This window comes from Pongo abelii, chromosome 8 (assembly GCF_028885655.2).
Source record: "Pongo abelii isolate AG06213 chromosome 8, NHGRI_mPonAbe1-v2.0_pri, whole genome shotgun sequence".
Taxonomy (NCBI): domain Eukaryota; kingdom Metazoa; phylum Chordata; class Mammalia; order Primates; family Hominidae; genus Pongo; species Pongo abelii.
In genome coordinates this window covers 80350235-81503667 of record NC_071993.2, presented here as the reverse complement: position 1 = coordinate 81503667, position 1153433 = coordinate 80350235, and the positions used below count along the sequence as shown (strand labels likewise).

Genomic DNA, 1153433 nt, shown 5'->3' with positions numbered 1-1153433 from the left:
TAATCAGCCAGTCCTCTTAGCTCATGAGACCTCAGCCTAGATCCCCAAACCATCAACTGCCATCTTACCCAAATTATAGACACAAGCATAAAGAGAAATGGAAAGTTTCATGCATTTACCCTTTGCCAGTCGATCCAATGACGGTAAACTCCAAGGAAGGCAGTACTAGCAATTCCTAAAGCCTATCTGGGGCCAATGAACACTTAGAAATTAGATATGACTATGGAGTAAAGCAGAAAAAGACCCCTTGGTAGTCCTGGCAAATACGTGGTACATGCGTCACCTCTCCCCACCTCCAGACCCAAGCTCACAAACCCAGTGCCAATCAACAATGTCATTCTCATTCACTGAAATGGGATTAGTCAGCCTGACAGATTATTGACATTCTGGCTCCTGAGTTACCTATAATGGTCTAGTTTTTTGAGATCAGACACACTATTAAGTATCCTTTGGCAACTTTCTATCTGTGGCAGCTTTCAGCCACATTATAAATGAAGTAGCAAAGGAAATACATTTATTAAGCTTTAACCTGAACGCTTTACATAGACTATAGTGTTATGTTTCAGAAAACTCATCTTTGATGACAGTTTTAATCACACTCAGGCTCGCTCAGGCATACAGTGCCTTCGACAGTCACCTACTCACTTCACTGTGCTGTGTTTGACACGTCTGCCATTTCTGAGTGATTCTGGATGTCTCACACTTTTGCTTACCTGCTTCCCAATCAGTACTCCAATTTTGCCATTCTTCCTGCACATGACACCAGGCAGTCAAACCATATATGCACTTAATTCTGCCAAGGATTTCTGTAACACTCTTAAGGTCTCATGCTAATAATGGGAATTTCTGGAATTGTGACAGAACTTCTGGGAAGAAAGAGAGGTGGTCTGGGGGAGGAAGGGCTTTTAGCACTTTTGCAAGCATTATATCAGATAGGCAACCATCCAGGTAGGTTGCCATATATCATTGCTTGCCACAGAAAGCTAGTTCTTCTCTGCTTATGCCCAAAATAAAGGAAGTGAGTCTTGCCAAGAGCCGTTTTTAACAATATCGGGGGCAGAAGAACATTAATGCGCTATCTTGATGCTTCCAAAGCTCTTCTACTAATTCCACATGCATAATACCTCAGGGTCCAGGTATCACTTGGGTGGACTTCATCCACACCAAGCCACAGGATGAAGAGGCTCAGAAGGGAAATTTCTTAATCGTGTATAGTACTCTAACCACATCCTGCCCAGAAAGGATGGGCTGAGCTGTAGGTCACTGTCCAATGCATCTAAATGCATAGATTATTTTTTTTTGGTTGTTTATTTTATTTGGGGCTATGGACTTGGACTTTTGAGAAAATTCTCTGTCATCATTATCAACACAATCTTTCTTACACTTCAGGGAGTTTACTAACCCCACCCACACAAATAGAATGACTCATCCCGGAGGGGTCTGAGTTGGTGTCTGGAAAGACAGTGAGATTAAACAACCGCTTCAAAAAGCAATGTCCTAAATTGTCCTTGTAGCAATTGCCCATAGGAAGAAAGGCCCAAAGAGAGGACATCCAGATACTATTTCATAGATATATCGGACAGGTCCCAGCAGAAAACAATGGCATGCTCAAATTGTGTAATAGGAGGAGGGTTTATGATAAAGAGACTCTTTTCAGAGAAGTGGTCAGGGTACAATGGAAACCACCAGAAAAATCATGTAGCATTTAGGTCTGGCAGTTGCGGTACTCCCCATACTATCTCCAGGCCTGAAAAGATGAGGGGAAGGAGCTGTTTCCAAGGAGAGAGAGAATGGCGAGGAGAGGTCCCTGATAGGAGGAAGGAGCTATGACTCACAGTACTAGGACCCAGACAGTCGGCATTGCCCCCACAAGAAGGGAGTCAGGGGAATCGATACCCCAATTTCACTCTCATCTGCTCACCAGATCTCTTTCTGGTGCCTCTAACTGGCCAATTCCAACAGGAAGCCAAGGGCAAGGAAGCCCAGCAATGCAGCCAGTGGTCTGCGGGCAGAGCCCAGGGTGGTGAAGAGTGGACACTGGGTCTAGAGGGCTGATCTGAAGACACACAGTAGATACGATACATGTGTGTATATTCAAGTGATTCAAGTCCAAGAAAAAGAAGACTTCTCTATAAGCCTTCTTTAGCTAGAAAATTCTATAACTCTAAATATATTTACCTTTTTATTTCATTGCCTGTTTTTCTTTCTTTTATTTTCCTTTCTTTTATTTCCCTTCCTTTATTTTCTCTTTTTATTTCCCCTTGGACCACTCAAGTACTCCCTTAAAAGAATGTCTAAATCCAGGGTAGTAAATGGATTTTTCTCACACATGTCAATACCAAGCAATGGGTTGTACCTGACTGTAAGGTAATGTTGAGGATTCGGGGGCCCCACTGGCTTCAACAGGAATGACTGCCATGTTGGTGAGCAATGTCTGCCATGTACTCCGGAAGGGTGAGGGCCAGGGAAGTCTGCAAATTAACATCTACATGATCCAAAGCAAAAGGAGGAATTAAGGTAATTATCTATGTCATCTGGCTAAAAATGAATATACCAAAAATATTCTCTTTAAGTATGTATATGGATATATGTTTATGTAAACTTCAACCTATTTACTTTCTCCAATACAAAAAAAAATTAAGATAAATATCACGTACATTATATCATGTCCATTTCTGGGAGCATGAATAGATGGTCTTGATACTTCTGATTTTATCCTACTGATGGTTTTCATGTTCACATGTACAAATGACATTGATGATATTACAAAATGACTTATTTTTATGTTTATGTTCTAGATCTGTGCTGTCCAGTATTGTAGCCATGAGTGATATGCAGCTATTTAAATTCAATTAGAATTAAATAAAATTTTAAAACTCAGCTCCTCAGTCACACACACAAACACACACTTCAAGTGTTCAATAGCCACATGTAGAACAGTGCAAATATAGAGTAGTTCCATCATTGCAGAAAATTCTGTTGGAAGGTGTTGCTCTAGAACCCAAGGCTAATTCTTGGACACAGTGAAACTGATGTGTTTATAAGCATCACTTAAGCTTTCAATAATCCTATTATGTACGAGGCAGCAAGCTAAGTCCTTTATAAACATTATCTCATTTAATCTTCACAACCACCCTATGAGGGAGAATTATTCCTGTCATATTAGAGATAAGGCCTGGAAAGGTAAAGTAACTCATCCCATAACCACAAGGTAGTAATTAAAAGAGCTCAGATTCAAAACTAGATCTTTCTGACATTAAAGCTCATGCTCTTTACCATTATACCTGCACCTGTGAAAGAAATAACAACTCTATGGAATAATTCACTTAGTTTTGCGTTTAACACCTGAGACACCCTAGAGATATTAATAAAGTTGAAATGACAATTTATTTCCAAAACCAACATTTTTCCTTACATAATAGATTGTCATCTGTTGTTCATAATAAAGCTAAGTATGATATGTTCTTGAATTAACCTTGTTGCTATCTTTAGTATTGTGAATGTGAGTTAATAAGCAAATGAATAATTGTTGTAATACTCATCCCATCCATCTTAGTCAGGGTCCCATTAGAAAACAAATGGCACACTCAAACTGGGCAATTAAGGAGAGTTTAACTATGTGATTATTTATCAAGGTATGGACAATGTCCAGGAAAACCAGCAAGGAAAAGTGGATACTCATGGCGAATAGGAGTGGGAGCCATCAGTACCTAAAGCCTACAGTAGCGGAAGAGCAAGGAAAATAATACTTCCTAGAACCAGAAGGGGCAGCTGCATGGAGAAGGCATCTGATGGAAGCTATGGCTTTTTGTAGAGGGACATAGTCAACTTATTGACTCAGCAAGGAGAGAGCCACTTCACTCACTTCCTACCCTCCCAGGTGAGGGCAAGTTTGTCCACTAAGACAGTCCATACAGTGCAGCCTCATGGGGTACCCAGCAAGATGGAGATGGGTGGAGAAGGCATCCAGGGGGACAAATAGAAGATGCCATGCACATTATCTATTAGAGTTATTTGGGAAAAGACAAAGGATAGCCATGCATGAGGTTAATATTAATAGGGATAAGGTTAACCAACACCAGACTTCTCTAAATCACAGAGAGTCACTCATGGCTAGTTAGATCCTCAAGGTAGAGGAGATGCCCAACCTCAGGGCCAGGCAGGCCATGGGTCTGCTTAGTCTGGAAGAGATTGGTTTTCATTAAATTTTAGTATACCAGTTCAAATAAGTAACTAAATACAGAACTTCCCTGTGGGATTTCCTTCATGCCTTGGCCAAGGATGTGGCAACTATATCATGGGATTAACCTGAAGCCAACAAGCTTGATTGTAAAAGCTGCTAGGTTAGTGGCCCAAGAATTGACAGCTAGACTCGCAGTATTGAGAACAAGGATCATGGGTAGTCTAAATCCCAGGGACACTTTTATGGAACAGCAGAATTTAACTTTGGAGACTAATCTTTGAATCACTATCACGTGCCTACTACATCCCAGATACCTGCATTCCAATCATCCAGCTCATCCCACCATTTCCAGGCAGTTATGACTTTTCTTTCCTGCAGTTATGACTTGGAACATGATGCTCCCTATGGCTGATTTCCCCTCCCTGGTTTGGTCTGATAAATTCCTACTCTAACTTCAAAACCCACCTTGGGTATCACATCCTCTGAGAAGCCTTTCCAATTTCTGTCACACAGACTAAAGGGCTCCCTCCCTGAGACCTCTGTGGCTCTTGACTCATCCTGCCATGATAGTGGGTATCAGAATAGAGTGAAATTAATCTATTCAGCTAGTGGGGAGCTAGTGCTTAGCCTGGAAGAGGTTGGTTTTCATTAAATTTTAGTACATAAGTATCTTTGAAAGGCACTGTATTGGGCATTGTGGGGGTGGGTGTGGGAGTGGTGGTGATGTGGGAGGAAACAGGTAGATAATAAAGGGTAAATAAAATTACCCATCCCTGCCCTTAAAGATGGGGCTATAAGATAAAACACAGAATGCCCAGTTACATTTGGATTTTAAATAAGCATATGAAAGACGCTCACATCATATGTCATCAAGGAAATGCAAATTATTAATAAAACAACAATGAGATATCACTACACACCCACTAGAGTGGCCAAAGTCAAGAACACTGACAACATCAAATGCTGGTGAGGATGTGGAGCCACAAGAACATTCATTCATCAGTGTTGGGAATGAAAACTGATATGGCTCTTTGGAAGACAGTTTGTCAATTTCTTACAGAACTGAACATACTCTTACCATATGATCCAGCTACTTACCCAAATGAGATGAAAACATGTCTGCACAAAAACCTGCACACAGATGTTTATAGCAGCTTTATTCATAATTGCCAAGCTTGGAAACAAACAATGGAACATTATTCAACTCTAAAAAGAAATAGCTAGCAAGCCATGAAGAGATGTGAAAGAAACTTAAATGCATACTACTAAGTGAAAGATGTCCATTTGAAAAAGTGCCATACTATATGAGTCCAACTATGTGACATTTTGGAACGGGCAAAATGGTGGCGCCTATTAAAAGATCTATGGTTTCCAGAGGTTGGAGGTGAGAGGAGATGGAGCATAGAGAAATTTTAGGACAGTGAAACGACTCTGTATGATACTATAGTGGTGGATACATTCCACACATTTATCCAAACCCATACAATGTACAACACCAAGAGTAAATATACACTTAGGTTAACTATGGACTCTGGGTGATTGTGATATGTCAGTGTAGGTTCCTCAATTGTAAGAAAAGTCCCACTCTGGTGGGGATGTTGATAATAGGGGAAGCTATGCCCCCTTATTATCTGTGGGGTAAGGGGGCAACTGAGGTATCTCTGTGCCTTCCTCTCAATTGTTTGTGAATCTAAAATTGCTCTTTAAAAATTTTTTTAAATCTCTTGAATTTCAGGTGAGCAACAGATAATTTTTAATATAACTTTTAAAAAGTATATGCCATGTAGGCAGGGCATGGTGGCTTATACCTATAATCCCAGCACACTGGGAGGTCGAGGCGGGTGAATCACTTGAGGTCAGGAGTTTGAGACCAGCCTGGCCAACGTGGTGAAACCCTATATCCATAAAAAAATACAAAAATTAGCCAGGCATGCTGGCACATTCCTGTATTCCCAGCTACTCGGGAGGCTGAGGCGAGAGAATTGCTTGAACCCAGGAGGCAGAGGTTGCAGTGAGCTGATATGGTGCCACTGCACTCCAGCCTGGGTGACAGAGACCCTGTCTCAAATAAATAAATAATGTGTCATGCAAATAGACTCAAATATTCATGGGATATAGATAAAGAAACAAAAACTTTTTTAAGTAAATATAGCTATGTTATAACTATTTTATTTTGATTTTTTTAAAATGAGTCTCTTGATTTAATCAGGGCTTTAGGATCATAGGAGATTAGTCACTGTCATAATGATGCATTTATTCTGGGAAAAATTTAACTTTTTTTGTCTTCTTCAGAAACAGCTGCAAGAATGCCTAACATGAAAGTAATGGCCATCTAGCACACCTTTACTAAAACTTGATTCCCTGGGGCAGACGAAGGTCCTCACTGTAGTTGACAGTACAAATAGACCTCCACATGTGCTGTTTCCAAGCATCACTGCCAGACTTTCTGCCACCACCAGTGTGCTTTTCTCCTCTAAATGCACCTCCAACCTCAGCCCCACTCACTGGAATGTTGACATTTACAATGCCATAGTTTGAATTTCATCTAAAATTCAAATTTAACTGGCTGTATTTTAATTGGCTAAATCTAGTAAACTTGCTCAAAGGATTCATATTCTGGGTTGCTGAAATAATATGTGAATACATGGGCCATTTGTGCTACCAGCCAGGGCATACTATGAGCACAAGAAAGGCGCAGCCAGGGAGTGCTAAGGGAAGCCCAGAGACAGCCCTCCCTTGCCTCTCAGTACAGAGGATTCCTGCCAATAAACATGGCTTCTCTCAGGCTACCCTGGCTTGCAGAAGCATGGTGCACTTGAAAGCACCCTGGACTTAAAAGAGAAGACCTGGGCTTAAGTCCTAGGCCGGCCACTTATCAGCTGTTTGACATTCAGACAATCACTTAATTTCTTTAAGTCTCATTTTTTTTTCCCATACTGAAATGCTCATAAACAATTTTTTTAAAAGAGTGAGGAGTCCTTTTATGTACTTAAGGATTCACACAGGGCCTACCCTGAGAAAAATCAGAATCTTGCTCTGGCATCATCCATTGCCCTCCCTCTTTTGCCTCCATATTGCTAACAAACACTGGCCCCCAGACATGACCCAAACCATGACCCAAACCATCTAATGCTTACGCATTCTGTGTCTCAGCCCTCAGAATCTTCTATATCAGCGATCAGAAAGCTTTTACTGTAAAGGGCCCAGTAGTAAATATTTTAGGCTTTGCAGACCATATAATTTATAAATTGTAAACTATTTTAGGGTTTGTGAGTTTCTGTTGCAACCACTCAACTCGTCCATTGCAGTGTGATGAAAGCAGCCATCGAAAAAATGTAAACGAATGAGTGTGGCTGTGTTCCAATACAATTGCATTTATAAACCCTGAATTATGATTTTACATAATTTTCTTGTGTTATGAAATATTATTTTTCTTTTGACTTCTAAAAAGCCTACAGAAATGCAAAAACCATTCTTAGCTCATGGGCCATAGAAAAACAGGCAGCAGGTTGGGTTTGGGCCTGGGCTGTGGTCTGTTTACCCCGTTCTTTAGGAATGGGTTGCTAATGTCTGATAAACTCTCCAACTTGGAAGGGTGGTCCATCTCCTACAATTGGTGACCTAGAACAGAGTTACCAAAAGAGCAGGTCTGCGTTCTTATCCAGCCCTGGCCTCTGTCGTTAACTTACTATGCGAATCCAGGGAAATTATGTCACTACTTCCTGCCTCATCCTTCATCTGTTTAAAAAAAGACTGGGAGTGAGGAAGCATTATATTTAGCAAGCTGCTAAATAAAGTGATTGGGAAATACAAATGAGGAAAAGAGAGACATACTTAGCAGTGACGGTCCAAGTGTTGAGTAACATTAAAAATCATACAGCAAGAGAAATAGAGGAATCAAATTGATTTTCTGAGAAAAGTTCCACCACTGCTTTTTACTTCATGGAAAGCAAAGTAATGGGTGAGGTCATTTTTCCTTCACACACAATTCACTTTCATGAAGTTTGCCAAAAAGGGGAAGTTTCTCTCAATAGTGAAGTCCTGATGCCCAACTGAGCCCCAAGGGAGCATTTTTTCACAAAAGCTGTTTCTGTCCCTCGCTGGCCCCTCTCCTCTCTTCCCGCACCGCTTCCCACTCCATCTCAGACTACTGTCCGCAAATCCCACTTTTCCCAGTTATTGACTTCATCCCTTTCTCCTGTGGGATTATGGTGCTAACAAATACCAGGTATATTGCAGAGCCAGAAACCAACACAAAACTACAGGGCTTACCAATCGTTGTTTTGATGAGATGATATGAAGAAACTTTTAAAAATGAAACAAAACCCTTAAAACTTATGAAAATAAAACTTCCAGGTAAACAGTGACACAGAAAACTCAAGTATAGAAAAAAAAAAGTGCATGTTTTAATAACGTGGCTCTTTTGCTGGTGAGACATGGCAATCAACCTTAAATGACAATCCTAGGGGGATTAGAAAAAGAGCCCTCCAGGTGACACAAGGGGAAAAGATCAGGTTTTGTTAGAAGTAGAAAGCATCCACCAGAACAGAATAATGATTAGAGATAATTATAGTCAATTACAAAGGTGCCAGAGTACTGGTGTCTACCCAGCAAGTTACAGTACAGTTGAACCTCATTTTTAATCACTTCGAATGTGCCACTTTTATTTCTTGGCTGATGAATCTTTCACAGACAATCTCAAGTGTATTTACAGAGCATTTTGGTTCAACCAAGGTCAAAGAAAGTAAGAGACACATTCTCCTTAGAGCCTCATTCTCTCTCAGATGCTTGAGTAAGTGGCTTAAGAGAAGCAACTTGGGGCCAGGCACAGTGGCTCATGCCTGTAATCCCACGACTTTGGGAGGCCGAGGTGGGTGAATCACTTGAGGCCAGGAGTTCGAGACCAGCCTGACCAACATGGTGAAACCTCATCTCTACTAAAAATACAAAAATTAGCCAGGCATGGTGGTGTGCACCTGTAGTCCCAGCTACCAGGGAGGCTGAGGCATAAGAATCACTTGAACCCAGAAGGCGGAGGTTGCAGTGAGCTGACATCACCACTGCACTCCAGCTTGGGTGATAGAGCAACACTCTGTACCAAAAAAATAAAATAAAAAGGAAGCAACGTGGAGCACAAAGGGGAATACTAGAATTCAGGGCTTGGTCCTGCCTCTTTTGAGGCAGGTAAACATGAACACATTGACTTCTTTGAACCTCAGTTCTTTCATCTGTAGAATGAAGATAATGTCCTGTCCCACTTGCCACATATTCTGTCAATTTCAAACAACTTAAAATATAAAAGGACTTTGCAAATTATAAAATATAGGAGTGCTTTTTATGATTACTGTTGTGATTGAAGGAGGAACAGTCATTCAGGTCAACTGCTAAGCTATTGAACGGCTGCTTCAGTCACTTGAACAGATGACTTGTGAGGGTTAATAAGCACATGGCTTGGTCACCGCTTAGGCCTGGTGAGTCAGAGCCCCAAGCACGAGGGCCAGATCATGGGCTTCATGGGACCAGCTCATCTGACCTGGACAGCAGGAGCTTCAAAGCTAAAGAAATCTGGGATTGAATCCCATCTCTGCCCGTTTCTCACTAGGCAAGTCCCTTATCGGTTTCTCCATCCCTGAAACTGAGAAAATAATACTACCTGGCAGAGTTGTTGTGAGGCTCAGAGATAACACACATAATCTCTGGTGCATAGCAGGTTTTTTCACAAGTAGGAACAAGTGTGGCTAAGGGAAGAGCTGATATCTCTGACCCTTACCAGCTATTCTGCAAATGCACATGGAGATGGTTTATGTGGACAGTCTGCTCAGATTCATTCCTACTTCTTGGAAAAAAAAAAAACCCAAAGACATGGCTTATGGGTGATGAGATTTGCACCTACAAATGACAGCACATTATAAACTTACTACTTTCAGTTACTTTTCTTGTTACAATATAGTTCCTGAGACACCAGAAAGGAAATTCTGATCATTTGACCTGAACTGGTCATAAGACTGCTCCTTAATCTTATTATTCTCGTGCTCAAAACTGCCAACCCTCCCCATCCCCCAACCCTGCCTCTCTGTCTACTGTAGTAAATCCTTTCCAAACTTCTACCTCACTTTGCCCCTGCATCAACCCAACATTCAAGCCAAACTGGACATCTCATTATTTACCAAAGTCACCCTCTTCCTGGAAAGCCTGACACTGACTTAAACCAGGCATACTGGAAAAAGACACTGAAATGCTGAGATTTGTGTGCAGGAGGCTTACGGGAAAAGCTCCAAGGAACACCTGTGAGGGGCAAGGACAGAGAGATTGGGCAAAGGGAGATGTTCAACCATGATGTGTCCACAGCTGAGGACTTAGCTCACACCACAAAAAGCTCTGGAGCTGAGATGACCCCTCAGAGTTGCTGTAAATTGTGTCAAGGAGCTGTGACCTCTACCTATTGACCAGTCTCTGGAGATGGGCTGCCCCCTGGGAGGGGATATAATTTTTGGATAAGGGCAGTGCTCAGAGAGGAAGTCAGCTGAGATCCATCAACAGCCAGACCTCCTGGGGAATGTGCGTCTCCTCCTGAGGGGGCATCTGGGCCGCCCCCCAACACACTCACTATTCGACTGGCCAGCCCACAAGGCCCATCGTTGTCCCTGCCTCACTGTGAAGCCCACTCTGACCCTATTTCTCTCCCTGTTCATACATGAGATATGACCAACACACTTGCAAGACACTTCCAGGTGTCTCTTGGTGTCACCACTGAGTTCAGAGGTCACAAAGCTCAAAGCCTATATTTGGTGCCACTTCTCAAAATTCCAGTGAATGCAGAGAATGAGAAAGTTATACCCCTCAAAAATATGCCATGATGTGTAGTATTATCATAGTAAAAATTTCCAAGATCTCAGCATATTTAAGTATACTGAATACTTCCTAGGATGGTTCCTCATTTTGTTTATAGGAAAGAATATTTCATTGGTAATGATACAACTCTATTCTTACACAATATCCATTGGGGTTTTCATTTCCTTTATTTGCTGAATAATTTTTCTTTATAAAGTATTCTGTTGAAAATGTAACAAGAAGTTCTACAGACTGAAAGGAAAATTCAGACTAGGCGAGCAGAGTCAAATTAATAAGAAACCTTCCAAATTATACCAAAGTATCAACCATAAAGAAAATATTGTTGTAAAACAAACCCAGTATTCAACATAAATATACCTGTCCAGCTCCCTTACAAACTGAGGAAATGAAGATTAGTGTCATCATATCACATATTGAAATGATTTATTGGATCAAAAACACAAAAAATTGGTGCTTTGAAATAAATAGATTGCATAAATTTTAAAAGATTGAGTGAATGAATGAAGCCATACACTTTTACCAAAGGACAGAGATTACTGGTATATAAAAGTACTGGTATACATAATACTTATATATGCATACTTATAAAAATATATACATTAAATCATATTCATTTATATACATTATATATGCTTATTTTATACACATTTATATATAAAATGTGTGTGTACACATGTGTGCATTAGGTGAATACACACACATACACATATATCCCTAACAAATTATATATAGCTGCTGTCTTTTGGGAAATTGTACCACTTCACTGTGACAGACAATTGCAAAGTGAAAGGCTGAAGTATCTCTAGCTCTAGTTCAACAGTATAGCTGTCTACACATGGTCCTTCCAATGCTTCCAATCTACAATGCAAGACCCTACACAGTACCACCCTTAGATCCAGGCCTATGGCCCACCCTGCACACCTCAGGGTACCTGCACTTTGGATGTCTTGTGCAAATTTTTCCAAGTCTTCCTCAGGTGTCTGGGATCAGGCACCCCATCCCACACTGGGACTTGCATGAGCTCTGGCCCCCATTTCTCCTTTTCAGGATACTCTCCAACCCTCTGCCCCATTGTGGGGTTGACCACATACCCCAAGGAACCTCTCTGTGGTTATCCAGGCCTGTGATTAGGCCCTGTTCCAGGAGAGTGGCCTGGTAAACAGGTCACCCCTACTGACAAGCGTGGTGTTTATTTTGCAGGATCTCATAATATTGTGCCAGAGTGGCAATGACATGCTGATTTGGGGTGATTCACTCATGTTGGACATAGGATTATTCAGGGTTCTGCATTGACTGTCCATCCCGGCCTTGAGCCTGGCTTTTGTGGACCTATCAGTGTTTCCACAGCGGTGCTGCCTCCGGTCTACAGAACCCCAGGCTGGTAGGGCAGTAGCAGGTGTCCTTCATCCTATGCCACTCCCACCCTAACTTCTGGCTCCACCCTTACAGGCTCCTTGCCACATGCCAGATGGTCAGGGGTGGCCTCACCCATCTCTGAGTTTTCAGGATACTGTTGCTCCACAATGCAAGTGGCCATGGATCTTTACAATAGACATTCCCTCATCTTATCAATGTGGACCTTGCATTTTCCCACATTGATCTTTTTGTGGGAATGAAACTACTCTTCTCACTAGGCCCATGGAAGGAGAACCCTAGGAATGCAATGAGTATAGCCCAAAGGATTCAAGAAAAGATACACTTGAAAGGCATGTTATTCTACATTTATACTATAAAGATGCAAATAATAAATTTAACATGACCAAAAAGTGAGTTATTGTTCCCATTTTTTTACATACTCTCAAGTAAGGCTTGCATTTGTGATAATCATCTAAGAAGCACAGTAACAATCCTAGAGAGAGTCACTGGAGGCCAGTATTTACAGTGTGCACAAGGGAGGATGAGGTGCCATAAGTAATGATATGACCAGCACTACATAAATGGTTATTAGGGACATAAAGAGGCAAGAAACTCTACCCATATTGCTCCCATACAAACAGGCTCCAAAGAGTTGTATGGGTATTATAATACTCTCACAGGCTCTGTGAGTATTATAATAACATATTTCTCACCTTTTTCCCATGGTGGGAAATTTGAAGTTAGCCAGAAATGGTGTATTTGACAACAAAGAACACAGAGAAGTGGTTCCTGAACCTGAATAGAAAGCAATGGTGCCTGGACACCATGAAGAATCTTTACATGCACTGACTGGACAATAAACAAATACGTAAGTATCACTTCTTTATCCATTATCCTAAATCTTCATTAATAAATGACCATACCTCACATGGGTCCTTGAATTTTATGTGCTTTAATCCAGTAGTTTATATAGATAGGTGTCCTGCAAAAAAAAAAAAAAAAGAAAAGAAAAAGAAAAGAAATTTCCAGGGCCCTGTAAGCCTAGAGGTGGCCCTGATCCCATATCAGTTAGAAAAAGCATCCTGAGACCCAGAGATACCAAATGAACAATGACTTTCACAAGTCCTTTTTGAGTGCAGCAAATTCTCTGAACGTTTCCCAGGCTGTAATGAATATCATTATTGGATTTACTCGACGGTACTTTGTAGTAATCCAATGGAACATCTTCCAGTGGAATTTTTGGGAAATACATTGACTTATTAAAATCAAAGTAGATCTTAGGAGGCCAATAAAACCACCTCCCTTGCCCCATGTAACTGATATTTCCCCATGTTCTCCATTGTTACCTCCCGTTTGTGATCCACTAAAGTGAAAAATTCTACAATTGTTTTAAATGTCAAATGGAAGTAATTTATATTTACAGATAATCTAGTATACCACTAACCCAAGATGCTCACTAGAGCTGGCCCGGCTGCTTCACCCAGCTGTCTCTCTCTCACCTTGAAGTAGTCAAAAACCCACATAGACCAATGAAAATGTTTCCTGTTTTTCATAACCTCCTGAGAAGGAGACTGCATTGTCTCAATTACCCACTTTAATGTTTAGCAATGTTTACACTGCTTCTATAGGAGGCACTCATTCTCCATCTGATGAACCCATCTCTGGATTCATGGTCCATGTCTCTGGGTCCCTAACCACCCAATGACCCCATCCTGTTTATCCAGGCAAAGAAGACTTTTTTGAGGCATGACTAATTTTTCCATGAAGACCTGCCTTAAATCTTTCTGAATTTACCTGCCACTCTTATATATGGACTCAAATTACTTATTTCTTAAAACTAAAAAATTCATTCCCAGAGATATTGGTAATCTCTTCCCTAGAAGAATATTTAAGCTCCTTTGACTAACTCTGTGTGGTAAGCTATAAACATTAGTCCATTTTCTTTCTAGTTGTATTTGTTTTGGTTTTTACACTTCTTCCATTTTCTTTTTTTCCTATTCGAAATCAAGTATTCCTGATTTTAACTCATGAGAAAGAAACATATTATTCAGCCTCTTCTTTGTCAAGGGTTTGCTTGACAGCTTTTCTCAGTCCCTAAAAAGTAGAAAGGCCAATTTCTATCATGCCAGCTTGTAAGTGAGACCCTACTGTGGTAATACACACCCATTGAGCCCTTCTTTCCACCCTCTAAAATTTCAAAAGAACATGTTTCCCCTTAGATCTCCTCTAGCAAATGCCTGATTGCTTTAGAGGCTTTGGGGCACATTTGACATCAAGATATGAGAAGTGAAAGCTCAAATGCAGTGATTCACATTTGTAGCAGTTATGAATTTTACATGTTAAAACAAAATGGAGCTCTCTTTAATTCACTGTAAATGAGCTTAAATTAGTTCACAAACTCATAGTGGAAAACTTAAGCTTGACAATCAAGGTAAACTTAGTCACTTCTGGTTTATGCCAGTCTCCTTGGGAGGGCATCACCAGTCATTTCAGAAGGCTCCCTTCTTTTTCTTTTTTCCTTATCCCCATGGGGAGATACAAGCTGCAGGAGCAGGCGTTTGAAACTTGCTGGCATCAGGCAATAGGCATCAGGCCAAGGTCATCAGTAGGTGTGATACTCAAACGGTGTAACAAGCAGTTGGAACACACACTGACTGGTATAAGGTGGGGTCTTCCTGATGAGTGCCAGCTGATGGCAGCCCTGCCTCCATCCACAATGGCTTCCAAAGGAGCATGTTCTTTGATCCTTGGGCCCCTCACCAGGGCATCCAAGGCTGAACAATCTACTCCCTGCTCTGTTCTCAGGTTGCCGGTTTCGAAGATCACACAGTTGATTCCAGAAGCTTATAAGCTATTTGACATCTAAATAAGAGAAAGGAAAACTAGAATGCTACATGATTAACATTTATAGAAGTTATGGATTTTATGTGTTAAAAAATGATAAACCCAAAAGGCCACCCAAATACTCATCTCGGGAATGGGAAATGTTTGGCTCTCTGGCATCTCCTGGGACTGCAGGCCTGTTGGGTACCGCTTCAGGCTTTCTCTGCCTAGACCTTCCTGTTGCTGCTGCAGAGCCATGCTGGAATGGGAGACTCATCTACAATCATTGCTTCCTTTTCCTAGAGCTTCATCAGCAAGCAAGATACAAGGCAGCAAATGCATCCTATCGTATGCTATCATTAGGTTCCCCAAAGACTTGGCAGGAGGTGGATAGGCACAAAGCACTTTCTCTGGTTCCTCACCAGCCTCTGTCCTCAATTTCTTCTCCTGGCTGCCTGTTGCTTAAACCCGATCTCCCCATAGGCAGGAAAATACTCATGAGCCATTCCTTCCCAATCGGTGGTTTCCATGTGCCAAAAATTCTAGGGTCTTAAGCTTTTAGAGTTCAGGCTCTTGCATTAAAAGTCTCAGCTTTCAAGAGTATTGTCTCTTTTAAGGCATTAAAAAATAAATTCGGAAACTCAATTGACTTTCTTATGAGTGACTTTAGCTTTCTCCTAAAGAAATACATTCCACTGGCATAATGGGTGGAGGGTTGTAAAGAAGTAAGAAAATTGTGAAAAATAAAACAAACAGTTATACAAAAAAATTTCATTACCTCTGAACTGTGTTGGTTGCATACATTTGGGGATAGTTTCTTTCAATGTCTAAGACAGAGACCAGAGGCCCATAAAATAATTTATATTGATGAAAACCAATCAATCCTTTTTGGCTGTTGTAATTAAAATGTACATATCAACAGTTAATAAATAAGATGTGATGAAGATATTTAAAATATAAAATGTCTTCATTTTAAAAATTCTACTCCATTTAATATACACTTGTTATACAACCTCAACTCAAAAGAAATTCAAGATAGCACAATTATCCTTCCCTTTTTTTTCCAAAGAAAATATTTCAAAAGACCACACTTCCCACATATGTGGCATCCTATTGTAAAGGCCTCCCATCTGTAGAAGGAAGGAGGTGACTTTAAGGACAGTTAAGATTTTCACACTGAATTTTAACAGCAAATGGCATTAGTCACCCCCCTCCCAGGGATGCTGACAATTTGCTTCCTTGTTACACAGTTTAAAAGGAATACCTCCCATCTTGTTTTTTCCCCCAAAATCCAAAAATCCAAAGACTAAACACACACACACACACACACACAGGCTGAGTATCCCTTATCCAAAATGCTTGGGACCAGAACTGTTTTGGATTTCAGATTTTTTTTTTGTTGAGCATTCCTAATTCAAAAAAAAAAACACCAAAATCTGAAATGGTCCAATGAGCATTTCCTTTGAGCATTATGTCAACACTCAGTTTCAGATTTGGGAGCATTTCAAATTTTGAGTTTTGAGATAGATATATATATATATGATATATATATATATGATGTATATATAATATGTTATATTATATATGATTATATATTATATATTATAATATATTGTTATATATTATATATTATAATATATTATTATATAATACATATATTTTAATCATATACAAGATATAAAAATACATCATTTATAAATTTGTAGCTTTAATAAGATAAAAATTTATATATAATCTATTTTATATATGATATACTTTATATAAAAATTCATATATGTAAGATATAAAAATATATCTTATATATGAGTACATATATTATTTATTTTATATATATATATATATATTCAGTTTCTGAGGGAATATGAAAAATGATGTTTAGGCCAGGCGTGGTGGCTCACACCTCTAATCCCAGCACTTTGGGAGGCCAAGGCAGTTGGATGGCCTGAGGTCAGAGTTCGAGAGCAGCCTGGCCAACATGGTGAAACCTCATCTCTACTAAAAATACAAAAATTAGCTGGGTGTGGTGGTGCACGCCTGTAGTCCCAGCTACTCAGGAGGCTGAGGCAGGAGAATCGCTTGAACCTGTGAAGAGGAGGTTGTGCCACCACACTCCAGCCTGGGTGACAGAGTGAGACTCCATCTTAAAAAAAAAAAAAAAAATGATGTATAGTCTCCTGGTAACAAAGGCATCGGCATCTCTATCAGTCTTATAGCCAGGTATATGCAACAGGTCATCCCAGAAGCAAGAATGGAAACTGGACCCAAGGTGAGGAGGAGGAGGAGGAGGAGGAGGAGGAAGGGCAGGCACTTATATTTGCACAGCATCTCAAAGAGTACAATAAACTCTTCCTTTGATCTCATTTGACCCTGAAAACAACCTATGCAGTAAGTGAGGCAGACATTATTATCACCCTTATCTAATAGTTAATGAAACTGATGCTCAGAAAGATTGTGTCCCATGCAAGGTCCCATAGCTAATAAGTGAAAAGCTAGGACAACTACAAATCCAGATACTCTGATTCCAAATTCCACACTCTTTTCATCAAAGCACAATAGCATCTCCAATTAAATGAATATAGATTTGGGAGCTGTAACAATTCCCCTGTGAGAGTATTTCAATCTACCAAAAATTTGTCCGTTTTTACATATCTATTGAAGGCTATGGCAGAGACTGCTACTACTCACTTACATGCATATTTCTCCTCTTCTAAGAATTTCTAGAAATGTCTCTGCCTTCCTAGGTAAGACAATATGACTGAGTTATGCACAATGAATTGTGGGCAGAAATGAGGTATGCCACTTTCACGCCTTGTTTCTATGATCACCATCAGCCATGAGCTTTCTGTAATCCCATCTTTCTCTAATCCAGATCTAGAGAAGCCAGTGGAGAACACTAAATGGAAAGGATAAGGGTCCCTGAGTAACCGCATGGAGTAGCAGTAGCCTGTGACATGAGTGAAAAATAAAACTTGAAGGTGAAAGCCTCCAACATGTGGGGGCTCTTTGCTACAGCACTAGTAATTTATCCTAACCAATACAAAGAGCAAAGAAAAGATCATATTTTAGCATGCAGGATGCAGTGACACCAATATTTTAAATGATAAAGAGAGGATGGAGGAAATTATCTTCAGTTTTTAGTGTTCTCTTATATTTGACACGAAAAATCTTAATGATTGACTGGTTCAGGAGAGGTCCAAGATGGTGAGCCTCTGTCTCTCTCTCTCTCTCTGTCTCTCTCTCTCTTTCTCTCTCTCTCTCTCTCTGTCTCACACACACACACACACACTTTCACACACACAGAGACAGACATTTTGCTTTGCTTTGTATCACATCAAATTGTTCTTGGATAAGGTGGATTCAGGCTTTGAAAAGACAGAAACATAATTTCAGGGGTCTTCTTGAAGAACACAAAATTACAAATAGAATTAGGCACAAAAGTAAGTATTTATTGAAAACTACAAAATAAATCACAACAAATTACAAATTTTAAATACCATAAATGTAACCAAATCCAAAAAGAGAACTTAATATTGTTTACTAATAAACTGCCTAAGTATATAATATTTATTTTTACTTTTTTGGCTGTATACTCTTTTATCATCCCCCTTTCTATGACAATGATTTTATAATTTTATAATAGAGATCACAAAGATAAATACCTTTCTTCCAACATATTTCATCAATATTGTTCTTATTATTGATGGTAATGTCATGTGTACTTTTAGGATTATTGCCAACTTTGGGAAAATCTCAGTCAAGTTTCTGCCATATAAGAGCTGTAATATTTGGAAACATTGTACACAGACTAGCTTTCAACTCTGTATATTTCAATCCTAATTTCTCCTCTCCAATTTATGTACTTCCAGTGCTGGAGACCATCAGATACACCAATATTAAGACAGAACCTCTGCCCTAAATCCTTGTGATATGATGCCAAGTGAGTTGGAACAGTGGAAAATAGAAATATTCCTGGAAGACATACTGATATGGTTTGGCTCTGTGCCCCCACCCAAATCTCATCTCAAATTGTAATCCTTATAATCCACATATGTCAAGGGCAGGATCTGGTGCGAGGTGATTGGATCATGGGGATGGTTTCTCCCATGCTGTTTGCATGATAGTCAGTGAATTCTCATGAGATCTGATGGTTTTATCAGGAGCTCTTCCCTGTTCGCTCATTTGTTCTCTCTCGCCTGCTACCATGACTGTAAGTTTCCTGAGGTCTCCCCAATCATGAGGAACGGAGAGTCAATGAAACCTCTTTCCCTTATACATAGTTCTTTATGGGAGTGTGAGAATGGACTAATACACATACTTATGCCAGGATAACTTGCAATAACATAGAAGTGACTGAAAGCCATATAAATGTGTCCCTTTTAATCCATACTAAGTCTATCCCCCATTGCACTTTCTCTAAGTCAGATCAAAACAACAAACAAATCTATGGCTGCCCCTGTAACATCTGACAGGAAGGGAATTATAACAAAGGAAAGTTAAAGAGAAAATAGTGAACTTAATTGATTGCAGTTAAAATATCTAGAAATTTCCCTAGGATTGAATGTTTTAATAAAGTTTAGGTTGATGTCCAAAGCTAGCATGGTCCATGGCTTTTGGGGTTAAATGCTACACTCCTAAATTGCAAACTTCATTCAGGAAATTATAAATTGGCTTCATGACCATTTTTGATGAAAACTAAACTTTTTTAAATATTTTCATCAGATACAATATAATAAAATCTCTTTTGGAAATGGGTCCAATCATTTTCCCAGGTATCTCTCTCTCTCATTGTAACATAGACAGTCTAGAAAATAGCAGTTATATTGAATTTTGTGATCATCCCCAGGAGCTAAGACTGTGCACCAAGGTGCCTAAGGTACAATGTCTATTGGCACCTAAAAGTTTCAAAGCAGGCACATTAGCTAAAATATGAAACGCTGGATTTTTAAACTACTTAAGAGTATTGCAAAATGGAAGAAGAGTTGAGATTATCCAGGTAGGTTAGAAACTGGGTGGAATTAATCTGGGAGAGCTCCTTAGGGGAGATGTGTAATTTGGGGCTCTATAGGACAGTGATTAAGCTCCATGGAGGCAGGGACTTTGTTTTGTTCATTGCCATCTTCAGTGCCCACAATACTGCTCGGTACACACCAAGTGCTCAACTTTGGCTTGGATGGAAGGAAGGAAGGAAGGAAGAAAGGAAGGAAGGGAGACAGGAAGAAGGGAAGCAGGAGAGAAGGAAGGAGGGAGGAGGGGAAGAAAGGAAGAATGGAAATATGGAAGAAAGGAGAGAAGGAAGGAGGAAAATAGGGAAGGAAGGGAGGGAGGAAGCAAGAGAGGAGAGAAGGAGGGAAAAGGGAGAAACAGACGGAGGGTGAGAGAGAAAAGAAAAAGAAACAGGAAGAAAGGAAGGGAGGGAGGAAGGAAGGAAGGGAGGGAGGAAGGAAGGAAGGGAGGGAGGAAGGAAGGAAGGGAGGGAGGAAGGAAGGAAGGGAGGGAGGGAGGAAGGAAGGGAGGGAGGGAGAGAATTGGTTGGATGGAAGAAGGATGGTTGCCAGGAAGGGGGAAAGGAGGAAGAAAGGGAGGAGGGAAGGCAGGCCTTTGCACTAGGTAAGTGTGTTTCAGGTTCCTCACCTGTAAAACAAGGATAAAAATAGTCCCTCCCTCATAAAGTTGCAGTGAGGATTAAATGAACTAATACACAAATAATTTATAAGAAGGTCTGGTACTCAATGACTTAGTTATTACAGTGAATATTTGCCCTTCACTTAGTTCCATGGGGCTGTCATTCATAGCATCCAACAAGAGAGGATATTGTTACTGATTGGCACAGAGAGAAGGAAGCTGAATTAAGAATAATAGGAAATCTGCCAAGGGGCCTGAAATCTCTATTCTGAAAATTCGTGAGAATCGGAAGATCTGGGATTTGATCTGCAGGCTGGAATGAAAAGAAGAGGGTGCCCTGCAATGTGGCAGGAAGACCCATCTCAAGCCCCAACTGGGTAAACGCAATCAATAACATCCTGTCAGGAACTTTTTGTGGTCTCATGTAAATTTAGGCTACCTGAATAAAAGATAAAAACTGTCATTTCCTCTCTCATGTAGCGTGATGATTTATCTATGACTTTGAAAGAACCAAACCAAACCAACTATTGCTTAAACATTCCTGGTTATATGTGTCCATTGTGAAATATAAGAGAAGAATAGTGCAACATGGTGAGATATTTTAGGACATTTGCCTAGAGGAACACTAGAAAAAAAATGAGGAATAATTAACTCGAGACGATGGGCAAGTCATTATAATTATTCCTAAGGCAGGCTAGAGGGAAAAAGTGTCATGGGTTGTTTAATCAACCCTGAACTGCGGGGGTGACTAGTTATAACTTAGGTGTTTTCCAATTAGCTAATACCAAACATTAATAAATGGCCAGCTGCATTCGTAACACAATGCTTCCATATACTTACAAAGAGTTAGTGTAGCATCCTCTTAAAAACTTTAAACTTGACTTGGGATGCTCTTAGAAAATTCTACTTCTCAAAAGTTGTTATATCTTGTTTATTTATCAAACCCATGATCTTCAAAGGCGTTTAGGCTCACAAAGGCAATGTGAAAAACCACTATGGCAGGAACTGAGGGCGATTTTCACATATAGGCAAGTCATTGTGCTCAGTACATCCTTTAAAATGGGGACAAGGTTGAGGTCCAGACTTATGAACTGTGTTCCACATAAAAGACTAATTCACAACTTGTCTCTCACCATTTGCAATCTGATCTTGCTCTGAAGGGCAGGGAGTGTCATATTCAACACTGTCCACATTGAAAGCCCCTGGTTAAAAGGATGTACAGCAGAGAGTTTGGTGTTTCAGATGATCCTGTGGAGAATTGTAAAAACAAACATCCTGCAGAATTACGAGGAGCAATGGCTTCCTCATTTGGGCTCAGCCTGAAGGCTCATCTCATCTCAAGGTCAGAACAAAGGTTGACCTCATCTAGCACAGACCTTCAAGACCTAAGTCCTCCAGAACACATACACAGTCTTACTGTGACCAAGTGGAAGGGAAAGATCGATTTTGTTTGTCCTACACCTCAGCCAATCTCTGAAAAATCTACACTTTGGCTCATTTGTATCAACAACGCTAAGCCCTATCTTCTTTTTTTTCTTTTTTCTTTTTTTTTGAGACAGGGTCTCACTCTGTCACCCAGGCTGGTGTGCAGTGGTACGATCTCGGCTCACTGCAACCGCCACCTCCCAGGTTCAAGCGACTCTCCTTCTTCAACCTCCTGAGTAGCTGGGATTATAGGCATGCACCCCCATGCATGGCTAATTCCTATTTTCAAAGGCGTCTTTCTGGAGTAACTGGGTATTATTTTAGAAAAATCTTCACTTGTTTATCAGACAGGTCAATATTCATTAAAGATCAAAGTAAACTCATATCCACTCAAACCCCATTAACTAACAAGGATGGGGCATAGAGAAAAGAACTTGATCCATGAAGTTAGATAGACCTTTAGTAAGATCTCAACTTATTAGCAACAGGACCTGGAATAAATGCCTTGACTTCTGAGGGTCTGAGTTTCTTCAACTACAAATGGGACTGAGAAGCCTCACCTTAAAAGGTAATTGTGAGAAACAATACATATCAAGGGTTTGGCACAGTGTCAAAAAATAGTAGGGGCACCATAGATACTCTTATGCTATTATTATTGTTATGATCAACATGAAGATTTTGTGATAGTTCAACCAAGAAAACATTAGTAGATCTAAACTCCACTCTTGAAGACCCAAAACTTAGCTGTGTGACTGAGATCAATCAAGTTCGGTTTCCACACCTTTAAATGAAAATTGTAGTTGGAATCGCAATATAGCATATACTCTCAATGGTGAAACACAAAAACATAAAATTTTTTACAGTTAAAAGCACTCTGTGGAGTTCTTTTTTTAATTTAATTTAATTATTTATTTTAACTTCTGGGATATGTGTGCAGAATGTGCAGATTTGTTACATAGGTCAACGTGAACCATGGTGGTTTGCAGCACTTATCAACCCATCACTCAGGTATTAAGCCCCGTATGCATTAGCTCTTTATCCTGATGCTTTCCGTCCCCTGAACCCCCACCCCACAGGCCCTGGCGTGTGTAGTTCCCCTCCTTGTGTGCAGGTGTTCTGATTGTTCAGCTCCCACTTGTGAATGAGAACATGTGGTGTTTGGTTTTCTGTTCCTGCATTAGTTTGCCAAGGATAATGGCTTCCAGCTCCATCCATGTGCCTGCAAAGAACATGGTATCACTCCTTTTTTATGGCTACATAGTAGTCGATGGTGTATATGTATCACATTTTCTTTATCCAGTCTATCATTGATAGGCATTTGGGTTGATTCCATTTCTTTGCCATTGTGAATAGTGCTGCAATAAACATATGTGTGTGTGTATCTTTATAACAGAATGATTTATATTCCTTTGGGTATATACCCAGTAATGGGATTGCTGGGTCAAATAGTATTTCAGGTTCTAGATCCTTGAGGAATCTAATATTGTTATCATTGCTGGTACTGTTAGAATGGTCAAATACCCTCTGAGTTTGTGTTTTTGCTGCTTTTTCTGCATGTTTTCAGCTGAATGCACCAGAGTCTTAGATTCCATCAGGTAGAGACTACCAGTGTCATGGGAGCAAGACCAAACCACTTTTGCTCCTCATTTGGTTAAAATATGGAATTTTTCCAAGCTAAGATTTGACACTTCTCAAAAGAATGCGGTAGGTGCTCTCAAGTGAAATGTCTGAAGAAATTTCTCCCTCTGGAAATGTCCAAGAGAAGTCCTCACCTATTGAGCCGAGCCCAGTTGTCAGGGATGCCTTCCTCCATCACCCATGTGGTCCTTCCCTTCTCAGTACTCCCCGAGCTTGCCTGTTGCCCTTTCTCCTGTTTCTGAGCCTTCCGGGTGTGTCTTGTCTCCAGTACTCTTCTTGAGGCCAGGGTCTGTATTTTAATGTTCCTTGAATTTTCTGTGTCACTTCCCACTCCTCTTCATGTGCTACTGGTTGATTAATTCTAACCTCTGATATATGCTTCTTTTTATCTACTCATCACCTGTCTAAACTTAGCAAAATTGTCCAGCAAAATAATGGAGGAGCCTGAGTTCCACCACCTGTTGAAAAGAATAACAACACTTCCTAATGACGAAAATAATGGCAATTATAATAACACTTACTGAAAATTTACAATATCCCAGGCATTATACTAAGTGCTTTACTAACATGACTTCATTTCATCCTCCCAGCAACCTCATGAGGTAGCTATTGTTACCTCTCATTTTTAGAGAAAGAAACAGAAGCACAGAATAAAATAACTTACCCAAGCAATAGAGTAGTCTGTCTGCTTGTGGATATGGAGCCAGGATCCTGACCCAAGTCCATACCACCTCAGTATCCATAACCCTCTGGTTTTTACTGCACCAAACCAAAGCTTTAAAATTTACTTTGGAACATCCAAGTCCTTGCATATAAACCTATTGCTAATTGGGAGATTTTGATTTGTGAATTTGTATATACATCTAATTAACCTTTCTCATTTTATGAACCAAACCCATCTGTAACATGCATTGCCTTTTAAAGAATGAAACTGCCCTAACTCATAAATATCCCGTTTCTTCAAATTGTACCGAGGACAGGGATTGCTTCTTGTTGACAGGGTCAACTTATCCATTAGGTACGGCAGATGCAGTGCTCACATCCCACAATACTTTTACAGCGCCCATGAAAAGTGTTTTAATTTATTTTAAAATAAGAAGAAAAAAAATGAGCTTTCAGGTGGAAGGAAATATTGTGACATATAACACGAACACATTTGTCTGTACACCAATGTAGCCATAAAATAGAATTATGTATTTATTTATCTTTAGGAAGAAGAAGGCCTACCATGGCAAAAGTGCCTAGGGCCCCTGAAGTCCTAGTGTGGCTTGGCCTGTTGCCCGTGCAGGGTTTACCAGATCTCTCTCTGCTGGTGGAACTTCTCATAACACCTTCCTTTGCTGCCCCCACTATCACGTTTCTGCTGCTTTGTGACATCAGGCTCTTCCATGTGGATTTCAAGTCCAACATGGCTTGGAGGCCTGGCTGGTAAAAATCATGACAGCTGCTTTTTAGCATAAATAGCACAGAGTGGAACCCTGGTGTTAAAGGGTGGTTTCCTTCTCCCTTTCCACATGATGAGGCAATGTAGCTAGATGGGACATCTAGACCACTCAACACGTGAGGGTTTTCTGGCCACAGATAGTCTTGCCACAGGAAAATAGGCCACAGCAAAAGGATATTTCAGAGAGGAAATGTTTGAAATGGCAGGAAAAAAAGCATCTTAGCTGTTTAGCAAGAATGCTCTTAAGTTAGGGATCTAAGAAATGCACCTGTCACCACCAATTATAATGACAGGCTCCCAGAAAGCCTGGAGGCCAATGTCCTAGAAGGGAAGACTGTCCCCAAATGGAGACTGCTTTGTGTCACTTCTTTCCCCTCCTCATGCCCGTAATCTTGAGCGCTTTTTAGCAAGCTCAGAGATTCCAAATGTCTACCCAAAATACTCACAAAGCTTGAGGCAAGTCTCGGGTTAACATGAGGACTCAGTGAGAGGATCAGTGTCATCTTGACCCCAGCTGTACTGGGAACTCACTGAGAGCTGTGGACTTTAACTTTTGTTTCGTTTGAACTTTAGCGACCTTTATCCCCAAGTCTGGCCTGTGAGTAATGAATACGAAGCCTTCCTTTCAGCCTCTTGGTTTAAAGTAAGAGGAAGGAAACAGTCCATTGTTTTTCTAACTTCGCAGTTTCCTAGTGTAAAATGGAAAATTAAGGATGGCCAGTGAAAGCGGCAGGCATCGCTATAGAAGGACATCCGGTGAGGCCCAGGCCTGCAACAGACGGGCATCTGTTCACCATGGGGCAATGGGGGACGGGACCGAAAACAAGCTGGAGCAAGTTTCCTTAGCAAACGGACCTGAATACTCACTATGGCCAACTCTTTCCTCCAAAACCTAATGAACAGCCTGTCTGGAACCTGTGTCGGAACCCAGGAAAAGAAAACCTCCTTAGATTTACAAAAGTGGGAAAATATACCAGAGCGGCAGTTTCCTCCAGCTCCAAGAGAGATTTTGTTGTACCCAGAAGGCTAAAAGGGACAAGAGTAACAACAACAAAAAATTTTTAATATTCCGTTCTGTTCATCCACTAATGTGGTCAAAAATAGCTCTCAAGTTTGTCCAGCACAATTTGACCTTCATAATTATGTGGGTGATTATGGGGCCCCATTAGAGCTTTCAAAACACTTTGTACATAAGGGGCCTTTAAACATTTTACTATAATAAAAACAAGCTCATAAAAATCCCACACATTTCACATAGGCCTTTGATAACCCATCACACAATAATGACCTTGAGTGACTAACAGCCTGTACTACATTCAAACAGGTAGCTTAGAGGTAAAAGGTTTTGTCGCTTATTATCTCTGTCTGGAGTCACCCAGGGGCTTAGGAAAAAAAAAAAAAAAAGTACTAGCTTTGCCTTTAGATGAGCAAATTCCATGAGTCATCAGAAACAACCTCTTTCTTCTCTGGCTGCTTCTTCTTACAGGCACGTTTGTCAGAGTGGAAGGCATGGACCAGGGCACAGGTGACTTGGGCCCCAACCCCAGTCTGGTAACCACTTGTCTGTGGAGTTCGAGGTCCCTTCCTCTCTCTGTGCCTTGGTTTCTCTTCTGTAAGGAGAGGGTTGGACTAGAATCAGTGGAGTTCTGTGCAAGCACTCTAGGGCCTTCAGGTTGGGGAAAACCAAGCAGGGAGGTGCTGCCCACCTCCTCTCAACCAAAGCAGACCCCTCTATATTTTATAGACAGGTTTATGAATTATGTTTTATTTGGAAAAAAAGTTTGAAAGCCATCATATGAGATGATCTCTCAAGGGCACCTTTCAGATTGTGAATCTATGAGTGCCAGCAGCCTACCTTGGGTGAGCTGCCCTTCAGGTTAAACAATTGCTGGGGGGTTGGAGGGGTCTTTTCTAACCCATTAATATCCATTAATGAATGAATAGGGATGATTTTATCCTATTTAGTAGAAAGTCGAGTTCTGAAGAAACAGGATACAGAAGAGGTAAATCTTGATATGGAAATCAAAGGAAAGAAGTGTGGAAAGATCAGAGGAGCCTGGGTGTAACGTAGGGCCTTGCCTTAGGACAGCAGGCCTCACTGGGCAGCTCAGCAGATGGTAATGGGTATCCAGGGACCCCAGAGAGGGCAGTGGGCAACAGCCAGAACCACAAGCCTTCACTGACCACTGGCTCTCACACATGCCATCTTAGCCTTTACAAAGGACTAATCATGCCCCCATTTTCCAACTGCAGGAACTGAGGCTAAATCATGATCCAAGATCATCAGGTAATCAATTCCAGAGTCAGAATCCCAGCACAAGGGAAGGACAGAGGTGTCCAAATAGGAGGGGAAAGTTTTCAGGCCCTTGTTCTGGTTTGTTCCAGGCACGTGGTGAGTTCTACAGTCAGTGAGTGAGTGAGTCAGTCAGTCAGCTAACATTGCTCACATCTATACTGCAGGCTGGTGCTGGGAGAAAGGCAAAGAGGAACAATTCTTGGCCATTACCTTCCAGGAGTTGATGACTAGTATAAATGTGAATGAATCCCATTGTGGTAATTTAATGTTAATTAAAACTTCTTTCAAAGTTTCTGCATCGTAGGCTTACAAACATGGATAGAAAGTTTTGGTATATTTACTTTTATGGTAGTTACTTAAACAGCCATAAAAAAACTCTGAGGGAGAAAGGGGGTGTGGGAGAAGGGGAGGAACTCGTGAAGCAGGAATGGGAAATATAGAAGGCACTTTTATTTTTTCTTTTCAGAGTGATCGCCAATTTCTCTGAGTTTGTATGGCCACACAATATCTTCAACCAGTTCTCAATTTCAGCCTTCCCTTTCTATGATTATTCAAAACACTACTGCATTACTTGTTATAAATTACAACTCTCTGTTCTGATGTTTGTCTCTTCCATCAAGAAGTTCTCTATATCCTAATTCCCCTCTAAAGTCATAAAGCCACATTGAAAGTAAGCAATAAGCTACCATTTGCACTGTGGGCCAAGCTCTTTGCTTTGTGTGAGTTTCCACACTGACCTTCAAAACAACCCCGTGAGGTGGGCATGCTTGTTACAGACCTGACAAATAAGGAAAATGAGGAGTTTTTAGGGGCCAATACCTTACTCAAGCCCCACAGCCAGTAATTAGTGGGAACAGGCAATTTGCCTTCGGCACCCATTTGCTTATCTCACCAGGAGCGTGCTAAGGGACACACTCCTAAAAGTGGCTTGGGCATCTTAGACCTCAGCCCCCTATTCACCCACCATGTGGCTTAGGAGCAGAGAGGGGGCCAGATACACAGGGCATTCTGGGGCACAGACAGACAGACACAGAGCACGGAGGCCGCCCACCCCTGAGAACAGACTGTGCGGCTGGAGGCACCCAGCCAGAGCTCATTGTCCTGGGACGCTTATGAAAGAAGGTCTTAAAATAGCATTTGCCTATCTGGAGACACACAGATACCTTGTGTGACTAAGCTCTGGAACTCCACGAATACCACTGAAATCTACACTCTGGAAAATGCAGGGGAGTCAGGAGGTCTGTGTCCAGGCCTGGCTCTGTCTTCAACAAGCTCCATGACCTTAGTTAATAATAATGGTAGACAGAACCTAAGCAAGGAGTATGAATATGGGTGTCCAGTGCTGGGCTCAATGCTTCCCATTCATGCTCTCTCACATTTACTCTTCCCTAAAACCACACAAAAAATAGGCATTGTTATTATCCTGCATTTCAGAGATGGCAAGTGACAAGTAAGTGACTTGTCTATTTATTACACACACAGGAAGCAGCAAAGTCAGGATTTATTCCAGCCATTTCCTTTTGCTGGGCCTCAGTTTATCCATCTATGCAATAAGAAGTCTGGAGCATCTCAAAAATCTATTTTTAAAAAATCTATTTCAGCTCTAAAATCTCAGCTCCTTCATTCTGTTGCAAAGTTCTGTTCGCACAGGCACAAATAGCCAGAGAAAGTGAGATATTTAATCTTCATCGTCATGAATTTGCAGAAAACCATTGTACCACTCTCCCCTTTGCCTAACTTTGTTAGAATTGGCCAGAATGGACCAAACTCTAAGCAACACAGCTCTTTTTTTTCTGAAATTTCTAAACATTAGAGAGCGCTTGGCAAATTCACTATGAGATTATTCCCAATGGCAGAGGTGATAATGAGAAAAAGATTGATGTTTAAACATATCTCCTTTTCTTATAATAAAACAATGTGACTCTTGCCTCATCCTGGTGGGTTAGCGAATGATTTATATGAGGAAGTGGTTTGGAATTAAGACCAACTTCACCTTCTTTCCACAGTGCTGAGGTTAACACTGCATCTGGCTCAAGTTCTAAATGAATTCACAATTTTATTTACTTATTCATTTATTTATTCATTTATTTGTAATTATTATTATTATTATTATCATTATTATTATTTTGAGATGGCATCTCACTCTGTTGCCCAGGTTGGAGTGCAGTGGCACAATCTTGGCTCATTGCCAAGATTACCTGGGAACTTGCTAAAAATGCTGAGTTCTGGGCCTATCCCCTGAGAATGATTTTGCAGGCTGGGATGGAGGCCCAGCAACTGCTTTCTTAACCGCCCTCCTCCACCCTGATCAAGCAAGGCTGAAATCTATGGTTTCTGGACCATACGTTTGGGAAATGCAGTCTGATTTTCATATTAGACTCACTTACCCTCATTTTCCTCAAGAGAGATATGGACTGTCCTAGCCATTTTGGCCAGACACAAATCAGTCAGGTCAGGTTAGATGACCGATTCAATTGTGGTTTGTTTACTTTGTTGGGGAGGTTTTATTGTTTGTTTTTGTCAATTCAGATTTTAAAGCTGTTTAATTATGGCATACAATTGATATCCAATAAACATACCTTCACATTGAACAAAATTGCTGTTTGACTCTTTTGTTATACAGCGAATAGACAGGTTTTTCATTGGATCAACAGGCTCTCCTACTTGTTTGGGGCCATTAGTCACTGCCTTCATCCGATTTCGCATGATTCCTCAATAGCACTTTACCCTATTCCCTCAAAAAAGTTGAATTTGGAAGTACCACCCTAGGGCAACCATGTAATTTATCATCCAAAACAGGCCACCTTGAGACTAAATGGAAGTGCTATTAATAATTTCACTAGGGGCAGCTATGGACACATGGACACAGAGTGTGGAATGACAGACATTTCAAACTCGGAAGGGTGGGAGGGAGGCCAGAGGAGAGGGATGGGTACGATGGGTATCACAATTATTTAGGCAATACGTACACCTAAAAGCCAGACTTCACCACTATGCAATATATCTATGTAACAAAATTGCACTTGTAACCCTTAATTTTAATTAATTATTTATTTATTTATTGAGACAGAGTCTGGCTCCATTGCCCAGGCTGGAGTGAAGTGGCATGATCTTGGCTCACTGCAACCTCTGCCTCCCAGGTTCAAGCGATACTTCTGCCTCAGCCTCCAGAGTAGCTGAAACTACAGGCACCCACCATCATGCCCAGCTAATTTTTCCATTTCTAGTAGAGATGGGGTTTCGCTTTGTGGGACCAGGCTGGTTTCAAACTCCTGGCCTCGAGTGATTGGCCCGCCTTGACCTCCCAAAGTGCTGAGATTGCAGGCACGAGCCACTGTGCCCTGCCTTACCCCCTAAATTTATACAAATAAAAAAAGCAAAATAAATAATTTCACTGGGACGACAGGTATAAACCAATAAACCAAGAGTATCAGGGAGAATCGAGAGATATGGTCACCCGAACTTTCACCAGTGTAGAAAAGAGAGCACCAGGAAGCCACCTATTTGCCTAAGACTCCAAAGTGACCCCTCCCCTCACCCTCCGTCTGTGAAAGTCCACAGCCCAGGATCACACACTGCCTTGGGTTGTTTTCATCTTTCCATGAGACTTACAGCTGCCCAGCCCCTAAAATAGTTACCACTGCTGAAAAGGCAGGGGCCTTGCCTCTCTTTTCATCTCCCTCCCGCTTCCTGGCCTAGGTGCTCGGCAGGTACACCATCTGATGGGGAAGTGGGTTAGGTGGCAGAATCCACTGTTCATATGACATGACACTGCAGGGGTCTCTCACCCAACCTAGAGAGGAAAATCTTTTGAACTATGGAGCCACAGGGAAGCCTGGGTTTGTGCCCTAGCTATGAACTCGGGGAAATCACTAAACCTCTCTGAGCCTTAGTTCTCTGAACAGTAAGGTTGATAATATTTATCTATAGTGTTGCTAGAAAGATAAAATGAGATAATATATGTAAACCACTTAACAGGGCCTTATCAGCTATTGATAACTCCCTCTCTCTCCTCTCTGCTAAACTGATTCTCCTGAAGAGAAAGAAATGAGCCAGAAAAACGCATCACTATTTACTATTATAAACAGTGATATAAAACAAATTGCTGCTGCTACTACTGCAAAACAAATTGCACCAAACCTAGCTGCATACACAACTATTTTATTATGCCCACTGATTCTGTATGCCAAGGATTTAGAAAGGTCACAGTGAAGACAGCTTGCTCTGTTCAGTGACACCTGAGATCTCAGCAGGAAGGACTTGAAGGCTTGAGGTGACGCGACCTCTGGGGCCAAGGATCACTCAGAGACACTTTTAACTCACGTTTCTGGTAGGTGTGGCCTGGATTTCCTCACAGCATGGAGACTCTGGACTCCCTATACAGTGATTAAGGGCTCCAAAGGTGAGTGTCTTAAGAGAACTAGGAGAAAGCTTCATGGCCTCTTACAACATAGCCTTGGAAGTTACCTGGTGTCACTTCCACCGCAGTCACAAGCCAGTCTGAGGTGAAAGTAGAGCCCACCTCTCAACAGGAGAAGTGTCCGAAACAGGGTAAGAAGACTTACCTCTGATTCGCCAAATCAAGAGATGGGAGATCTTGATTTGGTCATTTATGGAAAACAAAATTTGCCACATTTACCCTGTAAAGTAATCACAGCAATAAGGATGGATAAATTTAAAGCAAAAACAAAAACAGCAATGACCACACAAAGCATTGCAAAATCCCAAAGTGCTCTGGATCTCTGGAACACATTAAACACATGAGCGGCCTCGGCTTTGGTGAAGCTGGCCATGCCCTGCCTTTGAAACACCGAGACTTGGCTTAGCAATGTAGTCCAGTTGTGCTCTACTTCTAGAAAAATTTTGCTGGTGAAAATTCAAACCTTAGGGAGCAAAGTTTCAGGAGATGGGCATTCGTACTTAGTGAGTTATTGAGTTTACTTGCATACCAAATAAGATGTTAGCATGACAGTCAGGGCCTCTCGTAACCCAGACTCTATCCACCTACCCATTTAATCTTCAGCTATACTGAATCCCCTGCCATTCCCAAAATAGGCTTGTATTTTCTGCCATGGCATCTTTGAGCTATTTTCTTCTTTCTGGAATGTTCCTCCATCTATACCTACCTATCAAAACCCTATCTATCCTTCAATGTCCCCTCCTCTACAAAGACTTTTCCAGTTACCCTGAAGGTATCCTCTCCTTCAGAACTTCTAGAGACCTTTACTTACACACGTCCTTTATTTATGCCACATTCCACCTCATGTAAACTTTGCCATTTCCCAAGACCAACCTCACTCTTCCACCTCAGTCTTTCCTATTTCCCCCCAAGCCCCACCCTTAACTGTTGCTAAGAAGAAAGAGAGATGAAAATTTTTCACCCATTTCAAAAGTAACTGGGTTTTCACCAGTTACAGAAAGCAGAAAGTGTTGGCATCAAGAGGTGGCAAGAAGCCAAAGTGCTAACAAGAAGTGGAGCTGCATCAGGCATGATTGCCCCTAGCCAAATGACTGCCCTCCCCTGTCTCTCATGATTTCTTCTTCTCTTACCACTCCCCTTTTTTTTTCTTGAGACACAGTCTTGATCTGTTGGCCAGGCTGGAGTACAATGGCACAAACACTGCTCACTGCAGCCTCAACCTCCTGGGCTCAAGCAATCTTCCCACCTCAGCCTCCCAAGTAGCTGGGACCACAGGTGCACATCATCACGCCTGGTTAATTAAAAAAAAAAAAATGTAATAGAGATGGGGTCTCACTATGTTGCCCAGGCTGGTCTCAAACTCCTGGCCTCAAGCACTTCTCTTGCCTCAGCCTCCCAAAGTGCTAGAATTACAGGCATGAGCTACCGTGCCCAGCCACCACAGCACTTTATGACACTGCTACTACTACACACACCACAGCCACACACACACATGCACGCACACACACACACACACTTAACTCAGCCATATGAAAGCATTATGAATCTCTATGAGGAGTGCTTTTTTTTTCAACCACTGCAAAATAATTGTGTATCTCATAAATGTAGAGATCCATTTTTAACATGGAAACTTGTGAACTTACAGATTCTTTCCTATCTGACAAAAACCTTCAATCCTTGGATTTCTATTTCTTCTCCAGACCACGCTCATCTAACTTCCCATGCAACACTCCAGTACACACAAAATTACATTTTAAATTACATTGATTTTGACTTCATTTTAAGTTACATTGTATTTCTTTCTATTGAACCAAAGGGCAAATTTGAGCAACTAATCTCCTGCTAAATATAGCCATCAAAGAGGAGAACCCCCCACCCAGCGCACGCATGCACACACACACACACACACTCTGCTCTTCATAATTTTAATCTAATCTGAGGAAGAAGAGCCCTCATCAAGTCGAGCACCAAAGCTCTCTGGCAAGATGCGATCTGACCTTAATGGCACAATTATGACTCTCCTGCACATTGTGTTACTTGTTTCCTTCAGTCTTCATTACATTCATGACTTATTTCACATCTTCAATTTCAGCTAGTGCTTAATTGAGCTCCTAAAGTAGTTTAATTAGTTGCTGGTAAACATTCATGACTTAGGCCACAGATCCACTGTATGCTACAGCACCCACCAGAGTGGGGGCGAGGGGAGAAACGGGAGTCTCTGCTGTCCCTGTTTGTCCCATCAGCTAACTGGTAAGAGATCTTTATGTGTGTTCTCTTTCAAATGACAGCAACTGACTAATAGCTGATAACAATCCCTACTTTAACAAAGACAACACCATTATTTTAATATACTAACGCTATCAAAGAAAGTGCCGCCACTCAAGTAGACAGGCTGCTACCTAGTTAGCAATGGGGCAGTCCAGAGGGGTCCCATCTCCTAATTAACCATCTGTCTAGGGACCTCAGCCTGTCTCCACATTAATCTTTCAAGAGCTATCAAAACGAGCAAAGCAAGTAGTAGATATTTCAGCCCTTAGCTTTCTGGGATACAATTCCTGTCTCATCGAATCATTCATTCAATAAATATTTCCTGAGTACCCACTCAACCCAACTGAGGACACCATAATCCAATAGTTTCCAGAATTTAGACTTAATAGATCAGTAAAATTTCAAAAATATTTGATGGGTTAACAAATGCTGCCAATTTTTACTTTTGTTCAGGGAGGCCAAGGCAAGATGAGCAACGGGTCTCCCCACTCAGAGAGTGGAACAGAATTGGCTAATGGTACAGGAATGGCAGGAAAAAGGTAACTGTAAACAAGCAGACACATGTGCAGGATGAGAAACATGCAAAAAGTAAAAAACATTCTCTGGTCTCAAAGTTGAATGTGTTAAGAAGACTTGAAAATGGTAACACAGGCATACCCACAGCCAAGTTAGTAAAGCTTGGAGGAGGGATAGCACCATAGCTGTAATATTAATAACTAGGCAGACTGTTTTTCCAGCTCCCTCCCTCCCCACCATATTCCCAGAGACAGGCCGACATCACCCTAGCAAAGGGCTCAGCCACCATCAGGGTCTAAAGCCAGCCATCTCATAGCCAGGGAAATCTTGCTGAGTCATCCTGGGCCCATCCAAGTCAGCTGTGACCCTGATTTTGGTTACTGGGCTTTCTTTGTGACCCAGCCTGTACCTTCTAGCCCAGTTTCTGTTAACTCTTTTCTTCTTTGACTCCTGGGGCCTTTTCTTGGCTTTTTCCAGTAGCCCACCAGTCTTCTCCAGGATGGGAATTTTAACTCTTTAAGTCTCAGTCCTCATGCTGAGTCTCTGACACCTATAGCCAAGCATTCCCAGTACGAGCTCCCACACAGATGAAACATTGACAACTGCTTATTCCCCCTCCTGCTGCTGGGAAGCCCCTGGTAGGCTTTCTCTGAACTTCCTGCCAGCCAGCCTCCCTGCCTGAACCTACAGGTATTGCTTGTTACCAGACTTTGCTGATGCTATTCCACCCACCAAAGAAAACTGGTTCCAAGGGAGCTGGCAACCCCAGAAATAGTGTTCAACATTCTGCTTGCATATATATGTGTGTTTGTAATTTCTAGAGAGAGCTCTTAGCACTTCTCAGCTTCTAAAAGAGTTCCATGACTCTGAAAAGGCAAACACAAAAACAAAACCCACTGCACTAGGGCCATTTCCTGACTGAGAAATCTGACTTTTGTATTCCAGGCTGGTATTTATTCGTATTTTATAACAAAGCCAGGCTTTAATGAGGGGAATGCATTTACAAAGGATCCCTAGTGTTTGCAGAAACCAGGATTTAAGTCCAGTTTTCCTATTTCCTTTCTAGTTCACCTCTGGCCTATGTGCGGTCTTCTATCAAACAACTTTTATATCTCTCTTTCTTGGTCATGCTACCCACTGGCATCTCTTTTTAACAATATAATACAGTGCTTGGCACATTGTAAGCACCTAACACATGTCAGCTGTTGATATTATTTCTCTCAATGAAGTGGGACCTCTTAGTTTAGAAAAGTGAAAATTCATGTTTTCATGGCTTTTCTCCCTAGAAAACAATCAGTTTAATTCCTACACAAGTTCCTTTTCCTAAGAAAAGGCAGACTCCTCCACATGTGCCCTTAGTTTCTCTAAGCCTCAGAGAGATGCAGAATGACAGGAAAGTGCAGACCTGCCCCCAGACGATGTTTATGTCTCAATGGCCACGAATATGAAGAAGTATGGGTTTGATAGTCAATGCCTGTCCAAGGGAAATTGGGAGGTAGTTTGTACAGTCCGTGAGGGTACCCTGGGAGTTTTTCCTTCATCGTTTCGTGTGGTGTGTCTCTGTCCCTCTCACTCCGGTGGCTACTTGCTAAAGCATGAGCTGGTAAATGAGGAGCTGAGAGGGATGAGGTCTGAGAATTCACTGGCACTTTCAAAGGGAACCCAGGTCTCAGCTGAGGTTTTCTGAGGTTATCAAGCTGCCTGCAGTGGCCAACTGCTGAAGAAGCCACCCACTGCCAAGGTGTCCCAAATGCTGGGCATCCCAGGTCTGGGATCTGATCCCTGGAGTGTCTCAACGTCACTCCTGAAAAGCAGCTGCACTCAGTGAGCTTTCCCCTGTGACCCTCCAGGCCATCCTCTGGCTTCTCACGGGGTGGGCCTTGGCATAGCGCTTCAGAAATATCTAAGACCCTAGATCTTATTCTTCTGCAGAGACCCTTGACTCAGCATCATTCAAAATGTGTATATCTTGATTTTACAGCTCAATCAGAAGAGCTTCCTGTCATAATTTGATTTCTTCTTACTTTTTACCCAATTTCTTTATTTATATATATTCCCCCAAGATATCCATCCCACTCCTATCTTGAATTAAGTCTGTCAATTAATTTTTGAAAGAGGCAGCAAAACTGACAGGATACAGAGGTGGTCCAGACAGCTCTTTTCATGTGCAAAACTTTCATCGCAACTTGGAAATCTCAAAAAGAAAAATTATTAAGCAAGTTACCTTCTGGAGAATTTTAAACTGAGACATTCTTACTGTTTTCTGGAAATTGTTTAACCCCATGATGCAGTAACATATCTAACTTAATAAGTCTTTTGTATTTGATAACAACCATGGTATTTAGTCTTTGGCATCATTCAAAATGGAAACTGCCTTTATTTCAGAGCAATCAAATAAATCTAATTTAAATAGCAGAGCCTTTTGGAAAACAGAGACTCACCTCTCAATGCAAAGAACAAATATTTGCATTACCTATTTATATTAAAATATGCAGAAATTTCCCAAGCATTCAGCCAACTTATAAATTTTTATAACTTCTTTGGATTGTTAACATTTTTTTTAACACACTGCATTATTTCAGCTTTGTGAAGGGCTCAATAACAATCTTTCTGGTCAGGAAAAAGGAAAGGACATTAGAATAAAGAATGCAGAATAAATAAAAACAAAACAGTACAGCCCGTACATCCACTCATACAAAGACAACTTTCATGGTGAGCTATAAGCAATTATAATAACACAATGCCTTCATGTTGATTTCAGCAGTGAAAAGAATTTCTCTAGTTATTGAAGACTTTCCTGGCTGAGTTTCAGAAAAAAAATATCTGATTCTATCCCAATCTGACTTCTGTGCAATGCAAGTCATGCACATTTTAAACGCTGATATATAATGCTGCCATTCTTCCACGAACTGTTAACAGCTGTAGAAACTATTATAGCCAGCTTCAAAACATGTCTGTGTAGTCAGTGCTCTCCAGACACTTAGCAATCCCAAAGCTATTCCTGGACTCACTCGGATTGCAGTGCGAACACAAAGTTTTGATTTATCTTGGTAATGAAACAACAAACTTCTGATCTTTCCTCTAAATGGCCATTCAGATTACATGAACAGCATGTGCTTTGGGGGAAAGTGGAGGGCAGAATTTACAGAAACAAAAAGGAAGCAAGAAAATAAATGAAGGGGCCACCCACAGTTACCTTAAGGAAAACCCACAGTTGTCAGTACAAAGCACTGTACTGGAGTTCCATCTTGGGACCACAAAAGGCACTTGTGCTTGGAGAGAAAGAAAGAGCAGTGCAGGCTTTGGATGGGGAGGTGATCCAGCAAGAGCTTGTGCTGTGATCAGGGAGATGGGCAAAGCTGGTGGTGGACATTCACACGCCCAAGCTGCCACTCTGGCCATGAGTGAAGATGCACAAAAGCCATGAGATTCACATTTAAACTGAAAGTTCCACTTCAGTGAATCATGACAAAATCCCCTGAAATTGACAAACTCATGCAAGGGAATTTTTTAGTTGTAGCAATCCAACCACCCCCAAAAGCAAAATGTCCATGGGAGACCTTAAGCTACAAAGTTCCCTTATTCCATATTTGCCAGCTATAACTCAGCTGGTTAGCAGTGCTTCACTAAAATGCTGTATTTCAAGCTAACAATTACAAGATTTCACCTAATCCTGCATCTAAGTTGTTCATAAAAATGGAAAGATTGATACAGATCCAAAATTCAAAGACTGTCCACTCCTAATGATTAGTGATATAACATGAAGAAACCTCTGTAGGATATTATAAGGCTTCTGTTTTCCAACTTAGAGACCAAGAAGGTGGTAAACTTGTACCTTCTTAAGATAAGCAATGCGCTTACTTCCCTCTCTTGCTGGCTTGGATAAAGAAGGAATGCCACAGTATTCATTCACTTCCCAGTCATTGAGACTGCTCTCCACACCCAGTGCAGGAAGGAACACCAGAAAGCTAAAAGGTCCAGCCTCTATTCTGAAGGAGTTTCAAACCTAGTAGGAAAGAAAACACACATGGGTATAGGAAAATGGTAGAAAATGAAGTATATTCTTCTGAATGGGCTAGAGTTGAAGGGCTGTCTAGTTGTGGTCAAGTTATTCAGTCTTTCTGAACTTAGAATCTAGGTATAACTGAAATGTTGGAGGAAGAGAGGTGCCAGGATAGCTGTAGTATCTACTTGAGATATTGTTCATTGCTTTTGTATCAATTTGTATGTATCAAGTTGCAGGTCATAGAATACCCTACTCCAGTCATTTAACAAAGAGGCCATTCAGTTATCTCACATAACCAGAGATTTGAAAGTACGTAGTTCCCAATTTGGTCTCATGACTCAGGATCATTTTATCTTTTGTGCCACCATTCTCTAACATGATTGTTTTTCCCCATGATTTTTGCCTCATGTTGTCAATGGGGCTGCTATAGCCCCTAAAATCACATTTACATTCATGGCAGGAAGAAGATGAAAAGGGAGGTCCCAGTAAGCTTTCTTCTAACACTTGTCCCTGTTATCAAGAAAACAGAAGCTTTCACAGAAGCCCCATCCCCAAAGGTTTTCTGCTTATTAGCCAAAATTCTATTATATGACCACCACTAACAGCAAGGAAAACTGGCAATGTTTGCATCTGTGCATCTAAGCTTATCCTAGCACACATGCAGTCAGCACAATGCTGCCAGCAGTCAGTCCCAGCAGTCAGCACGATGTTCCCAGAAGAAATCAGGTTTCTGAAAATGGCAGCTAAGTAGTCAGTTAATAATGTTTCCTGTATTCCCTTCTTTTTTGTTTTCTATCTTGATAAAAAAAATAAAAACTTAAGATTTTCTTTTTGCTGTTACAAAGAAGCAGAAATATGACTTCTGTTTTTCATGCAGAGTACTTTTATCTTGTTTCCAATGATGGTAGGGTATGAATCTCAGCATCATCTTCTCTTCCAGTGCCATAGAATCATTTCATTAAATGAAAAGGGAGCTGTGGTATTGAAACATAAAGTACTTGAAGCAGAGAGTATTGGTTGCCCACCTTACAGCCATTAGCCCGAGGTCTTCTTTAAAGTTAGCTGGACTGTGATCTTGATCATCTTCTGTATGACAATATGCTCGGTGAATATGCCCCTTTAAAACTTCAGGGATGAGTTTTAATTAAACTAAATTAATCATAGTCACTCTATTTTCTAAATCAGAAATTGGTTGAGGAATGAGTATGCAACATAATTCTGGCCAATGATTCATGAGGGGAAAGTCTGCTAAGGACCTTCTAGGAAAAACTTTCTTCTTTGATAAAGAGACAAATGGAGAAACTGTCCCTTTCTTCATCTCAAAGAAAACAAGTGAGGATGGGCCAGGTGGAGTGGCTCATGCCTGTAATCCCAGCAATTTGGGAGGCTGAGGCAGGCAGATCATGAGGTCAGGAGATCGAGACCATTCTGGCTAACACACGGTGAAACCCTGTCACTACTAAAAATACAAAAAATTAGCCAGTCATGGTAGCGTGCACCTGTAGTCCCAGCTACTCAGGAGGCTGAGGCAGGAGAATGGTGTGAACCTGGGAGGCGGAGCTTTCAGTGAGCCGAGATCGCGCCACTGCACTCCAGCCTGGGTGACAGAACGAAACTCTGTCTCGAAATAAAAAAAAAAAAAAAAAGAAAAGAAGTGAGGATGAGGATGAGATGCCTGGAGCATTAGCAGCCATCTTGCAACCATGAGGGGAGAAACCTAAGACCAACATGTTAAGAATAGCAAACAGAACCTGGGCCTTGATATAATTGTTGAACCACTGAATTAACCAATCCTGAAACTGCCCTACCTCTAGGCTTTTTATTAGGTGAGATAATAAATCCCTCCTTACTTCAGAAGCTTAGAGTTTGTTTTCTGTGCACCCAAATCATCCTCACTGACATGGTACTATCCTAATTAGCATATCTCCCAGGCTCCATATTTTCATTAATAACCTTATTTCTCTAGCAGCAGCATCAAGCTCTCATCAATGCTCAGCTATCTGCAGGATAATGTGCAGTGCTTTGATAAGCTCATGATGGCTTATCTTCATGCTCCATGCTGCCTCCTTAGCCTCAGCAGAACCAGATATTCTGAAGTCCACGTGGTCAGAAAACTCCACTTCAGTCATGTTTACAAAAGGCTCTGAGGCTCTTCCGGTTCACCGCTGAAGGTTCTCTATTTCCCTTCAGCCACCCACAACCTGCCTACCCTGAAGCGTCTCACTGACTGACTCTAAGAGAGGGCTGCATACACTGCTCCTGAACTCACAAGCAAAGGGGTGTTAGATGCTTGAAGGACAAAGCCTATGGAAATAACAAAATCATTTGGCAGAGAAAAAGAGATCTATATATGACAAATTTGCTATAATTTGGGGCTTTTATTCTTATAAGTGAAGATATGTCTTATGCACAAATTATATGGAAAGATGAAAAAGCCGTGAATACACAAAAATATATCCAGATAGAGATGTATTATAAATGAAAAATAGCATTTGGTCCTATTAAGTGGTTTATCATAAATTATCTTTTCATAGAGAAGATTTAAAATGTAGTTAAATGTCTAAAATGTCAACTGACACATAGGCATGTATCATTTTTTCCCCAGAAACAAAGTTGTCATGCACAGCTGCATGCTTGTTATGGAAGAAAATTTTGCAAAATAAAATCATGTATTGTCCTTACCCAGGACTCCCAGTGTTCAAACACCACTCTGAGGGGGCAGTGAGCTTGCAACTGATTCCCATGACTTCTCTGAATCCCATTTCGGGACCACTTTTTAAATGTTCACTCTCTCATTTTTACATGAGGACAGTATACTAAAGGGGCTCTAAATAAATACTATCTACCTTGGCATAAGAAAAGTATACTGCAAACTTTTGTCCCAAGGTTTCATACCTACAGGGCCTTTGCAAGACAGCATCAAAAGGATTGAGGATCTGACTCCCAGTTGAGTGGGGCCAACGACTTTATTTATATCTTCATGATATAATATTCCATGGGCTTTTTTTTTTTTTTTTTTTGAAGACAAAGTCTCTCTCTGTCATCCAGGCTGGAGTGCAGTGGCACCATCTCAGCTCACTGCAACCTCTGCCTCCCGGGTTCAACCAATTCTCCTGACTCAGCCTCCAGAGTAGCTGGGACTACAGGTGCATGCCACCACGCCCAGCTAGTTTTTATATTTTTAGTAGAGATGGGGTTTCGCCATGTTGGCCAGGCTGGTCTCGAACTCCTGACCTCAAGTGATCTTACTGTCTCAGCCTCCCAAAGTGCTGGGATTACAGGCATGAGCCACCATGCCCGGCTAGTATTCCACGGACTTCTGAAACTAGTGATTTCTTATATTCACATTTTAAAACTGTTTGTTTTAAACCAAAAACTTTGGACATTGAGTTTGTCAAAGATACTTACTTAGAATCAAATAAGTAGGTTTTGAATATACAAAAATATATCCAGATATAAAGGTATTATAAATGGAAAGATAGTATTTGGTTCTATCAAGTGGTTTATCATAAATTATCTTTTCATAGAAAAGACTTAAAGTGTGGACAGGCCAGGAAGGGACAGACAGGTTACCAAGAGAGCTGATTAGGTCCCATCTGTTCAGTACCACCTTCAGATCCACAGGGAGGCTGAAGTCAGAGCCAATATAAATAGAAAACAGAGAAAAAAAAAACAAAAAACTTGACTGGCTTCTAGTTAACAATGTTTTAACAACTGCTTTTTTCCTGAACGAATTAAAAAAAAAAAAAAGTTCAGATATTATAGGTTAAGATGCTCTGGGAGGTTGATCGCAAAACACCACAGCTGGTGTTCACACAAATAGAACAAGACTTTTCCACCTAGAAAGGGGTCTAGGTACATACTTGGGGAAAGTATACATTTCCCCTAAGGATGCTGCTATTGCTTAAAACACTTGGAGAATTTCTCCTTCATAATTTCCTTCCAGAGCCTTAAGCACATTGTTTACAATAGTCTCAGTGGTGATGTACCTTTATAATTTAAATTTTTATTTCATTTAGGGGATGGGTGGGAAGATTTTAAAGGAAATGATGGGGAGATTTAAGAAGCCGACAATCTTTTGAAGGAAAATCCAATGAATAAAGTTGGTCAGTAAACAAGGTTAGTGCTTTTTCACATCCATCTTATTCACCAAAAAGAACAGTTTTCAAATGGGAAAAGAAAGGCAGCTATCACTAAGAAGGCACTAAAATTTAAGATAGATTTTTAAAAATAATTTCTAACTTAAATGAGAAGAATTGCATCCCATGTGCCTCCCCGCAAAAGGAAATGAAAATAAAAATGTTTCAGATGTAATCAGAGAACCATAGTCAGTGACATTTTAAAAATCAGGGAGAAAGACTAAGGGTAGATCAAAGCCCCTAAGACTAAGATATAATCCTAAGACTAAGGATATTTCAGAGAGAAGGAAAAGATTGGGAGAGGAAAAAATGGAATCCAGAAATTTCATGTTGTTTCTAGAAAAATTCTATGATAGGGTGTTAAAATATGACTCCAAATTATAGAATGCTAGATATAATTGAGTTCATAGTTTTCCAGATTTTTTTTTTAAATGGTGGGTAAAACAGACAAATTGACTTGCCTGACGTGATAAAACTAAGCATCACAGGGAAATCCAAATAATCACCCAGATTTACATCCTGATGCCTTCTTACAACACTTAAAAAATAAAATAATGATCACTAGAAAGAACTGAGTTCAGAAAGAGACCAACGGAATCCACAAAGTCATAGCAAAGTCATCTTTAATAAGTGATTAAATAGGGAAACACCATAGAGTCAGTGTATCAGCATTCTAGCAAAGCATTTCATGCAGCATTGGGTGATATCCTTGCAAATAAGATGGGAAAATGCCACCAGGTGCTAGTAACAGCCAGGAGGATTTAGAATAGTTGGGTGGTTTAACGGTCATAGCAAACTTGTGGGTAGAGGCCACCTTCTGTGTGCAGCAAGGCTTTCATTGAAACATCTGTATTATGACTTTGGGGTAGAGATGGCAAGTATGTTTATCAAATCTATGTTATAATGCTAAAAGAAAATTTGAAAAATTGACGTAGAATTCAACCACCACCATTATAAATTGTATATATACGCATATATATACACATACATAAACACGTATATGTATATATACATATACACACTCATATATGTATATGTGTATATAGGATGGAGGAAGCTGGCTTATAATGGTTCACATTAAAACAAATTTAAAAATAAACAACAGCAAATAATTCTTACTTGACCACAAATTCAATATAAGCCACCAGGGCAGTATGGATACCAAAAAAAGCAAACATTCTTAATCCATAACAACAGATAGTGTCATTGTCCCCCCCACACTTTGGTGTAGGGGCTTCAGTGACTCCAACCAGAGGATTATGTTTCATTCCCAGCCCTGGGTTTCATGAAGAACCTCCACAAACTAAGTCAGCCCAGACAAGGGTGACCAGAACAATGAAAGCCAGAAACTTGAGAAGAAGGGGAGAATCTGATATGCTTAGCTTGAGAAGAGAAAGCCTAGATGTTATAGGATGGTTGGTTGTCTTCAAATATTTGGAATAAGTCATGAGAAAGGGAGGGAAGGCATGTTGTATGTAAAAGGAAAGAACTCTGGCTGCATAATAGAAGAAGCCAGATTCGTCTTCACATCAATAACTTTCTTACCAGCCTTCCTGGCCAGCAAAAGGATGGATGGCTGCCTCGTCATGTGTGGTCAACAATGGGTGCTCCAGCATCACAAGGGCTCGATGGAAGTCGGGTGACCATCGGTCAGGGAACCCCTGGGAGACATTCCTGCAGCTGGAATCAGAGGATAGATCAGATGCTTTCCAAGAGCCTTTTCCAAAGTTAGAGTTGGGTTTTGTTTCCAAGAGTTGTGACCATGAGGTTTTGAGAATGATTTTCTCTTACAGCTCATCTAGCATCTCTTTGGGTCATTTTCAAAATAGCCTAATCTTCTTCTTAAAATTTTTATTCATGAAATTCTCTTCCACAAATTAGAACTAACATCCTTTCCCATTTCCACAATGCCTCATCCACTAATCCCAGTGCCTCTTTCTAGGATATAGAGATAACTGTAAACTCGGCCAGAGAGCCAGCTTCAGGTGTTATTTTCCTATATTTGTCTCCTTCCTGTTATTGTCTGTTTGTGGCTCTTTTAGATTCTGAATCTCCTTAATAAGCTGCTGGGTCTAAAATTGGCCCTTTGCCCAGAGTGGGGTTTCCCCAGCCTAGAGGTATGAAAAGACACTTCACACTCTGTGGCACTGGGGAAGTCCCAAGGCCCCCACAGAGCTAAACTATTTTATTTTAAATATTAAATAGAAAAGGAGCTTGATTAGTGGGTGTAGAAAAGAGGGGAATTTTCAGCTGTGAAATAGTGACTAGATTTTCAGTTGTGAAACAGTGACTATTTTAACAATAAAAGATCATGTCTCATCCTTGACTCACACACACACATCTGTTTGATCAATTTGCTCTTTTATCAACTCTCCAGTATTCTACTAGCACCATCAGAAGAAGCTGTTCAGCCTGTGCAACACAGAGAGACCTCGTCTCCACAAAAACAAAAACAAAAACAAAAAAACAACAACAAAAAAATTAGCCAGGTATGGTGGTGTGTACCTGTAATCCCAAACACTTGGGAGGCTGAGGTGGGAGGATGGCTTGAGCCCAGGAGGTTGAGGGTGAAGTGAGCTATGATCGTGCCACTGCACTCCAGCCAGGGCTACATAGCAAGACTCCATCACTAAAAAAAATAAAATTAAACAAATAAATAAATAAATAAATAAATAAATAAAGAAGCTGATCCAGAGGTACCAGAGTTACAACTAGATAATACGTTATCATCTGAACCAAACAGAAAATTTGTGTTTACTTATTGAAAATATTGAGAAAATCTCATTTGTAGTCAATGTCTAAGTGTTTCCTATATACCAAAGGCCTTAGACAAAGTTTTGAATAACTTTCACCCATTAACATCTCACTGGAAAATGCCAGCGAATTTGGGAGTAAATTCATTCACCTTCTATGGGTTAAAAATGGGACTCCTCAAGTCATCTGGACCCTTTAAAAAAATCTTCATAGTCTCCTTTAACAGATCAGTGGAGGAGAAAAAGCTGGGAGAGAGTCTATGTCTACTCAAGGCTATCACTACTGAGTCCAAGTGCATGGTAAAGATGAAAGAGAAACAGCTTGCATGGGTCTACTCATCCTATTAACCCGCTGGGACAAAGATCTAGAGGCAGGTCACAGTGCTTAAAGACTAACAAAAGGAAGTTAAAGGAATTGGCAATGAGGAGATGGAGGAAGCAGGAGGTGGAAGACGTTCACTCTAAGCATCTGGATCCATAACTGGGCACTGAACTTTAAATTCCTAGCAAGGAGAAAGGAATGGGGTCCATACAGGTTAACCCTCAAAGGGCCCATAGCTTCCTCTTTGCTGTCTCATCCCCAGATTTGGAGCATGTGTGTAAATTGAGCCTACTGATACAACAAGCTTGTCTGTCAGGGACCTCTTTGGTTCTTCCTACGTTATACCAGCAAGAAGGAATGGAGGGCTCTTTGAGGATGATCCACTGAGATGCTAATCAGCAAAATAATAACCCCAGGAGATGGGTTAACAAAGAACAGAAGGTGTGAATCATCAATAAAAGTAAAAATTTATATTTAGTATACATTAAGAAGTATACCCCAAAACTAGTTTTTTTTAAGCTGCCAAGATTATTCCTGCCTGAGAACGTCTGCCAGGAAAGTTCTACTCAGATCTTACTGTGGCCGACTCCTTCTTGTCCTTCAGGTTCCACTCAAGTGCTACAATCACAAAGAGGATTTCTTTGGTGTTCCAGACTAAAGCAGCCACCCAGTGGCTACTCTACTATCCAGTTTATCATCGTGTCACTCTATTATTTTCCTCTCAGTACTTAAGGCTTTTTGCAAGATAATTATCTTGTTCCCTTGTTTCTTTTCTATTGTCTGCCCCTCCTTCTAGAATATGAACTCCATGCAGGCAGGAATCTTGCTTGTCTTTTCACTGCTATATTCCTTACCCATAGGTACAATGGAGTGCATAGAATGAGTGTTTAATACACATTTGTTGAATGAATGAATGACCAGATCAATGCTGGTAAGTTCTCAGTTCCTAATAACTCAGAACTAACCAGTTTTCTGGTTTTTAATTGAGTATCTAATAGATTTTCTTGTAGGGAGAACTTCATTCCCCAATAACACCAGGCAAATGGAGCATATATATGGGAAACCATATTGTCATTGAGATTTAAGCAATTTTACAAATAGAACTTCTCCCTAAGCACACGCTATTAGAGACGACAGACTATGAATCACAATTGTAAAATAAAACTGTCTATCACTTACTGTTTCTGACCCCTATACCACTACTCATCTTTCTCCTGACACCTAGGAAGCTGCTGTATGCAAAGACCACCTCTTTATTTCACTGAGCATCTTTTTCACTCAGCTTCATTGTGTGAAATTATTTCTCTTTTATCCCTGCCCCAGAAATCTAAACAGAGTCCCAATCTTACATCCAGGAACAGCAGAAGACTGGTGCGATATAAAAGTATTACTCTCATTGGTGGCTGGCAAGATGGCCGAATAGGAACAGCTCTGGTCTGCAGCTCCCAGCGAGATCAACGCAGAAGGCGGGTGATTTCTGCATTTCCAACTGAGGTACCCAGCTCATCTCATTGGGACTGGTTAGACAGTGAGTGCGGCCCACAGAGGGCAAGCCAAAGCAGGGTGGAATGTTGCCTCACCCAGGAAGCGCAAGGGGTTTGGGAACTCCCTCCCCTAGCCAAGGGAAGCCGTGAGGGACTGTATCATGAGGAATGGTGCAGTCTGGCCCACATACTATGCTTTTCCCGTGGTTTTCGCAATCTGTAGACCAGGAGATTCCCTCAGGTGCCTATACCACCAAGGCCCTGGGTTGCAAGCACAAAGCTGGGCAGCAGTTTGGGCAGACACCGAGCTCGCTGCAGGAGTTTTTTTTTCATACTCCAGTGGCGCCTGGAACACCAGTGAGACAGATCCGTTCATTCCCCTGGAAAGGGGGCTGAAGCCAGGGAGCCAAGTGGTCTAGTTCCGTGGATCCCACCTTCACAGAGCCCAGCAAGCTAAGATCCATTGGCTTGAAATTCTCACTGCCAGTCCAGCAGTCTGAAGTTAACCTGGGATGCTCCAGCTTGGTGGGGGTAGGGTTGTTTGCCATTACTGAGGGTTGAGTAGACGGTTTTCCCTTCATAATGTAAACAAAGCCCCTGGGAAGTTTGAACTGGGCGGAGCCCACCGCAGCTCAGCAAACCACTGTAGCCAGACTGCCTCTCTAGATTCCTCCTCTCTGGGCAGGGCATCTCTGAAAGAAAGGCAGTAGCCCCAGTCAGGAGCTTATATATAAAACTCCCATCTCCCTGGGACAGAGCACCTGGGGGAAGGGGCAGCTGTGTGTGCAGCTTCAGCAGACTTAAACGTTCCTGCCTGCTGGCTCTGAATAGAGCAGTCGATCTCTCAGCACAGTGCTCCAGCTCTACTAAGAGACAGACTGTCTCCTCAAGTGGATCCCTGACCCCCATGCCTCCTGACTGGAAGACACCTCCTAGCAGGGGTCAACAGACACCTCATACAGGAGAGCTCTGGCTGGCATCCAGCAGGTGCCCCTCTGGGATGAAGCTTCCAGTGGAAGGAACAGGCAGCAATCTTTGCTGTTCTGCAGCCTCCACTGGTAATACCCAGGCAAACAGGGTCTGGAGTGGACCTCCAGCAAACTCCACCAAACTTGCAGGGAAGGGGCCTGACTATTAGTAGGAAAACCAACAAACAGAAAGGAATAGCATCAACATCAACAAAAAGGATGCCACACAAAAGCCCCATCTGAAGGTCACCAACATCAAAGACCAAAGGTAGACAAACCCATGAAGATCAGGAAAAACCAGCGCAAAAAGGCTGAAAATTTCAAAAACCAGAACGCCTCTTCTCCTCCAAAGGATCACAACTCCTTGCCAGCAAGGGAACAAAACTGGACTGAGAATGAGTTTGATGAACCGACAGAAGTAAGCTTCAGAAGGTGGGTAGTAACAAACTCCTCCGAGCTAAAGGAATGTGTTCTAACCCAATTCAAGGAAGCTAAGAACCTTGAAAAAAGGTTAGAGGAATTGCTAACTAGAATAACCAGTTTAGAGAAGAACATAAATGACCTGACGGAGCTGAAAAACATAGCATGAGAACTTTGTGAAGCATACAGAAGTATCAATAGCCGAATCATTCAAGCAGAAGAAAGGATATCAGAGATTGAAGATGAACTTAATGAAATAAAGCATGAAGACAAGATTAGAGAAAAAAGAATGAAAAGAAATGAACAAAGCCTCCAAGAAATATGGGACTATGTGAAAAGACCAAACCTATGTTACTTTGGTGTATCTAAAAGTGATAGGCAGAACGGAACCAAGCTGGAAAACACTCTTCAGGATATTATCCAGGAGAACTTCCCCAACCTAGCAAGACAGGACAACATCCAAATTCAGGAAATACAGAGAACACCACAAAGATACTCCTTGAGAAGAGCAACCCCAAGACACGTAATCATCAGATTCACCAAGGTTAAAATGAAGGAAAAAATATTAAGGGCAACCAGAGAGAAAGGTCGGGTTACCCACAAAGGGAAGCCTATCAGACTAATAGCGGATTTCTCTGCAGAAACCCTACAAGCCAGAAGAGAGTGGGGGCCAATATTCAACAATGTTAAAGAAAAGAATTTTCAACCCAGAATTTCATATCCAGCCAAATTAAGCTTCATAAGAGAAGGAGAAATAAAATCCTTTACAGACAAACAAATGCTGAAAGATTTTGTCACCACCAGGCCTGCCTTACAAGAGCTCCTAAAGGAAGCACTGAAAGTGGAAAGGAAAAATCTGTACCAGCCACTGCAAAACATACCAAATTGTAAAGACCATTGACACTATGAAGAAACTGCATCAACTAGCAGGCAAAATAACCAGCTAGCATCATAATGACAGGATCAAATTCACACATGACAATATTAACCTTAAATGTAAATGGGCTAAATGCCTCAATTAAAAGACACAGACTGGCAAATTGGATAGAGTTAAGACCCATCGGTGTGCTGTATTCAGGGGACTCATCTCATGTGCAAAGACATACATAGGCTCAAAATAAAGGGATGGAGGAATATTTACCTAGCAAATGGAAAGCAAAAAAAAAAAGCAGGGGATGCAATCCTAGTCTCTGATAAAACAGACTTTAAACTGACAAAGATCAAAAAGAGACAAAGAAGGGTATTGCATGATGGTAAAGGGATCAATGCAACAAGAAGAGCTAACTATTCTAAACATATACACACCCAATACAAGAGCACGCAGATTTATAAAGCAAGTTCTTAGAGACCTACAAAGAGGACTCCCACACAATAATAGTGCAAGACTTTAACACCCCACTGTCAATATTAGACAGATCAACGAGACAGAAAGTTAACAAGGATATTCAGGACTTGAACTCAGCTCCGGACCGAGTGGACCTAATAGACATCTACAGAACTTTCTACCCCAAATCAACAGAACATACATTCTTCTCAGCACCACATCACACTTATTCTAAAATTGACCACATAGTTGGAAGTAAAACACTCCTCAGCAAACGCAAAAGGACAGAAATCATAACAAACAGTCTCTCAGACCACAGTGCAATCAAATTAGAGCTCAGGATTAAGAAACTCACTCAAATCCGCACAACTACATGGAAACTCAACAACCTACTCCTGAATGACTATTGGGTAAATAGTTAAATTAAGGCAGAAATAAATAAGTTAATTGAAACCAATGAGAACAAAGACACAACATACCAGAATCTCTGAGACACAGCTAAAGCACTGTTTAGAGGCAAATTTATAGCACTAAATGCCCACAGGAGAAAGCGCAAAAGATCTAAAATGGACACCCTAACATCAAAATGGGAAGAACTAGAGAAGCAAAAGCAAACAAATTCAAAAGCTAGCATAAGACAAGAAATAACTAAGATCAGAGCAGAACTGAAGGAGATAGAGACATGAAAAACCCTTCAAAAAATTAATGAATCCAGGAGCTGGTTTTTTGAAAAGATTAACAAAATAGATAGACTGCTAGCCAGACTAATAAGGAAGAAAAGAGAGAAGAATCAAATAGACACAATAAAAAATGATAAAGGGGTCCGGGCATAGTGGCTCACACCACCAGCACTTTGGGAGGCCAAAGCGGGTGGATCACCTGAGGTTGAGACCAGCCTGACCAACATGGAGAAACCCCGTCTCTACGAAAAACACAAAATTAGCCGGGCGTGGTGGTACGTGCCTGTAATCCCAGCTACTCAAGAGGCTGAGGCAGGAGAATCGCTTGAACCCGGGAGGCAGAGGTTGTGGTGAGCCGAGATCATGCCATGGTACTCCAGCCTAGGCAACAAGAGCGAAACTCTGTCTCAAAAAAAAAAAAAAGATAAAGGGGCTATCACCACTGATCCCATAGAAATACAAACTACTATCAGAGAATACTATAAACACCTCTACATAAATACATTAGAAAATCTAGAAGAAATGGATAAATTCCTGGACACATCCACCCTCCCAAGATTAAACAAGGAAGAAATCAAATCCCTGAATAGACCAATAACAAGGTCTGAAATTGAGGCAGTAATTAATAGCTTACCAATCAAAAAAGCCCAGGACCAGACAGATTCAAAGCTGAATTCTACCAGAGGTACAAAGAGAAGCCGGTACCATTCTTTCTGAAATTATTCCAAACAACAGAAAAAGAAGGATTCCTCCTTAACTAATTTTATGAAGCCAGCATCATCCTGATGCCAAAACCTGGCAGAGACACAACAAAAATAAGAAAATTTCAGGCCAATATCCCTGATGAACATCAATGTGAAAATGCTCAATAAAATACTGGCAAACTGAATCCAGCAGCATATCAAAAAGCTTATCCACCATGATCAAGTCAGCTTCATCCCTGGAATGCAAGGCTTGTTCAACATATGCAAATCAATAAAAGTAATCCATCACATAAACAGAACCAATAACAAAAACCATGATCATCTCAATAGATGCAGAAAAGGCCTTTGCTAAAATTCAACACCTCTTCATGCTAAAAACTCTCAATAAACTATGTATTGATGGAATGTATCTCAAAATAATAAGAGCTATTTATGAAAAACCCACAGCCAATATCACACTGAATAGGCAAAAGCTGGAAGCATTCCTTTTGAAAACTGGCACAAGACGGATTCCCTCTCTCACCACTCCTATTCAAAATAGTATTGGAAATTCTGGCCAGGGCAATCAGGCAAGAGAAAGAAATAAAGGGTATTCAAATAGGAAGAGAGGAAGTCATATTGTCTCTGCACATGACATGATTGTATATTTAGAAAACCCATCATCTCAGCCAAAAATTTCCTTAAGCTGATAAGCAATTTTAGCAAAGTCTCAGGTACAAAATCAATGTGAAAAATCACAAGCATTCTTATACACCAATAATAGACAAACAGAGAGCCAAATCATGAGTGCGCTCCCATTCACAATTGCTACAAAGAGAATAAAATACCTAAGAATACAACAACTTACAAGGGATGTGAAGGACTTCTTCAAGGAGAACTGCAAACCACTGCTCAAGGACATAAGAGAGGACACAAACAAATGGAAAAACATTCCGTGCTCATGGATTGGAAGAATCAATATCATGAAAATGGCCATACTGCCCAAAGTAATTTATAGATTCAGTGCTATCCCCATCAAGCTACCATTGACTTTCTTCACAGAATTAGAAAAAACTACTTTAAATTTTATATGGAACCAAAAAAGAGCCCACATTGCCAAGACAATACTAAGCAAAAAGAACAAAGGTGGAGGCATCATGCTACCTGACTTCAAACTATACTACAAGGTTATGGTAACCAAAACAGCATGGTACTGGTACCAAAACAGAGATATAGACCAATGGAACAGAACAGAGGCCTCAGAAATAACGCCACACATCTACAACCATCTAATCTTTGACAAACCTGACAAAAACAAGCAATGGGGAAAGGATTCCCTATTTAATAAATGGTGTTGGGAAAACTGGCTTGCCATATGCAGAAAACTGAAACTGGACCCCTTCCTTACACCTTGTACAAAAATTAATTCAAGATGGATTAAAGACTTAAACATAAGAACTAAAACCATAAAAACCCTAGAAGAAAACCTAGGCAATACCGTTCAGGACATAGGCGTGGGCAAAGCCTTCATGACTAAAACACCAAAAGCAATGACAACAAAAGCCAAAATTGATGAATGAGATCTAATTAAACTAAAGAGCTTTTGCAAGGCAAAAGAAATTATCATCAGAGTGAAGAGGCAACCTACAGAATGAGAGAAAATTTGTGCAATCTATCCATCTGACAAAGGGCTAATATCCAGAATCTACAAAGAACTTAAACAAATTTACAAGAAAAATACAAGCAACCCCATCAAAAAGTGGGTGAAGGATATGAACAGACACTTCTGAAACAAAGACATTTATGCAGCCAACAAACATATGAAAAGAAGCTCAGCATCACTGGTCATTAGAAAAATGCAAATAAAAACCACAATGAGATACCATCTCATGCCAGTTAGAAGGCGATCATTAAAAAGTCAGGAAATAACAGATGCTGCAGAGGATGTGGGGAAATAGGAACGCTTTTACACTGCTGGTGGGAGTGTAAATTACTTCAACCATTGTGGAAGACAGTGCGGCGATTCCTCAAGGATCTATAACGAGAAATACCATTTGACCCAGCAATCCCATTACTGGGTATATACCCAAAGGACTATAAATCATGCTGCTATAAAGACACATGCACACATATGTTTATTGCAGCACTGTTCACAACAGCAAAGACTTGGAACCAACCCAAATGCCCACCAATGATAGAATGGATAAAGAAAATGTGGTACATATGCACCATGGAATACTATGCAGCCATAAAAAAGAATGAGTTCATGTCCTTTGCAGGGACATGGATGAAGCTGGAAACCATCATTCTCAGCAAACTAACACAGGAACAGAAAACTAAACACCACACGTTCTCATTCATAAGTGGGAGTTGAACAATGAGGACACATGGACACGGGGAGGGGAACATCACAAACAGGGGCCTGTTGAGGGGTGGGGGGCTAGGGGAGGGATAGCATTAGGAGAAATACCTAATGTAGATGACAGGTTGATGGGTGCAGCAAACCACCATGGCAAGTATATAGCTATGTAACAAACCTGCAGGTTCTGCACATGTATCCCAGAACTTACACTATAATAACAACAACAACAAAGTATTACTCGAACCAACAGTATCCCTTGCTATATACCAAGGCAATTTTAACATGCTCAAATAGTCACCTGTTAAAACGTGAACATTCCACAACCAGTAAATTCCACAAAAATTTCAAAAAGATTTTTCTCTGCAGACAAAATAAACATTGCAGCATGAAATGTACTTTGTGAATTGAATAATTAGATGCCGGATACCAAAGGGCCAAGATAAAAATAGCAGCATCCACCAGGCTTCCTACATTCTTTATGATAGACTAAGCCGGCAGCCTGTACGGGACTGCACTAACATGAAAAATTTGTTGCCACTAATCCTGTTCCTGTAGGCAGAAAATTCTCTTTGTTTAGCTTCAGAGGGAGAAAACTTCACCATCACCTAAAGTCCATTTTGTACAGTTAAAAATAAAACTTGTCAAATAGAGATTTGCTGCATGACCCTGACCTGTGCACAGCTGCAGGCTTCTCCGGGCAGGAGAACAAATGTCTGCATGGGAAGAGAATGCACACTCCGGCTGGATCAGGGGAGAGTAGACGCTCATGTGGGAAAGTTCAGGCAGGAATGCCTGAAGGTTGGAAATAATTCTATAAAGTAAATCACACCATATGCCTCTGTGGGCTACACAAATGCACCCGTGGCCAAACAGAACACCGTGTGGCTCTTCTGTCCATGCACAAGTAGAGAGACAAAGTCTGGGCCTTCACTTCTCTCCTGTCTCTTTCCCATCAATGTGCTCCCAATTCTTGCGTAGGGACTTGGTTTAAGCTGCGCATCCTCAGAGAGGCTTTTTCTAAACATCTTGCCTAGAGTGGACTCTGGTGCATTTTGTAAGCCCAGGCTTGTACTTGTTAATAGGTAACAGGAGCTCCACAAATCCCCTTACCCTGCGTTTTGCTTCCTTCCAGCTCCTGTGTGTCCTGTCTGGAGGGAGATTCTAATCTCCCACCAACAGGGAGGCACATCTTCTCTTATTTTCACAGTTTAGTACGGTAGTCCTATCAAACGGCTACGTAGTAAAATCTGATGAAGGACTTAGCAAATTACCTTCTCATAGGATTCATTCCTGAAAAAACAAGGCCTCCTTGCATGAGAAGTGGATCTTGGGGAACACTGAAATGGGGTGGGAGCGAGAAAAGGATTAAACACAGGAGGTTAGAGAGGAAGAGGGAAGGAACGACTGGCCTTCCCCCAAAAGAGCTCAAGGAGGACCTCTGAACTGAATGCAGCATTTCAGGGTCGCGCAGAGGAGAGGAGGCACTGAGGCAATCCAGGAAGGAGTAAAGACTCGTGATCCAGAGAGAATGGTGGCACTGAATGCACAGTGCGGAGGGGGTTTCTGGAAGAAACGTGCCAAATGTTGAACAGAGAGTGAGGCAAAGTGAGCATCTCTGGGTGTGTGCGAGGGGGCATTGAGATAGAAGGAAAGTAAGATAGCGGAAGGGACCACAGTTGCAGCACAATCAAGGCTATTTGCTGACACTGAAGGAGAACTGTTAGGCAAGTTTCCCCCCACTGTATTTTTGTCCTAAATGCCACCCCAGAGTGGTATCTTCCCAAACCACACCCAGCTCTGACGCATGACGGCTGACACCTGAGTTTCCAAGGTCTCGTGGTGATTAATATGCTCATTTCCATGGTGATATTTTTTGGTTCTTCACCTAACTCTCCTTTAAGGGTAGAATAAGGACTAGTTAGATAATTCCCTCGAATTCCAAAGTTATTCCAAATTCTCAGGTAATCCAAGTTATCACAACTGCACTCAATTCTCCCATCCACTGCCGCTATTCTGGGAGCAGCCTTCCCTGATCACCTAGGAGGGACCCAGGATACAGCCTGGCTTCACTGGGGGACCCCAAGGCACCAGCAGAAGATGTGAGAGGGAAGCAGTCTCCTTCCAGGACCTTTTCCCTGCTTCTGGTAAGGCCTGACACCTAGGCAGTCACACGCATGGGGCAAGAGTGCTCTCTGCTTAGACAGTCAGTGACTACAGCCAGGAGCAGAGCATTCTGAGGGGCACCCCTCACCAGGGATGGGAGAGATGGGGAGGTGCCGGTGCCATCACCAATCACAAATTCTCAGATTGGTTTATTTCTTTGACAGTTCATTTTAATGCTTTGTACCTGATGCTGAGACATCTAAAATAAGACAGCTTTTCTCTCCTCATTTTTTATTAGAAGGAGAAAAGAGGAAAGCAATCAGAATCCATTCTTCTCAGCACTTGGGCAAAGCACACATTAAAGCACCTCCACGTCAGATTCTCTTTCCTCCTCTGCAGTGCTGTCCGTACTTCTCCAAAACATTCCCCAACTATCATCCCTTCTAGGAATGTACTCCAGAATATGCCCTTGAAGAGGACAAAAGGCATAAGCCCCATAGTCACTAGCATGTGCTAACATACTCATGGGTTCTGTCATCCTGGGTTCATCCTGTTATCATCCTAGGTTCTGTCAAAAATACATTAAGTAGATGTAGTCTTCATCCTCAGGAAATGTATAAGCCAACACAGGAATATAGTTTTCAAGGTTTGCTCATCCCCCTGCCTCTCTGGTCCCTGCCCCTAATGGTGAGGAAATGGCCCAGGTGGCTGTGCCTTGGCTTCCCACGCTCAGCCTGCGCTCCTAGGCTTTTGCTGCTTCACCTTTTTGGTTTGGTGACCATATTCTTCAACCCCAGTAAGACACATTTTCATAGATCCCTATATATATATATTTTTTTTTTTTGGGGGGACTGGCCCCCCAAAAATACTGGCCCAGGCTGCAGTAAAGTGGCACGATCATAGTTCACTGTAACCTCAAATTCCTGGCCTCAAGCAGTCCTCCCACCTCAGCTTCCCAAAGTGCTGAGATTATAGGCATGAGCCACCACACCCAGTGATCCCTCTACTTGAAGAGGAAAACAGGCTAAAGCAAGTTATTTAAAGGTGAACACTCATATGGCCATCTGTATTAGTGTACTATTGTGACTATTAGTAAGAATAAAATACTATCTTTATGTGAAAGCTTACAGGAAAATCTGAGTTGAGAAAAGAAAGGTAAAAACAAAATGCTAGATTGGGGAAGTTATGCCAAAAGGGACAACTGTAAAATCTGTCAGTCAAGTATAATATCATAACAACTGCTTACATAATACATGTAAGTCAAACTACAAAAGAGGAAGCCACTTAGTCCAGTTTGAGGTAAGGAACCTAAAAAAAAAAAAAAAAAATGTGAGGTTAATGCAGAATGTAAACTGCAGAATGTTAAACTATTCAGCCTGAAAGTAAGAACTGGTGAAATAAACAAGAAAGAATATTTCATTTTATTAACACTAGGCGGGCACGGTGGCTCACGCCTGTAATCCCAGCACTTTGGGAGGCCAAGGTGGACGGATTACTTGAGCTCAGGAGTTTGAGACCAGCCTGGGCAACATGGCAAAACCCCTGTCTCTACAAAACATACAAAAATTAGCCAGGTGTGGTGGCGTATGCCCAGAGTCCCAGCTACTCGAGAGGCTGAGGCAGGAGAATGGCCCAAGCCCAGGAGGCAGAGTTTGCAGTGAGCTGAGATCACACCACTGCACTCCAGCCTGGGTAACTGAGTGGGACTCTGTCTCAAAAAAAAAAAAAATCATTTTACTTTTATGTTCACTTGGACTTTTTGAAAATGGGCTATGTTAACTACTAGAAAGTATAAGATCAGTAACTAGTCGAGGAGTCCACAACTTTATATAGTAAGTGGCAAAATGTTTACATAAATAAATCAGGTTATGCATGGGCCCCTGCAATGCAGATGCTTGTTGTCTAGTCCAGCTGTGATCTGTGGTGTATTTTGGCTCCTTCGCTTTAGGAAGAAATTAAGAAATGAAGAAGCAAGTGACATTCGATGGGAAAAAAAAATAAACAGAAACTATTCTTAGAGTTTGGTCATGGCCTGAGGGCCATGATACAGTAATTACATAAGAAAAGTCAACGAGAAAAAAACCCAGCATGAAAAACTGAAATCCCATAGCCTAAATGGAAGCCTAGTGTGGGGAGCTACTAAGGGATTTATAAAAATACCCTGGAACCCACTTCAGCATGTCAGCCATCAGATCACCGTGTCTCTCCTATGTTTCAGAAAGTTCCTTTTTATGGAGCACTATTTCAGTGATTAGAAAGGTGTGTTTCCTAGTGAGGGGTGCTGAAAGGTCCAGGAAACAAACCGTCTTCTAGGTCCAAAATTGCCAGTCACTAATGTGTTAGGAAACAAGGGAGGAAAAGCAGGCGCCACACCTGTCAGGCCTCCCCGTTAGCACAGATGATAGACTTAGATACCTGTCCTTCTCTAGACTTTAATATTTTATTTACAGTAACTATTCAAAATTAACTTGGGACACCCAACATGAAGTGGCAAAGAAAGTGCAATCAATAGACAGTAACTACTACACCATCTATATAGTCTTCTTTACCTTTTTTAAAAATAGAGTTTATTTTAGAGCAGTTTTAGGCTTACAGAAAAACTGTACAGAGATTTACCATATATCTCCAGCCCCCACACGTGCATAGCATCATCAACATCCCCACCAGAGTGGCATTTTGCTACAAGTGATGAGCCTATATTGGCACATCACTATCACCCAGAGTCCATAGTTTATATCAGCATTCATTCTTGGTGTTGTACATTCTATGAATCTGGACAAATGTTTACTGACATGTATCCACCATTATAGTATCACACAGAGTAGTTTCACTGCCCTGGAAACCACTGATCTTTTTACTGTCTCCATAGTTTTGCCTTTTCTGGAATGTCATATACTTGGAATTACACAGTATGCAGCCTTTTTAGATTGGGTTCTTTCATTTAGTAACATGGATTAAGTTTCCTCCATGTCTTTTCATGGCTTAGTAGCTGATTCCTTTTTATAACTGATTAATATTCCATTATCTGGATGTACCACCATTTATTTATCCTTTCATCTGTTGAAGAACATCTTGGCTACCTCTTCATTACTTTTTTTAAAAATAGGATTTAAAGATACGGTGAGGAGTGAAAAAAAAAACCAAAAACATGGCAAGAGCAACTCAGGATACCCATCAAGAACTATAAAGAATCTCTTTAGTGCTTTCTACTTTCATCACTCCTTTTCCCAAGGCGATTGCTTTGTGTTCATCCGCCAACTCTTGATATGCAAGGTAATTTTCTCCGGGGTCTTCTTCCTGAAGGATCTTGTCATAAGTAGAACAGTATTATAGGTATATATTAATAACCTATATATACATATAGTTATATATTAATAACATGTTCGCTTTTAACTGAAAACTAAAGTTTCAGCTTTTGTGTAAAGAAATTCTCCTCTCAGGAATGTTTGCATTTTAACAGAAGGAACAAATTTCCGACTAGAAATTTCCAACACTATAGCAGCCTGTTTGGGAAAATCAAGTGGTATTTGGAAACACGAGTGTTTTTCTGGTGTCCCTCAAATTACTCCAAACTGGGATTCACCAAGGCTCTGATTTATTCATCTCTATTAAGACTTCACTTACTGCCTGGGCATAGTGGCTCATGCCTGTAATACCAGCACTTTGAGAGGCCAAGGCAGGTGGATCCCTTGAGCCCAGGAATGTGGGACCAGCTTGGGCAACATGGTGGAAGTCTGTCTCTACAAAAAAAAAAAAAAAATTAGCTGGGAGTGGTGGTGCATGCCTGTGGTCCCAGCTACTCTAGAGACTGAGGTGGGAGGATCCCTTGATCCCAGGAGGCAGTGGGTGGTGATCCCAGGAGGCAGATTGCAGGGAGTGGTGATCTTGCTACTGCATTCCAGCCTGGGCAACAGAGCAAAACCCTGACTCAAAAAACAAACAAAAAAAAGACTTAACTTACTAAAGTTAAGAATTTGGATCTAGACATCCAAATTCAACACTTTTTATTTGTTTAATATTTAAATGCTTTTAAAGGAAGAAGTTGTCAAGATCTTATTCTTTATAACTGATTCTCAACCGGGGTGATTTTGCCCCACATCCTGAGGACATTTGGGAACAAATGGACGTATTTACGGTTATCACAACAGGGTGGGGTATGGGAGTTAGTGCTACTGTCATCTAGTGGGTAAAGGCCAAGGATATTGACAAACATCCTACAATGCACAGGTCAGCCCCCCACTACAAATAATTAGCCAAACCAAAAGTCAATAGTACTGAAGTTGAGAAGCCCTGCTCTATGTGAGCTAACTGCACTAAAGTTGATACCTGGATAATATAAACATCAATGCCAGCGAAATAAGTGCCCAGCTTAAGAGTAAAAGCGACCATAATTTATAAGGATCTGCACTATTTTCTTAACATTTCTGGAATATCTTATCCCTTGCTTTGATTTATTGAAATTACCTTTTCAAAACACTCAGCTGAATAAAATGAAGAGGGTTTATCTACTGTATAGTTCATGCAAGTTTTTCTATTTTGGAAATGGAAGTAGTGATTAAAATGGGCATTTCTGAAACTCTAATTGCTAGTTGTTGCATTGCTAGGGGGAAAAAAAAAGAAAAATATTTCCAAGACCAGCCAGATGGGAAGTCTCAAGATAAGAAATTATAAGCCAGTGTTCATATTCCAACCAGAAGAAACATTCTGTTTATACATTTTAAAATTCTGCTTAAATAGTAAGCAATGCATTTCTTTAATGAATTCCTAAACAGCTATTAATTGGCTGACTAGTTTTCTAATATTGGGTTTAATCTCCCAAACCCTATTAGATTATTAATAAGTAGAACAGTCTGTGTTTTAAAAAAACCTCTGTATAATAACAGCTTTATAAATTTTAATGGGATTAGACTGGTTTCTGATATTGTAGGTGATATCTCTTTGTAGGTGTATAAACTGCCAGTAGAATCTCAAAATGTCCATTTTTCAAAACTCATTATGTTACCAGCAGTGAATCCATACAAGTCTGAAACAAACTTGATCCTTGACTCCTCAGAGAAAATAATTTGGCTGAGGAGCAGATGCAGGTTTAAGGCAGAGGGAAAGACCAAGGGAACTTTTAGAGCAGGAGTGAAAATTTACTAAAAAAAAAATTAGAGTAGAAACAAAAATAAGTAAAGGACCCTTGGAAGAGGGCCAAGCGAGTGACTTGAGAGATCCAAGTGCCCCATCTGGCTCTTAACCTGGAGTTTCATACATTGGCATGGTTCAGGGTTTTGGTTTCTTCTCACTTGAGAATAAAGGGCTTCCCATGGAGCAGGCTGTCTGCATGCATGGTGGCCTGCCAGCACTTGGGAAGGGCCGCATGCACAGCGTGTTTACTGAATTTGTGCAAATGCTCACTTGAGGTGTTGTTCCCTTACTAGCTGACTGTTCCTAGAGGAAGGTCATACACCCATTAAACCACCATTTTGCCTCTTAGTGCGCATCCTTGAGCCCACTTGCCCAACTCCTGAGATCTCATCAGGAAGCTGCTGATCACCAGATGTGGGTGTTTTCTTATCTATTGGGAGACTGCCTTTCCCTGGCACCAGCTGTGCCCAATTATTTTACAGAGACAGTTTAACAACCACCTGACCATCACCTGATGGTCGCCTGACATTCCTGGTGGGCAGGGCCCTTTCCTGCCCTGCTCATGTCTGCCTAACTACCTACTCCAACAATTTGTGATTGAAATATGATGAAGTCTTTCAGCTTACACACCCAGAACCAGAGCAACACAAATGTCTTCATGACATCAATACTCAGAGTCTTGGGAACACAATCTATATTTCTTTGGTAACTTCTGCTCTTCTGAAAGCTCTCTCTCCTCCCTTTGTCACTCCCTTTCTTCTTCTTTTTCTCTTCTGCCATTCCCCTAAGAAACAGTAAATGGATGGAAAAGACTTGCAGCGGAGGTATGTGAGGAAAAGCCATAAAGGTTCCATCTGTCATCCATGAAACTAAAACTGCTCAAACAAGAAAAGACGGCCCAGCAAGGGCTTTCACTTACTGAAATTTATCTCAAATTTTCCAAACATAAGAATCTTTAAGCCACGAAGAAAGGCTTTTTTTTTTTTTTTTTTTTTTTACACAGGGTCTTGCTTTTGGTAAATTTGTGTAACTGTTTTCTTTTATTCAAGTCTGCTGAAAGCTACTGAGTGAGAACTACAAATTGAGGTACATCTCTTGCTAGTTGCTTGGGTTTGACAAATAAAGCAATCATCAAAATCATGGAGTGTGCACTGTTTTTAAAAGCCCTATTTGCTTGACATAATATAGCAGCTGGATGGCTAGGCAAATAAATGGCATTACTTAACATAATCACTTAATGTTGTGCAACGAAATTCAGGTCTCATTGCTTTATCGCTTTCAAAGAGTTTAATGACAATGAAGTTGATTGTTAGTGTGAAGATATAAATTGTTCAGTAGTTAGAGTTGTTAATGACAGCAAAGGAACACAAAAGAGGAAAAACAGGCTTTAGTAGCACAAATTCATTGCTAATTGCCTGTGTATTCATTATAGGCTGACCAGGGCTAATTATCTAATTAAACTAAAGCTCTGCCGCCTTAAAGAAATTTCTATGCACTGTGATGTTGGTTGTCAATTCCTCAGCATGTCCTGTTGAAATGTGTAGTTAACTCAAGTCATGTTTTGCTTTTCCCACTAGCAATACACAGCAATCTTATTGCATGATAATTTGTGCTTAGAATGAAAAAAATTTTTTTTTCCTTAAAAAACACATTGTGGAAACTAAAAATAATGACAAACATTTTAAACAAGAGCTCCTGCTCATTTTACTCAATGATCTATATTCAGGAAAAGTCAATATAATCTACTTTAGAAAGGGAAAACACAGACATAAAAACAAGTCAAATATCATTATATACATGCTACTGAGTGTTCTCTTCATGTTAAAAATACATTTAAAAGTGTCTTGTGATATCTGTGCAGATCATGGTATGAAATTAATCATTACAATCTTCAAAATTCATAGTTTTTTTTTTTAATGCTGGAAGGAAAGTGGTAAATTATCTAAACCAAATTCTTCAGTTTATAAACAAAGGAACTGAAGTTCCAAGAAGTGAAATGACTTGCCCCAAGTCACACAGCTGGTTGCTAGAACCAGGAGGAGAACGGGTGTCCTCTCAGTCCATTATTCTTTCCATGTTCAGTCCTGCTGTTCCACTTTCAAGTCGTACTGTTATTTCTCACACTTTCCCAAAATGCCAGAACAGAGCATCTATGTTATGTGGACAAGGTTATTTTTGTTTGTTTTTCCAAAAGAAGGCTTTGATTAGCAGCATTTCATCTCTCCAAGAAAACACGTGTAATACTGCCCCTATTTATTTATTTCAAGTCAGTCAAATGCCCAGGAGTGTAATTTAAGGTGAATACTCAAGGGAGAAGCTTAAAAAAACAAACAAACAAAAAAAAAAACAAGGTATCATATGCCTTCTCCAACTAAAGAGAAAAAGATGATAAACTTACAATGGATTTTATTAATCAGAGTGCTCAAACAATTTAATTGCATCCTGCTATTTTGTTCCTAAGGAATTTGATTCTAAACCAATGATCCATGACCATAAAGCAATATTTATTGGGTTGGTGCAAATATAATTATGGTTTAATGGCAAAAACCGCAATAACTTTTGCACCCACCTAATACTAAGCATCCTGTGGGAAAAGCATCTTCCAAGAAAGTACAATTTCATTCTAAAGAGTTTCCCCACCTTCATTTCCCTTAATCCTAGTATACAGCATCTCTTCCCCTGCAAGGACACAGAACTCTGGAACCCTATCCTGCCCCTTTCCCAGTCATTTTTCAGGCAGGCACCAGCAATGAACACACAGTTCTTTGCTGGCAAGTTAAGGAAGACAATTTTCCCTTTCACTGCCTTTTGAAGCTGAACATCAACTGTTTCACCACTTGTGATTCAAATCCATTAATTAAAATAAATATAAAGTAAAACTCTCTCAGCCAGGAGGAAGAGGACAGATGGGGAAGCGGAGGAGGTAGAGATAGCTGATGTCTTCTCGGAGGAGAAAAAAGGAAAAGAAAAACAAGAAGCATGAAATGGGGCGGTGGGGGGGTAGTTAATTAAGAGAGGTAAAGTGTGTTTGAATTTAATTTACAGTTCACAACAATTTTAAGTCTCATAATAGTTGCATTGCTTAAATGAGAAGAGGAAAACCTCTCTAACACCAAATTGGTGGAGGGAGTGTTATAATCTTAAATCACCTCCAAAAATCATAATACATGACCTCTGACAGTGCTTCAGCCTGAGCTATAGCAAAATCGTCTCTTCATTAATAATTTGTGAAAGCCACATCTTCCCCCACCTCAACTATGCTCTGCATTCTACCAATTTTTAATTCTTTTTTCCCTTGCCTCTCATTGCCTGAAATAAGACATTGGCCATAAGAGGAAAAAAAGAATAAATTTAAGTCCTTCTCTATCCCAACCCAATATGCACCAGTCTATAGAATTACGATTAGAAAATTGTGTCTATGGCATGTATCACACAACACAACCTCTGCAATTTATTAGTGCAATGTGTACACCTAAAGTCTGACCCAAACATGAAAAAGCCCTGAACTTAGCATATTTAGCTAAATAGCCCATACTCCAAAGTGATATGATTTCAGACAACCACACAAATTTGAACTAGAGTAGGCAGAGTTACTTTATAAGATCTTAATGGAGATGGACACAGCTAAGAGGATTATAGTGTAATAATTTTAGATAAATGAAAGAAAATACATATGTTTGGTTTTGTCTGAATCAGTCTTGTGATTGTCTCTGTCCTCCACATTGAGCTAATGAGATGCTGGAAGGACTCTGACAGACAGATCATCTCTCACAGAAACTGGGATCCAGCGAAGGTGGACTTGCTTGGTAACACACAGCTAGTCAGTGGCAAAGCCATGACACCAGCTCCTCTGACTTTGAAATTATTATTTTTTCTTACAACATGACATCCATTCATAATAAGGAATGAGAAATATACACTCATGTTTTTTAAAAACTGAAAGGAAAGCCATAATATGAATCCAAAATACGTCAAATATAATTATGAATTAGTCTGAAAATGGGGACATTTTTATCTATTTATTTACCATGTTCTATACTAATATAAAAGGCAGATATCGGAATAAGGTGGAAATGACTACTCGGGAAAAAATAAACCTTAGTTCCCACTTTAAAAACAAAAACAAAACAAAACTGCAGACTAGGAACTCTGAGCATGTGAGAATATCATTATAATCTTTTGTACTCTTTCCACTGGATCTCAGTGTGACCAAAAGAAATGGGCAAATGAATTCTGAAGAAGATTTGAGTAAAAGCCAGAAGGTAATGTATCTTGTGAATTAAAGAAAATCAGTCCTCATAGAGTCAAGAGGTAGGGGAAGAAGAACAAAAGGCAAAAGCACAAGCCTAGTTCCCAAAGAATGAAGAGATCATAGAAATGAACAGGTGGAGTTAAATCCATATAGGCTGGGGGCTCTTCCAGCTCTCCTTGTTTCCTGGTTAATTAAGCAACTGTAAAGGAGGAGAAAAAAAAAATCTCAGCTTTACTCATGGTTCTGTGTGCTTCCCTCATTCCTAAATTTAATAGATGTGGGTAGGAGGTGGGATTTAAGCTGTATCAGTCTTACCTATCACCACAAAGCTGTCAACCTGTGAAAGAAAAAACATGGAGAAAATACACTTTGAAATAGATTGCTGAAGCAATAGCTCATCAGCAAGCCCTGTCAGCTGTACCTTCAAACAGATTCTTATCCTTACACTAGTTCTCTTGTCTTTCTTCCGGATTACTGCCCCTCATTCAGGTTTCCCTGCTGTTACACTCACCCCACCACCAACCTCTTAAAAATGTAAAACAGATCAAATCACTCCTCTGCCCAAAGCTCTCCAAAGACTTCTCACTGCATTTAGAATAAAATCCAACTCCCTACCACAGCCTACAACTCCCTATTACCCCCTCCCACGGCCTATAAGGCCTACATAACACAATCCCTACTGGCCTCTCCACCTGCATCTCCCTCCAGGAACCTGGAAGCTCACTACGCAGTCTTAACCCCGCAGGTCTTCATCTTCTCTCCTAATTATACCAAGTTCCTTTCTACGTGGTCAAAGTTGTGATAGTCAATACCCTGTTAATAATCTTAAGGATGTTTCCTGGTCTTGGAACGCTCTGACCCCAGATTTTTCCATGGCTAACTCCTTAACATTCAAAAGTGGCTTAAATGTTAACATCTGGTCACTCCTGATAATCCAATTTAAAGTAACATACCACACACAAATAAATATCACACCATCCTATGACTGTGTTTTACTGTCTTCCTAAGTTATCTCTGTCTGAAAAGTATGTTGCTCATTTACTCGCGCTGTATAACACTTCTATCCTCTCAAACATACACATTTACTCGCAGGTAAACTCCTTGGGAATTTGGACTTTGTCTTGCTTTGTTCCTTGCTGAATCCCCAAAGCCTAGAACAATGCCTGGTACCCAGTGGATACTGACTGTTTATCAAACGATCGATTTTGTCTATCCTAAACTTTCCCCAAACCTTGTCTCTGCCATGCATTTTCCTAGTATTTGTTCACTATCACTTCTCTTCCTGTCTGTTCCCTTTCGGAATTTCTTTTGGTCTCCATTTTGCTTATAACAACACTGAAGAATTACAGAATCAACAAGGATAAAAAAGAAGGATGTTAATGCTAATAGAAACCCACTCAGCCTATGCTACTGGCAGTGGGGCAGAAGGGCAAGTAAACTGCTTCTTAAGGGCAAAAGCCCATAGAGTCAATATCACCCATTCGTGCAGCTCTGAATGAAGGGCAACATCAAAAGGAATTATGGAGGTAGACTGTGACCTAAAAAGTACCACATGCCCTGTAGACACTCAGCAGTTCTTACAAACTTTTTTTTGAGAGACAGTCTCACTCTGTTGCCTAAGCCTGGGTGCAGGGGTGCAATCATAGCTAACTGCAGCCTTGAACTCATCGGCTCAATCAATCCTCCTGCCTCAGCCTCCAGAATACACTACAGGCGTGTATCACCATGCTCAACTAATTTTTTAATTTTTTTTTTTTTTGTAAAGACGGGGGTCTTGCTATGTTGCCTAGGCTGGCCTTGAACACCTGTCCTCAAGCGATCTTCCTGTCTTGGCCTCCCAAAGTGTTGGGATGACAGGCATGAGCCACCATACCATGCCTGCCTGGTTCTTAAAATTTTTAATGTGCAAAAGATTCAGATGCAGTAGGTTTTGACATGATCTGGGAATCTGCACTTTTGACAGACACTCCTAAGTGATTCTGATACAGGCAGTCTTCAGAAACTTTGAACTCAGGCCAAAGGATGACTAGCAAATTACCAGGTAAGTGGTTTAAGCAATAATCTTTTTTATCTCTACCCTGAAGCTGATTCTCAAAACAAGTCAAATTCCATTTCAATACTTGTTTAGTATTATTTAAATTCATTGGTCTTTAAGTACAACTTATAGCCATTTTAAACCTATAATAGCTACTGTCATGGGGCAGCTACTATGTTCTACATAGTGTCATCAGTGATTTACACAGGTATATTATCCCATTTTATAGATGAAAATTTTGAGCTTCAGTTAAGTAAGTGTGGACAACCATTAAGTGCAAGAGACCTGCATGTTAATATAGTCTGTGTTCCATGGAGTCTATACTTATCACTAATTATACCTTAATAGAAGTAAAACCAATAAATAAAAGTCCATATTTGTAAATAAAGGAAGGGGAGGAATTTTACTCTCAAATATTCCTCACTTTAGAAAAAGACTGTATGAAATTTATTTATGAGCTTTGAAAGTACATTTAAATAACGTAACAATGGCATGGCAACCTCTGAAAATGAATCAATCTTAACAATCCTTTCCTAAAGCAAATAACCACCCTCTTAACTAATGAAAGCTGGTTCACTATTTACAGATCTACCAGTGGTTCTCAAACTGGGCTAATAATCAAGAATCGCTTGGACGAGCGCCGTGGCTCACGCCTCTAATCCCAGCACTTTGGGAGGCCGAGGGGACGGATCACGAGCTCAGGAGATCGAGACCATTCTGGCTAACACGGTGAAATCCCGTCTCTACTAAATATACAGAAAAACAAATTAGCCGGGTGTGATGGCAGGCACCTGTAGTCCTAGCTACTCGGGAGGCTGAGGCAGGAGAATGGCGTGAACCCTGGAGGTGGAGCTTGCAGTGAGCCGAGATCGCACCAGTGCCCTCCAGCCTGGGCAACAGAGCCAGACTCCGTCTCAAAAAAAAAAAAGAATTGCTTGAGGAAGCATCTTAAATATAAATCATAGGGGCAACCCGCTGTGGTCCCCTTCCAAGCTGTGGAAGCTTTGTTATTTCGCTCTTCACGATATACCTTGTTACCCCTCAAAAAAAAAACAAAAACAAACAAAAATCATAGGCTTCACTCCAGTTCTTCTGAATCAAAATCTCTGAGGTGTGACCCCAAGATCTTTATTTTTTAAGCTCCCCAGGGAGTTCTGATGCGTAGGGTTCAGAACTTTTGTTCCCTTAACACCAGCATTCTACAAATGAATAAATTGAGGCCCTAAAAGGGTAGGATTTGCCTAACGACATACAGCTTGTAAGTACACACAGTAGGCCGGAACAACAATATCCTGACTCTCGTTTGGTGCTTTTACACCAATTCAAGCTGCTGTTTTTGTTAAGACTGTACTTATTTCTGCTCTGCGGCTCATGCTTTGCTGGATACTTAGTATTCACTATCCTACAACTTATTCCCTCATCTGCAGTTTGGGAATAATAATAGTGCCTGCCTCTTAAGAGTTGCTGCAAGGATTAAATAGTATAACATTCATTATATAATGCACTTAACACAGTGCCTGGCATATTGTGAGTACTCATTAGCCAGGTTATGTAATCTACTAAAAAAGTATGCCTATTTTAACTGGAGAGGATTCACTGAACGACTCCAATTACAAAATGTACAAGAAACCCATGTTCAGCTTTGGAATCCAAAAAGACTTTAAACTCAGGGTTAAGTTTAAAGTCATAGTATCTAATGTCTTGCTTTTCTAGTCATTTACTTATGCCAAAAGTTAGTTCACGCCACAGAGAAGGATGCCTCTGTGTAGTGAAACAATTTCACAATTACTGATTGAACTGACTGTTGCACGCCACTGTTTCTCCTAGGATGCCTCAGAACCATCTAGTAACTCCATCTCTGGGTGACGACAGGGAATCTGCATTTATAAAAGCCCCCTCCCCCTTCTCAGGCAAACCAAGATTTGATAACCACTAGTATGTTCAGAATCCACGACCACTGTAAAGGGCCTCTCAACTCTCTCCAGCAAAAAGCTATACTTCTCTGCAACCAGAAGAGCAGCGTCATCAGGTCCTGATGCAAACAACAGCTGGACCCAGCTGGGCCCAGCTGGGCCGAGTAACCTTGATGATCACAGAGGACGGCCTGGACCCCCTCCCCTCCTAGGAAACACAAAATTACAAAAGCGCCCTCCTGCAATTCCCGTGGGAGACAGTGCTGCCTAGGCCGCTATGAGGAGCTAAGGCTGACTCAACAGCCTCCTTCCCAGGGGCAAGGCCAAAGGAAGGCGACCCTGCATGGCTAACCAGGCCCCACCGCGGCGCCAGAAGGTTAACGACCCTCCTTGCCCCTTTCCTTATGAAGGCCAAGAGCCTCCACTACTCCGCGGGCCAGCTGACGGAAGTGCGTCACTCCACCCTGCGGGGGGGTGCCGGGAGTTGTAGTCAAGTGGCTACTACTCTTCCACCCCGATTCACCTTTTTTAAAACAAGAAAAACACCTCTGCATCCTGAAAAAGATCGCTTTATGCCCAACATGTGTAATAGTTCCTCCATTTTCCAATCAACAAACTGAACTCTCTCAGCGCTCAAGCGGAAGGCCGGACTACAAGTCCCGGCATGCTCCGCAGGGTCCCCGGGCGCCCGGCCACCGTCGTAGGTGCGGGCCGCATGAATGGAGCGCCGGGCGTAAGGCAAAGGCTGGCACCGTCCGCGCGGCCGGTATCTGCTCCCGGAGCGTGAGTGCGGGGTGTGGGGCGTGCGCGTGCGCGCTCAGAGGGGGCTCAAGGCGAGCGCGCCGGGCAGTTGCGGGCGCGTGGCTGCTGAGGTTGGCGGCGGTGCCGCGCGCCCGACGGGCCGGGGGTTGCGGGGCTTCCCGCCTCGACCCGGGCTGGGGGCAGCCGTGGCGGCCGCCGGGGACCGCAAGGGGCGGAGGAAAGGAGGCGGCCGGTCCCGGCACGCGGAGGAGCAGCCGACCATGCCCCGAGACAACATGGCCTCCTTGATCCAACGGATCGCCCGCCAGGCTTGCCTCACCTTCCGGGGCAGCGGGGGCGGCCGCGGCGCTTCCGATCGCGGCGCGGCTTCTGGCCCGGAGGCGCCGATGCCGCCGGGCTTCCCCGAGAACCTGAGCAAGCTGAAGAGCCTCCTGACCCAGCTCCGCGCCGAGGACTTGAACATCGCCCCGCGCAAGGCCACACTGCAGCCGCTGCCGCCCAACCTGCCGCCAGTCACCTACATGCACATCTACGAGACGGACGGCTTCAGCCTGGGGGTGTTCCTGCTCAAGAGCGGCACGTCCATCCCGCTGCACGACCACCCGGGCATGCACGGCATGCTCAAGGTGCTATACGGCACCGTGCGCATCAGCTGCATGGACAAGCTAGACGCGGGCGGCGGGCAACGGCCGCGGGCCTTGCCGCCCGAGCAGCAGTTCGAGCCGCCGCTGCAGCCCCGGGAGCGAGAAGCCGTGCGCCCGGGCGTGCTGCGTTCGCGGGCCGAGTACACCGAGGCGAGCGGCCCCTGCATCCTCACACCGCACCGGGACAACCTGCACCAGATCGACGCCGTGGAAGGGCCTGCCGCCTTCCTGGACATCCTGGCCCCGCCCTACGACCCGGACGATGGCCGGGACTGCCACTATTACCGGGTGCTGGAGCCGGTCAGGCCCAAGGAGGCCTCCAGCTCGGCCTGTGACCTGCCTCGAGAGGTGTGGCTCCTGGAGACCCCACAGGCCGATGACTTCTGGTGCGAGGGAGAACCCTATCCAGGTCCCAAGGTCTTCCCTTGAAGCCACCGGCGCCCAGGAGCGGTGGGCCGAAGACGTGCCCTACCCTACCACAAGGGCTGTCTCTACCCCCTAGCCTGGGCGTTGGATCTACTGGAATGCGCAGCAGCCGCTTCCTCGGCAGCTTTGGGAAGCACGGGCGACTGGACAGCGGCCGCCGGGCACGGTTATGGGGGCGGGGTGGGCGGGGAGGCTAGATTGTTTCCTGGTACTGTCACTGCCACTGGGGCTTTGATTTGGAGGAATGGGGCAGGGGACTATCTGAAGCGCTTCCATCCTAAAGCCATAATGAAAATATCTTCCTCTCTTCCCCATTCTATACAAAATACTAAGTGGTTTTCTTGCTCCCACTCCCTACCCCTTTGGTAAATAGGGTTTATTTTCCACTCATGCCCTTATGCCTTTTTTTTAATAGTTTTAACTTATTGACTGTGCATGACCCAGTGGTTTGAATTGTTTTTAGTTCAAGTCATTGGTAAAAACTAGGTTTAAAGAGATGAGCTACTGTTTAAAGTGAGCTGGCCTGCCTAATTAATTCCTTGTGAAAACTAAATGATTTTTTCAGTTTGGGGATCATTCTCACAACATAACTATGCATGTAGAGGACAAGATTTATTTTCTTTCCTCCCTTTGCCCAGTAGCCACATCTGGTTTACTCAGGCAGCATCTACTAAGAAATTCAGCACCTGCATATCTCTGTGACATGGTCACTTAGAGCTTATCTTCCCTATGAATCTCCAGATCTGTGAGTTGAGCAGATTTCATGTTACAGATTCACCTTTAATGCAAGGACTGTATTATCCTCACATGACATTTTTTCTTGTCTTACTGTACCTTAAAAGGTGATAGAGTAATTCTGTATTTTCTAACGGGAAGATTCAAAGGAGCTGAATGTGTTATGCTTCCAAACAACTGAATGTAAAACACGTCTAGCCAGCTGTTGCATTCCCTATATTTATTTACTTCCAATATTTTACTGTAAAAGTAGGGAGAAATATTATGTTGATAGCTGTTTCACATTCTCTCAGGAGGAACTTTAATGTTCCCGACTCGGGTGATTCCAGCTGTGTTGCTGGCAGTGTTGTCTCAACCCTCTCCCTAAAATGACTGAGCGCTGGGTTCATCTAATGTGGTTTTCTGTAGGAAGAGATAGAAGGCACAGAAGATCACAGCTAAAGAATTGAGAATTAACTATACTACTATCCATTTTAGGGCACCAAAACTTGGGATTAAACACTTCCTACTTCCCACTCGCAACTCCTGAAATGAAGTCTTGCTATCTGTGACTAGTTTTATTTTTGTGCTTTTAATAGTACAAGCAGTCTTACCTTGTTTACACATGTATTGACACCATTTGCTTCAGGCCATGGAGCACTGTTTCTCCCTTTTTACTATTTATAGGATTCCTTTTTTTCACAAGACTTTTAATAAAAACAAATTGTAGAAATAAACACATTAAAATTTGCCCAGCTGTCGTCTAAGCCCTCTTGATTGACTTGCCCAAGTGGCAATAGAGTTCTAATATCTATAATAAAGGGAGATTTGCTATTATTGGTGGAATGTTGACCCCGTATGTAGGGAAACAGTACGTGCCTTTGCCTCTTTATGCACACAGAGACCCAGGTTGAGGGAGTATTTGTTCCCAGTTTTTAAGATAGTATAAAAAAGCAAATACTTGGTGAGTGATTTAAAAATAAAACCAAAACAAAACACAAAAAGATATTCCACAGGACATGCCACTTTATTATAAAACCTGACACAGGCATAGTACCAAGTATTTCCTCCATTGTTGCTAAAATTGTTTTATTGTAGCTCCACATTCTGGTGTAGTTTAAAATGCCTTTGGGGGCAGTTTGAAGCAGTTCTTCATGCTACTTAGTTTGAAAATAAAATTCTAGATATGCAAATGATTTTCTTAGAAAACTTCACAAAATAAAAGGTCTTGTTTTTTTTTTCCATAGCACAGTAATGAATGTGGTTATCAATCACATACTTTTTTGGATTATATTGTAGCAAAAAGTTGATTACCTTACCAAGATTATTAATAGCAATGTATGTGTTATAATACAACTTAGTACATTAAAGCTACAAAAACTCATCCTGGCTGTAGGATAGTAATAAAGGAAGACTTTCATGACTTCATTATGAAAAAAAGAAGTTTTAAAGTTTTCAATTACAGGCAATTTGGAAGAAAAAACCTAAGGTGCTTTTCAAAAGAGTAACTGAAATTGTTGCAGGCCAAAACAGCAATATGATATCTCAGATTTAGTCCAATAAGAACAGTGAAACTTTTGGTTCACTAATAAATTCTGAGTAAATTAGTGGTGAAGACAAAATGTAACTTGTTTTAGTGAGCCACTGAGGAAAGAATATGCTTATTACAAAGAAAATGTGGTGCGGAAAGTATCTTGCACCTGTGTGCATAAACCGTTAGTCATGACTGACTTGGTGTGTTGCTATTGTGTTTCTGTATACTCCCTCCAATATAGATAATGTTTTAATAACAACTGTGGGATAAAAGTTATCTTCCCCTTGGAAAGACTAATGAGCACAATGATATTAATCACTTTTATGGTGAATAATAAATGCAATAATTGCCTCATGGGTGAGAAATTGTCTGTCTAAATGCTTCTGAAACTTTTAAAGTATCTGGTTCTGTCACTGGCCAGTTATATCAATGCAGAGTATTGTGTACCTACTTACTATTTTATGAGAATTGATTTTTACTAAGCCTGATTTGAATGGGTTGCATTTACACCAGCTGCTATTTATTAATGAAAGTGATAGCCTGCTTTTTAAGTAATAGGTGTTTTGTCAACAGGAGAGGGTTTTCTGAGCTTTTAACACTAGTAACCCTGAACTTCTTCCAAAATCCACACCTTTTATTCCCCCTTTTCATTGTCTCCTTGTAGGTGCCTCAGTCCTGGCATCTCGGGAGGACTCTGCCATTACTTAGCTGTTACTGATTCTGAATCTTGGGCTCTAGCTCTACAGCCCGGTGAAGAAGCAATATATCTTTAATTCAGGGCTTGCCTCTTGCTTTCCAACTCTAACCTGAGAGCAGTGCTACTTCTGTAATTGCAGGTCTAAATAACTTAAGCATATATACAGAAGCCAATCACTGATCACTTCCATGGCAATGAGGCATCTGTTGTCAAAGAAGGAAACCATTTGTCAAGTCCCTTATAGATAATGAATCTTCAAACCCAAATCCGGGGATGTTTACATTTCTGGGTTAAAATCAGTGTACCTGTAATCCCAGCACTTTGGGAGACTGAGGCAGGCAGATCACCTGAGGTCAGGAGTTCGAGACCGGCCTGGCCAACATGGCGAAACCCCATCTCTACTAAAAGTACAAAAATTAGTCGGGCATGGTAGTGGGCGCCTGTAATCCCAGCTACCTAGAAGGCTGAGGCAGGAGAATCGCTTGAATCCGGGAGGTGGAGGTTGCAATTAGCCAAGATTGTGCCACTGCACTCCAGCGTAGGTAACAAGAGCGAGACTGCATCTCAAAAAAGAAAGGAAAAAAAAAAATCAGTGTACTTATGGAAAATGAAGACATGTTTCAAATTGTTTAGAGATAATTCTTACTTGATTATTGCAAGACAGATAGGGAAAACCTTACCTGCTCTGATGTCTACAGTTTGATTACCATTAAAGTTTCACAATATATACTGTAAGATTATGTTGTACTAAAATCTAGTGGCCTTCTGCAGATTTCTAAAGCCCAAGTAATATACACTTAAAAATAGTTTATTTCCTTGAGAGTGAGCTTTGAAACAGCCTGAAGGAAAACACATCTGAAGCTAATGTCTAATTGGACTATTGCTGTAACAGAAAAAAGCTTACTTTGTATTTAACCTAAGGAAAATAAGATAATACTATACAAGAAAACAAAAATACTTTCATTCTGGAAGGAAAGAGTTTTAGGACTTATTTTCTTTCCTTATTTTTTGTTTTGTTTTCCTGTAGAATTTGTTTAGTTTTAGCTTCTGCTGGCAGCATTTTTGGGACTTGTGTTAATGCTGACCGCTCTTCCCCCCGCCCCCCCCCACACACACACAAAAATGGTATTAAGTGGTTAAAATGTCACTGCAGCCATTTTTAATATATATAAAAACAATTTGCCTTAATCTTATTAGCAGCTGGGATAATGAAATTAAATAGCCAGGTTTATGAAAACTTGTAAGCCTTATGTAGGTATAATCAACCCATTTTTAATATCAATTGAAATATCTCAAAAGCACTATGAATCTTTAAGGAATTCTTTTCCTAAAGTGTATGTACAAGATTAGAAGAAGACATTTTTCTATGCTTTATTTCTTGAGCAATGTAAAAAATGAGACGTGCAAGAAGCACCCTGAACATTTTAAGCAGAGAGCAAAATCGGATTAAAGATATTGACCTCACATGTTGAAATCTACTAGTAAAAGCCACAAAGTTGGCTCTGAGAAAATGCTGAGATGTGGCGTTCCTTATGGTATGTGTGTTAATGCTACCTCACCAAGCCCACGTCAGGGTGAAAGTGATTATGTAACCAATTTTGCTGTCATCAAAATATCTTCTATTTTATTTTTGAGATGACTTTTAGTCTACTGCTTCATAAGTAATTGTTAAGATTATCTTGATTGAAAATCCTCTAAGATTAGAATTTGGCAAGACAAATATATCTTACAAAATTTGGGTATACTATATTTTAATATAATGAAATCTTGGTGGGAGGGAAGTATTCTTTAAAATCACGTAATTATCAAAATGTGGCATTGTCTTATACTTACCAAAGTTGGACAAGCAAGGATGATACTATGCCAACAAGCTGGGAAATAGGAACTAATGGGAAAACACCAGTCACTAAAAAAATATGAAACAAGTTCTGAAAACTCTTGTTTCATAGTAATAGAATAGAGAGATTCTACATCCTTGAAATAGGGATGGAGAAGAGATATAGAAGAAAGGCATTCATTCCCTCCACAAATTGGATCTCAAATTCTAGTGCTGGTAAGGGCAAAAGGTGGTTTCCAGAGTAGCTGTAACCATCTGCTATTCTGAAATACAGGTTGAGTCTGAGGGAGTCTTAACAGTGCTGAAGGGCAAATAGTCAAAGGGATTTTCAGATGTCAGCTAAACAGTGGATGCTGCAGCAACATGTTACATTTGTGTAAGGATCCAGAAGTAGGTGAACTTAAGTGATATTTAGGCCCAGATTTTACAGTAAAGATGATAACTTCACAAAGGCATCATCTGTTTACTTTGTGGCTAAATTAACTATTTTTTGGTGAATTTATATTTTAAAACCACTATAAAAGACTTGCAGTAAAATGAACCCTACAGTATATTCTTTTGCAAACCATTATCCAGTACCATGGAGTACTATATTGGCCTATTTAGTTTAGATTATCTTTGAGATTTTCTTGAGGCACCTATCTTATCTAGTGAGCTGAGTATTTTGATAGTCACTTCTAGACCCACCAAACCTTTGGCAGATCAATGATTCTTTCAAATAGGGGTAATCAATTGGGAAGTGAAGGTTGGAGAGAAATGAGTCCTGGGGTAATTCCTTTGACAACCCATTCATGCTGTCATCAGCAGCGTCTGGGAGCATTTTCGATCTGAAGAGTTGATAGTGCTTTTCAAAAAGTTTTCTGTGGTCATGAGACTAATCCTGGAAGCTGAAAGTCATTTCCAGCTTGACCACGCCACCACACTTTCCACAAAGCCACATTTCGTCTGAGTTCTAGACCCTGGTCAGGGTTCTGAAAGCGGTTGTAAATGTGTAGTCTCCGAGTGGGCACTTGTTTGTAAGTATTTATTTTCCGGAGCCCACTCAGGAGAGGAGAGAAGCTATAGGCTGTTAGAAACAACGGAACAATGAGTCAAAACAACGCCTCCCCACTTTTACACTAATGCATGGGGGAAATCCCCAGAACGCTAGTGTTTGATTATGAATGGAGCCTGCTTTGGGGTTGGTGTCCACAGGCTAGCAAAGAAGACCTGGAGACCATGGTTTGGTCAAAGCATTTTCACTGATGCTTAGTGCTGTTTTTAAAAAATATTCCCACAGAGACTGAATGACTGTTTAATTCCCACCCAGTAAGTATTTCAGAAATGATTTCTGCAACAAAAATATTGTTGAAAAGTATTTATTTACACTATAGTCACAAACCATCCATTATCTGAACTTCAGTTAGTGGTTTTGCGTTAGAATAGATTTATTTTTTCACAACTATTAAGAGCTAATGACCAAACAAATCAGCTCCAGTAACATTATGTACATTCTTATCTGAAATTTGACTACAAAGGTAACACTTTTAAGTCACAAAACAAAGCATACAAAAATATACTTTCTAAAAAAAATTCCAAATATTAATAGGCAGAAATATACAGCCATACTAAACTCAGGGAGTGATTTTTTTTTCCATAATAAGGCAACCCATTTACATGCAGACCCTGTAACATTGTCTACATCACACAAGGCACCAAGGACACTTCCAACACAATTGCATGCATCCTAATTTCAGAGAATATATGTACATCCCCCTTAAATAAGTTAACCTCTGACTCATTTCAAGAGATCATAAATGCTTTACATTTTTTCCCAAAGATTCAGAATTTAGAGAACAGTGTACATCAAAAATACACAAAATCTGAGTGGATATACACTGAAAAAATAGCCTACATTTCTCAAACAACTCGAAAAGGAGCAGATATTGCTATGTCCCTCCCATCACATTGCACTTCTGTTCTCTGAGTTTATAATACATATTGCTTCAAGGGTTGAGACAACTAGATATGCTCTGATTCGCCATTCTAGGGCCACAAAGTGTGGCATAAAGGCCATACTTCACTCACTGTACAATGTCCCCCAAATCAGTCCCAAGCCATAAAGTGCACATCAGTTTTGCTTGTCTTTTTGCTGTCCCCACTTGAAGGGATCAGCATCTCCCAACCTATTGTAGAAAACGTCTTAGATCAACTCTGACATCCAGGGTCAAAAACCTGTGATGGGTCGAAATAAGGGGAAGTGGGGTAGCAAAACCTAGTCAAACAACCCTTTAAAGCAGGGTCAGACCTCAGCCCTCTTGGCCAGGGGTCCCCACACCACCCCCTTCTGAGCCTCCCCTTTGCCTTGGGTTGATAGTCAACTCACCTAAGAGAGACTAGAATGGGCTAAGTTTTAGGAAGAACCTGCTTCTAGGTGGAAAGGGGGTAGTGCTAGCTCCACCAAAGCCCTTTGCCCAACAAAGGGAGAGAGGGACAGGGAAGGGTGGTAGTGTTTGTTGTGCAGCTCCAGTGGACAAAGGGCCTCCGGGACCTTTGGGAGCTGGTGTGTCAGCCTGAGTCTCATCTCAAGGTGTCCGGGTCCGAGAGGAGCAAGGGGCAAGCGGCCCTCCGCCAAGAGTGCTGCTGTTACTGCTGCACAGGGTACCCCCAGGCTGCATGCCCCCAGAGCAGGAGGCTGTAGAAGGGGCTGGCACTGATGCAGAGGGGGCACTGCTTTTCCGCTCTTTCTGTCTCAGGTGGATCTTGGTGTGGCGCTTCCTCTCATCACTCCGGGCAAACTTTCGGCCACAGTAGTCACAGGCGAAGGGCTTCTCACCGGTGTGGGTGCGGATATGGGTGGTGAGGTGGTCACTGCGGCTGAAGTTGCGCATGCAGATCCGACACTGGAAGGGCTTATGCCCAGTGTGGATTCGGATGTGCCGTGTCAGCTCGTCAGAGCGGGAGAACCGCCGGTCGCAGCCTTCTGCTGGGCACGGGTAGGGCCTCTCGTGCACTGGCGTCTTGCTAGGTCTGTTGGGGTACTTGCGAGGCCTCAGAATGGGCCGCAGTGGCAGGTGGTGTGGGTTATAGGCGGCGGCGGCGGCTGCTGCTGCTGCTGCTGAGCTGCTACCAGGCAGCCGGGGTCCCTCGCTGCCTCCACTGGCCCCTGGTCCGGTCACCCCAGCACTGGGGCCCCCCAGGGTAAAGTTACGGATCGTAGAGAGTGGAGTGAGTGGAGGGGGCACCCGCAGGGTGTCCAGGGGGCAGGGAAAGGGCTTACGGTCTGGGCCAGCTGTACCATGTAGGTCTCTCTGGCACTGAGATGGAAAGAATCCAGGATAGTCTGGGATCATTGGAAAGAGACCTGGGTCCGTGGCTGGCTTGGGGGACGGATAGGAAGGAGGTGGTGGGTAGGCCAGAGAGGAAGAGGTGGAGGTGGTGGCTGCTGACAGGAACGCAGAAGGGTCCTGGTAGAGGTCTCCTGCACAGCCAGAATAAGGAGGAGGAGGCGGTGGCGGAGAGTACAGGTGGTCCAGGTCAGGCTGGGTCTGGGACATGGTGCACACACCCAGGGGTCCTGTGGCCAGTGGGTTGGGGGAGGCAGAGGTGACGCTGGACGAGGCTGTGGTCGAAGCTGGGGAAGTGACCCCTTGCAAGATGCCTGCACTCACAATATTGATGATGCCTTCTGGGTAGCAGCTGGCACCAGGGTACTGAGGGTCAATGGAGAACTTGCCCATGTAAGTGAAGGTCTGGTTTCTAGGTGCAGAGACGGGAGCAAAGCTGCTGGGATATGGGAGATCCAACGACCTCTTCTCTCCAGTCATGTCAATGTTGATCATGCCATCTGGGGAGGGGAAAGGCAGAATGGAGGTGGAACAATGAAAATACAGCCAGGACTCCCTTCTCATCCCCGCTCACATAGGTCCATTTCCAAGGCCCAGAGTCTCAGCACTGTAGAGCTGTGGCAAAGTCCAAAAGGTGGGGAAATTGAGGCCCACAGAGTGTAAGAAGAGGCCAGCCCAACTGTGGCAACCCATTGACAGTATGGAACTCAAGAATTACCTCCAAAAAAGCAGAATGAGCTTTTCCCAACTCCCCTCCACCCCCAGCCATCTGTGGCTCTAGTCCCCAATAAAAAACACCCAATAATAGCAACAACAATATTTTAAAAAGCCTCATCTGCCCGGAGCTTCTCTCCCTCTTTTTTGCCTGGGGGTTCCACGGCTGGGGCACCAGGACAAACACCACCCAAGAATCGACCTATCCCAGTCAGTGCCGTGATGGTGCCAAACCGAGAGGAGAGCCCGAGAAGGCGGTGGGTGATTTCCCGGCTGCTCCCCATCCCCGGCGCCTTGTGCCTTTTTCTCCCTCCCTCTCCCGCTGCGCTTCAGCCTAGGGCTGCTGGAGGGAATGGGGGCTGTAGAGGAAGGAGTCCGTAGGTTTCCGCGCCCTCTCAATCTTCTCCGCCTTTCCCGACAGCCGCGCGTCCCCGCCTCAGCCCAAGGCCAGTGGCCCGGCTTCGAGGAAGGCGCGGGGGCCGCGAGAGACGACTTTCCACAGCATCGCCAAGGAAACCGGCGTCGCCGGTGCCCCCGCGGGCCTCCCTCGGCAGTCCGGGGGCTGCTTCCCGCCGTTGCGCGCCCTCCTCCACCACCCACTCCCTGCCTCCGCCGGCCGGAGCCCCCGCCTTGCTAACCCCCTCAACTTCGCGGGCGGCGGGCAGGTGGGGGCGCGCCTCCAGGCCGCAAGAAGGGAGCGCTCCGAGATTTTCCCGGGGTCGGCTCTGCCCAGGAGGGAGCTACCGACGCTTTCCCCTGGCGCTTATCCGCCGCTCGGCTCTCCAGGCGCGCAGCTCTCCCCGGGAGCCCCGAACTTTACCGTCACTTTGCCCCTGCCCCGGGAGAGGGGAGGTCGAAGTGCTGCCGGCCAGAGGGCCTGCGCAAGCCTCGAAGCCCGGGGGGACGCCTCTTCCACCCCCATCCCTGAGCTCGCCCGGGGCTGGGCGCGCCGGGGCGCACGCACGCCGGTTTGCTGGCGACCTGGCGCATCTGCCCGCGCGCCCTGGTCTCAGCTATCGCAGGTTCCTCCTGCACCCACTTCCAATCTTCAAAGCCACTGCAGTCAGCACCGTCCACCTGGAGCCCCAATCCTCTCCTGCGATTCCCGCACACCCACAGCACCCCATCCACCACCTCCGGGCCGCGCCGGTCCGGGCCTGCGAAGACACGCGGCTTACCTCCGGCCACTCCGTTCATCTGGTCAAAGGGGCCTCCCAGTTCGGCATTGGGAAAGATGGTCACCGACGTGGCGGCGAGGTCCTCCACCGGGTAGATGTTGTCAGACAGCTGGTGCACAAAACCACTGAGAGTTACTGGGATTTTGTCTACGGCCTTGGCGGTCATCATTTGCTCCTCGCACAACCTGGAGACCCAACTCCCTCGCTACCTGGAGTGTCAGAAAAGCCGTTTTGGAGAGGGGTTGGACTGAGCCTGGGATGGTATCTCCTTTTGCCCTCCACACTTAAAAACAACCACCACACACACCAAAAGAAAAAAAAAATCAACAGAAATAAAAGTAGCAAACAAGTTGCTGGTTTTTAAGAAATAAGAAAAATGTCTATTTGCCACTGACTCTCTCCTGTCTGTGTTCCGGCTGCTGGGAAGCCAGGAGTTGCTGGTGTAGTGTTATTATAACAGTCAGTGTGTCCCCTCGCTGAGCTATTAATCAATTGCTCCTCGCTCAGTTAGACGGAAAGTGTTGCTCTAAGTATTTATGGGCAGGTCTTCAATACCCGTGACGTCGCTGCCCATATATGGACTGAGGAACAGGGCTGGGCCAGGCGGCTTTTGCCGTCACATGGCTGATTTGCATACACGGGCTCGGCCGCGCGGACTCCGCCGGGCTCGCGACTTCCAGCTCGCAGGCGGCGGGGATCGCTGGGGTCCCGGGCGCGCGGCCCCAGCTGCAGCCTGGGTCCGGGGCGCAGGGATCGCGGGGGAGAGGGCGCGCCATGGACCCAGTCACAGCCACAGCATGAGAGCGAGCTGCTCCGGGCTGCGGCTCAGCCTCCCGGGGCGGGGAGGAATTCCGGTTCTCTGGGACTTTCCAAAAAAGGCGAAGATCCGGTGCCGGCGGCTCCGCCTCCCTAGCCCTTGTTTGGGAGCCATTCCGGAAAATTAAACTTCGGAAAGAAACCGAGCGGAGCCGAGACACTACAGTCAAACCCCTACTCACTTTCTTGGCAGCTCAAAACCGCAAGCAAAAGGAGGCAGCGAAGAAAAAAAAAAGCTACATGCATTCACGGAAGCTGACTGCTTTTTTCTGAATTACTTGGTGGAAAGAAGTGGCTGGTGATAAGAGTGAATGCGTATTGCTTTTTTGGAAAGTCTGTTCTATTTATACAGGAGCGAAAACGGAACAGGTTTGGGTTGTTTGTTTGTTTAAGTATTTTGGGCACCTTGGGACTGGGAGGGTAAACCCTAGGAGGAGCAGTATTACTGTGGGGAGCTTCGAGAGAAATCCTCAGCCGGAGACACCCTCCTTCCTCTGCCCGCGCGCTCCCCGCCCCCCTTCAGCTGCTGCGCGGAGCGGGCGCCCTTCCCGGCGCGTCTGGGCGGTCGGCTGCGTGGGGGCGTCCAGATGGAAGCTTGGACACTCACCCTGCCCCTCCAGACACACATACACACACACTCACACTCGCTCCACTTCCGCTACACACTCCCGCCCCCGCTGCCCTCTTCACACACCCGCTCACACACCTTACACTACACACCTCCCTGTTGATTGCGCCCGCGCGCCCGCGTTGCCAGCAGTGTCCCGGCGGCAGAGCGGGCTCCGGGCTCGCCGGACAGGAGGCTCTATGAAGACACTGGCCTAACCTTCACTACCTGTCCCTGCAGCCACAGAATCCCCCTGACCCCCATAGCCCACGATCCAGGACCGCGCCCTGCCCGCACCCGAGCCACAATACACGTACTAGAATAAATATTTTCTCTCCCTTCCCAAAAAACACCTCAGTGAGCCCAGCGCGGTCCTCAGTGACGGCCGAAAGCATCTCTAATCACTTTCAAGACGCCATCCCCATCCCCCAACCCACTCGTTTTACTTTGCGAGACCCCGGTGGAAACCCTTCTGTTTAGTTCCCAAAGCAATTTTTAAAAACTTTTCCAAAGTCCAAATAGCAGCAGGTTCTGGCTTGCTGGGCGCAAAGCTTCTACCTCCCAGTGCGCCCCAGCCCGCAATGGATAGCCGGGCCTGGCCGGGGCCCCACAGGAGGCTGGTCCCGGGTGCCCAAGTCCAGCGCACCGCCGCCTGCATGGCTCATTCGTGGTCGTTTGTGCAGGTTGCGAACTGCCCCAGAGCCCTTTCCCGCTCCAAAGCCGCAGAGGCCAGGGATAACGCGCAGGGTCAGCATCTCGGGCCTGTCCTGTCCCTTTTTCACCCCCGGCCGGGAGCGGCCCTAGCCTAGTGTGGGCCGGGGCGGGCGGGAGCCACGGCGCCACGCCGTGGAGGGAGCGCGGCGCTGCAGGCAGCTCTTCAGCCGCTCACCTGCCTCGACCGCTGCAGCCGTGCGCCAGCTCTCGCCAGGCCCAGCGCACCGTGGTCAGGGTCCTGAGGCGGCCAGGAGCGGTCTCTCCCTCTGCTCTTCCACTCAAGCGCTGCTTCTCCCCCTCCCTCCAAAACAGCCGGTCTCCAGCGGCCGGCCATCTCTCTGACTTAAGTCACCCGGAGCACATTTGGGAAAGTTTCTCGCTCGCGCTGTGCGCTTTTTTCCAATTGGGGATGAAAAGGACATGGAAAGAAATCGCAGCAAGGTTAGCACCCTAGTAGATACCCCACCCCCAGCAAAAATGTGCAAAGTCCTATTTCTTGAAAGAAAGAAAGAAAGAAAGAAAGAAAGAAAGAAAGAAAGAAAGAAAGAAAAAAGAAAAGCAAGAAAAGATAGCTGCGTTCTTACCACGTGCGCCAGCCCACTCCGCCTGCGCTCCGGCGGGTCCCGCGGCCCCCGCGCTGACCATGGGCAAGACGACGCCTCGGAAGGGAGTCCGACTCGCATCTCCGGCCCTGAGTCCGAAACAACGGGGGAAAGCCAAATTATGCAAATGCGGATCCCTGCGATGGGGCTCGGGTTACGGCCCCCGCCGGCCCCTTAGGTGAGGCACCCACCGGCAGCAAGCGCGGGCGAGGCGACTGCTCGCGCTTCGCTCCTCTCTGCGCACGTGGGCGGACCGGCAGGCGGGCGAGTTGCCCGGGCCGCCCCGCGACTGGCGCTGCTGCCAAACCCGCCGGCGGTCGCCGCGCGCCACCCCGAGGGGGAGCTCCTGGACGCCCGAGTGCCCGGCCAGCAGGGCGCGGAGGGCAGGACCGGGGCTGGGGGCGGGGCGGGGTGCCTAAGCCAGGGAAAACCGCGAGGTCTTCGGCTGCCACCTTTCCCGGAGGAGGATGCCAGTAGAAGGCAGGTGGAGGAGGAGGCCCCATCAAGGAGTCTTGAAAGCACATTAGAGTAAATGAGAGTGACTGACCCTCTGAAATTCTTCTGAGCTTTCCAAGGACTCACACCTCCCCCTAAGAGCTACGCTGCATCAGCCTGTGGTGCGCAGGGAATGAAGTGGGGGCGGGGACGGGCGGCAGCTGCGGGGAGGCCAGGCAATGCCTGGGGCCAGTCCTGGGAGGCCTTTATTGAACCTCCGCTGAAACGAGTCAGTAGATAACTCTCGTAACCTTTGTTTTTTTGAGTGTCTCTTGAAGTATCAACCCTTAAATATGGGTAGTGCAGATAATGGAACAGAATCAAGGCGCACCCTTTCAAGCCAGCCACCCTGTGGATAATCTCAGAAAGCTAAAGTGGCTTGCCTAATGTCACGTAGCTGGTAAGTGGTCGTGTCCAAACTTGCAGCCGGGTCTTCTGAATCCAAGTACAGCGCACAGTGGTCGCTACATCGTGCCCTCAGGAAAACCCAAGTCTGAAAAGTGAACACTTCTTTGAGGATTGGGAGCCTGACTCAGCCCTCTAGGGAAGAATCAGGCCACCTCCGCCAATTTCATCTTTCTTTGCCATTTCTGAGGAGAGCAAAGCTGAGGTCAGGGCTTTCTACAGGCAAGGAGGAAGGGGCTGTCATGGACACGCCCCCTGCCCACTGTAAAGGGAGAATTTGAGTTCTTGGGCTCTCCAGACCTAGATTGTGGATGGAATAGCCAGGCTGGCAGAAAGCCAGCATACTAATCGGTGCTGTCATAAAAGAAGCCAGCCCCACAGTATCCTTCCTGGAGACAAGAAGAGGTGAGAAAAGAAAGAAGTGCGGACAAGTAAAAACTCCAAAGGGTTTACTGAGCAAGATACTCTGCTGGAGGTGGAGGGGTGTGGGGATGGAGAATGTGAGAGTTGAATACAAACATGTACCATGGTCTCTACTATTAAGCATTTGAACTTTTTCATTTTGATTAAAAATCCAACAAAGAAACAACTTTCTTTAAAATAGACCTGTAAAAATGCCCGACTAAATGGGGCACTCCAAGATGTATCAGGGCTATTAAAAGAGTAGCAAACTCATGCCAGATTCCAATTTGCTTTGTCCAGATTCCAGAGCCAGAAAGTAAAATAACAAGGATGCAGAGAAGCCCTTTAGTAGGCTTGCTCCTGGGGTTGCAGGAGAGTGTTTAGGGTGACAAGCAGGGGTGGCAACTTGAGGGTCCTAGCTGGACCCCAGAGTCTCCTGAGTGATTTTCAGTTTTGTTTTTTTTTTACCCAGATTTGAAATTCTCATTTACAATGTGGTGACAGGATCACAGTCAGCCAAGAGGGATGTCACAAATAATTTGTTAATATTTGTGTTTTGATTTATTAACATTCTTGCACGTGGTTATAGGCTCTACCTATTGTAATGTCATTTTTGTTCCCTTCCATACTACTACTGTTACTGGAGTGGAAGACAAAAGAAGGTCAGAATTTGTCTTAACTGTGGACACTCATGAGGGTGGGGACCTCAAACTTGAATGGCATAGAACATGTGCACTTCGATGAAAATCAGATCAATTGCCAACTCTGCCATCCACCTAAGCTTTCTTAAAGATGCCCCTGCATGCTGAAAAAAAACTGATAAATGGTTCTCTACATTTCAGCATCTCACTACTAATCTGGTAATCCCAGAGGCTATAAACCAAGCCCAGGCTACGCCAATCAAAACTGTTGTGAAGCTTGAGGAAAGCATTGCTTTGCACCAGTCCAGTGTACAACTTAAGTCACGTGTCATTGGCACAAATAATCTGGACAGGAGGAGATAAGAGCTCTATGATCTAATTTTGTAGAAGCAGCAGCACAAGCAGCAGCACTGGCCCAAGCAGTGGGTGCTCAGGTTCCCTTTAGATATTTCGTGTGCCTCTCTACCAGGTGTCCATCACTACACCAAACCCCAGGGATATAATGGTGCCTAAAACTAGGCCTGATTCCCACCCCATGGAATTAGCACCGTGCATCACACAAATACATGACTATGAACAATGACAGTGTTTGATCCCAATGAAAGAAAACGACGAAGGACCCAATTGAATCTAGGAGGTTGAGGAAGACTTCTCTAAGCAGAGATCTGAAGGATGTGCAAGGATTGGGGGAAGGTCAGTGGAGACAGCATTCCAGGGAGAAAGAACAGGTGTTGAAAGGTGCCAAGGTGGGGGGAAGCAAAGTTCTCCTGAGGAATGGAGAAAGTCCATGGTTGGTGGAAACTTCTAAGGCCATCTCCATGTCTAGTGCACTGGGGCTGAAGGTAGCCAATACAGGCATCCTCCTTGGAGTGTCTCCAGAGAGATTTCATTCTCCAAAAGTCTTTCTTTGCTCTGCCATTTCTTTTTCTGGCTAATGACAGTGACATTAGAATTTTTACATTTGAAATTTTTTACCACTCAGCTTCTGCAGGCAAATGAGAACATGCTGACAAGGTTTCAGCAAGGAGAACATACACAAAAATGCTTATTGATATCAGCATTGTGTCTTGGTGACAGTCGTAATGAAAAACATTTCTTAGTTGTCTATTTCTTAATAAGGAAATGACAGACTGTGAATTTTGTCCCATTTTAAATGAATAGAGTTTATAAGTGCAGCTTTTCTAGTAGAAACACATCCTGACAAATCTACAGATCACTTTACCATTGCTGGCAAAAGTAAAAGGTAAATCAATGCATGGTATATCATGACTGTTTAAGACAAGGTACATACAAACCTGATGTCCACTTTAATAAGTGACAGGCTGTCAATCTGATCATAAAGGCTCAAAGCATAATCTTCATCCAAAATCATGCCTTTTTATATTTTCTAATCTTTCAGCTTATACCTTTAATTTATTATCTCTAATTGTATAAAAAATAAAGTTTGCTATAACTGAGGAGCTTATGGATTTTTAGACACATATTACTAGCCTGCTTATATTATCAGGTTATGGGGAGCAATTTTTCTTCTTCCAAATGATGTCATACTTGTTATAGAAGCTTTGCTTTTATACTGACAAAAGGTCCAGGCCAATCAGTGCATCCAGTTGTCAGAGCAGTTGCTTCGCAGCATTAAACCAAAAAAGAAAGCAAATTGTATATTTCAATCAGATAATCTTAATAAGAATGGTCACTATTTCTCGTGATTACGGTTAACATTATAGGCTCTGGAGGCCTATATGGCCTGGATTTAAATCCTGAGGTCCTGGGTTCAAACCCAAATCCTGCCACTACCTGGCTATATGTACTTAAACACCTAGGTAGTCAAAAGTTCTGGCCAGACGCGGTGGCTCATGCCTGTAATCCTAGCCCTTTGAGAGGCCGAGGCAGGCGGATCATGAGGTCAGGAGATCGAGACCATCCTGGCCAACATGGTGAAACCCTGTCTCTACTAAAAACACAAAAATTAGCTGGGCATGGTGGCACACACCTGTAGTCCCAGCTACTCAGGAGGCTGAGGCAGGAGAATTGCTTGAACCCGGGAGGCAGAGGTTGCAGTGAGCCGAGATCATACCACTGCATTCCAGCCTGGCAACAGAGTGAGACCCCATCTCAAAAAAAAAAAAAAAAAAAAAGCAAAAAAACAAAACAAAAAAAACCTTCCATAACTTCTGTGTGCCTCTATTTCCTCATATATAAAGTGGACAGAAAGATTATAGAGTTGTTTTAAGGATTAAATATAATAATATATGTAAAACCCATAGCATATTGTCAGTATATAATAACTATTCAGTAATTGTTAGCTATTAAATCATTACTATTATTGACTGTTCACTCTGCACCAGATACTTTACTATGTTCTAGGTTCATTGCTTCATTCCTCACAACCACCTTGAGAAACAGGGCTGTTTATTCTTATTTTGCTGATGAGGGAACTAAAGCTCAGGGAAGATACACAGCTCACCCAAGTTCACACAGAACCAGAATATGAACTCTGTTCTCTCAATCACCAAAGCCCACATGTTTCAAGTATGTTATGCAATGTAGAACAACCCGCAGCAGATAAAAGCAAGACAGTGGCCATACTTCAAACATTGATATATGAAGTATTTGTCGCTTTTTTCCAAAATTCTGAGCTTCAGCTTCCAAGAACATTGATAATATCATTACTGAGCAGACGAAAAAGGAACCCAGAAGGCAGAGGTTATTGGCATGTAATTTAAAACAAGCTATACCTTTGTGGAAAATGTCATCTAAACTTGGAAAGCCAAGTTCCACATTAATAATAATCTAATTAATATATCGTCTTTTTTTCCAGTAAGGCCATAATGCATAACAATAGCACTGTTGCTCTTCCAAGGAGGTTTGGGAATATAGAACCGAAATATATATTTCGGTTCTAAATATATATTGCAAGGCAATCCAGGTAGCCTGGGGAATGGAAAGGACTCAAGGCACAGAGTTCCAGTTCTGCCTCTGCCAATGGCTGATGGTGCTATTTGGGGTAGGTGGTTGGTGCTAGAAGGCACCACCTGTGCTTGCTGCAGTCACATCACTCGAGCCTTTAGTGACAGCCTTGGGAGATAGGCTTTTCTTTCCCTGTATCCAGTGATACTTTTAACCTCATGCCACAAAGAGGTAGAGACATCACATCCCCCTGTGCCTGCCAGAATTTTAAGTAGCAGCCAAGGGGGCCATAATGTTTAGAAAGAGTTTTACATCTTCACTATTTTGAGTGAGAAAGGTGGTAGGAACAGGGGAGAGGACTGGGCAGAAAGAGAATGCAAGAAGCTGGTGCTGGGTACAACACTGTGTACTGGACATACCATGAGATTAGGAATTGGCCTTAATAGTTGCCTCTCCATCATAATAATGGTTGATATTTATTGAGCATTTCAGGATGCTAAGCACTTTCATGACTAGGATGCTTTATCTCTTTTAATCTACCAATCACACTATGAAGCAGATATCATTATACTCAGGAAACTGAGTCACCAAAGCTCAAGTTGCAGAGCTGATTAAGTGGAAGTGCCAAGACATGAACCCAAGTAGTCTGACTCCATTACTGGTGTTCCCAGTACCTACTCTAACCGGTGTAACTAGACAAGTGACTTAACGTCTCTGAGCCTCTGTTTCTTCATCTTTAAAATGAGACTGGGTATGCCTGCCCTAAGTGCCGTTGGCCAGAGCATTGTGAGACATCCAAGGAAGACCACATTCTGAAAAGCAGGACAATACTGCAAATATAATTGTTGTCTCCCAGGGCAATTGTTTGGGTTGCTGGGCCTTCAGAGGCAGGGCTGAATATAGATTGGGGTAGGGTGGGAGGCCAAGTTTATGATTCCAGGACAAGGCATCAACCATCGAACTCAACTTGTGACTTGTTTGCTTGCTGACCAATCCTAAGGCCCTTCAAGGTGGCCTCTTTTCCTCTTCTCACGATGCAGAGTGGTCCATATCTGTGTTTTCCTTCTCATGTGGAGATAGGGGAGTGGGGAAATGTCCCTTGGAGTCTTGGGGCCTTTGGAACTAGGCCTTGGTGGGTCTGCTTCTCCTGATACTAATAGCAGGCCCAGATACATGGTCATACTCCTTCTCGCATCCTCATAATTAACTAGATTGTGTGCTTCCCTCGAAGGGCTGTTGTGGTGCCAGTGTACTCACTACTGAGTAACAGAACAATTTCAATCAATGACCTTGTATGCTCAAAAGAGAGTCTCCCCAGAGACCTGGCAACCCCCAGCCTTTTGGAATTAGACAGATTGCTTTTTTTAAATACGATTATTCAGACAACAACCCATGAACACTTCAGAAAGAGGAAAACTGGAACAATTTATTATAGCCTTTCTTCCTTTTATTTGAATTTCATGAAACAAGCGGCACCAAAAACATGTCCAAAGTGACCATTTTCGTCCCCTCATCTGTTACTCAGAAATCCTAGAGATGGAAGGTGCTTTAACAAGGGGCTTATTCCTCACTTTTCCTGTATTTCAGGCTTTTTAAAATCACAGATTGCTCTCATAGAATAGCAACTAGAGTGGACTGTTACCAAACAAATAGAAACTAGTATCTGGAAGCCCAATATGTATAAATATTAGGTAAAAGATGGGTGGATGGCTGTAGTTGAACCTGAGTGGACTTGACTCCTTCCCCACTGTGCAAATCCCTGATGAAGAGGACTGAGACACTGTGATGGTTAATACTGAGTGTCAACTTGATTGGATGGAAGAATACAAAGTATTGATCCTGGGCGTGTCTGTGAGGGTGTTGCCAAAGGAGATTAACATTTGAGTCAGTGGGCTGGGAAAGGCAGACCCACCCTTAATCTGGGTGGGCACAGTCTAATCAGCTGCCAACGCAGCTAAAATATAAGCACGCAGAAAAATGCGAAAAGAGAGACTGGCCTAGTCTCCCAACCTACATCTTTCTCGCATGCTGGATGCTTTCTGCCCTAGAACATCAGACTCAGCTTTGGAACTCAGACTGGCTGTCCTTGCTCCTCAGCCTGCAGACAGCCTATTGTGGGACCTTGTGATCGTGTGAGATAATACTTAATAAACTCCCCTTTATATATTTATCTATTCTATTAGTTCTGTCCTCTAGAGAACCCTGACTAATAACAGACACCTTGTCCAAATTCCCTGGGATTTGAAGGCCACTGCTGTAACTTAGAGGCTCAGCCCACAGCATGCTGAGCCAGGGGCTGTGGATAAGCAGGTAGGTGAACCAGAGGGTAACTTCTCTCACTTCCAAATGCCCAGACTAGCTCATAGTGTTCCTTTATCCATTCAGCAAATATTTATTAAGCACCTACTATATGCTAGGTATTATGCTAGATGCTTGGAATGCATCAGTGAACAAAACTCCCTGTCTTCATGGAGCTCACATCCTGAAAATTCTTGTGAATTTAGTTCCAGGAACCAAAAAAGGGAACTAAGTTTGTAGTGTCTTCCTCTATCTGCAGCCAGAATCACATTTAAACCACCCACACTCAGGTATGAATCTCTCCTAAGGCCATCAGAGAAAGAATACCAAACTTGTTTTACTAACTCATTCCGGTGTTTAATACGCTCACAAGACATTCTTCAGAAATATAATACACCCTATTTTAGTAGGCATTTTATTGTGTTTTTTCCTCAGGAGACCTGATAGAAGTTAGTCACAATGTTCTGGGTAAGAACCAGTCACAGGCTGGAATAGAGCCCTCAAACTTCTCTGTTTAACGTGGATAGAATCTCAGTTTCTATAGCCTGTCCCCAGGATTTTCACGTTTTGAGCCTTTCATCATCCACATCAACTCTCTGATGAATTTCCTCCACACTTCCCAGTGGTTGTAAAGCCCAGTAAGCCACTTTAGGTGCCACTCTACCCTTTCCAAGTCCCTTTCACTCACATTACTTCATATATAACCCTGTGATGTTGGCAAGGCCATGTTCACCTCTCCCACTGCCCAGAGAAGCCAAGTGAGCCCTAGAGGGGCTGAGTGACTTACCTAAGGTCACATAGCTAGTAATGAGACAGAGGCAGCATTGCCAGCCTGGTCTCCAGGTGCTGAACTTCAGAGTTCTGTCTCATGGGAGCCTCAGCTACCAGCTGGGAAGGCCCAGGTATGTGAAAGCTTGTGCAATCCCTGAGACATTTTGATGGCTGGTTGCCAGTTAACATTTAGGTCATGTGTTTTCTTCCCCAGGTGTGTGCTGACCCTGTTCTGTACCCTGTGTCATATGACCCCTAAAGGTAAGGACTGGTAGCATAAAGTAAAATGATAACCACCATCAACCAGCCAGTTCCTGGCCTTCTAGGTCATCAGAGGCAGATTGGGGCCCCACCAGCCCTAGGTCCATCCCCATTAGTACTCATTTGTCCCATTTCTGTGAGGTTGGCACTGACTCACTGATTGCCACCCTCTGGGTTATCAGCCTGTGGTGCAACCAGAAGAGATTCTCATCTATGTGAAGTGGCTCGAGTGTGGTTGGGTCTTGACTGGGGTGACCAGCCTGACCAGGTGGAGGAGATAGATTCATCCACATCATCAACAGAAGGCTTTGACGGCCTTGTTTCTTTCCAAACTTAGGTAACCTGTGCCACAGTATGCTCAAAAATGATCACCATATTATTTTCAGATGAAACCGTTTGTGTTTGTGGTTAAAATTTGGCCTCATCATAATTCACGTAATGGGTAACACCACGCCACCCTTTCAGTCTTGCCCAGAGGGTTGCAAGAGGGTCCTTAATATAATGAAAGGAGTTCGTGTACAGTTACGGGAACTGGCCGGTAACTGTGCTGGGCCATCTTCTGACCTGACTCATTATCAGAATCCTAGTCCCAATAATCTATTGTAGAACAATAATAACAACAAAGAAAATGCCCTTTAAGAAGCTAATTTTGAAATAATCTAGGTTCCCATTATAATTTAAAAAAAAATCCACTCCTTACCACAACCTGCAAGTCTCTACATCAGGGGTCGCCAACCCCCAGGGCTACAGACTGGCACCAGGAACTGTTAGGAAGTGGGCTTCACAGCAGGAGGTGGAGAGTGAGCATTGCTACCTGAGCTCCACCTCCTGTCAGATCAGTGGCGGCATTAGATTCTCATAGGAGCATGAACCCTATTGTGAACTGTCCATGCAAGGGATCTAGGTTGTGTGATCCTTATGAGAATCTAATAATGCCTGATGATCTGAGGTGCAAGAGTTTCATCCTGAAACCATCCCCCGACCATGTCTGTGGAAAATCTGTCTTCCACAAAAACAGTCCCTGGTGCCAAAAAAGGTTGGGGACCACTGCTCTAGATGACCTGGCCTTGTCCTACTTTTCCAATTAACGTGTCTCTCCTCTCTCCCCACTGCTCACCATGCTCAAACATTCCATGCTCCTTCTCATCCTGTGCACCAGCTATTCCCCTTGTCTAGAATGACCCCTGCCCCCACCCTTTGATCATCCTACGCCTAGTCCTTATTCAAATCTCAATACAAGCCTTCCCTTCCCAACCCTCCCCTCTCTTCCTTGGTCACCCTGACCGTTACTGTGCTTTATCTTCTTATATTAGATATATTTTTAGTGAGTATAAGCTCCATGAAGGTAAGGGCAATGCCTATCTGGACCATCACTGTATCCCCCCACCAACAACAGTGCTGGCATAGAGGAATGTGCAGTAAGCATTTATTGAATGGATGGGATGAATGAGCCAAGATCAGCCAGGTTTGGGATCCACTGCCTTATTACAACTTTTTGCCCTTCCTGAGTCTTAGCTGCCTAATCTGTAAAACAAGAGTATTAGCCTCCGTGGCAGCTAAGGCCCCATACAGCTTTGGCAATCTATTATTTTCTGGCCCTGAGGACCCATGGGGAGCCCAAGGACCTCAGCCTCAACCATCACCCCAAACTGGACTACAATTTTGTAAATAAGGCAATATCACAAGTCCTGATAAAGGCAAGATATATCAGGCCCATTGAAGAGGTCTCCCTCCTGCCAAGAAAGAGTGGAGTTGTGCTTTTTCCCAGGAAGAGGCTGGATGATCCTTACAGGAATTGTCCCCCATGAAGTCTGTTTGATTGAATCCTGTTGATTTGCTCACGCCAAGGTATTTGCAAATGGATGGAACAAATGAATATTCTGATATATACATGAGCTGTGCTTAGAAGGAAGACTTAACTAAATCTGCAACTACTGGAACCTCTTTTTAGCTTTATAAATAAAGATAATTTATCCTTTTTCAATCTTCAGGCAAGTCCCTCAGACTTCATTAATTCTTTCAAATGGATATTCTGCTTAAAGTGACATAGAACATAATGGGAAGGAGACAATTAATAACAGGGAAAGAAATGGCTTTTCTACCTAATTAGAGAATAGAACCTTAAAGTAACTTGTATTCTTTGATCTAAGGCAGTTAGGACTGCATGTTGCTTTTGAATGAATGCTGCTAAATTTCAGTAAGTAAATACCATTATTATCAACATTTGGCTTTGAATACCCTAATGGCACTCCTGTAGGCTTACTTTAATTTCAATGATGTATTTTAATTTTGGCTATAGAATAGAAACTACAATTTATATAATTTTTAGAAAATCAAGAACAAGTTGGCCTAATTGGGGCCTGGTTATTTCAAACACACACACACAAATCAATAAATAGTGTGAAGAGAAAATAGTAATGCAAAGAAAGAAGTCAATTTTTTTATTGTCATAGTCCAAAAGTATCTGACCTATCAGGTGTAAATTGTAACTGACAGACACAAAAAGGCCATTTGTTAGAATTGTTGGGCCAATGCTGGCAAAATAAATGAGTAAGCATTTTTGAGACCTACTGAGTGCCAGGCCCTGGGTCAGAGGTTGTAGGAAATGAAAGATGAATTTGAGTCCATGTCTCTTGGAACCCATAGTCCAGAAAGAGGTAAGCTGGGTGCACCCATAAGTAGATTGCACAGAGGACGTGGTAGGTATGATCAGACATGTTCAAAATGTTGTTACAGGTCCCAAAGAGGGGGACAACAGCTGCGAGTGTAGTAGTTGGGATCAAATAAGGCAAAGCACGTGAAGGCCACTCATTTTTCAGACGTGAGTGTTTTCATGTCCTTCACAGCTCAGTAAACCTCTGTACACTATACCTAATACAATGGGATGGCTGTGGGAGATTATCAGTATACACTAATCAATCAATCAATTGACTTGATTGATACTTAGTAAAAGATAAAGGGAATATATTACAAACACAGTCCTTAGCAACCGATAGGTAGAGTTAATGGATTCTGGGGGTTTACCTGAAGAATTGATCAAAAGTTTGGCTACTATAGTTGTAGACCCATAAACATAAGTTCTGTAGGTATCTAGCATTTTTAGTTTTCTGAGCTAAGATTATTGAAGCCAATCAAGGCAGGAAAACCCATGCATTTGTACAGCCTAATCAGAAATGAAGGAGGCTGAATTTAGCAGCAACTAAACTTTCTTTTTCCATCAAAATATTCTGAGAATCATGTCCCAGACATCTCACCAACAAGTGCTTGTGTGGCTCTGTCAGGGGAAGAAGCAGGCCCTGAATTGTGCTGGTGTGGTTTTACCTAGTAGATTGATAGAAAATAAAAGTTCAGCTTTGAAAAGTTCACAGGGCTGTCTGCTATGATGTGCAGGCCCCTAAAGACAGCATTTCACCAGCCACCCTAAACCCTGATCACTGAACCCTCTACAGCTAATCTCACCATTGAACAGCCAGCTTTGGTTTGCACACACTGTGAGATCCCAGGCTCCACCAGAAACAAGCCATGGAGGAAGAGCCAGCCTGCTCATTTCAGTTTGTTGCCTCAGCCTACATCTCCACAGGACTCCTGGATGAAATAGGAACTGAGAACACACTTGAGCTGCAGTGGCTGAATTTGGGGCAACTGGAGGAAGCCCATTTCAGGGCAAGACAGCCTCTCGCATTAGGCCAAGAGACCAGAGAAATAGGAACTTGGGAGGCACGGGGACTTAGCATTCTACCCCACCCACTGCCTTTTATGCAGACTCTGACTCAATTAGAAACCCAGGGAGGTATAGCAACAAAAATCTGAGGATAGGCAGATGTTAGGAAAGAAAGAAAACCTGTCTCTGGTCCTGGCTTTCAAAGTTCCCATTTGGAGTAAATTTTCAGAATGGAAATAGATTATTTAACTTCAATGAATTTTTTTTTTTAAATAATGGACTTTTTTTGGTTCTGTCTCAGTGATTTTAATTAATTTTCGGAGGTCTACAGCAATAACTGTTACCTAGAATGCTATTATGGATAAAATGTGATGAGCATAGATAAAATTAAATGTTAATTGGCATAATTACCCAGTTAATATTTAAAGATTTGTTATCTGCATTCCTCTGCTTTTGCCTTATTGTGCTTTGCAGCTCAATATGAATTTTTTTTTAGAAAAAGAATTTTCTCTTCATCTCCCACTGAGTTATTTTTCACTTTGGGTTTGCTGGTTATTAGTCAGAGATGATAATAATAATTTTTTCTTAAGATGCAGGCTTGCAGCTGAGAATTTCCAAGCTGCAGTGAGTCACCTCTGGAGTAGTCAAGTCATTTATCTCCAAACCTCAGAGTCCAACGTTGTGCCAGGAAAGGGATTCAGGACTCCCCATCCTTGATACCAAGCATCAATACCATGATCCCCTCACCTCATGGCATAGCTGTCTGTAGCTAGTCAGTGTAAGCTGCAGTAGTCCCACAAGCAAGCCTCCAAGACGGTCTCTAATTTTCATGTCTCTCAAACCAGTAGCTTTCATGTTCACCCTGCCTCAGCATCACTGCACACACAAGGTCCCAAACCTATGTCACATTGTCAAACAGTGACAGAGACTCATTAATTGCACAGGACTGCCTGTCCAGATTACTCTGCAGGAAGGGCCCAGTGTAAGGACCTGTACTATAAGGAGATCCAGCTTGTAGTCCTGCCAATGTTCTACCAATAATTTCAAATCATGGAATGTCAGTGTGGCTCAGTGTTAGGTCTCTCAAACTTCAGTCATTTTTATTTTATTTTGCACTAATATTTACTTGTATTTTTCTTTAAATTATTTATTTTCATAAGTAAATATATTTTTAAAATAAAACTTTATATCATTACCACAAAAGAGAAACCTGTATCATTTGGCATAAATAAAAAGGAGTCATGAGAATGAATAATACATTAGGGTCTCCAGCCAATACAGTAAAATGGCTGTGAAAGTTCAGCTCCTGGAGGTAAAAAGGATTAAATGCAGAGAACAGAAACTGGCTCACTGATTAAGACCGTAGATTGAGGCAAGCTGTTCACTACCACTTTATATAAATGTGTGTGTGTGTATTATATATGTGTGTGTGTGTATATATTTGTGTATATATATGTGGTTTATATGTATGTGTATATATGTAGGTGTACATATGTGTATATATGTGTGTATATATACATACATATGTATATAGGTATATTTATATGTATATGTATATACACATACATATATGTATGTATATACACATGCATATATGTATATGTGCATGTATGTACATATGTATATTCATATGTATGTATGATGTATGTACATATATGTGTATTATAAACACCCATATGTATGTTTTTATATATATGTGTGTATATATAAATATATATATACACATGTGTATATGTGTGTATATATAAATATATATATACACATGTGTATATGTGTGTATATATGTGTGTGTGTGTGTATAAAAACAGCTGCTGACCCACTGTCTAAGGTTATGGCTTAAAGGAATGTGTAAGGATAGAATCAGCTTCAAGGCTAGGACCTTAGCCAACCACCAGTTAACTTGTTGCTCTGATTTGTGAATGACATAAAAATAGAAAAATAGAAAATAACTGATTAGAATCTTGGAAATAACAAATATGCTAGTGGAAATAAAACAATTGAAAATAATAAAAACCTGGATTAGAGAGAGAGAGTCAGAGAGAGTACTATTAAATGGGAATATGGCACTAAGGAATTTACCAGAATGTAGCACAGACAGAAAAGATGAAGAAGAGATGGAAATGAAGGAGGAGACAAAACAAAAGCAAAAAGGAAGTTCACTTAAGAGACATGTGGATAGATTGAGATTTTTCTCCAACTCTTTAAATAAGTGTTCCAGAAGCAAAAAAAAAAAAAAAAAAAAGGAGAGAATGATAGAGAAAAATTATATGAAGAGTAATACTTACAAATTTTATCAAGACAACCTGAGATCAAAGTTGATCAAAGGGTACACAGTTTCAGATAGACATAAAGAATAGGTTTTGAGATCTATTGCACAGCAGGGTGACCATGGTCAAAATAATGTATTGTGAAAAATTAGCTGGGCGTGGTGGCATGCGCCTGTTATCCCAGCTACTCAGGAGGCTGAGGCAGGAGAATTGCTTGAACCAGGGAGGCGGAGGTTGCTATGAGTCAAGATCATGCCACTGCACTCCAGCCTGGGAGACAGAGTGAGACTCTGTCTCAATAATAATAATAATAGTAATGATCTATTGTGTATTTTGAAGTAACAAAGATAACGCATTTCAAATATCTCACCATAAAAAAAGGATGGGTAAGTGAGGTGATAGATATGTTAGTTAGCATGAATTAATCATTCCACATTGTTTGGCTATATTGAAACATCAGATTGTACCCCATAATGTGTACAATCATAAGTTGTCAACCAAAAACAATATTAATAATAAAAAGTGTATTGCAGAGCATACCTAGCATGCAGGTCTTGGTTTCTAATACCATTCTCCAATAAAAGGAACCAGGGCTCCTTTAAGAAAAGGCTGATTCTTAGACTGGGGCAGGAAATATACAAGATGAGCCAAAAAGAAAATAATACAATGATGGGGGCAAGCCAAATGATACAGGAACCAACTGAAAGCTACAAGAATTTGAACAAGAAAATAAATATAATTATATTGGGTTATAAGCCAAAGTAGGAAAATGTCCCTTAGTACATATTGATATAAATAAATGATTGAATAAATAAACAAATGGGGAGAATAGATATAATTAATATGCAGAAGAATTTCAAATAATTTATGTAGATACATTGCCCATAAGAAAGTGGAGCATAATTCCTATTTAAGTGTGAGCTGCACATAGTGATTTTCTTCCAAAGAGTGCAGTATGGAAAGGGAGGTAAAAATGAGTAACTTTACAGTGGAAAAACCTGATAAGCATTACCTCAAGTCAGGTGATCATGGCTAATATCGATAGTGATGTCATTTTCATAGTATGTACCCTTGATACGATATGATGAGAACGGCACTTTACCCGTGTGATCTTCCTCCATAAAACACATTACCTTGATCTAACAATCAAGAAAACAACAGACAAATCCCTATTAAGGTTCATTCTACAAAATACCTGACCAGTAATCTTCACAACTGTCAAGGTCATCAAAAATGAGAAAGCCTCAGAAACTGTCACACCAATAAGAATCTAAAAAGATAGGATGACTAAATGTAATATGGTATCCCAGATAGGATCCCAGAACTGAGAAAAAAGACATTTGGGAGAAACTGAGAAAACATGAATAAAATATAGATTTTAGTTGATAATAACGTATCAACATTGGTTCACTAATGGGGACAAATGTACCATGCTAATGTAAGCTGTTAATAATAGAGAAAACTGAATGATATACAGGAATTCTGTACTATTTTCTCACTGATTGTGTAAATCTAAAACTGTTCCAAAATTAAAAGTCTAATTATTTTAAAAGTGCATAAGGAGTGACCAAGTAGGATTAAAAAAAGCTCACTGTAATTAAACTATAGAACATCAAAGATATCCTAAAAGCTATGAAAGTAAAAAGAGCACCTACACCTATGACTTACAGTTAAATTTATTTTGATCAGTAGTAATAAAAGCCGGGCAACTATGAAGGTGAACCTCAAATGTGCTGATGAAAAATAAAATAAATGTCAACTTAAAATTTTATACCTATGTAAACTATTACTAGGGAAAGAAGACAAAATCAAGCCATTTTCAACATACTATTTATATACTATTTACATATCTTATGTAAAAAAAAATTCAAGAAAGACTATTTTGAAGAATAATTTAGCTGCAGGACTAACACAGATATCAAGATTAATATAAATCTGCATATGTAAACAGTGGTATTCGTCTAAGAATAGGTAAACAGACCAATGGAACAGACTAGGATCTAAACACAGACCCACCTATCTATGGTCATCTGAATTAAGACAAATGTCCCACAGCGATATGATGGGAAAATAATGGACTTCAACCAGTAGTGGTTGATAATTAGCTAGCCATGTGTTACAATGGAACCTTGACCTTACCTCACACTATATACAAAATTCAATTCAAAATGAATCATAGGGCCAGGTGCAGTGGCTCATGCCTGTAATCCCAACACTTTGGGAGGCCAAGGCAGGTGGATCACCTGAGGTCAGGAGTTCAAGACCAGCCTGGCCAACATGGTGAAACCCTGTCTTTACTAAAAATACAAAAAATTAGCCGGGCGTGGTGGCACGTGCCTGTAATCCCAGCTACTTGGGAGGCTGAAGCAGGAGAATCACTTGAATCCAGGAGGCGGAGGTTGCAGTGAGCCAAGAGACCACCATTGCACTCCAACCTGGGCAACAGAGCAAGACTGCATCTCAAGAAAAAAAAAAAAAAGAATCATAGAACTAAATGTGAAAGGCAAAACAATAAAAATAAACAACTATTTTTATGATCTTGAGGTGGACACAAAATTCTTATAAAGCACATAAAAACACTAAACACAAAGGAAAATATTGTTCTTTAAATCATATTAAAATGAAAAACATATGTTTATTGAAAGATGCACTAAGAGAATGAAAAGTCATACCACATAGTGGGAGAAGATATTTGTCACACATATATCCAATAAAAGTCTTGTATCCAAAACACATTTTTTAAAAACTTCTGCAGAGCGCTGTGGCTCTTGCCTGTAATCCCAGCACTTTGGGAGGCCGAGGTGGGCAGATCACGAGGTTAGGAGATCAAGACCATCCTAGCTAACACGGAGAAACCCCGTCTCTACTAAAAATACAAAATATTAGTTGGGCATGGTGGCAGGTGCTTGTAGTCCCAGCTACTCGGGAGGCTGAGGCAGGAGAATGGTGTGAACACAGGAGGCAGAGCTTTCAGTGAGCTGAGATCGTGCCACTGCACTCCAGCCTGGATGACAGAGCGAGACTTCGTCTCAAAACAAAAAACAAAACAAAACAAACAAACAAACAAAAACAACTTCTACAAATCAGCTTTTAAAAGACATGCAACCTGATTTTCAAATGGGCAAATAGTTGGGCAGGTATTCCATAAAAGAATGATGTTTATGCCAATAAACATTAAAAGTATTTTTTAATATCAGCAGTCATCAGGGAAATGCTAGTTAAAACTGCAACAGGATACCACTACACATCCGCCAGAAGAGCTACCAATTTAAAAACGAAAGATATCACGTATTGGTGAAGATACACAGCAACTGGAACTCTTTTTTTTTTTAATTTAAAAATTTTAATTTTTATGTGAAGCAAAACAAATTTTTTTTTGAGAACTTCCCTCCGAATTTTATTTTATTTTATTTTAGTTTTATTTTATTTTATTATTATTATACTTTAAGTTTTAGGGTACATGTGCACAATGTGCAGGTTAGTTACATATGTATGCATGTGCCATGCTGGTGTGCTGCACCCATTAACTCGTCATTTAGCATTAGGTATATCTCCTAAAGCTATCCCTCACCCCTCCCCCCACCCCACAACAGTCCCCAGAGTGTGATGTTCCCCTTCCTGTGTCCATGTGTTCTCACTGTTCAATTCCCACCTATGAGTGAGAATATGCTGTGTTTGGTTTTTTGTTCTTGCAGTAGTTTACTGAGAATGATGATTTCCAATTTCATCCATGTCCCTACAAAGAACATGAACTCATCCTTTTTTATGGCTGCATAGTATTCCATGGTGTATATGTGCCACATTTTCTTAATCCAGTCTATCATTGTTGGACATTTGGGTTGGTTCCAAGTCTTTGCTATTGTGAATAGTGCCGCAATAAACATACGTGAGCATGTGTCTTTATAGCAGCATGATTTATAGTCCTTTGGGTATATACCCAGTAATGGGATGGCTGGGTCAAATGGTATTTCTAGTTCTAGATCCCTGAGGAATCGCCACACTGACTTCCACAATGGTTGAACTAGTTTACAGTCCCACCAACAGTGTAAAAGTGTTCCTATTTCTGCACATCCTCTCCAGCACCTGTTGTTTCCTGACTTTTTAATGATTGCCATTCTAACTGGTGTGAGATGGTATCTCATTGTGGTTTTGATTTGCATTTCTCTGATGGCCAGTGATGGTGAGCATTTTTTCATGTGTTTTTTGGCTGCATAAATGTCTTCTTTTAAGAAGTGTCTGTTCATGTCCTTCGCCCACTTTTTGATGGGGTTGTTTGTTTTTTTCTTGTAAATTTGTTTGAGTTCATTGTAGATTCTGGATATTAGCCCTTTGTCAGATGAGTAGGTTGCGAAAATTTGCTCCCATTTTGTAGGTTGCCTGTTCACTCTGATGGTAGTTTCTTTTGCTGTGCAGAAGCTCTTTAGTTTAATTAGATCCCATTTGTCAATTTTGGCTTTTGTTGTCATTGCTTTTGGTGTTTTAGACATGAAGTCCTTGCCCATGCCTAAAGAGAATTTTAGACTAATATCCTTGATGAACATTGATACAAAAATCCCCAATAAAATACTGGCAAACCGAATCCAGCAGCACATCAAAAAGCTTATCCATCATGATCAAGTGGGCTTCATCCCTGGGATGCAAGGCTGGTTCAATATACACAAATCAATAAATGTAATCCAGCATATAAACAGAACCAAAGACAAAAACCACATGATTATCTCAATAGATGCAGAAAAGGCCTTTGACAAAATTCAACAACCCTTCATGCTAAAAACTCTCAATAAATTAGGTATTGATGGGACGTATCTCAAAATAGTAAGAGCTATCTATGACAAACCCACAGCCAATATCATACTGAATGGGCAAAAACTGGAAGCATTCCCTTTGAAAACTGGCACAAGACAGGGTTGCCCTCTCTCACCACTCCTATTCAACATAGCTTTGGAAGTTCTGGCCAGGGCAATTAGGCAGGAGAAGGAAATAAAGGGTATTCAATTAGGAAAAGAGGAAGTCAAATTGTCCCTGTTTGCAGATGACATGATTGTATATCTAGCAACTGGAACTCTTATGTAGTCCTGGGAGGAGGTTATATTGGTAACTGGTTAAATTGGAAAACTGGCAGTATCTTCTGCCACTGAAGATTTATCTAACTCAAAACTGGGCAGTCAAACTCCTAGATACTAAACCAACAGAAATAAATACACACACACACACACACACACACACACACACACACAGATCTGTACTAAAATGAACATAGCAACATTCTTTATAAGAGCCAAAAAACAGGAAACAACCCAAATATCCATCAGAAAAAGAATAGATAAAAAAAATTACATTTTATGCAGACAATAGAATACTACCCAGCAATTTAAAAAAAAAACTACTTGCAATGATGTGGATAAATCTTACAGACATAATGCTGAACAAAAGAAGACAGACCTATATGCATGCATGACCCCATTTATACAAATTTCAAAAACAGCCCCAATTCATCTATGGTGAATCTCAGCTGTGTCATTTTTTAGTAAGCTGCTCTCTGTGCCTCTGTTTCCTCATCTGTAAAATAAAGGCGGTAATGGCGCCTATTTCTCAGGGTTGTGTGTAGAAAGATTATGCAACATGAGGTAACTAACAAACACAGTGCTTGGCCCATGGCATTATGTAGCTATTATTATTATTATTGCTGTTATTAGTATTGTCATGTTTAAACCTGAAAAAAAGAAAAGAACAAACGTATTGAATTCTCACTTGTCACTCTCTGTGCTACCTCTTGATTCTCACAGAAACTACATGAGATGGGAATTATCATTCTCATTTTGCAGCTGAGAACAGCAAGGCTCAGATACATCATGGGCTGAATCCTGACATGAACCCAGGTCTGTCTCTACCATACTCTATGGGAATAGAGTATAAGTATACACGGAGGGGGAGAGGGAGGGGCGATCACTTTGGACTGAAGAGGCTTCTAAGATAACTCAAAGGAAGATGCTGATCCCTGAGTCTCCTACCCACCTAGACCTCAGGTAATTCCAGGTGAACATTATATTGAATTGCTGCAGAAGACATAAGATGATAAATAGTAATGGGGGTTTTATTTAGGAATTAACATTTAGCTACTCTTCAAATTACAAACTGTGGAGATCTAAAAACATTTTTTAAGATATTAAATTCATTTGAATGCATTTAAATATTGAAGGATTATGATTAATGAAAGTTCTAATAATTATTAATGTCCAGGTTTTTCCAACATGAAACTATCATTTAGGTTAGCAATTTCTATCTAGACTGTAATAAACATTCATCCTAAAAACATCTGTTTTTATTCCACAAATTTAATATGTAGTTGCCTAAAAAATTAACAAATAAAGGGCTAGGCACGGTGGCTGACGCCTGTAATCCCAGCATTTTGGGAGCCGAGGTGGGCGGATCACGAGGTCAAGAGACAGAGACCATCCTGGTGAAACCCTGTCTCTACTGAAAATACAAAAAAATTAGCCAGGAGTGGTGGTGGGCACCTGTAGTCCCAGCTACTCGGGAGGCTGAGGCAGGAGAATGGCATGAACCCTGGAGGTGGAGTTTGCAGTGAGCCGAGATGGTGCCACTGCACTCCAGCCTGGGCAACAGAGTGAGACTGTCTCAAAAAAAAAATAATAATAATAACAAATGAAGTAAAAGATTAGCAATAATAATATAATAGTAAACATTTATTAAGCACTTAAATTGTGCCAGACATCATTATAAGAACCTACATACATCATTAGCTCATTTATTATCTCAACAATCTTATGAATTATTATTGTTTCTATCTTGCCAATAGGAAACTGAGGTACAGAGATATTAGGTGTCAAAACTTACATAGCTTGTAAGAGGAGATTCAGTGTGTGACCCCAGGCAGTCCAGTACCAGAACCTGCACTCCTGACTACCCTATTACAAGAATGCTTATCCAAAAGTGATTTAAAATAGAGGAAATCTAAAAACAACTTAAAGGTCCATAAATTAGGGTAAATTTCCAATATGGAATAGTTACATAACAACTAAAAACATGTTTTTCAGAAAAATTCAATGATATAGGAAATGTTTATGAAAATAAAAAACAGAAAGGTGAATATAATAATAAGTGACATGGACTGAGTGATTACTATGTTTCAGGCTCTATTCTACGTGATTTATAATGGACTATCTCAATTAATTATCACACTAACTTTGAGACAGGTACCATTTTCATCCCCATTTTACAAATGAGAAAAACTTCCAGGAGTTAAATAATTTTCTCAAAATACAGGCCCTGGGATTCAAATGCAAATTGTCTGAAACTGGAAACAATGTTCTTAAATAGTACTCTACACAACTTCTCCTTTATTCTCCTATAAAATTGCATGTAAATTACAAGCACTCATTAATTAATTCATTCAACAAATATTTATTGAACATTTCATATAGCTCAGGTATGCCTTAGCAATGGGACTACCGCAGTGAACAGGGAGATAAGGTTCCTCCATTATATTCTAGTGGGAAATTAAAACATCAAACCACTCATTATAATAAAGTTTAATGAGCACTATGACAAGGGCAACTAGTAGTCTAATTAATTCCTGGTATGAAAAGTCCCTTCTAAATCCTATTATTTTTATATATTAGTCTAGGCAGGACACAGTTCAGATGATGAGTGAGCACTCCACACATCCACTGCATGAGAGAATCAATCTCTATTTGTTTCTTACTCAGTGATTGTCGTAACCTGCCACCCAGGCCACAGACTGGACCAAGACTGGCCAAAAGTAGCTATCTTTATGCAATGATTGTCATGCCCTAGTATTCTGAGTGAGAATAAGAGGGAAAGAGAGGAGGGGGCTGAGGACTCAAGTAGGCACGTTCCAGATAAAAAGACTTGAAGGAAATCTACCATCATACTATCTCCAGAAAACTTGATGGCTTATCTCCAGAATGACAGAGTTGAGTGATGTTATTTTCTCTGTGTACTTTTGTATTTTCCGTATTTTCTACAGTGGATAATGCTTCATATGTATAGCTTTCAAAACTCCAGACCATTTGCACACTGATAGTAAATTGTAGAAAACATAAAATAATCAGTTAAAGAGATTTAGGACTTTTCTGACTATAGGAACCAAAATGCTATATCAATTTTGTTTATTTGTTTGTTTTTTAATTGTGTAAAATACACACAACAAAATTTACCACATTACCGATTTTTAAGTGTATAGTTCTGTGGCATTAAGTATATTCACATTGTTGTGCAACCATCATCACCATCCATCTCCAGAACTCTTTTAATCTTGCAAGACTGAAACTCTATGATGATTGAACAATACCTCCTCATTCCCCTCCCCACAGCCCCTGGCAACCACCATGCTACTTTCCATCTCTACGAATTTGAGTACTCTAGGTTCCTCATGTAAGTGGCATGATACTTTCCTTTTGTGACTGGCTTATTTCACTTCCCATAATGTCCTAAAGTTTCATTCATTGTCTCAGTCCATTCAGGCTGCTGAAACAGAATACCTTGAACTGGGTGGGTTATAAACAAGAGAAATTTATTTTCCACAGTTTTGGAGGCAAGAAGTTCAAGATCAGAGTGGCAACAGATTTGATGTCTGGTGAGGGACCATTGCCTGGTTCATAGAAGGCCATCTTTGAGCTATGTCCTCACATGTAGGAAAAGGTGCAAGAGAACTTTCTGGGGTCTCTTTTATAAGAACACTAATCCCATTCATAAGGGGTCAACCCTCATGACCTAATCACTTCCCAGAAGCCCCAACTCCTAATACCATCACATGGGAAGTTAGGATTTCAACTTATGAATTTCAGAGGACACAAACATTTAGTCCCTAACATCAATGTTGTTACATGTGTCAAAATTTCCTTTTTTTAAAGACTGAATAATATTCCACTGAATTTATATATAGCATTTTGTTTATCTGTTCATCTGTTGATGGACCCTTGGATTGCTCCCACCTTTTGGCCATTATGAACAATGTTGCTGTGAACATGGGTGTGCAAATATGTCTTAGAGTCTCTACTTTCAATTATTTTGGGTATATACCCAAAAGTGGAATTTTTGGATCATATGGTAGTTCCATGTTTAATTTTTTGAGGAACTGCCATACTGTTTTCCATAGAAACTGTATCATTTTACATTCCCACCAACAGTGCACAGTGTTCCAATTTCTCCATAGGCTTGTCAACACTTGTTATTTTCGAATTTTTGATAATAGTCATCCTAATGAGTATGAGGTAGTATCTCCTTGTGGTCTTGATTTGCATTTCCCTAATGATTAGTGATGTTGAACATCTTTTGGTGTGCTTATTGGCCATTTGTATATCTTCTTTGGAGGGATGTCTATTCAAGTCCTTTGCCCATTTGTTTGTTTTACTGCTGTTGAATTGTAGGGGTTCTTTACATATTCTGATATTAACCCTGTATCAGATACATTATTTGCAGATATTTTCTCCCATTCCATGGATTGTCTCTTTACTCCACTAATTGTGTTATACCCATTTTAAATCAGATATTTCCCTTAGGGTGAGGACATGAAGAAAACTATGAGTTTTTTTTCCAGGCCAGCAATTTCTGCTGGGCCCACTAAAGCAAGGATAGTCCCAAGTCTGTGGCCAGCCATTCAGAGGTATAGACCTGACGTTGTGACTTTTAAAATGAGGAAATATAGCAGAAGTAATAAAATCTCAGACCAGTCTTTGACATGTCTCTCCCCTGACTCCACATCCAGACAACTTGCCATGCCCTCCCAATTCTTTCTTCTCCAGTATGACCACATCCACTCCTCCTTCCCATCGCTCTTCTGCCACCCTTATTCAGACTTCTATGATTCTACTCTAACAGATTTTCTAAGTGCTTGCGGTTGTTCAGAATGCCATTGTGAAAAATAAAGGCTGCAAATGAAATGTCCTAGGTCCAGATAAAACTGAGAAATGATGGATTAATAAAAACTAAACAAATTTTTATTGTGGGACTTCTCAGAGCCTATATTATGCTAAAGAGGATTACATATCTCAAAGTAGAGATGTGTAAAGGTTTTCTAAGGTTATTTAGCTGCTGAACACATTTAGCAAGGTGGGTGGGAGAACCACTGTTAACTTTTAATAGGACATGGAAAATGCTAAAATATGGCAATAATCTCTCTGCCTCCCGTGTCATAGTCCCCCAAACTTCTGGTCTCCTGGCTGAATTAATCTGCCTAAGATGCCACCCTGAGATATCTCTTATTGGCTAACAAAGGGAGTATATCAAAGGCTAACTGAGAAGTAGGTCTAACTTATCCTTTGAGAATGCTTGCTGACTACTCCCCCATACAAACTCTACACTTCCAGCAAACTGGACTGAGTGTCCTATCCAGAAAAGGTACAGCCTTTTTCATCTTCCTACAAAAACTCCTTCATCCCCTGTGAAACTCTTGCCATCCACTAGGGCTCACCTCCTGACCTCTCATCTCTCCAGGCAGAAGGAATCACTCCCTCATCCAGATTCCCTAACACCTTCCATTGCAAAATACCATCATTATCTGTATGTTGCATTGATCCTCATATTGGGTTTTCTTTTTTTTTTTTTGAAGGAAGGAGACTGTGCCTTTCTCATCTTTGAATTCTTTGTATTTCCTCTGTCTACTAAAAAAAACCTTAAAAAATTACACAAGTAATAAATAAATACATGCTTGTAAAAATCCAAACACCACCAAAATACGTAGAGGAAAAGCAATCTATTCTGTACTCTTACCCTGTTCTAACAGGAAATTTCCATCAATAATTAACTGTGTATCTTTCAAACCCTTATTTACATTTAAGTGTGTGTGTGTAAAATATACTTTTGATTATAATTTTGTTAAAACACAAATGAAATTATGAATATATCTACTCTGCTATGACCTGCATTTTTCACTTTACCATATGTCTTGAAGATCCTTCTGTGTCATTACATATAGATCAAATGCAGTTCTAGTGGCTTCAAGACATTCCATTTATGGAGGTACTATTCTGTATTTGACTATTCTTCTTGACAATTTAGTTTGCTTCTTAATTTCACAATTAAAAATTAATGCTGCAATTAACATTCTTGTACATATATATTTATGTTCATTATATGAGTGATTGGATCTGTAAAATAAGGATATAATACTAGGCAAATGCTACAAACGTAAAATTTTGATGTTAACAAATTTTCACTAAAAAGCCAATAATAACAATGTGTGTGTTTAATGAATATGTTTCAAATTATAATGCTCTAAAGTGCTTATCTCTCTGGTCCAGTGCCCACCACAGAACCACATACAAATAGACAGTCAATACATATTCCTGTTTAGTAACAGTAGTAATCAGTTTTACAAATTCCTATCAGTTGAATACAAGATAGGTAATAGTTTCTGTGAAAGTAATCTATGGGTCTTAGCTGGCCACAAGCTTAACATAAGGCAAGATAAAGTGGCACCTTAAAAACAAACGAAAAACCCCAAATATTTGGTTGCATAAATAGAAGGATAAGTTTTAGATCACGGGACCTAATAGTCAGTTCAATTCAACAAATTCTATCCCACAGACTCATACAAGTCAGACTACATATTTTTCAATGAGGACACTGGTTACAATGAGGTCACTGACAACCTGGGGTTTACTCAGGATGATAAAAGCTCTAATGCCATGTTACATGAGGCAGAATAGGAAAACTGGGATATCTAACCTAGAGAGGAGAAAACCTAGGCAGCCCATGACAGCCATCTTGAAACAACACGAAAGGCTGACGTGGAGAAAGAGGAAGCAGATATACTCTCTAAACCAGCACTAAAGATGGACTTGTCAGGCAGAGAGATTTCAACCAGTGTGAGCCGACCACTTTCTAACCACTTAGGTCATTCAACAATGAAATGAGCTGTCTCATGAGGTAATGGGGTTCCCACCCCTGAAGAGGTTACAGAAGAGGGGTGTGGACTTTTAAGGATCTTGCAAAGCCTCTCATGAAGAGTAAGGCATCTCCAGGTGTCCCATAAGCAGGGACAGAAACCATCTTCCTAAGGACAAAGGAATGAGCTCCTGGTCTATTTTCCATTTATTCCAGCACCTCAATCTGTAGGACCTTAAACAATTGTTTCCTAACATCCTGATCCCTGGTGGGAAAAGAGAGCCAAGATGACCGAATCCAAGGATGAAGAAAGCTCTGAAAAACGGAAGGGAAAGTTACAAAGAAGAAAAAACAAATAATACTAAAAACAAGCATTGTCTTTGCTCAGTTCTCTCTTCTCTCTTTCCTCTGCTTCTTCCCAATCCTCAGGCTCCCCATAATCCTCCCTTCCACCATATCCCAGGACTTTCCTGCCCCAAAGGATAATGTCTGATAATTAACCCTAAACGCAGGCGTTAACAAACAGAATCAGTCTCAAGAGCTCATTTCCATCAATTGGTAGTGCCTGGCAAGAGCCCTGATTGGGAGGGATTCTGATGATGCATCTGGGCAATTGATTAGCACTGTCTGCTCTAAGCTGTGCAACAGGGAGTGGTGGCACACATGCCACAGAGTTGATAAGCTTGCACTAAGATACACTAAGATGTTAGTATTTGCAAATCCTAAGGAGGAATGAAATGTAAGTTTCACAAAACATCGTGGGAAGAGGGCAATGCTTAACCCCTAAAAGGGGCTTAGTAATAAAGGAGATTGAAATCCTTGTGGCATTTTAATGGAGGCCCCATCTGAAAGAATGAAGTACCTCGCGATAGCCCTCTAATCCTACCAGAGAGGTGACCTCCAGTTCCATTCCCTGTTGGACAGGCTCTGGGGGCCAAAGAGAGAAGGTGGATGCAAACATCTTCTGTATCAAGTGTTTCTGACTTCAGGTCTGGAGATCAGGACAAATGGATTTTTGTCTAGAGTTGACCACACTCATCCCTACCATTTTCCATGCCAAGACCTGAACCAAGGAACTGAGTGGAAAAATGACTTCCCAAACTTTACACACTTTCCTCCAGCATTTGAATTCATGGCTACCTGTGCCCTGATCCTGCAAGGGCCACGAGCCTCTTTCAAGTGTCTCATTGCTCCTGGGCCAGACTCAGGTCATCTGTCCCTTCCCCAGGTAACTCTGCCCACTCCCTGAGGCTCCCGCCTACCTCTCAGAGGCCTGTTCCAAGTATTATGGTGATGTCAGTGGCTTCTGGCTCCCTGCCTGAAGCCCACGCTTTCCTCTACAACAAAAATGCTTCAATTCTTCTGCCCTCATCGCCTTTTAAGTTGTCTCTCCTCAGCCTGCCACAAAGGGCTCTGTTCTTCCTTTGGTGTCTCCTCAGCACAGAGTCAAGACTGCTCCAGGGCAAGGGTTAAGGTTAGTGGGGGTGAGTGGGAGACACTCAGGGCCTCTCACACACACTTTTCACTGCATGTTGAGGAAACTGAGACCTAGAGAGGAAAAGTAACTCACTCAAGATGATGCAGAGATGATAGTGGAGATGAGGCAGGGACCTGGGTTTCCCCACATGCCATCTGGTCTTCCCACCCCATGAGCCTCTGTGTGGCAGCACAGGCTGGGACTGCTTAATTTGGTTATTACCTTATACTCTTTAAAAGCAAAGCTCCCTCTCTGTCTCCCTTCTCTCCTCCTTTTCTTCCTCCTTCTCTCCTTCTTGTCCTTGGGTCTGGCTCTTCTCACACCTTTCTCTGCCTCTCATCAACATCTCTCTTCCCCTTCTCTCCACCTCAGTTCTTTTCTTCTCTTTCTCTTCTCTTTCTCTTCCTTTCCGTCCCTTTTTCCTCTCTCTCTTTCTGTCTGACAACAAATGAAGAAGAGCTGTTTCCTCCACAAAATTGGTGTCCTCCCTAAGCTTCAAAGGGGGCCTTGCACAGGACCAGAGGAGAAGAACTGGGGTAATCCCCTCTTGGTTAACTAACTGGGTCACATTCCTTCAGGCTCCATTCTTGGACCCCACAATCTGGGTATTCTATTTTCTTTTGAAAAAGGTGCAATTTTATTTTCCTTTATTTTTTGCTTGACTAGATATAGACACAATCATATCATGTAAAGGTGGGGTGTTCTGCTATTAATAAAGTGTTCCCCCTGTTGGATTTTGGGGGTCAGTGAGGAGGGGGGAATGGGGAGGGAGGGTGGAAGCCACCTGGAAAGTGAGCACTCACCGAGATGCCAATGTTATCTGATGAAGCAGGTCAGTGTGTTCTGCTTCAAACATTGTTAACAATGAGAGAGGAGTAGGAGTGCAGGTTTTGCAACCAGATACCTGCATAATGTGTAATAAATAGGGAACACAGAAGAGATGGCCTTTTATTATTTTTCTAATCTGTGCTGTCAGGTTTCACTTATGAAATGGGGGAGAGACAAAGCAGACATTTCTCTCCGGGGTCCTCAGCATGTCCCCCTTGGTGGGCCTGGGGCTACTCCTCCCCTGAGGACTCACAGTGTAGACTAGGCTTGGCCACTCGGGTGCTGAAAGATAATCTCTCCCAAACCCACAAGTGTTGGTCTTATAGAAAGAGCGCTATATGAAGAGTTAAGAAATAAGGAGTCTTTATCTCAACACAGCTTCATACCTGCTATGTGATCCTGAGTTAACAATTTGCCTTTCCAATGCCTGGATTTTCTCTTGCCTGGAATGAAGAAATTGAACTGGATGGGTGATTTTCAAATAATACTCCATGCATTCCCAGGGATCACCATAACTATGTTTCAGGACATCTTCACCCAGAAAAATTGTGTCTGTCAAACAATGAATGTTGAAACTTCCAGAGAAGCCTGCCTGTTGCTTTTATTTGTTTAGTATGATGGAATTCTAGGTAAGATTTAGTTAGAAAAAAGAGGTTTCCTAAAGTATGAAAACCACTAAAGTAGATTATTCTTTTCCTTATACAGGGACTATAGAGATGTGCCCCAAATCTGGTCAACAAGATTCTCCTCTGGGAGCAAAGAAAGAAGTCAGCTCGAAATGGCTCAGAGGAGAATTATGCAGTCATCTTCAAGACACCAGCTTGCCTTTAACCCAGCAGCACTTAGCCTGACCTGACTAAACATATCCACAGAAAGACAGGCTTGTCAGAAGAAATATCCATTACGTATGGAAGCACTGAAAAATGATGTTAGCAGTCAGCAACAAAGCACTGCCCAGGGTGCCCAATCCTCTAGTCCTAATGAACGTGTGTGTGTGTGTGCACATTTATAAGGCTCTCTTGGTGTGATGGTTTTACATGAAGGATGGCTCAAACATAGCATATATATATATACACACATTCTTCCCACTCCTACACCCATGGCAGACATCACTAATCAACTGTCACTTTCCTACCAAGCCCAAATGTGGCTTCATACTTCTCAACACTGCAGACAGCCCTGAACAATTGATAAGAGCACCTGTTAAATGAAGCCTACCTTTCATCCTTGCATTTAAACTTTTGAATCATGTAAGTAACTCCTTTTGTTTAGATCTCTGACTCACCGAGCAACTTCCTTATTATAACATAGTTTCCCATGAGGGTACAGAAACCAAATGGACTTTTCAGAAGACAGGAGTGTCCAGTCCTCTTGAGAAACCAAATGGACTTTTCAGAAGACAAGAGTGTCCAGTCCTCTTGAATATTCTATTTTTCATTATATAGCAGCCTGATGAATTCAATTACTGCAAATCATTTCCTTTAAAACAAAAGTATCTTTCTTTCAGTATGAAAAATTAGGTATCTTGATAACTAAAGGTCCGATGATCAAACCCTGGGCTCTGACAGATCCCTGCTTAGAGTTCTGGACCACCAGGTTTCTCCAGATAACTTACTCATAATCTCTGTGTAGCATGATAAAATTTTGTTCCTTTCAAACATCTTTATGATGATTCCAAGCAAAAGATTCTACAATTTAAGAGGTGTTTGCCATTTGCAGAGTAAGTTAAGGTCAGAGATTAACAGAGTGTCTGTCTAGTACTCATGAGAATATGTCCAGCCAACTTAATGGAAAAAGAGCAAGAGTATGGCAGTCTGGAAACAAACCCATCCCCCTGCTGCAGCCCTTATCTGTCAGACCCTGTTCAAATCTAAATCAAAATTGCATGTCAACAAACACAAGGGTATCTAACCATGAAATGTCTTCTTTACTTGCTTGGTTTCTGTGATCATATTTGAGTGATAATTAGAAAATAATAATTAAATGCTTACCAAGTGAGGCCTTTTCAGAATGATACTGAAAACTGACCAGAAAATCATTTGTCCTTCAATCAGTTTTCACCCTTGGCTTTGTCTGTTGAGTCAGTTCATTGGAGAACCACACTAAGGCCAAGGTTGGCTCAATCCCCATGTAAATGAGTTTAATAACCACAGTCTGTTCTTAAGGGGCTTAAATAAAATGGTACACAGGATACACAATGCCTTGCCTTCTCCTAGAAAACTCAGACCTGGGTCCCACCTATAGCAAATCTCACATTTTTGCACAGAAAGTCAGATCTAAAGCACATAAGTTTTCCTTGTGAAAATGCTTAAACACTCCCAAGATAACAAGTCTTATACTTGAATAATGAGACTATCCCCTCTGCCATGGGCTGAGTTGTGTCCCCTCAAAGTTCATATATTGAAGTCCTCATCGTTAGTACCTCAGAATGTGATTATGTTTGGAGAGAGATGTGATTAAGTTAAAATGGGCCATTAGGGTGAGCCCTAATCCAGTATTGATCCAATACTGATACAATTCTGGTGTCCTTATAAAAGATGAAATTTGAACACACAGAGAGACACAAGGGATGCAAGCACACAGGGGAAAGATCATGTGAGGACACAGCAAGAAGGTGGCCATCTGCAAGCAAAGGAGAAAGGCCCAGGAGCTGACACCTGGATCATGGACTTCCAGCATCCAAAACTGTGAGAAACTAGACTTCTGTTATTTAAACCACCTAGTTTGTGGTATTTTGTTATGGTAGCCCAGCAATCTTGTTAAGATGGTTATACAAACCCCACAAAAAATTGTTAGCTCTCCAAGTCCCCAGCTATGCCAATTGAATGCTCTGACCACTACATAGCACTCTCTGATTTGACTTTGCTCTTTGGGTCTAGAGACAATGGATTAAGAACCTTAAATTTTGTATTCCCTGACACTACCATTTTGTAACTCCTCCCCTATAGCCACACATCCATTCTTCTTGGAGGATGTTCTATTGAAAATATAGCACTTTCCAGAAATGATAATTTAAAGTTCATCTGCTTGTCACATGGTGAGTAGGACAAACTGAACTCTACGTGAAGCAAGGATTATGCTACCTACAACGTAGGAGCTTCATTTGACTTCTTATAAAGTTTTCTCCCCCAATGAAATCATTGATTATCTCAAGAAAAAAAAAGCAAATACCAAGTACCTGGCATATATCAGAGAAATATATCATTTTGAGATCAAGAATCTAAATTTTCTCTTTGGAAACTGTAGGAGAGGACAGAGACCACATCTTGCCCATCCTTGCAGTCTCAACTCTCGTGCTCTATGACTAGCATAGAGCTTTGCATGTAGAAGGTAACTTTTTTATTTGAATATAGTGGATAAAGGAAAATGACAACTCTAAGAGAGTCTGGAAGGAGGATGGTGTCTGTTACAAATATGGATACAACAGCTATTTCAATCAAGCTGCGTGGCAGCACACCCACAGTGACATTCTGGAAGTAGAATCAAAATGCTTTTTTTGAACGTGGTATCTTGTGATTCTTCTTGGAGAAGTATCCTATTATCAGGTTACGCCTGATCAAATTTACTCATGCAGCCTAGGTTTGTATATAACATTGTCTCTTCTCAACACTGAAGTCAAAGTAATGCTTTTTAACATATGGAATATAGTGTCACATCTTCATGCAAAACTCTGCAATTGCTCCCCATATCACTCAGGGTAAAGGCTGCCAGAACTCCCATGTTCTTCTTCCTCCTGTCTTCTACTTCTCATCCACTGGTTCACTCTCTCCAGCCTCCCTGGCCTCCTTGTTGGTCCTCAAACAAGACTGACACATTCCCACCTTAGGGTCTTTGCACTCATGCTTCCCTCTTTCTGGGAACACTCTTCTCCAGATATCTGCTTGGCTAACTCCCTAACCTCCTTCAAGTCCTTTTCTAAATGTCACTGTCTCAGTGTGGCCCATCCTGAGCACATACTGGCATCTTCCTCCCTGATGCCAATTCGATCCCTAATTCCACCTTACCATGCTTTACTTTTCCTTTTTTTCACAGCACTTGTCATCTTCTAACATATTAAATCATCTACTGATTTATTGTGTGTATTGATTATTGCCTGTCTTCTCTCCACATAGAACAGAAGTCCACAGACTGGTACTAGTCCGTGGCCTGTTAGGAACCAGGCTGCACAGCAGGAGGTGAGTGGCAGACGAGCAAGCATTACTGCCTGAGCTCTGCCTCCTGTCAAATCAGCAGCAGCATTAGATTCTCATAGGAGTGTGAACCCTATTGTGAACTGTGCATGTGAGAGATCTAGGTTGCATGCTCCTTGGGAGAATCTAATGCCTGATGATCTGAAGGTGGAACAGTTTCATCCCAAAACCACCATTCCCAGCCCCCATCTGTGGAAAAATTGTCTTCCACAAAACCGGTCCCTCGTGCCAAAAATGTCGGGGACTGCTGACATAGAATGTACACTCCATGAAGGCAAAGATCTTTGTTTTCTTCATTGATGTACCTCCATGCACCTAGAATGGTGCCTAGCACATAGTAGGTGCTTCATAGATATTTTTGAATGAACTAATAATATCTTATATGAACTAGATGTTTATCTTCCCTAGGTTAAAATGACGAAGCTCAAGTTTACCCAACAGTGATTAAAGCACAGTAACATCTCTCATGGCCTTATTGTTATGCTGTGGAGAAATCTAGATGCAATGACAGATTTCTAGGACTAGTAACTCCAATATTTTATCAGAACACTTTATAATAAATAAATGCACCTCATGTTGTGGGCAGTGACCCCAAGATTATCAATGCCACCAAACAGTGTAGTCACACTGGTGAAAAGTTTAGCCAAATGGTCGGGCATTTTGGCTCATGCCTGTAATCCCATCTACTTGGGAGGCTGAGGCAGGAGAATCACTTGAACCTGGGGGAGCGGAGGTTGCAGTGAGCTGAGATTGCACCACTGCACTCCAGCCTCGGCAACAGAGCAAGACTCTGTCTCAAAAAACAAAACAAAACAAAACAAAACAAATTTAGCCAAATAGATTGCTTAGTATCATAAAGTAAAAACAAATATGGAGTTGATCTTTTCCAAGTTTTAATTGTTCAAGGGATAGTCTGGGGTGACCTTATCTATGACAAAAAAGAAAACCAGAACTTTTAGGGGCTTTTGAGATCCTGAAAGATCAAATGAGGAAATAGCTTTTTAACACACAAGACAGGAAACTTGTTGACTACCAGGCTATTTGGGGACAGACTTTCGGCAGAGATAACAACCAGATTTTCCTGGCTGCATCACTTCCTGGTTAATCTTATGGCATCTAATTCTCTGACCAGATTGTTCTCGCCAAGGCAAGGCTGAGACTTTAGACAACTCCCTCTGTTCTAGGGAAGAAGCAATTCCAACTGCAGCAATTCTTTTATGCCTTTATTCTCTGGGGAAGTGTAGAGACTGGTTCTCTCAGAAAAACCAACTAACCAACCAACTAAAAACAACAACAACAACAAAACCCATCCCTTAGGGGTATCTGATGATGTAAAGGTCATTGTTGCATTTTTCCCCCCAAACTCAAGCCATAGGGGAGTCAGGTACAGCAGAGCAAGAGAAACAAACCATTCAGTGGTACTATGCCACAGCTGGTAGTTTATTATTACTTCACTGTCAAAGACACTCTTAAATTGTCGATGAAGTATGTCATTCACCCTCAGAATATGCATAAGGAGAGAACGTAGCAAGCATTTGGCAAACAGAAAATTCCTCCCTCCTTCCTTCTCTCCCTCTGCCCCTTCCCTTCCTCCTTTCCTAAGAAGTCCTCACTAAGAGGTTGCTATTCCAGGCAGAGATACACAAACACCAGGTCTCTGACCTACAGAAGCTCCCCCTCTAGCAGATACAAATAACTCTATGACAGGGTGACAGATGCCAGGAAAGAGATAGGTGCACAGTGCCTAGGAAGCACAGAGGACAAGAACATGAATTCTACCCAAGGAAGGAGCATCGACAAATGCTTCCCAGAGGAGGTGCTGTTTGAACTGTGTTTTAAAGTTAGGAGGCAGAGTTTGCCAGGCAGAAAAGAAATCAAAGCCACTTGATTTAAGTGGCTTATGCAGAAAGAAACCATTGAAATTGAGTTTTCTGTAGAGTGAGTCCATGGAGGATTGAAACAACTGGTCAATAAGGAAAGATGTCAGCCAGAATGATTATTTGACCTTGGACAGATCAAAAAGGAAAATTGTTGGACTGACTTTTTTTTTTTTTTTTGCATATGTTGACAGATGGAGTCAAGTAAAATGGAAAAGTGATTTGGATAATGCAGTCAAACTCCAAATGATTCTTTTGGTCCTACCAACAGAACAATCAAGTCGTGAGATCTGACTCCCGCCTTGTGTTTCCTATATGACATGTCTCCAGGAAGACAGTGGCCAGAGGATGGGCACCAGGAACATGAGGTCTTCGGGTCTAGACACCAGTTGCTGAGTCCAGGAATGCTGGGGGTACCAGGACCTCATCACTTTCTCTATGAAACATATTCCAAGACCCAGGAGGAAGGGACCCTGCGTACATGAATTGTTTCTCCAAATAGGCAGAGAGCTCGAGAGAGAAGAGGTTGTCATTTAGTCTGATTATTTAGGGGATCATAGCAATTAAAAGGCAGAAATGACCTCAAATGCCATTCTAATCTGAGTTTTCATTTTACTCAGAGGAACCTGAGTCCCAGACACTTGCATGAGGTCCCACAAAGTCAGTGACAGAGATGAGACTAGAACAAAGTTATTTTCAGTTCTGAGGCACAGCTCTATTCAAGAAACTTCGCTTTACATTCTACCTCATGACTTTACTGCTATTCCCTCTCTTTTTTTTTTTTTTTTTTTTTTTGAGACGGAGTCTAGCTCTGTCACCCAGGCGCTACAGTGCAGTGACACTATCTCGGCTCACTGCAACCTCCATCTCCTGGGTTCAAGTGCTTCTCCTGCCTCAGCCTCCTGAGTAGCTGGGATTACAGGTGTCCACCACTGTGCCTGGCAGATTTTTGCATTTTTAGTAGAGATGGGGTTTCGCCATGTTGGCCAGGCTGATCTCAAACTCCTGACCTCAGGTGATCCACCTGCTTTGGCCTCCCAAAATGCTGGGATTACAGGCGTGAGACACTGCACCCAGCCTGATATTCCATTTTCATGAGGAAAAGGAAGCAAGTGGGAATGAATTAAGATGAACCACCAGTATGTAGAGATGAAATTCCAGTGAAGTCAGGATTTAAGGTGAAAACTCTGCCTGGTCAGGTTGACCCTTGGCAATATCTCAACTAGACACCATGCTGGAGACCTGCAGGGGCCCCCTCTCTGAGACAAATGCAACCAGCTTTCCTATCCAGTGTTGGGAAAATGCACTGCTTCTTTAGTTGAGCACAAAGTATTTGGCTTATATCTAGGGGCTGTGCTGGATGAAAAACACATATCTCATAAAATCACACTCAGGGTGGGTTGACTTCAGCTGTTGCAGGATTGAAAGCAGCAACCTCAGTTCCTCTGACCACACAGGAACCACAGTGCCCTCCTGCCCCTCTAGGCAGTTCCACATTTTGCCTCAGTCAAATTTCATCTTTGCAAGATTTCCTGCAGAACCTCCCTAGAGTCAGTCTTTCCCCTCTCTGTGGCCTCATTACCCATAGTTTTAGATTCTGTTTCTAGTACTTCATCAAAGTATTTAAAAATATTTCCACATAATCAGAGCACTTAGAGTCATATATATTTCCTTCTTTTTTGTCAAATATAGATCTTTATATTTTACAGCTTTATTGAGGTATAATTGACCAAAAAACTGTATAAATTTAAGCTGTGCATGTGACGTTTTGATGTACATTGTGAAAACAGTCACCACAATCAAGCTAATTAACACATCCGTCACTTCACATAGTCATCCTTGTGTGTGTTTGTGGCGAACACTTAAGATTGGTTCACTTAGCAAATTTCAAGTCTATAATACAGCGTTATTAACTATAGTCACCCTGCTGTACATTTGGTCTTCAGAACTTTTCAGAGTCCTTTGTATTTCTAAAGCAGCCTTTGAATTTGGGAACAGAATAGAAACAGCATTGGACAGTAGTCAGAAGACTTGGATTCGAATGTGTATGGTTAGGGCCCAGATAAGAAACAGATGACATATTCAATGGAAACTAGCAAGTAAAAAGGGACTATGTAGCAAGGCATGAGCCAGGTTCAGCAGGCTGGAGTTAGCAACAACGGAAGCCTGGTAACTCCTGGGGTGAAAGGAACCAGAGGATGGAGCTGTGGCTTTGGGTCAAAAAATGCAACCCCTACTGAATCATATCCCAGAAGGGAAGCTGTTGAGGGAGTAAATACCCTAGCCTTGCCCTCTATTCATCCTCCAATCTCTTGCCTTTGCCTCCCACCCAGAAGGCTAGAGAACCTGATCCATGTAGATTACAGAGCCGGCTGGTAAAGGGAGCCAGGCAAATAAAGATGATCCAGCACAGGCTGCAGCTGAATCACTTCAGACAAACCTCTCTACTCTCTGATCCTCGGGATTTGTATTAGTAAAAACAAGTGGGTTGATCATCGGGAAGTGTCTCTGCTGCCTTCCTGCCTAACGTCCAATGATGCTATGACTGTAGGTAAAATAATACACACATACTGATTTTTTAGATTTCCAGGGGAAGATATTCTCAATAGACCAGGACATAACTGCTGCTGTTAAAATGCTTCTTGAAACAGAATATGTGGAAATAGAAAGTCATGCCTTTATAACATAATTCAATGCTTAATACATTTCTAAGAAAAACAAGCTAGTCATTATTCTTTACTTTAAAACAAAGTTACTTTTTTCAGCCTTGTTTATGCAACATCCCAATGTATGTCTTGAAAAATTATTCAATTCTTTTTTTTTTTTTTTTTTTTTTATGGAATCTCGCTCTGTCGCCAGGCTGGAGTGCAGTAGCGTGATCTCAGCTCACTGCAAGCTCCACCTCCTGGGTTCAAGCGATTCTCCTGCCTCAGCCTCCTGAGTACCTGGGACTACAGGGGCACACCACCACGCCCAGTTAATTTTTGTAGTTTTAGTAGAGGTGGGGTTTCACCATGTTGCCCAGGATGGTCTCAATCTCTTGACCACATGATCTGCCCACCTCAGCCTCCCAAAGTGCTGGGATTACAGGCGTGAACCACCTTGCCCAGCCTATTCAATTCTTTTTTATGCCTAGGACTTTGTTTAGACCCTTGGTCTCTAAATGACCTAGCCATCTTATCTAACCTATGTGGGGCTTCTTTTAATCATTTGTAATTTGAAAAAAGACAAAAGTCACCTGTCAAAGCATTCTTTGGTGCTGTGTGGGTCAGGAGGCACCTGTTTCCAAATTTAGTAAGCAGGAACCCTCAAAGGTGGTGGAACTCTAAGAGGAATCTTAAGAAACCTTGGTGTCTCCTAACCAAGGGTCCCTCATTAGTAGCCTAGCTCTGGAAAGATGGGGACTGACCATCACAATTTTTCAGGTTTGTTTCTCTCTTACAACCAGTCTTCACGGAGCATGTTCTAGGCACCAGGAAATAGCAGTGAACAAGACAAGGTCTCTGTTTCTAAAAGCAAAAGAATTATGATCTGGAATCACATAAATATGAAACATAAATATGTAACTTACATTTATATAATGATAATTGTAAGCACAATGAAGAACATGAGACAAGTTAATGGGATACAATGATTGGGAGTCGGGGGGAGAATGGGACCATTTGAGCCAGGATATAACAGGCTTGGGAAGAGGTTGACTTCTGATAGGAAACTTTAATTTCAAACAACTTATTCCATATTTTTGCATAGATATAAAATGCTCTAAAACTTCCAATATCTTGGAAGATAGTGACTGAAAGGAGGAAATTAGTAATGTTCATTTTAAAGAATTAAGAAATCTAAGATGAAAAGCTACAAAAGAAGAAGGATCCCAGGCTGAAAAATTATTACAGTGACCTGCAATTGTCTGTATAAAATGCCAGAAGGGTTTATTGTTGGGTCTGTGGGCACTTGGGGATGTGGGATGGGGGCAGGAAAGAAAGGGGCTAGACACATCTAAGTGAAGGAAAGACAGCATTAAGATGTTGAGGAAGAAAGAGGAGCAGAAAGGGGTAAGCTGGGTTTTTCTGAGCATCAAGATGGATATTGGTCCAAGTGTTTAAGTCTGAAGCTAGGTGCATACTTCTAAGTGTGGAGTGATTTTCAGGCAAAGCTGATTCCTATGATATGCATTGATAATTATAGGGGCTATTTCTGCTTCTGCCAGTAGTTCAGAGATATTCAAAGGGTGCATAAAATTATTTAAACTATTTTATTTTGGGGTCAAAATGATTGCAAAGCAGAGAAAGGGTCGGGAAAAAATAAAACATTTACTGGGGTTTGCAAAAAGAATACTCATATAAATAAAGTGTCAATCCACATGTAGCACTTTGCTTCTTGTGTGGTAGGAAGTGAGAAAATGTCGAAGCCAAATCTGCTATCTTTTTGCATTTTCAATGTAAGGAAACAGTCATTATCTGTCAGATCTGGATCTTCCATGATTCAATGATGAAATAGCTCATAAAAGGTGCTCAGAAAAGCAGTGGTAATTCCATATAACACCACAGAACACAATCATAGCTTCAGATCTTTAGACTACATCTCTGAGCAAGGTTCCATGGCATTTGAACTTACATTTTCATCAGCATAAACCACAGGTATAGTGTAAAAAAAAAAAAAAACAAATTTTAACTCACTCCGAGACCTCAAAAGATTTAACAAGAATTGGATAAAACCTTTGTGTCTCAGCACTATGAGAGCTTCAGCTAACCACAAAAATAAAAAAGCTGTTCCTATATTAGTAAGTTATTTTAATGAGATTCCTGAAGATAATGTAAAAGTTCTTGAACTTGATGTCCTGCCAGGGGCAACAAGTGACTATTTTACTTTCTCTGCTCTGAGCGCAGCACCCTGGTTGATAAGATGATCAGCACGTCAGCTGATAATATTAACTTCAGAGATGGAAAATCCTACCAGTTTAAAGACTTTTTTTCTAGAAATTAATGACTAACTTCATCAAAACCTGATGAGAATTGATTCTAACATAGTACACTCATATCAATGCTATAAATGACACATCTGATGATTTTCCAGTTTTTGAGGAAAGTTGTTCTTGTAAAATATTTTTCTCTATATATGGTGTGAATAGGTCACTGCAATAATTTGGTGATTTGGTCAAAGGGCAATGCAAATAGTATTACCTTAAATTCAAGATATCTGAGACTGATGCCTCCTCTTGAAAGAAGACTAAACATGTTTCAAATAGTTTATTATTCTACAAACAGTTAAAACAAATTGATGGCCTCTTATCTAAATGAAAAAAAATAAAGATTTTAATTCAAAGCATTGGTTCTTGTTTTAAGCAAGCTACTTCCACTATTTTACCTGATGCTGTTTCTAAAGGAATGGGCAGAACATATCATCACTGAAGACCATGTGCTTTTCTAGCAGTACGCAAAAGTCATAAATAATTCTAAGTTTTCACTTTCATCTCAAACTATGAGAATTGTGAAAGAACATCATTAACAGTGGTTTTCACTCTGGTTTAGATCTATATCTAAACAGATGAGTTATATATAAAATTGTCTAAATCATGAAACTTTGGGAGAATTAAATGTGAATAAGGCCTATCATTTATACTGGCTTCACTTAGGGAGAAATTATAAATAAAATCATCCAGAAAAGCCATTAATTCCTTTCAAAGTGTTGTCCCTTCTTTATCATGCAATGACCTTTTTAATAAACACCATGTCCTTAAATTATAGTTTAATGAGAACTTACTAGCCTAATGGGCAAAAAGAAAGGATACAAATGAGAAACAACTGGATATGATGAAAAATTGTTTTCCTCCTGTGTATGTTAGTATTCCAGACTTATTTTAAAAGTGAAAATTCATCCTCTGCTAGGTACACCATGAAGGAGAGACAAATTTCAGCAAAGAACAATTTTAGAGACTGTGAACCCTCTTCAAGTTCAGTGAGCACTGAAACTGTAGACTCTCTCTTAGTATTCAAATTAAGTACTCAGAGACTTGGTAAGAGATGTTTGAGAAAATTAGGCAAAAATCAACAGTTATTGATGGAAGCTGAGTTCTTCAAAAAAATGCAAGGAAAATAAGTTGCTGTCAGCATCATTATTGGATAAACGATTAAACTGAAGAAGTGAATATTGCATTGAAGCATTATATACGTCATTTTCCTGACAGACTATGATTCATTGGAAAAAGGTTTTCTGTGGTTTTTTAATACAGTCAAGTTCATTATTAAAATTTTTTAATTAATTGACTTTTTTTAGAACCAGGTTAATAGAAAATTGAACAGATGAAGAATTCTTATATACTCTACTCCCTTTTATTGCATCTTACATTAGGGTGGTATATTTGTTAACATTAATGAGCCATTATTAGTGCATTATTACTAACTAAAAATCTATACTTTAGGACTCACTCCTTGTGTTATTAAGTTCCATGTGTTTTAATATAGATATTTTTACCAAATTTTGTATTTCTCTTCATTTTGTTCTTTTACGTAAAGAATAATGAGTCATAAACAATGTATAGTGACATACAATGTAATATCTATACTTGGAAGCACTTTTAATATAAATAAATTCTAGGAAATAAAAGCCCTCATTTCCTAATTCAGAATAGGAAGACACTAAAGATACCAGGCATAAGAAAGAACCTGAGTAGTTCTGGGAGAACAGACTCCAGAATGTTAAGGACAGAAACTACTTAGACCTCAGAATCTTGAACACCAAAGCGTCAAGCATCGTTAAATCTTAGCAGGGAGGTGCTTGCCTGGCCCTTTAAATGTAGCTGACGTCAGAGGGCCTGGCCACTAGAACCTCTGGCTGCCTGGCCTCTCCTGCCCACAATCCTGGTCCACAGCCTGGACCCTGGAGCCTCTCCCACCCTCCTCCAGGGACCACCCTCAGCTCAGTTCTGTACCTCTCTGTCTATTGCCTTTATGGTTTGTTTTCCAGCCAGATCCCAACCACTTGGCTTTAACCCAGCAGAGATGGAGACGGAAAAGACACATTTCCTTCGTTCAAGGAATTCTCAGTGGACCTAATAGAAGGGGCTGTAAAGTGATGTCCTATGAGCTGCCTCCAGCCTTCAGGTGTATTCAGTTTTGCAGCAGGATGTTGTCCCATGTGCTATTTTAAATTTGGATTTGGCTACCCACAGTTAAAAATTAGAAAATTTCACACAAACACAAATCTTGCTCTCCAGCTTCTCTTGAAAAATCGGAAGCAATCTTGCAGTCATATTGCTAAGAATCAGCTGGAGATGAGTGGCAGCTGCCCTCCTTTTGGGCAGAATATTTGCTCCCTAGTTTGACATAGTCCCCATCTCTCCCTGCTATATTACACTCAGGCCACTTACTGCATTTACATTATCTACCTGGCCCTTGTAGACAGTTGATTTTACAATCCTTGGAGTAGCTGGCTGTTTTTGTGTTTCCGGTGGCCAAAGAAACCATAAAAAGCCTAAAATATAAACCTACACCAAGCCCTATTCTTCACCATCCATTGATGGAAGAAATAGATGTTCAAATATGGCCACTCATGCCTTTGTGTGCCAAAAGAAACCCCAAAGCCACATGTTCCTTCCTTGTAGTATTTCTTATTTAAAATACATATATAGCACTTCTTATTTAAATATATATATCCTGCTGATTGAATCAGTTGCCCCTTTATGGAAAAGGAGCTCCTGACCACCAAGCCAAATTTATGGTCTGAAAGCATTACTCGGAGGATCTCCCAAACCTGGAGGTGATCAAGATGAACCACCATGCTTGAACTTGGAATACCTTATCACTTTATTTTATTTTATTTTATTTTATTTTTGAGACAGAGTCTCACTCTGCTGCCCAGACTGGAGTGCAGTGGCGTGATCTCAGCTCACTGCAAGCTCCGCCTCCTGGGTTTAAGCGATTGTCCTGCCTCAGCCTCCCGAGTAGCTGGGACTACAGGCACCTGCCACCACGCCCGGATAATTTTTGTATTTTTAGTAGAGACGGGGTTTCACCATATTGGCCAGGCTGCCTTATCACTTTAAGGAATCATTTGTCCCAGAAATTTCACAAGCTCTCAAATCAAGGGCCTTCTTACGAACTCTGGTTTGTACTTTAAGAGGGTTTTCCTCATTGAAAGTTCTTATAAGCTACTTGGATAAGGAGTCATGACATCTCCTTGCCTCTCAGTTTTGCTGAAATACAGCAGAAAGCAGAAAAGTTTCTTCCCTAGGCCTGCCCTCCTCACTTCTGCCGCTTTCTCCCATCATCTAGGAAGTACATGCTCCAATGCCCAGCTGGATCCCTGCAGAACTTAGACCTTACCAAAGGTGAAGGGGACCAGCTAGCTAAGGAGGCAGGGAGTACATTAAAAGCACCTAGAGAGAGATCCAGGTGAGCGTGCCCAGGAGCAGCCTTCAATGAACACGCCTTTGTTACCTTTGTATTCCCAACGCCCAGAATGGTGCCTAGCATTTTATAGACTTCAGTAAGGATTTGTTGAATGAATGAAAGAATGAATGTATTTCCTATGCACATCCTTGGCTTCTGTGGTTTTGCTGCTTTGCCTGCCCCAATCTTGATCTTCCATTTAGGTACCTGGGACTGACTCAAACCTGACCTCCTGACTTTTTGGATCTGATATTTACTCTTTTCTTTACCACAATGGCTCATGAATACCTCTGTTTTCAATTTTTCTTAATGCTCTGTATTTCTTCAGGCAAATGAAAAGAGCCTTGGGAGTCCAAGTTATTTGACTCTGGTTCTATTGGTTGGGTGGTCCAAACTTGGGAGATAGGTATGATTTTTGCCATTAAGAATGTTAAAAGTTCTGCAGAGTCTTGCAGTAAATAAAACTTGTTCAACATTATTTAAATGTAGCATTTCTCAACATTCTTTTGACTAAGGAGGCTCCCTTTTTCCCACCACACAGTATCTATTGATACCAGGTGAAATTAGGATTTCAGGGAACAAACACACTTTGGGAATTGTTAGAGTAGAGACACTGGGGTCAGTCCCAGAACTAACATACTCTACTAAAATTCAGTTACATTAATGTAAAGGGCCAGGACACCTTATCACCAACCAAATGGTGTAAAATTGAGAGAATTTCAAGTCTGAGAGCATTCTCTAAAAGGAAACTACTCATGTCACTCTTTGCCAACTTCCTTTTGTTGGTTCTATTTTATGGGTCTGTCATTTATCAGCAATTAATGAGAACAAGTGGAGTCAAAGCCTCTACCTTCCTTGCAGGGGCATCTAAGTTGGATTGGGGATGGGGGATGGGGGAGCCAGCTGCAGCTTTTTATCTTTTGGTGACAACAAGTAGTTGTATTCCTTCTTGTGCAGTCACCGGGTTCATGAATAGTGCCACAGTCTTTTAAAGCCAGGACTGCTCTTTTGATCTACAAGTTCATATGACTCTACCATGGGCAAAGCCTTCTGTCCCGTTCCACCCCCTCCCCCTTCCTGTGTTTGTCTCTGCCCTTGCAAGCATTTAGGCACTCAGCCAGAACGAGGCAGTGAGTTGCCCAATTCAGAGAAATAAAGGAAAACACCCCCCTCCTCAATTTGATGGTCAATAGCTGTGGGGAGATATAATAAACCTCTTCATTAAACGAATGCAGCTTTTAGATAAGTGAGGAATTATTTCTCTAAAGCTATTCTTCAAAACTTGTGACAGTTCCACATGGTCAGGAGGCTGTCATGCTGCCATGGAGATGGAATTTAAGTATAGAATTTAAGGGACTTTAGCCTGCGTGGTTTTCTTCTTCCCAGCCCCACCTTGCAGTTTGGTGTTAAAAAAAAAAAAAAAGAAAAAAGAAATGAAGCTGTAAACTAAATGCAACTTCTGATGTAAGAAGTTAAAGAACATGGATACTTTTTTAGAGTAATTTTTATTTTTTTTATTTTAGAATCTATACACTTTGAGTAATACTGATATGAATCAGCTTTGAGGAGGCTGCTAGGAAGACCCAGGCCTCCTGCCAGCCACAATAGCACAGGCGGGGAGGCGCCATCACGGTGTCAGCTCTACCAAATGGAACAAGAGCTTTGATGTTTTCTGTCCAAAAACCTTTCTTCCTTCCTGTGCTTGGACATTCACTTGACTCTTTGCAGAGCAAGCCCTACCCAAAAGTAAAGGATGGTCAAATACATCACTTTCCAAATTCCATCCGTTAGGGCCACCGTATAGGATTCAGGCACCATCTTCAGAAGATCCTAGATAGGATGTGGTTACCAAGACGGGATGTCCATTTGAACAAGGCCTTGCATTACTTTCCAGGTCTCCTGCTCTACTTTCTCTCCTTCCTTCTGCTCCATCCCTGCTGGCATCTTTGCAACTGTTCAAATGCTCCAGGCATGCACCCCAACTCAGGGTTTGCATTTGCTGTTCCCTCCAACTGGAACACTCTTCCCTGGTAAAGACATGGCTCACCCCCTCCTCTTTTTCAAGTCTTTCTTCAAATGTCATTTTCTTAGTGAAGCTGTCCTAACCACCCTATTTAAGCAGCTTCCTCACCCAACAATTCCTAGCCTCTTCCTTATTTTATTTTCCTCCACAACACTTACCACTGTCGAACGTATCTTTTGCTTATTTATTTTATTGGTGGTTTGCTTCCACTCCTAGAATGCTGGTCTATGAAGGCAGGGATTCTGTCTGTTTGGTTTGCTGCAAGAATCTCAGCAGCAAAGTGTGCCTAGAACAGGGCCTGGCCTTGGTTGGCATTCAATGAGTATTTATTGAAGAGGGAAGTCTTGACTGAACTGCTTAGCTAGCTGCCATCTAACAGAGATCAGGGCCCTGAGACAGGGGCCACAGGACTGGCAAATTCTTGACTGTGGCTTTAGTGAATGCCTCCAGGAAAAGAATCTGCAAAATCAGAGGGCCCTGGGCAGGGAGTTGGCAAGCACAGGAGTGAAAGTGGTGCAAGTGCTCATTTCTCAAGTCTTAATAGTGATGCCGAGTGGTTTGTTAAGCACTCTTCCAAGCCTTCCTTCCTAAGGTCTCTGAGTCTCTTATTATAAGAAAATTGCAGCTGTATGAGTCTCTGAAAATAGCAGAGAATGTTAGTCCTGAGACAGACCCCAGAGCCTCCACCCTAGCAGTTCCTAAAATGTGTTTGTTCCCTGAAATCCTAATTCCACCTGATGTCAATAGTTGCATCAGCACCCCTATTCCTCCAGGCATAGCCAGGGATGAATGGTTCCACAAAAACAGGTTTCATTTTGCTTAAACCCATGCATACATGAAGGAGACTCCCAAACATTCCCTCAAAACCAGCAACTCAGCCTTGGTTGGTGGCACCTCCACTCTCTATCACATTAAGGTCATCTTCCAGTTCTCTCTCTGGCCCTCTATATCCAACTAGCTGCCGGGCTATGGCCATTGTATTTCCAAAATACCTCTTTCATCCTTTGCCTCTCTCCCATTCTCATCACCACAACCCTCATCAGGCCTTCATTAGTCTTTGCCTGGCTATTGCAATAGCTGCCCAACTGGTTTCCTTTCTCTAATTTCTTCCTCCACCAACCCATGCTCTACCACAATAATATTCCCAAAGAACAAATTGGGTGTCACTCTTACTAATCTAACAAAATGCCAATGGCTCCCCATGACCCTTGAGATGGGTCATTTAATCTACCTTCCAGGCTTTCCATCCACTAGGTCCCTAAATGAGCCCTCTGCCATAGTCTTGTCTACATGTGTGCTCAAGCGCTTCCTCTCTCCAAATAAAACATGTGCTTTCTATTCTTCACATCTTGGGTTTTTCCCTCCCCACCCTATCTTTCTCCCTTCTAACCATATGCCCTAATTTATCCTCTGTACCTGTTGAAATCTTATCCAGAGATCCCTCAAGGGCCATTTAAAGATTGATTCATTCACACAGTGAGTCAAGAGAGACTGGGGGAAGCTCAAACCTCTTTTTCCCACATCTCCCTTGTCAGAAGTGAGCTTTCTTCTATATATCTCCTGTGTATTTATCATATGTTACCTTGATTAGGGCTATTGCTCTCATATACATCATTATTTCTCCAGCCAGTCTTTTTGTATGGTCCTCGAGGGCAGAGACTTTTGCACCTGTGTTTTATTCCCAGAGCACTTAACATGACAGTTTGTTCATAGCAGGTGCCACACCTATTCGGGGATGATCATAACATCTCATGCATCCTCTAAGGGTCACTTTAATCCTCTCAAGGTTGCTTTGCCAATTGTAACTGGTGAGCCATCACCAGAAATATTTCCCTTTCCCACTCCCCACGGTCAGCAGGGCTCACAGTCCTCAAGGTAGCCAGTTGTTATTCAAAGCTGAGTGAGCTAGGAGCCCAGGGTGGAAAATAAATGTCACACAACTTCCTCCAAGATGAATTTTAAAAAGGAAATCATCAGGGTAAAAAGAACAGACTTGATTTACCAGTTGAGGCTGTTGTCCCAGGCACATACGCATAATTTATCTCCCTGATGCCCTGCGGCACACACCTGGATGTCCTGAGTGCCACATGTTGTGGGCAGGCAGTTTGGTGACAAGTAAAACAAACCTGGAATTAGAGGGGTGGAGTGAGAAAATAAGGAGAAGGAGGAAAAATGGAAGGAGAGGAAGAAGGAAGAAAGGAAGTAAGGGAGGGAGGAAGGGAGGTAAGAAGGGAAAGGAAAGAAGAAAAGGGAAGAAAAGAAGCAAAGAAGAAAAGGGAAAGGAAGGAAGGAAGGAAGGAAGGAAGGGAGGGAGGGAAGGAATTTAGTTTCATCCTGTTAGGTCTGAACATTGTGAAAGGAAATAAGCAGAAAGATATCTGTAATATGCCATTGTGCGGCCTGTGCTGTTAGGTCTCATCCTGTCTCATTGTTATTGTCTGTGATTTTCTGGCTGTTCAGTGCACACCCCTCGTCCCCATCAGTACAGACTTCCACCATTTACCAGTTTACATGTCCTTCTCCCTGGCTTTGACTGCGAACTCTTAGAGGGAGAAGCTTGTCCCTTTATCTCTGAGTCCTTAGGACCGAGCATGGCATCCGGCATGCAGTGTGTTGATGGTGGAAAGCTGTGCTCCCCAAAATTCAGTGACTGGTTTGCCAACTTTTTGTTCTAATCAAGTTCTACCACTTGCATGGTTATTGGCCTCTTTCAACTGATTCATGCTCTTTTCTTTTAACTTTGGGCCATTCTTTGCAGTCATATCTGTGAAGTCACACAGACTGAGGCAGGATATATATTTCCTAATCTATATTAAAATAAATAGATAACCACTAAAATAAACAGTATTCATCCAGGTACCAGCTACATCAACAGCACCGTGGTAGGCAAATCACTTTGGGGAAACACTAATTATGCTTTGTTCCAAAAATTGAAACATAATCAAGTACATCAATTCTGTAATTTAAGTCTTTTAGTAGGATTTCTGCAAACACAGTCAGCAATACTGTCTTTTCCCAGAAGAAAGTGGACACTGTGGGTATAAATTTTTCTGTGTACCGGCCAGGCACAGTGGCTCACACCTGTAACCCCAGCACTTTGGGAGGCCGTGGCGGGTGGATCACGAGGTCAGGAGTTCAAGACCAACCTGGCCAAGATGGTGAAACCCCATCTCTACTAAAAATACAAAAAAATTAGCCAGGCGTGGTGGCGGGTGCCTGTAATCCCAGCCACTCGGGAGGCTGAGGTAAAGAATTGCTTGAACCCGGGAGGCGGAGGTTGCAGTGAGCCGAGATTGCACCACTGCACTCCAGCCTGGGCGAAAGAGCGAGACTCGTCTCAAAAATAAAGAAAGAAATTTCTCTGTGTACCAATTGTTTAATTGGTGAAGCACAATGTGAGCTGAGAAAAGGAGGGATGTTTTCTCATCTCCTCAGATATTTTAATTAAGTAGATTCTGAACTTGAGAAAGCGTTTGGCCATTTTAGCAGTCAGTGGTAAAGATTTCCTCAAATCTTGACTGTCCCATCTCCCTCATACCCTCACCCCTAATGTGTTCCCCAAATCTGCATAGTCTACCTGGAAAAGGACTCTTAAAAATCCTCCAGAAGACGAATAGGCAAACTGCACAAGCAGATGAATTCACAAAGAGGAAATGTAATTAGTCACAAAAATATGGGAAAATATACAATCAAATGAATGCAGATTACAATTAGATATAATTTATCATTTTAATCCTTCTAAATAAGGGTAATATTTAGTAATAAATAATGTGTAATACAAGTCAAGGCAGGCTGAATTGATACTCTCATACTTTGCATGTGGCTACCTGATGCATAGTGATTGTGAATTGTAAAAACATTTATAAAGTGTAATTTGGTAACATGAATCAAGGGTTCAAAAATTCCATGAGGCCTTACATCCAGTGGCAATTCTGTTTCTAGGAATCTAGTCTATGGAAATAATTAGATGTAGAAAGTATTATCAGCATGAAAATGTTTGTTACTGTATTACTTATGCCAGTGAAACCTAGGAACAACGAAATACCGACAATAAAGATACTAAGTGAGTAAATTTGCAATCTATATCCATTCAGTAGATAAGCATGCATATATTTAAAATTAGGCTTATGAAAACATTTTATGATGTGGCAAAATGCTTTGGGTATAAGGTTTGAAACATAATGGATAATGATGATAAATATGTAAAAATATTTGCATGTAAGAAGAGTCTCAAGGAAATGGCCTTGTTCCCTGGCAAGGCCATGTGCCATTATGGCTAAGTGCATGAACTCTGGCATCAGATTGTCTGCATTTGCAACTCAGCTCTGCCACTTATTAGCTTTGTGACCTTGGGCGACTTGCTTAATTTCTCCAAGACTTCATTTTTCTCATCTGTAAAGTGTAATAGCTCTCCGGCCATGTTGTGAGGATGAAGTAAGGTAGTCGATGCAAAATATTCAGCACACGGTTGGCACATAGTGACACTAAGTAGTTACTCATCACGCAAATATTTATTAATCGTTGACTATGTGCAAGTCACCTAATATGCTGGTAAACCATGGGAAAATTTCATGTCGTCTGTTTTCTGCAATATGCTTATAACTATCTTTGTAAGGAAAGGAACTCCACTGTGCCTGCCTTGGTCAGCCACTCTGTCATCTCTCCCTTGGGCTACCCCAAGAGCCTGTTAATGGCTGTGACTGGCTTATCCCCTCTCACCCACTCCAAAATAAGGATTTGATCATGTCACAACCTTGCTTCTATAACTTCCCTGGTTCCCTGTGGCTTACAAGGTAAAGCCCAATGTCTTTATTTGGAAATTTTCAAAATCTGGCCTCAACCTACTCTTAAAGTATAATTTCTTGCCATTTTCTATCTCTGCACTCTCTATTCTAAGCATTCTATCTCCCTATCCCAAACCTGGGCAGGAGAATCATTGTCAAAACCCTGGCTTTCATACAGCACAACACTGCTCTACTGAAATTTTAGCCTCATTTAAAATGATGATTCTTGGACCACACCCCCAACGATGCATATTTAAAAGTCTGAAATGGAGGCTAGAAATCTGCTTCTTTAATAAGCATCCCGTGTGATTCTGAGATGAGGTTCAAGGATGCCCTCTGAGAAATAAGCCATTCTCTTCTCTGCCTGGTAGGTCTGTCCTCCTGCCTGATGGATACTTGTGCATTCTGCTAGGCAGCTGAAAGGTTGGCTATATTTTCCTGACTTCCTCAGGAAATGATGATCTCCCATCTCTGTACTTCTGTGATATTCTCTCCAAACCTCTACGGAGGCGTCATTTCCTTGTGCTTTCTTTACTTACTTCTGCAGCTGTCTGAACTGCCCTGGGAGCTCCTAGATTTCAATAACTGGCACATAGTAGGCCCTTATAGATGTCTGTGGGGTGTATTCATGCATTCACTCATTGACACTAATCCTAGATGATTCCATCTGCCATGCTGAGCTCTAGTTCATCTGTAATTAGTGAGGCTGACCTTACTGACACTCATTATTGGCTCTGCTCATTTACCTCCTAGGCCATGCAAAGCCAGCTTACTTTCTCACAGGGACAATTTAGCAAGTAATCTGAACCCACATTGCTGGGATCTTGTGGCAGAGAGAAGGAATCCAAGCAAGACATCACCAGGTTGAACATGGATGGCATGCAGACTGCAGTGTGGAGGAGGTCAGCTGACCTTGGGGAGTCATGCTATAGACAGGTCAACAGGGCACAGACCCAGCTGGGTGGTTGTCCTGTGACCAGATCCCAACAGACTCACCATCAGCTTGCCAGTTTAAATGCTAGGATAACAGAATAGTTACTCAAATGAGCCCTGAAAGTCAGAGGGCCTTGGTTGGAATTATAACTCTGCCAGGCATGTGGTGCTGAACATGTTTCATAACCTCTCTGTGCCTTGGTTTTCTCATCTGTATGATGGGGATAATAAGCAAACCTAACTCTTAGAGTTGTTGTGAAAAGCAAATAAACTAAAATATGCAAAATCTTTAGAATAACATTTGGTGTATATTAACTGCTCAATAAGTAGTGGTTATCATAATTAGATTCCCCAAGCTATACTATGGAGTCAATGCACATATCAGTTTAGAGTTTTTCCTCTGGCCTTTGCTTCAAACACATGCTGAAATTTTCTGTACTAATCTTTGTCCCTGCTTAACTCCAACCTTGGAGATTTGATTTTCATCAGGACAGCTTCAACTCCGTAAAACTTGCAAAACCAAGGTAATATTAAGCTAAAAAGAGTCCCTAATTCATTTGTTGGATATAAGTTTGAAGTCAGAAAAATATGGCCAAAGAAAATATAAGAACTCTACATTTGTATGGAGGGGAAAATTAAGCATCCCAAAAATGATAGGATGAAAGAAGACTGAAAAAAATCTGATGAGAAACAAAACTCCCTCTAGTCAAGATTGCAAGCAATATCTTGCATGAAAAGATACCTCCTGAATTTTATGCCTTTGAGAAAACTGAGGCATAAGGATGTGCTCAGTGTTAAGAGCCTATTATGGGCCAAGGGCAGAGGTAAGCATAAATTGCCTTTTTAATACTTATTCCCAATCCCTATGATTCTGATCTTACAGAGGGGAAACTACAGTGTTACATAACTAGTAACGTCAAAACTGGATTCCCACCCAGCTCTGAGATGGCTCCCAACCAAGAGAGCTTTACATTTTAACCACACTGCTTTCTTGCTGCTCCTAATTATGCCTCTTATAAACTTTATTTATTTATTTATTTATTTTTAGATGGAGTCTTGCTTGTCGCCCAGGCTGGAGTGCAATGGTACAACCTCAGCTCACTGCAACCTCCGCCTCCCAGGTTCAAGCGATTCTCCTGCCTCAGCCTCCCAAGTAGCTGGGATTACAGCCACCATGCCCAGCTAATTTTCGTATTTTTAGTAGAGACAGGGTTTCACCATGCTGTCCAGGCTGGTCTCGAACTGCTGACCTCAGGTGATCCACCTGCCTTGGCCTCCCAAAGTGCTGGGATTACAGGCGTGAGCCACCACGTCCAGCTACCTCTTATAAATTTTTGAGTGAAATTTCATAGCCTGGAAGTTCAAAACAAGTATTTATTCAAGGCCAGTTTCCAGTCTTAACTCTGTAGCACCCAAAGCTGGGATGGAGGAAAAGCCTCCCATGATCCCCTAGTTGAAGTCTTAACTTCCGTCTCCTCAGAATGTGACCTTATTTGAAGATAGGTCATTGTGGATGTAATTAGTACAGTTAAGATGAGATGAGGTTCTACTGGACTAAGGGGTCCCTTAATGCAATATGATTGGTGTCCTTACAAGAAGAGGAGAAGGGATACCGAGCAGACACATAAGGAAAGATGCCACGCGAGGCATTGAGATGCTGCAGCTGCAAGCCAAAAAAGGCTAGGAAGAGGCAAGGAAGGTGTCTCCCCTACAAGGAAGGTGTCTTCTCTACAAGAAAGGCCCTGATGACATCTTGACTTTGGACTTCTAGCCTCCCAATATGTGACACTTTGTGGCAGCAGCTTTAAGAAACTAATGCACACCTACCCCACCCTGGAGTTGGGGGAAAACTGAAATAAACAGAGGATATTCTTTTGTGGGCTCTCTGTTGTCACTGTGCTCATGTGATGATAGTCATAACAATGATACTATGGCAGACACTGTTGGTTCCTCCCCAGTTGCCATTCTTCCCCACTTTTGCTAACAGATACCCTATTTGCTCAGATATTAACCTCTGCCTCCTTCATGAGTCCCTCTAGTTCTGTAAACATGTGGACTGTATGCATTTGGAAGGATGCTCTGATTGGACCCATTAAACAGAATTAGCTCCTTACAGCCGATCTTGCTGGCAGTATTTCAAAGCTCAAGAATTTGCTAGGTTTTGGCATCCACATGCTAAGCCTGAAGGGGACTTCAGCATTCTGCTTTGTCAGCCTGAAAGGAAGGAGTAAGTGATTCATCCACCAACTCAAAAAAATTAATAGATTTGGTGGCTTATGCTGTTGTAATTACTAACACTTACTAACATCCCAACAATAGCATCACTGGTGAGTCTGTAGAGATGTGGTAGTCATCTCTCTGCTTCTCTTCTCCTTCTCCTCCCTCAAAATGACTAGTGGATGGGCACATGTGAAAATGTTCTTATTATTCAAATTGAACTTAATAATTTAATTTTTAGTATTTTTACATACTTTATTTATATAAAGTTCAAAAATAGACAAACAAATATATGCTGTCAGAAACGGGGAGAGAGGTTAGCTTTGGTGAGGAGGGAGGAGGCATGAGAGGGCTGCAGGGTGTTGGTAACACTGTCTTCTTGAGCTGGGTGCTGGTCACACAGGTGTGTTTATTTTATAATGTGTGTGTTTTGTGCACTTTTCTTTACCTATGTTGCATTTCAGTCATGTTTTAAAAATATATTTTGGTTTGCACTAATTCTAATGTCCTTTCTTCCAGTGCACTGTTTCCACGTGAGTTCATCCTAAAACAATACCTCTTGGAAGGCTGGACTTGATAGAGAATTCAGTTAAGTAGTATTCAGTGGTTACCTAGGCTCCAACTATTAGCTATTCCCCAGGATCAGGTTGGCCTCCCTGCCTCTCCGAGTCACTGCTTTCTAGGAGTTAACAGCTGCTTCCTAATTCACTTTTTTAAAAGTACTTTTTCCTAATTTTGTTTCTGGAAAATGTTCTTACAAAAGAGGTCTATTTCGCATGAGAAGACCTGAGGCCTGCTTCCTCATGAGCTGAGCTCTGAATATGCAGCTTCTATCTTACATAACGCGCCCCCCCCCCCGACCCATCACACCTGACTGCCTGGAGTTGAATTTATTAAACTGATCCTTTGCGTGAGCAGAGGCATCGCTTTCAAAACCGAGCAGTAAGCAAATGACTAACTGCTTTCCCATCTGCACACATTCTGCATTGGCTTTCAGGGGGGTTTACCTACTACGTCTAAAGTAGTTATGAATAATCAAAATATAGTTTTCGGAAGAACTGCCCATTACACATTATATCACATGACACTTCCATCTCAGTTCAAGAAAAAACAAAAAAACAAAACCTGAAGAAATGCATCTGCAGACAAATTTTCCTGATTCAGTGTCATTTTGTTCACCCTTGGCAGCCAGGACAGATAAAACGTTGGCATAATAAATTGCAATTTTCATCTAAAGTTTTCAATTCTCTTTGAAATTCTTGGTTGAAGATCAAGATGGCCCAAAGTTTTCTCAGTGGGAACTGCTTTTGTGAAGAAAGCTTAATTCATTTGATAAACATTTTTTTCATTACTAGAAGCTAAATTTTGTGGCTGGTTTAAATACATATATATAATTCAGAGTGCTCCCAATTTATTAAGGGAGACAAAAATGTGAAAGTATCACTCTAAGACAAAGCTCATAGTGAAAAGTATTGAAACAGAGGTACCGAAGTCAGGACTGGATTCCTGAAGGAAGTAACATTCATTCTTGAAGAATGGGTGGCATTTTAAAGGTGGAGATGGAGAAGAGGAAGGGTCATTCCAGGTAACAGGAACAATTTTAGGAAATGCAGAAGAGCAAACGAGGACAGATGAGGGAAATATGAGAATGTATTAAACAATGTAGCCAGAGGTTTGGGTGGGAGATGATATTAGAAGTTAACACAGTCCTGGGAAGGAGACCAGAAGCCAGATGTTAGAGGGTTTGGGTTGAAGGTTTAAAAAGATTCCTGGGCCGGGTGTGGTGGCTCACACCTGTAATCTCAGCACTTTGGGAGGCTGAGGTGGGTGGATCACCTGAGGTCAGGAGTTTGAGACCAGCCTGGCCAACACGGTGTCCCCGTCTCTACTAAAAGTACAAAAAATAGCCAGGTGTGTTGGTGGGCGCCTGTAATCCTAGCTACTCGAAGCTTGAACCTGGGCATTGGAGGTTGCAGTGAGTCGAGATCTCACCACTGCACTTCAGCTGGGCGACAAGAATGAGACTCCGTCTCAAAAAATAAAAAATAAAAATATCAAGAGTGAAGTAGTATTGTTTTCAGGCATGTGTGTATGTGTGTGTGTGTGTGTGTGTGTGTGTGTTAAAACATATATAACATCAAGTTTACCATATTAATCATTTTTTTTCCTTTTTGTTGAGACGGAGTTTCCCTCTGTCACTCAGGCTGGAGTGCAAGGGCAAGATCTTGGCTCACTGCAACCTCTTCCCCCCAGTTCACAAGATTCTTCTGCCTCAGCCTCCTGAGTAGCTGGGATAACAGGTGTGCACCACCACAACCAGCTAATTTTTGTATTTTTAGTAGAGACAGGGTTTCACAAGTTGGCCAGGCTGGTCTCGAACTCCCGACCTCATGATTCACCTGCCTTGGCTTCCCAAAGTGCTGGGATTACAGGCGTGAGCCACCGTGCCCGGCCATCAACCATTTTTAAGTGTACAATTCACTGGCATTAAGTACATTCAAATGGTTGTGTCACCATCACTACCATCCACCTCCAGAACTTTGTCATCTTTCTCAACTGAAACTCCCCATTCTCTGCTTCCCAAGCCCCTGGCAACTACCATTCCACTTTTTGTGACTGAATTTGACTACTCTAGATACTTCATATAAGTGTATATAAAATACAAACTTTGTCCCTTTGTGGCTTATTTCACTCAGCATAATATCTTCAAAATTTATTCATGCTGTAGCATGCATCAGAATTGTTTCCTTCGTAAGACCGAATAATATCCAATTGTACATATATGCCACAATCTGTTTATCCGTTTATAACACTTGGGGTGTTTCTACTGCTTAGTGAATAACGCTGCCATAAGCATTGGTGTACAAATATCTGCTTGAGTCCATGCTTTTACTTATTTTGGGTCCATACCCAAAGGTGGAATTGCTAAATCATATGGTAATTTTACGTTTAATCTTTTGAGGACTCATCATACCATTTTCCACAGTGGCTGCACCATTTTACCTTCCCACCAGCAATGTACAAGGGTTCCAGTTTCTCTGCATCTTCACTAACACTTGTTATTTTCTGGGTTTGTGTGTGTGTGTTTCTGGTATTGTCATCCTAATGGGAGTGAAGTAGTGTCTTATTATGGTTTTGATTTGTATTTCCCTAATGAGTGATATTAAGCATCTTTTCATGTGCTTAGTAGCCATGTGTATGTCTTCTTTGGAGAAATGTCTATTCAAGTCCTTTGCCCAATTTTACTTAGGTTGTTTTATTGTTACTGAGTTGTAAGAGTTCTTTGCACATTATGGATATCAATCCCTATTAGGTATTGATTTGTAAATATTTTCTCCCATTCTATGGATTATCTTTTCATTCTATTGATAGTGTCCTTTGATGCACAAACATTTTTTGTTTGGTTGGGGATTTTTTGCTTAGATTTGCCTTTTATGTATTTTTTTTATTGACACATAATATTTATATATATATATTTGAGGTACATGTGATATTTTGTTACATGTATAGAGTGTGTAATGATGAAGCCAACATTTCAAGTCCTCTCTTCTAGCTATTTTGAAATATGCAATACATTATTGTTAACTATAGTCACCCTACTCTACTATCAAACATTAGAACTTATTCCTTCTAACTGTATGTTAAGTAACTTCTCTTCATCTCTTCCCCCACCCACACACCCTTCACAGCCTCTGGTATCTATTATTCTACTGTCTATCTCCATGAGATCAACTTTTTTAGCACCCACACATGACTGAGAACATGTGATATTTGTCTTTCTGTTTCTGGCTTATTTTACTTAACATAATGGCCTCTATTTCCATCCATCTTGCTGCAAATGACTTGATATCATTCATTTTCATGGCTGAATAGTATTTCATTATGTATATAGACCACATTTTCTTTATTCATTCATTCGTTGATGGACAGCTGGGTTAACTGATGCACAAGTGTTTTATTTTGATGAAGTCTAACTTACCTATTTTTTCTTTTTTACCTATGCTGTTGGTGTCATATCTAAGAAGTCATTGCCAAATCCAATGTCATGAAACTTTATGTTTCTTCTGAGAGCTATAGTTTTAGCTCTTACATTTAGGTCTTTGATCCACTTTGAGTTAATTCTTGTACACAGTGTAAGGCAAAGATCCAACTTCATTCTTTTTGCATGTGGGCTATCCAGTTTTCCCAACATCATTTGTTGAAAATACTATCCTCTCCCTATTTAATGGCTTTGGCATCCTTGTTGAAAATAATTTATCCATATATGCAAGGGTTTATTTATGGACTTTCTATCCTATTCTATTGGTCTATATGTCTTTCTTTATGCCAGTTCCACACTGTTTTGATTACAGTAGCTTTGTAGTAAGTTTTGATTACTGTAGCTTTGGTCTACAAAGTTTTGTTTGTCTGTTTCTTTCTTTGTTTGCTTGTTTGTTTTTGAGACAGAGTCTCACTCTGTCACCCAGGCTGGAGTGCAGTGGCATGATCTTGGCTCACTGCAGTCTCCACCTCCCAGGCTCAAGTGATTCTCTCACTTCAGCCTCGTGAATAGCTGAGACTACAGGTCCACACCACCACGCCCAGCTAATTTGGTATTTTTAGTAGAGACGGGGTTTCAGCATGTTGTCCAGGCTGGTCTTGAACTCCTGACCTCAAGCGATCCACCCACATTGGCCTCCCAAAGTGCTGGGATTACAGGCATGAGCCACCATGCCTGGCCCATGTTCTACTACAGTTCTGAATTCAAAAAATGTAAGACCTCCAATTTTATTCTTGGTCTGCAAAATTGTTTTGGCTATTTGAGGTCCTTGAGATTCCATATGAATTTAAGGAGGAATTTTTCTATTTCTGCAAAAAAAATCCTTGGGATTTTGACAGAGATTGCATTGAATCTGCAGATTGCTTTGGGTAGTACTGACATCTTAACAATATTAACTCTTCCCAATTCATGAACATGGACTGTCTTTCCATTTATTTGTATATTTTAAAGTGACATCTTATTTTTTATTAACATTTTCATTCTATGTGTGTAACTTGAGACAAAGGGGGCTGTTAAATGCCACACAGAAGGCACATGATAAACGCATGTCACTGAATCAAAAACAAACAAAAAGCAGAATGACAATTGCAATTGCACAAACTATGCTCACCAGAGCTAACAATTATAATATGCAGCTAGGCTTATCTAAGCAAGATTGTGAGGTTGGTCATTCATTTCTTCTCCCCCTCCCTTCAGAAACTCTCACACTTTTCATAATTCCCCCTTTGCTGTATCCATCTCAAGCCTCTCCTTAGGAATCCCTCCTCCTAGAAAAGAAAGCTATGTTTTAAAACTCTCAATGTTTTAAACTCAATGTTCATTGAGTTTTAATAGAGTGAAATTCACAATTTTAAAATGCATGGTGCAGTAAGTTTTGACAACTGTTTACAGTCATCTAATCTCGGAGCCAGGCTTTGGAAGTAGACTCAAGGGCAGCTTCGTCCATCACACATGGAAAAAGTGGGTTTGCCGTTTGATGGTTCCTCAAAAAATTCAACAAAATTACCTCATCACCCAGCAATTCCACTTCTGGGTATGGACCCAAAAGAATTAAAAGCAGCAGCTCAGATACTTGTACATCAACGTTCATACCGGCATGACTCACAATAACAAAATGGAGGAAACAGCCCAAGTGTCTGTAGATTGATGAATGGATACAACATGTTATATACATGTGATGGAGTATCATTCAAGCACAAAAGAAATGAAGTCCTGGCACACACAACAACATGGATGAACCTCAAAGACATTATGTGAAGTGAAATAAGCCAGTCACAAAAGGACCAGTACTATAGGAGTCCACTTACATAAGGCACCTAGAATAGGCAAGTTCTGGAGACAGAAAGTGGAATGGAAGTTATCAGGGGCTGGGGAAGGGGAAAATGCAGAGTTATTATTTAATGGCCACAGAGTTTCAGTTTCCAGTGATGAAAAAGTTTTGAAAACAGATAGTGGTGATGGTTATACAACATTAGAAATGTACTTAATACCATTTAACCATTCAGCATGGTTACAATGATAAACTTCATGTTATGTATATCCTATCGATTTTCATATTTTATTTTTTTCAAAAGTGGGTGGTCTTTACCATGAAGGAACACAGACAACTTCAAATCCTCTGACTTAACATGGGACACACACACAATCATGAGAATAAATATAATATTGTAAAAATATAGAATAAAAACAGATCAAAGAACACTGCAAGCTGGGAGAAGGCTGGAAAAAGAGAAAGAATCTGAAGGCAGGGCCACCAGATAAGAGGCTACTGCGATGGTTTCAGAATGGCCTGAGCTGAGTATCACAGAGGGAAAGGGAAGATGGTTCATGTACAGGAGGAAGAGTGAACTCATGGTATCAATTAATGTGGCACAAGGCAGAAGGAAGAAGGGAAAACGCAGGCCAGGACCACATCATGACTGTCATGAGCCCTGGGCACTTTTCTTAGAGAATGTTTCCTCCCTAAAGTATATATATATGTTTGTATTATAAAGGAACAACATTTTTTGTCCTGAAAGTACATTTTTTTCTTTTAATTTGAAAAGGAATCAAAACATTTCATGGGCCCCTAAATGGCACTGCCCCTCCTGAGACTGCACTGGGCCAGTCCTGTGTGAGGAATGGATGGTCTCCTGCCAAGAATATTCATCCTCCTTCCCCTTCACCTGCAGCCTCCCTGTCTCATTTATTGCTTGAGGTATTGAGGACTTTGTTACTGCAGATATGTGATTGGGTGGCACAATGCTGTTGGGGACAGTAACTCAGTGTGGGGGTTAAGATCCAGGACTCCAGAATCAGAACAATTTGGGCCTGAATCACAGCTCCCACTGCCTGGCTGTGTAAATTGAGGATGTTACTTAACATTTCTGAGCCACAGTGTCTATCTGTCAAATGAGTATGAGTTCCCAACATCATAGAGGTTTTGTAAGAATTAAAAGTGGTAAGAGAACAACCAGCTCAGCATGGCGCCTGGTACATGGCTGGCAAGTGCAGGCAACTCCATCACCTCTCCTGGCTTGGCACAAACAGACACAGTGGTTTGGGGTTTGTAATGAGGGGGAGGAGGAAAGGCATGAAGATACCTGGAGAGGGGAAACAGAAGGGGCAGGAAGTCCAGAGAGTAATGGAAGGGACATGAACCGTTTGCAATTTTGCCAGGAGCAGGCCCAATTAGCCTACGATCTCCCACCACACTGCCTGGAGTGTTGCCTCTTCTAAGCACACAGAGGCTCCTGTCACCGGCTACAAATACCCTTGATATGCTCCCTCTCCCAGAGCTGGGAAACAAACCAAAGGCATTCAAGGTTTCCAATTCGCTTTAGTTCTCGTTTCCCTGTGGCCTCCTTTTCTCCTTTCCCGCATCCATCCCCACTCCAGACTTGCCATTCCTCACACTCTCCTGCCTTTTGCCTCACATGGTTTCTTTTGCCTGGAATGCCCTTTGGGAGAACTTCTGCTCATTCTAGAAGACCCAGCTCCAGTGTCTCCTCTGCAACTGCCTCTGCAATATCAATCCCTCCCTCTCCTGGGTTTCCACTGTACCTGCGTCACTCTATTTATTACTCTTCCAGATACTCATTTGTTTACATCTCTCCCCGCTGGAAGGTGAGCTCCAGAAGGGGAGGGGCTGCTGGACTCTCCCTCCTGGGCCACCCCCACCCCCAACTCACCCTGCCCCCACCCCAACCACTGCCCCACCTCCTGCACATGCTGGCAGCCCATGAATGAGGAAAGGGAGGTTTCTTCATTGTTTACTTGATTTTGGAATCGCTCTTCTCACACCTGTTCCAACAAAGGACTCTGATTTATGTAGAGAATTAAAGATTCAACACTTAACAAAGTGGCAGTGCAACATGAAGGGGCAAGAAACTAGAATTGCTTCCAAGACAGGAAAATAACAGGGGGATTAATTTGGTGATCACACCTGGGTCCCCAGGCAGCTATTTCTAAGGGAATGGGGTGGAGGGAGTCAGTAGTACCCCCAAAGGCTTGGGATTCATCTATATAATCAGCACCCAATGGGTAAAAATTAGGGCAAGGGGCTGGATGGCTGCCTCCAGCATCTCCCCCACTCCCACATTTCTCCCTGACTCCCCCAGCCCCTCTCCAGACAGCACTGGGTCTCTTCTCTTCTTCCCTTTCAAGGTTATCCCCCTATTACTGATTTCTACTTAAGCTTGACCTCACCCGGGTGGAAACTCTGGGATTAGGAATAATTTGTCCTAGTCTCTCGGAATGGCTCTGTCAATTGCTTTCTGGAATTGCTTTTTTCCTGGGGGTTGTGGGGAGCAATCTGCCAGACCCCCAGTGTCCGCTTCAGTGGTGTGCTGTTAGTAATGCCAGCAGGGCAGGCAGACTTCAGTGGTCCTGATTCATTCTGGATTACTCCTTCACCCCGTCTGACTCCTCCATCACCTGGAGCCTGTAGAGGCACTGTGTGCCTGAAACCTCTGGCCATCCCTACAGCTGCAGAAGGGTTGGGGCACCTCCATTCTCAGAATTGCTGGGGTGACTGGCGAATGAAGATTGGCTTCTAGAGAACAGCCCTGAGGAACATGGTGAGAAGCTGTTGTGGCCCTGTAGCTGAGGGTCCTGCTTCCGCCTGTGCATCTGAGAGCTTATTCTGTATCAGGTGGTCTGGGAGACACCTGGTTGTCATGGCTGCACACTGACCTGGAGCAGGCTGGAGCCCTGGAAGGTGGTGCACAGACCACATAAACCCTGGTTTCATTAGTTTTGTCCCTAAGGACCTACATGTCCCTGCCATCCAGAGCATCTGTAGCCTTCTTCTCATTCTCATGGGCACCACCCCGGCTCAAAGTCCTTGAAATGAAAGACATGTCACCCAGGCTCTTGCAAGAATCTCCTCTTTTCCTCACTTACTTTTGCAATAATCTCCTCACTTGCTCTTGCAAGAATCTCCTCCTTTCCTCACTGTACTTTCTGTACAGTGCTGCTGAAGAAATGTCCTAAAGTACACGCCACAGCTATCCATTTACTGCAGTTTAATAACAAACTAGTCTAGGTGATAGGAATCAGAAGAGCAGTACTTGTGCTTATGGTGACTATTGCCTTGGATGGAGCATGAGGGAGCCTTCTGGGGTGTTTGAAATGCTCTGTGTTTTGATCTCACTGAGCTGCATATTATTACTTATGTTACATTTATAAAAATTCATTGAGTCTTCCACTTCAGATTTGTGTGCTTTGGGCTGGCCTCAGTGGCTCACGCCTATAATCCCAGCAACTCAGGCAGCTGTGGCAAGAGGATGGCTTGAAGCCAGGAGTTCAAGACCAGCCTGAACAACATAGTAAGACCCTGTCTCTACAAAAAAAAAAAAAAGTTAAAAATTAGCCAGGCATGATGGTGCACACCTGTAGTCTCAGCTACTTGGGAGGCTGAGGCGGGAGAAGCCCTTGAGCCCAGAAGTTAGAGGCTGCAGCGAGCTATGATCGCGCCGCTGCACTCCAGCCTGGGTGACAGAGGGAGACCCCATCTCTTAAAAAGAAAAGAAAAGAAAAGAAATATTTGTGCACTTTACTATGTGTATGTTAAGCCTCAGTAAGAAAAGCAAAAAAAAAAAAAATTAAGTCTGCATTTATAAAAAATGTTTTGAGGGCCAAAAATGTTTAGGGATTCAGGGATAGAACACACAGCCTCTACTACCCATTCCTCCTTCACATTTGCCTTCTAGACTTCTCACCTGTTCTCCTGGAGGATCACAATTAGACTGTTTCCTGATGTCCCAGATACATCCCTTTACTCGTCAGCTTCCTCCAAAGCCCTCTGCGGGCCTTGCTCCCCCCACCATCTCTTCCTACTATTCCTGGTCTCACTGCAAGGCTCAAAAACAAGATTAGCTCCTGAATGAAGCTTTCTCCTTCTGAAAGGCGCATGCTCCCTTCTGCAATCCTGCATTCCTTGGTGCTTCTCTGCCCACAAAACTCCGTTTTGGGAGTTCTGTCCCTTTCCTGACCTTTTCTAGTTCTAGTAGACACAAGTTCCTAGAGGCAAGAGACTCATCTCTGATTCACCTGTGATCCACAAATACCTGCTGAACTGACATAACAGAGAAAGGAAAAGGGGAAACACCATCAACGGTGTCCCAGACCCTCCCAGCTTGGTCTCTCCCTGTTTAATTGCTGATGAACACACAATTCAAAATGTGAGCCAAAGCCTTGTTACCATCCCTGCCCCTAGACTTCTGCCCTGGTTAGAATGAGGGATTTGGGCTGCAGTGGTTGGTTAAGGCATTCAGTGCTCCAAAAACTAGCTCCAATGGCCTCATCAAAAAAAACAAAAGGGGATTGGGGTATGGGGCAGGAAGAACAACAGAAAAATGAGCAAATATGCCCACTAGCAAGTGGTCCCTCTGGGGACGTGATCTGCTTTTGTCTCCCTAAGAGTCTCTGTGGGGTATCTCTTCTTCTTCCAGAGGAGAGATCCCTGCTGCTTCTGCACACAGAAGAGAGAGCAGATCCAGTTCCCAGGCATCAAATGGATTGGATCTGACTACCCAGAAAACTGTCAGCTCTGAATGTGTACTTCCAGAGCATCACTTCAGAACATAACTTTGTGTACTGGTGTACATATACCTATGTCGCACAATGGATATGTTAATAAATAGATTGATCATCTACCGTAAGCAAAGATTTGTACTAGGGATAACAGAGGATTCAAGAAACAGAATTCACTGCTCCTGCCTCCCACAGGATTTAAAAGGAATTTGACATATTTAAGGGATGTTCGCTGAAGCATTGTTTACAAGAAAGAATTGGAAGCTACCTTAAAGTCCAACATGAGAAGCGCCAAACAAAATGCTGTACACTGGTTCCACAGAACACAGTGGAGCAATTTTTTTTGAGGGAAGACATCATAGCCCCGGCCTCGACCCTTTTGAGATAGGGTCTTGATATGTTGCCCAGTCTGGAGTGCGATGATGTGATCACGGCTCACTACAGCCTCAACCTCCCAGGCTCAAGGGACCCTCCCACCTCAGCCTCTGAAGGAGCTGGAACTATGGGCATGCACAACCATGCCTAGCTAATTTTTTTTGTAATTTTTCATGAAGACAGGGTTTCGTCATGTTGCCCAGGCTGGTCTTGAACTCCTGAGTTCAAGGGATCTGCCTTCCTTTGCCTCCCAAAGTGCTGGGATTACAGGCGTGAGCCACTGCAACCAGCATAGAATATACAGTAGAGCAATTTAACAGAACTAACTAGGGCTTATATATGTCAATGTTAGTAGATCTCAAAAATATATTGAGTGAAAAATATCATAGAATGATGCATACCATACAATGTCATTTATGCAAACACACACATAAGGAAAATAACACTCTATATATCCTATGAATACATAATATATCTGCATGTAAAAGTGTGCTTTTTAAGTGGCACAGAAGGACACATACCAGCTCTCTCTCTGGGACAGAAATGAAAAATGGATGAACCTAGCTCAAAGGGGCTTTTGCTTTTCTCTATAATTACTTTAAAAAAAAGAATATATTTGTGTCTTACTTGTGAAATAAAGTTTTGAGTAAACCATTTAAGTAATTAGGAAGGCATGGCCTAAATACATGAGAAGCTCAGTAGTAAGAGTTCACTGATAACCACGACAACAATATAAGCAACATCACAAGGCAGAATAGATGTACTGCTTCACCATCAGCATCTGAGGTAATGGCCAGGAGTTCAGAAGAGGAAGAGCTTGCTGAGTGCTGGGGAGCTCGGAAAGGGGGCTAAGAAGTCAGGGCCTCTTTGAAAGCCTTTTGATAAAGGAATGCCGTGACAAGGTGGAGCTTTGTGAAGATCCATCTGGGCACAAGGGTGCAATGTGTTTAATTAAAAAAATGCATTATGAGTGTAGATGTTTTTCTTTTTTTCTTCTTATACTTGCCAGGTCCTGGAAATTGAAGATGGTATCACATGAGCTAAGATCTAGGAGGAAGTTAGAATAGAAAAATGAGGGATGCTTTGGTATAACCCTCAAGCCAAATGAACAAGTGATCAAGGACACCCAGGAGGGTTTCTGGGGATCACCAAAGTTTACTTAGTTTCATCCACTGGATTGTGAATTTCTTCAGAGTTGGGGCTATGATGTCTTCCCTCCTGGAGCCCCAGTGCATAGAACAGAACACTACAAGATGCCACACAACAGGTACACTTCAGTGAACACTTGAATGAACAAATGCTTGCATGCATGAATGAATGAATACTGCAGAAAGGTCAAAGAGATTCGGATTTGTAAAAGGTTTGTCACTTGAATGGCTACCTCTTCAGTTTTGAGGCACATCTGTTCCTTCTCCATTCTCCCCTGCCAGGGCCCCCCTCCAAGTGTGGGTTTCACTTGCCTCTTGTCCCGTCCCACCACCCCTCCACTACTCCACCCCTAAATCCTGGAGACCCTCTTTAAGACAGGATGGAGAACGGCTGTCAGCTCTCAGTGGGGCTGGGACACAGAGGTCAAGAGAAGAGAACAAAATTAAAAAGTATTTGGAGGTCAGAGCTGGGAAGAGCTTCACAGCAGTTGTGTCAGAGAGTGATGTGTGTTAGGTGAGTGGGGACCTCTGACCTAAGGTGGAGGTGACATGACCCCACAGGAAGAGATCAGGCAAATGAAAGGATTAGGGCCAGATTTCAGAAACTTGGATGTGAAAATGGTTCATGCAGAGGCTTTCAAACATACATCTCAGAATCCTGGGGTTCCACAGATAACCTCCAGGGGTTTCCCAAACAATGAGGCTGCTTCTGCCAAGGAGAGAAGATGAGAACTGCCAGAGGGACCTGCTCAGCTGTTATCTGTCTTACACACTGGGGTTCTGAGTAAGAGTTCATTTGAAGGAAGGACCCAGGACAGGAAAGAGAGACAGAGAGAGAGAGAGAAAGAGAGAGAGAGATCATTCCGCTACAGCATTTGAAAGAACATAGAGTTCATGGACTCTCTTTTTCTCTCTCTCTCACATGAAATGCGATATTATATAAAAAGTATTCTGGATGGAAAAGGTTCCCGATGAGTGTATTGAGATTGGACATAAAAAAAGAACTCAAGTGAAAGACAAATTCATTTGGAATTACCATAAATTGCCTGCCCCAGCCCTTTCTCAGGTTTGGCATTACCCGCTAGAGGTCAAAATTCAAAGACTCAAAGCTCAGGATAAGGGAAAAAGTGGGGTATAGATAATTAAGTGTTTAGTTGTTATTAATAATTATCAGCACTTTATTAAGTATTTTTCAGGAGTTCTGCTAAACCATTACATGTCTGATCTTATGAATTCTCATAACAGCTTCTCAGGTAAACCTTATTAACATCCCAACCAAGGCTCAGAGAAGTTGAACAACTTGCCCAACATCACACCAAATTGCAAGCAGTAGAGCTGGGCTTTGTATGCTGGCAGCCTAACTCCAAAGGCTCTAAGCATAAGCCCAGTTCAGTGGTGTATCCCCAGCAACCATGCAGTGAGCAGGTGTGATTGCAGTAAGGTACAGGTCCCTGCAGTAAAAGGTCCTGAGGAAGAGAGAACAACACTTCTCAACACCTGGCAAAAATACCATGTGACACTGTCCTCCAAGGAAAATTCCAGAAGCCCCTCCCTGGACCCTCAGGTGAACTAACCACACATGCAAGGTTCATTCACTTCTGGATACTACATCTGAGGAGGGCTGAAAGGTATCTCATTTTGCATCAGTGAATAGCAGGATGAAGGATCTGACTAACCATAAAGAGAAGACATTTAATCTAAAGAAGAGATTAGAAGGGAAGGAGGGAGCTACCTCAAACACTCAAAGTGCTTTCTCAAGGAATAGTGACCAGACTTGTTTTGTGCAGCTCTGGATGGCAGAACTAGGGACAATGGGTTAGTAAGAGGATAGACAATGGGTTAGTAAGAGGAAGACAAATTAAAAGTCAACATTGCCAAGGATTTTCCTTAGATCTGTCTGAAATGGCCACACTAGAGGTAGTGAGCTCTTTGTTAAAGGAAGCCATCAAGCAAAGATTGAGAATCAGGAATCATAATTGGTAAGAGAAAACTCATCTGTTGAGTGGAAGTTTACATGGCTACCAAAGCCTCTTCTGACACAAAGATTCCAAAAATTTATTATCATGTTTATTTTTCTTTTCAAAAAAATTCTGCCTCCACCAAAGACTTAAGAATGAACCCAACTGACAGGCCAGCCTCTAAAAGCATGGTGTCTTATAAATTCCTACATTCTGCATGTCTGTGAAAAAAAAGCTCTGACCTGTGATAGGGACCTATATGTCTGTCAGCAGAACCAACATTTTTCACACTAATAGTACAAGTCAGAATAAATACCATCTCCATTTGGAAGACAGTCCTTGACAGAAGAGAATTGGCCTGCTTGATTAGGAATATATGTCAGGCACTGATAACAGGGAAATCCTTTTCAGCCAAACCCCAGAACCCGAACAGTCATAATGAGGCAATTTAATGAGCCTCCTGTTCTACAACAATATTAATTACAACTCTGTGGCAGAAGGCAGCCAACTCAAGATAAAATAGGTAAAATGCACAGGAACTGGATCACATTCAGAATCTCTTTCCCAGATACAAATAGGCTTGCAGTCACATACATGTGTCTCTAGCAAGCAAATAGATTTAACACCTTTAAGCTGTTTGGAAGAAATACTTATGGAGTCAGTCTAAACAGCAGAAATGCTTCTGAACTTTGGTTTTATCTCTTAGAATACATCTACCCCAAATAAGTCTGGTGAGCCTGATCAGTCCCAACTTGTTGCTACCCTGGAAAAAGAAGAAAAAAGAAGAGCAGTAAAGGCACCACTTATCTGGACACCGTGGCTCACACCTGTAATCCCAGCACTTTGGGAGGTCGAGGCGGGTGGATCACTTGAGATCAGGAGTTTGAGACCAGCCTGGGCAACATGGTGAAACCCCGTCTCTACTAAAAATACAAAAATTAGCTGGGCGTAGTGGTGCATGCCTGTAATCCCAGCTGCTTGGGAGGCTGAGGAATGAGAATCACTTGAAACTGGGAGGCAGAGGTTGCAGTGAGCCAAGATCATGCCACTGCACTCCAGCCTGGGTGACCGAGCGAGACTCCGTCTCAATAAAATAAAATAAAATAAAGGCACCACTTGTTGAGCAGGTAGGCATGCCTCCATCCCTTTTTTGGGGTCAGGTCTCACAAATATTTCCACTTAAATAAATAGAATTTCTTCAGGTCAGATATCATCAGTCTCATTCAATAAATCATCACCAAAAGCCTGTTGACTGCTACTAGCTGTTGAGCACTTACTATTTGCTGGAGATTTCTTTACATGCTTTAAGTATTTTAGCTCATTTGGTCACCATGAAACACCCTGTAGTCAGTACTAGCAATGTGTCCCTTGATAGAAAGCGCAGAGATGTTAAGTGGTTTGTCCACACTACCAGTTAGGTGGAGCCAAGATTCAGACACAGGCTGATTATTCTAGAGCCAGGGTGCTTAAACACTAGGAAATGCTGTGCACTGTGTGTTTGTAGGCAACTTGTTCACGAAGTGAGTGTTGACTGAGCACCACTTATGTGCGCTAGACTGTGCTAGATGCTGGGACAGTGATCAATGTGACAATTCCTGTCCAGAGTAATCAGGCAATGCCAGCAGATCTAAGAAACTGTCCCATTCCCTGTGTGGTCAGCAAGGGCTTCTAGAAATGGTGACATTTAACCAGAGGCCTGAAAGATGAGTAAGAGTTAGGCAGTGAGTCAGGAGGGAAGCTGGAGGAGGAAGAGGATACGGATGGGAATCCCTAGGGGTCAGTTCACAATGGCAGAAGCACAGACACTGCAAATATCAAGGAGTTACACACAGGGAGTGGAGAGACAGTCCTGACAGGGACTCAGGAGGAGGTAAAACTTGATCTAGGTCCTTAAAAATAGAGTAAGAAGGTAGGAATGTATATGATACATGCTTTAAATCTGTTGACATTTTCTCATATTTACATAACCCTCTCACTCAACTCAGACCCAGGGAACTGCCACATGGACAAAGGACTGACTCCAAGGGGTTAATCACCTGCCAATCAAAAGAAACCACAATGGACCATTTTCTCTTTTCTCACTAAATCCACGTTGCAGAGATTTTGATGGTGCAAGGATGGGGCGGCTGCTGAAGGAAGCACCAAAGAGGACAAGCATGGAATCCTGAGCCTCAACCCAGGCAGGCGCCTACCCATTCTGACACAGAGCATCGGAAACAGTTGGAAGCAAAGCCCACATCCATACAGCATATGCCCAGGGTTCATAGACTTGAAAACTCACACGGACCCCAGGCTCTGTCCCACAGCACACTGACTTGCAAACCCATGAAATGGTCCATGCCCACTCCCAGCTCCCCACTACTAGAGTGAGGCATCTTGCCTGGACCACCTGGCTTTACCCATCTCAAACCTGCCTGCCTATGCAGTGGTTCTCCAATTTTAGCACACATTCAAATCACCCACAGGGCTTGCTGAACCATAGGTTGCCGGCCCCACCTCCAGAGTATCTGGTTCAGTAGGTCTGGGATGGTACCAAGAATGTGCATTTCTAACAAGTTCCCGGGTGATGCCAATGCTGGTGGTCCCACACTGAGAATTGCTGCTCTTTGGCACCAGGCAACGGCACCTCTCCAGAAAGACTTCCCCCAGCACTCCAGCCCTGCTGGCTTCTCTCCCCAGTCTTACTGCACATTTAAGTTAATATAGACCACAAAGATAAACCCAACTGCCTTGAGGAGCCAGACAGGCAGCAGAATATGAGGGTTTGGACGGGCTTAGGTGCATCTGAGTACAGTTGTATGAAAGATAGAAACTACCGTAAACTGGAGAATTCAGACACCAATAAAAGGGGGCAACTCACCCAGTTCTAGCCAATTTTTGCTGGGTGTGATTACAATACTACTATTGCAGAAATCTTGATTTTTATGTAAACTATCCCAATTTTTTAAAACTGGTTCAAGATTTTTGAAGACAGTAGGATGCATCAGGTGATCTCTTAGGCCTCTTGCAGCTTTAACACTTGATAGTTTGGGGCTTGTCAGGCATCCTGTAGAAAGTTCCCCAGTCTGAGTCTGTATGTTGTGTTTTCATGATTAGATTAGGGTTATGGACTTTTATAAAGAATACAGCAGAGCTGAATGTCCCTCATAGACATGACATGTTTCTGATGTTCCTCCCTGTGATCAGACACAACACACCATCAAAAGACTTTACAACAGCCCCACAGTGGGGAAAAGGGAGCCATGACTGGTCACATTTGCCATTTTCCATGGTGTAAATATTCCCACCTCAGCCAATGTGGAGCACCCAGTGTGATGGCACCAAACACGGAATTGGAAAAAGGTGTGCACAATTAGCCAGCTCTGTAGTAGGAGCGGGCTCCTGCACTGCTTGTCAACTTGCTTTACTTATCCTCTGTGTTCTAAATCTCAACCAGCCGACCCTCCCTTGGTTCTGACTGAACACCAGTCATGCACTCAGCACTCCACTAAAGGTTGTAGGAGAGCAAAGGGCTGTAAAAGATTAGTCAAGAAGGTAGAGTGAGTGAAATTTCAAGTTTTGAGAAGCCTGGTTTCAAAATCTGCCTCTTGTGAGTGTGTAACCTTGGTCAAATTGCTTAACCTCTTTAAGCAATTGATTTTGTATATACAAATAAATATGTATGTGTATATGTATGTTTATATATGTGTATATATTTTATATATATACATTTTATATATACAGTACTTGCTAAATACTAAAAAATTCTATATATATGCATTTATTCACACACACGTAACATATGTCATATATATATATATATACACACACAAACACAGCCTCTCAAGGAGCTTTCAGTCTGGCCCATATAAGGCTATATTAACATGTTCTAATTTAAAAGTTGGGTGGTAGTTACATGGGTGGTCATTTTATTATTCGTCTTTTAACTACACATGTATGGCATATAATCTTTTGAATGTATTATTTCACAATAAAAAACGATAATACAAATCTAAATTAAGTTAATCACTAAAATGTGTCATCTCATTATCGCCCCAGCTCATCCATGTTACCATCTTGAAAAATGAGGTCATGACCCATTGGGAACTTGGCAGAGAACTTGGCCCTGTTGGATGTCAGCTAGACGCTTCAGAAAGCTAAGGGCATCTTAGTCTGTTTGCAGCTTGTGGATGCCAGACTTGAAGAGATGTGAAGAGATTTCACTCAACTAAAGAGGATATGTGTTTATTCTTCCTGGGGACCCAAGTCAGAAATTATAGCACTGCTACCACCACCAGTGAGGGCTCTATTAAACTACTCCTGCAAATCATTAAGCAGGCTCAGAAATGGGGATAAGAGGAAATCTAGTGTGACTCAGAAAACACATAGGCCCATTTTTCACCTTCCATTTGAACACACTAGATGAAAGGCTTTCCAACAACTGAAATAAGTTATTCATATTTCTACCCAGGATCCACTAAATGTGGAGACTTCTCCCCCTTGTCCAAGTGATGCCTTGTTTTCAGGTGTTGTGTATGCTGAGAGCACCTGGAGCACTGGTGGACAGCAAGCATCCACCATTGACAATCAAGACCACGGGACCTTCCCTGGGCCTCAGGTTCCTTCCTAAACCAGCTGGATGCATCAGATGACCTCTCACGCCTCTTGGAGCCTTGATACTCACTGGTTTGGGCTGCAGTAGAATACTCAGGTGATGTGTTCTGGTCTCTCAAGGTGAAGAAGAAACCCACACAATCAAATCACAGTACCATTACCCCCTTGATTTCTTATGCTTTTCCTTTGTTCCCAGTAAGATATTCTGACGCAGAAAATAAACAGGGAAAACAGTTTATTGCGTTTAACCAAGTAAATAATTAAAATAACTAATGTGGCTGGACAAGGTGTTCCATGCCTGTAATCCCAGCGCTTTGGGAATCCAAGGCGAGTGGATCACTTGAGGTCAGGAGTTCGAGACCAGCCTGGGCAACATGGAAAAACCCTGTCTCTACCAAAAATACAAAAATTAGCTGGGTGTGGTGGTGCACGCCTGTCATGCCAGCTACTTGGGGGGCTGAGGCTGGAGAATCACTTGAACCTGAGAGGTGGAGGTTGCAGTGAGCCAAGATCGCACCACTGCACTCCAGCCTGGGTGACAGACTGAGACTCCATCTTAAAGAAAGAAAGAAAGAAAAGAAAAATAACAATAAAATAACTAATGCCTAAATAATTCCTGCTATGTGCCAGGCACCACTCTAAGTACTTCACAATATATTGATTCAACTGAGGAAGATACTATATTATTGTCACTCCCAAATTACAGATGAGTAAACTAAGGCATGGAGCAATTAACTGGTTTGTCCAAAGTCTCATAACTTCTAAGTGGCAAAGCCAGGATTACAAATCCAGGTAGTTTGGCTCCGGAATGCAGACTTTTTAGACTGTATGTTATCCAAATATGAGGCTGATAGAGTCGCCTTCCTTTGAGGAAGGAAAGCTAAAAGATCTCATTTTGTCAGGCTTAGAAACTACTCAGAATCCAGAAGTTTGAAGTCTCTATTTAGAATCATCTTTGTCACAGATTCTAAAAAATGACTCTGATTTTACCTGAAAAGGTATCCAAAGGTTTGCCTAAAAATGTTGTCAGTCACTTCTTAATAGATCAGCAGTGGGAAGACTTTAAAACACAGGACACATCAATGTGGTAGAAAGCACACTTCACAGAGGCAGGAAACCAGGGTTCCAGCCATTCAGCCTCCGACCCAACAAGCTGTGCACCTTGGGGCAGGTGCTTCACCTCTCGGAACCTCAGATTTCTCACTTGTTGATGAAGAAGTGAAGACAGATGACTTTGGAGATCCTTTGCCTCTCTAAAAGAGGCAGTGAGTCTCTATTCTTCCCCGAACTATATAGATTGTTGGTGATGAAGAGATAAGGCAAATGGCAAGCAAGTTTCGACTGTGCTCTGAAGGCAGACACCAGACATGTAAATTCAGATCCCAGGAATGTGAGAGGAAGCTCTGGCATGGCCTTCCTATTTCAACAAACAACTAATCAATGCGGCAGCAGCCTGGTAATTAATAGCCACCTTTTCATTTTCAGACTCCGTTCATCATAGACTCATCCTTCAAACTACATATTTTTACCAAAGTTCATCCCAGACCCAGAAGGCATACACAAGAAGGGACCTTCCCACCACAATCCTCCTTCACACACTCTATTTTTTACATTTGATGATAGAAACAAAACTCTTCAAATATTCAACACAAAATGTTTGAGACGTCCAAAGTTTATGAATCATAACACATCATCAATCTGTATAAAACATGACAAATAAGTAGTAAGTTCCTTCCCTATACCACAGAATCTACTGAAGAGCAGGCACTCAATGAATATCTGTTGATTTGTAATAAACGTGTTTATGGAAGTTCTAATTGCTACCAATATAGAATCAGACTCATGCATGTGCTGATGAAACCTCAGTTTCTTCTGGGTTAATCACATACTTCATTCATCATCAGACAAGGCGGTAAGACCTCCTCAACATTTACCGCGGAAACTAAGACTTTACCAGAACATCCAATGCCCAGACTTCTCTCTCACACGCTTCACTTAGGAACCAGTGAGACGGATCTAGCACACAGACACTAATACCTACAGTCACTCATGCTTGGGAAACCCTGAGCCTAGGACTTGATGAAGGTTTGGTGGATTATTCCCCAGCTCTCTTACCAATTTGGTTTTGTAACCTCAAGAGGTCAGAGCCAAAGGGCTTGTCAGTAAATGAAAGTGCCTGGGGGAGGGGAGAGCGGGCAGAATTGTTAGTGAATTTAGGAAGTCACAGTCCAGTGGCTAGAGCTGCTTTGTCTTAAGAACCCCGTGTTCTGACTTTGAGGGACGCTGGATATCCATGGCATTACTACCCAACCCAGGAGAAACCTGTCTCATGCAAGCCAGGAGACTTGAATCCATTATCTTAGTCTGTGTCTTTACAATCATGACACTAGGGTGGAGTAGCCTGAGGATCTTTTCTATATGGCCTTTTCTGAAAGGTCCATATCAGGCTTGAACCATGAAGTAATTTGAAAATGACATTCTCGTGGGATTTATTCCCAATTACAAAGACCATTGGTTAGTCCAAAGATGACCTTTAATTATCATTGTCATCATCTGAAGGCATTCAGTGACACTGGACTGCTGCTAGGATGTGTGGGGGAAGATGATATTCACCCTTTGGGAATTGAAGTACATCTCACTTCCTTAGAGTAACCTTTAGTCTTACAAAGAAGGCACAGCTCCTTACTTGACGAATTCTAACTAGCAATGAGATCTAGCCAAGGCTTGGAAGGTCTGGTCCTTAAATTCCAACTCTGCTGAGCAGAGAATGCATGTGGCCATTAGCTGAGTTTTCATCCTCAGTTGCCAATTCTTCCTCTCTTAGGAATAATCACAATAACTGTCATACTTCCAACTTTTATTGTATAGTTTTCTTTCAACTTCTCAAACACCTTCCCAAACAATACCTCATTTGGATCAACTAAATTCTAAATAGTTTACTTTACCTTGTCATTCTGTTAAAAGTTTTCTTTTTTTTCCAGCCAGTTCTGGAATTCCTCTTAACTTTCTATTGTGAAGCACTCCCCAGACCTCCTTTAAGCTACCTGGCTTAAAAGAATGAAGAGTTAAGAGCAGGGGTGTCCAGTAGAAGTTTCTTCAATGACAGAAATGCCTTATTCCTGCACTGTCCAATAGAACACTTGACATGTGGCTAGTGTGACTGAAGAACTCCATATTAAATTTTATATTAGTTTAATTAATTTAAGTGAAACCAGCCACATGGGACGAGTGGTGCTGTAATGGACAGTGTGGAAGTTAAACTGTCAGTCATCATGATTTAACCTCCTTTCATTTCCAAGTGCTACTGATTTCCACCCATAAAAGGTTTTAAAGTTTAAGTCAAGTTTCTATATAGTCCATATGGTTTAAAACTGGAGTTGTGTGCTCTCCCCTCAAATGCAAATATGGCCCAACCACAATGTGCGGCAGTAGCAACTTTATTCTTCTGTAGGGTCTAGGAACCTTCACATCCCTGCTGGGAAGGCTCCATTCTTTCAGGCTTGTGAATTCCCCACCCGGCACCCACACAGCTCAGGGCTTCTAAAGAGCGGCCCTTTGTCCCCTTGCCTTGTGTGTCAAGGAGGCAAAGGATTCTGCTGCACGGTAATTAATCAAGTGACCCACTCCTACCTTTGATGTGGAAGAAAATAGTCAGGACCACATTGAAGAGGAGAAAGTGAAAGACAGCGACAGAGAAATGGGGGGCAAAAGGAGAGACGGAAATTGCTTGAGAGATGAGGAAAAGATAAGGCAGAAAAGGGAAGACAGAGATGGTGGTAGTGTAGGGCACAGGCATTTCAAAGACTGATACCAGGCATCCTTCACCATTCCCTATTCTCAGAAAACCCAGGATGCCTCCCACCACTGTGGCAAGTTCCTTTTCTATCACTGGCCAAATTCAAGCCATGAGTCAGCCTAACTCAGAATAGGGGCCTCATAAAGGTTTATTGGGATGGTTTCGACAATACCTATTCACTTCCTGCTCCAGGGTCCCTATGCTAGTTTTTGCTTGTATCAACAAGAGGTGCACCCAAAGGGAGCATTCAGAAAGATCCTGACTAAGCCAGGGTGCTCCAAGCAACACATGGTAAGTCTGCAGGTCTCTATAGTCGGAAACTTCCTTTATCCAACTGAAAAAAACAGAAATCCACAACTAACCACAGAAAAGGCAGGGACTAGGAATAATTTGTGATTAAATACGATAACTTGGTAGCAAAACCCTTCTTAAGGCCTTGCAGGGTTACCTTTAAATGAAGCTCTTTAGACAGTGGCGGGGTGGAGGGTAGCCCTGAAAGAGAGGATTGAAAAAGATATGGTGTTATTTCATTCAACGAAAGAGAAATGAAGTAGTCAAAAACAACGGTTATGTTGGCATTTGTTTTGCCTTCCTTAAAAAAAAAGAGAGCAAGAGCTATAATATGTGTTCCTTTTGTACATCTTAAAAACATGTTAGGGACACACTGAGCTGATAGATATGCAAAATTATGAATATTCCACTCAATAATTAAGCATGTCTTCTTTTCTTGGCCCTTTTAATGACAGTATTTCCTGTATAATCCATTTTAATCCAATTCTTTGATATTTAAAAAAAATGGAGATTCCTCTAATTGATTCATAGAGAATTTTTATTTATCCAAAGGAACTGAGAAAAGTTCAGTTTGGAGATAATTACTGGAGCTTTTTTATGAGGTTAAGAGTTGGCATGTACGGGGGAAATTATCAAAGATGCAACAAATTGATCTGCAGTTTCTCTAGAGAACAAACTTGATTTCACTCAACTGCATAAACACACAGACCCAACACACTTACCCTCTTCACAGTTCTCAGCTCAGCTGGATTTGGGGCCAGGCTATAATGTTATAAATGTTTTAAATGAGGAGCCAACCCTCTTGGGTCCTGTAAACATGTCCAGTTTTCCCTGGCCAGACATCAGAGTCTGGTTAGGTCTGTCATAGGCGAATAGGTTTGTTCCCAGCCTATCCAACTCAAACCCTCTAGGAACTTATTTGAAAACCACAGAACATCATTCCATGCTTGATTTTGCACTAAGATCTTTCAGTGGGTTGAAACATACAGCACTTAAGAGCAGGTGTTCCTAGCTCCCGGCCCAGCTCCACGCCTGAGGAGGCTGCAGAGGGCATGCCATTCTCATTAACAATGCACCATTGCCAATGTCTCTTCCTGAAATAGGCTCACCTTGTTTCAGACAGGAGAAGGGGGTCAGACACAAGCAATACCTTGGCCACTCTATCTCCTGGGAAAATGCTTGCTTGTAAACCGAGGAAGGACACAAATAAGCATTAATACATGACTGTTCTCTAGATACATTAAGAAGGCCCCAGAGTGTCTTGAAGGGCAAACTTTGGCCTTAACCCTGATCTGTTCATACCTGCATTGATCCTAACATAGAGAGAAATTCAATGAGTATCTCCAGTTACAGAGGATGGCTGATCAGAGATTTTATTTTATTTTATATTTTTTGAGAGAGGGTCTCACTCTGTTGCCCAGGCTGAAGTGCAGTGGCACAGTCATAGCTCACTGTAGCCTTGACCTCCCAGGCTCAGGTGATCCTTCCATCTCAGCCTCCTGAGTAGCTGGGACTACAGGCGTTTACTACCATGCCCAGATAATTTTTTTTTAAATTTTTTTGTAGAGACAGGGTCTCACTTTGTTGCCCAGGCTGATCTCAAATTCCTGGGCTCAAACAATCCTCCCACCTCAGTCTCCCAAAGTACTGGGATTACTGGCATGAGGCATCATGCCTGGGCCAGAATTTTAGATATTATATTGTGTGACTAGCTGGAATGATAGGGAAGATTTCCAAATCCAGAAGGCTCAAAGACTCATTCTCCTTTCCTAATTTCCAATGAAATGCACATTTTGGGTCACTGGTGACTTACACAAGCTGATAAAATATCATCTTTTTCTGAACACCTGTCCTGTCAGCTCCAGATAGTTGCTAAAGTGCTAGTAACAATAAAACATTGCAACATCACAAAGACTCACTCCGTCCATTTGACCAGGATGTCACGTACAGCACTGAGAAAGAATACCTTCTGTCAGAGGCCCACCCACGGCCTTCCCTGCAGACTTGGTGGGGGGAGTGCCATTGTGCAGGCATGGAGCTCCGTACCCTCCACACCCAACTTGCTCACACTGTAAGCAGTTCTTCACATCAGCCTGGCTAGCTGGCTCCAGGCCTCCAAAAATGAAAGGGAGAATAAAAGGGTAACTTGTCAAAAGCAATTTCTCTTTCCAGGCACTTCATTCCTTTTGCATTTCAATAGTTGCTGTAATGAAAGAAGAAGGAGGGGAGTTTCTCCACTAAGTGTGGGAGAAAATGAAGGGAACCGCATGAGGACAAGAAATAGGAAGGCACAAAAATCTTTATGGTTTGACAAATATAAATTATTCTAGAAACATAATAAATAACACTTATCAGGCCAGGCGCGGTGGCTCACACCTGTAATCCTAGCACTTCGAGAGGCCGAGGCAGGCGGATCACTTGAGGTCAGGAGTTTGAGACCAGCCTGGCCAACATGGTGAAACCCCCATCTCTACTAAAAATACAAAAATTAGCCCAGTGTAGTGGCACGCGCCTGTAATCCCAGCTACTCAGGAGGCTGGGGCAGAAGAATCGCTTGAACCTGGGAGGCAGAGATTGCAGTGAGCCGAGATTGTACCACTGTACTCCAGCCTGGGCAACAAAAGTGAAACTCCATCTCAAATAAATAAATAAATAAATAACACTTATCTAGTACTTACTATACAGCAGGCACTGGGTGTGCATTATTTCATTTACTTCCAATACAAGTTGCCCTATGAGGTAGACATTTTATTTCCCTTTTACAGTTGAGGAAAGTCAAGCTTTCAGCCCCAGTTGCACAGGTGGTAACCAAAAAAGGCAAGGTTTGAGCCCATGCCATCTGACCCCTAGGCCTGCCTCTTACAGGCTGTAATACCTCTGCTATGACAGCCAGACAGAGGTGCATGAGGACAGCTTCTAGCCCAGCAAACATCTTAAGAGCAAGAGAAATATTTTCCATGTCACCTTTCATAATTACCTACCATTACATTTTAGGATGCCCATCTTCCTTTTCACTGGCTTCTTCTCTAGTGCAGAGAGAAAGGACTATCTCAAGGGCTGTCGGGTGGCACAGGAAATCAAACATCAGTCCTAAGTGGCCAGCACCTGGCCAAGTCAGGCCAGACAAAGGCCAACCACATTTTCTTTTTAATAAGGGTATTAGTCTGCTCAATCAGGAGACATGGTATATCTGATGTTCAACAAGATATTTGGCCAAGTCTTTCAGGATACTCTGGTGGGCAGGATGGAGAAATGCAGAGATTGGCATTGTGACAAGTTTTCTTCCCCACAAACTGCTGAGGAATGGGCTGGTGTCAGTCTCAGACATTGCTCTCCAGCCTTATCAACATTCCAGACAATCTAAACTCTCACAGATGCTCCCCATTCCCCTCTGAGGAGTTGAGCCCCTTATCCTGGCATCTCGCTCTGCCAGTCCCATCCATACATACCCACAGCCCCTCCCCCAGGCTGTGCTTTCTTTTGTCTCTGATCCTTGGATCATGGGATTGCCCCACCTGGAACACTCTTCTTTCACTAATGCCACATCTCTTGCATCTCAGCTTAGAGGTCACCTCCACAAAGAAGCTTTCTCTGACCACCACCCTCAAAACTGGACAAGATGTTCATCCCTGGGTCACCCTTCCACGTGTGTGCCCAAACATGCACGCCACTCATCATCACAGGTACTGCTCATGTTGTTGGTGACTGGTTTGTATTCCTCATTCAACTATAAATTCCATGACAGAAGGGATATGACTACCTTGCTCACCATTTTATCTCCGATATCTAGTACCATGATTGGCGTATTATAGCAGGTTTTCAGTAAATGTTTGTGGAATGAATAATTGAATAAAACCAAGTAACCTCAGACTAATGACAAAATCAGAATTTAAAAAAGGTGTCAATAGTCTAGGACAGTGGGGTGACTCCAGCAAGATTAACTGGGATCAATGTTAAATAAAACACATGGGTATAAAAAAAAAATCATCAACTCAAATACTAGGTGGGAGACATATGACTTTAGCAGCACTTGTGAAAAGACATGGGATTTTTAATTGTGAGTTGAATGTCATTGGTCCACTCAAAATGATAATGTAATTTTTGTATTTATGGTTAGGCACAAAGTATCTTAGAAGTAATGAATTTTGAACCAGTCAAACCACATTGAGTATTGGGTCTGTTCCAGTCACTATATTTTAATATAAAAGATGACAAAACAGACTGCATGCAGAGCAAAACAATCACAAAGAAGAGAGTATTAAAAACCAAGTTATACAAAAAATGGCCAAAGGATCTTGGATTGTTCAACCTCGACAAAAGAATGTTTAGCTAGAAGGCATGATCACGGTCACGTGGAAGGCCAACTAGACTTGTTCTGTATCTGTTTTGAAAGTAGGCCCAGCACTGGGTAAAAGGTGCGGGTGTGGAGGAGAGATTTCCAGCCCAGTATAGAGCTAATCGTATGGGATGAGAGTTGTTAGGAAGTGGACAGGGGAAAGGGGATTGGCGTGGTTGGGAGCATCCCAAGAAGTCTTCAAAGAGAGTAGTCTTCAACTAAATGGATGCCTACTTGGTAGGGATATTATATTGGGGATTTTAAGAAACAAATGCAGATTTGGACTTGACAGACTCCACAAAGACCCTTTCAGACAATTCAGGAAATAATCTGAAGGCCTCATGTTGTTGCATTTCAGTGACATCCTCAATTTTGCATGACGGAGCCAAGGCAGCCACATTACTCGATCCCACTAACCCTGAGCTGTTTCAGATCTGTGTTGTTGTATCTCACCTCGTGACTTGGAGCCTTATAAACTAGAACTCAGGAGACCTGGTTTTAGTCCTGAAGTCCAGAGGATAACTTGTCACTGATTAGCTGAGGGCTTATCATTGTGTTTAAGCTCAACTTCTACAGCTGTAAAATAAGGAAGTTTGGACACATTTGCTCACTTAGTTCTTGTCCTATACACGTTTTAAAGCATTAATATTTCACAGACTTGGTCCTAGGACCATAGCATCAGAATCACCAAGAGATACTATTGAGTCTATCGATTCCTAGGCTCCATGCTAGAATCTGTGAGTAGAACCCAAAAGTATACATTTTTAATAAAACACCATCAATCACTAATAGGCATACGGAAGATCTAGAAATGATTTAAAAGGGTCTGTGTTCCTTTAAGATCAGCACAGCAGATAGGCAGAATTCAGGCATAGAGAGGTTAACTTGGTGACCCACATCTCTTGGTAAAATTGTTCCTAGAAGAAAATAATCAGGACATCTCCTGTTCTCTTTGAGGACCTGAAAACTGAAATCAGGTGGGTGGAGAACTAGAATAGTCTCCAAGACATGTCTAGTATGGCTGGAGAAGACTCAAACCCTGTCTGGTGAGGAAAGAACCAGAGCTTTATAACAACAGGCAGCCACACACTCTCCAACTCTCCACAGCAGGTGAGGACAACAGCAGGCACAACTCCACAGCAGGTGAGGACAAAATAGCAGGCACAGCTGCCAGACTGTAGAGAAAGTGTAGGGCAAGGCCTGGTAAGAAGCTCTCACTCCACACATTTATCCCTTAGGAGAAAGATGAGTCAGGGGTTGAAAAACTGGGCAAATTAAAAAGCAAGAGATGCTCTTAATTAACTGAAAACCATGCTACACCAGGCTCAGGAAAGCAAGTGTTTCAGATCACGGAGCGATGACTCTATCACAGTTGTATTCATTACACAGAAGTAGCCCTGCAAAATATTTTTGTCTCCCAATTTTGAGGTCCCAAAGAAATGTTTTCTCAAACTTGCCATGAAATTTCCTTGGTTTGAAGACCTAGTAAAATTAATAGAGTTCTTTATTTTAATTGGTGAAGAGGAGTCTATATTTAAAAGCCCTTTTGGCTACAGATCCCAAGTAGATGTTAGACTATCACCACTCACAAGTCCATTTTCTCACATATAATTTCACTGAGGTTTTCCTGAAACTGAGACTCATTAGCAAAAGTTTTTTTCTTAATCTGTGTTTGAAATATACATGACATTGCTGGTTATAAAAATTCTGGTTTTGTCCTATAGCTTCTTATCCAGGCAAGCACCCTAAAATAACAGATAGTTTCACTAAGTCCGCTGCTTGCATAAGCCTCACTGTCTGATATTTAAGCTGAAATGTCCCAGATGCTGGCACATTCAATATTTATGCATTTAGCAACCACCTCAAACTCCTGCCCAATCCCTCCACAAAAACAAATCCATGGATGCTCATCATAAATAGAAGTATTGCTTAATAGAGAGGTTTCCAACTGTTTCGATGAGGCATATTGAAAAGGTTAAGACCACAGATTTGCCCATGAGCATGCCAAACATTTGGGTCTTGCACAAACCAGAACAACTTTTGATGTCCCTCTTCTCTTAAAAATTACAGAAAGGCTTTATTTCTAAGTCATGAGCACTAGTCAATCACAAAGTCATACCACACTGAAACCTCCAATAGCATCTTTAAATGACACCTTCTGTCTCTCGGCTCTAAAGTCACTTAGGTGCCTTTATCAAATCAGCTACAAAGCAAATAAACCCTGTGAAGAAAATATACCTAATGCTGAAAAGAATAAAAACTAAAGCTTGCCTATGAAGAAAGTTAATTTCATATTCCTATCAGAGAGTCATCCAGTAATACTTCTGGAAAAATAAAAAGTACCTTACCCAGAAACAGTTGAATTAGCAGATGGATTTTGACAGGACCTGCATAATTAAAGTTTCCACTGCAGCTTTAGAAACTCCTGTTCTGAAACCCATTTTGTCAGCCAATGCTAAAGAATGTTTTTTTGGCTCGGGAATATAAAATCCAAACAGTCCCAGAGGAGAAGCTGCCTCTCAGCCTGGACACCCTCAAGAACTGCCTTTCAAAGAACAACTCTTTCCCCTGGAAATGGATCTTGACATTGACGTTGTCATGTTAATTGGCCAAATTCAAACACAAGTCATCTCTTGAACTAGCAATTGGAAGACCTTTGGGTAGTCTGTTTTAAAACTTTTTCCTAAAGGAAAAGAGACATGCTAATAAAAAGTCAGCCTTGGCAAGCTAGTCCCTAATAATTAAGGACCCAAGACCAAAATGCTGTTTGTTAGCTGCTGCTGGCCAAGAAAGCCTTCTTCTTTCCACATATTCCCCACTGGGCAGTACGAACATGCACTCAGACCTCAAAACCCAACATAATAATAAATGGTTAGACATGGTATGAATAAATTGTCACCTACATATGTCTAAAACCTTGTATCAGCCAACAATTTTACTATTCTTCTGAAGCAAATTTTGTTCCATTTTAATACACACCTATTCACAAGGAAGAGAAATAAGCATTTAAAGGTGGGGCAATGAGGGTCCCACAGCTCCAGATCCATGGCCTCCATACAAAGCAACCAACTGAGGGGACTGGGGCAAATGCAGAATACAAAGCTCGTGATGGATAAAAGATGCAATATCCCCAACTAAAATCTTCTCACCTGCCAAAAAAAAAATAAAAACAAAAAACAAAAAACAAAAAACCAGTAAACAGCATTCTTGAGATGGGATTTTGATTTCTGGGCCTGAAGGTAAGATGTCAGTCGTGCTGCCAAAACCAGTGCTATTTCTGAGTCATTCTGTTCCTGGGTCTGGAAATGACCATGGCAGAGTTCAAAGAAGGATGACTTAGTTTCTAGGACTCCATAATTGGAAACCATAAGGCCCTGTCTCACCAATTACTAACCAAGAAATATTTTTGACACATCGTTTCTGCCTGGTTCAGATCTACTACTGAGGACATATTTAAATTTGATTAAAAGAAATGAATGGCACAATTGGAAAGCATAACTAGAAATAAATGCTCCATATGTAAGAAAAATGTAGATTTTACATACCTGAAGACATGTAAATGTTGGCTGCATTACAGTTTCTGTAAAACTCCTCCCACTGATTTGAAACACTCAAGCATCAATTCAGAGGAGTCACTGACAGAGTCTCTTGCCCAACTGGTTGCAGGAACCTAATACTGGCAAATGTGCAGTATGTATGTCTCTGCTTTAGAAATCAGGCTGTGCAGGGCCACTGGTGTTGTGAAATAAGTCTTCCATCTTAGGAGTGAAACTAAAGGCTCGATCTGTTTGTATCTGAGAGCTGGAAAAGCCCAGGAAATGGACTCCCTCTTTAGAAATGAGCAATGAGCAAAATTAAGATGTAAATTAAATGGCCTGGAAGTCAATGCTGGCTTACCTTGGGGAAGCTGATGGCGCTCTGTAACCAAGTCCTAAGTAGCAGATGCTTTGGGCATTCCCAAGAGGGTGGCCACTTAGGCCTCTGGGAGGGTTGGGCACACCATAGCACTGCCTCCTGGTAGAACTGAGGACCTAGAAAGAAAGAAACAAAGAAAAGTTGAAGGAAATCAGAACATGCCATCCCAAAAGATGCCACTTTGGCATATTAGGTATTTTGAGCTGAAGGCAACTAAAAAACAGCAGATGAAAGAATGACTCTCTGGCCTTTCCCTTTTTACCTAAAGAAAGAACTAAACTTCCCATGACAATGGTGCCTTCTCTTTTGCCAGAAAGAGGAAAACATTCTTATTATGGGGTGTGGGATGGAATGGGATTAATCTGTATAAACAAACCTACCAAAATAACCCTTATGTTCCATTAGTTCCTCCATTATTTCCTCATCACTTTCTCACAATTTGCCACCCTTAGCCCAAATTCCTTTTTCCTTTATCTTGTCAGATCTTCATAATTCACTTTTTTTTAATTAAAATTGTAAATAAGCTCTCAGACCTATCTCTTTTTTTGGATCTTTATTTCTTTTTTTCTTTTCTTTCCTTTCCTTTTTTTTTTTTTTTTTTTTTTGACAGGGTCTCACTCTGTTGCCCAAGCTGAGCGCATTGGTATGATCACAACTCACTGCCACCTCCGCCTCCTGGGCTCAAGCGATTCTCCTGTCTCAGCCTCCCAGGTAGCTGAGACCACAGGCATGCACCACCATGTCCAACTAATTTTTTATTTTTTGTAGAGACAAGGTCTCTCTATGTCTCCCAGGCTGGTCTCGAACTCCTGGACTCAAGAGATCCTCCTGCCACCCACCTCTGACCTCCCACCTCCCAAAGTGCTGGGATTACAGGTGTGGACCACTGCACTCGGACAGAACTTCATTTCCTATATATAAATGCATGTAAAAATATTAACATCAAATAAAGTTTGTATGCTTTTCTCCTGTTAATCTGTCTTTTGTAAGTTTAATTCTCAGGCCCAACCACAGAACCTCAGAGGGTAAAGGAGAAGTCTTTTCCCCCATACAAGCTCTTCAGGGTCTGGGAAGGCTATAGAAGTAGCTGGATACAAAAGTGTTTACAATGGAGAGAATACATTGTATTCTGGGCTAAGTATAATGTAACGGATGTGGATATTATATGGATGTAACGGATGTAATGGATAAATATAAATATATATATATTTATATATAAATATTTATATATAAATATATATTTATATATAAATATATTTATATATATAAATATATATATATTTATATATATAAATATATAACCCCACCTTGGCACTGGTTTTATGCATAGATGGAAGAAACCAGTAGTTCTCAAGAGCTGGTCCCATTTTAAAAATTATTCCCCCCTATCTTCTCACCCTATGCCACTACATTCACACATACACACACACACACGTGAAATCAGGTTGAAGAACCGTAGGTACATCCTTATTCTGAAGCCCTCAGAGAACACTTAATCCTATCCGCTAATGTGACCAAAGAGAATATTGAGGTTAGACACATAGTGTGACTTAGCCAAGATCTAGGCAGGACTACAGTCCAGGCACCCGGTCTCCTAATCCAGTACTCTCTCCTCTACACTAGCTAAAACGTGTGAAGGTGCTTAACCACAGCAATAGACATCGTAATAGCCGTCCTCTCAACCTTTCACTTATAGGACACATGTTCACTAGCCAAGCATTTTAGTGGCCTCATCTCTCCTTAGGCATGGCTCCAGTCTCCACTCCATTCTCCCCACACCCTCACTTCTAGTCTAAGAAGCCTAATTTCTCTCAGCCCATTTCAGCAAAGCCACAGAAACTTAAAACTGAGTGGCCCAGGAATGGCAGAGTCTAGCAGGGCTGGAGCACTCTGTTTATTGGAGGGAAGAGAGAACTACTGGAGGCCAATGGAAACGGAAGATATTTTGAAGATAGATTGAAATAGGTCTTGAATATCCTGCTGAGAGATAGAGAATAAAAAAGGCCAGGAACCTTTTTAATGGATGGCCCCAGCCTGCTCAAAGATGACTGATTCATTATGATAGTTGTATATGTTCCTTTCTCTATTTAATGTTTGTGATTCCACTAGAGTGGATGCTCTTTGAAGGCAGGAACAATGACTCTCATGCTCAACTCCACATCCCCAGTGGATAGCAAAATGCCTGACACACCCAAGTCCTCCAAAGATATCCGTTGACTGAAGGAATACACACAAAACTACAGACATACAACTCCCTTTACACTTGTTATTGTGAACTCTTTTGGTCAGTGGCCAACATTTATATTTTGGGAAGTAAAGATAGCCCAGTTGTCACTCCCTTGGTAGTTTGTCCCCACCAGTTACAAAGATGGAGGGAGAGAGTTAGCCAATATCAAGATAGAACAATGGCCTGAAAGTGAAGAAACTTCTCTGGCTGGCTCAGTCTCTGACTCACACATGACCAAGGATAAATCATTTAACCTCCTCTTACCTTGTTTTTACTGTATGCAAAATAGAGCCGATAACAATACAAGCCTCCTCCTTCCCTCTGAGGGATATTCTGAGAATTGGAGAGATGCTATCTTAGAAGTGATTAGAGCTCCTAAGAACTGGGCTTTCAATACAGAAGCAGTGTTGTTCTCAGGCTGTGCTACAGCTGTTGTTTTTCATCATGAAAGGTAATATTGTAAGGCCTTGTTGGCAAAGATAGGAAACTGTTGCTATGTGTTGACACAATGATACAACAAGCAGGAGGGCAGGCACCTTGAAAGTGTAATGGTTCTGATTTCATTCATTGAATTCCTTCTTCCTCACCTCAAACCTCAATCTCCATTATTCTTTATGGATAGGTGTTTTTTAATTTTTTTTCTTTCTGACTTTCCTCAGCTGCCAGGACATCTGGAGAATAAGCTGGTCCAAGACATAAGTATATTTTTCCTAATTGAATCATAGAACCATGGGGGGAACCTGCTTCGTAAGGAGTGACTTAGTTCATTCAATTCGACAAACTATTTCTGAGCATTTTCTGTAAAAGGACATATATAAAGAAGAATAAAAGCTGTGACCATGTTTTCGGAAGAGATGTATGGTCTGACAGGTGCGGGTGTACTTATATGAGCAGTAAGACAGGAAAAACAAAGTCACTTCCCTGGAAAATGGTGATCATATAGAGGTTGTACATATCAAACATGGTTTCAGCTTTTGCAAGAGCTCATAGGCAGTGCCAGAAACAGATACAAACTCTTCACTACAAAACAAGGCAAGCTGTAAATGACTTAGAAGTAAACTTGCCTGGGAGTACAGAGGAGAGAATTTATAATTCTGACTCTGAGGATTAGGAAGAGACATTCAGAAGAGGGAACATTTAAGCTCAGCAAGGACAAGTCTCTCAACAATGAGAACAGTGTGTGCAAAGCCACGGAAACATGAAACGGAGTCAGACAGGGATGGTCATCAGAGTCCAGGGGACTGGAGTACTGTGCATTTTGGGGAGGGTTGGACGGGGTTAGAGATGGAAGGGATTTGAGAGACAACTTGTAAAGAGACAAAAGTATCAACGCTTGCTGAGAGGCTGGGAATTCATACTAGCAATAAAAGGCATCATAAATGTTGAGTTGGACAAGAAAATACAACTTGCGCTTTAGAAATGATAGCTCCTAGAATCTGGGAGACGATGTGGATGACTACTGCAATAATTCAGAAAGCAGATGCTGAGGCTTGAACTAGCCTTCAAGATATGGAAGAGAGGAGACAGGGTTTAATCAACTATGAACAAACAGGATGAGGTTCTTGAAGCAGAGGAGGAGTGGAAAGTGATGCTTGGAAGAACCGTTGTCTAACTATTCCATTATGTTTATGCTATCAGCCCAAATGGCACCTTCCTATGCCAAGACTTGTGGCCTGAAGTTGAACCAACTTCTGGGTTTTAGCATGAAATCCTTACTTCCTCTAGAGCAAGAATTGGTTCCCTTTTAGATTGGAGCACCATAACCAAGCCATGTTCATGGGGCCACAGAGTACAATGGCAGGAAAGAAAGTAGATACATAAAAAAATGAAACAAATAAAGATAGAAGAAAATAAGAAAAGTTGGCCAGGTGCAGTGGCTCACGCCTGTAATCCCAAAACTTTGGGAGACCAAGGCAAGAGGACTGCTTGAGCCCAGGAGTTTGAAACCAGCCTAGACGACATGGTGAAACCCTGACTCTACAAAAAAATACAAAAATTTGCTGGGTGTGGTGGTGTATGCCCGTAGTCCCAGCTACTTAAGAGGCTGAGGTAAGAGGATCACCTCAAAGATCAGGAAGTTGAGGCTGCAGTGAGCCATGATCATGCCACTGCACTCCATCATGGGCATCAAAGTGAGACCCTTTCTCAAGAAAAGAAAGAGAGAGAGAGAAGGAAAGAAAGAAAGAAGGAAAGAGAAAGAAAGAAAAGAGAGAGAAAGAAAGAGAGAGAGAAAGAAAGAAAGAAAGAAAGAAAGAAAGAAAGAAAGAAAGAAAGAAAGAAAGGAAGAAAGGAAGGAAGAAAGAGAAAGGAAGGAAGAAAGAGAAAGAAAGGAAGGAAGGAAGGGAAGAGAGATGAATGACTGCAATAATGATGTCTCACTCCCGGTGCTTTCTCCAGCTCTAGAGCTTAGAAAGTCATCTGAAAGAATATTCCCAGTCTCCACAGATGAGAGACAAGCAGCTATTGTTCTTGGCCTCTTTCAATACATTAACTTTAGGGGACTAGTTTAGAGCAAAGAACTCTGTAAAGACCATCACAATCTCTCTAACTTGGGATTGCCAACGATGTCAATTTTTACTCCAACGTTTGAAATGTCTCGGTAATTAACTAACTCATTTTGCACATGGTTTGACTAGCCATTATGATTGTAAGATCTCCAAATGCATTAATTCACTCAACATTCAACCAAGTTTATTATGTATATACCATACACTCAGCTCTGTGCTAGGCTTCAAAGAAACTGACGTGAACAAAACTAACAATCCCTGACTTCATGGAAGTTATAGTCTAATAGGGGATACAGAGAAAATATTTTAACACCTAAACACTTTCGTTACAATTTGGTCATGAAGGAATAGTACAGGCACCATGGAGCAACCAGACCTGGTCCCATCCATTTTCACAGACTTGAAGGATGGGTGGGAGTTTGCCAAGCAATAACTGGAAGAAAGTGGATTCCAGGTAGAGACAATAGTGATGTGAAGGCCTGAGATGGGCCTTCTGGAAGGACAATGTGGCTGGAGCCTTGAGAGCAAGTGGGAGAATAGCTGGAGGTGAGTATGGAGACTCACAGACGCAAGACTTCTCCATATCCTGTCATTACTGCCTTAGCATCTAAAATCAGAACACATGAAGAAATGCATCACGGAGTACTAGAAGTATCCTAGCCTATTGGCAACAAGATGCCCCCCAGTGCTGAATTCATCTTTACCTAATGGCATGAGGCTGGATGAAATGGCTTTCATAACTTTGCTTATGCCAAGAACAGCCTTGTAGAAGCTCACAAGAATGAAGATAGCATCTCTCTTACCTGTGTTATTATTCATCTATTTCATGGCAGTAAAACCAATGGTTGTAAACTGACTCTAAAGTTAGTTCAATACCCCCTTTTCATGGAAGAGGAGAGATATGCAGGAGCTAGTTCTCAACAGCCATGTTGATATGACAGACACTGTTCTTTTAAGTCAAATGTCTTTATCCACTATTTCTAGGCACCCAACCCTTTTCTCTGCTTCAGGATCCAGTTCAAATGTCATCTCTCCTATGGAACATGACCAGCTCTCCACTGTCATGTTCTTAATATCTTTCCCATTCTCTTTAAGATCTACCTTATAATAATCTATCTTGTCAAGAAGCAAGAACAGCTCTTCTACCCCTTTCTGTTTCCTCCTAAGGTTTGATATAAATGAAAACAAATGCATGAAGATGAACTCGTTATATAAAATGTACCTAAATGGATGAATGATGAATCATTCTGTGAATACCGAAGTGCTACAGTTCAACTCACAGGGGAATTCTTATCCATCTGGACCCTCATGCTGATTTTTTTAGGATCGGAATCCATGTCAGGTTTATAGTCTTGTTTCCCTTTCCAGGGAGAGAATGGTAAGAGCGAACAAGCGGGGTGGGGAAGAGCTCTGTATTCTTAAAGTAGGCAGTCCAGTATCTGGATTCAAATGAAATCAAGAGAAAGATGAAAGACACAGATGAATCTAGACTATCATAGAAGTGTAAATGAATATCAGGCTACTGTTTCCATCTACTAGTGACTCAGCAATGAGCCCAGGACTGATCCCAGGGCAGAGAACCTCTTAGCCACAGATACACCTTCATACCTGGTAGCTAAAGAAGGAGATGTCAGGTGCTATAGTGTCATTTGAGGCCAAAAACCCATAGGGAGGTCAGTCATCTATAGAGGGGCCACAACAAAATATGATCCTAGCAAGCTGGTGTCAAAAAGGACTCTTAATCTCTTTTTTTCACATGCATAAGTAACTGTACGCTGCATGTCAATGAGTTTTCTCTAAGCAGCCAGGCATTGAAAACCATTTACGTGGCACTGGGTATGCATTTTAATAGCATCAGTCTAAAGGTCAAGCAACGCAAAGAAAAGCAGACAGGAAGCAGGCCAACAGCTCAGGCAGGTAATTGAGCGTGCAAAAGCACTCTCCTACCATAGCGACTACTCACATCTTTGTTTATCTCTCCACTACCTGGTGTGGAAATGGTGTTCTTTTATTTTCTCTTCTCTGTTTATGTTAGAAAGTAGCCATCAAGATAAGGATTATCCTTCTAGAAATAATATTGCTATTGGCAATAGTCTATCAGCAAAAGATGGGCTTTCACTATACAAGAGAGAGTCAGGGAGTGTCAGGTATCAGATCTCAGAACAAAACTCAAGTATCACCGCGAAGATCAGAACAAAACTGAGAGTGGAGGCGGAGCTTTAAAAATATGGAAATCCCCAATGTTAATTCCAGTTTGGAGTCCTGGCAGATCAGAATGTTGGGGGGAATACTTTTATAATTCATTGCAAGGTCTGCTTGCTGCAGCTATAGAGAATGACATCCATCCATCTATCTGTCCATTCATCCAACATACAAGCACATATTTAGCACATGAATAATAGTGACAATTAGAAGTAGCTACAATTTCATTCATTTCTCATTACATTCCAGGAACTGAGAATATATATATATACTTCTTTGATGCTTGTAACAACCCCCAACACTTCAGTTTGACAAAAGTGGAAACTGAGACTCAGAAAAGAGTAAGTAAGGCTGCTTGAGGAGTCAAAAAGTAGTGGGATTGGACCTAAGGGCATGTCTGACTCTAGAGTCCAGGCTTTTAATCCTGAACTGATGTCTACTTTACTTCACATGAGACTCTGCTAGGTGCCATGGAAGGCACTAAGCAGAGAAAGGCACTGCCCTCCAGGAACTTAAAGTGTAGTAGAGAAGAGGAACAATGTAAATCACTAAGAAATACTAGTAAGAAAAATAGCATCTTTCCCGAGGGCTGTACAGAGTTTCAAAGCTCATCAGGTTTTCCAGGGTGTAGTGAAAGATTTCATGGAAGAAGGAACAATTGAATAAATTCTCTGTTATCCATTTTAGAAAGCCAAGAAGTACTAAAAAGAACTTTCTAGGTATTAGAAATTTATCTAGAGTAGTGCATGTGTACACACACACACACACAAATGTACACACTTTGAAGATGACTAGAAATGACTTCTCTATGAAAGTGTTGCTTAAGCTAATTTCAAAATGACTTTGTATTCCTTCAGAATATATCACTTGCTATGAATGAGAGCCAGAAAGATGCTAAATGGACAGGGGAAGAATGTTAAGATTTTTTTAATTCCCATGGAAAATTTTAAAAGTGGTCTATGCATTTGACACCATAGGTACCACTGATTGAGCACTTGCAATGTGTCAGGCTTTGTGCTACACACATTATGTAATTTTACCCTCAGTTTTATGAAGCACGTTCTTATTCTCCATTTAATGATAAAACTCCTGAGGCTCTGAGAAGTTAATTAATTTTCCCAAGTTCATGAAGCTATAAGCATCATGCTAGAATTTGAGCACAGTTCTCTTCAACATACAGCTACTAACTAACCCATATTTGTAGTCATGAATCTATAGCATTAATCCTGGTAGTTCAGCCTTCAAATAATACTAAACAATTGGTAGGCCAGAACACTTCCTAAATATGTCCTCTTTCTTAAAGGAACAAAAGGGGTTTTTTAAAGGAAGAAGAAGAAAAGAGAAGAAAACAAAGAGAATAAAATTAATTTATGACTTAGAATATAACAGTTTTTCATCGAGCCCATTTATTTCACAAAAGTAAAATGCCAGAAGGCAATATTTCTCCAAATTACCCAGCCATAAGGGGCTAAGTTTAGTTAGACTTTCAGGAACTCTGCTGAGGATGGAAGGAGAGAAGACAAAGATGGCAAAAAGACAAGACTCAAGGAGAGAAAAGCCAGTGGCCCATTAAAAAAAACCTACCCAACTATTCCCCTAAAACTTCAGTTCCTGTGCACAAGGCTAAAGGAGTTTGGATTTCTCCTTTCCTCTCTGAGTCACCAGGGACACTGTTCCATTTCTTACTAGAAAAATAAGCTGAAGTCAAGACATTTCCTAAGGAGAAGGAGAAGACTAGATACAAAGATGTTGAAGAGGCAGTGGGTGACTGATGAAATTTAGTCCAGAGTAACTCAGAAGAAACTCAGCTCTGAAGCCTCAACACTGTGGAAAAACTTGGGAATAAAGTTGTATGATTGATAGCCAAGAGTTTCTGAATCTACAAACATGAGCTTGTGGAAAAAAAACAACTGTTCTCAAAACTGTATAAACTGCTGGGGAATTAAAAACAAAAAAAACAAAAACAAACAAAAAAAACAACTTCCAGGCTAGTATTTCTAAGACATTTGTAGTTTACACAACTAGCAGAAAACTTGCAGTGGTTCAGAAGGGATAAAATTGGGTTTGTCTCTTCAAGGAGGCAAGAGCTTCCCCACGAGGGGCAGATAGTTTCTCCCAAACGCAAATGCTACCTCCTAGGAATCCAGGCTGAATGGGAGGGGAAAGATGGCAACCCAAAGAAGTGTGTGTGTTTCACTCTGGGAATGGAGACTAAGTAGTTCAGAGTGCTCCCAGGAGATACAATTAATAAAGTTCTTCTCAGACCAGTGTCTCACATGGCCCACATTGAAGGGCTGTAAATGCTGTTAGGAAAGAGAGGAGCCATCTGATCATCCACCTAGACTAGAAAAACATAATCTTTTTTTACATATAATTTTAACTTTTATTTTAGATTCAGAGGGTACATGTGCAGGTTTGTTACCTGGGTCGATTGCATGATGCTGAGGCTTGGAGTATGATTGATCCTGTCACCCAGGTAGTGGGCACAGTACCCAGCAGGTAGGGTTTCAACCCTTGTCCCACTCCCTCCCCCCACCTATAGTAGTCCCCAGTGTCTGTTGTTGCCATCTTTATGTCCATAAAGAGCCTGGGGAGAGTACCAGAGAGGTCCTCGTTAGCCTGTGGACCCATATTTTGGAAGACGCTCTGCTGCAGAGACTCCTCTCCCTCTATCTTTTCCTCTACTGGTGGCCTTTGCAGCAGGATGAAGCTGCCGGTGGCCAAGGCCACTCTGGTTCACTGTAGTCTCTGAAGCTTCTTCCTGAGGCCTTCTCCATTGGCATGAGCAGTGACTGGATACGTGGCAACCAGAAATCAGTGAGGATATCCCTGGAGGTGCCCAGTTCCTCCACTGTTCTGCTCTGGGTGCTGCCAGAACCAGCTACAAACGATTAGAAAGCTACAAGAAGCAAGGAACCACCTAGGTAGCCAGGATATCTCCCCTTCTCACTGCTACCTCCCTCCACTTTCGCTTCCAGTGTGGGGCCCAGGGCCTTTGGAGGGCTGGCCATTGTGCTGGAACTCCTTTCCCTGCTTCCTTCACTCACTCTACACAACTAGAAAACAAACAAAGCAAAAATGCTTGCAACCCCAGAATAGATGAGAAGACTGTGTCCTAACTCCCTCAAGCTTTTCTGTGCAGTTCCTAAGAGGCCCAGAATGCGGCCAGAGTCCTAGCCTGAGGGCACTAACAAAGTTTGGTTCCTAAACTGTTGGCGCCTTTTTGAGATAAAAGTGGATGCTATTCAGAAATAGGGGAGGGGGGCGGTTCCCAATGACCGAGAAATCAGTGTGGGCTTTTATTGGTTATTGCTGAATATTTATGTCCCATTTATCATTGATCGTTGGCTATGAAAAAGCTAGATAAAGACATTGGGCCACCTGAGTGCCTGGGGCTTTTGATCACTAACAAGCCAACCTATCAGAAGGCCCCATTTCTGAGGATCTGCCAGAGACAAAGGTTCTTTGTTAACTGGAATGCCCCAGAGCGAGGAGTTGGAGCTGAAGAGGGAGCGGAAAGACGAAAAGAAAACCTTTTGCTTTCCCAGCAGAAACCTAGGATTGAAAGCAGGGACTTTTTAAAGGAAAGGGCTCTTGGGGAATGATGGAGACCAGGGTAGGTGAAATCATCTTTCATGGATTTCCTACTCAGACTGATGATACAGCTCTGACCTGGCTGCAGGCCCGAGAAGGCTCCCTGATAAAGATGCAGAGCTGAGGTGAATTTCCAAGTCTGCCACTTTAATGTACCTTTGCTGCTGCCTTTCCCCAGATCTGGAGAGGCTAAAGAACTTTATTTTTCTTTTTTGGAGGGGGGTTGAGTAGAGGAAGTTGAGAAGCTTGGAGGAAGATATGTTCAAAATAAACTGAGAACTCTGATGATTATTTTTAGTCTGGAGAGAGAAGAACAATTCTTTTATAGAACAAGCATTCACTTAAATAGGTTTCCCCTATCTGGGGGATCCCCAGAAATGCAAATCATCCACTTGTGACACTTAACGGTTCTTGCCCGGGATTTTGTTTTTTTCTTTTCTTGGCTGGATGAGCCATCTAGAATAAAAATGGGACAATCAAGTCCAGATCAGATCATTAGAAATGGACAATGGAATTAGGAACCACAGCCCGAGACCAGGAGACTAAGAACTCTGTAAGATAGATTCAACTTTATCCCTTTCTCACAGTTATCATTTTTATTAGTCCATTGCTAATGAACATGAGCAGGAGACATCCCGTTAATAATTTGCAGTAGGCCGAAATGAAAGTTTCCCTTTCCATGGGGCCATCAATGAAGTGAGGTGCTGTGGGCGCTACCGCCCAGGCTACCTTGGACCAGGTGGAGGGAAGAACCCAGATGGAAAGCTAAGGCAGTGTTTAAAAAGGAAAGGGGCCTGAGAGAGCTGAGTTTGGAGGACCCCCCAGGAAGGTGGAAAAATCAGGGAGCAAGCTTGGCTGAGACAGCCTTTGACCTTCCCAGGAAATCATCCTAGGCTCCCCATCAAAGGCAGCACAGTGGGCCCAGGTGTCCTGTCTTACTTATGCACTCCAATCATCACCTCAGGATGAAATCAGATCAGCATTTTAAAATTCCATTCTTTTTTTCAAAAACTATAACACTATACTTAGTTTTTAAATCCACATCATATAATTAAAATTCGCAGCCCTCTGCCCCACTTTAACCCAATCCTCCTGCCCCAGAGGCAACCACCCTCACCTCATGCAGCTCTTGCCTCCCCTAGGCATTTCTATGTTTGTAGGTGTGCTTACAATGCCATTTCTTGATGTATTAATTTTAAGCATTATTTATTGGTTCCCTGCCAAAGAAGATAGGAATGTTGCTCTTTCATACACACACACCCAACTTTCCTTCCCCCATCACCCCAAAAGAGTAATATTATATGGTTGCATTAATAGTCGACATTCACAATAGAAGCATGCAAATATTATGCACCACTGATATGAGTAGTGCATAATATTTGCATGCTCCTATTGTGAATCTTGCTCAATGTTTGCTTTCTCCTGCACCCTTCATACCCCTCAGATGACTGAGAACTTTTCTAAGTTCCTGTAGAAGAGATGTCCAGGTTAGTCTGTTCAGTCCCTCACAAACACCACTGTCCACTCCCAGCACTCTGCCTTTATTTGTGTTGTTCTCCTACTTCTCTCTTCCTTCCCTCCAAATCCCAACACCTTGTGTAACATTTCCTCCAAGAAGCCCCACCTGTTTCGTCGCTGTTCTTTGCTTCCAAATGTCTATATAATTCATAATCTTGAATACATAATTAATCCATTCATTATATTCTTTCTTATAGAGTGTGGCGTTATTCGTTTGTGCTATTCTTGCCTCTCCAACTGTAAGCTCACTGAAAGCAGGTATTTTCTGCCTTGCACATTCTCTGTATCTGTCACCCTCAAGAAAGTTCCATCACAGTGTAGCCCTCAATACGTTTTCTGAGGCTACTGCTTTGGAGATCATTATAGTTCCCAGGTATAAGCCCTGGACAAATTCATCCTAGCAATCAGTTTTCTCTTAAACTCTTCTCCCTAAACAGAAACAGTCGAGATCATTACCCAGCGGGGAATTACAACCAAGCTAAAAATCCTCAGTCATCTTTGACAGGTGTTCTACCTTACCTACCCCACATCTGATCAGCTGCCACGTTAGTGCCATGGTGTCTCCTCTCTGCCTTCTCATTGTGTTTCTACTGCCTCTTCCTCTTCCTCTCACTCTCCCACTCCTCTTCATTACTTTCATTGTCTATAGCCCAGACTGTTTAATTGCTTCTTGAATTACCTCCCCTTTCTTATCTCACCTTCTAAACCCATCTATCAGATAAATTTTCTACAGCATAGTTTCTTTTCATTCTGTGAAATCTTCAGTGATTCTTCATTGTTCTCCTATCTTACATTCCAGGTTCTTCTGGCATTTGAAAGTTTCCATTCAGTCTTAGTGCGTATTACCCTTAACTCATCCTCTACATTACCTCCAACTAGAGGCCTCATTATTTTCCAAACATACCTCCATGCTTTGTGGCCTTAATGCCTTTGCATGTGCAGTTCACCACCTGGAATTCTACTCTTCATCATTCCTACTGTCACTTCCACCATGAAGCCTTCCCTCCTCAGCTCAGCTAGGTCCTCCTCTAATCTGAATTTCTATAACCTTTCATTCCATCTTTCTTGAGGAGCTTGTTACATTTCACTGCTTATTATCATTATTTGTGGGTCTGTCTTATCTCCCTGCCTAGTGTGAAAGATCGTGGATGGCCAAGACTCAGTAATTTCATATTCCATTCTCCACAAACATGGCAAATCACACAGATTAGGAGAGGCAGAAGTTGAATAAATGTTTATTAAGCAAGTGAATGAATGAAAACAAAACCGTGTGTTTGTCTCTTGAACATACCAGATCCTTCAAAAGACCATTCTGATAACTCTTTGCTCTCTCTCTAGTGGGTGGCAGGGATAAGTTTCAATGCCCAGCTTCTGATAAAGTAGGAGAAGAGTGTAGCTAAGTTAAGCCTAAATGCTAGGTTTGCCAAAAAATGGTGCTCTAGAATTAAATGGAGTGCCTCCTACTCTTATGCATGAGGAGGTTGCACTATTTCCCAATCCAAAGACCCTTTAGGGTATGGGTTTCAATTCGAAGAGATGGTAATTCTGAGCTGCCAACACCAACCCAGCTTGCCTCAACCTCACAACTCAGCTCTAACTGCAAAGCAGCACCCTCCCCATCTGTAAGTGGAAAAGGAAGTCTCTGTCTATTTTTACAGAGATGAGGGGGAGGCTGAAGTAAGAATTTCATTTAATTTCTATTTCTTCTCTTGGCCTCTAACTTTCTGGCCAGGGGTTTCTATTTCAAAAACTCTGTATTATGTAAACATAGAAGGGCCCTTCTCAAAAACAGAAGCAACTTCTACTAATTTCCAGTCTCCTTTCTGGCACTCTCAGGAGTCCTGCTAAGCATCTTGATCCCAGGCAAATTTTTCCTTGGCTACAAAACACTTGTGATGGCCAACCCTGGGTCAACAGCTTCATTTGGTTCTGTGTCTCCAAGATTTTTGCAGTACTCTTCTGTTGAAAGCTTTCCTAAGAAAGAGGATGTTGTCCATGACTTCTCTGTTAGGCCAACTCACACAGAGCCAAACATGTTTCCATTGAACAAAGCCTACCACAGCCAAGAACAACTCTTTAAAATGCCCTTCCTAACCCGTTCCACAATCACACAAATAATTCAGGCAAAAGTGAATTGTGAACTACACATTCCATATCTTGGTGCTGTGTAGACTACGTAGCCTGAACTCATTCTAAACAGGTAGACTACCTGCCTCCCCTATTAAGGAGATACAGCAGAAGGTAGACAAACACACAGGTGCAAGCTCCAATGGGGACTGTGTCATTTTTTAAATGGTCCAACAAAAACATGCCATTGAGATTGCTACCAAATCTGGACAGCCTTCATAGCTCTGTATCAAACGAAGAGGGCTGGGCCCATGCCCTGGAGATCTGAGATCTAAGATTAGTGAGCTCACCTTGATGCAGTGATGAATCAGATGAAATTATAAGAAAACAAGAATTATTTTTATTTTCCCTACCTTTGTGCCACATACTAGTACCCTCAGGGAGAGAATTTCTAGAACCGGGATGCTAATAATGTAGATGAAGTGCATTAGACTGTTTGGAACTATTCTGGATTCCTAGTCTTCTAGTCTACCAAGGATGGTAGCAGATGGCACAGGACCCAATCTGTTTCCAAACGTTACATTTGTGAGTAGAAACAGGCACTTTGGCCAGATTCCAGTTGGTACATTCAACAAAGAATAACATAAGCCTCAGATTCCCCATTGGTAAAACAAAGGAGGTTGGGTGAGCTATTCTGTAACGTCCCTTCCAGCTCTAATATTTTACGATTCTCAGTGGTAAAAATTCAGGGATTTGGAATGACCAGTCTTATTCTCCTATTAAGCTCTGGGTGAATCAAAGGCCAGCATTACATTGCATCATCTCATGTACAGTAATATGTGAATGACATTACACAATGCCAGCTTTTATTAATGGGAACACTCTTCCAGCAATAATGCAATACCCTTGAGCTCATTCTGGCCTTCTTTGTTAGCACCCAACCCAGCTGCATTGTCAGGAGATACAAAATATTACATAGACATTGGAAGTAGGAGCAGTTGAAGAGGGCAGACACATCAGCAAATGACACAAACTAACAGCCTGTAGTCCTGTTCATGCTCACAGTGGATGCTTAGTGAATGCCTGGTGACTAACAGTGAGTAATGCAGAAACACTAGTGGACTTATTAACTGACTAGAGTCAACACCTTTGCACTTTGCTATTTTCCTAGGGGCCAAGTCTCGGCCAGAGTGGAAGGGAGGGAATTCAAATTTAGGAGCACTTTTAGAGTTCCCATAGGTTGAGAACTCTCATATATTGGTGTTCCATCTCCTAAGTATATGGATGGGTACTCCTTCATTAAGCAGATATATACTCCATTCCTAAGAGGTTTGGCACAGACAAATTTTGAGTCTATTTTACATGTTTTATTCCTGACATGGGCTTCTGTCCTAAGTCCTTGTTGGCTCTTTAATGCTTCAGGCACTAGAATGGGAACCAGAAATCCTCAAGTATCTCACCACATCTCTTACCTTGAGGATTCCAAGAAGCTCTCCTTGCTTCCCTCGCTTGGAATTCCCCTGGCCCTCTGTAGACACCAACCCTGGCAAACAGCACCAACTTATAGCTCTGGAAGGAGAGAAGGAATAGACAACAGGCTTAATGTAATCTTCTTTCAAGACACAAATGTCCCACCTCCTATGACTTCGAGAAAGAGTTGAGTTCAGCATTGTCCTTTGATGGTTCCATTACCGCATTTGTTTCTGGAAAACACTGATATCCAACAGCCACCCTATCCATGCTACCTTTCTCACATCAAGACAATTCCTCTCCAGCCCCATTCTCACAAGACCCTTCTCTGAACTGTTTTACTGGAATCTACACACTATTATTTACTGGGAGCATACATCATTCCTTCTTCTTTGGTCCCTGAGTGCCAGAGCGCAAGGTCAGGTTAAGAGCCTGGTTGGTGCCATGGGACAGAACAAAACCAGCTGGCCACACAGAGACCAAGTTTTGAGAGAAATAAACTTTAGTAAGAAGACACTTGCTAAATGGAAGAGAAGAATGTTAGGCTAGAATAAATTTTCTGTTCATTTTGCCCTACTGTCTCTGCAAATCATATCAGATTCGTAATGTCAGAAGAAGAGCTAGTTAACGTTTTATAAAGTGTGACACCCAGCACAGTTCCTTCCTCTGAGGCTCTGACTGATTTCTCTCTGTGCTCATTCCCCTTTCGTGGATGTTCCTCTCCTCTTGTCAACTCAGGTTTCACTGTTTTCCCTTTAACCACATTGAACAGGCTGATATCCCCTCATGCTGTAAAGGTGTGAGGTGTACTTGGCCTTGGACGAGCTTGGAGGACTTTTTCTTTTCAGGGAACTTAAAGGTGACATCTTCCATTGAGTCAGCCAGCCATTAGTTCGGGGAAACTTTCACATCATTTGCAGTTGGAAAGCAGTTAACACTGACGTGAAGTCTCTGCTTAGAAGTTTGCCTCATTAAGAGATATTTGTATTTCTACATGGCTAGATATTTAAATATTTAAATAACCCCAAAGAAGTGTAAACACAAAACCTAGAATAGTTACTTGCGTAATGAAACTGAGGGGAAGCACCTAGATGAGAAGTTTCATAATTTTACAAGTTGCACAAATTCTTGAAAATTCCATAGAAGTGTCTGAAGAAATGGATCTCAGTAGGCCCTGTAATAAACATGTTTGGCATAAAAGATTGCTGCCTTTTGGAGACCAGGCCTTGGGAAGAGGACTGGGTTGGTGTTACGAGTGTTCTCCAGGGAGGCTGGGGCCTTGTTACCACCTCTGGATATTTGGTCTGTTCTTCCCCCAAATAGTTTTTAGAACCATCTCTAAGAGGTATTCAGTGTGCATGATTACCCAGGCTGCAAGATGTGACTTTGTGGCCAAGTGACAAGGACAGAAGGTGATATAGGGAAACTGGTCCAGCCAGCTTGTGCTTAAAGATATGTGACATGTCTGACGAGTTGTTTTGGCTTTTGGACTCAAAGATTCTTCATTTTAACAAAACCAGGAAAACAAACCATAGAACTTTCTAGTGTTTCTTCTTAACAGGGAAGATGAACCACACACCTTCTCACTCCATTCCTCAAGCTCTCCCCCTCCCCGGGCTTCACTTCAATACTGCCCCTCATGGCCCTCCTGGATCTCTGGGGGTCAAGTTTGAGCCCCGTGAGAGTCAGAGGCAGAGTGAGACCCGGTGATACAGCCTAACATGGGATCGGGAGATGCTGTTGTCTTACTTAATAACAAAATATAAGAATGTCTGTTGCAAAAATAACTTGCTAATAGCAAAATTTTTACACTTTGGCTGCAGCCAAGTTTGACAACATTAAGATGCTCTGCCTCTTTTCAATAACCAAGGGGCACATAGAGTATTCAGAATCAGTGCTTTATGAGGTAACAAAAGTTAGTGTCTATGCAATATTCCCTTCATATACTACTCGCCTGCAGAGGTTTTAGCAAACACATCAAAACACTTTTTTCTTTTCCTCTGAAATGTTGAAAGGATAGAAATATAGACACTGAAGTCTGTCTGTTTTATTACAGATTAAAGCTAGCGTAGGGGCTGTGAAATTAAATATGCAGTCACAATAGTTTTCTAATTCATGTCAGAGTAAATTACACTTACCCAGCCAGGCACTGGTGGAACTGGATGACCGCAGGTCGATCTCCAGGCTGGTAGAGGTGGCTCACCTTATGGCAGAGTAGGAAGCAAGCTTGGCCTGAGAACAGACGGCTCTGAGAAAGTACGGGAAAAGATATACCATGTTCACACTAATCAAAAGGAAGCTGGAGTAGCTGTATTCATATTAGAAAAAGTAGATTTCAGATCAAAATGATAAAAAGGTCTTTCATAACTCTAAAGGAGTAAATCGATGAAAAGGGTATAATAATTCTTTATGTGTGTGTTTTTGTTTTTTTTTTTAGATGGAATCTTGCTCTGTTGCCCAGGCTGGAGCACAGTGGTGTGATCTTGGCTCACTGCAACCTCTGCCTCCCAGGTTCCAGCAGTTGTCCTGCCTCAGCCTCCTGAGTAGCTGGGATTAGAGGTGCCTTCTACCACGCCCGGCTAATTTTTTTTTTTTTTTTGTACTTTTAGTAGAGAGGGGGTTTCACTATGCTGGCCAGGCTGGTCTCAAACACCTGACCTCAGGTGATCCGCCCACCTTGGCTTCCCAAAGTGCTGGGATTACAGGCGTGAGCCACCGCGCCCAGCCACAATCCTAAACAGTTATGTACCTAGTAACAGAGTTTCAAAATACATAAACAAAAACAGAGCTTGATGCCTTAAAGCAAAAACTGATAGAACTAAAAGGAGAAATAGACATATTTACAATTATAGTTGCTGACTATGACACTCGTCTCTCAATAATGGATAGAACAAGTTGACTGGAAATCAGTAAAGCCTTAGAACTTGGTAAGCAAACTACATACCTTTGGTCCAAATCCAGCTCATTGTGAGTCAAATATGGCCACACCCATTTATGCATTGTTTGGCTACAGCTGCAGATTGGCGTAGTTGCGACAGAATGTATAGCACAAAACTGAAAATATTTAGTATTTGGCCCTTTATAGAAAACATTTGCAGACCCCTAGGCCCCTAGTTTGCAAGGGGCCTAGACTTGACATTGCAAGACTTGACATTGTCAACCAACTTAACATAAATGACATTCTTAGAACACTCCATTTACAGAGGACACACATTCTTTTCAAGTGCACATTGAACATTACCAAGACAGACCAGTACCTAATTTCAAGACTTCCTAAAAAGCTAGTTATCAAGACAGTGTGATATTAGCATAAAGAGAGACACCTTCATCTGTAGAAAATAATTGACAGTCTAGAAATAGACTCACACAAATATGGGAAACTAACTTTTGACAAAGATGAAAAGACAATTCAGTGGATTAATAGTTAATCTATTATTAACACATATTATCTTCTACATTTAATGCTCGTAACAACTCTAGGAGGCAGGAATTGTTATTAAACCCACTTTTAGATGAGAAAACTGAAGTCAAACTAGTTTGTCCAATATTTAAAACCAGTAAGTGGTAGAACTGGAATATAAACTCAGTTTGACTCCAGAATCCATGCTCTTAATCATTCCACCACATGTTACAATGTGCTTTTCAGGAAAACAATATACCAGGTGCCACACTCTAAAACCATTGTTCCAGGAAACCATTTTTAAGAAATGTAATAATTTACTAAGAAAACTAACATTTAAAACATTGTAGCAATGGAGATTTTAAAATAATTTTAACGTTCTTAAAGCAGCCACATACTTCAATCATTCATATGGTAAATACTTATTGAGCATGGTTAACTATAGGACATACTTCTTATTCAATTGATACATTACCATCATATCAATGAGCTTCTCTATTAGAAAAAAAAATTTAAGGTTAGTATAGGCTATCCCTAAAACAGCATTTCTTTGCTTTCAAAATCCATTTATTTTACAACCTCATATTAGCTTTCTCCCATTCTTTCACTTCTGAGATTTGAGTGCACAGGATTGCATAAGATGTATGTATATTTAACATAATAAAACATAATTGTAGTTAAGCCACAAGGAAGAAATCTTTCTATCCAGCTTGGCTGTTACCACTGCTTTGTGCTTAGTGGAAAAATAATACATATCCTGAAATTTAACATTCAAAATAGGCTTGATGCCTTAAAAGGGAGCACACTTTGTAAATATTTAAACACCAGTGTCCATTTAACTTTAACTTTCTAAAACTCTATTTCATATATCTAGAATAAAGTACAATGCAAGTTTTCTTAATCAAATGCTATTTAACCAATTTACCAGAAAAACCAATGCTCTCCATTTCCTCTACAAAACACACTGATTGATGGCCAAAACATGCTGGAAATTTGCAACTATAGACACCTCTGCAGCAGGCAATTACAATTAAGTTTTCTGCTTACCAAGAGTCAATTGCGCTTGTTTCCAAATGTATTTATGCTGGTTCTATGTGTTCTTTACTTATGTAATTTAATCAAGCATTATATAAACCAATATAAGTGTAAGATGAGTGCAAGAAGAGAATTGTTTCTATAAAAACTTAGTTGAGTTTGAATTGCCTTTGAATTTAATATGTGTAGGTTAAGTGTAAAATTTTAGAAGTTTTTCATAAAATTACAGAATGTAGAAAAGTTCTTTATTCATCAGCTTTGTAAATGTCTTTAAATTCCTTAAATAATCTACTTTAAAGACAATGAGGCCAGGCACAGTGGCTCACGCCTGTAATCCCACCACTTTGGAAGGCCAAGGCGGGTGATCACCTGAGGTCAGGAGTTCGAGGCCCGCCTGACCAACATGGTGAAACCCTGTCTCTACTAAAAAAAATACAAAAATTAGCCAGGTGTCATGTTGGGCACCTGTAATCCCAACTACTCAGGAGGCTGAGGGAGGAGAATTGCTTGAACCCAGGAGGCAGAGGTTGCAGTGAGCCAACATCACACCATTGCACTCTAGCCTGGACAACAGAGTGAGACTCTGTCTCAAAAAAAAAATAAATAAATAAGTAATGAAACTTGAAAAGTAGATGAAGTATTGTCAAGTGTGGTTTGACCAAGAAAGATGACAGGAAACTCTGTAGGCAAAGATGCATAGGCAAAAGTAAGGCTGAGAATTAAATCTTTTTTTTTTTTCTCTCTTGCCCAAATTCCTATCTAAGGAACCTGGGGAGCCATGCTCTACAAGCCAAAAAAATATCATCAGGTGGGTTTTATTTAACCCTACTTGGCTTACTTTCCAACCTGACTCTGGCATAATATCATATGATGTATAAAGAAGGAAATCAAAATATTTTACCCCAAAATATGTTCCTTTGCCATATTTTAAAATGGTTCTGCAAAGCTGGGTTTTGTGGGGGAAATTTGCATCTATAAAGAGTCCATATTAACATACAGATCTCTCCCCTTCCAGGACCTCCCGGTCCTGAAGAGGTCTGGCACCTTTTAAAGATATGAATAGGAAACATTTCCTATCTATTGTCTCTAAGGGCAGCCACCTATGAGACTTCATAAGAACATTGGTCTTGGCAACCCCTTATCTTGACCCAGACACTCTTTTCTACTGATTCCAAGTCTTCAGATAATAGTTTCAACCAATTGCCAATCAGAAAACCTTTGAATTCACCAATGATCTGATAGTCCCCTCACCCCCACTTCCAGTTCTCCCACCTTTCCAGACCGAACCAATGTATATCTCACACACATGGATTGATGTCTTATGTCTTGCTAAAATGTATAAAACCAAGCTGTAACCCAACCACCTCAGACACACATTCTCAGGACCTCTTGAGACTATGCCTCAGGCCATAGTCACTCATATTTGGCTCAGAATAAACCTCTTTAAATATTTCACAGTTTGTAAACTTTACAAACTCTGTAAAGTATTTCTTTTCATCAACGAGGCTATGGCTCTGCATAAAAGATTGGCTAATCACATCAAGCTGAAAAGCTCTTGCACAGCAAAGGAAACAATCAACAAAATGAAGAGACAACCAGAGTGGGAGAAAATACTTGCACAACTATCTGACAAGGGATTAATAACCAGAATATGTGAGGAACTCAAATGACTCTACAGGAAAAAAATCTAGTCTGATTTTCAAATGGACAAAAGATTTGAATAGACATTTCTCAAAAGAAGACAAACAAATGGTAACCAGGCATATGAAAAGGTGCTCAACATCACTGATCACCAGAGAAATGCAAATCAAAACTATAACGAGACATCATCTCACCCCTGTTAAAATGGCTTTTATCTGAAAGACAGGCAGTAACAAATGCTGGCAAGGATGTTGAGAAAAGGGTACCCTGTACACTATTAGTGGGAATGTAAATTAGTACAACTACTATGGGGAACAGTTTGGGTGCTCCTCAAAAAACTAAAAATAGAGCTACCATATGATCCAGCAATCCCACTGCTAGGTATATACCCAAAATAATGGAAATCAGAATATTGAAGAGATACCTGCACTCTCATGTTTATATCAGCACTATTAATAGCCAAGATTTGGAAGCAACCTAAGTGTCCATCAACAGACAAATAGATAAAGAAAATGTGGTACATATACACAATGGAATACTATTCAGCCATAAAAAAGAATGAGTTCCTGTCATTTGCAACAACGTGGATGGAACCAGAGGTCATGAAGTTAAGTGAAATAAGCCAGGCACAGAAAATAAACATTGGAAGTTCTTACTTACCTGTGAGAGCTAAAAAGTGAAACAATTTAACTTACAGAGAGAACAGAATGATGGTTACCAGAGGCTGGGAAAAGTAGTAGGCAATGCAGGGGGAGTGTGGATGGTTAATGGGTACGAAAAGATAGAATGAATAAGATCTAGTATTTGATAGCACAACAGGGTGACTACAGTCAACAATAATTTATTATTATTTTAAAATACTAGTATAATTGGATTGATTCTAACACAAAGAAAGGATAAATGCCTGAGGTGATGAATACCCCACTTACCCTGATGTGATTATTAGTGTATGACTGTATCAAAATATCTCATGTACCCCATAAATACATACACCTACTATGTACCCCCCAAAATTTAAGATTTAAAAATATTTAAAAATGGCTAAAGCAGTACATGCATGTATTGTTATTATTTCTCACTTTTTTTCAGCTTTACTGAGGTATAATTGATACATAAAAATTGTATATATTAAAGGTATAAATGTGATGCTTTGATTTATACTTACATTGTGAAATGATTACCACAATCAAGCTAAGTAACACACCATCACCTCACAGTTACCTTTTTTGTTGTTCTAGTTGACTTTTTCATTTAACCCACAACTAATTTTAAGAGTATAGAGTAAGAATGCTTCTGCTTAATTGATGCTTCCTGTCCCCAAGGATGCAGGTCGCAGAGATGCCCAGGTCCTGCACCTGGGAGGGCGGCCTCAGGTGCCCCGGGGAGCTCCCGCCCTGCCAACTCAGAAGGGGCGGGGTTCCTGCTTGTCGTGGCTCCTGCCTGCTCCGTGGAGCCGGAGGCCCAGGTCTGCAGCCGCGGTTCAGGAGGCTGCAGCTGCACCTGGGATGGCAGATCTCGCCTGCTCCTGGGCCCAACTCCAAGGGAACAGGGAGGCTCGGATCCACAGCAGCAGTTTGGGTGGCTGTGGCGCCGCCCAGGAGGACGGAGCTCCTGCCTGCTCCGTAGAGCCAGAGGCCTGGGTCTGCGAAAGGGCTTTGGGCGGCTGCTGCAGCGCCTGGAGAGCTCCCGCCCCAACTCAGAAGGGGCGGGGTTCCCACTGGCTCCATGGAGGGTGCAGCCCCAGCTGGGCCCACCTTAAAATGCCAGGGTAATGAGACCACATGATACAAAATACAGTGATGTATTAATAAGGAAACACTTTATATAGCTTTTCTCAAAAGAGGGTGAATGGCAGGCCCTCATGTCATCATGGCAATACATTGGGGTACAGAATCAATAAATCAATACAAATTTAAACCACAATATATAATGAATAATTATAACAAAATTGTGAGTCCAGACTTGTCTGAGCTTGTATTGATAAAACTACCAAATTTGAGTAAAAGGATAAAGATGGGAGAAAAAACATTAAAAAAGTAGTTGTGTATTTTTAAATGCATAGAGATTCCCGCATTTTAATAAGTCACCATTGCAATATGAATAGCTTTTTAAATATGTATTTATTTTTTTAAATGAATCCCTCTCCCTTTATTTCTATTCTTTTTTTACATTAGAAAAATCTGACTATTTTTTAAGTGATGAAAAAAATTTGCAAACACATATTATGAAATATGAAGAATCTTGGGACTCACTGACCACTTCAGTGATTATGAAAACTGTAAACTATTTTTAAAAGCAGATTTTTCACTGTTCTTCATTAAGTCTGATTACCTTTCCCATTAGCATTTGGCTCTTTTATTATGATGATTGTGAAATACTGTAGATGTTACCACTAATGGATAAAAAAACTTTACATGGTTATCTTGATTAACTCATCAATAATCATTTGGAATAATTTTTCTTCATTCAGTGAATGGATCATTCACATGCCCTAGAATAATTGTCTACATTGAGGTGCATGAAATTAGCATAAAAACTATCTACCCTAGAGAGCTAGTTTTCACTTCTAACACCACTAAAAGTTAATTCAGACTTATATTTGAAGGCTTTATCAAGTGAGTGAAAGAAAGAAATATGATTTTTTGTCCATTTTCTCTATAATGCTATTACACAAACAGCCTTCCATTTTTATGGTGCCACACTTACAAATAAAGAGCAAGATTAGAAATATAACAGCATACCTAAATCTTCCTTCTTGCTTTTCATTTTTGATAAGAGAAAAATATCAAGAAGCTTTTATAAAACAATATAATAGTGACTCCCAGTAAATAGAAAAATCATACAAGTGTATTATTCCACATTCTTCTTTCTTTGATGAAGAAAGAAAATGATAGCATTTCAAATATTGTTCTTAGAATGGAGTTCAGATTTTAAGTGAGTTTTACATAGTTTGGGATTTTTGTCTCAGCTACTACCAGAACAACTTAGAAACACAAGACCTCGGTTCTAGCAGGTTTCTTATAGATCAGCTGATCCAATCCAGACCAGAAAACTGAGAGAGACTGTGTAATTAACCAGGACCTCTCATCCAGATCTTCTGACTTGATCCAATCATTGCTTTTTTAAACCACAAGACATCACTAACACAAATATCCTGAATCTGGCAGGAATCCAGACAAAACAAGAGTATGGAAAAGGTAGCTAGGGGAGATAGAAACTTCCAGATTAATTTTTCCCCTGAATTATAGCCCGTGACAATCTCTCTTTAGCCAGGCTCGGGAATGTACTGATCCTAGTTGGTCTCTGTTCTCTTTCAGGAACTGAGACAGTGAATCCAGCTGTTGTCTTATCTCGTAAAGGCCTTGCTCGCCACCATGAGTCAATTTGTTTTCAGGCACAGGTGACCATATCAATAGTGACTAATATAATCTAAGATATGATTTCTGGTTCTCCTTCACTTAGAGTTTTCCTAAGTTGATTGAAATAAATGATAACTAGTCCAAGATCACTGATTACATTCCTCCATGGACAGGCTGTTTTCAGGGAATTCAGTTACATGGCCAGATTGAACCTTGAACTCTGACTGGGCATCTCACAAACAGATTCCCTAGGTGACAATGAAGAGATAATATGGTGGGTCAGTGATACACAAATAACTTGGCATTACAGGGCAGGTGACATTGATCTAGATGATTTTATATATAACTAGGTAGTGATACCTTTGGAATTTTGGAACTAACCCACAAAATCCATAAAGCTGGCATGTATGGGGCAAGTGCTGGCAACAGAAATACAATGTGAGCTGCATATAGAATTTTAAATTTGCTAGGTACCACATTTAAAAAGGTGAAAAACAAAGGTGAAATTAATTTTAGTAATATATTTTATTTGACACAATATGTCTAAAATATAATTTCAACTTGTAATAAACATAAAAAATATTAAATAGATATTTTACATTCTTTTGTTTGAACAAAATCTTCAAAATCCAGTGTGGATTTTATAGGTACAAAATATCTCAATTTATATGCCAAGAACTACTTGATCTGATTTAGATTTCATAAAATATACCATTTAAAAAGCAGATTTTTATGCCCAAGTTGTTCCAAAAACACTAAAAGTTTTCCAATCATTCCACCAAGTATTCAAAAATCATTTTCCTTTAACATTTGCATTTACATTGACAAACTGGTTCTTTAAAAAAAAAAAAAAAAAAAAAAAAAAAAAAAATTGCTGGCCGGGCGCTGTGGCTGTAATCCCAGCACTTTGGGAGGCCGAGGCAGGTGGATCACGACGTCAGGAAATCGAGGCCATCCTGGCTAACACGGTGAAATCCCGTCTCTACTAACTATACAAAAACAAAAAATTAGCCGGGCGTGGTGGGGGGCGCCTGTAGTCCCAGCTACTCGGGAGACTGAGGCTGGAGAATGGCGTGAACCCGGGAGGTGGAGCTTGCAGTGAGCCGAGATTGCGCCACTGCACTCCAACCTGGGCGACAGAGCGGGACTCCGTCTCAAAAACAAAACAAAACAACACAAAACAAAACAAACAAAAATTTTGCTTTGATTTTGAAGCATAAGCATTTTCAATTTCAAAACTACATTCATTTAACTACATTCAGTTAAATGAATTATTACTCCCCTGTGTCCGCTAAAGATTAATATCAAATTTTAAAAGTATTTAATAAATTGAAATACAACTCTAAATTTATCAATATCAACAAAGTGTTCAAATTTTCCTTGTACTTTTGACAATTTTCATGAAAATATTCTGCATATTAATTCATACTCTAGAAAGTATAAAATCACTATTGATTTGTATTACGAAAAGTTTCTATTTCAATATAAATTGTTCTATCTGTCTAGTTAGGTCACAAACAAGTTTTACCTTTCCTTGGAACTTCAAATTTAGCTCATTCATATGTGGTGTGATATCAGTGAGAAAATGTAAATCACACTGCCACTTTTATCTTTAATAATTGAATGTTTGGCAAGCATTCTTTTGTTTCAAGAAAATTAGAGCTAACAATACAGTAAATCTGTAAAACTCTTCCACAGCTCAACCAATGAGCATTGCCAAAGAATACAAGATCACTCAATTCATTGTCTTCTGTTTCTTTCAACAGTTCCATAAACTGCCAATGATTAATAGCATTTGCACATACCTATGAAAGGATGTTAACAACTATATCATAACACTTTCATACAGTCTGTACCAGCAAACAGCACAAATATTTTCAATATATATCATATAAGGGAAATATCAGTCACTTATTTTAAAAATCCAATAAATTCAATTTCAACCTAACACAGTTGGAGCATCATCTATCATTATAAAAAGTATTTTTCTTTCAATTCCACCTTGAACACTCTGACAACTGTAAAAGACTCAGAAATTATGTACATCATGAGTTTAATGTTAAGGCACAAATTTACAACATTTCTTTGAAATATGGAAGCCCCTTGAGACAAAATATACCTGAAGAAATTAATTGGATAGTGTCTCTTATGTTGCATAGCCTCTGAAGCTAAAGAAAAGTACTTGTAATTTTTCAAATTTTGAATCACCTGATCATTTATATTGTTGAAAGTCATGTTTAGGCAATTGTTTAATAACTTATTTTTTACATTTTTTAGTTTTTATTCACAAAATCTTTAACTTTCTGTAAAATATATGTTTTACTCTCTATCCTCATAATTTACTAACAATTTCCATAACTAAACTCATAATTTATTTTACCATTTTTCCAGCTAAATGGTGTGTGTGTGTGTGTTTGTATATGTAAAATATTTTATTGGACACTTAATTCTAATTTCAGGTGACTTTCTTATCAACTTTTTTACTGTTTAGAGGAAACTTCTTACCAAAATTCAGTATGTATTTGCTGAAAATGTCTCTTAATATTGTCCACTTTATTATCTTAGGAAAGAATTATACAATAAACAGCTCTGCCACAGCAAACTGCAATTGCCATTCACTGTGAAACTGGCAACATACCTTCTTCCAGTCTCTTGTTTTCTTTACTGTTCCACTACTTCTACATCTCCATTTGATTCTCCATTAGTAGCATGCCTTCATTTTAAATCTAAAATTCATTCATACTCATTTTCTAAGTAGAAAAAAAGTTTAATTATACTATAATTAAAATACTAAGTATTTCAATTTATATGAGTATCACTTTAACTCATGCTGCCTGCATACAGTATTCAAATAAACACGTTCTTGTGTCACATCAATGCATAGAAAAGAATAATTTGAACTGAATCCCGACTACTCGACTATGTGTTTATATGTAACATTAGAAACAACACAGACACTCGAAACATGCATGACAATATAATATCTGACACTGCAATGGTTAAAGTGAAACGTAGTCCTACCAGAGAAATGAGTTTATTACAGGAAAAACTATGCTGCTTCAGTTTTTAAATATAAATTAGTTAAAATTAAATAATATTAAAAATTCAGTTCTTCAGTTGTCCTGCTCACATTTCAAATGCTCAACAGCCACCTGTGGCTGATGGCAACTATTTCACACAACACAATTGTAGAGCTTCTTGGACTGTATCTAGTTCGAGAACAACTGATCCATGTTTATTGTTGCTAGTCTTTTTAAGTAAATTTAAATTTCAGTTTAAGCTTTAGAGGCTTTAAACTTTTTCTCACAGCCCTTGCTTGCTTCTCTGGAAGCTGCCACTTGCAGAGGATTAGGAAGTAATTGCAATAATAGAAACGCATTCAGGCTTCCACCGCAGAAGTAGAAAAGAATGAGAAAACATTTATACACTTGCCCATGCTTTCTACTTTTAGAATATTAAGAATTGGTTACATCTTCTTTAAAAACAGTGAAATAAACAGAAAAAAAGATAGTTTTTAAAAATGCAAGTGTCTTTACATTTGTTAAATTAGTAAAAACCGGTTACTTTTTCTTATATCTTTGTTTATTGTTCTTTTACCGATAGGATGCCCAAGCCCTTTTCACAGCATCAGTTCAGCTGCTTGCAGATTAAATCCAGCTGCTCCCTTATCTTTAGTTCTTTTGGCCCATGCCTCACCTACCAACAAGAGCTAAAAGTGTCTTGATGACTTTGAATAGCAACAACAAAAAAAAATAATGAGCATAATATTTAGCATACATAATAATAAAAACTCTAAATTTCAATAATGTAAAATGATGCATTGCTTTTAGCAATGAAAAACTAGAAACAATTCAACAGTATTGGTCAGGCATGGTGGCTTACACTTGTAATTCCAGCACTTCGGGAGGCTGAGGCAGAAGAATCACTTGAGGCTAGGAGTTCAAGACTAGCCTGGGCGGGCCAGGGGCAGTGGCTCAGGCCTGTAATCCCAGCACTTTGGGATGCCAAGGCAGGTGGATCACCTGAGGTCAGGAGTTCAAGACCAGCTTGGCCAACTTGGTGAAACTCCATCACTATAAAAATACAAAAGTAGCCAGGTGTGGTGGCACACACCTGTAGTCCCAGCTACTCAGGAGGCTGGGACAGGAGAATCGCTTGAACCTGGGAGGAGGCCACAGTGAGCCAAGCTCATGCCTCAGCGAGACAGAGCCAGACTCTGTCTCAAAAAAAAAAAAAAAACACAAAAAACACGACAGACTAGCCTGAGCAACATAAGGAGACTCCATCTCTACAAAAAAAATTTTAAAATTTGCCAGGTGTGGTAGCATGTGCCTGTAGTCCCAGCTACTCAGGAGGCTGAGGCAGGAGGATTGCTTGAGCCCAGGAGTTTGAGGCTACAGTGAGCTATGACTATACCACTTCACTCCAGCATGGATGACAGAAAATGACCCTGCCTTGAAAAAAAAAAAAAAAAAAAGAAAGAAAAAAAAAAAGTCTGGGCACTGTGGCTCATGCCTGTAATCCCAGCACTTTGGGAGGCCAAGGCAGGTAGACTGCTTGGAGCCAGGAGTTTGAGACCAGCCTAGCCAATATGGTGAGACCCTGTCTCTACTAAAAATACAAAAATAAGCTGGGTGTGGTGGCACACACCTGTAGTCCCACCTACTCGGGAGGCTGATGCAGGAAAATCGCCTGAACCTGGGAGGCAGAGGTTGCAGTGAGCCAAGATCATGCCATTGCATTCCAGCCTGGGTGACAGAGCGAAACTCTGTCTCAAAAGAAAAAGTAGAGATTTGGTTAATTTTGGTGCATCTATACAATGACATCCTCTTCAAGATTTAGAAATGAAAAAGTTAATGAATATTTATTGGCAGGGAAAGATGCTTATAATAATGTACTAAGTAAAAAAGCAAATTCTATAACAATGTGTACTGTATGATCTCATTTATGTTCTAAAATGTGTGTATATAGTATATATTATATATGTGTACACGTGTATCTTAAAATATAAAGATCGGAAAAGTGTAACATGTTTCTTAACCCTTTAAATTTCACTCTTTAACATGGGTGTTTTTATTTCCTTCTTTTTGTTTTTCTGTACTTTATATAATAAAAGTACATTTTATGTTTTTATATTTTAAAACGTAATAATATTTATTTTTTGTTTTTTTTTCTCTCTATTGTAGTTTCTATATCTGCCATTACTAGCTGTTTCTAATTCACTGAGCGCCCTTCCTTACAGGTAAATAACCTTTTTTTTTTATACTTTAAGTTCTAGGGTACATGTTCACAACGTGCAGGCTTGTTACATATGTATACGTGCACCATGTTGGTGTGCTGCACCCATTAACTCGTCATTTACATTAGGTATATTTCCTAATGCTATCCCTCCCCCTCTCCCCACCCCACGACAGGCCCCGGTGTGTGATGTTCCCCTTCCTGTGTCCAAGTGTTCTCATTGATAAATAACCATTTTTATACCTGAGCTCTCCCTTCACCCTCTCTGGTATTTTGAAATCACCAGACAACATGAGACACAGGTCAGAAACTATTTAGGTGGATTTGTCTACAGTGTCCTAAAAACCCTGCTCTGTGTATGTCGTGAGATTTTGAGAATTACAGATTTGGGTCATTTCCCAGTACCTTGCCCCTCTTATGAGCCCAGCTTGGGCAGTATAAGCCAAGAAGAATGTTTCGAGAAGACTGAGTCCCCAAAATTCCATGTGAGTACCTGACCACCCAGAAACCCAGTGTGCTGTCCACTCCAGAGAAACTCGCTCTTGCTGAGCGCTGAGCACCTCAGTCCTTGGCCTCTTTGCCCTGCCTCTGTCCTCTCTTTAGCTCTCTTTCTTACAGGCAGAGACTGATACCTTCTTTCCCATCAGTGCTTCATCTCATGACTAGAGCATGTTTCTTAGCCAAAGGGTTGTGAGTCAAGGCCCCAGAAACTCGTCAAGGAGGACATGTGTAGTTAATAAAGGAAGCTATCATTTCATTTGACAACAGGATGCCAGCCCTCAAGGAGGTCATGGACCAGTTTAGGAAGCAAAGCGTTATACATGCAACCTGTCTTAGGAAAACTTACCAATAAACAAGCACAAAATAGTGCAGAATAGATTGGATTCTTTCAATGTGGAGGGAGAGGAGATCAACATGGTGTTGGATCAATACCAAAAAGCTTTAACTGGGGACATTGAGGCTGGCTCAATTATGCTCAGAAGGTTCTTTCATGGAGCAATTTCAGGGGAACCAGGGATTGTCCAATCCAAAAGTTCCTAATCTCTGGACACCGACTGCCCAACTTTCCCAGATAAATAATTCCTCTGAGCTGAAGCTCCAAAGGCCACTATCAATCTGGAAATGTTAATAAAAAGGGTTAACATATTTGGCTATCAGCCTTTAGTTACCACTGATTTTATTACTGGATTATTAGTTTAGATGTCCAGTCACCTGGCAAGGTCTGAGGAGGTAGAACCTGGATAGAAACATCTTGATGGAGAGAGGGTGAGCTGAGAACCCAGGACACTGGCCCATAGCACGCTCAGGGCGGAATAGCAAAAAGGCGGAAAGATGGCTTGGGACCCAGAGCAGGGGAGAAGCCAAAAGACCAACAATGCCTGTTGAGAAGCCCTGGAGAGAGAGGCCATCAATGGGTGGGCAAAGAGGAAGGGAAAGAAAAAGCATGCCCCAGCCTGCTGGAGGCATTTGGAGTTCACAAGGCCGCTCATTCGCCACCCCAATTAAAGGCTTTCTGCTCCCTGCCTCGCCTTGCTGTGGTTTTCCCAGACAGAAGTGGCTTTGTTACTGGGTGAGCACCGGAGCCTGGAAGCAGCTGTGAGTGTGTGGACTTCCTGGTTGCAGCCTTTCTCCTCTGAATGCTTCGCTGGGACCTCTTGGTCAGGAGCCTTTTATCTCCCGTGTTTCATCTGATTCTCACTGAGTATATTCTGTAATTTGCTTTGTCAACTGCCGCTCCCAAGGAATCATTCTCTCTCGATCTTTCACTCTTCAATCCCTTTTTTGTTCTGTCCAAAACATAATTTTTAATTAATGTTTTAGCTGAAAATGTATCAAAGTTCAAAAGTCAAATAGTCTAAAATGTTTCACCAAAAAGGGCAGTTCCTCACCTTTCCCGTCCCACCCACATGCAACCACATCATTTCTGAGTGATTTTTTTTCTTCTAATTTATCCCAAATCTTTACATAATACAAATATACTGCTACCGCTTGATTTATCAATTTTAAACATTATCTACTGACTTCTTATAGCAGAGGAAGATATTAGCACTCTCAAATACCCTTCACCCCCTTCATTCTCCCAACTAGTTACCTCATAATTTGAGGGTTAATCCATTTTGAGTGTTTTAGTTATTATGATTAAGTAAGTACTGTTTCCTGCTAGTTTACTATGATCATAGTAGTATGCTATGATTAATTACATTCTTGAAATGTTTTTGTTTTTCCTGGAGTTCACAATTACTTCTTTTTTTCAAATGTTTAGTTAAAAAATATGAACTGTCTTATGATTTTGTGAGTCCTTCCTGGGCAAGGGCCATGCAGTGGTGCCTTTTCTTTTTTCAGCTGTAGTGCACATGTAACCAAATAAATATTCTCATGACTGTTTCTCTTTCATTCAAAATCCCATAAAGCTACAGGTCCTATTTGATGACAAAAATTATCTCCAATCACAGGACCAGCAACTGAGCCCTAGGCATAAGCAGTGCTCCATAAATATTTCTAACTTGATTTACTGTCCATGGTCCATGATCTTGTGCTGTGTATGGCTCCCACCAATACCTTCACATATTCTGTAATAAACCAAGTTTTACTCGTCAAAGTTCAGCACAATGAGATAAGGATGCACACACATCATACGAAGTGTTAATGAGTCTTTTACACTGCCTCTCAAGCATATTCCTGTATAAGGCAAGTGTAGCTCTATCACCTGGAGCTAAGACTTCCAGAAACCCTCTCCTTCTTCTCTTGGAAAAAGTATCTTGTACCCACTTTCTGTAATAGAAACCAACATTTACTATCAGTCACTGTTTCAAAAACCTCACTCATACTGATTCATTTAATCCTCAAAACTGCCCTCAAATGCTGAGAATGTTTTTCAAAGAAGGAGGAATGACAGGGATAAAATATTACTAAAATTGGGTCATCCCCAGATAGATCAATCAGGAATTAATCAATTACAGAATAGGTTTGGCTGTCCGTAACACAATACTTAAAAAATAGTGGCTTGTTTACTTAAAGGTTTCTCTTTCTCATGCAACAAAAATTCCACTGGAAGGCACTACAGGGCTGGCACAGAAACCCCACAGTGCCATCAGACTCCTACCTTTCCACTCAACCATCCTTTGTATGTCTTCATGCTTGTTGCTTCATGGTCCAAGATGGCAGCCCCATGTCTGCCACCACATCTGCAGTCCAGGCAGGAAGAAAGGGAAGGGCAAAGGTAAAAAATGTTTGCTGGCTGAGTATGTCTCCTTCAACAAGAAAACAGTAGCTTTTCTTTGATGTCTCAATCAGGTGGCTTTCCCTTATGTCTTTGGCCAGAATGAGATCATGCAGGTATTCCTTTCACTTACAAGGAAATCTGGGGAATGTAGGGTTTTTTTTGTGGGGGTGGGGGTGTCAAGCAAATTGTCATCCCAGATAGAACTGAAGTCCTATGTATAGGCTGTCAGCAGTGTCTCTACTGCTCACATATATGGGTTAACAATACCGACATATCATGGAAATTAGAAGAAAATCAGACTTTCTAGAAATGATAGAATTGAGCCTATTTTTATTCCAGTCTTACTTTAGTGTAAAAAGATTGTTAAGCCTTCGTTGCACTACAAGACTAGATCCAGTTTCCCACATATAATCATATTTGTTATAATAATTTTTTGTGAGATCTTGCAAATCCTCATTATCAAAAAAGGTTTGAAATTTGTGCATGTATCTAAACCCTCACATACACAAAGACAAAAGAAACAAAAAAGTAGTGCCCAAGCAGTCAGGAGTCAAGTAAGTAAAGAACATTCAGTGATAATCAGGATTAATTTTGAGGAAAATGATACTGCTGGGATTTTAGAAAGAATAAATAACTGACATAATGAAATATTTGCAGTATTTTCACCTTATGCGAAGGGAGTTGTTTTCTCCCTTCAAGATGTGAATATCTGTTACATACATATTAAATATAATTCTTATAATTACAATGGGGAGGAAACCTTCAAACACTTTATGCTTTAAATTAAGTTTATCTCCTCTATCCAAACCTCTCTTTAGCTAGTAGGGGAACTATAATTCCTGCAACTTCTAAAACATTAGAATCTAAGAATTGGTTGAAGAAGACATTTTTGCTGCCATCATGATGCAAAATAACTGCCCAGTAGTATTCTCTACAGAAATCAAGTTAATAAAAATGTACAAGTATTAACTAACACTTAAAATCCTCAGAACTGGACAACTAAAGATACGGCAGTGGATCTCATGGAAGATGGCTGCATTCCACTTCTCATTTTAACTTCTTCAGGTTTGGTGGGTTTTTACAGGAGTGTAGTTTGAGAGAGAACTCAACGTCTCCGTTTTCTGTGAGGTAAGAACCTTTTCTGTGCTTTTATCATCACCAGTCAGGAATGCCTTCTTTCCCCTCTCTGCCTTATTGGATCTCTTTGTTGTTCAACGCCACACCTACGAAGACTTCCTTAATACCCTCTGTCCAACCCTCCCTCTTTCCCCACAATCTGATTGAACTCATTGTAGTATAACTTGTATATATGATGACCTTATGATTTATCAGACAAACCAGGACTATTTTGGAAAATGAAAGGAGGCACTATTAGATATTTTACCAGGTCAACAGGAGTCAATCAGGAATATCCCAAGCAACCTAGGATGTGCAGTCATCCTACTTATTTGATCTATGCAGGATACATTCCCATAACTTCCAGAAGGTCAAAATCATGAAAATAGGTTCAGATTCCTGGTTTGTCTCTTAAATCTATTTGCATTTCAACACATACGTCTCTGGACGCCACCTATTTACTACCAGAAAACTACCCTTCTGAGTTTTCTCTCTCATTTGATGGGCATTTTTTTCACTATGAAACAACACTGTTAAAAACTTCATGTGATACCAGGGTAGGAGTGGATGCTGAGCCATCTGCTAGGTTCATGAACCACAGAAGGGACAGATACAGTCTCGGCAGCCTCAGCATGCACATGGGTAAAATTCCTACCTCAGCAAAATGCCGAATTAATACGCCATGGATCTCCCTTGTCATTTCTCACAAGTTAAAGCATTAACATTGAACATGCAGTAATTACACATTACCTGGACCTTCACTCACATTCAAGACTCCATGGTTTCAGTGAGTCTTTGCTGAAGCATTTGAACTGCTATGAAGCTGTTTTCTGAGAAAAGCTGTAAACTAGTCTATAGGAATTCCAGTGCCCATTCCCTGAGAGAAATGGAATGACCCTTTTCCATTCACACATCTAATATTTAAGACTATTTATGCCTGTGCACGATGGCTCAAGCCTGTAATCCCAGCACTTTGGGAGGCTGAAGTGGGAGACTTGCTTGAGTGCAAGAGTTCAAGACCAGCCTGGGCAATATGACGAAACCCACTGTAACACACGCCTGTAGTCCCAGCTACTTGGGAGGCTGAGGTGGGAGGATCACCTGATCCTGGAGAGGTCAAGGCCACAGTGAACCATGATGGCACCACTGCACTCCAGCCTGGGCGACAGTGAGACCCTATCTCAAAAAAAAATGTGTTTAAAAAAAGGCTATCTATGCCAAAATCCTATCCTCCTTCTCCTCAAGGCTGAATTTCTGGGAGATGTGTCTACATACACTCTTCACTTCTTTTTTTTTTTTTTTTTTTAGATGGATTCTCACTCTGCTGCCCAGGCTGGAGTGCAGTGGTGTGATCTCAGCTCACCGCAACCTCCACCTCCCAGGTTCAAGCAATTCTCCTGCCTCAGCCTCCCGAGTAGCTGGGATTACAGGCATCTGGCACCATGCCCTGCTAATTTTTTATATTTTTAGTAGAGATGGGATTTCACCAGTGTTGGTCAGGATGGTTTCAAACTCCTGACCTCAGGTGATCCACCCGCCTCGGCCTCCCAAAGTGCTGGGATTACAGGTGTGAGCCACTGCGCCCATCCACTCTTCACTTTGTTATGCACTTCTCATCCTACTGTCTTCTGGCTCCAGCACTCTCTGTACTGTAGAAGCTGTTCTGAAAAAAGCCAACAACAAACTCCAGCTGGGGAAAGTCGCTGGAAATGTTTTCAGGCTTTATTATATTTGAACTCTTCTCACCAACTATTTCTCTTTGCCAGATGTTTTATTCCTTGGCTTCAGGCACATCACTCTCTTCTAGTTCACAGTCTCATTTGCTGAGCTCTCTACCTTCACTCCTTCTTGAATATCAGTGTTCTCCAGGATTCTACGCTGAGGCCTTCTTTCCTCCCCATCCTCTCATTCTTCTCTGGCAAGCAAGTTGACTTCCATGTCTTTGCCCAATACTACACTGCATAAGCAACAGTCATGTGCTCTAAATTTTCTAATCTGTTCCAAATTATTCTACTCCATTTTTTCTGTAAAAGTTATTTTTGTCATGCAGTTAAATGTGACTTAATTTGAACATTTTGTGGGATTTTTCACATACATATGCAAATCCCTCCTTTGTGGCTTGTCACACCATCCTCTGTCTGGATTTTTGGTTAGGCAAATATGTTTCAGTTCAAATCCCTACTCCATCTCTCACTGGTGTGAACTTCGGTAGATTATATAAAATGGGGTTAATGACAGTAAGTCCTGTCTCACACAGTCATAGGAAAGAGGACATGAAGTGAACTACATGTGAAGCACTGGGAACAGTGTTGGGCATATAGACTTACATCCATGTTAGCTACTATAATTTTATATGGTCGACCTATTTATAGACTAAAGTCTCTGCAAGATCTGTCCTCTTTTCTGAGCATTGAACTGCCTGTTCACATGGAGTTCCCGTGGGTACCTCAGTTGCAACACGTCCTACTCTTGAACTTACTGTTTTGTCTAACAGACTTCCTCCTCTGTTCCCTGTTTACACTAATTGTGTCATTTATCACTCTCCACCTAGCCATGAAATAGCACTATTACTTTTAACTCCCCCCACTTTCCATCCGTCAATTGATAATAAGTACTATTGCTTCCAAATGTCTTAGATTGTACCCATTTCTCCATTATCACTGTCACTCGTTTTCTCTCAACTGTACCCTCACTTCCTGTTTTTAAAAATTTTTTAGAGATGGGGTCTCTGTCACCCAGGCTAGAAATAGAGTGGCGTAATCATAGCTCACTGCAGACTCAAACTCTTGGGCACAAGCGATCCTCCCACCTCAGCCTCCCAAGTAGCTGGGACTACAGGCCTGCACCACCGTGCCCAGCTAAGTTTTTTACTTTCTGTAGAAATAAGGTCTCACTATGTTGCCTAGGCTGGTCTCCAACTCCTGGCTTCAAGCAATTCTCCCTCCTCAGTTTCTCAAAGAGCTAGGGTTACAGGTGTGAGCCACCGTGCCCGGCCTCACCTCACTTCCTTTTCAATTCAATGTTACTAAGACCCCAGTCGGGTCATATCACTACACTTTTTAATAGTCTTCCTGAGCACTCCATTGTCTCCAGCGGTGCTATCCAACAAACTTCCTGCAATGATGGAAACTTTTATGTCTGTGCTCTCCAGCATGGTTGCCCCTAGCCACATGTGGCTATAGAGCATTTGAAATGTGGCTAGTATAACTGAGGAAATGAATTTTTAATTATGACTAATTCTAATTAGCCCCATGTGACTTGTGACAGCACAGGTCTAGAGGATAAAGCTCACCCAACCTGGCTTGGCAAATGCCACATTCCCCACCCCCAACACCTGTCTGCTTATCTTTTTCTGACACTTTTTGTAGTTTTATACATCTGTGCTTTTGTACACGTTGTGCCCTTTACCTAGAAGTCCTTCCTCATCTTTTCTATTCAGCTTTGCAAACCTATGTCAAATGTCACCTCCTCTCAAGCCTTTTGACATCACACACCAAAACACACACTTCCTTTTTCTTCTGTGCCTCCCTGCATATTAATACTTATACCTCATTATTTTTTAACTATGTGTTTGCCTTCTTCCAAACAAATTATAATCTCCTCTAGTGTAGACCCTTGCTTAGTTTTTTTAACTTACTAAAAATTTGTAGAATGCACAAACAAATAAATGAAACAGAAAACTAATTATGGTCAATAGCTGAACACCTATACTTTGGGTTGAGGGCATTAGTAATCTCATGTTTTTGTCATTTTTAATCATCTTAAATCATTGGTACAGTGCCTGTCAAAGTAACAATTGCAACAACTGACTGTGAAATAAGTTGGCAAAAGATTTATGCTTGTCAATCTGACCCTATATTCTTAAGGCTCTACCCTTGTACTAAATCAGATTCTCAAAAAGGCATATACCTAACTTCCCTAAGAAATACTAAGCACTACAGCAAGCTTGCCCGACCCGCAGCCTGCAGGCCACATGTGGCCCATGATGGCTTTGAATGCAGCCCAACACAAATTCATAAACTTTCTAAAAATGTTATAAGATTTTTTTTGTTACAATTTTTTTTAGCTCATCAGCTATTGTTAGTATTAGTGTACTTCATGCATGTCCCAAGATAATTCTTCTTCTTCCAATGTGACTCAGGCAAGCCAAAAGATTGGACAAACCTGCACTACAGTGTAACACTGTGGTCTCATTTTGTGTGTGTGCAAGTTACTATTTAAACAACAGTCATATGAAGACTGAATTTTTAAAATAATTCTGTCAAAAACAGTGTCCATTATGTGGTTCTGTGCTCCTTATAGAAAGACCCACATGAGAGCTCTTTCATGAGTACAGTTCTAGAGAGATTGCATCCTTTCTAACAAACTTGCACACATCCTTTTAGTAGCTAATGACAGCTGCATGACCCTACACATTTCCCATCAGCGCTAAGAAGCATGGAGTTAAGTTGCATGCATTGTTAATTAATAGCTTTTTATTTAAAGCTCAAGGTAAATTCCATTCTTAATCTCTGTCTTAATGGTTTTATTGGTTCTAGGCCATTTGTTGTTAGTAGTCTCAGATCATTTTATATTATCAAATGTCCTTTTAGATACTATAAATGTTAAATAAATAAAATATACAACGTTTCCCATTTTAAATGATCTATTTGCCTGTATCTGTCTTTTCTCTGCAGCAGATTAATGCCTTAAAGACAGGAACTCACCTTTTCTCACCTGTGGCATCCTCACTGTGGCTGTCACACCATCCTGCATATAGTCAGTACTCAATAAACAGTTATTGAGTAATGGTATCGAAGCTAATTAATTTGTCCAAAATAAAATCTTTGTGGTCTAATTCTAACATTGAAAAAAACTACTTGTAAAGCTGAGCTCTATATTAATAAACCTTAAGGCTAAAACAAAAAATTATGTTTAGTTTCATTAACAGTCAAAGAAATAAAAATCAAAATACTAAGTTACTATTCTTGGATTGTCTCATTAGCAAATTTTTTTAAAATGATAAGCTACATGCTAGCTAGCAAACATCTTGAGAAATAAATGGCATTCTAATCACTGAGGGTGAGAGTTATCCCTTTTTCTAGAAGAAAATTTGGCAATATGGATGAAAAGCTTCAAAAATGTTTATATCTTTGATACTGCAAATTTATTTCTGAAGATTTTTTACCTAAGAAAACAGTAAATGTGTAAAAAAAAAAAAGTCATATCCAAGGATGTTCATCACATTATAACTTACTGTAGTAACAAATTGAAAATCACTTCAATATTGAACAATAGGGGAATAAAAAGTGGCATAAAAGTTGCAATTTGTCAACAATTATATCACATGTTCTTTTGGGGTAAATCCCTAGGAAATTGCTAGCAATCCTTTTTCCTAGGAATTTACCCCCTTCTGTCTAGCAATCCTTTTCTTGGAATTTTTCCAAAGAGAACATGTGAAACAGTATATACAAAAATATATTTATCTCAGCATTATTTTAAATGTCCAGCTCTAGGAAATTGGAAAAGTGAAACTTAGAACTTTCATGTGATAGAATACTAGGCAGCTATTAACACGATGTTGTAGAAGAAAATTTACTGACATGGGAAAATGAGCACAATAAATTGTTTAGATACAAATATAGTCTACACAAAAGTATTCATAATATGTAATCATTTCTGTAAGTTAAAGCTATGTTAACATTTAGATATACCATTGTGCTTTTCTGTACTTTTCAAATTGCCTACAATGAACAAGTATTATTTTTTCAAATCAGGAAACCTTCCAAGATAGATAGGTGTTTATGATTTTAAAGCCTAAGTATGAAAACAGTTAACAATAAAATGTCAGAACCCTCTGAAGAAAGTGGTTCTGTAGGTGTGGATCAGGCACTTTATTCTCTGCCCTTAGGCACTTCAGAGAAACTCTATTAGGGTTTTAGGCAGTGCACTTCTTAAGCATCTGAACCATGTCAGGAAGCCAGGTTTACTAAGGCAGGAGCCTTTTATCTTCTCTGTGCCCACACACAGACCCGAGCCTGCTTTCTCCCTGTTTTCTGGCTCTAACCACCATGGGGTCTGGCACCCCGATCATGGTTTCTCCATCAGAGGGGCTCATAAGCCCGAAAAGAAGAGCCCAACCTCTAGGACTGAGGCAGAAGAATGCAAGAGAAAATGGCCTCACCATGTTTTCTGTTTGGTTGCTGCACCCCGATATATGGGCCTGTGCCTTACCACAAAAATGTAAAACAGTATTTTTGCTTTCTGGTATATTTTACCAACTATTATTTAGAGGCAATAAGTGGTACTAACAGGTCTGAAAAGAGATAATGTGTCTGGCAAAGTCCCAAAACTAATCTTTTATTTAATTCAACTAAAAAAATGTTACTGAGCACCTTAACACTTCAGGGAACTATGCTACTTGATGTGAAATGTAGAAAAGGCAGGGACCTGATATTCAGTAGGCAGCTGCCAGAAATCAGGTGCCAAGCTTGAGCTTCACATTCCTGATCGCTTGCACTCTGTCAGTCATCTTGGGAGGTAGTTACTCTAATCTCTATCTAACAAATGGCATAGTGGTGCGAGCAGAAACAGAGTTCCCAAGCCCAGATTCTAGATGGTGGAGCTAGAATTCGAACTCAGATCCACCTGATCCCAAAGCCCATGGTTTGCCCATTATTTATCAGTCTCTACCTTACTGGAGTTTATAAGTCATGTATCTAATATGAAGAAGAAAACAAGAAGTAGGAGGAGGCAGAGGAGGAGGAGGAGTAGGAGGAGGAGGAGATGTCTTCTAAGCACATTTCAAAACTCCAAAGGAAGACAAAAGGAGAGTGTCTGTTAAGGGATAGTGGAAGAAAATCGTCACAAAAGAAAAAAGCGGCACAGAGACCAGGCCATGGAGTTTTGATAGGATTCCACCAAGATGGCAGCGACGACATTCCAGCAAGAGATGGGCACACAGGTAAAATCAAGGGCATTAAGCTTGAGAACTGGTGAGTGTCCCTGGGTGCCTGAAGCAATAGATGGAAACACAGCAGGTGAGCCCAACTTAAGCCAAGCCAGAGAGAGGCCTGAATTGATTCTATGGGCAGTTTTTGAGCAGAGGAACAGCACAATCAGTATTGTGATTCAGAACATGTTTACTCACAAGCATTTGCTCCAGGGAGTGTTTTTCCCCATTTAATTTCATAAGGAATCTTGGTCTTCAAAGAGTAAATAATGGCCATCTTGAAAGGTAAGGTCAGAAGTTTGTTTTTTTGTTTTGTTTTTGTCCTTTTCTATTTTTAGTAAGTGGATTTCCTTATCTAGGTTCTTAACTACAATGTAAATCTGACCACTTAGGAACTCACTGTCTGAGCCTCGCATGTTAGTCCTTCATCATAGACCAGTGTTATTTTCCCATGCACCAAATTTCTTCAATACAGGCAAATGTGGATTGGTTGCTATTTGAATAAGCTCAGCTTGGTTAATGAAGAATACCGACGTTGACGAATGGGTGAGTCCATCAGTGGCCCCCTTAGGGGCTGTGTCATTACAACCTCCCTGCTCACTGAAATCAGCTCGAGTGCCTCAGTGTTTCAGGATGGAAAGAAAGCTGGGCTGACCAGACAAAACCAGTGGAGACTTAACTTGGAAGCAGAAAAGACAAATGTACATGAACGTAAAGAGCTGGAGAGATGAATACGGCCTGCTTCCTTTTTTGTTGTAACTCTTCAATTCTGCCTGACAATCAATTCAATTTAATATAACCCCTTGGGAAGCACACTTTCTTCTTGAGCAGGGAACCGCAAAATGTCAAAAATACATAAAAGGTGGCTTACATCTGGAAGAGGAAAGACAGTTATGCTTCTAGAAGGAACACCCGTGAGTTGGACCCCCAGAATTAAGCAGTTGCAGTGCTCATCTGTTAATATTTCTTTATTCCAATCAGAAGGACTCCAGTTTAGGGATGAGTTCAAAACTCCTCACTCAATATTCCAAATAGATTGTGAGCCCCAGTACTGAAAATGAAATTTAAGGTATAATGATCAGCTTAGATAAAGATACTGGGAATAGGACATAGGTCTCCGCTCCTCCCCTTCCCTCCTCCTCTCCCGCACCCCCACTCCCAGGCCCTAAGCACCTCACACCTGAATTCCTTCACAGTTACCTCTTTTATTAACCTCTTCTTACTCTTTTCCTACTCCAGTTCACCCTGCGATAAGCTCCCTTTGAGGCTATATGCCCGATCGTCTACCATTCACAACTCCCTACTGGTTCCCCCTGGTCTGGATTTTCAAGCAGCTTCCAGAGGTACACCTAGGTATGATGGACAGACCTCAAGGGTAGGGTGGGGATCGTGGAATTTGGCTCCTGGACTCGCTTTCCCCTTCACCCAGAATTTATCTGTTTCATCTGTTTTATTTACTGAGCTTCCACTTACAATTTTTTTTTTTTTTTTTTTTAGGAAAAAGCTTCAGCCAGGCGTGGTGGCTCATACCTGTAATCTCAGCACTTTGGGAGGCCGAGGCGGGTGGATCACTTGAGGCCAGGAGTTCGAGACCTGCCTGGCCAAAATGGTGAAACCCGGTCTCTACTAAAAATATAAAAATTAGCCAGGCGTGGTGGCACGCGCCTGTAATCCCAGCTACTCAGGAGGCTGAGGCAGGAGAATCACTTGAACCTGGGAGGCAGAAGTTGCAGTCAACTGAGATCGTGCCACTGCACTTTAGCCTGGGCAACAGAGCAAGACTCTGTCTCAAAAATAAGCTTCCATTCCCAAAAGAAGTTTGAAAAGTACCTTCATTCCCTACTGCAAGCCTAGGTTCACACCTCTCATCATCTGGTCCACCAGCTTTGCCAGCCTCGTTTCCAAACCACTCCAATGCTCACCATTTTTCAGTATGTCTATTCCGTTCCCTGTGCTCCAGCCAACCCACACCTCACCCAGGTTGTAAAGAACTCTTCCTTCTCAGGACATTTCTTTGGCTCTTGGCCATGTCATGCCTTGCAGTCCATTTCTGATGCATTTTCATCTCTGCATGTCTTGTCTGTCCAAGTGGACTATAGGTTCAGTGCAGAGACACTCAGCACTCATTCACACATGGAATGTCCACCCACAGACATATGGCTCATGCTACCTCCCTGTGCCCGCTGACACCCTCCTCCACCCTAACTCCACTCCACTCCACACTCAGGAGCTGAGCCCTTCTTTTTTGCAGCTACCTCTTGCCTCCTTCAATCATTTCTGGCAGCTCCAGTCTGTTCTGACTTGCCCTCCTCTGATTGAGTTCACATCTGGTCAGTACCACATGATGTAGCATGTCATTATCCCTGCCATGAACATTATTCCTGTTCTCCGGTTGTTGCAGGTGTTACTTTTCTCTCCCTGACTGAACTGCAGTTTCATTGAGAAATAGGCTGGGTCTTAGCACTTCTCGATGAAGGCAGATGGCCTGATTTTTTTTTTTTTTTTTAGACACAGTTTCACTCTGCCACCCAGGCTGGAGTGCAGTGGCACGATCTTGGCTCACTGCAATCTCCACCTCCCAGGCTCAAGCGATTCTCGTGCCTTAACCTCCTGAGTAGCTGGGATTATGGTCATGCACCACCATGACCAGCTAATTTTTGTATTTTTCGTAGAGATGGGGTTTCACCATGTTGGCCAGTCTGGTCACAAACTCTTGACCTCAAACAATCTGCCAGCCTTGGTCTCCCAAAGTGCTGGGATTAAAGGTGTGGGCCACCACACCCAGCCTCTTTCTGACAAACTGCATTCAAGGGTCATCAGATGAGTTTGAGACCCACTTAATTCCAGCAGAAGAGAGTGTTCTCTTTCTGTTTTGCCAACCGCATCTTCATATTCAACTGTTGCAAATAACTCTTATGAATGTCATGCATACATATAAAACAGTATGCTTTGGCTGGACACGGTGGCTGATGCCTGTAATCCCAGCACTTTGGGAGGCCAAGCCCGGTGGATCATGAGGTCAGGAGATCAAGGCTATCCTGGCCAACATGGTGAAACCCTGTCTCTACTAAAAATACAAAAATTAACTGGGCTTGGTGGTGCACGCCTGCAGTCCCAACTACTCAGGAGGCTGAGGCAGGAGAATCGCTTGAACTGGGGAGGTGGAGGTGGCAGTGAGCCAAGATTGTGCCACTGCACTCCAGCCTGGCAACAGAGCGAGACTCTGTCTCAAAAAAAAAAAAAAAACAGTTTGTGGGGGTGGTGCCAAGATGGCCAAATAAGAACAGCTCCAGCCTACATCTCCCAGCGTGAACAACACAGAAGACGGGTGATTTCTGCATTTCCAATGCAGTGAGATGAGGTACCGGGTTCATCTCACTGGGGAGTGCCAGACAGTGGGTGCAGGACAGTGGGTGCAGGACAGTGGGTGCAGCACACCTTGCATGAGCCGAAGCAGGGCAAGGCATTGCCTCACCCGGGAAGTGCAAGGGGTCAGGGAATTCCCTTTCCTAGTCAAAGAAAGGGGTGACAGATGGCACCTGGAAAATCAGGTCACTCCCACCCTAATACTGCACTTTTTCAACGGGCTTAACAAACCGCACACCAGGAGATTATATCCCGCACCTGGCTTGGAGGGTGCTACACCTACGGAGCCTCGCTCACTGCTAGCACAGCAGTCTGAGATCAAACTGCAAGGTGCAGCGAGGCTGGGGGAGGGGCACCCGCCATTGCTCAGGCTTGAGTAGGTAAACAAAGCAGCTGGGAAGCTCGAAGTGGGTGGAGCCCACCACAGCTCAAGGAGGCCTGCCTGCCTGTGTAGGCTCCACCTCTGTGGGCAGGGCACAGACAAACAAAAGATAGCAATAACCTCTGCAGACTTAAATGTCCCTGTCTGACAGCTTTGAAGAGAGTAGTGGTTCTCCAAGCACACAGCTTGAGATCTGAGAACAGGCAGACTGCCTCCTCAAGTGGGTCCCTGACTCCTGAGTAGCCTAACTGGGAAGCACCCCCCAGTAGGGGTGGACTGACACCTCACGCGGCCGGCCGGGTACTCCTCTGGACAAAACTTCCAGAGGAACGATCAGGCAGCAGCCTTTGCGGCTCACCAAATCCACTCTTCTACAGCCACCACTGCTGATACCCAGGCAAACAGGGTCTGGAGTGGACCTCCAGTAAACTCCAACAGACCTGCAGCTGAGGGTCCTAACTGTTAGAAAGAAAACTACTAAACAGAAAGGACATCCACACCAAAAACCCATCTGTACGTCACCATCATCAAAGACCAAAGGTAGATAAAACCACAAAGATGGGGAAAAAATGAGCAGAAAAACCGGAAACTCTAAAAATCAGAGTGCCTCTCCTCCTCCAAAGGAACGCAGCTCCTCACCAGCAACGGAACAAAGCTGGATGGAGAATGACTTTGACGAGTTGAAAGAGGAAGGCTTCAGAAGATCAAACTACTCCAAGCTAAAGAAGGAAGTTCGAACCAATGGCAAAGAAGTTAAAAACCTTGAAAAAAAAAATAGATGAATGGATAGCTAGAATAACCAATGCAGAGAAGTGCTTAAAGGACCTGATGGAGATGAAAACCACGGCAAGGGAACTACGTGACGAATGCACAAGCCTCAGTAACCGATGCGATCAACTGAAAGAAATGGTATCAGCGATGGAAGACGAAATGAATGAAATGAAGCGTGAAGATAAGTTTAGAGAAAAAAGAATAAAAAGAAACGAACAAAGCCTCCAAGAAATATGGGACTATGTGAAAAGACCAAATCTACGTCTAATTAGTGTACCTGAAAGTGATGGGGAGAATGGAACCAAGTTGGAAAACACTCTGCAGGATATTATCCAGGAGAACTTCCCCAATCTAGCAAGGCACGCCAACATTCAAATTCAGGAAATACAGAGAACGCCACAAAGAAACTCCTTGAGAAGAGCAACTCCAAGACACATAATTGTCAGATTCACCAAAGTTGAAATGAAGGAAAAAATGTTAAGGGCAGCCAGAGAGAAAGGTCGGGTTACCCACAAAGGGAAGCCCATCAGACTAACAGCTGATCTCTCTGCAGAAACTCTACAAGCCAGAAGAGAGTGGGGGCCAATATTCAACATTCTTAAAGAAAAGAATTTTCAACCCAGAATTTCATATCCAGCCAAACTAAGCTTCATAAGTGAAGGAGAAATAAAATACTCTCAAGCAAATGCTGAGAGATTTTGTCACCACCAGGCCTGCCCTAAAAGAGCTCCTGAAGGAAACACTAAACATGGAAAGGCACAACCGGTACCAGCCGCTGCAAAATCATGCCAAAATGTAAAGACCATCGAGACTAGGAAGAGACTGCATCAACTAACGAGCAAAATAACCAGCTAACATCATAATGACAGGATCAAATTCACACATAACAGTATTAACTTTAAATGTAAATGGACTAAATGCTCCAATTAAAAGGCACAGACTGGCAAATTGGATAAAGAGTCAAGACCCATCAGCATGCTGTATTCAGGAAACCCATCTCACGTGCAGAGACACACATAGGCTCAAAATAAAAGGATGGAGGAAGATCTACCAAGCAAATGGAAAACAAAAAAAGGCAGGGGTTGCAATCCTAGTCTCTGATAAAACAGACTTTAAACCAACAAAGATCAAAAGAGAGAAAGAAGGCCATTACATAATGGTAAAGGGATCGATTCAACAAGAAGAGCTAACTATCCTAAATATATATGCACCCAATACAGGAGCACCCAGATTCATAAAGCAAGTCCTGAGTGACCTACCAAGAGGCTTAGACTCCCACACATTAATAATGAGAGACTTTAACACCCCACTGTCAACATTAGACAGATAAACAAGACAGAAAGTCAACAAGGATACCCAGGAATTGAACTCAGCTCGGTATGAAGCAGACCTAATAGACATCTACAGAACTCTCCACCCCAAATCAACAGAATATACATTTTTTTCAGCACCACACCACACCTATTCCAAAATTGACCACATACTTGGAAGTAAAGCTCTCCTCAGCAAATGTAAAACAACAGAAATTATAACAAACTATCTCTCAGATCACAGTGCAATCAAGCTAGAACTCAGGATTAAGAATCTCACTCAAAACTGCTCAACTACATGGAAACTGAACAACCTGCTCCTGAATGACTACTGGATACATAACAAAATGAAGGCAGAAATAAAGATGTTCTTTGAAACCAATGAGAACCAAAACACAACATACCAGAATCTCTGGGATGCATTCAAAGCAGGGTGTAGAGGGAAATTTATGGCACTAAATGCCCACAAGAGAAAGCAGGAAAGATACAAAATTGACACCCTAACATCACAATTAAAAGAACTAGAAAAGCAAGAGCAAACACATTCAAAAGCTAGCAGAAGGCAAGAAATAACTAAAATCAGAGCAGAACTGAAGGAAATAGAGACATAAAAAACTCTTCAAAAAATAAATGAATCCAGGAGCTGGTTTTTTGAAAGGATCAACAAAATTGATAGGCCGCTAGCAAGACTAATAAAGAAAAAAAGAGAGAAGAATCAAATAGATGCAATAAAAAATGATAAAGGGGATATCACCACCGATCCCACAGAAATACAAACTACCATCAGAGAATACTATAAACACCTCTATGCAAATAAACTAGAAAATCTAGAAGAAATGGATAAATTCCTTGACACATACACCCTCCCAAGACTAAACCAGGAAGAAGTTGAATCTCTAAATAGACTAATAACAGGAGCTGAAATTGTGGCAATAATCAATAGCTTACCAACCAAAAAGAGTCCAGGACCAGATGGATTGACAGCCAAATTCTACCAGAGGTACAAGGAGGAACTGGTACCATTCCTTCTGAAACTATTCCAGTCAATAGAAAAAGAGGGAATCCTCCCTAACTCATTTTATGAGGCCAGCGTCATCCTGATACCAAAGCCGGGCAGAGACACAACAAAAAAAGAGAATTTTAGACCAATATCCTTGATGAACATTGATGCAAAAATCCTCAATAAAATACTGACAAACTGAATCCAGCAGCACATCAAAAACCTTAACCACCATGACCAAGTGGGCTTCATCCCTGGGATGCAAGGCTCGTTCAATATATGCAAATCAATAAATGTAATCCAGCATATAAACAGAACCAAAGACAAAAACCACATGATTATCTCAATAGATGCAGAAAAGGCCTTTGACAAAATTCAACAACCCTTCATGCTAAAAACTCTCAATAAATTAGGTATTGATGGGACGTATCTCAAAATAATAAGAGCTATCTATGACAAACCCACAGCCAATATCATACTGAATGAACAAAAACTGGAAGCATTCCCTTTGAAAACTGGCACAAGACAAGGATGCCCTCTCTCACCACTCCTATTCAACATAGTGTTGGAAGTTCTGGCCGGGGCAATTAGGCAGGAGAAGGAAATAATGGGTATTCAATTAGGAAAAGAGGAAGTCAAATTGTCCCTGTTTGCAGATGACATGATTGTATATCTAGAAAACCCCATTGTCTCAGCCCAAAATCTCCTTAAGCTGATAAGCAATTTCAGCAAAGTCTCAGGATACAAATCAATGTACAAAAATCACAAGCATTCTTATACAGCAACAACAGACAAACAGAGAGCCAAATCATGAGTGAACTCCCATTCTCAATTGCTTCAAAGAGAATAAAATACCTAGGAATCCAACTAACAAGGGACGTGAAGGACCTCTTCAAGGAGAACTACAAACCACTGCTCAAGGAAATAAAAGAGGATACAAAGAAATGGAAGAACATTCCATGTTCATGGGTAGGAAGAATCAATATCGTGAAAATGGCCATACTGCCCAAGGTAATTTACAGATTCAATGTCATCCTCATCAAGCTACCAATGACTTTCTTCACAGAATTGGAAAAAACTACTTTAAAGTTCATATGGAACCAAAAAAGAGCCCGCATCGCCAAGTCAATCCTAAGCCAAAAGAACAAAGCTGGAGGCATTACGCTACCTGACTTCAAACTATACTACAAGGCTACAGTAACCAAAACAGCATGGTACTGGTACCAAAACAGAGATATAGATCAATGGAACAGAACAGAGCCCTCAGAAATAATGGCACGTATCTACAACTATCTGATCTTTGACAAACCGGAGAAAAACAAGAAATGGGGAAAGGATTCCCTATTTAATAAATGGTGCTGGGAAAACTGGCTAGCCATATGTAGAAAGCTGAAACTGGATCCCTTCCTTACACCTTATACAAAAATTAATTCAAGATGGATTAAAGACTTAAACGTTAGACCTAAAACCATAAAAACCCTAGAAGAAAACCTAGGCATTACCATTCAGGACATAGGCATGGGCAAGGACTTCATGTCTAAAACACCAAAAGCAATGGCAACAAAAGCCAAAATTGACAAATGGGATCTAATTAAACTAAAGAGCTTCTGCACAGCAAAAGAAACTATCATCAGAGTGAACAGGCAACCTACAAAATGGGAGAAAATTTTCGCAACCTACTCATCTGACAAAGGGCTAATATCCAGAATCTACAATGAATTCAAACAAATTTACAAGAAAAAAGCAAACAACCCCATCAAAAAGTGGGTGAAGGACATGAACAGACACTTCTCAAAAGAAGACATTTATGCAGCCAAAAAACACATGAAAAAATGCTCACCATCACTGGCCATCAGAGAAATGCAAATCAAAACCACAATGAGATACCATCTCACACCAGTTAGAATGGCAATCATTGAAAAGTCAGGAAACAACAGGTGCTGGAGAGGATGTGGAGAAATAGGAACACTTTTACACTGTTGGTGGGACTGTAAACTAGTTCAACCCTTGTGGAAGTCAGTGTGGCGATTCCTCAGGGATCTAGAACTAGAAATTCCATTCGACCCAGCCATCCCATTACTGGGTATATACCCAAAGGACTATAAATCATGCTGCTATAAAGACACATGCACACGTATGTTTATTGCCGCATTATTCACAATAGCAAAGACTTGGAACCAACCCAAATGTCCAACAATGATAGACTGGATTAAGAAAATGTGGCACATATACACCATGGAATACTATGCAGCCATAAAAAATGATGAGTTCACGTCCTTTGTAGGGACATGGATGAAACTGGAAATCATCATTCTTAGTAAACTATCGCAAGAACAAAAAACCAAACACCGCATATTCTCACTCATAGGTGGGAATTGAACAATGAGAACACATGGACACAGGAAGGGGAACATCACACTTTGAGGACTGTTGTGGGGTGGGGGGAGGGGGGAGGGATAGCATTGGGAGATATACCTAATGCTAGATGACAACTTGGTGGGTGCAGCGCACCAGCATGGCACATGTGTACATATGTAACTTACCTGCACATTGCGCACATGTACCATAAAACCTAAAGTATAATAATGATAATAATCATAATAATAATAAAAGAAAAAAAAAAAAAAAAAAAAAAAAAAAAACCAAACACCACATGTTCTCACTCATAGGTGGGAATTGAACAAAGAGAACACATGGACACAGGAAGGGGAACATCACACACCGGGGACTGTTGTAGGGTGGGGGGAGGGGGGAGGGATAGCATTGGGAGATATAGCTAATGCTAGATGACGAGTTAATGGGTGCAGCACACCAACATGGCACATGTATACATATGTAACAAACCTGCACGTTGTGCACATGTACCTAAAACTTAAAGTATAATAATAATAATAATAATAATAATAATAATAATAAAGAAAGAAATTAATAAAAATCATTGTCAATTGATTTAAAAAAAAAAAAAAGCAGTTTGTTTTAAAAGGAGAAACTACAGCCCTGTTGACCCCATTTCCATCTTGGACAAGCTTCAGTAATTGTGAGTGACAAACGTAGTCATCCCAGCCAAACCCATAGCAGGCATGTTTGTAAGGATACAGAGGAGTGCACAAAATCCAGGGGCAGCACATGGAGAGACACATGGCTTCCTCAGAACCAGAGGTGCGAGCAGATGCCAAGACTATCCCAGCACCTCCTCAGAGATCACAAAGTCAGTGTTTCAACCCAGAGCAGTGCCTTTCTCTGTTTCCTTGTGGCTTCTCAGCTCATGCACGCCTTCGAACATTACATAGATAGGCACGTGCCTCTTCCTGCAGCCCCAATACTTGGAAAACTCTCTAGGGTCCCTCTGTTCAAATCTTCAGAGAGACAATTGGATTGGCTCATCCCAGGCTGTGGCTGGGTCCCCTTCTGTCAGGTGTCTGGTAGGTAAAAAAGAGGTCCCTTGTACAAACAGGACACGCCAGGGGATCTGGAGAGAGAATCTTATTACAGGGGTATGTCTGAGAAGGCAAGGACTGGCCCCTTTTTTTTTTTTTTTTTTTTTTTTTTTGTTGAGACCGAATCTGGCTCTGTTGCCCAGGCTGGAGTACAATGTTGCAACCTCGGCTCACTGCAGCCTCTGCTTCCCAGGCTCAAGCAATTCTCCAGCCTCAGCCTCCAAAGTATCTGGGATTACAGGCGCATACTACCACGCGCAGCTAATTTTCATATTTTTTAGTAGAGACGGGGTTTCACCGTGTTGGTCAAGCTGGTCTCAAACTCCTGACCTCAGGTGATCTGCCCACCTCAGCCTCCCAGAGTGCTGGAATTACAGGAATGCACCACAGCGCCCAGACAGGACTGATCTATTTAGTGACACTTATTACTTACAACACATTAAAAATGTGCTATAGGCTCCGTCTCATTTAACCTCTTCTGTTTTCCAAATATGCTATTCTCTCAAATAGTGCTCCTAATTTTCAAGGATATGGACAGAAAGAAATCGCAACCTGGACCCCACCTGGGTTAGACTGAGTGTGCCTACTCAGTAAAGGTTGACACCAACAGGGTCTGTCTCAAGAAGCTTCTATCCTCTTAAAAATCCCCTAAGTCAGCGGTCCTAGCCTTCTTCACACCAGGGACCAGTTTCATGAAAGATAAATTTTCCATGGACCAGGGAGGTGGTTGGGGGATAGTTTCAGGATGAAACTGTTCCACTTCAGATCATCAAACATTAGATCCTCATAAGGAGCACACAACCTAGATCCCTCATATGTGCAGTTCACAATAGGGTTTGTGCTGCTATGAGAATCTAATGCCGCTGCTGATATGATGGGAGGCGGAGCTCAGGCAGTAATGCTCACTTGTGCACCACTCACCTCCTGCTGTATGGCCAGGCTCCTAACAGACCACAGACCAGTACTGGACCTCAGCCGGGGGGCTGGGGACCTCTGCCCTAAGTTTCAATAGAATCAAACTTTGTGTCCAAATTGGGATACTACCTTTAACTAATAAGCTTGCATTCTGTTATTTGCATTTTGAGCTCATTTAAAATGCAATTTTCCTACGGTTCTCTCAAAATTCCATGACTATGTGTTCTGTGAGGCTTCCCCAGTGAATACCTTTATATCATGGGATTTTTTTTTTTTTATTACTGGACAAGATAGTATTTGTTGTTCAATAAAAAATACTTTGAGATATGAGATTTCTGTCTGAAAATCAGCACGATTTTTTTCAGATGAAAACTTCCAGGAAGAAGTTTGTTTTTAATTCTCTCAGGTTTTGGTGTTGCCAATCTTATTTTCACTAAAACAAATAAGTTAGAAAAACTGGTTGCCATATCTTTGCATTATTGTCCTGTGATTCTCTATTCCGCAACTTTTAACATAGAAATTGTTCCCATAAAGTGAAGACCAAAAATAAATGAGAATTCCCACCAGACTTCCAACAAAAACATAGTCGAGTTGTAAATTGCAGAAACGAGAAACTTAATTAATTCTCCAGCAAAGAATTATGGACACACAACTAGAATTTTATGAACTAAATGTGTATAACACCAAAGCCAATCTAAACATTTTTGAGACTATTTTTACCTTCAGTGATAATAAATTATTGAATTTTCTGCCAAAGGAAAGATTTATAGAAGCCGCAAGACCCAGATTTAACACAAAACAAATCAGTATTATTGGACATTAATGATTTTTGAGCCTTTGAGATGGATTTTACAGTCAAAAACAATGATTCTGTCTTACTCACATTGAATCATGTAGAAAGGGGGGATTTTGAAATTGGCATTTCCCACACAATTTATTGCCTACAACTAAAGGCAAACACTGGTTTCCCCCGGTATCTCCCAACTTCACCTTCACTACTTCTGCATGAGAGCAGAACTCTCTTAATTTGGCTTTGTGTGTGAAATCAGAACTCTGCTGTAGTGAAGAAGTTCTTCAGATCCTTTTTGCTACCACTCTCTTCCTGATCCTGTAGATATACTTTGATACATACAGTATTGCCTTTGCTTATATACTCTCTAATCATCTACCTGATGCAATATACATATGAATGCATTGCTATTTTTAGCAGACAGTCAGATCATTTTTTTTCTGATTCTGAATATAGAGATAATACATTGTTCAATAATTTATTGCTCCTTTTTCTATGCTTCCATAGCCAAGAGTACCTCTGTTTTAACATAAGTAATATAAATTGCCTTATGTACTGAGTAGCCAACCAAATCACAAATGTCTCCCCAGGCCATACTCCTTAAGGAAAGAGAGTGTCTCCAAAACCTTTGTGTCTCTCAAGGTCCCTGGCATAGAACCTGGTGGTGCCAAGGAATGTCTTTTGGGCGCTGCAGTGTCTCATCCTCAGCCATCCCGAATAAACACATAATCCAAGGGAAAACTGTACTTGGCAAACTCAACCTTAAGATCATTTCCCTAGTTCATTCCTCTTCATCTTCCAACCTGGTTACATAACCCAAACCTCCTTCTTAAAATAGAAATTACAGAGCTGCCTGTCACTTAGTAGAAGGGGTCAGGAAATGGGGAGGGGAGGGAAGTCCAGAGAGAAGGAGATAAGAGAGGGAAAGGAAGAAGAGAGACAGCTAACATATTTTGGGCCCCATAAGCCAGGAAGCATGTTAAATACTTTACATGCTTTATCACATTGAATCCTACCAACAGCCCTAAAAGGACAGTACCATTATTAGGTATTTTTTAGCTAAGAAACTGCAAAAGTTAAGTAACTGCCCAGACTTACCAGTAAGAAGCAAAGCCAAATACTCAGAAATTGTTATGAGATTGCATAAATGATGCTTATTACTAACCATCATCCTTCTCCTGGCACTTCAATAGGAGGGGTCAAGAACAAGAGTAAGATAAAAGCAGTCCATCATTTCACTCCCCAGCATTTTGGGCTTACACACATATGCCAGTCTATCACATTGGATTAAGTGCTCAGTGTACCTAGCCAAGATATGGAAACTTATTGGAAGCATGACAGCCACACAGACAGAAGCAGGTACAACATATTTCAGCATAGCTTCTCATCGTTCCTGGAACTCCTCAAAGGGAGACATGGCCAGCTGTTGGAGACAGCATCAACACAAAGTAAGCTCTAATGAAACCTGGAAAGCTCAGTTTTTGCTACACCACAGCCTTCCATACCCAAGATTCCAGACAAATTTTCCATTCCAGACAAACTTAAACTAACAATGTACATGCTTCATTAAGGAAACGTTTACAAATATTGGATTCTCCTGGTTCTTGAACCAAATCCAGCTTTAGCAAACCCATATCCTTCTCCAGAGAGAGAAACTAGTTAGTGCTCAGGTATCCTTGAACAATCACTTGGCCTTCAGTTTTCCCAGCTGGGGGAGCCAGTTACTCGCACACTTCAGAAACCTCAAAAAAAAAAAAAAAAAAAAAAAAAAATTAGTATTTCCAGAAGTGCAAACCACAAACCTCTGTGTTAGAATTTCCTGGTACATTTTTTGGAAGAGCTCATGCCTCACGCATCTTGGACCTACTAAATCAGAATATCCAGGATTGTAAACCCAAACTTGGCATTAACATTGTGTTTCCCAGTACTGGCCTCCTCAATGGCATCTCCGGATGGCTATGTAAGGGTGGGATGTTCCTAGCTTGCAAGGAGAATCTCATTTATGTAAGAATAGCCTTCCATTTAAAGCATTCAAAACTCATTACTGTTGCAAACTTTTCATTCCAGTGCCTGGCTTTGTAGAAGAAGCCAGGGACCTAAAGTTTTAAGCTTTCTTAGAACTGTACTCATTAAACAGCATGTTAATCATGGATCAGGGAATGCACATTATGCAATCCATTAAGCTTGTGTATGTTCCTGGAAGACTGTAGATTGTATAAAAATACAAATGATCCAGCAGTTAAAATAATTGGCTATAATGAACACCAAAATTAATTATGAATGACCACATTGCTTACCCAGTTGACCTAACTCATTAGCAGATGTAATGGGTCAGGTAAAAATAAGATGTATTTTGGCTTCTACAAATTGCTCCACAAGCATCTGCAATAGTCCTGGGATCTCATGGCCAGAACCGACGCTAGACATGAGACAATGTATGAGACTGGGGCCATTGATGTTCGCCGGAGAAGCATTCACTACAAATCCATCATAAGATCATAATCTACTATAAGATCACGGATTTATTACAAGCAAGAAGAAAATTATTTACCTTTTTGAGTTAAATGTACTCTTCTGTACCACCAAGATATTTTCTGATCAACTAAGCAGTGACTCACTAAATCAGCATTTCCCCCAATATGTTCAGTTGTTCAGCAGAAGACTAATGCTAAGATAAGTTGTGGGAGCTGGGCGCAGTGGCTCACGCCTATAATCCCAGCGATTTTGGAGGCCGAGGCAGATGGATCATTTGAGGTCAGGAGTTCAAGACCAACCTGGTCAACATGGTGAAACCCCGTCTCTACTAAAAATACAAAAATTAGCTGGGCAGTAGTGGTGTGCACCTGTAATCCCAGCTACTCGGGAGGCTGAGGCAGGAGAATCACGTGAGCCTGGGAGGCAGAGGTTGCAGTGAGCTGAGATCGTACCACTGCACTCCAGCCTGGGTGACAGAGTGAGACCCTGTCTCAAAAAAAAAAAAAAAAAAAAAAGGGAAGTTGGGGGGTCCGTCGGGAGGTGGAGGTAGGTGTGGAGGCAGGGCTTCTGGATCAAACGCTTTTAGAAAATGCCACATTCTTGAGCCCTGTTTTGGGGAATTATTAACTTTAATTTGCATTGAGTATATTAAAGGTTCTGAGAGTCGAGCAGTAAGGAACTTCACTTCAGTTCTGCATTAATCAATGTTCTTGGCCGTAGGCAGCCAGACAAATGCTACCTAACCTAAGAAAAAAGGGAATCACAGAGAGGATTGGAAGTAACTCCCAGAATAGGTGAGAAGCCTGGAAAACCAAGAGTGTCAGAGGCAGAAAAACACTGAAACCACCTGGCTCGGGCATGGCCAGGGCCACTGCAAGTCATCTCATCTCTCCCTCTCCCTTTGTGCCATTCCCCCAATGAACCATTTCAGGAGAAAGCCATTTCAAGAGACAAGCCCAGGTTAGAAGCCTGTTCTCCAACCAATGGAGGCAGAGAAAATAATTATCCGCCCTGCCAAATTCCTTCCAGGGAGCAATGAAAACCCTCGCTTCAGAACTCACATAGTAGGCAGCTCCCCTCTCCCGGTCTCACACACTCAGTAACAATTTTTCAGCTCAACTTTGTTTAACCCAGTGTTTCCCAAAATTATTCTATCTCTATTTCTTCACATAACACATATAAGCAGTAGAAGAGACTTATAGATATGGGGTAAATAATAGTAAATGGGGTTAGTATGTACATGAGGCACATGATTACTGTGTATTATACACAATTAGTATATCCTGTCATTAGCATGGTTAATTTTGAAGGTATACTGAGTTGTCACTTACGTTTGCAATAGCAATCTGAACAGGTCATCCTGGGGAAGGTAGAGATTTTGAGGCAAATCAGTCTAAATACCTCTGTCCCCCAATTTTAAAACAAGTCTACAAGAACTTTGTTTACAATGAATCCTAAGGCAGCCTTGATGGGAAGAAATTAACAAGAAGGCAACTTCTCAGTAATGATGGGGAAGAGAATTGCTTGTGTTGTTACTCTCTTCATTAATAAAATGACAATAATCTTCATGGTGTTTTCTGTTTCACAGTGTGCCTCCACTCACTTTACCTCTTTGATTCTAAGAGCTCTGGACCGATTGTTCTCATATGATCCTAAGTTTCTCTAAACTCCAGCTTGCAGACCTGCCTCCTCTTTGCTCAGCAGCAGGCTGCCTCCCTGAGTCACTGCACAGAAGTGTCTCTGATTATGGCCTGCCAGGTCTCACATGATGCTAACCGAGGAAAAGATGCTACTCTCTGCCCCTGTAGCATTAAGGCTTCTGTTGTTTGTGTCTCCAGTTTTCCCACACTTCAGAGTCCACAGTATTCACAGTCAAATTAATCCCCAGGGAGTGAATGAGCTCAGTGCAGGGGAAATGAGGACCAGTGGGGATGCAGCTGGCCCACACATGACAGAGAGAGGAACAGAGCTGATTCTCACAAGCCTGGATGTTAGAGTCAGCCAGCTGCTTACAGAGAGCCCCAAGAAGAGAAAGAGGCTCAGTAGAATAGTTCTGCCTTCACAGTCTCTGAAACAGGCATGGGCTGTGTCAGCTCTGCCTGCCTCTGCCTCTGCTCAACCCATGTTTGGCCCTTGAAGGCCATCTGTCCCCTGCACAACGAATACCTGGCTTGACAGCAAAATAGCTGCTTCTTCCCCATCAGTGATTACAACCCAGATGGTTCACACCCATGCATTGGACTGGAGTCCGAACATTGAACCTGACTAGTCTGCCAGATTCCTGGTTGCAACTTCCACACTAGTTTCCCAACTAGACTAGACACAAGCCACACGTCCCAGTTCTGTGGGGCTGATTCCTGTTTCCTGTGCCTTCTGGTTAACTCTGATGAACCTCTCTGTCAGATAGGTTAATAGAAACCCCAGAATAAAGTGGCTTAAATACCAAAAGATTTGCTTCTTTGTGTAAAAGAAGTTCAAAAGTAAGTGGTCCCATGCTGGTAAGTTGGTTTCACAAAGTCATCAAAGAACTCAGCCCCCTCCTATCTTTCTACTCCTCAAGGATTCTCATGGTCCAAAATCGCTGCTGGAGCACCACTTATCACATCCACATTTCAGACAGCAGAAAGGAAGCAGCAAAGAAGGTACAAGGGACTTTCTCCAACTGTCTATATCCCTTCTAAGAACTCTTTTCCGAATTCTGTGCAATTTCTACTTTATTTCAATGACCAGAACTCAGACACATTGCCATGCATGGCTTCAAGAGGGGCAGGGGAATACAATTCTATTGTTGGATACACTGCCACTCCCAATAATAGAAGGGTTTCATTTGTGTATTAATTAGGATTAAGTTCACATTAATGTAGGTGGTCTAGGGTTGGTTTGGAGGCTCCATGATTACCAAGGTTTCAGACTCCTTTTACCTTATGGTTCTACCATCCTATCATGGGACTTCACTTCATGATCATTAATGGCTGCTTCTGCCCAGTTGTCACATGTACAATCCAAATAGCTGGAAGAAAGAAAGTCAGGAGATATTAAATATACTTCCTAACGGTTTCATGTGTCACTATGCTTGAACATATTAACTATATTTTAATCACATGGCTGCTCCTAGCTGCAAGGGATGCTGAGAAATAAATTCAAGGTGACCATGTACCCAGCTAACATTTGGGAATTCTACTTTTGGAAGAAGGGGAAATGCACATTGTAGCTAAATATCAGTTTCTACCACCATTGTTTTTTGAGCCAGGGTCTCTCTCTGTTGCCCAGGCTGGAGTGCAATGGCATGATCATGACTCACTGCAGCTTTGACCTCCCAGGCTCAAGTGATCCACCCATCTCAGCCTCCCAAGTTACTGGGGCTACAGATGCATGCCACCACACTTGGCTACTTTTTTATTTTTTGTAGAGTTGGGGCTTTTCCATGCTGCCCAGGCTGGTCTTGAACTCTTGGGCTCAAGCAATCCTCCTGCCTCAGCCTCCCAAAGTGTTGGAGTTATAGGAGTGAGCCACCACACCTGGTCTCTACCATCATTTTTAAGGAAGAGAGAAAGAATGGATGTTGGGTAAGTAATTAGTAATACTATTATTATAACCTCACTAATCCCTAGGACACCCACTAAATGCTGAGACTTGCCTTGGCCAAGCTCTGTCAGCAGCCCTGATCCCTTGGATCTAATTGAATTGGATGAGACTTTGCCAGCATCCCTGGGTTTAAAATGTGGTATCACCCTAGAGCTGGCCAATTATTCTGTCCTAACTATCTCCCATCATTCCCTAGCCCTGTCTAAGAGCTCCCATCATATTTTACACTCCAGGCTCAGCCAGTTTCAACAAATAAACAAAGGACTGCTGGTTATTTAAAAAAAAAAAAAAATCACTCATGTCTGATCACAAAGTAGGTTTAGTCTTATGGAAATGCCTCTTTAAATTCGCCTTTTGATGAATTTGCATTTGTAAACAGAAGCGTGTAGATGAATAAAACAATCATTGAATGAAGTGAGGCTTTGGTTTCAATCTAACCACTGAGTATATTATATTTGTCCTCTGCATGAAAACTTAAGAAGCAAATCACCAATTTTAACCAATAAAAATCTCAAGTTCATCCCATCATATTGAAATAAAAGAGTAACCGATAAACATTTTCAGATAGATATACCATAAGTAATGATTGTTTTGTCAAATTCAGGGAAACTTTGGAGGTTATAGACATGTCTGTTGGTCCTGCCTGAGGTCAATAGTTCTTAGCACATGAGACTTGGGAAAGGTTATAATACTACTATGACGGCATCTAATTTCACGCATCCTGAATAAATGTGCTGGTGAGAATGCTGACCTCACAATAAGAAAATCTGGGTTTATATTCCAGCTTTGGAACTTTTTAAACTTTGTAACTGTAGGCCAGTTACTCCACTCAAAGACTTTGGATTCTTCTTCTCTCTACTGAAGATGACATCGTTGAATTGTTTGAAGATTAAATGACCATATGTGAAGAAGAAGCTAATATAATACAATATTTGGCCCATAGAAAACAGTCAATAAATGTTCTCTGAATCTGAATTTATTTAGAGAAAAATTTAGTGCTATACTAATTAAATACAACATCCATCATTCTTTTTATGAACTTTTAAAAAACCTCATCGTGAATTTCTCATTTTAGAAAAACAAACTAAATATTTTCAAAGCTTTGTAACTAGTATAGTATTTAGTACCATGAGCTAGTCAGTTATTTTTCATTAAAATATATAAAAGCTTATATTGGAGATTATATCCATAAAGTCCATTTAGTTTTACAACTTAATTATATGTAGTAAAACTTTACTACCACATTTAACAGGTATTAACCTAATTCTTTTTAAACAAAAGCAATATTTGACTGGAAGTGAACCCTAAGTTGAGAAAACAAAAAGGAACTCCCTTAAAATATTTCCTTAGTATTTATTTTTCAAGAAAGGTCAACTCAGCTAATGCATCAGTTTGCTTAATGTCTTATTTGTGTTATCTCAACATTTTTAGTAAAACAAATTTGTTACTATGGTGTTCAATTTTAGCATTACCAAGAAATAGGCCAATATCAGGAAGGCGAAACCAACTGTGAGTTTTGCAATAACAAATTTTAGTCAATCGAATTTATACATTGGTTAAAATATTTTTAAACTCAAGCAATAGCTGGGAAAAATGAATATTTTAGATAGATGAATCTCTTACTGTATTCTAGACGATGTGTCACTTTCTTTCAGAATAAAACCAAAAAAGAAAAGAATCTATCCAAGTGCTGAAAATACATTACTTTTAATCTTAATATACTTCGGGTGAAATCTTACCAGAATTTCTACCTTATTTAATGTGTTCCTGTATGAAATAAAATATTCTTTAAAGTTCCCAATAAAAATTCGTAAGATACCATTAGATCCTTAAAATATGTTTCATGTAGAATATTTACAACTCATAGCTTTGGAAGGTGCCAGCATACATATTCATGAGCAATAATACAGACTTCTTGGATGATTATCTGAAATTCAATTTGACTCTAAAACTACTTATTGACTACTGTATAATCATAGATAACAAGTTTATATAATGAATGAGATCCACACTTCACAAAACACCATCAGCATCACCAACTATCATTTGTGGAGCTTACTACAGATATGTAGCCATGTGGCAGGTTCTAGAGATACAAAGTCATATAAAATACAGTCTCTGCCTCAAGACATTTGTTATTATTATTCTCAATGCTGATAATGCCAGTATATTACACTTGCATAGTACTTTTGAATGTATGAAATATACTTCTATCCATTATTTTATTTAACACTCTCAGTATCTTTGGAAGGTAGCTGTACAACAGGTAAAACCATTTCCATTTTATAGATGAAGCCTCAGCAATTAGGCGTCCTGCCCGGGTCAGAAAGCTAAACTGATGGCATAAGTAGGATTAGAACTATATTCTTGTCTAAGAACTTTTCTCCCCCTCTAATAAACCTCCTCAAGACCTTTATTTAGGAAATCCAGACATATTGAAAGGCTTTATAAAACACCAATAACATATGATAGATGTAAAAAGCAAATGACCAATGTAAGATGCATTAAGAAAGCTGTGTGGGGAGAGAACTCTAGTTCTGGACCCTCTCTGCTGAATCAGTTGTAAAGGATAATTAAGAGGCAGAAAAGCAGGGAAGAACCAGGGAGGTATTGCAGGCAGGGTAAGCTTGATCCAAAATATGCTGCTCAAACTGCCCTCCTTTCCAGAGCACAATAAGCTGAGGCTAATTCATATTTTCTTCAGCCTTAACCTATAATGCCTAGCACAGGACCCCTGAAGATTGCAGGCTATGAAGCAGCACCCCTGACCTCTTCCCATAGCAGGCCCTCAATAAATGTTTGGTGAACAGAGAATCAGAATAAATTAATAGACCAAAAGAACCACTTCCATGTCATTCAAGGATTTGGAAAATTGTTGCATTTCTGAATGAGTCTGTTCATCATTTACTCATTCATTCATTCACTCATCAATTCATTCATTCATGCATGCATGCATTCCTTTATACCAGTGGTTCTCAACTAGGGATGATTTTCCCCCAAGAGAATATCTGGACACTCTTTTTAGTTGTCACAGCTGAGGAGTATTACTGGCTTCTAGTGAGAAGAGGCCAAGGATGCTGCTAAACATTCTGCAATGCTGATGAATGCCCAGGATAACCCCCTATAACAAAGAATTATCCAGTCCAAAATTTCAACAGTGATGAGGTTGAGAAACTTTGCTTTACAATAAGTTCTAGTAAATGTTTTTATTCTTCTTTTTTTACTTTTTATTTTAGTTTTTTTGTTTCTTTTCTTTCTTTTTTTTTTTTTCTTGTTTGTTTGTTTGTTTTTGAGAGACAGCGTCCCACTGTGTCATCCAGGCTATTGTGCAACAGAGCGGTCATAGCTCACTGTAACTTCAAACTCCTGGGCTTAAGCAATTCTCCTGCCTCAGCCTCCCAAGTAACTAGGACTACAGGCACTCACCACTATGACTAGCTAACTTTTTAATTTTCTGTAGAGATGAGGTCTCACTATGCTGGCTGGTCTCGAACTCCTGGGCTCAAAAGATCCTCCAACCTCAGCCTCCCAAAGTACTAGGATTACAGGAATGAGCCACTGTAGCCAGTCAAGTTCTAGTAAATATTTTGGTTTAGTGATGGGAACAGATGCTTCAAATGACTAAATAGATTATTTATTATAAGTAATAATTAATAATAATTATAAACCATGACAAGTACCATGAAGGACAAAATAGAGTGCTATTGGGAGATTTTAGATGGCTTATTGCTTCTGAGCAAGAAAGGATAACTGGTCGTGTCCAGAGGGACAGCATTTTGGAAAATCTCAGGCAAACTAACTAGAAATTCCAACACACAAAATACCCAAAATGAATGGGTTGTCTTTCTGGAAAAAATAAAAATAAAAATACAATGCCTAAAGCAATGGCTCTGCCATTTTTCCTTTGAAATGTGGCATCGCTCCCAACAGCACAATCAACATTTTATATATATATATATATATATATATATGTTTCATATAGAATATTTACAACTCATAGCTTTGAAAGGTGCTTCCTTCCAAATATATATATATATATATATATATATATATATATATAAAATAGTGTTTAAGGCTCAATGGACTCCCATTTTTATAAAAATGCAAAGCCAATTTTTTTTTAATAGAGAGCTATTAGGGTTTAAAATGAGGTCTGATATCCGTCTAGTCGTCCTCTCTTGGGAGGATCAGCCCTTCCCCATTCCTTGTGATTCCAAGAGGGTGCTAATCATGGGAACTCACACCTCCTCTACTGGAGTACCCACATGACACAAGCTGGACCAATCAATCTCTCTCTCTCAGCACTCAAAAGGAAGGTCAATGAAGAAGATTCATTCAGTGTAGCATCCTAGAGAACTTGGCTATGTATTCCTGCTGCCATGATCTCTAGGGCTGCTTTGACCACTTGCTTTCTATAGACCTTGTTATTTATCTGTCCTTGGCTTCTGTAAGGAACCCTGGCATTTTCCTGATAACACATGTTCTCTTTCTTGAGTTGGCCCAAGTAACCATCTTTGCTTGCAACCAAAGAACTTCACCTGATAGAGTTTGGTACTTTGTTTTAGGAATGGACAGTGGCTCAGTGAGGGAAGTAGAAAGAACCAGAGCTTTCTTTTTTCCAATTCCTTATCCACCCTTCCAACAGCACCCATCACACCTTCCGTAAAAGCCTTCACTGGCTATTTCGATGTAGTGTCACCTCTTGACAGATATTGTCACTTGAAATGAACATTATTTATTTAACATGCATTGTCTTTTACTGTTAGTGATTTTTTCCTAGACTGTAAGGACTATGCAAATGGGACCACACATGGTATTTTTTCTTATCTTTCACACTGACAAGTAAATACTCCATTAACTGCTGTTGAGTGAATAACTGTGGAAGCCAGCCTCCATAATGCTCCCAATGATTCTCACCCCTTAGTGTTCATGCCCTTATAGTTCTCTCCCACAGTGAATAGCTCTGACCTGTATACCTAATTAGATATTTTAGAAAGAAATGTTTGTGACTTCTAAGGCTATATCCGTAAAAATCATTTCAGCTCCTGCCTTCATCTCTTTTGGATCACTCTATTGAGCGAAGCCAGTCACCACATCATGAGGACACTCTAGTGGCCTTCTGAAGAGGTCCACTTGGTGAGGAATTAAATCTCTTGTCGACAGACAGACAGTACTGGCTTGCCAGTGTTTGCCATCTTAGAATTGAATCCTCTGACCACAGTCAAGCCTTCAGATAACTGGTCATCTGGCCAACATCTCAATTCTAACAACATGAGTGAGAAGCTCCGAGTCAGAACCATCCAGTTAAGCCACTTCCAATTACTGACCAACAGAAACTGTACAATAATAAATATTTGTTATTGTTTTAAGACACGAGGTTTTTGGGTAATTTGTTATATAACAGTAGATAGCTAATACAATAATTAATTCTATCCTGGGAGAAACACAAACCTTATGTTTATCTGAACCGTAAGAATGAAAGAAAAATGGGCCGGGTGTGGTGACTCATGCCTATAATCCCAGCACTTTTGGAGGTTGAAGTGGGTGGATCACTTGAGGTCAGGAGTTCAAGACCAGCATAGCCAACATGGTGAAACTCTGTCTCTACTAAAATACAAAAATTAGCTGGGCATGGGGGCACGCACCTGCAATCCCACCTACTTGGGAGTCTGAGGTGGGAGAATCATTTGAGCCCAGGAAGTGGAAGTTGCAATGAGCTGAGATTGCACCATTGCACTCCAGCCTGGGTGATAGAGCAAGACCCCGTCCCAAAGAAAAATAATGAAAGAAAGAGGGACCAATTTATTTGTTTCCTTGAAGAAACAATTTCTATAAACAAAGCTACTCTAATATATGAAGACTCAATTCCATTTAGAGGCTAAAGGCAAAAACGAAAACAACTCAGATTTTGTGCCAATTATAACTTTTTTCAGCTTTATTAAAGGGTAATTGATAATTAAAATTGTATATATATGATGTACAACTTGATAATTTAATATTTATATACATTGTGAAATAATCACCACAATCAAGCTAATCAACATATCCCTCACCTGACATAGTTTCCATCTTCTTTGTGTGTCTGTATGTGTGTCTGTGTGTCTGTGTGTGGTGAGAACACTTAAGGTCTATCTACCCTCTCAGCAAATTTCAGGTATACAATACAGTATTAACTATAGTCACAGTGTTGTCCTTTAGATTTCCAGAAGTTATTCATCTTACAAAACTGAAACTTTGTACCCTTTGGCCAGCATCTCTTCATTTTCCCCTTGCTCCGCCCTTGGCAATCACTCAGCATACTGTCCTCCATGTTCATCAAAGTTGTTGCAAATGACAGGATTTCCTTCTTTTTTAAGGCTAAATAATATTCCACCAGTTATAATTCTTAATATGTCAAATACTTAACAATAAATATAGTGCCTTTTTAGATACTTAGCCAAAAGAGAACCGGGTAGATTTCTTGTAGAGAAAAGTCTTCTACTGAAAGTAGATGGAAAAAAAGCTTGAGTATGGTCACCAGACTTTCTGGTGACCATATTAGAATTAGAAATTAGAAAATTAGAAATTATGGTTGTTGTTTATGGAGACAATGGACTACAATATTTGAAACCAAAATGGTTCTAAAAAATCCAAGATATGTGGTCTTAGAACCTAAGACCGAACTGGGTACTTAAATCATACTAAAGACTAAACTTATTAACAACTACTATTAGAAGATTTAGTCACAATGTTTTGATTTGTTCAGAAGAAGGAAAACAGCTTTAAAAAGACTCTGTGCCATCTTGAGAAGGTAATTGTAATTTTTAAATAATTCTGACTAGGAAATGGCTTACTAAGAAATGGATAAAAATTATGTGAATCATATGTATTTGAAAAATTAAAGTAAGTATCTCTTCTCAAAGTTATGGTCTTAATAAACCAAGAAGACCTAGATGTTAAGTCTAAATGACTTTATTTTTTGACAGATAATAGAAGTATAAATTTGATTCTATCTAGCAAATTCACCACATATTAATCCTTAAGTAGAGGCATTATACGTTTTTAGCCATATGTATCTGTTACCATAAAAAAATTACCTTATGAAGACCTTGGCTGCCTTCTAACAACATAACTGAGTTTATGCATCTAAACAAGATGACTCCTATGCTAGGCTTATCAACTTATTCCTAAGGCATTGTCATTATGCAAAATACTTTTAGAACTCCTCATTTGCTTTTCCCACCACTGAGGAGATAATAATTTCATGGTTAGGAAAAGACAAGTAATTTACTGATTAGAAACAGTGACTCTGGATTTAGATTTTCTGGGCTAAAACTCTGGCTTCACCGTTTACTTACAAAAGTTATCAGGTGCATACAGAGATAGGTCCAAGGGAGAAAGAAATATATAAACAATAAAATAGACACATAAGTGATACAGTGAGTAATCTTAGGCAAATCACTTAATGTCTCTGCCTTAATTTTATCAACTAAAAAACTGAAATAAATAAAAGAATCCATCTCTTAAAGTTGTTGTAAGATATAAATGAAAAAGTACATGTAAAATTCTTAGACACTCCAGCACACAACAAGTGCTCAATAAATGTTAGTTGGTGAAGTTAATTAATTAGTTAATTAGTGATTAGACTTTTACCCCGCAAAAAAGTGTCCTCCTAAAAGTGTGTGCAGCAGTGTCATAATTATAAAACATATTTATTCTCACAAGGACCCCAAGAAATTAATACTTTTGCAGGGTAATAGTAAGTGCTTGTTACATAATTAATGCTGTTGTTGAATGAATCTATTTGCATTCTTTGACTTTTAGGATGCTTCTTCATAAACAAAGATCAACTAAGCAGACAAACCCTGTTGCTAAGAAAAACTAGAAAAGCTGGATAACGTGCATGGGCATGTGCGCACGCACACACACACACAAACACACACAATGTTTGAAAGCTTTGGATAGCTATAAAGACAGCTAGGACTTGAGGTTCCAATATCCCCAATAAAGAGACATTCATTGAGATAAACCTAACTTCTACCTTTCTTTTTCCATCAAGGCATTTGCTGATTGATACACAGCTTGCTCAGATAAACTGAGGAACCCAGCAAAAAGCAAGAGGAAAGAGGCAGAGAAGCTGAGTGGAGATTCTGACAGTCTGCTAGGACTGGGGAAGAGAAATTGAGGTTCCTAGCCACCAAGTCATCCAGGATGTAAGGGACTAAGATCACAAATTCAAAAGAAGCATAGAAAAAGAAAGGCTGAGACTGATAGTTTGATCCACTTTTCCCCTTAAAGCATTTGCTGACTCATAAGCTGACTGGACTATGAGGCAGAAGGCCTGAGCAGAAAACAGCATAGAAGAGCCTAGACAGCTAAATAGAGCAATTAAATAGTTTTAGTATGCTAAGGAGATAAAAATGAGTTCAAGTATGCTGAGGAGAAGGGCATCTGATAAATTCCTCAGATTTTCAGATTGAACTCCTGAGGGACTATTTTCTAAGAATAAGGGTGAGTGAGAAATTGATTAGGTCTTGTGACGGTTGAAACCAAGCCTAGAACCGGCTTAATCCCTCAGTGGATTAATGCAAGCTACTCCTACTCTTAATGCCTGCCAGAAACAGAATCTTCCCTAGAGGAATTTTCATTAAAGATATTCAGTATTTGATCAAAAGTTATCAGGTGGATCAAGAGACAGGGAGAAAAGAAATATGAACAATAAAATAGACCTATGAGTGATACAGAATCAGTATTATTGCATACGGACTTTAAAATGACTGGGGTTAGTGTATTACTGAAGGAGAGGTCAAGATGGAGAATTTTAGCAGAGAACTGGAATCTATAAAAAATGACAAAATGAAAATTCTAGAACTGAAAATACAGTAACTGAAATTTAAACTCATCAGATGTTTTCAAAAGAAAATTGGACAAAGATGAAGAGGAGTTAAATGAGAAGATAGGTTAGTAGAAAATATATGGAACTAAGAACAGAAAGGAAAAAAGACGGAATATATAGAAAAGTTTATGAGACACTTGGAATAGAGCGAAAGTTGTAACATATGTATAACTAAATCCTAGAAGATGAGGAGAAAGAGAATGAGGTAGAAGAAACACGTGAGAATGAGGTAGAAGAAAAATGTGAAGAAGCAAGCTAAGGATTTTTCAGAATTGACATGACATAAAACCACAGATTCAGAAAACGCTGTGAACCTCAAGCAGGTTAAATACAAACAAACAAACAAAAAAACCCACGCAGGTTAAATACAAACAAAACAAACAAAAAAACCCAGGCAGGTTAAATACAAACAAAACAAACAAATAAAACCTTAAGCATATTATATTAAAACTGCTAAAAACCTAAGACAAAAAGAAAATCTCAAAAACAGCCAGGAAAACACACACACACACACACACACACATTATTTCAAAGGAGACAAAACATTGACAACTGACTCCTCAATGGAAACGAAACGAGATTGAGGTTAGTGAGGCAGGAAGAGGCTATTCTGTAGGGTCTTATATACCATGTGTATTAGTCTGTTCTCACGCTGCTAATAAAGACATACCTGAGACTGGGTAATTTATAAAAGGAAGAGGTTTAATGGACTCATAGTTCAGCCTGGCTGGAGAGGTCTCACAATCATGGCAGAACGCAAAGGAGAAGCAAAGACACATCTTACATGGCAGCAGGCAAGAGAGCTTATATAGGGGAACTCCTCCTTATAAAACCATCAGATCTCATGAGACTTCTTCACTATCATGAGACTAGCATGGGAAAGACCCAACCCCATGATTCAATTACCTCCCATGGGGTCCCTCCTATAACACATGGGAATTATGGGAGCTACAATTCAAGATAAGATTTGGATGGGGACACAGCCAAACCATATCATTCCACCCTCGGCCCCTCCCAAATCTCATGTCCTCACATTTCAAAACTGATCATGCCTTCCTAACAGTCTCCCAAAGTCTTAATTCACTTCAGCATTACCTCAAAACTTCATAGTTCAAAATCTCATCTGAGACAAGGCAAGTTCCTTCCATCTATGAACCTGTAAAATAAAAAACAAGTTAGTTACTTCCTAGATACAATGGGGGCATAGGCATTGGGTAAATACACCCATTCCAAATGGGAGAAATTGGCCAAAACAAAGGGGCTACAGGCCTCATGCAAGTCTAAAGTCCAGTGGGGCAGTCAAATCTTAAAGCTCTGAAATAATCTCCTTTGACTCCATGTCTCACATCCAGGGCCCACTGATATAAGAAGTGGGTTCCCATGGTCTTGGGCAGCTCCACCCCTGTGGCTTTGCAGGGTACAGCCCTCCTCCTGGCTGCTTTTACAGGCTGGTGTTGAGTGTCTGCGGCTTTTCCAAGTGCATGGTGCAAGCTGTTGGTGGATCTACCATTCTGAGGTCTGGAAGACAGTGGCCCTCTTCTGACAGCTCCACTAGGCAGTGCCCCAGTGGGGACTTCTGGGTGGTGGCTCCAACCCCACATTTCCCTTCTGCACTGCCCTAGCATAGGTTCTTCATGAGGGCTCCGCCCCTGCAGCACAACTCTGCTTGGACATCCAGGTATTTCCACACATCCTCTGAAATCTAGGCAGAGGTTCCCAAACCTCAATTCTTGACTTCTGTGCACATGCAGGCCCAACACCACATGGAAGCCACCAAGGCTTGAGGCTTGCACCCTCTGAAGCAACCACCTGAGTTCTATGTTGGCCCCTTTTAGCCACAGCTGGAATGCAGGGCACCAAGTCCCAAGACTGCACAAAGCAGCAAGGTCCTGGTCCTGGCTGACAAAACCATTTTTGCCTCCTAGGCCTCCAAGCTTATAATGGGAGGGGCTGCCATGTCCTATGACATGCTCTGGAGACATTTTCCCCATTATCTTGGCAATTATCATTTGGCTTCTCGTTACTTATGCAAATTTCTGCAGCAGGCTTGAATTTCTCCTTAGAAAATGGGTTTTTCTTTTCAAGACTAGGTAATTTATAAAAGAAAGAGATTTAATGGACTTAGCTGAGGCAGCCTCACAATCATGGTGCAAGCAAAGGAGAAGCAAAGTCATGCCTTACATGGCGGCAGGCAAGAGAGCTTGTGTAGGGGAAGTCCCCTTTATAATACCATCAGATCTCATGAGACTTATTCTCTATTATGAGAACAGCATGGGAAAGACCTACCCCCATGATTCAATTACCTCCTACAGGGTGGGAGCTACAATGCAAGATGAGATTTGGGTGGGGACAGAGCCAAATCATATCACCATGTTAAAGATGTTATCATTATTGGGGGAAAAAATGGAAAGATACTGGAGGATGTAGAGCAGATTTGTGGAATTTTTGCTTCTTTGTTTGCTTGCTCGCTTTTTAAGGTAGGTATGAAGCTGCTAGGGGCTATCACACAGGAAAGTCTGCCTGGAATGGAACTCAGCAAATAGAAAATCAAAGCTGATAGATGGAAATGAAACCAACTCCTGAATACTTACTTAAGGAAAACAGGAGGAGGAGCCAGTCTGAGAGTAAAAAGAGCTAGGAGTAGGATAAGAGAAGAGGATAAATTTAATTGGGGGATATGATGACATGAGAGACATATGCAACAAGATCAGTGCTAGGCCATTGGAATTAGATATACAAATCTGGAAGTTAGGTGAGGGATTTGAACTGGAGGATGAAAGTGTGTGTTCAACATTTGCTTGCTGGTGGTCAGAATCTCAGCAGTGGATGAACAAACCAGAATGAAAATTATTCAGAGGGTCAAAGAGGTCAGTGAAGGAAAGGTGCCCACAAAAGCGATTCAGGATGAATTATTAGAGAAATGGAAGGAGAACCAAGTGAGAAAGGAAAGAGGATAACACTTAAAGAAAAGAGTCCACAGGCTTCAGAAGTAGTCTGCCTCTCCTGAATATTTGGTTTGTGTTCCTTTCTTTACATTGGTTGCTTGGAAGCTCAGAAACTTGGCATGCATCTAGCAACTGCACAGAACTTTATAATCATTATGTTCAACAACCTTATCCTTAGTTTATTTTTCCAATCTTTATTTCCCCCCAACCCTATTCCCTATTTGTTTGCTTTTTATTGCATTTATTTGTATTACCTTAAATCCTGAGGGGGAAGGAAAATAAGTAAACAAACTAACACATTGCAGCTAGTATAAGATTCCAAACTTCTGATATGCCAGAGTGTCCATCATTCCCAATTGACTTGTGCACAGCCTGCCTTTCTCATTTATCTTACCTGCCTCAACTTTGTACTCATCTGAGTCTGAGACTCCTAGGCCAAGCAACACTAGGATCCTTTTATGCTCTAAATTGGATGAATCTATATTCCTTCAATGCTAAAATCTCATGAGTTAAACTACCAAATATAATATCAATTAGTTAGAATAGCAGTTGTTTCTATTAAGTCCCACTTTAAAAAAACAAATGGTAACAGTAAACATGTATGGTGTGCACAGCACTTGAGAAGAAGTAGGTTGGGCTTAAAAAGCGACATGATGGCATTTACTCTGGATCTTTGTAATGCATCACTATGAGGTCCAGAACTAGCACATGTGTTCAATAGGATTTAGAGCAAAATGACTGAGTGGCACATTATTAAACCATGATGTTCAAGGCTAATTCCTTGAGCCTCTGCATTAACAGGGCGATATTCTGTTTGGCTTTATTCTGTTTATATTTATAGAGTACCCATTACCATAGCAACTAAGTGCTTTCCACAAAGACCTGATCAAATTATTAGGGAGAGGTGAACAGGAGAGGAGAGGACACTGCAGGAACTGAAAGGAACCTTCTGATCTAACTCTAAATAACCCTTTCCTCCCTTTATCTGACAAAATGGGGACCTCATAGAACATTTATTTAATGCTTTCCCTCCCAGAATCCTATCAATACCCAATCTTGCTTCCCTAGAGCACTGCTACATGTCCTATCGGGTTCTTCCTTGACCAAAAATGGTGAAACAGAAGGAGGAGTTTGTCTGCAACCCTGATTTTGCCTTTTTGTGTCCCCTTTTCCTCTTACAAATCAGATTTGCCTGGGTTTGAATTCGAGCTCTCCTACTTATTAGCTAGGTCTTTTTGGCAGGTTACTTAACCCTTCTGTTGCTTGGCTTTCCCTTTTGTGAAATGCAGATACTAAGAGTGCCTACTTTATAGAGTTATTACATAAGAATCATGGCCGAGTGCGGTGGCTCACGCCTGGAATCCCAGCACTCTGGGAGGCCGAGGCGGGTGGATCACGAGGTCAGGAGATCAAAACCATCCTGGCTAACACGGTGAAACCCCGTCTCTACTAAAAATACAAAAAAAATTAGGCGGGCGCAGTGGCGGGCGCCTGTAGTCCCAGCTACTCCGAAGGCTGAGGCAGGAGAATGGCGTGAACCCGGGAGGCGGAGCTTACAGTGAGCCGAGATAGCGCCACTGCAGTCCCTCCTGGGCCAAAGAGTGAGACTCCGTCTTAAAAAAAAAAAAAAAAAAAAAATCAGACCCAGCGTGGTGGCTCATGCCTGTAATCCCAGCACATTGGGAGGCTGAGGTGGGAGAATCACTTGAGCTCACGAGTTCAAGACCAGCCTGGGCAACACGGCAAAATACCATCTCTACAAAAAAAAAAAAAAATTAAAATTAAAATTAACTAGGTGGAATGGCATGTGCCTGTAGTCCCAGCTACTCAGGATGCTAAAGTGAGAGGATCAACTGAGCCCAAGAGGTTGAGGCTGCAGTGAGCCATGATTGCACCACTGCACTCCAGTCTGGGCAACAGAGTGAGATACTGCTGAAGAAAGAAAGAAAGAAACAGAGAGAGAGAGAGGAAGGAAGGAAGGAAGGAAGGAAGGAAGGAAGGAATCAAATGAGCTGAGCTGATAAATATTAAGCATATTAAAGAGTTCCTGATCCATAGTAAATGCTCAGTAAATGTTAGCTATTATTTCAACATATCCTATTCTTGTATTCCCAGTCACTAGAACACTCATGCCACCCTGGTCTTCTTGGTTCAGTGAATGGAAAAAACTATTCCTGTAAGACAGGGTCCTTCCTACATACAACACAGAGAAATGAGGAAGGTTACCCCTGTCTGGCCAGATCTATTGGCCAGATCAACAAATGCCTAAATCTCTGCCGTTGGAAGCTCGTTTTTGGGGGTAAAACAATGTCTTTACAAGTGTTTTCTCCAACTAGATTCAACTTTCACGAGGGCAAGGAGCGTGCCTCAGTCATTTGTTCCCAAATGTAGAGACAAATTCACTCTCACATCCTATTCATACTAAGGTGTAAGTGAATAACTTGTTATCCCTCTCTGAGATTATGTATATAGGCATACACAGAAAGTTATGGCAAGCCTATTATTTCAGGCTCTATGACAGGTGGTAAGGGCTAACAAGTGATTGACACATGTTCCTTGCCTTCATGAAGGTTAAATCTAGTGGGAGAAAATACCGGTAAAGGAAATACATTACCCAAAGAAACTGAGTTTTAAGAGGAACGTGGTGAAGTCTTCATGAGTTCCTCAAACCGTGCTAAACAGAGGACCACCAATTCTAGGAGAGGTTAGCCCAGCCCTGGCATTGAGTCAGCTGAATTCTTCTCCTGGAGAGCTTCCTCCCTATTGTGGTGTGGCAGTACTGATCAATGCTACTGACTCGTCTTTGCACAATTACCAAGAGACTATCTCAGACAAGGTCGGAAGCATCAACACCCAAACCCAAGAGTTAAGATTTCAGATAAGCATGCTTGAAACTTGGAAGAGGTCATTTTAGGATAAGTAAAGGAAAACATTCTTTTACACTGTGGGTAGTTAATTCATTACCTCATCTGGAACTTGTTACTACAAGAGCCTATATAAACCAAAAATAAAATTAGGTTCAAGAAGGTTGAGATAAATGGATGAATAAAGAGTTACAAACAGGCTCTTGAGATAAGATTAAGAATGCCTTCAGTTCAATAGGAATCTACCAAGGATCCTACTACTACATTCTGACCACAACTTTGAATGTGTTCCTGACTTTCTGAAGATCTCTTTTTCTTCCATCATATATTCTTTGGTTCCACTACTGAAACAAGCTGGGTTAGAGAGAGTTTGCTAACCACTGAGAATTTTCCTATATCCTTTTGCTCTTTATAAGCATGATTTACTGACCAGATCTTAAAATAATAGAGTCCTTTCTCCCTCACTCAGACCTTGGAGAATTGTCTACCAAAGGGCAATGGTTCAACTCCAGAAGGATAATTGGAAAGCCTAAACTGTGCTCTAGAAAAAGGAAGGGTAAACCACATCTGCCCCAGTTTTCAAGTTGTCCTGAGCTGAAATTCTTAGATTAATTACATTCTTAAGGCTGATTTTGCTCTTGCATTTGCTCTTGGGTTCCATGGGTGGGTGGCTTTAGTTACAAGTGGAGTAGGTGGTCTCCTGGGAAGAATGATGAGAGGTTCAAGAAGCCCTGTTCTCCATACTGCCTTTCTGCCTCAATTGACTGATAAACGCCTCAATACTATTGGGTCATAGCTTGGTCAATTTAGGTCAGTGATTTTCAAACTTTAGTGTATGTCAGAATCACCTAGAGGGCTTGTTAAACTAGATTGCTGGGTCTCACCCTCCAGAGTTTCTGGCGGTCTATGGGAGGGCCCAAGAACATGCATTTCTCACAAGTTTCCAGGTGATGCTAATACTACTGGTCCAGAGACCACACTTTGAGAACCATTGCTCTAGGCCTAGACGCCCATTCAAAAGCAAGCCTCTGCATGGAATGGATGGCACTCAAGCTGGCATCAACCTCTTACACCCAAGAGTGGGGTTAGTACACTTATCAGATGAGAGAAACTCCCGATTAGGAGAAAATGAAAATAATGAATATATCCACAGAGCAGGTTTGGGGTACCCAGGATCTCTGATTTTGCCCATAGGAAAAGACTGAAATGAATTATCTCTGAGTCCCTTCACCCTTTGCACACTGATCAACTGAGAAGTAAAAAGAAAGAAAGAAAGAAAGATCAAAGAAAAGAAAGAGAGGGTTCATGTACACTCATATTCAGATTTTTCCTCACTTTCCACAGAAAGACTTACTTGCCTTGCCCTGGAAACTCTGCCTGCTTTCCTAGGTATCTTATACATGCTCATCAGTGGGGAGACTGGTTGGGCTAGAAGTCAGCTGGCAAGTATGCTTTGCTCCTCCCCACCCTCCCCAGTCCTCTTTCTTTCCTCCATCACCCAAAGATTCACTTACTTCCTCCTCTGGTAACATTTCATCACCATGAACAAAGCACCCTCACTTTCTACCCCAGCTTGGAAATCTGCTAGGCTGCCCATCCTTCCACATGTTTTTTTTTTTTCCCCCCATGGATGCAGTCATCTTTAAACCATATAACTGAAACCTTCATTGTCAGAGGATTTTTTTTCTAAGTAAATAATATAAAATAGGAATACTGCACCAAGTTAAATATCAACATTATCCATCTTTGTAGCTGTCAAAGGTAAAAATATTGAATATATTACTTTGGTGAGCAGCAAGCACTGATAAACCATCAGGTATCTCATCTTCCACGGAGTTATTTTTAGGCAGTTAAGTTGACATGAATGTGCATCTTAATTCCCTAAATTTTAAAAAGAAATTGAAGTATAGTGTAAGCAAGTTGTGACTCCAAATGTGCTTTAACTGAAAACAGTATCTCTAGGGAATACTTTTAAAAGACCCATTCAATGTTCTTCTCACAATTACATTTATTTCCCAGGTTTATAAAATGCAATTGCATTCCCACAAAAGAAAAAGAATTCACCATCTTCCCTTCCTTATGACAAAGCCCCAGCAGCAAGTCATTATCACTTTTGACTAATCAGAGGGAAACCACCTGCAGGAATACGCTCCTTTCTGTGGGCTCCCAGCGGAGGCTTCTAAATGATGATTAATCACTGAATAAATGGCAGAATTGACAACAGCATAATGACAAAGAGAAAGCAGAGAAGGGGCCTGAACCGTGGGTGCCTGTGGCCCAGCCCCAGTGGGTGGAAGGGCCAAAGAAGATGGATGGCCCTGTAAGCGCTGGACACTTGAGTATCTTGTCTTTCATAAGGGGGGGGTCACTTTTGCCAAATTCAACAAATAAGGCAGCACGCATCAAATGGACATGCTTCCTATGGCTGTCAGAAGCAAGGAGAAATGTCTTAAAAGTTAAACTAATGAGTTTAAATTGGCATCCTAAACTCAGACGATCACAGAAATAAGAGATACTACAAATGACAGCCTAATCCATTATCGTGGAAGGCATTCGGAAGGTTTTACTGATTACAGCTTCAGATTACCCTAACTGTGTCCCTACTAATTTGAAAAATGATGAATCACTAAGTTCAAACAGGGCTCAGAAGAGTCAATTATACTAAGCAGTGATATCAAAAGCTCATATTTTCTACACTAAGGAATAAAACATGTTGTGCCTAATAACAAACAGAAATGAGGCATAATACCCACTCTCAGTTGACCGAGTCATTAGCATTAAGAATGTTTCTCTAATTTTTCAATATTTCTTTTCAGGATATATACTCCCTGCCCTAAGGAATTCTACTAGCCAAAGTTTATTAACACCAAAAAAAGATTTGTAGCAAATGAAATATTGGTTTGCAGTCAGCTGAAGGTCCTTCAGATGCCATGCGTTTCCAGGCCTTCATGCTTCAGCAAAAAGAGCAGTTACTGGTCAGAACCATTATCTCCCAGTCATCATGAGTACCATCATCTTCTTCACCATGATCATATTCATCACCACCTTCTCACCTTTATCATTTTTTGCCCCCTGTAAAACAAAGAGAACTTACAGTTCACAGAGGTCAAAGAATTCCATGCATTTTTTTCCATTAATCCTAACAAACAGATTCGCCTGGCCAGTGCCCTTTCTCTAGACACTTTTTTTTTTTTTTTGGAGACAGGGTCTCACTCTGTCACACAGGCTGGAGTGCAGTGGCACTCTCATGGCTCACTACAGCCTCAACCTCCCGGGCTCAGGTGATCCTCCCACCTCAGCCTCCTGTGTAGCTGGGACTACAGGTGCACACCAACACACCCGGCTAATTTTTGGATCTTTTATAGAGACAGAGCTTTGCCATGTTGCGCAAGCTTGTCTTCAACTCCTGGGTTCAAGCAATCCACCAGCCTGGGACTCCCAAACTGCTGAAATTACAGCACTGTGCCTGGCCTCTAGACACTCTTTTGACATTTCTTCATTCTGCCTCACCACATGGGCCACTCTTCATGTTAATTTATATCAACAGAAAGTATTTAATCGTGTGACTATGACATCATATACTGACATGTCCCAACACCATTAGGTATATTTTCTCTATATGATGTCTTTTTCTCAACCCTGCCTAGAACCGTGTTGCACATTGTAGGTGTACAACAATTGCCTGTTAAATGGCTTTATTTTCTGTTTCTTTTTCTAGACTTAACAAAAGTGAGGTCCTATACTTGAGATCTTTGAACTCCTTCCCAAGAGGAGTTCTTGGGCATATGTAGTAGCATTAAGACCTGAAGGGAGCAATTGAAACAGTAGAGGAATCTGGGAACCCATGATTATAAACGGATCTTGAAGTAGTCTCTTTTCTCAGCACTTATGGTATAGTCATACCATACCACACTGGGAATTGATTTTTCCCACCAACATTCAATTTCTAGCATCCTCCAGTGATTTCAATGATCCAATGATTTCAGAAAGTTTAATCTCATATTCAAAACAAGTTTCACATTCAAATTCTCTGGCCAGGTTTTCAAGCCTCTACCCAAGATACTGCCATGCCTGCTTAGCCAACACCACCCCACACCAACACACAGTTTATGTTATGTTCCCTCCTTCTTCTGCCTTTCCCCTTCGACAGGCTGGCTCTCCCTCTTCACTTTCATTCATGCCTTCTCAACCTCCTTGTACCCCACCATCCTTCTTTGGAGCTCCCTCTCTTCTAAGATCTTACAGTCTTTCATCAGATACTTGGAGAGGCTGTAACCAACCACAGCCAGTGTCAGAGAGCATGAACTTTGGGACTATCAAGCCATCCCAAGATCTCCATTTAATCCCTACCTGACCTTGGATAAGTTGCTCAAACTCTCAAAGACCATTTCTACATCTGTGGAATTGGGGTGAGAATATGTACCTTAGGACATAATTGAAATAATGTGTAAGAAATGCCTGGCCCAGATACTCTACAATTAATTGTTATTAATATCACTGTCATGGTTATGAATATTTCAGGTGGCAAATGCATGGGTCTGGAGCAAGAAGTATCAGTTCTCTTTAACAGGCATTTCTTGTACAATCATTAGAACCATGTGGACAGAGTGGGCAATGTTTATAGAAACAAATCGAATACAGGCTTCTGCTGTCTTCCCTACCTCTGCCTGTCCCGAAATTTCATCTTCTTTTTTGGGGCTTCAATGTTCCAGTGGCCCTGCTTTGGACAGTTACCTGTAGCCCAGAAGCTGTTCCTCCCATGATCCACTAGTTCCAGCAGCTGTCTCACCAGTGATGCACACACAAGCTTGGATACCCCTGTGAGGACATGTGTGCTTACATTGTATTGGCTTCCAGGTCAGGGATGCAAATGAACAGCAAGAAAATGTGCCCCCTAAAGCAAGAGACTGGTGGGCTGCTCCCATCTACTGGTAAAAAATTTGGTTGCTTTTTAAAAATTCATTGCACAAACATTTTGACATTAATAGTGAAAATCAATATCTTAAGGACCTTACTGGGTATATACCCAAAGGACTATAAATCATGCTGCTATAAAGACACATGCACACGTATGTTTATTGCGGCACTATTCACAATAGCAAAGACTTGGAACCAACCCAAATGTCCAACAATGATAGACTGGATTAAGAAAATGTGGCACATATACACCATGGAATACTATGCAGCCATAAAAAATGATAAGTTCATGTCCTTTGTAGGGACATGGATGAAATTGGAAATCATCATTCTCAGTAAACTATCACAAGGACAAAAAACCAAACACCGCATGTTCTCACTCATAGATGGGAATTGAACAATGAGAACACATGGACACAGGAAGGGGAACATCACACTCTGGGGACTGTTGTGGGGTGGGGGGAGGGGGAAGGGATAGCATTAGGAGATACACCTAATGCTAAATGACGAGTTAATGGGTGCAGCACACCAGCATGGCACATGTATACATATGTAACTAACGTGCACATTGTGCACATGTACCCTAAAACTTAAAGTATAATTTAAAAAAATTAAAAAAGGGTTTTTCACAGAAAAAAAAAAAAACTTGATATTGTCCTTAATTCCTTCCAAAAATCACATGAGCTTCTGCCAATAACTAGAGATGAAAGACAATCATCAGATATATTTAGCATCAGAGGAACAAATAGGACAAAATTATCAATTCTGTACTGCAATCAATAAAAAGCTAATGTAAAAAAATATATATATCTTAAGGACTTATTTGTTTAAACTACCTATAATCCCACCACTGTAGCTCATTATGTTTTCATTTGTTTAGATGTTCCCAGTCCGTGTACAGATGTACTATTACACCATTGAATTACAATTACAGCAGTCATACCATTTTGTGTTCTGGCTTTTTTCTCTTTCCTTCTTCTTTTTTATGAGATGGAGTCTCGCTCTGTCACCCAGGCTGGAGTGCAGTGGTGTGATCTCTGCTCACTGCAACCTCTGCCTCCTGGGTTCAAGCGATTCTCCTGCCTCAGCCTCCCGAGTAGCTGGTATTAAAGTTGTGCACTGCCATGCCTGGCTAATAGCATATGCATCTCCATATTGCCACACTTTATTGTTTTAAAGGCTACCAAAAGCTTTCTGATAAGGAATAAAAGATGGGAATATCAAAATGTTGAGCTTATTTCTTGAGGCACCCTCCCATGACCCCTCCATCATCATGAAGTCTTCTCATGGGGCTCTCCCTTCTCTTACTGTATTAAGAAACTTGGAGAGGTGAAATGTATGAAATTCAAAACAATGCCCACGTGTAGTTCCAAAGCACTTGAGCTTTAGATCAAAATCACCTGGGAAGGGTGTTAAAAAGTATAGACTCTGGCTTCAGGCAGACTTGGATTTGAAATCCGATTCTGCCACTTACTAGCTTTGTGACTTTGGACAAGTTATTATCCTCTCTATGCTTCAGTTTCTATTCTGTTAAATGGGGTAATAGTATTCCTCTCCAAGAGCTGTTGTGGGGATTAAATGAAAGGACACATACAGAAGGTTAAATAAAATTTTGTTGAACTTTTTGTTATTTTTCTCGCTATTACTATTATTGCTTTGCGTAAGAGCAATCTTTTAGGCACTGTGGGGACTATGTTTTTGCTTCTTCTGCTAACTTTGAGCTGGATGAAAGAAAAGATTGTTTCATTCATTTCTGAATTCCCAGTACAAACCTTTGGGCCTAACACATAATAGGGGTTCAGTAAATGTTTACTCAAAATTGATTGAAAAGTAAGCAGACACAGAGAGGGAGAAAACACACATGCACATGATTCAAAGTTTAATTCAGTAAAATGAAAGCTTTGGTTTTCTTATGTTATCTTTTATTTTTAAAATTATTTTATCTTTCCTTTCTAAAAAAAATCCCTACTTCTCATGTCTACTGGCAGCCATGTCAAATATTAGACATTGCTCATTAATGAGCAGCAGAAACTAAATGAGTTTAGTTATCCTAATCTGGAGTTCCAGCTGCTCTTCTTTCCTCCTCCCACATATTTACACAACCCCAAAAGGAAATCTGAGGAAGCTCCTGTGCAAGACAGGTGTGAATTTGCCCAAGAAACTTAAGTATAAGGCATCCCCAATGAGTTCCTCTCTGATGGAGAGATTGGAGGTTTAAAAGCAACAAGAGGTGCAGACATCTCCCCAAAGGCAACTAAAGGCAATAGATTCTTCCAGCCACATAATGTGAATTTGTTAGGGGAAAACATCATAGAAATTATGGTGTCATTAGATAAATAATTATGAAATAGAGTAAAATTAAATATAAAATGTTAGAAACAAAGAATAACGAGGTGGTTTTAATTGCATGGACTTGGGGAGGGAGTCTAAATTCTATATAGATTTTATATCCAGAGCTTCCTAGTTTGGGGATATTTTTGTTTTTTGGGGGTTTTTTGCTAGCAATCATATTTTTTACAATGATCTTTGTTACAATTATTTGAAAACTATGAAAAAATTAAATATATTAATAAATCAAGTTATTGAATAAAATAGCAAAATAAAACAGAAAAAGATACTTATTCCTGAAGACTTTTCTGAGATAGGGGGGCCTTTGTCCCATATCCTTCTGGTTTTTTTCACTTTGGGATTTGACAATTTTATAAACAAACAAAATGCATCCTTTCTTTCTAAACCAAGTGAATTCAAATGTGTAAATGGTGCTTTTAACAAATATAACATCAATAACTATTTCATTTTTAATAATGTTTTCATTCTCTTTTCTACCTGTCTTCAAAAAACAGATTTCTTTTCCCGCTATAATTTAAAATTTTAACTGAATTTCATATCTTAGGAGAAGAAGGTTCAGCACATGAAGTTTTGCACCACTTGTTAGGTATTTGGATTTGGTTCTCCACTCAGTATTTGCTCAATAAAATTTGTTACATTACATTTGAGTGTTCCGTGAAAGAGGGAAAAACGTTCCTCTTGAGTCTCCACTATGGTGTTTGGAGGTTCAAAGCTCTCTTGGCAAAGCAAAGTCCTAACTCCAGGCTGCCTGTGTGCAATCTAAGAGCAGCCTGGGCCTTCTCCCACAGGGCCCACGCCTCCGGAATGTTCTTCCCTTCCTGATGGGACACAGGCTGAAATCTGTGATGCTGTCTGCTCAGTCAGGCATTTTCCTGAGGCCTGTGGGTGGACTGGGATCAGAGATTAAAGTGGTGGCAAGTCTTTATTTATTATGACTGCAGAGTGGTCTATCCAAGCCATCCATTTATAGGGAAGAGAGATGCTCTTGTGACAGCAAAGAAAATCATTAGCGTTTGATTTCTCCTCTTGACTACCTGTCTATGGTAGTTGTGCTCACGTTGACCCAATCAGGGCACAGAAATGGTTTCCTGGCCTAAGGGATGAAATGTGAGGTGGCTCACCTCCCAGGCCAGGCTGGACGCATGGAGACAGCATGGTCCAGTGACCTAAGCAATGAGCTGGAAATTCCAGACTAATTATGCCCTTTCCATCATCAGGCTTGCTGTGTGATGCCAGGTGAAGCACCTACCGTCTCTGAACCTCTGCCTTGGCTTGTTTGCTACATGCTGAAAGTGGTTGCTACAAGATAACAGGCAACTAACAACCTTCTTGAACCTCGGCTTCCTCATCTATAAAACAGGACTGACTTTAACAAGTGTCTTTGTTGCTTCACAGGGTCACTGTGAGGCTAAAATGCACATAAAAACTCCAGTAATTTGTAGAGTACTGAACAAATTGGTTCTTCCTCATGCCATTATTAGTACTGGAGTAAGCTGGGACTCAACTCTAGGTCTGCTGACCTCCATTTCCAGGACCCAAGAAAAGCCAAATGGGCTAAAATGCTAAATCCCCCTTGCTTTTCATGAACAGCCAACAAATCTTGGACCCAGTGGACTGTGGTTTCATGACACAAACATTCCTGCAAGGGTTCAAGCATGTCCTAGTGTTGGCTAAATCCAGAAAAATCGCTAAGCCAGCACCCTTTGGGGCATTTTGTCAGGTTCTTAGGAAACCAAGAAAATGTGGTGCAATATTTTTATTTACAGCAAATGTAGAAGTTAGCCACACTTCTCTTTTAAGTTCTTAAATGTATAGAAAGTTTCCGTTTGAGGATTAGACACAGAATGGCAAGCTGGCTTCCCTCTACCCTGAATCCCACTTGACCCTCCTCATTATATCCCTAGTTAATTCTTCAGTAATTGGGGAGCTGCGGTCTTTGCAAATGTCACAGTTTCACCACAGTGTATTTACTTCTGGGTGGATTAGCATGAATGTGTCGATTGTATTGGATTGCCAATTTTGTGGGAGTGATTTGAAAGCCTGCAGAATAAACTGTTATTTAACTTGGGGAAATGGGAAGAAAAAAATGGCAGTATTTTATGTGTTGCTCCCTTTGGTTCATATTTGCACGAAATCCTCATAACCCAAGGCAGCTGGAATCCCAAGTATAATGACAACATTGGTGGGAAGAAGTTTAGACCTGGATGGAAGGTGAGGCTTGTGTAGGAGGCAATTTTTCCACATAGATGTAAAGCATAAGAAATATTTATTAGTAGAAATTATATACGAAGATTAGGGTGAAAATAGGCTTGTTTTTGAAGAAACTGTTCACAGTGTAAGCCAAAAGTATTCAGCTAACTTGGTTTCCATGTAAAGACATTTCCTATCGTATTCCCTTGCGAATATTCATGATTGTGTAGAACATTTGCTTGTCATTCATTTTCCAAAAGAACCTCTTGTTTGTGGGAATAATGCAATTATACTGTTTATACAAATCAGCTAACTCCAAACTGACAAAATAAATTCCTTTTTTTTTCCCCCCAAAATCATCAGAATCAGGGGTGGGGCAATGAATGAGGCCAATATGAAGAGTGCTGAGTTTTCTCAGGCCCTGCTGATGATGAATGAACATCCTAGTCACTTACATCATTGGATTAACAAGCCTAGGGAGTTGCTACTTTCTCCTCCTTGGCTCTCGTATCTCTTTTCCACCTTGTTCTTCTGCCCTCTTTTGTCTTCTGAACATATCACTAATGATCTCCATTATGATCATGAGGGTATTTTACGTGAAAGACTCCTACAATGTGCACTGCAGAGAGAAAAAACACCAAAATGGCGGCCACTGTTACCATACTGTGCATCAGAGGAATTTTGGCCACAGTCTATTGGTGAAGGCTGGATTCCAGTCAATCACCCTAGAGAGCAAGATATCACTGCTGGCTAAGGCAAGGAGTTCACAGGTCTCAATTAAGCAGAATCTAAATAAAAAGAATGTCCAATTATTGTTGCTTGCCTCCTTTTTTTTAAAGCAAGAAAATGGAAAGCTACCATAAAAATGTGCCAGAGTAAAAGAAGTACTGGGTTAGGAAACTAGAAATGTGGTTTGTAGTCCTCAAGACTGCTTCTAGGAAGTTCAGAGAGAGGGCGAGCACATCACTTATCTCTCGGGTCCTCAGTTTTCCAACATGAAAATGAGCAAATTTGGCTAGAATCATAAACTTTTTCAGCTTCTAACATCTATGTTCTATTTTCACAATGTCTTCTTTTTATTAACTATTTTTCTTATTACATAAACAGTATATCTTCATTAGTTATAACAAATAAGCAATAAAGAACAAAATTAAAATCACTTGCTGATTTACTACTCGGAGATAACTGGGCTTACAAATAAATATATATTTATTCGTAAATATATCAAAATGAGGCTATGCCAAATATCCTGAAATAAATTAAACATTGATTTATTTTTTTTTCCAAAAGGTAACACTAAATGTTTTGCTTATTGCCAGAGCACGCGGGGCCCATTCTCCTCCATTCTCTTTCATTCTCTTCAGATATTGCTACAGGCCCGGATAAGAATTAATAATGGGATGCTGCTGTCCCTGGCCATCAAAAAGAAAGGATAGAACCTCAAAGGAGCACTCAAAGGAGCCATAAAGATCCCTTGGAACTGCCTTCTAAACATTTTACAGATGAGAAACTTAAGGCCAAGAGTCAAGTGACAAGTCAAACATCGTCACTGGATGTCAACGCTAGAACAAAGATCTCCCACCTCCGGTTTTAAAACTGTTTTGCACTCTTTCATTGTTCCTAGAGATTTTTTTACCTTAAACAAGCAGTGTTGATTTTTTTTTCTTTCTGATTGAGCTTTGGTTAACAGGAAAACTTGATTTAACCAACTTTCCTGGTTAATGGAGGTCTCACCTTACCGCACTCCAACCTCACACCCAGTCACTAGCAGGCTCCAGGAAGAGTCGCCTTGAATGGCAGGGATGAGTCATGGGCCATAAATGGTACTTAGCAGGAAAAGTACTGAAAAAGTACGGAAAAGTACTATTACCCCTCACTATGATATTATCCAAGCAATATAACCTTTTTTTTTCTTTTTTTTTTTTTTGAGACAGAGTCTCACTCTGTCTCCCAGGCTGGAGTGCAGTGGCATGATCTCTGCTCACTGCAAACTCCGCCTCCCAGGTTCAAGCTATTTTCCTGCATCAGCCTCCCTAGTAGCTGGGATTACAGGTGCCCACCACCATGGTCTTGGAACTCCTGGTCTCAAGTGATCCACCTGCCTCAGCCTCCCAAAGTGCTGGCATTACAGGCGTGAGTCACCACTCCTGGCCTCAAGTGATAGAATCTTAATTTTAATTCATTAAGTTTCTTTACGTATTGCGCCAAATGAAGGGACATAGCTTGCAATAGATACTCCCAATAGATACTCCCTAAAGGTATGTGTAGATAGATTTTCCTATGCATACCTTTAAAAAAGGGTTGCCAGGAAACAATGTCAGATACTTAATAAATATTCGTTGACTGATTGAGCTTGCTCCAATCAAAGGCACTGCTTTTCTTGGTGTTCTTGTTTACCATGATATGGGGAAACAGCACCAGCCCACGCCTATCTCACGGAGAGGCCAAGAGAGTAAAAGAAACAATGGAGATCAGATCCTTAGAAGAAAAGCACTAGGTGTATTCAGAGCTCACTAATATTAATCATCAAACCAGAGCACCTGGTCCCTAAGTAAGGCTACTTCTTGGCCATTGAGAACTATCAGACTTATTCTCAGTCTAAAAATGGCCTCATTCCCTAGATCACTCCATCTAACGTTTACAATTCCTCACCACAATTCCCCACCCAGTTTGCTTTCCTGAGGTCATATCTGGTCCTGGTCAAGGTTACTTCAAGGGCATCTAGCCTAGTTGTCTTTTGTTTTCTTTTTTTGTTTTCCTTACCTCAGCTCATCTGAAGGATACAGCACATTCTTAAAGACAAGGTGGAGCACGCTTTCTTGTCTTGAATACAACCTTCTGGATGGTTCTGATAAACCCACCTCACCCCTAGTGAGTCTCCCTGATTGCAGTTCAGCAGAAGAAACTGTGAGTCAGAGACTGGAGATGGTGTGTCCAGGGTTTCATCACTAGCTGGAGGAAGAGAAGCAAAAATTTCTTTCACATTTTAACTTTTCATAATCCGTTTTTTTCACTAGGCTCTGATGTGGTCAATCCTGACATTGTTTCATTTTATTTCAGGGTATATCTTAGCATCTCCCTATAGAATCAAGCAGATCACTTGGCAAATTGTTGATGCGTAGTAAATACATGAATGAATAAATGAATCCCAAGCTTGTTTTTCTCTTGCTGCTCTTTACTTAGTTTTTACCACTTATCTGGACCCAAGTCTATTTCAGTGGTTCTCAAACTAGAGCATGCATCAGATTTACTTGGAAGGTTTGTGAAACAGATTGCTGGGCCTAACTCTTAGAGTTTCTTATTTACTAGGTCTGGGGTGTGGCCAATAATCTGCATTTCTAACAAGTTCCCAGGAGACACACTGATGCTGCAGGTCCAGAAACTGCACTCTGAGAACCAATGGTCTATCTTATCCAAAGATTTCATGGGATCTCAGCTTTTTTAAAAGGTTCATTTTCAGCCAATTAAAGATTCTATGTTCACTCACCACTTTTCTCAGGCCTATTCTCAATCAGTGGTCTGATTTGCTTACCAATTTTCTTTTCTTTTTTTTTTTTTTTTTTTTGCTCACCAATTTTCTTAGGCAACACTATCCATGGTAATCTTCAACACTTGTATTTATCTTTATTTACATCTATCTATATACTAATCTTTCTATTAAGGATTGTCTTATCTAGAATATTTTTCCTTATTTATACTATTATTCTCTTGCTATACATACAAACAAGGCTTATTAGCATAGGCCCATGTCTTAGTTCCCCCTAAAAGAAATTAGCACCCGCACTGTGTTTTGTTAACCTTAGACTACTGTTCAATAATATTTGTTACAGAGAACTATAAAAATTTAGAATTGCAGTAGTCTACAAATATAAGTATAATCACCAACACATGTTATCAGTGGAGAAACTGACACACATAAAGCTGGACTTTTCCAAGATTTCTCAGGTCAATGGTAGCACAACCAAGATTAGAACCCAGCTCCCCTCCTTTCATATTTTTTAAGCCTACCATAATGCCTCTTGGGCATCATGAGGCTATAATTGTGTGTGGTGCTATTGAAATGGATAATTTATTATTTTTTTTCAAGCCTACCTCTATCCATGGGAGTTTTCCTATAGTAAACAACAATTCCTCTGATGATTAATTATACAAAGGTCTAGCTTTTAAAAAGAAAATGCATTTGCAATAGGCGTTCTCTATTATCATAAAGATCTCAATGTTCTCAGGCACAGGGCTAAGAACTTTATATGAATATTCTCACTTAATCCTTGAGTGAACCCTGGAGATGGATATGGTCCCCAATTTTCAGATGTAAAAATTGAGACACAGGAAGTTGTTTGCTCACACTACTAGGATTAGAACATCTGACTATCATTTCTTTTCTGAATCCCCATGAGAGAGTGAGCTTCATGAGGGCAAGGATTGCACACACCTTAATTACTATCTCCTGCCCAGTGCATAGCTCATGGAAGGAGTTCAATAAATATATGTTGAGTGAATTAATGAATGAAAATCCCTTTCAATATTCTTGGTCTTACCAACTGTTTCTACACTCCTTATTCTACCATGGAGTATCCTTTAATAATAAAAACTGACAATTGTCCTGGCATCATGAGGAAACATGTTTTGTTATGCAGCAAAATCTATAGTTTATTGTCTTTGCCTTGACATTTGTATGCCACCAAATGTTTCCAACTCTTTTAGCATGATTAGGCCCCTATAGAAGGCTTTGCTTGCAAAGTGCTTTTTAGTTATTCACAATGAATTGTTCCAGTGGTAAATGTGACTCATCATCTCATCATTCCCATTCAACAGAGGGGAAACACACAACTAAGTCACGTCCGAGGTCAAAGTCAAGTGAATGGAGGAGTCAGGCATGAAACTGGTGACCCTATCCCCAAATCTAGTTAGTTATGCCTCCGGCTCCTGGTCTCTTCCAAGATTTCTACACAGTTCTAAGCTACCCTGCATTTGCCAGATGTTTATCACATCTTTCAAGTGGAAGCAAGTTCTTTCAATTAAGCTCATCAGGGGAAACCCACTCTACTTCTCTGAAAGAGGAACGGCTGAACCAGTTCGCCTAAAATAAGAACTGACGTGAGTCTTTGTCTGAATTCTGAAGCTGTTCTGACAGCATTTTCTAGTTGGCTAAGGTCCCACCAGTAATGAACTGGAATCGAAAAACAAAGGCTGTTCTCATGTTGTTTCCCAACCAAAGAGGGCTGTCCAAGCACTGGGTGAGTACTGAAATATTGGGATGTTTATCTGAGTCTTGAGCCTGACTTTTCCCTACCTAAATACTCCATCAAGTTCCCACCAGTATGCACACAAAAAGACTGTGTTTCCGTGTTTCTACAAGAGTCCCAGAAAACAAGCCAATTTCTACAGTCATTTAACAATTCTCCCCTGATATCTCTGGATTTTTTTTCTCTCTTGGGGAAATAAATGAGCAGCTGAAAATAAAATAGAAATTTTAAGTTGCACTTAGGATATAATTGAAGTGTTATGACTTGTCTTTACTCCCAATTTTATAATCCAATTTTCAAGTCTATACTAGCAATTTAATGGTGCCACATTTGTATAGTTTCTTTGAAATTTTCATAATCTCATTAATTAAAGAATTGAAGAACATAAAAGGTAAGAGTGAAAAGGCCATGCAAGAACAAAAGCATAGTGCAAGACTTGAATACTAATTAGATTTACCATCAAGGTATTCTTTCTGGAGTGAAAAATCACTCCAAAACAGCTACTGTGGATCTAATCTGAGAAGCAACTAATAAAGGTCATTGCAACAGTCTTTCCAGGTTTTCCAGAATTTGAGACAGCAAACCTCAAACCCCAAAGTATTTCTCTGGAGAGGTTTTCAGGTTAAACTGGGAACCACAGATAATTAAAGCAAGCTAACTGGTAGACAGTAGCTGCTCTGGCAAATTTACTGCAAGGGCATTCCTTGGCATGCTTGATGTATTGGCTTCCACAACAGAGAGGCTGGAGGAAGAATCTCTGCTCCCACATCAGTGTCTTACCTGCACTTTCTCCCCCAGCCCCTACTTAAAAAACAAAGAACCTCACAGTCCTAGCCCTGATTGCTTCAAATTGGTTTAGGAGCTACAATCAAATTGAACATACAGTGGGGTAGGAAGAGGATTTGGGCTAATATTTTATATTTTCTGCTTCCCTAGTTTAGCTGGATGTTTTTTTCTTTATTGCTTAAATCAGGGACAGAGCTTAAGCTAGGACAGTGCTTGAAAACACAGATATTTACAGGAGAAAAGCATATAACATCAACACATATAGCAGGCTGGGTGTGAGAAGCACACATCCCACTCAGTCTAGCTTTATTTTCCCACTTTTAATGAAGACATGAATGTAAGAAATAGATTGTTTTTACCTTAACTCTACTACACAAAAATAACATTCCAAATTCAGTGGTAAATGGCAAATGACACTAGGCCTTAATGTGGGCAGTAGGGAGCGGCAGGGACTGTGGAAAATAGGAGAGCAACAAGCCCATCTAAAGGTGGTAGCCACTGCACACCTCCAGCAGATTGCTGGCATGCTCGAATTCAGGACCCAGGTTCCTGTCTGATGTTTCAAGAGAAGCCAGAAATTCGGGTATGTCCATGTTGGCAATTTATTTTGGTTTTGTTGTTGTTGTTGTTTACTGTTTTAAACAACATGGTTCCAATGAACACTGTGTGGACCAAAAAACAAACAAAAAAACCGAAACATAAAACCTGTGTGCAACCTCTGCTTTCAGGTCCCGAGAGGGTAATTAGTTTGGTTTCTTGGCTTTTATTTCCCATCTCTCTCCTACCCCCAACCCCCAGCCCTCAGCCTTCACCTGTCACCCTCTGCTCACAGCCCTTCATTTTGGCTAAATCTAAATTCAGCACACAACTTTAGGTTCAGTAAAGCTAGGATTTATTTTCTCTTTTATTTTTTATTTATTTATTTATTTTGAGACGGAGTCTTGCTCTCTTGCCTAGGCTGGAGTGCAATGGCATGATCTCGGCTTACTGCAACCTCCACCTCCCAGGTTCAAGTGATTCTCCTGCTTGATTCTCCTGCCTTAGCCTCCCAAGTAGCTGGGATTACAGGCACCCGCCACCAAGCTCGGCTAGTTTTTTTTTTTTTTTTTTTTTTTTTTGAGACGGAGTTTCGCTCTGTCACCCAGGTTAGAGTGCAGTGGCGCGATTCTCGGCTCACTGGAAGCTCCGCCTCCCGCCTCCTGGAAGCTTCACGTCGTTCTCCTGCCTCAGCCTCCGGAGTAGCTGGGACTACAGGCGCCCGCCACCACGCCCGGGGCTGATTTTTCTGTATTTTTAGTAGAGACGGGGTTTCACCATGTTAGCCAGGATGGTCTCGATCTCCTGACCTCATGATCCGCCTGCTTCGGCCTCCCAAAGTTCTGGGATTACAGGCGTGAGCCACCATGCCCAGCCTAGAATTTGTTTTCTTACAGTACACTTCTATTTTGAAAAAAAGTATGTCCTGGTGGGGAGTCTAGCCCACATTGAGTTGAATCCCAGACATACAAAGACAAGTCAACCAAACAATGAAAGAATATTTCATAGCAATAATATTGAAATTTAAACTCCAAGGATCATTCAACATTAAGCATAGAAATCTCCTTCAACATAAAGCCTGCTTCAGTCCACTCCTTTTACATCGAAGGAATTGAAGCCCAAAGAGATTCAGTGTTTGGGGGTGATTAGAAAAATAGCTAGCTAATCAGGAAAGCGGATCTAAGATCCAAGTCCCCAGTTTTCATCATTAATGTGGTTTTCATTATTAGCTATTCTGACGATACTATCATTTGATTGGAGAATATATTCAACAAGCTAAAAAGAGTAAAAAGAAGACTATCCTTTATCAGTCATGCTCATACATTTTGGAATCTATTCTTGGATGGCATATCACAATAGCTACTTAGCTCCAGAGACAACAAACTACCACGTTATTATCATTATTATTATCATTATTATTATTATTATTATTACTACTATTGTATTCATGTTCACTAAGCATTGAATCCGGGCTTCCTATGTAACCACATTGCTCCTTGCTCTGTGATTGGCAGGGTCTACTGTGCTACACAGAGGAGTGGTATACAAATCAGCATAAGCACATCATGACTCACCGCTGAATACATTTTTTCCTCTGAAATTACTCAATCAGAAGATGATAGTATCTCACCCAAAAATACACAATTAAATCATTGTGAATGGAAAGGCAGACTGTAAGTAGAAGGCTGGAGTGATCTCTTGTAGCCACCATTTCTAGCTCTCAAAATCTGGGGTAGATTTGGTCCCAGGTGTCTGAGCCTATGGCAAAGGGTCTACCCCGCAAATTCTATAGAGTGAGACCATGGTGTTGTAGAAAGAGCAGTGGGCCCTGAGCCAGGAAAAAGCGGTGGCAATGAATATGTCTACCCTGGCATTCAGTTTTCTCCTCTGTGAAGGGATTAAATGAGATGACTATGAGAGTCTCCTTCAAGTTTCAGCATCCTCTGCTTCTCCTGCCACAGCTAGTGGTAACTGACTTGAGGTTTTCTGATGAAAAGACACACACACAACCACACACATAATGACATCTTTAAGGAATGACACATCATATAGGGTTAATTGCTTAAGTGGCCAAGAATATATTCTGGGTTGGGCACAGTGGCTCACACCTGTAATCCCAATGCTTTGGGAAGCCAAGGTGAGCAGATCACTTGAGTCCAGGAGTTTGAGACCAGCCCGGGCAATGTGGCAAAACTCTGTCTCTACTAAAAATACAAAAAATTAGCCAGGCATGGTGATGCATGCCTGTAATCCCAGCTGCCTGAGAGGCTGAGGTGGTAGAATCACCTGATCTCAGGAGATCGAGGCTGCAGTGAGCCATGATCATACCACTGCACTCCAACCTGAGCAACAGAGTGAGGCCCTGTCTCAAAAAAAAAAAGAAAAAAAAAGAAAAAAAAGAAAGAAAAGATATAAAATTAATGTATTTTGCCCTGATGTAAAATAATTATCTTTGTGTTGGTGTAGCTGCTGCTGTTGTATGCTTAGATATACTTTGATATTGTCTTTATATTTCCAGATATTTGTTTACAAAGTTTTTGGAGTATCTGCCTTTATATTTTGACAACTTTTGAAAAACACACCCACAAATCTCAGATTTTCTCTTTAACCTTAATCTTTTAGGAGGCAGAGAAGCAAAAGAGAAGGAAACACGTGCAATTTCTTGGCTTTCGTCTCAACAGGAAAACCTTTTTCTTTTCTTCTTTTTAACATCTTAGACTTTTTTTCAAAACAAACCTCACAAGGAAGGGAGGAAATCATAGCCAGAGACACTAAAAGGTCTAAACACCGCATTTCCACATCTTGTGATGCTTCTTTAACAATGAGTTGAAGATTGATGCCTCTAGGGATAATGAAGCATGGAACTACCTTTCAGACATACAGTTCCTTTTCAGTTCCTTCTCCGCATGGGCCAGGATATTGGAAAAAATCAGCAGATTTCCACGTGTTAATGTTCAACCAGGTACAGTAATGGGTATAAAGCACAGAGGGCAAGACAGATCTGTTTGACACGTCCACCACTCCAGCCTATTGAAGAAGGCATGTACTTGCCTTGTACGTTGCCTTGTCTAATTAGCTGCTGAGCTGTTCCCTGGCTCCCCGCTCCTGACTGAGACTTAGCAGGAAAACTGTCACCGGGCATGATGAAGTGGTGCTTGATTGTGCTACAAGATGTCCTGTGGATGCAGTCCAGACTGTTTCGACTAATCATCAACTTTGCAGATTCCAACACCAGGGCTTGTCTGCCAGGGCAAGGGCTTTGCAAAAGTCAGAGTAAATGATCTGTAGCTGCAGAAAGAATATAAGGAATTGCTTTGTTTATATATTTTTTAAAGGACTGACTTCAATAGGCAGCTCCATGAGCGTGCCTGAGAAAGGGGACCATTTCAAGTCACGTCTCCTCACAGCACCATCCTAGGAACGAGAAGCACCGGCATTTACTATCATTTACACACACACAGATATGCCGCCATGTTAAGTACTAGGTAAATTTTTAGCCATAACTATATAACTATTCAGTTAACTCCTCCCTTCCATCCCAGCCTTATCACTTACTCCGTGCCTTTGGACATGTTACTGTCTTCTCTGAGTCTCAGCGCCCTCATTTGTAAATTATTTTATATGGTTTTTGTGAGTGACTTTTATTTATTTATTTATTTATTTTTAAATAGAGAAAGGGTTTCACCATGTTGCCCAGGCTGGTCATGAACTCCTGAGCTCAAACAATCCACCTGTCTCGGCCTCCCAAAGCACTGGGATTACAGGTGTGAGCCACCGCGTCCGGCTGTGAGTGACTTTTAAAGGGCTTAGAACATAGTAAGTGCTTATTCATGTTACCTGCAGGTATCATTACTATTATGGTGTTTGAGTCCATCATTCTAAAAGTGAATGTGATTTAAAAAAAAAAAAAAAGCCACCAGTTGATAAGCATCATCTGCACAGTGTAGATTCAAAAGCTAACTACAGGTTACAAATGATAGTTGAGAGTGTATCTAGAATGATCTTCAAAGGGTTGTAATAACAAGGAAGTCTTCTGATGCAGATGTGCAAGGTGAAACAAGAAGAGCAGGCTTTTCTCCCTGTCAGTTAGCACTACCATAACTTGTTGGTGACAAAGGCCATTCCAAGCAGTATTTTTAAAAACAAACACATATGCCCACCACTGGTAAAAATAAACCTGAGTCTATCCATTCTTTAAATTTTGGCTGCCTGTCACTAGCATACGATTATTACTAATCATAAAAGAATTACCCCGAGTCAAAACACAGCATTTAGTTCGGAAAACAGAAATAGAGAATGTAAGATCTGGACAGAAACAAAAGCAAATCTAGTCTGCTCTACCCTGGCTCCCATTTTCAAGTGGAGAACCTGAAGCCCAGAAGGGTGACCTGCCCCTTTGTGTCAGAACTGAATCCAGAGCGAAATCTCCCACCTGCACTGCCTCCCAATCAGGGGCTCACATCCTCTCTAACCACGGGATGAGTTTCATCTTTGCGCTGGATCAGAAGTAATCGACCCAAGTCAACCAGTTAACTAGCTGGGGCTCAAATTGAGATTTTCCTCCAATTTACCCAGAGAGGACTTCCTAAAATAAAGGATGAGGATGATATAAAAGAGCAAACCTTATTTCATAGAATGATTTAATGGCTAAAAATAGACATGATCAGTTTTCAAAAAGGAGAGCTATATATATGTACTTGAATGATTTAATGGTTAAAAACAGACATGACCAGTTTTCAAAAAGGACAGCCATATATATGTACTTGAAAAGATATCCAAAACATATTTTTAAGTGAAAAGAAGCACAGAAGAGTCTATAAAATATCCATAAAACAGGCCAGGCATGGTGGCTCACACCTGTAATCCCAGCACTTTGGGAGGCCGAGGCTGGTGGATCATTTGAGGTCAGGAGTTTGAGACCTGGCCAACATGATGAAACCCCATCCCTGCTAAAAATACAAAAATCAGCTGGCTGTGGTGGCACACACCTGTAGTCCCAGTTACTTGGGAGGCTGAGGTAGGAGAATCGCTTGAACCCAGGAGGCGGAGGTTGCAGTGAGCCCAGAGCACTCCAGCCTGGGCGACAGAGCAATGCTCTGTCTCAAAAAAAAAAATCCATAGACAGGTGTGTGTGTGTGTGTGTGTGTGAGAGAGAGAGAGAGAGAGGAGAGAGTCTGAGTGTTTGTACATGTACATAAGTACATGAAAAAAATTGAACATTTGCACCAAATTGTTAGCAACCCTCTTAGGAAAGAAATGGGATTAAGAAAACAAGAATAAGTAGAAGACAAAAGGACACTTTCTTTTTTTTCTACCTACTTCAGTTGGTTTGAATTTTTTACAGAAAGAACTTTTTTTTACAGTAAATGTTACTTGTGCAATTATATGCTTATTTCGTATATTTCAATATATTATCCACGATCTATTATCACCTAAAGCATCCCCAAAACTTTTGCAAAACCTATCATAACAAAGGCAAATATTTGGCATGTGAAGCTAATTTGCTTCTGTTCTCAAACGAAGACATAGTGAAGCTGCATCTCTACTGTGGCCTGATAATAATAATACGTAAATCTTGACTTGGTTATTAGTAGTGTCAGTAATACAAATACAATCTTAGAATATTAATTAAGCTTTGAAAGCATTTTAGGAATAGTAATAATAATACGTAAATCTTGACTTGGTTATTAGTAGTGTCAGTAATACAAATACGATCTTAGAATATTAATTAAGCTTCTAAAGCATTTTAGGAATAGTACATAACAATCTAAATACATCAGTATTCTAAGGCTTTTATTGAAGTTTGCATATAAATATACATAAAACTTTCGCATCTATGCAGATAAGTTATATTTTAAAAATTAATCATAGAGCCATGCTTTTATTTAGGAAATTCTATGTGAAATATATTTTAATTCATGGTGACTTTATTCTCCAAACTTCCTGGTGATTTTATGCTGGTAATCCAGCAGCAAAATAAAAATCAAGCTATATTAATCCCAACTAGCAAAATTACCTTCTAATTATACTTTTACTTTAGTAGCGGTAAATTATTTCACATTAGGAAATTTTTATTGGATAGCCCTTGTATCTGAATGTCAATTGAAATTTTAAACTTCTTGAATTTTAGTTCAGTTTTTCCTGTGAGGCAGAAATAAAAAGTCTCAGCTGTAGTGTTGCTTATGTAAGGAAATCATCAGAGAACACGACTGAATCTCAGCTTGCACTAATAATGACTAGGTAGCCGTCATTTTTAAAAACAATGTCACAAAAGCTATTTCGATGCTGTCAAGCTTAAGAATAATTAGTTTCCATCAAAGCAACAGATTATCTGTTCATGTTGTCCACTGGGTCATTACAATGAACAACCAATACAGATAAATGATATCTAATCTTTTCTGCTCTTCTATTGGGCTGATAGATGGTTATAACATCTCCAATATTATAAGGCAGAAAAATTATGCTGACATTTAGAAGCAAAAGTACAGCAAGATAAAACTAAGTACAAATCATGCCCAACACTATTGGTGGTGGGGAGGGGAGAAATATCTAAAGACAAATAGAACTGAAAACAGAATGGCAATTAGGCCAAAGGAGAGTTATGGGAGGCAATGACTATACCTTGTGGGTGGCAGGCAGCTCAATTAATTATATAACAAGAAGGGGGACCCGGGCATTTCCGTAAGACACATTATTAAAAGGAATATTGACTTAAGCAACTTTTAAATTTTATGCCCTAAAAGAAGACAAAAGGGTTTCCCTAGTATTGATCTGCTCCTGAATCAGGTTGACTTTAAAGGATCACATAATGAGAAATGGTTGAGCAGCAAATGAGACTAAGAAGAAACTGCAATTACTTACAACTCACATTTACCAGGTTCAATAGATTCTATCCTTTCCATGTTGCTTTGTGTTCATCCTGTATTTGTGAGCCAGAATTGGAAAGAACCATTAAGCTTGCCCTAAATATGAAACAGCAATTTGGGACTGTACCTTTGGTTCAGTCTATTAGCATTGATCACTTGTAGAAAAAATATGTAATGAGGATAGCTTAGACTGAGAGTCAAGACAAAAGCTGCCTTCAGTTTATTTATCAGACATTTGAAAAATATGTACTAGTATAGTTGTTTTTGCCTCCGAGAGTGTCGATTCCAGCTAAAGATTTTCATTTTAAGCAGAAATAAGGGAACTTTTTAGCTCAGTGTGTGCTAATGGGGAGACGCCCCTACTTAGAAAAGTCTGCTCACTGTCATTTATCCTACCAATGTCAATGTGGCTCAGATTTTTTTACAGCAAATGTTTTTTGGATTTTCTCTGAGAATCACCAGTTTTCCAGGAATACATTCTATATTCTTTCCATTAAAAAAACTATGCTCCTTCTAAATGCAATGAGGCATCCTAGGTTAAATCTTGGAACAGGAAAAGGACATTTTTTGAAAAACTGAGGAAATCCCAAAAAAGACTACAGTTTAGCTAATAGTATTGTATCGATCAATGCTAATATCTTAGTTTTGATAAATGGGCCAGTTATTATGCAAGGTGCTAACATTAGAGGAAACTGGAAGAAAGGTATGCGGGAACATTCTGTACCATCTTTGCAACTCTTCTGCAAATCTAAAATTATTCAAAATAATAAGTTTGTAAAAATATGCTCCCTGGGGTACCAATCCCTCTAACCCCATGACACTTAAGAATTAATGGTAAACTGGCAAATGAGCGGGTGCTTGTTAGACTTACACACAATGGCATCATTGTGGTCCACTGGCAAGACCTCAATACCAGAAGAGAAGAGTTGTAAAAAAAAAATTCTAAAGTTGTTAAAAATATATATATATAGGTTTTTCTTCCTTAACACAGAGAACAAGAATGAGAGCAAAAGAGAGAGGGGGAGAGAAAAAAAATGTCAGGTGTGCTTTTTTCTTTAAGCCAGTGGTTCTTAACTGGGTGCAATTTTACACATCCACCCCCCGCTCCAGGAAACATTTGGCAATGTCTGGAGACTTTCGGTTGTCACAACTGGAAGGTGCTACTAGCATCCAGTAGGCAGAGACAAGGGAGGAGGCTACGTATCCCACAATGCTAACAAAGCCCCCTATAACAAAGAACTATCCAACCCAAAATGTCAATAGTGCCTACATTTAATGATCAAAACAAAACAAAACAATAACAACAACAAAACTTGCTTAACGCAATTAAAATTCAAAAGCAAAATAGACTGGGTGCAGTGGCTCGTGCCTGTAATCCCAACACTTTGGGAGGCCGAGGTGGGTGGATCACTTGAGATCAGGAGTTGAGACCAGCCTGGCCAACATACATGGTAAACCCAGTCTCTACCAAAAAATACAAAAGTTAGCCAGACGTGGTGGTGTGCACCCGTAGCAGCCTGATTCTCCCAGCTTACCCACTTGGGAGACTGAGTTGGGAGAATTGCTTGAACCCAGGAGGTGAAGGTGAGCCGAGATCTCATTACTGCGCTCCAGAGTAAGACTCTGTCTCAAAAAAAAAAAAAAAAAAAAAAAAAAAAAAAAGCAAAATAGATGAGAGAAGATATCAGACTAAAGAAAAGCTGTCACAAGTCCTCCCTTTAAAAAAAATTCAGTAAGGTTGGGAGAGATTCTACTAAAAAATGAATAATCCAAGCACAACTCACTGACAGCAACTATTCCCAGAATCCCTACCCCTCTTCTTTCAGCTTATCCAAATCGGCTCTCCTTATTGAGCAGCTTAGCTCAAGTCAGACCTTGGGAATCCTTTATAACCTCACTGCCTTAAAATTCATTAATAATTTCTCCCATGGTTTTCCCATTTCCCAAATTCACAGAACTTACTCTGAGGATTATTTTCGATAATGCTTATAACTCATTTTATCCTTTACCTGGCCCTTGATAAATATTTTTTAAATGTAATGTATGTACTAACTACCACATTGCACTGAATCTGAGACATCATCAGTTTAAGATGTACCATTATTTTATATACCACTAAAAATGAAAAGATGCTGCTAATTAGGCTGCCAAATAGTAAATCATTATCACTTATTAGATGCATCCCAATAATATAGACATAAAATGTGAAAAATGCTACCTTAGAAGCAATAATATATAATTTTATTACTCCTTTAGCATTTACTATGTATTTTCACAATTATTGCATGGAAATATATCTTATCTCTTTAAGCAGTTGAAAATCCCATTAAAAGCCTATACATCTTATATTTCTCTGCTCATCCCCAGCACCAAGATCAGCACTAGAGCCTTAGAATCAGTGGTGGAAAAGTAGTAATGATAATAGCACTTTACATGCCATGTAGCATGGGTAGCATTATTATTACCCCTTCTAGTAAATGAGGAAAGCAAAGTGATAGAATATGCCCAAGGTCACCAAGCAGGTGGGTGTGCGGCAGAACCTCAGTTCACGTAGCCAGTTCTTTTCATTGCAGAGGCCAGGTTCCCAATGTCTATGCTGCTCTGCCCTCAGAAATGCGGGCAAAAAAGCTACAACGGGCAGGTTTAGGATAGGAGACACTGACCATATGGTGCTTTTTGGACATACTCCATGTGAGTTTCCATTTTACAGTAAGTTTTTATATTAGTCTGTTCTCACATTGCTATAAAGAAGTACCTAGGCTGGGCGCGGTGGCTCACACCTGTAATCCCAGAACTTTGAGAGGCCGAGGCTGGTGAATCACCTGAGGTCAGGAGTTTGAGACAAGCCTGACCAACATGGTGAAACCCCGTCTCTACTAAAAATACAAAAATCAGCTGTGTGTGTTGGCAGGCTCCTGTAACCCCAGCTACTCGGGAGGCTGAGGCAGGACAATCACTTGAACCCGGGAGGCGAAGGTTGCAGTGAGCCAAGATCATACCACTGCACTCCAGCCTGGGCTACAAAGCGAGACTCAGTCTCAAAATAAAAAAAGAAACACCTGAGACTGCGTAGTTGATAAAGAGACAAGGTTTAATTGGCTCACAGCTCTGCAGGCTGTACAGAAAGCATGATGTTGGCATCTGCTTACCTTCTGGGAAAGCCTCGGGAAAATTACAATCATGGTGGAAGGCCAGGAGGGAACAGATAGGGCCGGAGCAGCAAAAGAAAGGAGTGGGAGGTGCCACACACTTTTAAAGGACGAGATCTCCTGAGAACTCACTCACTACTGAAAACAGTACCAAAGGGTGGTGCTAAGTCATTCATGAGAAATCCACCTCCATGATCCAATCACCTCCCACTAGGCCCTACCTCCAACACTGGGGACTACAATTCGACATGCGATTTGGCGGGGACACAGATCCAAACCATATCAGTTTTATCCTCACAAACAGGGCCATTAGCAATAGCAACCAAAAACTAAGCCAAAATTGTTTGTTTACAACTTTAAGCCACTAGAGGGCAAGTATTAATAATCCTCCTCCACAAACCAATGATGTCTAATAAATATGCTCTGAATGTGATGATGCCTTTGGTCACCCCATAGCAAATAGTTTCTTTTAAAGGTTGCCACAAGTATGAAATTTTGTGGGCACTCTTTAGATTAAGGGCCTACAAGGCTTTAATTTTAAAATCATTGACAAGATAGTACATCAATATTAAGAAACATTTCAGTAAAAGAATAGTACAATAAATTCCGTCTTCCAATTCCCTTCTCCCATATTCTAATGTAATTTTTCCCATAGGCTTATCCATTCTATATGATTGTGTACACGGCTCAATTCATATTCTGCTCTTTCATACACTCTATCATAAGCTTCTTTCCAACTTTCTGTGCCAAATGTCAAATCATGCCAACATAGTATTTTCTCCTGCATTTGGTTATTAAAGGGTTTCCATCATGTTAAATGTTTGGAATTTCCACTTTGTTAGCTAACAAGTTGAGTTGAGTTTCCCCTTATTGTAAATAACACCATTATGACCAAGCAGTGAACGGCAAAGAGACTTATTTCTGTGGATTTATTTATTTAGTAACTATCCTTAGGTATGGGATTATTGAGTCAAATCATATGGACATCTCTATGAGATGATTTCTTAATAGTTCAATAGTATAAAACAGAGATCCTCATATTGAATTATTTCATTGTCCTGAAAAAAAAGGAGAGAAGGAGCAAAAAATTATAGAATAATAATAGTTGGCATTTACATCACACCTTATACTTTTCAAAGTGCCTTTGCAAATGGAAATAAAATACTGCTTCGCCAAGCTATGAACAACTGACTTTCTTAGGGACACAGTTACTGAAGGAGCTCATGAATAACTCAAGTGTGTTTAAGAGAGAATATCACAAGATCAAACAATGTTTGCTAAATTAAGAGATAAAGTCTGTCAAGGAAAAAAACATAAGGTGACTGTAGATTATTTAAGTGAAATGTTGATCAGATTGATCACAAGCATGCTAAAGGCATAATTACATCTGTCATGTAAACTCCACTTAGTTCATAAAGTATTGAACAGGAACAGTAATTGTTTTCCTGTTAATGAGGCTGTAGACTATGTTCTCAGAGTGACTCACTTATTATTTAGTTTATTTCGAAATGGAGGGTGGCTCACCAGCATTCAGCTAAATTGGATAGATTACTACCACCACCACCACCAACAACAACCTCCAAAGTTGGGCTTCTGTCCAAAATATGCAATGGAGCTCTCACCAAAAACCAAAACCAAACAATTCTTTGAGTCATAAGTAGGCCAAACTACTCAAACCCACCAGTTACTATTTCCCTTCACTTAATTTTTGTAACATAACCCATAACTTAAAATCATCCTAAAGGAAGCTTTTTGTTTTTAAGTAAGGTTAAAAATTAACCAAATAAACTTGTGAATTATATGAAATAAGATTTTCCTATATCTGTTTCTAAGCAAGCTCTACAAGATGACACATTATAATGGTAGAAAAGTGACAGAATCCACAGAATGGTTTGGGATTGGTCCCCTGGATGATGGATGAGCCTTCTCTGTTACTGTGCATAAAACTTCTCCCTACTCTGTATACCAAGTTTCCAAAAGGACCTTGTTCTTATCCTCTTTACAAGTCCTAGCGTATCTGCTTAAAATACCTAGCCCTGCCCAAAGTTGGAAGAATCTAAGATGGCCTTCGGCAGGTGAATGGTTAATAAACTGTGGTACATCCAGACAGTGGGATATTATTTAGTGCTGGAGAGAAATGAGCTATCAAGCCATGAAAAAACATGAAGTAACCTTAGATGCGTATCACTAAGCAAAAGAAGCCAATCTGAAAAGGCTATATACTGTATGGTCCCAACTATACGACACTCTGGAAAAGACAAACCTGTAGAGACAGTCAAAAGACGGTGGTTTCAAGGGCTGAGGGAGGAGGAAGGGATGAGTAGGCAGAGCACAGAGGATTTTTAGCACAGTGAAACTACTCTGTGTGATACTATAATGGGGGATACATGTCATTATACATTTGTCCAAACCCACAGAATGTACACCACCAGGAGTGAATCCTAATGTAAACTACAGACTCTGGGTGATAAAGATGTGTCATTGTAGGTTCCTCAATTTTAACAACTGTACTTAATGGGGGAGTCTACACCTTGGTGGGGTCAGAGGGTGTATGGGAATTCTCTCTACCTTATGCTCAATTTTTGCTGTAAACCTAAAATTGCTCTAAAAAATAAAATCTATTAAAAAAACAAAAAAACAAAAAAAAACCTTATCCCCACCTTCTTCACCTAGCTAAAGCTACCTGCCCTTCAAAATGTAGCTCGTGGGTCACCTCCTAGCTAATGTTTACTTTCTCATGTCTCCCTCGTCTTGACCTTCAGCCACTTGAGGGCAAGGACCTTGTTTCATCTGTCTTTGGATCCCCGGATCTAAGCACAAGCACATAGCAGAGGCTCAGTAAATGTCAGCTAAATGAATATGTGAGAGGAGAAGTTTTTTCCAGCCAGCTCTAGTTTGGCGAAGAAAATATCTAGTTGGCCTTTGTAATTAGCCACATAGGCATCAGAAAAGGACAGAAAACCTCCCTAAACTTACTAACTAAATAATAAATAAATAAAATCAGCATTCTACCATATTCCAGAAGTCTGTGGGATCCTTTTATCAATAATATAAGTGTTAAAATCCAAGCATGCTACAGCCCAAAACAGAGTTAAAAAAAAAAAAACAAAAAAACAAAAAAAAAACAACTCTGTGAATCCTGCTTTCACTTCAAGCCCCATAATGATTAAGAATAGGAAAAAAAATCAAAGCTCTTGTTTAAACCAGGTGAAAAGTGCATTCAAGAGCTCCCTCCGCCTTGCTTTCTGCCCACACAGTGCAGAAGTGTATAAAGTACTGGATTGTGGAGAAAGCCTCACCGTGGTTCCAACCATGGAGAAAAAAGAAACTCCCTTGGCTCCAATTTACATAGTCACAAAACAAAACCCAACTTGACAGACATAAAGGGCATATACATAGAGGAGAGTAAGAACCTGAGAACCCCGTTGGCAAAGCGGCATCCGCTTAATGCAGGGTTTGAAATGAGTAATTTGTAGCTAAGAGGTAGCGCTGTCATGCAAGGCATGGGCTGTAGCTTTCCTCCCACCCCTCCAGAAAATAGTTTTGAAAATATTTCCAAGTTAGGGCAGTCTAGCATACAGAAAAGCAAACAATCAGTTCGTGAGAAAGTGCTTTCTGGGAGTGTCTCCATGCAGCACAGGTGAGAAGACAAGGTTAACTATAGGTAGACAGGCAACAAGGGTTTCATTTCATGTCACTCTCTGCCTTTATTATGCATTATCCTTTCAGCCCAAAACTTCTGATCGCCCTCACACCTTAAAGGACATCATTGCTGAAAGGAGTTTGGGGAAGAATTAGCAGTCATCTTTTCACCCTCCAACAATGACATCTTTCTCACAGGTTGTTGCAAGTCTTCCAAGTAATGTAAAGTGTATACACAGACAGCCTGGCACATAAAAGGTACAAGTAGCAGATGTAAAAGATCAAAAGCAGGGCTTGTCACTACTGAGGTGAGGTGGGGTGGGTTGGGGACATGTGGGCCACTGGACCCAGCCCTCACTTTCAAATATGGCCTCAATTTAGACTTCTGAAGTCATCTCTGAATAAGGTTATACAAACAATTTACAGATATAAACCAAGAGATGGAAAGAAGTCCTTTTACCAATTTTCAAATTGTTTCATAACTGGATCATATCACCTGTATTGTCCTCTTTCTATAAATCCTAAAATTGTCTTAAGGCTGGCACAATATACTACATTGCAATGTATTTTCACATTAAAAGTGGTGATTTGTTAGGTATAAATGTTTGCAATATAAAAATATGGAGCAATTCGTGCAACTCTGCTTTTGGCATTTTCCATCTTTAAAAATTTACTATGAAGCTTTAAAAAAAAGAAAGTGGCCTGGTTCTCTCATAATCTCTGAGATCCAGATTGGAGAACTGTAGTTTCTGGGTCCTTCTTGGAAGAGATTAGCAAATGCATAACCAGCAATCTGTCTATATCAGTGCTGTCTCCTAGAAATTTATAATGCAAGCCACAAATATTAGCTACATATGTGATTTTAAATTTCCTTGTAATCACATTTTAAGAAATAAAATGACACGGGGAAATTAATTGTAATAATATATTTTGTTAAAATATATTTAAGATATTTTAAGTGCTATCAATAAAAACTTATTAATGTAATTTTTTTTTTTTGTACAAAGTCTACAATCTGGTGTGTACTTTATACCTACAGCACGCCTCAATTTGAACTCACCACATTTCAAATGCTCAGTAATCATGTGTGGCTAATGACTACTACATTGGACAGCACAGGTCAAAAAACCATAATCTGCAGAATTTTCCCTTCAGGCTTATTTGCATAAGTGATGTCTGGGCACTTGCCATTTTAATGGTTAACAGTGGCATTTAAAAGAAGGCAGTTAAAAAAAAGATGTAAGAGATGGCAACTGACACCTAGTGGACCTGAAATGAACATTTTTAGCAAGAAAATCAACTAAGAATCCATAATTTAACAAAAATGTAAGAACAAGAAATCTTTTCTCATTTCTGATAGTCTTCCCAGGCTGTGACTCCCTCCATGGAAAATGTTCTGTGAACATTTCTGCAACAAGAAGCCAACTTTGAAAAAGCTCAGAGATTCTGAACTGACTGTGATTCTGGAATACCCAAATAAAATTCCATGAGCAAACGACAATGTGCTTTATTAGAAAGGAACTCTGGACTTGAGCTCCTCACCTCGGTTTCATGAAAGCAATCCATTTCTACCTGTCTCAAATATTAGGTTTCTGCATAAAAGTTTATTTAAATATGGCCAAGCATGGTGGTTCATGCCTGTAATCCCAGCACTTTGGGAGGCTGAGGCAGGCAGATCATTTGAGCTCAGGAGTTCCAGACCAGCCTGGCCAATATGGTGAAACCCTATCTCTAGTAAAAATACAAAAATTAGCTGGGCATGGTAGGGCATGCTTGTAGTGCTCCAGCTACTCAGGAGGCTGAGGCAAAAGAATCACTTTAACCTAGGAGGAGGAGGTTACAGTGAGCTGAGATCACACCACTACACTCCAGCCTGGGCGACAGAGCGAGACTCCATCTCAAACAAAACAAAACAAATTTGTTTGAGTAAAAACAGTTCCTAGTGGAGTACAAAAGAAAGGGAAAAACCGTTGGACAAAATGATCTCCCGGCTATCTGAAATAAGTCGAACTTACATTTTCACTTAAATGACGTTCTGGAAAAGGAAAAACTGCAGGGATAGAAGTCAAATCAGTGGCTGCCAGGGACTGGGGGAGGGACTAGGGATGAAGAAAGAACTGATTACAAAGAGGAACAGGGAGCTTTTTGGAGTAATGAAAATCTTCCATATGTTTATTTTGGTGCTCTCCACCTAAAAAGTGTGTCTTTCTTGTATATAAACTATATCACAATATACATGACCCCATAAAATGACCTCCCTAAGCTCCCTTTGTCTCTAACTGCTAGAAATCTTGGGGATGTCAGCTCTCAGGCAGAATGTGTGAAATGCAATTTGAACACTTAGACTGTCATTGCTTATTTTTTAAATTTTGTTACTGGGCACTCGTGGGCTTTTATCCCTAAGTTTATATCCCTTTGTTTTATCAGTAACATCCCTTTTCCTTTTGAAGAATTAATTCTCCATCAAATGCTATCTTGGTGAGACTGTCAGTGCAATCCTCTCCTACCCAAGAAATAGGCATGTGACCCTAGCTTTGCCAACTACAACCTCTTTTCCAGGACTTCAAATCTTCATAATAAAGGGAAGAATGATGTCCTTTCGAGAAATGTGACTTGATTTCTGTCACCTAGACCTCCAAAGCAGCCCTTGCTCTTGTCTCTTTCTGATTCTGTTTCCTAGACAACTCCAATCCTTCCATTTCTGTATCAGAATAATACAGAATCATGCATAATGGCTCATCAGAATAATGCATAATGGCTCATCCAGTATCATCTCTAACCCCTCTGGCATCTCTTCTTGTACTAGAGAGATTAGAAATTAAAACTACATTTCCCAGAGTCCCTTGCAACTAGAGTTCATATGTAACTAGAGTTCATAGGAGATTGGGAAGACAGTTCTGAGTTGCATGAGATGGTAGCTTCACATAGGAGATAAGGTCATCTTGGGCAACTTGGGTAGAAGTTCTGTTATTTGTAACCCAAGAATCCTACTAATACAACTAGTCATCTAGTAATTCAGTAAATTATTGTTGGACATCTGCTATGTGCCAAGTACTATATTAGAACCTGGGGATATAAAGATGATAGAAACAGTATCCATGCCTTACACACAACCAGATGGATGAATCTTACACCATGTTGAGAGAAAGAAGCCGGACACAAAAGTGTACATCCAATGTGATTCCATTTATATGAGTTTCAAGAACAAGCCAAATAAATCTATGATAGAAGTCACAGATTATGACAGATGTCAGAAGAGTAGTCACCTCTGAGGATGGGATATTTGACTAAGAAGAGGCCCAGAGAAGTTTTCTGGGTTTTTGGAAATGCTCTGTGGCTTCATTGGGGTGGAAATGTAAAAAAAAATCCTCAGGCTGTACACTAAATATTAGTGCATTTTAGGAATATTATATGTAAATTAAAACAATTTTAAGAAGCCCATAACCTAGATGGAGAGCCAAGCATAATTTAGAAAACTCCAATATAGATGATAAGGCTGAGAGACAGGGATTAGATCCTATCAAGTTACAGAGAAGCAAGACATGATGAGCTCTCCTTAAAGCAGGCATGTCAGTGGCAATCAAGGAAGGTAACTTGTGGGTAGACTGAAAAGGTCCTTAAATGCCAAGAAAATAATAATATTTTTAACAAAATTATCATTCATCTTTCTTTTGGAACAGGAAGCTAAATTTTTCTTGAGATGGGGTATTGCTCTGTTGTCCAGGCTAGAGTGCAGTGGCACAAACATAGCTCACTGAACCCTCAAACTCCTGGGCTCAAGTGATACTCCTGCCTGAGCCTCCTGAGAAGCTAGGACTACAGGCGTGTGCCACCACACCCGGCTCATTTTTTAAAAAAATATTTTGTAGAGACAGGGTCTTGCTATGTTGCCGAAGCTGGTCTCAAACTCTTGTTGGCTTCAAGTGATCCTCTTGCCTTGGCCCCCCAAAGCATTGGGATTAAGGCATGAGCCACCAGGCCTGTCCAAAATGCTAATTTTTTTAAAGAGAGAAAAACTAATTTTATTCTCATCTTATATCTTTCCCAGGCTTTTACAGAATATAATATCCTTCTATGAATTATTTAAAGTGTCCTGTATTCAAACTGCTAGTCAAAAAATAAAATTTTTAATTAAAAAAATACAAAAACAACTATATAAAACCTTTGGCCTCACTGGAGCATATAATTCTTCTACTCTATAATTTTTAATAGCCAGACATAGTGGCTCACCCCTGTAATCCCAGCTACTCAGGAGGCTGAGGCAGGAGGATCACTTGAGCCCAGGAGTTCTAGTCCATCCTGGGCATCAAAGCAAGAGCATGTCTCTAAAAAAAATAAATAAAAACAACAACAACAACAGCAACAAACACTGAAACTAGTTTTGCTTTTGATTTTCCAATTTAAGGTTTTCTTAAGACAATTCTGAAGGTTTAGAACCCAAAGAAAATAAGAATTTTATTTACCATTATTGGAAGTCTCCCATCGTTTCTACTTAATTCTTAAATGATTACTGTGTCATCCCCAAACTCAGATGAATGTCAGGTGGACCTAGACATTGACCTTTAAAGAGGTTTCAGTATAATCATAAACAAAATTAAAGTGCTGCTTGATGAATAAAAAGTAACTTTTAGGCATCTTTTTTTGTCTGTCCTATATTTTTAACAAACTACTGCCAATTTAAGGGTGTTTGTCCTTTTACTTCATTAAGAGCATATACTGCATTTAAAGACTATGAACTGTTTAAGTCTGTTTTAAAACACGACAAGATATAAGCACATAAACAGATTTTAGTGGTGTTTTGTTCCCACTCACAGAAATATCTGCAGCATTTTGATTGCCCATGTATATCTAAAGCTGCCTCACATCCTGGGAGAAATGAAAGGATGCTCACCAACAAGATCTTGCAGAAATGAAAGGATTGTTGCAAAACCCTGTAAAGAAGGTATCTCAACAACATACACAAATAAACATGTATATGGTGTTTACAGAAGAAGTGGGGCTGGGAGGAAAAAGAAAATACAATATTGCAACAATTTTTTTTTAATGATTAAAATTGCAAGTAAACTGTGTTTAGGCTGCAACTGTAGGTTTCTGAATCGCAGTCTAATTTTGGCTTTTTTTTAAATAATGGAATTGTGAAATACAGATCAAATGCCATTTCAACAAATATAATTACAATACATGACAAATTCCAGTTAATGCTTCACAGAAACAACAATGAGACACCCAGCAAAAGAAAATAATTTAAACAGCCCCTTGGAGCTTATTCAATAATTCAACTCTTCATTCAATGACTATTCATTATGTAACTATTATGTACGAAGCATTGCATTAGGAACTAAGGAAACAATGAGTAGAATACAGTACTTTCTCTGGAAGATCTTACAGAGCAATGACAGAGAAAGACATAAATGAATGATTAAGGTAATGAGGAAATAATATCTTAGAGTCACACACAGGGTATGAATGTACAGTGGAGAGTGTGTGTCTTAGTCTGTTTTCTGCTGCTATAACAGAATACCACAGATGGTAATTTATACAGAAAAGAGATTTATTCGGCTCACTGTTTTGGAGGCTGGGAAGTCCAACAGGCTGTATCTGGTGACGGCCTTCTTGTTGTGTTATAACATGGCTGAAGAGCAAATGAGCATGAAAGCATGCAAGACAGAGACAAAATGGCCTGAATTCATCCTTCTTATCAGAAACCCACTCCCATGATAACTAACTCACTCCTGTGATAACTGAATTAATCCCTTCATGACAGCCAACCCCTTGGGGTCTAATCATCTCTTAAAGCCCCACTTCTTGATATTATTACAATGGCAATTAAGTTTCCAACACATAAACTTTCAGAGATACATTCAAACCATAACACCATAGCTACCTCTGCTGGGGCATCATCAAAGGAGACATGATTGACTTTACTCTTTAAAGATAGAGGGGAGTTTCAGGTAGGAGGGGAGGCAAGGGAGAAGAGCCACAAGAGATGAGGTTGGAGAGCTAGGCTGGAATCAGGTCCTAAAGGGTTTGATGTCTTGCTGAGGACTGTGGATTTGCTACAGTAGGCCAAAGGAAGCCAGTGAAGAATATTCAGGAACTTGGCCGGGTGCAGTGGCTCATGCCTGTAATCCCAGCACTTGGGAGGCCAAGGCAGGTGGATTACTTGAGATTAGGAATTGGAGATGAGCCTGGCCAACATGATGACACCCCGTCTCTACTGAAAATACAAAAATTAGCTGGGTGTGGTGGCCGTAATCCCAGCCACTTGGGAGGCTGAAGCATGAAAATCTACTTGAACCCAGGAGACAGAGGAAAACAGAGTGAGCTGAGATTGTGCCACTGCACTCCAGCTTGGGTGATAGAGTGAGACTCTGTCACAAAAAAAAAAAAAAAAAAAAAAAAATGTCAGGGACTGAGTCAGGTGTGTATTTCCGTAGGAATCACTACTGCCCCAGAATGGATGATGGATGGTATGGATGAAACTAGAGGCAGGGAAGCCAATTAGGAGGTTGCAGTGGTTATCCAAACAAGAATCATGAGGACCAGAAGGAATAGAGAAGTAGGCACAGTTCTGAGAAATATTTGGAAGTTTCAGATTGACTATTTTGGGGACACAGAGATCTCCAGAATATCTGAAGTTTTCAGCTTGACTGACTGAGTAGATGGTGATTTTATTAAAATTAAAATAAAAACAGAGGAGGAGGAGCCATTTTGGAGAAGAGAAGGCAAGTTTGGTTTTGTAACCAAATAATGAGCAGTAATTGACTATAAGACATCCAGACAGAGGTCAAGTAGGCAGTTGAATATACAGAACTGGAATCAGGTTAGCCTGATTATTTTGGTTCTCATTTTTTGCAAAGAAAAAAGAGCCCCTGAAAGTACAATCCTTGATGTCTCTTAGAATAAATTATTGATAAACTAATGTTCTCTTCTTCTTAGGACTCTGTTATCAAACTATATAATTTGTTTAAAAGGGTGGAGATATTCACTGCTTCTCAGAGCTGTCAGCTTAAGGCCAAGTCTTCATAATTCCATAAGAAATTATTCATATTTTTTTCAAAAGGAAAGGAGATGAGAAATGAGATAATATATTAAGGGAAATCAAATAAATTTACAATAAAAGATCATTAGGAAATGAAATCTTGTCAGCCTGGATAAATGGGCCAGATTATTATATTTAAGTCAAACTAAATTACCGTCCATGTATCTATTAAAGCATTTGTAAGTGTCGAAAATCAAAATGTTAGGATCCTGACTCTAAGTGTAAAATCAAAGTGATTTTGATAAGTTTAAACAATCTTTTACTGTGAAGAAAAGGCAATTAAAACCAGAAAACAATGTAAGTATCATAGGAGGGTATATAGATTCCTTTTCTTAAACATTGCCAATGATTTGGGAGGCTAAAAAAAAAAAAGAGAAATTATTTGCACAATTAAGCATGACAATCAGATGATCTTAGCTCCAAATAACCAACTATGAAATTTTTTAAGTTGGCAAAGTCTTATATCTTTTACTTAAAGAACTAAGAGGAAGCTGCTGAGATAAATTCAACTTGTATAGAGAAAAGCAATCTGCTACGTGTGTGTGTGTGTCCGTCTCTCTCTCTCTGTCCAACAGAAAACTTAGGTCATTATTGCTCTTTTTTAATGAGATTCTGTCTAACCAGACTTTTAGTTAAGCAATTAAGCAGATATTGTTTACTCTCATTTGTAAGAGAAAGGGACCAAAGATAAGAAAAGCATGTACATGTATATGTTGTTGCTGTTGTTGTTGTTCTTGAATTGCATTGAATCCATTATGGAGGTTTCCCAAGGATGACTCTCAGACATCAGGGAAAACTTTCGTTCTGGATGCTGAATGATACGTTCACCTGTACCTGCTTACCAAACCTGGAAGGGTGGGAAAAGCACCTATGTCACTTGACCATTCATGTTTTGGGTTCTCTCATGTGCAAAAAGGTAACTGGACTAGATGATCTCCATAGAAGTGATGAAGTGATTGCCAAACCTTGAGAAGTGTTTTTAGTTTTTGTTTTGTTTTGTTTTGTTTTTTGTTTGTTTGTTGTTGTTGTTGTTGTTTTTGAGTTGGAGTCTCGCTCTGTCGCCCAGGCTGAAGTGCAGTGGCACGATCTCGGCTCACTCCAAGCTCCGCCTCCCGGGTTCACGCCATTCTTGTGCCTCAGCCTCCCAAGGAGCTGGGACTACAGGCGCCCGCCACCACGCCCGGCTAATTTTTTGTATTTTTAGTAGAGACGGGGTTTCACCATGTTAACCAGGATGGTCTCCATCTCCTGACGTCAGGATCCGCCCGCCTCGGCCTCCCAAAGTGCTGGGATTACAGGTGGGAGCCACCGCGCCCGGCCAAGAAGTGTTTTTCAAACATGGATCACCAGACCCTACCACAAACTTTGGTGAGGAAAGGAAGTTTGTTCTGTTTTGTTTTTTTTTTAAGCTCTTCAGGTGAATCCACTGACCAAACAGTCACACTGGGGAACCATAGCACTAAACTACCAGTTTTAAAGCCTATGAAATTACGAGTCAGATATTTTAAGACTCTTAAAAAAAAGAATTCAACAAATCCACTAAATTCAATACAAAATGTGGCAGCCTTTGTAGTTGACACCTGGCACCACTATAATGATGATCATACTGTTCCTCACACCCATGCCCCAGTCCTGGCCACAGGGGCTTCCAAGAGAAGTTTCCTCACAAGAACTAGTCTGATGTTTCAATCTTCTTTCTTACTCTCCTGTCAATTTCATTGCCCACTGTAGAACCAATAGGATATTTTTACATATAGGAGGAGATTTACTATAAGGAATTGGCTCAAGTGATTATGGAGGCTAGCAAGTCCAAAACCTGCATTGTGGTCCAGCAGGCTGGAGATCCAGAAGAGCCAGTGGTGCAGATGAAGTCCAAAGACACTCTACTGAAAAATTCCCTCTTGCTAGGAGAGGCTGGTCTTTTTGTTCTATTTAGGCCTTCAACTGATTAGATGAGGCTCAGCTACAATATGGGGGGCAATCTGCTTTACCCAAAGTTCACTGATTTAAATGTTAATCTCATTCAAAAGCACCCTCCAAATTAATACATAAAATCAACCATCACACCCACCAAGCCCATGAGTTGATCAACAACTGTACTTAAATCAGGGGATCCTGCTGAGGAGGGCTCTCTCCATCCAATCTCTGCTAATCCAAAGTAGATTCACTATTGTAATGATGTTCATTTTCTCCAAATTATGTTATATGTTGAATGTAGTTCTGTTCAATATTCCCCAAGAGTTTTGTTAATCCTGTTTACCAGATGGGTAATGGTAATAAAAGAGATTAGATCCATGGATTGTTGGTTCATATGGGGTTCATTGGTGCTGTGATAGTGGAAGAACAGAACTCAAAAGCTAGGAGATGGTGCCCCAGGGTGGAATGATTAAAATTGAAATTATGCAGGCACTGGTAATGATAAGGTCTTGGGTATTACCATGTGTTTTTGTTGCAGATTCTTCAGATGCCGACCTTCAGAAAATAATTCAGGTGCAAATAGTTTATTTGGAAAGTTACTCCAAAGAATACTATTAGCATAGTGGGGAAGTAAGACAAAGAAGGAAAATAAACGAATAGAGGATGTGAAGTCAACTAGACCTTAATACCATTGGGAGCCCTAGGAAGGAGTATAGAACATGTTCCCTAGTTATTCCACTCACAGTCCTGCCATCTTTGGTTGAGGGCTGCTCTGCAGTTCAGCTTTTAGTTCTCCTGGCACTTGCTGCCTGCTGTATGAATGGGCAAGGTGAGTTCCCACAATTATGTGAGGTCAAATCCATATAATAAATCCTGTACCATTACCAGTGGAGGGGAAAAAAGGATTACTTACACATGGAATATTGTATGCCTATTTCAAATGATACAGAATTACATCTATTGGAAAAAATACTCAAATTTTCTGATTTCAGTAAAGAAGTTTGTAAGATAGAATCTTCCACTTTCTTTACATCCACACCCACAAATACGCACAGAAAAGGATTTAGAAAAACACACATGAAAGCATTAACAGTGGTTGTCTCTGAGCAGGTAGTTTATGGCTTCAATACATTCTGTATAAAATGTGAAATCGGTGAAGGAAGTGTCCAGTCTGATCCCCTGGGTCATAGCCCTTCAATTCTTGAAGATTTTAGGTCCTGAATTATGTTGTGTTTTGTTCATCCATTTTTTTTCCTATACTGAGGATACATTTATGGAAAGAAACTTAGATGCTTTCCATGGAGAGGGTCAAAGCAGAGATTTTAATAGATTTAACTCTTGTGTTAGTAAGACAGTCTTACTGTATTGTTAGTGACAATGCTATGACTTCTTCGCTAACTCTTCATCCAGCTGGCATTCAGCAATGCCAACTGTACAAGGCTTTGTTAGTCTCTCAGCTATTACAGGTGTCTTTCAAGGCAATGTGATGTGATAACTTATCCTGCAAGATATTTCAATGGATTTTTCATTTCTAATTTGAATAGCTATTAGAAATATTTTGGGGCTTTGAAAGAGCTCATGATTTTTCCTAATTTAAAATATTCAGTTTCTTTTTCTTTACCTCTGAATGATTGGTCTTAAAATTATGCCGCAACTTAAATGGCACCATAATCTTATTTGAAACTATTCTGTTGCATAAGACACAAAAAAGCAAATCATTTTCACCTCTAATGCCAAAGGCAAGATAGATTTTATCATATTTTTGCTTCTTATTTAGATTTTCACCCAGGATTTTTTTTTGGAGTAAATTCCTCCCTTATATGAATCAGAAAATTCTCTAACATATCAGTTTTATCTTGTGCAGCATCTTCAGATATACATGGAGCATCTGTGGGTTGAGAAAGTGAGTCTTCTAATTCTCTTTTTAAAGCCAACAATCTGTCCTTAAATATAAGAAAAATATATTACGAAGAAAATGTATTTTCATTTAGGATGTACACTATTGTTGAATTCTAAACAATAGTAGTTATAAATAAAATGTAATTATTTAGAAATTTTTTTGGAAAATATTTTACAGGCTATGCAAAACAAGACAAGAGCATGTATTTACTACTTATTGTGTTTCCACTAAGCTCAAGGAGAACTTTGGGATTTCAAAAATGATTTATTGGATGATAACAATGCTACAGAGATTTTTGCAGGCATAATTAAAACAAGTTAGTAAAAACACAGTAGAAGTACTGAGAACAGATTGAGTTATTATTTGAATATGCACATATTTAACCTTAGAAAATTCTAAGACTAAAATTTTATGATATATTCTTATAGCCAAAAACAATAACAAATAGAAGAAAACTTAAACCAGTGGGTTTTTTTGTTTGTTTGGTTTTGGTTTTGCTTTTTGAGACAGGGTCTCATTCTGTCACCCAGGCTGGAGTGCAGTAGCACAATCTCAGCTCACTGCAACTTCTACCTCCTGGGCTCAAGGGATCCTCCCACCTCAGCCTCCCAGGTAGCTGGAATTACAGTCATGCACCCCTACCTTTGCCTAATTTTTGTATTTTTTGTAGAGTTGGGTTTTGCCATGTCACCCAGGCTGGTCTTGAACACCTGAGCTCACGTGATCCACCCACCTAGGGCTCCCAAAGTGCTAGGACTCCAGGAGTGAGCCATCGCACCCGGACACCTGTGGTTTTCAAAGTACTGTCTGGGGGACACCTGGAGTCTCAAAAACTCTTTTAGAGTTCCAGAAGGTCAAATATATTTTTGAGCCCATTGGCCAAATTTGAGTCACATTTTCATGCCTTATCTGCAAGGAAGCTGGGATTCTCTGCCTGCCCTTTGGGCAAGGTAGTGCAGGAAACAGACCCACCAAGATTGCAAGCCATGAAAGAAAATGGAGGTTTTATTGGAATATAAGGAAATTATTTCAAGGCAAGGAAATATAAATCTTTATTTCAAAGATAATTGAAAATTAAGAACAACAAGACTTTTAAAGATTGAGTTACTTGTATGGGTGTCAGGCTGGAAGGGGACAGAGCAAGGACAAATCCTCAGTCCTCTGACTCCCAGATCTGGGTTCTTTGCCCCACACTTAGACCTTTTCTCGTGCAAATATGTCTGACAAAATAACCAAAACCACATCTCTCTCAAATAAACTCTTAGTACCAGGGGAAAATGAGCAGACATTGAAATTATTTCTTCATGGAAGAAGGTGTATAATTTTGTCTTTTAGAGATAATAGGTCTCCTTTTAGAAAAGTTATTGACATGTGAATGAACTGACTCCACCACCATTCCTAGAACCTTATAAGAAGCCTTCCAATAACCCGTTTTGCAACTGTAACTCTGGCTTCTCATTATCGGGGACTTGTTGCCCTTGCATAGTAGTTTTAAGGGCACTGTGTTGGCTTTGCTTTGCAGACCACATGTGTCCAGCACACTGCAGGATCACATTAGCATGCTACAGAAATAAGTACCTTTATTTAACCATAAGTACTTCTTATGACTCCAATGGTTGCCTACTAATAGTCATTCCCAATCTACATCTTCCATAGGCAAAGACTTCTTCCCAAGATAAATTTTTAAAAACCTGATACTTTCCTAACCTTCCTTGCAGATAAGTCATGAAAATGTGACTCAAATTTGGCCAAGGGACTCTGGTAAGAAATTTGCTGAGGATGGCTATAAATGGTTTTCTTCTCCAAGAAGACACAAGAGAAAAAATTCTCCCTCTCTGTTCCTATGGATGCTGCAATGTGAGAATATGGAACCTGAGTCTGTACCAGTCATCATGTGAACATGAGAGTCAAAGCTAAGGACAAGTCAAAACACTGACCTGACTATAGATGGCACAGTGGAAAGATAGAAAGAGCCTGGATCTTTGATATCATAGAACCAGTGAATTAACCCTGGAACCACTCTACCTCTGGACTTCTTGTATGCAGGATAACAAATGTATTTTTTAATTTAAACCAGTTTTAGGGTACTGAAAGTATCTTAACTGATACAATGGCTTTCCAGGGAATCAGGCACCTAGAGAAAATTGAGCAAGTTTCTAAGACTACTGCGTACTGTATGCAATAGGTCTTACCATGTACACATACACTTATAACTCAAATATATGTGACAAAGTAAACAAAAACACATCTCTCTCAAACTGTTAGTTCTGGGGAGAAATGGCGGGGGGTGGGGGACATTGAAATGACTTCTTCACAGGAGAAAGTGTATGATTTTTGTCTTCTAGGGATAATAGTTCTCCTATTGGAAAAGTTATTGATATGTGAATTAACTGACTCCACCACCATTCCTAGAACCTTGTAAGAAGCTTCCCAATATCTATTTTGCAATTGTAACCCGGATGAGCCCTCCCTGTGTTTTTGCCCCAAGTCCTCTGTCTTTCTGAACTCATTTTTTCCTTAAAAATTAAAAAAAAATACCTGTATGAAATCAAATGATGAGTAACCAAGATCTCATTGTAGTCTACTGGTTATTTTTGAATGTTTTTCAAAATTCCTATAATGACAAAAAATTGTAAGTGTCCAACTATTCAATCACAGACCATGGGAAGATTAGTGCCTCCCAAGACTCAGCTCTTGCATTCAACTCTCACTATAATTTCCTGCTCCCACTGGACTCTTAGGCTCACTAGTAAGTCTTACCTCCTACATTTAATGTCATCCCAAAGATTGCACAAGGCTCTTTTTTGCTTTAACTTCCCAAAACCACCACTAACACAAGGTTACTGTCTATAGCCCACTTTTAATGAAAGATTCAACCGTAAATGTTAGGCATCCTTGTTTTTAAATTTCCCTGACCATCCCTGTCATTAATCATCCTTTCTCCTGGGCTCTGACCTCCCAATAGGCTTCTGGGCCCTCTCTCTTCCCCAGATCGCTTTACAGCTCCCCCACTGTGTTCTCTTCCAGCCCTTATGCCCCTATTTCCTGGGAACTCAAGAATTCCTCTCACCTATGTAGCACAACAAATCAGCACTCTTTTTGTTTCACCCCCTCCTTGCAGAACTGCTGGAATCACCTTTTCAAATCAAAGATCTCCATCAGGTTATTTTCCTAAATAAATAAAAATTCATCTTCCCTGAAATGAACTATGACATTCCCCTTATAAGATAAAAGTAGCAGCAGATGCAGTTAGTTTTTGGTTTTCAATAGCAATGTTTTTCTTCTCACTGTGCCAGAATGCAATTACTTTGCAGTCAATGCAACAGGATGTTAAAAATGAAACAACTTCTGCCTCCATTTTAGATGAGGCCTAATGGCCAAAAAGTGCCAAGGCTCATGGCATTCTAATTTGCGTGCTAGGCCATCTAGGCAGGAGTTGCCAAAAGGGTAGCCAAAAAATACTTGTTGGCCCTTAACCCACCACCCCATCTAAGAATATAAAAGGGATAATAAAACAAGGATATAAAAGGTTTGAAGTTGTAAAGGAACATAGAGAAAATGTATTTGGAGTTGCTGATGTTTTGTGCATTCCTTCCTCCTCCAGTGAGGGAAAAGGATGGAGGAGCTTGTGAGAGAGGGTACTGGAAGAGGATCACTCAAAAAGCCCAACATGTCTCCTGAAGTAGAAGTGTCAGAGGCATTTGAACCAGAGCAACTCCATCTTGAATAGAGGCTGGGTAAAATAAGGCTAAGACCTACTGGCTGCATTCCCAGATGGTTAAGGCATTATAAGTCACAGGATGAGATAGGAGGTCGGCACAAAATACAGGTCATAAAGGCCTTCCTGATAAAACAGGTTGCAATAAGGAAGCCAACTAAAACCCACCAAAACCAAGATGGCCATGAGAATGACCGCTGGTCATCCTCACTGCTACACTCCCACCAGCACCATAACAGTTTACAAGTGCCATGGCAATGAAAGGAAGTTACCCTATATGGCCTAAGAAGGGGAGGCATGAATAATCCACCTCTTGTTTATCATCAAGAAACAACTATAAAAATGTGCAAAGAGCAGCCCTCGGGGCTGTTCTGTCTATGGAGTAGCCATTTTATTCCTTTACTTTCCTAATAAACTTGCTTTCACTTTACTTTATGGACTCACCCTGAATTCTTTCTTGTTCGAGATCCAAGAACCCTCTCTTGGGGTCTGGATCGGGACCTCTTTTCTGTAACAGAAGTAGTAGAAAGACTGTGCGGTTGCATTGGGAGAAAATTGCTTCTTCACCAATGGCAGGGTAAAAATGCACGAGATCAGACTGAGCTGAATCTTGCCCAAGAGACTTTCTCAAGGAGCAAAGTGACCCAAATGAGGGAGGGACCATGGGAAGTCCAGGGGTGAGAAGGAATTCTGAGTGACCAGCCAGAGAGTGGACTTTCTTATGCCACGGAAACTACAGTTAAGGGTTCTCAACATGGATATTTTTGCAAGCAACCTACTAAAACATCAAATGAGAGAGAAAAAAAAGAACCAAATTGAGAATAGTGCACACCCAGCAGGCACCATCATCAAATGTGATTTGTGCCAATCATGGGAAACCTATCCTGAGACTTAGCTCTCTTCCCTCTCCCCTTCAACCCTGAAGGAGCCAGAGACAATTAGGTAAAGAACAGAAGAACCAGGTGATGAGCAAGAGAAGAACAATGCAGACAAGTGAAAGAATCCAATCGCATTCCACATCCCCAGCTGCAGGCTTGCTGACCTGAAGCAGGCTCAAGCTGGAAGGAAGCAGAGCATGCAACTCTGAAGGAGACGCTGAGTGTCAGTTACCAAACTGGCTGGATAAATCAATCACTGAAATGAGCCTGTTCTTAGGACTTACTGTTACTAGAAACTTTTATTATTCAAGATTGATGATAAAACTGTTACTGTAAACAGGTCCCAATCAAAACCCCAAGAGAAGGTTCTTGGATCTCACGCAAGAAAGAATTCAGGGCCAGTCTATAAAGTGAAAGCAAGTTTATTAGGAAAGTAAAGGAATAAAGAATAGCTACTCCATAGACAGAGCATCCCCTAGGGCTGCTGGTTGCCCATTTTTATGGTTAGTTCTTGATGATATGTTTAAAAAGTGGTGGATTACTCAGGCCTCCCCTTTTTAGGCCACTCAGGGTAACTTCCTGTTGTTGCCGTGGCATTCGTAAACTGTCATGGCACTGGTGGGAGTGTAGCAGTGAGGACAACCAGAGGTCACTCTTGTCACCATCTTGGTTTTGGTGGGTTTCAACCAGCTTCTTTACTGCAACCTGTTTTATCAGGAAGGTCTTTATAACCTGTATCTTGTGCCGGCCTCCTATCTCATCCTGTGACTTAGAATACCTTAACCATCTGGGAATGCAGCCCAGTAGATTTCAGCCTCATTTTACCCAGCCCCTATTCAAGATGGAGTTGCTCTGATTCACATGTCTCTGACAAAACTTATGGAATCTATTCAAAAGTTTATTCAGGGTAAGAAAAAAAAATTAGTCCACACAGAGCGTTTGATAAAGCTGTGCAGAGTCATCTGCGTATCTAAGATGAGGTAGGAGCGTGTGGGATATGACAAGCACACAAAGAATAACAAAGTTCAGCAGTCAGGAAGAATGATAAAGAGCACTGAATGTGGCCTAAAGGAAAAGTTCTATTTTGCACATATTCTTGGGTTTGTCTTGGTTTTTGGTTGTTGATGCTGGTTTTTGTTGTGGTCGGTATTCTGTTTTATTCAGTGTTGTAGGTCCATTGTTTGGAATACTGCCTGGCACACAGTAGTGCTTATAAAACATTTATTAAATGTATTGTTGGATTTGAAACCAGAAAACAATGAAGAGATATCATCATCTTGAAAAGAAAATAAAATGCCAATATAAAAATCTAGAATTCTACAATAGTGAAAAATAGTTGCAAGAATAAAGACAAGCCAGGAGCGGTGGCTTACATCTGTAATCTCAGAACTCTGAGAGGCTGAGGCAGGAGGAGGGCTTGAGGACAAGAGTTCAAGGCTGCAGTGAGCTATAACTGAGCCACTACACTCCAGCCTGGGCAACACAGTGAGACCCTGTGTCTTAAAAAGTAAAAAGAACAAAAACAAAAACAAAAGCTAAGAGAATTCATTCCCTTTTTTTTTTTTTTTTTTTCGAGACAGTCTCGTTCTGTCACCCTGGCTGGACTGCAGTGGCACTATCTCGGCTCATTGCAACCTCTGCCTCCCAAGTTCATGTGATTCTCCTGCCTCAGAATCCCAAATAGCTGGGTCTACAGGCATGCATCACCATTTCCAGCTAATTTTTGTATTTTTAGTAGAGACGAGATTTCATGTGTTGGCCAGGATGGTCTTGAACTCCTGATGTCAAAGTGATCCACCCACCTTGGCCTCCCAAAGTGCTGGGATTACAGGCATGAACCACTGTGCCAGCCTTTTAAAAACTTTTTATAGAGACAAGGTTTCTCTATGTTGCCAAGCCTTGTCTAGAACTCCTGGACTCAAAGCAATCCACCCACCTTGGCCTTGCAAAGTGCTGGGATTATAGGAATGAGCCACCTTACCCAGCCGATAATTCATTCCTAAAGGAAATAATAAGGGTCGTTTATAATTCTACATGAAAGTTTGGAAATGCAGAAAGACATGAAGAGCAATTCAAAAAACAAATATTTAAAGACACATAAATGAATGCTAGCCACAGAAAATACAACTAATATTAATAATGCCCCTTAGGAGAATAAAATGTACAACACTTGCATATAAGTCAAAATGGGAATTAATGGAATTAAGTGTTTTAAGATCCTTGTACATTCTGGGAAGAAAATGAAAGTGCCAATTAACATTTTTCTTTATAAATCAAGGAGGCTTATAGTCATCTTTAAGGTAATCACTATAAGTCTAATTTTTTACAATGTAATAATAAAAATTACTGATTCCAAAACATAAAAGAAAATGTAATGCAGAATAGCAGAAATAAGTGTCAGGGTATAAAAGTAATTATATTAAATGTAAATGTTAAATGACAATGTACCCAAAAGCCTAAATTTAAATATAAGGACAGTCAACTCAAATTCTGAAAAGCTCTGCTCTTCATAAGAGACACATCTAAAACACAAGGATTCAGAAAGACTGAATGTAATCACAATGAAATAAGATACACCATGTAAAAATTAACATTACTATCAGAGCAACTGCCTTTGGAGAAGTAAGCACTACCAAAGATACATAGGAACACTTCAAGTTGAAGAAGATATTACGAATAAATAACAATTCTAAATTTGTGTGTACCTAATTACATGACTTCAATATATATCAAGCCAAAATTGGTAAAATTAGAGTAAGAGGAAAAATACACAATTATAATGAGAGAATGTAGCATATCTCCCTCAGTAACCAATAGAAAAAGCAGTTAAATACCAGTATGTGTTTGTGTTCTCTGCTGAAGAAAAAAACACCAGTATGTTTTAGTATGTATACAGAAAATGTGCACAATACAATTAAAGGACTAAATCTACTGGACTAAGAAGAGTGCCACCTCACAATTTCAGATCTCATATTAATTAATCATAAGTTAGGCTACAGAGCAAGTCTCAACAGCTTAAAAAGCTTGAAATCATACAGAGTGGTCCTATAATACAACTAAACTAAAAGTACAAAATAATGATAATAACCAAAACCCCCCACATATTTGAAAGTTAAGAAATATAACTTTTAAGACAAATTATTGAAGGAAAAAAAAGAAATACAAATTTAACACATAAATTCATGAAGAAATAAAAATAAAAATTAGGAAATAGTTTGGACTTGCTGCGCAATAATAAAAACACTACAAATCAAAACTCATGAGATACAAGTGAAACAATGCTTATAGGGAAATTTCTTCCCTTGAATCCATACATTAGAAAAGAAAAAAATGCTGAAATTAATGAACTAACAATCCACTTCAAGAAATTAGAAAAGAAAGACAAAATGGACTCCAAGAAAGTAGAAAATGGAAATAATAAAGAGCAGAAATTAATAAAATGTAAAACAAACATAATATAAAAATTAACAAATCTGAAAGTTGGCTAAATGAAAAACTAATGAAATTAATAAAGCCATGGTGAGACTTATGAAGATAAAAATAGAGAAGGAAAATTAAACAATATATAAATAGTTGAAAGGGAAATATACTCTTATACTTTGTCCTACATTAAAAAAATTAACTTTCTTCTGATACATTTGGAAAATTTTTTTTTATTATTATACTTTAGGTTTTAGGGTACACATGCACAATGTGCAGGTTAGTTACATATGTATACATGTGCCATGCTGGTGCACTGCATGATGGACAAATCTCTAGAGAATTAAACTTTCCAGAAGTTATATAGGAAATACAAATGTAACTAGTTCTATAGCAATCAAGAAATTGAATCTGTCATTAAAAATCTCCTCATAACGAAACCCCAGGTCTAGATGAATTTATCAGCTAATGTTGCCAAATATTTAAGAAAGAAAGACCAGTCTTACATAAAATTTTCTAAATAGTAGAAAAAAAGGAACATTCTTCAACTTATTTTATTAAAAAAAAGAGTAAACTGGATACTAAAACTTGACAAGGACTTTGTAAGAAAGAAAAAATTGCAGGTCAGCTTAATCATGAAAATCAATCCAAATTCCAAATAAACTATTAGCCAGCTGAATTTATCCAGCAATATGTAGAAAGGATACTACAACATGACCGAATAGCATCTGTTTCACAAGGCTGTTGGCAGAAGGTCTCACTTCCTTATCACGTAGACGTCCATGCAGGGCCACTTGAGAAAACTCGTGACATGGCAGCTAGTGTTCCCCAAAGAAAGCAAACCAAGAAAGAGCACAAAAAGGAAGCCACGAATGCCTTTTATAACCTAGTCTTGAAATCACACACCATCGCTTCCACTATATTCTGTTCCTTAGAAGCAAGCCGCTAAATCCTGTTTGTACTCAAGAGGAGGAAAATTAAGCTCCATCTTGTAAAGAAAGAGTATCAAGGAGTTTGTGGATATATTTTTTAAACATCACAATAGAAAACCAAACAGAAAAAGAGACACAAATGAGGAAAAAAATGTTCTTCATGCAAATTAAATAAAAATTACCATTTTGATCTATAAATGGGGAAATCTTAAATTATAATACTCAGTGCTGGAAATGGACATGGTGCAGTAGTCACCATCATAAAATGCTGGAGAAGGCACAAACTTTTACAGCCATTCTAAAGAATAATCTAGCACTATACATCATGTGATTTGACCCAAGGGGTAGACTTCTCATTGTCCTCCCAAATTTATCTTCACTGTATAGTAACAGTATGTTCACTAACCATATGGTGCCCAGTTATAAACTATATTACCCAGACTCCTTTATAGCTAGATGTGACCATCTGACTAAGCTGTAAACAATGGAAGATGAGCTGAAGTGATTTTTGCAACCTCCACGTCACTTATTTTAAAGGAAATTGTCTTCTGCTTCTGTTCTTGCCATTTTCCTATAGACTGGACTGTGATAAGCTAGTGGCCCAGAATTTATCAGATAAAGACAACCCCCAGAATATAGAACAACAAGATGGAAGGAATTGAATCCTTGACTTTCTAGCAAACCAGAGCCGCCCAACTTTCTGGACCACTCAACTCTGGATTGCATTTTGGGGTCTCTTCCCTATAGCAGTTTAGCCCACTCCCTAACTATAGTTTTGCAGACTATATGTTTAGAAAACCAACAAGTAAAAAAATGAAAATGACATTAATCAAACAGCTAATAAAGATGACTAGAGGTGAGATAAATATGTAATACTCAAGTACATTCAAGTAAAATACTCAAAATTATACTAAAAATATAGTCTGATAGTATAGTAAACATACCAAAAGCAGTAAGTTAAAATGCATAAAATACACAAACTAGTATTTTATCAGTTTTATTCAGATCATTTTTCCTAATTATAAAACCATATGCTTCTGTTAAAGAAAACATAAAGTGATAAAAATTATAAATACATTTTTCTAATTTGTTCTTAAATATAATATTACTCAAATTTAGGTTTTTTCAAGTTTTTGAAAAAATGAATGCATATGTATTTCATTTGGTTTTACATAGTATAAGTAATTTTAAATATTTTATTTTGCATCTTCCTTTTTCTTTTCACTAAACAGTATTATGAGCAGTTTTCCATGGCTACATAATCTCCTACCACTTGGTCATATCATAATTTAACAACTTAATAAACATTGGGTTTCTTCTAATTTTTTCTATAATATATACTGTTTCATTTTCCATAATTGTGGAGTGCTTCCTTAATTATTATAGCAGATTAAATTTTTAAAAGTTAAATGACTGAGTTGAAGGGCATGAAAACTGTAAATCTGTATGTTATAAAAATTTCTTGCAAAAGGATAACATTAATTTATAATGCTAGCAGCATTTTCTGAGAGTGCCTCCTTTATTGTAGTTTTGCCAACACTGTTAACTTTGTTTCATCATCCCCAATTAACTACAAAATAATAATGTTCATTAATTGATTAAACAAATATTTATCAAGTGTCTATCTAGGAATACAATGGCAAGCAAAAACAGACCTAATCTCTGATTACTTGGTGTGTGTGATTTGGTATAAGGGTAGATATTGAACAAATTATACACACTAAGATATTACAAACTGAGATCAGTGCGCTGAAGGAAATGAGTATTACAAGAGTGGCTTGAGATAATGGTCAAAAGACAGCTGGGGAGTTTTGAATACGGGTGACATGATTGGATCTGAATTTTGAAACTTGCCTTCTTAGCTGCAATATAGAGAATGAGGCCGGGTGCTGTGGCTCACACCTGTAATCCCAGCACTTTGAGAGGCCAAGGCAGGTGGATCGCCTGAGGTCAGGAGTTCAAGTCAGCCTGGCCAACATAGTGAAACTCCATCTCTAATAAAAATACAAAAAATTAGCCTGGCATGGTGGCGGGCACCAGCAATCCCAGCTACTCGCGAGGCTGACACAGGAGAATCGCTTGAACCTGGGAGGTGGAGGTTGCAGTGAGCTGAGATCACGCCATTGCATTCCAGCCTGAGCAAAAAGAGTGAAACTCAGTCTAGAAAAAGAGACAGAGAGAATGAATTAGTGAACTCAGAGTGGATCAGGAGAGACCTGTTCATCAGTTATTGCAAAAAAAAAAGAGAAAATCATAGTTTCTTTTTTTTATTTTTTGTAAATGGTAGTTTCAACTCCAGTTGCAATACTCTAGTTGAAACTACCATTGCAGTAAGTTGAGAAGTTCTGAAATATGTCAATGGTATTTGAATCTGAATATGTTTGATAATTCGTAAGATTGAACATTTTTCCGAGTGTTTGTTGGCATTTTATGTTTTGTGCCTACATATGTGTGAGAGTGAGACAGTGAGGGACTGAGAGGGAAAGAGATGGAGAGGGATATTAGGCTAGTCTTGTTTTTGGTTTTTGTTTTTGCTTACTTTCAATTGAAGTTTTCAGCATTTCCTTGATTAATTGTGAAAGTCCCTTATACGTGACTGTATTTCCATCACAATTCTCCAGACAACTTAAAAAATCCTAGTGGTTTACAATTGCAAGCATCATTTCTTCTTTATAGTCCTATAGAATGGTGGTGGACCTCTGCTTCGAGTTTACACGGAGACAGGTCTGCTCCACGTCTCTCAATCTGGGACCAGTGTCTTCTCAGGACACGCTCATCCCAAGACAGATGGCAGAAGCATAAGAGACCAAAGCAAACTATGCAAGCATATGTAATGCCTCTGTTTTTATCATATCTGCTAAATTTCCATTGGCTAAAGCAAGTCCTGAGGCCAATTATAACACCAAAAGAGCCGATATGTTTATTCCACATATTTTACTTGGAGGCTTTGCCAAGTCACATGATAAACTAGGCAATTTGTAATTCTCTTACAGAGAGAATGTAAGGAGTTAGGAACAATGATATAATCTACCAAAGGACATTTATCTTTTTTTTTTTTTTTTTTTGAGACAGGATCTTGCTCTGCTGCCCAGGTTGGAGTGCAGTGACATGATCATGGCTCACTGCAGCCTCGACCTCCCAGGCTCAAATGATCCTCCCACCTCAGCCTCCCAAGTAGCTGGGACGATAGGCACATGCCACCACACCTGGCTTTTTTTTTTTTTTTGGTCTATTTTTTGTACAGACAGGGTTTTGCCATGTTATCCAGGCTGGTAACAAACCCCTGGGCTCAAGCAGTCCTCTCACCTAGGCCTCCCAAAGTGCTAGGATTACAGGCATGAGCCATGAGACCCAGACTATCATTTGTTCTTTATATATCAATATATATCAATGGGAAAAAATGTATCAATATTTTTTCCCAGGATTTTGCCATCAATTTTTTATTCTATTCAAAAATTTCATGTAATAAAAGTCATAGGTGCTTCCTTTGCATTTTTTTGCATTACTTACAGGTTTAGGAAATCCTTGCCTATTTTAAGCTCTGAAAAATATTTGCTTAATTTTTTTAGTAGTTTTTATCATTTCTTTTCCTATACATAGCTATTTAATTCATCTGAAGTTTATTTGGAGTATGTGATATAAAGGTCTGATTCCCATTTTCCTTAATAGTTAATTAATCACCTAAAATTAAAAAAAAAATTTTTAAGAGATGAGGTCTTGTCCTGTCACCCAGCCTGGAGTACACTGGTGCAATCATAGCTCACTTCAGCCTCAAACTACAGGGCTCAAGTGATCCTCCCACCTCAGCCTCCTGAGTTGCTGGGATTACAGGTATGAGCCACTGTGCCTTGCTAATTGCCTAAAAATATGTTAATAAAACTTTCTGTGTACAATATGAAGAAGACTACTTTGTTGAAGGCTGTTAATGAAGCAAAATTTCAATAAATGAATAAATGTGGCATATATCTAGACAAGAAAGTTAAATGTTATAAAGTTTTCCAGTCCTAGATAATTGCTGTGCATTGTAGACAGAGGACCATTGAAAAAAAGAAAAAAACAAAAAAAATTGCTATGTAAATGCAATGAAACATCAACAGAATATTTTTAATCTGACAGAAAATAATAGAATATGTTTGGAAGAATAAACAATGAAGGATAAGTTATGAAAAGTGGTAAACTAAATATTACGAATGACAATTATTAAATATGTTTTTGGTGGCAAAAATAGAAAGACCAGAAGAATAAAATAATCCAAAATCTATAAAAACTAAATATATCACAAAGAAAACAAACCAAATCACTAGCAAAAAAGATTAATTTTTGAAATAAGAGGCAAGTTTCTTTAGGGAAAATATTTGCTTAATACATTTTGCTCATTATCCTTATGGGATCAATAATAATAGTAAAATTACAGCCACATATCCTTTGTATACCAACATAAATTCCAGACAAACTAAAGTTTTAAATGCATACTCAGAAATTAAACAATGAAAATAGAAAATGTTAGGAGAATGCTTGCATAAGTTCAGACCTGGGTGTTTTTTTTGTTTGTTTGTTTGTTTTTTTGAGAGGGAGTCTCGCTTTGTCACCCAGGCTGGAGTGCAGTGGTGCAATCTCGGCTCACTGCAAGCTCCGCCTCCCGGGTTCACTCCATTCTCCTGCCTCAGCCTCCCCAGTAGCTGGGACTACAGGCGCCCGCCACCAAGCTCGGCTAATTTTTTGCATTTTTAGTAGAGACGGGGTTTCACCTTGTTAGCCAGGATGGTCTCGACCTCTTGACCTTGTGATCTGCCACCTCGGCCTCCCAAAGTGCTGGGATTACAGGCCTGAGCCACCGCGCCCTGCCCGAGTCATTCTTAAGGAAAAGCGAAACCTACATAACAAACCACTAAGAAATGTAATTACATAAAAATTTAAAATGTCTGTGTGGCAAACACATAACCTCCAGGGACAAGTAATACGCTGGGTTTTTAAAAATGGCAATGTATATGACAAAAGGTAAAAACCTTTGTATACATAGAGCTTGTAAAAATAGGTTTAAAAGCAGTAACAACAACAACTTCAATAGGGATAAATAACAAAAGGCCTAAATTCAAGATATGACATCACAAAATTTTAGAACATCAGGAATAAAAAAAGATTTTATAAGTGAAAGGATCAGGATTCAGAAGAGTATCGACTACAACAATAAAAGCCAGAAGATAATGTAGTAATGTTTCAAAAACTCTGCAGAAAAAATAATCTCCAACCCAGAAGCTATATGGAGCCAAAACAATTAATAAAGTCTGCAGGCTCCTTAAAGACATCTTCAAAATTACATTCTTAAGTCAACCACTATGAAGTTTTTGATGAAAATAAGATAATATCTTCAAGATCTTCAATAGATAAATATTGTTTGTTTAGAACACAAAAAGCACTAACCCTTTAAAACGTGAAAAATTAGACTTCACCAAAATTTAAAAGGTATGCTCATAAGTAGTTATTATTAAAATTAACTGACAAGCCACAACTTGGGAGAAAATATTTGCACACATATATCTGGCAGAGGAATTGCTTCCAAAATGAGAGGTGACAGCGTGCTGGCAGTCCTCACAGCCCTCGCTCGCTCTCCGCGCCTCCTCTGCCTGGGCTCCCACTTTGGCGGCACTTGAGCAGCCCTTCAGCCCACCGCTGCACTGTGGGAGCCCCTTTCTAGGCTGGCCGAGGCGGGAGCCGGCTCCTTCAGCTTGCAGGGAGGTGTGGAGGGAGAGGCGCCAGCGGGAACTGGGGCTGCGCGCGGCGCTTGCGAGCCAGCTGGAGTTCCGGGTGGGCGTGGCCTTGGCGGGCCCCGCACTCGGAGCAGCCCGCCAGCCCCGCCGGCCCCAGGCAATGAGGGGCTTAGCACCCAGGCCAGCGGCTGCGGAGGGTGTACTGGGTCCCCCAGCAGTGCCAGCCCAGTGGCGCTGCGCTCGATTTCTCGCCAGGCCTTAGCTGCCTTCCCGCGGGGCAGGGCTCTGGACCTGCAGCCCGCCAGGCCTGAACCTCCCACCCCCACCATGGGCTCCTGTGCCGCCGGAGCCTCCCCGATGAGCGCCGCCCCCTGCTCCACGGCGCCTAGTCCCATCGACCACCCAACCGCTGAGGAGTGCAGGTGCACCGCACCGGACTGGCAGGCAGCTCCACCTGCAGCCCCCCTGCGGGATCCACTGGTTGAATCCAGCTGGGCTCCTGAATCTGGTGAGGACATGGAGAACCTTTATGTCTAGCTCAGGGATTGTAAATACACCAATCAGCACCCTGTGTCTAGCTCAGGGTTTGTGAATGCACCAATCCACACTCTGTATCTAGCTACTCAGGTAGGGCTTTGGAGAACCTTTATGTCTAGCTCAGGGATTGTAAATACACCAATCAGCACTCTGTATCTAGCTCAAGGTTTGTAAACACACCAATCAGCACCCTGTGTCTAGGTCAGGGTTTGTGAATGCACCAATCGACACTCTGTATCTGGCTAATCTAGTGGGGAGGTGGAGAACCTTTGTGTCTAGCCCAGGGATTGTAAACGCACCAATCAGTACCCTATCAAAACAGACCACTCAGCTCTACCAATCAGCAGGATGTGGGTGGGGCCAGATAAGAGAATAAAAGCAGGCTGCCCCAGCCAGTAGTGGCAACCCGCTCGGGTCCCCTTCTACACTGTACAACCTTTGTTCTTTCACTTTTTGCAGTAAATCTTGCTACTGCTCACTCTTTGGGTCCACACTGCGTTTATGAGCTGTAACACTCACCGGGAAGGTCTGCAGCTTCACTTCTGAAGCCAGCGAGACCATGAGCCCACCAGGAGGAAGAACAACTCCAGACGCACCACCTTAAGAGCTGTAACACTCACCGCCAAGGTCTGCAGCTTCACTCCTGAGCCAGCGAGACCATGAACCCACCAGAAGGAAGAAACTCCCAACACATCGGAACATCAGAAGGAAGAAACTCCAGACGCGCCACCGTAAGAGCTGTAACACTCACCACAAGGGTCCGCAGCTTCATTCTTGAAGTCAGTGAGACCAAGAACCCACCAATTCCACACACAAAAATATATGAATAATTCCTAAAACTGAATAATAAACAGTTTATTAAGAGTAGACAAAAAGCTTGAATAAATACATGAAATAGTGCTGAACATCAGTATTCATCAAGAAAACAAACCAAAACCACAACAAGACACTTTTCACTAAAACGGCTAAAATGAAAAAATAATAATAAATATTGGAGAGGATTTGGAGCCACTGGAACTCCTGCATATTGCTAATCGGAGTGTAAAATAGTACAGTCACAACCAGGGTGGTGGCTCATGCCTGTAATTCCAGCACTTGGGAGGCCGAGGAGAGTAGATCTCTTGAGGCCAGGAGTTCAAGACCAGGCTGGCCAACATGGTGAAATCCCATCTGTACTGAAAATACAAAAATTAGCCAGTTGTGGTGGCACACACCTGTAATTCCAGCTACTCGGGAGGCTGAGGTGAGAGAATTGCTTGAACCTGGGAGGTGGAGGTTGCCGTGAGCCAAGATCGCACCTCTGCACTCCAACCTGAGTGACAGAGCAAGACTCCATCCCCCCCCAAAAAAAGTACAGCCACTTTGGAAAATAGTTTGGTAATTTCTTTAAAAGGTTAATGTGCATCTGTTTTATGACCTACCAATTTCATTTCCAGGTATCCGATAGACATAAACAAAAATTAGAAGCAAAATAGCTGGGCTCAATAGCAGAAAGGAGGGTATGAAAGAAAGAATCAGGCCTGGCGCAGTGGCTCATGCCTGTAATCCTAGCACTTGGGAGGCCGAGAAGAGCAGATCACTTGAGGCCAGGAGATCAAGACCAGCCTGGACAACATGGTGAAACTCTGTCTCTACTCAAAATACAAAAATTAGCCAGGTGTAGTTGCATATGCCTGTAATCCCAGCTACTCAGGAGGCTGAGGCAGGAGAATCGCTTGAACCCAGGAATCGGAGGTTGCAGTGAGCCAAGATCATGCCACTGCATGCCAGCCTGGGCGACAGAGCAAAAGTCTGTCTCAAAAAAAATAAATAAATAAAGGCCGAGTGTGGTGGCTCATGCCTGTAATCCCAGCACTTTGGGAGGCCAAGGCGGGCGATCACCTGAGGTCAGGATTTCAAGACCAGCCTGGCCAACATGGTGAAATCCCGTCTCTATCAAAAATACAAAATTAGCTGGGTGTGGTGGCAGGCGCCTTTAATCCCACCTACTTGGGAGGCTGAGGCAGGAGAATCGCTTGAACCCAGGAGGCAGAGGTTGCAGTGAGCTGAGACCACGCCATTGCACTTAAGCCTGGGCAACAAGAGTGAAACTCCGTCTCAAAAAACAAAACAAAACAAAAAAGCAGAAGAAAGAATTGGTAAACTTGAGGAAAGAATGCAATAGAAAACACCAAATCTGAACAACAAGAAGGGAGGAAATAGAAAAAAATAAAAAGCACCTGAGGCAACCGCGGGCCTTAAGAAGTTCTAACGTTCATGTAATCTGTGTACTAAAAGGAGAGGAGAAAAAGTGTGATGCTTGAAAATTACCTTAAGAAACAATGGCTGAGGCAGGGTTCAGTGGTTCATGGCTGTAATCTCAGCACTTTGGGAGGCCCAGGCAGGTGGATCACTTGAGGTCAGGAGTTCAAGACCAGCCTGGCCAACATGGCGAAACCCCATGTCTACTAAAAATTCAAAAATTAGCCAGGCATGGTAGTATGCACCTGTAGTCCCAGCTACTCAGAAGACTGAGGCAAGAGAATAGCTTGAACCTGGGAGACAGGATTGCAGTGAGCCAAGATCGTGACACTGCACTCCAGCCTGGGCGAGACTCTGTCTCAAAAAAAAAAAAAAGTATGCACTATATGCAAAATACATAAACCTACATATTCAAGAAGCTGAGCTAACCTCAAACAGGCTAAGCCCAAATAAATTTACTCCAAGAGACATAATAATTAAACTTCCAAGAAATATCAAAGATAAAAACTTTTCAAAGCAGCCAGGGGAAAACAATACCTTACCTACAGAGGAAAACGATTTTAATGACAGTGGATTTCTCATCAGAAACCATGTGAACCCAAAAGAAGTGACACAATATTTTTCAGGTGCTGAAAGAGAAAATCCTGTCAACCCAGTGAAAATATCTTTTAGGAATGAAAAGGAAATTAACACATTCTCACATGAAAGAAAACTAAGAGGATTTGTTATCAGTCGACCTAACCTAAAAGAAATGACTAAAGGAAGTTCTCTAATTAGAAAGGAAACAATAAAAGAAAGAATCTTGGGACATCATATAGCAAGAAAAAACACAATAAGCAAAAATACGGCTAAATACTAGAGACTTTTCTTCTCTTGAGTTTTGGAAACTTGTTTGATGGCTGAAGCAATCTTTGTAACGTTATCAGATGTGATTTTAAATATATGTAGACAAAATTCCTAGAAATTATGTTATAAATGGAAGAGAGTAGAAGGACATAAAGAAAGGTAAGAGGCCGGGTGCAGTGGCTCACGCCTGTAATCCCAGCACTTTGGGAGGCCGAGACGGGCGGATCACGAGGTCAGGAGATCGAGACCATCCTGGCTAACACGGTGAAACCCCGTTTCTACTAAAAATACAAAAAAAAAAAAAATTAGCTGGGCGTGTTGGCGGGAGCCTGTAGTCCCAGCTACTTGGGAGGCTGAGGCAGGAGAATGGCGTGAACCCGGGAGGCGGAGCTTGCAGTGAGCTGAGATTGCGCCACTGCACTCCAACCTGGGGGACACAGCGAGACTCCATCTCACAAAAAAAAAAAAAAAAGGTAAGATTATTATTTTTTTGTGTGTGTGTGAGATGGCATCTTGCTCTGTCGCCCAGGCTGGAGTGCAGTGGCACAGTCTCGGCTCACTGCAACCTCTGCCTCCCGGGTTCAAGCAGTTCTCTGCCTCAGCCTCCCGAGTAGCTGGGATTACAGGTGCCTGCCACCACACTCAGCTATTTTTGTATTTTAGTAGGGATGGGGTTTCACCATTTTGGCCAGGCTGGTCTTGAACTCCTGACATCATGATCCACCTGCCTCAGCCTCCCAAAGTGCTGGGATTACAGGCATGAGCCACCACGCCCAGCCAGGTAAGATTATTCTTATTCATGTTATTCAAAATGGTGAAATGACAACAGTAAACTATGATAAATTATGTATGTAAAATGTAATTCTTATAGCAACCACTGTAAAAGCTATACAAAGAGAAGGCTGGGCGCGGTGGCTCACACCTGTAATCCCAGCACTTTGGGAGGCCGAGACAGGCGGATCACGAGGTCAGGAGATCAAGACCATCCTGGCTAACATGGTGAAACCCCGTCTCTACTACAAATACAAAAAATTAGCCGGGCTTGGTGACAGGCGCCTGTAGTCCCAGCTACTCAGGGGAATGAGTGAATGAGGCAGGAGAATGGCGTGAACCCAGGAGGCAGAGCTTGCAGTGAATGGAGATCGTGCCACTGCGCTCCAGTCTAGGTGACAGAGTGAGACTCTGTCTCAAAAAAAAAAAAAAAAAGCTATACAAAGAGATAAACTTAAGTTTTAAAAAAAAGACAGTAGCTCAATTAAAATGGAAATCTTAAGGATATTCACATAACCCATGTGAAGGCAGGAAAAAGGAAACAGCAAATGAAAAACAGAGAGAAGCCGGGCACAGTGACTCATGCCTGTAATCCCAGCACTTTGGGAGGCTGAGGCGGGTGGACCACTTGAGATCAGGAGGTCGAGACCAGCCTGGCCAACATGACAAAACTCTGTCTCTACTAAAAATACAAAAATTAGCCAGGCATAGTGGCACATACCTGTAATCCCAGCTGCTTGGGAGGCTGAGGCAGGAGAATCGCTTGAACCTGGGAAGTGGAGGTTTCAGTGAGCCAAGATCGCACCACTGCACTCCAGCCTGGGCAACAGAGCAAGACTCTGTCTCAAAAAAAAAGCAAAGAAAAACAGAAATAATAAATAAGAAAAGAAAAAATAGAATGACAAACTGAAGCCCTAACACATCAATAATTACATTAAATGTAAATGGTCTAAATATACCAATTAAAAGACAGACATTGGCAGAATGGTTTTTAAAACATGACCCAATCCTATGCTGTCTATAAGAAACTCACTTCAAACATAACAATATAGAAAGATTGAAACTAAAAAGGTGGAAAAATATATACCATGCAAACACTAATTTAAGGAAAATAGGAGTGACTATATTAATTTCAGATAAAGTAGACTTCAGAGCAAAAAAAAAAAAAAAACTAGTTACTAGAGACAGAAGGGGACATTATATAATGATAAAAAAGATTAATCCACAGAAAAGACATAGCAATCCTAAGTGTAAATGCATCAAACAACAAACTCCAAAGAAGCAAAAACTGATAGAACTGAAGTAACAGACAAATCCATGATTATAACTAGCAGCTACAACACACCTCTCCCAAAATTTGATAGGACAACTAGACAAAAATTGAGCAAGAATATATAAAAAAAATCAACAACATAGGCCAGGTGTGGTGGCTCACACCTATAATCCAAGCACTTTGGGAGGCAGAAGCAGGCAGATCTCTTGATGCCAGGAGCTCAAGACCAGCCTGGCCAACATGGTGAAACCCTGTCTCTACCGGAAGTATAAAAATTAGCTAGGTATGGTGCCGCACCCCTGTAATCCCAGCTACTCAGGCGGCTGAGGCATGAGAATTGCTTGAACCTGGGAGGTGGAGGTTGCAGTGAGCCAAGACTGTGCCACTGCACTCCAGCCTAGGTGACAGAGTGAGACTCTGTCTCTAAAAGAGAAAAGGAAAGTTGCAAAATCAACATCAACCAACAAAATCTAAACAACATTATAGAGCACTCTACCCAACTATAGCAGAATACAAATAGTTTTCAAGTGCCCACAGAACATATACCATAAGATAGCCCTTATCCTGGGCTATAAAACAAACCTCCAAACATTTAAAAGAATTGCAATCATACAGTGTGCTCTCTGATAATAATGGAATCAAACTAGAATTCAGTAACAGAATGATAAAAGGAAAACTTGCAAACACTTAAAAACCAAACAACACACTTTTAAAAAAGACATGAGGTCAAAGAGGATCAAAGAGGAAGTTCAGGGGACTTTTTTTTAAGTATATTGAAATGAATGAAAATGAGAATACAGCATATGAAAATTTGTGCTAAAGCAGTGTTAAGAGAGAAATTTATTTAATGTATGCACTAAATGCATACATTTAAGAAGACGGAAACATTACAAATCAATAATCTAAGCTCCCAACTCAAAAACTTAGAGTAAGTAGAGCAAAATAAACCCAAAGCAAACAGAAAAAAGAAAATAATATTTATCAAGCAGAGTCCCATGGATGGAAAAAAAAAGATTTAAATTTTTTTAAAAAAAAGAAAATAATAAAGATAAAAGAAGAAATTAATGAAATGGAAAGCAGAAAAACAAGAGAAAATTGATTTTAAAAATAACTAGTTATTTGAAAAAAACCTGTAAAATCTCTAGCAAGATTAACAAAGAATAAAAGACGACAGAAATTGCTACCTTGTGAAGTAAACAGAGTATATCACTAAACACTATGCAGAAATCAAAGGAGTAATAAGGGAACATTAAGAATAACACTATACACATATATTTGACAACTTAGACCAAAAAATGGTTTGTGTTTTTTTGAGGTCTCACTCTGCCACCCAGGCTGGAGTGCAGTCGTGCAAACACGATTCACTGCAGCCTTGAACTCCCAGGCTCAAGTGATCCTCCCTCCTCAGTCTCCCAAATAGCTGAGACTACAACCGTGGACCACCATACCTGGCTAATTTTTGTATTTTTTTGTAGAGACAGGGTCCCTCCGTATTGCCCAGGCTTGTCTCAAACTCCTTGGCTCAAGCAATCCACCAACCTCAGCCTCCCAAAGTGCCGGGATTACAGGTGTGAGCCACCACACTCCGCCAAAATGGACCTTTTTTTTTTTTTTTTTTAATTAAAGACACTACAAATCACTCAGTATGAAATAGATGATATGAATAGCCATATAACTAATAAGAAAGTTTAATTCACAATTTTAAAACTCCCAAAAAAGAAATATCCAGACACAGATGGTTTCACTGGAAATTCCAATCTTGTGCATCCCCAAGAGAAACGAAAATTTATTTTCACACAAAAACCTGTACATGAATGTTTATAGCAGGTTTATCCATAATAGCCAAAACTGGAAACAACTCAGCTGTCTTTAACGAATAAATGGTTAAACAAACTGCAGTATATTCATATCATGGAATACTTCTCAGCAATTTGAAGATATCAACTAAGGATGCACACAATATTTTGAATGAATATCCAGAGAATTATATTCAGTGAAAAAGAAGCCAAACCAAAATGTTACATACTATATTATTTCATTTATGTAACATTCTTCAAATGACAATACTATAGAAATAGAGAAAAAATAGTAATTGCCAGGGGTTAAGGATACGGAGGGAGTAGGAGGGAAGTGGGTGTGTCTATAAAATACCTACATGAAAGATTCCTGTGGTGATAGAAATGTTCAGTATCTTGACTGTATTAATATCAGTATCTTCGTTGTGATTATTGTACTATGGTTTTGCAAGACAGTACCATTGGGAAAAACTGGGTAAAGTTTACACAGAATCTCTGTATTATTTCTTATAATTTGCCGTGAATCTGTCTAAAATTGTCTCAAAATGAAAAGGTTAATTTGTTTAAATGTACATAACTTATAATTCCACTTACATGAAGCTTTAGAATAGGTAAAATTAGCCTATGGTGATATAAATCACATCAATTATTGTGGATGGGAGAGATTAATGGACTGGGAAGAGGCACAAGGGAACTTTCTGTTTTTCAAGAAAAACAAATGAATATTGGTAATAACAATTTATTTATGAGCTTTGGGGCATTTTATCTTTCCCTAGACCCATCCCTCACTCCCCAGTTAAGCAATATCCTTAAGAATAATATACCATATACTTGGTAATATAAAGAACAGACAGACCTCACTTGAAAAGAATTCTCTTTATTCGATCTGTCTGATGGCTTCCCGAAAGACCCACTCAAAAGGCTTATCTTTATTTTGCCTAATTTGGTAACTAAATGCTAAATCCACTACCCAAAGGCCATTTGTCAAAAATATTTCCAGGCAAATATTTTAGTTGCTGCTGCCTGAGACAATGGATAACATTTGTAGCAAACCACACACTAACCAAAATCATGAGAAGAAAGGCAGGGGAATGAGATTTACGTATGGGCTTTGATTACTCCTGGAAATCTAGAAGGCCACATGCATACTCAGGGCAATGTACATACTCAGCAAAGACCAGAGAAAGCCCTAAGACCTTACCTCTGACTGACATCATGGCTCTGCACGAGAAGGAAGTGAAGGCAAATGCAGAGTTATCAGTTGCCTGGCTGAGTGTTGGAAGGCACGCCCCAAAACATACACGTGGCTGTTCCACAAAGTCTGGAAGATTTTTAAATTCCATGCCTCTAAGGCAACTGTTCTCTCATTAGCTGACCACTAAGCTAATAGAATAGAGACAGCATTGGCCACACATAACAGAAAACACAGACTTTATAGACTTGGTTTAGTAAAGTCACTAAACAAAACAACTGCAACTACAACAAGCAGCACCAAAAATAAACCTTGAGAAGGAGGAAGAATCTGATTTCCAGAGTTGCCACATTATATTATTCAAAATATCCAGCTTTCAACAAAGAAAAACAATGATGAGGCATTCAAAGGAACAGGAAGGTATGGCTCACAAACAGGAAAAAAAAAAAAAAAGAAATCTGTAAAAACTGTGGAAAAGAAAGTCTGGCCCATATACAGAAAAAAAAAATCAGTAAAAATTATATCTGAGAAAACCCAGCCGGGCGCGGTGGCTCATGCCTGTAATCCCAGCACTTTGGGAGGCCGAGGCGGGCAGATCACGAGGTCAGGAGATCGAGACCATCCTGGCTAACATGGTGAAACCCCGTCTCTACTAAAAATACAAAAAATTAGCCGGACATCGTGGCGGGTGCCTGTAGTCTCAGCTACTCAGGAGGCTGAGGCAGGAGAATGGCGTGAACCCAGGAGGCGGAGCTTGCAGTGAGCTGAGATCGTGCGGCTGCACTCCAGCCTGGGCAACAGAGCAAGACTCCTTCTCAAAAAAAAAAAAAGAAAACCCAAATGCTGGGTTTCCTAGCCAAGGAACTTAAACCAGCTATTTTAAATATGTTCAAAGAGCTAAAGGAAACCATGTCTAAAAAACTAAAAGTATAATGATGCCTGATCAAATAGATAATATCACTAAAGAGATACAAATTATTTAAAAAATAAACAAATAGAAAGTTGAAAATATGATAACTGAAGTGAAAATTTCATTAGAAAGACTCATCAGCATATTCAGGCAGGAAGAAGGAAGATTCCATGAACTTTAAGGTAGATCAGTTAATATTATCCAGTTTGAGGAACGGAAAGAATAAAGAAGATTGAACAGAGCCTCAGAGATCTGTGGTACATCATCAGGCATCTCAATATATGTAAAATATAAGTTCCAGGAAAGAGAAAAGAAAGATAAAGACAGAGAGAATGTTTAAATAAATAATGGTTGAAAACTTCCCACATTTTATATAAGACATAAATCTACACATCCAAGAACTTCAACAAACTCCAAATAGGATAAACTCAAAGAAATTCCCACCAAGACACATCATAAACTGCCAAAAGACAAAGACAAAAAGAGGATCTTGAGAGCAGCAAGAAAGTGATTCAACATATAACAAAGGGTCTTCAATAAGGTTAATGGCTGATTTGTCATCAGAAATCATTTAAGTCAGAAGTCAAGGGATAATATTGAAAGGGCTGAAAGAAAAAAACTGTCGGCCGGGCACGGTGACTCACGCCTGTAATCCCAGCACTTTGGGAGGCTGAGGCGGGTGGATCACCAGAGGTCAGGAGTTTGAGAACAGCCTGGCCAACATGGTGAAACGCCATCTCTATTAAAAATACCAAAAAAAAAATTGGCCAGGTGTGGTGGCAAGTGCCTGTAATCCCAGCTACTGAGGAGGCTGAGGCAGGGGAATTGCTTGAACCCGGGAGGCAGAGGTTGTAGTGACCTGAGATTGCGCCACTGCCCTCCAGCCTGGGCGACAGTGTGAGACTCTGTCTCAGAAAAAAAGAAAAAGAAAAAACTGTCAAACCAGAATTCTATATGTTGCAAACTCTCTCAAAAATGAAGGAGAGACTTGGCGTGGTGGCTCACACCTTTAATCCCAGCACTTTGGGTCAGGAGTTTGAGACCAGCCTGGCCAACATGGTGAAACCCTGTCTCTCCTAAAAATACAAAAATTAGCTGGGCGTTGCAGCACACACCTGTAATCCCAGCTACTCGGGAGGCTGAGGCAGGAGAATTGCTTTGAACTCAGGAGGCAGAGGTTGCAGTAAGCCGAGATTGCACCACTGCACTCCAGCCTGGGCGACAGAGCAAGATTCCATTCAAAAAACAAAGTAGAAGGCCAGGCGTGGTGTCTCACGCCTGTAATCCCAGCACTTTGGGAGGCCAAGGCAAGAGGATTGCAAGAGGAGTTCAAGACCAGCCTGGGCAACATAGCAAGACTTTATCTCTACTAAAAATCAAAATGTGGCCAGGTGTGGTGGTACATGTCTGTAGTCTTAGCTACTTAGGAGTCTGAGGTGGGGGGATCACTTGAGCCTGAGCCTGGGAGATCAAGGCTGTAGTGAGCTTGATCACACCACTGCACTCCAGCCTGGGTAACAGAAACTCTGCCTCAGAAAAAAAAAAAAGGGAAAAGTTAAGACATTCCCAGATAGACACAAACTCAGGGAGTTCATTGCTGGTAGACCTGTCCTACAAAAAATGCTAAAGATAGTCCCTTCGTGCTGAAGTTAAAGGACACTAGACAGTAACTTTGAATTCACATTTTAAATGAAGAACACCAGTACAGGTAATGATGTAGGTAAACGTAAATGACAGTATGAATGTACTTTTTTGTTTGTAACTCCTGTTTTTCTATATGATTTTTAAAATAACTGTATAATGCAATAATTATAAATCTAGTTTAATGGCCACACGATGTACAAACATGTAATTTGTGGCAATAATACTATAAAGAGGAAAGTAAATGGAGACATATAGGAGCAACATTTTTGTAAATTATTGGAACTAAGTTGGTATTAATCTAAATCAGATTGTTATAAATTAAAATGTTAATTATAATCCCAGGGGTGATCATTAAGAAATAACTCAAAAAAGAGGAAAAAAAATTAGTGAAAGAACCAAAAAAAGAATTAAAATGGTCCACTAAAAAATACCTTTTTAACACAAAAGAAGCCAGTAATGGAGGAATTGAAAGGGAATAATAGATATGAGACATTAAAAAATGGCGAAATAGGAGCATTAAGTCCTCCCTTATCAGTAATTACATTAAATGAAAACAGATTAAACTCTCCAATTAAAAGATATAGATTGGCAGAACAGATTTTGTTAAATGGTCCCACTACATGCTGCTTATAAGAAACTCACTTTAGATTCAAAGACTCAAAGACATTAAAAGTAAAAGGATAAAAAAAAAAAAAGATATTCCATACTAACAGAAACCAAAAAAGAATTGGAGTGGCTACACTAATGAGACAATACACCTTAAAACAAAAAAGATTATGAGAAACAAGAAGGATATTATGTAATGATAAAATGGTTCATCTATCAAAAAATAATAGTTATAAACATATATGCAGTTTACAATGGAGCCCTAAAATACATGAAGCAAAAACTGACAGAATTGAAGGAAGAAATAGACAATGCAAGGACAGTAGTTGGAGACGTCAGTAGCCCACTTTCAATGACTGATAAAGCAACTGAAAAAAATATCAGCAAGGAAATAGAAGAATTGAGAAACACTATAAACCAACTAGACTAACAGCCTTCTATAGAACAGTCTGCCTAACAACAGCACAATACACATTTTTCTCAACTGCACCTGGAACATTTTCTAAGATAGTATGTTAGGACATGAAACAAATCTCATTAAATTTTAAAAGATTGATATCATAAAAAGTATGTTCTTCGAAACCAATGGAATGAACTCAGAAATCAATAACAGAGGAAATTTGGAAAATTCACAAATATATGGAAATTAAGAACATATTCCTAAATAACTAATGGGTCAAAAAAAATCACTAGGGAAATATATGGGATGCAGTGAAATCATTGCTCAAGAAGAAGTATATAACTGTAAATGCCTGCATTATAAAAGAAGAAAGACCTCAAATAAATAAATAAATTTTTTATTTTCTTTTTTTGAGACAGGGTCTCACTCTGTTTCCCAGACCAGAGTGCAGTGGTGGCAACATGGCTCACTGCAGCCTAGACATCCCAGGCTCAAGCCACCCTCCTTATGCGGCGTCCCAAGTAGCTGGGACTACAGGTGCATGCTACCACATCCAGCTAATTTTTGTATTTTTTGTAGAGATTAGGTTTTACCATGTTTCCCAGGCTGGTCTTGAACTCCTGAGCTCAAACAATCCACCTGCCTCAGCCTCCCAAAGTGCTGAGATTACAGGGGTGAGCCTCTACCACCAGCCCAATCTTTAAGCTTAAGAAACTAGACACCAGGCACATTGGCTCATGCCTTTAATCCCAGCACTTTGGGTGGCCGAGGTGGGCGGATCACGAGGTCAGGAGTTCGAGACCAGCCTGGCTAGCATGGTGAAACCCCATCTCCACTAAAACTACAAAAATTAGCCAGGTGTGGTGGCACACGGCTATAATCCCAGCTACTCAGGAGGCCGAGGCAGGAGAATCGCTTGAACCCGGGAGGCAGAGGTTGCAGTGAGCCGAGACTGTGCCACTGCACTCCAGCCTGGGCAACAAGAGCGAAACTCTATCTCAAAAAAAAAAAAAAAAAAGGAAACTAAAAAAAGAGAAGAAAACTAAATCCAGAGAAAGAAGGAAATAATAAAGAGTACAGCAGAGATAACCAAAATAGCAAATATATAAATAATAAAGAAAATCAGCAAAGCCTAAAATTAGTTCTTTGAAAAGATCAACAAAGTTGTCAAACCTTTAGTTAAACTGACAAGTGAAAAAGAGAGGAGACTGAAATTATTAAAATCAAGAATGAAAGAGGGGACTTCACTACTAATCTTATAAAAATAGAAAGATCATAAAGGAATATTATGAGCAATTGCATACCAACAAATTAGATGATCTAGGTGAAATGAACAAATTCTTAGAAACACATGAACTATCGAAACTGACTCTTGAAGAAATAGAAAATCTGAGCAGAACTATGCTAAATAAACAGAGAGTCATCAATTGAAAAACTTCCAACAAAGAAAAGCTCAATCCCAGAGTGTTTCACTGGTGAATTCTACCAAACCTTTAAAGCAGAATTAGTAGCAATTCTTCTCAAACACTTGCCAAAAATAGAGGAGGAAGAATCAGTTCCCGACTTACTCTATGAGGCCACTATTACCCTGATACTAAAGCCAGGCAAAGACATCACAAGAGAAAAAAGCTACAGACCAATATCCCTTATGACTACAGATGCAAAATCATCAACAAAATAATAGCAAACTGAATCCAGCAGCATATTGAAATGACTATACACCACAATCAAATGGAATTTATCCCCCAAATGCAAAGATGGTTCAATATGAAAATCAATCAATGTAATACACCATATTAATAGAATAAAGGAAAAACAAAATGTGATGATCTCAATAAACACAGAAAAGGCATTCATCAAAACCCAGCAGACTTTTATGTTAAAAAAAAAAAAAAAAAAAAAACATTCAACAAACTAGGAATAGAAAGAATCTTCCTTAACCTAATAAAGGGCTTCAATGAAAAACCCATGGCTAACTTCATAGTCAATGGTGAAAGACTGAAAGCTTCCCGCTGAGGTTGGAAATATGATAAGGATGTCCACTCTTGCCACTTCTATTCAACATAGTACTGGAAGTTCTGGATAGGCAATTAGGCATCAAAAAGAAATAGAAGGCATTCATATTAAAAAGGAAGAAGCAAAAGTATCTTTGTTTGCAAATGAAATAATTTTGTATGTAGAAAATCCTGGCCAGGTATTTTGGCTCATGCCTATAATCCCAACACTTTGGGAAGCCAAGGTGGGAGGATTGGTTGAGCCCAGGAGAGAGAAGCCAGCCTTGACAAAACCCTATTTCCACGAAAAAACTTTTTTAAAAATAGCCAGGCGTGGCGGCACACACCTGTAGTCCCAGCTACTTGGGAGGCTGAGGCAGGAGAATCACTTGAGCCCAGAAGTCGAGGCTGCAGTGAGCTGTAATCATGTCACTGCATTCCAGCCTGGGTGACAGAGTGAGATCCTGTCTGAAAAAAAAAAAAAAGAAGAAGAAGAATAAAATCTCAAAGAACCCCCCAAAATACAATTAAAGCTAATAAATGAGTTCCACAAATTTAAAGGATAAAACCTATAATACTTTGTTGTATTTTTATATACTAGCAGTGAAAAACCCAAATACAAAATTAGGAAAACTATTCCGTTTACAATAGAATCAAAAAGAAACAGGAATAAATTTAACTTGTACATTGAAAAAAAGTGCAATATTTGCACCTTGAAAACTACAAAATATTATTAAAATAAATTCAAAAGACCTAAATAGAAAGACCCCACATTCATGAACTGGATGATAGTATTGTTAAGTTGATAATACTCCCCAAACTGATCTGCAGATTGAATGCAATACCTAGCAGAATTCCAGCTACCTTTTCACAGAAATGGACAAGATTATCCTAAAATTCGTATGGAAATTCAAGGGACCCCAGATAGACAAAACTATTTTGGAATAAAGTAATAAAGTTGGAAGGCTCACACTTTCCAATTTCAAAGCTTGCTACAAATCTACAATCATAAAAATAGTGTGGTATTGGTAAAAAGATAGGCAAATAAATCAATGGAACATAACTGAAAGTCCAGAAATAATCTTACTCATTGATAGTCAATTGATTTTCAAGCATGCAAAGAACATTCAATGGGGAAAGGACAGTCTTAACAAATGGTGTTGGGACAACTGAATATCCACATGCTAAAGGATGAATTTGGACTTTATTGATTGATTGATTGATTGATTTTTAATCTTACTTTAATTTCTGGGATACATGTGCAAAACATGCAGGTTTGTTACATAGTTATATACGTGCCATGGTGATTTGCTGCACCTATTGACCTGTCCTCTAAGTTCTCTCCCCTCACCCCCCATTCCCCAACACGCCCTGGTGTGTGTTGTTCCCCTCCCTGTGTCCATGTGTTCTCATTGTTCAACTCCCACTTATGAGTGAGAACATGCAGTGTTGGTTTTCTGTTCCTGTGTTAGTTTGCTGAGGATGATGGCTTCCAGCTTCATCCATGTCCCTGCAAAGGACATGAACTCATCCTTTTTTATGGCTGCATAGTATTCCATGGTGTTTATGTGCCACATTTTCTTTATCTAGTCTATCATTGATAGGCATTTGGGTTGGTTCCAAGTCTTTGCTATTGTGAAGAGTGCTGCAATAAACATATGTGTGCATGTGTCTTTATAGTAGAATGATTTATAATCCTTTGGGTATATACCCTGTAATGGGATTGCTGGGTCAAATGGTATTTCTGGTTCTAGATCCTTGAGGAATCACCACACTGTCTTCTACAATTGTTGAACTAATTTACATTCCCACCAACAGTGTAAAAGTGTTTCTATTTCTCCACAGCCTCGCCAGCATCTATTGTTTCCTGACTTTTTAATAATCGCCATTCTGACTGGTGTGAGATGCTATCTCATTGTGATTTTGATTTGCATTTCTCTAATAATCAGTGATATTGAACTTTTTTTCATATGGTTGTTGGCCATGTAGATGTCTTCTTTTGAGTAGTGTCTGTTCATATTCTTTGCCCACTTTTTGATGGAGTTGTTTGGTTTTTTTCTTATAAATTTGTTGTAAGTTCGTTGTAAATTCTGGATAGTAGACCTTTGTCAGATGGGTAGATTACAAAAATTTTCTCCCATTCGGTAGGTTGCCTGTTCACTCTGATGATAGTTGTTTTTTTGTTTGTTTGTTTGTTTTGTTTTGTTTTGTTTTTTTGCTGTGCAGAAGCTCTTTAGTTTAATTAGGTCCCATTTGTCAATTTTGGCTTTTTTGCAATTGCTTTTGGCGTTTTCATCATGAAGTCTTTGCCCATGCCTATGTCCTGAATAGTATTGCCTAGCTTTTCTTCTAGGGTTTTTATGGTTTTGGGTTTTACCTTTAAGTCTTTAATCCATCTTGAGTTAATTTTTGTATAAGGTGTAAGGAAGGGGTCCAGTTTCAGTTTTCTGCATATGGCTAGTCAGTTTTCCCAGCACCATTTCTTGAATAGGAGATCCTTTCTCCATTGCTTGTTTTCGTCAGGTTTGTTGAAGATCAGATGGTTGTAGATGTGTGATGTTATTTCTGTGTTATTTCTGAGGTCTCTGTTCTGTTCCATTGGTCTATATGTTTTTGTACCAGTACCATGCTGTTTTGGTTACTGTAGCCTGTTGTACACTGTTGGTGGCCCACCACTGTGGCATGCCCAGGCAGGCTCATCCTCCTAGTCCAAGGTGGCATCCATGTTCTGAGCAACAGAATGGAGAGTGTTTCAAAAAAGGGAAAAGGAAACATACTAGTTATTTCTTAAATAATGTTTCCAGAATCTGTCCAGGTGCGGTGGCTCATGCCTGTAATCCCAGCAATTTGGGAGGCCAAGGCGGGTGGATCACTTGAGGACAGGATTTCGAGACCAGCCTGGCCAACGTGGTGAAACCCCATGTCTACCAAAAAAAAAAAAAAGATGCAAAATTTAGTGGCTCACACCTGTAGTCCCAGCTACTTGGGAGGCTGAGGCATGAGAATTGCTTGTACCTGGGAGGCAGAGGTTGCAGTGAGTCAAGATCCTGCCACTGCACTCCAGCCTGGGTGACAGAGCAAGACTCTTGCCTTTTTTTTTTTTTTTTTTTTGGAGACAGAGTCTGGCGTGTAGTGGCAGGATCTGAGCTCACTGCAACTTCCGCCACCCGGGTTCAAGCGGTTCTCCTGCCTCAGCCTCCCAAGTAGCTGGGACTACAGGTGCACACTGCCATGCCCAACTAACTGTTTGTATTTTAGTAGAGACAGGGTTTCACCGTGTTGGCCAGGCTGTTCTCAAACTCCTGAGCTCAGGCAATCCACGTGCCTCGGCCTCCCAAAGTGTTAGGATTACAGGTGTGAGCCACCTGGCCCAGCTAAGACTGTCTTAAACAAAACAAACAAAAAAAAGTTTCCAGAATCTGTTACATCTCTTATATAACATTTCCACTTACATTCCATTGGCCAGAATGTAGCCACATAGCCACACCTAGAATAAGAAAGGCTGGAAAATGTAGAATTATTTATAACATCAGCAGCTACATTACCAGCTAAAAAATTCTACTAGTTCTACTATTGTGAAAGAGAGGGTGAATGGATAATTAAGGGCAATTAACGGTCTCCACTGCACCAGGTAACCTGTGTACAGAGGGATGAAGAGGAGCCCTAAAATGACAGCTGTAGAGTAGACCTAGGTAGCTCATTCCTGATTAGAACAAATGACAGAAGGGGACCGGGGAGATATTTTTTTAAGGGGAAAAATAAAGCAGAACTGAGAGATTAGGTGATGTGTATGGCCCCACTGAAAGGCATTTCATGGTTCTAGTGGAGAGTTTGGAGAAGAATTAGTGATAGATACTAAAAAAATAAAATATATTTTAAAGGCAGTCATTAATTTCAGTAATAATAAAATAAAGTTGTACTTAAGGCCAGGTGCAGTGGCTCACGCCTATAATCCCAGCACTTCGGGAGGCTGAGGTGGGTGGATCACCTGAGGTTAGGAGTTCAAGACCAGCCTGGCCAACATGGTGAAACCCCGTCTCTACTAAAAATACAAAAAGCCAGGAGTGGTGGCAGGTGCCTGTAATCCCAGCTACTCGGAGGCTGAGGCAGGAGAATCGGCTTGAACCTGGGAGGCAGAGGTTGCAGTGAGCTGAGATCGCACTGCTGCACTCCACTCTGGGTGACAGAGCGATTCTCCATCTCATAAAAAATAAAAAAAGTTGTACTTAAAAAGAAAATGCAATCTTAGTACAACCCACGTATTATTTACTTAGTCATAAAAATCAAACTCTAAATATGAATTTAACAAAAAATGCTGATGTGCGTGTATTAGGAGGAGGCATGTGGGGGTGGCAGGAAGTGTCAAAGAGTGCTACTTTCTCATCTTGCATAATTCAAAGTAAATAGACAATGTCTAAAGCTGAAGATAACAAAATAGGCTGGCTGGGCACGGTGGCTCACGTCTGTAATCCTAGAACTTTGGGAGGCTGAGGCAGGTGGATCACCTGAGGTCAGGAGTTCGAGACTAGTCTGGTCAATATGGTGAAACCCTGTCTCTACTAAAAATACAAAAATTGGCTGGGCATGGTGGCACGTCCTGTAATCCCAGTTGCTCGGGATACTGAGGCAGGAGAATTGCTTGAAGCCAGGAGGCAGAGGTTGCAGTGAGCTGAGATCACACCATTGTACTCCAGCCTGAGCAATGAGAGCAAAACTCCGTCTCAAAAAAAATATGTATATATACATATATATAATTAATATTAAGAAATATGGAGCAAAATGGCGAACAAAACAGCTAACATTTTTATGTTATGTAAATATAAAATATTTTATGTAAATATAACATATTTTATGTTAACTGACTTCAACTTGTAAAGTAATGTATATAAACAGTATGTTTATATGTATATAAACATATACATGTATATAAAAATATAAATCAAATTTTTAAAAGGACTAATAGCAGCTTTCATTTATAAATCTGCTTCCCAGCTAAAACTTTGTCAGCTTCGATAGAGAATAATTATAATCATGCTATATGGATTAGATACCAAACCTGGATTTACTTTTAAAATTTTTCTTCCTCCAATTATTAAAATCTTTCAAGGTCCCAAAAAATAACCATAAGTGCAGAAGAAACTTTTTATTGACTGTTTGTATTTCTTTGAATGTCTTCAAGTTAGCAGTCTATTTTTTTTGGATGTCTTTCTTAATTATTATTTCAACATCAAACTTTCCATTGAATCAAACTCTATGAATAATTCATGGTGGCAAAATAAATGGGATTAGTGCTTCTAGCTTTCGGAGTCTACGAATCTCATGATCGGGAAGGATGTAGTTTTCCAATGTCAATTCCCCCCACGAATAACAGTCCAACTTGCAGCCAGCAGATATTTAGACTCCGTGATCCAATAGATCTAGTCCATGTAGGTCATGTCATCAAACAGAATATCACCTCTCCCATCGATGGCAGCTGGCTTATTTTTGCAGGTTCCAGAGCTTGCCCTATCATCTCCTAACCTATAGCTTTATTTTCAGCAGCCACAGTCCTCGTCTCAGATGCTTTGTAGAAACAGTCTCATTATCTGCAGTGTTGTAACAGCAGTTAGAAACCGAATGACATTCAATTAAAATGATATTAGCAGCTCAGGAGTGATTTTGTTTAATTTACTCCTACTCAGATGTAAAAACATTAGTGACTTTTAAAATTGGACCTCATAATGTCTAACTCCTACTCAAATGCAATGAAATTAAAGACTTTGGTGCCTAAATACCGCTTAATTTACTCCTACCCATCTATAATGACATTAAAGATGCTTTAGGGTAGATACTGTTTCCAATCAATTTTATTCAAAAGAAATCTGAGCTCACAGGTACTATTATTAAGCATATAATAAAATCACACAAGAAATATATCTTTACAATTGGGGATACAATGGTTTCCAGCAATATTAAAAAGTAATCATTTTTATTTAATGCAAGGATATTAAAAAGTAATATCTTAAATACAAGATTTTGTAAAGTTTGCAATTGCTTAAACAAATATGTGATTCCTAGCCTGTTAAAGAAATGTGCATTGTTCCATGTGAGTTTGGAGTGAATTTTATACAATTATGGCATGTGGTTGGTTTATGCTTGATAAGAAATTTTAGCTTAAACATGACTTAGAGAAAAGCAATTTTTGTAAATCTAGTGTTAATAATTTTTTAAAATCCTACATTAGTTTAAAGGATGAAAATTTTCAAACCTTTATTTTCCTGAAAAGGCTATTTTTAAACACAGCAGGGTTTTGAGTCCATATATGCTTGGAATAGAGTAGGTATTCAATAAATTCTTGCTGAAAATTGGAATTAAAACTATCATTCATAATAGTAGCCAATATTTACAAAGTCCCTACTATGTGCCTGATATGATTCTGAGTATTTTAAATGTATTAACTCATTTAATAATTTGAATTAATTAATATTCCTAGTATATAGATAAAAACAATAAAAAGAGGGTTGGATGTATGCTGCTGTTACAATTCTGTGGGTTGCCTTTAGTTTGGGAAGACTTTTAAGCACTTACAATTTTATACTCTATAATAGGAATTTTCCCTCATAAAATTAATTAAGAAAATTTGATTGTAAAATTAGAAGTATTTGATGAGGACACAAACACCCATACGTATATGGGATACTGCAGCCCAGAAATACAGGTTTATTTGGATATTTGAGAAATAATTTCTCAAAATATTTTCTTTGAAAAAGGTTGATTTTTTTTTTTTTTTTTTTGAGATGGAGTCTCAGAGTGCAGCGGCATGATCTCAGCTCACTGCAACTTCCACCTCCCAGGTTCAAGCTGTTCTCTTGCCTCAGTCTCCCAGGTAGCTGTGATTACAGGCACCTGCCACCATGCCTGGCTAATTTTTGTATTTTTAGTAGAGACAGGGTTTCACCATGTTTCACCATGTTGGCCAGGTTGGTCTCGAACTCCTGACCTCAGATGATCCACCCACCAATCCTAAAGTGCTGGGATTACAGGTGTGAGCCACTGCAACTGACCTAAAAAGTTGATGATGTTTTAAAAGACCTAACATTAATATTGATGTATCTAGATGCTCTCAGCAGTTAAAACATCCTGGTCACAACTCCTGGTTGTGCTCACAGATGCTTGCACAAATAGAGGAGTAGACATTTTAGTCACTCCAGTAGTACTGCTGTGGCTGAAATGTATGGCTCCTCCTAAATTTGATTTCTTGCTCTGCCACTTGGTGGTGGTTTGATCTTAGGCAAGATATTGAATCCTCTCAGCCACAGTTTTCTCATCTGTCTATATAGCAATAAACCCCATTGTCTTCTCAAATATACTGCTCATTTTATATTTCCTATTTTGGCAACTATCATTCAATTCATTTATAATTGCTTGATCCAGACTCTTAGAAGTCATCTTAAATCTTTCCCCTTCTTTCTCTCTCTTTTTGCCACATCCAATGAATCACTAAGTCTCTTAAATATGACTCAGAGTGTCTAAGCTGCAATGAGACAGTATGGAATATGTAAATGATAAAAGACTGTTATCCACCACATTTATTCTCCTAACATTTATAAAGCCCCAGCTTTTTGCCAGGAGGTGCTAGAATATCAGGAATGCAGAGATGGTAATTTCTGAACTCAAGGAACTTTGTGTTCAATAGGAGAGACATACAGTAAAATTTCAGGTTTCAGTATGATATGATAAGTTCCTTAACAGCAGTATGGGAATAAGGCCATGCCTTATTGCAGAAAATGTCAATTTGGAGTGCATCTGGCTACAAGTAACAGAACACCCAACTACAGTGATTGCACCAAATATGGTTTTATTTTTCTCAAATAAGAAAATGTTCAGAGGTAGGAAGTCCAAGGCTGCTGTATCAACTCAAAGAATTCAAGTCCCTAAGGCCAATCTAACTTCCTGGTTCACTAGCGTGATGGTTAATATTAGATGTCAGCTTGACTGGATTGAGGGCTGCTAGATGGCTGGTAAAGTATTGTTTCTGGGTGTGTCTATGAGGATATTTCCAGAAGAGATTAACATATGAGTCAAGGAACTGAGAGAGAAAGACTCTCCCCCATTGTGGGCGGGCACCATTCAAATGGCTGCCAGCATGGCTGAAACAATGCAAGCAGAAGAAGGCGAATATCCACCTTGCTGAGTTTCCTTAGTCCCCCTTCCCGAGAGGGAGGTTTCTTCTCCTTCTGCCCTGGAACATCAGACTCCAGGGTCTTCGGCCTTTGAACTCTGGGACTTGCAGCAGCCTCCCAGGGACTCTCAGGTCTTCACCCTCAGACTAAGAGCTGCATTATAGGCTTCCCTGGTTTTGAGGCTTTTGGACTTGCACTGAGTCAAGCTACCGGCTTTTCTCATTCCCCAGTTAGCATACAGCATATTGTGGGACTTTACCTTGTAACCATGTGAGCCAATTCTCTCTAATATACTCACACATACATGGGTACATTTCATAAATATATATATTTACAAAATATATAAAAACGTGTTATGTATATTATTATTATATATAAAAATATAAATGTACATATACTTCTATTGGTTCTGCCCCTCTGGAGAACCCTAACTAATACAACTAGGGTGTGACTTTTGTCTTCCCAGTCACAAAATGGTTACACCACCTCCAAGCATTGCATCTCTGACCCAGGTGGGAAAAAGTTGGAAAAAATCTCCAAACCTCTTTCTCCACATCTTGTAGAAATTCTACAAGTGACCAATATCCTTTCTAAAAACCCAATGTGCTGCCTATAGTAACGATAGTCAGTTTCAGATGCTTGTGGCTAAAACATCACTGATTTATGCCTTTACCACATTTGATCTAATACTAAATTATCTGATGTGCCTTTGGTACATCAATCACTTTTAAAAAGTGAATAGAAATAGGCAAGGCATGGTGGCTCAGGCCTGTAATCCCAGCACTTGTGGGAGGCCAAGGTGGGCAGATCACTTGAGGTCAGGAGTTCCAAGTGTTGGCCTGGCCAACACAGTGAAACCCCGTCTCTACTAAAAGTACAAAAAATAGCCGGGCATGGTGGCGGGTGCCTGTAGTCCCAGCTACTCAGGAGGCCGAGGCATGAGAATCACTTGAACCCAGGAGGCGGAGATTGCAGTGAGCCAAGATTGTGCCACTGGACTCTAGCCTGGGGGGACAGAACAAGACTGTCTCAAAAAAAAAAACAAAGTGAATAGAAATCACTCTAAAATAACTCTAAAGTTGTAATAGTTTTAGGTAATTATCACATTTACTACAAAGCTATAACCATTTCTTTTTATTTTGTACAAAACTTCTTGGCATACCAAGCTTGTTTTCGAACTATCTGGATCACTTTTGAATAAACAGTTGCTTAATTTTAACATACAACACTCCACAAAGAGTTGCTTAAGTAAGAAGGAACTGAATAGCAAATTAAAGTTTAAAAATTGAAGTGTCAGATACAACTGTGACTTATTGCCATGGCAAAGTAGGTGCTCATTAGGAACCACATTTTTGCATAGATGAAATGTATGCTGTGGTAAAGATCCAACAAAAAGATATCCGCAAAAAGGAAGAATAATTAGAAAAGAAATCAAGAACTAGTTTTGGCTCTTTTAAGAGTAATGATTCATTACTTTTAGAAAAACCGTAGTTAAGAACGTCAACCAGGCCAGGCGCAGTGGCTCAGCTGCGCAGCTAGGGCTAACTAGGATACCCCCTCTCTTGCTCCAGCTCCCTGTGACCATAGTGAGACCCGGGCTCCTGAAAGCCACAAAAGCCCATTTGAGAGATGCTGTCCCCGCTCCAGGTGTGGGGACTTGAGCCCGTGAGTCAGGGTCTTACTCTGTCACAGGAATCCTACAGCAGCGCCGCCAGGTGCTCCCTGCAGAGCATGGGGATATTTTTCAGACAATAGTAGTGACTTTTGAATCACGTCCCCTCTCCCTAGGAAGCAGGCTCAAGTCTGTCCGTAGGGCCAGGCCAGAGGAGAGTCTGCCTTTCCTCATCTTTGCTCAGCTACAATTTCATGCATCTTTTCACTGTTGTGTCCTAAAACTGTCCAAGCACCAAATATATAAAGGCCCTCTGTACAGGAAGTGGATGTTGAATGAATGGACACACAAGCGTTCATTTTGGGAGGGGTCTCCTTCCTCTCCTAGGGGATTCCCTGTTCCCTCGTGTAAGTGTATTCCTAGCAGGAAATTTCTTGGGAGGTAGGGGAATGTGTGTTACTATCCTTATCTCACAGACGGAGAAACTGAGATGCAGAAGGGTTTTAGTGACTTGCCTGGGAGCTCTACTGCCTCATTATGTTGACTGAGTCCCTCAGTTTTTTATGAGTAAAGCATCCCATGCCATTTGCCTTAAACAGCTTTTTTTTAACTCTGTATTTATTCAGGGAAATGGGGAAAAGTGACAGTCTAGGAGAAATTAACAAACAAGTTCACAGTGAAAAAAAAAAAAAAAAGCTCAATTTTTGGAAGTCAGTGACCAGGCTCCCCCCAAAGAATGCCTCAGGGCACTCCAGCCATTTACTTGTCCTTACAATAAGATGTGAGTATGAGCCTAGGAAAATTTCCCACACTGCCTGACTGGGGGAGCTTTTTCAAGGAGAAAGGAACTCTCTATTAGCCTCTAGTCTGATTTCTATGCTTGTGCTCTGAATGCTCAATTGTCAGGCAGGATTCTGGGGTGTATAACTATATAATTATACTGCATAGCGAAAACCATTTAAATAGCTCAGGTTTTGGGTAAGATCCTCAATTATGATCTTCAATTTCTAGTCATGTGGTTTGGACTTTGGATTCCTAATGTTTTGTGGAAATACAAATTTTACATCCCCAAATCTGTTTTCCTTTAAAGGGCTTAAAAATTTGATAGTTTAAATATTTTATTTTAAGATTTTATAAATTTGTTTTCTTTTTTTTTTTTTTGAGATGGAGTTTTGCTCTTGTTACCCAGGCTGGAGTGCAATGGCGTGATCTTGGCTCACCACAACCTCCGCCTCCCCGGTTCAAGCAATTCTCCTGCCTCAGCCTCTCAAGTAGCTGGGATTACAGGCATGCGCCACCATGCCCGGCTAATTTTGTATTTTTAGTAGAGACGGGGTTTCTCCATGTTGGTCAGGCTGGTCTCGAACTCCCCACCTCAGGTGATCTGCCTGCCTCAGCATCCAAAAGTGCTGGGATTACAGGCATGAGCCACCGGGCCCAGCCTGTACATTTATTTTCATGTGTCATACGAACAACTACATAGTAGGCCCCACCTCACCAAATAATGTAATGGTTCCATTTTTCTATGAATAATAAAAAACATAGCACTTGCACAGATACTTGTCATTCAAGAATTCCCTTCTAAAAGAGAAGCAGCCTTATGAGTGAGGGGCTCTGTTTCCCTTGTATTCACAGAATTTCATGTTTCATTTGTCAAACAGTGTCCTACATTGCACTGGATTTAAGGAGAATACTCTGGCCAGAGAACTCAGAAACCTTCTTGACATATTATCCTCGGGAATTATCGCCTGCATGTAAAAGTCATAAATAGCAGAGACGTGCAGGGAGGTTAATGCCAGTCTGGCAATGGCAGACATCAAGCTAAAGTTTTCTGACTCCTTGACCTATGCTATGGTGACCTATGTGGTTACTATTCTGCTAAGCAAAGACACTGTGTTGATCTATATGATAAATGTAATATATATCATAAGTCTGAAGCAACTGGGAACGGCTATAAAAAGTCTTATTTTCATAGCTGCCCCATTTGAAGTCACTGTAGGTCGGTGGCCTTTTGGCCTCCCGCTGTGGGTCTTCAGAGTCCTCCCACGCCCCAGCTTCCTTTCTTTTCATCTCCTTCCTTCTTGAAAGTCGAAACCCCCATCTTTGAAGACCAACCCTGGCACTATGCTACAGGGAACCCTTGGCTTCCAAATATATCAGAGACACCAGGAGGAGGCAGCCAGATGACAGAAGACTGTGTCTGCATGGTGGCCAAACTGCTCAAGCAATCACGCAGATCAGATGCTCAGAGACTTTGGAGTCACGAGATAAAGCAACTAGCAAGCAGTTGTTTTGTGCTTTCTTTTTTGTTTTTCTTTTTCCAGTGCTCTACTTGGATATGAGAATGGCATAAAGTAAGAAACAAAAAAGAAAAATGCATCTAGGCAGGGTTGGATTTTTAAAAATCATAACTAAGAGTTCTTGTAGTAAAGTTTCTACTGAGTGGAGGCTTCCCAAATGTGTCTGTCCCCAACCAGATGTTTTCTCTGCTTTCTCCAAAGTCCCCTGGTGCCATGTTTATGCTTTTATGGAAATTTTTACATTCTTTATATAAAACAGTCATTTCAGTACATGCTGTAGGTCGCTTGTTAGGCTCTAAGTTTCCTGAGGGAAGGAACTAGAGCTTGTATGCCTTTGTGCTACTCACCAAGCCCAGGACCACATCCATAAATCATAATGAATAGTTGCTGAATTGAGGTTTGCTAGTTTTATTCAAAATATTTTATTTTGTAAGCAAGTGTGGCCATATGTGCCACTTGAGCACCACTGTGATTTAGCAAAAGCGTCGGTATTAAGTACTGGGGGAAAACCATTGATTTGGGGCTTTAACTTGTTTGGGGAAAATATATTGATTTATGCTAAGAGTTTTTATTAATTGCTTTGTAACTCAGGGAAAGTGTCAATTTTCAGTAATAAGTGATTATTTTAAATATTCCTTATGACTACTTCTGGGCAAACTGTAATTAAAAACTAGGGCAAGGTCGGGCGTGGTGGCACACGCCTGTAATCCCAGCACTTTGGGAGGCCAAGGAGGGTGGATCACTTGAGCTCAGGAGTTCGAGAACAGCCTAGCCAACATGATGAAACCCCGTCTCTACTAAAAATACAAAAATTAGCCGGGTATGGTAGCACATGCCTGTAATCCCAGCTACTAAGGAGGCTGAGGCAGGAGAGTCACTTGAACCTGGTAGGCAAAGTTTGCAGTGAGCCGAAATTGCGCCACTGCACTCCAGCCTGGGTGACAGAGGGAGACTTCAACTAAAAAAAAAAAAAGGTAGGGCAAAAGGCCAGGTACAGTGGCTCATGCCTGTAATCCCAGCACCTTGGGAGACCAAGGCCAGAGGATCGCTTGAGCCCAGGAGTTTGAAACCAGCCTGGGCAACATAGCGAGACCCTGTCTCTATAAAAATAAAAAAGGAGGGCAGGGTGCGGTGGCTCATGCCTGTAATCCCAGCACTTTGGGAGGCTGAGGTGGGTGGATCATCTGAGTTCAGTAGTTCAAGACCAGCCTGGCCAACATGGTGAAACACCGTCTCTCCTAAAAAATACAAAAATTAGCCGGGCACTGTGGTGGGTGCCTGTAATCCCAGCTACGCAGGAGGCTGAGGCAGGGAGAATTGCTTAAACCTGGGAGAAGGTTGCGGTGAGCTGAGATCACGCCACTGCACTCCAGCCTGGGTAAAAGAGCGAGGCTCAGTCTCAAAATACATAAATAAATAAATGGAAAAAAAAATAGGAGAAAGGGAGGTACCAATATATGCCTCTTTAAATCATTTTTAAGAACAGGGAGGACTTTATATGTAAAATGAAAGTTTTAGAAGATTGGATATTAGAAAGTAAAAATTAATTCTTGATCCTCATCAAATTCCACAGGTCTGTGTGATGCCATGAGCAGTAGAATTCTACTACTCAAAAATGAGCAAAAGAGTGGTTTCTGTTGAAAATAGGACTCTCGGAAGAAAAGAAGCATTTCGCTGAAAGACTTATTTGCCTGATGATTCTGAGATAAAGGGAATGAGACAGAATTTTGCATCAAAATAAATTGCTATAGAAATTTATTTTACTTTAAGCTGCTGAGTTCAAATGTTTATTACCTTCTTAGTGGAAATTAACTTCCACTGGGAGCAGCCTAGCATCCTGCTAGGCGTAGTGAGGACACTGGTCCAGAGCAGGGCTTCCTGGACTTTAATGTTCATACACATCACCTGGGATTTTACTGAAATACAGATTCTAGTTCAGAAGGCTTGGGGTGAGGCCTGAGACTCTGCATGTCTCAGCAGCGCCCAGATGAAGCCAACCCTAGTTCAGGGACCACAGCTTACATCGTGACTGGTGGTCTTCAGGGACTAACTACAGGGCAGGCAGTTCCCAGTGAGGGTCACTTCCTAACTCAGCCCTTTGAGATTACAGGCTGACAATTCTTCCAAAGGCTATGTTGTTAGGAAGTTGTTAATTGAGGCAGATCAATGCCACAGGGAAGACAGAATCCAGAAATGAGCCAAAGTTTAGAAGGTGAAAAAAAAAAAAATTAGCTGGGCGTGGTGGCGCATGCCTGTAATCCCAACTACCTGGGGTGGTTGAGGCAGGATAATCTCTTGAACCCAGGAGGCGGAGGTTGTAGTAAGCTGAGATCGCACCACTGCACTCCAGCCTGGGCAACAGAGTGAGACTCCATCTCAAAAAAAAAAAGAAAAGAAAAAGAAAAAAGAAAAAAATTAGAACACACAGGCAATAGAGAAACCAGAAGTCCAAGACTGTCTAAGGAAAAGGCAAAAAGAAATACACAGATGCAAGAAGGAAAAATGGGGGCAATTCTGAAGCTAATCCTGTGTTCTTTTTTGTTGTTGTTGTTGTTGTTGTTGAGACAGAGCCTTGCTCAGTTGCCCAGGCTGGAGTGCAGTGGTGCGATCTTGACTCACTGTGACCTCCACTTCCCGGGTTCAAGAGATTCTCCTGCCTCAGCCTCCTGAGTAGCTGGGATTACAGGCGTGCACCACCACATCCAACTAATTTTTGTATTTTTGGTAGAGGTGGGGTTTTGCCATGTTCGCCAGGCTGGTCTTGAACTCCTGACCTTGGGTGATCCATCTGCCTCAGCCTCCCAAAGTGCTGGGATTACAGGCATGAGCCACCACACCTGGACATAATCCTGTGTTCTTTACATCTACAGAGTGTATTAATTTTATGTGCAGTCTGGCTTGTTTCTCTTGGTCATAGGCAAGCTTTTAAAAGGGCTTGTCTGGGTGAGACAAAAATAATATGGAAGTAATCTGGGCAGTGCAAAGCATCTGTATAGGTTCAACAAAATCACTGGGGCCAGGTGTTTTTCTGAATGTAAAGTTTTTCAGACTTTGTACTTTGCACTACATAACATCCCCAGCAGAGCCTGGGAAAAAATAAAAACATGCTAAAATCATAATCAAAGGCATTAATATTCTGCAGCAAAACCTGTGAATAGGCAGCCACACTGAGTGGGGAAAATAAGGAATCTAAATAGCCTCGCATCCATTTGGGGCAGGTATTGCGGCCAAATTAATTCCGGTAAAGTCAGGTTTTGTCACCAAATGAGTTACAAAAGTATCTTTTGACTTTCAGTGCTTTGGGAATTTCAGGATTACAGTTTAAGAGAATGTACACACATCTTTTCCAACTCCTCAGTCTCCTATTAGGGGTGTTCAATCTTCTTCAGCCAGGCAGTCCTCACACATTTCTTCCTCTCTTTTTAAGTTAAACTTCTTATCTTTTTTCAGGTTTGCTAAGGTGTAAATGACTAACAGCCAGCTCAAGTATACTTGCATTTTTAACAGAGGTAACAACTACATCCTGAGATGGAATTTGGGACATTAACCAATAATTAATTTGATCTAGGAATTTACCATCCAGCTAGATGCTAATTAAGAAAGAAAAGATTAAGTGGTTCAATTCAATTAAATAAATTGTAGCTAATTGAAAGTTGTTCCCTGCCTTTGGCTTAATTGACTTTGAAGTAGCCTACAGTTTTAAAAGTGCTTTTGCAATCATTATCTCATTCCATGTACATTAACCTCTAGTTTTTTGGGGAGGGGTTTGTTGTCTTTTCTTTGAGGAAAATCAGGTTCAAAGGAGTGACTCATCCAAGGTCGTGGAGTTGAAAAGAGGCAGAACCAGAAATCAGACCCAAAACTTGGCTAAAATTAAATCCTTTCTGTAAAACATTAGTTAGAAAATAAGGCAACAGTGTTTGTTTCTTCCCAGTTGGTGAAATGCAAATGTGAACTTAGATGATGATGATTCACTGTGGAAGCAGTAAAAGACATAAGAGAGAAAATGTATGTGTTCTTTTTCAGAGTGATCCCACTTTGTCTCATGATAGCTAGTAGACCAGCTTTGAAGCAAATGTTCCTTGAGGTGTTGTTACCATCTCCATAATTTATAGTAGTGACAATAAAATCCTGAACTCTGAATCCCCAGATGAAATTTGCTTGGGTCATATTTATTTTAACCATCTGACATAGGAAGCTTAAACTGTTATGGAGGTGGCCAGAGATCAGTTCCACAAACTTGCATGTATTGCACACACTGCCAAGCTAACAGTAGGTGCTCAATAAATGTTAACTGAATAAATGCATCCCCTGTGATGACAACATTCCCTTTTGTCATTTTGACCAAGACAGTTGCCCCCTTCCCTCTATTGCTTGAGTAGATACAACATTCCCTAAAACAAATGCCTGAATCGAAGCGTAGGAGTAAGGTTAATTTGCTTTAAGGAATGAATCTGGGAGTTGCTTTCAAAAATAATGCCACAGTCTCTATAGGAAAAGCTTCAAGATAAATATAGAGTGTACACAAGAAAAATGGAAGCTAAAGCATATCATCTGTTTCTCCTCTCTAGGAAGTTCCTTGTCAGTCATATTTCACTTTCTCCAAGAGGAAGTCTCCCTTGATTACACCAGTTGTATTCTTGTTTTATGCCTAGTGGTATATACTGTAGTAAAATTTTGCTGGGATGCATACCTCATTTTTGGCAACCATACTCCTTTTTATGTTTTACTTAACAAAAGGTGTTCATGAATCAGCTCAAAATCTCAGTTCATATTTAGATGACGCATTTTCTTCAACTGAACAACAGTCCACAGTTACAAATGCCAAACAGGAAGGGCACATCTGTGAAAAACAAGCCTCTTAAGCTGGAAGAATGAATAATGATGATGTGTGGGCTGTGCTTTCTATACAGCAAACTCTGGGAAGACCTTTCTGTGAACAGCTATCTGATAACAATTGAAGAGGCTTTGTGCTCCCACCCACCTCCCACTCTCTTTTGTATCAGTAACTCCACAGGAGAAAAGGAGATTGGTGGTAAAGATTCCTTGGTCATTAGAAACTCAGGTATCTATTCAGAATCACAGAATCTCCAGGTATTCTTTTCTTCATCACTTACAGTTTTGAGTGTAGAGTAAATCCTTGAGTGTTTTCTTTGGGTATATGAAAGTTGTTTCTACTTTGAGTCTTAAATCCCCAATAGAAGCTTCTAGATAATGAGCCAGCTACTTAAATAAAATACTGGTTCAATTAGGATTTAATTAAAGTTTACGGTTATAAAACAATTCCATTTTCATTATAGAAATTATATGTGGAGTTTCCCATTTTTATTTTGCATAAATTTCTGTCATTCTAGAAAATGTATAAATTTGCTTCTAATTTGAATAATCTGTGTGTGTGTCTTTGTGTGTGCTTGTGTGTGTGTGCGTTTAACAAAATGAGCTTACTGTTCAGTAAAATAATAAAATTTGAGTTTGGCTAAGCAGTCAGCAAATTAGCATGCTTTTTTGCCGTCTTTGATCCATGGTAACATTTATAACTAACTTTCTTTAGTTTATAGATCCTTCTCTGTTACTGTCATATAATTGCCATAATAATAAAACCCCTCCTTCCCATATGGAATTCCATTAACACTTTGGCTACTCTGATTATTGCTACTGTTTCATCCATCATGAGAAGAGTTTTGCTACTGAGAAAGATGCTAACAGTATTAACCCTGGAACCTCCCACCTCCTCCCCCCATCCCCAAACTCAATTAAACCAGCATCACACCAAGACACGCACAAAAAAGATGCTGCCTATTTACATAACACAATGATCAAGTAATAAATCAACATTAATCATGAATGTTGCAACAAGTCACTGAAAATGATGTTTGACCTCACCATGGACTGGACTCATCCATCCATAAACAGCATTTATTTCCAACTGGGAGCAACTTCCCACACCCAAGAACAGGGTCAAGCATTTCGGATACATATGACAGGCAGGTTTGATCTTTCCTTCCGGGTATCACTTTCCTTTTGTCCTAACTTCATTACCTTCAAATCCTGCAACAATCTTATCATAGAAATTATTCCATTTCCAACACCCTGAGTCCAATTGTCCATTTTCTTCAAACCCCTTCTTAATGTCTACCTTCTTATGATGCTTTCCCCACTAATATGAATATAGCTTCAAAGTACGGTATACCTAGGCTTCCTGATTCAGTCTACAATATTATGTTTGAAAATTTAAGGGAAAAATTGAAGCTAATTATTTTTGGTTAGTTCTGGGGAGTGTTTGACAAGAAGATATAATTCTCCAAGGCATGGTTCAGACATTTGTTACAGAAGGAGCCGCCTGTGCATCATCCCGACCCATTCTCCCCATCCTTGTCTTCTCCTATAAGCCTCCAGTTAGAAAACCACTCCTCTCCATGGCAGGTCAAACAGCAACAGCCTTACCCTTGGGCTTGGAATGAAGTCATAGTTCAGCATGCAGCACCCTGAGGCAATCTTGACATCTCTATCACACCACACTTTTTAGTACATATCCACTAGATAGAGATAGGAGTGAATTTCTCTTCTTCCAAAACTTGCTTTATAAGCCTCTGAGCCTTTGCATATGCTGTTGGTTCTTTCTAGAATACCACCCTCACCTGTCACCAATACTCCCACCTCCATAGTTGTCTGTCTGGGAAACTGTTATTCACACTTCGAGTCTCCATTCAAGTCAGCATCAGCCCCTGCAAAGTCTTTCCAGTCACCCTCAGGCTGACTTTGACACTCCTCTCTGTGCCCCACTGTGCTTTGCCCAGACTCCATGTCGGAGCCCATCTCTGCTTGCATTTGTGTAAGCGTCTGCTCATCACTAGATTGTAAGCTAAGAGAAACCAGGGGCCATGTCATTTCATTTCTCTATCCCAGAACCTAGCACAATGCCTGTCATGAGAAGTTTAATGAATGAATGGCTGTCATGAAAAATTTAATGAATGAATGAGTGAATGAAGCACAATTCAACTGAAGCTAAAAGAGGGAACAACTAGGAGGATAATTGTGGTGAAATAATCAACGTTCCTCTATCAAGTCAAAATTAAACTGCCTTGCAGTTGACTCAACTTTTTATTCTTTCCAATTATTTCTCCAAATGTGCCTCTTCTTAACTATTTTGATGAACAGGGCAGATAAGTGTTTAATACCAGTTGGTCCTTCATCAGTTAGCTGATTAAAATGACAGTATTAAAAGAAACAAGGTATGACTAATTCAGTGTTTTAATAGGAAAAAAAGAATATTTGCATACAAAAATCAGCCTGTCTCAGACATAAATTGTACACCATCACACTGATTATCTGCTATGGTCAATGACATGGAAGTTGAAAATAATAGAAATATGATGTGGTATTTAAATTAGTATCTTTCACAGCCATATGTTAAATATATGCTATTTCCCACATGACAAACTGATTAAATAACTTAGATAATGTTTTAATACACATCATTATACAAAAAAGATTAGAATAAACTATGAATCATTCTGTCAACTTGTGATTCAACAGAATAATGTGTATTTTTCATGGTTATTAATATTTAGTGTCTTTCAGTAAATTAAAAATCAAGCTTAACAAAGGTTAAAAATATCTGATGATACATAGATGATTGTAAAAGTAATATGTATTAATGAACCTTTGTATGGCTGACTTTTTTTTTTGGTTAATCACTCACAGAATTATGTCAAACATATATCAAGACTGGCTCCTTTTTCAGCCAACCTTCCGGCATTTCATTACTATAGTTACCTGATTAATGGATGCAATAATATATATGGCATGATATGATATGTTCACATTAAATTTTAATCAAATATTACTAAATTCAGAAAACATTAAGTAAATCATGACTGATGAGGCAATATTGCTGTACTGTCATATTGATGATTCTGAAACTTCACTACTGAGAGTAACAGATTAAGCCCAAGAAGTGAATTTTATGAGGAAATATAAGTATCTCAACTTCCACAGTTGTGTTTTTTAATTGCTTTACGGCCACCAGAGGAGATGTGAGATCCATCAAGTCTATTGGTGTCACAGATCTCATAATTCCCTCTCTTGGTTTCAAAAATTTTATTTGCAGTGATAGAGGGGCCCATTCATTATCTATGGGGGTTTGTTTTTCCTATCATGATTTTAAACTAAAAGCTATTGTTATTCCATTTATATGAGGCATCTAAAATAGTCAAATTTCTAGAAACAGAAGAAAATAGAATGTGGTTGCCAGGGGCTGGGGGAGGAGGAAATGGGAGGTGCTGTTCAATGGGTATAGAGTTTCAGTTTTGCATGATGAAAAAGTTCTGGAGGTCTGTTGTGCAACAATGTGAATATACCTCCCACTGCTGAACTGCACAGTTTAAAAACTGTTATGAGAGTAAATGTTACATTATGTGGTTTGTTGTTTGCTTTTGTTTTTGTTTTTATTCTTGAGGCAGAGTCTTGCTCTCTCACCCAGGCTGGAGCGCAGTGATGCGATCTCAGCTCAATGCTGAGATCACTCCGTCTCCTGGGTTCAAGAGATTCTCCTCCCTCAGTCTCCTGAGTAGCTGAGATTACAGGTGAATGCCACCACGCCTGGCTAATTTTCGTGTTTTTAGTAGAGATGGGGACACCATGTTGGCCAGGCAGGTCTCAAACTCCTGACCTCATGTAATCCACCCTCCTCGGCCTCCCAAAGTGCTGGGATTACAGGCATGAGCCATTACGCTCATCATCTTATGTGTTTTTTAATCACAATTTATTTTAAGTTGTTTATAAATACACACACACACATATATATATAGGTATAGATATCTATATGTATCTATATACACATATATAGATTTTTTTTTTTTTTTTGAGACACAGTCTCACTTTGTCACCCAGGCTAGAGTGCAGTGGCACTATCTCAGCTCACTGCAGCCTCTGCCTCCCAGGTTCAAGCAGTTCTCTTGCCCCAACCTCCTGAGTAGCTGGGACTACAGGTACACGCCACCATGCCCGGCTAATTTTTGTATTTTTTGTAGAGATGGGGTTTCACTGTGTTGGACAGGCTGGTCTTGAACTCCTGACCTCAGGTAATCTGCCTGCCTCTGCCTCCCAAAGAGTGGGATTACAGGCATGAGCCACCGTGCCTGGCCAAGTTGTTTTTATATTTTAAATAGAACTTAAAACCTAATACTGACTCTTCAGTCTTGCCAAGAGGGAAAGAAACAGGAACTATCATTTGCTGGTGACAGGTACTCACAGACACATACACTACTTCCGTAGAAGGCAGGTCAAATAGCAGCAGGCTCACCCTAGGGCTTGAAATGAAGTCCTAATTTAGCACACAGCGCCCTGAAGCAATCTTCAGATCTCCATCACATCACACTCTACTTGTCCAGGTTAATTAGATAGAGGCAGTAAAGCATGAGGCATTTATGTGCATTATCTTATCTAATCTCACAACAAAGTCACAAAGTGGGCATCTGTATGCCGGTGTCACATATGAAAAAACACATAACTGGTAAGTGGAAATACAAACTGTCAGCTTCCAGAAGTTGTGTTTTTCTTACTGAGACTTCCAGTGCTCATCCATACCCCTTTCTCCTCATTTTCCTAACTCCCTGAGGAAAACATAACCCAGCCACTCTTGCTGCCAGGCAGGGACACGTAACCCACGTAGGTCCTCTGGGTCTCGGGCAGCAAGAAGCCCCGTGCGACTCTCCAGGTGCTCTTCCTTGGCTCAGGCAACTCTGGCAGCCATGTGCCGAGGTGGTGAGATTGGATCTCTGAGTCACCTTGGGAAGGGAAGATACCTCAGAGAACCCACTCAACCCACAGCAGGCTTTGTGTGAGTGAGAAGAAAACTGTTGCATGTTTAGCCACAGGGGCTTCAAGCATTCATGTTACTTCAGGATTGCTTATCCTGGTCTGCCTAATACACTTTTGTAGACTCAGAAAATGGTTGGTTAGGATTGGTGCCATGAGCTGAAGTATTCGTCCATGTAATAATCAAAAATGCTTTTTACCGGCTGGGCACGATGGCTCACACCTGTAATCCCAGAACTTTAGGAGGCTGAGGCGGGTGGATCACTTGAGGTCAGGAGTTTGAGACAAGCCTGGCCAATACGGTGAAACCCCATTTCTACTAAAAATACAAAACATTAGCTGGGCGTGGTGGCAAGCGCCTGTAATCCCAGCTACTTGGGAGACTGAGGTGGGAGAATCGCTTGAACCCAGGAGGCAGAGGTTGCAGTGAGCCAAGATTGCGCCATTGCACTCCAGTCTGGGCATCAGAATGAGACTCCATTTCAAAAAAAAAAAATGCTTTTTACCTGAGCCTCATCACTCAAGTCCATGTTCATGTTTTACAACCATCTAGCATCGTAATTACCAAACTTCTCCCCACCTCCTCCTTCTCCTCCTCTTTCCTTCTTCTTTTTCATAAGATGAATGAGATATTGAGTCTCATGTCAGAACAACCTAAATCAACTGGTTTTACCCTTCTCACATTGACATGGGATAGTGTTCTTAACCAAGCATGTCATGTCCTCCAAAGGCCAACCTTAACTGTAGTTTTCCTAAAATGGGGTACTCAAATAAATTTTAGGTACTTCACAAATGATTTTGTAGTAGTTACATATTTTATTTGAAAGTGTATTAGAAAAATATGCATAAGTATATAGCATATGCATGTGATTCCATGCTTATTGCTGCTTACAACAATGCTAAAGGAGATATTTGTGTTTTTAAAGCAGATGTACATTTTTAGAAAGTAAAAAACAGCAGGGCAGCCTGTGCACTGGTACAGCAAAAATCCTGGACCCAAAAAAAAGCCCTGAGCCAGGGTGAGAACCCTCTAAGCAGAGTCAGTGCTGGTCATGCCAGGTGATCAGTTCTCCCTCCTCCCCTCTAGCCTTTGGAGAGTATGATAAAAGGAACACCCTCTCGTCTGTGTTTCCTCCCACCACTGGGGCAGGTAGGCAAATCCTCTCTGCCCAAGGTTTTCCTCCTAGCACCAAACAGCTGTCCATGAAAGCCCAAAGGTCACCAGACAGAGCTATGAAAGCATCTAAGAGCTAAATTCGATATCTGTCTTTTCTTAGTAGAGCTCAAGATCTCATTATCAAGAGTGGAGCTGATTGTTCAGCTGATCCCATAAAAGACCCTGCTGCTTTCTGCTGGCAGGGGCAGGAGGTGCAGGGGTGGAACCCTGGGCTAAGACTGAGTCTCTATTGCTCAAACATTGCTGTAATGTTTAGCCTGGGTCCCTGCCAGGTTCTCAGGATGGGGTCAAGTCGTCCAACTGGGCGCAGTCTGAGCACCTGGATTCTCTGGCAAAAGGTGGTATAAAAATGCAGAGATAGGCTGGGCGCAGTGGCTCACGCCTATAATCCCAGCACTTCGGGAGGCCGAGGCGGGTGAATCACAAGGTCAGGAGTTTGAAATCAGCCTGGCCAACATGGCAAAACCCTGTCTGTACTAAAACTACAAATAAAAATTAGCCAGGCGTGGTGGTGCATGCCTATAATCCCAGCTACTCGGGAGGCTGAAGCAGGAGAATCGCTTGAATCTGGGATGCAGAGGTTGCAGTGAGCGAAGATTATGCCATTGCACTCCAGCCTGGGTGACAGAGTGAGACTCTGTCGCAAAAAAAAAAAAAAAAAAAAAAAGAAAGAAAGAAAGAAAAGAGAAAAGAAAAAAATGCAGAGATAGGTAGATTGATCCCGCCTCCCACGTGTTTAGGTGTTTAGCACAAACTGAAACACATGAATGGCTTGCCCTAGTGAGAACTCCAAAGGCTGCTTTAACATTAGCATCACTGCCTCTGTGCTATACTATATTTAGATAAAGGTGCCATCTTGCTTTTTGCATGATTCTCCCCTTCCTTCTGCCTTTAGTTTGACCCAGGGGAATTCACAACACATTCTGGGTTCTTACCTTCCGTAGAACGAGTTGCAGTTTCCTCGCCACCATGGACATGTTGCCTCCTCCCTCAGCCCTCAGTAATTTGTCAAGTGACACTGGCTGAGTCTTGGCTCTGTCTCTCTTCCTCTGGTCTTCCAATAACAATCCATAACTATTCTCTTCCATGGACCTAAATCAAACAGAATTCAGACCCAAAATGGAAAAGGAGAAACAGGGTCACGGGAATAGGACATTGATTTCCTCCCATTGGACACCAGCCTGGTCCAGAGCCAATCACCTGGGCCCCCAGGGTGGGGTGAAGGGGAGGAAAGGAAGATGTTCTCCACAACCTAGCTGGTTTGGCTCACTGAATTTCTGCCATCATTCATAAAAGTCATCTGTAGGCCAGAGGAGTCCCTCTGGAATAAGAAGGGGGGAATAAAAAAAGCAAGGGAAGCAGCAAAAACTAGAGATGTTTTGTTTGTTTGTTTGTTTGCTTAGACAGGATCCCACTCTGTGGACCAGCCTAGAGTGCAGTGGCACTATCACAGCTCACCGCAGCCATGAACTTCGGGGCTCAAGCCATCCTCCCACCTCAGCCTCCTGAGTAGCTGGGACTGCAGGCACAAGTCACTACATCCAGCTAATTTTTTTGTATTTTTTTTTTTTGCAGAGTCGGAGTCTCACTATGTTGCCCAGCCTGGTCTCAAGCCATCCTCCTGCCTTGGCCTTGCAAAGTCCTGGAATTATAGGTGTGAGCCACCCCACCCAGCCTAGAGAAGCTTTTCCAAAGGAATTTTCCCAAAATGGAAAAGGGTAGACTGTTAATCTGTTACTCCACTTGGGAGCCTGGAGCGATTGTGAAAGGAGCTATGTAAGCAAAGGCATTCTGAATTTGTAGGTGAGTTGGGTATTGAGGTGGAGAATATGTGGCCCAAAGTGGGAAACAGGAGTAAGATAAAGAGCGGGAGAGAAAACTGATGGAAAACCCCCTGGAATTGGTGCGACTTCTGAGCTAGCTTTGAGCCTGCTGGGGCAGCATGAATTTCTGCCCAGGCCCTCGGGGACTCTCACAGAGCACCTCACCTGGTTGGTGACAGCTGCCATGGGGACATGGGCTGGTCATCCTGTTGTTGTCTCAGCCTGTGCAGCAGAGCTTCTGACAGAAGAGGCAGCCAGCCAAGCGTGGGCAGACGTGCCAGGAATGCCACAGAGCCGCGGCTTCCCTTTGCATCACACCTCCTGGGACAACCAACTTAGTTCCCACCTGAACTTGGGGTGACGGGCTGATTGGTGGATTGATGTGGGACCAAAGGTCTAGACTAGACATGGGCTCTTCCACTCCAAAAGGCCCTTGGAAAATGAGATTATTTTGACACTGATCTGGTACTTCAGGTCCCTTCTTAGTTGGAAGACATCCATTCCCTGTTGGTGTGGATCTGCTGAGAGTTATACAAGATAGTGTGTGTGAAGCAGGCATCTGGGCATCCTACTTGCTGTTTTCTGCTTTATGTATACAGTTCTATTATGTTTCAGAGACTAGACTTTGACCTGTGGCACATCTGAATGAACTAATAATAATAATCCATGAAATTACCAGAGCTAGCATATCAGGTGTGGGTCTATTTTATTTCTGAAACATATTTAGTCTGCTTATGAATCTGCAATTGCATCCTTGCACCTGAACTTTGAAATGAGTAGAAACCAGACCCTAGACTTCCAAGATTTATTTATTTATTTAGCAACATATGACCTGATAGGTACAAACGGACATTTGTCTGAAAGTTCTATATGAAGTGGTAGAAAAGAAAGAATTGTCAGGCACACCAGCATATAGGGGAATCTCTTTTGTTTAAAAAATGCATCTTCAAAAGAATCAGCATCCAAGACTCGCTTTGAGGCCGTGGTTGCGTGGGAAGCTCTGTGGGTCCCCCTACAATGACAAAACGGAGGATCTTGCTTGGATTGGTGCTTCCCTCAAAATGCACAGACGGGGCAAAAACTGCAGACACAAAGCACGCACAGAAGAGAAGTCAGTGTTGAGCAGAGTGTGGGCTGAAGAATCCTGCCTCCTAAGGAGGTGACAGTCAAACAACGCTGGCTCATCATGTGTGTCAAAGGCAGCGTTCGGCAGGTAAATAGCAATTAAGCATTTCCCACCCACTCACAAATTCCACACTGGAAATGCTGGTATTGCAGGCGCCTCTTCCACTGTTGGGTCCATTCATAGCCAAGCCCTTTTTAAGAATGAAACAAACTTCTAAGACAACAGACACTATTTCAGAGTGTTTTCAAAAATAACCATAGAAAAACTGTAACTTTCCCTCTGATGCCCTGGCATTTAATCACTTACACTGGCCCTATTTTGCTTTCAGTAAAATGAGATGAAAAGTCAAACTGCAACTGTTGGATCAATGTGTAGTGTAAGAAAACCTAATCAAACAGGACCTCATTTGAGCAGGACATGGGTTCCCCTAAGTTTTGCACTGTTATCTAACACAGAACCAAAATTTTCTCATTTGGACAAAATAGGAAACTTTGAAAAGCAGATACAATAAGATTTTCATATAGATATTGCTTTCCAAATTATCTTTAAAATACAGCGCAAATATTACTTCCACTGAAGTAATATTTGATTTGATAAGTGGTGTATCAACCCATGCCACTTAAAATGTTGCCTTTCAAATAGTTGATGTCACAGTCAGTCAGTGACATCTATATTAACCAAAAGTTATGATCTATGAGAAAATATAGCTTTGCCTGTGAGGGCTTCTACTTTAATGTTGCTTCTTATTGAAGTAAAGTAAAAATAGGAGACAATCTTCTCTTTTTCTCTCCCAACTTCCAAGGGAGGTGTAACTGCATAATATAACCCATTATGCACTAGAGATCTGGGGGTTTTTTTTGTTTTGTTCTGTTTTGTTTTGAGACGGAGTCTTGCTCTTTCCCCAGGCTGGAGTGCAATGGCATAATCTCAGCTCACTGCAACGTCCATCTCCCCAGTTCAAAAGATTCTCCTGCCTCAGACTCCCGAGTAGCTAGGATTACAGGCGCATGCCACCACAGCTGGCTAATTTTTTGTATTTTTAGTAGAGACAGGGTTTCACCATGTATTTTTAATAGAGACAGGATGGTCTCGATATCCTGACCTCGTGATCCACCCGCCTCAGCCTCCCAAAGTGCTGGGATTACAGGCGTGAGCCACCGCGCCCAGCCGAGATCTGGGTTATTTTTAATGAAGGGAGGAAAGGTGGAAAGGAGAAATAGTGAACACTAGTGATACAATTAAATAAAACAAACTGTGGTTTTGGGGTTTTGGTCTACAACCAGCCAGACAGTGAGTGAAAGAGAAATCATTGGCAGGTGCTGCATTTTGGATGAAGGTTTTTGTAGGCTGGGTAAGTCAGCCCAGTGCCAGCCTGTGTAGGAAGGAGGGCAACCACCTACGTGGCATAATTTGAGGTGTACAACAAAGCCCTGCTGGCCATAAAATAGCTCTTCCATGAATCTGCAAGACCCCAGTATTCTCCTCAACCAGTAAGTGTAAATCAAACAGTTACTCTACGCCCAATGGTGGCTGAACACAGAAGCAAATATGAGATATTATCCCTGCCTTCAAGACCTAACAATTTTATCAGAGAGACAAAAATAAAGTCAATAATGTCATATTAAATAAATTAAGGTAATGTATAGTTAAAATTGTATGACAAAACTTTCAGCTGCTATAGACTTCAGAAAAGGAAGGAAAAACTGGAGCAATCATGGAAGGCTTTTTCCATGAATGAGTGAGTGGAGGAATAAGATCTTGAAGGATTGTAAGGATTAGAAGAAAGGAAGAAAGATCAGAAAGCCCAACAACCCAGGGACACAGGTAAGGCAGGGGGGCTTTCTCATGAAAATGAGACACATCTGATTAAAAGAGTGCATTCCAGGCAGTGTCAAGAAATAACTAAATGGACAGAACCAGATCAGACAATGGGAAACCTTCATTTGTTGTCAAAAACCATGTTCATAGCTTCGTCTTTGCTAAAGACTAAGAAATGAATCCTCTTCCCCAGTTACACTTTATATCACCACCCTATTTATTCTTTCATAAGGATTTATCATTGTATTTTATTATCTTATTTTTATTTCATTTACTTCTGGTACTTCTGGACTTACTTATTTACTATTTATTGTACATCTCCTGCCTGGTACATGCGGACCAATGGAAACCATTCCAGAAGACACTTGGTGGAGTTGGGTGGGATGGTCTTTAGCTTTTTTGCGGGGGAGGGGGAAGGTAGAGGGGGCAGAGTCTTGTTCTGTCACCCGGGCTGGAGTGCAGTGGTGCAAACTTGGATCACTGCAACCTTCACCTCCTGGGTTCAAGCAATTCTCTCATCTCAGCCTCCCAAGTAGCTGGGATTACAGTCATGCACCACTACTCCCAGCTAATTTTTGTATTTTTTTAGTAGATAAAAAATACTACTTTCACCATGTTGGCCAGGCTGGTCTCAAATTCCTGACCTCAGGTGATCTGCCTGCCTCGGCCTCCCAAAGTGTTGGGATTACAGGCACGAGCCACTGTGCCCGGCCAGCTCTCTTTCATTATCTCAAACTCACTGAGTACTTTATGTTCCTCTTGAAGACAGAAGGAGCCCAGTCCTGAAGAATCCAGAAGAAAATATTCTTTCTGAGGAGTATGGGATGGGGATATTTAGGATCAAGGCAAGCCATGTGAAATTTAAGAATGAAAGAGTGCCACAAGGGAGAATGCCATCCATTGGTCACAGGGAGACTGAAACGGGGATCCCTTGAGCCCGGAATTGCAAGTCCGGGCTGGGAAACATAGTGAGATCCTATCTCTAAAAATTAGACTAATGTTAAAAGTTAAAAAAAGAAGAAAAAAAAAAGAACAACAGGCAAGCATAGAATTAAGAAACAAAAAGGAAGCCAGGCATAGTGGCTCATGCCTGTAGTCCCAGTGCTTTGGGAGGCTGAAGGGGGAGGATTGCTTGAGCACAGGATTTCGAGACCAGCCTGGGCAACATAGTGAGACCCCATATCTAAAAAAAAAAAAAAGAAGAAGGAGAGGATGGAATCTTAGAGAAGATCTATTAAAAATAAAAATTTTTTGGCCGAGGGCAGTGGCTCATGCCTGTAATCTGAGCACTTTGGAAGGCGGAGGCGGACAGATCACCTGACGCCAGGAGTTCCAAACCAACCTGACCAACATGGTGAAACCCAGTCTCTACTAAAAATACAAAAATTAACCAGGCCTGGTGCTATGTGCCTGTAATCCCAGTTACTTGAGAGACTGAGGCAGGAGAATCACTTGAACCCAGGAGGCAGAGGTTGTAGTGACCTAAGACTGTGCCATTGCACTTCTGCCTGGGCAAGAAGAGCGAAACTTCGTCTTAAAAAATAAATAAATAAATAAATAAACATTTTTAAAAATTAAAAAAAAAAATTTAAGAAGTACAAAAGAGAAAAAAATGGGTGAGTGCATAGAAAGGCAGTGAGCATGAAAAGACGGAAGTATTCCTAGGATCTACCTTGTACTGAGTCTAGAACTGGGTCGAATCACAATAGCAGCAACCTCTTCCTGTTGTCTTGCTGCAATGTGGAGAATAGCTAGGGAATCTGAAGGTTTATAAAAATACAGAGGTCAAAAGACTTGAACAGTTATGATGGAAGCCTGGGTCAAAGGAGGAGCTTTCCCTGTGAAGTGAATGTCACTCCAGAAGTGTCTGCACTTCAATTAGACAGTTGTAAAACTAATTCAGTAATTGGTATACTCATCTCTTCACTGATAGCATGACAGTCTTAGGGGCTGAAAGGCATTGGAGATACTTTCAATCAACTATCAACCTTCAGATAAGCTTTTCCCAAAATATTCTGAACTAAAAGCAACTTATTCTCATTTTTAAAGCACAGGGAAACAAAACTCTACTGCAATTCATGTTCAATAATTAAATAAATGTTTCAGGAAATTCTTGCATGAATCAATACCAAAAAATCTAGCTTCAACAGAGGCGCATGCCCATTCAGGTGCAGTTCTAAAACTGATTTGCAGAGACCAGGCCTCTCAGTTTCCCTTCTTGTAACAACCATCAAATGCCAGTTCTCGCCCACCACAGGTTTCTGGCTTCCTTCCTTTCTCAGTCTCATCTTGTCTTCTTCCTGTTCCATGTCATGGTGGAGAATATACTGAAGGACACTGAGTCACACAAGACAAGAAGCTAAAATCCCACCTTGTTGGAATAGTGTGGGGCAGCTGGCTACTTTGTCTTTATATCTAACTCAAAGTGCTTGACCCACTCACCTATTTCCAATATTTATAAGATCCTGTTAGAAAGAGAGCTACAGACATATAAAGTCCTTAATGTTGAAAAAAATTTTGTTCAGAATTTTTCATTTTTTACAGTTTTGCTCAATTGGTGGAAGATTGTTTCTGCATTTTTTTTTTTTTTTTTGAGACAGAGTTTTGTTCTTGTTGCCCAGGCTGGAGTGCAACGGTGTGATCTCAGCTCACTACAACCTCCGCCTCCTGGGTTCAAGCGATTCTTCTGCCTCAGCCTCCCAAGTAGCTAGGATTACAGGCATGAGCCACCATGCCCAGCCATTTATTTATTTATTTATTTTTGTATTTTTAGCAAAGACAGGTTTCACCATGTTGGCCAGGCTGGTCTCAAACCCCTGACCTCAGGTGATCCACCCACTTCGACCTCCCAAAGTGCTAGGATTACAGGTTTGAGCCACCATGCCCGGCTGATTTTTTAATTTTTTTAAACAAGTACATACCACCATGCCTGGCTAGTTTTCTTATTATTATTATTTTTAGTACAGCTGGAATCTCACTATTTTGCCTAGGGTTGTCTCAAACTCCTGAACTCAAATGATCCTCCTGCCTTGGTCTCCCAAAGTGCTGGGATTACAGGCATGAGCTACCATGCTCAGCCTGCACTATTCTTTACAGTACACATAACAAGCTTTTCAAATATAACCGTCTGGCAAGACATGGTGGCTCACGCCTGTAATCCCAGCATTTGGGGAGGTTGAGGCAGGAGGATTGCTTGAGCCCAGGAGTTTGAGACCAGCCTGGGCAACATAGTAAGACCCCCTCTCTGCAAAAAAATATAAAAAATTAGCCAGGCATGGTGGCATGTGCTTGTAGTCCTATCTACTCGGGAAGCTGAGTCAGGAGGATCGCTTGAGCCCAGGGAGTTGAGGATACAGTGAGCTATGATCACCCCACTGCACTCTAGTCTGAGTGACCGAGTGAGATCCTGTCTCAAAAAAATAAATAAATAAATAAATAAATAAATAAATAAATAAATAAAATAAAATGTAAACTGTCTACTCTCTGTGGAGCCAAATATGGAAGATTGGGGAAAAAAAAGTGCTTTGAAAATTAGTAACTATGTTGACGTTGAGAGTCATGGTTCCCATTGTGGAAGAAGAGACATGAAAATATGAAACTGGGGAAAGCAAGAAAGAATCCTACAGAGGTGTATTAGATTTGGAGGTACTGGTGTGAACTGTGATTTCTAAAATACGTCTATGTAGGTATTATATATGCATATCTGTGTGCACATGTATATCATAAATGTATGCATGTATATGTGTATGTATATATGCCTATATACACATATGTATTTCTTAGCTCTCTACACTTTTAGAGGGCCAAGAGGCAAATACCCACCAGTAGCACCCAGATGGATTCTAATACCATTCTCCACTAAAAGGATCCAGGGATTCTTAGACAAATGTCTGATTACAGGAACAGGACAGGATAGGTGCAAAAGAACCTGGAATATCTGGCTATTCCTGAAAGTAAGAAAATGCTCCAAACAATAATGAAGGCATATTACAAGGACACAAGAGCCAGCTTGGCTGATTCTGGCCAAATCGAGGACAATGTGAGTATGAAATGTCCTAGCACCAATCATGAATTATAAACCATTGAATGAATAGAAATTCATGTCCATTGCAAAAACACTAGGAAAAATGATGATGATGGTGAAGATAGAAGCTAGATGGACAGACAGACAGACAGAAAATAGATAGATTAGGGGTTTTCGCTTTGTTCGAATCCCCCCGTCTCTGTACGGGGGAGCTGTTTTCTTCTTCCTTCCTTCTTTCTTGCCTATTAAACTTTTTGTTCCTTAAAACCACACACACACACACACACACACACACACACACACACACAAAAGATGATAGATAGATGATAGATAGATAGAGATAGATAGATAGATAGATAGATAGATAGATGAAAAGAGAGATCTCTTTCTTGCAGTAGAATGCAGAGGGCTGAATAGTAGATATCAAAGTAATGCTAAAGTTAGAAAATTATCATTTTACAACTACCATGGTTAAAATCAAATCAGGAAAAATTATCAATGAAAGTTAAATACTGGAGGAAATTTTGATAAGATGCAAGATATTTGCATAGTCCTATTACTTGCAAGAGAGAGAGGGGAAAAAGTAATTAGATAGTGGGGAAATCAGGCTGCCTTGACCAGTGTATCAAAGTTAACATCATGAATGAGAGAGAGATGGACGTTGCAGGCCTCCTGATGGGATGTCCTAAAAAGACACATCACCGATGCAGTAATCTGCTAAGGAATGTAGTACCTCAATCTAGCACCAGGAAACACCACACAAATACAAAATTAGAAATGTTATATTTATAAAAGGGGGACAAACTATGTTCTTTTTAAAATGTCATAAAAGACAAGGGAAGGTTGTAGGATTTGTTCCAGATTGAAGGAGGCTAAAGAATTCTGACAACTAAATGCAATGCCTATTCCTAGACTGGATCCACTGGAGAGAAAAACATACTATGAAGGACATTAGTAGATTACTAATAAAATTGGAATATGGATGGTAGATAAGATAAAAGCGTTATATCAATGTAAATGTAAGAAGAAAACAGCCATATTGAAGTCATTCGTAGGAAATAAACACAGAAGAACTTAGAGGTAACAGGACATGATGTTTGTAATTTACCACTAAATAGTACAGAAAAAAATACAGAGGGCCAGGCATGGTGGCTCATGCCTGTAATCCCAGCACTTTGGGAGGCCAAGACCGACAGATGATTTGAGGCCAGGAGTTCGAGACCAGCCTGGCCAACATGATGAAACCCCGCCTCTACTAAAAATACAAAAATGAGCCAGGCGTGGTGGTGGTGCGTGCCTGTAATCCCAGCTACTCGGGAGGCTGAGGTAGGAGAATTGCTTGAACCTGGGAGGCGGAGGTTGCAGTGAGCTGAGATCATGCCACTGCACTCCAGCCTGGGCAACAGAGCAAGACTCTGTCTTAAAAAAAAGAAAAGAGAAAGAAAAAAAAAAGAAAGAAAGAAAGAAAGAGGGAGAAAGAGAAGGAGCAAGAGACCAAAGAGTTCAGATGACAAAGTAAGTGGGGTAAATGCTAACAATAGGTCAATTCTGATAAAAGGTATAGGAATGTTCCTTATAACTGTCTTTACTTCTACAACTTTTTTGTAAGTTTGAAACTATTTCCAAATAAAAAGCTTAAAAAAAAGAAATGCTTTGACATTCAGTAGCTCTAGGGACAAAGGAATAAAGGTAGATGATTTCATCCAATGCTTATTATTATCTTTTAATTATAATTGAAAATCAATTATTTCACTTATTTGAATGTAAATCTTAAGATAATGAAAGTGCCATTTTAGATGTTGCACACTTCTGTTGGGTCATCAGTATTCTGGGCCAGGGTCATGGAGCTGCGTAGATAGAGTCAATAGATCCTCTAGCCCACAACAAAAATTCCCTGGCCACATGTACATTGACCCCACCCACATTTATCAGTGTCAAATCCCACATTACAGCCCCCTCCTCACAACGGATCCTCCCACTGAATATATTTTTAGAATTCTCTCCAAGACCAAATGTGAATAATAAAGGAAAACAGATTACAATTTGGATCTCAGAGCCTGACAACCTAAGCCTATTGCAGAGTCTTCTTGGCCTCTGTCTTTTGGGCCCACTCTAATTTCCATAATGCAAATTCAATTCACATTTTTCAATAAAGCTGCTCCCCTTTAAAAAATGTGCATTCTTAATCTTTGCAATCTATACATCTAACAAAGGACTAATATCCAAATCTACAAGGAACTCAAACAAATCCGGAAGAAAAAAAAAACAATCCCATCAAAAAGTGGGCTAAGGACATGAATAGACAATTCTCAAAAGAATTTATACAAATGGTCAGCAAACATATGAAAAGATGGTCAACATCACTAATGATAAGAGAAATGCAAATCAAAACCTTAATGCAACACCACCTTACACCTGCAAGAATGGCCTTAATAGAAAAAAAAATAGTAGATGTTGGCATGGATGTGGTGAAAAGGAAACACTTTTACACTGCTGGTGGGAAGGTAAACTAGTAAAACCACTATGGAAAACAGGGTGGAGATTCCCTAAAGAACTAAAAGTAGAACTACCATTTGATCCAGCAAGCCCAATACTGGGTATCTACCAAGAGGAAAATAAGTAATTACACGAAAAAGATACTTGCACATGCATGTTTATAGCAGCACAATTCGCAATTGCAAAAATATGGAACCGGCCCAAATGTCCATCAGTCAACAAGTGGATAAAGAAAATATGGTGTGTATATATATATATATACTATGGAATACTACTCAGCTATAAAAAGGAACAAAATAATGCCATTCAAAGCAATCTGGATGGAATTGGAGACCATTATTCTAAGTGAAGTAACTCAGGAATGGAAAACCAAACATCGTATGTTCTCACTCATAAATAGGAGCTAAGTTCTGAGGACACAAAGAATGACACAATGGACTTTGGGGACTTGGGGGAAAGGGTGGGAGTGGGGTGAGGGATAAAAGACTACACATTGGACTGGGTGTGATGGCTCACCCCTATAATCCCAGTACTTTGAAAGACTGAGGCGGGTAGATTACCTGAGGTCGGGAGTTCGAGACCAGGCTGATCCACATGGAGAAACCCTGTCTCTACTAAAAATACAAAATTAGCCGGGCGTGGTGGTGCATGCCTGTAACCCCAGCTACTCAGGAGGCTGAGGTAGGAGAATCGCTTGAACCAGGGAGGCAGAGGTTGCAGTGAGCTGAGATCGGGCCATTGCACTCCAGCCTGGGCAACAAGAGCAAAACTCCATCTCAAAAAACAAACAAACAAAAAAGACTACACACTGGGTACAGTGTACACTGCTCAGGTGATGGGTGCACCAAAATCTCAGAAATCACCACTAAAGAACTTATTCATGTAACCAAACACCACCTGTTCCCAAAAAACCTATTTAAATATATATTTTTCTAAATAATAGGCTGGGCACGGTGGCTCACGCCTGTAATCCTAGCGCTTTGGGAGGCCGAGGCGGGTGGATCACGAGGTCAGGGGTTTGAGACCACCCTAGCAAACATGGTGAAACCTTGTCTCTACTACAAATACAAAAAATTAGCCGGGCGTGGTGGCGGGCGCCAGTAATCCCAGCTACTCGGGAGGCTGAGGCAGGAGAATTGCTTGAACCCAGTGGCGGAGGTTGCAGTGAGCGGAGATCGCGCCATTGCACTCCAGCCTGGGCAACAGGAGCGAAACTCTGTGTCAAAATAATAATAACTAATGATAATAATAATAATAATAATACAGAACAATGGGGGGAAAATGTGCTTTCTTTAGCCCCAGTGGCGTTTTTAAAAACAATTTAACCTAAACCATTTGTATTAGGAGAAAGTTTTCTGAGTAGCCAACATTGCAGAAATATAAAATCAGTATTTTACCTAAAATGAATGTGAAAAGTTTATTAAATACTTACAAGTACTTATGACCCAAAATACTTCATTCTAGTTTATCAAAATGCTCTATAGAAGTGATTGCAGAACTTGTTCTTACAAACTGAACCCACACCCAGCCAGCTGGCAGAAGTACTTGAAAATCTCCACGAATGCTGGTCACTGAAGACACCTAGAGGACGTATTTAGAAACTACACAAAAACAGGACAGCGAATGTTCAACAGCGCCTATTACTGTCTTTGTGTTTAAAGAGCATTTGCTCAGGACACCCTGTGGGAGGAGGGGAGCGGAGTGGGGAATCAGGCCTTTAGTGCCAAAAACTGGAAAATCAGATTCTTGGCACATGCCAGAGTAATTTTCATAATGTGCTACATTAGTTCCATAACAGCATGTTCTGTGATAGTCCTGTTACTATAGATAAGAATGTGTGTCTCCCTGGCTAAAAAAGAACATCATTGAAAACCTATATTGTGATTGACAGTGGTCAAAGATGCCAGGAAAATCTTTGCTTTGTCCTAGTTCCTTATTTGCTTTCCTGTTGCTCAGTCCTATTTGCACCCATGATTGTGGAAATTTTAAAAAGTTATTTCTAGGTCATTGAAAACTCTCCTTTGACTTTCCAAAAGCCCCAGTTATGGTCTACCCTTTGGTAGAAAGGAGAGATGACCCATCTTGTCCCCTTTGGCCCATCAACCTCCCAGTCTTCTTTCCAATTAATAGCAGGCTGGTGCGAAACAGTGTTTTGTTCCTGCTTTGGGAACCTAAATTTTACAATCTGGGTGAACAGCAATATGCAATGACAGCAAATGTAACAATCATTTAAAACACAGCTACAACTATCACAAGAATGACTATTTTTAACACAAAATTCCATGGCCCAGAAAGAAGTTTAAATATTTTAAGCAATATTTATTACAACAAGAATGCAAGCTGTGTCTAGCAGTCCTTGATAATGGAATTTAACCAGGGCCCTCCTGTGGAGTATCACACTACTTTATGAGAAAATTCCCTTTTCCTATGTTATAGAGGGATCAGACCATTTATGTATAAAGAGTATTAGTTCAGGAACATCTGCTTTATTGACCAATTATTGATTTAAAATATTTGAGCTTTCTTCATAAGAACTATTTGAAAACTTTAGCTTAAAAGTTTTCATCTCTTTTGTTGGGGTGGGGATCGGGGGACAGAAAGAAGTTGCTTCCCAGCGTCTGGAAGTACTTACCAATGACAAACTCGAATCTGAGGTTACATTTTTATGTCCAGACAGGGTGTGGCTGGACATAGACTTGGAACAGGGGAAAATGTGCATTTGGCAATTTTCAACTTCTTTTTCAAGGAGGAAAACAATGAATAAGACAGGTTAGTTTCTGGCTGGCTGCAGTGGCTCACGCCTGTAATTCCAGCACTTTGGGAGGCCAAGATGGGAGGATCACTTGAAGCTAGTAGTTCGGGACCAGCCTGGGCAACATAGTGTGACCCCCACCTCTACAAAAATAAATTTACTGGGTGTGGTGGTGTGCACCTGTAGTTCTAGCTACTCGAGAGGCTGAGGTGGGAGGATTGCTTGGGTTTGAGAGGTTGAGCCTGCAGTGAGCCATGATTGTGCCACTGCACTCCAGTCTAGGCAACAGAAACAGACCTTCTCTCCAAAAAAAAACAAATAGTTTCACCAAGGTTAAAAGGAACATTTGCTAACATACATGGGGATGGCATTATTGCTCAATATTTATTGAACACCTATATGAAATGGGCAGAATTAAATCATATGAATAATTATGATTTCCATACATAACATGTTTCAGTCTGGGGCTTGAGTAGCATAATTCATTTAAATCCATGTAAAAATAAGGACAATGGAATCTTTTTAGATGGTTAATTAAGTTCATATGATGTTAAAAGATTTTGAATTAAACTGAAAGCAAGTCACTATTACTGTGATATTTAGTAAGAAAGCAGAAATCCAGGAGACTCATAAAAAGTGGAAAAAACAAAGGCCTAATTCTAAAGATATAAGCTGGTGTAATTTTTTTTCTCTCTTAAGAAGTAGGGCCGGAAGCAGTGGCTCACGCCTGTAATCCCAGCACTTTGGGAGGCCAAGGTGGGTGGATCGCCTGAGGTCGGAGTTCAAGACCAGCCTCACCAACATGGTGAAACCCCATCTCTACTAAAAATGCAAAATTAGCCGGGCATGGTGGCGAATGCCTGTAATCCCAGCTACTCCAGAGCCTGAGGCAGAAGAATCGCTTGAACCCAGGACAGGGAGGTTGCAGTGAGCTGAGTTCACACCACTGCACTGCAGCCTGGGTGACAGAGCAAGACTCTGTCTCAAAAAAAAAACAAAACAAACAAACAAAAAGAAGTATCCCGCACATCTAGGACATCTAAGATAACAAATGCTATTTTTTTTTATTTTTAGTAGTCCAAGGGATTTTCTCTATTTTAATTGTTTTAATTTTTAAATATATAATAGACCCACATGAGTTCAATTTTTTGGAAGAAGAAGATATGGCTATAAAAAGTTTTCCTCCCACTTCTGTCCCTTAGCAACCAGTTTCCTGACTCAGAAACAACCAGTCTTATCAGTTTTTTTAAATGTATTCTTTATTTTATACATAAACAAACAACACACACACACATACCTTCTTTCTCTTGCTTTTTGTGCCCTTGTGAGCATTCTAAACATTGCATTCTGTGCCTTGCTTTTTCCACTTAATATATGTGCAAACATATAGTACATACACCTCTCTCACTCTTTCATTCTTTTCTTTATCTTCTTTTAGAAATGGTGTCTCACTCTGTTGCCCTGACTGGATTCAAACTCCTAGGCTTAAGTGATCCTCCCACTTCAGCCTCCCAAGTGAATGGGATTACAGATGCGTGTCCCAGCTCTCATTATTTTTGTATAGCCACACAGTATTCCATTATATGGATGTACCATACTTTATTCAATGAACCCCTTATTAGTGGACATTCAACAGTTGTTTTCAAATCTTGTTTCTAATCCTGATTATTACAAGATTGGCATAGTAAATAACTTTGTACATTATCTATATCTATAAATTCCTTGAAGTGGAATCCTGAGTCAAAGAACATGTGCATTTGTAATTTTGCTAGATACTGCCAAATTTTCTCCAAAGAGGTTGTGCCTTTTACACTGCACCAGCATTGTACAGAGGTGTCTGTTTCCTCATTCTCCTCAATACATAGACTTTAAAAAATATTTACTGGCCAGGCGTGGTGGCTCATGCCTGTAATCTCAGCACTTTGGGAGGCCAAGGTGGGCAGATCACAAAGTCAAGAGATAGAGACCATCCTGACCAACACGGTGAAACCTGTCTCTACTAAAAATACAAAAATTAGCCAGGTGTGGTGGTGGGCACCTGTAATCCCAGCTACTTGGGAGGCTGAGGCAGGAGAATCGCTTGAACCCAGGAGGTGGCAGTTGCAGTGAGCAGAGATCACACCACTGCACTCCAGCCTGGCGACAGAGCAAGACTCCTTCTCAAAAAAAATAAGTTAAAAATATATTTACCACCTTCTTCCCTGAGCCTGAATATTCTAGTTTTCTAGGCTTTCTCTATTCTGGGTCTCGTCTGCATAAATCCCACAACATTTTAACATCAACTCTCTGTTGCCGTTTGCCACTGTTTCCAGCCCTCCCCTTAACCACATAGATCTTGCATTCACCCCAGTTACCCTGCCTTGGTTTATGTTATTTCCTCCGCTGGAATATCTTTTCCTGTCAATACCATCCCTCCAACCTACCCATTCAAAATTCTCCCTTCACCTCCATGAAACTTTTGTCAATTATCTGGCTCTTATTGATCTCTTCTAAGAACTTCCCAACAACAATTTATCGTGCCATAAAAGGGTTACAGGCAAATGGAGCTACTGATCCCCCTCAGATCTCATGATAGGCAGGCACGGTCTGCATGAGAGCCCCTTGATTGGTGTTTCTGGCCAGATCTGCTTTATTAGTTTACCCCAGAGTTCATACAATATCATCATTTTCTTTCTTCTTTATTTTTTATTTTTTTTCTGAGACGGAGTTTCACTCTGTAGCCCAGGCTGGAATGCAGTGATGCGATCTCCACTCACTGCAACCTCCACCTCCCTGGTTCATGCGATTCTCCTGCCTCAGCCTCCCGAGTAGCTGGGACTACAGGTGCGTGCCACCACACCCAGCTAATTTTTGTATTTTTAGTAGAGACGGGGTTTCACCATGTTGGCCAGGATGGTCTGGATCTTCTGACCTCGTGATCCGCCCGCCTCGGCCTCCCAAAGTGCTGGGATTACAGGCATGAGCCACTGCGCCTGGCAATATCATCATTTTCTATGCAAGCCATGACATGAAAAATTAAGATGAGCTTACCAAGAGCACTATGCTGGCACAAAGTCGATGCACAGTAAATACCGTCCGATTGATTGACATGATTTCCTTTAGGTTCTTTGTTGTCTTCCATAATCATTTCTGTTTTTAGCCATAATAGCCACTAGTAAATACTATCATTGTTTTTTTCCTCTTTCCATTATTTAAAAATAAAACCTACACTCTACTTCACCTCGACCATTTCCTACTTCCTGAACATTCCTGAAACTTTGTAACCAGCATCTCCACCTTCAGCTGTCCTCTGGAATGATCAGGAAGATTCACCAGCACCTCCATGGAGCACTGAGGGAGAAGCGAGGCTCTCACAGAATCAATTCACGCGGCTTTGATAGAAATGAGACACTCTGCTGAGGGCTGCTTAAGCAACCAGAGGTAGAGCCCTTGTCACAGGCTTCACCTGTGTCTCCGCCTTTGGCAGGGCTGGTGTCAGCAGTGCTGGCAGTCACACCATGGTTGGCAGAGACACCGCACATCATAGCCCCTGATAACTGCATTCAGCTGTTGTGATGGTGACCATACGAGGCAGGCAGCACCACTTTTTGTAAATATCTCAAAAGTGAGGCTACATAAGAAAAGGATACCTCAACAGCTAACCTTTATATGGAGTTTCTTTTTTTTGAATGGCCTGCCACAGCTGCCCGGCTGCAGTGGCACCTATTGGGTTTCTATATGTGAGATATCATACTTTACATATGTTAATTCATTTTAAATCTCACAATCATAATAGAGAAGTATTATTGTTATCATCCTTTTTTTTTTTTTTTTTGAGACAGTCTCGCTTTGTCACAGGCACCATCGTCAGTACACTGCAACCTCTGCCTCCCATGCTCAAGCAATTCTCCTGCCTCAGCCTCCCAAGTAGCTGAGATTACAGGTGTGTGCCACCATGCCTGGCTAATTTTTGTATTTTTAGTAGAGACGGGGTTTTGCCATGTTGGCCAGGCTGGTCTTGAACTTCTGGCCTCTAGTGATCTGCCAGCCTCGGCCTCCCAAAGTATTGGCATTACAGAAGTGAGCCACTGCACCCAGCCTCATCCCTATTTTCAAGTAGGGAAACTAAGGGACAGAAAGATTAAACTCCTTGCCCAAGGTCACTTAGCTGGTAAATGGCAGAGCTGGAATCCATACCCAGGTACTCCAGGCTCTGAAGTCCATGCAGGGAGCACTGTGCTATGCTAGCTCTCTTTACCAGGTGCTGGTGGCATAGTTGCCACTTCAGCCTTAGCTATGCAAAGAGACATCATCATCATAGAGGCTCAAAGGCGTACAGGAGGCCGGGCACGATGGCTCATGCCTATAATCCCACCACTTTGGGAGGCCAAGGCAGGTGGATCACCAGAGGTCAGGGTTTGAGACCAGCCTGACCAACATGGCGAAACCCCATCTGTACTAAAAATACAAAATTAGCCGGGCGTGGTGGCGCATGACTGTAATCTCAACTACTCGGGAGGCTGAAGCAGGAGAATCACTTGAATCCAGGAGGTGGAGGTTGTAGTGAGCTGAGATCACACCATTACACGGCAGCCTAGGCAACAAGAGTGAAACTCTGTCTCAAAAAAAAAGAAAAAAGAAAGAAAGAAAGGTGCACTGGAGGAAACTGTCAGAAGAATTAAGGTGAGGATCCCATTCACTCATGCAAATATTTCGTGCCAATAAAAAATGTTTCCTCTAGGTAGCCACAGTCGCCAAGGCTTGGTGAGCAGATGGTATTTGCATGTCAATTAAGAAAAAGTATTGGCCAGGCGTGGTGGCTCACGCCTGTAATCCCAAGCACTTTGGGAGGCTGAGGTGGGAGGATCACAAGGTCAGGAGTTGGGGACCAGCCTGGCCAATACGGTGAAACTCTGTCTGTACTAAAAATACAAAAATTAGCCGGGCAGTGGCAGGTGCCTGTAGTCCCAGCTACTCGGGAGGCTGAGGCAGGAGAATTGCTTGAACCTGGAAGGCAGAGGTTGCAGTGAGCCGAGATCACACCACTGCACTCCAGCCTGGGCGACAGCAGAGCGAGACTCTGTCTCAAAAAAAAAAAAAAAAAAAGAAAAGAGAAAAAAAGAAAAATTATTTCTCCAGGCAGAAGAAGCCCATGAGGTTTAGTGAGTGAAGCAAGGGCTGGATTTCAGCTCCCACAGGATCCCCCAGCTGAAAGGTCTTGACATTCACAACTATGGTGTTTCCAAATTAAGGACAGGTGAGAGACAACACAAATATAAATAGCTCAATATTCTCTCTTATATAATGATATGTACAGATTATGTTAAAGATCTGGATGACTTAAAATGACGTTATGTATATGTAATCTGTACCTTGCTTGTCCCATCAACCTATGCAGTCAAAAAGAGGTCAGAGTTGATTTTGGTGCCCAAATGGCCATGACTCACGATGTACCCTTCAGTTCCTACCTGCTGCTCAAACCTAACTCGTCTGCCCCCACACAAGTTTCTGGAAGGCCCCTAAGGGGAGCGTCGCATGTGCCTACAGCCAAGATAGTAGTTCTAGGCTCCAACTTTCCCACATCATGGGCTTCTCCTAACCACAGAAGCTCTGCCAAGGTTTTTTGGAAGCCACCAAAGCTACCAGTCCTCAGAGTACCAAGGGAACCCTGGGAGCAGTACAGAGGGAAGGAAACTGACCTCCTCCAATTTTGTGCCACATCTTCTCACCTGAGCCTCCAAAACAGATCTGTCTACATCTAGAATCTCTCAAAATCTCGAAAAAAAAGTTTTTGCCTCATACGCAGAATTCTACCACACCGTCCTGTCAGTTTCTTGTCTTTACCTCTTCAACTAGAGGGAGTCAAATTCAATCCAAGGGACTCAACAGGAAGACAGACACGATCACCATGGTCTCCATTCATTCATTAATTTACGTATGCACTCATCCATTCGATCAGCATTGATTGAGGCCAACTTCTGTGCTTGACACTGTTCTTGGCACTGAGGATAAAACATTAAATAAGGGGAGATGAAGAGCTTTAGGAAAAATAGCTAATGCATGCTGGGCTTAATAGCTAGGTGATGAGTTGATAGGTGCAGGAAACCACCACAGGACACATTTACCTATGTAACAAACCTGCACATTCCGCACATTTACCGTGGAACTTAAAATAAAAATAGAATTTAAAAAAAAAAAACACTAAATAAGACAGATAGGCCTGGCGCGGTGGCTCATGCCTATAATCCCAACACTTTGGGAGGCCGAGGTGGGTGGATCACCTGAGGTCAGAAGTTCGAGACCAGCCTGACCAATACAGTGAAATGCCGTCTCTACTAAAATTACAAAAATTAGCCAGGTGTGGTGGCACGCACCTGTAGTCCCAGCTACTCAGGAAGCTGAGGCAGGAGAATCACTTGAACTGGGGAGGTGGAGTTTGCAGTGAGCCAAAATCCAGCCACTGCACTCCAGCCTGGTTGACAGAGCAAGCCTCCGTCTCAAAAAAAAAAAAAAAACAGATAAGGTCACTAATATCACAGAGCTTACATTATAGTGTGGGGAAGCAGAAAACAATCAAACCAACAAATTAATTAACAAGAAGCTATTAGCTAGTGATAATTGCTATGATAACAAAATAAGGTTTCAAACAAAGATGGAAAAAATCTAAAAAAAATTTTAATAAAATAAGGTGAGGTGATAGGGAGAGACAATATTTTTCAATACTGCAAGACCTAGCAGCCTCTATTCATAACACATATTTTATTTTGGTATTAATTAGTTATTGATAAAAATTGTATATATTTATCTCACAACAAGTTGTTTTGAAATATATATACATTGAGGAGTGGCTAAGTCAAACTAAATTAACATACACATTACCTCACATACTTATTATTGTTTTGTGGTGAGAACACTTAAAATCTACTCTCCTAGCTTTTTTTATTTCTTTTTTAAAGACGGAGTCTCGCTCTGTGGCCCAGGCTGGAGAGCAGCGGCACGATCTCAGCTCACTGCAACCTCCGCCTCCTGGGTTCACGCCATTCTCCTGCCTCAGCCTCCCGAGTAGCTGGGACTACAGGCACCCTCCACCGTGCCCGGCTAATTTTTTTTGTATTTTTAGTAGAGACGGGGTTTCACCGTGTTAGCCAGGATGGTCTCTATCTCCTGAACTCATGATCCACCTGCCTTGGCCTCCCAAAGTGCTAGGATTACAGGCGTGAGCCACCACGCCCGGCCTCTCCTAGCAATTTTTTAAAATACAACACATTGGGCTGGCATGGTGGCTCATGCCTATGATCCCAGCACTTTCAGAGACCAAGTCAGGAGGACACTTGAGCCCCAGGAGTTCAAGACCAGCCTGGGGAACATAGGAAGACCCCCACCCGCCAACAAAAAATTTTAAAATTAGCCAGGCATGGTGGTGAGTGCCTGCAGTTCTAACTACTCAGGAGGCTGAGGTGGGAGGATCACTTGAGCCCAGGCAGTTGAGGAGATGCAATTATCATGTAAATTGATGAAAGATAACCTTTTGTTTTGTTTTAAGCATTATGTAGAATTGTTCCTTATTTAGGTAAAGCATGTCATCAAGAGCAATGCCACTGGTAATATTTGAGTGAGCCATAATTGTGCCACTGCACTCCAGCCTAAGCTGGACAAAGGGAGGCTTTGTCTCAAAAATAAATAAATAAAATAAATAAATAAATAAATTCTAGTCACCATGTTGTATAATAGAGCTCTTGAACTTATTCCTCTACCTAACTGAAATTTTGTATCCACCATCTCCCCAGCTACTCCCACACAACCCCACCCCCATCCCTGGTAACCACCATTCTACTCTCTACTCAGTATTTTTCAACTCTATCAGACCCAATAGCCTTTATTAATAGCATATTTTATAACAGAGTTTGTGATTCTAAAATGAAATTCATAGATGATACAATCTACATACGCACATGGTTTAAATATATACGTATACATATATTAGGAATACTGTATATATATTCCTATTAATAAAGAGAAATAAGAGGACATATTTATAATAAAGGATGCATTTCAGTATGTAAATGATTGGGCATGACTATACTTGAAGGCATAATGAGACTGTCAGATGTTTGCTTCCAAACAGTGAGTCACTGTGAATGTAATAGCCTCAAACGTCCACTGATTATAGGAGTGTTACAAAGGACTCAAATATTATCAGCGGCATTGCCCTTGATGACATGATTTATCTAAAAAAGGAACAATTCTAGGTAATGTTTCAAACAAAACAAAGGATTATCTTTCATCAATTTACATGATAATTGCATTTCCAAAAATTTCAGTGGCTGTTATAACTAAGCAAAAAATACTTAGCCATTAGATTCCTATGACTCTATGGAGTGGGTTCTTGGTACAGGTTTTTCCCTACATGGCTGTCCAGAGGAAAAGTCAGTCATGTAGTACTGTCGGGTATGGTGGTATGTACCTGTAGGCACAGCTAGTTGGGAGGCTGAGGGGCGAGGATCACTTGAGCCCAGAAGTTTGAGGCTACAGTGCACTACGATCCTGCCTGTGAATATCCACTGCACTCCAGCCTGGGCAACATGGTGAGACCCTGTCTCTTTTAAAAAGAGAGACAGAGAGAAAGAGAGAGAGTAGGGTAGCTGCACTCTTACAAAAAAATGTGTGTAGGGCAGTCCTTCATTGGGAGGATTCTATTGTATATTGTGTGACATCTAGCATCCCTGACCTCCCTTTCCACTCTGTCACTAAATGCCAGTAGCACCCCCAATTATTGTGACCATCAAAAATGTCCGCAAACATGGCTGGACGCAGTGGCTCATGCCTGTAATCCCAGCACTTTGGGAAGTCGAGGCAGATGGATCACCTGAGGTCAGAAGTTCAAGACCAGACTGGCCAACGTGGTGAAACCCCGTCTCTACTAAAAATACAAAAAATAGCCAGGTGTGATGGCAGGCACCTGTAATCGCAGCTACTTGGGAGGCTGAGGCAGGAGAATCACTTCAGCCCAGGAGTCAGAGGTTGCAGTGAGCCGAGATCACACCATTGCACCCCAACCTAAGCAACAAATGTGAAACTCCATCTCAAAAAAAAAAAAAAGTCCCCAAACATTTCCTAAATGCCTGCTAGGGAGTGGTACCACCCTCATAGAGAACCACTCTAATAAGTGATTAGGGAAGGGCTTGCTAAGGAGCTATCCTTTGAGCCAAGAACTGAATGACCAAAAGGAATGAGCCATGGGGAAAGAGCATTCCAGGCAAAAGAAACACCTGGTTCAGAGTCACTATAGTGACACCTCAAGCCTGGAGGGTTCTAGGAGCAGGAAGACTGCTGGGACTGGAATGTGTTTAGTAAGGAGTGTGATGGAGGATTGCTTTGGAAAGGTGAGCCAAGGTCAAACCACAGAGGGCCTCACAGGCCAAAGTAAAGAGTTGAACTTTCTTATTAGTGTGATGAGAAAGGAGGGTTGTTGAGGGGGGTTGTTAAGCAAGGAAAGGTCATTATTTAACTTTGGTTCATTGCTGTGACTGTGGAGAATGACTGCACTGTGAGAGGAGAGGCAGGGAGACCAGCTGGGAGGCTGTTTGCAGGTGTTCAGGAAAAGTGATGGTAGATTGGCCTAGGGTTATTAGCAGCAAGGATGGAGAGAAATGGATGGCTAAAAGAATAGCTGTGGGAGAAGAGCCAATGGGACTTGGTAATGAATTGGAATTAAAGGGATTAAAAGAGCAATTAGTCAAGGATGACCACTGGTGGTTTTGACATGAGCAACTGAGTGGTTTTGGCACCATTTCCTACGTTGGTAAATCTGAGGAAGGAATAGTTGTTCATTAATTTTCTTTAGTGGGTGTCAAGAGTTCTATTTTGGACACATTCAATTTGAGATGTCTATTAGAGATCCAATACTCAAATAGGCAAATAGGCTGCCTGGAGTTCAAAGGTAAAGAAAGGCTGGGTTAAAAGCCTGATATTTAAAGCCAGCCTGCATATACAGTTGACCCCTGAACGACACAGGTTTGAACTGCATGAGTCCACTTACAATGGATTTTATTCCAACTCTGCCACCCTGAGACAGCAAGACCAACCCCTCCTCTTCCGAGACAATGAGGATGAAGATCTTTATGATGATCCCCTTAATAAATAGTAAATATATTTTCTCTGACTTGTGATTATCTTAATAACATTTTGTTTTCTCTAGCTTATTCTATTGTAAGAATACAGTTATATAACACACGTAGCATACAAAATATGTGTTTATCAACGTTATGTTATAGGTAAGGCTTCTGGTTAACAATGGGCTATTAGTAGTTAAGTTTTGGAACAGTCAAAAGTTATATGTGGTTGGGTGCAGTGGGTTGGGCCTGTAATCCCAGCTACTGTGAAGGCTGAGGTGGGAGGATTCCTTGAGCCCAGGCGTTAGAGGCTGCAGTGAGCTATGATTTCACCACTGCACTCCATCCTGAGAGACAGAGCAAGACCCCATCTGTAAAGAAAAAAAGTTATTTGCAGATCTGCAACTGAGTGAAGTTGGCACCCCAAGTCCCTACCCCCTACTCCCGAACTCCTGTTGTTCAAGAGTCAACTGTAGCTGGTATTTAAAGTCACAGGCTGAGGAAACAGCATTTGGCCGGGTGCAGTGGCTCACGCCTGTAATCCCAACACTGTGGGAGGCCAAGGCAGGAGGATTGCTTGAGTTCAGGAGTTCAAGACCAGCCTGGCCAACATAGCAAGACCCCCATCTCTCTTAAAAAATAATAATAAATAAATTAAAGTCACAGAGAGTGACAAGGGAGAAAGTGTGTCTGGAGCAGAGGAGGGTCCCCAGCAAAGAGCCCAGGGGCACAACACCTGGTAGAGATTGAATAGGGGAGGAGGTAAGGAGTCAGTTGGAAAACCAGGGTAGTGGCCATCATGGAAACCAATGGGGACAGATCCACATTGTGTGGGGCCTCATGGTTTTACTATTTGGGAGGAATCTGCTTTGTTTTCTTTTATTTTTATTTTTAATTTTTCTTTTTCTTTTTTTTCCTAAACCTCAGCATCCACCAGAGGAATTTATTTCTAATATTTTTTGAGTCAAGATCTCACTATTTTGCCCAGGCTAGTCTTGAACTCCTGGCCTCAAGCGATCCTCCTGCCTTGACCTCCCATAGTGCTGGGATTATAGGCATGAGCCACCAAGCTTGGCCAGAGTCTGCTTCAATTTAAAAGATGCAAAGTTATTAAAATAAAATTAGGTTCAGAGTAAACACTTACTTAGAATGAGAAAAAACATCACCGCATAATAAGTTTTTTTTACGTTTTGGCTTCATATGGGTATATCTTTGCAAGGTAATTGTTTATGGTGTGAACAGAATGATAATTTAATCTTTCCTCTAGCATTGTTGATTGTTTGGTTTCAAAATAATTATGAGGCCAGGCACGGTGGCTCATGCCTGTAATCCCAGCATTTTGGGAGGCCAAGGAGAGCGGATCACGAGATCAGGAGATCTAGACCATCCTGGCTAACACGGTGAAACCCCGTCTCTACTAAAAATACAAAAAATTAGCTGGGTGTGGTGGCATGCGCCTGTAGTCCCAGCTACTCGGGAGGCTGAGGCGGGAGAATCACTTGAACCCAGGAGGTGGAGGTTGCAGTGAGCCGAGATCACGCCACTGCATTCCACCCTGGGCGACAGAGCGAGACTCCGTCTCAAAAAAAAAAAAGAAAAAAAGAAAAGAATTATGAATAATTTACAAGTTTCTTTCAGCTTCACAAGTCATCATTTGTAGTGTCATGTATATTTTTAGGAATGATGTCAAGTTTGGAAAACATCTATCAAGTTTATTGTACAATCTGTAAGTTATTTGGGATTTTAAGTTATCTTTTGTAGTAACTGTCTTAAATGCTTTTTGAATTTACAACACTCACTAACCAATTATCATTGATGTCCTTGTATCGTGTCATATTAGATGTTATGTTAGCTTCATCAAAGTCAGTTTTTCATGTAAATTAGCAAGAAATTTAAATCTTTTTCCAATGTATTTATTTGCCTCTATTAGTGAGATTTTCAAAAAAATCTGTGAGTTTATTCATTACATCTATTGAAAATATTTTTCTTCTTCTTAACATGCTACTGCTTTTGGTTTAATCTGCAAATTTTTTATGATTTGCTTCTCAATATCAGAAAAAATTTTCTATCACTTTCGTTTCCAATTTATCTTTTATTCTGAATTTTTTATATATTATTAATATTTAACATGTTAATTTTAAATGATATAAGAAAATATCCTTTATATAAGTCCAAATCAGATGTCTGTAACTTCTCACTTATTTTATTAAAATATTGCAAAACATTTTCCAAATGGCAATTAAAAGTGCACATTCTAGTTTCATAAACATTTTATTTTATTTTATTTTATTTTATTTATTTATTTATTTGTTGAGACAGAGTCTCACCCTGTTGCTCAGGTTGGAGTACAGTGGCAAGTTCTCTGCTCACTGCCACCTCCGCCTCCTGGGCTCAAGTCCCATCTCAGCCTCCCGAGTAGCTGGGACTACAGGCTTGTGTTACCATGCATGGCTAATTTTTGTATTTTTTGTAGAGACAGGGTTTCACCATGTTGCTCAGGCTGGTCTCAAATGCTTGGCCTCAAGCAATCTGCCTGCCTTAGCCCTCCAAAGCACTAGGATTACAGGCATGAGCCACTGCGCCCAGCCCATTAACATTTTAAATAAACTCTGCATCAGGTTGTGTTAGCCTTTCTCTTGTGAGTCTTTGAAAAATGTTTTTTGGTTTCTTTGTTTTGTTTTGTTTTGTTTTTTGCTTTTTGGTTTTTTTTGAGATGGAGTCTCATTTTGTTGCCCAGGATGGAGTACGGTGGTGCGATCTCAGCTTACTGCAACCTCCACCTCCCGAGTTCAAGCTATTCTCCTGCCTCAGCCTCCCAAGTAGCTGGGACTATAGGCACCCACCACCACGCCCGGCTAATTTTGGTATTTTTAGTAGGGGCGGGGTTTCACTATATTGGCCAGGCTGGTCTGGAACTCCTGACCTTGTGATCTGCCCGCTGCCCAAAGTGCTGGGATTACAGGCGTGAGCCACTGTGCCTGGCCTGAAAAATGTTTTAGAATCTTTAAAACGTTGTGTTCATCTTGCAAAGCTTAGAACATCTATGGCAATCTCCTTACACTTAGACTTACTACAGAAAAATCCAAGTTGGCATGTTTATTTAAGATATTCCACATATGTTGAGTGTCAGGATGGTATTGCAAAATAAAATGAAATAAAATATTCCATATATAAAGAACTCAAGAGGGAAAATATAACTTGCAAAATGTGGAAGTCACCAACAACTTTAGTTATTCTCAGGGCAGCTTTTTCTCCATCAAAATGCTTTTAATTCCTCATAATTATTATTATTATTATTTTTTTTTTTTTTTGAGACAGAGTCTTGCTCTGTCACCCAGACTGAAGTGAAATGGTGCAATCTTGGCTCACTGCAACCTCTGCCTCCTGGGTTCTAGCAATTCTCCTGCCTCAGCCTCCCGAGTAGCTGGGATTACAGGTGCCCGCCACCACGCCTGGCTAATTTTTGTATTTTTAGTAGAGACAAGGTTTCACCATGTTGGCCAGTCTGATCTCCAACTCCTGACCTCAAATGATCCACCCGCCTCAGCCTCCCAAAGTGCTGGGATTACAGGTGTGAGCCACCGAGCCGACTCCAGCTCCTTATCTTCACCTTTCCTAAAAGTTGCATAATAGTACAACAGATCGTGAATACTGTTCAACGGAAGCTTGCAATTGTTGAATAAAGTCGCAAATAAATAGATTTCAATTAACCAAAGTTAAAAATGGCTCATGAGTGCTTCTATTAATAATGTAGAATATAGGCCGGGTGTGGTGGCTCACGCCTGTTATCCCAGCATTTTGGAAGGCCAAGGCAGGCAGATCACTTGAGGTCAGGAGTTCAACACCAGCCTGGCTAACATGGTGAAACCCTGTCTCTACTAAAAATACAAAAATTAGTTGGGCATGGTGGAGGGCACCTGTAATTCCAGCTACTCAGGAGGCTGAGGCAGGAGAATTGCTTGAACCCGAGAGGTGGAGGTTGCAGTGAGCTGAGACTGTACCACTGCACTCCAGCCTGAGTGACAGAGTGAGACCCTGTCTCAAAGAAAGTAACAGTAACTATTTCATTTTGTACATATTGTTAACCTTTCATAAGTTTTTAGATGTTACATTTTTTCTTTTATATTGACTTTTTTTCCAAGTCACAATGCAAAAATAGAATAGAATCCAGAAATTAGTTCAATGATCCCTATGAAAGTACCTTCGTCTGAAGAACACTATTTTTTTACTATGACCTCTGAAGCAACTTTTATTTAAACATTTAATAACTATGGCTACACTTTGTAGCATTATGTTTTATTTTTCAAGAAATTAGTCTAGTGCATTTTTATTTGATTTACATGTATTCTAAGTAAACATGGCCTCCTAATTGCTCAGTGGAATGTACTTGACTTTTGAAACTTCTTTATATATATATATATGTATATATATATATATATATTTTTTTTTTTTTTTTTTGAGACGGAGTCTCGCTCTATCCCCCAGGCTGGAGTGCAGTGGCGCGATCTCGGCTCACTGCAAGCTCCTGGGTTTACGCCATTCTCCTGCCTCAGCCTCCCGAGTAGCTGGGACTACAGGCACCCGCCACCACGCCTAGCTAATTTTTTGTTTTTTGGTAGAAAAGGAGTTTCACCGTGTTAGCCAGGATGGTCTCGATCTCCTGACCTCGTGATCCACCTGCCTCGGCCTCCCAAAGTGCTGGGATTACAGGCATGAGCCACTATGCCTGGCCAAAACTTCTTAATATATTTATCCAGCCCCAAAATCCATCTGTTGTAATGTCTGCCCTGTTGAAAACAGTTTACTAACAAAATGATAAATGCAACCTTCAGTCTTAGAATAGGCTAAGCAGGTTCTCATACCAGTTTGACCATTTTTAAACATTCTAAATAGATATGTCTTTGAGAAACATGTTTTTTCATGAGCTGTTCTGTCTGCTCCTCTGTAAATATTAATAGATCAAAAATTTGAAAAAGCAAACTTTTCTATTATTCAGTGCTGAATAAAATTATTGCTCATCATAATGGACCACAATGAAAGATCATGGCACTTATCAAAATCAATGAATTCTCAGATGAGAACCCATAAAAAAAATCAATGAATTCACCAAACTGAAGCGCCTGCTGACCTTCTTGTATGTTCTGTTGACTTTTTGTTTTTTCTTTATTATTACTTTCATCTTCCTTATTCCATTTTCTATTTCCTGTTTGAGTATCTTGATTATCATAGTCATTCTTATTTTCTCTGTTGGCTATCAAGAATATTTTTCTAATCCCAGTCAGGTATGGCGGCACCCCTCTGTAGTCCTAGCTACTCAAGAGGCTAGGCAGGAGGATCCCTTAAGCCCAGGAGTTTGAGGCTGCAGTGAGCTATGATTTCACCACTGCACCCGACCCTGGGTGATGGAGTGAGACCCTGTCAAAAAAAATTTTTTTTTTCTAATCTTGATTGCAACTAACAGAGCTTTTAGTTTCTGTTGTAATAGTATTATAACAACTTTAAAGTATTTTAAAGCTTCTGTCTTCTTTCTTGATTTCCACAAGGATGCCTTCTCCTCATCATAGTTGAATAGTGAAATGATCATCAGTACAAAAAAAAACTAAAACTAAGACATATACAAGAGTAATCCAAATGTGTTTCAAATTGCTACTACATTGCATAGAACAATATAATTGTGCAGTCAAATTCCTTATATATTGCATACATCGGCTTACTGATGAAGAAGTGCAGGAGTTCTGTGTCTGGATTCTTCAGACCACTTCACTTTCTGATGCCAGTTTTTGTGCTATTTCATCTAGAACCAGGAGATTTTGAAGACCAAGATGTGACAAATATACTAAAATGCAATCCAGCCAGGCATGGCAGCTCATAACTGCAATCCCAACACTGGGAGGCCAAGGCCGGAGGATTGCTTGAGTCCAGGAGTTCAAAACCAACCTAGGCAACATAGTGAGAATTCATCTTTATTCATGTTAGATACGAGTTCTAAGTTTCTTTTCAAAGAATCAATATGTCAGTAGGTCCAATTCTTTGCCTTCTACTTTTAAACTTAACTTCCTCATAAAGCAACTTTTTCGATTACCTGCTCCCCCCGACTCATTTCAATCACCTGCTCCACCCTGACTCATTCCGATTACCTTATCCACCCTGACTCATTCCGATTGCCTGCTACCTGCTCCGCCCTGACTCATTCTCCACCCTGCATAACCATTTTTCCTGCCAAACCACTCACCCCGTCACTTTCTTTAAATTAGCCAGTTGGAATTAGTTTAGCCTGTGTGATTTAACACTAGCCAATAGGGGAACGACACAGCAGCAGGGGCCACGTGTGTCAGAGATAAGGAACCCCTTCCCCTCCCTTGTCCAAGTGTGCGCTCACCATTTCTCCATCTGTAACGGCGCACCCTTCTATAGAAGTAACTTGCCTTGCTGAAAATTAAAAAGAAAATTTTTTTCGAGAGCTATTTCTTTTGTGCACCAAACCTTTATTTACAACATTAAGGAAAATAGTAATAATAAATAAAAAATAAATTTTAAAACATGCAACCCCATATGTTGGAATGTATAAAACCCGTGACTTCAGGCTGGGTGTGGTGGCTCATGCTTGTAATCCCAGCATTACGGGAGGCCAAGGCAGGCGGATCACTTGAGCCCAGGAGTTTGAGACCAGCCTGGCCAACATAACAAAACCCCATCTCTACAAAAAATTAACCAGGAGTGGTGGCCCTCACCTGTAATCCCAGCTACTCAGGAGGCTGAGACAGGAGAATCACTTGAACCCAAAAAGGCAGACATTTCAGTGAGTTGAGATTGTGCCTCTGCACTCCAGCCTTGGTGACAGAGTGAAACTCCATCTCAAACAAACAAACAAACAAATAAATAAATAAAACCCATGACTTCATACATGTGTATACTCATTGTAGTACTCTTCAGGTTTCTGCCCTAGAAACAGGAATTCTGACAAATTTTATTTTGCCTCATGTCCATTTTTTAAAAACAGTACTTTTTTAGATATATATGCTGCATGATCAAGTATATTCCTAGCTGGGCGTGGTGGCTCACGCCTGTAATTCCAGCACTTTGGGAGGCTGAGGCGGGTGGATCACCTGACGTCAGGAGTTCGAGACCAGCCTGGCCAACATGGTGAAACTTTGTCTCTACAAAAAATACAAAAATTAGCTGGGCGTGGTGGTGCATCCCTGTAGTCCCAGCTACTTGGGAGGCTGAGGCAGAAGAATCACTTGAACTTGGGAGGCAGAGTTTGCAGTGGGCCGAGATCGCACCACTGCACTCTAGCGTGGCGACAGAATGAGACTCCGTCTCAAAAAAAAAGAAAATAGTGATTCCATTAGATGATACAGAAGCCATATGAGAATAGATTAAGGAAACAATGGGAGATTAGGAAGATAAGACAATGACAACATGCGAAAACTTCTGTTTGGCTATGGTCTTTCTGTACTGATATAGAAAGATTTCCAAGATACGTTGTTTAGTGAAAGGTAGAGAATAGTGTGTACACTATACTTCTCTTGTGGTATGGATTGATATGTGTATCTCTCAAAGTCCACAGAAGATGCCTCCAGCGAGGGAAATTGGCCTTTGGAATTTTTGAAGCATGCAAATGTATTACCTATTCAAAACATAATTTTTAGCCAGGCATAGTGGCTTGTAACTGCCCAATGGGTTCACCTTGCCTGCTGCCCAGACAGCCAATTTACCAGGGGAACTGCAATAGAGAAAGAGTAATTGATGCAGAGCCGGCTGTGCGGGAGAGCGGAGTTTCATTATTATTCAAATCAGTCTTCCCCAGCATTGGGGATCAGAGTTTTTAAGTACAACTTGGTGAGCTGGGGGAAGCCAGTGAGCTGAGACTGCTGATTGGTTGGGTCAGAGATGAAGTCATAGGGAGTCGAAGCTGTCTTCTTGTGCTGAGTCAGTTCCTGGTGCGGGGGTCACAAGATCAGATGAGCTAGTTTATCAATCTGGGTGGTACCAGCTGATCCATCAAGTGCAGGGTCTGCAAAATATCTCAAGCACTGTTTTAGGCTTTACAATAGTGATGTTATCCCCAGGAGCAATTTGGGAGGGTCAGAATCTTGTAGCCTCCAGCTGCATGACTCCTAAATCATAATTTTTAATCTTTTGGCTAATTTGTTAGTCCTCCAAAGGCCGTCTAGTCCCCAAGCAAGAAAAGGGTTTGTTTTCGGAAAGGGCCTTTGTTTTAAACTATAAACCATTGGCCAAGCGTGGTGGCTCACACCTGTAATTCCAGCACTTTGGGAGGCCGAGGTGGGTGGATCACCTGAGGTCGGGATTTCAAGACCAGCCTGGCCAGCATGGTGAAACTCCTATCTCTACTAAAAATACAAAATTGCCAGGTGTGGTGATGCATGCCTGTAATCCCAGTTACGTGGGAGGCTGAGGCAGGAGAATCCCTTGAACCTGCGAGGCGGAGGTTGCAGTGTGCTGAGATTGCGCCATTGCATTTCAGCCTGGGCAACAAGAATGAAACTCCATCTCAAAAAATAATAATAATAATAAACTATAAACTAAGTTCCTCCCAAAGTTAGTTCACCCTACACCCAGGAATAAACAAAGACAGCTTGGAAGTTAGAAGCAAAATGGAGTTGGGGGCCGGGCGAGGTGACTCATCCCTGTAATCCTAGAACTTTGGGAGGACGAGGTGGGAGGATCACTTGAGGTCTGGAGTTCAAGACCAGCCTGGCCAATATGGTGAAACCCCATCTCTACTAAAAATATAACAATTAGCCAGGTGTGGTGTCGGGCCCCTATAATTCCAGCTACTCTGGAAGCCAAGGCAGGAGAATCACTTGAACCCGGGAGGCGGAGGTTGCAATGAGCTGAGATCGCACCACTGCACTCCAGCCTGGGCAACACAGCGAGATCAAGCTGCAACTACATTTACTGGGTGGGAGAGGGAGCTGGTGACAGGAAAAAGCAATCAGAAAAAAGAGAAAGACCTCATCCCTACATAAAACTTAAAAACCAGCTGGGCATGGTGGTCATGCCACTGCACTGCAGCCTGGGCAACAGAGTGAGACCCTGTCTCAAAAACAAAAAAAGTGATCTCACACTTAGTGTTTTGTTTTTTGTTTTTTGAGACAGAGTTTCACTCTTGTTGCCCAGGCTGGAGTAAATGGCACGATCTCAGCTCACTGCAACCTCCAGCTCCCGGGTGCAAGCGATTCTCCTGCCTCGGGCTCCAGAGTAGCTGGGATTACAGGCACCCACCACCACGGCTGGATAATTTTTGTATTTTTAGTAGAGACGGGGTTTCACCATGTTGACCAGGCCTGTCTTGAACTCCTGATCTCAGTGATCTGCCCACCTCAGCCTCCCAAAGTGCTGGGATTAGGATTACAGGTGTGAGCCACCGAGCCTGGCTATACTTACTGTTGATATGTACTGAGAACTATGGTAGGACATTCACATGTGCTACTTCACTAATTTATTTATTATTCAAAAATATTAATTGAGTGCCTATAATGTATGTGGCATAAGAAATACATTTGGTCTTTGTCTCAGGTTCCTATGACAGAGTTCCTAAAACCCTTGGAATTTCCTGAGTAATAGTGAAACTGCCTTTGCAAAACTATGACTGAGACAGTGAAAGAGATCTAATGTAATCGACTCAAACTTGCTTCTACCCTCCAAGCTGTCCTTGTTCATTCCTGGGCATAGGCTGAACTAACTTTGGGAGAAACTCAGTTTATTGTTTATAGTTTAAAACAAAGACAATAACAGCACTTTCCCAAAGCAGACCTCCTTCTTGCCTGGGAACTAGATTGCCTTTGCAGGACTAATATTAGCCACAAGATTAGAAATTATGGTTCAGGAGTCATGCAGCTGAAGGCTACAAGATTCTGACACTCCCTAAACTGCTCCTAAGATCAGTGCTTGAGATATTTTGCAGACCCCGCACTTGATGGATCAGCTGGCATCACCCAGATGGACAAACTGGCTCCTCTGATCTTGTGGCCCCCACCCAGGAACAGACTCAGTGCAAGAAGACAGCTTCGACTCCCTATGATTTCATCCCTGACCAATCAGCACTCCTGGCTCACTGGCTTCCCCGCACCCACCAACTTGTCCTTAAAAACTCTGATCCCCGAATGCTCAGAGAGACTGCTTTGAGTAATAATAAAACTCTGGTCTTCCGCACAGCCAGCTCTGCGTGAATTGCTCTTTGTCTATTGCAATTCCCCTGTCTTGATGAATCGGCTCTGTTTAGGCAGCTGGCAAGGTGAACAAACCCCTTGTTACACTAGGAGGGTGTCTCTGCATCCCTCCCCATATCATACCCTATGCATCTTTTCATCTTGCTGTTCATCTGTATCCTTTATCTATTTTTTCTTTTTTTTTGAGACAGAGTCTCACGCTGTTGCCCAGGCTGGAGTGCAGTGGTGTTATCTTGGCTCATTGCAACCTCTGCCTCCAGGGTTCAAGCGATTCTCCTGCCTCAGACTCCTGAGTAGCTGGGATTACAGGTTTGTGCCATCACCCCCAGCTAATTTTTGTATTTTTAGTAGAGACGGGGTTTTACCATGTTGGCTGGGCTGATCTCAAACTCCTGGCTTCAAGAGATCCGCCTGCCTCGACCTCCCAAAGTCTGGGATTACAAGCATGAGCCACTGCACTCAGACCTATATCCTTTATAATATAGACCATTAAACCAAATCCTGGGGAAGGAGGGTTGTGGGAACCCAATTTGTAATCAGTCAGCCCTGGTGCCTGAAGCAGGGCAGCCTTTTGGGACTGAATCCTTAACCTGTGGGATCTGACCCAATCTCCAGGTAGGCAGCATCAGAATGGAATTGAATAATAGGACACCCAGTTGGCATCTGCTGGAGAATTGCTTGGTGTGTGGTGTGGTGAAAAACCCACACATCTCTTCACAGAAGTGTTTTGTGTTGGGTGTGAGTGGAGAGAAAAACAGTTTGTTTTTTTCTTTACAATGTGCTAGCTACTATGCAGGTGCTGGGTTATGGTGGTGAAGAAGCTAGACAAATCTCTGCTCTTGGACGGCTTCCAGTCTAAAAGGAGGACATAAAGGACAAAACAGATAACTACAATATCATGTGGTAAAGGTTCTAAGGCACACTATGAAAAGACAGAGGAAAGATTATGTATTAGGGGCTGGGCTCAGTGGCTCACACCTGTAATCCCAGCACACTGGAAGGCTGAGGCAGGCCTTAGGTCAGAAGTTTGAGACCAGTTTGGCCAACATGGCGAAACCCCATCTCTACTAAAAATACAAAAATTAGCTGGGCGTGATGGCACTCACCTGTAATCCCAGCTACTCGGGAGGCTAATGCAGGAGAATCGCTTGAACCCGGGAGGCGGAGTTTGCAGTGAGCCGAGATCACACCACTACACTCCAGCCTGGGTGACGAGAGTGAAACTCTGCCTCAAGAGATTGTGTTAGTGTGCAAAGGCAACCATAACAAAATAACACAGACTGGGTGGCTTAAGGCACAAAATTTTATTTTCTCACAGTTCTAAAGGCTGAAAGTTGGAGACCAGGTGCTGGCAAGGCTGGTTTCTCCTGAGGTCTTTCTTTTTGCCTTGCAGACAGCTGCTTTCTTGCTGTCTCCTCACATGGCCTTCTCTGTGAAACCACCTTTGCAAAATTATGACAGTAAGAGAAATCTGACAACGTTGACTCCATCTTGCTTCTGACCTCCAAGCCATCCTTGGTCATTCCTGGGCACAGGCCAAGCTCTCTTTGGGAGCATTTTATAACTTTGAAGCAAGAATGACAATAGTCCCTAAAATTAATCCAATCCTGTTCAGGGGCTGAAACTGCCTTTGTAAGACTAACGAAAGGCCACAAGATTAGGATTAAGGGAATGACATGAATTTTGCTAAAATGTAGGCGTAGTTCCTATAATCCCTTACTGCTCAGGGGTACCACCATGTGGTACAAGGTCACAAGACTTATGACTTCCCCAATTGCTCCTATAGATAACATCACTATTGTAGAACCTAAGACTGGTTTTCTTTTTTTTTTTTACTTTTATTTTTTTGAGACTGAGTCTTGCTCTGTCGCCCAGGCTAGAGTGCAGTGGCATGATCTCGGCTCACTGCAAGCTCTGCCTCCTGGGTTCACGCCATTCTCCTGCCTCAGCCTCCCGAGTAGCTTGGACTACAGGCACCTGCCACAGTGCCCGGCTAATTTTTTGTGTCTTTAGTAGAGACAGGGTTTCACCGTGTTAGCCAGGATGGTCTCGATCTCCTGACCTCGTGATCCGCCTGCCTCGGCCTCCCAAAGTGCTGGGATTACAGGCATGAGCCACCGCACTCAGCCTATAGAACCTAAGATTGGTTTTCTGAGATGTTTTCCAGACTGACCCCACCTGGACTCATGACTGATGACTCATCTGGTCCTGTGGCCCCACTGACAGACTCAGCATATAAAGACCATTTTCCACACCCCTGTGATTTCATCCCCAACCAATCAGCAGCACCCTTTCCCTAGGTTCCCCTACCCCCCACCAAATTGTCCATAAAAATCCTAACCTCTGAGCCTTTGGGGAGACTGATTTGAGTAATACTGTTACGTCCTGCGTGGCCAGCCTCATGTTGATTAAACTCTTTCTCTACTGCAATAGCATGTTCTCTAGTTTTGTCTTTGCTGTGGGCAAGAAGAACTCATAAGGTGATTATATCTGTGCAGATATACCCCTGGTATCTCTACCTCTTTTTGTTGTTGTTGTTGTTGTTGAGACAGGGTCTTACTTTGTCTCCCAGGCTGGAGTGCAGTGGTGTGATCTCACACCACTCTACAACCTCTGCCTCCCAGGTTCAAGCAATTCTCCTGCCTCCACCTCCCAAGTAGCTAGGATTACAGGCACCCGCCACTGAATCTGGCTAATTTTTGTATTTTTAGTAGAGACGGGGTTTCACCATGTTGGTCAGGCTGGTCTTGAACTCCTGACCTCAGGTGATCCACTGAAGTGGGAGTGCTGGGATTACAGGATTGAGCCACCTTGCCTAGCCTCTCTACCTCTTCTTACAATTATACCACTTCTATCAGATTAGGGCCCACCCTTATGACCTTACTTAAACTTAATTATCTCCTTAGAAGCCCTGTCTCCAAATATAGTCATATTAGTTGTTAAGACTTCAACCTATGAATTTGGGGAGAACATAATTCAATCCATCAACAGGTTAGATTTCCAGACATAAATCTCATCCAAGGTAAGGTTTGAATTTGCATGGAATTAGCCAGGTAAAGAGTGGTGAATGGTGGGTGTGGTGGCTCATGCCTGTAATCCCAGCACTTTGGGAGGCTGAGATGATAGGATCGCTTGAGACCAGGAGTTCAAGACCAGCCTGATCAACATAGTGAGACCCCCCTTTCTAAATACAAATTAAAATTAAAGAACCAGGCGCAGTGGCTCACGCTTGTAATCCCAGCATTTTAGGAGGCTGAGGAGGGCAGATCACGAGGTCAGGAGTTTGAGACCAGCCTGGCCAACACAGTGAAACCCCGTCTCCACTAAAAATACAAAAATTAGCTGGGCGTGGTGGGGGGTGCTTGTAATCCCAGCTACTCAGGAAGCTGAGGCAGGAGAATCGCTTGAACCCAGGAGGTGGAGGTTGCAGTGAGCTGGGATCAGGCCACTGCACTGCAGCCTGGGTGACAGAGCTAGGCTTCATTTCCAAAAAAAAAAAAAAAAATTAAAATTAAAATTAAAATTAAAAAAGGGTGGGGAAAAGTTGCTCACTTCAGCAGCATATATACTAAAAAACGGAATGATACAGAGCAAATTAGCATGGCCCCTGAGCAAGGATGACATGCAAATTTGTGAAGCAATTAAATTTAAAGATAAAAATAAAGAGTGCAGAAAAGAGTGCTTCAGACTGCAGGTAAACGCTGGTCAAAGGCCAGAGAACAAAAAAGTATGGCACATCAGAAAACCAAAAGTATTTTTTTTTTTTTTTTTTTTCTGAGATGGAGTCTCGCTCTGTCACCCAGGCTGGAGTGCAATGGCACAATCTTGGCTCACTGCAACCTCCACCTCCCGAATTCAAGTGATTCTCCCACCTCAGCCTCCCCAGTAGCTGGGATTACAGGCGCCCACCACCACACCCGGCTAATTTTTGTATTTTTAGTGGAGACGGGGTTTCACCATGTTGGCCAGGCTGGTCTCGAACTCCTGACCTCAGGTGATCTGCCCGCCTTGGCATCCCAGACTGCTGGGATTACAGGCATGAGCCACTGCACCAGGCCGAAAACCAAAAGGATTTTCTAGATAATACCAGAGAGGTCAACAGAGAACCTTGGAAGGCCTTGGAAGTCATGATAGAATTGGGGCTTTGTCTCAGGGCAATGGGAAGCCAGTGGAACTCTGTAAGCAAGAGACTGATAGAACCATATCTACATTGATCACTTTGGCTTTAGTGTGGAGAGTGAAGTGAAAAATAGTAACATTGGAAATAGAATGACAAGTTAGGAGGTTTTTATAATAAAATAGGTAGGATGGGAATAGAGAGAAGTATACAGAATTGAGAAATCTTCAGAACCTATAATTGGCAGGACTTGCTAATGGACTGGAAAATAAGGAATAAACTGAGGATGATGCTTAGGTTTCTGAGTTGAGCCAGTGGTTGAACAGTTAGTGACATGCCCTGAGATAGGAAACAAAAAAGCAGATGATCAGGGGGAGGGCCGGATGGTAAACTCAGTATTCAATACAGTACATTGAGTTGTAGACATGTGAGTCATAAAAGTAAAGATGTTCACAGCCTTATCAGCTAGCTATTTTCATCCTTGTTTTAGAAATAAAAAGCAACAGGCCAGGCGCGGTGGCTCACACCTGTAATCTCAGCACTTTGGAAGGCCAAGGCAGGTGGATCACCTGAGGTCAGGAGTTTGAGAGAAGCCTGGCCAACGTGGCGAAAGCCCGTCTCTACTAAAAATACAAAAAAATTAGCCGGGCTTGGTGGCGGGCGCCTGTAATCCCAGCTACTCCGGAGGCTGAGGCAGGAGAATCACTTGAACCTGGGAGGTGGAGGTTGCAGTGAGCCGAAATTGTGCCATTGCACTCCAGCCTGGGTGACAAGAGTGAAACTCCGTCTCAAAAAATAAAATAAAATAAAATAAAATAAAAATAAAAAACAACAACAGCTGACGTTTCAAGACATTAAGTGAAATGGGATCCATGCCCAGGTTCATCGGACTCTCTGCTTTTTCAACTACAGTCCACAAATTCTTGCCCAAAACTCCAAGTCAGTCAGATATATTTCAGAATTCAGAATTTACTGATTTTAGAAAGATAATATAGTGCCTATACTCTATATTATAGAACAGGGACTGGGAAAGTATCTCACAATCAAACACATTGATAAATCTTTAATGAATCATGTGAATATTCATAAGTGGGTTAAAGAAGGACCAAAAATAGTCTTGTGGCAGTTCAGGATGAGTGTGCCATTAAATGAGTATATAAAAATTTCACCAGCCTGAGCATCATAGTGAGACTCCATCTCTATAAAAAGTTTAAAAATTAGCTGGGAGTGGTGGTGCATGCCTATAGTCCCAGCTACTTGGGAGACTGAGGTGGGGGGATCACTTGAGCCTGGGAGGTGGAGGCTGCAGTGAGCCATGATTGTGCCACTGTACACCAGCCTGGGCAACAGAGCAAGACCCTGTCTCAAAAAAAAAGAAAAAGAAAAAGAAAAAGAAAAAAAATCAGGCCAGGTGCGGTGGCTCATACCTGTAATCCCAACACTTTTGGAGGCCAAGGGAGTGATCACTTGAGATCAGGAGTTTGAGACCAGCCTGGCCAACATGGTGAAACCCTGTCTGTACTAAAAATACAAAAGTTAGTTGGGCATGGTGGCACAGGACCTCTAGTCCCAGCTACTTGGGTGGCTAAACACGAGAATTGCTTGAACCTGGGAGGCGAAGATTGCAGTGAACCCAGATCGCGCCACTACACTCCAGCTTTGTTCTGTCTCAAACAAAACAAAACAAAACAAAACAAAACAAAACAAAACAAAAACCTTGAGAGCAAGGTTCTGTCTCAAAAAAAAAAGAATTTAGTTTTCAGGGTATATTGGATTTTGAAATTGTGGATAAATGATAAATGCATACCTTCTAAGATAATACTGCATGATAGAAGTCAAAAAAATAGAGTTTCAAGAAAAAAGTGGTGTTAAATATTACTGTGAGATGAAGGACAAGAATTGAAGAAAAGTCATCAAACTTGGTGATCAAGAGCTTAGTAGAGATATCTTCAGAAGCACCTTGTTTGACTGCATAAAGTAATGGGAACAGAAGTCAACTTTTAAGGGGTTAAAGAGTAAGACAATCTTCATATCCAGTAAAATTGTTAAAATTAAAAAGACAAAGAATACAAACTATTGACAACCTTTTAAAGCAAGTGGCATTTTTATTCACTGCTAGTGGTAGTGTATTTTGAAAAACTGTTTGGCGATCTCTGCTAAAGCCAAATATATGCATAATCCTTGATGCAGCAATTCTAGCCTATGTAAGTGTTTAGCAAAATGCATGCACATTAACTCAGGAAAACATGTACAGGAATGTTCACATCAGCTTTGTTTTGGAGTAGTGGTGGATATTCATTACATTGTAAATCAAATTAACTACAAACAAAAGGTACCATGCATGAACCACTGATGACAATTGGTCATGAACCAAGGATTATAATTTATTCAAATCTGTGCGGTAAGGTTCATAAGAAAAGGGGAAGAATGTAAGTCATTAATGGGAATGCACCTATCCAAAAAGGGATTAGGCCAGGTGCAGTGGCTCACACCTGTAACCCCAGCACTTTGGGAGGCCAAGGCAGGCAGATCACTTGAGGCCAGGAGTTTGAGACCAGCCTGGCCAACATGGTGAAACCCCTTCTCTACTAAAAATCCAAAAATTAGCCAGGCATGGTGGCACGCACCTGTAATCCCAGCTACTCAGGAAGCTGAGGCAGGAGAATTGCTTGAACCCAGGAGGTGGAGGTTGCAGTGAGCTGAGATCTCGCCACTGCACTCCAGCCTGGGTGACAGAGTGAGATTCTGTCTCAAAAAAAAAAAAACAAAAACACACACAAAAAAAGGATTAATTATTTATACATTTACAAAGTAAACATCCTGTTAAAGCTAGCCAAGAATATTTGCTCCATGATGATGGAAGAAGTCTAGAGGTTTCTGCAAATTATTTCAATATTGTGACCAAAACTTTTCCAATTGGTCCATTTCTCTAATTACTTTGCTCCCTTCCCTGAAACCCTGAACTGGAAAAAACAACAACAACAACAACAAAAAAGCATGTGATATATATGGCAATCATGCTGGGAAAGTCAGAGCCCTGCAGATTTTAGAAATGGCAAGGGAGAACTCAGTGTAGAATAACCTGTGTCTAGCCAAAGCTGAAGCCTGGCCAGGCTCCATGTATGTTGTGAAAACTCTTTGGCCACAGTCCTGATGTCCTAACATCTGAGGTTGCATCATTCTTCCCGTAGTTGCTTCTGGACTGAATATCAACAGCATATGATGAAAACATGTTAGGGTAGAGGTAAAAGGTATTTGTCATATTTTCTTTTTCTTTCTTTTTCTTCCTTCCTTCCTTCCACAGAAGAGTGGAGAAAATATTTTAAAAGACCACCTCAGAAATAAAGAATACAGTGAAAATGAAGGGTAGAAAGTTCAATTCATGGTAAAATTCTTATTTTTCCTGTGCTGTTTGGCTTGACCCTTCCCTTTCCTGAAGCCCTCATATGGCTTCCCAGGATGTCAAACACATATCTTCTGTGCTAGTATCATTTAGGAGGGACAGCAGCAGGCAGCATGGAACACAGGAGAAACAAAATAGATTAACAGTGGATTGAAGAATCTTGGCAACTGTGGAAAATACTTTTAAAAGGAGGCTGGAGGCAAATTTCTCTTAGAAAATTTAATAGCAGAGGCCTGGCACAGTAGCTCACACCTGTAATCCCAGCACTTTGGAAGGTCAAGGAAGGCAGATCACTTGAGGTCAGGAGTTTGAGACCAGCCTGGCCAACATGGTGAAACTCCACCTCTTCTAAAAATCCAAAAATTAGATGGGCATGGTGGCAGGCACCTGTAATCCCAGCTACTCAGGAGGCTGAGGCAGGAGAATCGCTTGAACCTGGGAGGCAGAGGTTGCAGTGGGCCGAGATCACGCCATTGCACTCTGGCCTGGGGTACAGAGAGAGGCTCCGTCTCAAAAAAATAAAAAGAAAAGAAAAGAAAACTTAAGAGCAGTTGCTGAATTTATGCCTTATGATTTCAATCATTTCTAAGTGTCCTCTCACTGACATTTACTTAAGGCCATGATACTCTACCATCTTCTAATATCTCATGATTCTCTTGATCCCTTCCCAGTATGTGACCACTCTATTTGAAATAAAGTCCAGATTGACTAGCATTTTCCAACAAAGGGTCAGAGGAAGAGGTAGAACTGGAAGTTTGAGGTCTGTATAATTGGGGGTAGTGAATATAACGGGTGGAAAGGATTTGATTCGGATGTCTCAGTGTCCTGAAGTGCCTGGAAAGAAAATGTAGGTGAAAGGGATTTCCCTTGTGTCCAACCCAGCATAGATCAACAGGTAAGTTTTATATATATATATATATTTCTTTTTGAGACAGAGTCTCACTCTGTCACCAGGCTGGAGTGCGGTGGCATGATCTTGGCTCACTGCAATCTCTGCCTCCTGGGTTCAAGCAATTCTCCTGCCTCAGCCTCCTGAGAAGCTGGGACTACAGGCACCTGCCACCACGCCCAGCTAATTTCTGTGTTTTTAGTAGAGACGGGGTTTCACCATGTTGGCCAGGATGGTCTTGATCTCTTGACCTTGTGATCCACCTGCCTTGGCCTCCCAAAGTGCTGGGATTACAGGCATGAGCCACAGCGCCCAGCCAAAGTTATATTTTACAGATAGAAAAAAGGCAGCACTACTGGTGCACCAGAAGCTGAGTGGTCCAAGGACATTAGGATTCTGGAGCGTTAGCTTCAGCTTCCTTATTTGGGAAACACTAACTTAGTACAAAGTCCATTGAATCATTGCCTTTCTGCATTTATTTGACTGCCCTTTCCCAAGTGTCAGCTTACTGAATAAAAAACCTACCCTGAAATTCTGCTTTCCTTGGACTCTCCTCTATTGAACTTGGTTGAATAGAATGCCTGACTCCTGCCTAACTTGGCTTTGTTCACCCTGGCTCAGGCTGAAGCAACTGGACAAGTTGGCTCAGAGTCCGAGGAGTTAGAGCCTGCTGACCTCACAGCTACCCTCCCCCTTCTCATATGGCCAGTTCCTGCCCAGTCTAGTTTGTGAATAGTTCTTGGAAAATACCCTGGAGGAGAATAGAGTCACTAACAATAGCAACTCTCTTTTTAGCCTGAACCTCTTAGTACTCAGGACTGTGAACCTAGGAAAACCAAAAATAACATATGTAATTGCAGTGGGTTACCCTCTATTTCTATTATTACCAACATCCAGTGATTCCGGTAGATATTTAGCTGCTTGTCGTGGAAAAATAACTGGGTTTATAACCAGACAGAGCTAGATTCAAGACCTAGCTCAGCCATTTATTAATTTTATGACATTGGACAAGTCCCTAATTTGAGCCCGTTAGAACTGAAAGAGGGAATGTACATGTAAGTGCTTGGAAACGTGCAAAGTATTATACAGTACAAAGTTAAACCATTAGTACTGGGAAATAGGGATAATTTGAAAGTTTCAGGAAACAGAATAATTTAATTGTTCAAAAAACACTCGAATCAGCCTGAAGCAAAATGGGACTTACTAATCAACACCAGTCTTAAAAATGAACAACTAAACTATACTGTAGTTAGTTTCTGTTTAAAGTTAAAGGCAGTCTTCCCTTTTGTTCATGATGAAGTTGGAAATGGGGAAGGACTTATCAGATCCTTTAATATCAGGGAATGACGCAGAAGGATGATGGGCCCTCACACCTATTAAGTACGGGAAAGATGGCCATTGCTTACATGCTGGCTCTGCTGGCAAACTGTTTTTTTTTTTCTCTGAAGTTAAGCCCTAGTTTTTGCCACTTAGAATTTTTATTTTATATATAATGAAAGGGGTTGGTTCTTCAGACTTAGGCATATTTTTATCCCATATCAGTCTTGTGCATATATAAAAAGGGAAACAGGCCAGGCACGGTGACTCATACCTGTAATCCCAGCACATTGGGAGGCCGAGATGGGCAGATAGCTTGAGCTCAGGGGTTCAAGACCAGCCTAGGCAGCATGGCGAAAACCCATCTTTACCAAAAAGGATACACAAATTAGCCAGGAATGATAGCCCAAGCCTGTAGTCCCAGCTACTCGGAGGCTGAGATGGGAGGATCACTTGAGCCCAGGTGGTCGCGTTATCAGTGAGCCAACATTGTGCCACAGCATTCCAGCCTAGGTGACAGAGCGAGACCCTGTTTAAAAAAAAAAAGGCTGGGCGCGGTGGCTCACGCCTGTAATCCCAGCACTTTGGGAGGCCAAGGCAGGTGAATCATGAGGTCAAGAGATCGAGACCATCCTGGATAACATAGTGAAACCCCGTCTCTACTAAAAATACAAAAAAAAAAAAAAAAAAAAAAAATTAGCCCTGCACGGTGGAGGGTGCCTGTAGTCCCAGCTACTCGGGAGGCTGAGGCAGAAGAATAGCGTGACCCCAGGAGGCGGAGCTTGCAGTGAACCGAGATCGCGCCACTGCACTCCAGCCTGGGAGACAGAGCAAGACTCCGTCTTAAAAAAAAAAAAAAAAAAAAAAGATACTCCCCCAAGTCCAGATCCCTATGGTAGCTTCCTGCTCTAGTTCTTCTTTAACAGGCTCAGTTTCAAAGATTACCATCTACCTCATTGGTCTCATATCCCGATACAATGATCTCTAGCCCCTGGCTACCCTCTGCTGTCTCCAGAGAACCCCCAGGTTGCTGCCTTCTATTGTCTTAGACATCACGTCCCTCTCTCTACCAGGTAGTGGGGCCACTGTTCTTTCTTGTAGTAGCATTGGCTTTGCAGTAGCTTAAGAAAAGAGCCTATCCTGCTGGATATCTTACTTGCAGAATCTGAACTAGTTTGTAGAGCAGCTTCCCAATTCCAATGGTGAAATGTCCTAGAATCTTTTATGGTGGGATGGTGCCTGAAGCTCTTGTGAGTGGAGAAGCTGTTGCTGGTGCCTCCTGGGCTGCTCCTGCCCTTGTTCTTTTTGTAATTTATTTATTTACTTTTTAGAGACAGTATCTGGCTCTGTCACCCAGGCTGGAGTGCAGTGGCCCAATTATAGCTCACCGCAGCCTCAAACTCCTGGGTTCAAGCCATCCTCCCATCTTGGCCTACCCAAAATGCTGGAATTGCAGGTGTGAGCCACCATGCTTAGCCCTTTTTAAAATTTCTAATGGTCTCATGGCTAACGACTGGCAGGAATATAATTTTCAGATTTACTTATCTTCATTTGTCTTGCTGCTATCTTCACACATCCTCCTGTAATGGAGGATTCTCCAATTTAGAGTTCTATGTTCTGTGGCTTCCCCTTGCTTCCTATCTTTCCATCTGGACCTCAGCACTGACCTGGGAAACTCTCTATCATCCCATTCATTTATGCAGCCTTTATTTTGTTATTATTATTATTTTCCGATCCAGACCTACAGATGCAGCCTTTACTCTATAAGACTGAAAGGACAGATCTCCCTACTGGCCCTTTTGCTGTTTTCACAACACTCCTGCTAGTGATCTCTACTGCTGTAGTCACCACACTCATTCTGCCTTCTGAGGATCCCTTGGCAGCCCCTGGCCACATGCTAGACATGCTCTCCAAGGATATGCACGAAGCACCCGCACAGCTAATTTAACACCCACTGAGGACACGCTGGTGGTCCTGCTGTGACCATCCTGGCTCCTTTTCCTCCTGGGCCCTTGCTGGCTGCTCCTGACATTGCTGTGCTATCTGTTCTGGATATGCGGACTTGGTTGCAGCCAAGCACCCAGCACTGCTCTGGGGCCTGCTGCTGCCCCTGCTACTCCCAACCCTGCTGTTGTCCCTGTTACTGTCTCTGTGGCAGGCCTTGTAGGTTTTGTGACTACAGAAGAGTGTTCTTGGGCAGCTTCACTGGGCAGTCTGCAAACATCATATGTGTGGCAGGTGCACTGGACTCCCTCTCCTACTGCATAATGGAGGTTCATCTTTTTCCCCTGCTCAGCAGAGAAGCTCAGAAAGCAGAAAGTGGGACCAGGATGGTCTGCTCCACTCTCTTCCCATAAATGAGCAAACCAAGGACTTATAACCGGACAGACTTTTGAGGTCATCAATCCAAGCTTCCATCTGATGCAGGAATCCCTCTCTCTAGCAGGCCTGTCAAATGGTCTGGCTAGTTTTGTTTGAACTATTCCAAAACTAGGGAGGGCATTATTATGGCAGCCCAATGAACATCCTCACATACCTTTATTTTCTACCTCTGTGCTAGTATTTCTGTAGAGAAGGTTTCCACAATGGGGATTGCTGAGTCAAGGATAAGCACATTTTGCATTTTGATACAGGGAACAGATTGTGCCTGGTTGCACACACATATGTTATAGTGATTTATAAGAAAAAAAAAATTCAGAGCATAGCAGTCATGGGAAGACAGATTACAATTCACACAAATGAAAGACTTTCTAATGGTAAAAAAAATCCAACATCAAATATACAAATGTTAGAATTTTAAAATATATCCTACCACAGATTGGTCTGCCTTGATTTGAGTAGTTCAAGGAGAGACTGGATTATCATGATGGTAAAGGGATGATTATAATAATTACAATATTGAGTATGAGATTAGAGCAGCTAATATCCAAGGAATGTCTGAAATTTAGCCCTGTGGCACATTCTGGAGAAGCATCAAGAACCTGTCCAATGTGGCAAATACCTCAATACTGGCCCATTTAGGCTTGGGCTCTTTGACATGAAATGCATTTTCCTGGGGAGGCTGGGAGAGCACCAAAGGCTTTGCAGGACCAGCTTTTAGATGCTCTCTCAAAGCACCCAGGCCCCATTTTTTCTGAGTTGCAGAAGGCTTACTGCTTGGCTCTTCTTGTCTCTCATTTAATAATAGGCATTTCCATTGTGTCTCTAGTTGGGATTGCCTGGGTATTAGTGCAACCCTCCACTGGTGGTCTCAGAAAATAAATGGCTTTTTCTGATAACTAAAGAAGTCTTCCATGTATCTGAAGGGATACAAAAATGCAAAACAAAGAACACCCTGTGGCAAGTTCAGGCGTAGCTACTGTTTCCCAAATATCAAGGGTAGAAACCTGGATAGGTTTTATTTGTTTGTTTGTTTGTTTTTTCCAAGACAGAGTCTTGCTCTGTCGCCAGGCTGAAGTGCAGTGGCAGGATCTCGGCTCACTGCAACCTCCACCTTCCAAGTTCAAGCGATTCTCCTGCCTCAGCCTCCCAAGCGGCTGGGATTACAGGAGGGTGCCACCACACCCAGCTAATATTTGTATTCTTAGTAGAGATGGGATTTCACTGCGTTGGCCAGGATGCTCTCGAACTCCTGACCTCGTGATCCACCCGCTTCGGCCTCCCAAAGTGCTGGGATTACAGGCATGAGCCACCGTTCCTGGCCAAAACCCGGATAGTTTTAAAGTCTTTGTAGGTGCTATGGATTGAATGTGTCCCCCAAAAAGCAAATATTGGAAACTTAATCCCCAATGCAACAATGTTAATAGGTGGCACCTTTGAGAGGCAATTAGGCCATAATGGCTCCGCCCTTATGAATGGACTTAGGCCAGTTATAAAAGGGCTTGAGGCTGCAAGTTTGATCTCTTGCTTTCTTGCATGCATGTTCTCTTGCCCTTCTACCTTCCCCCATGGGATGCTGTAGCAATGTTTTAGGACAAACAGCTTGCATGCCGGATGTGCAGTAACAGACTGAGACAGCAGAGTTTGCAGCAGAGAAAGAGTTTAATGATCACAGTGCACAGGGCAAACAGGTGGGAGGAGGCCCTCAAATCAACCACCCCAAGGACTTCTGGGCTGGGGTTTTTAAGGGAATCATGGGGGATGAGGGGCTGGAAAGTGGAAGTCATTAGTTGTGGTAAAAGGAATGAAATAATCAGGACATGGCAACTGCATTATTTGGTGCGTCAGCTTCTTGTAGGGTCCTTCAGACCAGCTGGTGTCAGTAGTTTCACTGGTATGCAGGACTTGGCAGAATATCTCAAAGAGGAAAACTTAATGTTTTATAATGTTCAAGTTGTTATCTATAGAGCAGGGGTCCCCAACCCCCCATGCCACAAACTGGTAATGATCCATGGCCTGTAAGGAACCAGGCCGCACAGCAGGAGGTGAACAGTGGGCAAGCAAGAATTAGCACCTGAACTCCGCCTCTTGTCAGATCAGTGGCAGCATTAGATTCTCATAGGAGCACAAACCCTGTTGTGAACTGCACATGATCTAGGTTGCTGAGGGGTCTAGGTTGCTGGCTCCTTATCTTATGAGAATCTAATGCCTGATGATCTGAGATGGGGCAGTTTCATCCCAAAACCACCCCGCAACCCTTGTCTGTGGAAAACTTGTCTTCCACTAAACCAGTCTCTGATGTCAAAAAGGTTGGGAACTGCTGCTATAGAGCATTTAAGGGGACCTATAATCTTGTAACAGGGTCTGTGTGATTCTGAGGCAATAGGCAGCAAATAACTATGAGGCAGCAGGTTAGGGAGAGCAAGCTGACCTAATAATTCATGCTGAATGTGCTGCAAGCTTGGTTTATTTTTGTTTTTCCCCTTTCCTTCTTCCCTGATTAACTCATAAAGTTTATAAGCATAGTTTCAGTAAGAAGGCCCTCACCAGATATGAGCCCCTCAACCTTTGACTACCCAGCCTCTAAGACTGTAAGAAATAAATCCCTGTTCTTTATAAATTACCTAGTCTCAGGTATTCTGTTACAGCAGCACAAAATAGACTAAGACAGTAGGTTTATAACATCTTCCCTTAATAGCCTGGCCAAGTCCAGCATGCTCTTCACAGCCTGTGACTGATTGACCAACAGCATGACATCAAATGGCAGAGGATGGCATGGGTGGGTGCTATGCCCATCGTCACCATTTGGACATGGTTGTAAAATTCCATCCTTTCTCCTCTTTTGCTGATCCTGATGCAGTGGTTCTCACACGTCAGTGTGTTTGGCACCTGAATATATCGTACTTTCCTTCCTTGTTGAGTAGTTGCTGAAGTTGCCCTCAGAGGTATTAAGCCCACTGTGCAGCAGCCTCTGTGGATTGAGTAGTGCAATGACACGAATTCACTACTCATGGTTATTGTTTTTCTTTTCTTTTCTTTTTTTTTTGACATGGAGTTTTGCTCTTGTTGCCCAGGCTGGAGTGCAATGGCGCTATCTTGGCTCACTGCAACCTCCGACTCCCGGGTTCAAGCGATTCTCCTGCCTTAGCTGCCTGAGTAGCTGGGATTACAGGCATGCACCACCACGCCTGGCTAATTTTGTATTTTTAGTAGAGTTGGGGGTTTCATCATGTTGGTCAGGCTGGTCTCGAAATCCCCACCTCAGGTGATCTGCCCATCTCAGCCTCCCAAAGTGCTGAGATTACAGGGGTAAGCCACCGTGCCTGGCCATGATTATTGTTTTTCAAGAAAATTCTGCCTCTGAATTCCACTCTCTTGAGGAGTCTGCAATAGTTTTCTATGCCACATAACAAACTTAGTGGCTTAAGACAATACACGTGTATTACCTCATAATTGTTGTGGGTCAGGAGTCTGGGCATGTCTTTGACAGGTCTTCTGCTCAAGATCTCACAAGGCTGCAATCAAGGCATAGGCCAGGGCTAGGGCTCACCTGAAGCCTGGAGTGAAGATTGGGGACCCCTGCTCTATGGAAAACAACTTGAACATTATGAAACATTAAATTTTTCTCTTTCAGATATTCTGTCAAGTCCTGCATACCAGTGAAACTACTGACACCAGCTGGTCTGAAGGACCCCACAAGCTCACATGGCTTTTGAAACAATTCATTTCTTTGAAGCTGTAGAATTCACAGTGGCTTCCTTCCTCAAAGCTGGTAAGGGAGCATCCTCTCTTCAGGAAAGGTCTAGCCCCTCTTTTAACTGATTAAGTTAGGCCCACCCAAGAGAGTCTCTCCTTTGATTAACTTAAAATCAACCAACTGGAACCTTAATTACATCTGCACATTCCCTTCATCTTTGCCATATAATGTGGCCTAATCCTAGAAGTGATATGCCAACATATTCCCAGGTTCTGGACACACTCAAGAGAAGGGGGTTTACAGTGCATGCATTCCAGGGTAAGAAATCTTGGTGGCCATTTTAGAATTCAGCCTACCATAGGACTAGAAATGGTAGTCCTATGGAGAGGAGAGATGGTGACTGCTTACTTCCCTGTCTCCTCTGGAGCCTCTGCTGTGGCAGCCATTGTGGTCTGTCATATACTCTTTTATTCTCATCCCCCAGCAGCTGGCCCCTCAGGGCAAAACCTCCATCCTCCTCCCCAAAATACAACCTCCACCTCCCTACCCTCCACCCTCAGGCAGGCTCACTCTGCCAGGTGTGGTGAGGGCAGGAGTGTGTGCTAAAGCCATTATTTAGAGAGGTTCTGAGAGAGCGTGGGGTTTGCGCCCTTCCTCAGAGTAACTACCTAATCAAAGAAGCCGCTTGCTTACGTATTTGCAAATGAGCCATTGTGTCTTATACTGTTACCTTCTGTCAGCTGAAGAATAATGAGGTTCATAAGACTGGAAAGGAAAGATTTCTTTCATTCCTTTTTTTTGAGACGAAGCTTGCTCCATCACCCAGGTTGGAGTGCAATGGCGTGATCTTGGCTCACTGCTACCTCTGCTTCCTGGGTTCAAGAGATTCTCCTGCCTTGGCCTCCAGTGTAGCTGGGATTACAGGCATGCACCACCACGCCTGGTTAATTTTTGTATTTTTAGTAGAGATGGGGTTTCACCATGTTGGCCAGGCTGGTCTTGAACTCCTGACCTCAGGTGATTCAGCCATCTCAGCCTGCCAAAGTGCTGGGATTACAGGCATGAGCCACTGCACCTGACCAGAAAGATTTATTTCTTATAAATGGTTGCAGCCTGGAGAGTGGCCATTCCAACAGACTGGGAAACATAGTGTCTGAATAGAAGTCAGAAAGAGGCACTTCAAGGGAGGGGCAAAAGGAATAAGAATTTATGCTGAACTGAGTGTCAAATATACATATTTAATAGCTACAGGAGGAGTCATAAATATTTATGAAAGCGGAAACATGCACAAGGGCAACTGAGCTTGAGGCCTCTTCATGGAAGCCTGGAGGCATGGGTGGAGTTTTCTGCCCTCTGATGTCAAAAGGTGAAGCAGAGGACACTAAGGTACTCAGTGCGCATTCTTTGTAGACTGGCCAGAACCACTCCAAGGTCAGTGGTCTATTATCAGGAAGGAATGCTGGTCAGTTATTGTGTCTGGTTGCTATGTTGAAACCACAAAAAGGAGTGGAGTGAGTTTTTCTGTTTAACCCCTAGGGAAGAAAGCCTAATGGTGATTAGCAAGGGAGAGAGTATAATGAGGCATTTGTGTCCAACCTCTCATCCCATCACAGCCAGGAACTCAGTCTTTTTGTGTGTGGTTTTTTTGAGACAGAGTCTCTCTCTGTCACCCAGACTGGAGTGCAATGGCGTGGTCTCAGCTCACTGCAACCTCCACCTCCCGGGTTCAAGCGATTCTCCTGCCTCAGCCTCCTGAATAGCTGGGACTACAGGCACGTGCCACCACACCTGTCTAATTTTTGTATTTTGAGTAGAGATGGGGGTTTCACTATGTTGGCCAGGCTGGTCTCGAACTCCTGACCTCATGATCTGCCCAACTCGGCCTCCCAAAGTGCTGGGATTACATGCGTGAGCCACACGCCCACCTGGCTGGAACTCAGTTTTTAAGGTTTCTGTGGGGTCTCCTTGGCGAAGAGGGAGTCTGATCAGCTGGGTGGGGGGCCTCAGGATTTTATTTTTCTCACCTCTTTTTTCATCATACCTCAGGCCTGTTAACTGTCTCTGAGAGGTAGGTGGTGATGTCAATGCTTACAGTGGGATATGGCCAAACTTCAGGTCTAGGATAACATTTGGTTCATGCTACTGCTCAGAGTCTGGTTTTTAGGTCTCCACTGAAAGAATCAGAAGACGTAGTCAGTGAATTCCGGACATACAGGTCGCCCACAAACTGTCATTCACTTGGCCGGATGCGGTGGCTCACGCCTGTAATCCCAGCACTTTGGGAGGCTGAGGCAGGCGGATCACGAGGTTAAGAGATCGAGACCATCTTGGCTAACACGGTGAAACCCCATCTGTACTAAAAACACAAAAAATTAGCCGGGTGTGGTGGCGGGCGCCTGTGGTCCCAGCTACTCAGGAGGCTGAGGCAGGAGAATGGCGTGAACCCGGGAGGTGGAGCTTGCAGTGAGCCAAGATCGCGCCACTGCACTCCAGCCTGGGCGAGACAGAGCAAGACTCCGTCTCAGAAAAAAAAAAAAAAACTCTCCCTGAGTCTCCTCAGTACTAACCCTACCTCCACCAGACCTGAGACCCAGCTCAAATGGCACTGCCTCCATGGTCTTCTGTGGCTCAACATCTAAAAGAAACCTCTGCTCCCTTGGCACTACCTTTACTTCCTTTTGACATTACTTTTTGCCTTATTTATAATTTCATACCTCAAATGGGCACTCAGCATTACCCACAAAATAAACGGTTTCTCTCTTAGGTTGACTTTCCCACTCTGAGGCTTTCTTTTGTCAAGTTTAGCATAAAGCTGCCTCTTACATATTTTGTTTGGCCTAAGGCTTCTCCATACCTAGTGAACTGTAACCTCACTGGATGTGTAAACAAACTGTAACCCACACTTGTAACAGGAGCTGAGTCTCAGCCAATCACAGCAGCATACTTCAACCATTCACAGGTGGCCAACTGTTCAAATTGTGTTCAAGTAAGGTAAACACCTGAACTTTAACCAATTTACCTGTTTCTGTACCTCCCTCCTATTTTCTGTACATCACTTTCCTTTTTCTGTCCATAAATTTTCTCCCACCACACAGCAGTAGTAGAGTCTCTCTGAATTTATTCTGGATCAGGGGGTCTGCCTGATTCAATAATCATTCTTTGCTCAATTAAATTCTGTTATAATTTTTCTTAAGTTTTTCTTTTAATGTTTTTAAATAAACTCTATCCCCTCTGTTCTCAGTTAATAATTTTACTTCATCTTTCATTTTTTTCTTTTTTTCTTTCTTCTTCTTTTTTTTAAAATTATACTTTAAGTTCTAGGGTACATGTGCAGGTTTGATACATAGCTATACTTGTGCCATGTTGGTTTGCTGCACCCGCTTCATTTTTTTAAACCAGTAATTGGGCCAGGTGCGGTGGCTCATGCCTGTAATGCCAGCACTTTGGGAGGCTGAGGTGGGTGGATCACCTGAGGTCAAGAGTTCAAGACCAGCCTGGCCAACATGGTGAAACCCCATCTCTACTAAAAATACAAAAAAAAAAATTAGCCATGCATGGTTGCACACACCTGTAATCCCAGCTACTGGGGAGGCTGAGGCAGGAGAATCACTCCTGGGAGGCGGAGGTTGCAATGAGCCGAGATTGGGCCACTGCACTCCAGCCTGGGCAACAGAGCAAAAGTCCATCTAAAAGGGAAAAAAAAAAAAAAAAAGCAAGCAGTAATTGGCTTCAAATCCCCACATTTTCTCCGTAAGTAAACTACACAATTACTTTTATATGCCCGTCTTTTCTTTTTCCTACTTGTTAAAATGGAGCAAGCATCCTTCCTTCCCATGGCCAGTTTCTGTATTTGTGCTCTGAATTCCATTCCTCTTTCATCTTCTCAAGGAACTTCATCGATACAGTCATCCTATCTACATCACCTATTGTCTATTTCATATTTTTATGTATGTCACTTTGATTCTTTCCACCACTGTCCCATTTTTATTCTCTATGGAATGTCTTGGATTTCCTTACTTCATTGGCTCTGCCTTCCTCTTCTACCATATGTCTAATTCCTGGCTCCTCAGCAGCAGTTCTAGGTCTGCTGCTCTTTTCTGCAGCAGAAAATGAAATGTGGCCGGGCATTGTAGCTCACGTCTGTAATCCCAGCACTTTGGGAGGCCAAGGCGGGCGGATCACCTGAGGTCAGGAGTTTGAGACCAGCCTGCCCAACATAGTGAAACCCCGTCTCTACTAAAAATACAAAAAAAAAAAAAACTAGCCAGGTGTGGTGGCACGCACCTCTAGTCCCAGCTACTCAGGCAGGCTGAGGCAGGAGAAGTGCTTGAACCTGGGAGGGAGAGGTTGCACTGAGCCAAGATCCTAACATTGCACTCCAGCCTGGGCAACAGAGGGAGACTCTGTCTCAAAAAAAAAAAAGAAAGAAAAAAGAAAAAAGAAAAAAAAACAAGAAAAGAAAATTAAATGTTCTCCCTATTAAAATTAATGTATTTACCTAGACCAAGCTTGTCCAACCCACAGCCCACAGGCCACATGCGGCCCAGGACGGCTTTGAATGTGGCCCAATATAAATTTGTAAACTTTCTTAAAACATTATGAGGTACGTATAATTTTTTTGTTTTTTGCTCATCAGCTATCATTAGTGTATTTTATGTGTGGCCTAAGACCTTTCAATGTGGCCCAGGGAAGCCAAAAGATTGGACACCCCTGACCCAGACCTTTCCTGAGCTTCAGTCTTCTTGTTTGTTTGTTTGTTTTTTTTTTTTTTTTTGAGACAGAGTCTTGCTCTGTTGCCCAGGCTGGAGTGCAGTGGCGCGATCTCGGCTCACTGCAACCTCCGCCTCCCGGGTTCAAGCAATTCTCCTGCCTCAGCCTCCTGAGTAGCTGGGATTACAGGTGCCTGCCACCATGCCCAGCTAATTTTTTTTATTTTTAGTAGAGATGGGGTTTCACCATGTTGGTCAGGCTGGTCTCGAACCCCTAACCTCATGATCCACCTGCCTCAGCCTCCCAAAGTGCTGGGATTATAGGCGTTAGCCACCGCGCCCGGCCTCTTCAGTCTTGTATATCTACCTGCCTACCTCACATATCCACTTAGATGTGTGAAAATAATTAATAGGGAGGCTATCAGGCTTAGGTGGCTCCAGAGTCTTGGGTCTTGGACTCCTACTTAAGCAAACTAAAACCCAATTCAATGTAAACAGTAAGACAAAATTACCGGGTGCGGTGACTCATGCCTGTAATCCCAGCACTTTGAGAGGCTGAGGAAGGTGGATCACCTAAGGTCAGGAGTTCGAGATCAGATTGGCCAACACGGCAAAACCCCGTCTCTACTAAAAATACAAAAGTTAGCCGGGCGTGGTGGCAGGTGCCTGTAAACCCAGCTACTGGGGAGGCTGAGGCAGGAGATTGCTTGAAGCAGGAGGCGGAAGTTGCAGTGAGCCGAGGTCGTGCCATTGCACTCCAGCCTGGGCAACAAGAGCAAAACTCTGTCTCAAAAAAAAAAAAAAAAAAAAAAAAAATCCAGCAAGACAAAACTTAACCAGTTAGAAATCACCAACCAGCCAAGCACAATGGCTCACACCTGTAATCCCAGTATTTTTGGAGGCCGAGGTGGGTGGATTATGAGGTCAAGAGTTCGAGACCAGCCTGACCAACATGGTGAAACCCCATCTCTACTAAAAATACAAATATTAGCTGGGTGTGGTGGTGTGCACCTGTAATCCCAGCTACTCAGGAAGCTGAGGCAGGAGAATTGCTTAAACCCGGGAGGCAGAGGTTGCAGTGAGCCAACATGGCACTACTGCACTCCAGCCTGGGCGACAGAGGGAGACTCTGTCTCAGAAAATAAAAAAAAAACCACCAACCAACCTCTCACTAGGGACTCTCTACTAGACCATACCCAAATAGGGCAAATGCTTAGCTATAGCCAATCAAGTAATTACTTCCACATTCAGCGAATAAAAGTTCACTGCTTCTGCTGCTGTGGGCAGCTCTCTGAAATTTTGAGTGCTACCTGATTCACGAGTCATTCTTTGCTCCAATAAACTCTTCTACATTTAATTCATCTAAAGTTTCCCTATTAACAGATGTTGGCTGGGCACAGTGGCTCACACCTGTAATCCCAGCACTTTGGGAGGCTGAAGAGGGTAGATCACCTGAGGCCAGGAGTTTGAAACCAGTCTGGCCAACATGGTGAAACCCTGTCTCTACTAAAAATACAAAAATTAGCTGGGCAAGGTGGCTTGGGAAGCTGAGGCAGTAGAATCCCTTGAACCTGGGAAGTGGAGATTGCAGTGAGCTGAGATCGCACCACTGCACTGCAACCTTGGCGACAGAGCAAGACTCCATCTCAAAAACAAACAAACAAACAAAAACAGATTTAAATCTTTCATTTGTATGTGCCAGATATTTTGTATTACTCTTTCAGATCCATTCTCTACTTCTTACTACCCTGCTCCCTGCCCTTGGAGGCTGATTTTTATGAATTACATCAATGGGCTCCCTCACCTTCTGGCTTCTGGTTGGGTTTGGACAATGGAAGTCAGAGGAAGAGGAAATAAGGTGATTTCCCTGGATCCTCCCTGCGAGGTCACCTCAGGATAGAGTGTCCTTGATTGAAGGTCAGTGCTTCTTCAAACTATAATCTACATTTTTCTCCTCATTTCAGATTTCCCTCTTATTCATTTCTCTTTCTTTTTTTTTTTTTTTGAGACAGAGTCTTGCTCCATCTCCCAGGATGGAGTGCAGTGGTGCAGCCTCAGCTCACTGCAACCTCCGCCTCCCAGGTTCAAGTTATTGTCATGCCTCAACCTCCAGAGTAGCTGGGACTATAGGCATGTGCCACCATGCCTGGCTAATTTTTGTATTTTGGATAGAGATGAGGTTTCGCCATGTTGGCCAGGCTGATCTTGAACTCCTGGCCTCAAGTGATCCGCCCACCTCTGCCTCCGCCTCCCAAAGTGCTGGGATTACAGGTGTGAGACACTGCACCTGGCCCCTCCTATTTCTTTCTTTATAGCCTAGGAGTTATTGCTTTTCTCATGTAAATACCTAAACTCTGGCCACACCTTTATAAAATAGTCCCTTTATTAAACCCTTCTGGGATTATTTTGAGTATGTCATTGATTTGCTTTAGATACAATGCCTCTGGTAGACTGAATAATGGTCCCAAAGATATCCAGGTCCTAATCTGTGGAAGCTGAGAATGTTACCTTATATGGCAAAGGGACTTTGTAGATATGATTAAGTTAACCTTGAGATAGGAAAACTATCCTTAATTATTTGGTGGACCCAATGTATTCACAGAGTCCTTACTAGACGGAGGCAGAAGGATTTTAAGAGGAGATGACATGACAAAAACAGAAAGAGCTTTGAAGATGCAGTGCTGCTGGCTTTGAAGATGGAAGAAGGGGCTGTGAGTCAAAGGAATGCAAAGAATGTAGCTCCAGAGGCTGGAAAAGAAGGGGGCAAGGCCTTGCTGTATACCTTTGTTTTGGCGCTATGAAATTATTTTGGTCTTCTAGCCTCCAGAACTGCTAGCCTCCAAATTTCTGTTGTTCTAATCCACTAAATGTGTAGTAACTTCTTACAGCAGCCATAGGAAATTAATACAGTGCCCAAGATAGAACTTTTCATTTTCCATGCAAATTAGCTCCTTCCTATTGTTACCAGGGGGTCTTTGTTCTTAGAGCTCCCAAGATGGTGGCGGCCCACTTCCAAGATGGCAGCAAGCCTTTCGTTCTCTGACCTGGGGTTCTTGGCCTCACGGATTCCAAGGAATGGAACCTTGGGGCATGCGGTGAGTGTTATAGCCCTGTTAGAAGCCGTGGGTTACAGAAGAGAACCGTGGAACCCAGCAACTAGTGTTCAGCTTGATTATGACGAACCCTGGGCCCCTAGCCATGCAGGAACAATGGCGAGCCTCTAGCCCGATTGGGAGCGGCAATGGGCGCCTCCCTGGATCAGGAGCACAGTGGACACCCTGCTGGATCCGAAGGGATGGAAGTCAGCGGCGGGTCTGTGATGGCAGCAAACAGTGGTGGTGGACGGTGGGCGAAAGCTCAGCTCGAGCTGTAACAAACATGGACCAGAAGAGTGTGCAGTTGCAAGATTTAATAGAGTGAAAACAGAGATCCCATACAATGGGAGGGGACCCAAAGGGGGTTGCCACTCCCTGCTCGAATGCCTGGGTTTATATCCCAATCATTGTCCCTCCCCCTGTGCTCTCAGGTGATACATGATTTGACTATTTCTTTACCTCCTGCTTCTAGCCTAATTTGTATTTTAGTGAGCCCTCTTTACTACCTGATTAGTCAGGTGTGAGCTGAGTTACAAGCCCTGTGTTTAAAGGTGGGTGCAGTCACCTTCCCCAGCTAGGCTTAGGAATTCTTAGTTGGCCTAGGAAATCCAGCTAGTCCTGTCTCTCACTATCTTGTCCACTTGGTTGTTTACTTTTTTAATTTATTTTTTTATTTTTGGAGACAGAGTCTCTCTGTGTCACCCAGGCTGGAATGCAGTGGTGTGATTGGTCTCAGCTCACTGCAACCTCTGCCTCCTAGGTTCAAGCAATTCTCCTGCCTCAGTCTCCCCAGTAGCTGGATTACAGGTACGCGCCACCACACTTGGCTAAGTTTTAGTGCTTTTAGTAGAGATGAAGTTTCACCACGTTGGCCAGGCTGGTCTCGAACTCCTGGCCTCAAGTGATCTGCTCTCCTCGACCTCCCAAAGTGCTGGGATTACAGGGGTTGAGCCAGTGCGCCAGGCCACTTGGTTGTTTAAACATGAGATTTGATTCTTCCATTTTCTGTATGCTTTACTGCCATTCCATCACCAACTCCTCTCAACTTGATGCCCAAAAATATATCTTGAATATATCTACTTCTCTTCCAAACTTTCCGGCACATGGTAGAAACACAATAACTATGTAATGAGTGGATGCATGACCCAATCTTCCCTACTTCCATTCCATTCTGAGCTCCCATAATTAGTCAATCAACTAGCTTGTCTTGGTTCTTTTTCCTTAGGCCTTCCACAATCTATTCTTCACATTACAGGGAAATTAATCTTTTCAAAACTGTAAATTAAAGCAGATTATTCTCTAGCTTAATATCCTTTACTTATTTCCCAATGCACTTTGAGTAAAATTCAAATGTTTCATTGTGCACTACAAGGACACCTATGTTTTGGAAGTTTCCTATCTCTCTGGTATCTTCTTTTGCATCTCTCTGAAATGCTGCAGCTCCCCCCACCCTACCTCCCCGCCTTTAGAGTTGAGGCATGAGACATTTCCTTTGTCGAGAAGGGTCTTTGTTTAACTGGCATTTTAAGGTTTAATCTTAAAGATTACGCCCTTAGCCAGGTGAGGTAGCTCATGCCTGTAATCCCATCAGTTTGTGAGGTCCAGGAGGGCGGATCATTGAGCTCACTTGAGCTCAGGAGTTCAAGATCAGCATAGGCAACATGGCAAAACCCCATCTCTACAAAAAATACAAAAATTAACCTGGCCTGAGCACTTGTAGTTCCTAGCTACTTAAGAGACTGAGGTGTGAAGATCCCCTGGGGCAGGGGGCGGGCAGAGGGAGGTTGCAGTTGAGTGGAGATTCCAACAGCAAGGCACTTTCTCAAAAAAAAATCACACCCCCCATGAGAGGCTTTCCTTTACCCCCCAACTCCACCTTGGTTACTCTATCACAGCTCCCTATGTGTTCCCTTTCCAGCATAAATCACAACTATTTGTCAGTGAATTCCATGACAGAACGAACCTAGCTTTGGTTTGGCACATAATTGTTAAATGAATCCAGTATTATTTTGGCTAGACCAAAATTGTTTCCCTATCAGTTTGTGAGCAACTTGAGGGCAGAGCCCTAAATCATTCAAGTGTGCTGACCTCTAGGGGGGTTAGTCCAGTGCATGGTCTAGAATTGCTCAAATCGGCCTTTTGAAAAAATGAATCATATACAAGGATAAAGGTGTGGACGGGACCACAAGTAACGGTGTAACGATTAGCAGATTTAAGGAAAAGTCAGTCTAAAAGGAAACGTGAGAACCCAGTTGCAGAAAACAGCCATTTCAAGACTTCAACAACAAGGCTGTACCTCCTCACGTGACTTCAGAGTACGCTTTAAGAACCTAAACTAACGCTTCTCGCGAGAGAAAAGATTGACCGCTCGCAAGCGTACATCAGCTGGTGCCCCGCCTTCCCTGGGCCCCACCCACTGCCTGTCCTCACTCCCACCTTGAACCAGCCTTTTGCGCGTGTGACGTCATGGCGCCGTGCGTGGCCGCGGCGGTGGCGCAGGGGGCGGGCCCGCGGCGCGGCGCCGGAGGAGGAAGTGGCGAGGTTGTTGCTCCCTCAGCTCGTACCGCTGGCTCTTGGGGCGCAGAGAGGGACTGCAGTCTCCGCGGCTGCGTCGCGCTCCCTAGCAGTCCCCTCCATGTTCCCCGGCACTACTACTCCCCTTCCTAAGGCCGCCGCTTACCCCGGGGTCTATGGAAGTAATGGAAGGACCCCTCAACCTGGTGAGTGTCCCACAGAATATAGCGTTCGTCTTGGGTGCCGTTGCCTCAGGAGCCCGGCCCCGTCACCGGCGCGTCGGCTAACCCTTGAGGCTGGGAGGTTGGTTTGGCAGGAGTGGTCGCAGAGGCTGTGAGGAGGTGCTAGGCAGGCCCTGGCCCAACTGCGGCTCCAGGCTAGCCACTTCAGACTTTGCCCTCCTGGGGGATCCCCGGGAAGTCCTGGCGTCCCCTGTCGCGGGGCCCCGGGCGAGGGGATGCCCCCAGCTGGGGCTGCCACCTCCTCTCTGGCTGGGGGAAGGCCTCCTAGCGCCACGTAGCCACCTCCCTACAGCCTGGAGAGGCACTGAAGCCGGCCAAGGCAGAAATGGTGTGATACTGGTTTTAAGTTCTAGTAGCAGGGTCTAAGTCGCCCCGCTTTGGAGAGATGGAGGAATGAATAGCCTCCTCACCCCCCACTTCCCCCTCATTTCTCACATACATTCACATGCATAAACTGAGTCTACCGTCTTCCAAATATATTAGAGACAGCTGGGAAAAAGACAGCCGTTCCTGTATTTAGCTCAGATTCATCAATTTAGGCATCATGAAAGTGTAATAGGTGTTTGCTGTTCTCAGGAAAATGGCTGATAGCCTGTTTACTTGTGTTTTAAGGCGTTTCAGGTGTTGCAATTAAAAAAAACAACAGAACCCCACTAACAACGGGAAGCATGAGTTCTTTTCAGACTGGCCATTGCATCTTTTAGTTTCCCAGGGAGGTTACTCATTTTGGATGTAAAAGTCAGATTACTTAAGGTTGCACACAGGAAGAACTTTTGAGTCACAGGTTTGCAATTCATTTGCGATGGTGGGATTGAAAAAAAGCACTATAGGGGATTCGTTTCTCACATTAGAACTCTGAGCGCTGGAAGAGCAATAGAGTCTGGTGGTTTAAGACTCTAGGTTTTGAAGCTATGCTGCTTGGATTTGAATTCTAACCTCGTCACTTGATAGCTGTGTTACCTTGGGCAAACTACTTGGCTTCACTCGGCTTCAGGTTTTTTGGGAGGATTAAAGGAGTAAATAGGTGTAAAGCACTTAGAACTGTACTAAGTACATAGTACAGTGTAAGAGTTAGCGATTATAACCAGACCATAAGCCCTTAATTTAAAATCTATTTGTAGAATAAAGGTTTGGACTTGAGCTTTAAAAGCCTGAGATTCTCGGACCAAATCACTGGTGCCAGGTTAACTGTTGTGAGGCGCCCCTCCCAGTTTTAAGTTGAGTCTTGCCCCAGGTGGTAGGTAAGAGTTATTTACACTTAAGACGAATTGGACTACATTTGCGAGTTTTTTAAAACCAGGGAACTGGCCAGGCGCCGCGGCTCACGCCTGTAATCCCAGCACTTTGGGAGGCCGAGGCGGGCGAATCACTTACAAAAAATACAAAAATAGCCTGGCGTGGTGGCGCCCGCCTGTGGTCCCAGCTACTCGGGAGGCTGAGGTGACAGGATCGCTTGAGCCCAGGAGGTGGAGGTTGCAGTGGGCCGAGATTGTGCCACTGCACTCCAACCTGGGCGACAGAGCGAGACTCAGACTCAAATAACCAGGGAACTGTCTTGCACTTTTCTTGTTTTTAAGGCGACATATAGTTGGCAATGAAATATAGTGGATGGCTCAATACTGAAACTTCACAGGAGTATTACTAGAAATAATCAGCTGTTTACGAAGTGCTTCAGAGTTCAGGTGTCCTTGCCAAATGACCATTGGTTCAGTTCTAGTTAGCTTCACATTATTTGGCTGCAGCATAACCCCCGCCACCTGCTCCACAAATGTGTGTGTTTTAAAAGGAGACTGGAACTGGGTGACAGTTGCAGATGGAACTGCAGAATCACTACCAGTTCAGGAAAAATTAGTTAAATGGTGGCAATACTATTTAAATTCTCCTCCATAAAACAGAGTGAGTTTCGACAAAGAGTCTTTTTAAGCAGGCTAGCGTAACTCCGTATTTCAGCCGTAAAATTTATGTGGCTGCAAGTATCAGAAATTTGGCATCTTGAATTCTTTTTTTTTTTGAGATGGAGTCTTTCTCTGTCACCAGACTAGAGTGCAGTGGCGCGATCTCAGCTCACTGCAACCTCCGACTCCCTGATTTAAGCGATTCTTCTGCCTCAGCCTTCTGAATAGCTGGGATTTCAGGCACGCGCTACCACGCCCAGCTAATTTTTGTATTTTTAGTAGAGACGGGGTTTCACCACGTTGGCCAGGATGGTCTCGATCTCCTGACCTCGTGATCCGCCCGCCTTGGCCTCCCAAAGTGCTGGGATTACAGACGTGAGCCAGCGTGCCCGGCCGATACCTTGAATTCTTAAACCATTTGAGTCTTGAAAGATCTAATTTCCAGCATAGTTGTTTATTGGAAGGTAACAATAGAACAGACGTTGACAGTTACTTGAATGAGTACCAATTACAGGCCTCTGGCGCTCAGAATTGTCACTCACAGTTTTATAAGATGGGGTTTTTGAAAATTCTGGCGTTCTTTTTTTTTTTTTTGAGACAGAGTCTCGCTGTGTCACCCAGGCTAGAGTGCAGTGGTACGATCTGGGCTCACTGCAGCCTCCACCTCCCGGGTTCATGCAGTTCTCTGCCTCAGCCTCCTGAGTAGCTGGGATTACAGGCATGCACCACCCTGCCTGGCTATGAAAATTCTGACATTCTTTTATGTCAGTGAACACCTAACTTAGTATCTGGTTGACTCAAGATGAGAGATAGTTCTCAGTGCTATAATTTGAATGTCTTTGAAAATTCCACTAGTATTATACAAGCTTTTTCTTTTTCTATACTCAGAGAGTTACTAATGCAATAAGCTTTGTCTAATGACATCATAGTGTAGTCCAAATTCATTGTATAAGGACTCATCACAGTACATGGATTTGTAATCATGTGTCCTCAGAGCATCCTCGGAACTTAGTAAGATGTGTTTTCCAGTTTTACAGATAAATAAGCCTAAGCTGAGAGAATTAGGTAATTACTTAGGTCAGTGACTTAAATACATTATGAATCACGAGTTATTTTGATGTCAAGACCTCTTTCTAGCAGTGCTGCCATATTGTACTCATCATGTCCATTTCAATGTGGTTCTTATCTATATTGAACTGTAGATTCTGTGTTAGCATTTATTACCTCTGTTCCAGTATTGATTCTTTTATGTTAGGTTTGGCAGTAAGGGCCTTAGAAATTCCTCACAGTGAATTTTTAAGATCTGGAGGAGACTAGTTTGAAATATTCATTTTAATATGTACCACAGAGGTAATGGATTCTAATTCTCTGGTTATTGAAGTTTGTCAAAAGAAAAATTGTACTTCCACTGAAGAAAAAAATAGCTAGTCTTTGCACTCTGAATAAGTTTGTTTCGTTAGGGTTTTTTGGTCAATTTTTCTTTAAGAGACAGGGTCTTACTCTGTTGCCCACACTCAAGGGATCCTCCTGCCTGAGCCCTCCACAGTAGCTGGGATTACAGGTTTGCACCACCATGCCCAGCTAATTTTTTCAAAAACTTTTTGTGGAGATGAGGTCTTGTTGTGTTGCCCAAGCTGGTCTTGAACTCCTGGCCTCAAGCAATCTTCCTGTCTCAGCCTCCCAAAGTGTTGGGATTACAGGCATGTGCCACTGTGCCCAGCCTGTCAATTTTAAATATGGAAAAATTATAACATAAAATTAGTGTATATTTAGATAATTTTTTCCATACACATTTTGTCAGTGTGACTACTGGTAACAAATGTCAAAGCTCATGTGAGATAATTTCTAGTTCTTTGGTTTGTTTGCTGCTGATTTGGAAAGTGATGTCAGATCTTAATTTATATGTGACTATTGCTCATGTTTTGCTTACCTCTGCTGCAAAGGGCAGGGTCCATGTGACTGCCTGGCCACAATCGTTTTCTGTGTGTTTAGCCCTTAAGAGTGCTGAGAATGTTTGTTGAGTAACAGCTTCCCTCCAGAGTGGTCAGTTCTCACATCACATGAGGTAATTAATGAAGCCTCTTACTTTCCAGCTTCTGTAAGAAAAGTAGTCAGATTATCATGGTCCAAGGAATGGCCTTATACATACCTGGAGTCCTTATAACTATCCCATTTTAATTATATTGGCTTTAAAATCTTCAAGGTAAAAAGAGGCGATTTGAACCCCTTCTTTGTTGCCCTGAAAAATTCCAAGGAAAATTTCTTTGTCATAAGCTGAGCTAGGCATAATGAAAGCACTCTGGAAAAAGGAGGTAGAGAGTACTAAGAGATATCCAGCAATTATTGCTAAGTGGTAGGATTGGCATCGGGCACGTTATGTATATTTTTTATCTTTTCCTCTTAATAGCTAAATATGAAATATTCCCCCTATTTTAAAGATGAAGACTTTGAAATGCAGGGTAAGTGGTGATAGTAGGATATGAAGGCAAGATTGGGCTGCGCACAGTGGCTCACGCCTGTAATCCCAGCACTTTGGGAGGCTGAGGTGGGTAGGTCACCGAGATCAGCCTGGCCAACAAGGTGAAACCCTGTCTGTACTAAAAACAAAAATTAGCCAGGTGTGGTGGCGGGTGCCTGTAATCCCAGCTACTTGGGAGGCTGAGGCAGGAGAATCGCTTGAATCCAGGAGGTGGAGGTTGCAGTGAGCCAAGATCATGCCCTTGCACTCCAGCCTGGGTGACAGAGTAAAACTCCTTATCAAAAAACAAAACAAAACAGAAATTAGCCAGGGGTGGTGGCACATGCCTATAATCCCAGCTACTTGGGAAGCTGAGACAGGAGAATCGCTTGAACCCGGGAGGTGAAGATTGTGGTGAGCCAAGCTCACGCCACTGCACTGCAGCCTGAGCGACTGAGCGAGACCTTGTCTCAAAAAAAAGAAAGAAAAAAAAATTGGGGAGGCTGAGGCGGGCGGATCACGAGGTCAAGAGATCGAGACCATTCTAGCTAACATGGTGAAACTCAGTCTCTACTAAAAATACAAAAAATTAGCCGGGTGCGGTGGCGGGTGCCTGTAGTCCCAGGTACTCGGGAGGCTGAGGCAGGAGAATGGCCTGAACCCGGGAGGCGGAGCTTGCAGTGAGCCGAGATCACACCACTGCACTCCAGCCTGGGTGACAGAGCGAGACTCTGTCTCAAAAAAAAAAAAAAAAGTCTTTCCTGGAATTCTCCAACACTTGAGCACTTATCTTCAGTATAATTGCATTGTATTACTTAGACACTCAGTTCAGTGCTTATTGATTTGAGAAAACTGTTTGCTACTTGTTTGTAGGAGACGCACATTGATTGGGAAAGGGGGAGTGAGTGAGGTTTCTCTTTCAACTGAAGACCCTACCATAAGGTCAGGTGTATATTAGATTTTCCTCTGCTGCCCTTTCAGTACTGTGTTCATATGGTATTCCTTTTCTTTTTTTCTTTTTCTTTTGAGACAGAGTATCACTCTGTTGCCCAGGCTGGAGTGCAATGGCGCAATCTCAGCTCACCACAACCTCTGCCTCCCGGGTTCAAGCGATTCTCCTGCCTCAGCCTTCCACGTAGCTGGAACCACAGGCACGTGCCATCATGCCTGGCTAATTTTTGTATTTTTAGTGTAGATGGGGTTTCTCCATGTTGGCCAGGCTGGTCTCGAACTCTTGCCCTCATGATCCACCCACCTTTGCCTCCCAAACCAAAGTGCCTGGATTACAGGCGTGAGCCACCACGCCTGGCCTGGTGTTCCTTTTTTTTTCATCTTTACTTAACAGCTTTCCCCAAGAACACAGAAACAAATAAATAGAAAGTTACAGAAAGTAATACTGTTTTCTTTTGGGAAAGAGGGTAGTAATGAACATGTATTTTTGAAGCAGTTAGCATGTGGAAGTAAAAGGTACTTGTCAGTGATGGCAGTCACTTAGTAACCTAGTTATTGTAGTTAGGATTTTTGTTGGTTGTAGTTGATGAAAACCCACTTAAAATTAGCTTAAGCCAAAAGAGATAATTTATTGGACTCCAAAGAAAGGTGCAGGAAGGGCAGGGGTATAATGTAGCTTGGTTTATGAACGTATAGAGCCTGTCAGTCAGACTTAATCAGACTCTCCCTCTCTTTTTTGCCTTTTCAGGATTGTCTGCTTCACTCCTCCTTTCTGCAGACCTATATTTCCACCTGGCTAGCCTCTGAATGTCACATTAATTAGACTTTCTTCATATTCTCTGCTCCTAAGTTTGAAAATCTGGAGTAGGGATTCTTTAGGTATCCAGACGACAAGGTAATACAAGAATGTGGACCCGGTATGGTAGCTCACACCTGTAATACTAGCACTTTGAGAGGCCGAGGCAGGTGGATTGCTTGCTTGAGCCCAGGAGTTCAAGACCAGCCTGGGCAACATAGTGAAAACCGGTCTCTACCAAAAGAAAAAAAAAAATTAGCTGAGCATGGTGGCACATGTCTGTGGTTCCAGCTACTTGAGAGGCTGAGATAGGAGGATCACTTGAGCCCAGGAGGTTGAGGCTGCAGTGAGCCGTTATCATGCCACTACATTCCAGCCTCTGGGTGACAGAATGAGACCCCATCTCAAAAAAACAGCAAGGAAATCATAAGGAAGAGAAAATATATTTATAGTTCTATACTATAGTTACCAATACCATAAGTTTATGTCAGTTGTTTACAAAAGGAATCATCTGTCAGAAATGATGGGCAACCACAGCTATAGACCTCAATCTAACGTAACCCATCAAGCAATTAAAAAAAAAAAGAATGTGGGAAGTCCCACAGAATCATATGGATTGCCTAGGAAGTACACAGAGGTGGGACGTTTTATTGTGAATTTCTTAACTTACTTTGAATTACCAGAGAAACATATTTATGGACTTACTACCCTTTTCTTTTTGCGACAATATCTTCCTCTGTCCCACAGACTAGAGTGCAGTGCCGTAATCACGGCTCACTGTAGCTTCAACCTCCTAAGCTCCTGATCCTCCTACCAGTCCCTCCTGTAGCTGGGACTACAGGTGCGCACCACTACACCCAACTAATTTTTCTATTTTTTGTAGAGATGCGGTCTCACTATGTTGCCTATGCTGGTCTCAAGCAACCCTCCCACCTCGGCCTCACAGAGTGCTGGGATTATAGGCATGAACCACCGTGCCCAGCCTATTAACTTTTTTTTTTTTGAGATGGAGTCTCACTCTGTCGCCTAGGCTGGAGTGCAGTGGCACAATCTCGGCTCACCACAACCTCTGCCTCCCAGGTTCAAGCGATTCTCCTGCCTCAGCCTCCCAAGTAGCTGGGACTACAGGTGGGCGCCACCATGTCTGGCTAATTTTTGTATTTTTTGTAGAGATGAGGTTTCACTATGTTGGCCAGGCTGGTCTCAAACTCCTGACCTGGTGATCTGCCCGCCTCGGCCTCCCAAAGTGCTGGGATTACAGACCTGAGCCTCTGCTCCCAGCCTCAGCCTAGTGCTTTTAATGGCTGTGATTCTACCAAGAACAGTATTTAAAGAGAGACTAGTTTTAATATGTGTAAACTGTAAAAGTTGTTTTAAAAATGAGAAGCACCACCAAGATAGGTTTTCTGTAAAATCTTCAGTTTATAAAAAATGCAATTTAGCTGGGCGTGTTGGCTCATGCCTATAATTCCAGCACTTTGGGTGAGTGAGGGAGGAAGATTGCTTGAGCCCAGAAGTTTGAGACCAGCCTGGGCAAGATATCAAGACCCCACCTCTACAAAAAAGAAAAGTTAGAGGGATATGGTGCCGTGTGACTGTATTTCTAGCTACTCAGGAGGCTGAGGTGGCAGGATTGCTGGAGCCCAGGATGTTGAGGCTACAGTGAGCTATGATTGCACCACTCCACTCCAGCCTGGGCAACAGAGCAAAACCCTGTCTCAAAAATAATTAAGATGAAAATTTTTTTAAAATGCAATTTAGTCTAGACCCAACTATATTGTCAACTTCTTGATGGCAGGTACTTCCATCACTTCTGTTGTCTTTTGTAGTACTTAACGAGGAATATATCGAGTATGTACCAGTACCAGGCACCATTCTAAGCACTGTGATGTTTCAACTAGTTTAATTTTCACAAACTCTTTTGTTTTTGGTGCCATCAAATTTTCATAAGCAGACAATAACTCTCATTTTAGAGATGAGAAAACTGAGGCAGATAATTGGGAAAGCCGGGCCCATGTGTCTCATATGTGGTCAAACTGAGATTTGAACGTTGGCAGCCGAGCTCTATAGAGTCTGTGTTTGCTGTGTGTCTGATAAGAACGTAGTAGGAAATGTACTTAAAATACGAAATTTGATTGCTCTGGTGCCAAATAACCTAGAGGAGATAGTGTGTTTTTGTTGAGCTCAGCAATGATCTGAAACTATAATGAGATTTAACTCCTAAATTGGCAGACTGATTAGAGATTGGACTCTACATGGGGATGTTTTAAGGAGCTGGGAGAGCCATGAGGACCTGCTCTCACTGTTTGAGAACTTTTTATTTTTTTGGTGTTCAATTAAGAATTTATTCTGTCATCACAGAGTTTGAAGTTTAATTATGGAGCTACATAAATATCCATAGTATAAGAAAGTGATTGAAATCATCAGCGACACACACAGATAGAAAAAAGGTGTTAGAATGAAGTAACCTGAAATAGCATCTCACATCTCATCCCTGCTTCTTAGAGTGTATCCATAAGCCAGCAACTTTGGCTTTACCTGGGTGGAATCTCAAGCTGTACTCCAAACCTCCTGAATCAGAATCTTTTTTTTTTGAGATGGAGTTTCACTCTTGTTGCCCAGGCTGGAGTGCAATGGCACGATCTCGGCTCACTGCAACCTCTGCCTCCCTGATTCAAGCAATTCTCCTGCCTCGTCCTCTCAAAGTGCTGGGATTACAGGTGTGAGCCACCACGCCCGGCCTTTAAGAATCTGTATTTTAACCAGGTGATTTGTATTTTCATTAAAACCTAGAGCCTTATTGCTTATTGATTTAATACCACTTGCTTTAATAGTATCAAAACATGTTCATTAGAGAAATTAGGTTAATCATAACTGCTTGTGCATACTAGCTTTCTTTATCATGTACATTCTCTTCCCAAAATACCTGTATAATTTGTGGGTACTAGAAAATGCTCATGTGTTCAGAATGTATTTTTTGCTCAGTCCAAGTCTCCAGGTTAAATTCATCCATTATTTTAAGCCCCCAGTCATTTCTTTTCTTTCTTTCTTTTTTTTTTGAGGCTGTCTTTCTCTCTTGCCCAGGCTGGAGTGCAGTAGCATGATCTCAGCTCACAGCAACCTCCGCCTTCCAGGTTCAAGCAATTCTTGTGCCTCAGCCACCTGAGTAGCTGGGATTACAGGCGTGTGCCACCATGCCTGGCTAATTTTTGTACTTTTAGTTGAGATGGGGTTTCACCATATTGGCCAAGCTGGTCTTGAACTCCTGGCCTTGAGTGATCAGCCTGCCTCAGCCTCCCAGAGTGCTAGGATTACAGGCATGAGCCTTTGCGTCCAGTCTACCCAGTCATTTCTTGTGGCCTATTGTTGTTCCCAGGCATATGTTAAGACTTAGAGGAAAGTTTGATTACTATTTAAAGAATAAAGTATCTGAAATCCTCTAATTGAAAGGCACGAATCTTGTCTTTATGATTGTTGCTTCTTTCTTACAAAAATAGAAGTGGGGAAAAGGCAAACAGCAAGGCATTGCTGGAAGTGCTGTTTTCTACTTTTGTCTTCACCTGTGTTTTCTACTGAGTATGATTTGTAAACATGCCCAGAATATTTATAATCTCAGTTGCAAACGTGATTCTGTGAAGTATTTTTATGCAGCATCAAAGGGACATGTCTTTTAAAAGCATCCAAGACAAATCATTTTTCAGCTAACTGACAGAACAGATTTTTTTTTTTTTTGGGACCGAGTCTCACTGTGTTGCCCAGGCTGAAGTGTAATTGTGCGATCTCAGCTAACTGCAACCTTTGCCTCCCGGGTTGAAGCGATTCTCTTGCTTCAGCCTCCCGAGTAGCTGGGATTACAGGCACCCACCATCCCGCTGGGCTAATTTTTGTATTTTTATAGGGATGGGGTTTCACCATGTTAGCCAGACTGGTCTCAAACTCCTGACCTCAGGCGATCCACCCGCCTCGGCCTCCACAAGTGCTGGGATCACAGGCATGAGCCACCATGCCCGGCTTTTTTTTTTTTTTTTTTGAGACAAGATCTCACTCTGTTGCCCAGGCTGGAGTGCAGTGGCGCGATCACAGGTCACTGCAGCCTCCATTTCCCAGGCTCAAGTGATTGTCCTACCTCAGCCTCCTGAGTAGCTGGGACTACTACTACAGGTGCGAGTGCCACACCCGGCTAATTTTTGTATTTTTTGTAGAGATGGGTTTTCACCGTATTGCCCCGGCTTGTCTCGAACTCTTGAGCTCAAGTGATCTGCCTGCTTTGGCCTCCTAAAGTGCTGGGATTATAGGCATGAGCCACAGCACCCAGCCACTTTTTACCTTTTTTAAGTGATGTAAAAAACATGTAAAGTTTATCCTAAGTGTACAGTTTAGTAGTGTTAAGCATATTCGCATGGTTGTGTAACAAATCTCCAGAATTTTTTCATCTTGCAAAACTGAAACTATGCGGTTTGAATACCTACTCTCCGTTTCCCCCCCCCATTCAATGATGAGTTGTTCCACCATTCAACTTTCCTGTTTTTATGAATTTGACTACTTTAGATACCCAATAAGTCAATTTGTATAGTATTTGTCCTTTTATGACTGGCTTATTTTATTTAGTCTAATGTCCTCACAGTTCATCCATGTTGTAGTATGTGTCAGAATTATCTTCTTTTTTTTGAGACACAGTCTCGCTCTGTCACCCAGGCTGGAGTGCAGCGGTGCGATCTCGGCTCACTGCGAGCTCTGCCTCCCGGGTTCGTGCTAGTCTCCTGCCTCAGCCTCCTGAGTAGCTGGGACAACAGGTGCCCGCCACCACGCCCGGCTAATTTTTTTTGTATTTTTAGTAGAGACGGGGTTTCACTGTGTTAGCCAGGATGGTCTCGATCTCCTGACCTCGTGATCTGCCTGCCTCGGCCTCCCAAAGTGCTAGGATTACAGGTGTGAGCCACCGCGCCCGGCCAGAATTACTTTCCTTTTAAAGACAGTACCTTTCCTTTGTGTTTGTATACTGCATTTATCCATCTATCTGTTGATGGACATCTGGATTGCTTTCACCTTTTGGCTGTTGTGAATAATGCTGTTATGAACATGGGTGTACAATGCTTTTTGCTTTTTTGTGAAACTGTGAAGCTTTGCTAAATCGTGTGTGAGTTTGTTACTGAGGAAAACCGTTACATGAGGTAGAAAACTTTAGCTGATTATCTCTGCCTTTCTCCTTGCTAGTTAAATGTATAATCTTATGTAAGGTACACGACCCCCCATCAGTCTTTTGGGCCTCCTTATGTAAGAGAGGAAAACACATTCACAAAGTCATAGTTAAAGCAGCTGAAATAATGTATATTAAAGCTTTTTTTTTTTTTTTGAGATGGAGTTTCGCCGTTTTCACCCAGGCTGGAGAGCAATGGCATGATCTTGCCTTGTTGCAACCTCTGCCTCCCGGGTTCAAGCAGTTCTGCCTCAGCCTCCTGAGTAGCTGGGATTACAGGCGCCCGCCATCACGCCCGGCTAATTTTTTGTTGTTGTTGTTATTGTTGTTGTTTGTTTTTTTTGAGATGGGGTCTTGCTGTGTCGCCCAGACTGGAGTGCAATGGAGCGATCTCGGCTCACTGCAAGCTCCCCCTGCCAGGTTCATGCCATTGTCCTGCCTCAGCCTCCCGAGTAGCTGGGACTACAGGTGCCCGCCACCATGTCTGTCTGGCTAATTTTTTTTTTTTTTTTTCATATTTTTAGTTGAGACGGGGTTTCATCCTGTTAGCCAGGGTGGTCTCGCTCTCCTGACCTCATGATCTGCCCGCCTCGGCCTCCCAAAGTCCTGGGATTACAGGCGTGAGCCACTGCGCCCAGCTAATTTTTGTATTTCTAGTAGAGATGGGGTTTCACCATGTTGGCCAGGCTGGTCTTGAACTCCTGACCTCAGATGATCCGCCTTCCTCAGCCTCCCAAAGTGCTGGGATTACAGCCGTGAGCCACTGCGCCTGGCCTTAAAGCTCTTTTGAAATTATTAAAGTGTAAGGAGGCCAGTGACTGCTTATTTAATCAGTTTTCCTTCAATTACATTATTTGCTGTTAGAACTTCTGATTTTTTTGACTTTGTTCTTTTGATGAGATATCTTTAAAACAATCTTTGTAATATTAGATGTTGGTATGATGAATTCAACTGTGCAATGTCCAAATTTTTAAAAAACAAATAGTAACTTTAATGTTTAAAGAATGAGATGATAGAAGCTTGGATTTTACATGATGAGTGATTTCCTGATTATAGTTTTTAGACTGTACAGATTAGTGAAAGTATCTACAAAATAGCTCTCGTTTTGAAAGGAGCTTGTTAAAAATCAAGAAAATAGACATTTTGAATAACAATCTATGATTGTAACTCTTGGTTAATCTCCAAAGAGTGGAAGAATGTGAGTCTCTGAAGGAGTTAAGTGCCTGGTGTTAACCTTGAGAGGGCTTATGGTAGAAGTGAAAGAAGTTGCCAGTTCCTTTCAGATGCTGCAGTTCTAGGCTCTACCCATTACATTTCCCCAGCTACAGATAGAGCTGTAATAGTGATTTGATATGTGGCAACAAACAGTGTTATTTATCTTCTTAAAAGGTAGTTGCTTTTTAAAAGAAATCATGTTTTATTTTATGATCCAGAGGAACTTAGGGATGTTTGTCTTCTAGGCTCATCAACAGAGCAGACGAGCAGACCGTTTATTAGCTGCAGGCAAATACGAAGAGGCTATTTCTTGTCACAAAAAGGCTGCAGGTGAGTATTAAGTACTCAGTGTAAACCTGAAGAGCAGAAAGTCACAATAGTAATAATGTGTGTTGCTTTTCATATGCAAGACTGATACTGCTGACCCACCAGAATATCAGCTTTGATTATTTTTCAAGTAAGTGTGTTGGATTTCCCAGCTCCTGCTAATCCAGTCTTCTTTCTAAACCATGAAGATGGCATAAATGTGGTAAACAGTTCCTGGATACAGCTTTCTGAGCCCAAAGATCCCTAAAAACAGGAGCTGATTGTAACAAGTCTGCCATTTTATCTTAGTTATTATAAAAAAGGAGTTTGGGTTTCAAATAGTTGGCCATTTCAGGTTCTAAAAATAGTAATTCAGTTCAATTCCAACCAATTCATTTTCACTGAGTTTCTGTTTTCTAACATGCTGATAATGCAAAACTTACTATAAGACTTTTGTTACCTAAAATGTGGGAGATTTTTCCTGTGGTCTTTTTTTAGCTTCCCTTCTGAATATCTCATCTCTACATGCATGCCTATAGTAACATGCTGATGATAGCTTTCATTTCAGTATGAATTTTAGAATTGTTGGCTTCTTATCAAAGACCTAATTTTACCCTAGTCAGTCAAGCAACCTAGCATATGTTGAATTCAGAAATAGATCTTGGGGGCCTGTTTTGCTTAGACCAGTTTCTGTTGGCTGAGTAACCAAAAAACTTTGGGTCCTCGTTAGTGTAGTGGTAAGTATAAAAATAAAAATAAAAAAATTTAAAAATCTTTGGGGAAAGGATGTTTTACTCATGCCGCATCCAAAATGAGTGCAAGTCACCTTTCTTAGGGCAAACCCTGAAGTCTTCTGCTGGCAGGCATGTTCCTTTCCCTCTAGGCCAGTATGATGATCAGAGCCATATTCTTTCCTGACAGAGGCTGCCCCTCCCTTGTTATTTTACTTGTGAAATACAGACTACAAGGTAGGCAGTAGATTGGATAAGTCTTCTTACTACAGTGGTTTTTGCCTTGAAGTTGGTAATTTTCAGAGAAAATTAAAAATTTTTTTTTTTTTTTGGAGACAGAGTCTTGCTCTGTCGCCCAGGCTGGAGTGCAGTGGCACCGTCTCGGCTCACTGCAACTTCCCGCCTCCTGGTTTCAAGTGGTTCTCCTGCCTTAGCCTCCTGAGTAGCTGGGACTACAGGTGTGTGCCACCACACTCGGCTTGTATTTTTGTAGAGACGGGGTTTCTCCATGTTGGCCAGGCTGGTCTCAAACTCCTGACCCCGTGATTGACCCGCCTTGGCCTCCCAAAGTGCTGGGATTATAGGCGTTAGCCACTGCTCTCAGCCATTTTTTTTTTTTTTTTTTTAAGTTCTGGGGTACATGTGCAGAATGTGCATGTTTGTTACATAGGTATACACGTGCCATGGTGGTTTCCTGCACCCATCAACCTGTTGTCTACATTAGGTATTTCTCCTAATGCTATCCCTCCCCTAGCCTCCCACCCCCCCTTTTTTAAAAAAAGAAATAGTTTTGCCACTGAAGTGTACTGGAGGTATCTGCTAGAGGGCCGAGCATACAGTAGATATCCTATAAATCTTTGGGTGTTTTTATGGTGAGAGGGCTTTGTACAGTATTAAACATGTCAACTAGTGCTCTTTAAATCTTTCCTAAACCATATTTTGTTATGAATCAGACTGTTAAATCTATAGTCACTACAAAGACGATGTACCATGTTTAACTATTTAAGAAAACCGTGTTTTATATGGATGCCCCAGTGAAACAATACCTTATGTAACCCAAAATGGTCATGGTTACATATATATAACATATGTTAAGTGGAGTGAATCAGCATATGTTAGGCACTGAGCTATGGGATGTTATGAATATATAAAGAGAAGGAAGTTTTAGTTGTAACCTAATCCTTGTCTTTGAAGACTTAAAACTGATGTTGGGCTTCAGTTAACCACTCCCCACTCCAGAAAAATAAGGCAAACTGTTAGATCACATTAGCTTAAATTATAGAGATAGAACTTAATGTGATAGTAAATCCCACTGAGTTGATTGGGGTTCCAACTTGTGTTTTAGAATGGAGTTGAAAATTGATGTGGTTGAAATGAGCCCACTTTCTGAAATTGACTTGCATCTCTAGGGCTTATAACTGGTCTTGGAAGGTATGGATTAGGTGTATTCTGAAAGGAAGCAACTTATTATTTGGAAATCATTTTAGAGATGTGACAAGGAAAGATCAACATCTGAGAAAGACTAATAGGAAGGAAAGGCTGAAATGAGAGAATTTAAGGGCAAACAGAGGGGACCTGGGTGTCCAGCTGTCAAAGATCAGAGGAGATTCTGAGACTAAAAAACTTACCCTGAGATTACCTAGCTAAGGACTTTATAGCCTCTTTGTAGTGTTTGTATTGTAAATGTGCTGAATTAAGTTGCTTGATGTCTCTTTCCTTTTGAGGAAAGGTAGGATCTACTCTTGAGGTGGACAATGGCCAAATTAAATGAAACTGAGCATGTGAGCATTCATTTGCCAGATAAGCACATCCCTAAGTGAATTTCTCTTCTTTCATACACAACAAAAGAACAAAACCTGAAGTAAGTTAATAGCCATTGACAGTGCTTAGAACTCAATGAGCATTTCAGAAGATGAGCAGGCCCCAGAGTACACAGTATTTGGATGGATTTGATGAATATTTTGTTTGAAAACAAATCTTAACCTAAGCCTTTTGAAACTGGTAACATGAAAATGATTCTATCCTTATCATTCAGAGGCAGTATATTGCTGCACCTTGTATGCTTTGGGACCAGTTTAACAGATTCCTGATGGAAGAGCAATAGATGTTATTATTTTTTGTTTTTTGGTTTTTGTTTGAGACAGAGTCTTGCTCTGTCGCTCAGGGTGGAGTGCATGATCTCAGCTCACTGCAACCTCCGCCTCCCAGGCTCAAGTGATTCTTCTGCCTCAGCCTCCCAAGTAGCTGGGACTACAGGCATGCGCCATCACACTTGGCTAATTTTTGTATTTTTTGGTAGAGACAGGGTTTCACCATGTTGGCCAGGCTGGTCTCGAACTAACTCCTAATCCCAAGTGATCCGCCCACCTCGGCCTCCCAAAGTGCTGGGATTACAGGCGTGAGCCACTGTGCCCGGCCCGATGTTATTATTTTAAGATATTCTTCAGATTTCCTTAGTTCCTTTATTGTATCATTTGCTTAATATCTACTTTAAATTTTAGCCTTGTGTCATAATTAAAGGAAGTAGTTTAACCAGGATTGTTAGCAGTTTTTGAGATACTCTTTTTCTAAATTTCTGTGTTGCTATACTTTTGTTTCTATTGTGAGTCTGTGGAAGAAATCCATGAACATGGACTCAGATTTAAAATAATTTTTTTTTCTTTAAAAATAACTTTAAAATGCCCCACTTATAAGGTTTAAATGTGGGGAATACTTTAAATGACAGTATGATTCTTGTTGAATTCTTTGTGCTTTGGGATATCCTTCTGTAACCTCCTTTGTCATATACAATTTCAAGGTTCTACAAAGGGAGGCATTTCAGTTGGCTAAAGCTTGGTTTTGTGAAAACTATTCCGTTTGTTAAGAAAGTGGATTTAAAGCAAACTATAGTTCAAACAGGGAGACAAATATATGCAGGCAAGATGGAAGAGATGTCTAAGAAAATGTGTCTACAGTGTATCAGAGCAGTAGCAGAGCAGATAGAATGTCTCCACAGATTTTTTTTTTTTTGAAATGGATTCTCGCTCTATTACCCAGGCTGGAGTGCAGTGGCGTGATCTCGGCTCAGTGCAACCTCCACCTCATGAGTTCAAGCGATTCTCCTGCCTCAGCTTTCCTAGTAGCTGGGATTACAGGCGCCTGCCACCACGCCCAGCTAATTTTTGTATTTTTTTTTTTTTTGGTAGAGATGGGGTTTCACCATGCTGGCCAGTCTGGTCTCGAACTCCCGACCTCAGGTGATCCACCAGCCTCGGCCTCCCAAAGTGCTAGGATTACAGGTGTGAGCCACCACACCTGGCCGTCTCCACAGATTTAAGCATGAACAAAAGGAAAAGAAATAGTATGCAGCTGTACAGACTTACTACAGGAAAAAAAGACAAGGGTTGTGGGAAGGATGTAATTATGGTAAGCATAGCTGGAGCAAAGACTGTATAACCAACTGTTTTTTCTTTTCTTTTTTTTTTTAAATTCTTTTTAAATTGATACAGGGTCTCGCTATGTTGCCCAGTCTAGTCTTGAACTCCTGGGCTCAGGCAGTCCTCCTGTTTGGCCTCCCAAAGTGCTAGCTGCTGCGCCTGGCCCCAACTCTCCTTTTTCTTGGAGAGGGAGCATCTAATTCAGCAGTCCCCACCTTTTTGCTGCCAGGGACCGGTTTTGTGGAAGTCAATTTTCCATAGACCTGGGGTCGGGAAAATGGTTTTAGGATGATTCAAGCACATTACATTTATTGTGCACTTTATATTTTACAATGTAATAATAGAAATAAATAATTGTACAACTCAACATAATGTAGAATCAGTGGGAGCCCTGAGCTTGTTTTCCTGCAGCTAGACAGTCTCATCTAGGGGTGATGGGAGACAGCAACAGATCATCAGGCATTAGATTATCATAAGGAGAGCGCAACCTAGATCCCTTGCTTGTGCAGTTCGCAGTAGGGTTTGTGCTATGAGAAGCTAATGCTGCTGCTGATCTGATGGGAGGTGGAACTCAGGCGGTAATGCAAGCAATGGGGAGTGGCTGTAAATACAGATGAAACTTCACTGGCTTGCCTGCTGCTCACTTCCTGCTGTCTGTGTGGCCCAGTTCCTAACAAGACATAGACCAGTACCAGCCTGGGGGTTTGGGACCCCTGATATAATTGTATCTTAAGGACTGCGGTAGAACCTAGCAGGCAAGAACTCTTAAGTTATGACATCAAATCATTAAATTATTTGGATTAAGACTGGACAGAAAGCAATGCCTCGTAGTATCTGCAAAAAGGCAAAAGAGGAACTTAATGTAGGTATGAGAGATGCGAAAAATGTTTATAACAAGCAAGATAAAAATGGAGATTCATTATGGACAATTCATTGATAACACAGAACTTATTTATACCTAACCTTGTTCCTGAAAGGTTATAAAATGTCTTACAGATGAATGTACAATAAAATATCGAATGTAATTAAAGATACATAGATAAGGACATCCATAGAGAAAATGAGAAAGGACTAGTAGTATAGTTCACAAAATGTACCATTAGTTCTTGCATATTTTTTTAAGAACTTAAGTTTTCTGGCAGTCATTCTAAAGAGGAAAGATAATAATTTTTACATTGGCTATTAAAATTCAAACAAATAGTCACTGAGGATCTAAGATCAGAGAGAAGTTTATTGAAGGTCTTCATAAATGACATTTTACTGTCCTCAGTAACTTCCTCACAGTAAATATGTCAACAGGTTCTTAGGGCTTTTAACCGTAAGGCTGATGGCTTAGCTCAGAGACAATTCATTAAAAGTGATTCTATAGGAGTCCAAAATGATAGATTCCAGGTATTCAGATGGATAAAAAGTCATTGATAATCTCATGATATTTTTGTGAGTATGATGAGTAATAGGGTTTGGATAGGTTCTTGTTTGATTTTAATCTTTCCTAAACTTATTTTTCTGATTAGGCTATCTTCAGTTTCTGAATTATAAAATCTGCAGGAGTTTAAATAACAAAACCTTCAAGATAGGGTAGGGAATATTTTCATTTTATTGCCACTGACATCCTTTTGGGGGAAGTTAAGAATTCTTTTAAAAAATCCCCAATTGTATCAGAATTATCAGACCAGTTCTCTTTGTCATATGAGGATTATTAAAACTCTACCTGTTAATTACAAAATGAAGACACATATTAACATGCCTATTTTTTCTTTTAACAGCGTATCTTTCTGAAGCCATGAAGCTGACACAGTCAGAGCAGGTGAGACATGTTCCCAATATTTGCAACAAGGGTTAGAAGGGTTTTCATGTAGAGGCTTGAATTGTGTGTAAAGCAAAGCATTGTGTCCCTCTCAAAATGCTATAGTCAAAAATATATAAAATGGGCAAGGGAAGAGCACTTCACAACAGAAATTAAAACTAAATGAACTGCAGTTGATGCCCCAGACATGGAATGCAGAAACTTCTTTTTTTCTAGTGGTTACTCACAGATCTCAGATTGCCAGCCAGATGTACCTTTTAGAGAGCCCTCTTTGGACCATTCCTGATCATTAGCTCTTATTTGATCATTAGCTCACAGTCAGTAAACAGGCCTGGCCAAGAGGAAACCAGTTGGACCACCCTTTGCTTGTCAAAGATAATTTAAATCTGACCAGTCTCCCACTTGTCTTTGCTTGAATTCTTAAGCAGTTCAGGTACTTTTAAATTTGTTTCACCAATTGCTTGAAATTGTCTTCTGTGTTTGGGGAGGCCCTGCCAAGTGTTTCAAGATACATTTATTTATAAGACTGGGCATGGTGGCCCGTGCCTGTAATCCCAGCACTTTGGGAGGCCAAGGCAGGGGGATCACTTGAGCCCAGGAGTTCGAAACCAGCCTTGGGCAACATAGCGAGACCCCATCTCTACAAAAATTTAAAAAATTAGCTGGGCATGGTGGCACATGCCTGCAGTTCTAACTACTTGGGAGGCTGAGGTGGGAGGATCACTGAACACCTGAGTTCAAGGCTGCAGTGAGCTATGACTGCGCCATTGCACTTCAGCCTCAGCAACAGGGACCCTATCTCTAAAATAAATATATATAAAATATCTTTTTAAAAACTTTTTGTTATAAAAGTGTCAGTTAAAGAGATCATTTCTGTGAGGTATATCAGTGGCAGGCAAAGCCACTAGTTTCTCAAACTGAACCAAGGGAACTTTAAAGTTGTGTTCTATCCCTTTCACTGCCTTTGAAAGTATAGAATCTGCTCATGATACAGGCATGCATTGAGCTATCCAAACACACTGTTGATAGGAAGACTTTCATTTTAGCTGTCGGTAGAATTAATATGTCTACAGAGGAAAGATTTCTAATTTTAAGTTGAGTACAAATGACGTTACACATGGAGTCAGGCACATTGAGGAAAACATCCAATTTAGTGTATTGATTGGGAATAGGACTTCTAACTTTCTGAATGGTATTTTTGCAAACATAGTAAATTGTAAGTGTTGGGTTATTCAGAAAGGAGGATTTTGAATAGTGTATGTTGGACATTACTAAGACACTTAAAATATTAAAATTCTTCTAATTTTATCTTTCCTTCTATGTAATAGGCTCATCTTTCACTGGAATTGCAAAGGGATAGCCATATGAAACAGCTCCTCCTCATCCAAGAGAGATGGAAAAGGGCCCAGCGTGAAGAAAGATTGAAAGCCCAGCAGAACACAGACAAGGATGTAGCTGCCCATCTTCAGACATCTCACAAACCCTCTGCAGAGGATGCAGAGGGCCAGAGTCCCCTTTCTCAGAAGTACAGCCCTTCCACAGAGAAATGCCTGCCTGAGATTCAGGGGATCTTTGACAGGGATCCAGACACACTACTTTATTTACTTCAGCAAAAGAGTGAGCCAGCAGAGCCGTGTATTGGAAGCAAAGCCCCAAAAGATGATAAAACAATTATAGAGGAGCAGGCAACCAAAATTGCAGATTTGAAGAGGCATGTGGAATTCCTTGTGGCTGAGAATGAAAGATTAAGGAAAGAAAATAAACAACTAAAGGCTGAAAAGGCCAGACTTCTAAAAGGTCCAATAGAAAAGGAGCTGGATGTAGATGCTGATTTTGTAGAAACATCAGAGTTATGGAGCTTGCCACCACATTCAGAAACTGCTACAGCCTCCTCAACCTGGCAGAAGTTCGCAGCAAATACCGGGAAAGCCAAGGACATTCCAATCCCCAATCTTCCTCCCTTGGATTTTCCATCTCCAGAACTTCCTCTTATGGAGCTCTCTGAGGATATTCTGAAAGGATTTATGAATAATTAAAATGGAAGGCCACAGAAAAGGGGGAAAGAGGAAATAATACAGTAATCGTTAATCCAGCAAAAAAAAAAATGAAAAGGGAAAACCACATAGAAGGGTAATCCCGGAAATGCTTCATCTGGTGGACTGTGGGAGCAGAGGCATTGCCAGGACTTGGGAAACAGTCACTGTGAAATGCGCTGCGTATCTCATTCACTCACTTGAGCTAATGATTCCGACTCGGCAGACGCTAAACTCATGGAGGTTCGGTTTCTCCTGATACAAACCAAATGGCTACCTGGAATAATTTCTTTCAAGCAACAGTTATTTTTCTTATCTTCAGGGTTAAAATGTATAAAAGTTATGTGTAATTAATCTATAATGCCATAAAGATAATGCAAAACCTAAATAATATGGTGGCCGGAGGGGCTGCCTTATATTTGAAACATGCTTTCTATCATGCATTGACTGTATGCGTTTTGTTAATGCACATTTTGTTTGTTTAAGGTGTGTTAAGATACACACCCTTCTAGATGAAACTATATGTGCCACACTTTGCACTACTCATAATGATAACCTCAAGACTATCAGAAGAAATATTTAAATTTCCATTTTATGAAGAAAGGAACCAAATTATTATGCTTTTTTAAAAAAATTACCAGTTTACATAATTAATCAGGGTGCATTTTAAGTTCTAACTTTGTTTATTGTATAATGCATCATTTGAAAATACCAAGGAGGAAATACCCTTGTTTTTAATGATGCAAGAGTGGAAGTAATGCTAGTTGGCAGTATTTGATTGTAAGAAATCAATAAAGTAATTGTGTTTTATACCTTTGTTGAACGTGGTTGATAGTTAAAAAGCAAGGCACTGAGTGGCTTCTCTCTGCGTTGTAAACTTTGAACAGATGCGGTTAGATGATTACTTTTGTGTGTCAAGGATTTTTTTTTTTCTTTCAGTGTTATTGTCCATTTCCCTTACAACTAGGGTGACAGAGAGGACAGAAGTTCCTGAGGTTTAAATGTGTTGTTTCCAACCTTTTTCCTGACCACCACATGGAAAATGCTCAGGGCTGCCCTAGGCTGGAGGCAGCTGTCCCTTGGGCACCTGCCACTCTGTCAGAGCATAGTGTGGGGAAGTGCTGCTTTGGATTCTCTCTACCAAGCTGGATGATGTTCCATGAGAAGGAAGGGGAAGAGGAGAATATAATCAAAACATTTGGGTGCAAGCTACTGGGCGAGTTTAAAGCTTGGATTTGCTGTGTGGAATTACAGAAGTGAGAAAAATATATTGCCTTCTCTGAGGACAATTGGGTTGAGGAAGTTGGGTTAGGCTCACAAATCCAGTGATGAAACTAGTAGAAATAGGGCCAGGCATGGTGGCTTATACCCGTAATTCCAACATTTTGGGAGGCTGAGGTGGGAGGGTTGCTTGAGCCCAAGAGTTTGCGACCAGCCTGGGCAACATAGTGAGACCCTGTCTCTACCCAGAAAAACTTTAGCTGGGTGCGGTGATGGCGCACCTGTAGTTGCGGTTACTCCAGAGGCAGAGGTGGGAAGATGACTCGAGCCTGGGAGGTTGAGGCTGCAGTGAGCTCTCATCACACCACTGCATTCCAACCTGGACACCAGAGTGAGATTCTGTCTCAAAAAAAAAACAGAAGTGACCATGGAGAAATCGTATTTTTTCCTGTCTCATCTTGCTGCAGATGAAACCAAAAATAAACTAGCCTGCTAAATTGTCTTGAGTTCTATACTTTCTTAAAAGTTACATTAATTTGTTGGGCACAGTGGCTCACGCTTGTAATCCCAGCACTTTGGGAGACTGAAGCAGGCGGATCACCTGAAGTCTGAAGTTTGAGACCAGCCTGACCAATGTGGCAAAACCCTGTCTCTTACAATACAAAGATTAGCCGCGTGTGGTGGCATGCACCTGTAGTCCCAGCTACTTAGGAGGCTGAGGCAGGAGAATCACTTGAACCCGGGAGGCAGAGGTTGCAGTGAGCCAAGATTGCACCACTGCACTCCAGCCTGGGCAACAGAGCTGGACTCTGTCTCAAAAAAAAAAAAGTTAATTTGTTTATCTCAGTGTTTTTTTATTATTTTTTTTGTTTGGCTGACTAGAATTTCTGTTCTGCTAAATATCTCAGTGTTTTAATATCCTAGACTCAGGACATTTTACTTGCCTAACCTTGCTCATAAAACTTGACATTTAAAAGCTTGTGCCAAAAATAGTCATGTGTTGCTTAACAAGGATGTGTTCTGAGGAATGTGTTGTTAGGTGATTTTTTTTCATGTGAGCATCCTAAAGTGGACTTACACAAACCTAGAAGGCAGAGCCTACTCCACACCTAGGCTGTATAGTCTTGCTCCTGGGCTACAAACCTTTACAGCATGGGACTGTACTGGCTAGGCGGTTGTAACACAATGGTATTTGTGTATCTAAATATAAAGGTATGGTCTTATAATCTGTCATGTGGCCCATCATTGACTGAAATGGTATATGTCACATGACTCTATTAGCCTAGCCATTTCTGTCTAAAAGATGAGCTCTTAGAGGTACCACTGTACCTCTGCTACTTTCTGCTTCCCAAGGAGGCATTGGAGACTAGGATATTGTGATTTATAAGAAGAAATAAATATTTTGCTGTTTGTCTCTGGTTCCTGGCACAGAGCTCCCAAAGTCTGTAATTTCCTGGCTGGTAGGAACTTTTGTTCTAATGTGATGACTCTCAGTGGGCCCCTGGATAGGGATTGAACACCAGAGAGACCAGCATGATTAGAAGCTTAAAACTTTCAGCCCCACGCCCCATCCTTTGGAAGGGGAGAGAGGCTGCAGATTGAGTTACAATTGATGATGCCCATATGATTAAGCCTCCATAAAAATCCCTGAACTACAGGATCCTGAGAGCGTCCGTGTTACGGAACATGTGGAGCTGGTGTGCCCTGAGAGGACACAGAAGCCCCGTGCCCCTGCCCTATGTCTGTCTCCCATCTAGCTGTTCTGATAAGTACTTTCATAATAAATGGTTAAATGTAAATAAGATGTTTCCCTAAGCCATTCTGGCAAAGGATTGAATCCGAAAGTGTGAGGCAGCGGTGGGGAGTGTTGTGGGAACCTCTGATTCGCAACTGGTTGGTCAGAATACCAGGTCGAACCTGGGACTTGTGGTTGGGTCTGAATTAAGGGTAGTCTTGTGGGACTGAGCCCATAACCTCCAGGTAGGTAGAGTCAGAGTTAAATTTGTAGGATCACCTACCAGAGAATTGATGTGTGGGAAAAAAAGCTCATATCTGGTGCTGGAAGTGAAGTACTGAGAGTGAGTTGAGAGAAAACAAGTGTTGGTTTTTTTTGTTTTTTTTTAAGATCATTTTATTTTTTGAGATGGTCTCACTGTTGCCCAGGCTGAAGTACAGTGGATCAATCATGGTTCACTGCAGCCTTGATCCTCCTGGGCTCAAGGGATCTTCCTACCTCAGCCTCCCGAGTACCAAGGACTACAGGTGTGCCACCACACCTGATTTTAAAATTTTTTGTAGAGACAGAATTTCACTATGTTGCCCAGGCTGGTCTTGAACTCCTGGTCTGAAGTGATCCTCCTGCCTCAACCTCCAAAAGTGCTGGGATTACAGGCGTGAGCTACCATGACTGGCCTGGTTTTTCTTTATTCAGAGACCATCTGGTGAGACTTGAGTTTGTCTTTACACTCAATAGAAAAAAGCTTCATGTCCATTTTTAATGATAACCCTTCATTTGTGAGCAGTTGTGGTTAGAATCTTGTTTGAAAATGACTAAGATGGATACTTGTGTGAGGCAGTCTGCCACAGGGTGTTTATAACCTATTTGAAGAGTCAGGGTGTAAACTAATAGTAGCTATTATTGATTCATTCTAGATCATAGGTTATGTAAAGATCAAAAGTATTTAATTTTAATATCATTATATTGTGTCATAATCCCAGTGTAGCCTAATCAAAGATCTCTGGGAGTGGATGGCGTGGCTGTTTAAAAAAGTAAAGGGCATCCTCAGATTATTTGTTGTTTCCCAGGTGGAATCTTGTCCTTTTAAGAGCTACTGCTAACCAACACTGCCATCTGGTGGACAGTAAGAAACTTCTGGTTCTTGTTGGGTCCATTAGCCAGGAAGGGTATTATGGTGTCTAGACTCAAGGCTAGGCCCTGCCAATGACTGACATGGAAAAATGAATCTGTTGAGGTCTTACTTGACTTCCTGTCTAGAACAGATGTGGAAAACCAATTGAAAAAGAAAGTGTGTTTAAGAAGCCTGGGCCAGGTTAGTTGCAGGCAGGGACTGTAGTCTTGCATACTAGTTTCCTGTCTTATACGACCTTTCAGGTTTTGCTGCCTGGGTTTAATCTCAAGAAGGTTGACCCTCAGTGGGCCTGGAAGTGCCTGGAGGTTAGGTTGAAAGCTATCATTAGCAAGACTTGGTCTAGCTGGGGAGAAGGGTTTGCTGATCTGGAGAATTTGGCAGCCAAAGCAGGCCTGAACCAATACCAATTTCTTTAGAAAAGAATCAACTTGATGTTTGCTCAGGACCTGGGAAGGAGGTGTGGTGGGCCACAAAGAGTTAACCAAGGCTGGGCGCAGTGGCTCACACCTGTAATCCCAGCACTTTGGGAGGCTGAGGCGGGTGGATCATTTGAGGTCAGGAGTTCAAAACCAGCCTGGCCAACATGGTGAAACCCCATCTCTACTAGAAATACAAAAATTAGCCAGGCAGTAGCGGTGGGCGCCTGTAATCCCAGCTACTCAGGAGGCTGAGGCAGGAGAATCGCTTCAGTCTGGGAAGCAGAGGTTGCAGTGAGCCGACATCGCACCACTGCACTCCAGCCTGGGCGACAGAGTGAGACACTGTCTCAAAAAAAAAAAAAAAAAAAGTCCTTAGTTGGATGCTGGTAAATGTCTCATAGTAAGAGCAGTTTATAAACATCTTGCCTTGTGCTACTAAAAATACAAAGTAGCTGGTATACTTTTCACCATCAGGAAAGTATCTGGGATCAAAGAATGGGGAAATGACTTTCTAGGTATTTCTTTTTTTCTTTTTTTAGACGGAGTCTAGCTCTGTTGCCCAGGCTGGAGTGCAGTGGTACGATCTCGGCTCACCACAACCTCCGCCTGCTGGGTTCAAGCGATTCTCCTTTCTCAGCCTCCCAAGTAGCTGGGACTACAGGCATGTGCCACCACATCCAGCTAATTTTTGTATTTTTAGTAGAGACAGGATTTCACTATGTTGGCCAGGCTGGTCTCGAACTCCTGACCTCGTGATCCACCCGCTTCAGCCTCCCAAAATGCTGGGATTACAAGCGTGAGCCACTGCGCCTGGCTGTATTTCTAGAACAGCAGGAACAAAAGCATGGAATTAAGGGAGGTGAGTAATCTTGGTCAGAATCATATCATAGTAGGACAATATGAGATGAAATTTGAGGGAGGCTCAAGTGGATTAGCTTTTTATTATTTCCTAAAGGTGAAGGGGCCAGGATCAGTTTCCGGACTTGAGGAATGGAAAATATTTGGTATAGGCCCTCAAAGTTAGGGCTGAAAAAATCCAAGTGAAGGCGAGTTTAGTTTTTGTGTTCTTAGTCTGTTTCTCTAATGTGGGCGCACTACATTAGAAAAAAAGTGGGAGTAGTAGTCCAGATATGACAGAAGGATAAACGGTGAAGGAATCAAGAATACAAATGAGAATGTCCTTAAAGTTGCCAAACACAGATTCCAGGATGTAAAGGAAGACAAAGGAGACAGGTTAATTAGGGAGTGGGATAGGGCTGAGGGACCAAAGCCTCCTAAGGGATGCCCAAATGTAGTTTCCAGAAAGAGGAAAGGGAGTTTGTCATCTGAGAAAGGGACTCTTGATTTGGTTGATCAGAAGAACCAAACAATGATTAGCCCTAGGCCTCCTCCATGGAAATTCCCTAAAGAAAAGTCTTGCTATTCAGAGTGTTATTAAGTCCCAGGGTCTTCGTTGCCACTAATAGATCTTTTTGGAGGGACTGTTATCAGATATGTCCCTATTCTTAGGAGGAGATGGCTGTTCAGGGAAGGCCGGATGTTAACAGAAGAAACAGAAGGATATTAAACATGCCATTAAGCTGGTGACTGGAAAAGAAAAAAAAAGTTAAACATTGCCACAAAATCCTTTGGTTTCAGTGTTAAAACTAAATAAACTTCTATGGAGGCAGCAAGATGTTAAGTGGGGCAAGAGGGTCATAGACCAGTTTTCATCCTTAGGTAATTTTCATTTATTTGAAATACCCACACTTTGGGCATTGTGGTAAATTCCAGAAGGGCACTTGTCTTGGTCTTTAAAGTTGGCTGAATACAGTACTTGAGGTATTGGTTGGATTTTTGAAAGGTAGGCTCATTTATTGAAAGGCTGGCAACGATAAATAGGCTCACAATTCAAAATGGAGCGATACAGACTTACATTGCTTGTCCATGGTTCTGTGATGATAAATCTGTATGTCGGACTATGAAGCTATTAGAAATGTTCAGTTTAAGTGCTTGAGATATTGATATGCTGACAGAAAAAACGGTATGCCAATTTTTATATATTGATCTATGCTCTGTAGAGTGGAATACATAGAAAAGATTTGTCAGAAGTAAGCCAATAACCTTGATCGCCTCTGGGTGGGGAAATTACAGGTGTCCTCCCTCCAGGTACCCTCCCTTCCCCTGATTCCTTACACTTCTTAGTCTTCACATTATCTTGATAAGTTTGGGGAAAAAATAGATAAAACCCGTGAGGTTTTTAAGAATCAGAAACAATTTGAGCTCAAATCAATTAGTGGTCATCCCTGTATACCTTTTAAATAAACCCCTCTCTCTATAGTTGACAGTAGTGACTTCTGGCTCACTGGGTATCACAGAAAACTTTAGCTTAACTTAGTTTAAACATTAGGAACACAAAATTAGGTGACTATGAGAATTTTTCAGTTGACCAAAATTTTTTCAACTGATGTGAAAAATCCAGCCACCTGCTAAAGGTTGGAAAGACATGACTGGAATACTTAGGTGGACTCCTAACTCAGGTTGCATACAGGAAAGCAGACTACAGTGGCCCAGGGATGAGCAGCAATTTTCTAGGACTAAGTAATTTCTGGAGCTTGTACATTTAGAACAGATTTACAACAATTTCTCATGGGACTCAATCTAAAGGGGCTAAATTGCTACTTTTATTTATCCTCTGGGAGGGAATGTGAGAAATAATGGATCAAGTCACATACCAATTCAACAGATATGCCAAATCCTTAATGTTCTAGAATTGGTTCCTGAAATTCTATGATTTCATTGGTTTTAGAAAGCTTTGATTAGAAGAATCTTTTGGTGTACAAGTCAATTCAGCTGTAAGTTAGTTTTGAACATGCAAATTTGTTCCAACGTAATATATTGTTTGCTTAGTGGGCAATTCATTCTGCAAGAAAATGAACGCAGAAAACTGCACCTCTTGAACCAAGCTGCAGGGAAACACATAAACACATACACACACCTCCAATAGATACCAGCTAACTTCTTTCACAGTGACATTGAACTACACCCATCCATACTTCCTTTCCCTCTGATTCTAGACAGCCCACCTTCCAGATAACCCACCTTCTTTTCCCTTTATTCCAGATAGCCCTTCATTTCACAGGAAGTCAAATCACAAACCACAACCCTTCTGAGGCCCATTTCGAGTCGTCTTCAAGGTAAAGTGCCATATTTGTTTGTAGTGTTTATTTATTTCTTAAATGTTTAACATGTGTAAACCCACTGTTTTTAAATGTGTCACTGGTGAAGTTTTAAAGTGCTATGCCCTAATACCATTTTTCATTTAAGCCCTGTGGTTTGTATTTGTGGGACTTTTCATAGTGTAGTGATTTTTAGAAACTAAAATGGAATTCAGTTTCCTAAAAGGTTGTATAGGCTGGCCTTTTTCCTTTCTATATGAAACGTTTGCTTAATAAAATATTTTATTGTTCAACATAATTTGCTTCTGCAAAACAGGAGTAAATTCTAGTTATTCAAAAATTTTGGGGATGAGTCCCCACATACGGATTACCCACTCCCAAATAAATTAGGGGATAAAATAAATATATTAGGTTGGCTATAAAATCAGTTTATTTTTTTTGTTTTGGGAGGCGAGGTCTGGCTGTGTCACCTATGCTAGAGTGTAGTGGTGTGATCCTGGCTCACTGCAACCTCCATCTCTTGGGTTCGAGCTATTCTCCTGCCTCAGACTCCAGAGTAGCTGGGATTACAGGCATGCACCACTACACACAGCTAATTTTTGTATTTTTAGTAGAGACAAGGTTTCACCATGTTGCCCAGCCTGGTCTCGAACTCCTGACCTCAAGTAATCTGCCTGCCTCAGCCTCTCAAAGTGCTAGGATTATGGGCATGAACTACCATGCCCAGCCTCAATTCACTGATTAAGAAAAACGCCTCAGGCTACCACAGTATCTTCTAGATGTTTAATGTGAAAATAATGTGATTATATTTTATCTATAGAATGGGAGAGATGAGACTACATTGACTTGCCTATGACATCCTGGTAGTTGTTTACTGGACATCTATGATAGGAATTTGTCTATTTGACATTCACCTCTTATAAAGGCCATTTCAAGAAGCAGCTCTTTCCCTGCTGCCCTTCTAGAACAAGAACTGAAGAGTGAATGATTTTGTAAATCTCTCTTTAAAAGTGTATATGTCTCAGTGAATGTGTTTATGCAAAAGGGCTGAACGGAGATCTAAATATGCACACATTTGCTCTGTCCTTTTTGTTACTTGAAGGGTTGTGCAAATACTACCTTTCTGAAGCCTTCCCTAACCCCAGGCAAAATTTATTACACCTTTTCCAAATACTTTGTATATACCTGTTATATAATATTTAGCATAGATGGGCCAATCCTCAGCATCTTTTTAAAAATTTTTTAACCATCACATCACCAATGCCTGCCTAACACTTTTGAATAAGTTGTAAATACAAGTTTATTTTTTGTTTTGAGACAGAGTCTTACTCTGTCTCCCAGGCTGGAGTGCAGTGGCACGATCTCTACTCACTGCAACCTCCACTTCCCGGGTTCAAGCAATTCTCCTGCCTAAGCCCCCTAAGTAGCTGGAATTACATGCCTGCACCACCACACCCGGCTAATTTTTTGTATTTTTAGTAGAGATGGGGTTTCACCATGTTGGTAAGGCTGGTCTCGAACTTCTGACCTCAGGTGATCCACCCGCCTCAGCCTCCCAAAGTGCTGGGATTATAGGTGTGGGCCACTGCACCTGGCCCAAAATAGTTGTATCTTACACTTATGTAGGGCATGGCATGTGCGGCTGGGAACAGTGATCCCTGAGTCTTGATCATGAACTTCTTCCACTTACTAAAGCAAACCTGTATCACCTACCTTGAACCACTGTTTCCATATTCCACAGTAGCCCCACCTGTCAGTTACCATTCTTACTATGCTGCCAGAGGACCACACTCGCTCTCCTTGGGAAAGCAGTCAGTTCGCATCTCATCTTATACTTCCGTCTTTTTTTTTTTTTTTTTTCTATTTTTTTGAGAAAGTCTTGCTCTGTCACCCAGGCTGGAGTGCAGTGGCATGGTCTCGGCTCACTGCAACCTCTGCCTCCCAGATTCAAGCAATTCTGGTGCCTCAGTCTACAGAGTAGCTGGGACCACCAGGCCCAGCTGGTTTTTATATTTTTAGTAGAGAAGGGGTTTCACCATGTTGGCCAGGCTGGTCTCAAACTTCTGGCCTCGTGATCTGCCCACCTTGGCCTCCCAAAGTGTATTTGTTTCCTCATCCGGCTCTCCACATCTTTTATCATCTCCAAAATTTGGGTCAAAGACTAAGGGGTGGTGAGGTGGTGTTGGCCTCTGTACCCATAATGCCCTTCCTCTCAAACTGCAGTCCATTTAACCCACCCGTACAACACATGTCCTTGGTATACCCTCCACTGGCCCCAGGGCTGAGGTCTTTTTCACAGACAAGACACAGAAGGACAATCCTGTTTTAGCTACAGCCAGTTGTGAAAACCTCCCCAGCCAAGAAAGGGAACTAACTTACAAGGCATGCAGCCAGTGACCTGGAGCCTGCCAACATTTGTTACTTAAAAGTCAATTAATTTTCATTAAAAGAACCAGGCTGATTACTGTGGGAGCCAGAGTACTTCACATACTACTCACATTTGCTATATTTTTATATGGTTTCAAAGCATATCTATCTAGGTTTACATAGTAATTGCATAACCAGGCCATGTCATAACTTTTGCAGTTGGAAAGGTCTGAGTCTGCATCCTGGTGACAGGTCTGGCAGCATACATAACCTTGTGTCTTGGCCAACTTGTTATCCCAATTCATACTGAATACTGTATTGAATACAGAATGATAACTAGCTAGGCGCGACGTCTCACGCTTGTAATCCCAGCACTTTGGATGGCCAAGGTGGGCGGATCACCTGAGGTCAGGAGTTCAAGACCAGCCTTGGCCAACATGGTGAAACCCTATCCCTACTAAAAATACAAAAATTAGCTGGGCGTGGTGGTGTGGGCCTGTAACTGCACCTACTTGGGAGGCTGAGGCAGGAGAATCACTTGAACCTGGGAGGCAGAGGTTGCAGGGAGCCGAGATCACGCCACTGCACTCCAGCCTGGATGACAACAGCAAATTAGCAAATTCCGTATCAAAAAAAAAAAAAACCCATTATATAGAATAACTAAATCACTTTTTCCTCTCCTATGGCTGACTGCTGATCTCATTTGTAAGAGCATCTTTGATAGGCTGGCATCTAGAAACAGAACATGTTGTATCAATCTATCTATAGTATATATGCACAGAGCAAAGTAAAGGTATGACAGCACTTTTCTGAAGCTTATTAATTTTACCCAGATGTTATTAAATCCATAACCCATCTACCAAGAAGGGAAGTGACAGAAAACCAGACACTGATTTGTCTGGGTATTACAGTCCCCAGATGCATGGCAGAAATGAATTTGAATGCACGTATTGATTATTCATGAGAAATCCATATTCCAGTAAAATCATTAACAATTAGGGCCAGGTGTGGTAGCTTACACTTGTAATCCCAGCACTTTGGGAGGCTGAGGTGGGAAGATCACTTGAGCTCAGGAGATAGAGACCAGCCTTGGTAACATAGTGAGAGAGACCTCATCTCTTCTAAAAAAAATAATAATAATAATAAATAACATTTTAAAAATCATGCCTGTAATCCCAGCACTTTGGGAAGCTGAGGCTGGCAGATCATCAGGTAGGAGTTCGAGAGCAGCCTGGCCAACATAGTGAAACCCCATCTCTATGAAAAATACAAAAATTAGCCAGTTGTGATGGCACGCACCTGTAGTCCCAGCTACTCGGGAGTCTGAGACAGGAGAATCACTTGAACCTGGGAGGCAGAGGTTGCAGTGAGCCAAGATCACGCCATTGCACTCCAGCCTGGGTGACAGAGTGAAACTCAGTCTCTTAAAAAAAAAAAAAAAAAAAAATTAGCTGAGCACAGTGATGCGTGCCTATAGTCCCAGCTACTCGGGAGGCTGAGGCAGGAGGATCACCTGAGCCCAGGAGTTCAAGGCTACAGTGAGCTATGATTGCACCACTGCACTCCAGCCTGGGCAACAGAGCGAGACTGTCTCAAAAAACATTATACACTAGAATGGGAAAGAACTATTCACCACGACTTTCCCTTTATAAAGGCTCTTTGTTGTTTCTCAAATTATTGTACACATTTAAGGTAACACCATACCACCATCTGGAGGGAGCTGACATACTCAGACATACTCCTGAGGAGCATAAGACCCAACCAAAAGGATGGAGAGAAAAAGGCCAGAGGAATTGCTCCAGTGGTTCATTAGGGAGTAATCAGCAATCAACTCCCCAGCCTTCCAAAAAGCCTACAAATGTCATTAAGGATGTAAGCATTATGGTCCTCTCTCTTCACCCCAGATTTACAAGGAATTAGGTCAGCAGCATGGAATTCAGACTATGGATAGAATATTCTTCAGACTACGGATAGAATACTGTCATTAAGGTGGGTTTGCACTGAAAGAAGCCACATTACCTGGCTTTATCATCGTTAGCTTCAGCTATTCAGAATAAGTTGTAAATATGGTTAAAAGGTGGCTCATGCAAGAGCAAGAGAAGCAAAAGGTTTTGAGGAAAAACAATCACCACAGACTTTGGGATCCTGGCAGGCTTTAGGGGATCAGCAGGTGGTACTCTACTCCAGAATTAATTAACACTTGGCTTTCACTTAATTTTACATCAAAATTAAATCAGATGGAACATATGAAAGCATTAGACAAAAGAAGCCACTTTTTATCAGCTGAGGCACATTTGGAAAAATGGTATTTAAAAAAGTCAAAAGCTCACCAAAGAAGGTTCACAAAATCATTTGAAATATTCCTCAGGCCAGTTTTTCTTTCTAGCCAAGTAGTCATTATCCATCCCATGATAAGTATAGGTAATTAATGTGAAATGCCACATGTAGGTAATTCACATGAAATGTAATTGCTCACATTCCTGGCTGAACCTTGCCTGAAGTGGAGGGTGTCGTAACAGATTACATGGAGCTAAACAAACAATGGTGACATAAGGAAAAACAGTATAAACTAAGCAACTTGCAAGGTGTCTGTCACAACTTGGACTCCCACTTTTTTCTTTTAAGCTGAATGCTTTCAGTTGAGAAGAAAGGCTATCCTCTCAATATCCTGCAGGTGTCAGTGGAGACCTACATCTTTCCAGTAACTTAAAGGGTTGGGAATATGTAAGCCTCAACCAACCGACAATAGCAGCCAGCTATTAAAACCAAGACTTCAAATTAAAACAACTTGCTAAGGTCATACAGTAAGTAAGTGGCAGAATTCATATTTATACCCAGGATGACTGACTTCGGGCTCTTCTCTGCCCCCAATGTCATGCTTGTCAACAGAGGGAGAACTCTGGAAAAAGCCAATTTTTGATAAAGTCCTTTTAATGGAAAATGTAAAACCCCTTTCAACTTTAATGTACAAAGCCATATGTAACACTTGCACTTTAACAAAAGCAAGCCAATGTTTTAAAAAAATACATCATTAAATGTATATATGTATATATTTACATAGCATATTAAGTTTAATATTTAGCTTTAAAAGTTCACATAAATTTTACCAAAATGAGACAATTTTAAATAAATTACACCTTTTGAAAATGTTTAATTGTACAGTCAATAGCTTCAACAAAATATTGAAGTGTCTGTATTTAGTATCTACTTTATATACTTTATACTTTACAAATTTTACAATTATTTGGCAGTAATTTTCTGATTATGACATGACTGCTGTGCGATTCAGCAATTTCCCAGATGCAGGCAATAGCTGGTGTTTGTGTCCTATTCTCACAGTAACTGTCTCAATGTAGTGAAAAATATCAGTAATTTTAGTAAACTGTACAAGGTCACATTTACACTTGATCAACAATATAGCATAGAATTTTTTATTTTTTACCAAAAATAAATACATCATTTTAAATCTGGCATTTTCACAAACATCATATACACTATAATACAAAACAGCTATATAGTGCTGCTTTTAAAATTCTGCTTGCTTTATAACTAACATTGAATCACAGGAGCTGTGACATATGCTATACTGCTGTGGTGTCAGTAACAAGTAATTACTACAAAGAGAATTTCTTGGCACTGATGGTTTTATGAAGCTTAAAGTCAGTGTGCATACATATCATCATTCAAGGTTAAGTAATCCCAGTTCAACAACCTAAAAATATCAAACTGGATCACACTTAATTTTCTTCCATATCCTCTACTTCATCCTCGTGTATCTTCAAGGCTCTCACCATTTCTTTGACTGCATGATACAAAATATTTTTAACCTGAAAGAGATGTTGATATTTCTAATCACTTCAGTTGGACAGAAATTAAAAAATGACAACTTCCAGATTTAAAAAAACAATTTTAATAGGGAACTAGGAAAGCCAAATATAAGAAAAATGTTTAAAAGTGTTAAGCCAAAAGGGACACTATAAATCATACAATTAAATACATGTTGTTGTTAATCTTTGGTTGTCACCCTAATGTGACCAACTAGGCAATGACTGCCTAAGCTGTTATACATGTTATCATATTTCTGAATATAAAAAGCCTGCAGAACAGGACCTAGAACACCCAACTCTTACCTGTAGTTTATCATCATAATTAATTTCTTCCTTCAAAAGTCTCAGTTCCTGTGTTAAATGAAATGACTCTACAAGATGTTCTGGAGACACAAAATCTTCAGTTACCTGAATACAGCTGTGAAAATTCTGAACCTATCCCCAAAAGAAAAACCGTGAAATATAAGTTTTAGGAGGTGGAGCAAAGAAAAGCCAAGTTATTTAAAACCAATAAACACAAGAGACAATTCTGCCGGAGAATTTACTTTCTCCAAAACATCAAATGGATTTTAAAGCAGAAGACCACATTTTATGAGAAAGTTATGTCACTGAAAAGCTTCATGTAAAGTGACTTTGTAAATGGAATATTTTTAAATGATAAAAAGAAAATAACTTTTCCAGGAATCCTTTGGAGAGGATGATAACCAGATATTAAATTATCAATTTTGCCAAAGTAGACTTTTAAAAAATGTGTTACTTTTAAAAACTAACTTGAAAGAATTTATGAGGCAATCTATCTGAGTATGTTTATTGTTGCTCCATTGGCTTTCAGGATTTTGGTCATTTCGCTGTTAACTCTTACATCAGAGAATAAAGAAAAGAAAATGAAACTTTGTTAGGAACTGGGATGGAAAATGTAGTCCCAGACAGATCTACTGACCTCGACTGAGTTTCAGAAATATCCCAGGATTTTGGTTATTCATGCCTTTCTTTTGTGACTTTCTTTCAAATTAGCCAATTAAAGATACCCCTTCAATCACCGGTGACATCAGTACAACAGTTTTTCAACAGTTTTCTCTCTCCTGACCAAACAGTTTTCCCAAGAAGCCAGTCAATAGTCTTATCTGTTATTTGTTCAGCATTTACAAACTGACTTTGCACTTGACTATTAGAGCTGCTTTCTATTAATGCCAGTAAAACGAGAGGAAGGCCCAAGCTGATCCAATCTGGGATTTGTGGTGTTTCTAGATTGTCTTCTAGTGATATTAAAAAATATCATAAAAATTCCTGGGAAAGGAGAAATAATTGAAAAACTAAGCATTTATTCTAATTTTAAGTACGCAAAATAAATTTAATTGGGAGGAGTGAGATGAAGGAGATAGTAAGTGGGAAATGGAGACTGTGGGAAAAAAAATCTAATTGATGATAGGGTGATGGAATTCCAGAGGGGCTAGAATTCCTCCTCTGGGCATAATGACCACCTGAACAGCTGCTGAAGTCTGCAGAGTTCTTTAACTCAAGCACTGTGCCTCTATTGATAACTTGGTAGCATAGTAAAGTAAACATTCTCTTTCTTTAATCATTAGGCTGTTGGTTCCTCTGGAGGATGAACATAGTGGATGCCTCACATTTTCAGCATTTCTGTACAGTCTCACTGGCTCTTCATAATGTGTCTGTAGAACAGATGCTCTATTTCACAGAGCAGGAAACTATGGATGAGATGTTCAGCGCCTGTCCCAAGACAAATCAGCCAATAAATGGCAAGTCAACAGGAGCCCAACTCCTGCGGTGTCTTGTCTAACAGATGCTTTACAGTCCTGCTTATTAACTCATACCAGCATACACAGTCTCCAAATGCCCTCTCTCCTTATGTCTTTCATTTATCTGAACTTAAGGAGAGTAAGTCTTTCCAAAGTTTTAGCATGAAAGAACTTTTGGTATATCTAGCTCTGGCATGTCCTAAAATCATTTGTAGCTCCAAAATGTATACTTCGTTCTTTTTTTATATAATTTATCTTTATTGATATTCTCACTTTGTTCATCCATCATTTTCCTGGTTTCTGTTAGCTTTTTGAGCACATTTAAGACAGTTATCTAGTAGTCAGTCCAATGTCTGGGCTTCCCGGGGAAGGTTTTTGCCAATTTATTTTCTCCCTTTGAATGGGCCATACTTTCCTCTTTCTGTGTATGCCTTATACCTTTCTGTTGAAAACTGGGCATCTGAACATTACAATGTATAATCATATTCTCTCCCTGCCTCAGGGTTTGCTGTTGTTGATTCCTGAGGGCTCCAGTCATCCATTTGTTTAGTGACTTTTCCAAACTGTTTTTGCAAAGGCAGTATTCCTTGTTGGGTGTGGTCACTGAAGTCTCTGTTCCACTATCTCACTGGTCAGCCAGTGACCTAACAAGAGATTTCCTTAAATGCCAAAAATCAGCTGCCCTTTTCTTCATTAAGCAGTCGCTTGGTTGCTGTGTAAGTTTTCAATTAGATTCCAGAGTTCTGAAAAAGTTCATTCTGTCAGTCTTTGCCAGCTTCTGGTTGTTTTAAAATGACTTTTAGAACAGTAACCTTTATTAGTGCTTACAAGATGCTATTAGGTTTCCTAATGACCCCTACCTGATATATTTTGGATAAAGGCTTGAGGGTTACTTTGAAGAGCCAAGGTTCAGTTTTAAAGCAGAGCACAACTCAACTTCTCATTCTGATTATCCCTTTTCTTTGCCACATTTGAGTCATTTATATTTCACTTCCTTGACATTGTCTTATTCATACTTGCCTAAAAGCATCAGTTATAAATAGGTAATGTTAAGAAAATATAATTTGTATTCATAGTAGGAAGGTTATTATATTGACACTGTGATTGCTATTTACTCAGTTATTTGTGAGAACATAGTGTGGAAAGTCCTTTTGGTCATATGAATACAGAGAATTACAACTTTACAATTTTCTAAACTCATGATAAATGACCAAACACTATCAATTAAACTTAGTATTTTTGGACAAATTTTACTAACGATTGTGTATTAAAATAAAAAACTGTTGCTGTTTTTAAGTAAAGGCCACTCTAAACCTCAGAATACTACAGCTGAAACAAAAATCCTGGAGGTCAGGGTCATTGCTCTGTGGAGGGATGTACAGGAGTTTCACAGACTGAGTCCCAGTTACCAAGGTAAGATTTGTAAGTCTCCAATTCTAGAATAGTTCTTAGCATATAAAGAGGGCTGTGGCTATGCTGCTTTCCCTCAGCTTGCTAAGATTATATATCTCAGCTTCCTTGAACAGACAGCCCACTCTTCTCTCAGTTTGGCTCTTGCAATGGTCATTGTTGACAGGCCAAAGAACAGAATGTTGTTTCTTCCCTAGCACTGCTGGCCCTTGTCATGCAGAATCACTTGGTTGAAAATTTTTTGATAGGTGCCTTGGGTTTGCATGAGATTCCTATTTGTGTGGTTTCCAAAGTGTGGTCCCTGAACAGTAAAATCAGCATTTCCTGGAAACTTGTTAGAAATCTAGTTTCAGGTCCCTCCTCAGACCCATTGAAATCAGAAACTCTGGGGGTGGGGTACAGCAATCTGCTTTATCAAGCCCTCCATGAAATTCTAACATATGCTAAAGTGTCAGAATACTGATTTAGAGTCTGATTATTCTGAGGGCCACCTATAGCCTACTGGAAGTGTTGAAGTCATGAACAGTTTTCAGAACTTCTAAGACCTTAACAGGTTTTAAGTAATAATGCATCTCAAATCCAGGTTAATATTGTAAACACTTATTACTTCCCTTGAATTTTCTCTTAAAACTTCATTGCCACCAATTGTGAATTATGGACAACATCGTTTCAACAGAGTATAAAGAGCTGTGTTGTTGTCATTACACCACACAGGAGAGGAAAGGTAGCAATTCCCTTTTGTACAGCTGGCAATTTCTATGCCAAAATATGTAGCAAAGAAGTTAGATCTTGTTTTGGATCACTCAGCAATTTAGTGGCAGAGCTCAGAATATAATTTGTCAGTCTAGGTCATATATGCTGCCTTGGTGTATTTAGATATAACATTTTTTATCTAAATATCTTGTTTCTATAATCTATGTGAATTTTCTAACTATCTCAAAGAAAATGTGTATAGTCATAAAGTGGGTTCCAACCTAAGTAAACTTTTGGAAGTAGCCAGAGAAAGCACATATAGGAAGAAGTAAACATTTACATGTTTTACAAAAAGCCCAATATATATAAATTTTATATATATATATATAGCCCAATATATATAAATTATAGAAAGCCATAAATTTGTTTTCCTCTAACCCTTGTGCAAAAACATGTTGTTACTGAGAACGTATTTTCTGGCCTTCAGAATAGAGACTTATTAATAATACAAACATTAAGTGCATTATTCTAGGCATGGGAAGAGAGCAATGGAAAAGATAAATCTCTTACTTCATCATGCTTACGTTCCAGTGGGGGTTAAAAGATAAGCAAATGACTAAGTTATAAAGCATATTTTAAGGTGACAACTGAAATGGAGGAAAATAAAGCAGGAAAGACGACAGAAAGTTGGGGGACACAATTTACAGCTTCAAACTAGACCTCACCAAGAAGGTGAAATTTGAATGAAGCCTAAAAAATTGTAAAGAAGCAAGTCTTACAGATACCTGAGAGAAAAACGATTCCAAGCAAAAAGGATTAACAAGCACAAAAACCCTGGTGGGGCTAAACATACTTGGTGTGTGTGAAAGAAGCAAAGAGGGCAGGATGGCTAGAGAGGAACTAGGAGAGCCATACGAGATGAAGGCAGTGAGACAGAAGGGGAAGTGTGGATATGTAAACTAACCTAACATTTTAACAAGGTCACTTTGAGCCTACTTAAAAGACCACTCTTCCCAAAAAAGTAGCAGCAGGAAGACAAGTGTAAGCATGGAATCTCTTTGGGGTAACAATGATTGCATCTGGAAAAAAGGAACTGGGGGAAAAATGTGAGATACTGAATTTTCACCGTCAACTTTTTATACTTTTGAATTTTTCTGTTTATGTATTATATTTTCAAAAGAAAAACATTAAAAAGTAGTATTTTCAACAAATAGTACTGGAACAGCCAAATGCCCATATGCAAAAAATTGAACCTCGATCCATACTATGCACTACATACAAAGATGAACTAAATTGCATACCCAAATGTAAGACCTCAAACTACAATGGTTCTAGAAGAAAATGAGGAGAAAATCTTAGTGATCTTGGGCTAGGCAACAATTTTGTAGATACTATGAAAATATCATCCATAAAAGAGAAACTGATCAACTGGACCTCATCAAAATGGAAAAAACCAGCCAGGTGGGTTGGCTCATGCCTACAATCCCAACACTTTGGGAGGCCAAGGCAGGAGGATTGCCTGAGCTTAGGAGTTCAAGAGCAGCCTGAGCAACACAGCAAGACCCCATCTCCATAAAAAATTAAAAAATCAGCTGGGCATGGTGGTGTGCATCTACAGTACTAGCTACTCAGGAGGGTGTGGTGGGGGGATCACTTGAACCCAAGAGTTTGAGACTATAGTGAGCTATGACTATGCCACTGCACTCTAACCTGGGCAACAGAGCAAGATACTGTCTTTTAAAAAATGGAAAAAGGAAAAAAAAAATGCTCTTTGAAAAGAGAAGCTACAGGAAAGGAAAATGTATTTGTAAAACACATCATCAGATAAAAGACTTGTTACCAGAAATTGGCAAGAAACACTCAAAACTCAGTAAGAAAAAAAGCAGCTAAATAGACAGAATATTTGAACACATATTTAACCAAAGTAGATATACAGATGGCAAATTAAGATATAAAAAGAGCCCAATGTTTAGTCATTAAGAAAGTACAAAGTAAAACCACCATGAGACACCACTGTACACTTATTAGAATGGTCTAAAAACAAAACTGACAGTAACAAGCACCAGTGAGGAAGCAGAGGAAACGAAAATCACATAACCCTGCATTGGGAAATGAAAATGGAACAACCAATTTAGAGAAGAGTCTGGCAGTTTCTTAATCATACATTATAATATCACCAGGCAATCCCACCATTCAGTATTTACTTAACAGAAATAAAAATCTTTGTTCACATAAAACCATGTATATGAACGTTTATGATAGCTTTATCTATTATTGCCCCAAAGTGGAAAAAACCAAAATGTATTTCAGCTGGTGAATGTACGGATTTAAAAAATGAAAAAAAATTCATACAAGTACCCAGCAATAAAAAAAGAATCATCAACTGATAAACACAACAATAGGGATGAATCTCAAATACATTAAGAAAAGCCAGACTTAAAGGGTACATACTGTGTGATTCCAAATTTATGGCATATTCATAAAAGAGGAACTATAGGGACAAAAAAGCACATTAGTTGCAGGAACTTTGGGTGGGAAGAGGTTGACTATAAAAGTGCAAGAGGACGCCGAGCATGGTGGCTCACGCCTGTAATCCCAGCACTTTGGGAGGCCAAGGCAGACAGATCACCTGAGGTCAGGAGTTCGAGACCAGCCTGACCAACGTGGAAAACCCCCATCTCTACTAAAAATACAAAATTAGCCAGGTGTGGTGGTGCATGCCTGTAATCCACAGCTACTCAGGAGGCTGAGGCAGGAGAATCACTTGAACCTGGGAAGCAGAGGTTGCAGTGAGCCAAGATTGCGCCACTGCGCTCTAACCTGGGCAACAAGAGCAAGACTGTCTCAAAAAAAAAAAAAAAAAAAAAAAAAAGTGCAAGAGGGAATTTTTTCGGAGTGATGGAATTGTTCTACATTTTGATTATGTTGTTACCTAACTATGCATTTGTTGAAACTCACAGAATTATACATTAAATAAGGTAAATTTCACTATATGCAAATTATATCTCAATTTATAAAAATGACTACACTACCTAGGTTAACTTTATAAAAACTGACATTGGATAAATTCAATATGTGAATAAAGATCTTCAAGGGAATCTACTTTGTATTATCAAAGGATTATTCCTATGTACAAAAAGATTTATAATACTAGTCTCTTAAATAGGCTCTTCTTTTGAGGGCATTTACATTTGAATACAGATTAGCTATTTTCTGCTAAGAGTCTAGAAGTCAAAGAAACGGTGTATAGGGTGAATCCCAGATTAAACACGAATCATAAATAATATGACATCTCTGAAATAATCATAAGTCCATGGGAAAATATAACCACTTAATGTAAATACATTTTTTTCCAGGAAGTTATCATAGAGAAAAAGTTACATTTATTATTATGACATTTGTATTTTACTACTATATCATAAATGCCATTTGAGATCTAATAATGATAAATCTGACCCTGAATCTGCCACATCCTAAAAGCTAAGCAATTATTATCACCTAAGTAGTATTTGTATGGAATAGTGTCATAAATGCTAAACAGTCAATGACTATACTTATATAAAATGTGAGAAAGTTTCCTTGGTAAACTAATATACATCAGCTACATCTCAATTACTTAGCAGTGGAAAAGGTAAAGAACCAACTGTTGAGGCAAAGCAGCTTTCGAGTTTTTTCTGGTTTCCCTGGTACACCTTGTTAATTATAAGGGCTAACCTGGGCTGTAGTAGCCCCATTCCACCTATAGGAATCCAGTGTGTACTTTTAATCCCACCCTCCATAACCACCCCATCTATTCTATGCCATTTTTCCTGGTGCTGGAAAAATTAGGTATTTTAAACTAGGTATTTATTTTAGTTTTTATGTTTTGTGGATCAACAGTTATATAAATTACATACCGTCTTTCTTTAGACAGGCCCCTGCTATGCTAGCATGCTGAAGAAAGGTAGGAGGTATGCTTAAAGCCTGATAAAAAGTCTGTATACTGTGTCCCCCCATGCTTTTAAGCCTCACTATTCAGAGGTATACATGTCACTAGGAAGGCTTAAAAATCAGATTTCAATCTATTAAATCGGAGACAGTATACAAATAGAAATCTGGCTCATGTTAAAACAATTTAAAATCTTAAGGAAATTATGTCAGATTTCTGCAAGCACTGAGATGTCATTCTAATAAAGGCAGACTGGTGCAGGTAATTCTCTTATTTGCGTCTTCTTCCATTTATATCTATACTAAGAGCAATTTTTTTTTTCAAAACTAGTTCTTTCAGTCAGTAAAAGATATGTTAGAAATAAGTTTGTATATACCTGATGAAGTGCTCCTGCTGGCAAAACAATAGCATCACCAAGGAACTGAATAAGAGTACAGGTTCTGACTCCATATTCTTCAAGCAGCCTTTGACGGAGCTTTTTGTTCACATACCAACTTTGGTCACGTATTGGATCATGTTCTGGTAGAACTTCAAGGCCTTGTTCTTTTGAAATCTGAAATATGAATTAAAATAGACACCCCAATTTAAGTAAGGAAATGGTAAATCCTGTTCAGTTAAATTTCAATTTTATTTGTAATAACAAGTCTTTTGTTCTCAGAATCAATGGAACAACTGAATGAGCTTCTTCAGTTAAAAAATAACATTCTGCAATAATTTGGAGAGACAAAGAATATTAAAACAATACAGCAACACTGAAATGCTCTTAACAGTTTACTACTTCCTTCTCACCGCCTCCTTCCACTATGAAGTTTCCATCTATCTGGTTTTCTTCCTTACAATTGCTTCAAAAGTATAGCACGTGGATGAGGAACAGGGTCTTTTTTTTTTTTTTTTTAACCAAAAGCCAAACCATTCATATGTATGGATTTCATAAACATTTATTGATCCTTTTTTAAGGTAAGTATAAATACCTTTACATGGCTAACCTTCTAACACTTGAAAAGTCAATTTCAAGGGACTCTTTAATCAGTTAAATAATCTGCTTTGGAAGGCACAAATGATCATACTTCAGATTAAAATACAGGTAGGTATTCAGGGATAAGATGGTACAAACAAGGCTGTAACTCTTTCACTTCACATTGATCACAGACAGAACTTATATCCTTTCAGAAAGATGATGTATCAGCACTGAACATTTCTTAAAAGAAATTTCCATAATTACGAAGTTTAAAAAGTACCTGAGCAAAGGGTTTGAACCAATTATTTCAGGTTGATATATAAATTTCTTTCAGAGTGTATGACAACTACAGTCAAGGTATGATTACTCAAAATTTGAGTCTATTCAGTATCATAGTATCAGATGTGATAGTGTAGAATCATGCCCTAGGTCAGCAGCCAAAAATATCAATCAGATTCAAAGAAAATAAAGATCCTACCTTCTTTAGATGTTTCCATGAAATATTTGTTTTTACATCCTGCAACTCCAGATAGCTACTTTTCGCCACCCAACTAATATCTGGCTCAACAACAGATTAGTCTTTTATTAACAGGGAATGGAGGAACACTACCAACTGGGAACAAATCACCATTCAAAACCCTCAAAATGTAACAGACTTTCAAAGAGGAGCAAGAGAAAGAGGGTTTTGACTTTCAACAAAAACCCCCATCTACTTTGAAGTAAAAATTATGTAATGATCTTATATTGCTGAATGCCAAGTGAAGGTACGGTAACAATGAATAAGTCATTGCTCGAGGGGAAGAGATATTATATGCAAACTAACTTATACCTTTTGAAGAAATTCCCTTATCTTGTCAACATCTTTCCCAGCATAAATATGCCACAGAGCACCAGGTATTTCACTTGAGTCCTTCAATCTTTTCCTTAAAATGTCATCCAAATCTTCTTCCTCAAATTTCTTGAGAATTCCTGAAACAAAGGAACATAATTTCAAACTGTCGGCAAAGAATACCAGAAAGCCAAGTCTCCTAAAGTTGATTTATCAGAGCAGCAGAGTGCCTGACTAGGATCAGTACTTTTTCTTTTTTTTTTTTTTTTGGTCACCCAGGCTGGAGTGCAGTGGCATGATCTTGGCTCACTGCAGCTTCCGCCTTCCAGGTTCAAGCAATTCTCTTGCCTCAGCCTCTCAAGTAGCTGGGACTACAGGTGCAAGCTGCCACACCCATACAATACTAAATTAATTACTAAAACAATTACTAAAATAATTGTTTGTATTTTAGTAGCAGTGGGGTTTCACCGTGTTGCCCAGGCTGGTCTTGAACTCCTGAGCTCAGGCAATCCACCTGCTTGGGCCTCCCAAAATGCTAGGATTACAGGCATGAGACACTGTCCCTGGCCGGATCAGTACTCTTAAAAAGAGTCAAACACAGTTCTATGTTCATAACTTTTAGGACTACAAGAATAGATAAGTGGATACAAAGCAATAGTGATTTTCTCGGTTTGTTTTCTGCAAACCAAGAAGCAGGAGATAGAAAACCTAAGAGCAACTATGTAAAATTTAACCAACTTCCTTCCCTGTCCCAAGGAGGGGTCCTAACAATGACTTGTACTCATAGCATTTCCTAACTTACAAAGGTCTTTTATGGTCACTATTTATTAGTTGGCCCCTATACCTACTTAAGAATAAGGGATAACCTCTATTTTATACCTGAGTAAAAAGGTTCCATGAGGTGAAAGGTTTTACTCATTACCATGACTAATGAATGGCAGGGCAAAATGTATTCTGATTAATTTCGAGGGGCTCTCATATTTGATAATGGTTAATCTGTAATCAAATGCAAATGTTTCATGAACAAAGTTGTGGTTTTGAGGAAAATCAAGCCATCCTTCTAAAATGTTGACAAACTAAAATCCCTACACATGTATGTATGTACAGAAAAAAACTTTAGAAGTGTACAAACAAAAATAGTAACTAGTTGTCTCTAAGTGTAGGACCACAGGAAGGTCCTTTTTTAAAAGGACCAGTGAACATTTAAATAAATATTCTTTTTAAAATTTTTGTATAAATTTAAGGGGTACAACTGCAATTTTTGTTACAGGGATATATTGCCTAGTGGTGATGTCTTGGCTTTTAGTTATCATCACCTGAATAATGTACATTGTATCTACTAAGTAATTTCTCATCACCCAGCCCTGTTAACCACCCTCCTCTGAGTCTCCAATATCTATCAGGATAAGGAATCAACCTAAGTGTCCATCCACGAATGACTGATAAAGAAAATGTGTGGCCGGGCGTGGGATTACACCTGTAATCCCAGCACTTTGGGAGGCCGAGGCAGGCGGATCACCTGAGGTCAGGAGTTCGAGACTAGCCTGACCAACATGAAGAAACCCCGTCTCTACTGAAAATACAAAATTAGCCGGGTGTGGTGGCACATGCCTGTAATCCCAGCTACTAGGGAGGCTGAGGAAGGAGAATCACTTGAACCCGGGAGGTGGAGGTTACAGTGAGCCAAGATCACGCCATTGCACTCCAGCCTGGGCAACAAGAGCAAAACTCCATCTCAAAAAAAAAAAAAAAAGAAAGAAAAAAAGAAAATCTGATGTACATACACAGTGGAATACTATTTAGCCATTAAAATGAAATCACTGCTGGGTAGGTGGCTCACATCTGTAACTCCAGCACTTTGGGAGGTTGAGGTGAGGGGATCACTTGAGCCCAGGAGTTTGAGACCAGCCTGAGCAACATGGTAAAATCCGTCTTTACAAAAAATAAAAAAATTAGCCAGGCATGGTGGTGCCTGTCTGTAGTCCCAGCTACTCTGGTGGCTGAGGTAGGAGGATCTTTTTTGAGTCCAGGAGTTGAAGGTGCAGTGAGCTGAGACTGTGCCACTGCATTCCAGCCTGGGCAACAGAGCAAGGAGACCCTGTCTTTAAAAAAGAAAAAAAAAAAATCATGTCTTTTGCAGCAACATGGATGGAACTAGAAGCCATTATCTTGAGCAAAAAAACTCAGAAAGTCAAATACCACGTTATCACTTGTATAAAACTTTTTAAAGAAAGCTGTTACCTGCTACAAAGTATATATCAGATGTTTCTTAATTTGTGACAGTAATGTCTGTTTTATATTCAAACTTAGCTGCAAACGTATTTTTTTCTTTTTTTTTTTTTTTTTTGAGACACAGTCTCACTCTGTCGCCCAGGCTGAAGTGCTGGGGCACAGTGGCACCATCTCGGCTCACTGCAACCTCTGCCTCCCAGGTTCAAGCGATTCTCCTGTCTCAGCTTCCCAAGTAGCTGGGACTACAGGCACCCGCCACCATGCCCAGCTAATTTTTGTATTTTTTAACTACAGATGGGGTTTCACTATATGTTGGCCAGGCTGGTCTCGAACTCCTGACCTCAGGTGATCCACCACCTTGGCCTCCCCAAGTGCTGGGATTACAGGCGTGAGCCACTGCTAATTGAAACATTTGGTAAGTGTTTACTAAGTGCCAGGCACTGTCCTAGGAAGTTGGGAATTAGAATTAAGAAAGATCCATTCAAGAGCTCATGGAGTTAAAGAGGGTCCTAATAAATCCAGACAAATAAACATCACACTGTGGTAAGTGCAATCACATCAGTACAAAGGGTACAGAGACAGGTTAAGTCCTCCAATGTTATCTGTGACAAAGTTTTTTCCCAGTCATGTTAAAACAAAAAAATTAAGGGCAATGTAAAAAGTTGATCATAAAAAAATCATCCTTTACTCCGGTATCTTTTTTTTGTTTGTTTTTTTGAGATGGAGTTTTGCTGTGTCACCCAGGCTGGAGTAGAGTGGCACAATCTTGGCTTACTGCAACTTCTGCCTCCCAGGTTCAAGCAATTCTCCTGCCTCAGCCTCCCAAGTAGCTAGGATTACAGGCATACACCACCACGCCCAGCTAATTTTTGTATTTTTAATAGAGACTGGGTTTCACTATGTTGGCTAGCTGGTCTCAAACTCCCGACTTCAAGTGATCCACCCACCTCGGCCTCCCAAAGTGTTGGGATTACAGGCATGAGCCACCATGCCTGGCTTATCTTTCTTATAGAGAGAGTTTAAAATGTTCTCTTTAAAAAATGACAGTTGATGTTTTTAAAATCTGTTTTCTTAACAAAATTAAAAGCTGGAAACTTTGAATTGGTTTTCTGACATTTTTCCTTTAAATTTTACTGCTCTGCAAATTAAAATAAAAAGTACATGAGGTGGGGGAGGCATCGTAATAGAGAGAATGACTGGCTAGAGCAGAGTAAGTTTACTTTCTTTAATGAAGACTTCTAGGGTGAATGATAATCTGAGTTACAATTGAAAGAATGAATACAGGAGTTTGCCAAGAAGACATGGAGCTAAGAGACACACGGCAGATGGAGAAAAAAAGAATGTTCTTCTAAGTATTTTTCAATGTGTTTGAAACATTATTATAACCCTAAAATGTTGCTTTGTGACCACCTATAAAAAGCGACAAAAACTTTTTAGATAAAGAAAGAGAGCAAAAGGATTATTTAAAATGTTGAAATTCTCCTGAAATTTTCTCAAAAGAAATATGCTAGGAACAGAAGCTGGGGGATATGCATAAACAAAGATGAGGAAGAAAGTTCTAGCTTTTAAGGACATGAATGAATAGTAATGGAGGAAAGCAGGTTAACTTCTATACTGTAACTTCTAAGTGCTACAGGGAAAGATCTGAACAAACTACAATGAGATACAAAGGATGTTAACTCCATGGCATCACAGGATTAGAAAGGATAAATAATCTGAACCACAGGTCACATTTCTGTGGCAGCGCTCAGACTATAACTCAAGTGTGCCCACTGACTCTCAAATCTCTGGGGGATGGGGGTGGTTACCTTTTATAGTCAATAGTGTCAGTTAAAAAGCTGAGTAGCATAATGTAAAAATGAGTTTCTACAGTTTTGAGGGATTTTAGGTTGTGTATTATAAAATTGACAAATGTACACAAAAGTAGAGTGAATACTATAATGAATCCCATGTCCCCAGCACCTAGCCATTAAGCTATAGATCCATTCTGGGATCCAGATATACAACTGGTGATCTATTTCATGGCTAGATGTCATCCACAGAATTTCACAGAAAGTGCATGTGAAGTAGAAAAGGTAGAGAACATCTGAAACTCCGAAGAAGCCTCCAACTCCATAAAGTGTCAGAATCAGAAGTGGTATCACAGAAGCAGAGAACTATATTCAAAGAGGTTGTGATTAACGATGCCATTCATTATAGAGAGGGGTGAGTAATAAATGAACCAGAAAGATACACTGAATTATCCAAATATGTGTGCATGACAGCAGTAGCAATAGTAATTTCAGACTGGTGTGGAATAAGACTGCAATGAGCTGAAATATAAAAGGAAAGTGACAGAGGTGGTAAAATATTTCTTATGAGGGTAGAAGCAACAGGATGGAAAGGTTTAAAGGAGGCTTTCTTTCGAGAAAGAAAAAATAATCTTAGACTCTGCTTCTATTGTACAGAGAAAAAGCCAATGGAGAAGAAAACGTTAAAGGCCTATGACTGTATCTACGTATTTATAAAGAAGGGAATAAGTGACAGCATGGTTTCAGAAAGAAATTCAGGGCACAGAAACGAAAACCTATATACTGGATAGAAAGAAGTTACTTCCACTTAAAAGACCCCCTTCTTCCTCTTTTTACTGGAGGGGAAAAAAGAATGTTTGAGTCACAAACCATATTTTAATCATCTTTAGAACCCTAGGAATTAGTTTCTATTCTTCAATACATTTTTTTTGTTTGTTTTTTGGTTTTTTTTGAGACGGAGTTTTGCTCTTGTTGCCCAGGCTGGAGTGCAATGGCACGATCTCGGCTCACCGCAACCTTTGCCTCCTGGGTTCAAGCGATTCTCCTGCCTCAGCCTCCCGAGCAGCTGAGATTACAGGCATGCACCACCACACCCAGCTAATTTTGTATTTTTAGTAGAGACGGGGTTTCAGCATGTTGGTCAGGCTGGTCTTGAACTCCTGACCTCCAGTGATTCACCTGCCTTGGCCTCCCAAAGTACTGCGATTACAGGTGTGAGCCACTGCGCCCGGCCTCAATAAATGTTTACAAGTGCGCTTAACGGTGTATTTTCATCAACACAATACTTAATGATAGAAAAGAAGTTAAAATATTCACTTTTAAAATTAAAATTTCACTTACATAAAAAAAAAATAGGAAAACTATTCAATCTTCAAGTAATAAGGGCTAAAATGCCCCTACATCCATTGCAATTCTTTTTGAAATCTTCACTGTTAACTCAGAAGCTGATATTCTGGACAATACTAGTGAATGTGATTATTCAACTGTTATTTCAAAGACTACTTATTCTTTTAAGTTTACCTGCTTTTGAGAGAATGCCATTTCCTTTTGCTATGCCAACATAGACTAGAATATTTACAACATCAGAAACTTCAATATGGAGATTTGTTGTTCCTATATCATGATCTTTAGCAGCGACTACACCTGTGTATAAAACAAAATTTTACTTGACAAAATACTTACATATATATAATAGTATAATCAGATATTCCCCCAAATTAGCTCGATCTGCATAATTTAATTGTAATTTGAGTTTTAGTTTCCTTATTACAAAAACCTGTTCCAAAAGCCACAATCTATAAAAGACCCTATTATTTCAATAATTACATTTCTATTATAATAAAATGTACTATGATTAAAAATCAAATTAATAAAAAATCAATAAGCAGGTACTTAACTATATATTGGCTGTTAATTCCTAACATGTTGCTTCATATAAAAAAGGGTTTCGATGGATTAAAGGAATAGATTTAGTAGAAACTAAAAATCATTAGACAATTTGTAGGAACAGTAATTCTTTTTTTTGAGAAGGAGTCTCGCTCTGTTGCCAGGCTGGAGTGCACTGGCAGGATCTCGACTCACTGCAACCTCCGCCTCCCGGGTTCAAGCAATTCTCCTGCCTCAGCCTCCTGAGTAGCTGGGACTACAGGTACATGCCACCACACCCAGCCAATCTTTCTATTTTTAGTAGAGATGGGGTTTCACCATGTCAGCCAGGGTGGTCTCAATCTCTTGACCTCATGATCCACCCACCTTGACCTCCCAAAGTGCTGGGATTACAGGCATGAGCCACCACGCCCATCCTTGAACAGAATTTTTTTTTTTTTTTTTTCTTCCGAGACGGAGTCTTGCTCTGTTGCCCAGGCTGGAGTGCGGTAGTGCAATCTCAGCTCACTGCAACCTCCGCGCCTCCTGGGTTCAAGCAATTCTCCTGCCTCAGCCTCCTGAGTAGCTGGGACTATAGGCGCACGCCACTATGCCTGGCTAATTTTTGTATTTTTTAGTAGAGACAGGGTTTCACCATGTTGACCAGGATGGTCTCAATCTCCTGAACTCATGATTCACCTACCTTAGCCTCCCAAAGAGTGCTGGGATTGCAGGCGTGAGGCACTGTGCCTGGCCTGAGCAAAAATTTTAAAAAATCCAATATAATTCCTACATGGGAGAAATGTGAATATATACCTACCATAGGCACTGCACAACCTGGGTCCTAGATCAGGACGTACAAAAAATCCTGGCAAATGAGAGGCCAAATTGAATTTTCCTTCTGGATTACAATATTCTGGCAATGGCAGACTTTTTAAAAGATCTTCGTATCTGAAGAATAACAACATTGCCTTCTTATAAATAAAGATTTGCATTGATAAGTATTTTCACATATATAATTTTCAAGTTGTTCAAAACAGCAGACTACCTTTCCATAAGACAGGTAACAATTTTCCTTGACTCAAGTGATACTAACTAAAATAGCAATTCTGCTTCTCTAACCATTAAACCATTAAAAAGCTCGAATAGAAGGGAGGTCCTAAACAGGGTCCTGTGTTCTTTTTTTTTGAGACAAAGTTTCACTCTTGTTGCCCGCCTCGGCCTCCCAAAGTGCTGGTATTACAGGCGTGAGCCACCGTGCCCAGCCTCTTTAACACGAACATTCTTTCCTTCACTGTCCTAACATAAAGACTTCCCCGCTGCTGAGGCTACCAACTCAGTTTTGCTATCAATCAATCCATCAGACAGGGTCTCACTCTGTCACCCAGGCTGGAGTTCAGTGGCACGATCTCAGCTCACTGCAGCCTCCACCTCCTCGGCTCCAGTGATCCTCTCACCTCAGCCTCACGAGTAGCTGGGACTACAGATGCCTGCCACCATGCTTGGCTAATTTTCGTATTTTTTTGTAGAGACAAGGTTTTGTCATGTTTGCCAGACTGATCTCCAAGTCTTGGACTCCAGCGATCCCCTCACCTTGGCCTCCCAAAGTGCTGGGATTATAGGCGTGAGCCACTATGACGCTCAGCCTCAAGTTATTTATTTTTAATTGAGAAAGAAAAAGCCTACAGGTCACATTTACAGTTACTTATCCTATCTCTGGGGACAGTCTCAGCTCGATCTCAAAAAGTCAAGAGTCAAAACGAAAAGTTTCAAACCTTGCTGGCATCATAGTCTTGAAGTCTTCTCCTGAAGGCCAATCTTTCAACTTTAAAACAACTGTTTCTCCACTTTTGTTTTTCTGCCGTTCTATAAGGAATGCAGTTAATTACTAAAAGGGTAATTTCTGCCTTTTTATCTTTATTAACATTTGGAAAGAAAGAAATGTAAATGAATGATTTGATCGTTGCACATTACATGCTTAATGAATGCTTGCTTATTGACTTATTACTTATGTACTTATGTAGTATTAAAACCTTTGTTCCTTTTGTACATAAATAGAATTCATTAAATTACCCACTTGTAATATCTCAAAAATTATTTTTAAAAATCTTGGTAACATCACAATCTTACATTTACACTTTTAATTTTGAAAGAGTTTTACATAAATAATTCAATTTTCAAAAGCTTATGGAACTGCCAAACATTTCTCCATAAGCAAAACATATAAACGGCATCTTTAAGGTCAAAGGAAATTAGTGCTAGAGACAGGGATTAGGACCCAATGTTTTGTTTCCAATTACTTGTTTCTTTTTATTGGACAATGTAAAACAGATGTTTCAAAGACTAAAAATCTAAGTTACATTTGAAATTTATCATTTTGAAGGAGTATGATGGAGAAAATAGTAAAATAAAAACCAACATACTTGAAACTTCTTCAAAACCATCCCAGAATTCCTTAACATTGGCATTTGAAATGATGCTATCTTTGCAGTTCAGGAGATCAGCTTGGTGGTCTCCAAAATCAAGACTAATTGATTCCGCCTTCCATAGGCTAATGTTCATTTTCTTATGCACACCAGAAACCACTGCAGGCTTATAAACAGATAGATAAATAAATAACAGTTAAAAGATATATAGACTTTTGTTTGTTTGAGACAGTCTTGCTCTCTTACCCAGGCTGGAGAGCAGTGTCCTCATCATACCTGACTGTCACCCTTTGGCCCAATCAGTCCTTCCACCTCAGCCTCTTCAGTAGCTGAAACTATTAAATTTCGAGCCTAATGAGTTATTCTCTGAAAGTGAATGTCTCCTTTGAAATTACATAAATTCAAATTCCCTCACAGCTTTCTTACACTTGGTGACAGAGGGTAGCTGTCCTCTCCACCCAAATTCTCTAATAGCTTTCTAATAACACAGAAACCAGTAATGGAAGATTTACAGCTTCTAAAACTACAATAAATGATATGAAAACATATCTAAGAACATCTGATGTATTATTCTCAGGTTTTAAACAAATTCCTGTCTCTAATGAAGCAGAATTCTGGAATATAGAGAACACAGTAAGCTATGACTTAAAAGTTTCTGAAAAATGATATTTACTAGGCTGGGTGTAGCAATGCATTCTTGTAGTCCCAGCTCCCAAGGCTGAGGTGGGAGGATTGCTTGAGCCCGAGTTTGTATCCTGCCTAGGCGACACAGCAAAACCCTGTCTCCAGAAACAAACAAACAAAAAATTTAAGTGATTATTAGTATTCTTAAAACTTGTAAGATAATTAAAATTTAGGAACCACAAAAGAAGAATAATCTCTAGCTAGATTTTTTTTTTTTAATTACAAAAGACATCTTAAAAAAGAAAAAAACACCCTAAATTCTGGTTTACTACATGGTTGAACGTTCCATTAAACATTTTTTCAATGAGCCAATAATATATACGACTTTAAAAATAGGTCCAGGTATTAGTTAACTCTTGCTGGCAATTCACATATTAATTCCTAGTGCCTAGTATCTATCCAATAATATTGCTGCTATTAGGGTAATCAGCAGCTTGTTAAAAGTAAATTTTTTGAAAAAGATAAGGGTTAAGCTAATTAGTATATCAAAATAATTCAAAGCAGAAATCTTAGGCTATCACCATGATCTTCTTACTTTTTTTGGAGACACGGTTTCACTTTGTTGCCCAGTAGAGTGCAGTGGCATGATCATGGCTCACCGCAGCCTGGACTTACTGGGCTAAAGCAATCTTCCTGCCTCAGCCTCCCAAGTAGCTGGGACTTCAAGTGTGAACCACCACGTCTGGCTAATTAAAATTTTTTGGTAGAAACAGGGTCTCACTATGTTGCCCAGGCTGGTCTCCAACTCCTGGGCTGAAGCGATCAATCTTCCCACCTTGGCCTCCCAAAATGTTGGGATTATAGGCAAGAGCCACAGCACCAGGCCTGTAAAGCTTTCTGATTAGACTCCTTGCCAATGGTATTATTCTCTTCTAACTCAACTTCTAATCTGCCTTGCTGTCACTTATTATAAAATGTCAGTTTGATTATACAGATTGTACAATTAAAACTATTACCTAGAGTATAATGTTAAAACTCCTTAGTATGATATATAAGGGCATTTCATGATCATTCCTCTAGCCATCTCCTTACACCACTCTCCCCCATGAACCATCATCTATGTTGCAGATAATCACACCCACTCAGAGAGTTCCCTAAACACCTGATGTTCTTGTGTATGTCCAGCCTTTTGTCCACCTAGCAAAAAACTTCACTTAACCTCTAAGGAATCAATTTAGACTAGCCTTTTTGAACTAGTATCCTAGCTTTGACATTTCCTTTTCTGGGTTCTCATAGCACCTTGAACAAAGTTCTTAAAACACTTAACATAATTATGAAAACAATTATTTGTGTGACGCTTTTCTACCTCAAAAGCTCACAAAAACTAAATAAAATTTCAGCCCAGTAATGTCATCAGGGCTTGAAGGAGACCAAGGCAAAAAAGACATGCTAAATCTTGTGTATATGCAATGCACAAGTGTGCATTTCTTTTTTGTGGGCGAAAGATTCAGCTTTCATCAGATTTTGAAAGGGATTAGTTACCTAAAAAGATCAAGAAGCGTTGCACTAAAATGGTTCTTACTCATTTTTACATAGCTTACTCATTTTTATATATTCTTACTGCCTATGACAGAGACTGGATCTCTTATTAGATGCTCAATAATGGCTGAATGAACAAAGAAAACATTTTCCAGAAAACAAGAAATAAATTTAACAGAATGCTGTCATACAAACACTTAATTTGTTCATAATTTTTGCATTAATGTAGTTAATTACCATCTGAAATGTATATCAAACATTATCAAAACTTTTGTCCAACAGAAAATCATTTATATTAGAGGAGAATGAAACAATATAGTTTGTCATTCAAGATTTGATGAACTAATTTGTAAATAAATGTTCTATGTATAAATATTACAGATAAGAACATCTACATAGGTTCATGAAAAATGCTGCCAATATTAACATTTTAATAATAGACATGGATCTACTAACTGGACTAAAATACCAATCTAAAAAAGAGGAGAAAGGAACTGCATTTTGTAAATTCAAGGCGTTATTACATGTCTGTTCTGATAGATCAAAAAATAACATAAAATAATCAATGTTTCCCTATTAATTCATATTAAATCTGGCCAAAAAACAGGAATTGAGAAACAAGCATTCCGACAATCTTTTCGGTACTTTTATATCTTATTGTCCCCCAAATGTGTTAACTTTTTCCCCACTCCATTTCTATTTCTAAGGAGGGAACCATTCTATTTAATAAGCTTCAGTTCCACCAAGAGTGTTCTTAATCAGCCTAAAATACACACCTGTCCTTGTTTCCAACATTCTTTGAAAAGCTTCCAATTATTGCTATTCTTATAATCCTTAAGCCATAAAATATGCTTCTCACAGATCCAAGAATGTGGTATATCACTGTATAATTTATTATTTTCATCCACTGCAGATGTTATGCTTTCTTCAGGCTCTTCTTTAAGCTCTGGTTTTACATTTATCTTGGAGGTTTTACTTGGTGGAATTTTGTTTTCAACAACTGAAGCAATTATGTCATCAAGAATGTTAGGCATAGTCCGTCCACTTTTGCTACTCTATTAAGAAAAAAAACAAAACAAAACCTGTTTTTGAGAGAAGTCATATACATTTTCCTCCCACAGACTTATTTTTTTTAAACAATATCCCTACACTCCAGAATATGCACTTATCTTAGATTTGAGTTCCTATATTCCTGACAAAATGCAAACCAGAAGTCTGGTTGTGTGAGAACTGCCAGGTCTGAAAAACTTAGAAGTACAGCCTTCCTGTCTTTTACATTGTCATAGGCCTGGGACAGAGAATACAGGTAGGTGGCATCCCTCATATACATTTTTAAAAATTTTTTAGTATTTTATTTTATAAGAAATAGAGATGAGGGTCTTGCTATGTTGCTCAGGCTGGTTTCAAACTCCTGGGATCAAGCAATCCTCCCACCTCAGTCTCCCAAAGTGCTAGGATTACAGGCATAATTGACCCCCCGCTACTCCATATATATATATATATATATATATATATATATATATATTTTTTTTTTTTTTTTTTTGAGATGGAGTCCCACTCTGTCACCCAGGCTAGAGTGCAGTGGCGTGATCTCAGCTCACTACAAGCTCCGCCTCCCAGATTCAAGTGATTTTCCTGTCTCAGACTCCCAAGTAGTTGAGATTACAAGCATGCACCACCATGCACCATGCCTGGCTAATTTTTGTATTTTCAGTAGAGACAGGGTTTCACCATGTTGTTGGCCAGGCTGGTCCCGAACCCCTGACCTCAGGTGGTCTGCCCACGTCAGCCTCCCAAAGTGCTAGGATTACAGGCATGAGCCACCACACCCAGCCCCCATATGCTTTCATTTTTTTTTTTGAGATGGAGTCTCGCTCTGTTGCCCAGGCTGGAGTGTAGTGGCGTGATCTCGGCTCACTGTAACCTCCGCCTCCTGGGTTTAAGCAATTCTCTGTCTCAGCCCCCCAAGTAGCTGGGATTACAGACATGTGCCATCACACCTGGCTAACTTTTGTATTTTTAGTAGAGACAAGGTTTCACCATCTTAGCCAGGCTGGTCTTGAACTCCTGACCTCGTGATCCAGCCGCCTCAGTCTCCCCAAAGTGCTGGGATTACAGGTGTGAGCCACCGCACCTGGCCCCCTATATAGTTTTAAAAGAAATTATACTGCTCTTTTTTCCTGGTAAATAATGAAAGCAAAATTTGACTTCTAATTAAGTAACATACAACATTCACTTTCATGTGGGTTTTTCCCTTCACTAGACAAACAGTTTCCAAATTCTAAAGGGGTATCTTAGGGATCTTCTGGAATCGAAGAGCCCCCCCCTCCCTTCCACCTTTCACCTTGGAAAAAAAGACGGAAAATGCCAGCTTTCAAGGTAAAGAGAGTTATAATGCAAATAGAAACATGCCTAGCAATTTGGTACACTTGATTTCATCAGCATATTGGGTAGTTCAGAGCCAAAAACCAAGTCTCCAAATCATCTCTATTTAAGGCCCAAATTAAAACCAAAAATCTGGCATCACACTCACTGGGGCTCCCATTGAATATACTGGGGCAAAGGCAATGCCAGCATCTGTAGACCCCACACGTAGCTTTCCAGCTGTTGTAGTCAGCAAATCCCGTAAGGTTGAGCCTTGTTCATTATTCTGGGACACAAGAGGTGATGTTCTGCCATTTGGAGATTCAGAGTTGTCTTGTTCTCTTTCTTCTTTAATTTGGTTTTCAAGGGTAAGTTCTTTGTTTTCTGAAAGAGAAAATTTCACAGATTTTTTGTTTTGTTTTGTTTTGAGACGGAGTCTCATTCTGTCGCCCAGGCTGGAGTGCAGTGGCGTGACCTTGGCTCACTGCAACCTCTGCCTCCCAGGTTCAAGTGGTTCTCCTGTCTCAGCTTCCTGAGTAGCTGGGACTACAGGCATGCACCACCAGGCCCAGCTAATTTTTCTGTATTTTTAGTAGAGACAGGGTTTCATCATGTTGGTCAGGCTGGTCTTGAACTCCTGACCTCAAATGATCTGCCCACCTTGGCCTCCCAAAGTGCTGGGATTACAGGTGTGAGCCATCGTGCTCAGCCCTTACAAATTTTAATTCTATTAAGCATGGTGCTAAAGTACAGACAAAACTGGCCCCAGCATTTTCTACTGTGAGATAAAAACTGAAGGAAGCATTGTGATTTATTCACCTAAACACAAACCTGAGGATGAGGAGGTTTGAGACCAGCCTGGCCAAATGGATTCAAACAATCTAAATATAAAAAGGCCTTCCTCAATATTTAAGACATGTTTACACCTGTTACAAATGAAAAACACTACAGCAAAGACAGGTAGAAAATACAGGTAAGTTGGCCGGGCGTGGTGGCTCATACCTGTAATTCCAGCACTTTGAGAGGCTGAGGCAGGCGGATCACTTGAGGTCAGGAGTTCAAGACCAACCTGGCCAACATGCTGAAACCCCGTCTCTACTAAAAATATAAAAATTAGCTGGGCATTGTGGCATGTGCCTGTACTCCCCACTACTTGGGAGGATGAGGCACGAGAATCGCTGGAACCTGGAAGTCAGAGGTTGCAGTGAGCCGAGATCATGCCATTGCACTCCAGCCTGGACAACAGAGTGAGACTCTGTCTCAAAAAAAAAAAAAAGAAAAAAAGAAAAAAAAAAACACAAAAAAGAAGACATAGGTAAGTTACACTTCTAGTGCTCTGGTGGCTTTATCAATATGCTCATCCACAAACAATTCTGTAACTAACTTTGATATGTAGTCAAAGGAAGGCTAATGCTGGGTATGGTGGCTCACATCTGTAATCCCAGCACTCTGGGAAGACGAGGTAGACTGCTTAAGCCCAGGAGTTCAAGAACAATCTGGGCAACATGGTGAAACTTCATGTCTACAAAAACTAAAAAAAAAAAAAATTGGCCAGGCATGGTGGTTCACGCCTGTAATTCCAACACTATGGGAGGCTGAGGCAGATGGATTACCTGAGGTCAGGAGTTTGAGACCAGCCTGGCCAACATGGTGAAGCCCTGTTTTTACTAAAAATACACAATTAGCTGGGCATGGTGATGCATGCCTTTAGTCTCAGCTACTTGGGAGGCTGAGGCAGGACAATCACTTAAACCTGAGAGGCAGAGATTGTAGTGAGCCAAGATCGTGCCATTGCACTCCAGACTGGGCAACAAGAGCAAAACTCCGTGCTCCCCCACCCCTAAAAAGAAAATTAGGCATGGTGTACATGTCTGTAGTATCAGCTATTTGGGAGGCTGAACTGGGAGGATCGCTTGGGCCTGAGAGGTCAAGGCTGCAGTGAGCAACGATTGTGCCACTGCACTCCAGCCTGGGTGACAGTCTCAAAAAAACAAAAACAAAAAGCAAACAAAAACAACAAAAAAACAACAGGCTAGTTCCTAATAAGTGAAGACAAAATATTTTACATTGAACCTAACCCATAATTCAAGCAAAAGACCAAAGTAAATTGTTTACCTCAATATTAACAGTACTTTATTGTACAATAGTACATTGTTGGTTAGTGATACTATACTCCTCTCACACATACCTAGATAATCAATCATGTTTACCTTTTTTTTCCTCTCTGGCTTTTTGCTCTGCAAGATCTGCTAACCAGTGCAGTGGTGACTGGGATTCTGGAGGAGTTAACTTGTTATCTGTGCCTACATCACTCTCTGGGCTGCTGCCACCATTTTTCTCAGACTTCTGAGGAGTATTTTGCTGCTGAGACTCAGGCATGCACAGAGAAATTTTATTACTGTGATTAAGAACATTCTGTAAAACCTACAAAGGTAGAACAATTACATTTTTAAACACTTTCTTCAATTATTCAATTAGTAGTATAGATACAAAAAATTTACACAGAAACACAGCAAACCTAATTCATACATAAGTCCTATACCAAATTTCAAATAAATATCAAAGTTGACTAATTTAATCACAGATTTTATTTGAATAACCAGAGATTTTTACTCACTTGAGATACACCATTCATTGTAGGAAAATTTCCAACTTGTAAATTCTGTTTGTTAGTACAATGACAATGGGATTTAATACCATATTTTTCCCTAAGAGTGTGCATGGCATCTAGAAGATCTGTCAAAACTACAAAATAAAATGGTAGTTAATAAAAAGATTACCACTAGTTGTTAACACTGTAAATTTTTTTTCTTACAATATTTTATATTATAATTGGGAATAATGGAGGTTTTCTTGTGCCCTTTAAATTTCTTCCATTTTTCTCCATTCTCTTCCATCTATTACAGATTTGATTATTCAACCAAATTTATGCTCTTTTTTTTTTTGAGACGGAGTCTCGCTCTGTCGCCCAAGCTGGAGTGCAGTGGCGCCATCTGGGCTCACTGCAAGCTCCGCCCCCCCGGTTCATGCCATTCTCCTGCCTCAGCCTCCCCAGTAGCTGGGACTACAGGCGCCTGCCACCACGCCCGGCTAATTTTTTGTATTTTTAACGGGGTTTTACCGTGTTAGCCAGGATGGTCTCGATCTCCTGACCTCGTGATCCGCCTGCCTCAGCCTCCCAAAATGCTGACATTACAGGCGTGAGCCACCGCGCCCAGCCAAATTTATGTTCTCTATTCTTTTCTCTCTTATCTTTATTAAAAATTAGATATGCTCAAAAATTGTAAGAAGCTTTCATTAAAAATCCAATAGGCCTTTTCATTACACTCCAGCTTTCCACTTCTAATGGTGAACTTTCTTCATCACTGAGGCTTGGACTTATCTTCTGAGCTTTATTACATAGAGGATTTCCAATAACTGAGCAAGACAATTCAAAACTAGTTAAATCTCTCTCCACCCTGTTATACTTCTAGATACTCCTTTAAGTGTTTCCTTAATCTGGAGCAACCAAGACCAGTTATATTACATGAAGAAGATATACTTACCAGAACCAGGTATAATTTGGGTTGGCATTAAATGTTTGTGATCATGAGGCTGTCCCTTCACACACTTCATCCAAGCATATAGTTCTTTATCTGTAAGATAATATACTTTGTTGTATATCACACTCATGGTTTCATAATTATAAATTGATAGTGTAAAGAACTTAACGATTATATAAAACGTTTCATTGGCTAGAGTCACAGCCAATGAGAAAAAGAAAAAAATAAAAATAATGAAATAAAATGTCAATGATATGCTTTAGATGTCTGGTTCTGAAACAAGTCAGGAAAAACAGTTCCACCATTTCCTGAATTTTATAAAAACAGTGACACAAAATGAATATAATGATAGCCTTTCTAAAAATTACCAGTCATTATTATTAGTCACCTCTATCTTTGTAGCTAATCTTCTATCTCTTAGCTGTTTTCTGTGCCAAACACAATTTATGCCTGATCCTAGTACATCAGACTGACACAGTTTGAGATGACTGTTAATTCATTTTCCTCTTATGCTTCAAAGACATGTAGAGGAACATGAGACGTGAAAAAGCTGGTACCATACAGTTACTATTAACTGCTATTGCTGACTTCAAATAAGTTTTCATCCCTGAAGTTGTAAACAATTAAGGCATAGCATAGGGCATAACATAAAGAATAAAAGCATTTGATACCTTGATCTCAAGAACTTTCTCTACAAATTTAGTGACACAGACAGCTACTTATGATGTGGCTACAAGAGTTTCAGTGTCACAAAGCTCAATAAACTCAGCATAAAAAAATCTACAACTAGGCCAGACACAGTGGCTCACACCTGTAATCCCAGCATTTTGCGAGGCCAAGGCAGTGGATCACTTGAGGTCAGGACTTCAAGACCAGCCTGGCCAACATGGTGAAACCCCATTTCTACTAAAAATAAAAATTTAGCCAGGTGTAGTGACGCATGCCTGTAGTCCCAGCTACTTGGGAGGCTGAGGCAGGAGAATCACTTGAACCCCAGGAGGTGGAGGTTGCAGCAAGCCAAGATCGCGCCATTGCACTCCAGCCTGGGTGACAGAGCAAGACACCATCTCAAAAAAAAAAAAAAAAAAAAAAAAAAAAAAATCTAGAACTACTGTTTCATAAAAATATACATTAAATAAAATTCAAACCCGGTCTAAAACTAGTTACCTTTAAAAGCTTTGACTTTCCTCTGCAAAACCTACATGGTAACTTGCAAATATTTTATATATTGCTTATATTTTAGACACTTATGTTGATTACCACTACATGAAGCTATATATTAAACTTACTCAATCTGAGTTTTATTATAATATTTAACAGTAAAATAGATATATAGATAGTATGGACAATAACCCAAGGCATAAGTTACACTTAAAAGAATGATACGGTGGCCAGGCACGGTGGCTCACGCTTGTAATCCCAGCACTTTGGGAGGCTGAGGTGGGCCGATCACGAGGTCAGGAGATCGAGACCACGGTGAAACCCCGTCTCTACTAAAAATACAAAAAAATTAGCCAGGCTTGGTGGCAGGCGCCTGTAGTCCCAGCTACTCAGAAAGGCTAGGCAGGAGAATGGTGTGAACCCAGAAGGCGGAGGTTGCAGTGAGCCGAGATCGCGCCACTGCACTCCAGCCTGGGCAACAGAGCAAGACTCTGTCTCAAAAAAAGAAAAAAGAATGATACGGTAACAAGACTATACTTTCAAAATTAATACTACTATGAAAATCAGCAGGCTGGGCGTGGTGGCTCACGCCTGTAATCCCAGCACTTTGGGAGGCTGAGGTCAGGAGTTTGAGACCAGCCTTGCCAACTTGGTAAAACCGCGTCTCTACTAAAAATACAAAATTAGGCGTGGTGGCGCATGCCTGTAATCCTAGCTACTCGGGAGGCTGAGGCAGGAGAATTACTTGAATCCAGGAGGCCAAGACTGCGCCATTGCACTCCAGCCTGGGCAACAAGAGTGAAACTTCGTCTCAACAACATCCAAAAAAAAAAAAAAGAAAAAGAAAAAGAAAAAGAAAAAGAAAATCAGCAGCAATACAACAATTTAGTTTTAATATAAATATTCTTTATCTTATTCAAAAAAAGGATTTATGGTAGCTTACATATATATACATACATACGACACAGCAAAATAGAGTACATTAAAATTAACTTTTTTAATTTGGCAAAGGAAAACCAAAAGTAATATGAAACCAGGAAAAAAGGAATTTGAAATGCACGTCATGTCATCAAGTTTTATAACAATTGAAAATATCAAAATACATGTATTGTGGTTTCACATTTTACTCATATTAACACATTTATTGCATATCCCAGAAACACTTAGCTGTAGACATTCAGCTATGCTTCCACATTTGCTCAGGTTTCTTTGGTAAGAAAGGGTAAGAGACTTTGGTTAATCCTATCAGTAGAAGATACTGATGGTTAAATCATGGTTCATCTACCTGATACACTACTCTGAAAAAAGAGCGGCCTGAAATGAAAATGACATTCATTACTTTGAGACAGACAATCTATACCAAGTACTTTTAACGTTTCCACAATATTAATCCTCTTATTTCATCAGAACTTTACTCCTAACAAAAAATTCAATACCAGCTTTAGGTAGTCACTTCCAAAATTGCCTTGGATAATCTTTCTAAAACACTTTTGATTCATTTAATTACTTCCTTTTTGAGACAGGGTATCACTGTGTCACCCAGGCTGGAGTGCAATGGGGCAATCACAGTTCACTGCAGCCTCCATCTCCTGGGTTCAGGTGATCCTCCCGGTTCAGGTGATCCTCCCACCTCAGCCTCCCAGGTAACTGGGACTACAGGCACACACCACCATGCACAGCTGATTTTTTGTATTTTTTTTTTTGTAGAGATAGGGTTTTGCCATGTTGCCTAGGCTGGTCTTGAACACCTGGGTTCAAGCAATCTTTGGAAGCCAGACTTGGCCTCCCAAAGTGCTGAGATTACAGGCATGAGCCACAGTGCCTGGCCCACACACTGGAATCTTAAAGCAACAAGGCCTAACCTAAATTTGGGCTACATTAAGGAACTATCTGACTGAAATGAGAAGATAGATATACTCATGAGGCTGATGGGTGTAGATGCAGTTTAATTCTAGAAAATATAGCTGTTAATAAACTGTGGTTACTTCTCCTCTTAAAAACAAACTGAAAAAAATTCCTTAATACATTAATAAGGAACGTAGGAATAAAAAAATACATCTCATGTTCTAGAAGAGTGATCCTAAAGAAAATATTATAAAAAACTTCAATTTATATAAACTTATATACCAACCTCTAGAACTCTTCCTTTCCTTTGCCTTGTAACAATCTAAGCAGACCACAAATCCACATTTTTGGCAGACCCAGTGAATGTTAAACAATGTTGCTTCACATGCATCACACATCTCCCGGACTCCTCTCACTGCTCTTTTCCAGGCAATTTTGGCTGAAATACAGAAAAAACAAAAATTTTAAAGGCAAACATGCTCTTTTCCAAGGCAATTTTGGCTGAAATACAGAAGAAATAAAAATGTAAAGGCAAACCAAGAACTTTCAAGGCTATATTAACTGAAGACCAATAGATTTCTTGAAGTAATTTGTAATTCTCTTTAGAAGACTCACAAATGATCATAAGTGAAAAATAAAAATGCCTTACATCTAAGCAGGGTTTCTCAACTCTGGTACTTTTGACATTTTAGGTTGAATAATTCTTTGTTGGGAGGGATTACTCTGTGCATTGCAGACTGTTCAGAGGCATCTGTAGCCTCTACCCATTAGATGTTGGCAACATATCCTTAACTCCCTCAGTTATGCAACCAAAGATGTCTCCAGTCATTGCTAAGTGTCCCCTGAGGGGCAAACCAGTGATTTCAAGGAAGGGAAGGAAAAGAAGCTAATATTTAGAGCATCTACTATGTTAGGAACTATTAAGTACTTAAGTAAACATAATTAACATAACTACTTTCTAAACAAATTAATGAGATAGTTATCTTTCCTATTTTCCAGACCTGCCTGATACCCAGAGAGGTTATTTGCCAAAGGTAACAGTTTAACAGGGAGTAAAGCTGAGATTCCAATACAAATAATTGGGGTAGATTATGTCTTTATAAGCCAAATGTTGAAATTTCACAATTTCCAAAGTGGGTTTAACACATTAACTTAATGTTGTAATGGCAGAAACAGCAAAATGCTATTGTGATTTCATAAATGGTTAATTGACTCAGTTCACCCTCTATAGGAAAATATCTGTAACCTTAAATACATACTGTAAAAAGGTATCATTATCATAATTAAAAATCAAGGTTAGATAAGATTAGGGACTTCTTTCATAAACATAATTCAAAGAGAAATTCTTAAAATGAAATTTGTGCAGTTCATGTTATATTTAACTTCCTTACCATCCTTTTTCACCCAGGACAAAGCTGTTTTTTCAGATGTTACTAATTGACAGAACTTATCACCTATTATATCCAAGATATATTTAGAAGTCTCTATATCTAGTTCATCATCTTCATAATTTTCATGTGTCCACAAACTCATAGCTTCATCATCATATTGGTCAGGAGAAGAGAAACCATCTATTCTAACTACTCCGTTTTTACTAAATGACAACCTGAAATATTAAAACATAAAAGCATTAGGTACCCACATTAAAACATAAGTCCAGTCTTTAAAATTGTAAACTTATAATTATGTTTATATTGCATTATAAAATATGAATTACATTAAAAACAGGAAAACAGGTTAATTCTTCACACACTAATTATTGAATTAATTTAAATAACTCATAGGTGTTATGCAAATGGCAATAAGTAGTACTAATTTTAGGTTATTTCAAGAAATAAGATCACTTATACTTACTTAACTCCAACAAAATGAAAACTGTTTAAGTGTTTGATGAATGACAAGAGTAAAAATGTGGGCCCAATGTTGCCCAGAGCAATGCTGTTATTTTATACATAATCTAAATTGGAATCACTAAAGCTGAAATGGCCTTAACACTTTCACCAGGAGGACTTTAAAAATGCCAACTATACATACATTTTCATTAATTAGACTGACACATTACTGATTTAAGAGAACAAAGATGAAATTCTTAATAGTTTTATAGGAACCCCATTAATGTGCTTACTCGCTCTTAGCTTCTGATATCCAAATAACTACCCTATTCAGAGAAGTTTATGGTAAACGGAAGGCAAAATTGCCATTCTCTTACTGGCTGGTGGTTATTCCTCAATTATATTGTACTCCACTCTCTTTACTCTCAAATAGGTGATGTCTAAGATACAAGTCATACTGTATTTTTCATATGAACAGCAACATTTCTTTTATCCCTACTTTTCATACCTTTATTATTCTTTCCAAAGTTTCCTTTTTTTTAAACCAAATTTCTCCTTTTTGTCATAACCCAGCATCTTATTTTGGTTTTATGTTACCATCTTTGCCTGAACATTTCTTTCCTTCAGACTTTTCCTAGATTTTCTTATGTCTCAAACCTACTTTCCTTTTGATTCCTTTTTTCATCTCTTCTGCACTTCCATGGGTACTACCTCTTATAATTATTCCCTGAAATTGTCTGTCTTTTAGGGATTGTTGGCTACAAAGTGAGGAAGAAAGAGAACCTGGTCCATTCTTATCAACACGTATTTTTAGAGGTCTATACTGGGCTACCAGCATAGAGTATTCAGCAGAGTAAAGTGTCTCAATTTCTTAGGAAGATAATTACGGCTAACAATAGAGCATTTCATATGCGCATGGGACTACACTTAAGGACTTGGCATACTTATCTCATTTAACCTACATTAAACCTCTCTTAGGTAGGTACTAACATTTACATTTTGCAGATGAGACAGGCTTAGTTGTCCTATCACAGTTAATAAACTCACACAGGAACTAAGGGACAGAGATGGAATTCACAACTAGAAATGACTGATTCTGGAGTGTGACATGTTAATTAGTCTTTACTGTCTGGGTTATCCAGCTATTCTTTAGTTGAACTCTTACAAGTCTACCTTTAAGTTTTTAATTTTAAAATATTATTTGGTAATATTCATATTAAATTAGTATATAGGTTAACAACTGTTAAGGAAAAAAATAATTTTCTCATTAAGAATAAATCTCTCAGAACAGAAAGGTCATATGGAACATGAGTAATAATGTATGTATTTAGTCTAATAGTTAGAAATTGTTAAAATTTAGCACAAAAACATTTAATAACACTTTTATAATGTTTCCAAAACATGGAGACTCAAAGACTTATTCCCCCATCCAAAAGGGACACTCAGAATAACACTATATAATTTCCAATATCAAATCAATAAATTACTTTTTTCCTAATCTCATATTTTCACTTACCGTCTAAAGTAGTAAAATCTACAAAATACTGGTGAGTGAGCTGGTTCTTCTCCTTTTTTACTGCGAATAAGTCTACATTCTCGACACTTTTGTAAATTAGGCCCTATCTCACAGCAGGAGTCATCCTGTAAAAAGGATTCCCCAGTTTGCTTCAGCTTCTTGACTTTACGCCAATCTTTCAATACTGAACGAGGAATGCCAGCTGTAAAATCAGTAGGAAAGTTTTAGCAAGATTATGCTTTGTAGACAGTTAAACTCCTTGAGATGAAATTCAAGTCAGTCATATAATTGTGATGATACAGGAAGACTTTAGTAAAGAAGCAAAGACATTAAGAGCTCTAGGGACCGATTAATGACTAAAAGTGCAGCAGCGTTTCTATTTACTTATTAACCAATTCTACTAACCAAATGAACCACTCTTATGTCAGTGTACTGAAAATGCAGAACTAAATTTTCCAGCTGACTGAACTCTTTAAATATTAAATATTCGTGTATGTATAATAGCAGACATAAGAATCATTCATATTCTGTGTATATCAATAACTGAAAATACAGTCCTTCTATACCAAAAGTTGGTTTATGTAGGAGAAAGCTCTTTCAAGATCCACAGCAAGAACGTAAAGATCAAAGGTTTATATAGTTAGAAACTACAGGTTAGTTTCAACATATTTCTATTGAAATACATAATCTGATTTTCCAAGGTAAGTGTGGCTCATTAAGACAAGTGGTAATTTTATAAAACCTGTATTTGGGAGAAGAGGTGCTGAGCTATTTCTCCTAACATTTTTCCTTTATTATAATACCCTGCATTTGATATCAACATACTGATGGTGGCAGTATCTTTTAGAAAAATAAAAGGGTTTGAAGAAAGTAAAAGGAAAAAAAAATTAACTTGGCTATCTTTATTGATGAATTAAAATAGCCATCAAAAAAGTAAAAAGGACAAAACTCTAATGCATTATACAGTCTAATATGTGAAAAAAAAAATCAACTTATTTACATACTCTACATCATTGCTCCATCACATTTACTGACTTATGTTTAATACGTATAAGAACATTGGCTCAAGAAATCCATCATCTAGAGAGTAAGAAGAATTTCTGGACCGAGAGGAACTCCAAAAATTAAATGTTGTCTATTAAAATTTTTAAAAATGTATTTATTTAAAAGCAAGCTGGCCGGGCACGGTGGCTCATGCCTGTAATCCCAGTACTTTGGGAGGCTGAGGCGGGCGGATCACCTGAGGTTGGGAGTTCGAGACCAGCCTGACCAACATGGTGAAATCCCATCTCTACTAAAATACAAAAAATTAGCCTAGCATGGTGGCGTGTGCCTGTAGTCCCAGCTACTCGGGAGGCTGAGGCAAGAGAATCGCTTGAACCCGGGAGGCAGATGTTGCAGTGAGACAACATTGCACCACTGTACTCCAGCCTGGCGACAGAGCAAGACTCTGTCCAAAAAAAACAAAAAAGAGGAAAGAAAGAAAAAAGAAAAAAAAAAAGCAAGCTCTGTTGGGGTCCAGGTGCAGTGGCTCATGCCTGTAATCCCAGAACTTTAGGAGGCTGAGGTGGGTGGATCACTTGAGGCCAGGAGTTCAAGACCAGTCTGGCCAATAGGTGAAACCCTGTCTCTCCCAAAAATACAAAAATTAGCCAGGTGCGGTAGCACATGCCTGTAATTCCAGCTACTCAGGAGGCTGAGGCACAAGAACTGCTTGAGCCCGGGGGGCGGAAGTTGCAGTGGGGTGAGATCGTGCCACTGGATTCCAGCCTGGGTGACGGAGTAAGACTCTGTCTAAAAATATATATAAATAAAATAAAATAAAAGCAAGCTATGTTAGGATCAGCAATTAGTTGTGGGCTCTAACTTGTAAGTGTACTTATTGCGCCCATATTAATGTACCTATATGTCAGACATTAGATTTACATAGTTTGCTATTTCTGTCATGCTGAAAGAATAAAACTGTATTTCCTACCCTTGTGTTTTCTAATTATGCCCAATGTGTGGATCAGAGGTACAGCTATTCTCCTGAGACTACATACTTCTTGCAGAAACTTAGAAAGCACTGTGTTTAAATAAACCATATAGAGTGGCCCATTTGAAATCAGGTCCAATTATTAAGCACTTCTAGAATTGCTGCCTCATTCTTTACAATTACATGCTTTCCCCTCTCTGTCTCTAACTTAGGGTAAGGAGCCATTTGGCTTAATCCACTAGAGAAACACCCATGTGTATAACCACACACCACATCTCCCAGTTATGGTATAAACCCATTTCCAGAAGACTTATGTAAAATGTTTATTTCCTCCATTGTGCAAAAGACGGATTTTTCCTATGAACTGTGTAAAATATTCAGAGCTTTTACAAGTTGGAATGAATGATAGAATTGTTATACTGCTGATAAATTTTTATTTGGCACACTTGCTTCTAATCATCTATTTACTTTTCAATTTATTACACTAGAATAAACTAAATACAGTCTATTTCCATTTTTATTATATGCCTTTAATTCCAGATAATGGAACAGTTCAGAGTATGGATCACCATACCACTGTGAACAACTCAGATAGTACTATAGTGAAGAATCAGACATTTCAAAGCAAATCTCAATTATGTGACACAAAATAGGCATTTAGAACTTTTTTTCAATAAAAGAATAAATGAGTACAAAGACATTAAGGCCCAATTCATATGGAGAGCTTTTGATATTATAATTTTTGCTTCTAGTCAAGGGCACACATGACTGCAACTAACTCCTTTTATGAATTTAACTGTCATAGTATTTGTACAATAAATAAAACTTCATCCTTCAATTCCATATATATATAATTTACCGGCAATATATAAAACCTAAAAGTTTGAGATTAAGACACTTAGTCAACAAAAAAATACCTAACTCAATGGATACTTCTTCATTTATAGTAAGAACCTTAGTTCTCTAGTAGCAAATCCACAAATAGCTGCTTTAGCAGAAAACTGGGGAGGAAGAAAATGAGAGAAATACTCGCCAAACATTAATCTCTGATATGCCACCCCCTTAAAAAATATTTTTTTGGAGATAGAGAAATTAACTGTGATCATAAACCACTGGTTTTGCATTGTAGAATTTATATATTTAAATATAGTGGCAATTTCAGATCATAAAATTAAATGTAAAAATTAGATAAAATGTAAGATAGAAGTAAATAAAACATAAAAATTAGTGGAGAAAAAGCAGCTGACTTTTAATTAAGGGAAACAAAAAGGTAGCAGAGAGGAAGACATTCCAAAACAGTAGATAAAACAAAATCTATTATATCTAGCTTTAATGTACTAAGAAACATACTATTATGTGTATGTGTATATAAAATATATAATTATACATGTATAATGGTGTAAGTAATCATATTACATAGTTGAGGTGTAAGCCTAACTCATTCTTTTTGATTGACCATGACTGATGACAATTCTATTAAACATTAGAAAGAAAGTGGACATTATTTAATCCATGAAGTAGATAATCCATTCATATTTAGAAGTTCCCTGACTTACGAAAACTCCCAACTTAAAGAACTTTTCTGTGCTCAGGAGACTGAGGCAGGAGGATTGCCTGAGCCCAGGAGTTGGAGGCTGCCGTGCACTATGGTTACACCTGTGAATATCCACTGCACTCCAGCCTGGGCAATGTAGGGAGACTGTCTCTAAAAAATATTTAAGAAAAAAAAAAAACTTTTCTAGGTAGCCTAGAACAAAAGCAAGTCAACTCAGTCCACAATTAATAGATGACATCTATTATTGACTTAATATTACTTTGGACTTGGTGAACAAATGGGTCATAAAACAGCCCTCTAAAGCTACATGCTAGTTACCAAGCAGGGGAGATTTGACTAAATATTACAACCTGAGGAAAAAAAAAGGCACTCATTCTGGCCCCTTTCTTAGAACTCTTACATGTGAATATGTATATTCGTCTCAAGATGAAAAGAGAATACGTATTTCACTAAGACTTAATTTCATAAATTTAACTTCATAAGAGTTTTCTAAGCATTAAAACCTGGAAGGTACCTATCTTTTGTTTTTTTTAAGTTTTACTCAAGTATCTGAACACCCAACACCAAAGGAAATGTCATATAAGACAGAAGAGAAACAATTAAATTGCTCACACTAAGCCTATTATGAATTCATAGGGGGCAGTGAGGGAGAATAAGGGGAACACATAAGAAAAAGCAACACTGTATATAATCCAATATTCAAGTAAATGGCAGGTATCCTTCGATGTTAATCCCCCTCTCTGTCTTCTGACTATGCTTGCATTTCAGTCTGTCAGTCTCTGGCTCTAGTTGAGTTTGTCCTTTGTTCTTTCACTTTCTGACTGTCCTTTTCTATGATTCCATCCTCCTGTTTTCCTCTCCTTCACTTTGCCTCTGGTTTCCACACAGGCATGTGGGAAAACCTCATTCAGTTAAAAGGCACAAATGGGAGCCTTCAAGCATCCAAGTGCTTGTGAAAGTACTTCTTGAGTGTCCACATTGTCACAGATATTTCATATATTGTATGTGGATGAACACACGGATATAGTGAAACTAAGTGCTTTCTGCATTGTGCAACATACCTAAAAAGAAATAAGCAAACTGAGAAAAACTACTACTAGAGTAAAATGATATAGAAACACTTTATAGTGAATATTACTGTTAAGTATCTCTTATTTTGTCCAGCTGTTGCCACAAAGGATATATAATCAGTTGTGAAGCTATTAATATGGCAATTCTTTAACATCGAAATGAATACACAAAACCACAATCCTCCCCTTATGTTAATTTTTACCTATTGTTAAGGACTGTTTGAATGAGCAGTATTAAATAGATAGTAATTTCCATAAGCTTCCAATTTTGTCACCAGATGAGTGAAATACAGTCCACATTCATATTACTCTGAAGTAAAATTGGCCCTCCATAACCGTGGGTTCCAAACCCATGGGTTCAACCTAACATGGATCAAAAATACTCGGGGGAAAAAATATTCTACAAAGTTCCAAAAAAACAAAACTTTAATTTGCCACGTGCAGAGTACTATGTTCAATCCTACATAAATGAAGTAATGTGTAAGCATTGTGTTGGGCATTATAAGGAATCTAGAGATGATTTAAAGTATATGGGAGGATGTGTGTAGGTTACATGCAAATATAGTCATATACTATTAGGCAATTTCTTCATTGTAGGAACTTCATAGCATGTACTTACACAAACCTAGCTTACAAACCCGTACAGTATTTACTGTACTTTATACTGTAGATAACTGTAACACAAAGTATTTATGTATCTAAACAAAGAAAGAGGTATAGTAAAAACACAGTCTTATGATCTTATATGAGACCACTGTCATATATACATTCCATCATTTTTTGTTTATTTTTTGAGACATGGTCTTGCTCTGTTGCCCAGGCTGGAGTGCAGTGGTGCAATCATGGCTCACTGCAGCTTCAACCACCCCAGCTCAAGTGATCCTCCTGCCTCAGCTTCCCAAAGTGCTGGGATTACAGGAGTGAGCCACTGTGCCCAGCTGTGCATTCTGTCACAGACTGAAAGTTGTTATGCAGCACATGACTGTACTATGCTATTTTATATAAGGGATGTGCACATCTGTGAATTTTGGTATCCGTGGGGGCGTCCTGGAACCAATCCCCCACAGGTATACCCAGGGACAACTGTAACTGTCTTCTAGAAATTTGCCTCAAAATATGTATATGTGAGCAGAATTTCTTTTCTGACTACATCTAGTTAGAGGTAAGTATCTTAGCTGATATTACGAATCCACTTTTGGTGTGACAGCCATAACTGCATTTTGACAATTCTTAGAAATGGCCAAAATTACGAGTAACTACTAAATTCCACGTTAAATTATGCAAATTACCTACAATGACTGTCAGGTAAAATATATATTTCTACAAGTCTTTTAAAAATGGAGGAATAAGTGTTCTCTCATTTCCTCTTAAAGGGTACTTACTTGTGAAATGTAGAAATGAGATCAATGAGCATATACATAAAGCTAAGGCATGCAAATGAAGACAAAGGATGCCTTTAAGCTCACTGATCTTTAAAGCAGCACACTAATATAGCTAAAACATTCAGCCCATTTTACCTGAGATAAAGCAAAGTAACTGACTTACTATTACTGTTGCTTTGCAACTTCAGTTTACTTTTTTCTTTGGCACTCCTGCTGAGAACTCCATTGGGTTTCAAATCTTCTTCTATTTCACCTTTTCTCTTTTGCAAATCATTTTGCTTCTTTTTGTAAGTTGGCTTAGGTTGTCTTTTAGTCCTTTGCTCTGACTTGCTTTCACTTTCATCTGAGTCTCCACTTTCAGAGCCAGATTCATAAGTTCTTTTGGCTTTTCTCCTATTGACTTTATCATCTTTTACATATTTATCAACTATGATCTTACTATCTACACTATTTTGTATATCACTAGATGTAGAGGCTATTAAGTTGACAGAACATGGCTTAATAATTTCTGATACAGAATTCCCTGAATTTTCCATTTTATTAGTATTTTTATCTTCTTCTGAATGTCTGGTGAGCCAGGCCTTTTTCAGTTTAGTATGGTAGTTTGGTTGACTTGTCTGGGAAGCTTGCCCATTTCCTACAGAGTTTGCTTTGTTAATTGTACTACAGATTACAGTGCTATCCAGAGGAAGGGAGGCTGAAAGTGTCTGATTTTTTATAGCATTAGGTTCAGTCTCACTGACATTACTACTTTTATACTGAGCTGCGGCCAATGCTGCCTTGTGCTTTTTTAAATGGATAAAATCAGTTGTGCCTGAGAACCCAGAACTGGGTTGAACAACACTTCCTGTCTTATTACTGGCTAATGTAACTGGTGCTGTGGTGCTGACCTTGCATTCTTGTTTTTGAGCCACTGGCTGACTGACACTTTTTGAAGATACACATTCTGATGATGTAGAGGCCAAAATGGTATTTGATAAAGAGGAAATTACTTCTGAACCACCCCAGCTGGAAACACTGGTAGTATCGGCAGCAGATGTGATTATATCCGTTTTGGTATTACACATCGTATTTACAGCAGACATGACTGAACTGGGAACACTGCCCTGTGAGACAGCCTGAAAGTTTTTTTCAGATTTTGTGTGAACACTGTCTGAATTCACATTTGGCAAAATGATTCTTCCAGTTTCTCCGGCTTCTGCTAGTTTGAGGCAATCTGTTTTATGTGCCCCAGCTGAAGATCTTTCACTAACTTGATCTTTAGAAGCTAACTGCATTGCTGGCATACTATCAGTTTTTGTACTAGAAGATGGACGCACAATGACAGATGCCATAGCAGCCTGTAACTTTCCGCTGCTTTTCTCCACATGCCATTCAGTTTTCTCTTTGCTGAGGTTATTATTAGGTCTCCACATCTCTGTCAAACTCTGTTCTGAAGTACTCTTAAAATTTGCCTGAGAGTCTTTTGGCTCAGGTATTAGAGTTGGAGGCTTCTGTGATTCTTGAACTTTACCACCAGCATTTACTGGCATCACTGGAGTTAAAGTTGGAGGGGAAAGGCTACTATAGCTGCCTTCCTTTCTTTCCAGGCTGTGATGGATTGGTGGGTGAAATACTGGTGCTCTATGTAATGCAGGCATACTGCGGAGTGTATTTGTAGAAGAAACTGTCAAATGGGTAGGACTCCTGCAATCATTTCTGAAGGTTGTTACTGAGTGAGATGCAATTTGATGCGGAAGATGTTCTGGTATCTTGCCTACTAAACCTTCACTTTCTGGTTGGTGTTTAATCAAAGGTGGAGGCTTTGAAAGAGATGTTATAAATGAAGTCAGAGTTTGAGGATTAGCTGCTGCCGCTGCAAGGGCATTACTCTGTTTATCACCGTAAATATTTGAAACTTCTTTGGATGGGTATGATCTTGGTGGTTCATTGACCACACTATTAGACAATGTAGTGAAATAGTTACTTTGGGGTAAACTCTGAGGCACTGAGTGCTTCATTTTATAAAGATCTGATACTGAGCGTTCTACATCCATATCTTGTTTGATGATATGGCTTTTAGGACTGGAAGATGATGATGCCACTCTGGAATAATTCTCTCTCTCACCCTCAAGTCCCTTGATTTTAGTTGTAAAGGGAGCAACATCAATACTTTCTTGAAGAATTCGACGGTGTTCCTCTTTGTATTTGTTTAACCTCTCTCCAGTCTCCTGGGGTGGCCTCTGTAATTGATTTAATACTGGATCCACAAAATGCCTATGTAAGTGACAATCTTTTCCAGTCTGTGACCTATTTAGATCCAGGTCATTTTTGGCTGATGTGGATGCAACAGACCGTAATGGTTCCATAAAAGCTTTCCTTTCTAATTCTCTGTAAAGAAAATACACAAATATTTCTGTAACCACTTTTTCCTGCAAAATACAAAGATAGCTTCTATGCAATATCATTCTATTATGAACGTAAAAGACATCTTTGCATGTACTCTAATACTATAATAAATTTGAAGAAATATCAAAACAGAACAAAGCCTAATCTTAAGATATGTGTTAACTTAAAATTAACTGTTTAAAAGGCGAATTAAGAAAAATTATGAACAAGGTATTTATAATTTTTAAGCACTGGTGAACTTACTCCTTATGATGATCTACTAAAGTTTTTGTCAATGGTGGACTGGAATGGGCTGTAATTTTAAGAGGCCGATGAGGCTCTGCACTGGAAGGTCTGACAGGAATGTGACTAAGTAATCCAATACCATCTGCTGAGGTCACAGGGGTGGGCTGATGTAGCCAAGGACTGGGAGAATTCTATTAACAAAACAAAACGAAACAAAAAACCTAGATTTCAGTTACTAGAAAAAGCTAAACACCGTGTCACAGTAGAACTGGGTATGATCTTGGTGGTTTATTAGTTCATTCAAACAGCAGTTTCTTTGGGAAACTTGTAACTTTTTCTAAATACATCTTATGAGAAATATTCAGACAAATAATAACATAATTAAACAGATTTTTCCATATCATAAAGTTATCAGTATTAAATAATTTATTGTCATCTTACTAAAAACAGATCTTGAAATCAGTGCCTTTAATTTACTATAAATGCCATGTACAGAACCTAGCTTATATGATTTCCTGATTCTAACAGCAAAAGAATATATATTGCTAACAGTAAAAACAGAATATTATTCCTAAAACACATTTCATCAGAAATAGAAATTATAACCAAATTCATTTGTCAATTTTTGTCATCAAAAAAATTAACTTTTCCAATGTAACAATTTACTGACAATTGGCAGATAATTACATTTCAAAACCCAAATGCACTCCCCATTTCACTCTAAGCTATAAACAAGGTTGTACCATTAAGCTTGGAGGTGTAGAGGTCTAATAAAGTTAATTTTATACATCAATATGCTGCCTGTCTCATAACTGAATATAAGGTGACAGCAACCTCTTCATCGAGACATACAGCTATCTGACTACATGCTTAAGGATTTTTCTATATTCTGACTGACATCCTTCCAGAACATGTTTTATGAATTTGTTAATAGGATGATAGTCAAATAGCAGGAAAATACAACCTCCTTTGTATTTTCTCTAATTTATTCCGTAACAAAGGGAATACATTTTACTTCTCAAAATAATGCAAAAGCAGTATGTCACACCAAAAATATACTGCTATGAGATTAAAAACATACACTATAGCCATAAACCCCACATAAGAGAAAAATACATAAATATACACATAAGGATCAAATATGTGTCTCAAACGGCCTCAGTTCTATAAGATCCAGAAATCTTAAACAGCAATCCATTATGGCAATGACAACAAAGTTTTGCTCTATAAAATGCCATTCAAAATTATTTAATAACAGTGTCTTATGCTTGTATTGTTTCTTCACTTTTGGTCAATAGTAGGGGGTAAGACTTTTTTATTTTTTGCTCAAAATGTTATTCAAATTTACTCCTTTATGTTGTAATTTTATATAACAAATAAAAATCCGATACACTTGTTTTTAGTTTAACACATTTATGACCAGTTAATAAAATATTTTATGTACTTATAAACACGGAGGCTAGACAGTCATGGTCTAAGTCCATATACATGTGACACATACTGAGTACTGCTCCTTTCCAAGCCATTTTTAAGTTACTTAAATCTGTTTTCAAGACTTTGGATGTTAAGGAAAAAGACACAAATCTGTTAGCCAGCTCTTGGCTCTCCTGTGTTCCTCTAGCTAGCTTATCTTTGTGCAGCTGCAGCTACATTAATGACATGAGATTGAAGGGTCAGAATAAACATGTGAGTGCAACAATAAAAATAGAAACCTTGAATTAATAATCTGAGTGCAGTAGGGCACTTGGGTCACCAGGCCTGCTTTCTATTCTGGTAAAGAGGATAATATAGTGATTAGTGATTCTTCACTGAGTTTGACTATGTAACATACAGGTTCTAGTATGACTCCCATCTACCGCAAGAGCAACGGCACCCTCCAAAATGGTAATGGGAAGCTTGTGATCAATGGCAGCATAATTCTGGAACTGAGATCTTGTCAACCTCAAATGTGGTGATGCTGGTGCAGAATAAACTGTGGGGATCATTGGTGAGACTTCATTAAAGGCCAAAGGTCATATGAAAGTAGAGCCAAAAGGAGTCCACGTTTGCAACAGGAATAAACCACAGGAAACATCTTTCAAAACTGGTAGACCTTATGCAAATGCATCATCAACCACTTGGTGCCTCTTATCATCAAAGTTCACCCATCACATGGTTGGGCATGGTGGCTCATGCCTGTAATCCCAGCACTTTGAGAGGCCGAGGCAGGCGGATCACTTGAGGTCAGGAGTTCGAGACCAGCCTGGCCAGCATAGTGAAACCTCATCTCTACTAAAAATACAAAAAAATTAGCCAGGTGTGGTGTTGCACACCTGTAGTCCCAGCTACTTGGGAGGCTGAGGCAGGAGAATCACTTGAACCTGGGAGGCAGAGGTTGCACTGAGCCAAGATTGCATCACTGTACTGTAGCCTGGCAACAGAGGGAGACTCCAACTCAAAAAAAAAAAAAAAAAGTTTATCTATCACAACTTGGGTATGATAAAAAGACTCATGGCCACAGTCTACCCAAAACATAATGACTCCTCTCACAAACTTTTGGCATGATGAACAGCATGCTTTTATCTACTGGCATCACTAATGTTATATGTAAAAAATATCCCTGAGTGAAAGAGAAAGTCACTAAAATTGTCTTCTAAATCACCACCCCCAACTGTAATCTCACTTAACTTCAGAAAGCTGTCAAAAAAGATGACCTTAAGGTGTTAAAAACACCCATGTGAGGCAGAGGTTGCAGTGAGCCGAGATCGCACCACTGTACTATAGCTTGGGCGACAGAGCAAGACCCCGTCTCAAAAAAAAAAAAAAAACCCACAAAAAAACAAAAAACCACCCATGTTCACTGTAGCATTATTCACCACAGCCAAGAGGTGAAAGCAACCCAAATGTCCACTGACAGGTGAATGGAGAAAGAAAATAGGGCACATACACACAGTGGAATATTATACAGCCTTAAATAAGAAGAAAATCATGTCACATGTTGCAACATGGATGAACCTCAAGAATATTGTAGTAAGCTAAATAAGCCAGTAACAAAAGAATAAATATTCTATCATTCTACTCACAGAAAGTATCTAAAGTCATGAAAACCATAGAAACAGAAGAAAGGTGGTTGCCAAAGGCTGGCAGGGAAAGGGAGTTAGTGTTTAATGGCTATAGTTTCAGTTTTACAAGATGAAAAAGTTCTAGAGACCTGCTGCACAACAATGTGAACACACTTAACACTACTGAACTGTACACTTAAAAATGTTTAAGATGGCACATTTAATATTATGTATGTGTGTGTTTTTTAACCACAAAAACAAACAAGGTGTTAAAAAGAGATTCTAGGGGATACTTGATGAGCATCCTAGGATGTACAAAGGACAAGGTTGTCTCCTGGGAGTTTAAAAGTGATACCAATTTTTCCATTTTTTATACTGGGGCTCGTATTGCTCTCAACAACCATTTTTTAGTGTAAAAATGAATTTGCTATAGAAACCACATAGCTCATGAATGAACAGCAGCCTTACACCACTACCTTTAGCAATACTGTGTTAGGCAGACAGAATCTCAGCTGCAGCTTTACCCTCAAATACTGGGAATCTGCAACCTTGAGCACCCTTAAGGGAACAAGGGGGTTAAATAGTCAAACATTGTACTATACCATTAATATACAAACATACATCTGGAGAATACAACAATTTGTTTTTAAGAATAATTTGATAATATATATCAAAAGCCTTACAATTTTATAAAAATTTTAGAAATTTCACTTCTGGGAATTTGGCTGAGCAAAATAATTATGTATAATTTGTATTATATATAATTATTGCATAATTATAATTATGTATAATAATAACTTTTATACCAAAAATTAGCCGGGTGCGGTGGCTCACGCCTGTAATCCCAGCACTTTGGGAGGCCAACACAGATGGATCACAAGGTCAGGAGTTCAAGACCAGCCTGACCAACATGGCAAAACCCCGTCTTTACTAAAAATACAAAAATTTGCTGGGCATGGTGGCAGGCACCTGTAATCCCAGCTACTCAGGAGGCTGAGGCAGAAGAATCGCTTGAACCTGGGAGGCAGAGGTTGCAGTCACCCAAGATCATGTCACTGCATCTAGCCTAAGCAACAGAATGAGACTCCATCTCAAAAAATAAAAAGAAAAAGAAAATATACCAAAAATTTAAATCTATAATAAATAAATATTACAATCTAAAAAGTTTTACTTCTTTAAACTAACTCTTTTTATAAATAGGCTTTTCTGAGGTTTCACCTCCCACTCTTGAGGTTACTAAGTATATGGAAAAACAACCGAAAAATTCTCACATATTTTATAATAGGAAATAACCTAAAAAATAGATGGAATATTGAAAAAGCATCTGTACATGTTCATTAATATATATTGGTATGTGGCAAACCACAATGTAACTTACCCTCCTTAATGAAGCTTCAGCATTAACTGCATTTTCTGGGTGAACCCACTTAGAAGAAGGCAAACCAAGTCCTGAGTATGCATGTGTTCCATTTGGATACTGCCAAATAATTGGATAAAGTCCAAGCTGATTATATGAAGCGGAAGGATGGGCTTGTCCAAGAAGATGAGGTGACTGGTGCTGTAACAACTGTTGTTGTTGCTGGTGTGCTAGTGCTAAGTGGCTCAAGCTGCTGGCATGAGCACTCTCTAGTCGTGGGTGGCCACCAAGTAAGGAGGCAGTAGGCACTCCAGGTAACACAGTGGGAAGTAAATGAGGGTGATGAACAGCATGGTGTGGACCACTAGTCAGAGGATGAGTGTTAATGGTAGGTAATGGAGTTTGACTAGATGATCCGGCTAGTAAATGGGGTGCAGGAGTTAAGGCAGGATGATGGGTACCTGGATTTAAACAGGTTCTATGAGATGAGGAGTGAAGAGGAAAAGGATGCTGGCTTAGGAAAGGTGAAATATGATTAGCTCCTGTTTCTGACCCAATAAGTGCAGGATCTCTGTAAACTGTAAAATGCTCATTTTTATCAATGATAAGAGGACTCTTTGTAGTTTCTAATGTACTGCTTCGAGTAGGAATTGGATGAAAACTGCATCTTGATAGCTCATGTTCTATCTTATTTGCCAGTCTTCTTTCACCAGTAGCTTGGCTGTTCACATAAGTGGCCTTAGACTTTACAGAATCAGGAGAATGAGTTATTTTGGGTTTCACAACTTCAGGTGATGGGCTGGATTTTATCTTGTGAGTATCTACTGAAGTATTAAGTTTAGATTTTATAGTCTCTGGAGGTGGACTTCGCTTATGCAGCTTATCTTCCATGACAGAAACTGCACTTAAAGGAGAAATGTAAGAGACATACTTCTCTTTTTCCATGTTCAAGTGATCATTTCCTGAAGAAGCATTTGTAACACTTGATTGGGTTAGATCCACTTTAACTACATCACTGACCCAGCTCTGGTCAGAATCTTGTTTTGCTGTTTCCAAGAATTTTGCATTTGCAATAGAGTGTTTTGAATCACTAACATTAGGATCCATTTTCTGAAGTGTCTGAAGGCCAAAGGTACTTGAGTTTTCCTGAGCCACCTTTTCTAAATTAGTGTCATTTGTAATATCAATAACACATTTTGGTGTGGGTGGTCTGGACACAAACTTCTCCTTTGGTAGCAATTCCATGGTATGTGTTTTATCCATATTGCATTCCTGAGGAAGTAAATCATTAGAATTATGATCAGAAACTGTGGATTGTTCTGACGAATGGATAATCATATCTTCTTGAAGCTGAGTGTCAACAGACTTCCGCTTCTCTGCTTCTTCATGTTTTTTATCTTCCTGTATTTGATCCCAGGGAGGCTGGCTATCTTTTAGGGTCTCTTCTCTTGCCTTCTCATTATTATGGGGTTTTCCTTCTTCTCCATTTATTTTTGAAGTATTTTTATTTTTCAATTCATTCTCTGGCTTCTGTTCTGAGGAATTATCTATTATTCTCTTATTTGAATTTTCTGAGTCACTGCTCTCAGAAAAGTCTGAAACATTGTCAGTTCGAAGTCTTTTCATATTTAGTTTCTTTTCATCCTCCTCAGGTTTCCTTCTTTTATTCATCAAGTGTTTGTTTTTACCTTTAGGATTTTCTGTAGGATTAAAGAAAGAACAGTCTTATTTTTCATACTAAATAAGCATATTTTAAAATGTATTTTTATTTGTTTTCATTCCCTTAAAAAAAAAAGTGGGTCCTACCTCCTCGTGATATATAATCATATTTTTCCTCTTTCATCTTCTCTTCATCTGGTATACTGCTATCTGAGCCCTTCCTCTTATTTGGACGGATACTTCTTTGTTGCTGTTGCTGGTGCGTATTCTGTTTTGGTACAGCAGCTTGGGAGTTCATTGCTGGTCTGGGACTATTTGCTTGGGCACGTGTATAATGGCTCTAAAAATAACCAATTAACAGTAATTGTTTACTACCTGGTTTCTACTAGCCTAAGGAAAAATATTTTACAGAAATTCATCCCTAATAACATACATACGTGAACAGCGTTGACGTTTTGACTGGCACGAGACCTGCGTCGTGATGTAATGCCAATATTTTCACCTTTTAACAAAGAGTGAACAACATCATCTAGAAAGGTCATTTGAACCATAGAAGGATCGACATTCTGTGGTTCTAGTACCTAATCCATGATACAAAACAAAAACAAAAATTAAATAGAATGAGCTAATCAAATATTTGGTATAATTTCTTTACTCAGTAGAAATGTTTAGAAATCAGCTTGGGATCCCTAATTTATAAGATGCTGTTATAATAATTTATTTTATTCACTTAAGACAAAATTACCTTTTTAACCTTCTGAAACTCACCATTTCAACTGCTAACCAAGAATTAAAAACTAAATATATTTACTGCAAGTACATCTTGAAAAACAACGGTATCAAGAATATAGATGCCAACAATTTTTAAATTATTTATTTAAAAATAGAAAGTAATTTTCAAAAAGCAGTTGTAAAATAAAACTCAGAGGTAGACTTTAGGGAGAAGAAAAAGACAAAAATTGTGCAAATGAATAATTTTTAAAATGTGGTTAAAACTATTTTAACAATTCAAGGCAGTTTTGTGCTTTTTTGAGAGGTAAAAGTTTGTCACTGTTTTAGGGAAAAAATCAAATGCAATGAAACAGTAACACTTATTTAGCATTTTAACTACATTTTAACCAAAGTATTTGAATTGTGTATAACGGCGCTCTATCAGATAATCTCCACAATCTAATCAGGCAGGAAGGTATAAATATCGATTTTTTCTACATAAACAACAGCTTTAAAAATGAGTATTTTTTGTATTAAGTTAAAAAAAAATTTGAAATCTCAAGACTTTCAGACTGGTACTTAAAACTCCATAGGAGCTGGGCGTGGTGGCTCACGCCTGTAATCCCAGCACTTTGGGAGGCCGAGGTGGGCAGATCATGAGGTCAGGAGATTGAGACCATCCTGGCTAACATGGTGAAACCCCATATCTACTAAAAATACAAAAAAATTAGCCAGATGTGGTGGCAGGAGCCTGTAGTCACAGCTACTTGGGAAGTTGAGGCAGGAGAATGGTGTGAACCCAGGTGGTGGAGCTTACAGTGAGCCGAGATCATGCCACTGCACTCCAGCCTGGGCGACAGAGCGAGACTCCAACTCAAAAAAAAAACAAAAACAAAAACAAAAACAAAAAAAACTCCACAGGAAACTTGTAATCCTTAAGATTCACCATAAAACTTAATTGAGCATACCAACACTGACATTTGATGTGAGAAGAACTGTAGTGTGTGTTTAAGTTTTCACTGATGAAAAGAAATGATTTGGGAAATATTTTTATTACTGGAGAGACAGAAAAACTGAAACTCTGAGAAAGAAAATTTTAGCTGATCTAAGGATTTAAAAAAGACTAATCAATTAAAAGAGTTTAATGCCTCTATTTTAGGAACTGATTTTATCAGTGTTGAAATAAATTGAGCATTGCTGTCTCCCTATGACCTGAAATGACCTCTATGTAATATCAGATACATTTAAACTTACTAGAATTACACGACTAAAAACCCTAGAGATAAAAATTATTTAGTATCAAATTGTTGATGTATTTTGGGGGGCATGGATGATTTGAACTTTTAAAATCTCTACAAAAATATTAGTGGAACTATTTACCTGATCATTCATAACGATCATGGTGCGGGTGAAGAGATCATGATGAGTAATTATGCCAGTAAACCACTGGGTGGCAGAGTCTTGTCTATATACTCTCACTCTGTATCCATTTAAGGAATAAGGACCTTAAAAAAAACACAAGAAACAGAAACATCTTAAATGGAGACATCTTCATTTAATAACTGCCTTTTAGAAGAAACATGAGCTAGTGTATAATAGTAATATATCCAACTATCAGTTTTCAAAAAAATGTTTTAGAAGTAAATATCCTTTCAAATGAATCATTCTGAATTTACTATATACACTGCACTAGACCTACATACTTCCTGATTCAATAGAAATAAAGTACTTTAAGAGAGAAGGAAGGTTTCTAGGATCACGAGTTAATAAGAGAACAGTTCAAAATGCAAAGTTATGGTAGTGTAGAATGTAGTAAGGTTATGAAGCTACTTAGTAAGACTGCAGTAGATGACTACACGGTTGAAACAGAAAGATTAACTTGCAACTTGATGTTTGAGTCTTCTAGTTGCCAAAACTTTACCATAAACAACTATAAATTTTGATTTGCTATCACAGCCAGAAAAAGCTGCTAAAAGTCTTAAAAAAGAGATTGGCTAAGTGAATTTATACATATAGCACTAAAAATTTTTAATGAAATATGGTACACTTTTGTGTTAAACTCACTTTTTCAAAGGATATTCTTGTATAGATATCCATTAGAAAATAATAAAAAATATTAAACATATTTATCTGCAGATGTTCAGATATGCCTAACAAAACAAGTCACTCTACAGAAGAGGATACTGAAATGAAAACGATCTTTAATTCACAGGTATTAAAATGGTATCAAATACTGTAACAAAGAACTGTAAGGGAAAAAACTGCTGTACCTTAATAATTTACAAAGTGCTTTCAAAATTTTCAAGTGCTTATTTAATTCTCTCTCCTAAGTATTGTTAGCCCTTTTACAAAAATCAAGAAAGTGAGAGGTTGACAGATTAGGTAAAATTTTAAGTCAAAGATCTGGGACTGAATTTATTTTTCTGATATTCCTTCTTCTACAGTTGTAACAGATTCAACAATCCTTTGCCAGCTTTAAATGTATATATATAAATCAATGAACTGTAGAAAGTGTTCCATATGACCTGTAAATTAAATACGTTCATCTAGAGAAAAGTGAAGATGTTGACTGGCCATAATTTAAGGGAGGTGATGCGTAAACACTGTTTAGTAGCCATATCAATTACATAAACTTCAGTCTTTTCTAACTATTGAAGAATAAGACTTCATATTATTTTTTCTAAATAATATAGGACATGCTTATAGAGTAACTCCAAATATGATCGGTTTTCAATTCCCATTAACAAACAGTTTACACTGGTTTGTTCCCACTACTTAACATAGCTTAGAGTCAGCCTCACATAATTCTGCATAGAATGAATAGGGACTATACTGCCCCTTAATCTTTTCTCCTCTAAGGATACAATGCAGAAACAAAATATTATTTTTTAAAAATTTGCCTGGTTTCTTCAACAAATAAATTGCAAGGAAAGGGAAAAAAAGAGCAACAATGGGGATGTACCAAATAATCACAATGTGTGGACCTTTTCTGAATCTCTTAATTTTTAAAAAATAAATCAAACCTGTTAAAATCTTCGACATTTATGAGACAAATGAAAACTTGAAATACCTAGTATTTTTAATTTAAAAACTATTACTTTTTTCAGAATAATGTTCCAGCATTGTTTTGTTTAAAAAAATGGATAGAATAGGGTGATGTCTGAAATTTGATAGAAGGGGGTATGGATAGCGCAGGATCAGCCAAGATTTGATAGTTGTTGGGGCTGGGAGAGAGGTGAATGAAAGTTCACTGAAATATTCTGTTTTTGTATGTGTTTGAAATTCTCCACAGAAAAGTGTAAAGAATATTTAGCCTAGGAAGAATTAAATATGTAGACAATCCACTACTGTACATACCCATATAAAGCAAACAGCTTTGGGATTCTCTCTTGATGCTTAACGGCATGGAAGTTGACAGTTGAGATAAATATGGGAATTTAACAACAAAATTCCATTCACAAAGACATTCGACAACAGTTCATGCCATATTGTCTCACTTTCCATTCAATTTCCAAAAAGCTTGTATTTACAATACATGATTTTACTGACAGAAATGGGAATTGCTAAAAATTGTCAAACCCCACTGGTTTGAAGGTCACACATTGTAACATACTCAACAAAGGAAACAAGACCAGTAAATTTCTGAAAAAGGTGCACTGAAATAGGCCACTTTACCAGATACAAAGAACATTCTTCAAAGGAAATCAATTGTGGCTGCGGGCAACCCTCTACTGCAAACAATACTTCCTTCTCCAGGAAAGACACACCTAAAGAATTCCATAATATGCAGTTTTCTGTGAACAAAACACCTGTGTGGCTGTAATTTCATGACAAGCATTCAGTTCAAATAAAGTTAATACACTTGTGAAATTATCAACTTTCTATCAAAATTATTATCACTCTGCTATTATTTTCCTGGATGTATATAACTCAAAATATTGGACTGGGCCTTCTATTTATATTGCACACAATTGAATAACCAAAAACAAATATGATAAGTTGCCTAGATCCAAAAAAATTTAATGCATAACTTCAAAATAGTTACCTTGCATAAAAATCTCCTGAACCTTTTGTTCCTTTACCCAGACTTTCACTTCCTCGTGAAGCTGCGGGTTGTCCCTGAGAACTGGGTTTAGGCTGTCTATGTCGTCCTAGAATTATAGATTAAAAGAAAGGTCCATGTTACGCTCTCCTACCATTAATGTTACCGACTTTCCCTCCTATACGTTCTAAGGACTGAAGAAAATTCCTTTGATCTAAATGTACGCAAAAACACAAATTCATGAGTTATAGTTCATTGGCAATTGTGTAACAAAAGAGCATAAGAAATTAATCTGTGGTAAGATTTGACCCTTGACAACAATGTCCTAAAGTCAAAATCTGAAATTAATGTGTTTTCTAACTTTTAAAGTATAGCCTTATTCAAGTCATCTTTTTAAGGGATTTACTATTGGAAGCAATATACAAATCAAATAACATCAGGTAATTTAAAAGGTGTTGGCGAAAGAACTGAGGTGAACATCTGAATGACAATAGATACATACACAGAGGACTTACTGACCTTCCCATAATACTTAACCTCTAGAGTTTGAAACTATTCTGTCCTGATTTAAATGTCATCAAATTCAGTTCTACTCAGTCATCTGACCAGTAATTTTGCTACTAAAAATTTTAATTCTTGAAACTAGCGCCAAAGCATCCAGACAATTAAAATTACATTATTGATGGTATTACTCTCATAACAGGGTGGATCTAGACATAGAAACAACCGATTCTCTCTCACTGGAGATGTGAATCATACAGTCACGTGATTTCCCACAATTTGCTGGTCTCCCACTGGACTCTTGACATTCTGTTCTCTCTCTCTCTCTCTCAAAGTACCTCTGCTGCTCCTGCATTTGAGATCAGCTGCAGGAACACTAGAGTAGCTGGGAAGAATAACAAACCAGCACTGTCAAATGGCAACTATTTTAAAAGTGAACAGGCAGGGCCGGGCGCGGTGGCTCACACCTGTAATCCCAGCACTTTGGGAGGCTGAGGCGGGCGGATCACAAGGTCAGGAGATCAAGACCATCCTGGCTAACACGGTGAAACCCCATCTCTACTAAAAATACAAAAAAAAAAAAAAATTAGCTGGGCGTGGTGGTGGGCACCTGTAGTCTCAGCTACTCAGGAGGCTGAGGCAGGAGAATGGTGTGAACCCAGGAGGTGGCACTTGCAATGGACCGAGATCACCCCACTGCACTCCAGCCTGGGCGACAGAGTGAGACTCCGTCTTAAAAAAAAAAAAAAAAGTGGACAGGCAGATCATGGAAACCAGTGAATAGAAAAGAGCTAAACTAAGTGAACTATATCTGATGAATAAAAAACAATTTGGCAACTTTGAAAAGCCAAAAGGTGGGTGAAGTGTAAAAAATAAAAAAGGACCCCTAATCAAGTAGGTCATACTTCACTCTTCTTCAGTGTCTATCCAGGTAAAGTGTTTCCTTCTCATACTGCTTTTTAAGGCACTACTCTGTATTTTTAGAATAGTATTGTGGTAAATATTCTATCTGATATGTACTTAAACATAGTGAAAGCCAACAGACCAAAGTAAGGGCCTTTAAATTAATTATGTTCCTTGGAAAATATATAGAAGTACTGCTTTATAGCAGAAGAAAATACCAGAATGAAAAACTGTCATACAAATAAGTAGGCAAAATCTGTCATTTTGGGAGAAAAAAATGGGCATTAACATGTCTTTCTTTACTTTGCAAAGAAACTTTCTAGCAATCTCTTTTCTCTGCACCCCCTCAATAATACAGTACACACTTAGAAAGTCCTATCAGACTGTAACCCCCTTAATGCACACCAGCTGTTGACAGTCTAGTCTATAACAAACAGAACATAGGAAACTTTTTTTTTTTTTGAGACGAAGTTTTGCTCTTGTTGCCCAGACTGGAGTGCAATGGTACGATCTCGGCTTACTGCAACATCCGCCTCTCAGGTTCAAGCAATTCTCCTGTCTCAGCCTCCCAAGTAGCTGGGGTTACAGGAGCATGCCACCATGCCTGGCTAATTTTTGTATTTTTAGTAGAGATGGGGTTTCATCATATTGGTTAGGCTGGTCTCGAACTCCTCACTCAAGTGATCCACCTGCCTCGACCTCCCAAAGTGTTGGTACTACAGGCGTGAGCCACCACACCCGGCCCATAGAAAACTATTTTACAAGGAAAACCATTACTGAAAATTTTCAGACATCTCTGACAGCAAGTTCTTTTAAAATTTTTCTCACTTTAAAACTTCCCATACATAGCGCTTCCGCCGGGGAGGTCCCCCATCCACAGTCATGAGTCATTTCAAGTTTATCGATATTGTTATCAACTTGACTGACCCCACGTTCAGAGGAATTTATAGGGGGGTTCAAAAGCATCAAGATAATTTACAGCATGTAATAGGGAGAGCTGTCAAGATTGGTGTTAAAAAGTTTATGATTACAGGTGGAAATCTACAAGACAGTAAAGATGCACTGCATTTGGCACAAACAAATCATATGTTTTTCAGCACAGTTGGATGTCATCCTACAAGATGTGGTGAATTTGAAAAGAATAACCCTGATCTTTACTTAAAGAGTGCTAAATCTTGCTGAAAACAATAAAGGGAAAGTTGTGGCAATAGGAGAATGTGGACTTGATTTTGACTGACTGCAGTTTTGTCCCAAAGATACTCAACTCAAATATTGTTAAAAACAGTTTGAACTGTCAGAACAAACAAAATTACCAATGTTTCTTCATTGTCGAAACTCACATGCTGAATTTTTGGACATAATTAAAAGAAATAGAGATCGGTGTGTAGGGGGAGTGGTGCACTCATTTGATGGTACCAAGGAAGCAGCAGCTGCTTTGATTGACTTGGATCTTTATATAGGATTTAATGGTTGCTCACTGAAAACTGAAACTAATTTGGAAGTTCTGAAGTCAATTCCTAGTGAAAAATTAATGATTGAGACAAATGCACCTTGGTGTGGAGTCAAAAGTACACATGCTGGATCAAAATATATAAAAACTGCATTTCCTACCAAAAAGAAGTGGGAAAGTGGGCACTGCTTAAAAGACAGAAATGAACTCTGCCATGTAATTCAAATATTGGAGATAACGTCAGCAGTGAGAGACGAGGATCCACTGGAATCAGCCAATACACTATATAACAATACTATGAAAGTATTTTTTCCTGGAATATAATTGGTATATGTCTTCCACTTTCCATCATGTATGTAAAATTTCATAGTAAAACTTACCGATAGTTTCAATAAAGAAATTATCTGCAAAAAAAAAAAAAAAAAAAACCAACCAAACAAAAAAAACTTCCATACCTAACCATCCATATACCTTTTCCATAATATAGGGAATTATAAACTGTTTTTTCTGTGCTTTTTTTTTTTTTTTTTTTTCTGAGATAGTCTCACTCTCCCAAGCCTGTAGTGTACTGGGCACGATCTTGACTCACTGGAATCTTCGCCTCCCAAGTTCAAGCAATTCTCCTGCCTCAGCTTCCTGAGTAGCTGGGATTACAGGCGCATACCACTATGCACAACTAGTTTTTTTATTTTTAGTAGAGACGGGGTTTCACCATGTTGACCAGGCTGGTCTCAAACTCCTGGACTCAAGCGATCTGCCCACCTTGGCTTCCCAAAGTGCAGGGATTACAGGCGTTGAGCCATCGCGCCTGGCTATAAACTGTTTTTAAAGAAGCATTGCCAACACCTTGCAGACAAGTACACTTTATAAAACCAGTTGACTGTGTTGAAATTTTACAACTTAGAACTCATTTATTTATATCTTATTTATTCAACAGGTTAAAATAATGGGCTATAAAACCAGTTGCCTATGTTGAAATTTTATAAGTTATAACTACTAGGATATATAATCTATTTCTTCAACATTTATTTATAAATATTTTTTGTTTTGTTTTCTTTTGAGATGGAGTCTCACTCTGTCACCCAGGCTGCAATGCAGTGGTGCAATCTCGGTTCACTGCAACCTCCGCCTCCCGGGTTCAAGAGATTCTCCTGCCTCAGCCTCCTGAGTACCTGGGATTACAGGTGCCCACCACCACGCCCAGCTAATTTTTGTATTTTTAGTAGAGATGGGGTTTCGCCACGTTGGTCAGGCTGGTCTCGAACTCCTGACCTCTTGATCCGCCCGCGTCAGCCTCCCAATGGGATTACAGGCATGAGCCTCCGCGCCCAGCCTTATAAATATTTTTTCAACAGGTTAAAATCATGGGCTCTATTTCCAAGATCATTAAACAATATATAAATATTTTTCCAACAATAAACCATTAATTATCTAGTGGAAATAGCATACCATTAAAAACTGTTAAATTGAGTCCCTTTACTGATAATGACTTTATGTAGGTTCAAACTCTGGTCTCTCAATCTCCTCATCTATAAAGCAGTTACTAATATTTCCCTCTTTTTCTATCTTAATAAATGTTTTAATAAGATTTTTTCTTATGTACAAAAATTAGCTTTCTTAAAACATCTAATTCTGTATTATGACATTTGAGCACTGAATGATGTGAACCTGGTTAATTAAAACCCACAAAAAGTATCCCAACGCACTGCCTGATTTATGACAGGCATTGTTGTTGCTGAATTCCTCCCCCTCGTCTACATATAGTACTTTGTAAGTTACAGGGATTTCTGTTACATCATCATTCCCATTTTAAAGAGGATTGTTAAATGTTAAATGAGCAAATCTTGAAACAAAGCCAAATAGTTTTTTTATATATATATTTACTGACTTGAATAATTTTGTAAAGGTGCTAAATGTTAGATACAAGTCAACAAGGCTGACTTACAGATAAGAGAAATTAAGGGTCTGGAATTAAAAACTAGCTATGAATATCCACTATCTTTCACAGAATTTAAAAGGTCTTCAGCCGTGCCTTGAGCTCGTGTGAGATTAAAAATCCACTTAATGGGCCGGGCGCGGTGGCTCACACCTATAATCCCAGCACTTTGGGAGGCTGAGGCGGGTGGATCACGAGGTCAGGAGATCGAGACCATCCTGGCCAACATGGTAAAACCCCATCTCTACTAAAAATACAAAAACTAGCTGGGTGTGGTGGCGGGCGCCTGTAATCCCAGCTACCAGGGAGGCTGAGGCAGGAGAATCGCTTGACCCCAGGAGGCAGAGGTTGCAGTGAGCCAAGATTGCACCACTGCACTCCAGCCTAGGGACAGAGCGAGACTCTGTCTCAAAAAAAAAAAAAAAAAAAGAAAAGAAAAGAAAAAAATCCACTTAACGGCACAGTCTTCACATTTCACACTTTAAAGACAGTAACTATAAGTAGTTACCTATATATAGTTTTTATCTTGAATAACTAATACCTATTAATTTTTCAAAAACAAGTCACCTAGCTAATTGAAGAGACAGGACCCTCTGTGAACCTCTCCTCCTATGTAAACTGTATCCTATTTGAGCTACTAGTTATAACCTCCAGCAAATGACAAATGGAAAAAAATCAGTTCACTAAGATCTGCTTTATTAGAAACCTATACAGAACACAGAAAAAGTTCAAAAAACATCTTAAATGAGGTTTGGGAGTACATCGTTCACTTGTGTGTTGTTCCTCCTTTTGCAAAGATAGACATGAACTCTAATTGAACATTAGTGAGACACCTTAATGTACTGATACACAAAAATAGCTAACATAAGGCCAGGCACAGTAGCTCACACCTATAATCCCAGCACTTTGGGAGGCCGAGGCAGGTGGATCACCTGAGATTAGGGGTTCGACCTGGCCAACATGGTGAAACCCCGTCTCTACTAAAAATACAAAAATTAGCCAGGTGTAGTGACATGCGCCTGTGAATCCCAGCTACTGGGGAGGCCAAGGCTGGAGAATCACTTGAACCCGGGAGGCAGAGGATGCAGTGAGCTGAGATGGCGCCATTGCACTCCAGCCTGGGCAGCAAGAGCGAGACTCCATCTCCAAAAAAAAAAAAAAAGCTAACCTAAAGGTGCATTTACTATGGCAGACACTGTGCTGGGTGCCTTCCATATGGTATCAATTGTAACAACTTTGTGAGCTGAAATACATAGTATGTTCAGAGAGGCACATGGTTACAAGCAGGAAGTGACAGAGCTGATATCTGAACCTAGTTCTGTGACTTCCAGGGCTCAGGTTCTTCTCCCCCACCACCCCTTCCCTCCACATACACTCTCTTTCTCATTAGCACAATCAAAAGAAATGAAAGTTTACTATTATTGCCTTTTAAAATTTGACACATTTCTTTATATGTAAGGTGTAAAAGGCAACATTATCTTATAAAGTGAGGCTGACTCAAAAGCAAAGAACTGAAGGACAATGGGTGGAAGATACCTTTCTATAAACTTCTAACACTGGTTATGTGACATTCCATATATAGAAATAGTCAAATACTCATCAAAGAGAGGAGACTTAGGGTGGCAAACTCATGCAATCTTATAATCAGAAAGTGTAAAAGAGAAGAAACCTCACTTTGGTGATGTACCTTAGTCACGATCTACAAATACCCAAATGCTGTTTTTTTCTAGGTTAACACTGTGCTGAATGACTGTTTGGATGATCAAAATAAAGGTATTTTTTCACGTGTACAGGAGGGGGTAATGGGGCCCGGTGCGGTGGCTCACACCTATAATCCCAGCACTTCAGGAGGCCAAGGTGGGAGGATCCCTTGAGTCCAGGAATTGGAGACCAGCCTGAGCAACATGGCGAGATGCCATTGCTACAAAAAATTTAAATATTAGCCAGGCATGGTGGGGTGCGCACCTGTAGTCCCAACCACTCGGGAGGCTGAGATGGGAGGATCACTTGAGCCCAGAAATTCAAGGCAGCAGTAAGCTATAATCGTGCCACTGCACTTCAGCCTGGGCGACAAAGCACGACCCTGTTTCAAAAAAAAAAAAAAAAGAGAAGGACATGATGGAGTAAAAGGTTGAAATCAGGCAGGGTGTGGTGGCTCATGCCTGTAATCCCAGCACTTTGGGAAGCCGAGGCAGGTGGATCACCTGAGGTCATGAGTTCGAGACCAGCCTAACCAACATGGTGAAACCAAACCTCATCTCTACTAAAAAATACAAAAAAAATGTATTTGGGTGTAGTGGTGCGCATCTATAATCCCAGCTACTCGGGAAGCTGAGGCAGGAGAATCCCTTGAACCTGGGAGGCAGAAGTTGCAGTGAGCCTAAATTGTGCCACTGCACTCCAGTCTGGGTGGCAGAGTGAGACTCTCAAAGAAAAGGTTAAAATCAGGCTGGAATGTGTATTTTGACAGTAAGACTACTGTACTAACATAATTTTAAGTGATTATGTACTTTCTACTTAATTCAAAAGAAAAAAATAACCATCTAGGTAATGTAAGACATAAGCTCAGAACACTAAAATATTCAGATATGCCTGGTTAGGTTTAATGACACTAGTATTATGAAAATGTTAAAAATATACATAACTCATTTCCTAAGATAATAAGGTAGAGTGCTCCTTGCCAGTTCAAGAAATATATTCTTCATGTCATACATAGTCTCATTTGACTGCTGACAAAAAGCCAACAAAGGGTGGTTAGTTTCTAAGTGACAGAGAAGATTGGCTTAATAATGTAACAGATTTGCTCTAAAGTCTCAACTGATGTCTAGAGTAGCACTTTCATTTCAGGATAAAAGAAATATCACAAAACTGGAGCAGTTTCTCCTCCTTTGGACAATTTCTGATACATAATGACTGAATGCTCACTTTCAAATTGATACTGATATGTGTGGCTTATTAATGGAATGATTTTCCCCTCTGTTATAAAACCCTTGACCTTTGTGGTAACATCCAGTGTGCTTTCTTAAATTCCATTCCATTACATAAATTTCTCCATAAAAACCATCTTTGATAGTATAAGAGTTACCATAAAAGCAATTATTTTGTATCCTGAACATCAGATTAGGTGATTGAACATGTTTTGCCATACCAGTTTCGCCAGTCATAAATTCATGGTTTAGTAAAACTACAAATAGTTGCTTGTTCTTAGATCCCTGAGATTGCTGGCAACAGTTTTAAAACGTGAATGTTAAGTCCACAAGAGTGACATTAATTTTTACCACACCGCATCTTTTTAACTTTTTAACTAAGAATCCATTTTGCTAGTAAGGATTTGCTGGGACAAGAAATATATAAAGTTTGAAAGTTGCTACAGGGGTGCTCAAAAAGCACAGCTGTCTATACGACATGCAGTTTAACTAAATGAAGGTACCACTGAAGGCTTCCATGTATTTTCATGAATTATAATAAGGGCTAGCAAACATTTTTTGTAAATGGCCAGAAAGTAAATATATTAGGCTTTATGGGCCATACCAGTTGTCACAACTACTCAACCCTGCTGTTACAGTAAAAAAGTAGCTAAAAAATACCATAAAAGTACATACATGAATGAGCATGGCTATGTTCCAATAAATGTTTCTGTATAGAATGTTTAGGTGTTATGACATATTCTTGAGTTTTTTTCAACTGTTTAAAAATCTAAAAGTAACTGGACACAGTGGCTTGTACCTCTAATCCTAGCTACTCAGGAGGCTGAGGTGGGAGGATCCCTTGAGCCCAGAAGTTCAAAGCTACAGTGAGGTATGATCACTGTAGTCACTGTACTCCACCCTGGGTGACAGAGGGAGATCCTGTCTCTAAAAAAATTAAAAAGGAAAAGACAAAAACAAGAGGTAGGCTGGATTTAGCTTGTAGGTACAGTTTGCCTTTTCCTGATTAAAAACAACAAAACAGAACAACCAGTATGAAGCAAGATTAAAAACTTCTACATCAATGTATCAAATACAATTTTAAATATACTAATGCAATTTGATCTAATTGACTGCAAACTCTTATTTCCACAAATGCTTGAAATATATACAATCATGAGCACAGGAAATTAAATCAATACCAAATACTTTTCACCAGTAAAGACAAAAATATCTTAAGGTAAATATATCATTTAAACTTTCACAAGTAAATGAGTTTCCCTAATGTATTCTGGACAATGCTTAGCCTTCCAAATATAACAGTATACTTGATTTTAATGCACATAATTTAGGAAAAATTATCTACTTTGCAAGATAAGATTTCCTCCATTAGGTCAATGACTATTACATTCAGAGATTGGAATCATCATCTTCTCTGGGCTCCCAAGAAAAGTAAAAATGAGAATATGCATTGAAAAGTAAGAGATATTATAAAGATAGTCTTTACCTGATTTATTAAGGACACGAGAGATTAATCTCTTAAGCTCTCTATGTAGGTGTGTGTGTGTGTGTGTCTGAGTATATATAAATATAAATAAATACTTTTTTTTAAAAAAGGAAACATATTAAAAGATTTCACATAATTAAAAGCAAGGGGTAATTAAGTCTCTGTATACAAAATTTCATCATTTGATTAGCTGTGGTTAATTCAGATGTCTAGAATCCAGATTATCATTTAAACTAAAGCAATAAAATGTCTATCTTTCCAAAACATAATTATACATAAAGATTTGGATGGGGCTACTCTGGGCACACTGCCTACAGGGTAGCCCTGCTCCATGAGGAGCAGTTTAAAAAAAAAAAAAAAAAAAACAGATTGAGATGGTAGGAAGAAATAGGACAACAATTTATATTATCCATGTAATTATTTTCTCATTCATACAATCAAGAAGATAATATAAAATATGCTTAGTCTTTCTAAATTATTTACATTCTGAAACTAGATGAGATAAATTTAGTTTCTGAATAGAATTGATGAAAGGAGTAAATACAATAAAACTCTATTTTCATTTATTATAACTGGAAATAGTCTAGAAATGGAAGTGACATTCAGAAAATCAGAATGATGTTTAGATTTATTTTTTTATTGGCTAAAAAAGGATTGTTGTACCAGGGGAAAACAGCAAACACCAACATTTTAATCTGTTATAATTATTACATTTTTGCATTCCAATAATATTCTTTGCATTAGAGTTTTATTTTTATTTAGAAACAAAACAAAGTGATGAATGACTTTGATCCCACACCGAACTAAAGAAAGCAATTTCAGTAAAAGGGTATTTTAAAAAATCCGAAATAGGTTTAGGTTTTTTTCCTAAAAATTAACATACTGGTAAGCATATTCATCAGATATGGAGGCCTAAGTGGAATTGGTAACTTGAACCTTAAAGACAATGTCCAGCATGTCCACGGGCAAATCATTAAGTTTGGTATTAAGTCTGTCTACACATAAAATGAAAATAAGCCGGGTGCAGTGGCTCATGCCTATAATCCCAGCACTTTGGGAGGCTGAGGCAGGCACATCACCTGAGGTCAGGAGTTCGAGACCAGCCTGGCCAACATGGTGAACTCTGTCTCTATTACAAATAGAATAATTAGTCAAGCATGGTGGCGCTTGCCTGTAATCCCAGCTACTCGGGAGGCTGAGGCAGGAGAATCAGTTGAACCTGGGAGGCGGAGGCTGCAGTGAGCTGAAGTCAAGCCACTGCACTCCAGCCTGGGCAACAGAGCAAAGACTCTGTTTCAAAAAAATTCCACCACTTCTTTACCCTGCACTTTTTACAAGTCTTGAATACCATTCATTTTCAAAGCATCAATATTTAATCATAAGAATTTAAGAAACATATTAACTTGTATAATATGCAGAAGGCTCCACAAACATTACAGGATCTAAGAGCTAAATGTTTTGTCCATTTCATAAAATGGTAACTGTAAATACAATTGGAGCTTTAAGTTGCATTCACAATGGTAGTTACTTAAACCCCGGCTCTATTAAAATTACAAAAACTTAGCTGGGTGTGGTGGCACACCCTTGTAATCTCAGCTACTTGAGAGGCTGAGGCATGAGAATCACTTGAACCCAGCAAGCAGAAATTGCAGTGAGACAAGATCATGATACTGTACTCCAGCCTAGGTGACAGAGTGAGACTGTCCCAAAAAAAAAATAAAAAATAAAAAATAAAATTTGACCACCACGTATTGCCACAAAATTGTCTCCAAAATCTAGTGGGAGAAAGGAGGCTTTCTACCACATAAGGTTAATGCAATGTTATTTCTAAATATTTCTAACATAATTCTGAGTCTGTATTGTCAATTTTGGTGATGTGATTCTGTACAACACATAATATAATAAAATCTAAAAATTACCAGATTTATCATCATTGATAAGTTTCTAAGTTGTAGGCAGAATTTTAAATTATTGTAACTTTTAAGGAACCTCTTGATTCTCTGTATACATTCCAAACATGAATATTTTAGAGCCAAGCACTTGGGACACTATTTACACACCAACCCTCCCCCCTCAAAAAAAAACCTTAAACTATACAAGCAAGACCTTAATGCACACAAATCAGAATTAAGCTAGTAGTACAGGATTCACTCAACTGTGATCCTAAATTTCTGTGATTACTTTGATTTTCTAAATAAGATGGGAAAACTGTCGGTTTAGAGAACAGAACTGACTTCAATGGCAATTAAGCCCAGCTTTTTACAAAGCAAGCTTTAGAAGCAATGACTTACTGCAATTAGCCTGGTGGTCTTAAGAATTTCCTGCCAAACACAATCGAAAACACTGATTAGTTACAGAAATCAATGAGCAAGCCTGAGATCTGCATGGAATCAAAACGTGGCAGGGCCTATACAGGAACTGCAAGTATATAAAACAAGGAAATAGGCCGGGCGCGGTGGCTCATGCCTGTAATTCCAGCATTTTGGGAGGCCACGGCGGGCAGATCACTTGAAGTCAGGAGTTCAAGATCAGCCTGGGCAACATGGTGAAACTCCGTCTCTACTAAAAACACATAAATTAGTCGAACATGGTGGCACACACCTGTAATCCTAGCTACTCAGGAGGCTGAGACAGAAGAATCGCTTGAATCCAGAAGGCGGAGGTTGCGGTGCACCAATATTGTGCCATTGTATTCTAGCCTAGGCGACAGAGCGAGACTCCGTCTAAAAAAATATAAAATAAAATAAAACAAAACAAGAAAATAGACTATCTCCTTTACTCTTTTCTTCCTCTAGACAGAGTCTCGCTCTTGTCACTCAGGCTGGAGTGCAATGGTGTGATCGCAGCTCACTGCAGCCTCCGTCTCCTGGGTTCAAGCAATTCTTCTGCCTCAGCCTCCAGAGTAGCTGGGATTACAGGCACTGCCACCATGCCCAGCTAATTTTTTGTATTTTTAGTAGGGGTTTCACCATGTTGGCCAGGCTGGTCTTGAACTCCTGACCTCATGTGATCCACCTGCCTTGGCCTCCCAAAGTGTTGGAATTACAGGCGTGAGCCACAGCGCCCAGTCTCCTTTACCCTTAAGGGCTTATTTTCATACAGCTTCTTCTGAAGTTTTTTTTTTGTCATAGTCTTAAGAATCATCTTCTCAATATACTACTATAATGTGAAGTCATCCCCTTTCTGGAACACGTTCATCTTTTCAAAGTTGTCCTGATTAAAAAACCACTGATCTTTTAAAATTGTTTAAAAGTTTCAGGAAAGAAATTTTATTAAGCCCATGAATGTTAAAAGTTTTTAAAAACTGCACCTGGTCCTTTACAATGACAACATAATTTACTTTTATCTATGAAAAGAAATGAAAAATGTAAAACTGATAAATGAAAAATGTAAAAATGATAATTCATTTCAGAGAATGAGTATAGCTAAAACCTGCAGCTTAATCCAAGAACATTAACTGTTATGAAGGAAAAAAATTCCATAGTCCTAAGAAATATACCTAGAAGTTTGCTGTTGCTATAAGCAACCCACTGTTATATATCCAGATATTTCAGGGATCTCTCCTTGGAACATCCATTTGACATTGCTTGCAACTACTTAAATCATTAATTACTAAGGAGGAAATGATAAAGTTTAAGAGAAGTATATGTCATGAGAAATTATGAAATGGTAAAAGGGTTCTGAATTTTAAAGTCTCAAGATTTTAACATTTTATTTACAAAGTTCTATGATGTTTCTATGGACTCAAGATTCTTCAAATTGAAATATGATTACATGAAATAACATTCCTGTGTCATTTTCATTATTTCGTATATATAAATTCACCATTAATTTCAAAGTTCATTTTCTGTTTACTTTTAAATTTTTCCTCTGTTCAAATTTTTAGCAAACCACAATTCTTGGGAACTGAAATGTTACTGCAAACTTCATTTAAAGTGAAAAAGAAAACTACAATGCTGTCTACTTCCACTGAATATTTTAAGTTATTCTCTCTCAGTTAATTTTGACATTCTGATCTAGAAAAGTGACTCTGCCCTGAAGGCTTTCACAAAAATTATCAATACAAAAACAAACAAGCAAACACAGTACAATTTAATGGAATCTCAAGGCTGAAAAGGTTGCCACAATTTTAGTTAATCCTTTATAGTTAAAAATGTGTTCAATTAACCTGCATAGACTAAAATACGCTCAGCTGAGCACCACTGTTTTCAAACTCTTCACAGCATATTAATAACCTGATTTACTTATTAAGCATATTTCCCTAAGGATAAAAGAGTATAGTCATTTTAACTCTTAGAAAAGCACTGTCTGTAACATTAGCACTGATAAAATTAGACTTAAAAAAAATTTTTAAACTTCATGTCTAACAACACCCAAAAAACCAAATCTCAAATTATAATCACATTAAAACATACCAGGCAAACAAAACAGAATTAATGACAAATACAAGGGTATTTTAATATAATTGTTTTCATTATATTTGTCAGAATTTATGACCTGGAATTAAAATATCCCTCAAAGGAAATCTACTTATGCAATGGGATACAGCCTTAAAAATATTTTATCTTGGCTCAAATGATCACAAACAGAACCATAAAAACATTCCTTTTACTTTTCCAACTATAAAGATTTTATATATATATGTATCTACACACACACACACACACACACACACACACACACCAGAATATATAACAGATATTACCAGTAATTTCTTTAGCTGAGTTATGAATAATCTACTTTGCTATGCTTTTATGTATTTTTCTGGAAGTTTTTTATTTTGCAATGACCATGTTTTGCTTTTATAATGAGAAAAAGAAACATTTAAGATGAAAAAGACTGATGCCAACAATTTATTCACAGTAATACTAATTTCCTTTGTTACAAAGTTTCAACAAAAAATGCAATATAATCTGATAGTTAAATATGATAAGCATACGCCATAGAAACTTAGCTAATTTAGAAATTTTGTTGGTAATGATACAGAGTAAATGAAAATACTCTTTGCATTCTTTTAAACACTCACATTAAAATGTGGACTTAATCACTTGAGATCCAGAGTTATGAGAAGTCTAGCATGGGTAACATGACAGACTCTTGTTTAGAATCTCTTGAAAACAAACGAAATGTAATCCCAGCACTTTGGGAGCCTGAGGTAGGTGAATCGCTGAGCCCAGAGTTTGAGACCAGCCTGGGCAACATGGCGAGACCCCGTTTCTACAAAAAATACAAAAATTAGGCAGGTGTTATGGTGCATGCCTGTAGTCCCAGCTACTTGAGAGGCTGAGGTGGGAGGACTGCTTGAGCATGGGAGGTAGAGGCTGCAGTGAGCCACGATCACACCACTGCACTCCAGCCTCATCAACAGAGAGAAACCCCCTCTAAAAACAAAAAACAAAAAACAAAACAAAAAAAACCCTCCCTATCCTATTAAAAAAACCTTTTAACATGTTAATACTTAAATTTTTAGATTTGCTAAAAATATTGTTAAAGGCCTATAAAAAGAACGAGTTATTTAACGCAATTTTAAGCTGGGCGTGGTGGTTCACGCTTGTAATCCTAGCACTTTGGGAGGCCAAGGCGGGAGGATCACTTGAGGTCAGGAGTTCAAGACTAACCTAGGAAACATAGTGAGACCCTGTCTCTATTTAAAATAATAATAATAAAATAAAATAACAATGCTATTCTATTAGTACGACATTGATTGTACCAGGTATTACTCAAATGAAATTCTTATAAAACCTTTGCTAGTCATAAAAATAAAAATTTAATTCTGTAATACATTTTTTATGAACTAAGTCATAAAATTCAAATTTAACTTAGCTAGAGGGCATACATTTTCTTTACTTAACAGATGTGGTATACAGAAACATATCACATAGTATGTATCTGATGATGAATGTTCTAGGAAAAAAACAGTAATACAACATACACATTTAAGAAACAGACTTTTAACTTAGAAAGCACCAGGTAAAATAAATTTTATATTTATTTTAAAAACTTGATGCAGCGTTTCAGATACTGTTCTAGAAGACTAAATGCCTTATTCTATAAGTATTTTGCCAATACAAATAGCAATTTAAGAAAATCAGCCGGGCACGGTGGCTCACACCTGTAATCCCAGCACTCAGAAGGCTGAGGCAGGTGGATCGCCTGAGGTCAGGAGTTCGAGACTAGCCTGGCCAACACAGTGAAACCCCATCAATCCTAAAAATACAAAAAATTAGCTGGGTGTGGTGGCAAGCACCTGTAATCCCAGCTGTCAGGGAGGATGAGGCAGGAGAATTGCTTGAACCCGCGAGGCAGAGGTTGCAGTGAGCCGAGGTTGCACCATTGCACTCCAGCCTGGGCAACAAGAACAAAACTTGGTCTCAAAAAAAGAAAGAAAGAAAATCAGCATGAACACAAAACCGAAACTCAGTCAATTCCCTATTATTCAGAAAGATTATCTATTTAAGAGTTAAGCATATTTACTTGCCACTGTAAATTAAAAGATTTTTTAAATTGTCACAAGAGATGCACTTTCACAAAGATTAACCTCATTTAATCCTAACAATACTCTGCTATTTTGATATTATTAGGTAATTTCTCCAAAATCACACAGCTAGAAGGCAAATCAGCAAAGGTCTGTCTGATGTCAAAGCACTTCCCACACACCCTTTTACCCATCCATGCGCTTGCATAATCAAAATTTTGCATGCTCTCTGCTAGGTTTTCAATAACTTACCTACATTATTAGGAATATGGTCCCATAAAAAGGAAGATGACCCAATTTATCCAATCATTTTATTGTTATTTTTAAAAACAGAAAATTACATAGCTAAATTAAAACCAGGTTAGAAGAATATGGTATTCCGAGACTGCAAATGGGTATCATAAACAGATTATATAATTTATGAAAATCCTCAAGAGTAATTTTGGAATTGGATATACTATCTTAATACACACGTCCTATTACATCAAATCAAAACAAACAACTACGTATCTTGCTTTATCTATTCGGTTACAGCAATATTACATTACCAGCTATTAACTAGCTTTTTTATTAATTAAAAATAACTACTAATAGGGTTTCTTGGTTGATCACCCAACTGAAACCTATCTTTCATAACAATATTCCCTTGAATAAACTTAATCCAGACCTGTAATATTCCTGCATTGTAACTACAATTTGCTAAGTGTCATTGATATAAGGTCCTCTCCTCTCAGAATAACCAGAGTAAAAAAATCAGATAAATTAAGAAAATATTTTAAAACCACTTGAAGAAAAATGTGTTTCCTTCTAAAGCCACATGTTAATATTCTTTGTGATACTTTTAATAATAGTTTTGAACTTTTATGGCAGTTCAAAAGTCTGGAAGGCAGTTTTTCTTTCAAGCTATTTGTTGGCATGACTTTTACACAGTTGAGTCATCATGAGTTTAACCTACTGAGTCACCTGCTTACAGCATCTGCCAACCACAATTTACTAACTGCAGCTTCCTCAAACTTAAACTGAAACAAACTCAGGAAGGCCTGGGAACTGTTTAATATTTTCCAAAGTAGTAACTGAAAATATTCCTCCAGCACAACCCAAGCTTTAAGAAGTAAAAAATTCCTGGGAAGCTGGGGAGGGAGGTCAACAACAAAAAAGAAGTAAAATTATATACTTGTATAAGGTATTCTACTGAAAATTCCTATGCACAAACTAATACTGAGGCTGGACGTGGTGGCTCATGCCTGTAATACCAGCACTTTGAGAAGCTGAGGCAGGAAGATCATTTGAGGCCAGGTGTTCAAGACCAGCCTGGGCAACACAGAGAGACCCTGTCTCTAAATATATATTTAAAAACAACTAATATTGAAATAGTGTACATATACAATCGTGTCAATGATTGATTTATATAGAATAAACACTCTTTTTTTGTTTTTTTTTTTTTTTTTAAGACATCTTGCTCTTGTCCCCCAGGCTGAAATGCAATGGCGCAATCTCAGCCCACTGCAACCTCCGCTTCCCAGGTTCAAGTGATTCTCCTGCCTCAGTCTCCCAAGTAGCTGGGATTACAGGTGCCTGCCACCATGCCCAGCTAATTTCTGTATTTTTAGTAGAGACGGGGTTTCACCATGTTGCCCAGGCTGGCCTCAAACTCCTGACCTCCAGTGATCCGCCCGCCTTGGCCTCCCAAAGAGCTGGGATTACAGGCGTCAGCCACTGCGCCTCGCCAAACACTCATTTAAAAAAATTTTTTTTTTAAATATAAAGTGCAATGAATATAACTTCCAAATTAATACCGCATCAAAGTTTTTTTGGGCTGATTTTCACTTGTAGCATATAGTGCTATGGAAATGATAAATCTATAAATGAACTATAGTACCATACTTCTATTTTCTCAGAAAGAACTAATACAATCCAGTACAAATTGGAATGATCATCAAGACTTGCTAGACTTGCCCAGTGACTTAGTCTTTTATGATACCTATTTGAGTCCATCCGTTTCCTTCACTGAGGTCTTTGTAGAGCAATTACAAATACAGGTTGTATCCAAAATGCTTGGAGTCAGAAGTGTTTCAGATTTCAGATTTTTAAAAATTCTGTAACATTTGCATTATGCTTAGTAGTTGAGCATACATAATTAGAAAATCTGAAATCCAAAATGCTCCAATGAGCACTTCTTTCGAGTGTTTCAGATTCTGGGGTTTTTCAGATTTCAGATTTTTGGATTAGGGATACTCAACCTATACATAAGAAATGTGTTAAATTACACAAAAAGAAAAAAAGGCAGCCCGGCACAGTGGCTCATGCCTGTAATCCCAGCACTTTGGGAGACCAAGGTGAGCAGATCACAAGGTCAAGACTTAGAGACCAGCCTGGCCAACACAGTGAAACCCCGTCTCTACTAAAAATACAAAAAAAAAAAGCCGGGTATGGAGGCAGGTGCCTGTAATCCCAGCTACTTGGGAGGCTGAGGCATGAGAATCGCTTGAACCTGGGAGGTGGAGGTTGCAGTGAGCCCAGATTGCGCCACTGCACTCCAGCCTGGGTGACAGTGCGAGACTCCATCTCAAAAAAAAAAAAGAAAAGAAAAAAAGGAAGGAAGCTATAACTAAAATTCCAATGTATCATAATAGAAAAGCACATTAGCCACCTAGAATTGTTAAGAAAGGTATTATCCATAGTACTCTTTACAATGCTTTTCAGCATTTTTTTTTTACTGCTCCTAGAAAGTTTAATGTACTTAGAAAATTTAATTTAAAAAAGGGAAGAGAACATAAACTGAATGAAGCATATTAAATGCTTATTATAGTGTATCTTTAAAAAAGTTTATATAACATAATTTGCTGAAATTCTATTAATTCTGAATAAAAATATTTAGAGTTCCTTCATGAAATAACATACTAAACATAAGGTCTTTAAATTAATACTCATGGTTATCTTTATATTATGATGCAGTTATAATCGATGTAAACTGTAACCTCTATAACAAATTGTTCCAGAAAGACAAAATTTTAGTTGTAACTGTTTTTTAGTTCTTCCTTAACCTCATGCTGTCAAGCTGCCAATCTACCATCACCACTTTTTAAAGTTGTTGGCTTCTTATACGCTATAGTAAGGGAAACTAGATTTGACAGCTTGTTAGAATCATGTTTGAAATAGTCTAAGTGTGGGACTAAAAGGCTCTCATTACTAAAATTTATTAGGAATATATTTCATTCAACAAGATTTTGAACACCTGGTATCAATTACTGTGCCAAGGCACTGGCAATATATCTAAGACAAAGTTCCTGACCTCAAGAATCTTACAATCCAGTGGAATTGAGACAGACACGGTACAGATTAAAGTATCTTTGTATCCTCTAGGATACAAAGGTGAGACAAAATGGGTTGGGGGGTGATCTAGTTAGGTGTGTCAGGAAAGGATTTACAGAGAAGGAAATATTTGAGTTGAGACTTAAGAAAAGCATGAAACCAAGGTTTTTGAGTTGGAACTTCAAAACTGCAAGGACATCTGCCAGATAATAAGAGATCAGAAAAGAAGGTCTTTCCAGACAGAGGAAAATTCATATGCAAGAATAGATGGGTGAAACAGTATGGAATACAGGGACAAGTACACTGGTATGGATTGAATGAGGACAGCAGAGTAGGTGAGGAAGAAAACTGAAAGACTCTAGTTTGGAGTGTTCTGTAATAGTCTAGGCGGGTAAGGATGGGAGCCTTACGATACAGGAGAAGGGACAGATTAAGCAAAGTTAAAGAGGCAGAATCAGTAATTCTGGGAGACTATTATCTAAGGGCAAGAGAGGGACCTAAAACATTCCTACATGTTGATTCTTTTTTTTTTTTTTTGAGACTTGCATCTTGCTCTGTCACCCAGGCTGGAGTGCTGTGGCACAATCTTGGCTCACTGCAACCTCCGTTTCTGGGGTTCAAGCAATTCTCCTGCCTCAGCCTCCTGAGTAGCTGGGACTACAGGCATGTGCCACCACACATGGCTAATTTTTGTATTTTTAGTAGAGACAGGGGTTTTGCCATGTTGGCCAGGATGATCTCAAACTCTTGACCTCAGGTGATCCACCCACCTTGGCCTCCTAAAGTGCTGGGATTATAGGTGTGAGCCACCGCTCTTGGCCCTATATGTTGATTTGAGTGACAAACTGGGATAGATGTGATTGATCTCATTAGCTGGGATACAGAATGATCAGGAAGAAAAACAAAATCAAGGTCTGATGGTTGAATGTGAATACAGTAAATAGCAGAAGACATGGGTTTCACCTTTTCAATATCTACTCTGAATATCCTATTAAATATCTGCTTCTCCCCTCCCCAATCCTTATTGATCTTACACTGCTTTACATTTTCATTTTGTCATAGCATTTATTACATTGTATATCACACTATATAAGTTACTTATTACACTTATTATCTACCTGGCCTCTCTAGAATTTTAACTCCATGGGGGCAGGAATTTTTGTATGAATACTGCCTGGCACAGAGAAGATGCTTAGTAAACAGTTATTAAATAATGGTACAGCAGAGAGGTCTGGAGTTTTGGATTCAGAAGACAGGGTTTTAAAAGACAGTGGAAATGTGACACAGCTTAGGGTGAGTAGTGAAATGGAAAAAAACCAAAAAGGAACACTATAGAAAATAAGGAGCACTACAAAAAAATCACATAAACACTAAATGTTCTACAGAGAACAAACATACAGCAAAGACTAATAAAAAAAAATTGGAAAACCTGAAGAGAAGTATCAGAGTAGCAACAGGAACAAAGAATTTCCAAAAGGACAGTGATCCAGTGTTAAATGCAAAGGTTCAGTAGGACAGTGATGCACACTTGAATATTAAATGCAGTAACTAAGAGATTATTAGCCATCTTAGCAACATCAGTTTTGTGAAGTGGAGGAAGAAACCAGGCTGCAATAATTGAACATATTATTGGGAAGCAAGAAAATATACATATAACGGTTCACATTATAAGAAGTCCAGCTATGAAAGAAAGGAGTAAGATAAGGCCATAACCAGACTGGGTGTGTTTTAGTTTTTTATATTAGAGGGTTGAGTTTATATAATGAAAAAAAAAAAGCAATGAAAGAAAAATAGGCTTAAGATTTGGTAAACTTAGAAAAGTATCTGTGAAGACAGGTTCTAGAATACAAAAGATAATAGCTTTTTAAAACATAAGGCAGAGAGAGGAACAATTCCAAAAGACTACAAAACACAATAAATTGAGTATATGACTCAATTTATATCTCCTAAGGATATCTCCTAAGGATAAAAAGAACTGGAACAAAAAAATACACTGTTTTCAGCAATTATACCATTGGTAGTAACCTTAGTATTGTTACTCTAAGTCTAGTCGTTACATAATGTAAGACAAATCAAATGAGTAAGCCTATGATACTCTTATCATTCCTGGTGTTGCTGAGAAGTGGTGATATTATAAAACATAACTACTGTGAATGAGACTCGACTGTAGAGCTAGACTGTTTTAATTTATGCACATACACACACACTTAGAAATTTAGGGGCAAAATAATATAGTGTGTGGGATCTGCTTTGAAATACGGATGCTCGACTTATGAAGGGGTTACATCCAGATAAACCCATCCTAAACTGAAAATATTAAGTTGAAAGCTCAGAAACATATTGAATGCTCCTTTTTCACCCTTGTGAAGTCAAAAAGTCCCAAGCTGAACCATCATACGTAGGGAAACATCTATAATAGAAGACGAGCAGTAAAATGAAACAATACTGGCCACAAATATATAATTGTTAAAGCTGCATGCTACATGGAAGCACATTTTACTATTCTATGACTACATAGGTTTAAAATTATTTATATAAGGGAAAAAGTTTTATCATATTACTTTTCTGCTCAAAATGCTTCAAAGGCTTTCACTCCAAGCTTAATCAGAATAAAAAATAAAGTCTTTATAATAGCCTACAAAGCCCAATTTAATTTACCCTTATAGCCTTTCTACATCATTTTCTACTAATTTTCACATAGTATGTTATTTTTTTCAATCTTCTTGCTTTAGGGCCTATCCATTTTCTGTTCCAACTGACACTTTCTGTCCCTTTCCAGGCTTTAATTTTCTCCAAAGTACTACTGTCTTCTAATATACTAAATAGTTACTTTGTTTGCCATCTGTCTTTTCCCACTAGAAGGTAAGTTATAGGAGGCAACAAATTTTTGTTTTGTTTTGTTCATGGCTGTACCCTAAATACCAAAAGTAGTACCTGAGATGTAGCAGGTATCTAATACATATTTGTAAAACTGAAGTAGTAGAAGTAAAACAGACACATCTCTAAGACAAGAGGAAAGCAGGTAAGGAGAGGTACAAAAATAGATATGAGAACAGGAAGCTAACGGGGTTCCTGCTTATAACCTCAATTTCCTTTGTGCAACAGGAGAAAGATCATCTATTAAGAGAAAAGGAGGAAGCTGAGTAAAGTAGTGAGAATTTGGAATAATTACTTTAGGAAATAGAAGTTCACAGGGGCTTGCAAAAGAATGCCAAATGATATACTAAGGGCTAGGGTGATACTGGAGACAATACAATGGTACCAAAATACATGGATGTCATTTTCTGTGCAGTATTCAGCATTTAGAGGCAAAGTCATTGAAAAGAATTTTCTACAGCATAAACGGTATATATATGCACTGTCCCACATACGATTATTTGGGCACTTGAAATGTGACCTGCAGGACTGAAGAACTTTTTAAAATTTAGTTTTATTTAATTTACATTTAAATAGTCACATATGACTAGTAGCTACCAATAATGGACACGGCAGGTTTAGGATACATGAAAAACGCAGGCCAGGCGTAGCGGCTGATACCTGTAATCCCAGCACTTCGGGAGGCCGAGGTGGGTGGATCATCTGAGGTCAGGAGTCTGACACCAGCCTGGCCAACATGGTGAAACCCTGTCTCTTCTAAAAATACAAAAATTAGCTGGGCATGGTGGCACATGCCTGCAGTCCCAGCAACTTGAAAGGCTGAGGCAGGAGAATCACTTGAACCCAGGACGCGGAGGTTGCAGTGAAGCGAGACCACGCCACTGCACTCCAGCCTGGACAACAGAGCGAGAGAGACTCTGTCTCAAAAACAAAAACAGATTACTTTTCTAATGAGTCTCTTGAAAGCACACAGAACAGAAACTGAGATTTACCCAAACAGACCTATTTATTTTCTTAACTCTGACCATATATATTCTCCTTATTAAAAAAAATCTAGAATACAAAGTGTTTTCATACTACCTCATAGACAATGGCAATGATTTCATACCTATTTTACAGATAAAAATAAAAATTTAAGTGGTTAAGTGATTATACGCCTTTCATAGCATTTCAGATAGTAAGCAACAAAATTGGGAATGGAGTCCAAGATGGACTGTTGTTCTATTACCAATTTCTGAGACTTTAATGGCCGTAAACTTTGACTTCTCTCAAAGAGCCAAAATACACTAACATAAATTATATATATATATATACACACACACACACACATATATATGGCTAGATATGTATCTTTCAACAAAATCTCAATAGAATTTAGTAACTTATTCTACAATTGTTGTGAGCTGATTCTGGTTCTCTATCTTAAAATTTGATGAATTTGGCCGGGCGTGGTGGCTCACGCCTGTAATCCTAGCACTTTGGGAGGCTGAGACGGGAGTATCACCTGAGGTCGGGAGCTCGGGACCAGCCTGACCAACATGGAGAAGCCCCGTCTCTACCAAAAATACAAAATTAGCCATGCATGGTGGTGCATGCCTGTAATCCCAGCTACTTGGGAGGCTGAGGCAGAAGAATCGCTTGAACCTGGGAAGCAGAAGTTGCAGTGAGCCAAGATCACGCCGTTGCACTCCAGCATGGGCAAGAAGAGCAAAATTCTGTCTCAAAAAAATTTTTTTTTCACTAATTCGTAAGAAACTTCTGATTTTAAATAATATTAGCAATAAATCAGTTCTTGGAGTTCTTGGTACAAAGGCAGAAATACCCACCTTGTACCACCAGGAAATTGAATTGATAAAAAATACAAGTACAGACTTTCAGTTCCAAAATGACAATGTCTGGGTTCACTCCCCTCAGTAGAAAACAAAAAAGAAATACACAATGCTGAGATTATCACCAATAACATCCCAGACCTCAAATATGAGAGGGAGACAGTCCTGGGGCCACAGAGAAGTGAAAAAACCAGAAGCAGATAATAAGAGAATTGGACTTTCTTATGTATTTATTTTGAGAATCTCACTTTCTATCTGCAGTGCCCCTCCCAGCAATCTGCCCAGGACCACACTTTCCCACCAACTTATGGTTTCTACAACACTGGAAAAAGTAAGCTCAAGGTGGACAACCAGCTTCCCTACCACCTGGGGTTTTCTGGCAGGAGATCTATCACTGCCTCAACTGACAGGAAGCATCAGGAACACCCAAAGGGAGAAATATCCCTGAGGACAGCCAGAAACAAAGGAAGCAGAGAAGGACTACCATCCTCAGTCCTGGAAACTCTGCTCCATAAATTAGACAAAGGAGATGCCATATCAGAGTGGCAGTTCAGCAGCACCATGCTGTGGAGATTAGTTCCACAGCTACCCGAGGCACAAACCCCTAGACAGCCTTCGCACTACCAGGATATTCCCCACTTTGGGACCACTGCAATTTGGGACTCCTGGCACTCCTGACTGTTTACTAGAACCAAGGCAAATCTGGGCTTAAGATGTAATTTAGTGCCGAAAAGGAGGCAGCAAACTACTGGGGAAAACAAGAAAGGTAAATTATTTAAAAAGTCTAAGCAAAAATATCTAATTAAAGCCAAAAGACGCTAGTCAGAGAAGTCTAGAATAACCAGTCCTTCAATGCAAAGACATAGACATACATCCAAAAGGAACAACAGCAAACAGGGAATCATGACATACCCAAATAAAGCAAGAAAACAGTGATTGACCCTAACAAGGTGGCACTGTGTGAACTCTTAAATGAAAAATTCAAAACAGTAGTTTTAAGAAAACAGAGTGATCTCCAAGATAACACAGAAAAGCAATTCATAAATTTATCAAAATCAGCCGGGGTGGTGGTGGTGCACACCTATTGTCCTCAAGAGACTGAGGCTGCAGTGAGCTACAATCACGCCACTGCATGCATGACAAAGCAACACTCCTTCTCTTAAAAAAAAAGGGGGGCGGGGGGGGAGAACAATTAAAATAAGTTAAGGCTGGGCGCGGTGGCTCACGCCTGTAATCTCAGCACTTTGGGACGCTGAAGCAGCCAGATCACTTGTGGTCAGGAGTTCGAGACCAGCCTGACCAACATGGTGAAACCCCACCTCTACTAAAAATACAAAAAGTAGCTGGGCATGGTGGCAGGTGCCTGTAATCCTAGCTATTCGGGAGTCTGAGGCATGAGAACCTGAACCCAAGAGGTGGAGCTTGCAGTGAGCAGAGACCGTGCCACTGCACTCCAGCCTGGGCAATAGAGTGAGACTCTGTCTCAAAAAAAAAAAAAAAAAAAAAAAAGAGATTAAAAAAATTATGAGAGAAATTTAACAAAGAGATTGAAATAATAATTTTTTAAAACCAAACAAAAACCTTAGAATTGAGAAACATATTTTCTGAGCCAAACATTTCATTAGAGGCTGTATTATTAGTCTGTTTTCACACGGCTGATAAAGATATACCCCAGACTGGGCAATTTACAAAAGAAAAAGATTTAATGGACTTACAGTTCCACATGGCTAGGGAGGCCTCACAATTATGGCAGAAGGCAAAGAGGAGCAAGTCAAGTCATGTCTCACATGGATGGCAGCAGGCAAAGAGAGGGAGCTTCTGCAGGGGAACTCTTTTTTTTTTTTTTTGAGATGAAGTCTTGCTCTTGTGCCCCAGGCTGGAGTGCAGTGGCGGGATCTCAGCTCACTGCACTCTCTGCCTTCCAGGTTCAAGCAATTCTCCTGCCTCAGCCTCCCAAGTAGCTGGGATTACAGGCACCTGCCACCACGCCTGGCTAATTTTTGTATTTTTAGTAGAGAGGAGGTTTCACCATGTTGGCCAGGCTGGTCTCGAACTCTTGACCTCAGGTGATCCTCCTGGCTTGGCCTCCCAAAGTGCTGGGATTACAGGCATGAGCCACCAGCCCAGCCGGGATCTCCTCTCTTTAAAGCCATCAGATCTCGTGAGACTTAATCAATATCACAAGAACAGACACACTCCCGTGATTCAATCACCTCCCACTGGGTCCCTCCCAGGACATGTGGGAACTGTGGGAGTTACAATTCAAGATGAGATTTGGGTGGGGACACAGGCAAACCATATCAGAGACTTTCAACAACAGAATGAAGAGAGGAAAGAATCAGTGAACTCAAAGATAGGTTATTTAAGAATACTGTCAGAGAAGAAAAAAACAATGAAAAGAAATGAAGATAACCTAAAAGACATATACAAAATTATCTAAAAAGACCAAATCTAAGCATTATTGGTATTTAAGAGGAAGTGGAGAAACAGTAGAAAGTGGAAAGCAATAATAACAGAAAACTTTTCAAGACTTGAGAAAGAGATAATATCCAGGTAAAGGAAGGTCAGACATACCAAACAGATGTGACCCAAATAAGACTACCCCAAGGCATATATAATAATCAGACTCTGAAAGGTCAAAAACAAAGAGAGGATCCTAAAAGAAGTATGAGAAAAGTAAAAACACAGAGATTCAATTTGGCTCCCAACAGACTTCTCAATGGAAATCATACAGGTAAGAAGGGAGGGCGACAACATTTTCAAAGTGATGAAAATAAAAAACAAAACAAAACAAAACAAAAACACTGACATGCAAGAATACTGTCTCTAGCAAAGCTATACTTCAAATAAAATGGAGAGAGAATTTTTTTTCCTAAGAAACAAAACCTGAGAGAATTTATCACCACTAGACTCATCTTACAGGAATGTAAGATATAAGTTCTTCAATCAGAAAGAAAAACAAACAATAACGTACAAAAAAGAAAATATTTAAAAATATAAAAGCTACTGGTAAAATCAAATACACAGACAAGTTAAGGCCACAAAACAAGCCTCGACAAATTCAAAAAAGCAAAAATCATACGTCAAACTATCTTTTCTGACCACAATAGAATAAACCTAGAAATCAGTAACAAGAGAAACCTCTGAAAACACACAAATACATGGAAATTAAACAACATGCTCTTGAACAACCAATAGGTCAATAAAGAAACTTAAATAAATTTTTTTTAATTTCTTGAAAAAAATGAAAACCAAACACAAAATCTATGGGATATGGCAAAAGCAATACTAAGAGGAAAGTTTACAGCAATAAACATCTATATTAAAAAAGTAGACTTCATATATACAACCCAACAATGCACCCCAAGGAACTACAAAAGCAAGAACAAACTAAATCCAAAATTAGTAGTAAGAGGGACATAATAAACGTGAGAACGGAAATAAACTGAGACAAAACAAAAACAAAAACAAAAACAAAAAGCAAAAAAAACAAAAAACAAAAAACAGAAGAAAATTTAAAAAAAATGAAAAGCTGGATTTTGAAAAGATAGATAAAATCAACAAACATTTAGCTAGACTGAGGAAAAAAAGAAGACCCAAATGAATTAGAAATGTAAAGAAAAAGATATAGCTGAGACCTCAGAAATACAAAGACTCATTAGAGACTACTATCAACAACTATACAAGCTAACAAATTGAAAAACCCAGAAAAATGGATAAATTCGTGGACACACAACCTACCAAAATTGAACCAAGAAAGAATAGAAAACCTCAACAAACCAGTAACAAATAATGGAATCAAAGCCTTAATAAAAAATCTCCCAGCCAGGTGTGGTGGCTCAAACCTGTAATCCCAACACTTTGAAAGGCCAAAGGAGGTGGATCACTTGAGCCCAGGAGTTCGAGACCAGCCTGGCCAACATGGTGAAACCCTGCCTCTACAAAACATACAAAATGTAGCCTAGCATGGTTGTGCACACCTGTAGTCCCAGCTACTTGGAGGGTGAGGCAGGAGAATCGCTTGGGCCAGAGAGGTGAAGACTGCAGTGAGCCAAGACTGAGCCACCGCACACCAGCCTGGGTAACAGAGCGAGACCCTGACCAAAAAAAAAAAAAAAACATGAAACAAAAACCTTCCATCTTTTTCCATTTCTTTTCCAAAGAAAAGTCCAGGATCTAATGACTTTACTACTGAATTCTATATGAATCATACTCAAATGCATAAAACAAAACAAAAAAAACAACGAAGAGGAGGGAATACTTCCAAACTCATTCTTTGAGGCCAGCATTATCCAGACACAACAAAAAAAGGAAACTATAGGCCTCGTACAGTGGCTCACGACTGTAATCCTAGCACTGTGGGAAGCTGAGGCAGTGGATCACTTAAGGTCAGGAGTCTGAGACCAGCCTGGCCAACACGGTGAAACCCTGTCTCTACTAAAAATACAGAAATTAGCTGGGTGTGGTGGCGGGTGCCTGTAATCCCAGCCACTTGGGAGGCTGAAGCAGAAGTATATTTTACCACAATTAAACATTTTTATTAAAAAATTTAGCAGAAGGCCAGGCGCAGTGGTTCACACCTCTAATCCCAGCACTTTGGGAGGCCGAGGCAGGCGGACCACAGGGTCAGGAGATTGAGACTAGCCTGATCAACATGGTGGTCAAGTTGCTAACACAGGGAAGTTTTTCGAACCCCAAAGAAAAAGCAACCAACATGGTGAAACCCTGTCTCTACTAAAAATACAAAAATTATCTGGGCGTGGTGGCAGGTGCCTGTAAACCCAGCTACTCCAGAAGCCGAGGCAGGAGAATCACTTGAATCTGGGAGGTGGAGGTTGCAGTGAGCTCAGATTGTGCCACTGTACTCCAGCCTGGGCAACAGAGCAAGACCTCATGTCAATAAATAAATAAATAAATAAATAAATAAATAAATAAATAAATGACAGGGAATAATGATGGACACTGTTAAATATGTGGGGAAAGGGGAACCTGTACACTGTTGGTGGAAATGTAAATTAGTAGCGTTATTATGAAAAACAACATGGAAACTTCTCAAAAAACTAAAAATATAACTATGATCCAGCAGTTCCACTACTGGATATATATCCAAAAGAAATGAAATCAATGTATCAAAGAGATAGCTGCATTTCTATGTTTACTGCAGCACTATACACAATAGCCAAAATATGGACTCCACCTAAGTGCTCATCAATGGACGAATGATATAGGAAATGTGGTATACATACATAATGAATATTATTCTGGACAGAAAAAGAATGAAAACTTGTTATGTGCCACAACATGGATGGAAGTGGAGGTTATTATGTTAAATGAAATAAGCGAAGGACAGGAAGACAAATATCACATGTTGTCACTGATACGTGGGAGATTAACAAGTGGATGTTTGGCCAGGTGTGGTGGCTCACGCCTGTAATCCCAGCACTTTGGGAGGCCAAGGTGGGTGGATCACCTGAGGTCAGGAGTTCAAGACCAGACTGACCAACACGATAAAACCCTGTGTCTACTAAAAATACAGAAATTAGCTGGACGTGGTGGTAGGCGCCTGTAATCCCAGCTATTCAGAAGGCTGAGGCAGGAGAATCGCTTGAACCTGGGAGGTGGAGGTTGCAGTCAGGTGAGGTTGCACCATTGCACTCCAGCCTGGGTGACACAGTGAGACTTCATCTCAAGAAAAAACAAAACAACAACAACAAAAAGCGGATGCTTAAAGATAGATAGTAGATTGGTGGTTATCAGAGACCTGTTAGGGTTGGGGGAGGGAGGATGAAGAGAGTTTGATTAATAGATATAAATATACAATTCAATAGAATAAATAAGACCTATGGTTTATAGATCAGTAGGGTGACTATACAGCACAACAATCTATTGTGTATTTCCAAATAGGTGGAAGATAATAATTTGTTTATGGCATAAAGAAAAGATAAATATTGGGCTGGGCACGGTGGATCATGCCTGTAATCCCAGCACTTTGGGAGACAGAGGCAGGCAGATCACCAGGTCAGGAGTTCCAGACCAGCCTGTCCAATAAGGTGAAACCCCATCGCTACTAAAAAATACAAAAATTAGCCAGGCGTGGTGGTGTGCGCCTGTAGTCCCAACTACTTGGGAGGCTGACGCAGGAGAATCGCTTTAATCTGGGAGGCGGAGGTCACATTGAGCCAAGATTGCACCACTGCATTCTAGCCTGGGCTACAGAGTGAGACTTCATCTTAAAAAAAAAAAAAAAAAGAAAAAGAAAAGACAAATATTTAAGGTGTTGGACATCTCAATTACAATGATTTGATCTTTAGAAATTATATAAATGTATTAAATTATCACATGTACCCCCAATACACGTACATCTATTATGTATTGATAATTTTTCTTTTTTTTTTAAGAGACAGGTTTCCCTCTGTCACCCAGGCTGGTGTGCAATCACATAATCATAGCTCACTACGGCCCCTTCAACTCCTGGGGCGCAAGTGATCCTCCTGCCTCAGTTTTCCAAGTTGCTGAGACTACAGCCACACACCAAAATTAGCCATGCCTGGCTGATTTTATTTTTTGTAGAAACAGGGTCTTGCTATGTTGCCCAGGCTAGTCTTGAACTCTCGGCCTCAAGTGATCCTCCTGCTTTGGCTCTTAAAGTGGTAGGATTATAGGCTTGAGCCACTGCACCAAGCCAAAAGAATTTTTAAATATAAATACAGATAAGTAAGCATATTTATAGATAAGACAAAATGACGAAAAGATACCTTGGAAGTGATCAAGACTAATAAAAACAAATCAGCAGTTCAACACTCATTTATAGTGCTGGTAGTGGATATCACTAATTAACTGCACACTCTTACTTAGCCAGGGTAGAGCCTCACAATGCTTCCCAACACTAACATGCCAAGCAGGTACTACCAACTGATATAAAATTTCCTGACTGATATATATGCAATAAATATTAAGAAAAATTCTTAACACTAGGTTTTGTTAAACACTGGAAGGAACTGTTAATATGTGATGGAACTTAATGACCTTGAAAAACGATATGGATGTTCGATGAGAGAAACAGTTAGAAACTCATCCTTTGGAGGTGGGTTAGGTATGGTATTTTTGCTTTTATTTTTGTTCTTAAGGGAGAGTATCTCACTCCGTTACCCTGGCTTGAGTGCAGTGGCACAATCATAGCTCACTGCAGCCTCGATCTCCGGGGCTCAAGCAGTCCTCCCACCTCAGCCTCCTGAGTAGCTGGGACTACAGGTGCATGGCACCACATGTGGCTAAATTTTTATTTTTATTTTTAGAGACAGGGTCTCGCTAGGTTGCCCAGGCTAATATCAAACTCCTAGCCTCAAGTGATCCTCCTGTCTCAGCCTCCCAAAGCACTGGGATTACAAGCATAAGCCACCATAATCAGCCTAGGCATGAGCCACCATAACTAGCCTAGGTATTGTGTTTTTGAAGTCCACATACTGGATGTTTTGGGCATTTTAGCTTGAAGACTTTACATATACAAAGAGATCTCATATATCTAGTTGTTGATTCATCCTTGTCATACAGAATTCAACATTTACAAAAATGGCTATTCCATAAATGGCAAATGGGAAAAGGGCTGTCAATTGGGAATTAGTTCCATATATTGTACTGGACTCTCAGGCAAAGAGCATCTGAAAAAGCACTGGGTATTTTTGTTATCGTGATTTTTTACTGTGCATTGCATTTATTTTAAAAATACCTTATTACTTTACACAACTGACAGATACTTTGGAATATATCAGTATTCCTATTTAAGTGCAAATGTGACAGAAAGATTCCTCATTTATAATTAACAACTCTTATTAAATAACTAGGTCTAGACAGCTAAGAATACTTGAGTTAAGCAATCCGAAGAAGCAGTTAGAAGAATTTGATCTGGAATTAGCCTGGACTGAAAGGAGATTGTGGACAGCCAGGAGAAAACACCATAGTACCTAAAGACTCAGGAGGAAGCAGAACTATTACAACCATTCAGAAAGGAAAGACAGATACTATACTTTCTCATATTTAGGATGCTGAAAGCACCTGGTATGCCACATAAATACTTTGCTGTCTGTTGCCCACTTCTCGGTCAACTTGGCAAGATTGTTTTAAAGGCTTCCGCTTGGGTGGCCGAGGTGGGCGGATCACCCACCTCGGAGTTCAAGGTCAGGAGTTCAAGACCAGCCTGGCCAACATGGTAAAACCCCGCCTCTACTAAAAATACAAAAATTAGCTGGGTGTGGTGGGGTGCGCCCGTAATCCCAACTACTCGGGAGGCTGAAGCAGAAGAATTGTTTGAACCCAGGAGGTGGAGGTTGCGGTGAGACAAGATCGTGCCACTGCACTCCAGCCTGGGGTGACAGAGCAAGACTCCGTCTCAAAGAAAATAAATAAAGGCTCCCACTTTCCCAGTTGTCTTAATCTATATCTATCCCAATGGCTCTAAATAAAGGCTGAAAGGGGATGGGAAATGGCTCAGGGATATCCATTAATGACTGGGAGAACATGCCAAAGGCATTTTATTTACTAAGTCAGAGGTACAGATTCCCACCATGCTACAAATGCATGACAAAACTAAGAATCAAATATGAATAACAGTCATGACTGTTAATTTTAAGTGTCAACTTGACTAGGAAATGTTGCCTAGTGGTCTGGTCAAACATCATTCTAGATGTTGCTCTGGAAGTATTTTTAGATGTGATTACCATTTAAACCAGCGGACTCTGAGTAAAGCAGATTACCCCTAACACATGGATAGGTTTAATCCAATCAGTTGAGGGCCTTAAGAAAAAAGACTAAGGTCTCTCAAGGAAAAATGGATTCTGCCTTCATACTGCCTTTCGGACTCAAGACTGCAGCATCAAGTCTTGCCTGAACTACTAGCCTGCTGGTCTGCCATGTGGAATTTGGACTTGTTAGTCCCCACAATTCCAAGAGCCAATCAATAAAAATCTCCTCTTTCTCAATTTCTATACACAAACATATATACAACCCCACTTGCCACACCCCATACTGGTTGTGTATGAGGAGAATCCTAATACAGCACTCTAGTGAGAAACACTACTACAGAACCCTAGTCTTTTGAGAAGAAAAAGAAACAGGCAACCATAAGATATTCCCCCATCAGCTGATTCTATACTACAAAATACTATGCATACAGTTCTATTTCAGAACTTCTGGCATGTTGCTGTAATTATATTTATGACCTGAAAGAGAATCAAGTATTTTATCTGTCTTTGAGCTCACATTTAGAGCAAAGTGACTGGCACACAGCAATAACTGAATGCCTGTATGTTACAGCTCAGCAATCACAGGATCTTCTTTTTCCTCGAATCTTAAAAACATGTTTCCTACAAGGGAGGTCTTATGCCTAATAATTTACAAGGCAGGAGTTATACTCAAGACATTGATCTGGTATTTCAGTAAATTTCACCAAAACAGAATAGTACACTTTAATGATTTATCTTAGGGTGAGCAATCATTTGAACAAATTATTCAGCTGTAGAAAAGTGGGGGGAAAAAAATAAGGTACCGGAAGTAATCAGAACAGTGTGATACCTGCATAAGGACAGATATATAGACCAAGGGACCAGAATAGAGAGCACAGAAATAAACTGTTACACAAATGGTCAACTGATTTCAAGGGTGGGAAGAGCACTCAATATGGAAAGAACAAGTTTTCAAAAAGTGGTGCTGGGGAAACTGGATATTCACATGCAAAACAATGAAACTGGACCTTTATATTACACCTTTTTTTTTTTTTTTTTTTTTTGAGATGAAGTCTTGCTCTGTCGCCCAGGCTGTAGTGCACTGGCACGATCTCGGCTCACTGCAACCTCTGCCTCCTGGATTCACACGATTCTCCTGCCTCAGACTCCCGAGTAGCTGGGATTACAGGGGCCCGCCACCATGCCCAGCTAATTTTTTTGTATTTTTAGTAGAGATGGGGTTTCACCATGTTGGCCAGGTTGGTTTTGAACTTCTGAACTCAGGTGATCTGCCCACTTCGGCCTCCCCAAGTGCTGGGATTACAGGCGTGAGCCACCGCACCCGGCCTCATTTTTTAAAAATATGGTGTAATACTGCACCAGGCATGGTGGTATTTAACCAACCTTGATGTCCTAGTGGCTTAGCTAATTTCTATTCACCCTGATGTAACTCAGGCGTCACCTACTCTAATTCTAACAATACCTCTGCATCCCTCCTACAACCAGAATGAATTCCTTATTCCTCCCTGGTCTCTGCTACTTACTACATTTTGCTTGTATTTGTTTTTCTATGTGTGTTTCCCCCATTAGATTCTAGGTTCTTTGAAGGTATTTATAGTTCTGAATATAACACACCTGGCCCTTAAATATATGAATTAATGACCCTCATCCAGATTATTTAATGACTAAGGACCAGTACTGTTTTGTTTTTAGTCTGAAGCCTAGAAAGACTTGAATTTTAGAGACAACTGTTTTGGCAAGAGACTGACAAGGGCTTCATTTTAAAGTATTTTATTTTTGAATTTTAGCTTTGAGCAAATCTAGGTATTCAGAATACCCATATGCACAACCAAAAAAACAAACAAACAAAAAACAACAAAACAAAAACTAGGCAGCTGAAAAAAAAAAAGAGACTAGAAAACAGCTTAATATGGATTATCTGCCAAGGGAACAAATGAATCTGAAAATAATGCACAGATTTGGAGTGTAGCTTGATGCCAGTGTACGCAAAATCTAGGGTAAATTGTACAGGCAATAAAATTCAGGAAAAACTTAAGTTTTTTATTTAGGAAAGATATTAACTATAAGAAAAATAAAGTGCCACACAAAAGAGAATGATATGTAAATAGGAGACACTTCCCACTGGATGGCTCACAAAGGCAGGCAGTGTAACAGAAATAGTATCTTATAATCTAAAATTTTGAGTTCAGGTTCTTTTTTTTTTTTTTTGAGACAAGAGTCTCACTTTGTCACCCAGGCTAGATTGCAATGGCAGGATCTCAGCTCATTGCAGCCTTGACCCTCCCAGGCTCAAGCAATCCTCCCATCTCCGCCTCCCAAGTAGTTGGGACTACAGGTGCCCAGCAAAAGTTTTTTTTGTTTTCTGTTTTGTTTTTGGTACTGGTAAACACGGAGTTTTGCCATGCTGCTCAGGCTGGTCTCGAGCTCCTGAGCTCAAGTGATCTGCCTGCCTGAGCCTCCCAAAGTGCTGAGATTACAGGTGTGTGCCATTATGGTGCACAGCTCCCCCTTTTATTATGAGATAGGGTCTCCCTCTGTCACCCAGGCTCAAGTGCAGTGGCGAGAACATGGCTCACTGTAGCCTCAACCTCCTGGGCTCAAGCGATCCTCCTGCCTTAGCCTCCCCAGTAGCTGGGACTATACACGTGCACCACCATGCCCAGCTGATTTTATTTTTTTGTAGACAGGGGTTCTCCCATGTTACCCAGTCTCAAATTCCTCGGCTCAAGCAATCCTCCCACCTCGGCCTCCCAAAGTGCTGGGATTACAGCTGTGAGCCACCATACCCAACCCAGGTTCTTTTTTGACTATCACAAGCTGTGTGAACCTAGATGCCAAGTCACAGCTGAGCTAAACCTCACTTTCTCTGCCTACCATAGAAAATTACTACCATATATTCTCTTCCTTATATTTATTTCTTCTTTTCAACGTTTCATTCCCCTGTGCCATCTATCTGTAATTTTAGTAGAAAACATAAATATTAGATCTAAAAGGTCTTGTAAAGGAGCGGGGACAGGTAGGTGAATTGATACTGACACACATAAGTCAAATGAAAACTAGTGTTATGAGAAGCAATACCTATGAGTTAGCAGAATAAACCCGTCAAAAAAAGGAAATTCTGGAGAGGGGAGAAAAGGGAATATGTGACTTGAGTTCCTGACTTTCTAGTTCCCAATTCCAGTCTGAGTAAAGTTCAGCTGTACTTTCTTGAAATGGATGTACCATGACATTGCCTGCTGTATCATCACAATACTCACACCCTTTTAAAACTTAATCTACTTTACATCGTTTCCATTTTTGCTTCCTTCTCATCTGTAAGTTAGACTTCTCAAAGAGTTGTGTGGATTAATAAATTAATATATATCCTGAAAGCATTACACAAAATAAGAGAATACAATCTATTTTCCTTATAAAGCTAACATTGGAAATAAAATAATGCACATGAAAATATTTTGGGAATGATCAAATTCCCAAAATTAAATTCTAATTCTAGTAAAATATTACTATTATACTGAGGAATAAAACTCTAATTCTGAGATTTTAAATAATATGACCATGCTTCAGTAAGATTATGCAATTAAGAAAAAGAATAAATCAATCCTATGATCTTATTTTGATTGGAAAAAAGAAACCAGAAAATCTTTCTCAATGGTAACTAGTGATGGCTTAGAGTCTACAAGCATAATTTCACATACTTTAAATTCATAGCAGCAGCTATGAAAATTTAAAAGGAGACTGGCAGATTTTTCAGCATATGATCATAGCAGATTTGGGACCAGGAAAGAACTACTGCAGTGACTTATAAATGTTTTTAATCTGAATATTGCAGAATAGCTCATACTTGGGCCAAATTTCAGTCAAAATAACATGTTCCTGAACTCCAAGGATACATTTTCAACACATCAAGTTTCGCAACCAATTTTTACAAATGAAGAGCTCCTTTTCTAAATAGCAACAGATATGTACTGGGGTAATTTATGGGACCTTAATAAGCATGTTTCATTACTATTTTTGAAATTATAGCTATATAAAATCATATAGGTAGGTAATGGAATATTTAAATAGAATACAGAGCAAAATTACTGAATATTAAAACATGATACAGCAACTTTATATTAAAAATAATTTTTAAAAAACAAGGAAGTATATTGACTCTGCTTTAGCCGCTGGTTCCTCTTTTCTTGTTGTCCATCCTACTATTGAGGCTTCAGCTTAGCTCTACTATTGCAAGCTGTCACTTTTGACTTGAAATGGAATAAAGCCAAATATTACAAAGCCAAATATTACAAAATAGCTGTTTCCTGTTCTGGCCTGGTCTCCTAGACCACCCCACCCCCAGGCTATGCCTGCCCATGGATGCTCATCCTACCAAGCCAATAATCTACCAGTAGTCAGTTCATAGTTATGTATTTTTAATACTTTTGGCACAGTATATATGCTACAACTGTTCTCACTTTACTGACTTTATGTCAACAAGGCACCTCTAAATTTTAATCAAATGTTAAAATGAACGCAAAGTGAAATGGAAAAGGGAGATGCATATGAAAACTCAGAGAGTAACTAACTGGGAAGGTGTTCGACGCCTGTCAAAATATAATCCAGAAACAGATATAGAAAAAGAGAGTAGCCAGGCGCAATGGCTTACACCTGTAATCTGAACACGTTGGGAGGCCGAGGTGGGAGGATTACTTGAGGTTAGGAGTTCGAGACCATCCTGGCCAACACTGGTGAAACCCTGTCTCTACTAAAAATACAAAAAATTAGCCGGCCGTGGTGGCTCGCACCTGTAGTCCCAGCTACTGAGGAGGCTGATGTGGGAGAATCACTTGAACCAGGGAGGCGGAGGTTGCAGTGAGCTGAGATCACTCCAGCCTGGGTGACAGAGTGAGACTTCATCTCAAAAAAAAAAAAAAGGGAAAGGAAAAGGAAAAAGAAAGAGAGAATAGAAAGTGCTGAGTAAGTACTATTAATCCAAATGATCCTGGTTTTCCAATTCTGCAGAACATGTGATTTGCATCTGGCACTCTAACTGAAAAGTTCTTTTAAGATAAACCTAGCTTTAGTTGAATGCCTCTTATACTAAAGACTAAAATAATTAGGGATTGATTCGTTTAATGTTGACCAGAAAAGGCTGTTTTTTCACCTTTAACAAGTTCACAGAGCTAGTGTACTCACTGCTACAAAGGTCATTTAGTCTAACTCTTTTATTTAATGCTTAGGGGACTTCCAGACCTTAGTATTATAGCTACAAAGTGTCTTCCCAGAGCCAAACAAAGAAAAATAATTTTGTACCTTATTGAATATCACTTCTACTTTCTGAGAGAAAAATAACTATCAGCAACAAGTAGAGTACACGACTTTCCCCCGTGGAAAAAAGGTAAGGGTGTGCTGTAAAGGATACCACCACAATACAGTTTTGTAGTCATCTTTTCTAATATCATTTTCTTAAAATAATAGTTTAAGAAGTCACAATGAAATCTTACCTACTTATTCTTCATAAAAAGTGGGAGAAAAAAAAACACTACTACAAAAACGTGTTCTATTATACACTGTCTATGGGTTATATTGAGAGTTGAAAAAGTTTGTTTAGCACCAGCTGGAGAAAAAAATGCTAAGAGTTCTAGGGAAGACTAGTAAGAAAGATTGTTAAAAGTAAGCAGCAGATGGTGGCAGAGAAATAGTCAATGAGTGTGTGAATGGTAGGAAGAGAAAGGAGTTTCAAATATCCACCAAAAAGGTTTAAGATACCATTTATGAAAAGGGAAATTTACAATATGTCTCTTATTGAGCAGTTTCTATACTATAAACTCTATAATGTATCATTTCATTTAATCTTCCTAACAACCCTGAGGTAGACAGTATTTACAGTTGAGGAAATCATTTATTCAGAGCAGTTGAGACTTTCCCAATGTGAAATAGCTAACAAATGGTAAAGGTAAGATTTGAAACTAAGTTTGCTTGAACTGATGTCAAAATTCATGCTCTTTACCATTATGCTATAATGAATCTCTAAAACAAAAGGCTCTAGTGAAGACCCAATCAATTAGCTGCTTCTGATATTTACAATAACCAACATGCCATTGTTACACAGATAATTTTATTACTCTCCTGAGAACTGTGCTTAGTGATCTTTTCCTCTTTTATCTGACCCCACACCATGTGTATCCAGCATTAATTCTATTCATAAACTCTCTTCTTTAGCTAGGCTGACATTCTACTGTCCCCTAAAATACCTCATCACCGATTATGCTGTTCCTCCTGGCAAATGTCTGGATTACCATTACCACCGCCACCACCAACCACCCCACCAACCCCACCTCATCCTTTCACTTCCATCTCTCTTCAGGTGAAACCCATTAAGTTGTATCTCTTACTTCTTTAACCACTACAGTCTTTATTGACTTCTCCTATCTTTGTATTTCTGAAGTTTTTACTTCAGGCTCCTTAAATCCAGTCTACTTCAAGGAAGTCATTTTTTATGTCAGTTTTTATCATAGATTATAAACTTCTTGAAAATAAAATAAAGATCATTACTTAGAAGACTTTTATCAACTTTAAAAAATCATTAAACAACTAGCAGGGAGCCATGAAATTGGTAAAAAGTAATGCTAGAACAGTGACATGATACCAGGAAAATGACAAATCTGAAAGGAACTGTAGGACAAAAATAATTATGGAAGTATACTAATAAATACTGTACCAGGTCAAATTCCCATTCACACTATAGAAATGTTACATTTTTAAAATAATCTAAAGTGATCTGTCTGTACTATAAGCTGAAGTGAAGGTAAAGTTTGAAAAAGGAAGTCCCTTCTCCACCATACAAAGCACTGTAACAGGAAGTTCTGTTTACCTCTTTCTGTAAACTATTAGCAATATCATATTACCCTGAGAAATAAATCTGCTTATAAACAAACCTCTATCAACAAGATTTCAAACTTTGTCAGTGGACCACTTATGTCAAATATTTAATTCAACAAAGTACAACATTTGTCTAGTAACGACCAAACAACTGGTTAAATTGTTCACCTTGGCTGACTAATGGCTAAAATTTCACCTTATTTGCATTAGTCCATCCTGGTTGTGAATCAATTCCAAATGCCATAGGACAATAACACAAATTTAGGAGAAAAAAAAAATACATGTCTCTGGTACACTCTACTCCCTAAACTACTGCTAACTTACCCTAGGCAACTGTTTGGGCTATTTTTAGTAAAACAGATGTGTTGAGCAACAATTACCTTAGGGATATTCAGAAACCACAACCAATAAATTTATATGATCAACGATGAAAGAAATATGGGTTAAAATGGATTCAAACTGGAAAAACTATCATTGAAAGACTACAGAAATAGATAAACAATCTGGCACAGTACAGACACATTCATTTACTAGACAATGTGTGAGTCTTCTCTGGTTAAGTCTTTAAGCAATCTTTAGTCCAGGTACTAAGAAAACACTCAGGTTTGTTCTACCCATTCCCTTCAACCAGCAATTCACAGCACAACAGTACTGTATTTAGTATTTAGTAAAGTACTATAGTTCAATGTCTATACTCTACAATGATAGAACTGTAGTATTAATAGTCTTATCTCTAAACTTTATCAGCTCATTATGATACAGAACTGTTTTTTTGTTTTTTTTTTTGAGACAGAGTTTCACTTATTGCCCAGGCTGGAGTGCAATGGTGTGATCTCGGCTCACCGCAACCTCCGCCTCCTGAGTTCAAGTGATTCTCTTGCCTCAGCCTCCAGAGTAGCTGGGATCCAGAACTTCTAATGGAATTATTCCTTCAGGTCTAGGATTTATGATTCTACCTTATTTTAGGGAAAACACCTCATTACTACAATGAATTTTAATATACTGTAAGATAAACATGGGGTATAATTTCGGACAAGCACATTCCGTATCAAATCTCTAACGGTTTTAACTAGTGACCTTTATTTCTTTATTACATTTAAAAGCAAAGAGGAATGTGATGTCTAAAAATACTGGACTAACAAGCCAGACCAAGCCAGGTTAGTTGGTATGAATCATGTACAACTTTCAGGTAACAAATAATCTCTTCCACATCCTCTGTGAAGCAACCCCAACCTGAAAACTGTAGGTGTGTGCATGGCCAGTAGCCAAAATCCATGATAAAATGATTTCAAAATCATGCTAAAAGTTAAATATTTCATTTCATTATCAAAATTTTTATGTGAATGTGATCAAAACTGTTATCAAAATTTAATGGAAAGTTTTTTTGAACTTCTATAATCATACTCCAAAGTAAAGCAACAATACCACAGAGATAATAGTAACAAAAAAAACTATATATATATTTTTTTGAGATGTAGTCACACTCTGTTGCCCAGGCTAGAGTGCAGTGGCACGGTCTCGGCTTACTGCAACCTCTGCCTCCCAGGTTCAAGTGATTCTCCTGCCTCAGCCTCCCAAGTAGCTGGGATTACAGGCGCCCGCCACCACACCCGGTTAATTTTTTTTTGTATTTTTAGTAGAGACTGGGTTTCACCATGTTGGCCAGGGTGGTCTCGAACTCCTGACCTCGTGATCCGCCTGCCTCGGCTTCTCAAAGTGATGGGTTTACAGGCGTGAGCCACCGGGCCTGACGTAACAAAAAACTATTAAAAGTACCTTTAAGAAGCAATAATTTGTTTTCTCCTCCTTCTTCCCAGCTAGCTAAAAAACACAGTAGAATCTGCAGATTTCCCCACTACTTCCTCTCCCTTTTCCCTTCCCCCTACTTCAAAGAAAGTTAAGTGTAGCCAGGCATGATCAGGAAACCTAAAAGGAGGAAGTAGAAACTTATTTGTGTGCACAGGGAAGGAGAAAGACACTTAACAATATCAGGGCCTGTTGCTTCAGTGGCCTAATTAATATATATCCATTATACTCTCTGAAAACGTTGGTTCAATTTCTCTTTTTAGTCATGTTTCTTTCCAAAATACTAAAAACTGTTATCTATACTGATTGCATCCTGGAATACCCAACTAAATGTCACCCAAAAATCTGACCAGTGCCGGGCGCAGTGGCTCACAACTGTATTCTCAGTACTTTTGGAGGCCGAGGCAGGGTGGATCACCTGAGGTCAGGAGTTCAAGACCAGCCTGGTCAACAAGGTGAAAACCCATCTCTACTGAAAATACAAATATTAGCCGGGAGTGGTGGTGCACACCTGTAATCCCAGTTACTCAGGAGGATGAGGCAGGAAGAATCTCTTGAAACCGGGAGGTGGAGGTTGCGGTGAGCTGAGATTGTGCCACAGCACTCCAGCCTGAGCAACAGAAAAAAAAAGAAGAAGAAGAAGAAAAAAAGCTGACCAGGTTAACTAACTTAATTTGCTATCTGATATTCAATACATTCAAATCATTCAAAGAGTGGGCTTCAAACCATTACTTAAAAGTGAAAGGACTTGTATTAATCCTGACTCATCTGTTTCCTAACCACTACCTTAGTTTATCATTCTGATTTAATGAAGAATAAGGCTGTGCAACTTGTAAAGGAAACTAAAGAAAAACATACTGCTACTGAATAAAATGCTGAGAAATCAAGGATAAAGGTGGTAGACTGGGAATTCCCACTGAAAACATTTAATTAGATTCACAGCAAAGCATCATTTGTGGAAATTTTAAAAACTTACATGTACCTACCACTCTAGACTAAAAAATAATATACACAAAGGCCATTTCCAAAGAGAATTTTCCCCCACCTACTTAAAAAGTTTATAAAGGATAATTAGCATCCATATTAAGAAACTGCCTCATGAAATTTTAAAAAATGAGAAAGAAATGAGCTCAATTAAAAAGCTTATTCAAGTGTACCCAAACTCCCTTTGACTTACAGAGGGTTACCCTAAGGTTGAGATAGGTCAAGGCACTATTTACAAAATTTATGCCAGTAACAGCTGCCATTTTAAGAAGCTAAGGAATTTAATGTACTGCTTGGACAACTGGTTAGAAAATAATCAATCTGGTATAAAGCCATTCTAATTACACAAACTCTAAATTTTTTTTCTTCTTTCTAGAACATTTCTGTATTTCACAAGATGTATTTAAATAAATTAACCATCTTAGGTATCTGTAGTAAATTTTCATTCAAAATAAGATAAATGTCTATCATTTACACATGGGAGAAAATATTTTTATATTTATAACCTGATCTTATTAAAAAACCCTAACTATAAAAACGCACATAGATAAGCTCTGCTATAAACCAGCACTTAGTCTAAAATTCGTAAGAAATTCTAAAACTAAGGTATGCTAGATCCTAAATCAAGTGCTCTCATGTTAATTCCTTCTGATTTCTTTGAACTCAGAATTCACATTTTTCAGAAACACAATGGTTAAAATGTCAAGTCAATCACTTCACTTCTGGAAGATATGGCATCCTTCTAGGCCAGAGGGTGACTTAGTATATATACTAGCAGAGCAGATTAAATAGCTTACTAACAGAGACAAACATACAATTCACCAAACCTCTTAAGACTTTAGCTCTTACGCCTCTGAAACTGTTTTAAAAAAAGTTAGGGTACCCCCCCACTCTCCCCCTAGCATATTCTTTCAATCATTGTAATTTTCAAAAACATGTCAAGTTTTAGGCCACCTGGCAAGAGTTTATTTTTAAAAGTAATTTCTACATAACGATTTCACTTCTCTAAACCAAATCCAAGCTGAAACTTGGTTCCAAACGTGCTAATAATACAACCACAGAATTAAAACATTAAGATTTGGAAGGTTCCTTTGATTTCACCTAGATTCACCTACTCTAACTCTCTCTAACTGACTGGGGGAAATGAAATGATAAGGTCTGTAGTAAACTAAATGGTATTCACAATTAACAAAATAAAACCCCAGGGAAAAGCTCCAACACCTCCACTATTAAACTGGGATTTGCTATGAAATAAATATTATAAACAAAGAACAAAAGCTAACAATACAAAAAAACTAGGTCCTTTAAAGAAACAAGAAAAATCAAGTGGAAAGACAAGAGCACATCTATATAGACTTCAAAACATGAAATAATGTTTACACTAAGTGAACTATCATCTCATTTTGGTGAACCTAATAGAACTATTCTAATTCCCTAAGTATTACAAATCCATGCACAACAAATCACTGCTCAGTAACACAAGCTCTTGTTCTCTCCATGGAAATAACAGCTCTACATTTTATTTTTGAAAAACAGTAACAAGTCTGAAATAAAATAGTATTAACTTTTTACTCCATTAGAAAAAATTTAAACTGGTTCACTCATCCTTTCTTTCCATGCAATTACTGTATTATTTTAAAACATCTGAGTAAAAAGAAATCTATAATATATACATTTAATTCAACCTAAAATCTAAATATACAAATGAAGGCCGGATGTGGTGGCTCACGCCTGTAATCCCAGCACTTTGGGAGGCCGAGGCGGGCAGACCACTTGAGGTCAGGAGTTAGAGACCAGTCTGGTCAACACTGTGAAACCCCGTCTCTATTAAAAATACAAAAATTAGCTGGGCGTGGTGGTGTGTGCCTGTCATCCCATCTGCTCTGGAGGCTGAGGCAGGAGCATTGCTTGAACCCAGGAGGCGGAAGTTGCAGTGAACCAAGAACGCGCCACTGCATTCCAGCCTGGGTGAAAGAGTGAGACTCCATCTCGGGGAAAAAAAAAAAAAAAATACACACACACACACACACACACACACACACACACACACACACACACACAAACTTCTGTGAGCTTTACTTATACCTGAAAAAATTAACTGGTAATTTCAACAATCTTAAAAAATATTTAGCTTAATACTTTGGATGAGTTTCTTCACATAATTAAAATCTAATAGTCAACTGGAAAATGTTTTACTAATTAAATATATTTGTATTTAAATTGCAATAATGGAGAACTGAAATTTATAAATAAAATCATTCAATTATTGACAATCTAAAAAAAATTTCCCCTTAAAAAAAAGAACTATTATGCTAAACTGATAGGTATACCTAAACACTAATCTCATTTAATTATATTAATTTACCCAATTCTTAACCTTTAGCGCTGAAGACAATTTATACTAATATTTAACCAATTATTTTCTAATAATGATTATTTAGAATGTCAGATACTTTATTTTGTTTACTTCTGTATTCCTTGCAACAGAACACTGCCTGGCTCATAGTAGGTTCTCAGTATATATTGTTAATTGAATAAATAAATCGTTTATCCTATAAGCAAAATCGACTGACTGCATTCATTGGGTTTTTCGCACAACTAGAAGTTAGATGAAATGATGTTTAAAGAATGTCTGAATATCAATAAAGTTTAATTAACCGTTAATTTTAAAAAGTAATCTAAAATTTCTTACCTGGTAGGGCTGAAAGGCACTATCTTCAGTTAAAAAATCCAGTTGCTTATCTACAAGGAATTCTACTGCAGTGACTGAACTGGGTATACTTCTTTCAACCAGAGGTTTGAAAGTCTGCCAAGAAAAAAAAAATTTCTAATGATAATTTTCTGGGTAGTATCCTGAAATTATGAAGGAACACACATCAATACAATGTATCAATGTCATTATCACTACAGAGTCTTGGGATACCTAATATTAATTTTCATATTATAAACTAATGCTTTTATCTACACCATAAGGTATTTGTGTTTATTTAAAAGGAACAAACTAGATCTACATGTGATATGGACATATTTGAGTATACTAAGTCCCAACTGTTTACTTTTAAAAAGGGATGTAATAAAATATGCATGTGTGTAAAAATGTCTGCTTACAAAAAGAAATTGCTTTTGAAACAGTAAACTGGGTTGGAGAGCATATTTACCCCCACCTTTTTTTTTAAACTGTATTATTTCTTATTAAAGAGAGTAGTTATTATTTCAATGTACACTTTTTGTCTAGCTCATTCACATTAAGCAGGATTTTAAATGATCAGGAAGTAACTGGTCTTTTAACTCCACCCCTTGCACTCCCACCCCTGCCCCTGCACCAAGCACAGATAAAAATCCTGCAGCTTCGGTGAGAGAAGCATGGAGGAAGGGAGTAGAGAAAGAGTCCGGTAAGAAGTACTACACAAAACTCTACTTTGCAGTCAAGTCCAAATCTCCACTACTTCTTTTAAAAAAAGTCAATCCAAGGTCATTTGATTCCTTTAAGAAGATACCTTTAACATATGAGATTTCACTCGTATCTTGGGTGGGGATGACAGGGACAGAGCCAGGGGAGGAAGAGGAAGGAAATAGGGATACAATATATAAATTTCTTTATGACTATCACACTCACTTTCAAAGTAGATGACGATTAAATAAAACACAAGTGTCTTATATTCATGGTACTGTTCTAAAAACTTGAAAATGAAAACAAAATTCCACCATTTTAAAAACACAGCTGCTTTACTATGAAAATTTTTTTTAACTGGAAAAAAGTTTGGAAAACAGAATTAATAATCAACTCAGTTTCTAAGTTACCTATATCACATGGAGAAATCTTTCTAGCTACAGGGTAATGTGTGTTAATATTTCCACACAAAACAAAGCTTTTGGCATAGACAGTACAAATTACCAGGCATTTCAAAATCATTGTGTTTCCCCTTTCTTTATTCTGTCTTAAAAAATATATAACATCTTGTTAATAACAATAAACATACTCCAAGGAAAAACTTCAAGATGTTTGGTTTGGAGTGGCTTTTAAGGAGTTAATTTCTATATTTAAGAAATTCCTAAGAGGAATTTCAGGTTGACTCACTGCAATCTGTAACAATGTTTCAAAGTTAAAAATTTAATATTAAATTTAAGCAAGTCTTATTTCTACGCTATCTACATCATGAAGTTACAAATAATATTTTTTTCTTAATTAAAAAACAGGAAAAAATTCTCTTACATTCTCACTTATTTTCAATATTTAAGATTAGAAAATCTAGTCACAATAACATCCTCTCTCCCATATCCTAGGCTAACCTTTTAAGCACTCTATTATTTATCAAAATTATTTTTATTTGGGTGAGAAATCACATTTCAAAATAGAAAATCCTCACATTATTTAGCTATTTCCTTCTACTGTTATCATTTAACACTTTTCAATTACATAAAATCCTATTTATTATTTTACTTAACAAGTGACAAAAAGTTTGTAAGAAATTCAAGAGCACTCATTGTATTTAGGCTTTAAAAGTGTCCACCACTACGTGACCAATTGACATGAAATATGTAACATAAACAGGGATATTCGGCTGATCCCTACTGTAAAAAATGTTTTTTCATATTATATCTGTCAGTTTAGTTTTTAAGTAAACTAGAAAACACTGGCATCTTCTCAAGAGGACTTTTAATCCTTGAACATTATCAAATGATCTATTTCTTTTCAAACAGTACCATGTCAGGTCAACTCATGAAGGTTAACAAAAAGGTCCACAAAAGGTATTATCTAAGTGGCTAAAGATACAATTCAATTAAGTTAGGATTTGAAAAAGAAGTAAAGTTCTCCTTCTGGAGTGCCTCTTTCTTACGCAAATAATACAGGTGGCTTGCATTTCCTATGAGACCTAGTCATTTTATAATATGAAAAACATTCTTCTGAAGAGAGCTCTCTCCTTTTCAAGGTAGGTCAGAGTTCTAAGGGTAAATTTCAACAAGCCGACCTATGATTTAAATTATTCTAAGTTAATTTGAAAAACAGATTTCTAAGCTAAAAAAATTCTCACGTTTTAAGATGTCTCATTGAAAGCCAAGTAAAATTTGGCTACCAGAAATCTAAAAACTAGCTGACAATGATCAAATTTGAATACTCTTACAAGAACATGAGTACTTATAATCATTTACAAGTGGAAGTCCAAAGTATATCATGCTTCTTAAATAGCAAATAAAAAGTGCTGATAAATACTTTTATAGTATTTGTTAAAACAAATGTTTCAATATTTATTAAATGAGCAACAGTGAGTATGTGTGACTGCTCTACTTTAAGGAAAAATGAAAGGCAAACAACATATGAAGTGATATTAAAATACACCCCGGTTTTTTTAACTGGCAAAACAACCATGTATGTATTGCTAATTTTTGTATTAGTCTAGTATATTTCAAAGGAACATTATAAGTTTAAAAATAATAAAAAACATATTTAAATAAAAACAAATAGGTCCTACAGCTGGTATGATGAATTTGTAGTAAATAGTTCACGGGTCTAGGTGCGCTGGAACGTAAAGAAACTAGAACTCATGCATAACTAATTCAACACTCTAAAGATATATCATTCTATGAGTAACTTCCACAGCCTAAAGGGAAGCAATGAGCTAACATCTGATGAAAGTCACAGTAGAATATGGCCCTAATCACAAAAGACTATTATTCAAATACTCTAAAAAGCCTTTGAAAACCAAAATGAAAATTACTAACACTAAATGTTCAGTTGAAACAAAATGCTTTTTCAATTTTATTAATGGAGTGAAAGTGTTTTTTAAGGTCATTTATCAGTGTTAAACATACTTTAAAAATAGTCTACAGCCAAAATAAATATAGTTGAGAGCCTGCATTTCTAGTAGGGCCTACCAAACTATAGGAAGAATGCTTAGAACAACTGTATCCTGTTTGGGGCTCCATGCTGCACCACATTCCATTCACATGAGGAAGAGGCGAACAGATGAGCCCTCCCCGAAAAACATTTTTAAAATAAATCAGCTACAGCTCTTAAACACAACTCAGCTGCTCAAACAAACGATGTTAAAGCTCACCATTTCATATTTAACAGGAAATTCAAGAAGCTTATGTCTGCAGTCTTAGTTTCTAACAATCTCCGGTTAACAGTTAACAATTCCAAGTTAAAAAAAAAAAAAAAAAACAGGCTTATTAACTGCAAAAATACTAATATAAATCTCACCAAAGGTAAATACTAAAGCAGAAAACAACCTAAGCAACATTTTAGAAGTTAAGATTTAGTCTACCAAAAAAAAAAAGGACTGGAGTGACTTGAAAGAACAAAGTCCAAATTCCCACCCAAGCAGGTCTATTGAAAAACACGATACTGTTAGAAAACAAGTCGGGGGTGGGGAAGGGAATAACCAAAAAAAACCTTACAAAACAAATACCCCCACTTCCCTTGGAACACTAGTCTGAAAACTCTAATTTGAAGCACTTCTGCCATAATACTTTAAACAATTAAACTCGTTTTTTAATTAACATTTAGTTATTAAATTACTACAAACACAATAAACCTTTTTAAACAAATGAAAGTTAAAAATTCTTAAAACTAAAAACATTGAGGCCAGATCTTTTATAAAAGGCAGTGACCTTAATTTCTCAGGCTGAGAAGAAAAACCAAATGTAAATTAAGACAAAAGAAAAAGGAAGCAGAAAAATACAAACCGTACTTTGTTCTTGAGAATTTTAAAGTATCTTTAAATCTCAGAAATCCACAACAAGGCTTTAAAGGTCAGTAAGTATTTGCTGAAATTTCCATTTTGTTCTGGAAGAGTATCTAGTGTAAATACTTCTTTAGTCTTCAAAAATCACAGGCAAATGGCTCTCAAACCAAGCATTTCTGAGCTCACTTGCAGCGGCGTCATTGTATAGGAAGAAAAGCCAAGACCACAGAACGAAGCAGGAGCTGTAACTTAACAAGTCTCCGACGAGCAAATGACGATTTTCTGTCTGCTCTGGCTCAGCCCTGGCAGTGATGAGGATTACAACTCGCTCTTTGTCATCAGCACTGTGGTGTTAACGACTAAGAAATCCTGCAGCTGAAGCACTACTGCATCCTCCGATCTGGGTCAGGATAATTTCTCTCGAGGTCGCTTACATAACCAGTAAGATACTCCAAATAAAGAGAACAGCCATCCATCAGCTGGAGAAAGCCTTTCCCACTGTACTCTGTCTGCGTGGAAACACAGTGCAGTAGCTTCCAACAGTGCAGACACCCAAATGAGAACGAGTACTTGGCTTAGGGCACACTGAGAGAAGGGAAGAGGCGGTGCTCTGTAAACTGTAACTAATCCCCCGTCACAGGTGCTGATGGAGTCACTTCCAGCACGAGTCACATTACTGGTGATTACTCACTTGGCTGCGGCCATAGAGACTGGCTCATAATTTTAACAACAGACAAAGACAGACTAGTGGCGAGACTGAAAGCTCAAGTTTACTGTCTCCTTCATAAAGCAAATGCAAATACTAAGTTTTTGCTTTCCAGATTTACCAAGGTGAGAAAGTGCAGAAAAGAAATAACATGTGACTCTCTCAAGTTGGCAAAAATAAAGCATCAAATATACTTTGTATGTTTTTGGGCACGATTTATTTATTAATATAACCATTTTGCCTTAAAAATATTAAAAACTTCAAAATAAATCAATTAAAAATATTTTTAGACAATCTCAACAATCTCATAGGCATTTTACTAAAAAAAAACTGGTAATATTTATTTTGGTAGATTTGAAAATATTCCTCAACAATTTTCACTCATTACAAAAAACAACTTAACCTAGATAGTTCTAAGATACAATTTGAAAGCATAAAATGCATTTCTCAGATTGTTATATAGTCTCTTAACATCTATCTAAATTCTAGAGTTCTTCTGTCTGATGTTGTCCAATATGGTAGTTACTAATCATATGCGGCAACTGAGCACCTGAAATGTAGTTAATCTGAATTGAGATGTGTGATGTACAAAATACACATTGAATATAAAAAATAATTAAGATGTATCTCATGAATAATTTTATTTTGATATGCTAATATTTTGACATATTGGGTTAAATAAAATACTGTAAAATTAATATACCTATGTTAAGATTTTGATGTAAAGACAATTTAAAATCACACATGTAGCTCGCATTTTATTTCTACTGGACAAGAATGCTCTAATAGTAAGTTCTCTCTTTATTTTTTGGAGGACGTAGTCTTGCTCTGTTACCCAGGCTGGAGCGCAGTGGCATGATCGCAACTGACTGCAACCTCCGCCTCCTGGGTTCAAGCGATTCTCCTCCCTCAGCCTCCCAAGTAGCTGGCATTACAGGGATGCACCACCACGCCCAGCTAATTTTTGTATTTTTAGTAGAGACAGGGTCTCACCATGTTGGCCAGGCTGGTCTCAAAAACTCCTGACCTCAGGCTATCCACCCACCTCGGCCTCCCAAAGTACTGGGATTACAGGTGTGAGCCACTGTGTCCAGCCTTTTTTTTTTTTTTTTTTTGAGACAGGATTTTGCTCTGTTGCCCAGGCTAGAGTGCAGTGGCGCTATCTTGGCTCACTGCAATCTCTGGCTCCTGGGCTCAAGCGATCCTCCAACCTCAGCCTGCCATGTAGATGGGACTACAGGTGGGCATCACCATGTCTAGCTAACTCTTTGTATTTTTTGTAGAGACAGGGTTTCACCATGTTGCCCAGAATGGTCTGGAACTCCTGAACTTAAGCGATCCACCCACCTCAGTTTCCTAAAGTGCTGGGATTTCAGGCATGAGTCACCCTGCCAGGCCTTATAGTAATTTCTTGTTTCATAGTGGAGACTTACGTGATGATATGAGACTGACTTTGGCTACTCAATAAATCAAAGAGCAGAGATGGGATGGAATATAAATTTGTGGCTCTATGTAAAACATCAGGTTATGTCTATTAATTTGTCAGTATAATTAAATTTTAACCTTTAGAGCATCCAGTGAAAATTTGCAAGTTTCTGACTTAGAGAAGGAAAGCTGGCCATATACTTAAGTCAACCACGCTTCTGTATTACAATTTAATTGAAATGGTTTCAGTTTTATTGTAGAAATTACACGATGAAATAGAGGAATTATATATGGTAACATGCACTGAAACTTTAAAAATACACTTGTAGGTGCAAGAAAATATTTAATCTATTTTAAAAAGATGTATGTAAACAGTCTTTCTCTTTTTTTTCTTTTCTTTTTTTTTTTTGGAGACAGAATCTCACTGTTGCCCAGGCTGGAGTACAGTGGCACGATCTCGGCTTACTGCAACCTCTTCCCCTGTGGGGATTCAAGCAATTCTCCTGCCTCAGCCTCCAGAGTAGCTGGGACTATAGGCACGCGCCACTGTGCCCGGCTAAGTTTTGTATTTTCAGTAGAGACAGGGGTGTCATCATGTTGACCAGGCTGGTTTCAGATCCCTGGCCTCAAGTGATCCACCCATCTCAGCCTCTCAAAGTGCTGGGATTACAGGCGTGAGCCACCATGCCCAGATGTAAACAGTCTTTTATTATAAATGTATCCCTATGGAGAAATCTCAATTTCAGTAAATCTAAAAATTCATGCTAATTAAAAAATAATTTTTTTTTAGATAGAGTTTCACTCATGTTGCCCAGGCTGGAGTGCAATGGTGCAATCTTGGCTCACTGCAACCACTGCCTCCTGGGTTCAAGCGATTCTCCTGCTTCAGCCTCCTGTGTAGCTGGGATTACATGCATGCACCACAACACTTGGCTAATTTTGTATTCATACTGTTTTTTAAATACCACATACATAATCCCTTTAAATCTACTCCAGAAGTATCAATTTCATTTCACAGAAATTATCAGGTTAGCTACTGAAAAGAGGCCGGGATCAGTGGTGGGTGGATCACTTGAGGTCAAGAGTTTGAGACCAGCCTGGCCATCACAGCAAACCCCGTTTGTACTAAAAATACAAAAATTAGCCAGGGCATGGTGGCGCACCTGTAGTCTCAGCTACTCTGGAGGCTGAGGCAGGAGAATTGTTTGAACCTAGGAGACGGAGGCTGCAGTGGGCCGAGATCGTACCACTGCACTCTGGCCTGGGTGACAGAGCAAGACTCTGTCTCAAAAAAAAAAAAGAACCAAGAAAAACTACTGAAAAGATATTTTCAATTTAGTATATGATGAACTCACACTTATAAAAAGAATGAAAAAGAGATGGGCAATGATTAGCCTAAGACTGTGAGTAAAATATGGCTTTATTTTACAGAACATATTGTGTAGAACACGCATGATACAAAAAGGTAACTTTATTTTTTGAGATGGAGTTTTGCTCTTTTTTGCCCAGGCTGGAGTGCAATGGCACAATCTCGGCTCACTGCAACCTCTGCCTCCCGGGTTCAAGCAATTCTCCTGTCTCAGCCTCCCAAGTAGCTGGGATTACAGGTGCACACCACCACGCCCAGCTAATTTTGTATTTTTAGTAGAGACAGGGTTTCACCATGCTGACCAGGCTGGTCTCAAACTCCTGACCTCAGGTGATCCACCAGCCTCGGCCTCCCAAAGTTGCTGGGATTACAGGTGTGAGCCACCGCTCCCAGCCAAGGTAACTTTAGAACGAAGTGTTTTTAATAACGCTGTCAAGTGGACATTAAATCGCATATAATCATCCTAATAATTCATTCACAATTAATCAGACATAAAATAAAAAGAACCTATGTAAATAAAAGAACTCACAATGTCATGTTACCAAACCAAAAAAAGCAAATGCTTAATACAGCTTAATATAACAAGCTATCAAATTTTAAGTACTTTAGTACATTTCCCCAATTTATTGTACATTAGAAAATTTCACAGGATTTATCTCATAATCTTGCATAAACTCAAGTTTGTCTACATTATATGATATAGACTTAAAAACAGCTATTTTTGCTTCTCAAGTACTTCAGTCCCTTACAGAATCATATAGCACACAGAAGTACACTTAGCTAAACCATACAATTGCCTCAAAAGTCATACATTCTTAGTAACACAAATGTACTCATTTTTAGTTAAAATTAATGTAATTAACAATACTGAAAAACCAAACATTCATTTTTAAAAAGTATTTCACACTACATCATGGTTGAATTAAAATAAGACTAGCTTCTCCATTACTAAAAATACTATAGAATCAATTCTTGATGCAAAGGATGCAGAGTTACAACTAGTTGGTAATAATGAATGCCTTTTAAATATTTAAAATGGGCTTGACATACATATATTTAGAGATTGGGTCTCACTCTGTTGTCCAGGCCAGAGTGCAGTGGAGCTATCAGCTCACTGCAGCCTCAAACACCTGGGCTCAAGCCATCCTCCTGCCTCAGTCTCCTGAGCAGCTGGGACTATAAGTAAGTGCCACCACATCTGGCTAATATAAATATATTAATGTGACTGGTCTGGTATTAATTGGTCTGGTACTCTGGTAAATTTTTAACACAAACAAAAATAATGAAGTAATGACATAGAGAACCCACTTGGTATCAAGCATAAATTGCTAGGTTTTACTTCAAGTCTCCTTAATGCACTCCTGTTCTTAGAACTCATTAGAGAATGGTAGATCCCACCTTTCACACATTTTAGTCCTTTAAATTTTTTTTTTTTTTTTTAGTCCTTTAAATTGATTGTTCTTATGGCTTATACCTTCTTTACTAGACTGAGGTAAAAAGGTGAAAAGTTAGTTAATTTTTCTTTCTTTTTGCTGGGAGGTGGGGAGGGGAGTAAAAGGCCTTTTTTGGCTGCTAAACCAGGCTAGGGGAAGAGGAAACTACTCCAGTTACTGCCCAGAAATACACATCTCTAACTTCCTTCCTTTTTAGTTGGTTTCTAGGTTACAAGCTGAATAAATCAACAGAGGTCAGAAAGTAAACAGAGGCTAAAAGGAAGGCAACACTGCCTGCCTACCCAAAGAAAATCTACTCCTTTCAGTAATGTGAGAATCTTATATGTACAATTTTAAGAGTTGAAATAAACAAGGATTTTGGTTCCATTTATCTTGGGCCATGAAACGAATACACCTCTCATCTTTATACATGTGGAAGCCTAAACAAACCACTGGATTTTTAAAAATTATACAGACTCAAAAACAAAAAAGCAAAAAACTCTTACAAGTTCAATGATCTAGCAATATAAATATTTTTAAAGACATATGGGTGGAAAAAAAGATGAACAACAATAATAAGAGGAATTCAACTTGACTGGCCTTACAAGAAAGCTGATTATAATTCATTAAAGTATTTTTCAATAAGCCATAGTGTAAAATCTATGAAAATACATAAAAATGTAACTCCTACATCATTGTAATGTCCAAAGGATTAAGTTTTTAACAGTAGGTCATACGCAGTGGTTCACGCCTGTAATCCCAGCACTCTGGGAGGCGGAGGCCAGGTGGATCACTTGAGCCCACAAGTTTAGATCAGCCTGGGCAACATGGTGAAACCCTGTCTCTACAAAGAATAAATAAAAATAGCCAGGTGTGGTGGCATACACCTGTGGTCCCAGCTACTCAGGAGGCTGAGGTGGGAGGATCGCTTCAGCCCAGGAGCCAGAGGTTGCAGGGAGCTGAGATTGTGCCACTGCACTCCAGTCTGGGTGACAGAGCGAGACTCAGTCTCAAAAAAAAAAACAAAAAAGTTTTTAACATTAATAACTCCATGCAGATCTTCTATGCAATGCAAAACTTGTGTAACACAGTTTCAAACGTTCAATAGTCTATGATTTCTACAAGGATTTCTAGTAGATACGGACCTTAAGACTTTTTTAACTCTGCTATCTCCAGGAAACATTGTAGCACATTCATTCAATCAATAGGTATAAAATGGCTTCTATGTGCAAGGCACCATGCTTTGGGCCAGGATATGCAATAGTGAGGAAAAGACAACCAAATTCTTACCCTAGCAGAGTATTCAGTCTTTTATAAGAGAACAGAATACAGTAATCATACAAATCAAGTAGCAATCATACAAGCAGACACAGTGGCATGCCCCTGGAATCCCAGCTACTTAGAAGGTGAGCTGAGAGGATGGCTTGAGCCTGGGCAATATAGCAAGACCCTGTCTCTAAAAATATAGGTATTTTTCAAAAAGAAATACAAAATTTAGTCCTATTACTTTAATGTTAGAAATACTCTCATTTTTACAGATTAAAAAAATGGACACTCAAGAGTTTAAGTGACTTTGCTTGTCAAAAATCTTGTTTATAGAAGTGCTAGGACCAGAACTTGGATTTCCTAATTCACAGCTGAATGATTTTTACATCATAAGATGGTGTGAAAGCATTGTATTTATTTTCATGCTGGTTGGCATGAGTGGCAGAGAGCAAAGTGTTTTGCCATCTGCTGAATTAAACTTTAAACTTTGAACGTTGAATGGAGAAAAATGACGCCTGTCTAGAAGAAACTGCAAAGTCACAAAGTACAAAGTAAAAGAAGTATGACATAAGTTTATATATTTTTAATTTGCTTTACTGACATACGTCACCTTTCACAAAGGAGAAATAAGCAGGATTAGGAGGAAAAATCAATTCAACATAAAGGGTTTTTAAAGCTATGTTCAGAAAAAGAACATTGGGGAAGATGATAAAACACCAATATTTGGAAGAAAGAAAAGCTTATTTAATTACTTTTATTTCTGTCAAGAAAAAGTGATTTTACTATGGAAAATATAAACTAGAGATTAAAAATAAAACTAAAGATTAAATGATATGTAGACGATCCTTTTTGTTTCCAAAAATAGTTTTCTTAACAAGTAACATAATTATATTTGAGAAAATTTGTAAAATAAATGCATGAAAAAGATCCCATATTCTTATCCCTAGCGAACCCAGCCAGTTAACTATTTAAACGCACTTTCAGCCCTTTTTTTCCTCACAACCATATTAGTTATCAACATTCAGGATACACGCAAATTTTAAGTTGCTCATTTTATTTAATAATCTTCTCATGTTCTCACATTGCGATCATTTTAACTACTTAAAAAATAGGCATGAGTTTATTAAAGCATTAGTTTTATTATTCATTCTCTTAATGTTGAATGCTTAAGCTGCTTGCAATTTTGTATTATAAACAATACTATGAACATCTTCATGCTTTTAGTAATTAAATATCATAGATTAAATTATATGTTAGAATACTAAATTGGTAGGTACAAGCTCAGAGCCATTTACTGGCAGTCTTTGAAAAAAATCATGGCATTGCCAAGACATTAGAGATAGGCAGTTGAGGCCGGGCGGGGTGGCTCATACCTGTAATCCCAGCACTTTGGGAGGCCGAGGCGGGCGGATCACAAGGTCAGATCGAGACCATCCTGGCTAACACGGTGAAACTCCGTCTCTACTAAAAATACAAAAAATTAGCCGGGCGGGGTGGCGGGTGCCTGTAGTCCCAGCTACTCGGGAGGCTGAAGCAGGAGAATGGCGTGAACCTGGGAGGCAGAGCTTCCAGTGAGCCAAGATCCCGCCACTGCACTCCAGCCTGGGCGACAGAGCGAGATTCTGTCTCAAAAAAAAAAAAAAAGACCAGCCTGGCCAACATGGTGAAACCCCAACTCTACTAAAAATACAAAAATTAGCTGGACATGGTGGCAGGTGCCTATGATCCCAGCTACTCAGGACGCTGAGGTGGGCATGGGGATTACAGGTACCCACCACCACTACGCCCCAGCTAATCTTTGTATTTTTAGTAGGGACAGGGTTTTGCCATATTGGCCAGGGTGGTCTCCTGACCTCAGGTGATCCACCCTCCTCAACCTCCCAGTGCTGGGATTACGGGCTTGAGCCATGGCACCCTGCCAGGAAACCAATTTTAATTACATATGTAATTAACAGTAGTCCCACAAAATATGAGACTCACTGAAGAGTCAGATATTGAAGCTTATACAGTATCTGAAGCTATGGAAGGACTAGAGGCTTGGGGCCTTTTTTTTTGAGACAGAGTCTCGCTCTGCTGCCCAGGCTGGAGTGCAGTGGCACGATCTCGGCTCAATGCAAGCTCTGCCTCCCGGGTTCATGCCATTCTCCTGCCTCAGCCTCCCGAGTAGCTGGGACTACAAGCACCCGCCACCATGCCCAGCTAAGTTTTTGTATTTTTAGTAGAGACAGGGTTTCACCGTGTTAGCCAGGATAGTCTCGATCTCCTGACCTCGTGATCTGCCCGCCTCGGCCTCTTAAAGTGCTGGGATTACAGGCACGAGCCACCGGGCCTGGCCAAAATAGTAATTTTTTTTATTTTTTATTTATTTATTTTTATTTTTTTTATTTATTTATTTTTTTAAATCAGTGTTGACCAGGTTGGCCTCGAATGTGTAGCCTCACCTCCCTGAGTGCCAGGGCAACCAGCCTGAGCCATCGCGGCTCCCAGAAGCTCGGGGCTTTTAAGGGTTGGTGTCTACGCAAGTTATACAAAATGGAGTGAGAGGAGGCAATACATGATGAATAAAGATAGTCTTGTTATGCAGACTAAAGTCTCTCAGGTAATAACAGTTGTCTGCAGCAGCCCTTTCCCTGATACAGGTAACTTTTACTAAAGTAGATTTCCTTTATAGATGGGTAAATTTCTTTGACAAAAGGGCAGCTTTTCAGAATTACTCCTGTGTCTGCAGATTCTCAGAATAACTAGCTCAAAACATGGCAAAAAAAGATATTTTGGGGATGGTACATTCTGGTCTCTTACCAGAATATTTTGGGTGGGGTATCTTGAGCCAACAATGGATAATCAGTATAATGAAAATTTTTAAAATACAAATTGACCAAGTAAGAGCAAAATATATTCATTGAGAGTAATTTGCATTTCATTTTATTTTATGTATTTTTTAATTTTTTGAGACAGAGTCTTCCTCTGTCTCCCAGGCTGGAGTGCAATCATGTGATCTTGGCTCACTGCAACCTCCGCCTCTTGGGTTAAAGCTATTCTCATGCCTCGGCCTCCCGAGTAGCTGGGATTACAGGTGCGCGCCACCATGCCTGTCTAACTTTTGTATTTTTAGTAGAGATGGGGTTTCGCCATGTTGGCCAGGCTGGTCTCCAACTACCTCAGGTTATCTGCCCACCTCGACCTCCCAAAGTGCTGGGATTACAGGCATTAGCCACTGCACCCAGCCTGCATTTTAATAAAAACAAAAGTTATTGGGTTAATAAGATTTGAAACTAAGATTTAAGGAACTTGACTTAAACAAAACTTTTATCAAGACAACCTACAATAGGTAAGTCAATGAAATACAGGCTGGATGATAATTACATATCTGCAGTGGGTTAAAGAGTACTGATTAATAGGCCAGGCACAGTGGCTCACAGCTGTAATCCCAGCACTTTGGGAAGTTGAGGTAGGCAGATTACTTGAGGTTGGGAGCTTGAGACCAGTCTTACCAACATGGTAAAACCCTGTCTCTACTAAAAATACAACAATTAAAAGAGAATAATAATAATAACAATAAAATTAGCTAGGTGTGGTAGCGCATGCCTGTAGTCCCAGCTACTTGGGAGGCTGAGGCAGGAGAATCGCTTGAACCCAGGAGGCAAAGGCTGCAGTGAGCTGAGATTACACCACTGCACTCTGGCCTGGGCGACAGATGAGACTCCGCCTCCAAAAAAATAAAAAAGCAAGCAAACAAACAAACTAAAAAAGAGTACTGATTAATAGTACTGTTGCCGAGCATGTAATCCCAGCACCTTTGGGAGGCCGAGGTTGGGAGCTCAAGACCAGCCTGACCAACATGGAGAAATCCTGTCTCTACTAAAAACACAAAATTAGTCAGGCATGGTGACACACGCTTGTAATCCCAGCTACTTGGGAAGCTGAGGCAGGAGAATCGCTTGAACCCAGGAGGCAAAGGCTGCAGTGAGCTGAGATTACACCACTGCACTCTGGCCTGGGCAACAGACGAGACTCCGTCTCCAAAAAAATAAAAAAGCAAGCAAACAAACAAAAAAAGAGTACTGATTAACAGTACTGTTGCCAAGCATGTAATCCCAGCACCTTTGGGAGGCCGAGGTTGGGAGCTCAAGATCAGCCTGACCAACATGGAGAAATCCTGTCTCTACTAAAAATACAAAATTAGTCAGGCATGGTGACACACGCTTGTAATCCCAGCTACTTGGGAAGCTGAAGCAGGAGAATTGCTTGAACCCAGGAGGCAGAGGTTGCGGTGAGCTGATACTGCGCCACTGCACTCCAGCCTGGACAACAAGAGCAAAACTCCATCTCAAAAAAAAAAAAAAAAAAAAATAGTACTGTTATTAACCTGTGATATGTTATTCATTCATTTCTGGTCTTATATACCCATCATCGCTTGAAAGCTATCTCTATTTTCAAATTAACAAATGACAGAATGGCTGGCTGCGCACGGTAGCTCACGCCTGTAATCCCAACATTTTGGGAGGCCGAGGCAGGTGGATCACCTGAGGTCAAGAGATTTAGACTAGCCTGGCCAACATGGTGAAACCTCGTCTCTATTAAAAATACAAAAAATCCTCCAGGTGTGGTGGCGGGTGCCTGTAATCCCAGCTACTCAGGAGGCTGAGGCAGGAGAATCGCTTGAACCCGCGAGGCAGAGGTTGCAGTGAGCCAAGACGGTGCCATTGCACTCCAGCCTGGGCAAAAGAGCAAAAACGTTGTCTCAAAACAAACAAAACAAATTACATAGTGATTTAAAAATATGTCTTATGATAAAAACAATCATGACCTAGATTTTAAAATGATCAAGAAAATCTGGATTTGTATCCACTAAAATAGAAAAAAAATTTTAAAAAGCTGACATAAGGATTAACCTTAAATTTTAATAATGAAAAAGTTTACCTACATTTAGGTTTAAAAACTCAAACTACTCAAGTAGAATGTACAGAAGCACTAGCTTCCTTGAAATGCATGTGAAAGAGGCCAGGGGCCAGGGGCTCACACCATAATCCCAGCACTTTGGTAGGGAGGCAAAGGTGGGAGGATTGCTTTGAGACCAGCCTGGGCATCATAGTGAGACCATCTCTACAACAAAAAAAAAATTTTTTAATTAGCTGGGCATGGTGGCATGTGGCTGTAGTCCCAGCTACAAAGGAGGAGCACTTGAGTCCAGGAAGTTAAGACTGTAGTGAGCCATGTTTGTGCCACTGTACTACAGTCTAGATGACAAAGCAAGACCCTGTCTCTAAATTAATTAATTAATGTGAAAGAATCCTGAAAGGTTTGAAGACACTAAACCAATACATATTACATATACATTTTTAAATGGGAGTGGGGGGAATCAAAACTTGAATAGGCTGGACACGGTGGCTCACGCCTGTTTTCCCAGCACTTTGGGAGGCCGAGGTGGGCGATCACCTGAGGTCAGGAGCTCAAGACCAGCCTGGCCAACGTGGTGAAACCCTGTCTCTACTAAAAATACAAAAACTACCTGGAGTGTGGTGGCACACACCTGTAGTCCCAGCTACTCAGGAGGCTGACACAGGAGAATCACTTGAACCCGGGAGGCAGAGGTTGCAGTGAGCCAAGGTCATGCCACTGCACTCAAGTCTGGGTGACAGGGTGAGACTTCTATCAATTAAAAAAAAAATTGCAGAATAATAAGATCATTTGAAGGAATGGTAAATGTTTTGCCTGGGGAAGAGAAGAGGGGCAAATAATAAATATGTACGATTATTTAAAAAGTTAGTGTAGGCCACACGCGGTTGCTCACGCCTGTAATCCCAGCACTTTGGGAGACTGAGGTGGACGGATTACAGGTCAAGAGATTGAGACCATCCTGGCCAACATGGTGAAACTCGGTATCTACTAAAAATAAAAAAAATTAGCTGGGTGTGGTGGAACGCACCTGTAGTCCCAGCTACTCGGGAGGCTGAGGCAGGAGAATAACTTGAACCCAGGAAGTGGAGGTTGCAGTGGGCCGAGATGGCACTACTGCACTCCAGCCTGGGCGACAAGAGTGAAACTCCATTTCAAAAAAAGAAGATTCTGAATGAAAATTTGTCAAGTCGTCACCATAAGGAATACATTTCTGCCTCTGCCTGGGGATGGTTTATAAAATATTAAAGATTCTTTTCAATTCTAAGATTTTAATATTATCTTGTTCAATCTACTTAGTGTTTAAGAGCAAAGTACAGATAAATGTGATAAACCAAACTCTTCATAAACACTGCTACCACTTGTGTATATATAAAGAAGCATAAAATAAGTACTCCTGAATGTTTCATGTATTATTCACATGAACTGGCAGAATTAAAGGTAAAAAGTAACATCTCCCATTTTAAACTTGATTAAGTAAACCAAGTAGGCTGTCCCACTTGACAGAAATAAAACTACACAAGATGCTTGTGTGGCGTGGGATCCTTTACCTCTTTTTCTTCTTTTCTTTTTTTTTTTTTTTTTTTTTTTGAGACGGATTCTTGCTGTGTCACCCAGGATGGAGTGCAGTGGTGCGATGGGATTTCACCGTGTTAGCCAGCATGGTCTTGATCTCCTGACCTCGTGATTCACCGCCTCTGCCTCCCAAAGTGCTGGGATTACAGGCGTGAGCCACCACACCTGGCCTTTTTTTTTTGAGATGGAGTCTCGCTCTGTCGCCCAGGCTGAAGTGCAGTGGCACGATCTCGGCTCACTGCAACCTCCGCTTCCCAGGTTCAAGCAATTCTCCCGCCTCAGCCTCCCTAGTAGCTGAGATTACAGGCACACGCCACCATGCCCGGCTAATTTTTCTGGTTTTTTTTTTTTTTTTTTTTTTTTTTTTTTTAGTAGAGATGGGGTTTCACCATGTTGGCCAGACTGGTTTTGAACTCCTGACCTTGTGATCTGCCCACCTTGGCCTCCCAAAGTGCTAGGATTACAGGCGTGAGCCACTGCGCCTGGCCTTTTTTTTTTTTTTTTGAGATGGAGTCTCACTCTGTGGCCCAGGCTGGAGTGTAGTGGTGTGATCTCGGCTCACTGCGACCTCCGCCTCCCGGGTTCAAGTGGTTATCCTGCCTCAGCCTCCAGAGTAGCATGGACAATAGGTGCGTGCCACCACACTTGGCTAACTTTTTGTATTTTTAGTAGACATGGAGTTTCACCATGTTAGCCAGGATGGTCTCGATCTCCTGACCTCGTGATCCACCACCTCAGCCTTCCAAAGTGCTGGGATTACAGGCATGAACCACCACGCCCACCCGATCCTTTACCTCTTGAGGATAAAAATTAAATATAATTTTGTGGGAATAAGAAATATTACACTATTAAATCAACCCAACCATAAAAGCAATGTTTGTGTTAAAATGTTAATACTCATAAAAATCACAGGAGAAACTGAGGTTAACCTAAAATAAAATGTCTTCAGTCTTGAGTCCTGTCAAGCACACCATCCTCAGGGAGTAGGACATATGACGTTACGTTTGCATATGACTGATTTCCTGACCTTTTTTGGTCAAAAGCTAGTAATATGCATCTTCCAGTTTTTCCTAATCGTTTCATTGTTTGTCCTCTTAGAAACTTGAATAAGACACCTTTTTTGCACTGGTTTTGTTCATTTCCATCTGGCAAACATCTGTTTCTTGTGCAGTATAAGTCAACAAGCCTCTACAATTATTTCCCCATTACCTCCTGGTTTGTTAAAACTGATGATGTCAGCAACAATCTGGAAGCTGAATTTTTCAATGGACAAATGAGATTCACAATTTCCATTAAGTATATGATACGATGCAGTATCTATTTTTGCATATTTAGAAGATTAACATTTAGGTGACAATGATCACCTATGTTAAGTAGTATTTAGATTCAAAACATAGTAAAGTAATAACAAAGTAATCCAAGTTTCTACCATATTTCTTTAAGTATTGGTAACTTATGCCAATATTTTGACAGCAGTGAAATATCAAAGTACTGATATGCAACACAGAAAGACTATACTGAAAGAGAGACCTTCTTCACACAAAGATTGGCACTGAAGTGTTTTCTTTCAATTACAAATTATTATTCACTTAAAAGTTCTTCCCTTTCTAACATGTTAAGGGGTAACAACATTATATTTTAAAAATGTACAGGGAAAACAAATATACTAATCTCCTCTCAGGTCAATAACTATTAATAAAATTTCAATAACATTTCTTCTTTAAAAGACCTTCCCCACTAAAACTCTAGGTTTTCTTTTTTTGAGACAGTCTTGCTCTATCGCCCAGGTTGGAGTGCAGTGGCATGATCTCGGCTCACTGCAACCGCCACCTCCCGGGTTCAAGTGATTCTCCTGCCTCAGCCTCCCAAGTAGTTGGGACTACAGGCACGTGCCACCACGCCTAATTCTTTGTATTTTTAGTAGAGACAGGGTTTTACTGTGTTAGCCAAGATGGTCTCGATCTCCTGACCTCGTGATCTGCCTGCCTGGGCCTCCCAAAGTTGCTGGGATTACAGGTGTGAGCCACAGCACCCAGCCCTCTAGGTTTTCTTAATTCAGGTCAGTTTCACTGAAGACCTGTCCCTCTAAAGGAATGAGACAGGAGTCCCAGATCTAACTGGGAAAGAAAAAAGTTAAGGCCCACTAATGATGCCTTTGGGCATCATTACAAGTTCATCCCTGTAGAGACAGGAAAATTTCATAGACTCTTCATAAATAATAGAGATTTCTTCCAGAGTTGCAGTTTCCTACAAAGTTTCAGATAACCTATAAGCAGTCTGAGCAAATAAACTTCTTTGTAGGACTCCTATGGATTTAGCAGTGTTTTATAGCTTTGGTAACAATTGCCTTTTCTTTGGGGATCTGAAAGCCTCCCTGTATTAGCAACCTGACCACCTGCTTTCTGAGCCTTTTTTGTTGTTGTTGTTGAGACCAAGTCTTGCCCTGTCACCTAGGCTGGAGTGCAATGGCACGAACTTGGCTCACTGTGACCTCCGCCTCCCGGGTTTAAACGATTCTCCTGCCTCAGCCTCCCAAGTAGCTGGGATTACAGGTGCCCGCCACCACACCCAGCTAATTTTTTTTATTTTCAGTAGAGATGAGGTTTCACCATGTTGGTCAGGCTGGTCTTGACTCCTGACCTCAAGTGATGCGCCCACCTCGGCCTCCCGAAGTGCTGGGATTACAGGCATGAGCCACTGCACCTGGCCTTTCTGAGCTTTTTAATAGAACCATTCTTCTTCATTTCAGGAATTCTCAGAATCATTCTTCCTGCTTCCTGTCATATTGCTTCCTGTCATATTTAGGTTAAACAATATTTTGTTTTAACTTTGTGCTGTATTCTACTTGGCCTTGGAAAAATGTGGGTATACTTAAAAAGTTACATAATTCAGTGTAAAAAAACAAAACAAAACCATTTAAAGTAGTCATGGAAATATGCATTTTTCTACTCTGACAAGAAGAAAAGCAAAATGCTACATAGAGAAGCAATTGTTCATGAACTAGGTTTGTCAAGAGTCAACTTAAAATGTCTGTGTACCTTGCTAGGAAAAAGAGAATTTTCTTTTTTCTTTTCTTCGCCTTTTTTTTGGGGGGGGGACGGAGTCTCGCTCTGTCACTCAGGTTGGAGTGCAGTGGCGCAATTTTGGCTCACTGCAACCTCTGCCTCCTAGGTTCAAGCTATTCTCTTGCCTCAGCCTCCTGAGTAACTGGGATTACAGACGCACGCCAACACGCCTGGCTAATTTTTTGTATTTTTAGTAGAGATGGGGTTTCACTATGTTGAGCAGGCTGGTCTTGAACTCCTGACCTCAAGTGAACCATCCACCTCGGCTTACCAAAGTGCTGGGATTACAGGAGTGAGCCACCCACACCTGGCCTGGAGTTTCCTTTATCCTTCTCTTACCGTGGTGAATTAGATTGAGCTTTGTTATGCTTCATTATGTTTATTACTGTCATTCATTCTGAAGAATCCTGAAAGCTTGATGCTGAAGGCTCAGAGTGGTGTTAACCAAGGCCTAGAACCAGTGGTTCTCAAAGGATAACCCTCGATCAGCAGCATCTGCAGAAACACCAACCCTTCATTAACTTCATCCATAGGTTCTTGGGAATAACATATAATGAAACCAAAACCACAGGCTGATATAAACAAGAGTTAAGTTCCTATGGCATATTTCTGGTGACAAAAATATCATTAAACTTCGAAATAAGGACTCAAAGCACATTCAATATTTATTTAACATTGAAATAAATGTAAGCTATACATACATTTAAGAAAGATTAATAAAAACAAGGTAATTATTTACCCAATTATTACAGTTCAGAGTTGTGAGTGGCCAGAGCTTATCCTAGAAGCTCACCATTCAAGGCCAGAATCAATCCTGCACAAGATGCCATTCCCTGGCAGGGAAGATTCACACACACACAGACACACACAAACATTCTCTCTTTCTTGTTCTCTCTCTCACACACACACGTGCATACTCTCTCACACACACACGCCACACATACACACACAATTTACACAAGTAAATTAAATTAGCTTGCACATCTTTGGGATTTGGGAGGAAACCAGAGTATCCTGAGCAAACCCACACAGACGTGGAAATAAAGTGCAAACTCCTCACAGACAGTGGCCCTATAAGCACCACTGTCACAACCAGTTTGTGACCAAACTGGGCCTACACTGTTGATAACAAAATGTCGAGTTATCTCATAGGTATAATGGAGCCCCAAACTGTAAGTCATGTAGCATGCACGACAGAAAAAGCATTAATGACTTAACACCTGGAACCAATAATTCCTCTCCTCAGAACCAAGACTGGGACAGGAGCAGAACTTGAATATCAGAACCTCTTTTGGAAGTGAGGGGTCCAGTGGTCTGAAAAGATACAGGGCTAAAATTGGCCTCAACATAACTTACCGTAAATGGCAAAATTTGAAGCCCTCCAATCAGACCCTGCTAAGCCAACATTTCTAAATCCCTTCCCTTGCCCTCTGAGTCCATAAACTTGCCGCAGATCCCAAATCAGAAAGACAGATTTGAGTCTGACTCTTGTCTCCTTCCTAGCCAGTTTTGCCATAAGCCTTTCTTTACTGCCCAGGCAGAGTGGCTTAAGCCTCTAATCCCAGCATTTTGGGAAGCAGAGGCAGGTCAATCACTTGAGCCCAGAAGTTCAAGACCAGCCTGGGCAACCTAGGGAAATCCCATTTCTACAAAAAATATAAAAATTAGCTGGGTGTGGTAGTGTGTGCCTCTAGTCCCAGCTACTCAGGAGGCTGAGTTGGGAGAATCGCCTGAGCCTAGGAGTTTGAGGCTGCAGTGAGCTATGATCATACCACTGCACTTGAGACTGGGCAACACTGTGGGACCCTGTCTCAGAAACAAACAAACAAACAAAACAAAAAAAACCTTTCTTTTCTAAAAAGCCAGTGCCACAGTTGCACACTGGACAGCAAGCCCATTTGCTTGAGAGTAGCCCCAGCTAGGAATCAATACTTTTTATCATCAATGAAATAACAAAATGACATCATTCAAGGACCTGTTGTAATTAACAATGCATATTCCTGTGCTCCAAACCAGATTTACTGAATCAGAAATTCTAGAAGTGGGGTCCAGCAATCTGTGCTTTAACAAATTCTTAGGTCATTCTGATACACTATCAAGTTTGAGAATCAGTGGCTTCTAGCAACTGTTCTTAAACATTTTCGAATCAAAGACCCTTTAAAGAATCTGATGAAAGCTGTAGCTCCAAAAGAAACATGAGACACACACTATTTTGCTCCACAATTTCAGAATTTTCAAGATCACCTGGAGAACATTCTAAGAATGTACATTTCTAAGCCTTACTCTGTAACTTAAACTGAGGGTAGGTCCCAGGAATCGTTACGTTTAAAAAGCTCTCTGGGTTAGTTCTGAGGTTCAATCACCTTTAGGAACCGTTGCTTCAGCCATTGCGACCATGAATACGGTTAAGAACACGTGGCCTAGAGTGAATATATCTCAGAGCAGAGCACCTCAGTCCAGAACTTAGACATTCTCTTAACAGATCAGTTTCCTGGTCACTTGGCTCACTCAACATCCTACTTTCTCAGGAACCACAGGACCTTTAAATAATTTACCAAGAGCTTACATTGGAAAGCTGCCCATCCTCAGTATGTAGCTCTTTGAACCTCATAGAGGCCCTTTAAACTTTACCCAATTATACACACCAGGTTTTCAAATACGAAAAACCTAGGGCTAGTAAGAGAATAAGCTCTTTGGTATTTTGCAGAAAGATATTTATTTAAAGGTATTCTGACTCCCTAAAAATATCAAGCAGCTAAATCAGCACCCTGGGAAAGTGATTATGCTGCCTCCCCAGAATACACAGAAAAAGAATGTAAGTAAAAATAGTAAACAGAATAACCTCAAAAGTAGTTTCTTCTTGATGCTTAAAAAAGATGAAGATTCAATCATTGTTGATCTCAACTTTCTATGCATACTAAGAGGAACAAAGAAAAAGTGCCTCAAAAGAAGACATGAGAAACCAGAAGTTAAGTTAATCATTCAACAAAAAATTTATCAGCCTTGGCAACATAGGGAGATCTCGTCTCTACAAAAATTACAAAAATTAGCTGGGCATGGTGGCGCACACCTGTGGTTCCATCTACTTAAGAGGCTAAGTATGTTGCAATACATACAAACCCCACCCCCACAGGCACATATTAGTATAATATGTGGTAAAACCAGCTTGGCAGCTTTTGATGCAAAAAAGGATTAGGAAGTTCTATTCATTCAACAAATATTCACTGGAACATTTAAAGTGTGTTAAGCATTGTCTCAGAGATTTTGGGTGATGCAAAGATGAAGCTAAACAGAAACTCAGTAGGAGACAACACTGTTCTGTGGTATGAAGGTTAAAGCTGTCATTCCACGTATGTGAAGTACCAGTCTCAATATACTGAAATCATTTGAAATGAAAATTAAAGACATACCATTCAGAAAGACATTAGAAACATTAGAAAACAAACAAAACAAACAAAGACATTAGAAACATAAGAAAATAAAGCCAAGTGATACGGATAGTGAAGGTCTATCTAGAATCGTTATGTTATGAATGGCTAAAAGAAATAGAAATGTTTAGTCTAAAACCTTCATTATACTTTAATATACACGAAAAATTTCATATATCTTATTCTAGAGCAGAGGATCTCATCCTGAGTTTTCTTAGAAAGCACTCAAGGAGTCTTAGAATACCCTGTAATTATTTGCAAATATTTATAAATACGTGATAAATATGTGTTCTTTTCCCCTTAAAAGGTTAGATTTTCTTTCCTCTCTCTCTCTCTTTTTTTTTTTTTTTGAGACGAAGTCTCGCTCTGTTGCCCAAGCTGGAGTGCAATGGTATGGTCTTGGCTCATTGCAACCTCCACTTCCTGGGTTCAAGCGATTCCCCTGCCTCGGCCTCTCAAGTAGCTGGGATTACAGGCACCTGCACCACGCCCAGCTAATTTTTGTGTTTTCAGGAGAAACGGAGTTTCACCATGTTGTCCAGGCTGGTCTCGATCTCCTGACCTCGTGATCCACCAGCCTTAGCCTCCCAAAGTGCTGCGATTACAGGTGTGAGCCACTGCGTCTGGCTAAATTTTTAAATTTTTTGTAGAGACAGGTTCTCATTTTGTTGCCCAGGCTAACACTGAATTTTCTATCCATGTTTCACTGCAGAGGCAGAACCCACAGACACAGAGGGCCAACTGTATCTACTGAAAAAAAATCTCTGTATAAGTAGATCTATGCAGTTCAAACCTGTATTGTTCAAGAGTCAACTGTACTTGGAATCATATACTATGTAGCCTTTTCAGATTGGCTTCTCTCACCTAGTAAAATGCATTTTTCTCCATGTCTTTTCATAGCTTAATAGAACATTTCTTTTTAGCAGTGACTAATATTTCAATGTCTGAATGTACCTCAGCTTATTTATTCATTCACATACTGAAGGACATCTTGGATGCTTCCAAGTTTTAGCAATTATGAATAAAGCTGCTATAAAAAAAATCCACGTTTAGGTTTTGGGGTAGACATGTTTTCAACTCATTTGGGTAAACACCAAGGAATGACTGCTGTATCTTATAGTCTAATCTATTCATGTCTTTTGCCCATTTTTATGTCAGGTTGTTCATGCTCTTATTGTTGAGTTTTAAGAATTGGTATATTTCAAGGGCTGAATACAGTGGCTCACACCCGTAATCCCAGCACTTTGGGAGGCCAAGGTGTTTGAGAACAGCCTGGCCAACATGGCAAAACCCCATCTCTACTAAAAACAAAAAATTAACTGGACATGGTGGCACATGCCTGTAATCCCAGCTACTTGGGAGGCTGAGGCATAAGAATTGCTTGAACCTGGGAGGCAGAGGTTGAAGTGAGCCAAGATCGCACCACTGCAATCCAGCCTGGGCGACAAAGTGAGACTGTCTCATAATAATAATAATACAATAATAATAATAATGATAATAATCTGTATATTTTATTTAAGTCTTTTTTCTTAATCCGACATGTCTTTTGCAAAGATTTTCTTCACGCTTGCTTTCTCATTCTTTCAATATCCTTAGTTCTTGCAATAAATTGATTTAATAATTCTAGAATCCCAGTATTTTAATATGGGTTATGGGTCTTTTTGTTGCCTGGCCTCTGGGAGACTTTGCCAGTTAGTACACATGGATAATAACATTAAATTAGGGTAGTTTTCTACACAACACTAGTAAACATCACCTCAGCTATAAAAAATCCAGAACTAGTGAAATTTAAATCATTGTACTTCTACTCAGTTCATTCTTTTCATAGTCATGTAATAAGACTTTCATTTGGTTTATGCGTACACAAATTTAATAAGAGAAACATAAACATTTTTTCTCTTAGAGGACTGGTAAGTTACTTTCTAATGATTCATTTTGCTAGGCACATGATAAAAACTATTTGTGATCTGAAATGGATGAAATAAAAAAATGTAAATTAGTGGATGGAAATATCAACTAAAACAGCAAAAAATAACTTTAACACCTTTGAGAGTATTTGTTTTTTCTAGCAGTGGCAGCAGTGATTTAGTTTATAAATTAAAGTTTCAAGAGCAGTGACTTGCCTTTCATGAATAGTGACAAGCTCTACTTGATTGTTTGCATATAGTTTAAATTTATGTATTTACAAGTTAAATCCTGTTAAATAAAGCGCCAAGAAAATTTACAAATACCTTAATTCTAAAATAAACAGTATTGTAATCCATATTACTTAAAAGTTTCTGGATTACTGGTTGAATCTCATAATTTTTTTAAAACTCAGTTTTCAGTGCAATAGTATATACTATAACAGGATTTTACATAAATATTAGATCACAGATGCCACAAACACTTTTAAATTATGGCATTTTAGAAAGGTCATTCATTATTCAAAAATCTGATTACAGGCAAAAATTCCAAGATGACTGTACCCATGTTACTTATAAAATTTAAATACATAATAAAAGAATATGAAAATCACAGAAGTTAAAAAAATTTAAAGGAAAGATTAATGAAAGGTGAACAAAATCAAATACTACAATACAGCCTACGTCAAATAAGCAATAATAAACAGGACAATTCTTTGAAAATATATAAATTACATGACTGTTTTGGAAAGCACCAAAAGAAGTTTGGGTCAAAATAACCCAAACTTTTATAACTGAAAAAAACCTTAAAGGAAGGTCTAAACTTTTATAACTGAGAAAAGAATCTTAAAGAAAGGTCTAAAAGGCATATATTAGACTTCTAGGGAACTCTGTATATTTCCGAAACTTCTGAAAACACGAAAAACATTTAAAAGTAGATGGTGGCCAGGCGCGGTGGCTCACACCTATAATTCCAGCACTTTGGGAGGGTAAGGCGGGTGGATCACCTGAAATCAGGAGTTTGAATCCAGCCTGGCCAGCATGGTGAAACCCCATCCCTATTAAAAATTAGTCAGGTGTGGTGGTGGATGCCTGTAAACCCAGCTACTCAGGAGGCTGAGGTATGAGAATCGCTTGAACCCAGGAGGCGGAGGTTGCAGTGAGCCAAGATCGCACCACTGCACTCCAGCCTGGGCGACAGAGCAAGACTCCGTCTCAAAAATAAATAAATAAAAATAGATGGTAAAAAGCTTCTGAAGCAATAATATAGGTTAAAGCTATACTGGAAAGACACAAACAAAATAATCTAATAGGACTTTTCTATGTCTAATGTCTATGATTACTCTGAGGTACTTATTTATGGAAAGAGATTAAAATACACACTGTAGCAAAATGCTTGCAATTTTGCTATTACTATAATTCATGATATTCAGGATTGGAATTCATTTCACAATAACAAAGACAAAAATGAATGAGGACTGGCTATAGAAATTTAAGTTTCTTCATGAAGAAAGTAATGACAAGGTAAAAAAAATCAGTAGAAAATCTTTATTTTTTTAAGATAACAAATATTGAGAAAAAATATTAAGTATATTAGTTGTTTCAAAACATGTCCAAACACTTATAGATATTTAGTAAGAAAAATCTGATTGCAATTACAACTATTTTGTTTCTTTTTAAGAAACAGGGCTTGGGCTGGGCGCAGTGGCTCACATTTGTAATGCCAGCACTTTGAGAGGCTGAGGCGGGTGGATCATGAGGTTAGGAGTTCAAGACCAGCCTGGCTAACACGGTGAAACTCTGTCTCTACTAACAATACAAAAAAAATTAGCTGGGCATGATGGCACATGCCTATAATCCCAGCTACTTGGGAGGCTGAGGCAGGAGAATCGCTTGAACCCGGGAGGCAGAGGTTGCAGCGAGCTGAGATAGCGCCATTGCACTCCAGCCTGGGAAAAAAGAGTGAAAATCCGTCTCAGAAAAAAAAAAAAAGGCTGGGCGCAGTGGCTCACGCCTGTAATCCCAACACTTTGGGAGGCCGAGGTGGGCGGATCACAAGATCACGAGATCGAGACCATCCTGGCCAACATGTGAAACCCCGTCTCTACTAAAAATACAAAAAATTAGCCAGGCGTGATGGCAGGCGACTGTAATCCCAGCTACTTGGGAGGCTGACGCAGGAGAATTGCTTGAACCCGCGAGGCAGAGGTTGCAGTGAGCCGAGATCGCGCGACTGCACTACAGCCTAGGCAAAAAGAGTGAAACTCCGTCTTTAAAAAAAAAAAAAAAAAACAGGAAGGAAACAGGGCTTTGCTAAGTTGCCCAGGCTAGAGTGCAGTGACTATTCACAGGGCACTATGGCCTCAAACTCTTGCCTCAGCCTCCAGAGTAGCTGGGACTACAGGCATATGCCAATGTGGCCAGCTGGAATTACAATTTTGCAATGCTTTTGCTATCCTAGTCTCTATAATAAAGCTGGGTTTAAAACTAATCTTTTATTTTAATCTGTCTCTTCATTTCTTTGGGTGGGGGAGGTTGATTGGAAATGGAAAATAAACTATGTATAGACATGAGAAGTGTGTGTGTGCATGTCTGTGTGTGTTGTATGTGTGTGTGTATTTGAGACAGGGTCCCACTCTGTTGCCTAGGCTGGAGTGTCATGGCACGATCACAGCTCACTACATTATCAGCTTCTTGGACTCAAGCAATCCTCCCACCTTAGCCTCCTGAATAGCTGGGATCTATAGGCACACGCCACTATACCTGACTAATTTTTTTTAGTTTCTGTAGACAGATTTTTTTTTTTTTTTTTTTTTTTTTTGCCTAGGCTGGTCTTGAACTGCTGGTCTCAAGTGATTCTCCCACCTCAGCTTCCCATCGTGCTGGGATTACAGATGTGAGCCACTATGCTGGGCCCTAAATTTATATTTCTATTCTGCATTTTAATTTCACTCCCACAGGCTTGTTTTAAAGAATTTTACTAAACTGGCTGGGTGCAGTGGCTCATGCCTGAAATCCCAACACTTTGGGGGACCGAGGTGGGCAACTGCTTGAGGCCAGGAGTTCAAGACCAGTGGACCAGCGTGGCCAACATGGCGAAACCCCGTCTCCAGTAAAAATACAAAAATTAGCTACATGTGGTGTTGCATGCCTATAGTCCTAGCTATTCAGGAGGCTGGGGTGGGAGAATTGCTTGAACCCGGGAAGCAGAGGTTACAATGAGCCGAGATCACGCCACTGCACTCCACCCTGGATGACAAAACAAGACTCTGTCTCAAAAAAATAAAAATAAAACAGGATAATCATCACATCATATTAAAGTTTACAAACATCCTAAAACCAAATCCACTTCGTCCATAGTCCCTCTTTATTAACATGATGATATAAAGTCACCTACCATTCTTAATGTCTTCCTTAAAACCATTTCCGGCTGGGTGTGGTGGCTCACACCTGTAATCCCAGCACTTTGGGAGGCTGAAGTGGGCGGATCGCCTGAGGTCAGGAGTTAGAGACCAGCCTGGCCAACATGGTGAAACCCCATCTCTACAAAAAATACAAAACTTAGCTGGGCGTGGTGGTGCGTGCCTGTAATCCCAGCTACTTGGGAAGCTGAGGCAGGAAAATCACTTGAACTCAGGAGGCAGAGGCTGCAGTGAGCCAAGATCATGCCACTGCACTCCAGCCTAGGCAAGAGTGAGACTTTGTCTCAAAATAAACAAACAAAACAAACAAACAAACCATTACCTACAACCAACCTAGCCAAGTATTTTCCCCAGGATGATTACACATTCTAATCCCCATTATCAGAAATAATCACTTCTACTGTTGTTATTCTAGAATCAGTCTAAAAGAATAAATGACTTCCTCGACCTTTTCTTGGTTTGGTGGTCTCAATGCCACCAAACCTTAACTGAAATAAACCATGGTCACTCCATTTTATATTCATCCTTCTTGCCGGCAAATAAACCAACAAATACCTAGAGGTAAGTAGTGTGTAAAACCAAACAAATCTTTCTGCTCTCACAGAGCTTTTATTCCAAGAACATATCACTACCTTCCTAGCCATATTCTGATGATCAGACCTCGCCTACTTCTTTTACTTACCACGTAATATTCACTGCTACCATTCTCTCAGGTCCATCAAATAAGATAAAATAAGTAATATTTGTTTTTCCTTCTTTATCAAAAATACACAATCAACACACTCATTGTCATAAAATAGGGCCTGAAGATAAAATCTTCAGGTCATCCTACTTTTATAATCACATGTGATCTAGCTTTCTAATTCTGCATTCCTTTGAAACTCCTCTCGCAAAGTAGTGGCCCAATTATTGATAAATTCAGTCCTCCACCCTCCTCAACACAGGGCCATTCGTATTCATGATATCCTATAAGAGGCCTATTTCTCCTTCGACTTTGAAAATACCATATTCTGATGCTTTCCCTATTTCTCTAATTCTTTTTTTTCAGTCTTCCCAGATGGCTCCACTTCTTTACAACCCTTAAATGTGGATGTGGCTCAAGATTAAGCCAATCACTTTGAACTCCAACTGATCATCTTACGGCTCTAAATATTATCCATATGCAGTAAACTGTCACATTTAGGTCCTTTTTCTGACCTTTCCCATGTACTAATTCAGTTCTTTTTTATTTAATTGGCCTTCTTGCATTTAATCTAACTCTTCCAACTGATCCTAAAAGACAAATTTAACTAAATCATTCCCTATTCAAAGCACTTTATTACTACATTTTGAAAGGTATCCTAATCATCTTCACCTTGCAGATGAACTCTTCAGCAATTCAACCCTTTCCTCTTTCCAGATTCATTCACTAGGGTCATTTTCGTAATTATGCGTATCTCACATCCTTAAACGTCCTCTGTTCTTTTACATTTATTCTCCTCTAATTTAGCTCAAGATGTTTCCCTTTATCTGTTCAGTTCAATCTTATTTTAATTTTTTTTTTATTTTTTGAGACGGAGTCTCACTCTGTTGCCAAGCTGGAGTGCAGTGGTATGATCTCGGCTCACTGTAACCTCCGCCTCCAGGGTTCAAGCAAATTCTCCTGCCTCAGCCTCCTGAGTAGCTGGGACTACAGGTGTGTGCGGCCACACTCAGGTAATTTTTGTATTTTTAGTAGACACGGGGTTTCACCATGCTGGCCAGGATGGTCTCCATCTCCTGACCTCGTGATCCACCCGCCTTGGCCTCCCAAAGTGCTGGGATTACAGGCGTGAGCCACTGCGCCCTGGTCAATCAATCTTTCCAAGGCCTAGTTCAAACACAGCCTTGTCTATGAATTTCTGTATCTCACCACTCAAAATTAATCCTTTCCTGCTTTATATACCGACTGCTGTCTGTTTGGACTTCTACTACAACACAGTAAAAATAGTTTTAACTTATTATTTATGCATGTATCTGTCTCCACAAAACTTTTGAGTTCTAGGAAGACAAAGATTTCTTCAGTTTTGTTTTTGTATTTTCCATAGTATCTAAAAACAAAGGCTATCATTAAATATTTTTAAAGAAGTTCTAAAATCGAGGGTCATTAAGGAAAACACTTTCCACCAGCTCCTAGGAAATAAATTTTGAAAGGCATTATTGAAAATGTAGAACTAAATTGTTGCAGCCAGTCTACAATTTTTTATGAGGAAATTATGTAAGAAGAGCCACAACCATCTTAGGTCATCACATTTAAGAAACAGGAATTAGAAGATAAAGATTCTTTCTGAAGTAGTTAAAAAAAAAAAGGAATAGCATTTAGTTTTTTGTTTTGAGCGAGGATCTCTCTGTGTCGTTGGGGCTGGAGTACAGTGGCTTGATCATGGCTCAGTCTCACTGCAGGCATGAACTCCTCAGATCAAGTGATCCTCCTGCCTTAGCCTCCCTGAGTATCTCAGAACACAGACATGTGCCACTGTGCCCAACTAATTTTGTTTTTTTTTTTGTTTGTTTGTTTTTTGGTAGAGACAGGGTATCGCTCAGGTTGGTTCTGAACTCCTGGCCTGAAGTGATACTCCTGCCTCAGCCTCCTAAAGTGCTCGGCCACCCAAAGTCACAGGTGTGAGCCACCACGCCTGGCTTGCATTTAGAATTCTGAGGGCAACCATAAGTATTAACTGAAAATGTTAAGAAATTACAATTAGTGTTTCAAGCCTATGAGTTCTGTCTTTATTGGCTGCTTTCTTGCTATGATTCTATATAGGCTCACCAGAGAACCTGTTGATCAAGAAGGTCTCTCTCAAGAAACATTAACTAGATTTTGAATTGTTTTATGAGCAAGTTTCATTTCAAACAGAAAAAGGTACAATTTATTTCCAAATTGTTAGAGACAAAATTTTTTCAACAGTTTAGTCAAGAAAAATCTGGTAGGTACAATTGATTCTTGTTATTCATGGTAGTTACGCTCTGTAAAGCCACTTCAAACAATGAATTAGTAAATACTGAGCTACTGCTCTTAAGGAAAATACAAGGTAGGCTCCAATGAGCCCCTTGTCACGTTTTTGTTAACTGTATTTATCCATAAACATGTTTCATGCGTGTTTCTGTTTAACCACACTATGTATATATATACGTGAATACGTGTATGTATATACGTGTACACGTGTATACGTGTATATATATATATGTGTGTGTGTGTGTGTGTGTGTGTGTATATATATATATTTTTTTAGATGGAGTTTCACTCTTGTTGCCCAGGCTGGAGTGCAATGGCATGATCTCGGCTCACTGCAACCTCTGCCTCCCAGGTTCAAACGATTCTCCTGCATCAGCTTCCCAAGTAGCTGGGATTACAGGCATGCACCACCATGCCCAGCTAATTTTTTGTACTTTTAGTAGAGACAGGTCTTCACTATGTTGGCCAGGCTGGTCTCAAACTCCTGACCTCAGGTGATCCACCCGTCTCAGCCTCCCAAAGTGCTGGGATTACAGGCATGAGCCACCATGCCTGGCTATCTTGTTGATTCACTAATATTGAGATCACGAACAGCAGCACTATTAACTCATGCCTAAATGAAACTTGTCTAACACATGTGTTTTCCACAAAAGGCATATCATCACAGCCTTCTTGCACTTAAAAAACATTAGGCAGTACTCGGCACTACATTTGGGGAGCATTTTAAACAGCAAAATCACTAACCTAAACCAGAAAAACACAATAGTACAAAAAACATGACATTAAATAGACCATTAAAAGGATACTCGTGTACAGTATGAAATCTGAAACAAGAAAGCAGAACATCACCTGTTCAGTCTCAGTTGGAAATGTGCGTATAGGTGACAAAAATTTTTCTCCACTCTGCATAGTCTATGAACGGCCAAGGAAGTGCCATTTTGGGTTACAAATAATTTTTAGTGAGTAGGCATATTTGCAATTACAGAATCTGCATATAATGAGATCAGCTATATTTTCTACATGCTAGTAAGCCTAGTTATCTAGCTGTAAAAGATAGTCTCTCCTGGTTGACAGTATGAAGTTTTTAAAAGAAAAGGGGGTGGAGGATAGACAATTTTTTTTTAATTTAAAACAAAAATCTCTATTTTACTCGTAAGTTCCCATTTTAAGATTTTCATAAATCAAGTTACACATTTCTTCGAAGTACCTGTTACTAGATAATTATTCCCTTCTTGAACCATATGTGTTTATTTCACCACTTAGATTGAGAGTTTCTCAAAATTAGGAACCAGTCATCTCCTTTGGCATCTTTTCTCATCATCATACCCAGGATCCTGAAAAGTATATGCAGTTACTTGTGTCGACAGTGAAGTGTTTATTTAAAAACATTAGATAAACCGGGCGCGGTGGCTCACGCCTGTAATCCTACAAGCCAGGGATGGCCTGAAGCCTGGAGGCCGGGCTGCCAGTTCTGGGTAGTCTCCAACCCAGGGAACTTCCTTGATGCCTTTTGGCCAGACAGATAGTGCTTTTTCCAGGCCTACCCATGGACCAATCAGCATGCACTTCCTCCATTCTGAGCCTACAAAAACCCCGGGCTCAGCCAGGCTTGGACACTCATCAGGACTACCTGTCTGCAGATAGGAGCTACCTACTTCAGATCTCCTCTCCGCTGAGAGCTGTTCTGTTGCTCCTCTCTGCCTTGCTCACCCTCCAGTTGTCCACATAACCTCATTCCTCCTGGATGCAGGACAAGAACTCTGGACCCACCAAATGGCAGGACTGAAAGGAGCTGTAACACATTCCTGGCTGGCTTACTGAGGTGTGGGTGGTAACATGCTCCCAGATTGTGAAAGTGAAGAGTGGTGAACTTTCTGGGGGCCCAGACCTCGGGGTTCCCAAAGCCAGAGCTTCTGTAACACTATAGCCCTCCTGCCCTCCACCAGGTAGCCACCCCATGGGATGGGAAAAAGTGACAGGGCCGGGCTGGGCCAGCCCAGGAGCTGCCAGCTGGAGAGGGATGGCAAGACTGAAAGAGCTGTAACACAACTGGGCTGAAACCGCCCTCCAGAAACTCGCCCCCTCACTCGCCACACTGCAGGCGATGAAAAAGAAAGAAGAGCTGTGGCCCTACTGGGAGCCCACACCTCAGGGCTCCTCAAGCCAGGGCTGTGACACGCTGTAACACCCTTTTTGGGGGCTCTGCAGATACTGGCACCTCTAAGCTTTCAGATGATACCACGTTCCCTCCATCCACACGCGGGTGCTGCAGCGACAGCCACTTACGGTACATCTGATCCAGCTGTAGCCTCACAATGGGGCCAGCACCTGTGCTGGTGCCTGGAGCTGTCTGCCCCGTAGCAGCCAGTACGCCTGGCTGTGCACAGTGGTTGGACCCTGTGCTTGCCCGGTCACACACCCCTCACCACTCTGCTCCTGGCTCGCCCTTGATAGGCATGAGATCCAGGCCAGTAGTGTGAGCCGAGTTCAGCCTGCCAGGCCAAGTAGGCAGAATGAGCCCAGCGGGAATGAGCAAAACTCAAGCACTGGTGCCGCTGGCCACATAATTTCTAGCTGGTGAAGTGACACCTGTGACATAAACAAGACCATGTCTCCTCTGAAAACTGTACCAGAGCCCTTCCTTGCCTCTCCTAGCTTCTGGTGGTCTGCTGGCAACCTTTTGCAATCCTGAGCTTGCAGAAGCATCATGCCAATCTCTGCCAATGTTGTCACATGGTGTCTACACTGTGTATCTCTGTATCCATATTCTCTCTTATAAGAACCCTAGATTGAGGGCAACTCTAATGACCTCATCTTAATTTGATTATATCTTCAAAAACCCTATTTCTTAAGGTTATATTCATAAGTACTATATACTATAAGTATTAGGTTTTCAATATATCTTTTTGGGGAAAACATTTCAGCCCGTAACATATCTATTTAAGATGTTCTCCCTACATCAGTAAAAGACAGAATGCCACATTCATTCTAATCTTTTTTTTTAAACGGAGTTTTGCTCTTGTCGCCCAGGCTGGAGTGCAATGGCACAACCTCGGCTCACCGCAACCTCCACCTCCCGGGTTCAAGCAATTCTCCTGCCTCAGCCTCCCGAATAGCTGGGAATACAGGTGCCCGCCACCACGCCTGGCTTTTTTGTATTTTTAGTAGAGACGAGGTTTCTCCATGTTGGTCAGGCTGGTCTTGAACTCCTGACCTCAGGTGATCCGCCCGCCTCAGCCTCCCAAAGTGCTGGGATTACAGGCATGAGCCACCATGCCCGGCCTTCATTCTAATCTTTAAAAAAACACTTTAGTCATTAATTTACATATTTAATAAACATTATTACTAAGTCTATATCAAGCACCATGCTAGAAACTATATAATACAAAAAGTTTAGAAATAAAGATATATGAATTATCCTTAAACATTATAACTGAATTTCTTTTTCTTCTTTTTTTGAGACAGAGTCTTGCTCTACCCAAGCTGAAGTGCAGTGTGCGATCTTGGCTCACCGCAACCTTTACCTCCTGGGTTCAAGCACTTCTCGCCCCTCAGACGCCCAAGCATCTGGGATTACAGGCCTATGCTACCACACACAGCTAATTTTTGTATTTTTTTTTTTTTTTTGTAGAGATGAGGTTTCACCATGTTGGCAAGGCTGGTCTCAAATACCTGGCCTCGAGTGATCTGCCCACCTCAGCCTCCCAAAGTGTTGGGATTACAGGCATGAGCCACTGCACCTGGCCCAGATTTCTTATTAGTTTAACAGCAAGACCATTTAAAAATGGTTAATTAACAACAAAACAGAGCTCACCTACGGCACAAACAATAGCACAAATAATAGAGCAAAACAAACATTTCAAATGCCCTACAAATAATGTCAACTTTGATACTGCTGCCCATAGTTTTTGTATAAAAAAACTATTACTGTTAATTGATAATCTTCTCTTTGGCAAAAACATAAAAACGATTTGAAGATGAACAAACTGGGTTAATTCCTATGACTTTTCCAAGAAACTCTACAAGAATGCCCTCATCCTTGTGTTCAAATTCATCTCTGAAATTCAGAGATGATTTTGCCTTGGAAAATCATCTCTGCAAGAAATAGTTAAAGCCTTTCAAGGAACCCAGTCTTCTTGAATTTTCAGTTTTTTTTTTTACAGATGATCAGGTCTTTGAATTATGTCACTTATGATGATGATGATGATCCTATACTTATTTCCAACAAATAAGACTGTAGGATAAATTCCTTACAAGTGGAATGTCTGAGTTGATGAGTATGTACAATTAGAATTGCTGATGATCTGTGTTTTCTAGAAAAACAGCTAAGTATACAGCATAAAACAACCACACTACTTGAATGCTGACTCCACTAGGCAGTTATTACATTAAAGTGAATACAATGTTCAACCAAATATTCAAGTTAATACACTCAGGCAGTCTGGTAAGGAAGCTTGATTATAGTACTAGTGAGGCCAAGGTCAAGGACACTATCTCACATGAAGCTCTGTATGCACAATAAAGTTAGAGATGAAAATATTTGTACCAAAAGAAAGGGAAGCTATCCTTGTTTGTCTAGATACAAATAAAAGAGATTTACACATCATCTAAGTTTGCTACTTTGGGAAATGGTATTATTCTTTCAAGAGCTTGAAAAAAGAAAAATGTTCTATCACAGGAATAATTTTTTTAATCGAACCATCTCCACTATATGAACAAAATCTTTGCTGTTTCTTTGTCTGAATCTTCATAGCATGTAAACAGCAGAGAATTATTTTTAGGGTTAAAGTTGAAGCCTAAAAGAAATTCATTAAGAAGCCTGGCGTGGTGGCTCACTTCTGTAATCCCAGCATTTTGGGAGGCCGAGGCAGTAGATCTCATGAGGCCAAGAGTTCAAGACCAGCCTGGCCAGCATGGTGAAACACTGTTTCTACTAAAAGTACAAAAATTAGCTGGATGTGGTGGCATGCACCTATAGTCCCAGCTACTTGGGAGGCTGAGGGACAAGAATCACTCGAACCCGGGAGAGAAGGGTTGCAGTGAGCCAAGATCACACCACTGCACTCCAGCTTGGGCAACAGACTGAGACTCTGTCTCAAAAAAAAAAAAAAAAAAGGAATTCATTAAGAGAGAACCATCTATAAATGTTGAATATTCAATGTTAAGGCCCTGGCATATTTTCTCAGGCTACTGAAGCATATATCCCAGGAAGGGCAATAAAGGAAAATGCATGAGAACCTTTTTTTGAGACAGAGTCTGCTCTGTCACCCAGGTTACAGTGCAGTGGCATGACCTTAGCTCACTGAAACCTCTGCCTCCTGGGCTCAAGTGATCCTCCTGCTTCAGCTTCCCCAGTAGCTGGGACTATAGGCATGCACCACTACGCCGGGCTAATTTTTGTTTCTTTGCAGAGATGGGGTTTTGCCATATTGTCCAGACTGGTCTTGAACTCCTGGCCTCAAGCAATCCTCCCACCTTGGCCTGCCAAAGTGCTGGGATTACAGGCATGAACCACCACGTCCAGCCTCTGAGAATCTTTCTCTCTCACATGCACAGGGTACAAAAATTCAAAAATATGAAGAAAAATCCCAATTACCCTTTTACTCTAGGAAGTACACCTAGTTTATCACACAGGCAACAACTTTTAACGCATTCTTATGTTTTCTTCCAGAGATATGGTATGCATATTCAAGCACACATACATGCACACTTAAGATATAGATCACAAATAAAACAAATGGCTAATCATTCTCAGCAAACTAACACAGGAACAGAAAACCAAACACCGCGTGTTTTCACTCATAAGTGGGAGTTGAACAATGAGAACACACGGACACAGAGAGGGGAACATGACAGACCAGGGCCTGTCGGGGGCCTGACAAGGGGAGGGAGAGCATTAGGACAAATACCTAATGCATGCAGGGATTAAAACCTTGATGACGCAGCAAACCACCATGTCACGTGTATACATACCTATGTACCAAACTGGCACATTCTGCACATGTATCCCAGAACTTAAAAGTAAAATTAAAGATAAAATAAAACATTTTCACAACGAAGGAAAAAACAAACAAACAAATGGCTAAAGCAATTCTGTCTTGTCCTACACTTTAAAAAAACTTACTATGACGTGGAAACCAATCCATTTCCTATGAGTACATACAGAACTACTTCATTCTTTTAAATGGCTGGCTGCATTGTATTCCACTGGACAGATGTAAAATAATTTATTAAACTCTTTTTTTCCTTGAGACAAGGTCTCACTCTGTTGCCCAGGCTGGAGTGCAGTGGTGGGATCACGGCTCACTGCAGCCTTGACCTCCTGGGCTCAAACAATTCCTCCCACCTAAGCCTCCCGAGTAGCTGGGACTACTGGCATTAGCACCTGCACTCAGTTTATTTAACAGATACTTAGGCTGTTTCCAGTCCTCTAGTACATACAAAAAGAAGCCCTGTACTCAAGTCATTTCCCACAAATGCATAAATGCATGTAGACTGCACAATAAGTTACGAGAAGAAAAATGACTGAGTAAATGAATATATATAATTAGAAATGCGTTCCACAAGCTTTATATCTGTGTATACTCATAACCAGCAATGAACGACAGTGGCAGTCTTTCCACACTCTTTTAAAAAACATGTGTTCAAAACATTTGATCTTTGCTAATCTGATATTTGAAAAATAGAAAAAAAGTATCCCATTATAGCTTTATCTTGCATGAGAACCATTTATAAGAGGCAAGTTGTATGTTTATCTTCACAGACAGCTAAGATTGAAGAAAAAGTGAAAGACACCTTTACAACATCTTGGAACTAAGTTTTTACTTCAATTACGAATCATGTATGAATATAAAAATCTTAAGTCAGTATTTAAAATGTTTGCCAAGTTGTGACTGCTGCAGTCTGACTACTAGTCCTAGACCCAGACAGTAATTAGTGAAAGCTCTAGCACAAGCAGGACTTAGTAATGAGGCCATTTGTAAGGTCAGGTCTTATTTGGAATTAGCCAAAATTATGGCCTCTTAAAAAGTAGATTCAAGTCACAGTCAAATAATAATTACACTTTAGAAACAAACCAACAGTGATAAACATCCACTTCTTCCTAAAGTTTATATACACATATAGAAACTACTTTTTCTGAGACAGAGTCTTACTCTGTTGCCTATCATAGCTCACTGTAACCTCGAACTCTTGGGCTCAAGGGATCCTCCCACCACAGCCTCTCCAGTATCTGGGACTACAGGCACACACCACCATATCCAGCTAGAAACTTTCTTGAAACAGAGTCTTACTCTGTTGCCTATCATAGCTCATTGTAACCTCCAACTTTTGGGCTCAAGGGATCCTCCCACCACAGCCTCTCGAGTAGCTGGAACTACAGGCACGCACCACCATACCCAGCTAGAAACTTTCTTGAAACTCAAAGAAAGTAATAGGAAAAAAATTGTGTTGTAATATTCACTAATTCACTAAGCATGTTTTAATAAAGTTTATTCAATCACTCACTGACTAGTTCTTGAACTAATGATTTAAAACTCTCTGCATCTAAGATCTTTCAACTATTAACCTGACTTTAAAATGCTTGTATGTATTGTGACTCATTCAGGGAAGAGAGGCATTCTTCTAACTTACTGAAAAAGACTCTGCTTGTGCCTTTTTTTGTTGTTGTTGTTCAGACGGAGTCTCGCTCTGTCGCCCAGGCTGGAGTACAGTGGTGCAACCCTGACTCACTGCAGCCTTTGACTCCCAGGTTCCAGCAATTCTCCTGCTTCAGCCTCCCAAGTAGCTGGGATTACAGGCACGCACCACCACACCCAGCTAATTTTTGTATTTTTAGTAGAGACAGGGTTTCATCATGTTGGCCAGGCTGGTCTCGAACTCCTAACCTCAGGTGATCTGCCTGCCTTGGCTTCCCAAAGTGCTAAGATTACAGGTGTGATCCACCACGCCTGGCCTGCTTGTGCTTTTAATCAATCCCAGTGCTAAATGACAACCTCACGTATAATGTGCATATGTGATTCACATCATGTTATTTCTTGTACTGCTACGTCACTTTGTAAGCACATAGACATTTCACGCATCTAAGATCAATAGCATACAAACTATTTGGATACAGGTTTAAAAAAATATTTTTTATTTCTGTCACAGTAATAGCTCATTGCCCCAGAAAGCCATTAATAATAGCTTGTTATCTTTGCCAAGCAAAAAATAACCAAGATTCTTGTTTATCATTAATACTTCCAGATACTCTAAATTCATACTAAGAGTTTTTCTGATAACAATATAATAGTTTTAGAAGGAACAGTAAGGATATCCCTGAGAAGCCAGTGTCTGTCATGGAACTGATGTTAGAAACAAATACTCTTACGACACTAATCTTACTCTACCTTGAATTACAGTAATTAATGGACCTGTCTGAGCAAGGACTTTGCCTTACTCATCTTTGTATTCCTGGCAGTATCTTTCTATCAGAATATTCTTATAGTTAGTACTATATAAAATATCTTAATTGTTATGACCTCAAAATGGGACCAAAGACACAAACTTCAAAATTTTGAAAACCATTAAATATGAATAATAGTTGGTTACTGCCTTTGCCATTATCAGAAATGCAAGCAAAATAACTCATATTGGATATCAGAAGGAGTTGGTAACAGAAGTTTGGGCATAAGGCTGTCTCTACTTTTCAGACACAGGCATGCCCAGATTGCTGGCTACATCTGAGAGAATGAGGACTTAAGATTCACAGCCAGGAATTTAAAAAAACAAAGCAAAACAAAAAACACCAAAAAAACCCAGCTCCCTGTTAAAATTCAAAATGGAAAAGGACTCAAAAAGAAATAAAAGACACGGGATTTAATTAAACATTCATATTAATAAACTCTTGTTTTTTGGGTTGTCAGGAATAATTCAAAATGTAAGATTACTTTGTCTAAAATGCAAATCAACTTTTAATGTTGGCAGAATCTGCCACAAGAATAATAATTATGACCATAGTCTATATAGTAAAAACACTGGGAACTGGGTTGAGGTAGAAAAACTCAAATAAGGCCACAGAAAAGATCAGATGGCAATTGCTTTTACTCTCTTTTAATCTGTATGCAAAGTCTAGGAAACTTAAATATAAACGTGTATGTATGTGTGTATTTACATACACAGCAAATTGGTAAATAGCCAACTAAAGATTGACTAGGAGGCCAGGGGCAGGGGCTCACAACTGTAATCCCAGCACTTGGGGAGGCTGACGCAGGAGGATCACTTGAAGCCAGGAATTTGAGAACACCTACACAGCAGAGCAAGACCCCATCTCTACCAAAAAAGTATTTTAAAATATAAACCAGGCATGGTGCCATGTGCCTGTAGACCCAGTGACTCGGGAGGCTGAGGTGGGAGGACTCCTTGAGCCCAGGAGTTAAAAGTTGCAGTGAGTGGCCGGGCATGGTGGCTCACCCCTGTAATCCCAATACTTTGGGAGGCCGAGGCGGGCGGATCACAAGGTCAGGAGATGGAGACCATCCTCACCAACATGGTGAAACCCTGTCTCTACTAAAAAAAATAAACTAAAATAAATTAGCTGGGTGTGGTGGCACGTGCCTCCAGTCGCAGCTACTAGGGAGGCTGAGGCAGGAGAATCACTTGAACCCGGAAGGCGGAGGCTGCAGTAAGCCAAGATCATGCCACTGCACTCCAGCCTGGCAACAGAGCAAGACTCCATCTCAAAAAAAAAACAAGAAACAAAAAACAAAAAAGGTTGCAGTGAGCTCTAACTGTACCACTACTACACTCCAGCCTGGATGACATGGCAAGACGCTCTGACTCTCTCTCTCTCTCTCTCTCTCTCGGCAAGGTCTGGCAGCCTCAACTTCCCAGGCTCAAGAGATCCTCCTACATCAGCCCCCAAGTAGCTGGGACTATGGGCAAGCACCACCATGCTGGCGTGTGTGTGTGTGTGTGTGTGTGTGTGTGTATGTGTGTTAAAGATCTTTCTCAAAGGGGGGTGTGTGTGTGTGTTTTAAAGATCTTTCTCAAAGGGATATTGCTATGCTTGTATTCGAACTGTATTGTAAATAAGTAATTTGATTAAAAATCATTTTTCTGATATTTCTTCTGTGTGCAGTGGCACAATCCCGGCTCGCTGCAGCCTTGAACTCCTGGGCTCAAGTGATTCTCCCTCCTCAGCCTTCTGAGTAGCTGGGACTATAGGCATGTGCAAACTAATTTTTTTATTTTTTGCAGAGTTGGGGTTTCACATTGTTGCCCACGCTGGACTAAAACTTCTGGGCACAAGCAATCTGCCCACCTTGGCCTCCTAAATACTGGGATTAAAGGTGTGAGCTACTGTGTCCGGTAGAGACCCCATCTCTTAAAAAAAGAAAAGAAAAAGACTTAGTCATTAGTTTATCACGTTTTTTTTTATTTTTAATTTTTTTTAATTTTCAGAGTGAGTCTTGCTCTGTTGCCCAGCCTGGAGTGCACTGGTGTGACCTTGGCTCGCTGCAACCTCCGCCTCCCAGGCTCAAGCAGTTCTCCTGCCTCAGCCTCCAGTGTAGCTGGGACTACAGGTGCCTGCTACCACACCAGGCTAATTTTTGTATTTTTAGTAGAGATGGAGTTTTACCATGTTAGCCAGGCTGGTCTCAAACTACTGGCCTCGAATGATCTGCCCATCTTGGCCTCCCAAAGTACTGGAATTACAGGCGTGAGCCACTGTGCCCAGCCGACAAAGTCTTGACATGACTCTTAGATTAATTTTTGGATCCTATGGTCTCATCAATACAGAGCCTCAAACTCCAGTAACTCACAATTCTAAAGGCTGGAAGTCTAAGATCAAGGTGGTTGTGAGATGAAACCAGATTTATAAAAGAAAAAATATATGACTGTGACATCACTTAAACAATTTTTTTTTATTTAAAAAATGGTATATATACCTAGGCTTACCTATTTCACATTTTATCTTAAGAGTCTAAATATTTTGAAACTAAAAATATAGAAGTACAATGACCTTATTTTTAAGAGCTCCCACTACTGAGCCTGTAGGAAAAGTATAAAAATGTTACATATCAATAACCTATTAATAACACCAGATGTATTATTGGGATAATAGATGTTTTCAAAAATTTTCCAAATATTCAAGTAAATACAATGATAAATAAGGTTTATAGGTAGCTTTACTGCCATATGAAACAAAAATATTTATAACATGTTTATAAGGATCAGTATTAAGTCTGGTCAATCATATCCCTCTTCATTTACAAGGATCAGACATCCTAGAGTTAACTTCATTTACTTTATTGAAAGATCTTTCTGAAAGGGATATTGCTATGCTTGTACTCGAACTGTACTGTAACATAAGTAATTTAATTAAAAACCGTTTTTCTGATATTTCTCCTTAAACATTTATCTGAAAAGAGGTATTTAAATGCAAAATTTTTTCATTTAGGTATTTTTACAGTGGTTGGTGTTCACAACAAATAATTCTGAGGATTCATCTAAAATTTCCTAAACTGTCTCTTTAAAATAAAAATCTTGCTCCCATTCCAAAAAGAAAGCATGAATGCTGAGATTTACAAAAATAGTTAATAGAATTGCCGAAACATGTATTTTAAAAACATATATGGAACAACTAGATATTATGCATTTCAGGATATTTCAATGTTTCATCATAAATACCACACATATTAAAAATAAGGAGAACAATTTAAAAGTAGGTTTAGGTTTCCAGGTTAAGATGGCAAATCATAGACATCTATGTAATTTCAGTCCCTCGTGAAACCTACTACAAACTACATCAGGAGAAATCTTTAAGAAAAATACCTCATAAGGACAGGGGCAAAGTGGGTAGAAACAGAAAAAGCAATGGCAATTTGATAGAAAGCTGAATTCCAGTCTGACAGAGAAGCTGAGAACCAACCCACTGTATGCCATAGAATCTTAAACAGGCATAAGAAATGGTACCACCAGGTAAGACTGGCACTGGGGGCTAAGGAAGTAGAGGGCTAAAAAGCAAGGAGAATTTCAGTGACAGCCATTTAAGAAAAAAAAATAGATCCTTCAATCCCCTCCATAACTCTCTGTACTAGGGAGATTCACTGTTTTAGAAGTTAAGGCTCTGCAGAATTTAAAATAGAGGGTCTCAATACAGAGAAAACCCAAGGCCATTTCTGTGCTTCATCATCATATCCAGAACAAAATTGGGAAATTAGGCTGGGCACGGTGGGTCACACCTGTAATCCCAGCACTTCGGGAAGCTGAGGCAGGAGGATCACTTGAGGTCAGGAGTTCGAGACCAACCTTGCCTACATGGTGTAAACCTGTCGCTAATAAAAATACAAAAAAAATTATCTGGGCGTGGTGGCAGATGCCTGTAATACCACCTACTCAGGAGACTGATGCAGAATCATTTGAATCCAGTAGGTGAAGGCTGCAGTGAGCTGAGATTGCGCCACTGCACTCCAGCCTGGGCGACAGAGTGAGACTCCATCTCAAAAGAAAAAAAAAATTGGGAAATTAAATGACTGTATGCATACTAATATCTAACGAACTTCAGCCATTTTCCCCGACTCTGCACCCAGAATTCTTGCAGAAAGATCCTTACCAACTATGTAGGAGATAGATTTCTTCCCTGGGGAAAGTAACCAGTCTGAGAGATGATACCTCAAAATTCTAGTATACTGGAGTTTGACCCACAAAATAAGGTTCCCAGATCACCATCAACTAAAGTTCAAAATAGACAAACCCTATCCATCCTAGCCAGTGATTATTTAGTATTTGTAGAAAGCTTCTAAATTTAAAGGGTCCACGAACAAAGAGACAAAAGAATAAGAGCAACAAGTAGGAAAAAGAGATTTACACAGACTCTAAAACATTAACAAAACCAAGATTTGTATTATCAGAAAAAGAGTTATTTCATCTAAGAAACAAAAATAAGCTGCTATAGGAAAAAAAAAAAAAAAAGTTGGAAGCTTAAAAGGAAACTTAAGGAAAAATCCCAGAAAGAAGAACAAAGAGAGAGAAACAGAAATAGGAGAGAAAACTAGAAAGCCAAAAAATAAAATTGAAATGACAACATCCATTTGAGAACAAAAAAAAAAAAAAGGGAAAACTGCCTTAAAAAAGAAAAAAAACAACAACTAAAGAAAATTTCCCAGGGCAGAAGAATAAGTTGCCAGATTGAAAGGGCCTAACACAACAGATAAAAATAGACACACATAAAGAAATATCACAGTAACATTTCAGAATCTTAGGGAAAAAGAGAAGACTCTATACGCTTTTAGAAAGAAAAAGTGACAAAAGATCAGAAAACAGAATGGCAGAATGGCAGGCTTGGATGCTTTTACAATGGTCCATCTTCAGAATAGTAATTTCCAAACTAAAATTCCACACCCGGGGCAAACCATTCAAGAAAGACCAAACAACAACAACAAAAAACTTCAAGCACCATATCTCAAGAAACTACTCAGGATGTACCCCACCAAAATGACAGAGTAAACTAAGAACAGAAGCAAATATTAACACAGTATAAGGAATAAAGTGGCTGGGCGCTGGGGCTCAGGCCTGTAATCCCAGCACTTTGGGAGGCCAAGGCAGGTGGATCACCTGAGGTCTGGAGTTCGAGACCAGCCTGGCCAACATGGTGAAACCCCATCTCTATTGAAAACGCAAACAATTAGCCAGGCGTGGTGGCAGGCGCCTGTAATCCCAGGTACTCGGGAGGCTGAGGCAGGGGAATTGCTTGAACCGGGAGGGCAGAGGTTGCAGTGAGCCAAGATCGCACCACTGGACTCCAGCCTAAGCAACAAGAGCGAGACTCCATCTCAAAAAAAAAAAAAAAAAAAGGAATAAAGCAACCTCTAAGATGATAATAAAGGAAGATCCCAAGTTTATAACTGTATAACAGACCTACATGGTAACCAATCCACATTGAAACATTTTGATTCAAAAATCAGGTAAACAGGCCGGACACAGTGGCTCACGCCTGTAATCCCAGCACTTTGGGAGGCCGAGGCAAGCGGATCACGAGGTCTGGAGTTCGAGACCAGCCTGACCAACATGGTGAAACCCAGTCTCTACTAAAAATTCAAAAATTAGCTGGGTGTGGTGGCGCACGCCTGTAATCCCAGCTACTCAGGAGGCTGAGGCAGAAGAATCACTTGAACCCGAGAGGTGGAGGTTGCTGTGAGCCAAGATCGCGCCATTGCGCTCCAGCCTGGGTGACAGAGTGAGATTTCGTCTCAAAAGAAAAAGATAATTTATAGTCAAACCATAAGAACATTTAAAAGAGTTCAGCAAGCCTACTGGACAAAAGATCACATCACAATAATTAGCTGTATTTCTCTATATCAATATTTACCACCAAATGCAGATTTTACTCATAATAGCAATAACCACTATCAGATCACAGGAATCAACAAAAAATTTGCAAACTTTATAGAAAAAAGTGTAAACCCTATCTAACAGCATAATACAAGACTCCAAACAAATGAGACATAAATACTATATTCATGGACGAAATGATTACAGTAAACAGACATTTTCCCTAAAATAATACATAAATTCAATGCCATTCCAGTGAAAAATCTCGAAGGGGTTCCTTCTTTTATGTATTAAGCTAATCTTGAAAACTGCCAAGAATAGCTAAGATAGAACTTCAAGACAACAAAATGGGAACGCTTGCCTTGCCAGATAGCAAGACTTATAAAGTTACAATATTTAAGATATTGTTCTATTGGTGCAAGAAAACCAATTGGAACAGTGGTACAGATTAAATGAATCAGAAACAGTCCTACTCATTAAAACAAGATGCGGATGTAAGATTACTGTGAAGGATGGGCAGATTACTTAGTAAGTGTTGCTTAGAAACTTAATACACTACATAGGAAAAAATCTGATTCTTCAGAAGATACATGAAATTAACTTGATAAATTGACTATTCTAAAATTTAAAACTTTTATTCACTAAAACTTGCTAATGTGGAAAAATGAGCTGCTGGGAAATGACATATGTGATATAGAACCAATAAGTAACTATCTAAAATATAAAAACAAATCCTACAAATCATTTTTTTAAAATACAATTTTCTATTGACAATGGGGAAAAATAATGAACAGTCACTGAGAAAAGAAAAGGCCGAAATGGTCAACAAATGTAAAAAAAGATGTTTAACTTTATTGGTCATCAAAGAAGGACAAATAAACACGACATTAAGATACGATTTTATACTTACGGGATTTACAGCAATTACAAAGACTGAAAATACTAAATGTTGATAAAGATGTTACAAAATAGGAACTTTCAAAAAGAAGTGATGGGAAAATATATGAAGAAAACCACACTGGAGAGACGTATGAGAATGTCTAGTAAATGGGTATGATCTAAACTCATTAATTACAGCCGGGTGCAGTGGCTCATGCCTGTAATCCCAGCACCTTGGAAGGCCGAGGCAGGCAGATCACCTGAGGTCTGTAGTTCGAGACCAGCCAGGCCAAAATGATGAAACCCCGGCTCTACTAAAAAAAAAAAAAAACAAATTAGCTAAGTGTGGTGATGGGCAGCTGTAATCCCAGCTACTCGGGAGGGTGAGGCAGGAGAATCACTTGAATCCAAGAAGTGGAGGTTGCAGTGAGCTGAGATGGTGCCACTGCACTCCATCCTGGGCAACAGAGTGAGACTCTGTCTCAAAAAATAAATAAACTCAGTAATTCCACTTTCCAAAATATACTCTGTACTAATCCTCACGTGTCCATCATGGAGAAAAGTAAAAAACAATTACTCCAACATTGTGTCTAAAAAGAAAAACCAAGAAACCTAAAAGTTATTAAAAAGAATTATGGATAAATGTATTCTGACGGAATCATATAACTGAAAACCACACGTTAAGTTAAAATACATAATCGAAATCATGAAAGCAAGTAAATCATTCTGAAAAAATTGCAATTTATACAGTATGTCAGGTTCAGAAACATGTGAAATACATTTATGAATACCACGTTGTTTATGAACGCCTACACATATAGTATAAAAGCGCAGATGAGAGTAAGAAACAACAAATTTAGACAGTGATTACTGATGGAGAAAGAGGAGAGCTGGATTAAAAAGAAGTACAAGAACACTTTTATTTCAAGTAGAAATGGTCTGGAAGAAGTAGGCAAAATGTTAAGATAACAACGCTGCAGGGTACGTACTTAGGAATATATTGGGTTATTCTTAATTTATTATACGCTTTCACTTAATTATTTCTTCTGATTTTGAGAAAACCTCAATTATATAAAGTTATGTACCTGTCAAAAGCCAAAATAAATTACTTAACAAATAAAAAGTAAACAAAATTCTTCATAATAAGGAATACTTCTCCCCAGTCATGGATTTATGACTAGTAGCTAAAGATTTTTTTTTTTTTGAGATGAAGTTTCGCTCTTGTTGCCCAGGCTGGAGTGCAATGGCGTGATCTCGGCTCATCACAACCTCCGCCTCCCAGGTTGAAGCGATTCTCCTACCTCAGCCTCTCGAGTAGCTGGGATTACAGGCATGCACCACCACGCCTGGCTAATTTCTGTACTTTTAGTAGAGACGGGGTTTCTCCATGTTGGTCAGCCTGGTCTTGAACTCCCGACCTCAGGTGATCCGCCCACCTTGGCCTCCCAAAGTGCTGGGATTACAGGCATGAGCCACCATGCCCAGTTGACTAGCTAAATATTAAACATATCTGTGTGTTGGTAAGTAAATATTACATGTGTCTGTGCATCAAAATCCAAGAAATATGGAGTTAACCTAATAATCTAACCTAAAAAATTACTTTTCCCACTTAACTCCATGAGGAAATCTAAATAAAAATAATTTCTTTCTTACAAGGATTAAACTAAAGGTATCAAAAGTAGAAGTTTTTTATATTTAAAAAGTTGTGAAGTGGAAATCTGAACTAAACAATTTAGTAACAAGTTTTCTAAATGCCTTGTGCTATATACTTAACAATCCACTCCTGAATTTTCTCTCCTATCTCATTCTTTTTCTATTTATTTTCTGCGAATTAATCACTTTGTTTAAAAAATCTAAGACATTAATTTACTTTTCACCAACTTTTTCCACCTCATAGCATTTCAGAACGACTCGTAATATTGAAAACCTAGAAGCTCAGACTGTGGAAAAGGAAACAAATAATATTTTCTCCTAAAATGAATATAATAAAAAGTGTTTTTCTTTTTAAACGCTTTTAAATTTATCTCTCTTTTTCCTATAACATAAATATTCTCTTATGGCAGCCGGTAGGCCACATGGACTACAAATAAATTTCTAGTGCTAAAATGATATGGTGTTCAAACAGCAATTTGGCCACTCTCATACTGAATATAAGACAAAAAGAAAGGTTATTCTTTTGCTCAGAGGTGTTAGCCTCTGAGCAAAATCCACCGCATTTTAAAAAGAAACACACAATGGCTCACACCTGTAATCCTAGCACTTTGGGAGGCTGAGGCGGGCGGACTGCCTGAGCTCAGGAGTTCGAGACCAGCCTGGGCAACATGGTGAAACCCCGTCTCTACTAAAATACAAAAAAAAAAAAAAAATTAGCCGGGCGTGGTGGCATGCCCCCTGTAGTCCCAGCTACTCGGAAGGCTGAGGCAGAAGAACTGCTTGAACCTGGGAGGCGGAGCTTGCAATGAGCTGAGACTGTGCCACTGAACTCCAGCCTGAAAACAAAGCGAGACTCCATCTAAAAAAAAAAAAAGAAACACAAAAATGTCATACAAATAAAATATATAAGGATGGAAGTGTGGGGGTGGGCTGGTTTGTGGAAAGGTGCTTTTTTGACAATATCAAAAAACAAATCAAATTTCTGGTTAATGTTTCTTATTCATGGCTTTTAAAATAACTGTAAGGAAGTATTAAATGTTATTTTATTTTTAATATAATAAACATGATAACCAAATTCTAAAACAAAAGCTATGTGAATGGCCACTTTGAGAAGATACATATTTTATAAAAGTGTTAATACCACCTTAGACTCTCACCAGAAAGGTAAAAGAGATTTCATGGATTTGCACTGTCTCCAAACACATAGTATTACCACATTTCTTTCAAAAATGTTTTTGTGTAATATTTTTTCTTTTTTTATGACTAAAAATCTTACTTAGTATAATTATATATACATATAATTGTTATTTTATATATATATATATATATATATATATATATACACTAAAAAAAAAAAACAGATGGTGTCTTATTATGTTGCCCAGATTGGAGTGCAATGACTAATGTACAGATGTGATGCTACAGCCTCAAATTCCTGGCATCAGGCAATCCTCCTGCCTCAGACTCCCCAGGAGCTGGGATTACAGGCATGTGTCACTGCTCTCAACGTCATAGTATTTCTTAATGTGCATTTTCCTGATCACTAATGATACGGAATACCTTAATAGATTATTAGCCACAAAGTATTTCCCTTTTTGTGAAATGTCTTTTCATGCATCCCCTCCTTTTTTTTTCTTTATCCTGTTGTGCTGTTTTGTGCATTACTCACTATAGAAATCATTTAATATCCTCTTAAATTTTAAAGCATGTTTAGATAAAGAAAAAATAACCAGGAGGCTGAGGCGGAGACTTGCTTGAACCCGGGAGGCAGAGGTTGCCATGAGCTGAGAGCATGCCACTGCACTCCAGCCTGGGCAACAGAGTGAGACTGTCTCAAAACAAAACAAAACAAAAAAAAACAAAAAACAAAAAAAAGAGAAAAGAAAAAATAACCATAAACTCAGTTTTACCAATTTTTTTTTTTTGTTTTACCGATATTTATTAAGACATTTTGAGGCTGGGCAGTGGCTCACGCCTGTAGTCTTAACACTTTGGGAGGCTGAGGGGGGCAGATCACTTGAGCCTAGGAGATCGAGACCAGTCTAGATCGAGACCAGTCTGGATGACATGGGGAAACTCTGTCTCTACAAAGAATACAAAAATTACCCAGGCACGATGGCACATGTGTAGTCTCAGCTTCTCAGGAGTCTGAGGCAGGAGGATCGCTTGAGCATGGGAGGCAGAGGTTTGCAGTGAACCATGATCATGCCAGTGCACTCCAAGCTGGGCGACAGAGCCAAACAGTCTCAAAACAAAAAGACATTTTAAATCTTGTTTTCAAGAAACATTTCCTACTTCACAGCCTAAATGTTCACATTTATTTTCGCAAAGTCTTACATTTCTCTTTTTGAAATTGAGATGTGTACCCATCAGTTTCTTACAAATCCATCTACTTATTGTATATGTTTTGGAAGATCTAATTTCATCTTTCATAAGGATAGTGTTTTTTTCCCACCTAAAACAGTCCCTCCTTTACCAATTGATCTGTTGTTTCACCTCTGTCATAAATCAAAATTCTACAGCAGGCCGGGCGCGGTTGCTCACGCTTGTAATCCCAGTACTTTGGGAGGCTGAGGCAGGCGGATCACCTGAGGTCAGGGGTTCAGGACCAGCCTGGTCAACATGGTGAAACTCCGTCTCTACTAAAACACAAAAAAATTAGCCGAGCATGGTGGTGTGTGCCTGTAATTCCAGCTACTCAGGAGGCTGAGGCAAGAAAATCACTTGAACCTGGGAGGCAGAGGTTGTAGTGAGCCGAGATCACGCCACTGCACTGCAGCCTGGGCAAAAGAGCGGGACTCCGTCTCAAAAAACAAAACAAAAAAAATCTACAGCATATGCAGTTCTATTATGTAGAATATCTATTCTATGAACTGGACAACTTATCTATTCCTGTGACAATGCCACAGTGTTTTAATTATTCAAGCTTCACAGTAGTCCTGATATTTGGTAAAGTGAACATCAACACCAGGATTTTCTCCCCAAGAGTATCTTTGCTCTTCTGAATAAAATTGAGTAAAGTTAACCTTCAAAAAAACCTCCATCAGAATTTTTACTGAAATTATATTATATACACAAATGAATCTGAGAAGGAACTGATATTATAGTAAATATTCCTGTAACATAGTATGTTTTATAATTGCTTCTATACACGCCTTGAAAATTTTTTGCTAAATGTATTCCAAAGTATTTGTCTCTGATTACCAAATATAATTATAAATGGTATTTCCGATTTAATTATACTTAGAATTGATTAGTTCTGTGCCTTTGGATGAGCCACCGTGGCCACCCTAATTTTAGATGTTATTAAACTAGAAGCACACTTTTACATTAAACAATTAGTTTTTTAAAACTTTTTTTTCCATAGGTTTTTGGGGAACAGGTAGCTTTTGGATATATGAGTAAGTTCTTTAGCGGTGATTTGTGGGATTTTGGTGCACTCACTACATGAGCAGCATACACTGAACCCGATTTGTAGTCTTTTATCACTCAATCCCCTCCCACCATTTCCCCCGCAAGGCCCCAAAGTCCACTGTATGATTCTTATGCCTTTGCATCCTCACAGCTTAGCTCCCACTTATGAAAGAGAACATACGATGTTTGGTTTTTCATTCCTGAGTTACTTCACTTAGAGTAATAGTCTCCAATCCCATCCAGGTTGTTGTGAATGCCACTAACTCATTCCTTTTTATGGCTGAGTAGTATTCCATCGTGTGTGTAAGAGTTTCTTTATCCACTCCTTGATTGATGAGCATTTGTGCTGGTTCCATATTTTTGTAATTCTAAATTGTGCTGCTTTGAACATGAGTGTGCAGGTATCTTTTTCATATAATGACTACTTTTCCTCTGGGTAGACACCCAGTAGTAAGACTGCTGGATCCCACTACTGGGTATGGTAGTTCTACTTAAAGGAATCTTCACACTGTCCATATTAGTTGTACTAGTTTACATTCCCACTAGCGGTGTAAGAATGAATGTTCCCTTTCCATCACATCTGCACCAATATCCATTATTTTTTGACTTTTTAAAAATAGCTAATCTGACTGGTGTGAGATAATCTCATGATTTTGATTTGCATTTCCCTGATCATTAGTGATGTTGAGCATTTTTAAATATGTTTGTTGGCCATTTGCCACTTGTGTATATTCTTTTGAGAATTGTCTATTCATGTCCTTAGCCCACTTTTTGATGGGACTGTTGAACTTTTTGTTTGAGTTCATTGTAGATTCTGGATATTAGTCCTTTTTAGGATGTATAGACTGTGAAGATTTTCTCCCACTCAGTGGGTTGCCTGTTTACTCTGCTGTTACTTTTGGTATGCAGAAGCTCTTTAAGTCCCACCTATTTATCTTTGTTTTTGTTGCATTTGCTTTTGGGTTCTTGGTCATGAAATCTTTGCCTAAGCCAGCATCTAGAAGGGTTTTTCCAATGTTATCCTCTAGAATTGTTAGTTTCAGATCTTAGATTTAAGTCTTTGATCTACTTTGAGTTGATTTTTGTATAAGGTGAGAGATGAGGATCCAGTTTCATTCTTCTACATGTGACCTGCCAATTCTCCCAGCACTAGTTGTTGAATAGGGTGTTCTTTCCCCACTTCATGTTTTTGTTTGTTTTGTTGAGGATCAGTTGTATTTGTTAAAAAAATTTCTTTTAGAATCTTCTGTATTTCTCAGGCAGGGAATGTGGTGGCTCACATCTATAATCCCAGCAATTTGGGAGGCCAAGGCATGCAGACTGCCTGAGTCCAGGAGTTCAAGACCAGACTGGGCAAAATAAAGAAACTCCATCTCCACTAAAAATGCAAAAGTTAGCCAGCCATGGTGGCACACACCTGTAGTCCAGCTACTTGGGAGACTGAGGTGGGAGAATCACCTGAGCAAGCAAAGTCGAGGCTACAGCAAGCTGTGATCATGCCACTACAACCGGAGTGAGACCCTGTCACACACACACACACACACACACACAAACTATATTTTCCAATTAATTAATCATTTATGGTAGGCTTCACTCCTTTGTAAGGATTCAAAGTTTTGTTCTTTTTTTTTTTTTTCCAACTTTCATTTTATTTTATTTGAGATGCGAGTTTCACTCTATCGCCCAGGCTGGAGTGCAATGGTGCGAGCTCAGCTCACTGCAACCTCCACCACCTGGGTTCAAGCGATTCTCCTGCCTCAGCCTCTGGAATAGCTGGGATTATAGGCATGCACCACCACGCCTAGCCAATTTTTGTATTTTTAGTAGAGACGGGGTTTCACCATTTTGGCCAGGCTGATCTCAAATGCCTGACTTCAAGTGATCTGCCCGCCTCGGCCTCCCAAAGTGCTGGGATTACAGGCGTGAGTTCACTGTGCCTAGCCTCTTTTTTTTTTTTTTTTTGAGACAGGGTCTCACTCTGTCACCAGGCTGGAGTGCAGCAGCACGATCTCGGCTCACTGGAACCTCCGCCTCCTGGATTCAAGCGATTGCCCTGCCTCAGCCTCCCAAGTAGCTGGGATTACAGGTGCACGCCACCGCACCTGGCTAATTTCAACTTTTATTTTTGATTCATGGAAGTACACTTGCAAGTTTGTTACCTGGGTATAATTATGTTGCTGAAGTTTGGGGTACGAATGATCTCATCACCCAGGTACTCAGCATAGTACCCAACAGTTTCAACCCTTGTCCCTCTCCTACCTCCCCTATCTAGCTGTCCCCAGTGTGTACTGCTGCCATCTTTATGTCCATGAGTACCAGATATTTAGCTCTTACTGCATGTAAGAACATGCAGTATTTGGTTCTCTCTTTTTGTGTTAATTTGTTTAGGGTAACTTTTCATCTATTATAACATTCCTTCTGCCGTAAGAACCTTAACATTTCTTCCAGTTCATGTCTGCTAATGATGAACCCACTCAGTTTTTATTTGCCTGGAAAAGTTTATTTCTCTTCACTTTTGAAGGTTATACTTGCTGTAAGAAATTCTGGCCGGGTGCAGTGGCTCATGCCTACAATCCCAGCACTCTGGGAGGCCGACACGGCGGGCGGGTCACAAGGTCAGGAGATTGAGACCATCCTGGCCAACATGGTGAAACCCCATCTCTACTAAAAATACAAAACTTAGATTGGCATGGTGGCATGCACCTGTAGTCCCAGCTACTTGGGAGGCTGAGGCAGGGGAATCACTTGAACCCGCAAGGCAGAGGTTGCAGTGACCTGAGATCGCGCCACTGCACTCCAGCCTGGGGACAGAGTGAGACTCTGTCTCCAAAAAAAAAAAAAAAAAAAAGAAGAAAAAGAAAAAGAAGAAAAAATTCTAATGGCTGGGTATGGTGGTTCATGCCTGTAATACAAGCACTTTGGGAGGCTGAGATGGACAGAGTGCATGAGCCCAGGAGTTCAAGACAAGCCCTGGCAAAACAGTGAGACCCCGTCTCCTTAAAAAATAAAAAAATTAGCCAGGTATGATGGTGCACACCTGTAGAGTTCCATCTACTTGGGAGGGTAATGTGGGAGGATCACTTGAGGCTGAGAGTATGAAGCTGCAGTGAGCTATGGTTGTACCACTGCACTCCAGCCTGGGCTATAGAGCAAGATCCTGTCTCAAAAGCAAACATGCAAACAAAAATTTGTTTTCATTTAGCACTTCAAACATGTCATTCCACTGCATTTGGCTTGAAAATTTTTTGGTTAGTTAGAAGTACGCAGTAATTTTCATATTTGTTTTTCTGAAAGTAATGTGTCTTGATTCATTGGCTGCTTTTGGCATTTTATACTTGTCACTGCTTTTGAGGCATTTGGTTATGATGTGGCTTCATACGTGTTTTTTGGTTTGTTTTGTGTGTACTTCTCTTGCTTGTAACTCTTTTTCTTTTATTCTGTATACAATATTCATACTTTTTGAGACAGAGTTTCGCTCCTCTCCAGGCTGGAGTGCAATGGCATGATCCCTGCTCACTGCAACCTCTGCCTCCTGGGTTCAAGCGATTCTCCTGCCTCAGCCTCTCGAGTAGCTGAGATTCCAGGTGCCCACCACGATGCCCAGTTAATTTTTTTATTTTTAGTAGAGATGGGGTTTCACCATGTTGGCCAAGTTGATCTTGAACTCCTGACCTCAGGTGATCCGCCCACCTCGGCCTCCCAAAGTGCTGGGATCACAGGCGTGAGCCACCACAGCCGGCCAATATTCATACACTTTTATGTAGTAATGTGGTATTCTGCTACATGCATAGAATTGTATTGATCAAGTTAAGGTATTTAGAGTATCCACCACCTTGAGTATTTATCTTTTTTTTGTTTGTTTTTTGAGATGGAGTCTTGCTCTGCTGCCCAGGCTGGAGCCCACTGGCAGGATCTTGGCTCACTGCAACATCCACCCGCTGGGTTCAAGCAATTCTCATGTCTCAGCCCCCCGAGTAGGTGGGATTACAGGCACATGCCAGTATGGCTGGCTAATTTTTGTATTTTTAGTAGAGATAGGGTATTGCCATGTTGGCCAGGCTGGTTTCGAACTCCTGACCTCAAGTGATCCACCCACCTCAGCCGCCCAAAGTGCTGGGATTACAGGCATGAGACACCATGCCCAGCCAGCATTTATCATTTCTATGTGCTAGGAACATTTAAGTCTTCTCTTCTATTCTGAAATATAAAACGCCAGATGTGGTGGCTCATGCCTGTAATCCCAGCACTTTGGGAGGACGAGGCAGGCGGACCCACGGGGTCAGAAGATCGAGACCATTCTGGCCAACATGGTGAAACCCCATCTCTACTAAAAGTACAAAATTTAGCTTGGCACGGTGGCATGTGCCTGTAGTCCCAGCTACTTGGGAGGCTGAGGCAGGAGAATCGCTTGACTTATTAACTATAGTCATCCTGCTCTGCCATAGAACATTGGAACTTATTTCTTCTATTTGAATGTATGTCTCTACTAATTAATCAACTTCTCTCATCCTCTTAAACCTGCTACACACACACACACACACACACATACACACACAATCATTCCCATTGTTTGCAATTCTTTAAGATTCTTGACTCTGCATGTTTATAATGTTCTTGCAAATATGAAAACATTTTGTACATTATTTAATCAAATATTTTCACTGGCTGCCTCCTTGTCCTTCTACCCTCCCCCAACACCAGAATGCCAATGGTGCATACATAAATATTTGATATCATTCCACAGGCCACTGAAATTCTATTCAGTGTGTCCCCTGTTGCCCCCCATCCCATCTATTCTATCTGTGCTTCATTTTGCATTGTTTCTATTGCTACATTAAAGGTCACTGATCTTCTTTCTTTTCTTTTCGAGACAGGGCCTTGCTCTGTCAACCAGGCTGGAATGCAGTGGCACGATCACGGGTCACTGCCACCCCAACCTCCAAGGCTCAAGTGATCCTCCTGCCTCACCAGCCTCCCAAGTAGCTGAGAGTATAGGCATGCACCACCATGCTCGTTTGTTTTGCTTTGTTTTGTTTTTGGAGACAGGGTCTGGCTCTGTCACCTAGGCTGGAGTGCAGCGGTGCCATCTCGACTCACTACAACCTCTGCCTCCCAAGTTCAAGTAATTCTGGTGTCTCAGGCTCCCAAGTAGCTGGGAATTACAGGTGCATGTCAACACGTCCAGCTAATTTTTGTTAATTTTTAACTTTTTTGTAGAGATGGTGTCTCCTTATGTTGCCCAGGCTAGTCTTGAACTCCTAGACTCGAGGAATCCTCCTATCCTGGCCTCCCTAAGTGTTGGCATTATAGGTTGAGATTACAAGTGTCAGCCACCACACCCAGCTTGATCTTTTCTTTTCCCATGTCTAATATCTTGAAATCACCATCCAGTGATTTCATTTGTGTTGTTCACCTCTAAATGTTCGAGTCTTTTTTATATTTTACATTTCTCTTATGTTAATGTTTTCCTTTAAATCCTTGAGTATACTGAGTATATTATAATCATGCCCTTTTCTGCCATTTCCTTCATTCTGTCATTATTGCATCTGTTTCTGTTGTTTGCTCCTTTAAATATTCTGTTACCGGTCCAAAAGTATAGGAACTGATAATAACATGTCCAGAACCCTTACGTAAGTTCAATATTACTGGGACATCAATACTTGTGATTTGTCTAAACAAACTGGAATTAAAAAAAAAAATGTTTCTTCAGCATAGATAATTTGAGAAGTAATGACCTAGACTTTTAGGTTCAGGGTTAATATGGACATATTTTCTCTATACTTTGGTTAGCTTCACTAACCAATGTATTTCATCACCTTTACTTCATTTATCTCTTTCAACGTTTCCTTAAATGGGTCTGCTCATTTCAGTGCTTCATCTAAACTTATTTTTAATATTAAGGTTTGACAAAACTTCTGATATCAGTATTCTTGATAACAATCTTTGTTATGGCTTTAATATATGAATGACAACTTGGTGGGATTTAAAATCTAGGTTCTTTCTCTTCAAACCTTAAAAAATGCTCCCAGCACTTTGGGAGGCCAAGGCGGGCGGATCACAAGGCCAGGAGATCGAGACCATCCTGACTAACATGGTGAAACCCCGTCTCTACTAAAAATACAAACAATTAGCCGGGCGTGGTGGTGGGTGCCTGTAGTCCCAGCTACTCAGGAGGCTGAGGCAGGAGAATGGCGTGAATCCCGGAGGCGGAGCTTGCAGTGAGCCGAGATTGCGCCACTGCACTCCAGCTTGGGCGACAGAGCAAGACTCCATCTCAAAAAAAAAAAAAAGCTAATACATTTTCTGCTTACATTTAAGAGTTACTGCTGAAAAAGTGTGATGCCAATCTAATTCTTCTTCACTTGTTTGTGACTTTTTTTTCCCCTCATCTCTGCAAGTCTTTAGCATTTTCTTTATCTCTAGCAGTCTTATATTTTAACTCTAACGTATGTTATGTTTCTTTCTTCTCTCTTGACTCTGAACCCCTTTTAATCTGAAATTTCTCACCTCTTTCTTTTCTCTCTCACTTTAATTCTAGAAACCTATCCCTTTTATCCCTTTAAGTATTTATTCTCCACTTAAAAAAAAATTATCTCCCTTCTTAGATTCCTATCTTCTGGATGTCAATACCTTTATTTCTGTATTTGATAGCTGTCAATTTTTCTTTTATATTTTCTATTTCCTTGTCCTTTTATCCCCGTGAAATATTCTCTTTAATCTTCCAATTAACAATTTTGTTCTTCAAATAGATCAATTCTGTTATTCATCTTTTTGTTTGTTTGTTTTCTCCATGACAGAGTCTCGCTCTATTGCCCAGGCTGGAATGCAGCGGTGCTATCTTGGCTCACTGCAACCTCCACCTCCCAGGTTCAAGCAATTCTCCTGCCTCAGCCTCCTGGGTAGCTGGGATTACAGACACATGCCACCACACCCAGCTAATTTTTTTGTAGTTTTAGTAGAGACAGGGTTTCACCATGTTGGCCAGGCTGGTTTCAAACTCCTGACCTCAGGTGATCCACCCGCCTCAGCCTCCCAAAGCGCTTGGATGACAGGCATGAGCCACCATGCTTGACTCAACTAACTGTTATATTTTTAGTAGAGATGGTGTTTCACCATGTTGGCCAGGCTGGTCTTGAACTCCTGGCCTCAAGTGATTCGCCTACCTCAGCTTTCCAAAGTGCTGGGATTACAGGAGTGAACCACCATGCCCAGCCTATCCTACATTTTGTATTATGTTTTTGATATTGAGTAATTTTTTTCTTTTAGATTTTATTTCATATTATCTTCCTCTAATATTTTTAATACATTTATTAGGATAACTGTATATTCATCATTTGTCTAATCTAGTATTTCTACTACTAATGGCATCTGTAATCCAGTATATTATTTTTCTTTCCTTTGAATGTTTTATTTGGTCTGTGTGCTCATTTTCTTCTAGGAAAATACATTTAAGCAATGTATATAGACGATGTCAGCCCATAATCACTGTCAGCCCCATTGAGCTCAAGACATACAAGTGGAAAATACCTAAGATGGAATATTCCAGGCAGCAGAAAACTACAATCTCTCATCTTTTCTCAAAACAATTCCTTGGAAAGTAGCTTCACTATTTTTTCACATGTTAAAGCATCTAAATGGAGACTCTCCGTCGACTATTGTGATAATATAAAATATATATTTGTTTTTTGTCTCCATTTCCTGACATACAGCTTCTAAAATCCTTGTAGATACAGGCACTAGGAGAATCTTTTGTTCTAATATTTGTCCTTTGACTCCTGGTTCCTGACACCAAGCTCCTAAATCCCTTGGAATTTCCTAGGTGACAGAAGACTCTTTTGTTCTAATGAGGCAACCTTGGTGGGCTCCTAGATAGCCCCAGGATGGTGCTTGTTACCAAGGGAACCAACCATGTGTTTAGAGAGTTGGAAAGTTCATAGCCCCACCCCAGACCTCCAGGGAGAGGAGAGGGGCTGAATTGAGTTGATCAACAATGGCCAATTATGTAATCAATGATGCCTATGTAATGAAGTCTCCATAAAACCCCCTAAAAATAGAGTTTGAATGAGGTTCCAGACTGGTGTACAAGAACACATCCACGTGCCAGGTGGGTGGCACACACAAACTCCACAGGGATGAAAGTTCCTGTTCTCTGGACGCTTCCAGATCCCATCCCATTATCTTCTTCATCTGGCTATTCATTTGTATCCTTTAAAATATTCTTTGTAATAAATAGGTAAACATAATAAGTAAAGTGTTTCTCTGACCTTTGTGAATTGCTCTAGCAAACTAATTGAACATGAGAAGGAGCTGGTTTATAGCTGATCAGTGGATTTTATAGCTGCTCAGTCAGAAGTATAGGTGACGAACTACTACTTGCGATTGTCATCTGAAGTGGGAGGCAGTCTTGTGAGACTGAGTCCTCAATCAGTGGGATCTGACGCTAGCTGTAGGTAGACAGCGTGAAAAAATAATTCAATTGGAGGATATCCAGCTCATGCCTGCTGGAGATCTGCTAGGTGTGTAAGAAAATACCCCAACACATCTGGTGTCAGAAGTGTTGTGTTGAGCCAATAGTGGAAAAAACAATTTGGTTTGGTTTTTCCTGCATCTCTTACCAACTATAGCATATTAGCACTGAGAACCTTCTGGGTAAGAGGTAGGGAAGCAAAAGTTCATTTTTTAAATCAGAAGCAAAGGGCCTCTGCACTATCCTGAATTGACTCCTCAAAATATCAAAGGTCTGATACTTTACAAGTGTACGGGAGTTAGGCACCTTTGCTTCAAAGGGGTGAAGAACTTTTGTTCCTTTCCTATTTTTTCTTCTGATAGCCAGGAGAATGCCTTCTCTCTTGGCCTGGGACAAAGCTTCTCTATTCCACACACCAGTTCAAAACAGCCTTTCTTCCACCAACCTAGGGGATTTCTCACCATTTGCTCAGAACATTTAGTTTTCCCTTGTAACTGCTGAAACTGACCTTGGGTGAGGAAGCCAATAGTCACACTTCTTGAATGTCTTTCAAGGAATCTAAACCAGTTCATTCATTGTAATGATGAAATATCTTCTCATCTGAGTATATTAAGAGGATTTTCCCCCAAAGCTTTCAAAACAGTTCCTTGTATTTTCCTGGCTATTCTTTTTTTCCTGCATGTTTATTCTCTCTCATGTTAGGAAAGCTCTTTTCAAATGTTGCACATGCCTTGGTTATCAATTTACATAAAAGAGAAAAGAATATTATTAAAATGAGTGGATGTCAGTTTACTGAGGATCTCACCTAAGGACTCTAAATTTTCAGAATCTTCTTCCTCTGGAAAATTCAAATTTCTACAACGACAAAATCCCCCTCCCAAACTCTTAGTTAAAAGGTATATGCCAACTTGCAGTATATTATGAGCGCAAGAGATGGAAAGTGACTTAGGTGGAAGGGACTCAGTATGATGATTTTAAAGCTGCTAAATTGTAAAATACAAAATGCAAGAAATTAAGATAGAACAGGGTTTAACTTTTTACACTTATTTGAACTGTTAAAAAATTTTCTGGCCAGGCGCAGTGGCTCACACCTGTACTCCCAGCACTTTGGGAGGCCGAAGAGGGAGAATCACAAGGTCTGGAGTTCAAGACCAGACTGGCCAACATGGTGAAACCCTGTCTCTACTAAAAATACAAAAATTAGTGGCACGCTCCTGTAGTCCCAGCTACTAGGGAGGCTGAGGCAGGAGAACTGCTTGAACCTGGAAGGCAGAGGTTGCAGTGAGCCAAGATCGCACCACTGGACTCCAGCCTGGGCAACAGAGTGAGATTCCATCTAAAAAAAAAAAAATTTTTTTCTAAGTTTGTCAAGGCACAGTTGAGGAAAGAACAGAATCTACATCAAATGTTAATATTAGTGTAATTAATATATATTGATGTATATTAAAAATAATTGTTTACGTATCTAGTCATAAATACAGACGCAGAGCTGGGAAAAGTATTTAATATATATAAAAATTTAACATATACATACATAGATCTATATATGAAAATTAGATAATGTTGAACAAAAAGTAGAGGAGAGAGAAAAGGAAAGAACTGCCGCCTTGGGCAAGACCAAAGAAGCACTGGGTAAGAGTATGCGAGACAGCAAAGTCAACAAAGCTATAATGATAGCTATGATGGACAGGTGGTGCCGAAGCTGAAACACAAGGAAAAGCCTGTTGGCCACAACAAATTAATTAAGCCTAGAAACAACAATGGTGCCAGGTACAGTGGCTCACACTTGGAATCCTAACACTTCTCGGAGGCCAAGGCAGACAGATCACTTGAGGTCAGGAGTTTGAGTTCATCCTGGCCAACATGGTGAAATCCCGTGTCTACTAAAAATACAAAAACTAGGCTTGGTGGCACGCACCTGGAATCCCAGCAACTCGGGAGGCTGAGGCAGAAGAATCACTTGAACCCAGGAGGCTGAGGTTGCAGTGAGCCAAGATCGCGCCACTGTACTCCACCCTGGGTGACAGAGCAAGACTCTGTTTCAAAAAAAGAAAGGGGGGAAAGAAACAGCACTGGTATTTTCTGAAGCACAAGTTATAAAACAATGTTATCCATTCAAAAACCAGAAGTCATACTGATAAGAGCACACTAAGGCCAGGTACATAAAACTAAAAAAATTCAAGGCATACTTAGATGTGATATAAAATGAGATGGCTAGTACAATGGCCTGCGGGGGCCATCTTGTGCATTCTCTCAATCTTCAAATGTCTTTGTATTAGGGTTCTCCACAAAAACAGGACCAATAGAGTGTGAGCATATCTGTGTGTATGCATATGTGTGTGTGTGTATACATATATATATATAGGCTCATTATCTCATATGATTATGAAAGCCAAAATCCCATGATCTGCAGCCCAAAAGCTGGAGAAACAGGAAAGCCAGTGGTGTGTCTTGGTCCAAGTCTAAAAAACGAAGAACCAGGAGCACCCACATCTGAAGGCAGGAGACAAGGATGTTCCAGCTCAGAAAGAGCCAATTCATCCTTCGTCTGCCTTTTTTTTTTTTTTTTTTTTCCCTGTGTGGGCCCCCAAAGGATGGACAGTATCTGCCCACATGGATAAGGGTGGTCTTCCCTACTCAGTCTACTAGCTCAAATGCTAATCTCTTCGGAAACACCCTCACAGACACAGTCAGAAATAATATCTTACCAGGATCTGGGTATCCCGTGGCCCAGTCATGCTTACAACATAAAATGAACCATCACAGTCCTCAACCAACACTATCTCGTATATCCTTAAAACAGAGAAACCAAGGTTCAGAAAAGTTACCTACTGTCACAAAAGTAAGTAAACAGCTAAACCAAAAATCAAACTCATGTCTATCTAAATCAAGAGCTCAAACACAAACGCCAACTAAGATTCTGTGGAGGAGATAATAGTACAAAGTTGGGCCCTTGCTCCAAGAAAGTTCCTGCAGACGGAGATCAGATTTATAGACATCAAACAATACAAACCCTGTATTATTCTATATTGACTACAACTTATAAACAAAGAAGCCTAGAGGAAAGAAAGATTCAGAATTAAACAGATTCCTTCATTCAATGAATGCTTCCTAAGAACTTGATATGTGACAAGCACTGGTAACCACAAAGTCAAAGCAGCATGTTAACAGAACTCCTCCAGCCACTCGGGAGGCTGAGGCAGGAGAATGGCGTGTACCCGGGAGGTGGAGCTTGCAGTGAGCCGAGATTGCGCCACTGCAATCCAGCCTGGGCGACAGAGCGAGACTCCGTCTCAAAAAAAAAAAAAAAAACAAACAAAAAAAAAACAAAAAAAACAACAGAACTCCTACCTATAGAGCTCACAATCCTGTGTGAGTGTAGAAATGGCAATAAACAAGTAAACGTGTATGTCAGATGGTGATAACTGATTTAGAGAAAAATAAGCATTTTCAGGAAGAAAAGAGGTTCCAGGGTGGTGTTTTATACTGGGTAGTCACTGCATGTAAGTCTAATCAGAAAACATTTAATAGAAAAGACAGAACTTGAACTAGGCTTTGAGCTAGATTTTGAGTTAAACTGTAAATTGCTGGACTCATGAAATCCTTAGCTTGCTTCATACAAACCAAACATAGATGTTTACTGTCACCTGGCTATCTACCTAAAGCCATCATAGGTGGCCTTTATTCTCATAAAATGACAAAGATATATATAGCCTAACTCCTAATATTACAAACTCAGACACCTGATTTTGTAAGCATACTGAGACTAGATGTCCTCTTAGGGACAAACTTAGTAATCAAGCTCATAGCTACTGACATATAAACCAGAATGCAAATTTATTACTTTAAAATGATTATTATTAGCTGTCAATTAGTGTAGAAAGCATGGGGATTAACAAATAATACAAACTTTTCCTTAGGAAAGCTAAATCAAAATATTACTTGATAAACACAAATGATGTAAAATTGGAGAATAATAAGCCCAAGAATACTAGAATAGGGTTTCTTCTACCTCAGTGTTTTGGCTTTTTGTTTTGTTTTGTTTTGAGACAGAGTTTGGCTCTGTCACCCAGGATGGAGTGCCGTGAGGAGATCACAGCTCACTGCAGCCTTAACCTCCGTGCTCAAGCAATTTACCCACTTCACCCTCTGGAGTAGCTGAGACCACAGGCACACACCGCCCACCCAACTAATTCCTCCAACAGTGTTTAAATCAGCAATGTCAACTTCTGGCTCTTCGGACCTCTCTTTTCCATATCTAGAGCCTAAAAAGAACTTCTTTTTTCTTTCCTTCTAAACTCAAAAAAGGAGTAAATACAACTGATTAGATATCTAATTACTAAATTCAATTATATTTTGGTGCCATCCCTCAAATTCCTTAAGTATGTACTTGACATCCAGTTAACTTATAACTGATAAATTGTTAATTTATCCAAAAATATTTCATTTATTCTGGACACAGTTAAACATAATCCTTGTTAGAATAAACTATAAATCTCAGTGAACCACCTTATTTCCAACTTTTTAGGGATCATATACTTGTTTCCATATCCCTCCAATGTCTTAATGCATATATTCTATGTAGATCAACATACTTATATTTATTCCATCTACATATTAACTGCTAAATCCATCATAGCACAGTTGTTTTTGAATTATAAAAAATTATTTTAAACGACAACAGCAATATAATGAAGACAAAGATGCATATGTGAGCATAATATATTTTAGTACAACTAAGAACATCTTTCATGTAATGAAGTATCCATATAGAGGAACAATGAGCAACATGAATAGGTGACAAATAAGAAATGACATTTGTAATTGACGGGGAAGTGTAACAATTTCTGAGAAGTGTAATAACGCAGTGAAAGCCATGTTTAAAGATGATAAAATGGCCGGACATGGTGGCTCACACCTGTAATCCCAGCACTTTGGAAGGCCGAGACAGGCGGATCATTTGGGGTCAGGAGTTCAAGACCAGCCTGACCAACATGGTGAAACCCTGTCTCTACTCAAAATACACTGTACTCCAGCTGGGAGACAGAGCGCAATTCCATCTCAAAAATAAATAAATAAATAAATAAAATAAAATAAAATAAAATATGATAACAATTTATTACAATGGCTAGAAATCAGTAATGTTATGAGATACTGCCTATAAAGCCTAACATGAAATACTGAAGGTCCACATCAAACTGGTGGAGGCTGGACAGACATTGGACACTGACACATTCCTTAAAATACCAGGAGCTGGGCCAGGCGCAGTGGCTCACGCCTGTAATCCCAGCACTTTGGGAGGCCGAGGCAGGCAGATCACCTGAGGTCACGAGTTCGAGACCAGCCTGACCAACATGGCGAAACCCGGTCTCTACTAAAAATACAAAATCAGCCGAGCATGGTGGTGGGTGCCTACAAGTGCCTACAATCTCAGCTAATCAGGATGCTGAGGCAGGAGAATCACTTGAACGCAGGAAGCAGAGGTTGCAATGAGCCGAGATCGTGCCATTGCACTCCAGCCTGGGCAACAAGAGTGAAACTCCGTCTCAAAACAAAAAACAAAAAAAACCAGGGGCTGGGCATGGTGGCTCATGCCTGATATCCCAGCAGTTTGGGACACCGAGGCAGGAAGATTGCTTGAGTCCAGGAGTTTGAGATTAGCCTAGGCAACACAGTGAGACCCCATCTCTACAAAAAATACAAAAATTAGCCCAGTATGGTGGCACCCACCTGTAGTCCCAGCTACTCAGGAGGCTGAGGTAGGAGAATCGCTTGAGCCCAGGAGGCTGATGCTACAGTGACCTGTGAAAGCACCACTGCACTCCAGCGTGAGCCACAGACTGAGACCTTGCCTCAAAAAAAACAAAAACAAAAACAAAAAACAGGACAGCCTACAATCTGAAAAGTGACAAGTGTTATGAGAACACAATAATAATAATATCTGGGGCTAAAACATATGTTTCTATGTAAACATGCTTCACCTTCATTCCAATACTTTGCTTTATTAATGTAAATAAGCCTACACAACTGTGGTTTTATCTGCTGAAATTCAATTTCTAAAAGGATGAAACAAATAGAGAAAGCTACTTCATTGCCATTATATGTATATTTCCCCCACTCCCAAGTAAAAGCCTTTTAGTGCTGGCAGAAGAATAAATTTGGGCTAGATATATACCTTCCAGTTACAACTAAGGAAGAAGCTCACAAAAGGTAAATGGACTTCCTAAATCACAAAGTTACGAGAAGATGTAGTGGAAGAATCCAAGTTTCAGATTTTCATTCTGCTGTCAATGCACTTTCAACTAAATTGCTTTTTAAGGACACTATATCAAGGGTACACAGAAATTTTTTTTTTTTTTTTTGAGATGGAGTTGCGCTCTTGTTGCCCAGGCTGGAGGGCAATGGCGCAATCTTGGCTCACTGCAACCTCCACCTCCCATGTTCAAGCGATTCTTCTGCCTCGGCCTCCCAAGTAGCTGGGATTACAGACACGCGCCACCACGCCCAGCTAATTTTGTAATTTTTTAGTAGAGACAGGGTTTTCCCATGTTGGTCAGGCTTGTCTTGAACTCCTGACCTCAGGTGATCCACTTGCCTCAGCCTCCCAAAGTACTGGGATTACAGGTGTGAGCCACCATGCCTGGCCGAAATTTTTTAGAAAAGTAGTAAGGCTAGGTGCAGTGGCTCACGCCTGTAATCCCAACACTTTGGGAGGCCAAGCCGGGCGGATCACCTGAGGTCAGGAGTTTGAGGCCAGCCTGGCCAACATGGCAAAACCCCATCTCTACTAAAAATACAAAAATTAGCCAGGCATGGTGGCAAATGCCTGTAATCCCAGCTACTTTGGAGGCTGAGGCAGGAGAATCGCTTGAACCCCAAAGTTGGAGGTTGCAGTAAGCCGAGATTGTGCCATTGTACTCCAGCCTGAGCAACTAAAGCAAAACTCCATCTCAAAGAAAAAAAAAAAAGAAAGAAAAGAAATATATAAAAATGCTATCCAATTTACCTTGTCATACACATAAAAAATTTGAGAGGATTAGGGGAAAAAGCTGGCAATATGTTGATAACCTTTGATTTTGCATATACTTAAAAAAGAGCTCCCACTGCAAATTCATTACAAATTGAAATGCACACATTTCATAAACGAGGTGAATAACATTATATTTATAGACATGTGATGTTTTGTCTGTATTTCCAGTTTTATTGGTGAGCACTTTGTCACGGCTGTTTCATATCAGAAGTAATTTTCTGTTCAAACAACTGAAATTTGCAACATGTACACATACATAAACGCGTAAATATGGGAACAACTTTCATCTGAAACTAAATGTTTTCACTTTTAGACTGTATATTTTGAGGGTGTAGAGACATGTTTTTATATCTTTGTATTCCAACTTAAATACCTGGAACATACTATAATAAATAGCTAATAAGTAGAATTATGCAAAAATGTCTAACTCAGTTTAATATGTACTTTAACTTTGCTAAAAAGAGTGCTGTTTTAATTTATCTGGGACATTTATTCTAGTTACTTTTATTAGTAAGTAAATGTACATTATATTTTAATTGTATTTCACAAGATCTAGGATTACACTATCATTTCCACAGTGGCAGTGGAACTTGTGAAAACACTGTATTCATGCACTGGAAATTATCTTCACTATTAACAGTAAAAAGCTGGCCAGGTGCCCTGGTTCAGGCCTATAATCCCAGCCCTTTGAGAGGCTGAGGTGGGAGAACTGCTTGAGACCAGGAGTTAAGACCAGCCTGGGCAACATGGTAAAACCCCGTTTCTACAAAAAATACAAAAATTAGCCAGGCTTGGTGGCATGCGCCTATAATCCCAGCTACTCAGGAGACTGAGATGGGAGAATGGCTTGAGCCTGGGAGGTTGAAACTGTAGTAAGCCATGATCGAGCCACTGAACTCCAGCCTAGGCAACAGGGAGACCTTATTTCCAAAAAAAAAAAAAAAAAAAGAAAAAAGGAAATTAAAGACTAGCATTCATCTCCTCAAAAATTCCTAAAAGGTATTTTGCAGACTATGAATAAATTCTGTTACTCATTTTTGTGACAGGATAAGCTAGCAACAGGGCCTGAACAATTATTCAGAAACTTGGGTGAATAAACAAAACTATCTCCATCAATTGAAAAAAAAAAAGGATATGAACTGAAAAAGTCAACTGCGGGTCCACCATAAAAACACTTAAAAAAAAAAAGAAAAATCTTGTCAGCAACAATACACTAACTTGACAAACACATAAAAACAAATCCACATATGTATATACAAATGTTCTCTGACTTAGAATGGTTCAACTCAGAATTTTTTGACTTTATGACATTGTGAAAGCAATACACATTCAGTAGAAATCGTACTGTGAATTTTGATATTTTCCCAACCTAGTGATACACCGTTGATACTCTCTTTCAATGTGGGTTAGCGGCAGTAAGCCACAGCTCCCCGTCAGCCACACTATTACAAAGGGTAAACAACAGAAATTCTATAGTTTATTGTGTTGCCTGATGATTTTGCCCAACTACAGGGTAAGTGTTCTGAGCATGTTTTTTTGTTTTGTTTTGTTTTTTGAGTCGGAGTCTCGCTCTGTCGCCCAGGCTGGAGTGCAGTGGCACAATCTAGGCTCACTGCAACCTCCGCCTCCTGGGTTCAAGAGATTCTCGTGTCTCAGCCTCCCGAGTAGCTGGGACTACAGGCACGCGCCACCACACCCAGCTAATTTTTTATATTTTTAGTAGAGACGGGGTTTCACCATGTTGGTCAGGCTGGTCTCGAACTCCTGACCTCAGGTGATCCACCTGCCCTGACCTCCCAAAGTGCTGGGACTACAGGCGTGAGCCACCATGCCCGGCCCTAAGCATGTTTAAAGGTAGGCTACGCTAAGCTATGATGTTCGGTAGGTTAAGTGTACTAAATGCATTTTCAATTTAGAATATTTTCACAACTTACAATGGTTTTTAGAATTTAACATAAGTCAAAGAACATCTGTACATGCTTAGTAAGAGAACACATGAAAACAATTCTATTTATGTAAAAGAAGAAAATGGTATCTTTCTAGTTTACCATAATGCTTTACCATTCATGTTCTACTTTTTTAAAAAAATGAAAGTATTATATATCCATGATTTTAAATTTTATTAGAATCCAAAGGTTTATTACATATAAAGAGGCAATGGCAAAGAAGGGAGAGAATCAAAGACAGTAAGAGTATATCTACATTTTCTTCCTCTTAATGTTCGCATATTTAAAATATTGAAGTCCCTACTCTCCTTTCTATTATCATTTGTTCTTTCTCTTCTTAGGATTATTTCTATTGTTTAGCCTACCTATATCTCATTTGTTCTGAAGATACTTCTACCAGATGCTAATGATCCACCTCCTTTTCACAGATAATATTCTAAAATCAAAAATTAAAACCATTTCCTCTTTAACAGTCCTCCTCTTTGTATTTCTGAAATTTGGCTTTACCTTCAATGCTCTACTAAAATGCCCAGAATAACACAGCGCTTACTCCAAAAGACTTATTGTTCTTATTTTTCCTTTCTAAAATAATTTTAGAATCTAATCATCTCACATCTCTGATATAAACTGTTCAAGGTAGGCATTCCTCTAAGGCTCTGTACAGTCAATTACTCTATGACCTGTATACTCCCCACCTACTTACTTGACTTCATTATCTTCAAGTATCACTTTCATTTTGAATCCTAAATTCATAGTAATAATTTATCTGTTTTCTAAAATATGTACTATCAATAGAAAATTTCCAATGCTAGTATCTCAAACATTTAAAATATAATATGCTAAAACAAAGTTTTTTCTCTCCTTCATTTCTTATTATTCTCCTAGACTCTGGTTTCAAACATAACACTTTTTCGCATGTGATCAGCTCATTTCTGCCTAAGCTTTCTACGTTACCTCTTGCCCTATAAAAATATGTCCAATCCTCTGTTAAAACTCTTAAACCTACTTCTCATTACTTACTTTTTTCCTATCAAATCTCAATTTTACTTACTTCAATATCCTCGTCCTACAAAATTATATGTGAAACTGCACAATTAGAATTACATTTCCAATACATTCGCTTACATGGTTTTTCATTTGCTTGCCCTATTTTTTTCACTTTTAGATTATGAGGTTTTAACTTGCGATCCAAAGATACACTTCAGGGAAGTCCACAAATCCACTGATATTCTATATAAAATTGTTCGCCTCCATTTGTTTCTAGGGTGATCCAGACGTTTTATCAGAATGTCAGAGAAGTTCAACACTTCAATAAATAAACATATATATTGAGACAGTCTTGCTCTGTTGCCCAGGCTGGAGTATAGTGGTGCAATCTCGGCTCACTATAACCTCTGCTTCCCAGGTTCAAGTGATTCTCATGCCTCAGCCTCCCAAGAAGCTGGGACCACAGGCATGTGCCACCACGCCCAACTAATTTTTCTGTATTTTTAGTAGAGATGGGGTTTCGCCATACTGGCCGGCCTGGTCTCAAACTCCTGACCCTCAAGTGATCCCTTGCCTCAGCCTCCCAAAGTGCTGGGATTACATACATGAGCCACAGCACCCGACCTTTTAACAACCAACATATCACAGATTACTGTATATTCCCAGGGTACACATACTACCCATATTCACTACATGCTCAGAAAGTAACTGCCTATTCTTCACTTAAATACTAATATGCGTATCTTAAAAACCAGTTAACTTCTTGCTTTCCACAAAAGACAATAGCCAACATTTTTCTAACATTATACCATTTACCCTAACTAAAAAACAAAACCAAACTCTATATTAACATTGACTAGATGAAGTCTAAGTTAGGCATGACATCAGACTTCTAAGTGGACCTCAAAATATGACTCCCACAAGAAAATGCAGCTTATATAAGTAAAGTAAGAAAAAGGTTCAGCTGGATAAGCCACCATATGTGTCACTAAATTCGATGTCAATTCATGATTTCTAGGAATTCCCCAAAATTTAATATGATGCACCAACTCTATATTGATATAACCAATAAGATAATTCAGATGCAGACATCTCAAGCACCATGTCAGATAATGAAAACACCTAAGTATCACCTGTGTAATGAATACTGGATCCTTATAATAATGGAGGAATAGACTGTAACTTTGGTGCCAGACTCAGTTTAACTAAATCAAGATGGCAAAGAAGGCAGAGAAAGAAATGAATGGGAAAGAGATCTAGTAATAGCTCTGTAACTTACCAATTGTGTGAGTTTAGGCCTCATTTCACCTTCCAGGTTTCTCAATTACAAAACAGAGATATCTTACGTATTACTTAAATGCCTGATAAATAGTATCAATGATGATAATTATCAATTAGATTTCAAAAAGTAATAATCATCTCTATGTTCCACTTATTTTTATAGGTTAAAGAATCACTTTTCAAATGAAAGGAATTCAAAAGAATATGCTAGGTTGAGAGTTATACATATTTAATTTTATAACTAGCTGTATCAGGTAGAGATTTCTAACTTATGCTGTCTAGGAATACTGATCTATCACGTGAAAGGCTTAGATTCATTGTTTCTATTATCATTTCCAGTTTTAAACCATTATGCTAATTATCAGACCACAATACATATCATGAATGACAACCCATTTCTCAAAAATAAAAAAAGCAAACCTGTATATTCTATCAGCATTGCTTAAGCTTAATTTTTAGCAACAGAAATATTTCCTAAAAGAAAAACACAGTTTTTATAACACTGGCATATTATTTTTCTTTATAATATAGTAAAACATACAAAATTAATAGATTCTTAGCATTTTTCTATCTACAAATGAAAAACTGTTGACCTTTAAAAGGCATGATACAAAATTTTTAAAACAAATCACATAATACAGCTTCTTAAGAAAAACAATATCCGTTCTCCTATTTCTTGTGTATGAGAAAGGCAGGGCTGGGTGTAGTGGCTCACACTTGTAATCCCAGCACTTAGGGAGGCCAAGGCAAGAGGAGCACTTGAACTTAGGAGTTGGAGAACAGCCCAGGCAACAGGGCGCAACCTCCTCTCTACAAAAAATAAGAAAAATTAGCCAGCCATGGTGGCTGTGGTCCCAATGACTTAGGGGACTGGAGCAGAAGGGCTTGGCCTAGGAGGTTGAGGCTGCAATGACTGCACTCCAGCCTGGACAATAAAGTGAGACCCTATCTCAAAAAAAAAAAAAGAGAGAGAAAGAAAGGCAAAGCACTATTACTGACCATAAATGTCTCCCAAAGCATGAATCTGAATAAAATGTTACCATCTTGTGGTAAACTCACTCACTGCTCTGCAAAAACTTCTAATTTAATTGTAATCTACATGACAATTATGAGGCAGAAACCTAGGAGCATTGCCCACATAATCATTCTTCTGTAAAAAAACGAAGAAAAGGCTTCTACACTATCTCTTCATTTGAGCACTTAAAATTGTCAGAGACTTTTACAATCCTTGCAAATGAAACATAAGGGTCATTTCACCTTGATATAATTTCTTAGTTAAATTTTGAATATTTAAATACTTACTATTCTCTCCCTCTCCCTCTCCCTCTCCCTCTCCCTCTCCCTCTCCCTCTCCCTCTCCCTCTCGGTCTCCCTCTCCGTCTCCCTCTCCCTCTCCCTCTCCCTCTCCCTCTCCCTCTCCCTCTCCCTCTCGGTCTCCCTCTCCTTCTTTTTTCGGTCTCCCGCAGTTATCGAAGCTGGACTGTACTGCCATGATCTCGGCTCGCTGCAGCCTCCCTGCCTCGGGCTCCTGTGACTCTCCTGCCTCGGCCTGCCGAGTGCCTGGGATTGCAGGCGCGCGCCGCCACGCCTGAATGGTTTTTGTATTTTTGGTGGAGACGGGGTTTCGCCGTGTTGACCGGGCTGGTCTCCAGCTCCTGGCCTCGAGTGATCTGCCTGCCTCGGCCTCCCGAGGTGCTGGGATTGCAGACGGAGTCTCGCTAACTCAATGCTCAATGGTGCTCAGGCTGGAGTGCAGTGGTGTGATCTCGGCTCGCTGCAACCTCCACCTACCAGCCTCCTGCCTTGGCCTCTTAAAGTGCTAAGATTACAGCCTCTGCCCCGCTGCCACCCCGTCTAGGAAGTGAGGAGCATCTCTGCCTGGCCGCCCGTCGTCTGGGATGTGAGGAGCCCCTCTGCCCGGCCGCCCTATCTGGGAAGTGAGGAGCGCCTCTGCCCGGCCGCCCATCGTCTGGGAGGTGAGGAGCGCCTCTGCCCGGCTGCCACCCCGTCTGGGAGGAAGTGAGGAGCGCCTCTGCCCGGCTGCCCCGTCTGGGAGATGAGGAGCACCTCTGCCCGGCCGCCCCATCTGGGAGGTGAGGAGCGCCTCTGCCTGGCCGCCACCCCGTCTGGGAGGAAGTGAGGAGCGCCTCTGCCCGGCTGCCACCCCATATGGGAAGTGAGGAGCGCCTCTGCCCAGCCGCCCCTTCTGGGAGGTGAGGAGCACCTCTGCCCAGCCGCCCCGTCTGGGAGGTGAGGAGTGCCTCTGCCCGGCCGCCCCGTCTGGGAGGTGAGGAGCGCCTCTGCCTGGCCGCCACCCCGTCTGGGAGGAAGTGAGGAGCACCTCTGCCCAGCTGCCCCATCTGGGAAGTGAGGAGCGCCTCTGCCCGGCTGCCACCCCCTATGGGAAGTGAGGAGCGCCTCTGCCTGGCCGCCCACTCTGGGAAGTGAGGAGCGCCTCTGCCTGGCCGCCCACTCTGGGAAGTGAGGAGCGCCTCTGCCCGGCTGCCACCCCCTATGGGAAGTGAGGAGCGCCTCTGCCCGGCCGCCCACTCTGGGAAGTGAGGAGCGCCTCTGCCTGGCCGCCCACTCTGGGAAGTGAGGAGCGCCTCTGCCTGGCCACTCCGTCTGGGAAGGGAGGAGCGCCTCTGCCCGGCCACCCCCTCTGGGAGGTGAGGAGCGCCTCTGCCCGGCCGCCACCCCGTCTGGGAGGAAGAGAGGAGCACCTCTGCCCGGCCGCCCCGTCTGGGAAGTGAGGAGCGCCTCTGCCCGGCTGCCACCCCGTATGGGAAGTGAGGAGCGCCTCTGCCCGGCCGCCCCGTCTGGGAGGTGAGGAGTGCCTCTGCCTGGCCACCCTGTCTGGGAAGTGAGGAGCGCCTCTGCCCAGCCACCCCGTCTGGGAAGTGAGGAGCGCCTCTGTCTGGCCGCCACCCCGTCTGGGAGGAAGTGAGGAGCGCCTCTGCCCCGCCGCCACCCCGTATGGGAAGTGAGGAGCGCCTCTGCCCGGCCGCCCCGTCTGGGAGGTGAGGAGTGCCTCTGCCCGGCTGCCACCCCGTCTGGGAGGAAGTGAGGAGCACCTATGCCCGGCTGCCCCGTCTGGGAGATGAGGAGCACCTCTGCCCGGCCGCCCCGTCTGGGAGGTGAGGAGTGCCTCTGCCTGGCCGCCACCCCGTCTGGGAGGAAGTGAGGAGCACCTCTGCCCGGCCGCCCCGTCTGGGAGATGAGGAGCACCTCTGCCCGGCCACCCCGTCTGGGAGATGAGGAGCACCTCTGCCCGGCCGCCCCGTCTGGGAGGTGAGGAGCGCCTCTGCCTGGCCGCCACCCCGTCTGGGAGGAAGTGAGGAGCGCCTCTGCCCGGCAGCCACCCCGTCTGGGAGGAAGTGAGGAGCGTCTCTGCCCGGCCGCCCCGTCTGGGAAGTGAGGAGCGCCTCTGCCCGGCCGCCCCCTCTGGGAAGTGAGGAGCGCCTCTGCCCCGCCGCCCGTCTGGGAGGTGAGGAGCGCCTCTGCCTGGCTGCCACCCGGTCTGGGAGGAAGTGAGGAGCGCCTCTGCCCGGGCGGTCCCGTCTGGGAAGCGAGGAGCGCCTCTGCCCGGGCGGCCCCGTCTGGGAAGCCAGGAGCGCCTCTGCCCGGCCGCCCTGTCTGGGAGGTGAGGAGCGCCTCTGCCCGGCTGCCCTGTCTGGGAGGTGTACCCAACAGCTCCGAAGAGACAGCGACCATCGGGAGCCCATGAGGATGATGGCGGTTTTGTTGAAAGGAAGGGGGGGGAAGTGTGGGGAAAGGAAGGAGAGATCAGATTGTTGCTGTGTCTGTGTAGAAAGAGGTGGGCATAGGAGACTCCATTTTGTTCTGACTAGGAGAAATTCTTCTGCCTTGGGATGCTGTTGATCTATGGCCTTTCCCCCAGCCCCCTGCTCTCTGAAACATGTGCTGTGTCAACTCAGGGTTAAATGGATTAAGGGCGGTGCGAGATGTGCTTTGTTAAACAGATGCTTGAAGGCAGCATGCTCTTTAAGAGTCATCGCCACTCCCTAATCTCAAGTACCCAGGGGCACAAACACTGCAGAAGGCCGCAGGGACCTCTGCCTGGGAAAACCAGAGACCTTTGTTCATGTGTTTATCTCCTGACCTTCTCTCCACTATCATCCTATGACCCTGCCATATCTCCCTCTCCCAGAAACACCCAAGAATGATCAATAAATACTTCATAAATTAAAAAAAAAAAAAAAAAAAAGACAAAAAAAAAAAAATAAATAAATACTTACTATTTTTCCAGCAAAATATCTGTATCTATAGACAGTTTTCTAAATCCAAATACCAAAATGAAATCACAAAGCAGATCAATAAAAAAAAATAATGTATTAGAATCAGAGGCTATTTGGTATACTGATAAAAAGAAAATAAGTAACAGAAGTGATTCACTGCACTCCTAAATAACCTTCAGAGACTGTACTGACACAAGACTTGTCACAAAATACATTAGATGCTGACCCAAGAAGAGGTGGTAGACATACTCCATTATTCTTCAGCATGTACCACTTTTTCAGTACTGTTAAATATGATTAGAATCACAAGTTTTGATGAATAAAGGAGACACACAACATGGTTTTTGCTGTTTTCTTCTGAATATAAATTTGTGTTCAATTTTAAATGACTGATGTAACTCTTTTTAGATTAGGGAAAAGACATATAATTTGGATTTCATTTAATAAATCAAATCATACCACCTTAATATTCATTAAAATACTAATGAACACAGATGAATATAATCTATACTTCTATATGTCAGGAATACATTCCAGAGATTTTGGAGTTTTAAAAAATTATCTATTTTGTTGTTAAATCTTGTTCCACCGGGTACTTTGGGAGGTCTAGGCAGGTGGACAGTTTGAGCTTAGGAGTTCAAGACCCGCCTGAGCAACATGATGAAACCCTGTCTCTACAAAAAATTCAAAAATTATCCAGGCGTGGTGGTATGTGCTATAGTCCCAGCTACTCGAGAGGCTGAGTTGGGAGGATCACCTGAGCCCAAGAGGTGGAGGTTGCAGCAAGCTGAGATTGTGCCAATGCCTTCCAGCCTGGGCGACAGAGTGAGACTGTGTCTTTTGAGACACAGACTCAAACTCACTCTGTCGCCCAGGCTGGAGTGGGTGGTGTGATCTCAGCTCACTGCAACCTCCGCCTCCCGGGTTCAAACGACTCTCAGGCCTCAGCCTCCCAAGTAGTGGGACTACAGGTGTGCATCACCACATCCGGCTAATTTTTGTATTCTTATTAGAGACGGGGTTTCACCATGTTGGCCAGGCTGTTCTCGAACTCCTGACCTCAGGTGATCCACCCGCCTCTGCCTCCCAAAGTGCTGGGATTACAGGTGTGAGCCACCATGCCCAGCCAAGACTCCGTCTTTAAAAAAAAAAAAAATCTTGTTCCTAACTAAGGAGTTCCAGTCCTTCACAAAAAAGAACTGACCCAGAAAAATGGAGACATTACCTCACAGGTAATAAGGTCAGACACAGCAGTCTGACAAAGTGCCTCTGAATGTTGCTATCAGAGATTGTTGTTCCAGGTCAGACACAGCAGTCTGACAAAGTGCCTCTGAATGTTGCTATCAGAGAACACTGCTTCAACCTGAACAATGAAAGCTGTAAGACAATCAACCTGGATACCCTGTTTAAAAATGGTGATAATGTAGGCATGGGGGCAAAGCAATGCAAAAAAAGACCTCTGCACTACCATTTGTTAAGAATATAAAGAAGTGCTTAATATTCCAGTTAAAAAGCTAAATATTCCATTTAACATTCAGTTAAAAAGAAAATTGATTCCAAATATAATTCCCCTTAAAAGTTGGCATTTTCACTGCAATGTGCAATCTGAACCATCATACTTGTTTTTTTTCTTTTGTTACGAGACAAAGTCTTATTCTGACGCCCAGGCTGGAGTGCAGTGGCGCAATCCCAGCTCACCGCAAGCTCCGCCTCCAGGGTTCAAGCCATTCTCCTGCCTCAGCCTCCCAAGTAGCTAGGATTACAGGCACCTGCCACTGCAACCAGCTAATTTTTGTATTTTTAGTACAGACAAGGTTTCACCATGTTGGCCAGGCTGTTCTTGAACTCCTGACATCAAGTGATCTGCCTGCCTCGGCATCCCAAAGTATTGAGATTACAGGCATGAAGACCACAGCGCCTGGCATAATATTTTCCTTAAAAAAAAAAACTTTGGCTGGGCACCATGGCTCACGCCTGTAATTCCAGCACTTTGGGAGGCCAACGCAGACAGATCACCTGAGGTCAGGAGTTCAAGAACAGCCTGGCCAACATGGTGAAAACCCATCTCCACTGAAAATACAAAAATTAGCTGGGTGAGGTAGCTTGTGCCTGTAGTCCCAGCTACTCGGGAGGCTGAGGCAGAAGAAACTTAAACCTGGCAGGCGGAGGCTGCGATGAGCAGAGATCGCACCACTGCACTCCAGCCTGAGTGACAGAATGAGACTCTGTCTCAAAAAAAAATAAGAAAAAAAGAAAAAAAACCACGTCTATGAAACAGAAATATCTAAAACCATCCTTAAAATTGTATTAACCATGTAATCTCAGCACTTTGGGAGGCCGAAGGCAGGAGGATCACCTGAGGTTGGGAGTTCGAGACCAGCCTGGCCAACATGGTGAAACCTCGTCTCCACCAAAAATACAATTAGCTGGACATGGTGGGATGTGCCTGTAATCCCAGCTACTTGGGAGGCTGACGCAGGAGAATTGCTTGAACCTGGGAGGCAGAAGTTGCAGTGGGCCAAGATTGCACTACTGAACTCCAGCCTAGGCAACAGAGCGAGACCCTGTCTCAAAAAATAATAATTAATAAATAAAACTACTTACCCAGATTTCAATCCTAATAATATATTTGATTTTCCATTAGTTTCCACATCACAATCCCTAAAGCTATTTCCTAGGATACTTTAAAATCTATAGAATAAATAAAAAAGAAGAATCAGATAGTTAATCTAAAAAACAAAGGACAAATATTACAAAGGGTCAGCACTCACCATCTATCTCAATGACATCAACAAGGTGTTATGGCTCCTTGGTTTCACACAAATCCTATATTAGAAAACCCTGACAATCTGATATCAACTTGTGATTTTCCCTTATAGAAGAATGCAAATAAACAGAGTGTGAGCCAGGAAAAGCTAACTCCTAATTAGTGCCCACTGCATTCAACTCTAGCCCTCTTTTTTTGTTTGTTTGTTTTTTAAGACGGAGACTTGCTCTGTTGCCCCTGGAGTGCAGTTGCATGATTTTGGCTCACTGCAACCTCCGCCTCCTGTGTTCAAGCGATTCTCCTGCCTCAGCCTCCAAGTAGCTGAGATTACAGGTGCCCGCCACCACAATCAGCTAATTTTTTGTATTTTTAGTAGAGGGGAGTTTCACCATGTTGGCCAGGCTCGTCTCGAGCTCCTGACCTCAGGTGATCCGCCCACCTTGGCCTCCCAAAGTGCTGGGATTACAGGCGTTGAGCCACCATGCCTGGCCAACTCTAGCCCTCTTAACTTCCAAGTTAAGAAATGCTTTGTAAAATCATAAAACTCCACCATTGAGACCAGGCATGGGCACCACTGAGACCGGGCACTTGAGACCAGCCCGGTCAATATGGTGAAACCCCATGTCTACTGAAAATATAAAAATTAGCCGGGCGTGGTGGCGCACGCCTGTAGTACCAGCTACTCGGGAGGCTGAGGCAGGAGAATTGCTTGAAACTGGGAGGCAGACCTTGCAGTGAGCCGAGGTCGTGCCACTGTACTCTAACCTGGGTGACAGAGTGAGCCTCTGTCAGAAGGAAAGACAGGAGAAGGGAGAAGGGAGCAGAGAGCAGAGAGCAGAGAGCAGAGCAGAGCAGAGAAGAGAGAAGGAAAAGAAAAGAAAAAATCCGCTACTGTTCCTCACAGTAATCCACTAACAGTGGCAGTCCTGTTCCTTGGGGAAGCCTCATATAGATTACGGATTCCGTCATTCTTCCTACCACTTGAGGAAGAGCAAGCTGATGAGCCAGAAAATGTGTGATCATGCTCTCATGCCCTTTTCTCCCAGAGGTAAGGTATATTTAGTGACATTCTGTAGTTATTACTATAGTAAGAAATCTCTTCACAAAGTATTTGATAATTTAAAATTGTAAACTAAAACCACTTCATATTCATTGTCTTAATCACCATAAAAATCTCAAGATGAAGATGTGGCAAGTAAAACTATAAGAGGTTAAATAACATACAAGTTCATAATCTTCATAAAGAAAGCTGGGACTAAAATCCATGTCAGCTGACCACTAACCCAAGTTTTCTTTTCACAGAGGTAAGAATGAAAGACCAACATAAACAAACAGAAATACTATTTCTAAAGAGTTTATCTGGAGCTCTTTAGAGCAGATCTGAATATCATCGGTTTTAAGAGACAGAGTCTCACTTTGTCACCCAGGCTGGAGTGCACTGGTGCAATCAGATCTCACTGCAGCCTCAAGCTCCTGGGCTCAAGCCGTCCTCCTGCCTCAGCCTTCCAAGTAGCTGGGACTACAAACGTGCACCACCATGCCCAGCTTATTTAAAAAATTCTTGTAAGATGGAGTTTCACCATGTTTCCCAGGTTGCTCTTGAACTCTTAGCCTCAAGAAATTATTCCATCTCAGCCTCCCAAAGTGCTGGGATTACAGGCATGAGCCACCATTCTCAGCCCTTGATTTGGATTTTAATGATTTGTTTTGTTATTGTTGCCTGGCTGTTTTTAGAACTTTTCAGATAAAATTTAAGTAGGCACCACTAAGATAGACCTAGATATAGTGGCATCATTTCAAGGAAGCTTAAGGGCTGATTACACATGCTACATTAGCCACTACAAACTTTAAACATTTTGAATAATCAAATATCTTTCTGCTCCTTAGCTTTTTTTTTTTTTTTTTTTTTGAGATAGAGTTTCGCTCTTGTTACCCAGGCTGGAGTGCAATGGTGCAATCTCAGCTCACCGCAACCTCTGCCTCCTGGGTTCAAGCGATTCTCCTACCTCAGCCTTTCAAGTAGCTGGGATTACAAGCATGTGCCACCACGCCCAGCAAATTTTGTGTTTTTAGTAGAGACGGGGTTTACTCCATGTTGCTCTGGCTGGTCTTGAACTCTCGACCTCAGGTGATCTACCCACCTCAGCCTCCCAAAGTGCTGGGATTACAGGCGTCGTGAGCCACTGCGCCCAGCCTTTAGTTTAATTCTTCATCTTGTGTAGTACAAAAGATTATTGTTTCACTTTATGAAGATGTGAGAATGAGCAAATATGTTTTCTTCATCCCAAGAGGCCCCTTGTTTATGGTAAAAAAAACAAAAAATATATTTCTATTACCATTCTACAAGCTGATACATATACCACTTTACCACTTGCCTAATAGATCTAGCCAGCCCAACAGGGAGAGGATGGTACTGTATACACCAATGTAAAGGAGCAAAATAAGAGATTCACTGAAGAGACTTACTGCACTAAGGCAAATACAGACATCTTAGGAAACAGTGCTGTAAGCAATTATATACTAGCTATATCCCATATTTTTCTTTAAACCATTTCTCATTCTTAGACATAAGATCAAGAAAAGTGAGGGTGATTAAAAAAACAGAGCTTCAACTAAACCTTGAAAAAATAACACTTGCATATACACGGTATGAGAAAATGGTGGAGGAATGAACAAAACACACTGCAGGCTGAGATAATGACTAGACTAGACGCAAAAACAAGAAATACATTAAGTATATAGGTTGAGGCCAGGTGTGCTGGTTCACGCCTGTAATCCCAGCACTTTCAGAGGCAGAGATGGGAGGATCGCTTGAGTCAGGGACTTCAAGACCAGCCTGGGCAACATAGTGAGACCACTATCTCTAATTAAAAAAAAAAAAATTAAATGTAGGCCAGGCACAGTGGCTCGCGCCTATAATCCCAGCACTTTGGGAGGTCAAGGCAGGTGGATCACTTGAGGTCAGGAGTTCGAGACCAGCCTGGACAACATAGTGAAACCACGTCTCTACTAAAAATACAAAAATTAGCCAGATGTGGTCTCACAAACATTTTGTACCAGTAGCTCACATTCACTGCAGAGAAGCTGGACTGAATGATGACTGCAAGATTTTCTTATTCCTTAACAACTGTTCTAATTATCCTTCAGCTGAAATTCTCATTATAGGCATGCACCTGTAGTCCCTGTAGTCCCAGCTACTTGAGAGGCTGAGGCAGGAGAAATGCTTGAACCCAGGAGGCAGAGGTTGCAGTGAGCTGAGATAGCGCCACTGCACTCCAGCCTGGGTGACAGAGCGAGACTTCATCTCAATAAATAAATAAATAATAAGTAAATTACACATATATAGCTTGGGCATCCCTAATCTGAAAATCTGATGTCTGAGCACCAAAATGACACCACAAGTGGAAATTTCCACACTTGACCTCATGTGACAATTCACAGACAAAATGCAGGCATACAACACACAGTTTATTCAGCAATCCTGAGGGAAAAAAGACCCTCTCAGCCCCCTTTAGCTGCAATATATCTTTTCTGAATACGCCCAGATTACCCCACACATGTGTGCACATAAAGTTGGCCAAAATGGCACATACACAGGCAGGACATGACAATGGCAGGCTCCACATGGAGCCAACACCTATGTGCGTTGCTCACTGTGTGTGTGTGGTTTTTTGTTTTTTTTACTTATTCTCTGCTCTGTGGTGTAAAGATACTATTGAAAATGTCAAAAAGTCCTTCAGATATTCCTATGGGTAACGGTTATTAAAAAAAAGAGAAGGCATTTATGTTTATATCACAGAAAGTCAAGTTGTTAGAGAAACTGGACAGCAGTGTAACCGTAACATGTCTTACACAACAGTATGGTGCTTGCATGACCACCATATATTAATATAACATGAAGAAACAAAAGGATAGGCCAGGCGCCGTGGCTCACACCTGTAATCCCAGCACTTTGGGAGGCCAAGGCAGGTGGATCACCTGAAGTCAGGAGTTTGAGACTAGCCTGGCCAACATGGTGAAGCTCCATCTCTACTAAAAATACAAAAATTGGCTAGGCGTGGTGGCAGCCACCTGAAATCCCAGCTACTTGGGAGGCTGAGGCAGGAGAATCGCTTGAACCCAGGAGATGGAGGTTGCAGTGAGTTGAAATCGCGCCACTGCACTCCAGCCTGGGCAACAAGAGCAAGACTCCGTCTTAAAAAAAAAGTAGAAGAAACAAAAGATAGTTACATACTGAAACTGATAAACAGAAGTTAGTGAGAAATGCTGTACAAAGCTAAAAATGAAGATCTCAACTGTGTATTAAAAGAATGAATCCAACAGTGTCACAGTGAACAAATGCCACTTAATGGTATTCTGATCATGACACAAGCAAATATCCATCAGGATGAGCTGAAAAACTGAAGGGAACTATAAATATTCAATAGGTGGGTTGCACAAATTTATGAAAAGGCACAGCATTGCATTTTTAAAGGTTTGTGGTGATAAAGCATCTGCTGATCATGAAGCAGTAGAGAAATTCACTGACAAATTTGCCAAGGTCATTGCTTATGAAAATCTGACACCAGAACAAATCTATAATACTGATGAAACATCAATGTTGTGGCGTTATTGCCCTAGAAAGACACTGACTACAGCTGATGAGACAGCCTCTACAGGAATTAAGGATGGCAAGGACAGAATAACTGTGTTGGGATACGTTAATACAATATGCATACATAAATGTACACTTCCTATGATAGGCAAAAGCTTGTGTCCTCCCTGTTCTCGAGGAGTGAATTTCTTACAAGCCCATATTAAGCTAATGAAAACGCATGGGACATCTTTTCTGATTGGTTTCACAAACATGCTGTATCAGTAGCTCATGTTCACTGCAGAGAAGCTGGACAGAATGATGACTGCAAGATTTTCTTATTCCTTGACAACTGTTCTAATTATCCTTCAGCTGAAATTCTCAATAAAAATAATGTTCGTGCCATGTACTTTCCCCCAAATATGACTTCATTAATTCAGCCATGTGACCAGGGTATCCTTAGATCAATAACGAGTAAATATAAACACACTTTCTTGAACGACATGCTAACAGCAGTAAAACAGAACTGTAGGTGTAGAAGGTTTTCAAAAAAGGTGAAGATGCCACATACGCTGTTGCCAACGCTTTGAACACAGTTACTAATGATGCAGTTATGTGTGCCTGTAACTATATTCAGTGATGATGGTGAACAAATGGTGACTTTGAAGAATTCTGTATGTCAAGTGAGAAAAAAGTTTCCAACCTTCTTACATATGCAAAAAAAATTCCATCACAGTCCATCAGTAAGCTATAGGAAGTAGATAACGAAGAAGACTTTGACACTGATAATGATATTCCAATTGTTCATTCATTAACCAATAGTGAAATAGCCAAAATGGTTCTGAGTCAAAGTGATTATAATAAGTGACAATGAAGATGACATTGTTAAACACTGCAGGAAAAAGTGCCTATGCATGACATGATAAAAATGTGTGATGGGCTTACTGAAGGACTAAAGCATTGTGCATTCATAACAGAAGAAGAAATCATGTCAGTTTATAAAATCAAAGAGAGACCTCTAAGACAAAAACCATTGTTAATGAGGCAGATGACACTGGGGAAAACATTTTTAAAAGCCATCTAGCAGAATACCTCCTCATCACAAATTATTAAAGTCCTCATCACTAGAGGACCCATTTCCTGGTCCTCAAATCCTTCTAAGCTTTCTTCTCACCTAAAAGAAATACAATGTACAGTAACCTTTTAATCAAAACACAGCATCAGAGGTGGGAGACTGAAAGCCTGTTGTCTGTTGTTGCTATTAATATCTGATACAGGTATTCTGGTAATGCTACTGTGCTGATTAGTTACAGTGAACACATTATTTCTTCACTGTACTAATGATATTTCATATTTTTACTGTTCAGTAGTTATGTGTGAATAAATATAAGAAAATGATTACTTATCAATAGCATATAATTTCAGATTCAAAAATGGTGACAACCATGACTGTCCACGTGGGTGGCTGCAATAGTGATAATTTTGCTTTCTAATGTACACAAACTTTGTTTAATGCACACAATTATTTAAAGTATTATTTAAAATTACCTTCAGGCTATGTATATAAGGTGTATACAAAATATAAACAAACTTTGTGTTTAGACTTGGGTCACCTCCGCAATATCTCAAGTATATGAAAATATTCCAAAACCTGAAAAAATCCAAAATCCAAAACACTTCCAGCCCCAAGCATTGTGGATAAGGATACTCAACCTGCATTAAAAAAAATAACTGATTTTGGCCAGGCACAGTGGCTCATGTCTGCAATCCCAGCACTTTGGGAGGCCAAGATAGGCAGACCGCTTGAGCTCAGGAATTAAAGCCTAGCCTGGACAACATGGCAAAACCCTGTCTCTACAAAAAATTTTTTTAAAAATTGGCTGGGTGTGGTGGCACACACCTGTAGTCCCAGCTCCTCGGGAGGCTGAGGCAGGAGAACTGCTTCAGCCCAGAAAGTGGAGGACACAGTGAGACAAGATCATACCATTACATTTTAGCCTGGGTGACAAGAGTGAAACTCCATCTCAAAAAAACAAAACAAAACAAACAAAAAAACAAAAAAAACCCAGATTTTAATTTATGCTAACACATGGACTAATGAAGTACATATAGCCTAGGTTGGCTGGTGACTTCATTTGTTTTTCTGGTATCATTAATAAAGCACATACACATACATACAATATATACATAAAAAGATTTTGTCAATATATATACCTTACATCACTGCTTCTACTCTGATCATCTTAGCTTGAATGTAAAATGTGAAACTAAAGTACAGTCATGTGCTGAATAATGACATTTCAGTCAACAACCGACCACATATGAAGGCAGTGCCATAAAATTACAATGGAACTGAAAAATTCCTATCTGGTGACACTGCACAGCCATTATAACACTGTACTGCAATTATTTTTAAAAAAATAAATTTAGTGGGCCAGGCGTAATGGCTCACGACTGTAATCCCATAACTTTGGGAGGCGGAGGTGGGTGGATCACTGGAGCTCAGCAGTTCAAGACGAGCCTGGGTAACGTGGCAAAACCCTATCTCTACAAAAATTACAAAAATTAGCCATGTGTGGTGGTGTGTGCCTGTACTCCCAGCTACTTAGGAGGCTGAGGTGGGAGGATCACTTGGGCCCGGGAGGTCAAGCATGCAGTGAGCCAAGACAGCAACACTACACTCCAGCCCGGGCAGCAGACAGAGACCCTGTCTCAAGAAACAAAACCAAACAAAACCAATATAGCATAGCCTAGGTATACAACATTTATAAATTCTATGGTAGTGTACAGTAACATTCTAGGCCTTCACATTCTCTTCCCACTCATTCACTGACATGCCTACAGCAACTTCCAGTTTTGCAAGCTCCATTCATGGTAAGTAACCTGTACAGTATTTCCTTTACCTTTTATATCATATTTTTTTGTATCTTTTCTATGTTTAGATACACAAATACTTACCATTGTGTTACAACTGCCTAAAATATTCAGTACAGTAACATGCTATACAGGTTTGTAGCCTCAGAACAACAGGCCATACCATATAGCCTAAGTATATACTAGTAATGGGGTTTGTGGGGTTTGTGTAAGAACACTCTGTGGTGTTTACACAACAAAGAAATCACCTAAGGACACATTTCTCAGAATGTATCCCCTCCATTAAGTGATGCATGGCTATTCATAAAAGAGAACTGAAAAAAACCTTTGTGATCACAGCAATGAGTTCTTAGGTATGACACCAAAATCTGACCCATGAAAGAAATAAAAACATAAACTTCATAATAATAAAGATCTTTTGCTACAGACCGGTAGAAGGCCATGCATCTGAAAGAGGACATATATTATTCAAAGTTGAAAAGAAACCATTACAACTTAAAAATAAGAAAAACAACAAAAATGATTTAAACAAGCATGTCTCCAAAAAATATAGACAGTAAAAAAGTTCACCAATAGTATTCAACACTTATTACCACAAGGAAAAAAAAAATTAAATCAATGCCGTACCACTACATATCTAACAGTATGCCTATAAAAAATAAAAGTCAACCCTAATAATACCAAGTTCTGGTGAGGATGCAGATCAACTGGAACTCTCAAACATTTCAAGTGGGAATGAAACATAGTACAGCTACTCTGGACAACAGTTTGGCAGCTGCTATTTATAAAATTAAATATACTCTTACCATATAATCCAGCAATGCCCCTCCTAGATATCTGCTCAAATAAAATAAAAATGTATGTTCACACAAAAATCTGTATATGTATGTTTTTAGGAGCATGATTCAAAATCACTCAAAAGTAGAATGGGTATCTGTTAGCAGGTGAATGGATAATCTAATCGTGGTATATCCATACAACAGAATACTCATTAATAAAAGGAACAAACTGGCTGGGCGCAGTGGCTAACGCCTGTAATCCCAATACTTTGTGAGGCCGAGGCGGGCGGATCACCTGAGGTCAGGAGTTCAAGACCAGCCTGGCCAACATGGTGAAACCCTGTCTCTACTAAAGATACAAAAATTAGCCGGGCGTGGTGGCAGGCACCTGTAATCCCAGCTACTCGGGAAGCTAAGGAAGGAGAATCGCTTGAACTCGGGAGGCGGGAGGTTGCAGTGAGCCAAGATTGTGCCATTGCACTGCAGCCTGGGGAACAAGAGCGAGACTTCGTCTCAAAAAAAAAGGTAACAAACTACCAATCTATGGAATAGCATGAATGAATCTCAAAATTAATGAATGAAAGAAAGAAGCCAGCTTCGAAAGGTTATATACTTTATCATTACATTTATACAATGATCTGAAAAATGCAGAAACTAGCCAGAGGTTAGGAGTAGGGAGACAACTACAAGGGGGCAGCACAGGAACATTTTTAAGGTGAGAGAACTATTTTGTATCTTGATTGTGGCAGTCGTTACCTGAGTCTATGAATTTGCCCAAACTCACAAAATTGTACATGGTAAAATAAATGAATTTTAGTGTACATACGTTTTTATAAAACCAGTAATTTTTTTTTTCCAGAAATCATACTCAAGTACTAAGTAAAGCACGGTCTTTAACTCAGTACTAATTAAAGGAGACAGGGAAAAAGGTATACACAGAATAAAAGGAAACAGACCCAACTCTTAACCGAGGTTAACTTTAAAAAAAAATTAAGGATGATTTATTTTACTCCTTATGACTTTCTGTGTTTTTCACAAATCACGCAGCAGATATTTTTAAATTTTATAATCAGTAAATGGGGTCTCACTATCTTGCCCAGGCTGGAATGCAGTGGTGCAATTATAGAACACTATAGCCTTGAACTCCTGGCCTCAAGAGATTCTCCTACCTTAGTCACCCAAGTAGCTGGGACTACAGCTGTGTGCTACTCTGCCCACTGGGAAATGAATCATTTTTTAAAAGTGTGATTAGATACTACAAGTTACAGAGATTTCTCTGAGTAGCTGAGAAGCAACTAAAATAAAGCCATGAAAAGGGGAAACATAAGATAAATGAAGAGGAGGCTCTAAAGCCTATGAGTGACACTAGTTTTGTTAAATCAAAATCTGGCCTGAAACAGCCCTAAAGCATACTTGGGTTCTTTTGTATGAACTGCAACCTAACTTATTAGGTAAGCAAATTCTCAGCAATACGCTTCTGTAACAATAGCTAAATCTCAGCCAACCACAGCAGCCATACTTCAGTCACTCATGAATAACCAACTGTTCAAACCATGTTCATTTTGCCAAATAAAGCAAATAAACTGTAACCAATTCACTTCTGTACCTCATACTTCCATTTTCTATACATCACTTTTCTTTTTCTGTCCGTAAATTCTCTAAGACCATGCAGCAGTACCACAGCCTCTCTGAATCTGCTCTAAGGGCTACCCAATTTGTGGATCATTTTTCCTTGCTCAGTTAAATTAGAAAATTTGTCTGAAAAGTTTTTCTTTTAACAGTCTATTGGTCTATCTACTTTGCTACTATTTTTAAGGACTTACCGTATCATTCAGTGTCATACCATAATTTAGCGCAACTAAGATATCATTTTAAAAGGCAGTTTTAAAATTCATCTGCTAATGAGTAACACAGTTTTGGGAAAAAGTGAAAGTCCTATAATTTCAGGACTTAGGTCCCCCTATACCCCCGGCCCTCCATGATATATATTTTCACACCAGAAGTAAAGTTGGCCCCTCAGGGATGACATTTTTAATGAGCTTTTACTATTCTGCAGTATAGAACAAATGAAAAGAATTTTTTCTTTTTTTTTTTTTTTTTTTTTGAGACGGAGTCTCAATCTGTCACCCAGGCTGGAGGAGTGTCATGATCTCAGCTCACTGCAACCTCCACCTCCCAAGTTCAAGCGATTCTCCTGTCTCAGCCTCCCAAGTAGCTAAGAGTACAGGCACCTGCCACCATGCTTGGCTGATTTTTGTATTTTTGTCAACTCCAACTTTATGCCTCCTTGTAAAAATTTTTCAATAAAGAAATTACGGGCCAGGCATGGTGGCTCACACCTGTAATCCCAGCACTTTGGGAGGCCGAGGCGGGTGGATCACGAAGTCAGGAATTCCAGACCAGCCTGCCCAGGATGGTGAAACCCCAACTCTACTAAAAAGACAAAAAAAATTAGCCAGGCATGGTGATGCACGCCTGTAGTCCCAGCTATTGGGAGGCTGAGGCAGGAGAATTGTTGAACCCAGCAGGTGGAAGCTGCAGCAAGCCAAGACTGCGCCACTGCACTCCAGCTTGGGCGACAGAGCGAGAGTCCATCTCAAAAAAAAAAAAAAAAGAAAGAAAAAGAAAAAAAGAAATTACAGGCCAGGCGTAGTGGCTCATGCCTGTAATCCCAGCACCTTGGGAGGCTGAGATGGGTGGATCACCTGAGGTCAGGAGTTCAAGACCAGCTTGGCCAACACGGTGAAACCCCCCCTTCTCTACTAAAAATACAAAAATTAGCCAGGCGTGGTGTGGGCACCTGTAATCCCTGCTACTCGGGCGGCTGAGGCAGGAGAATCTCTTGAACCCAGGGGGTCGAAGTTGCAGTGAGCTGAGATCACACCAGTGCCCTCCAGCCTAAGCAACAGAGCAAGACTCCATCTCAAAACAAGAGAAATTACCACTAGGTGCAACAGATCATGACTATAATCCCAGCATTTTGGAAGGCTAAGGCAGGCAGATCATTTGAGGTCAGGAGTTCGAGACCAGCCTGGACAACATGGTGAAATCCACCTCCACTTACTAAAAATACAAAAATAAGCCAGGTGTGGTGGTGCATGTTTCCAATCCCAGCTACTTGGGAGGCTGAGGTGGGAGGATCGCTTGAAACCAGGAGGCAGAGGTTGCAGTGAGCTGGGATCGCGCCATTACACTCCAGCCTGGGTGATAGAGAGAGACTTCATCTCAAAAAAAAAAAAAAAAAAAGCATTCAAATGTCATCGAGACATCAAAAAGTCCTGGCATTTGACCAGGGCAGATATCTTAAGCAGGTATCACTGAGTCAACTCTGAGAATTGATAAAGTCATCTCTCCAGTCCATGAGACTATGAAGATGTACTGGCTATCTGAACTAAAACTGGCTCTCAGTTTACACCATGACTAACAAGAAAGCTTTACATAATCCAGAGATATGATTCATTTCTACAGATAGTTTACCTGGTTAAATATAATGACATTGGGTCAGGATAGCTTAATCCTAGGTCTGCCACTCACAAACAATAAATCCATATGCAGATCGCTTATCTCATGAGTCAAGTCACCTTATCTGCAAAATGGAGATAATAAGGATGTTGTGAAGATTCAGGATGTTGTGATAAATTCATACAAAGGTGACTGATACTGTTTGGATGTCTATCCTCTCCAAATCTCATATTGAAATTTGATCCCCATTGTTAGAGGTGGGGTCTAATGGGAGGTGTTTGGGTCATGGGGGCGTATCCTTTGAATGGCTTGGTGTCCTTTTCAAGATAATGGGTGAGTTCTCACTCTATTAGTTCCCAGGAAAAATGATCATTAAAGAGAGTCTGGGTAGTGGCTCATGCCTGTAATCCCAGCACTTTGGGAGGCCAAGGCGGGTGGATCACCTGAGGTCAGTAGTTTGAGACCAGCCTGGCCAACATGGTGAAACCCCGTCTCTACTAAAACTACAAAAATTAGCCAGGCGTGGTGGCAGGCGCCTGTAATCCTAGCTACTTAGGAGGCAGAAGCAGGAGAATCACTTGAATCCAGAAGTCGGAGGTTGCAGTGAGCTGAGATCACGCCACTGCACTTCAGCCTGGGTGACAGAGTGAGACTCTGTCTCAAAAAGGCCTTCACTCTCCCTATGTGATGCGGGCCCTCCTTTGCCTTCCACTATAAACGGAAGCTCTCCGAAGCCCTCACCAGAAGCAGATGTTGGCATCATGCTTCTTCTACAGTCTGCACAACCATAAGCCAAAAAAACTTCCTTTCTTTATAAATTACCCAGTCTCAGGTATTCCTTTTATAACAACGCCAAGTGGACTAAGACAGTGTTTTTACACAATGCCTGGTATGGAGCAAAAGTCTGTTAACAGAAGTTATCAATACCAGTTTTGCGTTCTCATATGCTCTGTGTCAATGATGAGTTCAAGATATTGTGCTCTAGCACTTGGGGAAAAGGAAGTAAAACACATAAATAAAACATAATCAATCCCTGTCCTCCAAGTGCTTATAGAATAGTAGGATAGCCAGGAATATATTAGCAGTAACTGTATCTCAAGGCCTCATGTAAATGTTGAAACTTTTTATAAAAAGCATTAGACTTACAAAGAGGAGTCTCTGATTGCAACCAATGGAATCCTTGAAATGTGGGAACTATATGAGTTACTCTGGATTTTTAGGGATTTAATTAGCAGAAATAGGTGAAAAGGCTTCATAGGTGGGGGAAAAGTATGAATAAAAGAATGGACATGTAAAAACACCTAGTGTTTTCCGGAAGTGCTAAACAGTTAGGTATAGATAAAATATAGCATTGAGGAAAATAGTGATGAATTTTGTAATACTGTAAATTCACTAAAAGAATAATTGACAGATACCTGACATTACAGATTGATAACTGGTAAAGAGTATCTACATAAATTTTTTAAAACTTTAGGGTTTTTAAAAACTCTTGACAATCTGCCCCGTGCTGAAAGCTTGTAACTAAAAAGTAAAGCATTTATAACTTCTATATGACAAGCATCCTACGATGTCATAAAAATTTATACCTATAAAAGAAGACAAAAAGAATAAGATTTTAATGTATTATTCATATAAAATGATTTTCTCACTTCTCTATCAATGAAATCTCACAACCAAATACTTAACTCTTCTGTAACATCCTTATTATCTCCATTTTGCAGAAAAGGTGACTTGACTCATGAGATAAGCAACTTGTGTGAGGATTTATTGTTTGTGAGTGGCAGACGTAGGAAAAGCTATTCTCACCCAATATCATTAGATACATACTAAAGGGTTTATGTTTTTTCAGATTTTTAAAATCCTTACCTGATTGATCTATTGTCATGATAATCATACTGCCAATTTTATTGCTGATTAATATACCAACTACTGTTCGAAATAACTTTTTTTCATTTTTCAAAGTCAAATAACTTTTGCATAGTAATAGTGCCAAGAAATACTATGAATTCATCGAAGGATTTTATATAGGTAAACACATTTAAAACTCACAACATTACTATGAAGTTGGTATTATTGTTTTCTCCTTTGTAGAGATATGAAAATAGAATTACAGAGGGAGTTAAGCAGTCACCCATAATTAAACAGCTAGTGAGTTGCAGAACCAATTTTTTTTTTTTTTTTTTTTGAGACGGAGTCTCACTCTGTCGCCCAGGCTGGAGTGCAGTGGTGCAATCTCAGCTCACTGCAAGCTCTGCCTCCCGGGTTCATGCCATTCTCCTGCCTCAGCCTGCCGACTAGCTAGGACTACAGGCGCCCGCCACCATGCCCAGCTAATTTTTTTGTATTTGTTTAGTAGAGACGGGGTTTCACCATATTAGCCAGGATGGTCTCGATCTCCTGACCTTAAGATCCGCCCGCCTTGGCCTCCCAAAGTGCTGGGATTACAGGCGTGAGCCACCGCGCCCAGCCCAAAATTTTTATATATATTAAATATTTCTCCCGGCTCTGCTGCTGTATTTATGACTAGATATATAAGCAATCATTATATTTAATATACATCAATATATATTAATTACATTAATATTAACATTTGATATAGATTCTGTTCTTCTCTGAACTGTGCCTTGACAAACAGAATTGTTTTTTTTTTTTTTTTTTTTGAGATGGAGTCTCGCTCTATCACCCAGGCTGGAATGCAGTGGTGAGATCTCGGCCCACTGCAACCTCTGCCTTCCAGGTTCCAGCAATTCTCCTGCCTCAGCCTCCTGAGGAGCTGGGATTACAGGCGCCTGCCACCATGCCCAGCCAATTTTGGTATTTACAGTAGAGAAGAGGTTTCACAATATTGGCCAGGCTGGTCTTGAACTCCTGACCTCAGGTGATCCAGCCACCTCGGCCTCCCAAAGTGCTGGGATTAGAGGTGTGAGCCACTGCACCCAGCCTATAACCATTAATACTATAACCAATAATAATCTAACTTGAATAATTCCAATATATGTATTAAATTTGTATAAAACAAGTTTGAGATCTATTATAATTCCTAGACAACATTAATTTCATTTACTTCAAAACTGTCATATGAAAAAAGCTGGAACAGTATATAGACTTTTCTTCTTTTACCCTGAGAGCATTTGCTGAATGGGGACAAACAAAATCAAGTTTATAGAGCCTTGTGGGGAAACAAAAATAGAACATAAAAGCACAGTCTGTTCATGTAAAGAAGACTAACAAGAGACCGACAAAGGGCTAACTACTCATTGGGATAACAGAGTACCAGAAGTAACTCTTTTTACCTTCACAGGTCTGCAAAGAAAGCTAGGTTAGCACCGAGCAAATACAGCTTAAAAAAAAAATCCTTGAAAGCTGTAACCACAAACCAGTCCCACTATGAATTCATTCACATCATCTTAGTGATATAAAAAACTTCAAGCTTTCAATTTAATGTAGTCCAAGGCCATCAGTGCCATCTCCCCAGATATACAGCAGACACAATAGCAAATCCTCTCTAGAGAATTCTACCGCCATTCTAGACCTAAATCATTCTCAAAAATCTCCCCTAACCATCTCATCCTAGTAAGGAGGGGCGAGAATAAAAAAATAAACACAAGGAAACAAGGTCACATGACTGAGAACCAAAGAAGACAGAAAACAAAAAAATTTTAGACATAGGAATTAGCAGATACAGATTAACACAGACTAACTTGAGGTACTTTATGTTTAACGAAATAAAGGTAAGTTTAGAAATACGTTTAGAAACAAATTAAATGAGCAAGTAAAATTGAAAAAGAACTACACAGAGCTTCTAAAAATGAAAGACCAATAGACATATTTTCAAAAAGCAATGAATTGATAAAAGTTTATTAGATACCAATAAAAAGGATAAGTAAACTGGAAGTCTGGCCAGCCGTGGTAGCTCATGCCTGTAATCTCACCCCTTTGGGAGGCCGAGGCAGGTCGATCACTTGAGTCCAGGGGTTAAAAACCACCATGGCCAATACGGTGAAACCCCATCTCTACTAAAAATACAAAAATTAGCTGGTAATGATGACATGCACCTATAATTCCAGCTACTCAGGAGGCTGAGGCATGAGAACCACTTGAACCCAGGAGGTGGAGTTTGCAGTGGACCAAGATAGAGCCACTGCACTCCAGCTTGGGTGATGGAGTGAGACTCTGTCTCAAAAAAAAAAAAAAAAAAAATTTAAACTGGAAGTCAGGTCAGAGGAAATACAGCACAGAGGCAAAGCAATAAAACAGTAAAAATAATATACAGTTGACCGCTGAACAAGAGAGGTTTGAAATGCATAGGTATACGTAGTTTTTAATCGAACATGGATCAAAAATACAGTGTTCATGGGATGTGAAACCTGTGTATACAGACAGCTGACTTTTTATGAGTGTGTTCTATGGGTCAAACTTCAGGACTTGAGTATGTGTGGAATTTGGTAAAAACAGGCTGGTGGTCCTAGAATGCTATTTGGAGTTCACTAATGGAGGAGTGGTATTGTTCACAACACTGAACAAAACCAATCCTGACAACTGTATTCATGGGACATACAGTCTACAAGGAGAGACTGATGGTCATCAAACAACATAAAATATATTACATTTCATGTGTGATAAACGAAGTTAGGAAAATTTATTAAGTACTTTCCTCAATCAAGACCATGGGTGTAGAGAGCTCTTCCATGAAGACATAAAGTAATATCTGAACTATGAGTCAAGTTAACTAGGAAAGCATTCTAGGCAGAGAGAATAGTATATGCAATAGAACTAGGCAGAAGAAAATACAGTATTTTTTTGTAAGAACTCAAAGAAACTTACAGCAATAAATTGTGAATAAGATTTGGGAAGGGGTCACAGTAATGATGGTGGTTCATACGGCTAGAAAGGCAAGACCATGCAAGTCTTATAAATGAATATATTTGGTCTTTTTATCTACTACTAATGTGAAGATGCTAACAGATTTTATGCAAAGCAGGTGAAACGGTAGATTTTTATTTGGAAATATATTCACAATAATTGACTGCTTCCTTTAGGAACCACAGGTACTTTGGGAATCTTTTTTGTTTTTTGGTTGAGACAGTCTCACTCTATCACCCAGGCTGGAGCGCAGTGGCGCGATCTCGGCTCACTGCAACCTGTGCCTCCCAAGTTCAAGTGATTCTCCTACCTCAGCCTCCGGAGTAGCTGGGATTACAGGCGCGCACCACCGCGCCCAGTTATTTTTAGTAGAGATGGGGTTTAACCATATTGGCCAGGCTGGTCTCGAACTCCTGGCCTCAAGTGATCTGCCCGCCTCGGTCTCCCAAAGCGCTGGGATTACAGGTGTGAGCCACCATGCTTGGCCAAGGAATCCTTGTTTAAATTTATTACTGAGGCTTTTTTGTTTGTTTGTTTGTTTTTGAGATGGAGTCTCGCTTGGTAGCCAGGCTGGAGTGCAGTGGCGCCATCTCAGCTCACTGCAACCTCCGCCTCCCGGGTTCAAGCAATTCTCCTGCCTCAGCCTCCTGTGTAGCTGGAACTACAGGCACACACCACCACACCCAGCTAATTTTTGCATTTTTAGTAGAGACGGGGTTTCACCATGTTGGCCAGGATGGTCTCAATCTCTTGACCTCATGATCTGCCCGCCTTGGCCTCCCAAAGTGCTGGATTACAGGCATAAGCCACTGCGCCTAGCCCTGAGTTGGTATTTTTATAGTAATCCAGCATTTAACTGCAAAGGTTAAGTACAATATAAATAGTAATCCACAACTTCAACTAATTAAAAAGGTGATTATGAATCAATTGTCCCCACAATTAACAACTCTCTTATCACTAAGAGAAGGGTAGTCACTAGTTTTTAATCTAATGAAATTGTATATTTTTCTTAACCTAAAATTATTCATTTTCATTGTTTGAATATATTGCCTATTTAATTTTTAAGTTTATGAATGTACTGTATTATTTACTGTGTCTAAGTAGCTGAATTTATCTTATTAATCATTTCATTTTAACCAATTTTTCATATTTTTTATTTGTGTAGCTCTCTGGATTTAACAATCTTATCCTTTTTTATTACAACTGAGATGAGCATGCTAAACTGATTTTTACATAAACTTGTGTATTTCACTTTTTCTCTAGTTTCAAAAATACCTTTTCTATTTTAATCATCTTTTATATTTACTTTCTTCTATTATTCAGAGTATTTTCTACCCAAATTTTCTACTGCTTTTTTCTGTTTATATTTATTTTAAAAATTTTAATATATCTGAATTAAAAATAGATAGCAGCTGGGTGTGGTGGCTCATGCCTGTAATCCCAGAACTCTGGGAGGTTGGGGCAGGTGGATTGCTTGAGCTCAGGAATTCAAGACCAGCATTGGCAACATGGTGAGACCCCATACCTACTTTAACAAAAAAAAAAAAAAAAAAAAAAGTCAGGCATGGTGGTGTGTACCTGTGGTCCCAGCTACTTGGGAGGCTGAGGTGGGAGGATCACTGGAGCCTGGAGAGTGGAAGTTGCAGTGAGCCAAGACTGCACTACTGCACTCCAGCCTGGGTGACACAGTGACATCCTGTGTCAGGAAAAAAATAAACAAATAAATAAAGATGGCTTTCAGCACAATGTTGAGGAAGACAGAGATTTTGTCTTAGAAAAAAACAAAAGCAAGTGATTCTCTAACCTCTTTCACTTGTGCTGCCATGTTCCAACCTATCTACTTTTTTTTTTTTTTTAACATTTTGAAATAATCACAGATTCACAAGAAATTGCATTAAAAAACAAAATCAGGGAGGCCCCTGAGGACCCATCACCTGGTTTCAAGATGTTATGCAAAGGTCACATCTTGCATAGTTACAGTATAATTTCAAAACCAAGAAACTGACATTAAGTACAAACCACAAAGCTTATTTCCATTTCACCCGTTTTACATATACTCATTTGTGTGCATATGTGTGCGCATGGCTGTGCAGTTCTATGCAATTTTGTAACATGTGAAGATTCATTTAACATCACGACCACAACTGTAACAGAGAATTGTTCCATCGTCACAAGGATCCCTATTGCCTTCATTTATAAAACTCTTGAAACAGAGCCTAAATTTATTTACATGAGACAGACTACAAAGCTACTCTTGGAAGAGAAAAATTTGAGCCGTATGTGAAAGAGGGAACAACAGCAAAAAGTTGAGGAGTTGGAAAAGAGAACTTTTCCAGTAACAGTTGTGTGAGAGAGTTGCTCTTGGTTGGAAAGAAAGATATGCAAAGAAGATTTTGTAGAAGTTTTATTCTATGATGTTTTCCCTAGTTACTTATTGAAAAAAAAAAGGTAATGTGTGCTCATGCGCATTTATTTTAGATCACATACAATAATGAGATGGGAGCCCAGTGAGAAAGCAAGCAGGTCCAACTTTATTTGGACTACACAATAATGAGGTTTCAAGGCTAGCTGATTTAAAGCCCAAATAAACCACAATCGAGCTAAAATAGCAGGCTACTGCATCACTATTTCTCTAAAATAAATTCATCTGGTGTTCCAAAATTACTCATGTTCTTCAAATAAATTATATTTAAATGAGGACTTCTCGTAGTCCAATGAGAGGAAAAATTAAGCATAAAGACCAATTATATTACGTGAAAAATTGTAAGATAGTGTTAGGGTTACACAATCTACATAGCAGTATATGGCAGTGCTACATTACAGTAACAAAAGGGATTGTAAAAGATTTAATCCAGACCCATATGTAACACAACTACTTACATATTACTGACCAATAACTACTTCATCTACTACAAAGTAGAAGACAAACTTTACCTACAAACACAACGTGTGTCTGAATACTAGATATTTTCTGGCATTACTCACTAAAAAGTGGGAGATAGAGACACATGAAATACAAATATTTCTAAATCTGTAATGATTTCTTCATCATCAAAGAAAGGACCTCCTTCCTTCACTCTGAAAATGAATTACTTTGAGCTAGTTTACCTCCAGACCCTCACTGAAGAACAAAAAAGACCTGAGAAAGCATTCTTTGATTCCTTGAAATCCCTAGTGGACCCGACCCTCAAGGTTAGCACAAGCACCTTCGGGCTTACCAGATTTAGAAGATATTACAATGGTTGGGACTGTTATTTTTCATTGTTCATCCATCTGCATTTCAACTTTACAACCATAAGATATCAAAATTGCATTTCATTCACAAGGCTGTATATGTATATAAGTTCTCTATTTAGTTTAAAACAAGATTTTTGGCAAATATTTATGTTTACCCAGAAAGAAGGAAGCAAAGTGAGGCAGTGAGAGGAAGGGAGGGCAAGTCTGAGAACATATAACAATCTGTTAGCTAAGGATACCCCTGGGAAATACAGGAAGAGAAAGACAGAACATTTTCACTTTTAACCTTATACTATTCACAACTATTTAAACTTCAATATACAGTTGATTCTGACTTTAGCAAGTTAATTAACTACCCTATGCCTGTTTATTCATCTATAAAAACAAGAATAATAGTGTCTACCTCAAAAGAATAATGTAAAACACTGAGAAAAATATCTGGAACTTGGTATGCCTTCAAAAATGAACTAGTAATAATACATTACTGACATTATATGATTTTTTTTTTTAACGGAGTCTCACTCTGTCGCCAGGCTGGAGTGCAGCGGCGCGATCTCAGCTCACCGCAACCTCTGCCTCCTGGGTTCAAGTGATTCTCCTGCCTCAGCCTCCCCAGTAGCTGGGACTATAGATGTGTGCTACCACGCCCATCTATTTTTTGTATTTTTAGTAGAGATGAGATTTCACCATGTTGGCCAGGAACAGTCTCGATCTCTTGACCTCATGATCACACAAATATTTTTCTTCAAATGGTAAATACAGATGTGTTTGTTTATTTGAGACAGTCTCGCTCTGTTGCCCAGGCTGGAGTGCAATGGCACAATACTGGCTCACAATGGCACAATACTGGCTCACAGCAACCTACGCCTCCCAGGTTCAAGCGATTCTCCTGCCTCAGCTTCCTCAGCAGCTGGGATTACAGGTGTGCACCACCATACCTGGTTAATTTTTGTATTTTTAGTAGAGACGGGGTTTCACCATGCTGGCCAGGCTAGTCTCGAACTCCCGACCTCAGGTGATCTACCCGCCTCCACCTCCCAAAGTGCTGGGATTACAGGTGTGAGCCACCACGCCCAGCATAAATGTGCTTTAAAAAGAGTATAAAAAGATATTTGTATTTATTTTTCATAAAACTCTTCACAATTGCAGTTAACCTATTTGTGTCAGACAGCAGAGATTCATAGTATCTACATAATGCTTAGCCAACAGTAAGTATTCAAATATATTTATTGAATGAATGAAATTATCTCCCAACACAGATAGGATGCTGTGTTTAAAATGCCAAAAGACACAGACACACACAAACACACACACACACACACACACACAAACTCCTTACATAAAAAAGCAAGCACTTTTAATACCCAAAACAGACTCCCCCTGCCAGCCCCCCAAGAACTAAATTAAAAAAAAAAACCTCTCAAATTAGAACACATGTAGACGTGGCAACTTTATTTCTGGACAGGAGAAAAATGGAATCAACACCCTTCATATTTAAATGGCTTGCTGTTCTTGGCTGTTTTGAATTACAATAATGAAAAAGTGAAAATCCCAAGTAACTCCAAGTATAACAAAAGAGATGAATAGATATAGGAAATACTTATAATGGAAAGGCCAAGGAATCAAAGAAATGATTCCAAACTATCATCTATTTTAGGATATGAAAATTTTTTCACAGATTATAACCAAAGAAAACTCACTATGGCTTAAGAAATAGGCAAAACCAGAAAAGTTCTACAAGATCATAGAAATCCTGAGAAATCTAAACATTCTGTTAAATTCTAGTAAATGGCAACTAATTGTCATGTTTGGATAAAACAATGAAATATGAAATAACAATTTAAGAAATGGGGTAAAAAAAAAATCTGAAGATAGATACGGTGGTGTGTGCCTGTCATCCCAGCTACTCACAAGGCTGAGGCCAGGACTTCTAGTCCAGCCTGGGCAATATAGCAAGATCCTGTCTCTTTAATACGATATAATTAAGATATATTATATATTAGGGTTAGAATAGGGGAAAAACAGAAAAAAGAAAAAATTATGAAAATTCAGTAATATGGTTTTTATTAGGATTTAGATCCTAATAAAATCACAACAAAAACAAGATTTTAAAACAGAAAAAAAGCTGTATAAAAGTTTGAACATCTGACAGTAGAAGAGTGGGGTGAGGTCCCCAGGTAAGTTTCAACGTTAATAGAAGAGAATGCAATACCTCCATAACCCAGGGGCTGTTAAAGGCAGTCTGGAAAGGCGGCCAGTTAAAACTATCCAGTTCAAAATACTACCTTATGTTCTACAACATATTCACATTTAAAACAGTTTTGATTAGTAACGATCAGATTGTATCTGTGGACCCTCTGAAAATGAAGATGACAGAAAATCTAACCATGTTGGACCTTCAAAATAATGACCTCCTTCAATTTCCACCGAAGCATGGTAATTGTGTGAATTTAAGAATATTACTACCAGATAGAAATTCATTTCATATTCTTTGAGCAGCCATACTAATGAAAGGAACACCTGCTATACTAGAATATTTGAGAGCCTAAATTCCCATTTAAATTGGAGTTGTTTTATAATCCTAGTAATGTTAATTCTTAGAAAGTAACATTTTGTTTTAGTATCATCTTAAAGATTGCTATTATAATTTCTCACTATTACCTAGCCATTGGTATAACTGGCCTGGGCCATATTCATGGCTATCACCATTTCTACATTCACAACTATTTAACATTTTTCTAAGCTGTTGTGCACATTTATCATGGTAATAACCACATATTATGTTCATACATTTGTTCTGGACATTTTGCAGAGAATTTATCCTACTAACTTTCATTTTCTTAAAACAGCAGTTTCTTCAAAAGTTAATTTTTGAAAATGTGATCTAATATTTTTATAATGACAAAACATTTTTGTAGAACTGGTTTTATTTCCCTTGTTTTTTTCTGCATTCCATATAATGTGACCAATTTAACTGAATATGACTATCCAACTTCTAACTTCTTATTACATAAAAAATTGAATTGAATTTTAGTGAATACTTCATTACCCATGATAGGAATTTTGTGGTCTCAGTACAAGTTTTAACTTTGTTTTAATCTAGTTGAAATGTTTCTTTTCTAGCCATTGAGTTGGTCGTTTCCTCCTGTTTCATGAAATCATTTTATCAGTTACTAATGTCACAGAAATGCTAATCAAAATATAGTTATTGAAGAAAGTACTGAAAGTTGTTATAACTGCTCTCACAATTTAGAATTTAAAACTCTTTTGTAAGGATGGCTTGGTATTGTTTCCATATGGTAGCCCAGTACTTTTAGATTCAAGATAATTAAAAAGACTGGATCTGCATATTTTCTTATCAGTCAGTGTAGAATTTAAAAATACCTTTTGTTCCTTAAAAAAAAGTATGGAAGACCTTATCTTTTCTATAGATAGCAGACAGAAAACAATAAGGAATACCACAGAGAAATCTTAAAATAGGGAGCAGAATGGCTTGTGTCTGTAATCCCAGCTACTTGAGAGGCTGAGGCAGGAGAATCAATAGAGGCCAAGAGTTGAAGACCAGTTTGGGAAACATAGCAAGACCCTCCAACTCTTAAAAAAATTAAAGAAAAAGATTTGCCAGGCATGGTGGTGGTGCATTCTTAGAAGAATGATCCTACCACCTCAGCCTCCCTAGTAGCCGGCTAAGTCACAGCTACTTGGGAGGCTGAGGTAGGAGCATCGCTTGAGCCAAGGAGTTTGAGGTAATAAGGAGCTATAATCATGCCATTGCATTTCAGCCCGAGTGACAGAGTGAGACCCTGTCTCCAAATAAAAGAAATGAAATCTTAAAATGTACTTTGTTTAAACATGTATTAAGCAGGTATTATATACCTTATCTACTCTGTGGATATGTTTTAATCCAACCTTGTAAGTCTTCTTATTTCCAGCACCTTAATTTTAAAACTTGGCTTGCAATCTTGGTAAGACTAAACTTGCAGTCATGCAGTAATTTCCTAAAAGGATATTTGACAATAGGTATGTTTAACTTAATGAAAATCCAACACAAACATTTTTGTTCATAACAAAATGATTAGAAATCACTAATCAGAATTCTTACCAGATAGGCAGGTAGATCGTTTTTGGATAATGATGGCATGCTTATATTATAAAAAAATTACTTCTAATAAAGATAAATATTACTTACCACAAAAGTTACATGTTTCAAATATATTTAAACCTGATTTTAAAAGTATAGTTTCTTTTTTTATTTTTGAGACAGAGTCTCACTCTGTCACCTAGGCTGGAGCGCAGTGGTGAGATCTTGGCTCACAGCAACCTCTGCCTCCTGGGATCAAGCAATTCTCCTGCCTCAGCCTCCCAGGTAGCTCGGATTACATGCGTGAGCCACCGAGCCCGGCCTAAAAAGTATAGTTTCCATTAAATACTTCCAATTGTTTTCCATTATCTTCATCATTACAAATGAACAGTTTCAAATATTAACTTTGGCTGGTGGCTTAAAACTACAATTTTTAAATTTATTTTTGAATAATTTTCTAATTTTAAACTTAAGTGAGTTATTTTAATGTCTTAAGAAATAAATAACTAGGCCAGGTGCGGTATCTCACGCCTGTAATCCCAGCACTTTGGGAGGCCAAGCTGGGCACATCACCTGAGGTCAGGAGTTTGAGACCAGCCTGGCCAACATGGCGAAATCCTGTCTCTACTAAAAATACAAAAATTAGCCAGACGTGGTGGCACGTGCCCGTAATCCCAGCTACTTGGGAGGCTGAGGCAGAAGAATCATTTGAACCCAGGAGGCGGAGGTTGCAGTGAGCTGAGATTGCGCCATTGTACCCCAGTCTGGACAACAAGAGCAAGACTCCGTCTTGATAAATAAATAAGTACATAAACAAACAAACGAACAACTTGATACTTGTATACCTAGAACTTGGTATACACCAAATACTAAAAAGAAAGAAAAGTTAGATAAAAAGCAGAAGTGTCTCTGGGGTTTGACAAATAGTTCAATTGAAAGCAGTTAAAATTAAAAATCAGCTTCCTCTCAACTTTATTTATGGCATGTCTTAAGTTAAGGACTCAGTAAGAATAACCTACTCCAGAGGTTGCAGTGAGCTGAGACTGTGCCACTGCACTCCAGCCTGGGCAACAGAGCAAGACTGTCTCAACTTTAAAAAAAAAAAAAAAGAATATCCTACTCCTCAATTTCACACACTCAAGAAATATAGAAAGCAAAGTCCAAAATTACAGAGCAAAAAAAATTAAATCTACTCTTTAAATGTACTTAATTCTGGAAAACAATTTAAGAGGATATTTAGAATAATGGTTCACTTCCTTTTTTCATGCAACTTCAGAAATACTGGCTTTTTAAAAATCACTAGTTTGGGCCAAGCGCAGTGGTTCACACCTGTAATCCCAGCACTCTGGGAGGCCGAGGCGGGTGGATTACCTGAGGTCAGGAGTTCAAGACCAGCCTGGCCAACATGGCAAAACCCCACTGCTACTAAAAATACAAAAATTGTCCGGGCATAGTGGCACGTGCCTGTAATCCCAGCTACTAGGGGTGCTGAGGCAGGAAGATCACTCGAACCTGGGAGGCAGAGGCTGCAGTGAGCCAAGATCATGACACTGCACTCCAGCACGGGCAATAGCGTGAGACTGCATCTCAAAAAAAAAAAAAAAAAAATCACTAGTTTGAAAGGAGTGTTTAACAATAAAATCAAGACATTCCTTTTAATTCATAACTAAAGTGTCTTTTATTCATTATCTACTCAACAGCTAACAGTATCAGGTATTCAGCCTCTACTGAATACACTGAAATGCACAATTCTTGTCATCATATAGGCAAAAACTTAGTTGTAAATCACAATAGTTTAAATAGTTCAGTTACATATATATATATATTTATTTATTTATTTATTTATTTATTAAGACAGGGTCTCACTCTGTTGCCCAAGCTGGAGTGCAGTGGCACAATGACAGCTCACTGCAGCCTTGGCCTCCAAGGCTGAAATGATCCTCCCGCCTCAGCCTCTGAAGTAGCTGGGACTACAGGTGGGCACCACCACACCTCGCTAATTTTTGTATTTTTTAGTACAGGTGTGGTTTCACTATGTTACTTGGGCTAGTCTCGAACTCCTGGGCTCAAGCAATCTGCCTGCCTTGGACTCTCAAAATGCTGGGATTACAGGCATGAGCCACCATGCCTGGCCTAGTATATTGTATTTACATACAATTCCTAAAATATGATCAGTGCTTAGAAGACTGAGGATCCCTGACTAAGCATTCATAATTAAGCATGAGGCACTAAAAAGCTATTGAAAAACACTTTGTGAATGAGAGTGGCTTGGTGAGTATTACTGTAGGGCACTTACTACCAGTATTTATTATTGTTCTTTTCTCAGGGACCTTCACTTTCCCTGAGGTAACGATCCTCTAATCATTTCAGGGGGGATGTACCTGGTTGACATGAAATAAATGGGGCTGAAAGAACCACTTAAAAAAGGATTTTCATTTAATGCACTTGTCCCATCAGAAATTCTGATGGGCCAAATGTTCTTAAAGCCAGAACCTCTACTGTTCATATTCTTGAGAGAATGTACTGTAAGTAGTGGAGAGGTTAGCTTGCCAACTGTGAGAAGTATGAAGAAAGCACTGGGAGTCTACTTCTCTTCATACAATTTTTTTTTTTTTTTTTTTCTGATGGAGTCTCGCTCTGTCGTCCAGGCTGGAGTGCAGTGGTATAATCTTGGCTCACTGCAACCTCTGCCTCCCGGGTTTAAGCAATTCTCTTGCCTCAGCCTCCCGAGTAGCTGGGATTACAGGTGCATGCCACCATGCCCGGCTAATTTTTTGTTTTTAGTAGAGATGGGGTTTCACCATATTGCCCAGGCTGGCTGAGAACTCCTGAGTTCAGGGAATCCGCCCACCTTGGCCTCCCAAAGTGCTGGGATTACAGGTGTGAGCCACCACACCTGACCCATACAATTTTTCAATCAATTCCTGCATTATCAGTTCCCATCACTTCTACCATGCAAAGCATCTGGGGCTTTGATTTTGAAGCTTTCTAAAATCTGCTAGCATTTCCCTCTGATGACATTTAGATTTCAGGTTTTTCTTTTTATGAGACAGGGTCTCACTCTGTCACCCATGCTGGAGTGCAGTGATGGCTCACTGTATTCTCTACTTCCCAGACTCAAGTGATCCTCCCCCTCTGGCCCCAGCCTCTCCTGGGTAGCTGGGACTATAGGTACACGGCCACCATGCCTGGATAATTTTTTTTTTTTTTTTTTTTTGAGACAGAGTCTCACTCTGTTGCCCAGGCTATAGTGCACTGGCACGATCTCAGCTCACTACAGCCTCCACCTCCCGGGTACAAGCAATTCTCCTGCCTCAGCCTCCTGAGTAGCTGGGATTATAGTCATGTGCCACCATTCTTGGCTAATTTTTGTATATCTTTTTTTTAGGTAGAGACTGGGTTTCACCATATTAGCCAGGCTGGTCCTCAACTCCTGACCTTAGGTGATCCGCCCACCTTGGCCTCCCAAAGTGCCGGGATTACAGGTGTGAGCCACTGCGCCCAGCCTGCCTGGTTAATTTTTAACTTTTATGTAGAGATGAGGACTTACTATGTTGCCCAGGCTGGTCTTCAACTTCTGGGTTCAAGCGGTTCTCCCACCTTGGCCTCCCAACGTGCTGGGATTGGAGTGGGCAAGGGGTGAAAACAAAACAAAACAAAAACACAGTGCTGGGATTATAGGCGTGAAGCCTGGCCCAGTTTTCTTTAATCTTGTTAAATTGGTCACTAATTGACACCCATTCCCTACATTCTAAAAATGTATTTCTATCTTGTGACCATTATCTCTTACTCTGTTCATCTTTTTTTTTGTTGTTGCTATCTTGGTGCAATTTTGGAGGAAGCAAAGATAAGCATGTTTTCTGTTTGTTTTTTGAGACAGGCTCTCACTCTGTTGTCCAGGCTGGATCACAGCTCACTGCAGCCTCAAACTCTTGGGCTCAAGAAATCCTCCCACCTCAGCCTTCTAAGGAGCTGGGACTACAGGTAGGCACCACCACACCTGGCTAATTTTTTGTAGAGATGGGGTTTCACCATATTGCTCAGGCTGGTCTCGAACTCTTGGACTCAAGTGATTTGCCTGCCTCAGCCTCCCGAAGTGCTGGGAGTACAGGCCACATCACACCTGGCCAAGCACATGTTTTACCAGACAAATTTATCCAAGTCTCACCTAGATCAAACAAAAGGATGAATTACAAGATAATGTACTAGCTTCTCTCAAATCCCACTATACTATAGCTACAGCAACCTACTTAAAATACAAAATTGATTATTTAATCCAGATAATTTTGGTTCCATGGCTTTCCATTCCCTACAGGAGGAATATTTCCAAAATTCTATTGTAACACAAGACCCTTTATGATTTGATCACCACTTACTCTTTTCTACTTCATCTTTTGCCACTCCATCACAATTATTCTACCTATGCCAGCCTGGCACAAGACCTTGGGATTTCCCAATCAGGACCTGTTTTCTCATACAACGCCTTCCAACCTTTTTGGATCAGAAAATGCCAATTCAGCATTTAAAATCATAGCAAGCCTCATCCTCCTCTGTATCGCTTTTCCTTAGCCAAGCCAGGCACTTCCTCTTCATTTGTCCCATTTTTATAAACTTTTATTCTATTACTGAATGTTTCATTTTCCACTTGTGCATCTGTCTCCTTACTCTCTATACCTCCCGAACACAAAAATTTTAGTTTATTCTCATTTATATCTCCAAATCTTAAATTGTCTGATCAGGAGTAAACTAAAATAAAAATTAGGTTGTTTTCCTTTTAAGACTTTTCCTGAAACTAGGTTGATCAAAAAATACCAATGTTTTTTTCATGATTATTCTCAGTAAGATTCAATAATTCAGGCCAGGCGCAGTGGCTCAAGCCTGTAATCTCAGCATTTTGGGAGGCCGAGGCAGGTGGATCACGAGGTCAGGAGTTCAAGATTCAATAATTGGCAAGGTATAAGCTCCACTAGAGGAGGAAAAAAAGTATTATGCTGAAGATGGACTATTTGGGTTCCATTTTCACTCTCAGTTGTGCTACTAATTAAAATGAAAATGTAAACAAATCAACTAACATAATTATCCCAGACCTTTCTTTTCTTACTGGAAAAAAGAGGGCATTAAACTGGATGATGACAATAATACCATAACTACAAGCTTTTATAAAAGTCCTTTATATATGGTGTTAATACAGTGAAAGATCAACCTTATTGAAAGAGGTGTGGCTTCTGCCCTCAGCTACTGGGAAACAATCACTAGGCCTCTGACATGTCTTGGCTGATATGAGTGTTTTTGTTCGTCTGGGGGCTTTGGCCACTGGACTATCTAAAAATGTGATTTACAATGGGAAGTGCCCAGAAGAATTCCATAATGAAATGGGAATGGTCTGTGCAGGAAAATGCTACCAAAGGAACTTATCATTATAATGAGCACATAGACCCTACTATATAACAGCACACAGTATGGCTTTGGGCCACACAGTAATAGCTGTGACCTCCAGAGAAAGGAATAACTAAAGGTAATAGTTTGACATTCTGGAAGCAGCAGGAGACTAAAGGTCAGTCATGTGGGTGGTATGTGATCAAATCCCAATACAAACAATGAACACCAAAGGCTTTGCTGAGATTCCCTGTTTGACAATATTCTGTGAGTACTGTCATACACTGTGATTGAAATGAGCTAATGTTGTCTATGATACCACAGAGAGAGGGCAACCAGAAACTCTACATTTGGACTCATCCTGGATTCTGCACCCTATTGTCTCTCTTCCCTTGGCTGATTTTAATGTGTATCATTTCTACGTAACAAACTATATCCATGAATATAATGAGTTCTGTGAGTTCTTCTAGCAAATTATCAAACCTGAGGTTGGTTTTGGAATCCCTCAAGCTTGCAGCAATGGTATCAGAAGTGCGCACGAGAATGACATTAACTTGCTGAAGCTGACTCACTGAATGAAGAGAAAGAATGAGGGATGACAAACCTTTGTTTCCTGGGTGGTTACAGGGCCACTCATGGTATAAAACTACAGCTGTGCTATAATCATTTACTGGAGGCAAACATTACCAGTGGAATTTACAAATAATAGCTCCAACTACAGCTGTATTACAATCAATTAGTAGAAATAAAAGTTATCAGTGGGACTTAGAAATGATAGATCCAACTCCTGGGGGCCTGGCTCACTGGATACATAAGAAAATGTTACATAAACAATAAATAAGGTTACTATATAATCCCTTGATTATTGTTACCTGGAATAGCAAAACAGAAACGCAAAACCTAATGCTGGGCCAAGCCTGGTTTTTGGCCAGATCCAGTTATAGCCAGTAGTCACAGACCCACTGACATAGGTAAAAGTCTTGCCAAAATAACAGGCAATAAAGATTCAAAGACAATGGAGAAAAAAAAAGAGGAGATTCAAGAGACTAGTCCCAGCTGGGTGTAAATCTTTAAACAGTTATTAAGAAATGGGATGAATAAAATATTGAAGCCAAAACAAAGGTCACACTGCAGCACTCTCAGAGGTTGAGTGGACCAACAAGCCCCTGCTGGTCTCCTTCCATTAAAGCGCCCTAAACAAATCTGCTTTATTCACCCTAGTTTTTGTTTTTGTTTTTGTTTTGTTGTTGTTTGCTTGTTTTGAGATAGAGTTTCACTCTTATTGCCCAGGCTGGGGTGCAATGGCATAATCAGTTCACCGCAACCTCCACCTTCCAGGTTCAAGCAATTCTCCTGCCTCAGCCTCCCGAGTAGCTAGGATTACAGGCATGTGCCACCATGCCTGGCTAATTTTGTATTTTTAGTAGAGATGGGGTATCTCCATGTTGGTCGGGCTGGTCTCAAACTCTTGACCTCAGGTGATCTGCCAGCCTCGGCCTCCCAAAGTGCTGGGATTACAGGAGTGAGCTACCGCACCCGGCAATTCACCCTAGTTTGAGGAAACTTTAAAAACTGGAAGGCAAAAATGACTAAGAAAAATCTAACTTCAACTTGCCTAAACCAATGCTTCTGCAATCTAATTAAGATAAGGCCTGAAGAGAAGGCCTGGATTCCTTGCTAGTCCCTAGCTGGGGACCCAGAGTCAAATGCTTTTAAATGGATAAAATAGTTAAGCATAGAGATGTTTCCACGAGAGACCCATGCACAGAACCTACAAATCTGTTGGTGAAGTCCTAACAGGAGCTACAGTTATATTGGAAAGACATAACAACACAAGAGTTTATGGATTAAGGTAAAACTCTGGATTAAAATCAGGATGTCTGAACGTACTTTATGTACAGTAGTGTGTCTCCTTTACCTGAATGCATTATGGAGATATTTATTATGTCTGAATGGTGAATGTTTCCCCTACTTAAACAGAATACATATAAATCTTCCTATCAGGCAATATTTATAGGACATGCTAATTGAAAACCAGTGAAAATGCCTGAGCCCACCCAAATTAATTTCAAATAGTACGGAATAGAAGCTGGGCAAATTCTTTATACAACAGTCCTGTGTGGAGCACAGACTGGAGCTTATAGGAAAACCACCAGGATTCTGGACCCAAAAATTTCAATTTGAGGGACAACTAGTTTACTATTGGGCATTAACTGACACTGCTTCTCTGAATCTGAAAACCTGAAATATATATACTGTCCTGGGAAATGTTGGAGAAAAATTCTCATGGGAAAGCAGTACCCAGAAGAGTTCCATAACTAAATTGGAATGCTCTGTGCAGGAAAATGCTACCAAAGAAATACATCATATTCACAAACATGGAGACCCTACTATATAACAGCACATAGGGAAACCAGTCTTAGTACAAGCCTGTGAACTGAGACAAGGTAAGTAGCTTTGTTCTTAAATGACTTGAAACTCAGAAATAACCGAGTAAGGGCCCACTGTAACTATACCTATCCATGAAAATATCCAGTATCTAGGTAAGGGTCAATTCTGCTGAGGCGGCATAGCAAATTCCTCTGCAATTCTGATTACAGAACAGTAATAAAACAGCATCACGCTGTGACATAACACGCTATGGCATAACAAGTGACATTGTTGGGAAGATTCATTCACCTTATGTAAATAGATCTTTTTTGTTTTCTTTTGAGACAAGGTCTTGCTCAGCTGCCCTGGCCAGAGTGTAGTGTCGTGATCTCAGCTCACTGCAACCTCCACCTCCCAGGTTCAAGCGATTTTCCTGCCTCAGCCTCCCAGGTAGCTGGGACTACAGTAGAGACAGGGTTTAGCCATGTTGGCCAGGCTGGTCTCGAACTCCTGACCTGAGGTGATCTGCCCACCCTCGCCTCTCAAAGTGCTGGGATTATAGGCATGAACCATCATGCCCAGCCCCTTATAGAAATCAATCTTATAATACTGATATTGATCATCTAATGTATCAGGAAATTTAGTTAAAGCCTCCTCAGGGTGTAATAATGATGGAAAATGAATAGCCTAAAAGAATTAGTTAACCATCAACTAATTTATTTCTTTCTCTTTCTTTCTTCTTTCTTACTTTTCTTCCTGTTTTCTTTCTCTTTCTCTCTCTTTTCTTCTCCTCTTCTCGTCTCACTCTGTTGCCCAGGAGTGCAATGACGCAATCTCGGCTCACTGCAACCTCTGCCTTCCAGGTTCAAGCGATTCTCTTGCCTCAGCCTCCCAAGTAGCTGGTATTATGGACGTGCACCACCACACCTAGCTAATTTTTGTATTTTTAGCGGAGATGGGGTTTCACCATGTTGGCCAGGCTGGTCTCGAACTCCTAACCTCAAGTGATCCCCCCACCTCAGCCTCCCAAAGTGCTGGGATTACAGGCGTGAGCTACCGTGCCCAGCCCATCAACTAATTTCTATGCCAATAGTCCTGCATAAATTTTTCGTAAGATACAAAAATAGTGGTAAATCCAGGGGAAAATGAGTAATTAAATTAGTACAAGAAAATGATGTACATAATGGCTTTATAAATTAGCTTGACTGTTTATTTAAATGTATACCTATTCAACACTGGCTCCTCCCAATATCAGGCATATTCGAAGGGTTACGACTGCAATGTCTGTCATATAAAAATTAAATGTAGACGTTCAAATATATTCATTTTGCTTTAAGAGTGTAGGCCAAAGGCTAGGACATAGCCTATACACCAAAGAAGAAAAAGATGCCTGGGCTTCCACCTCGGCAACTGAGAGATGATCTCCAGGGATCTAGAATATCTTGCTTCTTAGGAGTACCTGCTTGATAGGAGTGTTTTTGTTTGCCTGGAGGCTTTGGCCACTGAACAGTTTAACAATGTGATTTACAATGGGGGCTTTCGACATTCCAGTATCAATTCTGATCTCCAGAAGAAGTGAGAACTAAAGTTATTAGTCTGACCTCCCAGAGACCAAAGCTACACCTTTCAGCTAGTATGTGATTTTGAGCCCCAATAAAACCAGAAAATCAAAGACTCAGATGAGTTTCTTCACTGACAAAACTCACATACTGTGGACATAAAAAGATAATGCTGGACATGACTGCACAGGGAGAAGAGCCTGGACTCTAACCTAAACATCTCTTCCCCTGGCTGATTTTATACTTTCTCTGCAATAAACTGTAGGCATGAACATAACCGCTCTCAGTGAGTTATATCAATCTTCCAGTGATTTATCAACCCTGTGGATGGTTTTGGGAATGCCTCAAACTTGAAACTAGTGCCAGAAGTGAGGGTGTTCTTACAGAGGTTTCTCTCAAAGTGTGCACCTATCTAAACTCACTGCAGTGCTATACTGAAGTTTTATTTATATACTGTCTTGCTTAATCTTCACTACTCTTTGTGGTAGATATTACTATTACGAACACAGTGAGACATACAGAGTATAAATGACATTAACAGTAAATGGAAGAATCAGGATTTGAACCAAGAAATATGCCACAAAGTCTATGTCCTTAACATATTATGCTACCTTCCTTGATAACTGCTGTTTTTTTCTCCCCAATTCTAACGTTCAAGCCATGCAAATCTACAAGTAAACAAGAAATTCAGACAGACTTAAAACAAGCCTTAAATAATCTTCATTATATTTTACTTTGTTATGGTTTAAGCTGTCATTTTTATTATTAAGTGTTAATTCTTTGTATATTAAGGACAGTTTTTTAAATGCTGCAATAGCAAAACACAAATAATACCTATCAAAGTATACTAACAGAAACATAAAACAAGTTTACTAAAATAACTCATTTGAAGAAGACTACCTCCAAAACATAAAATACTGAATAACATCATTATATGAAATTTCCAATTTGCTAGGAAGTAATAGTTGTTTTTTTAGGGAAAAGACAATTTTGGTCAGGCAAAATTCTGCCATAATATAAAATAATGATCTTCATTACTTTATAATATATATATTTTCCACTGAGACAGGGTCTTGCTCCATTGCCCAGGCTGGAGTGCAATGGCATAATCATAGCTCACCATAGCCTTGTACTCCTGGAGTCAAGCAATCCTCCCACCTCAGCCTCCTGAGTAGCTGGGACTACAAGGCTTGTGCCACTACACTAGGCTAATTTTTTTTTTTTTTTTTTTTGGTAGGGATGAAGGTATCGCTATGCTGCCCTGGCTGGTCTTGAACTCCTGGACTCAAGCAATTCTCCCGCCTCAACCTCCCAAAGTGCTGGGATTATAGGCACGAGCCACTGTCCCCGGTCTGTAAGACTTTTTAAATACATAATTCTAGTGCTGATGTAATTAATACTTTTTTACTTAAATTTCCTCTACATTTTCCTAAAGTATGTACAATTATCACTTTTAAAGCTGCATAATATGCCAAAATATTAATTTAACAGTATTCACAAATTGTTGAACATCAAAGTTGTTCCATTTTTCTTTTCCTCTTTTATGACTGCAATAAACATCTTTCTTCTAGTAACATTAAGCCTTTCATTTTTTTAATCTGCAGCTCCCACCACAGTGTCTAATTCGTATGAGGTATGTGACAAACATTAGCTAAACTGAATACACTTTGTAAAAACTGGTTTTCAAGCATCGTTTCCTAAGACTAGAATTAATGAATCAAAGAGTATGAACTTCTTATGGTTCTTATAATACTTTCCAAAAGAATAATGTCATTTTATAATCCAGAAGATATGAGTGTGTGAACTCGTTCATTGCAATACATGCCAGTATTAGTTTATCATTTAAAAAGCTTAATATTTTATTATGTATAATTTGATCTCTTAAAGTGCTTTACTTGTAGAGAAATAATAATCCTGAAGTTATATTGTCATTACTTCCATTTCATTATTTAACAAAGTACAAAAAGACATGCAACTGTTTATTCTAATTGTGGAAATTCAATTATAAATATGTAAAAACTCTTTAAATGAACATACTCCAAAGTTTATTTCTGACTTGGAAGGTGGCATATTTTCACATTTTAGTAAAATTTGCTTGAGGCCATAATCTAAACCAACTTTGGCAATGTAACTGTTGGATATAAAGGTAATCTTGTCCCAAAGAGCAGTGAACTCTATTCTCCTTTGAGGGGTTTCTTTTGGAACAGATAGTAACTAAAACGCACTCTCACTAAGAGAATATTTTAAAATAAATAAATTGCTAAGAGTTTACGTGTTTATGATATCATCACAGTTCCTGGTTGAACCAGAAACGCCTATCTATGAAGGAAAAGCTACATTGAGAAAAAGTAGTCTGAGTTTCCTAAAACTCAATTCAGAAATTCAGGTAAATTATCAAAGATTTGAATATTTAAGTCAATTGTGAGGACTTCTGTTTCTTCCTTTAACATCTTTAAAGTAACATATTTCAGGTAATTTTACCTTTTTCCCCTTGGTGATTTCAGGAATCAAATTTGTACCTGATGAGAACTGGCATTATAAGCTTTTTAGTATTTGTTTTTTATTATATATTGACATGTTTAAAATTGGTAACTCACAGTTTTACCACAATTGGGTGATTCTGCTTTCCTGTCCTTTGATATTATCATATGTTAATAGTCAGAAAACTTGTGATAACTCCCAGTAGGGTTCTTTTTCACTGGCTGGGTTGCAGCACATTCATCACTTTAAAATAAGAATTTACTTTCTGAGATGGGTAAAGCACTGTGCTAGACTCCAAGGAACCATACATAGATGACTAAGACATGACTCCTGTCCTCAAAGAACTTACAATCTATTAAGGGAAGACAGACATGCAAACAAATAGATATAATACAAAGCAGAATGTGCTGATTGTTAAAACAGAGGTACAAAACAAAGTTCTATAGGAGCACAGGATGGTTATATAGGAGCACTGGTTGGGGTGATCTGGAAGGCTGGGCCAGCAGAAAAGTAGTAGAAAACTCTGCCCCTTAGAAAATACAGCAGTGTTACAGCCCACCTGGGTTAGGGTCGAAGCCCCACTCCCCACAGAAGGTTTTCCTAAAGGAGATGGAGCCAGGGCCCTAACCCAGTTAGGTAGGTGATTCGTTGATTTCAATTATGAATGCCAACACTTTCTTTCCCTGGTGCCGATAAATGTGCTTTTACAAGTATTTTACTTTATTAAAAAGTAAATAAAATTTGACAATCTATTAAGTAACTTACATGAAGATGCAAGTTACCTCAGCCTACAGCATTAGAATGGCCTCAAGTGGTACTCTGATTATACAGGACCAAGCAAAAAAAGACACCACTTCAGCATCTTACATGTGGTGCTCCCATAAATGTTTTGCTACTGATATCCTAGAAAGAAAGAGGAACCAGACAATTCCAGAGAAGGAGCCTGGGTATTATACTATCCATATTTTGTTGAAGATGCAATTATGTTAAGTTTTTAAAAATATACTTTTAAATATGTTAATGAGACAACAGGATTTGTTTTTGTCTTGTCATAATCTCAAGAACCAGCAGGTACACTGCCAGTTTCCACTAATTTCTAGGTATAAGAGGTAGACAAGATAACGTAACCGATATGTAATATTAAACAAGTACCACACGAGGAGTGAAACAACTAGAAAGAAGATAATAAATACAAACATGTTTAAATACAAAAGAACATAAAGCAAGTATCATGTGCACAGAAATAGAAACATTAAATTTGTAGAAAATTAAAGACAAAGTATTAGTTTCTACTGTGTTTCATTCTATTGCCATCTCATATACAGATCCCTCAAATTTCTCAAATCTGTAGATATAGTATTTCATTACGCTGTAGGAATTTTAAAATGCTGAACTTCATAATTGCTGTTTATAGACATCCTTAAAGAAGCCAAATTTTAATGAACAAAAAAGGAAACAATAAAATCTCAGTCATATCTACTGTATATAAATGTTTGCAAAATGCTTATGAAACTTAAATTGACTATTTTCTTAATTATTACAAACAAGCATCCTCACTTCATTTGTTTATTAATTTTTACAATCTTCTAAAACAAAAGAAAAAAGGAAGGAAGGCAAGCACACATAACCTGACTACTGGAATTAATGACAATATCCCATTGTATAGACTTTAAAAATAAACATACAATTCAAAAAGACTTACTATCAAACAATTGGCTAAGCAAACTATGAAATATGACAAAAAGGTTATAATATCTGTAATAATATAAAGAAAGTTCATAACAAATATCAAAAACACAAAACCCTAATAAGTACTAAATAACAATTCACTAAAAATACAAGTTGCTCATAAACATGAAAAAAATTCACCCTATTTAAGGAATGCAAATTGAAACAACAAAATATTATTTTTAAATATCCAATTAGCAGAGAAAGAGTAACATTCAATGCTGCATCCCCTTAGGATGTAAAACTCTTCCTGTTTTGGCCAAATATTTGTGTTTTAAAACAAGATAAACTGCAAACAAATAATTAATGCTTACAAGGGTGTGATGAGTGAGATAAAAACACCCCAACACTGACTGAGGACAATGGCAGTCAGTACAACCTTTAGACAATTTGTGAAGAGTGTCAGGAGATAGATTTTTGTGGCTTTCAAGTTCATACCCTGTGATTATTAATTCTACTACTATTAATATACATTTTAAAAAATCAGAGATGCAGACAAAGGCTTGCAATGGTATTTATCCCAGTTACTTATAATGCTCCCTAAAACTGGAAACAACTACAATGTCAAACATTAAGGAAATGGGTCATTATAAGATTAAATATTATGCAGCCATTAAAAATGATCTTAAATTACTACTCATGAGGAGAAATGTAGAGGATAGATGTTAAGCAAAAAAGCAGGATCTACAATTTTAATGGAGTGTTAGCTAAAACTATGTTTAAAAGAAGGCAGAGATTTTGTACTTGCTAATTTGCCAAATTCATTTATTAGTTCCAATAAGTCTTTATGGTTTTCTAAGCATAAGATTATATCATCTGTGAACAGACACAATTTTACTTCTTTCTTTCCAATTTAAATGCTTTCTGTCTTTTTCTGGTCTAATTTCTGGACTATAACTTCAAATACTATGTTGAGTGGACATGGCAAAAGCAGGGATTCCTTGTCTTATTCTTGATCTTAGAGGAAAAGCTTTCAGTCTTTCACCATTGACTAGGATATTACCTAAGCAACAGGATATGAAATCAACACATAAAAATCGGCTTTTTTTTTTTTTTTTTTTTTTTTTTTTTTTTTTGAGGCAACGTCTTGGTTTGTCACCCAGGCTGGAGTGCCCTGGTGCAATCACAGCTCACTGCAGCCTTGAATTCCTGGGCTCAAGGGATCCTCCCACCTCAGCCTCCCAAGTAGCTAGGACTACAGGCTCATGCCCACTAGTTTCTATATAACAATAATGAATAATTTGAAGATGAAATTAACAAATAATTCCATTTGCAAGAGCATCAAAAAAGAATAAATTACCTAGGAGATGAAATAAACAAAACTACAAAACATAACTGAGCAAAATTAAAGAAAACATAAACAAGTAAAAAGACACCCCTGTTCAAAGACTAGAAGACTTAATATTTACACGTGTGTGTGTGTGTGTGTGTGTGTGTAGTTTTAGAGACAGGGTCTCACTCTGTCACCCAGGCTTCAGTGCAATGACACAATCTGCAGCCATGAACTCCTGGGTTTATGCGATCCTTCAGCCTTAGCCTCTCAAGTAGCTGAGACTATAGGCGTGAGCCACCACACTCGGCTTATTTATTTATTTATTTTTTGCACAGAAGGGGTCTCGCTGCATTGTTCAGCCTGGTGTTGAGCTCCTGGCCTCAAGCAATCCTCTCGCCTTAGCCTCCCAAAGAGCTGGGATTATAGGTGTAAGCCACAGCACCCAGCCCTTAATATTAAGATGTCTACCACCCAAACCCATCTACAGATTCAATTCAATCCCTATCAAAATCCAAGTGACCTTTTTCTGGAGAAAAAGAAAAATCTTTCCTGAAGTTCATACAGAATCTCAAGGGACCCTGAATAACCAAAACTATCCTGAAAAAGAAGAAAGTTGATGGAAAAACATTTCCTGATTTCACAATGTACTACAAAGCAACAGTAATCAAAACAGTGAGTTGGTATCAGCATAAGAACAAACGTATAGACCAATGGAATGAAACAGAAAGCCCAGAAACAAACCCTTGCATATACAGTCAAAATATTTTCTATAACAGCGTCAAGACCATTCACTGGGGCAAAAGCAGTCTTTCCAACAAATGGTGCTGGAAAAAGTGGACATCTACACGTAAAAAAAAGTTGGACTCTTACATGATATTCCAAACTTAAAATCAATTAATTCACCAAAATTTGTGATCTAAAACTATACAACTTTTAGAAGAAAACATAAGGGGAAAAGCTTCATGACATGGATTTGGCAATTTTTTTTTAATACAACAACAAAGGCATAAGCAACAAACGGAAACAGACAAGTTGGGCTTCATCAAAATTTAAAACTTTTGTGCAGCACGGGCCACTGCTAACACAGTAAAAAGGCAACCTGTAAAATGAAAGAAAATGTTACCAAATCATGTATCTAAAAGGGGATTAATATCAAGAATATATAGAGAAATCCTAAAACTCAACAACAAAAAAAAACAAATGATCCAATTCAAAAACAGGCAAAGAACTTTATGAATAGATATTTCTCAAAAGACACAAATGGCCAAGAAGCACATGAAAAGATGCTCAACATCACATTAAGCATTAGAAAAATATAAAACAAAACCACAATGACATGCCATTTCACACCTACTGAGAAAGTAAATACCAAAAAAAATGAAAGTAAATGTTGGTGAGGATGTAAAGAAACTGGAACCCTTACACAATGCTGGTGGAAATGAAAAATGGTGCAGCCACTTGGAAAACAGTATGAAAGTGCCTCAAAAAATTAAAAATGCAGTTACCATCTGATCCAGCAATTCTACTTCTGGGTATATACCCAAATAGTTGAACACAGAGGCTTGGGCAGATATTTACACAGCCATGTTCATACCAGTATTATTCCCTATAGCCAAAAGGTGGAAGTGACACAACTGTCCATTAATGGGCAAATGGATGAAAAGAACATGGTGTATAAGCACAATGGAATGTTATTTTGCAATAAAAAGAAGAAAATTCTGACACATGGTTTAACATGCATGAACCCTGAAGACATTGTCAGTGAAATGAGCCAGTTACAAAAGGACAAATACTGTATAATTACATTCATATGAGATACTCAGAGACCAAAAGTAGAATGGTGGGCCAGGAAGACCGAGGAATAAGGAACTGCTCTATAATGAGTACAGTTTCAGTTTTGCAAGACAGAAAAAGTTCTGTGTTTGGATGACAACAGTGGTAACACACAACACGAATGTACTTACTACCAATGACCTGTGTACTCAAAAACAGTTAAAATGGCAAATTTTATGTTAAGTACATTTTACCACAATTAAAAATTTTTACTAAAAAATTTAGCAGAAAGCTGGGCATGGTGACTCATGCCTGTAATCCCAGCACTTTGGGAGGCAGCCTGAGGCAGGCAGATCACAAGGTCAGGAGTTCAAGACCTGCCTGGCCAATATGTTGAAAACCCTCATCTCTACTAAAAATACGAAAATTAGCTGGGCATGATGGCAGGCACCTGTAGTCCCAGCTACTCGAGTGGCTGAGGCAGGAGAATTGCTTGAACCTGGGAGGCGGAGGTTGCAGTAAGACGAGATTGTGCCACTGCACTCCAGCCTGGGTGACAGAGCAAGACTCTTGTCTCAAAAAAAAAAAATTTAGCTAGGCACAGTGGAACACATCTGTAGTCCTAGCTACTGGGGAGGCCAAGGTGGGAGGATCTTTTTTGAGCCCAGGAGTTCAAGGCTGCAGTGAGCTGTGATCACACCACTGCACTCCAGCCTGTGTGAAAAAGTGAGACCTTGTCTAAATAAATAAAATAAAATAAATAGTATGGCAAAAAAAAAAAAAAGGAACCAGAGCAATATGTTTCATAAGAAAATATATCAAAAATTATATATATTAGTATATATATAATATATACGAGTTATCTCTTAGTAATAGGACTAAAAAGATAATTTTCTATTACTTTTATACCACAGTGTTTTTCAAACTTTTCATCACTTTTTCTTTTGTATATGATATAGTTAAAAAGAAAAGGTTGGTGATTTGTAGGCCTAATTTCAAGGCTCAGAGGTTTTCAACAGAAACAACTTTGTAAAATTACGACAAAATTATCATTAAACAGTATTTTCCAATAAAAATTATCTCTAAAATCAGTATTTTACGAATACAACAGAAATTCATCTCAATCTTAATTGCCTTTAAGAAAGGGCAAAGATTGGCTGGGCACGGTAGCTCAGACCTGTAATCCCAGCACTCGGGGGGGCCGAGGCAGGTGGATCACGAGGTCAGGAGATCAAGACCATCCTGGCTAACACGGTGAAACCCAGTCTCTACTGAAAATGCAAAAAAATTAACTGGGTGTGGTGGCGGGCGCCTGTAGTCCCAGCTACTCTGGAGGCTGAGGGAGGAGAATTGCGTGAACCCAGGAGGCAGAGCTTGCAGTGAGCCGAGATCATGCCACTGCAGTCCAGCCTGGGCAACAGAGCGAGGCTCCATCTCAAAAAAACAAAAAGGCAAAGATTTTTCTAAAGCTTTATTAATTTTTTAACTCTGATACTGACGTATAGTTTTTCATATTATTGATGCTACTGCTTCCTGCTTTTGAGAATTCTCATACAAAATTCACCTATATGTCTAATTATTCATAATCACTCACAAATTTTATCCAGTTTTTGGATTAAGGTCTATAAAATTAAAATCATGCTAGTAATGGTTTAAACTTTTTATATGAACAATTCAACATACTCATTAAATATTTTTTAAAATCTACTATGGATAAAATTATCTTTAGTTTGCTATGCAAAATTTCCTATCGAAACTACAGGACACAGATATTATTTTCATCTTTCAATATTATATTTTGTTTTTAAAAATGCCACTGATTCCATTCACTCTCTTCCCTCCCTTCCTATCCTGTCTTTTTATTCATATCTCCACTGACTTCTTAAAAAAGAATAATCAAATAAACAGATCTATTAAATTTCTATTCTATACAGAAAAGCATCAGGATTAACTAAAATAGAAAATGTATATGCATTAAAATTATTAGCAAGCAGAAGCTATCCTTGTAATTAGTTAATCTGCAGGTTTAAAAAATTGAAAGGAACTACCCTAACTCATTAGTTATATCAAATACCTGCAATAATGTTTCAGCGGCTTTTAAAGTATTTCTTTGATAGTAACATAAGAAGAAAACTTAACAAATATTGCAAATTTGTTACATGCTAGACATTCTGCCAGAAAACAGCGATAACAATAGTTAAATGAATGTGGCTCTTTTCCTAATACAATTTAATGACCTTGTTTACTTCCTGTTTCTTTTCTTTAATAAAACTCTTCAAAGTACCAGAGAATTTGCTGAAAATTATTATATTTTCTTAAACATTTCCTGATAAGAAGTAATTTAATCCATTACCTGAATAATTACACATTAAACATCTATCACCCACAATGATTTACTGATTAACAAACCAAGAAGAATTACTCGTTATTAAATGTTTTAATACAAAGTATGTTCCATCTCCCACTTAACAAAGTTTCATTCAGCAAAGTTGTTCCACATGGCATACAGTCAACTATCTCTCAGGTCCCTTTAATCCAATTTATATTTTAATTTGATAGAATAAACTTATTTGTGAACTACATATACTGACAGAATACTAACAAAGAGACACCTAAAGTTGTTTTAACAAAATGAAGGCAGTGTTTTAAAATCTCTGCCAGATTCGTCAGAGACTCTTCAAAAATATTAATTTATAAATCAGTAAGATGAATCTGAACTTTTATTTAATTCTTGGTCTTAAATTTTCATTTATTCTTTTTTTTGTTGTTGTTAAGAGATAGGGTTTCACTCTGTTATTCAAGCTGGAGTGCAGCGGCATGACAGTAACTCACATAGACTTGGATTCTTGGGCTCACAGGATCCTCCCACCTCAGCCTCCCAAGTAGCTGGGACCACAGGTATGTGCCACCACATCCAGCTATTTTTTTTTTTTTTTTTTTTTTTTCTTGGTAGAGATGGGGTCTCGCTTTTTTGCCCAGGCTGATCTCCAACTCCTGGCTTCAAGCAATCGTCCTGCTTCAGCCTCTCAAAGTGCTAGTTTTACAGGTGTCAGTCACCAAACACAGACTTTGTTTTGTTGTTGTTGTTGTTTTAAACGAACAAATGAAAATGCTTAATGAAACAGGAATACACCTTACCAATGCAGGCCACTGAATCTGTTTGCTCTTTGATCCCTGAGTCTGGCTAGGGTCATTCCTTTTGGCCCAGATTAAGTGGTATTCCACCAAGAAAGTTGAAAAATCTTCATAAACTTTAACCCACTCTCGTTTATCCCATTCAAGATCATCAAATTCCACATACACCTATGAAAACAAAAACACAAAATTCAATTAGCAAAATAGAAGAGTGGTATATCTTTTTTTTACTAACGCATAATAATTGTACATATTTATGGGGTACATATGATATTGTGATACATGCACACAATGTGTAATGATCAAATCAGGGCAATTAGAATATCCATCACCTCAAATATTTATCATTTGTGTTAGAAACATTTCAAATCCTCTTCTAGCTATTTTGAAAAATACAATAAATTATTGCTAACTATGGTTACCATACTGTGCTATCAAACACTAGCACTTACTCCTTCTATCTAATTGTAGGAAGCAGAAAGGGGAACTCTAGTACACTGTTGGTGGGAATGTGAATTAGTACCTCCAGTATGGAAAACAGTATGGAGGTTCCTCAAAAAACTAAAAGTAGATCTATCATAGGATCTGGTAATCCCACTGCTGGGTAAATGTCCAAAAGACAGGAACGTATATTGAAGAGACAGCTGCACATCAGTGTTTATTGCAACACTATTCATAACAGCCACGATAATGGAATCAACCTAAGTATCTATCAACATATGAATGGGTAAAGAAAATGTGGTATAGATACACAATAGAATACAATTAGGCCATAAAAAAGAATGAAATCTTGTCTTTTGCAGCAGTATGAATGGAACTGGAGATGATTATGTTATATGAAATAAGCCAGGTACAGAAGACAGATATCACATGTTCACACTCATATGTGGGAGTCAAAAACGTGGATCTTGACCCAGCATGGTGGCTCATGCCTGTAATGCCAGCACTTTGGGAGGCAGAGATGGGAGGATCACTTGAGCCCAGGACTTCAAGATCAGCCTTGGCAACATAGTGAGACCCTGACTCTAACAAAAGAGAAAAGTAAAAAACTTGGCTGGACATGGTGGCACATGCCTTTAGTCCCAGCTACTCAGGAAGCTAAGACAGGAGGATCACTTGAGCCCAGGAATTTGAGGCTACAGTGAGCTATGATCGCTACAGTGAGCTATGATCGCACCACTGCACTGCAGCCCAGGTGACAGAATGAGACCCTGCCTATTTAAAAAACAAACAAAAAGTGGATCTCATGGAGGTAGAGGGTAGAATGATGGTTATCGGAGACTAGGATGGGTGAAGGGGGAAGAAGAAAAGAGGCTGGTTAATGAGTATAACAATATTTCAAAATATAAGCCATGAACTTGAATTAGAAAGGACATTAACAAATTCATTCTTTAACTTAACATGTTTCATAAAACCATCATTTAACTTCCCTTAATCAGATTATACCCCTTATGACAGGGAGATAAACCATAACTATATCGAGTAAAGCAATTTACAGAGTGTTGTTCAGTAAAGATTAGTCCATTAACTTCTAAATGTACACTAAATAATGATGTCTATACTGATGACTCTAGAAGGAGAGGTTAGAAAATGCTTTTAAAGAGTAAATAGTAGCCATACGCGATGACTCACGCCTGTAATCCCGGCACTTTGGGAAGCTAAGGCGGGTGGATCACCTGAGGTCAGGAGTTCGAGACCATCCTGGTCACACAGTAAAACACCATCTCTACCAAAAATACAAAAATTGGCTGGGTGTGGTGGCAGGTGTCTGTAGTTCCAGCTACTCAGGAGGCTGAGGCAGGAGAATGGCTTGAATCCAGGAGGCGGAGGTTGCAGTGAGCCAAGATCAGGCCACTGCACACCAGCCTGGGTGATAAGAGCAAAACTCCGTCACACACACACACAACAGAGTGAATAGTAAATACTTCACATTTTGCAAACCAGATAGTTTCTGTCATAATTATTTACTTCTGTCTCTGTCACAGAGACAACCATAGACAACATGTAAACAATTGAGCTTGACTTTATGCTAATAAAACATTACTTACAAAGGTAGTCAATGGTACAAAGATGGCTCAACATATGATGTTCAATTAATGTAATATAGCACATTAACAGAATAAAGGAAAAAAGTCATCTTTAATGATGCAGAAAAAGCATCTGACCAAATTCCATAGCTTTTCATGATTAAAAACACACAACAAACTAGGAACAGGAGGAAAATATCTAAATATAAAAAGGTCTATATGAAAAACCCACTGCTAACATCATACACAACAGTAAAAAATCAAAAGCATTTCCTCTAAGATGGGAACAAGACAAGGACGTTACAATTTGGAAAACTGAAGCTGACTCTATGCTCATAGGACATTCAATCATTCCACTCTTTGCTCCCCTACTTTCATTCTTTTGCATTCATTCCCTAAGGTTATCTGTTCATAGAGCTGTCTTCCCAACTTCATTATTAGTTACGCTGGAAGCAGTCTTCTCATCACTTATATTTTTACCCTAATTCTGCCACCCATCTTCTGCTCCCTTACACCTGAAGAGTTTCCATTTCCACTTATTTGAATCATGGTTGCTCTTTTGGCCCAGCTCAAGTTCTTCCATGATGTTTACATCCCCCAACTTCAACTCCAACTTAGCTCTGAATTTCTACTGAAATTACTTTTTTTACAGCTTACACTGTATTAGTATATAAGCAAATACCATCCTATATTTTTAAGTGTAATAAAAGTATCTTTAAATTATGCATGTAAACTCACTTAAGGTAGAACTGTTCTTTCATTTATTTTTAGTGCTCACTACAGTGCTGCATACATATAAAGTCTTTAATTAACATTAAAAACCTCCTGACTCTTAGACTCAATCATGGTCTTTAAAAAATAAAAGCAAACTGGTAAAAGGTAAGTTTGATTTGGTGGTGTTTATACTGCTGCCCACTAGGAAGCTTGTTAAAAAAAAAAAAAAAAAAAAGCTTATCTATTAGAATATCCACTAAAGATATTCATTAAAGCTTATCTATTAGAATGGGGAAAGAGAAATGCACTGGTCAAGGAGTTAACATCTGTTTCCAGTTAACTATCCATACCAAGTCAAGGAAGAAATCCAAGTCAAGGAAGAAGCCAACAAAACAGCTGGCTATTTCTAATAAAACCCATTGTTTTATTAGAGGGAGGATCACTTAAACTCAGGAGTTCAAGACCAGCTTAGGCAACACAGTAAGACCTTGTCTCTACAAAAAATGAAAAAAATTAGCCAGGCATGGTGGCATGTGCCTATGGTCCCAGCGACTTGGGAGGCTAAAATGGGAGGGTTGCTTCAGCCAGGGAGGTTGAGGCTGCAATGAGCCATGATCACGCCACTGCACTCCAGCCTAGGTGACAGAGCAAGACCCAGTCTCAAAAAATAAAAATCAAAAACAATGTACACACTTTAACTTAAAAATGTTCTTACTGCCAAAAAACAGTAACAATCATCTGAGCTTTCAGAGAGTTGTAGTATCTTTTTGCCGATAAAGTGCCTTGCCTCAGTGTTTTTTTGGCTGCTGACTGCTCAGGGTGGTGGTAGCTGAAGGTGGGGTGTTTGTGACAATTTCTTAAAATAAGACAACAAAAGTTTGCCACATCTATTAATTCTTCCCTTCATCAAAGATTTCCCTAGGGCATGCAATATTGTTGGCCATTTTACCCACAAATGAACCTCTTTTGAAACTGGAGTCAATCCTCTCACAAGCTGAGGTTGCATTATCACCAAAAGTTAAGTAGTATTCAGTTCTATCTCAAAAAACCATGTTCTTTGCGCATCCGTAAGAAACAATGCCTCATCCATTCAAGTTCAACCATGAGATTACAGCAGTTCTCTCACATCTTCAAGCTCTAATTTTGATTACAAATCTCTTGATATATCTACCACATCTGCAATGACTTCCCCCTTGAAAGTCTTAAACACCTCAATGTTGATATTTTGACCTCCTCCCATGAATCATGAATGTTCTTAATGGCATCTAGAATACTGAATCCTTTCCAAAAAGTTTTCAGTTTACTTTGCTCAGATCCATCAGAGGAATCACTATCTCTGTGGCAGCTATAGCTTTACAAAATGTTATTTCTTAAATAATAAGACTTGAAAATCAAAATTATTCCTTGATCTATGGGCTGCAGAATGAAAATTGTACTATCAGGCATGAAAACATTAATCTCCTTCAGAGCTCTTGGGTGACCAGATGCACTGTCAATGGGCAGTAATACTTTGAAAGGAATCTTTTTCTCTGAGTAGTACATCTCAACAGTGGGCTTAAAATATTTAGAAAAACCTACTATAAACAGATGTGTTGTCATCCAGGCTTTGTTGTTCCATTTACAGAGCACCTGCAAAGTAGATTTAAAATAATTCTTAAGGGCCCTAGGATTTATGAAATGGTCAATGAGCAATGACTTCAACAAAAAGTCACCAGTTACTTTAGTCCCTAACAAGAGAATCGGCCTGTCCATAAGGCTTCTCCATATCAGCAATAACAATGTTTCACTTTCTTATCATCCCTGTGTTTACTGGAGTAGCACTTTTAATTTCCTTCAAAAGCTGTTCCTTGGCAATAACAACTTGTCTAACTGTGTGGTGCTACAGGCCTAGCTTTGTGCTCTGTCTTGGCTTTGACATGCCTTCCTCGCTAAGCTTAATCATTTCTAGCTTTCTGATTTCAAGTTAGAGATGTGTGACTTGTTCCTTTCACTTGAAAACATACAGGCAACTATAGGATTATTAATTGGATTAATTTCAATATTATTGTGTCTCAAGGAATAGGGAGGTCCGGAGGTCCAAGAAGAGGCAAAGAGACAGGGGAATGGCTGGTTAGTGGAGCAGTCAGAACACACAGAGTGTTCTGGATTAAGTTTGCCTTCTTACACAGGTGTGGCTTCTGGTGCCCAAAACAATTAAAATGCTAACATCAAAGATCACTGATGACACATCACCATAAGAGATGTAATAGTAATAATAATAAAAGTTTGAAATATCGTGATAATTAAAATGTAACAGACACATGAAAATATTTTTCCACATGCAGCTGGAAAAATGAAACCGACAGACTTAATAGACGCAAAGTTGTCACAAATCCCATGCCTTCCCTGCCCCCGCTTTTTTTTTTTTTTTTTTTTTTTTTGCTGTTTTTAAGAGATGGGGTCTTGCTCTATCACCCAGGCTGGAGTATAGTGGTAAGATCATAGCTCCCTGTAGCCTCCAACTCCTAGGCTCAAGCAATCCTCCCACCATGGCCTCCCAAGCATCTGGGACTACAGGTGCATGTTACCACAACCCGGCTAATGTTTCCTTTTTAAATTTATTTTAGACATGGGGTCTTGCTATATTGCTCAGGCTGGTCTCAAACTCCTGGCCTCAAGCAATCCTCTCACCTCAACCTCCCGAGTAACTGGGATTACAGGTGCATGTCATTTCACCTATCATAAAACCTCAAATTCGTTCAAAAAAATTCAGCATCTGCTAAGTGCAATAAAGCAAACTACAATAAAAAATGTATATTCACTTATATATAGGTTTGTATAACCCAGGATACTCCAGATCCTGATTTGAACAGTATTTTAAGACAATAAAAAGTAGAAAAAAATGAAGAAGAAATATAACAAAAATGTTCAGAGTATATACGGTGAAAACTACAATACACCGAACATGGAATCTTAAGTCTTAAATAGATACACTGTGTTCACAAATGAAAAGATTCACTATTGTAAAGAATAAACTCTCTTTGGATGCAGGCTAACCCTAAAAAATGTGAAACAAACACACCCCCCCCCCAAAAAAGAATAAGTTATCTCTCAAATCAACAGCCCTGAAGGAAAACACAAGGTACTAGCCGGACCCCACCCTCCCTAGCAGTGGGGTAACTAGGCATTTTCATATGCCCTAAATACAAACTTCACAGACCCCAGCGTCGGTACTGTGGGCTACTGCTGCCAGGGTCAACACGCTAGCAAAGTGCACCTGCCCAGTTACCAGTTGCCTGCCTATAGCTGCTCCAACAGAAAGCAACTCACCTTCCCCAGTAGCAGGGCTGCAACGTGATGGCTGGAGCCCTCACCTGACCATTCCACTGGTAGTCTGGGGATCATGCCACCCCTGTTGACCACAGCCAGTGCCTGCACAAACAATCAGGGAACCTGAGGACAGGTCTGCTCATCCAAGCTCAGCCCCCTCCAGTATGTAAGCACACTGCTCAGGGTCTGGAGATTACCCTGCTTAGTCTACCACCATTGGTACCTGAGCACTTTTTCCAGGGGCCAGGGTCCATTCAACTGACCACTATCACCAAAGCTGACACCCACCCACATGTGGGCACCTGCAGCAGGCCTGGAGACTGATTTAGTCAGCCTGTCACAACCACTGCCAACACCAAAGTGAAATGCTTGGGTTCCAGAGGGTTGTCTTGCCACTGCTACTGACATCAACTATGCCACGCCTACCACCCAGGGCCCATAACCTGTCCACTCATCCACCCCACTACTGCCATTCCTGGCACCCAAGCAAGCTGCCTGGAAGCCCAAGAATCGACCTGCACAGACCCACTAATTCTGGTGGCAGCATATGCCACATTGAAGCCCCAAACAGACATGATCTTCTGACTACTACCACCCAAAGAGCCCAAAGTGGCCCATGTGGCAACCCATTCCCTAATAAAATGTCACCACAGCTTCCATTAAGAACCACCCACTAAACCACAGAAGAAATCACAGACAACACCGACCCTGTTTAATGCCTAAAAAAATCATATGGAGTCTACACTACCGCATATATCCAGAATCAAAGCAAAAGTGCCCTACCCAACCAACACCACAGATACATCTCTAGGAAAAATTCCTCCCCTATGAAAGGAAATTCAAACTATTGGAAGAAGTGACTGTCAATACCTGATGCATAGATATCAATGTAGAAATAAAAGAAACAAGAAAAAGTAAGAAAATGTGAATCCATGATAATAAATTCAAAGGAACACAGTAATTCTCCAACAACAGATTCCAATCAGAAAGAAATTTATAAAATCTTGGAACTGAAAATATTGATACTAAAGAAGTATTCTGTTACATTGAGATACAAAGAAAACAATACAAAGAAAAGAAAAACAATTCAGGATATCAATGAAAAATTCACCAAAGAGACAGCATAAAAAAGGATGAAACAAATTCGGGACCTGATGTATTCACCGAATGAAACAAAATGCATTCAAACCTTCAACAGACTAGATCAAATAGAAGAAAAAAATCTCAGAACTTGACAGACCTTTTGAAATAACCCAGTCAGAAGAAAAAAGAAAAAAAAATTTTTTTTTTTGAGATGGAGTCTTGCTCTGTCACCCAGACTACAGTGCAGTGGCGCGATCTCAGCTCACTGCCAGCTCCGCCTCCTGGGTTCACACCATTCTCCTGCCTCAGCCTCCACAGTAGCTGGGACTACAGGTGCCCACCACCATGCCCGGCTAATTTTTTGTATTTTTAGTAGAGACGGGGTTTCACCATGTTAGCCAGGATGGTCTCGATCTCCTGACCTCGTGATCTGCCTGTCTCAGCCTCCCAAAGTGCTGGGATTACAGGCGTGAGCCACTGCGCCCAGCCGAAAAAAGAAAATTTAAATTTTCTTAAAGAACAAGCAAATCCTCATCATATATAGGATATCATAAAGCTACCAAATTTTCAAATTTTTTGTGTTTGAGGAGGCAACAAGAAAACTTGAAGGGCTAGAAAGTCTGTTTAACAAAATAATAGATGAAAACTTCGCAAGGCTAGCAAAAAGTTTAGATACCCAGATAAAGCACAAAGATTCCCAAAGGTATACAATTCAAAAATATCTTTTCCACAGCACCTTATAGTAAAAATGTCACTAAGTCAAAGACAAAGAGAGAATTCTTTAAAAAGCAAGACATAACTATCTAGTCACTTATTAATGAACCCCCATCAGACTAACGGCAGTTTCTCTGCACAATCCTTACAGGGCAGAAGACAATGGGATAATAGGTTCAAAAAGCTGAAGGCGAAAAAAAAAAAAAAGCTGAATATACTATACCAAACAATGTTATCCTTCATAAATGAAGGGGAAATAAAGTCTTTCCCAAACAAGTAAAAGCAAGAAAATTCATCATCACTAGACCAAATCTACAAGAAATGCTTAAAGGAGTCTGATGCTGGGAAAATAAAGAATGGTATCTATCATCATGAAAACACGCAGAATATAAACCCCAGTGGTAGAGCAAATACAATCAAGGAAGAGAAAAGCCTCAAACGATAGCACTACAGAAAACCACCAAACCACAACGTTAACAAGAAGAGAGAAAGGAACAATGAATACACAAAACAACCAGAAATTAAGTAACAGAATAAAAGCAATAAGCCCTCACATGTTAATAATAAAACAGATTAAAGTGTCAGACTAGTTGAAATGATTTAAAATAATGGCACACCTATATGCTGCCCACAAGAAACTCATCTCCCCTATAAAGGTACATATAAACTGAAAGTAAAGGAATATAAAAGACATTCCATGCAAATAGAAACCAAAAGTGGGGAGAAGTAGCTACAATTAAACAGTCAAAAGCAGTAAAGAGACAAGGTAATTATATAACGATAAAAGAGACTGATTCAGCAAGAAAATAAAACAATTCTAAACATATATGCACCAAACAGCAGAGGACCCAGATGTATAAAGCAAATATTATTAGACCTCAATGGAGACCAGGTGTGGTGGCTTACACCTGTAATCCCAGCACTTTGGGAGGCCAAGGTGGGCAGATCACCAGAGGTCAGGAGTTCAAGACAAGCCTGGCCAACATGGTGAAACCCTGCCTCTACTAAAAATACAAAAATTGGTGACACGCCTATAATCCCAGCTACTCAGGAGGCTGAGGCAGGGGAACCGCTTGAACCTGGAAGGCAGAGGTTACAGTAAGCTGAGATCATGCCAATACACTCCAGCCTGGGTGACAAAGTGAGACCCTGTCTCAAAAAAAAAAAAAAAAAAAGATCTAAATGGAGAGAAAGAGTACAATAATAATTGGGGTTTGCAACAACCCACTCTCAGCATTAGGGAGATCATCTAGTCATCTAGACAGAATTTTGTTTTTCTTTTTTTTTTTCCTTTTTTTTTCTTTTTTTTTTCAAAAACTCACTGCATGCTAACAGACAGAAAATTAGCAAAGAAACATTAGATTTAAACTGCACATTAGACCAAATGGACCTAACAAACATTTATAGAACATTTCATCCCACAGCTAAAGAACACACATTCTTCTCACCAGCAAATGGAAGATTCTCCCGGATAGACCATATGTTTGGACACAAATCAAGTCTCAACAAATTTTTAAAAATCAGAATTGTATCAAACCTCTCAGACCACAACGAAATAAAACTAGAAATCAACAAAGAGGAACTTTGGCAAGTGTACAAATACATGCAAAGTGAACAACATGCTCCTAAATGACCACTAGGTCAAGAAAGAAACTAAGGATGAAATCAAATGTAGCTTTACAATAAATAAAAATCAAATCAAAACATACCAAAATCTAGAGAATATTTAATAAAGTAGTGCTAAGATGGAAGTTTGTAATTAATAAATACCTATATCCAAAAAGTAACAGAATTTCAAACAAAGTGTCAAACCATACATCCCATGAAAACAGAATAGAACACGGCAAGCCCAAAATTAACAGAAGGAAAGAAACAAGATCAAGAAGAAACAAATGCAACAGATACTAACAAAATACAAAGGATCAATGAAATGAAAAATTGTTTTTTGAAGAGATAAACAAAATCAATTAACTGCTTGTTGAGAATAAACAACAAAAAAGGATATGCAAATAAACAAAATCAGAAACGAAAAAGGAGAAATTACAACTGATACCACAGAAATACAAAAGATCATCAGAGACCATTATGAACAACTATACAAAAACCAACTGGAAAACCTTGAAGAAATGGATAAATTCCTGGACACATACAACTACCAAGATTGAATCAGGAAGAAATAGAAAATCTAAACAAACTAATAACAAGTAATGAGGTAAAATTAGTAGTAAAACATCTCCCAAAAAAGAAGAGTTCAGGATCAGATGGCTCCACTGCAGAACTCTATCAAACTTTGAAACAACTAACACCACTTCTCCTCAAACTAGTCCAAAAAACTGAAGAGGAGGGAATTCCTCCTAATTTATTCTAAGAAGCCAGCATTATATTACCCTAATACCAAAACCAGACAAGAATGCTACAACAACAACAAAAAAATAAAACTACAGGCCAATATCTCTGATGAACATACATACAAAAATTCTTATCAAAACAGAAAACCAAATTCAACAGCACATCAAAAACATCAAGATCAAGTGAAAATTTTCCCAGGGATGCAAGGATGGTTCAACATATGTAAATCAAGAGTCATGAAACATCACAACAATAAAATGAAGGACAAGAACCATATGATCATCTTAACAGGCACAGAAAAAGTATTTGATAAAATTCAACATCCCTTCATAATAAAAACTCTCAACATTCTAAGCACAGAAGAAAAATACCTCAACATAATAAAGGCCACTTGTGACAAACAACAGCTAGCATAATGTTGAATGGGGAAAACTGACAACCTTCCCTCTAAGAACTGGAACAAAACAAAAAAGCTGCCACTCTCTTCACTCCTATCCAACATAATACTGCAAGTCCTAGCCAGAGCAATCCGGCAAAATAAGGAAATAAAGTCATCCAAATTGGAAAAGAAGAAGTCAATGTGTCCCTCTTTGAGAATAATGTGACTGTGTATCTTGGAAAACCTAAAGATTCCACCAAAAACCTCACAGAACTGATCAATTCAGTAAAGATGCAAGATAAAAAAATCAACAAGCAAAAATCAGTAGCATTTCTATATACCAATAATGCAATAGCTGAGAAACATATCAAGAAGGTGGCCAGGCATGGTGGCTGATGCCCGTAATCCCAGCACTTTGGGAGGCCGAGGCGGGTGGATCATGAGGTCAGGAGATGGAAACCATCCTGGCTAACATGGTGAAACCCCGTCTCTACTAAAAATACAAAAAATTAGCTGGGCGTGGTGGCAGGTGCCTGTAGTCCCAGCCACTCGGGAGGCTGAGGCAGGAAAATGGTGTGAACTCGGGAGGCAGAGCTTGCAGTGAGCCAAGATTGCGCCACTGCACTCCAGTCTGGGCGACAAGAGACTCTGTCTCACCAAAAAAAAAAAAAAAAAAAAAAAAAAGAAGAAGGCAATTCCATTTACAATACCTAAAGAAAAAACATCCATGAATAAATGTACCCCAAAAGGGAAAAGATATCTACAATGAAAACTACAAGACAGATGAATGAAACTGAAGACACAAATACAAAGACATCCCATGCTCAAAAGAAGAATTATCATTAAAATGATCATATTGTCCAAAGCAATACAAAGATTCAATGCAATCCTTATCAAAATACCAACATCATTTTTCACAGAAATAGAGAAAACAATCCTAAAATTCCTATGGAAGTAAAAAGAGCCTAATGAGCCAAAGCAATTCTGAGCAAAAAGAACAAAACTGAAGGAATCACACTACACTACCCAACTTTAAAATATATTACAAGCCTACAGTGGCCAAAACAGGATGGTATTGGTTAAATTAAAATCATGTACTAATCAGGCTTTAAACCAAAAGTTGCTAACGGTTTAACATGTATTTAAAACCCCTGATTTCTTTCACTGTCACAATTTCCTCAGTTATAATTTTGCAAACACAGTCTCACTTAGAGCCAACAGATTTTTCACTAAGGTTCCAAGAACATACAACACATTATGGAAAGAACAACCATTTCGATAATTGGTATGTGAAAAACCGGATATCCACATGAAATGAAACTGGACCCCTATCTCTCACCATATACAAAATTCAACTCAGGATGGATTAAAAACTTAAAACATAAGACCCGAAACTATGAAACTACTAGAAGAAAACAAAGGGAGAACACTTTAGGACACAGATTTATGCAAAGATTTTATGGCTAGGACCTGAAACTCCAGAGGCGATACAAATAATGATAAATGCGACTATATTAAACTGCACAGTTCTGCACGGCAAAGGAAACAACAGAATGAAGAGACAACCTGTTGAATGAAGAAAGTATTTGCAAGCTACTCATCGCACAAGTGACTAATAATTCAGAATATATGAGAAACTCAACAGTTTAAAAAAAAAAAATCCCATTAAAAAGTGGGCAAAAGGCCGGGCGCGGTGGTGCCTGTAATCCCAGCACTTCAGGAGGCCGAGGTGGGTGGACCATGAGGTCAAGAGATCAAGATCATCCTGGCCAACATGGTGAAACCCCATCTCTACTAAAAATACAAAAATTAGCTGGGCGTGGTGGCATGCACCTGTAATCCCAGCTACTCGGGAGGCTGAAGCAAGAGAATTGCTTGAACACGGGAGGCAGAGGTTGCAGTGAGCCGAGATCACGCCACTGCCCTCCAGCCTGGTGACAGAGACTTCGTCTCCCAAAAAAAAAAAAAAAAAAAAAAGGTGGGCAAAAAAGTACATAAACACACACACACACACACACGAGCAAAGGACATAAACAGAAATTTCTCAAAAGACAACATACAAACAGCCAACACCGTACATGAAAAAAATGAGTCCAGGAGCAGCAGCCCATGCCTGTAATCCAAGCACTTCCAGAGGCCGAGTTAGGGAGATCGCCTGCGCCCAGGAGTTTGAGGCCAGCCTGGGCAACATGGTGAAACCCTGTCTCTACAAAACATTAGCCGGATGTGGTGGTGGACAACTGTAGTCCCAGCTAATCAGGAGACTGAGGTGGGAGAATCACTTGAGCCTGAGAAGATGAGGCTGAAGTGACCTGTGATCACACCACTGCACTCCAGCCTGGGCAACAGAGTGAGATCCTGTCTCAAAAGTGAAACAGAAAATAAAATGCTTAACAACATGAATCATCAAGGAAATGTATATATCTAAACCACAACGAGATCTTACTCCAGTGAGAAAGGCTATTATTAAAAAGACAAAAAATAACAGATGCTGGTGAGGATGTGGAGAAAAGGGAACTCTCATATACTGTTGATGGGAATATAAATTAGTACAGTCATTAGGAAAAACAGTATGGGGACTTCTGAAAACACTAAAAATATAACTACCATATGGTTCATCAATCTCACTACTGGGTATTTATCCAAGGAAAAGATAATCAGCACATCAAAGGGATACCTGCACCCCCATTTTATTGCAGCACTATTCACAATACCCAAGATATGGAATCAACCTAAGTGTCCATTAACAGATGAATAGGTGAAGAAAATGTAGAATATATACACAATAAAATACCATCAAGATTTTTCTTCATCTATTCAACTATTGGTAGATGAATAAATGGAGAAATGTGGAATATATACACAAATTTCGTGTACCCTCTAAAATTTACATGGGGGAGGAAAAAGGAAATAGAATCGCTAAATAATTTTGAAAAAGAACAAAGAGTTGCACAGTTCACATTACCTGGTTTGAAGACTGCATATAAAGCTATCGTAAAGGTGCCATGCACAGTGGCTCATGCCTCTAATCCCAGCACTTTTGGAGGCCAAGGCAGGCAGATCACCTGAGGTCAAGAGGAGTTCGAGACCAGTCTGGCCAACATGGCAAAGCCTCATCTCCACTAAAAATACAAAAAATTAGCCGGGACTGGTAGTGTGTGCACCTGCAGTCCCAGCTACTCGGGAGGCTGATGAAGGACAATTGCTTGAACCCGGGAGGTAGAGGTTATAGTGAGCCGAGACTGCACCACTGAACTCCAGCCAGGGCGACTGAGTGAGACTCTGTCTCCAAAAAAAGGCTACAGTAAAGGTATATGGCATCAAAAAAAACTAGACACACAGATGAATAAGAGAATAAAGTCCAGAAACAGATCCAAACAGAACTGACATTGAATTTTTTAAACAAATGTGCAAAGGTAATTCAAATGGGAATGGATAGTCTCTTCAACAAATGATGCTTCAATAACTGAATGCCTGCAGGGAAAAAATAAATTCAATCTATACTCACTATATACAAAAATTAGACTCAAATAAATCAGACTTACATGTATAAGGTAAAACTTTGTCCAAGAAAATATAATATTCATGACCTTGGATTAAGCAAAGAATTCTTAGAAATGAGATCAAAAGCACAATCCATAAAAGAAAAAATGTGGGCTGGGCGCAGTGGCTCATGCCTGTAATCCCAGCACTTTGGGAGGCTGAGGCAGACAGATCACCTGAGGTTGGGAGTTCGAGACCAGCCTAACCAACATGGAGAAACCCCGTGTCTACTAATAATACAAAATCAGTCAGGCGTGGTGGTGCATGCCTGTAATCCCAGCTACTTGGGAGGCTGAGGCAGGAGAATCACTTGAACCTGGGAGGTGGAGGTTGCAGTGAGCGGAGATCACGCCATTGCACTCCAGCCTGGGCAACAAGAGTGAAAATCCATCTCAAAAAAAAAAAAAAAAAGTCATGTTAGATGCCATCAAAATTGGAAATGTTTTACTCTGTGAAAATCAATGTTAAAAAAAATGAAAACAAGCCACAGACTGTAAGGAAATATTTACAAATCATGTATTTCACAAAAGACTTGTATCAAGAATATATAAAACACTTTCAAAACTCAATAAAAGAAAACTAATTCAAAAATATGGGCAAAAGATTTGAACACGTACTTCACTAAAGAAGACATACAGGCAGCAAGTAAGCACGTCAAAAGATATTCAAAATTATTAATTAGAGAAATACAAATAAAGACCACAATGAGCTACTACTACACATCTATTAGAATGACTAAAATTTTTGGCCAGGCACCGCAGCTCATGCCTGTAATCCCAGCACTTTGGGAGGCCAAGGAGGGCGGATCAGGAGGTCAAGAGATTGAGACCATCCTGACTAACATGGTGAAACCCATCTCTACTAAAAATACAAAAAATTAGCTGGGCGTGGTGGCGGGTGGCGGATGCCTGTAGTCCCAGCTACTCGGGAGGCTGAGGCCAGAAAATGGCGTGAACCCGGGAGGCGGAGTTTACAGTGAGTCAAGATCGTGCCACTGCACTCCAGCCTGTGCGACAGAGGGAGACTCTGTCTCAAGAAAAAAGAATGACTAAAATTTTTAAAACTGCCCAAAGAATGGGAAGGATGCAAAGCAACTAACTCTGGATGCTGGTGGGAATACAAAATGATAAACTACTTAAGAAAAGTAATTCCATACTTAGATATTCACCCATGTGAAATAACCTATATTTACACAAAAACCTGTACATGAATGTTTAAAGCAGTTGTATTTTTAATAGACAAAAGCTGGAAAACACCCAAATGTCCCCAAAATGAAGTCGGACAAACTGTAGCAGATAATATAATGAAATACTTCTCAGCAATAAATAGAAACAAACTGTTGATATATGCAACAATAAAGACGAATTTCTAATGTTTTAGTATAATGAAAAGAAGCCTGACTCAAATCTATACACTGTATAATTCTATTCATGCGACACCCAAGAAAAAGACAAGAAAATCTAATGTTCAGAGTTGAGAGAGAAAGACAGTTGAAGGTTTCACTACAAAGAAATGGTAGCAAAAGTAATTTTGTTGGGGAGTGATTGCACTGTTCTATGTCTTAATCGTGGTAATGGTTACATGACTGCATTTGTCCTAATTTATAAACTTTTAAAAATAATTAAATTTTACTCTAATTAAAAACAAATTAAACGCCTAAGTAGAGAATTTATATAAAAAAGTTAAAAAGTGAGAATGAGCATGACTTAAAAAAAAATCATGCCACTCCCTTCTCCCAAAGGCAATGATGATATATACAGAGATTAGACTATACATTCTAAATCTCACGTGCCTTTTATGTTAAAGGGTAGAAGAATGAGACAATAATCTCGAACAGAGGCTATATCCTAACACACTGTGGGCTGAAGATTACTGCACTTATACCCCATTATCACGGCACAAATTGGTCCCCGAATAGTATTTCCTAAGAGATAAAAAAGAACAGCCTTGTTAGTTCTCTGACATATTCACCTCCACCTCTCCTTTTTTATTTTTTGCTTTAAAAAGGCAAATGTAGGAGTAAAAGTAGGGGTGAGAAAGCAGCTATAGAAACGCTGCCAACTTGAGATTAAAGACATGTGGTGTGCACACAACAAATCAGATGATATACAACGGACAATGTAGTGAATTTGGCTGAAAGAGAAAGCATTAACAGAATAGTATTCCCTAAATGAAACCGTGGTAAATCTTGGGTCCCAGAAAAGTTTAGGATATGGAATCTTATTTACAAGCTCAGAAACATTTGTTTCCAGGGAAATGTTAGAAAGGATATTTCTATGTTTTAGAGAAGAGAAACTAATGATACAATAGGCACAGAGCATTAGGTATGTCTTGTGATATACTTCCTTAGATTCAGCAAAAAAAAATAAAGTATAAAATTTAAAAAAGGAAAGTAACAACTGGCATACAAACTACATCTCAGTTTCATAGAAATTTTCATTTTTTATACCTTCATATCACAGCCACGTTCAAGAACTGGTTTTTTTTTGACAGGGTCTCACTCCCATTGTCTAAGCTGGAGTTAAGTGTCACAATCACGTCTGAAGAAAGCTTTTCTAAGACTATTTACATGTATATATTTTTTCAGTAACACTCTATTTTGACAAATTAATGGATTGAATTTTTCCTATCAAACCCTATTAATCAGTAATTGTTTTGATCTCTTCATTCTTACTGGATCCACTATAGTGCTTACATTTAATAAATAACCACAGTCTTCAAACAAAAGTAACTATTATTTATTGAACTGATCCTTATTTTATTTTATTTGAGACAGAGTTTCGCTCTTGTCACCCAGGCTGGAGTGCAATGGCACAATCTCGGCTCACTACAACCTCTGCCTCCCAGGTTCAAGCAATTCTCCTGCCTCAGCCTCCCGAGTAGCTGGGATTACAGGCATGTGCCACCACACCCGGCTTATTTTGTATTTTCAGTAGAGACAGAGTTTCTCCTTGTTGGCCAGGCTGGTCTTGAACTCCTGACCTCAGGTGATCTGCCCGCCTTGGCCTCCCAAAGTGTTGGGATTACAGGTGTGAGCCACCGTGCCTGGCCTATTTTATTTATTTTGATCTGACCTTTTTATTTATTTTATTTTTGAACAGGATTTCACTCTCACCCAGGCTGAGTACAGTGGCACAATCATGGTTCATTGCAGCCTCAAATTCCTGGGCTCAACCAATCCTCCCACCTCAGCTGTCCAAGTAGGCGGGATACAGTCATGTACCACCACACCCAGGTAAGTTTTTAATTTTTTTCTAGACACAAGGTCCTACTACGTTGCCCAAGCTGGTCTTCAACTCTGGGGCTCAAGTGATCCTCCTGCCTTGGCCTCCCAAAATGCTGGGATTTTACAGGCATGAACCACAGTGCCTGGCTTGATCTTTTAACCAATGTTTCATCACCAGAAGAGAGTGAAAATTACAAATAATTAAAGTTCATAAATAATTATTTAGCAATTTAGTCTCTTCATGTCTAACTTTGGAATATCGAAATGCTATTTTGAAAATAACCTAATTGTTCTTTTTAAAATTTTTAACCTTTTGTTACTGAGACAGTAACAGCAGATTTCCAGGTACTCATCATCCAGCTTCAACAATTCTCAACTCATGGCAAACCTTGTGTCAACTGAAAGAAGTATTAATTCTCTAAAACTATCCATTATTTAACAGTCAGTATTCAAAGTTTCTCAGGTTTTTTTTTTGTTTTTTCAGTTTGTTCAAGTTAAGATCTAAATAAGGTCCACATATTGCAACTGTTTGACATGACTTTTTTTTTTCTTGCTTCCCCAGGTCACTCAATCATATATGACTCTTAAATCTATTATTTATAGGTTCCTCTTGCTTTTTTCCTCTTGGTTAAAGAAATAAAGTCATTGCTCCCATACAGCCTTCAATTACCTGTATTTTACTATTCTGTGGCATTTTAAAATATGTTTCTCCATTCTTGTATTTCCAGTAATTGTTTAACTGGAGTATTAATCAAATTCAAGGTTGATAATTAGAAAAGACTACCTCATACATAATACGGTGTTCTTCATCAAGAGGCACATATGTATTATCTGATTATATTTTTATGTGACAGCAGCCAATGATAATTGTCTAAATCTAGTATTTCACTGAGATTTGCAAATACTGATATTCTAACTATAATTACTTCATCATTTACTATCTGAAAAACGTTTTTTTTTTTGTTTTGTTTTTTTGAGACAGACTCTCACTCTGTCACCCAAGCTGGAGTGCAGTGGCGCAATCTCGGCTCACTGCAACCTCCACCTCCCAGGTTCCAGCGATTCTCATGCCTCAGCCACCTGAGTACCTGGGATTACAGGCATGTGCCATCACATCCAGCTAATTTTTGTATTTTTAGTAGAGACAGGGTTTCACCATGTTGGCCCGGCTGGTCTCGAACTCCTAGCCTCAAGTGTGATTCACACGCTTTGGCCTCCCAAAGTGCTGGGATTACACGTGGGAGCCACCGCTCCTGGCCACTGGAATATCTTTTAAGTGAGAATTCCCTCATCAAACCTTTGGTTTCTTTGAGGTTGTTTCTAAAAAGAAGAATAAATCCTTGATTTTTATGAGTTTTGAAATCAGTTGGTATCCTGACTTCCCTGAACAGTAAACAATAGATGTTTTTTAGGGAAAGCATCATAAACTTTCCGGATTTAAATAAATGTGATACGTATCAAATCACTGCAGTTGTTATTCTTATTGATGTCAAATTTTCCTATCTTTGGTCAGTGAGACAATCTTCAAGGTAGCTCCTAAGTCCTTTAGATACAATCTTAGTAATCTCTTAATAGCTTCTTTGATTCTGGTATTACAAAATATCCCAGCGTCATCTTGTCCATTTCCTGCCCCAGACCTGAAATCAACCATATATCCAAGGAACCTTGGTACTTTTCTGCGGGAAACTGTGTTCAGAAACAACAATCAGAGTGCTAGGGGTGCTCATTACTCCTGATTTGGTCACCTTTTCTAGGCCTTTTTACAGTGGTCAGAATTAGTATACTGACACTTTCAAATAAAATTCTACACTGTTTTTCAACCTCCTTGATCTTTTCTCTTATACTGAAAATCTTGTTATGCAACAACATAAACTCATTTACTTTGTCACACAATACATATACAACAGTCTAGAAATAATAATACTAACACTATGATTAAATGGTTTATATTCCATTCTTTTTGTACAAAGGTATAACCCCCAGGCATATATAATTAAATCACTATGTTTTAAAAACACTTAAAATAGTTTCTTCCTATGGTTATGCCACCTAGGCTTCTGTTTCATTTTGCTTTTCCTTTTAGGGTTTTTTCTTTTTAATGACAAACACTTCTTTTAGGATTATGTAAAATATTGACATACTTGATTCAAAGTCACATATAGAAAACAAGGTATATTCGGAGAATTCTAGCTAGTCCTTCTATACCTGTTCCCTATAATAAATTAGTTTTGGATTAATTCCATTTTAAAAAAAAATAAAAGTAGAAACATAGATATACACATGAACACATACTCAAATATATTTACTTAAATAAAAAATAGCCTACTTTACCCACTGTTCTATATCTTATTATTTTACTTAACAAAATGTACAGTAGCAATCACAGCTTAAAAGGTATTGTTTTTGACTTTTATACCTACATAATATCCCACTTGGCACATGAACCATTTTATTCAATCAGAACCCTAATAGATGGATATTTGGGTTGTTTCAATCTTTTGCTATTCTAAATAATGCTGCAATGAATATAACCTTGTGCATATGTCATTTTGTGTTTTTGCCATTCTATCTTTAAGGTATACTCCTAAGGTAGGATTTCCTAGATCAAAGGTAAATGAACATGTAATTTAGCTAGATGTTGACAAAACCCCATTATAGGAGGTTATACCACTCTGCATTCCAATAAACAACATGTGAGTGTGTCCATTCCTCTCCTCTACAGTCTGACCAATTGGGTGTGTTGTCCACTGAGGGAAGAGAAGCCAAGTGAGGGACTACCTTATAGGTGAACATTGTTAACTCAGTGTAGTTTGGTTCATTTTTTTTTCCTGCTTATTTTCTAGTTCATTGATTTCTGCTCTTTATTTCCTGCCTTGTTCTTGAGTTTACTTTGTTCTTTTCCGCCTTTCCCCCCGCCCCGAGATGGAGTCCTGCTCTGTCGCTCAGACTGGAGTGCCATGGCATAATCTTGGCTCACTGCAACCTCTGCCTTCCAGGTTCAAGCAATTCTCCTGCCTCAGCCTCCCGAGTAGCTGGGATTACAGATGCAACCACCACACCCGGCTAATTTTTGTACTTTTAGTAGAGACGGGGTTTCACTATGTTTTTCACCATGTTGGCCAGGCTAGTCTCCAACTCCTGACCTTGTGATCCACCCACCTTCGCCTCCCAAAGTGCTGGGATTAAAGGTGTGAGCCACCACACCCAGCCCTTTTTGTTGTTGTTGTTTTTGTTTTGAGGCAAAGTTTCACTTTTGTCACCAGGCTGGAGTGCACTGCAACCTCCGCCTCCCAGGTTCAAGCAGTTCTTCCTTCAGCCTCCTGAGTAGCTGGATTTACAGGTGCCCTCCACCACACCCGGCTAATTTTTGTATTTTTAGTAGAGACGAGGTTTCGCCATGTTGGCCAGGCTGGTCTCAAACTCTTAACCTCAGGTGATTCGCCCGCCTCAGCCTCCCAAAGTGCTGAGATTACAGGCGTGAGCCACTGCACCCAGCCTCATTTCCTCTCTTGAGGTAGAACTTTAGGTCAATTTTTTTTTTAACCTCTATTCTTTTCTATTACAAGCATGTGAAGATGCACATTTCTCTCTAATTCCAGTTGAAGATGCACTGGCATATTCTAATTTGCTTTATTTTCATTATAATTCAGTTCAAAAGGACTTTTAATATTCCTTGTGATTACTTTGGCCAACAGGTTGTCAAAAATTGTTGTGTTTAATGTAAAAATATTTGGGTTTCTTTTTAGATACTGTACTTTTTGTTTTTGTTTGTAGAACAGAATCTCACTGTATTGCCCAGGCTGGTCTCGAACTCTTGGCTTCAAGCAATCCCCCCACCTAGGCCTCTTTTATTGTTACTGATTTCAAATTTAATTCCATTTTGGTCCGAGAATATACTCTTGTATTAATTCTGCCTGTTTCAATGTATTTAAGATTGTTTCATGGCCCAGCATATGGTCTCTCTTGATGAACATACCACGTACACTTGAAAAGAGTGTGCATTATGAAGCTTTAGGGATTGTTTTATAAATATCTCCTATATTCTGAATGTTTGTGTCCCCCACTAAAATTCATATGTGGAAACCTAGTCACCATTGGGATGGTATTAAGAAGTGGGATGTTCAGGAGGTGACTAACACATGAGAGCAGAGCCTTCATGTATAGAATTAATACCCTAATAAAAGAGGACCCGGCAGGCCACATTAGCTCACGCCTGTAATCCCAACACTTTGGGAGGCCGAGGCAGGCAGATCACCTGAGGTCGGAGTTCAAGATCAGCCTGACCAACATGGAGAAACCCCATCTCTACTAAAAATACAAAATCAGCCAGGCATGGTGGTGCATGCCTGTAATGTCAGCTACTCGGGAAGCTGAGGAAAGAGAATCGCTTGTACCTGGGAGGCAGAGTTTGCAATGACCCCAGATAGCGCCATTGCACTCCAGCCTGGGCAACAAGAGCAAACTCTGTCTCAAAAAAAAAAAAAGTGGGCAGGGGAGAGTTTTCAAAAGCAAACATACAAAGGGCTAAAAAATGGTTAAAATTCATGAAAAAAATGCTCAATGTCACAAATCATCAGAGAAATAAAAAATTAAAACCATAATTTACATATAAAATGAGGAAGTAAGTACATTTACGAAGAATACTTGTAACATTTCGTTAAAATAAACTTTCCACTTTCCCTTTTCTTTTTAAAAATTGTTAGTCCTTTGTGTTGAGTGAATAAATGAAATTGTGACTGTGTAAATGAGCAGAAGCTTAATACCTGATGATATATAACACTCATCTGAACAAGATGTTTTTACGAATATCATAATGCCTTATCCCCATTCCCACAAGCTGTGCAGTCAAGTAGCTGTTTTCTTCATGCCACTTTGGGATAGAAAAATGTGATAATAAACAAACATTTCAGCACTTTAATTCCCTATCATGTTGCATTAAAGTATAAAATAGCCTCCAGAGCCCCAGCTTTAAGCTAGGAAGAGTCCCTGTAACTACAACCATATAATAAACATACTAGAAATTAGACTTCTGTTAGATTCTCACCACTCGATTTACTTTTTAGCAGTTTAATGGGTACGTTTTTAAATCTCCCTTTTTGTGTGTGGAATAACATGTTAAAAAACCTCAAAAAAGATGTCAAATCATGCCCCTTATTTTAAAATTTAGCATTCCATGGGACTAGAATAAAATCTAAACTCGTTATACTAGTTAAAAAGTCCCTGAAGATCTGGTTTCTGCAGACTCCTCTGACCTTACTACAACCACTTGTCCCTTACTCTACGGATCAGTATGGTAATCTTCTTCCTATTCCTAAAACATACCAAGCTCATTTTTCCATCATGGTAGAAGGAAAGCATGATTGAAATAATGTCTGAAACCAAAAGAAAGTTAAGGAGAAGCTGAGGTGGACAGACCACTCTCTGGATCTCTGCTTTTATTTTCTTAAGGAAAAGAAGTTAGTGTCAGCACACTGGAAATTTAAGTGTCACCAGGAAAGCCAAGGGACGCCCAAAGCTAGTATAAGTCATCCTGCCACTCAACTGTACATTACTTATCCAAACTGTGTAACTTTTTAAAACTTCAGAAACAAACTTCCAAAGTGCATTCCAGTTAAGTACCAATTTAGTAAGACTGACAATGAATAAAGAGTACTTATAATATTTCTAAAATCTAATAAAGGTAGTACTTAAAATCACTTAAGGTCTTCACATCAGATGATCAAGTTACATAGGTAATACCATATAAGAGCTTGTGAAATGACATATTCAATGTTCTGCAACATTAGCTTCCAGGTAATCCATTACAATGCAAAGGTTATATTCTTTGGAGTCAGAACCAGAGACATTGAACACAATGTCTTTGAGCCTTAGTTTTCAAGTTAGTCAAAATTAATAGTATTTCAGAGGGCTGTTTTAAGGATTAACCATGATAACAAAAGGACTTAACAAAGTAACCAATAGACCTTAAGTGCGAACACTGTTTAAGCACTGGTTTTCCTTTCTTTTTTCCAACTTAAAAGAATGATGTACAGGCCAGGCGCAGTGGCTCACACCTGTAATCCCAGCACTTTGGGAGGCCGAGGCAGGCGGATCACAAGGTCAGGAGTTTGAGATCAACCTGGCCAATATGGTGAAACCCCGTCTCTACTAAAAAATACAAAAAGGCCGGGCATGGTGGCTCACGCCTGTAATTCCAGCACTTTGGGAGGCTGAGGCAGGAGAATCATTTGAACCTAGGAGGCGGAGGTTGCAGTGAGCCGAGATTGCGCCACTGCACTCCAGCCTGGGCGATAGAGCAAGACTCTTGTCTCAAAAAAAACAACAATGAAAAAAACAAAAATTAGCCTGGCATGGTGGCATGCACCTGTAGTCCCAGCTACTTAGGAGACTGAGGCAGGAGAATCGCTGTAGCTCAGGAGGCAGAGGTTGCAGTGAGCTGAAATCGCACCACTGCACTCCAGCCTGGGCAACACAGCAAGACTCCATCTCAAAAAAAAAATGAATGATGTACTTCATAAAGACTAGAGAGACAATATTTGGACAGATATTTGTCACCATGACCAAGACTGCACTGTAATGAAATGTTAAAAAGAGTAAGGACACATAAAATGCAGTTATTTAGAGAGAAACAGCAAATTTGATTTTAGGAAGAACCAAGAGATAAATTGGCCAGTCTCATTTCAAAACAAACGAGACCAAAAAAAGCAGAGAGAGAAAAGATATACAACACACTAATATTTTTAATCTTGGCTTTTTATATTCCAGTGGTGGAACCACACGCTATTTTTTTTTTCTTTTTAAACAGATAGGGCCTTGCTATGTTGCCCAGGCAGGCCTTAAACTCCTGAACTCGGGGGATCCTTGTGCCTCAGCCTCCTGAGTAGCTGAGTAACTATAGCTACGTGCTAGCATACCCAGTAAGTATTAAGATATATTTGAGATTTTAACATGAAGAAGTAAAAATAATCTCTTAATATGAAAAAAGAAGAAAAATGAACTTTATGATTGGAATATAGTAACATGTCTGTATAATTTATCTTTTCAAAAACAGATCTAAACAAGAAGGGTTACTGAGTAGCAGAGATGTAAAACATCTAAAATCCATAAACCCAAGGGTGACAACATAGTAATTAGGGAAGGAGGATGAAGAGAAGCAGTTATTTACTTATAAATATGTAACAAAAATTGGTCATATAAAGAATGTTTTCTTAATATTAAATTTTAAAATGAAACAAAAGCAGTACATGGGGTGAAAAGAAATAGCAACTACCTTAACACTTGTTCTAAGTCCATTTTCTAAAGAAATTCAATCCAAAAAGTAGGAGTCTTTGCTATTTACCAGCTGCAATGTTTAAGGATCAACATGATACAATTAGTTCTTGCTCCCAAGGATAACTACATTTATATTTCAAACAGAGTGCAAGGATAAATATGTGAATAGCAATCCTTATAAAAATACTACCATCATATAACTTTTTAAATTTAAGAAGTTTACACAATGCATGTATGTACATTCTCTCACTTCATTTTTAGCACCTCAATTCTCTCAATTAAATCCTATAAAGTAGGTATTAAATATGTTTTTCAGATGAGAACTCAAGACCCAAAAAGATTAAGTGATTTATCTGTTACACAGCTAATACATGGGAGAGTCAGAATTCAAACCTGAGTCTACTTTAATACCACATGTAGATTTTTTTTTTTTTTTTTTTGAGATGGAGTCTTGCTCTATTGTCCATGCTGGAGTACAGTGGCATGATCTCAGCTCACTGCAACCTCTGCCTCCCAAACTCAAGCGATTCTCACACCTCAGCCTCCCAAGTAGCTGGGATTATAGGTGTGCGCCACCAAGCTCAGCTAATTTTTTTGTATTTTTAATACAGACGACGTTTCACCATGTTGGCCAGGCTGGTCTCGAACTTTTGGGCTTGAGTGATCCACCCACCTCAGTCTCCCAAAGTGCGGGGATTACAGGCATGAGCCACAGCGCCCAGCCCCACATGTACATTTAAAAGGAAACAGTACTTGACAATATGGATGGGAGACCAAAAAGCAAAAGATGTATTTTTTAATTCTATAGATGTGAATAATCCTAATAAGAAAATGCAGCAGACATTTCCTGTGAAAGTAGTAACTCTAGTAGTAAAAAGTAATATCAATATTTGATTTCTCAGGGCCTGACATACATTAGGAACTTACTGTCAGTGGACTGAATAAATGAAGGGGATGAGTAAAACAATGCAGCTACATAGTTTCTGGTGTCCGATTTTTAAAGGACATATATATAACAGGAGAGAAACATAAATATGCATATTTACAGATTAATATCATCAATCTTATAAGAACGTTATCAGAATAAACTACATTTTATAAGTAGTAAAAAGGAAAACCAAACAGGCCCATTGGCTGCATAAATTTAGGAGGCTAAACTAAGAAGAAACAAGAATATTACATGGGAAAGATGGTGTAATATTAACAGATGCAGAGAGAATAAACAACTACTCACACCTCCTGTTTTGTATCCATCTTCTCCACCAAGGAGAATTGAATAGAAAACTGGAAAAGGTAGAAGAAACATGGTTAAAAAGTAAATGAAGATCAAATAAGAAGACAGAGAATACCTAGCCACTTTTAAATTTAGTTTTTGTCTGTAGAGCTTAACTAATCACAGGTCAAAATTAGGCATGTATGCATCTCCAATGTGTGGAAAACAATACTGGAAGAGAACAGTTTCTAATAAGCAATTTTGGACATGAAGAAAAACATTTCCTAGAAAATATGTATCAAACAATCACAGAAGTTTCAAGTGTAAAAGTTTAATAATCCATCAATATGCGTCCATATCAAAGTCCAGAAGTTTTTATTTGTAAGATGGTTTAAAGGCATAAAAAAAGAAAAAAGGCTACACCAAGAGGTAATTTTATTTCCCTACAAGTGATGTTAAATTTTTATTATTAATAAATTTATTCTTTTTAGGTAGGCTAGTATAACTAATCCAACACTAGATTTTTTTTTAAGCAAAATAGTATGGGAAAATATCCTGAAAATATTCTTAGGAATAAAATAAAAAAATAAAAATAATACAGCACAAGCAGGTACTCATAGCTGGAATAAATAACCGTAACTTATAATATTAACCAAGAACTAAAGTAAAACTGATAAAATGTCTTCAAATATATTCCACAGGGCTCTATCCTTACACTTCAGTCAAGACTCTTACAAAAGTCAAATTGTGAAATGAATGTAGGACTCAAAGAATAACAATTAACATGTTGGATGATGAGGATTGTAAGGTTTCAACAGATTGAAAAGATGGGTAAAATAAACTAATTTTAAAATAACAGCAAAACCAGTGGTGGCTAACTTAGTGGAAAAAAAAGAAGCTTAATCTAAAGCCAAATATTAGGGAAAGCTGATTAATATGCTAAATTACCAAAGATAAGCTATGCCCCAAAGGTTCAAAAATTGAGTAGGGGTAAAGTAGGGCTAACAGGAAGACTGACCATAGTCTACTGAAGCAGCAGCTAGACGCTCAGATTTCTCCCTGACTCTAGCCTAGCAACTGTCTCCTTTCCCATTATGGTACGAAAAAAAGGTTTATTTCTTAGAAAAGGTTATGAAAGGGTCCCTGGACCAAGAAGCATATTAAAGCAGGTTGAGGGCAGAGATAACCATTGAAACAGAAGAAGGATTAAGTGAAAGCTGACATAATGAAATATGTCTAGGACTAGACTCTCCTTTCATCCTCAGTCTTCTTTCCTCACAGGGCATAACTCTGAAAGCCAGACAAAGCACTGACAGACTTCTTTGGAAACCTAACCACTTTAAAAAATCTAGATACACAGACATTAGGTATTCCCCTATGGAAATGAGCAGATCTCAAATAGATAAGATAACATCCAACAAAGTCCACCCACATGCTCAGAGCTTCCAATGTACTTTTTTAGTGTTACTCTATTACATACGAGTAGTCAGAAAGAATTGTCAGGAATTTCATGTGAAGAAAACATTAAACATAAAATACAGAGACTAAAACATACATAGAGAAAAATGACAGGAAGAAAATAGACCAAAGAAAACAAAACATTGAAAAAAAAAAAAGAATATTCTCAATGAGGTAAGAGGGAAATACCATAATCAAAAGAAAAAGGATGCTATCAAAATACAACGATTTGGAGAAACAAACAAAAAAACAGAAAAAAATCTTTAGCAAATTAAATTATGATAGCAGAAATAAAAAATACAATAGGTTTAGAAAAGGAAGCTGAAAATTTTTCCAAGTAGAACATAAAGGATATAGGAGACAAAGGGAAAAATAGAATCGGTGTGGTTCAATATCCCAACACAAGTTTCAGAAAAGAGAAACATAACAGAGAAAAAAGAGAATCTTAGAAACAATTCAGAAAAACTTTTCAGAACTAAAACTCATAAATTTCAAAACTGAAAAGCAACTCCTCAAAAGCTAAGTACAACAGATAAAAATCACCTGGTGCAGCGGCTCATGCCTGTAATCCCAGCACTTTGGGAGGCCGAGGCGGGCGGATCACGAGGTCAGGGGATAGAGACCATCCTGGCTAACACAGTGAAACCCCATCTCTACTAAAAATACAAAAAATTAGCTGGGCGTGGAGGCGGGCGCCTGTAATCCCAGTTATTCGGGAGGCTGAAGCAGGAGAATCGCTTGAACCTGGGAGGCGAAGGTTGCAGTAAGCCGAGATCACGCCATTGCACTCCAGCCTGGGCAACAGGAGCAAAACTGTCTCAAACAAAACAAAACAAAACAAAAAAAACAGATAAAAATCAATGTACATCTAGGAACGTCATTGTGAAATTTCCAAGCAGAGACACAAGAAAAGATCCCACAAGTTTCTTTTATATAAAAGATCAAAAACCAGAATGGCATCTGACTGACTTTTTAAAAGCAAATTCAGAACCTGGAAGTCACTGATTAATGCTTTCCAAATTCTGAGGAAAAATCATTTCTAATCTTTCATCTAGAATTCTATATCCAGTCATCTCTGAGTCAAATTTGAGAGTAGAATTAAGATATTTTCAGATGAACGGGCCATCAAGTATATCCTAAATGTAGGGTTTTTGTTTTTTGTTTTTTGTTTTTTTTTAAAGAGTAAGATATACTCCATCGATACAACAGAATAAACTAAGACAAGAAATCCAGGAAAAGAATCCAGCAAAAGAGAGTCAAGGAAATCACCAAGATGATAAGTCACATAAAATCAAGAGGCATGGAGGGCCAGTACAGATACAAAGGCCTGAGGAAAGATTTCATAAAGAAGGTAAAATTGACAGGATACCTAATATACAAACCTGAATGTACTGAAATGATTTTACATAACTTAGGGAGTATCTGATTAATCAGTGGCAAGTACATATCATTAATTCCAAAAAAATAGTATTTTCCAAGAAATTAAAAGTCAACATATACTAAGTAGCTAACCAAAAACTGTGTTGACATTTTAGAAATAAAACTTTTAAATGTTTACTTTAATGTTCTCTCTTAAGTCTCATGCAGGTTAATTTCTCAAATTACTAATGTTTAATAAGTACTAGCATTTCAAAAGCACAGTCATTACAAACCAGTTGTAATTGAAATCTTACTACATACATAAAACAACTTCCATACACAGAAAACTATGGGAGGGATGGAATTGGCAACCAAAATGAGTGACTGAGGCCACAGTCTCAACCAATCAAGGTTTATTCAGCCAGATTTACGGCCCATCCAGGAAAAACCAACACATATGTAACTGTTTTTCCAAAGAGATTTTCAGGAGGTTTCCTATTTATGTGTTTCCTTAAAGCGGGGGAGGCATGTAGGAAGAGGGGCAGGTAGGCAGTAAGGTGAATGGTTAAATTCCTGTGAGATTTTAATTGGTATCTAGTAAAAACTATATTTTACATAATATTAGGTGAATGAAAGAAAAACAGAGTAAAGGAAATATCAATTCTGCAGACATCTCTGGGTCAGTGGAAGAATGACTGTTCTTGTCTCTGTTCTGCACCTGAGAAGATTGTAAATGACATTATCAGTGTGGCACAGAACAGATCTTAGTTTTAGGAGCTTGACTTAGATTGTAGACCTAAAGTTACAATTGGCATGTATCCGTTTGTGGGAGACCAGCAAAGCATTTGCTTTTCAATGATCTGTGGGGGAAGTCTTTCATAGATGCCTGAGGTCTTTTACTTTTACATGGGGATCTGGTTAAGGCATAATGTTAGTAACAGCTACTCATTTGAAAGAGTGTGTTGCATGACTCAGACTCCAGGATTAACTTTCCTTTTGCATAAGGAGTCTGGAGGTCCTGGGATTTTTAATTTTCTTTACAGAATCAAGTCTAGGCTGCTCAGCCACACAGTACCTGGCACAGAGGAAGTAATAAATATATATTTGAATAAATGAAAAGATCATATAAGGAAGTTTCTTCTCTAGATGTATTAAAAGATCTCACTGCCCCTTCCTAAATGCCAGGAAGCACTGTCAAATATCTATCACAGAAAACTAATGACAAGTAGACCCTAGGTATTCCTACTTTAAAATATTGTAACCATTTATAAATGACCCCACAATACATACAGTGACATATAACATATTATTTCACCAAGGCACAAATTTAATCACATATATTGCATGGCTTTTGTGTACAGGAAATAGTTGGTGAACTACTCATCCACGGTTCAAAACATCTATGGATTTCTCCTAAATCTCATCTTTTTGTGATCTCTACTTAGTCTAACATGATCTACTATTTCTAAAGTTAACAAAATGTAAGAAAAAAGGTTAACTGTTAATATTGTGAAAGAAATGAAGTGAGTGAGGTGAAAGAAAGTGATAATATCTATAAATGTCAGGACCACTGCTAATACCAAGCTGTCATATGAAGAACTGGAAAAACCTTCCATAAGAATCCAGAGACATAATAATTAATGACAGAGCCAGGACTAGAAATCAGTCCTAACTTCTAAGCAAATAAACTTTCCAGCATACCTTATTACCCTTTCCTTGAGTTAGCATCTTCTTTTTAAAGACAAAAAATATACTGAGCCCAAATCAGTAATTTTATGTATGTTTTTATTATATATTATTTTATATTTTATTATAATACTCTATTTTGGTTTTCATAATACCCCACACTACACTAACTGTTCCAAATTACTTCTTTCTAGGCCCAAGAGAACTCCAGAGCTCTAATGGAGAAAAGCAGATAAGAGCCATATCTTCCAACAGGAAACAATCCTAAGCATTTTCAGGTCTTAAGCACTAATCAACTTTCAGTCAACATTAAAACTACTTTTCACTGTTGAAACCATGGAGAAAAACAAGTAAATCTTGTTACTAATCAGTCTATGTCCCATTTAATGAAGAAGTTTTGGATTTTTGGTCCTCAGAACAATGAAAGAATAAACTTCTGTTGTTTCCATCCACCAAATTTGTTGTGATTTGTTACAGCAGCCCTAGGAATCTAATATAGTTAAGTTTCACAGATATTATACTGAGTGTAAAAAGCCACTGAATGATTCCAGTTATATTAAGTTCAATAACAGGCAAATCTCATCTTTGGTGATAGAACTGAGATCAGTGGAACAGAGGGGCAGTATAGACTGGGTAGAGGTACCAGGTTAACTACAGTGAGTGAGAAACATGGTAGTTACATGAGTAGATACAAATGTGTCACTGATTTTTTTTTTTTTTTTTGAGACGGAGTCTCGCTCTTGTTGCCCAGGCTGGAGTAGGTGGCCTGATCTTGGCTCACTGCAACCTCTGCCTCCCGGGTTCAAGCAATTCTCCTGCCTCAGCCTCCTGAGTAGCTGGGATTACAGGTGCCCATCACCATGCCCAGCTAATTTTTGTACTTTTAGTAGAAACAAGTTTTCACCATGTTGGCCAGGCTGGTCTCCAACTCCTGACCTCAGGTGATCCGCCTGCCTGGGCCTCCCAGAGTGCTGGGATTACAGGCGTGAGCCACCACACCCGGCCTGATTTTTTTTTTTTTTTTTTTTTTTTTTTTTTTTTTTTTGAGGCGGAGTGTTACTCTGTTGTCCAGGCTGGAGTGCAGTGGCACAATTTTGGCTCTCTGTAACCTCCAACTCCTGGGTTCAAGTGATTCTCCTGCCTCAGCCTTCTAAGTAGCTGGGACTACAGGTGCGTGCCACCATGCCCAGCTAATTTTTTGTATTTTCAGTAGAGACAGGGTTTCACCATGTTAGCCAGTATGGCCTCGATCTCCTGACCTCGTGATCCCACCTACCTTGGCCTCCCAAAGTGCTAGGATTACAGGTGTAAGCCACAGCGCCTGGCCCGATTTTTTTTTTTTTAAATAGAGACAAGATCTTGGCCATGTTGCCCAGACTGCTCTTGAACTCCTGAGCTCCAGCTATTTGCCCACCTCAGCCTCCCAAAGTGCTGGGATTACAGGCTTGAACCACCACGCCCAGCCAAAAATGTGTTTTTTAAAAAACACGAAGAGCTATGTACAACTGACCCTGGAACAATTCAGGGGTTGGGACTGAGGACGCCCCGCCCAGTCGAAAAGCTGAGTGTAATTTTTGACTCCCCATAAAATTAACTGGTAATAGCCTACTGTTGACTGGAAGTCTTAACAATGACATAAAGTCAATTAACAAATATTTTGTATGTCTATCATATACTGTATTCTTACAGTAAAGTAAGCTAGAGAAAAAAGTTATGAGCAAGAGAAAATACATTTACAGTACTGTACTTATCGATCCCTAAATTTCTGTTCTATGGTATCATTCGAGGTTTGCGAGACTGCACTAAACAACATTAAAAATTATGCAAGGACTGCGAGAGATCATTTCTTATTGTAATATGGTATTTAGTGGAGAGGTCAACTACTCACATGGAGATGTTAGCATCACACTGAGTTTTAAGCAGACATTCGCAACATTTGAGTTCAACACAGTAAAATCAGGAGGTGGCTAAAAACCTATCACAGCATGTATTGAAGTTAATTGGATGCAGTTATGAGTTAATACTGCATCTTTATGTTTGTTTATATTTCTCTCTACTGTAAATAGTGCCATGTCACGTCTCTGTGTGGGTAAAGTTCTGATATTTTACCTTTTTAAATAGATTTGTGTATATTTTATGGTAGCAAATGATAAAACTAAGATGTACATATATTTTATGCATTTATGACATACGTAACATTTTCTTAATTTTTAAAAATATTTCTAGGCTACATGGTTCATCTACGAGTTTATTCAAATTGCTGCAAATCTCTAAAATATTTTGCAATATATTTATTTAAAAGTATCTGCATATAAATTGACTCTCAAAGTTCAAACCCACATTGTTCAAGTGTCAACTGCACATAAGAATAGTGTATATGAGGGATGATACTGATTTAATTAAAATAAATAAGAAAAAGCCAAAACACAAAAATAGAGTATATCAAAACAATACCACAAAGTAGTTGCTAAATAAATTCCTATTGAAAGACTAAGCAGTTCAGTGTTATCTTAAGACAAGCCATTTTAATCAGGCAGACAAAGATATATAACACAATTTATAAATTTTAGAATGGTCTCATCTACAAAAGCATATGTATATGTGTGTTACCTCTTAAAGAGGTAACAGGAAAAGAGGTCAAAGACAAGCAACCTTCACTATTTTGATGAGACAGAACTGTTTGGACTTTACCTGGTCTGCTGTTGAATATCAAAAGAGGTTATTACTCTCTTTATGTTTTGCTACCTTAAATATATGGTATTCATGATAAATTTACCTCTGTTAAATAACATTCTTAAAATTTATGACATTATAGTTTAATATGTGTAGATTTTAAGATAGGTTTTCTGAGCAGAATTACAAAATAGAGACATAATCTCATATTGTAGGAAAATTGTGGGCAACTACTGGGAAGGAGGAAGTCTTAGATTTATTCAGTAAAATAGTTTGCTAAACTTCTTCCTGGTGGAGGAAAGATTCTTCATAGCTATCTTATGCTGCCAGGTAACTTTTCTTCCGTTTAGCTGAGACAAAAAACAGTTATCAAGTGATAAGATAATGAAAAAGTATTTTTTTTCCTTGATAAGAAATACTAGAAATCTAAATAAAGCAAATATTTTAACTTTAGGAAGTATTTCAACTTTTCTCCCTGGATTTTTCTGTCAATTCAGACTAAAAGCTGAATGAAAGAGTCAAAAATGTTTGTGGTAAAAATTAGAGAATTTCAAAATTGCTAACACTGAAAAATACCAGATAAACCAAAGATAAAAGGTTACTTGATTCCATTTAAATGTGAAAAAGAACCATAGTGAAGAGTAACTGATAAATACTGAAAGAATGAAAAATATCTACTTTTACAAAGACATTTGGATTTCTTAAAAGTATGCTATCAACACTGTATTTTTTTTTTATTTTTATTTTTTTGACACGTAGTCTTGCACTGTCGACCAGGCTGGAGTGCAGTGGCAGGATCTTGGCTCACTGCAAGCCCCGCCTCCTGGGTTCATGCTATTCTCCTGCCTCAGCCTCCCAAGTAGCTGGGACGGCAGGCGCCCGCCAACACGCCCAGCTAATTTTTTGTATTTTTAGTACAGACACGGTTTCACTGTGTTAACCAGGATGGTCTCGATCTCCTGACCTCGTGATCTGCCTGCCTCGGCCTCCCAAAGTGCTGGGATTACAGGCGTGAGCCACGCACCCAGCCAATACTGTATATTTTCTAGTATTAAACACTAAGAAAACTGAATCTACTAAACATTCTTAGTAAACAGTTTCTCTTTTTCTAACCTTAAAATGTATATTTTAGTCTGTGTATTATATATTCTGATTTAAAAATATCAATTTAGAGATCTCAAGTCTAACCAGGATCACCATAAGGCTAGAGTTTGTTCCCCGTAATTTTCTCAACTCTCATAATGTGAGCACCACGCTCAAAAGGTAACTGTGATTCCAGTTATTTAGACATACAAGAAAAATCGAGATGCAAGAAAATAAGCCTATCAAAATATATATTAAAAATTTATTCTGCTCCAGGCACAGTAGATCATGCCTGTAATCCTAACACTTTGGGAGGCTGAGGAGGGTGAATTACTTGAGGTCAGGAGTTCAAGACCAGCCTGGCCAACATGGTGAAACTTCATCTTTCTTTGCTAAAAATAACAACAACAACAACAACAACAAAACTCGCTGGGTGTGGTGGCAGGCGCCTGTAGACCCAGCTACTCGGGTGGCTGAGACAGGAGAATCACTTGAGCCCAGGAGGCAGAGGCTGCAGTGAGCTGAGATGAGGCTACTGCACTCCAGCCTGGGAGATACAGCGAGACTCTATCTCAAAAAAAAAAAAAAAAATTATTCCAACACTAGAGGAAAAAAAAAAAGCTGTCTTGGATGAATTGACAATAGGTTGGTATTCCCAACAAGGCCTTAAAAGTGAACTGAATTTAAGTGCATTTTTGCTTTATGTGCTGTGCCAACTTTGCAATTTAATCCTCTTCAGGATACAACTCCACTGACTCTGGAAGTGACTAAATGTAACAGTATGACTTTGTGTAAACATATGGTTACTTAGAAAACCTCACTTAAGAATAAAATTTTTCCTTATATAAAATGACTTTACTATTAATATATAATATCACAGGTATTATGTATCAGATATACCTCATTATGATTAAATCTTTAAATTTTAGTGTCATTTTTTAAAAGCTGCCAGTTTACTAAATTATATAACCCTTCTCCATCTAATAAAACCTTATCAGAAAGTACCAATATGAAAGATTAACTATTATGCGATATTAATAAACAGTTATCAATTATGCTTCCTTTAAAGCTTTTATACATCAAAATATGAAACTAGTTCTCATTTGTAATATAACTGGTATTACAAACCATTAGTTCAATTCATGTGGTTTCAGCAAAACTTTATTATAGGTGTTTGATTTTTAATTTTTAATTTAGCATATTCTCAGAAATACTGATACTGAACATGACCTTAAAAAAAATCTTTTTATTTTTGTAAGGTGATAGGTACACACAGCCAAAACTTTCAATCATAATCCTCTGGAAGAACTAATTCAGTATATAAACCTAAGACATACAAAACAGTTACAAAACTGTAAAATGAAACTATGTAAGATCATATTCCTTAAATTTTCCTTAAAATCTTCTTCTCATAACCTAACACAATGAAAAACAACTGCAATGCCCTACAGAAAATAAGCACCTGCAGAAAAAGATACAGTCTGGCAACTGCTGATACTATCAATTCATCACTTCATTCTTAAACATTAAGGCAACTCCTTCCCCTTCCTGTACGCTCAATCCATGAAGTTGAAGAAAACAGAGCTTACAGTGTATTTGCTGAACTCCCACAACTACACAGCTGAACCCCCACAACTACACAGCTGAACCCATTTCATTCTCTAAAGAAATACTGTCCTTCAGAGAAGAGGCTTTAAAGTGGATTCATGCAGTATCCTGCCCTTAGCGAGAAGTTCCAGACAGGATAACTGCTATGTGATGCATTTAACCCCTATCAAAAAGCCTCTATTAAAAAATAAAAAAGCCAACCAAAGACGATACTTGCGATTAAATAACACTAAAATAAGAGAAACTTATAACAATGTTTAAATTGTACAAGGAAAACATGATCATGGAAAAAATAACACACATCAAACCGTAATAACAATTAACAACATAGCCAAAGACATTTTAAATCTCAAAGTAAAACATAATTCACAAAACAATCAGCATTTATCTTAGTTTTGTTTTTTTTTTAATAATAAACATTTAAAAGTCAGCTGAATTGCAATCCGCAATTGCAGGAAAAATCTATCTCATTTTATCCATGTTTTTCAATGTATTGTTAACATTTTAGAAAGCATGTGACATTATAAAAAAATAATTTAAACATTTCTTTGGCATGTTACTAAAGCATGAAAGGCCTGTCAAATAACAAGGGGAAAACTGTCTTTTTGGCTGATCATGCTGTGCTGGCAATTTCTCAAACATCTGCTAAAGGTCAGATTTCCACTGCATGGAACCAATCAATGGAACTATACAATTCTCCTACCACTTTAAGCAGCTAAACAAAGAACACTATTTTACATAAGTAATGAAATATAACTTAGCTTTGTAATAAATTGTAGCAAAGCCACCCCCTTATCACAGAATTCACACATTTAAAAAATGCTTACAAAATTCTATTTGCTAAATTTTAACCTGTTTACTGTATTCATCAAATATGTATACAAAACTCTAATTTTCCTTTGGTAAAAACTAAACAATTGATTTTTCAATTTCACACTGCAAAAAGTGCTGCATGTTCAAATAAAATTTTAAGGATGGTTTTAACGATAAATATTTATCATTTTTTTACTAGTCTGAAAACATCTAACAGTGGGTCACTAAGAAGACAGAATTACTTTGCAACTAATTCACATTACTAGGTGACTGAGTTTACACAAGAAGTTACATTGTTAAAACTAAACTTGTCACAGGATCATACTGATTTCTCTGTGATCAAAGTGACTGATGGCACCTACTTTGAAAAAATTTTTTACCCAAACCATCTTGAAAATATTTCACAGTCTACAACTCAGGAAACTTGTCCAATTATTTAAACAAGTAATTGAATGCAACCGGTTATCAAAGAATTGAAGTTAAATATTTGTTAAGAAGCATGCTCAATGTACATACATAGATGATGTACTACTATATTGGGTTTTTAAAAGCAGAAATTAAATTAAAGCTCAACTTAAAACGCTTTTTCCTTCAAAGTACCACCCTATGTAGTTAAATACTCAAATTGCTACCAAACTTTTAGTAAGTATATTATGGCTATAAAGTGATGATAAAGATTTAAAATATGCCCCTTTTTATAAGCCTGCCCAATTACAAATGAACAATTTTAAATTCTGGATTAAAACACTTTGCCCAATGGCATTCATAAAATTAGTGAGCAAAATTTGAAAAATCAAGTGACTACACAAAGACTTGTTAAAAAGCTTAATGTTAACATTTTGCTAACATAGTAATCTTGTGCCTCATTTAAAAATATGGTGAAACTGACTAGGAAATGCATGGATACAACTGTCTCTGTGATTATGCTATATTCTACAGAAGTTCCATCATATTGTATATGTTAAATATTTCCTTCCAAACAATGAAAAAATAGAGAATTTACTTCTAATGAAACTTGTATTAAGAAAGTTAGGTCCTAAACAATCCACTCCCTTAAGGAACACTGCAAGGCAAGTGGAATAAGTCAGTTATTGTCAACAATTAGACCGGTATCATTTTCCTGTGTAACACAGACAAGTTTTTATTTTTCAATGAACTATTTCAGGTCATAATTTTGCACTAATAAACCTAATGACTTTATAGAAGCTTAAAATTTAATTCTAAAGAAAGATCAACATTGAGACTACGTTAAATATTTTCCAAAAATATTCTCATCATAGGAAGATAAATAACCTTTAGCTTTTAAGGGGCCTAAATCAAAATCATACCCTGTTTTATTCTGTTAACAGCAGTAGCTCAATAATTTAGGTATGCATCAGAACCTAACTAAGGACTTTTAAAGCAAACTGCTTAGCCATACCACTATAGTTTCTCATTCAGAAGATCTGAGGCAGGATCAGATAATTTGCATTTCAAATTCCCAAGTAATGCCAACGCTACCTAGTCTGGGGACCACGCTTTAAAAATTACCATACTAGAGAATACTTATAAAATGCATCCTGACAAAATATCTAATCTATCCTGCATACAGTTTTGAAATTAATCTTCCCTTTAACCACATTTAAGAGGCACTAAGTGGTTATTCAGAAATTATCCCATGATTTTCCACTGCCAATAACATCCAAATTTATTATGTCTGGTACTGAAGGTATAACAAATAAAACAATTAGATTTAATCTCAATTTTCCTTTATGGCTCAAAGGAAAGGATACCTTCACAATTTTTTCTTAAAGCCATGCCAAAACCAGTTAATATTTTCTATGCACTTATGTATCAGACATTATCACGTGCTGAGTTACAAACAATAAAAGGCTTACAGTAGAGAAATACTAAAAATAAATTTAAAAGGCCACCCTACTGAAAGGACAGACATATAAACAAATAATTAAAATATCATGTGGGGGTTTCTGCTTCCTGTATATTTGAGAACAGCATCGACCATTCCCATGACCATTAAAAATCTAGATAAGGGGCCTGGCATGGTGGTTCATGCCTGTAATCCCAGCATTTTGGGAGGCCGATGCAGGGGATCACGAGGCCAGGAGTTCGAGACCAGCCTGGCCAATGTAGTGAAACTCTGTCTGTACTAAAAATACAAAAATTAGCCAGGCATGGTGGCACATGCCTGTAGTCCCAGCTACTCAGAAGGCTGAGGCAGGAGAATCGCTTGAACCCAGGAGGCGGAGGTGGCAGTGAGACGAGATCGTGCCACTGCACTCCAATCTGGGCAACAGAGAGTGAGACTCCATCTCAAAAAAAAAATCTAGATAAGGACCGGGCACAGTGACTCCTGTCTGTAATCCCAGTACTTTGGGAGGCCGAGGCAGGTCAATCACCTGAGGTCAGGAGTTCGAGACCAGCCTGACCAACATGGTGAAACCTCGGCTCTACTAAAAAATACAAAAATTAGCTGGGCATGGTGGCAGGCATCTGTTAATCCCAGCTACTTGGGAGTCTGAGGCAGGAGAATGGCTTGAACCCGGGAGGCGGAGGTTGCAGTAAGCCAAGATCACACCATTGCACTCCAGCCTGGGCGACAGAACAAGACTCTGTCTCGAAAAAAAAAAAAAATCTAGATAAGATATACTTTAAGTTTGGGGGTTTTAAGCCATATACTAATAAAACAGACAAGAACTACTGAGCTAAGACCTGAAAAGGTGAGAAACCCAGGGAGAGAAATAAGCAAAGCACTGTCAGCTACTTTTGTCCTGGGATTGAAAGGCCAAGAAATACACTTGGTGGCTTCTACAGAATAGATCTAAAAAAGTCCAAATCTAGGGTCCAACAAAGGTAAAGACCCTGATTGAGTTAGAATTCAGAAAGGCTATATCCTGGGAGCAAAAGTGACCCAGAATTAAGTCAGTTCCTTTATGGTCTGCAGTCCAGCTTTGAGTAATCAAGGTGGCTTAGAAAATCTCAAATCACACTAAGAAAAGGATAGTTAATCGGACAATCCCTATCATCAGGCACCTGGATGAAAGAAATACAAATCCTCTATGAAAAACAAAAAACAAAAAGGCCAAGCACGGTGGCTCACGCCTGTAATCCCAGCACTTTGAGAGGCCAAGGTGGGCAGATCACAATGTCAGGAGTTCGAGAGCAGCCTGGTCAATATGGTGAAACCCTGTCTCTATTAAAAAATACAAAAATTAGCCGGGCGTGGTGGCACGCACCTGGAGTCCCAGCTACTCAAGAGGCTGAGGCAGGAGAATCGCTTGAACCCGGGAGGCAGAAGCTGCAGTGAGCCGAGGTCACGCCACTGCACTCCAGCCTGGGCAACAGAGGAGACACTGTCTCAAAAAAAAAAAAAAAAAAAAAAAAACACCCCAGACATTAAGTTATTTCTACAACTAATTTTTCAAATGAAGTGCCCAGCACACAATCACAGATAAACAAGTACATGAGAAAATAAGGTGACATGAAGAAAAACCAGCAGATCAATAAACAACAAAATTTGTAAGTATTTCTGTAAAACTAAATGCCAACAAAAGTATCACATATGAAAATCTGTGAACACAGTAAGAATAAACGGGAAAATCTAAAGGCTCAAATGGGCCTTTAAGGCCCATTTAAAAACTAAAAAAGGGCTGGGTATGGGGGCTCACATTCTGTAATCCCAGCAGTTTGGGAGGTGGAGGCAGGTGTAGCATAGATCGCTTGAACTTTGTAGTTCAGGACCAGCCTGGACAACATGGCAAAACCCTGTCTTCACATAAAATACAAAACTTAGCCAGGCATGGTGGCACACACCTTTAGTCCCAGCTACGTGGGGGGTGGGGGGGTGGGGCAGGGGCTGAGGCAGGAGGATCACTTGAGCCCAGGAATCTGAGGAGGCAATGAGCCATCTTCACACCAGCCTGGGTAACAAAACGAGACCCAGTCTCAAAAAAAAAGGAGGCTGGGAAAGAAAGAATTAGTTAAGAATCCACCTGACAAAATTAGAAAGAGAACTGCAAAACAAACTCTAAGAAAGTAAAAGGAAAGAAAATAAAGAACAGAGAAGAAATCAACAAAGTACAAAACAAACAAAATCAACAAAGTACAAAACAAACATTGTATAATGGAGACCGAAAAACCAAAACATGCGTTTTTGAAAATATTAATGAAACTGATAACTTTCTGGTGAGACTAAAAAAACCCCAGCAAGACAAAAAAATGAAAAAGACACTGCAGCAGATCTTAGACATTGCTTATAAGATGCAAACTCAGGCCGGGTGTGGTGGCTCACGCTTGTAATCCCAACACTATGGGAGGCAAAGGCGGGTGGATCACCTGAGGTCGGGAGTTCGAGACCAGCCTGACTAACATGGTGAAACCCCATCTCTACTAAAAATACAAAATTAGCCAGGCGTGGTGGCTCATGCCTATAATCCCAGCTACGTGGGAGGCTGAGGCAGGAGAATCGCTTGAATCCGGGAGGCGGAGGTTGAGGTGAGCCGAGATCGCGCCATTGCACTCCAGCCTGGGCAAGAAGAGTGAAACTCCGTCTCAAAAAAAAAAATGCAAACTTAGATGGCAAAACTATATAGAGCAAAGCAAGAAAATTATTGCCATAAAGTTGGCAATTATCTCTAAGTAGAAGAGATTTGTGATGATTGGGAAGTTGAACTGGTGGAGGTTCTGGAGTGTGGGCAATATTCTAGTTCTTGACCTGGGGGAAAGTTACACAGGTGTTCTTCAGAATGATTAGCTGAGTTGTAAATCTGTACTTTGTGTACTTTTTCTGTTATTATTTTGAACTGCTGTGCTCCTTCCCCTGAAGTCCTAACCCCTGATGTGACTGACTATATTTGCAGATAGGACCTTTAAGGAGATAATTAAGAATAAATGAGATCACATGGGTGAGACTCTGAAGTAAAATCTGATTAAGACTGGAGTACTTACAAGACGAAGAAATATCAGAGCTTCACTTCCTCTTTGCTTCTCTTACCCTGTCACACACAAGAGAAGGCCATGTGAGGACATGGCAAGAAAACAGCCTTCTGCAACCCAGGAAGAGAGCCCACACTAGAAACCAACCCTGATGGCACTGTGATCTTGAATTTGTGGCCTCCAGAACTGTTAGAAAATTAATTTCTGTTTTTAAGCTACCTGTCTATATTTTGCTATAGCAACCCTAAGCAAACTAATACAGTCCCATTTCACTTTTTAAAAGATTATAATGCAAGGTGTTAAATTTAAAGATAAAAATACAATGAAATATTTTTTGAGATCATAGAAGAGAGAGACACCATTTATTATAAAAACAATATGTATTTAAAAAGAAGGGGCTGGGCGCAGTGGCTCACACTTGTAAACCCAGCACTTTGGGAGACCGAGGTGGGTGGATCACCTGGGGTTGGTAGTTCAAGACCAGCCTGGTCAACATGGTGAAACCCCGGTTCTACCAAAATACAAAAATTAGCCGTGTGTGGTGGTGTGCGCCTGTAATCCCAGCTACTTGGCAGGCTGAGGCAGGAGAATCACTTGAACCCAGGAGGCGGGGTTGCAGTGAGCCGACTGCACTCCAGCCTGGGCAACAGAGCAGGACTCTGTCTCATGTCTCATTTAAAAATAAAAAAAAGGAACACTTGCCATTTGCTCATGTTAATATGGCAAATAATAGATCTATTTTACCTTTTTCACACTTTTGCTTACAAGATTTCCTCTATCTGGAATATCTTATATTTTCTACTCAGCCCAAGCACTTTGCTTCAGAACATTAATTCTGATCATATATATTCAAAGCAGGAGTCTCTACTGCAGACCCACTCAATGAACATTAAATGTACTGGACTTTCAAACTATATGCTACTTTTTGCATAGAGAGCATGAGGGCAATAATATGCTTCCTGAATTTGATTACCACAAAAATAAATAGTGGAACTTGGGAAAGTTTAAATCATGGGCACAGAAAATATTCAAATGGATGATATAGACTTTGCCATTCCATACTAACGAGAGGGCAATTTAGTGAAAAGGTATTCACATGTACTTTCTAAAAAAATTGTGATAAGATGTATAATATGAAGTTATTTTAACCATTTTTAAATGTATAATTTAATGGCACTAAAATAACTTTCACACCCTATGCAACTGTCGCCACTGTTACCAAAACTTTTTTTTTTCTTTTTTTTTTTTTTGAGACTGAGTTTTCGCTCTTGTCACCCAGGCTGGAGTGCAATGGCACGATATCGGCTCACTGCAAACTTTGCCTCCCGGGTTCAAGTAATTCTCCAGCCTCAGCCTCCTGAGTAGCTGGGATTACAAGCATGTGCCACCACACCCGGCTAATTTTTGTATTTTTCGTAGAAACGGGGTTTCACCATGTTAGCCAGGCTGTTCTTGAACTCGTGACCTCTGGTGATATGCCCACCTCGGCCTCCCATACTGCTGGGATTACAGGCGTGAGGCACCGCACCTGGCCCAAAACTTTTTCATCATCCCAAATAGGAACTCTGCATCCATTAAGCAATAATTCCTCATTCTCATCTCCCCTCATCCCCTGGTAATCACTAATTTACTGTCTCTATGAATTTGCCTATTCTAGATTTAAGTGGAATAATATATCTGTCCTTTTGTGTCTGGCTTACTTCACATAGTATAGTGTTTTTAAGGATTATCCATATGTTGTATCATGCCTCAGAACTTCATTCCTTTTTAGGCACCAATGATATTCCACTGTATTATATAGCCACCTCACTTTTATTTATCAATTCCTCTGTTGCTGGACATTTGGGTTATTTCTGCCTTTTGTCTATTGTCAATAATGGTACTGGTATACAAGTATCTGTTTGAGTCTTTCAGTTCTTTTGGATAAATATGCAGAATTGAAATTGCTGAGTCATATGGTAATTCCATGTTTAGCTTTTCGAGGAACTGCCAAGCTGTTTTCAACAGTGGCTAAACCATTTTACATTCCCACCATCAATGTACAAAGGTTCCAATTTCTCCAATCCTCTCCAACACTTGATATTTTCCAGGTTTTGTATTTTTTAAAAAAATTATAGTCATATTAGTAAGTTTGAAGCTCACAGTGGTTTTGATTTACATTTGCGGAAAGATACTGAGGATCTTGCCTTGTGTTTAATGGCCATTTTTATATCTTTGTAGAAATTTCTATTCAAGCCCTTTTCCCATTTTAAAATTGGGTTGTTTTCCTGTTGTTGAAGTTTTAGAAGTTCTTTATATATTCTGCATATTAAACCACTGTCAGACATATGATTGTGTGTATTTTTTTAATTAAAAAATGGATTTTTAGAGACAAGATCTTACTGTCAGCATTATCGTGGTTCACTGTAACCTCATGGACTGAAGCGACTGAAGGTGTAAACCTCTTCCACCTCAGCCTCCTGAGTAGCAGCTGGGACTACAGGTACAAACCACCATATCCAGCTTTTTTTTTTTTTTTTTTTAAGTAGAGACAGTGTCTCACCATATTGCCCACGCTGGTCTTGAACTCCTGATCTCAAGCAATACCCCTGCAATGGCCTCCCAAAGTGATGGGATTACAGGCATGAGCCACTGCACATGGCCTGTATTTCTGAAATGAAAAACAAAATGATACTTCTTCATATAAAACTACTGTTTATATGGAAAAATCAGTGTTGTTTTAAAGTGGCTTGCTCAACATCATCTTTAACTTACACAAAAACCATTATTATTATTATTATTTTTTTTTTTTTTTTTGAGACAGGGTCTCATTCTGCTGCCTGTGCTGGAGTACAATGATGCGACTGTGGCTCACTGCAGCCTCGACCTCCTGGGATCAAGCAATCTTCCCTCAGCCTCCCAAGTAGCTGGGATTACAGGTGTGAGCCACCATGCTTGGCCCAAAACCCATTATTTTAAATAATCTGGATCTATCATTCAGACCTGAACATCATGATAAAAGGTATTACAATTTCTTGAGAAAAAAGTATAAATTGCTCAATCAGCAAAAGCAAACTCTCGACACCAGATTTTCTTTACTCAGAGAAGTAAAAGTGATGATACATTTGGGGTATTATAAGACCACATTCAAATCTGCAATGGGACATCAAGAAAAATTTTTCAGAACTGAACACAATCAATGAGTAAGTTAGAAATCCTTCCACCACTATTTCTCATGCTGAAACATTCAACCCTTCAGCTTTTAACTGTGGCTGCTCATTGACTTACCAGCTTGAAAACATCTTTCCATAATTTCTACTCTATTACACATAAACACCCAGAACTATAGGACACAGGCACTAACTACTTAATTGCCATTTCTAATTTTAGAAATTCACCTTACTTTCTGGGAAAAAATAAAAGTGGAAAAGATGGGAACCCTGAAGTAAAATATAGGTATAAATACAGATAAAATTTTGAACAACTGCAAATAATATATTTCCTTTAAACTGACATGAAACTATTAATACTATATCCTTAAATTATAAAAAATTTTAAAACTAAATTTTGATATAGTCAGGCATGCAGGGGAGGCCAGAAAGCCAAAATTTTTAGGTGAATTTTAAAACACGGTAAAAAATTCAGTGGTAGTTTAGATCTTATGAGATTAAAAGTCTCTATACAATCTACAAAGAAATAAGGAGTGATGAAACTGCTCCTGTGAATTCTCTAAACCATGTCCAAATTGCACATCACATGACAAATAAAATCTCAGTCAAAACTGAAAAGGCTGGGCGCAGTGGCTCATGTCTGTAATCCCAGGACCTTGGGAGGCCAAGACAGGCAGATCGCTTGAGCCCAGGAGTTCAAGACCAGGGTGGGTAACATGGTGAGATCCCATCTCTACAAAAAATAAAAAAAATTAGCCAGGCATGGTTGTGCGCACCTGTACCCCAGCTACTTGGGAGGCTAAGGTGGGAAGATTGCTTAGGCTCAGGAGGAGAAGGTGGCAGTGAGCCAAGATTGCACCACTGCACTCCAGCCTGGGAAACAGAGCAACACCCTGTTCCAAAATAAAAAAAAAAAGTTGAAACAATAATTAAACATTTTATATAACCAAATACTCTGCAAATACATTCCCCTCAATGGAAATATATTCTATGTGAGTGTTCTTGAATTTGGAGATATGCAAAGGCCAAGGACACAGCCCTACTGAATGTCAATGCTTACTATGTAAGTTAGGGAAAACACATACACAGGCATAAGTTTAAATACAAATTTTAAGACATTTTTTAGGCATTATTTTTCTACATTGTTCTTCTGTATTTATTTTTCAGTAAGATGTAAAAGGATGTGACACAATGCATTTAAGAATTTCTTGCCAGGCCTGGTGGCTCACGATTGTAATTCCAGCACTTTGAGAAGCCAAGGCAGAAGAATTGCTTGAGGCCAGAGGTTTGAGACCAGCCTGGGCAACACAGCAACACCTACCCTCTTTCTACAAAAAAATTTAAAAATTAGACAGGTGTTGTGGTGCATACCGGTAGTCCTCACAGGATCCTTGGGGCCCAGGAGTTCAAGGCTGCAGTGAGCTATGAATACCACTGCACTTAAGCCTGGGCTACAGAGTAAAACCCTATCTATTAAAAAAAAATTCTAAAACGTTAAGAGACTGTATTATTACTACACAGTAAATATAAAAAAGACAATGACACTCTGGGAGGCCGAGGCGGGTGGATCACGATGTCAGGAGTTTGAGACTAGCCTGACCAACGTGGTGAAACCCCGTATCTACTAAAAATACAAAAATTAGCTGGGCGTGGTGGTGCGCGCCTGTAATCTCAGCTACTCAGGAGGCTGAGGCAGGAGAATCACTCGAACCCGGGAGGTGGAAGTTGCAGTGAGCCAAGATCGCGCCACTGCACTCCAGCCTGGGAGACTCCGTCTCAAAAAAAAAAAAGACAATGAAATCATCCCCAACACATATCTTAGCCACAGGTTACTTACTATCCTTATGAAAATCTCATTTCACAAGAAAGAAAATGAAATATATGAAGTTTTTTTTTCCTTTTCACCACTAGTTTTAGAAGTCTTACTCTGAGTATCTAGTTTAAGATAATATTTTCTCCAAAAGAGAAAAAGATAGAAAATTAGTAATGTACTTGGCTTCACCTCCATTACTGATTTAGCACAGTTAAAAATACATTTTATCATCAAGTATAAAACTAACCAATCAGATGTTTTAATATTCCCTTTGCTTCTATTATTTCCTTAAAAAGCACAAATTTAAAAATAACTTTAAGACAACCTCGTTAAAAGTAAGTATCATGGTTTACAATGTGGTTTGTGTATGTAAGTAATGCTGTCCACACTTATAACAGCATTTGCTATACACAAGTCTTTTAAGATATATTAAGACAGCAGACAACTCACGGCAGTGGCGGCAGCAGCTGCTTGGGCACGGTGCAGTGGTGACTGAGCTAGGAGCCTGGCGGCAGGTGTTCGCCAAGCTCCGGTCCCCACTTGTCTCCCAGAAGGCAGTGAACACTTGGTCCCAGGAACTCTGGAGCCCGTTCCAGCCGGGACCATGGTGAAGTATTTCCTGGGCCAGAGCGTGCTCCAGAGTTCCTGGGACCAAGTGTTCACTGCCTTCTGGCATCAGTACCCAAATCCCTATAGCAAACATGTCTTGACGGAAGACATAGTACACCAGGAGGTGACCGCTGACCAGAAACTGCTGTCCCGGCAACTCCTGACCAAGACCACTGGGCCAAGCGACTGTTTCCTGCCAATGTTCTTCATTCAGTGTACATCCTGGAGGACGCTATTGTGGACCCATAGAATCAGACCATGACCACCTTCACCTGGAACATCAACCATGCACAGCTGATGGTGGTGGAGAAACGATGAGTTTACCATATGAACTCTGACAACAGTGGCTGGACCAAAATCCGCGGAGAAGCCTGAGTCTCCTCTAGCTTATTTGGTGTCTCCAGAAGTGTCCAGGAATTTGGTCTTGCCCAGTTCAAAAGCAACGTGACCAAGACTATGAAGGGTTTTGAATATATCTTGGCAAAGACGCAACGCTAGGCCCCTTCTAAAACACTTGTTGAGACAGCCAAGGAAGCCAAGGAGCAAGCAAAGGAGATGGCACTGGCAGCCACAGATAAGGCAAGGACCTCACCAGCAAGGCAGCCACCTAGAAGTAGCAGCAGCAGCAGTTTGTGTGGCCAGCCCATTGCCACCACAGCATCCCAGACAGTTTGGCTTAGCCCCTTCTGCGCCGCCTGTTGTACTTTATCATTAAAAATCAATTTCCAGCCCTAAAAATACACACACACATATATATATTTATTAAGACAGCTGATCAATTACTTTACCAAACATCATAGATTTTATGAAGGAATTCATATGAGAGGAGGGGACTAAAAAAACAAGTTGCCTTAAAAACAGGAAAACATTTTTCTTTTCACAGTAAAGAAACTACATCAATTACTTTTTTTAAATAAAATTCTCCTTTGCAAATGTATATACTTAGTTTACATACTAAGAATATTCTTCGTAACTCTGATTTCAATTACGCAGTGCCAGTAAAGAACATTTTTCTCTAACTTGCATTAATATCGACAAAAGATCAATTAACGAAATTTTACAAATTATTTCACAAAGATTAAAAAGACTCATTCATTACAAAACATTCACTACTTGAAATGTCAGAACAGTGTTCAACAGGTCAAAGAAATCAACTGAATGTTTCTACAGTTCTGATCCTTAAAATTCCTTTCTTGATGTAGTAGGAACTAAATTTGCACAGAAGCAGGGCTTTGGAATAGATGAGAAACTTTTCAGTGACCATAAGCAGAAACACGTACTGGAACAAAACCATTCTTCAGTTCAAGTTACCACTGATCATGATTACCTCACCAGTTAGACTATGGAAACAAAACATAAAAGAAAATTAAGAACAATGAAAAAAAGAGAAGAAACAATAAGGGCAAGAAACTAAAACTCAAAAATGCTAATTGTTCAATACCATGTATCTTATCTTTCCCTTATCCTTGACTTTTATCTAAGTATTTCTGAAATACCTATACTATTATAACAATACTGTTATCTAAGTCTCAGAATCCAACAAGAAAAAAATACTCAGTCAAGGTAAGCCAGGTTATGTAGCTACAAAAAGAACCATAAAATCTCTGGCTTAAAATAAAATTTACTTCTTCAGATTGTCCATTCCTTATTGACAGGTCTTTCTTTTGGTGGAGGGGGGAGGGGCATGGAATTTCACTCTTGTTACCCAGGCTGGAGTGTAATGGCACGATCTCGGCTCACCGTAACCTCTGCCTCCCGGGTTCAAGCGATTCTCCTGCCTCAGCCTCCCGAGTAGCTGGGATTACAGGCATGCACCACCACGCCTGGCTAATTTTGTATTTTTAGTAGAGACAGGGTTTCTTCATGTTGGCAGGCTGGTCTCGAACTCCTGACCTCAGGTGATCCGCCCACCTCAGCCTCCCAAAGTGCTGGGATTACAGGCATGAGCTACCGAGCCCAGCCTGACAGGTCTTTTTTAACTCAGGGGGAATAGCACCTCAAAATGTTGCCTCAGGATCCGAGGACGGAAGAAGAAAAAAAAAAAAAAGACAGCTTTGAAGATCTCATACTGGAACTTAAATACTGCAGCAATATTAGGATGCACAATTTTCTTTCAAACATCTGTTTTTCTCACAACTCACTTATTGGCCAGAATTAGTTACAGTCCCTAACATGAAGGATGAGAACAAAAACTATTTGGTAAACAGCATTAATGACCAACACAGATGCATAAAACGAGTTGCTTTGATACAATGTTACATAGGCTTTCAGATTCAAGGCAAAATTTAAAGTAGCCTGCAAGGAAAATGTTGTGAGCAAAGGTTTTCTTATTCTAAAACATTCGCCAGTTGAGAAAGCAGCACCTTGACATCTCAAACAAGTATGAATACTCAGCACAATCAAAATAAAAAACCAAAGCAAAAAGAAGAATCATCACTATGCCTCTTATTATAGCACTATATTACTACAAATAAGAATGTTTATGATTTTAGTATCTCTAACTGAATGCTCCAACAGCATTTAAATTCACCCACTCAATTTTCTCTCAAGAGACCATCCATATATATTCAACAAACCTATTCAGAGTTCCTACTGTGAGCTACTTGCTATCCTAGTCATTGTCGACAGGGAAGTAAGCTCTTATCTAAGGACTAAAAACTCTGTCCCATTTCTAAATATCCAGATTCAATATTAAGAATTAAAAAATCATGTTTATTTATGCACAACTATTTCTAAAGTCACTTTTTAAAAAAGTTGGTATGGTTCCAAGACAACTCAATGGGGGAAAGAAGAGTCTCTTAAATAGTACTGGGACAACTGGGTTTCCATATACAAAAAATAAAGTTGGGAAATTACTTCACACCATATACAAAACTAACTCAAAACAAATCAGAGACCAATATGTAAGACCCAAAACTATCAAACTCTTAGAAGAAAACATATAAGAATATCTTTGTGACAATGGTTTCTTAGATGTGACACCAAAAGCACAAGTAACAAAAGAAAACATAACTTGGGCTTCATCAAAATCAAGAGTGAAAAGACAAGCTACAGAATAGAAGAAAATATTTGCAAATCATTATCTGATAAGGAAGTTGTCGCTACAACATGAATAAATCTTGAGAGCATTATATTAAGTGAAAGAAAGCTAGATGCAAAAGGGCACAGATTATATGATTTCATTTACATGGAATGTTCACAACAGACATTTCCATAGAGACAGAGAGTAGATAAGCGGTTGCCAAAGGGCTGGAAGTGGCAGGAAGAGGAACACAAGTGACTGCTAATGGATAGTGGGTTTCTTTTGGGGGTATTCTAAAATTAGATAGTGGTCATGGTTGCACAACTCTGTGGTATACTACAAATCAATGAATTTTATAAGGTTGAATTTTTATGCTATGTAAATTATATCTCAATAAAACTATCTAATTTATTTATTTTAGAGACAAGAGCTCACTCACTGGAGAGCAGTGGCATGATCACAGGTCACTGCATCCTGGAATTCTTGGGCTCACGAGATCCTCCCACCTCAGCTTCCAGAGTAGCTGGGACTACAAGGTGTTTAACACCATACCGGCTAATTTTTGTTTTGTTTTGTTTCGTTCGATGAAGACGAACTCCTGGGTTCATGCGATCCTCCCACCTCGCTTCCCAAAGTGTTAGGAGTATAGATGTGATCCACTGACCCTGGCAAAACTATTTTTTAAAAAAAGTAACAATGGCTTAACACCTATATTAGATGACAATAAAACCAGTGCAGATGGTCATGAAAAGCAAACAAATTCAGGGATTACAGACTTTATAACCAAGTATATCTACTGGTCTGTGAAAGGAGGAAATGACAGAGTATGAACAATAAAATACTATAACATATATTGACTTAACAAACATTAATCACTTCTCCTGCCTTCAAAACATTTGGAGGGCAATCATCTCATTCAAAAAGACCAACTTAATTATTGAGGAAGTTAACAGAATAAAAGCTAACGGAAAAGATCAATGTACCGAAATATGTAAGAATGACATACTGTAGTTTATGCTTTCAGAAGCGGCACAGTTATGGAAAATGAGGAGGCCAACCTATGGGTATAACAGAAGGCTCCTAAAGTATGGTGGTTTCTGAGGTAGGGACTTCAAGTTGTAAATACAGTATCCATCTACTCCTGCTTTCTTACCAAAAGAACACTGATTTTGCTAGGGGCAATAATGGACTATCCTAAAATTTTTAAGGTTCTGGAAGACAGAGACGATAATATGACATAATTCTGGTAAATAAGATTTAATATTTGAGATGACTTGGGGTGAGTTTTAGAAAGCTCCTTGACTAGGGGCAAACTAAGGTGATATTGTAACTCAGGGTTCCCAGGTTTTGGAGTATGCACTGTGAAAAAGTAATCACTTGTGGCCGGGCACAGTGGTGCACGCCTGTAATCCCAGCACTTTGGGAGGCCAAGGCGGGCGGATCACGAGGTCCAGAAATGGAGACCATCCTGGCCAACGAGGTGAAACCCCATCTCTACTAAAAGTATAAAAATTAGCTGGGCATGGTGGTGCATGCCTGTAGTCCCAGTTAATCGGGAGGCTGAGGCAGGACAATCACTTGAACCCAGGGAACAGGGGTTGCAGTGAGCCAAGACGGCGCCACTGCACTCCAGCCTGGCGACAGAGCGAGACTCCGTCTGAAAAGAAAAAGAAAAAGAAAACTCACTTTTGTAACTGTTGCACCTTGAGTTCTTGTTGTTTCAAGAAGTTTCAGAAAGAAGCTCAGCCCAGTGGTTGGGTCCAGAGATGACTAAACTGGAGATGAACTTTTGGCAAACTCTCCTCACTACCATACTAAAATCTCCACCCAGGAAGTAGCTTATGTGCCATTTTCTATACATCTGATGTATGTAAAAGCATGATAAACGTGCCTGCACTGCCTTTATTCCACCTCTAATACAATGACTCAGCTAACTAGCCCAGGTGTTCACCTTTGTTTGGGGAGGTACTGCCTTTGGGACTATCCCTAGTGTCCTCCTTACTTGGTGCAAGTAATAAAATCCCCCTGTTAAATCGTACTTGGTTGTGGTCACTGGACTTGTCACCCACCAACCAAATGAATCCACCCATTGTGTGCATAACAATATGAGCCTTCTTGCCCTTTTCTGCTTCTCCTCCTTCCTGCCTGGAGCTGAACTAAGGAAGACAACAACAGTATCAGCTATATTGTAACTGACCATGAGGAAAAGACCAAGAGAACAACAGCCCAGTCTTCAACAGCCCTGGCATCCTTAAATGATCACATCAACTCTGGAATGTCTACTTCTGGACTTAGAAGGAAAACCTTATCTATTTTGTTTAACCACTGTTAACTGGCATTGAGGAAAAAATACCATGAGACAAAAACTTGAAAAGATCAGATACAAGTTCATAATAAAAACAGAGACCTAGAACAGCCATAAGAAGCGTACAACATTGTTGATGTTTATTTTACAGAACTTTTAGATTACACCTAAAAACAAAAATTCACAGACTGAATACCTAAGATGATGATCACAATGCTATGAACATTCCTTAATCTAACTTTCACGACAATTCTAAGACTAACTGAATGCTTTCCTTACATATGAGATCTCAGTAAAGAAAAGGTGATGCTTTCATTAACTGTCCTGAGCTCTTCTCTTCACTGTCAACCTACCATAGCTTATAAACACAAAATAAAAATAATCTGTTTTCCTATATACATGGATCGCAAACAAGGGATTTATTTATTTATTATTTTTGGTTTTTTTTTTTGAGACGGAGTTTTGCTCTTGTTGCCCAGGCTGGAGTGCAATGCCGCGATCTGGGCTCACCACAACCTCTGCCGCCCCCACTCCGGTTCAAACGATTCTCCTGCCTCAGCCTCCCAAGTAGCTGGGATTACAGGCAAGCGCTACCACGCCCAGCTAATTCTGTATTTTTAGTAGAGATGGTGTTTCTTCATGTTGGTCAGGCTGGTCTCGAACTCCCAACCTCAGGTGATCCGCTCGCCTTGGCCTCCCAAAGTGCTGGGATTACAGGCTTGTGCCACCGCGCCTGGCCTAAGGGATTTATTTATTTATTTAGATATCGAGAATTTAAAAAATAGCAGCAATGGATTAACTGTAACATCAGGAATAACTAATAATTCAATTATGTCATTCACAAACCATGATGAGAATATTCATATCTCCTCAATGACAAATTTCAAACTCAAACTCTACTGGGCAAGAAACAATGTACACTTTTTTTTTTTTTTTTTGAGACAGGGTCTCGCTTTGATGCTCAGGCTGGAGTACAAAGGTGAGATCATGGCTCACTGCAGTTTCGACCTCTGGCACTCAAGTGATCCTCAGTCTCCCGAGTAGCTGATACTACACACGTGTACTACCACATGCAGTTAATTATTTTTTGTACAGATGGGGTCCCACTCTGTTACCCAGGCTGGTCTGGAACTCTTGGCCTCAAGCAATCCTCCCACCTCAGTCTCCCAAGGTGCTAGGATTACGGGTGTGAGTCACTGTACCTGGCCCATACGATATAAATTGAGTTCCAAAAAAAGGGAAAATTAAGGTAACAATTTAGAGAGGGTATGCTGTGACTAAACTAGGAATCATTTCAGTTCCACCTAAATGCTGAAATGCAAACAAAACATTACAGTATAAACGTATCAAGAGAAATCCCAAATCCAGTTTTTATGTTTAATGTCCCAAAATTTAAACTGTCATATAAACCAACAAAACACTTCTACAAGCCGGTATTTTGCAGCTTTGGGGCTAACATCTATTGGGTACCCAACATTCACATTTTATTTAAATTTTAATAACAAAAAGCTAAAATTTAATAAGCAGACTTCTGTTTTCAGTGAGATGAATTAGCAGAGTTGGCATTTATGTTTCTGCCTGAAACGACAAAAAACCTGGAAAAACAGATGAAACAATTAAGATGCAACATATGTTAACAAACGGCAATGGACTAGGTTATGGGAAACAAATTATGTAAGCTTTCTGATCACACCAGTTTGACTGAAGAGTTTCCAAACTATCCTGCAAAGAAGGGGGAAATCACATGGGATTCAGGAGCCTTTGTAAGTCAAGGAGATAAGGCTAGAAAGAAGTCCAGGGAGGCTAAGACTCTGGAGTTCTCAGGACACAATAGCAGAGAGGAATAAGCTACCGAGAGAGGAAGATTTCCAGAGGAGGTTCTCTCTGAGCAATGAGATAAAGATTGACCAACCTGGGCCAGGCACGGTGGCTCACGCAGTAAACGCTAGCACTTTGGGAGGCCAAGGCGGGAGGGATCACTTGAGCCCAGCAGTTCAAGATCTGCCTGGGCAACAAAGTCAAAGCGCATCTATTAAGAAAAAAAAAAAAAAAAAATTGACCAAGCCTATGTGCTTTTAAGAAGCTACACAAAGGTGGATGAAACAAACTGAAAGGATCAGAGAGTGAAATTCTCTAAGTTCACCTGAGTTTGGAATAGTTCCCAACAGTAGAAGTGATTAACTTCATAGTTTACAGGGCACTGAAAAAACTCACAAGGATTTGTAACGGACAAAAAAATTGCCCTAGACTAATATCTGCTCTAAAATGCCCTCCTCACAACACTTCCTCATACCAATAGCACATCTTTAGAACACCAATTAAAATCTCACATTGTCTGTGAAACAGCCTACACAGAAATGTTGTCTCTACTGAACAATGCACTCAAGTATTTGCATTTGGAATAAATCATTTCCTGACCTGTAATCTTCTCATATAAATTACCTTTTATCATTCAGCTGAGGTTATAACTTGCACGCCTTTACTACAACAGTGCCTTACAGATCAATTTGCTGTTTTCTGTATACATGCCAGTCCAGTATGTAACACATTGCTATTTTAGTGAGGTTCACTTTCACTCCACAAACAAAATCTCCTGCTTGAACAATTTCTAGCTTTGGCTTATTTTTTCCAGAAAATAATTGTACTTTTAACAGACTGAATAATTGAAAAGTGGGAGGGAATGACTGAATAAATCAAACAAGTAGAACAGAGACAAAATTAATATTTAATTTGGAAAGATTATAGTAAACACAGATTGTAACAGCAAATAGTCCAAGAAATGGAAAATGAAAAACTTGGAAAGGAAATTTCTAATTTCTGAGGATTAATATGTATTTCTAACTTTTAGAATATTCTACTGGCTCACAGTGTCCCACATAGTGACTCCTGAATTCCAGCTGAAAATGACTTAAGAGTGTGACAATGCCGGGCGCGGTGGCTCACACCTGTAATTCCAGCACTTTGGGAGGCTGAGGCATGTGGATTGGCTGAGGTCAGGAGTTCGACGCCAATCTGGCCAACATGGTAAAACACCATCTCTACTAAAAGTACAAAAATTAGCTGGCGTGGTAGCATGCACCTATAATCCCAGCTACTCAGGAGGCTGAGATATGAGAACTGCTTGAACCCAGGAGGCAGAAGTTGCAGTGAGCCAAGATCGCACCACTGCACTCCAACTTGGGGAACAGAGCAAGACTCTGTCTCAAACAAATAAACAAACAAACAAACTAAAAAAGAGTGTGGCAAAATACTTGAGTACTCTCTCTAAATAAATACCCAATATGGTGGAAAGGTTAGATTCTATATTCAAAGGCAAAACCTTGAGATATTTTTACCTCATAGTTTTATATTCTATCAACAACAGTGCATTGGAAGGCATTAATATCTATGAAAGAGAAAAAAGAAGTGACTTCAATATGCAATATGTAATCACAGGCCTTGAGATTATATGAGCAGGGAGGAGGTGTTAAAGAGTATTAAAAATGCATATTTAAGTAGTAGCCGAATTCAACACAAGTTTCTGTTCTTTTTCACAACTGCAAATTTCTGTAAGCTAACCATAAATATTCAGTTGAATACAAGAGGAATAACAATTCTTCAATTACCTTATGTTAATGTAACAGTTTCAAAGGTGCCACAGTGAAGTAAACAATGACTCCAGCTCTTAAATTCCCCAAAATCACTCTTAAAATCTCCTTTGAAGCTACTTACTCTCTTGTATGGTGGTGTAGCTGTTTCCTCTACCATGATTTCAGACTTCTATCCTCTCATCTCTAAAAATCAGTACCTTGAAATCTGAACAGCACATTATACTAACCTACTACCATCAACCAGTCATCCACCACACTCATGCATACCCTAAGATGTTATTCATCATGCCATTCAATATTATTTCTGTCCTAGTTTCTGTCCAATAATCATTTCTGGTGATTTCAGTATCCACAGTGATGACTGTTTTTTTTTGTTGTTGTTGTTGTTGTTTTTTGTGATGACTGTTTTAATTGTTCCATTTCTCATTTCTTTGATTTCCTCTTCTTTAACGATTTTGTCCTCAACCTTATCTCAACCACTGACTTACCATGGCATACTCTAGACCAGAGGATCTTTAACTTTACTCGGGCAATGTAAACCTATGGACTATCCTTTCAGACGTAAGAAATCCTATCTTAGACCCTTATATCATGGCCCCAAACAGCAATCCCTCAAAAATCTCGATTTCAAGCATCTTTCTCTCTCTCACGCCACTACCTCCTATTTTTCCTTTTCACATTCAAGTTCCCCTGGACTTAAGATTCACTGATCTCAACACCATTTCATTGCTATTCATCTCTCATTTTCTCACTTTTTTGCTCACCAAATGTAAAATCCTAGGTCTATCATTAGAATAATTCATTTGCCCATCTCTGAATGCATCTTAGTTTTCCAGCCAAACCCCAATCATCATTAAATCCAACTCTCCGCCTACTTTGTTTCTGTATCTAATCAATCAGCTGAACATAGCTGGAGATGAGTGACTGTAGGGAAATGAATGATGAATTCATCAAAGATTAATGATGTCAGTTAAAAAATCATGACCAATGTCAAGTCAGTCTTTGCTGTACATAATTTCCTTATTTCATTCAATCTTTATTCCCCTACATGACTATTTCATAACTTCTCTTCTCAAATCCTATCAGCTGCTATTTCACTAAAAAGCAGAAGCAATCAGATTTCCACAAGCTCTTACCTCTCTCTCACTACCTAGCTACCTACAGCTATTCTCAAATACAGTATCTTTTCCTTCTCTTCTGTTACTAGGGAATAAGTTTATGGTACTATGTAAGGCCAATTCTACTACTACCTAAAGACAGGGTTCTAGTAATTCCTCCTTAGTTGCATCATCAACTTAATCCTATCTCTGAATTGTTTTCATCAGCATACAAATACGGTATATTGTCTTCCATTTTACAAAATCTTATCTTCCTCCTAAAGCTCTGCTCCATTTCTCTTTTTCCCAAATGACTTGTCTATAATCTGTCTCCAACCTACTATCTCCAGTTCTCTAGTAAACTCACTTTATCAGGCTTTTGTTCCCACTATTACACTGCAACTGCTGATCAAGGTTACCAATGACTCATTAGCTAAAACTGAATTGTAGATTCTCAGCCTTTATCTTATTTCACTAAGCAGCATTTGACACAACCCATAATCCCTCCTCTTCGAAACACTTATTCTACTAAGCTTTCTGAACATCACTTCTGGATTCCATACCTCCCTGTCCCTTCTTTCTCATATATCTAATCTTTAAAAACTGCTCCAGGGTTTAACACTTAGGTATGTTCTATATTCACACTCTGCATCAACTCATTCAGTCTGATAACTTTAAATGCCATTTATATACTGACTACTCCCAGATTCTCCAGCCTAGACCTCTCCCTTTAACTAACAAACATGATACTTTAAGTAACTGCCTGTCTAAATAAACACCTCAAATTTAACATATCTAAAGGACAGATTCCTAATCCCCAGTATTATTACCGCTATCACCACCACTCTCCAAAATGTCTGCTCCTCCAGTCAATTCTCATCTGAAAAAAAAATGGTAACTCTTATGTTTTGCAGGAGCCAAAACCTTAGAACCCATCTTAAACCCTGTCTCTCACATCATATGCAATTCAGCAACCCACTCTTATCAATTCTGTGTTGGAAATAAATATGAATCAGCATTTTTCATCACCTCTACCATTGCTATCACCATGATCTAATGCTACCACAGAATCATTACAATTGCCTCCTAACTGCTCTCCCTGCATCTGCCTCACCCCACACCCCATGAGTCTACTATCAACAAAAAAAGTAGAGGGATCCTTTTAAAACCATCTCGTTCATGCCTTCCCATCTCATCCAGAATGAAAGCTTAATCCTTAAAATGGTCTATAAGGTCCTTCACAAACTATCCCCTGCCATCCTGTTCCCCTTCTGATCTTTTCCTTCTCCTCTCCCACTTTTCACTCCTCTCTGACCATACCACATTCACTGCTCCTCAAATATGCTAGGCTCATTCCCAATCTCAGGGGCTATGTACTTTGCTCTTCCTTAGGCCTGGTACTTACTCCAGACATCTACGTGACTAGCTTCCTTGTTTCCCTCAGGTCTTCACTCAAAAATCACCTACTCGGAGAGGCATTCTCTGGCTCCCTTATCTAAAATGTCACCTCCACCCCCTCAATATTCATGCTTTCATTTTCTTTCCTGGCACTTATCTCTATTTTACATACCATTCATCATACTCATTTATCTTCTTATCTTTTGTCTCTCCTTCCATAAACTGATTTCCATAAGGGCAGCAATTTGATCCACTTTGTTCATGACTTTATTCCCAGTGCCTGATATGTACAAGGCATGCAATAAGTATCTGCTGAATGGATTTTAAATCTAGGATTGCCCCCTCATACTTCAATCTTTAACTGCTATCCAACACTTGTCAAAGACTAAATAACACTGATATTTGAAGATGCTTATGTGAAAACGGTCTTCAAATACCACAGGATAAAGTATTAATGCCCATTAGTACATACTCAAAATTCTATCATTTTATAAAGCTGTATTTTTAGACCTCAGTAGCTTTCTTCTCTGTAGAACAACAGTAAGCTATTGTGTAATGTTCTGTTCCTGGCTTTCACTGAGAATTATTATTTTTTAACAGCCATATGAAGAACCTCCACACAAAGCACAAAACTATTATAAACATCACTATTAATTACAACATTTAATATTACTTAAAGAAAAATGGGTTCTTTTTAAACTCAGCCAGGAAAAACAACCTCTTAAAAATTTATTTATTTCATTATTTACCAAATATATCCCTGACTCTCACCAACTCCACACAAGTAACAAATTTCAGAATTAAACACTTATCATTTGTTCATACATTTAAGTTGAGGAGGAGATTTCTATTGAACCACCTCAGTTTACATGGATGTTTCTTAAGGCCTTATTTCTATTTTATCAATCTTATTCATAGTTATCCTTAACAAAAGTCACTTCAAAATAAAAAAAAATTTTATTTAGGTAAATAACTGAAAAACAGACCATATAATTCTCTAATACTACCATATATAAAAACAACATGTAGATCATAAAAAAGTCACTTATGTGTCATTAAATCACTTCACTGACATATATACTGCAGTCCTTCTAGTCTATAGTCTATTTTTTTAAGTAATTTGACATAACAAAATTAACTAGGAATTTATTTCTCTATCAGCTACAAGGATGACGATACCTACCAATAAGAGAAAAGTGCATATGCAGCAAGGGAATGAGATACAATGATGCCTAAAGTGACAGTGAGATATGAAAGCAACCTTAATCTACAGATTGCTTTCATATCTACAGTGTAAAGACACTGAGAAACGTAGGCACATTACAGAAAACCAACCAGGATTACTGATGGATATTTTTTCAGTATCTATTGCCCACTTTGGGAGGCCAAGGTGGGCGGATCACCTGAGGTCAAGAGCTTGAGATCAGCCTGACCAACACAGTGAAACCCCATCTCCACTAAAAATACAAAAATTAGCTGAGCATGGTGGCAGGCGCTTGTAATCCCAGCTACTCGGGAGGCTGAGGCAGGAGAATCGCTTGAACCTGGGAGATGGAGGTTGCAGTGAGCCGAGATCGCACCACTGCACTCCAGCTTGGGTGACAAGAGCAACACTCTGTCTCAAAAGAAAAAAGAAAAAAATATATATACATATATATATAGAGAGAGAGAGAGAGAGAGAGAGATACAGTGGGCGTGCAAGCGTGCGAGCGCACGAGGGAGAGCCGATTAAGGAAGTATTACTCAAATCAATAAGAAAATTCTGCAATTCCAATAAACATCCAAGCATTCACATCTGCCTTTAAAATACCTCAAATGATTCTTAATTACACTGTTTTTCATTCAGAAGTTTCTAATCAACAAAATTCAGACACATTCTCTGAGCATCCACCAAATAATGGTAGCCTTTATAAAAAGTTTCTATGATCTACCTCTTAGAACCCCAGGAGACAACTGAGTCTCAGAAGGAAGAGAACCACCAGACTGTTGCTGGATATTTTAATTCAAAATATCTTCCTTGAAGACTGAGCCTTGAGCTTACTGACCTTTATTACTGTACTGTCTACTGAAGTCTCCCTAACACTAAGTGTGCACAAGCAGGTTTAGTAAAAGAAACATAAAAAGGCACTGTGGTAACTGCTTCATACAATTTCACTCAATTCATATAACAACCCTTTTAGGTAAAATAGTACCTATCTTATAGATCAAAAAAGCCATGGTTCAGAGAGGTTAAATCATACAAGTAACAGTTATGAAGACAACCTACTATGAAGTCACTAACACAAATAAGTAGGAGGAAAGGTGCCTGAGGTCAGGGAAAACTTCCTGGAAGAACTGTGCTTTAAAAGGACAGTACGAATTAACCAGGCACAGAGTAGGTGTAAAGGCAAAGGGATTATAGGAAAAAGGGACAAACAGAAAAAGGCCGTGTGTAAAACAGTATTGTATATACAAAAGAACTAAAAGCTCTCTTTAATCCGTTGATTTAGAAGACTCTCCCTTTTTTACACGGTTTAGACTGAATCTTGACAGTCACTTAATTCTGTAACTCCTAAAGGTGTCCTTGGATTCTATTACTGGGACCCAGTATAACACAAAAGAAAGTGGACTCTGGAGTCATAGGACCTGGGTTCAAATACTAGTTATCAGTTACAATATGCATGAGCTGGAGAAATTCTTCTAGCCTCTTTATTCCTCAGTTTCCAGATCTATAAAATGGAAATAATAGTAGTAATGAACTTATAAAGTTTCCATGGGGAACGACGCAAGTTAATACATATAAAGTGCTTAAGATTAAGACAATACGTAGCACACAGGAAGTACTATATTAATGGGAACTAATACCAATCATTCCTCCCTTCCTACTGCATTAGATCGTTTAAGTCCTTCTCAAAATTATCTCATTTTGAATTCCTCAACTTTACTTAACGCCCTCTTCTCAGTTTTCCTTTTCCAAGCATCACCCAATTTTCAACAAAATCACATCATAATCAGCTGCTGACTTAAAGGGTTAACTCCAACATATGGTGGGAGTGAAAGAAACCCTGACTTTGATCCCTTTGTACTGCCACACTCAACCCTCTTCCTTTGTTTTTATTCTCATTATTCAATCACTTTCAGTTCTCTGGGCTGTTATTCTACGGCTATTATAATCACCTTAATAAATACCTTTGTATTCTGCTCCTCTCAATCCTCTTCTCAATGTTAACAGCGTTAGGTGTTTTTGAAGCATGGGAGACCCAAGTGAGTAACATCTACTAGACATTTAAATATTCAAGAATATTTATATAGCACCTGTTATTTGTTAAGCACTGTTCTGTGGACTACACATCTAAGGTGTTAAATGTACATACTGATGACTGGTTGAGGTAACTGGTGAGATCTTCAGCAAGAAAATTAGACCTGGTAAAATGATGTACAGACAAGCAACCAAAAATACTGTCCAAAGATTCAGGAAGACTGATCTAATCAAGAGTTGAGTTTTGCCATTACAGGGTAAAGAGTATAGTGAACAAGCCCAGAGTAAGATGTCCTAGATTGCCAGGGAGAAAAAACACCAACAATTTTTAAACCTGGGTATGTATCAATTTGAAATCAGTTACTCTTAATAAATCTAGGATACAAGAGAATTTACAATGCAGTTTAAAGTATATTACACGCACATACAAAATACATTAAGACAATGTTGAATATATATGAAGAAGGTATGTGTATTCATATTTGTTTTAGATTTGATTCAAGAGCGATTATACTTAAAAACTTCTAAGAAGAGACTTAGGTCATTGTATCATCTGTAACTTCTAGCAGTGCAGCAGAATGTTATGTATTTAATGTACATAAAATAAATGCATTATAATTCAAAATGTAACCAACCAGAAAATGAAGAGAAAGTTTTCAAGATGTCATAAAAATGTGGCAAGTGTTTCTATTTCCATGCCATACATTTCTTGCCTCCAAGCAAATATTCACATTATTCTCCTCTCTCGAACACAGTCTCTTCATCAAACACAACTCTTACCCATCCTTTATATAATCCAGCTTCTCCATTAAGCCTTCCTGTCATAGAAAGTATAACAATGCCACATTTTCATAACGTTCCTTCTCTTAATATCTACAGCACTTATTACTACATAATCCAATCCTTAATTATTGAGTTTTTTTTCCTCCTAACGCCAAATACATGATGTCTTTTCCAATACCACTTCTCCGACTCTCTGACATCAACTAGGTGCCCTACAATTCAATTCTGACACTAACTACCCAGAGTTAGCATCAGACTCCACAGATTTAAGTCTCACAAGACTGCCATTACTTCATACACCAGTCACAAGCATGGGGTTCCCCAATCCTCTGGTTGATCAACTGACCAGCAATAATTGGGGGCTCCCAGGCCCCCTCAACCGGTTAGGTAATTTGGTGCAATTACTCACAGAACTCAGGAAAGCATTTTCTTACTAGATTATTATTATAAAGGATACAACCCAAGAACCACCAAATAGAAGAAACGCATGGGGTGAGGTAGGAAGTAAGGGAGCTTCCAGCTTCCACACCCTCTCTCAGGGTGTCACCCTCTCAGCTCTCCAAACCCCATCATTTACAGGGTTTTGTTTTTTTTTGTTGTTTTGCTTTTTCTTCTTTTGACACAGGGTCTCACTCTGTCACCCACGCTGGGGTGCAGTGGCAGCATCTTGGCTCACTGCAACCTCTTCTTCCTGGGTCAAGCGATTCTCCAGCCTCAGCCTCCCAAGTAGCTGGGACTACAGGTGTGAGCCACCGCACCCCGCTAATTTTTGTACTGGTTGTAGAAACAGGGTTTTGCCATGTTGCCCAGGCTGGTCTCAAACTCCTGAGCTCAAAGGCACCCACCCATCTTGGCCTCCCAAAGTGCTGGGATTACAGGCGTGAGCCACTGCTCCCAGCCTTTTGACAAGTTTTTATAGAGATGTGGTTACATATGCAAACCTTTTATAGAGGTTTGGTTACATATGCCACTGGTAATTTACTCTACTCTATCTCCAGTCACTCCCTACTCCCCAGAGGTTAGGGCATGGAGATAAGAGTGTTCCAAGCTTCTAATCAAGGTCTGGTGTTTCTGGTGACCAGACCATATCCTGAAGTTATCTAGAAGTCCACCAAGGGTTGCCTCATAGAACAAATGACACTTCTGTCACCCCTATCACTCGGGAGAGTCCAAGGGTATCAGAAGCTCTGTGCCAGGAACTGGGAACAAATAACAAACATGTTTCCAAATATACAACTGTATACAGTAGTATGAATCAACCGCTGAATACTCATCACCTCTCTCCACTAGAAGTAGAAATTTCTTGAGAATGGGTTTACTTCTTAAATGCTATGTTAGCCTACAACACTGACCACATACATAATCAATACTTGATATTTATACATTCAAAACATTTACTGAGAGTCAATTCATAACAGTAAGTGACTGGGGAGTTTTCTGATTTCATATATGCATATTACAGAGTTTTATTTTATTGGCTTTACTAGGATTTTTTCAAAATAAAAGTGATGCATCTCAAAGAATTAAAGATAAATTTCAAAAAATTCTAGGACATTTCTATTTATTTATTTATTTATTTTGAGACAGAGTCTCACTCTGTCACCTAGGCTGGAGTGCAGTGGCACAATCTCGACTCACTGCAACCTCCGCCTCCCAGGTTCAAGAGATTCTCCTGCCTCAGCCTCCCGAGTAGCTAGGATTATAGGTGCATGTCACCACACCCATCTAATTTTTGTATTTTTAGTAGAGACCGGGTTTCACCATGTTGGCCAGGCTGGTCCTGAACTCCTGAACTCAAGTGATCCACTCGCCTCGGCCTCCCAAAGTGCTGGGATTACGGGTGTGAGCCACCGTACCCGGTGGACATTTCTATTTAATTAATTAAACAAACAATTACTGAATACCTACTATCTTTTTTTTTGTTTTGAGACAGAGTTTCACTCTTGTTGCCCAGGCTGGAGTGCAATAACACGATCTCAGCTCACTGCAACCTCCGCCTCCTGAGTTCCAGTGATTCTCCTGCCTCAGCCTCCTGAGAAGCTGGGATTACAGGTGCCCACCACCACGCCCAGCTAATTTTTTGTGAATACCTACTATCCACTAAGCAATGTTCTCAATGCTGGGAATACAGTTTATGAAAGCTGACAAAAGTCCATTTAATGGAGCAATTCAATTCTAATGCAGAAAAAGAAGTACAATGTTTAGTATGACAGAAATAAGAGACAAGGGCCAGATGCAGTGGCTCCCACCTGTAATCCCATCACTTTGGGATGCTGAGGTGAAAGGATCGCTTGAGGCCAGGAGTTCAAGACCAGCCTGGGCAACATAATGACACCCAGTCTCTACAAAAAAACAATTAAAAAAAAATTAGCTGGGTGTGGTGGTACACATCTGTAGTCTCAGCTACTTGGGTGGATCACCTGAGCCCAGGAATTTGAGATTGCAGTAAGCTATGATCACGCCACTGTACTCCAACCTGGGTGACAGAACAAGAACCAGTCTTTAAATGATTTTTATTTTAAAAAAGAAATGAGACAAAGCAAGTAGAGTGATATTTGGTGACAGATGATAGAAAATGTTGACGGAGGAGGGAAGAGGTCAATTTTAGATAAGGTAGTCTTCAAAGAAGACCAAAACGAGCCAGCATGTTAACATCTGAACATACTTACCTGAAAGAAGTGATGGAGTCATGTGGGTATCTTTGGGGAAAAAATTCTAGACAGAGGAAACAGTGCAAAGGCCATAAGCGGAGACCAGACCTGGCATGTTCAAGGAACAGCAAAAAGGCCAAGTAAGAGGGTAATAGAAGATAATGTCAATGTGCAATGACTGGAAAGCAGGATATCATGTAGAGTCTCTCAGCCCATTATAAGGCCTTCATCTTTTATTCTTAATCAGTTTAGAAGCCTTTGGAGGCATCTGACCATGAAAGTAACATAATCTGACTGTTTGCTATAGGCACTATAGACTTTTATGGGTAAGAACTAGTTATGAGGCAGTTAGATATCTAGTTACAAGTAACTAGTTAAGTGACTACTAGAAATAGACTCAACAGACTCTTAAGAAGAAAATGTAGGCAAAAGATAATGGAAGTCTGAACTACTATAATGGTAATAGAAAAGATGACATGTGCTGGGATCTGATTTTTTTTTTTTTTTTTTTTTCCAGACAGAGTCTCACTCTGGTTACCTAGGCTGGAGTGCAGTGGTGTGATCTGGGCTCACTGCAGCCTCAACCTCCCAGGCTCAGGTGATTCTCCCACCTCAGCCTCCCAAGTAGCTGGGTCTACAGGCGCGTGCCACCATACCTAGCTAATTTTTTGTATCTTTAGTAGAGACAGAGTTTTGCCATGTTGCCCAGGCTGGTCCTGAACTCCTAGACTCAAGCAATCTACCCGCCTTGGCCTCCCCAAGTGCTGAGATTACAGGTGTGAGCCACCGTGCCCTGCCTGGGATCTGAATATATTTTATAGATAGAACCAACAAGACTTTCCTGACAGTTCGGATATGGGATGTGAGAGAAAGGAGTCCAGGATTGACTGCAAGGGACCTAAACTAGAAGGATGGAGTTGCTATTTACTGGATAATGAAGACTCAAAGCAGAACAGGTTAGTATCAGGAACTCAGCTGCAGACATATTAAGTCTGAGATGCCTATTAGACATCCAAATAGAGACAATGAATAGGCTGTTTCAATAAGAGTCTGAGATTTAGGGGAGAGATCCAAACAAGGACATAGATATAGAAGTCTCCAGCATATAGATGGTATTAAAGGTTATAGGAATAGATGTGACCAAGAACAAGAGCGTAGCTAGAAAAGACGTCCAAGAAATTAGCCCTTAAAGGACTGTAGATATGAGGAAAACCTTCCAAGGAGAGGCAAGAAAGACAGATACAAGAAAAACCAAGAGAGCATAATGTCCTAGGATGCAAAATAAACAAAGTACTTGAAGGAAAAGAAGGTGATTAACCATATTAAATGTTGCTGATAAGCCCAGTAAAATGAAGACTGGGAAATGATGCTTGATTTTAAAAAGAGGTAATTTGCAACTTTGATCACTGCAGTTTCCTTGGAGTAATGGGGGCAAAAGCCTTTCTAGAGCAGGTTCAAGTCATAATAGGAGTCAAGAAACTGGGGACAATCTGTATAATACCAAGCACTTTACAGGTCAAAGGAGCCAAAGATAGAGACTATTTTCCTTACAAACTAGAGATTCCAGTTTCTCTGGAATCACCAGGAATTTCCTATCTTTGCGACATACTCTGTTATTATATTTATGTTTCAGGTTATTTGTGAGGGATAGGTATAACTCTAAGGACAAAATATCTGTAAGCATTTTATAACCAGAAAAAAAAATGACAAAACAGCATTTAAATAAAAATTCATCTTCTCAAGAGACTCTTAACAAGTGGAAGGAACAGTAAGTGTTAATAGTCACATTTTTATCAAGCAAGTTTCTCAAGCTTGAACTCATATACAGCCTCCCTTAGAGCACAGCACATCACAAAAGCACTCAAAGGTTTATAGCTTCCCTGACCTCAATTCAGTTCTTCTCCATGTTCCCACATTATTTCTACAAAGCTTCTCAGACACCTCCTCTTTATCAACATAGTAAAAAGCAGGCTACAGTGTCTGGAAAACTTTGGAACAGAGGAAGAAAAAAACTGTAATATTAAAAGGTACAAAATGTTAATGCATTTAGATTCCCCTTTTTATTTTTGTCTGTAATAAACTTCAACATATTCTAGACCTCTTTCATTTCCCAATGAACAATTAAGTGACCAGTCAAAATTTCACTAAGCTTATATATTTTCCTTCACATCTGCTGGGTACTCTAACATGAATCATAATATTCCAAATTACTTAGACGGACAGAAATAATAAAGGTAACAGTTTATAACCTGAAGTGATCAAATCTTATTTTCTATGGTTTTGTGACATCAATATCACAACTAAAAGGAATCAGCAGTATAAGTGCATTATCCATCTAGTTGCAGTATGTCAACCATAGGGGAAGGTAGAAGCTGAATCCTATCTCTACTAAAAACACAAAAATCAGCTGGGTATGGTGGCACACACCTGTAATCCCAGCTACTTGGGAGGCTGAGGCAGGAGAATCGCTTGAACCCAGGAGGCGAAGGTTGCAGTGAGCTGAGACCACGCCACTGCACTCCAGCCTGGGTGATGGAGCAAGACTCTGTCTCCAAAAATAAAAATAAAAAGAGAGAGAGAAAGAAAAAATTTCCTTGAAACAAAGTCTAATAAAGTATTGTGAAAACCTAGGTTATTGCTTTTCTGTCCTATGTAAAAATAAAAAAGACATTAATAGACAATACCTAAAGCGCCTATCCTCTTTTCATCCTTTGTGCATTACTGAATTTAGTAAAACTAAACATTTTCCCAATACATTTTATTTTATTTTTATTTTATTTTATTTGAGATGGAGTCTTGCTCTGTCACCTAGGCTGGAGTGTAGCGGTATAATCTCCCCTCACTGCAACCTCTACCTCCCGGGTTCATGGGATTCTCCTGCCTCAGCGTCTCAAGTAGCTGGGATTACAGATGCATGCCACCATGCCCAGCTAATTTTTGTATTTTTAGTAGAGGCGAGGTTTCATCATGTTGGCCAGGCTGGTCTCCAACTCCTACCTCAAGTGATCCACCTGCCTTGGCCTCCCAAAGTGCTGGAATTACAGGTGTGAGCCTCCACACCTGGCCCCAATACATTTTAAAATATCACAAGTACCTCAGCCAAGAATTCAGAGTATAACCATTTGTTGTTTGAAGTGGATACATTCTGATCTGTTATTTCCTCAACCCTACCAATGTTTAAAAACATTAGAACCTGAAGGAAATACATAAGAGAAAGTCAGTTTGCTATTCTCCAAATTTTAACCCTTGCTAAAGTAGAGTTCTAGAGAAATAGAAATAAAGCAGTTCTCTAAAACTTGACAGAGGTGAAAAATCATTTGAAGTCTATTGCAAAGAATTAAAAGAACTCTATAGAAGGTCTATATATATATCATGCTAAACACATTGTGATTGTATTGAATAGACACAGCATTTTGAAAAAGTAGTGTTTAAGATACTTCAGGAGGTCGGGCGCGGTGGCTCACACCTGTAATCCCAGTACTTTGGAGGCAGAGGTGGGCGAATCACCTGAAGTCAGGAGTTCGAGATCAGCCTGGCCAACATGGCGAAACCCCTTCTCTACTAAAAATACAAAAATTAGCCGGGTGTGGTGGCGTGTGCCTGTAATCCCAGCTACTCAGGAGGCTGAGACGGGAGAATCACTTGAACCCAGGAGGCAGAGGCTGCAGTGAGCCAAGATCGCACCACTGCACTCCAGCCTTGATGACAGAGCAAGACTCCGTCTCAAAAATAAAATAAAATAAAATGTAAAGGATTCTAATATACACTTGCTTTGTATAGTAAATAATCGTCACTAAAATGTTTTTTAATCTGTATTTTGAATGAGAAATTTTTTGTTACAGTTTCACTTGAAGATGAACTGGTACACAATCTAAAAGTGAAATTCTGTAAAATAAACATTATATTTCCATTGATTATAATGATAAAACAAAAGACATGATAAGGAAATAACATCTTGAACAGTTTATTGAAACTTTAGGCAAGATTTAAGAAGCTAGTAACATTATTTCACTTTTTCTTTACAACACTTTTCATAAAGTCTACTGTAACTTTATTAAGCCTATGAATGAAAAAAGCTACCAAGCTATTATATGAGCTAAAAATATATACTGGGAAAAGAAAGATCACATTATTTTTATTCCAAAAGTTGTGTCTGAAGAAACAAATGAGTAAAAGATATGTATTAATGATTGAGGCATGTATCAATATACATCTAAGTGTCAAAATATATAGTGTCTAAGAATAAGCCTAACAAACACAGGACCTACATGAAGAAAATCATATCCACTGGAGAACATGTAAAAAAATCAAACATGAATAGCTGGAGGAATATTATATGTTATTTGAAGTGCAGACTCAGTAATGAAAAGATATTCACACTTCCTAAATTAGTCTATAAAACTGTACACAATTCCAAGCAAAGTTAGGCCAGGTGTGATGGCTCTTGCCTGTAATCCCAGCATTTTGGGAGGCCGAGGTGGGAAGATCACTTGAGGCCAATTTGAGACCAGCCTGGGCAACAAAGGGACACTCCATCTTCAAAAAAAATTTAAAAATTAGGCAGGCATGGTGGCACATACCTGTGGACCCAGTAACTTGGGAGGCTGAGATAGGAGGCTCACTTGGGCCCAGGGGGTCCGGGCTACAATAAGCTGTGATTGTGCCACTGCACTCCAGTATGGGTGACAGAGTGAGACCCTGTCTCAAAAAACAAAAAACAAAAAAAGAGGAAAAGAAAAGCAAAATTAGACCAGGGTATTAGTGTGAGAAAGGCAAAGAAACAATGAAAGGCATCACAAAATAATTTTTTTTTTAGTTAAATGCAATTAAAGCCAGGTGCAGAGGTACCCATCTGTAGTTCCTGCTAATTGGAAGGCTGTGGCAGGAGGATCATTTGAGGCCAGGGGTGTATAAAAGGATATTCATACAATGATGTTCACAGCAGCATTATTACCATAGCAGCATTATTACCGTTATTACCAGGACTCTGCCTGTGAACAGCCATAGGACTACTGCCTGGGCAAGAGTGGGATCATATCTCTTAAAAAGAGAAATTAAAAAAAAATTATATACCATAACTGAGATTTATTGCTGGAATGTGAGGATGGTTCAACACACAAAAGTCAATACATACAATACATTCACAGAATGAAGGGAAAAAAAATCTTATGATCATCTCAATTGATTGCAGATAAAGCATGTGACAAAGTCAACATTTTTTCATAAAACACTCTACCAACTAGGAAAAGAAGGAAAATACAGCATAATGAAGGCCAGGTATGAACATCCCACAGCTAACATCATACTCAATGGTGAAACACTAAAAGCTTTTTCTCTAAGATCAAGAGCAAGACAAGGATACCTGCTGTTGCCACTTCTATTCAACATAGCATTGGACTAGTCAGAAACTTAGATAAGACATTCAAATTGGAAAGGAAGAAGTAAAATTACCTCTGTTCAAATGACATAATTTGTTATGTACAAAACCCTAACAATTTCACACACACAGAGAAAAAAAAAATTTTAGAGCTAACAGATTCAGCAATATTGCAGTATACAAAATCAACACACATAAATCAGTTGTGTTTCTATAAACCAACAATGGACAATCTGAAAAGGAAATTATTAAAGCAATTCCATTTACAGTAACATCAAAAAAATAATACATAAGAAACCAAGGAGACAAATGACTGGTACATATCAAAGGAAATTAAAGACACAAATAAATGGAAAGACATCTGTGTTTGTGGATCAGAAAATTTGATATTAAGATATCAGCACTACCCAAAGCCATCTACAGATTCAATACATATAAGCCCTATTAATATCCATGTTTTCTACAGAAATAGAAAAATCAATTCTGAAATCCACATGGAATCACAGGGGACCCTTAAGAGCCAAAACAATCTTGAAAAAGAACAGAGTTAAATAACTCACACTTCCTGATTTCAAACTTACTACAAACCCACAGTAATCAAAAACGCTGCAAGACTGGGATAAACACAGATATACTGTCGGTCCTCTGTATTTACAGACTGCATTCATGAGTTCAACCAATGACAGATCAAAAATATTCAGAAAAAAATTTAAAAAATATGAATTTGAAAAACACAGTATAACAACTATTTACAGAGCATTTACACTGCATTAGGTATTATAAGTACTATACAGCACTTACATTGTATTAGGAATTTTAAGTATTCTAGAGATTACTGAACATATACAGAAAGATGTATGTAGGTTACATGCAAATACTATGCCACCTTAAGGTTGATAAGGCACTTGACCATCCATGGATTTGGGGGTTCTAATCAATCCCCCACGATACTGAGAGACAACTGTACAGATGAAGAGAGAGACCAGAGATAAACCCCTGCATATATGGCCAAATAATTTTTGAAAAAGGTGCCAAAACTATTCAACGGAGAAAGGACAGTCTTTTCAATAAATGGTGCTGAGAAAACGAGATTAACAGATGTAAGAAAATAAAGCTGGACCCTTATCTTACACCATATACAAAAGTCAACTAAAAATGGATCAAAGAACTAAACCAAGAGCTGAAACTATAGAAGACTTAGAAGCAAATGAAGACTGGAAAGCTTCAACGCTTTAGATTTGGCAGCAACTTCTGGGAAATGACACCAAAAGCACCAACAATAAAATAAAATAAAAGATGGATACATTGACCTACATTAAAATTTAAAATTTTTCTATGCATCAAAAGACATTATCAAGAATGTGAAAAGGCAACCTACAGAATAGAGAATATATCTCTAATCATTTATCTGATAAGGTACTAATAACCAGAATATGTAAAGAACTCCTATAACAAAGCAAAACAAAACAAAACATGCTGAATCAAAACTGGGTAAACAACTTAAAACATTTCTCCAAAGGAGATATACAAATTGTGAACATGCACATGAAAAGATGCTCAAAAATCACTAATCATTGGGAAAATTACCATAATGAAATGCCATTTCACACTCACTAGGATGGCTATTTTCAAACAACACCCAGGAAATAGTAAGTGTTGACTAGGATGTAGAGAAACTGGAAACCATCTTCACTGCTGTTGAGAACATATAATGGTGCAGCCACTGTGGAAAACTGTGCAGTGGTTCCTCACAAAACATAAAATTATCATATGATCCAGCAATTCCAATTCTGGGTACATACCCCAAGGAAGTAAAAACCAGGGACTTAGATAGATATGCTGATGTTCATAGCAGCATTATTCACAATAGCCAAAAGGTAGAAGCAACCCTTCTACCTTTTGGTAGATAAATAAAATGTGGTATATATATGCAATGGAATATTACTCAGCCATAAAAAGAAGTGAAGTTATGATACTTGCTACAACACAGATAAACCTTGACATTATGCTAAGTTAAAATAAGCCACACACAAAAGTACAAATATTGTACAATTCCACTTTTATGATGGACAGGCAAATTCACAGACACATTAGATAGAGAGTTTCTGTTTGGGATGATAAACTTCTGACAATGGATAGTACTGATAATTTCACAATAATGTGAATATACTTAATGTTACTAAACTGTACACTTAAAAATGGTTAAAATGAGCTGTGTGTGGCTCACACCTGTAATCCCAGCACTTTGGGAGGCTGAGGCAGGCGGATCACTTGAGGTCAGGAGTTTGCGACTAGCCTGGCCAACACAGCAAAACCCCATCTCTACCAAAAGTGCAAAAACTGGCCGGGTGTGGTGGCAGGTGCCTGTAACCACAGCTACTCGGGAAGCTGAGGCATGAGAATCGCTTGAACCCAGGAGGCGGAGGTTGCAGTAAGCCGAGATGGCGCCACTGCACTCCAGCATGGGCAACAGAGCAAGACCCTGTCTCAAACAAACCAAAACAAAAAGTTAAAATTGTAAGTTCTGTTACATATATTTTACCACAATAAGAAAAATTTTTTAAAGAATGTCCGTTATTGAAAATGAAGAGTAATGAACACATTTGCCTTGCCTATTAAGATTCTATAAAACTGCAATCATTAAAACACTCTGATCTTGCGGTACAAGAAACAGAAAGATATATGGAATATAACAGATAGTCCACAAATATTCCTAAAATATAGCAAAAGACAAAGACATTTTATATTACTGGAGAAAAAGTGAATGTTTTAAAATATAATTTCAAATTAGAAAGAATTTCTTAAGCTGAAACAAAGGCCTGATGCCAAAGGAAAAATTTTTACTGATCCTTTGTGTCTCTCAAGCAAAGCCATACAGAATAATGTACTATAAGTAGTTAAAAACGGCAAGAGACTAGGAAAAAACTTGCATGTGAAAAAACAATAATTTTTTTTTTTTTTTTTGAGATAAAGTCTCGCTCTGTCGCCCAGGTTGGAGGGCAGTAGCGCTACTTTGGCTCACTGCAACCTCTGCCTCCTAGGTTCAAGCAATTCTCCTGCCTCAGCCTCCTGAGTAGCTGGAACTACACCCGGCTAATTTTTGTATTTTTAGTAGAGACTGGGTTTCACCATGTTGGCCAGGCTGGTCTCAAACTCCTGACCTCAGGTGATCTGCTCGCCTCAGCCTCCCAAAGTGCTAGGATTACAGGCTTGAGCCACTGCACCCGGCCTCCAATTCTGTTTGTATCATTCCAATTTTTTTCTACTAGTCAGAAAATTACACGTTTTAATTTTTAATTTTTTTAATAGTTACTATAGAATAGCTGTATCCAATTGAATAGCTGTATCTACACTTTTTGCAATGATGGAAATTTTCTATATTTGTACTGTCTGAGACTGTGGATATTAACCATTATGCGTCAACTGAGCATACAAAATGTGATCAGAGTTCTAAAAGGAGAAGTTGATTTTTTTTTTTCTTTTTGAGACTGAGTCTCCCTCTGTCACCCAGGCTGGAGTGCAGTGGCATGATCTCAGCTCACTGCAACCTCCACCACCCTGGTTCAAGATTCTCATGCCTCAGCCTCCAGAGTAGCTGGGATTACAGGCTTGCACCACCACACCCAACTAATTTTGTTGTTGTTGTTTTTTGAAATGGAATCTCACTCTGTTGCCCAGGCTGGAGTGTAGTGGTACAACGATCTCAGCTCACAGCAACCTCCACCTCCTGGGTTCAAGCAATTCTCATGTCTCATGCCTCAGCGCCGCTAGTGGCTGGGATTACAGGCCTGCACCACCATACCCAGTTAATTTTTGCATTTTTTAGTAGAGACAGGGTTTCACCATGTTGCCCAGGCTGGTCTTGAACTCCTGACCTCAAGTGATCCACCCACCCTGGCCTCCCAAAGTGCTGAGATTACAGGCATGAGCTACTGCGCCTAGCCCAATTTTTCATTTTATTAAATTTAAAGTGCCACACATGAGTAGTGGCTACCATACTGAAAAGCACAGCTCTCTAATTCCCCACATAATGAATATGGCTGACTGTATACTCATGGTGTAATTTAACATGTTCCTCTACCTCCATATGTCCTGTAAACTGTTGTCAGAATCTAGAAGCTTCATTATATTCAGGTTCAGTTCTTCTTGGCAAAAATACCTCATAAGTTGAATTGTGTAGTTCCTGTTGTATTGTATCACAACACCTATAACGTGGTTATTTTCCTTTAGGTGATGCTCAGCTTGATTACATATGCCTGGGAGGAATAAGACTATGTGCATCTGTTCACATCTTTATTTTTAACAAAAAACTCTGGAAGAAAACATAAGAAATTAACAAAAATGGTTATTTTAAAGAGATACAGAGTAAACTAGGCTGATCGGGGCAGGTGTGGGAGTGAGATTATTCAAAATATACTTTTTTATGTTTCTGTGGTACCCAATCAAAAAAGTTAATAAATTTTAGTACAGATTCTTGTCCTATACTCCATATCCAAGATCACAGTATCTGGGTATGAGGTCTAGAAAAAAACCATTCAAACATATTTCCTCCACAATTCTGCACGTTAAAGCTTAACCCTATCCACTGGGACACTGCAATGAATACAAGAAATAAAAGGTTGACAATCATGAACTTTAGTCATATTTATTATTAGTTTCTTCTCCTTTAAGTTCCACTGATCACTATACAGTTACATATGTCAACATTATTTTAATCTCTTGCAGGAATATCCTCATGAAGTGGTACTTCATAATGACACACTGGATTCTTATTTACCAAGAAAGAGCTCTTCATTTGCTATTTCCCTTGTATTAAGCTACCAGATTCAGATTTTTTTTTTCAAGAAAAGTTTCTCTCTTTAAAAATGGCTTATTTCCTTCTCTCTGAAAAAAGAACTGTGTAACCTAATTTTCTGGCCTATGAAATCATTATTAAATAAAATTGATAAAATCAGTGGTGTTCTAATTGAAAGCAATAAAAATGAGAATTCAGTATTCTCAGGTTTCTTGTCTCCTATACCCTCTGGTCACTTAGTTTTCCAAGACACCAAAGAAAGCAATTCAAAAAGGCAGTAGAACCTAGTGAAAAAACACTCTGAAAATAAATGGTATTTTAATTAATCACAATTCTTATTTTGCTCTTAAGACTGAGAAAATTGAGGCAAATTTAATGTAATATTATATTAATTGTAAGCATATTTGCTTTTTTCCTTGTTATACTTAGTTCAAGGGGTCTTAATAATTATTTCTATTATATAACTATGTGTATATGTTTGTATAGTTCAAAACCATTATGGAAAGGTGAAACACATATAGGCTATATTCATATTCACAACTTACTCTCTTAATTCACATGAACAATGTAAAGTAAAATGGTTTCCCTTAAAATGATTCACTTTGGTATTAAAATATGATCAGAGATTTTGAAAATTATGGCAATAAAATGTTTTAGGGAATAGTGGAAATGCTCTAAAATAGGCTCTACATAGTTTTATCAATGTGATTTTAAAGAAGAAAAAGAACATAGACCAAATAATAGTATGTTAGTCAACACACTGGAATAGTTCATCGACTTTAAATTCTTATACAAATATTTTTCCTAGTCCTGTATTGCATCAAGATTCCATCTATAGAATCACAATATAGAGAGGAAAGAAATTCTATGTTAAATATACATAGTCATTTTATATTAAATAACAACACATAATTTTAACCAAACATTAACATACTGCTTCCTTCTTTGATATTCCTCTGAGCCTAAAGATTTTTGAATCTTAAACTCCTAACTTTAACAGATGGATCAGATGTTTCAGCTCCTAAGTGTCAGTCTTTCACAAGAAATGAATTAGTCACACAGACCTCTTCTAGCTTTGAAAAAATCTGAAGTCTATTCTAGGAATGCTGACTATTCCTACTGCCATGTTAACATTTTCTGGCATGTTACATGCAACCTTCTACGTTCAAAATACATAATTTTCATAAGCAATATAGCCACATAGAAAATACTGGAAGAAACCTGAAATGATGAAGAAGCCAAATTCAACTTAAAATTTAACTATTTAGTGATACTAATGTAAATAATTCTACTAAAGAGAATTAGATGAACAGATACCTTCGCCAAATGTTTCCAGGGCAACAAAATCCATTCAAGGGATTAGTAAGATAAAAATTTCTCAAAATACTACTAAGACATTATTTGCCTTTTCCATTCATTCTTTCATCAGTGTTAGAGCAGAAGACTACTTGTGTTTTGTCTAGTAAAACAAAACTATGTCTGCATAGTGCTGACTTATGAAAAACTGCTCTTGTGTTTTAAAAACTTCAGCTTAGTTTTTAATACAGTAAGTATCAATAGATATAACCCAAATAAATCAAGTAAGGAAGGTTTTGAGCAAGTGGTAGTACAAATTGAAAAGAATGGAGACAGGAAAGCGGGTTCCAATTTAAAGGGAAGAAATCTGCAGAACTGAGTAAATGCCGACATTCAAGGTGGAAAAACATTTAAGATGAAGGTGTTTTCAAGCCCAGGTGAGACTTCAAATTAAATCTCAAAATGGCAGCTGGTTTCACATGAAGATAATAAATTATACTTTAAACACATTATTTCAAACCTACACACGGGACATTCATGTAAAGCTTCCAAACAGTAGAGATGGTGGATCAAATTGAAAAAATGCCAATCTTTAATTGTAGATTTGTGAGTAATTATGCAACATAGTATAAGTAAATTCTACAAAGGAAATAACAAGATTAAAACAACAACAAACAGTAAGCAAAGGACTGAATTTGAAATACCAAATTAAGAAGATGAAAGGAACTGCAGACAGGAAGGAAGGAGAAATAAAAGTCCAAGAGGACTTAAACCATAGGGCTATAGAAATGAAGAAAGAGAAAGGACTCAGAAAGAATATATAACATTACAATCAAAGGGAATTTCTGGTTTTTGAGTCTGTGAATCACAAACCATTAGGAGAAGCAATATGGCAGAGTACAGAGATAACAGATTTGAAATCAGAAATCTGCATTCAAATTCCTGCCCTGACACTTACTGATTGCGTGATTTCAAAAACTCTTTTGAGTTTTTCCTAAGTCAGCACTATGCATAGTTTTGTTTTGCCAGACAAAACAGTAAACAGATTGTGAGCTGCTGTTTTTCTACTTAGCCATGTATTCTATAATTAAATCAATAGTTCTATAATATAAGATAAATCAACATTTTCATCAAGGGGTTTAAGATAATAATTCCGTAAACTAGCTAGAATAAAAATATAAATTCTACACAAAGGGATTTTATCCAATTCGATAATTTCAGACAATGTTTCAACATTAACAATTTAGTAAACACCAGTTGTAAAAGTACGTAATCCCTAAACATTTCTTTGTCAGATTAAGAATTTTATATCTAATAAAAGTGTGAAGCTGGATGCCATGGCTTACACCTCTAATCCCAACACTTTGGGAGTCTAAGGCAGGAGGATTGCTTGAGCCCAGACGTTTGAGACCAGCCTGGGCAACACAGTCAGACTCCATCTCTACAAAAAGTAAAAAAAAAATTAGCCAGGCATGGTGGCTCATGCCTGTAGTCCCAGCTACTTGTGGGGCTGAGGTGGGAGGATCTCTTGAACCCGGAAGGTCAAGGCTGCCATGACCTGTAATTATGCCACTGTACTCCGCCTGGGCAACAGAGCGAGACCCTGTCTTTAAAAAAAAAAAAAAAAGTCTGCTAAAATCCACACTGGAAAAACTATTTATCTGAAATTAGGCAGACATATGATCACTATCAAATCTCCTAACAAATAAAATTAGCAGTATTTGTTGCCATTAAATCTACACCACCAAAATTGTATTAGTAATCAAATAACAATCCCTTATCCAAACTCTTTCAACATATTTTGGTATTAAAAGTTTACTGGATTTTTATAAAGTTAAATATAGTTTTTTTTTTTTTTTCATTTTATTTTATTTTTTTGAGTAACAGTCTCACTTTGTCACCTAGGCTAGAGTGCAGTGGCATGATCACGGCTCAATGCAGCCCTGACCTCTCAGGCTCAAGCCATCCTCCCACCTCAGTACCCAAAGGAGCTGGGACCACAGGCGCACACTACCACGCCTGGCTACTTTTTGTATTTCCAGTAGCCAGGATTTCACCATGTTGCCCAGGCTGGTCTTGAACTCCTGAGCTCAAGTGATCTCCCTGCCTTGGCCTCCCGAAGTGCTGAGATTACAGATGTGAGCCACTGCGCTTGGCCTATAGCATACGTTACGGTAGTTGATTATGGTAATATAGTACAAGTCCTTACATTATGGTAGTTAACTATGGTAATATAGTACAGTTCCTAGGCAATATATAACATCTCTGAAGGATTTAGAACAGAACTCTAAAAGTTAAGCACATTAATATTTCTCCTATAAGAAATACTCAATTCCTATTAAGCTCTACTAAAAAAATGAGTTTAGTCAGTCAGGTTTTGCTTCCAAATGAGTCATTAAAAAATGTAGTTGCTACAGCTATTTGAATTTCAGAATTGCAGATAAAGAACAGCGGACCTACAGTTATTTATCTGACCAACACTGACAGAGTATAAACTAGGGTTTATGATATATGTGACCTAAAAAGCCAATCTTGCCCTCTCTTGCTAATTTCTGAAATATTAACGATGTATCTCTTCTGAAATTTCTATTTAACTGTGAGGAGTTATGGCACACTTCCTAATATAAAAACTCAATGCTATTTCTTATTTGTAAATATTTAGAAAGTTAGATATTTATACTTCATACACATTAAAACAAATTAATTTTTACAAAGCTTTGGGATACACCTGGACACATAAAAGCAGAACATATCACCCTTTTTGAAAATCATCAGTTATACAAAAATCAGTATGAGAAGACTCTAACATCTGAACACCAAATAACAAATTTAAAAGGTTCAAGAAAATGCTGCTTTCATTATTCAAAAAGAGTGAAGTGAAATATTACCATGTGTATCAGTTAACATACTTTTGCTTCCAAGGCAAACAAAAAGGAAGCAAAACAGACTTAAACCTTAAGTAAATTTATCCTCCCAAAATGAAAACTCCGTAAGAGAAAAATCCACAGTAGTATGTAGGATTCAGAAAAAGTTTGGTCAGTCACATTTTTTCCTACTACCGTGTCAATACTATTAACCTCTGTATGTCAGCTTTGCCTTCAAATTGGTTTACCTTAAAGTAGAAAAATGGCTGCAGCAGTTCCAGACTCATACTCACACAATGCTATCCTTGAAATCCCTCCAACTTGATCCATTTATGGCCTGTACCAATCAATGGAGTTCTATTCTGTAAGTTAGCTTAGAAAAATCATGGCCCATCCTGTAGTCAAACCACACAATTGGATAAAAGATAGAATGGATACTGGGGAGGGGAAGGTACACAGTGCCTTAAGAGAAACAAAAAATTTACAATTAAGAGAATAGTAAGGTCAGGTGTAGGTGGCACACACCTGTAATCCCAGCATTTTGGGAGGCCAAGGTGGGAGGCTCACTTGAAGCCAGGAGTCCAAGACCAGCCTGGGCAACAAAGTGAGACCTCATCTCTACAAAAAAAAATTAAAAAATTAGTTGGGTATAGTGGCACATGCCTGTAGTCCCAGCTATTCAGGAGGCGAGGTGGGAGGACTGCCTGAGTTGAGGAGTTCCAGGCAGCAGTGAGCAATGATCACACCACTGCACTCCAGCCTGGGTAACAGAGAAAGACCCTGTGTCAAAACAGAGTAAATAGTAATAGAAACTTAAGATGGTTAGTATGAATTAAAATATTCAAGTTAACTTATGATATTCCTTTATTATTCAATAAGCATTTATGAACACCTAAGTAAATGCTAGGTACTGTACTAAATATGAAAGACATTTCTTGTATATAATTTGAAATTGTCTAAAAATAATATATAAAATCTATAAATACAGGAAAATAGCCTGTATGCTTTCAATTACATCGAAATATCTAGTTAACATTTTTACTTTCACATGCAATAATATCCCTATACAAAGACGATAAGGTTTCACATGGTAAAATTTCTATAGTTCAACTATTCTAATGAATGAAAACATTCCCTATTTAAAATTATTGAAACTTATTGAATTCCCTATTTAAAATTATTGGAAATTATTCGAATTCCCTATTTAAAATATGTGCCAGAACATACAGATAATGGGTCAAAAGATCATATAAAACAATAGCCCCTTGAATTTTACACAGAAACACAATTAACAACATGTATTGGGTGATCATCACCTTCTTTTAAAACTAGCTAGCGGTAATAACTGCACAAGTTTATGTCCCACCATTGGGACAATTTTGTCATTTTCCTATATTCAAGTCTTTATCACCAATAGCAATAACAAATTCAAGAGTGTGAAAAATAGTTGGCATACTTACATCAGACATAGAAGTCTTTCTACCTACCAAAAAAACCAATTTTGCTATAGTAAACCTATCAAGATCGTATTGACCAATGAAGTAAAAATCATTTATTCATTCATACGGTCAACATTTTGTAAACAGACCAGAAATCAGCATTTTTAATATTGATGCAAGACAACATAAATGTCAGACTGACATAAAGAAACAAACATACAAGGAAATGTAATGCTACCAACTAAATAAGAAACTTAAATGAGAAAACTAAGCAGAAATGTGTAGACCCAAAAACAAAAAGGTTTTATTTACATGCAAAATCATAAATCACTTTAAATTTCCTAAACATGAATATTATTCATATTTAAGACAGAAGTTTTGCAAAATAACATCAGCTGATACACATCTCAGAACAGTTTAAACTCTTCATTCCCAGGTTATCCCCTAAATACAAGCAAATTTATGGGTTTGGCCTTTAATACACAGTATGATTTTTTATTGTCCTTTTCTCTATTGAAAAAACCAGACATATTTTATTAAATACTTACACTTTAGACAGAACTGGCTTGAAAACAGAAATACAATCAACCTAAGCATCAAAGAAAGGTAGACAGATGGGTGTATGGATGAATGGATGGACAGATAAGCAAATAAATAAATCACTGAGATCATAAATGGAAGCGAAGTTAAACAAGAGGAGAGTAAATTGATGTCTGCTCTTCAATTAATATTACAATATTATTCAAGGACAAATATGCAACAGTACTTCTCAACTGCCAGTTTTCCTTACACTATCAATTTTCTAGAAAAATTCCTCAAAAAGTAGAACAGCATTAATGTCAAAAATGTATCCCAAGACAAAACTAAGTAATGGGGCTAAAAAAGAAACTCAAAATGAAAAAGGTTCACAATGTGCTGTATATATTTCAACTTCTTCAACAACTTTGTCCTCCTGCATAAAAAAGGCTTAGATATTTTGTTAGCAAAGATAATTCCAATACAGATAACCCAAAAGGTTCTCAACCCGTATTTTTAAAAGTTGACAAACTATTTGAAATTATCCAACATAACCTAATGAAAACTCTATTAATTAAACTTATTACTTAAAAGATTAGAAAGTAATATCACTATAACCCTTGGCTGAAAAAATAAAACTTTAATCTTACTTTATTTGTATCAAATTATATATGTTCATATTGTACAAGAAATAAGTCTGCTACCACGCTGTAGTAAAAAATAATTTAATCCCAAAGATATCCATGTCCTAATCCCAGGAACCTGTAACTGTTACATTACATGGCACAGGAGAATTAAAGTTTACAAGGAATTATGGTTGTTAACAGATGGCAAGATTATCCTGGATTATGTCAACCAGCCCAAAGTAATCAACAGGGCACTTAGAAGTGTAATGGGGAAGCAGGAGAGTCAGAAGGAGATGACTAGGGAAAAATGGTCAGAGATACAACTTGGTTGGCTTTTAAGATGGAGGAAGGGGGCCATGAGCCAAGGAATGTGGACAGCTTCTAAAAACTAGAAAAGGAAAGAAAATGGATCTCTCCTAGAATAAACAGTCTTGCCACACTTTGATTTTAGCCCAGCAAAATCCAGGTCTTATTTGTGATCTCCAGAACTACAAAATAATAAGCGTATAACATTTAAACCACCAAGATTACGTTAATTAGTTAAAACAATTACAGAAATTTAATGCACGTGGCAATTCCTCATACATAAGACCCAAAATAAGAATAACTGATTATCTTTGAGACACAATATTCCCTCAACTACTTCGAAGTTCTTATTATCCTTCCAAATCATGTGCCACAGGTGTATCCAGCCAGGACTTCTAGTAGACTTAATAGGTTTTTAATTATACATATTTGTAGCTTTAAAAAAAATCACAAACTAGCCTATTCAACATTTTCCACACAATTTCATTTTATATATTTATTTATTTATTTATTTATAGGATCTCACTCTGTCGCCCAGGCTAGAGTGCAGTGGCATAACCTTGGCTCACTGCAGTCTCAACCTCACTGAGCTCAAGTGATCCTCCCACCTCAGCCGCCCGAGTAGATGGAACCACAGGCATTGCACCACTATGCCCGCCTAATTTCTGTATTTTTTGTAGGGACAGGGTCAAACTCCTGCGCTCAAGTATCTTCCCATCTCAGTCTCCCAAAGTGTTGGGTTTACCGGCGTGAGCCACTGTGCCTAGCCTAATTTCATGTAACTTAAAATCTACTCTGCAATAATCAAAGTTGAACAGGAATATTACATTATGTTAATGCTAAACTGTTCCAAGTTTCGTTTAAGAAATGTGAATGTAAGAAAATCTGGGAATAAATCTAAAATGGTAGATTCTAGGCTAAAAAAACTAAATTAGTAATATTCAAATTTTCAAATAAAGACAGATTAAAAAACCTCATCAAGGGTTCACATAGGTATGGTTCAAGATACATTTTTCTTTTTTTGGTAAAATTTAGATATGGTGAAACACAAAGATAGCATGAATTCAATAAGTTTTGACAAATATATATACCTGTGTAACCAACAATCAGGATAGGAAACATTTCTATCACCTGAAGAAACTCCTATTCTTTCCAGTCAATCTCTACCATCCACAGATAATTTATTTTTTAATATCCAGCTTAATACCTTACTAACATATGTAAACTTACTCTTTACATCACTTAAATTCCCAACTAAGAAAGCAATTAAGTCATTTATATATACAAAATTTTTTTTTTCCTTTTTTATAGATGGGGGGGTCTCACCTATGTTGCCCAGGCTGGACTCTTAATAAGACCTGGGCTCTAGCAATCCTCTCACCTAAGCCTTTTACACAAACAAAATAAAAATAGTTACTGAATTGAACTGCCACAATTTCTAGAACCACTAACATCACCAATACTTTTTAAGGAAGATTATACATTTCTGTACGAAAATAACCAGCCAAAACCTTCAAAACTACCTCTATTTTATGTTAGAAATACCTATTAGCAAAACACACCTATTTTGCAATACCGAGTCAATATTAATACATGCCGCATTAACCATATCATTGACTACAGTGATGAAAACCCGAGTTTACAAAAACACACTCAGAAACTATTAAAATAGGTAGGTAAAAAATATTAGGTAGATACCTGTACAGATATTACAGTGAATTTGGAATTGTAATCTTGCATGCACACAAAGGGAAAAAAATTCCTAAATTTGAAGTTTTCAGTGAAAAAGTAAATGGCTCAGGGCACTACAAATAAATTTCATAGATTACGTATTCATAAATCAACCTTTGGAAGTCTAGTCCATGTCTTGTCTCTACTCCGCCCCTTATCTTCAAGCTGTCCCTCAGTGAGAATGTACTTGGAACACAACAGAGCATATTACAGCTCAATATCATGCACATACCTACGCTACTCAAAGAAAACACTGGCAGTGTCACTCACATGTTAAGAAACCAAAAAAAAAAAAAAAGAGATAATCAATTCTGCATGGCATTTAACATTTCAATTGACAACATTTTTTGTCTTATTTAAAATCGTATAAAACCCAAAAACAGCTTGACTCCAAAGCACTATACCTTTCTAACAAAAAAAGCACATTGGGGACAGAAAGAGAGATTACCCTCCATACCAAAATTTTTCACTTTTATCCTTTACGGTTAGAAAGCCAAGCATCTATTAAGGAGAGGATGAATCCGGGCACAGCCACCACCACGGCCTCTGCCTCTGAAACACATAGGAATCCCCGGACTGTGTGGGAAGGTCTCTTTCCTTTTCTCCCTCCCCTTCAGCAACCTTACAGGATAAGTTTTAAGTCTCGAGCTACAGCACTATTAAGACTTTTCCAAGAAAAGAGATGCCAGGGAAGCTTGGCCGCCTATCGCTATGAGTGGTCCGCCCCCTACCCCCACCTGCCCGCGCGGCGCCGGACTCGCAGCTCCGCCTTTCGGGGAGGTCTCCGCGGCCGCCCAGGCGCCACAGCGGGGAGCCGCGGTCGACCCCTCCGGGATGGGGGCCAGGGTAGCCTCCGCGGCTATCCCGGGAGTCCCGCTCCGACACCACCTCCACAGGGGACGCCGCTCGGAGAGAGGCAGGAACCCAGGCAAGGGATGCGGGCAAACGCGCCAAGGGTTCGGCAGAGGGGCGTGACCGCCAGTTGGCCGGGCTGAGCGAGGTGCCAGAGGGAAGCCCGCAAGGTACGTCTGCGAGAGCCGGGTGCGGGTGCGGCAGGGGAGAAGGGGGGCGCTCGCTCTCTTACCGCCAGGTCCGGATTGCGGCTGTCCCTGTGTGACACGGCTCGGATGACCCCCGCTCGCCAGCTTCGCCAGCCGCGTCCGCTCTCCCAGCGCTCCGGACGCGCCTCGTCGCCGACCGCCACACACAGGAACCGCTTCCCCACCAGCTCCGGCCGCGTCTCCACCGCCATAGCTGTCGCTGCCGAAGCGGCCGCTGCCTCCTCCAGTGCGAGGGAACCGATTAAACCTCACTCCTACCGGCCGCTCATGCTGAGGAGAGCAGCCTGGGGCACAGAAGCGGACCTGAACGAGCACAGACTCGGGACGAACCGGCCGCTCTGCCCCGGACACGGCGACCTCGGGCCCTCCCCCAAACACTCCTTTGGACTCCCAGATTCGCAGCCTTGTGCTGCAGCGCCACACCAGAAAACTGAGACAAAACCCAACGCAGCCGTCGAAGACCCAGAGGCAGCCCAGCCGCCGCCACCGCGCCGCGGCCAGTACTGCTCCGTCTCCCTCCCCGGGCAGCGGCGGCGCGCAGCGCGTCTCCTTCCGCCGGCGCGGGCGGGGCAGGAGCCGCGGGAGGGTCGGCGGAACCACCGCAGACGGAAAGTAGTGCCCGGCCCTGCGGAGGCGGCGGCAGCGACCACTGGGTCCGTCGAGATCGAGAGGCGGCGGCCGGAGACGAAAAAATGAAGACGGCCGCAGGGAAGTAGGCGACAGCTATTCAAAGCTTTTGGGGGTCTACCTTTATATTCGTTGCTCCCTCAGAGGTGGAGGTGAGGGGAAAGTGAAGTGTAGTGGTTCCACTCTGATCACAAAATAAACTCCTGGGTTGACGCCTCACCCGCGGCGCGATGTTCAGAGCATACAGCGCTCGCCGCCTGAGTTAGCCTGAATTAGCAGTCCCGCAGTAACAGCAGCAGAGCAGGACAACACTTCTACTGAAAACTAAGCCCCAAAGTCACAGCAGAACCAACCGTTCATGACTTCAAGGGAAAACGAGGGGGAAAATGTGATCCTTTCATTCTTCTCATTTGTGGTGGTACTAATTACATGTTTAAGCTATTCACAGATTTAAATTCGTCACTGCTTTATTATAAGAACAGCAAATGCTCCGTGGCGGGCCCTTGTCAACGTCCTGAAATTTCACAAACCGTGTCTGCGACAGTCTTAGTACTTTTAGTACTGGTACACAGCTCAAACACACTGGTCAGATAATAAAAGCAGAGAAAATCCCCAGATTCAGTTATTAGAAAATACCATGGAAAGAAAAGGATTTTAGCCAATCACAATTCAAGAAAATAAATATTTATTTCCCATCCAATTACAATAGGACTCCTTAACCCACACAAAGATCTCTAACTTGGAACAATCACTCTTCTTTGATCAACTTATTTAATTGTTATAAATCAAACCTCCCTACAAATGTCAGTGAGCAGTTCTATTTCAGGCACCCTTTATACTGCTTTTTTTTTATAGGTAGTCCAATATTCTAAATTTCAGTTTCTTAGAGATTTTCCTGAACCTCTATTAAAAAAGTTAACAGAGTTTACACTAGTAATCTGAATGTTTAAAATAACTATAAGGCTTTTATCTGTTTTCTCTAGAACACTCAAGCTGGGCAATTTGAAGTGGAGAAACACAACCACTGCTAATAGGTTAGAAACCAAAATTATAAGGAAGATGGATTTTAATAATCATGGTCAAATTTTGCTAAAGACCAAACATAGAACTGTAATAAATAGGCTGGGCACGGTGCCTCACACGCCTGTAATCCCTGCACTTTAGGAGGCAGATCACCTGAGGTCAGAAGTTCGAGACCAGCCTGGTCAACATGATGAAACCCCATCTCTATTAAAAATACAAAAAATTAGCTGGGCATGGTGGAGCATGCCTGTAATCCCAGCTACTCAGGAGGCAGCAGAATCGCTTGAACCTGGGAGCCAGAGGTTGCAGTGGGCCGAGATCGTGCCACTGCACTCCAACCTGGGCAACAAGAGCAAAACTCAGTCCCCCCCAAAAATACAAACAAAAAAAAACCTGTAATAAATTAAAATGGCAAAACATACCCAAATATGCATATTGGCAAGTTCAGAGAAAAACTTAATTTTGCTTGGGCAATTTTATTTCCAAGTCCACTTTTTCAGTGTACACTGTATAATACTTAGCAAATTATCTTAAGAATTACAGATGAAGATTTCTAAAATCAATGTAGATTAGGGAGCCAGTAAAGTGACTTGGTGACAATAATTCAACATATGTAAAATAAAAGAGTAGGGAGATCAACATCCAGATACCAAGTCATCAGTGATCTGCTTTGTGACCGTGGGCATGATGCAATTGTAAAAATGCAAAAATGCCTGAATCCTAATTTTCAGTGATATCCTAGGAGCAAACAAAACATACAAATAAAGTCATTTGAGAAAAACATGCAAATTCATCAGTTATTACATAAATCCCACTCACCAAATTACATTCTTAAGAGTATAGGTTGCTGGTTGCCTTACATAAAACTGCCAGCTGTTTTCAATTTTGTAGGCAAACTGCTCTAAATGGGCCCCTAGGAACTCCCACTACATGTTTAATTCCATCCTTTTCAGTCCTCTGAAAAGCATGTAATCCAACAAATCAATCAAAATATTTCATGTATAGAAACAAAGTTTTTCAGGACGGCATATATCCCCAAAATATTTTTAATCAAGTGTCTTAATATTTTTAGAACTCTGGTCCAAATTCTCTTCTACTAATCCCTTGACTATAGCCAATGCCTAGAGTTTACACTAATTTGTGGATATTTTGCTGTTGGAAAAACTTAAAAGTACATTTTTTTAAATGTAGAATAAAAAGTCCTTAAAGATTTTTTGTTTGTTTGCTGGCATTTTTTGCTTCATTTTGTATTAAGGGGTATTTGTATTATTTTATTTTTGCCAGCAAATCATAACTTTGTAAATAACAAGGAATTTAAAAAATTTTTCAAGTCGGTTTTGAAACTTCAGAATATTTGTTTCTTAACTTAATGTTTCCTTACATTCTTTACTTCCATAAAGATACTCGGAAACAGAAGAGTAATGGTATTTGTTTTCATTATACAGGTAAAAAGAATGACAGTGAAGTACTTAAAATAACTAAGTTTACTTATAGAAGCTGAAAATTAAACATATAAATTAGATTTTCTAGTCTTTCCATCCCCACGTGTAAATATGTCCATTAAATATGTCTATACACACATCAATTCAAGCAAACCTCCTACATCAAATATCTTAATCTACACCAAAGACTGGGAGATTATTTGATTTTTTCCCTTTTTAGAAGTTCACAAAAATTTATTCATAAAAACAGCTTGGGCTGGATGATGGCATGTGCCTGTTGTCCCAGCTTCTCTGGAGGCTGCAACTGGAGGATCTCTTGAGCCCAGGACTTCTATTCAGGCTGGGCAACATCACAAGACCCTGTCTCTAAAAAACATTTTTAAAATACAAAACAAACCCACAAACTATTTTGTTTGTTTTTTTAAAAAAACTGACTTATAAAGGAAGAAAATGTATTCACTGCAATAAGAACCATAATTATCTACTTAGTTTAGTTTGAATAAGCAAAAGCCTAGTAGTTATAGATTTTTCACTTTTTGACTTGGTATGTAACTGTGGAAAGTGTCCATCATCTGCTCTCATACATACTAATATTTTATGCCACTATACATGTCTACTTTAAATATCACAGATATTATCTAACACAGACAAAAAGTTCAACACATCTTTTTAGCCACCACTTATAGAACACTTACTATGTGTCAGACAGTATACTAAGTACTTTACACACGTAATCTCACTTTGAGGATGAAGAAAATGAGGTTTAGAGAAGTTTAGTAACTTACCTAAGAATACATATTAAAGAAACTGGTTTTCAAAACCAGATCTTGTGATAACAAAGGCTCCCTGCTATTAACTATTATACTAAAAAGTCACTTAAAAGAAACATGAAGGTCAGTTATCAAGTTGTTTCATCCTTATTTACAGTTTACTCATAGTTGATGTGTTCAGTATTTATTTAGCACTTACTATGTGGGTCACATCCTGCAAGGTTCTGGAGATAGGACCTTTATCCTTGAGAAGCTCACAGTCTATCTGGAAAGATAGACAATAGAAATGCTTTGGTTTATTTAATTAAGGAACTATCAATAGAATTTCATCCAAATTTAATGCATTTTAACAAATATTTTTCAAACCTATTATAACTTGAAGGCTTTTATTAATTCTCAAATGTAAATAATGGACTGTGTTTATGAAGTCTTAGATTATATATATAGATAGCACTAAGAATCGTGCAAGCCACTATTTAAACAAGGGAAACCAAGAGTTTCAACTGAATTATGCAAGTGGAAGACCAAGAATAAATGGAATATAAATTTATGTTACCATTTTTTTATTAAACCTTAAATAATTTGTGTTTGGGGTTTGTATACCCTAAGCACTTATTTAAAATGAATTCCTCAATCACATTTATGATAATGATAAATTAACTCAAATATCAAAATATCACTTCCTCAAGGAAACCATCCCTGATTCTCAGACTATGTAGGATTCCCCAATAACAGATTTTCAAAACATGCCTTATTTGTCTTAGTACTACCACAACTGTATTTACACCATTTATTGTGTAATTGATCATTTATATTTTTTCCCTTTATAGGATATATAAGCTCCATAAGGCATCTTTGTCTTGTTCATAACTATACTCCCAGCAGCTACCAGGCCTTGCTAAGAGATGATAATACATGTTATAGCATGAATGAATGAATGAATGAATATAGCAAAATGTACCTTTTTCTAAATCTAACCCAACTAAGAGGAACTTAGAATCTCGGATATAAATGAGAGTTCCTGTTCTTCCTACAGGGTTATTCATCACCTTCAAAATAATGTCTTATCTACATTATCTCATTTCATCATGGAGGTACAATGTTAAGCCTTCGAAAACATGCTTCAATAGAAAAGCAAGGTTTTTCCTGGGAAAATTTCTAAAGAACAGATGTAGAAGGAAGAGTTACAATTCTCAAGAAAAAACATTCATTTCATTACCAAACTACCAATTTAATACAAACCCAAAAATGATCCTATGAGTGTATATCCAAAACACTAGTCTATTCTTAGTCTTCTAAAAAGAACAGTCTCAAATAACATCCTTAATGGAGCCAATATACAAACATAACTTTCTGACTATCTTCTTGATGCCATTGAAGGAGGGAAAGAGAAGAAAAAAAGGAAGATAGAAAAGAAATGAAGGAGGAAGTGAAGCAATCTCTATTGGGCCTTCTAATTGTACATTCTATACATCTGTTATCCAGTTTCCAGTTTAAATTCTGGCTGCACAGGAACGTACCACTTCTTTTCAACATTCTCTTCTCTATTAAAAACAAGGTTGATTTTTAATGATAAAAAATTAAAAATTTAGAAAGAATACACAAAGCATCAGAAAATTCCTAATCTGCTGAGTGAGGAACTACAATAAATAAAGAAATGGAAAGTTGCCATTGAGCACACAGTAAGAGTCTTCCCGGGGTGTCCCACTGCACTTTTTCTCTGTTCATCATCCCTATCATAAACGCTCCAACTATTAACTACCATTAAAATATGCAAGTTTGCACTTTGCAAACAGGTTAGGTTCCAAAAGGGTCGTGTTCTTATTAATCTTACAAGCTTTCACTATTGTTACAAGTTAATAGCAGCAGGATAAAAGTCTTCTGTTTACATCCATGAAAGTTCATTAAGTAAAGGAGGTTCTAAACTTGTATTAAAACTATAAATGAAGGAAAGCCAATGTAAAATCTAAACTAAAAAGTAATACAAACTCAAAATCTCTGCATGCTAACCATATACTCCATCTATGTTCTTCCTCACCAATGAAGCTAGGTATTATATAATGAAGGAACTTTATGATCAAGAACACACGTAATTCAGCAAGGAGCAAAGTATACTTTCCTGTCATGTGGTAGGTTCAAACCCCCAAAATGTTAAAGGACTGACAAAAGTAATCTTGCTTAGCAAAACAAATATTGCTAGAAAGAGTTCAGCATATGCTATTTCTCAAAGGTCTCAAAGAAGATATACATAGATTAATACTAATATTACTACATACTAATTAATTACTAATATTAATACATAATAATATAATACAAACCAAAGTACTAAATAACAGTTTTTAAACATTGTAAAACTGCTTCTTTACTCTGCTTTCCAACTTTGGTCATAAAACCGTTATATTAAAACAAATAGGTCAGGCATGGTAGCTCTCACCTGTAATCCCAGCACACTGGGAGGCTGAGTGGGGCGGATCACCTGAGGTCAGGAATTTGAGATCAGCCTGACCAATATAGTAAAATGCCTTCTCTACTGAAAATACAAAAATTAGCTGGGCATGGTGGCACATGGCTGTAGTGCCAACTACTCGGGAGGCTGAGGGAGGGGAATCACTTGAACCCGGGAAGCAAGAGACTTCAGTGGGCTGAGATTGCACCACTGCACTGAAGCCTGGGCGACAGAGTGAGACTCAGTCTCAAAACAAACAAACAAACAGTCTATCAAAACTAACTTGAAATGGAAGAATTTTTGCAATGTTCTGCATTACAAATAAACTTTTGAATTGACACTTTTTAACCTTATATACCGTCTTCATCTATAATAGATAAAAATCCTATCTCAACTATTATATATAATATATAATAATTTCTTAATAATTTCAACTATTCTAGCTACAAAAATTATCTTAAAAGCAATTGCTTCATTTGCTTTTATATCTAAATTTGCATGGATGCTTCTTTCCCCCACTTGCAATTTCTTTTTAATTATTTATTTTTTTGAGTCAGAGTCTCCCTGTTGTCCAGGTTGGAGTGCAATGGCATAATCTCAGCTACTGCAACCTCGGCCTCCTGAGTTCAAGCAATTCTCGTGCCTCAGTCTCCCGAGTAGCTGGGATTAAAGGCATGTGCCACCACGCCTGGCTAATTTTTGTATTTTTAGTAGAGATGGGGTTTCGCCGTGTTGGCCAGGCTGGTCTCTAACTCCTGACCTCAAGTGATCCACCTGCCTCGGCCTCCCAAAGTGCTGGGATTGCAGGCATGAGCCACCGCGCCCCGCCCTGCAATTTCTTTTTATATTCACAAGTTTTAAAATTTCATATATAGCCAAATATGCTAATATATTTATGTTGCAGCCTTAAGGCATGCTTTAAAAATACTCTATGTAGGTATTCTTTGGTATTTTCTTTTAGGAATTTTATAATTCAATTTTTATTTATTTATTTATTTTTGAGATGGTGTCTTGCTCTGTTCCCAGGCTGGAGTGCAGTGGCGCAATCATAGGATCACCACAACCTCCATCTCTCGGGTTCAAGCAATTCTCTTGCCTCAGCCTCCCAAGTAGGTGGGACTACAGGCGAGCGCCACCACGCCCAGCTAATTTTTGTATTTTTAGTAGAGACAGGGTCTCACCATGTTGGCCAGGATGGTCTCGAGTTTTTAACCTCATGATCTGCCCTCCTCGGCCTCCAAAAGTGCTGGGATTACAGGCATAAGCCACTGCCCCCAGCCTAATTCAAATTTTAAATCTGTTAATGTATCCCTTAACTACAAAAGAAATACAGAATAGAGATATAATACTTTCTATAAAACTAATAAAGATGAAAAAGAAAAAACATTAAGTAGGACAAGGATATGGTAAAACAAATGCTCTGTTGTAGAAGTAATACACATTTGGTTAAAAAACTTTTTTTTTTTGAAACACGGTCTCACTCTGTCATCCAGGCTGGAGTACAGTGGCACAATCTTGGCTCACTGCAACTTCTACCTCGGAAGTTCAAGCAGTTCTCCTGCCTCAGCCTCCCAAGTAGTTGGGATTACAGGCACACACCACCACACCTGGCTAATTTTTGCATTTTTGAGTAGAGACGGGGTTTCACTATGTTGGCCAGGCTAGTCTCGAACTCCTGACCTCAAGTGATCCTCCCACCTTGGCCTCCCAAAGTGCTGGGATTTCAGGCATGAGCCACTGTGCCTGGCCAGGTAAAAAGAACTTCTAGGAATTACAGTTCACTTATTGCATCAAAACTGGACTTGCCTTTACATTCTTAATGTACTTTTACTTTTCCTCAAGATATGAACTTATTGTTGTAAAGCTGAATTTTCTTTCACTACTTAAATCATTTATGTATATCTGGTAAATTATGACTAAATTTTTGTTGAATTGCATAAAGTAAACTGAAATACACACTTGGGGCCAGGCACAGTGGCTCACACCCGTAATTCCAGCACTTTGGGAGGCCAAGGCGGGCGGATCACCTGAGGTCAGGAGTTTGAGACCAGCCTGGCCAACATGGTGAAACCTCGTCTCTACTAAAAATACACAAATTAGTTGGGCATGGTGATGGGTGCCTGTAATCCCAGCTACTCAGGAGGCTGAGACAGGAGAATCCCTAGATCCTGGGAGGCAGAGGTTGCAGTGAGCCGAGATTGTGCTATTGCACTCCAGCCTAGGTGATAAGAGTGAAACTCTGTCTCAAAAAAAAGAAAAGAAAAAAAGAAATAAATACACACTTGGTACACTAAAAAAAAAAAAAAAACTTCTGGGAAGCAATCTGACCATCTTTACTGATAACAGCCTTAAACAAATCATACCATTTGACTCAGTAATTCTACTCCTTGGAAATCACCCTCAGTGAACAGACTAAGGATATCAAAATACGGAAAAAGTATGTTAGATGCTTTGGTCAATTGATTGCTAAATCTCTCCTCAATCGCTAAAATGAGTGGGAGTGTAAGAGTGCTTATAAAGCAGGCAGCCATGAAGAAGAGTGTTTTAGGATGAGAGAGATACATACTTGAATCCTGAAGAAAATTTATCAAAGGACGGGGATGAAATAGAAATAAAAACACCTTTTTTTTTTTGTTTTTTTTTGAGACAGGGTCTCACTCTTGTCACCCATGCTGGAGTGCAGTGGTACAATCATGGCTCACTGCAGCCTTGACCCACCTCCCGGGCTCAAGCAATCCTCCTGCCTCAGCCTCCCAAGTAGCTGGGACCACTGGCATGTACCACCACGTCCAGCTCATTTTTTCTTTTTTATTTTTTTGTAGAGACGAGGGTCTCACTATTTTGCTAGGCTTGTCTCAAATTCTGGCATTACGCAATCCTCTCACCTTAGCCTCCCAAAGTGCTGGGACTGCAGGCATGAGCCACCGTGCTCAGCCCAAAACAATTTGTTAAACACAGCAAAATAAAATCAAAGAGAAGACTGAAGGTAATGGGGTCAAAAGTTCCAAATTATGTAGTCCAGTCAGCCTACTCTCAAATTATTTAAAAAAAAAAAAAAGAGTAATAATGTAATAAGGAAAATGTGACAAATTGTTAAATGAACAAATTACAGCAAATCTAATGAATGCTGATAGAAGTTGGAACAGTGCTTACCCATGGGGGTGGGTAGTATTGACTGTGAAGTGGCATGAAGGTGCTGGAAATGCCCTATATCTTCGTCATATAGTGATGGTTAAACCAGTATAAAATGTAAAGATAAATCATGAAAATTTGCAGATGTTCATGATTCTAAACATAATTATCCTTTCCTTTACAGTTATAATAAGTAATTACATCATTATTACTTGCAACATATGTAGAGTCATTATTTCTCTCTCAAATGCTCAGTTTCATTAGGACTGCATTTATGAACCCTGGACAGCTAAGGATACTCCCCATTTTACAATTTTGTTTTATGCTTTTAAAAAAATAATCCATCTGAAAACATACTTCCTAGAGGGAATAGAAATCGCCTTCAATTTGGTCTACATTATCACCACTGAAAACTATGTTTTACTTGTAAGGAAGATCTAATTCCATGAAAATAGCGCTACCTTAAAAAGTTCAGGTACTTGTCAAAAATGGCTTCCAAATATATTCCTTTTAATACAGGATGTGAAAACACTTCCTAATAAATTCCTGCAAAATTAGATGATACTGTATGTACTTCTGAGGGACAGACAAGAAAGTAACCTGAAACCAAAACAATAGAGGTCTCCTACTACTGGGGAGAAGCAGGATTATCAAGAATAGAGGAAAACAGAGCCTGCCTAAGACTAATACTGGTCTAGGACAAAAGAGAAAGCTCAATTCCTACCACCACAAAGGTAACCAGCATCCAAGGCCCCATGCCCACCACAACACAAACCACCTCCGAGTAACACCTAAGTAAGAGCATTAGACTACTAGAGAAGTAGCAAAAGAACAGAGAGAGACCCTCTCTGAAGTTCAGGTGCGCAGATAAGGCTAACAGGTAAACATGGAGTAAAAACATTGGTCAAAACTTTCCAGCAAATCAATCCCCATCTTAAGTACTAGGTGATAACAGAAAGATTTAAAGTTGATAATGGGCTGGTAGCTGTGGCTCACATCTATAATCCCAGCACTTTGGGAGGCTGAAGTGGGTGGATCATTTAAGGTCAGGAATTTGAGACTACCCTGGCCAACATGGTGAAACCCTGTATCTACTAAAAATACAAAAAATTAGCCAGGCGTGGTGGCAGGTGCCTGTAATCCCAGCTACTCGAGAGGCTGAGGCAGGAGAATTCCTTGAGCCTGGGAGGAAGAGGTTGCAGTGAGCCGAGATTGCACCACTGTACTCCAGCCTGGGCGACAGAATGAGATTTTGTCTAAAAATAAATAAATATATATATATTTATTTATTATATATATAAATAAAGTTGATAATGCACTGAAGGTAATCAGAGCAATAAACGGCAAATTCTCATCAACTCCAAGCAAGACTAATTCAACCCTCCATGCTAACACCTTAGCAGAACAAGAGTCATGACAAATTCTCAGCATAAATACGATTTACCATAAATGATGGCTGGCATTCAATCAAAAATTATAGGCTGGACAGAGTAGCTCATACCTGTAATCCCGACACTTTGGGAGACAAGAGGATCAACTGAGGCCAAGAGTTCAAGACCAGCCTGGGCAACACAGTGAGACCCTGTCTCCACAAAAAATTTTTAAAAATTAGCCACGCCTGGTGGTGTGCACATGCAGCCCAAGCTACTTGGGAGGGAGGCTGAGGCAAGAGGATTGCTTATGTCCAGAAGATCAAGGCTGCAGTGAGTCATGATCACACCACTGCCCCCCAGCCTAGATGACAGAGCAAAACCTTGTTTCTAAAATAAGTAGACAAAATTTTAAAATTAAATTAAAAACATTTTTTAAAAGACCAGGCATGGTGGCTCACACCTGTAATCCCAGCACTTTGGGAGGCTGAGGCAAGAGGATCACTTGAGGCCAGCAGATCAAAGCTGCAGAAAGAAATCTCTAGACAAGGAAGAGGGGAAAATATGCAAACTACCAATAAAAGGAATGAGAGGGGTGACATCACTACAGATTCTACAAATATTAGAAGGATAAAAGAGAAAGTATAAAAAACTTTATACAAAAAATTCATCAATTTACATGAAACAGAAATTGCTAAGAGACACAAACTGTAGACCTCTCTCAAAAAGACATAGACTGAAGATCTAAATAAGTGGAGAGATATACCATGTCCATGCATCAGTAGTAATAATATTCTAATAAGACTCAATATTAGTAAGATTCTAATTCTCTCCAAATTGATCTGCAAATTTAAAGCAATCCCAATCAAAATGACAGTATTAATTTTTTTTTGACACCGACAAGTTGATTCTAAACCCAAATAAGTTAAGATGAAGAAACTGCAACAGCCAAAACAATTTCAGAATGAAAAAATTGGAAGACTCTTCATATAAAATATACTATCTTATATTAAGTCTTACTATATAGCTGCAGTAATCAACTCACCATAATGTTGGCAAAAAGATAGATACATAGATGAACAGAACAAAATAAGAGAGTCCAGAAACAGACCCATACTTATATGGTCAATTGATTTTTCAATAAAGGTAAAAATGCAATTCAACAAAGAAAGGATGATCTCTTCAACAAATGGTGCCGGAACGATTTGTCATCCATATATCAAAAAAAAAAACAGAACCTTGACCCATACTTTGCAGCATATACTGAAACTAAGTCAAAATGGAGCATAGATCTCAACGTAAAATATAAAGCTAAAAAACTTTCAGAAGAAAACAGGAGGAAACATTTTGTGACACCGGGATAGGCAAAAATTACTCACCTACAACACCAAAAGCATGATTCATAAAACTAAAAATTAAACATAATTAAAATTAAAAACTTCTGCTCTCCAAAGGTCACAGAGTGAGGTAAAATATTGGCAAAATGCATATCTGATAGAGGATTGATATCTAGAATATTTAAAGAACTTTCAAAACTCAATAATAAAAAAACAAATTTTTAAAAATTGGGCAAAATATTTCAACAAATACATCACCAAATAAGATATGCAAGTGACAAATAAGCACAAGAAAAGACACTCAACATCATTAATTATCAGGGAAATGCAAATTAAAACCACAATGAGATACCAAGTGTAAAGGAAGATAAGGAACAATCAGAACTCTCACACAGTGCTGACTGGAAGTGATTGCCACATTGCAAAAGAGTTTCTAATAAAGTTAAACATATACTTTTCATATGACCCAGTAAAGGAAGATGAGGAACAATCAGAACTCTCATACAGTACTGACTGGAAGAGACTGCCACTTTGCAAAAGAGTTTCTAATAAAGTTAAACATATACTTTTCATATGACCCAGCAATTCCACTTTTAGGTATTTACCCAAGTGAAATAAAAACCTACGTTCCTACAAAAACCTACCTCTACACCCAAATGTACATAGCCGCTTTATTTGTAATTGCCAAACACTGCAAACAACCAAAAATGTCCCTCAAATGGGAAACAGGCAAACTATGGAGTGCTACTCAACAATAAACGAAATATTATACATGCAACAATATGGATATGGATGAAGCTCTGCGTTTGGGGAATCCTCAAAACCACCCTCAGAACTCACTAGAAAGACTCATAAAACTCAAAAGAAACATTATACTCTTGCTGTTAATTACACTAAAATGATAACATTAAAATCAGCAAAGGGAAGAGGGGCATAGGAGACAGCAAGCACAAGCTTCCAGTTGTCCTCTCCCAGTGTAGTCATGCAGGCAGGGCTTATTTCTCCCAGCAACAACATGTGACAACATGCAGGAAATACTGGCAACCGGGAAGCTCACCTGAGGCTTAGTATTTAGGGTTTTTACTGGGGCTATGTGCATGGCTGACCTTAGTCTCCAGACCCTCCAGAAGTCAAGCTGGTAACCACATGGTGCATACCTACACTGCTAGCTAGTTGTGAAGCTGAGGCTGGAGGATCACTTGAGCCCAAGTGTTCAAGGTTACAGTGAGCTATGGATCCTGCCACTGCACTCCAACCTCCAACAGAATGAGACCCTGTCTCAAAAACAAATGAACAAAAACCACTAATAAAGAAAATTTTTTGGTCTTAATATCAGCAAGAATTGTTCTATTCCCTAGCAGGTGTTTTGTTTTTATCATATAGACAATGAATTATACCACTGACCCAATTTTCTTTCTATGTAGGCTGTTAGAACATTTTTTGCCATACACTTTTTATGTATTATTTAATTTTTTCAGCTTTTTGTTCCAAAAATTTTCAAACATTAATGAGAGAGAGAAAAAGAAGAATGAATACCCACATACCCTTCATGCAACAATACCAACAAATTGCCGATCTTATTTCTTCTCTCTCTTGTTTTTTTTTTTTTGGCTGGAATGTTTTAAAGCAAATCCCAGATGCCGTATCATCTCACCCAGGAATAGTAAAGAAGGTATCATTATCTGTTAAAGACTTTTCTTTAAAGTAACCCTACAATACCATTATCACATTTTACAAAATAAGCAATAATTCTTCAGTATAATCTAATAAGTAGTCCATACTCAAATATCCTCAATTACCTCAAAAATGAAATTTTTGCCATTAGTTTGTATAAACCAGAAACAAAACAAGAACCACACATTGCATCTGATTGATAAGTCTCTTTAAATCTCATTTAATCTCCTTTAAGTCATTTGTCCTGGAGAATTTCCCATATCCTAAATTCAGCTAACTGTTCCCTCATGGTATTAATTTACTATTCTGTTCCCCATATTTCTTGTAAAGTGGTAGTAAGATCTAGATCTAGAGACATGATTCAGTTTCAATTTTTTGGCAAAAATAGTCCATAATAGTCCATAGGTGATACATGTACTTTCCTAATCCATTACATTAGGACACACATAATGTCTTCTTGTCCCAAGAGAGTGACACAGAAATAGCAGAACTTCTTAAATTTAATGACATATGAGACCCAGATTTCTACTTTGAAAGATTCAGACTATAATGATCCCAGTAACCAAAAACAGGGAAGAGATTTTTGAGAAGACTAAATACTATCAGTGGATTTCTTTGGGTGATAGATTTGCCAAATACATATTTTTTAATTTGTTCGTTTTCTGATTTTCTAAATATGATACTCTAGAATACCATTATAAAAAAGAATGAATATCTATTACTTTGACAATTTTTTTAAATCTTTAAAGAATTACACTATATAGTTGTAGTCCAGAGTTTGTCAAATGAGACAACAATGTTCTGCGGCCAATATAAAAGGTTTTGATCCTGTTGGAAAGGGTCCCATTTTGCCAAGATGCAAATGACCTACAAAGCCCATCTTTTGCAACCCTATGCGGGTCTCCTAAATACATTCGATGGGAGCACTAATGAATCCTCCAGAAACAGCCTAAACTATAGTTTGCTTGATTTTTTTTTTTTTTTTTTTTTTTTTTTTTGGAGACAGTCTCATTTTGCTACCCAGGCTTGAGTGCAGTGGTACAATCATAGCTCACTGTACTTCGAACTCCTTGGCTCAGGTGATCCTCCCACACTGGCCTCGCAAAGCACTGGGATCGTAAGAATGACACACCACACCTGGCCTAAACTATAGTTTTATAAAGCCAACACAACTCCAGGGACTGGCACCCTAGAATGTTAGCAATGAAAGCTGTGAGCACAATGGTTACAGGACCAAAGCATTTAAAGCTTCCTTCAGTGGATGTTATTGACAATTTAAAAGTACTATTGTAAAAAAAAAAAACAAAAAAACTATTATTCATCACAGCCGGTTTGAATGCCTATAGATAGAGGCACCATTTCTGACAGAAAGCACTGTGAATTCAAACTTATTTTTGCTACATTGCTGTTATATCACTCAGTTAAAAAAAAAAAATGGAAATGGCAAATGAAAAAGCCCAGGACTCTGGCTATAGCTATAAAGGAAGAAAAAGTTCCTTTTTGTGACTACCAACAACAGTCCTTTCCTTACTTTCATTGTATATCACAGGATATTAATTTTCTGGAGAAGAAATGGTAAGCATTTTCATCGCCTAGCATATAATTCATATTTATATGTAAGAGAAATTATGTTTAATATAACCACATTGTAGACTCATCAGAACTAAGTATCATTATTTGTAAATTCTATAAATGCCACTCATGTGTTGACATTATAAAATTAGGTTAATCATATCATAGACTGAATCCTCAAATGTTTTTACTAAATTCAACTTCTACCTGTTGAGAAACTATAAGTATTTTTCTTCAGGAAACTAAATAGGATTTCCTTGTATTATAGGTACTGCTAATAAATGATATGAAGTCCTCTTCTTTAGTTGATAAATAGCTGTAGAATGAAATAGTTTTTGAACTTCAGATAAAATTTTCAGATTTGAAAAATAATTGATCCCTTATAGTTTTTTAAAGTTCACTTGGAAATTACGGTGATATTAACAGAATATGACAATATGTCCAAACACATTTATTGCACATACCATATCTACTAGATAGAATATTTATATCTTTAAAACAGTGGACACATTTCCTTTTATAAAAAAACTGATTTCTTTTTTGCTTTTTTTTCCTTTTTAAAATATGAGCAGTAATCACATTGACTAAACAGCCTTTAATTCTGTGGCTTTGAGACTTCACTTAGAAGCTTTATTTAACAAAAGACATTTCTGAATAAACTACAGTCAATTATAGATTATCTAAATGTGGCTTATTAACTGTGTATTTTAAATGTCTTCTCCTGCCACCCAGAACATTTTTGGATCTCTTCCATAACCTCACTTAGTAGATACAAACAGTTCTTTCAAAAATAAATCTCCAGTTTATTCAGACCATTTTGAGAACCGAAAGAGGTAAAAATCAGGAGAGAAAACAGACCCCCAAAACAAGGTAGTAAGACACACAGGAAGGAAGAGACAAACAGGAGCTGGAGGAAGTGGAAGAGAGGAGAAGAGAACCTAAGGCAGAGAAAGAACTGTAGGTTTCCCTTGGATTAAAGACTCTTCAAAGCTGCATGGAGAGGGAGGGAAATTCCAAGTTTTTGTTCTTTTACATCCTCATCTAGATGTATGACGAACTCACTGTACAGTATATTCCAAAGCTACGAGTACATTTCAAAAGTATATGCCTTTCATTTTATTTTTGGCTATATAGTAAGTCCCCACTTAATGTTGTGGATAGGTTCTTGGAAACCGCAACTAAATGAAAGGAGTACAGCAGGTTCTCCAAAGTTGTTTCAATCAACCTCATTTCGACATTGAAGAGGAAAAAAAAATTGGTTTCATTATACATTGTTTCACTTTAAGTAGACCTTTCCAGGAACTTATCAAGACATTAAGGACTTAACTATTCACTGATGTGTTCTAGAGACAAGTAAATAATCAGAAAGTACTTAAACATTCTTCGTTAAATGTCAGTATAATATTTTAATGATATTGTGGTTAAGACAGCAAATGAGCCAGGCATGGTGGCTGACACCTGTAATCCCAGCACTTTGGGAGGCTGAGGCAGGCGGATCACCTGAAGTCAGGAGTTCAAGACCAGCCTGGACAACATGGCGAAACCTAGTCTCTACTAAAAATACAAAACTTAGCTGGACACAGTGGCCATACACCTGTAGTCCTAGCTACTCAGGAGGCTGAGGCAGGAGAATCACTTGAACCCAGGAGGCCGAGGTAGCAGTGAGCTGAGATCACGCCACTGCACTCCAGCCTGGGTGATAGAGCAAGACTTCATCTCAAAAAAAAAAAGAAAAAAATGAGAGAGAGACCCCAAACTTGAGCTACATTGCCTGACTTCTAATCCTAGCTCCACCATTTACTAGCTGTGTTACCATGCAAATCACTTGATCTCTGTGCTTTCTTATCTATGAAATGGGAATAATTCTTATATAAAGAAGCTGCTGTGGGTGGGGATCACATAATGAATACATAATATATGCATAGAACATAGTTGAGCAAAGGAAGCACTCAATTAACTATTGCTAAGAAAGGTCAGTAATAGCCCATTTGCTTTTTTAAAAAAATCAATGAAATGCTTCCTAATTTTTGAAAAATTAAATCCCTAATTACTATGTATGGTTAATCTAATCAATTATGACCATTTTGAAAAATCTCCAAATAACTCTAGTCTAAATAATTATCATCATAAAGGAACTCATCTCAAATTATAACTATAAAATCTAATGTAAAATAACTATATGTCAATCAAAATAGTCTTTAAAATTGGTCAATTGGATTGTTCATTATTCATCATGAAAACAAGTAATTATCTGAGAAATTTACTAATTTTCGTTCCTCCATGAAAACCAATAGAATTTCAAGAGGATAAAACACCATTTTCAGTTACAGATAAAGTATGAAAGATTAAAACAATCAGACATTTCTACAAAGTATTTACCACAAAACGTACCATAACATTAGCTTCCAAGTGAGCGGTTGCATAAGTCCAGATCAGAAAGTCTTAGCCTTCACTCTAGTAACATTTTAGGAAACATAAGTTTTGGAGGGGGAGGCTATCCTCTATGCATTTTAGGAAGCTGAGCAGCACCCCTGCCTCTACGCATTAGATTTCAGCAGTACCTACCTCCCCAACTCTCACCCTCCATGTGACAACCAAATGTGTCTCCAGACATTGTCAAATGACAATTGCTCTGCTTTGTAAGAAAATTTGTTTATAACAAAGTAGCATTATAATAACAACCAATTTTCTCCCATCCCTCCCCCTTTTGCCATTTTTTGAAAACTTCACAAAAAGATGGATTATCTTCCCCAAATGCATTTTAGTATCTTGATTATACTTGCAAATGATATTGCTGCTGGCATCTATTTTACACTTACCTGATTCTCTGCAGAACCCAAAATAATGTAATTCATTTCTCAATAATGTATATATACATTTTAACTGTGATTCATTTTTAATTTGTCCTTTCTTCATTAGGATTAAAAATTTTAATATCTTAAACCAGACACATTATGTTGCCAATCACTAGCACAGTACTTCAGTAAATGCACTGCTAATACTTCTCAGCATGTGATATCTACTAAGCCTCTAATAAGCATTTAGCATGAATTATATAATTTAGTCCTAACAATAATCTGAATACATATTATCTCTACTTTTTCAGGTGAGGAAACTGAAGCTAAGAAAGAATAACATGCCTAAGTTATGAACATGACTTCACAGTGATAGGAAGTGACAGAACCAGGACTGGATTGCAAGCTTCCAAAGTCAGTGTTTATATTCACTAGCTGGTCATGGTGGCTTACTCCTGTAATCCCAGCACTTTGGGATGGATGGATGGATGGATGGATGGATGGATGGATGGATAGACAGACAGACAGACAGATAGATAAAGATAGACCGATAAAAATTAAAAAGTTCACAACACCAGAATGATCCTAAGAACCACCATTTCAAAAACTAATAATGGACTTCGTATTTTTTGAGATCATACTGCTTTCCTCATTGAATAATTTTCAATATGTAACTTTTAGTGTACGTAGCTTTTCCAAATATATCCCTTTTCACGCTATTTATACCCTCCCACTTCAGAGCAAGCACAGCACTTATTTGAACTTCAATAGTGGCCTTTGTCATAGGATAATTTGTAGTTGAACTTGAGATTTTGTTTAAAAAAAATGGAGTTGAAAACATAAGATCTTGATGATCAAACCAATAAAAGCAATGACAACCCTACTTTTACTGTCTCTTAACTTAAAAAAAAAATGGCAAGAATAGATGAGATAGAATAGATAAGAATAGAATAGATAAGATAAGAATAAGAATAAGAATAAGATAAAAATAGAAGAATAGATAAGAATAGATTATAGATAAGAATAGATAAGGAGACTATCCGTGCCAATTTATGTATCTATCTAAAATTGATTATAATGAGTACTGTACATTTAATTTCTATTGAGCTTTGATTCTGAGATAATATGACATATTTCTGACAATGGCCAGACTCAAATAGAAAATAGAGGGCGGAAAAAAAGGAAAGAAGGAAACACTCAACTTTCCTCAGTTTTCCCGATTCCACTACTGCAAGGCCCTAGAGGCTCCACAGGACACTAGACCAAGCTAGGGTTCGTGCTGCTCTCCCCTCCCCTAATTCACTGGAGGAGTGAATTAGGATTTGGCATTATGGGTTTAAAAAAAAAAAAAAGAAATCCAGAAATAGATGTATACCCACTAAATGGATGGTAACAACACTAGCCTCATAAAGATTAAAATAAATCATTTATTTATAAATTAAATTATAAATTTAATTAAATATTTAAAATGATTAAATAAAAAAAATTCAAAACAACTAGCACAGTGCCAGGCATATAAGTGCAGAGTAAACACTAGGTGTTCATTGCTTTTTGTTTGTTTGTTTTTGAAAGGAAACGCTACTAGAAAAACTTTTAAAACACAGATGAGAGTATCTATGGCTCTTCCTGAAACACTTACTGTGCTCTCCTCTTTCTATACCTATTCTTTCAAAATCCCCTTGCTATCAGGTTGTGCTCAGAGAATGCAAGCCTTTCTTACAGTCTCCATTTCTACCTCACAAGTCTTTATTCAGACAAAACAGCAGCAGGAGAAAAAAAAAGAAAAGAGAAAAGATCCCCTCTCCCCTTCAATTATTTGTTTCTTTTTTTCTAAGCACGTGTGACAGTTTGATGTAGAATAATGAGTGATATCGTATCCTAGAAATAAAATTCTCAAAATTAACAAAGAAGTATTAAAAATAAATCCAAATTTACTCCATTTTGAGTTAGGAGAACTCATATTTGGAAAAGCATCACTGCGCATGTTTCATTTCCAGGACTGGCATTTGAAAGCAGTGCCTGGGGACCTTTGGCACAACATCCAGCACAGGGTAATTTTAAATAACAGTGCTATATGAATGAACTAATATTTTCCTTTATCTAACAAGCAATTAAATCTATTAACTTACTTAGTAAATACTTGCAAAGGGCCTACTGTATGCCTGGTACTGTTGCCTTGTACAGGGATCCAAAAGTGAACAGGACATATATGGCCTGTTCCCACCAAGTTTACAGCACAGTAGGGACAAGACAAACAAAACGGCCTATATAATTTAGTATCACAAAGTGAGAAATCCAACAGAAGATATTAAATGGATGATGGCAGCACACAGAAGGGGCAGCACCTAATCCAGGATTGGGGTCAGGGAAGTAGTCAGAAAATAAGTGATAGACATGACAAAGCCTGAAGAATGAATGAAAGTCAGCCAAAGAAGTGGAGAAGGGGAAAGTAAAGGGCTTCAGGCAAATGTGAAAAAAAAAAAAAAAAAAACTTGAGAGAGCATGCCACATTTGAGGAAGTTTGAGAAATTCATTAGAGTATGACTGAAGCTTAGCACGCTTAAGGGACAGCAGGGGCAAGGGAGATTGGGAGACAGAAGAAGCATGAGTAGAGGGAGTGCTGAGAGCTGAGGGTGGATATGTTAGCAGGGACCAACTGACCATGACCTGGTAAAAAGCACTTTGTGAAGCTGTATTTTAAACTAAAGGAAACTGAAGGCATTTAAGGACTTTAAGCAAGGAAGTAAAGGAATCAGCATTTAGAATAATTAATCTACCTGTGGCACGGAAAATGGATAGAAATAATTCAGTCTATTGAAATAAATAAGCTTAATTTATCTCTTCTTGTAACTTTAGTCCTTCCTCCTCTAATGGTACCTTACTATGGCCAATTAAAAATGTTTATATCTCTCTCATCTAAAAAAACAACAAACCCACCCACTCCCTTAACTGCATATCACCCTGCAGTTACCATTCTGTCTCTTCACTCATAGTACACTTCTTGAAAGTGAACTGCATGACTTTCTCCAAATAACTCCAAATAACTCTGCGTGGCTTACTCCTCACTTTCCTCAGAAATCTACTCTAATATTACCCTAAAATGGGGCTCTCTGAGCACTTTACATAAAATAGCACCACCTTCCACACCTGTGGCATTCCCTACCCCTTATCATCATCAGACACTATGGACAAGGCACTACACTAAGTACCTTACATGATTTCTATCATTAACAGTAATGATACGGATGAAGAAAGTGGGGCTTAAAAGCTGTCTTGCCAAAGGTCACAACATTTGCTAAATGCTGAAGCCAGAACTCAGATTTAGGTAAGTTCATGGCTGGCATCACAAAATTGTAGGAGGACAAAGATAATAGCTTCTATTTTACTTTCTGTTTGAAAAGAAGACAAGGTCATCTGTTAAGAATAAGAGGAAGGTATGATACAGGAAGTCTGAAGACAATAAAGGAGGTCTAAAATAGGCCCATGAAAAATGGAAGAGAGAATGGACTAGGAAGTATTAAAGGACTACCAGGCAAAATTAAGGACCTAATTGAAATTAGAAAATATGGATTTATAGTGACAATGACCTGTGTCACTTTTCATCAGGACCAAAGATGAAGGGGCAAGTAAAGCATATAGATAGTGATTCTCAACACAGGTGGGCTGGGGTGAACAATTTTCTCCCCTTGGGACATTTGGCAATGTCTGGAAACAATTTTGTTTGTCACAATCTGCAGGAAAAGAGTTGCTACTGGCATGCAGTGGATAGAGGCTAGGATGCTGCTAAACATCCTATAATGCCAAGGACAGCACTCTAGAACAAAGGATTATTTGGATCCAAAATGTCAATAGTGCTGATGCTGAGAAACCCTGACTGATCCAGGTTGGCAGATTTCCTAGGCAAATCAATGGGAAGACAAAGGGACAAGAAAGTTAAAAGACACTGATCAGAGTTAAGGCGATAGACCATGAAGGTGGGTAAGGCAAAAATTTAGTATATGAGAGGCCCGACAGATCAATGAGGGGGACAAAGTTGCCTCTGTGTTTGAAATGTTCAAATGGCTGACATGTCATCAATGAGTGATCACTCTTAAGACATTACTACATTCATCCAGGAATAATGTGATAGACTTTGCAGTTTTCAACTCTGAGTGACAGAGAAGAAACTATCATTTACTATGAAGTTGTATGAACCAACCAGGATGCTAGTTCACATTTGTTATTTCATTTATTCCTCATGTAATACTTATAAGAAAGGTATATTATTCCAATTTCATAAATGAAGACACTGCGACACAGAGAGGTGAAAGTTAAGTGTATATGGCCATACAATGTGGATGACAGAGCTGGGATTCACTCCAGAATGAGTGAATCTCCAAATTCACACTTTCTGAGCCAAAACATAGGAGCCATGACTTACAAAAAAATGGGGTGGGAGAAGAGACTGGCCCATATGTTTACAGACACCTGTTTGCACACAAAGTACACATGGCCTCAGTACTTTATAGTCACAGCATAGATTTATGTATGCAAATACCTCTTTACTTCAAAGGAAGGCCCTCCTAATATGTGCCCTTATTTCAAACAAAGTGGTGATCCATCAGACCAGAAGACTTTAACCATGTGGAGCCTCCCTAGAACTGGGAAAATAGTATTTGTAAATATTTTTAAAATATCAATGTTCTAAAGCTACCTTTCTAAGACCAGTGTGGGAAAAAAATATGGTGCTTCTTTTTCTTAGGTAAAATATAAAACATACATTAGAGAAAAAGAAAAATAAACAAGGCTTTCCTAACATTTCTTGAAAAACCATTAAGCCCAGGTTCTTTTCAAAATGAGTTGAAAATGAATGTTAAAAAAAACTGTACTATATTTAAAGATAACACTACTGACACTACACAGCAGGGACATGCTCTCAGCACTCATTGTATCCATTTAATTGAAAAGACAGCAATAAAGATAAAATAAAAAGTGTTTTATGTGACTTATATATGAGTAAGCTGAGATTAACTCTATCTTTCCCATTATTTGGCAACTGAAGATATGTTATAGTATGGCATAAAATAGCCTAATTTTGCTAAGGGAAGTTGATAACCTGCAGGGGGTGTTTGAGGGGAGCTTGAGAGTGCTGGTAATGTGCTGTTTCTTATTCTGGGTGCTGTTTATATGAGTGTGTTCAGTTTTTTAAAATTCATTGAGATATATCCTTATCACAGTCATGTGTCACATGACGTTTTTTGGTCGATGACAGATGGCATATAGGATGATGGTCCCATAAGATTATGCTGGAGCTGAAAAATTCCTATCACCTCGTGATGTCGTAGCTGGTATTACATCCTAGCAAAACACATTACTCGTATGTTTGTGGTGATGCTGGGGTAAACAAACCTACTGTGTTGCTAGTCATTTAAAAAGTAAAAAATGAGGCCAGTCGCAGTGGCTCACGCCTGTAATCTCAGCACTTTGGGAGGCTGAGGCAGGCGGATCACCTGAGGTCAGGAGTTTGAGACCTGCCTGGCCAACATGGCAAAACCCCGTCTCTACTAAAAGTACAAAAATTAGCTGGGCATGGTGGTGGGCGCCTGTAATCTCAGCTACTCAGGAGGCTAAGGCAGGAGAATCACTTGAACCCGGCAGGCAGAGGTTGCAGTGAGCTGAGATCGCACTACTGCACTGCAGCCTGGGCAACATGAGTGAGACTCTGTCTGAAAAATAAATAAATAAATAAATAATGTGAGTATAAGCTACAGCAGCAGGAGTCATGGCAGGTCAAGTGTTTAGAAAGCTTCTTCTACTCTTTCACCAAGTACTGGCTGAAAGGAGTGGAGCTGAAACTGTAACTAAAGGACGCATTCTTTCAGAAAAATCTCAAGGAAAAGTACTGCAAGCAAGAGGAGTAACTGTTGGATGGGGGTCTAAAACGAATGAGTGGAGAGATTCAACACTGGGATTACAGGTATGCACTACCACACCTGGCTAATTTTTGTATTTTCAATAGAGACATATTTCACCATATTGGCCAGGCTGGTCTTGAACTTCTAACCTCAAGTGATTCACCCACCTCAGTCTCCCAAAGTGCTGGGATTACAGGCGTGAGCCACTGGGCCTGGCCCACTTTTCCATGTTCTATACCAGGGGTCCCCAACCCCCGGACCATGGACCAGTACCAGTCCATGGCTTGTTAAGAACCGGGCTGCAAAGCAGGAGGTGAGCTGCCTGTGAGGGAGTATTATCTAGCCTGAGCTCTGCCTCCTGTCAAATCAGCAGCTGCATTAGATTCTCACAGGAGGACAAACTCTACTGTGAACTGAGCACACGAAGGATCTAGGTTGTGTGCTCCTTATGAGAATCTAATGCCTGATGATCTGGGGTGGAACAGTTTCATCCCAAAACTATTCACCCACCCCAGTCCTTGGAAAAACTGTCTTCCATGAAACTGGCCCCTGGTGCCAAAAAGGCTGGGAACCACTGTTCTACACCTCAGATGTACAAGCTGTCTCCAACCTGAGCCTTGCACATGCTGCTTCCTTTATGGGAATGCACTTTCCCAGGCTCTTGACCTACTGGGCTCATTCTCAATTTTCAGGCCTCAGCTAAACTGCCGCCTCTTCATGAAGCCCTTCATGGACACCCTCACAGAAAGTGACTCCTCAGTTATTCTTTCTTTCTTGTCCCTCTATTTATTTCCTTCACAGCACTTAGCACAATCTATAATTATTTATTTATTTTTTGAGACAAAGTCTCGCTCTGTTGCCAGGCTGGAGTGCAGTGGTGCAATCTTGGCTCCTCGCAACCTCCGCCTCCCGGGTTCAAGTGATTCTTCTGCCTCAGCCTGACAAGTAGCTGGGACTACAGATACGTGCCACCATGCCCAGCTAATTTTTCTATTTTTAATAGAGACGGGGTTTCACCATGTTGTTCAGGGTGGTCTCAATCTGTTGACTTTGTGATCCACCCACCTCGGCTTCCCAAAGTGCTGGGATTACAGGCGTGAGCCACCGCACCCGGCCTAATTATTTATTTGCTTGCTTATTATCTGTCTTGTTCACAAGAGTGAATGAAAGCTTCTTGAGGGCAGGGACACAAGAAGGGCAGGAACTTTGTTTTGTTTAATCACCAACTTCCAATATAAGCATTCAATAAACATCTGTTGAATGCATGAATAAATAAAGGAGGTATTAATAAAAATAGTGACAATAAAAATAAGTTAACATTTACTGAGCACTTACCATGCACCAGGCACGCTAATGAGCAATCTATAGATAGCTCATTTAATCCATGCAACAACTCTATGTGCTAAGTACTAGTTTACTAACCTTAGAAATAAGAAAACTGAGATGACAAATTGTTGTATCTTCCCCTGTGGTCACACAATTTAGTGTGTGGGCAAGATAATCAAGGTAATCTCTTCAAGGTGGCCTAAAAGTTGGCAAAGAATGAAGATGGCAGATGGAGAAAACAGAAATAGTTATTTTACTTAACTTCTCTGCTTCCAACTTTTCTATTACCTTCCTCATCTCATTTTACCATTATAACTTTTCTTTTTCATCACCCCCTCCCCCAGTTATTCTTAACTACTGACTCTTTTCTCCTTGCCACTTGATCTGATTCAAAATAATTTCATGGGGTATTTTAATATTTACATGTAATATTTTAATATAAAACAATTAGTATTCAATAAGATATTACATAAAGACCCATGATTTTATTTTATAGTAAGATGGAATCTGCACCAGTAACTCTTGATCCCCCTTCTTTTCTTGCATAATGACTCGCATAAGGCAGTCAGCTTACTTGTGGACTGTTTTAAATAAAAAGAAAATGAAGAAAAGGAAAATCTTCCTCCTCTTTCCTTTCTATCTCCTAAGAAGGTGGATAAGAGTATAAAATACTACACAAGCCTACCTTTAAGAGCCCTTCTTTATTGTGTCTGAAAATTTGCTTTGGAGTATGAAATTTTAATTATGCCTTGGTATTGCTCAATTTCATACTGTTACGACACAATCTCTCCTAGTTCTTCCCATAACAGCTTATAGCTACAACCCCCCTCCAGGGAAAAAGCAGGTTTGGGCTCCTCACTCTTTCCGGACAAACAAGGCAACTTTCAGAGAGCTTTCTAAGCAGTTGAATCAGATAGCTGCTACAACACTTCTAGTGGAGTCCCAAGAGGAAATTTTCTTGCCAACTTCAGAAACAGCTATTTGTCAGCACAAAACAGAATTCATTCTAAATTAAGAGGGGCAGAGTGGGGGGAATGCAACGTAGCAGAAATTCCTTTTCCTTACAGAGAAACTTTTCCTTTAAACAACATATAGAGTAAATTATAACTTTTTCTTTCTTCTTTCTCTCTCTTTCTTTTGAGACTTTGTCACCCAGGCTGGAGTAAAGCGTGATCTCAGCTCACTGCACCCTCGACCTCCTGGGCTCAAGGGATCCTCTCGCCTCAGCCCGGGAAGCAGCTGGGACTACAGGCCCATGCCACCATGCCCGGATAATTTTTTGTATTTTTTGTAGAGACAGTGTTTCACCATGTTGCCCAGGCTGGCACTTTTTCTTTCAAAGTCAAGCTGAAACTCCAAATAAAAAGATTCCTTCTGATGTGAACAAAGTTTGATGAAATTAATCATGGGAAGAAAAATTTTAGCCTACAATAAAGATTTAAAAGATTATAAAGAAATGGCCAGGCACAGTGACTCACGCCTGTAATCCCAGCACTTTGGGAGGCCGAGGCTGGTGGATCACTTGAGGTCAGGGGTTCAAGACCAGCCTGGCCAACGCGACAAAACCCTGTCTCTAATAAAAACACAAAAATTAGCTGGGCATGGTGGCGTGGGCCTGTAGTCCCAGCTACTCGGGACGCTGAGGCATGAGAATCACCTGAACCCAGGAGACAGAGGTGGCAGTAAGCCGAGATTGCAAACACTGCACTCCAGCCTGGCTGACAGAGTGAGACTCTGTCTCAAAACAATATAAAATAAAAATAAAAGATTATTTTTAAAAAGCACATTAATAAAAATAATCATTAAAAATATAAGAAAAAGGGAAAAAACAAATTACACTTTTTAATATGCCAATCTCCAAGTGGCAAGTTCAAAGTGTGGATGCACGTCAAAGCAACTGAACATAATTCAGACAAATAACCCACTACAGTTTTGTCAGAATAACCCCAACATGAACTTAAAGTCTTCACTCTTAGCTGTGAGGTACTAACTAAAATATGAGTCTAGATAACTGTCACATATATCTTCAAGGTAAGTATCAGGTGAAAGTGTTAGCTTAAGGGGGAGAAATAGAAGGATGATTTTCAATTGCCTGAATTTCTTTCTTTCTTTCCATTTCTCTCCTATGTTAACCTTTCCATTATCTTTTTTCAACACCATTCGTAATTCAAGCAAAATCACTGAGTATGGAGACTTAACAAAATAATCTATTTATAGCAGAAAGATACTCCTACAATCTAAATCAACATATATGTAAGAATCACAGGCTATTTTTAAGTAGATGGGAACAAAACTCCTACTTTTTTTCTTTTTTTTTTTTTGAGATGGAGTTTCACTCTTGTTGCCCAGGCTGGAGTGCAGTGGCATGATCTAGGCTCACTGCAACCTCCACCTCCTTGGTTCAAGCGATTCTCCTGCCTCCGCCTCATGACTCCTGCCTCCGCGTCATGAGTAGCTGCGATTACAGGCACCAGCCACCACGCCCTGCTAATTTTTGTATTTTTAATAGAGATGGGGTTTCACCATGTTGGCTAGGCTAGTCTCAAACTCCTGACCTCAGGTGAACCGCCTGACTTGGCCTCCCAAAGTGCTGGGATTACAGGGGTGAGCCACCGCCCGCAGCCTAATTCAAATTTTTATAATAAAAATTTTAAATCTGATAATTACAGGCATGAGCCACCACACCCGGCTAACTCCTAATTTTTGAAAGTACATATTATTAGATAATAAATTCAACAGCACCTAAAACAGAAGCATAAATGTTCTCTTTTTGAACATAAATTAATTTAGGGATCAGCCATTTTCACAGACCAGATGAGTGGCCACTTTACAAACGGAGGTAATAAACTCATATAAAGTTAGAAAGGAACTGGGAAAATAACAAAGCTCTCAAATAACCCTAAGAATATTTTCTTTCCAATCCAGATCTCTGATCACATTTTTAAAAATGAAGGAAAAAAAAAAACAAAGAGAGAGAGAAATCATGGAGTCTTTTCTTCCTGTAGCTGGTAGGAAGTAGGGTATATGATTTCTATGTAGCCTGTCTCAGAATACTTTTCAAAGTTTGGAAAGTTGGGCCTGGTGGCTCATGCCTGTAATCCCAGCACTTCGGAAGGCCGAGGCGGGCGGATCACCTGAGGTCAGGAGATTGAGACCAGCCTGACCAACATGGAGAAACCCCATCTCTACTAAAAATACAAAAGTTAGCCGGGCAAGGTGGCACATGCATGTAATCCCAGCTACTTGGGAAGCTGAGGCAGGAGAATCGCTTGAACCCAGGAGGCAGAGGTTGCGGTGAGCTGAGATTGCGCCACTGCACTCCAGCCTGGGCAACACGAACGAAACTCCATCTCAAAAAAAAAAAAAAAGTTTGGAAAGTTATTAATCTATAGCAAAGAGTTATAAAGCTTCATTATTAAATAAGTTTCTAGGTTCAAAAAGTGCTGCATATCATTTAAGTTAAAAATGTCATCATACTGTGTATATTAGAAAGCAAAGATATTTAAATTAACTTCTTTTTATATTATGGGAAGAAATTACAACATGGTAATAAATAAGTAAAAAAAAAAAAATTTTAAGATTTCACTAGCCTATCATGAGTAAAAGTTTTAAATTGTCATAACCTTCTTTGATTGTGATTTGGCAATATCCATAAGAAAAATTTAATGCATATATACTCTTTAAGCAATTTCCCTTTTAGAAATCTTGTCCTATCAAAATACATGGACAAATGCACAAAAGTACACACATAGTAATATTCCTTGCAATAATTATTGTACTATTACTGACAGAGAAAAACCTAAAGAGAAGCAAAATGTATGCTGACAAATATCATAAATTTATTGATGAGGAAACTGAGGCTCACACTGGTCAGGTCACTAGTACAGAGAGAACGGCATACCACAATATGATCTGAACAGGCTCCTCTCAAAATACCTTCACTTTATTCCTCAAAGCTGAGGTCAAGTACCTTGAGGAAGCCCTCCTTGATGCCCCCACTTCCCTCTGTATGTGAGAAGACCCTCCTATAAGCTTCCATACCAAAAGTCAAACAATTTAGTATTTATAATGCTGTACTTTAATTAACAAAGACAGGGACTATGTTTTATATCTATTCCTCCAAGTGCTAAGCACAGTGTTAGTGCATTTTTTTTTTAACTTCTTTCTTCATTGAAAAGCTAAGCAACAATGAATGCCTCAGGCACACAGAATGTGGTCTCTACATACCATTTCTCACTCAAAGGAACCAATGTTCTTTGTGAAAACGGTTGATTCCAGGTCTAGGTCAGGACATTTATGAGATAATCCTGGGATTATCTCAAAAAAAAAAAAGGAAGCTAGCAAAGACTGCTAAGGTAAGACATAGGAGCCAATCTGGAGACTTTCACTGGCCAATGTATCAATAAGGAGACTAATGAACTGAAATATCAAATATTTTTTAAACCCAAGAATTCATAAAAAAAAGACTAAAAATAATTCATTCATCAACTTTGGAAGACTCTAAGGAAAACAGTTCATTAGTTTGGAAATTGATAGGCCACGAGTGGTGGCTCACGCCTGTAATCCCAGCACTTTGGGAAGCTGAGGCGGGCGGATCACCTGAGGTCAGGAGTTCGAGACCAGCCTGGCCAACATGGTGAAACCCTGTCTCTACTAAAAATACAAAAATTACTGGGGTGTGGTGGCGGGCGCCTGTAATCCCAGCTACGTGGAAGGCTGAGGCACGTGGGAGGCGGAGGTTGCAGTGAGCCGAGATTGCACCATTGCACTCCAGCCGCAAAAAAAACAACTCCTGACTCAAAAAAAAAAAAAGAAGAAGAAGAAAACTGATAAAGGGAAAGAATGAAGCATTTATCCTTCCTTTACTATTTAAAGTATACCTCAGGGTAACAAAAAGTGAGCAGAGGAAAAGTTCTTTATTTTAAAATATTTTAGCAATTAAAGAAGAAATTATATTTTTAAAAAAGGATATCAACATTTTTCAACCCTTAATGGATCTAAGCAACAACCACCAATTGCTACTAACAGACATTATGTTCCTCTGATGGATATACACAATATCACTTGTGAGGCAATTGCACTAAAAAAAAAAAAAAAAATTAAAAAAAAAAAAACCTCAAACCTGAATATGATCAAGCCTCTAAATCCAACTACTGATTTGTAGGAAACATAGGAAAAGAAGAACATGTCAAATGACACCACAGGTATGTAATCAGCAAAATCGAGACTGAGGAAAACTACAGGATAAATAACTTATTTTTTTCAGCCAAAAAAGTACAAGAAAATAAGAGAAAGAGAACAGAGGACAGAGAAGGGGGAGAAGAGAGAAAAAAACTTTAGAAACTTAAAAAATTTAAGACCAGCATATTATGCAGACTTTACTTTGATCTCAACTCGAACTATTTTTAAAAAGAGGAAAAAAAAAAAGGTAATTGGGGAAATATAAAAACTACCTAGGGGTAGCTCCCCTCTTCCAAGTCATCCCCCACAATAACACACATAATATGATCTCTGCCTTGTTCCCCACTCTCTTCTTCTTCCAAAGGTCTCTGGTTTATTTCTAAATATTTGCAGACTATGGGATAGTCCCTTGAATTCAGAGACATGGAGCTCCACTAACCTCACTCCATGCCACTTGAGTCTTCTTCAGCTTTCCTCCACAAGTTTCATTATTTCTTCTGAGCTGTAATAGCCTCAATTTCTGTCCCAAATCATTTGTGTCTCCTTCTACAAATGAAGACTATATATGACCCCACCTAATGCCATGTGATTTTCAGTGCCTACCTATAGTCAGTTTATATTTCCCTGCTCAATTCTTGGGTTTGGTCCTATCACTTGCCTAGACCAGTGAAATGTGACCAGAAACGTGACATATGCCACTTCTGAGCAAAGGCTTTAAATGCATGTTTCCACTAGTTCTGTTGCTTTTTCCTTTGGTTATAATAAGAACAAGATTACCCAAATAAGGGTGTTTCCTTAGTCTGAATACTGGATGAAAAGAGAGGTAAGGCAGAGCCCCAGCCAATTATAACATGTAACATATGAAAGAAACAAACCTTTGTTATTGTACATGTTATCCGAACATGTTAGTGCAGCATAACCTGGCAAAAATACATGAGGATAAAAAGAGAATGAGAGAAATGTTATATTATTCACAGAAGATTTTTTCCAAAAGTAGCAGCCAACCTCTTTTCCTTTAGAACTTGATTAATCTTAGTTTACTTAAAAAAAAAAAAAACACCCAAAAGAAATGAAAACATATGGCTACAAATATTTGTACATGTACGTTCATAGCAGCATTATTCGTAACAGCCAAAAAGTGGAAACAACCCAAATATCCATCAACTGATGATATAAAATGTTTATGTATACAATGGACTATTATTCAGTAATAAAATGAAGTACCAATAAATGCTACAACTTTTTGCAATGTGAAAGAAGTCAGTCACAAAAGACCACATACTATATGATTCCATTTATATGAAATGTCCAGAACAGGCAAATCTATAGAGACAGAAGGATATTAGCGTTTGCCTCGGCCGGATGAGTTGAAGGAAATGGGAAGTGACTGCTAAAAGACAGTTTCTTTTAGGGCTGATGAAGAATTTCAAATTGTGGTAATGGTTGCACAGCTCTGTGAACATGCTAAAAACCATAGAACTGTGTACTTCAATTGGGTGAATTACATGGTATGTGAATTATGCCTCAATAAAGCTATTATTTTAAAGTCTATGAATGAATGGTTTTAGAAAGTTAAGAAAACTGTAAAGGAAGTAACAAGTCAATTTTCTGCTCTAAAGTTGTTCAAGCTTTCTTTGCAAACTGGGAGTAACGACCTCCCTAAAAAGCCCTAAGTACCTGGGAAAGTGGAGGCAAGTAGCAAACTTTAGAGAAAACATCAGAATAAAAGCTCAGATAAATTTTGCTTGAAAACGGATTCCAAACATAACCTTCAGATGAGGTGGAATAAAAAAATCAAATCCTTCAGAAAACAAAGAAAAGATAATGCAAAAACCTTTGCTAAATGTCGAAGCAACCAATCACTATGAGTTGTGCAGTAAAGTTATACTTCATGGAGAGATGAAGGAGATACCTATCAAAGAGTGATACGGTCCCTGTAATAAAAATATCACGAGCATATACTACAGCAATGAAATCAAGAGTCAGATACTAACAGTTTTTCCTCAATAAGTAAATAACATGACTAAAAAATAGCAAGTCACTAATCTAATGAAAACAGAGAATGGAGACCAAAGGGCAGTAAGTTTGAGGATGGGAGCAAATCATGTAGTCTGCATAAGAAGATGAATTATCAACATGCTGTACAGTTGTAAAAGTGACCATTCTCTGCCTTTAATATTCTATTCTCATCAGCAAGAAACAAGGGGCTTCAGATAAGCTTTACATATTTGAAAACAATCCCTTATCTGATTACTATTAAAATTTGTTTTATTTTTGCCCCTAGTGAAAAAAAGCTTCTACTTTCACATTTTCCACTTCCAAAACATGTAACATTTTTAACCTTCCTGAAGAATGTAAATTATATTTAATTTTGTCTTTCCTTAACTAAACAATGTCATCACTTTAAATATCATTACTATATAGCAAGGCCCTCAGGAGTTAATGAGGTAAAAGTGTGGGGCCCCAACCCTACACTCCCTACCAAAAAACCTGGAAAATGTAGTGCCAAATTATGAAACCTGAATAAAAACAGACTAAAAAGAGATATATCATTCAAGTTTTCTAGGACTCCTATTTTTTTTGTTGTTTTATTGTGGTAAGACCACTTAATATGAGATCTACCTTCTTAACAAATGTTTAAGTATACAATACAGTGTTATTGTTAACTAACTATAGCACAGTGTTACACAGATCTCTAGAACTTGTTTATCTTGCATAACTTAATCTTTATGTCCACTGAGCAACAACTCTCTGAAATTCCACCTCCCATGAGCCCCTGGGAACTACCATTCTACCCTCTGCTACTATGACTTTGACTATTGTAGATTCTTCTTATCACTAAAATCATACAGTATTTGACCTTGTAATTGGCTTATTTCACTGACACAATGTCCTCAAAGTTCATCCATGTTGTCATACATGACAGTATTTCCTTCTTTTTCTAAGTCTAAATAATATTCCATTGTATGTATATACCACATTTCCTTTATTCATCAATGGACATCTAGGTTGATTCCACATCTTGGTTATTCTGAATAGTGCTGCAATGAACACAGGAGTGCTAATGTCTCTTCAAGATGCTGATTTCAATTCTTTTGGATAAATACTCAGAAGCAGGATTGCTGGATCATATGGTAGTTCTCTTTTTAATTCTCTGAGGAACTTTCATACTATTTTCCATAGCAGCTGCACCATTTTGCATTCCCAACACCAGTAGGTAGACAAGGGTTCTGATTTCTCCACATTCTCACACTTGTTATATTTTCTTTTTTGATAATAGCTGTTAGTCTGGCTTTGCCTTTGGTGACCTGCCTTTAGTGGATGCACTAAAAAGTAGACAACGAAACTTCTAAACTTGTATAAAATGTATAGGCAAGACTGATTAGAGACCACCATACTAATGTAGATCATGGCCTTCATGTCAAGTGAAAAAAATTTACATTCTAGTCCCTATAGCAAAGATATAATGGAAAAACAACAGTTTAGAGAATACTGAAGGGTATCCTTTCAGCCATGTCTGAAAGGCTATACACCCAAATACTAAGAAAAAAAGAAAAATCAAACAATTAAAAAACAAATTCAGAATTGAATCTCATTACCTCAAGCCCTGTTCATTAAGGATTTATAAATTCAAATTTCTGAACTTTATTTTATGCAAATACTTAAAAAGCAAATTTATAAACATACACACTATCAAAGGAGACGTTAAAATATTTCAGAAGAAAATCATTATTGAATAAATCCTCTTGTTTTAGGTGAAGCTATGTACTTTAAAATGCTTTACATGATATTTACAAATCATTTTTACCTATTATAATGCTACTGCCTCAAAAAATTCTACTAACACTTAGTAGTCTACTTTGTACCTAAACATATTCATATTAGGTAGATCAGCCTTGAATTAGTCATATTTTAAGGTCTTACTATGGGTAAATGTAAATAACAAACTGAGAGGCCTGGCATATAATTTATGTGTTATTTAGAACTGTCCATAATAAATACATGTTTAACTGTAAGGCCAGGTATGGTGGTTCATGCCTATAATCCCAGCACTGTGGGAGGCTGAGGCGGGAGAACTGCTTGAGCCCAGAAGTTCGAGACCAGCTTGGTAACATGGTGATACCCCATCTCTACAAAAAAATACAAAAATTGGCCAGGTGTGGTTGTGCACACTTGTAGTCCCAGCCACTTGGAAGGCTGAGATGGGAGGATTGCTTGAGCCCAGGAAGCAGAGGTTGCAATGAGCCAATACCACGCCACCTTATTCCAGCCTGGGCAACAGGGTGAGACCCTGTCTCCAGAGGGGGAAAAAAAAAAAAACAAAAAACAAAGAACTGTCGCAGGGCATGGTGACTCACGCCTGTAATCCTAGCACTTTGGGAGGCCGAGGTGGGTGGATCACTTGAGGTCAGGAGTTCGAGACTAGCCTGTCCAACATGGCAAAACCCTGTTTCTACTAAAAATACAAAAATCAGCCAAGCGTCATGGCACACGCCTGTAATCCCAGCTACTCGAGAGGCAGAGGCAGGAGAATCACTTGAACCTGGGAGGCAGAGGTTGCAGTGAGATGAGATCAGGCCACTGAGCCTGGGCAACAGAGCAAGACTGTCTCGATAGATGGATGGATGGATGCATGGATGCATGGATGGAAGGATGGGTGGATGGATAGAGAGATAAATGTATGTTTAACTATAGAAGGTAGCTTGGTTAAAAAACGAAAACAACATAAAACAGTTAAAATAATACATTTTTCAAATAATATGTTTTTCCTCTGTATACCACTTTAAAATTATAACACGAACTACTACATTCATATAAGATAGACTTCATAATTCCCATTTTATGGATGAGGACACAAAGACATAAAAACTGAGTAAAGTGCCCAAGATTCCCAGTCCTTAAGAGGTAGGATCACAACTTGAACCCAGGCCTCTGGCTCTTGAACCTGCCAGACGCTGTAGCTGAATCAGGACACATGAATGTCCATATTATCAGCTCATTTTAGTGCCACTTTATTCAATGCTATGAATAGAGTTTACAATACTTTAGTTATATGAATTTTAAAGGCATGGAATTTCAGTCATGTAAATTTTACAGTAGCTACAAAGGTGTTGAAGAAGACAAAGTGATTCATTGGAAAAGACTGTGAAAAAGATACTGCTGTTAATTGTGCTTTTATTTCACAGTTAAAAAATTCACTGCTAATTGTGTCACATTTTTCAGCCCTTTCCCCCATACTTTTCAAAGGTGCTAAATCTATTATTCTGTTCACATTTTTAAAAATTGTTTTAGTAAGAATAATACTGGCTAGACACGGTGGCTCACGCCTGTAATCCCAGCACTTTGGGGGGCCGAGAAGGGTGATTCACAAGGTCAGGAGATCGAGACCATCCTGGCTAACACAGTGAAACCCCATCTCTACTAAAAATACAAAAATTAGCCAGGCATGGTGGCGGGTGCCTATAGTCCCAGTTACTAGGGAGGCTGAGGCAGGAGAATGGCGTGAACCCAGGAGGCAGTGCTTGCAGTGAGCCAAGGTCGCGCCACTGCACTCCAGCCTCGGCAACAGAGCGAGTCTCCGTCTCAAAAACAAAACAAAACAAAACAAAAAAATACTACTACTACTATTTCTGCCCCATGAGTGCTTTATTAATCCTCCAGCAAAATCATCACCTATGAACAAACTGATAATGGTCCTAAGAAAGAAAAAGAAGGAGAGAAGAAAGGAGGCAGGGACAGGGTAAAGACTTAATTTTGGTATTTAAAATACAGCCAAATTTATCATTTTTCTAAAGGTAGTAAATAAGACTGATAATTTATAAAGGAAATATTTTCCTTCCTGTGTTGAAATAATATGCCAAATGGCTACCAAGGAAAATACTTATTTATGTACATTCATTTCTATATTGATTCCTATTGTGAAACATGTTGCAAGAAAATGGAATGCATGAGAGACAATTAAGGTCACAATCAGTTTTACAAATTTTGCCAGTTTGCAGATTTCACCTCTTCTATCTCCTTTCTCCCAAGTAAGGTAACCCCTACAACATCACCAGCAGCTGCACATCAGTAACCCACTTACTACTGACGTTACAGCCTGTTTGTGCTCACTGAAACTAGAACAGCTGTTTTCTGTATAGAATGTTAGCTTTAAAAATCTGCCAGCAGCCAGGCGCAGTGGCTCATGCCTGTAAATCCCAGCACTTTGGGAGGCCAAGGCGGGTGGATCAAGAGGTCAGGAGTTCAAGACCAGCCTGACCAACACAGTGAAACCCCATCTCTAATAAAAATACAAAAATTAGCCGGGCATGGTGGCAGGCGCCTATAGTCCCAGCTACTCGGGAGGCTGAAGCAGGAGAATGGTGTGAACCCGGGAGGCGGAGCTTGCAGTGAGCCAAGTTGCACCACTGCACTCCAGCCTGGGTGACAGAGCGAGACTTCGTCTCAAAAAAAAAAAAAAAAAAACTGCCAGCTGCCAGCTCTTCAACTCTCCTTCTACCCACAACTGCCAATATAATATATTCTTTGTTCAACTCTACATTTCTTGGAGTTAAAGGAAAAGGAATCAATTATTTTTATTTTATTTTATTTTTTTGATACAGGATCTCACTCTAACTTGGAATCAATTCTTACGGATAAAAAGATCAAACTCGGAATCCAAAATCTACAAGACTATTCCGAGAAACATGAGCTGTACAGCTGTAGATTACAGCAATAAAAACAGAATAATGGGTAACAATTACTGAGCACATACTTTGTATCACCCAATATGCCAAGTGCTTCAAATGATCTTCAAAATAACTCCTGGAAGTAGATACTATTATTATACCCATTTTGCAGATGGGGAAACTGAGTCTTAAAGCTAAATGATCCATGTAAAAAAGCTTAGCCCTTAAGTGACACACAAAGATAGATTTGAAGACAAAGGGCCTTAGAAATATGCTTAGGCCTTTAATGACCAAGTTCCAAAAGCTCTCAACCTAAATGGCACAGGCCATTTTTAATACTTCCAAAATCTAAATGAAACAATCATTTATATGTGAAATTCCCTAACTAAAATTGTAGGTTTTTTAGGGGTTTTTGGGGGGCTTTTAGTTCAACTTAGGTCAATTCAGTATAGATACTAATATGCTGCCCTAATTAGAATCTTTTGCTAAAAACTGGGAGACAAATTATTAATAATTAAGCGTTCTGAGCAAAAACATTTTTGTAGTGTGAAATTTATAGTGGAAAAAACAATTTAAGAGATCCTTTCTATGAAGTTTGGGAGACAATGGACTAAAAGACCTGCATGATCTATGATGGATCTAACGTGAGTTTCTGCTAAAGGCTTCTATACCAGTAATGTGCCTGCCCCACCCTTACTCCTGTCCCTTATTCCCTCCCTCTGAATACCACACTCACAACCAACCAGCTGCTTTTTATTCCTACGGACGAGCCTAAGAAACTGAGATTGGCTCTCACCAGCACGAGCTGAAAAACCTAAAGTTGACTCAACATTATTCTTTGCTGTGAATCCTAAGCAATTTTTCTTCCCATTTATCTGGTTTCTTCCCATTACTTTCAGATTCTCCTGGATACTTGTTGATTAATTTGCCTTTGACAACTTTCGTAGTTCTGCCCCTTCAACTCCTAACATCTCCTGGTGACTGCCTGGAGTATGATCATTGAGTCTCCATCCTAGCCTCCTCTGGGATGTGGATCATTTTGATAGATTAAGAAGTATCTAACCACCATGGTCCACATGCTTGTGTTTCATGGGCACTGTTTTCCCTATTCTGCTTCCTTGCTCGTTCCACTTGAGCTGCTACAACCCACACTCTGCCATGACACCCTTTAATTGATCATTCTGTTTTGGCTGATTTTGGTTGAGGTACACTCCATAAAATGTTATGAGTGCCCTATGGACAAAAAGTATAATATCATACCTAATGTATAAAGTCATTACTTGTTTCTGTACTTTTCTGGCTATAGATAACCACCCAAATTCCTAGAGGATGTTATATAAGAGATATATAGGTACTGAGACTACAACAATAAAACAGGGCAGACAACATTCCTGCTCTAATAGAGCTTACATTCTAATTGGAGGAGGAAACAGAAAACAAGAACAGCAGCCAGTGGTTAAGTACAATGCAGGGAACTGCAACAGGATGACCCAGGAGTGATTAGGTGGTTAGGTGAGATTGGGTAATAAATGAAGGAGTCACCACGGAATCTGAACAGCATTAAGAAGCCAATGCAGGTGAGACAGTTGCTCATTCTGAAGCAGGGAACAGCAGAATCAACGACCCTAAGGCAAAAAGTAGGCTGACATGTTTACAGAAACAGAAGAAAGGCCAATAGGACTGAAGCTTAGTGGGCCAGGAGGATAATGATAATAAGATGAATTTGGAAAGACAAGCAGGGACCAGCTCACACAAGGCTTTGTGGGCAAACATGAAATTTAATCCAAGTGCAAGGAAAGCCACTGGAGGGAGTTTTAAGAAGTTCTCTCATTTGTGTACTAAAAAGGCCACTCTGCTTGCTATGCAGATGAAACAGGTCAATAATAGAATTAGGGGGCCAGACACAGAAGTGGCTCACACCTATAATCCCAGCACACTTGAGGCCAGGAGTTCAACACCATCCCGGGCAACAAAACAAGACCCTGTCTCTACAAAAAATAAAAATAAAATGTTAGCCGAGCTTGGTGGCACAAGCCTGCAGTCCCAGCTACTTGGGAGGCTGAGACAGGATCAACTGAGCCCAGGAGTTTGAGGTGAGCTATGATCATACCACTGTACTCCAGCATGAGTGACATAGCAAGGGGTCTTATCTCCATTTAAAAAAGCTTCCTCAGCCGGGCACGGTGGCTTACGCCTATAACCCCAGCACTTTGGGAGGCCTAGGCAAGTGGATCACGAGGTCAGAAGATCAAGACCATCCTGGCTAACACGGTGAAACCCCATCTCTATTAAAAATATTTTTTAAAAAAATTAGCTGGGCATGGTGGCTGGCGCCTGTAATCCCAGCTACTCAGGAGGCTGAGGCAGGAGAATGGCATGAACCCGGAAGGCGGAGCTTGAAGTGAGACGAGATCACGCCACTGCACTCCAGCCTGGGTGACAGTAGGAGAGTCCGTCTCAAAAAAAAAAAAAAAAAAAAAGCTTCCTCGAGTGATTTTTAGCAAGGCATACATGTTCCTCCTTAGAACCAGACATAAAAAGAAGGGAGGAGGCTAAGCAACGTAAAGGAATTTCACGGTAAGATGACTGAAAATTCAAGATTTTAGAGACGGACAAGCATTTTCAGGGTTTGAGCTGAATGGGATTGGAAGCTTCATAGCAGAGCAGTAGTTCACAACTTTAGAGTCTGTTATAATGGCTCTGATTATTTAACCATATAGCTAATTATATATCTAATTATGGTGGGCTTTTAAAAAAGTTACTGGGTCCTACCCAGAGATTCTGATTTAGTTGGTCTGGGGTAGGAACTGAGAATGTTTGTTCAAGAAGCATCACAGAAGATTTGAGCATAGGTTGTACAAACAATTTCAAGATAAATAGCATAGAGTCACTTTTGAGAATGTAAAACAAACAGAGATGCAAATAGAGCTTTTAAACACATACTAGATAGCCCTCCTCCTCCCACAGTACCCACCCCACCTCAACACACACATAACCTGAAACAGGCCTGAGATAACGTCTTATAGGTGGGATTCAGAATCAAAGCCTGACATCCATGAAAAGGCAAACGTGTACAATTTCTCCCCCTGCCAAAATTTAACTTAGTCTTTCTTCTCTCCAATAAGAACTTACTGGTATCCACACTTTCTCAACAATACAGCAGTATCCTTCTATTTAATAGTTGCTAATTTGGCAGGTAAGAAAATTTTTATCTGGATTTCTTTAATAATCAGTGAGACCAAAAACACTTCCTTACTGTGACAGGCCAAAATTTATTAACATGTGAGTGTACTCAGTCTTCCTCCTCTACTCATTCTGCCCTTCCTAAAAAGGAAAGATTTGCTGGGACTAAGTTGATCAATATAATAAAGGAATAAAGAAGGACATGTTGATGAGAAGAAACCTTGTTGGTTGGGATTTAGGAAGAAAGCTTTAGAGTTTGACCAGTGAGAAGTTCCTGGGCAGCAGGAAGAAAGGAAAAGAGAAAAAGAACTTGTAAAAAATATTAATGTGGTTATGAATTAAGTTCCTTTTAATACACTCTTTGAAGACAAATAGAATTCCTTTTTAATTCCTTCTGGTTTTAAACTATGCTTCTTGAACAAGCCCCAGTTCTGAACTTGCACCATGTACTTTTCTAGATTAGCTGGAATTACATCCAGGCCATTTTCCTGGCCACCTGGAAAAGCCTAGCTGCTTCTGTAAACTTTCTGCTGATATCCTTTGCATATTTTTTCTTCTGAGACTTATTTTTTAATAAAATTTGTTTCTTAAGGCTGTTTTAGGGTCACAGCCAAACTGAGTGGAAAGTAGAGTTCCCATTTACCGCCTGTCCCTACACAGACACAACCTCCCCCAATATCAACATCCCACACAAGAATGGTACATTTGTTACCATCAATGAACCTACAGTGACCCAATATTATCAACCAAAGTCCATAGTTAACATTAGGGTTCACTCTTGATGTTGTACATTCTACCATGTTTGACATATGTATAATGACATGTATCCACTATTATAGTACTGTACATAATAGCTTCATTGCCCTAAAAATCCTGTTCTCTGATTATTCATCCCTCTCTCCCCTGTAACCCATAATAATGGCTAATCTTTTTACAGTCTCCATGGTTTTTGCCTTTTCTAGATGTCGTACAGTCATAATCATACACTGTGCGGCCTTTTCAGGTTGGTTTCACTTACTAATATGAATTTCAGGTTCCTCTATGTCTCTTCATGGCCTGATAGCTCATTTTTTTCTAATGCTAATATTTCATTGTCTAAATGTACCTTAACTCATTTATGCATTTACCTACTAAAAGGCATCTTGGTTACTTCCAAGTTTTGGTGATTATGAATACAGCTGCTATAAACATTTGTGTGCAGGTTTTTGCGTGAACACATTTCAATTCATTTGGGAAAATACTGAGAAGCATGATTGCTGGGTTAAATGGTTAAGAGTATGTTTAGTTTTGTTAGAAACTGCCAAACCGTCTTTAAAAGTGGCTGTGCCAGCCGGGTACGATGGCTCATGCCTGTAATCCCAGCACTTTGGGAGGCTGAGGCGGGTGGATCACCAGAAGTCAGGAGATCAAGACCAGCCTGGCCAACATGGTGAAACTCTGTCTCTACTAAAAGTACAAAAAATTAGCCAGGAGTGGTGGCAGATGCCTGGAATCCTAGCTACTCGGGAGGCTGAGGCAGGAGAATCACTTGAACCCGGAAGGTGGAGGCTGTAGTGAGCTGAGATTGCGCCACTGCACTCCTGCCTGGGCAACAGAGTAAGACTGTCTCAAAAAAAAAAAAAAAAAAATGTGGCTATGCCACTTTGCATTCCCACCAGCAATGGATGAGTTCCTATTGTTTCATATGCTGGCCAGCATTTTGTGTCATCGGTGTTCTGAATTTTGGGCATTCTAATAGGTATATGGTGGTATCTCACATTTTAATTTGCATTTTCCTGACAACATATGATGTGGTACATCTTTTCACATGTTTACTTGCCATCTACAAATCTTCTTTGGTGAGGTGTCTGTTAAGGTCTTTAGCTCATTTTTTAATCAGGTTGTTTATATTCTTACTGTTGACGTTGAAGAATTATTTGTATATTTTAAGTAGTCGTCGTTTATCAAATATATCTTTTGCAAATATTTTCCTCCCAGCCTGTGGCTTGTCCTTTAATTCTCTTCACAGTGTCTTTTGCAGAGAAAAAAAAAATTTAACTTTAATGAAATTCCAGCTTATCAAGTCTTATCAACGGCTTTCTAGATACTACACCAAAGACACAATCTTGGACTGCAACCTGCCTGGTGTAAGGTCTGCGTCTTGATTGATTTCTTCTGCATGTGAATGTCAGGTTATTCCAACATTATTTTTTGAAAATATTGTATCTTTTTTCCATTGTATTGCCTTTATTCCTTTGTCAACAATCATTTGACTATATTTACAATGGTCTATGTCTGGGCTGTATTGTGTTCCACTGATCTATTGGTCTATTCTTTCACTAGTGCCATACTGCCTTGATAACTGCAGTCTTATATTAAGTCTTGAACTTGGGCAGTGTCAATTCTCCAACTTTGTTCTTTTCCTTTAATATTGTGTTGACTGTTCTGGATCTTCCGCCTCTCCATATAAACTTTAGGATCAGTTTCTTGATAGCCACAAAGTAACTTAATGGGATTCTGACTGGGATTGTATTGAATCTATAGATCAAGTTGGGAAGAACTGACATTCTGATGATGTTGTGTCTTCCTATCCATGAACATAGAATATTTCTACATTTATTTAGTTCTTCTGTTTTCTTTCATCAGTTTTGTAGGTTTCTTTACATAGATCTTGTATATATTTTGTTAGATTGATACCTATAAATTTCATTCTGGGGGTTGCTAATGTAAATGGTATTGTGTTTTTAATTTTGAACTCCACTTGTTCACTGCTGGCAATATGAGAAAGTGATAGTGGTTTATAAGTTCCAGAAGTAATTTTCTTGATTCTTTTGAATTTTCTTCATAATCTTGTCATCTGTGAACAATGACAGTTTACTTCTTCCTTTTCAATCTATATACCTTTTATTTCCATTTTTTGTCTTACTGCATCAGCTAGGACAGAATGATGCTGAAAAGCAATGATTAGAGAGGACATTCTTGCCTTGGCTTAATCTTTGCAGGAAAGGTTCCAGTTTCTCAACATCAACTATGATATTAGCTGTAGGGTTTTTCAGATTTTCTTTATCAGGTAAGAAAGTTCCTCTCTCTTCCTAATTTACTGAAAGTCTTCATAATGAATTAATGTTTGATTTTATCAAATGCTTTTTCTGCATCTATTGATACAACCCTGTGATTTTCCTTCTTTAGCCTGTTAATGTGCTAGATTACACTAATTGATTATCCAATATTAAGCCAGCCTTGCATACCTGGGATAAATCCCACTTGGTTGTGGTATATAATTTTTCATACATTTTTGGATGAAACTTGCTAATTTTATGGAGGATTTTTGCATCTATGTTTGTAAGAGATGTTAGTATGTACTTGGCTTTTCTTGCAATATGTGTTTTTTGAATTAGGATAATGGTAGAATGAATTAAGATGTATTTCCCCTACTTCTGTCTTCTGGAAAAGATTGTGAATAATTAGCGTAAGTTTTTCCTTAAATATTTGGTAGACTCACTAGTGAAACCATCTGGACCTAGTACTTTCTGTTTGGGAAGATTATTAATTGTAGATTCAGCTTCTTTGCTAGATACAGGCCTATTCAGATTGTCTATTTCTTCTTGTGTGACTTTTGACAGATTGTACCTTTCAAATAACTGGTCCATTTCATCTAGGTTATGAAATTTATAAGCACAGGGTCAGTGACAATATTCCTTTATTACCTTTTTAATGTCAATGGGATCTGTAAAGATGCTGCTCTTTCATTTTTGATATTAGTAATTTGTATCCTTTCTTTTTAGCTGGTCTAGCTAAAGGATTACCTATTTTACTAATCTTATTAAAGAATCAGCTTTTGATTTTATTGATTTTCTCTAGGTGTTTGCTGATTTTCATTTCATTGATTCCTGCTCTAACTTTTATTATATTTCTTTTCTTCTACTTACTTTGGATTTGATGTGTTCTTTTTCTGTTTCCTAATGTGGAACTTTAGATTACTGATTTTAGATCTTTTTTGTTTTTGAGACGGAGTCTCACTCTGCCGCCCAGGCTAGAGTGCAGTGGCGTGATCTCGGCTCACTGCAAGCTCCGCCTCCTAGGTTCACAACATTCTCCTGCCTCAGCCCCCCAAGTAGCTTGGGCTACAGGCGCCCACCATCACGCCCGGATAATTTTTTGTATTTTTAGTAGAGAGAGGGTTTCACCGTGTTAGCCAGGATGGTCTCTATCTCCTGACCTCGTGATCCGCCCACCTCGGCCTCCCAAAGTGCTGGGACTACAGTCATGAGCCACCGCGATTGGCCAATTTTGGATCTTTCGTCTTTTCTAATAAATGCATTCAATCCAATAAATTCCCCTCTAAGCTCTGGTTTCACTACATCTCACAAATTTTGATAAACTGTATTTTCATTTTGATTTATTTCAAAATATTTTTAAGTGTTCTTGAGATTTCTTCTTTGAACTATGTATTATTTAGAAGTTGTTTAATCTTTCACATATTTTGGGATTTCCCAGCTATCTTTCAGTTACTGGTTTCTATTTAATTTTATTGTGCTTTGAGAACAGATATGGCATGACTTCTAGTTTGTTAAAGGTTTGTTTTATGGCCTAGAATGAAGTTTATCTTGGTGAATGTTCCATGTGAGCTTGAGAAGAATGTGTAATCTGCTGTTATTTGGTGAAGTAGTCTATAGATGTCAATTACACCCAGTTGATTGATACTGCTATTAACTCCAACTATGTCTTTATTGATTTTTTGTCTACTGGGGTTGTCAATCTCTGATACAGGAGTGTTAAAGTGTCCAATTATAATAGTACATTCATATATTTCTCATTGCAGTTCTATCAGTTTTTGCCTCACATATTCTGATGCTCTGTTGTTAGGCATATAGATATTAAGGATTGTCGTATCTTCTTGGATTACTTATCCCTTTGTCATTACGTCCTATTTATCCCTGATAACGTACAGTGCTCTGAAGTCTACTATTAATACAGCTACCCTCAGTTTATTTTGGTTAATGTTAGCATATCTTTCTCCATTCCTTTACTTTTAATCTTTGTATCTTTAAACTTAAAGTGGGTATCTAGTTGATAACATATAGTTGGGTCTTGCTTTTTAATTCACTCTACTAATCTGTTTTTTAATTGGTATATTTAGACCACAGATGTTTAAAGTGATTATTGATATAGTCTGGACTAGTATCTATCATAGTTGTTACAGGTTTCTGTGTGTGGCCCCTGTTCTTTGTTCCTATTTCTGTCTTTTACACTTTTTCTGCCTTTTGTGGTTTTAATTGAGCACGTTATATGATTTCATTCTCTCCCTTTTCTTGGCATATCGATTATACAGTTGACCCTTAAACAACATGGGTTTGAACTGCATGGGTCCTCTTATATGCAGATTTCTTTTAACTAAAAGCAGATAGAAAATACAGTATTTGGCTAGGCGTGGTGGCTCACGTCTGTAATCCCAGCACTTTGGGAGGCCAAGGCTGGTGGATCACAAGGTCAGGAGTTTGAGACCAGCCTGGCCAACATGCTGAAACTCCACCTCTACTAAAAATACAAAAATTAGCCGGGCGCAGTGGCAGGCGCCTGTAATCCCAGCAACTCCGGAGGCTGAGGCAGGAGAATTGAATTGCTTGAACCAAGGAGGCAGAAGATGCAGTGAGTGCTGAGATCGCACCACTGCACTCCAGCCTGGGTGACAGAGCAAGACTCCATCTCAATAAAAATAAATAAATAAATACAGTATTTGTGGGATGTGAAAACTACATATATGTAGTACCAACATTTTGTATACACAAGTTCAACAGGACCATATGCATGACTTGAGTATGTGAGGATTTTGGTATACTCAAGGAGTCCTGGAACCAATTGCCCATGTATACTGAGAAATAACTGTTCTCATCTTTCCCTTCCTCCTCCTTCCCCTTCTTCTTTTTCAATTTTTACTTCTCTCAGCAGTTTCCCTGGAGTTTGCAATAAACATTTACAACTCATTCAAGTCCACTTTCAAATAACGCTATACCACTTCATAAGCAGTCCAAATACCTTATAATAACCAAATATTCCTAAATCCACTCTTTCATCTGTTGCATCATTGCTGTCATTCATTTCACTTATACCTAAGTACCATGTATAGATACACACACATACACAAACCCACAGAAGCATAATGGAATACATGGTCACTATTATTATTTTAACAAACTGTTATCTGTCAGATCAATTATGAATAAGGAATATAAAAGTTTCTAAGATTCAACCTTCTGACCTATATTATTTTCCTTCTCTCTGAAGAACTTTTTTTTTTTTACATATTTCTTACAAATCAGATTTGCAATAAATTCCCTCAATTTTTGCTTTAAGTCTTTTATACATATTTCTTACAAATCAGATTTGCAACAAATTCCCTCAATTTTCACTTTGAGTAAGTCTTTATTCTTCCTTCACTTTGGAAGGGTAACACAACATGGCAGGATATAAAATCCTAGGTGGTGGGCTTCTTTGTCTCAACACTAAATATTTCACTATTCTCTTCTTGCTTGCATGATTTCTGAGGAGAAGTTGGATGTAATTTTTATCTTTGTTTCTCTATAGGTAAGGTATTTTTCCTCCCTGGCCTCTTTCAAGATGGTTTCTTTATCTTTGATTTTCTGAAGTTTGAATATGGTGTGGCTAAGTGTAGATTTTTGGCACTTATCATCTTTGGTGTTCTCTGAGCTTCCTGGATCTGTAGTTTGATATCTGACACTCATTTGGGGGAATTCTCAGTTATTACTTAAAATATTGCTTCTGTTCCTTTCTTGTTTTCTGCTGCTTTGGTATTTCCTTATGTATATTTTGCACCTTTGGCAGCTGTCGCACAGTTCTTGGACATTCTGTTTTGAGGGAGTTTTTCTCTGTCATTTTTCTTCTTGCTTTTCAGTTTCGGAAGCTTTTTGTAATATCCTCAAGCTCAGAGATTTTTAAAAGTCCAGTATACTAATGAGCCTATCAATGAAATTCTTCATTTGTTACAATATTTTTTACTACAGTATTTTCTTTTTTATTCTTTCTTAAAATTTCCATCTCTCTGCTTACGTTATCCATCTGTTCTTGCACATTGTCTACTTTTTCCATTAAAGCTTTTTGCATGTTAATCGTCTATTTTTTTTTAATTCGTGGCCTAGAAATAAATCCACATACCTACAGCCATCTAATCTTTGGCAAAGTCAACAAAAATTAGCAATGGGGAAAGGATTCCCTATTCAATAAATGGTGCTGGGATAGCTGCCAAGCCATTTGCAGGAGAATGAAACTGGATGCCTACCTTTACCATATACAAAAATTAACTCAAGATGGATTTAAGACTTCAATGTAAGACCTCAAACTATAAGAATCCTAGAAGAAAACCTAGGAAACACCATTCTGGGCATTGGCACCTTGGGAAAGACTCTTATGACTAAGTCCTCAAAAGCAACTGCAACAAAAACAAAAATTGACAATTGAGATCTAATTAAAGAGCTTTTGTATAGCAGAAGAAACTACCAAGTTAGAAAACAGACAACCTACAGAATGGGAGAAAGTATTCACAAACCATGTATCTGACAAAGGTTTCATATCCAGAATTGATAATGAACTTAAACAATTGAAGCAAAAAATAGCCCCATTTAAGCCAGGCGCGGTGGCTTATGCCTGTAATCCCAGCACTTTGGGAGGCCGAGACAGGCGGATCACGAGGTCAGGAGATCGAGACAATCTGGGCTAACACAGGGAAACCCCGTCTCTACTAAAAATACAAAAAAATTAGCCAGGCATGTTGGCGGGAGCCTGTAGTCCCAGCTACTCCAGAGGCTGAGGCAGGAGAATGGCGTGAACCCGGGAGGCGGAGCTTGCAGTGAGCCGAGATCGCGCCACTGCACTCCAGCCTGGGCGGCAGGGCAAGACTCTAGCTCAAAAGATGAAATAAAATAAAATAAAATAAAATAACCCCATTTAAAAATGGGCAAAAACACATGAACAGACACTTCTCAAAAGAAGACATACAAGCAGCCAACAAACATATGAAAAAAGAGGCTCAACATCACTAATTATTAGAGAAATGCAAATCAAAATCCCAATGAGTTATCATCTCACATCAGTCAGAGTGGCTATTACTAAAAAGTCAAAAAACAACAGACGTTGGCAAGGCTACAGAGAAAAGGGAACCTTTATACATTGTTGGTGCGAATGTAAATTACTTCAGCCACTGTGGAAAGCAGTCTGGAAATTTCTGAAAGAACTTTAAAAGAACTACCACTCAACCCAGCAATCCCATTACCAGGTATACAACCAAAAGAAAACAAACCGTTGTACCAAAAAGACACATGCACTCACATATTCATCACAGCACTATTTACAATAGCAAACACATGGAATTAACCTAGGTGCCCATCAACAGGGGACTGGATAAAGAAAGTGTGGTACACACACACCATGGAGTACTATGCAGACGTAACAAAGAATGAAATCATGCCCTTCTGCAGCAACATGGATGGAGTTGGAGGTCATTATCCTAAGCAAATTAAGGTAGGAACAGAAAACCAAATACTGCATACCCTAACTTATAAGTGGGAGCTAAACAAGGGGTACTCACTGACATAATGATGGCAACAATAGACACTGGAGACTACTAGAGGAGGGAGGGAGGGGGTGGAAGGGATGAAAAACTGTGGGATACTAAGGTCAGTACCTGGGTGATGGGACCATTCAGACCCCAAACCTCAGCATCATGCAACATACCTAGGTAACAGACCACACACACGTACCCCAGAATCTAAAATAAAAGTTTAAAAAAAAAAGTAAAAATACGTAAAAAAATTTCTGGTCTGATATTTCCAACATTCCTGCCATATTTAGCTATGGTTCTGATGTTTGGTTCGGTCTCCTCAAACTACAGTTTTTGCCTTTTAGTATGCCTGTAATTTTTTGTTAAAGGCGGACATAATATACTAAGTATTTAAAAAAAAAAAAGCCTACAGTAAACAGGTGTTTTGTAATGCAGTACTAGGGTGATGGGGGAGGAGAAGCATTCTATAGGCCTAGGATTAGGTCTCAGTCCTCTGGTGAGCCTGTGCCTCTAGACTGTGAACTTCCACCAGCATTTCTCAGGTTTTTCCTCCCTTCAAATGGAACAGGGTGGCTGGAGAGGGCTGGAGTTATTTCCCTTCCCCCAACTGGAAGTCTAGAGGCAGGTGGAGTTAGGAATTTCCTTTTCTCCATGTGGAGGGCTACAGTTGACTGGAGCTGCATTTTTCCCATTCCCCAGTTAGGTTTGGTTGAAGAGAAATAATTTCTCCTGAGGGCAGGCCTTGTTAAGAACAGAATACCTTGGTGTATTTCAAAATGTTTCACTTCTCCCTTCTCCTGCTGACAGCATAAGAGGATTTTTCTCAAATATTTACTGTGAGGACCTGGTAGAGCTCCAGGAAGTAAATCTCACAAAACTATGGGGGCTTCCTTAGGACTGGCTCTCCCTGGAGCTTTTAGGTCTCAGACTTGTCCACACTGAGCCTCCAGCAACTCCTCAATTACAGCTCAGGTTTTCCTACCCGGGTACTGGTTCCCTCAGGGGTTTCTGATCCTCGGTTTCTGCTTCAGTAGTTGTAATTCTCTGTATCCAGCTGTCTGTCTCTCCAGTTTTGGAGGATGTGGTTTGCCCTGTGACTTCACTTATCTGAGGAATCTAAGAAGTGTAGTCTATTCTTCATTTTGTTCAGTTATTTATTTGTTGTCAGGACCAAGTGGCAATTACTGAGCTCCTTACATGCTACACTGGAAATTGGAAGTCTTCAGAGATTACTTCTTAATAGTTTTTAAGAATGCTTTGTATATGAAGATGTATACCCAAAAATCAGAGAAAAAACCCTCTGTCAGGTTTTACAATTTTTTTCCTAGTTTGTCATGTCTTTCAATCTTGTTTATATTGGTTTTGGAGGCACAGGAGTTTCAATTCTTATATCCTCAAATCTATGATTATGGTTTCTGATTTTATGACAGAAAGTCCTCCTGCTATCAAGAATATAATACCTTTATCTATTTTTTTTTTACTTTTATGGTACCTTCAGTTTTTCCATTTCCTATCAGAATTTTTTTTCTTCAGTTTTTATTAAATGGCTGGCTGGCTGTCACATCATTTACTGAATAATTCCATCGTGTTCCAAAAACCATAAAATGCTGTCTTTATCTTAGACTAAATATCTATTAATAATTGGGTATGTTTCTGGACTTTGAGGAAAAAAAAAAAACCTGGGAACAGAGACTGCCTGTGAAATGAATTGAGCAGCTGGAAACAGGGAAGAAAAAAAGACTAACTTTTCAATGTTCCCTTTTAAATTTATTCCATGTGCTTTGAATTATCACTCAAAACATCAACAGAAATTTGTTGAAGTTCTGCTTAATAGACATGTCATTATCAAATATTTCAGATTTGGCAAATTATACCACAACCCCATATGCACCTGAATACCTGAAATCATAAGTCTATCTTGAGCTTAAAACCCTGATTTAATCTATTCTATTTTAAATAAATAGTAAAAGTACCTCAATTGTCTTAAACTAGATGTTTCTCTGCCACTTAACATGGTCAAACACAAAACCATATTTTACCATGAAGGAAAAACAAAAGCTTCTGTCTAAATCCTTAATTGTTATAGTTAAGGCTACTACTGGAAATGTATAAGAATCTCAGAAAATGTCAATTTCTTACTCTGTGTGTTTCCCAGATCCAGCCAACACAGATGTATTTTACTTTTTGTGTTGTCAGCTAGTCACCACCTTTTTCTACCAATACCTATAGTGAATACTTAATCAGAACCTAATCTTTTTATTCTATTGCTATCTGATCATTGTATTTTCAATATCATTTCATTATCATTCAATTTCAATCTCTGAAGCCAAACTTAACCTCTGTTGTAACCATAATTCCATAAGCAGACTGCCTGAGAGAAAAGAGGTATTCACCTAGCAGCAGATAGAAAAAGAACAGCTTTCTTCTGTTACGTCAGTCTTCTTAAGATCCTCTCTCTCCCCCTATTTTCTAAACAACTATGAAAGATAGACTCATTTAGTAATTTTAGCCTTTCTCCAAATAAATATATTTTTTAGCCACTGAAAATGCTCTCTTAATAGAAATGCGAAGGTGACCTAGTATTCAGTTTCATTAGCATTCTCATTAATAATTACAGGGATCAGACATTATCTTTGTACCCTCTAATTCTGCTCTCACTACCTGCTCTCCTAGGTACTTTCCTACTCTCTGTTGCTCTGCTAATAAATGAACTCTTTTAACATGCAGAAGATGCACATTCCACATATCTCCTAGGAAAACTAATATTTAAAAGAGAAACCAATGCTTTTAACAGTCTAATTACCCTTAGATTTTAAAGCCCCTTATGTTTGATCTTCGTAACAGTATCATCCCCATATTCAACATGAAATATACAGTGTGATTTACCAAACATCACATTACTGGTAGTAGAACTAGGTCTCCTGTGAGACTGTCCTTTGCCCTAAATACATTGCCTTCCTCAGAGAAGAAAAGTGTCTTTGCAGAACACAATGAAGGATGCACTTTATATAGCACAATGTATGAATATTAGTGATATATGTATAAAATCAAAATTAAGTTCAGTACTTAAAGAAATCATATCTTCTATATAAGAAATGATTTCAAGCACTCCAAGAGACCACAGTATAAAAGCTTCTAGGCAGAAGGTACTATATTTCCTTTTCTCCTAGTGCCCCTAGTGCCTTATCTTATACAGTGAAGTACTTATCTAATGGCCAATTTTTTTTTTTTTTTTTTGAGACAGAGTCTCACTCTGTCACCCAAGCTGGAGTGCAGTGGTGCAATCTCAGCTCAATGCAACCTCTGCCTCCTAGGTTCAGGTGATTCTCCTGCCTCAGCCTGCCAAGTAGCTGGGATTACAGGTGTGAACCATCATGCCCAGCTAATTTTTGTATTTTTAGTAGAGATGAGGTCTTGCCACGTTGGCCAGGCTGGCCTCGAACTCTTGGCCTCAAGTGATCTGCCCTTGTCAGCCTCCCAAAGTGCTGGGACTACAGGCATGAGCCACCACACCCAGCATAACGGCCACTTATTTCTTAGCAAATCTCAACTATCTGCTAATAAATTTAGCAGATTTCTGTGTATCTGAGTCACAGTCCAATACACAGAAATTATAAACACCCTCCACTAAAATCTGGGCACTTTTCATGAGAGACTCTCCTCAGATGAAGTTACTCTTACTTTAGATCAACAGTTCTCAACCATATCAGACTCAATGTGCCCCTTGCATAAAATATTTTCCAACTTCTGCTTTACCACCCTGAAACAAAATAACAATATTCCTACAATTTCAAACAAGTCCATATACCCTAAATAAGAGTGGAAAAGAGACATGAAAATGATTTATAATAACATATATTTCGATGTGGGGCAAAACTACACTAGAAGACTTAAAGAAGTAACTAGTAGCTGAATATATCTATGAATGCAGAGCTGTTTGTGACACAATTTTCCAAAACTGTAAACAATTCTTGGTCAAGTTGTGAACAAAACAATCTTCCTTCAATTCACATAACCGTTGCATGTGGAAACAGACACTGGAAAATTCAGTCTCAGTTAAAATCATGATGTAAGATAGAGGTTCCAGGCTTTGATAATTACAAATATTACATGAAAGTCAGGCAGATATTCTTAAATCATGCAAGACATGGGAACACTTTGTTCAGGACTGTCCCACACCCCTCTAGCCTCCACTCAACAAATGCAAGTTGTTAGCTCCAATCATTACAACAATCTAAAAAATGCCTTCCAGTTTCCCCTTGGAGGGCAACACCAAGCTGGACCCACCGCCTTAAACACAGTTCTGCTATCTATCCCAGTATAACGTAAACAAGCTTGGGAAGCATGAATTAGATCTCCAGTTCTGTTACCAATGACCTATGTGATCACCGGCCAGTGAGTTAACTTCTCTAAACCTCACTTTCCATGGGACCAAAAGGGAATAAACACTATCTGGCTTTTTAAGTTGTCAGAATGACTCAATAACATGTGTATAGCACATGGTAGGTGGTTTCCAACCCATGGCCTATTGAGATGTGAAAAAAGGCACTGTTCCAGGTAAATAGAAAGAAAGCAGCAAAAAGTAACCTAAATGTGGAAGAGGCAGAAGATACAATAAGCATACAAAATGAAATTTAACGCACAGCAGTCTAGGGACATTTCAGAGAGCAGCCAGCCATCCTACCTATCTCAGCAACCCCTGAAGGCATTAATGTACTAGGATTAGCTGAAATAATTAATATTCACAATGATGACCTCCAAAGTAAAAAGACAAGAAAGACATTTTTAAAAGAGACTTCCAATGTACGTGGCTGAAATTTTTTAAATCTGATGCTTAAAGAGTGACTATTTCACAAACATTATTCAAATTTTTATTGGACGTTTACTCTATCTGAGGCTAGATAGTTGGAAAACACAAAGAAATCTAATACACCATGTCTGTTCTCAAACATTTTACCATTCAGTACATTAGACATGGTAGAGGCAGAATGACACAGATAAGAAATAGAAATTCAAGTAATAAATTATGAGGGCACAGACAAAATTAGGAATAATTGTCCCTGAGGAAAACCAAGGATGTCTTCATGGCATAGGCCACTGAAAAATGAGAGTTCTGATAGGTACAGAATGGGGAGCAAAGTGTTAAGGGAAAAACAAAATCTGGGCAAAAGCACTGAGCATGAAAATACAGGTTGGCTGAGAGAAGAGAGGTAGGGAACGGATACATTAGGAGTTGGGGGTGAAAGTAGTAAAAGTAAAGGCTGTAAAGCTATTTCAGGACCTGTTCATGAAGGGATCTGAATGATATTCAAATTCAGTTGAGTTTTATTGAACAAGAGAGTTTGCCAAAAAACTGGTGCTTATGCAGCACACCTGATCCTCAAATAATGCTGAATAATGGCCAAAAATAAAAGATTCAGAGTAAATGCAAATTATGACTGAAATTCCTGAAATAAAAATAGTCTTGACATGAATTAATAAGCAAAAAGAACCTAACCCAAGAGTAGAAAGTAGCTTCTGAGCTTGTTTCTTAAATAATGAACTATTACCCAATTTATTGAATAAGAACTGAAAATAATTTAGGATAATCTGTTGTGTCCTTTGATTGTCTTCCATGCAAGTCAGAGTATTTCCTAAACATATTATTTAGCAGTGCCTCACATCACCCTTGAAAGGCAAGAGACAGACTACAGTATTATTATCCCCTTTTTATCACAGGGAAACTGAGGAACAAGAATACAAAATTACAGTATGGTCACAAAAGCCATCATATTTTCTAGGACTTTAATTAAATGCTCCAAGCCTACATTTCATCTTCTATTCTTCGCACCATCTGAATACTAGAATTATCTTTTACTATCGTCTTAACTGGAAAAAAGAAAAATATCTAAACTTTAAGATCATTTTCTCAATTTGGTACTGTCACAAAAAAAAAAAAAAGAAAAACAGTTTTAAAAATCTACCCTTGAAATGATATTTGCAAGAACAGCAAGGTGTAAGCAGTAACCCAACCTCCAAAATATACAGTTGTAAATCTTATAGCTGTAATATAGTTGTAAATCTTAAGACAGGTCAGGAATCCTAGACCCAGCCTTCACTTTGAACATCTGGCAGTCCTCAGGGAAATAATGGAGATTTGTATCTGTAAACAGTCTTTGCAGATGCTCTGATGAAAAGGTGCCCTAAGAGGCCCAGAACAGTGGTATCACTGCACCCACTACTGCAAACATGAAATCCTCCTCTGTCCCTCCCTGCATTGCACCACGAGACTTGTGGCACACACGGAGGCCTGTGCAAGAATCTCTCGACGTTTCCCTTAAAATGCGGTAATATAAGGACGCCTTTGGTGCTGGGCCTCCGTAAACACTGAGGATACCGGATGTGGCCAGGCACACCTCAAAGTCTTGGCTCTCCAAAACCAAGGCCTGGTCGAGAGTTTTACTGGACACCGAGCTGCTGCGAATATCTCACTTTTCACACAGGCACTGCCAATCCCTACCCTCCAGTACCCTTCCTCAGCCTCCTGCCCCACTCTCGCCGCGAGGTGGGCGTACCGAAGAGCTAAGGAGGAGGGTAAGGTTGGTTAGAGCGCAGGGGCCAAGGCCGCGGCAGCGAGGCCGTCCAGCGCGGGCTAGGGTCCCGCCAGCCCAGCCCTGGAGCCCGGCCGCCTGGCCCCGGCGCTGGCCCGGGCCAACGCGCCGCCGCCGCCGCCTATCAGCGGAGCGCAGGGGCGGGGCTGGCCGGCTCGGCGGCCGGGCCGGCGGGCGGGGGCGGGCGGGGACGGGCGGGGGACCGACCGCCGCGCAGCCCAGGCCGCCGCGCGCGCACACACCGGGCCCGGCTCCCGAGGGCGCCAGCGCGGCCCCGGGGAGCGCGAGGAGACGGCGAAGCGCGCGGCCTGCCGTTGGCGGCCTGGTCCGCAGCGCTCTGCGCCCACCCGCCCCGGACGTGGGGCCCAAGCCCCCGTGAAGATGGTGTCCTGGATGATCTCCAGAGCCGTGGTGTAAGTGCCGCTCACTGCGCCCTGCAGCCGGCGCGAGGCCCAGGGGAGCTGTGGGAAGGGGAAGAAGCCGAGAGGAAAGGGAAGGCCTGGGCCTGGGCGGGGACGGGGTGGCCCGGCCTCGGGCCTGCCGAGGGTCTGGGGAAGCCCTCGGCTTCCTCACCTTGGTCCACGTCGCTGCGGGGCTCCCTGCGACGGCCGAGGGCCTAGCTGCGGCGACTGCGACTGCGGCTGCGACGGCGGCGACGGCTGTGGCGCTGATCGGCTGCGTGCGGTGCGGCGCCCCTGCTCCGGCGGCGCTGGGTGGGCAGGCGCTCAGGGCAGGCGGCGCGCGCTCCCCGCTCTTGCTCCCCGCGCAGCGCGGCACCGCCCTGCGGGCCCGGGAGCGGCGCGCCTCGCAGCTGCTCCCTGCGCAGGCTCCGCAGACGCCGAGCGCGGGAGGCTCAGCTATCCTCCCGAGGATGCAACGGCAGTGCCGAGCCTTTGTATCCCGCGGCGGATGCGTTGCGGTGTCTCTCTTGGCGGCTGATTGCCATTCGGTCACGTGTGGTAGGAGGAGAGATTTGTCTAAAAACCGGAGACCGCTCCCAGCCCAGGATCCCTGGGAAGGGTCCTAGTTTTCCCAAGATATGCAGCTTACCGAGAAAGGTGACACCGGCTGCTCGCCCAGATCCCCGAATTCGGCCCTGTCTTGGCGGAAATATTTGCTAAGTGATTGAAAGGCTGCAGGTGCCTGTTGCCTTTGTTCAAATTATCGGTTCATTTCATTGTTCTCCTACCAACAAGTGCTACAGGTCTGTAAGAAAAAAAAAATTCCTTGAGTTGTGGTGTTAATCGTGTAAATGTTTGAATACAATTTAAACTGATTTTCTCTCATCCCCATTTTACCCCTCTCCCCGATTAAAAAAAAAAAGTCACCAAGTAAACAGTGACGTAGTTACAGCTAGGGCCTGTGAATTTATTATTCATCTCTGTAGTAGTGTTATCTCAGAAGGTTTCATAAAGGTATACGAAAAAATGTTTATGTGAGGGGGTAGGCTTCTCTGATTAGCTTTAGAATTTAGGAAAAAGAACATTACCAGACTTTTTGTTAAAAGGAGCTAAATTTTCTGAGTTTGGGGTTTATTTTGTTTGGAAGTGAATTACTAGCCCTATTCTGATTTGCAGCACAGCATTCAAAATTTTTCATTTGATTAAATTGCAAAGTTTCTAGTTTTAAAGCCTCAGAGCTTCCTGTGTTCCCCTGTACGAAACTAAAAATCAAGATATAAACAAAAGGATACCACAGATGCCTTCAGATTGTTTTTCAGCCTTTTCCTGGCTTCTCTTTTGAGTCTGTCATTTACCTAATTCAGGCATACCTTTCTTGATCTAGTAGATGTCTATCAACTGTTGTGTCCACACCTAGAAAATCAAGTGCCCTATTAAGAAGCTGTACTTTACAAAAAAAAAAAAGCCTCTGGATTTCTTTGACCAGTTCTTCAGCTGGCAGAAAATTGTGAAGCACTTTTAGACTTTTGTTTTTCATAATTGACAATGAATATGAACGTCTGTTCTAGGTGCTACCTATAACACAAAGGTCAGTAACACGTAGTTAATCATGGGAATTGACAGTTTGGGTGCACAGATATCTGCAGTACAGGTCCAAATGTCAACTCTTATAAAAGTTACCCCCAGTCTAATACCCAGTGTTGGACAAGGAAGGGATATCTGGTTGGAGAATCAGAAAAGGCAAGGGAGATTGCGTTTCAGATGGGCCTTAAAGAATAGGCCCAGTAGAGTGGCTCACACCTGTAATCCTAGCACTTTGGGAGGCCAAAGAGGGAAGATCGTTTGATCGCAAGAGTTAGAAACCAGCCTGGGCAACATAGCGAGACCTTGTCTCCACAAAAAAAGAAAAATTTAATTAGCTAGTCACAGTAGCTCACACCTGTAATCCCAGCTACTCAGGGACTGAGGTGGGAGGATCACTCGAATCCAGGCGGTCAAGGCTGCAGTGAGCCGTGATCGTGCCACTGCACTCCAACCTGGGCCACAGAGTGAGACTGTGCCTCAAAAAAACAAAAAAGAATGGACAGAATCTAGGCAGCCAAAGATGAAAAAGGAAAGGATTCCAGATATAGGGACTGGCGTGAGCCAAAGCCCAGAGGAGGAAAAGCCCAGATTAGTTACAGTGGGCGTGAGGGACTCGGGTGGGGAAAAAGCAAGCTGGAAAGGTAGCCTGGGGCCTGTTTTCAAGAAGGAAGGGGCAAATGTTATAAGGCAGCAACAGCTTTGCTTTGGAAGATTCTCTGCCCTTCTGTGAAATGATTGGCAATGGAGACCTGGAAGACAAGGAGACTCCTTAGGAGGCTCCCTAACTGGAGAGAGGGAATTAAAGCCTCTCTCCAGTTAAAGTGCTTGAGCTACAGAATATAAGGTTTGAGGCTAAAGACAGGGAGCAATAATGTGAGGAAGAAAATGTCATGTAAAGAAATGTATTCTCAAGTGTCAGGAACTGTTATTTTGTGAGCCATGAACACATTAGCACATTAGGAAGCACACTTGTAGAGAATATAAACATCATTCTATTTTTCCTCTTTACTCAGTTTCTCTCTCTAAACATGAAAGAGCAATCACAGGATCTACACAAACTTGGAAACCTTTTTCACACCAGGAAGTAGAATTTACTTGATTCTTTCTAACCTACTGAGACAACCACCTCCTCCTGAGCAAGATCAGACCCTTCTCTCAACATGAACCTCTGGTAGCATGGGCAGGGAACCTCCATAACCAAAGCACCCTGTATGTAGAAGCACTTTGTCCCAAGATCCTGCACTTTAACACCAGAGAAATCAGCCCTGGACACCACTCTTTTTTTTTTTTTTTCTTTTTTGAGACAGTCTCTCTGTGTCGCCCAGGCTGGAGTGCAGTGGCGTGATCTCAACTCACTGCAACCTCCACCTCCCAATTCAAGCAATTCTCATGTCTCATGACTCAGCCTCCCAAGTAGCTGGGACTACAGGTGCACGCCACTACACTCGGCTAATTTTTTTGTATTTTTAGTAGAGACAGGGTTTCACCATATTGGCCAGGCTGGCCTTGAACTCCTAGCCTCAAGTGATCCGCCAACCTTCCTCCCTAAGTGCTAGAATTACAGCCATGAGCCACCGCACCTGGCCCTGGATACCACTGTTTACAGCTGTGTGGTCTTGGGCAGCATGCTAAACCCTTCTGAGCTTCAGTCTTCTTGCCTTTAAGTGATTATAATAAATACTACACAGGACTGTTGTAAAGAAAATTAGCCAGGCGTGATGGCGCACACCTGTAGTCCTGGCTACTCGGGAAGCTGAGGCACTAGAACCACTTGAACCCTGGAGGCAAAGGTTGCAGTGAGCTGAGATCGTGCCACTGCACTCCAGCCTGGGCAACAGAGCAACACTCTGTCTCAAAAAAAAAAAAAAGACTGTTGTAAAGATTAAATTAGTTTAACTAAAACGTGGAAGTGTGGTGCTTGGCATTGAGTGTGCACTTAAAACGTAATAGATATATAGATAGCTTTTTTATGAGGGAAGTGAGTAAAATGGTGTAGGAAGAAATATCACTGGATTGTTATCAAGAAACTTGGAATTCAGAACTGGCTTTGGTTACCTTAACCAGCTGAATGACCCTGAGGCAGTCTCTTGCTGATTATAGACCTTGGTTCAATTTCTCAGAAGAGGCAAAGAGACCTGATAACCCCCAAGCTCTTTTGTCCAGCCTTAGCATTCTGTGATGATATGAAAGTATTTTTCCATTACTTACAGTCTGTTCAATCTCAGCTTACTTTAACATCACAGGCAAGATTGACAGATTAGTTACCATTTTTTTTTTTTTTTTTTGAGACGGAATTTTTCTCTTGGTATCCAGGCTGGAGTGCAGTGGCACGATCTTGGCTTACTGCAATTTCCGCCTCCCAGGTTCAAGCAGTTCTCCTGCCTCAGCCTCCCAAGTGGCTGGGATTACAGACATGTGCCACCACGGCCAGCTAATTTTTGTATTTTTAGTAGAGACGGGGTTTCACCACGTTGGCCAGGCTGGACTTGAACTCCTGACCTCAGGTGATCCTCCCACCTCAGCCTCCCAAAGTGCTGGGATTACAAGCATGAGTAGTTACCAATTTTTAAGGGATAGTAGTTTGAGATTACCAATGATGTTCCATTCATATATGATATCCACACCTCACCTTTTGAAACATGACTCTCATAAGTTGAGGGAAATTCCATTTTTTTCCCTAACTTTTCTTAATTTGTTTTTATGATGTAGCATTGTGATTAAGATCAAGATTAAAGCCAGATTGCCAAATTCAGCTATTAGCTCTGCCATTTATGCATCATAACCTACCCCATGGGATTAAATACATTACTATATGTAATGTCCATAGTCCAGCATCTGGCACATAGTAAGCATTCAGTAAATGCTAGTAGTAGTTATCAGAAAAAGGAAAAACATGCTCTCCTAAAATCCCAGCGTGCTGAATGTTTAAAGTATCTTCAATATACATTTTTTGTTTGAATCACTTTGTGTATAGGTAACATAATTTTAATTAGAGTATAGTAAAAATGTTATACTATTCTTTATTATATTGTAAGCATCTTCTATGTTGCTCTGAAATCTTATAAGCATCTTCTATGTTGCTCTGAAATCTTATTTAATATCTTCTGTTTGATCAGGCCAGTATTATTTTCTTAGCCATTCATCTATTTGTATTTAATTTTACATTTAGATAATTTTTAATATTTCATTATTATAAGTAATGCTGCAATGCAATTATAATACTATAATGGACATTATATATACTTCTTTTGAAGTACATATTTCTTTGGGATAAAAATACAAGAAGAATATTTCTGAGTCAAACACTGAATATTTTTATGATCATTGATATGAATTGCCAAATTGCTTTCCAAAAGAATATTAATATTTTACATGCTAGCAGCAATGTATGAGTACTTTCTTTATCACAATGTAGCCAAAATCAGAAGTTTTAATTTTTTAATACTTTACCAATAAATATAACATATCTCATTGTTTTCTTTTGTATCAGCATGGTTGAATGCTTGTCCAGATTTTTATTAATTATATATATTGTGCATATAGTATGTATATACTTTGCCCATTTATTTCTTGGTTACTTGATAATTTACTTGTTTTGTCTGAACTTTTTACATAATAAAGGAATTAACCTTATGTGATATTTCATGCAAATGTGTTTCTCAATCTAATTTCAGTTTTCTTTTAGATATTTTGTTCTTGGTTGCATAGTTTATAATTTTAATATAGTTCGCCTTGTTTGTTTTTTATTTTGTGATTTCTTGATCATTTCTAAATGTAAAATTAGGTACTACAGATATTTGATAAGTACTACTTTCCTATGTAGAAGTGGATTAATTTGGAGACTTCCTTTTCAATTCTATATATCTATACTTCCCTTTTTTACAATGATAATACATTTTTGTTTTACCTTAGTTTAATTGTCTGGCAGTACTCTTAAAACCGGCAATTATTTTTCTCTAACTGATTCTCTTCATTTATCCTGGATGCTATAATGGATGTCTTCAGAGGCTAAATTATACATCTTAAAAACCATACTTCAGCAGTTTTCCCCCTTCTTTTCAGCTTCATCTCTTTTTTCTTCTCTACTAGATCTTTCCCAATAGCATACCAACATGCTATTATTTCTCCCATCTTAAAAAAAAAACTCTTTTAATCTACTATACTTTTCATCTTATCACCCCATTTCCCTCTGTCTCTTTAAAGCAAAAATTCCTCAGAAGAATAGTCCAAGCCGGGCACAGTGGCTCTCGCTTGTAATCCCAGCACTTTGGGAGGCTGACGCGTACAGATTGCCTCCGCTCAGGAGTTCGAGACCAATCCAGGCAACCTGGTGAAACCCCATCTCTACAAAAAATACAAAAAACAAAAAAATTAGCTGGGCGTGGTGGTACATGCCTGTAATCCCGGCTACTGTGGATGCTGAAGTGGGAGAATCACTTGAGCCTGGGTTGTTGAGCCTACAGTGAGCCATGAGCATGCCACTGCACTCCAGCCTGGGCAACAGAGTGAGACCTTGTCTCAAAAAAAAAAGAAAAATAATTTTTTAAAAAAAAGGATAGTCTATACACCATCTTCACTTTCTTTCCTTCAGGATACTCTGGAACCCATACGTTTGTTTAGACTTTTCTCTCCTTCCACTCCACTGAAATTGCCCTTCTCAGATCAATAGTGACCGCCACTTGGCCAAATTGTTTGGTCCTCATCTGACTTATCAGCAGCTTTTGATACAATTGCTCACTTTCTCCTTGAAGTATTTTCTTCACTTGGTTTCCAAGAAACCTTGCTTTTTTTTGTTTTTTTTTTTGTTTTTATAACTCAACGGCCACTCCCTTCTCAGCCTACCTGGCACATTTCTCCATGTTCCCTGACTTCTTAAAGTTGTTAAAGTTGGCATGTCACGGGGATCAGTCCTTAGACCGTTTTCTCTTTTCTATTTGTAGTCCTTTAAGGATTCCCATTAATTTACATCTCCAACCCAGATCTCTCTGCTGAACTCTGTGATCATATTTTCAGCTGCGTTCTTTGCTCCACTTGGAAACATCTGAAAGTCAGACTGAACTTAAAACATCCAAAACTAGGCTCTTGAGCTTCCTTCTCCATCTGGCTCCTCTGGCAGCTTTCCCCCACTCTGTTAATGCCAGCTCCACCTACTAGCAGCTCAGGCCAAAGACCTTGGGATCATACCATCCTTGATTCCTCTCTTTCTCTAGTTCCCTACATTGAATCTGCAAATCTTGTTGACTCTGCTTTCAAAATAGATCCTGTACTCACCACCTTTACATATACCATTCTAGTCCAAGCCAACATCGTCTCTGAAATGTGTTGTGGTGGCATAGTGTCCTGTGTCTGCCCTTGTCCCTCCTCAACAGCAGCCAAAATAGTCCTGTTGAAACCCAAGTCAAGTAATGTGACTCGTCTGCTTAAAACCCTCAGATGACTTCCTGCCTCACTCAGGAAAGCCAGGTCCTTATGATGGTCTACAAACAGGACATGATCTGGACTTTTTTCCATCTCAAACCTTTGTCTCCCCCTGCCCGATGCCGTTATAACTCTAGCCACAGTGGTCCCAACACAGTGGGCTCTCAGGTCTTACCTGAGAGCCTGGGCACTTGATGGCCCCTGCCTCAGTGCACTTCCCACAGATACTCTCCTGCCTCATTCCCTCGCTTCCTTCAGGTGTTCACTTTCTCAGTGACCCCAGCACTCCTGCTTTCCTTCCCCGCTCCGTTGTCTGTAGTATTTGGTACGTCACTTCTTTAATCTATCATCTGTCCTCTCCAACTAGAAAACAGTCTCCATCAGGGAAGTCTTTTCTCTAATATGTTCATTGCACAAAAAAGAAGCTCAATAAATATTTTCTGCAGTAAGAGAATGAAAAAAATGAATGTGAACTATAAATCACAGAACTATTGATAGTAAATATTATGCCTCATGAATTTGGGGACTGCCTTTTTTCCCTCCTCCAGAGCTTATTTCACAATTAATTTTTCTCATGAAAGCTGCAGTGAATGAATTATTTGGAAAGAGAGACTGAAAGGATCTCAGCATTGAATAAAAGTTTTTTTCACTAATGAGCCTCTTTCCAGACACACTTATTCCAGATAGGGAAAAGAGAAAAGGCTCTGCATTTGTACTGTTACTAAAAACAATCTCTTTAAATCTTGGTAACCTAGCTAAAATTGTTTTGGAGATAGATAGGGAAGTAGGATTGGATACCTTAACAAATATAGGAAAGAAAATAGAATAATATGACTGGAAGTGAATGTCATTCTTTTATTTATTTAATTTATTTGTTTATTTTAGAGACAGGGTTTCACTCTGTCACCCAGGCTGGAGTACAGTGCAGTGACATGATCCTGGTTCACTGGAGCCTCAAACTCCTGAGCTCAAGCAATCCTTCTACCTCAGCCTCCCAGGTAGCCAGGACTAGAGGCATGCATTACCACACCCAGCTAATTTTTTTATTTTACTTTTGTAGAGATGGGGGTCTTGCCATATTGCCCAGGCTGGTCTCCAACTCCTGGCCTCAAGGATTCCTACCACCTTGGCCTCCCAAAGTGCTGGGATTACAGTTGTGAGCCACTGCCCCGGCCATGAATGTCATTCTTTTTTTTTTTTTTTTTTTTTTTTGAGACTGAGGAGTTTTGCTCTTGTGGCCCAGGCTGGAGTGCAATGGCGCAATCTCGGCTCAATGCAACCTCTGCCTCCTGGGTTCAAGCGATTCTCCTACCTCAGCCTCCCGAGTAGCTGGGATTACAGGTGGCCACCACCATGCTCTGCTAATTTCTGTATTTTTAGTAGAGACAAAGTTTCACCATGTTGGCCAGGCTGGTCTCCAACTCCTGACCTCAGGTGATCCACCTGCCTTGGCCTCCTCAAGTGCTGGGATTACAGGCATAAGCCACTGCGCCCTGATGAATGTCATTTTTATATTCATCTTTGCTATAATATAGCAAGAGAATGTACCATTTGTTAGGGTATATGTTTGTTAAGTTTATGATAGGATTAATGAAAAACATCCTAATTTTTAAATCCTTATGGAAGTTTGAGGGCAGTCACAATTATATGAGTGATATTTTTCTTCCTTTATATGTGCTTTAAATTTTTTAACTGGTAAAATCTCAATGATAGCTAAAATATTTTATTTCAATTAGGTTAAGGTAGATTTTGTCTTTATTTACCATTTTTTATGAGATCCATATGTGAATAGCTTACATGTTCATTAGTTGTATCTAAGAATAAGATACATTGCTGTTAGACAATGAGAAATAAGGTAAATAGGAACAATGATGTTTTCAAGAAAATTAAAAAGTTGACATTTTAAAAATATATGTAGGAAATGCCCTGTAAGAGGTCATCTTTTCTGTCTTCTTTCATTAAGAAAGAAAACACATTCTAAACTATTGGGTCTTGTTTTCACTGCATGGGCTAGAACTTCCAACAAGATTCCTTTATTAGCCTGCATTTCAAAAACAATTTGCTTTTGTCCATTTTTTGTTACTGCTGCTCTGTTAGCTATTTCTTTTTCCACTATATTTTAAACCCTTTTAGGATGGAGATTTTTATATTCTGTACTTTCAGTATAGATGAAACTGTTCAAATAAATGGTATATTACAACAACAGTGGCATAAATTGGTATTTTAAATATCTTAAAAGATGTTATTGTTTTGATCATTTCATGGAAAAAGATTACTGGTGATTCATAACAACATGAACTTATTTTTATGTCATTGATTACACATCTGCACTAAACTAATCCTTTCATACAACTTTTGAGGTAAATGAGAGGTTAAAGATAAAAATTTTTGTTATAAAATTGTTCATGTTTACAAAACTAACTGTTAAGGGTTTATGCATACTTATCCCTATTACTGAAGTAAATTTACCAGTTTCGGTCATGTTGTTATATTTACAGAGGCCACTATGACTGAATGAAAATCAGGCGAGATGGCATACTCACCAAAATACTGTGAACAGGGAAAACAGTAGCAATCAGGATGGAATTATCCAACAGTGGTTAGAGATTATTTTATGTAATGAGGAGACTAGCTAACATTAGAATGTTATATAGCCATTCATAATTATTTTCAAAGTACTTTTCATTTCATTTGAAGATGGTTTTAATATATCACAGTTTCTTAACCTCAGCATTATTCATATTTTTGAGTGGATAATTCTCTGTTGTGGGAGACTCTCCTGTGCATTGTGGGATGTTTAGCAGCATCCACCAGTTGTGACAGACAAAAATGGCTCCAGATATGGAATTGACATATGTCACCTAGTGGGCAAAACTGCCACTGGTTGGGAACCACTGTGTTAAGTAAAAAGGGAAGAAAAATATATATGGAGAGGGCATGAGGCTAAAAACTGTGCTATCTCATATGGTTATGTGTGGCTATTTAAATGTAAATTAATTAAAATTAAATTTCTCAATACACTAGCCACATTTCAAGTGCTCAGTAGCTATGTGAATGCTTATCTTATTCTCTGCTACCTTACTGGGCAGCATAAAAATAGAACATTTTTATCATCGCAGAGTTCTGTTGAAGTGATCCTTTACGAGATATAGTCCGCTCAGCATCTCCACCTGAAAATGGCTGTGCTATTTTCTATTTGCTGCTTCTATGTGTTTTATGAGAGAAATTCTATAATGATATTTGGAAATTCACAAGTATCTTAGGATAGCTCTGGCTTAAGAATATTCTATATAAAAATACTGTTGCTACTTGTAGAAAAGAAATTACTGTTGCTGATCAATCTGTCACAATCTTTTTTATTATTTCAAAATTCCTATTTTCATGTTTACAGAGAATTTCTAAAAATTGATGAAAATTACTGATATAGTACACTTTGCAAATATTTTTATACTCACATATTCTGCACATCAGGTGTTATAATCAATATTTTTTAGCCTGTAAATGAAGTATGACTTACAAGTTATAGTTTTTCCTGGTCTTAGAATTGATTAAGACATTAGGATTAGAATACAGAGCTGAAGGTTACCACTATGTTGCTTTTCTTAACAACAGTGTCATTGACTCTGCAGAATCAAAACTATCAAGGAAATCATAAAAGTAAAAGTCATAGGACAAATCTAAACAAAATAGGTTTATGCTAACCAATAATTCAAAACATAATCTTAGGAAATATTCAGATATATTAATACCAGGAGCATTAACACTTTCAAGTAATGATGTGTTCATTTTGGGAAAGAATTATTCTCACCTATAAATAAAGAAATAAAGTGCTGTAATCCCAGCACTTTGGGAGGCCGAGGTGGGTGGATCATGAGGGCAGGAGATCGAGACCACCCTGGCTAACACCGTGAAACCATGTCTCTACTAAAAATACAAAAAATTAGCCGGGCGTGGTGGCGGGCGCCTGTAATCCCAGCTACTCGGAGGGAGGCAGAATGGCGTGAACCCAGGAGGCGGAGCTTGCAGTGAGCCGAGCTCGCGCCACTGCACTCCAGCCTGGGCGATAGAGCGAGACTCTGTCAAAAAAAAAAAAAAAAGAAACGAAAAGGAGAAAAAAAAATTCAGGAGTTCCACACCAGCCTGGGCAACATGGTGAAACCCTGTCTCTACAAAAAGTACAAAAATTAGCCGGGCATGATGTCATGCGCCTGTAGTCCCAGCTACTCAGAAGGCTGAGGTAGAAGGATCCCTTGAGCCCAGGAGGTAAAGGCTGCAGTGAGCTAGGATCGTGCCACCGTACTCCAGCCTGGGCGACAGAGCGAGACCCTGTCTCATAAGAAAGAAAAGGAGAAAAAATGTCGAACAAACTAACTGTCTCAGAGTCATCACATGGGGAAGGGGGACAGATTTTTCTGTTATTGTGAATCCAAGGTTAAAGGTAGGTCTTATAAGGAAGCCAGTTTTATTCCATATATTGAGGAAAACTTTATAACATCTAAAATTGTTCAACTTTGAGACTGCCAACATCATGAGTGCAGTGTGTATACCATCACTAGAGGCATAAAGGCAGGGTAGAACCCTAGTTGAAGATCTTAAACTATACTGCTTGTATGCTTCCTGTGGAGGATCAGAGATAAAATTTGGAATGCACTTTCACCAAAACTGTGAAGTGGGCAAACTGACTCTTGGAGAGGCCCACAGAAACAACAAGCCTAGTCATTCTTGAGTGTTGACATGAAGAAAGTGCAGATATGGGAATAAAATAGAATATTTGGTGATATTTGCCTAATTGATACCGTTATTGTCATGATCAGTCCTTCACTGCTTTGTGGCTGTGGTCTTTATTTTCTGCTTAGGAAGCTGATCAATCTCACTATTGCTGAACACACTTCCAAGTTGTTCATTCAGTCGTTTTTATTTGCATTATATTTTTGGTTATTAATTTTCATCAAGCATAGTTTTTTTTCTGGTTTACTGAAATATAGGGACTTTCTGTTTTAACTTCGTATACCTAAGTTAATTTTGCAAATAGAAATGATAATGGTTTTAGGATGTTTAATGGATCGTGAGTGAATGAAAGTACTCTTTAAAGATATACCTATATAAGTCCACATGAAAGAGCCTTGGAAGTATGTAATTTTTTTTTTTTTTTTTTTTTTTTTTTTTTTAAGACAGAGTCTTGCTCTGTCTCCGATGCTGGAGTGCGGTGGCGCGATCTTGGCTCACTGCAAGCTCCGCCTCCCGGGTTCAAGCAATTCTACCTCAGCCTCCCGGGTAGATGGGATTACAGGTGCCCACCACCATGTCAGCTAATTTTTGGTAGTATTGGTAGAGACAAGGTTTCACCATGTTGGCCGGGCTGGTCTCAAAGTCCTGACGTCAGGTGATCTGCCCACCTCGGCCTCTCAAAGTGCTGGGATTACAGACATGACCCATCACGCGTGCCCTTGGAAGTATGTAAATCTTAAAGAACCTGAAAATATTAAGGTGTGAAATAAAGTTATATGAGAAAAATAGTCAGAAAGTTCTGTGTAGAGATATTCTAAAAAAAAAACTGATCTTTCCTTGCTAAGTAAAAATGAGAAATTTAAATTGGAAATAAACTTTTTTGTCCACAAAGATTATGCTTATTATGATGAAATAGTTCCTAAGAATTTCTAGATGTTATATCTTGAAGTATTATTATTATTTTTTTATTTGTTTTTTAGAGACAGGGTTTCCCTCTGTTGCTCAGGCTGGAGTGCAGTGGCACAATCATAGTTCACTGTAACCTCAAATCCCTGGGCTCCAGCGATCTTCCTGCTTCCGCCTCCTAAGTAGCTAGAACTATAAGCACACACCACCACACCCAGCTAATTTTTTATATTTTGTAGAGATAGGGCCTTCCTATGTTGCCCAGACTGTTCTTAAACTCCTGGCCTCAAGTGATCCTCCTTCCTTGGTCTCCCAAAGTGATGGAATTACAGGCGTGAGCCACTACAACCAGTTTTTAATATTTTATGTGGTAAATGGGATGCAAATACTGCCTTGCTTCAATTGGTTTCCTATAAGTTTAAGATACAAATGTATTGTCTCTGTGTAAATCTGTACCCAATTGCCTCAGATTTTTGCTGGTGACAAATTCTTACAGTGCTTTAACTAAAATAGCTCACCTAAAACTAGGATCAGAAAAATATAGGATAGTAAGCCATTTTAAGAGTAATGGTTACAATAGAGACCTTGAGTTCCTGAATGACTTGATAAATATAAAGGAAACACTGAAAATGAAATGACCTATAACCCTGCAAGTGACACTGCCTAGACACACTTTTTAAGTGTGTGATGAGGGCAGGAACTGTATGAGAAAGGAAAGCAGTCAGTTTTTCCTTTGAGGTCTAAAATTATGCTCTCCCACTTCAAAGTATGCCATCACTGTCACTTGGCCTCTCTTTTATTCTTTCCTCACCTTTATCTCTGGGTTTTTCTTTTTCCTTCATTCTCAATAAAAGTAGGAAGAGAATGGCATGGTCTCTGTCATGTGAAGAGAAATAATAATTTTTAAAGATTAGAAATATAATCTATTGTTTCCAAACTAACAGAAGAGAGCAAAGGAGGCTAAAGAGATACAGAAGGTCAGAATAAAGGGATCAAGTAGGTGAGAGAGACATAAGGGGAAAAAAAGATGGTAGAAATGGGTTCAAATATATCAATAATAACAATAAATGTCAACAGATTATATCTTCCTGTTAAAAGACAGACTAAAATACTGGAAGGAGAAGAACTATAAAGTATAAAGCATGATTGAAAGATAAAAGGATATCTGAATAAATGTATAGTTTATGTTAATGGGTCAATATTAATGATTATCAGTTCATCTCCTAAAAAGGCTGTAAATTTAATGGAATTCCAACAGGATTTTTATTGTTGTTTTCATGGAACCTGGTAGGCTAATTACCTGTAAAGTTCATATGAAAGAGCAAAAGCCCCAGAATCAATAAGACAACTGTGAAGAATAAGGAATAAAAACTTCCACTATTACATATCATGATTTATTATAACGTAGGAATTACAACCATGTAGTATTATTGCTGTGATTGACAGTAGACTTAATGGAACATGTAGCAAATCCAGAAATTAACCCAAGCTTGCAAGGAATCTGATATGACAGTGATAGAATTCAAAATCAATGGGAAAATATACCTAACTTAATAAATAGTGTTGTGATAATTGATTATCTCTCAGAAAAAAAATTTAAAAGTAAAGATCTTTACTACACAGCAGACTCAAAAATAAATCGTAAATGTATTATCTGCCCAAGTGTAAAAAGTACAGCACTTAAACTTTTGGAAGAAAAGGTAGAAGAATATCACAATTTGGTAGAGAAGAATTTTTCAGACCCTACAACAAACCATAGAGGAAGCAACAGATACATTTGTCTACATGTTTTATAGCCTACCATGTATCTGATGCTCATTCTGCATCAGGCATTATTCTAAGCAGTTTCAAACTAATTTGTTTCTGTTTCACAACCATCTTCATGACACAGGTACTGCTGTTATGTTCGTTTCACCAATGAGAAACCTCAGGCTTAGAAATGTAAAATAACTTGCCCAAAGTGGTCACACAGCTGCCAAGTAGCAAAGCTATATGGCAGTCGAGCTCCGGACATAGACCCTAATGTGCTATAATTTACACCTGTTATTTTAAATACTCCTTGTTGATATAGAATTTATATACAATAATTTCTATGCATTTCATCAAATGTGTACACTCACATATCATCACCCTATCAAGATTCAGTTTACATTATCCACAGTGGTGGTTGAATGTCCATTTCTATTACATTGACCATTCCTGATAATAATTTTATCTCTCTCTATGTGAAAAGTATCTAAATTATTTAAAATATCCTCAGGATATAGAATTGTAAAAGCTAATTAGAAACTCATATTGCTGTTTTCTCAATTCCTTTCTAACTTGGGGCAAGGAAGGAGGGTGCAATGGGAGAAGCCAGCACTAGGAGTGTTGCCCAGTGAGAGTAAAAAATGTCACCAGTTACATTGCTTAGATAACTAACAAAGTATAATAATCAGAAGATAAAAAGAATTCTTTAAAATCAGTAAGAAAAAAAGTTAACCTAAAAAGAAAAGTGGACAAATGAACTGGTATCTCATAGAAGAGGAAACCAATGGCAACTAGACATATAAAAAGATAGACAAAACTCATTAGTTTTCAAGAAAATGTAAATTACAACCACATTGAAATTCCATTTCACACTTACTAGATTGCAAAAATTAAGAAGTCTGAAAATACCAAGTGTTGGCAAAGATGTGTAGAGCAACAGGATCCTTTTCATGATGCCAGTAGGAGAGTAAGATGCTGGAACTTAAGAATGCGTTGGAAAACAATTTGGCCCTAACTTATAGTGTTAATCATTCACATACCCTATAACCCAGCAATTCCACAAGTAGCTATGTACCATCAAAGAAATTTGGCATATGCATCAAAAGACATTTGCAAGGATATTTATAGGAAAATTCTTAAAGCAAAAGTCTATGAAAAATAATAGTTTACATGGACAGAAGAATTGGTAAATAAACATTGGTTTATGTACAAAATGGAATATTATACAACAGGAAGTACTACTTAGAAGCCTCAACTTGGACGACCATTAGGAAAGTTATAGTGTTTGTGTTTTGTTTTTTTCTAAAGCAAGCCAGATATGATTACCTATGGTATGATAGCATTTTAAAGGCCCTACCATAGGCAAAACTGAACAATGTATAGTTTAGTAATGTATATATACACACATATATATATTTAGCAAGTCTATTTTTCAGAAAAGACAATAATGATAAATTTTAGGATAGGGGTTAGCTCTGAGAGTCTGGGAGAGGAGAGGGATCTGGAACAATGGTATTTGATATTCTGCTGCTTAAGTTGGATGCCAGATTCACTGGGCTCATTTTACTGTGCTTCATAACTTAGAAGTGTGTGTCATATATTCTTTTCCTTTAATCAATGATTACATTAAAAACATGTTTAACACTTGCAGTGAGTCAGGACCAAGATATCTACAGTAACTAAAGGGGCGAGCTTAGACAAGCAGGGAGCAGATAGCAACGGAAAGGAGAGGCTGATCCTGTCCCAGCCCATATGCTTCTTCCTGGTGTAGAGGCCAGTTTCAGTGCTGAGCCAGGCCACAGATGGAGGCAGGGAAGGGGCTGCACCTGTCATGATGAGTATGTGAACAGAAGGCCAGAACCTCTATGAAATCGCCAGGCAGGCTGTCTCTTGTCCTTTCTTTTTCTCAAAGCTGGTATGAATCCAAAGAAGAATGTCCAATTTCTTATTTACCCAAGGGATTTTTGAGGTTCTGGAGGTACATACATAGATAGCCACTTAAAAGCTTTCTTTCCCCCCCACCCCCATTGATTTCTTGTCTATTCAGATAGCAGTTGTTTTCTTGTCTATTCATTTGATATATGGGATATTGCTATAAAAAGAAAATGTCTAAAAAATGTGTAAATTAATGTGCCTGCACTATAGCTCCTTCCAGTTTAAGACAGGCCTAAGAGATAGTGTTGATATTGAAATGTAGAATAATATTCTTCACTCAACAGCTTCTGCTTCTTATTTTTTGTGATATTTCTTGCCTATTTTGTTAGTTTAGCCTATCAAAAATGTCACATTGCTTGAAACTCCCTAATACCTACATAAGAGTAATTTAAATTTTTGAGTTCTATTTCACAGCAATTCCCCATAATTAGAAAGAAAATAACATTAGCCCAGAATCTAGATGGTTCTAAACCTATTGGTGGGAGATAACATCTAATATTAACATTTTATACTTGATGTGTAGCTCTGATTCTTTATGCACACAGAGTGTCATTTATATAAGACTAGGAAAATGGGCCGGGTGTGGTGGCTCACACCTATAATCCTGGCACTTCGGGAGGCCGAGGTGGGCTGATCACAAGGTCAGGAGATCAAGACCATCCTGGCTAACATGGTGAAACCCCGTCTCTACTAAAAATACAAAAAAACTAGCCGGGCGTGGTGGCGGCCGCCTGTAATCCCAGCTACTCGGAGGGAGGCAGAATGGCGTGAACCCAGGAGGCGGAGCTTGCAGTGAGCCGAGCTTGCGCCACTGCACTCCAGCCTGGGCGACAGAGCGAGACTCCGTCGCCAAAAAAAAAAAAAAAGAGAAAAGAAAAAGAGTCATTTAAATTTTTGAGTTCTATTTCACAGCAATTCCCCATAATTAGAAAGAAAATAACATTAGCCCAGAATCTAGATGGTTCTAAACCTATCGTGGGAGATAACATCTAATATTAACATTTTATACTTGATGTGTAGCTCTGATTCTTTATGCACGCAGAGTGTCATTTATATAAGACGAGGAAAATGGGCCGGGTGTGGTGGCTCACACCTATAATCCTGGCACTTCGGGAGGCCGAGGCGGGCGGATCACCTGATGTCAGGAGTTCAAGATCAGCCTGGCCAACATGGCAAAACCCTGTCTCTACTAAAAATACAAACATTAGCTGGATGTGGTGGCACATGCCTGTAATCCAAGATACTCGGGAGGCTGAGGCAGGAGAATCGCTTGAACCCAGGAGGCAGAGGTTGCAGTGAGCCAAGATCAAGCCACTACACTCCAGCCTGGGTGACAGAGCGAGACTCCATCTCAAAATAAATAAATAAATAAATAAAGATGAAGAAAATGAACATTATTAAATGGTGAATTTTCCATGTGTGTTTTCCATGTGGTCAACATTGCTGTGGGGGTGATCTGGCTAAGACATCTGTCACCTACTGCTGGCCAGGATTTATTTGGCCTATGAGACTATCCCCTTGCTTCCTTGTCATTCCATGTGCTGTGCTCACTTGATCAGTAGAGGACATTCACAGCCTCACTGCCCCTCAAGAACATAACCGTGAGACATTAGCTAGATTTGCAGATCTGTTCACAAAGATTTCTAGTTCAAGAATGCAAGGTAACTAAATTTACTAGATTTCACTTTAAAAGTTATCTATACCTATACTGCACTCCTACAGTTGCCCGAAATACCAACAGATTGCCAACTTTAGGTTAAATAACACCTTTTTTTTTTTGTATGAAGAATGCTAGTCTACAGATGGGCCCTGAAATCAGTGACCATTTACTTCTTTTACTCCTAACCAGATTCTTGTTTAACTATAGGTTTATTAGGGTCTTATGTTTTGGTAACATTTAATCTCTCAAACCAATCCTAAAACTTTCTGATAAACAGGCAAAATTTTCTAACTGTATTGACCCTTTGAATTTTGTAAGATGGGGTAATTTAAAATTATAGCTTTGAGCCAGAAGAGCAGTTTTATAGCTTTACCAATGTTGGAAATTGATGCTGTCATTTAATTTGAGAAACATGGTTGATAGACCATATATTTTTCATGTAACTTTAAGCTCTTAGAAAATCTTAAGAATCCAGGTACAGTGGTGTGTACCTGTGGTCCCAGCTACTGAGGAAGCTGAGGCGGGAGTATTTCTTGAGCCTAGCAGTTCGAGATCAGCCTGGGCAACAGAGCAAGACCCCATCTCTTTAAAAAAAATGTTAAAATTATGTTCACTGTTACTGAACACATGATAAATTAAGATTATCCATTGTCTTAGAGATGCTTTGGGTTCTTCATTTAGAATTAGAGCTTACAAAGTATTATACCATATTTAAAAGCTTTAAAAACCCTTTCTCAGACTTCATTGCCAAAGATTCTGATTTAACTGATTTGGGATGGCGCCTGGACATACTTTTTTTCTTTAAAAAACTCCCCAGGTGATTGGGTTTGAAAAACATTACACTAGAGGATATGAGAGAAAACCTGGGTGATGATTTTTTGAGAAATGGTAGTGTAGTGTCAGGAAATGGTCACAGAGCTGAGCTGCCAAATATTACCATTTTAAAACAAGGCAACAAAAATTGTAAAATATTCTCAGTTCGATTTTCAGTGACTTGATGATATTAAAACAAGAAAATTTGAGTATCTAAAAATTATCTGAAGCTTAACAGTAAGCAACATTAGTGGCCTATAAGGAAGTGATCTTTCTAGACAAACTTGATTGGTCTTTTAAGATTGAATTACAGAAGTATTAGGAGAAAAGAATGTAATAGATGGACTGTCTGGATTTTATTACAACATTCTCTGCAGTACCTCATGAAATTCAACTTGGAAATGCAATTTATATTTCCAGTTAGTATGAGAACAAAGTCTAGCAAACAGCAAAATAACATATTTGTGAGATGGCTGTACAGCACACTTGTAGCAATACACATTTAAGCTGCCTTGAAAAGATCATTTGTAAAATTTGTCAGTGTGGAGCTTTATGTTTGTTTTTAATTAAAATCATTTCATACCTTTTAATGTATCCACAGTATTAAGACTGTAAACTAGAATGTGTTCTACATCTTGGTTAAAAAATAATATGTAATAAAAATCTGGAGAGGAGGGGGAAGGGAAAGGGAGGAAGGAAGCTTGAGGGCAAATTTTATCTTCCATAGCAGAAAGACAGATGCTTTTTAGAATTGGAACACCAGCCTTTCATAATCCTTTTCTTAAAAGATTATGTTAGACCCTGACATTTCTACTGATTAAGTACAACTTATTTATTCCTTCAGTTTTACTTATCACCTGTTAAATTTAAGCAAAATGTAATTTAAAAGTTTTTTGTTTTGTTTTGTTTTTTTAAAAAGACAAGGTCTCACTGTGTCTCCTAGGCTGATGGCAAACTCCTGGTCTCTAGCCATCCTCCCACCTCAGCCTCCCAAAGTGCTGAGACAACAGGCATACACCACCATGCCCAGCTTAAGGATTGTTATTTTAAGTGACATATTTTTAAGATCCCATTTCTATGTAGTCTATCAATCTTCTTTCTTTACTGATAATATGAAATTAGATAATCAAATGTTATCATTGATTATTTCTGGGCAGTGGATCTAGGGGAGAGTTTTAGATTTCTTTATTCTTTCTGGCAGTGTTTCTATAATAAATATGAATCATCTCTACTAAAAGCATGTATTTTAAGCCATAAAACATGTTATTTTTTAAACAAATAAAATAATTTAAATTGAAGACTGGTTCTAATTCATCTTCCCTCAGAATTATCAATACCTTTATTTTATAGTCTCAACTTTTCATATCAACCATGATTAAAATCTTTAAGTGCTGGCCGTAGAATGGCGTATGTGTACAAAACAAGCTGAAATATTAGCATGTGTCTAACCATATGACCTTAACCTTTAAAAGTTATTTTTAGGAGGAGAGGGGTGTGATTGACTCTTTTCAGATGGTTCATATAATTCTAGATTTTCCATAGAACCCTAGAATTTGCTTACTAGGTAGAATTCATTTTTCTTAAATAATCAGATGAAAATGAGACAGTACAAAAGAATAAAGTTTCCATCTATTCTATATTAGGACAAAAACAAAGTGGTAGCATTTAAACCCAAATAAGCAGTGTTTATTAGCTACAGAAGTATAACCATCTACCAGTATACGATTCGCTGAACAGAAATTGATGACCTTTGTTCTAACATACTTATTCTATCCAGAGAAGTTTTTTTTTTAAAGGTTAATAAACTCTCCAGTTATATTAACGAAAGAACTGAGTACTTAGTTTGTTATTTAAAGGTCAACCAGTAGCATTTTACATGCAGTTTAAATTCTTCAAAATCTGATACTAAGATATCTCAACAAAGGATAAGTGATATTTCTTTTTTCCAGTTAAAGTGGCCCTGCCCGTAGCAATGGGATAAAAGCAATATTAAATTCCTTCTTCCAGCCAACTTTGAAATTGTTTTTATGAAATTATAACAACTTTTAGAATTCACATTTTTCCATTTTTATGCATAAGGTAAAACTTACTAATATTTCTATGTCATATTACTTCTAGTTTCCAGAATTTAGAGCTTCATAAAATGCCAAACACATCATTATCCTAATTCATTATCCTAATTAGAGTTGGTATAAGTGACATCACTACTTCTTTTTGTTTTTGTTTTTGTTTTTGTTTTTGAGACAGTCTCACTCTTGCCCAGGCTGGGGTGCAGTGGCATGATTTCAGCTCACTGCAACCTCCACCTCCGAGGTTCAAGCGATCCTCCTGCCTCAGCCCAACCAGTAGCTGGGATTACAGGCATGCACACCATGCCTGGCTAGTAGAGACAGGGTTCTGCCATGTTGGCCAGTTGGTCTCGAACTCCTGACCTCAGGTGATCCACCCGCCTCTGTCTCCCAAAGTGCTGGGATTACAGGCGTGAGCCACCACACCCGCCCAACATCACTAATTCTAAGTAGTTGTATGACTTTACTGCAGCTCTAAAATGAGGACACATCTGTTCTTGATTAACTCACAGACATTGCTGAAAGGCACAAGTGTGATATTCTGTATAAATATCCTTTATATCCTTATGATACAAAGAACTATATTATCTACAGAGAAGTGTATTATCTACATAAATTTTGTATTAACTATACAAATACAGCACTATATTACCACTCCTTGTTCCTTTAAAACAATCCATTTGCATTACAGCAAGGCACTAATCAGTATTTCAGACTCGCAACCCTTTTGTAAGAACATTATTAGAATTATAAAGAAATGAAAGATGATGAAAAATAAGCTTCTGGAATTTTTATATTTTGGAGTTTTTTCACATCTTAATATCATGTAGATGCCAATTTGTGGACCTTAAGTAAGGTGACTTTAACAGTTTGACCGTAAGTCTAATAGATTAATAATTCTAACATGTCTAACTTAGGTAAGACCTCAGCTCTTTACTATGTCTCTCTGGGCACGTTGAAGGTACAGGATGCCACAAGTATCATCAGAGTAGCATCCTGCAGCCCTGCAGTTCTCTCCTCTAGCTATTCCTCATGCCATATTGCTGCCACGTTTCTCTATGTTTTATTATACCCCAGTGCTCCTCCCCAGCCATTCATCCAGCAGTAATGATTCACCCCTGGCTTTCTGTGACCTCAGGAGTCTGTGCTCACTGCCACCAAGGCCACCTGGAGTTCCTTGCTGCTTTCAGTTACCTAATACTGTGTAACAAACCACCCCATAACTTAGTGGCTTAAAATAATAATCATTTTATTATTTCTCACAAATGTGTTCACATGAAAATTCTGTTCTACATTGGCTTTCTTTAATCTTTCTCATGTTTTAATAACATGGAAAACTTGTATTGTTTGGAATTATTTATTTATTTTCTGACACGGGGTCTCGCTGTGTTGCCCAGGCTAAAGTACAGTGGCACAGTCATGACTCACTACAGCCACCATCTCCTGGGCTCAAGCCATCCTTCTCACTCAAACTGCCGAGTAGCTGGGATTACAGACTTGCACCACCATGCCCCATTAAGTTTTTTTTTTTTTTTTTTTGAGAGACAAGGTCTCACTATTGTGTTTTAAAACCATAAAAGAATGTCAAAGAACTGTCAGAATATTTAGCAGTTTGTCCATTTCTTTTGTCACATTTTCATTTTCTAGTCTCAACTTAGGTAAATTGTGTGTACGGAAGATTCAGTTCTGCCTTCCTATCCACAGTAAAGAAAGGGATTTTTTTCTTTTATTCTTTCTGCAAATATTTATTGAATACCTACTACGTATCAGGCCTGGGGATGCAGAGCTAAGCATGGCACAGTTTCCATTTTAAAGGAATACTCAACACAGAGACCACAAATGGGAAAGTCAGTGAACATAATATCGTCTGATGACAGTAAAACGAGTAATACTTACGAAATGTGTACCATGTGCCTGGCATTATTATATGGTTTAACTCATTTAATGTTCACAGCAAGATGCGTACTATTATTGTTACGTTTTTACAGAAAAGCAAACAGACACAGAAAGGTTAACAACTTGCCCAAAGTCACACTGCTACTTCAAGTGTGTACAAAATGTTATGAGAACATGGAGAAAGGGTTCCTCACCTAGAGGAAGCAAAGATATTTTCCCAGAGAAAATGAACTTTCAATTTCATCTTTGAAATTATCTTCCTTGTGAAAAGGCCCCAGTCAGGGGGAACAAAATATGCCAAGGCAGAAAAAAATAATATGACTCTCTTCAGAAATCAAGCAGTTCAATATCAATTGAGCACAGAGATGCAAAAGATAAAACTGGAGAAGTCGGAGGAGTTAGATCAATTTGGTCTAACCTGCATAGCCTGATGAGGGGATTTTTCTTTAATGAGAAAGCAAGGAAAGGTTGTTGAAATATTTTAAGTAATGGTTGATATTAATAGGGGGTGTAAGGAAAGTGAATGAGGGCAGACAGTTCCCATGAAAAATAAGAAAGGTCAGAATTAAGGCTGAAGTAAGTATTTGGGACATGGGAACAGATATGAAAGAGATTTAGGGGAGGTGGGAGAATTTGACAAAACTTGACGATTGGGTGTGAGGAGGAGGAAGGAATTTCAGATTTCTGGCTTGGATCCTTGAGTGGGAGGTGTCAAACATGAGAGGAAGAAAAGGTTTAGAGAAGGAATGATGAGCTTAAACAACAGCAAGTGTGTTGTTGGGGAAAGGGTGAACAGAGCACTTTAGATAAGGAAGGTACACAGAAGCAGATGGGATGTTAGGGCAATGCTTTCATCTTAATTTGGATACTGGGTTCGCATGTGTTCATTTTGTTGTTAGACTTCATAACTTGCACATATTACATATATTTTCTAGTATGGATAATATGTAGTAAGTTTTTAAAGTAACATTTGGTAAAACTGCTATTGGAAAAAAATACCCTATGTTAAGATTTTGAGAAGACAACCCAATTCTCCCCGTATGTATATGCATTAGGGATTAGTTAAATGTCACCAAAGCAAAGACTATTTGATTTATATAGCTCTTCTTCATATGTTAAAAATGAAAAATACAAAGGAACAGTGATTTCTATGACCAGCAGAAAAAGTTATCACCTGCAACTCTGGGGTATTTATTGTGGTTAGATTAATTTCTGTGGCTATCTTATTTTTTAATAAATACAAAGAAGACAGAATTAGCTATTTGAAGCAAATGAAAAACTTTGCTTTTTAAATTGTTTGTGGTGATTATGGGTACTTGTTTCTTTGTTTTAAATTTAATTTTTAAAATTTACATAATATATGTTTTAATACATAGAACATACAGTGAACAGATTAATGTAATTAGCATACCCGTCATCTCAAATGTTTACCATTTCTTTGTGCTGGGAGTATTCAATATTCTAGTTCTACCTATTTGAAACTGTATATTACTGTTAACTATAGCCATCCTACAGTGTTATAGAACATTTGAACTTCTTTTTATTTATTTATTTTTTTTTATGGCGTCTCGCTCTGTTGCCAGGCTGGAGTGCAGTGGTGCGATCTCGGCTCACTGCAACCTCTACCTCCCAAGTTCAAGTGATTCTTCTGCCTCAGCCTCCCAAATAGCTGGGACTACAGGCACCCACCACCATGCCCAGCTAATTTTTGCATTTTTAGTAGCGACAGGGTTTCACCATGTTGGCCAGGATGGTCTCCGATCTCTTGACCTCGTGATCCGCCCACCTCGGCCTCCCAAAGTGCTGGGATTATAGGCATGAGCCACTGCACCCGGCCAACTTTTTTTTTTTTTTTTTTTTTTGAGATGGAGTCTTGCTCTGTTGCCCACGCTGGAGTGCAGTGGCACGATCTCGGCTCACTGCAACCTCTGCCTCCGGGGTTCGAGCGATTCTTACAGGCGTGAGCCACTGCGCCTAGCCTCAACTTGTTTATGGTGTTACATTTCTGTTGAAGGTAAAACATTTTGTTTGGAATCAAATTTTCATTTAGTCTCAGGGGTAACTTGCAATTTTAAATAAGGTAGTTGGGGAAAGCCTCTGAGAAGTGGATATTTGAACAGAGTTAAAGGTGAAGGCATTAGCCACACAGATTCTGGGGAAGAGTGTCCCAGGAAGGAAGCCAACCGGGTGTAAACCCTAAGACAGGTCTGTACTCATCACATGGAGGTCAATGTGGCTGGAGCAGAGTAGTGTGACCAGAGGTGTAGGCCATTGTTAAAGACACTGGAACTGACTCTGAGTGAGGTGGGAAGCTGTTGGAGGGTTCTGAGCAGAGAAGTAACATTATCAGATTTTATGTTTTAAAAGCTCTACTACGGAGAACAGCCTGTATCAAAGCAAAGATGGAAGCTTGGAAACCAGTTAAGAGGCTATATTCATAAACCAGAGAGTAGTGGTGAGTAGTGGGTGGTGACTTGGACCAGGCTGGTAGCAGTGGTCAGATGCTAGATTCATTTTAAAGATAGAACCCATAGGATTGTTTGACAGATTGGCTGTGAATATTCAAAGTGAAGAAACCTCATGAGTTCATGAAGTAGGGAGTAAGTATACCTAGAGAAGAGAAGAAAATGGACAAGTTATTTATAAAATGTATATGGAAATGCAGAGGGCCAAGAATAGTCAAGACAATCTTGAAGTAGAAGAGCAAAGAACAAAATACTGGGATGCCGTACAGATATTAGTAGTGGAATAAGTTACTTATATCAAGATTGATTATAAAGCTACAGTGATTACAACAACATGGTATTGGGTCAAAGATGTACACATAGATCAATAAAAAACACAGAGTCTAGAAAGTGACCCATACATACATAGTCATTTGTCTTATCACAAAGGTAGCACTACACAGCATTGGGGAAAGATTGCTATTCGCAATTATGATTGTATGCCAATTGGATATCCTTCACTTGCAGAATTATAGTCACCTATCTCAGACCAAACACAAAAAATAAATTCCAGTCAGATCACAGATAAAAATAAAACAATAAAGCTTCTCAAAGATAATATAGGAAACTTCTTCATGACTTTTTTTTTTTTTCGAGACAGAGTTTCACTCTTTCACCCAGGCTGGAGTGCAGTGGTGCGATCTCAGCTCACTACAACCTCCGCCTCTCAGTTTCAAGCAATTCTCCTGCCTCAGCCTCCCAAGTAGCTGGAATTACAGGCGCCCGCCACCATGCCTAGCTAATTTTTGTATTTTTAGTAGAGGCGGGGTTTCACCATGTTGGCCAGGCTGATCTCAAACTCCTGACCTCGTGATCTGCCTGCCTCAGCCTCCCAAAGTGCTGGGATTACAGGCATGAGCCACCACACCCGGCCAATTCTTCACAACTTTAAGATAACCAAAAACAACCTTAAACATGATACAGAAAAGCATTAATCATAAAGGAAAAGGCTGATAATGACAAATTGGAAAACACTAAAATTAAGCACTTCTCTTCATCAAAGACACCATTGAGAGTAAAAAAAGAAGCCAAAATGGGAGAAAATCACATGTAAATGCAAGAAACGGCTCATATTCAAAATATACAAAGAAAAATGAACAAGATACTTCACACCAAAAAAGGGGTAGGTTGCATGCAAATAGCCAAGAAACATAGGAAAAGGTGCTCTCACTTCTTTTCCTGGAGTGGTGGCAACATTATGTAATGCTGGACCACATTTCTATCCTCTTTTTATATCTTTGGGGAAAGAACTAGAGATTCCTGGGCCCTTATTTGTACCATCACACCTTTAGAATTGCATAGGAATCAAGATTGTTCAAATTTAGCCTAAAATGTGAATGGTTGTACATTTAAAGAGAATAAAAATGTATTCTTGAAGATGAGATTACTATTTTAAGAAAAGCTCTTCTACCATTTGCATCAGATAATATTGGGCACACTCACGCTCATGCATAACCTCTTTATTAAGAGTTGGATGCCTCAGCCTTGCAGCTAAAACCTGTGGAATGGAGAATGAGGTCATAAAAATACCACTACAAAAACTAACAATTCATATTTTAAAAGAAATATCACCAGGGAAGAAGAACACCGAGACAATTCTGTACAAAGAATGCCTATTTTCTTCTAATGTTTCAAAATCTATTTTGACTTTTTTCCCAAGGATGTAACCTAAAGGTAGAGGCTGCCCTGAGTGTCACTTATTGATTGTCATAAGAAGAAGATTTTCATGAGATGGCACTGGAATCCAAGGTAACCAGCCTGTGTTCAGCGGGGACTGGAAGTGATAAGGATAGAAAAGCATCTGTGTTTAGAATGCTCCAATGAGCAATCAGCACTCTCCTGAGATGACCCTTTACTGTTGCTAGGCACTCATTTCTGTTTCTGGAGTGGGTGGCAACATTATGTAATGCTGAACCACATTTCCATTCTCTTTATATATCTTTGGGGAAAGAATTAGAGCTGCCTGAGTTTTTATTTTGTGCTATTAAATCTTTAGAATTGAATAGAAATTGAGATTGTTCAAATTTGGCCTAAAAATTGAATGATGGTACATTTAAAGAAAAAAAAATCTATTCTTGAACATGTAATTACCATTTAAAGAAAAGCTTTTTTACCATAAGCATCAAAGAACATTAGACACTCCCCTGCATAAGCAGTAGTTTAGGTGCTTAATTTACATAATTCACATCCAGTATAGGGAACTCCTATACCTCTGTTTTATTTCCTCTATTCCCAGAAGTGCCTAATGAGAAACTGATTTTCTTTTATGGATATTTCTGATTGTCCTTTTTTAGAACAAATCTGCTGAAAATTTAAAGACCAGGTTTTAGGTTTTTATTTTCAGCAAAATGAACAAAAATGTAACTGCGATGGGCCCTCCCATTGAAAAAAAAATGCTAGCTAAAATATTTATTTAATTATGCTTTTTCAATGCACCAGTCAGGGACCATTCAGACCATGCATTTTTGTATAAACAAAATGATAATCAAATACTACTTGATAACATGATCAACCAAAAACTTTAGAACCAATGAATATTGTATAAAGAATATACCGTTGTTAACATGTAAGTTCTCAGAATTGGAAATGTTTGATGGTGATCTCTTGTAAAAGTCAAAATAAGTGACTTTTGAGTTTGTTTGTTTGTTTTTTTTTTTTTTAATGCACCATTGAGTTTATTAAAAAGTACAGCTTACTCAGAGGCCAAAGGCCAAGAAAGGTAAACAGCTAAAGCCACCTTTCACCTAAGGACATTTCCTGAAACCTGATAACCTTGACATTTTGGTTTTCACGTTCTCATGGGGCATGTTGGGCAAAAAGCAACACCAAGGACTGACCCAGTGTAGGTAGTCTAATAGCATAAAGCTAGAAACCAAAGAAATAAAGAACTATGTCTCATTTATTCCATAGAAGGCAGGGGTGTGGAGTGGGGAGAGAGATAAAGAAAGAACAGCCAGGTGTGGTGGCTCACGCCTGTAATCCCGACACTTTCAGAGGCCAAGGCTGGTGGATGACTTGAGCCCAGGAGTTGGAGACCAGCCTGGACAACATAGTGAGACCCCATCTTTACAAAAAATTTGAAAGTTAGCTAGCCATGATGGCCCTCGCCTGTCATCCTAGTTGCTCAGGAGGCTGAGGCAGGAGGATCCCTTGAGCCCAGATTTTGAGGCTGCAATAAGCTATGATGACACCACTGTACTCCAGTTTGGGTGATATTGTCAAAGGGAATAGAAAGAAAAGCTGCTGATGTAAGTAACTGGAAATGATTGGAATCAGTAAGACTGAACTCAAAAAGACTCGTACATGATACTACTGTAGTTGATAAAGTTGTATACCATGAATGTGTATGGTTAGCAATTCTGAAACCACCATATATGTTTACTGGAATTGAACAGTTAAGTAAATATTTCTCATTGTTGGAATGTTAGGGTACAGATAAGAAAGGAGAGGAAGCTAGAATGATCCGTGTGGGGAAGAGGAAAGATGAGGAGGGAAGGAGGCATTCCAGCTAAGAATCATAACCCAGGATTGAAGTAGAAATACAAGAGGCATATCGAGGAAACCATGCTGGAACAGATGGTTTATATAGGGCAGTGCTTTTCAAATTATGTTCTGATGCACTCCCACAGAGGCTGGCCAGCAAGGGGTGAGGAGGCCCGCTAGTGAAGTCTTTAAGTGAGGCAGTGCTGCAGGTGTATTAGAAAGATTGATCTGACAGTGGACACAGAGGAATGTGTTGGGAAACTGTTCAGTAAATCCGATGAGATGGCATGAGCCCAAATGTGTTATTGGCCACGAGTTTGAAAATAAAACAAGAGGATGGATGCATGTATTCTCACCAAGGGAGAACCACCAGGACTGGGTTACAGATGGGAGAAATATTATACCACAGGAAGGAGGTATCAAAGCCCCATCCAGTGATAGAAGTGAAGAATCTCATGTTGGATGTAAATCTGATGGTACTAGGTTGGGAATATGGAAGTTAATACTTTGATTGTATCCAAGTTCTAAAGGGAATTACAAAGGGAATTACAATAATTAGCTTGAATATATCAAATATAACTAGATGGCTTACTATGGGATTATATCTAGTGTCGGCAGTGTGGATGAACACACAGCAGACCTGGGAATTCTTATTTACAACTCAGTTCTTAAGGTTAATTTTCTTAGAAGTCTCTAAATTTCTGAGTCTAGGTAGGGGTGGGGATAAGTTAAACTGAAAAGTCGCAAGTACTGTGGCACAGCCAAAAATCCCATATCCAGAGTCTAGGAGTTGACACTTCTGGTAAGGTAGCATTCACAGGGTAGTATTGTTAAGGATGGCAGAGATTTGGTAAGGATGGAATCCCCAACAGAGGAAGAGTTGGTATTCCTCCTTGGGCCCAATAAGCCATAAACCTAGAGCTCCAGGTTAAGGAAGGATAAGGATGTCAGGGGTAAGGACCTCAGCTAGTATCTTCTATCCTCTCCATCTAAAGAAAATAAATAAGCTATAAATGAACTAAAAAATATATAGAGATACAGGTATTTGCTTGCTTTCAATGTAGGAAAGTCTTAATGCAAAGTTATTTAATACAAGGGTTCACAGATATACAATATATACACTTCAGCAAAATGCATAAAATCAAAAGGTAACAATAACCTATAAAAATAACAATTAACATATAAAACAGACAATTAACATATAAAACTAACACTAGAATCAACAACACTCCAGTAGTACAAGAATAGCTAGTGTCCAGATCTTGGTTTCAAATACCATTTTCCAATAAAAGGAATAAACGCTCCTTAGAGACATGTTGATTCTAGGAATGGGCAGGAAATATACATGATGAGCCTGCAGCATCTTGTAGTGCCAGAAAGTAAAGAAAGTGCTCAAACAAAATAAAAACAATGTAGGTATGTCGTAGGGACACAGGACATTGAGAAAGATCCCAATGACCCAAGGAGATCTGGAACAATTTAAGCAGCAAAATAAAGTAGTGTTGGATTATACCACCCAAAGCATAAAATAAATATCATGAGTCCATACTCATATTAATAAATGAATACAGGAGAATAGGTAAATCTCTCCTGTAGAAGAATCCATATAATTTATGTAGATACTCTGCCCTCAAGGAAATGGAGCATCACTCCCCACTCCTTAAGGCTGTACATAGTGACTTTCTGCCAAAAAAACGTGGTTTGTAAATCTGGGGAGGGGCGCCAGTAACTTTACCTAACATATACTACCTCAGCCACGTCATCTTTGTGATATTCTTCCCAAAAACCCATGTCCTGAGTCTAATCTTGAGAAAAATTTCAGACAAATGTCCCTAATTGAGGGACATTCTAAAAAATACTTAAGTAGCACTCCTCAAAACTATCAAGGCTATCAAAACTCAGGCTTGAGAAACTTTGTGAGGAGCCTAGGGAAACATGATGAGTAAACATGATATGGTAAATGGATGGGATCCCAGATGGGATCCTGGAAAAGAAACGAGACCTTAGGAAAAACCAGGCAAATTTGAATAAAGTATGGACTTCAATTAATAATGATATATTATTATTAGTTTCTTAATTGTGGCAAATGTATCATACCAATGTAAAATTTTAAGAATAAGAGAAATTGGTTGTGGAGTTTATGGGAACTATCTGTACTATCTTCACACTTTTTCTGCAAAACTGTTCTAAAATTAAAATTTTATTTTAAAAGAGTAAGTGGCCAACATTATGGCATTTCTGTCTTAATTATTATATCTCCTAAATAAGGCATTATCTTATATAGTCACAAGACAAATATCACTTAAGAAATACAATATTGGGGCCGGGCGCAGTGGCTCACGCCTGTAATCCCAGCACTTTGGGAGGCCGAGGCGGGTGGATCATGAGGTCAGGAGATCGAGACCATCCTGGCTAACACGGTGAAACCCTGTCTGTACTAAAAATACAAAAAAAAAAAAAAAAAAAAAAAAATTAGCTGAGTGTGGTGGCACATGCCTATAGTTCCAGCTACTCAGGAGGCTGAAGCAGGAGAATGGCATGAACTCAGGAGGCGGAGCCTGCAGTGAGCTCAGATTTTGACCCTGCACTCCAGCCTGGACCACAGAGCAAGACTCCATCTCAAAAAAAAAAAAAGAAAGAAAGAAATATAACATTGATGAACTATTAATACCTAAAGTAGTTCATATCCAAAATACCCAAGTTGCCCAAGTAGTGCCTTATGTAACTACGTGGTTATTGTTTTTAATACAGAAGCCAATCAAATAGCATTGCATCTTATTGTCATTTCTCTTTTTTTTGCCTAGCAGAACAGTGCCCTCATGATGAGGAATTTTAACACCCCTTCTTTTCAGTTGATAGATGGACTGCCCTTTAATCACTTGTATATGTTTCTTTAGAGAGGAAAAAAGTAGTAAAGTTAGGATTGGTGGAGATTATACCATTTCTCAAGTAGGATCATCCCAGACTGCCTTTGAGTGACATTTCATTAGACACAGGGGGCTTGCTAGTGCCAAGCAGCCAGTCTGCTGGTTTTGTGCTGTAATTACTGATGTCAGAATTAAATTAGGTGGTAGTGTAGTTCTTGTGGCACATGTTTGTTTCTTTTTCTGCCAGGTTGTCCCAGATAGAAATAAAGTTCCCACCTCTCTGATTTTCTTGTTCTAAGAAGGTACTTAGACATTCTCTTTGTCAGTTGACCATCTCAAGAGAACATGGAGAATACTCACAAATGCTTTTACAATGACTTAATTTTTATATTCTGGTTGTTGCTTCTGTAATGTAATTTCTGTTATTGTTCACTTACTTTACAAAATAAGAAGACCAAACCTTTTTTTAAACCCTCATTAATGAAAGACAGTAAACAGGCAGTGTGGCTCTGAGAGGAGGGAGAGCTCACAACATGAAGAGCGAGATTGTTCTAGCTACAGGGAGTGGCATGGGAAAAAATTACTGTGTTGGAGATGCTGGAGGTATTAGAGTGATTTGAATAAATGGAATGAAGGAAATGGTTTAAGAAATATGAAAATAGAATGTTTTGGTTTCCAAATCATCACAAATTTAATTTTAATTAAAAAGCGATAGCAAGTTCACTGATGTATCCGAGTGATAGAAAAACACAGCCCCTTGACATGTAGTATGCCGTCAGTGATACCTGTTATTGTTTAACGGAGACTTAAAAGATTGTTTGAAAGCAAAATATTAAATTCACCTAGTGAAGCGTTTTCGTGCTCATTGGTGAAGTGCCTGTAGGTAACTGTAGCTTAGACTGTACATTAGGTATGAATGTTCTATAGGAGGGCTTGGCCAGAATTTTATATCTGAGTTCAGTTTAGAGAAGTTCACTTTGTGGTCATGTGATACTGAATGAATTGCACAGAATAGGGTAGAATTTGTGTTTATGGCTTTCCTTACTCATCCTCCTTTAATTTGTAGAGACAGATGTATTTCAAGAGAGGAAATTTTTTGCAACGTTTTCGCAATTGTTTGTACATGTTTTTTCTTCACCAGAAGCTTTTTTAAAAAACCTTAGATTGGCCGGGGGCGGTGGCTCACGCCCATTTGTAATCCCAGCACTTTGGGAGGCCGAGGCGGGTGGATCACGAGGTCAGGAGATCGAGACCATCCTGGCTAACACGGTGAAACCCCGTCTCTACTAAAAATACAAAAAATTAGCCGGGCGTGATGGCGGGCGCCTGTAGTCCCAGCTACTTGGGAGGCGGAGGCTGAGGCAGGAGAATGGCGTGAACCCGGGAGGCGGAGCTTGCAGTGAGTGGAGATCACGCCACTGCACTCCAGCCTGGGTGACAGAGCGAGACTCTGTCTCAAAAAAAAAAACAACCTTAGATTGCAATTGAACTTTCACGTTATCTGTAAGTCAGTGGGGCTAATGGTAAGTTCGAGTTTTACACATCCTGTGCTTAAGGGGCTAAATAAAGTAAACAACAACTCTGAGTCAAGAGTTACTCAGGAATCAGGAGTTGGTCAGATGATGAGTAATCATTTGATAGGAATTAAAGGGTGTGATGATTGTTGATTAAAGACATGGATATTCCTTTATGTAGACTTAGTATACAATCAGAAAATGGGTCTCAGATATCTTTTTTTATATGACACTAGTATACCTGTGGAGTTACAATTGTTTAGAGAACTTCGGAATATTGACATCATTGAACTGTTAATATTGGGGATCTGCTATAAGCTATACATTGTATGAAATACAGATTTTCTTTGGGGGAGAGTTTTTTGGTATAGAGGAAAGAGCACAGGTCTTCAAATTAGAAGTTCTATGTTTTGGCTTTAACACTTGCTAGGTGCTTAATTCATAAGATCATTAATCTCTCTGAGCCTTACTTTTATCATCTGTAGAACTAGAACAATAGCACCTACCTCGCCTATGAATTTTCTATGTGTAATGACAATCAGGATGGAAAAATTGCAACTGGAAAACTGTGGAGCTGCTGTAGATTGTAGGGACCATTGTCTTCTTTCAGCCCTATGAGCCATTCTGTGGTACTCTTCACAGGATGCTGAGTTACTGGAGTGCTTCAAGGGTTTGTAGCCCTTGATTCTACAGTGTACTCTGTTCCAACTTCAGCATTCTTCTAAACATTTTTTTGTTGGGGTCTACCACATCGTAGGCCCTTGTGGTTGTAGTGGGGCGTGGCTAGTGGGGAGAGAGTGAGGAGATGAGGAAGTTTGAATCTGAGTTGCTGTAGCTTGATTTTTTTTTCCCCTCTAGTTTCATCTTTACCTTTCCTTTTAGAATAGAAATTATAGGCTCTGGAGTAAAATTAGAAGTGTAGCTCCAATTTAGCTAAGTTTAGCTCTAACATGAAAATTCTAAGTTTCATAGCTTTTGATGAGTATTATGAAAAACATAAAGTCTTTCAAAGGAATTTCCACTGTCTTTTTCTCTCCTTCATGGTTTTAAACATGGACCTTTGGTTATAGAATTCAGTCAGGATTTGGGGCTGTTGTTGTTTTTTTCCCCATGGGTTTGACTCTTTCTCCTTGTATGGAATTTTCATATTTTTCTTTAAGGTTTAGTCACGTAACCATTGTTTTACTAAATGGGAATTCTCTACTGACAGAGATTTTTAGCAACAAATGTATTTTTCTTAAAATTTGTGTAAGACAAAAATTGCATATTATTTTGGCAGTGATCATGCATGACCTTTGCTACCTGATGGCTGCCGTGGCAGAAAAACTCATGTAGGAGGTTTATCACAGGAAGAATATACACAGGTACCTTGGTTATCAGTAGACTTTGCACTACTTGTAATCATTCAGTTTACTCTTTGTAACTCTGTCTTCTTTTATCATGATGTCTTACATTTATTTTTGCATCTAAGTGAAGGATAGAGCGTGGCAAAAGTCAAGATAACCTATAACGACTTTCACATTACTTTAAAAAATCCAGTTAACCAACGTACTGTACTGACAACATATTGCTTAATCATAATCAGTTTTAATCCAACACCAAAGTAAGCGTAATATTGTCACACATTGGTTTGTTGAAGATGCAGAATTTAGAAATTCAGATCCTTGAGCCCTACTGCCAAAAATCCTCCTTCCCAGTTGATTCTTTTACATAGACAGGTTTGGGAGCTACTGAACCATTTGTAAGGGGTGCTTTTCAAATAATTCTCAAGGGTTTAAAATTCGTCAGAGGATTCTACAATCAATGAAAATAAGTTGTCTTAGGAACCTGTTAACTGCGTTTATCTCTTTATTTATGAAGTTCATAAGAAACATTTCCTCTGGGGGGAAAAATACTACCTTGAAAAAAAACCAGAAAACCATTCTTATAAACTATTTCTGGGATTCCTCATTGAGATTAAGATTCTGATTTTATTTTATTATTTATTTATTTATTTATTTGAGACAGAGTCTCGCTGTGTCACCCATTGCAACAGAGCTCACTGCAACCTCCGCTTCCCAGGTTTAAGCGATTCTCCTGCTACAGGCGCGGGCCACCATGCCTGACTAATTTTTTTTTTTTTTGTATCTTTAGTAGAGACGGGGTTTCACCATGTTGGTCAGGCTGGTCTCAAACTCCTGACCTCAAATGATCCGCCCACCTTGGCCTCCCAAAGTGCTGGGATTACAGGTGTGAGCCACCATGCCTGGCCTATGATTCTATTTTTTAAATTCACTACAGTCTATATTAATATTAGAGAGCTAATACTCAAACAGAATTGGAGTGAACTATTTTAAATGACAGAAAAATTTGCCCTCTCTCTTAATTTTGCATTAAACGATTTTTAAAATTCGTGGGATTTTTGTTTTGTTTTGTTTTGTTTTCTGTTTGCTTGTTTTTTGATCCCAGGGTCAAGCCAGAAAACTTGGTTGTTATAATGGGCTGCCTTTTTGATTTCACTAAATTCTGTGAATTCTCACTATGTATAGTGTTCCATTGTCCTCCCAATAAAAACATACTATAGTTTCCCTTGGCTAAAACCCATGTAGGCAGTGGTGTGCCGGTAATGCTTGACAACTGAGGGAAAGAGGACTGATTCATACAATTTGCTAATTTCTGTGATGTAAAGTACTCCCTACAATAGCCTAGTTCAAGCTCCCAGCGTGACCTCACTGAATGTGGAGCTGGAAAGAAGTGCACACAGCACGCTTAGTATTTCTAGTATTTCCACCATACAGATAGAATAGATGTATATAACTTGAAGAGCATAGTAAAATGTAAAATAATTAGGAATAAATATAATTAGAAAAGAATGAGTTTTTGACTATTTACCTTTGTCTTTAATAAATTTTATATGTATAACTTATTTTACTGTTTGGATACCAAATAAACTGTTTCCATGCTTATCTTTGGGAAATGCCACTGTTTCAAAATGGGAGGTTTTTGCTTAGCGTTTTCTTCCTTATTCTATTTAAATTAATTACCTATGTTAAATTTATGAACAACAAAAAAGAAGCTCTCCGGGTGATTTTGAGGTGTTGCAGGGTTGGGGACCAGTCTTTTCTTGGTTTGCCTGGCACCTTAGAGCTGCATTTTGTGCTTAATTGCACTGACTACTACATTTTAACTATTTATGCTCTGTTATGTTCTTTCAAATGATTTGAGAATTTTTTTTCCAAATTGACATGTTAAATTATAAAGAAAAATAAGAGAATTGAGACTAGAAAATAGCAATCAAAGAAAATAAAAATCTGGTGAGTACAAATAAAAATATGCCAATTCTGAGGACCACAAGTGTTGATACAGTAGAACAACAGATTTGATTCTGAGTTTCCTGGCAACCCGTGGAGGGAAGCAAGGAATAATATAATTCTTTTCAGATGGAAGGAAGGCATCAATTTCTCAAAGAAAGCTAAGCATTGCATTGTACTGAATTTCAGAGTAAATCTCTCACATGAAATTTCATATATAGGGATACTGACTAATAAAATAGTGCCATATTTCTCTACTTCTTATGGATTTTATAGAGCAGATTATTATAATATACTTCAAAAAAATCAAGAATGTAGTATGACTTTCCCCCAAAGGAGACAGGTGTAATAGTTTAGGAATATAACCTAGTAATCAAGTTATAATAACATCACCTAGAGGAATAAAGATTTACAACAATGTTGGCAAAAGATGACAGATAGGTTTACCTAGCTCCTGTCCTTGGTTAGCGTGAGGTTATGGTGCTGTGTTGACAAGGATTCTGAGACCAGGGTCAGCAGAAACAAATGTAGGTAATGCCTAGCAATCTCTGACTTGATCACAAGAATGAGGAGTAGCACAGTTACCTCTGCATCTTTGCCATCCTTACTTCACATCTTATGTAAATTTCATTGGTTTTAGATGGCATCTCTAGTATAAACTGGATTACTAATGGAGTTTATACTCTTCGATAAGAGGCTGGAGGCCAGGCACAGTGGTTCACACCTGCAATCCCAGCACTTTGGGAGGCCAAGGCAGACAGATTGCTTGAGGCCAGGAGTTCGAGCCCAGCCTGGCCAACATGGCAAGACCCCCCTCTCTACAAAAAAAATACAAAAATTAGCCAGGCATGGTGGCGCTTGAACCCAGGAGGCAGAGGTTGCAGTGAGCCAAGATCATGCCACTACGTTCCAGCCTGGGTGACAGAGCAAGACTCTGTCTCAAAAAAAAATAAAAAATAGTTTTAAAAAAGAGGCTGGAGTGTTGTATTTTGTATTGATTTTTGAGAGTGTATATAGTGTGTGTGTGTGTGTGAATTGTGACTAATTCATTCTAATGAGCTTGGGACATGTCTTCCATCATTCCAATTTTTGATCCTCTAGTTTATTTTGTTTGTTTAATATTAGCTATTCTATTTTAGTTTACCTCTAGTCTCATTATTTTTAGTCCCTTAGTCTAATAGTACACTGTAATTACATTTTTGTTGTTGTTGTTTAGAAGCATGATTCTGAAAGCCATGAAATAAGGAGAATTTGGCCCACTAATTCTTGTGTAAGTGTGGTCATGTTACATTTAAGTAATATGTAGATTATCAGCAATAAATTATTTGTTATATTTATTTTTAACAAGCTACAACTTAAATTATTTTGTCATATTAGAGAGGGAATTTGTAATCTAAAGAAAATTTCAGGGGAAAATATAGCTAGTTCAGAAATTAATTATTAACACTACTAACTATGATATTTATGGATTTTTCTCCATTTTAGTAGTGATGTATACACTGCATAATTGTTCTAATCCATACCTTATTACCTTAGAAATACAATTCATTTTTTGAAAATAATGTCTGTTAGCTACTCTTTTACTTTACTTAATTCATCTGTTGACTTTTTTCTTATTTTTTAAAATAGTCCTGAAATGGATATTTTCATACATTCTTGGTAAGAATATGTATAGGTGTTAACCTTCTAAAGAGCACGTTGGCAGAGGACCTTCAAAATTGACCCAGTTATTTCACTTCTAGGAAAATATCATTAGGAAGTAGAGATTTTAAGTGTGAGTTCTGGAGTGAGAGTGCCTGGCTTTGAATGCAGCCGACAGACTTACAAATTATATGACCTTGGGTTAGTTTCTTACCTTTTTAAGCCTCAGTCTTTGCATCTGTAAAATTGGTTTTAAAATAACACCCATCTCTAGTTGTTATTGTGAAAATCAAGTGATATAAGTAAAGTGCTTAACATTGTGGCTCTTATGAAATGTCAATAAATAATTGCTGTTGTTAATAATCGTAGAAAGATTGTTCATAGCATTAGTTAAAATAGAAAACAGGTAGGAAAGGATTTGAATGATTTTCATTCATATAAGGGAATACTATACCACGTAGTTGTTAAATAATATTTTTAAAGAATATTTAAAGACATAAGAAAATGCTGATAATGTAGCATTGAGTGAAACAGAAGGATAAAAATCTCTATATGCTCTAAGATGTTAATTATGTTTTAAACTATCTTCTAATGATGTTATAAAATATTGTTTTTAAAATATGTTAATTATGTTTACATGTAATGATTCTTAAAAATATAGAAAAATCTGGAAAAGAGGGGCTCACTGTTAATAATTCTTAAAACTAGGTAATAGGTATATGGAGATTTATTATATTCATACTATTCTATTTCTACATATTTTTGTTTTTCATAATACTTTTTAAAAAGAATGACAAGAACAGATTAAAAACAGATAAAATCCTTGATATTAGTGCTTTGTAACCTGTTTAAATGTAAATTAACTCTTGACCAGTTTTGTTATTAAACCATTATTTATACTTTTTAATGGTTTCTTAAAGCATTTGAGAGATGTATATCAGACTTGCTTGGTTAAGGATTGTGTCTGAATATCTGTCTAGAAAACAGCTGTTTTAAGTATTTTCCGTATCTGAAAATGATATGAGGACCATCTCCCACTACTGCATTCCCATAAGTGGTTTTATTTTTCATCTTTTAAAATAGTGCAGATTTTTCAACATAGCCAGCGTTCGTACATTTCGAAAGTCAACTTTACATTAGTGGGGGTGAACAGTATCTTATTTTGACAAAATTCCCCCTCTTTAGACGGAAATGAGGCAAAGAGGAAAGGAGTAATTATTTCTTCTTGTCTCTATAACTGAAACAATATTCAATATAAGTGAATTTTACTTGTAGCAAATATTCCCTTTATAAGCCCTCCATTTATCTTGTAGGTGGCCCTGTAAAATATACTTTATTTGATTTTACACACTGTGCTCATGCTTTGGCTTTATGCCCAACCTCCCAGGCTGCAGACATCTACAGTAGACCCCAGTGTTAAAGAAAACAAGCCCCTCAAAACCCTAGAAAATATTACAGTTATTAATAATAAATTCTCAGTAATATTCACATTGGAGCAGTAATAAATTATATTAGTAGTAGCAGTCCTTAAAAATGGTCCCACTATTCACTAAGACATTCAATCTTACCCATGTTCCAGATGACATGATTATTGTTTTCTACTTTCTACTCTTACAAGAAAGAAGTGTTAAGGGTATTCTGTTTATTTGTTTGACTTACTCTCTTTAATACAGAAGTTAAAAAATAAAGGCAAAGCACATATATGTATAGTATCAACTAGCACCAAATCCTTCCTATGTGAGAGAAAATGATCTGCTTTGGAAGCCAGTTACATACATTTAAGAAATATGTCAAGCAATCTAAAAAGAATATGTTAAATGGAAAATGACTAGTCCTGACAAATTCTTCTAAAATGCAAAATAGCGATAATTTAGAAGTTTATTGAGGAAGGGTAGATCTTGAAGAAAAATATGTGTTTTAATTAAGGAAGAAAATAAAGAATGGGAAGAAAGAAGAGGAAGAAAGATAGGGAGGGAGGCAATCCAGGCATGAAGCAGACGCTCCTGGATTGAAGTAGAAATACAAGAGGCATATTGAGGAAACCATGTTGGACCAGATGGTTTATATAAGGCAGTGCTTTTCAAGTTATGTTCTGATGCCACCCCCAGAGGGGCTAGGCAGCAAGGGGTGAGGAGGCCCACTAGTGAAGTCTTTAAGTGAGGCAGTGCTGCAGGTATATTAGAAAAACTGATCTGACAGTGGACACAGAGGAATGTGTTGGGAAACTATTCAGTAAGTCCGATGAGATGGCATGAGCCCAGATGTATTATTGGCCACGAGTTGAAAAATAAAACAAGAGAATGGATGCATGTACTCTCACCAAGGTAGAACCACCAGGAGTAGGTTACAGATGGGAAGAATGTTGTACTGGGGGAAGGAGGTATCAAAGCCCCATCCAGTGAAAGAAGTGAAGAATCCCACATTGAATGTAAATCTGATGGTACTAGATTGTATGGGAATACAGAAGATAATACTTTGATTGTATCCAAGTTCTAAAGGGAAATACAAAGTGAATTAAAATAATTAGCTTGAATATGTAAAACATAACTTTGGGATTATATCTAGTGTCAGCAGTGTGGATGAACACACAGCAGATCTGGGAATTGTGTTCTTGTTTACACTCTTGTTAGTTGTTTCCTTAGATGTCTCTAAACTGAAAAGCTCCTGTGTGGTGGAGGAGTGGTGGAGGTGCTAAGTTAAATTGAAAAGCCCCAAGCTTTGTGGCACAGCTGAAAATCCTGTATCCAGAGCCTGGGGGTTGGCAGTTTAGTGAAGTCGCTTTCATGGGTAATATTGTTAAATAAGGCAGAGATTTTTTTTTTTAGAGACGGAGTCTTACTCTGTCGCCCAGGCTGGAGTGCCAGTGGCACGATCTCGGCTCACTGCAGGCTCCACCTCCCAGGTTCCAGCGATTCTCCTACCTCAGCCTCCTGGGTAGCTGGGATTACAGGCACACATCACCACGCCTGCTAATTTTTGTATTTTTAGTAGAGACAGGGTTTCCCCACGTTGGCCAAGCTGATCTCGAACTCCTGACCTCAGGTAATCCATCCCCCTCAGCCTCCCAAGGTGCTAGGATTACAGGCATGAGCCACTGTGCCCGGCCTTAAGGCAGAGATTGTTAATGATGTGGCTTCTAGTTGATAAGTATAAAATCCCCAGCAAGAGAAGACTTGGTGTTCTTCCTGTGACTTGTTGACATAAGCCCCAAACCGATGGATAAGGAAGCCACCAGGCATGTACTGCCCTCTGCAGCAATCAGTCAATCAATTGGTAAACAAACTAACTATAAATGAACTAAAAATATGGAGAGATGTAAATATTTGCTCCAGTGTAAGAAAGACTTATGTAAATGCAAACACTTATTTACTCTAACGGTTCACAAATATATATGTGTTATGGGCTGAATTCTGTCTCCCCAAACTTCATATATTGAAGTCCTAACCCCTGCGCATCAGAATGTGACTACGTTTGGAGTTAAGTTATTTAAAGGTGTGATTAAGTTCAAGTACGGTCTTTAGAGAGGGCCTTAATCCAGTATGATTGGCTTCCTTCTAAGAAGAGATTAGGCCACACACACAAACTGAGGGGCAATTATGTGAGGACACAGCTAGAAGGCTACAAGCCAAGGAAAGAGGCCTCAGAAGAAACCAAATCTGCCAGCGTTTTGATCTTGGGCTTCTAGCCTCCAGGACTGTGAGAAAGCAAATCTCTGTAGTTGAAGCCACCCAGTCTGTGGTATTTTGTCAGGGTAGCCCTAGCAAACTAATACAATATGCATGCGTTTCTGCAAAATTTGTAAATTAAAACAAAAGATAATAACCTACGAAAATACTGATTAACATATAAAATAGACAAAGAAGGACCTAGAATCAACAACATTCCAGTAGCAATGAGCACACTTAGCTCCCAGATCTTGGTTTCAAATACTGTTCTCCAGTAAAAGGAACTGGGGCTCCTTGGAGAAATAGCTGATTCTAGGAATGGGGCAGGAGATACAGTAGTCCCCCTTTATCAGAGGAGAATATGTTCCAAGATTCCTGGTGGATGCCTGAAACCATGGTTAGCACCAAAGCCTATATATACTATGTTTTTTTAATCTGATAACCAAAACAGCTGCTAAGAATAAGCGACTACAGGGCAGGTAATGTATACAGCATGGATACACTGAACAAAGGGATGATTTGTTATTTGTAGAGAATAACTCCCCACTCAAGCATGGGCTGTGCATGGTGACTTCTTTCCAAATGATATAGTACTAAAAAGTGGACAAAAAAGAGTAACAGCAAAATCTGACAAAGCCCTACTTCAGCATGGTGGTCAAGATTAACAGCAGTGATAAGTCATGTTGATAGACTGTGTCCTTGATATAATGTGATAAGAATTGCATTTGACCTCTGTGGTTTTCCTCCCGAAAACCCATATCTCACTCTAATCATGATTAGAGTGAATAGAGAAGTATCGTACAACATACTTGACCAGCACTCCTGAAAACTGTCAAGGTGATAAAAAACAAAGTCTGAGAAATTTACAGCCAAAAAAGCTAAGAGAGCAGCTGAGTGTAATGTGCTATCCTAGAACAGAGAAAGGAGACTAGGTAAAAACTAAGGAAACCTAAATAAAGTATAAAGTTTAATTCATAAACAAAAATCAGCTCTGGTACATTAATTGTAATGAGTGTACCATGCCAATATAAGATGTTAATAATAGGGGAAACTGGGTATGGAGTATATGGGAACTATCTGTACTATCTTTCCAACTTTTCTGTAAAATATTCTCAAAAAATGGCCATTTAAAACAACAGAAAACAAATAGACAAAAAGTTATCGTATACTCATCAAAAGGCTAGTAAGCACTTGAAAAAATTTCAAATTTACTGGTATTCAGAAACACACATTAGGCCGGATGCTGTGGCTTGTGCCTGTAATCCCAGCACTTTGGGAGGCTAAGGCAGGCAGATTGCTTGAGGTCAGGAGTTCGAGACCAGCCTGGGCAACATGGCGAAACCCCGTCTCTACTAAAAATACAAAAATTGGCGAGACATGGTAGCACATGCCTGTAATCCCAGCTACTCGGGAGGCTGAGGCATGAGAATTGCTTGAACCTGGGAGACGGAGGCTGCAGTGAGCCGATGTCACACCACTGCACTCTAGTCTGGGCGACGGCGAGACCCTGTCTCAGAAAAAAAAAAAAGAAATGCACATTAAAATAGCTATAAGGTTATTGTTTTTCTCCTGTTTAGCTTGCAATTTTTTTTTTTTTCCTAACGATGATACCTATGATCGGCAATGTAAAGGAATGTAAAATGGATCAGCCTTTCTGGAGGGCATTTTGGTAATAGGTAAAAATATGTGTACCCCTTGAAGCAGCAACATCACAACCAAGAAGTGAACATCGGTGATGACAAAGTTTTTCACAGTGTTGTGTAGAATAGTAAAACCTCAGAAATTAATCAAAAGATTGTAAGCATGGAATTGTTTACATAAAGTAAAGGAACGTCAATGTGTGATGCAATGCAGACATTGAGAATAATACTGGCAGGGCGTGGTGGCTCATGCCTATAATCCCAGCACTTTGGGAGGCCAAGTCAGGTGGATCATTTGAGGTAAGGAGTTTGAGACCAGCCTGGCCAACATGGTGAACCCTGTCTCTACTAAAAATACAAAAAAAATTAGCTGGGCATAGTGGCACACACCTGTAATCCCAGCTACTCAGGAGCCTGAGGCAGGAGAATCGCTTGTCCCCAGGAGGCAGAGGCTGCAGTGAGCTGAGATCGCACCACTACACTCCGGCCTGGGTGGCAGAGCAACACTCCGTCTCAATCAATTGGTCAATCAATAAATAAAAATACTGTAGGATAACATTTGAGGACAAAAACTTGTATGCCATATTATGTGAAAACATCCATTGTAAACTGTGTATACTGTGTCGTGAGATTTCTGTGTCTATCTTTTCATTATTCATTTGTACATATCTCTTGGACCTGGGATTTGGTGATCTTTACAAATGGCATTAAATTAAGTCCTATTCGTGATTTAAAGTCAATTTATAAATGCTTAAAGAAAGTTATTTTAATGCATATTATAGTTAATGTATCAAGAATTGCCTTACACCTCTGTCACAATTAGAACCCAGTGCTTCTAACTAGTGGAGTGAAGGACCAAGTTTTCATTACCACAAATTGTGTATGTGTATGTTTATGTCTTAGGTATACTACACGTGGATAAATAGTGGGATTTGTGTGCAATAAGATGTTGCCTGTGATTATGTCGACTGGTATGGTTGGAGCAATTTTTATTTTATTCTTGGTGATTTCCTACATTTTCTAAATGTTGTTCAAGGAATCACAGAATATTTTTTGCAATGAGATAAAAAGTTTTAGAAGTCAATTTTTTCAAAAAATAAAGTTTTTATTTTCATGAAACTGCTATCTAAATATTTAAATCATCTTTTTTTTTTTTTTTTTTGAGATAGAGTCTTGCTCTGTCACCCAGGCTGGAGTGCAGTGGCACGATCTCGGCTCACTGCAAGCTCTGTCCCCCGGGTTCACGCCATTCTCCTGCCTCAGCCTCCCCAGCAGCTGGGACTTCAGGCACACCTGCCACGCCCGGCTAATTTTTTTGTATTTTTAGTAGAGATGGGGTTTCACTGTGTTAGCCTGGATGGTCTTGATCTCCTGACCTCGTGATCCACCTGCCTCGACCTCCCAAAGTGCTGGGATTACAGGCATGAGCCACCGCGCCTGGCTAAATTATCTTTTTATTAAAAATATATTTTTACTTTTTCTGAGCGGATTTAATTTACACACAAATTTACAGTTACTTGTTTATTAGGTTACATTTTTATGAGCTGTTTAAAACGTTGTGTTTGAACAGTATTCTCATTTTTTTTACTTTTAGGCTGGTGTTTGGAATGCTTTATCCTGCATATTATTCATACAAAGCTGTGAAAACAAAAAACGTGAAGGAATATGTAAGTATAGTTTTATGAGTGATTAATCTGAGTTTAATATTTTAATGATACACACTGAAAAACTGCTATTCTCTTAGAAATGGCTGGAGTAGTGTTTTGGGTTAAAAGGTGTTATGAATGTGAAGTAACAAAACTAATCTTTTTTAAAATCTTTGAAGATAACCCCAAAGTGGAGTTTCAATAAAAATAAGTGTATGGTTCCCAAGATGAGTAATTGAATAGGTCTTGATTTAGTCTATAAATTCCAGTGTAATAAGGGGTTGGAGAACTTTTGTTTGTTTGATGTGGGGAGGGGAGTTGTGGGGCTTTTTGCCTTACAAATTTATAGGTACATTGAGAATATCTCTCTGGCCCCAAAGCTTTTTTCCTCTTCTGTAGGTGTTTCATCACTTTCTAATCTATATAAATATGCAGATACTCCATCACCACTGACAACTACAGTCTTTTTTCCTTCTTGAATCAGACTCCATTTGTAATTATTTTGCTTTGATTTGCTATGAGTCCTCAGTATTTCTTTGTTTTTAGTTTCCTCTTCCCTATTCCCTAATTTTCTTTTTCTGTCACTAACATTTATTTTTTATGATTTCTGAAGTTCTCCTCATTTCCCATTTTATTCATACTGTGTAATAGTAAATGGCCTTCCCCACCTATAAATCCTGATATAGTTTAGTATATGTGATGGAGTGAATTTTTAGAGAATAGCAAAAGCATATTGTATTGGTGGTGTTAATCAACAGGATAAGCAGTCAATACTGAGATAACAGCACATCAATAACTATGGCTCTTTTTTTTAAATTGAGGTGACATTCACATAACATAAAATTAACCATTTCAGAGGCATTTGATGCATTCACAATATTATACATATATATAATACAATATAATACAACTCTTCCTAGTTCCAAAATATTTTCGTCACCCCAAATAAAACCCTGTGCCCAAGTCGCTGACAACTACCAACCTGCTGTTTGTATGTATTTACCTATCCTGGATATTTCATATAAATAGGATCATATAATATGTGACCTTTTGTGTCTGGCTCCTTTCACTCAGCATAGTGTTTTTAAGGTTCATACATATCTTAGTATGTATTTTATTTCGAATGTTTTACATTCCTTTTTATGGCTGAGTAACATTCTACTGTATGGATATATGACATTTTCCTTATCCATTCATCTGTTGACAGACATATGAATTGTTCTGTCTTTTGGCTATTATGAATAGTACTGCTACAAACATTCACATACAAGGATTTGTTTGAGCACCTGCGTTTGATTCTTTGGGATATATAGCTGTGGTTCTTTGTAAGGAATCTTAGATGATAGTCTTGTCATCCAGTTGGTCAAATGAACAGAGATTAGATCATGATTCTTTATATTTTCAGGGTTTTTGGGGGGTGGGAGGAAGGGACAGACTCTGAAACTTTTATAACTAACTCATTTTATTAAACTTTTACAGTCATTTTTTTCTCTTGTATATAGAACTAACTTCTGAAGTGAAGTATATATTAATTTAAGTCAAAATGGTGGAATACATCTGGCAGAGGTAAATAAGTTACATAAGTGGGCTCTGAAATTTTTCTGTCCTTGGACCTAGGATTGGTGAAATTAATCTTAAGAGATGGAACCATATTAAGTCCTGGTAATTTAAATTCATTTTATACATGGTTTGAAGGTTCATATTCTAATATAAGTTGGAGTAAATACTTTGTGTATTGTTTTATAGTGCTGGAATACATTAGTTTCTAGATGCCAGCATGTCTGTTAACAGTGCTTCTCAAGCTGCCTGTGGTACAGGACCACTTTTGTTTTTCGAATAAGTCATAGACTAATCTTTTTTTTTTTTTTTTTTGAGACGGAGTCTTGCTCTGTCACCCAGGCCGGAGTGCAGTGGCACGATCTTGGCTCACTGGAAGCTCCGCCTCCCGGGTTCACGCCATTCTCCTGCCTCAGCCTCCCGAGTAGCTGGGACTACAGGCGCCCGCCACCACGCCCAGCTAATTTTTTTGTATTTTTAGTAGAGATGGGGTTTCACCGTGTTAGCCAGGATGGTCTCGATCTCCTGACCTCGTGATCCACCCGCCTTGGCCTCCCAAAGTGCTGGGATTACAGGCGTGAGCCACTGTGCCCGGCCGACTAATACTTTTATAAAATGAAATACTAATCACTAGAAATAAAGAAATGAAAAAAGCCCCTAAACCTGAAATACAACCCATAATTTTTTTTTTTTTTTTTTTTTTTTTTTTTGAGACAGAGTCTTGCTGTTATCACCCAAGCTGGAGTGCAGTGGCACCATCATAGTTCACTGTAGCCTGGACCTCATGAGCTCAAGCGATCCTCCCACCTCAGCCTTCTGAGTAGCTGGGACTATAGCCGTGCACCACCATGCCCAGCTAATTTTTTTTTTAATTATTTTTTATAGAGACAGAGTCTTACTATGTTGCCCAGGTTGGTCTTGGACTCCTGGCCTCAGGTTATCCACCTACTTCAGCCTCTCAAAGTACTGGGATTATAGGCATGAGCCACAGTGCCCAACTCCCAAATTTTTTATTGCTATATTCAGTAACATGAAATTACTGTCAAATAATGTACTTTTGCCTATTGTTTTCTTTATTGTATTATTAATATACTTACAGTAACACAGTAGTGCTTTTACAGCCTTGTACAATTCCATAGACAACACTCTGCCCTACTGTGTAATATTTTAATTGGAATTCTCTTTTGAAAGATAAAATTAAGAGTTGGCCATCATTTCCAAACACCATGAAAATATGAGTTGAAGAATCTACTTCTGGCCAGTGCTTAATAAATGGGAACCATTTCCCTATTTGGAATGTTTTTTATATTGTTATTAAATTAGATCTTTTTTTGAGTCTAATTCAATGTACAGTTGAAGTACAGGGTATTATGTCTCTCAACATTGGGCCCATTTCACCTAGAAAGCATTCCAGAAGCCCGGGATATATAATAATTTGGTGTGCTGCTGTGTGTGTGTGTGCATTGTATATATATTTGTGTTTACAGTATTCTCCAATCTTTTCTCCCAAATCTGCTTTTTTTTTTTTTAGGAAAAGAAAGCTAAGTACAAATTTAAAATGTTTAGATGAGAAGCTCTAATAACTTGAGGATATTATCAGTAAGCACAGAAATACCATCTCTAAAATAAAAGTCAAAGGTAAAGGGATAGCAATAAGAAATATAAAAATAGTAAATAAAATGTAATAAAAAATAGGCTTGGCCACGTGCAGTGGCTCACAACTGTAATCTCAACACTTTGGGAGGCTAAGGCACGTGGATCACTTGAGGCCAGGAGTTTGAGACTAGCCTGGCCAACATGGTGAAACCCCGTCTCTACAAAAAATATAAAAATTAGCCGGGTATGGTGGCGTATGCCTGTAGTCCCAGCTACTGGAAAGGCTGAGGTGGGACTATCACCTGAGCCTGGGAATCGAGACTACAGTGAGACATGATCCTGCCACTGCACTCCAACCTGGACAACAGAATGAAACCCTCTCTCAAAAAAAAATATTAACAATAATAATAAAATAAAAATCAGAAAGATTAATCCATTTATAAATGATGTGCATCAATTCAACTTTGTTATTTTTAAAGACTTAAAAACAACAACAAAAAAAGACTTAAAAAAAAGAATTTGTGTGTTTTATTACCCCTGATACAACACTCAGATTTTCATTACTAGATTAAAAATTGGGGATTAGTAAGGATGGTCTAACCCTGAAATTTTTATTCAACTTTATAAAGATAATTAAATTGCTTCTTGGCATTTTGGCTAAGATCAAATGTGAAGATAATTTAAGCTATGGAAGATAATCCATTAGCATTCAAACTGATGAGAAAACTATAAACATGATATGTATTGAAATATATGTATATGTGTGTATTTAGTTGCATAGTGAGCATACAGCTTTGCACAGTTGTTTTCAGAGAATACTCATTAATAAAGCTGGAATTATCTATACATAATTTTGCAGTAATACCATGACTCTGAAAAGCATTTCTTTTTATTTAACTTTGATTGTAAGTTTAGGGTTTGTGCAAGTTTGTTAGGTAAATTTGTGTCATGGGGGTGTGTGGTACAGACTCTTTCATCACCCAGGTATTAAGCCTAGTACCCTGAAAAAAGGTTTTCTTAACCATCCATTTGAGAAGACCAGAATAATGAGTAATTGAGGAGAAATTAGGGAAGGTGAAAGGCAGGTGGCTGGAGCTGGTTTGATAATTACATGGTAATCAACTCTACTTCACAAATAAAATGAGAACTAAAAGCAAAATAAATGGTCAGGCACTGAAACAAGGACAGGGCGTCTGCCTTTGACAGGGAAATGTATCATCTCTGAAGACCCTCCCAGCAACCATATTGCCTTCCATCAAGGCTGCTAGAGAGGCCTGGTGCAGTGGCTCACACCTGTAATCCCAGCACTTTGGGAGGCTGAAGCAGGCAGATCTCTTGAGCCCAGGAGTTTGACACCAACCTGGGCAACATGGTAAAACCCCATCTCTACAAAAAACACAAAACTTAGCAGGGCGTGGTGATATGTGCCTGTAGTTCCAGCCACTTAGGAGGCTGAGGTCGGAGTATCACCTGAGCTTGGGAGGTCGAGGCTGCAGTAAGTCCTGATTGCACCACTGCACTCCAGCCTGGACGACAGACAGAGTGAGACCATCGGGTGGGGTGGTGGGATCAGGGGGTGGCTGCTAGAGAGACTAAGTTGAGATGTCACCTTGGAATAGTAATATTTTCCATTTATATGATTTCCTACCAGTTTCAAAGTACTTTTGTTTATTATTGTTTTCATTTGCTACCCTGGATAATTTTTTGAAACAAATTATTACACTCTTATTGGCTTAGAACAACGTAAATTTATTCTCTTACAGTCCTAGAGGTCAGAAACCTAAAATGAGTTCACAGGCCTCGCCCCTTCTGGAGGGTTTAGGGGAAAGTCTGTTTCCCTGTCTACTCCAGCTTCTACAGGCTGCCCGCATTCCTTAGCTTATGGCTTTATTCTTCCATCCTCAAACCCAGCAACGTTGGGCTGAGACCTCTTCATGCTGCCATCCTCTGGTTCTCTCTCTTCTGCCTCCTCTTCCACTTATAAGGACTTTTGTGATTACATTGGTCCCACCTGATTAATCCAGGATAAACGTCCCATTTCAAGGTCAGCTGATTAACAACCCTAATTTCATCTGCAACCTTATTTCTCCTTGACGGTGTAACCTAACATATTCAGTTTCCAGAGATTAAGACACAGACATCTTCAGGGGAGAGAGGGCATTTTTCTGCCTACTCCAATAATATCTCACTTATTCTTACTGCAGTCCTATGAAGTAGGCATAGAAAATATTCCAGTCTTACAGGCTTAGAGAAGTGAATTTACCTGGAGTCACATGGATTGTAAAGACAGAATTGGTACCAGAGATCTTCTGTTTCTAGTATTTTATTCATTCTATTCTACCATGCTACCTGTAGAAACACAGGTGAAGATTCTAGCTTCACGTAAAAGTTGAAACAGACTTCACAACCAGCCAGTGAATATGCATCTGATTAATTCAAAGCTGGATGTTCAGGGGCCACGGCCATATAGATATTTTCCAAGGACAATCAGGCAGGTTACCAGGGCGGGACCCACCAGCATTGAAAACACATGTGAACAAAGAGGTTCAATATGAAATAGAAGGTTTTGAAAATTCTGTAAAGTTCCTCCTTTGAAAAAAAAATAAAATCCCTTAAATCTTGACAATCTTCTAAGTATTTCCAATCTAATTTTACTCTGACAAAAATTTTGAACATTATTTGCTTGCACCCAGTGCAAGGCTAAGTCCTAAACTTAGCCATCTGATTTAAACTGACTCTTTTTTTTTTTTTAATTATACTTTAAGTTCTCGGATACACGTGCAGAACGTGTAGGTTTGTTACATAGATATACATGTGACATGGTGGTTTGCACCCATCAACCTGTCACCTAGGTTTTAAGCCCCACATGCATTAGGTATTTGTCCTAATGCTCTCCTTCTCCTTGCCCCTGACCCTCCAACAGGCCCCGGTGTGTGATGTTCCCCTCCCTGTGTCCACGTGTTCTCATTGTTAAACTGACTGTTAACAGTTTTATCAGAACTCTGTCCTCATAAAGTTTTCCTATACAGTAATCCTATCCAAATTTGCTTTGTTTTATAAATGGTATTTTCTTAGTAAAATTAACCTTTTTATATTGCCCTGTTATGTTTTTAATAGCACCTTATAGTATCTGATGTTATATTCTTTATTTGAATATGTTTGTGTTCCCCACCAGAATAAGCTCCATGGGGAAGTGTTTTGTTTTATTAATTGCTATATTCCTGTACCTAGAACAGTACCTGGCTGCATAATAGGTACTCAATATTTCTTGAATAAATAAATGACAAAAGTTGACTTTTAAGTAAATATCAAATATTGTGCTTAATAGCTTGTACATTTATTAAGTGGATTGATCTAGTTTACCAGCTTTGATTCTGCTGGGTTAGGGAGAATACAGTCCACTCTTAACATTTATCCCAAAACCCAGTTTCTTTGTGGTATTTGGTTATGACCTAGATTCCACTGCTATCTACTTCAAGATTATTTTCAGAAAGCAAACATTTTCGGTTAATTTACTTCTTCCCACCCCTAACTACTACCATTCCCCTTAAGCCTGCAAATGGTAGATTGCACCTGATAAAACAGATGCTGTGCTCAAATCAAAACAAATGGAAAGTACTGTGTATTTTGGCAACCTTCCTTTCTTCCTTTGCCTATTTTTAAAACAGAGCTTTCCTAGGATATAATTTCCTACATAGTGTGGCTGATATGGCCTACTTAAAGACTTTCAGTCTTGCAGTAATTGAAATGTAAACTTACTGAAGAATTAGTATGGTTTTGCAAATTTTTTCAGGCTCATTCCATCTCATGACTTGAAAATAGAGTGTTTACTTCCAAGTCGTGTGTAATTGCTGTAGCTTTTCTAGGAAACCAGTGTTCTTATTCTAAGAATGTTGGAGAAAGCAGCAATGAAAAGATTGGCTAACAGCACTTAGAAATCAAAATCAGACATTTGGTCCTGAGATTTACTGTGAGCAAGAACAAAGAACAGGAAAAACTGGGAGATTACTCTTTAAAAGGCCTAGAAATGGCCCTCTAAAAGTCTGCTGACTTGGTTTTGGAAAGTGACCTAATTTTCGACTGACTATTTAGGTGATAGGAAAATGAACAAATATACCACATGCCAGTTCTACAGATCTTATTGATAATGAAATCTGAAGTTGTCTGCTAACTTTAGAGTGGAAATAGAAGGGGAAAAACATACTAAAGAACTTTTCTTTGTTCTCAAGAAGTGTTTCCTAGGTATCTTTTGATAATTTTGATAAAAAGTATTCATTTCATTTAAGGATTTTAATAATTTAGAAAGTTTAAAGATTAGCCTACTGATTATGATGGGATTTTTACTGAAAATTAGTTTTGTCAGGCCACTTACTTGTCTGTGTATTTTCTATTCTAATTTAGTTTTTATTGTTATCAAAGCTGTATTTACTTATAATGTAAAAAGTCAATTAGTTTTCCAAGGCTTATTATGGAAAACAATAGTTCCCCAGGCTCCCATCCCTATGTCTAACTCTCTAGAGGCAACTACTTCAAACTCTTTTATCTGAATCTTTTAGCATTTATTGCCATATTCCAAATAACATGCTTACCGTGCTATTTCTTAATTTTTCAGATAGACCTCATGAGTTAACTTCCTTCTACGAAAGATGATTTAGCAGTTACCCAATGCCACTATACACATGCATATTTCTCTGTTCTTATAGCTTCCCAGAATCATTGCAGTATAATTTGGTTAGCTCAATATTCAATATTTATATTATTTAGACAAAATTAGAAGCAATAGAATATAGAGCTAAAGTGCACAATGTCTGAAAACAGGCTTCCTAGGTTTCATCCTAGCCCTGCCCATTACTAGCTGTACCTTTGGACAAGTTATTTAACCTTTCTGTGCCTCAGTTTTCTAATCAGTAAGTAGTAGTAAATAATGAACATATTATTTAATTATATTATATGAATGCACATAAAGCATTTAAATCAGTACCTTAAACATAACAGTACCTGTCATATAATCATTTTCATTATGTAAACACTATTCACAGCTGATCTCTACAGTATCCTGCCATTACCATTCTTTACTCTGGTGTTATTCACTGTCTTGTTGTTTCATTTGTGTGGTGTTCTCTGTGTTCTTACTGTGTATCCAGACCCAAACTTTCCTAGAGTTGTGTGCATTTCTTCTCAGTGAATTCACCTCCATTAGACATTCTGGATTGGTTCTTGTTTTGGACTCTCTGATTTCTTAATTACTTAATTTCTTCATTTTGATAAAATGCATCCTTTCTGAGAAGGCTATAATGAGAGGTCAATTTCTTTTTTTTTTTTTTTTTTTTTTTTTTTTTGGTCACCCAGGCTGGAGTGCAGTGGCACGACTTGGCTCACGGCAACCTCTGCCTCCCAGATTCAAGCAATTCTCCTGCCTCAGCCTCCCAAGTAGCTGAGATTATAGGCATGTGCCACCATGCCTGGCTAATTTTGTATTTTTAGTAGAGATGGGGTTTCACCATATTGGCCAGGCCGGTCTTGAACTCCTGACCTCGTGATCTGCCTGCCTCGGCCTCCCAAAGTGCTGAGATAACAGGCATTAGCCACCGCGCCCAGCCCCCAAGAGGTCAGTTTCTTGAGATGCTAGGTTGGAAATCATTTTCTTTCAGAATTTTGAGAGCAATTCTTCATTGTCTTTAACTTCTGGTGTTGCTGTTGAGAAGGCTGAAGCCATTATGATTCTTACCTGTTTTTCTCCCCATTCAGGAAGCTTGTGGGATATTTTCTATTTTCCTGTTGTTTTAAAATTTCATGATGATGTGCTTTGTTGCGTGAGTCCGTTATAGTCAATTTTGCTAAACCCTCAGTAGTCCCTTTTAATCTGGGAATCCTTTTTCCTTCAGCTCTGAGAAATTTAGTTAAAATTATCTCTTTAATACTGTTCTGTACTCCATTTTTACTGTTGTTCTGTCTGGAATTCTTTTTATTCATTTATAAGGCACTTGGACTCCAATTTTTTTTTAATCTTTTCCCTTCTCTTTCCCATCTCTTTTTGTTCTACTTTCTGATTGAGTTTCTCAGTTTTACCTTCTAACCCTTCAATTGATCTTTTAATTTCTGTACCTATGTGCTTAGTTCCTGAGAATATGACTGACAATTTTTTGGACACGTTCTTTTTATTTATTTTATTTTATTTTATTTTTTTGAGGCGGTTTTTGCTCTTGCTGCCCAGGCTGGAGTGCAATGGTGCAATCTTGGCTCTCCGCAACCTCTGCCTCCCAGCTTCAAGTGATTCTCCTGTCTCAGCCTCCTGAGTAGCTGGGATTACAGGCATGTGCCACCAGGCCCAGCTAATTTTGTATTTTTAGTAGAGAAGGGGTTTCTCCATGTTGGTCAGGCTGGTCTTGAACTACCGACCTCAGGTGATCCGCCTGCCTTGGCCTCCCAAAGTGCTGGGATTACAGGTGTGAGCCACTGTGCCCGGCGGACATTTTCTTCTTTCTACATAGTCTTTCATTTGAATTCTGTTTTACATTTGTTTCAGCTTCTGTTTTTCATGTATAATTTCCTCAAATGTTGGATGATCTCTGGTTCTCTGCTCATTTTTTAGGATAATAATGAAAAGCTGCCTGGAGCTGTGTGCCCATGAAAGGGCTTGTTGAACGTGATCTTCACTGTAGAGTGATCTGACTAGACTATAGAATATTTTCCTATGGCTGCCATAAGGATGTACCACAAGCAGTGTGGATTAAAACAACAGAAATGTATTGTCTCACAATTTCTGGAGGCTTGAAGTCCTTAATTTCATAATCAAGATGTTGACTGGGCCACACTCCCTCAGAAACCTGTTGAGGAGAATCGTTCCTTGTGAATTCCTAGCTGCTGATTGTTGCCAGCACTTCAGTCTACCTCCACAGTCTACCTCCATTGTCACATAGGACTCGCCCCTCATGTCTCTGTGTGTCTATTTTGTCTCTTCATCTTAAAAAGACACCAGTCACATAACTTCATTTAACTACATCTTCAATGACCCTATTTCCAAATAAGGTCACATTCTGAGGGATTGGGGTTTAGGACTGTGTGTTAGTCAGCTTGTGTTGCCATAACAGAAACCATGGACTGATTGACTTGAACAACAGGAATTATTTTCTCACAGTTCTGGAGACTGGAAGTCCAACATCAAGTTGCTGCCAGGGTTGGTTTCCTGTGAGGGCTCTTTTCCTGGCTTGTAAGGCAGCCACCCTCCCATATGTCATCACATGGTCTTTCTGATGTGTGCACATGGAGAGAAATATTCCTCTTTTTCCTTTTCATATAAAGACACCAGCCCTATAGTAGGGCTTCACCCTGTGACCTCATTTAACCTTAATTACCACCATAAAGGCCCTAACTCCAAATATAGACACATTTGAAGTTAGAACTTCAACCTATGAATTTTGGGAAAACCTAATTCAGTCTAGAGCAGACCTTAACACATCTGTTTTGGGAACACCATTCAACCCATAACCATTTCTTGGAAAGTTATCAATGTCTATATCTTTAGGTATTTTCTCTTGTGCCAGTCAGATTCTTCAGAGAAGACTCTTCCATTCTGAAAGGTACTTGGTTACCAGCATCCTACTGGGAGAATAAGGCTTGGGGGCGCTCAACATTCAGTTTATAAACTTTTACTCGATCCCTATTAGCCCCACTCTCAGTTGTTCTGGAGATTTCAAATCCAGAAACCCTGATTCACCCCTTTCCAGAGAATAAACATAAGGGTTTCCCTGGGGAAGGAGGGACATTGACAGGCTTCTGGAATGAGAAGGTATCTTGGAGTCTCCCTCCTCCTTAAGCAGATGTACAGCCATCCTTCCTACCTTTAGTACCCCTGTCCTTTTTGTTTTGTTAGACAGGGTCTTGCTCTGTTGACCAGGATGGAGTGCAGTGGTGCCATCATAGCTCACTGCAAGCTCCACCTCCTGGGCTCATGCGATCCTCCCTCCTTGGCCTCCCCAGTAGCTGCGACTACAGGCACATGGCACCATATCTGGCTATTTTTCTTTTCTTTTTTTTTTTTTCCTTTTAAGTAGGAAAAAAAGCTGTTCTTGAGCTCCCAGGTCCAAGCTATCCATCCACCTGGGCCTCAGAAATTGCCAGGATTGTTAGGCATGAACCACTCCACCCAGCCTCTGTAACCCTTTTGACCAGGAATTTTGCCACCATTTCTTTTGGCGAGCTCTGCAGTGTAGAGTTAGGTTGCTTCTCAGTTTTTCCCCCTGCCAGCTTGCTGTTCAGTTTTCTCAGGTCTCCTAACTCAGTTACTACTCATCCATTTCCTTCTTGGTTCCAAAATTCTTATGTTCTCTTCTATATTCTTCTGAGCTTATGCCGTCTTTAAAAATCACTTTACTGTTGTTTTAATATTTGTAGAGGGAGTGGAACTGAATATGTATATTCAGTTTACCATCTTTACCCAAATTTCCAAATTGACTTTGTGAGTGGGATACTTGTAGATGAGTTACTCTATGGTGTGTATGTATGTATGTATGTATTTATTTATTTATTTAGAGTCGGAGTCTTGCTCTGTCACGCAGACTAGAGTGCAATGGCGTGATCTCAGCTCAGTGCAACCTCCACCTCCCAGGTTCAAGCGATTTTCCTGCCTCAGCCTCCCGAGTAGCTGGGATTACAGGCACCCACCACCACACCCAGCTAATTTTTGTATTTTTAGTAGAGACGGGGTTTCACCATGTTGGCCAGGCTGGTCTCAAACTCCTGACCTCGTGATCCACCCGCCTCAGCCTCCCAAAGTGCTGGGATTACAGGCGTGGGCCACAGCGCCCAGCCAAGTTACTCTATAATATTAAGTAAGACTTATTATACCCTTAACATTGGTTTTTAAATGTGTTCACTTAGGAAATAGATTTAAAGTAATACATGGCCGGGCATGGTAGCTCACACCTATATCTCAGCACTTTGGGAGGCCGAGGTGGGTGGATCGATCGCTTGAGTCCAGGAGTTTGAGACCAGCCAGGGCAACTTGGTGAAACTCCGTCTCTACCAAAAAAATACAAAAATTCGCCAGGTGTGATAGTACACTCCTATAGTCCCAGCCACTCGAGAGGTTGATGTGGGAGGATCGCTCAAGCATGGCAGTTCAAGGCTTCAGTGAGCCAAGATCATGCCACTGCACTCCACCATGGGCAAGAGAGCAAGACCTTATCTCGAAACATAAAAATAAAAATAAAGTAATACATACTGTCATTTTTTCAATGCTTGAAAATAACTTTAACATTTGATTGTAGCTGACATACACTGAATTCATGTGCGCTTACTTAAATTAGGTTATTATTTCTTTATAAACCTAATTTTTCATATGTCATGTTTACTATTTTATATGTAATATATACAGCATATCACTTCACTGGTAAACTAACTGGTACTGTTATAATCATCAAGTGTTTTATATTCTTCATTATGTGGTTTTTTTTTTTTTTTTTGGAGGTGGGGTCTCTCTCTGTCACCCAGGCTAGAGTGCAATGGCGCATCTCAGCTCACTGCAACCTCTGTCTCCCTGGTTCAAGCAGTTCTCCTGCCTCAGCCTCCCGAGTATCTGGGTTTACGGGCACCCACCACCATGCCCAGATAATTTTGTATTCTTAGTAGAGATGGGGTTTCACCATGTTGGCCAGGCTGATCTCAAACTCCTCACCTCAAGTGATCTCCCCACTTCAACCTCCCAAAGTACTGGGATTACAGGCCTGAGCCACCACACCGGGCCCTTCATTATGTTTTCTAAAAACAATTTATGATCACCTGGGGATTATTACAACAGATCTAACTTTAGGAAAGTAAGTATTAAATTTGAATAAGATTATATAATAAGGGGATTTAAATTAAATGCCTAACAGAGTTTGATCCAAAATTTTAGAATGTGAATTCAAGGAACCCTTGACCCTTCTGACGTAAATTGAAAGCATTTCCACAGTGTTCACACTAGAATGTAGCTAGCCAGCTCACAGCTGCCTGTCCTCTTTTAGCTTCCAATGAAAATGCTTTGGAAAACATACACATAGAAAAAGAAATTCTCACAGTAATACTTAAACCTAAGAGGCTAAGCAATCAGGCTTTTGCTAAAATCTAGGAAGAATGTTACCAACTGTAGTGCCAATGGAAATGGATTTTTTAAACCATTTTAAATGGGACTGAAACAGTTGTTTCCATTAAAGGAAATGTTGCTAAGAAGTAAGTTGGAGGGAGGCCTAGCCACCCCCATCCTAATCCCTAGTGATGGAATAGTTTAAAACCATAAAAGCTACAATAACCAGAAAACTCAACTGCTACCACCCTCACTGCAGGGAGACCCGAATTCAGAGGCAGCCAGTGTTTGCCTTCCCTTTTTCAGAAAACATAGCCTCACTACTTTGAAGAAAATACCAATAATTTCCACACAGGAGAAATAATCATTGACTATAAGAGAAATCAGCAATGTAGTAATAAACTAATTATAAAAAATTGAAATGATAGTAATATATATCATAATTTATATTCTTGACTATAATAGCTGCTTTTTGTTGTTGTTGTTGTTGTTGTTTTGAGGTGAGAGGGTGGTATTGCTCTGTCGCCCAGACTGGAGTGCAGTGGTGTGATCAAACTCACCACAGCCTCAACACCCTGGGCTTCAACTATCCTCCAACTTCAGCCTCCTCAGTAGCTGGGACTCCAGATGTGTGCCACCACGCCTATCTAATTTTTGAATTTTTTCTAGAGATGGGGGTCTCACTATGTTGCCTAGGCTGGTCTCAAACTCCTAGATTCAAGTGACCCTCCCACTTCAGCTTCTCAGAGTGCTGGAATTACAGGTGTGAGCCACTACATCCAGCTATAATAGCTTTAAAAGACTATTTTGAAAAGGAAGGAAGAAAAATCAAAATTAAAAGAATGTGTGAGAAATGTAGCATGAATAAAGCAATATAAGAACAAAAAATAAAAACAATCAGGTAAATTAGTGTATCTAGGAGTTTCTTTGAATAAGTTTAATAAAATAAACACTTGAAATAACTAAGGTACAGGGTAAGGTAGAAAAGGACTGAAAAAAATGAAAAACAAGAAAAGAGTTTAAGCAAGCAGTACTAAATTTAAGTGACATAGAAAATATTAAACTACCTATAATTTTTATTAAGAAATGGGCCAGGCACCATGGCTCATGCCCGTAATCCCAGCACTTTGGGAGGCCAAGGCAGGAGGATCACTTGAACCCAGCAGACCAGCCTGGGTAACATAGCAAGACCCTACCTCTACAAAAAAAATAAAAATAGCCGGGCATAGAGACATGTGCCTATAGTGCCAGCTGCTTGAGAGACTAAAGCAAGAGAATCACCTGAGCCCAGGAGGCTGAAGCTGCAGTGAACTGGGATTATGCAACTGCACTCCAGCCTAAGGGAGAGAGACCCTGCCTCTAAACAAATTAAAAAGAGTATTTTCTAATAATATCAGATAGACCTATTTTTTCCTTTTCAGCTAAAGATTATATTATTTATGCAATGACATTTCCATTTCCCCTTTCACACAATACTAGGATCTGTCTTTGGAATACCCAGACATGTACATCATCTTTCCATTATGTAATTTTAAAAATATAGTGCTTTACCAACTACAGCTGTAATAATCAGATTGTCAACCAGATTGCCATCACACCGTGAAAGGTCCTCCTAAAAATATAAAAGCTAGAGCTATTCCTGAAGATTGTAGCTAAATACATAAAATAAAATCACTCTCCAAAACGTCATAACTTTAAAAGCACCCAAAATGTAATGGAAATGTAAAATGATAAAGTTTTTTTGAAAAACTATAAAAAATTAAAATGCATTGAAATGTATTATACAAATATTTACCTTAAATTTTGTCTCTTGGCTATGTGTGGCAACTCACGCCTGTAATCCCAGCACTTTGGGAGGCTGAGGTAGGAGGATTGCTTGAGCCCAGGAGTTTGAGACTAGCCTGGGCAACGTAGCAAGACTCTGTCTCTACAGAAAATAAAAAATAAGGAAAAATTAGCTGGGCATGGTGGCATATGCCTATAGTCCCAGCTACTGAGGAGGCTGAGGGAGGAAGATCGCTTGAGCCCAAGAGTTCCATGCTGCACTGAGCTATGATTGTGCCGCTGCATTCTATCCTGGGTGACAGAGCAAGACCCTGTATTTAAAAAAAAAAAAAAAAAAACTCTTGCTATTAGAATAGAGTTTTTTAAATTGTATTTTTTAAAATTCTTTTATCTACTCAATTGATAGCTATGAACAGTGCCTCTGAGAAGTATGCTAAAGGCTCAGCTCCTTTTTTTTTTTTTTTAGCTTTTTGGTATTTTTCTTTTAAATGATGATGTGCCCAAACAGTATTATGAAAGTAAGGGTACATTTTAAATGTTTACACTGAACAGATTATCTCACAATACCAAGTTTGTCTTTTCTCTAAACCCAAGGCTCTTACATTCTCTTCGGAAATGGCACCACCTTCCCTAGTTGATACTGTCAGAACATGCACAGCACAGCCTCTCACTGCAGTGCTTCTCAAAATTTAATGATCATGCCAATCCCCTGGGATTCTGCTAAAATGCAGATTCTGATTTCATAGTTCTGGCCTGGGCTTCAGATTCTGCATTTCCAATAGGCTTCCAGGTGATGCCAGTGCTGCTAGTCTGTAGACCACAGTTCACATCGCAAAGATTCTGTGCATGTCCTCAACTCTGGTTACACATCAAAACCACTGGTGGAGCTTGCCTTTTAAACATCTGTCTGCCCTCTCTCTGCACCTTGTGATGATGAGGCCTCAGAATCTATATAACTGTAATCACCACATGATTCCTATCCACAGCCAAGTTGAAAACCACAGATTAAGGAGTATCTTATTTTATTGTGGCACTCAGGCAACCCTTCACTACACCTTTACTACGCTGTGTGCTTTTAAAAACATATATGTTTATGTAAATGAATAGTTGATTTTAGAAACATCTTATGTAAATTGATTGATTAGCAATTTGGAATATATTATAGAAAAATAATATTTTAGCAAAATTAACTATAAGATACAATTAGGGGAGTAAGACTATTGAGTAGGACTTTCTCCTAGTTTCCATTTTTTGTGGCTGGCTCTAGACCAAATGTCTCCGTCAGTGAAGTTTCCCTTTATAATCACCCACCCTTCTTTCATAGCTCTCTGCAGCCTCTGTGCACCTCTGTTTCCTTAGGCCTCCACTGTGGCACTCAGGCAGCCCTTCTTTACCCATGTATCCTGTATTCTGTGCTCCGTTACTTGCTGCCCTCCCCCATCTCCCACTCACCTAAATGTGAACTTTCTCTCTGTGTGGTTGATTGCACATGCCTTTGAAGAGAAGTAATTTGATAACACAGGTTTGTTCTCAGTCATGATGGAGATTTTGTCTTCCTGGAGTTTTTTTTCTTTTTTGTTTTGAGATGGAGTCTCGCTCTGTTGCCCAGGCTGGAGTGCAGTGGCACGATCTCGGCTCACTGCAACCTCTGCCTCCCGGGTTCACACCATTCTTCTGCCTCAGCCTCCACCTCCCAAGTAGCTGGGACTACAGGTGCCCGCCACCACACCCAGCTAATTTTTTGTATTTTTAGTAGAGACAGGGTTTCACTGTGTTAGCCAGGATGGTCTCGATCTCCTGACCTCGTGATCTGCCCACCTCAGCCTCCCAAAGTGCTGGGACTACAGGCATCAGCCACGGCGCCCGGCCCTTGGAGTTTTTTTTCTATCAGTCTTTGCTTTCTCAGGGAGACCATGTGGTCCTACTATTATAAGGGCCAGTTCTTGACATTTAAATACTTACTGTATGTTTAAAGTATGCTGTCAAACCTACTATAAAGCAACAGTAGTATATAGGGGGTGTTATCTTCCCTAAAGAATGGAATTTTTCATTTACTAAGTCAGCCATAGCCATGCCAGACACCTAGAGAATGAAGCATCTCTTTTGGTGGCTCGGTTAAGGTCCCTTGTGGAAGGAGCCAGATGGAGTCGACTATGTGAAGTTAGAAAAGGCCTAGGTGCCTAAGAAGTGGGACCAAGACCAAGAGAAAGAAGGAAGTAGGATGACAGTTTGGGATGGGAACTAAGATAACCAGTAGGATGGCTGTGTAGCCCAGTCTATATTTGAATAGTCTTTTTTCCCATATAAAATCCCGAGAAATTCTGTGTGGTCCTGTTAAAAGGGAACTGTGTCTCTTACAAATGCTTATTATCCCAAATAAATCAATAGAACTTTAAATAATATAAAAAGTGAAGTATGAATTCTCAGCCAGTGTTGATGGAGAGAGTTATTTTGGGACTGAGAAGTCATTCCTTCCTAAATTCTGCTCCTGGGAACAGTTCCCTTAAGCAGTTCCTGATTTTTGCATCTTTAACACTTCTTTTAAATTAATTAACATCTAATTTTTAAACATATCTGTACTTTCCCATCTCTCAAGTTTCTTAGACTCTACTGAGGTCAGGGTTGAGATATATAAGGCTTCTCTGATTCAAGAGCACTGGGGAAGACCAGTGCAATGTTGCGACAGAGGTATCCATTTCTATATACAGTCGGCCCCATTTTAACTCACTGTAACACCAGATACATTTATATAATGTGAGGCTTTCTCCTTCAGAGCAACAGGATATTCTGTGAGGTCTTTGGCAGTGATAATTAGAAACTACAGGTAAACAATGTTGCTGCCAGTTCCGCATCTGAAAGTAGAACTCCCAGTCATTGGTGTACTGGGGAGGTGCTGACAGTTAAAACCTACTTAGATGGGCGTGGGGGAAGAAGTACCCCAAAGTTGAGGGAGCTCACATTAATCCTAAGCTAACATATTCACCCCCAACACATGCCCCATCTTTTTTTTTTAAACAAAAAAACAAATTATTTTCAGCCACAGTCTCTAGTCACTTTGGATTTAACTTCAAATAGCTTTTTTTCAACCATGCCTCTAACTTGGCACAGCTCTGAGAAAAATCCCGTAACCAAGCCATCTGGGTTGGATAAAACAGGGAGCTTTTCTATTTGATTTCTCACATTTTGTTCCTCTTTGTTTTTAATGGTTGGGGGGGGGGGGAAATCATTATGAAGTAACCAAATTATTGGATAAGTTAGTGAATCAGGAATAGATCTTTTCAACTCTATACTGTCTCTAAAAAAATCTGTATCAGAGGATCTCTCTGTTGTCTCTGAAATGTGGTGTAGAATGAATGTTTTGGGTGAATTGATTTGAGTGGGTAACAAGTAATGGTCAGAAAATAAAGTTCTCATTGGGTGGTCTGAAATTCAGCAGTGTTTATTTCTTTTTAGACTCAGCAGAGATTTTTTTTTTCCAGTGAAGCATATTTTAACATGTTATGCTCTGGATTTACTTAGTATGGTTTTAAGTGAATCATTAGGCATGTGTGATTTTTCATTTTTTCTTAAAGACCAGCATTAATAGCTTCATAATTCAAAGAGTCTGTAATTAAGAGAGTTTGAAGAGTTGTTTAATCTCTGTTAACTCTGAAAAAATAGGCTATTTTATATGTGATAAACTGCTGCCTGCAGTTTAGAGTTACTTGTTGGGATCATGTATCAATTCAGACCTTAAAATGTAAGAAGTGGAAGCCATCCATTGTGCTTGCTTTCCAGGCACAGGGTGCTAGGTACTGATAATATGAAGATGAACAAGGCACTTTTGATCCCTCTTTGTTGTTACAGTCAAATGGCAGGGGTGGTTGTTACATAAACCAACCATATGGATATGTTACAAAGGAAAAGTACAGTACACAGGGATTATATATGATCTCTGGAGGGAGTCAGGGTAATTAGGAAAGGCTTTCTTTTGGAAATAAAGAAATTTTATTTATGCAAGGCAGTGAATAATATGTAATGTAATAAAATACTAGTAGTTATATGTTGAATCAGACATTGTGCTGGTAATCACCTATTCTTATCCTTCTATCTTATACTAATCCCCCCATGAAAGCTTTGTGGGTGTAGGAAAACCTTGACATCAAGGTTTATGACTATCTCATGTCAAAGGCTTTGTTTGTAGTAGGCCCTAAGTAATGTTTATCAAATTAATATATCACATTTTTTCTTTTTATTATACAAGTGTAAATTATTACAATTATAACATTTAACATTATCATTGCTATCATAATATCTCACTGGTCATAGTATAACAAGTTATATAAAGGTATCATTTAAGAAAAATACTTTGAAGTTAAGATGCCATTACTGCTGTTATCTATGGCTCTTATAAATCTACAGCAGTGTACCTCCAACCATACCATATTTCCTTGTATACTTGGGGCCTGTGTATTGCTCTCAATTTCTGTGATGGAAATCGTGAGGATCATTTTACAATTGCAGCTTACTTTCTGTTTGCTTTATTTGTTTATCGTGGGATCTAAATCAATTTCACAAAAGTTTTCTCTAAGAATGTAAATCGTAGAATCTTGTTTTGTTGAAAATGTTAAGAGATCATGAAATGAAGCTAACTCTTCATTTGGCATTAGGGTAGGTAAATGCATACCTATTAAATGAAGCATGGTTTTCTTGATAGTAAATTTAGCCTAGGAGTATGTTCATTTTACAATATTCACTCCAGCTTTAAATATCCTCTAATTCCTTTGAGAGAGTGAAGCTAAGAACTCTCACATGACCGTCTGGATTTCTGAAATGCTAAGTCTTTATAAAAGCCTTATGGATTTGAGTAATAATAAAGCAAGTGCTGGCTTGTTAAGTAGGCTAATCTGATCCATGCACTATATAAATCAGAATGTAATTTTAAATACCATGACTTTATATCGCAGATGACTCCATATTCTTCAAAAGAACTTGACTAATTATAAGAGCATATTTCCTTGGAAAATCAATTTCTTTTGATTTTTAAATGACTTTAAGATTCCATTTGAGGATTATTTTATTTATATATTTTTATTTTAAATGAAAATATTCATCACATTTCTTTAGCCACAAGAAATATAGTAGGTAAAGTGCTCCAGTAGTGAAAATGATTGCCATTTCATTGTGACCACTTTAAAGAGAAGTTTATTACCAAATAATTAGAAAAAATGGAAATTATAATCTCACTTGTCAAGTTAACCCAGTTCATTCGTTCTTTTTTTAAAAAATTAATTTTTTATGGTAGGAGTAGAGATGGGGTCTTGCTGTGTTGCCCAGGCTGGTCTGGAACTCCTGGGCTCAAGCAATCCTCCCACCTAAACCTCCCAAAGTGCTGGGATTAAAAGCATGAGCCACGACACCTGGCTTATTAATTCTTTTAATAAGTATTTTTGAGCTTCTGTTTTGTGCCAGGTACTGTACAAGGCATTAAATACACTCTTGGCAAAGAAAACAAAGTAAGCAAAATAAAACAGCAAACATCTTTGTTTATAGAGTTTTCCTACTGACGTTTATGCTTTTTTTTTTTTTTTTTTTTGCATTTTATTCACTGGCCTCCCACTCAGAATATATTTACTTGAAATATTGTGCCTATTTCTAACAAGTTCATTTATCTGATTTCTTGGCCTATTGAAAGTAGAAGAGGATTGCTGCTGAAGCCATGTAGACTGAATGCAGATGATAGCTAACAAATTCACACAGACTCCACACTTGCCAAGGGATCACAATAATAATTTAAAATGGTATTCCTCTAGCTCTGCCTCAGTCTGCTGCATGAGAACATCAATCCTTCCTACCCTTCATTTCCTTCCAAAATACTTCCCTAAGGATATCTCAACCACAGTTGCTTAAAATGTGGTCTCCTTCTCCATTTCTCAATCATCGTAGTACTGTCACGACAAGTCCGGGCATTAGCCCTGCCACAGATGGCAGCTAATAGTATGATGACCAGTGCCTACCTAATTCTGGAACCACTGCTGCTGTGGCCTTGTTCTCTCATTATTACAGAGATTAGTGTAACCTCTTATACTGCGGTAGGCTAAGCCGCTATAATCATAGTATGTAACAATAATGCAATGACTGAAGAACTATAGAAATCTATTTCTTTTTCACATAAAAGTCCTGGTTAGGTGCTCATTTCATGAAGAAGTTCTCCCCATGCAACTATTAATATTTGAAAACTCAGATTCTACCCATCTTCAACACATAGCTTCCAAGGGTGCTCTGCTCCCTGCCATCCCAGCCAGCAGGAAGGGAGGAAGAGCAAGTGGAAGAGACACCCCCACTTCTCAAAAGCCTTACCTCATATTCTTTTGGTGAGAACTCGACAGATTCCTCATCTACCTGCAAAGAGGGGCTGAGGAACCCAGGCCCTGGCTCAGCCATTTTCTAGCCACACTCTGTCATTCTGCCTTTTATGGACAGCAGTACGTCATATCCATACTTCTCTTGTTTCATTGTCCTAGACTTTTCATACTTGTTTCACTGTCCTAGACCTTTCATTATAGCTCTGGCACCAGCACCCAGAACTGGTGAAGGCACCATTGGTCATAGTCTGTTCCAGCTCTTCCCTAGACAACTCCCTTTCCCATCCTTAAAAACATCTTTTCTAAACATTTACTGCTGTTCTGAAATCCACTCACCTTCCTACTCATGTCCAGCCTTAACAGCTAATATACCCCCTACTGCAGAGTAAAGGTAGAGGGCCTAACCCATGAACCCTTCAACTCTCTTCTGGACACAGCCACTCTCTTCTTCCTATCTGTCCCAGAGGAAGAGGTATCCCTGCTTCTTTTTTGAGCCCACTCTTTTCCCTCTGTATTCCTAATCTTATTCTTGTCTGTCTCATCCAGGATCTTGTTCCATTAAATATTCCTGCTTTCTCATAATTTGAATCTCATTATCTCTCCAGTATAACGTTAAATCCTTGAGAACATAAACATGCTTTCGTGTTGCCTCATGCTATTTTTTATTCCTTCTCCTTAAAAAAAAAATCTCTTAAAAGATTAATTTATATGTACTCATCATGTTTTTACCTCCTATCTACTTTCTAGCCTTTTGCAGTTCTTACAAAAAGGAACACATTAAGCTATGTGCATTCCCACATTCATTCACCAATTCATCAACATACATTTATTTACACCTTTTATGCCAGGCACAGATGATTCATCAGTGATCAAAATAAAAGTCTTTGTCATCATGGGGTTTACATTCTACTAGGGAAAAAGCAGAGGAAGGGGGGAAAGCAAGTATTTGTTAGATGTGCTTATGATATGTGATACATGCTAAAGAGAAAAATAAAGCAGAATAAGGGAGTAAGGATTTTGATATTTTAAAGAGGGTAGTCAGGAAACGCCTCTCTGATAGGAGATATTCGAACACAGACCTGAAGCAAGTGAGCAAGCTCTTCACATGGATAACTGGGGGAAATGCATTTTAGACAAGGAAACAGCATGCAAAAGGCCTTGAGGCAGGAGCATATCAGCACATACCAGGGCCAGTAAAAGAGCAGGTGTGGCTGGAGCAGAACAGAACAGGAGGTGCAGTAGCAGGTGAGGCCAGAGAGATCGCTGGAGCCACGTAGATACACAGGGCTTTCCAGGCTGTAGTAAGCAATGATTGGGAACCATGGGAGGGGTTTGAGCAGAGGAATGGCATGATTTGGCTTCTGTTTTAAGTAGGCACCCTGACTGTTGTATGCAGAATAGAGTCAAAAGAATGGAGTGACCAGTTAGGATGCTACTGAAATAATCCAGACAGGAGGTGATGGTCATCTGAGCTGAGGAGGTAATGAAAAATGATTTCTATTCTGGGTGTTTCAAAGGGCTAACAGGTTTAGTAGTGCTGGGACCTTCTATTTGCCCCTCCAGTGGAGCTTCCCCTCCACTCTCCATACTTCTCTGCCCTGCTGCTTATGGCCCAGGAGACTGATCTATACAGGCTGGATCATCTCTGGCCTCCTTTGGGTTTGGCCCATGAGAGGCCCCTGCACAAGATCAGAAGACAGGAAAAGTATGAGGTCACAATATTTGTTCTCCCAGCCCCCTCGCTGCCACCACCAGTTAGCTGTGACTGTAGCTCTCACCTACTTACCATCTTTGGGTTCCAGGAAGCCTTTTCCTCCCCTACCTCCTTCTCACCTAGATATAATACCAATTCCTGCAGTTGCTTGCTCAGGGGCTCGCCACTATCCTTTATTGGTGTTCTTGAACCTTGCACACAGATTTATAAATAATCCCTTTAGTAAACTTTCCTCCAAATATTGGGATTTTGACCCATACTGGGAGCTAGGACGTCTAATGTACTAAGAACAGCAGAACATCTTTTTTTTTTTTTTTTTTTTTTGGAAACGGAGTCTTGCTCTGTTGCCCAGGTTGGAATATAGTGTCATGATCTCACCTCACTGCAGCTTCCACCTCCTGGGTTCAAGTGATTCTCCTGCCTCAGCCTCCCAAGTAGCTGGGATTACAGACACGCGCTACCATGCCTGGCTAATTTTTGTATTTTTAGTAGAGAGGGAGTTTCACCATGTTGGCCAGGCTGGTCTCGAACTCCTGACCTGAAGTGATCCGCCCACCTCAGCCTCCCAAAGTGGCAGGATTACAGGCGTGAGCCACCGCACCTGGCCCAGAACATCTTTTTAAATTAGGGACGGGATCTCATTATATTGCCCAGGCTGGCCTTGAATTCCTGGGCCAAAGCAGTTCTCCACCTCAGCTTCCCATGTAGCTCGAACTACAGGTGCACTCACGCATTTTAAAAATCATAGTTATTTACATGTTTTTCTGCCCAGTGAAATGTTGAATCCTTGAGGATGGAACTATCATGTTTATGTTTCTATTCCCATGCCATGAGGCAGGTAGTATTTGCTTACAGTTGAATCAGTGAGTGTTATTTTTAATGTTGCCACCTGAGTCCTCAAGAATTGACTAAATTATGTTTTACATGAAAGATTAATGAAAAGGAGGATATATGTGCGTGTGTCCCCATCTTAGTGCTTATAGGTGTAAACTTCACCTTTTTGGATAATTAAGTTCTCTGGGATCAAGGAAATTTTTTTTTCTTTCCTTGAGTTGTTTATAATTATCGACTAGGCTACACAGAAGGGAGGTGCAGAGTATTCGGGCAATTCCTATGTTATGTGAGCCTCCTATAATACAAGCCCCCTTTCTGAAAATGAACTGTCATCTGGGTTGAAATTGTGCACCACTGGGAATGGGGGATTTGTAGATTGACAAGGGCCAAAGGGACTTTTAAGAAAATATTGGGTATAGCTTTCTCATTATTCACTGTTTTTGTGAAGATATCTAAACAACAGTTTGTTGATTTTACCAATTGTTTCTGAACTGGAAAGAAATACGGTTTGTTCTCACTTCCCTGATAATATATTTCTATCAATAAAGTTAGTAACCTTTTTTCCCAGTAGCTTAAAAGGTGGTTTGTGATTTATTAAAGTCACTTGATAAATTACTGACTTCTATTTACATATTTTAACAGCAATTCTTTCTATTATATTTGGTTACATATGTTCATAAGATAGTGTATTGGTTTCCTTTCAATTTTTTGGTATTAATACTGCATTTTGTTATCAATGTTTTTTGTTGATCTAAAGAATATTTCCTTTATTGTCACATACATTTAGGTTTTGTGGGTTTTTTTTTTTTTTTGACTTTGACTTCTTTCTGCTATTTCTTTTGAGCAAAACCTTAAACAGCAGGCTGAATGGCCTTGAGGTGTAGTTTTAATAAAGGCATCACTGAGTAATCATTTGGTATAAACTCCCAACCAAATACATTAATGGAAAAAAAGAAAGCAATATATTTTCAAGGTTAACTTTGTTTATGGTTGCTTCCATGAATAATACATGGTCATTGAATTTATTTAATTTTTGCCTATATTCAGCTATATTTAAGGTTCATATTTGTGATGAGAACAAAAAAATCATAGGTTCAAGAGACCAAATTGTCAAAGAATTTATTAATTAAAAACAAATTAAAGCCATGGGGTTTGCATATGTAGAACTGTAGTCAATTCACCAGGAAAATGCCTAGAAATACCCTGTTGATTAGACAATTTGCTGTTGGGTGTTTAACTAAAAGTTGAAGCCTTTTCTCTCTCTTTTATTTTTGACACTATTAAATATTCTCACAACCTAAACAGACATAATTTTTGCTTTCTTAGAAAAAAACATATATTTTAAAGCACATATTTATTTTGTGAGTTTTAAAATTAATTTGATGACTTCATCTGAAAATTGAATAAGCACTTAACTGAAGCACAGCTACTTTTGAAATCTTCGGACTGTGCAGCAGCTCTAATTCATTCCACAACTCGTCATTCAGGGAATATCAGCAAATGGCTACTATCTGTACAGTCCTTTTGCCTCTACTCAACCCTATTAACAAGTAAATTAAAACAATTTGTGGAGCATTACTTATAGTTGTTATTCCCTTGGAAGATCACAACCATCAACACAGTTGTAAAATAATGAAAACGTGAAATAATGAAAAATAGCAAGCAGTTACTTAAATGCTTTTATTTTTCTGTGAATTTATTAAATTTTCTGTGAAGTGAGCCATATTTCACTTAAGCCTCCACTTTCCTGGGAAAGGAGGTGATAATATTTACACTGAGGTCTCTGTGCTGAGTACTGGAGAGGGAGAGAGCCAAGAAATCCTAGAGAACTGGAGAGACTGGTCTGATGGCAGCCGCTTGTTTAAAAAGCTGCATCCTTTGGGCTTCAAGGTGGACTGTGCCTCCTTCAGCCATTTCCTAGTGCAGTGATCTTGAGCAACTTATTGATTTTGGCCCTCTGTAAAATGAGAGGAGTTCACCATATTACTTATTTTCAAACTCTTCTCATAGAGCACAAGGGTTTCTTGGAGTCTCCTCAAGAGTCTAGGGTAGAATGAATGAGAGACTCAGCCAGAACAGTTTCTCTTGTAATGTATTTACAGGTTTTTTATTTTTTATTTTTTTCATTAAAGGGTTGTTTAGTTTAAAAAAGCATGATGATTCCCCAAATCCCTGCTAGCTTAACAAAAGCACATTGTTCAGTTTGTAGTCATTTTTTCCTTTGTTTCTTTTTAGGAGGGAGGCCTATAGTCATGATTGACTCTAAAAGATAACCTTATGGGCCGGGCGCAGTGACTCACGCCTGTAGTCCCAGCACTTTGGGAGGCTGAGGCAGGTAGACTGTCTGAGGTCAGGAGTTCGACACCAGTCTGGCCAACATGGTGAAACCCCGTCTCTACTAAAAATACAAAAAAATTAGCCAGGCGTGGTGGCGTGTGCCTGTAATCCCAGCTACTCAGGAGGCTGAGGCAGGAGAATTGCTTGAACCAGAAAGGTGGAAGTTGCAGTAAGCCGAGATTGCACCACTGCACTCCACCCTGGGCGAGAGAGCAAGACTCTGTCTCAAAAAACAAAAACAAACAAAAAAAAAACCTTATGAATACAGCTGAGAAGTGAAAGTACTAAATTAGTGTTTGGATTTGGAAGGACTGAGGGAATGAACTCATACAAGAGCATCATTTCCTCTTTTAGGGGTAGGGAGGGGCCGGGCGCAGTGGCTCACGCCTGTAATCCCAGCACTTTGGGAGGCCGAGGCGGGTGGATCACGAGGTTAGGAGATTGAGACCATCCTGGCTAACACGGTGAAACCCCGTCTCTACCAAAAATACAAAAAGAAATTAGCCCGGCGTGGTGGTGGGCGCCTGTAGTCCCAGCTACTCCAGAGGCTGAGGCAAGAGAATGGCATGAACCCGGGAGGCGGAGCTTGCAGTGAGCCGAGATCACGCCGCTGCACTCCAGCCTGGGCGAAAAAGTGAGACTCCGTCTCAAAAAAAAAAAAAAAGAAAGAAATGGGTAGGGAGTGGGGAGGGAAGAAAAGATAACACACACAGAGACCCGCATAGGATTTTAGACCTGAAGAAAATCCCCATACTTGGACAAAAGCTTGGGATTGGGAGCAGGGAGAGATTGAAAAGAACTCATGAAAAGTGGAAAACTAAAGAAAACATTAGTCTTAACTTTTTTAACATTTAAGATAATTTTATAAATCAATTTCCTCATATTTCAAATATAGATAATGTACCCTATTATTTGCTCTGGGAAATTTTTTAAGCTTTCAGGATTCTCTATAAATTAGAACAAATTGGCAGTATTCATATTTCACAATACAATTGCTTCAGAAGTTATTCATGGCTATTTTCTATTGGGTTGTTCATGTAAATAGACAATTGAAAAAGCTACTTGAGTTATCGTTTTATATTGCCTACGAAATACCCAAACAAGTATCTGTATTAAAACTAATAGGTCAATTTCCCAGTTATATATAAGGACCTAAATTTTTTTGTCACTCATGAGGTGAGAACAAGGAAAGTGGTAGTCATCCTTGGACCCTACATTGGGCAGTTTCTCACATCTTCTCTCTCTGCCTGGTATAATGGGTTAACCAGTTCCAGAGTCAGGCAGCCTGGACCCAAATCCTAGCCAAATGACTTCTCTTTTACCTCTCTTTGCCACTGTTTTCTTATCGATGATGGAATTAATTATATTTCCTACTTTGTAAAGGTTGTTACAGGGATTAAATGAATTAATTTATGTTATATGTTTATCAACGTAATTCCTCGCCACCTGGTTGGCATGGCATTGTGTATTTGCTACTATTACTGCACAGAAAAGCAGAGATTTTAATCGTAAGTGAAACTCCAGTGCACTTGAGAGACAAGAAACTCTGTGTACTGAGGTCAATGAAAAAATATAAATTTGGGAGAATTAACTCAGAAAACATTAATCCGGCATGCTTCTTTGAGAAGGATAGATCCCAAGAGAAGGCAGAGTGCCAGGGACCATTCAGCATGCCCTGATTCAGAAGAGATTAAAACGTCCTGAACTACCATTGTGGAATTAGAGTGGAAGAAGGGGAAAGATGTGTGAGAGATTACAGGTTTACATCAGGGGAAGAGGAAGAAGATTAACCTTATGCTGTCCACCTGGGTAACTAGCATTATGGATGCATCATTAACAGAAGTAAGAAGCCCAGGATTGTTCTTTGCTTTCTGAACAATTTATATATATTGGGAAATAAGGAATATAAAATTTTAAAGACTAATAAAGATTAAATGTAGTCTTATCATATCATACTATATTATTTATGTAACAATTAAATAGCTAAGGCCAGGCATGGTGGGTCATGCCTGCAATCCCAGCACGCTGGGAGGCCGAGACGGACAGATAGCTTGAGCCCAAGGAGTCCAATACCAGCAGGGCAACATGGCAAAACCTCATCTCTACAAAAAAAAAATTTAGCCAAGTGTGGTGGTGCACACCTGTAGTCCCAGCTACTCGGGCAGCTGAGGCAAGAGGATCACTTGCACCTGGAAGGTCAAGGCTGCAATGAGTCATGCTCATAATTGTACCACTGCACTTCAGCCTACCCTGTCTCTACAAAAAACAAAAATAAATAACTTATAGTCTTCATAAAGAAGCAAGTAGATAACGTCTTTTAAAGAACTTTTTTCCAATTAAGAAAAATATTTCCTGTTTTCCCAATTCCTTGATTTAGATTCCTAGATTATATTGTATCAAGTCCCAGAGATTTATTAATCTTTGCTCCTTCTATCCCAAGACTGTTGATGTAGTAATGTAAAGAACTCAAACATAAAACCTGTTGAAAATTAAACCATCACTTTCTGCATTTGACCCAACATACTGTGTATCCAGAAATACATACATAATATGAAATTATTATGAAATCCAGAAATAGATACATACATACATATTATTCAGAGTTGCAAATAATTTTCGTCTGTTGTTTCATGAGTATTTTTATTATTTCCAGGTTCGATGGATGATGTACTGGATTGTTTTTGCTCTCTATACTGTGATTGAAACAGTAGCAGATCAAACAGTTGCTTGGTAAGTTTTACTATTGAGAAGGGGCCAGACTACAGACTCATAATCAGGTGTCCTAAGTTCTTATCCTGCTCTTGCTATTAACTGAGTGATTTTCATCAAGTTACCTAATTATCCAGCCATTTGTTTTTGTCATCTGCTTTCCCATAGAACACTACTTTCCTTTTAGGCCCCATCAAATAAAGGCAGCTCATCTTCCTCCCCATGCACTGCTCCCTGCTCACCTCCCACACACCTTCCCCCAGTATCTTGGAATAGGGAAAGTTGATTGTCATCATCCTTTTCTGCACTGATGACTTCAGAACATTTTCCTTTATCACTTCCTAAATGACTCCGCTTTTGAAGCCCACAGTATCTGGTTTTAGCACCCCCTCCCTTATCCTATCCTTAAAACTCTCATCTACAAACATTTGAACTGGAAAACGTCAGCACCCACGTGGACACCCACTCGGCACCAGCTTCCTGGCTGCTCTGTTCCAAATAGATGAGGCAAAATTAAAGTGTGTTTATATACGCAGGGATTTGACATTTTACCAAGGAGCAGTACTTAACTGGACAACTCAAATCTCCCTGTGGTATATTTCAGTAGTGCATTTCCATTTAAACCCTGCAATCACTTTGAGAACTTGTCCTTTTCAAATATTTTGGTTTACTACCTTGCTGATATCTTCATCTACCCTTGATGCACAAACCTGCTGTCTAAATTAGCCTAAAAATTACTCGTCTTTTTTTTCTTTTTTTTTTACACAGGGTCTTGCTCTGTTGCCTAGGCTGGAGTGCAGTGGCACGATCTTGGCTCACTGCAACCTCTACCTCCCGGGTTCAAGCGATTCTCCTGCCTCAACCTCCCTAGTAGCTGGAATTACAGGCACATGCCACCATGTAATAATTTTTTTATTTTTGGTAGAGATGGGGTTTCACCATGTTGGCCAGGCTGATCTCGAACTCCCAACCTCAGGTGATCTGCCCGCCTTGGTCTCCCGAAGTGCTGGGATTGCAGGCATTAGCCATTGCACCCAGCTAAAATGACTCTTTTTTACTTCTTTAACTGGGCTGCTAAATTCAGCAGCTGAAAAAATTAATCAGCTGCTCACATAGGTATCAGCTTGAACCTCATTATTTTTACTTGCTCCTGGTCAGTGTCTACTTACATTTTGCCTGGGTCTGTTTCAAACCTTTACTATTCTCTCCTTAAGCTTCTTTCCCATTTTACTATTCTCCTATTCATGTGGCATATTAGGTCCTATTGGATTTGCTAGGAGAAAAATAGAAGTCATCATACTAAAATATTTTTAACAACCTTCGTTTATTTGCAAACGTCACTGTATCTCTCTTCTGATTTGAAATACTGTAAAAATTTCCCTTCCTGTGCCCCAAAGCTCATTCATTTATCTGTTATATTTTTGGTATAGGGGTTTCGTTGGCTGGGGGGGGGGGTCTCTTTGTTTTTAAGTGACAGAGCACAGATCCCCAACCATGCTACATCTAAGTTTCCAAGTTCTTTTTTTAAGACTTCATTTTTTTCTGATTGCAAATGTAGGCTATATATGTTATTTAAAAGTGAACGATGTAGAAAATGTTTAACATGAACAACTGAATCCAGAAACTCCTGTAATTGCAGTGTGGCAGAGACTTCTTTGTTGACTACACAGTAAGTCATCCTCACTGCTCTCTACCTGCCTGCCTTGACAGAAGAACTCAAATTTGCTCAGCTATCATTTATCCTAGTGATAAATGGACTACATTTGTGTGGTTCTCACAGATAACAAGATACTGAGCCTCTCATTATATATTAGTGAACTTTTGCTGTGGCAAAAAAACAACCATAAAAGTACAGTGGCTTAGAAAAGCAAACTTTTATTTCTTGTTCAAGCTACATGAGGGCAAATGGTTGACTGCATCTTTGCTGGGGTCAGGTCACTTTTGCTGTTGTTTTTGTTGTTGTTTTAAAGACAGGGTCTTACTCTGTTGCCCAAGCTGGAGTGCAATGGCATGATGATAGCTCACCCCACCCTTGAACTCCTGGGCTGAAGCAATCCTCCGAGTTTGGCCTCCCAAAGTGCTGGGATTACAGTCGTGAGCACCTCACCTGGCCCCTTAAACCAAGGCTGAAGAAGCAGCTATTCTCATGCCAGAAGGCAAAAGCTTAAAGCAAGAGTTTGAGGGTAATGGAGTGAGGGAGTCAAAGGGTGTTCTAAAGCTTCTGCTTGCATGTGATATGTATCATGTTCACTTTCTGCCGGCCAAAGCAAGCAAGTCACATGGTTAAAGCCATAGTCATTGGTTGAGGAAGTATACTGGGCCAACAGGGGAGGCCCACTGTAACACTTTGTATTTTCCTTGGAAGTGAACAATTTAGGTCTGCAGAGTGCTACAATTCTGGCCAAATGAAATTGGAAGGGATATTTTTTTGGAGTTCTGAAAAAGATGAAGACGTGTGTGTATGGGGTAGACATTGTGCACTTGGAGCATATGAAGTCATTCTCTGATAGACACAACTATCATATGAGATAGGGTCATGTACTTCCATTGCCAGTTTGGCTCTGCAGATAGGGTGGCCATACCTTGTGCACTGGATAAATGGTATTAGTGCCTTCTCTTAACTGCTGCATTCAGTTTGGCAGCTTTCCTATGCTTACTACAAAGGAAGATTCTTGTATTAGAATGAGGGGGGAATCTCTCAGGTCACACATTCATGAACTGACCTATAGTTGAAACAAGATTATTCAAACACAGTTGTCTCCAGATCACTAACTTTTACATTCAAAAACTTAGCATAGGCTGGGTGCTGTGGCTCATGCCTGTAATCCCACCACTTTGGGAGGCCAAGGTGGGCGGATCACATGAGGTCAGGAGTTCAAGACGAGGCCTGGACAACATGGTGAAACCCTGCCTCTACTAAAAATACAAAAATTAGCTGGGAGTGGTGACGTGCACCTGTAATCCTAACTACTGGGGAGGCTGAGGCAGGAGAATCACTTGAACCCAGGAGGCGGAGGTTGCAGTGAGCTAGATGGTGCCATTGCACTTGGATGAGAAGAGCAAAACTCCGTCTCAAAAAAAAAAATTAAAAAAAAACAGCATAGTGACTGAACTTTTTAAAAGGTGTTTTTGTGATTTCTACAGTGGTTTATTTTTCACTGGCAGTTTATTTCCAAATGTTTTTCTTATTAGGTTTCCCCTGTACTATGAGCTGAAGATTGCTTTTGTCATATGGCTGCTTTCTCCCTATACCAAAGGAGCAAGTTTAATATATAGAAAATTCCTTCATCCACTTCTTTCTTCAAAGGAAAGGGTAAGATATATAAATTACTTCCGTAAATAATTTTTTAGAAATGCCTAAGCCGAGGCCAGGTGTGGTGGCTCACACCTGTAATCCCAGCACTTTGGGAGGCTGAGGTGGGTGGATCACTGGAGGCCAGGAATATGAGACCAGCCTGGCCAACATGGTGAAACCCCACCTCTACTAAAAATACAAAAAAAATATTAGCCAGGTATGGTGGTGCATGCCTGTAATCCCCGTTAGTCATGAGGCTGAGGCAGGAGAATCGCTTGAACCTGGGAGACGGAGGTTGCAGTGAGCTGAGATCTCACGACTGCACTCCAGCCTGAGCGGCAGAATGAGACTCCATCTCAAAAAAAAAAAAGGCCGGGCACGGTGGCTCATGCCTGTAATCCCAGCACTTTGGGAGGCCGAGGTGGGTAGATCACCAGGTCCGGAGATCGAGACCATCCTGGCTAACATGGTGAAACCTTGTCTCTACTAAAAATACAAAAAATTAGCTGGGCGTGGTGGCGGGCGTCCGTAGTCCCAGCTACTCGGGAGGCTGAGGCAGGAGAATGGCGTAAACCCGGGAGGCGGAGTTTGCAGTGAGCCAAGATTGCGCAACTGCACTGCAGCCTGGACAAGACAGTGAGACTCCGTCTCAAAAAAAAAAAAAAAAAAAAAAAAGAAGCGCCTGGGCTGGGTGCAGTGGCTCATGCCTGTAATCCCAACACTTTGGGAAGTCAAGGTGGGAGGATTGCTTGAGCCCAGGAGTTTGAGACCAGCCTAGGCAATATAGTGAGACCCCATCTCTACAAAAAAAATAAAAATTATTTCATCATGGTGGTGCACGCTTATTGTCCCATGCCACTGCATTCCAGCCTAGGCAAAAGGAAGAGACCCGCTCTCAAAAAAAAGAAAAGAAAGAAATGCCTATCAACACATGCTTAATGCTATAAAATTCATGAAACTGTTATAGGGAGAATGTTCTAGTTTGGGGCTTATTAACACTATTTTTAAGTAAAACTAACATCTGTGGCTTTTTCCCCCAGGAGATTGATGATTATATTGTACAAGCAAAGGAACGAGGCTATGAAACCATGGTAAACTTTGGACGGCAAGGTTTAAACCTTGCAGCTACTGCTGCTGTTACTGCAGCAGTAAAGGTAATTGTTCATTTAACTTTTTAATCCAATGTCATATTAAGTCAACAAATAAAGGTGGCTTTTTATTTCAAACCATTATAAAATTGTGGCATTTTGCTGTATATTTATTTTTCTAATACTGGAAAACAAGTAAATAATTTAAAAGATATTTTATGTTTTCCATACTTGATATTTTGAATCTCTTAATTGATCACAAAATGAGAGGTAGTTAATAAATAATACATACCTGAAAATGTCATTTAGTCATAACTTTCCCACTTAATCACCTTAAAGTAGTTTGAGTAAATCACCTGACGTAAAGATGACCATTGTTTATTTCTCTGTCTTTGGTGTTCTTTCTCTCTTTTTTTCTGTCTCTTTCTCAATGGCAATATCTTGGTAGGATTTCTGGCTTACTTCTGCACCTCTACTTCAATCAATTTGAGGTAACTGATTATTCAAAATAAGGCATGAAAAAGTCTGTTCTTAAAATTTGATACTTAGCCAGTTACTAATGTCATTTGTTGTGTTTGCAAGCCAAGTTATCAGATGAATGTGTTCTGTAAAAATTTGCATTATGGTTTTGGATTTCTTTGCATGTTGTAATTTGTGTGGTTTATTTTAAATACTTTAGCATAATTGATTTTGGTGTGTTTGGTATGGAAAGAAAATAGCCTTCCGTGTTCCTTAGTTGCTTCATGTATAAAATGGGGGTAATATACCTGTGAGAATATATAAAAGTACAGTGCTTGCTTGCATATAGTAGGAGCCCGATAAACATAAATATCATGTGTCTATCTCCATTCAAAATTCAAGTGAAAATTTAAGTTTTTTGCTATTAAATTAAATTGAGATTGAATAGTATTCTGCTTTCAAGTTAGTCTGTTTTAGTTATCTTGAACTAAAACAACAATGCTATGGAAATAAATATTCTAGTTAAGTGGTGATTTTATATAACTGTAATGGTGAAGGGATATGAAATGAGGGCACTTCCACTTTTCAGAGAGGTCTTTGGCTCAAGTATCAAAATGAATGTAATGAACAAGAAGGAAAATTCAAATTATATACCTAATAGCGTTACATTGAGGGTTAAATGGAAGTTTATTAACTATGCAGCACTATACATGTAAGACAACTATATTATTAATGATTATTAATCATCAGCACTTTAATATAGCATAGTTTTCTTGTTATTTGGCTTTTAAAGGCTTTTTCTTTTATTAGGATAGGTTTATAAATGAATACAGAAATAGCAAAATTTTCAGCTTAAAGGACTATGTTTTATTTTAGAAGTTCATTTTGCTTTTTATTTCTTGCTTAGTGAAAATGCATTCCTGATTTCCATATCTGCTAAAAAAGATTATCCAGGAGATAATCCAGCCACTGGGAATTCTAAAAAGAGGGAATAGATGCAATTATCAAAGAAATAATACAATAATATTTCCCAGAACTGAAGGATATGAATCTTCAGATTGAAAGGACCCACCAAGTATTTAGCACAATGAATGAAAAGAATGACTGACTCTAAGTGAAGTCATTGGGTATCCCAAAACACCAGTGATAAGGAAAGAATTCATAAAGATTCCAAATATAAAAAGCATGTCACATTTGGCCGGGTGCAGTGGTTCACACATGTAATCCCAGCATTTTGGGAGGCCGAGGCAGGTGGATCACTTAAGGTCAGGAATTCAGACCAGCCTGGTCAACATGGTGAAACCCCGTCTCTACTAAAAATACAAAGATTAGCTTGGGCGTGGTGGCGGGCACCTGTAATCCCAGCTACTCGGGAGGCTGAGGCAGGAGAATTGCTTGAACCCGGGAGGCGGAGGCTGCAGTGAGCCAAGATCACACCACTATACTCCAGCCTGGGTGACAGAACGAAACTCCATCTCAAAAAAAAAAGCATGTCACATTTAAATAATGTAGAATCAGAATGACATTAAATTTCTAAACAGTGACAGTGAAAGCTTGAAGACAGTAATACCATCCATGATACCATCATGATTTTCACCCTCAAGTACTGTAACAGTCAAGTCAAGCTCTCAATTGTGTGAGCTTAGAATTCAGAAATTTCTTAATTCTAGGCATGCAGAGTCACAAGATTTACCCACTGGTTATCTTTTGTCCGGGCAGATATGCTCCCCAGAGCTAGGGAATGGTCCACAAAAAAGGAAACCCATGGGATCTGGGAAACAAGTCATTCAGCACAGAAAGGAGATGACAAAAATTCCCAGAGAGAACACCACACAGCAAGTCCAAAGTGCAGCCAGCCAAAACTGGATGTGGTGGGTGAAAGGTGCCAGGAGGGATGTCTCTGGTAGACCTACAAAGCCAAGAGGATTTTTCATGCTGCCCAGGGATGATACTAAAACCAGTGAGAAGCCGGGCGTGGTGGCTCACACCTGTAACCCCAGCACTTTGGGAGGCCGAGATAGGTGGATCACCTGAAGTCAGGAGTTCAAGACCATCCTGGCCAACATGGTGAAACACAGTTTCTACTGAAAATTCAAAAAAATTAGCTGGGCATGGTGGTGGGCACCTGTAGTCCCAGCTACTCAGGAGGCCAAGATAGGAGAATCGCTTGAACCTGGGAGGTGGAGGTTGCAGTGAGCCAAGATCACGCCATTGCACTCCAGCCTAGGCGACAAGAGTGAAACTCCATCTCAAAAAATACTAATAATAAAATAAATAAATAATAAAAAATAAAAGCAGGGAGAGGGCGTGCTTCAACCAGATGACACATTGGCTATAGGCCACTGGTGCCCATGCAGCTGCATGGACACCTGAGCACCATGAAAAAATATATTGGTGGCAATGTAAAGAGGAAGAGGGTAAGACAATGAAAAAGAAAAAAAAAAGGCATAATCATTAACTCTGGGGAAAAAAACAAAAGTTACATAAGAAAGGAAATAATGGAGTATGACTGCATTTGCATTATAATAATGAACACAGACTAAGGATTTAACAACTGTGGTTTTGCCATATTGAGAGTGTGGGGGAAAGAGAAGTAAAGTGGAAGAGAACTAAAATCCTCGTTGGTTACAATAGGAAAGTAGAGGGTTTAAAGGGGTTGCATCGGCAGCAGATGAAGAGGAGAAGGAGACTAAGAGCTTGTTGCTTTTTGCTATAAAATTTAGCATTTTTGACTTTGCAAATCAAGTGCATGTATTTATTTACACCCAATGAAGATGCTGTCTGAATTTTTCGTATTTAAAAGCATCCTTCAACATGGTTCTGTGGAGAAAAACTAAAAATTAAATTTCAAGTTGAAAAATTATTTAGAGAACACATTTTAGAATATTGTCTTAAAAAACAAAGAAGCATACAAATCCCATTTTTCCTCCTCACTTTTAACATTTGCATATAATAATCTATTATTCTCCTATTTTGTGAGACACCTTTGTACATATTGTGACTATTTTGTGCGGTACTTGTTTTATTTTGACTTGTGTTTACTACTCCCACGTAGGGAATCAGCAGTCCCCACTCTATTATCTTATCCTCATTCCCTTCCCATTTATTTTTATCTTACACTTCGCCTCCATTGGTATTTAGCATTCTACATATTATTTATTCAGCATCTGTTTATTTAGTGCCTACTGCATAGTAGATACTGGGAATGTAGCAAGGACAAGATAGATACAGCCCTCACCTGCACAATCTACTGTCTGTCTGGAGCTAATGTCTGTATTAGCTAGGGAATAGCCCACAAAAATTTTATTTCTAACTGAAAATTTTATTTCACCCCTGGTTGATAAGACCCCACCCATGGCTGGGCACAGTGGCTCACGCCTGTAATCCCAGCACTTTGGGAGGCTGAGGCGGGTGGATCACAAAGTCAGGAGATTGAGACCATCCTGGCTAACACAGTGAAACCCCATCTCTACTAAAAATACAAAAAATTAGCTGGGCGTGGTGTCAGGTGGCTGTAGTCCCAGCTACTCGGAAGGCTGAGACAGGAGAATGGTGTGAACCCAAGAGGCGGAACTTGCAGTGAGCCGAGATCACGCCACTGCACTCCAGCCTGGGCGAGAGTGCAAGACTCTGTCTCAAAAAAAAAAAAAAAAAAAAAAGACCCCACCCATTACCCTTCATTATTAAAATAAGCATTATCTCACAGGAATACTTTTCTGTAAAAATGCCATGAAAACAAAAATGTATCTATTTCATATATCTATTTTTCTGGCTCTCTTGTGATTTATTGTTTCTTTTAATTTATATGTTTAACACCTTAAAATCACGTGTCCACCCCAAAGGCAGTAATATTGATAAAAATCATCTAAGTCATTCCTGCAAAACAAGTAGAAGCCCATATCCCCTAAATGAAATCGGATACTGAATTTGGAACTGTCCCCATTTGTTTGCAATGTTGTGATTCTTTTATCCATAACATCCCTGTATATGAGGTAACCTTCACTATTCTCATGAGTACAGGAATGTTGGAGACCCCATCCTGGAGTCTATATTATTCACTAGAAATGGTCATTAAATATGCTGAACATAGCATAATGTAAACCCTATTTGCCTCAAGTTATACTGCGCTTATTTTAAAGTATACAAAATTAGTTTCATCTCTGCAGATGTCAAACAAGGGCATTGTCATAGAAGAATCACTGAACCAGACACTTCATACTGAAGAGTAAATTGAAACTGAAATAGGAAATAGGTCAGGTTTAAGGAGAAGCTGCAAGAAAGCCAACAGTAAGATTTGAAAATTATTTAAAATTTTTACAATATATAGTTTGTTTAAAGTATCTTTCAGGCTAAAAATTCTTGGACTCTTGGTGTGACCTTTCAAGAATGGGTAATAACCCTGACTAGGTTTCCCAGGTTGAACCACCTGAGCATGTTAAAGGTGAAAATAGGAATCTAATCAGAACATTTATTACACCGTAAAGCAATTTTCTGAAAATCTTACTCAGTTCTATGACCTCATTACCAGGCATCTGTTCGCAAGGTCACTGTACAAGTTTATTTTGGCTGAGCAAAGCATAAACATTTGAAGGACCTTCAAGGATTTTGCTGAGGATGTACAGCATTCCATAGCTTTTCACATGAGAAACGTAGGTGGTTTTGTGCAGATGAGCAACACTACTGCCAGATGAAGGACAGATGAAGAAAAGTACTGTTGTATTAATCATGTCTTTGAATTTCTCTGGCAGCCTTTTTTTGGTGAATTTCTTTAGCAGATATAAGAAATCAATTACCACAGACTTTTGAACTTTACAGGTAAAATTGTTTAAATCTAATTAACTTTAAATGATCCCGATTAGGTCAAAAATCCAAATATCTTACTGTCTATGACTTTCTGTTTGTGAATGGCTTTGAGGATATACAGCTTAGTATTATACACTTAAAAAAAAGGAAAGAACGTTTGTCCAGACAATGGAAAAAGAAGGTTGTACTATTTTTCCTAAAATATAGGGAAGCAGAATGGTATAACAAACATTGAATGTTACAGCAATTGACTTAATCTGGATTTTTTTTTTTAGTGCTGATTCTGCCACAAATTAGCCATGAGATTTTGGGCAAATCATCTGCATTGATCTAAGTATTAATTTTTCTCACTTGTAAAATGAAGAGGTGAAACATGATTTCTAAAACCCCTTATATCTCTAAAACAGTGGTTCTCAACTAGAGGCAATTTTGTGCCCCTACCCTTACCATGGGACATTTTAGGTTGTCACCACTGAGAGGGGGCTGCTACTGGTATCTAGTCAGTAAAGAACGGTCAGGGATGCTGCTTAATATTCTACAAAGCACAGGACGTTCCCCACAACAAAAAATAACAAGCGTGTTAAGGTTGAGAAACTGCTCTGAAAGTATGATGAGTCATAAAAAACTAAAAGAATATATAAATATGTATAAGTAGTTTTGGTGGTAGGTTACAAATAATTTTTACTTCCTTTTTAAAATTTTTCTCCATGTTATCAATGTTCTTCAGTAAATACGTATTGCTTTAATCTTAAACACACTAAAATATTTTATTCACCTAATGCAAATGCAGTCAATTCCATTCTGGGCTTGATCAGATTAATTGTTGAATGTGCATGGGGAAATGAGATTTCCCTAAAAACTGGGAACTAACCTTATCTGCAATTATAATGTAACATCAAGGATCAACAAGAAATAGAGCTTAGTGGCTATTCTTTACTGAATAGTATAATAAGAATTATTCTGTAGAAGAATGTTCTGTGCTTGTAAGATTATAAAGCATTGCTGGTTATATGTTTTTAAATCTGTGATTTAAAATGTGAAGAAAATAAATTAAAGGTTTTATACAAAGGTGCTGATAAACAAAATAAGTTCTCCTTATTTAAAACAAAATATAGTAATGTAGTGTTTAACCAGGAAATGACGTATTTAAACAAAGACAGCATTATTTGAGTATAAAGAAATTGGAATTACTCATACATTCAGGGTCCCTTTTTATGGATGCCAACCACGTGCTTAGATACTTGAGTAGACATTCAGATGTCCTAGTGCCCTTGGATGTAAATGAGCTCTGTGTGGAGCCAGTGTGGGGAGCTGCTTCTCTGCTGAAGAATCCCTTCCAGAGCCTGAGTGTGCTAGCTCTGGACCCAGCCCTCCTGCCCAGTCAGCCCCTGCAGTATTCTCAGTATTCTCTTACAGAGGCATTTGGGCCCACCTAAATCCAAAACCTGAGAATTTAATGCCACCTGAAGTTCAGATGGTTCAGAAACAATTCTGCTCACCGATGATCAGTTTCAATGTGTAAAATATTCTACAGAATACTTAATTACCTTGGCTTTTCATCATAATCTCTGTTACTTTGATTGTTAGGATCAATTTTAACATACACAGAGTACAGACAATTCTGCAGAGAATAGGATCTAAAGTGCTGAAATATGGAATTATCTTGTGAATGGTAATCCCGCCTGTCCCCTTTATTGACTAAGACCGCTGTTTCCATACAGCAGACTAGACTAGAACTTTTATTCTTTCTTTCCTTCTTTCTTTCTTTCTTTTTCTTTCTTTCTTTCTTTCTGTCTGTCTTTCTCTCTCTTTCTCTCTCTCTCTCTCTTTCTTTCTTTCTTTCTTCTTTCCTTTTTTAGAGACAGGGTCTTGCTCTATCACCCAGGCTGGAGTGCAGAGTTGTGATCACAGCTCACTAAGGCCTCAAACTCCTGGCCTCACATGATCCTCCCACCTTGGCTTCCCAAAGTGTTGGAATTGCAGGCGTGAGCCACTGCATCGGGTCCTTTTCTCACTTTTCGTATACTTTTGTCTTAATATTATATAAATTAAATAGAAGAAAATAGATACACAAAGCATTAATTTAAACAAAACCAATCCCTTTTAGCATTGTTATTTACAAGTGACTATAATGTTCTATTTGTGGCCTCAAAAATAGACATTTTTCTTTTATTGATGGGAATAAAGCATTAGATACAGGACACATGGGTGAGAAATGGATTGGAAATTCTTATAGTATACCACATATTGACTAATTTTGTAATATTAAAGACAATATTTTAAAAAAGGAAAAAAGTCACCCATCCCATCTGCCTAAACATTGTACTGTTGTTAGTTTTGCATTTTTCCCTGCCTACTTATAGCCATACTGCATACTTGCAACCATATTATGCATGTGCTGTAGAATTCTGGGGTAGAGGGAAGAGATCTCCACTTACCATTAATATAGCAAACATAGTTCCTTTATTACTGGACTTTTTGTGCTGAAGATGTAAAAACTGGAAGGAATAAGATGGCCTTCAGAGTGATGACTTTATAATTATACCCATCTTTAAACTGGTTACATTGGATACTTGTAATTTACGTAATGTTTTCAAAGTCCACAATACTGCACCAATTTCTCTCTTATATTAGTTTTATTCTGGATCCATAAAAAATATACAGTGGAAAGTCCAATTTTCCAAGGTAATAATGGCTGTTAAAGTGTTGGAGTTTCTCAAAGAGGGCTCATATTCCCTTTTTGCTTTTCCCTACAGTGCCTGGCTTTCCTGAAAGCCTTGAAGAGGTTGATAATACTTGGGTATTGATAATAGTAGCATTGGTTACTCAAGAGCTAAATTTAAATCCAGCCTTTAGATAGATCACCCAGATACCTCAAGGTTGGGCCTTGCCTTCCTCATGTTTATTCTAAACCTGAAGCAAACCGTTGGTGGGTGGTGTAGTCTATCCATGGAGAAACTTGTGGCCATACCTGTAGTTTGCTGCTGAACTCTGCATAAAACCTACAGTGTTTACATTAAAACATGATGCCATCTATGGAGAAGTCTTTAACAGTCAAGATTAATGAAAAAGAAGGGACATAAAAAGAGTATTTTGTTTACTTATTACATGCTCAATATCAGTAGCATACCAGGCGCTCCAGGAGAATAGAAGAAGCCTAAGATTTGTCCCTCTCCTCTAGAGTCTTAAAAGTTTGCTCTGGAGGCAAAATATACCTATCCCAACAATAGAAGTAACAGTAGTACGTGAGTTCATTTGTGAGGTATATCCCAAGAGATTTGTTGATTATGCTTGTTAAACATACCAGAGTTTGGGGATGATATAATTATAAAACTAGACTGATTCCATTGCACTTTGAGTCATTTGTATCCTGAAATGTACCTTCTTGAGTGGGAGGGTTTGGGAATTATAGCCAGCCTTGGAAATCGCATGTGAATTGAGTAAAGGGTATCATGGACATGCATGTCATTTGTCATCTGTGTGGCAGTAAATAAAGAAATCAGAAATTGCTGAGAGAAGGCACAGAACTACGAAGATGAAATAAAGAGAATGACATTTCTGAGAAACAAGGCATCTGTTTCAGATGAACACTGGTCACTTCCTTGTAGTGTGTCTCTGGAGTCTTCTGTCAACTATCTGTTTGATAAGTAAATGATATCTTTAAGGAGGAAGCAAGTATAATAAATTAATCCATGCCACAAATGTTTTTTAAATGTGTGAAATCCAATTATTTTTATTGAGAATAAAGACCTTTAATGATTTCGTATCACAATTCAAAAATATGGTAGAAATACGCAGCTCAAGTGGGATATGGAGATGGCATTTGGTTTTGACATAATATATTATTAACCCAAAGTAACTGAATCAAGACTCATAAATTAAGACCTTTCTCTTGAGTGTAAAATACAAGTTAACTGTAATGCCCAAATGTTTGTAGCACCTTTGACTTTGAAATTTAGAGATGAAGCATTATGGATTAGTTTCTATGGTAACACTGTAACTAGAGGAAATCATAAATTCATATGTGTGAAAAGAAGAAATAATAAGTATAAAAAACCCCTTCGAAGAATATTTTTAATCTAGCTATAAATAAGAAATGACTCATCTATATGCTATGCAAATTTAAAGTAGGTAAATTTAGAATTTTTTTTTCTTTTTTTGCTTTTACAAAGCTTTATACTTTAGGAGGGGAAATGTAGTTATACATGAACAGTTCAGAAAATGCCTCTTTCAGAGCTGCTGTGATGGAAATGTTCTGTGTCTGCACCGTCCAATACAGTAGCCACTAGCCACACGCAGCTATTGAACATTTGAAAAGTAGCTAGTGCAGTTAAAGAACTGAATATTGTATTTTATTTAACTTAATTTCAGAAAAGCTGAAAGAATTGTACAATGAACACCCAATATTGTTTACATTTTGCGGTATCTTGCTTTCTCACATATCTATCATCTACCCATCCATGAATTCATTTTATTTTTTCATGCATTTCAAAGTAAGTTGGAGACATCAGTGTATTTCAACCTCAACATTTCAGCGTCATATTTAATTTTAAAATGTAAAAGATGTATGATGGGCTTACCCTCAGCGTAAACAGCATCCATAATGTTGCTGTCTCCTACCCACCTGTGCCTAGTGCCTGCCATATTGTTAAGGGAAAGGACTTAAAGTCAAATGTAGAGTAGTAGATATGTCTTGCCAGATAGTTAATTCACTAATTGACTATCATTTTGTATTCAAGATTCTTTGGCTCTTATATGTTTCTAACTTGTTCTGGAAGAGTCGTTACCAGTCCTGACTTAGCTTAGCTTTAAAACAATGTCATGTCTCTTTTACTTTAAAAAGTTGCCCTTGGCCGGGCACGGTGGCTCACGCCTATAATCCCAGCACTTTGGGAGGCCGAGGCGGGCGGATCATGAGGTCAGGAGATCGAGACCATCCTGGCTAACACAGTGAAACCCCATCTCTACTAAAAATACAAAAAATTAGCCAGGCGTGGCGGTGGGCGCCTGTAGTCCCAGCTACTGGGGAGGCTGAGGCAGGAAAATTGTGTGAACACGGGAGGCAGAGCTTGCAGTGAGCCAAGATTGCACCACTGCACTCCAGCTTGGGTGACAAAGCGAGACTCCGTCTCAAAAAAAAAACAGTTGCCCTTGGCCGGGCTTAGTGGCTCACATCTATAATCTCAGCACTTTGGGAGGCCAAGGCAGGTGGATCCCCTGAGGTCAGGAGCTCAAGACCAGCCTGGCCAACATGGCGAAACCCCATCTCTGTTAAAAATAAAAAAATTAGCTGGATATGGTGGCACATGCCTGTAATCCCAGCTACTCGGGAGGCTGAGGCAGGAGAAACCTTTGAACCTGGGAGGCAGAGGGTACAGTAGCCAAGATCGCACCACTGCAGTCCAGCCTGGGCAACGGAGTGAGACTCTGTCTCTAAATAAATAAATAAATAAAAATAAATAAATAAAACAAAAAATTAAAAGTTGCCCTAAATATTAAAGTTTAAGCCCCAAAGTACTAGTTTTAGGAGACAGCAATATTATGGATGCTGTTTACTCTGAGGGTAAGCCCATCATACATCTTCTACATTTTAAAATTAAATATGATGCTGAAATGTTGAGGTTGAAATATACTGATGTCTCCAACTTACTTCGAAATGCATGAAAAAATAAAATGAATTCATGGATGGGTAGATGGTAGATATGTGAGAAAGCAGATACTGCAAAATGTAAACAATATTGGGTGTTCATTGTACAATTCTTTCAGCTTTTCTGAAGTTATCCTAATAAAATGTTCAGGGATAGTTAAATGTAAGCATACTAAATATTTTTTCTTGGATCTATCACTTCTCTGTTAAATAGAGCCAAGGAGCAATAACTGAACGTTTAAGAAGCTTCAGTATGCATGATTTAACAACTATCCAAGGTGATGAGCCTGTGGGACAAAGACCATACCAACCTCTACCAGAAGCAAAAAAGAAAAGTAAACCAGCCCCCAGTGAATCAGCAGGTGTGCTTGTTTGTTTTAATATATGGTTCTTTTACATGGACACAGGGAGGGGAACAGCATACACTGGGGCCTGTCGGGGGGTGGGGCACAAGGAGAGGGAGAGCATTAGGACAAATACCTAATGCATGCAGGGCTTAAAACCTAGATGATGGGTTGATAGATGCAGCAAACCACCATGGCACATGTATACCTGTGTAACAAACCTGTGCATTCTGCACGTGTATCCTGGAACTTACAGTAAAATTAAAATATATATATACGTATATTATATATATATATGTATATTTATAAATATATCATATATGTATATATAAATATATCATATACGTATATATACACATATATAAATATATACGTATATATATCTGTATATCATATATGTGTATATATACGTATATATATAAATATATCATATACGTATATATGATTCTTTCATAATTGGGCTTGTGGATAGTAAAATAATACATGATACATGATAACTATCTGAATTTAGGTAGACAAAATTTACTTCTAAGCTTGTATTTTTTACTTTTACATTTAATCATAGTTCTTTTTCTCTGAATTTTCTCTAAATTAGTACTTGCTAGGCCAGGCACAGCGACTCAGGCTGGGAGCAGTGGCTCACAATGTTAATCCCAGCACTTTGGGAGGCCAAGGCGGGCAGATCACGAGGTTAGGAGTTCAAGACCAGCCTGGCTTACGTGGTGAAACTCCGTCTCTACTAACAATACAAAAAAACTTAGCTGAGCATGGTGGCACACGCCTGTAATCCCAGCTACTTGGGAGGCTAAGGCAGGAGAATTGCTTGAACCTTGGAGGTGGAGGTTGCGGTGAGCTGAGATGGCGCCACTGCACTCCAGCCTGGGCAACAGAGTGAGACTTTATCTCAGGAAAAAAAAAAAAGATTAGTACTTGCCTTTTGCTGATTCTGGAGATAATCTAGCTAACAAAGTAGCCTCTTTTGCTGCCATGAATTTTAGAAGCTGTAGGTGTGGTTACCAACACCTTCTCACCACCAGCACTAGTTCTAACCTGTAATCAGTACTCTTGCTGCTCGAACTGTGCACTGACATCTAAGGAGTTTTATAGTTGAACACTCTTTACTGTAAGTGCTGTGGACAAATAAGGATATTGACTCACAGATTAAAAGTTTTAAGCACGTGATAAAAGATGACTCAATTTGAAAATAAGATTACTCCCATGGAAAATGTGTTAAAATTACATATTCTAGTTCAAGAGCTAGCTTGTAGGCATATTCTAGTATAAATTATGAACATGTCATAGTTAATATATTCTAAAACTTTAAAAAAACTATCATGATCTTAGAAACATACATATAAATTAGACACGGTTCCTTAGTCATTTTATCACATATAATAAGAAAGTTTTAATTCAAAAGGCAAGGCTGAGAACAAAGATTTTCAAGACATTCCTTATTAATGTGTTAAGTCCATAAGGTATAGGGCGATTTGACTTTTTATTAAAAAAAGAAGTTTTCTTTTGAGAGAGATTGAAAATCATCTTTATAATTAAAATCAATTTGAAAAATAAAAATAAAAATAAACTGTTCCTCCTTAAAAAAGGAAAAATATCTCTGCAAAAAAAAAAAATTTTTATTAGCCGAGCATGGTGGTACTCACCGAGCTACTTGGGAGGCAGATGGGAAAATCACTTGAGCCCAGAAGTCGAGGCTGCAATGAGCCGTGATCACACCACTGCACTCTAGCCTAGGTGACAGAGCAACACCCTTTCTCAGAAAAAAAAAAAAAGAAAAAGAAAAAATAATGAGCTTTCTTCCAAGAATGAATACCTTTACAAGTTGTGACTATTATCTAAGAGGTAATGATCAAGCATTGGCCATTGATTAAGGTAGTGATGCCTTTGAGAGAGAGGAACCATCAGTCTTAATAGTACATTAATAATGTAAAAGTAGTTCCTAATGTAGACATTTCCTTTTTGTTTGTTTGTTTTTGTTGTTAATTTATATATTTTGAGACAGGGTCTCACTCTGTCACCCAGGCTGGAGTGCAGTGGTATGATCTTGGCTCACTGCAGCTTTGACCTCCCAGGTTCAAGTGATTCTGTGTCAGCCTCCGGAGAAGCTGGGACTACAGGCGTGCACCACCATGCCCTGCTAATTTTTCCATTTTTTGTAGTGACGGGGCTTCACCATGTTACCCAGACTGGCCTAAAACTCCTGGGCTCAAGCAGTCTGCGTGTCTCGGCCTCCCAGAGTGCTGTGTGGGATTACAGGCATGTGCCACATCGCCTGGCCTTGGCATTTCTTAATATGCATTTAAAATTAGGTGGTCAGGCACAGTGGCTCACACCTGTAATCCCAGAACTTTGGGAGGCCGAGGCAGGCAGATTCCCTGAGGTTAGGAGTTCGAGACCAGCCTGGCCAACATGGCGAAACCCTGTCTCCACCAAAAATACAAAAATTAGCCAGGTGTGGTGGTGTATGCCTGCAGTCCCAGCTACCCAGGAGGCTGAGGCAGGATAATCGCTTGAACCCAGGAGGCAGAGGCTGCAGTGAGCCAAGATCGTGCCACTGCACTCCAGCCTGGGTGACAGAGAGACTCCATCTCAAAAAAAAAAAAAAATTAGGTATATTGATTTTGATTGGAGTCTGCTATATATATTTTGCTGATTTAGACCAGATATCTTAGACCAGAGTCCTTTATTAGCAGTGTATTCATAATCATACCCAAGGATTGGCTAAGAATTATATTCTAATTAGGTAAATAAAAACAGGTTTATAAATATGAAAATTCGTAATACTATTTTTATGGTACTCACCTATCAATTTTTTTTTTTTCTTTCTGAGACGGAGTCTATCTCTGTCACCCGGGCTGGTGTGCAGTGGCACAATCTCGGCTCACTGCAACCTCCGCCTCCCAGGTTCATGCAGTTCTCCTGCCTTAGCCTCCTGAGTATCTGGAATTAAAGGCGTGCGCCACCACGCCTGGCTAATTTTTATATTTTTAGTAGAGACGGGGTTTCACCATGTTGGTCAGGCTGGTCTCGAACTCCTGACCTCGTGATCCGCCCACTTCAGCTTCCCAAAGTGCAGGGATTATAGGCGTGAGCCACTGTGCCTGGCCACCTACCAAATTTTGTATCTGTGACTAAAATATCTTAAAATATTGACGTGCTGTTCTTAAATTTCAAATCATGAAATTAAATAAGTTTTATAAAAATATGAAGTATGTGGTAGCAGTATGAGAAAGATATTTGTTCAGTTATGAAAGGTACTTGTTCAGAGTATAAACTCTGCCCAGTTTCCAATTTTTCTACAGAATGGTATATATTCTGAGCCTTTCTTCCCTAAGGAAAAACTTTCATCAAAACTTTCTCTCTTGACCGTATTTTTAACAAAGCAGTATGGTTCTAGGACCGGAATAGGTGAAGAGAAGTTAATAATAGATCATCTAGATAGACACAAACCCAGGTGTACATGGAAATTTATCAAATGAGAAAGACGATCTTTCAAATTGGTGGAGGAAAGACAGATTATTTAATAAATGATGCTAGGATAACTGTTAGACTGCCAGAAGGTGGAGTAGAGAATGAAGTTATATCTCTGCCTCAAATCTTAGATCAAAATAAATTCTTAAAAGATTAAGATTTAAGTATAAAAAAATTAAACTATATAGTAGGAAGTCCCTGTGAATATTTTTATAATCTTCAGATAGATAAAATTTCTTAAGCATGATATCAAAACCAGAAAACATAATGGAATAGTTTTTGAGATTTTCCTGCATAAAAAATACATAAAACTATAATACAGGGGGGAAAAAACATAAAAAAGACAAACTACAAACTGTCAGAAATATTCCCATTATATGTTATAGGCAAAGGGTTCAGATTCAACATCCAGTAACCCTTACAAAGCAATTATTGTCAATGCTATTAAAAAATACAACTGGTCAAGAAATATATGAAAGAGGCCAGGCACGGTGGCTCACGCCTGTAATCCCAGCACTTTGGGAGGCCGAGGGGGGTGGATCACGAGGTCAGGAGATCAAGACTATCCTGGCTAACGCGGTGAAACCCCATCTCTACTAAAAATACAAAAAATGAGCTGGGCGTGGTGGCAGGCGCCTGTAGCCCCAGCTACTCGGGAGGCTGAGGCACGAGAATGGCGTGAACCCGGGAGGAGGAAGTTGCAGTGAGCCGAGGTCGCGCCACTGCACTCCAGGCTGGGCGACAGAGCGAGACTCCGTCTCCAAAAAAAAAAAAAAAAAAGCAAAAGAAATATATGAAAGAGATTCTCAGCCTCAGATCATCAAAAAATAGTAATAATAATAATTTTCATTTGCCAGATTGGCCAACAAAAAAATGTTTTTAATTAACAGTGCTCTGTGTTGGGAACTGTTTTAGTTATCTAGTTATCTATTGCTGCATAATAAGCCACCCCAAAACAGCAGCTTGAAACAATCATGGTCATTTATTTTGCTCACAGATCTGGGGGTGACTAGACTTGGCAAAGCAGGGTCTCCTGCAGCTGTGGTCTGACAGCAGCTGGGCTAGAGTCATAATCTCAAAGAGAGCTCACACATCTGCTGTCTGAGCTGAAAAGAGTCAAGCAGCTGCTGGCTAGAATGGTTGGAGCCTCTCAGCCATCTCCCTCTATGTTCTCTCCATGTGGTCTCTAAGGGTAGTTGGACTTCTTACCTGGCAGCTGAAGGCTCCCAGGCCAGTGTGCCGAGAGAAACTTGCAGAAGTCCTAGAAGCAGCATCACTTCCGTCACATGTTTTGTGGCAATTTTTTGAGGCAAGTACAAAGGCCTCTGAGATGTTAAGGGAAGGGAAGAGGAGTGTCAGAGAATCTGTAGACATGTTTTAAAACCACACAGCAAGCCTGTTAAGAAACACTCTTAGGCACTTTTTATGAGTTTAAAATGAAATAATCCTTTTGGATGACAATCTGGCAGTAATCATCATAATTTATTCCCTTTAGCTCAGCAAGAAACTTTTAAGAATATGTCATAAGAAAATAATCAGACAAGTGTTCAAAAATGTATTTACAAGAATGTTCATCTCGTTGTTTATAATCACAAATATTGGAATGAACCAAATGCCTAGGAGAAATGATTAAGCAAAAGGTGGTTTATTAGCTGTGAAACATAACAATGTCAATCCATACTTAATGATATAAAAACATATCCAGATTGTAGGGAAAAAACAATAATAAGTAGATGATGAAATGGATTAATATACCTAATTTTTTAAATGTATATACATAAGAGAAAGTTTGGAAGGGTATTACTAAAATGGTAACAGTGTTTAGCCCTGAGTAGTGAGCTTTTTCATTTGTTGTTGTTGTTTAAATTAACCTATTAATCTTAAAATCAGAAGTAAATCAGCCATACTCTTCATTCTGAAAAAATAAGGTATTCATTTTCGGGTTTTAAGTTAAACAGAAAATGTTTTTTTGTTTTTGTTTTTGTTTTTTTTTAATATATTAATGGAGATGGGATCTCAGTATGTTGCCCACCTCTGCTTCCCAAAGTGCTAGGATTACAAGCATGAGTCACCAAGCCCAGCCAGAAAATGTATATTTTAATGAAAATATTTGACTTGATTCTAGTGTCTCCTCTCTCTTTGATTCAAGGATTGGTTTAATAAATTGCTAAATTAAACTTTTTTTTGAGGTGGAGTCTCACTGTATCGCCCAGGCTGGAGTGCAGTGGCAGGATCTCAGCTCACTGCAGCCTCCACCTCCCAGGTTCAAGCAATTCTCTGCCTCAGCCTCCCGAGTAGCTGGGATTGCAGACACGTGCCACCACACCCAGCTAAGTTTTGTATTTTTAAGTAGAGATGGGGTTTTGCATATTAGCCAGGCTGGTCTCAAACTACTGGCCTCATGTCATCCACCCACCTCAGCCTCCCAAAGTGCTGGGATTACAGGCGTGAGCCACCACACCCAGCCTAAACTTGTTGATTTCATTTCCCAATAAATTCTAAATTTGGATCCTTGCTCTGTCCTCACTCTCTGTGGACTCTGTCATTTCTGACCTGCTATACTACAGTAACCTCCCCACTTACGCTCCCTTCCCTCAGCCTTATCCATTTCTGATTCATTTTCCAAAGCGCAAGAAGAATATTTTACAAAACCCAAATCTAATCATGTTACTCTTCTGCTTAAAACATTTCAATACTCTCCCCAAGCCTCCAGAGGCTTCATTGCTCTCTGATGAAGTCCAAACTAGATAGCATGGTATATTAACTCCCCAGCCTTGTTCTCCCACTGCATCAAGTGCTAGCCATACAGAATCATGACTCTTTGAGGATTTAGCTTAGCCACCACCTCCTACAAGGCCTTCTCTCATAACCCACCCTTTCCAACCCACCCCATGCTGATTACATTCTCTTACTGTATGCCCTCTGACACCTTGTCATTAGCTTATAGTATTTATTACAGTATCATAATGCCCATTACCGTCTGTTTCCCTAAATTTTGGACTCTAAATTTTTTGAGGGTAGAAAAAGACAGCTGTGTCTTTTTCATCCTTGTATCCTCATAATTCAGCACACTGCCTCATTCATAATAGAATTTTAAAAATACTTGTGGAGTAATGAATCAATCCATCACTTTTCCTGAAGCTGTAATTAGAAAGCTAATAAGATTTTTTTTTTTTTTGGCTGGAATTAGGAAAAAAGAAAAGAATAAGATGTATAATCAGCTTTTGAATGAAATTCCAATTCCTAATCATACAAAATAAGAGGCAATTAAAATAGCAAGGACTGGGTTTGTTGAACTGTGCTCTTATGCTACATTTGTGGCCTTAGAGAAATTGTTTATCACAGTTACTTCCTTTCTGACTTTTTCCTTGATTCCTCATTCTGTTTTACCGTATTAGGATCAGGAATACTATATAAGCAACATCAATAGAAAAAAAATCTAGAAATGACAACCTAAACCTGAAGCCTGGTTTATTTTTCTCAATTATAAAATAAACATTTTTTTAAAATAAGAATTTGGCAAGTAAAAAAAGAAAAAATGAAAAAATTTAAAATCACTTAAAAGCTCACTTCCATGAGGTGTAATCCTTTCATTTATGTTTTTCCTTTGTTTGTTTCTATATGTACATTTTTTTTCCACACTTAATATTGCTTCAGGAGCTTTTTTCCAGGACCACTGACCCATCCCCTTCCTTGCCACACTGGCCTCCTTGCAGTTCTTCCAAGCAGTCCCCAAGCCCTAGCTACTCTTCTCAGTGCCTCTGTGCATGCTGTTTCTTCTACCCGGAACACACACACTTCCTTGGACCACTGCAAGAAAACAAAGGATCTTGGCCTAAATAAGGACTGATTCCACTTCCAAATCTCCTCTGACTTCTAGCCTAGAAGTCTAAGAACATAAAATTATACTTGACTAATATACAATTCAAGTTGCTCATGTTATTATGAAAGTAACAAGCTTATTAACAACTCTTTGTAGTTTGCTTAGTGATTCTCAAATTATTCATGTCTTAGAAGAGCAGACCAATAAACATGTATTCAATTTTTTTAAGACGTATATTTTTTGAAACAGGCTATAATGCAGTGGCATGATCACAGCTCACTGCAGCCTTGATTTCCCAGGCTCAGGTGATCCTCCTACCTCAGCCTTTGGAGTAGCTGGGACTACAGGTGCACAACACCATGCCCGGCTAATTTTTGTATTTTTTGTAGAGAAAGGGTTTTACTATGTTGCCCAGGCTGATCTCAAACTCCTAAGCTCAAGCGAACCACATGCCTTGACCTCCCAAAGTGCTGGCATTACAGGCATGAACCACCAAGCTCACCCCAGTTTTACTTTTTATCACATGCATGGAATCTATCCCGTGCCTTCTTCTGAGCCTAGAAATCCTTCTATTCTTTTTTTGTTTGTTTGTTTGTTTGTTTGTTTTTTAAGAGACGGAGTCTTGCTTTGTCACCCAAGCTGGAGTGCAGTGGTGCAATCTCAGCTCACTGCAACCTCCACCTCCTGGGTTCAAATGATTCTCCTGCCTCAGCCTCCCAAGTAGCTGGGATTACAGGCTCCTGCCACCACGCCCAGCTAATTTCTGTGTTTTTAGTAGAGTCGGGTGTTCCACAGTGTTGGCCAGGCTGGTCTCAAACTCCTGACCTCAGGTGATCTGCCCACCTTGGCCTCCCGAAGTGCTGGGATTACAGGTGTGAGCCACTGCGCCTGGCTGTAAGTCCTTCCACTTTCTCCTCACCTGAAGATTTAAGTATTTATGCTCCTTATGCTCCTTATTTTTATTAAAGGAGAATTTATAACTTCATGGGGATTTCTTTCCTCCTTCTTCTTCTTTTTTTTTTTTTTTGAGATGGAGTCTCGCTGTGTCACCCAGGCTGGAGTGCAGTGGCGCGATCTCAGCTCACTGCAAGCTCCACCTCCCGGATTCATGCCATTCTCCTGCCCCAGCTTCCCAAGTAGCTGGGACTACAGGCTCCTGCCACCACGCCTGGCTAATTTTTTTCGTATTTTCAGTAGAGACAGGGTTTCACCATGTTAGCCAGGATGGTCTTGATCTCCTGACCTCGTGATCCACCCGCCTTGGCCTCCCAAAGTACTGGGATTACAGGCTTGAGCCACCGCGCCCGGCCTCTTCATGGGGATTTCTAATCTCACCCCTTTCTTCATAACCTACTTAGTACTCTGGTTGCCTGAGACTTGGGCCCCTGTCTTGCTGTTTCCAGCATCCTCAGGCAGTGGTTCTCAAAGTGTGGACCACAGACCATGAGCACAAGCATTACCTGGGAACTTGTCAGAAATGCAGATTCTCAGCCCCACCTCAAATCTGCTGAATCAGAAATTCTGGGATTGTCAGAACTTGTATTAACAGGTTCTCAAGGTAACTCTAACGTGCTCAAGTTTGAGAACCTCAGCTTCAGGGTTGGAAGAGTTTTTGTCCTTGAGGCCAAGCCTTGGGATGCTCTCAGACTTCCTGACAATAACCATCCTGACTGTGTGGATGTTTGCATATTGGCCCGTAGTAAGTCTTTATAGCTACACATAACAGCCTTCTAGCATACTTGCATGATCTCTCACTGATCTGCCTGATTCTATTTTCTTTGACTAATATCTGTCACATAGTCTGTGGTACTTCTAATTACTGCAGCCTACCTGGCTGGGTTTTATCTCAGCAACTGCAATAGCAGCTAACATCCCCATCCTCATCACCTGCCCCCAGTGACCTTATTTTGCCCAAAGTTCTAGCCCCCTGGGGTCTTCCTCAATGCCTTAAGTAAACCCTACCATTCCCAGTCTTGACAAAAGATACGACACACAGAAGGGAAAAGCCTTAATTCCTAATTCAAGGCAAAAGTGCAAATGACAGACTAAAATACAAATGCTTGGGTTGAATTCATGAAGAGGAGGAAAGGTGGGAAGAGACTTTTTGCTCTATATTTATATTCTCGAATTTTTTAACAAGATGGTATGTTACCTACTCAAAAATAAATTATTTTATAATTATTTTTAAAAATGCATAGTAAAAATAAGAATGATCAGGGAATATTTCCTGAAGGAAATGAGTTATGAGTTTCACCTGGAATAGTGCAAGAGGCAAAGCTTAATGATAAAGGGCATGGAGCCCATTCCAGATGCAAAAAGAGTAACTGGGGGAAATGCAAACCATACAAAGAACTGTACACAGATGGGTCAAAGAGCCGGCGCTGACTGGTGTCCTTTTACCAAAACATGCTGTTTTTTACAATTCGTTTAGGTTATGGAATTCCACTGAAAGATGGAGATGAGAAAACAGATGAAGAAGCAGAGGGGCCATATTCAGATGATGAGATGTTAACACACAAAGGGCTTCGAAGATCGCAAAGCATGAAATCTGTGAAAACCACCAAAGGCCGCAAAGAGGTTAGTTAAGTGTAGAGCTGTTTTCCTAATGATTAGTAAAGGATTTCCCTGCTGCGTTATCGTTTAAGGTATTAATGATCCATAAATGAAGGATTGGAATGGTAGAACAGCAGTTTGATTTTTTTTTTTTTTTTTTTTTACTTTTTGGGGATAGAGCTTTTTTGCTCTGTCAACCAAATTGGAGTGCAATGTGGCGCAATCACAGTTCACTCAAACTCCTGGGCTCAAGCAGTCCTCCCACCTCAACCTCCCAAGTAGCTGGAACTACAGGCACATGCCACCGCACCTGGCTAATTTTTTCATTTTTTGTAGAGACAGGGTTTCACCATGTTGCCCAAGCTGGTCTGGAACACCTGGCCTCAAGTAATCCACTCGCCTCCGCCTCTCGAAGTGCTGGGATTCCAGGCGTGAGCCACCTCACCCGGCCAGCAGTTTAAATTTAAAATTATTTATTCAGATCGATGTATCAGGATATCAGGAAATTTTGAAAATGGTAAACTCTTGATCTTCTGCTATAAGTAGAAAATGGCATTCTCATTTAGCAAATCACGTAGTTCAAATACCCAGTCCCAGCCCTATGCATAAACAAAGAAAGCAATGAATAAAATTAACCACACAGTTTTGCTTTCAGCTAATGATACATGAAGATTAAACAGTAAACAGTTAACCATAATAACATATTGTCTTTGTACCCAGAAAGCAGTGGAGGACTGTGAATGGCCTCTGATCATTATAATCAATGTTCACTGACATTGTACTAAGCAAAACATAAATAATAGGATTAATGTTTTTATGTTACATTAATGTTTTTATGTTATTAGTAATAATAATCTGTAACATATGTCTAAATAGTACCAACTACATTTTTTATGAGTTTATAAGTAGTGCTGTCTTATATGCATTTATTAAGAGAATTTATTCTTTATATCAAAAAGGTAAAAAAATTACTATGATTATGAACTATTAAATCTGATGTAATTTTTTAAAGTAATAATCTAATTCTTAATAATAAAACATTTCTCTCTTCAGGTGCGGTACGGGTCACTAAAATATAAAGTGAAGAAACGACCACAAGTGTATTTTTAGTCATCTACACTTCAAATATCCCAAGACAGATTATGCTAAATACATCGATTTCATCTTCTAACATGATATATTCAGGATTTACACATTAAAATGATTATTTAAATTGTGGCAGTGATGGGGTTTACTTTCATGAATTTAAATTGTTTTTATTTCTGTAACAATTGCTTCCAAATATTGACTACTAAAGGCAGTTCTGCAAGATGTACTAATATGTATATTAGAAATTGTAGAAAATCATGTTGTCCGTTTTCAAATTCATCAACAGCCTAGAGTGCCTGAGATGTAAAATGAAACACAAATCCACAGTATACTTGAAAGGAGCCTTTTTACGGTTCAGGATAAATCAGCCTTTGTGATGTACTGTGTTTACCTCCTTTTGTGTTATATCTGGTAATTAAATAGGCCTCAGCAGTGACATAACAAGGACATAATGTAAGATAACAAAGTATGTTTTATATATTCTTTAAATTTTTACTTATAGAATACTTTCTAGTTTTTCCACCATCAGCTGAAAGTTTTTGAAACAAATGTTTGAAAACCAGGTATCCACACATAGCACTTTTATTCCTGACTAGTTTTGCACACTTGAAAATTGTTTACTTATTTTACAACTGTTTTACTGACGCTATCTTTATTGTCGTTTGCCGTATTCTGACATGTCAAATCTATGCCTTGAATTATATCATCTCTTTTCCTGTGGGTTTCATTTGTTAAATTCATTGGATTTTAATAATATAAAAGTATAGCTAATTGTTCAGTTTTAACTATTTTTAATTATCTTCTTAACAAATAAGAAGTTGCTTTAAACATTAACCAATTTTCTATATTTAGCTATACAGAGTAGTTGAACTTAACATGTTTTTGTCAACACCAATTACATTTTCAGCTTTTAAAAATGGTAGCTTTTGTGAAATAGAATCAGTGACCAGTATAGCACTTAGATCCCTTCTAACTCATATAATTTTTCTCAGCCAATCCATTCACAAGCTTGGCATTGATATGTGCTGCTAGTTTATAAACTGGCGTTGACGAAAATCATTTGAATCTCTTCTGGCTGAGATAATTTGCCAATGCAAAGTACAGTCGTCATTAATCCTGCACATTGGAAATTATTAGAAACATATTACTTTTTAACTTTAAATCTCAAAGAGATTTTGAGTTATTGAACTCTTAAGGCTTTTTTAGCTTGAACTGATAACTATGCATTATGAACCCTAAGTCAATATATTTTTGGTGGTTTTAGTGATCAATAATCAAATTTGTACTTATTATGCTTGTTCAGGTAATTTACTTGACTGTTCTATTTGTTTGTCCAAAAGGTAAAATGATGAGAGAGATTTGAGAGATCTTTGATCTGTCTCCCTTTTAAGAAATGAAGCCAGCTGGTAATGTATATTCAGGACTTCCTCAGAGTATTGGCCAAGAACATAATGTTTACACAGGAGTACCTTGGTATAATGCACACATTGTCTCATGATAATAGTCATAAAATATTTTATGGATTATTTCACATTCTTCATATATAACAAGTAAAATTAATTCAGTTTTTTTCTCCCAACGTTTAATTCTGAATAACTCTATCTACTTTACCCTAATTTTTAGCCTCTTAGTTTCTGGAAGGACTCTAATTTCTATTCCAAATTCCTATGAATTCTAATTGTAAATTCTCGGAAGAGAGTTTTATTTATATGACCTGGTACTAGACTTCTTAATATAACTGTTACACTGTCCTTGTCTTTCCTAATCAAAGACAATATCATCTGAAGTTGCCTAATAAGGTCATGTGAGTCGAGTCAAGAACTTTATCTGTGGGAGCTGATTTGCACTATTTTACCTTTTTTTTTTTTTTTTTGAGATGGAGTCTTGCTCTGTCGCCAGGCTGGAGTGCAGTGGCGCGATCTCGGCTCACTGCAACCTCCGCCTGCCAGGTTCGAGTGATTCTCCTGCATCAGCCTCCCGAGTAACTGGGACTACAGGCACATGTTACCACGCCCAGCTAATTTTTGTCTTTTTAGTAGAGACGGGGTTTAACCTTGTTGCCCAGGATGGTCTTCATCTCTTGACCTCGTGATCCGCCCGCCTCGGCCTCCCAAACTGCTGGGATTACAGGCGTGAGCCACTGCACCCAGCCACCATTTTATCTCTTTAAAGTCTAGTCTCAGTATTAAACCTATTCTTTAGTAAACTCATATTACTGTTCTAAATTGAAGAAATTATTTATTCCTCTGTACTTCTAGACTCAAAATTCTCTATCAAAGATAGTCTCAAAGAGGTAGTCCAAGTCCTGTTTAACTGTACTTTTTCACATTCACAGTGCTTCCTCTGATATCTTTCCTTACATCATTATACACTGTTGATATCATTTTATTCTTCTTTCTCTTTTACATTTCTTAAATTTTGGTTCTTTTCCTGTACATGTGTTTTAGTGGGCCCTTTTCTTTGAACTTTGTCTAATTAGCCTATACATTTTTGTTTCTTTTAAGACAGAACAGATCTTTTTTTGTTTCTCCTTTTAAGTCTACTGGTTTTAAAAGAGGTAAATGTATCCATAGACCACAGTGCCTTGCTTTTTCCTCTGCCAGCACATGGAGCACGGGATTAAATGCACAAACCTATTTAGGGAACTATTTTGGTAGCTGTTTGAGTTTATCCAGAAATTGCAGCTGGTATTTTATTTTGCTGTACATTTACTCAACTTATCCATTAGTATTTAACTATTTCCAGAGTTTGTTTAGGAGTAAGAATTGACCCATTCTTTAGTTTACCATATTTTTCCTGGTATAAAAAGGAGCCAGAAATAAACCTTATTGCTAAATAATTAATTATGTAAGCCCACCTAGGTCCTGCATAAGATCCCCCTCACATACTTCACAATATATATATGTGTGTGTGTGTGTGTGTGTATTTGGCTAAAAAATTATACTGCCAAAATTACTGATTATAAATACTTGAGTACACTGATTGATGGGACAAAATGATTAAAGTATTTTCAGGGATCTTATTCCATATGTCACCACCAAAGATTTCTGCAGTGTTATAAAGTATATAAATATTCCAAATTTCTGTGGTTAAATATTTTTTCTTTTTTTTCCTTTTTTAGAATAACACAGTCTGTGCTTTCCAAAAATGCTTGAACTTTTATGTTGTTAAGAAATATATAATGATATCTTACATTAAGCATGAGTCTAATTTGTATTTTTAATTGGGATGGACTAAATTTTCATTTGATTATCAGGAAAATTAAGGAGTTATATATTTAAAAGCAATTTTCTGTGTTTTCTTCTTTGTAAGTTGACTCATTTGTGAAGCAATTAGGTAAATTTTGAGAAGATCATTGTTATTGTGGTTTGCAGTATATATTTCTTAGTAAATATCACTTAAGATTAAATTTTTCAGAAAGAAAATTATAGCTTTTTTCCCAAAATATTTTTAAGACTTAATCTTTTTGTAGTATGCTACAGATTTAATTATATTAACTCTTTTTTAAGACATTGACCATGACTTAACATTTTGTCTTCTAACACCTTTTAAATCTATGTACTTTAATAGTTAAGAGAAAATAAGTTTGCAGATTTTTAATAATCTCTTTGTAAAGGCTATCTCTAAGCCTAGTATGTGGGTAATTTTACAGGTGTGTTTTTTTATAACTTTAATATAAAATAAACTCATTTTATTTGTGGCAATTTGCGTTTCTTTTTTTTATGCCAGAGTACATATGTTGGATTCCATGAATTGGTATTACTTATTATTATGTGTTGATTAAATATATGCACACACTTAGGATTACAAATCACAGAGCAAATTATGAAAATCATAAACATTTGGTGTGGTCATCCATAGGGTTATGAAAAAGAAATACTGAATTGTTAAATTTGGATGTTAGAAAGGGAAGATAGGAAAAACAATGAGTACAGAAATCCTCACCATCAATTTGGATTGGTTAGCTGTCTCAGGCATAAAATGTAACACAAAATTCAGATTTATGTATCCTGGAAATGTTCTGGGGTTCCATCTGTTTTAAAGTTAGACGTCTGTCTGCATCACATTTAAGCTTTAGAGAGAAATCCTATGTTTTAAGAAGTTTCTTTGTGTTACTTCATTATGACACATAATGTATGTTAAGGTCTTTCTAGATAGCATTTTAAATGGAATTATTTTCATTTTTATTATGAGGTATATACCTGTAATGATCTAAAGAGGTTAGAAATAAAAATTCAAAAGAACACAATATATGAACAGCATTTTTTTCAGTGTTTTAGTCTCCCTTTAAATCGGTCACTGTTCTTAAAAAAGAGATTTACACAACAAACATCATGTCAGAGGCTGATGAATTGTTCTCTGGGAAAACATTCTACCCCTTTACCTACCCATCAGTATTTTAGTCTTAACTCACTCTCCTTATGGTCTGTCTTTGGTAGCGTTTTTTAAACTGCTTTTTATAAGACAATGCTTTGAGTTGAAATTTTAAAGCACAGGATTGATAATTGTCTATAAGTGTAAATTACTAAAGGACCATGCTCAACAAAAGCAGGAAAGTCACCATGCATACTGTTTACCTTACAATCCCAGATTAAGAGAGAAAAAGGCAAGCATGTTATTTTGGCATTATGTGAAAATCAAATCAGCATCTATTTTTTTTTAATTCGAAAATATCCACTGATTCCCTACTTCTTATGACAGCACTGTTAGGTTTCTGCACAATGCTTATATCTAAGTAAAGTAGCATAGAATTAATTTAAGGGAAATAATTCTTGCTGTTAATAAAATGAATTGACCATTACCAACCAAATCAATGTTTGAATTATTTGAGTATTATTTATTCTAGAATTTCTTCTTGGCTATTGAATAATTCATGTGGTTCTCTCAGAGCAGTTTTTGTTTTTTAATTATTGGTTCCCTTCCCTTACCTCCTACATCCAATACATTGCTAAGTTGTTTTGGCTGTCTTATCTCCAGAATACATCCTGAATCTGACCATCTCACTCTTGAAACCTTACTACATTTTCAGTAGCCTTGCAAATTTTTCAAAGTGACTTTTAACCTTGAGTCCCTTAGGACTGCCACAGTTTCTTATATTTTCAACCAGCGCCTTGGGGGAATACTCATAAAAAGAAAGTTGTGAAAGGAGAGAACAGGATCAGATGCTTTTTTGCACATCAGTCCTGTTTTTCTCTTCCAATCACTGTTTAATGCTGAGATTTGGAAAAGATGTGTGAGGAGAGTTAATGAAGCCAGGTTAGAATATCTGGCTGAATTCTAATGTGTTTTGACAGGATGTTATCTCAAACTACTGGGAAACATAGGGTATATGTGGGCATTTCCCCCATGGCAATGCTAAGCATAATTTAAGTCACTCTCAATTTGAGGGCTACAATAGATATGGTAGTGCCAAGAGTCAATAGTAAGTGTCTGAATTAGTCAGGGTTCTCCAAAGAAAAAGAACAAATAAGATATGTAGAGAAAGATTTATTTCAAGGAATTGACTGGTGATTGTGGAGACTGGCAAGTTCAAAATCTACAGGGTGGGCCAATACACCAGAGACCCAAGGAGGAGCTGATGTTTCAAGTACAAAGGCAATTCTGCTGGTAGAATTCTCCCTTCACCTGTTGGATGAGGCTCATCCACATTATGGAGAGTAAGCTGTTTTACTCAAAGTCTACTGACTTAAATGCTAATTGCATCTAGAAAATACCTTTATAGCAACACAGACTACTGTTTGATCAAATGCCTGGGTACCATGGCCTAGCCAAATTTGACACATAAAATTAACTATCGCAGTATCCTTAAAATTAAATTCCAAAAGCTAGGCATGGTGGCGCACGCCTGTAATCCTAGCACTTTGGGAAGCCAAGGTGAGTGGGTCACTTGAGGCCAGGAGTTCAATACCAGCCTGGGCAACATGGCAAAACCCCATCTCTATGAAAAAATACAAAAATTAGCTGGGTGTCGTGGCACACACCCATATTCCCAGCTAATTGGGGGGCTAAGCCAGGAGGATTGCTTAAACCTTGGGAGGTCAAGGCTGCAGTGAGCTGAGATTGTGCTGCACTCCAGCCTGGGTGACAAAGTGAGACCTTGTCTCAAAAAAAAAAAAAAAAAAAATTCCAAAAGAAACTCCACTTCAAAATATAAAGTCATAAATTCAGTATGTAGAAATTATAAATATTTTATTAATTTATCTTGTAAAGAAAGGGGATGTTGTAGCACGTGATGTATTTGGAAGAAGAATTAATACTTTATAAGGCTTGTGATGCCCCTTACATTCAGTTGTGATAACCAACAGTAGCATATGTTTGTTTTCACACTTTGCGAAGAGGCATCATCCCGATTTTACAAATACGCAGAGACTCATCAGTGACCAACCTGTGACCGGGTGCAGTGGCTCATGCCTGTAATCCCAACACTTTGGGAGGCTGAGGCGGGTGGATCACTTGAGCACAGTTCGAGACCAGCCTGGGCAACATGGCAAAACCCCGTCTCTACAAAAAATACAAAAATTAGCTGGACGTGGTGGCTGGTGCACACCTGTAGTCCCAGCTACTTGCGGGGCTGAGGCAAGAGGATCGCTTGAGCCCGGGAAATTGAGGCTACAATGAGCTGTGATTGCACCACCGCACTTCAGCTTAGGTGACACAGTGAGACACTGTCTCAAAAACAAAAACAAAAAACAGTGACCAACCTATGACCCAAGCAACCGCAATGTTTGTGACTTCGGACTCTGTTGTTAATTCCGTCACAGCTGGTTATCTTAGAGATCACAGAACACTTGGAAAGTTAACATGGAAATGATTCCTTCCATACATGTATTATATAATACAAAACTTTCAGATTATCAGAATGTTAAATGAAGTAAAGTTGTTAAGTCATTGGAAGTTAATGGATTTGGTTTTAAGAGTAGCTTTCGTACAGAGAGAAAGGATGCTTTTAAAGTGAATAGAAAAAAATGAAGACAAATAATTTACTATCAGTTATGGACTAAGACAAACAGGAAGAATCTGAAGAGTGGATGCAGCTGAAACAGGAGTATCCTCTCAGGAAGTGCTTTCCTTCCTTCCTCTCCTTTCCACCAACATTTGTTCCACGGCTTCCTCTCTTCAAACCACACCTTGTAAACCCTTTTATGTGCTCTGTTCACAACAAGAAGAATTTCATGTGCTGTTCCATACTGGGTTTTAACTAATAAAATGCACATACACACACAAAAGGCCAAATGCCTTTTTACACAGGAGATTAACTTTATTCAGTCTTTAAGCTGAAAGCAAGTACAGTTAGGATATATAGCAGGCGACAGTTTCCATATGTTCTAGGAAAGTGGAGCTGTATTATTTATAGTTTACAACATGTTGTATAAAATTAAAGCTAGCAAGGGGGCTCCCAGGGAGGTAAATTAAACAAAGAAGGGAAGACTTAGAGAACTCTATTTTGCTATAATCAGAGAACATGCCTATAAGAAAGCACTAAAAAAAAGTAATATTTAATATTAAGCAATATGCAAAAGTAGTTCGGGTGTTTACAATAGCTTAAATTCTAAAATTAAAAAGGACATTGAAGACTGAGAAGGGGAAGAAACCTTAATTTTGTAATCTTAATAGAAAGAAAAATGTGTCCTAAAAGCAGGAGTAAATAAATGTTAAAAAGGTGTATCTTCCAAAGTGCAAAGACACGTTACAAGAAATCAGGTTGCTCTTTGACCTACCAGTCTCAAAGCACATTAGACTGCAGCAAGTAATAATTGCTTCCTCATTTAGATTAGACAATGAGTGCTCTCTGCAAGCTGCTCTCCTCTAAATAGATTGTAGAGAGTAATTGAAACAAGTTATATGGGGAAGTGGAGTGACCGATTCCTCAAAGTGTGGGAGCAGAGCTATGGTAACCTCTTGAGCCTGGCCTTCATCCTGTTCCTATTTAGGGAATCCGCGGGGCAGCCAGTGTTGAGTGCAGTCTGCAGTTCGCCGGCTTTATTGTTCAAACTTGAAGGGAAGGTCACGTGCCCTCTTTGACAGAGAGGTTTATGGGCTCTTTCTAATTAGCAGCACCCTCCACCAGACAGACTGTTGGCTACTTTCCAAGAACGGGGCTTGGTAGCGGCCACTGATGAAGGAGAAAACAAGGTTATTTACCCTGCGACTGTAATTCTTGGCACAAGTTCTCCCTTTACACTCAGACACGTTTTTCTTTTGTTCCAGCTTGCCTTTGGAATTCTGATTAGGGCGTTAAGAGAGGAAAATGCAGCTATATATTTAGTGGTGTAAGCAACCCATATGTTGGCCTCAGATACTTTTGACTATTCTAAGACCTCATAGCAAAAGAGAGAGAGAGAAAGAAAAAGGAAAACGAAAAGGGCAGCGTAGTCGAGCGTTGCTTGCAAATGTAACTGCTTAAGCACATGCCCACACACAACCCCAGAAAAGGAAGTTTAATTTGCAGCATCTATAAAATAACGACAGTTGTATGGTAGGACACAGAAATCCCAGCGGTAAAGTGTGATTGGGCTTAGCTATTATTGGAGTGTTAAAAGAGTACCGGGAATATATTTGGCTTGTCCTGTTCTGTCGGTTCTGTAGGCCGGTGGATTAAGCTGATAGAAATGCTTTTTGGTTGATTTAAACCAGATGCTCCGACTATTTTTGTCCCGTTTGCAGGCGCAGAAGCTCTGCATAAGGCAATACTGCCCCCCTCGGCCGTCCTCCAACTGCAAGGCGTAGGAGCCTGGTCTCCACTAGCCACCTCGGCCATAAAACCCTTTCAAGTCCCTATTATTATTCCAGGCACATTCCAAGGGGATTGAGTCACGGAGTTCACTTGGCTTTTCTCCTGCCCTGAACTGCCTGTACCAGGTGGAATACGACTCTCAACTTCAAATATGGAATCCAAAAGCAGTCAAAGAGTGCTTTAGAGCAAGCCCCAGATGCGAACTCTACTGCCACTTCTCCCCCTCCCCCAACTGGGGTTTGCTGGCTGCGCAGCTGTAGTCCCACGCCAGCACTAAGGTCGCCTGGTCGACAAATGAGAGTTTTCTTTGGGGCATCCTGTAGAGCTGCCCTATTTTCTCTACCACTTTGAGAAGCCCCAACGGCTGCTTGGCGGCGAGGCACAGACTGGGCTGAAAACTTTTCCGTTGGGCAGTGCGTCCCGGAGAACTGGGAGGCCCAGGCCGGGAGCCCAGGGGGCTTGAGGTTCTGCTGGCTTTTAAGTCTGCTAGGAGGGAAAACTCCCAGCCCCTCCCACGCGTCCGCCCAGACTCGCCGGCTGCCTGCCCCGGGCGGGTAACGCGCACATCTGGCGGCCCAGGAGCCACATCTGATGCACTAACCCCCGCACCCAGTTGTCCAAGAGGCCAGGGGAGTCAAAGAACGCCAGGGGCGGGGCGACCGTGGCTGCGGCTCCTCCCTCGGGCAGCGGGAGTCGAGATGCGAGGGGCGCCCTCCAGGGCCAAGCTGGGCCGGCCGGGCAGCTAGGGGGGCTGGGAGGTTGCGGTGCAGGGTGGGTGGGTGCAGTAAGGCTGGAGCCGCGCTGGGGGGCTGGGCTGGCGCGGGGGAGGCTGGAGCCGCGCCGGGGAGAGGGAGGCGGCGGTTGGGTGCTGGAGGGCGCTGGTGCCGTGCCATTGGGCGGTGGCGCCTTACGCCACCCGCCCCACCCCCGTCACCGTGCCCGCCCCACTGCGTGGGATTTTACAACCTAGGTCCCCGGGAGGTGGTGGCGGAGGGAGGGGCGGCGGGGACGTTTCCGGGGCGGGGGAGGGGCGCACTGCTCCAGAACTGGACCGAGGGCGGGGCTCCCCTCTGCCTCTCGCCTCTGTTCCTGCGCTGAGACGCAGGCGTTTCCTGGCGCGGAGCGACTCGCCCCCGAGCTCTCCTGCACCGTCCTGGGAGTCCGGAGGCGTCAACCCAGATGACCCGACCCGGAGATCCTCGATCCTCTGCCCTCTTCCCCCTACCAAGTCCTTAACCGGAGAGGGAGGAGCTACCAATGTCCTCCAGACGTTCTCCAAAGCCCGAGCTACCGGGAGAACCTTGCTCAGGGCGGGTGCGCCCCTCAGACGTTTGTTTGCACGCAGGGGTTTTGACGTTTCGCTAAGCAACAGCGTTTGCCAGGCAATCAGGGCTGTTTCGAAGAGCTTGCGTCTATTGGATGCTCCCATCTTGAACAAATCGTTTCCATTCGATCTGTTTAACCAAGGCGAGGGCGGACTGTGTTGTTACTTAAAAGTTACCCTTCATCCAAGCTGTCCTCAGATTTTCATCTAAGGGTGTCATAACACCCCAGGTCGTTGCGCAAATGTTTTGTGACAATTTAGAAAACCAGAGGGGGAAATATCCTTAGAGAAAAAATCATAACCAACAAGAAAATTATGTTAAATGATGTTGGTCCTTTTTCATCGGATGGTCCCAGTTGACGCATAGTCTCTTACAAAACCAGTGACAATTCACAGTCTTCAATTTATGGCACATCTCCCGTTGGGGGCGAAGTGCATGAATGGGTCCCACCTTATTCACCAGCTGAAACTCTGAACAAGCCTTGGGGTTTCCTCTCCCAAAGACTGCCAGGCTTCACTGAGAATGAAAAGAAAACAAGATATTAAATGCCTGCGGTAAGTTTTCAAATATGAGCTCTTCCATTGCTTATTTCTGTGAATTGTGGCAAATTACACAATGTCTTTTGCCCCTGGTGCTGCTTTAGAGACAGGGTCTCACTGTATTGCCCAGGCTAAAGTACAGTGGCACGATCCTAGCTCGTTGCAGCCTCAAACCCCTGGGCTCAGACTATCCTCTGGCCTCAGCCTCCCAACCAGCAAGGGTTATAGTCGCATGCCACCACACCTGATTAATTTTTAATTTTTGTTTTTTAGAGATAGGGTACTCACTATGTTGCCCAGGCTCGCCTGAAATTCCTAGCCTCAAGCATTCCTCCCAGCTCAGCCACCCAAAGTGTTGAGATTACAGGCGTGAGCCACCATGTCTGGCAAGCTTCATCATTTCTAAAATGTAACTGTACATTTTAGAGTAGCATAGGGGTGGTGTAAGGGTTAAAGATTAATGATATTGCAAATCAGGTGCTTAACACAAAGTTTGATGCATAGGAAGAACATAATTGTTATTATCAATGTGAGTAGACTGTTTACCACCAAAATGAAAGGTGTGGGCAATGGTAACTGAGTAGCCTCCAGAGACCTTTTTTAAAAGGAGTATGAGTTTTAATACATTTGTTGAATGAATAAAACCCACAACACTCTAGGCACATCTCCAGTCCTTGCCCTGGCAGAGCTTTCAGTCTAACTAGAGGAAATTGGATGAAATGATAATGATGCATACCTAGTCTTTCATCATACTGTGAAAGCCTTTTAAAACATGGATTTGACTTCTGGGTTTCCCATTATAACCACTTCCCAAAGAAGATTGTTCGTTCTTTCAGAAAATTTCACTAGGGTGATGATAAGATATTAACAGATGTATGTTAAAAACATCCTCTTCCTTTTTCTGTGTAGCCCCTTCTTCCTTTGGAATTTTAGAAGAATCTGATCAAGGCAACCTCTGTATTAAGTGAAAATTTGGGAACTCAAAAATATATTAGATGCACAGAAAGTGCAATTCTGAAAAGGTCAGGGCTATTGCGTATAGAGGGGAGCTGCTGAAACTATAGGAGTCTTTTAAATTTTTCAGGCTCAGCTTCCTTTGCTTTAAAGTTAAAGAAGGGTTGGACTAGTTCTTCCTTCCTGCACTCAAACTCTTTGGTTTCAAAGGTAGCTGTGTCCAGGTATTTTCTGTGTATTCCAGAGCCCTGACCAGGAGGGGAAGGACTTTGAGAGGCTTTGGGCTTGACAAAATATCATGGCCAAGTGTGGTGGCTCACACCTGAAATCCCAGACTTTGGGAGGCTGAGGCAGGAGGATCGCTTGAGCCCAGGAGTTTGAGACTAGCCTGGGCAACATAGTGAGACCCTGTCTCTTAACAACAAAAAAAAAAAAACAAAGAGAAAGAGAAAAAAAAATCATGGAGTGAAGAGACGCTAAGGAACTCAGACCAGTACGAATTACAAAGCAAGGTAAAGTGTCTATAACCAGGTATATATCAACGTATTTCTTTCTTTTTTTTTTTTTTTTGAGACGGAGTAGCGCCCTGTCACCAGACTGGAGTGCAGTGGCACGATCTTGGCTCACTGCAACCTCTGCTTCCCAGGTTGAAGCGATTCTCCTGCCTTGGCCTCCTAAGTAGCTGGGACTACAAGGTGTGTGCCACCATGCCCAGCTAGCTTTTTTTTTTTTTTTTTTTTTAAGTAGAAATGGGGTTTCACTATGTTGGCCAGGATGGTCTCGATCTCTTGACCTCGTGATCTGCCTGCCTCAGCCTCACAAAGTGCTGGGATTACAGACATGAGCCACCGCGCCCAGCCGTATTTCTTTCCTTGTTTTTGTTTTTGTTTTTGTTTTTGTTTTTGAGATTAAAGTCTCATTCTGTCACCCAGGCTGGAGAGCAATGGCGCGATCTCGGCTCACTGCAACCTCCACCCCCCGAGTTCAAGCAATTTTCCTGCCTCAGCCTCCCAAGTAGCTGGGACTGCAAGCGTGTGCCACCACGCCCGGCTAAATTTTGTATTTTTAGTAGAGACGAGATTTCACCATGTTGGCCAGGCTTGTCTCGAACTCCTGACCTTGTGATCCGCCCGCCTCAGCCTCCTAAAGTGCTGGGATTACAGGTGTGAGCCACGGTGCCCGGCCAACATATTTCAATATATGTAGTGGATATATTAATATATACATTGGTATATATATTTTAAAAATAAGAGGTACCTATGTATTTATTTCTAGCTTATCTATAGTATAGATTCTGTATACACACAGATCACCCTGTGAGTCTTCCTAATACCTTACCTACAAAACAGGTAGAATTTTCTTCTGTCTATGATCGTGGTCTGAAGGATGACTTTTCAGCAGCAGAAGGGACTGGAATGGAAGGTGTCCATGATTTTGGCTGGAAGAGAGAAGTGTGCCCTCTTGTGGGTCTCCTGTCATGTTCTCAGAAAGTTCCTCAAGATAGAGCTGTGGCCTTTGTGGTCAGGGCTCTAGTCCCATTTTACCTTCAGATGCCTCCTATGCAATTTTTTTCTCATCATCTTCCCTGAGAAATATTTCCCAAATAATAACACAGCTGCCTCATCTCCCTAAATTATCTCCCTCACACTCCACATCCAATGGATCAGCCCTTTCTCTTAGGTCTAATTTTTTTTTAAACTTTTATAAGTTTAATGTTGTCACTGTATGTTTACATATTCATTGGTACAATTTACATCGTTTTATACTTCTCCATTTTTGCAAAGATAGCATGTACACAAAGATACATATTCAATAACTGAGAAACAAGTGAAACTTCTGATCTATACTTTCAGGTTTGTTCAATCGTGATACTTCTGATAAGGATCATGGACATACCAGTTTCACCTCTCCCAGAAGGACGTCGCCACTTTATCTTAAGAGTTTACTCTGGGTTTTATTGCAGAATACAAATTCCCTCAATCCTTTTTTCTTGCAGGTTCCTTTTTCCATAATTTTTTCTTATAACCAGCCTTTCTCCTCACCCAAAGGCCACAATGAAGTCGAAGAAACCTGTAGATGACAGCTTTCACAGTCTTTCTCTTGTCTTTTCGTGTGCTGAAGTATGTTAGAGATCTGACTGGCAACTTCAGGACACTCGGAAGCAAGGGGGACACTCTATTAAGGATCGCTGAAGTATGCCCACATGTCAGGTTTCTCTCAGATGTGGTAAGTCTGGGAGTGGAGGAAACAACTGGTGTCTGAATATGACTAAAACGTCCAGTGGACAATGCAGAAATAAGAGAGGCATTCTTGACACAGTTTTGGTAGGCTGAAGATGCCAAAATATTCAAGGGCCATCAGATTCCTGAAGCTGCTCTCACCGCACCAGCAAAGGCAAAAGCAGCCATCCCTCTCAGCTCTAATTTATGGATATGGATGTATCCCAAACCCCATCCCTTCTTACTACCTCCTGCACTAACAACTAGTCCAAACCACCATCATTTCTTGCCCAACCTGCTGCAATCACCTCCTAATTATTTTCCCTGCTTCCACTCCTTCACCGTGTATTTCATTCTCCACACAGCAGCCAAAGCGGTTTTTTTAAAAAATACAAATGAAATATGCTCACTCTACTATTCAAAATCCTTTAGTAGTTTCTTTTCACACTTGGATAAAATCCACACTCCCTCACCACAGCCTATATGACTGGACTCTTGCCTAATCTTCTCACCTCATCCTCTATCACTTTCTTCCCTGTTCATTCCTCTCCAGGAACTGGCCTTCTCACTGTTCCTCAGAAATATGAAGCAGACTACTGCTTTAGGGTCTTGCATTTGCTGTTTCCTCTGTTTTCAACCCTCAGAGCATCACATGGCTTTCTTTCTTACTTCACTCAGGTCTCTGCTCAAATGCCTCAGAGAGGACTTCCCTCATCACCACCCCTAATATAAATGAAGCACCGTAGCCGTAGCCATTCCCTAACCAATTGCCCTACTTTATTCACCTTCACATCTCTTATCAAATATCCTGTTTACCTGTTTACTTGATTATTGTTTGCTTTACCTCTAGAATGCATGTTCTATGAGTGTAGGGACTTGGTCAATCTTGTTCAACAAGGAACCTCCAGTCCAAAACTGTACCTGTCATAGAAAAGGCACCCAATAAATATGCAAATCAAACTACAGTCACTCAGTGACAGAGAAAGAATGAGAGCAATTTAAATAGTGTGAGGAAGTGTGTTTACTATTTTGCTCAGTAAGTGTATGCACTAGAACAAGTATGAGATGGGAGATGTGAATCTACTTTATCTCTTAGTTCCCCTATGCTATTCACAGTATGATCAATGTGCCATGCTGGGTGTTTAAAGATGCTGACAGTTTGAACAGCATGGCCCTTACATGCAGAGAAGTTTCGTAATGAGTTTGAATCTTGGATTCACCACGTTAGTGTGTGACCTTGGGGAAGTTACTTACCCTTTCAATGCCTCAGTTTCTTCATCCATGAAATGAGGCTAATAATAGTACTACCTCTATAGGATTGTTACAAGGATTAAATTAATAATATAAACGTCTTAGAACAGTGCCTAGAACATAGTAAGCTGTGTCTGAGTATTTTTAAAGCAAACCTATTTGGCTGTACTTGGTTCTCCCCTTTCTTGGGGACTTTATAACTTGAGTACTTATAAGATACTACTCTGCCCAGCACTTTGGGAGGCCGAGGTGGGTGGATCACGAGGTCAGGAGATTGAGACCATCCTGGCTAAAATGGTGAAACCCCGTCTCTACTAAAACTACAAAAAAATTAGCCGGGTGTGGTGGCAGGTGCCTGTAGTCCCAGCTACTCGGGAGGCTGAGGCAGGAGAATGGTGTGAACCCAGGAGGCGGAGTTTGCAGTGAGCCAAGATCACGCCACTGCACTCCAGCCTGGGTGACAGAGCGAGACTCCATCTAAAAAAAAAAAAAAAAAAAAGATGCTACTCTGAAGTGACTGGCATTGGAATTTTCGTTATGCTTTTAGACCAGTAATTTTAGTTTTAGCACCAAGTACAATAATTATTTTATAACCATTGCTAGTCTAGCATTTTTGCTTAGCCATAAATTCCATTTAAGCCAAAATATCCCTAACTTTGCAAAAAACTGTACCTTCAGGGGTCACCACCCAATTATAGTTGAAAAAAAGATGTTTCTTCCTTTTTAATTCTGTAGGCTTTTCTTGGCTGGCATTTCCATAACATAATATTGTTATTTGGTAGTTGAGTGTCAGTCAGCTCTACAGAAAAATAAATACCAGTGATCTTGCTAAACCTGTGTACCAAATCATTCCTGAACTAGGGGAGTGGGCCAGATAACCTTTGGAAGGCTTTTTAGCTCTGTTTTTCTGTGGTTTTCATAAAATATAAATAGCTCAGAAATGAGAGGTTCTAGATTTAGCACTATGTGAACTGGGCCTGGATGCTTTGTGAATCATGGACAATTGAAATAGTTTAAACTGTTATTTGGAACAGATTAGGTCCATATTCGGGTTTAACAAGAATGAAACCTGTTTGAACTGTGGACAGGCTGTCAGCACCCTTCTAGGCTCAGCTTTTCATTTCTCTTCTCTTTCTAGGGCCTTGACTCATTCATATATAACTGTATGAATGCCTCTTTAGAAAGGACTGCAAACACCCCCAACTAGTGTTTGTTGAAACCTCCTTGAGGTTATTCTACATATGATTCAATAATAAACACCTTCTGCAGTCTTTACCTTAGTTATGGTCCCATAAATCATGTATTTATATATCCAGTAAATATTCCCTGAGGGCTTAATATGTGCTAGGAATTGTGCTAGTGCTAGCCACTTAGTTGTCCAAGTTAGAAACCTAGGAGTTGGGCCAGGCACAGTAGCTTACGCCTGTAATCCCAGCACTTTGGGAGGCCGAGGTGGGAGGGTCACCTGAGGTCAGGAGTTCGAGACCAGCCTGGCCAACATGGTGAAACCCTGTCTCTAGTAAAATTACAAAAATTAGCTGGACGTGATGGTGCATACCTGTAATCCTAGCTACTCGGGAGGCTGAGGCAGGAGAATCGCTTAAACCTGGGAGGCAGAGGCTGCAGTGAGCCGAGATCGTGCCACTGTACTCCAGCCTGGGCAACAGAGTGACTCCATCTCAAAAAAAAAAAAAAAAGAAAAGAAAAGAAAGAAAAAGAAACCTAGGCGTCGTCTTAAATATACCCCCCTCATTCACTCCCCATGTTAGGTCAGCCACCAAACTGGCGCCAATACTACCTTCCAAATATCTCTAGAAGTTTTGTTCTCCTCTTCACTCGCTCCTGGTGCCACTATGTTGGTAAAGGTGGTGTAAGCCCAGCTACTGTAGAAAGCAGGGCACAAAGCAGTCTGCTAAGGAGGGGGAAGAGGAGGGGAAGATGGGACACAGTGAGATGCACTGTTATACTGTTTACTGTTGTGCGGTCATACAACAAGTCACTCAGCAGGCATGGGACGTCCCTGGAAGGGTTAACAAGGAAGAACTCCATCTTGGACTATTCCACATGAGAAAAAGGGTGAGTGTGTCTTCCTGTCCCTCTCCTGGATCCATTTGCCATTGGTGAAGTTTTACCCCATGGAGAGATAAACACCCCTGAATTGGATTGTGTCATCTGGCCGCTTGGTGGCTCTCAGGAAGGCAGATCCCAAGCTCAAGGTGTGGTACTTGTTCCAACTTCAAAAGTAAAGCAACAGGCACTCCGGAGATCTCAGAAAGTACACAAGGTTTGTTTCTCAATATAAACAAAGACCTCAGAATTTTTTCCTTCAGATTCTTGCAAACACCTACTAAGAGGACTTTGTACCTCTCACTTACTCCCTTCTAATCCATTCTTTACACTGCACCTACGGTGATCTTTGCCAGACTCAAATCTTTCACTAGCTCTCCTTAAACTCCAGGATACACTCTAAGATCTCTCCTGGCCTGCTTTCCAGTCCTCTTATTAAAGAGAATTTTTACCAATTGAATCAGGTGGTCATTCCTCTCAAGCTCTTTGTTAGCATTTATTGGTTTATTTTTATTTTTATTTTTGATACAGAGTCTTGCTGTGTCACCCAGGCTGGAGTGCAGTAGTGCAATTTCAGCTCACTGCAACCTCTGCCTCCCGGGTTCAAGTGATTCTTGTGCCTCAGCCTCCCAAGTAGCTGGGATTACAGGCACACACCACCACACCCGGCTAATTTTTGTATTTTTAGTGGAGGCGGGGTTTTGCCATGTTGGCCAGGCTGGTCTGGAACTCCTGACCTCAGGTGATCCTCCCACCTCAGCCTCCCAAAGTGCTGGGATTATAGGCGTGAGCCACCGCACCCAACCTATTGGTTTATAACTCAAAAGTAATATACTTACTATAGGAAATTTGGAAAATACAGATAATATGAAAAATGAAATAAAAATCACTTTCCTTGAGGAAAAAACTTCTATTAACATTTTGGAATATATCCTGGCCATATTTTTTTTCTATGAACATATGTACATTTTTTTGAAATCTCAGAGGCATATCTTAAATAAAAACTGTACTTTAACAGTTACTACACTGAAGTTAATACTCAACCAAAAGTATGTCAAGACCACCCAAATGGTTCAATTTGATAAATGCACTTTACTATGATTTTTTAATTTTTTTGATTTTATTTCTTTTCTACTTAAGCATGAAAAAAGGTGCGTTTACATTTCAGAAGTATAACACATTAAGAAGCCCTCTATAAACATAACCCTTTCCCAATATATTTTACAGCTTTGCTTTAAATACAATTACCTAATAATAAATAAACTTAGATAACAATCTAAAAGTCGTAATTGCAACTGTTAACATTTGCTCTGTTATATTGGAAGAGAAAATTTAAAGCAGTTATAATAAACTGTTTGCTACATCATAGCCTAAAACTAGACAAAATTTGCCCTATATTAATTGAGCTTAACAAAAATTGTTTATTTTGTGGTTCTATAAATACCAATATAATATTTTTACTCTATTATAAATAAATTGATGTATTAGCATCACAAATTACTATTTTCTCCAGGTCAGCCCATGAAATATGAACTTTCCATGGTAGTTGATAAAAATACTGTGTGTTAAAAAAATTCACACGGTCAAGACTAGAATTTGAAAACAATAGCAGAAGTTGATATTTAAAATCACCAAGCCCTATTAAAACGACAACAGCATATTTAAACAAAAAAATTAAGCTACTAAATAATGAATGCTTGTATAGTCGTAATGAAATTAGAGTAAATCTATATTAATATTATGAAAACACATCAAGTTTCTATTAGAGGAACAGAATCAACACTATCCTAACTTTTCTAAGAATTATTTTGAATATAAAACTTTTAGGGTACAAATGGCATCATACAAAAATGACCTTAGAAAGACAGTTACGATTCTGATATTGGGACATTAACTTTTTAATAACTGGAAACCCTTGAGAAAATATTAACACATTTATAGATCAAGACATCTCTTGTCTTGTGATTTATTACAGAACCACTTAAGGTTCAGTAGATAAGCACTCAAGTTATTTTGTTAATATTAATACTTAATACAATTGAAAAAAATTTGCTGTTGGTCATGTTTTATTTTATACATTATATTATTCTCTTAGGCCTTCAATTAAAGGTAATAAATCATAGAAAGCAAAGCATAAAATTCTTAATGAAAATACTAAAATTCCAATTATATTCAGATTGCACATAGTTGTTTTTAAAATCTGTTTCCAGAAGTTTATATATATATACACACATATATAAATATATATATATTTTTTTGAAACAGGGTTTCACTCAGTCACACAGGCTAGAGTGCAGTGGTGTGATCTCAGCTCACTGCAGCCTCGATCTCCCATGCTCAAGTAATTCTCCCACCTCAGTCTCCCAAGTGGCTGGGACTCCAGGTGTCACCTGGCTAATTTTTGTTTTTTGGGTTTTTTTTTGAGACAGAGTTTCGTTCTTGTTGCCCAGGCTGGAGTGCAATGGCGTGATCTTGGCTCACCGCAACCTCTACCTCCCAGGTTCAAGCGATTCTCCTGCCTCAGCCTCCTGAGTAGCTAAGATTACAGGCATGTGCCACCACACTCAGCTAGCTAATTTTGTATTTTTGGTAGAGGCAGGGTTTCTCCATGTTGGTCAGGCTGGTCTCGAACTCCCGACCTCAGTTGATCCGCCCACCTTGGCCTCCCAAAGTGCTGGAATTACAGGTGTGAGCCACGGCACCCGGCACACCTGGCTAATTTTTGTAGAGACTGGGTTTCACCATGTTGCCCAAGCTGGTCTTGAACTCCTTACCGCAAGTGATCCGCCATCTTGGCCTCCCAAAGTGCTGGGATTACAAGTGTGAGCCACTGTGCCCAGCCCCAAAGTTTATTTTTTAAAGCAAAATAAACTGATTCATATTAATTACCTGCTAAACTTCATACTTAAAATACTAAGTTCTTTTCATTATAAAAGCAAATTACAAATTTTTCCCATGTTCTTATAAAATATGGTTCTGCTGTATGTAATGAATCTAAGTCAGCATTCACAAAGGCTATCTGAAATTCTTTTAACTTTCAACCCAATGTAAAGTAAAACCTCAGTTATACATAAATAATTCAAAATTAGAACGTACGATGGAAATGTCAACAAGCCATAACTACTAGATTACTAATGAAGGGTTTCACTAAACTTCCCATGAAATATAACAGATGGCAAAATTTGATAGTTTTCAGAAAATTAAAGCTATCAGAGCTATAAATGAGGAATGTATTATATACTAAACTTTATCAAGGCCAAAGCATTAAGGCTGTTAAAGTGATTAAGATATGAAGTAAACATCTCTGGAACATATAAACAGACCACAAACCAAAACATAAATCACTTTATATTTGTTTATAACTCTATATGTTTTTTAATAATTATTTTTAAGATGAAAACATTTCTGCACTGTGGCATGCAGTGATTTTTTTTCTACCTCCCTGATTACCATGCAGTCTTCAAACCCTGTCAGGCTGGCATTCTTTCATCAAGATTTCTCTCTGAAGTCAACTTGTCATATTTTCAGCAGGCTTTAGTGCTTTGGAGCCTTGCAAAGTTCTTTCCTCTTCTTCCTAACCCAAGCTTCTGCCCTATCCTCAGTTTCCTGTCCTCCCCCTGGCTGGAATAAAGGGACGGCATGCTTGAGTTTCTGCATCGCCTGTTAAACACCAGTCGCACACAAGGTATGGAGCACTGGGCTTGTGTATCTGGACTCCTTTCTGCTAATGCTTGGCCATTGCTTCTAACCGAACTGCGCTAATGGAGTGTCTCTTCTCTTACAACTTTTTGACTCTGCCTACTTCCAGAGAATCCAGCCACTAACCCCAAGGTTCTCAGTCTTGCCTGAACCTATCTGGATTCCTTCCTTCCTTCCTTCCTTCCTTCCGTCCTTCCCTCCCTCCCTTCCTCCCTCCCTCCTTCCTTCCTTCCTTCGTTCCTTCCTTCCTTTTTTTTTTTGTCAGAGTTTCACTCTTGTTGCCCAGGCTGGAGTGCAATGGGGCAATCTTGGCTCACTGCAACTTCCGCCTCCCGGGTTCAAGCGATTCTCCTGCCTCAGCCTCCTGAATAGCTGGGATTACAGGCATGTGCCACCACGCCCAGCTAATTTTTTTTTTTTTATTTTTAGTAGAGACAGGGTTTCTCCATGTTGGTCAGGCTGGTCTCAAACTCCCGACCTCAGGTGATCTGCCCGCCTCAGCCTCCCAAGGTGCTGGGATTACAGGCGTGAGCCACCATGCCTAGCCTATCTGGATTTCTATCACTTCCCCACATGGATTTCTACCACCAAGAGGGGTAAGGTGTGGACACCAGCACCTGAACTCCTTTCTCTAATCTATCATCTTATCTCTCCTATTCTCTCCCTAAACTGAAAATTTCCCTACACTTTCCTTTTTTAACTAGAAGGCTGTTCCTACATTGTCTCCTACTTCTATGCAAGGTAGCGTTTGCCCTTTCTCTTCCCTGGGGCCATAATGGTAGAATGGTGGCAGAGAAGCACAATTTACGGGAGGAATAAAAAACACATCGTTCTGGATTTTTTAGATAATTTTCATTATGCTATGATAAACAGTATCTAATGTTGCCGATAACATTACAGCACTTCCTTGTCTGTTATCTCCCTATCATCATGTTACAACATGATGGTTGAGTTTCCAGAAAACAGACGCTGAGATGATGGAAATTTGCACACTAGAAGTTCCTGGGAGCGAGCGTTCTCAGGAACAGTGTCTATGAGGGAGGGAAAGAAACAAGACTGGGCAGAGGGAGAGGTAGGATTGTTATATCAAAGGGCTCAGAAGGAGCTCTGGACTGAGATAGCCCATCTCAGAAGGAGCTCTGGACTGAAATAGTTTTCATATTTTCCCCAGATTGAGGCAAGAGGGCCTGCCCTTTATAGCCCTGCGTTGGATATGAGCCTCTTACTGGGAAGGGCCTGTGACATTGGCCTTCAGCTGCAAGTAATTCTCTAGGGGGATTAAGCCGAGAACCCTTAGCTGAAAACCCCAGGTAGCTGGAGAATGAGTGTCACAGTCCTGAAGGGGGACCTAGGGGACACAACACAGAATCCACTGTACATTACCAAAAGTGAAGTAAACTTCCTGCCTGTTATTGCATTTTATGCACGGGGACCTGGGGCTCAGGGAGATTAACTAATTAGATAAAGGTTCCAGATCAAATACCTGATGTATGTATTTTATGTCATTTGGCATTTGGCCTTCCAAATAATTTGATCAGGTGTAGCTTAATAACTTTCTTTTAAAGACAAGGCTACTGAAATTCAAAAAGCTTAAATGATTTCTGCAGGTATTCAAGGCCAGCCAGTGGTGGAGGTAAGATCCATATCTGCCAATTACACATCTGTGCTTTTTGTATCTCACACACTGAGTTGATGTTGCCAAAATCGCTTGGATTAAAGAAATTTTAGGACTGGAAGAGACCTCAGAAAACAGTCCAGCCCACTTACTATTCAAAGAAATAAAGTAACTTGGTAAATTGTTCAAGGAAATGAGGCTGCTAATAACCTCTGTGCCTCAGTTTTCTTATCAGTTAAAATGGGATGAGCCACCCACCTACAGAGGGTTTTAAGACTCAAATGAGATGGCCGGGCGCGGTGGCTCACGCCTGTAATTCCAGCAGTTTGGGAGGCCAGGGCGGGTGGAATCACGACGTCAGGAGTTCAAGACCGGCTGGGCCAAGGCGGTAAAACCCCGCCTCTACTAAAAATACAAAAAATTAGCCGGGCGTGGTGGCAGGCGCCTGTAATCCCAGCGACTCCTGAGGTTGAGGCGGAGAATTGCTTGAACCTGGAGGGACGGAGCTTGCAGTGAGCCGAGATTGTGGCACTGTACTCCAGCCTGGGCGACAGAGCAAGACTCCGTCGCAAAAAAAAAAAAAAAAAAAAAAAAAAAAAAAGACTCAAATGAGATAATAGATGCAACATAAACTTGAAACTTAAAATGGTACAGGATGGTCAGTATTTTGCCATTTAGATACGGAGTAAGAAGGACTTCCAACTGTTAACAACAGCAGTGTCAGGCTTGTACACTACAGTGTCACATTTTAAGTTTTGGGGGTGCTTGCACAGAAAATGTTTTTGACTTAATAAATGATTTTATTAAATTCAATTTCCTATGAAAGGTAAACAAGTTTCCACGGGGTTTGTGGGGAACACAAAACTTGCTTTCTGAAAAGTTTGGATTAGCAGTTAGAGCCTAAGAGGCTTTTGCTGTGAATAATTCTGACTGATACTCGGAATTCATAATCATGTAACTTCCTATTCTCAGATAAATAAAATAACACAGCTTAGTCTGCTTTGGTGTAAAGGAAACACCGAAGTTCCTTCCTCTGAACTTTGGAACTGTTTGTGACATAAAAACAAAACGTCCAACATACTTTTGTCCTTTCCTTTCTCATGCAGGCTGAGTTGCTAAAACATCATAATTTAACAAAGTTAAAGTATTTGCTTTCTTTTTCTACCAACATCACTTCTGCTGTATTGAGTCCTTAGCACAGAGTTTGGGTTTTAAGAGAATCTACAGATTGGATGTTTGGATGTTTCTCTTCTGGAAAACTCAGGAGTAAATTTGTATTCCATGCTTTTAACATCACAAAATAGAAAGCTCTAGTCAATTTGTTGTTCATAACACCACCACCACTGCCACTATCTTTTCAAAGGATGAATTAGTCATCTTTGTTGCATGACAAATCACCCCAAACTTAAAACAATAATAATTCTCTTTCACAGTTTCTCTGGGTCACAAGTATGGAGCAGTTTGGATGGGTGTTGTGGTTGGGGGTCTCTTGTGAGATTGTAGTCAGATGTCAGCTGAAGCCTTTTGAATGCTTGACTGAGGCTGGTGAAACCACATCCAAGGGGGCTCACTCACTTAGCTGTTAGCATGGTGCTGGCTGTTGGTGGGAGATCTCTGTTCCTTTCCACATGCATTCTCCAGGGCTGCTTGAGTGTCCCCAGAGTACGGCAACTGGCTTCACCCAGGGTGAGCAATCCAAGACAAGATGGAAGCTGCAATGCCCTTATGGGCTAGCCTTAGAAGCTACCCATTGGTAACTCTATTGGTAGCTCAGAGCAGTTGTCAGCCCTGATTCATAGAGGGAGGAGACTACACAAAGAGACAAATACAAGCAGATGAGGATCATTAGGGACTAACTTGAAGGAGGAGGAGTAGGCTGATGTGTGAATTTTACTCATTTCAGTGTTCATGAATCAAGTATGTACAGTGAGAGAGATCTGACAGCACTCCCTGCCTTCCCCCGAAGGAGAAATGTCATGAAGCTAAGAGAGACTCAACATGGAAAATCCAAACCCTCTGAGGACATTTACATAGCACGCAGAGAGGGCTGAGTGGTCCATCTGGGTGCCTCCTTCATCCTCTGAAACCAGGCAGATCAACCCTCGGAATTCTGAGCCATGTTCCCAAATGGTTCTGTGATTTAAAGGCAAGTAGGCACAGCCAGAAATAGGAAATACTGTGTCACATGCACTCGTGGGAGAAACTCTTCCCTCTTACTTCATATCTCAACTCTGCCAGAGTCATCATGCTATGAGTGTATCTTTTTTGGTTTCTTAGACAAAGTCTCATTCTGTCACCTGGGCCAGAGTGCAGTGGCTCAATCATAGCTCACTGCAGCCTCGAACTCCTGGGCTCAAGTGATCCTCACACCTCAGCCTCCTGAGTAGCTGGGAATACAGATGCATATCACTTAGCCCGGCTAATTTTTTTTTTTTTTTTTTTTTTTGTAGAGACAGAGTCTCACTTTGTTGCCCAGGCTGATGTCAAACTCCTGGGCTCAAGCGATCCTCCCACCTCAGCCTCCCGAAGTGCTGGGATTACAGACATCAGATACCACGTCTGGCCCTAAAGGACTATTTAAAAACTACAGTAAATTTTTTTTTATCCAGGTCAGTGGATAAATATAGAAGCCTACAAACGGCGGTGGGGAGGGCAGGGGGAAAGCATATTCCGTAACTCTGAAGCATTCTCTGATTTGGATCATCTTTAGTAACAACTGTAATGACCTTTCTTGACACTCAGGGTGGGAAATTCAAAATTCAGAGGGAAAAATGTAAAAGCAATCCTATAATCATTTAGTGTGAATTTGGTTTAAATTTATTCCATGTCAGAGAAGTTTCATTATTAATATAGTCAAAAGAGCATGTCCTAGCTTCAGATCTTTTCTGTTTATAAAGAATATTCCTCATATTCCTATTTGTAAGAAAAATGTAATCTCAAATTGTATGCATAATCTTTCCAGATTCAACCATCAGTAACTTTTTTGGAACGCCCAATAAAGATCGAAATGAGAAACGCCCAACAAAGATCGAAATGAGAAAGATCGAAATGAGAAAGGCCTGAGAAAATTATATTTTGCCAGAAATTTAGGTTCCTCTCTCACTTTACTATACATGTCATTTCCTCTGTAACATGGACATACTTGGTGAACTTTTCATGACTCATACAACTTTCTTCATGGTCAAGATGACCTGGTCCTACACCTCTCAAAGTAATAAGCATAAACTGATAAGACCCTTAGTCTTTTAAAAAAAGAATACACCATTTATGTTTGACTAAAGATGTATATTTATTATTATTTTTATGTGGCTTCTTTATTTGTCATGTGTACTACAGATTGATTCCACCCTTAGCCCTCACCCCACCAATGGTTTCTATCACCTAGGGAATTGAGGTTTGACTTGTTTAAAAGGTTGATGCCCTGCAAAATGTATCCACATATGTCTTCTCACTATATACACTGCTAACTGTGGGGCAATAAAAATTATTATGAGTATGTAATATGTAAATTATAATTAAATATACTTCAATTTTTCAAGATCACAGATTTGCATTACAAGTGATCACAACTAAACACAATATATCTAGATGCCCATTTACAAGTCCACATGACAGTACAAGTAAAAAGATGATGTAGACGTTGGTGGCATTCTGTTTAGGGTTCTTTAGTTCAAACTGGGAAGGAGGTGAATTCTCTCCAGTACCCACACCTCAGGTGTTCAGTGACATGGTACTGTCTGCTGGCTTCCTGGGATACTGAACTGCCTGTTGAATAGAAAATTGAATGAAGAGAACTTCAAGTGTAGTTCATTAAAAAAAAAAATTTTTTTTCCATAGATTTTTGGGGAACAGGTGGTAATTGGTTCCATGAGTAAGTTCTTTAGTGGTGATTTGCAAGATTTTGGTGCACCCATCACCTGAGCAGTATACGCTGAACCCGATTTGTAGTCTTTTATCCCTCACTCCCTTCTCACCCTTTCTCCCTGAGTCCCCAAAGTCTGTTGTGTTATTCTTATGCCTTTGCATCTTCATAGCTTAGCTCCCACCTATGAGTGAGAACATACGATGTTTGGTTTTCCATTCCTGAGTTACTTCACTTAGGTTAGTAGTCTCCAATTCCATCCAGGTTGCTGCAAATGCCATTAATTCATTCCTTTTTATGGCTGAATAGTATTCTATTGTGTATATATACCACAGTTTCTTTGTCGACTCATTTATTGATGGGCATTTGGGTTGGTTCTACATTTTTACAATTGTGAATTGTCCTTCTATAAACATGCATGTGCAAGTATCTTTTTCATATAATGACTTATTTTCCTCTGGGTAGATACATCCAGGGCCAGTTCATTTCTTTCCTTCCTTCCTTCCTTTCTTCTTTCTTTCTTTCTTTTTTGAGACGGAGTTTTGCTCTTGTTGCCCAGGCTGGAGTGTAGTGGCGTGATCTCGGCTCACCGCAACCTCTGCCTCCTGGGTTCAAGCGATTTTTCTGCCTCAGCCTCCAGAGTAGCTGGGATTACAGGCATGTGCCACCATGCCTGGCTAATTTTGTATTTTTAGTAGAGACAGGGTTTCTCCATGTTGGTCAGGCTGGTCTCGAACTCCCGACCTCAGGTGATTCGGCCTCCCAAAGTGCTGGGATTACAGGCGTGAGCTACCACACCCAGCTATCAAGGGGTAGTTCATTTCTAAATGAGGACCCCAGTTAGCAGACTTTTGCATCATTCAGGTAGAGATTATAGTGGCCTAGATTAGCATGGCGGTGGTAATGGTGGTGATAATGGTGGTAGAGATGGAGAAGAGTGGAAGAACTTGGGATAGAGTTTGGAGTAGAATGGATAAAATGTTCTGATGAAGGCTGGGTGTGGTGGCTCATGCCTGTAATCCCAGCACTTTGGGAAGCTGAGGCAGGCAGATCACAAGATCAGGAAATCAAGACCATCCTGGCTAACACAGTGAAACCCCATCTCTACTAAAAATACAAAAAATGAGCCAGGTGTGGTGCCACGCGCCTGTAATCCCAACACTTTGGGAGGCCGAGGAGGGTGGATCACAAGGTCAGGAGTTTGAGACCAGCCCTGGCCAATATGGTGAAACCCCATCTCTACAAAAAAAAAAAGAAAAATTAGCAGGGCATGGTGGTGCGTGCCTGTAGTCCCAGCTACTCAGGAGGCTGAGGGAGGAGAATCACTTGAACCAGGGAGGTGGAGGCTGCAGTGAGCTGAGATCATGCCACTGCACTCCAGCCTGGGCGACAGAGCGAGACTCTGTCTCAAAAAAAAAAAAAAAGTTCTGATGAATTAGATCTAGGGGTTGAGGAAAAGAAGGAATCAAGGACATTCTTCAGGCTATATGCCTAAGCTGCTAGGTGAGTAGCGAGTGGAGAGGAGGCCGGGTGTGGTGGCTCATGCCTGTAATTCCAGCTCTTTGGGGGGCCGAGGCGGGCAGATCACCTGAGGTCAGGAGTTTGAGACCAGCCTGGCCAACATGGAGAAACCCTGTCTCTATTAAAAACACAAAATTAGCCGGGCCTGGTGGCGCTTGCCTGTAATCCCAGCTTCCTGGGAGGCTGAGGCAGAAGAATTGCTTGAACCTAGGGGGCAGAGGTTGCGGTGAGCCGAGGTCGCGCCATTGCACTCCAGTCTGGGCAACTAAGAGCGAAACTCCATCTCAAAAAAAAAAAAAAAAAAAGTGAAAGGAACAGACTTTGAGTGTTAGAGAGGTGGATATTAGAGTTATGTTTTAGACACAACATATTTAGGATACCTGTTAGCCATCCAACTGAAGATGGAGATTAGAGTTAGAATTTGGGGCTGAAGGGTCGCATATATTGAGCATGTAGACCTCTCAGCACGCACTCAGATCCTTTGATAAGATACACCCCCATAGGTGTATCTTCACATTCACCAATACTCCTGCCCCACCCTCCCAAAGTGTTGGGATTACAGGCATGAGCCACTGCACCCAGCTATGCCAGTTTCAAAACACTCTGTGATGTTGTCTAGAACTACTTCCAGATATGTTATGAAATCCCAAAACAAACTAACAAAATTGTAAAAAGAAACCTAGGCTGGACACAGTGGCTCACACCTGTAATCTTAGCACTTTGAGAGGCTGAGGTGGAAGGATTGCTTGAGGCCAGGAGTTCAAGACCAACTTGGCCACCATAGCGAGACGCTGTCTCAAAAAATTAGTTAATTAATTAATAAATAAGTAAATATGAAAAAAGAGACCTTCTCAATTAATTTGATTTCACTTTAATCTTGGAGCCTTTAACACACTCTTGGAAGGAGAAAGGGCATCTTCAACTCAAATAATAATATTGTTTAAATAGGTTTGGGCATCACAGAGCCATGGGGTAAAATGGTAGAAACCCCATTTACTGTTCTTGACCTTAAATGAAACTATTGTGAGATTTGAAGGAAGGACCAAAGAATCAAAGGGCTAGGTTTCTTCTAGCCCTAGTTCCACCACTTTCCCACTGGGTGACCTATATATACTACAAGTCCCTGACTACCTCTGAGTTTCCTTTTGTCTTCAAAATGGAAAAGACACCACTGACCTCCCGTAGTTGCTTTGAGACTTAAGAGAGATAATGAATGTGAGTGCACCCTGTGAATGCACAAACATAAACCATTTTTAAAACCTTTGTGAAAGGATGTGTGTTTTGGGATAGGTGCTACCTGTTAAATAAAATATTTTACTACATTTTAAGAATAAATACATACTTGAAAATATCCTTTTTGCCTTTACATTTTAAATTAAGCATTAATAGAGAAACTCTTTGGAATAGAATTATAGAGGGGAAACGATCTAAAAATCATGGATCATGGAAAAGTGACTTTTTAGGACAGATTAATTTATTAAAGAATATATGAAATGTGTATACTAAATGATAATTTATTGGACAAAGATGAAAAGTGTTCTCAAAATGAAAATCAAAGGAGTCTGAGCATTCTGTGAACTGATAAATCTTAGAGTGTCTTATTAAATGACAGGAAAGCCAGCAACCATATACTTTATATTGGCCTGTTTTTTATTTTTGTTTTTTGTTTGTTTGTTTGTTTTTTGTTTTTTTTAGACGGAATCTCACTCTGTCACTAGGCTGGAGTGCAGTGGTGTGATCTTGGTTCACGGCAACCTCCACCTCCCAAGTTCAAGCAATTCTCCTGCCTCAGCCTCTTGAGTAGCTGGGACTACAGGTGCATGCCACCAAGCCCGGATAATTTTTGTATTTTTAGTAGAGACAGGTTTTCACCATGTTGGCCAGGATGGTCTCGATCTCTTGACATCGTGATCCGCTTGCCTTGGCCTCCCAAAGTGCTGGGATTACAGGCGTTAGCCAACACGCCTGGCTGGGATTATTTTTATTTTTATTTTTTTTGTGATATGGGTAAGACAGTCTGAAAACAATGTGAGTACTTTCATCAACTAATGCAGATAATGAACTTGACTTAATGTAAGTAAAGTGGCTCTGTGGCCACACTTCCAGGTCTTCTTGCTCTCTGTAGCTTTTGCTCTGCTTTATACAACACAGTGCCTTTGCTCACAGACTGGCCCAAACCAGTTTTTATTTCTTCCTACTGGTGCACCTTTTTCCCATTCCAGCATCAGTTCACGTGTGTGTGATGTGCTATTAGAGGTGTGGTTTATGCTGACAGACAATATAAACTGATAAAATTTAACAAAGAACTCATGTTCCCAACCTTGCATCTACACAGATTGGTGAATTGATTTAAGTTAAAGATAAAATGTTGGATGAACACATCTACACAGATTGGTGCATTGATTTAAGATAAAATATTGGATGTATATGCCATTTTAAAACATGACCCTTTAAGTGAATTATTTTTGGTAACTGAGCAACTCCCAGTCCTGATTGTATCAATAATGAAGGCTGCTCCAGCCTGGGCAACACAGTGAGACCCTGTCTCTACAAATTATTATTATTTTTTTTTTTGAGACGGAGTCTCGCTCTGTTGCCCAGGCTGGAGTGCAGTGGCACGATCTCGGCTCACTGCAAGCTCTGCCTCCCGGGTTCACACCATTCTCCTGCCTCAGCCTCCTGAGTAGCTGGGACTACAGATGCCTGCTACCATGCCTGGCTAATTTTGTATTTTTAGTAGAGATGGGGTTTCTCCATGTTGGTCAGGCTGGTCTTGAACTCCCGACCTCAGGTGATCCACCTGCCTTGGCCTCCCAAAGTGCTGGGATTACAGGTGTAAGCCACCGCACCCGGCCTACAAAAATTTTTAAAAATGAGCCAGGCATCGTGAGCATGCCTGTAGTCTCAGCTACTTTGGAGGCTGAGGCACAAGGGTTGCTTGAGCCCAAGAGGTTGAGGCTGCAGAGAGCTGTGTTTGTGCCACTGAACTCCAGCCTGGGTGACAGAGCAAGACCCTGTCTCAAAAAAAAAAAAAAAAAAAAAAAAAGGAATACTGCCTTCTGTTTCCCCAGACGGCAGATCTAGGACTGATGATTTGAATCATAGACAGATGCTGGCTCCATGTAAATTTCTGATGATCAGAGCTGTCCAAAAAATATTTCCTTGGTTGGTAATCCTGAGGTCAGGAGGTTTTTGTCAGAGGCAGATAGATATTTGTTAGGGATGTTCATTCATCTACTCACCTATTCATTTACCTATTCATCAGGAGTGTATTGAGCACCAACTATATCCTCAATATATAGTTGATACAATGGGGCATTCCGTGGTGTGATTTACAAGGGGATACAAATTCATGGAGCTTAGTCTAGAAGACAGAGGTTTGGATGATGGTAGGGAAGAGGAAAAGAAGAGCCTGAACACAATGTCCTGTTTTACTCCTCAAAGTATTATAGGGTTTCACCTGGGAGTTTGTTAGAAGTACAGAATTTCTGGTTCCACCTGAATCAAAATCTACATTTCTAACAAAATCTCAGGGTGGTTTTGTGTTTTAAAAACACTGTTCTAGGTTTCTTTCTAAACCCAATATTACATTTTTCTGTGACTCTATATCCTTCCATGCCATAATGAAAGATCCTGGAAGAAGTAAGTGGCTTTATGAGGCTTACAGCTGTGGAGTGTCTTCTCAACAAGGGGCCAGATTCTCAAGAAGTCACCTCAGTTTAGACCTAAGTTTCCAGGCCAGTCTAGAAAAAGTCTTAAGACACCTAATGTCTTTTTCCTAGATTATTCTATTGGCAGCCTCACTGCTACATCTCTAGTTTCCCTTCACTAGTCCAGCATCTGCCTAACTTTTAGATTCCACAAATAGTTAACAATTAAATCAAGCAAGAAGGAAAATCTTATTTACACCTGAGTCAATTTCAATCTCTCAGATATTTTTTCACGTATTGTAGGAAACCTCGATTTTCCTTAAAGATAAAATCAACTACACACGGACACACACACACACACACACACACACACACCAGAATGTGGCCTCTTCTGCTGGAACATCTCTGATTTCTGCCATTAGGATAAATAATTTTAGCAAGGACTTTTGTGATCCGCCCCTACACCAATTCCTGGAGCCCCCTCATCCCATCTAAAGCAGGTGGCCTATTATTCTCTCTCAAAGTTGTATGTTTACTTCCTTCCTGGTCCTTCATTAATCATCTCTGTGATTTTCTTGGTTTTTTTTTTTTTTTTTTCCTTAACTTGTTTACTGTCTCTTTCTTCCTACTGGGTTGTATGACTGTGAGGACAGAGACCCTGCCTTATTTTCCATAGCACAGTGCCTAGCACTCAGTAGCCTTACAATAAATATTTGTTGAATGAATTAATTAATATAGTAAAGTCATTTTTTTACTTGAAAGTTTTCCTTGCCTCATGTGAAGTTATGGACAATTACAATTTACAGGAATTTTTCACAGAAATAACATAGAATGGCTTCAAACTTTGATTGCTACAGGTAATTGAGGAAAAGAATGAAGATGATACATTTTCTTTTTTAGGGCTGGAATATGGGTTTTGTCAACTGTAATTACTTACAGGTATGCTGCAGTGTAGCTTTTTCCTCTTAGGTAGATGACATCATCTTATTACAATCTTTTTTGTTTTTTAAATCTCTAACAGTGTTATTAATAAAACACAAGACCCATAAAGTGAATTTGGGGTCATCTTGTCCTTTACTGGTTTCCTGATTGGGAGGCTCACCCTTGGCTTATGATCACATCCATTTGGCAGAAAGTCAGCTTATTTGATAGGTAAGGACATCAGTATGTCTCTTTTCTTGGTAGAATTGATCCCCCTTCACCGGAAATACAATATAAGTGGATCTGATGTGTCAAACCTGCAGATGCTGTTTTTCCTAATTCCCTCAATGCTCCTCTAGCTCGTGTCTGAGGAATTGAATGAATAACATAGGGGAGGTTAGCGCCCAATATGACATCAGCTCAATAAGCTGATCAGCCTGGAACTGAACTTGGATGGCAGAGCTTGTTTTCCTTCCCCTGCTTCACTAAGTTATAGGTTTTACAGGAATAAGGATGTTGTCTTCTTCCTTTGCAATTTTGCAAACATATATGCCAACTGCCTAACTGATTGATAATATTACTAACTATATACTTATGAAGTGGTTTGGACTTTATGGAAGACTGTTTTAGGTAATATAAATTCTTTAGGATGCAAACACAATTTTCTTAACCCAAAAGACAAAAATTCCCATCTTCTTCATTGAGAAACACTAAGTAATGCGTGATAATTACAACCAATAAGATATTGCTGAGCGCATAGTCTATGCTAGGCATTGCTCTAAATAATTCAGTATAGTCTCTTATCCTACCATAGCACGCCAGCCATTGAAATGTATATAAAAGAACTAATGTAGTGAATGGGCTGTGTTAAATAATTTTATTGTTTGTTTATTAACACATTTAACAGAGAAGTCTGGCTTCACCTTCCTTTTCTTTACTTCTTAGGGTTGGAAACAATGCCATGTGAGCAGGAGAGAAATTGCTTTCATCCCTTTTTCTACCTCATGCTCTTATATTATGATATGGTTTGGCTGTGCCCCCACCCAAATCTCATCTTGAATTGTAGTTCCCGTAATCCCCGTGTGTCATGGGTGAGACCTCATGGGAGGTAAATAAATTATGGGAGTGGTTCCCCCATGCTGTTCTCATGATAGTGAGTGAGTTCTCATGAGATCTGAATGGTTTTATAAGTGGTTTTTCCCTGCTTTGCTCTGCACTTCTCTCTCCTGCCACCACGTGAAGAAGGATGTGTTTGCTTCCCCTTCTGCCCTGATTGTAAGTTTCCAGAGGCCTCCCAAGCCATGCGGAACTGTGAGTCAATTAAACCTCTTTCCTTTGTAAATTACCCAGTCTCAGGCCAGGCACAGTGGCTCACGCCTGTAATCCCAGCACTTGGGGAGGCTGAGGTGGACGGATTGCCTGAGGTCAGGAGTTCGAGACCAGTCTGGCTAACATGGTGAAACCCCATCTCTACTAAAAATACAAAATTAGCCAGGCATGATGGCATGCGCCTGTAATCCCAGATACTTGGGAGGCTGAGGCAAGAGAATTGCTTGAACTAGGGAGGTGGAGGTTGCAGTGGGCCAAGATCACGCCACTGTACTCCAGTCTGGGCAACAGAGCGAGACTCCATCTCAAAAATAAATAAATAAATAAATAAATAAATAACCTAGTCTTTAGTATTTCTTCATAGCAGTTTGAGAATGGACTAATACATATTATAATATCCTTATTTTCCTGATGAAGAAGTTGAGGTTCAGAGAAGTTAAGGTTCCATGGGTAGTAAATGTTTAAGTCAGGCTTATACCGTAATTTATCTAATTCCAGAGTCCGTGGTCTTAACAAATATACTATAAACTGCCTCTAATGTTTATTAAAGTTTATAATAATTAGTGGTGGCTTTTTAAATTATTTTTGAAGAGTTACCTTTACCTTTTAAAAAAATAAAATCAAGGTAATATTTAAAAGAATGCTAAGACAAGAATCTGGGAACATGAGTTCTAACCAGCACCTATCATGAATGAGGGGAAACCTGGAAATTACTTAACTTCTATTCTCAATTAGGTATCTGTATAAAAATTTTATTATTTTATTCCAAGGCTCTTATAAACAACTTTACAGAAAAATTAAAAAGTCATCTAGTGGTTCATCTGTACCTTGTCTCTACACATATATTTTTTAAATTTGTTGTAATCACTGTATCAGTGCTATTTTGTGCTTGTTTTGTAATTTTCATTTTCTAAATTATGAAAGCTAGAGAACAGTGATTTAGAATAAATCATCATAAAAAAGAACTAATCTATATAAACAGTGCTATGGCCTGAATTTTTGTGTGCATCCAAAATTTAACCCCCAAGGTGATGGCATTAGGAGGTGGGGCCTTGGGAGGAAATTGGGACATGAGAGCAGGGCCCTCATGAATGGGATTTGTGCCTTTATAAGACACCCCACAGAGCTCCCTTGCTCCTTCCACCATGTGAGGACTCAACAAAAGATGGCCATCTATAAACCAAACAGGCCCTCCCCAGGCACAGAATCTACCAGCTACTTCATCTAAGGCTTCCCAGCCTCCAGACTATGAGAAATAAATTTCTATTGTTTATAAGCCACTCAGTTTACAATACTTTATAATAGTAACCCAAACAGACTAAGACGGGAATTTTTAATTTGACTGCACATTAGAAACACCTGGATGGGGATGGTGGTGGTGAGTGGGGGTAATTTTGAAAAAATATGGTCTTTGGCCAGGCACGGTGGCTTATGCCTGTAATCCCAGCACTTTGGGAGGCCGAGGCTGGTGGATCACTTGAGGCCAGGAGCTCGAGACCAGCCTGGCTAACATGGTGAAAGCCCATCTCTACTAAAAATACAAAAATTAAATGGGCTTGGTGGCGTGTGCCCGTAATCCCAGCTACTTGGGAGGCTGAGGTGGGACAATTGCTTGAACCCAGGAGGCAGAGGCTGCAGTGAGCTGAGATTGTTCCACTGTACTCCAGCCTGGGCGACAGAGCAAGACTGTCTCAAAACAGACAAACAAAAAAATGGTCTTGGAGCAATAGACCAATTTTATCAGAATCTCAGGAGTGGGGACTGGACATCAATATTTTTAAAATGCCCCTCTCTCTCATTATTTTAATATGTAGCTGAAGTTTATATTATAGTTATATACTGCAAGTACTTTTGCTCCAGCCTAATAACTGCTCATCTAGAATAGATCATTGTTTATTGCATTATGATCTCTGATAATTGCTCAACTGCCTTCTCAAGAGTCAACTAACTCAGTAATACAGGAGTCTAATGTACCATCAATTATTAATCCCAAACAACACTTCCTTATTCTAATAGTACAAGTTAGGTTCAAAATATTTCTTGTTCAATAACAATTTCAAGTCAGCCATTATAGTTTGTTTAATGGCTATATTAATCTCTGAGTCCTTAATAATTATAGAAGTAGAATGGTTCCCTTAGTACTAGATATTTGTAATGTGAAAGGAAGATAAGGAGCATCTGGCAGTCTGAAAAAAAGTTGGGGTAATCCCAGCACTTTGGGAGGCTGAGGCGGGTGGATCACCTGAGGTCAGGAGTTCAAGACCAGCCAGACTAACAAGGTGAAACCCCCATCTCTACTAAAAATACAAAAATTAGCTGGGCATGGTGGCAGGTGCCTGTAGTCCCAGCTACTTGGGAGGCTGAGACAGGAGAATTTGACAGGAGAATTGCTTGAACCCGGGAGGCGGGGGTTGCAGTGAGCCGAGATCGCGCCACTGCACTCCAGCCTGGGTGATGGAGCAAGACTCTGTCTCATAAAACAAACAAACAAAAAAGCTGTGGGTTGAGGGTTTGAGTTTTTAAGCTCCCTTTTGAATTCTACATTGGTTTATTTTGAAATCTTTTTTTTTTTAAAGTAAAACAATGATGTAACTTTACATTTTTCTCCCAAATTCTTCAGTTCCTAAATGTCAGAAGTTACCTCTACAGTGAAATGGGACCCAGAGATTTTCATTAATTAATCTCCAGGAAATTCAGCAGTAAAACTTAAATTTATATTCAATGATACGGAAAATCTCCTATCACCAGAGGACTTTGAAAGGCATGGTGAATGAGATCCACTTCTAGGTCAGGACACAAAGGAGACTCAGCTGTTTGGATGGCTGATTAAAGGAATCATCTGAAATTCCACAGTCATAACATTGGAAAACAGACATGGTTGTAACTTATTTATTTACTTCACCATCTGATCTCAGACACGAGAGGAAAGAACGTTATTATATAATTCACGAATGGGCCTGCAGTTCATTGCACCTGATATATTCGAAAGGCTTATTTGGGCCCATCCTGCTGCCCAAGAAGGCCCACTCTCTGGTCAGAGTGCAGTCACCTGCCATGGGCCACTGATAGAGGTCAATCTGAGAACCATCTAGGGAATGAGGACCAGGGAAAAGGCTCCCCTAACCCTCCATCTGGTGTGAACTGCCTGCCAGAACACATGGAGAACCCTCCCTATGGGAGCTGCAGCACTCGAGCAGCAGCAAGGAAAGAAAAAGCCAGGTGTAGCCAGTGTTGCTTAAGGTCTTTCTGCTTGTTTATCACCTTTGGCCTCTTATTTGTAACCGTACTGTGGATAATAGAATTAAATGTAAATAGACACATGCTCTCTTTAGAGAAGAGGTGGTGTCCTCCAACCATTCCTCCTCTTATGTAGATATACTGTGTATCTTTTTGGCTCTGTGCTCCCATCATTTCATTTTTATTTGCCTGTGTTGAGACCTGGTTCCTGGATTTCAAAGTGCTGTCATGAGAGACAGCAAAAGAAAAGACTCCTCATAAGTCAGGATCCTGCCGAAAGAGGGCACTTATGTAATCCGATGGTCTTTTTGGTGGTCACTTTTATTCTCCACTTCAATTTGAAGTAGCCTTTGATGAGAAAGCTGCTGAAAAGCAGGAGAGTGAAAAACCATTTCTAAAACTATGAGGGTACTTTTGTTCTATGTGAAAAGTCTTCATTGAAGGTTAAGGGAGGTCGGAAAAGGCTGAGGAGGAGACCTCCACATTGGAAGTTATGATGGCAATGGCCATTGCTGATTTTGTTGAATTCACTTATTGTAATATACTGTACTGAATCCATACTCATCTACCTATGGCTGGTAAGATAATGTGATATCCTTCCCATATTCAGAGGGACTGAACCTGATCTTTTATAATGAATAGATACACAAGTTTTGTGCTATAGTCCTAATCTAAACACTTCTAAATATATTCATTCACAGAACTGTTTTTGTTTCATGCATCAGATTTACTTTATATTTCTTTTCTTTTTTTTTTGTTTTGAGATGGAGTTTCGCTCTTTCACCCAGGCTGGAGTGCAGTGGCATGATCTCGGCTCACTACAACCTCTGCCTCCTGGGTTCAAGCGATTCTCCTGCCTCAGCCTCCCGAGTAGCTGGGACTACAGGTGTGCACCACCACACCTGGCTAATTTTTGTATTTTTGGTAGAGATGGGGTTTCAACATGTTGGCCAGGATGGTCTCGATCTCTTGACCTCGTGATCTGCCTGCCTTGGCCTCCCAAAGCGCTGGGATTACAGGCATGAGCCACCGTGCCCAGCCTATATTTCTTTTTTAATAGCATACATTTTCCTGCTTTTCTAAAATTATGCACATATATTTATTGTGTAATTTTTAAAAGGTAATAAAGGCCAATTTCCTCTACTTGGTGACGTTCATCCTTCAGCACTCATCTCAAGCACTGTCTCCTTTCCAAAGCCTTCGTCATACTCCATAAAGCAGAATTTGATACTTTCACCTGTAGATGCCCATACAAATGTTTCATTACTCTCTACCACACAAAATTATGTTGCATTATAATTGTCTGTGTACATCTGTTTCCTCCACTGGACTGTGAACTCCTTGAGAACAAGGCATATGAATTGTTCATCATTATATTAACAAAAACCTAAACCCAGCACTGGCAAAAAATAGAAGCTCAATAAATGCTAGTTTCTGGAATGAACAGATTGGTTACTGGCAAGAGTGAAAATTAGAATCATAATGTTTTAGAGCTGGGAGAGATTATTGACAATCTAATTCATTCCCTGCATAGCTTTTCATGTAGGTTTCAGCTAGTTAGTACTTCATCCAGGTTTAAAATACAAATCTTAGGAATTCTGGCAAGATGGTAGTAGTAGTGAAATAGTTCTTTAGTTCTTAAATGCCCCATAACCACACCCCTCTCCCATAAAAATCAACAAAACTAGGATAGCTAAGCCAAAGCCTATTGACAAACTCGAAACGAGCGAAGTGAAAAAGTACTGCCATCAACCCCAAAGTATAAGCAGATAGGGACAAAATACCAGCAATAAGGCCTGTATGGTATCAGCATTTACATGGGAAGCACTGGGCATCTGACAGATCCAAGCAAAGTAGAATCTCAAAATGACCATTAGATAGAGAGATACTCACTGGAAAGCATAGTTGGCCAACTTGAGAAAAGCAGCTTAACCTGAGAGGAGTTTGTACAAACTCCAATTTGTGGGTAAGTAAAAGGACAATACAGTGGTAAGTTCTGAAAGGGATGGAGTAGTCTTGGCCTTGTGAACTCTTGAAATTAACCAGCAGGGCCCAGCATGGTGGCTCAGGCCTGTAATCCCAGCACTTTGGGAGGCCGAGGTGGGCGGATCATTTGAGGTCAGGAGTTCAAGACCAGCCTGGACAACATGGTGAAACCTTGCCTCTACTAAAAATACAAAAACTAGCCGGGTGTGGTGGTGGGCACCTGTAATCCCAGCTACTTGGGAGGCTGAAGCAAGAGAATCACTTGAACCCAGGAGATGGAGGTTGCAGTGAGCCAAGATCATGCCACTGTACTCCAGCCTGGGCGACAAAGTGAGACTCTGTCTCAAAAAATAAACAAACGAACGAACAACAACAATAAAACAAAAAAGAAAGAAAAAAGAAATTAACCAGCAGAAGCTTCCTTTCAAGACAAAGTTCCATATTGAGGAAAAACTGCTGGGAGTAGACCAAATTGAACAGGACAGACAGCCCAGGGAGGGGCAAAGGAAAAAGATTCAGATAGAAATGAGGGAGAAGAACAGAGCCAGGAGATAAGAAGTCAAAATTGTGAGCAAAGGAGAGAGAGCAGAGATCACATAGTAAGTATTTTAAGCTTTGAGACTTACATGGTCTTTGTCACAATGACTCAATTCTCCCATTTTATCATAAAAGTGGCCACAGATAATATGTAAACAAATAATCATGACTATGTTTCTTTTTTTTTTTTTCTTTGAGACGGAGTCTTGCTCTGTCTCCTAGGCTGAAGTGTAGTGGTGCGATCTCGGCTTACTGCAACCTCTGTCTCCTGAGTTCAAACAATTCTCCTGCCTCAGCCTCCTGAGTAGCTGGGATTACAGGTGTGTGCCACCACGCCTGGCTAATTTTTGTATTTTTGAAGAGACGGGGTTTCACCATGTTGGCCAGGCTGGTCTTGAACTCCTGACCTCAGGTCATCCACCTGCATCAGCCTCCCAAAGTGCTGGAATTACAGGTGTGAGCCACCACACCCGGCCCTCAAGATTGTATTTCAATAAGACTTAGAAAAGCAGATGATGAGCTGAATTTAGTCCATGAGCCATGGTTTGCTAACACTGCTCTAGAGTCATGAGGTAGAAAAGCTATTCTGACCCACCCTTCCTTCCTAAAAGTTCACAAAGTCTGCCTTCACCTAAAAATCAGCAACAGAAAAACATAGATTTGAATTCTGTACAAACTTTTTATCACAAAAAGATAATGAGGAACAAGGTAATTTTCTTACAGATGAAGCACACCAAATAAACATGCCCACAAAGCAGGTAAAAGAGGTAAGTGAATGTTTCGAAATGACTTTTTAAATTCAGGAAAAAATTAAAATATATGAAGTAATTACACAGATTAGAATTAGAATAACTTAAGAGTGAGCTGACCAAACTCAGGAAGGATTAAAACATCAAGAAGAGGCCGGGCGTGGTGACTCACGTCTGTAATGCCAGCACTTTGGGAAGCTGATGCAGGCGGATCATGAGGTCAGGAGTCCGAGACCAGCCTGGCCAATATGGTGAAACCCCATCTCTACTAAAAAAAAAAAAAAAAAAAAAAAAAAATTACAAATATTAGCTGGGCGTGCTGGGCACAGTGGCTCATGCCTGTAATCCCAGCGCTTTGGGAGGCTGAGGTGGGCGGATCACCTGAGGTTGGGAGTTCGAGACCAGCCTGACCAACATGGAGAAACCCTGTCTCTACTAAAAATACAAAATTAGCTGGACGTGGTGGGGCATGCCTGCAATCCCAGCTACTTGGGAGGTTGAGGCAGGAGAATCACTTGAATCCAGGAGGTGGAGGTTGCAGTGAGCCAAGATCGTGCCACTGCACTCCAGCCTGGGCAACAGAATGAGACTTTGTCTCAAAAATAAAATAAAATAAAATAAAAATAAAGAATAAATAATTTTACTAATGAAGCCCAAACTTTGAAAGAATGTAAGTACAAATAAATATCAAAAAATTAAAGAGAGAGGAGGAAAAATTTAAAAATAGAAGGAAGAGATAAAAAAGATTTGAGAGAAACAGATATAGAGGAAGGGCAAAAATGATCTAATATACTTACAGGAAGTTTCCCTGAAAAAGAAACTTTAAGCAATTGAACATATTTAGGAGATTTTATATTCATATACAGATACATAAATAGATTATATTAAAATATGATTAGCTTTAAGGATCAGGGATAGAAGCAAGACCATGCTTGAAAATATCTAGTTTTATATGTTTGATGTTGAGAACCATGAAACATTTCATATAATTATAAAACAAATTAAGTTTTACAAATTATTTCCTTAAAATCAAAAATAAAATAAGTAATCAAAAGGTGTATCTAATTGGTCTCATAATCACACAGAGAGGAGCTATTCCAAATGACTTTATAAAATAGTAATCTTTCGGACATTAATAATGGACCGTGCCCTGAGGACAAAAAGATCTTCAAATCAGAAAAATCACTGAGTCATTTATAGAGTCATGGTGTTGATGAAAGTGTTGGTATTATTCTGAGACTGTTAGCTGTGCACTGTAAGATAAAGCAACTGAGTATGTGATTTTTTTTTTTTTTTTTTTTTTTGAGATGGAGTCTAGCTCTGTCACCCAGGCTGGAGTGCAGTGGCATGATCTCGGCTCTCACTGCAGCCTCCACCTCCTGGGCTCAAGTGATTCTCCTGCCTTAGCCTCCCAAGTAGCTGGAACTACAGGTGTTTGCCACCATGCCCAGCTAATGTTTTGTATTTTTAGTCGAGATGGGGTTTCGCCATGTTGGCCAGGCTGGTCACAAACTCCTGACCTCAGGTGATCTGCTTGCCTTGGCCTCCCAAAGTGCTGGGATTACAGGTGTGAGCCACCACACCTGGCCATTTATGTGATCTGTTGAGTCTGTCATTCTTGATGTTATTGAGAACTGAGATTCTGAGCACGGAAGGAAAGGAGATACAACCTTTCTTATATTACTGTTGTATCTCCTTTCTTATATTACTTATATTACCTGCTTTCTTATATTACCTTTCTTATATTACTGTTGTATCTTCTTTCCTTCCATGCTCAGAATCTCACTTCTCAATAACATCAAGAATGACAGACTCAAAAGATCACATAACTGGCCAGGCGTAATGGCTTACACCTGTAATAACAGCACTTTGGGAGGCTGAGGTGGGCAGATTACCTGAGGTCAGGTGTTTGAGACTATCCTGGCCAACATGGCGAAACCCCATCTCTACTAAAAATACAAAATTTAGGCAGGCATGGTGGTGCACGCCTGTAATCCCAGCTACTCGGGAGGCTGAGGCAGGAGAATCACTTGAAACCTGGATGTGGAGGTTGCAGTGAGCCGAGATCGCGCCACTTCACTCCAGCCTGGGTGAAAGAGCGAAACTCCATCTCAAAAAAATAAATAAATAAATAAAAGAAAGAAAGAAAGGTTAATTTAAAACCCTATGGTTATTGTGACAGTTAATTTTACCTGTCAACTGAGCGACAGGGTGCCCAGATATTTGGTCAAACATTATTCTGGGTGTTTCTGTGAGGGTGTTTTTGAATGAGATTAACATTAAAATCAGTAGACTGAGTAAACCAGCTTGCCTTCCTTAATGTGAGTGGGTCTCATCCAGTTAGTTGAAGGCCAGAACAAAAAGGCAGACCCTTCCCTGAATAGTAGAGAATTCTTCCAGCCTGACATACTTTGAACTAGGACATCGGCTTTTTTCCTGCCTTCTGACTGGAACTGCATCTTTGGCTCTCCTAGGTCTGTAGCTTGCAGACTCACCCTGCAGATCTTGGAACTTGCCTGCCTCCATAATCACATCTTCCAATTTCTTTCTTTTTTTTTTTTTTTTTTGGAGACAGAACCTTATTTTGTCGCCTAGACTGCAGTGCAGTAGCATGATGTCAGCTCACTGCAACCTCTGCCTCCTGGGTTCAAGAGATTCTCGTGCCTCAGCCTCCCAAGTAGCTGGGATTACAGGCATGCGCCGCCATGCCTGGCTAATTTTTGTATTTTAATAGAGACAGTTTCTCCATGTTGGCGAGGCTAGTCTCAGGTCTCAAACTCCTGGCCTCAAGTGATCACCTGCCTCAGCCTCCTAAAGTGTTAGGCGTGAGCCACCACTCCCGGCCTAAATCTAAATTTATAAAAATCTAAATGTATAGGTTTGACATTAAGAACCATGAAAAATGTTATATAATTATAAAACAAAATCACTTTTTAAAAAATTTTTCCCTAAAATAAAAAATAAAATAAATCGAAATGTGTATCTAATTGGTCTCATGATCACACAGAGAGGAACTATTCCATGTGACTTTATAATCTAGTAATTTTTTATGTATTATAATGGAATGTACCCTAAGGACAAATATACACACACATACACACACCTCTATAAACATACATTCTATTGATTCCGTTTCTTTAGAGTCATAAATTTGAATTTAAATTAAACAGTATGAAGTAGTAACATATTTTACTACATCCTAGTGGGATTGTTGGGGGGGCGGGGGTTAGGGCGGGGGGGAGGTGGGGGCCAGTCCTTGCTCCCAGAGCTTCCAAGATGGCGGCGGGCTGCTTCCAAGATGGGATGGTGGCAAGCCTCTTGTTCTCTGACCTGGGATTCTTGGCCTCGCAGATTCCAAGGAATGAAATCTTGGGCCATGTGGTGAGTGTTATAGCTCTATTAGAAGCTGTGGGTCACGGAAGAGAACCGTGGAACCTAGCAACTAGTGTTCAGCTTGATTAGGACGAACCTGGGCACTTAGCCATGCAGGAACAGTAGCAAACCTCTAGCCTGATCTGGAGCGGCAATGGGTGCCTCACTGGATCAGGAGCACAGCGGACACCCTGCTGGATCCAGAGGGGTGGAAGTCAGTGGCAGGTCTGTGACGGCAGCGAACAGCAGTGGTGGATGGCGAGCAAAAGCTCAGCTCGAGCAGTAACAAACATGGTGACCAGAAGAGTGTGCAGTGGCAAGATTTAATAGAGTGAAAACAGAGCTCCCATACAAAGGGAGGGGAACCCAAAGAGGGTAGCGGTTGCCAGCTGGAATGCCTGGGTTTATATCCTGATCATTGTCCCTCCCGCTGTGCTCTCAGGTGATAGATGATTGGCTATTTCTTTACCTCCTGTTTTTGCCTAACTAGCATTTTAGTGAGCTCTCTTTACTACCTGATTGGTCGGGTGTGAGCTAAGTTGCAAGCCCGGTGTTTAAATGTGAATGCAGTCACCTTCCTAGCTAGGCTTAGGGATTCTTAGTCGGCCTAGGAAATCCAGCTAGTCCAGTCTCTCAGGATGATTTGAGTATCAGTAAAGATGATAACTACAATGGATTGAAACATACAAAATATGTTTAACTCTGTTAGTTCATAATGTTACTAAAACACAAAGACTAGTTGGTCATCATGGTAGGGTACTAGAAAACCAGCTTATTATTTGGAAAGCCGTTAATAAAAAGGAAGATGTAAGCATTTATCCTGCCTTTGCTTTTGAACTGTACTCCTGGGAGTTATATAGCAGGCAAGGGGAACTTTCTTTTTATTCTAGCTGATAAAAGGACTAATAGAATTATAATGTCACCATTTCACAATCCTTAACAAATTAATGCATTTAGAAATTAAGCACCAACATCTGCCAACATAATACAACAAGAGATAAACAGACATTAGGGCCTCCTGATGAAATCACACCACATCCATCAAGTACCCTCGCCAAAGACAACCAAATCTGAATCCCTTCAAACCTCTTAGATTCAGTTACCAATTTAAGAACAGAGACTTGAAGAATGTGTTAAAGAATACCACAAGGTTGCTATCGGCAAAAGCCAGTATGTATCTAGAGGACATATGACCTACTCCTTCAACAAATAAATTACAAAGGAAAAAAAGAGGGCCAGGCACGTGGTGTGACCCTGTAGTCCCAGTTACTCAGGAGTCTGAAGTGGGAGGATTGCTTGAGCCCAGTAGTTCAAGACTGCAGTGAGCCATGATTGCACCACTTCACTTCAGCCTGGGTGACAGAGTGTGAGATCTTGTCTCAAAAAAAGAAAAAAAAAAAAAAAAAAAAGGAAAGAAAAAAAAGAAGAGATGGAGGGAAAGCCCAGAAATTTAGAAAGAACTAAGAAACGTGATGAATCACAACAAGTAGACTTTACTTGGATCTTGATTCAAACAAATTTAAAAATTATTATATTTGCTGGCTGTGATGGCTCATGCCTGTAATCCCAGTACTTTGGGAGGCCGAAGTGGGAGGACTGCTTGAGCCCAGGAGTTCAAGACCAGCCTGAGCAACATAGTAAGACTTTTGTCTCTACAAAAACAAAATTAAAAATTAGCCAGGTGTGGTAGCATGTACATGTAGTTCCATCTACTTGGGAAGCTGAGATAGGAGGAAGGCTTGGGCCCAGGAGGTTGAGGCTGTAGTAAGCCATGATCACATCACTGCACTCCAGCCTGGGTGACAGAGTAAAATCTCATCTCAAAAAAAAAATTATATTTATGAGCCAGTTGGAATTTTGAACAGTAGATATCTGATGGCATTAAGTAATTATTATCAAATGTTTTAGGTATAATAATGGTATTATGGGGTTTTTTTTGAGATTCATCTTTTAGAGGTATATCCTGAAATATTTATGGAGGAAATGATATGGTATGATGTGTGGTATTTGCCTTAAAATTATATGGGATAAATAAATTCAGTGGAATATAGATAAAATGAGATAGGTTATAAGTAAGATTCTTGAAGCTGAGAGATGGGTCAAAAGGGTTCATTGAAAGTTTCCATTACATAAAGTTGGTTATTTTTGAAAAAGAGTCTCTGACTCTTAGTGCAGAACTCTTTCCACCACTCCATTAAATTGGTCATGGAAAACAGCAACCAAAATTCCAGAATTTTCTACTTTTTTATTTTAATGGGATTCCCAAAACAAGGGACAAAGGCAGTGGTTAAAATGCTGAACTGGGAGTTCATGAACTCTGTTTTCTCATCTGACTTTGCCAAGGACTTCCTATGTGGTCGTTAGCAAGATCAGATTTTTTTGTCTTGATTTGGTCACTCTCCAAAAGTGGTTAGAGGTCGAAATCCACATTATGACTTAGAACGCAGCAGTTCTAGCCAAGGAGGGCTCTGCCATTTGCATGAAGATGACTCACTACTCTATCTTAGGAAAAAAATATATCAGCTTTTAAATAGCTATCAATACAATGCATTACATGACAAATGTAAAATGAAAATCTTCACAGAGAAAAAATAAAAATGCTTTATATGAGAGGCTGTTACAGACCAAAGCTTTGTAAGTAAGTAACCATATAATTGACTCAAAATAGTAGGACTGTTTTTCACTTTAATGTAAGATCTCATAGTTGGGGGTCTCTATAACTACTTTTTTCATGGTTTTCTTGTTTTTTATATGAAATATAATATTAATATTTTCTACACTGGTTCTAATCTATGGTTTACATTAATTTCTTGTATAAAGGGCTGCTCACACTTAGATTTTGAGTTTTCAATACCAATACCCTTGCAAACAAATGAAAAGCAATAATCATTTGATGGTAAGACATATGTGCTGTTTTTAGTTGTCTTGCCCCAGAAATAAATGAGGTGGTAAAGTAAATGGAATCAACCTTCTCTTTTACCCACCTGGCATCAATTGTTGCTAACTCCAAGCATCTAGCTGAGGATGATTTGTCAGCCAAAGAGGTTAAGGGTTATCCCAGAATTCTCAGTTGCTTATATCACAACTAGACAATACCCTTCTCTGCAGAGGTCCAGTCTCCATACTAATCCTCTACCATATATTTGGACAGATATGCTTTCTCAACCACAAACATATGCCTACTCTAATTTTCTTTCTCATATCTGCAAGTTATTTTGCCCAAGATATATATTTTCATCTGTTTCACATTTAGATAGCCTCCCTCAGTGTAAGCTTTAAAATGCTGTCATGGTTTTCGGAAGATTATTGCAAGTAAAAGAAAAGTACATGCCAGATAATTGTAAATCAGAGCTTTTACATACCGGAGAGGAGGGAGAAGAGAAAGGGAAGGAGAGGGGTGAAAGGAAAATGCACACATCAGAAAGTTTTGAAACATCTGCAACTCACAAAAATTAATGGTGAATAACATTGTTTGGAATTCCTTGTCCTAGAATATCAAGATAAAATGCTGGTATCTGAACAGAATGCACATAGATCCTGAGCACATTCCACTAAGCAACTCTTAGACCTCTGATGTTGACCTTAGCCCATATCATGTATAGGGCATGATGTTATACTTCCAAAGATAGCTCACTTTCTTTTCTTTTCTTTTTTTTTTTTTTTTTTTTGAGATGGAGTCTTGCTCTGTTGCCCAGTCTGGAGTGCAGTGGCACAATCTCAGCTCACTGCAAGCTCCACCTCCTGGGCTCACACCATTCTCCTGCCTCAGCCTCCCGAGTAGCTGGGACTACAGGTGCCCACCACCACGCCTGGTTAATTTTTTCTGTTTTTAGTAGAGACAGGGTTTCACCATGTTAGCCAGGATGGTCTCGATCTCCTGACCTCGTGATCCACCTGCCTCGGCCTCCCAAAGTGCTGAGATTACAGGCCTGAGTCACTGCGCTGGGCAGATAGCTCACTTTCTGATCATATGTTTGAAGAGCTCACAGGGGCTTGTGCATTTTGCTGGTAATAAATGTTTCCATTTAAGCAAAATGATTTCTTCTGCAACTGTGAAATAACTTTTTAGGGTTAGACAGTTGACATTTTGAAGATAGTCCTCCATATACATATACATTCTGCTTTCTTTCCATAGTCTTACTTTCCAGCCCAAGATTCATAGTCTTAATTTTGTTTGGATATCTGAATTTCTTCTTGGTGTTTAACCCACAGATGCCCATTAATTTTTGTGAGTTGTGGATGTCGCAAAACTTTGTGATGCATCCATTTTGCTTTCACTCCTCCCTCCTGTAATGTGTGTAATAGCTCTGTTTTCTAATTGTCTGGTAGGTACTTTTCTCTCTATTCTAAAAAAGTTTCTAATAGCCGTGACAGTGTTTCTTACAGTTTGTCTGCCCTCCTTCCACAACCCACCTCCCATAATCTCAGCAAAAAGGGTTCAGGATTCACCAGCTGTTCCCTCTCTGCCCAGCCCAGCCCGTTTAAGGAGCAGCACTTGCAGCATGTGCCGAAGAAGTCCAAGGGCCCTCATCTGCTCCACCTGACCATTTCCAAAACTCAACCTCAGAAACTGGGCCCTTCTTTATCCCCACCATTGTCAATTCATTGCATACCTACCTACAAGTTCTGTTGTCCTTGAAGCTACTCTGTGTTTAACCAGTCCTTCCCAAACCCAGTTTTTCAGGATCTCAGAATCAACCTAGTTTATATGCTCTTAAATCTTCCTCCTCCAGAAAAGTTCCCCATTTAACCTAAATGCACAGCCTTGACTTTACCAAATGCCTTCTCGTGGTAGGACAGGCTCTACTTGGTGACCAGGACCATGCAGGGCATTCTCCCAGGGCCTAAACCCAACCCAGATCTCAGACTTTCCCTAGATCCTGGCACAAGTCAAAAACAGAATCCCAAAGCTTAGACTACATAGAATTACCTAGGGGATACTTGTTAAAAAGCAGATTTCTGGCCCAGCACAGTGGCTCACGCCTGTAACCCCAGCACTTTGGGAGGCTGAGGCGGGTGGATCACAAGGTCAGGAGTTCAAGACCAGCCTGGCCAAGATGGTGAAACCCTGTCTCTACTAAAAATACAAAAAATTAGCCAGGCGTGGTGGTGGGCACCTGTAATCCCAGCTACTCAGGAGGCTGAGGCAGAGAATCGCTTGAACCCAAGAGGCGGAGATTGCAGTGAGGCAAGATCGCGCCACTGTACTCCAGCCTAGGTGACAGAGCAAGACTCCATCTCAAAAAAAAAAAAAGGCAGATTTCTGGAACCTCCTTCAGAGATTCTAATCCGTAAAATCTTGGTTGGATCCTAGAAATCTGTATTTCTCTGAAGCCCCTCAGATATATCTGTTCCCAATGATACAAGGACCATACTTTGAAAAATGCAGATGGTGTGATGTCAGTTATCAAGTGACATATTTAAGATGCCTGAGGGAAAAGCCACTTTGCATGAAAACAAAGTCAATTAAAATAGCTTTATGACAGGTTAGCTTTGCCATAAGACATTATCAGGATTTTGATGCTCCCTCCTTTGTTCGTGGCTGTCCAAACCTCCCTCCCCCTTTGGCTCTTGGCCTTGGTTTGGCCAGGAGCTTGGTCTGACCTCTGAGCTGGGGCTCATGCCTTTTGTTATGTATCCTTAGCTTTGCCTCTTGACCTCGATTATGCTAGGAAATCACGTTGTGCTAGGAAAACCTCCAGAATTCCAGGTCACTAAGATGCGTATGTGGAAATTACTCCCATATCCAGCTCCTTCCCCTTCCTCTTTCAGGCATAAATGACACAGCACTTGTCAACTGCCTGTGCTTGGAAGGAGCTGTGGGATTAATCCTGGCTAATGAAACATGAGCAGAAGTGACATGTGTGGGATTCCCTTTAGTTTCTCTTCTTCCACCTCCGCTTCCTGGCCACGTGTTCCAGATGGTGCAGCGATGAGCTGGTGGAGCCTTCATCAGCCCAAGTCCTTCAGAGACTGTGTGGAGCAATTTTTGCTGATTTACCTGGAACATGTAGTGTGAGCAAGAAAGAAACTGTGCTGGATGAATCCACTGAGATTTAGGGGTAGTTTACTATCACAGAAAACCAAAGTCTATTCTGACTAATATGCATTGGTAATGTACTTTAATGGAGTTTCCCCAAAACCACCTCTATCCTTGCTTGTTTAGTTGATGGCTGCTGACAGTCTTAAATAATTCAGTATATGGTGAAGCAGGCAATGTAATAAATTCTCTTTATTTAGTGGTAATGGTTGGAGGAGCACCTAATAAATGTACTTAAGTAGATAAATCTTTAGTTTGAGACAAGATATGTTCAGCGGAATCTCTTCCTGACCAATTAGACTGTGAGCTCTTTGAATCTGACTAACACAGAGCTGATGGATTATTGAGCATTTATCTTTTAATAAATCTCAACCAGATTTGGGATCCAGCAGTCATCATTTGCACTAACTGTAACCTGTGCTGAATTTTCCACATTTCTTCTGGATAGTCTCTGTTGTGTAGACACATAACCTTAGTATATCTTGTTAAGTTCAGAAAAACATTAGGATCTGTCCTGATAAAACACCTTAAAATGACTGAGTCACATTTTTTTTCATTTAACTCTGCTAGATGTGGCATGGAAGCTGGGGGCAGTCACAGATCTGCAGAGGCTTTTAAGTTTCACTCCTGTGGATTTGTATTCTGTGTGTCCTCCTTAAAAGCTTTCATTGCCCATACAAGGCGAGCTAGGTTGTCTGACTGTCCTTGTTTTACCTTTGCAAATGCTTCAATTGTGCAGCTGGAAGAATGGCCTCTGAACAGATTCTTCTGGAGTGATTGTCTGATTCCTGGCCCAGAGCAAGATGCAAACTGGCAGTTTTCTTTTGTTGTCTCTACCCCCTCCTCTGTCTCCATCCCCCAACTCCAAATCGTTAGTTGCATTTGAAAGTTGTTTTTTCTTTCTTTTTTTTCTTTCCTGCCTAGTTGTATGCACTCCTAGTCTGGCTGACTTTCTGGGCTCTGATCCAGCTTAGTTTAACATTGTTTATGCCTTTCAGAGCCTTCTTGGGAGATTGGTGCTTTAATTAAGAACATATTGATTTTAGATACTAGAAAATGTCATCTGACCCAAAATATCTCTCCATGTTAAACCTCCTCAACAGTTTTCTCACTGAACCATAATCACTCCCTAAAAATAATCACAGTCTATTTTGAGCATATTTACACTTTTGAATGTAGCTTTGCTTATAGCACTCAATCAACACATTTAGTACACCTTGGCTAAAATATTCTCCTCACCATAGTTTTCTAGGTTTTTCCTTTTCCTACATTTTAGTTCATTTTTATCTCCAAGAAATCTTTAGTTCAATAGCCACTAAAGGCACATCTAAGATTAAAAGGGGGCAATTACCTTGGAATATAATAGTTGTTTTTAATAACTTGTCATACTTTAAATCTTAACCTATCTCAAGACAATTTGAATTTGATGCTAACTAATTATCTGGCAAGCTCCTGATTTGTGACCTATCAGTGTCACCCTTCACAAATATCTTTTCCTTCTTAATATTTCCTTCCTTAGTATTTTAAAATAGGTAATTCTAATTCCAATATCAAAATGAGAAAAATATATGAATGATCAGGTAATTGACTAAATAAGGGAAACAAAGAAAAACATATTGTCTTGGTTTGGGTTCCCTAGCCCAGAAAGAGACCCTGAGACAAGGATTCAAGTTCAAGTTGTTTACTTGGGAGATGATCCTAGAAAACACTGATAGGAAGTGGGGAAGTGAAATAGGGAAAGGAAGGAAGTCAGCAAAGGGTACCTCAAGCCATTTCCTCTGTGGGCAACTGGGATTCAGTCCTGCCAGGGAGCTCTGGGAGACAGCGTAAAACATTCCCCAGAGTTACCGCACCTAACAAGCGGGATATTTACCCCTCAACAGGGTGCCACTGGGCACCTATACCTCAACTTGGTTGCTCCTTGGAGTGTTAATTCTCTGGCACTTCCTGCCACTCTTGCACAGCTTCTTCCTGCTGTTAAACCAAAGAAACACTCTCAGCAGTCACAGTGATCTGGACAGGAGACAGGGAAATGCTGGATAGAAGAGGGCAGTCCCCTGGCAAATGCCCCTCCCTCAAGCCTGGAAACCTGCAGCCCTAAATGGTAACAGGCATTCTGGTTTTCACACCCAAAAGTTGACTTTTGGCCCACCATACCCCCTATCGTGTACCCATACCCCAAACCCCTGGCTCCACAAGGAGACGAACAGAAGAGCGGAAGAATGGCAGCATGGCATGACAGAGAGAAGAGAAGGAGCGTCTGAATGCCGAGAAGATTTTGGCTGGGGACAGTTGGAGAGGAGGTGGGCCGCTGGACAGCCAACCTCCAGAAGAAGATCATCTTTCCAGTCCATTCTGCTTCCAGCTCCCCATCCATCCTGCTGAGAGCCATCTCCACCACTCAATAAAATCCCCGCATTCATCCTTCAAGTCCATGTGCCACTGGATTCTTCCTGGACTCCAGACAATCACCTGGGTACCAAGAGGGCACTGACCTGGTTAACACTTAAGTCATCCACGAACAGCAAGGCTAAAGGAGCGCACTGTAACACACGCCCACTTGGCCTTTGGGAGTCACAGGCTCCCACCCCTGCACACTGCTGTGGGGCCGGAGCCCAAGGACGCTTGCCCTGGCTCCCGCACCTGCCCATATGTGTGCTCCCTCTCCCATAAGGAGTTTGAGCGCACACACTGGAGCCACACCTCTGCTGCACGTCCTGTGGTCCTGTGTGGGGGGAGTCAGGAACTTTCCCGTTTCAACAGGTCCTCTGAGTAAGCAGCCAGTGGCTACAGAGGTGGAAGCTGGACGTTACGGAAGGCCTGACAGTGCCCGCTATTCCTATTAAAAGATGATCAGTCTCACTAGTAATCAAATACATGCATATTAAAATAACAATGAAATATTACTTTTGACATATTTTGACATAATTTTGACATATTAGAATGGAAAAGATTTTCTTTCCGAAGGGGAGAATGTTGGAAAACTGGCACTTATATGCTATTGGCAAAAGTAAAAGTACAATCTTTCTGTAAAGGCAATTTGGAATATGAATCAAAAGCCTTAAAATTGTACTTCTCTTTGATCCAGAAAGTCTGCTTCTAAGAAAATGTGTTCTGAGAGGATAATTAGGTCAGTCTGCAGTGTTCACTGAATCATGTTAAAAAAGACAAATAACTAGAAAAATCTAAATGTCGAATAATAAGTGATTGGTTAATCCCTCATTCATCCATCTAATCCATCCATCCAATAGAATATAATGCAGGCATTTAAGCTGATTCAGCAGAAGTGATTACCTGGAAATATTTTCACAATATACTGATAAGTGGAAACATCAAATGCTCTATTTTGTTTAAATATATATGAGTGTGTTATGCATATGTGAAAAATTCTGGAAAGACAAAAACCAAAATGCTAAAGTCAGCTATTGCTGATCAGTAGAAATACAGGTATTTAAAAATTCTTTTGATGTCTTTTTGTAATTTCAGAGCTATTTATAATAGTATTAAAGAAAGCATATATAGTTTATGAGGTTTCTATTTAAAGGCCACTTAGGATGCAATAAATATTACATTAAAAATGCCAGGCTGTGCGTGGTGGCTCACACCTGTAATCCCAACACTTTGGGAGGCTGAGGTGGGTAGATTGCTTGAGGCCGGGAGTTTGAGGCCAGCCTGGGTAATATGGCGAGACCCTGTCTCTACAAAAAAAAACCAATTAGCCAGGCATGCTGGCTAATCTGTGGTCCCAGCTACTCCAAAGGCTGAGGTAGAAGGATTACCTGAGCCTGAGAGGTCGAGGCTGCAGGGAGCCATGATCATGCCACTGCATTCTAGCCTGGGTGACAGAGTGAGACCCTGTTTCAAAAAAAAAAAAATTATTTGTATAAAATAAATGTAGAATGATAATTTGCTTGTGAAAGTCACCCCTATAAACTGAAAGCATAAGATACACATTATCTTATCTTAAATAAATGCTTTTGTTAAATGAAAATCACTCGATTCTTTTCTAGAAAAATGCCACGTAGCATTATCCCTCTCCCCTATACAAAAATATGGGTCATCATAACTTTGTCTTGAGTAAAGTTATAGCTCATGTAATTTTGCAGTTTGGAGGAAAAACTTATAGCAGGAAACAAAAATGGAAGTAGATTGTGTTTAAAACATTCGTTGTATATCCTGTAGTTAGAAACATGATATAGCAACCGAAACATGTTTTCTCAGAAGATCAAAAAGACATAGAAGTAATGATCAAAATTTTATGACTCTTTATGGTCTAAAATCATGGTTTTATACCTTATCCAATTTGTTTCTCACCAAAAACTCTTTGGGGTTACGTTATTACTATCCCTATATCACAGGTGAAATCTCTGAGGGCTAAGTTTTAAGTAATTTTTTTCTACCTTAGCTAAAAAAGCTTCTATCTTAGGAATCAGAGATTTTTCTGATTCTTAAGCTCATTTCTTTTCCCTTTCAATACTGGGCATGAGATTTGGAGTCACACGGCTTGGCCCTTGTCCCAGGCTCTCTTAGCTGGGTTATGCATGAGCCCATGTTCCCTTATGGGTAAAATAAGGATAATAATATATACAGATTAGGGCAGTTGTTCCCAAACTGTAGAATGTATAGTATTCACTTGGAGAGCCTGTTAAAGCACAAATTCCTAGGCTCCATCTCCAAGATTTCTGAACCAGTAGGTCTGGAATGGAATCTGAGAATGCGTGTTTCTTACAAGTTATCCGGTCATGCTAATGTTGCTGGTCTAAGGACAATACTTTGAGAACCAGTGGCCAAGGGTATATTAACTTTTGCTTCTACTGAGAGTTTTGTTTGTTTTTTTAATCTGTCCCTGGCATTCAAATCACAATTTGGATTATAAATTGTTTATATACTTTCTGTGGCTGTAGATTTTTTTTATGTCTTTTTTTTTTGGAGACAGGGTCTCATCTGTTGTCCAGGCTGGAATGCAGTGGCACAAACACAGCTGAACCTCCTGGGCTCAAGGGATCCCCCCGCCTCAGCCTCCTAAGTAGCTGGGACCACAGGTGCATGTCACCATGCCCAGCTAATTTTCTTTTTAAAAAAATCTTTTGTAGAGATAGGGTCTTATCATGTTGCTCAGGCTGGCCTCAAACTCCTGGCCTCAAGCAATCCTCCTACCTTAGCCTCCCAAAGTGCTGGGATTACAGGCATGAGCCACTGCACCTGGCCTTTTAATGTCATTTTTAACTGTTTCAGACTTTCCCCAAATTAAGTCTTTGCTATGTTGTGCTTTTATGTTGGAATTATGAATAATATCACTAATATGAAAATTATTTTGGGGTACAAATAGTGTTTATAGTTACCATTGTTGATAAAAAAAAAGTAAGCTAAAGACTTTGATTTGTCTTCAGAAATGAAGAAAATAATGTGTGAGGTACCCACCCCAAATTACACACTGTATCACTCAGGACTGCTGCTTATCAGCCTCTCTCCATCATAAAGCCTCAGGTGGAAGTTTCATTGTCATGGAAACAGAGAAGAAATAAAGCAGAAGTGACCGGAATATGCACTGCTTATTTCTTCCTTTATTTTTTTCCAGTACCCCTGGAACTTGAAAGTAATTGGACAATCTTCCCATTCTGGAAGAAATCTTCATATTTGGGTTGTAGATCACAGACTCTCCAACAGAGAAGTGGGCCTAAGTCAGAAAATAGTACTATGTGTGGGCTGGGCGCAGTGGCTTACAACTGTAATCCCAGCACTTTGGGAGGCTGAGGCAGGAGGATTGCTTGAGTCCAGGAGTTCAAGATCAGCCTGGGCAACATGGTGAAAGCTCATCTCCACAAAAAAATACAAAAGTTAGCCGGGCGTGGTGGCATGTACCTGTAGTCCCAGCTACATGGGGGGCTGAGATGAGAGGATCACTTGAGCCTGGGAGGTGGAGGTTGCAGTGAGCCGAGATGGCGCCACTGCACTCCAGCCTGGGTAACAAAATGAGATCCTGTCTCAAAAAAACAACGAAGAAAAGAAAATTGTACTACTTGTATGATAGTGATGTGATACTCTCTGCCTATGAATCCCATGGCTCAACACAGAACTTGCTTTTGTTTGTCCTAAGGGCAGGTTGCTCAAGTTTCTAAAGAGAATATCCTAGCATGTTAATGACAAAGCGATTTTTTAATTTGTCCTTACGATTCATTAACTTTGTGTCTTGTTAACCTTTACCTTTTTAAGATGAAGGGTGCTAGATCTTTTCATATTTTTAAACATGAAAATAAACAATCAGCTGCTATTCACAGTCCTAAAATGTGCTAAATGAGTTTTCAACCAAGTAGATATAAAAATCTTAAGATTGTTATTATTTGCCTGTGGAAACAGTTGTTCTTAGTGATAGAAGATGAAACTGACTGTTGAGGTTCAATGGTTGGTCCCAGGCCCCAAAAGGTTTCAGAATTAGATCAAGGACCAGAAACTTCTGATGCTTAGTCTTTTACTTTGAAAGAGAAGCAGAAGAGAACATCTGGAACCTTAGGGAGATTTATATATTCTTTCTCGACAATGGGGTCCACTTATTAGCTAATAGGCTTTCTCTATTTCTAATCATGGAGACCATTTAGCTATTTGAGCTTTCCAATACTTCATTTTTACAATGCCGTGTGTTCTTTGTTTAGCTTCATTCTTTCTCATAGGGCTTTGGTTTGAAATAGCTTAGGAAGGGGATTTCATGTCTTGTAGCTATCTAATTTAGAATTGCCCTTTCATTTCTACAAGTAATTTTTAGTATAATACATTAATCAAAGTTGTCTCATTTATTTCCTCTTCTTATTTCTCTCTTTTCACATGACTTTTTTCTTTGCCTACCTCTTGCACAAAGAGCCAAATAAAAGCCCACAAAAAACATTCAATGTGCACTAATTAAAATAATAAAAATGTTAGGACAATATGGTATTTATTTCTAGGCTTTCTGTACCAAAAATAATAATAGCTTGAATTTTTTTTTTTTTTTTTGAGACGGAGTCTCGCTCTGTTGCCCAGGCTGGAGTGCAGTGGCTCAATCTCGGCTCACTGCAAGCTCTGCCTCCCAGGTTCACGCCATTCTCCTGCCTCAGCCTCCCAAGTAGCTGGGACTACAGGTGCCTGCCACCACGCCTGGCTAATTTTTTGTATTTTTTTAGTAGAGACGGGGTTTCACCATGTTAGCCAGGATGGTTTCGATCTCCTGACCTTGTGATCCACCCGCCTTGGCCTCCTAAAGTGCTGGGATTACAGGCTTGAGCCACCACACCTGGCCAATACCTTGAATTTATGCTGTAACTGAAGGCATTATTGCAGATATTTATCTTTCTATTATTTTCAGGAGGGAGAAATATTTATTACAGTCCTAATTTTGTAGATGGAGAATGAATGATTTGTCTAGAGTTTCAGAGTTAATGAGTGGTTGAGGTGAGACAAAAGGATTTTGTAAGGATTTACTAAGATGAGGACTTCTTGATGCTCATCTTAGTATTCTTTGTAGTACATTTTGTTGCTGTAATTGCAAGAAGATGCTTTTATAACATAATAATAGACATTTCAAAGAAACATTAGTCCTAGTACTGGTTGTAGATTATGTTTTATTATTTGCAGAAGCTTTATGTAGGTTTTTTCCCAACAATTTCAAATGAATTTTGGTTGTATATTTAGATTAACTTAGAAAATTGCAGATGGCATGGAATTCTGTGCAGTGGTATGTTATAGCATCATGACCAGCCTACCCTGGCAGATGTGTCAAATAATCTCTGGAGTGTTCTCCTTCCTACTTCTTTTTAGGTTATTGAAATATTCATATGGAGTAAACTAAAGCTCACACATGTGAGTTTTTCCTAGGGGTGGCTGTTGTCTTTTAAAAACAAGGAGTTATGAGGAAGATTTGAACATGGCTTATTGTGGATAGTCAGTCACAGTTACATTCAAAGCATAGAAAAATGTGGTCCAAGTCAATAACTTTCCTACTCATGATCCTGTCCTCCCACAGGGCCTATGAATTTCAATCATAATTTCTTTGGAACAAGACATCTATTGCTTAAACGTTATCCACTAAGGATGATGGATAAAAATAATAGTTAAGACTTTTGTATTAATTTAACATATTAAATTTCATCTCATGGGTGAGCTCTGTGGTTGAGAAGGTTGAATAAAATGAGATCTACAATCAAGAGGCTTACGTAGCTGAGAAGCAGTGTGAACTCACAGGGCACCTGGTAGTTTAGAAGGTGGGAAGGAAAACAAAAGTCAGGCACAAGTCACAGACAAACAATCCCACGGTAGCCCACCCTGCATGAGTCCCAGAAGGTCAAACAATCTGTGATATGAGAAATGTGTCTAATAGAAGCTAGCATGAAAAGTTAAAGTATAATTTTTTTTTCAACCTAACAGAAGCTGGTAGATTGTAACTAATTTTATTTTGAAGCAAGTGTAGTCTATTAGTCTTTGTCATCCTGATGTATAAGAACATTAAATAGTCGATGATGAGGCTGGGCATGGTGGCACATTCCTGTAATCCTAGCACTTTGGGAGGCTAAGGCAGGGGGATCACGTGAGGCCAGGAGTTCCAGACCAGCCTGGGCAACATCAAGAGACGTAGTCTCTTAAAAGAAAAAGTCAGTGGTGAAATATGAAACAATATAAGGCATAGAAAATGGTGTTTTGATGAGAATGGATAATTGTAAGTAAACTTTGGTAAAACAGAGTCCCATTCTCCTTACCCCCACCTCAGTGAAGAGTCTTTTGCTCTACCTGAAGAGCATACATGTAGCTGCTTTAATTCAGTTCAATTCAATTCATTTCAAACATTTTAGGGATGTTCATTTTGTGCTTGCTTCAGAGATAGGAAGCAAGAGCTATTGGCCAAACACGGAAGAGAAGCCCAGTGTCTCCTAAAGCAGATGGTAACTTGAAAGACTATGAGCAACCTCTTCCATAGAGAGATATAATGTATAGGGATAACATTTCTTTGGTTTTCTCTGGTTTGTAAAGAAAATATTGCCAGTGTTTGCTACCTTGGTAGTGTACATGAAAATAGTTTTAAAAAGAACAAGATATATGTATAGTCAATAAACATGCGAAAAGATGCTCAACATTATTATCATCAGGAAAACACAAATGTAAGTAACAAAAAGATCACTACTCATCCACTAGAATGGTGAAAATTAAAAACACTGATAATACTGTGTTGGTGAGGATGTGGGGCAACTGCAATGCTCATGTATTTATCATATAACTAAGCCAATTCTACTGCAAGACTTACACTTGAATGATCCTAGCAGCTTTATTCATGATAGCCCAAACTGTAAACAACCCAAATGTTTATCATTGAATGAATGATATGGATGAAAAATTTTGGAACATCTTCATTCAATGGAAAACTAATCAATAATAATTATTGATGCATGCAAAAATGGATGAATATTAAAAAAGATAAAATTGGTCTAATAAAGTTAGACCAAAAGAGTATATATTGTGTGATTCTATTGGTCTAAAGTAACAAGTACAGTCAAGTAATGTCAAGAAGCAGATGATTGGTTTCCTGGGGCTGGAAAATGGGGGTTGTTGGGGGATTAACTGCAAAAGACAGCAAGGGAATTTCTTTTTCTTTTCTTTCTTTCTTTTTTTTATTATACCTTAAGTTCTGGAATACATGTGCAGAACATGCAGGCTTGTTACATAGGTATATGCGTGCCATGGTGGTTTCCTGCACCCATCAACCCGTCTTCTACATTAGGTATTTCTCCTAATGCTCCCCTAGCCCCCCAACCCGCTGACAGGCCCCGGTGTGTGATGTTCCCCTCCCTGTGTCCATGTGTTCTCATTATTCAACTCCCACTTAGGAGTGAGAACACGTGGTGTTTGGTTTTCTGTTCCTGTGTTAGTTTGCCGAGAATGGTGGTTTCCAGCTTCATCTATGTCCCTGCAAAGGACATGAACTCATCCTTTTTTGTGGCTGCATAGTATTCCATGGTGTATATGTGCCACATTTTCTTTATCCAGTCTATCATTGGTAGGAATTTCTTGAGTGATGGAAATATTGTATATCTCGAGTGGAATGGAGGGTATATGAGTATGTGCATTTGTCTCATCAACCTATACACAGAAAATGGTGCATATTGTATACAAATTATACCTCAATCAAGTTGACTTAAAAAGAAAAATATCCATGTGTTTATTATGATTTGTGCACTAAAATTATTTCTCAAGATCTCTCTTTCATAGAGGTTCCAAATTGGCCTCAACATAGTGCCAGGCAGAAAACTAGGTGACATTTTACAGTTTAACGAAAAGTAGGCCACTGGTGCTGGGAGGAGCTGCTCTAACAATCTAAAAAAAGAGGCGATTCCCAGTCAGGCACTGGTTAAGGGTGATGGCTGGATTTAGGATGTCTGGATTTGCATCTAGCTCACCATCTGCTGGCTGAGTGACCTTGAGAAAGTTACTTAATTTCTCTAAGCATCCATCGTCTCATGTAAAAAATAGGGATAACAATGGTCTCAATGTTCCAGCGTGTACAAAGATTAAACTAGACAGCCTATGTGAAGAGCTCAGGATATATAAAATGCTTCATCTATATGAGCTATTATTTCTGATTCCATCTCTCACAAGAACACAGAGATACAGAGGAAGGAGAAGTGTATGCAGCTTTATGCATCTGTTTATTCCTTGGTTTCCATTTTTCCTTCATGCTGAATGGCTTCACAAGAAGGCTCTCGTGAAAGGAATGTTGTCCTCCATTCCCAGAAGAATGGAGACTGGGGACACTGTACTGAACCTGAGAGACTGGACTAAGGGAAGCGCAGGGCTGAGCTATACTGCATTCCCAACTTGTCCTAATGATTTTGAGAAGCAGAAGAATTTAATGGCAGGCAGCTGATCTGCAACCATTTACCTTCCTGTCTTCACTGTGGCAGGTAATTCTGGGCCACGTCAGGCACAGGTAAATATAAAGCCCCACGGAAATATTATCTCATGCTCACATTTAAAATCACAAATCAAAAAATCAAATCAAATCACAAATCAAGGATCTGTGAATCATCTTGCAATCTGGTTACTTCAGATTCTAGCATTATATTTAATGTCAAACTATCCAATATTTACGATCCTTTATCACAATCAGTAGAGAATGTTGTATGTTTGAGGGTAGTATTGCTGCTGCTAAGTTAAAGAATGTGTCTGAGGAATGGAACTTTCCCTCCCTTTGTCCTATCTGCTTCTTACTCAAGCATTTAGAAATTTGGTTTAGATTTCCGAAGTCAAAGTAAATAGATGAATTTTATAAAGTTTTTCTGTGAAAAAAAAAGAATAACAAGTGAAAACATTCTGGAAGACTCACTTATTCAGAAATACTTTATCAGTAGCTCAGCGGTGTGTGTGTGTGTTTATTGGACATTTTTATGGAGTTATTTGGCAGAGTTTAAAAACTCCGAGATGTGAAAACTATCTGATCATTTTCTTTACTTTGACAAATTCTGCCTGAGTCCCCTATTCTTGAAGTCTTCAAATGAATGCATAATTATCTATAAGCTATTGTGCACATTGGTTTGCAAAGGAGAAAAGGCAGGGAGTCAACTTTGCTTAAATGGAATGAATGTTCATGATTGAATCGTTTCTGGTGTGTGTGCTTCCTGAATCCCTTAGAAGGCTGTGTTCCTGAGACAACATGGAAAATCAGAGGGGATGTTGCAACACATCACCCAAGGGAATGGAAATGTAAGTCTGAGTATAAAATTGAAGACATCCATCTGTAGGAAGAGTGAGTAACTCAACGAGTGCCCTAAACCAAATGAAACACCCAGGTCTTTCTTGGCGTACAGTCATCTGATCTCTAGCTCTCTGGCTAAGTGATAATGTGAAGGAGGAGGCCTGAGCTAGCCCAGATTAATCAAACATGAGAAACTGATTAATATTTTCTTATTTGTCACTTACTTAAGAATAGATTTTTCACATAAAAATATCTGGTTAGATAACTGTTTCAAGTAATATGTATAAATTTAGTTTTTCTTGCTTGGGGTGTGATTGCTGAGACCTCTAAGAAATGTGAATGTTGGCCGGGAGTGGTGATTCATGCCTGTAATCCCAGCACTGTGGGAGGCTGAGGCAGGCAGATCATTTGAGGTTAGGAGTTCAAGACCAGCCTGGCCAACATGGTGAAACCCTGTCTCTACTAAAAATACAAAGAAATGAGCTGGGCATGGTGGTGCATGCCTGTAATCGCAGCTACTGGGGAGGCTGAGGTATGAGAATCACTTGAACTCAGGAGGCAGGGGTTGCAGTTAGCTGAGATTGCACCACTCCACTCCAGCCTGGGTGACAGAGTGAGGCCTTGTCTCCAAAAAAAAAAAAAAAAAAAGAAATGCAAATGTCAGTAGAGAAAAACCTAAATTAAATAATAATTGAATATATAGGGAAACCGTTTAGTCAACTATGAAAAAAATGCTAGCTCCAGGCTTTGGACCTGTAACAAAAACCTTTAACCCACAATCAGGAGATTCTGCAGATAATTTTAGTTCTGCTACTAACGTTTATGAATAAATCATGTCAACTCTCTGAACAGTTTCCTTTTCTTGAAAATAAGAAGGAGAGGGTTGGACTTTGTGGTCTCAAACTCTATGATTCTGCCCTGTCTAAACATAGATGAAGTTTTCCAGATTCTATGTATGGGGAGGCAGGATGATACCTTCATAACTTTACTGTGGTTTCTCAACCTTTTCATTAACTAATTATGTCATATTTAAGCTCTACAAAAGATGTAAGGAATTAAACTGTGGTTATATTGTTATATAAACTGTCAGGTAAAGATACACGGATATAATTTCAATTCTTCCTGCACTCCCACTTCAGCTACACATAGAGGAATCTTTAACTAAAGGCATAAACCTAAGGCAACAAGAAGACTATGATTGCCTCCCAAACCGAACAGTAGGAACCTACCTAGAAATCACACAAAACAGACACTTGATTTTTCGTTTAACACCTAGGCTTAGTTTGTGTTTTGTTGCACATGCCAACGGGAATCCGCAGCAGCAGCATTTTAGAAACTGGAAAGCCGATGCAGTAGTGGGAACTGACTCAGTAAACCTGAGAACGCCAAATCCTAAACTGGCACTGTGAAGATGAGAACCAACTGAATTTATGCCACACAACCCTGAAAAGCCTCAAAATAGGTGGCGTCAGGGCTGCAGGAGTAGAAAGGAAGTGAGGCTAAAATAAAGAGGACTAAGGCCCGGCTCGGTGGCTCATACCTGTAATCCTAACACTTTGGGAGGCTGAGGCGGGCGGACTACCTGAGTTCAGGAGTTCGAGACCAGCCTGGGCAACACGGTGAAACCCCATCTCTACTAAAATACAAAAAATTAGCTGGGCGAGGTGGCAGGTCCCTGTAGTCCCAGCTACTTGGGAGGTTGAGGCAGGAGAATTGCTTGAACCCAGGAGGCAGAGGTTGCAGTGAGCCAAGATCATGCCACTGCATTCCAGCCTGGGTGACAGAGCAAGACTCCATCTCCAAAAAAAAAAAAGAGGACTAGCAGCAGTGGCTCAGTGGCTCAAACCTGTAACCCCAGCACTTTGGGAGGCTGAGGCTAGCAGAATACTTGAACCCAGGAATTTGAGATCAGTCTGGGCAACAAAGTGAGACCCTGTCTTTACTAAATAAATAAATAAATAAATAAATAAATAAGTAAATAAAGCCAAGCATGGTGGCATGCACCCATAGTCCCTGCTATTCGTGAAGCTGAGCTGGGAAGATTGCTTGAGCCCAGGAGGTCCAGGCTGCAGTGAGCCGTGTTCGTGCTACTGCACTCTATAGCCTGGGTGACAGAGTGAGACCCTATCTCAAATAAGTAAATAAGTAAAATAAATAAAGAGGATTGGTTGAGAGTTAAAGTGGTTTGGTAAGAAGCATGCAGATCCCTAGGTTCCCCTGGCACTGCATACCCTAGGAGAGAGCTTCATTACCACCACAACTGAAGTCTGCATGCTGGTTTTTTGCAGATGGTAAACAAGAGCCTCTGATCTGGAGGAAACCAGACACAATCGATTGAGAGCATGAATACCATACATAAAAGAAGGCGATTAAATAAATGTATGTATTGATTGTTGAATCCCCTTAACTCTCTCCTCCCACTTAGCTCCCCAAATACTGGCAGCTGAAAAAAATGAGTGAATGAAGAAGGAGGAAGCCAGGGGAGACAAAGAAACAGGATACACAACAGGGGAAAGATGAAAAGGACTCCTCAGGATGGTGGTGAAGAGAGTTGCTAGGATGACAACTGTGCATCAAGCTTAAAACCCAGATTGGAGCGTGTGAACCAAGAGATATATATGGCATCATCTTTTTGAACTAAAAATGGCTGTGTGAACCTGGCCCAGTGCTCATCTGTACTTGGCTTTCCTGGGTCACATGTAGATGAAGTACCGATCTCTTCTCCTTCTTGGGTCAGCTGAGGACACTCATTCCCTCCATAGGGATGTTCTGCTCGGACCTGTTCCTGAGGGCTGGAGGTTGGCCAAGGTAAGAATAGAAGTAGGAAATATGAGGAAGATTCCTGCCTGTTGTCTAGCACCTGGCCTATACTGTCCCCTGCCAAATGTCCCAGTTGTGGTGAGCCCAGTGTTTCTCAGAACTCGCTCATTCCCCGGTCCACCGACTCCTCCAGAAGGTTTTGGTAAACTGTCAGTCAAGATAAAGTCAGACAATGAGCCAGAATCATAGTCTTTTTCTGTAAATTCCTCTTTTCCACTTAACATTATTTTAATGAAATTTATCCATGTTTATATAGTTAGGTCCAGTTCATTGATTTTCTCAGCCATATAGTATTCTACTGTTTGACTACACTGCAACTTACGAATCTGCCTTTTGTTGGTTGTACTTTTAGGTTGCTTTTTTTTTACGTTATGAGCAGGCAATGCTTTTAGGAATATCTTTCCACATATCTCCCCGTGAACATGTAATATTCTCTCTGGTATTTACTTAGAGGGGTACTGCTAGATTATAACATTTGTTCCTAACAATGAATATTTCCAAATTTTCCTAAGTACCTTTTACCAATTTTTACTCCCACCAGCAATGTATAAAAGCTTCTGGCGCTCTGCATTCTCACAAATACCTGGTCTTGCCAGACTTTAATTGAAGTTTGCTAGTTAAATGTGTGTAAAATGTTTCCTCATTGTTATTTTCATTTATATGTGACCAATGAGATTGAACTTTTTTTTAATGTCTATTTGCCATTCAGGTGTCCTATTATATGACTTGCCTATTCATATTTTTGGTACACTTTTCTATTTTGTTATTCAATGTTTTTCTCTAGATTTGAGAAAGTTATATATTATATATTCACAATTTATATATTTTGAATTATAATCCTTTGTTGGTTATAGGGTTGCAGATATCTTGTCCCAGAGTATTGCCGTCTCCTTGATTTTTATTGTAGTGTCTTATTTTGGGTAAACTTTTAAAAAATTATAATAGACATAAATGGAGGTAGAAATCTTAAGGGTATAGTTCTATAAATGTTTACAAATGAATCTACCTATATAAAAATATTATGTGCCTTTTGATGATTTTTTTTTTTTTGAGATTGAGTCTTGCTATTTTGCCCAGGCTGGCCTTCAACTCCTGGGCTCAAGTGATCCTCTTGCTTCAGTCCCAAGTAGTTGGGATTACAGGTGTGCACCACCATGCTCAGCTCTTTTGATGCATTTTTAACAATGTAGTTAAATGAAAGAACCTTTCCGTTTATGGTTTGTGAGTTTGTGTTTTAAGAAATTCTCCTTTATCCTAATGTCATAGACATGTTCTCTTACTTTTCTTCTAAACACTTTAAATAGTTTTGGTTTTATTTCACTTCATGGATATGGAATGGGTATATGTGTGTGTGTGTGCGTGTGCACATGTGTGTACAATTTGAAGTAGTGATCTAGTTTTTTAACATGGATTTTATTCAAGCACTATTTATTGGCCATCATTACCCTCTGATCTACAAATCACCATTTTCATGCATCAAGATTCCACATGTATGTGGGTCTAATTTCTGGCCACTCCGTTGTGTTCCATGGATCTCCTTGTCTGGCTTTGTGCTGTGAGGGAGAAAAAGATATTCCAGGAATATCGGCCCAATAAGCCGATTTTTTTTTGTTCTTGAAAACTGAACTAGATTATCATTTTTTTTTTCCTTTTAAAGTCTTCTCAGATCTTGTCAAAGATTCCAGGAATATCTTTTTCTCACCTATCAAAAAGTTCATTGTTGTGACACCTAAAATAAAAAACAGATTAACAAGAGAAAAGCGTACACATTTATTTAACATAAGTTTTACAGAATTGTCTTTGGAAATGAAGCCCCCCGCCCCCCCTTCCCACTGCCCAACCAAAGAAATCAGAGAAACCTGTGTATTTTTATGCTTAGATTTGATGAAGGGTGGTCAGTCTTGCAGAAGTCTGATTGGACAAAAGGGGTATGATCTAATGGTAATAAACTGGGAGGAACTTAGCAAAGCCTGTCCAGATTCTTCTTGGCAACTTTGTGTCTTCAAGGGTAAAGATAGTTCTTTTCTCTGGGTATAGGGGAAGATACTTCTGGAATGAAGGTTTTATGAGCTACTTCAAGAGAGAAGGGTGAGGGAAAGGTGAGAATGACCTTCCTGCTTCTGCTGTTTCCTCAAATGCCAAAGGTGCCACATTTTAAGGTAGAATGTTCTGAACCCATCAGTACTAATACCCATGGCCTTAGTCGCTGTAACTTCATCATAAAATTTGATATTGGGTAGAGCAAAATTTGTTCCCTGTTTTGTGCCATAAATTCTCAGTTGTGCACAGAAGCATGAAATCATTCAAATGGTTCTATGAACTCAGGTCAATGAAGGAGAAAACACACCCGATTTGTAGTCACAGCGTCCAGCCCAGTTCTGGCCTATCTGGTTATGTGACTTTGAGCAGGTCATTCTTCTGTCGGGGCCTCAGCTTTTTCGTCTTAAAACATGTAAATCTGAAGGGTTCCATAGGGTCCCTTCCAACTCAGAAAATCCTGACTCTATCATACCAGTTTTGTCTTATTTCTAACAATCTACCCCTATTGCCCAATAAGCCAATTTTTTTTTGTTCTTGAGAACTGAACTAGATTATCGTTTTTGTTTCCTTTCAAAGTCTTCTCAGATCTTGTCAAATATCTCAGTTCAGAAGAGAAACAACTGTCATTGATTTTTCATAAATGTCTCATCTATTTTGTTCATACTTTCTAAAACAATTTGATTTACACAGAGATTTTAGTTGGTCTCATTGGGACTGTAAAAATACCTCTTCCTCTTTCAGAATGGATTATTTCGAGAAGTGATTTAAACGAAAATCAGCATGTAGTTTTATCACAGTCAGTTTGAACTAGACTTAGTAGAAGAAACATCCCCATCCTTATAAAGCAAATGAGTTCTATAGTGAAATGCTATACCTAGCATGCTTTAAGTTAAGAACTTTTTTCGGCTGGGCACGGTGCCTCACACCTGTAATCCCAGCACTTTGGGAGGCTGAGGCAGGCGGATCACAACATCAGGAGTTCGAGACCAGCCTGGCCAACTTGATGAAACCCCATCTCTGCTAAAAAAATACAAAATTTAGCCTGGCATGGTGGCGTGCGCTTGTAATCCCAGCTACTTGGGAGGCTGAGGCAGGAGAATTGCTTGAACCTGGGAGGCGGAGGTTGCAGTGAGCCGAGATTGCACCACTGCTCTCCAGCCTGGGCAAAAGAGCAAGACTCCATCTCAAAAAAAAAAAAGAATCATTCTCATTCATTTACATTTACAAAATGAATACTTAGTTGGAGGGTCGGTATAATTATTTACACTGCTGAAGGCTTAAACTTTTTTTAAAATGAGGATTCACTATGGAGTTCATTTAAAATGTTATTTATTATATTGTTGAAAGTATGGCAAGACAGGTATGATGAAGTTAGGATTTTCTGAGTTGGAAAGGATCTTATGGGGCCAGTCAAATCTACATGTTTTAAGATGAGAAAGCTAAGGCCCAGACAGAAGAGTGACTTATCCAAGGATTTAATTTAGAAGACTTTTCTGCCCAGAAATCTTTTCTGTGTGAAAAGTTGAAATTTATCTATGTGTTTTTGTTCATAATGTTAAATTACAATGTTATATACATTGAAGGGCAAAACTAGGTTTTGTAAAGTCTGAAGTAATTCAAGGGGTCCCTTCTGAAAAAAAAGGACCCCAAATTGCAAATATAAAATTAAGTATAAAATAAAAAATATATGTATATATTTAGAATAGAAAAAATAGGCTGGGCACGGTGGCTCACACCTGTAATCCCAGCACTTTGAGAGGCTGAGGTAGGGGATCACTTGAGGTCAGGAGTTCAAGACCAGCCTGGCCAAAAGGGTGAAACCCTGTCTCTACAAAAATGCAAAAATTAGCTGGCATGATGGTGGGTGTCCATAATCCCAGCTACTCGAGAGGCTGAGGCAGGAGAATCGCTTGAACCAGGGAGGTGGGGGTTGCAGTGAGCCAAGATTGCACCATTGCACTTTAGCCTGGGCGACAGAGTGAGACTCTATCTCAAAAAAAAAAAAAAAAAAAAAGAGAATACAAAAGATTTCACAACATATTATGAAGATTTAGAATTATGGTCCCTTTCTTCTGAGTTCTTTTTAGGCAATTTATCAGAAACACATATAGTAATGTTTCCAAGCACAGTCTGTCTTCCTCTCCCCACCTAGAATACTCTATAACTCCCAACAACTTCCAGAACTCATGGCTTCATTAGCTTTAAGGTAAATCTGCCTCTGCACACATCATACACATTATTTCACTAATTTTAAGAGTGATCAACAAAGTGAGAATCTGTATAATGCAGAAAATAAAGAAATCTGTATTTCATTTTGATATCATAACTAAAAACTAAACTCACATTTGTTATAATGTATAATGGAACATATAGACGTTAGCTAAAAATAAGTATGAAGAAAAATGATACGTTTTATTCATTGTCAGTTATATACCAAATTTCAGATTTTAGATGAGGAAACAAAGGCCCATAAAAGTTAAGCAGCCTGTCCAAGGGGACACAGTTATTTGCATTCTATTACCCCCACCTCCCACCAATGGTTCCAAAAATGACTCTTTTCAGCCTAGTGCAGAAGGTTCACAATGACAAATGAGGCCCCAAGGGTGAGCTCAGAAGCACAGAGCAGCTCCCCAAAGACACCAGCCTCATATCCCTTAGGAGATTTCCTAACAAAAATAGCAGACCCCACAGGTGGTTGAAGGTAGAGTTTGGGTAATTCCCCAACATTTTAGTTATAAATACATTGTATAATGGCAGCCTGCTATGTTCCTGTGTGCACTGATGCCACTATATTTCCTCTTAGCTTGCAATTTTATCCTTTTTTATCAGCTAGTAGAATATAGTAACATATTCGGAACTTTGATTTCTAAGATCTAGCACACTGGATTATCTGAAGCCACATCAATGCCCATTTTCAATACCTGTGTGATGAAAATTATTTAATTTAAAAAGATTGCATCTTATAAGCCTAGTGAGTATGTTGAGTGATCCTGAGTCTGTTGAGCTATCCAGAGTATGCTCAGAGTGGAGAAAACTAGTCCTGGTCCTGTCCCTATTACTTATGTCCTGAAATTTGATGATTTTTCTCCTTTGGCTGCAGGCTACAAAATTCTTAACTCCTTGCAATGTAGGATCTTTGGCTATGAAATGAAAGTGTTACACCTAGGACTCTGAAACAGTCCATGACTTTATTTTATTTTATTTTATTTTTACAGAGGACTAATATATGGGAATGTTTATTCCAGTATTATTCATAGAGGTAGTAGGTGTGCTGGTGGTGGAAGTAGCCTAGGGAACCATACCAGGAGAATGGCTACGTAATTTGTGTTGGATGGTTACCATGGGATGTCATTCAACTATTAGAAGCACCAAATTGGATGCACATATTGCAAAGTAGATAGATCTTAAAAGCATATGATATAGTGAAAGAAATAGGAACAATTGGTTCTATGGTACAATGTCATTAACATAAATTTAGAACATGCATTTTAACACAAAGTAACAGTATGTACTTCACAAGGATAACTGGTTATTTAAATACATATATCAAAGACATCAAGTGCTACAGTTGGGGCTGGAGATCAAGGAAGAAAGGGGATGGTGGTGAAAAGAAGGACCTTGCATGAACCAATAAATATAGGGTGCCATAAAATAAAAGATATGATTAATTCCATCCTGTGCACTTGAGGTTGAAATTTCTTTCTCTTTCTTTCTTTCTTTCTTTCTCTCTCTCTCTTTTCTTTCTGTCTTTCTTTCTTTCTTTCTCCCTTTCCTTTCTCCCTTTCCTTTCTTTCTTTCTTTCTTTCTTTCTTTCTTTCTTTCTCCCTTTCTTTCTTTCTCCCTTTCCTTCCTTCCTTCCTTTCTTTCTTTCTTCCTTTCTTTCTTTCTTTCTTTCTTTCTTTCTTTCTTTTCTTTCCTTTCTTTCCTTCCTTCCTTCCTTCCTTTCTTTCCTTTCTTTCTTTCTTTCTCTCTCTCTTTTCTTTCTTTCTTTCTCCCTTTCCTTCCTTTCTTTCTTTCTTTCTTTCTTTCTTTCTTTCTTTTCTTTCTTTCTTTCTTTCTTTTTTCTTTCTTTCTTTCTTTCTTTCATCTCACTCTTTCACCAGGCTGGAGTGCAGTGGGGCAATCTCGGCTCACTGCAACCTCCACCTCCCAGGTTCAAGCAATTCTCCTGCCTCAGCCTCCCGAGTAGCTGGGACTACAGGCATGTGCCACCATGCCCAACTAATTTTTGTATTTTTAGTAGAGACGGGGTTTCACCATGTTGGCCAGGATGGTCTCGATCTCTTGACCTCATGATCCACCTGCCTGGGCCTCCCAAAGTGCTGGAATTACAGGTGTGAGCCACTGCGCCTGGCCCGAGGTTAAAATTTCAAAGTTGCTTGCTCACTCAAGAATGACCATGGGCCAGGCGTGGTGGTGTATGCCTGTAATCAAAGCACTTTGGGAGGTTGAGGCAGGCGAATCACTTGAGTCCAGGAGTTCAAGACCAGTCTGGGCAACATGTCCAAACTGTCTCTACAAAAAATACAAAAATTAGCCAGGTGTGGTGGCACGAGTGCCTGTAGTCCCAGCTACTTGGGAGGCTGAGGTAGGAGGATCTCTTGAGCCTGGGAGATCGAGGCTGCAGTGAGCTGTGATTGTGACACTGTACTTCAGCCTGGGTGACAGAGCGAGACCCTGTCTCAAAAAAAAAAAAAAAAAAAAAAGGCTATGGTTTTGTATTGAGTCCAAATGAAAAATGTAGACTGAGAATAGTATGAAATATAAACCAAGAAATATATCAAGTATAAAACAATTTTTAAAAATTGATACAATAAGAGGAGGCAGATTTCATATCACTTCAAAGTTACTGATAAAATGGCTGGGCACAGTGGCTCACGCCTGTAATCCCAGCACTTTGGGAGGCTGAGGTGGGCAGATTGCTTGAGGCCAGGAGTTCAAGACCAGCGTGGTAAACATGGTGAAACCCCGTCTCTACTAAAAATACAAAAATTAGCCAGGCTGTGGTGGAATATGCCTGTAATCCCAGCTACTTGGGAGGCTGAGGCATGAGAATTGCTTGAACCCAGGAGGTGGAGGTTGCAGCGAGTGGAGATTGTGCCACTGCACTCCAGCCTGGGTGACAGAGTGAGACTCCATCTCAAAAAAAAAAAAAAGAATAAAAATAAAATAAAAATTACTGATAAGATAAAGAGACATAAATTTAAGGAAGCAATTAGAACATATGTGTTAGAACCAGTTCGTCAATTCATATGTGTGAACATGGGTCACATTTGAGTCTTGAAGAGCTTACAGGAAATCCACATGTGATAATAATGAAAGGTTAAATGTTCTCAGCATTAAACACTCACTAGCTTCATCATTTCTGTAGTCTTTCCTTCCTCTAGCCAGATTATCTTTGGCTCTACTTTCTCTGGCCAGGACTGGGCTTCTTCTTCCTTTGGCTGCTGTCTTGGCTGCACATTATTGATATTTCTTTTAAAGAAGTAAATAATTCCTTCTTTGGCCACACACAATATAAAGTCAATCTCTCTCTCCCTCTCTCTCTTTCTCTCACTCTCCCTCTCTTTCTATCTCTCTCTCCCTCTCTCTTACACACACACACACACACACACACACACACACACACACACACACACACACAGAGCTACTCCTAAAACTTCAAATACAGCCAACCCTACAATTAGTGGTTTAGGAATGAAATTTCATACAGGAGTAAAAAGGGTGGTGTAAATCTGATGATGTGAACAAAATGTTCCAGAGAATTTCAAGTAGTTATTTACTCCATAAATAAAGAGATGGCAAGGGCCGAACTTTTTTCTTATTCTTTATCAATTCTCTACTTCCATAGCCCAAATCTAAGCATTTAAATTATATTACTATATAGGGTAGATTTAATATTTTATCTGATAATCATAAATCTCATTACAAGGAGGGGATTGAGTTTTAAGCAACTTTATCTGTGACTACAACTTAATGATTTTTCTTCTTTGGTTGTGAGATTTTTGCCTTGATGTTTAGAGACTGAAAAGATACCTGAAAATGTGGAAGCAACTTTGGAACTGGGTAACAGGCAGAGGTTGCAACAGTTTGGAGGGCTCAGAAGAAGACGGAAAGTGTGGGAAAGTTTGGAACTTCTTAGAGACTTGTTGAATGGCTTTGCCCAAAATGCTGATAGTGATAAGGACAATAAAGTCCAGACTGAGGTGATTCAGATGGAGATGAGGAACTTGTCGGGAACTGGAGCAAAGGTGACTCTTGTTATGTTTTAGCAAAGAGACTGGAGGCATTTTGCCCCTGCCATAGAGATCTACAGAACTTTGAACTTGAGAGAGATGATTTAGGGTATCTAGCAGAAGAAATTTCTAAGCAGCAAAGCATTCAAGAGGTGACTTGGGTGCTATTAAAGGCATTCAGTTTTATAAGGGAAGCAGAACGTAAAAGTTCGGAAAATTTGCAGCCGGACAATTCAATAGAAAAGAAAATCCCATTTTCTGAGGCAATATTTAAGCCAGCTGCAGAAATTTGCATAAGTAATAAGGAGTTGAATGTTAATCCCCAAGACAATGGGGAAAATGTATCCAGGCTATGTCAGAGGTCTTCATGACAGCCCCTCCCATCACAGGCCCAGAGGCCTAGGAGGAAAAAGTGGTTTTGTGGGCCAGGCCCAGGGTCCCCATGCTGTATGCAGCCTAGGGACTTGGTACTCTGCATCCTAGCCACTCCAGCCATGGCTGAAAGGGGCCAATGTAGAGCTCAGGCCATGGCTTCAGAGGGTGCAAGCCTCAAGCCTTGGCAGCTTCCACATGATGTTGGGCCTGCCGGTGCACAGAAGTCAAGAAATGGGGTTTGGGAACCTCTGCCTAGATTTCAGAGGATGTATGGAAACACCTGGATGTCCAGGAAGAAGTTTGCTGAAGAGGCAGGGACTTCATGGAGAACCTCTGCTAGGGCAGTGCAGAAGAGAAATGTGGGGTTGGAACCCCCACACAGAGTCCCTCCTGGGGCATTTCCTAGTGGAGCTGTAAGAAGAGGACCACTGTCCTCCAGACCCTAGAATGGGAGATCCACTGACAGCTTGCACCATGTGTCTGGAAAAGCCACAGACAGTCAATGCCAGCCCATGAAAGCAGCCGGAAGGGAAGCTGTACTCTGCCAAGCCACAACGGCAGAGCACAAGGCCATGGGAACCCACCTCTTGCATCAGCATGACCTGGATGTGAGACATGGAGTCAAGGGAGATCATTTTGGAGCTTTAAGATTTGACTGCTCTGCTGGATTTTGGACTTGCGTGGGCCCTGTAGCCTTTTTCTTTTGGCCAATTTCTCCCATTTGGAATAGCTGTATTTACCCAATGCCTGTACCCCCATTGTATCTAGGAAGTAACTAACTTGCTTTTGATTTTACAGGCTCATAGGCTGAAGGGACTTGCCTTGTCTCAGATGAGACATTGGACTGTGGACTCTTGAGTTAATGCTGAAATGAGTTAAGACTTTGGGGGACTGTGGGGAAGGCATGATTAGTTTTGAAATGTGAGGATATGAGATTTGGGAGGGGCCAGGGATGAAATAATATGGTTTGGCTCTGTCCCCACCCAAATCTCATCTTGAATTGTAACTCCCACAATTCCCACATGTCATGGGAGGAACCCAGTGGGAGGTGACTGAATTTTGGGGGTGAGTCTTTCTTGTGCTGTTATCATGGTAGTGAATGAGTCTCACAAGATCTGATGGTTTTAAAAATGGGGGTTTCCCTGCACAAGCTCTCTTTTTTGCCTGCTGCCACCCACTTAACATGTGACTTGCTCCTTCTTGCCTTCTGCCATGATCGTGAGGCTTACCCAGCCACATGGAACTATGAGTTCTCCATTAAACCTCTTTCCTTTGTAAATTGTCCAGTTTTGGGTATGCCTTTATCAGTAGCATGAGAACAAACTGATACAATAAGCAAATTTCAATGTAGAAGTCCAAGATAATGTTTATTGCTTAGAATGGAAAAAAAATTGAACTATAAAATTGCTATTTTTACTTATCTTTTATTAATAGGGAATGAGAAGTCAATCAGGCCACTGGACTTTCCAGTTATCCCAAAGGCCACATATTAATAATGTTATTACACTACTATGACATTAGTAGTATTGACATCATTACCTTGGAAGAAGATACTTTTTATTTCCTGGCATTATTGAACAGAATATGTTGGTATCCCTTCTCCATTTATTGATGGCAGTCATCATGAATAGTGAATGGTAACCAGCCTTCATGCTGTACAGGTTGTCAGGTGAGGCAGCCTGGCCTGGTAGTGCAGCAAACAGACTCTGGAACTAGACCACCTGGGTTGAATCCTGGCTCTGCCAGTAATGCGTGGTATGGTCTTGGGCAAGTTATTTAGCCTCTTTGTACTTTAGACAGTTATTTTTTATTTTTTGAGACAGGGCTTTGCTCTGTCACCCAGTCTGGAGTACAGTGGCCTGATCTTGGCTCACTGTAGCCTCCACTTCCTGGGTTCAAGCAATTCTCCTGCCTCAGCCTCTCAAGTAGCTGGGATTACAGGCACACCCCACCACTCTTGGCTAATTTTTGTATTTTTAATAGAGACAGAGTTTCGCCATGCTGGCCAGGCTGGTCTCAAACTCCTGACCTCAAGTGATCTGCCTGCCTTGGCATCCCAAAGTGCTGGGATTACAGGTGTGAGTCACAGTACCCGATCTGTATTTCATACAGTTATTTATAAGGACTAAATAAGGACTAAATGAGGTAGTTTTTGTAAAACAACAACAACAACAAAACCACCTGACATATAGTAAACATTTTGTGTCAATTAAATACAAATAAAAGTAATGCACTTCAGCAAGTGTAATTGAAGTATATATATAAATGACCATAGGGTGGCTCTTATTTTAACTTATGTTGATTCCTTTTAATACTTTTTTCTGCCTTCTCTCTTCTGTTGGCTGCCAGTTGAGTAATTTCTAGTACTTAGCCTCAAGATTTTGTTGTTGTTGTTGTTGTTTTTGAGAAGGAGTCTCATTCTGTGGCCCAGGCTGGAGTACAGTGGTGCAATATCGGCTCATTGCAACCTCCATCTCCCTGGGTCAAACGATGCTCTTGCCTCAGCCTTCCAAGTAGCTGGGACTACAGGCATGCACCACCATGCCTGGCTAAGTTTTGTATTTTTTGTAGGGACAGACAGGGGTTTCGCTATGTTGCTCAGGCTGCTCTTGAACTCCTGACCTCAAGTGATCCACACACCTCAGTCTCCCAAAGTGCTAGAATTACAGACATGAGCTACTACACCCAGCCGTAGCCTCACATTTTAATTAAGCTACTGTGTCTATTTTGTGATGGCCTGGGTAACGAGAAAATCAATTATTTGAGTCATGTCTAAATTTGAATTGAATAGTTTGAAGATCTTTCTTATGAATCATGCATATGTTCTTTAGTCCTTGGATGAGGAGGCTTCTATCTGGCTCGATCAAAAATTTTGTCTTCTTCCAATCTTTAATTATGTTCTAAATAACTAAGGTCAATTGCTAACTGCTCTCTAGGTAACAGGGTTTATCACATCTTTTATTCTGTAAATACATTCTGCATTGAGTATCACAGTTCCCTGTCCTTTCCTCCCCGTTTATACAAACGCTTCCATGCGGCAGAAATCATTCTGGGATAGCATGGAATATGTTGGGCTAAGAGGAAGAGAAACAGCTATCATGGTGGATAATGGCTACATGATCCTCTCTGTATTCAGCTCTCTGTGCTGACTGCAGAGAACTGCCATAAAGTTCTGCTCACTTCTGAACTGGCAATGCTTCCTAAGTATTTTTTAACCTAATCTGCATATTTTCTACATGAAAGGAGGTGCTGGACTCCAATTGTGATGTGTGAAACGAGACAAGCTGTTAAAAACTCATAGAAATTGGCCGGGTGCAGTGGCTCACGCCTATAATCGTAGCACTCTGGGAGGCTGAGACTGGCAGATCACCTGCGGTCAGGAGTTCGACACCAGCCTGGCCAACATGGTGAAACCCTGTCTCTACTAAAAATACAAAAATTAGCCTGGTGTGGTCGAGCGCGTCTGTAGTCCCAGCTCCTCGGGAGGCTGAGACAGGAGACTCGCTTGAACCCAGGAGGCGGAGGTTGCAGTGAGCTGAGATTGCACCCCGGCACCCCAGCCTGGGTGACAGAGCAAGACTCCATCTCCAAACAAACAAACAAACAAACAAACAAAAACTCATAGAAATCATCACCAGGTTGACTCCACTCCACTCCTTTCCACTTTCCCCCTTAAAAATGTCCAATAACCAGAAAACAAACAAACCATTCTTTTGAAATTATTCTCCTTGGGCTTGTAGATAATGGAAAAACTGAGCTTCAGAGAAATCTTGAAGGTAGCCAAGGAGAACTTAATTTAAGTCACAGTTATAAAATTTTAAGCTGAAAGAGTACATAAGGAATTACTTAGTCCGGTCTCCATATTTTCAGGTGAGGAAACTGAGACTGGGAAAAGTGAATTGACCTGATTTTAAAAAATCACAAAGCCAGAACTTGATATTTTCAGTGCTGATGAGGGTACAATTTTTTGTATTTCTAAGATGGAAGGTCCATGCTCCCTCAGTGCAGAGGCCATTTTATCACCTTTGCCTTGGCCACAATACCTCTGCCTTGGCCACAATACTTACTGCGGGTTGGAGACATGTTGTAAATTGCACCAGTTTGTTGTCTCTCAGTTGCAAGTGATTAAAAGACAGACAAACAAACAACAACCTCAAGAAAAGCCCGGCAGACATTCATTTAAGGAAAAGGAAAAATGTAAATGGAGTAATTATGTAATTGAGAAATCTAGAAGGTTTGGCTTCAGGAATCCCATGGTCCAACAGCCCAAATAATATCAACAGAGCATGATTTCTCTGTCATGGATCTGTTCCACTCTCCTATTCTCAGATAGGTTCTTCCCTCATAGTTAAAAGATGGTTGCAAGCTGCTCTAGGCTCTGTATCCTCTAAGATTTAAGTCCAGTAAAAAAGAACCAATATCTCCTTCCCAGAAATCCCAGAAGTAGACTCACATCATCCTGTTGGCTCTGATTGAGACCATGGCACCATCCACAAAGCAATCACTGGGGCCAGGAGAAATGTGATACATTGATTGACTTCGGCCTGAGTCACGTATAGTGAGAATGAGTACACAAATGATGTGAAAAAAGTTCATACACATATGTTATTTGTGATTGTCTAACAAATACTTTTATAGCACTTATTCTGTCAGCTTGTTCTAAGAACTATATAAATATTAACTCATTTAATCATCTTAACAACTCATTGAGATAGGTACTATTGTTATCCCCATTTTGGAAATGAGAAAACCAAGCCAAAGAGAGCTTATGCAGTATGCCCAAGGTCACACAGCTTGTAAGCAGCAGAGTAGCCACAATTCGAACACAGCCAGTCTTGCTCCTGAATATCTGCTTCTTCACTGCCTGAACCAAGTCATTTAATCCTCTCTCTTTCCATCTTCTTACCTACAACAGTTTGCTAAAGCAGGGACTATGATTTCTCTTCTTTCTTGTCGTGAGGAGACTGGTTAACAGAAAGGGGAAGTGCTTTACAAAGGTGCACTGGCAGGGCCTGAGGTAAGGGGCTGATCTTGCTCTGCATGAGTAACAATTCATTCACTGTGTCCTGGGCTTCCTTTGTAAAGATGCTTTTTGGACCCCTATTGTAGATGTGTTCATATGTACATCATATTGCTAATTCCTGAAATGGAGAAGATTTGCCAATAAGCTTCTTGGAGATGGATGACTTCTTAAATGTCAAATGAAACACTGAGCCATTAAATTGTGCTCTTTAAAATGTCAGGGAAAACCATTAGTTTTGCAGATGGAGCTTCAGTGTGGTCTGGCTTCAAGTCTGTGAAATGACTCCTGTCTTGGAGAAGAATCCTTCTTTTCTTACTTTGAAAAGTTGTTATTGTTTTGTCCAGAGAATGGTTTAAGAAGCAGTGCTGGTCTCTGAGCCCAATGTAACAATGGGGAAATACTGTAATTCCTCCTGTCTCCTCCAAGGCGCTTCCACTCTATACTACCCTTCTCTTCCCAAAGTCTCCATGGACAGCTAGCAACTGTCCTGCTCTCTTCCTGGCTTCCTTCTTCCTCTCACCCCAGGTGCAAACCTCTGGGTCCTTCAGAATCCATTTCCAGTTGTGTTATTTTAAGCTGTTTTCCTGCACAGCACAGCAGAGGCTGGTAAAGTAGAATTTATACTTCAAGAGAATATTAGAGTTGAGTGATTTTGAGGGGAACAGCCCTCAGGTAAGTACCAAAGAATGACCAGTGCCAGTGGCGAGTTAGATAGACCCTTGAGGCCTTGGATCTATTTCTCCACACCTGTCACTTTCATCCAGGTATTGTCAGGTGATTAGGAGCCTGAAGCAAATCACCAAAAAGTAACCTGAAGTTTGAGTGCGATGTGTGGAAGTGGAGAGGAGAGGGTCTACTAACTTCCCTTGTAGAAGGAGAACTTGGAGGCGAAGAGTTAGCACTGCCTCTATGTGATGGTGAAGCTCCAGCTTTATAAAGCACAATTTTAGTACAGTGAGCTCCTCCTCTTCCTCACTTCCTTGTTCATCGTGACCCAGCTTGATCATCTCAGAATTGTTAGGTTTTAGGAGATGACCCCCAATATGTTTCTATATCTGAAATTATATGGTATGGCTTACCACATAATTTACAAAAAACAACATTAATTTGGGGGGAGATGGATAACTGTTTTGATAGTATAGGAGACCACTATCTTGTAACTTACCTAGACTCGATATGAGTATATTATTTTACATATTCTAGATAGTCACATTTATAAAGAACTCTGAATAGGGTGAGCAATGGGGCAGGGCATAGAGCCAAAAGCAGTGAACTGCTTGTCAAAAGGCTCAGTTTTTCCAACTCTAAAACCATCCAGCTGGGTAATGTTGGACAAATCAAAATCTTTGTTATCTTTTTTTCCCCTCTCTGGTGAAAAGAGGAAATAAACTAGATAATTTTTAAGATCTGCTTCCTGCTTGAAGAATCAAAGTTGTGTCTATGAAATCAGATTAAAACCATTAACAATTATTTTTCATTTCTGCAGTCTTAGAAAATTTAAACGAATATTTGTCCCTAGGTAACAGACAAGAAAACTGAGATACAGAGAGATTTATATGCCACCTAACATCAAAACCTGGAGTCCTTCTGAGAGATCATATTCCCTTGTATGATACTTGGTCAGTGAGTCACTAACCTCCATCACACAGGCCAGTCTGGCTCTTCCAGTCCCGGGAGTAACACAGTAATGTCAGTGGGTATGAATAGTTCGAGTCTCAGATCACTCAGCTGGGAGATGATATTTAGAAGGATGGCTCAAAAACAATTCTGACCAAGCAAAGCATTAGTCAGCTTGGGAAAAACTTTATGGGTTGGGAAGAACTTCTCAGGGAGGGAGAAGTAACAGTATATTCTATTCATCCCAGGAGGACCATTGCCATAAATCAGTGAGGAAAGGATTTGTTTTGGACCTACACAGAGAAAAGGGAGGCAGTAAGAAAAAGCAGGCTGGATTGGGAGTTAGAAGACTATTTCTAGTCTAACTCTGCCAAATACTTAGCACAGGGCAAACTAGATACCCTTTCTGGCCTTCATTTCTTTATCTCTAAGATGGGAAGATAAGACTAGATGATCTCCAAACTTCTTTACGCTCTGACATCTACTGGATTTCTTCCAAAAGCACAAACTGTTTCCTGTGCCACAGAGGTCATTCAGAGGCTTCTCCTTATTTTTCAAAACGAATCCTAAACAATTAGAATGATTTCTCTTCTTATGGTTCCCCTCGCCCCTCCTCTGTGTTCTCCTGAGCTTATGAATACCTCCCTATAAGTAGCCTCATCACAGCCTGCTTTGTATTATAAAGAATATTATGTTTTCCTGTTGTGGGCTTTTGGCAAACAGTAACCAAGTAATTAATTTTAGGCTCTTCTAAAGCATGTAGTGAATGCTGCCTTCCCCTTTGTTTATCAGAATTGCATATTCAGGAAATTACAAGTCTATGATTGCTCAATATTTCAAGTATTACTATTTCTCAAATTTTCAATGCAAATGATCGAATAATTCCCTGTGTAACTTTCATGATACTATGCAAATACATAACTCCTTTGCTTATGTGTACAATTATTGGTTCATAATTTTTTTATTAAGAGAGCAGCAACTTATATATGTATATGATTATGTGTGTGTGTATATATAGATATAGATATAGATATAGATATATCTTTTTTCTCCTGTACCAGTATATATTTCCTTGGCTTAAAGAATTGGCATTTTTTTTTTTCTTTTGTTAGATGGAGTCTCGCACTGTCACCCAGGCTGGAGTGCAGTGGCACAATCTTGGCTCAATGCAACCTCTGCCTCCTGGGTTCAAGCAATTCTCCTGCCTCAGCCTCCCAAGGTAGCTGGGATTACAGGTGCCCACCACCACACCGGGCTAATTTTTGTATTTTTAGTAGAGACAAGGTTTCCCCATGTTGGCCAGGCTGGTCTCGAACTCCTGACCTCAAGTGTTCCACCTGCCTTGGCCTCCCAAAGTGCTGGGATTACAGGCATGAGCCACTGCACCTCGCCGGCAATTTTTATATAATGTTTTTCATTTTTATGCTGGAGCCCGCCTCACTTTTTCCAAGTCCTTCTTACATGTTGCTCATTATAAGGCCTTTATGAAGAATTTTAAAGCTGAAAGTGTGCTTCAAGGTCATCTCTGATCTAACCCCTTATTTTATGTTGAGAAAACAAAGGCCCAGAGAGTTTAAAATGTCACTGCCGGTCATAGCCAAGGGCGAGCTAGAACTGATGGGTCTCAATTTCCAGCCCAATGACTGTTTCTCTGCTATAGCACAGTAATATTTATGGACATATCACATAAAACATATCTATTTATATAAGTATAAGTATAAGCATAAGAATGTTTATGTTTGGTTTACATTCTGTTACAGAAAGGTAGAGAAATTCAGGTATATATTTTTTCTCTTGAATGTCTCAGAGATGTGCATCTTTATGAGTATTATTCATTGGTTGAAGAAAACATTGCTAAGTAAGTAGAAGATATGTATCCTGTTTCTTTAGAAGCCTATTTCATGCTGTGCCAAGGGGATAGAGTACAAGCGCTGGTTAATAATTTATAGTATATATTCATCTCCATTCCTCTTTGACTAAAATATTAATTCCCCATTGATCATCATTATTTGCTTTTTACCCAGGCAATATACAATATACAGAGAGTTTGATGAAAGGGTTATTTCCTAGACTCATCATGCCTCCTGTGCTCTGCCAGTAATTTACTGACTTTATTTACTTGTGGTAATGAGCATACCATGTAGAGTGTGCCAGCTGCTGGGATTGTCCTGGGTGCCTTCTTTCTAGGGCAGGATGACGTAAAAAGCACAGATGTTTTTCTAATTTAGCATCTGCAGCATGTGCTTGCATTTATATTACATTTTTCATGGAACAATGCAGATGAATATACAATATAAAAAACCACACTGGGGGCACTGGCGTGCACCTGTAGTCCCAGCTACTCAGGAGGGTGAAGCCCAAGGATCCTTTGAGCCCAGATGTTTGAGACCAGTGTCAACAACATAGCAAAACCCCATCTCTAAAAAAAATAAAAATAAAAAATCTCACCTTGATTTAATAAAATGAGTTTATTTAAAATATCTTGAGAAGTGTCTGGAGGGTGTATGTGTATTTAGGCTTGTTTAAAAAAACAACAGGTCCTGGAAGATGGGGCATAGAACATTTGGTTTAATGGCTTAGAAACTGTATAATTCTAGAATTTGTATAATTTTTGTATATATAGATATTTTTGTATATATGCTTACATTGTGTGTGTACTATATATATATATAAAATTTGTATAATTTTTCATAATTTATAATCCAGGCAATGAAGAAATCTAGTATGTAAGCCATCCTTTACTATATATGCTAAAGGAGGAAGCTTTTTATATTTGAATTGGTAACAAGGAAGTCAATCTGCAAGTCATTCTTCGTTTATGTGAAGTGCAGTTTTCAACTTGTATTTGTCTAAGAATATCTGCCTTTCCAAAATGTGAACATTTCCACTAGACTGTGAAGCCATGGGGGTAACTGATGAAGGAGGAACTAGCTCTTGTCCCGCTTCCTCTTTGGGCTACTAGTTCATTCCCTTTCTATGCCTTGCTCTGGGTTGGGAATTGATTGCATCATCCTCACACCAGTAGACCCATGGGCTAGCTCCTCTCACCCCTTCTCTTTCTGACTTTCATCTCTGCCTTCCTCTTTTTAAAAAATGTAAACATTTCTGCTTTCATCTTCTCCCACTACCTCTTTAAAACCTTCTGCTAATATAAATGAACTCAAGAACTGTAAGAGCTCTTGGCACACTGAGTTTGTGGGCTGCAGTGCATGTCCATCACATACTCGTATTTTTTTCATAGTTGAGCCAGTGGTATGACAACCACGGGGTGTTTGGTTGCTTATAACACACTTCAAGGACAGTAGATTCATATTACGATTGCTCTTGCTCAGACGGTGGCCCAGTTCTTCCTGAGGTAAATCTGTTTGAAGAGTCATCTAAGCAATTCCTGCATATTGGGGGCGAGGAGAAGACAGTCTTTTTGTTCTAGTCTTGAATATCTTAACTGCCCTATTTGGCAAGTCACCATTTAATATATCAATTCTTCATGTATATTTGTATCAATTAGGATCTAGCAAAGAAATCAGAAACCACTTTAAGTATTTACAAGAGAAGAAATTCAATCTGGGTACAGGAATTGTTTACACAGGTGCTGGAGAAGCTGGGAGCCAAACAGGAGTTTATCAACAGAAAAAGAAGTGAAGGAGGTAAGGCCCCAGGAGCCAGGGTCAGCTGGCAGTGGCTAGAACCATGGCAGGCCTGCCCAGCAGGAGCTGAAGCCAGAGAAGGGACCCGTCTGTCACCTGAGAAGCCATCCAAGGTGGAGGAGCTGTGGCTTCAGGTTTCTTCCCACTCCTCATCTCCTCTACACTCCCAAGCCCACGCCTCACATTGCCCAGTCACAGAGGGCAGCCAGTGACACTGGAGCTCAGGAAAGGCAACTTGTTGAGGTCAGCTCCTCCTTGAAGAACATATAGATCGGAGCTGGATGGGCAGTGGGGCGGGAGGGGAGGCATAGGAAAGGGAAAGGAGAAGAATGGGTCATATTGTGAAGAGGCTCAAGACACACATAAAGGTCACCATCTGACCCTGAGTCTCTTGATCCCCATTACTGGTGAAATCTGAGTGCAGGTTTAGGAATCCAAGTGGGCAAGGATCACGAATCTGAAGGTTTTCCAGAGGCTCCCTGTGGTTCTTGGAGTAGCTGTTTAAGCTCCCTTCTCTTTAGGACTTTCCGGTTTTTCTCCTGCTGCCAACTGCCTACACCACTACTTCCTTGTTTAAACTTTCCCTGCCGTCACTGGTCAGAATTATATGGGTTTACCAGGGAAAACCTCAAACCTTCTTCAGCTAGCTCACAGCCTTGGTTGAGGGTTAGAATAATCAAGTCAAGGATGTTGACGTCTGCACAAGTGTTGCTTAAGCCTTAGAGGTGGGATCAGGTCTTCTCCAAACACCTGCACAGGAAATGATCCCTGAGTGCTATGCCGGGCTTTTTGCTCCACTGTCAAGTGCTCATCACATACCACCAAATATTTTAATTATGTGTTTAATGTCTTTGCAATTCTACTAAAATATAGATTTCTTGAGGATAAAGCCTGTACCCTATAGAACTTTACATCCCAGACACTGTGTTACTCAAATATTAGGTATTGAAGTTTTTGATCAATCGAGAGGTAGAGATCCATCAGACAGAAAAGATAAGCTCTAATCTCTGTGGTTTTGGGTAAATTAGTCTGAAGTCTCTGAGCCTTATTTTAATGATTTTTAAGATAGGATTTTAAAGCATTCTTCTGTGACCTGTTGTTTCAAGTACAACACAAGTAACTGGAGGGCAAGGACAATATCTTATGTTTTTATGTAGAGCATCTAGCACATTGTCCTGCACAAATAAGATGATCAGTACATGTTTAGTGAAGAGCACAAATAAGATGCTCAGTACATGTTTAGTGAAGAAAAATTGAAAACAAGATTGGCCAACCTGCAATGTGGATAAGCTTTTTTTTTTTTTTTTTTGAGACGGAGTCTCACTCAGTTGACCAGGCTGGTGAAGTGCAGTGGTGCGATCTTGGCTCACTGCAACCTCCACCTCCCGGGTTCAAGCGATTCTCCTGCCTCAGCCTCCTGAGTAGCTGGGATTACAGGCACATGTCACCACACCTGGATAATTTTTGTATTTTTAGTAGAGATGGGATTCACCATGTTGGCCAGGCTGGTCTGGAACTCCTGACCTCAGGTTATCCACCCACCTCGGCCTCCCAAAGTGCTGGGATTACAGGTGTGAGCCTCTGCACCCAGCCGGATAAGCTTTAAAAATTTTTACATTCTTTAAAATTTTTCTATTTCTGGCCAGGTGCAGTGACTCACACCTGTAATCCCAGGACTTTGAGAGGCTGAGGCGGGGGAATCACCTGACGTCGGGAGTTCAAGACCAGTCTGACCAACATGGAGAAACCCCGTCTCTACTAAAAATACAAAATTAGCCAGGTGTGGTGGCGCGTGCCTGTAATTTCAGCTACTCAGGAAGCTGAGGCAGGATAGTCACTTGAACCCAGCAGGCAGAGGTCGCGGTGAGCCAAGATGGCGCCACTGCACTCCAGCCTGGGCAACAAGAGTGAAACTCCGTCTCAAAAAAAAATTTTTTTTCTATTTCTGTTTATTATATTTAAACAGTAAGAGTAACTTAGGAATCTACTTATCAGGGATTGCAAACTCAAATGCCTACCAGAATCAAGTAAGTAATGTGAAACGGACCTGGTTAAGACAAAAGGGAATATAGTTGGCTCTCCGTATTCTCGGGTTCTGCATCCACAGATTCAAGCAACCATGGATTGAAAATAACTCAGAAAAAAACCTCCATAAAAAAATAATGCTACAACAAAAAAATTTATACACATTTAAAAATACAATATAACAAATATTTACATTGCATTTATATTAAATACTACAAGTAATCTACAGGTAAAGTATGTGAAGGATGTGTGTAGGTTATATGAAAATACTACACTATATTAAATAAGGGACTTGAGCAGCTATGGACTTTGGTATCCACAAAAGCCCTGGAACTAATCCCCCATGGACACCAAGGAAAGACTGTAGTGGGGGCTGTGGTGAACTGGAGATTATTGAAAAGAACATTAAATGTCCTCACTAAAGGGAGCAGCAGATATTCTGTCCTAATCAATTATTGTCATATGGGAGAATGGCTCCAATGTTGTCAGAACTTAAGGCTATGTATTTTTTTAATGTTTATTTATTTATTTTGAGATGGAGTCTTGCTCTGTGGCGCAGGCTGGAGTGCAGTGGCGCCATCTCAGCTCACTGCAACCTCTACCTCCAGGGTTCAAGCGATTCTCCTGCCTCAGCCTCCTGAGTAGCTGGGATTACAGGCGCCCACCATCACGCCTGGCTAATTTTTGTATTTTTAATAGAGACGGAGTTTCGCCATGTTGGCCAGGCTGGTCTGGAACTTCTGACCTCAGGTTATCTGCCCACCTTGGCCTCCCAAAGTGATGGGATTACAGGCGTGAGCCAGTGTGCCTGGCCTGAACTTAAGAATATGTATAAAATTTCTCTGCGTTTGTGGCTAGATTAGCCAGTTAGGAGATTCTGCTAGTATCAATGCATGCATTAAAAAATAATCCCCTGTATACTCCCAGGTGTTAATGTTAACATTTCTTATAAAGGCACTCATTTAAGATGCTTTGGAAATTACGACATGGTTTTGGAACTTTAATTTTTCCTGTCTTCCTTTCCAGTTTTAACTGGAATACTTTATTAGTGCAGCTCTCTGTTGCATTCAGTTTACTTGCAGAGGTGGCATAACCATAAGGCAAAAAAGAGAGCTGTTAGCTATTGCTGTGCTTTGACTTTCTATTGATGAAAGCACTAACTGGGTAGTTGTTTTTTTCAGATTATTTTCTACAATGATTATTATATAAGTAATGATAGGCTTTCAATCAGTTATCTAAAAATTGCTTACATGTAGAGACTACAAAGATTATGGATATGCTAATGTTTAGATGTGGTTAGCTCAGATAAGTGCAACACACTGTTGGCAAGGCCAGCCTTGAGTTCTTGTGGCAAAACAACCAGTTAATTTCAGACACAGAAATCCTCTGTGTACCAGCAGAGAGTAATGGCTCAAGCAGAGCCACTTGAGTTTCACAAGACCTACTCCAATTTGCTGTTGATTTGATCTTGAGGGGAGCTAATAAAGGTAGTAAATGAGTCATTTTCCAGCATGATATAACTAGAATTGGTTCTTGGCCCAGAAAGATGTGAGTCAGTTTAGTCCTGACTCAGTTCCCAGTATGATGCACAGTGACTCACTTCCCTATGTGATGTCATGTTTGTTCCTTATAAGATTTGACCTCCTCATTGTTTTGTTGTATTTTTTTAAAAGAAGAAAAGGAGAGTGTTGTAGAACAAGATGAAATACTCCAAGGAATATAGAATCAGACTAATAAATAAAGCCTTGATATTCTCACAATGAGCCTGAAGGAATAATTAAACTTTAAACACCTATATTGTTGTTCCCATCTATTTAGATTATTAATTTCCAAACAGCCTAGCTATTAGCCAACATTTGATTGAAAACATTTCACATGTAAAAGGAAAAAGAATTGCTATCACAACAATTCAATTATTTGGTAGATATATTTATAAAAGACAGCTGCATTTGAAAAAGTTGACAATAGATGGTCAGATTAAAGAGGACACATAAATTGATCTTTCTAGAAAGATACATTCATTTATACATGGAAGGTAACCAGCAATGGAATGTTTCTTATGAAAACCGCATTTTCAAAATATGTAGAATTTTAAAATACACTATATAAAAATGGCTTTGTCAACTGTGAATGCAGTTCAGTGTTCATGGCTTGTGTTGGCTATCAAGTTTGGAGGCTGAGGAGAAAAGCAACTAAAGCATCTCAGACATTGTTTGGTGAAATGTATTAACTTTGGTGACCCCCTCAAGGCAGACCAATCTCATCCTCAGTAGATAACTATACCGAGAAAGTCAAAGCTATGTAAGTTAAGATTTGTTTTAATGGCAAGCAATAGAAACCCCTTTTAACTAACATAAGCTAAAAAGGGAATATTGGATGGTTGAATAAAAGGAGGTGCAGAATAACTAAGCCTCAGAGCACTTTGGGGGCCACTCATTAGGTACTTCTAGATCTTCTATGGCTCTGTTGACTGCTAACCCTGCTCCAACAACCTTCTGTATCTGTTTCTCATAATTTACGTTTCAAATTCCCAGAGGATGATCCACTAATTGGCCTCACTCAGTAGGTGCATCTCCCTTTGGGACAATCATCCCTGACTGAGGGGCTAGCTGCACAATTCCCTCTGGAGAACCGTTATGAGCAGCACATCCCAACTTGTGTCTGTACAGAGACTGTTTTGTTCTCCAACTTCCTTCTCTTCCAGCCCCAGTCATAACACTGTTTTCATCTATCCTGTAGATGAGTGCATTCAAAGTTCTATGTTTACAGGGGTCACCAGGGGATCTCGTTAAAGTGCAGATTCTCATCCAGTAGAATTGGGGCACTACCTGAGATTCTGTATTTATAGTAAATTACCAGGTGATGCCAACAATGCTGGTTCTGGAACTGCATTTTCAGGAGCAAGCCTGTATTAGGTGTTCTTGATGCCTAACTAGTATCTATTCTCTCCTCCCCATTTCCTAGTAGCAGAGAAGTTTTTATCTAAGGATCCACTTCCATCCCTCTACAGTCCATGTACTTTGGGGGAAATTAAACACACTTCTAAGCGCTTGTGACGGGATTGCTTTAAGCTAATCAGTCATTCAAGGTTATTTCAATGTCCCGGAACCTGAAACAGTGGCTAATATGCAGTAGGTATTCCATAAATATTTGTTCAATGAATACATGAGTTGATGTGAGCATAAATGTGTGAATTAAGGGCCAGGCATGGTGGCTTACACCTGTAATCACAGAACTTTGGGAGGCCGAGGTGGGCAGATCACTTGACCTCAGGAGTTCGAGACCAACCTGGGCAACCTGGTGAAACCTTGTCTCTACAAAAAATACAAAGATTAGCCAGGCATCGTGGCGGGTGACTGTGGTCCCAGCTACTTGGGAGGCCGAGGTGGGAGGATTGTTTGAGTCTGGGCGGTGGAGGTTACCATGAGCTGAGATCGTACTACTGCACTCCAGCCTGGGTGACAGGCTCAAAACAACAACAACAAAAAATATGTCAATTAAACTTACTCGGTTTAGGTGAATCTCAGGACACTGGCTGGAATGCTGGTCTAGAAGCCCTCTTTGCCATCAGATGTAACTATCAGAGACTTGATTGTGACTGGCAGCATTTCTACAACCATTAGGAGAGTCAGCCTTAAAAAAAGGCTGACACGGCTGGGCGCAGTGGCTCACACCTGTAATCCCAGCACTTTGGGAGGCCGAGGCAGGTGGATCATGAGGTCAGAAGTCCAAGACCAGCCTGGGTAAGATGGTGAAACCCCGTCTCTACTAAAAATACAAAAATTAGCCATGTGTGGGGGCGGGTGCCTGTAATCCCAGCTACTAGGGAGGCTGAGGCAGAGAATTACTTGAACCCAGGAGGCAGAAGTTGCAGCGAGCCGAGATCATGCCACTGCACTATAGCCTGGGCAACAGAGTAAGACTCCATCTCAAAAAAAAAAAAAAAAGAAGGAAAGAGCTGACATGGCTGGGCGCGGTGGCTCACGCCTGTAATCCCAGCACATTGGGAGGCTGTGGCAGGCGGATCACCTGGGGTAGGGAGTTCGAGACCAGCCTGGCTGACATGGCGAAACCCCATCTCTACTAAAAATACAAGAAAAATTAGCCGGGTGTGGTGGCGGGCACCTGTAATCCCATCTGCTTGGGAGGCTGAGGCAGGAGAATCACTTGAATCCAGGAGGCGGAGGTTGCAGTGAGCTGAGATAGTGCCATTGCACTCCAGCCTGGGCAACAAGAGTGAAACTCCATCTCAAAAAAAAAAAAAAGAAAAGAAAAAAAAAGAAAAAGAAAAATGCTGACACTAGTGAAGGTAGGACAGAGAGAGAGAAATGGGCCATTGATAGCATCATTAAAACGCTGGATTAACTACTCTATGCCCACCCTAACAATTATGTGAAACAATAAATTCCCCTCAATTTTAAAGCCAGTTTTAGTTGGATTTTCTGTTACAACACAAAGAGTCTTAATCAACAATGGGGAAATGACTTATTCCATTCCTAGGCCATCCCACTTTGGTACAATGTGGGTGCCTTCATGGGTCACCCTGGTCAGAAAACACCAGGATCAGAAGGCGTTCCAAAATACCCCTTGGTATGAATTTAGAAACAGGCTTTATTGTAGACACATACAAAGTAAGTGTCAGCAGGCAAAAGAGTCATCTACAATCTCCCAGCCTTTCATGAATCCAAGAAAATGAATCTTTTGGAATATGGCAAGTTATGTTTTAGGGGAAGGACTCTACCTCCTTATTGCTTTCCATGTGGAGGGAGGATCAGAACAACTTATCAGTGGGGATGCAAATAGGTACTGGGGCACTAGGCAGTCTGAGTTATGTGTTAGTTGTTCTGAGAGGTTGTCTGGGAAAGCCAGCTTTCCAGTTCTGGAGATTTGAGGCCTGTGGAGAGTGGTAGCTCATATGGGTAGGGTGGGAAGGAAACTGCCAGTTCTGTGGGAAGCTAAATTTAGGGCAGCCCACCCCACTGGGAGAAGGGGGGAAGCCCCTGTTCCAGTTGGTTTGTCCAAGCCACCCCAAGTGACCTCCCAGAGTCACTTTTAGACAACTTTGCTTGTCATATACCAAACTAAACCCTTGACCCACCAGTTGCTTAAAATCCTTCATCTACTTCACCACTGCCTTCAGGATAAAGTCCAAGGAGTTGGTTGTCCGAGAGTCACCATCTGGCCCAACCCAACTATTTGGTCTTTTCGTGTCAGCCTCCACCTTATACTGTAAACTCCAACTGTCCTGGATGACCTGCTATGCTCCAAGCATTTCATGTAACAAAACCTCTAAGCGTCTGGAAGACTTTTGCACCATGCATCTTCCTGGAATGTATCTTGCTGAGCACTCTGCCCCCCACATTTTGTCATGATCAAAGCCTGCTCATCGTCTATGTTTCAGCTCCACTGTTTCTCCCTCTGGAAAACATTCCCAGATCTTTAATCCCCATACCCTGCATAATTAATCATTGCTTCCTCGGAGTTCCCATGGCACTTGGTTCACACTGCTAGCATGCACTTATCACCTTGTTAAGCAACACATCCATGGCCTCCCCTAGATTATCAGTTTCCTGAGCACAGAGACCTTGTCTTACTTGTCTTTACAGCTTAAGCCCTACTGGGCTGCTCTCCATGGGACTGAGCCTGCCGGCTGCACTGTGGCATCCTGCCCTTTATTCTGTATTAGGGAGCATACCTTATGGCCAAGGCTTACTGAGCAGTTGTACAGGCCTTTCCCTGGTGATAGGAGAATCTAAAGAGGACTTGGTACACCTTGTCAAAATGCTGGAATTTGTATCCAGGTTGAAGAGTGCCTAACACATTAGGGAAGAAATAAAATTGGGGTAAGAAGCAGCCCAATTTTTTAGAATAAGTTCTTAAAGGGTCAGTGGGACCGAATGCCTTGAGGAATAGCTACTGATACAGAAGATGACCTAGTTTGTAAAAAGAACAGCATAATATTTTAAAGAAAGGTTTTCCTCCTTTTGACCTTTTTCCAGTATGACTGTATTGCTGTTAACTTTATTACTGAAGCTTAATGCCCACGATACCAGGAAGCACTTCTAGAAACAGCTGTGAATGTGGCCATTCATGGGTTTTGCCCCCACCATCAGGGCATGTGGGGAGGGATTTCTGTTTCTGCTGCCATGGTGCCTGTGTTTTTCCTGTGAGTGCTAATGAAAGGCCCTTAAATTAGACCACACAGAGTTAAGGGAAATTGTTTATTCCTTCATTTTCATCATACCAAGGAACTTCAGAGATTTGGATCTATACACTTTGACCTCTAAGGAGTTTTAGAACAAAGATGTGATGTCCAGAAAGATAAGAATCAGCAGGTCACATGGCTTTTCTGAAGGTTTATTCAGTCATCCCAGGACATCTAAAGGCAGGCAGATGCCAAAGTACACATGGGGCATTGGGTGTGAGCCTGATGAGAGCAGAGACCGGGAGGCCTAATGGAGGGGCTGGCACAGTGACAGTCTTCAGGACTAGTCTGGCCTGTGCAGCAGCTGCACATGTTCCTGGGATCAGAGCCAGCTGGTGGCTCATGGCAATGGTTTCTGGGTCCTGGCTCCACCCCAAGACAGGCTCGAGCTCCTTAGCCCTGACCTGGCAATAGCTTTGTTCTGGCTCCACCCTGAAGTTTGGCTGCTGAGCCAGAAGGTGAAGGCAGAACCTTGCACTGTCACCCATGCCCTCCTTCCAGCCTGATACATAGGCTGCCCCAGGCAGGGCCAGGGACCAGTGGGAAAACCAGTCCTCCGGGGTGAAACTTCCATCATCCTCAAAACTTTTGTAGTGGTCTTGCCCTCTTTGGGTCTCCTGGGGGCACTTCAGTGTTGCTATCTGTGCATAAGGCCTCAGGTTAAAGTAGATGTCATACGGGATGGAGCAGAAATCTGGCAGGAGATCCCCTGGCTGTAACAATCCAGAAACATTCAGAGATGACTCCGAGACTGGATTTCAAAACTGGCTTTGGTTTTGCAAGAAATGCCACCGCAGATCTGGTTCTCCAAAATACGGTATCAGGAAACCCACAAAATAAGATGGATTTTAATCTCTATTAGAACATTTCCCAAACATTCCAAATAAAACATCACTAGTGACACTATTGGATATTGATGCTTTCAGTCTTTCCTCAAGTGTGGATAAAGCATCTTCAGAACATTTTAGTAGCTTTATTGATTGGAACTGGCAATCTAAGTAAAAGCAAAGTGCTTGCTATGCAAATAAAGCTTCTAGACAAGGCTCCAGTCTCCCTCTGGCAGCAGCTTGCCATCCCAAACCCCTCCCATCTGGGACTCTGAAATCTGCTTTTAAAATATAGTCTGTATTTGCATGTCCCAACTCCCCCCTCCTTGTTTTAGTCTAATTCTCCCAGGTTGAGAGAAACACAATAAAGGAAATTTTGTTGTTGTTGTTTTCAGTGCTTCCTTTTCACAGACTCTTTTTTTGGAATCCGCAACCTCGGATCCCAGCAGAGGTTCCTGGGGACTTGAAGAACATCAATCAGTTTCGCAGCTGGAGGCTGAGGCTTTCCTCAGGGAAGACTTTTTACATAAAACAGATTGTACTTTGTCCTTGCCAGGGCAGACAAAGGTTTAAATTAAATATGCAGAAAGCTCCAGTTGACTGCCTGCCACAGCCTGGGAGAGGGGGAAGGGAGATTGTGTCCCCACTCTCCTTCCTTTCTCTCTAGTTGTTTCTTTTTCCCATTTTGTTATTACAGTGATAGGAGCCAGCAGTTAAGAGACTTGGGCTTTAAGCTGGGATTTTCTGTAAATTCACTGTGTGATGTGATACAAGTCACTCAGCCTCTGGCACCTCAGTTTCCTCTTCTACAATGAAGAGTTTGAATGAGATGATCTTTGAAAGTCTTTTCCGTATTTAACCTTCCAAGTTATCTCCAAACTCAGATGCATGCTTTTCCAGCAAATACCCTAAGACTCATCTATGAGTAATGCATCCTCACTGTTCCTGGAGTGACTGGAAGGACCTGGCCTCTTTTCCCATACACCTCATGGGCCAAGCAGTCACATTATAAGGAAGGGAGGCCCAGTAGAACATGGTAAGTGGCAACTGACTTTGTATCTCAGTTTTAGGGAGTATAAGAGAATGGTGGGGATTGTGGCAAACTGAAGAGAAAGAGTCTTTCCAAAAAGGGGCATCCTCTACTCAAGTTGACTCAAGTCAGTTGTTGCCACTGGGAATGTGGGTCACTGGGACAGCCAGTTCTTCGTGTGGTGTTTTTTTTTTTTTTTTTTTTTTTTTTTGAGATGGAGTCTCACTCTTTCTCCCAGGCTAGAGTGCACCGGTGCGATCTCGGCTCACCGCGACCTCCGCCTCCTGGGTTCAAGCTATTCTCCTGCCTCAGCCTCCTGAGTAACTGGTATTATAGGCATGTGCCACCATGCCTGGGTACTTTTTTGCATTTTTAGTAGAGATGGGGTTTCACCATGTTAGCCAGGCTGGTCTCAAAATCCCGACCTCAAGTGATCCACCCACCTCAGCTTCCCAGAGTGCTGGGATTACAGGCATGAGCCACCGTGCCTGGCCCAGTTCTTTTTTATAGTGTGAAAGTGCTAAACTTTTAAATATTGGCAATGAATTAAGAAAAACTGTGTGTGCTTCACAAAATAGATAAATAGATCTGTGGGCTGAATTCATCTTGAAGATTAGTTTGCCGGGTCTTCATGGACCTTAAGAAGATAAGGTCTTTTCTGTCTCAGAACTGTTGAGAAAACCTATGTATTTAAAAGTGTGTTGTAAGCTACAGCAAAGTACTAGAGACATAAAAAGCAGAACCTTAATAGGTTGTTCATCATCTTTTTCAATATAGAAATTTTACACTGGAGGGTAGGTTTCAGGAAGATAACTTGATCCCTAATCAACTTCCAAATCAAGTCATGGCCGGGGAGTTAGTGATTCTGTTCTTTTGTTCATTAAAAATAATTTATAATTTCTATCTCCATATTAAAAATTGATTTCATGCTATTAGCCTTGTGGGGAAAAGCAGGCTATAATATAATGTATATTTAAACTTCATATTTCTATATTCTGTGGTAAGTGCAGTCTTTTATGTTATAATTAACATATTAAATGCAAGTATCATTTTAGTATAAAATTGAATATGGAAAATTGATATGAGTAATATGCATTTTAGTCAATATTTCTGCCATTTGAATTCACAAGGATATAATGTATATCTTCTACAATACTATAATAATTGCAAAAAAAGTATGCAAAGTACAAAAGCAATATGAGAGAAGTTCTATTTTCTTTATACTAAAGTATTAAACCTTATCTGCAGAAAGACAGAAAGAGGAACAGAGAGAGAGAGAATCAAATGAAAGTTGAATTTAGTCTTTTAAAACATACATGGTAGCTGGGTGTGGTGGCTCACACCTGTAATCCCAGCACTTTGGGAGGCCGAGGTGGACGGATCACGAGGTCAGGAGATCAAGACCATCCTGGCTAACATGGTGAAACCCTGTCTCTTCTAAAAATACAAAAAATTAGCCGGGCGTGGTGGTGGGAGCCTGTGGTCCCAGCTACTCGGGAGGCTGAGGCAGGAGAATGGCTTGAACCTGGGAGGCGGAGCTTGCAGTGAGCCGAGATCCTGCCACTGCACTCCAGCCTGGGTGACAGAGCGAGACTCTGTCTCAAAAACAACAACAACAACAACAACAAATACATGGTAGTAGCTAGATTACTTTTGTTTTTTTAACTGTATAAGAAATACAAATTTTAATTTCAGGAATGTGTATGATATATACTGCAGTTTTTAATTTATTTAAGTGATGTGCAAGTAATAGGCACAGGTGATAATTTAGGAAACAAGATAAAGTGAATCCCGTATTGAAATGCCATAATTTCAGAGTAAAATAATGGAAATGGTACTTAAATATAAAGCTTTTGCTTTTACATGGATAGATAACAATTCTGTTTTCAATTTTTTTCTTGATCTTAGCAACTTAAGACATAAATACTTCATTTCTTTATCCTTTTTTCTAGAGTTTGTCTCATTTTCTTCCCTTGTATTTAAGCTTTTTATCTTTTTGCCTCATGTATGTAGTCTCATAGATTTGATCCATTAATGTATAGTTTCTAATGATGGAGTTTAGAACATGCTGCCTCAACATAGAGCATCTTGGCATTTGAGAAAACAAAAGCAGGAAGGACTCTGACCTTCTCCCTCTCTTCTCCTTTGAAGCAGGTCATAAAAGAATTCTCTGACCTTCCTCTGAAGCAGATCATAGTATTGTCATGTGAGAAGTGTCCACCCTATACCCAGAGGAAAAGAGTATCCTTACCTTTGAAGACACAGAAACACAAAGAATCTAAACAAACTGTTCTTGCTAAATTCTTCCAGTTTATCCTCAATAGATCATACCCCCTTTGCCCAATCGTCGTACTTCATGACTATCCACTTCCTCATCAAACTTAGCATAAAAATACACAGGTTTCCCTTTTCTTTGTGTCTTTCTTTCTGAAGCCTCCTGTGGCATATAAAACTTATATTAAATACATTCGCATGCTTTTCTCTTGTTAATCTGTCTTTTGTAGGTGCCGCAGCCATGAAACTAGCAATAGGTGAGGGAAAGAAATCTTTCCTTTCTAAAACTAACTTATACTTTTAAAACACATTTTATGCTTTTAAGCTTTCACTTTAGAATACATTGAAGGGCACATGTATATAGTTTTCCTATGAGCAAGGCAAAGTATGAAGAAATCTTTACCAAGTCAGATGGCATAGGCACAATCAGAATGGACACTGCCGTGGTCTAGACAAACACCAGCTGTAAACAACTGTTTCAGACTTACATTTCTCAACAAGTTGCAACTGTGCAATTATGATCACTAGAATAATTACAGTATGGGAAGTACTAAAACATTTTGGTTATTGTATCAGTCAGGATAATTAACCATTAGCTGCCGCAATAGATCAACTCTGAAATCTCAGGGGCTTTATACAACAAAAATTGATTTCTTGCTCACATAAAATGATGTAGTCAGCAGGGATTCCCCTCTACCCAGAGACCCCATGCCTCTCCATCTGTGTGTAATGTTGCCATATTAACACTTGGTTTCCAAAGTCACTGCACAAGAGACGGGAGAGCTGGAGGAGGTCCCTGGCTCTCAGTGACCTTGACTTGGAAGCGACATTTGATGCTTCTGCTTACCTTTCACTGGCCAGAGCTAGATATATGGCTCTAACCTCACTGCAAGGGAGGATAGAAAATGTAGGAGAGCATCAATTATTTTGTGAGTTTGCAGGCACAGCCCTGGTGATGATTTCTATCTCACATCATGAATTTATTTAACTCAAGGCAACTTGCAACCTTTGCTGCAGACTCACGGCCTGATTCCATGACTTCTTTGCATCTCCTTCTCTTACGGCTCTATCATACCATATTCTTCAATCTATTTCTGGTTCAGATGCTCAAGAGAGACAATTTGATTGCCTTGTTTATTTATTAACATAGTCTCATTTGGACAGAGCTTTTTATTCAGACAGAGTCTCGCTTTGTCACCCAGGCTGGAGTGCAGTCGTGCAGTTGTGCAGTCACGGCTCACTGCAGCCCTGATATCCTGGGTTCATGCTATCCTCCTGCCTCAGCGCCCCCCCCCCCCCACCCCCCAAGTAGCTGGGACTACGGGCACATGCCATCATGCCCAGCTAATTTCTTTCCTATTTGTAGTAGACATGGAGTTTCACCATATTGTTCAGGCTGATCTCAAACTCCTGAGCTCAAGCAATCTGCCCGCCTCAGCCTCCCAAAGTGCTGGGGTTACAGGCATGAGCCACCATATCTGACCAGAGCTTTTGTTTTAAATCATATGATAAACATTGGCCAGCTAAATTTCAGGCACCCCCCTCCCCCAATGCCCAGAGTTGTATCTAAGATTCAAGTGGTGTATGTAGCATTAAGGCATTGGAAAAAATACAGTCTTACCCTGTATGTACCCTGTAAATATCCACCTTGGCTTTCGCAGAGATCACCACTTATCTGCAGATATCCATGTACTCTTTCTTTGGTCAAAGAACTACCTTATTTTTACCTAGGCGCAGGCTGCCCACTTCCCAGCCTCTCTGAAGTGAGGTGTGGACACGTGTCTAAGGCTGGCAGGTCGGCAGCGAGTGGGAACGGCGTGCCTCCTTCTGGCTCAGGCCCTTAAATGGCATCTCTTAACCCTCAGCTTTGCACATCCCTTTTTCTCTTTCTCCCAGGCTGGAATGAGGATGTGGTGATGATGAGTTGGCTTTGTTTCTGTGAGGGCACAAGGATAGCATTCTGTGGGGTGGCAAAGCAACAAGATGAAAGGAACCTGGGCTCCTGGGTGATCTGGTGGTGCAGAGCAGCTCTAGCCCCCTGACCAGTACTACCTTGAACTTGTATGTGATAGAAATGAGCACTCTATCTTGTTTAAGGCTCAGTTATGTTGGTCTCTTTGAAAACAGCTAAACCGATATCCTAAAGGATACTCCCATTTTCTAGGGGGGTCCCTGCTGTACCTTCCTTTGTTTCTGATGGTCAAGCCTCTTCTGGTCTGTGGCTTCTGAGAGCTTTGCTTGTGCTGCACTCTGCATGTTGGCGATATTCGAATGTTTCTTTGCCAGCTGCACTGTGAGAAACTCTGGTCTATGCTCATCTTGCATTTCTGGCACCATTCTCTGCCACCACACCACTTTGTGGCTTTGGAACTTTGTGAAGCTCTTAGTGGACCATCTGCCTAGACATGTCATACAGATTTTCCTTCCACTTCTGCACAAGCCAGATGTGGGGAACTAGAGAGTCCTATAGCTCCCAGATTTCACCCAAAGGGGAGCAGGATACTCAGCTCTAGAATCCCCCAACGTGTTTGGGCATTTTATTATTCCTCCCTGTGACCCCAAATATAGGGCTCAGCTTAAGATAAAAGTAGGTCAGACCCAGGGTCCCTTTTCAGGAGCCCACTGGTGTCTTCACTTTTCTTTCAAATCTCCCCATTCTGCTCTATCAGATAAATCTTCTGAGTCTTGGGAGCAGAGGAAGCTCTGTCCTAACAGGGCAGGTTTCCTTCCACACCTTTTATCTCACTTCCGGGGCGTAAGCTTTAGGAAGATTCTGTTTTCTGGATTATGTTGTATCCTCCCTTCTCTGAGGCAATTAAGGCAGAACCTCATGAAGTGATAAATAGAATGAAGTAGATGGACAGAAGTCTCTCTTAATACTTTAGAATTTCACCTGTCATTTAACTAGCAGCCAATATTGTCAAATACTTGTCTTTTAGGAGTTTCTTCAGTCAATAAATCAGCCTGGTTTGTCATGGTGCAGTGGGTAGGTCACTGGCTTGTGATTTGGAAGGTTTATGTTCTACTCCTAGTTTACTTGTCGTTTTTGGAAGCAGACCCTCTATGTCAATAGCAAAGGGCAATTCCAAGTGGTAGTGTTTGTCTGTTTTTATCTGTGGACTTTGATTCTGCTGATTGTGTGACATTGGGAAATTGACCTAGATTTCATGCTTCAGTTTTTACTGTATATTTCCATAGCATGCTCTATCTCAGATTCAGGGAACTTATGTGAAGTGATAATAATGGTTAATATTTAAATAGAATCTCTAAAGGAAAAGTATTGTTTCTAGTACTTTATGTATATGAATTCATTTGTGACTCATTCATAAGGTAGATCATGAGGTATAATCTAAAGTAGGGCTAGGATTTAAGCTTACACAGCCTGGTTCTAGGTCTGTGCTATTAATTATTAAGCTAGACAACCTCTTATAATAGGGAATAATTTGAAGGAAAGAAATGAAAAATGCCCTGCAATTATTGGAGTACTTTCCTAGTCTTATTTATAAATACCAATGTTTCAAAAGTAAACTGTGACTCAATTCTGCTGAAACCATCTTAAATTTCAGATGAGGAATAGCTGAATGGATGCTAATACTGCAGTGATTACAATTATTAAACTATTCATTTTTATAAAATCAATAATAAATACACTTTAACCCACCTCCTTTCAAAAATGGTTTCAGGTCACAAATCAGTATAAGCAACTCAATTTTAATTCCAGCTTAGAAATAATAATTCAAAAATAGTATGTACTAAGTAATTAAGTAAGGGTTCTTTTAATTTTTTCGCACTATGCTCATTAAATTATTTTAACCCTGGCCAAACTAATTGAAATTTAACTGCATGATAAAACTTTACCGCCATCTAGTGTCAGTTAGGAGCATTGCAGGAGTATTGCTTTTTGAATCTGTTTTGGTAGCTACCTGCCGTATCTATGGCAATATTAAGCGGCACTCCCAGGTGGCACTCTTTGACCCCTATACCAGCGACCTTTGATTTTATAGATTATTCCAATAATTTGAGTTCAGAGGAACTAATTTCATGGCATTTCGCATTTCTAAATCCTGGTTTATTTTATGAGTATGCTCTCAGGGGAATATAAGAATCTTTCATCCAAGTCAGGGATATTTTCTAAATTCTCTGAACGTGCTCACCCCTAAGAGCTCTTGTTACCTTAGCTTCAAGATGGTAAACGTGGGGGAAAACTTTGTGCTATATATTTAAATTATTATGAGTTTTTTTATATATCAAGTATTTATGTGTACACTATAATAGTTATCTACTGCTGTGGGATAAATCGCCTCAAAATGTAGCAGCTTAAACAGCAAAAATTTATCTCACACTATTTCTGAGGGTCAGGAAGCAGAGAGTGGCTTAGCTGGGTGGTTCTGGCTAAGGGTATCTCTCAAGGTAAGTCAAGTGTGGGATGAAGCAGCAGTCATCTCAAAGCTCAGCTGGGGCTGGAGAATCTGCTTCCAGACTCACCCATGTTAGCAGGTTTTGGTTTCTTGCTTGCTGTCAGCTAGAAGCTCAGTTCCTTGACATGTGGGACTCTTCACAGGACGTGCTTCCCCTAGAGCAAGAGGAGAGGGGAAGAGAGTGAGAGACAGAGAAGAAGCCATAGTCTTTTAAAATAATCTAATCTTACTCTCATATGTTATTGATCAACCAAACCAGCCCTGGTCCCCTTGTGTGGCAGAGAATTACAAAAGCTTGTGAATAACAGTAGGTGGGGATCCTTGGGGCCATCTTGAAGGCTGGTGACTACACCCACCATCAAGCTTTATTAAATAGTAATGTTTTGCCCAATTTGTGTAACTGCTTCATAGCATGAGTTTAGCCCAAGGCTAAATTCTGAGAGGTACAAATGGGAAACAACTTTTTCTCCCTTGGTTGCTTTCAACCATACTATGCTAAATCTCCCTTCTGTGCTCTGTAACTTGAATCTCTGGTAGATTTCATAGCTTTTGGCTCACATTCAGCTGTAACAAGAGTCCTTGTTTGTTTGTTTCTTATTTTTAATACATGGTTTCACTCTGTTGCCTCACTGCAGCCTTAACCTCCTGGGCTCAAGTGATCCTCAATCTCAGCCTCCCGAGTAACTGGGACTACGGAAATATGCACCATACCTGGCTAATTTTGTGTGTGTGTTTGTGTGTGTATTTGGTACACATGAGGTCCCACTATGTTGCCCAGACTGGTCTTGAACTCCTGGGCTCAAGTGATCCTCCTGCCTGGGCCTCCCAAAGTGCTGAGATTACAGGCATGAGCCACTGTGCCTAGCCCCTGTTTTCAGGTATTAAAAATCTTAGTCTGGGCTGGGCATGGTGGCTCACGCCTGTAACTCCACTACTTTGGGAGGCTGAGTGGGAGGATCACTTGAGGCCAGGAGTTTGAGACCAGCCTGAGCAACCTAGCAAGACCCTGTCTACTGTATTAAAAAAAAAAAAAAAATTAGCTGGGTGTGCGGTGCATGCCTATAGTCCCAGCTACTTAGGAGGCTGAGGTGGGAGGATCACTTGAGCTCAGGAGATTGAGGTTACAATGAGTTATGAGTGCACCACTGTCTTCCAGCCTGGGTGACAGAGTGAGACCTTGTATTAAAAAACAAAACAAAACAACCCCCCCTCCGCCAAAAAAAACTTAGTCCAATCTCATATATAGCTCGAATCTTCTCTCCTTAACTCTTCTTACTTCTGACTCTGAGGAAGGAGAGCATGACTGTTCTTTCAGTGTTTTTCTGACTATTTCTCATCTCTTTCCTGCTTTCTAATTCCTCTAGTATAGAATCCAGCATGCAGATCAGAGAAAGAGGAGCAAAATGTCACTGTACTTAGCTGGTATTGTATGTGGTTCTCTCATGGATAATACTGGCTGGGACTCATTCCCTCTGTTAATCTGAGAATTCACATACAACTTCTCCAGGGCACCCTGTGGGGATGCAGGGGCTTCCTCCTATTCTGGTCATTCTCCAGTTGCTTCTGAAAATCCTCTCTCAGCTTTTGCCCCACATGTTCTGGGCTTCACTCAACACGGCTTCTTCCTGCTGGGGACCCCTGGCTTCAGGCAGTAGTTCTTTTGGTCAGGGTCTGTTCCAGATGATGCATATCTTGCTACTCTCTTCAGGTTCCCTTGGTCAATGGGAAAACACCATCCATCCTTTTCCTCCCTAAAGCTTAACCATCTAATCAGCCCTCTCTCCCACCCTGTAATTGCATGCTGCTCCAGCCAGTCTCTTGCCTTCAGCCTTCTTGAGATGGATGGAGACCAGGCGAAGATGCCAGCAAATGCCTGTGGATGCTCTTTGGCTCTCCTAAGAACACTTGTTGTTCTCTGTGGTCTGGAAGCAGCACCAGGGCCTGTGATGTCAGGGCTCTGTAAACATCCAGCCAGGAAGTGAGATACAAATCTTTCTCGTAGGCATTCCTGGTCCCTGTGACTGATTTGCTTGGACTCCTTCACTTGGCTTAGCAGTAGGGAGGGAGGGAAAAAGCCAAAGCTTTTCTAGTTCTAAAAATGCCTTTCAAAGCACCTCATAGGCCGGGCACAGAGGCTCACCCCTGGAATCCCAGCACTTTGGGAGGCCAAGGTGGGTGGATCACTGGAGATCAGGAGTTTGAGACCAGCCTGGCCAACATGGTGAAACCCTGTGTCTACTAAAAATAAAAAATTAGTCAGGTGTGGAGGTAGGCGCCTGTAATCCCAGCTACTCGGGAGGCTGAGGCAGGAGAATCACTGGAACCCAGGAGGTGGAGGTTGCAGTGAGCCAAGATTGTGCCACTGCACTCCAGCCTGGGCAACAGAGAGAGACTGTGTCTCAAAAATAACAAAAAACAAAAAACAAAGCACCCCATAAATGAATGTACAGCCTTCTCTTAAATTGGCTGAAGGTAATTAATGAAGTTTTATTTATTTATTTTTATTTATTTGTTATTGCCTATCTTTTGGCATTTTCTCCGCATCCTCGTCAACACTTGTTATTTTCTGTGTTTCGTTTTGAAGTTTGGTATTTTAAGGATCAGCTTGGGCATTTTAAAATAAAATTCTGCAGAAATGTACCTAGTGGGTCTCTTTGGCTTCAGGGTCTTAGCTGAATTTCAAAGATAATAAGAGAAGGCCATTCTCTCTGTTCTTAATCATGTTAGGATACAAGAAGATAGTCATCTGCAAACCAGGATGCAGGCTGTCATCAGACACCAGATCTGCCAGCACCTTAGTTTTAGACTTCTCAGCCTTCAGAATAACTGTCTATAAGGGAACACTTGAATTCATCGGAGAAGAGATGATAAGTGCCGGAAGTAATTGAGGAGAGGGTTCGAGGCAGCTTGCTCAGCTGAGAGCTGACTGAGAGCTGAGAGGTTTCTGGCCTTGGGGAAACAGTGACAGAGAAATCCCCAGAGCTCCAAAATGGGTTTTTATGATCTTGGCTATGGGAGGAACTCCTGAGCCACTGGGGCCTCATGCCTGACATACGGAGCTGCCTAAAGATTGCACAGGAATCTTGCTCCAGAAAGGGAACCCACACAGAATCCCACGGGCATCTGAGCCTGGAGCAGTCTCAGCTGGGAGCCACTTGGAGAGCCCAGATACCAGGGATCTACAGACACAGCTGCAGCTGCTCCAACGAGGAAGAGGCAAGACTGGGTGCTCCCATGCACCCTCGGGAAGGTGCTTGCCACTCTGCTATAAGCTGCTGTGGAGACTTGAGACGCGAGTGAACTGCCCTCCCCCATGCTGCCAGCCTGGGCAGGGATTGACAGGGAAACCAGGCCATTCTATGCCTATCTAGGACAATACCCACTGCCATGTAATGAGCTGCTGTGAGACAGACGTGATCACACTGCACTCCCCACAGCTTCTTGCCCATACTGCTTGCCTGGGTGGTGCACGCCCTCTCTGGCTCCTGGTCCAAGGTGACATTTTGAGAGTTTAACACAGGGCTGCACCTCACCCTCGGCCTGAGCTTGGGCAGCCATAGCTGCAGCCACTGCCTGCCAAAGAGGCCCCACCCTCTCCTGTCACAAGCCCACAGCTGGTACCATTTTGAGAGTTTAGAGACATTGTTTGACAACCTGGCAGCAGTGGCCACAGCAGGCATTGTAGTCTCAGGTCAGAGATTGGAGCACTTGCTCTGGAATGGGAGATGGGACTCCGTAGCCAGCACTGAGCAGCAAGTATCAAGAGTGCCCCAGCAGTAGGCGCTGGAGTTAGGCTCTCTCCTGTCGCAGGACTGCAGTGGGAAGAGAGTTGCTGAAGCCAAGGTTTCTCCCAGGTGGTGAGACTTGCAGCCAGGGACAGCTTTGTGACCTGGAACTGGTCTGTACATGTCATTGCTTGGTGCCCCAGTTTCTCCCTTGGTCACTTGGGAGACAGTGCCCCACCAGCATTGAGGAGCAGGAGGGCGACGAACCCCACTCGCCAAGAGATCTAACCCTCAGCACAGACTGCCTCTATGGGAGGGGGAAGCACAGCCTCCCCAAAGCCGCCCTTGGGCCAAAGGAAATGTGAGTGTGGTGCCAGCCAGTGAAGGTGGCACTGCTGAAGCCTGGGAATGGACACGGAGAAGGGGTTCTGTCTGTCATCCCTGGCCCCTCTCAGTGCATTGTCACTGAGGCCTGGGGAGTGTGGGCTGAAAGAGTTCATTTATTAGGTTTCTCCAATGGCTTCACCCCCACTGAAGGCGAATATGCATTGGGGGAGGACGCTTTTCACTCTTCTCCATTGCTTTCACCCCTACCCCTACCTGCTGGCTGTTACTCTTATATGTCACCCACTGGCCTGCAGTCTGAACTACACCACCAAACAAAATTAGATTGCTACAACAAGCAACATCTGAGATAACCACTGCATGAACCTATCTGCAACCAAGGAACTTGTACAGAGCCTTGGTGTCATGAAAGCACTCAGAAATGAAGTCAATCAGGCATACACAATATACACTACAGTTATACCCTCAGAGGAAAAAAATAATAAAAAAACAAGAAGCCCTATCTATACAATAGGATTTTTTTTTTTTTTTAAAGAGGTGTCAGCTCTCTCATATGAGAAGAAACCAGCATGAGAACTCCAGAAATACAAAAAGCCAGTGTTGTATCACCGCCAAAGGATCCTGCTAGTTCTTAGGCAATGGATCCTATCCAGAATGAAATGTTTGAAATGACAAATACAGAACTTAGAATATAGATGGCAAAGAAACTCAACAAGATCCAAGAAAAAGTTGAAATCCAACACAAAGAGGCCAGAAAAACAATCCAAGATTTGAAAGATGACACAGCTATATTAAGAAAGAACCAAACAGAACTTCTGGAATTGAAAAATTCACTACAGGAATTTCAAAGTACAGTCAGAAGTCTTAACAATAGACTAGACCAAGTAGAAGAAAGAATTTCAGACTTCAAAGACTGGTCCTTTGAATCAACTCAGTCAGACAAAAATAAAGAAAAAAGAAAAAAAAAAAAACAAAGACTTTGAGAAATATGGAATTATGTAAAGTGACCAGATCTATGACTTATTGGCATTCCTGAAAGAAGAGAAAGTAGGCAACTTGGCAAACATCTTTGAAGATATAATTCAGGAAATTTCCCCCAATCTTGCTAGAGGTTGACATGCTGATACAAGAAATCCAGAGGACTCCTTTGAGACAATATATAAGATGACTATTTGTAAGGCACATAGTCATCAGACTATCCAAGGACAATGTAAAAGAAAAAATCTTAAAGGCAGCTAGAGAAACAGGTCATATTACCTATAAAGAGAAACCCATTAGACTAACAGGAGACTTTTCAGCAGAAACCTTACAAACAGAAGAAATTGAGAGCCCATTTTTGGCATTCTTAAAGAAATCCCAGCCAATTTCACATCCTGCCAAACTCAGGTCATAAACAAAGGAAAAATAAAGTTTTTTTCCCAAACAAGAAGTTGCTAAGGGAATTCATCACTATCAGACTGGACCTATGAGAGATGCTCAAGGGAGATCTAAACATAGACATGAAAGAATGATACTTACTACCATAAAAGCACATGCAAGCACATAGCCCATGGATGCTACAGAGCAACTACAGAATGAAGACTATAAAGCAACTAGCTAACAACACTATGACAGGAACAAAACCTCACATAATATTAACCTTTAATGTAAACAGCCAGAATGTTCCACAGAAGACATAGTCACAAATTGGATTAAAAACGACTCAAACTTCTGCTGCCTTCAAGAGACTTCTTTCACATGCAATGACAACCATAGGCTCAAAGTAAAGGGATGAGCCTTTAATGAAAATGGAAGACAAAAAAGAGCAGTGGTTGCTATTTACATATTAGATAAAATATACCTTAATCCAACAGCAGTACAAAAGGACAAGGAAAGGTATTACATAATGATAAAGGGTTCAATTCAACAAGAAGACTTAACTAGCCTAAATATATACATACCCAACATTGGAGCATCCAGTTTGATAAAACCATTACTTCTAGACCTAAGAAAAAACTTGGATAGCCACACACTAATAGTGGGGGGCTTCAACACCCCACTGACATCAATAGACAGATCATCAAAGTAGACAATTAACAAAGACATTTTTGACTTAAATTTGACATTTGACCAATTGGACCTAATAGACATCTGCAGGATACCTCACCCAACAACCACAGAATATACATTCTCATCTCCACATAGAACATACTCTAAGACTGACCACATGCTTTGTCATAAAGTAAGTCTAGATAAATTAAAAAAACACTGACATCATAACCAGCAAATTTTTGAACTACAGTAGAATAAAAATAGAAATCAATACCAGGAGTAACTCTCAAAACCACACAAACACATGGAAACTAAATAATTTGCTCCCGAATAATTTTTGGGCAAACAACTAAATCAAGGATGAAATAAAAAAATTATTAGAAACAAATGAAAACAGAGACACAACATACCGAAATCTCTGGGATACGGCAAAAGCAGTGTTAAGTGGAAAGTTTATAGAGCAAAATGCCTACATCAAGAAGACAGAAAGATTCCAAATTAACAAGCTAAACTTGCGCCCCTGAAGGAACTAGACAAACAAAAATGAGCTAAACTGAAAGGTAGCAGAAGAAAAGAAATAACTAAAATTAGAGCAGAACTAACTGAAATTGAGACCCCCAAAAACATACAAAGGTCCAGGGAAACAAAACGTTGGTTCTTTGAAGGGATAAACAAGAGTGATAGACTGCTAGCTAGATTAACGAAGAAAAACGGAGAGAAGATCCAAATAAGCACAATCAGAAATGACAAAGGTCACATTGTAACAGATCCCACAGAAGTACAAAAGATAATCAGAGACAATTGTGAACATCTCTAGGCACACAAATTAGAAAATCTAGAGGGAATAGATACATTCCTGGAAACACGCAACTTCCCCAGATTGAACAAGGAAGAAACAGAAATCCTGAACAGACCAATACTGAGTTCTGAAATAGAATCGTAATAAAAAAACCTACCAGCCAAAAAAAAGCCTTGAACCAGATGGATTCACAGCCAAACTCTATCAGCTGTACAAAGAAGAGCTGATCTCAATCCTACTGAAACTATTCCAAAACATCAAGGAGAGACTTCTCCCTAATTCATTCTACAAAGCCAGCATCATCATCAGATTTTTGTATCACAAAATGATTTTGATACAATTTTGATACAAAATCATTTTGTGATACAAAAATGTCACAAAAACACACACACACACACCCAAAAAACCAAAAAACAAAAAACTATAGGCTAATATCCCTGATGAACATAGATGCAAAAATCCTTGACAAAATACTAACAAACCAAATCCAGCAGCACATCAAAATGTGAATTCATGATGATCAAGTGGGCTTTATTTCTATGATGTAAGGATGGTTTAATACATGCAAATTAGTAAATGTGATTCACTACACAAACACAATTAAAAACAAAAACATATAATTATATTAATAGATTCAGAAAAAGCATTTGATAAAATCCAACATCCCTTCATGATTAAAAATTCTCAACAAACTAGGCATTGAAGGAACATACGTCAAAATAGGAGCCATCTATAACAACCCACAGCCAACATCATATTAAACAGGCAAAAGTCAGAAGCATTCTCTCTAAGAAATGCAATCAGACAAGGATCTCTACTCTCACCACTCTTATTCAACATACTACTGAATGTCCTAGCTAGATCAATCAGGCAAGAGAAAGAAATAGAAAACATCCAAATAGGAAACAAAGAAGTCAAATTATCTATCTTCATTGATGATAAGATTTTTTTTTTTTTTTTTTTTTTTTTTGAGACAGAGTTTTGCTCTAGTTGCCCAGGCTGGAGTCCAGTGGCGCGTTCTCAGCTTACTGCAACCTCTGTCTCCCAGGTTCAAGCAATTCTCCTTCCTCACCCTCCAGAGTAGCTGGGATTACAGGTGCCTGCCACCATCCTGGTTAATTTTTGTGTTTTTAGTAGAGATGGGGTTTCACCATGTTGGCCAGGCTAGTCAAGTCCTGACCTCAGGTGATCTGCCCGCCTTGGCCTCCCAAAGTGCTGGAATTACAGGCGTGAGCCACTGTACCCAGCCATGATAATATTCTATACCTAGAAAACCCTAAAGATTCCACAAAAGACTCCTAGATCCTAGCAACTTCAGCAAAGTCTCAGGATACAAAATCAATGCACGAAAACAGTAGCATTTCCATACACCAAGAATGGTCCAGCTGAGAAAGGAATAAAAAAAAGCAATACCATTTACAATAGACACACAAAAAATAACATACCTAGGAATATGTCTAACGAAGGAGGTAAAAGATCTCTACAAGGAGAACTACAACACACTGCTGAAATTAACCATACATGACACAAACAAATGTAATAGCATTCCATACTCATGGATTGGAAGAATCAATATTGTTAATATTGCCATACTGCCCAAAGCAATCTACAGATTCAACACTATTCCTTTCAAACTACTAATGTCATTTGTCACAGGATTAGGAAAAACTATTCTAAAATTCATATGAAACCAAAAAGAGAGCCCGAATAGCCAGGGCAATCCTAGGCAAAAAGAATACAGCTGGAAGCATCTCCTTACCCAGCTTCAAACTATACTGCAAGGCTATCCTAACTGAAACAACATGGTACTGATATTAAAAACAGACACAGGCCGGGCGCAGTGGCTCACGCCTGTAATCCCAGCACTTTGGGAGGCTGAGGCGGGCAGATCACCCGAGGTCAGGAGTTTGAAACCAGCCTGGTCAACATGGCAAAACCCTGTCTCTACTAAAAATACAAAATTAACCAGGTGTGGTGGCGGACGCCTGTAATCCCAGCTACTCAGGGAGGCTGAGGCACGAGAATTGCTTGAACCCAGGAGGCAGAGGTTGCAGTGAGCTGAGATCATGCCACTGCACTTCAGCCTGGGTGATACAGCAAGACTCCATCTCAAAACAAAACAAAACAAAACAAAACAAAACAACAACCAAAAACAAACAGACACATAGACCAATGGAACAGAATAGCAGACTTGAAATAAAGTCGCACACCTACAGCCATCTGATGTTTGACAAAGTTGATGAAAATATGCAATGGAGAAAGGACTTCTTATTCAATAAATGGTGCTGGGATAACTGGCTATCCACATGCCAGAGAATGAACCTGGACCCCTTCCTATTACCATATACAAATATTAACTCATGATGGATCAAAGATTTAAATGTAAGACCTCAAGCCATAACAATACTAGAAGAAAACCTAGGAAATACTGTTCTAGACACTGGTCTAGGCAAATAATTTATGATTAAGTCCTTAAAAGCAAATTTAACAAAAACAAAAATTGACACTTGAGACCTAATTAAACTAAAGAGCTTCTGCACAGCAAAAGAAACTACCAACAGAGTAAACAGACAGCCTACAGAATGGGAGAAAATATTTGCAAACTAACCATCTAACAAAGGTCTAATATCCAGAATCTATGAGGAACTTAAACGAATCAACAAACAAAAACCAAATAGCCCCATTAAAAAGTGGGCAAACAACATGAACAGACACTTCCCAAAAGAAGACATACAAGCAGCCAACGAATATGTGAAAAAATACCCATTATCACTAAACATCAGAGAAATGCAAATCAAAGCCACAATGAGACATCATCTCACACTAGTCAGAATGGCTATCATTAAGAAGTCAAAAAACGACATACTGGTAAGTTTGCAGAGAAAAGGAAATGCTAATACACTGTTGGTGGGAATGCAAATTGAGTCTCCGTGAAAAGCAGTTTGGAGATTTCCCAAAGAACTAAAAATGGAATTACCATTCAACCCAGCAATCCCATTACTGGGTACATACCCAAAGTAATATAGACCATTATACTAAAAAGACTCATATATTCATCACAGTGCTATTCTCAACATCAAAGACATGGAGTCAACCTAGGTACCTATCAATGGTGGACTGGATAAAGAAAATGTGGTACATATACACCATGGACTACTACACAACCATAAAAAGGAATAAAATAATGTCATTTGCAGCAACATAGATGCAGCTGATGGCCGTTATCCTAAGCAGATTAAAATAGAAACAGAAAACCAAAAATATCACATGTTCTCACATACAAGTGGGAGCTAAACACTGGACACACATGGACACAAAGGTGGGAACAATAGACACGGGGAATTCGAGAAGGCAAGAGGCAAGGGCAAAGATTGAAAAACTACCTATTGGGTACTATATTCTCTAGTTGGGCAATCAGTTCTTTAGAAGCCCAAACCTCAGCACCATCCAATATACCTTTGTATTGAACGTGCACTTATGTCCCCTGAATCTAAAGTAAAAGAGAAAATACCTTTTAACATACTATTACATTTCACTCAATTAAAAATTAAAAAATTGGCTGGGTGCGGTGGCTCACGCCTGTAATTCCAGCACTTTGGGAGGCTGAGGCAGGTGGATCACAAGGTCAGGGGTTCAAGACCAGCCTGGGTAAGATGGGGAAACCCTGTCTCTACTAAAAATACAAAAATGAGCCAGGCGTGGTAGCGGGCATCTGTAATGCCAGCTACTTGGGAGGCTGAGGCAGAGAATTGCTTGAACCGGGAGGTGGAGGTTGCAGTGAGCCGAGATCGCATCACTGGACTCCAGCCTGGGCAACAGAGTGAGACTCTGTATCAAAAAACAAAAATTAAACATTTAGAAGTTTACAGATTTATTTGAAGTTCCCTGTGTACTATTTCTCAATTCCATTCTTCTTCTTATCTATTCAGAGAGTAATTATTATATTGAATTTTGTGTTTTTAAATGTCATGGATATATAAATGCTGTTACATATATGTATCTCTCTACAAAGGATATACTGTATAAATTCTTTCAAGCTATATGGAAATGGTATTCTACCACACACGTTACTCTGGAACTTGCTTGCTTGGCTCAATATTATGTTGTTTTTTTTTTTTTTTGACATTTATCCATGTTAAAACCTGAATTTCTAATTATTCATTTTAACCACTGTATAGGATTTCATTTTATAAATATGATATGCTTTATTTGGAAATTTCCCCTCTTGGACATTTAAATGATTTTCTTTCCTTCTTTTTTTGCAATTGCAAATGATACAACAATGAACACCCTTGTACTTGTCTCCTTATAGATTATAATATATCTACTTAAAAGAGGTATAGAAATATTGCTCGCTTGAAAGATATGCTCATTTATATCTTTACTAGATGTCGTCAGATTTCCCACTCACGTTATTCTATACTAGCACAAGTAAATCCAAATTTTCAACAACACCTAGTGTAGTGGAATTCAATATATATATATTTCCCAATTATCTTATCCTAGTTTTAAGTTGTATTTGCACTTTCATGGCTGTAAGTGTGAGTGAGCTTCTTTTCATGTATTCTTTGGCCATTTGAGTTTCCTATTCTGTGAATTACCTCTTCATAAATCTTGCCAACGTTTCTGTTATTCTGTTTTTTCCCCCTCGTTGATTTATAAGACTTTTTTTTTCAGGTGCACACATTGCAAATACTTTTACCACAGTGTGTGATTTGTCTTTTAGCTTTGTTTATTGTGTTTTGTATAACAAGCTTTTATATAGTCATATTTATCCATCTTTTCCTTTTGATTTGTGCCTTTGAAAAAAAATCTTCCCCAACCTGAAGATCAGAGCCATATTATTTTACATTTCTTCCTAACGGTTAAAGGATTTTCTTTTTAGACTTGTGTCTTTAATCTATCTTTAATTTATTTTTACGTGTGGTAAGAGGAAGGAATCTTCACTCCTTTTTGTATGTTTGGATAAAGCAATTGTTCCAGTACTATTTACAAAATAATTTATGTTTCCTCCACTGATTTATAATGAAACCTTTGTCATATATCAAATTTTTATGTATGCATAAGTCTCTATCTGGGTTTTCTATTCTGTTTATTGCTCTATTTTTCTATTCCCCAGTCAATACCAGTCTTAATTGCTATAGATTTTTAATAAGTCATAATATATAGTAGAATAAATCTCTCCTCCTTTTCTGCATCGTCTTCTTTTCTCTCCAAAATTGATTTGGCTGTTCTTCATCCATTACATGTCCATATACATTTTAAAATCAGGCTTATAGGCCGGGCGCAGTGGCTCACGCCTGTAATCCCAGCACTTTGGGAGGCTGAATTGGGCGAATCACGAGGTCAGGAGTTTAAGACCAGCCTGGCCAGCATGGTGAAGCCCTGTCTCTACTAAAAATACAAAAAATTAGCTGGGTGTAGTGGTAGGTGCCTGTAATCCCAGCTACTTGGGAGGCTGAGGTAGGAGAATCACTTGAACCTGGGAGGCAGAGGTTGCAGTGAGCCGAGATTGTGCCACTGCACTCCAGCCTGGGCTACAGAGCAAGACTCCATTTAAAAAAAAAAAAAAATCAGCCTATAAGATCTCAGCTTATAAGATCTTAAAACACAGTTGTCAAAAATTTTTATTGAGATTGTATTGTATTTATAGATTAATTGGGGAAAATTACATCTTTTAAAATTGAGTTTTTCTATTTATGAATATGACTCTCCATTTACTCTGATCTTCTATATCTTTTGGGGTAGGTTATGGCTGGGCCAATCAGGAATCCTTTCAGCCTGAAAACTCCTAAGCTATGGAGAAGTTCTTTCGTTAAGTTGAAATCCCCAGTCTCTATGGCATAGTTAGAAATTCTAAACATAAAATTCAGACATTAGGGCAGCATGTGACAATTCCACACTCATCATTTTGTAATAAAGGTTGAACTAGACATTAATGATGCAGCCTTCAGGGGTTTTAGAGAACAAAAGTCCAGATACTATGCAATTCAATACTTCTTGTTCAGGAGGGAACTTGGGAGTCTCTGCTGGTCACATAATTCCATCAGCCTAGGGCAGGCTATTGTGAAAAATAAAGAAGGCATCAGAAGTCCATATCTTCTCTCTCTCTCTCTCTCAATATATATATATGTGTGTATATGTATGTATGTGTATATATGATTCACACATATATGATACACGTATGACACACACATATATGATACACACATGATACACATGATACACATGATACACACATATATGATACACATATGATACACACATATATGATATGCATATGATACACATATAAGATACGCATATGATACACACATATATGATACACACACATATGATACACATATATGATACACACATATATGATACACACATATGATACACATATATGATACATATATGATACACACATATAATACATGCATATATGATACACACATGATACACGCACATATGATACACATATGATACACACATGATACACACATATGATACACACATATATGATACACATGTATATGATACACATATATGATACACATATATGATACACATATGATATACATATATATGATACATATATATACCTTGCCTTGTTATATATATATACACACACATATACATATATATACACATATATATATACACACACACACACATATATATATATACCTTGCCTTGTTAGATACCTTTTATTCTTTCCCCAAGTAAATCGTTTCTTCCCCTGTAGTTACTCTGAGTATTTGATTTTTGCTGACCTACTCACCTACAGTTGGTCTACAGAAATCATGGAAGTGACACGTGTCTATATTTGGGCTTGAGTGTTAAAGGGGTGGCTAAGGACTGTATAAGTAGTAGCTGCAGTAATTCGTGTGAGATCTCAAAGGGGAAGGTGAGTCTTGGGAAACAAGTGTTGACTTTCTCAACTTTTAAAATCAAGTTCCTGATATCAGCTAAGATTTGGTCAAACTTCATTTTCTGTAGTTTCTATTATGAAAACAAATGGCATGCCCTCCCCATCCCCATATAATATTAAACTATAATATGAAAAAACTTTAAATCTATACTCACCCATTTGGAGATAATGACACATTTTTGCTCCCTGTCATTTGTGAATGACTGAGTGGAAATGAGGTCTAGCTGCCTCTTCCCCTATGGGGTCTCAATATTATTGATCCACCAATAATATTACTAATAATACTAATACTGGTGGATCAGATGTTTATTTTATTAAAAAAAGGTGATTTTCCTTTCAGATGACAGAAAGAATACAAGATTTTCTCATCTTTTCCTCACACTTGTATTTTTAAAAATATGACATGTATTATGCACACATGTGTGCTTATTACATAATCACTGAGGATATTTTAGAAGTCTGGAAAAGCAGAAATAAAAAGTTACCCAGAAACCTATAACTTAGAAGTAACTCTTAATATTTTGGTACATTTTAATATGTAGAAATTGTTTAAAAGTTGTATATTTACTACATACTGTTTTGGCCTACATTTTCACTAGTAATATAATTTGAATATTTCATATATCAACAAGTATTTTTAATAAAACATGTTTTTAAGTGTCAATTCTAGCATCTGTGGATTTAAGAATATCTTAGCCCTCTTCCTCCAGTTGCACTGAAGATTGATGGAGAGGACTGAGTCATATGCATCTTTATTCATTTCTTTCTTCTTCTTCTTTTTTTTTTTTTTTTTGAAGCAGGATCTTGCTCTGTTTCCTGGTCTGCAGTGCAGTGACATGATTAGCCCACTGAAACCTTGAACTCCTGGGGTCCAGCCACCCTCCTCACTCAGCCTCCCAAGGAGCTGGGACTACAGGCATGCACTACCATGCCCAGGAATTTTTTAAAAATTTAATTTAATTTAATTTTTTTTTTTTTTTTTTTTTTGAGATGGAGTTTCGCTCTTGTTGCCCAGGCAGGAGTGCAATGGTGTGATCTCGGCTCACTGCAACCTCCTCCTCCCAGGTTCAAGTGATTCTCCTGCCTCAGCCTCCCAAGTAGCTGGTATTATAGGCATGCGCCACTATGCTTGGCTAATTTTGTATTTTTAGTAGAGACGGGGTTTCTCCATGTTGGTCAGGCTGGTCTCGAACTCCCGACCTCAGGTGATCCATCTGCCTTGGCTTCCCAAAGTGCTGGGAGTACAGGCATAAGCCACTGTGCCGGCTCCTAATTTTAATTTTTATAGAGACCGGGTCTTGATATGTTGCCCAGACTGGTCTCAAACTTCTGGCCTCAAGCAATCATCCTGCCTCAGCCTCTCAAAGTGCTGGAATTATAAGTGGGAGCTACCACACCTGGCTGCACTTATTTAAATTGTCAGTTATGTTTCAAGAACATTGCTAAGATCTATGGTTACAAAGCTGAGTCAGAGGTTTCTCTATCTTCATTCTCATCTCCATAGGCTCAGAGTTTATTGGTAGAGACAGGTATGTTAGCAGATAAGTAATAAAGCACTAGCGAAACACAGAGGAAGGAGAAACTACCCTGTTTTATTGCTATTGAATTCCTTCTACGTGAAAGGCATCACATTTTACGCACTCTCAAGAAAGGGAAAACATTTAGGATGGAGAGTCTCCAGGTGTCATCACCCTCAACAGAAAAAATTGGAAATACCAAACAGTTATATTCTCAGTGTAAATGTAAGTGAGAAAAAAACCCTCTGTGCATAGAAGTTCAGGAAGAAACTTTGGATGGTTCAACCTAGCCCTGGGTGGAGGGCATGTAAATCTCCCCTGAAAATTGGAACCACACATAAGTTCTCATGCTGTTTGTGATCTGAATTTACCAAAGCAGCTCAATAAACTTCAAGGAGATAATTTAATTTAAAGTGGTCTCAGTTTGGTATGGACCCATGTGACAGGCAGAAGCAAATTCAAATCCTCTTTAGAAAAACTTGACTTCGATCCAAGCTGACAACAACTAACAAGACTTCAGGGGCTCTAACCACATCTCACTTTCAGTGATACTAAAATATGAAAAAAAAAAATGCAACATAGAAATCAAGAAATACGGTTACTGCCTGGGGAAGAACAGATCAATGTGCCTTAAAATTAAGCCTCTAGGCTTAAAAAACTATATCTAGGTAGAAAACAAAAGAAGGAGACAGCATTGATGGAAGCAAATACAAACTATAGACGAGTAGTCCTTCATCCACGCTCTGTCCGTACTAGAAGTGCAGGAGCAGTGCCCTTTGCAAAAATTCACACTCTCACATGTCCCAGTGACCTCATGGCTAGCTCAAGCTTCTTGAAATTCAGGGCTAAATGTTGTTTACCACTGTCCCAGTTCCTAGCATAGTGCTTGGTATAGAGCATGCTCATTTGTCTGCTCAAGCTGCCACACCGAGATACCATAGATTGGGTGGCTTAAACAACAGAAATCTATTTTCTCACAGTCCTGGAGGCTAGAAGCCCAAGATCAAGGTACCAGCGAGGTTGGTTTCTGGTGAGGCCTGTTTTCCTGACTTGCAGACAACCATCCACGTTCTCGCTGGGTCCTCATGTGGTGGAGAGTGAGAGAGCTTTGTGGCTTTTCTTTTTCTCATAAGGACACCAGTCTAATCAGATTAGGCCCCCACCCTCACGACCTCATTTAACCTTAATTATCTCCTGAAAGGCCCCATTTTCAAATAAAGTCACCCTAAGGGTTAGGGCTTCAACATATACATTGTTTTTGTTGGAGAAGACACAATTCACTCATACAGCATGTCTTCAATAGATATATGTTACATTAATATCACTTTTATTTAATAAGCACCCCTATTTCTGATCGTCATATTCCCTTCACATCATCTAGAGCTGATCTTTTAGGTTGACTTGTGCCTCTGAATTTGACTTTTTCTTTCCTTTGTGGATCCTTTCTGAAGAAATTGATATCCCTGGTCTTCTAGGTTTCTGAAGACCAGGTTGTTTTATAATTATGGACATTGCTATAGCTTGGATATGATTTGTTTGTCCCTACCAAATCTTATATTGAAATTTGATCCTAGTGTTGAAGGTGGGGTCTAATGGGAAGGGTTTGGGTTATGGGGGCAGATCCCTTATGAATAGATATGCCCTCCCTGGGGTGTGTGTGAGTGAATTCTCAGGCTATTAGTTCCTGTGTGAAAGCTGGTTGTTAAAAACAGCCTGGCACCTCTCATATCCCTGCTTCCTTTCCTGCTATGTAATCTCTGCACCTACCATCTCTCCTTTGCCTTCTGCCATGAGTGGAAGCAGTATGAGACCCTAACCAGATGCAGATGCTGGCATCATGCTTCTTGTACAGTCTGTAGAACTGTGAGCCAACTAATCTCTCTTAGTAAATTACCCAGCCTCAGGTGTTCCTTTAAAGCAACACAAAATAGACTAAGACAGATATATACAATATACCTGCCAGAATAGCTAAAATGAATAGACAGAAAATACCAAGTGTTGGTGAGGATGTGAAGCAGCTGGAGTCCTCAAACACTGTCGGTGGGAGTATAAGCTGGTACAACCATCTGGCAAACTCCTTGACAGCATGTCAAAGCTAAATATATGCATACCCCATGCTATATATACATATGACCCAGATAGTCTACTCCTAGGTATTTATCCAACAGAAATTCATCCATATGTTCACCAAAGACACAGACAAAAATATTCGGAGCAGCACTATTCATAATAGCACTAAATGCGAAACTGCCTAAATGCCCATCAAAAATAGGTGAATATCCTGTCATGTGTGACAACATGGATGAACCTGGAGGACATTATATTAAAAAGAAATAAGCCAGGAACAGAAAGACAAATACCGCATGATTTCATTCACACACGCGATCTAAAAAAGTTGATCTCATAGACATGGAGTGTAGAATAGTGGTTACCGGAAGCTGGGGTGGTTAGAAGAAAGGGGGGGTTTGGGAGATGTGATGCCAATCATAATCCTAAAAGACACAGTCTTAAATGTCATAATCCTGACTTGAAATCTCAAAAGGTCAGAATCCCTAAAGTGTAAAATTTGTAAGATCCCCAAATTCCAAAATTCACAATCTTGAAATACTAAAATCCTGAATGTTGAAATCCTGAAAGCTGAATTCTGGGGAAGGGATTAGTGCATTTTTGGTTGCAAGCAAGGTAGTTGCAACATGTTAGTTGTATCATGTTAGAGGAAATACTACCTTGTCACTGTCTTTATTTGGAAATTAAGTATAATTTAACGAGATGCTTATAGGTGCCAAGTTGACAAGGGGTAGACTTGTGGACTTAATTTTAGATGTCATCTTGACTGGATTGAAGACTACCTAGAAACCTGATAACACCTTATTTTGGGTATGTCTGTAAGGGTGTTTTCAGAGGAGATGTATGTGTGAGTCAGAGCGGACAGCTGAGGAAGATCTGCCCTGAATGTTGGCAGGCAGCATCCAATTGGCCAGGGGCCCTGAGAGAACAAGTGCAGAAGGCAAATTGGTCTCTCCCTGAAGGCTGGAATAGACTTTTCTTCTGGGGCCTTAGACAGCCGAACTCTAGGCCCTTTGACCTTTGGACTGCAGGACTTACACCAGTGGCCCCCCAGAGTCTTAGGCCTTGGACTCAGAGTTACACAATTGGCTTTCCTGGTGCTGAGGCCTTTGGACCTGGACTGAGTCATGCTATTGGCATCCTGTGGTCTGCAGCTTGCAGATGACCTATCATGGACTTCTTAGCCACCATAATCGTGTAAGCTAGTTCCCAAAGCCCCTAATAAATACCCTCATATATCACATATATATATATGTGATATATACCAGTATATTCTATTAGTTCTGTCTCTCTGGAGAATCTTGACTAATAAAGATTTGTTATTGGGGAAGCTGAATATCATTCCTTCTTATTGTATTCTTTACAATGCAATGAAAGAGATCTGTGAAATTGTTCCCTCATAAATAGGCTGTGATAAGTTAAGTGTGTAAAGCTAATCAACAGTGAAAGATGAAAGTTTAAAAACTAATTACTATTGGTGCTGAGAAAGCAGAAACATCACTTAATTGCAAGGATTAAACAATAATCAGACTTTCAAATGGACAATATATACTTTCAAAATTTGTAGAATGCAACCACTCTCCAAACACAAGTGCAGTAAGTATTTTAAAGATCATAGAATAATTGAAAATGCAGGCTAAAAACACGAGAAATCTCCCCTGCCAAGTTATTCAATCATGTGCAACTTCTGCCCCTTCACACACAGCACCAATTTGCTATACTATGTATTTCGTCTTCACATTATTTCCAATACTGGAATTAAAAATTGTGCAAAGACTTTTACAGTGTTCTAGTTTGCTTTATGCATTTTTGTTTTTTGCAAATTTGACTCCACAAAAGTGCATTATCACGATATTAACTTTGTGTGTAAGAATTGTGCATATACATAAAAATGTTGACTTTCCCAGTAAATAAAAATACATGCTTTTTGCACATCTGCATTTGTGAATGATAAATTTCTCAAGATCTCAGCTTTGCAGTGATAGCATATGCGGTGGTGACCCGTTGAAGTTTTAGATTGATATTGTCAAAAAACATAGGTTGTCTGTCATGGTATTTCAAATGATTACAGTTATAAAGCTGAGTACACACAATTACTGACTATAGTGATATGCATTGATACATTTCACTTTTTTACCCATTTCTTTAGGAATATGATTTGTCTGCTCATGACTGTTACAGTCATGTGACTGTTACTGGTATACCTGTGTTTATACTTGCAAGATATATATGTTAATTTTGTGTTATTAATATAGTATGTAAAGCGGCCTATGAAATGTTCTGTCTTTTTTTTTTTGAGAGGGAGTTTCACTCTCGTTGCCCAGGCTGGAGTGCAGTGACACAATCTTGGCTCACTGTAACCTCCACCTCCTGGGTTCAAGCTATTCTCATGTTTCATCAGCCTCCCAAGTAGCTGGGATTACAGGTGTACGCCACTATGCCTGGCTAATTTTTTTTGTATTTTTAGTAGAAACAGGGTTTCACCATGTTGGTCAGGCTGGCCCTGAACTCCTGACCTCAAGTGATCCATCCACCTTGGCCTCCCAAAGTGTTGGGATTACAGGTGTGAACCACCGTGCCTGGCCCTGTAATGTTTTTATGTTTCTCAAATAAATCTCCTTTTAAAAAGATAAGTAAATATTTAAAAAAGAATCTTAAAAAACTTTTTCCAGAATTAGATTTTCATCTTTTGGTGTTTCAACTTTTGGGATTATGGTGTTTGGGATTGTGTCTCTCAGGATTATGGCCCCAACCCAGAGAAATGTTCATCAAAAAAATATAGATGAATAAATTAGTTTGTGGTATTTCATTCAGTGACATCTGTATTAGTCCCTTCTTACACTGCTGTAAAGAAATACTTGGCTGGGTGCAGTGGTTCACGCCTGTAATCCTAGCACTTTGGGAGGCCAAGGCAGGTGGATCTCTTGAGCCCAGGAGTGCAAGAACAGCCTGGGCAACATAGCAAAAACCCATCTCTACTAAAATACAAAAATTAGCCAGACATGGTGTGAGTGCCTGTAGCCCCAGCTACTCAGGAGACTGAGGTGGGAGGATCACCTAAGCGTGTGGAGGTTGAGGGTGTAGTGAGCTGTGATTGTGCCACTGAACTACAGCCTGGGTGACAGAGTGAGACCTTGTCTCAAAAAAAAAAACAAAAAACAAACAAAAAAATCCCCTGAGACTGAGTAACTTATAAAGAAAAGAGGTTTAATTGGCCCACAGTTCTGCAGGCTGCACAGGAAGCATAGCGGCTTTTGTTTCTGGGGAAGCCTCAGGAAACTTACAATTATGGTGGAAGGCAAAGGGGAAGCAGGCACATCTTATATGGCTGGAGCAGGAGGAAGAGAGAGAGGGAGAAGGTGCTACATACTTTTAAACAACCAGATCTCACCCGAACTCACTATTGCCATGACAGCACCAAGGGGGATGGTGTTAAACCGTGAGAAACTGTCTCCATGATCCAGTGACGTCCCATCAGGCCCCACCTCCAACTTTGGGGATTACAAGTTGACATAAGATTTGGGTGGGAACAGATCCAAACCATATCAACACCCTACACACCAGTGAAAAGGAATGATCTACATCTATCTGCAACCATATGGATGAATCTTCTAAATATATGTTAAATGAAAGAGGAATGTACTGATACCAGTGGGTGGTGAGAACTGTCCACCCCAGGTGTAGGCAATGAGTGTGCATTGGCTGTAGAAACTTTAAAAATAATTATAAAACTGACTAAAATTAGTTTCTCTTCTTTTTTTTTTCTTTTTTGAGACAAGGTCTTGCTCTGTCACCCAGGCTGGAGTGCAGTGGCGCAGTGGCGTGATCTTGGCTCACTGCAACCTCTGCCTCCCGGGCTCACGTGATCCTCCCACCTGCAGCCTCCTGAGTAGCTGGGACTATAGGCACAAGCCACCACATCTGGCTAATTTTTGTGTTTTTAGTAGAGACAGGGTTTCACCACATTGCCCAGGCTGGTCTCAAACTCCTGAACTAAAGCAATGCAATCTGCCTGTGCTGGCCTCCTAAAGTGCTGGGATTACAGGTGTGAGCCACTGTGCCCAGTCATTTTTTTTCTTTTTGAATTCCATGTGCTGTTGATTCAATGAGTAATAAAATATTTCTTCCTGCTGGGGCAGAGCACCCCTTCCCATTCCCGACCCCTACCCCATCACTGGAGTGAAAGAAGCTTGCCATAATAGTGTACATACTATGGCCGGGTGCGGTGGCTCACACCTGTAATCCCTGCACTTTGGGAGGCCAAGATGGGCGGAGCACGAGGTCAAGAGATTGAGACCATCCTGGCCAACGTGGTTAAACCCCGTCTTTACTAAAAATACAAAAATTAGCTGGGTGTGGTGGCATGTGCCTGTAGTCTCAGCTACCCAGGAGGCTGAGGCAGGAGAATTGCTTGAACCCAGGAGGCTGAGGTTGTAGTGAGCTGAAAAAGCGCTACTGCACTCCAGCGGGGCAACAGAGTGAGACTCCGTCTCAAAAAAAAATTGTGTACATACTACATGATTCCATTTTAAAGTACAAAACCAGGCAAAACTAATCTATGCTGTTAGCATTCAGGATAGCTTTCTAAGTCTTTGAGATGGTGACTAGAATGAAGCATGAAGGGATTCTAGAAGCTGGAAATGCCCTGGATATTGGTTATAAGGGTGTGTTAAATGTGTTAAAATTCACTGAACTGTACCCTTATGATCTGTGCACTTCTTGTGTGTTATATTCCAACATAAAGTTTTTTTTTTTTTTTTTTTTTTGAGAAGGGGTCTGGCTCTGTTGCCCAGGCTGGATGGAGTGCAATGGCACAATCTCAGCTACTGCAACCTCTGCCTCCCAGGTTCAAGTGATTCTCCTGCCTCAGCCTCCCAAGTAGAGTAGCTGGGATTACAGGCGTATGCCACCATGCCCGGCTAATTTTTGTATTTTTGGTAGAGATGGGGTTTCACCATGTTGGCCAGGCTGGTCTTGAACTCCTGACCTCAAGTGGTCTGCCCAGCCTGGCCTCCCAAAGTGTTGGGATACAGGCATGAGCCACTGCTCCTGTCCCCAATATAAAGTTTTTAAGAAAGTTATAACACATTAAAAAATTTAGATATACTTAAGAATTATAGTTTTGCCCAGGAATGTATTTCTGGCTTGATTGTAGAAAAAAAAAAAAATACTTCTGTCTGCCTCAATGGAAATTTCCATCATAATTGCTTATAACCAATAGTTTGAGAATCAATCTCTAAAAATTCAACACAGGCAGTTATTGAGTGCCTGCCATGTGGGAGAAATACTGAGAATCATGGTTTGATTGTAAGAAAGAAGAGCCATCTCTTAAAGCTGACTTAAAGCAGTTAAACTACTTGGGACTTAATTACATGAAACTAGGCATTTACCTTTAAACACAGATGGCAGATAACCTGCAATTCTCTTTTGCTATTTCTGTGGAGTGTGAATTCCTTTTGAGGTCACTAACTCTGCAGGAGAGGGACAGAGCTTGAGCTGGGAAGAATGAAGGTGGGTGGGTGGAGCAGATGAAGACCAAAGGAAGAAGCTGAGAAAAAGGCCAGAGAGAGGAAAAAGGTCATTGCTCCTTCTATCCCCATCAACCAGAGTGGATAAAGGGATAAAATAGAAACAAACCATCATTCATCATCACTGAATAAGAGAAAGGACATCACTTCAACCAAAAGTATTTTTTTTTTTGTTAACTGAGGGTGTTAACTGAGGATAAAGGACTCCTCTTTAAATTGAGTAAGTTTAACTTTATGAAAAAGCCACTTTTTAAATACTTTTTTTTGGTATTTTTCTGTGAATTGGTAAAAAAAAAAAAATCATCACTGACTGATGTTGAGAGGGACCACTGTTCTAGTCCAGAGGTTGGCTTTTTCCATAAAGGGTAAGAAAATAAATGTCTTAAGCTTTGGGGGTCATGTTTTCTGTTGCAACTACTCAATTCTGCCATTGTAGCATGAAAGCAGCATGGAAAATATGCAAATGAATGAGAATGGCTGTGTTCCACTAAAACCTTATTTGAAGACACTAAAATTGCTATGATTGAGCAAAATTCAACAAAATTGAGACAATTTTTGTTGTATAAAATTTTTTGTTGTATAAAAAATTTATACAAAAGATCAATGAAAGGAAAATTTGGTTATTTGAAAGGATAAACAAGATTGATAGACCACTATCTAGATTAACAAAGAAAAAAGGAGAGATGTTCCAAATAAGCACAATTAGAAATGACAAAGGTGACATTACCACTGATCTCACAGAAATAAAGATTATCAAGACCATTATGAACATTTATGCACACAAACTAAAAAATCTAGAGAAAATAGATAAAGTTCTGTAAACACACAACTTCCCAAGATTGAATCAGAACTAATTAAACCCTGAACACACCAATAATGATATTGAATCAGTAATAAAAAACCTACCAACCAAAAAAAAGCCTTGAACCAGATGGATTCACAGCCAAATTTTGTCAGATGTACAAAAAAGAACTGGTACCAATCCGACTATTCCAAAATATCAAGGATGAGAGACTCCTCCCTAACACATTCTGCATAAACAGCATCATCCTGATACAAAAATTTCACAAAGACACAATAAAAAAAGAAAACTACAGGCAAATATTCCTGATGAACACAGACACAAAAATCCTCAACAAAATGCTAGTAAAGAGAATTCAGCAGCACATCAAAAAGTTAGTTCAGCATGATGAAGTAGGCTTCATTCCCGGGATGCAAGGTTGACTGAACACACATAAATCAATATATGTGATTCACCATATAAACAGAATTAAAAACAAAACCATATGATCAGATGCAGAAAAAGCATTTGATAAAATCCAACATCACTTCATGATAAAAACCCTCAACAGACAAGGCGTTACAGGAAATTACCTCGAAATAATAAGAGCTATCCATGACAACCCAGAGCCAACATCATATTGAACAGGAAAAAGTTGGAAGTGTTTCTCCAAGAACTGAAACAAACAAGGATACTTGCTCTCACCACTTCTATTCAATGTAATACTGGAAGTCCTAGCTAGAGCAGCAATCAGGCAAGAGAAAGAAATAAAAGTCATCCAAATAGGGAAAGAGGAAGTCAAATTATCTCTCTTCACTGATGAAATGATTCTATACCTAGAAAACCCTGAGGACTCTGTGAAAAGTCTCCTAGAACTGATAAATGACATCAGTAAAGTTTTAGGATACAAAAATCCATGTACGAAAACCAGTAGCATTTCTATACACCGATAACATTCAAACTGAGAGCCAAATTAAGAATACAATCTCATTTACAATAGTTACACACAAAAATACTCAGGAGTACATCTAACCAAGGAGATGAAAGATTTCTATAAGGAGAACTATAAAACACCGCTGAAAGAAATCATAGATGACACGAACAAATGAATAAACATTCCATACTCGTGGGTTGGAAAAATCAAGATTGTTAACATGGCCATACTACCCAAAGCAATCTACAGATTAAATACTATTCATATCAAACTACCAGTCATTTTTCTCTCTTTTTTTTTTTTTTTTTGAGACAGAGTCTTGCTCTGTCGCCCAGGCTGGAGTGCAGTGGTGTGATCTTGGCCTACTGCAACCTTTGCCTCCAGGGTTCAAGGCATTCCCCTGCATCAGTCTCCCATGTATCTGGAATTACAGACACACACCACCATGCCTGGCTGATTTTTATATTTTTTAAGTAGAGATGGGGTTTTGCCATGTTTGCCAGGCTGGAGGCACTGCGCCCAGCCTCATTTTTCACAGGATTAGAAAAACTATCCGAAAATGTATATGCAACCAAAAATGAGCCTGAATAGCCAGGGCAATCCTAAACAAAAAGAATAAAGTTGGAGGCATCACCTTACCCAACTTCAAACTATACTACAAGGCTTTAGTAACCAAAACAGCATAATAAAAGCAGTCATAGATGAATGGAACAGAATAGAGAACTCAGAAATAAAGTTGCACACCTATAACCATCTGATGTTCAACAAAGTTGACAAAAATAAGCAATGGAGAAAGGACTCCTTATTCAATAAATGGTGCTGGGATAACTGGCTATCCATATGCCAGAGAGTGAACCTGGACCCCTTGCTATCACCGTATATAAAAATTAACTCAAGATGGATCAAATATTTAAATGTAAGACCTCAAACTATAAATATCCTAGAATAAAACCTAGGAAATACCGTTTTCGACATCAGCTTTGGCAAATAATTTATGACTAAGTCCTCAAAAGCAATTGCAACAAAAAGAGAAATTGACAGTTGGGACCTAATTAAACTAAAGAGTTTCTCCCTAGCAAAATAAACTACCAACAAATTAAACAGACAACCTATAGAATAGGAGAAAATATGCACAAACTATGCATCCTGCAGAGGTCTAATATCCAGAATCTATAAGGAAATTAAACAAATCAATGAGAAAAAACCAAATAACCCCATTAAAAAATGAGCCAAGGACATGAACAGACACTTCTCAAAAGAAGACATACAAGCAGCCAAAAACATGAAAAAATGCTCATCATCACTAATCATCAGAACAATGCAATCCAAACCCACGAGATACTATCTCACACTTGTCAGGATTGCTAATATTAAAAAGTCAAAAAATGACAGGTGTGGTGGCTCACGCCTGTAATCCCAGCACCTTGAGAGGCCGAGGCGGGTGGATCACGAGGTCAGGAGTTCAAGACCAGCCTGGGCAAGATGGTGAAACCCCGTCTTTACTAAAAATACAAAAATTAGCCAGGCGTGGTGGCGGGTGCCTGTAATCCCAGCTACTCGGGAGGCTGAGGCAGAGAATTGCTTGAACTCAGGAGATGGAGGTTTGCAGTGAGCTGAGATTGCGCTACTGTACTCCAGCCTGGGCGACAGAGTGAGACGCTGTTTCAAAAAAAAAATAATAATAATAATAGGTGTTGGCAAGGTTACAGAGAAAAGGAAATGCTTATTTACTGTTAGAATGTAAATTAGTTCAGCCACTGTGGAAAGCACTTTGAAGATTTCTCAAAGAACTAAAAACAGGCTGAACATAGTGGCTTATGCCTGTAATTCCAGCATCTGGAGAGGCTGAGGCAGGAGGATTGCTTGAGCCCAGGAGTTCAAGATTAGCCTGGGGAAGATGGCAGGAACCCATCTCTACAAAAAATTAAAAAATTAGCTGGGTGCTGGTAGCGTGTGTCTGTGGTTTGACTACTTGGGAGGCTGAGGCAGGAGGATCCCTTGAACTCAGGAATTCAAGGTGGCAGTGAGCTATGACTGCATCACTGCACTCCAGCCTGGGTGACAGAGTGAGACCCTGTCTCTAAAATAAGAGAGAAAAAAAGAACTAAAAACAGAACTACCATTTGACCCATTTGATCTCAATACTGGGTATATACCCAAAAGAAAATAAACTGTCTTACCAAAAAGGAACATACATTCATTGCAGCACTATTCACAATAACAAAGACAGGGAATCAACCTAGGTGCCCATCAACAATGGATTGGGTAAGGAAAATGTGGTACATATACACCACAGAATACTATGTAGCCATAAAAAAGAATGAAATCAGTCATGTCCTTTGCAGCAACATGGAAGTAGCTGGAGGCCATTATCCTAAGTGAATGAATGCAGAAACAGAAAGCCAAATATTTCACATTCTTGCTTATAGGTGGGAGTTAAACATTGGGTGCTCATGGACTTGAATATGGGAACAGTGGGGACTGGGATCTACAAGATGGGTGAAGGAAGGAGTGGAGCAAGGATTGAAAAACTACCTATTGGGTACTATGCTCACTACCTGGGTGACAGTTTTAATTGTACCCCAAACCTCAGCATCAGGCAATATACTCTGATAACAGACCTGTACATGTACCCCTTGAATCTAAAATAAAAGTTTCAAAAAGAGATTAAACAAATTCATATGATTTATTGGGTCACAAAATGTTATTTTTGTTTTGATCCCCCCCCACCCCAAACATTTAAAAAGGTAAAAATCAAAAACAAGAAATGGGGATATGATTCCCTATTTAATAAATGGTGCTGGGAAAACTGGCTAGCCATATGTAGAAAGCTGAAACTGGATCCCTTCCTTACACCTTATACAAAAATTAATTCAAGATGGATTAAAGACTTAAATGTTAAACCTAAAACCATAAAAACCCTAGAAGAAAACCTAGGCAATACCATTCAGGACATAGGCATGGGCAAGGACTTTATGTCTAAAACACCAAAAGCAATCGCAACAAAAGCCAAAATTGACAAATGGGATCTAATTAAACTCAAGAGCTTCTGTACAGCAAAAGAAACTACCATCAGAGTGAACAGGCAACCTACAGAATGGGAGAAAATTTTTGCAATCTACCCATCTGACAAAGGGCTAATATCCAGAATCTATAAAGAACTCAAACAAATTTACAAGAAAAAAATCAAACAACCCCATCAACAAGTGGGCGAAGGATATGAAGAGGCACTTCTCAAAAGAAGACATTTATGCAGCCAAAAGACACATGAAAAAATGCTCATCATCACTGGCCATCAGAGAAATGCAAATCAAAACCACAGTGAGATACCATCTCATGCGAGTTAGAATGGCGATCATTAACAAGTCAGGAAACAACAGGTGCTGGAGAGGATGTGGAGAAATAGGAACACTTTTACACGGTTGGTGGGACTGTAACCTAGTTCAACCATTGTGGAAGTCAGTGTGGCGATTCCTCAAGGATCTAGAACTAGAAATACCATTTGACCCAGCCATCCCATGACTGGGTATATACCCAAAGGATTATAAATCATGCTGCCATAAAGACACATGCACACGTATGTTTATTGCGGCACTATTCACAATAGCAAAGACTTGGAACTAACCCAAATGTCCAACAATGATAGACTGAATTAAGAAAATGTGGCACATATACACTGTGGAGTACTATGCAGCCATAAAAAATGATGACTTCATGTCCTTTGTAGGGACATGGATGAAGCTGGAAACCATCATTTTCAGCAAACTATTTTAAGGACAAAAAACCAGACACCACATGTTCTCACTCATAGGTGGGAATTGAACAATGAGAATACATGGACACAGGAAGGGAAACATCACATGCTGGGGCCTGTTGTGGGGTGGGGGGAGGGGGGAGGGATAGCATTTGGAGATATACCTAATGTTAAATGACGAGTTACTGGGTGCAGCACACCAACATGGCACATGTATACATATGTAACTAACCTGCACGTTGTGCACATGTACCCTAAAACTTAAAGTATAATAATAAAAAAAAAAGGTAAAAATCATTCTTAATAGATTGCAAAAGCAAGCTGTACAGAAAGAGGTGGTAGGCAGGGTTTGTTCCACAGGCCACAGTTTGAGTTCCATGGCTTGCTTTATTCTGCCGTCTCCACCTTTTCTCAAGCAGTTTTCACGGCATGTCCTGGCCTCCTGGCCCCCTTGCATGCTTCTGTCTCTTTCTCTTCTTTATTTTTGTTATTTATTTATTTATTTATTTATTTATTTTGAGACAGAGTCTTGTTCTGTTTCCCAGGCTGGAGTGCAGTGGCGCAATCTCTGCTCACTGCAAGCTCCGCCTCTCTGGTTCAAGCGATTCTCCTGCTTTAGCCTTCCGAGTAGTTGGGTTACTGGTGCCCCCCACCATGCCCGGCTAATTTTTGTAGTTTTAGTAGAGATGAGGTTTCACCATGTTGGCCAGGCTGGTCTTGAACTCCTGACGTCAAGTGATCCATCCCCGCAAAGTGTTGGGATTACAGGTGTGAGCCATTGCAGCTGGCCTCTTTCTCTTCTTTAAAAGATCTTCTACTCTCATCTCCTCACTGAGTTTTGCCCACACATTTTAGGTAGATCTCCTTCCCATGATGACTTATGGTAGCTCTGCCCTTTGTTAGCTGAGAGACTTTGGGCAATTGCTTCTCACCTGGAAGATGGGGATAATACTGGTACTGACCTCAAGGTATTGTATGTATATGTGTATTACATGAGATAGTGCATGCAAAGCACTTAGCACAGTACCAGACTTACTTTAAGTGCTCACTAATGTTATTTAAGATAGTGAATATTATTTAAGTGCTTTGTAATAGTTTTGCTTGTTCATTTAAACCTTCCTCTGATATTTTTCTTATGTTCTCAGAACACCAATAGCCTAGGGCTTTACTTAAAGCAGGTGCTACACATATTGACGTCAAAAATTAGTTAAATTTAAGAAAATCAGCCTGGATGTGGTAGCTGATGCCTGTAATCCCAGAACTTTGGGAGACCAAGGAGGGAGGATTGCCTGATCCCAGGAGTTCAGGACCAGTCTGGGCAATATCTCAAAAAAATAAAGAAAAATTAAAAATTTCTACAAACAGTTATATGGGAGGCAGGAATTGTAGCAGCAGCCAGGCTGTACCAAGTGCTGAAACTGATAGGGCAGAGTTGTAAGAGTTTCAGGCTCTCAATTTAGTCCTTCTTCACAGCCCTATTCTTTTAAGTATTTGTCCAAGATCTCTTCAGTAGGGGAAAGATTAAACACTCTTTGTGGGAGAGGCAGAGCCACCCACTCAGACTCTTCTCTGTTATCAAGAGTACTTCCACTCTGGCCTCAAACTTGTTCAACTCTCCCAACAAATCAAATTTGGACACAAACTAGACTTCCTCTGCTTAACAGGCAGTTTAGTGACCACCTGCTTCTACCTTTACGCACTCACATGGGATCTTACTAGTCCATTTTCACACTGCTATAAAGATATACCAGAGACTAGGTAATTTATAAAGGAAATAGATTTAATTGACTCACAATTCTGTCTAGGTGGGGAGGCCTCAGGAAACTTACAATCATGGTAGAAGGGGAAGCCGGCACATCTTACATGGTGGCAGGTGAGAGAGAGGAGCAAAGGAGGAGCTTCCAAATGCTTATAAAACCATCAGATCTTGTGAGAACTCACTATCATGAGAACAGCATGGGGGAAACTGCCCCCATGATCCAATTACCTGCCTCCCTCGACACGTGGGGATTACAATTACTAATGTATTCCTTCCCACCACAAGACATGCTCTTCATGCAAGGAATTTCAGTAAACACAGCCCTATTCTCTTATCTGGTTACATTTCCTGTGATATCTTAGTGCTCACCTTCCTCCTAACCCCACTCAGTTTGTAGAAATCAGGTTGCTAGTAGGTTTTGACAAAAGGAGAATAAAAGTCTTATCCCCTTGGGGAGGGCAAGGCAGAGAGTCTGTCCCAGATTTTGTCCTCTGGTCCGGCCTATGGAGAGAGGGATGGCAAGCAGAGATGAAGGTGTTTCAGAAGGCGCTCTGTGAGATATGTGATAAACTGCCATTTGGATGTTAATGAGGGACACTGGGTGGGGTGAGAGAGGCCTTTCCTCAGCTGTGTCATTCTCTCTGTGGCTTCAGTGTTTGACAACTTGGAGGGTGGGCAACAAATGTGCCACTTTGAGGGGAAAGGACTGACAATGGGCTTCAGAGGTGTGGCAAGGTGTCTTTGTGCAATTTTGCTGGTGAAGAAGACTCGGTCAATAAGCCTCACCCAGGAGTTTGTCCAGTGGCAATGCAACAAGGTAGCACAGCCTAGAAACTATTGGGGTGGAGAGTGTGTGGATATTAGGAACATGGGGCTTTGGTGTCAGGTGCTCTACCGCTTACTAAAACCCTTGGACTATTTCTTCATCTAGAAAATAGAGATAATGGGCCGGGCGTGGTGGCTTACACCTGTAATCCCAGCACTTTGGGAGGCCGAGGCCGGTGGATCACCTGAGGTCAGGAGTTTGCGACCAGCCTGGCCAACATGGTGAAACTCTGTCTCTACTAAAAACACAAAAAATTACCTGGGCGTGGTGGCAGGCACCTGTAATCCCAGCTACTCCGGAGGCTGAGGCAGGAGAGTTGCTTGAACCTGGGAGGCGGAGGTTGCAGTGAGCTGAGATGGTGCCATTGCACTCCAGCCTGGGCAACAACAAGAGTGAAACTCCAACTCAAAAAAAAAAAAAAAAAAAAGAAAGAAAATAGATATAATGATAATACCTATGTAGGACAGTTGAAAAGATTAAGTAAGATAATATATGTAAAGCATGTGGCAAGTGATATTAAAATATCAGAAAGCAACATGGGTCAGTAACATATGACATATTCCTGGCAATGTAACCCCACTGGAATCTATAAAGAGTGGCCTGGCATTTAGACACATGAGTCACATATGTTTCCATGTGCCTTGAGTTGCCATTAAATTAAGTGATTTTTTTTTTGTCCCTTAAAAACCACATCCTTTTAATAGAAAACTACAGCAAATACCATGCAATATGTGAAAAGGACCACTTATTTATTATCACTACATGTCAGAAACCATCTGGACCATTTTCTTGCAGCAGATGTTTGCCAAATTAACTTTGGAAACAGAATTCATCTAGGGTATTTCTGTTAGCACAATGAATGTAAGTAGGACAAATGCAGATACATTTTTCAAAACAATATTAAGCCTTATTACAGTCAGGTAAAAAAACCATGGTGACTGCACACATTCTCATAATTTGCTCAGAGAGCTCAGGAAGTGTCAATAAACTATCTCTTAATTTAAAAGAGATTAATTTAGAAATGATCTGAAATGCAAAAGAGTTTTAAAACCTTGACCATGAAAGCTTAAAAACATTTAATTCATATTGTTCATGGTAATGAGGCAGGGGAATGGGGAATTAGGGTAGCCAAGGGCTGGGGCATAAGCAAGAGAACAGCAGGTGCAGCCAGTTCTAGGCAAGATTGGGCAGCACACAGGCCTTATCTTCACCCCTGTGATAAGACAGAAGTCTCCACTTCAGCCTCTGATTGGTCGCAGGCCAATCCTTTATAGGATATCACCAATTGGAGGCACCTAAAGGGCACTTAGGGGTGTTACCAAATTCTTTTGGCTTTATACAAATCCTGGGGAGCGTTGCAACAGAAGAGGCTCTCCAGCCGCTTGCTTGAGCTCGCTCCCATTTTGTAATTGTACTTCCGCCTCTTCATAAATCTGTGCCTTCGTTACTCTGTTCTTTAGTTGCTTTGTTTGCCTTTTGTTGCTTTGTTCCTTTGTTGCTTCGTTCCCTTTTTGCTTCATTCTCTTGTTGCTTTGTGCGTTTTGTTCAACTCTTTGTTCAACACACCAAGAACCTGGACAACTCACAGTTAAGACCTTCCATCTGGTAAAAGTGATGGTAATTGTTAAGACATATCTTCTATTTATTTATTTGTTTGTTTATTTATTTTTGAGACAAGGTCTCACTCTGTTGCCCGGGCTTTTGTAGTGGCACAATCGTAGCTCACTACAGCCTCGATCTCCCTGGCTCAATCAATCCTTCTGCCTCAGCCTCCCAAGTATCTGAGACAACAGGTGTGTACCCCCATGCCTGGCTACTTTTTAAATTTTTTGTAGAGATAGGGTCTCACTGTGTTGCCTAGGCTAGTCTCCAACTCCTGTGCTAAGTGATCCTCCTGCCTTGGCCTCCCCAAGTGCTGGGATTACGGGCCTGAGCCACTGCATCCAGCCTGCTGATTGTTAAAGAGTATTTTATTCTCTTTCATTCACAGATGTACTGTGTTAGGGACTGGGAAATAAAAAAATCTATTGAGAATTAGCTTCTGCCCTCAAGGATCTTTTAGTCTCATAGAGAAACAGGTAAACGAATATAGACAGTGTTATCCAGGGCTAAGATTCAGGTATGCCTCAGATCCTAGGGAAGCCCCCCCAAAACAACCATAACAACCAGACCAATGGGTATAAACATATGATTTGATAGAAGTAAGACCAGTTTTTGATAGATCAGTAGAGTGACTATAGTTTACAACAACCTATTGTACATTTCAAATAGCTAGGAGAGGCTAGGCACGGTGGCTCATGCCTGTAATCTCGGCAATTTGGGAGGCCGAGGGGGGGTGGATCACTTGAGGTCAGGAGTTTGAGATGAGCCTGACCAACACGGTGAAACTCTGCTTCTACTAAAAATACAAAAATTAGCTGGGTGTGGTGGTGCATGCCTGTAATCCCAGCTACTCGGGAGGCTGAGGCAGAATTGCTTGAACCCGGAGGTGGAGATTGCAGTGAGCCGAGATTGAGCCACTGCACTCCAGCCTGGGTGACAGAGAGAGACTCTATCTCAAAAAACAAAACAAAACAAAAAAACAACACCTCCCCCCACCCCCGGCAAAAAAAACAAAACCAAACCCAAATAGCTAGGAGAGAGTAATTCAAGTCTCTAGCTTAAAGACAAATATTTAAGGTGATTAATATCCCAACTACACTGATGAGATCTTCACTGTACATCTGTTATGCATCAATAAAAAAATTGTTTAAAAGATTGAAATTCCCCAGGCCTCTCTCAAAAAACCAGACCAAGGGCCAGGGAATACTTCTTGAAGGACGTGAAATTTGAGAGACAGGGAAAGTTTGCAGAGCAAAAGCAAGCAGGAAGTGGGGGTAGGGGAGTAAGATCATCAGCAACTTGTCAATTTTTGTAATCACCACAGTACAATAAGATAATTATGACTGTAATATCTAATAATTAAAAATTTTCAATCGCTAGTATTTTCAACAGGTTTATTTTAAAATCCAATATTTGCCTTCTGTAGAGTCAGAATTCTGGAACATAAAAGGATATTTAGTATCTTTTTAGTCTATTTCCAGTATGAAAAGCCTTTAAAAAATACCAAGGTAATACATATTTAATATAGAACATTTAGATAAGCAAAAGAAGGAAAAAATTCACCTTTAATCCTATTCTAAACTGTCATGAATATTTTGTAACTAAATTCTTGCAAATGCTCATGATTATTTCCTTGAAGTAGATTAGGATAAACTCCAAGATGAGAATGCAAATTTAAAGAAAATGATTATTTTAAGGGTTTTGACTAATGTTAACAAAGACGGAAAGATTGTGTTCATATTTGAAAGCCTAAGCTCTGGAGTAGATTGCCGAGTTTTTGCTACTGTCCACCATTACTAATTCTCGCCATTTGGCAGATCCTGTATCTTTCTAGAAGCTTTTGCTTTTTTATTGACCAGTGGAGAATCTCAGCTTTGGCTCATCATCTATCATGCCTGTACCATGGAGTGGCCAATAGGATTACAATGGATAATCTCTGTGAAGAATTTATTACAGTGCTAACACACATTAAGCATTCAGTAAAGTTCAACTATTATTTCTATTACTGTTGTCATTATCACATTCTTCCTAGCAATACAGAAAAGTGCCCATTTTCCTCTGCCTTTGATAATAGTGGCAAAAAAAGCATTTCTAGCTTGATAGATGAAAATGGTGCTTGCTTTAATTTGCAATTCTTTATTAACCCACAACCCCCTTTTTTTAAAAAAAAGATGAAGGGCTCAAGGACACCCAACAAATTATTAGAAGAATTAAAACTAGCACCCCGATTGCCTGATTTATAGACCACTGCTCTTGCTAGTTCATTGCTCAGCCTTGAAGGGCAATATAGCTCATTTGTCTAACGTGGCCCCTGAAGTCAGCCAGCCTGGGTTCAAATCTCAGCCCTTACTACTTTCTAGCTCTGTGATCTTGGACCTTTCCTTCCTGCAAAGAGAGAGTTCATAACTTCTCTGGGCCCTAGTTTCTTGCTTTATAAAACAAAGATACTGAAATTAAAGGTCATTCTAAGCATTAAATTAGTTAATTCATATTAAGTACTTAGAACAGGGACTAACAAGTATGAAGTGCTCATGGGGCTCTAGCCTGTTAGATGTGTCACCCTCCTGGATCACACCGACTTTCTTGTAAGGCACTTACCTGTTCATATAGCTCAACTGCCTTTAACACTGGAGTTGGGAGAGTAGTTTGGGAACTGGTGGGGACTTCTCCCAAAGTTAGGCAGCTGTGATGAAATACAGTGCATAGCTGATCACAAGGTCTTTGCCTGGAAGGCAGGTTCAGAGTGACATGATTAATTTCTTTCACAGAAGCTTCCATATTTATGAACATTCAGAGACAGGAACAACACACAGAACCAGAGCGAAAGCGCACTCACTCCACTCATTCCCAGCAATCTGCTGTTCCTTAGGTTTACCCACAGATTGACTTAAAAGTCTTTCAGGGGCCAGGCGCAGTGGCTCACACCTGTAATCCCAGTACTTTGGGAGGCTGAGGCAGGCAGATCACTTAACGTCAGGAGTTCGAGACCAGCCTGGCCAACATGGCAAAACCCCGTCTCTACTAAAAATAAAAAAATTAGCTCGGCATGGTGGCATGCACCTATAATCCCAGCTACTTGAGAGGCTGAGGCAGGAGAATTGCTTGAACCCCGGAAATGGAGGTTGCAGTGAGCCGATCATGCCACTGCACTCCAGCCTGGGTGACAGAGCAAGACTCCATCTCAAAAACAAACAAACAAACAAACAAAAAAAGTCTTTCAGAACCTAACCTGTCTACAAGTAGAAAAACTTGTTAAATCCCAGAGTGGAATCAGTTACAGAATCTAGCTGGGATTTTTCTTTGTCCTAACCATAGTCTTTTAAAAACAGTGTCTATTTGCAGAGACAAATACTGGAACCTGGTTCTTATTGTGACTGCTTGTGTTTTAAATCAAAGACATTTTAGAATCATAAGGGAAAAGTTGCAAAGACAAATTTTTAAATAACCATGGATGTCCAATTTCACTAAAAATAAAATCTCTATTTTAAAAATAAAGAAGATAACATAGCCTTCCTTAAAGATGCTAATATAGCCATTAGTCTGACAAATATGCATTATGTCTAAATGCTGAATATTGTGCAATTTAACTTTTGCCATTTCACATATTTCTGAGAGAATTACAGATAATTATCAGTTATTTGTTTTTAAGATAAAAATATTAGCCCTATTCTTTAAAAAAATCTTTTATAATTGAAATTATCTAAAACACCAGTGATTCTAATCAATATGCAGGCATTTTGCAAGCAAGTATTTATAGCAAAATTGTTCATTTAAAAAAATGTTTGAGTAGAAAAAGTCCAGGAGCAAAAAAATAAACTTCCATTCTCACAATATGGAGGTATTGAAAGTGAAAATCCATCAGAAAAATAGGTTGATGGCTTGATCCACCCATACCTATACTGACAGCAAATAAGTGAATTTAAAATGAAGATGAGAAATCTTTGTGCAGATGTAGGAGGTTAATTATCAGTGAAACATTGTAAAGCAATCTTTCAAAAATCACTGGGGCTAGACACAGTGGCTCACGCCTCTAATCCCAACACTTTGGGAGGCTGAGGCAGGAGGATCTCTTGAACCAGGAGTTCAAGACGATCCTGGGCAACAAAGCAAGACCCAGTCTCTACAAAAAATTTAAAAAATTAGTCAGTCATGGTGACATATACCTGTAGTTCCAGTTACTCAGGAGGCTGAGGTGGGAGGACTGCTTGAGCCCAGGAGTTCAAGGTTTCAGTGAGCTATGATCATGCCATTGCACTCCAGGCTGGGTGGCAGCGTGAGACCCTGTCTCAAAAAAAAAAAAAAAATCCTTGGACACTTTACTAAGCTCTGACATCAGTATTAGTCACCAAGATAAACTGTGTGCTATAGAGTGACATGATGGCATTGTTTTATAGGCAGAGTTCTTAGAAAACACCCAAAGTAGAGGTCTTTAAGGGAGGGCACTGTCTAATTGATTGCTCAGATATGTTGCCACATTTAGAAATACATTAGCCAGTATAACTCGTTTTCAGTTATTTCTGATTTTCCTTTTGTTGGGGTTGAATTCAAGTCAGAAATAACTGAAAATAAGTTATTAAATTAAATTTCATATAAGAGAGCACTAGTATTTTACATAAACAATGTGACAAACTAATCCAATTACAAGGATCATGAGAGAAATTTTTTAAAGTATGGATTGTTTTCATAATTATGTCATGTCTCTTCTTAAGCTCTTCACCTTACTTTTTATATATCTGGTATTAATATTCCTACCTTAAATCATTTTTGATTAACATTTGTTTTATACTTTATATCTTTTTCCTACTTTTTATTTTCAACCTTTGAGATAAATATTATATAGCAGGGTTTTATTTTTTCATCTAATTCAAGGGCTTGGAAATCCTTCCTTTCTTTCTCCTCTTCTCTTCTCTACTCTTCTTTTCTCTTGTCTTCTCTACTTTTCTTTCTTCTTTTTAAGGAACGGGGTCTCTATCACCCAAGCTGGACTGCAATGGCCTCATCAAAATTCACTGCAGCCCTGATTTCCTGGGCTCAAGTGATCCTCCCACCTGAGCCTCCTGGAGTAGCCAGAACTACAGGGGCATGCCATGCCACCACACTAGCTAATTTTTGTATTTTTTGTAGACAGAGGTCTCCCTATGTTGCCATCCTCCCACTTTGGCCTCCCAAAGTGCTGGGATTACAAGAGTGGGCCACATGTGCCAGGCTTGGAAACTGTTTCTTAGCCACCAAAATCTATTTTTCTATTCTTCTACAGTAATAAAGTTGTAACTGGGCTGTTGCTATCCAGTGAAGAGCTGCATTGCCCAGCCTCCCCTTGCAGCTTGGATTCTAAGTTGTTGCCAGTGAAATGTGAGTAGATGTGATATCTGCATTTGCTGGCTTTGCTTGTATGCCTTTTGAGTCAGAACTTAGATATGCCTTTTCCTATCTTCAAGTATGCAGATGAGGACAACACTGTGAAGGATGGTAGACAAGTGATATGGAAAGAAGTTGGATCTCTGGATGGACTGTGGAACAGAGTTGCCCATTGATTTAGAGCATTGACTTCTGCTATATTATATTCTTTAAGACATTAGATTATTGTTGGATCTTTTTATTTTTTATTTGAGACAAGATCTCACTTCATCACCCAGACTGGAGTGGAGTGGTGCAATCATGGCTCACTGCATCCTCCACCCTTTGGGCTCAGGTGATCCTCTCATTTCAGCCTTCCGAGTAGCTGGGACTACAGACACAAACCACCATGTCCAGCTAATTTTTTAAATTATTTTTTTGCAGAGACAGCGTCTCCCTACGTCACCCAGGCTGGGTCTTTTTGTTATAATAATCTTATCTTGCCCCGTGGCACTTACCATATAACATATTCTACACAGGATTTTCATCTATTTTATTCTGTTTCCTATTGATTTGTATCTATTAGATTAAAAGCCCCTTGAAGAAAGAGGACATGACTTCTACTTTTGTACACCATGTTAGTGCTTAGCATATTTTCTCTTTGAACAATTATTTTCTGAGCCCCTAGTGGGTGCCAGGAACTGTACTAGGAAGTAGGCGCATAGTGGGGAACAAGCAGAAAAGTTTCCCACTCTTTAGTATTGTGGGGAGCTGGACATCAAACAAACAGAATAAATATGTAATTATGATAAAGGAAAGTACAGGGCATTCTGAGACCTAATTTATATTGGGAGCTCAGAAAGACTTCTCTGAGGAAGTGATTTTTCAGTTGAGTCTTGATGGCTGAATAAGAGTTAGGTGAAGAGTGGAAGGGAAGACCACTGCAGACATGGAACAGCGTAGGCTAAAATCAGCGGCAAAGACTGTGGTGCGTTCACAGAACCAAGTGAAGGTCAGTTAGGTTGAGTGTGGTGAGTGAAGTGGAAACTGGTGTGAAATGAGCCTGGAGGAGTTGTCAGAGGCCCAAAGATACAGTGTCTTGAAAGATTTGATATCTCATTCCAGTCTTGGCAGCCACTGAGGGATTTTGATTTAGTTTGCACTTAAAAACATTTCTCTGCATTCCGGGCGAAGGACTGATTATAAGGGAGAGAGAATGCGAATAAACTGATAACAGGAAGCACCCTGGCAAGAAATGACTGGCCTGGAACGGGGTGTAGCCATGGGGAGAGAGGAAAGAGGAGGGACTCAAGATGCAGTCTGGAGGTGGAAGTAGCAGGACTTGGAAACACCATGTCTGGAGGAGGGGTGGTGGAGGAGGGGAAGGTGGCAACAAATCATTCTTAAACTGATTTATTCATTTCTTTCGCCCACTTAAATGGAGGAGGAAAAAGGTCTCATGGGTCTTTCTTTTGTGATTTTCTTTGAGTAAACATCTACCCTATAGCCACCTAAACCTGGTTGTCCCACCTGAAGTATTCCATTCTGCATTCTGTCTTGGGCTAGTGGAATTTTCCTTTCCAATTGGATTGTTAGATTGTGCGAGGGAGAGAACTGTGTTGCTTTCATCTCCTGTCCTACATAGCACCTAGCACGGTGCTTTGCTCAAAGCAGATGCTGAAAATCATTTCTGAAATACATTTCTTTTGAGTGCTTTGTAAGAAATATATTTTTCTTCAGCTGCACAAGAAAAATTTTATTTTCCTTTAGTCTTTCAGTTTTTAGCCCCCTGGTAAACTACAGTGCATTTGGGATATTGGTTATACATTCAAGTGAATTTTTCCTTTGCTCTTTGATTTTAGTGTATAGTAGAATCAAGTTGTTGGACCAGTAAAAAGCCCAGTGCCTCATCCAAATCTGGTATTCATATCTGTGAGGCGAGAACTACTGACGAGCACACTGAAACATTTTGCACATGTGTTTTTCTCTTTTGCCTCTGTGGTAAGGCATTTTCCTAGCTGTGCTTTGGATTTTTCCCATTCTAGTTTTGAAATTTCCACATAGGATTTAGCCACTTGGTGAACTCCTCCCAGATCCCCTGCATACTATCAGAGTCAGCTTCAGCCATAAGATTCTTGGTATTTTTCTGGTTCTTTGAGCCTGTCTTCACTGTCCCACCTCACTGGCTTCTTTGCCTTTATTCTTTCCCAATATTTCATGGTTGTAACCTGTGAACTTTTTCTTTCAACAGTTCTCTGTCCTCGGGAAAGCACTCTGTCTTGTCTGTTCCATGGTTTTTGATTTTGACTCTGTTGCTAGCCAGCTGTGACAGTTGCCACTTGAACCAGTGTGGGCTATTTTTCTTTAGCTGTGTCTGTTTCTCATCTTCCTCTGCCTTGACATTGTTTCAGACATAGTTTTTAATTCAACAGAATTTTTCTCGTAATTCTTAGATGCTGATTCCAGTCTGTCTCTTTAAAATAAAGCCAATTTTGTCCATTTCTTTCTTTTTTCCATTTGTCAATGTTGAGATTGCCACTGCTCTTGACAGCTGCTATTCAGTATGTCATTACTCAGCCTTGGAAGTAATTTTAGAATGTCTTGTGCCCCTGACTCTGGAACACTGTGTCCCAAGGGTGGTGCATCTGAAGGATGTGGGGATGACCTGAAGAAGAATCTGTGACATTTGTACAGTGCCTTACAAGTTACAGGGGACCTTTAAATATGTGATCTTGCTTAGTGCTTACAATAAGCATATGAGGGTGGCAGGGCATTATAATGCCTGTTTTAAAGTCAAGGAACTTGAGATCATAAAGTTAAGTATTTTCCCAAAGTTGCCCAGCTAGAAGGTGATGGAGAAAGGTTTGAACATATGTCCCACCAGTGCTCTTCATGCTACAGAATTCTGTCTTTTTAATATCATTTCAATTTCAGGCTGGGAAGGACACTGTAGGTTGCAGGAGCAATTGGATCCAGGAACTCAAACAATGTTGTCAGGGCCTAGTCTTTCTTCTCTTTTGGCTCTGCCTTCCTCTGAGTTGATTTTCCCTTTATCCAGGCTCTTCCCTTGCAGGGCAGTGTGGCTTCTAACAGCTCTAAGCCAATAACCTTCAATTCAGAGGAAAGGAGAACATGCCCCTTCTGGCAGAAGTACAGAACTTGCTTCTCATTGTCTCCAATTGGGTTATATGTTTGCCTCTGAACCAATCACTGTGGTCAGAGGCTTGGATGCTCTGATTGGGCAGGCATGAGGCATATGACCTCTAGAGAGCCACAGAGGTAATCAACCAGGCTTAAATTCCATGGCAGGAGAATCGGGGAAAAGTGGTTTCCCAGAAGAAAATTGAGAACAAAAGTAATGCCTGTTGGGCAGACAAAGGCCTGAGATGCCCTCCGTGCTGGGTGTTTCTCATTTGCCCCTCAGATCTACTCATCACCCTTTTCTGTGCCTCGGGAGTCTAACTCATGTATATTACATTGATAAGCTTTCTTTCCCTCAAGCTTCCAATTGTATTTGGCCAATGGAGAACTCTAGCAGATTAGAGTCAAGCAGAAGTGTGAGGGAGGGGTGTTTATTCCACCAGCCCCTTTCCAGAAAGGGCCCTACTTGTAAATAAAGTTCACAGTGCCCACCAGGCAGCCCTCTTGACACAGTTCGTGCCGTCTCCAGGTGCTGCTGCTTTCTTTGCTTTTTCAAGACAGAATGGTAACACCCCTGGGGTTTGGCACAATCCCTTTTAGTTTTTCTACACTCTGCTCACACTTTTGTAAATGATCCCCGTATTAAACTCAAGTTCCCAAATAAGAGTGCATCATCTAACTCCTGCCATGACCTGAATGATATACCCTTTATAAGCAGAGAAGTAAAAGTCACATTCATGTCAAGTGAAAAATGATTCGGATCATCTGGGGGCGTTAGCTCAGGAGTTGAGAAGATTTAGGTGAGGCATGTTGACTGTATTCAAAATCAATGCAAAGGGTGGCCACAGGGAAGAGGGAGCAGCATGGTTTTGTGTGGCTTCTTTCAAATCAGAGTTGTTAGGTTTCCAACAAATAGTGCTGTCTAAAAATGAAGCAAGCTGCCCAAAAGGTAATGAGCTCACCATCACTGAAGGTATTCAGCTGGACATCTTTAGTGACATCCACTTGTCAAGGGTTTTTGTGAAGGGGATTCCTTCATCAGATAGTAGGTGAATTAAATTACCTTGAGAGTCCCTTCCTAGAGTTCTATTCATGCAGGAATATTTTTCATTTCCTCTGGCCCATTGCTTTCTCACTGCCTGGCAGACATTTGATGTTGGAACCAGAGGCTATGGGTGCATCTGCTGAGGCCTGGAGACTTGGTATTGTTTGCACTGATTTCCTAGGTCTTCTGGTTCCTCTCCTCCCCCAACACCCTCTGGTGTGAGGGTCATAAATCAGAAGTGGTGAACTGTTCTTTGGTATCTTGTCAGTGGCATGTTGGGTGCATTAAAAGACTTCATGTGCCCCTTTGCCTACATAGACTGGCAAATGTCCCCAGGTAGAAGCTATAGGGAGCAATCTATTGGTGCTCATTACTAAATGTCACAAAGAAGTAAACTGCTACTCCCAGAGAAGTAAAATTATATTAGCAACCAGAAATTGCTGAACTTTAACCATTGAGATGAACAAAAAAATCTGTGACATGACATTGCTATTCTTTTTATTATATATGTTTTTCCATTTATGAAATTGAATTTAAAAAGCCTTCTAGAGTTTTATGGGCTCAATTACGAACGTCCTTTCCTAATCCTAATTTATTCAGAAGGAATCAAACTCCTTAGAGACAAATTCTCCTACCCTGCAGGGTTTTCTGGACCTACTGTATCTGGGTGTAAGTGACAGACAGTGATTTGGCCAACTTACTTTAAAAAAGAATTGACAGGACTGAAGAAAAATCTGAAGAAGCAGGCTTGGAATGGGCAATTTGCAGAGCAGTAGAAGCCAAGCATCTTGGAAGGGGATGGCTGGAGGTATAAAGCAGCTCTAATGAAATTTCTGTCTGTGAGTCACTCTACTCAAAATGTGAAATTGTGAGGAAGGAGTCCTAACGGGCTCTTTGAGTCTCAAGCCTATCTTTGGTTGGGGAAAGGGCAGGGCACCTTGACTGAGAATCTGACCAAACCTACACACAGTGGGAGAGGTAATATCCCTGAATAATGGAAAAATGGAAACCACTGTCCACACACCAACTCTTAACGGCAGCCAGGAAATTACCATATAAAAATAAAGATTGAAGCAGGTAATATGGTAGTTCTGAGGCAGGATAGCTTATCCTAGAAAAGTTGATTATGGTTAATGTGGAAAAAGTACTGACACATAGACATGTATTGGAGAAATATTCATTGAGAGAAACATTATTTGAAAGGATTAAGATTCTATTGTTCCTCTCAGAGTGGTTTTAGGATTGTCTATGGTGTAATGAGATATTTGCCAGCCCAATGTGGGTCTCGGACAGGAGCTGACAAGCTTTTTCTGTAAGGGCCACATAGTAAATATTTTAGGTTTTGCAGACCATATAGTCTCTGTTGCAACTACTCAACTCTGCCATTGTAGTGTGAGTCAGACAATATGTAAACAAACGGGGGTGGCTGTGGCCCAATAAAACTTTATTTACAAAAATAGGTGGTGGTGAGGTCTGGCCCATGGCTGTACCTTGCTGAGCCTTGGTTTAGGGAGATACTTTATTGCTATGGTAGCGTGGTGTGTGGTGGAGCCCAGTCAAGGCAGCAATTGTAGGCTCAATGTGAGTCATCAGTTTGCTCAGTAGCTGAGTCTGAGCACATTGGTGATGGGCCCTGGAAGACATGTCTAGAACAGAAAGAAAGCACATGGTAGTTGACCTGGGATTGCCAAGTTCATCCTGGTCCAACTGCTCTGTGATTGAGGGCTGCTAGAGCTCCCAGAGCCTCAGTTTCCTCATCTTTAAAGTGGAGAATATAATTAGAATGTCTCTTATGTTTGTTGTTTATGAGAAATAGACAGCATGGAGCTTAATAGGTAGTACTTAGAGCACACACTTTGTTCATTCTCTTTCCTCCCTTCCTAAAGTCACATGGAAAGCATACATTGCTTCAGTAGGTCTTCACTGAAAGATCACTGACATTTCATTTAACTTGGGAAATGTTTGAAAAAAGCCAATGCAGTGTTTTTGGAGATTCTCAGGAGCACAGAATGATGAAAAAGAGGGTGAAGGAGTGGCCTTAGAAGGATGAGGAAAATACCTTGTCTCCGTGTCTTCTTCACGTTTCTCTCCAACCATGGCCTCTTCTCTGGACAGACTCCCTTTGAGGTATGGGCAGTTCTGAGGCATATTCACAAGCAGGAGTTCCTGTGGAGGGAACTTTAAATCAGGCCCTTGGGGTAACAGTTTGGGAATGTAAAAGTATTCAGCCCAGAATGTGATAGTGTCTTTGATGCAGAGCAGGCAGGCCCCAAAGTGGAGTTTAGCCCACTGGGTTCTTGGCTTTGTCTAGGAAAGAACTCAAGGGCAAGCCAGAGGTAGAAAGAAACAGCTTTATTGAAGAGACAGTGTTACAGCTCTGTGACTGCTCCTGCAGAGCAGGGCTACTGTGTAGGCAGAAAGTAGCAGCTCAGGGCAGTTTTGTAGTCATATTTATACCCACTTTTAATTACATGCAGATTAAGGGGCAGTTTATGCAGAAATGTCTAGGGAAGATGTAGTAATCACTGGGTCCTTGCCACGGAAAGGGATGGTAACTCCCGGGTGTTGCCATGGTGACATGACACACTGGTGGGCATGATTGAAAGCTGCCTTGCCACCTCCTCCCCAACCCTGCCCTGTTTTAGCTAGTCCTCAATCTGGTCCAGTGTCTTGGACCCACCCCTGGAGTCAATCCCACCTCCTACCTCATCTTCACATGTCTAAAGGGCTAAGCATATGGAATTGGGGAGACTTCTGCTGAATGGCCCCACAGGATGGAGGTAGAACCAGTGGGCATGGAAGCCATAAGCCATCCAAAAATGACATGGACAGCATGGGGAAGGGATGAGTTTCCTGTTGCTAGGGATAGTCAAGCAGAGGGTTTCTAGGATGTGGAGAGGGAATAAAGTCTTAATAGGAGTCAGGCTCTTGTGACTCATGAATCCCTTTTGAGTTTGTGGAAGTTCAGAAGAGACAGGTCAGGGCATGAGGTGTTCCTGAAGATGAGTTACTCAAACATATCAGCAGTAGTTTACTCCTGACTGGGAACAGATTCTTCTCTACAATTGGAGAATGCCCCATTTTGGGGAAAGGTAATGATAGGTAACATTTATTGAGCTCTTCCAATGTGCCAGGAACTCATTTGTGTACTTTAAAGGTTTTCTTTTTTTTCTCACAATGGCTTTAAGAGGTTGGTACTCATTGTTATGTTCATTTTATGGATGAGTAAACTGAGGTCCAGGGAAGTTAAATACCGTGCCTAAGACTGCGCAGATAATAGGCGATGCTGAGATCTGAACATTAAATATTCAAATTCCAGAGCCCACACTGTTAATCCGAATTTTATTCAAAATTAAATAATTAGGAGAGAGAGGCCTTTTTGGCATAACATTGTGGTATATTGGTGCTCCTAATGGCTAAAACATTGTTGTAAATCCACATTTAATAAGAAAATTGTATTTCAGGAACTAAAAGTTTGAAAATTTAATGAAGACAAATAACCCTTTTTAGCAAAATTAAATAACGATGTGTTAGGTTCTGGCATTCAGTTTGTGGTAATCCTCTCAGAGCAGGAAGCTTTTGGTTTAGTTCTGGCTGTGACTGCCACTTACTTGCATTATAATCTTGAATTCAGACACCTTTAGGGTCTCTACTTCTGGCCCCACTTTTTGAGGAGGCCCCACAAGGAAGTGACCCATGCTGGTGTGGACTAAGCTCTGATTTTTTTTTATCTTGCCCAAATTCCTTTCTAAGGTGTCTGGGGAGTCATGCCCTATAAGCCATAAAGTCTCATCAGATGGGTTTTATTTTACCCTATATATCGTGACTTACTTTCCAACCTGACTCTGGCATAACAAGGGAAAAAATAAAAATGTTTTACCCCAAAATATATTTCCTTGCCATACCTTGAAATTGCCCTGCAAAGTCTTTTGTGGGAAAAATCCACATATGGTAGAGAATCCTCTTTCCCCTTTGTTTTCCTTCCTTCCTTTTCAGATCCAGGAGATGATCAACTAAGAGTCAGGTACCCTTTTAAGTCTGATAGGAAACATTTTACAACCTGCTCTCTGTAAAGTCTGCTGAGAGCTTCCTCTGCACAATAAAACTTAGTTTCCACATCTTTTATCTCAACCTGAACATTTCCTTTGATCCCAGGTCTTCAGATAACCAGTTATCAACCAGAAAGAGTTTAAATTTATCTATAGCCTGGAAGCCCCCGCTTTGAGTTGCCCCACCTTTCTGAACGAAACCAATGTATTTCTTAAATGTATTTGATTGATGTCTCATGCCTCCCTAAAATATATAAAACCAGGCTGTGCCCAGACCACCTTGGGCACGTGTTCTCAGGACCTCCTGAGGGCTGTGTCACGGCCATGGTCACTCATGTTTGGCTTAGAATAAGTCTCTTAAAATATTTTATGAAGTTTGACTCTTTTCGTCAACACTGGTTGCTGGTGTAGGGAGGAGGGGAAGAAAGGAATGTGCCTGCAAGTTCAAAAGGACTCCCAGAACATACATGCAGCTGAGAAAGAGAAAATGTTATTTTGACAGCTGGCCTTAGGAGAAGTGGTCTTTGTTTAAGTCCTTGAGTACAGAAAGCAAGGGCTGGAAGAAATGATCTAGAAGACAGGCCTCTGGGTTAGGAGATCAGGCCATTTGGTTTGACTCTTAAAGGATGTGGTGGCCCCTGTTGACATTCAGGTTGCACACACATACAGTCTCTTCAGTCACCCATTTCTTCACCCAGGACGAAAGCAGAGTGTACTCCTTACTTTGCTGACTTATTAGACACACTGGGCTGCATATTTGGGACTTTTCCATTTATGGTTGCTCTAGAGATGTTAATTTTAACCTGATTTTCCTTGGCTGTGAGCGCTGCAAAGCTGAAGAGGGGGTGGCAGACACTGACTTGACAGGCCTGGAAACATTTTAGTTATGTGATTCAAGAGAAAAAAAAAATACCGTAAAACCACAGAGAACACAGTTGGAGCTTCCATCACGGAAAGCACAGTCCCCAACCAACCCTTGTTGCTAGTCCAGCTCTGCCATGTGATGTTGGGAAAGGCATTTCATCTCTCTGAGTCTTGGTTTTCCATCTGCAAAATAAGGGTGTTTGGACTGAATGATCTCTCCAGTCAACCCTTCCTGCTGTAAATTCTATCATTCTTCAATATTTCTTTTTCGGTATTGAGGGATTTGGTTTTTTATTCTTTTCTATTTTTATAGAAGATAACTCATACAAGGAGAAGTGTGGTGGTGACATGATCCTGGAAAAAAAATCAATGTATTTTCTGAATCTTTTTTTCCCATATAAATTCTATATTTCTGTGTGTTTCTTGCTCCCCCTTCTGTCCAAACTTTGGTTTACTCTGGATATTTTCATATTTTGAAGGTCATTGTACAAACTTGGGGCTTTACTGTTTGGAACCTTTGCCATTATTGTCATTGCTGATATTTCCAGTTTCACTTTTAAAAATTGAGTTGGAATTTACATAACTAGAAAATTAGCCATTTCAAGTGTACAATTCAGTGACATTTAGCACATTCAGAGTATTGTGCAACTAACAGCTCCATCTAGTTCCAAAATATTTTCATCATCCCAAAGTGAAACCCTGTACCCATTAATCAGCTACTCTCTACTCTCTTTTCCTTTCAGCTCTGGCAACCATCATTCTGGTATCTGTATTTATAGATTTATCTTTTCTGATATTTCATGTGAATGAAATCATACAAAATGTGACCTCATGTGTCTGGTTTCCTTCACTTAGCATCGTGTTCTCGAGGTTCATCACGTTGTAGCGTGTGTCAATACTTCATTCCTTTTAATGGCTAAATAATTTTCCATTTCATTATATGTGCATATCACATTGTCTATCCATTCATCTGTTGATGGATATTTGGCTTCCACCTTCGGCTATCATGAATAGTGCTGAGGTGAACATTCATATACTTGTACTTGTTTTCAATTCTTTTGGGTATATACCTAGGAGTGCAATTGCTTAGTCATATGGTAATTCTATGTTTAACTTCTTGAGAAACTGCCAAACTATTTTCCACAGTGGCTGCACCATTTTGTATTCCCACCAATGTGTGAGAATTCCAGTTTCTCCACATCTTTGCCAACTCTTGTGATTTTCCATTTTCTCCTTTTGCTTATAGTCATCCTAGTGGGTATGAAATGATATCTCATAGTGGTTTTGATTCTTACCTTTAGGAGGTCACAGTGTATCTTTCATACTCCCACCACCTCAGCCCAGCACAAGAGCAGATAGATACCAGGTTAATCCTTTGGTAAAATTCATTTGAACCACCAATCTGATCTTATTCCCCTGTTTTATATACCTGGGCCTTACTTTCATGCTTGTGTCAACCCTGTTCCCAGGATACAGTTCTGTGCCTTTATGTGAAAATGTCTTACTGACCTTTTGCTCATTTTATTTTTTTGAGACCGAGTCTTGATCTAATTCCCAGGCTGGGGTGAAGTAGCACACTCATGGCTCACTGAAGCCTTGACCTCCCAGGCTCAAGTGATCCTTTTGCCTCAGTCCCCCAAGTAGCTGGGACTACAGGCATGTACCACCATGCCCAGCTCATTTTTGTATTCTTTATAGAGATGAGGTTTCACCATGTTGCCCAGGCTGGTCTTGAACTCTTGAGCTCAAGCAATCCGCCTGCTGCGGCCTCCCAAAGTGTCAGGATTACAGGCATAAGCCATTGTGCCAGCCCTTTTGCTCCTTCTTAACAGATAATAGACATTTTTCTTTTTTTTCTCATATGCAAAAATAGGGTATGAAATCCAAGAATAAAGGGGGAAAATTTTGGTTTCAGTGAATATGCACTGTAAGACACTGATTCTTCCTTCTAAGGTAGGTTCTAGATGGGGTTGTTAATCACTCTTGGTCTTGTGTGGAGTTGGATGTGTCAACTGCATTTTCTTGGACAGGCCACACCTGAAGGGCCATGCCACCTGCTTCAGCCAGTGCTCTCTTCAGGGGACCTTGAAGCTAATTTTTTTTTTTTTTGTCACAGTTAAAGGGTAGTCTTTGCCCTCACTTTCCTGAGGAACTTCTATTTTTGCAGGGGATGCATTTGGATTTCTAACTGCAGTGGTTTCATCTCCAGGAAACCACACTTAGGTGGTTCATCTGGCTCAGACAGAGGTGAACTCCAGATTTCAGTGTGACATAGTCAGCAAAGTCTGGCAGGCTGGCATATGGCTGAGGCCAGCAGGGGTTAGTTGTTCTTGCCATCTAGCTGACCCTTCTTATCAAGAATTTCTTCTCTTTCCTCAGACACCATTCCTTTTGCTAAGAGGTCAAGCCAAAGTCAAAATTTTGTAAGGACAGTCCAGTTTTCAAAAATTTAGGCGTGATGTTTCTCTAGCTTCTGTGAATAATAAGATTTACCCACCTTCTATTACAAAATTAAGCATCAAGGAGTTAAGAAAAAGTACTTAAAACTCAGAAACGAGACAGAAAGATTGGTAATATGTTCTTTTATGATCATATGGGAACATGGTTTAGCAGACCTGTCCAAAGAGTTTTTAATTATCCAGGCAGGAGAATAAAGTTTGTTTAGCCCACTCATTACCATTAATTAATTTCCAGATTTAATGAAGTTACACGTTAACATGTAGATTTTTCAAATCATTTCTATTTAGTGGAAAAGAACCCCAAAAGTTACGGTTTATTGCTTTGTATGTCATTAGCCAGTTTTGTATCTAACCTAGTAATCTTGCTCTAACATTGTTCCAAATACTTATGAAAACCTACATCCTCAAAATGCTCTTTGAAGAAGCTTTGTCATCTTGTTGGTTCCCTCATTAATTAATGAATTAAATAACATCCTTGACTCATGTTCATTTTGTATTTGTATGAGAATCATGTTTTTAACTTTTTGAGAATTTTACTTTGACAAGGGTTTCAGATGTTTCTAGTAGACACCCCAGGGAGGATGGGATTGAATCAAAGATAGCATCAGTGCAGGGATTATGTCCTATGGGGACTGATGTTATCTGCTTTGCTAGACAAGATAGTCATGGATCCATTTGGTGGTTTCAGTTGAACACTGAAGATTCTCTGGGACATTGGCCCTTACTGTAGGTCTATGATTTTATGGTATTTCGAAGCCTTGCCTTCATTTTCAATGTTAATTCTGCCCAATGTCCGATAGCTTTGGGCCTCCACCTCTGGCTTCTCTGTTCTCTTTCAGCTCTTCAGCGTCTGATGTTCACAACCCAAATGCCCAGCTCGTGAATCTATTCACTCTTGACTTCTTCTAATCTTCCTTTCTTGTGTAAGACTTCTGTACTTACAGGTTCTACAGGCTGGATTTTTGGCGTCCCCTTCATAACCTGTTGAAACTCCTTGTTCCTGCTGCTTGCCTGTGAGGCACACATCTGTTCTGCCTGGAGAAGAAACTCTGGGGCAGAATTTTTCACAAGAGCAACTAGTGGGATCTTGGGTAGACTTGGCTTCAGACTGAATTGACTCTAGTGTTTGAGGGCAAGTGAGCCTGTGTGCTCAATTGTATCATCTTTACTTTAAAATCCACTTCCTGTCATCAGTTCCTCAGGCTGTTTAATCTCTTGGTCACTCATCAGCATTTGAACTATTCTTCTCTCTATCTTTATCTCTTCCCACAGTTCAGAGCAGAATGTTCTAGGAGGTGGGCTCACTTTGATAATTCTCCTTCTTCTCCTACCCATCAGAGAGCCTTCCTCCTCCAGATGAGCCTTTCCTGTCTTGGGTTGAGGAAAGATTGTTTTAATTTATTGGTCTTCATTCTTGTTTTTCTATTCCCCTCTAGTCTATAATGGCTTCTTCTCTGAGGTATCATTTTTTCCTGGTGTCTGGGATTCCATGGTAGGTGAAGGCTGAACAGCTGAGAGGCCAGCCCCACCTCTAGAGGCCCTGTTTCCTGAGGCAGTCTCAGCTTTCCCCTCTAGCCACATACCTATGTTGGCATCCCTCTGGGAGGATACCAGTGCCCCCTAATATTGTATGTTTTTGGGTCAAAGTTTACATATGTCCTGCTCTGTCCCGACCTTAGTAGGGGCTGAAGGAAGTTAGAACTTACTTCTATTTCTCAGGTTATCAGGTCCTTTTTTAATAGGCTTGTCAGAGGGAATAGAGCACTGTCTTTATGCCTCTCCAGTAGTACCACTTTTCACTCTGCTCTGAGGTGTAATCATTTTTTTTTGTTTGTTTGTTAGATTGGGTCTCTCTCTGTTGCCCCAGCTGGAGTGCAGTGGCAAGATCATGGCTCACTACTCACTGCAGTCTTGAACTCCTGGCCTCAAGCAATCTTCCCATCTCAGCCTTCTGAGTAACTGGGACTACAGCAGTATGCCACCACACCTGGCTAATTTAAAATTTTTTTAGAGACAGGGTCTTGCCGTGTTGCTCAGGCTGATCTCAAACTCTCGGCCTCAAGTGATCCTTCCACCTCAGCCACCTACAATTCTGGGATTATAGGCTCATGCTTGGCCTGGGGTGTGACCATTGTGAGCTTTATAGATCCCCTACAGTGCCTAGAATAGTTGCCAAGAGATGTTGCTTGATATGTGTTTGTTGAATAAATGAATGAATCAAATCAGTGGGATTCATTTTGACACTTGGGTTCCACTTTGGTTCAGGCCCTGATTGGTCCAAATATTGTTTTTCCAAATATCTAGATTTGCAGTCTTCATTATTTAAAATGTTATAAGAATATATATTTAAGAAATATCATGTAAAATATTGATGCTGGTATAATGGAGACCCATTAAAACCTGGGATCTTTCTATTTTTAAAATTCTGCAAAACACAAGTCTCATCTGTACTGAGAGAATTCCAGCTAAAACATGGCAGGTCTATGAGGCACATGTCAGTCCAGGACTGTGCTAACAATCCAGCCAGGACTTGTGGTTGTGTCAGTAGAAATATGTCAACTGTGGAGTTCGATGTTGCTCTCCATACTAACGGCAAATTAATGTTATTAAAATGTTTGGTTACTAAATACAAAAAAGACTTCCTTGCATAGACTGACTGTACACTGAGAGCCAGAGCTTTCTTTCTTGACTTAGACCTTAAAAAGATTATTTTAATTTGTAGGACTTCTTTCCTGCCTTTCTACTCTTCTCAATTCTTTTTTCAAGCTGTTGTTGATGAAATCTAGATTTTCCCAAATGGGACAACTTGAAACAGAAGTGAATTCATTCTTAAATGAATGTATGAGGAGAGAGAACAGCTCAGGAATGTATTTTGGTGATTAGCCGTCAAGCCAGGAGAAAGGGCGGCAGTTGGCTGGAACTCACCCGTATCCAGTCTGCATTCGTTTTGCATCCTTCTTTATACATATGTCACTCTCCTCTTTTAATGGAGAAAAAACCCAAGCAAACATTGTTAAGCACATTTTGGAAAAGGGTTTGGTCTTAAAATAATATTGTGCACAGTATGCATGCAAGAGAATTTGAAATTTTTGGAAGTGAAATTAGACAGGCTCAAATCCTTTGTGGACTGAAGTGATGTGTAGAAATAAATATAACAGAGATCAGACTATCTCTAATCATCCTAGGGTGTGGGACATAAGAGAGAATAACCTTGGAGGGATTGAATGAATGTCATTTATGAGAAGTTTATGAAACTTTGCACCTTTTAATTTGGGCACCAACGTTTTGGAAAAGAGAAGCAAAAAGATGTCATCAAAAGAAAAAACAGAACAAAACTTGTCGTATGTTAAAGAGACCTCGGCGGTTATTTTGTCTAGTCTTTTTATTTCACACAAAGGAAACTGGTGTTCAGGGAGGTTGAGTGACTTGCCCAAGGTCACCTAGACACTTAACGGCATATCCTGGAATTGAGTTTAACTTCCTCTTTAATAAATCAGTATTCCCGTGGTGTCATGACTCCTGTGGTCCCTGTTTACCTAATGTGGAGCACGTTAAGCTTTTGAGAGAATGCAAAATGCTCCAATTGAGCGCATAGAGACCTATGGAGCAATTTAAAATCCCATGACCCTGCTTTGTAATTGTGGAGTTTGCAGCTCATTTTATTTAAAATATGCTAGTCTCTAGTGGATAGTTTTCTGGCAGACTTTTGTATTTAATTTTTTGTATCATTCCTTTGGAGAGGACTGCAGACTCCCAAGGACATTGCAGGTACCCCTGATAGGTCTTTGCTGTAATTAATGTTTTGGGGCTCTATTCTTCATTCATACCCACACAAAAGGAAGACACTTTAATTTCAGTATTCCACTGTCTAGTAGCTGATAATTTGGACATTTTATTATCCTGTCACATATCTTTGTGAATGTGTTTCTAACTGGTAAACACGGTTATTTTTACTTCTTTTTGAAAGTTTTTTTAAAAAGCGTTTTGCTTCTTTTTAAAAAACTTTGTTCATGCCTCCTGTGGATTTACCAATCTTTGCTGGCCATTTGTTGCTTGATTTTTTTTTCCTACCTTTTTGTCTAACTAGACAGTTTCTCATCTTCCCAATGCCATGACCTTTTCTTGACTTTACTATTTGGTTTTGAATGGACAAGGATCTAGTTTTCTATATAACTTTATTACCTCTTGGAGGCAATTAAAAAATTGTGGCAAGATGTACTTATACAATTTACTATTTTAATCACTTTTATGTGTATAATTCAGTGACATTGATTTATTCACAATGTTGTGGAACCATCATTTCATTAATCATTTCCAGAACTTTTCATCATCTCAAACAGAAACTCTGTTCCTATTAAATTATAACTCCCCATTCCCTCCCCCTATTTAACCTTCATTTAACTTTCTGTCTCTATGATTTTGACTATTCTAGGTACTTCACATAGGTGGAGTCATACAACATTTTTTCTTTTGTGTCCGGTTTATTCCACTTAACACAATGTTTTCAATGTTTGGCCATGTTATAGTGTATTTCAGAATTTTATTCCTTTTTAAGGCTGAATAACACTTGATTGTACATATATATGGTGTTTTGTTTTTCCATGCATCTATTGGTAGACATTTAGGTTTTTTCTACCTTTTGGCCATTGTGAATAATGCCACTATGAACATTGGCATACGCATTTGAGTTCCGGCTTTTGTACACCTAGAAGTGGAATTGCTAGGTCATACGATCGTTCTATTTTAACTTTTTGAGGAATTGTCAAACTGTTTTCTACCCCTGCACCATTTTACATTCCCACCAGCAATGCACAAGGGTTCCAATTTCTCCACATCGTTACTTATACTTGTTACTTTCCACTTTTTTGGTAATTGCCATACCAGTATGTGGGGAGTGGTATGTCATGGTAAAGTTTTGATTGGCATTTCTCTAATGACTAGTGATGTTGAGCATAATTTCATGTGCTTATTGGCCATTTGTATATCTCCTTTGGAGAAATGTCTGTTCAAGTCCTTTGCTCATTTTGAATAATTGGGTTATGGTGTTTTTGTTGTTGTTGAGTTCTAGGAGTTCTTTACACATTCTTTTTTTTTTTTTTTTTGAGACAGAGTCTTGCTCTGTCACCCAGGCTAGAGTGCAGTGGCATGATCTCGGCTCACTGCAAGCTCCACCTCCCGGGTTCATGCCATTCTCCTGCCTCAGCCTCCCGAGTAGCTGGGACTACAGGTGCCCACCACCACGCCTGGCTAATTTTTTTGTATTTTTAGTAGAGGCGGGGTTTCACTGTGTTAGCCAGGATGGTCTCGATCTCCTGACCTCGTGATCCAGCCACCTCAGCCTCCCAAAGTGCTGGGCTTACAGGCGTGAGCCACCACGCCCGGCTACACATTCTTGATATTAATTCCTTATCAGATACAGGATTTGCAAAATTTTTTTTCTTTCTCTGAGTTGTTTTTACCTTTTTTTTTTTTTTTTTTTAGAGATGAGGTCTGGCTGTGTTGTCCAGGCTGGAATGCAGTGGCTATTCACAGGTGTGGCTGGAATGCAGTGGTTATTCACAGGTGTGGTCACAGTTCACTGTGAAATTAAACTTCAAGGTTGAAGTGATCCTCCTGTTTCGGGCTCCCAAATACCTGAAATGACAGGTGCATGCCACCATGCCCAGCTAATTTTTTAAACTCTTTTTTATAGTATCCTTGTGATTCATGAAAGTTTTAAATTTTGACAAAGTCTGATTTGTTTTTTCTTTTGTGGCTTCTGCAAGGCTTAATGCATTTTGAGTTTTAGGTAGGATGGTGACTCTCTTAGAACTGTGAGGTGTCATACAGTCAGTGACAATAATGCCTCTGCCTCTATTGCTGTAATCACTAGCCATGGATATTCTGAGTTCTTTTCACTGTGGTTAGGGCCTCTTACCTGCCCACTCTAGGGAGGTTTCTAAAATCTGGTAGAAGGCAGTTGTGCTATTCTCAGATCAGTAACCCAGTTATGCCGCTGTGCAGATCAGGGGCCACATGCCCCAATCTGACAAGCCAAGTGGGAAATATCAAAATGTGAATTTTGCAGAGTGTAAAATTGGATTAGGGAGGCAACTGCAGTGGGTAGCTAGCTTCCCAAACTCTGCGGCCAGATTGCCCACATCTAAATCCTGGCTGGGCTATTTATCACTTGTAGGACTTCAGGCAAATTATTCAATTATCTCTGCCTCAGTTTTCTCTTAGGTAATATGGGGATAGGGTTGTGAAAGCAACTCATGAGTTAATGCACATAAAGTGCTTGAAATAGTGCTCGGCATATCGCAAGTCCTCAACAAATGTTCTCTAGAGGATTAAATGGATTCAAATATGCAAAGTACTCAGAACAGTACCTGCTGCAGTCAGTATTATTCCCAGCTCATGACATTCAAATGCAAAGTTCTAAAAAAGTTCTAAAGAAACAGAGTGCAGACCAAACAACATATTTCTATGGGCCAAATTCAGTTCGGGGACTGCCAGTTTGCAATGCTTGAACTAAAACCAGAGAACTTTGTCAAGCCTCCCACTCAGAATTTGCTTCTAAGTGTGCTTCCTCTGGCTTTAGTGGAACCTTGGACCTTGATCCCACATCTTCCTCCTCCTCCTCCTCCACTTCACATCTCCATTTGAAGATTCTTGAAAACCAAGAGTCTGAGAAGCCATTGGCTGTTTCTGTGTATTGATTTCACAAAGCTTTTTGTTTTTTTCTTTACCTATGCTGTGTCTTCAAGGAATGATCATTTGTGCTTTTTTAAGTTTAATTGCTGAGGTCAGGAGTTAGAGACCAGCCTGGCCAACATGAGCCTGGCCAACATGGTGAAAACCTGTCTCTACTAAAACTACAAATATTAGCCAGTCATGGAGATGCCTGTAATCCCAGCTAGTAGGGAGGGTGAGGCAGGAGAATCACTTGAAACTGGGAGTTGGAGGTTGCAGTGAGCCGAGATTGTGCCTATGCACTCCAGCCTAGGTAACAGTGGGAGACTATCTCAAACAACAACAACAACAACAACAGCAACAAATACATTGTCATAATTGATCAAATAGACCTGAATTTTAAAAAGCACGTTTATAAAATTCATTCATTCATTCAAAACACATATACTGTGACAGGCACCAAAAATATAGAGATGAAGAGATATGATTCCAAACTTCCAGGAGTGAAGAATCTGGTGTCATATAGATACCCTTTCAGTCTGAATTCAAGAGAACATTTGAGGATGGCTAAATTAATAGCCAGTAGTTATTAATCACTGTTTGTTTCAAATGAAGGAAGTACAACTCAGTCGGGTAGCACTGGAATTAGAGGTTAAAACATCCTTGGGATCGTTGGGACTCTGTCTCCTGTGTTTCTCAAGCTGCTTGGTTTCCCTTTGCTTCATTCTCAGTGGTGAATACTTGCTGTCTAAGTGGTGGCAAGATGGGCTCCAGCAGCTACTGGTGTCCATGCTCCTTCAAGCTTGTGAACCCGGAGTCCCTCCATCACCACATTTCCAGTCTCTTGGTGGGACCTGGATTTGGACCTGTTTTAGATGTGTGTCTGCTTCTTGCACCAATCCCTGTATTGGGTGCCATGACTATTTTCATGCGAGGTCTGGGTCACGTGTCCATTTTCATGACCCCACCTAAGGAATGAATTTATGTATACAAATTCACAGATGCCTGCCTCGAGCACTTTCCATTAATGAGTAGAAAGATACATTTAAGGGAGGCTGAGGTAGGTGGATGGCTTGAGCCCAGGAGTTCGAGACTAGCCTGGGCAACGTGGTAAAACACCACCTCTACCAAAAAAAAAAAATACAAAAGTTAGCCAGGCATGGTGGCCCATGCCCACAGTCCCAGCTACTGGGGGTGCTGAGGTGGGAGGATTGCTTGAGTCCTGGGAAGTCAAAGGTACAGTGAGCTAAGATGGTGCCAGTGCACTGTAGCCTAGGCCACAAAATGAAACCCTGTCTCACAAAACAAAACAAAACAAAAGATACATTTAAAAACTTGAGATGCAGTGTTTTTCCAAAATCTGCATGTTAATTTAAAAGTAGACTTCCTCAAGTTTATAGTCTTCAATTCTATAGAACTTGTTCTAGATAAAGTTAATGGTAATCAGGAGGCTTTTTTTTTGTTTTTGTTTTTGTTTTGAGACAGTCTTGTTCTGTCGCCCAGGCTGGAGTGCAATGGCGTGATCTCGGCTCACTGCAACCTCTGCCTTATGAGGCCTTTTTTTTTTTTTTAAATTATACTTTAAGTTCTAGGGTACATGTGCACAATGTACAGATTTGTTACATATGTATGCATGTGCCATGTTGGTGTGCTGCACCGGTTAACTCATCATTTACATTAAGTATATCTCCTAATGCTATCCCTCCCCCCACCTCCACCCCACAACAGGCTCTGGTGTGTGATGTTCCCCACCCTGTGTCCAAGTGTTCTCATTGTTCAGTTCCTACCTATGAGTGACAACATGTGGTGTTTGGTTTTCTGTCCTTGCGATAGTTTGCTCAGAATGATGGTTTCCAGCTTCATCCATGTCCCGATAAACGACATGAACTCATCCTTTTTTATGGCTGCATAGTATTCCATGGTGTATATATGTCATGAGGCATTTTTTTAAGGTGCTAGCATGGTGACATGAAAGCCAGGGTCTGCCATGAGCTCCAGTACTGGGTTCTCCAGCCCTTGGGTCACTGACTGGTATCAGTCCATTGGTTGTTAGAAACTGGGCTGCACAGCAGGAGGTGAGCAGCAGGCAAGCAAGTAAAGCTTCATCTGTATTTACAGCCACTCCCCATCATTTGCCCGAGCTCCACCTCCTGTCAGATTAGTTGCCCATTAGATTCTCATAGGAGTGCGAACGCTATTGTGAATGGTGCATGCGAGGGATCTAGGTTGTACAATCCTTATGAGAATCTAATGCCTGATGATCTGTCACTGTCTCCCATCACCCCCAGCTGGGACCATCTAGTTGCAGAGAAACAAGCTCAGGATTCCCACTGGTTCTACATTATGGTAAGTTGTATAATTATTTCATTATATATTGTAATGTAACAATAATAGAAATCTAGTGTATAATAAATGTAATGCACTTAAGTCATCCCAAAGCCATCCCACCCCCACCCCATTACGGAAAAACTGTCTTCCACAAAACTGGTCTCTGGTGCCAAAAAGGTTGGGGATTCTTGCTGGGGTAGCCCAGCCTTTGAGGTGAGGTCAACTCATGGACTGGATCTCTGGATTGGTTTTCCCATACCTCTGGACTCACTCACTCATTGAGATGGGCCCATTGTGGGATAACAATGACCACATGTTGAGCATAATCTGATAGGAGAGTAGTAGGTAATTTCATGAGATTTGTGTTTTCACCAACCATTGTGGTACAAAGTATGTGATACTTATATTGTCATAAAGCAAATATGACTATCATTCACATTTTATGTAGCTTTTCTCATGTATTATCATATTTCACATTCAATCATATTTGAGACAGTTAGAAAAATGAAAATGGTTTTAGAGTTTTTATTCTAACTATAAAAATGATAAGTGCTCATTGTAAATGATTCAAAAAATATAGAGAAGTATAAAAAAAAAGCGCTTCAAATTCTGTCATCCAGGGATAAATACTGTTAACATTTTGATGAATATCTTGGATATTTTTCTATGCCTATATATCTGTCTGAAAAAACAAGAATGAATGCTGCCTTTGCTCCAGCGCCTTTGGAGTCTTTTACAATTCTCACATGAGGCTGGGTGGAGTGGCTGATGCCTATAACCCCAGCACTTTGGGAGGCTGAGGTAGGTGGATTGCCTGAGGTCAGGAGTTCGAGATCAGACTGGCCAGCATGGCAAAACCCCTGTCGCTACTAAAAATACAAAAATTAGTCAGGCATGGTGGTGCACAGCTGTAGTCCCAGCTACTTAGGAGGCTGAGGCAGGAGAATCCCTTGAATCCAGGAGGCAGAGGTTGCAGTGAGCCAAAATTGCACCATTGCACTCCAGCCTGGGCAACAGAGTGAGACTCTGCCTCAAAAAAAAAAAAAAAAAAAAAATTCTCACGTGACCTGTTGAACATTTTCTATATTGACCTAATGAAATAATGAAAAAGTATTTTTCTATTACTTATCTATCTGCATATTTTTCCCTTTAAAAACTGCTGTTGGATTTACTTATCAGTCTGGTTTTTGAATTTCTTAATTTCTGTTTTCTTTCTACATTAAGTCCTTCTTTTTCCTTAGGCTTTTGTGGTTCTTTTTCTAACATCTTGATTAAATTCTTAGTTATACATCATGGGAATGTAAATCGAATCCTGTTTTCTGACCCTCCTTTTACCACCAAAAGAAACTCCAGAGTTTATACTAAATAAACAGCTTTCTGTTTTGTTAACTCTTATCTTGGAGTAAAAAGACAATGGGAGAAGCTGGAGACCTTTCCACACAGCGGCTGTCACAGATGGTATTGCCATTTACTTTTGTTTTGGAAGCTAGAGGCAAATAACCATAGCATCTGGGATGAGATCAGTTAAACTTCTGGAGGGAAGAAGAGAATTAGAGGTTTTTTTTTTGCTAGATGAAGATACAACAGTCCATTCTAAATGTCATCACTGAAGGAAATGTTACTCTCTGCATAAACCCAGGGGTTTGGGCTCACCCAGCAGGCTTAGCATTTAGTATGGATTGGGGACCAAGGGGCCTGAGTTTGGTGATTTCTCTGACCTATTAAAACAAGAAGTTTCTGGGAATCACATTTCCCCTGTTGATTTACTTAGTTTGGCCAGCCTACTTAAACTTCGGTCTCACAATCTCCAGGGATATGGTTTGGCTGTGTCCCCACCCAAATTTCATCTTGAATGGTAGTTCCCACAATCCTCATCTGTCATGCAAGGGACCTGGTGGGAGGTAATTGAATCATGGGGGTGGTTACCCTCATGCTGTTCTCATGATAGTGAGTGAGTTCTCACAAGATCTGATGGTTTCATAGGGGCCTTTCTCCCTTAGAGGGGCACTTCTCTCTCCTGTCGCCATGTGAAGAAGGATGTGTTTGCTTCCCCTTCTGCCATGATTGTAAATCCTGAGGCCTCCCCAACCATGTGGAACTGTGAGTCAATTAAACCTCTTTTCTTTATAAATTACCCAGATTCAGGCAGTTCTTTATAGCAGTGTGAGAATGGACTAATACACCCAGCATAAAATCTGCCCTTCTAGGACAAACAAAAACTCAGGCTCTAAAGTAAAATAGAATTCATGCTCAGCCATTTATGCTGTGACCTTGGCCAAAACTCCTACCTCTTTGAGCCTTAGTTTCTTCTCCAAGGATGTAACAATAATGTAAGAATTCAGTTGCTTAGTGAGTGTAATATTAGAGTGATTTTAAAAATAGCTAGTGGGGTCATTGACCAGTCAGAAGAGGCACAGATCATAACATTGGAGGGAGTACTCAGAGGCTCCTTTCTGTGCTTTCAGTTCCTCAGGGCAGGGGACACAGGGGGTTCTAGTAAAGGAGCTCAGATGACCAGGGCACTAGGGGCTCCCTAAGGATGCTCAGGGCTTCAATTATTTGCTAATGTGTATGACAGCATTTCGATATTTTAATAGTCAGCATTTTCGTTTGGAGGAAAGTGCATAGCACAGTGTCTGGCACATAGTAAGTACTCAATAAATGTAAGTTACTGTTCCTGTTATTATTTTAAAAGTTGAATATTGTTGTTATTGTTTTGATGATGACTGTATGTATTCCCACCCATAAGCTTTTGCTTTCACTGTTATGTGCCTGAAGTATATGGGTATAAATAAGAAATGCAGTCCAGCACAGCTGCTTTTTGTTGGTGGTATGTCCTATGCAGTTTTATGTTTCTATCATGATCCTCCTTAACCTTATTTTAGCTCTTGCCCTAAGGATCACTTTCCTCCTTGACAAGTATCATGTTTATCACTCCATGAGCATGATTCAGTATCTCTGATGTCCTCAGCACTGTTAGCTTGCTCAGTCTGGGCCCTAAAACACCTCTTTGATGGCCTTCCTCATTTGTTCCAAAGCCTTCAATGAATTCCTTATCCTAATTTCCAACCCCATCTTCTGGCTCTCTTTTCCACACTCCATGTTCTAGACTAATGCGACTATTTGTCACTCTTCCCCAAGCACACTAGGTAAGTTTCTTTCTGCCTTCTATTTTGTCCATATGGCATATCCTCCCCTCCGTCTTCACCAGCCTGGCTGCCCCATGTTTCCTGAGAATGCCATTAGAATTTCTGATCTTTGCTCATGCTGGACCCTCTGTAGAATACTTTTCTCCCTTGCCTCTGTGCTTATTTCTTCCCTTCCTGTGACTACCCCTAGCCTTGTGACTACATCCTCCATAGAATTTTCCTGGCTCTTGTGATTTGCATTGTTAATTTGATACCTTACATTGCCTTGTGTATAGTTTTGCATCTTTAAAAATTTATGTTCTATATAATTGCAGCAATTGGATCAGAGGCTCCTGGGGGAAGTTTCGTATCTATACATTCAAGCATCCAGAGTAAGTAGTCAGTAAATATTTGTGATGGTAATGATGATGAGGCCACTGCTAGTTCTGATTAGGGGAATTACATATCCAGTGCAAGAAGGCAGGGGAGATTTTGGAGTGATGGACAGAATGGATAAAATGAAAAGAATGTGGAAAGCAAGAAGGCTAGTGAAGAGTCTGTGGAAGTAATTTATGCCAGGATGAAGATAATAGCAGTGGGAATGGGGAGGATAGAATAAATCTGAGAGAAATCTAAAGAACAACAGGATTACAGGGCAGATTTAGTCCAAGAATGACAGAGTAGAGCCAGAAATAAGTTTTGAGGTCTCTTATCTGTAGAGAATCAAAAGAATGGTAGATAACTGAGGAGAATGTGGATGCAGAGACAGTTTTGCTTTGCACATGTTGAATTTGAGAGGACTCATGAACATGTAAGAGGTGAAGATATAGAGGTAAGGGTTGTAAAGATAAGGTCATTAAGGGAAAGAATGAATAGAAGGACTATGAAAAAAGAAAGATAAAGCTGGGCATGGTGGCTTATGCCTGTAATCTCAGCACTTTGGGAGGCTGAGGTGGGAGGATCGCTTGAGCTCAGGAGTTTGAGACCAGCCTGGGAAACACAGTGAAACCCCATCCCTACTAAAAACACAAAAATTAGCTGGGTGTGGTGGCATGCTCCTTTAGTCCCAGCTACTCTGAAGGCTGAGGCGGGAAGATCACTTGAGCCCGGGAAGCAGAAATTGCCGTGAGCTGTGATCACACCACTGCACTCCAGCCTGGGCAACAGAGTGAGACCCTATTTTTCTGTCTCAAAAAAAAAAATGGACTGAACCAAGGATCAACCCATAGACTGGTCACCAAGTAGAAAGAAAGCTGGGAAAAGACAAAAAAAGATGCTAAATATAGAAAGCACAATATCCCGGAACCAATAGAAGTTAGAGTTTGAAGATTGAGTAGTCAGGCTCTGTTAGTACTTGGGGAGAGTGAATGATATTGGGGTGAGAAAACAGAACAGAGCCTGTTCTGAGCCCCATCTCAAGACCCTTAAATTAATCAAGTCTGAATTAGAGTGAACACCTGATAAATGATGATTTTCCTTTGGAAGGCATGTTTACTAATAGGAAATAAGTTCCTGTAATTAAGTGGTTTCAGAATTCTGAAGTTGCACAGCATCTATAGAATGCATTCTCAGAAGACCTAGACTGAGATTCAATTTAGTAAACTTGGCTACATGGAAATTAAATGAGCACTATTGAAAGGATTTTCCAGACCTTTTTTTGATGCCACTTTTAGTTTTCTTCACCAAGGTCCTCACAGAAAAGGTCATTTAGACCTTGAAAGTGAAGAGCTTGGCAGTCATTGACCAAAAATAAAACCCAGACACCCTGGTGAATTATGCATGCTGAGAAAGGTAACTTCGCCATATTTTACAATACGCATTGCACTCCTATTGCATTTTGAGAATAATGCTAGACCCTGTAGGGAGTACAGAGAATGAATATGACTTCCCTGGTTTCAAGAAATTCTTTTAGTAGAAGCTTCTGGTTTAGAATCAAAGAGGACTAAGATTAAACATTTCATTATCTTTTGAAACTCTGAAAGACAGATCTTTGGACATACCACGATTCCAACAATGTAGCACAGAGCAGACGAGTTTGTATTAATGAGATGGCGGAGAGTAGTCATTATGGACTGGGCTCTGCACACCCCAGTTTGAATCAAGATCCATTGCTTACTAGTTTCATGAAACTAGGCATGTAGTAGTTCAACTTATTTTGAGCTTCTTTATCTGTACAATGGGCCCAATAATGGTATAATCCTTGTGATGACTGAATGAGATCATCTATGTTAAGTGCTAACTACAGAGCTCAGTGAATTTAGTGTCATCATTATAGTCAAGAAAGAATCAATGACATAAACCTACTGGTAGTTCTTGGGGTCAGAAACTCATTGATGCAACGTTATTTAATTGTTCTTTGAGTTCCTCCATTACTAGCTATCAGGAATGCCAGATTTAGCAAATAAAAATGCAGGATACCCAGTTAAATTGAATTTCAGGTAAGCAATCAATATTTTTTAGTGTAAATATTCCTAAATATTGCATGGGACATACTTATACTAAAACATTTTGTTGCTTTTCTGAAACTCAAATTCAGCTGGGAATTCTGTATCTTGTCTGGCAACCCTAATAGCCTAGTAGCTGTGTGACCTTAGGCAAGTTACTTAATTTTTCTGTGTCTCACTTTCTTCATATGTTAAATGGGTTATTGAAAACACTTAGAACCCATGACTGGATCATAGTAATGCTCTATGTATTATAATATTTGTTACAATTCAGTTGGGGTTGTGTCTGGTTAATGTGAGTTGCTGGTGGTAATTCACATCTATTATGATTCAAGAGAAATTTTAAAAATTGTGTTTCACTGTTATTGCATTTAGCATTTCAATTGAAATTGTCTTTAAAAATGCAACCTCAAACTAAAATAAAAAGAGACTCCATTCTTATAATAGCTCCTTTTGGCTTTAATGGTTTTTACTCTCCCATAAATTCTTATAACAGGATTGATAACCATCAAGGAAAATTCAATCCTCACTCTGTATTTCTGCAATTTTCCTTACTGGAGCGGTGCTGAGCTGGAGATGAAACTGAAATGAAATTGCCATTTCCTCCTTTGTCTGAAGAGTTTTTTTATTACTTTCAAACCAGTTCAAAACTGTTTCTCAAATATAGATGTTTGGCACTAAGAATGTTTTAGATGAGGGACTATGAATCTGAGGTGTAATTGCAGCTCTGACAGGGGAGATGTTTATGTATTAATTTAACCCAGATACTGTATTTCAAATTTGTCAGAGGTTAGTATTTGCCATCATTATTTTCCCCGTCAGATTCTTTACTGAAGTTATTGACTTTACAAGTCTTTGGTCTGAGAAAGTAGCTCAACTAAAATTATGTCTCCTTCACTTGAAGTGTCTATGTTTTGTGCACCTATAATAATACCATACACTGGGTAATTTATAATGAACATAAATTTTTGGGCTCACAATTCTGGAGGCTGTGAAGTTCCATATTAGGGCCCTTCTGTGGCATCAGGTGAGGGCCATCTTGCTGTGTTGTCACATGGTGGAAGGTAGAGGGAGAGACAGAGAGAGAGCAAAAGGGGGTGGAACTCACTTGTTGATAGCAAATTTACTTTCTTAATAATGAACCCACTCCCACAATAAGGGAATTAATCCATTTCTCATGGCCCAATCACCTCTCAAAGGTCCCACCTCCTAAATGTTACAATGGCAATCAAATTTCAACATGAGTTTTGGAAGGGACAGTCATTCAAACCGTAGCATGAAGTATCTCTCCAACTCCTCATCCTCACAAAACGACACCAAAGTTTTACGTATCTTTTCAAATTCAAGTTCCACTTCCTGATGCCCTCTCAGAGTACTGCCAGAATTAATCTTTATAAGAACATTTATCATCCTCTGTCTTCAGATGTTGGTGTGAGGGAGGCAAATACCATCTGTAATTCATTTTTGAATTCCTCATGATGCCTTCCTTGCAGATAGTAGACAGCTCAATAGATATTTGTGGCATCGAGCTGAAAAGATCTGAGCACTCGATAGGACTTCAGTGTCACTACACACGTTGCAAGCTTTAACAATATTTAAAAATATTCACCTTTGCAAACCAACCTGAGTTGCTTTCCCTAAAATAGACGAAATTCAAATATGAAAAAATAGACATTAAAAAATGTTCATCAGCATTATAATGTTTAGATTTTCAATTTCTGTTGATAAAGTAGGTTGGATGAGGCATGAAGAATTCACAGTGGACATAGGAAATAAGTAGTGTGATGGAAATTATCTGCATTAGACAGAGAATTGCATTTTCCCCCCAAGAAGGAAAAGATGCTATCTATAGTGTGGATAAGGGCTGGTCTTAAGACTTCAAACCAACATTAAAAGGTTGGTTTTCTCAGCTGTGTTGGTTGTTCTCTATTTCCCCACTTGCTTTATCTCTTCCATCCATTCTCTGCTCTGCCTGCTCTGTGCCCAAGAGGCTGATCTTTTCTTACCATGTCTTCCTTGTTTACCTGCTGGCTGTCTTCCAGGTGGGTTTGGCCAACAGCAAGACAGGAGAAAGATGTTAGGATATTGTTTCCCTGTTTTTACCCTACATCACTGGCAACAGCTGGCTCCCTCAACAATGATGGCATCTGCTGGGTGCCTTCTCCATTGCTGGTTCAGCTCTCCCAAGTCTTATGGGTGGTAACAGTTTCTCACTATTGCTAGCCTGTGGTGGCTTACCATCCCTTGTTTCCTAAATCCTGCTCTCACCTTTATGACAAGTCCTTTTATTAATCTTCTGCTTTTTAAAATTTAAAACATCTGGAGTAAATTTTTGTTGTTGCCAAGATGTTAATGGTCACAGCATCCAAAGCAAAGACTTAAAAATTTAAAGCCTTCTAAGCAAAGGCTTAAAATATTCGCTTAATAAGCCTTCCTAAGATACCTACAATGCTCTAAACCCTGCCTTAGGAGCTACTGACAGAGGCAGTACAAAGAAGAAAAATGCCTGTTCTCTGCTCTTAAGTTAATCACAGGATAGTGCTGTAGTCTCTAAAGAGATCTTTAGATACTGGGAAGAAACTGTCTATATACAATAAAGTAAATAAGTTTATTATATGTATTAATAATAATCTGTAGAACAGGGAAAAATTCTGACAGGTTGTGGGTAATTCCCGAGCACAGAGGTGTTGAGAGCATGGTGTCTTCATTTTCATTTGCTTTTTAAAAAAAAAAAATTCTTTAATTTTACTTTAATTTTATTTTAAGTTCTGGGATACATGTACAGAATGTGCTGGTTTATTACATAGGTATACACGTGCCATTGTGGTTTGCTGCACCCATCAACCTGTCATCTACATTAGGTATTTCTCCTAATGCTATCCCTCCCCAGCCCCCACTCCCTGGCAACAGGCCCCAGTGTGTGATATTCCCCTCCCTGTGTGTGTCCATGTGTTCTCATTGTTCAACTCCCATTTATGAGTGAGAACATGTGGTGTTTGGTTTTCTGTTCCTGTGTTAGTTTGCTGAGAATGATGGTTTCCAGCTTCATCCATGTCCCTGCAAAGGACATGAACTCATCCATTTTATGGCTGCATAGTATTCCATGTTGTATATGTGCCACATTTTCTTTATCCAGTCTATCATTGATGGGCATTTGGGTTGGTTCCAAGTCTTTGCTATTGTGAACAGTACTGCAAGAAACATACGTGTGCATGTGTCTTTATAGCAGCATGATTTATAATCCTGTGGGTATATACCCAGTCATGGGATGGCTGGGTCAAATGGTATTTCTGGTTCGAGATCCTTGAGGAATTGCCACATTGTCTTCCACAATGGTTGAATTAATTTACAGTCCCACCAACAGTGTAAAAGTGTTCCTATTTCTCCACATCCTCTCCAGCATCTGTTGTTTCCTGACTCTTTAAAGGTTGCCATTCTAACTGGCATGAGATGGTATCTCATTGTGGTTTTGATTTGCATTTCTCTAATGACTAATGATGATGAGCTTTTCTTCATATGCATAAATGTCTTCTTTTGAGAAGTGTCTGTTCATATCCTTCGCCCACTTTTTGATGGAGTTGTTTGTTTTTTTTCTCGTAAATTTGTTTAAGTTCCTTGTAGATTCTCGATATTAGCCCTTTGTCAGATTTTGGAGTATGGTATCTAATTGCATTATTTTTTTTTGTTGGCTACAAATCATCAAAAGGGTTAGCATTATGAAAACAGTATCTTTAAATGTAATGAGGTAAGGAGTGACTTTGAACATTTTTTGTAAGATAGATTTTTTTGTTATCTTGCAACAACTTAAAATAAAAACTTAAGATTAAAAATGAACCTTAATGATATTGGGCATTTTTCTTTTATGAAGGAGACAAATGCTCCAAATTTGCTTCTTTTTATTGAAAGAAGACAAGTGTTTATCAAGTACACTCTTTTCAGGAGATTAAAAAAATTAAACATGCTTAATCTGTACCTTCAAGTTAAAAGTTATTTTAAATAATTAGAAAATAACTGCTTTGTAAAACAAAAGAAAAACAAAAGCAACCCCCCACCCCCACAAACTTATGTTACAAAAAAAGCGTTTTGAAAAAGGATATTTAAAAATGTTTTCAGGCAGAGCAAGGAGGCAGAATAGAAGCCTACAGCATTTATCCCCCCTGCAGGAACACCAAATTTTTTTTTTTTTCTTTTATTATTATTATTATTATTATTATTATACTTTAGGTTTTACGGTACATGTGCGCAATGTGCAGGTAAGTTACATATGTATACATGTGCCATGCTGGTGCGCTGCACCCACCAACTCATCATCTAGCATTAGGTATATCTCCCAATGCTATCCCTCCCCCCTCCCCCCACCCCACAACAGTCCCCAGAGTGTGATGTTCCCCTTCCTGTGTCCATGTGTTCTCATTGTTCAATTCCCACCTATGAGTGAGAATATGCGGTGTTTGGTTTTTTGTTCTTGCGATAGTTTACTGAGAATGATGATTTCCAATTTCATCCATGTCCCTACAAAGGACGTGAACTCATCATTTTTTATGGCTGCATAGTATTCCATGGTGTATATGTGCCACATTTTCTTAATCCAGTCTATCATTGTTGGACATTTGGGTTGGTTCCAAGTCTTTGCTATTGTGAATAATGCCGCAATAAACATACGTGTGCATGTGTCTTTGTAGCAGCATGATTTATAGTCCTTTGGGTATATACCCAGTAATGGGATGGCTGGGTCGAATGGAATTTCTAGTTCTAGATCCCTGAGGAATCGCCACACTGACTTCCACAATGGTTGAACTAGTTTACAGTCCCACCAACAGTGTAAAAGAGGAACACCAAATTTTAACAACTAACTGCACACAGAAAAGCACCATCACAGGAACCCAAAATCAGATGAGCAATCACATAACCTGCAATTAACTTCATATGGCTGAAAGAGGCATTGAAGAGGTCAGGAGAGACAGTCTTAAATTGCCGATTCCACCTCTCCCCTGTCCCCTAGCAGAGGCCATGTGGTGCAGAGAGCCTGTGCACTCGGAGGGAGAGCACAGTGACTGGGGGCTTTACATTGAACTCAGTGCTATCATGTAAGAGCAGGGAATAGAGTCATGCTTGATTCAGCCAGCAGCTGCACATGGAGAAAACATTTGGAACAGACGTAGCCAAAGAGAAATGCCCATCCCGGCAGTCAGAACCTGAGTTTCTTGGCAAAGCCTGTCATTGCAAGCCAAAGGGCTCTGGGGTCCTAGGTAAACTTGAAAGGCAGTGTAGGACACAAAGACTGCAATTGCTAGGCAACTTCCAGTGTTTGGCTGGGCTCAGAGCCAGAGGACTGCTCCAAGTGCACAGGCTTTCTGCACCACATGGCCTCTGCTAGGGGACAGGGGAGAGGTGGCATTGGCAATTCAAGACTGTCTCTCCTGACCTCTTCAATACCTCTTTCAGCTAGGAGAGCAGGATTTATGGTGGTGTGTGACCTAAGGTGACACCAGACTTCAAACTATACTACAAGGCTACAGTAACCAAAACAGATGGTACTGGTACCAAAACAGAGATATAGACCAATGGAACAGAGCAGAGCCCTCAGAAATAATACCACATATCTACAACCATCTGATCTTTGACAAACCTGATAAAAACAAGAAATGGAGAAAGGATTCCCTGTTTAATAAATTGTGCTGGGAAAACTGGCTAGCCATACGTAGAAAGCTGAAACTGGATCCCTTCCTTACACCTTATACAAAAATTAATTCAAGATGGATTAAAGACTTAAATGTTAGACCTAAAACCATGAAAACTCTAGAAGAAAACCTAGGCAATAGCATTCAGGACATAGGCATGGGCAAGGACTTCATGACTAAAACACCAAAAGCAATGGCAACAAAAGCCAAAATTGACAAATGGGATCTGATTAAACTAAAGAGCTTCTGCACAGCAAAAGAAACTACCATCAGAGTGAACAGGCAACCTACAGAATGGGAGAAAATTTTTGCAATCTACCCATCTGACAAAGGGCTAATATCCAGAATCTATAAGGAACTTACACAAATTTACAAGAAAAAAATCAAACAACCCCATCAACAAGTGGGCGAAGGATATGAACAGACACTTCTCAAAAGAAGACATTTATGCAGCCAAAAGACACATGAAAAAATGCTCATCATCACTGGCCATCAGAGAAATGCAAATCAAAACCACAGTGAGACACCATCTCACACCAGTTAGAATGGCGATCATTAAAAAGTCAGGAAACAACAGGTGCTGGAGAGGATGTGGAGAAATAGGAACACTTTTACACTGTTGGTGGGACTGTAACCTAGTTCAACCATTGTGGAAGACAGTGTGGCAATTCCTCAAGGATCTAGAACTAGAAATACCATTTGACCCAGACATCCCATGACTGGGTATATACCCAAAGGATTATAAATCATGCTGCCATAAAGACACATGCACACGTATGTTTATTGCGGCACTATTCACAATAGCAAAGACTTGGAACTAACCCAAATGTCCATCAATGATAGACTGGATTAAGAAAATGTGGTACATATATATACCATGGAATACTATGCAGCCATAAAAAAGGATGAGTTCATGTCCTTTGTAGGGACATGGATGAAGCTGGAAGCCATCATTCTCAGCAAACTATCGCAAGGACAGAAAACCAGATGCTGCATGTTCTCACTCATAGGTGGGAAGTGAACAATGAGAACACTTGGACACAGGGTGGGGAACATCACACACCAGGGCCTGTTGTGGGATGGGGGGAGTGGGGAGGGATAGCATTAGGAGAAATACCTAATGTAAATGATGAGTTAATGGGTGCAGCACACTAACATGGCACATGTATGCATATGTAACAAAGCTGCACGTTGCGTACATGTACCCTAGAACTTAAAGTATAATAATAAAATAAATAAATAAATAAGAAAATTAAAAAAGGGTTTTTAAAAGTATGTACTGTTCTTCAACTCACTGGTAAACACTGTTGATACTATAAAAAAACAAAATAAAATAAAATAAAAAAGAAAAATATTAATGATCAATAAATCATCTAAAAGTATAAAACTCACTGGTAATAGTAAGTACACAGAAAAATACAGATTATCACAACACTGTAACTGATGTGCAAACTACTCTTATCTTAAATAGAAAGACTAAATGATGAACCAATAAAAAATAATAACTACAACAACTTCTTAAGACATAGATTGTAAAATGAGGGAGATTAAGTTAAACTAATAGTTTTTATTAGTGTTTTTTTGCTTGTTTATTTGTTTATGTAAGCAATGTTAAGTTGTTATCTGCTTAAAACAATGGATTATAAAATAGTATTTGCAAGCCTCATGATAACTTCAAATAAAAAGTACAGCAAATACACAAAAATAAAGAGCAATAAATTAAATCATACCACCAGAGGACATCACCTTTACTGAAAGGAAGACAAGAAGGAAGGAAAGAAGGAAGAGAAGATTAAAACAGCAAGAAAACAAATAACAAAATGGCAGAAGTAAGTCTCTATTATCAATAGTAACACTGAAGGTAAATGAACTAAGTTCTCCAATAAAAAGACATAGAAAGACTGAATGAATGAAAAACATGACCCACTGATGTGTTGCCCACAAGAAACACGCTTCACCTATAAAGGTATACATACATGGAAAATAAAGGGATGGAAAAACATACTACATGCCAATGGAAACCAAAAAAGAGCAGATGTAGCTATACTTACATCGATAAAATAGATTTCAAGACAAAAACTGTAAGAAGAAACAAGGATGGCCACTGTATAATGATAAAGGAGTCAATTAGCTAAGAGGATATGATTATAAATATATATGCAGCCAATACAGGAGCACCCAGATACAAAAAGCAAATATTATTAGAGCTAAAGAGAGAGAGATAGACCTCAATACAATAATAGCTGGAGACTTCAAAACTCCACTTTCAGCATTGGACAGATGTTCCAGACAGAAAATCAACAACGAAACATTGGACTTCATCTGCGTTATAGACCAAATGGACTTAATAGGTATTTACAGAACATTTCCTCCAACAGATGAAGAACACACATTCTTCTCCTCAGCACATGGATCATTTTCAAGAATAGACCATGTGTTAGGCCACAAAACAAGTGTCAAAACATTCAAAAAATTAAAATAATATCAAGCATAGTCTCTGACCACAATGGAATAAAACTAGAAATTAATAACAAAAGGAATGTTGGAAACTATACAATTAAATGGAAATTAAATGATAAGCACCTGAATGACCAGTGGGTCAATGAAGAAATTAAGGAGAAAATTGAAAAATTTATTGAAACAAATGATAATGGAAATACAGCATATCAAAACATATAAGATACAGTGAAAACAGTACTAGAAGGGAAATTCATTAGCTATAAGTGTCTACCTCAAAAAAAGAAGAAAAACTTCAAATAAATAACTTAATGATGCATCTTAAAAAACTAGAAAAGCAAGAGCAAACAAAATCCAAAATTAGTAGAAGAAAAGAAGTAATAAATATCAGAGCAGAAATAAATGAAAGGAAGAAAACAATACACAAGATAAATGAAATAAAAAGTTGGTTTTTTGAAAAGATAAACCAAATCGATAAACCTTTAGCCAGACTAAGAAAAAAAGAAAGACCCAAATAAATAAAATGAGAGATGAGAATGAAGACATTGCAAGTGTTTACTGCAGAAATTCAAAGATCATTAGTGGATATTATGAACAACTATGTGCCAATGACTTAGAAAATCTAGAAGAAATGGATAAATTGCTACACATATAAAACCCAGTAAGATTGAACCATGAAGAAATCCAAAACCTGAATGGACCAATCACAAGTAATAAGTTCAAAGCCATAATAAAAAGTCTCCCAGTAAAGAAAAGACTATGACCAAATCACCTAACTGATGAATTCTAAAAACGTTAAAGAACTAATACCAATATTACTCAAACTATTGCAAAAAATAGGAGGAGGGAACACTTCCAAACTCATTCTACTAGGCCAGTATTACCCTGATACCAAAACCAGACAAAGACACATTAAAAAAAAGAAAACTACAGGACAAGATTACTGATGAATATTAATATGGATGCAAAAATTCTCAACCAAATACTCACAAACTAAGCTCAACAGAACATTAAAAAGATTATTCATCATGACCAAGTTGGATGTATCCCCAGGATGCGAGGATAGCTCAATATGCACAAATCAATCAATGTAGTCAATGTGATACATCATATCAACAGAATGAAAGACAAAAACCATATGTTTATTTCAATTAATGCTGAAAAATCATTTGATAATATTCAACATCCATTCATGATAAAAAGCCTCAAAAAACTGGGTATTGAAGGAACACACCTCCACACAGTAAAAGCCACCCATGCAACAGACCTACAGTTGTATCATACTGAATAGAGAAAAACTGAAAGCTTTTCCTCTAAGATCCGAAACATGACAAGGATGACCACTTTTGCCACTGTTATTCAACGTAGTACTGAAAGTCTTAGCTAGAGAAATCAGACAAGAGAAAGAAATAAATGACACCCAAACTGGATGAAAGGAAGGCAGGTTATCCTTGTTTGCAGATGACATGATCTTATATTTGGAAAAGCCTAAAGACTCCACCAGAAAACTATTAGAACTGGTAAATAAATTCAGTAAAGTTGCAGGATACAAAATCAACATACAAAAATCAGAAGTGTTTCTATACGTCAACAGTGAACAATCTCAAAAAGAAATCAAGAAAATAATTCCATTACAATAGCCACAAATAAAATTAAATACCAAGGAATTAAGTTAACCAAAGAAGTGAAAGATCTCTATGATAAAAATTATAAAATACTGTTGAAAGAAATTGAAGAGGATACCAAAAAATGGAATGATATTCCATGTTCCTGGATTGGTAGAATCTATATTAAAGTGTTCATGCTACTAAAAGCAATCTACAGATTCAATGCAATCCCTATCAAAATACCAATAACATTCCTCATAGAAATAGAAAACAAAAATCCTAAAACTTATATGGAACCACAAAAGGCCCAATATGTTTACTCAATCTGCTAAGTGGATCTAGCATGTGATAGCCAAAACCATCCTAAATAAAAAGGGTAAAACTGGAGGAAGCACATTACCTGACTTTAAATTATACTACAGAGCTATGGTAATCAAAACAGCATGGTTTTGGATAAATCAGATGCATTGATCAATGGAATAGAATAGAGAACTTGGAAACAAATCCACACACCTACAGTGAACTCATTTTTGACAAAAGTGCCAAGAACACACTGGAGAAAAGATAGTCTTTTCAATAAATGGTGCTGGGAAAACTGGATACCCATATGCAAAATAATAAAACTTGATTCCTCTCTCTCACCATGTACCAAAATGAAATAAAAATAGATTAAAGATTTAAATTTAAGACCTCAAACTATGAAACTACTACAAGAAAATATTGGGGAAACTCTCCAGGACACTGCTCTGGGCAAAGATTTCTTGAGTAATACTCTACAAGCACAGGCAACCAAAGCAAAACTGGACAAATGGGATCACATCAAGTTAAGAAGCTTCTGCACAGCAAATGAAACAATCAGCAAAGTGAAGAGACAACCCAGAGAATGGGAGAAAATATTTGCAAACTACCCATCTGATGAGAGAGTAATAACTAGAATATATAAGAAGCTTGAACAATGCTATAGGAAAAAAATCTAATTACCTGATTTTAAAAATGGGCAAGAGATTTGAATAGACATTTCTCAAAAGAAGACATACAAAAGGAAAACAGGCATGTGAAAAGGTGCTCAATCATTCAGCATCAGATAAATGCAAATCAAAACTGTAATGAGGTATCATCTCACTCCTGTTAAAATGGCTTTTACCTAAAAGACAGTCAGTAACAAATGCTGGTGAGGATATGGAGAAAAGGGAACTGTCGTACACGGTTGCTAGGAATGTAAATTAGTACTATCACTATGGAGAACAGTTTGGATGTTCCTCAAAAAACGAAAAATAGAGTTTGACACAATCCAGCAATCCCACTGCTGGCTGTATACCTATAAGAAAGGAAATCAGTATATTGAAAAGATATTTGCACTCCCATGTCTGTTGCAGCTCTGTTCACAATAGCCAAGATTTGGAAGCAACCTAAGTGTTCATTAACAGATGACTGGATAAAGAAAATGTGATACTTATACATAACAGAGTACTATTCAGCCATAAGAAAGAATGAGATCCTGTCATTTGCAACAACTTGGATGGAACTGGAGGTCATTATGTTAAATGAAATTAGCCAGGCACAGGAAGACAAATATCACCTGTTCTCCTAATTTGTGGTATCTAAAATTTAAAACAATTCAACTCATGGAGATAGTAAAAGGATGGTTACCAGAGGCTGGGAATGGTAGTTGGAGGGGTGGGTGGGAGGTGGAGATGGTTAGTGGGTACAAAAAACATAGAAAGAATGAATGAGGTCTAGTATATGATAGCACAACAGGGTGACTATAGTCATAATATTAGTTGTACATTCTAAAATAACTAAAAGAGTACAATTGGATTGCTTGTAACACAAAGGAAGAATGCTTAAAGGGATTGATACCCTATTTTCTATCCCCTGTATCAAAATATCTCACGTATTCCATAAATATATACATGTACTATGTATGCACAAAGTTAAAAATTAAGAATGAAAAAATACATTCATCATAATGTAATTTTGTGGCCAGAATTAATGTAGTGATTTTTACCTATTAAAAATTCTCATATTTGCACTCTTAAACTTGGAAACAAAATTTTCTAACCTGTGAACTAATCTTTTAAATGAGTAATTTCAGAAAGTGTTAAGCCCATTTGTTAAAAATGAATATTGTGCCTTTTTCTAATTAGTTTGGAGATGACAGAGAGACATCAGGAAGATGAAAATTTTCTAGAAAAATTTTAAAGTATTATTTTTCATGTTTGACATGTGGAATTAAACATTGAGTATGACAATTCAGTAAGTATGCCAATTATGCATTCCTTCCATTTGGCTTTGAGTTTTTGTGATGTATTTTTTCCAGCTACGTAAGATATTATACCAACTACTATGGAAATTAACTGTATCTGGAACCAGAGCATCCACTTGCTCCATTACTAAATATTTTGTCAAGAGTTTCAATAATGAAGCATACACAATCTCACTATTCTCACTAAATAATAAACAATATGAAACATTTTGTTGTTTGGTTTAATGATGTAATTATTAAATAAGACAAAAGCACACACACTAGCCTAGGTCTACACAGGGTCAGGATCATCAATATCACCTCCATGTCTCATCCCACTGGAAGGTCTCCAGGGACAATAATACATAGGGAGTTGTCATCTCCTATGATAACAATGTCTCCTTCTGGGGCACCTCCCCCCAAAGACCTGCCTGCGGCCCTCATGCATCACATAATGGCATTTCAGTTGACGGACCCCCATATACAATGATGGTCCTATACGATTATAATGGGGCTGAAAAACTCTTATTGCCTATGCTGTCATAGCTGTAATAGCTGTCACGACATTGAAGTACAATGCATTACTCATGTGTTTATGATGATGCTAGTGTAAACAAACCTACTGTGCTGCCAGTTTTTATACTTTTTATACAATTTTTATAATTTTAAATAAAGTATAGCATACACATTTATGTATAGTACTTAATACTTGATAATGATAATAATAAACTATGTTACTGGTTCATGTATGCACTACACTACACTTTTTATTATTTTATTTTATTATTTATTATATATTATTCATTTGTTTTGAGATGAAGTCCTGCTCTGTTGCCCAGGCTGGAGTGCAGTGGTGCGATCCTGGCTCACTGCAACCTCCGCCTCCCGGGTTCAAGCAATTTTCTTGCCTCAGCCTCCCGAGTAGTTGGGATTACAGGCACACACCATCATGGCTGATTAATTTTTTTTATATTTTTAGTAGAGACGGGGTTTCACCATGTTGGCCAGGCTGGTCTCTAACTTCTGGCCTCAGGTGATCTGCCTGCCTCAGCCTGCCAAAGTGCTGAGATTACAGGCATGAGCCACTGTGTCTGGCCATCGTTATTTTAAAGCATATGCCTTTTACTTATTAAAGAAAGTTAAATTGTAAAACAGTCTCAGGCAGGTCCTTGGGGGGAGGTGCCCCAGGAGGAGACATTGTTATCACAGGAGATGACAGCTCCATGTCTATTATTGTCCCTGGAGACCTTCCCAGTGGGACAAGACATGGAGGTGATATCGATCCTGACCATGCGTAGGCCTAGGCTGATGTGTGTGTTTTTGTCTTATTTTTTTAACAAAAAAGTTTACAAAGTAAAAAAAAAATTAAAGTTATAAAAAGCTTATAGAATAAGGATAGAAAGAAAATATTTTTACAGCTGTACAATGTATTTGTGTTTCAGTTATGTGTTATTACAAAAGAGCAAAAAAAGTAAAAAGTTTATAAAGTAAAAACGTTATAGTAAGCTAAGGTTAACTTATGATTGAAGAAACGTATTTTAAAAATAACTTCAGCAAAGTCTTAATTATAAGTGTTTCTGAAGTCTACAATAAGTTCAGTAACGTCCTAGGCCCTCACATTCACTTACCAGTCACTCACTGACTCACCCAGAGCAACTTCCAGTCCTGGAAGTTCCTTTTTTTTTTTTTTTTTGAGATGGAGTCTCACTCTGTCACCCAGGTTGGAGTGCAGTGGCATGATCTCGGCTCATTGCAACCTCTGCCTCTTGGGTTCAAGTGATTCTCCTGCTTCAGCCTCCTGAGTAGCTGGGATTACAGGCACGTGCCACCACGCTTGACTAATTTTTGTATTTTTAGTAGAGATGGGGGTTCACCATGTTGGTCAGGCTGGTCTCGAACTCCTGACCTCGTGATCTGTGCATCTCAGCCTCCCAAAGTGCTGGGATTACAGGCATGAGCCACCGTGCCGGGCCCTGCAAGTTCCCTTTATGATAAATGCCCTATGCAGGTGTTCCATTTAAAAAATATCTTATACTGTATTTTTGCTGTACCTTTTCTATGTTTGTTAGGTATGTTTAGTAGATATGTTTAGATACATATATACAATTGCCTACAGTATTCAGTACACTAGCAAGCTGTATAGGTTTATAGTCTTGGAGCCATAGAATACTATACCATGTAGCCTAGGTGTGTAGTAGGCTCTATCATCGAGGGTTGTGTAAGTACACTCTAGGATGTTTGTACAATATTTGGATTGCCTAATGACACATTTCTCAGAGCATTGCTCCATGAGACATTACTGTATTTTTAAATAATCACTAATTTAAATTGTCACTAATAGAAAACAATTTTGCCACTATTAAATAAAAGTTTATTTGAAACATATTGCTTGTAGTATCTTTTTAATATTTCCTTCTTACGTATATGTTTTTTCTTCCTATAATAGAGTAGTACAGTCAATATCTGAAAATGGATGTTTATTTTGGGTTGTATTAAAAGGTTTATTTAGTGACTTGGATAAATGATTTGGTCAAGAGTAAGAGTTTGGAACATAAAGATATAAGAGAGGTCTAGAAGTGATGTGGGACCACAGACGACAAAATGATTAATTTCCTACTCCGCACAGACGGAGTGACATCCCAACCTTGTTTTCAAAGAGCTAGACCAGAGACAGGGTGGAGAGATCATTCTGAGCTGAGCCACAGAGACCAGGGTGGAGGAGATGAAGGTTTACTTATTCTTTGAGGCTCAGTTTCCTCTTTTGTAAAATGATGTCTGTAAAACTTTTCTTTTTCTTTTTCTTTTTTTAAAGGAGTCTTGCTCTGTCGCCCAGGCTGGAGTGCAGTGGCACGATCTCAGCTCACTTCAACCTCTGGCTCCGAGGTTCAAGTGAGTCTCCTGCTTCAGCCTTGATGTCTGTAAAATCTATCTTGAAGAAAGGTGGAAATGGGGAGATTAGAAATAGCATGTAAAAATAGTACTGTCGCCCCACAGGTGCTCAAGAAACGATAGTGCTGCATAATTTTTTGTGACAGGATGGCTCTTTGTTCTATGAGGCACAAGGCAGGCATGACAAGTGTGAGACACCCTTGGGAGTCAAAAAATATTTTAGGGAGGGCTGAGTTTACTGGATCAGTTTACCACTGTGAAATAAAAGTCCCTGGACTCCAACAGGGTTTGGAGTCCCTCTCTCTGAGTGTTTTTTAAGGCACGGATTATTCATCTTGACCACATTTCTAATCTAGTAACCACAGCCTCATCTCCACTTCTTCCTGCTTTGAATTTTGTCCTCCAAGGGCCACTTAAATGAGAAGCCTGTCCCACCCACCTTGTCTAGCATTCAGTGTGTATCTCATGCCAGCTGTCTGCACTGACCTCATCCATGTTGACCATTTTCTGCGTTTCAGAAGATGGACTCAGCTAAGTACCTGGCACATAACAATAATCCCAAAGACCTTGATGCTCAGAGATGCCTGGGCTAACTTATTTATCTTCAGGCCACTGTCTTCACAATTATATAACCACAGGGGAGAAAGCCAAGAGCATTGTTACAGGATATCTGGGTTGTAATGTGATAGGCATCCTTTCAACATGGCATCTATGGAGCCATAGAAGTTGTGCTGGAAGAAGCTTGGGATTTCATTGAGCCTAACCTTGTTGTTTCAATAATAAAACAAAACAAAACAAAAAACTGAGGAAGAAGTGGGTAGAAGAAATATCTAGAAGTAGAAACCAGGTCTCCTTGTTCCCAGGACAGGGTCCTTTATATCACATCCCCTCTAGGCTGTAATATATAGCAACAGTAAAATACAGACTCAACTTTCTCGGTCTTACAAGTGGCAGGCTGTTGCTGGCCTCAAGTGGTGAATCCACTGATAGGGAAAAATAAGAATTTTGTAAACTCTCAGAAAGTTTGTCTTTGTAATAACAGTCCCCTAAACTCTGTTGTCCTTGGAAGTACAACAAAGTCCAGGCTGAGACCATGGAACTGGACTCAAGTCAGGATTTATGTCACACAGTCTATGTATTTCCCACTCATTGCCAATTATTCATTCCTCCCATTCAAACGAAAATAAATAATAAAACCACAGACAGCAAGCAGTGTGAAAAAAGCCTTGACTGAGAGTGAGAAAGCTATGACCATCCTGTGAAAACATTTACTTCCTGGAGAGAGATCCAGCAGTACTGTGTGTTCCTTCCGGGGGTGGGGCTGGAGGCTGCCTGAGGTGATGGGAACTTAAGTGTAAAAGAGGTAGCTGTGGCGTATCTTCTTTGTTGAGAAGATAAAAGTTCATTCACTGGGAAAAACAGCCACAGCTCCCTTTTTGTTTGTTTGTTTCTTCTTCAACTTTTATTTTAAGTTCAGGGGGAAATGTACAGGATGTGCAGGTTTGTTACATAGGTAAACGTGTGCTGTTGTGGTTTGCTGCACAGATCATCCCATCACCTAGTAAGCCCGTCATCCAGCAACCATTAGCCATTCTTCCTGATGCTCTCCCCCGCTTCCCCCTCTGACAGACCCCAGCATATGTGTTGTTTCCTGCTATGTGTCCATGTGTTCTCATTATTCAGCTCCCACTTATAAGTGAGAACATGCAGTGTTCCTTCTAAGGTGGTATTTCCAACACGTAGAATGCTCAGGGAGGGAAAGTCAGAGTTGGATGCATACTATAGAAGGGTTGCAATCTATTCTAATACCTCTTCCCAAGCCTAGTTCCTGGGCTACTGAATATTTATTTAAGATCCTTGAAGGCAGTGATATGAGATGGAAAGAAATCCTAGGCCTTCCACTGCCACGTGCTAGCTGAGTGACCCTGGGCATGTGATTGAAGAGGACTGAGCTGGCATCCTCACTTGTGAAAATGGGATAGCAAGGTCTTCCTTATAGGACTTTGGTGAGAACTAAATGTGACAAAGTATGGAAAAATGCATAATTCTAGAAACATAGTGAGCAGTCGATAATAATGATGAAATATTTCACGTTTAGAGGATGATACAGTGGACACCAGTGTAACTCTCAACTCTCAGCATAATTCAACTCTCAGCATAATTAAGAAAACATAAAACCCTGATTGCATTTCTCTTTCCCTGGCAGGTAAGCACAGCCCTGTGTCCTGTATTGGTACCTACATTCCCATGGATATCTTTATACTTTTACTAAAAATGATATAAAGAATACTGTTTGGATGTTTTTAAATATGATAACATGCTGTACATATTGTTCCAAAGCTGCATTTTTTTGCTTCAAAATTAGGTTTGTGAGGTTCATACTTGTTGATCTGTATAGCTCTAACTCATTTCATTTTCAGAACTTACTTGCTCATTCTCCTGATGGATATTTACGTTGTTTCAAGTTTTTTCCTACTACAATTAATGCTACAATCACGGTAGTTTTTGTGTGCCTTTTTTTTCTCGTTTGTAAAAGAAAATCAAACCTCTGTGATGTACTGCCTGTATCGTAATATCCTGTACAATGACATTTTTAGAGCATTTTCCAGTTTATAAAATGCCTTTCCATTCATTATAGCCTACTACGGGTGGAGACCAGATTCATACTGAGGTTTTCTGGGTCTCAAACCAAGAATCATTATGCTGTGACAGCTCTTTATAAACTCTGAAGATTTTCACCAATATAAAATGGCATCATCATTGCTAGAAATTAACTGTTGCAATAGCTTAAAGCCCACTTATTCTGTCTGCTTATCTTTTAAATAGGGTTTCAGATTCCACAGCTGAAGTTTCCCAAACCAAAATCTTGCAAAACAAATTCAATTTTCAATTTTCCTCTCTGAGGTAAAGAACATCCCTTTGCAATAACCTTGGCATTTGCTGCCTGCTCAATGTGGCTTTTCAGTGAGTTTCTCTATAATCAAGGTTTCCATGGATTTTTTAAAGTTGAGCTTTTCCAACTATAAAATTAATGCAGGATTGTTATTAAAGATTTGGAAACTGTGAATACAGCCAGAAGAAACGCTTATTCAGAAACACTCACTGTTATCATTTTGGCACATTTCTTTCCAATTTTTTTCAACATATTGTTTATATAGTTGGGATCGTGCTGTTGATCCAGTTTTGTGCCTTGCATTTTCCAGTTAACATTATAAGTAAGCTTTCCCTCTGTGGACTTTTAGTGGCCAAAATTTACCCAGAAAGGAAGTCTGTGTCTCCAAGGAATCCCATTCTCAGAAAGGAAAAAAATTCTGTTCCTCTGAAGTTATGGGAAAAATGCTTCTTCGATGGTTTAGTCTTTCCTTGGATAACTCTTTATTAAACGTGTCAATAAACTTCTGTTTTCTGTCCTAGTTTGGTTTCCATAAAGATAGTAGCAAGAGTTAAAAAAAAAGTGTGTACAATGTGTGTTTTCATATATACAACAAAATATTTATATGTACATATGTGTGTGCATACTAATGGCATATATAGTTAAATGTTTGTGTTTAAACACATACATGCTCACATACAGAGACTCACACCCCTTTAGAGGGAGTTGTAAGAAGACAGATGAAAAGTTCCACATTACTATTATTTTACTCTGTCAAAGCATTAACTTGACTTTATGCTGACTCTATGCTATTATCTTAATCTTGGGATTCTCCCAGGAAGGGGGTGAAATAATTATTAGTGACAGTTTGTAGTTCAAGTTAATTTGTTGGAGGAACTAATTATCCATTCCAGGTGTTCTCCATCAGTGTAACAAGACAACCTGTAACGATCAACTGTTTCGTAATGATGAAGCTAATTAAAACTAATTAAACAGATTTCAGTTTACAATACAATGAATTACAAGTAATTAAGGTACATTAGGTTTGTAGTATGCATAGAAGAACAACCTTTGAAACTAGAATCTAGTTTCCTCAGATCTGCTGAACATATTTGTAACATAAGCAGCGATCAAGCCAAGAAACCTGCAAGGAAATTAAAAAAGAAATGATTCATCAACTTTTAAAAAACATGGACTGTTGCTTAATATTTTAATTCATAAAGTATGTAAGGGGATGGATTTCCCTAGGCAGGGTACAACCTACAGAGGAACCAATTAGCTGTGAAGTTATAGCGATTATTTTTTTGTAAATGTTGAAATATATTTTTGAGAGCCATAGTGTATAACATGGAAAGATAATCTCAAATTTATCTGAATTTACCATGGCCTCTTTTTCTTTCTCTAGAATATGTGACAACTTCTTGCCTTATTGCCACACCTTATGTGACACCTTATTGCCACAGTGGGGATGAAAAACGTCTCTTGGTTCCAGTCTGGGATTCTGTGCAGTCCTCTGACAGACCGGTCCAGCATAGAATCATTCTCCTTGCCAAGGTGACCATCTCTGGGCTGTTTTACAGGGAGGAGTTGGGAGGCACAACCATTGTTACTTTCTGACCCAGAGTGACTAGGCTTGTTTGATTAAAGAGAAGTAACATTGGTAGTTATTCTATTTTTTAGAATAGGTGACTCTTGCGAGAGGCAATGAGAGCCTGGATTAAGTAACTGTCTATGAAAGTGGAGAAGAGGTGAGGAGATGGGTAAGATACACGTTTGAAAAATAGAAAGGATTTGGCAGCATTTAGATGTGAGTTGTATTAGACACATCCTGTACAGCACTTCAAATCCTATTGGCCTCATCTATTACTCCAAGCAGAGCCATAGCACTGGCTACTCTCGGGTTTCTGGCAACTTTATGCAGTTTCACCCGGACAACCCTCTCAGGCTGGAACCAAGAGCTGCTGACTTCCTGCCCTGGGGTTTCTGTGCCCTTGAGGATCTTCTTGGCTCTCAGTATTAATAGCAGGGGAGTATTGGGCGAGTTAAGGCCCTTTGGAGGCAACTTTTGACCCATGGTGCTGGAAGCCGATAGACACATACTTCTTCCTCTTCCTGGTGGAGAGTCCTGAGACACATTTTCGATGGTGATTGGGCAGCCAGTAGTCTGTGGTGGTGGCCAACTTGATGCGACATCCTTGTAGTGGTTTGCACTCCTTTCCTGTTTCACTCTCCCATTTCTCACTTCTGGTCACTGGAATTCCACTACCAAGCTACCTGAATGTAAGCCATCATCTTTGGCTCTGCTTTTGGAATAACGCAGACTAAGATATGTTAGATTTGGGTGTATGGGAGGATAGTGGGCCTATCAAGAAAGAATGGAAAGCCATGGATGAGAGCTGCTCATAAGTTTAGTTTGGGTTACAGTGAGTTTGGGGCAGCCAATGGGACTTCCGGTCACAGCCCAGTTACCATATCAATGACACTGCTAGCCAGAGCTCTCTTGAGATTAGAAAACTCAGGTTTTTTTAGCTCCTAGCTTTAGCTCCTGACTCATGCAAACATGGGTCTTCAGTCACTTTTATTTCTCCAGGGATAGCAATCTGTATTAGTTATCTGTTGTTGCATAACACATTACCCTGAAACACAGAAGCTTAAAGCAACAAAAACTTTGTTCTCCCAAAGTTTCTGAGGATTAGAAATTCAGGAGGTTTAGCTAGGTGGTTCTGGCTCAGGATCACTCATGAAGTTGCTGTCAAGCTGTTGGCTGGGGCTGCTGCATATGGAAAATTGACTTGGGCTGGGAGGCCTTCTTCTAGCTCTCTCATGTTACTATTCCCAGGAAGCTTTGGTTCTTCACCACGTGGGCCTTTCCACAGCGCTTTTCGCAACATAAATTTCCACAGGGCTAGTGAGCTGGGAGACAGATCTGTTGAGAAAGAGAGCACCCAAGACAGAAGCCATCATCTTCTACAAAGTGACATATGGCCGGGTGTGGTGGCTCATGCCTCTAATCCCAGTACTTTGGGAAACCAAGGCGGGTGGATTGCTTGAGCTCAGGAGTTCAAGACCAGCCTGGGCAACACGGTAAAACCCTGTCTCTACAAAAAATTAGCCAGGCATGGTAGCAGGCACCTGTAGTCCCACCTACTTGGGATGCTGAGACAGGAGGATCACTTGAGCCCGGGAGGCCAAGGTTGCAGTAAGCTGAGATCGTGCCACTGCACTCCAGCCTCGGTGACAGAGCAAGACCCTGTCTCAAACAAACAGACAAACAAACAACAAAAAAGTGATACACTATTACTTATACCACTTGTTATTGACCACACAGAACAATCTTTGTACATCTTGGGAGGGGGACTACTCATGGACATGGATAGTGGGAAGCAGGGATCATTGGGGTCCATCTGGGAGCATGGGAACCACACAGTTTTCATTTTTTTAAAAAATGGGTATTTATTTTAGTATACAAATAAAATATGCACATAGTAAAAAAATCAACACTACAGAAGAATTTATATGATGTCCTACTCCCAAGTCCAGTCCTCATAAATAATCACAATTACTTGTGTATCTGTTTTGTATTTTCACAGTATTTAACAACTGTGTTTAATAGCTGTAAATAGTGTACTTTAACTTGTCAGATATTTTGTTCACTCATATACCTCACATTTATATTACCCTTCTACCTCCCAAATGTGTTAGTTTTGTAATTATTTTTAATTTCCCTGTTTGTTGCCTTGATAGTTTATTTGCTTAAACACCTATTTTTGATCCATCATATATAAACAGTACCTTTGACTCCATTATGTAAGATGAAAAACTTAGCAATATTCATTCTCCCTCCTCTCCTCACTTTTGACTTCTGTCAGCTACATTATTCTTTCAATCTTTTTTTTTAATTGAAATGGGGTCTTACTCTGTAACTCAGGCTGGAGTGCAGTGGCCCAATCATAGGGCACTGTAACCTCTAACTCTTGGGCTCAAGCGATCCTCCCACTTCAGCCTCCTGAGTAGCTGAGACTACAGGCAAGTGCCACCACACCCAGCTCTCTTCTTATCTTATTGAGGTTAATACTATTTACATATCTATAGGTATACTTGATTTGTATTTTTTGACTGCAGATTGACTCTAAAATTTCAAAGCCATGAAACACTTAACACATTTGTATTTGCAGTAAATGCCTACTATAAGACCAAGCAGTTGAACCAATAATAAAGGCACGCAAAAAGAAAATGTTAAGGGAAATGGATATCTTTTTTTCTTTTTTTTTAAAGCCAATAGATTGCTCAAAATGCATCACATTTTACTTTGCATCATGTTTGCAGAATGGATTTCTTTTATACTATTTTATTTTTCCTGGCATTTCTAATTGTCTTTCTTTTTATGTTTTATATAAAGGATGTAATGTCTTCATTTTATCCCTAGGAACTTTGTAGTTCTCAATTATACATTTATGTAACGAAATTCTCCTTCAGCCTAATTACATCCTTTACAGGATTCTGACTTACTGTTCTAATCTGGAGTAATTTATTTTCCACTCTGATGCACAGTGTTTCTTCAGTAGTTCTTTTGGGTTAGCTCATTCTACTTGTTTATTTTCACGTTTATTTAGTATTGTTTTTAATAATTAATTTTTAATTTTTGTGGGTCCATAGTAGATATGTAATTAATGGATTACATGAGGTGTTTTGATACAGGCATGCAATGCATAATAATCACATCATGAAAACTAGGGTATCCATCCCCACGAGTATTTATCCTTTGTGTTACAAACAATTCAGTTATTCTCTTTTTGTTATTTTAGAATGTACAATTAAATTATTATTGACTAGTCATCCTGTTATGCTATCAAATACTAGGTTTTATTTGTTTATTCTATTTTTGTACCCATTAAGCAGCCTCACTTCCCCAACAACCCCTCACTACCCTTCCCAGCCTCTGGTAACCACCCTTCTCCCCTCTATCACCACAGGTTCAATTGTTTTGATTTTTAGACCCCACGAATAAGTGAGAACCTGCAATGTTTGTCTTTCTGTGCCTGGCTTATTTCGCTTAACACAGTAGTCTCCATTTTCATCCATGTTGTTGCAAATGACTGAATCTCATCCTTTTTTATGGCTGAATAGTACTCCATTGTGTATATGTACCACATTTTCTTTATATCTATTCATCTGTTGATGAACACTTAGGTTGCTTCCAAATCTTGGTTATTGTGAACAGAGCTGCAACAAACATGGGAGTGTAGACACTGCTTTGATATACTGATTCTCTTTCTTTTGGGGATATTCCCAGCAGTGGGATTGCTGGATCATATGGAAATTCTATTTTTAGTTTCTTGAGAAATCCTTCACGATTCTCTATAGTAGTTGCAGTAATTTACACTCCCGGGAACAGTGTATGAGGGTTCCTTTTTCTCCGCATCCAGCATTTGTTATTGTCTGTCTTTTGGATATAAGCCATTTTAACTTGAGTGAGATGATGTGTCATGGCAATTTGAATTTACATTTCTCTGATGATCAATGATATTGCACAACTTTTCATAAGTCTGTTTGCCATTTATATGTCTTCTTTTAAGAAATGTCTATTCAAATCCTTTGCCCATTTTAAAAATTGAATTTTTTTCCATAGAGTTATTTGAGCTCCTCATATATTCCAGTTATTATTCCATTGTCAGTTGGATAGTTTGTAAATATTTTCTCCCATTCTGTGGGTTCCCTCTTCACTTTGTAGATAGTTTCCTTTGCTGTGCAGAAGCTTTTTAACTTGATGTAATCTCATTTGTCCAGTTTTGCTTTGGTTGCCCATGCTTGTGGTATATTATTTCAGAATCTTTGCTCAAACAAATGTCCTGGAGAGTTTCCTCAATGTTTTCTTGTAGCAGTTTCATAGTTTGAGGCCTTAGATTTAAGTCTTTAATCCATTTTCATTTGATTTTTGTATATGGTGAGAGACAGGGATCAAGTTTCATTCTTTTGCATATGGATATCCAGGTTTCCCAGCACCATATATTGAAGAGACTATCTTTTTCCCAGTTTATGTTCTTGGCACATTTGTAGAAAATGAGTTCACTGTAGGTGTGTGGATTTATTTCTGGGTTCTGTATTATGTTATATTGGACTATATGTCTACTTTTATGCCAGTATCATGCTGTTTTAGTTACTATAGCTCTGCAGTATGATTTGAAGTCAGATAATGTGATTCCTTATTTTGTTCTTTTTGTTTAGGATAGCTTTGGCTATTCTGGGTTATTTTGTGGTTGCATATATATTTTAAGATTTTTTTTCTACTACTGTGGAGAATGTCATTGGTATTTTGGTAGGTATTGCATTGAATCTGTAGATTGCTTCGAGTAATATGGACATTTTAACAATACAGATTCTTCCAATCCAGGAACATAGAATACCTTTCCATTTTTTGGTGTCCTCTTTAAGTTCTTTCATCAGTGTTTTATAATTTTCATCATAAAGGTCTTTCACTTCTTTAGTTATGTTAATTCCTAGGTATTTAATTTTATTTGTGGCTATTGTAAATTGGATTACTTTCTTGATTCTTTTCAGATTGTTGACTTTTGGCATATAGAAACACTACTGATTTTTGTATGTCGATTTTTTTATCCTGCAACTTTACTGAATTTATTAGTTCTAATAGTTTTTTGGTGGAGTCTTTAGGTTTTTCCAAATATAAGATCGTATCATCTGCAAACAAGGATAATTTGCCTTCTTTTTTTCCAATTTGATTGCCCTTTATTTCTTTGTCTTGTCTGATTGGTCTAACTAGGACTTACAGTACTACACTGAATAACAGTGGTGAAAGTGATCATCCTTGTCGTGTTCAGATCTTAGAGGAAAGGCTTTCAGTTTTTCTCTATTCAATATGATACTAGCTGTGCATTTGTTGTATATGGCTTTTATCATGTGGAGGTGTGTTCCTTTGAAACCCAGCTCTTTCAGGGTTTTTATCACGAAGGGATGTTGAATATTATCAAATGCTTTTTCAGCATCAATTGAAAATAATCACATGGTTTTTGTCTATCATTCTGTTGATATGCTGTGTCACATTGATTGATTTGCATATGTTGACCTATCCTTGCATCCCAGGGATAAATCCCACTTGGTCATGAGGAATGATCTTTTTAATGTATTGTTGAATTTGGTTTGCTAATATTTTGTTGAGAATTTTTGCATCAGCATTTATTAGTGATATTGTCCTATTGTTTTCTGTTTTTGATGTGTCTTTTATTTTATTTTTATTGTATTTTTATTTTTATTTTATTGGCTTTTATTTTAGTGGGAGACATTTTATTATGGCTTTGATGTTGTTACCTGTTGTTAGTCTGTTCAGGTTTTGGAGTTCTTCATGATTCAATCTTGATAATTAATAATGAGGTTATTAATTGATAATGGGGTTGCATGTGTCTAGGAATTTGTCCAGCTCATCTAAGTTTTCCAATTTATGGGCATATACTTGCTAATAGTAGCCACTTATGATGCTTTGAATTTTTGTGGTATCAGTTGTAATGTCTCCTTTTTCATTTTTGATTTTATTTATTTGGATCTTCTCTCTTTTCCTTAGTCTGGCTAACAGTTTATCTATTTTGTTTAACTTTTAAAAAAGCTAACATTTTATTTCATTGATCTTTTGTATTTTTTTATTTCAATTTCATTTATTTCTGTTCTGATCTTTGTTACTATTTTTTATGTCTTGTTTTCTTTTATTAAACTTTTATTTTAGGTTCATGGGTATATGTGCAGGTTTGTTATATAAATAAGCCTATATCATGGGGGTTTGTTTTACGGATTATTTCATCACCCAGCTACTAGATCTATTGCCAGATAGATTTTTTTTTTTCTGATCCTCTCCCTCCTGCCACCCTCCATCCTCAAGTAGGCCCCAGTGTCAGTTGTTCCCCTCTTTGTGTCCACATGTTCTCATTTAGCTCCCACTTGTAAGTAGAACACCTGGTATTTCATTTTCTGTTTCTGCATTAGTTTGCTGAGTATAATGACCTCCTGCTCCATTTATCTTCCTGCAAAGGATATAATCTCATTCTTTTTTTTTTTTTGTCTTTTTTTTTGAGACAGAGTCTTGCTCTGTCACCCAGGCTGGAGTGCAGTGGCACGATCTCGGCTCACTGCAACCTCTGCCGCCCAGATTCAAGCGATTCTCCTGCCTCAGCCTCCTGAGTAGCTGGGATTACAGGCACATGCCACCACACCCGGCTGATTTTTGCATTTTTAGTAGAGATGGGGTTTTACCATGTTGGTCAGGCTGGTCTCAAATTCCTGACCTTGTGATCCACCCGCCTCAGCCTTCCAAAGTGCTGGGATTACAAGTGTGAGCCACCGTCCCTGGCCAATCTCATTCTTTTTTAATGGCCATATAGTATTTCATGTTGTTTATGTACCACGTTTTCTTTATCCAGTCTGCCATTGATGGGATATAGGTTGATTCCATGCATTCCTACTGTGAATAGTGCTGCAATGAACACATGCATGGCATGTGTCTCTATGGTAGAATAATTTATATTCCTTTGGGTATATATGCAGCAATGAGATTGCTGGGTCAAATGGTAGTTCTGTTTTTAGCTGTTTGAGGAATCTTCACACTGCTTTCCACAATGGTTGAACTAATTTACACTCCCACAAACAATGTACAAGCATTACCTTTTCTCTGTCAACTTGCCAACATCTATTATTTTTTTGACTTTTTATAATAGCCCTTTGGTGTGAGATGGTATCTCACTGGGGTTTTGATGCACATTTCTCTAATTATCAGTGATACTGAATTTTTTTCATATGCTTGTTGGCTACACGTATATCTTATTTTGAAAAGTGTCTTTTAACGTCCTTTGCCTACTTTTTAATGGGGTTGTCTGTTTTTTTATTCGTAAATTTTTTTCAGTTCCTTACAGAGGCTCGATATTAGACCTTTGTCAAATGCATAGTTTGCAAATATTTTCTCCCATTCTGTAGATTGTCTATTTAATCTATTGATAGTTTATTTTGCTGTACAGAAGCTCTTTAGTTTAATTAGATCCCATTTGTCAATGTTTGCTTTTGTGCAATTGCTTTTGGTGTCTCTGTCATGAAATATTTACTTGTTCCTATGGTCCAGAATAGTATTGTCTAGGTGGTTTTCCAGGGCTTTAATAGTTTCGGGTTTTACATTTAAGTCTTTAATCCATCTTGGGTGGATTTTTGTATATGGTGTAAGGAAGGGGTCCAGTTTCAATCTTCTACATATGGCTAGCCAGTTATCCTAGCACCATTTATTGAACAAGGGGTCCTTTCCCCATTGTTTGTTTTTGCCAGCTTTGTTGAAGACCAGATGGTTGTAGGTGTGTGGTCTTATTTCTGGGCTCTTTATTCTATTCCATTTTCTATGTGTCTGTTATGAGTACTATACTGTTTTTGTTACGGTAGCCCTATAGTATAGTTTGAAGTTGGGTAACATGATGCCTCCAGCTTTGTTGTTTTGATTAAGATTGCCTTGGGTATTTGAGCTATTTTTCGGTTCCATATGAATTTTAAAGTAGTTTTTTCTACTTCTGTGAAGAATGTGGTTGATAGTTTGATAGAAGTAGCATTGTATCTGTAAATTGCTTTGGGCAGTATGGCCATTTTAATGATATTGATTCTTCCTATCCATGAGCATGGAATGGTTTTCCCATTTGTTTGTGTCATCTCTGACTTCTTGAGCAGTGTTTTATAATTCTCTTTGTAGAGATCTTTCATTTCCCCAGTAAGCTGTAGTCCTAGGTGCTTTATTCTTTTTTTGGCAATTGTGAATGGGATTGCATTCATGATTTGGCTTTCAGCTTGGCTGTTGTTGGTGTGTAGGAATGCCAGTAATTTTTGTACATTGATTTTGTATCCTGAAACTTTGCTGAAGTTGTATATCAGCTGAAGGGAGTTTTTGGGCCAAGACTATGGCATTTTTTAGGTATTGAATCATATCATTTGTGAAGAGAGAGACTTTGACTTCCTCTCTTCCTATTTGGATGCCCTTTATTTCTTTCTCTTGCCTGATTGCTCTGGCCAGGACATCCAATACTAAGTTGAATAGGGTGGTGACAGAGGGCATTCTTGTTCTGTGATGGTTTTCAAGGGGAATTCTTCCAGTTTTTGCCTATTCAACATGATGCTGGCTGTGGGTTTGTCATAGATGGCTCTTATTATTTTGAGGTATGTTCCTTCAATACCTAGTTTACTGAGAGTTTTTAACACAAAGTGGTGTTGAATTTTAGCAAAGGCGTTTTCTGCATCTATTGAGATAATCGTGTGGTTTTTGTCTTTAGTTCTGTTTATGTGATGAATCACATTTATTGATTTGTTTATGTTGAACCAACCTTGCATACCAGGGATAAATCCTACTTGATTGTGGTGGATTAGTTTTTGATGTGTTGCTGAATTTGGTTTGCCAGTATTTTGTTGAGGATTTTTGCATCAATGTTCATCAAGGATATTAGCCTGAAGTTTTCTTTTTCTGCTGTGTCTCTGCCATGTTTTGGTAACAGGATGATGCTGGCCTTATAGAATGAGCTAGGGAGGAGTCATTTCTTCTCAATTTTTTGGAATAGTTTCAGTGGGAATGGTACCAGCTTGTCCTTGTATATCTGGTAGAATTTGTCTGTGAAACCATCTGGTCCTGGACTTTTTTTGGTTTGTAGGCTATTTGTTACTGATTCAATTCGGAACTCATTATTGGTCTGTTCAGGGAATCAATTTCTTCCTTGCTCAGTCTTAGAAGAGTGTATGTGTCCAGGAATTTATTCATCTCTTTTAGGTTTTCCAGTTTGTGTGCAAAGACGTGTTCATAGTAGTCTCTGATGATTGTATTTCTGTGGTGTCAGTGGTAACATTGCCTTTGTCATTTCTGATTGCATTTATTTGGATCTGCTCTCTTTTCTTCTTTCTAAGTCTAGCTAATGGCCGATTTATCTTATTAATTTGTTTGAAAAAAACAACTTCTTGACTTGTTGATCTTTTGAATTTATTTTTGTGTCTAAATCTCCTTCAGTTCAGCTCTGATTTTGATTATTTCTTGTCTTTCTGCTAGTTTTGGGGTTGATTTGCTCTTGGTTCTCTAGTTGTTTTCATTGTGATGTTAGGTTGTTAATTTGAGATCTTTGTGAGTTTTTGATGTGGGCATTTAGTGCTGTAGATTTCCCTTTTAACAGTGCTTTAGCTATGCCCCAGAGATTCTGGTATGTTGTATCTTTGTTCTTATTAGTTTCAAAGAACTTCTTGATTTCTGCCTTAATTTCATTATTTACCCGAAAGTCATTCAGGTGCAGGTTGTATAATTTCCATGTGATCGCATGGTTTTGAGCAATTTTTTCAGTCTGATTTTTTATTTTTATTGTGCTGGGGTCTGAAAGTGTGTTTGGCATAATTTCAGTTCTTTTGTATTTGCTGAGGATTTTTTTTTATGTCTGATTGTGTGGTCAATTTTTGACTATGTGCCATGTGGCGATGAGAGGAATGTATAATCTGTTGTTTTTGGGTGGAGAGTTCTGTAGAGGTCTATCAGATCCATTTGGTTCAATGTTGAGTTTAGGTCCTGAATATCTTTGTTAATTTCCTGCATCATTGATTTGTCTCATTGTTAGTCAGTGGTGTGTTGAGGTCCCCCATTATTATTGTGTGGGAGTCTAAGTCTCTTTGTAGGTCTCTAAGAACTTGCTTTATGAATCCGAGTGCTCTTGTGTTTGGTGCATATATATTTAGGATGGTTAGGTCTTCTTATTGAATTGAACTCTATACCATTATGTAATGCCCTTGTCTTTTTAAATTTTTGTTGGTTTAAAGTCTATTTTATCTGAAATTAGGATTGCAACCCCTGCTTCTTTTTCTGATTTCCATTTGCTTGGTAGGTTTTTCTCCATCCTTTCATATTGAGCTTATGGGTGTCATTGACTGTGAGATGGATTCTTTTGAAGACAGCATACCTTGGGTCTTGCTTTTTTATACAGCTTGTTACTCTGTGCTTTTGAAATGGTGTATTTAGCCTATTAACATTCAAGATTAGTATTGATATGTGTGGATTTGATCCTCTAATTGTGTTGTTAGCTAGTTATTATGCTGGCTTGTACGGTTGCTTTATAGTGTAACTGGTGTGTGTACTTAAGTGTGTTTTTTTAGTGGCTGGTAATGGTCTTGCCTTTCCATATTTAGCGCTCCTTTCAATATCTCTTGTAAGGCAGGTCTGGTGGTAACAAACTCCCTCAGCGTTTGCTTCTTTGAAAAAAAAAATATTTCTCCTTTGCTGAGGAAGCTTAGTTTGGCTGGATATAAAATCCTTGGTTGAATTTTTTTTCTTTAAGAATATTGAATATAGGCTCCTAATCTCTTCTGGCTTGTACAGTTTATACTGAGAGGTCTGTTTTTAGCTCAATGGCGTTCCCTTTGTAGGTGACCTGCCTTTTCTCTCTAGCTGCCTTTAACATTCTTTCCTTCATTTTGACCTTGGAAAATATGATGATTACGTGTCTTGGGGAGGATCTTCTTGTGTTGAATCTTTCAGAGACTGTGTGTTTCCTGAAGATGAATGTTCATCTGTCTCAAAAGGCTGGGAAAATTTTTATGGATAATATCCTGAAATATGTTTCCCAAGTTGCTTGCTTTCTTTCCATCCCTCTCAGGGATGCCAATGGCTAAGGCTATGAAACAGCAAAGATGGTGGCCTGTCCTTCTCCCTGGGAGCTCCAACCCAGGGAGGCTCAGAACCAATGCCAGTTGGAAAACACTGGCAAGGGTGGCTGGTGACCCCAGTCTGAAGGTCCTGTTCAGTAAGGAGAAGTGGGCTCAGGGACCCAGGTAAAAAAGCAGTCTGTCTGCTTTTTTTGTAGGGCAGCTGCACTGAAGGCAACAATGGCTAAGGCTGTGCAACAGCAAAGACGGCAGCCTACACTCCCTTTGGGAGTTCCATCTCAGGGAGGTGTAATGCTGCTAATAGCAAAGATGGTGGCCCACCTCTCCCTCTTGGAGTTCCATCTCAAGGAGGTGTAATGCTGCTACCAGTGGCTGGCTAGAGTTCCAAGCCAGTGGTTCTTATTCTGCAAGGTGTCATGGAAGTGGGACCCACGGACTGTTGCTGCTCAGCCCCCTGGATTCAGCCCCTTTCTTATAGGTATGTACAGGAGTCTAACTCCCTGCTTTGGAGTTGCAGCTACTTTTGCTGGGAAGTCCAGGTATCAAAAACTTCCAGTGGCTGCTCAGCTGAAACTCCACATTGCTCTGCATGTCAGACTGCAGGCCTAGGTGGAGTGGGTTCATGAGGGGATCTCTTGACTTGAGGGTGGCAAAGACCCGTGGGAGAAGCATGGGTCCCCAGGGTTGCTACTCATTCACTGCTTTTCTGGGCAGTGGAGGCTCCTGGCTCTGTGTCACTCCTGGGTGGCAGTTGTCCTGCCATGCTTTTCTCTGTTCTCCATGGGTTGAGTTGTTTTCTTGGTGAATCCCAATGTGTGTTCCTGATGTTTCAGGAACATCACACCCTCTATATTTTTCTCCCTGAAAGTGGTGCACACTAGTTGCTTCTTGTTGGCTATTGTGGTCAGGCTCCTATTGTTTTTTTTCTTCTACTAATTTTAGGTTCGATTTGCTCTTGCTGTTATAATCCTTTAGGATGCATTGTTAGGTTGTTTAGTTGATTTTTTGTCTTTTTTGATGTAGGTACTAATAGTTATAAACTTTCCTCCTAGTACTACTTTCACGGTATCCCATAAGTTTTGGTATGTTGTGTTTCATTAAGTTTCAAAATTTTTTTCAATGTCTTTCTTAATTTCTTCATTGGGCCAGTGGTCATTCAGGTGCATGTTGTATAATTTCCATGTATTTGTATTGTTTCCAAAATTCCTCCTGTTATTAATTTTTAGTTTTATTCCATTGTGGTCAGAAAAGATGCTTGATAGTATTTTAGTTTTTTGGAATGTTTTAAGACTTGTTTTGTGACCTAATATATGGTCTATTCTTGACAATAATCCATGTGCTTAGGAAAAGAATGTGTATTCTGCAGCCCTTGGATGAAATGTTCTATATATATCTATTAGATCCATTTGTTCCACAGTGCAGATCAGATTAAGTCCGATGTTTCTTTGTTGATTTTGTCTGGAAAATTTGTCTAATGCTAAAAGTGGGGTGTTGAAGTCTCCAGCGATTATTGTATTGGAGTCTATCTCTCTTTTTGCTTTATGTATCTGGGTGCTCCACTATTGCTTGCATATGTATTTAAAATTGTTAAATCCTCTTGCTGAATTGATCTCTTTATCATTATATAGTGACCTTCTTTGTCTCTTCTTATATTTTTTGTCTTAAAATCTATTTTTTCTGATATAAGTATAGCTACTCCTGCTCTTTTTTGGTTTCCATTGGCGTGGAATATCGTTTTTCATCCCTTTAGTTTCAGTTTTTCAGTTTATGTATATCTTTATAGGTGAAGCATTTCTTGTAGGCTACAGATCAACAGACCTTTTTTTAAATGTAGTAAATTTATATGTCTTTTTTTTTTTTTTTTTTAAGACAGAGTTTCACTTCATCACTCAGGCTGGAGTGCAGTTTCACAGTCTTAGCTCATTGCAACCTCCACTTTCCAGGTTCAAGCGATTCTCTTGCCTCAGCCTCTTGAGTAGCTGGGATTACAGGCATGCACTACCATGCTTGGGTAACGTCTGTATTTTTAGTAGACACAGGGTTTCACCCTGTTGGCCAGGTAGGTCTTGAACTCCTGACCTCAAGTGATCCGCCCGCCTCGGCCTCCCAAAGTTCTGGGATTACAGGCATGAGCCATGGTACCTGGCTGATAGTTGTTAAATTGGTGTTCTTCTTTGGGCAGGGGATGATTAGTGGAGCCATCTTGCTCTGCCCCTTTTCTATTCTCACTTTTGGATCTTTTTTTGTGTTTTGTTATAATGTCCTCACATGGATATTTTTTGAATGGGTTCATAGAAGGGAGACTTTGAGTATGAGTTCTTGCATGTCTGGAAGTGTCTAATTTGTACTCAAATTTGATGGATAGTTTAGTATAGAATTATAGGTTCAAAATAATTTTCCTTAGAACTTCAGCGACATTTCTTATTGTCTTCTAGCATCTAGTGTTTCTGATAGGCAGTCTGATACCAATGGCTTCTCATTCTTTGAAGGTAACTGTTTAATAGACACCTGTACAATTCTTTTTATGTCTTTATCATTTTAATCTTTGGTGTGTCTGGGTGTGGGTCTTTCATTTATGAACCCTGTGGCTCCTGGTGGGCCTTTTTAATCTTAAGACTAGACCTTTCCTTCAGTGCAGCCTCCATGGTATCTGTTCTCTCATCCTGTTACTCTTGTTATCCAGATGTAGACCTTATGGATTGATCCTTCATATCTTTACTCTATTTCAGTATTTTTTCTTTGAATTCTGGAAAATAGCCCCGACTATATCTTTCAGGTTAGGTGCAGTTTTTTTGGTATAAATTTGTGGGGTACAAGTGCAGTTTTGTTACATGCATAGATTACATTGTGGTCAAATCAGGGCTTTTAGGGTAGTCATCACCTAAATAATGTAAACTGTACCCAGGTGCATTTTTAACAGAATTGAATAACCTCAATTCCTCTATTGAATTTGTTGTTCTCTGATTGCTTTTTTTTTTTTTCCAGAAGCCTGTTTGTGTGTTTGTATGTGTGTGTGTGTCCTAATTTCTCTGTGGATGCCCATTAGCATTAAAACTATTTTTTTTCCTTGCATTACTTCTGTGCCTTTCAGGATTGATTGTTCTGTTGGTTCACTGTAGTCTTTCTCATTTATCTTCTCAGCCTTCATTCTGTCTCTAGACCTAATGCATACATAATGTACTCTCCCCAGCCTAGTGTTTTAGTGCATTTAGACAGAAGTTGTTCAGATATCCAGCAGGGTGGCATGGCTGAAGCCATCTTTCTGTATACTCAGGGGAAGGGAGTGACCGAATGGCATGGCATTTAACTCTGGTAGCCTAACCCTTTGTAGAGAAGAAGTGTTCTGTTTTACAATGGGAATCTGTTGGTCTAGACTCCTTTCATAGAAGGAGTTGGGAATCTATATTTATGGAGACCATGGGATTTAGCTACCATTTTATTAAGAATAGCAGTCATTTATTGAGCACTCCCAGAGACATATGTTGTCTCTTTCTTTCGAACAACTCTGAAAAGTCATGACTATTTATCTATTTTATAAAGACATGGGCTTAGAGAGTTAAGGTAACTCTTTCAGAGTCACCTAGTCAGTACATTCTAAACTAGAATTTGAACCTTGGGATTTTGGAGGCTCCAAGCCATTGCTTCTAAAGGGCTTCTCTCTATGGCTTGACTAAAGATGAATAAATACCACAACGCTTCACAAAGTCTCAATTTTTAAAAACTGTTTTCTCAATTATGCAAAAAGAATGTTTTCAAAAGTAGCATTTGGCATAATTCTCATCTTCCCTCATGTACAAAACTATTTTAAGAGACCAAGACCTGTTGTTTACTGGGAGAAAAGCTGGTATAGAATTTTGAAGGCCTCTCTTGCAAATAGAAGGATCTGATATCTGGTGGAGGGAAAGAGGAAAGTTTTTTTTTTTTTTTTTTGGAAATGGGACTGAAGTTCAAATGTATCTAAGGGAAAGGGAACTATAGTTAATGAATTAGCGAAAAATACTGCATGAGTATTACTTAAAGTGAAACTTAGACAATTTGGGTAACAAAAGATCCTTATCAAAATCTGCAAGGGTTAATCAGATACTATAATATGTGGGGTCATAGGCCAAGGGGTTCTACGGTTTATAAAATATAGGTCAATGGGAGAAATGAGTAACCTACTTATCAACTGAAATTCTTATTTTGGACAGCTATCCCAGCATGATGTGTGCTAGCAAAACAAAACAAAAACAAAAATCAAACTAACAAAAATGGGGTGTTTATGGAAATAAAGGATTAAATAAATTACGATACATTAAATGGAATCTCTTGTGCCCACACTCTACTGTCACTTCCACAGGCTACTGATATTTCTCTCTGGGCAATAGGGCCCATGCATTTGCACCAACAGAAGCCCTGCCATCAATACTTTGGCTTTACTCTTCACTTTATTTGCAAGCCCATTTCTCCTAGAATCCTCCCATAAATTCCCATTTCTGAAGCTCTCTATTGCTAAACTTGGCTCGCACTCCCCCTACTGGCAGACCCAACTGTTATTCCCAAGTACTGTAGATTTCATCATCGCCAAAACTACATGATGTTTGTTAAGTACCAGAAAAAAATTTGTCTTTAATTTGATATTCTGTTGGGACAGCCAGAGGACAGTCAAGGATAAAAAGGAAGATTTTTATTAATAGTCATTCAACCTGCAGAAAACCCTCCCTAGATGATGACTTCCTGTATATGTGAGTTTGTTTCATACTCAGGACAACAATGCCCTTGACAGCCAACCAAATTAAAATGCATACCCAGAGCTATAATTTTTTAGCTCTAATTAACCGATTCTGTTTCCTTAAATGTAAATGACCTCTCTTCCTGCTTTGAGATTTGCTATTTAAGGTTTACTCAGTACACATTTTAAAGTAGATTAAAAAACAAATCTATCTAAATCTGTTTCAAAGATAAATGCCTGCTACAAGTCTTGTCTTCAGATACTACTCAATAGATTCATGTGTGCCTGAGGCATTATCAGTGGTGTTGGGGAGTAGGCAGAGTTTTAATATCTACTATATATCCTCTTCTCTCTCTCTCTTAACCGTTTTGAGTCAATGGTGGTGAGTGCATTTGCAGACAGCAACTCTCCCCTTCCCCAGGACTGGACACAGAGAAGGCAAATGTTCCTTTCACAGATCCCCTTTCCTTAAAGAGCACAAAGCCCCATGTTTTCAAAAAAGAAATAGCTGAAAACTAAATAACAGAACATAGCTAGCATCCTTTTGTCACTATTTGGGTGTGAGATTGTTCTATTCTTGATGTTTTCTGTAAAGTTTGACTGTTAAGTAAAAGATTTTCTTTGGAAAAAGTACAAGATGTGTTGCATGTCATTGACCCCAACATTTTGTCCTTTCTCAAGCAATATGATTTCTTACTTGAATTTTGGTTTTCTATGTAATAAAATGTGTAAGTAAATACAAATAATGTAAAACTTACCTTTGCCCCCGAATACAGGTGACTAAAAAGCAATATTTCATAAAAATAAATGCAGTAGTAAAACTTGGTTGGAAATCATGCTTTTCTGTTTATCTTTTCTTGTAAAATTGATTGAGACTTTTGCTACAACAAAGAGCCAAATAAGTAAGCCCAAATGAGCATTTGCTAATAAAGTTTTTTTTAAAAGGAGCAAAAACATTAATTTTAATTTTATTAATATTAATTAATAAAAGTAAAACTCAACCAAAAATATGACTTCCATGTAGCGTTTCTGCTTAGCAAGGTAAGGTGTGCCAATGATAAATACTCAGAAAAACTGTGGCCCAAAGAAAAGTTTTTTCAGGTAGAAGGAATTCCACCAGAGGCAAGGATGCAATCTTTGTCTGTGATCAAAAAGCATGATTTTAGGTCGTACGTGGTGGCTCATGCCTGTAATCCCAGCACTTTGGGAGGCCAACGCGGGTAGATCACCTGAGGTCAGGAGTTCAAGACCAGCCTGGCCAACACTGCAAAACCTCGTCTGTACTAATAGTTGGGTATGGTGGCACACACCTGTGATCTCAGTTACTCAGGAGGCTGAGGCAGGAGAATTGCTTGAACCTGGGAGGCAGAGGTTGTAGTGAGCCGAATTCGCACCACTGCACTCTAGCCTGGGCAACAGCGTGAGACTCCCTCTTCAAAAATAAAAAAAGCAAGCATTATTATAGAACAGACTCCCCTCTTTCTACACAGAAATTGATAATTCAGAAGAATTTCAAATTACTAAGAAAAACTTATGGCCAATAGACTCAAGGATGGGGAAAAGGTAGATGCTTTTCCTAAATTCCTTTACTTGGGTCATTTGGAGGTCAGGATGAATTGATTTGTTACATTTGTCTTTAAACCCTGCCTCTTTCTGCTTCTCACATTGCCTTACATTTTCTGTCCTTGTGCTTTGGGTGGCTGCTGAGCATGAATGTGTTTAATTGATAATTTGACTAAATGATTCTTTCTTGAACATCATTAATCAACAATGCCAGGTTTCTTGGCACAAGGACTTAACTCACCAAGATCCTCTTTGAACTCTTTGAAAGGCAGCCTGTCATGGTTGTTGAAGGTGATTGAAGAAGAAAACTTGGCCATCAGAAATGCTCCAGTGTGGTATGCAAGAAATATAAAGAACTAACTAGTAGGAGTAGAAATAGTGGAACGAACTAAGGCACAGGTCTACTTGTTACACTGAGTAAGTGTGAAGTACATCGCTTTTTTTTCTTTCTAGCATTTGTGTTTTGGAGGAATTGTTCCTCCTCCACTCTATGTCATTCTGGTGGGACTGCCAATCATGGGACTTCAACCATGACCTTTAGGGAGTGGGATAGGTGGTAGGCACTTGGCCCAAACTAGGCCAATCAACATCATCTTTTGGAAGTTTGAAACTTTAGGGTTTATCCTCAGCTAGAAGATGTATGGAGTGGGTCATCTGGTGGTTGGAGCCAAAAGCAACCGTCCCTAAATTTCTGCTCTACAGGTGCCTGCAGTGACCCTGCCTCCTGTCCTTCCTGTGGCTATCATGTTTGGTTATTCCTTTACAACTCTGAACTACCCCGGAATGTTTCCAATAAACCTCTCTTTCTTGTTTAATATAGCAAGATCAAGACCATCGTTTATCATTAAAAAACTCAATGGATACTTTCAGGTATAACAGCAGTTTCTGGAAGAAATTAAATTTATTGCCTAAGAGAGAAAGAAACTATGCAGTACTGTGCTTCTAAATTGTCAGCAGTTGATCTACAGGCCTGCGCTTGGCATTCTGCCATCTTCCGTTCCATATCATGTTGTCTTTGCAGCTCCAGAGCTCAGTCAGTGTGATTAGAGGCTAGTAAGGCAGTGAGGGGTAGCACAGTGTTTCACAAAATGTATTCTGAGAAATATTAAGTGCTCGAAAAACTCTGTAAACAAACAAACAAACAAACAAACAAACAGCAAGTCACCTTGTATGTGCTTTTTGGAGATTTACACTGCTTATAAACATAGTAAAGGCTCCAATGAGTTGTGTGGGAAAGAAAATTGTTTAACTTTAACCCACCATTTTCAAAATCTTTTGACCGTAGAACCCTTATCTCACAGAATGCCTCTTAATATCTCTTGAGATGAGGACTTTGTGAAACACATTTGGGGAAACATGGGAGTACAGGAATTGGAAAACCCAGGTTTTGGATATTTAAATGTAATACCTATTTGGCACAGTGTCAACAAATAAATGTTACTTTATTGTCTTATTTGCCAAAATAGTATTTCATCTTTAATTATATGATTAAAAAATAATTTGTAGTATTTTACTACAAAGACATCCCATGTTCATGGATTGGAAGAATTAATATGTTAAAATATCAATATTACTCAAAGAGATCTACAGATTCAATGCAATTTCTATCAAAATTTCAATAACATTTTTAATATAAGTAGAAAAAAAATCCTAAAATCTGTATGGATCCACAAAAGACCCTGAGTAGCCAAAGCAATTGAGCAAAAATAAGAAAGCTGGAGACATCACACTACTTGATGTCCAAATATACTTTGAAGCTATAGTAATCAAAATAGCATCACATACAAACAATATAGACCAATTCCATATAGACCAGTGGAGGAGAATGGAGAGCCCAGAAATAAATACACACATTTATTGCCAATTGATCTTTAACAAAGGTGTCAGGAGTACAAAATGGGGAAAGGATAGTCTCTTTCCATAACAGTGTTGGGATAACCAAATATCATAATGCAAAAGAATGAAATTGGACTCTTATCTCAAACCATATCCAAGAATCAACTTAAAATGGATTAAAGACTTAAGCACACTGTAGGAAAATGTATGGAAAAAGCTTTTTGACATTGGTCGGTGCAGTACATTTTTGGATATGACCACAAAAGCACAGGCAGCAAAATAAAAAATAGACAAATGCCATTGCATCAAACAAAAAAGCATCTGCACAGCAAAAGAAGCAACAAACAAAATGAAAAGGCTACCTATGGAATAGGAGAACATATCTGTAAACCATCTGATCAGGGTTAATATCCAAAATATATAAGGAACCCAAAAAACTCAATAGGAATTTCCCAAAAGAAGATATGTAAATTACCAACAAATGTGTGAAAAAGTGCTCAATATCACTAATTATCAGGGAAATGCAAATTAAAACTGCAACGAGTTATCATCTCATACTTGTAAGGATGGCTATTATCAAAAGAATGAAAAATAAGTGTTGATGAGGATGTGGAGAAAAGGGAACTCTCATACACTGTTGATGGAGATGTAAGTTAATACAGTCATGGAAAACAGTATAGAGGTTCCTCAAGAAATTAAAAATAGAACTACCACATGATCCAGCAATCCCACTACTGGGTATATATCCCAAGGAAATGAAATCAATGTGTTGAAGAGATATCTGCACTCCTATGTTCATTGCAGCATTAGCCAAGATATGGAGTCAACCTAAGTGTCCATTGATGGATGGATGGGTAAAGAAAATGTGACACACACACACACACACACACACACACACACAGAGGAATACTATTTAGCCATAAAAGAGAAGAAAATCCTGTCAATTGTGACAGCGTGAATGAACCTGGAAGCCATTGCTAAGTGATATAAGCCAAGAACAGAAAGACACATACTGCATGATCTCGCTTATATGTGCAACCTGAAAAGTTGAACACATGGAGTTACAGAGTAGAATGGTGGTTGCCAGGAGCTGGGGTGGGGGTGGAATGGGGAGATGATGGTTAAAGGATACAAAGTTTCAGTTATGCAGAATGAATAAGTTCCGGAGATCTAATGTACAGCACGGTAACTATAGTTAATACTGTATTGTACACTTGACATTTGTTGAGAGTAGATTTTAAGTGTTTTTACCACACACAGTCACAAAAGGTAGTTATGTGAGGTGATGGATATGTTAATTAGCTTGATCGTGGTAATCATTTCACAAAGTATGTGTATATCAAAACATCACATTGTACATCTTTAATATATGTAATTTTTATTTTTATTTGTTCAATCTTAATAAAGAATAATGAGATCCTTTCTTATGAAAACAATATATTCTTGTGAAGCATTTTTTTCAAGGATTTGAGAATTGTGATTTGAAATTATCAATTTTTGTACCATTGCAATTAAAAAATTTTTATTTTGACTTTAATTTCTATAGGAAATAAATCTATATAAGATAATGATTAAACATCAGGTTAGAAGGACTCAAGATTTCCCATGTATTTATTTTAGTTTGGTCATATTAGTAACATCAAAGCTGAAAGAGAGGGTGAGAGGGAGGGAGAGAGAGAAAGGAGAGAGAGAGAGAGAGAATAGTAGTTAGCAATACAGTTGTTGACTCACCACATGGGAAAAGCTGCATTGGAGAGTTACCAGAACCCACAGTTGGCTTTGTTTGAGTGAGAAATAACTTTTATGGGTTTAAGCCTGTGAGATTTTGGATTAATTTGTCACTGAAGCATCACTTTGCCTAATATGACTAATGCAGGTGGCATTGGTAATTGTAGTCATTACAGATAATACAAGAAAGCCAGTAAAGAAATAGTTAACCCTTATTGAGCATTTATTCTCCAGGCTTCATCATATGTACTTTCATGAGTTATCTTGTTCAACCTTCACAGCAACCAACATAATAAATGAGGATGCTGAGGCATAGAGAAATTTAATAACTCTCCCAGGGTCACAGACTTCATAAAGTTTAGAGTTGGCATTCAAACCTACATTTGATCTGATAACAAAGCTCAATGACTTTCTGACTGTAGAGTAATTTAGTTTATTCACATAATTATAACTTTCTAAGAATGTAAAAGTGAACTTGGTTCTAAGGTATCAAGTGTAATATTTTTTAGAGGAGCATGGTGGATTTTGGCTTCTTGGAGTTTCTTGGTATTTAATGAAAACATTCTGTATTTCCTTTGATGCAAAAGGGAAATTTTTGGTTCATGTGACCCGCTTTGTTTTTATATTACCCATATGTTGGGCACAGACTAGAGTTAGAGCAAAGTCCTCTTAGGATTTAGGAATGTTGATGTGATTACTATGTCATGATTTAACGGTGGTGACAGCAAAGAACAATAACAGGCTAATAAATTAAGTTTCATTTGTATGTCTTCTGGGAAAGACTGTTTGTCAGGTTAAGTAAGATTCAGCCAGGCGCAGTGGCTAACGCCTGTTATCCCAGCACTTTGGGAGGCCGAGGTGGGTGGATCACCTGAGATCAGGAGTTCAAGACCAACCTGGCCAACATGGCGAAACCCCATTTCTATTAAAAATACAAAAATTAGCCGGGCATGGTGGCACATGCCTGTAGTTCCAGCTATGTGGGAGGCTGAGGCAGGAGAATTGCTTGAACCTGGGAGGCTGAGGTTGTTGTGAGCGGAGATCATGCCACTGCACTCCAGCCCGGGTGACAAAGTGAGACTCTATCTCAAAAAAAAAAAAAAAAAAAAAAAGTTTAAGTAAGATTCTGTGCTTTGGTTGCCCATGAAGTTAGGAACTGAGCCTGGCTCTTCACTATAAGGATCAAATTCCTAAGTTCTGGCCTCACTCATCCATCATTTCTTTGATTCCTTAGGGAGCCATAATTTGAAAGAAGATAAAATCTATTACTGCAAACATTTATTCTTTATAGTAAAAATCCAACCAGGGCCTTAATTAATTAATTAGTAAGTTAATTAATTAATTTGCTATACCTCATTAAAGATGCTAGTTGGTAGGGGTTGCTTTTGGGACATTTCATTATATTTTTGTTTTAGAAATATAAGAAACACTGATTCTTCAGGGCTCCCGAAGAAGTGGCTGATTCTAGCCTGGGGGCAGTAAAAATACTAAGTGAAATGGGACATCTTGTTGGGCAAGAAAGTCAGGGAAATGCTCAAAGACTGATGGGGATGTGTCAAAAGAATATTCAATGCAATATGACAATCCTCTTATTGACCACATTGGGGGACTATTTAAACGTAAGAAAGAATAATGACTGTGACTAATTGTAGAAAGAGAAGAGAAGAGAGGGAGGACTTACTTGCTACTATTGCAGATGCTATTATAGTAATGTTTTACTCTAAAATTGACCATCAGAAGTGTATTATTCCATTCTCACACTGCTATAAAGAAATACCTGAGACTGGATAATTTATAAAGAAAAGAGGTTTAATTGACTCAGTTCCTTGTGGCTGAGGAAGCCTCAGGAAACTTACAATTATGGTGGAAGGTGAAGCAGAAGCAGGTACCTTGTTTACAGCGGGCAGGAAAGAGAAGTGAGTGCAAGCAGGGGAAATGCCAGACATTTATAAAACCATCAGATCTCGTGAGAACTCACTATCATGAGAACAGCATGGGGGAAACTGCCTCCATGATCCAGTCACTTCCCACCAGGTCCCTCCATGACACATGGAATTATGAGGATTACAATTCAAGATGAGATTTGGGTGGGGACACAGCCAAACCATATCAAGAAGGGAAATATTAAGTATTTGCCCTGCCTTTTTAGGAGGACCAAGAATTCTTTCAGCTACAGAGGGAAAGCTCTCCTTTAAGGGAGAATTCTGGCTCATACATTTGACATGGTTACAAATAGAAAGTCACTGTTTTGCAGCCTTAAAAAAATACTTTTTTAGTGTCAAGAATCATCAATGGATGCTAAAATCTTTAAGTGCAAAAGTTTGTCAGACAAGATATTCACATAATACAAAGGTCTTAACCCACATTCGTACTCACTGCTAAGGGAAAAATGTAATTTTAAAATGGAAGCATCTTGTGGTCTCCATCTTTACCGAGTGATCAAAATTCTCATCACTAAGAATAGGACAATCTGATATATTTCTCCTGATGTGACAAAATACAAACTATACAACATCATGCATGCAATATTTTAATAAAAAATGTTTAACTAGAATCTAACCATGCTTCTAGTCCTGATCTAACTTCTAATTTACAGAAAAAAAGATGATATAAAATGAGTTCAATGATATTGCTAGAAAGTGTTCAAATTCAGAATATAGAACATTCTATAAGACAGTGAGTCTGGGTTTTTTCCTCCAAAAAAGTCAATGTCTTAAAAAAGGAATTTAAAAAGATTAGAGACATAACAGAATAGACTGCATGAACTTTGATTAGATCTTCATTTTAACAAAAGGTTTTGTTTCAACAAAAGCTATAAAATGATCTTTGGGTAATTATGAATGCTTTCAAGAATTATTGTTACTTTTCTTGGACATAATATGGTACTGTGGTTATGCAGGAGAATGTTTTTTCTTTTAAGAGATGTAGGCTGAAGTTTTTAGGCATGATGGGTAGAGTCATGATGTCTCTAAATGGTTCAGTAAAAACAACATATATATATATAACAGAAAAAAGAAACCTGGCAAATTACTAACAATTGTGGAATCTAGGTTTTCTAGTACTATATATATATATATATATATTTTTTTTTTTTTTTTTTTTTTTTGAGATGGAGTCTCACTCTGTCGCCCAGGCTGGATTGCAGTGGCATGATCTCAGCTCACTACAACCTCTGTCTCCTGGGTTCAAACAATTCTCCTGTCTTAGCCTCCTAAGTAGCTGGGACTACAGGCACTTGCCACCATGCCCGGCTAATTTTTGTATTTTCAGTAGAGACGGGGTTTCACCACATTGGTCAGGCTGGTCTCGAACTCCTGACCTCAGGTGATCTCCCTGCCTTTGCCTCCCAAAGTGCTGGGATTACAGGCTTGAGCCACCATGCCTGGCCAATATTTTTAAATATTTTGTTTTGGTTATGTTTAAGGAATCATGACCTTTATAAAGATCTTAACTTAAGGAGCAATTCATTCTAGAAGCAGTGTAATCCAGGTTAAGACCTTGGTCTAGGTTCAAATTCTGACTTCTCTATTTTTTTTGCCATCAAGTTCCTTAAACATTCTCAGCTTCAGTTTCCATATCTGTAAAATAGGGACAGTAATAATACCTACCTCAGGGGGAGATTGAGAGAGTTAACTAAGATAAAATATGTAAAGTGTTTAGAACAGTGCCTGGCACATAGCATATGCTAAATAAGTATTCATTATTGTTATTTTCATAATTATAGTCTAGGCTGGTTCCACTAACCACCAGGGAGCTAGGGAGCTGTCATACCAGTCCCAGGCTTTTTCACTCTGCACATTTCCCCCCCGAGTGTCCTTTGCTTTGGATCTTTGTAAAAGCCGAGTTGCTATCTGATACGGTAAGTCATCTCAGAGGCTATTGTGAAACCAAGAATCATTGGGAAATCACAAGTTAGGAGACTGAAATCTGTAGATGAGAGAGAAGCAGGAATCTCACCTCTGTGCTAAGGGAAGCTCCATGATCCTCTGCCCTATGAGGCTTCAGACCCAGATGAAGGGACTAGGTGAGAGCTAAGGGAGCATCCCGATTGCAAAGGTCACAGCTGGCTCTGGCAATCTTCTGAGAAACAGCCCTGAAAAAGGGACAGTGCACCTAATGGATAGCTGACTGAAGGATGTGGGTAGAACTGCCTTAGTCCGCTTGCATTGCCATCAAGGAATGTCTGCGGCTGGGCAATTTGTAAAGAAAAGAAGTTTATTTGGCTCATGGTTCTATAGGCTGTAGAAGCAGCATGGTGCCAGCATCCGCATCTGGGAAGGAACTCAGGCTGCTTTCACTCATGGCAGAAGGTGAAGGGGAGCAGACATCATGTGGTGAGAGAGAAAGCAAGAGAGAGAGAGAGAGAGAAAGAGAGAGAGGAGGGAGGTGCCAGGCTGTTTTAAACAATCAGCTCTTGTGGATCTAGTGGAATGAGAACTCAGTAATTGCTGTGGGAATGGCACCAAGCTATTCAGGAGGGATCGGTCTGCATGATCCAAACACCTTCCACCAGGCCCCACTTCCAACATTGTGGATCAAATTTCAACATGAGATTTGGAGGGAACAAATATCCAAACTATAGCAGAACCCCAGAGGCTTGGAGGATCAAAGGGCAGTCAGGACAGGGCACTCAGGGAGAAAGAATCATTTGCACAGTAAACTCCCAGTGTCGGGATGGCTTGGACCCCTTGTGGTTTGTTTGCCTGTCGACTTCCCTGTGTGAAATTCAGAAAGCACTTTATCAAGCAGCCTCTGAGGAAGTGCACTTCTCCTGTTCTCTTTCTGGAGCATTTTAAGACCCTCATTCTAATGCTGTCCCAATGAATGTTCATTGGAAATGTACTTGAGGTAGTGCTAGTTAATAATGAAACTTTTTTGTCTTTCTTAAGTAGTTTGAGAAATCTGCAGATAGGAGAGGAGAGGTGTATAGGAGTTTCTGTCTCAAGGACAATTTTATGTTTCAAAAAAGCATTTTTTAAAAATCATGGTTTAGTATTGAATGCAGCTTCGATTTTCTATTGTAAGATCATGCCAAAGATAGGCTTTATAATTCAAATTTTCACTTAATGCAAATTTTTCTGGGACACAGAAAATACCTAAATTAAGAGAGAGCCATGTTAATCCTTATTTTAAGTTTTTCACTAGTATAGTTGGTGATATGACAAAACCTGAAGACCAAATAGATTGTGTGCGAACTTGGGTAAATTGTTTAGACTGTAAGGCTCAGTTCCTCCACACATCAAAGCGTGCGGCCAGGCACGGTGGCCCATGCCTGTAATCCCAGCGCTTTGGAAGGCTGAGGCAGGCGGATCACTTGAGGTCAGGAGTTTGAGACAGGCCTGGCCAACATGATGAAACTCCGTCTCTTCTAAAAATACAAAAATTAGCCAGGCATAGTGGCGGGCGCCTGTAATCCCAGCTACTCAGGAGGCTGAGGCATGGGAATCATTTGAACCTAGGAGGCAAAGGTTGCAGTGAGCTGAGATCATGCCATTGCACTCCAGCTTGGGCAACAGAGTGAGATTCCGTCTCAAAAACAACAACAACAACAACAAAACAAAAACAAAAACAAAAAACTGTGCACGTGGTGATGGTGAACAGTCATAGAGCTGCTACAGTGTCAGTTCAAGTCTTTTTTTTCCTCCTAAAAATTCCTCTCTTCTATAATGTAGCTTGCCCAGTGGAAGGGGTTGGCTTTATTTATGCCACCGGGTATGCTGTCCAGCTCCCATGTTAGTATTTCAACATATATCATTTAAGTCAGGAAGGATCATCACTTAGGACGTACCAAATTTCCACCAGAATTCTAGGTCCTTGCTGGAATACACAAGCGGCATGCTAGCTTTTCTTAAGAAACCAACAATCTAACAAGGAAAAGAAAACCTCTGAGAGCATCATGCTTCTACTTTTTCCCCATAAGTCTATCTACATTGTATGTGTCAGATAAGGATCTTTCAGAAAGGCTTAGAGAGAGGGACAGGCTCTGTTTCTTTTTTTTCTCTGCCTCTCTATTCCTTTCTATATCTTGTCTCTATCTGTGTTTGAATCCCTGTGTTGCATTTCCAGTAATATTCCCCTTTTGAAACATTTGTTCATTTCCATAAAGTTGTTCTGAAACTGTGAGACTTCCAGTTCCTATTTTATATAAGCTGCAGCCAGTATTCATATAAATTTCCAGTCACTCCTGAAGGAGATAATTTAAAAAAAAAGTACCTGGAAGCTGGGAAAAGAAAAGGGAAGTAAACCAGGTGGCAAAGCAGGAGCAGGAGTTTTTGCAGTGCAGCCTTGGGGAAGAGCCAGGAGGGCAAGCCAAGTTACACTTGAGTCAGAGAGGTGCTCCTACCTGTGAGCGGAGGGAGGGGAACTGCTGGAGACAGGGCTTGGGGTCCTGTGACCTTCTGGTATGCTTCCAGCTTGAAACTATCATCTGGAGTGTGAAGGTTGTATGATCTAGAGCATGGGTGGGAACTCTGAGAAACACCAATTCAATTATAGGAAAAGCTAAATAATTTATCTATAAGGTGTACTCAAAGATTCTTTATTATTCAGAAGTGGAAGCTGGTCTTCTACTCAATACCAGCTTACTCATCGTCCTTACTGGCAAAATCTCTTTGATGGGGAAGGCAATGTGCCAACTAAAAACTGCATTACCCAGCCTTTTTTGCAGATGTGGTGGACATGTGACTAATTCTGGCCAATGGATATAGGCTGAAGTCACTGAATGGGAGCTTCATGGAAAGTACTTTTAAAAGGGGGCTAACTCAGCCTGCAAGCCCCTCTTCCCTTTCCCCTTTTCTATCTGAAGTTGAGTTGTGGTGGTTGGATTTGTAATGGCCATTTTGCAGCCATGGTGCAAACAATGGTAGGACTGTGAGGCCAGAAGACATGTACTAAGGATGGTGGAGAAGAAAGATATGAGGCTGGGACGCTGATGGTGCCACAAAGCTACTGTATCAGTGTTAAAGAAAAAAATTCTGTCACTTGTTAATAAGGTGAGGAAGACTTTATTGAAGACTATCGTAATGGGAGTTGACTCTATTGCAATAGGGGAGAGAGATCAGTCTCAACTCTATATGAATAAAATACAATAAAGACAAGTGGGGGCGGGGTGTGGTGGCTCATGCCTGTAATCCTAGCACTTTGGGAGGTCAAGGTGGGCGGATCACTTGAACCCAGGAATTTGAGACTAGCTTGGGCAATGTGCAAAACCCCATCTCTACAAACAAAACAAAACAACAAAAAACAAGTGGGGATTTATAGCCAATGAGCAGAATGAGGGAGTCAGTGGCTGAAAAATTACTAGGAGTAATTTTTAAGGGTAGGGGGTAGATATTTGGTTAACTGACTTAATAGAATTCTTGCTGAAGGCAGGCCAGGGTGATCACATATCAAGGATGGGGGAGTCTCTCTAAACAAACTTAGCAGTATTCTTGCTAAGACTGGGCAATGCAGGCCTGGCAAGGACAGGATCAGGTTGAAAGTTAAGGCCTAGTTGAGAAGAGGGCCCAGGGGAGCCTGACTGAAGTTTGGTGAAGGAGACAGTCTTTGTCATCAGCCAGTGAATGCTTTCCTCTTTACATTTTTTCTCCCTTAATCTCTGAGGGCATCTTGAGACCTGGGAAGGTTAGGAACCCCCAATTCTGAGTCATAAAATCATGCAGGCATTTAACTTTGAATCAAGGCACCAAACACTGAAAAAGTTAATTTTTTTCCTTCAAATTAGAATGATCTCTGTTTTTTCAGGTTAGAAAAAACAATGATACTTGTTATAAAAAGAAATTTAAATGAAACTAAAATACACAAAATTATAAGGGAGAATATCTTCTAATTCCACCCTCCATAGTAGCCCCTGCTGACTTGGTTTTTGTATTTTTCAAATTTTCCCCTTTTTTGTATATACACATATAAAATATAAAATAATTTTTAAAATTATTCATGACAGGCATGTTTTCTACAAAACAAAATTAATTTCTTTTTGCATCTTGCATCTTGGGAAAGACATTGTTATTGAAAAAAGATTGTAACAATAAATAAATAAGATAAACTCTATAGTAACTATTATTACTATTAAAATATGTATAAAGTGTTGATAATCTTATTTCCCTGAGTATTTTAAACCCGAGTTCCTCACTGTTAGCAGATAACCTGGCCTGTTCTTCCACTGGGAAATAGAGGTCACCAGTGGAAACACTTTCAAGTTGTTCCTGCCATCCCACCTGCACACAACCATACCACGTCATACCTCCTTCCATTTGGAATCAACAGATATGTGCCCTCCACCCTCACACTGATCTCTTCCTCCCATCACCTCTAGAAATTGCATCATTCATTATTCTGTCATCCCTGGATCTTCACTTTCTCCTTCTCTATTAGCTCTTTTTCCATTCCACAAATAAAAATATTCAACTCTCCTTTGTCTGAAGATATGTACAAAGATTTTTTCCTGCCTTTGTGTCCATGGTAACTACTGTTGTTTCTCCTTTGTATCACAGCATCATACTTAAGAGTGTGGTCTACATTTGCAGTCTTCTTTTCTTCACTTTCCATAGAAATCTAGCTTGTGTCTCCACTATGCAGATGATTTCCTACATGATTCATTCAGTAGATATTTTCTGGTTTTTATTTCTGCAGCATCTGGTTTTGTTGGCTGCTCTCTTCTTCTTAAGGTGTTCTGTCTTTGTATTCACAACACCACATACTTTTATCTTTTACTTCTATACCCATCTCTTTAGGGTATTCTCAGGTTCTATGTTTTTAATCCTCATTTCATGTCAGCAGCAGAATTTTTATATAGGAATGGCTTCCTGACTTGGAAAAAGGAAGATGGTGGGTGAGTGGGTAGATGGGTTGAAGCCGTGTTTACAAGCATTTTGGCAAGTGATTGTCCTATGAAAGACTAGGGTAATGGATCAATGAGAGTAAGGTAGGCCAAAGAGTCTTACCCTTAGTTGCACACCTAACCTTTCACAATTGACGAATCATAAGCTAATGACAGCTAAACGTTTAGAAAAGCAATTATATACCCAAGACTGAAAGAGTTAATATATGATAATAGGCACATATATTGAGCTAACTGCAAAATTAACAGAACACACTATTTCTCCCAAGGTCTCATTGCAGCTGTAAAATGCTTTAACAACCCCTTTCTTTTGAGTGATGATTGCTTTTTTAGCAATGACTCTTAAGCTCCTCTCCATTCCTTCTGCCTTCTGAACAAAGACTACTGATATACCCAGTATACTATTGCCTTCACTTCATGACAGCTTTCAGTTCCAGTGAAGATCCGCATTTCTCCTAGTGTCTCTTAAAAATCATCAAGAAAAAGCCCTAACTCTGCAGAGTTTCTTCCTATACCCCGATCTAGATGCCCCAAGATTTCTCATGGTGTGTGTTCTCTCTTGTTACGGCAAGCTGAATACACCTAACATTGTTGAATTACTTTTGTGTTCCTGGTAATCTTTACTGGATTTGCTTTATTGCTATAATTCTCATATAACTCTCATTCAACTCTCATTCATAATTCATATTCCAACTACCTAGTAAAGCAGTAGGCTTGAATAAAACACATCCAAAATTGAACTCATCATTTTCTCCTCTAAGTTTCCTTGCTTCTTCTTTCTCTTCTCTTGGCTAATGGGCCTATTATCCATCTTTTTTTTTTCTTTTTTTTTTGAGACAGAGTCTCGCTCTGTCATCCAGGCTAGAGTGCAGTGATGTGATCTCGGTTCATTGCAACCTCTGCCTCCCGGGTTCAAGCAATTCTCCTGCGTCAGCCTCCTGAGTAGCTGGGATTACAGCACCCATCACCATGCCTGGCTAATTTTTGTAGTTTTAGAAGAGACAGGGTTTCACCATGTTGGCCAGGTGGCTCACGCCTGTAATCCCAGCACTTTGCCAGGCTGAGGTGGGCGGATCACCTGAGGTCAGGAGTTTGAGACCATCTAGTTTTTTAAAGCCAAACATTTGGGAATCATTCTGACCGCTTTCTCTTCTTCATTTCATTTATCACCAAGTTCTGTTAATTATATCCCTTAGATATGTCTCAAACATATTTCTTATTCATCCTCATCATTCATGAGGAGATTCGCTCCTCATCAGCATGAGATTAGGTCTTTATCAGTTTACACCTAAACTTTCCTCCTTTGGTAAGAACTAGGATTCTGTTATTCTATATGAATAGTTTTTATTAAATACATGCAACAGTCATCACATTCTCTGTGTATGTGGATTAAAATACTCCCACTTTATGTTGAAGGCTAGTGTCTTATTGATATCAGTTACACAAGGAAGAAATGTAACTCTCAAATTAGAATCAAACAAAGATGAAATGCCTTAGTGGGTGGCGCAGTGGAAATATGGCTCACTTGTTCCGACCCATGAAGATGTTGAAGTTTGGCAGGAGTGGTGGGTTGAAATTTTTTATTTTTTATTTTTTGAGATGCAGTCTCACTCTGCTGCCCAGGCTGGAGTGCAGTGGTACGATCACGGCTCACCATAACCTCCGCCTGCTAGGTTCAAGTGATTCTCCTGCCTCAGCCTCCCGATAGCTGGGACTACAGGCGCATGCCACCATGCCCGGCTAATTTTTGTATTTTTAGTAGAGACAGGGTTTCATTATGTTGGCCAGGCTGGTCTCAAACTCCTGATCTCGTGATCCACCCATCTTGGCCTCCCAAAGTGCTGGGATTACAGCCACAGCCACTGTGCCTGTATTTTTTTTTTTTGCTAAGTCAAGAAGTGGAGCTGCATAACACTTCTTTGGTTTCTAAGGCAGGTATCTCAGATGGTGTATGTGGTAGAACAGCACTTGTGAGACCCAGGAGCAAATCTTCTAGGGAAGTATTTGAAACCTGAAAGTGACATGCCCAACAGACCATGATTCCAGTCTTTCAACATTCTTCATGTTGAATTCCCTTTTATTATACCTTAGAATAAAGTTAGTTATCTTCAAAGGCTCACTTAGGGTATAAGGAAGAGTTCGTATCTATTCCAGAGCCAGGCTATAAAAGGGATCTCAGTACCAGGGGTGGGTGTGGCGGGGGAGAAAGAAAGGGACCATCAAGCACCACTCGTTTAGCCTTAGACGATTTTATTCTAGAGCTAAATCTTGGAGAGTTTGGAATGAAGAGATTTAGGACTCTGTGATTGAAATCTTTCAATGAGCCCCTTCACTTTTCATTAGGATAAAGCAAGTCCTAGCCTACCTTATAAGGACTTTCATGTCCTACCTCAAGTGTATTTTTACCATTCCATTCTTCCAGACTCTCTTCATACATACACATATGCACGCACACACACACACACACACACACATACAAACACACACACACACACTTCCGACATCTAAAAAATACTGAGGTTTCATAAGAGCATATTTCTTTCTCTCTCTCTGCCTAATTTTTCCCAGTTTTACTGTGGTTACTTTTGTTTTCTCTCAGGAACTTTCCTGAGTGTGGTGGGAAACATGGCTACTTACTGATAGCTCAAGAGCGTTGCACTTGATAACGTCTCTTTTCAGAAAGGGACTGACTTTCCACTTTCAGTTAGAAAAGTCAGGGCAGTGTCTGGGTTGGTTTGGGTTGGGTGGGGTGCCTACTCTGGATCAATCAACTCTGCCAAGGGGGTGTGGGATAAAGCAGAACGTGGCAGCACCCAGCATTATCCAGATGTTGGTAGGAGGTTACTAGTCCCAAAAAAGAGCAGGATTCTGGATAGGCAATAATTTGGGTTCTCTATTCTCATCTGCTCTGTGAAATAAGACTGTTTTCTTTGACTTGTACCCTCAAAACCTAGCATGGGGCCTGGTATAATGTGAGGAGCCAACACCTACTTGTTGAATAGAATGATGTATCTACTAGGTGCTTTCAACAATGAGCATTCTCATTCAGAAAAAGAGGAACTCTCTTCATCGAGGACCAGAGACAGGTGAGAAGTGCAGGAAAGAGTTTCAATTATTGTTCTGAAATAGAAGTGGCCACCACCTCTTTGGGGAGACAGGGAGAAGGTAGGTTCATGTAGGGCGATTCCTTTCTGTGGTCAGCCATACACACTGAATTATAAATTAGAGGGCTCTTCACAGTTTAGATTATCTCTTTAGCTTCAGTTTTCCAATTATATCAGGTCAACTGGTAGTTGATTACTGATCTATTTTTTTGTATCCCATGAAACATCTATACTTTTATTCTCCATCATCTGCCTCCAGGGCACATTCTTAATTGCTTTCTTAGCCTTTACACGGCCACTGTTTAGTAAGTACTACACTATAGCAAGGCACCACCCAACTCGCTATGGTATACTTCTCATACTTTGATTTTTAAAATACTGTGGTAAATACTAAGTTTGGAAAGCAGACCATACAGGTGTGTTTCTATCTTTCAAGACCTAAAAGGTGAATTTCAAGTTAGTTAGACATTTTCTTTTCTCATTAATGAGTTCAGTCCTTTTTAAAACCAATGAACTTTTCATATTTCTTCATTTCTGTGGGTTCATGCTGAGTTAAAAGAGATTTCATGCCACCATCCATTCAACCATTTTACTTTTTCATTTTTATTGAATGTAGCCGAAAAAGTACAGAATTTTTCAATCATGAAAACCTAAAACATCAAAGGATATTTGATATTCACGGTTTGAATTTCATGATTTTAGGGGCAACTCTTCCCTAATGAAATGCTCCAGAATGGGCTCCCTGAAAATGCTGCAATGGAACCATTTCTGTAAAGATTCAAACAGCTGTTTGTTCCATTTGTGAATTTGTATTCAGTATTTTAATTTAATATTTAAAAGATGGTTTGGGGGTATTATCATCTATGAATGTTTATTGTTGCTGGAAAGAATGCTGAGAACATTCTGATCAGAATTACCAAGTATGTAATGAAATCAGTTCCCTCTAGGAAATGGCTCCCAGAGGCCATCACTTGAGATGAAAAAACGCAAAAACCGTGGATGAAAGTGTTTTCCAGAAATGCTTTTTTTTTTTTTTTTTTTTTTTGAGACAGGGTCTTGCTCTGTCTCCCAGGCTGCAGCGCTGTGGCATGATCATGGCTCACTGCAACCTTCACCTCCTAGGCTCAAGTGATTCCCCTGCCTTAGCCTCCCAAATACCTGGGATCATAGGTCCATGCCACCAGGCCTGGCTAATTTTATTTATTTTTATTTTTATTTATTTATTTATTTATTTTGAGAACAGAGTCTCGCTTGGTCGCCCAGGCTGGAGTGCAGTGGAGCGATGTCTGCTCACTGCAAGCTCTGCCTCCCAGGTCCACACCATTCTCCTGCCTCAGCCTCCCGAGTAGCTGGGACTACAGGTGCCTGCCACCACGCCCGGCTATTTTTTTGTATTTTTAGTAGAGACAGAGTTTCACTGTGTTAGCCAGGATGGTCTCAATCTCCTGACCTTGTGATCTGCCTGCCTTGGCCTCCCAAAGTGCTGGGATTACAGGCGTGAACCACCGCGCCCGGCTGCAAATTTTATTTATTTATTTTTGTAGAGACGGAGTCTCGCTCTGTTGCCTATGCTGGTCTTAAATTCCTGAGCTCACCTTCTGCCTTGACCTCCCAAAGTGTTGAGATTATAGGCATGAGCCACCACATCTGGGCCAGAAATGCTTTTAGCTAGAGAAAGACCATGTCTCTACCTTTTGTGCTGGACTGCCTGTTGTCAGGTTGCAATCAGCTCCATCTTTATGGATGGTCTCTTTAGCAGGGCAGAGAAGTGAAGTTCCCAGAATTTTCTTCTCTCTTCTCACCTGAAGCTAAATTAGATTCTGCCAGTGAGAGGAAACTGAAAGGTGGTGGAGGAGAGGCCATTATTCCCTCAGGAATCTCTGAGGGCAGACGAAAATGTGAAGTTTGAGGAAACTTCTTAGTGAGCTTCTTGTAACGCATTCAAGTCCGTGCTATAGGCTGAAGTTTTTAGCAATGAGCTTCCTGAGTTTTACTCCCCCAGCTTTTCCAGCTGCCTCTAATTCCTTGTATTAAATTCTCCATGCTTGGAATGCATCTAGTGGCTTCTGTTTTTCAGACTTGATCTTGACTGATACACCCATCATGTTAGTTATCTCAGTTCGTTGAATATGAGGCTTGTCCACCTCTCTAACATTGGTCCACATGGGTGTTAGAATTCTCCAGAATGATGGCAGAACTTAGAGTAGATTCAAGAGTGAATATGTAAAGTTGCTGATGAAAGTGGGAGGATGAACAGGAAACTGGAAGATGGCAGCTTGAGGAGGACTGGGATAGTGTGAGGCTGTACAGAAAATATTTTGTTTCTGTATGGTTAGGGCTTTCTGAGCACCAAAACCTGGCATATGGGTCAAAGGACAAGTTTTGGTATTTAAAGGGTGATTAAATAGTGAGAGACCAACCTGAGAGGTTTACCTTCCTGAAGGCAAGTGATATGGTTTGGCTGTGTCCTCCCGCAAATCTCATCTTGAATTGTAGCTTCTACAATTCCCATGTGTTATGGGAGGGACCTGATGGGAGGTAATTGAATCATGGGGGCAGGTCTTTCCCATGCTGTTCTCATGGTAGTGAATAAGTCTCATGAGATATGATGGTTTTATAAAGGGAAGTTCCCCTGCCCAAATTCTCTCTTCCCTACTGCCATAGGGAATACCTTTTGCCTTCCACTGGGATTGTGAGGCCTCCCCAGCCACATGGAACTGTGAGCCATTAAACCTCTTTTCCTTTATAAATTACCCAGTTGGGGTATATCTTTACCAGCAGCATGAAACTGGACTAACACAGTTAAGTGTTTCCACTTCAGAAGAGGGATGAAACTCAGGACCACAGAGACATTCCAGGGGTTGTGAATTGAAGATGCTTGTCTTCCTCCTGGAGATGTTTGTTGACATTATGAAGGATAAGAACTCGGGATCTTTCCGTTCTTTTTCCAAGGAGAATTTGTTTATATTAGGGAGAAAAAGTTTCTCTCTAGTAAAGCACTCTCCCTTTCTCAGGCGGGGAGAGGAGACAGCTGTCTTCCTAGATAAGCTTCAGAAAACTCACGCCACCTTTCAGGATAAATGAGTAAACACAGACACTAAAAACTTATCAGCTGCTGGAATCAGATGGTTTGAACCTCAGGAGTGGTGGTGGGAGGCTATGAAGTAGAAATGTGAATGGCCTGGAGAATGCCGTTAGGAGGTTGCTGAACTGATCACCAACTCCAAGGACTCTGGAGCATGATGGGGAGGAAGCAAGAGAAGCAGAAATTTTGTGCAAGCACACTTATCTCCACTGGAAGAAATCTTTAAATTGTTTAGGAAAGTTTTACACTGGATAATAGGCTCCAGGCTTCAAGTGGAATTTAGGCACATATTTACAGGAAGGCAGTTTGCACAATAGTAATGATGATGCAATTTGGATTAGAAATGCAACTCTGCCAACCATTTATTTGGGCAATGTTTATTGAACATCTATTATCTACAGGGGTATTCTACTAGGTACTGAGCTGAGGGATGATGTCTGCTCTCATGGAGTTTACAGTCAAGTGTAGAAACAGAATATAAGCAAACAAAAGAGAACATATACTTACAAACTATGCTAAGTGCCATGAAGGAAAAGAAAAAGGAATTGTAAGAGAAAATAGAGTTGACCAACTTTAGTTTGGGTGGCCAAGGAAGGCTCCTGGAGAAGACAACAAATGAACTAACATCTGAAGGATATGAAGGAGCTGGCCACATGAAAAGTGGGAGCGTGAGCTTCCCAGACAGAACAACTAGTACTTACCAGCTGGATATGAAATGGAACTCCTCAGGGGTGAAGCACTTAACAATTGTGGGCATTTCTGCATGGATTTCTTACCGGCTCTCTTTCTTCATCTGTGTGAAGGGGACAAATGGCACCTTCCTCCCAGGTGGGAAGCCCTGCTCTCTAAGAGAGGCTGGTAAGGAACAGCTGCAAGCTGATAGAAATGACTGCCTTCTTCCAGCTTCATGATCCAGACAAACTCTGTTTCTTATCTGAAGGCAAGTGAACATCGCATCTGAGAAGGGAGTATACTGTCAGGAAAGCTCATTTGCAGGTAAGGAAAAGTGACCGCACATGAGTCCTATTGCCATCCAAGACTATGACTTCTCTTGACACCTTTCTCTGTTAGAAGGAAATTGTGAGAATAGAATTTTCAGTCTTAATGCAAATACAAATGTGCACACGAGAGAGAGAGAGATAGACAGAATTTCTGGAGGTGAGAACTTTTCCCCTGGGTCTTGCACCGTGCAGATGACCATCAATTTTGCTTATGCCTAAGACTGCTTTGACTTGGACTTCTAGGGATATCTGGTGTTCAGGCAAGCACAGTCTGGAAAGACTTGGGATGGGAGAGAGGGAACTAGAAATGATAGCAGAGGGATGAAGTTATGAAACCTTCTTTCTCTCTGTATTTATTTCTAGAACTCTTCCACGTAAGAGAGTACTGTGAATGCATTTCTCTTCTTCACAACGAGGCAGATGTGAAGTGGGATTGCAGAATCTAGCAATTCATTTTAAGAGACTAGAGAATGTTGGAATCGGGGAATTTCTGCTATTGTGTATGTAAATGAATTGGGAAGCCATTTGGGATTCTTAATGGCTTCTCTACTGTGGTGTTACAAGCTGTACCTTATCAGAGATGTGTGTCCCTGGGCAGTCTATTTGTTTCCTGTTTTGCTTAGATAAGTAATGTTCCAATGATCATGATAGGATCCATAAATCTAACTTTAAAAAGATGAGACTCTGGCTATTATGATTTCATTGCGGATGGGTTATTTTGACAGAGAAGGAACATTCAGAGGGACTGGGAAGTAATATTGCTCCTCTGGCTAAAATCATTCATTTACTGAATGCTTATGTAAAGGAAAGACAAAGAGACTTACTAGACAAAATCCTCACATTCTCTTTGGCAGTTTTCTCCTTTGCTTCCTCCCTTTATCTTGTCCTGAGTTCTTGGAAATAAAAAAAAAAAACACCTCTGAAATTGTAATTTGCTTCCCAGAATTTAAGCCTTTAAACATTTTCCCATCTTCACAACAGGAAAGAGAACTTGTCCCCTTCTACGTTAATTCTGTCTTGGTTATCTGCCATTATCAACAGAACTCAGAGAAGACTAGATTGGAAGTCAGGTTTTGTTTGAATCAGAGCCTATCACCAGCCTCAACTCAGTCTTAATATTTTATGGGTCTTGGTGAATACTTACTCCCATTTCCCTTCCAGACATAATCAATATCTCCTTCCTCTGTGCTTCCATTGAACTTAGTCTATAATTAATAAAGTGAATATTTACCAAATCTTAACAATATGCCACTAGTGTGATAGTCATTGGATATATCATGATGAACAAGACAGCCTCTCTCTCTCTCTCTCTGTCTCTCTCATAGTCTAGTGGTGGATACTATAGAAGATTTCTTTCTTTTTCTCTTTCAGCTTAATATTCTAGTGAAGGAGACAGATAAAGCAAGATGAACAATTATTATAAATGATGACATGTTCCATAGCAGAGGAAGTACAGTGGAGTTTTTGTAGCGCACAACAGAGACAAATAACCTAGTCTGGGGAGTCATAAAAGGAAGTGATGTTTAAATTGAAGCTCAAAAAAATAAAAAGGTGGTGTTAGAATAAGGAAGAGGATGTGCATGTCAGGCACAGAGAACAGCTTGAGGGAAAGGATCAGCAGCAGATGTATAAGTGAAGTGATTGTGTACACAAGTTAAAGATCTCATATGTTAATCTGTGGTAGAGTGGACCCTAATGCTGCAAGAAAGAACATGAGGAGCTATGTTGGAGCTCTGCACCTCTTTCTGCTTTGCCTGTCCTTGTGGCCTTGAAATTAGTGATGCTTGATATTGAATAAGATCTCTGATTCTTGTGAGTCTGATTTGACAATCGAATTATGGAAGCCATGAAAATGCACCACTCGGACCTCCTGCTACAGGGAGCAGAACTGACTGACAGCCTTAGCTGTACCCCTTCTGAATCCACTACTGTGTTCACATCAAGGCCATACATTTCCAGTTGGCTCCCAGCCAATGACTGAGGATAGTGGGGCTACTAATGCAGGCCAGTCCTACAGGATGCATGGCTCCTCTTGTGGGCAACTGTTGTTCAGGTAATGTCCGTCAGCCTAGTTGAGACTTCCATAGGACTGCACTGCAGTCTGAGAATTTTCTAGCTAATCTCCTCCTGCCCCTTTCACAGATATCAGACCTGCATCATGGTCCGAAGGCACTTCTTTCTACTAGGTAAGAGAGCTAAGGGAGAAGGGAACATAAAATGAATAGAGAAGGAGAGCAAGGATGAGTGTCTGTTGTGGCACTGAGATTAACTACAGTGGTGGCAACGGTAATTCATCTGTCTAACCTGCCTCTTAAGTTTCCCTTCTGGGAGGGAGGCCTTGGGAACCACAGAGGAGCTGCTCCTCAAACCTGCATAGAGAAATAGGTCTGCGAGGTATAATCTGTGGAATTTGGTGGTCATGAAAATGCACCAACTATATCTCCTGCTGTAGGAAGCACAGTTGACTGATGGCCCCATTGTTCCACCTCTGATCCACAACTGAGTTTACACCATGGCCACATATGCCCTGGACTGCTCCCAGACAGTCACTGGGCCCTGAGAAGCTACTGGTACAGACTCATCTCTGTGGGATATGGGACTCCTCTAATGGGAGACTTTGGGCTCAAGGACTCCCCAAAAGCCTGGTGGTCACTTTAAATTTTCTTGCAGCCTGAAACTCTTCCTACCCAATCCTATTTACTTCTCCTTATCGTTTCATAGGTGTCAGACATACATTGCAGTCTGAAATCTCTTCCTGCCTACTTTTGCTTAGTCTCATTTTTTCTTGACAGTCAATAAATCTCTTGCACATTGTAATGGTTAATTTTATGTATCAATTTGATTGAGCTAAGGGCTATCCAGATAGCTGGTAAAACACGATTTCTGGAAGTGTCTGTGAGGGTATTTCTTGAAGAGGTTAGCATTTGAATTGGTAGACTGAACAAAGAAGATTGCCCTCATTAGTGTGGATGGGCATCATCCGGTCCATCGGTAGAGGAAGGGTGAATTCACTCTCTCTTCTTCCCCAGCTTGGACATCCATTTTCTCTTGTCTTTAGACATGGATGATCCTGGTTCCTGAGCGTTTGGACTTGGACTGGGAGTTATACCATTGGCTCCTCTGGTTCTCAGGCCTTTGGACTCAGACTGAATTGTATCATCAGCTTTCCTGGTACTCCAGCTTGCAGATGGCAGATCATGGGATTTTTCTGCCTCCATAATTGTGTGAGCCAGTTCTTATAATAGATATCCTCTTATCCATATCTATATGGAAATCTATATATTCTGTTGCTTCTGCTTCTCTGGAGAATCCTGACTAGTACAGACATCCACTCTCATCTCAGATCTTCCCTGAGGGCCTGAACTAGCAGAGATCAACATGTCTGTAGAACTAAAAGGAACAGGGACAATATAATGCAAAGTGGAAATGGGAGTGGAGAGGGTCAAGAGGCCAAATGGTGAAGGGCTTTATCTGCCACATAAAGTCATTTGGATGTCGTTCTCAGGTCAGTGGGCAGCCACAGAAAGATTTTAACCAGAGGAATGGCAGGTTTTATTTTTATTTGTTTATTTATGTATTTTTGAGATGAAGTTTTGCTCTTGTTGCCCAGGCTGGAGTGCAATGGTATAATCTTGGCTAACTGCAACCTCCGCCTCCCAGGTTCAAGCGATTCTCCTGCTTCAGCCTCTCGCATAACTGGGATTATAGGTGCCCACCGCCATGCCCGGCTAATTTTTTGTATTTTTAGAAGAGACAGGATTTCACCATGTTGACCAGGCTGGTCTCAAACGCCAGACCTTAGGTAGTCCACCCTCCTTGGCCTCCCAAAGTGCTAGGATTACAGGCGTGAGCCATCGTGCTTGGCCTGAGTGATAGGTTTTAGAAAAATTACTCTGATAACAGGGTGGAGAATGAATTGAAAGGGAGCAGAATTGGGTGTGTGTGTTGGAGTCACCCTAACTAGCAATGATGGTAGCCTGGATGGTAGGTAATTATGTTAATTCTGCCTGTTTGGGGAGGTTGAAAACAATCTGAAGGCCACAACTCAGTTTTACTGGTCTTGCTGGCCTAGCGTAGTGGTAGCTACTGAACAAATGTGTGCGGAGAATTGTTAATGTTTTTTTTTCTTTAGAAATAAAAAAAAATTAAATATATTTAATCTTTTTATGTGTGTATGTTAGCCTAAAATCAATTGCTCTTCTCATACTGAGCTGTCAGCCTAAGCTGCGAGGCATTTTAGTAAATTTGTGATCTCTATTCTTTGCAATTCTGATTAACTTTCCCACAGGATCTACACCGTTTGGTGCTGGTTCTGTGAGAAAAATGTTAACTATTATTTTCCATCTTAAAAGTCAATTCCAGTTTCATTCTGTCAGATATTTCCAGAAGCCATTTATTTGTATATTCAGCCATTCTTTTTTATCTTAATGACAAGAGAGATGCTAAAATGGAAAGAAGGATCCTAATAATAGATACCTTTGAATACTTACACAAACACAATGATGAGGTTTTACATTATATTGTCTTTACTCTTTGCAAGTCTGAAAGCAAGGCTAGCTTCATAGGTGTGCAAACTGTGCATTTGAACAGGGTCTCTGGCTTACAAAGGCTGCATGCTTGGTTTAGTGCTCAGCTGCTGACATCATGAGTTATTTTTGAACAAGGGGCCTCAAGTTTTTCATTTTGTACTGGGGCCCACAAATTATGTAGTCAGTCCCATCTCTAAGATAGGTATTACTATTCTTAATTTATAGATCATGAATTGAAGCTCGGAGAATTTAAATAAGTTGCCAGGGGACACACAGCTGATAAATAACAGAGGAAGCATTTGTCTTCAAAGCCTATGCTTTTTCCAATATACTTGTATCCATCCTTATGTGACCTGCCTATAATGGATGTGAGATTAGGCTAACAAAATAATAGTAATAAGCTTTCTCATGTTAGTTCATTTCCTCCTAGTGGTAACACAATGAGGTAGAAACTCAGAGACTTTTGAGTCCAGATACTGTGTTTTTCATTACATGTGCCACTTATAGATTCTACATCACAAAATTTAGGACTTACTTTTCACAGGACATGGAATGATGGAATTCAAAAGAACCTGAGAGGCTTCTGTATCTTCTGGTAAGTGGTCATCTAAGCTATGCTAGTAACACAGTTGTTCTTAGCTGTGGCTAAACTTGGAATCACCTAGAAGATACTGTCACTTGTATAGATCTCATCTGGCCTAGCAGTGTGGGCTGAGAACCACTGTAGTCCCATATCCCAAGGTGAGGAGTCCCTTTTTACAAGACAGTCTGTAGATTTCATAATATATCTTTTTTCTCTTTCTGTAAGTTGAGGCTTTTGTTCAACTTGATTCCTCAGATACTTCTTATTTTCTCTTGGTATTTCAAAGATTTTCATCTGAGCTTCCATAATAATCTCTAAGACTTCTTTCAATATCTGGGGTGTAGGAGGGACAGAGCAAGATGACCAAATAGAAGGCTGTACTGATCATTCCCCTAGAAAGGACACAGATTTAACAACTATCTAAACACAAAAAAAACCTTCATAAGAACCAAAAACCAGGTGAGCACTCACAGTACCTGGTTTTAACTTTATATTGCTGAAAGAGGCATTGAGGAAGGTAGGAAAGAGTCTTGAATTGCCAACACCACCCCTTTCCCACCCCTCAGCAGCAGCTGTGTGGTGCAGAGAGAGAATCTGTGCATTTGGGAGAGGGTGAGTGCAGCAAATGCATTGAACTCAGTGCTGCCCTGCTATAGCAGCAAGCAAAGCTGGGCTGAACTCAGCTGATGCCTGTTTACAGAGGGAGTATTAAAATCAGCCTCACCAAGGGGGGAAAATTGTGCATCCCAGTGGTCAGAACTTGAGTTCTGTCAAGCCTCACCACCACGGGCTTAAGTACTGTGGGGCCCTAAATAAATTTGAAATGCAATCTAGGCCACAAGGACTAGAACTCCTAGGTAAGTCTGATGGTGAGTCCTAGGTGAGTCCTAGGTGAGTCTGATGGACTTGGGTGGCATGTGACCTGTTGGGAACAGGCCCCTCAAAATCTGCCCATAAACTGGCCGCAAAACTGGCCATAAACAAAATCTCTGCAGCACTGTGACAGGTTCATGATGGCCATGACGCCCACGCTGGAAGGTTGTGGGTTTACCGGAATGAGGGCAAGGAACACCTGGCCCACCCAGGGCGGAAAACCGCTTAAAGGCATTCCTAAACCACAAACAATAGCATGAGCGATCTGTTCCTTAAGGACATGCTCCTGCTGCAAATAACTAGCCCAACCCATCCCTTTATTTTGGCCCATCCCTTGGTTTCCCATAAGGGATACTTTTAGTTAATCTAATATCTATAAAACAATGCTAATGACTGGCTTGCTGTTAATAAATATGTGGGTAAATCTCTGTTCAAGGCTCTCAGCTCTGAAGGCTGTGAGACCCCTGATTTCCCACTTCACACTTCTATATTTCTGTATGTGTGTCTTTAATTCCTCTAGTGCCACTGGGTTAGGATCTCCCCGACTGAGCTGGTCTCGGCAAGTGGCGCCCATACGTGGGGGCTCAAATCCAGGTCGAAGGGTTGCTGGAGTGATGGTTGGAGAATGTGGAACTAGCTGGAGGACACCCAAGTACTCTTAAAGCAATCCCTGTGGTGAGTAAGAAGGGGAGCTCAGAAGCGTCAGGGTAACAATGGGACAGGTATGGGGTCTGGTTTGTTTCACCTTGGAACTTTTTCACACTGATAACGAGGAGGAACAAGAGTATAGTGAAGTATCAGAAGAGGTTACAGAGCAGGTTTATTTGCCAGCTAAAGCTAAAGCGGCAAAGGAGGGAGAGGTTCATCCCTACCCTTCTGCACCCCCTCCTTATTATTTTGAAGAAAAAAGACCCTCCGGACCTTTCTTTTCCAGAGGACACTGGGCGAAAAGTAGTTGCCCCAGTGACTGTTTGAGCAGTGCCTTGAGTGACTGCTCTTAGTTCTATTCAGGGAGGAATTCAGCAAGCTAGATGAGAGGGTGATTTAGAGGCTTGGCAGTTCCCTGTTAGAATACACCCCCAGATCAACAGGGAAATACTATAGCGACATTTGAGCCTTTTCCTTTTAAATTACTCAAAGAATTTAAACAAGCTATTAATCAGTATGGACCAGGTTCTCCTTTTGTAATGGAACTGTTAAAGAATGTTGCTGTTTCCAGTTGGATGATTCCTACTGACTGGGACGCTCTTACTCGAGGCTGTCTAACTCCTGCTCTGTTCTTACAATTTAAAACTTGGTGGGCAGATGAAGCTTCCATTCAGGCTGCTCGCAACACCCAGGCCTAACCTCGAATTAATATAACTGCAGACCAACTTTTGGGGGTTGGCGGCTGGGCTGGTTTAGATGCACAAGTGGTCATGCAGGATGATGCCATAGAGCAGCTTAGAGGAGTGTGCATTAGAGCTTGGGAAAAAATCACTTCAAGTGGAGAACAATACCCTTCCTTTAGTGCTATAAAACAGGGACCAAAAGAACCACACATGGATTTTATAGCTCGGTTACAGGAGTCTCTTAAAAAGATGATTGCAGATTCAGCTGCTCAGGATACAGTGTTGCAGTTATTAGCTTTTGACAATGCTAATCCCGATTGCCAGGCTGCTCTGCGACCTATCAGTGGGAAAGCACATTTAGTTGATTATAGCAAGGCCTGCGATGGTATCAGAGGTAATCTGCATAAGGCTACTCTGCTAGCACAGGCAATGGCAGGACTGAGAGTGGATAAAGGAAATACTCCATTTCCTGGAGCTTGTTTTAACTGTGGGAAGCATGGTCATACTAAAAAAGAATGTAGAAAAAATCAGAGTCAGGCTGCCAGATAGGGGAAAAAAGAAAACTGCTGAGCCTGAAATATGTCCAAAATATAAAAAAGGAAAACACTGGGCTAATCAGTGTCACTCTAAGTTTGATAAAGATGGGAACCCGATTTCGGGAAATGCTATGAGGGGCCCGTCCTGGGCCCCATTCCAAACCAGGGCATTTCCAGCTCAGGCCATTCCCTCACACCTGTACAATGTCTGTCCCCTACCACAGCTGGTAGTGCCACAGTAGATTTATGCTGCACAAAAGCTGTGAGCCTTCTGCCTGGGGAACCCCTGCAAAAGATCCCAACAGGAGTCTGTGGATCCTCGCCAGCAGGGATGATAGGCTTAGTTCTAGGCAGGTCTAGTTTAAATTTAAAAGGGGTACAAATACATACAGGAGTCATTGATTCAGATTACAATGGGGAAATTGAAATTGTTATGTCTACTTTTGTTCCCTGGAAAGCAGAGCCAGAAGAGAGCATAGCACAGCTCCTGATTGTGCCATATATGGAAATGGGGAAAAGTGAAATTAAATGAGCAGGAGGATTTGGAAGCACAAATAAATAAGGCAAAGCAGCTTATTGGGTGAATCAGATTACTGATAAACATCCTACCTGTGAAATAACTATTCAGGGAAAGAAATTTAAAGGTTTGGTAGATACAGGAGCGGACATTTTAGTCATTTCTCTACAGCACTGGCCGTCTGCTTGGCCAATTCAACCCACTCAATTTAACATAGTTGGAGTTGGTAAAGCCCCTGAAGTATATCAAAGTAGTTATATTTTGCATTGTGAAGGGCCCGATGGACAACCTGGGACTATTCAACCAATTATAACTTCTGTACCTATAAATTTGTGGGAGAGAGGTTATTACAACAATGGAGAGCACAAGTTCTAATTCCAGAACAATTACATAGCCCTCAAAGTCAACATATGATGCGTGAAATGGGGTATGTTCCTGGTATGGGACTGGAAATAAATTTGCAAGATTTGAAAGAACCACTTCAAGTGGAAAGATAAAATTCCCGCCAAAGATTAGGATATAATTTTTGATGGTGGCCATTGCTAAGCCTCCAGAACCTATACCTTTAAAATGGTTAACAGATAAGCCAATTTGGATAGAACAATGGCTGCTAAGTAAAGAGAAACTGGAGGCTTTAGAGAAATTAGTTACTGAACCATTAGAAAATGGGCACATAGCTCCAACATTTTCCCCTTGGAATTCTCCAGTTTTCGTAATTAAGAAAAAAATCAGGTAAATGGAGAATGTTAACTGACTTAAGAGCCATCAATTCAGTTATACAACCTATGGGAGCATTACAGCCAGGATTGCCTTCTCCTGCTATAATTCCAAAAAATTGGCCTTTAATAGTCACAGATTTAAAAGACTGTTTCTTTACTATCTCCTTAGCTGAGCAAGACTGTGAACAGTTTGCATTTACAATTCCTGTGGTAAACAACCTGCAGACTGCTAAGTGTTTTCATTGTTTTACAAATGGATCTAGTAATGGTAAAGCTTCTTATTCTGGATCAAAAGGTAAAGTTTTTCAGATGCCCTATACTTCAGCTCAAAAAGTGGAGCTTGTAGCTGTAATTGAGGTATTGTCTGCTTTTAATATACCTATTAATGCCATTTCTGATTCTTCATATGTGGTTCATTCCACACATTTAATTGAAAATGCTCAGTTATGATTTCATACAGATGAGCAACTGATGACTTTATTTACCCAATTGCGCACAGCCGTTAGGAGTAGAATGCACCCTTTTTACATCAGTCACATTAGGGCTCATACACCTCTTCCAGGACTTTTGACTGAAGGGAATCAAATGGCTGATCGCCTAGTTGCTAATGCAATATCTAATGCTAGATATTTTCACAATTTAACCCATGTTAATGCCTCTGGTCTCAAATGCAGATACAGCATTACCTGGAAAGAAGCTAAAGCTATTATCCGGCGATGCCCAACTTGCCAAATGGTACATTCCTCATCTTTTACAGGAGGAGTTAATCCTCGAGGATTGGAACCTAATTCTCTTTGGCAAATGGATGTCACACATGTTCCCTCATTTGGGAGACTAGCTTATGTACATGTATGTGTGGACACCTTTTCTCACTTTGGGCTACATGTCAATCAGGAGAGTCTTCTGCCTGTGTTAAACGTCACCTTTTGCAGTGTTTTGCAGTGATGGGCATTCCAGCTTCTATTAAAACAGATAATGCCCCAGGCTATACTAGCCAAGCTCTAGCTACATTTTTCTCTATGTGGAATACTAAACACATTACTGGTATCCCATACAATTCTCAAGGACAAGCCATAGTGGAAAGAATGAATCTCTCCCTAAAACAGCAGTTGCAAAAGCACGGGTGGGGGGGGCGGAAATAGAGAATATGGAACACTGCAGATGCAACTGAATCTAGCATTTTTTTTTCTATTTTTTTCTTTTTCTTTTATTTTTTATTATTATACTTTAAGGTCTAGGGTACATGTGCACAACGTGCAGGTTTGTTACATATGTATACATGTGCCATGTTGGTGTGCTGCACCCATTAACTTGTCATTTACATTAGGTATATCTCCTAATGCTATCCCTCCCCCCTCCCCCCACCCCACGACAGGCCCCAGTGTGTGACGTTCCCCTTCCTGTGTCCAAGTGTTCCCATTGTTCAGTTCCCACCTATGAGTGAGAACATGTGGTGTTTGGTTTTCTGTCCTTGTGATAGTTTGCTGAGAATGATGGTTTCCAGCCTCATCCATGTCCTTACAAAGGACAAGAACTCATCCTTTTTTATGGCTGCATAGTATTCTATGGTGTATATGTGCCACATTTTCTTAATCCAGTCTATCATTGTTGGACATTTGGGTTGGTTCCAAGTCTTTGCTATTGTGAATAGTGCCGCAATAAACATATGTTACATGTGTCTTTATAGCAGCATGATTTATAATTCTTTGGGTATATACCCAGTAATGGGATGGCTGGGTCAAATGGTATTTCTAGTTCTAGATCCTTGAGGAATCGCCACACTGTCTTCCACAATGTTTGAACTAGTTTACAGTCCCACCAACAGTGTAAAAGTGTTCCTATTTCTCCACATCCTCTCCAGCACCTGTTGTTTCCTGACTTTTTATGATTGCCATTCTAACTGGTGTGAGATGGTATCTCATTGTAGTTTTGATTTGCATTTCTCTGATGGCCAGTGATGATGAGCATTTTTTCATGTGTCTGTTGACTGCATAAATGTCTTCTTTTGAGAAGTGTCTGTTCATATCCTTTGCCACTTTTTGATGGGGTTGTTTGTTTTTTTCTTGTAAATTTGTTTGAGTTCATTGTAGATTCTGGGTATTAGCCCTTTGTTAGATGAGTAGATTGCAAACATTTTCTCCCATTCTGTAGGTCACCTGTTCACTCTGATGGTAGTTTCTTTTTCTGTGCAGAAGCTCTTGAGTTTAATTAGATCCCATTTGTCAATTTTGGCTTTTGTTGCCATTGCTTTTGGTGTTTTGGACATGAAGTCCTTGCCCCTGCCTATGTCCTGAATGGTATTGCCTAGGTTTTCTTCTAGGGTTTTTATGGTTTTAGGTCTAACATTTAAGTCTTTAATCCATCTTGAATTAATTTTTGTATAAGGTGTAAGGAAGGGATCCAGTTTCAGCTTTCTACATATGGCTAGCCAGTTTTCCCAGCACCATTTATTAGATAGGGAATCCTTTCCCCATTTCTTGTTTTTCTCAGGTTTGTCAAAGATCAGATGGTTGTAGATATGTGGTATTGTTTCTGAGGGCTCTGTTCTGTTCCATTGATCTATATCTCTCTTTTCGTACCAGTACCATGCTGTTTTGGTTACTGTAGCCTTGTAGTATAGTTTGAAGTCAGGTAGTGTGATGCCTCCAGCTTTGTTCTTTTGGCCTAGGATTGACTTGGCAATGTGGGCTCTTTTTTGGTTCCATATGAACTTTAAAGTAGTTTTTTCCAATTCTGTGAAGATAGTCCTTGGTAGCTTGATGGGGATGGTATTGAATCTATAAATTACCTTGGGTAGTATGGCCATTTTCACGATATTGATCCTTCCTATCCATGAGCATGGAATGTTCCTCCATTTGTTTGCATCCTCTTCTGTTTCATTGAGCAGTGGTTTGTAGTTCTCCTTAAAAAGGTCCTTCATGTCCCTTGTAAGTTGGATTCCTAGGTATTTTATTCTCTTTGAAGTAATTGTGAATGGGAGTTCACTCATGATTTGGCTCTCTGTTTGTCTGTTATTGGTGTATAAGAATGCTTGTGATTTTTGCACATTGATTTTGTATCCTGAGACTTTGCTGAAGTTGCCTATCAGCTTAAGGAGATTTTGGGCTAAGACAATGGGCTTTTTCTAAACATACAATCATGTCATCTGCAAACAGGGACAATTTGACTTCCTCTTTTCCTAATTGAATACCCTTTATTTCTTTCTTGTGCCTGATTGCCCTGGCCAGAACTTCCAACACTATGTTGAATAGGAGTGGTGAGAGAGGGCATCCCTGTCTTGTGCCAGTTTTCAAAGGGAATGCTTCCAGTTTTTGCCCATTCAGTATGATATTGGCTGTGGGTTTGTCATAAATAGCTCTTATTATTTTGAGATACGTCCCATCAGTACCTAATTTATTGAGAGTTTTTAGCATGAAGGGCTGTTAAATTTTGTCAAAGGCCTTTTCTGAATCTATTGAGATAACCATGTGGTTTTTGTCTTTAGTTCTGTTTATATGCTGGATTATGTTTATTGATTTGTGTATGTTGAACCAGCCTTGCATCCCAGGGATGAAGCCCACTTGATCATGGTGGATAAGTTTTTGATGTGCTGCTGGAATTTGTTTGCCAGTATTTTATTGAGGATTTTTGCATCGATGTTCGTCAAGGATATTGGTCTAAAATTCTCTTTTTTTGTTGTGTCTCTGCCCGGCTTTGGTATCAGGATGATGCTGGCCTCATAAAATGAGTTAGGGAGGATTCCCTCTTTTTCTATTGATTGGAATAGTTTCAGAAGGAATGGTACCAGCTCCTCCTTGTACCTCTGGTAGAATTCGGCTGTGAATCTGTCTGGTCCTGGACTTTTTTTGGTTGGTAGGCTATTAATTATTGCCTCAATTTCAGAGCCTGTTATTGGTCTATTCAGGGATGCAACTTCTTCCTGGTTTAGTCTTGGGAGGGTGTATGTGTTGAGGAATTTATCCATTTCTTCTAAATTTTCTAGTTCATTTGCGTAGAGGTATTTATAGTATTCTCTGATGGTAGTTTGTTTTTCTGTGGGATCAGTGGTGATATCCCCTTTATCATTTTTTATTGCATCTATTTGATTCTTCTCACTTTTTTCTTTTTTAGTCTTGCTAGTGGTCTATCAATTTTGTTGATCTTTTCAGAAAACCAGCTCCTGGATTCATTGATTTTTTGAAGGGTTTTTTGTGTCTGTATCTCCTTCAGTTCTGCTCTGATCTTAGTTATTTCTTCCCTCCTGCTAGCTTTTGAATGTGTTTGCTCTTGCTTCTCTAGTTCTTTTAATTGTGATGTTAGGGTGTCAATTTTAGATCTTTCCTGCTTTCTCTTGTGGGCATTTAGTGCTATAAATTTCCCACTACACACTGCTTTAAATGTGTCCCAGAGATTCTGGTATGTTGTGTCTTTGTTCTCATTGGTTTCAAAGAACATCTTTATTTCTGCCTTCATTTCGTTATGTACCCAGTAGTCGTTCAGGAGCAGGTTGTGCAGTTTCCATGTAGTTGAGCGGTTTTGAGTGAGTTTCTTAATCCTGAGTTCTAGTTTGATTGCACTGTGGTCTGAGAGACAGTTTGTTATAATTTCTGTTCTTTTACATTTGCTGAGGAGTGCTTTACTTCCAACTATGTGTTCAATTTTGGAATAGGTGTGGTGCTGAGAAGAATGTATATTCCGTTGATTTGGGGTGGAGAGTTCTATAGATGTCTATTAGATCTGCTTGGTTCAGAGCTGAGTTCAATTCCTGGATATCCTTGTTAACTTTCTGTCTTGTGGATATGTCTAATGTTGACAGTTTGGTGTTAAAGTCTCCCATTATTATTGTGTGAGAGTCTAAGTCTCTTTGTAGGTCTCTAAGGACTTGCTTTATGAATCTGGGTGCTCCTGTATTGGGTGCATATATATTTAGGATAGTTAGCTCTTCTGTTGAATTGATCCCTTTACCATTATGTAATGGCCTTCTTTGTCTCTTTTGATCTTTGTTGGTTTAAAGTCTGTTTTATCAGAGACTATGATTGCAACCCCTGCCTATTTTTGTTTTCCATTTGTTTGGTAGATCTTCCTCCATCCCTTTATTTTGAGCCTATATGTGTCTCTGCACGTGTGATGGGTCTCCTGAATACAGCACACTGATGGGTCTTGACTCTTTATCCAATTTGCCAGTCTGTGTCTTTTAATTGGAGCATTTAGCCCATTTACATTTAAGGTTAATATTGTTATGTGTGAATTTGATCCTGTTATTATGATGTTAGCTCATTATTTTGGTCATTAGTTGATGCAGCTTCTTCCTAGCATCGATGGTCTTTACAAGTTGGCATGTTTTTGCAGTGGCTGGTACTGGTTGTTCCTTTTCATATTTAGTGCTTCCTTCAGGAGCTCTTTTAGGGCAGGCCTGATGGTGACAAAATCTCTCAGCATTTGCTTATCTGTAAAGGATTTTATTTCTCCTTTACTTATGAAGCTTAGTTTGGCTGGATATGAAATTCTGGGTTGAAAATTCTTTTGTTTGAGAATGTTGAATACTGGCCCCCACTCTCTTCTGGCTTGTAGAATTTCTGCCAAGAGATCCGCTGCTAGTCTGATGGGCTTGCCTTTGTGGGTAAGCTGACCTTTGTCCCTGGCTGCCCTTAACATTTTTTCCTCATTTCAACTTTGGTGAATCTGACAATTATGTGTCTTGGAGTTGCTCTTCTCGAGGAGTATCTTTGTGGCATTCTCTGTGTTTCCTGAATTTGAATGTTGGCCTGCCTTGCTAGGTTGGGGAAATTCTCCTGGATAATATCCTGCAGAGTGTTTCCCAACTTGCTTCCATTCTCCCCGTCAGTTTCAGGTGCACCAATCAGATGTAGATTTGGTCTTTTTATATAGTCCCATATTTCTTGGAGGCTTTGTTCATTTCTTTTTACTCTTTTTTCTCTAAACTTCTCTTCTCACTTAATTTCATTCTTTTGATCTTCAATCACTGATACCCTTTCTTGCAGTTGATCTAATTGGCTACTAAGCTTGTGTGTGCGTTACGTAGTTCTCGTGCCATGGTTTTCAGCTCCATCAGGTTATTTAAGGACTTCTCTACACTGGTTATTCTAGTTAGCCATTCATCTAATCTTTTTTCAAGGTTTTTAGCTTCTTTGCGATGGGTTCAAACTTCCTTCTTTAGCTCGGAGAAGTTGAATCATCTGATGCCTTCTTCTCTCAACTTGTCAAACTCATTCTCCATCCAGCTTTTTTCTGTTGCTGTTGAGGAGCTGCATTCCTTTGGAGGAGGAAAGGCACTCTGATTTTTAGAGTTTTCCGTTTTTCTGCTCTGTTTTGTCCCCATCTTTGTCGTTTTTATCTAGCTTTGGTCTTTGATGATGGTGACATACAGATGGGGATTTGATGTGGATGTCCTTTCTGTTTGTTAGTTTTCCTTCTAACAGTCAGGACCCTCAGCTGCAGGTCTGTTGGAGTTTGCTGGAAGTCCACTACAGATCCTGTTTGCCTGGGTATCAGCAGCAGAGGCTGCAGAACAGCGAATATTGCTGAACAGCAAATGTTGCTGCCTGATCGTTCCTCTGGAAGCTTCATCTCAGAGGGGTACCTGGCCTTATGGGGTGTCAGTCTGCCCCTACTGAGGGGTGCCTCCTAGTTATGCTACTCGGGGGTCAGGGACCCACTTGAGGAGGTTGTCTGTCTGTTCTCAGATCTCAAACTCTATGCTGGGAGAACCACTACTCTCTTCAAAGCTGTCAGACAGGGACATATAAGTCTGCAGAAGTTTCTGCTGCCTTTTGTTCGGCTATGCCCTGCCCTCAGAAGTGGAGTCTACAGAGGCAAGCAGGCCTCCTTGAGCTGTGGTGGGCTCCACCCAGTTCAAGCATCCTGGTCGCTTTGTTTACCTACTCAACCCTCAACAATGGTGGGTGCCCCTCCCACAGCCTCACTGCCACCTTGCAGTTCGATCTCAGACTGCTGTGCTAGCCATGAGCAAGGCTGTGTGGGCGTGGGACCCTCCAAGCCAGGTGCAGGATATAATCTCCTGGTGTGCCGTTTGCTAAGACTGTTGGAAAAGCGCAGTATTAGGGTGGGAGTGACCTGATTTTCCAGGTGCTGTCTGTCACAGCTTCCCTCAGCTAGGAAAGGGAATTGCCTGACCCCTTGTACTTCCCAGGTGAGGCGATGCCTTGCCCTGCTTCAGTTCACGCTTGGTGGGCTGCCCCTACTGTCCTGCACCCACTGTCTGACAAGCCCCAGTGAGATGAACCCGGTACCTCAGTTGGAAATGCAGAAATCACCTGTCTTCTGCGTCGCTTACACTGGGAGCTGTAGACTGGAGCTGTTCCTATTCCACCATCTTGGAATCACCTCCCCCCAGAAGTTGTGTTTATAATGTACTTATATAACAGCCACATATAGTACTTATGTACAAACATTTTGAAAAAACTCTCTCTTTCTCTCTTCTTTCTAGACCCAAAATGGCCACACTCCAATTGTTTCCAATTAGACCTGTTTTAAGCACATGTTACATGGAAACAAGGGAGTGAGTTCCCTCACCTTGATATCTGCTTGGTGACGATGTTGTGCCTGATGTGCAGTTGGGCACCAAGGGGGTCTGGTCATCTGAGAGTGACATATCTATAGTATCTGAAAATGTAGAGACACTTGCCTCTGTATTTGGTGTGCTGCTGGAAAAGAAAAAAAAATACATATCACATGGTTGCACAGATTTGCTTTTACATGTAGTTGGCTGATAATGGTGAAATTTTAGTAGAGTCTGGATCACCTAAAAAATGCATTCAGAAAGTTCATCCATTCACTGTGCACTTCTAGCAGGAGAGCTTAATTCTGTAGAAATTTCAAGCAAAATGACTTATTGGCAAAGCAAAATTACTATCTCGTTTGCTCTTATTTTAATGGAATTAAGATTAGATTTGCACTCTACTTAAAGTTAAGTAGTTTTGCTGGTGTATGTCTTCAAGTTTAACAAAAATATTAGATAAAATCTTATGTCTTCGAGTGAAACTCTCTACAACTTGTGTCTGAAGTAACTGTGCTTAAAAAAATGTGTTGGATGACAGTTATGATGGATTAGACCTGGAAACAAGACAGAAATTGGTACCACATTTGATAGAGAGTAGATGAATCATGTGAGGGTTAATATCCTGACAGCAAAACACTCACATTTAAACTTCTGAATGGATATAGATGGTTCAGTCTATTCAGACATCCTGGCAAGAGTGAATTTAGGATCTTGGTAGGATGTTGGTTTGTGAGAGGCATAATTTTTCAGGAAGTAATCGCAAAGCTGGGTGTTGACAGCTTTGAGTTCAAATTTCAGACTCTCTGTAATATCACATAAATCACTCAATTCCTCTGTGGATCTGTTTTACTACCTGTAAAATATGATTCACTATGTTTCTTTCATACATATCTCATTGTAGTTCTCACTCAAATACTCTACTTCATATTTTAAGAATTAGGAAACAATTAAAAATATTTCTTGCAAAATCATAGTTATTGATAGGCACATAATTTTTTTCCTTGAAAATTCTTTACTCTCTGTGCCTGTTAGAAAAGTGAGAAAGTCTTAGACCAATTAGCTACTGGAAACAATGTGAAGCATGAGCTCAGTGTAGCCATAAACCAAGTTCCATTACAGGAATCAGACATTAGTATTGTTATTCACTTGGCTCTGATCATTTTGTGAGCAAGGGGAAAATCTGACTTTCGCACAAAGTCCTTTTACTCTGTGGGTTTATAATTTTGGCTGACAAATGGATAGGTAAATTGATGATGACTTGCCAGCTAAGAATACTGTGTACTGTCTACCACCATAGGGAGCCAGAATTTTGTCATTTAGCATGATATCTTTTTAGCTTTCCTTACCCAGATTTCCAGCAAAAAAGCAAATTTCTGTATTTCTCAATGAAAAAGCCTTTTAAAAGGTAAGGAGAGTCCATTGTTAGCCCTGGCTGTTCCTGGGGTGAATGTTGATAAGACTGTATTAAACTGTCATCAAGGCTGGCTTCAGGCATAATGGGAAGACTCTCCCATCATCAGCAAGCATTGATTCCTCATGGACTAGGTGTATTAGTCCATTTTCACGCTGCTGACAAAGACATACTCGAGACTGGGTAATTTATAAAGGAATGAAGTTTAATTTACTCACGGTTCTGCAGGGCTGGGGAGGCCTCAGGAAACTTACAATCATGGTGGAAGAAGAAGCAAGCATGTCCTTCTGCACATGGCTGCAGGAAGGAGAAGAATGAGTGAAGTGGGGAAAAGCCCCTTATAAAACCATCAGATCTTGTGAGAGCTCTCTCACTATTACAAGAACAGCATGCGGGAACTGCCCCCATGATCCAATTACCTCCCACCAGGTCCCTCCCAACACACATAGGGATTATGGGAACTACAATTCAAATTGAGATTTGGGTAGGGACACAGCCAAACCATATCACTAGGTGAGGGTTGTGAAGCCAGGGAGTGGGGTGGTGAAGTATTTAAGGCCTTCTGGGGAAGCAGCACAGCATAGCACTGTGGTTAAGGGACAATACTTTGGAAGCCAGATAGGTCTGGGAGGAAATCCTAGCTCAGTACTCAGTATATATGCAACTTTGGAAAAATGACTTAACTTTTTTAGTCTAAATGAGCTCATCTGTAAAATACGAGCATTATTGCCTACCTTGTAGGTCTGTTGTAAAGATTACATGAGATAATTTGTGCCAAATATTTGGCAATGTCAAGACCTGGGGTGTGGCACGTGTTCATCCTTCTCAGACAGCCCTCCCATGGGTCTTTCCCTTTCTGGTCCCATTTGTAAATAAATATTAAAAATTCTTGGTGTCTGTTGCTTTAAAAAAGCATTTTGGGTTGCCATTTACATTTTTAATGTAGTTAAATTTAATTTCCCTCTACCTCTGTATGTAGCTGGCATTATAACTTGGATTTAGATACAATATATGCTACAACTTAGTCATTTCTGGAAGATGAGGTAGGGGCCCCTTGGGAGTCAATTGCATGAGATCTTGAGTTAGACTTCATCCAAAAAGAAGTTGGAAATGAGATGGTCAGGTTTACTTCAAGGGCAGTGCTGGGGGCAGAGGAGAGGGCTGATCACTATGTTAGTCCCTTGGGCTTGATGCTGTGTTACTTAATACCCTTTAAGCAACATGGGCACTTATTAGTAGGATATATGGTGTCCCATGTGTGTATTTCAGGTGGTACTATGAAGCCAGCCACTCTGTTGTCAAGGAGGCTTGTTTATTCGATTGTCCTTACCTGAATCAGCTTCACGTCTTTCATGAACTCCAGGATACCTGTCCCTGGAGATAAGAACAGCTGTGTTCAGTCAAGATCAGGCATCAAAACAGACCCATAGTTACTGGCAGAACAGCCTCATCAGGCTTTGGGGAGCTGAATCTTTATAAACAGCCATGAAATTACTCGATGCAATTGGCCCTTTCAAGCACTGCTCTTTACCCATTGGCTGTTACCATTGGTGCCATACATGTAAGCAGTCACTAGAATCTCCTCAGCCATTCAGCTGAATACGTTCCCAGCATCATTCTGCTGTCAGTCAACTGGGAGAGTATATAGTCTTGGTCTCTTATGGCAACAGCAGGTATGTGTGTGTATGTGTGTGTGTGTAGCCATGTGTAGATGCAAGTATTAAGTACAACATGGCTCTCTGATCAATATAGCCCATTCTTTTTTTTTTTTTTTTTAAAGAATCTGGCCACTTATATTTATTCATAGGAAATTAAATTCCATGTATGTCGGGCAGCTGGAATTTTATTACTTTCAGGAGGAACAATAAATGTTTTTAAACATCAGTTTATACAAAGCATCTAAAGTCTCCTCCAACATATTCTGTTCATCACTGGAGGTTCTGGCTCTATGAAGAATGAGCAAACTTGGTAAACAGTTTCTCTAAATAGAATGTGTGAAATAATTATCTGTGGTTCTTGACATATACAGAATAGGAAAGAGTAAATTACATATAGAATTTGGAGCTAGAAATCCTCCTATGAAATTCAGATTAATGATTGGTTTTATGCTTAGTGTCCCTCTTCCAGGAGATTAATAAAACAGGACTGATTCTATACATTTAATAACTATTTACCTGGTGTGATTTGGGAGGCATAAAAATTATCTGCCTCAATATAGTTTTTTTTTACCCAAATGATAATATCTATCTCTAAGATTCATTCTTTTAGGTTAAATATTGCCTCCTTACCTAGTTCTCTTTGTTGGAAGTAGATAATTCATAATGCTACTTATATTTTGGTGTTAATTTCTTTATTCAATATACCTCTCCCTCTCATAAGAAGATGGGTGTGTTTGTGTGTGACTGTGTGTGTGTTTATGTGTTTGACTGTACTAGTCACAGGGTTATGGCTATGGACTACTGTATACCTAGAGAGAGGGCTGGAGGTTGGCTGGGTAGGAAGCATTTGTAAGACATAGTTTTAAATTTTGCACAAGGCATTATCTTAGGACTTATTTTGGGGTTATAGCCTTAGAATTCTTATATAGAGAATTTCTTTTTCTCAGTGATCGTATTTTACGTCACAGGTAATGATTCCCATCGACCTAGCTGTTATCGTATGCCCGCCCTGGGGCCAATCACAGTGATCATGAGTTTAAAGACATGGGAATGGTCAATTTAGGCCACACGCCTCAGATACCTGAAAGCAGGGGTTGGTGGTGTATTGTACTTGGCAGCCTCATCAGAACCATGTGGAGTAAGGGAAGAGAGTTTTCCAAAGGCAGATGGGGTTGCTATCTGTGCTAGAAAAGGAAAAGGCATGGCAAAACACAAATGACACTAACCACTGGACCCTTCTGACTCAAAATCATCTCCACTCAGAATTTTACGGTGTAAAATAATTCATTCTAACCAGAAGGGTGTGGTGAGTGAGTGAAGGTTAGATGTTTGGAATATGTGCACCCCTGGGGAGGGGGTGATTCTGAAACTCTGCCTCTCTGTGCTTGAGATGAAATAAATCAATACAAAATAGAAGCAGTTGGCCACATGACACTAACACATAAACATGGATTATTTGTAAATGTGCTAATGATGAGACCAAGACATTTTACACTTCTGCATCAAAGGGGTGTCTTCTAGACTTGGCCTTTCGATAGAGAAATATCACCTCCAAGGAGGTGACAATTGTGATTGGCAGCCTCACAGGGATGGGGGAGCAAAAAACTTAGATATTACAATGGTTTGTGGCTTCCCAAATCTATAGTGCATAAACATATATGCAATATCATGGGGAGGACAATTTAAAAAAATACCTAAAAGGATCTTTAGGAGACAATAATGGAAAAAAAAGGTTGAGACACATTGTTCTATATCTAAGCAAGTTGACTTATCTTAGGAAGATGTGAACTAGAATGAAATGATGTTATGAAACTTGTGATCAGAGACACAGCGAGAATGGTGAAAACACAATTGGGATTGGAACCCAGACACCTCCTAACTCTGTGGAAATGGACAAATAACTTAATCTCTCTGCATCTCAGTTTCCTAATAGTGACCTTTTGTAGTCAATCCTTCCCTCAATTACTGGCCTCAGGCAACTATTGATCTGCCTTCTGTCACTGGTTTCCTAGGATTTCATGTAAATAGAATGATACAATATGTGTTCCTTGTCTTGTGTCTGACTTCTTTTGCTCATCATATTTTTGAGATTCATTGATGTTGTTGTAATGTATCAGTATTTCATTCATTTTTATCGCTAATTTGTATTCTACTCATTAGCTGATGGGCATTTGGATTATTTACAGCTTGGGGCTATTAAGAATAATGCTACTGTGAACATTTATGTGCAAGGCTTTGTGTGGACATTACTTTCCAAACTTTTTTTTTTTTTTGATGGTGTCTTGCTCTGTTGCCCAGGGTGGAGTGCAGTGGCGTGATCTCAGCTCACTGCAACCTCCACCTCCCAAGTTCAAGCAATTCTCTTGTCTCAGCCTCCTGAGTAGCTGGGACTACAGGCGCCCACCACCACGCCTGAAGAATTTTTGTATTTTCAGTAAAGACGGGGTTTCACCACGTTGGCCAGGCTGGCCTTGAACTCCTGACCTCAAGTGATCTGCCCGCCTCGGCCTCCGAAAGTGCTGGGATTACAGCTGTGAGCCACTGCGCCCAGCTCCAAACTTTTTTTATACTTGGTTCTTGCTGCCAGATGCCATTGGATGCCAGATAGTCTATTTAGTTAATACATACATAAACTGTACACTGTGCAAAACAAACAAAAGACAAAAAGCAGGGAAGAAAAAATACAAATGAGTAAACTGGATAGAATTCTTTTTAAAATGCTGCAGATTTTATAAATATTTATTGCTAGAAATAGCATATTTAAAACATACTTGGAGTGTGAAAAAGTATCTGAAATAGAGACACCCCCAAATGTACAAACTTATCATGCTAGTGGTATAATTTTGCAAAACTAATGCATAACTATGTAAAATACAAAATTAGGTTCAAAGTATTTTGGGACACACTGGCTATAGAAAAAACTTAATTCATAATGCCTAATTCATAATTTTTGGCAGAAAAAATATCCTTAGGCAAATAGGTTTCAGGTAACCAAATTTTAGGCAAATTCACTTTAGGTGAATTTCACTGTCAATGGAATAGCATTTGTGGTTAATTAAACATGGATGGCAAAAGGAGAGGTCAAACCTGGGATGATTCTTAGGTTTTTCTTAAGGACTACCAGGCAGATAGAGGCATCATTCACGGAGATGAGAAATTTAGGAAGGGAAGGAGAATTTGTGGTGACATTGGGAGGGGAGGAAATGAGTTCAGGTTTATTTGTGTTGAGTTTGAGCTTCTTGGGAGGCATCTGGGTCAAGGTGCCCAGTAGGTATAAGATTTATGGAACACAGCAAAAATCTGGCTTGGAGATACCTAAAATTAGGGCTTCATATGGGAGAAAGCCACAGCACACAGGTGTTTAGACACATGGAGACACATCAGGAGAATTGTTGGGGTTGGAGGAGCTCTGTAGGAGACACTTATTCCAATGCAAGAAATTATGAGGCTTTCCTGTCGATTTTGCCTGAGTTTCTCCAAGTAAAGCTCCTCTGGATGTTCCAGGGCACCAGACATACTCACAAGTATGGGAGTCACCTCAGGGACTCATGGCTTTGGCTTACAGGGGGTGGGTGATTCTATGAACAGCATGGATTTGTTCCAGGGGTTAATATGTGTTGGAAGCTACAAAGAAAAACTGAAAATATGGACTCTCTGAAAACGATATTAGGGAATAAATGTCACTGCTTTGAGCTCCTTGCACAGTGTGTAACATAAAAAGGGAGGGGGAGAGTGTGGCAGATGCCTTTGGTGCCCATGCCACCTCCCCACTGTCCCTTTCTAGTTTCAGCTGGCGCTGTGGCAGACGGTTCTGGTGAACAGAGGCTCACTTTGTGTATCTTTCTGATATCTCACTTAGGGTATTCTCTGGCTTTGTAGAAGCCCTCTTGACTTATATGCAACTGCAGCCCAGAAATCCAGGAGAGCCAATGCTCTTGGGAGCAACCTTCAATCAGTAGGTATTGGGAGCCAGTGGCTAAATACTCCAGATACTAGTCCTGCAGGTGAGCAGCATTGGAGCCATCCTGTATGCTTTGTGGGGGCCCTGGTTGAACCATGCCCTGTTTCTTCCAATGGTACTTGGATAACACATCTTTATATTTTCTTTTCCTCTTTTCTTGTCTCACTTTATCATTCATTCACTCCAGATTCCTGCATCACTTCTCATATAAGCCATCTGCACCCAAGTGCTTGCCTCAGGCTCTGCTTTTGGGGGAACTTACTCTAAGACAACTAGCTTTGCCCACTCTTCAACAGAACATGGTCTGCTTGAGTGCTTCCCGCTGGCCTTGGCTGCAGAAAGACACTGTGGTGTCTGGCAGAAACAGCAGGGGGCCCAATGGATGCAGCAACACCCAAACAACGGGAGCCAGGAGGTGAACGTGAAGGCAGGAACTGAGGTTGGTACATGGTAACTGTGGGGCAGTGGGCTGGATGTGTCCATGAGACAACCCCAGGGGACTCTAGAAGTACTTGGTAGCGACTTGGCTGCACACTGGGATTCTGCATTGTCAGGAATGGGTAAGAGCCAGTGAAACCCTAGTTATGCACAAGATTTGGAACTGTCAGAATATGTGTGGTTGTTTAAGCAATGACTAATGACAGTGAGTAAAAATCTCCTAGGAATAGCCCATTGGTTCTCAACCTTTGGTGCACATCAGAATCACCTAAGGAACTTTTTCAAAGTACAGATGTCCCCGAAGTGCAATCTCTAGGAGTCTAGCCATCTCTATTGTATATTTTGGAAAAATTCCTCAGCTGATAATGATGCCCAATAAAACTTGAGGACCTCTGTGCAAAGTGAAACAAAAATAAGGGCAGAGGTAGAAGTCCAAGGAGGCATTAACATGTAAGAAGTAGACAGAAAGATGTCTGCGAATAAAGGTATGAGGGAGCAGTCAGAAAGGAGGCAGGGAGCGTCTCAAAGAGGGGAAGTAAGGCTCATGACGGGAAGACTGAAAAAGATGTTGGTAGAGGCAGTTTCCGGGAAACAGTGGGGGCCGACGTCAAGTCACAGCAGACTAAGGAATGAACTGAAGAGGAAAAGGACAGGAGTGTACTATACCATGTTCACACGGCTCACAGATCAAATTCTGTCTTCCACCAAATCGCAGCCACTCCGTAGAATAGCACATACGGTGGTGCACATATAACCTAGGGTTAGTACAGCTGCCCCTCCACCCTCAGCACCAAGGAGACTGTGGCTGTGCTGCCTCTAGAAAAGTACCTGGGAGAATCTCTAACAGATAACAATCTCCAAGAAATTAAGAAGGAAAAGACCCTTAAAATAATTAAGCATTTTGGAACAGTGGACTCAAAGAAAGGGATTGTATTTTGATGTTTTGAAATGCAAGTTGTCTCAATGGCACGCTTTCCCCTCTTGGACGGCGTGCAGACTGTCAATCCCTGGCGTCACGCTCTCTGGAAGGCTGCAGCTCCCAGAAGGGAGGAGAAGCCCCTTTCGGGGAAATCTCCTCTGCCACATTTGTCTTGCACTGTGGCACTGCATCCTCTAGATGGCAATAAATCTCCAAAGAACACCAAGCCTTTCCTCCTGGCTATAGGTCCCTTGGCAAATTGCTTTCTTAGTAGAGAAAAATGAGAGGCATTTCTTCAGAATTGACTGGAAGCTGCTGAGAAAGCTCTTCCTCGCCTCTTAGTTTTTGAAAGGCCTTTGAAACAGTGGCAAGGGTCCAGCGATTGGAATATTGAAATCTAATCAAGGAAGGAGCTGCTGCATTTCTCAGTATCCTGGAGCTGGGGCCTGGCAGTAATGATGGTGGGTGGTAAAGAGCTCCCTAGACAGACTTCCCTGCTTTGCAGAAACCGCCTCTCCCCCAGGCTGTAACACCTGTGGGTTCTTACCCTTCTCAGCAGGGGCATGTCTGTTCATTTTCCATAGGGTAGCTAATGCTAATATGAAACAATTTTTTTTTGTTGTTGTTTTGCATTTATCCACCAGGTGCCACTATTTGCCAAGTGCTTTAGAAATTTCATTCAACCCTCTGAAGTAGGTTCTAGTATTTTTCCCTTATTTAAATAAAGGAAATACTTGGCCAAAGTCACTACGACTGGGTTTTGATTCTAGAGCTTAGGTTCTTAATCACACTGCTATAGTACCTCAAGGACAATGCCTCAAAACACTCAAACCTCTGGAAAAGGATCTCTGATGGGTCAGGGATCAGTAAAGTGTCTCTCAGGAGATTGGCCCAGAACATGAGACGATGAGGTGTCCAGGGCCTCAGGTTTTCTGAAAGGAGCATGAAGGCACCCTGGAGAGGGTAAAAGAGTTCAGAAGAGAACTGAGGTGTGTGTGAGACAAGGATGAGATGACTGTTCTTCTCAGAGCTGCCAGTGGCCAGCCCCACCTGTGATTTGGGACTGCACTATTAACCAATAAATGGCCTCAGACTTTTTAGTTTGATAGTCAATGACTTTCTTGGAAACCAGTCAGCCAAATGACCTGTTCAAAGTAGTAAGCAAGTGCACATTTGATCTGGAAATGGGATTGGCAGTCACTGGCCTATTGTGTCTCTGGGTGGGGGCAGCTTTGGTTTCTGACTGTCAGAGAAAGACTCCACCTGACACATGAACCAGCAGGGCTTGGGGTGGGCTTGGTGCAGATGTCTCTACAGTGAACTTCTTACAGGGAGTCACTAGGAGGAGTGTTCAGGTTCTCTTTTGGAAATGCAGTTAGTGGCATTGAAGTCACTTTTCTTGCCCTTTCCCCAGTTTGCCTTTAGCATGACTAAAAACATTTAAAGATGACCATTTGTTGATTATGTGCTTGCTATGTGTCTGGCCCTATAATGAGCCATTTATGTGCACTATCTCATCCACCTCTTACATAACCCTATGAGGTAAATTTTATTATCTCCATTCTACAGGTGAGAAAACTAAGACTTAGTGTGGTCAAGTAACTTACTCAAAGACACACAGGAAGTAAGTGGCAGAACCCTGGTCTTTTATTCTGAGACCTTTCTCTTACCTACTCTGTTAGGCAGAATCTTCTTTCTCTGCCTAAAATCAGGCTCATTAGCAAAGGCAGAAGCAGAGATGTACAATGATTATTGGAACTCACAAGTCACAGGCTCCTCCATGCCTCCCCAGAGCAGACAAGATTCAGTCTGAAAGGAAGTCAGTGAGATGTAAAGGAAGGTCTTGGAAACCTAGAACTGTCAGACCTGAGGAATGACGTTTCTGCTCCCTGGCTGTGGCTGTGGGAGACAGATTTGCAAGCCAGGAGGCAGGCCCTGCACTTCTTGAATGAAATTCTGAGGTTGAGTTTGGTTGCCTCCTTCTAGTCTTTTGTCTGGCCATGTGGCTATTATTAACTCTATTAGTACCTCAGTCAACTGGCTGTATTTAACAGTAACATTAATACTGATGGGCACCTTGATGGCAGCCGAGGATTACAGTTGATGGGGCAGCTCTATCCTGGTGATCTAATGGGATGCTTGATGTTGCAGCCACATTTGCCTCCCCTACCTCCAATACTCAAGTGCTTTTACTATATTATCAACATCCATCCTAAAAATGCTGTCAATAGCTAGCTATTTTCCCTTTCCCTCAAGGATCCTGAAATGCTTTGCACGTGTTCTTCCTACTGAAACATAGAAGCCTAGTGTTATAGTTTATCCCCATTTACAAGATGGATATCCTTAAAAGCAAATTAGAAGCTGAGCTGTGTCTCTGCACAATGGCTTCCTTTCATACACCGTGTTTCTCTCCAGAGATATAAGAATATACAGAAATACAAAAGCTTTATTTATGAAAACATAGAGGAAAACATTTGAACGTTCACTTTTATCAGCACTGCATTTTCTTACTTAGCATTAATCCTTTGGCTCATTTTTATTCTTTAATAGAAACACATATCCATGTTAACAAAGAAAGAAAATTAAAACCTTGTCAATCAAAAATTATTTGATTATGTTAATAGTTTTATTTAATGTCTTTTTCTGCCTCTTAGTGTGATTTCTCTTCTCCATATACTTTTAAGAAACAATTATGTTTCTTCAGCCTATCAACTAACATTTATTAAGCTCTTCCTATGCATATGGCACTATTCAAGGCTCTGTATGGGACATAGGTTTGTGTACCTTTTTCTTCCATAAAAGAGCTTACAATTTAGCTGGGAAGAAACCTGTCTATCCAAGTTTATGTCAATATAGAGTTACTGCCTGTATAGTTAGTTATGACAAGTAAGAGACACAGATGTGTCTTCTAGGACTTCACAGGAAGGAGACGTCGCTGTGAGTGGGCTGTTCAGAGATAAGTTCTGGGAAGTAGTGATCATTCATCCATTCCACAAATACTTGTTGTGCCGGCCACTTGGCAGCTTGCTGGGGCTACGATGATGGATCAGAAAAGCTCCTTGAGAAACTCATGATAGCAGGGAAACAGATGAATAAATAGCTGATTATAATCTAAGCCATGATGACTGGAAAAGGCTGAGCAGTTTGTGCAAAGTTTGGCCTAGGCGGAGAACGTGGAGGCAAGTGGGGCTAAAACCCAGTCTCCATCCCCTCTTCCAGGGCAGACATGAGAACTACAGGGACTTTTGTCACAGAAGGGGATCCTCTTTGCAAATCCTGCCAAGGCATCATATGTACCAGTGGCTGCCCTGAGTGTGATCAATTTTTTTCTATTTAAAAATTCACATACAATAAAATTCATTTTCTTAGATGTATAGTTCTGTGAGTTTTGGTAAATGCATAGAGTCGTGTAACTATCACACATCATGATATAGAATAGTTCCATTGTTCCTCTAAAAAAATTCCCTCTACCTCTTTGTGGTTAAGCCTGCCCTCTTCCCCAGTGCCTGGAAACCACCAATCTGTTGTCCAGTTCTATAGCTGTCTTTTCCAGAATGTCATATAAATGGAGCCATACAGAGTATAGCCTTTTGGGTCTTCCCTCTTACATAGCACAGTGTATTTGAGATTCATCCATGTTGTTGCATGTATTGATTATTTGTTTCTTTTTGTTGATGAGTAGTTTTCCATTGAATGGATGTGCCACAGTTTGTTTATCCATTCCCAACTTGAGGGATATTCTGGTTGTTTCCAGTTTTTGGTGATGTAGCTGCTATAAACATTTGCATATTATTTTCTGTGTGAACACAGGTTTTCATTTCATTTGGGTAATTATCCAGGAGCAAGGTTGCTGGGTTGTATCGTAAGTATATATTTAGTTTCATAAGAAACTACTTAAAGATAAAATAAATCTAAGATGAAACAACTTTCACTCTTTTATAGTGGTTATGCCAGTTTGCATTCCTACCAGCAATGTATGAGAATTCCAGTTGCTCTGTATCCTTGCCAGCACTTGATATTCTTCTTCTTTTTTAATTTAGCCATTCTATTAGTGATGTAACAGTATCATTGTGGTTTCAATTTGTTTTTCACTAATGACTAGTTATATAGAACATATTTCACAGGCTTATTTGCCATCTATAAATCTTCCGGGTAATGTACCTGTTGAAATCTTTCCCCATTTAAAAAACTAGATTTGCTTGATGTGGTTGAGTTTTGAGAATTCTTCTTTTTCTTTCTTTCTTTTTTTTTTAATTTTTCCAGACAGGGTCTCACTCTGTCTCCTAGGCTGGAGTGTAGCGGCACCGTCATAGCTCACTGCAGCCTCGAACTCCTGGGCTCAAATGATCCTCCTTCTTCATGAGAATTCTTTATATATTCTCAATACACATCCTTTGTCAGATGTGAAATTTACAATTATTTTCTCCCAGTTTGTCCTTTCTAGCTATGTCTTTCTCAGAGCAAAAACTTAAAAATTTAATAAATCCAACTTACCAATTTTTAAATTTTTCTTTTCTTTCTTTCTTTCTTTCTTTTTTTTTTTTTTTTGAGATGGAATCTCGCTCTGTTGCCCAGGCTGGAGTGCAGTGACGTGATCTTGGCTCACTGCAACCTCGGCCTCCTGGGTTCAAGCAATTCTCCTGCCTCAGCCTCCTGAGTAGCTGGGATTACACATGTGCCACCATGCCCAGCTAATTTTGGTATTTTTAGTAGAGACACGGTTTCGCCATGTTGGCCACACTGGTCTCGGACTCCTGGCCTCAAGTGATCTGCCCACCTTGGCCTCCCAAAGTGCTGGGATTATAGGTGTAAGCAAGTAATTTTAAAATTTTATTGATTGCAATTTTGTTGTTATATCTAAGAACTGTGTCTAACTCAAAGTTACAAAGATTTTTCTTCAAGAAATTTTACAATTTTAGGTTTGTATTTAGGTCTATTATCCATTTTGAGTTAATTTTTGTATATGGTACAAGGTGTGGATTGAAGCACTTTTTTTTGTACATGTGGATATCCAACTGTTCCAGCATTATTTGTTGAAAAGACTATCTTCTCTTCATTAAACTGCTTTTGCTTTTCTGTTAAAAATCAGTTGGTCATGTTTATGTGGGTCTCTTTCTGGGTTTTCTATTTTGTTCCATTGATCTAAGTGTCTCGCCTTTCTCCAGTGTGAGTGTGGTAGATCTTAAGTCAGGAAGAGACACCGAGTGAGAGCGGAGCATTTGGGAGAGGACATGGGAAGGCGAGGAAGGGCTGGAGACTTTCCAGGCAACATAACCTTTAAGCCGAGATCTGTGTTGGGTAAGAGTGAGAGGGAAGAGGATGGGCAGGTATCATAGGTCACTTCAAGCCTTAAGAATGTTCTGGGCAAACGCTGGAGGGCAAGAGGGAAGTGGGTGGGGGCAACGGTATGGTTCACAGTGTGGTTGGAGCAGAGTATAAGAGTCAGTTTGGAAGCCGGGCGCGGTGGCTCACGCCTGTAATCCCAGCACTTTGGGAGGCCAAAGCGGGCGGATCACGAGGTTAGGAGATCGAGACCATATTGGCTGACACGGTGAAACTCCGTCTCTACTAAAAAATACAAAAAATTAGCCGGGCGTGGTGAAGGACGCCTCTAGTCCCAGCTAATCGGGAGGCTGAGGCAGGAGAATGGCGTGAACCCGGGAGGCGGAGCTTGCAGTGAGCCGAGATTGCGCCACCGCACTCCAGCCTGGGGGACAGAGTGAGACTCCGTCTCAAAAAACACACAAACAAACAAAAAAAGAAAAAAGAAAAAAAAAAGTGGTTGGAGACGACTCAAGCCAGGGTCAGGTCAAGAGAGTTGTCGATTTGATCCCAAGGGTAGAGTGGATGTATTCATTTCAGAAGAGGGCATTTAAGCAGGTCAGCAGGATGAGTGAAAACACCACATTCAGAAGTTCTCTGCTGTCATTCGATCAGTGCATCTTCCCTAGCTCTAAAAGAGGGAGTCTGGCTTCTCAAAAACAGCAGCCCCCAGGCCCAGCTGCCCAACCTTCTCCCGGAGGGAGCAGCCCACTCAGCCCAGGAGTTGGAACATTCTCTTCATTTTTTCTTCTTGCCTTGGCTGTGTAGCAAGGCCTTGGTGAATCGCAGTGCACTGCCTGGCGTGGAGCAGCAGATGGCAGCAAAACCAAGGCTCTTGGAGCAGAAGCAGCACAGTTTACGGCCTTCAATCCAGAGCAGCTTTAATATTGCAGCAATTTGGATGTCTGCATAAAAGCAGACTTGTTTTTTTTCTCTCCACTTCTGGCTCCTGGAAATAATATTCTCTTAACCTTTTGGAATTAAACCAGCCAAATAGAGTGTAACATGTTTCTTAATCATTTGGGCCACCTTCTCCTTTCTGAATGGATGTTGGTTTCAGTGGGAATGTTTTTCTGTGGTTGTGGATCATTGAGAAGATGGTGTTGATTTGCTCTGGTAAGCTGAAGAAACAACCAAGCACGTGGCATGAAGTGAAATAAGGACAAATGCAAGAGACATCCTGGAGACAGGCAACTGAGGACAAAGAAAGTCTGTGGGGAAAGGGTGGTGAACCAGGTGCCCACCTGCCAGCATTATTGCTGAGGCACATCTCAGCCAGGTAAGCCTCTTCCTCAGAAAATTCTCCTCCCCCACTGCTCCCACTTCCAGAATTTCTTCATGGACCAGGATGAAGGTTTTCAGACTTCAAGTGTTACTTTCTTGGGGAGCTGGCGCACTCCCTCCCTCCCCTAGTACCCTACTGGACCGGGTGACACCCTCACTCAGTTCAGTGCAACTTGCCTTCATGGCACTTTTCACAGTGTGTAATTATATGACTGTGGGACAATACAATTGGTGTCTCTATCCTCTACTAGACGGTAAACCCCATGAAGGCAGGAATCGTTTTTGCTTTGCCTATTTCTGTATCTGATAGGCCTGGCATAGTTGCTGGCATAACTATGACACAATTATCTGTTGAGTAATTCCATGATTATATAAGCAGAAGAGGATATATAATAGAGAGGCAGAGAGCCAGATTGATCTGGGTGGAAATCTGGTGTTATTTATATTAGTCTGTTTTCATGCTGCGGATAAAGACATACCCAAAACTGGGAACGAAAAGAGGTTTAATTGGACTTACAGTTCCACATGGCTGGGGAGGCCTCAGAATCATAGTCGGAGGCAAAAAGCACTTCTTACATGGTGGTAGCAAGAGAAAATGAGGAAGAAGCAAAAGCGGAAACCCATGATAAACCCATCAGATCTTGTGCGATTTATTCACTATCATGGGAAAGAGCAGCCTCCATGATTCAATTACCTCCCTCTGGGTCCCTCCCACAACACGTGGGAATTCTGGGAGATACAATTCAAGTTGAGATTTGGGTGGAGACACAGCCAAATCACATCACTGTTACTCATCCACTGCATGTACTGGGTATGTTGCTCCAAATTTCAGTTTTCTCATCTGTAAAATAGAAACAATAGTACCTATCTTGCAGGCTGGTTATGAGTATACAATGAAATTATCTGTGTTAAGTATTTAGCCCAGTACTTGAAAATAAGTGCCTGTACATGATAGTTACTTTAATTTTTATGATAGAGCCTTCATATGCAATTTGCCCAAGGAAACAGCATTGATCTGATTTCAAAAGGAGATGAACTGACTAACGTGAGAGCTTGTTTCATACAGTTTTGAATGGAGAGAGGAAGAGAGAGTTGTTGGAGGTATGGTGTTGCTGCTGTTGCTGCTGAAATGAGTGACTTGAAAGTCCTAAAAGTGTTAAGATGTTCTTCACTAAGGTGTGTGGGAAAAGACTGCTCCAAGTCACAATAAATAATAAGCTGACTAGGTGAGGCCATATCCTGGTTTAAAAAAAGAAATACAGTGGGATTGTTGACATGGGTGTCAAGAATGTAAGGCTGAGCAAAGCAATTAGATATTGAAATTTCACCAAGACAGTGCTAAAAGAATTGTGTTCAGTTCTGCACTCCACACTGGAAGAGTAGTGAGATTAAAGGAAGCCGCCACAGAGAAGGGTGAGTACTGATGTTCCCTTCCCAAAAAATGCTTTCAAGCTGTTACATACATGCTTTATATTACTCAAAAAAGCAGAGCTTTTGAGAGTGCTTTTAAATATTTGGGAAACTTATTCATAATAGCCAAAAAGTAGAAACAAGCCGAATGTCCATCACTTGACGAAGGGTTAAACAAAGTTTGTTATATCCGTATAATGGTATACTATTCAGGCATTTAAAAAATGAAGTTATAATACGTGCTATAACATTGATGGACCTTGAAAACATTATGCTAAGTGAAATAAGCCAGACACAAGTATTGTGTGATTCCACTTATATGAGGTACCTACAGTAGTCACATTAGTAGAGAGAGAAAGTAGAATGGTGCTTGCCTAAGGCTGAGGGAAGGATAGGGTGGGGAATAGTGTTTGACTACTAATGGGCACAAGTTTTATTTTGGGGTGATGGAAATATCGTAAAATGAGATTGTGGTGATTTTACAAGTCCATGAACATACAGGAAACCACTGAAGTGTAATTTAAATGAATAAATTTTATGATATGTGAATTATATCTCAATAAAGATGTTAAAAATATTAGGGAGAGATCAGAGATTCATAACCCAGGATGCATATTACAATATTTGGAGAGGCTAAAAAAAATCAGTTCCCAGGATCCCACTGCAACCACTGAGATCTGAATATCTGAGGGGTGAGGCATAGCCCTGGGCATTTGTGAAGCCAGGATTGAGAGACTCTGCACCGGTTGATTGAGGGATTAGATTTAAACTTTTCTACCTCTTAAGAACTCACTGAATAGGCACATGATTTTGTTGTTTTTAATGATATAAGGCTGCATGTCCAAAATAATTTTCCTTAGCTTTTCTTGGAGGCAGAACAGTGGTTGAACTATATGGTCTTATTAGAAACTTTCCCATTTTAGGATTTTATAATTAAATTTATCTTTTGCAAATGTCATTAAAAGATACAAATATTTGTTCTGAGTAATGCCTGATGCTTTAGTACAACCAGAAACATTCTGTTCTTTTATTTTTCTTATTTTTTCCCACTGGCTTTCTTAAGGTATAACTGACAAATAAAATTATGTGTATTTAAGATATATAATACGATGATTTGATATACATTTATGTAATAAAATGATTACCATGTTCAAACTAATTACCACATTCATCACCTCACAGTTACTATTTTTTTTTTGGTGGTGATAACACTTAAGATCTACTCTCAGCAAATTGCAAGTATACAATACGGTCATATTGACTATAGTCACAGTGTTGTACATTAGATTCCCAGAACTTCATCTTATAAATGAAAGTTTGTACACTTTGACCAACATCTCTTCATTCTGCCCTCTGCACCATGCTTCCCTGCACTACTGGTAGTCACCATTCTTTCTTTTTTTAAAAATTTTTATTTTAGGTTTGGGGATACATGTGAAGGTTTGTTACATAGGTAAACGTGTGTCATGGGGGTTTGTTGTACATATTATTTCATCACCTGAGTACTAAGCCCAGTACCCAATAGTTACTTTTCCCCTCCTCTTCTTCCTCCCACCTTCCCCTCTCAAGTAGAACCCAGTGTCTGCTGTTTCCTTCTTTGTATTCATAAATTCTTATCATTTAGCTCCCACTTATAAGTGAGAACATGTGGTATTTGGTTTTCTGTTCCTGTATCACTTTGCTAAGGGTAATAGCCTCCAGCTCCATTCATGTTCCCACAAAATACACGATCTCATTCCTTTTTATGCTGTATTCCATGGTGTATATGTACCACATTTTCTTTATCTGATCTTTCATTTTTGGTCATTTAGGTTGATTCCACATCTTTGTTATTGTGAACGGTGCTGCAATGAACATTCACGTGCATGTATCTTTATGGTAGAGTGATTTATATTCACCTGGTATATACAAACTAATGGGATTGCTGGGTTGAATATTTCTGCTTTTAGTTCCTTGAGGAATCTTCATATTGCTTTCCACAATGGTTGAACTAATTTACCCTCCCACCCACAGTGTATAAGTGTTCTCTTTTCTCTGCAACCTCAGCAGCATCTATTATTTTCTGACTTTTTAGTAATAGCTGTTCTGACTGGTGTGAGATGGTATATCATTGTGGTTTTGATTTGCATTTCTATAATGATCAATCACCATTATATTCTTTGCTTCTATGACTTTAGCTTTTTCAGATTCCACATATAAGTGAGACAATGCAGTATCTGTCTTTCTGTACCTGGCTTATTTCACATAGCATAATGTCATCCAGTTTCATCCATGTTGTCACAAATGACAGGATTTCTTGTTTTTTTTATGACTCTAAAGTATTTCATTGTGCGTATACTACATTTCATATATCTATTCATCTGTTGACAGATATTTAAGTTGATTCCACATCTTGGTGATTGTGAATAAAGCTGCAATGTACATGGAAGTGCAGATATCTCTCTGACATACTGATTTCATTTCCTTTGGATATACAGTTATGCACCACTTAATGATGTTTCAGTCAACCATAGACTATAATCATGGTGGTGGTCCCTTAAGATCTTAATATCATATTTTTACTGTGTCTTTTCTATGTTTAGATATGTTCAGATACACAAATACCATTGTGTTACAGTTGCTTATGGTATTTGGTACAGTAACATGCTTTAGAGGTTTGGAGCCTAGAAGCAACAGGCTATACCATAAAGCCTAGGTGTGTAGTATGTTATACCATTTAGATTTGTGGAAGTGTACTCTATGATGTTTGCACAATGACAAAATTGCCTAATGATGAATTTCTCAGAATGTATCTCTGTTGTTAAGTGACACATGACTGTATACCCAGAAGTGGGATTACTGGATCATATGGTTGTTATATTTTTAATTGTTTGAGGAACCTCCATACTATTTCCTATAATGGTTGTATCAATGTACATTCCCCTCAACAATGTACAAGGGTTTCCTTTTCTCAACACTCTTGCCAACATTTATCATTTGTCTTTTCGATAACAGCTATCTTAATAGGTGTGACACAGTGTCCCACTGTAGTTTTGAATTGTATTTCCTTGATGATTAGGGATATTGAGCACCTTTCCATATCCCTGTTGGCCATTTGTATATCTTTGGAAAAATGTCTATTCAGATGCTTCCACTTTTTTTTTTCTCTTGGGTTGTTTGAGTTTCTTGTATGTTTTGGATATTTATCCCTTATCAGATATATGATTTGCAAATATTTCCTCCAATTCCACAGGTTGCCTTTTCATTTTGTTGCTTGTTCCTTTGCTGTATAGAAGCTTTTTAGTTTGATGCAGTCTTATTTGTTCATTTTTGCTTTAGTTGCTTGTGCTTTTGGTGTTATAGCAAAAAAAAAAAAAAAAAAAAATCATTGCCAAGACCATTGTTGAGGAACTTTCAACATTTTCTTCTAGGAGTTTTATAGTTTCAGTTCCTACAGTTAAGTCTTTAATCTATTTTGAGGTAATTTTTTTGGTGGATCATATGTCAGTTTTATTTTTAATTTTTTCAGCAAAAAGGGTGTACAAAAAGGGCTCAATTTCATTCTTTTGCATGAGGATTTCAGTTTTCCCAGCATCATTTATTAAAGAGACTGTCTTTTTCTTGGCCAGGCACGGTGGCTCACGCCTACAACCCCAGCACTTTGGGAGGCTGAGGCAGGAGGATCACTTCAAGTCAGGAGTTTGAGACCAGCCTGGCCAACATGGTGAAAGCCCATCTCTACTAAAAACACAAAAATTAGCTGGGCATGGTGGTGCATGCCTGTAATCGCTGCTACTTGGGAGGCTGAGGCAGGAGAATCACTTGAACCTGGGAAGCAGAAGTTGCAGTGAGCCAAGATCACACCACTAGCACTCCAGCCTGGGTGATGAGAGTGAAACTCCATCTCAAAAACAAACAAACAAACAAACAAACAAAAAAACCCGATCTTTTCCTAATTGTGTATTCTTGATGCCTTTGTCAAAGATTAGTTGTATATGCATGGGGTTATTTCTAGGCTCTTTATTCTCTTCCACTGACAAGCTGTGGACTTGTCATATATGGATTTTATTATGTTGAAGTAAATTTTTTCCCCATTTAATTGAGATTTTATCAGGAAAGGATGTTGAATTTGGTCAAGTGCTTTTTCTGCATTTATTGAGATAACTGTGATTTTTATCCTTCATTCTGATTCTGTTAATGTGGTGTATTATGTTTATTGGTTTGCATATGCTGAACCATCCTTGCATCCCAATTAATGTCCGTTTTTATGACTGTACCATACTGTTTTGATTACTATAGCTTTGTATTATAGTTTAAAATCAAGAAGTGTGATACCTCTGCCTTTTTCTTCTTACTCAAGATTATTTTGGCTATTTGAGGTCTTTTGTGGTTCCATACAAATTTTTGGGTTTTAAAAAACATTTTTTGTAAAAAATGCTCTTGGAATTTTAAGAGGGATTGCATTGAATTTCTAAATTGTTTTGGGTACTGTGGATATTTTAACAATATAATTCTTCAAATCTATGAACACTAGATATCTTTCCATTTGTTTGTATCTTTTTGGCTTTCTTTTATTGATGTTTTAGGCTGCTTAGTGTACAGATCTTTCACCTCCTCAGTTAAATTTATTCATAAGTGTTTATTTTTTGGTATCTATTATAAATGGGATTGTTTTCCTAATTTATTTTTTTGGAGAGTGTATAGAAACACAACTGATTTTTGTATGTTACGTTTGTATTCTGCAACTATACTGAAGTCATTTATTATCTATAACAGTTTTCGTGGTGGTCTTTAGGATTTTATATATATAAAATTATGCCATCTGCCAACAGAGAGTATTTAATTTTTTCCTTTCTGATTTGAATGACTTTTATTTCTTTTAATTCTTAATTGTCTGGGCTAGTAATTCCAGTATTACGTTGAACAGAGGTGGTGAGAATGGGCATGCTTGTCTTTTTCCTGATCTTAGAGGAAAACTTTCAGCTTTTCACCATTGAGTATAATATTACTTGTGAACTTGTGCTACGGCCTTTATTATGTTGATGTACATTGTTTCTCTATTTAATTGAGAATTTTTATCAGGCAAGGATGTTGAATTTTGTCAAATGCTTTTTCTACATTTATTGAGATAGTAGTGATTTTTATCCTTCATTCTGCTAATATGGTGTATCATATTTATTGATCAGCATACAATGAACCATCCTTGCATCCAGGGATAAATCCAGCTTGATCATGCTGTATAATTCTTTTAATGTTCTGTTGAATTGGTTTGCTGGTGTTTTGTTGAGAATTTTTGCATCTATATTCATCAGGAATATTGACCTGCCATTTTCTTTTTTTGTAGTGTCCTTGTCTAGCTTTGGTATGAGGGTAATGCTGGCTTTGTAATATAAATATGGAAGTGTTCTTTTCTTTCAATTTTTAAGAAGAGTTTGAGAAGGACTGGAATTAATTCTTTAAATGTTTGGTAGAATTCACCCAGGAAGTCATCTAGTCCTGGGCTTTTCTCCGTTGGGATGTTTTTGATCAGTGCCTCAGTCTTCTTACTATTAGTCTATTCAGATGTTCCATTTCTTTATTATTCAGTCTTGGTAAGTTGTCTGTTTCTAGGGATTTATTCATTCTTCTAGGTTATCCAATTTATTGGATAGTAGTCTCTTATGATCCTTTGTATTTCTATGGTATCAGTTGTAATGTATCCTTTTAAATTTATGCTTTTATTTGTTTGAGTCCTCTCTCTTTGTTTCTGGGTTAGTTTAGTTAAAGGTTTGCCAGTTTTGTTTCTTTTCAAAAAACGGACTCTTAGAAAACTAATTCTTAGTTTTGTTGATACTTTTCAATTGTCTTTCTAGTCTCTATTTCATGTATTCTTTCTCTAATCTTTATTGTTTCCTTCCTTATGCTAACTTTGGGCTTAGCTTGTTCTAGTTTTTCTAGTTCCTTCAGGTATAGTGCTAGGTTGTTTATTTGAGATTTTTTTTTCTTAATGTAGTATTTATCAATGTAAACTTCCCTCTTAGAACTACTTTTTCTGCTTCCCATAAGATTTGGAATGTTGTTTCCATTTTTGCCTCAAAATACTTTTTAATTTTCGTTTTGATTTCTTTATTGACACATTGGTTGTTAATGAATGTGTTATTTTCCACATACTTATGAATTTCAAATTTTCTTCCTGATACTGATTTTTAATTTTATACCAGGTGGTTAGAAAAAATACTTAATGTAATTTCAGTCTTTTTAAATTTGTTAAGACTTGCTTTGTGGCCTAGCATATGATCTATCCTGAAGAATGTTCTATATGTGCTTGAGAAGAATGTATATTTTACTGCTGTGGGTGGAATGTTCTCTATGTCTATTAGGTCCACTTGGCCTATAGTGCTATTCAAGTCTTCTATTTCCTTATTGATTTTCTGTCTGGATGATCTACTCATTGTTGAAAGTATTATTCTATTCCCTTCTATTCTCCCTATTCTAGTATTATTATATTCCCTTCTATTCCTTCCTTCAGTTCTGTTAATATTTGCTTTATATATTTAGGTGTTCCAATGTTTGGTGCATATATATTTACAATTGTTATATTCTCTTGATGAAATTAATGTCTTTATTATTATATAGTGACCTTATTTGTCTCTTGTGACAGATTTTGACTAAAAGTCTATTTTGTCTGAGGTAAGTATAATTAATCTTGCTCTCCCTTGGTTATCATTTGTGTGGGATATCTTTTTCCATCCCTTCACTTTCAGCCTATGTGTGTCCTTAAAGTCTCCTCTAGGCAGCATATTATAGTATCTTGTTTTGTTGTTGCATTCAGCCACTCTGTGTCTTTTGGCTGGAGAATGTAGTTCATTTACATTTAAAGTAATTATTGCTAGGTAAGGATTTACTATTACCATTTTATTAATTGTTCTCTGTTTTGTAGTTACTTTTATCCTCTTTTTGTCTTTCTTTGTAATTTGTTGATTTTTTAGTGACATGCTTTGATTCTTTTCTCTTTCTCTTTTGTATCTAATAGAGGGTTTTCTTTGTGGTTACCACAAGGCTTACATAAAACATCGTAGAGTTATAACAGTCTATTTTAGGCTGATAACAACCTCAATTGCATATAAAAACTCTACACTTTTACTTTCTCCTCTACTACCTTTTAGGCTATTTTAGTAAAACTTTACATCTTTTTATATAGTGTATCCATAAATAAATTATTATACCTATAGTTATTTTGAATACTTTTGTCTTTCAACCTTTACACTAGAGTTAAAAGTGATTTATGTACCACCATTACTGTATTCTGAATTTGACTATATATTTACCTTTACCAGTGAGTTTTATACATTCATATGTTTTTATGTTGTTACTTAGGATCCTTTTGTTTCAACTTGAAGAATTCCCTTCAGTATTTTTTTGTAAGACAAGTCTGGTGGTGATAAACTGCCTCAGCTTCTGTTTGTCTGGGAAAGTCTTTTATCTTTTATCTCTCTTTCATTTCTTAAGGACAGCTTTGCCAGGTGTAGTATTATTGGTTGGCAGTTTTTTCCTTTTAGCACTGTGAATATATTAAACTACTCCCTCTTGGCTCCTTGCAGGTCCCATGGTGGATGGTGCTGGTAGCAGAACCAAGGCCAAATTTGGCTGTAACTAAGTCCACAGGGGGATGGGGCTGTTTCTGGGTCTGTAGCCGGGGCCATGGTCAATGAGCATACCACCTGGGCATAGACCTGCATTCTCAAAATGGCCCTCCTCAGTATTACAGCCTCCTACCTGGATCCCAAAGCTCCCATAAAGGTACTTTTGTCTGTGGATAGCTGACAAATTAATGTTTCTGTGAGGAGATATGAGCAAGGACCTCATATTCTGCCACCTTGCTGACATTACTCCCTCTGTTCATTTAAATTTACTTAATAGAGGTAATGACATGGGTACTAACATGAGAATTTTCATGCCAAAATCATACTTTCTATTTAGACAACTTAAAATCATTAATATTTTAATGAAACAAACCTTTGTTTCATTATTGTTTTCATCATTATCACCATGATCCAAAGCAATTAATTGTCTGTTTATTTTCCACACTGGCAGGAGTAAGTCACACCTGTCTTTTTAGGCGAACCACTGCGTTTCCTGAAGAATGGTAATAAAAGTCCCTGTTAAAGTCTTCATGAAACCCAACCAAGACTTTTTTTTTTTTTTTTTTTTTTTTTCCCCGAGACATAGTCTCTCTCTTTCGCCCAGGTTGGAGTACAGTGGCACAATCTTGGCTCACTGCAACCTCTGCCTCCTGGGTTCAAGTGATTCTCGGTGCCTCAGCTTCCTGAGTAGCTGGGACTACAGGCACATGCCACCATGCCTGGCTAGTTTTTGTATTTTAGTAGACACAGGGTTTTGCCATGTTGGCCAGGCCGGTCTCGAACTTCAGGCCTCAAGTAATCCAAATGCCTCAGCCTCCCAAAGTGTTGGGATTACAGGAGTGAGCCACTGCATCTGGCCCAGAACTTTAAAAAATTGCAGTAACTTTTTAAAGAATGGAGGGGTCAGCCGGGTGCGGTGGCTCATGCCTGTAATCCCAGCACTTTGGGAGGCCAAGTCGGGCGGATTGCCTGAGCTCAGGAGTTCAAGACCAGCCTGGGCAACACGGTGAAACCCCGTCTCTACTAAAATACAAAAAATTAGCCAGGTGTGGAAGTGGGCACCTTTAGTTCCAGTTACTTGGGAGGCTGAGGCAGGGAGAATCGATTGAACCCAGGAGGCAGAAGTTGCAGTAAGCTGAGATCATACCACTGGACTCCAACCTGAGTTACAGAGTGAGACTATATCAAAAAAAAAAAAAAAAAAAAAAGAATAGATGGGTAGAGGGTCACCAATATCTTGAATTTTGTAGTGCAAAAAAAAAGTGTTGGAAAGTTTCAACATAAACACATTAGAATAGAAAATGTCATCATATTAAATTGAATTTTGGAGGGGCAACTCTGGTAGCATGAAAGGAGGAAGAAGAAATAAATTTATATTTATTGAGCTTCTACTGTGACTCAGATTCAAAGCTTAATGCTTTTTATAGAGCATATCATTTTATTCCAGCCCCAATAATCTTGGTAGGGAAGCACTGTCTTTTTGTTTGTTTTCAGATGAAGAAATGAGGCCAGGGGGGCCACTTAATTTGCCCTAAGTCTCAAGCTTGTAGGTGGAGGTCCTGAGATGTGGTCCTGCAGATGTAACTCTGCCATCCTGTCATTCTGAAGACAAGCCAGATTGTGTTTTATAGCTTTGTATAGGAAAAAGCACTAAACATTAGACAACCCCAACTTCAAATTCTCTGTGGTCTTGGGTAAGTCATAACCTTTGCATCCCGTTCTCCTAAGATATGAAGGTGAATGTATTTGTCTCATGGGATCGTTAAGAGGCAAATGAGTTAACGTAGGTAAAAGTCCTCAGCATCTTGCTTGGCATCGCACAGGTGGGACATTACAAAGGTCAGTCCAGTAGCTTAGAGTGAATGTGGCGTAGCTGAAGTGGAAAAAGTGGCCCATCTTGGTAAAATCCCCAGCCTCACTCTAATCTTCTTCTTTGAATTCCCTCTGAATGAGGGACAGGCATGAAAGCCCAGGTTGAAAAAGGCTCCCAGTTGGTTCTGTCTGCCTGGGTATGTATTTTGGTTTTCAAAGGAATTATTTTCCTGGCTTGAGTTCTTTCAGAAATCCATTAATTTATAAATCAATAGAAATATATCCAGCACCTGCTTTGTGCTAAGTGCCCTGGGGAATATCTCTGCCTGCAAGGAACTTAATGTATAGTTGCAGGGGGCAAAGCAAACAAATGCAAAACAACAGCAGTACCAAAGAGATGCTATTCATATTTAAAAAATACATAGTAAAAATTCAAAAGTACTGAAAGTAGAAAGTAAGTTCCTCTCCCACCCCACCCTTCTTGCCCTGGTTCTCTTTCCCTCTAATCAGTTTCTTAGTGCTCTCTGAGAGATTCTTTCTATATAAAGGCATATACGTACATATGTGCCTTTTGCCAAAATACCAAATGAGACATACTATAATACTCTTCTGTACTTTGCTTTTTAAAATTCATAAAATATCTCAGATATTGTGCTGTATCAGTACATATTGATCTCCCTCATTCTCTCTAATGGAATTCTTTTATATGAATATAGCACGCTTTATTTAATAGCCCCTTATCAATGGTCTTTTAGGTTGTTTCTAGGCTTTTGCTACCTGAACAATGCTGCAATAAATTCTCCTGAGAAAGAGCTATAATTAAGGGCTAAACTGTGTGGCTCACACTGTAAGTGATTCTGATTTCACAGTGTGGGTGCTAATGGCATTTTGGGTGAGACAGTTTTGGTTGTGCAGAACTGTCTTGCCCACTGCATGATTTTTAGGACCCCTGCCAAAGTTCCAGC

At 39.8% G+C, this 1153433-nt stretch overlaps 7 protein-coding genes, 1 long non-coding RNA gene, 1 other non-coding gene and 2 pseudogenes across 24 annotated transcripts; 7 read left to right on the top strand and 4 right to left on the bottom strand.

Annotated features, from left to right (window-relative positions):
* Positions 1-21239: 21239 nt before the first annotated feature.
* On the bottom strand, positions 21240-45689 carry LOC134762058 (uncharacterized). 2 transcript variants are annotated; one of them, XR_010141576.1, is made up of 3 exons: positions 45494-45689; positions 44534-44668; positions 21240-24357 (listed from the first exon to the last, which is right to left on the bottom strand). It is a non-coding gene; the product is annotated as an uncharacterized LOC134762058 (long non-coding RNA). The 2 variants fall into 2 exon arrangements; XR_010141575.1 differs by lacking the exon at positions 21240-24357 and adding an exon at positions 37201-38849.
* A 21523-nt stretch (positions 45690-67212) lies between these two features.
* On the top strand, positions 67213-73862 carry ADO (2-aminoethanethiol dioxygenase). The gene has a single exon (XM_002820908.5). It carries the CDS (start codon positions 70440-70442, stop codon positions 71250-71252), a length of 813 nt encoding a protein of 270 aa, XP_002820954.2. The 5' UTR covers positions 67213-70439; the 3' UTR covers positions 71253-73862.
* Positions 73863-77373: 3511 nt separating this feature from the next.
* Positions 77374-84205, bottom strand: EGR2 (early growth response 2). 2 transcript variants are annotated; one of them, XM_002820907.5, is made up of 3 exons: positions 83971-84205; positions 81250-81358; positions 77374-79857 (listed from the first exon to the last, which is right to left on the bottom strand). In XM_002820907.5, the coding sequence occupies exons 1-3, from the start codon at positions 84067-84069 to the stop codon at positions 78596-78598; spliced, it is 1470 nt and encodes a 489-aa protein (XP_002820953.3). In that variant the 5' UTR covers positions 84070-84205; the 3' UTR covers positions 77374-78595. The 2 variants fall into 2 exon arrangements, with proteins under 2 accessions (XP_002820953.3, XP_063583704.1); XM_063727634.1 differs by lacking the exon at positions 83971-84205 and adding an exon at positions 81645-81913.
* A 288038-nt stretch (positions 84206-372243) lies between these two features.
* On the top strand, positions 372244-372351 carry LOC112135290 (U6 spliceosomal RNA). Its single transcript, XR_002916592.1, has one exon. It is a non-coding gene; the product is annotated as a U6 spliceosomal RNA (small nuclear RNA).
* A 22443-nt stretch (positions 372352-394794) lies between these two features.
* Positions 394795-416683, top strand: NRBF2 (nuclear receptor binding factor 2). Of its 3 annotated transcripts, XM_063727165.1 has the most exons (6): positions 394795-395025; positions 403759-403927; positions 407819-407903; positions 411796-412015; positions 413793-413833; positions 415162-416676. In XM_063727165.1, the coding sequence occupies exons 5-6, from the start codon at positions 413810-413812 to the stop codon at positions 415867-415869; spliced, it is 732 nt and encodes a 243-aa protein (XP_063583235.1). In that variant the 5' UTR covers positions 394795-395025; positions 403759-403927; positions 407819-407903; positions 411796-412015; positions 413793-413809; the 3' UTR covers positions 415870-416676.
* Positions 416684-428814: 12131 nt separating this feature from the next.
* Positions 428815-791391, bottom strand: JMJD1C (jumonji domain containing 1C). Of its 12 annotated transcripts, none has more exons than XM_054522543.2 (27): positions 789507-789831; positions 737411-737476; positions 648246-648410; positions 526226-526339; positions 481452-481557; positions 478787-478911; positions 477133-477276; positions 476843-477035; positions 475058-476736; positions 470657-470829; positions 468189-470395; positions 462044-462245; positions 460087-460301; positions 458982-459134; positions 455693-455782; positions 454765-454892; positions 454358-454571; positions 452317-452531; positions 450560-450838; positions 447618-447786; positions 446970-447060; positions 446015-446145; positions 444850-444972; positions 439307-439446; positions 437896-438072; positions 430032-430163; positions 428815-429728 (listed from the first exon to the last, which is right to left on the bottom strand). In XM_054522543.2, the coding sequence occupies exons 5-27, from the start codon at positions 481456-481458 to the stop codon at positions 429639-429641; spliced, it is 7077 nt and encodes a 2358-aa protein (XP_054378518.2). In that variant the 5' UTR covers positions 481459-481557; positions 526226-526339; positions 648246-648410; positions 737411-737476; positions 789507-789831; the 3' UTR covers positions 428815-429638. The 12 variants fall into 12 exon arrangements, with proteins under 12 accessions (XP_054378518.2, XP_063583699.1, XP_054378516.2 ...); XM_063727629.1 differs by lacking the exon at positions 737411-737476 and adding an exon at positions 649875-650108; XM_054522541.2 differs by lacking the exons at positions 737411-737476; positions 789507-789831 and adding exons at positions 649875-650108; positions 652562-652607.
* On the top strand, positions 483813-484680 carry LOC103891684 (deoxyribonuclease TATDN1-like). Its single transcript, XM_063727633.1, has one exon. The coding sequence runs from the start codon at positions 484168-484170 to the stop codon at positions 484624-484626; it is 459 nt and encodes a 152-aa protein (XP_063583703.1). The 5' UTR covers positions 483813-484167; the 3' UTR covers positions 484627-484680.
* On the top strand, positions 695250-695934 carry LOC103891683 (PRELI domain-containing protein 1, mitochondrial-like; annotated as a pseudogene).
* REEP3 (receptor accessory protein 3) lies at positions 789121-893572 on the top strand. The gene is made up of 8 exons (XM_024253244.3): positions 789121-789346; positions 834291-834363; positions 863226-863302; positions 866474-866594; positions 867617-867730; positions 878788-878935; positions 888658-888803; positions 889833-893572. The coding sequence occupies exons 1-8, from the start codon at positions 789315-789317 to the stop codon at positions 889887-889889; spliced, it is 768 nt and encodes a 255-aa protein (XP_024109012.1). The 5' UTR covers positions 789121-789314; the 3' UTR covers positions 889890-893572.
* A 4138-nt stretch (positions 893573-897710) lies between these two features.
* Positions 897711-915974, top strand: LOC129048490 (uncharacterized). The gene is made up of 4 exons (XM_063727236.1): positions 897711-897759; positions 899392-900481; positions 914175-914417; positions 915234-915974. Exons 1-2 carry the CDS (start codon positions 897711-897713, stop codon positions 900135-900137), a joined length of 795 nt encoding a protein of 264 aa, XP_063583306.1. The 3' UTR covers positions 900138-900481; positions 914175-914417; positions 915234-915974.
* On the bottom strand, positions 903322-903828 carry LOC103891680 (large ribosomal subunit protein bL35m-like; annotated as a pseudogene).
* Positions 915975-1153433: the final 237459 nt, after the last annotated feature.

Coding starts and splice junctions, on each gene's coding strand:
- LOC103891684 (XM_063727633.1), top strand. CDS start 484,168: ATGTTTCTTCATTGTCGAAACTCACATGCTGAATTTTTGGACATAATT.
- EGR2 (XM_002820907.5), bottom strand. CDS start 84,069: ATGCGAGTCGGACTCCCTTCCGAGGCGTCGTCTTGCCCATGGTCAGCG. Junction 81,359..83,970: donor GGAGTGGGCTGGCGCACGTG/GTAAGAACGCAG, acceptor TTTGTGCACCAG/CTGTCTGACAACATCTACCC. Junction 79,858..81,249: donor GATGAACGGAGTGGCCGGAG/GTAAGCCGCGTG, acceptor TCCCCTCCCCAG/ATGGCATGATCAACATTGAC.
- LOC129048490 (XM_063727236.1), top strand. CDS start 897,711: ATGGGGAAGTGGAGTGACCGATTCCTCAAAGTGTGGGAGCAGAGCTAT. Junction 897,760..899,391: donor AGTGTGGGAGCAGAGCTATG/GTAACCTCTTGA, acceptor GGGTGCAGTAAG/GCTGGAGCCGCGCTGGGGGG.
- NRBF2 (XM_063727164.1), top strand. CDS start 413,810: ATGAAGCTGACACAGTCAGAGCAG. Junction 413,834..415,161: donor AGCTGACACAGTCAGAGCAG/GTGAGACATGTT, acceptor TCTATGTAATAG/GCTCATCTTTCACTGGAATT.
- ADO (XM_002820908.5), top strand. CDS start 70,440: ATGCCCCGAGACAACATGGCCTCCTTGATCCAACGGATCGCCCGCCAG.
- JMJD1C (XM_054522541.2), bottom strand. CDS start 652,582: ATGACAACACATCTGTTTATA. Junction 452,532..454,357: donor AGCCAGAGAGGAAAAAAAAG/GTAAACATGATT, acceptor TTTCTCTTTCAG/AAAACAAAGAACTTACCCTT. Junction 439,447..444,849: donor TGGCATTCTCTCAAAAGCAG/GTAAACTTAAAA, acceptor CCTTTGTTTCAG/GAATTCTCAAGAAATTTGAG.
- REEP3 (XM_024253244.3), top strand. CDS start 789,315: ATGGTGTCCTGGATGATCTCCAGAGCCGTGGT. Junction 789,347..834,290: donor ATGATCTCCAGAGCCGTGGT/GTAAGTGCCGCT, acceptor TTTTACTTTTAG/GCTGGTGTTTGGAATGCTTT. Junction 878,936..888,657: donor AGCCCCCAGTGAATCAGCAG/GTGTGCTTGTTT, acceptor CAATTCGTTTAG/GTTATGGAATTCCACTGAAA.